This window comes from Oryctolagus cuniculus, chromosome 1 (genome assembly GCF_051225735.1).
Source record: "Oryctolagus cuniculus isolate XC-2025 breed Fujian yellow rabbit chromosome 1, ASM5122573v1, whole genome shotgun sequence".
Classification (NCBI taxonomy): Eukaryota; Metazoa; Chordata; class Mammalia; order Lagomorpha; family Leporidae; genus Oryctolagus; species Oryctolagus cuniculus.
Genome location: NC_142867.1, coordinates 24093193 through 25180655, shown reverse-complemented (window position 1 = coordinate 25180655; position 1087463 = coordinate 24093193). Strand labels below are relative to the sequence as shown.

General features: G+C 38.0%; 2 long non-coding RNA genes, 1 other non-coding gene and 4 pseudogenes across 4 annotated transcripts; 3 read left to right on the top strand and 4 right to left on the bottom strand.

Moving 5' to 3' along the window:
- Positions 1-25698: 25698 nt before the first annotated feature.
- LOC100341665 (E3 ubiquitin-protein ligase makorin-1 pseudogene) lies at positions 25699-26676 on the bottom strand (annotated as a pseudogene).
- Positions 26677-108407: 81731 nt separating this feature from the next.
- On the bottom strand, positions 108408-108553 carry LOC127484925 (U2 spliceosomal RNA; annotated as a pseudogene).
- Positions 108554-139684: 31131 nt separating this feature from the next.
- LOC149128323 (uncharacterized) lies at positions 139685-830365 on the bottom strand. 2 transcript variants are annotated; one of them, XR_016217594.1, is made up of 4 exons: positions 829410-830365; positions 553445-553634; positions 243069-243153; positions 139685-139766 (listed from the first exon to the last, which is right to left on the bottom strand). It is a non-coding gene; the product is annotated as an uncharacterized LOC149128323 (long non-coding RNA). The 2 variants fall into 2 exon arrangements; XR_016217595.1 differs by lacking the exon at positions 553445-553634.
- An 87363-nt stretch (positions 830366-917728) lies between these two features.
- On the bottom strand, positions 917729-928002 carry LOC149128322 (uncharacterized). Its single transcript, XR_016212667.1, has 3 exons — positions 927541-928002; positions 924481-924545; positions 917729-919609 (listed from the first exon to the last, which is right to left on the bottom strand). It is a non-coding gene; the product is annotated as an uncharacterized LOC149128322 (long non-coding RNA).
- A 6408-nt stretch (positions 928003-934410) lies between these two features.
- On the top strand, positions 934411-943479 carry LOC100341918 (small ribosomal subunit protein uS14m pseudogene; annotated as a pseudogene).
- A 39335-nt stretch (positions 943480-982814) lies between these two features.
- LOC149128321 (signal recognition particle RNA) lies at positions 982815-983118 on the top strand. The gene has a single exon (XR_016227750.1).
- Positions 983119-992780: 9662 nt separating this feature from the next.
- Positions 992781-993272, top strand: LOC100344707 (small ribosomal subunit protein eS10 pseudogene; annotated as a pseudogene).
- The last annotated feature ends 94191 nt before the right edge of the window (positions 993273-1087463 follow it).

The following is a 1087463-nucleotide window of genomic DNA, read 5'->3' as shown; positions in this document are numbered from 1 at the left end:
CATAAGAAATCTAGAATATTCTTGGATGGTCCGAGTGCAGTGGTGTTTACAAAAGAAATCTAGAATATTCTTAAAGTGCAGTGATGGCAGGAATCCATACTCTAGACATTATTTAAATGTGATTGAAGGAAGGGATGTTGAAACATTCCTACTGAAGGCAAGTCCATAGCATATATGTTATACAGGCTTGCCCTTAGCATTTGCAGCCACTTAACAAATGGAAGCTCAAATTCAAAAATGTCCGCATATCTAAAAGTTATAAATCAAGTAATCAACTTTTCAGATAAAACCATTCTGTCATCTTAATAATGACCTGTAAGTCACATTCTAAATTAGAGCTTTTGGATTTATTGAAGTTTCATACAAGCGTGACAGAGCACAATAAATGGCAGCCCTAGATGCCAAGCCCACTCCCTAGCTCACTTTCCATTTCTTCTTACCTCTTTTAAATCCAGTTTTGTATGCGAGACCCTATATGAATGCATGTAAATTCTCTAGTCTACGTGTATAAGCTCCAGCCACAAAAGCATACCAATTCTCCTGTGGGCTTAGAGGTACATTTATAGTAGTGATAGCTGCCTTCCAAAGGACACAGTGTTAGGAAAGAGACTCATGCAGACCCTGGAGTTTCAGCAGGAAACTCAGATTCTTAATTAACATTGAGGCATGGTCTAGAAGATGGTTGGAAACCAAGGGTGTGCACATACACTAAGCTTTATAAAACATATGTTCTTGAAAAGAATTTGGCTATAGTAATTTAACTTGAGTCATTTTAAAGGACGCAGCTCAGAACAGCGACATGTCTTGGTTCAGTCTAAAGGGAGTAGTGATATGTGATGAGCAGGGCTCTAGAAGGAGACAATACGATTCAAATCCTGGTTCTGTCACTTAGCGGTTAAGCAGTCTTGGGCAGGTTACTCAACCACTATACCTCAGTTTCTTTATCTATAAAATGCTAATCATGATAGTTACTTCAATGTGCTTGTATAAATATTTCATTAAGTGAACTGAGACATGGAAAACATTTCGCAAAGTAGGTAGCACAGAATATGTACTGTATGAATATTAGGTATGAGTATTATTGTTAGAAATAGTGAAGTTTTGTTTGTCATAGTAGAAGCAATAAAGTACAAATTACAAAATAATTTATATTTCCTATAAATACGATTTTTATTTTAGCTTATTTTGTGTGAAGATGAGTCACTTAGATAAGATTTATTTAGCGATGATGTAAGTTCTTGGTTTGGATAAATAATCATGATTTGAATTTATAAACATATGGAATTGAGTGACAATGGACAAAGTATATTGAACATTGAGGGATGCAATAATAAGACTACAGTCCATGACAATTAAACTTTAAATACATTAGATTTATATATAGAGAGATAGATGGTAGATAGATAGATATAGATAGATAGATAGATAGATAGATAGATATAGATAGATAGATAGACATTATACACACACACACACACACACACACACATATAATTTAACTCTAAAATTAAATGGGGAAGATCTAAGTTGGCTGAATAGTGAGAAGTCACACTGACCTCACAGAACAATAACAGAAAAACAAAGGAAGTATCACATTCTCAGGGGACTAACAGAATCAGTGGAGAATGGCAGGACATGATAGACTCTGTGAGGCAGAGAGGAAATAGGACAGACATGCCAGCAACAGCCATGTGGCCAGCCACTCCTACATCTACAAAACTAGCTCCCAGTTGGGAAGTGCCATTTTGACTGAGAAAAAATGAAAAGAGGTTGCTTCAGCCCTGCCACTGGAGCTTTGACTAAAGGAGTATTCCACAGTCCCCGCTGGCTGTGAGTCTGGCCTGAGAAGCTGACAGAGGTCTGAGTGACTGTTTTGCTCTGTCAAGTGAGACCACGTTGCCTCCTACCCCTCTTCCCACAATTTGTTGTGGTAGAGTTTCAGCTAAACTATGTCCTGCCTCAGGGAACAGTGGACAGTCCTGCTGATGTGGGAAGTTGCTGGGGCTGAGGCTAAGGCATCTTGCAGGACATATCGCGTATCTCCTGCACCCTCCAACTGTGAGAGTTTGGGCACAGATCACAGAGCTGAGAGGGTCACAGGTTGTGGCTAGGTTTCTGTGCTCCTGCACAAGCTGACTGCAGCAACTCAGAACACCGGGCAGGCTGGGGATGGGTGTTACAGAGGAGTCCAGGACGCACTGTGGAGTTGATTGGTTCACACCTGGGGAGTGAGGCACATAGGCACTATGAGCTCACTCTAGGTTGTGAATCAGTTGTTTCACCCTGGCACAGATAAGAGTTGGTACTATGAAAACACTAGCTGGTGCAGGACCACATTACCCTATTGACTGTAGCTAGAGGTGCTCCACCATAACTATCTTGGGTGTCATTCTGAAATTCTCCCCACCCACAAATGGTGGTCAGAGCTCCCCTGTACTCCACTAAGTCCCAAAGGTAAATTTCCAGGAATAAAGCCTTCAATTTAAAAAAAATCCTCCAAAGGAAATAGTAACAAGAGATGTAGAAACTTGAGAAACATGAATAAGGAAGACAATATGACTCTCCAAAAGGGATATAAATATACATTAATATTTGAACATGAAGAAGGGGAGATTGGTGAAATGCTTGGGAAAAAAACTCAAAAGAACGATTATAAGGTTACTCAGAAGCAGAGAAATGGTTAAATGAAATAAGGAAATCAGTACATGACATGAGATGAGAAATTCTGCAGAGATAGAGATTTTAAAAAAAAAAGCAGAAATATTAGAAAGGAAGTATTCAAGAAGTCAAATAAAAAAATACAAGGGAAAGTCTTAACAACAGACTTGGTGAGGCAGAAGAAAAATACCTGATCTAAAAGACAAGTCTTTTGAAATATCTCAGTTAGACCAAAAAAAAAATGCAGAAAAAATTAGTGTGAAAACACTTTTGGGATCTATGAAGTACCACCAAGCAATCAAATATATAAGTCTAGGAATTCCTGAAGGTATGGAAAAAAAATGAATAGCTTAGAAAATCTATCTAGTAGAACCACAGCAGAAAATTTCTCTAATTTGGAGAAAGATGTATACATCCAAATAAAGGAAGCATGTAAAACTCCAAACACATAAAATCACAAAAAAGCCTCACCCATGACACATTATAGTCAAACGTTCAAAAGAGAAGCATAAAGAGCATATCCCAAAATTTTCTCTAGAAAAATTCTAGATCAACTTCAAAGGAACTGCCATCAGATTAACGGATTTCTCAATAGAAATCCTACACTACAGGCCAAGAGATAATGGAGAGATACACTGCAAGTCCTAAAAGAAAAAAGAAATAAAAAAAACTGCCAACAAGAATACATTACCAGGGCTGGTGCTGTGGCACAGTAGGTTAAAACCCTGACCTGAAGTGCTGGCATCCCATATGGGTGCCAGTTCGAGTCCTGGCTGTTCCTTTTCCTATCCAGCTCTCTGCTGTGGCCTGGGAAAGCAGAAGATGGTCCAAGTCCTTGGGCCCCTGCACCAACGTGGGAGACCAGCAGAAGCTTCTGGCTCATGACTTCAGATTGGCTCAGCTCCAGCCATTGTGGGCATTTGGGGAGTGAATTATCAGATGGAAGACCTCTCTCTCTCTGTGTCTCTACCTCTCTCTGTAACTCTTTCAAATAAATAAAAATAAATCTTTAAAAAATATATTATCTAGTGATCTCTCATTCATAAGTGAAGGTGAAATAAAAATCTTTTAAGGTAAGCAAAAATTAAAAGAATTTGTCACTATCCAGTCTCACAAATGATACTTAAGGATGTACTACACTTGGAAACAGAAAGAGAATCAGCATCAAGAGAGAACACAAATGCAGATACCTCCTAGAAAATGAAAAAAGGAGATTCAAAACAAACAATAGGTATGTTTATGGAAAAAAAAATGGCAGAGCCAACTCATTACCTATCAATAATGACCTTGAATGTAAATGGACTAAATTATCCAAATAAAAGATAGACTGGCTGAATGGATAATGAAAACAGGATATGGGGCCAGCTTTATGGTATACTGGATTAAGCTGCTAGCTATGATGCCATTATCACCTATGGGCTCAAGTCCCAGCTGTTCACTTTTGATCCAGTTCCCTGTTAATGTACGTGAGAAAGCAGCAGAAGACGGCCTGCGTACTTGGTCTGCTATCACCTATGCGGCAGATCCTGATGAAGCTCCTGGCTACTGATTTCAGCCTGTTCCAGCCTTGGCTGTTACAGCCATTTGGGGAGTGAACCAATGGATGGAGAATCTCTGTCCTTCCGTCTCTTTCATCTCTCTCTCAAAACAAACAATACACTTTTATATACTTTTTTTTTAAGATTTATTTATTTATTTGAAAGAATTACACAGAAAGGAGAGGCAGAGAGAAGGAGAGAGGTCTTCCATCTGATGGTTCACTCCCCAATTGGCCGGAACCAGCTGGAGCTGAGCCAATCTGAAGCCAGGATCCAAGAGCTTCTTCTGGGTCTCCCACATGGGTGCAGGGGCCCAAGGACTTGAGCCATCTTCTACTGCTTCCCCAGGCCATAGCAGAGAGCTGGATCAGAAGTGGAGCAGCCGGGTCCCTAACTGGCATCCAAATGGGACTCCAGTGCTTCAGGCTAGGGCTTTAACCCACTGTGCCACAGCGCTGGCCCCCCTTCTATATAATTTCTACAAGAAACATACTTCACCAATAAAGATGCACATGAACCGAAAGTGAAAGGATAGAAAAAGATATTCCATGCACATGGAATTTAAAAGTGAATAAGAGTAGCTATACTCTTATCAGACAAAGCAGACTTCAAGATAGTAACTGTTAAAAGAGATAAAGATGGTTATTATGTAAAGATTAAGGGATCAGTTCAACAGGAAGTTTTGACTATAGTAAAGGTATATGCACTCAGTACTGGAGCAACAAGTTTTATAAAACTATGTCAATGGATCTAAAGGGAGACCTAAGCTGCAATACAATAATAATGTGGAATATCAACACAGGACTTTCATCACTGGACAGATAAATCAGACCCAAGTCAACAAAGAAACAACAGAGCTTATGTACACTATGGATCAAATGGAGGTAATAGATATTTACACAATAGTTCTTTTCATCAGTGCAGAGAACATTCTTTAGGACAGACTATACACTAGACCATAAAACAAGTGCCAACAAATCAAAAACATTGATAACATATCTGTCGCTCCCCGTCTTCATGGAGGAACGACACAGGACCCTGCGCTGTTCTTTTGTCTGCTCGGCCCTTCCCGGGTTTGCTGCTGGTTCTTCCCGGGTTGGCTACCGACCCTTCCACCTCCGTGGAAGGGCGGTTCCCCCTAGCCACTTTCCCCACTTCCGCGGGGGAGCGGCACACCGCCGGCCAGCTCTCTCGGGGGCTGCACAGGTGTTCCTTCAGGTAGATGTTCCTGGTGCATGTTGTCTCTCTCCTCCTTTATAGTCCTCTTCCACCAATCCCAACTCTGCTACCTACACGCCGAGTACGCTGCTCTCCTCCAATCAGGAGCAGGTCCTACAGTTTATTGGTTGAACTGGAGGCAGCTGTGTAGAAGCTGTTACTCCCTTCTCAGCGCCATATTGTGGGAGAGCAGATGCATAGAATAAGTCTTAATTCCAGTAACAGTCTAGTCCGAGTTGCTCCCCACAATATCACGTATCTAGCCGGCGCCGTGGCTCAATAGGCTAATCCTCCACCTTGCGGCGCCGGCACACCGGGTTCTAGTCCCGGTTGGGGAGCCGGATTCTGTCCCGGTTGCCCCTCTTCCAGGCCAGCTCTCTGCTATGGCCAGGGAGTGCAGTGGAGGATGGCCCAGGTGCTTGGGCCCTGCACCCCATGGGAGACCAGGAAAAAGCACCTGGATCCTGGCTCCTGCCATTGGATCAGCGCGGTGCGCCGGCTGCAGCGGCGGCCATTGGAGGGTGAACCAACGGCAAAAGGAAGACCTTTCTCTCTGTCTCTCTCTCTCTCTCACTGTCCACTCTGCCTGTAAAAAAAAAAAAAAAAAAAAAAAAAAAAAAAAAACAATATCACGTATCTTTTCTGACCAAAATGAAATGAATCAAAAAATTAACAACAAAAGAAATTCTAGAAAATATGCATCAACATGGATATTGAGCAACATGCTCCTGAATCAACTGTGGGACAAAGGAAAAAAATCAAGAGAAATAAAAAATTCTTGAAATGAATTGAAATGAAAAAACACATATCAAAATTTACGAGATACAGCAAAATAAATATATGAGGAAATGTTGTAACAATTAGTCCCTAGATCAAAAATTTGGAAATATATCAAATAAATGTTCTCACAGTCATCTCAACAACCCAGAGAAATAAGAACAAACAAAACTCAAAATTAAGTGGAAAGAAATAATAGAAATTAGATAGGAAATAAAAAACTGCACAAAAGATCAATGAACCGAAGAGCTGGTTTTTGAAAACACTAACAAAATTGATTAATCATTGGCCCAGCTAATCAGAAAATGGGAGAATATGCAAATTAATAAAATCAGAGAAGAAAAAGGGGACATTATAGTCAATACTGCAGAAATACAAATAATCATTAGGAATTACTACAAATAGCTATATGCCAAAATTGGAAAATCCAAAAGAATAGATTTCTGTACACATACAATTTACTAAAATTAAGGCATGAAGACATAGAAAACCTGATTAAACCAATAACCAATACTGAGATTGATTCAGTAATAAAGAGCCTCCCAACAAAGAAAAGCACAGAAATCAATGGCTTCACTACTGAATTCTACCAAATTTTTCAAGAACAATGAATACCACTTCTTTTTTAAATTTGAGTTGTTATACAAGTTTCATGTGTTTCATATAAACAGATTTAGGAACATAGTGATACTTCTTACCCTACCCTCCCTTCTGCGCTTACTCCAACCCTCTTTCCTCTTCCCTCTCTCATTCCCACTCCTAATTTTTACAAAGATCTATATTTAGTTTACTTAATGATCATAAGTTAAGCTTGCCCAAGCAAAATAATTCAACAAATAGTATGAAGAAAAATCCACTGCTCCTCAACAGAAGAGACAAGGGTTGTAAGCAATCTTTGAAACCAAAATGTCCATTTCACTCCAATTTATTACATTTTAGGTACTCTATTAGTTACTTCAGATCAGGTAAAACATATGATATCTGTCTTTTTGGGATTGGCTTATCTAACTAAGTATAATAGTTTCCACTTGCATCCATCTTGTTGTACAAAACAGGATTTCTTTTTTTTTCCCAACAGCTGAGTAGTGCTCCATAATGTAAATATACCATAATTTCTTAAACTATTCAAAACAATTGAAAGACGGAGAACTCTTCCAAACTCATTCTATGAAGCCAACATTAGTTCCAAATCCAGAGAAAGATAAAACAATAAAAGGGAACTGTAGACCGATATCCCTGATAAACATAGATGCGAAAACCCTCAACAAAATAATAACAAGTTGAATTCTAAAACACATAAAAGAGATCATTCATCCAAACCAAGTAGGATTTATCTCAGGGATTCAGGAATGTTACAACATATGTAAATCGATAAACATATCACATTAACAAAATGAAAACTAAAATATATACGCCTCTCTCAATAGATGCAGAAAAAGTATTTAATAAAATGAAACATCCTCTCATGATAAAATGTATAAAGAAGGAACATATGTATATAGAAAGAACATATGTCTACACAATTAAGGCAATATATGACAAACCTACAGTCAGCATCTTAATGAATGGAGAAAAGCTAGAAGCATTTCCACTAACATCTAGAAACAGAAAAGAATGCCCACTCTCACCATTACTACTCAATCCTGAAAGTTTTATCCAGAGCAAGAAAAATAAATTAAAGGGATACAAATAAATTAAATACCCCCATTTTAAGATGCCATGATCCTTTATATAGGAAATCAAAAGACTTAAGAGATTCTTAGAATGTAAAAAAGAATTTGCAAAGTTGCAGGATATACAGTCAACAAACAAAAATCAATAGCATTTTTATATACATATTATGTTCTCTGTGAGAAACAACTTGTCTAATTCACAATAGCTACGAACATTTAAATAACTTGTGATAAATTAAACAAGGATTTGAAAGATCGATCTCTAAAATGAAAGTTAAAAACCACTAATAAAGAAATATAAGAAAACAAACAAAACAGAAATGGAAAACCTTCCATATTCATGGATTGAAAGAATTAATATAATCAAAATATCCATATTATCCAAAAAAATACAGGTTCAACGTGATGTTAATTAAAATACCAAAGAAATTGTTCACAGATCTAGAAAAACAAACAACAACAAAAAAATCCTAAATCTCATATGGAAACACAAAAGACCCCAAATAGCTAAAGTAATCTTAACATAAATAATGCTGGAGGTATTATAATAATGTATTTTAAGACATACTACAGGGCTATTGTAATCAAAACTGCCTGGTATTGTCATGAAAATAGACATATAGACCAGTGGAAGAGACTAGAAACTCCAGAAATTAATTCACATAGCTAAAATCAATGAATCTGTAACACATAAGCTAAAATCATTCTCTGGAGAAAGGACAATCTCTTCAACAAATAATATGGGGAAAACTGAATTGCCACATGCAGAAGTTTGAAACAAGACTTCTGCCTTTTACTCTATAGAAAAATCAACTCATAATGGATCAAGGATCTAATCTTAAGACCTGATACCATCAAACTACTAGAGGAAAAGTTACAGGAAATGCTACAAAACATTGGGTTAGTCAAAGACTTCCCTTTTTTAAAGATTTATTTATTTGTTTGAAAGGCAGAGTTAAAGAGAGTGAGAGAGAAAGGGAAAGGCAGAAAGAGAGATCTTCCAACAGCTGGTACACTCCCCAAAGGGCAGGAACAGCCAGAGCTGGGTTGGTTCATAGCCAGGAGCCAGGAGCTTCATCCCAGTCTCCCACAAGGGTGCAAGGGCCCAAACATTTGGGTTGTCCTCCACTATTCTTCCCAGGCACATCAGCAGGGAGCTGGATCAGAAGTGGAACATCAGGGACACAAATCAGCATCCAGATGGGATGCTGTGGCACAGGAGGTGGTCTTATAGGCCACACCATAGTGCCAGTCCCTAGTCAAAAACTTCTTGAATAAGACTCCAGAACCCTAGGCAAGAATGACAAAAATAGACAAATGAGATACATCAAGATAAGAAACTTCTAGATAAAAAATTAAATAATTAATAAAGAGGCAACCAACAGAATGGGAGAAATATCTGCAACTTATGCATCCAATAGAGGATTAGTATCTAGAACATTAAATGAGGTGAGGAAACTAACAGGGCCGATGTCGCGGCTCACTAGGCTAATCCTCCACCTGCGGCACCGGCACCCCAGGTTCTAGTCCTGGCTGGGGCACCGGATTCTGTCCCGGTTGCTTGTCTTCCAGTCCAGCTCAGTGGAGGATGGCCCAAGTGCTTGGGCCCTGCACCCGCATGGGAGACCAGGAGGAAGCATCTGGCTCCTGGCCTCGGATCAGTGCAGCGCGCCAGCCGTAGTGGCCATTTGGGGAGTGAACCAACGGAAGGAAGACCTTTCTCTCTGTCTCTCTCTCTCACTGTCTAACTCTGCCCATCAAAAAAAATAAATAAATAAAAAAAAATAAAAAAAATTTCCAAAACAAAGAATCCAGTTAAGAAAGGAGACAAGGATATAGTATTTTTCAAAGGATGAAATACAAATGGGCAACGGTCACACAAAAAACTGTTCTGGATCAGTAATCATCATGGAAATGCAAATAAAATCACAATGACTTATCACCTCATCCCATTTAGAATGACTATTACCCAAAAATAAAAAAAAAAATTACAAGCACTGGACTGTATGTGGAGAAAAATGTAACTTACAATACTGTTGGTGGGAATGCAAGTTTGTACAAACATAGAAAATAGTATACAGATTCCTCAGAAAACTAAAAATAGATCTACCATATGACTCAGTTATCCCACTCCTGAGAATATGTCTAAAGGTATTAAAATAAGCATATTAAAGAGATACCTACACTCCCATGTTTATAGCAGGTTGATTCACAATAGCTAAGATATGGAATCAACCTAGATTTGGATCAACTGATGATGAGATTAAGACATATATATATATATATATGAGATGAAATATTACTTAACCATAACAAAGAATGAATTCCTGACATTTGCAACAAATGGGTGCAACTGGAGATTGGTATGTAAAATAAGCCAGATCCAAAAAGACAAATATCACATGTTTTCTCTTATTTGTGTTAGTTAATATACAGGGAGAGTATTAAAAAAAAAAAATTCAGGGAACAGGAATTTGGCCTAGTGGTTAACATGTTTTTGTACCATATTGGAGTTCCAGGGTTTGATTTCTGGCTCCAGATCTTAATGCCAACTTCTTGCCAAGAAAACCCTGGGAAGCAGTAAGTAATATCTCAAGTCATTGGGTTTTTGCCACCCATGTTTGACTTAGTTTCATTCCCTAGCTCCTGGCTTCAGCCCAGCTGATTGCCAAACATTGTTAGCATTTAAGTACTGTTTTTCTGTCTGTCTCTTTTTCTCTCTGTGTCCTTGTTTCTCAAATAAATAAATTATAATAATTAATCGAGTATATGAAAGAAAAGTTTGAAACGGATACAGAAATTAAGCAAAATAGCAGCAACACAAAAAACAGACCAAAAGTTATTAGCAAAGGTAACAAACCCAGACAAAATTCAGGCCAAATTTTTCACAGACAAATTCTTCTAAACATTTCAAGAACAACTAACAAATAACTCCAAATAAATAAGATCACAAAAGTAGTTCTGTTTGCGAAATCTGCCAACCAAGGCTATTAAATAATTTCCAGAAGACTGCTTTCAATTGGGTTTAATAGCAGACCTTCCTATAAGTCATGCAAAATAGTTTCAAGAAATCCAGGATATAAGTGAATGGATGCAGATTCGTAATATCTCCTTACTTTTTTACTCTAGGAAGAAAATTGAATTTGGTGGTTTTAGCAACTATACTAAGGAAGTCATTAATATGAGAAGAATTCAGAGGACTGGGTTCATTTTCTTTTTTATTATTAGTGATGTGAGCACTGAAGAAACAGCTGCCACACCATAGTTAAATAATTTTGCATTGTACTTCTAGTTCTACTATGAAGCTGATGTTCATGTTCAGGACAATGAGTCTCACCAAAGATTACCATGACTTTGTCAGAGAATCTCAATACCTCTCACCATCTTCCCAAACAAGGATAATTCAAGAAAACTTTAGGGAGTTGAAATGAAATCAGAAAACACAGGGAAGTAGAAACTCATTTATATTACACACAAATTCATAAATCTTTCACACTGTGTAGGGAACAATTTAGCAATGTCAGCAAGTTGAAGATGACCAATGCCTAAACAGTTTCATAATTGGGCATTTAACATACCGCATATTTTTCAAGCTGCTAATAACAATTCCTTAATAGATTATCCACTAATTTAGTGTGTCTTTACCCATAGTTTTTCGCTATAAGGAATAGAATCAGGGGTGGGCACTGTGGCACAGCAGGTTAAGCTGAACCTTAGGATGACAGAAACCCATTTCAGAGTGCCAAGTATTGAGACCCATCTCTGTTTCCAATCCAATTTCCAGCTAATGTGCCTGAGAGGCAGCAGATGATGAACAAAGCATTGAGTCCTTTCCACCCCTGTGGAGAGACCTGGATGGAATTCCTGGCTATAGCAGTGCCCAGCCCTGGTTGTTGTAGGTATGTGAGGAGTATGCTATCAAATGGATGATTTGTCTCTCTCCCTGACACTTTGCCTTTCAAATAAGTAAGCAAAACTTTTTAGAAAAAGAGAGAATCACATAGGATAGAATACAAAATATCAGAGAGAATTTTATTCATATTTTTGATATATATATATATACACACATACACACACAAACATAAATGTTTGTGTATCAGTGTGTTTGTGTATGAATGTAGAAAAGGTATGTATTTTTCCAAATACAGTTATGGTGTATAGGTTCAGGTCATGGGTCCTGAGATAAAGTGAATTTCTTTCACAGATCATGAGCCCTAAAAGTTTAAGTACAGCTTCTCTAGAGAAATACTTTCACTTAAGCATATAGATGACATTTACAGGGATGTTCACTAAAGTACTTTTTATAATTATGGGTAATGGTAAACAAATATCTTCTATTGCAGAAGGAACCAGTAAACTACAACACAATTAAATGACTGAGCACTAATGCTCAACAATCATAGGTGAATTAGATACTCATAAATCACTGAAAATTTAACAATTATTATGATGAACACAAAAATTAAGTTGAAAAAGTATATTAATAGAAATTATGCAGATAGAAAAATACATAATATTACATATTTTTATAGCTATATTTATATGGCTAACTTTTAAAACATAGGCATGGTAAAGAAATGTATATATTCCAGACAATAATTACTGGTAGCTTTGGGATCCGCAAGGAGGGAAGACCTATACTTCTGGGAATGGAGAGTCCTTGTCAAGGTCCCCGCAGTGCCTAAAGGTCAAGCAATGAGGATCAGACCCACCTCAACCTTTAATCCCCATGCCCTGAATCTATAAAAGGAGCCCTCCCAATCTCTGATGTGCGACTTCCCCAGCCCCCACTCTGTTGGGACCGGGGAACCTCGCCCGGGAGCGGAACCCCAATAAAAACTTGTGAATTAATTGATTCATCTGCCCAGGAAGATTTGTTATGCGCCAGACACCTTGCAATTACTACTACCCTCATTATCTTGTTAAGGAGGGGAGGTCATTATTGGGGTACTACAGAATCAGTGGTCTCTATAAAAATTACATTTCTTTCCAAGAAAGGATATAAACGAAACATGACAAAATGGTTGCATTTGGTACAACTGACTTGTGGGTACACATAGGTGTGCATAAGTTTGCAATGTTCCAAAAATGACTATTTAGTCAAATCTGGTGAGACACCTTAGGAACTGATCCCTGGTGCAAGAAGGAAATAGTTACCAAAGTTTCATCAGGCAGATAGGCCTGAGTGACTGGGGAGGGTCTACCACAAGACTCTCATCCAGGGAGTGAGCAGGAACAGTGATATCCCCCCAGGAGGCATTCACATATCAAAAAAAATGTAATGAGGCCCATGCCGTGGCTCACTAGGCTAATCCTCCGCCTTGCAGTGCCGGCACACCGGGTTCTAGTCCCGGTCGGGGCGTCGGATTCTAGTCCCGGTCGGGGCGCCGGATTCTGTCCCGGTTGCCCCTCTTACAGGCCAGCTCTCTACTGTGGCCAGGGAGTGCAGTGGAGGATGGCCCAACTACTTGGGCCCTGCACCCCATGGGAGACCAGTATAAGCACCTGGCTCCTACCATCGGATCAGCGCGGTGCGCTGGCCACAGCACGCCAGCCGTGGTGGCCATTGGAGGGTGAACCAACGGCAAAAGGAAGACCTTTCTCTCTGTCTCTTTCTCTCACTGTCTACTCTGCCTGTCAAAAAATAAAAAAAAAATAAATAAATAAAAAAAATAAAAAAAATGTAATGAGTGAAGCTGACATCTTGACATTTGATTATTGTTTATAGCCCATGTCTCTACTGCTGCAGAACAGTGGTCTTTCTACTTTCTAGTTGTTAAATGATTTATTTAGCATAGGATTAAACCTGTGACTAGAAACAATTAAAAGTATGTTATAGCAAAAATTAAAAGAAAAAAAAGCAAGGAAGATGGAGGGAGGGGAGTTATCATTATGGGCTTAAAACTGAATATATGAAATACATGAAATAGGTGCTCTTCATATAAATAAAAAGAAATAAAATATCCTGATAAAATGAGAGCTGAGCCAAACTAGAAAGGTCTAGCTTGTAGCCACAGGTATAGAGATCCCAAAGATATGCAATTCCCAGATGTCAATTACAATTGCCAATCGTGAGTGCCCTCATACTTGAGGTATAAAAGCTCCAAACCAGGAAGAAAGTTTGGCACATTTTCTCTCTATTGTCTTGCTTCTCCTTTGGAGCTTATTCCAATAAACTTCTACTTTACTATTCCTACTTTTATCTCTTTGAACTATAATTCATTATTCTATTGGTGAAGAGGAACTGAGGCAAGTCTGCCTCCACCAGTGACAGTGCATGTGTTTAAATACACTGATATTACAAGAGAAAAACGAATATTCCCCCAAATACCTTCAACAACATATTTGCATGGTTGTTATTCATGTGTTGAGACAAGACAGTCTTCAATTAAACAGAAAAATATGTTAAAAACACATCAGAAAGCTTTCCTAATTGCAAAATTAGGAGACTGTAAATATTTAGAAACAGATGGTAGTAAACTGAATTCCATAGTTTAATATGCTATTCTAGCCAGAGGCCAGTTAAAATAACCAACTTCCTCCTGAGGTGCCTTCAAATATTTGTGAAGGATGACTCCAAAATTCTAAGTAGCTATAAAAATGCTAGGAATGTGAAAGCACCTTTAATTCAAATTACCAAGAATGGCTCCTGCCAAATACTTAACTTTGCTTTATGACAAAATGTTTGCCACATGAATCATTCTCTTCACAAATGTAGACTGTTCAAAATGTGGTTCCACTCACCACAAAAACCTGACTTAAATAGAAATTAGTATTTTTCAAACCATCACCATATGTTAGGTCCAGAGTCACTTTGTAAATTAAGTACACAGTATTTCTGAACAAATATCTTTACCTACATGATATAAGGGAAATGAGCAAAGCAAAAATTGTTATTTTGAGATTTTATGAAGGGCTCAGTTGAAATGCAGGAACACATGCTCACTACACACACACACAAATGAGGGAACTTTAAAAAGCTTGTGAAAAGTGAATTAAAAGTTTATTTTCACGCAAAAATTTAAATTCCATACATAGCTTCTGAAGAGTCTCATGTGCACAGACTTCAAATATTTCACACCAAAATAAGCTAATTTTTTAATTTCAGTTTTTGCAAACTTTTTGATGCCTCTTTAACTATACATAGACATACACTTGTATTTATGTATACCTATTTATAAATAAAGATTTAAGTTTTTTTTTCTATTTTGAAAGGCATCCAGATTAGTAACAAAATTGGTGTTACATTAATTAACTGTATAAACTCAGCTGATCAACTGGCCCTGTAGACAAGCTCCTACCAAATCCTTGAATAATCTATTATGCAAGACTGAGGGCAGACTCTCTGCCTTACTTCTAGCCTATAGATTATGGTGAGAGCTATGGGACAGTAATTCTATAATTTTGTTACATTACATATGAAGTCATTTTAGCAGACAGCAGCAAGAGATTTCGAAGAAGCAAGTCTTTACACTGTAAAAAAAAAAAAAAAAAGTATGTAAGAAAATCTGCAAAAAGGCTCCTAGGAAGATCTAAAGAAATGCAATGCCTTTTAGGAGCACAGAGTACCCTGTAGCTGACTGTCAGTAAGAAACAGAACCTTAGGGCTGGCATTGTGGCACAGTGGGTTAAGCTACCTCCTACAACACCAGCATCCCATATGGGTGCCTGCGAGTCCCAGCTGCTCCACTTCAGATATAGCTATCTTCTAATGGGCCTGGGAAGGCAGCAGAGGATAGCCTAAGTGTGTGGACACTGCACCCACGTGGGAGACCAGGGGGAAGCTCCTGGCTCCTGGCTTTGCTCTGGCCCAGTCCCAGCTGCTGCCCCTGTTTGAGGAAGGTTTCTTTCTATCTATCTCACCCTCTCTGTAACTCTGCCTTTCAAATAAATAAATAGATCTTCAGAAACAAGATCTCAGTCCTATCAATGTAAAAAACTGCATTTTGCCAATAATCATGAAACTTTTAAGCCATCTCCAGGCCTCAGAGGAAAAGGCAGCTCAGCCAAACTCCTGACCATTGCCTTGTGCAAAGGAGTCAGCAAAGCTGTGCCTGTAGACCTCATCCATAGGACTGTGAGATTATAAATGTAAGCAGTGTTAAACACCTAAATTGAGTAATTTGTTCTACAGAGATAACTAAGACTCCCCTACATCTTTGCAAGGCTTGGATTATTAGTGGGTCCCGATGCTGAGTATGTATCACAAGAATTCAACTGAACATTTCAAAGCGCAGTCCATTGAGTGCATTGATCAATCAGAATTTTGATAGATGTGGTTGAGATACACTGATTTTTCAAAGCTTCCCAGATGAATCTGATGACACTGATATAGCACCTTAGGTCTCTTCTAGTTTTGCATGTATTTATAAATGACATTTGGCGTACAAAGGTTGTTGCACTCATTGCTTCCTTGTAAAGTAAAATATACATGATAGTTGCTGGGCTTTAAGAAACCGATTTTTAAAACACAGAAACAATTGAAATTGTTTGGAAATTTGAAAAAAAAAATTAAACTATCTTTGGTAATCTACAAAATCCATGTGCCCTCCTCCACCAGTATGTGGTCATTTGTGTTGGGGTAGAAGGGAGATGAGAGGAATACAAATACACAGCATGACTACAAGTGAAGTTGAAAGAGAGGAGAAGAATATCTTAATACTCTGTTCTCATCGTCTCTTAAGCCAGAACTTTCTCTCCCATCCCAACTCCTGTACAAAATCTTCAACAATTTTTGTGTACCAACACCTGAGCAAAACTATTTCACTCATCATCGTTAATTGATGATGAAAGAGGAAAATATACGTAAGGAAAAGTTAAAGTAAACCTTGGTGAACTCTCAGCTATAAATTACAATTTGATCTTATACTTTAAAAAAAAAGACCCAATAGAATAGAAATAGGAGAGATTTCTCTGCCTTCACTCAATGCTAATTTGTACTTGTCCTAAAGCTAAGGTACTGTGGAATAAGGCTGCAGAAACTGTGTGGCTAAATGAATTGATTTTTGGTCTCTGTCTTTACAGAAGGTGGATAACCAGAGCAGACAGAGCATCAATGGTAACTTATAAGGGCATGCACCTCAGGTTTGATCCTGGGTTTGATGTGCTAACCTCTATAGCCTTGGTTCAAGATTGCATGGTTGTTGTGTTTGTAAAGGCAAATATTAATCCTGAATAGGTTTTTCATTGAGGGTTGCACTCTTTTTGAAAGGGGTCAAACCACTTTCTTGGCAGATTTGCTTTAAGCTGATTTATTATACTGTCTAAAAAAGTGAATGAATGAATAAACCCCTTCTTACTTTCTCCTAATCACTATCTTCTTACACAGTCTACAGAATTCAGGAATCATGTGCTGGGCTTTAATGTGGTTTTAGGAGTTCAGAAGTCAGCTTGATTAAAACTCAAGTTAAGACTCTTCCTTCTATTAAAGGAAAAATAACCAAAAAGATAAACACAGTGAAGCAAACATTTCACAATCCCATCTTCAATATCAAAGAATTCGCAGATCCTTGGTTTTTCCCTGCTTTGGCCTTTCAGATCAACAGTACTAGGTTTGAAATAAATAGCTGAACTGGATGTCAGTTCAAATCCCGGCTACTCCACTTCTGATCCAGCTCTCTGCTAATGGCCTGGGAAAGCAGCGGAAGATGGCCCAAGTCCTTGGGCCCCAGCACCCATGTGGGAGACCCAGAAGAAGCTCTTAGCTCCTGGCTTCAGATTGATCCAGCTCCGGGCATTGTGGCCATTTGGGGAGTGAACCAGCGAATGGAAGAGCTCTCTCTCTACCTCTCTGTAATTCTGCCTTTCAAATAAATAAATAAATCTTTTTAAAAAAAGGAATGAATAGCTGATGTTTACAATGAAAAACTTGGTATTGCTGCTTTTTTCTCTTTTCCCCATCCTTTCTAGCATTACTCTTTTCTCTCTGACTCTTCTGTCACCCACACCTCCCACATCCATTTGTCAATGTATTTCCTTTAGAGCCGAGGTTTACCTTTTAAAAGAACCGGTATGCTTTCCAATAAGTATGATCCATTATTGCACTTCAATCAATCTTATTGGTTACTCTCAATTAGTTACCTTATGACTTTAGATAAAGACCTCACATTTTAAATTCTGATTTGGCTATGCCACTTGGCACTTTGGAGAGATGGCATCTGTCACTTCTTTTCTGCTTTATACATATTTATGTTCAATCTAAATCTCTGCTGGCTAACCTCACCTTTCTATGGATCTATGATACAAAATTTAATGTTGTTCCTCATGGCACTCTCATTTAATAGTGAACTAATTATAAGAACAGTGGATATGGAATGTCTTCTATCATTTACTTCCAATTCACATCATATTCTCATTGCCATTAGAATGTTTAACTCCATTAATATTTACTTTGATTTTGGATAGGAATAATACGTTCTTCAAGCTGTCATCATCAAAGACCCCACTGTCCAGTACACCTAGAAACAATGTTTCTTCCAGAAACAAAGTAATTACTTCAAAAACACACCAGTTATGTTGTGGACCTAAGGAGTAGAGAGAAATATACTAAATTGAGACATGAAATACAGGTATGCAATACCTTTACTACACAAGTACTTTCTTCATGGACTGTGGCATCCCCACGACCATAATGAAAGCTGTGCCTTGGTTAAAAAAAAAAAAAAAAAAAAGCTAAAACTGCTCTCTCTTGGACCACTGGCAATGGAGGTATGTGATCCACTATAATAAATCCCTGAAGCTACATGTAGACTTCCTTAAAATGGCATTGTGCAAATATTGACTGCCAATTGGAGCAATGTGTTTCTAAAGAGGACCAAATTTGCATCACAGAAATATGACTATCATTTTTCATATAACTAATTTTTTCACTTCTATCTAAAATATGGATCTTCCAGGAAACTTGATCATTTTAAGACTAATTCTTAAAGCATAATATCAATGAGTCTTTTCAAAAACCAAACAAAATAATAAATATGTACATGCTACAGAGCTATCAGCATCAAAACTTTAGGTTAATGGAGAAAAAAAGACTACATACCAACATCTTACTGGTCACCACAGTCAAACTCTGTGGACCTGAGTTTACGAGTCTAGGATTTGAATAAGACCAACACTGAAAAAATTTCCTTGAAGAGCATAATTTTATGGTTGGAAAGGTATAGACTGCATTTGGAAGAAGTTACATATACCTATACATCTGTATTTACAACTATATATACATCTATGTATATAACTTTATATTGATATCATTGAGAAATATAACATCTTCAACTGCAACTGATAATTACTCCATTATTCAGGAAAATTTTAAGAAAATGCATCACTAGTCTTTGAAATAGCATCTTATATTAATCTGGAGCTATTTTTAAATGCTTGGTAAAGTTGCAGGACATAAAATTAACACCAAAAAAATCAATAGCCTTTGTATACACAATTAAGACAATGCCATGGCTGAGAAAGAACTTCTAAGATGAATCTTATGCATAATAGCTACATAACAAGTAAATACCTTGCAATAAATTTGGCCAAGAAAGTAAAAGATCTCTATGAAGGAAATTTAAAAACATTAAAAAAAAGAAAGAAAGAAAAAGAAGCCACAAAAAAAAAAAAAAAAACGGAAAATCTTCCATGTTTGTGCATTGGAAGAATTAATATCATCAAAATGTCCGTATTACTAAAAGCAAAATACAGATTCAATGCAATCACTATCAAAATACCAATGACAATCTTCTCAGATATAAGAAAACCGATGCTAAAATTCATATGGAAACACAAAAACCTCTAATAGCTAATAGAATTTATTATTTTTTATTTATTTATTTATTTATTTTTTGACAGGCAGAGTGGACAGTGAGAGAGAGAGAGAAAGGTCTTCCTTTAGACGTTGGTTCACCCTTCAATGAACGCCGTGGCCAGCGCGCTGTGGCCAGCGCACCGCGCTGATCCGATGGCAGGAGCCAGGTGCTTATACTGGTCTCCCATGGGGTGCAGGGCCCAAGTACTTGGGCCATCCTCCACTGCACTCCCAGGCCACAGCAAAGAGCTGGACTGGAAGAGGGGCAACCGGGACAGAATCCGGCTCCCCGACCGGGGCTAGAACCCGGTGTGCTGGCGCCGCAAGGCGGAGGATTAGCCTAGTGAGCTGCGGCGCTGGCCCTAATAGCTAATAGAATTTAAACAACAGAAACAAAGTTGGAGGCATCACAATACCAGACATAGTACAGGACAGTTATAGTCAGAACAGCCTGGTTTTAGCACAAAAATAGACATGCTGACCAGTGGAACCAAATAGAAACTCCAGAAATCAATCCACATAACTTGGTCCAGTGCTGTGGCATAGTGGGTTAAAGCCTCTGCCTGTGGCGCCAGTGACACATAAGGGTGCCAGTTCAAGTCCCCGTTGCTCCTCTTCCAATCCTCTCTGCTATGGCCTGGGAAAGCAGTAGTAGATGTCCCAAGCACGTGGGGCCCTGCACCCATGTAGGAGACCTGGAAAAAGCTCCTAGCTACTAGCATCAGATCAGCTCAGTTCTAGCCATTGCAGCCATTTGGGGAGTGAATCAGCAGTTGGAAGACCTTTCTCTCTGTCTCTCCCTCTCTCTGTCTGTAACTCTACTTCTCAAATAAATAAATAAAATCATTTAAAAAAAGTCCACACAACTACAACCAATTAATCTTTGACAAACTAAAATCAATCCCAGGAGCAAGGGCAATCTCTTCAACAAATGATGCTGGGAAAAATGGATGCGGAAATATGAAACAATACTTCTACCTTATACCTTATACAAAAAACAACTCAAAATGGATCAAGGATCTTAATCAATCACCATATACCATCAAATTACTAGAGGAAAACATTGTCGAAACTCTGTAAGGCATTGGCATAGGAAAAGACTTCTTAAAAAAGACTCCAAAAGCACAGGCAATCTAAGGCAAAATAGACAAATAGGATTATATCAAACTGAGAAGCTTCTGCACTGCAAAGGAAACACTCAGCAATGTAAGAGGCAACTATTAGAATGAGAGAAAATATTTGCAAACTATGCAACTGATAAAAGATTAATATCCACAATCTATAAAGATATCAAGAAACTGAATAATAAAACAATCCAGTTAACAAATGGGAAAAACTTGGACATTTTTCAAAAGAGGAAATTCAAATAGCCAACAGACATATGAAAAAATGCTAAGGATCACCCATCAGGGAAATGCAAATCAAAACCACAATGAGATTTCACCTCAATCCAGTTAGAATGGCTCTCATACAGAAATCAACAAACAATAAATGTTGGCAAGAATGTGGGGAAAAATGTGCCCTAATGCACTGTTGGTGGGAATGTCAACTAGTGTAGCCATTGTGGAAGACAGTATGGAAATACCTCAGAGAGATGAAAATAGATATATATGACCCAGCAATCTCACTCCTGGAATTTACCCAAACGAAATGGAACCAGCATATGATAGAGTTACCTGTATCCCCATGTTTATTGCAGCTCAATTCACAATAGCTAAGATACGGACTCAACCCAGATGTCCATGAACTGAGTAGTGGATAAATGAATTGTGGTATATATCCACCATGGAATACTACTCAGCTATAAAAAAGAATGAAATTCTGGCTTTTGCAACAAAAATATATGCAACTGGAAACAATTACACTTAGCAAAATAAGCCAGTCCCAACAAGACAAATACAATATGTTTTCCCTAATCTGTGTTAACAGACATAGTACAAAAATGTAATGTATAGGAATAAAATTAATATTTTGAGATTTGATGACTGCTTATAGCCCTTGTCTCTACTGTTGTGGAATGGTGTTTTTTCCTTTTTACTATTGGTTGAGCTCTTAACTTTGTGTACAGTTACTTTATTTGAGTATAAAGTAAACTGAAAGTAGATCAGTATAAACATTAAGAGAGGGAATAAGGGAGAATGGAGAGGAAAGGGTGGGAGCATGGGAAGAAGGGAGGGTGGGGTTGTAAAGTATCACTATGTTCCTAAATCTTTATATCTGAAATACATGAAATTTGTTTACCTTAAAAAATTTAAGTAAAAGAAAAAAAGTAAATGAACATATTGAAAATTTGAGGAGGAACAACGATATTTATAATCTCAAATGATCAAACCCAATCAAAGCTAATTGAAACATAAAAAAGGAAAATCACAGCAGAGAAATTCAACAGATACCATCAGCAACATCTTAATGTCTCATTTCCTTTATTTTTCTTTCATTATTCAGTATGTTTGTGTGTGTGTGGTGTGTAATAGACATATACATTTTTCAGAGCAAAGATTTTGTCTGTTTTATTCATGTTATTAACATAATAAGTACGCAATAAATTTGCTTGAATGAAAGAATGTTTTGGGCTTTTTTGTTTGTTTCTTAGATTATGTTCTGGGCTAAGTCTCAAGATTAGGCAAGTTGTGCTCATGATCGGAGTTGGTGATTGTTTTTCTCTATCTGGGTATTATAACAAAATACCATATGTTGGGTAGCTTATAAATGACAAAAGTGTCTTCCTCACAGTTTGAGAGAATGTGAGATCCAATATCAAGTCACTGAAGATTTGATGTAACATGAGGATATATTTTGTAGATGTCTTCCATAGATGGTATCTTCTAGCTGTGTCTTCACCTGATAGAAGGGAAAAGAACTGTCTCCTGGGCTTATTTTATAAAGCACTAATCACATTTTTAACTAATTACCTCCCAAAGGTGCTACCTTTCAATATCATTACTTTGCAAATTAGGATTTCACCATTTGAATGTTGAGGGCTGGGCATGAAATTCAGACCATAGCATTGGATCTAAAATAATAAATGGTTAAGTGAAAATGTTAACACAACTTTCATTATACTTTGTATATTTACTATCTCATTGATTTTTCCCATTGGAATTGAAGTCATATCATTTTCACTTTGAGGACTAGTTCCTGCTATGTCATTCTGATTGCTGATCAGTGCAAGGATCTTGACAGGAAAACTATCCTTAAGAATGTAAATGAGATACCTCTCAACTTCAAAGCTTTTCCAGATATACAGATCTCCCTCAATATGCCTTAACAATGAATTGTTAATCTGATTCTTAGAGATTTTATAATTGTGGAAACAAGTTACCAGCATACACTGCAAGAATAAAGTTAATCTTATCTTTTTCTTGGAGAAATACAACTCATAAAAATTATGTTTATGTGAAAAGTAGCCAATTTGTAATGTAGTGGTCTGCAGTAGTAAAAGAGAACATAGACTTTTTGTATTTACATATAAATTGCCACTTTATATTTTAAACCTCAAAAAAAAGTTTTTGTTTGGGAGTGACATAAATTAAAAAACTGTCTATGGACACAGAGCATTATCTAAAAATGCTAAATAGGAAAAATGAAAACACTGATTATTTATTGGATTTGTGTGCACTTTTTAAAAATCCTGCTCAATGCCCATTTTTGAAGTCAAATTATCCAAATACTCTATCATGATGGAAATTGTATCCCACTCATATATCCATTTATAATCAGTTGAAATCCTGGCAACATTTTATGAAAAACTTAAATATAAATTGAGGGGGTGATACAAGATTCCATGAGTAAAAACAAAAATAAAATCTGTTGAATTCTGCCTTTCTTTTACAAGAACAATTATACCCTGATTAAGTCAGGTATAGTAACTGTCCATCAAATGTAGCACTGGTGAGATTAAAATAGTTCACCTCACCCTGTTAGCATGCGTAAGCACCCAAAAATCAAAAAATATCAAATGCTGGCAAGGATGTGGAGAAAAAAAGTACCCTACCAAACCACAGATGGGAATGTGTACTGGTACAATCACTACAGAAAACAGTATGGTGATTCCTCAGAAATATAAAAACAGATCTACCATATGACCCAGCCATCTCACTACTGGGGATAGACCCAAATGATATGAAAGCAGTGTATCAAAGGTTACTATATTACCATATTTATAGCAGCTAAACTCACAGTAGTTAAGACATGGAATCGACCAAAATTTGTGGTGTATATACATTATGGAAAAGTAGTCAGCCTTAAAAAAGTATGAAATAACAAAATGGATGCAACTGGAGATCATTGTTCTTAGTAAAATAAGCCAGACCACCCCCCCCCCAAAAAAAACAAATATTTTTTCTCTTATGTGTGGTAGCTAATAAATAGAATACAAAAAAATTTAATGTATAGTAGTGATATCTTGGGATTTGATTATTCCTTATAGCCCTTGTCTACATTCCTGATGAACAGCAGTCTTTCTACTTTTTACTTGTTGAAATCTTTATTTAGTATAGCATTAAGCCTGGGACTATAAAGTAAATGAAAAATAACTTACTGTAAAAATAAGAAAGAGAAATGAATGAAGGAAGCAACAAAAGAGAGAAGGAGAGAAGGGAATGTCATTTTCTCAGAATTGAATCTGTGGGGGTCGGCATTGTGGTATACTGGGTTAGGACACCACCTGCATCGTCTGCATCCCACATGGGTGCTGGTTCATGTCCTGGCTGCTCCACTTCCAATCCAGCTCATTGCTAATATACCTGGGAAACAGCAAAGAATAGCCCAAGTGCTTGGGCCCCTGCATTCATCTGAGAGATGGGTAGACAGCTTCCTAGTTCCTGACTTTAACCTGGCCCCGCTTCTGCCATTAGTGGCTCTTTGGGGAGTGAACCAGCAGATGGAAATTTACTCTCTGCCCTCTATATATAACCCTAATTTTCAAATAAATAAATAAATTTTTAAAAAGGGAAAGGTTGTATCTATGAACCACATGAAATCTGTAATCTATATATACAAAAAAGTAAATTAGTAAAAAAAAAAAAAAGTAGTAAAACCTAACATTGATGTCTCCTATAGGTCAGAAGGCAATAATAGGCCAGTGCCGCGGTTCACTAGGCTAATCCTCCACCTACGGAGCCGGCACTCCGAGGTTCTAGTCCTGGTCGGGGCGCCAGTTATGTCCTGGTTGCTCCTCCTCCAGGCCAGCCCTCTGCTGCGGCCCAGGAGGGCAGTGGAGGATGGCCCAAGTGCTTGGGCCCTGCACCTGCATGGGAGACCAGGAGAAGCACCTGGCTCCTGGCTTCAGATGGGCGCAGCGTGCCGGCCATAACAGCCATAACAGTGAACCAACAGAAGGAAGACCTTTCTTTCTGTCTCTCTCTCACTGTCTAACTCTGCCTGTCAAAATAAATAAATAAATAAATAAATAAATAAATAAATAAATAAATAAAAAGGCAATGATATATACAGGGATTCATCAGTTTATTTACCCTGGGAGTAGATATTCATTTCTCTGTTTCAAAAATAATTTTACTGAATTTCAGAGAAGTGGCTAACTTTTCCAAAATCAGAGTCAGAAAATGGTGTGACCTCTCTTTGATCGACGTTGGCCTTGAGTGTTTTCCACAGCAATTTCCAAACTTACTTCAAGACAATCACACTTTTCAATGGAAAGTTTAAGCACGAATGCTATATACAAAGGAGATAAACATGTACTTACTATGATTGATTATGAAACTTGCCAGGCACTACCATTCACTTCAACTCCTTCCTCTTCCTGAGGTACATAAGAGGGTCCAAAGGAAACCCTTATTTTCTGATAGTTTGAGATCTACTGATAGCCATTTTATCCTTAGTTTTTAAGATTTACATTTGTAACTTTTTGAAACACAGAAAATAACACACTCCTTGGGGAACGCTAAGGGAGGGAGACAGGCCCTGGGTAGAAATTATTACCAGGAGCTCCTGGAGCTGAGAGGCCTGCCTGGGAGAGCAACACTCCCTGCCACACCAGCACAGGGGCTCAGCAGACGAGCTCACACGTCACACAAAGCTGCTACAGATGCAAGTCACACAAACCTTCCAGCTCATCATGAAACAAGCCCCACTTGTCTTCAGAGTTCGTCAGCTCGTCGTCCCCACCTGGAGCCAAAAGCATAAGCAACATCTCACCCAGCTCATAGGTGACAACCTCTTCTTTTTTCGTTGTCAAAAGGGTTGCTGTTCTCTTTCCTCAGTGAGCTCCTGAAGCGGTTCCTTGGTCGGCCCAGCACCTGCTTGATGTTCCAGTCTCTGTGGCTCTTCTCTACGGCGATCAGGGTACGCATGCTCCTAAAACAGTTTTCTCCAAAAGGGCAGATCCCACATCCTTCATTAAAAATACCTGCACGCCTTGTTGCTCATTGCCTCCTTGCATTTCTGAATGAGTTTCTGCTTCCCTTCCTTCCTCTCCACTCAGTACTCACTTGGAATGACAAACTTAGATGCGATCTGGCATTCTGGGCAGGACGATAGGATCTTGCTCTCCAACTCCGTCACTTGCAAATACAGTTGAGACAATAGGTGTGGCTGCAGTTGGAGAGGACCCCAAAGCGGCGCTCGCTGGCAATGGCTTTCTCATAGACCACCAACACGCAAATGCCACACACCATGTCCTTACTGTGCTGCACAGCGAACCAGAGCTTCACGTCGTTCTCATGGGCCCCCGAGCGATATTTTATGTGTTGTGTGGTTTCTACGCAGCATCCACCGGGTATGGCACCTGCAGCCCACACAGGTCACACAAGTCTCCACAGAGAGGCAGTGCCATAGCGGTACTCTCCCGGCACTCTGCCAGCGCAGCACAGGCGCAAAGCTGCTGCTTTTTTTCCACCGCAGTTTGTTCCTTCTCTGATTCTGCCTTGGTCACTGAGCCCCGCAGGGGTGCTTCAGTGCAAGAAAGAGGCAGATGAAAATGTTTAAGAGGGTAGTAAAGGGCCAAGTGGATAAAGCAGAGATATGAACTATAAGGTAACTGAGAACCTAACTGCAGGTGACTTGTTTAGCCCAGCTGCTGCCCCTTCCTTCTGCCCCCAGGGACAGGGCGGGGACTCTGGAGATAGGAGAGGGAGGTCGCTGCTGCTGCTTTTCCTGATGTAACTGCGGCCTCCGCCATTACTGTTTCTCCCACACAGCACCCTCCCCAGAAGTTCCGGGATCACAGAGTTCCGGTCTGGCTGTGAGAGAAGTTGGCAGCGCGGCTAGGCGGAGACTAGGGGGAGACTGAGCTGCGGCTAGCTGCCGACTGTCTCCTAGTGCCTGATGCTTGTTAGATAGAGAGGCTGACAGGATTCAAGGAAAGCGATTAATGCTGGTGCTAAGATACCATATTGGTAGCAGACTGAATGTTCTCACTGAATGAGGTGGTTTTTAAAATTTGGTGAATATGGAATTAAAATGCAATTTGAATTTTCGTTATATTTTAAAAATCCTTTCATACATTCACAGACTATGGATTTCTTTTAGGTAAGCACATGAGTGCCTCTTTTTTTTTAAGATTTATTTATTTCAAACAGAGTTACACAGAGAGAAGGAAAGGCAGAGAGAGAGAGAGAGAGAGAGAGAGAAGGTGGGGGGGGGGTCTTCCATGGAAGGTGTCCGGCACATAACAAATTTTCCGTCAGATGAATCAATTCGCAAGCTTTTATTGGAATTCCGCTCCTGGGTGAGATTCCCCAGTCCCTACTGGGGGGGGGGGGGGTGGCTGGGAAGTCACGCTTCAGAGGTTGGGAGGGCTCCTTTTATAGATTCAGGGCGTGGAGGTTAAAGGTTGAGGCAGGTCTAATTCTCATTGGTTGACCTTTAGGCACCCCTGGGGACCTTGACAAGGACTTTTCATCCCCAGAAATGCGGGTAGAGACTCTCCAATCGCGGAAGTGAAGGCCTTTTCTCCTTGTGGATCCCAAAGCTACCGTTCCATCTCATGGTTCACTCCCCAGTTGGCCACAACAGCTGGGCTGGAGCTATGCTGATCTGAAGCCAGGAGCCAGGAGCTTCTTCCAGGTCTCCCAGGCAGGTGCAATGGCAGAGAGCTGGATAAAAAGTGGAGCAGGGGCCATGCTGTGGCACAGCAGGTTAACGCCCTGGCCTGAAGTGTAGGTATCCCATGTGGGCGCTGATTTGAATCCCAGCTGCTCCTCTTCTGATCCAGCTCTCTGCTGTGGCCTGAAAAAGCAGCAGAAGATGGCCCAAGTCCTTGGGTCCCTGCACGGCATAGGAGACCTGGAAGAACTCCTGGCTTCTGGCTTCAGATCGGCACAGCTCCGGCCGTTGCGGCCAACTGGGGAGTGAACCATCAGATGGAAGACCTCTCTCTCAGCCTCTCCTCTCTGTGTAACTCTGACTTTCAAATAAATAAATAAATCTTAAAAAAAAAAAAAAAAAAAAAAGTGGAGTAGCCAGGACTCGAACCTGCACCCATATGGGATGCTGGCACTGCAGATGGGGTTTTACCCACTTCACCACAACGCCAACTCCAAGAGTTCCTCTCTTTCTTCCCCACCAGTTCCTTCAACTTTCAGTCACTGTCCAGGTTGCTATTAGGCATTATCACTGCATACCCCAACTCTCATATAAAATGGACTGTAATACTGCTAATGCTCTTAATTTCGGAAATGGATCCTATGTCACTGATTATTCCTCCACTAGGAGGAAAGAAACAAGTGTTTTGCCTTTTAGAATGTCTATGAAATTAACCCCTCCTAAGTGGTTTAATTTTCACTATAGATTCTGAGATGTTCTGAAGTCAGCCTAATGTTCTGAAGTCAGCTACCAACTTTTGACATGCTAGAAGGAGCCCTGGGGTTGGAATTGGACAGCTCACTTCCAGTCAGTGTGACCCATTTCCCTTTGTGATCTTTGGTCAAATCATTCTTCAGTTTCAGTTTTCCTTTTTCTTAAGTAGAAAATAACTGTAGAATCCATTATGTTCTGCAGAATGACATTTGAAATATTTAACAGTGAGGATGGCAAGGACATTGTACAATCAGAATGGATGTTGGCAGCAAATAGCCAGGATCTCCCAGGTGAATAACAGCATTGACGGTAAGAATCAGGTGACATCACAAGAAATAGCAGTCACGGAGATGTTCATAAGCCAAAGAGCAATCTAAGTTTCATGTACAATCATAACAATAATTTAAAAGTCCTGCATATACTTGGAATATTTGCAAATCCTGGTGCTTTCCTTGAGCTTTATTAAAAAAAGATAATGGTAATGATGAGGATGAAGATAATAGTGCCTAAAATGTATTTTTTGGTGGACTGTGTTCTAAAAGCTTTTTCCAATTACTCTTGATTTCTACTAGAACTCTAAATGGTGAGCATCATTATTGTCTACTTCATGGAATAAAAAAAAAGTGAGTCTCAAAGATTTTAACTCATATGATGATGTTTCCACCGACAAAACCAGAATTCAAACCCAAATGTGTCAAATTTAGAGTCAGTGTCATAACCTGGATCCCAAAGTATGATTTACACTCAGAGGTCTCAGCAAATTTCCAAAACACAATATAAGTACGACTTCTATCATTTGTTACTTTTAACAATTTTTATTTGTTTATTTTATTTGTTTGAAAGAAAGAGATAAAGAGAGAGAAATATGTTTCACAGGTGTGTTCATTCTCCAAAGACCTGCAACAACTGGAACTTGGCTAGGCCAAAGCCAAGAGCCATAAGCTCAATCCCTGTCATCTATATGGTGGCTGGGACCCAGCTACTTGAGACATCACCTGCTGCCTCCAGGGTATGCATTAGCAAGAATCAAATCAGCAGTGGAGCCAGAGCTTGAACCCAATCACTTGTCGATGGGATGCAGGATTCCCAGAGGGCATATTAATGCCGATGTCCATTTGTCCCTTGTATTTATTTCTAAATTGTTTCACTAACAAGATGAGGTTACTATACATTTAATTGAAGTTAAGTTCCAACTGTATATGCATTTATAAAAACCAGGAGTTGCCTAGTGTTTGACATTCTAGGTGGTTGGGAGAGCCAGGTTGCAACCACAAAGCAAATCCATGTAAGCATTTCTAGAACCTGTCCTAAAAATAGTTCAGAGAAAAAGAACTGAATCTCTAAATTTCTAGAATTTTTTTCTATTATTTATTTATTTATTTGAAAGGGAGTGTTACAGAGGGAGACACACACACACACACACAGAGAGAGAGAGAGAGAGAGAGAAATAGAGAGAGAGAGCTTTCCAAATGGCCACAACAGCTGGAACTGGGCCGAAGCCAGGAATGAGAATGAGCTTCTACGAGGTCTCCCATGTGGGTGGCAAGTGGCAGGGGCCTAAGGGTTTGAGCCATCTTCCACTGCTTTTCCAGGCACTTTAGGACAGAGCAGGATGGGACGTAGAGCAGCCTTGACTCGAATGGGCGCTCATATGAGATGCCAGCATTGTAGGTAGAAACTTTAATTACTATGCCACAATGCCAGACCCTCTAGAATTTTCTTGTAATAATTACTTTTCTCATTTGAAAGATACTTGATTTTCCACCCAGTTTCACAAGTAAAACATTCCTTTGTATTTCATAACATTTTTAAAAATTGAGAAATAAAAAATTATGTATGTTTTGACATACAACATGTTGTATATGCATTGTATAAGGGTCACATTCAACTAATTAACATAAGCATTACCTTATATGCTTGTATATGTGTGTGCATGTGTGTGTGCCTGTGTGGTGAATAGCAATTTTGAAGAATACAACTATAATCATAGTTTACAAGAGATCTCTCTTTTATATATATTTATATACATACACATACATATACATATATATATTTGACAGGCAGAGTTACAGAGAGACAAGGAGAGACAGAGCAAAAGAGTGAGAGAGAGAATCTTCCATCTGCTGATTCATTCCCCAAGTAGCCACAATGGCTGGTATTGGGCCAGGCTGAAGCCAGGAGCCCAGAATTGCTTCCAGGTCTCCTACGTGTGTGCAGGCACCCACGGACTTGGGCTATCTTCTGCTGCTTTCCCAGGTGTATTAGCAAGGAGCTGGATTAGAAGTAGAGCAGTCTATGTTCAAACTGGTGCCCATATGGGATGCCAGCACTGCAGAATGGAAGCGGGTGTAACGTGTAACTCTCCACACCATAGCACTGGCCCCTACAAGTGATCTCTTGAACTTACTCTTTTTATATGTTTAAAGTCATATATCCTTTGACACAAAGTCTTCCCATTTTCCTCCTTTACAACCTTCGCCTCTGGTAACTGCCATTCTGTTCTCCACTTCTATTGAGGGAATCTAGGACAAAGAGAAGGCCAGACAGGCTCCATTTTGCAGGCCCTTCTCAGCTTCAGCTCCTTCCTACCACATAAACACTAAACATAACAGGCTGGAAGCCCATCTTAATAAATATTTGCCAACAGACAAGATTTAGGTTCAGCAGAAGCAAATTAGAAAAGGTTCCATGAAGGCTGCCCCTGATGTCATGGCAGCTAATGTATAACCACTGAATTTGCAAATTAGAAATAACATGCTAAAGACATAGAAATACCCCTAGACTGCAAGAACTCAGCAGCTTGGTCTCTCTTTCTTCCACCCTTCTGTTCATATTATTTGGAGCTTCTCTTCTCCTTACTTAAATAAAACTTCACTTCTTCTGCTCTCACTGTTGTGTCTGTCCTCAAAAATTGTCATTGACACCAGGACAAGAACTCAGACTCACCTCACTAGCTTTCCTGCAACATAATGAGTGCAAATCTTTTATATTCCACATACAAATGAGGTCATGTGATTTCTATCTTTCTTTTTTTGGCTTTTTTACTTCACATAATGTTCTCTAAGTTCATTCATATTGTTGCAAATGACAGCACTCACATTTTGCTAAATTCTAATAGTATTCTATTATGTACCTATACACCTTTTCTTTTCCTATTGGAAAAATATACTTGATTTTTTAAAATCTTCTATGTATAATTTTGTTTTTCCTCCTGTTCCTAAAATCTCTAGAAATTTGATGACTGTTAGACACCCCCAAAAATTGGAGTTTCCCTGATCATGGATATCAGTTAGGGCAGAGATGGTAGAAAGCCTGGGAAGCCAGGTTAGCACGGTTTTCTCGCTCCTCTCAATTTCCTGTCATTCTTAAGTCCTCAGCATAGCATCCCTTTCTGATTTTTTAAATCTGGTTTTATTTCCCTTGCTTTGATATCACTAATATCAAAATCTTCCTCTATCACAGTATTTTCACAATGTATCATATATTACTCCTCAGCTACTGAACTATAAGAATCCTCAAAACTAGGTGTGTCTGACTTGTTTAGCATTTTATCTTCAATATCAGTTTCAATATGCGAAAGAGTAAGAACTGAATAAATATTTAAAGAATGATATAGACTGTTCTCTCTTTTTAGATTCACTAGCATGATTTTTGAATGTCTTGCTTAAAATTATAATTTTTTACATAAAATTTGTATAATAGAACATCCTTACTAGAGACTCTGTCAACAATTCAAATAGGAAAACTTCTCAGTACAGCAACACATATATGTGTGTCACCAAAAAGCACAATGACCCCCATAAAACACACCAACATAAATCCAATGAGTCACTAACTACTCATTTACAAAAAATAAACACATTTCCCATAGAACAACTGACATTTTATGAAGAATAAAATATAACTTATAAAGATCCTTTGTTCATGACAACTCCTAAAACCTTGTGTCAGGAATTTAAGTGGATCAAAAGGCCAACTAGAAGATGAAGATTGAACAATCTTAACTTTTGGCTGCTCTTAAGGGAGTAGCATAAATCTTTTATGGCAGCTTGAAAGACAGTTTGATAAGTTTCTGCAGTTGCTTCATGCCTCTCTGGGTTCTTCTGAATCAATACTTGTCCAATCTTGTCTATGGTTTCATAGAATCATAGAAACATAGAAGACAGAATTAGATGAAACCCTAGAGATTACATAATTTAACCTTCCACACTGTAAAAATCTCTTTCATACCATGTTGAAAACAAGTGAGAAAACCTCATCTGGAAGATATCCAAATTTGGAGCAGCTCCAATTAATGGAACAAATGCTCATTTTGTATCTTTCAAATTTCATCAATATCTGCCTTGTTATAATGTATTTCTACCAGATACTGTTTTTGTCTTCCAAAACAATGCAACATAAATTTCCCCTTTACTACATGACAATTTATCAGCCTTTTAAAGTGGTTATCATGCTTCTTCACAGTCATTCTTTAAGGCTATATTTATCCAGTTTTGCACCAGTTTTACATGATTTCCAAACTGATTATCTTGATCACTGGCTCAGTACACCTTAGAAGAGAGTTTTGGGTGTGGTTACTTGCATGTTGGAAAAACTGCAGGCAAATAGACCAGATTACAAACTTTGAGGGAACTGTATTATTAAAATCATTTCAATCCTACGCCTCTGACCTTAAAGCATTTCCTGGTTTCCCAATCTTGCATTGAACTTCAAGAAGGGCACATTTTCAAATTCCCCCCTCAAATTTTGGGGTTAGTGACAATGAGGAATCCCCAGAAAGTAAAACCAAGACAAGAAGCTTTTTACTATTCCTGCTCAGCAGATTTGGTCAAAGCTATAAATCCATGTTTCTTGCTGTGATTTGTATTCTCCTTGTTTCTGCAAAGACAATTTTAATTATCTTCTGTCTTTACCTTCTCTATATTAAATGTGTTATTGTCCAATATTTGGTATTTGGAACCTCTGGGACTTTAGATCACTTAAAAGCCTATTTAGACTGGTAGGAAATGGTTGCTCATCACCTGGAATTTTTGAACTTGTTTGGAAAACACAATTAGATAAAATATTGAGTTGTAGGGATAAGAGGCATGTGTACATAGTTGGGAAGCTAGAGTATGAATCATGGTATAGGTAGTAGTGACCTACACAAGTATCTTTTGTTTTATATTTCTTATAATAAAAACATTGCTTTAAACTGTTGACATCTTTACTTAAGGTATGCTAAACTGATCTTCTGTATATAAAGAGAATTGAAAATGAATCTTGATGTGAATGGAAGGGGAGAGGGAGTGGGAAAGGGGAGGGTTGCGGGTGGGAGGGACGTTATGGGGGGGAAGCCATTGTAATCCATAAGCCGTACTTTGGAAATTTATATTCATTAAATAAAAGTTTAAAAAATTGCTTTAGCAGTGATTTTGTTATTTGGTTAAAAAGAAAGTTAAAAATAATCAAATAGATGTATTTTCCTCTCTTACTGGTGTGAAATTTTCCACACAACTGAATTTTGATCAATGATATTTAATTGGATTTGTTTTGCGGGATTAACAAGGACATTGCTTTAAAGAGCAGGTCGATACACTTCTTTATACTTTCTGCAATCTGCTTTAGAAACATTGTGTTGATATCTAGAGTTCATCTATCATCTTTCCTCACAAGGATAAGGGACTTAGGAATGGTAGAACTGAGAGGTAGAAGAATGCTGTGTCCTTGATGACTTCATGGGCTTTTATAGTAAATCTTGCAATGCCAACACCTACCCTTCCATGTTTGAATGCATGAGCTCCTAGATGCAGATCACTACTCTGGAGGAAGGTGAGTTGTGCTTATTCTATAGAAGCACAGTTCCTCATACAGTACTTTTCAGTTTTTCTAAATAACTTTCCATGATATTACTGGATGATTATTTCCTTTCTATTTGTGAACACAACATTAGTTTTTAAAATGTTTTCAATTAGTATTTCACTTCTTTTGAACAAGTATCATATAAATAAAATTATACTTATTTCATAATTGACATACATTTCATGATTTTTATGAATTGCATATGAGCAATGAATATATTTATAGCCCACATTCATAGTAGTAAATATATATGAGCCTATAATTTAAAACTTCATTTAAATTATAAACAGGTGATCCAAAAACTTAAAGGAAATTGCTCATCCTATTCTCCCTGAGATGTAATATTATATCCAAAATGTATAACTGAATTTGAGGTTTCTACAGTTTTAAATTATTGATTGTCTGTTCCCTTTCATTTACACAACCCAATAACTGTACAATTGTTAGGTATCTGAAGTTTGTTTTTCAATAGGGAACAAAAATGGTTTTTATATTTCCTGAAACCAGTGGTAAGAGAAAATGATAAGAAGCAAGAAACAGCTATGATTCCATTTTTCTTTTCCCTTATGAAACATTTTATGTTCAACGTTCAAGAGATTTGGTTTCATATCTCCTGAACAGTTTTTATATTAATATCCCTCTCTTTGAAGACTATAAAGGCCAACCTTAAAAACAATGTTGAATATGGAATGAGGCAATATACCACAAAACTCTGATCACAGCCAATTTCTAATATTGCCTAATTCTACTTTACTGTATAGTTGTTATTTTCCATTATCTGACTTTGGTTTGGAAAATTAAAAATTGTGGAGTGTAAAATATTTAAACTACACCTGTTTTATTGAAACTAAAGCCTAAAACCACACTTTAAGATAAAAATGTGATGTGAGTTGTGTGTGGTTTTATAATTTTTAAAGCCACTTTAAGAAACAAGTGTATTCAATTCTGATGCTACATTGTATTTAACCCAATATTGCAGAATAGTATCCTTTTAACATGTACTTAAGATAAAAGCAATTAATATGCCATTCTAAACTCTAAGTCTTCAAAGCATGATATTATTTTGTATTTACTGCACATCTCGGTTTGAACAAGCCACATTTCAAGTGCTCAGTAGCTACATGTGGCTACTAGCTATACTATTGGGCAACAAAGGTCTAATACAACAAGGCATGGATCTATGAAAAAAACCACCCACATTTTTACATTGATTGGGTGGAAGATGGAGCAGTGACTGGAAATCTCAAGTGACATATTTGTAGGTGCTGAGAGTACCTTAACAGAGGAAAAGTTAACATTTAAGAGCCAGTAGAGTATGGGCACTGACAAATCAGAACAGACATGGGTCTCTTCAAAATAGATACTATTCCAAACAACTTGTACAAGAGTGCATGAATACAGGTTGAATATAATCCAAGCCCATGTATGCTTTCAAAAAAATCCAAAAGTCACAGTTATTATCAATTAATGTTGATAACTCTCTGTCCCATTCATACAATATACTCTTCTTGTGAGGAGATCCTGTATGTTTTCATTTTTGGGGATCCAATAACTTTTCCAGTGATAACACATATAATATATAATATAATAAATATAATAGTACTTCTTCATAAGAAAATCTTTGGACAAGCAATTGAGTTGTAAGAAGTAAAGTGTGGAAGCTTTATTTATAGAGTATTTTTTTTTACCTAAGATTGAAAATAACCTGATTGTTCTATTTAAAGAAATGGGAGGCACACAGGGTGAAATATTCAATAAATATTTACTAAAGTGATAGATGAATGTTTGCCACAGGAATATTACTTCATATATATTGGTTAAGTATTTGTACTTAGTGATTTGTACTGAGTGCTTCACACCAATAATGTGGATATTAAAGATGACTTTTCAGTCATAAAACACATTTTACCTAAAGATATCAGTATTCATACAGTGTTTTATAGTCTTTGAAAGCTAATTACTGATAATTGTGTGATTAATAAATAGGTATTTGAGATGTTCTATGCAGGACGGAGAACTCTAGCTGGGTTACTGGCTGTTCCTCACTCAAAAGTAGAAAATAATACAGAAGACAGGGGGATGAAGATGGAATTCTGAGAAACTTTAGGTAAATGAAGACAATTAGAAATAAGAGAAAAAAATAGCAACCTTGCAAAAATACTTTTTGTATTGAGTCAGGGAACTTTCAAGTTTAAATAAAAACATCAATTAAGGTATTTCTGTACTCATTCAGTGTGTATGCACACACACACACACACACACACATGCTCATAAATATAATCTCATCAATAAGAGTGTGGTACCACTAATGGCCATGAGCATATGTTGAAATTCTTCATATGTTCTTATGCCCCAAAACAGCTGTTAGTAAAATTTTGTTGCTTACAAAATAGTGTTTAATTAAATACACATTTCTATTCAAGCAATGAGAATTACACTAATTGTACCAAACAAACACTTATTTGCCCTTTCGAGCTAAAACTCAAATTGCACATCAGTATAAATATATGAGAAATTATAAATTTGGTCTTTCTTGCTATGATTGATGAATTCAAATTATTTTACTTACCAAGACAGAGTGTGCCTTTAATTTTATATTGAATGCAATAAAGTAAAGGCTAAAACCTAAATTTACTAATGTGTAAATGGCTTGAAAATAAGATTCATATTTATTCATTAGATGTTACAGTGACTACATCTCAAGATTATTTTTAGGTATAAAATTAAACTGTACAAACAAGCAGAACATCTCACTCAATAGTTAATTCAGAGTAAGATTATTATCTTATTATAATAAGTACCTGGATAAACAATATTTAAATAAGCACAGCCCTGCCTTACAGATTTTTTTTCCCTGAGGATATTGTAATTGTTATTGTTCTTTAATAATGCCTGACAATGACTAGAATTGGGATTTATGAAAAGAATTTGAATTATTTCTGTCATTCAGTGAAAGACTGCCTCGTGCAGCATCTCAAATTCATTAGCACATAATCATGTTTTTAAATCTTATAGCAGAAAGTAAAACTGAGCTACTGCTAAGGTCAGATGTTATCATACAAAGTTGCACATTCGGCTTTAAAAAATGACTGCTGAACCAAATGCTGAGCATTTGCAAACAGAGCTGGTTTCTGCAGGAATGTTTCAAGATACTTCCTGGCTACTTTTGCCCAAGAAAATCATCAAGAATAGGATGAGTAACAGAGCAAACTCAGAGAGTAAGGCAGAAGACTTTTCTTTAATGATTCTCTACTCAGTGTAGTGAAATGGTAACTTTGTTTAATCATTTACTCACTCATTCGGGCCCAAAACTCTTGAGTTAGAATTTAGAAAATGGGCATTACATGTTGAAAGCCTTGTTCCCTGATGATAAAGGTGTTCACAGAGCAGACATGGAAAATTGGAGATGACAGCAGCAGAAATTCTGAGAGCTCTGCTTGTTGTAGCCACAGGACTGCTACCATGTAGATACAGAATGTCACCATACTGGTGGAAAGGTTGGGGGGAGTTAAATTCTGCAGAAAACTTTTTATAGGAGATGGTGCAAAGGTGATAAAGAAGGCCAATATGCACAGGGCAGACACTCAGGAGATACGTTTAATTGTAAAGAGACCAATTTACAGTTTCACACATAGTGAACCACAATGACTACCAAGTGTTTCCATAAGGAACCAAATGAGCAGAAGCAGATTAAACTTGCAACCCAGGTGGTTGGAAAAACTTGTCTATAGGGCTGTGATGTGGTAGAGGATATAGCACCTTTTTCATAGAGGTGTAGACAAGAAAAAGTACAAGGAACCATGCCCTTGCCATGGAATTTTTCACCTATGGTTATTCTGGGCTGAAAGTAGGAGTTGATGATATTTTTCTTGCAAATTCTGTCTCTAATTCAAAATCAAAAAAAGCCTTGGATAAGAAACGATAGTGTTAAAAACCTACTTTTTGTGTGCCCTGAAAGTTTATAAACTGAAATCCCCAACATGATCTTAGTTGTGGGTAGGGCATTTGAGAGATAATTAGATTATGAAAAAAAGGCTTCACGAATGGAATTAGTATCTTAATAAGAAGATCCCAGATTCTTTCATTTATAACTAGATTATATTAATATTTTGTCATGACTTTGCTCTTATTTAGATATTACCATGGAAACTCTTCCTTTTTGAATTTCTATTATTGTGAAGTTTGAAAAAGTTTTAAATCACTGCACTAACTGGTTGCTGACATACTTATTACTTAGAAATCATCTTACCTGCTTACCACATTTAATATTGTTCTGGACACATGCAGTTTTTGCTTGATTGAATGTTTCCTCCCTTCACCTATGGTTGCATTTGCAACTTATGTAACAATTTAATCTGCTCACTCATTTATTTATTCTTTCATGCATTCATTTAGAAAAGATTTGCTGATGGTGCTCTGTGTACAAAATAAAAGACACCTGAAATAGGATAGGAAAGTTTGCATGTACTCCTAAATGATATTTTCTGTGAATTTCAAGGAAGTTTTTTATCTACAATTTATTTTCTCTTATATAAAAAATAAATATTTGTAGGATATACTCATTACTGAAAACTCTTAAGATTTCCCATATAGCAGATACTTTTTAGGAGTTTTTCATATATTTTATGAACCAATATAATTCTATGTGGTAGATAGAACTAGAGTGTCCTGTTTACAGTAAATAAACCAAGACTAAAAAGGTTATTAAACATGCCCAAAGTTATATAGCTAAAAAGTGACAGTGATAAGATCTGAATTGTAATAATAAAAACTACCCAAATGAGAATAAGCATTGGTATTTATTCAGAGCTTGGTATAACAAGAGAATCATTTATTATCACTTCATCTGGAAGAGATTCAACGTCAGGAAAGGTTGTTGGAAAGTGTAGGATAAAAGAAAAAGAGAAGAACTCAGAAATGCTTCAACTGGAGGATATTGGCTGGAGAAAGAGGCATGCTGAGTGACTTGGTTTGGGACATCTTGTGTAATAGGTTGAGGTTCATGTTTGGTTTTCCCTGATTTGTCATAAGTTGGAAGTGAGGACAAAATGTTGGTCATAAGTTGGAAGTGGGGACAGAAGTTGATTACTGACCAAATCTTAACTGCGACTAGTTGCTACAGAAGGTATGACTTAGCCTCCTATGTTGTTTGCTGCATTTCATGAGTAAGAATTCTGCTTCCTAAACTAATATTCTCTGGCCATTTTTCCTTGGATCTAGTAGAATTTTTACTTAAAGGCTCACTCTCAAAACTATGCTCTATTTTTCAGAGAACACTTGCTCACAGTGTTTGCAAATCCCTAGATGCAACAATGTGCAATTAATGTAATTGTGTACAACACGGCACCAGAATATTTAGGAGAGAAAAAATGAAATGTATCCTCACTGTGAATATATTTTATCTTAGGGAAAGGAAAATACAGAGTTGAGAAGGATGGAAACTTACAAAAAAAATAAGAAGTACTGTGTAGGAATTGAGATTAATTCCAAGCACACTGGCCTCTTAAATAGTGAAATCTTGGCCGGCGCCATGGCTCACTAGGCTAATCCTCTGCTTGCAATGCCAGCACCCCAGGTTCTAGTCCCTGCTGGGGCACTGGCTTCTGTCCTGGTTGCTCCTCTTCCAGTCCATCTCTCTTCTGTGGCCCGGGAGGGCAGTGGAGGATGGCCCAAATGCTTGGGCCCTGCGCCCATATGGAGGAAACACCTGGCTCCTGGCTTTGGATCGGCGCAGTACGCTGGCCATAGCGGCCATTTGGGGGGGTGAACTGTCTCTCTCTCTCACTGTTTAACTCTGTCCAAAAAAAAAAAAAAAAAAAAAAAAAATCTATCCTCTTGCTCTCCTCAAACTATCAAACTAAATAAATAAATAGTGAAATCTTTGAATTGCTAAGACTTTAGAAGGGAGTCCCAAACTCAATGGCTCCGGAGGTCAAGCAAGAATCACTATGAATGAACCAAACAAGGGAAACGGAATGAAGAGTAGTGAAGTGCCTAACACTCATTTAAAACTTGCATCCTGGGGCTGACATAGTGATGTAGTTGGTAAAGCCATTGCCTGGTATGCTAATGTCCTGGCTGCTCCACTTACCATCCATTTCCCTGATGATGGCCTGGGAAAAGCTGGGGAGGACTGCCCAAGTGTTTGGGCTCCCCTCAACCACAGGAGAGTGCCAGATGAAGCTTTTGGCTCTTGGCTTCATCCTGGGCCAAGTCTAGCCATTGCAGCCATCTGGGGAGTGAACCACTGGATGGAACATCAATGTCTCTCCATCTTTCTCTCTGTAACTGTTTTAAAATAAATAAATAAATCTTTAAAAACAAAAACCCTTGTATCCTTACTCAATTTTAGCCATTCAAACTTGTAGCCAGGGGTGGCAGAAAATTTAGGTTCTTTTGTAAATATTTTTATATCAAAATTCTAGCAACAAATTCATCTTATAAACAATATAAAGCACATCAAGACCAAACAAATCAACAATAAAAACTTGCTAGCAATCAAAGTAACCATGTCCATTGGTCTCATGTGACCAAATGGGCATCAGCTAGAACCAGTACCTAGAGAAACACTCACAGGAAGTTCCTCCTGTGCTGTTGCTGGGCCTAGTGTGTTACCCAAACTTGTCTCTTCCCTAAGTATCCAATTTTCTTTACAGAACCAGGAGGTGTGAATCAACATATGTTCTTTCACATAAACTTCACAGCAACCCAGTGAGTTAGCTATGATTATGCCTTCAGGCATTCATGAAACTAAAAACAAAATGTAAAACAACTGTGCAAGATGACACAAAAATAACTATACACCAGTGTGTAGAGGCAATACGCAGGAGAAAATAATCAGTGTGTGATAAGGTTAACTACTTCTTCATGGTGATCAGCTTATAGGAAGCATTCAGTGAAAGAGATTGGAATTGTTAAGATTTGAGCCTGTCTCAGTTTAACCTCTGAAGAAGAATGAAATACTTTGAGAGCCAGAAATTACTTAAAACAGCTAATATTAAATATTTTAATTTTTAATGAAATAATGGAATTAAGTTATGCAGACTCCTCCCAAATTCTTCACTTATTTCAAATGAACTCTTAGTACAAAGACTGATAAATGCAAACTTAAAAAACTGTGCATTTCAAGCAGGTAATCTTATGATATGGAGATGTGGTGCATTTGACTGATTTTTTTCTTTGTTTCATCATTGCTTATAGGGCAAGTAGAAATTTTTTTTTTGTCAAGATAAACCAAAAATCTATTTTTCTTAAGTGACCAGACTTTTTTCTTTCTGAAAACAGAAACCAATAATTTCTGTTTCTTTCTTTGTATCTGTTTCCTGAGTTATGACTTAATTTCCTCCCCCAGTCTCTACTCACAAATGTGCATAGTACAAGCAATATTGTCCTGAGAAAATACCCAAGAAAAAGATCAACATGCAATACATCAATTCCTCAGGCATTCAGCAGGAAATGAACATCTATTGACCAATGAGTGGAATAATAGCTTTGTTGACAATGTCAGTGGAGGTGTTCAGTCTCCAGGCAGAGAGGGTGGAGACACAGAGAGGGACAGAATGAGCAGCGTCTCTCTACTTTCTTCACTTGTCTGCTAGCTTTTCTAACACACGGATGGGCAATTTCTAACAGATTGTCATATTATTTTGAAAGTTAAACCTTTGCAATTCTATTTTTCAGAAAAGCTCAGGGCATAGTTCAAAGAAATTAAAATACAAAAAATTAGCAATGCAGCAGTAAAAAAGGCAAGGAAGTTTAGAAAGACACTGAAATGAGTAAAGGATTGGGAATGGAAAGAAAAGTTCTTTTTTTTTGAAAAATCAATTTTAATAGAAGGCCTTGAAGAATCCACTTTATTGAAGGTAGGATGTTGATAAGGTGTTAGTAATTAAGGACATTCTCCATGGATAGTCTGTACAACACTTCCCTATATTATATTATTTCAGGCTGTTTCTTTTCTTGATCATTGTTGATATTTAGATGAATGAGACAAAACGAGCTTCTGCTTAGACTATAATTATGAAGTGATGCTGGTCTCTTGATACTGTACATTTCCTTTCATTAAATACATAGTCAAGGTCTGGGAAGACTTCCATGCATCTCATACATATAAAGGTTATAATACAAACTTTTTGCAGGAAATTGAATTTAAGTCAAACACCCAAACACAAAATGAATACAGAAAGTTTAATATCACAGCCAATTAATCAGATTACTAATGTGTCTTGGCTATCTTGTGGCAGATTTGTAGGGGATTGTTGTGGTCTACAACACACATGTACAGACACATACACATCTCTTTGCATATTTATGTTAATAATGATATCTTAGTTAAAAAGTCAGAAGGTGGTTGTGTAACATTGGAGAAAAGCTGGCCACCCATTTCACCTAAGCTTTATAAAGAAGTGGGATAAAAATGATAGAATTGGGTGGCAGATTAAATAGGTCATTTGAAACAATGGGCTTCAGGAAGCAAGAATGTAAAAAAAGTGCAAGCTGTTTAGAATGATTAGCATTGTATATGTAGAATTTGAGGGATAGCATGAAGTTTTATTGAGACTGTCATTCTTCTGCTAACAAAAGACTGACTGTCATGGAAAGCTTACATACTGATCGTGGATATCACTGAAGGAAGCAAAGTGCATGTGTCAGGATGTGTTTCCAAGAGTGTGCTGTGGATGATTTATATACTTCTTCTACATCTCCTCTTTTTTTTCCTTTGAGGGTATGCAGTTTGGGAGTATGTAAGCTGGTAAATACATTTGGGAAGTTACCACAGTGACTTAGAAGAAAAGTGAGCCAGATAAACCCAATAACCTTTTGGGAAGAGAGATTATTAGAAAGAGTTATCTTTGAGCTAGATAGGAAGAGATACAAGGGCTGAGTAAGCTTTTGAATCACAATGTGTCCGTGGCAAGGAAGGAGGAGTAAATTCATCTTAAAAATGATTCTCCAGGTCAAGGAAGAGGAGGGCAAATAAAAGGAGAGTTGGAATGACACAATGACAGTCTATTCTTCACCGGGGAGTGAGCAGTTGACATTGCCAAAAGCCGTATTGTGTTCAGACACTCTCTGTTATTACCTTTCTGCTATCAATGCCAACATAGCAATTCCAAACACTTTATGCTGCATCATGATTTGCCCTGCAGGGTGTAAGTTGCTGATATCTAGTCATTTTGAGACCGTGGAAAACAAAACAATTGCATTTGCTACCTGGGAGATAGAAGGTAATGCATAGTAGTGCTGTTACCATCTGAAGCTCTCTTCTGCAATGTACTGATGTAGCCGGAACTAATTGAACGAGAATCTCAAGTAAAAGAAACCCCCTGCAATCTTTAATACCGATAGGTATTCATCAAAGGAAATAAAAGCAAGAATGAGGTAAACAAAACATCAAGGAAATTGGCTTTACCCATTCTGTCTGGAACTACCGAGGAGAAATGAACAGTCTTCCATTCAGGACTGGGGCAGCATTTGAGAAAATAAGTACTGGATATTAATTTAGGCGGCATTCTTTCCCAGAGCTTTCATTCTTACCCTCTGTGGAAATCAAATGGCACATTTTCATCACCTTCTTTTATTGAGCTTTATAAAATAAATGATTTGAGAGCAGCAATCAATTACAGTCTATGATGAGGATAATTCAGAGAAACAGAGGTCTTGTTTGCTAGAGGTAATAGCAGCTAAATGCTGCTTTTGTATTTATAAACTTATAATGTATTGCTTTGGAAGTGTGGGAGAGTAGTGTGGTGGTTGGGTGGTTGATTTTCCTTTATTGACTCCCTTGGCTATACAGAAACATTACAGAATTGAAGTTCCAAGTGCTACAAGGCAACAAGGTGTCTTAGGCTAATGGGGACAGTTTGTTTTAAGGAGACAGTATAGTCCCAGCAGCCCATAAAACATATGGAATGTTGCACCTATACATTGTAGCACAGGACTGCCTTTAAAGGATCACACTGCTCCAGTTAACATAGGCTGGCTTCTTGTTTATGGGCGTAAGAGTTCACTCACATAAATCTGCCTTTGTATATCAGCCCTCCTGTCTTCCTTCTCTTGCCTTCTTAGTTCCTTTCCCTTTTCCTTTCCTTTCTTCTATCTTTCCAGTTGTTCCTGACATTTTTCTATAATTATTTCCTAATTTTAGTTTCATCTCTACTGTACCTGTCATTTCCCTTTCTTCAATGTCTCTTGTGTAGACATTGTATGCTAGCTACAATATTTACAAAAATAATATGTGTTCTCTGCATAAAATCACTCCTTGGTTAATTATAATGTGACACAATAAGGATGCACCTGCAAAATGCTAAGTAAACTCTAATAAGGAAATAACCCATTCTGCTTATGATCATGGGAGATTCCATGGAGGCACATGCAAAGGAGGGGATTTTGCACATAGGTTGGTTCCCTATATTTATTTAACCCTCCAATACTTATATTAACCCTAATTTGTTCCCTTACTTTCATTTTTCCCATAGAACTCATCTCTCTGACACATTCATATATTTTTATGTTTTGATATTCCTCTGGCAGAATTGGTTGGGCAGGTTCTAAAGTTCATGGAAACTTGAATAACAGATATTTATTTTATTGTAAAATTTTTTGAAAGATATGCACACAGAGATTTTCAAAAAGTTCATGAAACCATGAATCATGAAAAAATATGCATGGATTTCAAAAAAATGTGACACAACATTAACTTGCAATATTATTTTTCACGATCTCTTTGAAATACCTTCATATAAATTTCAGAAAAGCAGAGACTGACCTCCTCTCTTGATTCCTAGTCTGCCACTAGCACTAGTTTGTGAAGTCTCAAGTAGAGGAAAGGGAAAATTGTCAACCTGAGTGAACATGGAACATTCCTATATTAGTTTCCTATTTCTGCTTTGATAAGTTACCATAAACTTAGTGCCTTAACACAACACAGGCTTCCTATATTGCAATTCTGGAGGTCAGAAGTTTGAAATAGGTCTTACAGGAAGAAAGTCACGGTGTCACCAGGTGCTGTGTTCTTTTGTGGTCTTTTCTAGCTTCTAAAATCTTCTTATATTCTTCGGATATGATTCCCTCCCATCTTCAAAGCCAGCCATTGGCAACCCTCCTACACTGTCATCTCCTCTGACCATCCTGCTTCACTTGTTTTACTAATGAGGACACTGTGATGTCATGGACCTCACCTGGATAATCCAGAACAACTCTTTTTCTCAATATATTTAACTTAATCCCATCTTCAAAGCCTTTTTTCCCATATAAGTTGTCGTACTCATGAATTCCAAGTGTTAGGAAGTATGTATTTTGGGAGGCAATTTATTCTGCTTATTACATGCCCATCGTATTTCTCTATTTACTTACTCCTTCAACTCTTGGAATAGTTTCTTTTCCACAAACATCCTAAGGAAGGAGGAACGTAACACATTTAAATCCTTCACTAAAGGCACATGACAAATGTCTAAATGAAATCCCACAACCATATTTTCTCAATTGAGAAAAATCTGGAAAGACATGAGTTTCTTTAACATTGATATTCTTGGCCCATGGTATCAAGTATTAGATTATTTTAAAAAGTTCTAAATTTGGAGTTAAAATTTCATTCTTTAGTTCATGTTCATTAATTTGACATTTGGAAAATTACCTGAAACTGTCTGAGCCTCAATTTCTCACTTAAAAAGTGAAGAAAATGTTACTTCCCCTTTATTTTATCTGTGATGTGCTTTTGTTCATTACGATCTTTACTCTTTTTATTCATTCATCAAATATATGATTGTCAGAGGCTTTGGTTGACTGGAAATGAGTAAACATTATCCAAAAATGAATAATTGGCAGGTTCCGCAAAGGCCTTATGAAGGACTCATGTGAAACTGAATTTCAGGGAGTAAGGTGAAAGTCACAGGGAAGAGATTGGGAGTGTTTATTCTGCAGATCAAAGAAAATTATTTCAATTTTAAAAAGATACTAAACAAATCTACCTGAAAAAGAACATTTTGTGAGATTTGAAGCACTAGAATAAGATATTTACATTATATTGTTTATTATATTTTTCCAGAATGATTATCTCATTTTAATTAACATTATAGATATGTCAAGGAAAATAACTTTAGCCACTGTATAGATAATAAAACATTTTCTCACTGTGTATATGGAAATGCTTTCCAAAGTCCAAAGCACGTTTTTCTGTGTAGATTATTACTACCAAATAATTAAGAATGTGTAATTTTAAAATAGCATTCCATTTTATAGGAGAAATTTAAAATTTTATAGAAAGTTTTAAGAATGCACTAAGAAGCAATATCTGTTGATGCTATGTATCTCTTGTGATTTTCTCATCTCTGAATATATTTTATAACCTATGGATCATATATGAGTACTATTTTTCTTCCAGTAATTAATGGTGAGCATAACCTCTCTGAATAATGTTTAGAAATGTTATTTTATGACTATACAATATTCTGTCATAATGTACAATTACATTTGAACATCCAGCTACTTTTAACCTCACTTATGTTCACTTTTCATATTAAAAATTCATTGAAATTGGGGCTTGAGCTGTCACATAGCGGATATGGCCACCACCTGCAGTGCCGGCATCCCGTGTGGGTACCAGTTTGAGTTCTGGCTGCTCCACTTCCAATCCAGCTCTCTGCTGTGGGCTGGGAAGGCAGTTGAAAATGGCCCTAATCCTTGGGCCCCTGCACCCACGTGGGAGACCCAGAAGAAGCTCCTGGTGCAGTGGGGAGCGGAACAGCGTATGGAAGACCTCTCTCTCTCTCTCTGCCTCTGCGTCTCCATGGCTCTGCCTTTCAAGTAAATAAATCTTTAAAAAATAATTGAAATAAACTGTTTGAATATATAAAGTTTTCTAGATCTATAATTTTATTTGTAGTAAGCTGTTTGAGAACATAAAAATATGAGCTGGTGCTGTGGAACAGAGGGTTAAGAAACGAGTCCTGGCCCACTTCTGACCCAATTCCCTACTAATTCGCCTGGGAAAAATAATCCAAGTAATATTGTGGGTGGGACCTGCACCCACATAGGTGACCCAGATGACGGTCCTGTCTTGGGCTTTATACTGGCCCAGCCCTGACCATTGGTAACCATTTGTGGAATGAACCAGTGATGGAAAAATCTCTCTCTCCTCCTGTCTCTGAAATTCTGCCTTTTATATAAATAAATAATTTTAAAAGAACATAAAATACAGGGACATTTAAAAATCTCGTGTATTACAGCAAAAAAAAAAAAGTCAGTCCTTTCACTTATTGTCATTTATTATTTAAAAGCTTTGTTTTTTTGACAGTTAAAAAATACTACTCATCAGTACAATTTGTCTTTCTCACATTAACACTGTGATTAAATTATTTTCATGTGCTTATCACACGCTCAGTTTTATTCAGTTCTTTACTCCTAGTTCTTGGCTTTTGTAGAAAAGCTGTGTTCTGTGGAAAAGTGAATTAAGGAGAACATTTCCTCCTTGAACTCTTTTCCTTGTTCAAATCTAACTAAAACTTCCTTAGCTACTCTCCCTCCTATCCCACCCATACCTTATTTTTAGGAGGAAAATGAACAAGAAAAATAAGGAAAATTCCTGGAAAGAATGAAGGGGGTGAAGGGTGAAAAAACTACACAGAAGTTGAGTAAAAGAATATCATAGAAAATTTTTTGTGGGTGAGCTCTCTACTATCCATCTTTGTCTCCCTTTCTTTTTCCCTCTCCACCTCCACAGGGCAGCAGAATGGAAACAATGAATTCTTGTTCCTATAATACTTAACAAAATCCATTACAAGATTCACATTTTGAAGCCTTTCAATTCCTTACATTAAGTAATTGTAGGAAACATGTAGTGAACTGTCTGCATTCTCTGATAAAAAATTTCTTGGAAATTAATTAGTAATTTAGGACATCAAATCATCTCGGCCAACACACCAAATGACTAAAGGAATATTTGCATGACCCAGCAAAGTAATGGACCTCATTATTAGGTACCAAAAATATACTATTTTTCTTTTTAGATCATTTAAATTGAACAAAACATCTAAGTTCATCAACAACATCCTGTGTAATACAAAGATGAAGAAACTAACAGAAGTGTTGTGATTTGTTCAAAATCATATTATAAATTGATGACATTTGTTAGAATGCAACCAAGACTGGTGAATTTTCCCCAATGTCATTCCCTTGACATTAAACAAATAGCAACATTATGGAATATCAAAAAATGTATCTACTTAATTTCTTAGCAATAATACTTGATCATTTAATCAGTTTATTTTTTCAAAAAACTGACAGCAGTTATGTACTAGGTACTAGTGATGCAAGAAATACACACTACTCACACACACAATTGCTATTAACATAAAGGTTTTCCTATGGAACTTCAGTGGACTTAATATCCATTTTTATAATTGGCTGTCTAGTAAAGAATCCAAATATTTTAATCTGTGTGTTATTACCAACATTTTTATTCCTATTCAAAGATATCTAATAGAGGTACCTAAGAATAAAAACAGAGTCCTAAGTTAATTAAATTGAATACACACAGAGAGAGAATTGCTAATATTTTAGTTTGAAAGTCTATATTTTAATGATAGAGCTTATAAGCAAATAAAAATGTGTTATGTGGTTTTAATATTAAGAATATTATCTAATCTTTCCCGTTGGATGTACTCCATGCCATTTTTTGAGAAGTCTTTGCCAAGAGAAGGTAAGAGGAGGGTGATTTTGAATGTTTCAATTTCTGGGAAATGATTGAATGTCTTAGATGATTGAAGATAACTTAGGTAAAATGTACACCTTGTATCTAAAACCAAACAGATTAATCCTCAAGAAATTCCCTGAGTTATCCACTTTCCTGTCATGTCATTTTGTTTAAACATGAGACAGCCGCTGGATATGTTATGGTTGGGAAAACATCAATTACAGAATCAACACAGTGGTTTTATTGTTTTTCTTCTCATTGTATTATGTACTTAGTGCGTGAATATCTTATGTGAAATAAGAGTACTTGGAAACATGAAATCTTAGCAAACTGTACTGTAAAATAAGAGATGTCATAATCACAATCCTTTAACTATTCCTAAATTAAATATATAAATCAATATAGAATTTGCAATATAGTTTCACAATCATTTAACATGTAATTATAGCATTCATTCTGAGAGAGAGATATTAGCCCTTCCTTAGGGAGAATGAAATGTGGTCTAGGGAGATTAAGTTATTTGCCCATGATTAAAAAGCTAATAAGTGACAGAGTAATGCTTGAATCATGTTGAGAATTCAAGTGCTCTTTCTACTAAAACAAAGATCTCTGGACTAGATGAATTTTAATAGGTAGTTCTATCACTTAATTTAATAATTTCATATAAAACATGATTCCAGTAGGTTAGAAAATTTCACAGAACAGAAAATAAAATAGTATTTTTGTTTATTCATCCACTTATGCATATGCATTTTTCCATGTCACATTCAAGGCTCTGGCATTGCTCTGCCCAAATCAGTTATTCAAAAAATCTTGAGGATACTTATTTTCATTTCTCCTTGAAAGGGCTGCCATATTGTTTTTTTTATCCTTTACATTATGAATCTTTCACTATGTGATCATGAACATATAAATCATGTGGATTTACCTCCCCGTAAAAGTGTCTAATTAAGATTAAACTTGTCCCTGTGGTAAATGTAAAATGATTTAATTATAATCAAAATGATCTCAATTGAATAGCTTCTGTTTCAAAGAGTCACTCTCCTAGTGCTAAGAAGCTCATTAAATTCAATTTGCTGTAATGTACTGCTGTCATGTTTCCTTTCTGAACCACAGTATTATATTAAACTTCTTTGATTATTTCCCTGTAGTGCAGCATTAATGTGACACACCACGTAAAAGAAAAACTCAAAAGAGACTCAAAGATGTACTACCTTTAAAAAAATGTCCTTGATAGATGTTAATGTTTAACAGCTTGAAGAATATACAATAAAGGATGTATGCATCCTATCTAATGAAGATGGAGAAAACAGTGAAAACAACTCAAAGGGTTGTTTGTCATGGAAGTCCAACCAGTCTCTATGTATGTGTTTGTGAACATTTGGGTGTTTCCATTTTATGTAGATGATGCACTTTTGTATATGTTTTTACATTTATCATAGGATATATATATAACCATGAAGGTTTTTTGGGTCCTTTCAAGAAAGTCTATTTTAGTGGAAATGTGCAATTGATGTTTACAAAATTAAAAAAAAAATCCTCAATCTAGGTTAACTATGATTGGAAAATCTGCATGGAAAAGTCATTTGTCATGCAAGGGGCTCAAACAGAAAATTTTTAAATCATTTTTCTTTTAAACAAGATATTTTTCTCTGAATCTTTTCAAAAAATCCACACTAAATTATTTGATTCTGAGATAAGTAATCCACAACCAGAAATAATAGATTCCTTCAAAACACTACAAGATAACTTTATAATTAGGTGAGCTGAATAACTGATAAAAATAATGCACTCAGGTCTTTCCAAAAGTGTATTCTATTTTAATAGTTAATCCTCAAATCTTAAAGCAATGCTCTAAGTGTTAGGCAGGACATGTTACTTTCATGAAAAAAAAAAAAAAGCAAAGTAGAGGCTATTATGCAGTTGGGAATTTTGAAACTGAGATCCACACATGTGTACAATATATTCATAATTTGTCATTTTACTGCTTTAGTTACTGTATTAAACAAAGATATCAAGAAAATGTTATATGAAATAAATTTTGGATGCTTCTGTTCAACACAAAACAAATGTTTGCTTCAGTTAGATTCTATAGTCAAATAATTCAGTTAAGTAATCAGTCTAGATATTGTATGAAAAATAACCTCTCTTACTAAACTTTAAAAGTTTTTCATAGCTTTTAAATACAGTTTGCCTACTACTCTCCTTCCATCTTTCCATGTTTCTCTTTTTTCTTTTATGATTTTCTAAAATTGCAAATGTTTGCTTTAAATTCTAAACGTGTGTAAAAAGGGAAAGAAAGAAAAGAGAAAGGGACTGTTCATGAAGAATAAATCAATTCTTCCTCTCACCAGAAGCAAGATGATGCTGTTTTTCCCATATATACATCAAGAAAATTTTCAAGAGACTTATTTGTTTGAAAGGCAGAGTGACAGATACAGAGGGAAAGAGATGGAGGGAGGGAAGGAGAGAGAAAGAGAGATGTTTAGAGAGAGAGAGACAAAGTGTCTTCCATCCACTGGTTCATTCCCCAGTTATCCATAACATCTGGAGCTGGGCCCGACTAAAATCAGGAGGCAGGATCATCAATTACCTTCCCATGCACATTAGCCAAAAATTGAATCAGAAACTAAGGAGCTGGGACTCAACCCAGCATTTGAATATGGAATGTGGGATTCCTAAACTGTGGCTTGACCCACTGAACCACAATGCCTGTGCCATAAATCAATTTTGTCTTGACCAAAGTGATTGATTAACTTTAGTTGGCAATTTAATTTGAACATTTTTGATTATTAGTGAGGTTGAAGCTACTTTATGCATTAACATTACAATTATACAAATAACCTTTTGTTTGAGTTTTATTTCTGTTACTTGCTTATCTTTTTTGCTCAACATAACACTCTTTCTTACCAAAAATTAACATTTCTCCCCACTAATGATATTTACTGCCTTTTACACTTACATTTTAAATATTTTCTCCCACTTTGTCAGTGAATTTTCTTTTAGTGAACATTGCTTGTTTTTTTTTTTTAAATTTATTTATTTGAAAATCAGAAATACAGAGAGAGAGAGAGAGAGGGCAAGCATTACAGCCTTACAAACCTCAAAAGTGATGGAGATAATCATAATAGTTAACTAATTAAGAAACAAAAGATACAATTTAAGGCAAATTCCAATTTTACAATTGACCAAAGCAGAAGCAAGCTAGACCTTCTTTCAGCATGACTTAGAATACAAGTTTCCTTCAAGCCTGGAGATGAGCTGAGACTAAATTAAGCTTCAGTTGATACCAGCATATCATGTATAATTCTTAAAGATCTTCGGATGTTCATGGTTTCTTTTTTTATAAATTTCCTGTGTTTTTATTGGCATTGTGTGTTTCAGTAGTTAATCTTATCAGTTAGATAAAAAGCTTGAATTCCTAAATGAATACTTATATAGAAGATATATTTAATACTTAAATTCTCAGTTATTTGTATTTTTACATTTGAGAATTTCAATGAGATATTTGCAAAGAAAAAAGGAGGAAGGAATGGAAAACAGTGACTTTCTTATACCTGCTGTCAACCTCGGACTTCTTTCTGACTCCTCAATTCATTTAGTCATTTATGTAATTGTATACTGTAAGTTTGCCTGAAACACTGTTTTCAACCAGGCTGAGCTTTGTTCCAAGACAACAGCTAATTCTGCACTCAAGTTAGAAGAGTACATTAAGAGTAGTGAAGAGCAAGTAATCCATAGATAGACTCCAATGGTCTGGGGCTATACAATCTTCGACTGTAATCTTTCTGGGTCTCAGTTACTTTACCTGAAAAACAGAGGTAATACTTTGTGTATCATGAGGCTGTGGTGAGGGTTAAATAAAGAGAGAAATATTAAGTGTTTAGGCTAGTAGCTGGTACACTATAATTGCTTAATAAATGTTAGCAATAATTAACAGTATTATCTTTTAAAATATTATGCCTGCATACACTTCCCTTAGGGAACCACACTATTTTAAGGACTGAAATTTCTGCTAATCCCTCCACACTTGCCTGGAGTCTCTGTGGCAAAAGCCCAGAGCTTTTCACAGATCAGGAGAAAACACAGGCCCTGAGCAACCTGCCTCTGCAGATTAGTGGCCCTGGCGGTGCTCTGGGCCCACGGTTCTTCACAGTTTTATTCTAACTCTTCCGCTTCTGCCCTCCCCGTACCCCACACCCAGGCTCCGCACAAGTCCAGCTACGTGTGAGCTCAGGGCAGGTTATACCCTCTCGTAGCTGCACCCCAGCAGGTGTCCCCCCACTGCTGCCCTCCTGCTCCTCACCGTGCCCCCGGGCTGGATCCATTCAGCAGCAGTGGGGGGACACCCAGACACTGGAGGCCACCCAGCTGGATGGTCCCCTGTACAACTTCCTTCTAGGAAGATCGATTTAGTATATATTAAGTAAAGATTTCATCAGTTTGCACCCACACAGAAACACGAAGTGTAAAATACTGTTTGAGGACTAGTTATAGCATTAATTTACATTGTACAACACATTAAGGACAGAGATCCTACATGGGGAGTAAGTGCACAGTGACTCCTGTTGTTAACTTAACAATTGACACTATTGTTTATGGCATTACTAATCACCCTAGGCTCTTGTTATGGGTTGCCAAGGCTATGGAAGCCTTTTGAGTTTGCCAACTTCGATCTTATTTAGACAAGGTCATAGTCAAAGTGGAAGTTCTCTCCTCCCTTCAGAGAAAGGTAGCTCCTTTTTGATGGCCTGTTGTTTCCATTGAGATGTCACTTACAGAGATCTTTCATAATACACTAATATTAACATCAAAATCAGCAACTCTTGAATCAACATTGAAATTAAAAGAAAAATTATGAGGAAGAAATAGAAAAATAGCCAAAATAAGAAAACAGGCTCATGAGTCCCTTAACAGAGAGATTCTAGTTTGCACCATACACTTTTAACTAGAATCACAGATAGTAACTATGTGATATGTTTTGTAAAATGCAATTATCAGGCAAAAAGAATCATTCCATCTTGAGTTACATTGGTTTCAATGGATTCCTTGTTATATCTTCAAAATGTCTTTTTTAAACAAATTCTTTCTGGCATTATCATGAGAGGAGTGAGTTCTTAATGAGTAGACTAAGCTATATTTGAAGACCAACTGCATATTTTAAATACACATATAATAAGTATGCACACTCTATAGAAAAATAGTACCCAAAGAGGTATCACTAGTACTTCTATCTGGGAGTGCCAACAAATCTTCTGACATATTCACTGGATAATTTGTTCCCTGTAAACCACATGATATTCAAAGAATAGTATTCCAGGGTTAGAAATCAATAACTGCTACTTTATAGCCATATAGATTTTAACATGTTGTACCAGCACTCTAAATTTGTTTCTTTAATTTTTAAAACAAGAATATTAATACTTACTAAAAAGGGTCTTTGTGAGGATTGAAATGCAAAATGCTAAAAATTCCTTAAAGACATTCACTGTATCATATAGATTACTTTAAAAGGTAATCTGAGTAATTCATTATAGAATATTTTATTCATCTATAAAAAACTAAATTCTGGCCAGCGCCGCAGCTCAATAGGCTAATCCTCCGCCTGAGGCGCCAGCACGTTGGGTTCTAGTCCCAGTTGGGGCGCCAGATTCTGTCCCGGTTGCTCCTCTTCCAGGCCAGCTCTCTGCTGTGGCCTGGGAGTGCAGTGGAGGATGGCACAAGTCCTTGGGCCCTGCACCTGCATGGGAGACCCGGATAAGCACCTGGCTCCTGCCTTTGGATCAGCGGATCAGTGCAGTGTGCCGGCTGCAGCGTGCCAGCCGCGGCAGCCATTGGAGGGTGAACCAATGGCAAAGGAAGACCTTTCTCTCTGTCTCTCTCTCTCTCACTGTCCACTCTGCCTGTCAAAAAAAAGAAAAAGAAAAGAAAAAACTAAATTCTACCATTTGCATCAAAATGGATGCAATTGTAGACTGAAGAACGTCATGTTGAGTGAAATATCCCAATACAGAAAAACAAGTATCACATGTTCTCACTTATAGGTGGGAGTAAAAATTAAAAAGAAAACAGTCAAACAATAAAAATTAATAAAGAAATGCCTGTGAGTATCAGTATTGCTAGAAATATATTTTTGTCAATCTTTGTTTTATATTTTTGTCAAGCCAGTGGTTAAGAAGGCTGTACTATTGTAGTTTTAACAATCTGTGATTATTGTAAAATTTACTATAAATGAGTTAAATACTCATCATTACATTTGATTATTGTTTATAGCCCTTCACTATATTCCCACTGAATTTTATTTCCTTGTTGAAATCTTTATTTAGTGGAACATTAGCCCTTGGTTATCATGTAAATTAAGTATATGTTAACTTCAAAACTAAAAACAGAAAGAGAAAAAAAGAAAGGAAGAAAGGAAGGGAGGAAGGGAGGGAGGATATTTTGGAAGTGGCAGAGTGTAACTTCATAAACCACTGGCCCAAGTAACCAAAAAAGGGGGGGTGCAGGCAGAGAAGACCCAAATTAAAAAAATCATAGGTGAAAAGGAGATGTTCTAACTGATACTGTAGAAATATAAATAATCATTAGGAATTATTACAAACTGCTTAATGCCAACAAGTTGGAAAATTTGGAAGACATAGATAGATTTCTGGACAAATACAATGTTCCAAAACTGAGTTATGAAGACATGAAAAACCAAAATAAACCATTAATAATGACAGAGATTGAATCAGGAATAAAGACCCTCTATAAAAAGAAAAAGCTCAGGATCAGATGATTTCACTGCTGAATTCTACCAAACTTTAAAAAGGAGCCAATCCCAATCTTCTCAAGCTATTCAAAACCATTGAAAGAGAAGGAATCTTCCAAACTCCTTCTATGAGGCTAGCATTGCTTTATTCCAAAAAAACAGACAAAAATATACACAGAAGGAAAACTATAGATCAATATCCCTGATGAACTATATGATGCATAGATATTAAACAAGATACTAGAAAACCAAATCCAGAAATAAATCAAAGGGATCATTCACCCTGACAAATGGCATTTATCCCACGGTTGCTGGGGTGGTACTATATATGTAAATCAATAACCATGATACATCACATTAACAACTGACAAATAAAAAGTACATGATCATCTCAATAGATGCAGATGCAGAGAAATCATTTGATAAAATACAACACCCTTTCATGATAAAAAAAAAAAAAACCTTAAGTAAAATGGGTACAGAAGGAACACATCTCAACACAATCAAGGCAATATATTTGAAACCCAAAACCACCACCACATTGAACGTAGAAAAGCTAGAAACATTTGCCCTAAGATGCAGAACCAGACAAGGGTGCCTGCTTTCAACATTGCTATTCAATATAGTTCTGAAAGTTTTAGCCAGAGTCATTAGGCAAGAAAAAGAAATCAAAGGAATACAAATTAGAAAGGAGGAAGTCAAATAATACATGTTTGCAGATGACATGACCATAAATATAGGGGAACAAAATGACTCCACTAAGAGACTATTGGAACTCATAAGGGAATATGGCAAGGGTACAGATTATAAAATCATGAAACAAAATCAAGAGCATTTTGATACACAAACAATGCCATGACTGAGAAAGAACTTTTAAGATCAACACCATTTATAAGAGTTATAAAAAATTTAAGTACTATGGGATAAATTTAACTAAGAATGTGAAAGATCTCTACAATGAAAATTATAAAACAGTAAGGTAAGAAATAAAAGACACAAAGTAGAAAAATATTCCTGTTTGTGGATTAAAAGAATTAATATTATAAAAATGTTCATAGCACTTAAAATAATTTATATATTCAACGTGATCTCAGTAAAAATACCAAGGACATTCTACTGAGATCTAGCAAAAACAATGCCAAAACGCATATAGAAACACAAGAGATAGCTAAAGCAATCTTAAACAACAAAAACAAAGCCAGAGGCATTACAACACCATATTGAAAGTCATAGTACAGGAGGGCTATGATCAAAATAGATTGGTAAATGCACAAAAATAAACTTATTGACCAATGGAACATGATAGAAACTCCAGAAATCAATCCACACCTCTACAACCTCTACAACAACTAATCTCTGACAAGCAAACTAAAATCACTCCCTGGAGAAAGTTCAGTCTCTTCAATAGATGATTCTGAGAAAATTGGATATCTGCATACAGAAGTATGAAACAAGACCCCTATCTTAAACCTTACATAAAAAAATCAACTCACAATAGATCAAGGACCTAAATATACAACCTGATATCATCAAATTACTAGGTGAAACATTGAGGAAACTGTACAAAACACTGGCATAAGGAAATCTTCTTGGAAGAGACCCCAGAAGCACAGGGAATAAAAACAAAAAAAGACAAATGGGATCACAACAAGCTAAGAAAGATCTGCACAGCAAAGGAAACACTCAATAAAGGAGCACCTGTCAGAATGGAGAAAATATTTGCAAACTATGTATTCAATAAAGGATTAATCTCCAGGTTATATAAAGAGCTCAAGAAATTCAGCAACAAAACACACAATCCAGTTAAGAAATGTGCAAAGTCAAAGGGAGCACATAGACAAGTCTAGTACCTGCTAACGCTAACTGATGGAATAAATAAAGGGGAGAGTGATCCAACATGGGAAGTGAGATACTCAGCAGACTCATAGAATGGCAGATGTCCTAAATAGCACTCTGGCCTCAGAATCAGCCCTAAAGGCATTCGGAGCTGGCTGAAAAGCTCATGAGAGTATTTCAGGCATGGAAAGCCAAGACACTCTGGCAAAAGATCTCTGCGAGTGAGATCCCAGTGGAAAGAACAGGTCATCAAAGAAGGAGGTACCTTTCTCTGAAGGGAGGAGAGAACCTCCACTTTGACTATGACCTTGTCTAAACAAGATAAGAGTCGGAGAACTCAGAGGGCTTCCATAGCCTTGGAAACTCATGACTGGAGCATAGGGAGATTACTGATGCCATAGACAGGAGTGTCAATTGGTAAAGTCAACAACAGGAGTCACTGTGCACTTACTCCTCATGTAGGATCTCTATCCTTAATGTGCTGTACATTGAGATTTAATGCTATAACGAGTACTCAAACAATATATTTCACTTTGTGTTTCTATGGGGGTGCAAACTGTTGAAATCCTTACTTAATGCATACTAAACTGATCCTCTGTAAAAAAAAAAAAATTGATAAAAAAAATGAATGGATATTTTTCAAAGAACGAAATAAAAATTGCCAGCAGACACATGAAAAAGTGCTCAGAACCACTAGCCATCAGGGAACTGCAATTAAAAGCACAATGAGTTTTCACCTCACTCCAGTTAGAATGGTTATCATCCATAAATCAAAAAATAATAAATATTGGTGAGGATGTAAAGAAAAATGCACCCCAAAACACTGTTGGTGGGAATGTAAAGTGGTATAGCCATTACAGAAGATGGTATGGAGATTCCTTAGAAATCTGAAAATTCATCTTTCACATGACCCAGTCATCAATCTCTTCAGAACTTACCAAAAGGAAGTGAAATCAGCTCATGAAAAGGCTATTTGTATACCCATTTATATTGCAGCTCGATTCACAATAACTAAGATATGGAATTAACCCAGAGTTTCCACCAACTGATGATTAGATAAAAAAAATACCTCACGGTAATAAGAATGAAATCTTGTGTTTTGCAACAAAATGTCTTCAAGTAGAAACAATTAAGTTTAGAAAAATAAGCCAGCACCCAAATGACAAATATCATATTTTCTTTGATGTGTGATAGTTAATATAGAATACAAGAAATGTATAAGAATGAAACTGACATCTTATGACTCAATTATTGTCTTCAGTTCTTCATTATACCCCTATGGAACAGTGTTCTCTCTATTTTTTTGCTCATTGAACATGGTGAATACTGGTGCAGAAAGCCTACTATTAATAAGTAAATTGAAATTACGTTATTGCAAAAATCAAAGGGGGAAAAAAGAATGGAGAGAAGGAGGGAGAATAGAGGGAGGAGAGAAGGAGGTAAGTATGGGTATCTTCTTAGAACTGTGTTAGTGAAATACATGAAATCTGTTCTCTTTATATTAATAAAAAATTTTAAAAGAGACACTGAAGCTTTCAACTTGCTCTCTGTTACATTACTTACTCTGGAGTAAGCCAGATGTCTTATTGTTAGAAGAATATTATAGTTCTATGTGGAGATCCATGTTATACGAAAATCAGGTAGCCAACAACAGCAACAATGTGCCAGTCATGTGAGTGAATCACCTTTAGAAATATATTTTGGCTCCAGTAACATTTTAAATGACTGGACCCTGGTGACACCTCAATTACAACCTCTTTGACAGTTCTTGGCCAGAACCATCTTAGCAACTCCCAAATCCTTGACCATAGTAATAGGAAACAATAGATGTTTGTTATTATTTTAAGCCTCTAAGTTTTGGGGTAGTTTCTTGTGCAGTAACACATATTTAACACAGATTTAATCTTGATTCTATCAACAATATCTATATTATTGTGTCTTAATCAGCTAACAGCAGCGTATCCTGGCTCAGACCAGAAAGACAAATCAATTTGATTTGGCAAACCACAGAATTGTGAGCGAAATGAATTACTCCTGTAAGTAAATAATTTGGGATTAATATTTATGCTGATAAGTTAATTGAAATATGTATATTAGTTTCATCACATGGGTCTTATTAGGATGGCCCTCAAGTTTTTATAGAAGAATAAATGATCAAGAATCACCAAACGGTCCCCCAAAAGAACAAATTTAGGGAAGAGAGAAAAGAGTAATTATAAAATTATAGTGACTAGGAACATATGGTACTGGCAGAATAATATAGAAATTAACCCATAGAATAGACAGGGAAAAGCACAATTGACACAAGAGACTTGTTTTTTTGTGACTGATCTTGTACTTTTTATTGAGTATAGTTCACATAATCAGTCAAAGTTAATGAGTAAATTGGTTGTGCACATGAAAACAATGACCCTCTGCTACTACTTTACACTGTGTTAATTTTACAAAAAAGCAATTCCAAGTGGATTGCAGACTGACATGTGAAAGAAAAAAATTCAAAATATTTAGAGACATTATAAAAGAATACTTATTGAGCTTGGCCAAGCAGTTGTTTTTTATCACCAAACACATAAACATGCAAAAGACAAACTATAAAGGAGACGCTGCTGCATACATTCAGCTATAAGAATATTCATATAGTCTACTTATCAAATATCAAAATGGAGTGAAGGCCTTGAGCCAGAAATTGGTGTAAGAAACATATACTACTCTTTTTTTAAAAATATGTATATATAATTTATTGGAGAGGTAGAGTGACAGAGAGGGAGAGACACAGAATAGAAAAATCTTCCATCTACTAGTTAACACCCCACAGGGCCACAAAGGCCGGGACTGGGACAAGGTGATACTAGGAGCCTGGAACTCTATGTGGGTCTCCCACTTGGGTGTCAGGGGATCAAGGACTTGGGTCATAATATATTGTTTTCCCAGGTAGGTGCATTATCAAGAAGTTGGATCAGAAGAGGAACAGCAGGGACCTGAACTGGTGTTCCAATATGGGATGTTGGCATCTTAGATGTCAGCATACCCTACGAACCACAACACTGGCAATAATATAGTACTCTTTTCTTTAAAGATGCATTTTATTTATTTGAAAGACAGGGTTACAGAGAGAGAGGGAGAGACAGAGAAAGAACTTCCATCCTATGGTTCAGTCCCCAAATGGCCGCAAAATTCAGGACTGGGTCATACTGAAGCCAGAAGCCAGGAGCTTCCCAAGGACTTGGATCATCTTCCGCTGCTTTCCTCAATATATTAACAGGGAATGGGATCAGAAGTGGGGCAGCCAGGGCTCGAATCTACGCCTGTATGGGATGCTGGTGGCACAGATGGCAGCTTTACCCACCATGCCACAATGCCAGCCCCACATAATACTCTTAAAATCCTATTTTCCAAAATAAATAAACAGCACTACAATTGAGCATTAAAAAAAAAAAAAAGTGGGTAAAAGCATTAAATGGGCCTTTCCAAAATAAAGTTAATCAAATAGTAACATAAGGGCCGCTGCTGTGGCTCACTTGGTTAATCCTCTGTCTGCAGCGCCAGAATCCCATATGGGCACCGAATTCTAGTCCCAGTTGCTCCTCTTCCAGTCCAGCTCTCTGCTGTGGCCCGGGAAGGCAGTGGAGGATGGCCCAAGTGCTTGAGCCCTGCACCCGCATGGGAGACCAGGAGGAAGCACCTGGCTCCTGGCTTCGGATCGGTGCATCGCCAGCCGTGGTGGCCATTTGTGGGGTGAACCAACAGAAGGAAGACCTTTCTCTCTGTCTCTCTCTCTCTCATTGTTTATAACTCTACCTGTCAAATAAATAAATTAAAAAAAACAGTAACGTATAAAGTTAATTAAGTTCAGGGAGTATGTGTTTGGCCTAGGAGTTAAGATGCCTACATCTTATAATTGGAATGTTGGGTATATTCCTAGTTCTGGTCCCTGAGTTCAATTTCCTTCTAACACAGATCCTGAGAAGTAGCAATAAGGACTAAAGTAGTTGGATCCCTGCCATCCTCATAGGAGACTTGGATTTTGTTCCCATCTTTAGCCTTGGACAAGTCCTGGATGATTTGTTGTGAACATTTGAGCTATGAACCAGCAAATGGAAAATTTTCTCTCTCTGTTTCTCTGCTTCTCAATTTTTTATTTTTAAAAAGAAAAAAAAATGGTGGTCACTCTATAAATAAGAAATTCATGACCATAAGATGACATTTCAACTCAGCACACTAGCAAATTATATTAAAGCAAACAAACAAATGAAACTAAATGTTGGCAAGTACAGAGAGGAACAACTGGCAGAGGAATTGGGAGTCAAAAATAGTACCACTGCTTTGGAAAGACATTGAGTATTGCTGAGAATTATCCAATATGAACCTTCCTACTGTGTGACCCATCAGTTATGTTGCTACATGCATACCACAGAATACTCCTGTATAGGCTCACTAGATGTCATTAACAAGAATACTTATAAATATAAATTGCAGTAGCAAGAACTGAAAATGCCACATATCCATTGAGAGTAGAATGGGATACTTCACAGCATGGGAGATAAATGAAAGGTAACACTATACATGTGTATCAAGAATATTATGTTGAATTAAGAGTGAGCCCTAGAAAAAATCATATAGGACAAGTCTATCTTTATAAGTTGCAAAAAAATGCAAAAGATTCAAATGGCATCCAATTAAATGCAGCAATATCTCAGAAAAGAAAGAAAATGAATGATAAACAAAAAACTAGAATGGTAGTTATCTTTGTGGAAACAGGATAGGAACAGACCTGTGAACAAGACTGATGGAAATGAGTGCCATAATCATGAATGTTTATAGTGTCATTATTCTTTATCATACTCATATCATAAATATTCCTTTATATCTACTTGATGTTAAAAATAATGATGAATATTTTAAAAAAGAAAATCTATGTCATCAGTTTGATATTGGGATTGATCATCAAGGAAGCAATTTTCCATGCCAGTAATTCTTACTGCCGGCCCTATAATTTCACATTTGGACTTCTGGGCAGGGGGTCATGACAGATGTTTGCTATAAGCTGCGAGGAAGTGGGATATATGCCAAAAGTCATGCTTATGACATTGCTTCCACCACGACAGAGGTATTAAAGTCTGCATATAACAAAAAGCAGTAATGTACAATATCCAAGAGGTCATGATTCCTGAGAATCTGAGCACCATATTTCGCAACTGTCTCAAAGTCATGATGGAAAAGGACCCCTCCTTTGCCTGCATCTCCTGATAATTTGCCAAATCCATTAATCTTTTTATTCTAAAAGCAATGATTCTTCTGTAGGTCCAGAAAGCCAGAAAGGAGAGTGTGACAGGTGCTGTGTTGAAGAACTGCATTTTACAATTATAGGGAGGTAACCCTTAGAATAAGAATGAAGATTCAGGAGCTTGGTTGTGCCTACCTACTGGGAAGCAGAGACCTGATTGTGCGGCTCACATTTGAAGGTTGCTGCCAATCACACCGGGAAGTGAATCATTATCTTGCCCCTTTTCTGCAGGGCTGACCCTTTTAGCAGCTTTGTTCTGACCCTGAAAGAGTCCACCTCATTCACAGCGTCTGTATTTTCAACACCGACATCACCAGGTTCCCTGTCAACAACCTCCAGGAGTTTACAAGCTTTAAAAATTACTTGGCATTCTTAGGCATGGAATATCTGATAGGGGCAAATTATTCTGTTTCTTTCTGGGTTGACTTACTGATCCTAAAAGAAAAGGACTGTGCATTTTCATCATGCTTCAGAATTTATAAGTATTTCAAATATATGTGCTTTTGTTCTTTTTTCAAAAAAGCTGAGTCTAATATATTAACAATTTTTAGGATTTTTACACTAAATAAAAATCAGAACTTGATGTTAATCCCAAGTGCTTTGAGGTATTAAATCCTAAAGCTTCAAGCTTTTTTCCAACACAATCCAAAGACTCTTCAAAATATAACCTTAGAGACAGACATTTGGCTGAGTGCTTAAGACACGCATTAAGCTGCCCAGGAGTATAGCAGTCTCTAGGTTTCATACTCAGCTCTGGCTCCTGCTTCCAGCTTCCTGTTACTGCAGACTCAGAAGCACCAGTGATTCCTCAAGTGCTTGGGTTCTTGCCATTCACATGGGAGACTATTGGTGTTCCCCTGCTCAAGGCTCGGCCCCAGCCCAGTCATTTTAGGCATTTGTGAAGTGAAGAAGTGGATGGCATCTCTCTGCTTTCTCTCTCTCTCTCTCTCTCCCTCCTTCTCTCTCTCTCTCTCCTCTAGTTAATTAACAAATTAATACATATATACCTGGTGAAAGGGTTTGAAGAATGGGGAAATTGCACTTTCTTTGTATATTGATTTATCCAATTATTAAAAACATTAATTACTCATCCTAGTTTAGAGGATGATTAGAAGGGCTGAATAATGTATGGATTTGGTGCAACTCACCATGCTGTAAAGTTCTTTTTTAATTTTTTTTTAAATTTAAGGTAAATAAATTTCATATATTTCATTATGCTGTATTTTTGACACAAATTTATCCTTTTAGTCGTTGCAACCACTGGTTTTTATATTATTGTTATAAGTATAAGACTACCATTGATTGAATTTTATAGATGAAGCTCTGAGAGGATACATAGTAATCAAATAGTAGAGAGATTGTTCAATCAAGTTATGTCTGGATTCAACACCAAATTGCAACAAAAACATCTGGCTTCCACTTTATATAAAGTATGCTGATATCCTCTACATTTATGAAAATTCAACCATGGCTTAAATATTTGGTAGTATACATCAAAGTCACTTTATTTACTATGAGTATTATAAAACAGAAATTGAGATTCAAAAATCTGGAGACACGTGTGTGTGTATGTGTATGTATGTTTTATATGTGTATGTATATATATATATATATATCTCCAGATTAGACAAAAGAGGATTTGTATGCATATCTATGCCTTGAGAATTCTCCATTATTCGTGGAACATGGTGGATCCCTGTGGAAATTTTCTGAAGAATTTAAAAGAAGTTGAAATGTATGCAGGTACTAGTGCAGTGATTTTTGTTTGGAGGTGATTTTGTTTCCCAGGGAGGCACATTGCTCGATATCTGGAGGCATTTCCATTCTTACAAAAGAGGGTACTGTTGTAGACATATTGTGTGTAGAAGCCAGAGCTGCTGTTAAACACACAACGGGACGCAAGACAGTTTTCCACAACATAATTATTCACCCCAAACATCAATAAAGCTGAGACTGAGAAACCTTGGAGCTCTGGACAAACAAAGGATGGAAGCAACATTCCAGATCTGACCTTAGTAAAATTATTGCAGACATTTAACCAGTGCTTACTTTCAGGCTAGCTGGGGCTCCAAAGGAACTCCCTGCCTGCAGGCAAGAATCATACCATTTCAGTTGTTCACTGACTATATATACCCAAGAGATGATATAATTTGAGCAAACTATACATAAAAAAGCACAGAATTAATGTTATCAATAAATTTATTAATAATTCTTTTCTATCATTTGGCTTTAAAAATACCTAGAAATACCTGGAATAAGCCACACCTGCACAAACATGTTGAAATCTTTAAAGAAGGAAAAGCTTTTTGTGAGATTGTTGGTAGCTGTTTGTCAACCAGACTGTAGATATTCCTTGCTTTCTTTTATTCCTGTGAGGATAAGGAAACTAAATGGGCACTGAGCAGTTATCTACAGAGAGAAAGAAAATATTTGTTCCCTACCCTCTCATTTATTTTCTTTTCCTTGCTCTAAGTTTTGCATTAATAAAGCATTGAGGGTAGAAGAAACCAGGACTCAGGATATTTGAATGTATCCTTCTTCCCATATAAAACCTATAATTTTCTGAAATTTTCAGAAATGCGTCGCTTCTTTTACTTTTTGACTGCCTGTGTTGAAATTCACAGAAACCAACAAAAGACATCATGAAGTCTCCAGCATGAATCATTTATTTGGACAAAATAGGGAGGCTATTTAAAAAAGGGCAGTAATTCCTGCTTGCCGTCAAAAGATAAAGGCTTACAATTTCCTGCTGAAATGTGTACAATACCTTGTAAATTGTGAACATGTAATCATCTTCAGAAAAAGAGGAGAAAATACCAATTGGCAACATTTTGCTGTAGAAATGAATGCATGACTGCAGACCATAAATATTTTTAATTCTAATCTTCTAAGGGCAGAAGATAAAGGTCAATTGTTCAGTACCATACAATAATGAAAGTGAACTAAAAAAAAAAAAAAAAGGCGGTTACAGTTAGAAGAGTGACCATAATAAAACTAATATTTTCTCCAGCAAACTTTTGTTCCCAAAAGATCCTGGAGTCACAGCTTACTACTTTTATGTAAGGTTTATAATATTCCAAAGAGGCACAGAGTGAGCCATCTGATTCCATCTGTCCTGAATATTACTAAGAGAAGCAAAGCTTCTTTTGGATGGTGAAAATTCTACTACTGAGGATATATACCAAGGCTGACTGCAGTAATTACAACAACCAAAATTATGTTTGTCTATGCAAACTACCATACTTTGATATTGCTCCCTATCCTCTGAAAGAAAATTATAAAGGAACATTTGGAGCAAGAAATTATGTTTGTACATTGTCATCTGGGAATCATTACCACCCACTAAGCCACAATTATCGGTGTCAGTGGTAGAGCTTTGTGGACATCCTGTGGCCCTTAAAATCTTTCCCTGACACATTGAAGACTGGCTAGTGAAGTCATATTTAGATTGTGAATGGGAACAACATTTCTTTTTTTTTTTTTTTTGAAAACTTATCACTCACTTTCTTGAATTACAGTAAAATAAACTATTTTAATTTGTCCATTTTTGGAGGTTGTGAGACCAATTTTGAGGTGGGTGGTTTGCTTTCGGTGAATCCCCATATCTCATTTCAGCTCTGTGTTTCCTCTGTCTACCCTACTTGTCCCACCCCCCATTTTCTTTCCTTGATTTTCATCTCTTTTCTATAATCAGTTGCCAATTTATTTCATTTCCTAATCTCAGGAAAGATCATACACATGAATTACAAAACCCAGGTTGTCTTTCTTCTTCTGTCCTCTTATAAAGATAACCTCCATTTGGTCCTTTCAACACAAATAGTATTCCTTTTTTTCCTTCTTAAGAACCAAATTCAAACTATCAGAAAGGATCAGGGATTCCTATCAGCAGCCAAAGCCATCAAGGACAGCAAAGAATGGCAAAGTTAAAGCAGCTCTGGTCTGATTTCTGTTGTATAGTCATTGTTATCTTGAGAAAAGAAAAGTTTGTACCATTGACAGACCTAATCTTGACCTTCAAGATGCTTAGGAGACACCTGTTCATGAAAAGATATTGATCAGAACAACATAATTCCAAAGGAGGCAAGTGAATCACAACCATAATACAAAGCATGGATCGAAGAACAGAGGGTCTGGCACTGGAAGGTGAGAGATCACCTCATCTTCATTTTTCAGGAGCTGAAATTTGCTCTTGACCTTTTCTCAGGGTACTGGTTGACAGATATCTCAGAACAATACAGAATTAGAGTCTTTCCATTTCCCCCCCAAAGAACCTCTCAATCATGAAATTTAAGCTTCATGTTTAATTCATAAAATAAAATCTCTGTGATTTATAATATGATGCATAGGTGCTATTTATGAGCAAAGAGCATAATCACATTTTCATGGATGAGATATCATGATGCAAGCGGGATTCATTTTAGTTTAAATTAAAGGATTTATATCTGCAGTTTCTGCTGCTTGGAAAAAACACTGCTTGAAAAAAAACATAGGAGATCAGACTATTCATTGTAGAAGAGAAGGATTTGACCTTTCAGAAGGCAAATTTCTTTCTATGTGAAGAAACCACAGGATGCTATCTTACAAATTGATCCTTAGGGCATGATTCAGAAGTATTTAAGAACATCATTCATTTGGTCAGTGATATGGATTGAGTAGGTGTTTCTCCTGAAAATTTGCATATTAAATCCTAGTTTCTAACATGATGGTATTTGGGGATGGGCCCCTTGGAAGGTCATGCAGATACAGCCCCATGATGGGATCAATGTCCTTATCAGAAGAACATAGGAGAGTTTGCTTCTACTTCCTACTCTTGAACATCTGAAGATGCAAGGAAAACAGAGCCATCTCCAAACTAGGAAATGATCCCTCGTCAGATAAAGGATCTGCCATCAGTTTGTTCTTTGACTTTGCAGACCACAAAACTCTGAAAAATACAGGGCTGTTGTTTAAGCCACCCAGTCTTTATTAATTTGTTTTAGCAGTCTAAGCTAGTAGGGTTTCAAGAGAGAGATTAATTAACATTTACTACCTGCCACAACAGGTCCATTTTCTCCTTTGTCTCATTGCAGCCACATAAGTAACATTGTTGACTATATTACCAATACTATTGGAGAAGATCACCTTTGGCCACCAGTAATATAGTATCAGTTAGGAAAGTAAGAAAACTTAAAATAATGATAAGATCAGTGCTTAAAGTGAGTTTTCAGGCAAAGATGAGGAAATCCTCATTAGATTAATGTGTGTGTTTTTATGCATACATCAGTATTTACAGAGAACTCACCAGCAACTCTGTTTAAACAGCATTGGCAGCAGCTATTTTTCAAGTATAAACATGTATGGTCTATGTGGATGGGGAGGAGGATTTTAATTTTCGAATTTTGTTTCTTTTGTATTATGTGGTAATAGTGTACCGACAATACTTCTTAAATAGAAAAATAAATCTAAAACATGCATCCACTTGATTCTAATGTAATTTTCTTGTGTTTTAGTCAACGTCTTGATATCAGTTAGCTCATGTTGCAATATCTAATCCCACTGTTAGTATTTTGAGATTCATTATATCAGAATAAAAGTACTTAACAAAACAGAAGACATAGAAGTTATACTTGTAGCTGATAGCAGTAATAAGGACTCAATCATTTGTGATGTATTTTAATTTTTCCCACATTTCTGTTAAAAAGTCTAGAACCTTTTGGATTCTCTTCTGGTCTAGGTATTATCACTTCAGTTTTATATTTTTGAATTGTCTGAACATATTTTCTGTTTTTGATCTTGCCTCACATGGCATGGTATACAAGAATGCTCATTCCCTAAAACCTCTACTTAAAACCTGTGTTCCATTCCTTACCTCATTTCTTATCAGTGCTTAGGGACAATTGATGGTTTCCCTGTTAATAACCCCTCTTCTCTGCACATCAGTGGACATCATCTCCTAGATCCTTCAAAACTTGCCTTTTTTCTTGAGTTCCTCCTTTCAACCTTGTCCCTCTATAACTAGACTTTCACTGATCCTTTGTGAGTAAATAAATCTATATTGCTAGCCATCATATCACAAAACTGATGACTTCCAAAGAGACAGGAAGGCACAGAAGAAAAGGCACTGGATTCTGAATTCCATTAAACTAGTTAATTTCCTGGCTACCTCAGTTTCACCCTGTGGAAATTTCTGCTAACTTCCTTGAACCCTGTGGGGAGCAACTCGGACTAGACTAAGTTACTGGAATTAAGACTTATTCTATGCATCTGCTCTCCCACAATATGGCGCTGGGAGAGGAGTAAATAGCTTCTACACAGCTGCCTCTCGCCAATTTGATTGACTGAGCTGCAGGAGCTGATCTTGCTCCTGATTGGAGGAGAGCAGCGTGCTCAGTGTGTGGGTAGCAGAGTTGGGATTGGTGGAAGAGGACTATAAAGGAGGAGAGAGACAACATGCACCAGGAACATCTAAGAGGAACACCTGAGGAACACCTGAGCAGCCCCCAAGAGAGAGCCGGCCAGCGGTGTGCCGCTCCCCCGCGAAAGTGGGGAAAGTGGCAGGGGGAACCGCCCCCCCGCGGAAGTGGGGAAAGTGGCAGGGGGAACCGCCCTTCCACGGAGGTGGAAGGGTCGGTAGCCAACCCGGGAAGAACAGGCAGCAAACCCGGGGAGGGCCGAGCAGACAAAAGAACAGCGCAGGGTCCTGTGTCGTTCCTCCGTGAAGAGGGGGAGCGACAGAACCCTACTTCCTTCATCCATGAAGTGAAGTAAAATTCATATGTGAAATTGGAAGACTGATCTGAACACCAAAATATAGATTTATTTCCTTCAAATAAGTAAGAGTCCTTCAACAACTTCCAGTTATGCTGTGGGGATAAAAAAAAATGGTAAGGACAGAGTGATGATGAAACCCTTTTATCTTAAGGAGTTTTTCCAATCATTGGTCCTATAATCTCCTCAGAATAAGGGGTCTCTTTTTCACTCATTTTATTTATGTTATTTGATAACCATAGAACTCAAACATTATGCACAAAAATGTATCTCAATATATTCTTGAATTAGAAAGAAATGTTGAGATATGGGTTTAGTTGAATTTTTAAGATAGAAAAAACTGCAGAAGTCATATAAACCAAGTTTCATCATTTAAAAAATAAAATGAGACTTAGAAAAGAACATGATTTGAATACATTCACCTGGAGAATTAATTAAACTGGTGCAAAACCTGGGTTATTCTATTATCTAAACCAGCATTCCTTTTGTGTATAACAGCATCCCTTCATAGATTTTGTTATGTGATTTTGCATTTTGTTATAACATTGGGAAAGTGAAATTCACCAACTAAACTGAGAATTATCATGAACATTTGCATTGCCTGTGGACAACTGAATGTTGGCATCACTCCAAGTGTCTTTCATTCAAATTTGTCATAGTCTACAACTAAATTGAATTAAAAAATTCTGCTTAATATCATGCTTATTTTAACTTTCCTTATCACATTATCACATAATCTTCTACTTCTGTTTTTTTAAGCATTTCCCTTGTCTTTGTTTACATACAGAAGACTTATTCATTAAAATTTAAAAAGTGAAAGGAAAAAATTAAAGAATCTTTTTTCCTATGTTGCATTATGGACAGAACAGTCTTGGAAATCAAAATTAAAGTGTTATTGAAAGGTGTTTTAAGGTTGGAATCACAGTTCACTAGGCTAATCCTCTGCCTGCGTCGCCAGCACTCCGGGTTCTAGTACTGGTTGGGGTGCCGGTTCTGTCCCAGTTGCTCCTCTCCCAGTCCAGCTCTCTGCTGTGGCCCGGGAAGGCAGTGGAGGATGGCCCAAGTGCTTGGGCCCTGCACCCGCATGGGAGACCAGGAGGAAGCACCTGGCTCCTGGCTTTGGATGGGCGCAGTGCACCGGCCGTGGTGGCCATTTGTAGGGTGAACCAGCGGAAGGAAGACCTTTCTCTCTGTCTTTCTAACTTTGCCTGTCAAAAAAAAAAAAAAAAAAAAAGACAGGGGGCTGAGACCCAGCACCTATCCTCAATGCTGGCCTGGGGTCAGGGCCCCTTTGGAAAAAAAAAAGGGTGTTTTAAGGAACCTCAGTGCTGGGGAAAAATATATTTCCTTAATGGGTCAAAGTTTACCAAAATAAATAGCTTTTCCTTTCTTTTTTCTAATATTGAATCAAAGAAGCTTTATTACTCTATGAATGTCAACTACAACTCAATACTAAATGTAGTAAGTTGTTGGCGTAGACTTTTTATAAAGAACTTCCTGTAGAAATCAGCATTCAATCTTCAACTCAAAGTAAACAAGTAAAACCTCTTTTCTATGGAAAGCAAACTGATAAAATACAATGAGAGAATTTCAAATACTTTCATTGGACGTTTATATAATCAGTTCTCTTCTGTTAAAATTTTAAAAAAATAGGAGTTTTGATTAAATTATGAGTAAAGATCACCTTGGGTCAATAATACTGAAGAGTTTATGCAAACATTATCAGAAGAAATGCATGGCTGTTTGGCAGAAAAGAAATAATCATTCAGCTACAAACTGTAGCTTATTCAAGGTAGTACAATAGTTGGATGAAATTCTCCCAAAAAGTAAACATTGGTCTCTGCAACACAAACCTCTTCCAAAAACCTCTATGGTTTAAGCCCTTGTTTTCTTTCTGAATGATGATCTCTCCAGTTTATTGTCTGCTATTTGCTATTCTGATCTGTCTCTGTCTTCCACAAGTTAAAATGTTTCCAAGTGCAAACTCAACCAGCCATTATGGGTTTTTCTTCTTATATGCTCTATGGGAGATTGTGCATTTATGGAAGACAAGCTAAGAGAGACCAATCACTCATGGTGGAGAATTTACTCTAGTTTCTATGCTATTCACTGTCTCAGTCCACATTATCACCATCACCATCTTGATCTTTGCTATCTCCCATCAGTTTCATCATAATGACTTTTGTTTTTGACTGCTAGCAGGTTACTCAATATCTTTGAAGTTAACAATGCAAAACTTCAAAATAAACATGAAAAAAATATCTGAATATTAGGAATTTTTAAATAAACAACTGAATATTTAATAACATTTTACATTTACATACTTTCTCATTGAACAGAAAAAGGGGATGGAGTCATAAGAGAAAAGCAAATTATCTTTTTGTTTTTGAGAATTAAATAATCTCCTTTTTTAAAGTCAGTTTTACATGTACTATTATGTTTATGCCTTGGTGTTTTATTGCAAATTTCATTTGTGTGGTACCAAAGTCATTAGCTGCTCATTAAACTTTTGTGAACATTTTCCCTATAGGAAGGAGAATCAATTGGACTACATCATCTCCTTTTTCTATCAACCACTTAATTTCATTCATAAGAAAAATTTTTAACCCTAGGAATTATTTGAATCATTATTAAATGATGTTATACAAGATACTTACTACTTTGTCTAGCTCTACTATCATTGTTTATGGAATATTTTATCCACTTGTTGAGCAGCTATTAGCTTAAGGCATTTTTATCCCATTTAACCCTCTCTATTATGGGCTAAATATTTTGGTTCCTATTTTAAAAATATTAGCTCTAAGAGCCATAATTTCCTTGCCTAAGTCTCAATAGATAGTAATTGTTCGTATAAAGATTTGAACATACCTTTATCTGGTTCTGAAATTGTTTATGGATACAGATTATGTTATTATAGAGTGGTTTTCATAGTCTTATACTGTACTCTAAACTACAGAGCATATTGGTTGAATCTGTGCCTTTTTCTATCTAAAAAATTGGCTTTGGGTCTAAATTGCACCACTGCACAAGGAAATAATGGGGCTCAGATGATTGTTTGTGAGTTTCCTGAATCACAAACTATCTTACCTCATTCATGAGGCAAGATTTCTATATCTCAGGCATAGGTATAAAGTACAAATTATTTATACCAGATTTTGTAAATCTTGATTCTAACAGTAGGCTTTAGCCTTATTGATAGCCTACTAGTAAAATGTTTTAAAAGAAATATGACATTATAGGTAATTACCTACAAAGCACCAAGACCTAGTGTCTCCAAGTATCCATTATGCATTCACAATGTGTTCCCAAAATACATTTAACTCATTCAGCAAGTGGTAAAATCCAGCCTTTGAGTTTACTAGATGAAAGAAGCATTATGTAGTATTTGAATCTCTTAACACATTTTGAGGGAAATAAGTCATCCTGGTGATTTTGGGAAATAATATTATCCAGAAAATAGACACTATCATCATATTGGGTAGTAAGAAAAGGCCATGCATTTCTATGCCTTGATGATCCTGAAAATAGCAGTAGAATTGCAGTAGAATTGCAGTTCTGACTTACAACTTACAACTGAATTTTTGCAATTGTGGAGAATTTGAATTATTTAGAAGAATGGACTTCCAATATAATGGAAACTAGATGGTTAATTAAAACATCCTAAAATTTGTTTGTTTAAAAAAATACTTGGAAGCAAAATTAGAGAAATAATTTATTCTGTCTCAGTATCAGGAGAGTTGCGGGTTATATCATTATTAAACATTTTGTAAGTCCGGAAATAAAAAAATAAAATAATTACTGCATTTGGCAGTGATAATATCCCAATGAATGCTAAACAATATTGGACTAACTTTATGCCTACAATAGGTGTTTTACTCTTCAAGTTTTCCACAGAGATTAAACTACAGTTTTTCTTCATCTTTTTCACCTCACCTCCTTATCCTGATCAAAAAAGAACCAGCAACAATATAGATTTACTTAGGAGGGAAAGAAATATACTTTACTACTTGTTACAGGGGTTGATAAATTCACCTGAAGAAGCCATCTCACAGAAGCTGGAATCTTAAAATTGACTCCATCTCCAATGTCATTTTGATTAGGAAAGAATAAGCATGTTTCAAGACACAAACACACCACATGACTAATTATGACTAAAAACTAGGGGGCCAAAATATTCTTGGGATATTAAAAACACAGCAACTTTTTATCTACAATCCCTGAAATATTTCAAAACCAAGTTGAAAATATCCAATGAGAATCCTGAACATGAAGTTTGGATCAATCACTATTGGTCAAAGTTTAAACTGAAGATTTAAGGAAAGGTCCTGGAAACACTGACAGTCCATAATAGAGCCAAGAGACAAATCACCTGAAGACAGAATCATGGATAATCAGGAGACAATAAATATTCTCCCCCAAAAATCTTTTCAAAATTAAGGTAGAGTGGTCTTCACAGGAAAAGAATGAGTGCCTTCCTGGGCATTGAATTGATACTGGATGACAATTTTCTTAAGGCCACCACGATCAGCAACTTGAGTGTACAGTGTGATGTTTTGATGTGTGTACATCTTGTGAAATGAACATATTCATCACTTCAAATGGTTACCATCTTGTATATGTGTATAGTAAGATTATGATCTTTTTCTTTGCAAAATTCAAGTATATACTACAGTATTATTAACTCATATTGTCCTCATATCATACATTAGACCTTTCCAGTACTTGGATTGATATACTTGGGTAGATTTCATATTTTGCCTATTTTAATAATGCTACAATGAACATGCTAATGCAAATACCTCTTCAATATAGAGATTTAATTTCCGTTAGATGCACACAGACATACAAACACACAAAGTGGAATTGTGAAACTGCATAGTAGTTCTACTTTTTAAAAAGTTATTTATTTTATTTGTATTTCTTTGAAAGGCATAGACTGAAAGAGACAGAGAGAGATAGAGAGAGATATTTCACCCACTGGTTCAATCCCTAAATACTTGCAACAACCGGTGGTAGGCCAGGCTGAGTCATCAGCTAAGAACTCAATGTGCAGTCTCACATAATTGGCAGTGATTCAACTTCTTAAACCATCATCTCTTGCCTCCCAGGTCATTTGCTGAAAGTGGAAACTGAGAATGGAGTCAGGGATCTAAGTGTTCCAAGTGGCCCCCTAACCTCTTCATCAAATGTTCACCCCATTTGTGCTGTTTCTCAATCTGTTAAGAAACCTCTAAATTAATTTCCTTAATGGCTGCACTAATTTACATTCTGATGAACAGTGTACAAAGGGTACTCTTCTCTGTATCCTCTACAATCATTGCTAGTTGCTCTCATTCTTCTTTTTAATAGTCATTCTAATAGGTGTGGGATTGATATCTCACTATGTTTGGTGATGATGATCATTTTCTTGTGTATCTGTTGGCTGTTTTTACAACTTCTTTTGAGAAATATCTATTCAAATACTTCATCTACTTTTAAACCAATTCATTTGTTTTCTTGCTATTGAGCTATGTGTTTTCCTTAAACATTTGATTTATTAACTCCTTATCAGTTATATGTCTTGCAAATATTTAATGTTACCTCTTCATGCTGCTGTTTTCTTTGTTGTACAAAGCTTTTTAGTTTGATGCAGTCCCATTGGTTTACTTTCATTTTTATTTCTTATGCTTCAGGCTTATAACCAAATGATCATTTTCAATACCAATGAAAACATGCGGTTTTCCTGTGTCTTCATCCTAAGTTTAAAGTTTCAGATTTATGTTTTCCGGGATGAATGTTTAAGTCCTTAATATTTTTAACAGATTTTTGTGGCAGAATAACTCGTGAAGTACATGGAAAAATAAATTTAGGATATATTTATTTTTGGTACAAAAAACTATTTGAAATCCATGCATTTTTTTTCATTTTTCATGAATTGTTTGAAGAGTCCAGTAAGTGTTGTAAGAAAAGGACACAATTTTATTGTGTATATAAATATTTAGTTTTTCTAACACCTTCGTCAAGGATCCTTCAGGTTAATTAATTATAAAAAAAATTAAGACAGAGCCTTTTCACATATCTATATTCCATTCATACTATGACACCAAGTTCCCAAAACATTAAAAATAATTCAATCTGCTTTTGTCAAACCAATTTTTCCTGGAGTAATTGGGATTAAGAGGAATTACATTTGATATTGAGATTCTTGAAATATTCTAAAAAAATAAGTCAGTTTAGGTGATTTTGGAGAAGTATTGTTACCAGGGGGAAAAAAAGTGCTATTATGACTTGGGGTAATAAGAAGGGTCCAATGCCTTTCTATGCCATGATGTTTTAGAAAATAAGTGTCAGTGGGGCTGGCACTGTGGTGCAGTAGGTTAATCCTCCGTCTGCGGCACTGGCATCCCATATGGGCACCGGTTCGAGTCCCGGCTGCCCCTCTTCCAATCCAGCTCTCTGCTATGGCCTGGGAAAGCTGTAGAAGGTGGCCCAAGTTCATGGGCCCCTGCACCTGCATGGGAGACTGGGAAGAAGCCCCTGGCTCCTGGCTTTGGTCTGGCCCAGCCCTGGCACTTGCAGCCATTTGGGGAGTGAGCTAGTGGATGGAAGACACATCTCTCTCTCTCTCTCTCTCTCTCTCTCTCTCTTTCTCTCTGATTCTCTTAAATAAAATAACTATTTAAAAAAAGAAAACAAGTAAAACCAGGAGTTTTTTTTTTTTTTTTTAAGATTTATTTATTTGAAAGAGTTACACGGAAAGAGAAAGAGAGGCAGAGAGAATGAAAGGTCTTCCATCCGCTGGTTTACTCCCCAGATGACCTCAATGGCCAAAGCTGCACTGATCAGAAGCCAGGAGCCAGGAGCTTCTTCTGTGTCTCCCACATGGATGCAGGGGCCCAAGGACTTGAGCCATCTTCTACTGCTTTCCCAGGTCATAGCAGAGAGCTGGATCGGAAGTGGAGCAGTGGGGGCTCAAACAGGAACCCATATGGGATGCCTGCACTGCAGGCAGCGGCTTTATCCACTAGGCCACAGCTTAATATTATTACAATTATCAGAAATTTCTTTCCCCAAGACTATTGAGTCAGGAAGAAGGTACTTTCTCTTCTACATGAGAGAGTGCATTTAAGAGACAGAGCAACACAGCTTTGTTCCATGTGGGCTACATTTTATTACTAAATTACATCTATATTTTGAATTGCACAGTTGTATGTTCAGTGCAATTAGTAGCATACGATAACCACAGTATAGAATAATTTCATTATCATCCTCTTAAAAGCTCCCTTTCTTATCAAATTGGGACTCTGCAGAAGGAATTTCTGCTCTCCACTACAAACTTTGGTTTTAGTTGCTTTCATGATAACAGAAGATAGAACTCAACTGGAATAAAGAAATTTTCTCATCTAGGAATATAGAATCTTTATAGTTAAGAATTCTACCTGCCCTGTTACTCACAGCTATAATCACCATATTTTATTCCTGACAATACATTTCAGTCAGGAAGTGAAAAAAAAAAACTAACACCATCATAAAGGGGTATTATCACTTCACAGGACAGATAGGCAGCAGGAACAGATGAAATTCAAATCAGCTAACATTCTGTCTCCATGAAAATGTATCTCTGGCTTTGAAATCACATCAGAATTGCCTCTATACTGAGTGGTTTTCAAAGTTGTCTTTGAGGCACCATTGAGATATTTCTGAAATGGATCACATCTAGCAGAAGCTTAAGAAAGAAGACTTTTTGCATTGAGAACTAGATTAGTTTTTTTTTTTTTTTTCATTTCCACAGGGATGCAAGACATGGGCAGGTAAGATGTCTTGAATTATTGTTTTTTCTGCTTCAAATTCATCACAACTTCCTAATTAAGGCTTGGTTTCCTAAGTAATTAAGGCAGATTCCTTTGACAAACACTACCAGTGGTTCTTCATTCAATCACACTTTGAGCTAGGATTGGTTAAATAGTGATTAGAGATGTCAGTTAATGTCATCAAAGAGAGAATAAATAATAAGTGGCTGGCAAATTCTAATAGATTGGGTAGTTCAAGGGCTCCAGAGAAACTGAGAAAGCAATAATTTGCCATCACATGTGCCTAATTATCTTTACAGCTGATGATCATAATCCTTAGAGTGAAGAGAAAGTGCAGTTGTTTATCCATTCATTCAGTATTTTAACATCAGAGTAATTGAAGTCTGTGGTGCTTTTGTACTCTTTTTGCTCCAGCTACACTCCTGCACACTGACTTGTGCTACACTGATACATATTTGAATGAACAACATTTCTTTTGTATTAAAGCCGGTTTGTAATGAGGTCATATAAAAATCATCATAAGCTTGGATTTTTTTAAAGTTTAAGTACAGTTTAGCCTGCTCCCTTCTTCACATACTTCTGGGCCTGTTGTGCAGATCTTCTATTAGCCTCAGGAAGGAAGGTTACAAAGTGGCTATTAAACAATTTGTGTTCTGCACTGCTCATCTTAAATCTACAACTTGTGCAAGGTAGAAGGGATCAAGGTCCATAGGTTAATCAAGGCCCCTTCAGTATGTTGGAAAGACCTCACAGGGATCAAAACCTGTTTGAATAGTTTTCAGTATAGGAAAAAGTGCTTGGCTTATGGCCTCCTTTGGTGTGACCTGGCATGTTCACTCTTTCTGAGGATTAAAACGTGGACATCTTTACAAGGTCATTGTCCTGCTGACCACATCCCCCAGTCTCAGTAAAGGTGAAATATTTAAGTATCTTATTGCATCTCTTGCCTGTCACTGTGCTTTCTCACTTCTTAACCTTTTAAGTCTCTTGGTTCTGTGTGAAAGCCTGACCTTCAAGGTCTAGGGGCTATGGCTCCTCCCTCTTATACAGTGTCTTTCGTTCTCTTTGCTCCAGCTACATGAGCCTTGCTATGGACCTGGTTTCTAAATACTTGTGTTTTCCAACCCCTGGTAGTAGATTCTGTCTTCTATCTGGACTGCTCATCCAGTATCGTCTGGCATAATTAACTTCTGTTCATTCTTCTGCCTTTGATGAACCTCACTTTTTTGGGGGAAGCCTTCAAGTTAACCTCTAAACTTCATGCTGCTGATTACTTAATTAATTCATTTGTTTACTTATGGCAGCATGTACTTCTGTGCTCCCCTTGTTCCAGGCACTCCAAATTCAGTACTAGGAATATGATAGGAAATGCAACAATGTGTGATTTTTATCAAGCTTATTTTCTGAGTCTAGGAGGCAGACAGCATATAAAAACATTCAATATGATGCACAAAGATGTATTATAAGAAAAAGAAAGCAGGGTAAGAGAAGAGAGAGACAAGTATGAGGGAGAGAGGTCAGAGAAGGTGATACTTGATAAAAGATGAGAAAAGAGAGAGGGAGGTGATTTTGTGGGAACTTGAGGGAACAGTATTCCAGTAGAGACAATGATAAGTGTGTAGACCCAGACATGAAATGGTATTCAACAACCTGGTACCAGAATGTTACTTCACTATACATGCAGTGTTTTCAACTTTATGTAGTATTGTTCATGTGAACCATATATACCTCCTCCTCTAGATTTATAAACTCCATGAGAGAAGACACTGTTTCTGCTTTAATATACTGTAGTAACTTATACTGCTTGTCTCATTATTAATCACCGAAAATGTATGTCAAATGAACAAACAACTCTATATGCTGATGCTATTCTGATCTGCATCTTATTTTCTGGAAACAAGGGTGAAAATAATATCTTTCCAAGGTCACCATAATTGATCATTTTAAAATCATTTCTTAATCTCAAGATTATTGGACAGCAAATTCTGTGCTTTTAACCACTCAGCTCTTGTCTGCTAATATGCATGGGTGTGTGTGAAACCAAGTTCCTCTTTTAATGAGAAAATGATTATCAACTCTAGTATTCCCATAACCAAATAGAGGCATAGCTGCTCAGAATATTCTTCTATTAAAGAAGCAAGACATTGATTAAAATAATAAACATGAAAGCATTATGTAAATGGTAAAATAATACTGTAGCCTCCATTGTATTGTACAAGGAAGGATGAGAGTAAAATTCCTACGTTGTTTATGATCCTGAAAAAGTTAATGATATCACACCATGCACTGGTGTTCATATTTAAGTGTGGCTGATGATTCATTTTTAGCTCACATCCCTGTCAGGGAAATACTTTTCCTTCTAAAAGAGATGCCATATATCTTACTCTCATATTGTGGTGGAGAATAGAGAAATAGAGTATCTCTCGGAAAATGAGGACTGAATTGTTTACAAAACCTAATCCAGAGATAGAATACGAGATGGTAGAGAGAAATTGAAAGAATAGCTTAGGAAGCGTATTTGTAAAGTATATTACCTAGTCTCAGGTATTCTTTTATAGAAGGACATAGTGGACAAGAGATTGTGAATAATTTTGATAAATGTTGTAACTTAAAGTGAACCTTAGAAGAAATTGAAAATTGTTTAAAATATCACAATAAGAGCTGTGACTTAAATATGGGCTTAATGAGCACAAAACAACATCTGGGTGGAGCACATGGCAGATGATAATTGGACAATATAGAAAGGAATAATTCAGCCTTTAAAAGACTCTTTTTAGCATATTTTACTACAGTTTTCCCACAATTCTTTAAAAGGGAGGAAATTTATGTTTATGTGAGAAATACAATGAATATTGCTTATTGTTTATTATATATAATTTGCTTACATTAACCCCATTTAAATTATATGTGGTTCTTATTCAATTGTATGAGTTGCATTATTCTCAATTAAACATATTGTTCCTGCAAGGAAAATTTAATTCATGACATTGTAAATACTGATATTATTAATCAAAGGAAATGGTTATTCTAAAATATGTTTTACATATGCAGCATGAAAAGGCAATATATAAACATGGTACAAAGCTCACAGTGGCAGAAGTGGTATAAAATGAAAAGTAGGTTCCATTCTATATACTGAGCAATTCAGTTCACTTTCTCAAAGGTGTTTTTATAAGTTTTAAAAATATTATGCAAATATGAATATAGTCCTGATATTCAAATTTAATTTTGATTTATTTGTACTTAATATTATAAAATAGGCCATATCCATTATATTTTATGATTCTTTGATATGTTATACTTGTATTTGTTTATATGCATACATGCTACTTCTACATATTTCATTTAAGTAAAATTATAGAATTCTCATCCACTGAATTTTTTCTCTGTAGATTTTCTTGTAGCTTTCACATAAACTTCCTTTTCGTTAGCAAAAAGTGGTAATTGACATTGATGGAACAAATGTCTTTTCTTTGAATAAATTCTTGTGGTGAGTTTGCACCCTGTCTCCTCTCTGTTTTGTGCCCCAATTTTTCCTTACATTTGATGTCTCGTGTGAGGAGGCACCAATCTGCGCCTCTTTTCCTTACAGATATGGTTTGTCTCTGATTGTCATACTGCATGTATCTTTCACTAACTTTGTTGGCCAACATTCCAATGCTATGTTACATGCCAATTTTAATAGAAGGCATATTGATTTTATCTTACTTCTAGTATCTTAGAATTTTTAAAATTGTACTTATTTGAGACACAGAGAGCCCCCATCTGCTGTTTCACTCTCCAAATGCCACAAATGTCAGGAATGGGGCTCCAACTATCAGGTTCCCACGTGTAGGTGGCAGGAACTCAACTTTCTGAGCCACCACCAATGGCTCCCCAGGTACACATCAACAGGAAGTTAGAATCAAGCACAGAGCTGGGACTCAAAACCAGACACTCCAATATGGGAAGTGGGCATTCCAAACAGCATCCTAACAGCTATACTAAATGCCTGCCTTCTAATAGTTTGCTTCTGGTAAAAACTGTGATGTCATCTTTAATTGATATACAGAACTGACACATAGTTAGAAGACAGACTGTTGGCCAGGACCACGGCTCACTAGGCTAATCCTCCACTTGCGGTGCCTGCACCCTGAGTTCCAGTCCCGGTTGGGGTGCTGGATTCTGTCCCAGGTGCTCCTCTTCCAGTCCAGCTCTCTGCTGTGGCCCGGGAAGGCAGTGGAGGATGGCCCAAGTACTTGGGCCCTGCACCCGCATGGGAGACCAGGAGGAAGCACCTGGTTCCTGGCTTCGGATTGGCATAGCGCTGGCCGTGGCGGCCATTTGGGGAGTGAACCAATGGAAGGAAGACCTTTCTCCCTGTCTCTTTCTCTCACTAACTCTGCCTGTGAAAAAAAAAGAAGATAGGTTGTTTACATATGTAACTATTAAGGTACCATGACACAAACTAGTTGCATGACTCCTCAAGGGGTCTTTGGGGCATTGATCTAGGGCTCAGAGTCTCTCAGTGTGAAGATGCTCATAAAGGGACCAGAAAGGAGGTCCAGGCTATAGTCCTTAACATGGAGACCACTCAGCTTTCTGAAAGGTTGGACGCTATCAGAGGATGCAGAAGAGGATAGCCAGGCACTAGTTCTTATATGTCACATTCTCTGAGATTACCAATCATCTGTCACTCTATACTAAGATAATGATGGTTTACTTATTAGTATAGCTATTACCTATATCTACTAACCTGAGTTATTTTTAATTTATATTATTTAAAATATTTATTTATGTATTTATCTATCTACTTTTTTATTTATTTGAAAGTCAGCGTTACAGACAGAGAGGGAGAGACAGATAAAGAGGTCTTCCATCTGCTGGTTTACTCCCCAACTGACAGTAACAGCCAGGGCTGAGCCATGCCAGAATCAGGAGCTGGGAACTTCATCCCAGTCTCCCATGGGGGTAGCAGGGGCCCAAACATTTTAGCCATCTTTGCTGCTTTTCACAGACAATTAGCAGGGAACTGAATCAGAAGTGGTATGGCCCATATGGAATGCTAGAGCTGCAGGTGACAGGTTTACTTGCTTTGCCAAAATACCAGCCCCAATTTTTAGTGTTTTTACATGTTACTTTCTGTTTTAATTTTTATTTTGTGTATGTGTGGTGCATATTTTCATGGATAAATTACTTAATAGTTTGTCATGACCTTTTTACCCCAAAAGAACAGATTTTGAATTTTATATTTTATGTTTCCTTATTTATAAATATTTTTAAAGTAGCACAATACATTTTTGTGGTTTTTACAACACTTAGTGAATGTGATTTAAAACTATGACCTGAAGTCATACATGCTGAAAAAAACCTGTACACAGATTTCAGGGAGTATGCCACCCTGATTATTCATTCATTCATGGATCTTCAATTCAAAGCCCTGTTCTCCAGAAGGCATTTAGCATAGCGCTTAAAACATTGATGAGGATACTGGATTACACATTGGAGTACTTGGATTTGATGCCAGACTCCGGTTCCTAATTGCAATTTCCTGCTAATGAAGATCCGGCAAAGTCATGGTGATGACTCAGTAACTGGGTTCCTGCCACCTATACGGGACACCTGGACTGAGTTCCTAACTCTTGGCTTATGAACATTTTAGGGGAGCTAATTGTTGGATGGGAGATTTCTCTCTATTAGTCTCTCTCCTTCTCTGTCTCCCCTTCTCTGTCTCTCTAAAATAAAGTAAATAAATTTATAGGAGCCCTGTTCCCCAGTTTTCTCTCTCAGCGATGTAGACAGACAGATAGGATAAAATCGATTAGATTTGTAAGCTAGAGATCACGCCTGCCACCATGCCCCCTGTGTGATGTCATGCCCCTACCTGACCTCACCTGGACACCCACCTGCCAATCAGATTATGTAATGACTCCCCCTTTGGGAGTAAATAAAAGGCCCAGAACACAGTGGGCCTGCCCCTTGTCCCACGCCCCCCAGCACCTTTGGGGCACAGTGGCCTACTGGCCTGCTCTCTGCCTGCACTAAGTTACCTGTGGCTGCCCATAACCATACTCTTGCTCCATGTGGCTCACTCCTGGAATGCTCTCTGCTTGGTGTCCTCCTAATTTAGCTTCTAGACTTCTCTTTCTCCCCTAAATAAAGCCCTCACTTCCCTGCGCATTTCTCTCACTGAATAAAATCCTTAAAAACTTTTACCATGTTGCCTGGTCTATTTGAGCCAGTATTCAGAATTCTTTGAATAAGTGAAAAGAACCCACACGATTATTAATATTGAAAATTATTAATTAGCTGGCCGATTGTGGGGAGCAGCTCGGACTAGACTAAGTTACTGGAATTAAGACTTATTCTATGCATCTGCTCTCCTCTGTGGGGAGCAGCTCGGACTAGACTAAGTTACTGGAATTAAGACTTATTCTATGCATCTGCTCTCCCACAATATGGCGCTGGGAGAGGAGAAAACAGCTTCTACGCAGCTGCCTCCAGTTCAACCAATAAACTGTAGGACCTACTCCTGATTAGAGGAGAGCAGCGTACTCGGCGTGTGGGCAGCCGAGTTAGGATTGGTGGAGGAGGACTATAAAGGAGGAGAGAGACGGCATTCACCAGGAACATCTATGGGGAACATCTAAGGGAACCCGTGCAGCCCCCGAGAGAACCGGCCGGCGGTGTGCCGCTCCCCTGCGGAAGTGGGGAATGCGGCCAGGGGGAACTGCCCTTCCACGGAGGTGGAAGGAATAGTAGCCAACCCGGGAAGAACCAGCAGCAAACCCGGGGAGGGCCGAGCAGACGAAAGAACAGCGCAGGGTCCTGTGTTGCTCCTCCACGAAGAGGGGGAGCGACATAATGGTGCCGTGACTCGGATATGAAGCCTAGGCAGGGTTTGGTGTCTTTCCTCCACGAAGAGGGGGAGCGACATAATGGTGCCGTGACTCGGATATGAAGCCTAGGCAGGGTCCTGTGTCGTTCCTCCATGAAGAGGGGGAGCGACAGCCGATATCATCAGTTTAAATATTGAGTTTGCACATTCAGCTTATCCCTTGGTCATTGCACATTTGAGAATTGACTTAAGAATTTTAAGAGCTTCTATTGCTTCAAGTACCACCACTGCCACAAATGGCTGCCATTGCAGATGTTATATGCCAGCTACTATAACCCTCTACTTAATAATTATTGCATAAACTCTAGGATGAAGGTACTGTTGCTATTGCCATTCTCAGATCATAAAAGTAAGTTACAGAGACATAGTTGTCTAAAAACATGTAGCTAGAAATCATGAGAGCCAAAACACAAATCCATAGGCAGTTTAGAGCTAAAGGAGAGGTATATAAAATGAAAAAAGTCATAGTAAACTCTATTCTTTTTTTATCTCTTTTTTTTTCCCCACAGGCAGAATTAGTGTGAGAGAGAGAGACAGAGAGAAAGGTCTTCCTTTCCGTTGGTTCACCTCCCAAATGGCCGCTATGGCTGGCACGCCGATCTGAAGCCAGGAGCCAGGTGCTTCCTCCTGGTCTCCCATGCGGGTGCAGGACCCAAGCACTTGGGCCATCCTCTACTGCACTCCTGGGCCACAGCAGAGAGCTGGACTGGAAGAGGAGCAACTGGGACAGAATCCGGCGCCCCAACCAGGACTAGAACCCGGAGTGCCAGCGCCTCAGGCGGAGGATTAGTCAAGTGAGCCGCAGAGCCGGCCAATAAATTCTATTCTTAAGAACTTCAATATTATTTCCCCAAATATGCAAGGGGCAGTTCAATGAGCATCCAGTTGGTAGAGGTCATGAATGCCACTCAACACCTTATAATGCAGAAAAGAGCTCTTGACAGAAGAAAAATCCTTCATGTATCCCAAATGTCTGTAGTACCAACTTGAGAAAATATTTCAAAGAAAGTAGCCCTGCCAATTTCAGAAAGCAATATTTAGCAAAATAAAGCAGGTAGCCTCTGGTTTATATGCTTTAGTTCTAACCCCCGGTATCTCCGACTGCCACTGCTTTTAGAGACAGGTCCTCTAAGGAGGTTATCAGGTTACAATGAGGCCATTGTATGGGCAGTAGTCCAATCTAACTGGACCCCTGATAAGAAAAGTACCTTTGGGCACATGGAGAAACATGGGAGGATCATATGAAGAGGCAGAGAGAAGGTAGCCAAGAAGAGAGGACTAAAACAGATTTTATTTTTATGGCCCTGTATGGTTTCAAAGGAAACCAATTATATCAGTACACTGATCCTGGATTTCCAGCCTTCAAAAACTAGTCTCTGGTATTTATTGTTAGCAAAGTAACAAATTACTCGAGGCTGCAAATTATTTTCAGGAACATTTAGTACTTCTGAGGTATTATTTTACATAGTCTATTACTATGCTAATTTAAAATGTTTCACCTCTTCAGTAAACCTGATGTTTTACTGTGTTTACTTTGGCGAATTTTGTTAATTTCCATTTTGGAACAAAATTTACTTTAGCTTCTCATTTCAGACTGTTAGGGATTTCAAAAAATCTCCAAGACCTATATTTAAGAAACCTGCCCCATTTTCTCCATTTGTAGATGGTTTGTTACTATTCAGATTACATTTTAAGACTGGTGTCTTTCACCGTTTAATATATCACTTACCTTAAAATTTTAACCAAATGAATCTTCCTCATAACATAAATTTTTGACTTTGCTAATATGAAATAAAATTAATAATCCCAAAATGAAATTGTTTGTTACATTCTCACCAGCATCATTTAGAAGCTGATTAAATACTTGGCATTTCTCATTTTAGCTCTTTAAAAACAAATGGCTATATGGTTCATGCAAGGAGACAGCATAGATTTTAAATGTATACCAATTCCTTTCTTTTCCTTTCTTAAGTGCATTCCAATTCCTTTCAGGAGCTTTTTCATGCTTTCCTAGAGATGCTCATTTTTGTTAGGTAGCCAAAGTAGACATCCCAAGAAAGCACTTGCTTATTATCCTTCTTTGTAAATGTAGTTATCATCCTTTATATTATGGAACAAGTAAATTCCATACACACATAACACACACACAAAAAAAACACACGCTCATGATTCCAAGCATTGCACTTGAAATCCTTCCCTTTTCTCCATGTCAACCTGGAAACACTACGTCTGTTGTCTGTCACTTGTTTGTGGGGCCTGCTCCTTCTCGAGACCCAAACCTTTAGATATGTTGTGGTAAGCACACTGCCTTTACCTTAGTAATAGCTCTTACATTCGCCGCTATGGCCTTCCCTCACCTCGCACTGCTAAAAATTCCTATCAGTAGAAAAACTAATATGTTGTTCAGAGAAGCCACTGCTGTTGTTCCTATAACTGCTATAGCTTCTGTGTTTGGGCTCTTTCCTCAGTAAAGACAGAAAAAAACTTCACTTTTATGCATTTTGTTGTTGTTATTCACTTCTCCCATCCTCTATCTGCTCCCCAAGCTAGATCATTCAATAAAAGAGTCTTTGAGCTTGATTTCTGAAACCTCTTTAGACATTATTTCTTTTTTATTCTGTGCTAAAGTGCTCTGGACCCACAGATCAATTGGATCCTTGCCTTCAAGGAGCTATGTTCTTTTGAATAATTAACTTTAAAAATTATGCCTGCTATCAATGATGACCATATCAATAATAAGATTTGTGTATTGCCTTTGGAAGGCAATCAGAAACTAGAGAAATAAGGTTCCTCATATACAGGTTTAAAGAATGTAAATGTTCTCCTTGATAGGATAAACAGAGTATATGACTTAAAGTACAGGTAAATTAAGGACCAAAGGACCAAAGAGAAGAGTTTGTTTCATTTTCTTTCACATTTGGATTAAAATACTAATTACCAATATTTTGCAAACTGTGTGCATAGGTCTCAGTGAAACAATGGAAGAAATAATTTAATGAATTTCTAAGACTCTGGAAAAAGGAAGAGGCAAAACTTAAAAAGATTCCAGGGATGGGTGCATAGATTGGCATTCAGGGAGCATATAGTAAAACAAGAGCTAAACTCGATGCAATCCATTCAAAAAGTTTGTGTGGCCCTACCTATTCCTCATCCCTGCAGTTTGACAATCTCAATATGAAATCTCAAATTATTTATCAAGTTCCCATTATCTTCTTCTGACACCAAATTCATCCATATGGTTACCCACCCCAGAAAACATGTAGTAAGATTCAGGATCACATGGAAGATAGTGCAGACTGTGGACACTACTAATCAACATTTTTTGTTTTATAAATTCATCCCTTCCCTTTAAATTGGATTTTACCTTTCATTACTCATTTTTTGTCCAAGGCATGTCATCAAAAATTTATCCTTCTTTTGACCCCACACTCTTCATATACTCTTTCTTCTCTTGCTTCCTTTATAAGCAAATTTATCAATAGTTTTGTATATTTTATTTCATTGCTTTACACCCATTACAAATTCCCTAGATTTGTGCATATGTCCATGGTATACAAGAATAATTTTAATTAAGATCTCTACTGACCTATTACTAAACTGTGGATATTTTTAGTCTTCATCTTCATTGTTTTTCCAGTAGCATTGAAAGTTTACAGACCCTTCTCCTTTCTTGAAACCTTTTCTTTATCAAACTTCTGATTTGCTCCAGTTAAAATTTCTTTATCTCTTTTCAAGGTGCAAAAGTGTCTAATCTTCTTGTAAATCATTAGTTATCAGTTATTCGAAGTTCAACCTCATTTTTTTCACATATTTTATACTTTCTGCATAAACATATTCTACTTTCTGTAGACAATATCTTTATAGCATATCAATTAAATATGCATTTGCCAATGTCTCTCAAAACTATATCTCTCTATATTCTGACCTTTCTTACCAGCTTCAACTTCATGTGTGCAATTACCTGCCTAGATGATTATTTGGAAATAAGCCACTTTTATGGTTCAAAGACAATTTTAATACAACCTAATCAAAATGATTTACGACTACAGAAAACTGAGCCTAAACTTGTATTTCTCCTTTGCTAAGCCATAAAGCTATGAATTATCCTCAGCACTAGCCTCTTCTTTAATCCACTGTTTATCCTATCCAGTTTACATATATTTATGTTCAGATTTTAATTTATATCTACTTGCTTAGTATACCCATGTCTTCCATTTCAACTGATAAGGCCCAACAGGAAGTTGTCATAATCTCTTGTTTGGACTTCTTTAAAGAGTTAATCAAAGGCCGGCGCCGCAGCTCACTAGGCTAATCCTCCGCCTTGCGGCACCAGCACACCGGGTTCTAGTCCCGGTCAGGGCGCCCGATTCTGTCCCGGCTGCCCCTCTTCCAGGCCAGCTCTCTGCTGTGGCCAGGGAGTGCAGTGGAGGATGGCCCAAGTGCTTGGGCCCTGCACCCCATGGGAGACCAAGATAAGTACCTGGCTCCTGCCATCGGATCAGCACAGTGCGCTGGCCGCAGCGCACCGGCCATGCCGGCCATTGGAGGGTGAACCAACGGCAAAGGAAGACCTTTCTCTCTGTCTCTTTCTCTCACTGTCCACTCTGCCTGTCAAAAAAAATTAAAAAAAAATAAAAATTAAATTAAAGAGTTAATCAAGTTTCTAATATTTGCTCTGCATCTCCAGAGAAATAGTACAAATAAGATATGAGATAGATGCATAGATGAATAGATATAAGTATTAGATACACATATAGATGGCAGATAACTATAGATATATCAAATATAGATGAGTTGACCCATGACACTGTGGAGGCTGAGAAGTCGCCGTCTGCATTTGGCAAGCAGGAGATCCAGGAGTCAGTGACCCAGTGATATTGATCCAGTCTGAATCTGACATCTTGAGAACGAGAGGAATTAGTAGTGTAAGTTCTAACATTAAAGCAGAAGAAGACCCGTGTTCCAGTTCATATATTTAGGCAAGTGAAGGTCACTCTTATTTAGTTTTTTTGTTGTTGTTGTTCTATTCAGGTAGTCAATATATTGGACAAGGATCACTCACTCTAGGGAGGGAAATTTGCTTTATTCTTAGTATGCCAATTCAAAACTTAATCTCGTGGAAGAACACTGTCACAGGCACACTCAGATAATGCTTGACCACATGTCTAGGCACCCTGTGGCACAGTCAACTTAACACATATTATTAATTCCACCATGCATGCATAGCTACTTTTTCCCTGGAATGCATGAGTCTTATGACAGCCTACAGGGATTCATGATTTTCCCCCTATGTACTTATTTAATCCTTTTTCACACTGCTCCTAATTGTTAGTGTCTACACTTAACTCCTACCAGTTGTTTTCAGTTCCAGAGACATTACTTTCTTCACTGGTTTGTCTTCCTCAAGTACCTCCTAGCCTGTTCTCTTTCTAGACAGTTACTTGAGAACTTTCAAGTCTTAGAGCAATGGTTGGAAGTGCATTATGAATACTCAGACTGAGTGATATACTTATCACCTGTTCTTACAACATCATTTATTTTTTTCCATATATATTTTCCCTTAATGACAATTTAGGTGTTCATTATATTAAAATTTTCCAATTCAAGAGACCATTAAACAACCAAGGTCAAATGCAATACTGAGTTGTGGTCAATATTGTAACTTCAGGGACTATTCCAGTTTTGGATACATGAAATGTATTCAGCACATACTTGAGTAAACAACCTATGTCTTCATTGTATCTATAAACTGTCCAATCAGGTATGCCAGGGCAACACTGCAGAACCACACCGGATCTTCTTTTTTGGTGCCATCATATGTGGATTACTGAATCTGCTCCTGAAAGAGGCCCCAGGTGCTTAGCCTTTGCCACTCTTTGAATTTCCACAAGAGGCCTCAGGAGGATGCCTGGACACCTCGGATGCTGGAAAATGTTTTGGGAGATGACGGATGGCTGAATAGTAAGAAGCCACACTGACCTCAACGAGAGAAAGATATGAGAAAAATAAGAGAAGCATCATATTCCCAAGGAAATGACTGAAATTTTCAGTGGAGAACTGATAGAACAGAATACAGACTCCCTGGGCAGCAAGGAGAGTGCACTGATATGCAACCACCAGCCACATTGCCAGTCACATCTGCATCTCCATGACTGGCTCCTGGCTAGGAAACAACATCTTGCCAAAGTAAGTTAGGAAGAAGCCGGCACAGTCCTCCCTACCCGCAGATTTAACTGAGGGAGCATTTCGCAGGCCCCACTGATTTCAAGAGATTACTTTGCTCCATAAAGGGAAGCCACATTGCTTGCCTCCCTCCTCAAGCCAAAGCAACAGAACTCTTTTCTGACTCAGGAGATAGCAAGCTGTTCTGCTGCTACCAGAAGCTACCAAAACCAGAAACAGAGAGACTTACAGGTGAAAAGCAGACTCTCTGCATCCTGTGACTGTGGGAATTCTGGGCATAAGCAATGGAGTTAAGAAAACTGTAGGTTTTCTTTTATTGTTTTTCTCTCCCTTGTCTCCTCCCAGTGTTGCATCCTCTTTACTTATTTTGAGGTTCACTCCAGATCCCCTAGTAAACCTTGTGATTTTTGAGACAATATGATGAGCTTGTTTCCATGGAGACTTAAATCCTGGGTAAGCATTGCTTAATCTCACAATTTTTTGCATATTAACACAACAGAAAGGCTTGGCTCAAAAACAACGAAAAATACTCACCGATGAAATTACAGCCATCTAAAACCTTTTTCTTTCTTTGAACTATATAAAAATTTATGTGTGTGTGTTAAGGTGTGTGTAATAGTAGTAGTAGTACTAATAGTATATGTGTACTTATGCAATATACATTAAGTATACATATTTTAACAGTACATGTATGTATATTTATATTTGTGTGTACTTAGATGTAGATTTGTGTTGGGTTCCTTCCAAGTGCCTCTGGAAATCTGAGGTCTAGCTGGTGTTGCTTGTATTTATCCATCTCATCTGTTCTATGCCTCCTAGATGAAGCTGAACATATTATGATACCTGTAATGCTAGTCTAGTAAAATGTGTGAACCGTACAAAGATAACTACTTAGGAAGTAACAATGAAAAGAAAACAAATTAATTCAAAATATCCAAATCTAGATAGTACCTGCTAATACACATAGAAATAAATGCGGAAAATCCTTATGAGGAAATTAAAAATTACTTGAATGATATAGATGACTATATGAATAAAAGCATCATAAGGAAACTTAGTTACTACTCAATAATTTTATAAACACAGAAGACATTTTTTAACTTGAAAAAATGATTCATATTTATAGTATAAAAATGGGTAAGAGGAGCTGGCATTGTGGCACAGCTGGTCAAGCCACTACCTGTGATGCCAGCATCTGATATCAGAGTGCAGGTCCGAGTTCCTAATGCTCCAATTTTGATATTGCTCCCTGATAACATGCCTGGGAAAGCAGCAGAAGATGGTCCAAGTCCTTGGATCTCTGCCATCCACATGGGAAACCCAGATGGAATTCTAGGATCCTAGCTTTGACCAGCCCAGCCATGGCTGTTGCGGCCATTTGGGGAGTGAAGCAGCAAACAGATGATCTCTCTCTCTCTCTCTGCCTTTCAAATAAATAAATAAATTAGTCTTTCAGAAATAGAACTTGTTCAGCTTCACATTATAATGAAACAGAAAATGTGTTTGTGGATATTCTACACTGCTTTTTTTTTTTTTTTTTTTTTTTTTGACAGGCAGAGTGGACAGTGAGAGAAAGAGAGACAGAGAGAAAGGTCATCCTTTGCCGTTGGTTCACCCTCCAATGGCCACTGCGGCCGGCACACCGCGCTGATCTGAAGCCAGGAGCCAGGTGCTTATCCTGGTCTCCCATGGGGTGCAGGGCCCAAGTACTTGGGCCATCCTCCACTGCACTCCCTGGCCACAGCAGAGAGCTGGCCTGGAAGAGGGGCAACCGGAAGAGAATCTGGCGCCCCGACCGGGACTAGAACCCTGTGTGCCGGCTCCGCAAGGGGGAGGATTAGCCTAGTGAGCCACGGCGCCGGCCTACACTGCTTTTTTGTTTTCTTTATCAAAGTGAATCTCCCATAACATAAAATAGAAGTCTATGATTTAGGGTCATTTAATACATTCATTCTGTTTTTCAACAATCACTTTTATCTAGTCCCAAAACACTTTAATTATCTTAAAATAAAACCTCAAACACATCAATAGTCACTCCTATTCCATCCTCACCGAGGCCTGGCAATCAGCAATCTGCTTTTGGTCTCAATACACAGACTAATTTTGGGTAATTCATATAAAGGAAATGATAGAACATGCAATTTGTTGTGTCTTGCTCCTTTGCTTAATGTAATAGTTTCTGAGTTCCCTCATATTTAGTATGTATCATTTTGAATTCCTTTTCATAACTGTATAATATTCCATTGTATGAAAATATGACATTTAAATGATTCATATCAGTTGATGGGCATGTGGGTTGTATGGAAACTGTATATATAAATGTATTCAATATAATATTATAGAAGTACAGTTTGAATAATTAAGACATTGAGGGGCCGGCACTGTGGTGCAGCAGGTTAAAGCCCTGGCCTAAAGCACCAGCATCCCATATGGACGCCAGTTCTAGTCCCAGCTGCTCCTCTTCCCATCCAGCTTTCTGCTATGGCCTGGGATAGCAGTAGAAGATGGCCCAAGTCCTTGGGCCCCTGTACCCACATGGGAGACCCGGAGGAAGCTCCTGGCTCCTGGCTTTGGATTGGTGCAGCTCCAGCCGTTGCGGCCATCTGGAGAGTGAGCCAGTGGATGGAAGACCTCTCTCTCTGTCTCTACCTCTCTCTGTAACTCTGTCTTTCAAATACATAGAATAAATCTTTAAAAAAAATGTTTGTGGAGAAATGGAATAAAAAGATGTTTGTTTTAAAAGAACAACATTGAAATAGTTGGCTTTTTGGGAAAAACTAATTTTGAGTCATTTTTCTGTGTTCTAGAAAAATATATAAATGAATATTTATATAATCTTGGATTGAAGAAATTTTTCTAATGTTGACATAAAGTAACTAAAATAGATTTGAATATTTAAAATTTATACAAAATTCCATGTGAGAGTTAAGTCAGTTGCTCTAGCCTATAAATAATCATTATAAGCAGTGGGTAGGCCGGTGCCACAGCTTAATAGGCTAATCCTCCACCTGTGGCGCCGGCACCCCGGGTTCCAGTCCTGGTCGGGGAGCCAGATTCTGTCCCAGTTGCTCCTCTTCCAGTCCAGCTCTCTGCTGTGGCCTGGGAGTGCAGTGGAAGATGGCCCAAGTGCTTGGGCCCTGCACCTGCATGGGAGACCAGGAGAAGCACCTGGCTCCTGGCTTCGGATCAGCATGGTGGGATGGCCACAGCACACTGGCCGCAGTGGCCATTGGGGGGTGAACCAACAGCAAAGGGAAGCCTTTTTCTCTGTCTCTTTCTCTCACTGTCCACTCGTCCACTCTGCCTGTCAAAAAAAAAAAAAAAAAACAGCACTGAGCACAAGAGTGAGAACAAGAAAACTAGCTTAGTGATTACTGAAGTTATAGAAGGCAGTAGTGAGGATGACCACAGCCAGGCTGGTAGTAGTGGAGATGAAATGACATCTTTGGTCTCCATTGCGGAAATTAAGCTTTCTGTTGATAAGGAAGTGAGAAGTAAAAGAAAGAGAAGATTCAAATATTATAGTCTTTTCACTTAATCTACTGGGTGGTATTCTTTAATGAAATAAAAATTAATAAAATAGACACATTTGAGGGCCAATTGAAGAAATTCTAAAAGCATACATTCCAAAATATGAATCCAAGAGCTGTCTCTGAATTGGAAATTTTGTACTTATATTTCACTTATATTTCTATTGTTTATATTTCACAAGTGAATGGCATTGCCAATTGATTAATTATTTGAAAATAAAACAATTTTTTAAAATTCACATAAATTTATTACATGTGCCTAACTACATTTCCCTAGTCTTCAAGGTATTTTCAAGTACACGATGTTTAAAAGGACTAGCTAAATAAAAGATAGTTCAAATATTTCCATTCTCTTTGATATATAAAAACAAAATTTCATGTAGAGAATTATCATATACAGTTATTGAAGTAGGCATATGGAGTTTTCTTGGAACTAATGTTCAGTAGAGCCCAAATCATTTAACTACTCCCTGATAAAGATAAGATAATGCTGGTTCCTGGTAGAATAAGGTATTTTGTAAGAATATTGTGGATGTTCACAAGAAACCATAATAAAATGTGAGTATGAGGAAAGTGCTGCAATGTAGATTGGCACCCACAGACACACACTGGTTGAAGTGACTGGTATCTGGAAAATAATAACTTAAGGACATTCCAAGCAAAAAGTATACCTTTTTGAATCTTTTGTGTGAGCTATTAGTTTCAAATAAATATAAATTTGGGGTTACTTAATATATTAGTTCATATGAAGAGAAGTTCCAAAGGGAGATAATATGATTAAATAGGAAGAGTCTGGCAATAGAGGCAAAGTGCATGAATTCTACACTTACTGTGGCTATTCATTTGCATCGTTATATTCAGAAAGTCACTAAAACATTTTTTGTTTTTATTATTTTTTTGGAAATGACCTAGTATGAGCACACAGTGGGAAATGCTGTATAATTTGAAAATGTCATCATTGTTTGTATCGTCTTTATTATTCAGTGATTTCCAAAGCTTCAAGCTTTAAAACTAAGGGTTCAAAGTTTGCCCAAGAAGTGTCATTTAAATGGAATGTTGTGATCAAAGGGAAAGTGTCAATCAGAATAAATTCAAGGTTGATAGACTGGCCAACTTACAAGTAGAATGCAAAAGAGTATGATGCTTTCTTTCCACTCCATTCTCTCACCTGCTTCATTAGAACTATATAAGTTTTAGTTTTTAACAAAACACTTGACTGAAAAAAATGTCCGTTCTAAATTAAAAATGGTTATGCCAATCTATCATAGCAGCATAAAAGTGTCAATATGATGCAAATAAACAGTTCATGCCAAGAGCTGGGCATCATAACATTGCTCTTCATTAGGAGAATGGCTTACATTCTTCATTTTTACAATAAGGCTTAAATAGGATTCTTTCTCAAAGCCTACACCCCGTTCTAAAATGCTGACTCTGAAAAATTAAAATGTTGCCCATTCATTGTGTAAAAGTTACCTTGAAAATTCTTTGACAAGAGTTGGGTATTTGCTTAATAAAAATTATTTGGCATCTCTCAGTAACCTCTAATATACATAAGCTTATTTATATCATCTTAGAAAGGTTGATATTTTGAATGCATTTATGGCTGTACAGAATTGTTTGTGGACCCACATATATAGGAATAAAAAGGAAGTTTAGTGACCTGTAATGGTGAATGGATGTCCTCATTTTACATACCATATTCCATTTTTTTTCTTTTCTAAATTCTAAGATGATAAAGCAGGAATAGAAGAGATCTTTAAAAGGGTAAGAGATGTGATTACAGGAAAGCAATTTCCTGCCAAGAGAGTTTCAGAGGATGAGGACTCTTTACTATGAAAAGGAGAAGACACCAAGGAAAATAATGGCACTACATTACTGATAACTGGCATTACAGGAGGGTGTTTCCATCTGACCTATTTTAAATATTTAAAATACATACAAAGGATCATCACCAAAACCCTGTTCCCAAAAACCATTATAACGAATGGCATTTAGAGAGTGTTGTTTGAAATTGACCCTCTTACAGAGTCCTTAGAATGTGTAATGGAGTAAAAGACACTTGATGAAATCAGAGGGCTAGGAAACTGAAAACTAATTTCAGAGCTTTTTTTAAATATAAGGAAAACAGATGGACATGTAGATTGCCAGTAATATTTCATGCAGTTGAAAGGATCTAAGGACAAAATGGAAAGGGAAGGGAATCTAGTGAGTGATATGGAGATAATTTAAAATGAAAATACAGGGGTGTGCGCTGTGGTGTAGCAGGTAAAGCCACCGCCTGCAGTGCTGGCATCCCATGAGCGCTGGTTCGAAACCCAGCTACTCCACTTTCAATCCAGCCCTCTGCTATGGTCTGGCAAAGCAGTAGAAGATGGCCCAAGTCCTTGGGCCCCTGGCTTTGGATCGACGCAGCTCTGGCTGTTGTGACCATATGGGGAGTGAACCAGTGGATCTGCCTCTCCTTTTCTCTCTATGTAACTCTGACTTTCAAGTAAATAAATAAATCTTTAAAAAAATAAAATGAAAATACATATAGACAAAAATATATTTTTATACAGATATAGAGAAATGTGTAGTATGTACAAAACATTACCAAATTGAATAAAATTGTAGTATCATTTGTCCACAAACATCCAAGGAACATTTATTTTATGATTTCTGTTGCCATTATAATTAGTTATTTGAGTGGCAGAGAGAGAGACACACACAGAGAAACTCCAGCGGGATGTCCGGGGCCAGAATTGGGAGCCAGTAATTCAATTCCAGCCTCCCGCATGGGTGGCGGGAACCCAATCACTTGCACAATCTTTGTCTCCCAAGGTCTGCATTGGCAGGAAACAGTAGTCAGTTACCAGAGTTAGGAAAGGGATGCAGACACTCCAGTGTGGGACACAGGCATCTAAATCCCATGCTCAACGCCCACTCCTACAGGGACATCACTTTAGAACAGCTCCCTAAGGCATGGCATTCTGTGTTCTTTAAGTTATGTTGGGGGCAATTCCTTAGCTTTTAATGGCATATTTAGAAAGTTTTCCAGATAATAGGATCTACCTTTTAACCTAAAACATGATTTTCAGAGTTGGCATAACATTTCCCCTGCCTAGAGACACAAGGGATGATGATTAAAGCATCTGACTCCTCAGCATATCAAAATATCTTAAACTATGTTGTTCTTTTACTACCTCTTGCCAGTATTCTCGTTTATTAATTTTGTCTCTTAGGTCTTTGCCTTCTGTTCACTTGGATTGTAATCATCGAAGTGAAAATCTTGTCTTGAAAAACTGGTTCTCCCTATGCCAGAACTAGTGATAGCTTTAGTCTCACACTTAACTGAGTCTAAATGCAGAGTAAATAAAGCCAAGGCTTAGTAAAGGAGAGATTGCAATAATCAGGAAAGCAAAATAGCATCCTTTCGGCACTGTAATTAACAAAGCCATCACTTAAGGTTTACCATAAAATGCAAAAATGCCATTTTACAGCTTGAACAAAAGAACCATTAGCTTTCTATCCCTTTATTGCATTATTGATTGACAATCCTTTACTTTTATTTAATGTCCAGTCAACAGTGGGCATGCCTTTTCTTTTCCCTTAAAATGCACACTACTAATTTTGGTCCATAGCAGCCTCCCAAGCCTCTTTTCTCTCTGTCCACTTCTCAATTGGTTTCACTGATGATGGCTTTCATTTCCCTTCATTATGTCCTTTTAGAATATACATACTTTCATGCCGGCGCCGTGGCTCAATAGGCTAATCCTCCACCTTGCGGCGCCGGCACACCGGGTTCTAGTCCCGGTTGGGGCGCCAGATTCTGTCCCGGTTGCCCCTCTTCCAGGCCAGCTCTCTGCTATGGCCAGGGAGTGCAGTGGAGGATGACCCAGGTGCTTGGGCCCTGCACCCCATGGGAGACAAGGAAAAGCACCTGGATCCTGGCTCCTGCCTTCGGATCAGCGCGGTGCGCCGGCTGCAGCGGCGGCCATTGGAGGGTGAACCAATGGCAAAGGAAGACCTTTCTCTCTCTGTCTCTCTCTCTCACTGTCCACTCTGCCTGTCAAAAATTAAAAAAAAAAAAAAAAAAAAAAAAAAAAGAATATACATACTTTCAGACACCCTTTAGCATTCCACAATAACATTTTGACAGCTCCCTGTGTTAAGAATCAATCTCTGGGAACAATTAGTACCACTTCCAAAATGCAACCTTTAATATGTTGTTCCTTGTATTCTGACTTCTACTTCACACTCCATGAGACCTGCTCTTGCTTTCTGAGAGGTGAGAATGAATGTGATAACCAGTTCTCTTCTCTGCTGACACCTCAGTCCTTCTGACCATATGCATCTTTTGACTACAGCATCTTTATAAGCAATGGCAAAAGGCTTCAATAAGACTAAAATATTCAGTCTACTCTCATCTCACTAACTTTAGTGTCATGGTTATGTTTTCTTCTAGACACTCCTATTGCAATAAATAGTTGGTACCAGCATTAGTTCAAAATCTGAGTTTGAACAGAACATTAACTTGTAATGCTGCTTTATGTAGTACCTTTATTACTTGTCCATATGACAAATACTACTTATAGAGTTTAAGCATCTTTTATAAACCTGGGGAAGGGGATGTATTCTATAATTTTCATCACTAGTTTGCTTTTATCAAGAATTATTTTTAGTTGTAAATATAGTAATTTTGTCACAATGAAGACGAGTATCCTTAAACAGTATATAATTGGTTTGAAGTTGGAAATGAGAATATCAATTAATCACTACTACACTACTGTTATTACTAAAGATCTTTGCTTAAATCAGGAGTGGGGAAGCTTTTGCAGTCAAGGACCATTTGGATATTCATAAAATCATGTGTAGGCCATAAAAAATGATTGTCTTAAAAATTATCCTGCCGTAGATTGCTTGAATTTTGAGTCCTGCCTGTGGTTGTTCTGGCAGGGTCAGAGTGGACAGTGAGAGAGAGAGACAGAGAGAAAGATCTTCCTTTGCCGTTGGTTCACCCCACAATGGCCGCTGCGGCCAGCATGCTGCAGCCGGCGCATCGCGCTGATTGGAAGCCAGGAGCCAGGTGCTTCTCCTGGTCTCCCATGCAGGTGCAGGGCCCAAGGACTTGGGCCATCCTCCACTGCACTCCCGGGCCACAGCAGAGAGCTGGCCTGGAAGAGGGGCAACCAGGACAGAACCGGCGCCCCAACTGGGACTAGAACCTGGGGTGCTGGTGCCGCAGGTGGAGGATTAGCCTATTGAGCCGTGGCGCTGGCCAGATCAAATGATTTTACTGACAAGTGTTCTCCCTGTCCCCCAGGTTAAATGGAACAAAAATCTAAACAAGTGGACAATATTCTTCATCTCAAGAGCAAAGCTATAAGTACATTTCCATACAGGCATGAATTTCCAAGGTGTTCAATAATCTTACAAGAAACTTATAAGAATCTTACTTGTCCAAATGAGCATTGTTTTATTGAAAAAATATAATTACCTTTGGAAATTATATTTTTTCCACAGATATTCTACTCTTGGCTACATTTCTGAATCACTGTGTGGAAAAAAGAGACTCAGTATTTGATATAATTATGTTTAAAAACACATTGGGGGAAGATTTGAGTTTGGAAAAATCTCAACAGTCTCACACTAGTGAATAAGGAAGGTGAATGTTCAAGTTGAGAAAACGTTTTGAGTGCAGAAAATGTTCCAAATTTAGTTAATAAGATATGTTTTCATGTGTCTTGTAAATCAACTCTAAAGTTAACTCTGAAAGGGGAGCCCAGAAGTATTTTATAAAAATGTGACAAAATCACATTCTTTGAAATAGAGCCTTACAAGCAAGCTACTCCTTTAAAGTGCAACATTCATTGTATACATACTGAGTTTTTAAAAATTGATTTGCATACTTAGACGATTCCTTTTCAGTTATCTTTTGCATAAATAAGAAGTGTTTTTCAAGTCTCTAATCAGGTAACGATAAACCTAAACTTCTCTATGGTCATTAAAGTATAACTCTATGCATTCCATTTCTTTAATACTCCATGATCTTGGGTTTCCACATCAATGTTTCACAATGTCTATCATTATATCTCACAGAGAACTTAGAAATGGTGAAGCATCACCTTCAAATCGTCTCTAAAACCTCTGAGTAGCTGGCAAGGGATCACTAAACAACTATCCTGGTTTACCTTAAAAAACATTGAAGAGTTGAACCCTGTTATAAAATGGGTCAAGAGACAAAGCAAACAGTTGCTGTCTGAAATAAAAATATGCTCCAACTCTCTCATTGCATTGCCATGGGGCTTAACTGTGACAGTGGATTGGGAAGGATCTTCAAAGAGGAAAATCAAAATAGTCAACATCAGGAAATCACAAAATGACTTATATATCATTTTTGCTATAAAAAATCAAGTAATCATAAGGACATTTTTACTGCATTTAAAGTATTTTTTTATTTTGCAACGCACTGATGTCTCATAATCACCTGCATTTTGCATCTCTTGCTAAATTTTTTGTTACAGAAGTATTTGAGTCAGTTTTAAATACAGTGAATTAGTTTGAAAGGTTCAGTGCACATCTATTCCTTGTGATAGTAGTAACAAATATTTCTTATGCAAGAGCCTCGGATAGTTTCTGAAAGAGCCCTGATCTTCAGGCTAAAAAGGGAATTAAACCATGTACAGTTTTTAATATGTTTACTAAATTTGGGGGATTTAATAAATTATAGGAAAACAAAGAATAAGGGAGGAAGGAAAAAAGCAAGGAAAGAAGGAAGGTGAGATAGAGGGAGGATGGGGGAGGGTTGGAGAGGAAGAGGCTCCACAGGAAAGAGAAAGAAGGAAGGAAATTGGACTGAGATTCTTAAAAAATGAGAGTACTCTCAGCTTGCAGAAAAAGAATATTTTAGAGGTACCTGACAAGTTCCAAAATGATAAGGGTCTATCGATTAATTACAGTGGTAATGCACGTGCACATTCAGAATTTAGTGAAATCAGCTACAATTTTATAATTACCGCACAGTTATCCAATCTATGTTGTTATGCTAATTAACACATTTCTGTCTGGATTAGATAAGAGATGGAGCCCAGGAACGAATACAAGTCTGTGATTCACAGGCTGAATTCTGCTACTGTCTGGTGAGATTTATGAGTAATAACACAAATCTGAATTTCAGACCCATCACCTTCCTGTTTTTACAGTACGTCCTTCAACTTTTAAACTTCCTATCTCATGACCTGCAAGAGATTTTAACTAGATTTTAGCTACCATGAAATATTTAGCAGTTAATTTTACTCTTACTTCAATGAAATAATATCAGTAAAGGTTATTATTAGAGATGTTTTATTGACCTTTCTGAAATGGCATCTCTCAGCTACATTTACCAGAGAAAAAAATCCACGAACCCATTTATCTTCATAATATGTAGTTTAAAAAGTCAGGTAAAGCCACTGCCTGCAGTGCCGGCAACCCATATGGGCGCTGGTTTGAGTTCCAGCTGCTCCAATACCGATCCAGCTCTCTGCTATGGCCTGGGAAAGCAGTAGAAGATGGCCCAGGTCCTTGGACCCCTGCACTTTAGTGGGAGACCTGGAAGATGCCCCTGGCTCCTGGCTCCTGGCTCCTGGCTTCTGATTGGCTCAGCTCTGGACATTGTGGCTAATTGGGGAGTGAACCAGCTAATGGAAGATTCTCTCTCTCTCTCTCTCTCTCTCTCTCTCTCTCTGCCTCTCCTCTCTATGTATGACTATGACCTTCAAATAAATGAATAAATAAACCTTTAAAAAATAAAATGTCTGTAATATTAAAAAAATGAATTTGCAAGCTGGACACAGATACCATCAAGTTATCTTCACTTGCTATGGCACATAAATTTCAAATTCCACTGAGATACTTGTCACATAAACTCAAGTGATTCACCATGTTCTGCCCAAAATTGACTGATACTACCAGCACAAAGTACATTCACCTCAACCCTTATGAAAATCCCCTCATCATGCACTATCATCCCATTGCATATTTACTTGTATAATGTAGATGAATAGGGGGTATTGGTAGAAAACATATGAATTAAGAAGAGAAGAAATTCCATGGAAATCAGAACAGTTTTTCATTTTCATATTTTTTTCCTTTTTTTTTTGTTTTTGTTTTGTTTTGTTTTCAGAATTCAATGACTCTCTACCAAATGACATATGGAAGCTAGTGTGCTTTTTCATATTAATTTTTCTCAAATGTTTGTTGATATCTGGATATAAACTTACATGAAAAATGAAGGAACAAGTTATTGTGTTCTTGAAACTGGTGTGTTTTCAATTGCTCTTGCTCTTCAATAATTTGAATTACAGGTCCAAAATATTCATTCTTCTGAAACTATTTTACATATTTATACTTTGCCATGGCAGTAGGCATAGTAGGTTACCCAGCCTTTGACTTGCTTTGGCCAGCAGTTTGTGGACATGATAAGGGCAGATGCTTGAAATATGCTGTTGCAGTTGGGCTTGCTGTCATTGCTTCTACAGTCATTGTGAGAAGAAGACAACTTAATTAGTCACAGTCCTTGGGCTCCATAATGAGATTTGATGTTCAAAGCTACGACAGCTGATGCATTCTGACCTGAACCTGAATCAGAGACACCCAAGCAAATGTGCAGGTGTCTTAGTGAGTTATAAATGCATATCATATGCCTCTGAGATTTTTTTTTGGTTGCTTAAATACAGAAAGCTAATATCTAAGCAGTAAAATTCTGCCTTGTAATGCTGAATGAAAGTTTACTTGGTAGCATTTCTGTAGGTAGCAAGGATCAACATGGGGAAATCAGGAAATATGTTGCTTCCCTTACCTCATAATAAATTGTAGATGCCCCAGATAAACAAATACACATGCCAAGGGAAGAACAGGCTTGCTTCTGGGGATACAACCATAAGACTAATCTTCAAGTCTATGTTAACTCATCCACAAACCATCTATAATTAGCAAACAACTATGTTAAAACTGATGCACTTATTATGCGAAACCCCCTGTAAGCCAAGGTACTTGGTTACTCTCTTGAAATGAAGACAGCTCTCCCTATATTTCTCTTACTCAGAGAATTTTGTATTGCTTTTGCTGGTAGAGGAGAGAAAGACAATGTAAGGATCTCATCTTTTTTTTTTTTACTGGAAGTTGTAAAACTTCTGAATATTCCCCTATGTGTCTCAATTGATACTATACTTCTCTTTCAGATGCCAACATAACCCTAAGAACAAAACCCTATCCTATCCAGATTTCTGAATTTCTTTAAAGAAATTGAAATATTCTTCTGGGATGCCAGAAATTCTTTGCCACAGATAACTGTGTCAATTTCTGATTGAGGGCAAAGGAGGGACAGAGGAAAATGGAGGGAGAAAGGAATTGACTAGTGTCACTGGTAAATGCCAGTCCTTCACTTAATTGCCCCACCTTGCATCCTTGTTGTCTGTTACTGTCCATTGTACTTGCTGATACCATATAAAAAAGCCTCTTGGCAACTTTGAAGGAAAGAACTGGTCCTACCTCCACTACAACCTTCTATGTCCTTGTTATTTTTTTCTCTCTCTTCTGGTTTTGACACAATATGATCCTATCAAATTTCCTACTTGCAGAATACTTCAAAATCTTTGGACACATTCTCAGATGCTAATCACTGTTGTAGATTTAATCCCAGTTTTATTGTCATATTGTCATTTCAGTATAAATGCAAATGAAGGAGAAGTGCATGCTCAACCTGTCAACTTGATCCAAAAGTCAATTTTGCAATTTACAAGGATTTGATTAAAGGTGCATATTTTCAAGTTATGCTTAAACAACAACAACAAATACTGGGAATTAGTTTAGCATGATTGCACTAAGACTGTTTTACATTGCTCAGGAATTTCAAAGCAAAGATGAGTGAAATAAAGCTAGTATAAATGAAAGCAGCCATCCCAATTCATAAATTTCTTCCCATGGAGAGAAACGAAGTTTGTATTATTTTCCAACATGCAAAGCACTGCACCTTTACATACATGTTTTCTCATTTACTCCTTACAACTTAGTGAGGTAGGTAATCCTATTCTCATTTTACAAATGGAAAAATTAGTTAGTGTTGTTAAATACCTTGCAGAAGCTGGTGTGGGTATTTGACCTACTGTTTAAGGTGTGCACATCTGGGGCTGGTGCTGAACACAAGAGGCAAAGCCTCTACCTGCAGTGTTAGCGTCCCACATGGGTGCCGGTTCATGTCCCAGCTGTTCTTTCGATCCAGCTCTCTGCTTTGGTTTGGAAAAGCAGTAGAAGATGGCCCAGATGCTTGGGCCCCTGCACCTGTGTGGTAGACCTGGAAGAAGCTCCAGGCTCCTGGCTTTAGATCGGCTCAGCTCTGGGGCTGAGCTCTGCGGCCATTTGGGGTATGAACCAACAGATGAAAGACCTTTCTCTGCCTCTCTCCCTCTCCCTGTTTGTAATTCTACCTCTCAAATAAATAAATAAAATCTTTTAAAAAATGAGGCATTTGTCTTATATGCAAAATTAAAAAAAAAAAAAAAAGATGTGCACATCAGAGTGCCTGGGTTTCTTTCTCACTTCAGTTTCTGATTTGAGCTTTCTGCTAATTCGCTCTCTGGAAGGCAGCCCACAATGACTCAAGTAGCTGGTCCCCTGCCAGCCACATGGGAAAACTGCACTGAGTTCCTGGCTCCAAGGTTTGGCCCAGCTCATTCCTGGCTGTTGTGGGTATTTGGGTAATGACAGAGTAGACTGGAGGGCCCTCTTTCTCTCTCACTCTCCCTCTCAAATAAATAAATAGGTAAATAATTTTAAAATACGTTATAGAATTTCACACAGCCCCTGAATGTCAGAGATTAACTTGGCAATGAGTTCCATGTTTTCCATTGAGAAATTTTAACTCCCGGTCCTCAAATTTTTCCAAAAGAGTGCTTTCTCAAAAGTGCTCCTCAGCTGTGATGAGGAGCCTTTCGCAAGTATATTCAAGGCAGCTAAGGAAACATTTAATGGGATTGTGACCCAAGCATTTGTGAGAGTATATTTAATGTATGTATACCCATTATACTTTCAGGTAGCTGGAGGAAGCATGAAGCACAACTTTTATTTCCTTTGTTGAGTCATTGTCATTTGAACATAAACCCGGACTGCTCCAAGTAGAATCGTTTTCCAAGACAAAAGCATGGCAAGAAGTATCAGATGGTAGTGGAAATGCACGTTTCTGAAAAGAAAACCTCAAGAAGGAAAAACAAGTGGCATTCATTATGTATTTTGCGTAGTGAAAGAGCTACAGCTGAATTTGTTTAAAGTAGTAGATAAAATAAATATTGTCACAAATTGTGTCAATCTTCGAAATCATTGGGTTTCGACTGTGTATGTTACATTTTACAGAATGGTAAATGTTTGCAATCTTTTTTAACAAACCATGCAACTTGACTTTAATTTTGAGAAGTCAATAAAAAGAAAATATAAGCATGGATATGTAATTCTAAGATTAAAGTTACCTTTAAAATGTAAGCAAAATGTGCACTATGTAAAAAATAGACATTTTCATAAGTCAAGCATATTTTTAAAGCAAGGTGGCTCTCCTCCTCATCTGTATTTCAGGTATACTCATCTTTTCTGAAATCCAGTTGGCACTTGTCACACTTGTTAGTTCATTGGTTTTTAAAATTTGTGAATTTATTTCTTTTCACTTAATTGAAAAAAGTTACACACACACACACACACACATACAGGGGAGAGAGAGAAAGAAAGTGAAAGAGAGAGAGAGAGAGAGAGGAGAGGGAGACTCCCATTCACATTCCTCCAGTGTCCACAACAATCAAGACTGGGCTAGGCAAAACCACGAGGCAGAAACTCAATCTAGGTCTCCCGTGTGGGTGGCAAGGACTCAAATACTTGATCCATCATCTACTGTTTCCCAAGGTGCACATCAGGAGGAAGCTGGAATTAGAGGCAGAGCTAGAACTTGAACCCTGGCACTGTGATATGGGATGAGGGTTTCCCAGATGGCATGTTAACCACTCTGCCAAATGCCTACCTCTCTGTTCATGTTTTAACTCAGAAAAATCACATCCCTTATTGAGACAGTGTATACAAATGTTTTTCAAGGTGAAATAAACAATATGTTAAATAGTACACTTACAAGTCTTCATTCAATATCCCAAGGTAAAGAAGATGGGCTAGAAATTTTCTATACATTGAGGATACATAATCCATGCTTACCAAGAGTAGACATCTCATAATAGAATCACAGATACACAATGCCACATTAAAACTGTTTTGGGAAGCATTAACCTAACAAGTAGCAACAGACAAGTATAGGTAAAAACAAATTGCAAGAATAGTTAGCCTCATGTGTCTGCCTGAAGTTCTAAACCTTTAAATATTGAGCAGGGGATTTTCAGATCGAAAGAAAGCAAGGACAAGACGATTGAAAAGGATATGAGGACTTCTTGAAATTTTAAGTAACTTGTAAGATTGGAACAATATTAGAAAATTAAAGGATTAAATCAGTATCTGTAAAACTGGCTAGATTATAATGGCTCTTATCCCCTATTAAAAACATGAGTAATTGTTACTGAAGGGGTCCATGTGATGGAGTGATGAAACTGGATTTTTACTCAGAAAAAGTATTGCAGAAGTAGACTGGCAGATCTTGGAGGCATAAACAAATTTACTGGTTTAAGAGTTTTTACCCAGTAATTTCTATTTGAACTTTTTATTGGCAAATTAAAATTGTTGCCAAAATATGATTAGACATAGACTTACACAAGAACCTTATATTACCTGTATCTGCTCAAGAACATGATGATGTATATAAAATTTAACTATTTCCATTTGTGTATATTTGAGTATACAAATTTGAGTTCTTCTGTCAATTTTCTTTGGTTGAGTTGATCACAAATTCCAAATACAAACATCTTGCAAATATGGCTCTGACTCTTAACTAAACAGCTAAATTCCTCCCTTCTGTGTCTGCACTGGTTGCATAATTCTCTTCAAAGCAAGCACACAGTTCAAATCCTCATGTGCCTTAACCGAATGAAGCTGTGGAGATTTTTCCCTTATGACCATTTTCAATAGGAGCAATGACAAGAACATCTCATCAGGAATTCTCCATTGTCCTACAATCTCTGTAAAACACACCTTTTAGGCACTTAATCCTGTGTGTTGAAGTCCCGCATCAACAGAGTGTTCTATTTAAATAATACCTGTTGGGAAAATGCATTAATGTTTGTGATCTGTTGATTATCAATAGGAAGACTACTATAATTTAATGTCTCCTGTAAGGTTTTCAAGACATTCTGTGAAAATTAACCATAATAGATTTTTAGGAAATTTTTGCTTGTCCCCAATGGTTAATTATAGCTCCAATTGGGCCTAATAAGACTGTATCACAAAGCTTCTATTGATAGTCCTTACAATTGCAGGAAGCCAAAAGCCCACATTATTTAATCAGAAGTCTTGGTTCATTCGGAAAAGTGCATAAAATAATGTGAGGTGCATTGTGTTTCCACATGCATTTGATGCAAAGATATAAGCCCTTTTGTTTCCCTTGTTCCAGAAGAGTATTATTGAAAAGACTCCTCTCTCTCTTCCCAAGTTTATCTCTGAAGTTTCTCACTGTCCTGTTACATGGGAATAAAGGGTATGTGGCTACTTTTGGGTAATAAAGCAAAGTCACTTGGCCTATGACAAAATTTTTGTCACACTGGTTATAAACTCTAAAGATTATTCAATATTTTCCATAGTAATTTGTTAACATCTCTCACATTGTAAAAAACAATGAAATTATTCTGTCAAACAAGTTTCTCTCTCCTGTTTTTATGTCTTAGGAGTTCAGGAAATCTTGTTTCTGATAAAATACAGAAAGTAATGTACAATGGATAGGGCCACTAGAATGGATAATTTTCTGCACATTGCTTCTTCATTTACTCTGGATGCCCCCACAAAGCTTTATAATCATTATCAAAAGCACCAATGAAAAGAAATAGTGTTTCTGCACAAAGAACCATTAGGTTCGGACTGATTTACAAAGGGACTTCAAAGTGTTTGTAGAAAATTGAACTAGAAGATGTTTATCTTGGTAAAAATAAAATTGAAATCCATGCATATGAGGTATGTTCAAAAAGTTTGTGAAAATGCATATTTAAAAAAAACTATCCATGGAATTTAAAATTTTCATATCCAAGTAAAATTATTTTGTGATTGATTTTTCACAACTTTTTGAATTATCACCAACTGAAAGATTTATTGGTGAGTGAATGGCTAGGCAATTTTCCTCTTGTGTAACAGACATGCTTGAATTTTATGAAATACATTTGCTAATTCAACTCTGTTTCGATGCAGGAATGGAAAAGAAGATGTGAAACAGCTCTATGAACAGGATGTCTTCACACTAGTGCTCTTCTCTTCTGGGTTTGAGAATGAGTCAAGCTTCAGTAAAATCTCTTGAGTATTAAGTTGGTTAGTCTCTTGTTTGTTATAATATTTAAACAGCCGGGGATAGTTCATGACTGCTGAAAACCTTTCAACACATTTGTTATTGAATTAAAATTTTGTGTATCTCTCTTCCTCCTCGAAGCAGTTCTACACTTGATCTTAGCCAAAAGGCCAAGAAGCGATTCGAAGCAGTTCTAAACCTCTAATTATTGTTTCAAGTTTTCACTTATATAACTATAAGGATAGAAGACTGAGCAACACATTGGAAATATTTATTTATTTTACTTGAAAGTCCAAGTTACACAGAGAGAAGAAGAGGCAAAGAGAGATAGAGAGGTCTTCTATCTGTTGGTTCACTCCCCAAATGGTCGCAATGGCTGGAGCTGGGCCGATCTGAAGTCAGGAGCCAGGAGCTTCTTCTGGGTCTCCTACGTGAGTGCAAGGACCCAAGGACTTGGGACATCTTCTACTGCTTTCACAGGCCAGAGCAGGGAGCAGGATTGGAAGTGGAGCAGCCGGGTCTCGAACTGGTGCCCATATGGGATGCCGTCACTGCAGGGGGCAGCTTTACCCACTACACCACAGCACCGGCCCTTGGAAATATTTTCCCTCTTCACTACATAATCAAAGGTGGTATAGCTTCTCTTCGGCCATGGCCTCTTGCCAGGAGGGGGCTTGCTGTAGCCCTGCGCCTCCAGGGTGCACGGCCCTCGGGCTACCCGCCCTAGGCTTTCAGGCCTAGATGCTCTTCCACCTGGCTGGTTCCTGGTGCTCCATCCTACAGAGAGATTGTAAGGCTGTATAGCTCTGCATGCGTTCTTACGGACTTACTTCTAAGGGTACAGTTTAAAATTTGCTATGGGATCACAAATCCCCTTGGGCTAGATGGTAATGGTAACATCTTAAGTTTTAAAATGATCATATAGGTGGGATTAAGTGTTAAAATGATCATGTCAATAGGATTAAGTGTTTACTACTAATAATAATAAAATTAAAGAGGAGTAAATGCTCCAACATGGGAAGGAGTCTATACAGCAGACTCATAGAGTGGCAATCACTTTAAGTAGCACTAGTGACCTCAAAATCAGCCCTAAAGATGTTCTGGTCTGGCTAGAAAGCCCACAAGAGCATTTCAGGCATGGAAAGCCAGGACACTCGTGGAGAAAGTGTCCCTACCTGGAGAACCTCCCTGGGTGAGACCCCCATGGAAAAGAGTGGCCATCAAAGGAGGATGTACTTTTCTCCGGAGGGAGGAGAGAACTTCCACTTTGCTTATGGCCTTGTCTGAATACTGATGGAGTCTGTGGAACTCAAAAGGCTTCCATAGCCTTGGCAGCTCATGTCAAGAGCCTCAGGTGATCATTGACATCACATGTAAGAGTGTTAACTGTTAAATTAACGACAGGAGTCACTGTGTACTAACTTCCCATGTAGGACCTCTGTTCTCAAAAGAGCTATAGTATTAACATTAATGGTAAAACTTGATCCCAAAGATTTGCTTTGTTCTATTGTGTGATCTTATGCATCATAAGTTCTAGTTATTTCTAAGTGTCAAACTCCATTGCCTGTGTTTTTAGGTATTTATTTAAGGTTTAGGAAGTGCCTCAAATGTAAAATCTGGGATACATGTCTCTCTGTAAAATCCCTATCTCGTATGTTTTAACATAGGCTCAGATATTAAAAGGCAGCCGAGGAGATTTCTGAGAACAACAAAATTCTGTGGACTTTGGGTTCCAAGATTTGGATTCCAAGCTTTTGTGTATAGCTTTAAAAACGCCCTGATACAGTCTCCGTATTGAAAAGGGTAGTTGCAAAAGTTGTTCCAGAGAACTAAGGAGCTTCTAACTAAAGCTCTGGTATTGGGAATTGCTCATGACAGGATTCTATGAAATCTGGATTCCAAAATTTGGATTCCAAACTTTTGTATATAGCTTTAAAGAGGCCCTGATGCAGACCCTATACTGAAAAGGGTAGCTACAAAAGTTGTTATGGATTCCAGGATTTGGATTCTAAGCCTTGTGTTTGCTTAAAAGCCTCTGAAACAGACACTGTGATGGACAGGGGAGCTACAAAAGGTGTTCCAAGGAATCAAGGCATTTTTAACAAAAACCTCCAACATCAGGAATTCCTGAGCAAGCCATTCATAAGAAGACCCTCTTCAGATCAGCTTCAGCGTAAATGAAAGAGACCTTACCAGGTGCTATTGAGCATGACTACCTCCATGAAATTAGGATTAAACTTCTACCTCTTAAGTCTTCACAGGTGAGTGGGAAAGACATGCCTGATAATTCCTGTAAGCCAATCAGAAACCTTAAGTACTTCAAAGCAAAAAGGATAAGTAAAAATTTTGCCTTTGTCTCCTTAAGGCAAACATGCTTTACCTGCCTTTCTTGATTATTTCTGGGAACTATTATTGATGATAAAGCTACCTGATAATTTCTTCTATTATAATTCTCTATACTCAAGCTCAATGGGTTTATAATTTACATAAGGATAGCCTATCACTATCCACTATCTGGGAATCTATAAGATATGTTGTTTTCATCTAAAGGGGCACCCCACCTACAATTGGTTTTGCTCCAGTTTTGCTTTTGCTAATTAATAAGCTTATATGTTTCAGAACTCGACTTCTGGGAGTAACTGACCATGCAGGGCACACAGACATTGGCAAGGACCGAGACTGCTCCAGCTCACAAAGCAAATTTGTTAGATAGGATAGGCAGAGACCTCCAGACCCTGGATAGGCAGGGTCTGCACTACACCCATCATAAGCAGGAAGAGGTTACAGATGAGATGATTCGACATCCATCAACTCCCCTTAGGATTAAGGGATGGAGTCTCTGAGGGGGGAATGATGTAGGCAGACATACAGGTTAAAATCTATTAGGTTTGTGAGCTGGAAGACCAGCCTTCGCCACACCCCTGTGTGACTGCATGCCCCTACCTGGCCACACCTGGGTACCCACCAGTCAATCAGGTTAATTAACCACTCCCCTTTGGAAGTGGGTTAAAAGCCTGGGACATGGTGTGTCCCAGCCCTTCTCTTCAGCCCTGGCCTCTTGCTAGGAGGGGGCTTGCTGTAACCCTGCACCTCTAGGGCATGTAGCCCTTGGGTAACCCACCCTAGGCTTCCAGGCCTAGATGCTCTTCCATGTGGCTGGTTCCTGGTGCTCCATATGAACCCAGATTTACCTCTCTCTCTTAAATGAAGCTCTCACTCTTCTGTGCATCTTTCTCACCAAATAAAAGCCTAAAATGTAAAAAAAAAAAATGTGGTATAGATCTTAGCCCCCCATACCAATATTTAAATTGAATTTGAAAAAAAAAAAGTTCCATGATTTTTAAACTTGTGAACAATTATGCTTCCAAGAAAGAGTAAAGAACAAAAAAAATAGTTTTCCTTTATTATTGAAGTTTATTTATTTTAAAAGAGAGTAGGTTTGTCAAGTAAGTAGACATCTAAGAAATGGAAAATTTTTAATGGTCAAAGAAAATGTTTTGTTTCTAAAGGACAAAACATAGTCAAAACGAACATATTTGAATTACTAGACACCTTCCTCAAGATCAAATTAGAATCAACCAAAAATTCCCGACATGAAAGTATTTCTCAAATGCACTAAGGATGTTGCTGGTGATGCCTGCGTAGTGTATGGGTGCTGGTTCAAGACCCAGCTACTCCACTTCCAATCCAGCTCTGTGCTAATGCACCTGGGAAAGCAGAGCAAGACTGCCTGTGTGCTTAGGATCCTGCACTCATGTAGGAGATCAGAAGAAGCTTAGGACTCGTGGCTTCAGCCTAGCCTAGCCATTGCCATTGCCATTGCAGCCATTTGGAAGTGAACCAGGAGATGGAAGAACTCTCTGTCTCTCCCCCTTTCTTTATAACTCTGCCTTTCAAATAAATAAAAAACAAACCTTAAGATAAAAACACTAAGGAAATAATTCACTTGTTGTTTAGAAATGTGATGGGTTGAAGAAAAAATTAGGAAAATGCATAATTCATTACTGAGAAAAACTAAATATCTTAGTTTCTATCAATTAGGCTATCACAGTTCAAAATGGACAGCCACGTGTAAAAAGCTTTTAAGGCCACTGGGGAAAAAGCTACACATAAACTCAACCCATCAATTATGTAGTAATGATATTGTCAAACATGGAAACAAAAACTAAATTAATGTAAGCAGTCACAATTTTAAAAGCTTGGTGTGTATTAAATGATTTAATCCTAAAAAAAACCCAAAAATCAGACAATATTACTCTTACTTTTATTTACAACTATGTAAACAAATAAAGCATATTAAATAGATTGCTCAAGTTACACTCTTAGGAAGTGACAGAGCTACAGTTTGGATGCAGACAGTCTGGAAATTGTACTGATGATATTCACCATGGTGTGTAATGTATATGTTTAAGGATATACACTAAAGCATTATACAAGTAGTATTGGAGATATGTTAAGAGTGGAAATACAAGTCATTTTAAATATCTTTGCATTTTCATAATTTTACCTTGTTTATTATCAATATCATTTATAATTAGGAATACAGTGTTGTAAGTATGCCCAAAAAATAGTTAATAGTTTCCATCTTCTTCTCTTTGCATTTGTATATCAAATGTGACTGTCCATGCTTATTTTTCTACATGAGATCTCTAAAATGAAAAAATTATTTTTGAAAACAAAGTTTCTTTTCCAGAAATGCAGCCTTTCTACATTAATGGCCTGTATTATTAAATCTGCAGCATCTTGGAACATTCTTTATCAGAGAAGTAGTTTCTCTAATCAGTCCCCTGTAGATGGCATAATTATGGTTCAGAAGTCTTACATTAGTTGAATTCAAGTAAAGGCAGCAAACCCATTCTAAGAGCCTCAAAATGAATAAAATATAGAGTCCAGGATGCAGACCTTTAGTGACTAAACATGAATAAAAATAAGAAAATATGTTCAATACACATAAAGTATAAAGATGCTTTTAAAGTAAGAAATTAGTGATAGTCTAGCAAGCCAGCATGGAAAGTGGTCAACAAGGAACAGAGGCTGAAAGAACAGTCAGGCATGTTATTTGTCAAGACAACTACATTAGCCATAAATCTGTGGTTCTCCACCATAGCATTCCCAACCTTGTAGCAGCGTTGCTTATAAGAAATAGCCTTCCCATGGACAGAATGGAGGGCAGGCAATACAACTGTCAGTTTTTTGAACTAAGGAATTCCAAATAAATAGTCTTCTACCTTATAAGTGTGCAAAATATTAATTTCTAAAGGATATAGGGAAGCATTAGGCAAATTTGAGAGTCTGATTTCTACCAGTAATGTTGTTGGAACACTCAATTAGTTTCTATAAAGATACTCATGGAACTCATCAGAAAACCTAGAGAAGTCAGAAATATAAAAAATGAGACCATGTCCCAAAGTTAGTGATCAAGGCTGATACCAACCTAACTGCAAGTCTCAGTATTGACAAATGAGATTGGTATCATGCCAGCAACAAAATTCTGGGCATGTGACACAAGAACAACACATTAACAGCTTCTAATTTATTTCCTTTTGAAATGCCTTCCAATATCTTCACCTTACTCCTTAATCCTTGGTAAAACACACACACACACACACACACACACATAATCTTACTGTAGAGAATTCCTCAAAATTTCCTATCTAATTTCAGATTATAGTTCATCTATTCTTATATTGATTTTCTATTGGCAGCACTCAATACTTTTGATCTTACAAAGCAATAACACCCATTAAAAAATTGTAAAAGAAGGTGAATATCTTACTGGTTAAGATGCCACTTTGGATGTCCACATCCAGTACTGAAGTTCCAGAGTGCACGTTCCAGCTGAACTTCTGACCCAGCTTCTTGCTAATGTGCACCCTGGGAGGCAGCTGATCATGTCTCAAGTTCTTGTGTCCCTACTATCCATGTGGGAAACGCCAAATGAGTTCCAGACTTTTGGCTTCAGCCTGTCCTAGTTCTGGTTGTTGTGTGCATTTGGGGGATTGAACTAGCAGATAGAATTTGCCCCTCTATATTTACAATAAAATAAAATAAATATATTTTTAAATGTAAAAGAACATTGCCTTAGAAGGCACAAAACACAAAAAGTTGTTGCCAGGTATGGAATTTTTATTTCTCCACACCCATATCTATTACCACCATAGAGGTAGAAAAAAATGGAAGTAGCAATTATACAAAAAGTTCCAGCAAGATTTTTTTGAGTTAGGTAGCAACTTTGACCCAGACACTTTTAAAAAAGAAACCCATCTGTCCTCTTATAATACAAGCTTGTTTTTTTGAGGGAATATTTGTAATATAGCCTTAATTTTTAGAAAAGAAGAAATATAATTGCCAAAAAATTCAACAGAGGCAATGACTTTTTCCTTGGTTTATGAAAGACCCATCTTAACATATGTAAATGACAGAAAAAAATAAAATCTTCTAATTAGATTTGTAGCACCTTAAAAATGAATAATGTTATCTTTTTTTTAGGAAGAAAGCTGAAAGGTAAAATAGCTATAAATAACTAGGGAGAACTGGCAGTTGTGAGAAAAATGTGTTCATCGCAAATAATATGTCAATATATTGTCTTTAAAGTTTAATGTGATTATAGAATGGAAGTGCTTGGGCACGTTGAATTTTTTTTTCTTCAAATACTTACAGGAATTAGGAATAAAGTGGTTGATATTGTACCCAGCCTTTGGAGATGTATTTAAATAAAATGTAATCATTCCAACAAAGTCATTTATCTAGTTATTCATGCATGTCCTGGGGGAAGCTGAACAGCATAAGGGGCACAACTGTTGCAACAGAGGATAGTAAAGAGATAGATGAAGGAATGTTTAATTACCAAAAGAGCTTAGATTTGAGGAGCCCAATATTCAAAGCAGCAGGGCCATGCATGTTTGGAGATAGGTATGAAAGCATATAGTGTAGACTGAATTTCGAAATTCACATAAATTCACCCACGCACATGCTGAGAGTTAATATTGGCATGGAATGGAAACAATAAAGATAACCCAGTAGGGTGAAAGAGGTCACAGTAGTCAATTTGTGAGAGAAAGGTCTTATCAATGAGTCAGTAAGTTGTGCTAGTAGTGAGAATCACTATTGCAAAGGACCAATCTCTTGTAATTATGGAAATTAGTGCTGAAGGTGCATTGAGAATTAAATGTGTTAATTGATTTAGGAAAAGCAAAGGAAGAGCAGGGGGACTTGGATGGATCACCATAGATATTATACATGGCAGTTTTTAGCAAAATCTCTGGATGAGATGGATCCATGGATAAGAGAGTACAGAGTAATTTGGAGAGTGATTGCAAGATAGTTTTAAGAAAATGGTAATTAAAGCAAGTTAAGAAACATGGAATGGTACATGCTTAAAAGGTGAAAAACTAGTAGATCTGGTTGAAAAAAATTTAAAAATAATGGAGAAGATATGTTAAAATTTCTGGGGTAGGGACTGGTGTGGGAACTGTGCTGAAATGAATTTGGTTTTGCAAAGATTCTGTTCCTGATCACTGAGAGTCACCTGAGAGATGATTTTTCTATGGAAAATTAAATAGGGTCCTGGAGAGATGTTGGGACATCTAGTTGCAGTTAAAGATTTTGATATCATAGGGATTTTGGACGAAACCAATAAAGTAAACAGACATACACATCTGATGAGAGTCTAAAAGATGATCAGCACTTAGCTTAGGGAAGAACAAAAATAGTAATGCTACATAGCATTAGGTGTTAACTTTGATGTAGTGTCAGCCCAGCACTGTGGGATAGTGGATTAACGCTCTGGGCTGCAGCACTGGCATCCCACATGGAAACTGGTTAGAGTCCTGGCTGCTCCCTTCAGATCCAGCTCTCTGCTATGGCCTGGGAAAGCAGAAGAAGATGGCTCTAGTCCCTGGGCCCCTGCACCCACGTGGAAGACCCAAAACAAGCTCCTGGCTCCTGGCTCCTGGCTCCTGGCTTCAGATCAGCTCAGCTCTGGCTTTTGTGGTCATCTGGGGAGTGAACCAGCAAATGGAAGTCCTCTCTCTCTGTCTCTACCTCTCTCTGTAACTCTGTCTTTCAAATAAAAAAATAAATATTGAAAACAGGAGAGACTACTGCCTTTTTTCATGGAAACTGTTTAATTCTTCTGGAAGTGAGTTCCCACTTTTGAGGACAGGATGAGTTACCACAAAAGTGAGGATGACATCATGGTTTGTCTCCCTCATGTGCCTGGTTGCCCTTAAGCTTTTTACTGCGAGTTGAAGCAACATAAAACTCTCAGAAGCAGCTTAGCCGGTATTGGTGCTATGCTTTTAGACTCACAGGAATCAGACCCATGAGCTAAACGAACCATGTTAATTTATAATTTATCCAGCCTGTGCTTTTTGTGACAGTATTCGGAAATGGAATAAGACATCTGTAAATAAAATTTTGTAGCTGTATGTGGGGAGCAACTGGGAGCAACTCGGACTAGACTAAGTTACTGGAATTAAGACTTATTCTATGCATCTGCTCTCCCACAATATGGCGCTGGGAGAGGAGGAAACAGCTTCTACACAGCTGCCTCCAGTTCAACCAATAAACTGTAGGACCTGCTCCTGATTGGAGGAGAGCAGCGTACTCGGCGTGTGGGTAGCAGAGTTGGGATTGGTGGAAGAGGACTATAAAGGAGGAGAGAGACAACATGCACCAGGAACATCTATCTGAAGGAACACCTGTGCAGCCCCCGAGAGAGCCGGCCGGCGGTGTGCCGCTCCCCCGCGGAAGTGGGGAAAGTGGCAGGGGGAACCGCCCTTCCACGGAGGTGGAAGGGTCGGTAGCCAACCCGGGAGGAACCAGCAGCAAACCCGGGGAGGGCCGAGCAGAAGAAAGAACTGCGCAGGGTCCTGTGTCGTTCCCCAACAAAGAGGGGAAGCGACAGCTGTATTGCCATTTAGCTTGACCAAAAAGAGAAATGTGTTTAGATAATGAGGTTCTTGGGGTGAGTGACTCGGTAAGTGACAAATAACAAACTAGAAAATTAACATTGCTATTTAACTACATTCCCTAAAGTAGTAGGGGTAAACTTAGACTTAGAAATACTATTATTCAGGCTGGCTTTATGGCGCAGCCGGTTAAAGCCCTGGCCTAAAGCACTGGCATCCCATATGGCTCCTCTTCCTATCCAGCTCTCTGCTATGCCTTGGGATAGCAGTAGAAGATGGCCCAAGTCCTTGGGCCCCTGCATCTGCATGCTCCAGACCTGGAAGAAGCTCCTGGCTCCTGGCTTCGGATCGGCACAGCTCTGGTCGTTGGGGCCAACTGGGGAGTGAACCAGTGGATGGAAGACCTCTCTCTCTGTCTCTACCTCATTTGTAACTCTGCCTTTCAAATAAATAAAATAAATCTTTAAAAAAATAAATACTATTATTAGTTGCACCATTTTTTCCAAAGATTTAACTTTAAAAATATTTATTTATATTATGTATTTGAAAGGCAGGACTAAAGAGACTGGGGGAGAAAACAGAAAGACAGAGAGATCTTTTATCCACTGGTTCACTCTCCAAACAGCTGCAAAGGCCAGAGTTGGGCTAGGCCAAAGCCAGGAGCCAAGAACTTCTTCAGGATTCCCACATGGGTGCAGGGGCCCAAGCACTTGGGCCATCTTGTACTGGCTTCTCTGGTGTATTAGCAGGGAGCTTGATTGGAAGTGGAGCAGCCATGACTTGAACTGGTGTCCCTATGGAATGCCGAGATGCCAGCCCATCATAGGCAGTGTCTTAAGCTATTTCATGACGCTGGCCCTGACAGATTACAATTTGAGGTTAAACAATTGCATTCCTACTGAATCTACAATCTGATATAGTCTGTATCATCAGCTCTTTACACCTACATAAGCAGTTTTCAAAATGCCTTACTTGAAGGAATCTTTGCCCTTTTAACAAAGAGCTGAAATAATGGTCTTCATGTACAAGATGCTGACTTACTGTACAAATCAACTGCAGAAGTTTAATGAATCACTTTCTTGCTTGCCCTTGACATTGCCAAGAATGCTATGTGTGCAAATATCAAGAAATCTGTAAGGCCATATGCTGTGGGTTAGCCTTTAACCAGTTTCCTCATGTAGCTGTCACCCTGAAAACAACATCCCATGAACAGACATTTTTTTAGACAGGGAATTGTCCTCATTTTGGTCACTGGGGAGCCTTGTTGAGAAACAGTGTGTAAGTCGTTAAAGAGGAGCCAATTTTTAAAATTCAAGCATGGCATCATTGTGGTTAAAAAAATTCCTGGGCAAATATGACTGTTCTGTTTTCCTGCCTGAGGTTCCTTCCTATTGGGGAATTTTTGAGGGCAGTGCTCAAAATGACAGCATTTGTACTTTGAGAGAGATATTCAGTTGTGAACACAGAGGAAACACCCTTCATCAATACCCATACGTTATGAACTTGATTAGTGACTGGCTCATTACTGTGGGGGCATTCCTCTCAGAGACATTCATCCTTGCCCAAATTTTCTCCTTGAAAATTCCATCTCATAATTAGACTTTCATATTTTCTGAGAGATTGTCATTATTGTATTCATATACTTGTGTTCATTGCAATAGTCCTATGAAATAGACAAGGTCAGGAGTCATTATCTTTCTTTTCTGAGGTTTGAGGAAATTAGGTGTCAGAGGCATTAATCAACCTGCCCCTGCCTTCTATCTCAATGCTCACTTTTCTTTCCACTATATCATACTGAATGTCACTGCATTTTAATACAAGAAATGAATGATCTGGACAGTATAGTTTCCTTCACATCCATTTTATAACTCTTTCAGGAAAAAGTAAACTTTAAAAAATTATTTTCATTGATGTTTTCCTGAATATAATGCAAATCTGCACTGTATCAGGCATCACATCTCTGCTTCATTTATTCCAACATCTGTGAATAGCCTCATCTATAGGTGAGTTCTAGGCCTATAATACCAGGATTCTATTTCTTTTAAACATGTGAAATAATTTATATCTACCATGACTTCTCTACTGTCTTTCCTTGGAGGGCGTATCCTTGAATAGCCACTTTCTACGTGATATTCTACTTTCTAAGTTAGTCACATGGAGTCTTGTCTGAGAAACCATTCCTGACCTGCAGTCACAATGAACTATTCTTTTCACATAAAGATGAACAAGTATATACATGCCTACAGTTAACTCAAATATTCTTGTTCTCTTTGCATTAAAATTAGTTGTTTATATTTTGTCTCCATGGCTGGCTAATCATAATTTATTGTATCCCACAAGAATCAAACACTTTCCAAGGTATATAGAGTGTTCTTCCTCTATAACTCTTATCCAATATTCAAGGCCCAGCTGGATGCTACCTTCCCTATGAAATCTTTTCTGAATCCCTTTGGAAAGGTTTATATCTTTCAATATTTAACACAGGGACTGGTGCTGTGGCATAGTGGCCTAAGCCTCCGTCTGCAGCTCTTGCATCCCATATGGGTGCCAGTTCTGTTCCAGGTAGCTCCTCTTCTGATCCAGCTCTCTGCTATGGCCTGGGAAAGAAGCTGAGGATGGACCAAGTGCTTTGGCCTCTGTACCTGCATGGGAGACCTGGAAGAAGCTCCAGGCTCCTGGCTTTGGATTGGCCATTGTGGCCATCTGGGGAGTGAACCAGTGGATGGAAGACCTTTCTCTCAGTCTCTCTATCTGTAACCCTACCTCTCAAGTAAATAAATCAAATCTTTTCCAAAAAATCTATCATCATTTCATAGCACTTATGTTTTTCTTATATTACAATACTTTAACTTTATTTTGATTCTTCCAAAATATTTGAACCTCCATGCAGGTCTGGACTGTGTCTATTTTGATTACCAGTATATCCTCAGACCAAATGCACCCTAGCAACTCAACAAAGACTTGTGGTATATGTATAGAGGTAAATAATCATGTTAATACCAACCATGTTTGTGTCTAATGCATTTTTAATCTTTCACAGTTACTTTTAGATAGAATCCAAAGAGTATTATTTTTTTAACTATATGAAGTTATCGTTCCTTAGGTTATAAACTCTAGAGTATCAGGAATTTCATTTGGCTCAATATAAAAGCTGTGTCCTGAATGGTATGTGTGCAAGATACATGAATGAAAATGCCTCACAGTTGCAAATCATGGCATACACACATTAATCATATGAATAAATATCATTTCATTTGATGGAAAGTCATTGGGAGGTCAAATAGGGAAACTCTACAGTGAGATATGTCACCTCTGCACGCGGTGGAAAGTGCTTTTCAGATCCATCATTTGCCACAGGGAGGTCTAATACGGTCTAGTGTTCACCAGGCTTTCTCTTCAGCACCTCATTTATTTTCCTCTGTGCTCAATGAAATGAAAAATACTTGCATCTGAGTAAATCATGCTTGTATCTTCTTATGTCTATCTCTGGTGAGAATTCCAACTAAATTCCATTTTCACAGCTGCATTGCAGCAGCTATGTTAATGACAGTCCCTCAGGTGTCAGTCCAGGGCACACATCAGGAGGTGTCCTTACTTGTAAAATCATGTAAGACTAAAGATATCAGCTTACAAGGCTATTTTGACTATTTGTTTCAATGCTTTAAGGGATGCCATTTAACAGTCTTCATCACATAATAGTTAATATATGGTTAATTTTTTTTTTTTTAAAACTTTTATTTAATGCATATAAATTTCCAAAGTACGACTTATGGATTACAATGGCTTTCCCCCCATACCGTCCCTCCCACCCACAACCCTCCCCTTTCCCACTCCCTCTCCCCTTCCATTCACATCAAGATTCATTTTCGATTATCTTAATATACAGAAGATCAGCTTAGTATACATTAAGTATGGATTTCAACAGTTTGCTCCCACACAGAAACATAAAGTGAAAAATAATAGATGATTTTTTTAAATGATGATGAAATCAGAGCAGACCTATTGTCATGTTTAATCCCAGTGAGAGTCAAGTTGGGAATTGATAATTTCTTTCTTTTTTTTTTTTTTTTTTTTTTTTTACAGAGGATCAGTTTAGTATGCATTAAGTAAGGATTTCAACAGTTTGCACCCCCATAGAAACACAAAGTGAAATATATTGTTTGAGTACTCGTTATAGCATTAAATCTCAATGTACAGCACATTAAGGACAGAGATCCTACATGAGGAGTAAGTGCACAGTGACTCCTGTTGTTGACTTTACCAATTGACACTCCTGTCTATGGCATCAGTAATCTCCCTATGCTCCAGTCATGAGTTTCCAAGGCTATGGAAGCCCTCTGAGTTCTCCGACTCTTATCTTGTTTAGACAAGGTCATAGTCAAAGTGGAGGTTCTCTCCTCCCTTCAGAGAAAGGTACCTCCTTCTTTGATGACCTGTTCTTTCCACTGGGATCTCACTCGCAGAGATCTTTTGCCAGAGTGTCTTGGCTTTCCATGCCTGAAATACTCTCATGAGCTTTTCAGCCAGCTCCGAATGCCTTTAGGGCTGATTCTGAGGCCAGAGTGCTATTTAGGACATCTGCCATTCTATGAGTCTGCTGAGTATCTCACTTCCCATGTTGGATCACTCTCCCCTTTATTTACTCCATCAGTTAGCGTTAGCAGGTACTAGACTTGTCTATGTGCTCCCTTTGACTCCCAGTCCCTTCACCATGACCAACTGTGAACTGAAACTGATCACCTGGAACAGTGAGATGGCATTGGTACATGCCACACAGGCAAAGAATTTCTGGAAAAGACCTGGGAGGCACAGGCAGTCAAAGCCAAAATCAACTATTGGGATTGCATCAAATTGAGAAGTTTCTGTACTGCAAAAGAAACAGTCAGGAGAGTGAAAAGACAACTGACAGAATGGGAAAAAATATTTGCAAACTATGCAACAGACAAAGGGTTAATAACCAGAATCTACAAAGAGATCAGGAAACTCCACAAAAACAAAACCAACAACCCACTTAAGAGATGGGCCAAGGACCTCAATAGACATTTTTCAAAAGAGGAAATCCAAATGGCCAACAGGCACGTGAAAAAATGTTCAAGGTCATTGGCAATCAGGGAAATGCAAATCAAAACCACAATGAGGTTTCACCTCACCCCGGTTAGAATGGCTCACATTCAGAAATCTACCAACAACAGATGCTGGCGAGGATGTGGGGAAAAAGGGACACTAACCCACTCTTGGTGGGAATGCAAACTGGTCAAGCCACTATGGAAGTCAGTCTGGAGATTCCTCAGAAACCTGAAGATAACCCTACCGTTCGACCCAGCCATCCCACTCCTTGGAATTTACCCAAAGGAATTTAAATTGGCAAACAAAAAAGAGGTCTGCACCCTAATGTTTATTGCAGCTCAATTCACAATAGCTAAGACCTGGAACCAACCTAAATGCCCATCAACGATAGACTGGATAAAGAAATTATGGGATATGTACTCTTTAGAATACTATACTGCAGTAAGAAACAACGAAATCCAGTCATTTGCAACAAAATGGAGGAATCTGGAACACATCATGCAGAGTGAAATAAGCCAGTCCCAAAGGGACAAATACCATATGTTCTCCCTGATCAGTGACGACTGACTGAACACCAAGAGGGAAACCTGTTGGAGTGAGGTGGACACTATGGGAAATGGTGGCTTGATCAGCATAGCCCTGACTGTTAATGAACAACTAAATACATTATCCCTCTTAGTAGTTTTTTTATCTGTTCTACTTAATATGACTGGTTTAGATCTGTAATTGATGCACAGTTATTCTTACGTGTTGAAAATTAACTGAAATGTGATCCCTGTTGAACATGGTGGTGGGAATGGGAGAGGGAAGAGATGTATAATTTGGGACATGCTCAGGCTGACTTGCCCCAAGTGGTGGAGTTGGAAGCATACCAGGGGATTCCAATTCAATCCCATCGAGGTGGCATGTACCAATGCCATCTCACTGTTCCTGGTTAATTTTTTTAATTTTTTTGACAGGCAAAGTTAGACAGTGAGAGAGAGAGACAGTGAGAGAGGTCTTCCTTCTGTTGGTTTACCCCCCAAGTGGCCGCTATGACCGGTGCACTGCACTGATCTGAAGCCAGGAGCCAGGTGCTTCCTCCTGGTCTCCCATGCAGGTGCAGGACCCAAGCACTTGGGCCATCCTCCACTGCACTCCTGGGCCACAGCAGAAAGCTGGAATGGAAGAGGAGCAACCGGGACAGAACTGGCACCCCAACTGGGATTAGAACCCAGGGTGCCGGCGCTGCACGCAGAGGATTAGCCTAGTGAGCCACGGCACCGGCCAATAAATGGTAATTTTAAGAAGCTGTCCATTTCATTTATAAATTATTTACTATGTTTCTGAACTGAGAGTTTCACATTTACTGGATGTGAAGACAACTGAAAATAGAGTACTTAGTCAAAACTCCTAACTTAGACTTAATGCTTGAGAAATAGTATTAATAAAGAAAAAGGAATGGGAAGAAGAGGAGGAGGCAAAAAAAAAAATAAATAAAAGGAAGGGAAAAAGCCATCATTTCTGTGACATGTATTGTATGCCATTTACTTTCTAAGTCCCTTATAGGCATTGAAGGTGGTATAACAAAATTCAACAAAAATTTCAGAATAGAGAGCGAATTGAGAAAGCTGAGAAAATTAGTTAAAAACAGAAATTAAAGATCCATCCTGCAATATAAATATCCAAACAGAAAGTACGAGGAATAAACAAGGAAAAAGGAAAGGATCCAAGTGATTACTTACTGTAAATTCTCAGAAATGAAGCACATTTATTCTCCAAAATTAAAGGACACTCAGAGAGGTTAAAGGAAGGAAAACTCACACCCAGAAACATCCTTGTGAAGCTCAAATTTTTGGAGGAAAAGAGATTGACTCTTAAAGACTTTGAAAGAAGGAAAGGGAATATGAAAAGGATTTAACATTACACTGCTAGTGAGATTTATTAAAATACTAGAATGTGAGGTATAAATGGACCACTTTCCCTAAAATTCTGAATTCAGAGGAAAGTAGTTTTCAACCCAGGAATGCTTAACTAGCCAAACTACTTGTTTCTCATGCGACCAGCACACTTGAAGATCAGTGCTTGATCATACATTATGTGGATGATACCTTACTTGCTCACAAGAATGCGGTAACCCTGAAGGCCTGTCTAAGTGGGACAGTAAGAAATTTACAGTTCCTGGGTTTGTACAGAAAAGGTACAATATTTTCCTCCCTTTCAATTCCTGGGTTTTCAAATCTCCTCCCATATATCTCCAATGGGCTCAAACCTAAAAGTTGAGCATAAATACTCAATGAACTTCAGGTGCCTCTATTTGCCATAACATATCTACCCTCAAGGCCCCCTTAGGAGTTATTTGGCAACAACACGGAACACCTTTTTGGGCACACATAGCCTGGAGCAAGTGTCATAAAATAGTTAACATAGTAGATGCCATCCTTATGACGGGACTTAAGATATTATGCCAATAGGATATTTAACATGGAGCCAGACATAGTGGTCCTACCCCTATCACAATTAGAACTGTCCATATTGATGTAGAATAGCACGCTCTTTCAAACTTTAATGATAAATTTCTCATGACAGGTTGACAATCACCTGCCACCGGACAGGCTACTCCAGATGTTACAAACCTTAGAAATAGACTATCCAAAACATGCTTTCTCCACTAATCAACCTATAACCAAGGCACCATGTGCGTTTTTGGACGACAACAAGTCACTGGAGTAGTGATCAAATCCTCAACAGGAAAAGATTAGATCCATGTAGAACCCCATGGGGGATCAGTACATTTGGGAGAAATAAGGGCAATAATCAAGGTTCTACTCCTTAGCCAGGATGGGCCAGTAAATATATTTTCGGACAGCAAATACACAGTACAGGTAGCAAAGATGATCCCTTTTGCAGTCTCTAACTCGACCAATAAGCCAATTGACCAGATGTTCACAACACTTAAAGAGCTAAGAACAGAAAACACCCATGGTATATCTCACACGTAAGATCACATACTGGGTTACCTGGCTTTATTTTCCAAGGCAATGAAAAGGTTGATCATCTTATCTCCTGCAACATGGCTTCCATCGGACACCTAGAACAAGCCTGTATTCTACACCAAAAATTTCATATGTCAGCAAGCAACATAAAATTGCTTTTCCCGGAGCTAACAATGAGCCAATGCAAACACCTAGTGTGCTCTTGCAAGAATTGTGCCCCCCCTCACCCCATTAGGTCCACTGCAACAAGCAGGAGCGAACCCACGAGGCCTTGTTCCTAGTAAGCTCTGGCAAGTGGACATCACCCATATTAACTCCTTTGGTAAACTTAAGTTTGTCCATGTGGTGGTAGACACTTATTCAAAGGCTGTATTTGCAGCAGCTCAAACCGGAGAAAAGGCTAGTAATGTGATAAAGGTGGTTAAGTCAGCCATGCTGGTCCTTGGTGTCCCCTGGACCATAAAGACAGATAATGGATCAGAGTATACATCACAGGAATTTAATTCCTTCCTGAGGTCCTGGAACATACAGTCTGTCACAGGTATCCCATACAACCCACAGGGACAAGCAGTCTTTGAAAGAACTCAGAGGATGATTAAAGATCTCTTACAAAGACAGAAAAACAATCATATGCCACAGCTTGCTTTGACTGAGGTCCTTTTCACTATCAATTTTCTTTTGATTCCCAAGGGGTCAGCCCAGCTTAGAAACATTGGGGATCCCTTCCATCTCAGACTCTGGCCCCTGTGGTTAGGTGGAAAGACCCCCTGATAGGAGAATGGAAGGGACCACAAGGGCTAACCTGGGGCCAAGACCAAGATATGCTTGTGTCTTTCCAAAGAATGGAGGACAGCCCATTTGGGTACCAGCCAGAAACATCAAGCCTGCAACTGACATTCAACCAGAATCAGCTGAACAAGACTGAGAGCCCACCTTGTTAGCAGATGCACCTGCCACCAATTGAAAAGCTGCTGCCCTATCATCCTACCCTGAGGACCTGCCACAGCTACATCCATTACTGCTTTATACCTTACTAGCTTCAGTCAGCCATTCGAACAGCCAATAGCCTGCGTGGGGTCACTCCATTCCTGATTACCATTGTTCCTCATTCCTACCCCCATCTGAGCAAGCACTCTTGTGGTCTCTCATTTTGAGGCCTAGTTAGTCAACAATGGGTAAGATCCCTGGGGGACAACCTAAGACAGGCACAGCCACATGAGGAAACCACATGGAAACAGTGTCAACAATGGTATGGCCAAGGATCATGCCTCCTGTTGCTCAAAAATAAATGAAAAGGGGGAAATGTGGTAGAATAAGAAGGCCATGCCAAGATGGCTGCTGGCAAATGATAGTGTTACTTAGGAAATGGTTTCAGAACCCACCTGGCAAAGGAGCCTGCCTGGCAACAAGAAGTGATCGGTTACAGCATAAACTGCCCCTTGACCAGATTGGCTGCCTTGGCTATATAAGCTGCTGTACCTACTGAAATAAACGAGTCTGCAAGCTGCTCGCCTCTAGCCCGCTTTCACCTGACTCCTGGTGTCTGTGCTGTTACTCCGCGCCTCTTGCCCCCTCTGTGCTTCTCCTCTCAGAAAGAATCAACCTCAACATCTGCTAATTAGTTATTTCTTATTTATTTGATATTTACTATGTGGCAAGCACTGCTAAAAAACTATTACTATTTCAATACTTTCAAAGCTTCAACAATTCTAAAAGATGACTGTCGTTATTTTTCTTATTTTATATATAAGGAAATGGAAGCTAAGTAATGTGTCCCCACATCACATCATTTTGTGTATGGGAGCAACAGATTTTAAAAACCCACAGTCTTGATCCATACATGACATTCTTTCCCCTAACACAAAGCAAATAACTAGCCAGATAAAGATACACTGGCTTAATCAGCTATGGTTTTATAATGCTAAATACAACACCTTTTATAACTAAGTGCAATGAAATGCTTCCCCTATTGCTAAATACTTATCTTTGAAATAATTATGTATTGTCAATGGTTATTCATAATATGCATAATACAGATTTTAATAAAATTGTTATTTTAGCTGTTATATGGATTTATTTCTATTTCTCCTTTGCTAAGGTCCTTTTTTCCTAATTTTACTAAAAATACCAACCCTCTCATAGATTCCAGTTGATTATAAATATGATGATTGCATCTATACATGGAACTCATCCTTACTCTGAGTTAAAATGCAAACATATTCAGTAGAATAAGAAATATTTCAGTAGGATAAGAATACTTCTAAAGCTTTGGTTTAAAAATATACTTCCAAGAAATTTAGCTTTTCCAGTGACCCAAATATTCTTTGAGCTCCTCACTTCCCTGGGATGTGCACTGTCTAATTGAAGTAGTTTCATAACCACCCTTTTTCTTCATATGTTTAATAATACAAGTCAAAGTAGCACATCAGTCACTTGACTAATAAGCATTCTCTGCAGCCCAAGGAAGCAGAGGGAAATTCTCCCTTTACTCTACCACTGTGTATTATAATACCCTAAGCATGTATTATTATTATTATTCTCATTACCCAATTGTACTAGCCTATTTTGCAGCTGGATAAATCATAAGACACTTGATTCTCAATCTTCTACAAGTTATTATTTTACTTCATCCAAAGATTTTACAAGAGACAACACAGGGGATATTCTAGATAACTCAGAATTATAGCTTTTCTCTCTTTAAAAGCTATAAAAGTGCAAAACTCTTCTGCAGTGAACACTTCTATAAATAATGAGCACTATATCACATAGGTCAAAAGAAATACTTGAAGTGTTCCATAAAAAGGAAGAATTAATTCACTAGATAATTCTAGCTTTTCTAAACTTTGAAAACTACTAGGTCCTAAATGGATTTTTTGCAGTGGATTTTTCTAGGTTTGATCACCCAAGATCAAACTCATTGTTATTGTAGTTTTGTTTTGTCTTTCATGGATTAAAAAACCCTAATGTACAAACTTTTTTCCATATTTACGGGGTTCTATGTGATATGTGTGTGTTTGTGTGTGTGTACAGTAATATAGAAATGGCCAATCATACTTTCTATGGTGAAAACATTCAAAATCGTATCTTTTAGGTTTTTCTCAGCAGAGAATTACAAGGTTAATTAAAATTATCTGTAGTCACCCTACAGTGAAACAGAAACTTAGAATATTTTATTCCTATCTAGATATAACTCATTACCCACTTCTCTCCAATATTCTTTCCCCACTTCCTCTCTAACCTCAGGTGGCTCCCATTGCATTTTCAGCTTATAAGACATTGCCTGCTTTAGACCCTCCCATATGAGTGTGATCATGTGATGCTTATTTTGCTATGGTTGGCTTATTTCACTTAACACATACTGACTTCCATTTCCATCCACATTGTTGTGAATGACAAGATTTCTTCCTCCGGGTCAGTGCTGTGGCATAGTAGGTTGGGCATCTGCCTGTTGAGCCGGCATCCCATATGGATGCCAGTTCAACTTTTGTCTGCTCCTCTTCTGATTCAGCTGCTCCTCTTCCAATTCAACTCCCTGCTGATGGAAACCAAGTGCTTGGGCCCCTGCACCCACTGGGGGATCTGGAGGATGCTCCTGTCTCCTGAATTCAGATCAGCCCATCTGAAGTGAACCAGTGGATGGAGGACCTCTCTCTCTGTCTCTCTTCTCTCTGTCTGTAACTCTGCCTCTCAAGCAAATAAATAAATCTTTTTTTAAAAAGATGACATCATTTTTATGACTTTGACAACTCAGTGTTGTACAATAATAATATTCTAATTGAATGGGGCTACAGTGAGTACTTCCCTCTCTTCATAAACAAGAATGGGGCTTGAGCCTAAACTAATCCTTAATTCCATTACAATCCTCCAATATTCATTCAATGACATATATATATCATTTAACTTAATCCACATAAACAAGGAATTTCATTCAATGCTTGGGAAGGGGGAATGATGAGGAATAATGCACATGTAAGTGCCCCTGGTTGCCATCTTGGGACAGTTAGGGGGAAAATTGGCTGAGAATAAACAAATCCACAGATTGAAGCTCAGAAGTAGAAAGAGGGGGAGAGAATCCTTGTCTGGTCATACCATTTAAGCTATTGGATCAATTATTCACATTAAAATATATCACACTCTGGAATTTCCATTAAGTTATCCATTTATTGCTTAAGCAGCTTATCTAGATGTTTCTGTTTCTTTGGCTTCTGCTAAATAAAAATAAATTGAGCAATAGTATTTTATGCAATTCTGAGACTATGTAAACATTCTAGTGATAGGCATATCCACACATGAAACAAGGAATCACAGATTCACTAAAACCTAGCTTTAGGAACATGAAGATGAAAACAACTGAGCTTTCAGTTGACACTAAGGAGTCTTGTTCTTTACTTTCTCATGCAAATACAAAAAGACTATATATATTGCTGTCATGATTCTAATTATCAGGAAATATTTCATATTAAGTTTCAGTTTCAGTGATGCTACTAGTAAATTACTTCAAGGATGTGAAATGTGTGGGGTTCATGAGATTATCGGATTCATTGTTCACTTAAAGGTGGGTGTTTCAAAAAAGGAATGGAGTCTCATGATGTTAAACAGGAATAAAAGCCACCCTAAGAAGCAGTAAGTCTCCTGTTGTTCTTCATTGCTACATTAATATGATGACAAAACTGCTGGAGAGTTCAGTGTTCTACAAAATAACAAAAATTAGTCTAAAAGGCCCCTATGCCCATCCAGCTTCAATAGTTATAATGAGGATAATTTCTAGATGCATGTTACATTTCTCTTTATTTTTATAACAGATTAGTAGTTTATTACTATACTTATTATTTCATGCTGTGAAACAAAACATCCCTACACGTAGTGGATTTAAAAAAGAAAACATTTTTTTTTTTTTTTCAAGAGAACTTGTTTTGTTCTGCTTGGTGTCAGCCCAGGCAATTTGAAGACTGAAACTAGAATCACATAAGGGATTATTTGCTCATACGTTTCTAATCTGGGATGGGAAGAATCAAAAGCAGGTAGGCAGAACAGTTAAATTCCTTGTTCCTGTCTCCATGCACGTTTCCATCTCTCTGTCCATGTCATGTCCAGTTCCATCTCTATCTCTAGCTGTAACTCTGTCATTTTTCTCACTGGTCTCTCTAGCATGAAAAGCAGTCTTCCTGCATGTAAGCTCAGGGTTTCCATGGCACATGCTATAAGGGGAGGCATGCAGAAGCTCTATCATTGCTTATGACTTAGTCTCAGAACTCACACTACACCACCTCTGTTATAATCTACATGTACCAAGAAGTAGTCACAAAGACCTATTCCTTTCCCAGAAGAAGAGAAATATCATTTGTATTTTAATGGAACAGATATAAAGTTCTGGAAAAATAGGTAAGAACACAAACATTGTTGCATCCATTCTTGGATAAACCTGGCAAAATAGCAATTGTACATTTTTAAGTCATATACCTATATGCATTTTGACTTAGAATGTTTTACTTCATTTGACTCCCAGAAACTGATACATGTGCTTACTATACCTTCTCTAAGCATCCATTACATTATATTATTCAAAAAGATAACATGATATAGATATGGGGAAAATGCATATTCTAGTTGTGTTCTAGGAGACAGAGTGCAGCTATCTTAGATTAAAAGATTCATTGAGTAATCTACATTCTTCAAAATCAAGAAGAGAGAGCTTATACATACCTTTGTTTTTTGAGTTGGGTAGTATTCGAAAAACTGTTCTGTTTTCCTTGAATTCACCAATGACAGCTACATTTACATTAAATTTTTAGTGACCCCAGTGGACACTTTCTTTTGATTTTTTTCCTCTCCACTTTTAAGAAAATTGAATGTTGTTGTTTGCAAAATATTTAACTTTCTGGGCATCCCCTGCCAACTTGGTTCAACTCCTATTCTTTACCCTCACGCAGATTTCTCTAATAAACTGACAAGTTGTCAATAATATGGGAGGCAATTTCATAGTCCATCAGAGATACATTTCAACAAGTTCAGAAGAGAACAGAATGTTTCATTCTCACACTGTACCCTGCTGGTGCTGCCTGTCCAGTGACAGACTTCAAGGAATGGCTCTCACCTCATTCTTTTTATCATCACCCTAAGCATTGTAATCACATGTCTATCTGAGGGACACAAACTGTAAACATAAGTGTTGATGGGATTGACTCAGTGAGATTACTCCAACATTGACCTTGTTGTGTAAGGAACAACTAAGTTGTTTATATCCAAGTTTTCTCTAAGGAGTCAGATGCCTTGAAGATTGTGTCATCCACTCCTGTGACACAATTAAAATCTGTTCAGAAGCACAAACAGATCTGTCTTCTGAAGTACTAAATATGATCAGACTTATAAGCACTGCAGGTCTTGCCTCAGACTTCATGTTCCTTTTGGATCTCTGGTTTTCAGAAACAGCATCAGATGTTCACAGTAATTGCATATTCAGATCTCTACATGGGAGACATTGATTGATTTCCTTGCCTCAGCCTGGCCCAACCGTGGGCTCGTGTAGTCATATGGAATGTAAAGCAGAGGATGGGCGATCTCTGTGTCTTTCTGTCTACTTTTCAAATAGATAAAATAAATAAATTAACGATTTTTCAAAAGTTCTTGACTTTAGAGAACCAGCATATAGCAAGGAAGAGAAAATGATACTCTAATTACATTGGACCTTTTAATATCATCATATTGCTAGATGCATATACAAAGACACTGCGCATTCAAAGGCACTGATGAAAATATTTGCTCATGATCCTGCAAGGATGTAAGCAGTTGCCAACTCTATGTCTGGGAGCAATGTTGGTTATTTGAAAGAACACAGGCACCTCTGAATTTGAATCCTATTTCTGTTAATTGCTGATTCTAGAATCTTCAGCAAGTGATGTAATGACCTTTGTTTTACTTCCTTATCTGTAAAATTGGAAGAATAGTAATAACTACTATGGAAATTTATTTGTCAGAATGAAAGATGATAGTAATGAAAATCAATCACAATGCTCATACAATTATAAAAGTTAGAATTATGAAGTATTTTTGAATTATATTGTATAGTATAATATACTATCTAATAACTAATAGTTTACATTGTAATTTTTTTATTATTTTATTTGAAAGACAGAGTTACAGAGAGAGGTAGAGACAGAGAAAGAGGTCTTCCATTTGCTGGTTCACTCCCCAGATGGCCACAATGGCCGGAGCTGTGCCTATCCGAAGCCAGGAGCCAGGAGCTTCTTTTGGGTCTCCCATGTGGGTGCAGGGATCCAAGGACTTAGGCCATCTTCTACTGCTTTCCCAGGCCATAGCAGAGAGCTGAATTGAAAGAGGAGCAGCTGGGACTAGAACCGGTATCCATATGGGATGCTGGCGCTTCAGGCCAGAGCTGTAAGCCTCTGTACCACAGTGCCAGCCCCTGTAATTTCATTATATATGTATATTATGCCAATATTACTACTATAATCAGAATATTTTAAGATTCGATTTTCTCCCTTGAATTTGAAAATTTTGATGGCAGTAAGAATTATGAGATAATGATAAACCAATTAGCCTCTCTGCACATATATGTTCCTTTTCCATACTTAATATTTTCACACTTCTTTATATGTATAGTCTTCTCAATTACTCAAGTCAGTCACAGTTCTTGCTCTCAACTCTGACCTTCGGTAACATCTGAAGTAATTCAATTGTACATAGTCTTTATCTTTGTTTTATCATCTAACATTCTCTCCTCTGATGTTTTATGAAGGAAAGGATATTCTGTCTCCCTTGCCCTCTCTCACATAGGACTGATTACAGGTGGAAAAATTCATGGGACCCCTCTGACTTGCCTCGCTTGAAATGAATGATCCCCAACTCCAAGGAAGATCCAGTGCTTTTTGCCAATCTCATATTTCCAACCCTTGCACATTTTCCCCTAAGATTTATTTTATTTATTTGAGAGGCAGAGTGATAGAAAGGGAGGGATAGAGAGTAAAACAGTCTTTGATCTGCTCATTCACTACCCAGACGTCCTCAACAGCCAGGCCAGAGGTGGATCTGAAAGCTCAGCACCAAATCTCTCAATGATGCTCTGACACGGCATGCCAGTGCTGCAAGTGGCGGCTTACCCCACTGTCTCAATAGCCCTTCCTTTGTGACTTTTTATGTAACTGGTTCATGTTGTGTCTTCTCAATGAATTTCCAAAAATCTCCTTCTCCAGCCTCCCACCTGACAACTTGCTTCCTCTTGCTTTGTCTTTTTTCTTAAAAAAGAGAGAGAGAGAGAGAATCAGCCATAAAGAGGTTTCTTGTGCTCCCCCCACATAGTCACAAGCACCTGAATCTGACATTGCATTTCTTTATAAGGCTGTTATTGAACTTTGGCCTTAGATGCTTTTCCCAATTTTTTGTTAAATCACATCCCAGGTACTCTCACTGCTTCAGGACTTTGCTTCAGTGATTCTCACTCTCTCCTGCTGATGGATCCTTCTATCTCTGGTGGATATCACCCATCAATGTCCAAACTTAGGATTCTTGCTTTAAAAATCTCCCTCATGACCACAGGGCTCTTCAGCAACCATCTCATGTCACTACTGCACTTGATAGCCAAACTCCTCAAGAGAGATTTCTGCATTTTTTATCTCCACCTAACCGCTGCCTTCTTTCCTGTATCATAGTCATTCCTACCAGGCTAACACCTCACCATTCTACTGAACTGCTCTTGTTAAAATTAAAAATGGCCTCTAAAAGACAGCCTACCAGAAACATCTGAAACTCTGAAACAATTTCTCTCTCCTCTCCTTGAAATGCTTTCTACAATTGGCCTGGGAAGATGCTACTTGTTGGTCTTTGGACTTGTAGTTGGGTTCTGTTGTAGAGGGGGGAGGTCTGGACCTATTCTTGATTCAGTTATTTTCATTTCTCAATATTGTTTCCTCTTTTTTTTTTTTTTGTTCAGATGGTACTTTTTTTTTTTTTGCTGTGAATTTCTCATCTATATTTCTTAAAAAAAAAATTGTCTCTCTACCCCCAAGTGCTGCCTATTGCCCATTCCACTTTTCATTATAGTTATTTTTCCTGTAAGTATATATTGTATTTATTTATTGGTTTACTCTGTTTATTTATCTTTCCATTGGCATACCACTCCCATAAGGAAAGGAGTAATTTCTTTCTCCGTAACACTGTTGAAACTCCACTACCTAGCATAATTACTGATGCATGATAGAAGCTTACTAAACATCATATTTTGAATAAATGAATGAATTCATTTCCATATTGCAGATCTTGGCATCATGGTTTGCAAAGTGTAGACCCTCAGTAAATGATGGCTACCATAAATTTTTTTCATGCTAGTTCATCTTATTCATATTCTTAAAATGGGAAGAACTCATTTTTCCTGTATTTTTCCAAATATATATGATTCTTAATAATGTAAGTGATTAAAATGTAAAAAAAAGTAATTGTGTGAAATCTTAAATCTCAAAATGAAGATGTAGAAAACTTCCTAATTCACCTGTATCCTTTCCAGCTACTGGTTCATTTATTTATTTCCTTTCACAGCCAACCACTTTGGAAACTTTCTCTAGACATTACTTCTATTTCCTCACTTCCTATTTGTTCCCTATCACACTCTGCGTTGATTTTCATTTCAACTAGTCCACTAAAATCAAATTGCTGTCCAAGTTACCAGTGGTCTTTGTGTGGATAAATCCAGCCTTCATTTACCTGCCCCTATCTTTATTGACCTTCCAGCACTCATTGACAGAGGTGAATACTTCCTTCTTGTGGAAATAATTTCTTCTCTTGACTTGTCTCTTGTCACTGCGGATCTCCCATCTCCCATCTTTTCAACAGCAATATCTTAGTCTCATTTGTTATCTCCTTCTCTACTTGATCTATACATGTGGAAGCACTTCAATAATTGAGGGGGGCGGTCGTGGGGGGCAGTGCAGCATTATAGAACAGACTTTTCAGCAGCTGCTTGCAATGCAGGAACCCATATCAGTGAGCCAGTTCGGTTCACTTTTTTTTTTTTTTTTATTAGACAGGCAGAGTTAGACAGTGAGAGAGAGATAGAAAGAAAGGTCTTCCTTCCGTTGGTTCACTCCCCAAATGGCCCTTACTGCTGGCGTGTTGCGCCTATCCGAAGCCAGGAGCCAGGTGCTTCTTCTTGGTCTCCCATGTGGGTGCCTTCCTGGGCCACAGCAGAGAGCTGGACTGGAAGAGGAGCAACTGGGACTAGAACCCGGCGCCCATATGGGATGCCGGTGCTGCGGGCAGAGGATTAACCAAGTGAGCCACAGTGCTGGCCCCAGTTTGGTTCACTTTGAATCCAGCTTCCCACTGATATGCTTGAGAAGTGTCCCGTCTCGCGGGACAGCAACTGGGGCCGAGCACCTAGAAGGAGAAATGAAAGGGACAGGAGACACAAGGATGGCAGCAAGACAGGTGCCGATCAAGCTGCGACTTTATTTTTCAACAACACACTTATATATCATCGAGGCAGGGTATCGGGAGGGGGAAGGAGGAGGGGCTTATCTTGTAGCTGCAATGCTAATGCAAGTAGGGGAGAGGTTACAAGGCCTTAAGGCACAAGGTCACACAAGATTGCGTTATCAGTACTATCAGGTCTGGCCTGTCCAGCCCTGTCTCTCAACTAAGAGGTCACATGCTGCGTGGTCCCCGACAGAGAAGGAAATGGCACATGGTCCAAATATTTGGGCAATTGCAACCCATGTGGAGACCAGGATGGAGTTCTTGTTTCCTGACTTTGGCATGGCCCAGTCCCAGCTGTTGCTGCCATTTGGAGAGTGAACCAGCAGATTGAAAACTCTCTCTCACTCTCTTTGTCATTCTACTTTTCAAATAAAAAATGAATTTCTAAATAATTAATGACTCTGGTTCCTTATCAGTTCTGTATTTATACTTTTGTTCACGAATGCCTCATTTTGGCCTGTGGTTTAAAATATTATCTATGTGATAATGATCACAACTACCTATCTTCAGCTATGATCTCTTTCTCTTGAAGTTAGAGTCATTCATTTACTAATATTTTGCATTAGGTATCTAAGAAGCCTTTTAAATTGAACACAATGGTCCATTTGTGTCCCTTTGTTTTCTGTGATATTAGTTACTTGCAGTCAGCTACATCTGACACTAGTATTTATCTTGACTTTCTCAAAAGAAAGATATCACAATCACATTAACTTTTATCATATTACATCATTATTACTGTTCTGTTTGTTCATACTCTATTATTATTGTTGTATTTTACTGCCAATTATTCTTGTACTGGATCTAATTTATACATACAACTTTATCATTGGTATGCATATATAGAAGAATCCATAATATAGAGAGAGTTTGACACTACCCATGACGTCAGACATCCACTATGCGTCTTCAGTGTGTCCTCCATATTAACAGAGATGATTGTATAACTTGAATGAAATTCTTGGTAACTCATCTACCATTTTTACAAACTTTAGATTCTCATGACTTTTTTTTTCCAAAGAAATCTTTTATATAAGGAATACAAACTTCATGCATTTCATAAATACAATTTCAGGAACAGAGTGATTATTCCCACTGTACCTGCCTTCCCATTCACGCTCCCACCCCTTTTCCCCTTCCCTCTCCTATTCCCAGCCTTATTTTTTACTAAGAACTATTTTTAATTAACTTTATACACAGAAGATTAACTCTATACTAAGTAAAGAGTTCAACAAATTGTATGAAAAAACAGATGTTCCTTAACAATCACATGACTTCTTCGTCTCAGGAAAAGGCACCAATTTCTCCCTAGGGCTTACACAAAACCCTTATAAGTAATTATTCACTCTTCCATTTCCCTCACCCTTACAACTAGTCACTAAGCACAATTTTTTTTGGTTCTTTCTCCAAAATATATCCATCAACTCTTTTCAATTCCATTGGAATCACCATAGCCCAAGCTACCATCTTGGTTGATTTGGGTTACTACCATGAACTCCTAAATGATATTCCTGTATCCATATTTACTGCTCAATTCTTCTGATGTAAAAAAAAACAAAAGCAAAAATTTATAGAGGATAATAATATTTTCTTTCTTTAAATCTTCTAGTGTTTTCCTATTTCACTTAAAATATAAATTTTTCGGTCTGCAAAACCCTGCATAATCAGACCTTTGCCTCTCTAACTTTGTCGTGTGTTCTAGAAATCCTGGATTTTTTTTTGTTCCTTGCACATGACACTCTCTTTCCTCCAAGTATTTCGTCTTTGTCCTTCATCAGAAATGTTCTTATGAGTATTATTTCATGTCTCTGTTCTTCCCACAAATGTGCAAATGTGACCTTCTAAAAGAGCTCTTCTCCAACTCCACTCTCTGAATCACCCAGCCATCTTCACATCCCATGTTCCCCTCTCTATGCATTATTATAATTCCTTGCTTTATTTCCTTCATATCAGGAAAGATTACATGAACTAGTTATGTTGATCAGATCTCAATCTGATTACATTAAACCACTTAATTATAACTATGTTAATTTTATTAGTATATTAATATTACAAATTCAACAAAACTATTAATACATACATTTTTATTCAATACTTGAATAAATTCAATACTTCAATCTACTCTAGGCAGAATCCTTATCACTCTTGGATTTCAATGTCCTTGTTTGTGAGGAGGGGAGGAAAATACCTAATTCACTGGAATTTTAAGAAGATCAGATACATAGAACTCATTGAAAATGTGATGGCCTTTTCAGAATACAGCAATCATTATTAGTGAAAATTACCTTAATCTTAATCTTCCTGTATCTTTCCTTTATTATTTCACTTATCATGCTTCCAACTGTTCTTGCATTATAAGTATTGCATTGTAGGTACTGCCTAGTTTAGTTTAACATGTTTGTAATTTTTGTTAGCTTATGCTACAACATCCCAAAGACTGTTATATTCAATAAATGTCAAATGTAGTGGAAAAGGCAATGCTGGGGCCAGCGCCTTGGTGTAGTAGGTTAAGCCTCCGCCTGCAGCGCCTGCATCCCATATGGGTGCCAGTTTGAGTCTTGGCTGCACCACTTGTGATTCAGCTCCCCACTAATGGCTTGGGAAAGCAGTAGAGGATGGCCCAAATGCTGGGTTCCTGCAGCCACATAGGAGACCTGGAGGAAGCTCCTGGCTCCTGGATTCAAATCGGCCCAGCTCTGGCCATTGCGACCATTTGGGGAGCGAACCAGCAGATGGAAGACCTCTCTCTGTCTCTCCCTCTTTCTCTCTCTCTGTAACTCCAACTCTCAAATAAATAAATAAATCTTTAAAAAAAAAGAGGAGATGCTTCCTTCTATTGTTAATCTTAATTTGTAACAGTAGATTATAGTGCAAAGTGCATGTGTTTTTAAATCAGGCTTTTATGACCAGGTTTTCATCCTATTCTAGTAACTTTTACTAACTATGTGACTTGGGCCTCTCATTAAACTCGACTATTAGTCTTCTAATTCCCAGCATGGAGGTAGTTATACCATGTGAATACACCAGTAGATGGTATGTGCTCAGTAAATAATAGCAATGGAATTATTAATAATAATATCAATGAAATAGTGATGATGATATTTGATGAGTAATGCTTTAGCAAAGAACCTTAGCTTATAGTATAACCATTTATTTCAGTTCAGTCAAAGTGTAGCTTTGTTGGTACTTTTAGAAAGCTATACCCAGGGCAAAAGTTTGGCTTTACAGTATACATCCTGGTTAAGAGGCTATCATCCCAAATTGAAGTTCTGGGTTAAACCTGCCTCTAACTCCTGACTTCAGATTTTTGCTTATGCAGACTCTGTGATTCAGCTGTTATGCCTCCAAAACTTAGTCACTGCCACCCATATGGAATACATGGATTGAGTTCTCAGTCTATGGCTTCAGTTTTAGTCCAACCCTGGACTTCTTGAGCAATTAGGCAATAAATCAGAGAATAGGAGTTTTTTCTCTCTCTCCCTCTCTGTCTCTCTGCCTGTCTCTTCCTCTCTTTCTCCTTATCTCTCTCAAGTAAATATATACATTTAAAAAAAAAAAAAAAACACACAGATGATTCCAGAGCATTCAATTGGAAGCCTGTAATTGCTGATCTCAAATATAAAATTAGGGGGGAAATACTTAGCTCTATAATCTAAGCCACAAAGATATACAAGTGATACTATATAGAAAAAGACTTCAACTGCAAATATACTGAGACTGTACATGGAATAAGACTCCAGCGAAAAACATCCCAGCACACAATTTAATTTTCACTTTAATCATAAAAGCAGCTTCTGTGGATAATGGGAAAGTATAATTGCCTACATTAGAATAATCAAAAATTAAGAATCCAAAGGGAAAGAAAAGTTTTTCATTACCTATTTGTTTGCAACACAGATGTGAAGACTGTTCTCTGCAAATTGCTTGGGTTTATAGAGGAAACAAGTGAACAAATGAAGCTGGAAAAGAAACAGAAAATATAGAAGAAATTTATAGATCCTAGACACAAAAGAAGGAGTGAGAAAGTGAAAAAGAGAGACAGAGATAATGCTGCAAACCTTTTGAAATACAAGATATGAATTGAAACATTCATAAAACTTAACAACTTGCTCAAATTCCCAGAGTCTATCATTTCATAGAGTTGAGATTGGCCAACTTGAATGGTCAGAAAAACATTCCAGGGTATGACTTAACTGTTCAGGTCACCTCCTAACAAAATTTAAAATCCTTAGTACAACTCCTTCCTTTCAGACCCTATTTATCAAACCACTTCTGAGAGATACTCAGTTCCGATTCTCTGTTGGGATGTTTCCTGTCCTTGCAGTTCTCAGATGCTTTTCTAGAAGAGCCTTGATTGCTCTCCATGGGAGACCACCTTCTTCTGTCATCCATACTTCTTTTATCTCCTTGTGATTTCCCTTTTGCCTCCTTTTCCAAGAGCTGATAATTTGTGGCCCATGTCCTTCCCAAGGAGTGTCTATCTCATTAAAACCGACTCCTGTTGATATCCTTATGTCAACTTCAGTGGGAATGCCATCAGCACAGTGTACTGGTTGACCTGGACCTTCCTCTTTAACTCTAGTCCAACTGGTTGTCAGATAAACATCAAGAAAAGGACCTTGTGATAAAAGCAACACTTTTATCAGTACTATTTGATTATTTGTGTTCTAATAGAGAAATGACCTACATTTTTTTTTCTTCCCAGCAGTGAACCTAATAATTATATACCTATCTTCCTTAATAGAACATATGCTGCTTTCTATAAAAACAGTAAAACTATTACACACTGAATAGCAGTGAAAATGAAAACCAAGATCTCCATTTTTTACCTCCTACTACAAAGAGAACAGGAGTCACCCACTTGGACTAGATGAGAAATTTGGGCCCATCTGGCAAAATACTAAGTAAAGCTCAAAGGAACCAAAGTTAAACTTGCTGTTCCTTTAAAAGCTTTACACTTACTGAATACCTTCTGCTCCTTTTGGAATGCAAATGGAAGGTCCTTAGTTCCAGACCAACCAAGGCTACAGGATGTAAAAGTAAGAGCAAGACAATCATTCTGCATTTGTATACCACCAGATTGTCTAGATGCTGCTCTCAGGCTCTCCTCTGAGATCAGAGAGCAGAAATCACGGCAAATATTGTACATGGGCAAATGTGAAAACCAAAACCAGCTGATACCAGGTCACAGATTCACAACATATAGGCTCTTTAGCAACTAATCTATGAGAAATATTATTATTATTATTAATAATAATAATAATTAGAGAGGAATGTGTTAAGCTGCATTCAAGGCAAGTGCTCAGAATAGTAGCAGTTGACTTCAGACTCCAATTCATTTATAATACATGTATTAATGAAAAGGATACTACACAGGAGCTGGCAGCGGGTAAAAGCCCCAGCCTGCAGCACCAGCATCCCATCTGGGCACTGGTTCGAGTCCCAGCTGTTCCATTTCTGATCTAGCTCTCTGCTATGGCCTAAGAAAGCAGTAGAAGATGGCCCAAGTCGTTGGGCCCCTACACCCATATGGGAGACCCAGGAGAAGATTCTGGCACCTGTCTTCGGATCAGCTCTGCTCTGCCCATTGTAGTCATCTGGGGAGTGAACCAGTGGATGAAAGACCTCTTTCTCTGTCTCTACCTCTCTCTGTAACTCTGCCTTTGAAATAAATAAACTAAACCTTTAAAAAAAAAAGAAAAGATACTATATTATGCTCACCATAGTCATGGACAGGATAGGGTAATATGGATAATATCTGCTGATGGAGTGATCTGCCCACAAAGAGAACCAACAGGTTAGTCCACGGCAGTGGCTTTCAATGTGGAAAGCCAGGGCTTCAGCAGAGGTCAACTTATGAAGAGTCCTGGCAAATCTGCCTGTCAAGAGTTGGAATCACGAGAGATGGAACTGCCCTGGAATCGCAGGGCGCCCAGGTCAGAGCCACAGACCTTGCAGGCTCTAAGCTGAAAAGCTCTTCACTTGGCCCAGCTTCCAAAGTAACCACTGCTGCTGAGGGAGTGGCCAAGTAGGGTCAGTGGCATTGCAGGCAGAACTGTAAATTTCCTGTTAGAGATGCCACCTGCATTTACCTGGCCAGCTCTCCTCCCAGGCCAGCTAGGTAATGGAAGTCAACAGGGTGCCTTCCCCAAGGAGGTTCACACCTCCCTTATGATGTACCCCATGTGAAGAGGTAGACAAGTCTGGGCCTTATAACTGGCAAGGCCTTAAAGCCCACCAGATTATTATCAGGCCCCTTCTGTGGGTTTCTATTTGCCTCTCAATCAGAGAACTTATTCGTAACTTAGATAGCACCTTTCTTAGGTCCTATAATAATGACTCTGCCTTTTGTTCTAGACTCTGTCTAGACCACTTGAGGCCTCATTCCTTTGTAATCATAGCCTCTACTCATACATCAATGGCTCTACTCCAACCTGTGTGTGTATTGATGGTCTTCCCTCCCCCACCCACTTAATGTTGTATGATTGTTCAGATTTTCTTTACAGAAAAACCCCTCTACCTGCAAAAGATGAATGGCCTTTCTCTAAGTCTTTGTTGAGGTCAGCTTTAAACCACTTCCATCAAACAGTCTTCACAAGGGTCCAGAAACCCCCCTCATTTCCTCTCCTCTATGAAATCCTCTCATTACTTGGTTAATGCTATTACTAGGAACATTGGTTGCTATTCTCACCCTTTTATACTACTGTGTCTGTTTAAGTGTTTTCAGGAGGTAATAATGGAATTAACCAAGGCCTTCACCAACCAGGCAATCAACTAAATGCTGCTACAGGGATATACTTGGCTCCCCACCCAAGAGATAGTTGCTTGAGACATTGCCCCATGCTAACAGAGAGTACCTGGTTGCCCCATGTCAGCAAGAAGTAGCACTAAAGATAGATCATGTCCTCTACCCCTCCTAGACTTTTGGGGCTAATGTAATCCCATACAACTCCTGCTTTATAAAAAACAAAAGGGGGAGGGGAATGTTAGTAAAATGGTGCAGTCTTATCTATGGGGCGATCTATACCCCAGACATTATCCTAGGCTCTAGCCCCCACTGCCATGGCTGGAAGCCAGGTGACCCCATGGCCCAACCACCGATTTCAGCTCCACCCCCACTCTATTGGGAGTCACTGCTGCTATTTCCCTACCCGCTCCTGCAAAGGTTTAAGAGGACCTGTTTCTGAACACATGGCTTTCTCTATCTCTCTCTCTCTCTGTGTCTCTTGATCTCTCTCTTATGCTCTCCTCCCTCTTTTCCTTCTTCATCCCTTCCCTCCTGTCTGTCGGGTTTCCCCCAATAAACCCTTTCCCTTAAAAAAAAAAAAAAGAAATCTACTGATGGAAAATTTCCAGGTAAGTAAGCTTTAGAGAGTTATTTAAATGCAAATACCTGAGAGATTTCAAGGCTTAGAAAACAACTTTCAAATGACTTTAAAGTTTAGAAGCATATTCAACCAGTCTAACATTTTTTTGTTAAATTCATCACAAAATATATTACATCCAGGGTTGATTGTAAAGATCTTCAAATGGCTTTCCACATTGAGTAGAATACTTTTAGTCCCTTCATGATAGATATCTAAAAGGTAAAGGCAAGCAATTTTTGATGGACTACAATACATAAGCTTATAGAGTAGAATTTATTTTCCCCAAGTCTTGTCTGTAACAGCCTAATCTGAAACTAACATGACAGCCATCTCTGTTATAAGACAAATTGTTGAGTGTAATATATGAGGATCAAGAACTAGAACAGCCAATATGATCATGCCTTTACCACATTCAGAGAACTTCTGCCAATATGTCTCCATTAGGAAGAAAACTGACACAACATGTATCCAACTGAAAGGAAATCAAGGTGCCAGCTATCTGAAATATCCCTTTCCTCAATTCCCTTTGTTCATAGTAATGAAAGAAAAACAAAATTCTATATGTAAAGAAAACTGAGAGTAATTTTCTTTTGAATTCATGTATTCTTGGACTTCATTGACCCTGATAAATATAATATATCCAAACTACTCACCTTGTTAAATTTAATAGCTGATGAAAGGCTGCTTGATTTAATGAGATAATCTTTAGTATTTTACTGGGGAGCTCTAGATTCTGGTCCTGTATATTATCCTAGCCCCACCTAAATTCTACTCTTTCCTTGTACTCTTATCCTCAGTGAATAACACATAATTTGCATGTGTCAGAAGCTTGGGAATCTTTTATGACAGTTATCCCTCCTTTACATTGCATAGCTTACCTAACCAACTTTTCAGCCATGCTAAGAGTCTGATGACCATTTCCTTCTCTGTTTTTACTGCAAATATATTAGATCAGGCCTCCAAATGTCTTCACACTTATTATAGCAATTTTTAAAATATCCTCATAATTGCCTGTCAGTCTTCACTTCCATGCCTTTTTGAGAGCATGGTACACATTGCTGCCTGAAAATATTTGTACACACACGGATCATGTCAGGAACTCAGCCAATTTAATTATGCCACATGGGCCTCAGGATTTTTTTTTTTTTCTGAAGACTATGAAAACATTGATTTAATTGAATAATTATTTGGGTTAAAAAATGTTTCCCAAGTAAAGTGCCTTGATCAATGTCTAACTTTTAGGAAGTATGAAATGTGTTACTCCTCTCATTCTCTCACCTTTTTTACTCACCTTTACCTCTGTATATACTCTGGTACTTTCTTACTTGAGGATTCAGTGATAAGATGCTATTCCTTTGCTTCATCTATAACATCTGTGAAAATCCTTCTTATAGCACTCAACCAACTGAGCTATAGCTGTTTGTGTAATTCTCTGTTCTCCTCAAGAATTGCAAGTTCCTGAATGCTAAGGGCTTTCTATTCTAATTTGATATTCCCAATGCTTGGCTCACTGTATGTGTAAGTGATTAATATATCTTGGTTGATATTTAATAGCTTCTGACACTAAATTGTTGAATATATCAAATAAGCTCAAATGTGTAAAATTAACTTTTTTTAAAAAAATTGTCAAATGTTTAATAGGATTAAGTGCTATTAATATCACTATCATTAAGGAAAACTAGGATAACTTTTTTCCCATTCTCATTCAAGCTCTATAATAAGATGACAAAATATGAAGGTTTATTTCCCAAAAACAAATTCAAGAACATTTTTCAAAAAAACCTTAAACAAAAAGTGGTTTAGGGACCAATTTTGTGATATAGTGGGTAAAGCTGCCGCCTGCAACGCCAGCATCCCATATGTGTACAGGCTGCTCTACTACCCATCCAGCTCACTGTTAATGGCCCGGGAAAAGCAGTGGAAGATGTTCCAAGTGTTTGGGTTCTTGCCACTCATGTGAGAGATCAGGATGAAGTTCCTGGTTCCTGAATTCAGCCTGGCCTAGCCTTGCCCATTGCAGCCATCTGGAGAGTATACCAGCAAATGGAAGACCTCTCTCCCACTCTCTCTCTCTCTCTCTCTCTCTCTCTCTGTAGCTTTGACTTTCAAATAAATAATAAATAAATAAATCTTTAAAAAATTTTATTTGTTTATTTCAAAGGCAAAGTGACAGAAATAGATGGGGGCAGAGAGGCAGAAATAGAGTATTCCATCTAACAGTTAACTTCCAAAATGCATATAACAGCCAAGGAGGGGCCAGGCCAAAACAGGAACCAGGCACTCCATTAAAGTCCACCACGTGGTTGACAAGAACACAAGTATGCATCTGCTCATGCATTCATTACATTTCAGTTGCATTAGCAGGGAGCTAGATTGGAAGCAGAAGTGGGAGTTGATCCCAAACACCTGCTTATGGGATATAGGCATCCCAAGTGACAGCTTCACCCTCTGTGCCACATTGCCAATCCTTAAAATAGCTTTCTTAAGGCTACAATCACCTCCCCCCTCATATATTTTATAATGAGATTTCTTATTGGAATGAAGAACCATAAATTACCAAGATAGATCTAAATCAGTTGGGAACACACAAGGTTAAGAAAGAAGATTTCTAATTTCTAAGAGTTTAACTTGTCTTTCCTTGATCAATCTCTAGTTAAGGAAAAAATACTTCACTGATTTCCACAGCATGTCAATACATTGAAGTCTCACTGTACTTTTCTTACTGTGAAAGGTCACAAATAGAACAGGTAGATATAATGCTTGTGGATAATGCCTATATATATCTTGAACCAATGACACTGTAATTTTCAGTTTTAGGAAAGACTGATGATTTATTTCCTTTGAAGTTTCCAAAGAACATCTAAATGAAAGAAGCATGCTGTGATCCATGATGCCATTTTTAACACTGAGTTTCAAATGTCATGTAATGATGAATCCATTCTCAATAAGATGGTTTGCAAGTATGTACAGAATAGTTGCTAGAATTTCCAGGAGATGGGCAAATCAAAAAGCAATTATTCAACTATACAGATTGACAACCAACTATTTCAGCACTCTGGAAACACATGAAGGCATGAAAAATTCTGAGGAGGTAGTTATACTCGAAATTAGCTGAGGAACAGGTAAGGAAAGCAGGAGTTGAGGATGGTCTTCTAATTCTTCCTTCCCTTTACACCTCCATTGCTTGGAAATACATCCAGAGTCAAGTAGACCCAGGGAGACTAGCACCTTCTCTGTTGACGTTTAATGAGAGAACAAGGCTCATCAAGCACACTGACATTGCTGAAAAGAATTACCAAATATTTTCAGTTTTACACTGCATGATGCGGGCAATACTTTGATTGAGGCCATACATAAATGTAGCTAAAAATCATGAGGTTCCAAGCCAGACACAAACCCTTGGTCAATCTTAAGGTTGAATATAGGCTGGCGCCGTGGCTCAATAGGCTAATACTCTGCTTGCGGCACTGGCACATCGGGTTCTAGTCCCGGTTGGGGCACCGGATTCTGTCCCGGTTGCTCCTCTTCCTGTCCAGCTCTCTGCTGTGGCCCGGGAAGGCAGTGGAGGATGGCCCAAGTCCTTGGGCCCTGCACCTGCATGGGAGACCAGGAGAAGCACCTGGCTCCTAGTTTCAGATCAGCGCAGTGCGCTGGCCGCAGTGGCCATTGCGGGGTGATCCAACGGAAAAAGAAGACCTTTCTCTCTACCTCTCTCTTTCACTGTCCACTCTGCCTGTCAAAAAAAAAAAAAAAAAAAGATTGAATTATGAATGGGGCAGAGGCCCACCAGAATGTAAATGCCAGGAAGAGGAAAACAGACTAAAATTTGAATGAGATAAACCACATATGAATTCATCAGGAGAAATTGGAAGCTTACTGGTTTGAAATGGTTGAGCACAATCTCAAATCAGTCTTTAGTTAATTACTAACCTACTCAAGATATAGAACATTCGGCTGGCCCCGTGGCTCACTAGGCTAATCCTCCGCCTTGCGCCAACGGCACACCGGGTTCTAGTCCCAGTCAGGGCGCCGGTTCTGTCCCAGTTGCTCCTCTTCCAGGCCAGCTCTCTGCTGTGGTCAATGAGTGCAGTGGAGGATGGCCCAAGTCCTTGGGCCCTGCACCCCATGGGAGACCAGGATAAGTACCTGGCTTCTGCCATCGGATCAGCGGGGTGCGCCAGCCGCGGCGGCCATTGGAGGGTGAACCAATGGCAAAAGGAAAACCTTTCTCTCTGTCTCTCTCTCTCACTGTCCACTCACTGTCTCACTGTCCACTGTCAAAAAAATAAAAAAATTAAAAAAAAAATTCTTGGAAGCAAAACCACAGGGCAAGCAAACTTCAGAGATTTAGACAAAGAAAATTACTAAACAAAGAAATGAACAACAACTATAAAATATTAATGACAACAGCATTCAGTTAAAAAAATCAGGATTCTAGAGTTGTTGCAATATATTATCTCAGATATCTGATTGTCAACTAAAAGATATAAGACACATATTGAAAGAATATGTTATATTAAAGGACAATAATAGTTAATGGAAACTGTTCATCAGTATACCTCAGTGTTTGACTTAGCAGACAAATGCAACAAAGTAGTATAAATATGATCAAAAACTGAAAAAGAAATACAGTTCTACAAGGTGAAGAAATTCAGGCAACAATAAATTGAAAGGCAAATATGTTTCTTATTTGTGGAAGTCAATACAGAGAGAGTATTAAAATTGTGAGAATGTAAATAGTTATAAATACTGCTTCACTGAGTCATACTATGTACATGAGAATATAGCTTTCTTTTTTAAAAAGATGTATTTATTTATTTGAAAGTCAGAAATGCACAGAGAGAGAAGGAGAGGCAGAGAGAGAGGTCTTCCATCTTCCGGTTCACTCCCCAAATGGTTGCAATGGCTGGAGCTGAGCCGATCAGAAGCCAGGAGCCAGGAGCTTCTTCCAGGTCTCCCATGCAGGTGCAGGATCCAAAGGAGTTGGGACATCTTCTACTGCTTTCTCAGGCCACAGAGGAGAGCAGGATTGGAAGTGGAGCAGCTGGGCCTTGAACTGGCACCCATGTGGGATGACAGCACCACAGGTGGAGAGTTGGCCAACTACACCACAGCACTGGTCCTGAGAATACAGCTTTCTTTCTCCACATTATGATCATTGCCATGAATCTCTCACTTTGTAATAGTAATCTCTGTGTTTAAGAAAAATGATATATATGTTTGTGTGTATATAATGTGCACATGTGAAGTGAATGTGCAAAAATGTTAGCTGTTAAATTTTAAAATTAAAAAATTGAAAATTTAAAAAAGAAAATGAGTCTCAAAGTGTGTCTCAATAAATGTATACACAAATATATAGATACACATATACATATACATATACATATATAAATATATATAGAGAGAAATGGAAATTCTGGGATTGAAATTTAAATATTTCCAAAAAATTAAAATTAAGTGCAAATGTCCCAGGGTAGATTGAAATAGCAACTAAAAGTCTTAGACTATACAAAAGTTCAGTGGCAGAGCTCATTTAGTAAATTCTGCCAAATATCTAATGAATAAATAAAAAACTATCACAAATTCTTTCAAAACACACATAAAAGAATATGTCTGGGGCACCAGCATTGTGGCATAATGGATTAAGCTGCCACCTGCAGCACCAGCCTCCCATAAGGGTGCCTTTGGAGCCCTTGCTTCTCTACTTCCCATCCAACTACCTGCTATTGCTCTTGGGAAAGCAGTGGAAGATGGTCCAAGTCCTTGTCTCCTGGTTTGGCCTGGCCCAGTCCACTGTTTGCAACCATTTGTAAACCATTTGCAACCTCTCTCTGTAACTCTGCCTTTCAAATAAATGAACCACATCTTTAAAATAATATGGATTCATTCTACTCATAATATTATCTAGGTAATAAAGAGAAGTAAGATAATTTCATACACACACACACAGATTGTCAATCAATATCTCCCATTAAAGTGTATAAAAAATTCTTAACAACATATTAGTAAACTGAATCAAGTAACACATAAAAAAGTATTACACCCAAGATTAAGTGGGATTTATCCTAGGAATGATTATCCAAGAAATGATTATTTCAATATTGGAAATCAATTAATAATATATGTCATATTAGAATAAATGCCAAAATCAAAATTATTATCTTGGCAAATGTAGAAAAAATATCTAACATAATCTAATACCCACTTGTGATAAAATCTCTCAGCAAACTAAGAATAGTGGACTATCTCATTTTGAATATGGGTAATTACAACAAACTTACAACTAACATACTTGATGATAAACAACAAAATGATTTCAACCTAACATTAGGAGCAAAGCAAAAAATGTTTGCTCATTCTCCTTTTACTCACATAAAGTTAAAGTTTCTTGTCAATTCAGTCAGATAAAGGAAATAAATAAAAGAGGAGCAGGCATTTAACCTAGTGGTTAAGATGCCCATGTCCCCCCTGAACTTCCTGAGTTTGATTCCCAGTTCTGAGTCCTTATCCAGCCTCCTGCTAATTCAGAACCTGAAAATCAGTGGTGAAGGTTGAAGTAACTGGTTTACCAATACCCACGTGGGACACTTGAATTGTGTTACAAGTTTCTGGATCTTAAAAAAAAAAAAAAAAAAAAAAAAAAAACAAGTTTCTGGATCTTGGCTCAGCTCAACCCTGGCCATGACATTTGGAAAATGAATAAGCAGGTGGGAATTTCTCTCTCTTTCTCTCCCTTTTTCTCTCTTTCTCTCCTCTCTCTCTCTCTCACCTCCCACCTGAAATAAATAAAAATTATCACCAGACTGGAAAGAAAAACTCCAGAACATATAGCATTACGCATAGAAAATTTCAGATTCCCCCTAAAATCCATTAGAATGAACAAATGAGTAAAATACTTTGTAAAGTACAAGGTCAATAGACAAAAATCATTTGCATTTGCACTTGTACATACTAATAACAAAAAAATCCCAAACACAGATTTATAAAGCAATATACTAATAGTAATAATTAAAAATAATATGGATAAATTTAATGAAAGAATTTCAAGACCTATACACTGAAACTATAAATCATTGATGAGAAAAATTAGAGATCTATTTAAATGCATAAATATTCCATGTTTATGGATCAAATAATCATTTTAAAAGGCCAGTTATCCCATCTATCTACAAATTCAGTACAATCCTATGAAAAACCCCAATAAACTCTTGGAGAAATTTGTGGTCTACTCTTAAAATTTGCATGAAATTATAAGAATCTAAACTAGCCAAGCAATCTTGAAAAAGAAAAAAAATATTATTACATTCCAAAATTTGATATAAAGCCACAATAATCAAGGAAATATACCATTACAGAGATAGTCATAAAACTAAATTATACATAATTGAAATTTCATAAACAATTCTTTATATATAAAAGCCATTTTTGTTTTTTGAAAAATATGTCAATGCATTCAATGAAGGAAATGTTCATCTTTTTATAGACAGTGCTGGAATATGGTATAGCCACATCACAAACATGCCTTTAGACCCACTGTATGCAAAAGTTAACATGAAATCAATCATATACCAGAATATCAGAACAAAAATTATTAAAACCCTTCATTACTTTGTGTTGGGCAAAATTCTCAGGGATTATAACATTCACTAAATAAAATAATAACCTGGCTTTCATCTAAATTAAAAATATTACACTTCAAAAGACATAAGAAAATGAAAAGACAAATGACATCATAGGAGAATATATTTTTATAATTATGTATTTGATAGAAAATTGAACAAAAAGCACAAAGTTCTAGTGACTAGAGAATATAAAAATTATCAAATAAAGAAAATGTAGGGCCAGTGGTCACATATAATATGCTCAGTATCTATAATCATTAGTGAAATATAAATTAAATTCATAATGAGCTTTCATAGTACACCTTCTCACGGACAAGATAAAACCAATTGCTGGCAATAAGTAGGAAAATTAGAATGTTTGTACATTATTAATGGGAATAAACAATGGTGCAGGCATTTTAGAAAATAGTTTAGCAGTTAAAGTGTTAAACACAAATTTATGACATGACTTAGCAACCACAGTCTTAAGATCTATTCAAGAGAAATGAAAATGCTTTTATACAAAGACATACACACAAAGGTAGTATCAGCAACATTTATCTTAGTCAAAACTGGAAACAACCCCAAGCCTATCACCTGATCATAAAAACTGTGGTATAACCATAAAATGAAGTACCACTCAGCAATAAAAGGAATGATTACTGATGTAAGCTACCATGTGGATGAGCCTCACAAATACTATACAAAGTAAAAGAAATCAGATGTAGAAGACTTTCTTGCCTGATTCCATTTATCTGAATTTCCATAAAAGATAAATTTATCTATACAAAACAGATTGGTTCTAGGAATTTGAAATATCTGCAAAAGATATGAGGAAAATTTTGAAGTTGAAGTCCTTGAAGTCTTTTTTTTTTTTTTTTTTTTTTTGACAGGCAGAGTTAGACAGTGAGAGAGAGAGAGACAGAGAGAAAGGTCTTCCTTTTCTGTTGGTTCACCCCCCAAATGGCGACCACGGCCGGCACAATGCACCAATCCAAAGCCAGGAGCCAGGTGCTTCCTCCTGGTGTCCCATGTGGGTGCAGGGCCCAAGCACTAGGGCCATCCTCCACTGCCCTCCTGGGCCACAGCAGAGAGCTGGACTGAAGAGGAGCAACCGGGACAGAACTGACGCCCCAACCGGGACTAGAACCCGGGGTGTCAGCGCCACAGGCGGAGGAGGATTAGCCTAGTGAGTTGTGGCGCCGGCCCCTTGAAGTCTTTTAAAACTAGATTGTAGTCTTGGTTATACAACTTTTTAAATTTATTAAAAATTATAGGATTGTACATTTCTAATTTGTAAATTTTATGGTTTTAAACCTTATTGAAGCTGTTAAAATGTAGAGATTTCGCATAAAACACAATTTTAAAGTTCTTAATAATTAAAATGAAAAATAAAATATATAGTAAAAAGGCATCTTCATTCCTTCCTGGGTAGAGTTTGACTCATATGTCATACAGGTAGCAGATAATGAAGCTTGACAAAAGCCTTCATCTCCAATTTTTGCATTCATCTTTCCAGTACTAAAAGTCTTCTCCAAATTTAAATATTCACCCCAGCCAAACTCTGTTTTTCTAACCCTTCTGTTATTACTCATCTAAATTCATACTGCCAGAAACATTATTCATCATGCTAATAGTCTTTTTAATCAAAGTATGCATTGCATATTTCTAAGCAAGCCTGAAACTCAAAGTGCTACATGATTAGAAATGCCAACGTGTCTCCCAAGTAAGACCCAGAGTAAAACTGGCACCAGTCAGAACTTGAATTGTGTTCACTGTTTCTTGATAGTGCTATGTAGTCAGCTGGTCATATCTGCTTTGTATGGCCATCATCCTCTTGGCTGTACAGAAAACTGGTTAAGAAAAGTCTTCCCATCATAAATCTGAACCAATGTAAAATACTGTCATGCTTTCTGCCATCATGCTCCTTTTTAAATTTTTTAATTTATTCATTTTTTATTTATTTAAAAGAGAGAAAGAAAGAGAGAGAGTGAGCAGGCATGAGAGAGAGATCCTATCCACTAGCTCACAAAGCCAGGACTGGTCCAGGCTGTAGCCGGGAGCCCAGAATTTAATCCTGTCCTCCCATGTGAGTGGCAGTGATCCAATTACTTGAGCCATCACCTGCTGCCTCTCAGCATAAAGGTGGAAATGCAAATTGAGCTGGGATTCGTATTAAAGTACTATTATATGGAATATGAGCATCCCAAGCAGTGTCCTAACAGCTGCACCAAATGCCTTGCCCCTGAACTCTGCTCTTATACAATTAGTTGGTCCTTGCTTTTAAGTGGCTTTTACAGATACCATGCCATGGCAGGTACTTACTGAGCACATTACATAGGTGCTCCCTGTATACACATCCTCTTGACAACTCAGAGCTAGATATGAAAAGATTCTTTTATATATAGAGAAAGGTAGGGCCACAGAAGTAAATGAAAATCATTCAAGTTTTCCAATTATTTTATCCAACTGGTCATGCTGCATGCTCAGTCTTGGAGTACAAGGTCTATCTAAAGTTAACAGAAAACAATTACTCTCACTAATCAAGATATGAACGATGACTAAATGATTAATGAGGATGCAGATTATTTCTTTACCTCATCTCTTAATGGATATGACCCAGACTCAGTGCTTTAGAATTACCCATGATGGGGCTGGCTCTGCGGCAGTGGGTTAAAAGCCACAGCCAGTGGCATAAAGGTAGAAACGCAAATTGAGCTGGGACTCAAATTAAAGTACTATGATATGGAATATGAGCATCCCAAGCAGTGTCCTAACAGCTGCACCAAATGCCTTGCCCCTGAACTCTGCTCTTATACAATTAGTTGGTCCCAGCATCGCAGGTGGGCACCAGATGGAGAATTGGCTTTTCCACTTCCGATTCAGCTCCCTGCTAATGTGTCTGGGAAAGCATCAGAGGATGGCCTAAATCTTTGGGCCCCTGAACCCATGTCTCCTTGCTTCTTCCTGGCCCAATCCCTGCTGTTGAGGCCATTTGAAGAGTGAAACATTGGATGAAAGAATGCTTGGTCTCTCCTTCTCTTTCTCTGTAAATCTGCCTTTCAAATAAATAAATAAATCCTAAAAAAAAATTACACATCGAGACTGAGGCTGGCTACATTGGAGTATGCCTCGTTCCATTCTCCCTCTCAAATTATAATCTGCGATCTCTAATTGACACCTAACCTCACTCCTTCCTCCCTCAAAAAGGGGAACTTGGCATTCACAGCAAGGACTGAATCATAAGCTGGCTACAATAGGGTAAAAGTCATTTTAAATAATTAAGTGCTATCCAGCATGATGTATAATCATCCTAAAGTGCGCAAAAGCTGAAGCATATGTCACAACACATAGACGGCTTTGACCTGGCCTTCATTTTTTCCCACCTCCATTTCCTTTAGACAATAAGGGAGTAATACAGGGGAATATTTCCTTTCCTCTCCTGACAAAAGACATGTCATGTCCCTGTTAACGAGTCTGCCAGAGTCCACTTAGTGTTGACACATGTTGAATGGATGCCATAAAGCCACGAAAGGCTAAAGGATTCCTGGAATGAAAGGAACCAATTGCATATTCTTTTTGCCAGAAAAAAAGGAGAAATTTAAAATAGTACCTATTTCTTGTTTTTTATGTATCTTTCTCATATTATTTTATGTTCTTTGGGCTTCACACAATTTCATTGGATGCAGGTAGATAAGAACATGGTTGGGTTTCTTTGTGTTTGGTGCCCCCTTGCATAGTCCACAAACCACGAAAAAAAGAGCAAATTTATAAAGGGGAGAGACAGTTATTTTCCCTTCCAGGTAGAACTAACTGCTTGATAAAGAGCAAATCATTCCTTTTTATTTAGCCAGATTGCTGTCTCTCAATTGCTCACTAAATCATAGAAATTGAACTTTCTTCCTCCACATACAATTCTTCCTTGCAGTCAATATGCAGTCAATGCATGTTAATACAGTCAAGCTATTTCTTCCTCCATCCTCTTGTCCCAAACTCCCATTAATAACAGCAATAACAGCAACATTTGACATTTACATAGCCTGGAGGATTCCAAAGGATTTCGCCAATTACTATGAATAGAGTTCTGATGAGCTGCAACCTCTTTGGGGGCGGGAAGAGAATAAGCAGGTGCACAAAGTCAAAATGAGAGAGATTTTGCCCAAACGTGTATGTTTGATGCTGCTTCTTTTAAAAATTCTGCAATGTTACTCACATCCACACAGATAAATCATATTTGCTACTTTAAAATATCTAAAATCTATCACTAGAAGTCAAGTGATATTGATCCAAGCAGCTGAAATGAGACATTGGAGAGGCTAGAACAGTCCACATCAAGCTTATTTCAGATGGATTCCATTTTTGAAATGATTATTAATCATGTGTCTAGCATTCCTACCAATTAGAAGAATGGAGACACAAAGGCAATTCAAGTTGTCCTATTTTTTTGAACGTTCTCATTTTCAACAGATAACATAAAGGCTTGGCCTCGATTCGGGAATACGTTTGAACTGTTAGGATTTCCATTCAATGAGCAAGATACTGCCCTATGCACAGACAACAATAGCTTCCAGAAGAGTTAAATACCCACATTTAAATCCTTTTTTATTAAAAACAAAAAACAATATTAACAGCATAATGAAAAAATTTTATGAGATCTGAGAATTAATAATTTCTTTAGACAATCTTCAAAATTTTATTTTACCAAGTTATACAACATCTTCACATAATAATTCAGAGGTAATCCTCTCATCACACTATGCTCAATTTCATAAGTAATAAAGTTAATAGTTCTTTAGTCTGTATATCTTAAAAAATGGACCTATTCTGGCACAGAAGCTACTTGAAACACAAGACAAGTATTAAATGGTTAGTGCAATCTGAACATTCAGTTGAATGTGTCTGTGACACTAGTTGTGAATTTGCTTATGTAAATACATTCTGGGCTAATAAAGGCATAACATTTATCTTCTTGGATTATAAAACAATAGATGTACTGCTTTATAGTCCCCAAGGAAGCCAAAAGCCTACTCTGCCAAGGGAGAATCATGTTCAGATTCTCCAACAGGTATGATCACATATTAATATACACATCTGTGAAAATCAGACATAATATATCTGTTAAATACACAGAAGATTAGAAGTGAAAGATGAAAAGTTCATCTAGAGTCTCTCATTGCAAGTGAAGACAAGAATTTCACAATCATCTTTATAGATATGCTGACACTGAATCTTTGAGGTTCACTGAAGCCTAACAGCACTGAAATCAGAATAATATGGTTATAGATATGAATCTACATGTAAATTCTAGAGTATGACTCCACAGACATAATAGAATATTAAATATGAAGATTCTTAATAACAGAATATTAAATATGAAGATTCTTTTTAATTTTTTAAAGATCTACTTATTGATTGGAAAGGCAGAGTTACAGAGAGAGAGGGAGAAGCAGAGAGAAAGAGAGATAGCGCTTCCATTTGTTGGTTCACTCCATAAATGGCTGCCATACTGGGGCATGCTGAATCCAGGAGACTGGAACTCCATTAGGGTTTTCCTCATGGGTGCCAAGAAATTGAACCATACTCTGCTGCTTTCCGCAGAGCAATTGACAGGGAGCTGGATCAGACGTGGAGCAACCAGGGTTAGAAATGGAACCTACACGGAATGCCAGCACTGCAAGTGGCAACTTATTCCACTGCCGCAACGCCAGCCCCTGATGATGCTTTTTAATATAATTTTTATTTACTTGAGAGGTATGGATATAGAGAGAGTGCATTTTGGCTCCTACCTGATGATTTGCTTGCCAAATAGATGAAAGAGCCACAGCCCGTCTTGGCAAAAGTCAGGAACCAATAACTCTATCCAGTTTCCGTATGTGGGGAGCAGAGACCCAATTGTCTGAGCTATGACTAACTGTCTCTCGTGGTCTGCATTAGCAGAAAAGTAGAATCAGGAGCCCGAGCTGGGCATGAAACCCTGGCGCTCTGATGTGAGATGCAGGAATCTTAACCACTAGGATAAATGCCCAATCTCAAACTGCTTTTATGCTGTAAAAAATAAACTATCTCAGTTTTTCTTTGATACAATGAAATGTGTGTGTATGTGTGTGTGTATTAAATCACATTATTGATTGTTCTAGTTCTAGACAGCATATTGTAAAGGTTTTCATACATTTCATCTATCAAGTGGGTAAAGTAAGTTTCATACATAAAGGATTAAGTAAGCTAAGACATATTGCCTTAGTGATGAAGAGATTTGACCTTTTTCAAGGAAGATATATTGGTACTCATCAAAGATAAAACACCATTACATTTATTTTTTTGAGTGTCTTCTAGACTCTTTTAGAGTCTGTTATAAAAATTTAGTCTATCAGTATGGCAGACTCATATAATATTATTAAGTGTTCCTCGAATAGTGCCTAAGACAGAAATTAGATAGACCCAAATTGTGCTTGAACTAAGTAATATGTGTACTGCTCTTTATTTTATGTGTACACATAGGTACATACATGTATAGTCTATGAAATATGTATGCACCATAAAAGCATATATTCAAATATATATGTGCAATATTTTCTTGGTTTGCCTATTTGAATTACACTATTCAAATTATTTTCCCAGCATAATAAAACATAAATAAATTAACACTAGCATTACAAAAATAGAATCCAAAAGTGTAAATACTTTTCTGATGTATCTGTAAAAAAAAAAATTTTTCTAGTTTGTTAAAATCAGAAATATTGACTTTACCAATTGACACTCCTGTCTATGGCATCAGTAATCTCCCTATGCTCCAGTCATGAGTTTCCAAGGCTATGGAAGCCCTCTGAGTTCTCTGACTCTTATCTTGTTTAGACAAGGTCATAGTCAAAGTGGAGGTTCTCTCCTCCCTTCAGAGAAAGGTACCTCCTTCTTTGATGACCTGTTCTTTCCACTGGGATCTCACTCGCAGAGATCTTTTGCCAGAGTGTCTTGGCTTTCCATGCCTGAAATACTCTCATGAGCTTTTCAGCCAGCTCCGAATGCCTTTAGGACTGATTCTGAGGCCAGAGTGCTATTTAGGACATCTGCCATTCTATGAGTCTGCTGAGTATCTCACTTCCCATGTTGGATCACTCTCCCCTTTATTTACTCCATCGGTTAGCATTGGCAGGTACTAGACTTGTCTATGTGCTCCCTTTGACTCCCAGTCCCTCCACCATGACCAATGGTGAACTGAAACTGATCACCTGGAACAGTGAGATGGCATTGGTACATGCCACCTCGATGGGATTGAATTGGAATCCCCTGGTATGCTTCCAACTCCACCACTTGGGGCAAGTCAGCCTGAGCATGTCCCAAATTATACATCTCTTCCCTCTCCCATTCCCACCACCATGTTCAACAGGGATCACATTTCAGTTAATTTTCAACACTTAAGAATAACTGTGCATCAATTACAGATCTAAACCAGTCATATTAAGTAGAACATATAAAAAAACTACTAAGAGGGATAATGTATTAAGTTGTTCATCAACAGTCAGGGCCATGCTGATCAAGCCACCGTTTCCCATAGTGTCCACCTCACTCCAACAGGTTTCCCTCTTGGTGTTCAGTCAGTCGTCACCGATCAGGGAGAACATATGGTATTTGTCCCTTTGGGACTGGCTTATTTCACTCAGCATGATGTGTTCCAGATTCCTCCATTTTGTTGCAAATGACTGGATTTCGTTGTTTCTTACTGCGGTATAGTATTCTAAAGAGTACATATCCCATAATTTCTTTATCCAGTCTATCGTTGATGGGCATTTAGGTTGGTTCCAGGTCTTAGCTATTGTGAATTGAGCTGCAATAAACATTAGGGTGCAGACCTCTTTTTTGTTTGCCAATTTAAATTCCTTTGGGTAAATTCCAAGGAGTGGGATGGCTGGGTCGAACGGTAGGGTTATCTTCAGGTTTCTGAGGAATCTCCAGACTGACTTCCATAGTGGCTTGACCAGTTTGCATTCCCACCAACAGTGGGTTAGTGTCCCTTTTTCCCCACATCCTCGCCAGCATCTGTTGTTGTTAGATTTCTACTCCTCATGTAGGATCTCTATCCTTAATGTGCTGTACATTGAGATTTAATGCTATAACGAGTACTCAAACAATATATTTCACTTTGTGTTTCTATGGGGGTGCAAACTGTTGAAATCCTTACTTAATGCATACTAAACTGATCCTCTGTAAAAAAAAAAAAAAAAAAAAGAAATTATCAATTCCCAACTTGACTCTCACTGGGATTAAACATGACAATAGGTCTGCTCTGATTTCATCATCATTTAAAAAAAAATCATCTATTATTTTTCACTTTATGTTTCTGTGTGGGAGCAAACTGTTGAAATCCATACTTGATGTATACTAAGCTGATCTTCTGTATATTAAGATAATCGAAAATGAATCTTGATGTGAATGGAAGGGGAGAGGGAGTGGGAAAGGGGAGGGTTGTGGGTGGGAGGGACGGTATGGGGGGGAAGCCATTGTAATCCATAAGTCGTACTTTGGAAATTTATATGCATTAAATAAAAGTTAAAAAACTTTCAAAAAAAATCAGAAATATTTCAGGGGCCAGTGCTGTGACTTAGAAGGTTAAGCCTCCTGTCAGGGTGCTTGCATCCCATATGGGCACCGGTAAGAGTCCCAGCTGCTCCGCTTCTGATCCAGCTCCCTGCTCATGTGCCTGGGAAAGCAGTGGAAGATGGTAGAAGTCCTTGGGCCCCTGTGCCCACATGGGAGACCTAAAAGAAGCTCCTGGCTCCTGGCTTCGGATCAGCCTAGCTCCAGCACTTCAGCCATTTGGGGAGTGAACCAGTGGATGGAATATTTCTCCCTCTCTGTCTCTCCTGCTTTCTGTCTGTAATTTTGCCTTTCAAATAAATAAATCTTAAAAAAATGGAAATATTTCAAAGTCTCCAGGCTAATGGAAACATACATTGCATGTTGTAGGGAATACATTCTTTATATACGAACTATGAAAAACTTATATAAATGCTTTAATCTTCAATTTATATTTTCTACCTTTTTATTACAATGGAAACACTCAGATTTTTGGCACTAAATGATCTGGATATGGAACTATTTACTACAAACATGTATTTCACTATTTTAAAATCAGAAAATGGAAAGAAATTAGAAAAATGTAAACCCCTGAAAAAGCTTGTTTCTATTATGGTTTTTCTACTTCTTTTTCTAGCATACACCAAGCTGTCTATAGTCTCCTGGGTTTCATTTCTTCATTTGGAAATTAGCTTGCAATAGACAATGAGTTTTTAAAGCTGTGCATTTGAAATATTACCAGAAACCTTAGGAATACAATCATGACATTCTTACTATTCCTCTAATATCTGTCTACTATCAAATCTACCCAGGGCATAAGTCCAAACATTTCCAAATTTAAATACTAATTATTAAAAATATTTATTTTCTATCAGTAAATACTTTTTTGATACACTTACATGTTACATTTCTTTTTATCTGATTTACTGTACAAGCAAAAATTTTGATTGAAATTCAAACCTTTCCTGCTGTTCATTCTACCTGAAGTCAGAGTCCTATTTACATCATAATTGGTTTCTATGGAAATGATTATATCACCATAAATAAGATTCCTGAATTCTACTTTGATGCAAGTATGTTTTAAATGGGAAATGAAGTAAAAATAAGTGTAATAAACAGAACATATTTAGGGCTAAGGTACCAGAAATGAGAATAGAAATGAAAGTAGACTTTTGAAAACTCCTCTAGATCATCAATATTTCAGTAGTGTGGACATGTAACCATAAAGCAAGCTGAGACTTTGACTTTCTGATTCTTACTTTATAGATAGAAGGGTTTGCAGCCCCTGGAATGCAGAGCAGAAACATCCTAGGATGCTGCTGCAGACAACATATGGTCGCAGATGCGCTTTGGAATGTTAGTAGTTTCATTGGCAAAGCAGTAACTCAAATACTTCTTGCTACATATGCATTCTTGAATTTGGTAAAAACTGCGCAACTTACTTTATTGGATGATATTTAACGCTAAGCATTTCAGAATACTTGAAATTTATGTATGAGAAATGAGAAAATTATTCATTTTTGCCAAAGCTGCCAAGAAAAAGGCCATTTGAACAATACTGCTGGAATTTCAGTCTGTACTTTAGAAAAAGAAATAAAAGACTGTATTCTGGCTACAGTTGTCATTAATTCATCATATCGTTGATCATTCTCCATTATTTATATCTGTGTATGTGTGTGTGTTTGTGTGTATATACTGAGCCTAACATCTATCAACCAGTATGCCACGTGCTGGAATTTTCAAATAAAAATGTTCAGGATAATCTCTGTATTTGAGAGATCACTTTGTATTAGAAAATGATACAGGGAGATGCATTTACAGGTACCGTCAAATTACTATGGAAACACTAAAATGGAGGAGCACTTCCTTTGGAAATATATGGGGTCAAGTCTAATTCAATTTGACAGAAGAGCTAACAGTTTAGCAGGGTCTTGAAGGATGAATAAGAGTTTGCCCAGAAAGACAAGCAGTAGATGCAATTATGGGTAAGGATATTGAGGTATAAAAATAAATATCAACTCTTCAGAACTATAATATGACTGGAACATTGGAAATAATAGAAATGCTTTAGTAAGGACTAAAGTGATTTTTCATGTAAAATTAAATGTAAAAATGTACTCAGTACCTGAAGTTGAATGTGTATTAATATCCCCTAATTAAACATGAAGCAGTGTATCAAAAAATTTAAGGGAGTTCCATAGTTTTCCCCAATGTTCCACTTCTGTGTTGATACATGTTACTCAAACTAGTGTCTCCTTGTGACCCCATTCTTTTTTAGATGACAAACAATGCAACAGTAGTAGCAATCAACTCCTGGCTGTCCCTCGCATCCAAGTCCAGCCAATGGCAGGCTTTTTCAGTCCTGTCTATCACTGTTCCAAGTTCTCTTGAAGGAAGAATTGATCATAGTAAACCAAGAGTGACTGACCAGGATCCATTTTGAGTGGTTGCCTCCTAGTTATGCAATCCATCAGTTTACTGAAAATAAAAGAAAACCCAAATCAAATTGGCATAAAATAAATGGCAGAGATGTTAGCTCATGTATAAAGTAGATAGAACTCAGGCAGAGTACAGAATTGTTTGAGGTAAGAATCTCCCTCTACGTTTCAAGTTGACAAACATCTTATGAGGTTGATTCATTTTAGTTTGCAGCTAGTTAGCAGTAGCAATTTTATCTTAATTTTTCCCTATTTCCATGATTTGGTTCCCATTGGGCCCTAGAACAACATGTTCTCTTCCGTAAATATCCAAGCCCCTAAATCAATCTATAGCAATTTGGGTGGATGAAATGATCATGATTGGCATTAATTTATCAGCTGGAGTTTCATGACTGTCGAGAATCAGATTCCAATATTCAACTGCACCATCCAAAGATAATTTAGGGGATGATCAATGCCACAAGCAGTATCTTCAAGACATCGTGTTAACAAAGACTCAAACACAAATACTCCTTTTAGGCTGCTCTCCAGTGGTCAAATATCACATGCCAAGCGATGATCAGTAATGACAAAAAAGCAAGACAGGAATGATGCAACAGGTTTGCAAGAGAACTCCCAGCCTCACAGAGACTCTTCACCAGGGTCTAAGAAATAATTCCTAAGCAAATATGAACATTTAGAATTCCTTTGGCTTTCCAGTGAATGAATAAAGGGCAAAATTGAACCTGACAATATATAAATATCTATATTATGATCTAATCACTAAGTAGTCAGATAAGAATTAGATGAGGTTTGTAAAAAATTTATTTATTTATTTAAAAGGCAGAATGACAGAAAGTGATAGATAGAAATCTTCTATTGGCATAGACTCACTCAACTGTCCCCACACAGACATGTCAGAAGTATTTGTATGTTTCCCCCACGTCTTAGAGTTTCCATAGGGTCAAGACATTTTTTTCACTAAATAAGACACATAAAAATAAATAATCAGATATAAAATTTGAAGTTTGTATTTAAATAGAATGTGATACTAAATTTGATGCTACAGGGATCAAAATTATGAGTGACTGTGACAAATAATAAGAACCTAGAATCTTCATCAACAAATTCCATAACTAAAGTCAGACAATACTATGTAACAGTGGAAGGCTCTTGAAAAAAATCTACTACATTCCCAGAAATGAGTGTCGAAAAAGGAAACGAGTAAAAGGTAAAGTTGGAACCTGGTTCTTCTGTCCTTCTTTTAATTATTTTTCATTCTGACAGAACACATTGAAAGAATTTCTTTTGAATGGAGACATTCATTATTTTTAAATTATACATAAATAGATACTCAAAATTTTGAAAATATCAAAACAAATGTAAATTTCACTTAAATACAAAACCCAAAGGATCTAGAATTGGGTAGTACATTGGGAAGCAATACAACTTGGTACATTGAAAAAAGGTAATAATGCCTATTATTGCAAATATGAAAATGATTTGCAGGTATTATAAGCAGTTTTCAATTTAGTGTGTTGTGTTGTACATAGGAAAACATGAAAATCAATATAGACTGTGAAGTCGTCACAGGAGCCTCGGATATTTTGTATTCTTATAAAATGTTAACATACAGTATTAACTTTTGAATTCTCTCATCCTTTTAACTTCAAGTAAAGTAATTTAAAACTCACTTCAAGTGGACTGGCTGTGATATTAGAGGCGGTTACTATGGCATAGTGGATATCTTCTTAATTCTCATCTAAAATTCCTTGGACAGGAAGCCTCCGTCTCTGACTCAGGATTTGCCCTGGCTGAGCTTGCTTTCTCAGGTTAAGTCTCAGTTGGTACTTGCCAGCGTAATGGTAATTATTTACTATGTTTGTGAAAGGGAAGAATGACTGATTCTAAATCAGGGCTGTGCAATAAAAATATTGTATTAATCTGTGTAATTTAGGTCTAGGTTCCACACTTAGTAAGATAAAAATAAACAGGTGAAATTAATTCCAATAATGCATTTCATGTAGGTAGATGTATCTTAGATATTATTTAAACAGGAGTACCCATAAAAGGTAATAATAGGATAGTTTCTTTTTTTAGTATTATAATTTCGATCTGTGAAGTACATTTTTCTTCATATCACACCCCCAACTGAACAGCTTCATTTCAATAACTCAATAACCACATATGACTGCTGCTTTTTTATATAAATCAGCAAAATTATAAATTATTCCAGAAAATGTAACAATTTTCAAATGGCTACCATTCTTCCAAAGAACCGAGAATGCTTAAAGTTAATTTTTTTAAAAAAAATCATACAATTTCTGCTCTGAAAATGTGAAATTTGACTTATGAGAATTTCTAGAAAGAGTGATGGGAATGTGGATATAGTGTGTGTGTGTGTGTGTGTGTGCACGCATGCAAATGTATGCAATTACTGGTTATCAAAAATAGAGAACATAGGTGGTGTTTTCAAATGAAATAGTACAGAAAAATGACTTTATGCAAATAATTTTCTTTCTGTCAGTACATTATTGAATTTTTTTAACCTTTCACATAAAAAAAGATCTAAGGAGGGTTCTGCATTGTGGTATAGTGAATTAAGCAATCTCTTGAGGCAATGGCTTCCCGGATTCCACTTCTGATTTGGCTTCCTGTCACGGCACCTGAGAAGGCAGCAGATGAAACCTTAAGTACTTGGGTTCCTGTCATTCATGTGGGAGACACAGATGGTGTTCCTTGCTCCTGGCTTCAGCCTGATCTAGCTTTGGCTGTTTCTGGCAGTTGGGGAATGAATCAGCTGATGGAAGAACTCTCTCCTCTGTCTCGCTCTCCCTCTCTACCTGTCTCTGTCTTTCCCCACCCTGTCTTTCAAATAAATAAATATTTTTAAAATAAAATATATGTTCCATTTTAAAGACAACATGAAAAATGAATGTAACATATCTCATTAATTATTAATAATGTTACTTGCATGTTGAAGTAATGTTTAAAAAAGTTTATCTGGGTAAACTAAGATCACTCACTTCCCTGTAATCCTTTACTCTTATGTAGGTACACACAAAACCTGTGTGTCTACCACTGTGTTTCTCTGAGTGTGTGCTCTATATTTAACTGCCATGTGTGACACACTGGTCCATCTTAATAAAGTGTGAGATGAAAGAGTAATCTATGACACAATTATAAATATATAAGGGCTAAGAGATCGTTTGCTTAAAACCCAGCTAACTGGACCGGCCACCAGCAGTACCTACATCTCACATAGACACCCGTTTGGGGCCCAGCTGCTCGACTTTTGATCCAGGTCTCTGCTAATGTCCAGGGAAACTATCAGAAGATGACCCAAGTATTTGGGCCTCTGTGCCCATGTGGTAGACCCAGAAGAAGCTCCTGGCTCCTGGCCTCAGATCAGCCCTGCCATTGTATCTATCTGAGGAGTGAATCAGTGGATGGAAGATTCTCTCTCTCTCTCTCTCTCTCTCTCTCTCTGTATCTCCCACTTTCTGTCTTCCTAACTCTGCCTTTCATATAAATAAACAAATCTCAAAAAAAATCCCATCTAGGGGCTGGCACTGTGGCACAGGGGGTTAAAGCCCTGGCCTGCAGCTCCAGCATCTCATATGGCCCAGGTTAGAATATCAGCTGCTCTACTTCAGATCCAACTCCCTGCTAATGGACCTGGGAAAGCAGTGGAGGATGGCCCAAGTCCTTGGGTTTCTACACACACGGGAGACCCGGAAGAAGCTCCTGCCTCCTAGCTTCAGATCAGCTCCACTCTGGCCACTGAGGCCATATGGGGAATGGAAGACCTCTTCATCTCTGTCTACCTCTCTCTATAACTGTCTTTCAAATAAATAAATAAATAAGTAAATCTTGAAAAAACCTGTCTAACAAGTAAGACATTTTATATTATTTTGAAATTCCCTATAATGGCAAAGAAGGAAGGGAACTTATGACTGGCAAAGAAATAAGAACATTGCGGGGCCCATTCATGGGCAAATACCTCTGTGTAAATGTCTTTCATTACAAATACCCTGCATTCAAAGGATAGAAGTAAGTGATTACATGAGCATTTTTATTACTGAGACATTAATAATAATTGATGCAGGTTGAACACAACATGAAGGTCTGACTCCTATGGTATCCTTCACATCCCTAAAAGATCACACAAATGAACAACATTCCTAGACACAAGTGTACATTAAATTGTCATATCAAATATTAGTATGTAATATCAAATTTGTACAAATTACAAATAAAAATTGTAATATCAAATATCAGTATGTCTAAAACCTTATCTTTGGTATTGTGAATTTTGGAACTGAACTAAGAGTCTCAGAAAAAAAAATGAAAAAAAGAGCAAAAGAGCAGCATACTCTAGGATTTTGGTTTTGTATATGGAAATATCCTTACTCATCCTCTTTTCTTTTTCTTTTTTTGACAGGCAGAGTTAGACAGAGAGAGAGAGAGAGAGAGACAGAGAGAAAGGTCTTCCTTTTTCCATTGGTTCACCTTCCAAGTGGCCGCCGCGGCCAGGGTGTTGCGGCTGGCGCACTGCACCGATCCAAAGTCAGGAGCCAGGTGCTTTCTCCTGGTCTCCCATGCAGGTACAGGGCTCAAGCACTTGGGCCATCCTCCACTGCACTCCCGGGCCACAGCAGAGAGCTGGACTGGAAGAGGAGCAACCGGGACTAGAACCTGGGGTGCCGGCCCTTACTCATCCTCTTTTCAAAACATTGGTTATTTAATTTGAATGAAACACAAAGAGTCTCAGAACAGTAGAGCTATAGTTTCTTATGGGAACATTCATACAAAGCTTGAAAAAAAAATGTGCAATGCATCTAGCTCCACCATTAGCTTATTATTTCTTTCCCTTATGTAATAGGGCTCTCAAATCATTAAGACCAATTTATATTTCTTATTATTATACATTTGCACTTTAAAAATACTATAAAGGTGTTTCCAAAAGAATCATACAAAGATAGAGACAAACAGCACACGACTATGTATCATTTGTGGTGTCAAAGGTATAAAATTATTTTTTCAACTTGTAAAATTTCTGAAAATGTGCACTTTGAATCTCAAAATTTTTATCCAAATACCTCTATTTACAGCATGTCACTTGTAGCATTTGTATGCTTACCACTATAGATTAATCCCAGTCATTTTGTGTTCAAAAAGAAAAATGGGACAATATGAAGAGGAAACATAATTATCATAAAAATACACACTTAGGAACCCAGGATTACCCTTAGGAACCTGGAGTTACATGGCCATTTCTTTAATGACCTACACACAGGTGTTTGGCTTCAGAGACACACGTTTTTACTTCTAGCCCGATCAACTCTCAAAATGCAGGTCAGCTGTGCCATGAAAATGTGTGAATTCATCCCATCATGGCTTTACCACTGACAAAGAGTGTTTAACCTCTCTCCACGAAGAGGAATGTTTTGGATGTGAAATTATGGCTATTTTTTCGTTAGAAGTTTATTTATTTGAAAGTCAGTTACAGAGAAAGAGAGGTAGAGGCAGACACACATGCCACACATACACACACACACACACAGAAAGAGAAAGAGAAAGAGAGAGAGAGAGAAAGAGAAAAAGAGAGAAAGCGAAAGCAAAAGCGAAAGAGAAAGAGAAAGAGAAAAAGAGAGAGTGCACTTCCATTTGCTGCATCTGCTGGTGCACTTCCCAAATTGGCTACATTGGCTGGGGCTGGGCCATTCCAAAACCAGGAGCCAATAGTTTCTTCTGGGTCTCCACAGAGGCCCAAGCACTTAGGCCAAGATCATGGTTATTTTTAAAAATTTATTTATTTATTGCTTGAAAAGCAGAGTAACAGAAAGAAAGGGGAAGAGAGAGTGAGAGTGAGAATGAGAGATGGATCTTCCATCTGCTGGTTTGCTGCTTACATGATCACAACAATAGGGGATAAGCCAGGCTGAAGAGTTTGGAACTCTGTCTGGGTCTCCTACTTGGGTGGCAAGGGCCCAGGTACTTGGACCATCTGAGTGCCTTGCAAGGTGCATTAGCAGAGGGCTGGATCCAAAGTCGAGCAGGTATTCTGATATGAGATACTGGCATCACATATGGTGATTTCACCTATTGTGCCACAGTGCTGGCCCTATGGTTGCTATTTCTACGTTACAGAGTCTGAGGGTGCTTCAAAACATTTGTGGAAAACGGAATTCAAGGATATGTTGATTTTGGTGCAATTTTTTTTTTAACTTATGCATTGTTTTTTTTTTCCAAACATGCACTTTCCATAAACATCTTACAAACTTCTTGTATGCATCATATCAATCTTTTCACCAAAATAAATTTCTTTTAATTCTATTCTCCATGAACATTTTTAAGTATCCTTATATTTGTCCTAAGGTCTCACTCACTGTGTTGGATTGAATTGGGCCCTCATAGAGAGATAAATAGATTATATGCTCTGAAATTATTTTACTTGCCAATGATAAAATCCATATGCAAAGAAAATCATAGAATTGATTCTATGCACTCTTTGAGGGTCATCAAAGATTCTTTCAAAGTACTCTTTAATGTTCTTCTCTGTAAATCTTTTTTCTGTATAAGATAGAAATGTGTTTCAGGTTTAAATAAGGAGTTCTCCTTATGTTAGATTTAAATAAGGAAACCTTATTTTATAATACAGCCATTTAAGCAGGAAAGAGCTCTGTTGACAGTTAAAAAGTGACTTTGTATTCAGGTCAAAATCTGACCCTCAGTTTAAATGTTTACTAGCTACATGTCCTATGGCAAGTTACTTCACTCTGAGCTTTTGCTCTTCTGTTCTGAGGAAGTAGAATTGCTACTTCTGAGGAGGTAGAATTGCATGGTGTATGGTGAGAATTAAATGAAATAAATTCTTGAAACTTTTCAGAACATTGAAAGAGCTTCATAAATGGCCTTATTGTTATTATGATCTCATCCACCAACAACATGTTTATCATCATATACTCTCCATACTTAAAGCTCCATCCATTTCCTCGTCATCACAGGTCAAATATTACAGCATATTCTGGCACCCCACTAGCTGCAGATCCTGAAATAAATCCTTTTATAAAAAATTTATTTATTTATTAGAAAGGCAGAGTTTCAGAGAGAGAGAGAAAAAGAGAGAGCGAGAGAAGGCAGAGTTGCAGAGAGAGAGAGAGAGAGAGAGAGATCTTCCATCCACCATTTCACTCCCCAGATGGCCACAATGGCTGGAGCTGGGCATAATCAAAGCCAGAAGCCAGGAGCCAGGAGCCAGGAGCCAGGAACCAGGAGCCAGGAGCCAGGAACCAGGAACCAGGAGCTTCTTCTGGGTCTTGCACATGGATTCAAGGGGCCAAGCACTTGGGCCATCCTCCACTGCTTTCCCAAACCATTATTAGAAAGTTGAATTGGTAGTGGAGAATTTGAGACTAAAGCCAGTGCCCAAATGAGATGCTGGTGCCACAGGTGACAGCTTTACGTGCTACACCACTTCACCAGCCCCCAATCCTTTGCTTTTGCTAATTTAAATGTTTAAAAAAGGGGCGGGTGGGGCAGGTGCTGTGGCGCAGCTGGGTAAAGCTGTGGCATCCCATATGGGTGCTGGTTCTTGTTCCAGCTTCTCCACATCTGATTCAGCTCCCTGCTAATGTGCTTAGGAAAGCAGTGGAGGATGACTCTTGGTTTCAGATTGGCTTAGCTCCAGCTGTTGCAGCCATCTGGGGAGTGAACCAATGGATGGAAGACCTCTCTCTCTCTGTAACTGTCTTTTAGAATAAATAAAATAAATCTTTTTAAAAACATTAAAAGAAGGACTTGAAACAAATGGTTATATTTATGCTGTTTAGTAAGAATGAAATCTTCCATTTAATCATTGTACATTAGTAGTACTTCATTGATACACTCCACCTGTTCACTTACAAGGCAGTAGTCCTTTTTTGTTAATGCTTGCTCAGATGTCTAGGCAGATGTGACCTAAGGTTTGATGAATTCTCCACTAATTGATTTGAAAGACTCATTTCTGGTTCAAAGTTATGATCTTGTAGTTATTCAAAATCAATCTTTACTACATTGAATTAAAATGTTTCTTTCTGATGTCATGAAAATTGTGATTTTTATTAGGAGTTTTAGTAATGGTATTTTACATTGAGTATGTGCTACAGTGCTAGTATGCTTTTTTCTATATAGTAATAATTACATTGATTATTATGGAAAAGATAATGGCCAATGCTGGAAAAAAACATTTTATCTGTTAGCCAAATAAACTGGTGTGCTGCTAAGGTGATTAAAACTACTGGAATACAGGTCGGCACCTCGGCTCAATAGGCTAATCCTCTGCCTGTGGCACCGGCACACCAGGTTCTAGTCCCGGTCGGGGCACCGGATTCTGTCCCGGTTGCCCCTCTTCCAGGCCAGCCCTCTGCTATGGCCCGGAAGTGCAGTGGAGGATGGCCCAAGTCCTTGGGCCCTGCACCCCATGGGAAACCAGGAGAAGCACCTGGCTCCTGCCTTCGGATCAGTGTGGTGCGCCGGCTGCGGCCGCCATTGGAGGGTGAACCAACGGCAAAAAAGAAAGACCTTTCTCTCTGTCTCTCTCTCTCACTGTCCACTCTGCCTGTCAAACAAACAAATAAAAAAACTACTGAAATACATAACACTTGAAAGGGGAAAGTGGCTAATGATTACTAGACATGCACACACACTCAAATTTATATAACTCATTATTTGTTGCTTCAGAAAGAGTCTATTTTAGACTTGTAAACAAAAAGAACAATGCTAATGAAAAGCTCATTTAAATACATTTACTAGTGCCAAAAATAACTCCAAACATTGTCTCCTTTTAGGTTATTATGTGAGAACGCTACTGTGGTAGATATTCCTGCTAGTATTTTTTAAGTAGTTTTTTTGAGGACTCCAGACAAACTGGAATTTCTACCTATTTTTGAAAGCTGAATATTTGTCCTGACTAGTTAGTCTAGAATTCTAAAATTGAATTGAGAAAGAAGAGCATTTCCACATATTTTTATCTTCTGGTTTGTAAGTTTTTAGATGGCTGTAACCAAGTGAAATGACTGTTGAAAATTTACTTGACATTTATAATTCTTTCTCAATATTTTCAAACCTGATAAAAAATTTAGTCGGTAAGAATATGTCCTCCTGAGATCTGACCATTCAGTTTGTTAAAATATGCATTCAAAATTTTGTCTGGTCTATCCATTCATCCATCCATATAAGTAGTTGCTACATAGAATCAGCAAGCACAAACATTCTCAGTGTTCCCATTTTGTTCTTATGTACTTGTATCATAGCTCGGCAATAAACATGAATTATTTTCTGTAGACCTATATGTTTTTAAGGTCCACTGCATTGACCCAAGATGTTTGTTGTTGCTTTATTTATGATGGACAAACAATTAGAGACTTGACTATCAGAAACAAACCCATTTCTATATATGTGCATCCTTGTATGTATTTGTTGAATTTCTATTTAAAATTTTGACTTCAGAAATACAGTAAGAATATATTGCCTTTGAAAAATTCCTGCTAATTATTGTATGTGGTCATAGAAGATCTATTTTGATTAATGTCGAAAAATAATTTCTTCTGGATTCAATCCTGTTGATTTCTTCTCTGATTTTAATTATTTCTCTTCTCCTACTAGATTTGGGTCTGATTTGCTGCAGATTTTCTAGATCCTTGAGATGCATTGAAAGCTCATCTATTTGGTGCCTTTCCAATTTCTTGATGTAGGCACCTATTGATATAAACTTTCCTCTTAATACTGCTTTTGCTGCGTCCCGTAAGTTTTGATATGTTGTGCTGTTATCCTCATTTACTTCCAGAAAATTTTTGATTTCTCTTTTAATTTCTTCTATGACCCATTGTTCATTCAGGAGCATGTTGTTCAATCTCCATGCATATGCTCTAAGGATTCCTGATTTGCTAATTTCCAACTTCATTCCTTTATGGTCTGAGAAGCTGCATGGTATGATTCTAATTCTTTTGAATTTGCTGAGACTTGCTTTATGGCCTAGTATGTGGTCAATCCTAGAGAAGGTTCCATGTACCGCTGAGAAGAATGTAAATGCTTTCTGTGTAGGATGAAAAGTTCTATAGATATCTGTTAGATCCACTTGGGCTATAGTGTCGTTTAAATCTACTGTCTCCTTGTTGATCTTCTGTCCTGTTGATCTGTCTAATCTTTCTTAATAGATGATCTGAACTATTTTTTCAAGATCTTTTGCAGACTTATTAATTGGAAAGGAAGAGTTATTACAGAGAGAGTGTGAGAAACACATGTACACACACACACACACACACACACAGAGTTCTTCCATCTGCTGATTCACTCCTCAAATGGCCACTATAGCCTGAGGTGGGCCAGGCTCTAGCCAGGAGCCAGGTACTCCATCCTAGTCTCCCACATGGGTGGCAAAGGCCCAGATACTTTGATGATCACCCACTGTTTTCCTAGGTACATTATCAGAGAACTATAGTGGAAGCCAAGTAGCTAGAATTCCAACCTAGTACTCCAATATGGAATGCCAGTGTCACAAGGAACAGCTTAATTTACTTTACCACATCATTCAACCCTTTTTTTTTTTTCAAAATTTTAAGGGAAGAAAAGGGTAAATGAACTGTCACAGGTTGTTACTTAACTATTGTCCACAAAATGTTTTAATTGATAAGGGCACCAAGATACTAGAGATCATCGACTTAGTTTTATTTCATGTAATGAAATTTTTCATCACCCTTCTGTTTTGCATATTGAATGTACAAGTGAAGTATTGCCTCTAAATTTAATATAGCTTTTCTCACATTTTCTCCCAAACTTTATTGTATGTCCAACTTCCAAATGGAAAATATTATCTGCATTTTGAATCATCCATCACCTATTTCACAAGATTCTCAGCCTAGAGATTAGACACTGTATCATTTAAAATAAAGTGAATTGATCACACAACAAAAAGCAATTAAATTTGCTCAGAAGGATATTCATTATTCTTGAATCTATCATGGCAATGAGTTGTATCAGGGTGGAAAGGATCCTCAACTGATCTCAGAAACTGTCAAAGTCTAAAGCAATGACTTCAAAGGTTACTGCAGTAACAAGTGGAATAAGGGAAGGATGGGCATATACCAACTGCTAGAAATGAGGAAATGTGTTGGTAGCATCTGTTCTCTAATTCAATGAGGACAATTTCAATCCAGATTAAAAATGTTTGAGAAACCAAGAAAACCATGACTGGTTCTGACATAGTTGATGAATTAGGGAAAAATATTCTATGAGATTCTAAAACAAATATACTATGATTCAATTTTCCTTCCCCAATGCTAGTCCCCATTCAAGAACATTTCATTCTTTCTAGGAGTTTAGGGAAAACAAACAACAACTAACCAGAAAAATGCTTTCTATCCTATTTTTCATTCCACGGTGAGTCCTTTGGCAAGTATTATTGTCTCTATATTTCAAGAATATGAAGAGATATACTGAATCATAATTCATTATTGATTTCCAAATATTTCAAATGAATTAATATTTAGGCCACAGGTAGCAAAGTGATATAAAATTGTTAACACTGTTTAGTAGCTATATTTGATACAAGGCATTGGTATTCACAAATATTCTTTTGGCATATTTTTATAATAAACATTAAATAATAATGAAAAGCACTTGATGACAAGGAATAAAGAAAAAATGTAAGCAACTTACTCTGAAATTACATTTAATTTTCAAAGAATGCTGAAAATCCAAAATGTATTGTTCTTGCATCTACTCTGTCAAATGTTTAAAGAAAGAGTCCATTACACTCCACTATAAAACTCTGGGCATAAAATTGTTGCAATAATCAACACAATAATAGTAAGGCCACAAACTCTCCTGTAAAAGCAACATAAATTTTAAAATACATCAAAAGATAGATGCAGTAATATTGTGTTTCCATTTATTACTGAGTTCATTTCACAAAACAATAGCCTCATCCTAAAATGTTATTTCTATTTCTTTATTTTACTACCAGCCATTTTATTGTATAATGTACTCAAACATGCTCTTCCTTAATTACAATCTCTATTTTTCAGGCCTCTTATAAATCTGCTATGAAAGGAATAGAATATATAAAGCAGATTTGAGAGTTTTGCCTAATGAATTTTTGCAATAAATGAAATACTTTGAAAGCCAAATAACATAAAAATTGCAAACATCACAGAGTTGAAAGCAGTAAACATCATTAGAGATATCGCTAATCTTTTTACCATCTGCTGATGTATCACTGTTCTGGTTTCCTAGAACTGGTAAATAAATTTTGATCGGTTGCTATTACTCTTTCTAGTCAAATCAAATTTCTATTCTCTTGAGCTACTCAAGTTTGACATTAAAAGAAAAAAAAGATTTGGGTAGCTCTAGTAGAGAATTCATGTTCAAATTCCAAGGGCTTTTAATAAAAAGTAGAGAATGAAAAGAAAAGAAAGTCAGAAATTATTTCTTGCTTTGTTTAATATTACATGCTTTGGGAATCAAATGGACTTTTCATTTCTTTATTTACTGTTTGTCAATCAAATTATGCTCTGAACTACTGCAATTAGAGAAAAGGAAAAGGTGTACAAATAACATTTTGAACCTCACAGGAACATCTTGTTCACTTACACTGATTGTATATGAAAATTGCTAGAATTTAGAAAATGTAACAAGAGAAACTACTGATCATTATGGTTTTAAAATAAACATACATTGCATCTATTTGAACTTGTTTTTATGAAGGTACTTCAAATACTTTAGGGAAAATATGCATTATTAAAAAATTTCAAAATATTTTGATACCCAATTAAACCACCCAATTAAAAATTCTATTTTTCAAAAATTGTTTGAATTCCTTTTATATATTTAAAATATCTTTACTAAATTTTTAGATCTTTGGTTGAATTTTGAGTTGATTGCCTAGTTTATGATAAGAAAATATAGTAAACTTACTTATTTTTAACTCACAACCTGGATACTTCATTGGGAAAACTCAAGACTAGTGATTCAGGTTATGTCATTTCTTATTCCTAATCCCTGTTTTGGTGTGGTAAGACTTTCCTTATGTCCTCACATGGTCTGCATCGTAGCGTGAGTGTATACATTCATATCAAATTCATATGTTGAAGCCCTTACCCCCAGTATATTTGGAGATGGGACCACTAGAAAGTAATTAAGGTTAATGGAAGTCAGAAATGTGGGGCCTGATCTGACAGGGTTAGTGTCCTTGAAAGAAGAGACGCCAGAGGGCTCATCCTCTTCTCTCAGACTACATGAGCAGAAAGGTCATGTGAGGACGCATCGAGAGGACAGCCAGGAAATAAACAAACCCGGAAGAGATCTCCCACAAGAAACGGGATCTCCCTGCACCTGGATTAGGGACTGAGACCTCCAGAACTGAGAGAAGTAACTTTCTGTTATTGCAGCTGCCAAGACAGTGGTATTTTCTTATTCTAGTCTCTGTAGACCAATAGATTCTGAGAGACAATAAAACATTGGAGATAATTAGGTCCTGAGAAATCATGCCTTTTTCTCTTAGTATAATTAAAATTACTAGAGAGAGGGCACATACATAGCTAATGCTGATTCAGCTGTATTGGACGATAGGTGTGGAAAATTTATTCAGTCTTCTAGCAGTTATACTCTGACCTCTTATTCTTGCTTGTTCGTGTGCAATACAACCATATCACCTTAATAAATGTTCAGTGGCACATATCTGCTCCTGCTCCATTGCCCATCTCTTCATTGCCCATATGCTACTCTTAAATGGGTAGCCATAATGTCTCTTATGGTTGTTCAGACCTGCATTGTTAATTGCTCTTCGTGTGCTGTGCTGCACCATGCAAGGTCATTATTATGGTTGGACTACAATGCTTAATTTTACTACTACATCATCAGTTACTCCTGTTTACCTTTTAGGACACTGAACATCAGTGCAGGAACCCAGCTTTGAGATGTCAACGCCAAACTCTGAACTCTACAACCTAACCCAGATAGCTCAACCCTAAATTAGTTTCGTCTCCTACAATGTGGATGCACTCATGTCCTAGCAACTGCACATTCTGCAGAATGTCCTTACAGGTAACAATAGAGTCCCAATAATATTCCTTTCTTGCTAAAGTATTGAGCTCAAATTTTTTAACTATTTATTTTTAGTTGAGAAGTAACCATTTTATATATTTATCAGATACAATATGATGTTTTGAAATAAATGTACATCATGGAATGGCTAAATTATAGTAAATCATGTGTGTGTGTTACCTAACATAATTATCATTTTTTGACCTTGGAATGAAAGGTTCCTTTATATCTGATTGTTTCAGTACTTTTCCAAACATGGCAACTCCCCTACAGAGGCAAAGCTGCAACACTGGTTGAAAAGAAAGTGCTTGGGATATGGACCAGATTTTCCTCTCCCTGTTCTCAACTGGAAACTCACTATTGAGCTGCCCAATTACTAAGTCCACCTGGGTAAGGTGTTTACTGGGTCTTAATCTGTTAGTCATTATAATGGGGAATTGTATAAATGTAAAGGATGCCATTCTCCATTTTCTACTCCATCAGTGATGGAATTTCTGGCTATACAATTTGTAATATTCTTCACTTGGCAAATGTGTAAAATTCTGTATGCAAGCATATATATACATATATATATGCGCATGTGTGTGTATTTGTGCAAATATAGATGTCTCATTAATAAAAATTCAATCATTCAGTTTACATATTTTCTGTGCTTTAAATTCATTGAATAAAACTCATATGTCTTTATAAATCCTGATAATAACAATTACAGATCACATTCATATTTGAAGGCAAGAGTTGGATTTGTGAATATAAGACAGACATATTTAAGATGAATATTTAGAAAGGGATGCTCCCTGTTGATCCAATAATTAAAGCTAATTTTGCAATTTCAATTTATGAGTTAATTTCTTTTTAATAGCTCATACTTCCATTTCTCTGTTCAAAATAATTGTCAGAATGAAAATCAGAATCCAAAATATCTGAAAATGAAGGCTATTTTCACTGTCCTCCAACTATCCCATGAAACGAAGTATTTCCTTCTTCCTTTTCCTTACATTTCAAAATATAGATTAGTGCAAAATGGATTATAACATACTGAAATTGTTCCAATAATCACATCTCCATTCTGGTGAATTTAGAATGCATTTTGCATTTTATCTCTTCACTGAGATGTTTTGCTATAATGGAAAACAATGAAATGTTTACTTTTTAGGTCTATTTTTCCACCTTTTTGCCATTCTTAACTTTAAAATAGTATCCAAAAGGGAACAGAACAGATTCAATGTTTGTTTTGCATTATACCGTCATGCTAATCTCTCACTATCCCTAGGTAGTGGGTCACTGAGACTTGGCACACTTATTATGCGTACTCTTTCTTGGAAAGTTTCTGGGAAATATGTTTTAAGGATTTTTTTTTTCATTGCATTCAACTAACCAATGGGAAGGGAAACAATTTAAATTTCCATAGTAGATTAATTAATCCAGCCCTTGTTTTAAATTTATTTTGGCATGAAGGAAGTTTCACCACAGAAAATTATATCAGTCTTTTTATTTTTCTAAAAACATTTTATGATTAGCTGTCTATTTGTGACACTGAGGCTGTGAATTGAGGGTAGCTAGCATGCATATGCTTTCCTGCTTTGGCAGGAGATCTTGGAATGAGTTTGTTTTTTAGAAAAAAAGAACCTTATAGGTAAAAAAATTTAAATTAACAGAAAACAATTTCTGATTCTTATTTCACAAATGCAAATACTCAGGTTAAGGAAAGTCCTAGTTATTATTTTGCTTTCACGATATTATAGTCTTATAGAACATTTTATATCATAACTTTGGTTATTTTCTATTGTTATAGAGTTATTTATAGTTTTCCATAGGTGGATATAAATGTAGAAGCAAAGATAGTTATATATTTACTTTTTCAATTTTTCTTTCTCTGGTAAATACTCCATTTACAAAGTTTTCAAATCTCCACTTTCAACTGAAACCTCTATTCTAAATGATCTGGGAGCCATCCATTTCTTTATGATAAAACTTTGGTTAAAAAGGAACTTCATAAAATCTCTAGGGTGTGAATTCTTAAAACTCTGTGAAAATGCAAGCAGTCTAGAAATCAATCTGTTTCTGTAACACTTTGGATGCATAACTACATGAAAGAAATTGTTGAAATTGTTCAGTTAAGTAGACACAGATTTGTAATTTATCTCAAGGCCTTTCCTACAGTTTTATGCTAAAAAATCTAAAATGTTGTGCCAGTATATGGGTGTATTGCAATATGCCTTCTTGGGCAAGAGAGGGTTGGCTACATTCCCTTTGTCCAGAAGAAAGAATTTTTAAAATGTATTTTGTACCATGCTTCTTGAATTGTCTTAGATTGTTTAATACATTTCTATACTTTAATATTTAATTCTCTTTATGAAAGATTTTCCACTTTCTGCCTTGCTTAAATATGAGATTCCTAACAGAATTAAAATGCATAAGATGAAGTATTCTTGGCATTGACATCTCAGAAGCAGCATATTTTTGCTTTTGCTTGTGGGAGTAAACAAGATAAAACACAAACAATCTTTCCTAATTGATTCAGATGTCTCAAATGAAATCATTTCATCCTGCAGTGCTCAGGATAGTTTGTGACCAAGATAAACTTGTCTCCTTATACCCAGCACCGAAACAGAGTACAGAGAACAGCTGTCCTATTAACCAAAGCTGAGAGTCATGTTTTAGTGTTTATTTGGTCCCAGGGAGATAGAAATTTAGGAAATAGGAGTTTCCTGGGATGAACACAGAAGGGGTGAATCATTAGATGACTGAGGCAGAGATAAAGCAAAAAAGGATGCCCAAATTGTAGATTTCTAACAAAACATCTAAACCAAACTGTTCCCTTTGCAGATGGGATATGAAGAAAAGTATGGGAGAAATGATTCCCAGTGAACTGGGGCCAAAGCTCTGTTGTTTCACGATTCAAGTTATCTCTTTATTTGAATTTTATAAAGTAGAATGCCATGTAATGAAATGAAAAATTTAATATTAGTATTGTTTGTTTTCTACACATTTTTATTGGAGGAAAGATGACCTAAGATATTACTAGCTATAAATCCAAAATGTGAATTTTATTTTATGAATATAGATGGTTAACAATTATGGAACCAGCTTATGAGGACAAGCAAGTCCTATGGGGGATTTCAAAATTCTAGAGCTGCTCGGTCTAGTGTGTGTGTGTTACTAGTCAATTGTAGCTTTTCAGTTTGAACGTAACCAAATTAAAGTCGAATAAAATAAAAATTTTGATCCACAGTTACAATAGTTTCATTTCAACTGCTTACTAACAACATGTAGCTAGTAAATGCTATATTAGTGAAAAATCATATAGCATTACCATTACTACAGAATGTTCTATTGGACAAAACTAGGTAAAGAAATGTGATACTACAGAAGGGGTCTTGAAAAACAAAGAAACTAAGAGCTTGACTGTTTTTATTTTGGAATTAATATGATTCTCTCTTAACCTTCTTATATAATTCTGCTCTATTTCCTAGAATTAATAACATAAATTGGTCAATATTAGGAATATAATCTGTATCCAGAGATGTGCTTTAATGGATCACACCAAATAACTTGCTAGTTCTTAAAATTGAATCAACAAAAGTCATCATTCTGTGATGGGGATAGTGTCACCACATATGCTAAATAGGTAGGATCCACTTCCAAGGAAAAAGTCCTTGCCCATGGATGGAAACTGCTTATTTTTTCAATGTTTTGAAAGCAGTGGAGCTTAATAATCATCAAGCCCTATGCCCAGAAGTTCCATTGTTCATTATTCATCCTAAGGGACCAAATGGTCAAGAGGAAAATAGTTTCTAAAAAAAGGCTACTTCCTGCCATGACACAGAACACAGATACAACTCAAGTCAGTTAGGAAATTATCAACTCAAGGTGTATCAGAAAGAAAAGTTGGGAACACGGTGCAATAGGCAAGAGATTTGGAGTCCAGGACAATGGTTTCACATCATAGTTCTGCCAGTGATTAGCTGAGATACCTGGGCCATCTAACGTGTACCTGCTAGGTCTCAGTTCACCTATCTATATAATGGATACATCATCAGTGATTACTGAAATGTGAAAAATGAGATGGATGTCTGGGAAGTTCCTATTGCTGCAGATTAAATTTATCACATGGAGTATAAACTCAGTAAATATGGTTACTTAATTCTATGTTAGATATTTGATAAAATCATGCTTATGAAGAGCATGAATTAAATGTAAATTATTCATAAAAAGGTAAAATCATGAATTACAAATGAAATGCAGTATATCCTCAAAACTGTAAGTATAGAATTACCATATGACCCAGCAGTTACTTTCTTAGGTATGTACTAAAAGGAATGAAAATACAAAAGCTTGTACACAAACATTCATAGCAGAACTACTCACAGTTGCCACAAGAAGGAAGCTACACATATGTGCATCAGTGGATCATTTTTTAAGGTTTTATTTATTTATTTGAGAGGTAGAGTTACAGACATAAAGAGGGAGAGAAAGAGAAAAAAGGTCTTACATCTGTTGGTTCACTTCCCAAATGGCCACAATGGTTGGAGCTGGGCTGATCCAAAACCAGGAGCCAGGAACTTATTCCAGGTCTCCCATGCAGGTTCAGGGCCCAAGCACTCAGGTCTGGATATTTCATGGTATGAATTTATGACAATTTGTTTAATATTGAGGAGCCAGTGCTGTGGTGTAGTAGGTTGGGCCTCCACCTACAGTGTTGGCATCTTATATGGCCGCCTGTTCATGTACTGGATGCTCCTCTTCTGATCCAGCTCTTAGCTTTGGCCTGGAAAGACAGTGGATCAGAAGAGGAGCATCCAGTACATGAACAGGGGCCCATATAAGATGCCAGCACTGTAGGTGGAGGCCCAACCTACTATACCACAGCACTGGCTCCTCAATATTAAACAAGTTGTCATAAATTCATACCATGAAATATCCAGGCAGAAAAAGGAATGCTTATGAAGTACTGATATTACAATGTGAATGAACTTTCAACATTTTGCCAAGTGAAACAAGTCAGATCCAAAGGGTCACACATCATGTTATTCCATTTATTTGAAATATCCATTATAAGTTTATTTATATGGAAAGCAGACAGGTGATAGGGTCAACAGTGGCTGGAAGTAGGAAGGAAAAATGAGTACGTTTATTTCTTAGGGCTGCCATAATAAAGTACCACAAACTGAATCAGTTAAAATAACAAATATTTATTGTTTCACCATGAATATGAGAAGTCTGAAATTAAGGTGTCTATGGAGCCATATTCTCTGTGAAACTTTAGCAGAATTCTTCCCTGTCTTTTCCTATGCGCTTCCCATACACCAGCAACCCTTAATGTCCCTTGGCTTGTGATTACATGAGCCCAGTATCCGCCTTTGTAATCAAAAAAGGCATTGTCTCAGTGTGTCTCTGTCTTCACAGAACTGTCTTCCTATAAGAATACCAGTACTACTGGATAGTAGTCCATCTCCTCCAGGATGGCCTCATCTCCACATCTGCAACAGCCTGATATTCAAACAAGGCCACCTCCCATGGTACTGGGGATTAAGATATCAACATACTCTTTTTAGAAGCACTAAATGAAATCCAGAACAGGGAGTGCCTGTTAGTTGGGTAAAATGGGGCCGGCGCCGCGGCTCACTAGGCTAATCCTCTACCTTGCGGCGCCGGCACACCCGTCGGGGCACTGGATTCTGTCCCAGTTGCCCCTCTTCCAGGCCAGCTCTCTGCTGTGGCCAGGGAGTGCAGGGAGGATGGCACAAGTACTTGGGCCCTGCACCCCATGGGAGACCAGGAGAAGCACCTGGCTCCTGCCATTGGATCAGCGCTGTGCGCAGGCCACAGCGTGCCAGCCATGGCGGCCATTGGAGGGTGAACCAATGGCAAAAGGAAGACCTTTCTCTCTGTCTTTCTCTCTCACTGTCCACTCTGCCTGTCAAAAATAAAAATAAATAAATAAAAATTGGGTAAAATGTTTTAGGATGAAGAAAAATAATTTGGAATTAGAATGTAGCAGTGGTTCAACTACTTTGTAAATGTATAAATACCACTGAATTGCTTGATTTAAAAAGAGTGATTTCACTTTATGTAAATTTTTCACCTCAGCTTTTAAGTAGTGTATGTAACTAACTATATGAGAATATTTTTGTTTTGAAGACAATGAAAGGCATCGTTTTAAAGTGGTAGAAAAACTATTGGAGGAAAATAGGTTTTTATGTAGTATAACATTTTGCTTAACCTCAAAACATGGCAGAGGTGAATCAAAACATAAGAGGAAAAATTAAACTACTTTAAATAAAAGCAACTTTTGATATTTATCATGTGCAAAAGAGGGTAAAGCGATGTAGGGATTTCTAAGAAGAAAAATAGGTGTCAACTCCAAGGGTGGAATGCTGGGATCTGAAAGAAAAACATGAATTTGGAAGGAAACACCTTGGCAAGAAAGATTCAGTGTTTTTAAGAACAGAGATTTGTGAAATATATTTTCCATATATTTATTATGCAAAGCTTCAATGTTCAGTTAAATTTCAGTACAAAACATGTATTATGAACGAGGTTTAAGGAAAATCCAAGACCAGGGTTAGACGCAATGAAGAGAGGAGCTCTAATGGAGTAAGGTCTGGAGTGTGGTCGAGACCTCAGTGTGCATATGGAAGAGCAACACGGGGAACTGTGGGAAGATACATCCCCAAGAAGGCAGAGCAGACCCAGGAAGAACTATGACCTTCTGTCAGAACATGGAAAGGTGGGGGGAAGTCAGTGTTGTTTACTTAGACAATCCTTGGTTTCAGGTTCCATGGATGTTATATGGGAATACCATTGAATCCAAACAAAAGATGTTTTTAAGACTATTTATTCCAATCATTCTATAATATATCACTAAGCTGTAAAATAAAAAGACAGAAGACAGGTCTATTAAGTATGTGTGTTTTTTTTTTTTTTTCAATAAGGAACTCAGAGTGGTTAAAGAAGCTTTGGGCTCTTATTTTCAAAATATGAATTTCATAAATGTGTGGAGTCTGAATTGCATTTGACTGACCCTGTTATTTTTGGGAGGCAAAATGTCATTTGCTGTGATTTTCTGGAAAATGAAAATCACTTATTAAACCAACAAATTTCACAAGCCTGGATATCTTCTTGTTGTTTTACAATCTTTAATTATTACAGATATTAGCTCTTGTATCATGATGTCAAAACCCAAGCAACTGTCTGTGAAAATACTCTGTAATAGAAATCCAAGCAATGCCAACTCTGTTGCACTCTGGAAGCAATTTGCCTGCTATGCTTTCTTCTGAAAGACGGCTCCCAGGGCCCAATGATTTTCGGGAATACAAGGACATCATAGAAGATGGGTAACACACTTGAATGTTGATGTCCTGATTCTGTCACCTGGAACCATCCTTTCACGTCTCTCGTGTTTCAAGTGCTGCTTAGAGAGCAACATAGGGAGAGAAAACCCACACAAACCTCTTCAGCACTTTCATTTTAAGCTGATGCTCTCAGCCAAAATTGCTGTACATTACTGAGGGGCATTTGTTAAGTAGCAGTTTGGTTTCATGCATACAGGAAATTTTTAATCTGGCTGTGAAACAAGTATTTTATTCTGGGGCTGGTGCTGGGGCATAGTGGGTAAAGACACAGCCTGCAGTGCAGGCTTCCCATATGGACACAGGTTCCAGTCCTGGCTGCTCTACTTCCGATCCAGCTCTCTGCTGTGGCCTGGGCAAGCAGTGGAAGATGGCCCAAGTTCTTGGACCCCTGCACCCATGTGGGAGACCTGGAAGAGGCTCCTGGCTTCAGGCTTCCCATCAGCACAGCTCCAGCCATTGCAGCCAACTGGGGAGTAAACCAGCAAATGGAAGACCTCTCTCTCTCTCTCTCTCTCTCACTGCCTCTCCTTCTCTGTGTAACTAAATTTCAAGTAAATAAATAAACCTTAAAAAAAAGTGATTTATTCTGAGATAGGGTCATTCATGTTTTGGGATCCTTCAACAGAGAGCGAGCATACTATTTGGGATTACCACTTGCTGTTTTCAATAGATCCTGAGTTGCAGGCACTCAAGGTTATCATCACAGTACAGGGAAGATTTGGAATCATGTAGCTTAAATAGAGCACACAGGAGATTCCAATTCAATCCCATCAAGGTGGTATGTACCAATGCCATCTCACTAGTCAAAGTGATCAGTTTCAGTTCATAATTGATCATAATGATAGGATTAAGTGTCAAAAGGATCACATAAACAAGACTGGTGTCTGCTAATACTAACTGATAGAATAAAAAAGGGAGAGAATGACCCAATATGGGAAGCAGGATACACAGCAGACTCATAGAATGGCAGATGTCCTAAATAGCACTCTGGCCTCAGAATCATCCCTTAAGGCATTTGATCAGGCTAAAAAGCCCATGAGAGTATTTTAGGCATGGAAAGCCAAGACATTGGCAAGAAAAAAAAAAAGAGGACCTAAATGAAAGATCTCTGCCAGTGAGATCCCAGTAGAAAGAACGGGCCATCAAAGAAGGAGGTACCTTCCTCTGAAGGGAGGAGAGAACTTCCACTTTGACTATGGCCTTGTCTAAATAAGATCAGAGTTGGTGAACCCAAGAGGCTTCCACAACCTTGGCAGCTCATGACAAGAGCCTCAGGTGATTACTGACATCATAAATAAGAGTGTCAATTGTTAAGTGAACAACAGGAGCCACTGTGCACTTTCTCCCCATATAGGATCTCTGTTCTTAATGTCTTGTACTATGTGAATTAACGGTATAACTAGTACTCAAACAGTACTTTACATTTTGTGTTTCTGTGTGGGTGAAAACTGTTGAAATCTTTACTTAGTATATACTAAATTGATCATCTATAAATAAAGATAATTGAAAATGAATTTTGATGTGAATGTGATGGGAGAGGGAGTGGGAGATGGGATGGTTGCGGGTGGGAGGGAGGTTATGGGGAGAAAAAGCTGCTATAATCCAAAAGTTGTACTTTGGAAATTTATATTTATTAAATAAAAATTAAAATAAATAAATAAAGCACAAAAAAGCAAGTGAATTCAATTCCACTATTTTCATTTGAGTAATCTTTTAGCCTAAGGCTCATTGACCCAGCAACAAAACACAGACTGATTCACTTCCACCAACTGTCTGCTCACCAAGAATGTCACATGACTTTCTCAAATACTCAGAAGCTGTGTACCTTAGAAATATCCAAGATGATCCAGGAAAATTGAGAGGCTACTTCAGTGTGCTGAACAGGAATTTACATACAGGGCAATCTCTGGAGAAGCTCGTAAATCCGATATGTGTTCCTTGGTGTGACATCTCACCTTTCCTACCGCGAAACTGTTGCATAGCTTCCTGAGCCATACACATGGAATTACTTGTGCAACTTGGATACCTGTTCATAGTTATCTGGCCTGAGTTGTTCCCCAAACTGTGTTACCACAGGTTTTTCCCCAGACCCTTTTCTCTCAGTTGATCTTTACAGAAATGGGCATTTGACCTGCATCCTTTACCAGAAATATCGATCAAGGAAGAACCATTTTTTATCTGAAGCTGAAACAATAACTCAAAAAATTTTTTGAGTCATGATTCTCTTTAAATACAAAGAGATAAGTGAGAAAAATTAGTATGCCAAGTAATAAAGAAGAGGTCAGATGCACACATATATAGAGAGAAATCAGTCTTGTTGCTGTTCATTTGTTTAACCTATGGTTAAAATTGGTCAAAAAATCAGGCAAAACACTTTTAATTTTTTCAGAAGACATTTTGGTAAAGTTATAATGTTTTCTTCTCCTTTGCTGAATATGTTTGATTTCTGCTCATCACATCTGCAATCAAAAAATCTTCCCTAATAGAGCCTCATGTTCCAGCAATCAATGCACATCCTTGTTTTACCAACAGAAAACTGGCTCTACACTAGGGTCAGTCAAAAAGAAATGCAATGTTTCAATTTAAGAGTAGATAATTATAAAATGGGAAAAATTATGAGAATGATACATGTGACAAATACTAATTTATACAGGAATATTTATTAATGCCCTTTGTTCAGTTATTCTATGATACATAGATTAAAGTAGCAGAGGTTTTCATGAATTCCTTCTTTCTCGGAGATACACAGGTATACAAGATTTCTGCCAATTTTGTGGTCAGGAAAATAGTCTTAATGTTCTCAGAAATCATGGTAGATATTTCATTTGAATGAAGCCCCATGATATATCATTGAAAGCAAAAGTCAGTGAACTGTGGTCTCTGGGCTAAATATGTCCTGCTACGTGTTTTCATAACTAAACTTTTACTAGAACACAAGACGTCTGATCCCTCATAAATTATGTTGGCTACTTGGCACTAAAATGGCAGAATTGAATCAACATGGCAGAAACTATTTGACCCACAATGGCTAAAGTATGTGTTATCTGGTTCTATACATAGAATGCTTTTGACTCCTGATGGATATCAACTTCATGTAGCTAAGGCCAGTTGAAAACATGTGATTTTTTTTGCACATCCTGCACCGTAGGAAAATATAGTTGATGGGCTATCTTTCAAAGTAGCAAAGATGTGGCTCCACTTTTTTTTTTATTTCTTATTATTCTAGGAAGACCATTTTGCTTAATAATGATTATAAAATGAGATTTAATATCTTTGTTCTCTCTGGACTAAGGAATATCATAGATTCCTATTTATAGATTCTTGGCTAATCAATAAATTTTGCATATAACCTTTTTAATGTGTAAAACATATGTTACACAACGTTGTACTATAATGCCAGTGACATATAATTGTTTAATCAATATGTGGTTCAAAGAAGTGATCAAGTAATAGCAAAGAGCCACACCTATAACACCAATAGATTACTTCTGAGGAAAACACACACTTTGTTTCAAATCCAAAGAAACCAAAGTCAAAGTATATCAGAAAGATAAAATAAAAATGTACATAAATATACAAATATTAAAATGTCCCATAAATATGTACTATGGTATTGTGTCAATTAAAAGTTTTCAAACTAAAAATGGCCATCTCTAGGAGAAGGTGAATATTTTTTCAGACAATAAGAACTATTAAGATAGATTATAAAATAATTATATAATGTTAAATTTGAGTTTGGGGGAAAAATCCTTGCAATTTCCTCATCTATTGGCTGAAATATTGAGCTTTTATTTTGTTAAATCTTTATGAGATGACGGTAGTAAACAACAAATAAAAGTATGAAAGGCAAAGATGATGAATGGATCTTTGCAAATTTGAACAGATGCATATGGTCTGATCTTTATATAGAACAGACAGATCAATAACAGAGCAGCCTAAAGTCTCTGGTGAAAAACCCAGGATAATTCTACTTTGAAAAAAGCAGTAAGAAATACAGTCTTGATCTTTTTTTCCTTTGGTATTTTTTTTCTATAAATACTAATATAGTTGGCTTTTCCCCCCTAACAAAAAGAAAGGAATACAGAAAAGATATTTCCATTTAACAACCCAAAAAGGTCAGCAAAGTATAAAATGTCATATCGACAAAGTTGGATAAATGTGGGCAAACCATTAAATGTTAATGATGTCCTTGGTTGCAAAAAAAAACTCAAGTACGTTTTCTGTTAGACTGTAATTAAGACTGCACAATCCCTGTATCATCACAAAATGAGTCTAGTAGACATGTGGTCAGGGTCAATATTAACATGCACAGGAAAGACCAAGCAGGAAGACAATTTGACTCACTGTCCTTGTCAACTGAGTTAGCTAAATGAAAAGGCGTGTCAGTCATGAGGGGTACTGTTCTCAGCAAGAGCTTTGAAGTCAGTCAGTCGGGGTTTGGCTGCCTTAGCTCTCTAAGTCCCAATTTTTCTATTGTTAAAAGAATGTAATGATATCTGACTCGCAGCACTATTATATTGGTCATATTATAACTATGACTACTTTCTGCACAGAATTTAGCACAACAATAATCTTATAAGGATCTCTACAATCTGATGCCAGCTTCTCTCTAAAGCTTCTAATCCCATGAACATCTTTCCTCTATCCTAGAGCCTCACAGGCCATTGTTTACGTGTTTAGTAGCTGATATATTTTGCCTTCCTTATACTCCTTTTTCTACTCCTTCCTTCATGTGACTTCCATCTTCAGTTGGCAAAATTCTATTTAACATTCAGTCTTGACTTGATACATTCCTTCACAGAATAAATTAGATTTTTCTGTGATATGATACCAAAGTGCCCTATGCTTTCCCTTTCAAAACTTAAATCTCTCTTCTGTCACTTGTTTTGCTTTTTTTTTTTTTTTTTCAATTTGTTTGGAAAATGAAGATGGGGACTGCATTTTCCTTATTCACGGACACAATCTTGCTTTTAATATGTCCTATGTATTGAATGTGAAGTAGGCAGGCATACAGGTTAAAATTGATCAGATTTGTGAACTGGAAGACCACGCCTTTGCCACGCCCCTGTGTGACCTCATGCCCCTACTTGATGCCTTTGCCATGCTCCTGAGTGGCCTCATTCCCCTACCTGGCCACACCTGGGTGCCCACCAGCCAATCAGGTTAATTAACCACTCCCCTTTGGAAGTGGGTTAAAAGCAGGGCCACGGGGTGCCCAGCCTGCTCTTCTTCCCTGGCCTCTTGCCAGGACAGGGCTTGCTGTAGCCCTGTGCTTCCAGGGCACGTGGCCTTCAGGCCATGTGCTCTAGGCTTCCTGGCCTGGATGCTCTTCCATGTGGTTGGTTCCTGGTGCTTGGTATGAACCCCCATTCACTTCTCTCTCCTAAATAAAGCTCACACTCTCCTATGCATCTTTCTCACTAAATAAAAGCTTAAAATGTACCATGCTGCCTCGTTTATCTGTGCCGGTATTTAGAATTCTTCTCTAAATATTAGGCAAGAACTCTCTTGGGCTTATTAATATTGGGGATTTTTTAATAAGCCCATGGTGAAATCATAAGGCACCCCAAATTCCAGTAGCACATGTGGCACCCCGGATAGCATTTCTAGGGAACTTTAAGGGGCCACATTTCAGTGTAAATTTTAGGGAGTCTTGTCCGATTTCAGTATGCTTTATGGTTATTTCAATTTTTGTACTCCATCTTTGTCTGCAATGGAGTCAACATATGGATGTGGGATATGGGGTTAGTGGAATGTTTGATTTCTTGACGTATTGCTCAGTAGCCATGAAACATTGGCTAAGATAGTCAAACCTGAAGAGATATCTTTTCCTCCATTAAAAACTTGAAGTAATATTTCCTTTGGGTGTGACTATCAGGGTTGAATGAGAAACTTATAAATTTTATTACCTTATGCAAATATTAATATCAATATTATTATCCTATGGGTAAAAGTCACATTGAATTTTCTTATCACATATCTAGATTGCTCAACAGTAGCAATAAATCTATTTTGGAGAAAAAAGAAGCAATTCCTATTACTAAGCCAATGCATTTTGTGTATAGATCATTTTATCCCATCAACAGAGCTTCCTTGCTTTCTATCGTTATGTTAAGAGAGAAAATTTTCTGGAACTGAAATTTTATTCAGGGCCTTTAATCAGAATGCATAGGATGCCAGGGTGGGACTGACAACAGTTGAATTTGAATTGGAGGCTAATCCAAAGTGATGGGCATATCCAATTTGCAAGTCAGACTTGAAAGCCAGCCTTTCAGAGGTCTGCATCCATAACAAGTGCACCTGATGCACACCTCAGCTCTCCTCACCCCGTCTAACACGCTCATTAGAAAATGTCACTCTGGCAATGCACCAGGGAAATGGTTGGGGGAAACCTATGTGACACTGGCATTTTGCATGATGCAGTAAAGGCAACTCATGCTACTCATGAAACGCTCATTCCTTTGGCTGCTTTTCAAAGTCTAGACGAAGAGATCTAGGGAGGGCTCCCAAATTTTCGTGTGGGTAAAACTTGGGAGTAATTGTCTAGTTTTAAGGAAGCTTACAAGGCTTTTGAGGGAATATTAGCATCACAAGCACATTGTCTTTGCTTGACCTCTGTGAGTTTGGGAATGGCTGGGCTGAGGGAGAGGAGTGGATAAAACTCCACTAAGCTCACTTTGGCACACACCTATTTAAAAAGACTAGAGCAAGTGGTTTTAATTGCTGTGGTCACTGAGGCCCAGGCTTCAGCTTTGGAAGAAGGCATGTTTAAAGGTTTAGCATGATCAAGTTAGTGGGAGAGACAGATCAGAACATCAAACCTTGACAGTTAGAAGAAATGGTTGGAGAGTCATCTTTGACATTATCCTCATGTCAGAAATTCCTCCTACACCATATTAACACGTAGTATTTTAGATGAGTCAGCAGGGAGGCTTAGAAAAGGATTCTCATTATACATTTTACATTTAGCTCTGAAGACTTGAACCCAAATCAACGTTTTACAAGAGGAGACTTTCCTACCACAACTTCCTATCGCATTGATCACCCACAAACAAAGCAGGAGGGCCCATTTCCTTTGTTGCATCACAGGAAATAGAGTTAGACAGTATTTGGGGATCACTTCACTTACTAGTATTAGGTATTTGTAGTCATGTTATCAAAAATAAAAAGGATTAGAAAAGGTTTTTAAAAATCCTTTTTAAAGACAAAAAAGTCAAAACTATGTTCTTCATAATAATATTGATGATGTTTAAGATATTTCATTTTTCTGGACCATCTTGTCTCTTTTTCCCTGTTCTGAATTGTGTAATTCAGAGAAGAAAATAAACTTTGCTGTTCTCTAAAGAAGTACTTCAGTCTCAGAGACATTGCATTTATTTTCTCTCTTGCATGACTTGAAATTACTTATGGTCACTAATAACATTTGGGTGATTCTTAAGACCTTAAGATTACTTTCAAACACAAAATAACATTCAGCCATGAGGACCAACTTATGGGGGATGGATTATTCTCATTTTAGGATTATAATAATTGAGATGGAAAGAAGTTAAAAAATGTACCTTTGATCAGAGAGGGAGCACATGGTAGTACCGCCTGAATACACATTACAATGTTTTCCAGGAAGTAATAAAAGGTAAAACAAATTAATTATCCATTCACAAATTGTTTATTGGCCTCTTTAACAACAAAAATGTCACCACCTAATGTATTATTGAAGATGCATCATGTCCTACAAATTGTATACTGAAAAACAAGATAGGGCTCAGTCCATGAGGGGATGTCATCCTCTCATGAACCTATGACATAAGGGGAAGAGAACAACAGGATGTAAAGAAAATAAAAGTTATATAAAAATCTAATAGCCATGCAATCTGCAGAATGTTTCATAGATTTTAAGATAATTCCCAATGTATTCTTTCATTTGGGTCTCACTACATTTTTACAGTCATTAGCCTAGTTAGAATTGGACACTGTGAGGTGTACAATAGCTATCTGGGTTTTGTAGTGTGCAGGTGTTATGGTATGAATGATAGAATGAGTTTGGTATATGTACTATTTACTGAAAATTAAAAAAAAGCAAATATTTATTTTCCACTAGTGTAAGAATCTAGACTGTATATTACAGAGCAAACAAGTTATTTTCATGGCCAGTAGAAATGTTTCCAAGATGATTTACTGTTGCATTAATAAAACCAAAGCAAATTATTCACTGATGGTAAGAATTGCCTGGAAATTCCATTAATTTCTGATGGCCTTCCACATTCTCTCCATTTTTCTATCTACTCCCTTTTGTGAGGAGAGTAATTTTGGACTTCTTGCTGTTAACATGGACCTTCTTATAAGCAACCACTTCAACATTTCGGTATATATCTACACTTTCATCAGATTTTATACAGCATGTACTTTTATGATGAATAGATGTATTATTATGAAACTGTATAGAATTCCAGCTACTCTATGAGGTTTTAACACAGAATGAGATTCAAAATAATTTTTATCTACTGCACCATTAATTTCTATTCTAGTGCCTATATGGACAAGATAAATAGCAAAACATGTTTTTTATATGTTATAGGAACAATTATACATATTTGGCTTAAATACAGCATTTAAAATTCTATGTATTTTCTTTATTGAGTTGAAAGGCAAGAATACAGAGACAAGTGAACAGACAGAGATCTTCTGTGCAACAGTTCTCTCTTCAAATGTCCACAATAGCTGGGACTGGGGCAGGCCAAAGCCAGGAGCTATAACTCGGTGAGTCTTTCACAGGGCTAGCAGTGAGCCAAGACTTTGAGCCATCACCTACTGTCTCTCAAGGTGTGCATTACCAGGAAGCTGAGACTGAAAGCAGAGCTTGGACTTGAAAGCACTCCAATGTGGAATGAGGGCATTCTAAGCAGCATCTGGGGCTGGCGTTGTGATGTTGTAGGCTAAGCCTCCGCTTGCAATGTAAGCATCCCCTACGAGGACCAGTTTGTGTCCTGGCTGCTCCTCTTCCAATCCACCTCTCTGCTTATGGCATAGGAATACAGTGTAAGATGGCACAAGTGCTTGGATACCTGCACCCATATGAGAGACCTGGAAGAAGTTCCTGGATGTGGAGAAAAATATCCCAATGTGATTTCTGGGAAGATACAGTATTGAGAATAAAAGAAAATGACAGTTTAGTATTATAGTCAAATCCTCATCGTCAATGTTAGAAAGACATGGATTTGAATTCTACTACATAGTAGCAGAGTGTCCTTGGGCAAATTGTTTCTTCCAAGTAAGCCTCAATGTTTTCAACTGCAAAATGAGAAAAGTAAAATAACATTAAAAAATTCCCATGCCCTGGTGTTGTAATAATAACAGGAACTAATGCATACAGCCCACTAGTGCAGTGCTTCAGTGATGAATAGCATTCTATATGTTAGCTTGTCACAGTGCTTTGATAACTGGATTTTCAGAATTTCCACACCTGAAACTTCCATGCAACTGCATTGAGCCTTTCAAGTGATGGCTTCAGAAGATTAAAGATGAGTCTGTATTACTTAACAGAATAACCACACCCAGAATTTGCAAATAAAATATATTATTTTCCTTCTACCATCTGACACAAGAGAAGTTCATAATCAACTGGTTCTTGCAGGGGCCAGGACTACAGCATAATAGGTTAAACCCTGTGATACCAGCATTCCATATGGGCACCTGTTCATATCCTGGCTGCTCCTCTCCCATCCAGCTGTCTGCTAATGGCCTGGGAAAACAGTGGAAGATGGCTCAAGTGCTTAGACCGCTGCACCCACATGGGAGACCCAGAAGAAGCTCCTGGCTCCTGACTTCAGATCTGCCCAGCTCCTGTCATTGTGGTCATTTGAGAAATGACCCAGTGGAAATGAAGACCTTTCTCTGCCTCTCCCTCTCTCTGTCTGTAACTCTGCCTCTCAAATAAATAAATAAATGCTTTTTTAAAAAAGTGATTATTTCAAGCAATAAGGATATATCACAATTTGGAGAAACAAGAACCATCAAGTAGAGTTGATTTTCAAAAAATGTACATATACATATACACACACAAGGCTTTAAGATTTTTTTGGAAAATACATATTATGAAAAAAAAGAATGGATTTCAAATTTTTTTAACAAAATAAACTTCTTAATTCTACTCTCCACAAACATTTTGAAATGTGTGTGTGTGTGTGTGTTTGTATTTGTGTGTAGTATGTATTTATAAATCCAATTAATTTATTTTGGGAGCACATCAAAAAATCTTGTTTATTTTTTTTTCTTTCACCAAAAATTCTGAATGTCTTTCTTGCTTTCATGACATTGATTCATGTGACAAAGGTTGTGGATCAGTGGGTAACACCTTTGCCGGCAACCCATATGAGTGCTAGTCCTATCTTGGCTTCGCCACTCCTGATCTAGCTCTCTGCTAATGGCCTGGGAAAAGGATAGAAGATAGCCCAGGTATTTGGGTCCTGCCACTCACATGAGGGACCTGGATGAATCTCCTGGCTTCTGGCTTCAGTATGGCCTAGCCTTGGGGAGTGAACAAATAGATGGAAGAATTTCTCTCTCTCTCTCTCTCTCTCTCTCTCTCTCTCTCTCTCTGGTGTGTGTGTGTGCGTGTGTGTGTGAGTGTGTGTGTGTCTTTCTGTAACTCTTTCAAAAAATAAATAAACAAATATACATTGATTCAATACTGGTTTGCTATATCACATGCATTCAACAATTAAGGTAATAGTGTTGGTTCACATTCTAGTTAATGTCATTTTTGTCTACCTCTGTCTCATATTCATTCCATGCATAGCTGGAGGGAGATTTCAATGCCAAATCCTTCTAACATTTTTACATTTATTGAAGTCTCACTTTGAATTACAGACTTCTAATAAATATGTTGCATGCTTCATGAACTTTTGGAATATTGGGCCAAGATTTAAAAATTCCCAAACAAAATTCACAAGTAATCACATGCAACAGCATGTTGTGATCATCTTTTCATGATGAATGAACACTGTTAGTAAGATCCTCTCTCTGAAGAATTAAATAAGTGGTGCTACACATGCTGGCATTTCCTGTAGGATAGTGGTATAGCACATATACGTCACAAACAATCTGTTGTTATTCATAGCTGGTGAATTAATTAATTAATTAATTTTTTTTGACAGGCAGAGTGGCCAGTGAGAGAGACAGAGAGAAAGGTCTTCCTTTGCCGTTCGTTCACTCTTCAATGGCCGCCGTGGCTGGCGCACGGCGGCCGGCGCACCGCGCTGATCAGATGGCAGGAGCCAGGTGCTTCTCCTGGTCTCCCATGGGGTGCAGGGCCCAAGGACTTGGGCCATCCTCCACTGCACTCCCTGGCCACAGCAGAGAGCTGGCCTGGAAGAGGAGCAACCAGGACAGAATCCGGCGCCCCGACCGGGACTAGAACCCAGTGTGCTGGTGCCGCAAGGCAGAGGATTAGCCTAGTGAGCCGCAGTGCCAGCCGAGCTGGTGAATTTAAATCCAGCCTTCTTTCCAAGATTCGTCACATATTTCAATTTTTTTAAGATTTATTTATTTATTTACTTGAAAGGCAGAGCTATAGAGAGGCAGAGGCAGAGAGAGAGAGAGAGAGAGAGAGAGAGAGAGAGAGAGAGAAAGGTCTTTCATCCACTGATTCACTCCCTAGTTGGCCGCAATGGCCAGAGCTGTGCCGATGTGAAGCCAGAAGCCAGGAGCTTCTGCTGGGTCTTGCCTGCTGGGTCTTGCAAGGACTTGGGCTATCTTCCACTGCTTTCCCAGGCCATAGCAGAGAGTTGGATCAGAAGTGGAGCAGCCAGAACTCAAACCGGCGCCCATATAGGATGCTGGCACTGCAGGCTGTGGCTTTACCCACTATTCCACAGCACTGGCCCCAACATATTTCAATTTTATGAGATGATTTTCTTAATTTGGAAAGGCAACATTTTTTTTTTTAAGATTTATTTTATGTATTTGAAAGGAAGTGTTTGTGTGTGTGTGTGTGTGTGTGTGTGTGGTGAGGATCTTCCATCTGCTGTTTCATGCTACAAATGGTTACAATGGGCAGGACTGAGACAGGCTCAAGTCAGGAATCTGGAACTTCCTTGGGGTGTCCAGTGTGGGTGGCAAGGGTCTAAGTACTTAGTGATTTACATTCTGCCCTCAACTCAGGGTGTACATTAACAGGAAGCTGGACAGGATGTGGAGTAGGCAGGACAGGAATCTTCACTCTGATATGGGATACATGACAGCATAACCTGTTCAGCTATAACAGGCTCCTGCATTATGGTTTCAATTTAAACTGTAGATGCGTATTGCAAATCGACTTCCAAGTAGGAGCCTTATAAAATAGCTTACCCTTACCTGAATCACTTCATAACAGAGGTCTCGTTTCTGCTCTTGTTACTAGCTAGAATAGATGCTACAAACTCTCTAGATTTTAACTTCTCAGTGAACCATCTTCTTGTTTGTCATATACTTAAAAATTAATGCAGATTAACAATAAGAATAACAAAAAGCACAATACTTTGTGTAATGATCAGAGTTTCATATTAAAGATTAGTCTGCTTACTACCCTTGAATATTAATGCAAACAGGTTTGATTCTCTTCACGATTAGCTCTTCCTGCTTCACCAGGATGTGCAATCAATCTCATGATTTTTTTGGTCCCTCCTAACGTGTCACTTGGCATTGTGTAAGGATGTCAGACAATTTGAGCAATATTGAAAATAATCTTACATATTTGCTCCATTAATCCATGGCTCAGCATTTCATTTTACTTTATTGAAGCACCTTGATCTGTCTTAGGGGAATTATTTTATCAGATTCTCAGCAGCATTGTGTGGTGTGTCTGCTTTTGATTTTGAGTAAGGAATGATGTTATGCACACATTTGTTTATGTTAAACTAGGCTTGTCTTCTTGAATTCATTTTTCAACTGTGTAAGGAAGGAAGCGGTAAATGGAACCTCGCACCTCCGTGACTGGCTGTGAACTTTACATCTTTTGATACAGAGTCTGTTGACTCTTTAGAAGGTTTCCAATGCCATGACTACACAGAACCCACCAGAGACAGTTTTAAAAACATATCATCGATAATAGCACTGTCATTCTAGTTGCTCTCAATACTATTTTTGTACACAGCCTTGAACAATCATTTTATCTGCTCTTGTGCTCCATGGAGCTTCCTGTCATGATTGCTGGAAAATCAGCTTCCTGCTGAAAAGGTATTTTGACAAATACAGCGAAGTCAAGCTTTAGAATGGCAGAAGTTTGCAATCTTAAGGGAAAAAAGAACTCTTAACACTTGTTACAAAATTCTTTCACTTGTTAGGACCTGAAATGCCAGTGCGATTATTTAGGCAATCAGTTGGTATGCTTGGAAACTTTCAAAATGTGTCAGAGCAGCTATCAATACAGAACCACACAGCTTATAGAATCACGGTGACTGATTTGTTCCAACAAGCAGCAGAATGAATTTGAAAAAAAAAAAAAAAAGTCATTCATCTCGCAGTCATTAGTTGAGCATTAATGTGAAACTACTCCTGTAGGGGACACAAAGGGAATTCTCTCACCCTATCAAGGTATTCAATCACAAGGGAGATCTATAAACAGTTAATACTAGAATGTATCAAGTAAGCGCACAGAAACAGGTAAGTTTAAAATAAAATAGCAGCATACAGATACATAATCCCCAGAGAAATTTACTAAATTCATGAGTGTGTTGGGAGAGATGTTCTGAGAAGGTTTGTAGTTTGTAGTAGAATTTCTATTTTACTTTGGATTTGAAGGAAATACTGAAATACAATACTCAATAAATAAGCAGGGGATACAGGGCAGAAGGTACATTATGTGAAAAGACTCAAAAGCAAGGCAAATCTTGGAACATTCTGATGGACTGTATTTTCAAAAGGATGCCACTCAAACATATCTTACCCCATATGTTGTTACTACATGACATTGTCACTTGTCTTACTGAAAGTCAGGATCTGTGTTATTTCTCCTTGTATGTGGGCAAGGCTGTGACTATGGAAGAAATGATGTTTGACTTCTCAGGTTAGGTCCTAAAGAGTGATAGGGCTTTTGCCTGACTCTCATGGGATGCTTACTCTTGGAACCAGCTACCATGAGGTAAGAAAGCCAAGCAGGCACATGTAATGTAACTGCCAACATACCCAGCAGAAGTCTCAGCCAACTGCCAGTGTCAACTGCCAGGTCTGAGAGCGGGAAAGACTTTAAGATGACTTTAGCTCCAGCTAACATATGGTTGCTACAATATGACAAACTCTATAAAGTACTGCCCAATAGATCCCAAGCCATAGAATCACAATAAAGAATAATAAAATGACTCCTGTTGCCTTAAGGTATTAAATTCTTCAGTGATTCATTATACAGCAACACTGGTATTATTGACTGAAAGAAGTTTGATTTTGTTTCTCATGGATTTTATACCATGGTCCCCTCTGGAAATCTAGTGACTCCTAGTCTGATCATTCTGCTGTCAGAATAATGCTTTTTTTCATTTAAAATCACAATATATAACAACACAGAAAAAATATTGCTATACTATTACCAAAATGTTAAACATTTCTTAAAGTAGGAATATATGTATATCTTTATTTATGCATTAAACAACATATGGTAATAATTCTAAAACCAATAACAATTTCAAAGTCATGATAAATACAGATGATTCTTAGAGTCCAACAAACTGTAATGTGATATAATAGTTGATGTTCATTTTGATATGAATATCACAGGTACTGCTAATGTTATTATAGTTTATTGCTTACAATCATAATTGACAAGAATAATTTCACTCTAATTCAAATATTTTTTTTCTATTTCCAGATGTAGGACCCTTGAATTCTACCATATATTACAAGGTAAGGAGAATAAATAAAATAGCTGAAGTTCTTTGCTCAGTGGAAAAAAAAATAAGCAGGTTCCTTTTATTACGAAAGCCTTGCTCATGGAATTTCTCATGTTATGTGGACTTGTTGAAAAATCATACCATCCTCATGAAACTCAGTTATTTTGTCTATAAATAATATTGTTATCTCTTGATAAAAAGTACCTTTTCCAGTATATACTGTACTTGGTGAAGCTAAAACTGAATCACAGTCTCAGTGCATTATTATCTGTACAGGGTCTTCATAAATGTGAAAAGGGACTGCTGCTTAGCTTTCTCTGGTTTCATAATCTTACTACACATATTCAAACAGAACACATTTCTTGTTGATTAGTGTTGTCATGCATATGGGAGAAATTGGGAGATATGCCTCACTCATACTGAAGTTCATCGTCAATTCATGCCCAAAATATTTACTTTGTAAGTTATTTAAAAGCAAGATATATTATGTTTTGGTACTTTGGTTCCGAGCAATAAAAACAGGTCAGGTAGTCACATGCTTTTCTTCTCAAGAATAAAATTCAGATTGGTGTTCTTATTTACTGATCTTGTGATTTATTTTATTGGGACAATTTTCAGGATTCATAGTTTACACTTATTTGGGATAACCTTACATATAAAGTACTTTCATATTTAAAGTTTACTTGGTTTGGACTTTTAATAGAAATTATGTTTTTTTTTTTTTTACTAGGCAAAGATCTTTGGAACAAAAGTCTCAAAATAAATTCCTTCTATATTCAAGACTTAATATTTTCAAAAACTTTGTGGACTTTTGTCAAAGTTCCTGGTGTACTTTAGAAAGTTCATATGGAAATGGAATTGAAGATGCAAAAAAAAAAGTGAAAAAATTTTAAGAACCATGAATAAATTTGTTCTTAATGTGCATTTTCATAAACTTTTAAAAATATTTTGTACTTTTTAATAAATTTACCACTTAGTACAAAAATGTAAATAATATTGGACATGAAAAAGTCATATGTTCTCCTATTAAATAGTCATTATGATTCAATCAATATCATTGCTTCTGGTCAGACTTCTTCCATTTTGCTTTTATACTAGCAGGTAGCAAATATATTTTTGTTTCTGTAAAATGCCAAATAGTAAAGATTTTTAGCTTTGCAGACAGCATGATCTCTATCACAACCACACAAGCTTACCATTCACTCATGAAAAGAGTCTTAGATAGTAAGTAAAAACCATGACTGGCTACTTTCTAATAAAACTTTATTTTAAAAAACAGACCATAAGCTTGATTTGACTAGCTCACATTAGTTTATTATTTTACACAACCCCAAGAGTGATATTTCTAATATAGAGCTTTATTATGCTATTTTCCAGCCAATTCCTTTAGTTGTTCATATTGATAGAACTATCAAATTTTGTGCTGTAACGCTTAGTTTTCAACAATTTTGAAAAAGAAAAAGGACATGTTAAAAATTTGGGCAGGATGCTAAGTGTTAATTAGGAAAGTTCCTGGCAATCTTAGACATTCGATTATGCTACCTATGGCCTTTGGGATAAAGTCCAAAATTATTAGGCTAGGATTCAAGTCCATTGTGTTTTGACTCTCTCTTTCCAGCTTTATGTTGAAATATGCATCCCATCTTCCTGCTCATTTCTCTCTTTATGACATTTCCTCTTTTCCTTGCTCTTCCTTTCACTTTCTTTGTCTCATCATTTCCAACTTATTTAAGATTCCAGATGCAATCTTCCTATGAAATACATCCTAAAACTCCAAATTCTGACCTATAAAGTGTAACATTTACTACCATTCTAGAATTTTTTTTTAAGATTTATTTATTTATTTGAAAGACAGAGTTACAGAGAGAGGTAGACAGAGAGAGAAGTCTTCCATCTGCTGGTTCACTCCCTAGATGGCCACAATTGCCAGAGCTGCACCATTCCAAAGCCAGAAGCCAGGAGCTTCTGCCGGGCCTGCCACGTGGGTGCAAGGGCCCAAGGACTTGGGCTGTCTTGTACTGCTTTCCTAGGCCAGAGCAGAGAGCTGGATCAGAAGAGGAGCTGCTGGGACGAGAACCGGCAGAACTTCAGGCCAGGGCTTTAACCCACTGTACCACAGCACTGGCCCCCATTCTAGAATTTAACGAGTATAACACAATCATTTACTGCACATACTGACCTCCACTTCCTTCTTCTCTTTCTTTTTGTCTTCTCTAAATAGGTTGGAATTGGAGTGCTAGTGGAAGCTACACATATTATTCTCTGAATTCTCACTGAGACTGACATTTGGAAAGTAACCACTTTGGCTTTCTAATTTGGCTCCTGTATTAATGGGCCTGGGTCATAGATAAGGAAATATCATTCATATAATAAATCTTATATAGTAAACAAATTTAAATCATACTTACTTGATACTTAATATAAATTTATGAGAAAACCCTCTTTGGGTTGCATATACAGAAACCTACTAAAACTTCAGTGAAATGAGGCTTATTATATTTCAGGTAATTTACTAAGTATTATGTATCTACTAGACACAGGCTAATAACTAAGATAAATACAAGCATTTTGGGCTCCCATAAAAATGCAGCAGTAGAGAATGTGTTAGAAATAGTTTTTAGGCTGGCGCTGCAGCTCACTAGGCTAATCCTCCGCCTTGCTGTGCCGGCACACCGGGTTCTAGTCCCGGTCAGGGTGCCAGATTCTGTCCCAGTTGCCCCTCTTCCAGGCCAGCTCTCTGCTGTGGCCAGGGAGTGCAGTGGAGGATGGCCCAAGTCCTTGGGCCCTGCACTCGCATGGGAGACCAGGAGAAGTACCTGGCTCCTGCCATCAGATCAGCGTGGTGCGCCGGCCACAGTTTGCTGGCCGTGGCGGCCATTGGAGGGTGAACCAACAGAAAAGGAAGACCTTTCTCTCTGTCTCTCTCTGTCTCTCTCTCTCTCACTGTCCACTCTGCCTGTCAAAAAAAAAAATAGTTTTTACTTTATGGTTACCACTATACCAATGAATAATTTAGTTCTGAAAGCCTGAAAGCCTTTTTGTAGTCCAAATTCTAGGTAATATTTGATACCGATGCTATGTATGTGGAAAATGTATATAATGCTATTGAGATTTTAAGTTTCATGAAAAAAATAGATATGGATAAAGTTGTTTTTAAGTTTTTTGCTTTTAGAAAAATTATCTCTATATTTCAAAATGTTTATATTTTGCCTTAAATTTATCGCTTGATACAATACAAAATATACAAATGAACTATTGAATAGTGAATAATGTAGTTGTCAAATTTATAGACAGATGTTTTATAGGATTGTTAAAGTCTTGCAAGAAATGCAAGCTCTAAGTTGTAAGATGTGGCTGGCTGGTAGAGGCATTCTTAGACAACCCATAGGCTACACTCTGTGTTAGTTGGCAGCCCTGTTCCTATTATCCATTGTCATGCTGTGGCTTATATCAGGACACATACAATAGATGATGCATCTATTAACATCCTCTGTTATGCATTCTTTAATGATTTTAGAGATGTATTAAATTTTAAATTGATGTATAAACAGCCTATCAAATAAGCAGCAGAAAATTTGAGATTTTTTATAACTTTCAGGAAACATAAATAGCTTACTGAAAATAAAGATACCATAAATGCTGTAAGGTAAATAATTTTAAAGATTGAGTCTCCTTGACAAAAGTACATATCATTCTATGCACTTCCATTCAAATAATATGCTTTGGCCTTCATCATGTTAAGTATTTATTTATCAAAAATGGGTTCCTATTTACTTGAAACTTCTGTTTGGTATCCAACTGTGCTGCAAGAGTTAGCCTGTATTTTGAATGGCTCTGGAATGCAGTGGGCATTGGTGAGAGAAAATCGACAGGCTTCTCTCATCCCCATTAATACAGAGGTCATAGTATCTGGATAAAAATTAAGCTACCCAAGCAGATGGATAGATGAGGAAAAATAACTATTAATAACCTATGGCTGCTGCTTTTAATTTGAGACTATCTCAGTTGGCAGGCATAATTTATGAATCAATAATAAATATTGCACTTGCATCTATTTTTCTAAATTATATCAATTATTTAGTCATTAAGTAAATGAGTTAAAGCTTGACTTTACTTCATTTGGAATCCAAACTGCTGTGATACTTCAGCAGTGGGATTCATGTTTTAAATCTCTGTTTGCCCTAGAATAATTCTAGTGAGTATCTTTGGCTAAATAGAATCTGAGTATCCCATTTTCAAATAGAGAAACATTTAGCAAAATAGGAGTTATTGTCAGTTCACCTAATGGAAGCCAAATTGTAATCCAAAATGTTGTTTCAAATGACACACACACACACACACACACACACACGATTTACAAGCTTCACATCCGACATGTTTAACATACCCACTAAAACACAGAACTAGCTCTTTTGTCCCAGAAAATGAAGTTCCCAAAACAACCCAGCAGAACAAATGGAGTTCCATGAGCCTTTTCTTTTTAAATTGGCAACTTATTCTTAATGGCTAACTTAAACATAACTTGATTCAAAATTAATTATCAAAGGTATATAGCATTTTTGATGATTAATTTTTGGTCTACAGAAAGCTTACTTAAATACATAAAAACTTCGAAACATTTCAAAAAATTTTTAAAAGTAAATCCTAAAACTCAACACTGAGGAAATATAACAATAAACAAAATATTGCATAAATAACCTGTTTACCCCTGCACTCATGTTCCCTTTCTCTCTCTTCTGATGCTCTTCTCCAGAGTACAAAAACATAATCCATACACACATGGATCAATATATACATGCAAATATTAGAGGTAACTAAGACATCAAGTTTTCCCTTTGAACACTATTAATAAGGGGGAAAGAATTGCTTAACAGGTAATTAAAGAACCCTAGCTGATAAGAAATCTTTCTTTAGAAAGCCTTTGAGTGAATAACTATAGAATAGAGTTGGAAAGATCAAGTCATTCTGAGATCATACAGATCACAATCATCAGTGGATTTTGAAAAAACAGAAAGGTCCAGCTCTCTCCACTGATCCCACTGATACATCACCAAATTACAGTGACCAGATGAGCTTCCGAATAGACTAATATATGGATTACACAGCACCCTCTATAAAACATCTTTGCTAAGCTGTTGAATCTGAATACCACCAGCTCTTTAGACCTCACTTTTAGTCTTTGATAAATACCGAATATTAGATTGAGATATAAAGCAGATATTTTGCTGACCCACTTTGAATTTGTATCAGGAAGGGAAAACAAACGAGTTATGCAAAAAACACCAAAAAGTTGAGTTTGGATTTTATACATAGCATAACCCAGACCAGATTTATTATATCCATTGCTAACTTACAGAATTTGGTACTTAGAGCAGGAATGCAAAGTTAAGTCTATTGCCTCGCCAAGGTATGATCTATTTTCGGGATGCAAAGCGTTATCAGAGCACATGCAAAGTTTAAATGAATGGTGGCAGCTTTGCCAGTTCTGAGAGAATATTAATGATATTGTGAACATTTTTATAGCTTTTTTTGCATCTGACTTCCTTACTGTTTTTATTAAAGTATTGACGAGAAAATTGATTACCATTGTAATAAAAATTATTTGTTATGCTCACTTTCCCATGTCTCTCCTTCGTTATAGTTTTTTACATCAAATATAAAAATTTGGATGTTATTTTAAAAACTAGATATGCATACTTACAATGAATTAGTTTTTGAAACTAGTAATCAGAAACTACCTCATTGAGTCTCCATTGATTCTTAAATCAATATGAATGTCATTTCAGTTTAGTTTCTGTTAGTTGACTAAAAGAAGGGGTTGTAATATGTGAAAACTTGATGGTTCTGAAACATTGCAAACACTTGTATCCGTGTTTTTGAAAATAGATGTGACCATGAACTTAAGTTTGCTTTCTCATGCATAGATATAACAAATATAAGAAATTTCTTCATAATAATCTAACATAAAATTTACATTTTGTGACATTCTTTTTTTGTCTCCTAAAATGTGTTTGCTTTCAGTACACATTAAAAGGATGTGAATTTTACATCTGAATAACAATATTCAATCTATTGTATGTACATTATCCAGGAAAGCATAGTTTTTTCTCACTTTCATTTAACATTGGATTAACATCGAATGTTGAACCAGTTTTAACCAACTTGGAAGCAGCTCTTTGCTGAAAAATGATTCCCACTTATTTGAAGATGTTGTTCCCTCCAGGAAACTAAATAGCACATCCAAGACATCTACTTTCACATAAAAAGGATTGGAAAGAGTTTTTTATTTCATGTTGATAAAAAAGTATGCTAATTTCTTCATTAAAATACTGAAATTTGTTCTGATTAGCCAAAATGCAAATTTTAGAATATGATATGGTAAATGTTTACAATGAAACATATTCTATTTTTTATATATCTTTGAGATAATAGCAAACTCTCCTGTACACATTTGTGACTTCAGAGGTAAATGTTCATGAAGCAGCAATGGTGCCATAGCAAAAGAAAAATTTTTACAATGTAATGGTTATCTGCCATTATTTTTGCTCCTTAAGGATTTTAGACTAAATTAACACATTAAATGTCTTTATTTAAGGTAATGAACCATTATTAATAAACTACAAAATATTCTGTTATATAAAGAATACTGCCTTCCTAGAGGGCAGTTTGGCAATACTTATTAAAAGCCCTAAAATTTAGTGAACCACACAACTTAGCTGTTCCACTTGTAGGAACTCACATTAATGAAATAATTTAGAATGTGCACAAAGATTCCATTAAGAGCAGGTTCAATCAAGCATTAAATCTAAATGCTCAAGGAAAGGATAAGATACATTCTAGAAGATCCACACATATCCTACATAGTCTTTAGAAACATAGTTCTCTTCTGTGAAAGCAAATTTATTGCTAAAGAGTCTCATGATCCGTAAAATAATGTGAATGGAAGGCTGAAAAACAGTGTAATGGTTTGCTTCTGCTTTTATGAATATCACATTTATATTTTTAAGTGTGCATGTCACTTGTAACTCTATCTCTAGGTATGTACACAAAACTATCCACAGCAGCTTCTACTGTTGGGTGGGTTTGCATGATTTTTCTTGCTGTTCTTGTGTATTTTTATACATTAACAGGTATTCCTTATGAAAAGAAACTTGTAAAATAATCCAGAGCATTTTATGATTACAAAAACATAGATATCATCATAATCATATATATATTTTGTGAAAGAAAAACATCTATGTAATGCACACTCCTTATTTACAGTATATGTTAATATGAATTAAAACATATCTATTACTTCTTGCATTTGGAGCATTCCTTCATTAAAACCGTGGTGGTATAGTGGACTATTTTTCTCTTTCTGTTTGGAAGATGACAATACCACATTGTGTTTAAGCATGTAAATATTGATCAAACTCTCTGAATGAGAGGAAACTTGTTTCATTGAAAAATGGGCATGATATTAAAAAAAATCTACTTTAGAAAGTTATGTACATTAACTGGAAAATGAACGTAGTGTTTACATAGTGCTGGTTTATACTGAGGGTATAGTTGGAAAACACTCTACTAAGCATCATATATGCAAGGTATACACACTTTATGATCCGAAGGAGATTCAAGTATTGAAACTCTTCTAAGGACAAGACTCCAAACAATTCTTGAACTATAAAATAGTCTCAATCACCAGTGTTTTAACTGTTAGATTAAGCTCTCAGCTAACTTAATTTTTACAAACATTATAAAAATTATTTATTTATTTTCACTTTATTTGAAAGATGGGGGTGGGGAGAGATAGAGAGAGAGAGAGATCTCCATCATCTACTAGTTTACTTTCCAAATACTCACACCAGCTAAGACTGTCTCAATCCAAAGTCAGGAACTTGGAACTCAAGCTATGTCTCCAACATAGGTGCCGGGGACCCAAGTACTTGAATCATCACCTGATGTCACTCAATGTGCATTAGCAGAAAACAGGAAGCAGGAAGCAGGAGTGGAACCTGGATTTCACCCAGGCCTTCGAGAGCAGGAATACAGATATCCCAAGGGGCATCTTAACTGCTATGCCAAACTTCCACTCCACTTTTCCACAACCTCTTTAAAGTATCGTCTCATATGATGGTCTTTCTTGTAATAAGCTATTTATGGGAGGCCAGCATTTTGGTGGAGTGGTTTAAGCTGTGACATTGACATCCCAAATGAATGTTGGTTCAAGTCCCACTTACTCCACTTCCCAAACAGCTCCCTGCTAATGCACCAGTGAATGTTGGTCCAACCACTTGGGCCCCTGCTACCCACATGAGGAACCCAGATAGAGTCCCAAGTTCCTGGCTTGTGTCTTTGGCCTGGCTCAGCCCCAGTTGTTGCAACCATTTGGGTAGTGAACTAGCAGATGGAATATCTGTCTCCCTCTCTCTGTCTTTTTCTCTGTGTTTATCTGCTTTTAAAATAAATAAATCTTATAAGTTAAAAAATAATGCACCTTAAAAAAAGAACTTATTTATGTTCTTCTCAGAAAGTAGTTTCCTAAGAGTAGGTATCTTCTACATTTTGTTCAACATTGCCTTGCTAACTCATGTGGGTCTCTTTTGTAAAGTATAATCTTAATAAATATTTGTTAATTCACTTGCTAAATGGCTTCTAATATTCTTGGTTCAGGATTTCTTTCTTGGTCACTTTTGTATTCCCTGAAGCACTTAGCAAAGTTTTTAGCAAATTTGTTACTGAAGGAAAAATTGTTGATTTGAAAATTAGACAGTGGACAGTGGAATTGATAAAACTCTCAACTTTCAGGGATAATTATGCCTTTTAATTAATATTTTAGGCTATATATCTGCCCCAAGTGACTTACAATTGACCCCATAATTTTAGATGTCTTCCATATAAAAAATAATCCTTCCTAAATTGTATGTAAACCATTCATAAATTTTTTAAAGCCCACAAAATTTCACTTAGTTGATAATTGCAGAGAAATGATAACAATGAATACAAAACATCTCATCTCTTTTGCTTACCTAGCAGAGCCTACCAAATGTAACTGAAAAAACCCCAAGGCTTCTGAATTCAGGAGAAACCATCTCCTATGCCTGCTAAAATAGATGCTTGATGCTATCATTTTCAAAGACATTTAGAAATACAAATATGTGAATCAGTCATTTGTATTTTACTCTGAAACCAAATCACTCAAAATTATTTTCATCTCTTTTATTGTCTTTTACTGTTCTATGTAAGTGAAATTCATCTGATCACTGACAACTTTCTGTAACTTTCTCTGTAATAATTTCATATAACTGACTTCACAGCTTACAAAATGATTTTTATATATTCCTATCTGCTAATAATTAGGTCCAGATAGTCCTAGGGGCTTTGAAGTGATCCTGGCATCTGAGCCCTACTCTTCAATCCTGGGGGTTGTGTCTGCAATTTCAGTCATATTTCCCTTGGTGCTTTTGAACAAGCAAACTGCTCCTTTAGCTCATCTGACCTGCCTAAAATGAAAAAAAAAAAAAAAAAGGCATAAAATCTCCTGAGAAGGTGTGTCCTAACAAGATTTCAGACCCAATTCCAGCCACCAAGGGGGCTGAGATAAGCCTTAGATACACAGCTCAGCCTTTGGATTCTTTCATCCAACTCCAACCTTGGAACCTTTTGTAATTCCTTCACCTCTATTCACTTCACAGGATTGGGTCCATCACTAATCATAATATAGGATTTTGCTTAGAAGTTTGATCAGCTTTAAAGTTTGCTCCAGCTCAGCACAGACCATACCCTTAGCTCTATAGGATGAGAGGATAAAGGGATTCTTTGCCCTGCACACTCTAGGAATTAATTGAACCAACTATAAATAGCCATTCTAAGTAGAAAGGAAACACTCAAGGCATTACCTTGAAATACATGATTTCAAGATTGCCTTGAGCTCTTTTGAGGGGGAAAATTTCATCTTCCCACTGATACATCTTAGCTATAATTACTATAAGTGCACATCAACTCCACTGGATTAGATGTTAATATCTTAAAGTTTTTTTTAATTCCAAATGATTTGAGAATATAACAAATGACAAGGCTGAATTGTGCAATTAAACTATTCAACTTTAAAAATATTTATTTTAAAATGTTCTGTAATTTAATGGCATTTTTTCTTCTTTTGTATATGTAGAGAGTAAAATTATATCTGCATATTTTATACATTATGTATTCTAGATACACACATACACATACAGAAAGATATAGTAAAACCAGAAAAATAATATATAGTGAAAGAAGAAAAATTGAACGAATTACCAATAGCACACTTAAGGAAGTATGTTCATCCACTTATATCAGATGCTGTTTTTGGTACTGTGAGGGAGATGTATGTAAAAGCAGGACACTTATGGCTTCTTGGCCTTTTGGTTAAGATCAAGTGTAAAAGCAGGACACTTGACTTCCCCAGGATCATAGCAGTGGGCAAATACATCTAATTCCAAAGGGGGAATTTTCAAGGGCATAACATAAGTAAAGCAAACACATAAATTGTAGGAGAATTTTGAGAGCAGAGAAATCATGATTAAGGCCCAATAAGTTTAGAAGAAAATTTTAATATGGAAAATTTCCAACACTGAAATACATACACTTAGGATAAAAGGGGAATTTCTAGAGACTAACTAGTATCTAGATCATTGAGTACATTTTGAATTTTAATTAGTGGCTCCTCTTTCTAGTATTTTCAGAAGGAATACTGGAAACTTTATTTACATGCTGGTGAAGAATGTTTCAGTATTCTGAAATGAGTGATTTAAGGGATAATTATGTATATAATTAGAAAATTATTATATAATTATTATATAATATATTATTATTCAATTATTATTTAATTTTTTATTTATTAAATTTTATTATTTGATATATTATTATATAATTATTATATAATTAGAAAATAGTAAAGCAATGGTGTGTGTTGTATGTATTTGTTTTACTAAACATCTTTAAAAAGAGCAGATTCATGGGGCTGGTGCTGTGGCATAGTGGGAGTAAGCTGCTGCCTTTGACACTGAAGTCTCTTATGGGCCCTGGGTTTCATTCTCGGATGCTCCACTTTTGATTCAGCTCCATGCTAATGGGCCTGGGAAAGCAGCAGAGAATGGCCCAAGTACTTGAGATCCTTCACCCATGTGGTAGACCCAGAAGAGTCTCCTGGCTCCTGGCTTTGGTCTGGCACAGCTCTTGGTTTTGTAACCATGTGGGGGATGAAACAGAAGATGGAAGATATCTCTCTCTGCTGTCTCTCCTTCCATGCCCCCCTCAATGTAACTCTAACTTTCAAATAAAACAAATAAGTCTTTTAAAAAATAGCATAATCAAGCATAGACTTTAGCAAGCACAAAGAACGTTTTCCACTAGAATTCAGAAATACTGAGAAAAAAACAAGAAAAATTAATGGAACCATGAGTTGGAAAGTAACTGATGAAGTCTATAATGATGGTTCATTCCATGAATTTGATAATTTGAAATCACCAGTTAAAATGTAATCAAAGTAATAGTGAGGAGTCAATGATTAAATAGAAAATATGCCAATCTACCATTGTAGATATATTTTTAAATGTATACAAAGTACCAAAGAATTGTACAAATCAGGAAGTTACCACTAAATTTCCATAAAAGTTGGGCATTTTTCACAGCAGTTAAGAGACTCCTTGGGTTGCCTGAATCCTGTACTAGAATGTTGGGCTTCAATTTAGCTTCCAATTAATGTGTACTCTGGTTCTCCTTGCCACCCACATGGGAGAACCAGACTGAATTCCATGCTGTTGACTTTAGCCAGCCTGGTTATGGCTTCTGTGGGCAGTAGGGATTTGGGGAGCAAATCAGTAGCCGGAAAGTCTCTCTCTCTCTACCCCCTCCCCTTTCTCTGTCTCTATCTCCCTCTCAGTCTTTCGCTCTCTCTCCCTCCCAAAATAAAATAAAAATAATTTTTAAAGTAAATTTCTAAAAAAAAGTGATTTTTTCCTATCTGAAGGGAAAATATTTCTCATATTCAGTGTTACATAATAAAACCTACATTTAGAAGGAAGGCATTTATGCAGATTGTATTGTTCGTTAGAAGCCAAAGCACATGAGTTATTACGTAAAAGTGACCTACACTGAACTGACTGTCTAGATTAATTGAAACTCCTCATTTTCTCTGTAGAACAAACTGATCGATATCCATAGCTTATTGACTAACCACAGCATACAACACAATAGTTCGACAGTTGAACTGTATGCTCAGCAGCAATATGTTCCCAAATCTTTTTTGGCTTTATTTTAATTAAAAACTTGATTAAACATCTCATGACCACAAGAAATAAGTCTACAAGAATAAAATGTTGCTGTTTCTATGAAATAAAACTTGACTACTTTTAAAATAGTAAGAGAGAGGTAGTAAAGTTTTTGTTGAAGATTTGTTGTGGATGTGACTGGTAAAGATAGGAAAAAAGCAAATGAATTTGAAAAGAATTTATATAAGTTTGCATCATAAATGGCTCTGAGTTCATACTTTATAAGAATGGATATAAATGGTAAAAACAATCTGGAACAATTGATATATTCTGAGGTTTTTAATTGTCAATTATAGAAAATTTAGAATTCGTTCAGTCAGTATTTACTCTTCATTAACATTTGTCAAGATAGTGTTTATTGGTTCATATAAGATGTTTAAAGCATAAAGTTTATGCTTTAATAACTTTCTGCTTTATTTGATTTTTTTAATTTTATATAAATGCCAATTGCACTTTATTTTTTTAGTAGTAAAAAGAGTTCTCAAGCAAATAAGAGCCTTTACCAACACAAACCTGTCATTGCTACAAAAAGCCATGTAACTCCTAAAGAAGAATCCAGAAGGAATGAATTTATCCTGTTCCTTTGAAGATGTACATTGCAAATAAAATTGTTGGAGCTGGTGCTATGGTGCAGAAGGTATTACTGCCACATGCGTGCCAGCATCCCATGTGTTGGCCCCTTTATGATCTGGTTGCTCCATTTCCCATCCAACTCCCTGCTAATGGCCTGGGAAAAACAGCAGGAGATGGTTCAAATGCTTGGGCCCCTGGTACCCAGATGGGAGACCTGGGAGAAGTTCCTGACTCCTGGCTTTAGCCTGGCCCAATGCTGGCCCTTGTGGCCATTTCCCTTTGTCTCTCCCTCTCTCTCTCTGTAACTCTGACTTTCAAAGAAGTAAATGAATCCTTAAAAAGAAAGAAAGGAATTCAAACTCTCTCTTATAAGGAGTTTCTTAAGGTCGAAGCAGAACATACAAGAGACATTGTCGTTCATTGTATTTCAACACCTATACTCAAGTATACAGAATGTGGATGTGGCCACTTTCAGAAATCAAAGCATTTTATTTTATTTTGTAAAGCATCAATTTCAAATACTGTCCTTTATAGCTTCCGGAACTGGAGCAAAGGCCCATATTTGTGAGACGGCCACGTGTACTCCCAAATCAGTTCTCCTTTTCCTTTGCTGCACATTTGTTAGACTCTCTTGTCTTAGGAGTGGCCAAACAACTAAGCTTTTTCCAAGTGGAATGAGAGTTGGAATGGTGCCTGTCTCATGAAAACCTTCTTGACCCTCCATATTGCTCTTCATGACAGCAGCCAACAGCAGATGAAATTGTGTCCCTAGAAGTCTGCAGCATGAATACCTATGCTGGACTATTTCTTGAGAAAGAAATAAACTTCTGTCTCGTTGAGTCATGAAATTTTGATTCTATTTTTTTCAAACAGCTAGCATGATTCTAATTCAGTCCCTTTCTGATTATCATAGACAAAATTGGTCTCTTCCCAACATAGATTTGTGCTCTTTATAAAGCTGTCTCCTAATGAAGAGTATTTCTGAGTAGGAGAACTATACATTCCAGAGGCGCAAGACTGGGTGGTGATTGCACACAGAACAGTTTCTAGAGAGGCTCAGATGATTAATTTTTGAGGTCCTATTCTTAGGTTCAGACATGCTACTGTAGGAAAAGGGTAGAAGCAAAAGTTAGGATCAAGAGAAACTGGGATTTCAAAGAATATGATATTTATTTGTCACATTACTGGTGATATTTCATCATCTAGTTTAAGTGTTGTTTTCAGCTTTGTTTTTTCATTTTAAAGATTTGTGCTTCTTTTTCTGATTAAAAAGGGAGACAGTGTTATACCAACTTTTATGGAATATCTTACCCCAACTGTTTTTTGCCACCTGATTTTCTCATCCGTTAACAATTCCTGCCTAATTAATTATTATTCTTTTGGATTTAAATCCGTACTTTTTGTTTTCTTTTATTTTGTCTATAAAATATGAAATTCCTCAGTTAGTCACAGTTATCCCTTGTCCACACTCAAAACTGACAGAGGATCCATACTGCTTGATAAACTCTTACCAACATATTTTTCATTATTCATTTTGATGCACCAATAATCTTAAATTTAGTCAGTTGAAGCACTTTCTGTTTGCACATATGCCCATCAGTTTTGAATATTTCTGTACAATATGGGACAAGAAGTTTGTCCAAGTTCAACTTATAGTTTGCAATTCAGGCATAGAATTAAGCATTTCTCTGAAGAGTAGTTGTTTCTTTTAGTGCGAAGTGATGTTTAGAAATAACTTTGCAGGGCCAGCGCTGTGGCATAGCAGCTAAAGCCACCACCTGCAGTGCCGGGATCCCATATGGGCACCCGTTCAGGTCCCAGCTGCTCCAATTCTGATCTAGCTTTCGGCTATGGCCTGGAAAAACAGTAGAAGATGGCCCAAGTCCTTGGGCCCCTGCACCCACTTGGGAGACCCAACGGAAGCTCCTGGATCCTGGCTTTGGATCAGCACAGCTCTGGCTATTGTGGCTAATTGGGGAGTGAACCAGCGGATGGAAGATCTCTCTCTCTGTCTCTCTCTATCTCTTCCTCTCCTTCTCTCTCTGTGTATTTCTGACTTTCAAATAAATAAATAAATCTTTAAAAAAAGGGAAAGAAACCACTTAGCAAAAATTGTGTTCATTGTTAACAAGTATTTTAAGACATTCTTAGACAAAGCTAAAAGAAAACAGATAGATTGATAATATTTTAAAATTCATGATGTCTTTAAGATTCTTCTCATCTATTCCTAATTTCATGTGTCTATTTCCCTTTCCTTCAAATAATAACTCTAGCATTTGTAATGTATACAAGACATTTGGAATAACTAAGCTAACAACTAAAATAAGCTTACTAACTATGTGCATTTATTTTTTAAAGATTTATTTATTTATTTGAAAGTCGGAGTTACACAGAGAGAGAAGGAGAGGCAGAGAGAAAGAGGTCTTCCATCTGCTGGCTTATTCTCTAATTGGCTGCAATGACTGGAGCTGTGCCAATTGGAAGCCAGAATTCAGAAGCTTCTTCCAGGTCTCTCATGCGGGTGCAGGGCCCATGGACTTGGCCAACTTCTCCTGCTTTCCCAGGCCATAGCAAAGAGCTGGATTAGAAGTGGAGCAGCCAGGACTTGAACCGGCACCCATATGGGTTGCCAGTATTGCAGGTGGTGGCTTTATCCTCTATGCCACAGTGCTGGTCCCATTTATTTTTATCTTTAGATTATAATCTCATTGCAGATGTGTAACAGAATACCATTTCCAAAATTTACTTAAATTAAGTCATTATATTTGATTAAACATTTGTGAATATTTTATTTAGGGTTCTTATAATGAATATTTATTTAATTTGTCAGGTTTATTTTAAAATTTATTAGATTTTAGTATCTTTTTTTAGTATCATTATTACCGTTTCAACAATGAAAGAGAATTAGGAAAGCTTCTGTTATTTTTCTATTTCCATGAAAATCTATGCAGCTTTGGGATGTTATGATATTTGAAAATTTTATAGGCTCCCTCCATGAAAAATTTTGGGCCTGTTGTTTTGTGTTAGGAAGTTCTTTGATAACATTTATTTTATGAATAATGGTGTCTATGAGCAGAATTTTTTCATAACTTTGAAATATAGTACATATTTAATTCACTACCTAATCTGTACTTCTCATAAAAAATCTTATGACATTGGTAAGAGCATGTACAGAAGCCAGAAATAGTACAAATAAACTAATTAAAAGGGCCTACAAACTGTCTAGGACATACTTTTAAATATGTTTCATGGTGAATGACACATAACATACACTTTAAAATCTAACAGAACTCCCGAGATTGAAGCATATCTACAAGCTCTAGTAGTAAAATAGCAAGATCATGTGCCCTGCATGTTAACAAACACATATGGGCATTCCAGCTTCTCCAGCATGGACAATCAAGTGTGGTATTCCTAAATATCCTTGAAAGCCATGCAAGAATGTTTTGGTACATTGAAAGTAAGAATGTGCAATTACTTGATATGGAATTTTCAGCATGTTACATTAGATTTGAATGGCTTCTGTACCAGTTTCTTTTTTCAAGTTGAAAATTGCAGCTTAATGATTATTATAGACAAATTCTTTATGTTCATTCTAGATGTGAAAAGAAGAAAGAGCAAGAGATAGTCTGAATTATTGTCAGGGTAAAGGGGTGAATTATGTAGAGGGAACAGCTAGAATGGAATCAAGTTCTGACTTTCCAAAGTATCTGTGGAGTGAACCTTATAAAATGCTGAACAATACTGAAATATCCCATTAATTCATTTTATTCAAATGATTATTCACTGTTTTGGAGGGGAAGAGGAGGGATTGAATGCAGTTACCCATGTTATGGTATTGACTTAAAAATACTGTAGCTTATGATACATAGAGAATATCCTCCACTTAATGCCTTAAAACAAGGTAAATCTTTGTGATCAAGTTTTAATTAAAACATACATGTAATTCACAGTATCTTCTGATATATTGTTCTCACTGAAGTAGGGGCAGTCGCCTGGAAAGGGGAATGATGCTATTTAGCTAATAAATAAGAAAGAGCAATTTGTGTGTGCTTGGGTATATGCATGTGATCTTGTAAAAGATAATATATATATGACTGTACATGTATGTATTCTATTTCTATGTTTATTTTGATGTAAAGAATTTTGATACTCATGAATATTTTTTCATAATATGCATTTTCCATTAACTTTTTCAAGCCTTCTCGTACATGTTTGTGTGTTTTGTATGTAAGTATGTATTATTCACATACTAGAAATGAGAATAAACACCTCTAATCCTTGCTCTCAAGGATTTTACAATCTATTAGACATATTAAAATCATAATTATATGAAGTAGAAAAAATATTGGTAAATAGAATTATCAACACTGTATTATGGAAACACTAGTTAATTTAAGGAGTGAGCAGTTCTAAAATATGGAGTGAGTGGAGCAAACAAAACAAAGCCAGCCCCACTAAAGTAGTCCCCTTATTCCACTTTAAGCTTAACCCAGAAAGATAGGATTTTATAATATAAAAGTGTAGGCTAGATAGTTAGGGATGGCAGGGTGTGAGGTGTGTGTGTGTGTGTGTGTGTGAGAGAGAGAGAGAGAGAGAGAGAGAGAATAGTGTCAGGAGGGGAGTGGTTATTTCTTTTCTGACAAATACAGGACTATGCAATTATATCAGTTACTTCTTCCCTATGAACTTAATTATGCCTCCAGTTTTAAATGAATCATTCTATCAAAAACAGTTGAACATCTTTGGCTAAACCCATAGCCATTGATAATGAGTTGCTATAGGAAATTCTTTCTCATTCAGCTAAAATAACTAGCCCCTGTGGTGCATTACCTGTCTGTCTTGCTGGCTGTGTAGAAGCAGATTATCTTTAGTTGTAATTGCTGTCTGTGCCAAATGAGTAAAGTTGTTAAGAAGGTATTGTTAGTACATCTCTTAAAAAAAAAAAAAAAAAGAAAGAAGAAAGCTTACTAAATACCAGGAACAAAATGGGGCAATCACTATTCAAAGGAGTGTCAAAATCATCCTGAAATCAAAGCAGGCTTTTGGAGTTCACTGGTGTTTAAAATGCACAGCTACTATCTTTCTTTTATCTTAATGAGGGGTTACATATACTTAAAATTAAAGATAATTGCAGAGCATAAAACTGCATTGTGATCATAGAAACACCTTGTGAAGCTTCCTGAAGACAAAACAAAGACTTCATCAACTGCACACCTTGAAACTTTGCAGTCGATAAAATGCAATTCCTCTCTGTATAGCTTTTTCTTTTCTGAATCCCTTTATTTCATTCTGGCAAAGTACATTATTCAATGTCTTATCTGATTGACAAAGCCTGAGTTTTCCTCAAAATCCTTTACATTCATAAATATCAATGTTGCTTTTCTAAGTCATTGAAAAGTTGGCTTTGTTTTAAAATCAAGATTCATCACCTTTTCTTTGTATTGTTTCTTTTGGAAATTCTGTCAAAAACATCTTGCTAACCATGATCCTGTTTAATAATTCTAGTATATTTAAGCTGAGTTTACTTGAGTACATAAAGTAAGCTGGGACTAGATGCTATAAATATGAAATAGTAGGCATTGTTATTACCTGATCAGGGACAGAACTTCGATTTTGAAAAAGCATCACAAAGTGTGGCAAATTTTTAGTATATCAAATGGTGACTTCAGTTTTATAAATATCATGATACATATATCTCCCTGGTAATTTATATAAAAGTTTGCAGAAGTCAGCTAAGTGAGTATAAGAATATGAAGGAAGGCAGAAGAAATTGTAAACAATCCAGTCTTACCATTCAAATAGAAAAATAAAGAGGGCACCTCCTATCATAAATTTGCCCAAGTTTCTCAAAGGAAATCTACATGTAGGTACATTGTCACAAACCATGATGAACATGTTCCATTTCTTGAGTGAAAACTGACTACTAAATAAAACAACAACCTGACAAAGAGCTGAACATTTAAACTTCTTTAGTCACTTGTCTTCATTTCCTCAGAAGCCTGCTCTGTTTTATTTACCGAAGAAACACCCAAGACATGTTTATCCAACTAAATATACTTAAAAAACAAAGATTGTACTCAGAAACTGGTGCATTAGTGACCAAAAGTAGCAATCTCCAAAGAAAGTTCATATGGAAAAAAACATCAACTGATAAATAAATAAATGTCTGGGAAATCTGAAAAAGTGCCAGTCCTCATATAAAGAATATCCCTTGGTACCATATGCAACATGTTGGTCAGTAACAGTTCTTCAAACTATTCAAATGAGTCTGTGGAAGTGCATATAAATTAGACACTGATTTGGGGCCCAATTTATTCATTTTCTGAATAATATGCAAATTTGTGTAAATCTAGATTTTAAAGTAAGATTTATAGGCTGTAAACTCTGAAATCTGACAATTTACATGATAATGTGGTAATTCAATTCAACAAACATTTATTGAACTCTAGGCAAAGCGCTATGCTGGGGATTATTGCAGCATTTTCTATGCCTTTTAGGGAGTGCGTAACTAGGAGGTGAGATAAGCAGAACCAAATGCGGTGTTACTCCTGATATTATCACCATATTAAAAGATAATGCAAAATGAAACAACAAATTAAATAACTAATACTTCATAAGTATCGGCCGACGCCACGGCTCACTAGGCTAATCCTCCGCCTTGCAGCACCGGCACACCGGGTTCTAGTCCCGGTCGGGGCGCCAGATTCTATCCCGGTTGCCCCTCTTCCAGGCCAGCTCTCTGCTGTGGCCCGGGAGTGCAGTGGAGGATAGCCCGAGTACTTGGGCCCTGCACCCCATGGGAGACCAGGGTAAGTACCTGGCTCCTGCCATTGGATCAGCGCGGTGCTCCGGCCGCAGCGTGCTGGCCGTGGGGGCCATTGGAGGGTGAACCAATGGCAAAGGGAGACCTTTCTCTCTGTCTCTCTCTCTCACTGTCCACTCTGCCTGTCCAAAAAAAAAAAAAAAAAAAACTTCATAAGTATCTCATAGATGCATATAACAGACCTTAGCTCCTCACTGAAGCTTTGAGGTCATGACTGAAACTAACTTGCTTCCTTGCTTACCTAAATGCTTAAATTTTACTTATTCTGTCAGCCATTTATCATGTACTTTATATTATTTCTTTACCTAATCTTCCATCTGTTTTATAATGTAGGTGTACTTTTAATCATGAAGTTTATGAATTGTAGCTCCCTTCAGTCAAATTTAACCTGAGTGACAATTAGAATCTCTCAGTTTAAGTAAGCATATTTTTCTTTACATTTTGTTTTCTTCCTTCCTTTCTTTATCACTCTACTACTTCGAGAATCAAGTTAATTCAAACTATCTTTTAGTCACAACACATCAAGACTCAAATTAAGACTTGGTGTTTGTTGTGATTTTATGCAATATGATAGGAATACTGGTGAAATTCCACTCAGAAAAAGATTATCACTCATAGGTTTAGGAAACACTGAACACTTACTAATCAAAGTGTACTTTGTTCCTTCTATGAGATCTGGACTGCCTCAGATGTTGTGTAGAAAAAATAAAATGATTCAATTCAGCAACTAAATATTGAGCATCTCAAAACAAAAGGAAAATTAGGAAGCAGAAAAAATTCCAAGGGCAATTATATAGATGAAATAGATAGATAGATAGATAGATAGATAGATAGATAAAAAAAGACCCAAAGCTATTCATTAAGAAATTAAAATCTGTTCACGGAAATAAACAATGCAATTCAAGTAAAGCAACTGAAGTAAAAATGTAGCTTTAATATCATTTGATGTTGAAGTCTAAAAAAAGCACAGCAATCCCTTTTTTAATATTATATTTTTTATTTATTTGAGAAACAGAATTACAGAGAGAGGTAGAGATAGACAGGTCTTATGTCCGATGATTCACTCCCTAGATGGCCACAACGGCTACAGCTACACTGATCCGAGGCCGAGCAGACAAAAGAACAACGCAGGGTCCTGTGTCGTTCCTCCACGAAGACGGGGAGCGACATAATGGTGCCGTGACTCGGATATGAAGCCTAGGCAGGGTTTAGTGTCGTTCCTCCATGAAGAGGGGGAGTGACATAATGGTGCCGTGACTCGGATAGCAAACTTAGGAGGGAAGAAAGGGGAAGAAGTGGGAAAATACCGGAGAGAGAGACTAGCAAAGAGCCTAGGGAAAAGCCGGACAGAAAAGGTGCCGAAAGAAGCTATTGAAAGCCTAGGCATAGACTCGGATACGGACTGTGGGAAAGAAGTTAGGATTTAAAGTGAAAGCAAGAAGAAACAGACTCAGATACGGACTGCAGGTTGAAAGTGAAAGTGAAACCTAGAAGAAACTTAGACTCGGATACGGACTGTGGGGAGAAGCCAGGAGAAGTGAGAGGGGAATATTGTTGGAAGAAAAGTTAGGAAACATACCGGGTAGAGAAAAATATGTTAGGGAGGATGAAGCCGCGGGGGCAGGCCGAGGCGGAGACGTAAGCTATGTTGGAATTCTTCAAGTCAGCCTGGGGAACAAAAGGCGAAAAGCTGAAACCACAGGCAGAGACGCATCAGGGAGGTTGGAATCCATCAGATTAGCCCGGGGAGCAAAAGACGGGAAGCCAAACCGAAAGGCGGAGACGTGAGCCAGGTTGAATTCGCCAGGTTAGCCTGGGGAACTTAGATTGAATGCCGGTGGCAGAAACGTGAGCTAGGCTGTGTGACTCGCGGAAGCTGCTGTGCGCAGAGAGAGCGTGCGGGGCACGAACGGGGAGAGCGCACGGGGCGCTAATAGATAGAGAACGCGGGGCTAGAGCGAAGGCCGTGGTGTGGGCGTGAAGGGCGCGGAGACGGTGGAGTGCGCGCGAAGCCAGTAAGCTGCATAGAGCCTGGAAGCCGCCGCAGGGCGGGCGCCAGGAAGCCAAGCAGAGCCAGGAAGCTGCTGCGGGGGAGGCGCCGAGAAGCAGCCTCAGGGCGGGCGCCGGGAAGCCGCGGGGATAAGAGAAACAGAAGTTTAGAAGTAAAATGAGAGAAATAGGAATGCTGGCAGATAGAAGTAAAATAGGAGAGATAGGAATGCCCGGAGATAGAGAAATAGAGAAAAATAAGGCCTCCCCACAACATGGCAATGAGAGAGCTTGGATTCGGTCTGCCTGATTAGTAAGACGATAAGCACCTGTGGGCGGCTGCAGGTCACCGAAGACAGGCACGTTATCAACATCAATAAGTCTCCCCACAATACGGCAATGAGAAGGCTCGGATTCGGTTTGCCTGATTGGTAGGGCTTGTAAGCACCTGCAGGCAGTTCAAGCAGAGCAGAGCATGCGCTGCAGGGCACCGAACACAGGCACGCATCAGCACCTAAAAACCTCCTCACAACATGGCGAAGAGAGGACCCGGATTCGGTTTGCCTGATTGACAGGGCTTGTAAGCACCTGTGGGCAACTCTAGCAAGCAGAGCAGAGTGTGTGCCACGGGGCACCGAAGTCAGGCGCGTATCAACGCCAAAAATAAAAAGAAAGGGGGATCTGTGGGGAGCAACTGGGAGCAACTCGGACTAGACTAAGTTACTGGAATTAAGACTTATTCTATGCATCTGCTCTCCCACAATATGGCGCTGGGAGAGGAGGAAACAGCTTCTACACAGCTGCCTCCAGTTCAACCAATAAACTGTAGGACTTGCTCCTGATTGGAGGAGAGCAGCGTACTTGGCGTGTGGGTAGCAGAGTTGGGATTGGTGGAAGAGGACTATAAAGGAGGAGAGAGACAACATGCACGAGGAACATCTATCTGAAGGAACACCTGTGCAGCCCCCGAGAGAGCCGGCCGGCGGTGTGCCGCTCCCCTGCGGAAGTGGGGAAAGTGGCAGGGGGAACCGCCCTTCCACGGAGGTGGAAGGGTTGGTAGCCAACCCGGGAAGAACCAGCAGCAAACCCGGGGAGGGCCGAGCAGACAAAAGAAGAACGCAGGGTCCTGTGTCGTTCCTCCACGAAGATGGGGAGCGACACTCAACCATGTAACTCACTCCTTCCCCCCGTCCGAGCGACTGCACACTCTCTCAGGTCCTGTCTGGAGAGGTGCCCATCCGTTCTTATGGATGTCCCTACCCTAATAAACCTTGCTACCTTTTACTTTCCACTACTCTGTCACACACCTGAATTCTTTTTTGCGCAAAGACAAGAACCCTGCCATTCACTGGTAACAGTAGTTGCTAAAATTTTCTTAAACCATATTCTCTGGTTTATTGTATATACTTAAGATAGCAAAAAGTTATACATTTCCAATTACAAACCTACTGACCCACCACTGTATGTGATTTAGGATATTTTCCAGGAGTAATAGTGAGTTTGTCCAACTTATTCTTGAAACAAGAAAATTTGCAGCCAATTTGGTTGAAGTATGAAGCACAACTAATGCTATGTACTTCATGCTCCATTCTAGATCATAACCATATGGTGATTCATCACTTTAAAATTCTTTAATTTAAATTTATCATGTATCTTAGTTCTTTTAACTTCTATGTATTCACTCGGCTAATGTTTTTCATCATCAAATACATACATTCTTACTATAGTCACATTCAAAATAATTTTTCCTTGTGCTAGGGAAAAAAAAACATGGTGGTGGGGGCAGCACAGTGGTGTAGCTGGTAAAGCTGCTGCCTGCAGTGTCAGCATCCTATATGGGTGCCAGTTCGAGTCCTGGCTGCTCCACTTCCAATCCAGCTCTCTTCTATGGTCTGGGTAAGCAGTAGAAGATGGCCCAAGTCCTTGGACACTTGTGCCTGTGTAGGAAGACCTAGAGATAGGTCCTGGCTCCTGGCTTCTGACCTGCCTAGCTGCATCCATTGTGGCAAATTGAGGAGTGAACTAGCAGATGGAAGACCTCTCTCTCTCTCTCTCTCTCTGCCTCTGCTTCTCTCTTTAACTCTGACCTTCAAATAAATAAATAAAACCTTTAAAAAGTTGGGACCTGCTAAGTGTCATGATTCATATGCTGCAAAAATCAACCTTGAAGTACAATATCTTAAATTCAATAGGAAGATTTTTTTTTTTAATTTATAAATTCCAAAATCTTGGAGCAACTCTATTTCAGTTGTCTGTTATTCTTTTTTTTAATGTCCATAATGTATCTGGAAAAAGGATAGGAATATTCATTTGATTAGTGTATTAAATTATTCTCCCGCCATTTGTACTAATTTATAATTCTGCTTAGCTTCTTTTTCTTAATTTTATTTTTGGGTCAGCGCCATGGCTCACTTGGTTAATCCTCTGCCTGTGGTGCCGGCATCCCACATGAGCACCAGGTTCTAGTCCCAATTGCTCCTCCTCAGCAGAACCACCCACACGTACTAATAGTCACTTATGAAAGGTAAATCTTAATTTTATTTTTTATTTTTATTTAAGGAATATAAACTTTATACATTTCATATATACAGATTTAGGAACATAGACATTCTTCCCACCATACCTCCCTCCCACCCATACTCCCACCCTTTTTCCTCCTCCCTCTTCCATATTTTCAGTTACCTTTATACTCATAAGATTAAACTTACACTAAGTATAGGGACCGACAAATAGTATGATGAAAAATGCAAAATAAAAACCAAAAAACAAAAAAGTAGTGTTCCTCAACAGTCAACACAAAGAATACTCAAAATCATCACATCATAAAGTGTTAATTTCACTCATATAGATTACCTTTTGGGTACTCTATTAGTTACCATAGATCAGAGAGAACATATGGTATTTGTCCTTTTGGGACTGACTTATTTTACTAGCCATAATGGTTTCCAGTTGCATTTATTTTGTTGCAAATGACAGGATTTCATTTTTAACCACTGTATTCCATCATGTACATATACTATAATTTCTTTATCCAGTCTTCAGTTGATGGACATCTTGGTTGGTTCCATATCTTAGCTATTGTAAATTGAGCTGCAATGAACCTGGGGGTACAGCTAACTCTTTCATATGCTTATTTCATTTCCTTTGGGTAAATTCCCAGGAGTGGGATGGCTGGGTCTTCTGGTAGGTCTATATTCAGCTTTCTGAGGTATCTGCATACTGTCTTCCCACCAACAATGGATTAGGGTACCCTTTTCCCATATCCTTGCCAGCATCTGCTTACCTTCTTTATAACATAATCTGTGATTACTGCTTTTGTTCTTATGGTCCTTAGTCTACAGCCTAAATATTTTCACAAATTTGTAAGGTCTGGGTTTGGCTTTGTGTACATTCCCATAGTTGGGAAAATACAGAGAAAATGATTCACATAAAACAAAAATTATCAAATAAAAAGTGTGTAGTAATCAGGAGATAAATGTGAATAGTAATTTTTACCTGTATATGGGAAACTATATATTTGATGAAACTGTTATCCTTTTGTATAATAATAATTACTAGAATTCAAATAACTTGGAACTTAATTTTTGCATCTTTGCAAGATATGAAGTTCTAGAAAAAAGAATTTCCAAAATGTTGTGGAAAATGGAATTGAAGTATAGTTTATTTTGGTGCAACAGTATTTTGAATTTTATGCATAGTTTTTTCATCATACATATTTTCCAAAAACTTTTTTGAATAACCCTATTGGTATGTGCATAATAGACCTGCTTAGCGCCCAAAACAAATTCATATTTTCCTTTCTAAGGGCTCTTCTGCCATTGTTCAAAGGCCTCTCATGACAGGATAGCTTTGATCTCATGATATAGTTCCATTAATTTTTAGAGAACTCAGATTATTAGAAAATATTTTCTTATATTGAATTTGAATCATAATGTTGGAAGCAAGCCTTCATGAGAACACTTCAACATCCAAGAACACACAAACATTTCTAATTATCATCTTTCCATTAATCCTTATCAAAATAAAGACATCTTTGAAATACTTCATGATTTTTCTCTTCTCCAGGTTAATTAACTCCACTTTTGTCATGCTGAATCATTGATCTATTTTTACATCCACATTTGAATGACACATTCAGCGGATAGGGGACACATTCACAATCAAAATAAAGTGAGGATATTAAATAAAAGCATTTTATTTTTGCAATGATTTATGAGCCCATCTTAACATTAGTAAACTAGTGTGCTATTATTTTAGGTTGGATGCTTCTTTACACATGGGTGTAAGCAGGCTCTCCTGGGAATAGTTCTGGGCTAAGTGTGATAAATTTTCCATATATGGTTTGGAGATCATGCAATTATTCTCCCATATTTATGGAGGTAAAATCCATATAACTTTCTGCATATCCATGAGTGTCTAGACTTGTTTACTTGAAACAGGAATTTCTACTGATTCAATTTATTAGTTTCTCTCAGAGAAGTTCACAAAGAGAAATCATAGTTAGATCTTTGTAGTACAGTAATGGGCCCCTTCCCTCAAGGTGTTCATGTCCTAAATGACAGAACCTGTGAATATCTTCCCATGCATGGTTGTCTTCCAGGACATGTATATGTGTTACCTTATGAGATATTCTGCAGATATGATTAAAGTTAAGGTCTTTGAGACAGGAAACATACTGTGAATTTTCCAAATGTGTTCATGCTAACTAAATGGGTCCTTAAAATGGAACAGGGAAACAGAAGAATGAGTCTGATACTTGAGTTACAAGGAGCGGGAGGTGGAGAGATTGGAAGCACTGCAACACTCTACCTACTATTACTGGCTTTGAGGATGGAGGAGAGCATGAGCCAAGGAATATGAATGATTTGTAGAAACTGGGAATGATCCTCTGAAGACAGTGAATATGAAGAAAGGAATTTCAGTTCTATGCCAGCAAGGAATTAAGTTTTTTCAGCAATCAGAATTACCAAGGAAATGAATCCTCTCCTGGAGCCTGTAGAAAAGAATGTAGTGCCCCTGACATTTGATTTTAGCCCCATGGGAGCTGGGTTGGACTTGTGTCACATAGGACTGAATGGTAATCAACTTAGTTTAATTAGTGACAATTTGCTACAGCAGCAAAGGAAAACTAATACCATCTAAGTTTCTATAAATTTGCAGCAATTGGAGGGAGGTATAATTAATTGCAGATTCTTCACAAGCCAGAATTGGATTTTTGGAATTCGCCACTCTGTGCTACTCTACTCAAACTCTCTTTGTGCTTCCTAAAGAAAAAAAGGCACAACATCTCCTTGAAAACAACAAACTCAAAGTTTGGGAATATTCTTAGTCTTCAGCGACTTTGAGAACTAGCTTTGTATATTATAAAACAATTTTATTCTTAGTTTAGAGGAAAAGATACATATGTGTAATTTGAAATTTAAGAATAATCATAATATCTCATATTTCTCTATATATAATTTCCAATATTTTTTCTAAGATTTTCACTTCCCCCTACCATTTCCCAACATCATTCAATATAAGGATTCAGATTTTTAGAGTAGAGAAAAGTAACTATTTTCCTGAAAAATTATTGTGCTATTTAATAATATGAAGCTGGTTTCCCCCAAAATTTTTTGACTTTTCTTCTTCCCTTTTCTAACATTGAATACATTTTATTTCATGCAGTATAGGGAGACTAAATTGTTGTTGTTTAACAAAAGCCTAGAACACTATTATTCTTTTTCTGTGTTCATCTATTTGGGATATTTGTTGGGAGCTCATCAATTCCTTTGTCAAAATGATTTCAATATGCTTCTATTAAGATGTGGTTCATCATCAAAAGGACACTTCAATACCATAAACTTCCTTCCAATTTGCTTGTGTGTGTTATTTAAAATACTTCTGATTTGTCAATAATTTTATACTCTTCTTTGGAGTGTTGGTCATCACTCATAAATTACAATACATACTTAGACAGAATATCCAGAAACAAAATCAAGACAAATTTTATCAAAAACAACGCAATATTGGTTGTATACTCAAAATAGTGTTGGGTGGTATGGTGATGTGAACTCTATAACTTTAATATGTCTTCCATTTTTCTATCACTTCTTAGAAAACACTTTTGCACTATATCTAATTAAACAAATGATTTTACGGATCTATATTTATATGCATTGTGTAAAATAACAACAAAAGAAAAATGGTGTTGCCCTCTTCTATAAAAAACATTCTTTCTAGCAATGAAGTATTGGAAGATATGTAAATATGGTAGCTGCTAGTATTGTTAATCCAGTATGTCTAATAACCCTTGTAGGCATATGGTAGGTATATACTTTCCAACACCTTTGAAGTTAAAAGTGGCAGTATATTTTGCTTTGTCCACTACCATGTGAGCAGAAATCACTCCTGTATACAAAATCTTGGGTGGTGGATCTAGTAAAATCAAATTCCATTTTATATTAAATTTATATTTCAAGCCAGTATTAAAGTATGGAACTTACTGTATTTTATTTGGGAACTATTTTTCTGACAAGGTTATATAGAGTTTGGCATCTTCTTTTATGCTGAAAATATAGCACCATCCCAAGTGCTATGCATACATAGGCTCATTTGAATCCATGACCAATTCTGGGATGCATGTCAAGTTTATTTCCAGTTTGTTTCTAAGTTTATTTATGTCACTTCTGGGTGGAGGATGAAATGGTCAGGATGTAGTGTTCTATCTCCCTTTTTCTCTCCCTGACTGTTCTTAGAAGCATACTAATGAAACTTCCATCAGCCTGGAGTGTAAAATAAAATGACACAGAACAGAGCTACTCTACAATGGATCTATCACATGAGTAAAAAATATTCTTTTATTTTAAGCCTCTGATATGCTGATGTTGTTTTGTTTTATTTATTATTGTTGTTTAACTAAACTTGCCTATTTGGGCTCAATAAGAAACTGACACCTAAAAAAAAATCTTGTCATATCAAAGGCCTAAAATAAATTATGTTGGCTGAGTAGATACTAACAGTGATAAAATTGTTGTAAGAGACAAGAAATATGGTAACCAATCATTTGCAATATTGGAGTATTTAAGATGTCACATCAAATAAGCTGGCAATCATTCCTAGTAATAAGGAACTTGTATCTTTTGAGGCAAAATTAGAACATACAGTGTTAATTCTTTAGGTTGTCTCTATTTAGCAATGCACTGGGGAAAAGAGGAGATGAGTTCAGAAATTAATTATCCAGCTTATAATTAGCAATTAAAAAGAATAAAGAGATTAAATGAATTCAGGGACTTTCACCATAAAATATAAAACAAGAAGCTTTTTTGGGGGAAAACTCCCTTAAAACTCAAGCTTGTAGTAAGAATTCAATCCGAAGTATGGCCGTCGCATAGCTCCAATGGGGTTATGTTGTCTCAGAACGAAAGTCCAGCTGCCTACTAATTCATTTCTATTGGACATTTTGCCTACTGAATGAGAAACAAAGGCTAGGTTTCTGCCATTGAAACCTTATGAATCCTGGATTCCTATAATTCAGGGAGAAAAAGAAGTAATTGTAATAGGAAGCTTAAAAAAAAGAACAAAAGCTAAGAGTCTGCTAGAATCAAATGGACAGAATCAACCTGGCCTTTGAGAAAAGACTCCCAAGTGCTTGAAATTAAATAACAAAAAAAAAAAAAAAAAGAAAGAAAGAAATTAAATAACTAAATAAGACAGCTGGGCTGAAAGTGGGTTGAAAAGGCTGCTCATCTCTTCTTAGAAACCATACTCCAAGGTGTATTTCAGAAATAGATAAGAAGGATTTTGAAAAGAAAAGGAATGACAAATCTCTCAAAAGCTAAAATAAGAGAATATAGGTTAAGAATTCATAGATAGAAGGGCTGCTTCAAGAGAGTAAAAAATACATGCAATTGAGAAACATGCCCAAGAGCCAGAGAGTGAGTATTTGATCACTGTGTGCAATCTGTGAGTGGGATACATAACTTGTGGCATGATTCAGAGGTCTCTAGGAAACAGGAGTCATGGAGTCATGGCTGGACCTGGTGAAGAGACTATAGGGTCTGAGACTGAAGGCAGAGACAGAGTTCTCTTTCTTGATCATCTCTTATTGCAGGAAATAAAAGTGCTACCATTGGAAATGAGTCATCTGTGTATCTCCCATTGTTTTCCTCAAATGCAACATCTTACATTTCCTTTGCAACCTCTTTAATTTATAAGGATCAATATAATTACATTGGACCCCACTAAATTTCAAGTTCCTACCCTCAAGCTTCCAAGGAATTTCATTCACTTAACATGTAAAATGTTATCTGAAGGGTCAATTTTCACTTCCAGCATGAGTTTTAACATGCTAGAGCAAGATGATTCAAGACTTCCTCTATTATTTCATCTTGCCAACCATCAATGCTCCAGGCTGTATCTACTACCTCAGACTGATTTTGATGACAAAAAAATGTGAGGGAAACCACTCAGTTAACTTGTAATTGTTACATAGTGTGCTGGAGAAGGAACTTTTGGTTATTGTAAGCAAATTAAATGCATTTGTCCAACCTATCATCCAATTAATCCTGCTGTAAAAAAATGTGTAAGAAGAAAGATATCAAGCTTGAAATGTTGTAAAAGATAATTAGAGCAGAGTTTGGGTTGAGATAAGCTTATGTTGAATCTCATGACTATCAATTTCTTTCCTGATCACCATGGTAAATGTTATCCTATCACTCTTATCATGCATTGATTTTATCATCTGAAACCTAGAAATAATTTTGCATTTACCTGTCTACTACGTGACTGGCACTATTCCAATCACTGATATAATATATTCTAAAACAAAAATTACAAATCTATTGACAACAAAGATGTTATTAATCAAATCTTAGTATGCTCCCTAAAATACTATAGATCATCAAGAATGCTGTTTCAGAATTCCTTTGAGTGCTCACTTAAGCATAGAAAAATCCCAACCTTTACTCTTAACGGTGCTGATACCCCCAGCTAACAGGTGGTTTAAAAAGAAATTCAACATCTTAGATGTTTTTCTTTAATCAACATAAATGCCAAGAACCAGCCAGACTTGAGTTTCACTAAATTGCATGTTTGCTTTGGCATTCAGTACAAATGCCAAATTCATCACAAGTCTCCAGGGGAAGAGATTAGTTTCCAGCAGGCAGCAACACTCACTAAGGGGAATGCCTTATTTCTTTTTTCCCTCTGACCTCCAAATTGTGCATTATGTTCTCTTCTCTTACTTTATGCTCAATAAACATAACCTAGCTAAGAACAAAGAAAGTAATCAATGAAAAGAACAAAAATTAGACAATAAATATTAGATAATATTAATGCCCATTAATGGTGAATAAAGAATAATCATAATCATAGAAGAGTATTGGCCTCTATCAGACCTGTAAACATTTTTTAAAAGATATAAAAGCCGAGGCTGGAACAGCGGCATAGTGTGTAATAGCTCCACCTACAATGCTGGTTGGCATCCCATACAGGCGATGGTTCAATTCCCAGCTGTTCCACTTCCAATACAGCTTCGTACTAATATGCCTGGGAAAGCAGCAGAGGATGGCCCAAGTGCTTGGGACCCTGCACCCACGCTGGAGACCCAGAAGAAGCTCCTGGTTCCTGGTTTTAGTCTGATCCAGCTCTGGATATTGTGGCCATTTAGGGGTTTACCCGCAAATGGAAATATCTCTCTCTCTCTGTCTTTCCTCTCTCTCTGTAACTCTGCCTTTCAAATAAAATAAATAAATCATTAAAATAAATACAAAAGCATTTGTCTACACTGCAGTATAGAAACTTTCCAGATATGGCAGGTATGTAAAATACTCAAATTAGGTATCCCTATTGCTATAATATTTTATTTTGTATAACTGATTCCACTAATGTGGAGGATAGCCACAAAAAGTGTATATGTTAGTTATGCTATTATTCTAATAATGTAAGGTTTCGTACAGTATACTTTCAATTTGAGATTATTAATTAAGTGATGATAGACTTCCACATAGAAATGTCATACAAACCTTGAAATATTACACACAAACAAAAATATTTGTAACAAATTATTGAGCAGAAATAATTGAGAATTATCTAAATGAATGTGCATCAGTGTTAACAATGGTTATTTGGTAAGGGAAGATCATGGTGTACAGATAGTTAAGGGGCTTAAATGAATTTTGTGATATTTCTAAAATGAGTGACTTTTTGTGTATAGAATAAAATTATTTAATAAAATTTGGGAAAAAGTAAAATCTAGCTTATTACATTGTCCACAAAAGAATACCATCAAATATCTAGTCCTTAACAGAGGTAAGAAAACAAATATTTATTGTTAACTGATTATGTTACCAATAAAAGGTACAAATAGACTTTTAAGTAGCCAAAAAAGACATCTTGAATGCAGAAAGAATTGGTAGGTGTTTCCAAGAGAAACAAGTATGCAGAATACATGTCAATTCTGTACATAGTGAATTGGAAATGGAAGGATTTCAACCCCTTTCTCTTGAGAATTACTCTTTAGATGAATGATTTTCCTAACATGTTATTAAAACCTCTTCAGGCAGTCAAAAATGGATTAATAGCAAAGGGCATATTGATTAAAATGTAATTTCTATTACAACTAAATGGTGTTTTTGCCAGCAAGTGGGAAGTGCTTAGAGACATTTTTTTGACATATGATAGTTCGTTTTGGTGTTCCACACTGAAGAAGATTTCTGCTGAATTACTGGGAGGAGAGATGTGTATATCAGACCACCACTACATGTCCATTTTTAAAAAAGGAGATGTTGTCTCAGAGCAGGGAAATGTTTTTCACTTATTTTTAATACTTTTTTTCCCAAAGAATCAATATAAGCACTTTTCTTTGTCTGTAGACTGATAACATACAAGACAATATTTAGAAGCATAAAAAGGAAATGCAGTGAAAACACTTTTTTAAATTATATCCAATGTGGCAAAATTAATCTATTTTTTAAAAGTGCATAATTTTTATTGAGTTTATAGCAATTGTCATTGTTGAAGACAGAAAGAATTTCCAACTGGCATGTAAGTGATATGGCATAGCCTTTCTTTCAGAAGAAATATAAGCAAACAGCCAAACAGCCAAAGAGAGTTGCCTGACACGCATTCCTCATTTCTACATCCTACTCCTCAACAGACAAAAGATCCGAAACAATGAATAAACCACTGTATTTCCACTGGAGTGACTAAGATACATAGGATAAGGAAATGGTTCTGTCCATATAAAGTACAGAAACCCAAGATACACAGCATTTGCCACCCTGTCTCCCCTGCCATGATCAGCTTAGACCCAGGAGGAAATACTTCTTGTGGGAGAAAGAGAAGCTGTAGATCCCTATAAGTCTTCATTGCTTGCAGAGACCATGGCATTTCTTGCTGTAGGCCATCCCCACAGCCATCACAGGTCTTTAATCCAGTCAGTATGGGAAGTTACCCAGAGTTCACACATTCTTCATTGCCCACAGTATAGAAGCTGACATGAACTAAGCTTCCACAACATGGTGCCATCTTTAAGCTGAGTATCAGTAGCTATCGCATCTCTGCCTTCCTGAGGATTTTATGTTATTCCACCATACTCACGTGGAGAGTTGAAGCACACTGACACTAACTGCAAGTCTGGGTCCTGTGGGATAATAAGGATCCCAGAAAATACAAATCTATCTGGCATCCTAGGGAATAGGTGGAATTGCCTAGCCAAAAGACTATAAATAGCTGACTAGCCTGCCACAGTCAAGCATGCCTGACCTAGCCTGACAGACCGATTTTTTCATCATTGGCAAAACTGCACCATTGTCAAAATAAATTCTCACAGTTTAGGGCCCTGATACAATTGCAATCCATGCTGACAAGGATAACAGTTGAAGAAGCAGCACAGAAACAATAACCTTGAGTCTACCTGCACCCAAAGCGAACACACTACATTCTATTACTACTCAAGGACTTATATTCAAAATAAGAAAGAAAGAGAAACTGTTTCTTTTGAAAATACTCTATAAGACTGGAAAGATATAGGGCTGGCATTGTGGTATAGTGAGTCACAGCAGCATTCTACACCACAGGGATTGTTTGAGTCCCAGTTGCTTCCCTTCCAATCCAGCTTCCTGTTAACATGCCTGGTAAAGCAAAGAAAATGGCACACATATTTGGACCCTTTCCACCCACATAGGAAACCCAGATGGAGTTACAGGCTCCTAGCTTCCACCTGGCCCAGACATGGCTGTTGCAGCCATTTGGGGAGTAAAACAGCAGATGGAAGATCCCTCTCTCTCTCTCTGCCACTCTGGAAGACTCCTCTCTTTCTCTTTGCCACTCTGCATTCCAGATAAATAAAATAAGTCTTCTAAAAAACAGATTGAAACATGTCTAATCTACTAGAAGCAAGATATCAAAATTTGAGCACAAGAAACAAGACAAAAAGCAAGGAAAAATGACATCCCCCCCAAACACAATAACTATCCAGTAACAGATCTCACAAAAAGGAAACTTACAAAGACCTTAACACTAATTCAAATTAATGGTTTCAAAAGAACTCAGTGAAATACAAGGAATATAGACAAAAAGTTCAATAAAATCAGAAAAAGTGCTCATGATCTGAATTGAGGAATTTGACAGATTTAAAAAAAAGCAGAAATCTTGGTGGTGAATAATTACATGAATGAAATAAAAGTGCAATTGATAAATTCAACAACATATAGACAAAGAAGAGGAAAAGAATGAAGCTAAAAACATTGCTTTCATAGACCTAGAAAGTAGAGTAGTGGTCACTGGAAGCTGAGATGGGTGTGTGGGTGGAGGAATAGAAAGAAGCTGGAAAATGAGCACCAAAACACAGTTAGATATGAGTAAAAATTTCTAGTATTCTACAGTAGAGCAGAATGGCTATAATTTTCAATTTATTATGTAATTTAAAAAGCTGGAATAGAAGAACTTGAAAGTTATCAGAACAGCAGCAACAAAATACTCCTATTTAAGGATTTGAAAATGGTAACTACCCTGATTTTATCATTAAACATGGCACTCAAATTAAAATATTACAATTTGCACCATAATTATATACAATTAAGTGTTAATTTAAAAAATTTAATAAGTATGGATAAACTTGAAATACAGGTCTTTTGAAATAAAACAGAGGGGAAAAATAAAAATAAAGAAAGAATGTAGACTTGTCCCAGGACCAATTAGACACCTTTCATGGAGTAAATATTTGCTTTTTGGAAATTCCAGAGGGAGAAGAGAAGGACAAAGTCACCAAAAATCTATTTAACATGATAACAGCTGAACAGCTGTAGGATTTCCAAGTCTTAGAAGAGACATGGACATCCAGATACAGGAAGCTCTAAAGTTCTCTAATAGATTCAATTTTAGAAGATCCTTTCCAAAATACCTTATTTTCAATCTGTCAAAAGTCAAGGACAAAGAAAACTTTGGAAGGTATACAGAAAACATCAAGTCATATATTAGGGAATCCCTGTTAGGCTACCTAGATATTTCTTAACAAAAACCTTGCATTTCAAGAGAGAATTGAAAATATATTCAAAGTATTAAAAAAGTGGCAACCAAAAATTCTATACATGAAAAGCTATTTTTTCAGAAATGAAAGAGAAATAATGCAGACAAATAATAAGGTCAGAATACTTACAACAGCTAGACTAGTTTTATAAGAAGTGTTCAAGAAAAATCTATAACTGAAGCACAACAATGATAATTACTATCATGAAAAAATGTTAAAGTATAAAACTCACCAGTGATGGTAAGTTCACAAACTCTTAATACTCCAGTGCTATCATGTACTATATAAATATTTCAGTTCTAGTGTGAAGGTTAAATGTAAAAAAAAGCTAACAGCTGCAATTTGAAGAAACAAAAATGTAAATCATGACAACAAAACTATGGAGTATTGTGGGGGTTGAGGGATGAGGGAGTCTAGAGCATTTTTATGTTGTCAAAGTTAAACTGTTAACAAATTTAAGCTGAAAATTGTCTATTATAACTTCAAGATTCTTTGAGTTAATTAATGGTAAGCACAAGAAATTAAAACATATACACAAGAAACAGAAAAGAAAGAATACATTCCCTCACACTCACACACAGTCTCCAATATCTCGTCATCTAATCACAGAAGTTAATTATTGATATATCATATACTCCCTTTTTATGTATCAAAAAAAAATAAAAACATACAGAAAACAAAGTATTTTATCATTATCTAAATTTCATAATTGAAAAATTTTTCTAAAATATATATATTTTAGATTGATGGATATTGCTAATTCACAATATAAAAGATAACGCATACTCAAAGGATGTCATTATAATGGAAGCAATATATATTTAAAACTGTATCAAATATCTTATTAAATAAAGATAAACAACATTTAAGGAATATTTACCCTATGGCAATGTTTTTCATACATCTAAAACTAATGATTGGGGCTGGCGTGTGGTGTAGGAGGTAAAGCCGCCACCTGTGATGCTGGCATCCCATGTGGGCACTGTTTTGCATCCCAACTGCTCCACTTCCAGTACAGCTCCCTGCTCATGGCCGGGGAAAAGCAATGGAAGATGGCCCAGGTATTGGAGCCCCTGTCACCCATGTGGGAGTCCTGGATGAAGTTCCTGGTTCCTGGGCTTCAGCCTGGCCCAGCCCTGATGGTTGCAGTCATCTGGGGAGTGAACCTAAAGTAGGCAGACATACAGGCTAACATTGTTAGATTTGTGAACTGGAAGACCACGCCTTTGCCACGCCCCTGTTTGACCTCATGCCCCTACCTGATGCCTTTGCCAAAACCTATGTGGCTTCATTCCCCTACCTGGCCACACTTGAGTGCCCACCAGCCAATCAGGTTAATTAACCACTCCCCTTGGGAAGTGGGTTGAAAGCCAGGACATGGTGTGGCCCGGCCCGCTCTTCTTCCTTGGCCTCTTGCCAGGACAGGGCTTGCTGTAGCCCTGAGCCTCCAGGGCGCATGGCCTTCGGGCCATGTGCTCTAGGCTTCCTGGCCCAGATACAGGCCTAGATACTCTTCCACATTGCTGGTTCCTGGTGCTTGGTATGAACCCCTATTCACCTCTCTCTCTTAAATAAAGCTCTCACTCTCCTATGCATCTTTCTCATTAAATAAAAGCATAAAATGTACTATGCTGCCTCGTTTATCTGTGCCAGTATTTAGAATTCTTCCCTAAATATTAGGCAAGAACCCTCTTGGGCTTATTAATATCGGGGATTTAGTGATAAACCCATGGTGATATTGTAAGGCACCCCAAATTCCAGTAGCACATGTGGCACCCAGGATAGCATTTCTAGGGAACTTTAAGGGGCCACATTTCTGTGTGAATTTTAGGGGATCTTCTCCGATTTCAAACCAACAAATAGAATCTCTCTCTCTCTCTCTCTCTAACTCTGATTTTTAAAGAAATAAATGAATCTTTAAAAAATTATCAAAATTTAATTATAAACGATGTAGGAAGTTTTTAAAATCTTTGATCTATAGATGCAAATATCTATACACTGAGCTTTCAACTAAAGAAGAAGACTGCACTAAATGTACTAAAATCATAATTTTCTAGGTTAGGCTGCCAATTTTTTTCTAATATTGTCAAACAGTCCATAATAACTCTTTAATTTCTTTTATAATCTCAAGTCAGCAATTAAATTGACATCTTCCTTCTCTAAAGTTTTATCAGGATCTAAATGAGCTTCACTATTGACCTTAGCAGTCAACTAACTTCTAACATTACTAAAACAAAAGTTCGTATGTGTGAAAATTTTGTTTGGGTATCTTGAGAGACAAGGAATAGCTTCAATGTTGCTATTCCAAAGAGAAAAGTAGAGGATAGTTCAGAGATTATACCACCTTCTTATAATTAGATTCTTTAATATAATTAGTGACCAATTTAAGCATATAAAATAAAACAACAAATATTGCTAATGTACAATACATGCTAGTTTCTTATTTTTTATTTTTTATTTAGTAAATATAAATTTTCAAAGTACAGTTAATGGATTACAATGGCTTCCCCCCCCCCATCATTTTCCTCCCACTCACACCCCTCCCATCTCCTCTTTTCTTATTTTTTAAAAATTTTTTAAAAAGATTTATTTTTTATTTGAGAGGCAGTGTTACAGACAGAGGGAGACACATAGAAGAAGGTATTCCATCTGCTGGTTTACTCCCCAAATGGCCGCAATAGCCAGGGCTGAGCTGATCTAAAGCCAGAAGTTAGGAGCTTCTTCAGGTCTCCTACACGGGTGCAGGGGCCCAAGGACCTGGGACATCTTTCACAGGCCATAGCAGGGAGTTGGATCAGAACTGGAGGATCCGGGAACAGAACCGACACCCATAAGGGATGCTGATGCCAGAGGTGGAGGCTTATTCTGCTGTAGCACTGTGCTGATCCCTCTTTTCTTTTTTTCCCAGCACTTCTTTCTGTATTAACCTGTGGTTCAGGTCTATCATTTACATTTAATTTGATACTTACCATTACTTGTCATAATTTTGCAAAAGTTATAATCAATATTAATCTAATTAAAGAATATCAAAAAAAGACATTGCTTCGATCAGAGTTCTGATAGGAAACAGCTCATTCAAATTAAGACAATTCAAGGAAGATTTCTCTACAAAAGAGCTATATACAAAGATACAAATCCATCTGGGAACCACAAGGGAGAATGCAGGCCCCTGGATTAGTATGAGAAAAGGGATTGTTAACATTTCTGGGCTGGAAGTGAAAGGAGATGAAGCTGTTGAGATAGACACTGTCTATGTGTTTATTCATAGAAGAAGCTTGGAAAGAAATCTTAGACTGAAGGATCCAACCAGTCAAAGATGAATTCACAGGGTGAAAGCCTGGGAAATAAACATTCTGGTCGCATTTTTCCTTTTTTAATGTCTGCTGCTGAGGCTTCCCACATAGATCAAAGAGAGATGTGGAGCCCTCTGAAGGAATCTTTCCAGGTCAGCCACGTCAAAGAAAGAGGGCAGCCAGTGTAAATGACCAACAAGAAATGTCCAGCTGATCAATTAAATAGCAACCAGAAACAGAAATAGTAAAATTTGTGATCCTGGATTATTGTCTCTGATACATCATAAACAGACAGGATTGCAAAGATTAACTCAATGTATGTGCCAAATAACTAGAAAGAAGGCAATGACTATAGTTATTCAAGTTACCCAATGAGAAAATGAGAGACTGCCTAAACTAATGTGATTTAGAATTAGCTTTTATGCCTCTCCCTGAGTTGTTATTAATTCTAAATTTTTAAAATATTATTATAGTTATGTTTTCCATAATGGAGTTTGGTCAGCAAAAGGCCACATAAATGATTGTAGTCTCATAAGATTATTCTGGAGCTGAAAAATTCCTGTCACTTCATGAAGCCATCATCCTTATAATGTTGTAGCACAATGTATTATCCACATTTGTGGTTGATGCTGTTGTACATAAACCTTCTGTGTTGTTGGTAGTATGAAAATATAGCACAAAAATCTTGTAGAGTCCACAAAACTTGCTAATTATAAATATCTATATTTATGGTTTATGTATTTCTATATTATACATTTTCTGATATTAGGTTTTACTCCTTCATTTATTTTTTAAATGTCAAACATAAAACAATCTCAAGCAAAATACTTTCAGTAGTTATCTAGAAGAAAGCATTGTTATCATAGGACATGACAACTCCAAGTATGATAGTTCCCCAGAAGATCTAGTGCAACAGGGAGTGGTGGAGAAAGAGTAATGTTGATGATATGGGCCCTGTGCAGGCCCAAGTTAATCTGATGACTAGCAATCAGGGAAATGCAAATCAAAACCACACTGAGGTTTCGCCTCACCCCAGTTGGAATGGCTCACATACAGAAATCTACCAACAATGGATGCTGGAGAGAATGTGGGGAAAAAGGGACACTAACCCACTTTGGTGGGAATGCAAACTGGTAAACCCACTATGGAAGTCAGTCTAGAGATTCTTCAGAAACCTGAATATAACCCTACCATACAATCCAGCCATCCCACTCCTTGGAATTTACCCAAAGGAAATTAAATTGGCAAACAAAACAGCAGTCTGCACCTTAATGTTTATTGCAGCTCAATTCACAATAGCTAAGACCTGGAATCAACCCAAATGCCCATCAACAGTAGACTGGATAAAGAAATTATGGGACATGTACTCTATAGAATACTATACAGCAGTAAAAAAAAATGAAATCCTGTCAATTGCCACAAAATGGAGGAATCTGGAAAACATCATGCTGAGTGAAATAAGCTAGTCCCAAAGGGACAAATATCATATGTTCTCCCTGATTGTTGACAACTAACCAAGCACAGAAAAAGGAAACCTGTTGAAGTGAAAGGGACACTATGAGAAACAGTGACTTGATCAGCCCTTATCCTGACTGTTGATGTACAATTTAATACTTTATCCCTTTTAGTATTTTTTTGTTCTACTTAATACTATTGGTTAAACTTTGTAATTAACACACAATTATTCTTAGGTGTTGAAATTTAACTGAAAAGTGATCCCTGTTAAATATGAGTGGGAATAAGAGAGGGAGGAGATGTACAATTTGGGACATACTCAATCGGACTTGCCCCAAATGGTGGAGTTAGAAATGTGCCAGGGGATTCCAATACAACCCCATCAAGGTGGCATGTACCAATGCCGTCTCACTAGTCCAAGTGATCAATTTCAGTTCACAGTTGATCACACTGATAGGTCTAAGAGTCAAAGGGATCACACAAACAAGACTAGTGTCTGCTAATACTAACTGATAGAATTAAAAAGGAGAGAATGATCCAACATGGGATACACAGCAGACTCATAGAATGGCAGATGTCCTAAACAGCACTCTGGCCTCAGAATCAGCCCTTAAGGCATTCGGATCTGGCTGAAGAGTCCATGAGAGTATTTCAGGCATGGAAAGCCAAGACACTCTGGAAAAAAAAAAAAAAAAAAAGACCTAAATGAAAGATCTCTGCGAGTGAGATTCCAGTAGAAAGAATGGGGCCATCAAAGAAAGAGGTACCTTTCTCTGAAGGGACGAGAGAACTTCCACTTTGACTATGACCTTGTCTAAATAAGATCGAAATCGGCGAACTCAAAAGGCTTCCATAGCCTTAGCAACTCATGACTGGAGCCTAGGGAGATTACTGATGCCATAAACAAGAGTGTCAAATTGTTAAGTCAACAACAGGAGTCACTGTGTACTTACTCCTCATGAGGAACTCTGTCCTTAATGTGTTGTTCAATGTGAATTAATGGTACAACTAGTACTGAAACAGTATTTTACACTTTTTGTTCTGTGTGGGTGCAAAGTGATGAAATCTTTACTTAATATATACTAAATTGTTCTTCTGTATATAAAGATAATTGAAAATGAATCTTCATGTGAATGGAATGGGAGAGGGAGCGGGAGATGGGAAAGTTGTGGGTGGGAGGGAAGTTATGGGGGGGGAGAAGTCATTGTAATCCATAAACTGTACTTTGGAAATTTATATTTACTAAATAAAAGTTTTAAAAACTGTATCTCTATGATTTTAACAAAAATTTACAAGAGAAAAAATACATTCAAAAACAAGCTGTTCTATCACCCTCTGTGTATTGTAGGTTATAGCACCTAGGCTTGTTTGAGTACACTGCAAGATATTTCTTCACCAAAGAAATGCCTTAAGGATGCATTTCTCAGAAAATACACCTCTCTTTAAGAGACACATGACAGTTCTTTGGAAATTAGTTTGCCAATACCCCTCTGATAAACAGTGACCTATATGATGAACATAATATTAAGTCTGGAAAAAGGTTTCATTTGAGACTTCTTACTGGAGAACAAACTAATTAAGCCTAACATATTTTCTTAAATAAATTATTTGTATAATTTATTTATTTATATAAAGTCACAACAAATGACAAAACAGAAAAACTAATTAAAAATAATTTTTTTTGCCTATGAGGCTACCAATCAGTTTGGATTTGCATGATCCCTTTCCATTGATTGAAAGGTCTCCCAAAGGTCTGAGCAAGGTGTGTGGAGGGGAAACTTTAATCCATGAGTTTTAGTGCTTGTAGCTGTAAGCAATTACCTGAAACAGTGTCCCGAAGGACTCAGATACAAGACATCATGCAAATATGCTTGACTTAGGTTTCTGATCTACAAGTGTTGGAGGATGAAGACAGTTGAATAGCAAGGAATGAGAACTTATTTTGGGGTGGCAAATAATAAATACAGAGGAAAGACTAGTGCAGAGAAGTTCCTAAATCCTTGTCAGATTGCTAAAGCAGTTTCTTAGGGTTTTCCTACTTTATATTGTTTATGTTTTAAGGGACCTACCTAGAAGATTTTATTATTTTTTCCTTACAAATAATTTAGTCAGTAACAATTATTTTATCAACTACCTACAACCACATTTTTAGACCCATATGTGTGTATGCAATTTTAATTAGTGCTTTCAGATTTTAGGTTGTCTCTTTTCTGACAATGTTCACTTCTAGAGGTTTATAGTCTACTTTATTTCTTTACTTGGTACTTGTCTAAGTTCTAAGACATACATAACGTCATATTTATCATAGAGCCCCAATTAACATGCATTGCAAGAACCTAAAGCAGTAAAATTCCATCATAGTTTATTAAAGTGGCAAGATTAGAGGTGTGCATATGTGTGTGTGTCTAACATATACACATACAGATCTTTCCATCATAAATGAAAATATAAATGCTGTATATTTATAAATATAAATATATTCATCATAAATAAATATGTAAAGCAAATACACTAATGCCACATATTCATTTAGTGTAGGATTTTAAAAAATTCTTCTGGGGCCAACACTGTGGTGTATCAGGTAAAGCTGCCACCTGCCGTGCTGGAATCTCATATGGGCGCTGGTTTGAGTCCTGGCTGCTCTGCTTTTGATCCAGCTCTCTGCTATGGCCTGGGAAAGCAGTAGATGATGGCCCAAGTTCTCCGCATGGGAGAATAGAAGAAGCTCCTAGATCTTGGCTTCTGATTGGTGCAGCTCTGACCATTGTGGCCATCTGGGGAGTGAACCAACAGATGGAAGACCTCTCTCTCTCTCTCTCTCTCTCTCTCCCTCTCTCTCTTTCTGCCTCTGCTTCTCTGTAATTCTGCCTTTCAAATAAATAAATAAAGTTTTAACATTTTTTCTTTTAATGATTTCAAAATTGTTTATAACAGGCTACTCTATTACACTTGCACATTTTAATTTCAGGAATCAAGCATTTTGTTAAAGATAATAGTAAGTGGTGAGGGAAATGTTAGAATTGTTAAGATATCTTTCTTACTTAATATTATTAATTAAATTCCTTACTAAATATGGAGTAGTAAGCTGCTAGCTAAGAATAAGGGAGGCTACTGAAATAAACAACTTTAGTCTCCTAACCTTGAGGGACTGAGCAGACAAAGAAGCAGAGACAAAGAATAAAAAAGAGAATTTTAATTTTAATTTTAATTGAATAGTAGAAGAAAGAGCTGTTGTGATTGGTTATCTTGATAAGGGTAATTTATGCAGTACTTGAAGAAAAAATTTAATACTCTGACAGAAAGTGGGAAGTGAGAGGGAACTATAGTTAATTCATTTAAGTATTGAGCCCCTACCATTCTAATATTTATCTCAATATTTTTTATTTATTTAACATTTTTATTTGTTATTTTTGAGATAACATATTTTGAATTTACATTTTAATCAAAGGATTATTGAACCGACTATATTAAAAGTTCAACAAGGCCGGCGCCATGGCTCACTAGGCTAATCCTCCGCCTTGCAGCACCGGCACACCAGGTTCTAGTCCCGGTCGGGGTGCCGGATTCTGTCCCGGTTGCCCCTCTTCCAGGTCAGCTCTCTGCTGTGGCCACGGAGTGCAGTGGAGGATGGCCCAAGTGCTTGGGCCCTGCACCCCATGGGAGACCAGGATAAGTACCTGGCTCCTGCCATCGAATCAGCGCACTGCGCTGGCCGCAGCGCGCCAGCCGCGGCGGCCATTGGAGGGTGAACCAACGGCAAAGGAAGACCTTTCTCTCTGTCTCTCTCTCTCACTGTCCACTCTGCCTGTCAAAAAAAAAAGTTCAACAAGTAAGTAGTAACAAGTCCACAGTGCAGCAGGAAAATAAGCACTGTCTACCCACAATAATCAAAAGTATAGATATTCTATTTAATTCAAAAATTAAATTTTAAAATAAGCATAAAATCATAAAACCAAAGTAGTATATAATTCCCATCAACTTGTTGGATAAATATTTAAAACAAAATTTCACCTTTGCCATTTTAGATACTAAGCTGGGTACCAGAAATAAATCACATAACAAAATAAAAACATGTAGAAAAATGTGAACAGTTTTTTAGAAATGTACGAATGAATAAAGGAGGCGAATTTTTGTGGAAAATTCAAGATAATAGTGCAGTGAAGGAGGGTTGTTTAATTTGATTTTAATAGGCTTAATGTTTCCAGGAAAAGGAAACATAAACATGTTTTATTTTTGTCTTTGTGGAAGAAAATAGAGAAATACAAATCTACAGAGGAATATTTGACTCAGAAAAGTCATTAAGGAAGGGAAAGTGCTAAGATTAAAATTTAATAAAGGTGTTATTTGAAGGAACAAGAAGCAGAATGTAGGTAAATCTAAACAGAGGTATTTTAAGATCTAAAGAAAATGAACCAGGAGATTGGGTCATCTGGAACAGCAAAGTTGGAGGAAGGTTTGAGCCCAAGAAGAACACTGAACTGGAACAAAAAGGAAAGGACTGGAATATTTTAAATGGTCAAATTCCCATCAGCAGCAGGCAGAAACAAAATATATGTCAACTTGGCAACTGAAAGGGAACTATGGTATGAGATTGAGTTGATAGAGCACTAGAGAGTTAAAGAGAACCCGGTGTCTGACTTCACCTTTATTAGGGCAGAAATCTAAGTGTGGCATTTCATAGGCCAGAGTGTTAAGAGAAAGAACAATAAAGGGAAGAGATATAAGGTCAGTAGAAGTCACAATGTACAATCTGTGGGAATACATGCAGCTGGAGTCATAAAGCAGCTTTCAAAGTTTTAATGAAAGTTGAGTAGTTATCAGAGACATCGTGATTCCAGGCAGAACGGCAATGTGTATGCAAAAGGGGAAGTGGGGTACAGAATCAGTGGGCCAGGTATGTGCATCAACTCACACTTGCCAATGAGAGTTTGGCAGATGGCAAGCATCCAGCAATTAACCACATCAGTTCACAAATATAGTCTCTTCCAAGGCACTGTAAATCACATATGACACGATTTTTCTTTCTACTATAGAAACAAAATCTATTAATACTGCACTCACTCACATTCAGTGCATCAGATGACGTTTCAGAATATTTGGCCCCTCTCTCATTCGATGATCTTGCAGAATCAGAGTAAAGAGAACCATTTCTAGGAAAGAGATAAAATTAAAACATGGAATTATATTTAATGAAGTTATAAAATAGCACCAGCAAAATTATTTTAAATTAGAACCTATCTATTTGATTATCATTCAGGAAACAATGTATATTTCTATATATTTCCCAAGTGTTTATTCACCTTACAATATGTCATGCTTGAAGCTTGTCCTAAAATATGAAAGACTTTTAAGAAAATGATAGTAATCACAATATTTGGCCTAGAAAAAACATCTTAGTTTATCAAATTTTCTTTACTATTGCACTGATGAGCAAGATTTCTCACAAAGGAAAATGGGTGTATTTGTTGCTTTTCATCATCATCTTTACATACTCTACTTTCATTAGCTAAAAGATCTCTGCATTCCTAAATATAATCTGGACTTTTATACCACCATGCTCTTTCTCATGCTGTCTTATCTGCCTGAAATGTCACTATTCTTTTATCTGTTCCCTTATCCTACCCAAAAAACTCTTAGTTTAGATAATACCCAGGACAAATATTACCTTTTCTCCCCATGGAGCTGCCAATAAAAATTAATCTCAACTTCATCTGTGGTCCCATAGACTTGCTTGTTATTTATTATGAGATTTAAAACTCAGGTTCCCAATTCCATCTCCCTTTTGTAGAGTTTTGAAGACAAGGAAAATGTTGTATCTATGTGTGTGTGTGTCTGTGTGTGTGTGTGCATGTGTGTGATGGTTTTATTTCTTTAAGTATATCTGCCATGTGCATGTAATAGATATTCAAATACAGCATCCTAAACTCTATCCTGGAGTGAAGGAGGCAATTAGTTGTTACAGATATAGCTTACATTTTAAAAATTTGATTTATTTTTACAATGAAGCTTCCTACCAGTTATTCTCCCCAAGCCTCTCATATTTTCTTAGTCCCCTCGATATTTCCTAAACAAAACGCACAATGGCTCACATCTTGACCATGCCCCACTACTTTCTATAAAATGAATCTCCTTCAAGATCTAAAACCTATATATACAACTGGGACTGTGAAATTTAAATTTTAGCTCAGGTCTTGCCACACTTACACACTGCCTTCTCGATACTCCTGCTTCCAGTGCTAGTAAGTAATTTAAATTTAGGACATCCAAAAGTGAGCTCTTTCCCACTGCCATTTTGCTAATCCTGCTATTTCTTCTCAGGTAAGGACAACACATGGTACCATTCATATTCAAAAAAGGCCTGAAACCACTTTGACTCTATTGTTTTCCTGTTATTCTATATAACACATTTTAACAAATTCCCTGGGCTGTAACAGTAAAATATATCCAAAATGTATCTAAGTGTGAATATTTTCTCCTTTTCTACCTCTGTAACACTGATGCAACCACCATAATTTCATTTAAAATTTTCTTGCAATAGTGTCCTGATTCACTTTATCTATTTTCTTTGTCTATATCAAAATAGCAGAGTGATTATTCATAATCAAATTATTTCTCATTTCTTCTCAAACCCTCCAGCCAATTCCATCATATACCAACAAAGGCTGAATCACTGAAAGGGTACAGGACACATTACCTGATCTTGTTCTTTCTTTCCTTGTTTATTTCCTGCCAACCTTGGAACTTCCTGGCTATTTCTCAAAATTCCAGGCTTGTTTTACCTTCTTTGACTTTGCTTTGTTTGTTCCCTCTCCCTACAATGTTCTCCACCTTACCTTTTCACACACTTCCACTGGATGCTCACTGAAATTCATTCATTTTCTTAGTAACAGCTTCTCTATCTGCTCTAGTTCTTAAAAAAATGGAAACAAACTTCAGGAATAAAGGATGCCACTTGGGATGCTATGAGCATATCAGAATTCTGGGATGTGCATCCCATTTCTGCTCCTTACTTCAGTTACCAGAAATCTCAAGTACTTGAGTTGCTGACACCCACATGGGAGACCTGGATTGAGTTCCTGGCTCCTTGCTGGGGCCTCATCCAGTTCCAACTGTTGTGAACACTTGGGGAATGAGCCAGCAGATGGAGACACTCTCTCTGTCTGTCTGTCTCTTTCTCTCTCTGACCTCATCCTGAAATATGCAATAATACTCTTACTAATATATTTGTTTATGGAGGAAAGAAGTCATTTCAAGAAGTTTGCTAAATAATTTATCAATATTATCAAGCCCCAGATCAGTACTTTGACAACTACCTGAATTGTCAAAAGCAGAGGAAAATTAGACCCTTTTTTATTGTTACATATGTCTGTGCTGACAAAATAGGTCCTGTCAACTTAATATAGAGAAAGGGTATTCCATCAGAATGATATATTTTTTCAGATAAATACAAAGTCACTAAAGATGAATTTATTATTTTGATCTAAAAAATTTAAATTCCAGTTCTAATTCCACCACGTTTTGGTTTTCTGACTAAAACTTCATAATGAGTCTTGGATTCTCATCTTTGGAACTGAAGTAATGACGTATCAGTCACTCTCACAGGGAAGCTGAGTAAATACAGTGAGTCAGTCAGTCAGTAAAAATGTGATTTGAGTACCAAAAAATAGTAAATATGAGAGGGTAACATGAATATACAGCAGTTGGGATTTATTTGATTCTAGTACAAAGTGTGTATTGACATCTACACAGAGCTTCAGTTCAGTGATTTCTCAGAGATCTCAATTTGTCCCTGAAATTAATTATTGGTGTGCCTAGTACTGAACCTAGGGTTTTTGAATTGTAAAGTGTACAGCTTTCACCATATGTACTATTAATACCTAATCTAAGGTGATTTACATTTGCATGAGTTATACAGGTAGGAAAATATATCATATTCTAAAATTAATAGTGAAAATAATATCTAACACTTTTTGAGCACTTACCATATATTAAGCTGCACTCTATGTGTTTAGAATGTATTATTTTATTTAGTTCTCAAATATTACATTGCTGTAACTACACTTATCTTCATATAAAAATAGACAAGCAGTCATAGTGAGATTGAATGACTTGGACAAGGACACACAGCTAGTAAGTGGTGAAACCAGAATGTCAATTTATATAGTTAGGAATACAAGAACAAACTTTTGTTCAAAATTAAAATTATACCATCTGCAGTCAATTCTTCTGGCTTCCAAAAAGCTGATCACTCCTCCAACTAACTGAGAAAGTTTGGAAACATCTGGAAGTATAATAATGAATTCAAAACAGAGTATGTGATTCTATTGTAACATGGTGTAGGGCCTGGTTACGTTGCGGTAACTAGTTCCTTAAGAAGAACTCAGTCTGCCACGTAATTCACTCTTTATTTTGTAATTGCTCCTGTGAACTGATTCATTGTAATTGTGGAGAGTAATTGCAGCAATTCACTCTGACTATCAAGAGCCAATAAAATAGTTATGACAAATATCAGCCTAATTGGAAACACCACTTCTTGAAGTCACTTTTAAGTCACTTGAGGATATTCTTTAAGTAGAGATCTTGCATTGGCAAAAGCAGTCAAAGATGAATGAGGATTAGAGGATATCCACATCTCTATAGTTCTGAGAGTTCATTTCCTCTTGATAAACAACTATTCTGGCAGGAAAAAAGTTTCTTAATCTCATTCTGACCTTTCTCCATGTGCAAGAGAGTGCCACAATAATTCTGGAGCATCAAAAATAAAAGATCCAAGGGAAAGGTGAAGAAATTCTGTAGATAACTCACTTTACTTGACAACAAACTGAGGAAAAATTTTAGGATATGCTGGTCCCAACCCAAGTAAGGACTTAGTATAAATCATCATCATTGTATCCACAATAATGGCAGTAGGAAGCATGTGTTGAACACACACTGGGTGCCCAATGCTATGACAAGTACATTATATGATTCATGATTCCTAGTTTTACAAATTAGTTTAGAAATGCTATTTTTTAAGAAACCAATTCTGGCATCTTAGGCAGGTAGACCTGACATCCCTAAAACTAAAATCTAGTTGAGGAGAACTTGAGGAAAAATGTCCCGAAGAAGCTGTGTAGTTGGTCCCAGATCACATAACTATTATCATAGCTGAAGAAGTTCCAACTGCCATTCTTCCCACAACGATGGTCCTTTCTACAGATCCACTAGTACCTTTAATTCCTTTGCCTTTTTAAAAAAGATTTATTTATTTATTTGAAGGCAGAGTTACAGAGAGGCAGAGGCAGAGGCAGAGGCAGAGAGAGAGAGGTCTTTCATCAGCTGGTTCACTTCCTAGATGGCCACAACGGCCAGAGTTGTGCTGGTCCAAAGCCAGGAAGCCAGGAGCTTCCTCCTGGTCTCCCACACAGGTGTAGGGGCCCAAGGACTTGGGCCACCTTTCACTGCTTTCCTAGGCCATAGCAGAGAGCTGGATCGGAAGTGGAGCAGCTGGGATCCGAACCAGCGCCCATATGGGATGTCAGCACTGCAGGCGGCAGCTTTACCCACTGCTCCACAGCACCAGCCTCAATTCCTTTAACTATAGAACGCTGTTTAATCATATAAATTTCAAACTCTTCTCCAATTAAAAAACATTACAATATAATGATTTTCTATCTTTCAAATGCCTGATTTTTGAAAAATCTTGCTGATAAAATTCCACAATTCTACTTAAGTGCAGTGGGTGACCGCACTGGATTGGGCAAGTAGAGAAAATGTCATCCAAATATTAAAATGATATTTATACTATTTATAGTGTTAAAGAAGCATGTTTATCACATAATGTTGAGAGAAAAAAGAGTATTTTATAATATCACCAATCCTGGTTATGTATGTGCTATGTATGTGTTCATGTACCAGGACTAGATACAGCAAAATAAATTTTCTCATGATTTGTTAGATACAGCATAAAACTGAGTGATGATTTTGTATATTAATTCTGTAATATCTTTACAGAATTATTTATGATGTGAATTTTGAATAAGATTTAATTTTAAAAAATGCATAGCATACTCACGCTTCTGGTATTCTGGGATTCTCTGGATTTGGTGTCCACTTTAATAACACCCAAAAATTATTTCATTGATGCTTATTACAAATGAGTTTTAAGACTTACTTTCAAGTGTTTATATCTTGCTTGAATGACTGAATTCTAGCATACAAGCCTGTTAGCAACTGATGCTTAGATACTCAATTTGTCCTTCATAAATTCACTTATCACACAGGAAAAATGCAGAGAAATGAAAAGTGCCTTTATTATTCACTCACTCATCCATTTATTCAACATATACTACTTGCTAACTCTGTTTTATACATGATTTTAGGAGCTGAGAATTCAATAGGAAAAAAAGCAGTTTGCCCTTGATTTGGCCCCATAACAGTCTATCTTAATTAACTTAACTCTGTGAAAAGGGAAAAACTCTCTTGAAAATATTTGCGGCCAATTCATTTCACTACTCTTCACTGAAAATACAGAATAAAACAAACAATTGCAAGTGTTGTTCTTATGTCATTATCTCCCTGAACCAAAGTTTCATGAATTAAATATGTTACAAAAATAGCATAGAAATAATTTTTCAATTTAACTTCTTTTGTTCCATTATCTTGTTATCAGATTATCTGTTTTAGCAGCATGGGATAACCATGTAGCAGGGACATTTTTATTTCACCACTGTATTCCCAGCACTAAGAAGGATACTTGTGCTTGTCCACAAGGTTCCAATAAAAAAGCTTATTTGACCTCAAGAAGTGGTAGAGTACTATGTTTCATAACTCGGTAGGTTTAGTTTTATATCTGTTTCATCAGCACAGGTGACTAGTTATAATCATTTAGAAAACAACTACTACGCATCAAACACATAAGCACACACATACACACAATATGCTAATATTTTAATCTTGTGTTATCACAGTCCATCATTTGTTACTTCAATACACTCTTCCACGGTTTTCTCAGCTTTAAAACTGTGATGATAGTGCTAACGTAGTGGGATTTGTGTGAGAATTGAATTCATAGTGTAACTAAAGCTCTTATTCAAAAGCCTGGACTCAGAACATGCACAATACAAATTTATGATAGTGTCTTATTACCTGAACCTCAAGGTAGAGCCTTGAAATCGATTTTATTACCTTTATTTTACACAGCAGGAACGAGTACATGGGAGTTAAGCAGTTTGACCAAAGGCCTGCAATGCTGAAAGATTTAAAAATCTTTCTCCAATATTTCCTTTCTCTTCATTTACTTGCCTACATTCTCAGATCAGGCTCTAATTACTTCCGCATTAGACTTTTGTCAGCAATTGGCTGCCAGATTCCCCCTTCTAGTTTTATCTATCACACTCCGCCTCTTTCACAGTCTACTTTTGACATGTTTTTCAAGCACATATAAAATGACATTATTCCTTCTGCCTTTAAGCCTGAGTGCTTTTCTATTTTCTCCAAAACAAACTTCAAAATAAATTGCAAAATAAACTGCAAGGAGAGCATGATGTGTCTTTCACATTAGATTTCCCTATGACTTTGACACCAGGTTCCAGCTCCCAATTCCAGTTTCATGCTCATGCAGGCTCGGGGAAGCAGCAATGATGGCTCAAGTAGTTGAGTGTTTGTGACCCTTGTGTGAGATCTGGATTGAATTCCTGTCTCTCAGCTTTGGCCTTTCCTGCCTCCTACAGTTACAAGTATTTCAGTAGTGAATAAGCAGATTGGGGTTCTCTTTTACTGTGTCTCATAAATACATAGAATAAATGCTTTTTAAAAAGACATACATTTATTTGAAAGAGTGATAGAGAAAAAGGGAGAACCAGAGAAAGAGAGTGATATTTTATCTACTGGATCACTTCACAAATGTCCTGAACATCCCAGACTGGACAAGGCCAAAGCCAGGGACCAGGATTTCAGTCTTGGTCTTCCACATGGGAGAAAAGGGCCCAAGTATAAGAGCCGTTTTCGACTATGCTCCCAGATGCATTAGCAGGAAGTTTAGGAAACTAAAGATTAGAAACAGCAATCTAATATGAAATTATGGCATTGTGAATGCTGACTTACACCACTGCACCACAATGCCTGCCCCAAATAAATACCTTTTAAGAACAGACTTCTGAGGCTGGCATTATGGCCTAGTGGGTAAAGCTGTCACCTAAGATGCTGCCATTCCCTATGGGCTCCAGTTTGAGTCCTGGCTGCTCCACTTCTGATCCAGCTGCCTGGTTAAAGCACCTGGGAAAGCACCAAGGTGGCCCAAGTATTTGGGCCCCTGACACCTACGTGCGAAACCAGGAAGAAGTGACTGACTCCTGGCTTCCGCCTGGTCCAGCCCTGGTCATTATGGCCATTTGGGAAGTAAACCAGCAGATGAAAGATCTCTCCCTGTCTCTTCCTCTCTCTGTGTAACTCTGCCTTTCAAATAAAAAAAAAAGTCTTAAAAAGAACAAACTTCTTTAGTGTTCAAACTTTAGTCAGCATTCTACCCAGTGAAATTATGACTAGTTAGTTCACAAATCAGGAAGATTTGAGTGCAATCACTTCTAGTTATTTTGATTATCTGACCTTTACAGTACATTCAAACATGAGAATCATATTTTAAACACATAATTTTTGTTTATTTAATAATAAACAGTATGTTTATTATTATCATCCTGTATATTGGTTGAAAATACTGACCTTTATAATTCAAATGAATAATAGATATTTATCAAGGTAAGGAGGGAGTACTAGATAGGGACTTGGTAAGAAATCCTTTTGGGATCCTGTACTCTGATGGTGCAAGCAGAAGTTCACAATGTACTCAGAATGCTCACCTATAAAATTCCAACAGAGGCCAAAAGTCTAAAAGTAAAGTGGGACAAAAAAAAAAAAACCCAGAACCATCTGGGATTTTTAGACTTAGTTTGCCAAACCAGTGTAATTTTGCTTGAAGGAAAAAAGTTAGTTGAAAATGTGATTCTGGAATAAGTAAGGGAAGTGATGGACAGGAGAAGATTTATTAATTAAACTAGTTTATAGTTAAAAAGGAGTAAGAACATTTCATGTTCTGCTGCACAATATTGTGACTACAGATAATATTAGTGTACTCTATGCTTTTTTTTACTAAAAAGAGCTAGAGGAAATAATTCTGAATGTTTTTAGCATAACAAATATTTGAAGAAATAAATATGTTTGCCCTGGTTTGTACAATATATATGTATACATATTTCAAAATATAATACGGTATTCCATAAGTATGTCCCATTTTATGTGTCAAAGTAAAAATAAAATTTAAGAAAATTAGTATGTAGTAATGTTTATTTTGTTGCAATAACAAACATTTAAGTAAGAACTAAGATGACCAAGAAAACATAACAGTAATAACAATAATGATAATAATAGTAATTGTATTCCTGTATACATAAAACAAGTCACAACTCTGTAATAGATTTGTCAATAATAAATAGGACATTTCACCCCTACTGCACACTGGAAATATCAAGAATTGCTATCTGATTTTATAGCTCTCCAAGAATATGCTTCCCTACCAATGAATGCTCTCATACAGATTTTACACATGCTTATGTTAAATATAGGTTAACTGACAGATTCTTTAAAAAGACTCAGAACGATTAATCAAGGCTGTTTCATTTAGTGATGAGAGATATTCATTGATATTTCAAGATTTCTAGTTTGGTTAAATTAAGACCATAACCATGAAAACTCACTTGAACTCAAAACCTATTTTGGTCACAGGGAAGCTTGTGGTAATATTTATAGCCCTCAGGATAGCATTAGTGATACTAAGCTAACTTCCAGATACATTTACCTTGATTGACATGTTACCTGAAAGATGAACACATACTCACACTTCTGTTTGTTTTGACCCAAAACCACCATCACATAAAATCATACCGAGCGTACTCATTTTTTCAAATGCACATTAAGTACCTGCTAAATACCAAGTGATGTGAAAAGTACTTAAAAATAAGGAAGTAATACAATACATTTACTTTTTTTTACTTTTACTTTTTTTTTTTTACTTTTTTTTTTAGGAGAGATAAGAAAGATAGTGAACAAAATATTTTATTTCTGGTGGAATGTGTACAGGATAGAAAGGAACACAGAACCATGTTAGCTGAAGACCATAAAGAAACAGGTACCAAGATGGAATTAAACATATGACACATCAAATGAGGGAAATTCCTGTGAAGGACAAAGAAGGGATGAGCAGAAGGAAAGGAAAGAACAGAGGTTTCATATAATTTTAAAATCTGAAACATGTGAAGCAAATGTAAGCATCAGGTCTTCAGCAGAATAACAAGAAAAATTTAGCTGGACAAGGGTGAGTCACTGAGCTAAAGTTTTGCATTAGAAAGAGTGGTATGTTTTACATGATGGCGCCTGCATTACTAATAGCCATTGAGAGGGAACAGCCAGTGGGAAATAGAGACAAGCAGGAAAAGTCCAATTGGATTCCTTAACTAGCATCTAGTGCTGTCATTTTGCGATCAGCAACAAGATGAATGCCATATTTTCATGACTGCACCATTAGAGTGATTAGTTTTACTTATGTATCAGGATGTCAAAAAGTGGGGCAATTTTGAAAAAAAGCCACAAGGTGGACAAGGTGGACAACTATATTCTAGATATGAACTAACAGAGAAGAACAAAGGACAAAATGTAGGAGGATTTACAAAAAGTGTTTTAGGGGCCAGCATCTCTCTCCCTTTTCTCCTCTCTTTGTAACTCTTATAAATAAATTAAAAAAAACTTACAAAAATAAATGCTGTAGAGCTGAAGTGGTTTTGGTAAGCAGTGCACCAGAGAGAGGCAGAATTCGGGTCAAGAATATCCATATATATGAGTCCTATAAAGATGTTCAGATTCATCTGATAGATGATAGTCATTGAAAGGATTTATGCTCTGCAGAAACAATGTGAATTCTGCACTATATAAAGATTCCAGAAGTATAGAGCATATTCCAATGAGGGGTGGCACACAGGAAATAGAGACAAACTAGTAGAAAACAAAGGATAGTGTGAGACAGATCTGACTCCACCATTTATCAACCATGTGAGCAGCAGCAAGTGATATGACTCCCAAAGCCCCTGCTATTAACTTGGTATAGCAGTAATTACACATGTGCTTACCTCACAGTGCCATGAGAATCATGTGTGCAAAGTGAATAGGAGCAAGCTTAAGAGCTCAGGTGTTGAATGCAGACATAAATCTACCTTCACATTCTGTGCTCAGGTGTACGAATACAGACATTTAAAAATACACATATAAGCCTTTATAAATATCAATTTTTAAAACGCAAAGTAATAAAATTAAGACTATCTAATAGAGTTACTTTCTGTGTGGCAATATGTGTGAAGTCTAGGTCACTTCCTGTGTATAAGCAATGTTCAAATTGCTAAGTACTCGTTACTGTACTGGGTGCCTTACACACTTGCAATGTGCTGTTCTCAGTACAGCACCTTTGAGAGCAGCTTATTTACAAGAGTAAATTGATGCTTGAAGAGTTTAAGTAACTGACTCACGATTACACAATTGACTGTGCTGGGCAACAATTCTCAGTTGCTTGACTTTGAAACCCATATTCTTAATCACTATTCTCCATTACCTTCCATTCAAGAGAAACAATCTATCTGCCAAAGAAAATGCAAATCCAAGAGCTCACCCATTGGCTATGCTTGGGTTTGCTTATATTACTATGGTGCTTTAAAGCAGAATTAGGTATCATTTAGACAAAATTTCCTGGTTTGCCCCAAGGCAGGTCACATCCAATTCATTTAAATAGAACATTATAGTCACGACACACATTCTGATGTAACCTGTGTTATATCATTAGAAATTAGCTCCACTGAGGGAGGGTAGGCGAAATTATGAAGGAGTTGTCTTCAAACTATTTGCCTTTTTGGAGAGGTCTTTGGAATGTTTGCATGGATTAGTCTCTTCATTCTAGTGAGGAATATATTTAACTCCCTTTCAGATAATTAAATCCCATGGAAACTTCTCCTATCAACTCAGATCCACAGACTGGGTACAAGGCCCTGATCTTTGGAGCTCTTCCCTTTCCCCATTTCTACTTCCAATGACAAAACTGATTTGAATTTAACTCAGATTCTGGCATATATATTATGAAGCAAATATTTAATCTAACCAAGCTTGTTTTCTACCCGAAATGAAATTATTTTTAAGTTGTCTTAAAGACAGAAGGTATTAACTCATCACTACTCATGTCTAGCACCTATGAGATACTGCACAAATATCAGCTCTTCCTGAAAGGTTGGTAGAGAATGATTGTCAGAATCAACAGATTATCAGAAGGTAATCACATGAGTAAACAAAGGGAATATTGTATTTCTAGCTGAGAAGAGTTTATGGCTTCATGGTTAATATTTGCATTTTAAAAACCTAAAAACATTCACATTTTATCTTCATCTATCAACTATGAGACTTTTATTTTCAAAAATAATGTGCTGACTTCCCCGTAGATATACCATTCAATAACGAAATTTATAAATCTACAATGCATATAACACACACACACACACACACACACATACACATTTTAGCTTCATTGGAATAGAGACAAAAGATGCTTTGAAATTAAAAAGTTCAGACTGAAAATGACTTGAAGTTTTCTTCCTTTATTTACAATATTCTGGAAAATTTTGCTGGGACCTCTGTCTCCTAAAATCTTTCTGCCAATGGAGTAAACTGAGTTCTCAAAGTGACCGTTTTTATGCGTATCTGGAAACTTAGCTATAAATGGGGGCTTAGATAGCAGTTAGTCCCATTTTGTAAGGTTTCTTTCCAAAAACCTAATAGGCTTGATCCAATTACTCGATTCTTTTGCCCTGAAATAACGCTCTAGGAAAGACTATTTTGCATGATCTTGCAGCATAAGACCATTGCCCAATTTATGCTAACACTTAGCAACACTTGACATTGGACTGAAAGTCTTCCTGATAATGAGAGAAGGCTCATTTAAAAAATGTAGTTGTCTGTATCTTTCCTATTTTTCCGGCGTTTATTTCCTCAATATTATATGCAGATTGAATCTCCTACTAACTTTCATTTGCCCATTGTAATAGTCATGTTCTCCGAAGCAGCATTCACCTTTACATCTCTCTCCTCTCCTCACAACACCTTACCAAATCAACCAATGAGGCATCTATTTTTTCTTAATGTTATATCAATTTATTGTGGCTAATTTACCACAGAATTAAAGCAAGATAAGCTTTAAATGCACTGTATGAACCCATAAGAGTAATGAATATTCAAACACAACCCCACCTCCTAATACACAGTATTCAATCCCTATGATCCCAGTTTGTAGTCACATGAAGGTGAATACAAATTCTTTTAGAAGTACTGTCAAGAAGGATCTTTCCTGGGAGGGTGCAATTTCATCTACAAGGAATGGGGAAATAAAGGGTTTATTACAAATTCCACCCTCCAAGGGTAAAGAGTCTGTTGTGCCTTGGATTCCTGACAAGAAGCTATCTTCTAATGAACAGTTCTCAGTTGGGAAAATCGCACCATTAAAGTTGTCGGGCAAGATTTAGGGAAGAGTTTAAATAACTTTGGGTGGTACTCAAAGATTCTACAATCTATATATGTGGCAGGTTTTTAAGAATTCAGTGTAAACACAGAAAGATAAATATTGTATGATATCACTCACAAGAGGAAGCTAAAAAATAATCTCACAGAAGTTGAGAGTGGAATAGTGGTTACCAGATGCCAAGGAGGGTAAGAGGGAAAGAATGATGAGGAAAGTTGGTCAGTGGGTACTAAGTTACAGTTAATAGGATAAATAAGTGCTGCTGTTTTGTTGCTCAGGAGAGTAACTACAGAAAACATACTTTATATTTCAAAAAAGCTAGAAAAGCTAGGAAAATGATTCTGAATGTTTGTTCTGCAAATAAATTACAAATGTTAGGGTGAGATGCTTAAATCAATTAAACATTAATGTGTACATGTATTGAAACATCACATGGCCCCCTATAAAAATTTGCAAATTTTTATGTCAATTATAAAATTAAAAAAGTTAATTCAGACAATGCCTTTTTTTAATCAGAGAAATTGCCTTGCCAATTAATTGTAAATAACTTCTGGGAATATAGGCTAATTTTTAAAAGATTTTTATTTTATTTATTTAAAAGGCAGATTTACAGAAAGAGAAGGAGAGAAAATTTTCCATCCACTGATTCACTCCCCAACTGGCTGCAATGGCCAGGGCTGGACAGGTCTGGAGCCAGTAATCAAGAGCTTCTTCTGGGTCTCCCATTTGGGTGTGGGATCCAAGGCCTTTGGATCATCTTCCACTGCTTTCCTAGGTGCATCTGCAGGGAGTTGGATTAGAAGGTGGTGCAGCCTGGATTCAAACCAGTGCCTATAGGGGATACTGGCACAGTGTAGGGTAGATTAACCTGCTACGCCACTGCACAATCCCCAATATAAGCAAATATTATACTTAGAGTATCTTATAAATATTAATCTTATATGTATATAATTATCCTGTTAAAATATTTTTGTTTTCTAAATGATTTTGTTTATAAAAATATTTGATTCATAATTCTAAAATGGTATACAAAATGAAAATAAACTTTATGACAAAAATTGAGAGATGAGAGCTATTTGGAAAATTAGAAGAAACTATATTTTGCTGTTGTTGGTCTAGGGTGCATTGTATTTACTTAGAAATAATCTGATCCTTTCAAATGTAGCTTTTAAGCTTTTTTTTTTTTTTTTTTTTTTTTTTTTTTTTTTTTTTTTTTTTTTGATAGGCAGAGTAGACAGTGAGAGAGAGAGACAGAGAGAAAGGTCTTCCTTTTGCCGTTGGTTCACCCTTCAATGGCAGCCGCGCTGCGACCGGCGCACCGCGCCGATCCGGTGGCAGGAGCCAGGAGCCAGGTGCTTTTCCTGGTCTCCCATGGGGTGCAGGGCCCAAGCACCTGGGCCATCCTCCACTGCACTCCCTGGCCACAGCAGAGAGCTGGCCTGGAAGAGGGGCAACCGGGACAGAATCCGGCGCCCCAACCGGGACTAGAACCCGGTGTGCCGGCGCCGCTAGGCGGAGGATTAGCCTAGTGAGCCGCGGCGCCGGCCCGCTTTTAAGCTTTGCTCATTGCTAACAGAGTAGTGCTCAGTTAGGGGTAACTGAGATTCCACTGAGGCATGTTCTATCTATTTTGCCATGAATTATGAGTTTTTCTTCTCTGGCTGGTGGGACCAGCAGTTGTTCCTAATGAAGGAACATGTGCTGAGCATCATTCTTTGGGGTGCCCCATCCCGCCAAGGCAGCTGTTTCTTTAGGCGCATTTCCTAGCACCTGAAACGTTGACAGGGAGCCTCAGCAGGCCTCTGGGGTTTCCTTCCTCTCACTCGCACTGTGCGCTCTCATCTTTGTAGCTTGCTCCTTTCTGGTGTTATTCCCCTTCAAACTCGAGGCTCCGCAGCCTCCCTGCAGGTTCAGCTCTTTGCCTGTGTGTCCCTGCCTCACACTGGTGCCTAGAGACTCTGCAGTCAGTAGCTGGGAAAATTGTAAGGTCTACATGTGTTTGCTTCGATCACCTCTCATTGTCCCACAATTTCATATATTGACTTGAATACCTCTCTGTCACATGTTTCTACCGTTTTTTCTTTCAGTTGTTTCAGGCAGGAAGTTAGATTTCATCCCAGTTACTTCATTTTGGTGAAGAATCCAACAGGTCCCTGTGAAGCACCTGATGAGGCATGTTCCTCAATATTCTAAAAGTGTTCTAAAGCAAAATTTGGATGTTTTTTCTTCTGACTCTCCGTATATGTCATGTTTTTTATTCGATCTCAGTTGTCCACTTTTCTTTAATACACCTCATATATAATTCAAGCTCCATATCTTTGGGTAAACTATTTTTTTAACCTGCACTCACAATCGTTGAAGAAATAGTAATAAGTACACCTAAAACTCCAGAACTCATGTATTTAAAATTAAATGTACCACTTGTCATTTTTGTGGTCAGAGGGAAGAATTTATCCTTTATAAAATACTGTTTTCTACTGCTCAAAATCATAGCAGTTGAACTAGATCAATAACTTTCCAACAATAAAAGTAGGAAGTAAAAAAGCTTTTGAGTGAAACTTGGTATGGTGTACAACCTCTTCCCTTAATCATGGCTTCTTCCAAAGAGTGATTACGTGTGACAGGAGGCAATCTCTCCACCTTGTTCAGCTCTAAACTCCTAAGATCACAAAATCATTCCATTTTTTTTTTTAAATTTGCTTCTTTATTTGAATGGCAGAGTGACAGAGAGGGAGATAGAGAGACATCATCTCCTGGTTTGCATTCCAAATGCCTGCAGCAGCCAGGGCTGGGCCAACTTCATACCAGGAGCCAGACTCTCCATTCTAGGCAATTGGCAATGTAAAATAAAGAATGCATTCCTCTACATTAAAACTTTTGTAACCTGTTAAAATCCTTTTATTTTCACTCGTATTCCATTTCTCTATTTATCTATTTGTATTTCCATGATGCTAATAATGAGATATAATTTTTCCCTCTAATCTAAATTATAAATGACTTCTGTTATGGAACTGATCACATATTTCTCTTGGTATTTTAGTTATTATTTTTACTTTTCTGTTTCATGTGTTAAATTTAAATCATTCAAAGTTTAGAAATTTTTATTTGGGGGAGAAGGCATTTAGCACAGTGATTAAGATACCCACATCCTACAACGGATTACCTGGGTTCAGTTTCTGGCTATAGTTCCTGACTCCAGCTTCTCACTAGTGCAGGCCTTGGGCAGAAACAGTGGTAGCTCTGCCACCCATGTTGGAGGCATATTTGCTTTGCAAGTCCACTGCTTCAGCCTTATCCACACCCCAGCCATTACAGGCATTTGAGGAGTGAACCAGTGGATGGTACCTCTTTCTGTTATTTATCTCTCTCTCTTTCCATCTCAAATATTAAAAAATGGAAGAATTATTCCTTTGCTTTTTGTTGAACTCTTGATTTTCTTGCTTATTTTAGTTGTATGTTTATTTTAAGTTTAATCAATCAGTTAAATAATTTTCTCTGAAAGATAAGATGAAAGAAAAAGAGACAGAGATCTTCCATCTACTGGTTTATTCCTCAAATGCTCATAATAGCGGGCACAGGGCTTGTCCAAAATCTGGAAGTAGGAATTCCATCCAGTTCTTCCACTTGGATGGCTTGAACCCAAATACTTGGGCAATCATCTGCTGCCTCCCAGGCTCATTAGCACAAAGGAGTATTGGAAGCATGAAGCAACTGAGACTCAAACCAGGCACCTAGACATGGGATGAAGATTCATAAGAAACGGCTTAACCTACTGCAACACAGCAGCCAACCCTCTCTTTGGCTTTTGTGTATACATGAAATTTTAAAATAATAGGCGTGCTCTAAATTAATTACTTCTAATTACTATAGAACTATAGAGGGACAAACTGAATGCAAGAACACACAACTGAAACAAAATCTTAATCCTGACCTCACAGTTTCCATACCACACTAAGTTTATTTCTCAAAGGCAACTTAATGTTAGTGTTTTAAAAACCATCCTTTCAACATTTTCCCTCTAGGCACATATAAACATATGGAATAATTTTGTTTTGTGTTTTTTAATAAAAAATTATGTTTGGATACACATAGTTTTTCACTCTTTTGGCCTGATATTCATCTTGAGCATCTTTTCATGTCAGTACATAGATATTTACCCCATTCTTTTTTCTAAATGAATACGTAAATGAATCAGTGCAGGATAAGTTCTGATAAGCATATAGAACCAGTATCTTTTCTGTAAGGTAAAATATTATCTACAATGTTGTGAAAGTAATGGGAATAAAACGATACCTTGCTTCACAGAAATATGCCATTGTAATGTATAATAAAATGTGGAGGGCAGAGACAGGGAGGTAAACTGCGCATTGATTTTCTAGAAACTTTGACAGTGAATTGTTTTCTATTATTTCTGCTAAGCTCTCAAATAAAAAGCCATACAAAGAAGGAAGCCTTGTTTTCCAAAACTCTTTGCAGATAAAGAAATGGATACCATTAGGCGACATATTGTCTAGGAGTAGACAATTAGGCTTGATACTGGAAGATACATTGTGACATGAAACTGCATGCTACTGTGTTTATCAGTTCAATCTTTAGGAAGCGGTTAGAGTGTTTTTTTTCCTGATGCACAAAAGTAGTGCAGATTTAAAAAGCAAGACAGACTTGGGAGAAAGTAGGTCACCAGCATGTGTTTACACAGATTTTATTACATACATAAATTGTACTCATATTCATTTTGTTGCCTAGAGTTATAGAAAAATTAATATCATGGCATTTAAATATTTTAAACCTGAATCTTAAGTCTCTGGAGAATTGGACAATATCCATAATGGTGTAAAAGTCTTACCATATGGGAATCCCCTATAAACAAATAATCATTAAAAGGTGATGAAGCTAAAATAAGATACCAAATTAAGAATTTTTCAAATGCATAATTAAGAAGAGATTCAGCTGGGAAAACACTCCAGTAAGAGAAGAAGATTAGAAGTAGTCATAATAACACATTTAGTCACTCTTTATTGAATAGAACATAGTAGCTCAGAATTTCATTGCAGAGGGCAGAAAGCTTAGTATTGAATCTGGCTCTGCTGCTTTCTAAGTTGTTAACCCTGGAAAGGTAATTTCTCCATGGTTCAGTTTTCTAGTCTGTAAAACGGGTATAATTGTAATTACTTCATGATTTGTCCAAGGCTCAAATGAGTTCATACATGTGTAGTATTAATTTATAACTGATCACAAATTGCTCAGAAAAATTGGGTATTGTTAACAATTCATATGTGGAAATATACATTGTCCAAGACACCTTACAAGGTAAGCATATTTATTTTGATTTAAAATGGTTAAATTTAGATAGCTGAGTGACTTAATTAACATATATAGAACACCTAGGAAGTCATAAAAGAGGAATTGGACCCCAAGTCTTTGTGTCTGCAATGTCAAGGGTCTTTAGGCTCATAAAACTTCCTCCACAGAGAAAATATTTTCAGGGTTTAGTTTGGGGACCTATGAATCATGCAGATTAGCTTTAGAGGTGAGTTTTGGAATCTTAAAAATTCCTTTCCCCATGGGCCGGTGCTGTGGTGCAACGGGTTAACACCCTTGCCTGAAGCGCCAGCATCCCATATGGGTGTGGGTTCTAGTCCTGGCTGCCCCTCTTCTGATCCAGCTCTCTGCTATGGCCTGGGAAAGCAGTAGAAGATGGTCCGAGTGTTTGGGCCCCTGCACCCATGCGGGAGACCTGGAAGAAGCTCCTGGCTCCTGGCTCCTGATCAGTGCAGCTCTGGCCATTATGGTCAATTGGGGAGTGAACCATCTGATTGCAGACCTCTCTCTCTCTGCCTCTCTTTTCTCTGTGTAACTCTGACTTTTGAATAAATAAATTAAAAAATCTTTTAAAAAAATCCCTTCCTCCTTTTAGTTCTGTAGAGAATATTTACTAAGAAACCATACTGACTTAGATGTTCCCACACTTCTGTGACACTATGCTCTTTTTCTGAGCTCTGCATTTTTCCATCTTCTTGTCTTCCTAGAACTAAGATACTGTGCTATTTCAAGGGTACCAGATGAAAATACAAGTAATTTAAATAATTAATAAAGACTGCCTTGATGATGCAAAACTGAATGCATACATAAGAGGTCTTCAAAAATTTCATGGCGAGCATGCCTTATGATAATATATGCATAGATTATAATCTTTTGTACTAGGGGCTGGCACTGTAGCATAGCAGGTAAAGCAGCCACCTATGGTACCAGCATCTCATATGGGTACAGTTCTAGACCTGACTATTCCACTTCAAATCCAGCTCTCTGCTATGTCCTGAAAAAGCAGTATAAGATGGCCCAAATTCTTGGGCCCTTGTACCCATGTGGGAAGACCTGGAAGTAGCTCCTGGCTCCTGGCTCTGATCTGTCAAGCTTTGGCCATTGCAGCCACTTGCGGAGTGAACCAGAGGATGGAAGACTTCTCTGTCTCTACCTTAGCCTCACTGTAACTCTACCTTTCAAATAAATAAATGTCTTAAAAAATCTTTCGCACCAAAACAAATATCTAAAATCCTTTTTCCCCATGAGGTTTTTCTTTTAAAAAATACTATTATATTTCATCATGGGGTAGAGCAGGGCTGATAGCTGAATTCCACTAGTGTTTAAATAGGGACACAACTGCCTACACAACTGACACTACTGCAGCTGGTCACTTACATCTAGGTTAGAATCAGACATCTTCAACTTCCTCTTGTAGGGATGTATTGCTTAAGTCACCTGTTTATAACTTCTGCCCCTGAAACACACCTCCATCTTTCTTCCTTGAAACTCTCTCTTTCTCACATACACACACACACATACACACACAAACACACACACACTTTTCTTACATCTAGGTCTTTAATATTCTTTCCCATCTGCATTATTGTAAAATCAGCTGCTTAAATGCAGGAAGCATGTTACTGAGCACATAGCAATACTAATAAGCATAAATGTGACTAATAAAGAGTTCTTTATGAAATAAAATTATTCTAGCATGTTTCTTCTTTAAAGTGCAATGATTTTGTTTTATATTTCAGATGTATGCTCCTTTCATAACACAGTTCATTAAAAAGCTTGCCTGTGAGGGATCTCATTTAGAAAATGTAAACTGTTTTGGAAATAAAGGGAGATCTGCAAAAATAAATTATTTGGTCTGTGTATTCCAAAAGCCAATTACATAAAAAATTTTACAATTTGTTATTAAGGCTTTTGCTTTCCTGAATTACAGAAGGTCAGCAGTGACAAAGGCAGGTAGCATCCACTTCCCAGGTCCAAACTGAAACCTAATCTCAACAAGGCAGTCTTCCTTGACCCTCTGATTCATAGAAATTCTTCCAGTCTCTGAATCTTTGAATATACACCATTATCATTTATCTTGTCACTCTGATAAGAACACAAAGTTGTATACAATCCCATAGAAACATTTTCTTTACTATATTTTATAAAGTTAAAGACATCACTATGTCTTATAGACCTATATGAAAGATCTTGGCACATGTTACTAGATACCGTAAATGCTTAACTAATGTTCATTAGATTAAAATGAACCACTGGATAAACCTGCAAAGATATTATCTTCCTGACAATGTCTGGAAATGTGACATAAAAATCAAGAATGCAAAACAAGGACACTTGCAAAGGATCCAGTTTTCTGACAATTTTTGGGCATTCTTGGATCTTTGAATATCATTCTTTCTTGGTCTTGAGTTGCAGTTAAGACTAACCCTAGCATAGCATAGAATTTATCTTTTATGCAAACGTTCTATATTTTCTAATTTATTTCATAATGCCATAGGGGGGAGTTGCATGCTTTATATAAGGTTTAACTCTAAAGTGATCAAGAGTTAGGAACTTATCCTAAGGAAAAAAATCAATTATCCACATGAACTTGATGATATTAGAGGGAGGACTAACAACACATGTGAAAAATAGTAAGCTTTTCCATTCCCTGTCCACATAATATGTCAATAAGCTAGAAATGATTATCAGGTCAGAGACTGGAGAGAATTTTTCTTCATTTTGCTTTTTCTCCAGTGATTATTTTAAAACTTTCCCCCCTGTACATAGTATTAATTGACACCATTCAATACTGATAAAAAACTTAAACTTAATAATTTTAAATTGGAAGAAACTGGAATCCAAGATGGCTAAATAGGTTTTAGCCATACCAACTTACATTGCTCTGGGTTATAAAAAGGAAAGATTATGTTAACTGGGGTGCAGGGGTATGAGTGACAGAAATTTTCATTGAAAAGTGAAAAAAAAAAAACCCACAATGAAGACTCCTTAGCACAAGAGAAGACAGAGACACTGCTGCAGGCAGCAGCACAGTATAGCTTGCTGCCAGATGTGAGCCACCATCTTACCATGCCAAGGTAGAAAAAAATTGCAGTACATCCCGCATTTGCAGTTTTAGCTGAAAGGAAATTACGCAGTCACCCCCAGACTTTTATTTCACCATGGAGAGCTGACTGGGATCTGAGCAACTGCTGGGCTTGGAGTATGGAAGCCACATTGCTTTCCTCCCCTTTTCCACCCACAGAGAGTGCCACACCTCTGCAGTGAAAAGCCATGCAGCACACCTCTATTCTGCTTCTCCCAGGATCATAATCAGAGTCAAGGCAAAGTGTGGGGCAAAAAACACATTCCCTACATCCTGCAACCATGGGAGTTGTTGGGCATTAGCCCCAGAACTATGTTCACACACTCTACATGAGCTGGGGTAGTCACCTTAGCTTCTGGGAGCTAACACAAGAAGCAGCCCATAAAAAAATCCACTCCCACACTGGGAGATCAGGGTTATGACCCCACTATTTTCTCCAACATTAGGACTGTAATAATTTGGCTTAAATTTCTTTCTGCCAATGGAATCTACCCAGTGGATATAGGAAAGAATCTACTCTCCAGAGTAAAATCTCCTGTATACCGTGTTGTCACCCTGCAGAACTGCAGCAGGGTTCAGATCACATCTCCTAGGCTTAGGACTAGGGTTGTTTTTGTTATAAGCCACAGCACCAGTTCAACTCTTCTAGCAGAATGAGGAAGGGTCTATCTGTATCACACAGCCCCAGAGCCACAGCAATTGGTGCCACAAGCCCCAGCATCACTCAGGTTTGCCAGTAGGACAAAGGGGAAGCCACCTTTGTCTCCCTCAGCACCAAGAATAAGGCCCTGGCTATCATATTTGTCAGGGAGACTGACACAAACTCTCTGTGGGACAAAGATACACACCTAAGAAAACACTTATTCATCTCAAAGCCACACTTCTGTCCCTAGGGACTGCAGCAGACTAGTCCACTATGTCACTTAAAGACACAGCTGACACTGATTAAGACAAAAGAAATCACCCAGAGACTACAATCCTTGGCTCACCTAGAATAAAAGCCAAAGCAACAAGTCAAGCGATACCCTGCATTCCAGCTAAGTCATCAACTCATTTCCAATAAAACCTGCTCCATAAAGAAGGGACAAATACACCAGATGGGCAGATATCAACACAGGGACCCAGGGCACATGAAGAAGCAAGGTAGTATGGTGTCTCCAAAAGAACACAACATGCCTCTGAAATTAGATCCTGAACTGAAGGAAATTGTGAATGACAGATATAGAATTCAAAATAATGAATGTAAGGAAACTCAATGAGAGGCAAGGGAATACAGATTGACAGATTAAAGAAATGAGAAAATCAATGAGTTACATGAATGAAAACACTACTAAGGAGAGAGAACACATTAAGGAGAACCAGATGGAAGTTTTGGAGATGAAATCTTCAATCAGTGAAAGAAAATATGATTGAAGGCTTTAACAGCAGAATAAACAAAGTGGAGTAAAGAATTTCTGACCTCAAGGACAAGAATATTAAAATAATCCAATCAGGAGAAAATAAAGACAAAATAATTTAAAAGAATGCATAAAACCTCCACAAAATATAGGATACCAGTTAATAAAAAACTGTATTATAGGTACTCCTGAAAGAGAAGAAAAGGTAAAGGCACTGGAATGAGATAATGAAATAATAGTTGAATATTCCATTATTATAATAATGTGTGGCCGGCGCCACGGCTCATTAGGCTAATCCTCCGCCTTGCGGCACTGGCACACCGGGTTCTAGTCCCGGTCTGGGCGCCGGATTCTGTCCCCATTGCCCCTCTTCCAGGCCAGCTCTCTGCTGTGGCCAGGGAGTGCAGTGGAGGATGGCCCAAGTGCTTGGGCCCTGCACCCCATGGGAGACCAGGAGAAGTACCTGGCTCCTGCCATTGGATCAGCGCGGTGCACCGGCCGCAGCGCACCGGCTGCATCTGCCATTGGAGGGTGAACCATCGGCAAAAGGAAGACCTTTCTCTCTGTCTCTCTTTCTCACTGTCCACTCTGCCTGTCAAAAAAAAATAATAATAATGTGTAATACTATAATATAATGATTGAAAAATCCTCAAGTCTTGAAAGAGACATGGATATCCAGATACAAGAAGTTCAAAAAACCCCAAGCAAACTCAAGCCAAAAAAGGTCTTCTCCAAGGCATTTTGTCATCAAAATGTCAAAAGTTGAAGACAAGGAGAGAATCTTAGACAGCAAGAGAAACACCTCTAGTTGCATACCAAGGAAAATCAATTAGAGTAACATCAGACATTGAATCTAATTAGATTAAATCACTAGCAAAAAGACTTGGGTTTTCTGAATGGATAAAAAACCATGATCCCACTATATGCTGCCTACAAGAAACTCACTTCACAAGCAAAGGTACAAGCAGACTGAAAGGGAAGGGTTGGAAAAAGATATACCAGGCAAACTGAAACCAAGCCAGCAGTCACAGCTATCCTGACATCAGATAAGAGATACTTTAAATCAAAAACTGTAAAAAGAGATAAAGAAGGACATTGTATTTTGATTAAAGGTTCAATTCAGTGTGAAGACATAATGATCATAAATATATATGTACCCAACACAAGACCACCAGATATATATAGAAAATACTACTAGACCTAAAGGGGGAGATAGACTCCAGTGAAATAATAGTGGGTTTCTTCAACACCACACTCCCATCAATGGGCAGATCATCTAGACAGGAAATCAATAAAAAGACATCAGAGTTGAAACGTACTATTGAGCAAATGGACCTAACAGACATTTACAGGTCATTTCACCCAACAGCTGCAGCAAACACATTTTTCTCATCATCGCGTAGAACATTTTCTAGGATAGACTACATATTAAGCCACAAATCAAGTCTCAGCAAATTTACAAACATTCAAATCATATCATGTATCTACTCAGATCATAAAGGAATAAAACTGGAAGTCAACAACAAGAAGAAAAATAGACACTTATAAATGCTTGGAAATTAAAAACATGCTACATGTTTATAGCAGCAATTTTCACAATAGCCCAAATTTATAATCAATCAAGGTGTCCATCATCAGTGAATGGATAAAGAATATGTAGTATACACAATGGAGTATTATTCAGCTATAACAAAGAATGAAATTCTACCATTTGCAGTAAAATGGATGCAAATGGAGGACATCATGTTATGTGAAGTAAACTGGACCCAGAAAGAAATATATCACATGTTCTTCCTCATATGTGGGGCTAAAATTTAAAACACAAACAAAAAATAAATAAAATAAAAAGAAAGAAGAAAGAAATGTAAGTATACCAACATTGTTCCAAATATAGTTTTCTAAAACTTTGTTTATACCTTTGTCAAAACAATGGTTAAGAATGCTATACTACTACAGTTTTAATGATCTGTGATGACTCTAAAATTTACTATATCTAGATGAAATGGTCATTTTTTCATTCAGTTATTATTCTCACTAAACTAGGATCTTTTTGCTTTTTATCTGTTAAACTTATTATTCTGTAGAGTATTGAGCCTTTTTTATGGTAATGTAAATTTACAATATGTTATCTCAAAATCTGCAAAGAAAAGACAGAGAGAAAGGGAAAAAAGGAAGAATCACAGGAGGGGGAGAGAGAGAGAGAGAGAGAGGATGGGTGGGAGGTAGAGGACTATCATTATATTCATTGAATTGTATCTATAAGTCACATTGAATCTGTACAAAAACTAATTATAAATTAAAATAAAAATAGTTAAAACAATAAAATAAAATGCAAGAAACTACTAAAGGGTTGCTTTATTAAATTTGAAATGAGATAATTTAACCTGACAAGATATGATCAAGATATCTCCACATTTTATATTATTACAAATAAAAAAACTTGGAAAGTTATAGTAACTTTTGTTTCCATAATATTTTGGGACTATATGAATTGGGGTTTAAATTAAATTAGAGGGAAAAAAAGCAAGAGTTGAAACAGATACTACAGAAATATAAAGGATTCTAGAGATTACTATAAACATTAACATTTCAAAAAATTGGAAAACCTGAAAAAATATAAAATTTGGCACATATACAACCTGCTATATTAAACTATGAAGAAGTACAAAATCTGAAGAGACCAATAAAGAATTAAATGATTGAGTCAGTTATAAAAAGCCACCCATGAAACAAAAGCCCAGGAACTAATGGTATCACTGCTGAATTCTACCAAATATTTAAAAAAAAATTAACATGAAGTGTTTCAAACTACTCCCCAAAATGAAGATGAGTGAATTCTTCCAAACATATTCTATGGGACCATCATTACTATGTTAAAGAGGAAAAAAAAAAAAAGCAAAAAAGTAGGCTACAAGTTAATACTCATGATGAGCACAGATGGAAAAAATTTCGATGAAATACTAACTAACTGAAAACAGAAAAATAGATTTTTGGTGTGGAAACAAATGATGACTCAGTAACAGGCTCTGTTGAGCACCTCCCTACAGACGGCATGAACATCTATGTACACACCAAGTCACCTTCAGGAGAGCTACAGATGCCAGATGAAAGATTATAGTGCCTAGTCTTGCAATAAGCATTAAGTAAAGTCATTTTTAAGAAAGCAAGAAGGAGGGCGCCGGCTCTGCGGTGCAATAGGTTAATCCTCCACCTGAGGCTCCAGCATCCCATGTGGGCTCCAGTTCTAGTCATGGCTGCTCCACTTCTCACCCAGCTCTCTGCTATGGCCTGGGAAAGCAGTAGAAGATGGCCCAAGTCTTTGGGCCCCTGTACCTGTGTGGGAGACTGGGAAGAAGCACCTGGCTCCTGGCTTTGGATTGGCACAGCTCTGACTTTTGCTGCCATTGGGTTATCAACCAATGGGTGGAAGACCTTTCTCTCTGTTTCTCCTTCTCACTGTCTGTAACTCTACCTCTCAAATAATTAAATGAAAAAAAAAAAAAAGCAAGAAGAAAAAGTTGCTGGTGTCACCTCTCCCCCATAGACAAGAGAAGAAACTTCTCTTGCTTTGCAGGAGAGTGAATTGAAGCCCAGTGCCTGTCTACTTTTAAAATACTCAGTTGGGGGCCGGCGCCCTGGCTCACTAGGCTAATCCTCTACCTTGCGGTGCTGGCACACCAGGTTCTAGTCCTGGTCAGGGTGCCGGATTCTGTCCCGGTTGCCCCTCTTCCAGGCCGGCTCTCTGCTATGGCCCGGGAGTGCAGTGGAGGATGGCCCAAGTGCTTGGGCCCTGCACCCACATGGGAGACCAGGAGAAGCACCTGGCTCCTGGCTTCGGATCAGCACGATGCGCCGGCCTCAGTGCACCGGCCGTGGCGGCCATTGGAGGGTGAACCAACGGCAAAAAGGAAGACCTTTCTCTCTATCTCTCTCTGTCCACTCTGCCTGTCAAAAAAAAAAAAAAAATACTCAGTTGGACTGGGCCTCCTTGACTTTTCCCCATACCCACATATATGGAGTGAATATTTGGAGCTTCCACAAACAGAATATCTCTGCTTCCCTTCCCCCTACTGCCAACAGAAAGACAAACTCCAGTCACCAGGAGAGGCCAGAGAGAGAGAGGACCCTGTTTTAGAGCTCAAAGCCCTGCTTGTCATGTCAAGATCTAGGACCTAATGAAGCCAAATGAATCAAACCTTCTGCTTGTGCTTATAGATGAAGCTTCTAGAATTGCTTGGAATCAGACTGAGAACTGTTCTGGAAGGTCAGACACATACTGGCATGTGTCACCAGGTAAGACCAGCCTGGAGCCAGTTTGTGATCAGAGGGCTGTCATGTCATTCTTTTCTAATTTGGGGCAGAAATCGAAGTGACAAAGGATAATATCTTGGGACTCATGGGTAGGATGGAAAAGTACAGTATTAGATCCTCAGGGTTTGCACCCCAAAGCAAGTGCATATGGACAGTCTCTGGACTTGCCCCAGTATCAGGCCTCTAGAGACCTGCACTCCTTGAGACAGATTTGTTTGGGCATAGATTACCACTATCCTTTTTCAGAATTGGTGACTATGAGCTCCTTATGACTCCACTGGGGCCTACCTCTGTAGCTGAGGGGCTGTCCCTACTGCCTCTCTTATAAACTTGGGAAGACAGCAAAGAATCACAGGACTCTTTTGTCAGCCTAACAAAACTCAACCCTGAGCAGATCCTAACGACCGCTGTATCTGGGTCAATGAATGCAGACAGTACCTCTGTGTCTGATTCAGTGACCAACAGAGTTCTGTGGCATATACTGCAGTCAGCATCACTGATGGCTGACAGTAGAACGCAAATGTAGAATACTTTATTAGAATTTTTTCTGTTTGTTTTATTTGTCCCTTTCCCTGTCTTTATAATCACCATTAAGCTGTTGTCACTTCAAGACAGGTTTTTCAACAAAAAGATTTTTGTAAGCCCTGTGGTAACCACAACACAAGAACCTGTAACACTTAGAAAAATAATAAGCAATGAATCTAAGTACTTGTTTAGAGATATATCATTTAATCTCAAATAAAGTTTGTAAGAGTGAGAGAAAGAAAGAAGGGAGCTCCAATAAAAATTCAAAGTGAGTATCAAAATGTCAGTAGCAAATCTTCCTTATCAATAATTATGTTAAGTGTGAATGAATTAAATTCTCCAATTAAAAGATCTGTAGTGAGGCTGAGGTTGTAGTGTAGTGGGTTGAGTTGATGACTATGAAACCGGAATCCCATATAGGTGTTGGTTTGACTCCAGGCTGCTCCACTTATGATTCAACACCTTGCTAATCCACATGGGAAGTCAGCGAGAGATGGTCCAAATCCTTGGGCCCTTGCAACCACTTGTATGAAACTCCTGGCTTCAGTCTGGTCCAGTCCTGACCATGTGGCCATTTGGGGAGTAAACCAGTGGAAGGAAGATCTCCCTTTCTCTCTTTCTGTCTGTTTCACCATCTTGCTCTGTAACTCTGCCTTTCAAATAAATAAATAAATAATAAATACTTCTTTTAAAACAAACAAACTTGTAGTGACCAAATAATTTAAAAAATAGTACCCAACTACATGCTTCTTATAAGAAATTAACTTCAACTGTAATGACACACACTGACTGAAAATTGAAGAATGGAACAAGATACTCTGTGAAAATGGAACCCAAAATGAGCAAGAGTCATACTTCTGTAAGTTAAAATACATTTTTCATTCAAAAGTGATAAGAATAGGCTAATGACAAAGAGCTCAACCCAACAAGAGGATATAACACTTATAATATGTATGCACCCAATATTGGAGTATCCAAATAATTAAAGTAGATATTAACAGACTTAAAGGGTGAGACAGACTTCATTACATTAACAGTACAGGAACTTGAAAATCCCACTTTCAGAAACTGGCAGATCATTTAGATAGAAATATCAGCAAAAAACAGAAGAGTTTAATTGTATCCTAGATCAACTGGATCTAACAGATATCTACAGAAGTTTCTATCCAGTAGCTACAGGCATATGAATTCTTCTTAGGAGCACATAGAACATTTCTAAGATAGAACGTTTAATAGATCATAAAACAATTCTCAACAGTCTTAAAATAATAGAAACTGTAGGCCAGCGCCGCGGGCACTAGGCTAATCCTCTACCTTGCGGCACCGGCACACCGGGTTCTAGTCCCCGTCGGGGCGCCGGATTCTGTCCCCATTGCCCCTCTTCCAGGCCAGCTCTCTGCTGTGGCCAGGGAGTACAGTGGAGGATGGGCCCTGCACCCCATGGGAGACCAGGAGAAGTACCTGGCTCCTGCCATTGGATCAGCGCGGTGCGCCGGCCGCAGTGCACCAGCCGCGGTGGCCATTGGAGGGTGAACCAACAGCAAAGCAAGACCTTTCTCTCTGTCTCTCTCTCTCACTGTCCACTCTGCTTGTCAAAAAATAAAAAAAATAAAAAAAAAATAGAAACTGTATCGAGTATCTTTTCTAAACACAATGTAATAGCACTAGATCAATAACAAGAAAATTTTGAAAGCTATGGCAATACATAGAAATTAAAAATTTATATGTTTTATAAAAGATTTATTTGATTTTTTTTTTTTTTTGAAAATCAGAGTTACAGAGAATAGGGAGAGAGAAAGAGAGAAGACAGAGAGAAAAAGGAGAGAGAGAGAGAGAGAGAATATCTTCCATCTGCTGAGTCACTCCCGAAATGTCCACAAGGGCCCATGTTGGGTAAGGCAGAAGCAAGGGGACAGGAGCTTCCTTGGGGTTCCATGTGGGTGCAGGGGCCCAAGCACTTGGGCCATCCTCTGCTACTATTCCAGGAACATTAGCAGGGAGCCGGATTGGAAGTGGAGCAGCCAGGACACGAACTGGCACCCATATGGGATGCTGGCACTGTAGGGGGTGGCTTAACCCATGGTGGCTTAACCCCCTATGCCACAAAGCCAGCCCCAAACAACTTACTCTTGAATAGCCAGTGACTCAAGGAAGAAAGCAGGGAGGAAATTTTAAAAATTCTTTAAATGAACAAAAAAGGGAACAAAACACACTAAAACATGTGGATTGTGGCAAAAGCAATACTAATAGGGAAATTTATAGCAATCAATGCTTGCACCATATAAACAAAAATATCTCAAATAAACAATGCATCACTGCATCTCAAAAAATGAAAAAAAAATTAGAGCAAACCAAATCCAAAATTGGTAGAAAATAACAAAGAATAAAAATAACTTAGAAACTTGACAGCAATACAAAAATCAATGAAATGAAAATCTGTTCCTTTAAAAAGATCAATGAAATTGGTAATTCTTACCAAACTAGCCAAGAAAATAGGTGAGATTAAAATATATAGAATTAGGGATGAAAATGGACACATTAAAACCGACATTACATGAACAAAAGGATTTGTCGACATTACCATGAAAAATTGTATGGCACCAAATTGGACAACCTAGTTCATACGGAGAAATTCTTGGACACATTTACTTTACTGAAATTGAATCATGAGAAAATAGAATGCCTAAACAAACCAATAACAAGTAGTGAGATTAAATAAGTAATTAAAAAACTTCAATCTGAAAAACCCAGAGCCAGATAGTTACTGATGAATTCTATATGAATTTTACAGAATCACTATCAATCTTTACTAAATTATTTCATAAAAGAGGAGTGTATTCTTTTAAATTCATTTTATGAGGTCAACATTACCCTGATACCAGGGTACCTGATATTTTGTCCAGACATGGACAAAATAACAAAGTGAGATTCATCTCAGATATGTCAAGAATGATTCAACATATGCAAATCAATAAACTTGATACATCACATCAATATAATGTAAGGCAAAATGTATATGGCTGTCTCAATAGATGCAGAAAAGGCATTTGATAAAAATAAACATTCCCTCATGTTAAACACTTGGAACAAACTAGGAGTAGAAGGAATGTACCTCAATCTAATAAAAGGCCATATTTGTCAAGCCCAAAGATTTTATCAAATTTATGTAAAAGCTAAAAGCTTTCTTTCTAAGATTTCAAACACTACAAAGATACCCACTTTTATCAATTTTATTCAGCATAGCACTGGAAGATCTTATGAAAGCAATTAGGCTGAAGAAATAAATGAGTGGCATCCAAATTAGAAAGGAAGAAGTCAAATTGTCACTATTTGTTGATGATGTCATCTTATATATTGAAAATCTCAATGACTGCAACAAAGGTAATTAGAACTAAAGAACAAAGTTAGCAAATTTGCAGAATACAGTGTCAATGTACAAAAACAGTGGTGTCATACACCGATAATGAATCATCTGAAAAAGCAATCAAGAACCCCACTTCCAAAAGTGTAAACAAACACAGCTGAGAATACATTTAACGAGAGGTGAGAAAACTTGAAAATGAATTCTATGTCATTAATAAGATAAATAGAAAGCCATCTCTTATTCATGGTTTAGTAAAATTAATAGTATGAAAATGTGCATATGACCTAAAATGATTTACAAATTCAATGCAATCCCTAGCAAATCCTAATGACATTTTCCACAGAACTAGAAAACACGCTATTAAAAATTGTGTGCAACTACAAATGACCCCCAATAACCAAAGTCCTCTTGAGTGAAATGAGTAAAGCAGGAGTCATTACACTACTTGACTTTAAAACACATTACAAAGCTTCAGTAATAAAAACAGCATGGCATTAGCATCAAATCAGATGCATTGTAAACTTACACACTAATGCTCAACTGCTCTTTGGCCATTAAGAGCATGCATTGGAAAAAGGATCATTTTTAAGTAAATAATGCTAGAAAAATTAGATACTCAGTGCAAACAAATGAAACTATATCCCTATTTCTCACCATACACAAAAATCAGTTACAAAGGGATTAATATCCTAATTGTGAGACTGAGGCTTTAATGTTAGAAATGAACACAGGGAAAATACATCAGGACATGGAAATAAGCTAGGATTTTTTGAATCAGATCCCAAAAGCACAGGAAATAAAAGTAAAAATAAGCAAACTGGATTTTATCAAACTAATGAGAGTTTGCACAGTAAAGATAACAACAGAGGCAAGAGACAACCCACAAAATGGGAGAAAATATTTGCAACATATACATCTGGTAAGGGCTTAATATCCAGAATTTATAATGAACTTAGAACATTCCGATGGCCAAAAACAACCACCAGTACTATAATTTAAAAGTGGACAGTGGATCTAAACAGACATTTCTCCAATGGAGGTATCTAAATGGCCTATAGATCCATTTGAAAAATGCTCAACATCACTAATCACCATGGAAATGCAAATGAAAACCACAATGGAATCTACCTCATTCTTGTAGGTTCCTCACTATTAAAAAGACAAATATAACAAGAGTTGGGAAGGATGTGGAGAAAAGGGGATCCCTGCAAAACTCTGGATGGGAATGTAAACTAAAAGAGCTACTGAGGAATACCATATAGAATGTCCTCAGAAAACTGAAAAATAGAACTACTCTATGACCCAGTAATCCCACTCCTGGATATATATGCAAGGGAAATGGAATTCATCTGTCACTGAGACATCTGCACTCCCATTTTTATGTCAGCATTGTGCAGAATTTCAAAGAAATGAAAACAATCTAAGTGTTAAACCACAAATTAATGGATAAAGAAAACATGGTAAATAAAAAATGGACTATTACTCAGCCATAACAAAGGATGAAATCTTGCCATATGCAACAACAACACAGATGATAATAGAGAGCATTCTGTTACATGAAATAATCCAAACACAGAAAGACAAATATCACTCGATATGGGAGTCTAAAGAATGGGTGATTGGCCCGGGAAGGCAGTGGAGGATGGCCCAAGTACTTGGGCCTCTGCACCTGCATGGGAGACCAGGAGGAAGCACCTGGTTCCTGGTTTCAGATCTGTGCAGCGCACCGGCCATAGCAGCCATTTGGGGGTTGAACCAACGGAAGGAAGACCTTTCTCTCTGTCTCTTTCTCTCTCACTCTCTAACTCTGCCTGTCCAAAAAAAAAAAAAAAAAAAAAAAAGAATTGGTGATCTAATAAAGGTTAAAAATATTGTAGTGGTTATCAGAGGCTGAATAGAGAAGTGGAAAGGAAGGATTTGGGATGAGATAGTGAATGGGTATTGGTTATAGCTAAATAGAAATAAGAAGTTTGGGGGTTCTATTGTACAGTAGGGTGAATATAGATAAGTATATGTTGCTATTTTAAAAACCTAGAAAATAGTACTTTGTATAATTTCACTATAAAGACATATTAAATATTTGAAAAGATAAATATGTTTGCCTGATTGAATATTGTACAATGTATACATGTGACAGAACATCACAATGCACAGTTGTCATCAAATTTGTTAATTAAAAACTTGAAAATATTTTTAAAAAGTAAAGATTTTTTCACCATGATCAAGTGGGATTCATCCCTGGGATACAAGGATTGTTCAACAAAGGTAAATCAATAAACATGAAGAAAACATTGGAAAATATTCAACATTCGCTCATGATAAAAACTCTTAAGTTTCATATAGAAGTAATATAGCTAAACATAATGAGAGCCATATAGGACAAATCTATAGCAAACAACACACTGAACATAAAAATTGGAAATTGTTTCTCCTAAAATCATGCACAAGACAAGAATGACCACTTTCACCAATTCTATCCAACAAAATAATGAACGTCCTAGATGGAGCCTTTAGATTGAAAAGAAGGAATAAAAAGCACTCAACCTAGATTGTAAGAAGTTAAATTGTCCCTGTTTTTTGAAGTCATGATCTTATATATACAAACCATGCCACTAAAGAACTGTTAAAATGAATAAATGAATTCAATAAAATTGCAATGTACAAAATCAAGGTACCCAAATCTGTAGCATTTCTATATGCTGCATGAAACTCCCTGTAAAATAAAGAAAACAAATCCATTAATAATAGCTATAAAATGATAGAAAATCTAAAATAAAGTTAACCAAGGAGGAGTTAATGTTGCGGTGCAGTGGATTAAAGCCCTGGCCTGCAGCACTGGCATTGTATATGGGCACCAGATCAAGCCCTGACTGTTCCACTTCCAATCCAGCTCCCTCTTAATGCACCTGAAAAAAGAACAGAGGGTGGCCCAAGTCCTTGGGCCTTTGCACCCATGTGGGAGACCCAGAAGAAGCTCCTGGTTCCTGGCTGTAGATGAGCTCAACTCCAGCTGCTGTGGCCGTTTGAAGAGTGAACTAATGGATGCAAGAGCTCTCTCTCTCTCTCTCTCTCTCTCTCTCTCTCCCTCTCTCTCTAGCTCTAGCTCTACTTCTACCTCTACCTCTTTCTGTAACTTTGTCTTTCAAATAAAATAAATCTTTAAAAAATATATAAAAAAATTAAAAAAATTTGACAAAGGAGATAAAAGATTTTCACAATGAAAATTATCAAACATTGATGACAGTCATTGAAGAAGACACAAGTAAGTGAAATATATCTGATATTCATAGGCTAAAAGAAGTATTATTGTTTTAATGTCCATTCTACCCAAAGTGATTTACAGATTCAGTGAAATTTCCATCAAAATATCAATAATATTCCTCTCTGACATAGAAAAACAGTATTAAAATTTGTATAGAACCACAAAAGTTCCCAACAAGCCAAAGCAATCTTGAACAAAAGGAACAAAGCTGGAGGCAATCACATATTCTGACTTAAAATTATACTGAAAGCTGCTGCTGGCATAAAAATAAGATGTATGGACAAAAAGAAGTAGAATAGAGAGTCCAGGAACAAATTCACATATTTATAGCACACTGAGTTTTGACAAAGTTGCCAAAAAAAAAAAAAAAAATGGTACGGACAGTGTCTTCAATAAGTGGTTTTGGGAAAATGAAATTGCCACAATCAAAAAAACAATAAAACTACATCCTTGTCTCTCATCATGAACAAGCATTAACTCAAATTGGAATGAAGACTTAAATGTAAGATGAGAAACTATGAAACTACTAGAAGAAAATTGTAGGGTATGGTTAAGTTAAACAATTTTTGCATAAGACCTCAAAAACACAGGCAAGAAAAGCAAAAATTGACAAGATTATATTGAATTACAGAGAGCTTCTCTGTTGAAAGGAAACAATTGGTAGATTGCTGAAGTTTCACCTACAGAATGGTAGAAAATATTTGAAAACTGCAACTGATAAAGAGTTAATGTAAAATTCCTAATGAATTCAAACAGCTCAGTAGTAATTATAAGTAAATAAAACAATGCTATTATAAACAGGTAAACTATCTGAATAGGCATGTCTCAAAATAAAAAATACTAATGAACGTATATTTTAAAATGCTCAACATTGCTATTTATCAGGGAATACAAATTAAAACCACAATGAGGTAGCACCTCACTTCAGTTAGAATGGCTGTTATTAAATACACAAATGATAACATGTGCTGGTGAAGCTGTAGAAAATAAGGAAACTCTTACATACTGCTGGTAAAAAAGTAAACATTCTAATTGTGGAAAATAGTATGGAGATTCCTCAAAAACGTAAAAACAGAACTTAAATTGATCCAGTAAGACTACTACTGGGTATATATCCAAGGTAATTAAAAGTAGCATATTGAAAAGATATCTGTACTCTCATGTTTATCACAAAACTATTCATAGCAGTCAATACACAGAATCCACTCAATATATAGAATCAATCTAATTCTCCATTAATGAATGAGTGGATAAAGAAAAAATGAAATATTTTATATATATTGTAGAATAGTGTTCACTCATGAAAAAGATGAACTCCTACTATTTTCAACAATACTGATAAATCAGAGGATGTAAGGTTAAGTGAAATAATCCAGGCTCAGAAAGATAAATGCTACATGATCTCATCCATATATAGGATCTAAGAAAACATTGACGTCACAGAAGTAGAGAGTAGTATGATAGTTACCAGATGCTGAGGTGGTTGAGCGGGGGTAATAGGGAGCTGTTGCTCAATGAGGACATGATGACAGTCGGGTAGGAGAAACAAATTTTAAGATATCTATTTTATAGCAAGATGACTATATTCATAGTTTCTAATGATATATAGTTATTGATGATATTCTTGAAAACTGAACAGACAGTGGATGTGCTGTCACCACAAAAAAAATGCTTGTGAGGTGGTACATTTGCTATCAATCAGATTTGACTATTCTATATATAAATATCTTAAAGCATCATGATGAACAAAATAAAAACACGCAATATTTGTCTATTCAAATGCATTTTAAAGCAGAGAATAAAGTCATAGACTGTTGTGTATGAACGGATGTGAATAAGTGTAACAAGAGACTGGAACAAATAATTAAATGAAATAGAAGAGATGATTTTCATTTTACTCTCTAGAGATTTGTTTCTCCTAAATATTCTTAGAGGCACGATATTGTTTCTCTCATTACAGAAAAAAACACCATATGTTTTTGAATATGTAAAGTAGAAAATAAATGAAAACTTCTCTTAATTAAGTTCCCTTCGACCATAATTATAATCTAAAATGAGTGATGAGTACATAATATGTATTGAGAGTCCAGATACTTTTGTTGGAGACAATGAGTTCTGAATAAATCTATAGAATGCTCTTTCTGTTTCCAAAATGTTATTGAAATCACGTTGTCAATCTTACTTCATAAAGTGGCATAGGAGAGGAAAGCTGACAACTGTAATCTGACAAAGATTCTCTTTTGCTTTGGCAAATCCTGACATGCATTCATAGACAGAGGAAAGAACTGGAAACTCAGGAAGCTCTTCATTTTATTGTGACTCTCCTTACAAAATCTTGATTAGCACCTCTGATTCGCTATAGAAAAACCCATACATTCCACACATGTGGGAGATAAATTGTTTTGTTCAGTGAATCTAGTTTCATAGGAAGACGGTGCAGTTCTCATTCACATGCTCTGAAGGACGCAGTCTCCTCCAAATTAGAATTTGAGGTTGTATTGACACAGCCCTGAAGCCAACTGGCCTTTTTGGCTTTCATTATATTTCTCTGTGCTTCACTCACAAAGGGCCAGATTGCAGATGAGAATGTGAAGCTGAGGGCTCTTGAACCGAAAGCCAGGGAACATTATATATCTGAGGGTAGCACAAGTGTCTGAGATGCCAAGAACAAATAACTCTGTGCTGATCCACAGTGAAAATTCAGTGAACTCAATAGCCCTCTAAATTCCTCATTTCATTCCTAGAGAGTAAAATAGTTTTCGTACTTATTTGCTGACTAACATTCTGTCCAGAATCTTTTAAGAAAGAATTTTTATAAATTACCAGCAGATATTCTCCCTGAGTTTCAATGCTCTAGGTAGAGAGCATTGCAATTTTCTCGTAGTCACTATCAGCAATAAAGAAAATTAACTTCTAGCAGTCCCTCTACAATATCCAGAAATACTGGGCACTGTTTCATACAATTATCTCCTATGTATTTACCAAGGGACTCTCAATGAGATGACCAGTAAATGGATCTAAATTCCTCATCTGTATCAGGAGGATAATAATACTTTCTTAATACCTGCATCATGGAGCTTTGTCAAAGAAAGAAGTTCAAATAACTTGAAAAGAGGGAAGCCATAGTAATATATCATACTTACTTCCATATATTTCTATTTGAAAATCATAAACAATCTTATTTTATCTCTTCTCTCTTTTATTATTTCTTTGACTCTTATTATAAGCCATTTGTGGCTGGTACCCTCTCTCTGCTTTCAGTATAAACTCTTCTTATTCCCAACCCATTTCCACCCTCATCTAAACTCATATTTTTACAATGTCTTTACATCTATCAAATATACTGATGCATGGCTGGGGTAGGATAAGAGGAATTTAACTGGAAGAATGAACCATAGAACTTCCAGATCTTTGATTTGGCATTTGGTTTCTAAGAGAGAAATGGAGCTCTGAGGCAGTCTAATGTAAGAAATCCTTAGCAAAGAAATGAACATTTGGGGCAAATGCAAAACAAATATTGTCTTGGGAGAGAAAGCATCAGACACTCAGGAAGAAGACCGTTCTCCCTACCTCTCTGTTCTGACATGTGACATTTTTGGCAAATCTCAAGACAGAAACTGTAGCGTGTATGTTGGCATTTTAAAAGACAAGTAGCTTTCTAAAAGCTTTTGCAAGAAGCCAGTGTATAAGCTGGAAAAAGACTATAAAAACAGGATGCGAGATGCATAGCAATTGTAGGTGACAGGCAGGCTGGACTCACACGTGAAATACCTTTTGGGTACTATGGTCTCTCAGACTACTTGAGACAGAGGGCGATGAGATTCAGTTCTCACCACGGTTATGGAGACAGGCCACCTCTTCTACAGCTGTTCTCCTGTACTTGTCCTTTTTCCTCACCCACTCTCTCCTGCTCTTTTATTCTCTTTTTTTAGGATGCATAAGGATTAGAGGTATTTTCTGAGCTATTTTCAGATTCACTTAAAACTCTATTTTCTTATCTGATAAATGAGTCATATTACATGCAATTGTCCTTCAGAGCTCACGAAACTGATTTCTGATTGGAGAGAAGGGGGGTGGTACTGGAAAATGTGCTGCACAGCACACTACTCAGGACTTCTGTCCCTTTGTCCTACCTCCTGGTCAGTCGGTTAAATTTGTGAAGTTCCAACCTCTCCTTATGCAAAACTGTGGGAGTAGATCCTGATAAATATTTCTGCCACTTCTATTCTGATAAGAGGCACTAAAAAGGAATGATCAAGGTTGTGGACCCCACAGCAAGATTGCCTGTTTGTAATGCAGGCTTTTCCATTACTGGCTTTGTGGTCATTGTGTTCTGAATCATTGTGATTCTCCAACAATGAAACCACTACTCTAAGATGACAGATTAGAAAGTGAGACCTTTGGGAGGTGATTATATCAGCTTTTATGAATCAGAGAAGTGCCCTTACGAAAGGAGTCCCAGAAATTAAATAGGGCAAATCAATTAAATAAAGACAACAGTGGTATTTTTTTTTCTCACATGTAGAAGTTAAAGAATTAGGTGATCTGAACACAAGAGAAGTGATTACTAGAAGTTGAGAAGGGCAGGGAGGATACAGAGTTGTTGAAGAACCAAAAGAGTTACACGGAAGCAAGAAATGTGTGTGCTCCACAGCACAGTAGGGCAACTATAGTTCACAATAATATGTTATATACTATAAAATAAACTGGAAGGAAACCACTGGTAGGCTTCGAACACAAAGAAATGATAAGAAAAGAAAAAACTAGCTGTCCAGTTTGATCAGTTTATTCTGTGTATATGTGTTGAAATACTGCACTGTGTCCCGTAAAATGTACACATATTATATGTTAATAGCATTTTTAAAAGTAAAACAATGAGTTAAAAAGGGGCCCCAGAGAGCTAGTTTGTCCCTCTCCACTGTATAAAGACTGGTGGCCGGCACACCGGGGTCTAGTCCCGGTCGGGGCACCGGATTCTGTCCCGGTTGCCCCTCTTCCAGGCCAGCTCTCTGCTGTGGCCAGGGAGTGCAGTGGAGGATGGCCCAGGTGCTTGGGCCCTGCACCCCATGGGAGACCAGGAGAAGCACCTGGCTCCTGCCATCGGATCAGCGCGGTGTGCTGGCCGCAGCACGCCAGCCACGGCGGCCATTGGAGGGTGAACCAATGGCAAAGGAAGACCTTTCTCTCTGTCTCTCTCTCTCACTGTCCACTCTGCCTGTCAAAAAAAAAAAAAAAAAAAAAAAATTAAAAAAAAAAAAGACTGGTGCCGCGGCTCACTTGCCTAATCCTCCGCCTGTGGCGCCGGCACCCAGGGTTCTAGTCCCGGTTGGGGCGCCAGATTCTGTCCCGGTTGCTCCTCTTCCAGGCCAGCTCTCTGCTGTGGCCAGGGAGGGCAGTGGAGGATGGCCCAAGTGCTTGGGCCCTGCACCTGCATGGGAGACCAGGGGGAGGCACCTGGCTCCTGGCTTCGGATCAGCCATTTGGGGGGTGAGCCAATGGAAGGAAGACCTTGACAACTATCTATAAACCAGGAAACAATCTTTCCAGGCACTGAATGTGGCAAGTAACTCAGTCTTGGTCTTCCTAGCCTCCAGAATTATGACAGATACGTTGTTTGTTGTTTCTAAGCAACCCAGTTTATGACAGTTGTGTTATAACAGCCTGGACTAACACAGTAGCCTTGGCCATTTAATTAACATCTTTGTCTTCTTACTTTCTTCAACTGTAAAGTGGGGATGTTAATCATATTACCTAAATTTGTAACAAGTAGTAAATGAATTTATGTAACTGTTCAGAAGAGTGTCTGCTACATAATTTACATTCTACAAAATTTGATAATAATCAACAAAGAACCGCACTGATAAATCAGAACATTTATTTATCGGAAACATTGCCTTCTTAAACATTTTTAATATTTATTTATTTATTTATTTGGTGGCAGAGAGAGAGGGAGAGAGGGAGAGAGAAACACTCCCATCTGTTGGCTCACTTTCCAAATGCCCACAATGGCTAGAGTTGGGTCAGATTCAAAGCCAGGAGCCAGGAACACATTACAAGTCTCCTATATGAGAATCTGATTACTTGAGCCATTACAACCGCCACTCACAGTCTGCATTTGCAGGAAACTGGAGTTAGGAGCCAGAGACAGCAATCAAACTCAAGTTCTTCAATGTGGGACACAGGTGCTTTAACTGCTAGGTTAAATGCCTTCACTTGCTTTCTTATATTTATATTTCTTATATTTCTTATATTTATATTTCTTATATTTCTTATATTTCCTACAGATCTGTGTGTCATATGAAGGTAGGACTAACTTGCATATGATAGTAAATATTTGAATAATGTTTAATAATTAAATAACCTTTTGAATACAAATCTTCATTTCTTTTGGATAAAGGGCATTGGAAAAGGACATATTATATGATTTAGCAAATAAATTGAATGTTTCTTAACAGTAGGTGTTACAGAGCTAAACAACTCATAATCTTTCCTCTGTAGAAGCACATAGTCTGTTTTTTTTTTTTTTTTTTAATCCTTGACATTTCAGTTCTTGAATTTCTGGCTTACAGAACAGTTTAAAGAATTTAGTTCTCATTTTGACACAACAGATTACTGAATAGAGAGTAGCTAGAGAAGAGGAGACTATAAAAATAATTTATAAAGAAAACCATTATCTCAATGCATCTAACCTGTTACTATCAAGCAAGCTTATGCACCTGGCACAATAAAATTAGGGTCAGTTACCCCTAGTAAGAGAAATTTCTGTTTACTCAGATAATGTTCTTCCTGTCAATGGGAGCCCTGCAGAACCTGGGCAGTATGGTCTGGTGTTCAGAGAAGCCCAAGAGCAATGAAACTCAAGACTGCTCCACATTAACATTATTTGGAGGCTTTTAAAATATTTTGATTCTAATGTAATTGCTTTTTGTTTGGGTTGGGGTTCCAACATTTTTTAAACCTTCTTTGGATGACTAATGCATTCCCAGAATCTAAACCAAATGACCAGGTGAACTTACCACATTCAATTACAGTCTTAGTATGCTCACAGAAATTAGCACAGTGTTGGATGGCACCACATAATTTAAAAGTGTAACTAAAGTAACAAATTCAGAATTTTCCAGTTTGTCTGGAACTTCCTAGGTTTACCACTGAAAATTCCATGTTTCTTGACTATTTCCTCCCCACATACTCCAGGCAAACCAAGCAGCTGGTCATCCTAAGTATGACAAAAGGATGACAAAAATAATCTATTCTTATTTTCATGTCCAGTACGAAAATACACTGCAAATCAATGGGAGTAATCAATTATGTTTAATGCCAAAATTTTAACACAATGGCTCCATCAATCATTGTGTTTGAGTATACACATCAGACTGTCTAATAGAGTGACTTGTGCCATTCCTATGCCTCTATTTAAATATTTTAAGATATGTTTGCAACTTGACAGATTATTGCCCTGCATTTTTCTTTATTTTTCAATTCATTCCCCATCAAGGCTGTTCACATAAAATTATATGAGTGAGCACAGTACTCTCGCAGAAGTGTGTCATGTTCAATCAAATGCTGAGAAGGTTTAAGTACATCTGTTCGGTGATTGCTCTTTTAATGGCATCAGAGTCAGTTATGCAAGAACAAGTAAACATGCAACACCCCATAGTGGTTTTACAGAGGTTTTAGTCTTGGTTTTAGGTGCTTTGTTCCTGATTTTTATTTTTAATATGTGACATAGGTAATTATAAAACATTAAATGATGATAATTCTACTTTGAATTACTAAGGAACATTGGTGTGTAATGGACCATTAGTAAAGATAAATTAAGATAAAGATAAATTAAGTCAAAGATAAAGAAATAGTAAGGAGGGAAAGCTAGAAGAATCACAGGAAGGAGGGAAGGGAGTGAAGGAGGGAGGAAGAGAGTACTTTCTAGAGTATTTATTGCAACCTTTGGTATTATTAGTATTTGTAAAAAAGTATCTATCTTAAAATAGCATTGCAAAGTCTTCAAATGTTACCAAGCTTCTGATAGGTGTACATTTATGTTTTTTATGTACAATCAATATAAAACAGAAACAACCATGTTAGTAGTTGTATTCTCCACATAAGAAATTATTATAAATATTCATTCTAAAATCATTATTCTATATTTTTTTAAGATTTATCTATTTATTTGAGAGCTAGAGTTATAGAGAGAGGGAGGGACAGAGAGAAAGGTCTTCCAACCACTGATTCACTCTCCAAATGGTGACACCAGCCAGAGCTGGGCCTATCCAAAGCCAGGAGCCAAGAGACTCATCTGGGTCTCCTAGGTGGGTGCAGGGTCCCAAGCACTTGAGCCATCCCCTACTGCTCTCCCAAGTCATAGCAGAGAACTGGATCCTAAGAGGAGCAGCAGGGAAATGAATCGGTGCCCATATGGGATGCTGGTGCTGCAGGTAGAGGATTAACCTACAACATGATAGTGCTGGACCCACTTTTATTTATTTTAATTATGTAGTTTCTTAGACATTTTTAAAAGTTCTCCAGCTATAGTGACATAGAGCTAGGCAAGGTGTTAAATTAGGTTCTTAAGATTACTGTTTAATCATACCAGAATGATTCTATGGAAGGACCAAAGGATTATTTCATGGAATTGAGAATATCACTTTCACCTCCATATTTAGGAAATGATTGATTCTCTATATTTTTCTTTATATTCTATATTTTTTCTTTGAACTCTCTAATACAGCGTTTCCAGTATAGGAAAAACTGAAGGTGTCGATCACCCAAGCCAGAGAATTTGGATATATTCCCTGGAGTTCAGGTAGACCTTAGTTGCCTGCAAGATGCTGAGAGATAGGCTGTCTTTCAAGGTAGGTTCTGCGTCATGTGTATTTAGCCAGAAGAAATACAGACTTTTGAAAACGCAGGAGCTGGGGAGTCTACTGCTATCTGCTAGAAGATGCTGCTATCATTATAAACTGCCGTGTTGATCCAAGGGGAAGGAGGACAAGCGTCCTTTATACTGGGATATTTTTTCTCAATTTTTAATTTTTTTCTACCAAATCCATTTGAAGCTGTCAGCTCTCTGACACTTTGGATATCTTGTGTCTTAGTCACACTACATCTCTAGCATGCAGTAATGCTTGAGAAAATCTGCTGAATAACCCTGACTTTTCACAGGGCCATTTTCTGTGAAAAGGATGGAAGGGTGCAAAGTTTAAGATGAACAGGAAATTTGGAAGAAGTTCAGCTGTACAAGTTATTACAAATCTTCTGATAATAGAGCAGGTATTAAATTCATGAGACACTGAAAATTGAATTGCTGAGACAAGAGCTATTGTGACTAGAATAGAAAATGTCAGATCATGAATCCACTCACATGGCAAGGATCAAAAGATGATTAGCACAGATGACAGAGTGGTTCTGCTCCACCTGAAACACTGAGGCTCTATTTTGTTGTAAGAAGGCAGGAAGAGCTGCAAACATTTTTTTCCCATGGGGTCTATGCCCTGGAATGCAAACTTTCTGGTGTTAAAGTTTGCAAGATCAAAGAATAACAAATTTGTCAATATCAATTTTATAATCTCTTCTTATCTGTATATTTCATGGCTTTTGAAAAATGCACAACTGGTCTCATAGCATTCTACATTAATATTCTCAAAGTAACTATATGGTATATGAGGAGCAAAAAGGAAATTTGTAGGGATTTTCAGGGTTTTATTTCATGAACATAGTTATGTAAGTCTATAACAAGAAAAATGACTTTTAGCATGAAGGTTTATCTCATTTTGAAGTCTGGGGTCAGGATCTCAGAGTTGTGTAAACAATCAGTAGCGAAAAGTCCTGCTCCCTAGAAGTTTCTTCATTCTGTCAGGTGGATGTTGACACAAAAGTAGAAAGCAATCAGCAAAGACCGAAGACTATGAGCTGAGAATTTTTGGGGAAATTATCCCAATGGAGAGGGTCCTCTTTAGAACACCAAATCTTTCTCCCCGACACAAACACTGTAAGAACTGTATGTAAGCTTACCAATTTTATGAATTTATTCATTCACTCATTAAAAATACTTGCTACAAGCATCTGTATCAGGTGCTGTGTTGTAGAGTAAAAGTTGTTAAACATGGGCCTAATCTTGACTGTTACCTGCTTTTGGAAAGATATTTTTATTGAAACATAGCCACATTCACTTATTAATGCATTTTTTATTGCCAAGTTCCGTAAATGGTACAACAACTTTCTGATTTTCATAGCGCAAAATATTCACTATCTGGCCTGTAATTCAGGTAATAATGATTCCTCAAAGATGTCCATGTCCTAACCCCCCAAGAACCTGTAAACTTGTAACAAGGAACTTTGAGAATGCAATTGAGTCAAGGATAACAAGGGTAGCTATAAGAAAATCAGAGTCAGAGAGAGATGGACAATGAAAGCAGGAATCAGGGAGAAGAAAACTGAATATACTGTGAACTATGAAGGTAAAGGAAAAGTTAGGGAATTTAGGGAACTTCTAGAAGCTAGAAAACACATTCTCAACTAGAGCCTGCTGTAGGAAAACAGGTCTGCTCACCCCTTGATTTAAGTCCAGTGAAGCTAGTTTCTGACCTCTTAACTCCGGAACTATAATAAATTTGTCTTATATTTGGAGACTAAATTTGTGAGTTATAGCAGCAACAAGAAATTAATACCTGACCTTACTGAAGAAGTTTGTGACACCTGCAGTGCCGGCATCCCTTATAGGTGCTGGTTTGAGTCCCTGCTGCTCCACTTCCGATCCAGCTCTCTGCTATTGCCTGGCAAAGCAGTGGAAGATGGCCCAAGTCCTTGGGACCCTGCACCCACTTGGGAGACCCAAAAGAAGTGCCTGACTCCTGGCTTCAGATCCGCCCAGCTCTTCCAGCAGATGGAAGACCTCTCTCTTTCTCTCTTGCTCTTGCTCTCTGCCTCTCCTTCTCTTTCTGTGTAACTCTGACTTTCAAATAAATAAATAAATCTTAAAAAAAAAAAAAAAAGAGTTGGAAGCTGGGAATAGTCCCACAGTTGTGCAAACATATTATTTGAGGTAAGCAGGAAAAATGCCTTATTTGACAAATGGAATAACAAATTAAACTTTTTTAGACTTAATTCTTAATTTAAAATACAGGAACTTTTTCAGGGCTACAGAAGTTAGTATGATAAGTTAGTGTGATGTTAGTGTGATAAGGACTACATAACTGGGTTGTTTTTACAAATCCAAAAGATTAATATTTCAGTTGCATTGAGTAATCAGAAATGCTATCTTAACACTTACAATAGTTTTTACAGTGGATAATTCTTATTTTGATAACTCATTTAATTGATATAAAAAGACACAAACTCCTCTACAATTTGAACATTTATACAATGACTTACCTTAACATATATCCAAATAATTTTATTTATCATAATGAGCATCATTTGGGTCTTCCAGGTATATACTATTTGGCAAGGGCTATGTATTAATAGACTGAATATATATTGAACTTTGTTAACACCCATGGACTTCACTACTTAAATAAGTTTCATCAATTATGTAGGACTCAGCAAGTAATAAGTTGTGTCAGAAATCAGTGTGCACATATTATTGAGCACACAGAATTGAAGCAATTTTCACTTGTTACACAGTAGGTGGAATAGATGAGCTTTGAATTTCGGCAATGATTTTATCCTGACTATTTCACAATATAGCTCAGAACAATGGGAGGTTACATAAAATGAATGTGCTTTGCAAACTGTAAATGATCAGCTTTTTGTGGATATAATATCTAATTAGAAATTATCTTTACATATTTAAAAGGTATGAGCTAGAAAATCCTTAAAGATTCAAACTGGCATGAAAGAAAGAGTGAATTAGTGTCTGGGAATTCCAAGTTGGCTCCCAATTTACCTGGGATGCTGTTATTTCTGAGGAATGGAGAGGGAAAAAAAAAACTGCAGATTCAGCTAAGTGAGTGAACCACTCTTATATGGTTCATAGCTCTTATGTGATAGACGAAGACTGCAGATACAGGTCTGACTCTGTGTCAAGCGGCATTAAACACCTTGGAAACGACACTTAATATCACAGTATTTGCTTTTAGGATTGTCACAATGCCTTTCAGCTCTTTCTCTTCTGCAAACTTTGTTTCATGCACTAGGTACACATTACACCTGCATCTGTAGGGCTGTTTGCCCATGCTGAACAAGGCAATAAAACAGCTAGTGCTCTATGAATGCTGACTGCTTGTGTCTTCACAGGTCACAGATAAAGTTTCAGCTAATATATTCCATATTAAGGCCATTTGTGTGGTGGTATCCATACACAATTGTTCAAGAGTCCTTAGTAAAAGGACTTCTAGAGAAGTATGTGCTTAAGAAATCCTTCACTTAGAGATTTTTCTCCTCCAGGAAGTGTCCAAGAATAATTAAAATGAAAATCTTAAAAAAAAGCTTGGAATATAAGACTCAAATAGCTAAGCATTGCCTCTTCCCCAGAGATTGAAGTATAAGAAAATTTCAAAAGTTTCATAAGAAATTGAATTAAAGGCTTTATTTTTTGGTGATGCAAAAAATAGAAATGCAATTTTTTCATAATACATATTTTGCAGGAACTTTGAAAAGTATCACTATATTACTTATTTGAGAAGTAGAAAGACACACAGAGAAAAAGGGACAGACACAGAAAGATAGATATCATCCATCATCAACTTCATTCCTCAATTGTCTGCAATATCCAAGACTAGGCTAAGGCGAAGCCAGGAGCTGGAAACTCAATATAGGTCTTCACACAGGTGGGAGGGGCTCAACTGTCAGAGCCAGCACCTGCTGTCTGGCAAGATCTGCATCACCAGAAAGCTCAGCTTGGAAAAGGAGCCTGCACTCAAACCCAAGCACTCTGATATGGAATGTGAGTGTCCCAAGAAGTGTCTTACTGCTACATTAAATGCCTGGCCCTTTCATGAAGTTTTTGAAGACCCTTCATATATGCATGGCTTTCAAAAATTTGAAGGATCAGAGTAAACATTTTTATTCATTTTCCATGCATTTTTTGAAATATCTGTGCAAGAAATACCTTATATCTTGCATTTTTGTATTGTGTCTTAGTAACTTTCCTGTTCGATTGAAGAAGACTTCCTCCTTTCAGTTTGCCTACTATGTGTTAGCCTATGCTGAAGAAGACCTTGAAGAATCACCCATGGTCTTGGAGCCTAGTACTAAGGAAGGCTGGTAAGTTTTTACATACTGGGTATGTGACCTTGATTAAATTGCTTTCACTTTCTCAATATTTCTCTTATATGATTTTCACAAGCCCTCTTCTGCCTTATACTATTCTCCCATGGTTCTCCTTGACTGTTTTCCAGCACAGTGTCTCAGAAATGAAAGATTGCAGTCTCCCTAGTCCTAGATATTTTGCAATTTGAGAAAGGAAGCAGGCTCTGGAGTGTGGGTTCAGGATTATTAGAATCCTTTTTTTTTTTTTTTTTTTTTGCCACTTTTCAAGCTGTGTGATCTTATGTAGGTAAATTTTCTTTTTCAGCCTCACTTCCTTCATTTGTGAAATGGCAATACGAATGTCCAACTTCAAACCTATTATGGGGATAACAGGAAACAAGGCAACCAAAACAGCCTTTGTGCAATATGATGAGTTTTGTTTTGTTTTATTCTCTGCACTTGTGTGAATCTCTGAAATAAACGGAAGGTGATTTTAAAGCCCAAAAGTTTATAGCAAAATACAATAAGTATAACAACAATTAATTCAATGTCTTGTAGAAAAACTTGAATAGCCACTTCCCAGTGGCCAAGACTGCTAGATTCCCAGTTTTGTCTGTATGCTGCACTGAGTTTTCTTTCTGTCCATGTATTCACTCTACTAAACATACCTGAATGATGCCCTTACTGTGCTCGTCACACTAGATGCCCATTTGCTTTGCTGATGTATGATTTTTTCTTTTGCTTAACCTGTAGCCCTTTGGGCAGGGCCCACCCCTAGACTTAACCTCTGGCTTCAGAATTTGCCTTTTTTGTACCCTCTAACCTGTTTGATTCTGAACATTCTCTTCCAGCTATGCCTTTATCCATAACCCTTCACATCCTCCCTTTGGTACTCCTACAACGCCAGCATTGCCCGGAGGTGCTTTTGTTAAGTTTTGCTGCCATTTCTATTGTCAGAGCTGTTTCTGCTACTCCTCCTGTTCGCTGACTTTTTATTTCTTCAAATTTGTCTGTGTCTAAAATTGCTAAGTATATTCACATAGGTAAAGATATCTGATTCACAAGTACACTTATTTACTCATTTTGAAGAAAAGAAATAGAATGATGGGGCAGGTGTTATGGCACAGTGGGTTAAGCCTCTGTTTGGCACACCTGTATCCCATGTCTGAGTGTCAGTGTGAGTCTTGACTGTGTTGCTTCCCATCCAACATCCTGTTAATGCACTTGGGAAGCCCGGATGATGGTTCAAGTACTTGATTCCCTGTCACCAATAAGAGAGGCCCAGATGCAATTTCTGGCTCCTAACTTTAGCCAGGTCCAGCCGCATCTATTGCAGTTATTTGGGGAATGAAACAGTGAATGGAAGAGCTCTATTTCTTCATGTTTCTCTTTCTTTCTGTTACTCTTTCAAATAAATAAAGCTTAAAAAAGAAATAGAATTGGATTGGTTAAATAACACATAGAGGGGTTGGCATTGCAGCTGTTTGGGGAGTAACCCAATGGATTCTCTGAATCTCTTTTGCTCTGTGATTCTGCCTTTCAAATAAGTAAATATTTAGAAAAATGTAACACATAGAAGTAGTATTTCTTGGCCGGTGCCGCGGCTCAATAGGCTAATCCTCCTCCTTGCGGCGCCAGCACACCAGGTTCTAGTCCCGGTCGGGGCGCCGGATTCTGTCCCGGTTGCTCCTCTTCCAGGCCAGCTCTCTGCTATGGCCCGGGAGTGCAGTGGAGGATGGCCCAAGTGCTTGGGCCCTGCACCCCATGGGAGACCAGGAGAAGCACCTGGCTCCCAGCTTTGGATCAGCGAGGTGTGCCGGCCGCAGCGCACCGGCCGCGGCGGCCATTGGAGGGTGAACCAACGTCAAAAGGAAGACCTTTCTCTCTCTCTCTCTCTCTCTCACTGTCCACTCTGCCTGTCAAAAATAAAAATAAAAATAAAAAGTGTTTAAAAAGAATTAGTATTTCTTGAGCTAAAATATATCAGATTTCAAATTTACAGTGTTTTATAAATATATGATGAATTAATAAATATGAGTAAATTCTTTAATGTAGTCAAAAATTTTGAGGACCCTACTCTAAGCAGATCCTCTCAGGAATCAGTAGGAATTTGTCTTAAACATGTTTTATAAATGTCATGTATGATATCTATATATATATAATTCATTTAAATATATATACACATAGGTGTTCCAAAGGATTCTTGGAAAATGTAATTAAAATAAAATAAATCTCTATGAATATTTTAATGCATATATATATATATATATGTACGGTACATAAACTCCTTGCTATGCATTGTAGAATAAAGTTCTCCAAATTCAAGTCATCTTAGCCATCTCAAAGGCAGAGAGAAAAGGTTATATATTACATCACTTACAGCATGTCTCTCAGCAGTATCATGAGAACAGTAAGGCCTCCTATCACTCTTGTGAATGCAGTCATGTACAAAGGGAAGAATTCCATAGCTTAATTCAGTGTGACTCAGATCCCAGTAACATCAACTCTGTAGAGTAGTAGAGTATTTGAAAGGCATCATTTGTTCAGTGTTCTTTTAACCATAACATGTGGAGACGCAGAATGTCAGGTAATTTGCTGTTACCACAATGTGTTGTTGTACATTCAAAAGTTAAATGGGACGATCAAAAGATGTGTTCTCTACTGTATGGCTAATGTTAAAACTGTGTGAGAGAAGGTAGTAAGATTTTCCCCATTCCTCCCAGCCCTTCCTCTTAGAAACACATACTCACATGCTTTACCGTACTCTAGGAGAATTACAAAATGCCTCCTAGTGTTCTAGATAAAGGTTTAGGGTGGATTACAGTAAGAGAGCTATTTCTTTGTCCCTCCCTTGCTCTAATTTAGCAAACCTCTCCTGCTGTGTGTGTGGTGATTACCCATATTTTGGCTGGGTTTGGCCATGAGACTTGCTTTAATCAATATGATTGAAGCAGAAATCAGTGTCTGCAAGTTCCAAGTCTAGTTTTTTTGTTGTTGTTGTTGCTGTTTGTTTTTAGGATTTATTTATTAATTATTTGCAAAGAAAAGTTATATAGAGAGTGGGAAAGACAGAGAGAAAGAGAGAGAGAGAATCTTCTATCTGCTAGTTCACTCTCCAAAGGACTGCAACGTCTGGGACTTCGCCATGCCAAAGCCAGGAGCCAAGAGCTTCCTCTGGGTCTCTCACATGAGTTGAGGGCCCAAGCACTTGGGCCATCTCCCACTGCTTTCCCAGGCTCATTAGCAGGGAGCTAGATTGGAGTGGAGCAGCCAGGTCTCAAACCTGTGCCCACATGTGATATCGGTGTCACAAGAAGCGGCTTAACCTGCTGTGCCACACTGCCAGCCCCAAGCCTAGGTTTTAAATGTTTTCCTTGCTCCCTGATGTGGTGAAAACATGACTGGGCCAGCATGATAGAGGTTGAAAGTCATGAGAAGCAGACATCTAAGTCTCTTAACTCCCCCAGCTGAAGCCAGTCTGCATCAACTGACAGTCAACTGACCATATACATGCAAATTAAAGCAGTCAGATCAGCATAGTGCAAATTGCAAACCTGTAAATGTTAGAGTCAGGATTTGAGGTTGTCTGTTTGACTGGAAATGTTGACACAGGGCCCACTTTAGCTGTGAAGATAATTGATGTGGAGAAGATAAATTACTACTTAGAGAAAATAAATAAAAGCACATAAACAAATAAAAGAGCAAAAGCATGAATAATTGACCAAACAAAACATCGCCTTGTCTAGATATATGAACGGCTGTTCTTGAATGAACACCAAAATGATTTATTGGTCATCAGCTAGAACCAGCTTTGGAACCACAAAGAAAGTTCTAAGGCATCACCTGAAAGACGAAAGATATATGGAGAAAGAAAACTCAATGAATTTAGTCAAAGTAAGGATGTAAAAATATTTTAAAAAGCCAAAAGTTGCAGAAGCTCTGGTTTATTTACCTTTTATAAGAGATTTTTTAAGGTGAATTATTATAACAGGAAAAGAATTGGAATTTAGAAATGATGACTGGTACTGGAGGAGCTAACTAATGGAGCCAAGGTAAAAACTAGATCTAGAATTGTAAATTTAGAAGAGATGTTAGAAATGACTGAATCCAGTTGTTTTGATTTGTCTCTTTCTTCAAGCAACTGTCAAGGTAGAAAGCTCATAGATCAAAGATCAAAGAATCCCTAGCTAAGTTCAGTGTGGCATAGGGATCGTGGAAGCTTTTCTTCCATACTCTTTGGTGGTCTGCTGGCCACTGCTGCAAGCTTCTAGGGATCCACATGCAAAGCATGCACACCAGGCACAGCAGAAGGTAGGCAATTTAATACCTGGTGAAAGCACTTATTAATATTACTGAGCTGCTCTACAAGACTTAAAAAGTACATCTATATTTATGAACATTATAGTGTCCACATTTTCCTACTACATCCAATGTAGAAAGCATTACAGATTAATTTTAAAGTATTTTCTTTGAAGAAACTTAATTTCAAGGAATATTCATCTACTTAATTATTAACATTTGACAGGTGGTCTAGTCTTTTAGTAAGACTTTTCCTTATGAATAATTACTTAGCTCTTGATTTTTTTGATTCTGCGAGATGAAAGTTTGCTTGGCCTCCTGGCTCGGAGTTCAGTACATTTCTATTTCCAGGATTATATGATGTTTCACTGGGTGATGAATCTTAACATTTAGTGTCTAACTGAGGATGACAGAGGAGAGCTCGCTCACATTACCATTAAAATTGTGCCAAATGCTACAACATCTGTTCAAAGAGAATATTGCATTAATAAACAAAGGCAAGGCATTATCATAACATAATTCCTGGGATACAACAATTACAAACTAGTCTTTATCGTTTCACATAAAGCTCCTGCTCTTTAATATGATGAGTGTGACTCTTCTTTACAGAAACTGTCTTTGGTTCTATTACTTCTCAATCTATAAAATTTTACTTTCTATTTGAAGACTTTGTGGATCACTAAACACACAATGCTTAATGATTTTTTTCTATACCATTGGAAACGATTCTCCCTGCGCCTGGGATGTTCGTTCTCACCCGTTATCCACATGGCAAACACCTCTTCATCCTTTCAAATGCTCCCAACATAGCTTTCCATAATGGAATAAAGTAGCTTCATCACACTATATCTTGTTTGCTGAATACTTTCTTCTTGTCTGAACCCTCTAACAATAATATAAAAGTTTAATATAGCATTATTTGTGCTCACATAGATGAACCCAATTAATATTCACACTTCCCTGAAGTAGGATGATCATCATATTTTTCTTCTAGAGATAAAAGAAGCGGAGGCTCATTAAGTGTTACATAGTTAGTTAGGATTTGAATCCAGGCATTTTCCCACATCTATACAAATTTTGCTATTGCTACCTCTACCCAACTTTTGCATTGGTGTCTCGTGTAGCATAATCTTGGTTTCCAAAAGGATATTAGAATTGTTACAACTATAAATCCTTTCATGAACTTGAATGGCAGCAGTGAAAGCGAGCACAGTGTACTCACTCACGCAGTAATAATATCAGAGCCATCTGGACAATCACACTCAGATTCCGTTTCTTCACGGATATTTTATCACCTGACATCATATGTGCATTTTCTGAATGAGAGTGATAGTGTCTCCTTGCACATAGCATTCCCACAGTGCTAAGCTCAAGTAGGGGAAAGGTGGTTTGTTTGAATCTAGAAGGTGAACCCAGTGGTCTTATCAATGCCATATGCATTCTATTTTCCTAATCCCTCTTTGTCTGCTGTAGGAACTTCATATATATTTACTATTCCAACCTTTCAAAATAGATTGGGGGCCCTTGTATATTCAAAAGCAAAAGATTCAAAGGAAACTTGCACTTTGGCTTGAGGGTATTTTCAGTGATTTGACACGTCAGCAAGGCACTCATGTTGTGCTCAGCAGTCACAAGATGTCCATAAAAGCTTGTTGTGCTGACTTTTAAAAGCAGTGGAAAGCAAAAATAATTAAAATGGGAAAAGGTTTTATTTTTACTTATTTTTAATAGGGGAAGGAGGGTGGGAGAGGCTTTAAAATTTGTGAAAGGCACTCACACAACTAGTAATGCCAAAAATACTTTGTCAAAATCCAACTGCTGAGGAGTTCATCACTTAATTCTCTGTGGGGTGACAGCGGTTTCCTATAATGTTTTTATTTCTTAGATTGTAGAATTAAAAAGAATAAAAGAATGGAGTGGAAAATGAAGATTTCAAAAGAAAACATTGGATAATTGCGAGGGAAACCTTGCCTGATAAATATATTTTCTAGAGCATCAGATAATCAGGATACTACTTGATTTCCAGTTTTCAATGTTGTAGAGTTTATATACACCACTGGTTTTGATGTCAGATACCTACTATTGAGCTTGTACTTTCCCATTTTATGAATAGAATGTCCACCGAAAGATTTATCTCCAATCTCTTTCCATCAAGTGGTTTCTTCCAGGGTTTGCAGGTCATTTTCCAAGGGAGCACTGTAGCTATAACATATTTGAGACAGTAAAGTTTCTCCCTTGACAGTTAATTAAGGTCACCCTCAAAAAGAATCTGCCTTTGTCTTTATATTGTCTGTCCAAACTCCTCCTTTAAAGTCCATTCCCATATTACTGCTTCTTTGTAAGTTTCATGGGGCCCTCACAGGTCCCTCAAAGTATAGCAAATTCTAAATGCAACTCAATTGTTGCTTCTCCCACAAAAACATCTATTTAATTTTGTTTCTAGTTCTTATCATTCCAATCAGAGATAACATCATTTTTCTTCAACCAAAGTCAGAAACATTTGTGTGCTGAGGGAGTGCTTCAAGGACTGTGGGATTACATAAAGCAGAATTATGGCTTGTGAAAGAATACAGAATAAAAGCACAAAAATAAAATACAGATACTGAAATCTGACACAAAATGTGAGAATAATCACTAATTCCTTCCTATCACAATGTATCTGTCACTAAATTGCATTTTCTACTCCTGAGAAAGTTCTTCATTTCTCTCACCTTATTCTTTTTGTCCAACCTACTATCACTTCTCTCACTATTACTGTGATAATCTCTCCATTGAACTCTTGAATTCTATTTTGTTTTCTAGAACCTACAAACTTACATTTGTAATTAGAGTAATTTGTTTCCATAAAAGTAATATATCATTCTGTAACAAAAGCAGTTATTAGTTTCCATTGCTAAGAAATTAAATCTTTAAATTCCTAACAAGATTTTGACTGAACAGCAGATAACTTTGATTCATTCTTGAACTTACCCTCTAGATCTTAATCAAAAGGAAATTTTACATTCTTAGGGCATTATCAATATTTGGAAATACTTTTGATTGTAAAAAATGGTCAAGAGTATGCTATTGTTTTCTGGCAGGTAGAGGCACAGAATACTACTAAATATTCTACAGTATTCAGGATAGCTTGCTCATACCAAATGATTATGTGTTCCAAACTGTTAATAATGCTCACATTGATAAATCCCACTATAACATTATCACATGCCCCTCTGTCCTTCTACTTTGATTTCAACCCTTCACTACATCTTTCACATGCATGAATTTTCTATAATGAAACATATCTTCAATCTGGAATTTTGTATTTCTTCTCTAGGGATTGAACTGCACACTTTGCCATATCACCCTTACATCTGATCAACTATGCTCATATAAACTACTAAGTATAACAATTTATTCAGGACACACTGAAGAATCACACTGGACATGGTAATTTGTTTTCCTTGCCATATGTTCTTTTAGAACTCAATGTCTTCCCTCATAATTACACCTTTATTGTCAGCTTTCCCTACAGGACTCTCAATCCCTTGACAGTTTTCAGTGTCTGTCTTGTTTACTTGAAGTCTAGTGTCTAATCCCGTATATTATAATACTTTGCCCTTCAATGTAGTTTTTCATTATAGATTTTTAAGTAGTCAATGCATGCCTAAATAAATTAATTACAATGACAATAGGGGTGGGCACTCTAGTACAGTTGTTAAGCAGCTTCTTTGGAAACCCACATAATTTATTGGAGTATTGGTTTGAGTCTAGCTGCTTGGCTACTAATCCAGCTTTCTATTAATACACCTTGGGAGGCCGGCGCCGCGGCTCACTAGGCTAATCCTCCGCCTAGTGGCGCCGGCACACCAGGTTCTAGTCCCGGTCGGGGCACCGGATTTTGTCCCGGTTGCCCCTCTTCCAGGCCAGCCCTCTGCTGTGGCTAGGGAGTGCAGTGGAGGATGGCCCAGGTGCTTGGGCCCTGCACCCCATGGGAGACCAGGAAAAGCACCTGGCTCCTGGCTCCTGCCATCGGATCAGCGCGGTGCGCCGGCCGCAGCACGCCAGCCACGGCGGCCATTGGAGGGTGAACCAACGGCAAAAAGGAAGACCTTTCTCTCTGTCTCTCTCTCTCACTGTCCACTCTGCCTGTCAAAAAAAAAAAAAAAATACACCTTGGGAGACAGTGGGTGATAGCTCAAGTGCTTAGTTCCTTGTCACCCATGTGCAAGATCAGCATGGAGTTCCAGGCTTCTGACTTTAGCCTGGCCAGACCTTGACTGTTGCAGGTACTTAGGGAGTGAATCAGCTGATGGAAGACTCTTTCTCTCTCTGTCTCTCTCTCTCCTCCCTCTCTTTTTCTCTCTCTCTTTCTCTCTGTGTGTGTCTGCCTTCAAGTAGATGAAAATAAATAAATAAATAAATACACATTAGAAAGAATATACATTATCAGTATTACAAAATTTAGCAAAATTGGTTCAGTTACACTTGGCCTCTATTGGTCTCAGTTTATATTTCCCATCACTACTACTCCTTTTCCGATGTAGAAAGCTGGGCAACTAGTGATATCCAGGAACATCCTGTGGCCTTTCAGATTTTAGAAATCTGATTTGAAACATTATTTTTTAAAAGATTATTTATTTTATTTGAAAGGCAGAGTTATTGAAAGCCAGAGAGAGAGAGGGAGGGAGATAGGAAGAGAGAGAGAGAGAAAGAGAGAGGGAGAGAGAAAGTCATTGGCTGGTTCAATCCCCAAATAGCCAAAATTGCTGGAGCTACGCTGATCCGAAGCCAGGAGCCTGGAATTTCTTCCGGATTTCCCATAGGGGTGCAGGGGCCGAAGGATTTGTACTACTTTCCCAGGCCATAGCAGTGAGCTGGATCAGAAGTGGAGCAGCCAGGACTAGAACTTATACCCAAATGGGATTCTGGCACTGCAGGCAGCAGCCTCACCTGCTATGCCGCAGCAACAGCCCCTCAAATATTCTTGATGTGAATAGAAGTTCAGGAAGTCTGAATTCGTCTTTATCATCATTTAGTAAAAACAAATTTGAATAAAGCCTAACCACCTGGTGCTGTGGCTCTCTTGCTTAATCCTCTGCCTGTGGCACCAGCATCCCGTATGGGCACTGGGTTCTAGCCCCAGTTGCTCCTCTTCCAGTCCAGCTCTCTGCTGTGGCCCGGGAAGGCAGTGGGAGGATGGCCCAAGTCTTGGGTCCCTGCATCTGCATGGGAGAAGAGGAAGAACCTGGCTCCTGGCTTCGGATCGGCATAGCTCAGGCCATAGTAGCCATTTGCGGGGTGAACCAATGGAAGGAAGACCTTTCCCTCTGTCTCTCTCTCTCATTGTCTAACTCCATCTGTCAAAAAAAAAAAAAAAAAAAAAAAGAGAGAGAGATGAAACATTTGTCTCTTGGAATCACAATAGATATTTTTGTTATTTTACTTGTTTCACCTAAAAAAAATACAATTGTGTGTTTTACATTTCTTCTTTATTTCAATATTTACTTGAAAGAGAGACAAAGACAGAAAGAAGGACTTCTTATCTGCTGGTTCTTTCCCCAAATGCCCATAATGGCTAGGGCTAGACCAGGCCGAAGCCAGTAGCCAGGAACTCAACCCTGATTTTTCAACTTTGAAGGCAAAGCCTCAACTATTTAAGCTATCATGCAATGTCTCCCAGAGTCTGCATTAGCCTGGAGCTGGAGGCATTAGTGGATCAAGGACTTGAACCCAGCCACTCATATATTGTATACAGGAGTTCCAAGTGTTGTATCAAATACTCACCCACAACTGGATTTTTAATATCCATTCCAATCAGCTTCTCTAAAACAGTAAATATTATCCATGCATTCTTTGAGATGAACATTCTAGTTATATTTAATATTCATATTCTCTACAGAGAAGCAAAACTTCTTTCCATTATAAGAAAATCAATAAAAAATTTTACTTAATTGCTTAGGGACAGAAAAACTACTATTCCCATAAGGTTCTAGTTTCTTGGGAATTCCAAGTCTGCAGTGGGTAGCATTTGAATATTATTGTTACCAAGAACAGTAGTATTGGATTGAAATGAAAGAAAATTGATCATCCTGTATTTTTTAATCAATACAAATTCAGCTCACAAAGCCTTTTAATTCAAGCTGCAGGTAACAACCTAATAATGAGTTTTTGGATGCATCCCATTAGGATTGGAACAATCAAGAACTCTCTAACATTGAGCAAAGAAGATGCTGAAGTGGGCATGACACCAGTTTCTTACCACAAGAGGACTTTTAATGGAACCACACAGGAGATGCCATAACTTGGTTAAACAAGGAAAAGATATGTTCACTTAAGCAGAATGAGGGTGCTCTTGTTTGACAGGTATATATGCGTTACTCCCACTGCTGAGGATACAAGAAACCATTCACAGAGTGGACACTAAAAGTGTCTATACTGGATTCAGTTTAGACCAGTTTCCAAGCCTGTCATGTTACCTGAGCATCAAGCAACAGGAAAGAAGCTGAGAGGCCCTTGCATAATATGAGATATACATTTTGTAGCCTTTTGGGGGAGGGATACATAAGAACTCAGAATTTAGGCAAGAGCTTAAGTAAAGACAAAAAATCTTGACAAAAAGAAATAAGTCAAGACAGGTCAAAAATTTAGACTTCTCTTCATCAGGATGGTCTTGTGTCATGGTCAGTTCCCCCAGAGCAGAGGAAATAGATTGAGAGCCTATTTGTACAATGTAATAGTTTATGATAGATTCCATATTACAAGCAGTATGTAATCCTCTTCAAAGAACAAAGGTTTATCTTAAATGATAGCTCATTTTCACACATTCAAAAGATACAAAGCTAAAGAGTCCCTTCATGTTTAGAATAGACCAGACAAACCCTGTTAGCCTGTGGGCTCTGTGCTGAGAGTGAGCATAGCCTAAGTTACAAATGGCAATCTTTCAGTCAGGAACTAAACACCTAATTTATATTAAATTGGATAACTATCAGAAAATCCTATGAGAAGGTGCTGTTATCTTAACATTGCCTCTACTCTTAGGTCACACAGCTAGTAATAGTGGAGCCAGGATATACCATGTGAAATACCTGTAGTTTAGTAAAGCTCATTTATGACAAGCATCTGAATTCATTCCTTGCTTACTTCAGGGGAGTGTTATTACTTATTCCTTTTATGCTATAGCCTCCCCATCACTGTAAGTAGCTTAGACTGGAACAAAGATATGCCCCGTATATAAGTCTTTCTTAGGACAGTAGAAAAATCAAAACACATGTTCATGTACAAGTGTGTATGCACATACATTCAAAATACCCATTTATGTCTATGCTTAATTAATCAAACTTTTGCATAAATTACTTAACTATAAAAAAAAATACCACCATTTGCAAATCTGTGGAATACAGGAAATGGACCAATCCACTGAAACTCTGATGATGACACAATAATCCCAATATATACATCCAAGCAAAAAGAGATGAAATAGGTAATATTAAAAATTTCATTTTCTTAAAAAGTAGCTAGAATATTCCATTAGGCAAAATGATAATATCAACACATATAACTATCGAGGACTTTTCCCTTAACAGTTCTTTTATCAATACAGGTACCTTAACTTATCAAATTATTTATACAACAATGCATTAAATATTAATATCTATAATATTGTCAGAGGAATGAAACATTTCCCTGATAAGTCTTCCTTTCCCCACCAAGGGTCCCAGATCCATTATGCAGTACTCCATTCAATCATACTTAAATTCCCCATGGCTGGCTTCCACGAAATATTTCGGGATAAATCACTCGATATTTCTCTTGAGGCATCTAGGAACAACATGTCTGTCACCCTAGAAGCAACAGCTAAGAAGTGGCAGATAGAGATGATTGAGGCATGCTAATACATTTTGATGAATATAGTACCCTGAAACAGTGGCTGAAAAATGTAAAGGACTCCCTTCAACTATATATCAAGTACATATTTTTACATTGCCTAATTCTTCATTTATTTTCCTTAAAAATACAGTGATGTTGAAAGGGAAATAAGGATGTTGAGCCAAAACCAATGTCTCTAATATAAAACTGAGATATCAGATTCTGAGGATTTCTTTATTCTTTATGTATATAGCACAGAAAGATATCTTCATTCATTTATTTATCCATTCAAAAGACTAATTGCAAACCACGATTATGAGTTAAATCAGCACTTTCCTTACTTTAATGGACATGTAAATCACTATATTATACTGAAAAACGCAAAAGAGATTTGGGTGTACTCAGATGTCTGCATTTATAGGTGTGAATGTTGCTACTCTTTGAAAAGCAAAGATCTACAGAAGCATTATGCAATTAAAATTAAAATTCCTGGATGAAACGTTTCTGTATCAGTTCTGTCCGTCCATAATTGCAGTTAGCCACATGTGACTATTGCATGTACAACATGGCTAGAGTGACTAAGGAAATTTAATTTTATTGCATAAATCCAAATATAAATAGCCACATGTAGCAGTGTGCATTTTCATAAAGATGAACAAGCTCACCTTCTAATAACAGAAAATAAAATGATTAATCTGCTTATTGGGATGTGATATGGTCAATGCTGTAAGATATCACTAATGACACGAAAGCATAAGAAAGAGAAACAAGGGGCTAGTGCAGTGGCAGAGTGGGCTAAAACCCCTGCCTGTAGTGCCTGCATCCCAATATGGTCATCTGTTCGAGTCCCAGCTGCCCCTCTTTCAATCCAACCCTCTGCTATTGTTTGGGAAAGCAGTAGAGGAAGGCCCAACTCCTTGGGCTCCTGCTCCTGGCACCTGGCTTTGGATCAGCTCAGCTCTGGCCATTATAATCATTTTGAGAGTGAATCAGCAGATGGAAGACCTTTCCCTCTCTGGCTCTACCTCTCTCAGTAACTCTTTCAAATAAATAAAAAAAATAAACCTTTAAAAAAAAAAGAGAAAAAAAGCCGGCGCCATGGCTCACTAGGCTAATCCTCTGCCTTGCAGCGCCGCCACACCAGGTTCTAGTCCGGTCGGGGCGCCGGATTCTGTCCCGGTTGCCCCTCTTCCATGCCAGCCCTCTGCTGTGGCCAGGGAGTGTAGTGGAGGATGGCCCAAGTACTTGGCCCTGCATCCCATGGGAGACCAGGATAAGTACCTGGCTCCTGCCATCGGATCAGCGCGGTGTGCCGGCCGCAACGGCCATTGGAGGGTGAACCAATGGCACGGCAAAGAAAGACATTCCTCTCTGTCTCTCTCTCTCTCTCACTGTCCACCCTGCCTGTCAAAAAAAAAAAAAACATAAAAAAGTGAATATAGACAAATTTTAGTTGAACTCCCTGGTCTTCAATTTTCCTGTAATCTCAAAGGCAAATTAAAACTAGGTGAATGACAAAGAAGACAGCATGCTGAATTTTACCCTGTCAATATCTGGATAGCTGTAGAGATTACTGCAAATAAAGCAAAGGAATTTTGTCTGAGTTGTGTAGTTACAGTTTTCTACATATACTATTTCTGCATCAATTAGACTATAAAATCTGATTGGAGAACAGAAAGACTCATCCACTCTCATGCAGAAAGCCATTTGAAAATCAGTACTATAGGACCAGCACTGTGGCATAGCGGGTAAAGCCACTGCCTGCAGTGCTGGCATCCCATATGAATGCCAGTTCAGGTCCCAGCTGCTCCACTTCTGATCCAACTCTTTGCTATGGCCTGGGAAAGCAGTGGAAGATGGCCCAAGTTCTTTGGCCCCTGCACTCGTGTGGGAGACCCAGCATAAGTTCCTGGCTCCTGACTTTAGACTGGCCCAGCTCTGGCTGCTGTGGACATCTGGGGAGTGAACCATTGGATGGAAGACCTGTTTCTCTCTCTGTCTCTCTGTCTCTCTCTGTCTCTCTCTGTCTCTCTCTCTCTCTCTCTCTGTGTGTGTGTGTGTGTGTGTGTGTCTCTCTCTCCTCTCTGCCTCTGCCTCTGTGTAGATCTGCCTTTCAAATAAATAAATAAAATCTTAAAAAAGAGAGAAAACCAGTACTCCCCCACTCTGAGGGGGAAATAATTTCAGATGATAGGAGTAAAGTGTGACCTAAAGAACCACATCAAATTGTCATGACAACTGGTGGTCCATACTAGGGAAAATAACCATCTAATCTCATTAATGAAACTCCAGCTGTGCCTGCTTTTGAAGGAGAAAGGAGCAAGGCAAGAAGGAGGAGATGCCAGAAGCCTGTGCAGCATGTTATTAGTGCTCAGAATTCTTTCCTAATGGGATCCTTTTGGCATGAAAACAATAATATTTGGTGTCGTCAGTATTGTCTTTTGAAATCATCCTTTTATTCTTCCATGTACAGAAGGAATGATCCAGTCATTACAGTTTACACAGTTCTGAGTCTATTGCTTTCTTTGCTGAGTTCCTGCTGACTAAAGAAGATAAACTGATCTTCCTTTTGTTTTTCTGATAACAGGGTGGGGGAGAAAGTACCTCTCTGTACTGCCTGTAACTATGGTTGCAATTATGCTTTTTTTTTGGCTTTGTTTTTCCTGTATTTTGGCACATATTCAGCTGTTTTTTTTTTTTTAAGGGGGCTATAAGTAGTGAAAATTTCAAAGATCTTAATTTTTTTTAAATAAGACCAAAATCATTTTCCTCTTATTTTAATAGATAGGCAATAGGCAATATTCTATAAAAGAATAATCATATTCATATGAACTTCAGACTGCTCATATAATATATACTAAGGTTTAACAACCAATTTAATTATGTTCTACGCTTTATACAATTGGAATGAGTGTCAGATCTCCTTATCCTGATGGAGAGGAGAGATGCTACATAACTCTGCTATAAGAGACCTCTATTTAGAACCACAAAAACACTTTACTGATTATGAAATAAATTCTGAAGTGCACACTCAGTCCTCTGTTTTCTGTTTTCATGTAAGAAATCTAGAATCCTACCATGAAACCTGAGCATTCATTACCTTCACACAATAAATCCCATGACTTTGCCTCCTTCCTTCCTTCCTTCCTTCCTTCCTTCCTTCCTTCCTTCCTTCCTTCCTTCCTTCTTTCCTTCCTTCCTTCCTTCATTCCTTCCTTCCTTCCTTCCTTCTTTCCTTCCTTCCTTCCTCTTTCTTTTCTTTCTTTCTTTCTTTCTTTCTTTCTTTCTTTCTTTCTTTCTTTCTTTCTTTCTTTCTTTCTTTCTTTCTTCCTTCCTTCCTTCCTTCCTTCCTTCCTTCCTTCCTTCCTTCCTTCCTTCCTTCCTTCCTTCCTTCCTTCCTTTCTTTCTTGGAATGCTTGTATTGTTATCCTTATTATAGTCTTTCCACCTTTCCCTCCCTCTTCATTTCACTCCTCTCTTGGCAACCTGAAATACTTTTCTTGCTTCCCACAAGTATCCTTCCTGTAACATATTTTGGGGAATCCTTATATATTTTGCTCTAATATACTTAATCTTGGTAAAAAGACTTGTAACTTCCACAGTTTTGGCATTTACAGCTCTGATTATTATAAGCCATTCCAAAAACCCATGACAGGACAAATCAATAGGTCATATGCTTGAGTCAACTATAGATTATCCAATTGCTGCATGAACCCAACACCCTCAATTTAGTCTGTTTGAGTATGGTTCTGTAGTCATCCTCCCATCCTCCCATACACATCCAGTGAGAGAAACAGAGAAACACAATGATGTGATTATCCAAAGTGTCCCTGGATGGTTCCCCGTGGAAGTTCAAGATCTCTTTATGATATAAAAAAATAGGCTTAGGCCGGCGCCGCGGCTCACTAGGCTAATCCTACACCTAGCGGCGCCAGCACACCGGGTTCTAGTCCCGGTCGGGGCGCCGGATTCTGTCCCGGTTGCCCCTCTTCCAGGCCAGCTCTCTGCTGTGGCCAGGGAGTACAGTGGAGGATGGCCCAAGTACTTGGGCCCTGCACCCCATGGGAGACCAGGAAAAGCACCTGGCTCCTGCCATCGGATCAGCGCGGTGCGCCGGCCGCAGCGCGCCGGCCGCGGCGGCCATTGGAGGGTGAACCAACGGCAAAGGAAGACCTTTCTCTCTGTCTCTCTTTCTCACTGTCCACTCTGCCTGTCAAAAAAAAAAAAAAAAAAAATAGGCTTTATTTTCCGTGACTGTGATGGTAGTGGTGGTGGTGGTGGTGGTGATGATTTTGATGGTTTCCTGTCAAATCTTTTCAATACATTCTTGTTCCATCTTCTTAATTCATTTAGATTATTCATGTATTTATTCATTCATAATGAACCTATAATGTATACATTCTGTGTGCCATTCACGATACCGGGTGATGAGAGAATTACAATCTAAAGTATAAAATAATCGCTGCTTTAAAAATGCTTTAGTCTAATAAGAAAGACCTAGTGGTAAATAGAAATCCATGTGAGGTGGGGCTGGCACTGTGGCATTGTGGGCTGAGTTTCCGCCTGCAGTGCCAGCATCCAGGTCATGGCCATGTGGCAAGTGAAGCAGCAGATGGAAGACCTTGCTTTCAGTCTCTCCCTCTCTCTGTAACTCTTTCAAATAAAGATGTGAGATTTTTTTTAAAAAGAGAAAGAAATCCATGTGAGCAACCAAAGGTAAATCACAACTGCATGCACCATGTGTTCCGGATTCTGTCCTGTGTGCAATGCCAGGATAGAACAGAAAAGAGGGGACCGATGTTGTGGCATAGCAAGTGAAATCACCACGTGCGGCATCAGCCTCTCATATGGATGCCGATCAGTACCCCGGCTGACCAACTTCCATCCAGCTCCCCGCTAACTACCTGGGAAGAGCAGCAGAAGATAGCCCAAGTCTTTAGGCCCCTGTCACCCAGTTTGGGGACCCATATGAAATTTCTGGCTCCTGGCTTTGACTCGGCCCAGCACTAGTCAGTGCAGCCACCTGGGGAGTGAACCAGCAGTTGAATCTCTCTCTCTCTCTCTCTCTCTGTCTCTCCCTCTCTCTCTTGTGACTCTGACTTCCAAAATAAATAAATACATCTTTCTACAAAGCCACCAAAGTTATGAAGCACTTTTTAGAAACAATTGGCAAGAATATGGATTATAGATTAGATAAAAATATATCAACATTAAATTGAGCTTTATAATTGCACTGTGGTTTAAAAGTCAAGGGATAAAAGAGCATGAGGATTATGATCAATTTTCAAATGATTAAAAATTGTTTCTATAATGATTAATATGTATGTGTATGTATATACATATACATAGACAGACTAGAAGATAAATATAGAAAAACAAATAAAATTGGTTAATCTGGATAAAGGGTAAATGGAGGTTCTACAAATTCCACTTGCAATTTTTATGTAAATTTGAAATGATTTCAATATAAAAGTACAATCAATAAAATGCAATGTGGTACAAAGGACATTTAGTTCAGAGTGCCACATTTTTTAAAATTAAAATTTTTTTCTTGAAGAGTTTAGAAGCAGTGTGTATTTGTTAAGATGGAGAAAATCAATGTAGGCATGGAAATGCCTGGCCCATGATTTTAAGATGTGACAAATTAATATCAAAAGCTGATAGAATCAGGACTGTGGGAAGAGTTGAGAAAACTACACTACAGGGATACTGTTTGCTAATTTATGAATTTTAAAATTAACTTTCCATTTTTACTATCCCACCACAAGAAAACAAGAACAAGGAAATTAGTGTTTCCTTTGAGTCATCCTAAGTATAAAATAAAAAGGATGAGATTGAGAATTTACCAATTTGTCAAAAAATAATCATGACAAAAAAGTGAGATCAATGTTTGCCTCTGGCTTTCTGTAATACTAACAACATCAGTCATATTGATGGAGTGTAGGTTCTCTCTTGGGAATTCTGCTAAGCACATTTTACACAACACTGTACATAAATAGTCCTTACAATAATCCTCTGATGGGGAACATTACAATGTCAATGCTATATTTGAACAATGATTACGAGAAGTGAAATAACCACTTCCAGACCATAAATCTAATGTGTGACAAAAGTATGATTCTACTCTAACAGCTTGGTGACCAAAGCTACTGACCTTATGTCCATGTAAAGATCCAGGAGCTTGGTCTCAGAGAATGACTACAGATTGTAAGGCTTTTAATAAAAACTGATTGTTTAATTATTAGACACCTGTGAAGGAATATTATCTTGACTTTACTGATGAGAGAACAAAATCTTGAGAATCTAACAACTTGCCTAAAATAACAGGATTCTGAATTTGGGTTTACTTTGTCTTCTTTCTGATTTCTGTTAATTGTAATTTTTGCCATACCTGTTTTCCAGTCACTTTTCAGAAACCCCTGCTTTTCACTTGCCATTTTCATTCATGATTCTAATTTCCCCTAGGGGGTTCCAAATTGAATTTGGTGTCTGAGCATGGAAATATGCATTGCTTAATTGGTCATCTGCTGTGGTGAGAGGGGCTCAGCAGGTACAGGTGTGTAATAGGTATTACATACATAATTATTCTTGGTTTCTTTCTAAAAAAGGGAATTCTGTTTTTTTTTTTTTTTTGTTTTGTTTTTTTTATCTTTTATTTAATGAATATAAATTTCCAAAGTACGTCTCATGGGTTACAATGGCTTTCCCCCCCATACCGTCCCTCCCACCCACCACCCTCCCCTTTCCCACTCCCTCTCCCCTTCCATTCACATCAAGATTCATTTTCGATTATCTTAGTATACAGAAGATCAGCTTAGTATACATTAAGTAAGGATTTCAACAGTTTGTTCCCACACAGAAACATAAAGTGAAAAATAATAGATGATTTTTTTTTAAATGATGATGAAATCAGATCAGACCTATTGTCATGTTTAATCCCAGTGAGAGTCAAGTTGGGAATTGATAGTTTCTTCTTTTTTTTTTTTTTTTTTTAACAGAAGATCAGTTTAGTGTACATTAAGTAAAGATTTCAACAGTTTGCACCCCCATAGAAACACAAAGTGAAATATACTGTTTGAGTACTCGTTATAGCATTAAGCCTCAGTGTACAGCACATTAAGGACAGAGATCCTACATGAGGAGTAAGTGCACAGTGACTCCTGTTGTTGACTTTACAAATTGACACTCCTGTTTATGGCATCAGTAATCTCCCTATGCACCAGTCATGAGTTTCCAAGGCTATGGAAGCCCCTTGAGTTCTCCGACTCTTATCTTGTTTAGACAAGGTCATAGTCAAAGTGGAGGTTCTCTCCTCCCTTCAGAGAAAGGCACCTCCCTCTTTGAAGACCTGTTCTTTCCACTGGGATCTCACTCACAGAGATCTTTTTGCCAGAGTGTCTTGGCTTTCCATGCCTGAAATACTCTCATGGGCTTTTCAGCCAGATCCGAATGCCTTTAGGGCTGATTCTGAGGCCAGAGTGCTATTTAGGACAACCGCCATTCTATGAGTCTGCTGAGTATCTCACTTCCCATGTTGGATCACTCTCCCCTTTATTTATTCTATCGGTTAGTGTTAGCAGATACTAGACTTGTTTATGTGCTCCCTTTGACTCTTAGTCCTTTCATTATGATCAATTGTGAACTGAAATTGATCACTTGGAATAGTGAGATGGCATTGGCACATGCCACCTTGATGGGATTGAATTGGAATCCCCTAGTATGTTTCCAACTCTACCAATTGGGGCAAGTCAGCCCGAGCATGCCCCAAATTATACATCTCTTCCCTCTCTTATTCCCACTTTTATGTTTAACAGGGATCACATTTCAGTTAATTTTCAACACTTAAGAATAACTGTGTGATAATTACATTCAGAAGCAAGAAAATGTAATTCTACCTACCACCAACCACCCTTTGAAACACAACGATAGCTCAAAGACAAACTTAACAGATGATACCATGCTGCTCTCTTTTCTTTTAATGATGACTCGATTGCATTTTCTCAGTGAGCAAATTAAAAGAGGATTTCTAAGTGCCGATGCCTCTAACTCCTGAGGGATTTAAAAAAACCCAGCTGAACTCTTCCTTCCTCTGTGAGGATCAGTGCTTGGGAGATTTTGCAATGGTAACTGACCTCACAAGCCTTTTGATGAGCTGCAGAACAGGATCAAGTCCAGCTAGTTCCTCCACAGATATATAGGCTCCTGCAGTGTCTGCTCACAGGAATGAAACATTTTTTAAAGTGAAGTTAGCAGTGATAACTTCAAGGCTCCTCAGCGACGATTATGCTGAGTAAGATGGTGATATTGTCTCTTCATAATTTTCTATTACAGTCCATCTCTCTCACTCCCATGGTCCCAGTTCTGCTATGAAGCAGGTACTCTGACTCTCAGTTATGAAGGTTGGTTGCTAGGGCAATAAGCCTTTTCTCTTTTATGATAATACAAAGTGCTCCTCAAGTTACTCTGTCTGTTCAAGTTCAGAAGAAGCCAGGAGTAGAACTCCTATGCTCGACGCCCTAGACTTCCTTGCTTCACTCTGGAAATTATTTTCTTCTGGTATTGAGATCTGATAAGACAAATTGATCAGCAACCGGTGAACCAAGCTTGCTATTCCTTTTGAAATAAAATTTCTCTGATATACATGGGTACAGTTACACTGAGCCCACAAGAAATTTTGAGATTATTCTACTTGGCCCAATACCTTATGATATAGCAATTAAGGGTTAATGCCTACTCAGGATCTGGGTCCTTGTTCCAATTTAGGCCCAGAATTTTTTATAATTAGGATATATAGCTAGCTATCAAATATTTTCACTATAGCATCCTTTTCTCTCCCACAGCTGCTGCATAACTACTATGCCCACTGACAATTTGTTGAAAGCCAGCTTTGCAGACTTTAAAAGCCTAAAAGAACATATAATGATTTTATTTATATTTCAAATCTCATGTCTAGGAAAGTTTCATGAAAACAAGAAATATGATATAAACACTATTCACTAGATAAAATTGTCCAGAATTATCTTTTCAGACAAAAGAAATAGTATTTTTGAATGCCTATTTTATGCTAGGCACTGTTCTAGCTACACAGAAAATACGAATCATCATACGCACTCCATGAAGTAGGTACACCTGCTATCACCACTTGTTCAGAAGAAACTGATGATCACAGTGGTAAGGAAAAATGCCGAAGCAGAGCTATGCTGGGAGTCAAAACCTGACACTCAGGGTTTACCACTCCCACTAAGTTCTGTGTCCCACTACAAAAGCTTCGAAACAAAGTGAGAGTATATTAGAGTATATTAGAGAGTATGTTATCATATATGTATACAGGAAAGATTTAAACATCCTTTTCTGGTTACAGGGAGTAGGTGCAATATGACCTTATATATTATGCTTACCATTTCACTCAAGGTGGGTGTTATTTGGGATTGATTTAGTTTGAGGATAGGGAGGATTTACCATTCTACCCCATAACTGTCTCCTGTTGCCATAATATCATATGCTTTGGTGCAGTGGAAGTTTTTACAAGTCAAAAATAATCAGAAAATGTTAACATTGGATTATTTTAAAAATCATTCTGACTTCTAACAGACCCAAATGGCCAAACCAAGCTCCAATTTACAATGCAACAACTGTTATCATTATTGTCACAGTAAAGACATATATCAAAATACATTAAACTTAAAGTAATGTGGACTTGGTTTATAACATTTTCTTTTTTCTCTTTAAATATTCACAACTACACTACAACATAGCTAACATGATTATCCCTGCTTTATGAATGAACAACTAGCCTTAGAAATGCTGTGTGAAGTTGTAAGTCGTAGAGCCAAGGTTCAACCCAAACTAGTCTAAATTCAGATTACATTATCAATCACTAGATCAGTGGTTCTTAAACAATGATTTGTGGAACATGAAAGATCTCCTAGACCTTCTTAGGGATTCTACTAGGTTAAAACTGCATTTATGGGGCCGGCACTGTGGCACACTAGGTTAATCCGCCGCAGGCCAGCATCCTATATGGGCACGGGTTCTAGTCCCGGATGCTCCTCTTCCAGTCCAGCTCTCTGCTATGGCCTGAGGAAGCAGTGGAGGATGGTCCAAGTGCTTGGGCCCCTGCACCTGCATGGGAGATCAGGAGGAGGCTCCTGGCTTCCGATCAGCGCAGCTCTGGCCATTGTGGCCATTTGAGGAGTGAGCCAACGGAATGAAGACATTTCTCTTTCTCTCTCTCTTACTGTCTGTAACTCTACCTAATAAATAAATAAACAAAATCTTTAAAAAGAATAATGCTTAAAAAAAAAACCTGCATTTGTAAGAACAAAAAGGTATCCTTTGCTGTTTCACTGTGTTGACGTTTTCATTGATGAACCACAATCAATGGTGGACAAAATTTATGGCACCTTAGCAGGTGTCACAGCAGTGAAATAAACTAAATTAATCACTTGTTTCAAACCCATATGCTGGTAGAAAAAGCAATGCCAGTGTTACTTAATATTTTCCTTGTTGAAGCAGTATAACTGTTAATTTTATATGCCACGACCTTTGAGTATACTTTTAATATTTCAAGTGATAAAATGTGAAATGCAAAGGAAACTCTTTTTCTACATAAAGAATTACAATTGTTCTTTCTTAGAAGAGAATACATGGAATCAGCATTGCAGCATAGTTGTTAAAGACACCACCTATCACACTGGCCTCCCATATGGGCATTATTTTGTATCCCGACAATTCCGCTTCTGATCCACCTCTCTGCTAATGGACCTAGGGAAAGCAGAAGAGGATGACCCAAGTGCTTGGGCCCCTACAACCCTCATGGGAGACCCAAATGAAGCTCCTGGCTCCTGGCTTCAGCCTCATTCAGCCCTAGGCACATCTGGGGATTAAACCAGTAGATGAAAGATTCCTCTTTCTCTATGTCTCTCCCTCTCTCTGTGTAGCTCAGACATTCAAATAAATAAAACATTTTTTAAAAAAATACATATGCGAAGGAATTGTGATCTGAAGTAGTTGCTTTTCCTGTACAACACCAATTTTTATTTGATAAAATGACTGATATACTAACTATGACCTTTCAGACATTACTATATAGAAGGAATTGTCTCAAAGATAAATAAAGTGAGCTTGCCACTTTAAAGAACTACTGAGGCTATTTGTGGCCTATGGTAAAATCTGACCTTTCAAGCAAAAATCAGAATTTTGGAAGACTTGCGTTTGTTATAGTAAACATGACAGCTTTCCAATACCTAGATGATTTTCTGATGAGATCAGTGATAGCATTAATAAATGTAATTTTGGTATTGTGTAATAAAATTTGTCAAAATTTGAAGATCGGTGTAGCTCAATGAAGCAATATTTTCCAAAAGAGTAATGCATGATGCTACCAAATAATGCCATGTAAAGATCAAAGAAGGAAGTAGGCCAATATCTTGCAATATAACAGATATGAAAAGCTCATTGCTGTGGTTTCACATTTCACTTCAATTACGTTTTAAGAAACTTCAACTTGAATTTTCATATGGCCACATATGTGCGTTATCTGAAAAGTAATAACTACATCAACTCCTGATTCAAACTATATACATACTCAGTAGCAAATTTTCGTAAATACCTCAAATGAAACTGCATATTTGAACAAACTGAAAGAGAAGAAGATCTGAGAATCCAATTCTTTTATATGAAATACACAATGTAAACTAACACTTTTCTTGCTAAATTTTATTGATATATATATATGTGTATATATTGATATATATTTTTGGGGCTGGCATTGTGGCACAGCAGGTTAAAGCCCTGGCCTGAAACGCCGGCATCCCATATGGATGCTGGTTCTAGTCCCAGCTGCTCCTCTTCCTATCCAGCTCTCTGCTATGGCTTGGGAAAGCAGTAGATGATGGCCCAAGTCCTTGGGTCCCTGCCGCCATGTGGGAGACCTGGAAGAAGCTTCTGGCTCCTGGCTTCGGATCAGTGCAGCTCTGGCCATTGCAGCCATCTGGCGAGTGAACCAGTGGATGGAAGACCTCTCTCTGTCTCTATCTCTCTCTGTAACTCTGTCTTTCAAATAAATAAAATAATTTTTTTTAAAAAAGAAAATATATATTTTCATAAAAGGTTATTAATGACAAAATTTATTGAGTATATTTTTGATAATTAAAAGAATTAAACATTTAACATTTTCTTGATTTCAGTTTTTTAATTTATCTGAAAGGCAGAAAGTCAGTCACCCCTGATCCAGCTCCCTGTTAATGGCCTGAAAAAGCAGCAAAAGGCAGCCCAAGTCCTTGGGCCCTTGCACCCACATGGAAGACCTGGATGAACCACCTGTTTTCTGATTTTGGCCTGGCCCATCTCTGGCTGCTGCGGTCATCTAGGGAGTGAGCCAGCAAATGGAAGATCTCTCATCTCTCTCTCTCTGTCTCTGTCTCTCTGTTTCTGTCTCTCTCTCTCTGTAACTATGATTTTCAAATAAATGAGCAAATCTTAAAAAAAAAAAAGAACTCTCATCTCTTGGTTCACTCCCCAAATCCCCAAATGCCCATCATGGCTAGGGCTGATCCAGGAAGAACCCAGGAGCTGGAAACTAATTTTGTATATTCCACAAGGGTAGCTAACCCAGGTAATTGAACTGTTATGTGCTGGCTCTTAGGGTGCACGTTAAGAAGAAGACAGCATTGACAGAGGATCCAGGACTCAAAGTCACTCCAAAATGGGATGCAAGTGTCATAAGCAATCTCTTAACCATAGGGTCAAATGCCTCACTCTTTTTCAGGACATATAATGTACAAAGCAAAAGTGGTTTGGATCCTCCATAATTTTGACATAAACATTCAGAGAACCAATGTAAGTAGATGTTCCCAATACCCATCATATGTAAGCTTTTATGGGCTTGGTAGAGTATATCCAGTGATGATAAATTCAAAACCTCTGAGGCAACTTCATTACATTTTAGCCAATCAAATTATATCATCTGTCCATTGATCCTGGTACCATTCTCAAAAATCACACCAGAAATATAAACCATATTCTTTAAGGCAGTCCTTAAAAACAGTACAAGTGTACAATACTAATATAATTTTTTACAGATATAGTTACACAGTGAGAGAGAGAGAGACAGAGAGAAAGGTCTTCCTTCCATTGGTTCACCCCGCAAATGGCCCCCATGGCCAGAGCTACGCCAATCCGAAGCCAGGAGCCAGGTGCTTCCTCCTGGTCTCCCATGTGGGTGCAGGGGCCCAAGCACCTGGACCATCCTCCACTGTCTTTCTGGGCCACAGCAGAGAACTGGACTGGAAGAAGAGCAACCAGGACTAGACCCCGGCTCCCATATGGGATGCCAGCGCCGCAGGCAGAGGATTAAGCAAGTGAGCCATGGTGCCGGCCCCACTAATGTAAAATTAATTATTCAATTGGTGTAGTCATCTAATATTTACTTCTTAATTGTCTTCAAAAGAATGTTGATAGGCTTAACCAAATGTTTTTCAGATATCTAGATATACCATGAGAACACTTTTGCCCTAATCTGCCAGTGAACCATCTCTAGAGAAAAAAAAAAATATGAAGTAAAGGTACTTTCAATTATCCTGGCAGCCACATTGGGTGCTAATTGGTACTAACTAATGTTCTTTTTTAAAGATTTATTTATTTATGTAAAAGTCAGACTTACACAGAAAGAGGAGAGGCAGAGAGAGAGAGAGAGAGAGAGAGAGACCGAGAGAGGTCTTCCATCCACTGGTTCACTCCCCAGTTGGCCACAATGGCCAGAGCTGAGCTGATCTGAAGCCAGGAACCAGGAGTCTCATCTGGGTCTCCCAGGTGGGTGCAGGGGCCCAAACACATGGGCCATATTGTACTGTTTTCCCAGTCCAGAGCAGAGAGCTGGATCAGAAGTGGAGCAGCCGGGACTCGAACTGGCGCCCATATGGGATGCTGGCACTGCAATCAGAGGCTTTATCTGCCATGCCACAGCACTGGTCTGGTACTAATTTTCTGTCCTAACAATTCACAAACTAGTCATGCCACAGCTTGAATGAGATCTAAAATACTTACAGGAAGTACACCTGTGAATCAGAGTTATGCTTTGTATATGCTAACTTGTGACACAACTGACTAGCAGCAGAATCTTTAATTGGATTGTTGGGAGAAATACTGGCCTTGGAGATAAACATCTTCTGCCCGATCTATTGAACTATGAAATATTGGGCATATGTTGGGTATTTTCCCCTAGTTTTAAGTTTGCTGAATAAACAAATTAAAAGCCTCAGTTCAATGATCTTGTATGTTTCTATCAAACTTGTATTTGAATCTCATTGTACATTAAGGATCCATGCATACTAATTTAAGTTTCAGATGAGTTATTGCTCTGATCTCTTTAAAGCTTTCGTTAGAGTCATCTGCTTATGATAAAAAATTTTTAGTATCTAACACATTTTAATTAAAAGGTTATATTAAAAGGAAATAAAACTCTTTAGGCTTTTGTTGATTTTTTTTTTCCTCTGACAGTCACAGTTTAAAAATTCTGAGTTTAAATGTTTTATCCCCCTTCAGAGATCTTCTCAGAATCATTCCTACCTTTATTTTCCTTTTGTTATGTAATATTACTATTCCAAATATCAAAGAGAAAAACTGTTACACAAGTCATTGGAGACAAAAAGTAGAAATTAATGACTTTACATTTTGGTTCACTAAACTGCGAATCTCGTGTCAAGAATTTAGCACTAGAAACATAGAGAGCAGCAGAGAGACATCGCGAATGCATCATATGAACACAACAATTTGAGGATGCTAGGGTAGGAAGTGTGTGCACAAGCTAGAGAATAAAGCTCAAAGTGATCCTGGGAGCAGGAAACACTGGCCACTGGCATTTATAAAAGCTGTTATGGTTCCACTATTGTAGATAATAGAATCTGGATGTAGCATATTACAGTTCTTTTGGCTTTTTTGCTCTGAACTATTAGGGTATAATTGTTTTTTAAAAGTTTAATGTGTAGCAAAGTGCTATTACATTAAACTGGAAAACTCCTGACTTGTCATCTATATATAACATGGTATGGTTATCGCCTTTTAGAATTATGAAATCTTTTCAATATCCAGGTGAGTTTCTCCTTTCAAAATATTCATGAATATAGCATAGAGCATTAAACCAACTCAAAGAAAACACTCAGCCTTTCTATTAACTAACAGGGAGGTACAATGTGACATTGCTGGCCAATTGGCAACCCAGGTATTGCCCTGGCAAACAGTTGGCCACTCTTCCCAGAAGCATAAACACTGGCTGTACTGTAGCAATGAAGGAGTGAGGGCTGCCCTCTACTAGAGATATGTTAATTTGCAATTAGCATAGGGTGAAGGTGATCCTCTCTGAATTTCTGGCTTGGGTGCCATGATTTAGACTTGGACTTCATTCCTACCCATAGTTGAAAGCCCTGGCAATTTATGTCATAATTTTCTCTGCTGCCAAAGCTTCCTCCAAATTGAGTTTATTCCCCCACATCTGTATTTTTCCAAATCCTCTTCCCTTAGAAAGCAATAATTACATTTCACGGCCACTGAGTTTTCTACCTAATAATTATAAAGTGGTCTTCAGAGGCCAAAGTATTAAATGGTTCATCCCAGCTTTCTTCACTCTCTTTCTAAGATTTCTCTAGATGATATTTTTTCACAATCTTATCAACTATTCTTCCCTGAAGACTTCTAAATTTCAAGCACCTGTCCTACCACATCACACCACCTCCCCAACCTCCAATATCCCTACATTACCAATAGGTATGGGAACCATGGCTTAGTCAGAGAATACGAGTATGTTGTCTTTACTGAGACACGCACCACAAATGAGTGGGGGTGAAGCTGAGTGTAGGCTGACATAGAACACACTTCAGATTGGTGAATCTTTCCTGATGCTACCACATTTCTCAGAATCAACCCAGAAATACAACTTGTTGTATTCCTCTTGAAAACTGATGATTTGCTTTTCTCTAATCAGGGGAGCCAGGTGTGACTACAGTTTATGCCCTTTTAGAAGCATTCTGAAATAATATTCATGGTGCACTCTCAGAGGTTTTTTTTCTCTCTTACTTTTTTTAAAGATATATTTTACTTTGAAAGGCAGAGTTACAGAGAGAAAGCATGAGACACAGAGGGATCTTTCATTAGCTGGTTCACTCCTCAAATATATTACTGCAATGGCCAAGACTGGCCCAGGCTGAAGCCAGGAGCCAGGAGCCAGGAGCCTCATCCTGTGAGTGGTAGGGGCCCATTTTTCCCAGGTTTTCCCAGGCCTTTAGCAAGGAGCTGGATCAGAAGCAGAGTAGCTTGGACACAAACTGGCCCATATGAGATACCTAGTCACAGCTGTGCCACAAAGCTGGCCCCAACACTATCAAGGTTTAGTCTTTGTCTCTGAAGAGTTATGTTAGGCCATGAAGAGCACCTGATTCTTATCCGTACAAATGTGGTGAAACAGGGTAGCATACTCCTGGTAGTAATTAATGGAGCTTCAGTTGTCTAGGAAACAACTACTTACTAGGTAGTTGCACTTAGCCAACTAACGGGCAACTCCAACTTGGCATAAATAAATCAGAAGTGTTGGTACACTGAATACATTAAATTCTTTTTCCTTCACTCTGCACCATTTAAGAAAAATGGTACTGTTATTCACCCATTTGTATAAGCAAATAACCTAAGAGACAGTTTAGATCCAACCCGTTTCCTTTCCAGTCACATCGAATTCATCAAGACTTGAGAGTTCCAACATCTTAATGTATTTCAAAATGTCTTCCATTCTCTCTGTATCTTTGCTATTTAATTTTAGATATTATCATGATTTCTGTGCTTGCTTATAGAAAAATAAAATTACAAAATGAATATATGCATAAACATCACATGGTACCCCATAAATATGTATCATTATCATGTGTCAACTGAAAAATAAAATACAAACACACAAAATTGATAGTGCTGTTAGAATTATTTGAAAACCCAACTAAAAATTTCATAGCTCCTATTCAGAAGTATTCCTTGAAAATACAGACTATATTGACTGCAGCAACAAAATTAAATGATTTGTATTTGTAAACTGAAATGTGTCATCCTTATGCCAATGGGCACAGAGGCATCCTGGTGGATAGAAAAGGGAATGGCTCATTCGTGAGGATCCATAGCTGCCTTCACCCACTTGAAACACGCCAACAATGGGCTCTAATCTTCACTGTGCTGTGCCAGCCATGGTCTTAGCCCTGCACTTCTCTTTCAGATTCTAGTTATCTGCAAGTGCCATAGTGCCTTTTATGAAACCAATGAGGGGGAAAATTTTCAGGGCCTTAGTAATAGTTATGGATACTTCATTAACTATGTTGGAATATGAAAGAGAGTCAATCAATAGTCACGTGATGTGCTTCCTGAATGAGAGAAAACAGTAAAGTCCAGCAAACAAAAGATGGCTGGTGCTGCCAATGCAGGGCTCACAGCAGATGTGGTAGTCCATAAGTGGGATATAAACATCAGTGTTGAATCTGCTGAATGGCAGAAGCTTAGTGTATATAAAAATAAAGGCATCCAACATTTAGTGGTGCCAGGGTTGAGCTGTGCAAAGGTATTTGTGTGGAAAGAAAATAGAGATCTGAGAATTATCATAATATTCAAGATAGTTAAAGAACTGGAATTCAATAACAAATGAATAAATGAGAAAATGTACCATGAGAAGAACACAAAGAGATAAGAACAAAAATGATCAGAGCCGGCGCTGTGGCCGGGTTAATGCCCTGGCCTGAAGCGCCGGCATCCCGTATGGGCGCTGGTTCTAATCCTGGCTACTCCTCTTCCAATCCAGCTCTCTGCTATTGCTTGGGAAAGCAGTGGAAGATGGCCCAAGCCCTTCGGCCCCTGCAGCTGTGTGGGAGATCTGGAAGAAGCTCCTGGCTCCTGGCTTTGGATCGGCGCAGCTCCGGCAGTTGTGGCCATCTGGGGAGTGAACCATCGGATGGAAGACCTCTCTCTCTCTCTCTCTCTCTGCCTTTCCTCTCTCTGTGTAACTCTGACTTTCAAATAAATAAATAAATAAATAAATCTTTAAAAAAATGATCACCTCACTTGTGATGCAGGCAAAGATAAAGGAAATGAGAAGGACTATAAAAAGCCAGCGTTAGAAGAATGAGGAGGAGAAAAAAGGTGTCCAGGAATCAAAGGAAGAGATTTCCTGAGGTACGTGGGTGTCAAGGGGCCTTATGCTGCAGATGTCAGGTAAGATAAAGACTCAGACATTCCTTAGAGTTTCGAAGGAATTTTTGTCAGACAAACTTCAGAGGAGTGAGAAGGATGGCAACCAGGTATCAACAATGATAGAAAAATACATAATTAATTCAGAAAACTCAGTCATGGAGAAAAGATCAGAGTCTGGCTTTACACCTAGGTTGATGATTTTTTTTTAGGTGAAATAAAAAGCATGAGTAAAATCCAAGGAATGATATGTAGATAAGAAGTAGGTAGGATGAGGATATTCTAGACAAAAATAGGGCAGGCAGTTCCACTGTGACTAACAGCTTCAAAAACATCACTGTGATACATTAACTGTGCTTTATTTGTATAAATTTGCAAGAAGGATTCACTAAATTTTCCACACTGCCCCCCTAACCTGAACCCAGGCTGTAGAAATTGTTCCTTCAAGATCTTCAAATACTCCAATGAAGATTGGCTTTCCTGATACCTATTGAACTGTGAGGGTTTTGAGAACACTATCCCTAACATAAACCTGGGTGTGCAGTGTGATGGCTCAAGGAACTGATCAGTTGAGGATAAGATGTACTGAAGAATACAAAAATCAGGAATTGGATACTGGAAATAGAAGCTTCTTCATTTACTGATTCATAGGGATCTTAAAATGAATTTAACATTTCATGAAGCAAAAAAAAATAAACAAATACACATGTAAGTACCTTTTAAATTTAAAATTTATATCTATACTTACTGCTCATTGCACATCTATAGACTTTAGGAGCTTTTTGTTTTGTTTTTCTTCTTACAGTGTAAGGGCTCTCTTACTCAGAGACAGAAAAACAGATTTTGTAACCTTGCAAAGTCCTTCTTGGGCCCGTGGCTCTATGATCTACTGGCATGTCCTAATACGACTGCTGCGTGAATCCACCCAACCACAAGCTAGACATGTATGAAAGTTCAATCTGCTTTCTGTATCATCTTCTTGGATGATAGTTTTGCTCCATTGACTTCTTTCCTGGGTCAAGATTCATTGCCAGCTGCAGTACAGGATTTCAGTAACAAAGGATTATAGGAGTCCCATCACAGCAGCCACATGAAATGTACCAAGGGTAGATTTTATAATATTCCTCTCAGATTTCTGGGGTTATATAATTTTCCCTCACAAACTGCCAAAAATAATTTGATAAAATCATCAATATCCTTCCTTTCCTGCATCATCTGTGTATGTATTAAATTCCCAAATGAGAGTGCCAACATGACATGAAAAATAAATGTGACAACTCCAGTTCCCCCCTCTTCTGGCAGGAGCTGCATCAATAAAACCACTCAAGACATTCAGAAATAGGTGGAGTTTTCCATGGGAGACTGCAGATCGATGAACACACAGAACATGTCCTTGTCACCCCTGCTGCAGTGCCTTCTCTTCTCAGCCTGATAAGGCATCAATAAAGTTGTCTGAGTCTCTGGCTACTGTTACAGACTATAAATGTCTCCTGCGTTTGTCTGGCTGGACAGGATTCACAGCATAGCTCCCTGACACCCTGTCTAGCCCCTACCTCCATAGAAATTTATAAATCTTAAGCAGGACAAGCTTAATTGACATGGAAACTTCATCAAAAAGATCCACACTTTTTTTTTTTTTTTTGACAGAGTGGATAGTGAGAGAGAGAGACAGAGAGAAAGGTCTTCCTTTTGCCATTGGTTCACCCTCCAATGGCTGCCACGGCTGGAGCACTGCGGCCAGCGCACCGCGCCTATCCGAAGGCAGGGGCCAGGTGCTTCTCCTGGTCTCCCATGGGGTGCAGGGCCCAAGCACTTGGGCCATCCTCCACTGCACTCCCGGGCCACAGCAGAGAGCTGGACTGGAAGAGGGGCAACCGGGACAGAATCAGGCGCCCCGACTAGGACTAGAACCCCGTGTGCCGGTGCCGCTAGGTGGAGGATTAGACTATTGAGACACGGTGTCGGCCAGATCCACACCTTAAAAAAATCCCCAGGGTACTCTGTAATTTGCAATATTTCCTAAATTAAGTATTTCTTTTTTTTTAACTTTTATTTAATGAATATTAATTTCCAAAGTACAGCTTATCGATTACAATGACTCCCCCCCATAACTTCCCTCCCACCCGCAACCCTCCCCTTTCCCTCTCCCTCCCCACTTCCATTCACATCAAGATTCATTTTCAATTCTCTTTATATACAGAAGATCAGTTTAGCATATATTAAGTAAAGATTTCAACAGTTTACACCCACATAGAAACACAAAGTGAAAGGTACTGTTTGAGTACTAGTTATAGCATTAATTTACAATGTACAGCACATTAAGGACAGAAATCTTATATGAGGAGTAAGTGCACAGTGACTCCTGTTGTTGACTTAACAAATTGACACTCTTGTTTATGGCATCAGCAATTACCCTAGGCTCCTGTCATGAGTTGCCAAGGGTATGGAAGCCCCCTGAGTTCACTGACTCTGATCATATTTAGACAAGGTCATAGTCAAAGTGGAAGTTCTCTCCTCCCTTCAGAGAAAGGTACCTCCTTCTTTGATGACCCGTTCTTTTCACTGGGATCTCACTCGCTAAATTAAATATTTCTAAAGTGAAAGCATAAGTTTAAAATATAACTTATCAAATTAAGACTTTTTTGTTTGAGTTCAAATATTAATGTGCAAAATATCACTTTAAAAGTAAGCATACAAATTGAGCATTTAATGGATCAGTTCTGATTCACTTTTTGTTCTTAGCTGAACACTCACTGCCCCTACCCCAGGGGATAATAAAGTTAGAACTTAGAGTGAAGAATAAGTCAAATGTACTACATTTGCTATTCTATATTCAGATCAATATTTCCTTTTTTTCTCATCAAACATTTACTAGAAACACATCATATGCTGGACACTATGTGAGAGTACGCGCAAAGGAATAAGCAATGAAAATACATCGGGACAAGCATTATAAATTCTGGTAACTCCAAAGTTTTTGGAGATGGTAAAATAAGAAACGTTCAAGTTTTCCTGGAAGAATGTGGAAGTCATTGGAGAAGAGAGAGGGGTGGAACTGGTGCTTGAAAGATGAGGAAGAGTTTCTCAGTGACAGAAAATAGAAGGGCAAAAAGAGGACTCTACATGTATATGTATCAAGCGTGAGAGTGATGTTAGCTTCATGAAAATGCAAAAGCATGGTGTAATGACAGAGAGAGGGAGGAACATATTAGTCAATGAGGTAGAAAAGAGAAAGTTGTACAAGACTTGGAATGCTAAAGAAAAAAATCCTTTCTGTAATTCCATAGTTTCCATGCCTGGTTTTGCACTGCAGAGGCATGACCAGGGCTCATGATAATGTAAGGACACTGTGTAATAAATTGGAAGACAGCTGCTGGTAGGCTTCAAAGACAAAGAAAAAAGGAAATTGAAAGATTGGTTGCCTGGTATGGTTAAGTTATATATGTGTGCTGTAAAGTTTCACTGTCTCCCTTAAAAACGTAAAAGCAGTTATACCTTAATGTGAAGGAGGGTAGATTGAGGTAGGTCGATGGGGGTTATATGGTTATCTTATTAGAATTATATCTATAAAATATATAAAATCAGTTCTCCTTATATTGATAAAAATAAAAATTAAAAATAAATAAAAAAATTTTAATAAAATTTAAAAAAATCATCTGTGTGATATTTGAAAGTAGAGAATCTGGAAAACATCATGTTGAATGAATTAAGCCAGTCCCAAAGGGACAAATATCATATGTTCTCCCTGATTGGTGATGACTAACCAACCACAAAAAAGGAAAACTGTTGAAGTGAAAGGGACACTATGAGAAACAGTGACTTGATCAGCCCTTGTCCTGAATGTTGATGTACAAGTTAATACTTATCCCTTTTAGTATTTTTTTGTTCTAGTTAATACTATTGGTTGAACTCTGTAATCAACACACATTTATTCTTAGGTGTTGAAATTTAACTGAAAAGTGATCCCTGTTAAATATAAGAGTGGGAATAAGAGAGGGAGGAGATGTACAATTTGGGACATGCTCAATCAGACTTGCCCCAAATGGTGGAGTTAGAAATGTGCCAGGGATTCCAATACAATCCCATCAAGGTTGCATGTATCAATGCCATCTCACTAGTCCAAGTGATCAATTTCAATTCACAATTGACCACACTGATAGGTCTGAGTCAAAGGGATCACACAAACAAGTCTAGTGTCTGCTAATACTAACTGATAAAATCAAAAAGGGAGAGAATGATCCAACATGGGAAGCAGGATACACAGCAGACTCATAGAATGGCAGATGTCCTATACAGCACTCTGGTCTCAGAATCAGCCCTTAATGCATCCACATTTGGCTGAAGAGCCCATGAGAGTATTTCAGGCATGGAAAGCCAAGACACTCTGGCAAAAAAACAAAAAAAAAAAAAAAAAAAAAAAACAAAAAAAAAAAAAAAAAAAAAAAAAACACAACCAACCAACCTAAATGAAAGATCTCCATGAGTGAGATCCCAGTAGAAAGAACGGGCCATCAATGAAGGAGGTACCTTTCTCTGAAGGGAGGAGAGAACTTCCACTTTGACTATGACCTTGTCTAAATAAGATCGAAGTCAGCGAACTCAAGAGGCTTCCGTAGCCTTGGAAACTCATAAGTAGAGCCTAAGGAGATTTCTGACGCCATAAACAAGAGTGTCAAATTGTTAGGTCAACAACAGGAGTCACTGTGTACTTACTCCTTATGTGGGATCTCTGTCTTTAATGTGTTGTCCAATGTTAATTAATGCTATAACTAGTACTCAAACAGTATTTTACACTTTATGTTCTGTGTGGGTGCAAACTGATGAAATCTTTACTTAATATATACTAAATTGATCTTCTGTATATAAAGATAATTGAAAATGAATCGATGTGAATGGAATGGGAGAGGGAGTGGGAGATGGGAGGGGTACAGGTGGGAGGGAAGTTATGGGGGAGAAAAAGCCATTGTAATCCATAAAACTGTACTTTGGAAAATCATATTTACTAAATAAAAGTTTTAAAAAAATAAAGTGTTTATACCTCAAAAAAAAGTAGACATTCTTTTGTTACAGTTCTAAAGATGCTAACTAGTAGATGAGAGTGAGTTCTTACAATTTATTTTTTTAAAATTTTGTGCATGATTGTAATGCTACCAGATTTGACTAACACTGCAAGCTGAGAATGAATAGATTCTGAAGAGCCTGTGAAGTGTGCTACCTAACTTAATCTGGTTTTAATGATTTTTTTATCTTAGTAGATAAAAGAATAAAATGTCTTTTACAGCGCAGGTCAGAGACATGCGGCTAATGGATAGGTTCCACTGGATATCCACAGAATTAGATTATTCTGAGCATGTGTTATACATGTTTGTGCATGCTTATCAATTAATACCACACTCTTCGTGATATGAATGTTTCTTACTAAAAACTCTATTACCTACTTTCTTTGGGAGTTTAGGAGGTATGTGAACACTGAGATTATTTATTGATTTGACCACAATTGCCTGGAACCCATTTTAGACTGGATATGTAGCTCCTTGGCTTACCACAATCTGTTTTCTTTTACTTTTAACCTGATTCATTCATTCACCTCTCTGCCTGAACACTGTAGACATTTGACTTTGTTATAAATTGAGAGACGGTATTATATTTGAAATGTAAAACACTACTCTTGTCTATCATTTAATAAATCTATATTTGGCAAGTTAAGTTAAGCCTAAACATGTCAAAGTTTCATGAGATTAAGCTACTTATTCAGGGTTGGTGTTGTGGCATAGCTGGTTAAGCTGCCGCCTGCAGTGCCACCATCCCATGTGAGCATCGGTTTGAATCCTGGCTGCTCCACTCTGATCCAGTTCTCTGCTACACCTTGGGAATTCAGTGGAAGATGGTCCAAGTGTTTGGGCACCTGCACCTATGTGGGAGATTCAGAAGAAGCTCCTGGGTCCTGGCTTTGGATCTGCTCAGCTCTGGCTGTTTCAATCATTTGGGGAGTGAACCAATGGATGGAAGATCTCTCTCTCTGCCCCTGGCTCTTTGGCTCTCTGGCTCTCTGTAACTGCCTTTCAAATAAATAAATAGATTTTTTAAAAAAGATATTTATTCATGAATTTTGAAAAAGTCTTATGTTGGATAGGAGTAATTAATATTTACTGAGCATTTAACCTAAATGCCAGATTTAAATGTATGCTTTCATCTAGTCAGTCTAATAATTCTAAAGGTATTAGAAGCTAAATTCTATAATGGGTAAGGATTTACAGTGGCTGGAATAAGGTTAAATAAATATAATAAAAAAAAACCATTAAGTACTCTGATTGATTAAGCAAAAGATAAGTCATTGATATAATAAATGTAATACATTATAATACAATAAAATTGATATTAAGAGGTACTGACCAAGGTCATATAAGCAGTATATTTTTGAGCTAGAATTGAACTAAATATGTTGGCCTTCAATATCTATGCCTCTCCATTACCCAACACTGACTTTCCCTCTTCAGTGAAGTGAATACTTAGCTTTATGTGTCATTTCTTATGATGGAACAGAAAGGAAGTCCATTGTCATGTGTCAATGTCATTTTTAACAAAATAATTTTATGCATTACCATGTTCTTCTTTTCTTGCTCTACTTAGACAAACATCTTAACTTCCTAAGAAAAGGAAACAGGTGTTTTAGTGACAAGTGTTGTTAACAGAGGAACATTATAGAGTTTCAGATTACCAGGATCCTTGTAAGACCACAACTGAAAGTTTCCCAGTATAGCAGACCCTATCTGGGTTGTCTTAAATCTGGTCTAATGATTCTTCTGACAGATAAGAGGAATCTACACAATTTTAACAATGCACCTACAATGCAAATATCTGATGAATTTTAATGCAACCATTACCTGACCCAATATATTAATCAAATGAAATTAGATTTCTGGAAAAGACCTTGTTTATTGATGAGATGATTTAGCATAGCTTAGCTTGGCTTCTGTCCACCTCTAACATGTATAAGGCAATGTCTTGTTTGGATCTTATGCTGTCTTTTACCAGTGCCACATATTCCTCCTGGTAATTGGCTCAGCTCTCTTCTAATGGTCCAGGATGCCTACAGAGATTATACATATTTATGATACTGAGATAAAATTGTTTTTTTTTTTTTATTTAACGTGTGCTTACATTTAACAGGGATTCACACAAATGACTACATATACCTAGAGACTTTCCTGTCTTCATTTTAGTTTTTCCAAAATGAGGTAACAATTTTATAAATTCTTCAAAAGGTGTTAGAGCTATGTCTGAATTCTTCTTTTAATCTCTTTCCTTCCCATATTTTGAAGTTAAATATCTCAGACAATTAACTAAACAGTCACCATGTAATAAATGATTTTAATTTGACTAGCAGACCTCTGAATGGACAGAATTCCATGGAGCAAAGAGAAATATGCATGTGAGTATTCACAGACTTACATACTGTTGTGACTGTTTTGCTTGGCCCACCCTTGCTTGTAATTCTTTATGCTAATAAACGCAAGGTTATTATGTTAATATCCTGTGTACAAGGTTGCCATGGAGTTCTCCAGGTGTTGTTTTCACATTGCTCATTATCCATCTTGCTATAGAATCTTGCCTGTACAGAGCAGCAACTTCTATTAAAATTGAACAAATATCAAGGGAAGCCAGGTTTCTAATAGGAGGCACTAAGTCTGGGCAGTGGTCGGACAGCATCATGTGTTCCAGACTTGTGTCTTTGTTTCCGTTGCCAACATTATCAAGAGATTCTCATTACATGGTAAGTAGAGAGAATGAGCTACAAGTCACTACATTAAGGCCAGAATTTTTCACGATGGTACTTCATTTTATTCATGCTGAGCAATTTAATAATAAGAATAAGAATAGCATGCATGGTTTAATATTTCAGTGCATGGATAATAAGCCATAGTGATTTATATTTAAAGTAAACCTTAGGGACATTTACTGTTACAGAAGAGGATTAAAAAATCAATATTCAGTGTTACAATGACTACATAATAGTATGGGGAAATGCTCAGGATAAGTATTACATGAGCAAGTTAGAGGAAAAAATATGTCTTTTAAGTTTATAAAATATTCATAGGAAAACAAATGTAAAAAAAAAGTCAAAAATATTTGAGGTGCTACGTTAGAGTTTAGGAGTTGACTGTAATTTGTTTATATTCATTTTTGTTATTTTTCACATGAATGTATTGTTTTCATGATGAAATGTTGAAAAGAGACAAATATAACACAAAATAAGATGCAAAAGATGATTATTTTTGTCAATGACATTGCTCAATTTTCATTTTAGAATACACCAATACACCAGTTTAAAAGTAAGTTACCATTTCTTAAAATAGTTTCTCAATATTTCAATAATTTTAAGAATCATTGTTTTTAATGGGAGTAGTAACATTCAGTGTAATGAAAGGAGAAAAAGTAAATCCATGTGTAAATGAAGACAAATTCATGGTTGAAAGAAAGACAAAATACAAGAGCAGGCATTATTTGACTGCAATTCAAATAAAATGCTAAATTCTGACAAGATAGCACTCACACAGAGAAAGAAAAATAAAGGACATCCAAACTTTTCCTGATTTGGAAATTCTACATTCACAGACACCTTGGGGAATAAGGCATGGAAGCTACAAGAAGGTTATTTGAGATCCATTTGAGATTATGTCAACCAACAGAGCTGAGGGATTGACAAGATAAAAAGGCGAGTTTTTTTTTTTTTTTTTCATATCCAATTCTTCTGATGCACTCCACTAAACACGTAAAAACAGAGACAAAACATGAAAGGAAATGGTTTATTTGTTTTAAGGTTTGTGAATAGTTTCAAGATAACGAAGGGACATCATGAAGTCATCTTGAAGGCATTAATAAATACCTTAGAATATCATTCATTGTGCACAATTTTCAGTGCCCTTGGTAGTTGAAACATACTTCCCTTTTCTTGGAAATGAAGCAGGTCTGACTGGATCTTAGTGACACTTTACATCAGAGTATTTTATGTGTACAGTTCCTAATTAGAAAGAGCCAATAGGATGAGTCTGAGCCAAGTCCTTGGAAGAGTGACAAATAAAAAAAAAAAAAAACACATTCCAATGCCTAGTGAAAAGAGATAAAAGTGTGCTAGTGGGCAGAAAATCTGAACAAAAGTCAAGGACAAAAAGGATAAAATAGACAGATGGACAGCAAACAAGAAGTGGTCTGGCAGAGACCGCAGTTCACTTGGCTAATCCTCCACCTGTGGCGCCAGCATCTCGGGTTCTAGTCCCGGTTGGGGCGCCGGATTCTGTCCTGGTTGCCCCTCTTCCAGTCCAGCTATCTGCTGTGGCCCGGGAAGGCAGTGGAGGATGGCCCAAGTGCTTGGGCCCTGCACCCGCATGGGAGACCAGGAGGAAGCACCTGGCTCTTGGCTTCGGATCAGCACAGTGCGCTGGCGGTAGCGCGCTGGCCATAGCAGCCACTTGGAGAGGTGAACCAACGCAAAAGGAAGACCTTTTTCTCTGTCTCTCTCTCTCTCACTGTCTAACTCTGCCTGTCAAAAAAACATCCATTGCTCACCTCAGTATTCAATAGATTTGTGGCTGGCAGACACATTGGACTAACTCAAAGACACATAGGTCAAGGACTCTGCACTCAGCAATGTCCGCTGTTCAATGTCCTCAAGAATTACTCTTAGTCTCAGAGGGGCTTAAACCCAAAACCTAAAATATCACTGGCACTAAGTTTAACGGTCTCTATATGCAGTTATTTCTCATCTTGGCCTGTCTTTTCTCCATCTTTTCTGAGCTTTTGCAGCTATAAGAACACCTATCTGCTATTTGGTACAAAAAAACCTGAACATTATTGATAATCTCTCACTTCCACTCTGTCCACTAGCAGCACGATGCCAAATGAAATATGTAAAAGGATTACAGCCTTACTAAAGTTTTTGATTTCTTAAGTAGGTTAAAATAATAAAAATGCCACAAGTGGCCAAGACATTATATTGATTCCTTCAATTGTTAAAAAATGCAACTATCTATCTCTTTCCTTAGAGATCTTATTCTTTACAATGTCTTGTTCATTCTAATATCACTATGATCTTCCTTGCACAGTAGTTGATCTATTGTGGGTAAATAAGTGAGCCAATGAATGAAAGCAAAGCTTCAATGTTCATTCCTATAAATTATCCTTCATGTTTTTTGAAAAAATTATTTAGATGTATGAATTTTGAAGCATTGGAATTGCATACCACCAATGGCTCTTTTCTTGCTAAAATCCAATGTTTAGTCGACACAATCCTAACTTTAATGGGTGCTAAAACATAGTTAGCAAACTATGGAAAAGCAATTTGGTTTGATTCTTTTCTGTTTTGTTTGGTAAACCTTTACTTATTTTCTACAGAATTTGGGTTTATAGAGAATTCAAATAATAATTCATTGAAAATTAATATCAGGAGCCTGACTGACAATTTTTTCTTATTCCTTCATAGGGATGTTTGAAAATGTGGTTTAAATTGAGCACCAGATGGATCACTATCTGGTGCGAATAGGTGAGAAAACACTGCTTAATAATGTTTCTAGGTCCACTTACTGTAAAGGGTAGGGACTGGACTGTGAAATTCTCTCTCTCTTTCTCTCTCTCTCCACACACACACACACACACACACACACACACACACACTGTTTATAGAAAAGTAGTCCACAGTTAATTTCTTAGCCAAAAATTAAGATAAGATTATTCAGACTGTTTTATTTTATTTAAATGATTTTTATTACGCTTTTAATATAAAGAGAAAAGGTTTCAAGTAGTTCATAGATACAATTCTAAGAATATGATATTTCCTTCTCTCCTTCCTTCTTTCTTTCTTTTTTTAACTTCTATGATACCATATTTTTAATCATAGGCTTAAGTTTACTCTAAGGGGCCAGCACCATGGCTCACTTGGTTAATCCTCTGCCTGCAGCGCCGGCCTCCCATATGGGCACCAGGTTCTAGTCCTGGTTGTTCCTCTTCCAGTCCAGCTCTCTGCTGTGGCCCAGGAAAGCAGTGGAGGATGGCCCAGGTGCTTGGGCTCCTGAACCTGCATGGGAGACCAGTAGGAAGCACCTGGCTCCTGGCTTCGGATCAGCATAGCTCTGGCTGTGGCGGCCATTTGGGGAGTGAACCAATGGAAGGAAGACCTTTCTCTCTGTCTCTCTCTCACTGTCTATAACTCTGTCAAATAAATAAATAAATAAATAATTGAAAACAAAAAAAGATTACACTAAATAAATTGTTGAAAAAGTAAAAGAAAGATCACTGTTCAGCATGGTATATGGCTGATAAGGGCTATGAATAATAATCCAATCCCAAGATGTTTATTTCACTCATATATAGTAAGTTCTTTTTTTTTCTAGACTTCTTATATTAACTACAACAAATCAGAGAAAATATGTAATATTTGCTTTGGCGGGGTCTGGCTTCTTCTACTAAGCATAACTATCTCCAAGCTGGATCCATTTTCTTGCAAATTACAACATTTTAATATTTTTATGATTGAATAGTATTCTATCATGTATGTGTATTTGACACATTTTCTTTACCTTGTCATCAAATGATAGACATCTGGGTTGATTTCATAACTTAGATGTTATGAAAACTGTAAACATGAGGGAATATTTCTAGGAGTGAGATGGCTGGGTCATATGATACTTCAATTTTTAGATATCTGAGGAATTTCTACTGTTTTACATAATGGTTAAAGCAGTTTGCATTCTCACCAGCTGTGTATTAGTGTACATTTTTTCTCAACATCCTCACCAACATTTACTATTTTTGGATTTTTGGATGACAGTCATTCTAATCAGGTACCATGGAAACTCACTGTGGTTTTTATTTATATTTCCCTGATGGCTAGTGGTCTGGAGAATTTTTTTCTTATGTCTGTTGGCCATTTGTATTTCACACTTACAAAGTACCTGTTCTTGTCCTTTTCTCATTTCATTACTGGAGTATTTGTTTTGTTTTGTTGTTGTTGATTTTGTTGAGCTTTTTATATATTCTGGATATAAATCCTTTATCTGATACCCAGTTCACAAATGTTTTCTCACATTCTGTCAGTTGCCTCTTTACTTTGATGAGTGTTTCCTTTGCTGTGCAGACGCTTCTTAGTGTGATGTAATACCATTTATCTAGTTTTATTCCTTGTGCATCTGGGTTCTTATCCATGAAGTTTTTGCATAGCCAGTGTCTTACAGTGTTTCTCTTATATTTGCTTCTAGTAATGTGATGGTTTCAGATCTTAGGTTTAGATCTTTAACCCATTGTGATTTGATCTTTGCATAAAGTTTAAAGTTGTGGTCTTAAATCATACTTCTGCATGTGAATATACAATCTTACTAACACCATTGTTGAAGAGACTATCAATTCTCCAGGGAAATTTTTTGTCAAAGATTAGTTAGTTGTAGATGTATGGATTAATATCTTGGGCTTCTATTCTGTTCCTTATTGTCTGTGCCAGTACCAGGCTATTTTGATTATTGCATCCCTAGAGTATGTTTTGAAATTGGGTATTGTGATGCTTCCAGTTTTGTTTTTATTGTTTAAGATTGCTTTAGTTAGGGGCTGGAACTTTGGTATAGTAGGCTAAACCTCTGCCTTTGGCTCTGGCATCCCATAAGGGAATGGACTCATGTCCTGGCTGCTCCTCTTCCAATCCAGCTCTCTGCTTATAGACTGGGAAAACAGCAGAAGATAGCCCAAGCTGGGCCCCTGCACCTGCATGGGAGACCTGGAAGAAGTTCCTGCCTCCTGGGTTTGTACCAGCCCAGTTCCTACCATTCTGGCCATTTAGGGAGTGAACCAGAAGATAGAAGACCTTTCTCTCTGTCTCTTCATCTCTCTGTTTATGACTCTACCTCTCAAATAAACACTCTTTTGAAAAAAAAAGTTTGATTTAGTTATTAGGGGGTTGTTTCCATATGAATTTCAGATCTGAGAAATATGCTTGGTATGTTGATTGGAATAATTTTGAAACTGTAAATTTCTTTAAGTTATATGGATGTTTTGATTATACTAATTTTTCCAATCCATCATCTGAAAGGCATTTAAAGATAAAAATCTGTAAAAATTGGATATAGAAGGAACATATCTCAAAATAATTAAGACAATACACAAAAACCTGCAACCATCATAATATTAATGGGGAAAATTGGATGTATTTCCACTAAAATCTGTGACCAGACAAGGATGCCTACTCTCACCATTACTATTTAATATATGTCTGGAAGTTTTAACCAGAGCCATTAGGCAAGAAAAAGATTCTCAGAGGATGAGATTTTATGTATAGGGGATCCCAAAGACTCCAGTAAGAGACTATTGGAACTCATAAGAAAATTCAGCAGAGTTTCAGGATATAAAATCAACACAAACTAATCAATAACACTTGTATACACTAAGAATGCCTTGGCTTAAAAAGAATTTGTTAGTTCAGTCCGATTCACAATAGCTACAAAAAATAAATTAAATATCTTGGGATACATTTAACCAAGGATGTGAAACATCTCTACAATGAAAATTGAAAACATCAAGGAAATAAATGGAGGAAGTGTTTTAAAATATGTTTCATGAATATGCTTTAAGATTTCTGCAAAATGTAATGCTGTTGGCTTATACTGTTTTCATGGATGGTAAGGATGTGACTGAGTCTAGCATTCACAACCCTAATATTGAATTTATTATCTTACCTATGCAGTCATATTTTCCTAATTGATTGAGTTTTAACATAAATGTATGCTATAACTTTTATTCTATATGGAGATACATAGCTATACCTGTTTAAAGCCAGTATATAAGAAAACCTGAGCTTGCTCTCAGATTCCCAGACTCTCAGATCAGTGCTCTTGCCACTGCATAATATGGGCACTTCACAGAGCTATTAACATATTTTTCTTGTATCCATCTCTACTCATGACTCTAATTAGCTAGTATAATTCATTAACATGTTTAACTATCAAGCAGATGCCATATGAAAAGGACAGAGAGGACAGAGCTTGTACAGATCACTAAACCTTTATGTTCTTTATCATATTGCAAATTTATCCAGTTTGGAGTGTATACTGCAGTGTTCCCAGAGAATAATGGAAACCAGAACTATTGTTCACATGTAACAAGGCCAAAGAGGGGGAAGAAAAAGATGAGAATAGGAGAAAAATCAGAGAAAGAAGTTAGAAAATAGCAGAAAGACTAGGAAAAAAAAAAGAAGCTTTATGGATTAAAGTACAATTAAAAAAATTTAAAATTTTACAGTGTTGTATATTCATTTTGTTATTGAGTCTATCTAGGATATTCAAATTTCCATAGTGTTTAAACCCAAAAGGCAGTTATTACATTTTTTCGCAGATTATTTTTAATAAATTATTGAAGATAAGTCAGATTGTGATTTACTTTTTATAAAAAGGAAACTAAAGCACATGCAAAATGATTGTCTCCATGTCATGCAGAAAATATGCAACAAAATGAGAATTGAAATATATTAATTCTTACCACTCTCATAAATTCATCTCTGGTGGTGCCATTCTGACTACATGAATATGATGTCATAAGTCATAAACTTGCATTAGAATAAATGTTTCAAGAATCACCTTTTCAAAAAGTGTCAAAGTTCAAAGACAAGCACACATATAGAAAATATTTATACTGTGTCCAGCATGTAGAAGAAAAAATACAAAATGCAAAAAAAAAAAACAATAGCCCAAAGAAAAAGTAGACAAAGATAAAGTTCAGTTCACACAAAAAGAGATTGAAATACTTACAACCATATGGCTAGATGCTCAACCTCACTAATTATTCTGTAAAATGCAAATTAAGTAACAAAAATGCTTCTCGTTTTTAACCTATCAGATTGCCAAAGATTATAAAATTTGGCAGGGGTACGAGGAAACAGACATTTTTATATATTGTTGGAGTACTTGGCAATATATATCAAAATTTAAATGCACATATGCTTGAGTACAGCAATCCCACTTCTAGGAATTTCTCCTCTAGATAGACACCCACATATATGGAAAGATATTTGCACAAGGATGACCATAGAGGCTAGTGAGACTGCCATCAACAAAATGTAACACAAATCTATTACATCATTAAACAGATGACATGTAATAGAGATATTGTCACAGAATTCTTTCCAAATACATTCATTTTTAAAAACAAACTGTAGTTTGGTCTCTGAACCCATGTGGGAGAGCGGAAGAAGTCCTGGTTCCTGGCTTTGCCCTGGCCCAGCCCCAGCCTTTGTGGCCATTTTCAGAGTGAACCAATGGATGGAAGGTCTCTCTCTGACTCTCCATCTCTCTATGTAACTCTGCCTTTCAAGTGAGTAAAATAAATCTTAAAAAAAAAAAAAAGTAGAACATTGTTTAGTCAATCAACTTATCCATCCCATCTATGCATTGATAACTCTGAAATTTAGACATACACTTATCATTTCTTTCTGAACTCCAGATTTGTACCCAAATTAATGTGATCATTACAGAACACTTAACCTCCTACTCACCCCTTTCCAAGGCCCACTCTGTTGATTTTTCCATTCTAAAACTTACTAGCACTATCCACCTGCTTACTTGGGCCAAACCTCCATCTTGTCTTTGGTACTCCAGTTCCAAGCAATCATCACATTCTATTGTCTAAATCTCTAAAACATAACTAAAGCAGCCAACTTCTTTGTTTCTTGATTGTTCATACCCTAAAATGTCCTTAGACGTTTGCTAATATACATTTCCTTCCCTTTGCTTCCTCTACAGTCCACACTACACACAACAGGAAGAGTGTTGTTTTAAAACTTAAATATCATTTCTTGCTTACAATTCTCTAATGTTGTCCTACCCCATTTAGATTAAAACATATCTTTAACAGGCGCACAAAGCTACATATTATCTGACCTATTCCTACCCCTTTTGCATGCAAATGATAGAAAATATATTGCTTTAAGATATATAGAAATAGGGTAATAGATTGGTATTTGGAAGAGACACTTTTGGTTGAATTGAGGTCCCAATATTTACTCACAGTTGTATCCTGTAGCCCCACCCACCCCTCAGTTTTAGCTTCCCACCATGCTTGCTAGGAGTACACTTAGCTGATTTCAGGTGCTTTCTCTGTTCTCAGAACAATGAACGGAGACGCAATTATTACCCTTTCCTTTCTCCTTGCACTGACAACAGATAATGGCTTTTGTAGCTTTCAAGGGTGTGGCTGCACAAACCTGTATTTGGAGTTTGGAGGCTAACTTGTCAATTAGTTGGGTTGGAACTTTCCTTGTTAAGAACTTTATTTTTCTTTTATACTTCTGTTTAATTTTTAATGGGAGGGATTACAGAGATGTGTAAATTATTTTATGGTTTCCTCCATCATTCCTGAATTATCTTCACTCTAATTTCTAACTAAAGCATAGTATGAGTATTGTTCACTTATTTTAAAGATTTAATTTTTATTTATTTTAAAATACAGTTACAGAGAGAGGTAGAGACAGAGAGTTCTTCATCTGCTGGTTTACTCCCAAGATGACCGCAACGTCTGGAGCTGTGCCCATCTGCAGCTGGGAGCAAGGAGCTTCCTCTGAGTCTCCCACATGGGTGCAGGGGCCAGAGGATCTGGGCCATCTTCTACTGCTTTCCCAGGCCAAAACAGAGAGCTAGATTGGAAGAGGAGCATCCAGGATTAGAACCAGCATCCATAAAGGATGCTGGCACTTCAGGCCAAGGCTTTAACCCACTGAGCCACAAAGCCAGGCCTAGTATTGTTTACTATTTTGTTACATAAATTATGTATTCATTTCTTCTGTAGTTAAATGATTTTTCCTAAGGTTGTATTTATGAAGTTTGTATTCCTTAAATAAAAGGTTTCTGGGAAAAAATAAAATGATTTTAAAAGAGAAAACATCTTTAATAGAAAGTACAATTTAAAAACTTATATGAAACATAATACTAAGATTAAAACACTTAGGAATAAATGATTCAAGAAAATAATAAAAAAGAAAGAAAAGAAAAATGTTTTTATTTATTTGATTCAGGTACATATCTAGGAGCTAATTAGTTTTTTTGTTTTCATTGTGTTGATGTGTGTGTGTGTGTGTGTGCGTATAAAAACCTAAAAATGTCTGTATTTTTGGGATATAGACTTATTTTTTCATAGTGTTTACCTGGCAGAATTTGAGAAACTGAAGGAGGATTTCTCAAAACAAATGGGACTTAAAGCAGTACATGTTGGTAAAAGGAAGGCCATTTGACAGATAAATAATTAAGAATGGAATAGAGACACAGATGTTGTGTCTACAGAAAAAAACATAAGGAGCAAGAGGTTGTGTGCTTTGTTCTCCCATCAGTAACTGTGTAGTCACAGGCAAATTATACAGCTCATTTGCAGCACATTTCTCTTATATAAGTTAACAGATTAGGACAATCAGAAAATTTGGGAAGATTCAATCAGACCATAAGGACTGCAGAGTTAGGCTGTCACAAACAAGATGAACAAGTGCACATACTATACACAAAATATTTAGACTTTTTGTTTCTCCTTTAAAATATGATGGTTTGGGCCGGCGCCACGGCTCACTAGGCTAATCCTCCGCCTGCAGCGCCAGCACCCCAGGTTCTAGTCCAGGTTGAGGCGCCGGATTCTGTCCCAGTTGCTCTTCTTCCAGTCCAGCTCTCTGCTGTGGCCAGGGAGTGCAGTGGAGGATGGCCCAGGTGCTTGGGCCCTGCACATGCATGGAAGACCAGGAGAAGTACCTGGATCCTGGCTTCGGATAGGCACAGCGCACCTGTGGTAGCGGCCATTTGAGGGGTGAACCAACAGAAAAGGAAGACCTTTCTTTCTGTCTCTCTCTCTCTCTCTCTCATTGTCTAACTCTGCCTGTCAAAAAAAAATGATGGTTTAGAATTATCACCATTGGCAGAAGCTGAGTAACTGCTATTCTTTTAGAAGGTGTATGTGCTTTCCAGTTCACTACAGTTATAAGCTGAGCTGTATTTCTCAAAAAAAAAACCTGTGTGGGAGTCCTAGTACCCACTACATCAAAATGTGAATTTACTTGAAAATGAGGCCTTAACAAAGACAATTGGTTTAAAAATTGAGTTCTTTGTGGTGGGCCTAGTCTATTGCAACTGGTGTCCAGAAAGGGGATTGTTTTAACCCACAAACAGAATCACAAGGAGGAAAGATGATGTAAATACACAATGGGAGAAGATGATCCTGTAACTAAGAGAGGCATTAATAAGCCAAGGAATGCCATAGTTTGATCTGCAAGCATCAGAAGTTCATAGTCTAGAAAGGATTATCCTCCACAGATGTTAGAGGAAGCATGATCCTACTGACACTTCAGTTTCAGACCTTCTCACCTACATAACTCTAAGATAAGAAATTTGTATTTTAAGCCATCAAGTGTTTTGTGTTTTGTTATTGTAGCTCTGTCAGTTCCTACTTGATGTTCAATAATCACCTTTGTTACCTTTCCAACCCTGTATTCTTTTGAGTAGTTTGTAAATTCTTCTTGCCTTCATAATTTGTAGTTTCCCACTTTTTAGATCAGAAAAACAATCTTAAAATATAACATCTTAAAATATATAGTAAAGCTATATCATGCATTCAAATCCTGAATTCATAACGTTTTTACACAGGCAAGGCCCTTGGATAACCTTGTATAAATAAAGTGGAGTTGGCTTGACAACAAAGGGTGTAACCAGAAGGTAATTTGCTTGATAACCATGCCTGAAAATTCTCCAAAAAAAGCTTAATAGATGTTTTTAAGATACTGTTATTGGTCAGATACTTGTTAAGTCTATACTAAGCATGTAAATTAGATTATTGAGAGAGATCAGAAAGCAGATAAATGGTGGCAAAATCTATGTGTTAATTCCTCTGCCAAGAATGATGATTTCCCCCATCTCCCATCGCTGTCAGCACATGGCTAAGGTGGTAGATGCTACCTGTGCAGAAAGCCAGTGAACATATTGCAAATTCACTAACAGGTTGACTCTTGGGAATGAAAGATGAGGTAGCCAAATGAGTTTTGGAAGCACTTACTTCATCAGATGGAAAGATAAAAAAATAGAGTAGAAAAAGAGATTTGGTATTACAAAATTAGCATGAAATGGACAGTTAGAAGCCCAGTGATTCAGTTCTTTCTGTGTGTGTGTGTTGCAGGCTTGAACGGGTAATTTGACCTATTGAGACACAGGAACTTCAGTTGTATAATTCAGGAATAGAATATCTATACTTTCTCTTTCACAAAAACTCAACCAAAGAAAGGATCTGAAGTTGATTTGTAACCTATATAACTTAGTGCATGACATATTTTATATTGATGTCATTCGTGTTGCAATCATCAACAACATCAGCGTTACCACTATTATTCCATGAGATTTCACCCAATGGGAATTAACTCTTGAGATGTTAATTTTTCAAAGTTCATCTGAAACTCCTTGATGAGGTTTTCTTCAGAACTCAATATAAAGTTAACATAAATTTCTGCTAATAATGATCTAAATTCTAAATGCGTATGTTTATTGGTCTGGAATTCTGTAGGTGACTGGGTCCTAGTCAATTGTAATTGTTATTAAGCTGATTCTGGAACTTACTTTCAGTTTACTTTTTGTTTTTGTGATTTACGTTGGCAATTATACACAAATTAAAAAATGTAGTATTTTTAGACAGGCATTGTGGCACAGTGGAATATCAGTGTCAGTTCCAATCCAACTTGATGCTAATGAATCCCGGGAGGCAGTGGGTGACGATACAAGTGCTTTGGCCCCTGCCACCCCTTGAGGGGATCTCAGTGGAGTTTCAGACCTGTCTTTTTTGGTCTAGTTCTGGCTGTTTCAGGCATTTGGTATTTGGGGAATGAGCTAGAGGATGAAAGATCTCTCTCTCTCTCTCTCTCTCTCTCTGTCACTCTGCCTTTCAGATAAATGAAAATAAGTAAACTTTGAAAATTTGTTATTAGAGAAAGAAAAGGAGTCATTGCTCTGAATTTGTCCTTTAATAATAGCAGCTGGTTATTTCACAAATATTATGCAGTATGGGTACATTTTCAGCATCCCAGAGCAAGTGGACCTGGACTGCAAATTGACTAGAATGCCCCCTGTGACATAGTGAGCTAAGCTCTAATTATGGAGTCTCAAAGTCTGGGTTTCAATCTAGACTCCACTATTTGCAAGCTATGTCACCTTGATGGGTTATAAATCTCTGCCAGTTTCAAGTTTGCACTTAAAATTAATGCATAATTCACAAGATTGTTTTGAGATCAAGTAAGACAATGCTGGTGGAAATGACTTATAAGTAGAGTCACATAGTTCCTATGGGAGATAGAAACTCCTGTAGGATTGCTCAATGGAATTTAGCTAACAGAACAGGCAAACCATTCCGTGACTAGCAATTAAACTATGGAATTATCTCTTAACTGAGTCCCTGGACTCATCTGTAACATCTAGTCCCTCACTGAATCCATTCCACTAGTCTCAGCTTGTTTCTGAAATTAACTTGGAAGCTATATTTGTTTCTAATATTCAGCAATTTTTTCTCATCTGTGACTTGATTTTTTTTCCTGAGCTGTAAGTTTCTCTGTTTAATTTTGTGAATATCAGTTACTGATTTTTTCTCTCAAATATGATTAATAATAGTAATGTTAGACAACTTTTCTGATGAAACTAATATGTGAGGCTGGTGCTATCTAAGAAAATGATAGATATTGTCTTATAGTCTTTTTTAAATAACTGACTTTTACAAATATGGTGTCTCAGTTTATTCAGGACACTAGAGCTAAAAAAAATCATTAACTGAGTAGCTTACAAATAACATTTGTTTCTCAAAGCTCTGGATTCTGGAAAATTCAAGATCAAGATATTAGATTTGGCATCTGGTGAGGACTCAGTCTTCATAGACAGCAACTTCCTGCTGTACATGACATGGCACAAGAGGCAAGGCAACACTCTATGGTCTTTTCTAAAAAGACACTAACCCTCTTTATGGGGCCTCTATCCTCATGATTTTATCACCTTCCAAAGGACCTGCCTTCTTTCACCATTACCCTGGAGATTAGAACTTCAATATATAAATTGAAGGGAGGGAGGGAAGTTTGCAGTGGGGAGGAATACAAATATCCAGAACATAGCATTTGGTTATTGGGATTTACAGATGTGAGTCGATTTCTCAAAGATATAAAACTTGAAAATGACAGTCCAGAAATCCCAATCCAGGTCTAGTTGTCTCTTGTGATTCTCATCGTACACTATGAGGAGGATTTGCTTGAAACAGGAACCTATCAGTGAGGCTAGGAGTACAGCATATCTGGGTGCCTGGACACAGTCAAGATCACTGTTCCTGCTGCGGAGTTTTATCTAGGCTCAAATCTCTTTCAAGGTTTTATTTGCATAACGTGGTATTGTGGAAGACATAACTGATGATGTCAGAAGAGAAACTCAGAGCCTCAAACATTGCATAAAATGTAATAAGTTCACAAAAGATGACATTAAATCTTTCCATGTGTTGGGATTATTTTTATTCAAAAAGTGCTTTGTTACATGGTTATCCTTATCACAAGTCTGTGAAGCAGGGGAAAAATAATCATGGAGAAAGGTCATTTCTTTTGGTGTAACTTTTGATTTAAAACCAAGAAAGTGCTGAGGAAATCGGGATGAGTGTTTCCATATCAAAAGAATCATTTGCATTTTATAGATGAGGAAACCAAGAATTACCCATGGAAGAAACACATAGCAGAGTTAAAAGCTGCATCAGTCATTGCGATTTTCTGAGTTTATGTCCTGTACACTTTCTACCATATGGTTAAGAGCAACTCACATTAGTGGTGTATGGGAATCTTAAGTAGCTAGAGGCTAAAGTAGTAATGTGCTGTACTCTAGACTGGACCAATAATCTATGTTTGTAAGCCAGAAAGAATTCATATTTGAATATCTTCTAAGTTGAGTTTTCCCCATTTTGTTTAATAGCTAATGTAGAATTAACATTTCAGGAGTTCAGTAGTTCGTTTAGAATTTCAACTACTTGATATTTTTGCTCTTAAGCTATAAAAATAAATTATTTTATTTCTGTCAATAAGAATTAAATTGTAACAGGAAATTGTTACTGAAAGACATTTTTATACAGTCTCTTGGCATTTGTGTGAGGGCATTCAGATGCATTAAAGAGGAGTGGTCTATTATTTAAATTTGAGAAAAAAAAATACCAGAGGTGTCAAAGTGGGGAATGAAATTCCAGGGCAGGTCCTGTTGTAATTTTAAAACTAACTGTGCCTCTGAATACATTAAGGAAATTGGAAACAGAAATAGTCAATTAAGGAAGTCATAAGTACTTAGAATAGCCAGATTTGCATATATATACTGCAGCTAGGAAAAGCAAGGGCAGGAAGGAGAAAATTCTTCACAGACATCTCCTAGAATTTCCCCTTAAAATGACTCCAGTCAGATGGAGCTACCTGACTTTTCTTTATTACTTACATAGTATTTCAAAAACATTTAATCAATAATTAAAATTATACATTTAAATAATTAAAATAATACATTTGTTCATTATATAATTAATTATATAATAAACAGTATTTGTCATTATAATTAACACATGCAAATTGTATACATATTCTACGTGTACAGTGTGATGATTTGATTTATGTATATACTCTCTAACAGTTACCACTAATTAATTAACACATTCATCACCACCCATAGTATGTGTCTGTGCCAGTGGTGAGATCACTTAAAATCTACAGTGTCATAAAATTTCATATAAGCATTGGTAGTAATAACTATTACCATACATTATATCCCCATAACTTATTCATCATATGGTTGAGTTTGTTCCCTTCAACAAACATCTCCCCATTTCCCTTACACCAATTAAGTATCTAAAGGAACTGAAGTCAGTATTTTGAAGAGATCTTGGCTTTCATATATATATTGCAGCATTATTAACAGTAGCCAACATGCAGAAATGACTTAAATGTCCTTTGACATGTGACTGCAAAAAGAAAATGTGTACATGTATATACATGCATCTATCTATAAAAAAGATATACAATTATAAAAAACCGAGACTCCTGGCATTTGTGACAGAATTGAAGTAGGCAGGCATATAGGTTAAAATTGTTAGGTTTGTGAGCTGGAAAACTACACCTTCACCACACCCCTGTGTGACCTCATGCCCCTACCTGCCCACACCTGGGTGCCCACTAGCCAATCAGGTTAGTTAACCACTCCCCTTTGGAAGTGGGGTAAAAATATGGGGCAAGGTGTGTTCCGTCCTTCTCTTTTCCCTGGCCTCTTGCCAGGAGGGGGCTTGCTGTAGCCCTGCGCCTCTAGGGCACGTGGCCTTTGGGCCACCCGTCCTAGGTTTCCAGGCCTAGATGCTCCTCCACGTGGCTGGTTCCTGGTGCTAGGTATGAACCCAGATTTACCTCTCTCTTAAATAAAGCTCTCACCCTTCTGTGCATCTTTCTCACTAAATAAAGGCTTAAAATATACCATTCTGTCTTGTTTATCTGTGCTGGTATTTAGAATTCTTCTCTAAATATTAGGCAAGAACCCTCTCAGGCTTATTAATATCGGGGATTTATTAATAAGCATATGGTGATATCACATGGCACCCTAAATTCCTGTAGCATATGTGGCACCCCAGTTGGCACTTCTGGGAAACTTTAAAGGGCCACATTTTTGTATAAATTTTAGAGGATCATCTCCGATTTCAGAATGGTTAAATGTATTTTCCCTTTAAAAAACCATGATCAAGAGTGCATATCCAGGTACAAAGAACCTACAGTTTCAAAGAGAGGGAAAAGGAGTAGATGGAAAATCATTTACATAAATGCTAAACATTCTAAAAAAAAAACCACACATCTGGCTTGGCATAGGAAAAAAAAGAAACAGTACTATTTACCTCTGTATAGTTTCTCCTATAGAAAAAGGGGAGAAATACAAAGGCTTCACTCATTTCTGTATCATGCTAGTAGAGAGTAAAGACATTTTTAGGAAAACTACAGACGAGTTCAGAGTGACTCAACTGAGGAAAAAAGTCCTAGTGTCAGGGTCACTTATAGGAATTGAAAAAAATGCATTTCTAAATTAGCATATCTTGTATACTAAGTAACTAATGGGAAGGGAAAAAAAGAATAAGGAGGAACAGAGTCTGACTCATCTACTTTCCCAAACACAAATGAAAAACAAGCCTGTGAACAGATGTCTCCTCATTTGTGATCTTGCCTCAGACAGGTACTTAGTCCTTTTACACCGTCCTTTTTACAACATTGTGAAGTGCAGGCAGAATTATTAGAGCATTGTCCCCGTGGTGAAATGGATACAATGCGTGTCTTGCTCAGCCTTGAGGATCTTAAGGCCACCTCTGTCTGTTCACTCTAATAGTGATGAATGAACACAATGAGATTTTGAGCCTTGAGAACCAGGGAGTTAAATCACTACCTTTTTATTGCCAACTCATTCAGCTCTTCCTTGGACTTGAGAATTATCAGAAATACTTGTATTCTACCCTGAATTGACTTTCTCCCAGAGGAGATTCCCGCCTCCAAAATTGTACAGCAACAACGTCATCAGGTGCCCTTTAATTTAACATGCTGATAAAGCATGACTATGTGAGAAGGGACTGGGAAGATTTCAAGCCATGCCTAACTCATGCAACTCAGAGAATTTTTTAGCATCCATCATTCAAAAGAATGAATGAATGAGATCATTTCGTTTTGGCTCCAGGAGTAAGATCAGTGTCTATCCGGGCCAGAATTCAAAATTAAGAGATTCTTGCACTATCTCTTGGACTGACAACACTGGTTTCATACAGTGAATGAGAGGAAAAGTAATGTTCTTCGACAAATTACCATTCCATTATTCCTGTGTACTAAAAGATCAGACAATGTACAAACCAGCTTGACAAACATTTGGGGCAGGATACTTTCAGAGAATGAGCTGCTTCTTTCCATCTATTGGTGTCTTGGACTTTCGTTATTTTCAGGAGAAAAGCAAGAGTTTTCATGCAATTTAATGTTGTGAAACCTTTATTTTCACTTCTATCTAAGGCAAAGCCTTTGATTATATCTGAGAAGCAGCTAGGAAATCCTGCTGTTGAGAAACTTCACACTTGGTTACCTTACATGCTGCTGACCAAGGAAACAGGGTAGTATTATTACCAATAATTGTTGTTCCTTTGTTCATTACTTGAGCAACCATTTGTTGTACCTTACTATGCACTGAAGTAAACATTGATATATAAATAAAACAAATTTTTCTCCTTGCTTCCTTACATTCATTTATGGAGATGAAGAGAAAGAACAAATAAATTACAACTTGTACTATATGATAAGGACAATGGGGAAAAACAAAAGAAAATAAGAATTAAGTGGAAAACAAATAGTACGCATTAATAATTATGAGCTGATCTACATTGAATAATGTCAGTACCAAAATTATTAAATAGATAATGCATTTATATATTATACAGGTAAATTACAGGGTAAATATCTAAGACAGTTACACTAATTTAGATAAGGTAAACTCATCGTTAATCTGAAGACCTAGAAATAAACTCTGGATTTTTATTATGCCCAAAGCCTGAAGTTAGTCTGAATTTTTAATGTATCTTTACTATATTTGTTCTTTGTATACATAGCCCTCAAAACATATTCTATCCTATGTGCCCAGCATTGCATCTACTGTATTCTAACAAAAATTAGTCTATTTTATGGATCAGCAGCAGGAAAATAGGTTGAAAATATATTTATTACTTATTTTGTTCATAAGACTGCAAACTGAAAAAATATATTTCTTATTTAATAAGAAATAAGATAGAAAGTGTCTCTTGCCCCAAGGAAAACATACCAATAAAAGAACTGACTACAAGAAGAAAATTGTGTGTGTATATAGATATATATATATATGTATTTACTTTCACTAGAGCATCTTGTTTGTACAAGTTTCTTGTCTATTTGTCCATTAGATGCTTGTAGATCAGCAATAGAGTTTTTTCTTGGAGAACTTAAGTTTCAAAATACTACCACATGAGTTCAGGTTTCTCCAGGGTGTTTTGTTTTCCCAGGTTTCTCTGTACTGGGGATGGGAGTATCCACCTTTGCTTTGTCCTTGTGGTCTCCAATTTCTCTTTAATACAACACAGCAGATTGGATTTCAACTTTTGTAGAGCACCAACGTATTCCATTTCACTTACTTTCCTTCTGAAGTGTCTTCATTTTCTTCCTCTTTAAGTATTCTGAGCAATAACAAACCTTGAGAAAACTGTGAATTCTTGTCTTCTCTACTGTTGACACCAAAGACCACTGAACTCTACCAGGGCCATCCTCTGGAGGTACCCCAAGTCTTGAACCTCTTTCTTTAGTTCTTTTATGGCCAAAGAATATTTTTATCAAGCTGGCACAATGAGAAGGAGATCACAAATTAATACCTGAATGGAAAGGCCGATCCTGCCAGTGGAGCATGGAATGAGCACCACCCCGATCTTAACAAAAACCTTAAGTAGACTTCCACTTTTAGTATACTGAGATTTTTGTCCATTATTTGTTTGATAATGAGATACGATTTCCATACAGTAAAATTTTCCTTTTTACAATTGCATTTTACCAATGTTGACAAACTTACATCATAGTTAAGCATGTTTACATCCATCCTCAAATTATCTAGCACCTTTTGTCATCAATCCCCAACGCCCATCCTCAACCCCTCATAACTTCTTCATAGACTTTTACACTATTAGCTTTACTCTTTTTAAAAATGCCACAAAGTGGAATTACATAGTATAAAATAGGTTAGATTATGGCAGTCCTCTCTTTAAACCATGCTCACGGCCTGTAACTGAAACAAAAAACTCCTCACCAGAACATACAGATCCTGTGCTTGTGGATTGAATCTAAACAGGTCTGATGAAGCACTGACAGATGGTGCCTATAAATGTGATCTTATTTGGCAGTGGCATCTTTAAATCTGTAATTAAAGATTTAAATTGAGAGGAGGTCATACTGGAGTGGGTGGGATTAAAATCCAAGATTTATGGTGCCCTGTGTATGGAGTATAAGAGATAGAGACAGAAAATGCCATGTGGGGCCGGTGCTGTGGTGCAGAGGGTTAATGCCCTGGCCTGAAGCACCGGCATTCCATATGGGCGCCCGTTTGAGACCCAGCTGCTCCACTTCCAATCCAGCTCTCTGCTATGGCCAAGGGAAAGAGGTAGAGGATGGCCCAAGTCCTTGGGCCCCCGCACCCATGTGGGAGACGTGGAGGAAGCTCCTGGCTCTTGGTTTCAGATCGGCACAGTTCCGGCTGTTGTGGCCAACTGGGGAGTGAGCCATCGAATAGAAGACCCCCCCGCACCCCCCCGCCTCTCCTCTCTCTGTGTAACTCTGACTTTCAAATAAATAAATACATCTATTAAAAAAGTCCATGGAATATTTAGACTTAATAAAAAAAGAAAATGCCATGTGAAAATACAGACATGTACCAAGAAGACAGTAGATACTGAAGTTATATAGCAGTATGCCAAAGGATGCCACAGATTACCTGCAACCAACTGAAACTAAGAAAGAAAGCATGACCTTGCCAATATCTTAATTTCCACTTCTAGTTTCAGACATGTGAGACAACAAATTTCCTTTGTTTTAAACCATTCATAAGATAGTTAGCTATGAGAACCACAGGAAACTAAAATGCCTGCCTATCTGTTCAACCCCATCTCATTTTGCGTTTCCTTTACTTGAAACACTCTAGTTGCTTGGACTTTCATCAGCTATTCAAAGTTATAGCAACTTTCTCAGGAAACTTTCTTTCTTTTATTCTTGCCTAGTAAAATCCTACTCAGCTGTCAAGGCTCAGTTGAAATGTCATTTTTCTCTGAGAAAAACTCCTTGATCCCCAGAAATAAACTAGGCATATTGCATTGCTCTCTGATTTTTTTTCTTTCATTGCATTGAATTAAAGTTATAATTCATTATTTTCTGAATTCTTTATTATTCATTCTTTAGAACAAAGGAATAAAATAAAAATTGTAAGCTGTGAGGACCAGGTCCATTTAATTTTGTTCCATATGTGTGTGTGTGTGTGTGTATGTGTGTGTGTGTGATGGAGAGAAAGAGAAAGAGAGTTAGCGAGAAAGAAATAATAAGAAAATTTAATTCAGAATCTTCAATTTTTATTGTTGGAAAGAAAATCTTTAAAATGTAAGGAAAGAACTATTCTTGGGGTTCACTTACTTCAATTATGTTCGTTAATTCCACTCTGGTTTGAGAATGATGTTTTTTCCTATCTTTCCAATATGAACCAAAGACAAACAAGCAGACAAAAACTCCAACCCTAGGCAACACTAAATATTGCCGAGACAAAGTGAAATGTTTCAGACTTATACCAAATCCTAATGAAATATAATTTTGATACTTTTATTGTTAGATGATATGAACCTGATACTCCTAATCTCAAGTTATATATTCTATAACTTTCACATCTATTCTGTTATCTCCAGTCCAGTATTCTGTCTCAATATATACCTCCTAGCAGTTACTGTGGACAAAATGGCACCACTGTGTCTCAGATTAAGAAACAAAGAAATCTACATTGGACCCATGAAACTCAATCCTTTAATGTTCCCACTTTTTGCCTAAGAAATATAATTAGTTTCTAGGTAGATGACGTCAGGAATGATTATTCTTTCATGAAAGATCCTTTTCCACATTGCTTTCTACAGGCATGAGGGGGCTATGTCCTCTACAAACAATGAGTTCCATGACTGCCATAGCCACCATCGTAAGCATATAATCTTTTAAACAAAATTTCATATACTTCCTCAGAGTGATTTGCTTGTATTAATACTTTCAATTGAAAATATTGGGTGAAAAGCAACTATTTCTTTTTTGTATCTACAGGAGGCTGATACAGTGCTGAGTAAACAGTACATGTTTAGATAATCCATGTTTACTGGAATCAGTACTCACCATATGTTATTTTATCTCTCCACAGGAATTACTTCCTGAACACTAATGCTAACTTTTATTTTGTAAGATTAGAATCTAATGGTATGTAAATAACTTAACTGACCACTATTCTCCTTTCTGAATATGTAAAATATATAAATATATCTATGATCAGAATATGAACATTCAAACCATTAAGAAGAACATTGGTGGACTTTGGGTTCTGGGAGGCTTCTATTTTTATTCTAAAATAAAAGACTTTAAAATGAGAAAATTATAGGTTATCTGGCATTACCTGGGCTAAAGGTAAGCAAGGACATTGACCCTTCAGGCAGAACTTTGAGCCAGTTATACTAAGTGTTCCAAAAGCTACAAAGAGATCTGTGATACTCTATGAGATCTATTTCAAAGCATTTATTAGGATGTGGATGTTACTTCTTTATGCAAATTAGACCTATGTGCCAGCCTTTGACCATGCGCTAACACCAAGAAAATAAAATCCAAGATATAATAGTATACATTTTCTTTCTATCAGAGGATAAAAAATTCTTGCTACATGTGAGTAACCTGCTAAAGGTCACACTAGTCTGGTTTTGTTTCAAAATAATGAACACTTCAAAGGTTAAGAAGAGATAACATTAAATTAACAAAGCAACTGGAAAGATTTTCTATTGTGACTCTAAAAACAGGAAAGCAGACTTTTTCCCATAATCAACTTAATGAACTAAGAAAACACATGTTAGAAGCAATAAATGCCTCAAAATAAGGACAGCGTTTATCTGTCAGAATGAAAATAAAACAATAAACAAATGGAGGGCATTGATAATCATAAATTCTTTGTGGGTCAAAAGCCAGTGACTGAACACTTTCTCTCAGACAAAAATCATGACTCACTCACATGTTTGTATGTAAAATCCAGAGAGGGGAATTACTAAACCCAAAGTCATGTATACTTGCTCCACATTCCAACTATATAAAGCTTAAAGAATTTTAATTTATTGAAAAGCTAGATAAATCTAATAAAAGGGAGAAAGAGAGAAAGTCATGGAGATTATTAAAAGATTCAATATCACCTCCTTGTTCTCTTGTTCTGCATTTTCTGGTTCTGCAAATGGAAATTCAAAATGTTGATAGCTAGAAGATGACACACATCACTGGTATCAACAAACTTAACAGGACACCATCTCTCCTACTTCAGAATTATGATTCTGGATAAAATAATATCCAATTATATGCAGTTTAGAAGACTCTCACTTCAAATAAAAGGTGATATATTAAGATTGAAAGAATTATGCAGGACAAAGAGTGTAATATCTGAAATGTGAAAGTTGAAAATCTACATGAAGAAAAAACAATGAAATGTTATATTCTATAAACAGATCCCTATAGGATATTTTATCAACTTGACAGAGTAACATTCTAAGCAAAACAACTCCAGAATTTCTAGACATAAGGAGATTAAAAACAGTGGTGAGATTGGAGAAGAGAGCCAGGGAAATATGTTAAAATTTTGTTTACATGGCAAGCAGACTTATTCAGATTGCATGTTACCAATCAAGAAAAAAAGAGCAAAGTTTTCTAACAGTGCATAGGAGGAACAATTATTTGTTCAGATTGAAACATTGCACCAATTTTGGGGACTAAGTCATAGGGAGAGGGGATTTGTGGTCTGAGTGGCAGAAATTAAAAATAGAATTAAAAACAAACAAACCAGGAAGATCAGGAATGGCTTTTCAGCTGCCTACAGACCATGCCTGCTATCCAGGTAAAATACATTGACCATTCACCAATTATCTACTTACTCTATCAATCTTTAATTTGAATTGACATCATGAAATTGGACAAGGGACATATTTCTTCTAATTGGATTTAGATAAATTCTTTAATACTTCTGTTGTGTGTGTGTTTTTGTGTATGTGTGTGTGTGTGTGTGTGTGAGAGAGAGAGAGAGAGAGAGTGAGAGAGAGAGAGATACTGTCTACCTCATCATCCACCTTATGTACAGCCAATAGTCCTTCCTAAAAGTCAAACTATGCTCTGTACAAATTTATTACTGAAGCCTTTATTGTTGTATTTGTCATGTTGGCTTCCTGGAAGCTCTGTGTGATGATATACCTTAATATTAGCCAGAGGACAGGTACAGTCTTACTAATGAAGTAGAAACTTTTCCATGTCCTGATAAAAATTGCTCATCAGCTCAAATCAGGAAGAACAACCTGGATCATCTTTTTAGTAAAGATAAAATCATGTTCACTTTTTATTTTTTTAAATTTTTGGTGCAGTTCTCTTATTTGAAATTTCCTTTAAGATATACAAATTTCATGTATTTCATACGTACAGCTTTAGGAACATAGTGATCCTTCTCTCCCTCCTACTCATGCTCCAATCTTTCTTCCTCCTCCCTCTCTCATTCCTACTCTTAATTTTCACAGAAATATTCTTTCATTTTACTTAATGATCATAAGGTTAACCCTACACTAAGTAAAAGAGTTCAACAGATAATGTAAAGAAAAAAAAAAATGTTCCCCAACAGAAGAGACAAGGTCTATAAACAATCATTGAATCTCAGGATGTCTGTTTCATTCTAATTCATTACATTTCATGTTCACTTTTTAATAACACAAATTTTACCATCAGATTTTAGTCTTTATACTGTTGACACCAACCAGGGTTAATTTTATAATTCTTGTCAAGTAATAAAATAAATTATATTGCTGAAGTGTTCCATGGGTGCTTTAAAATTATTTTTAAAAGATCAGTTCACTTAATGCAGTGGTGTTCCGTCACATAGTCCTTTACTCTGAGACATCACTGAGAAGACTGAGGCTCAAGAGCACACAGTGAGTAGGTAGAAACCCTGGCATTCACATCTCAGCAGTCTCATGCCAGGGTGGGAGGACTTATCCACAGTGCATGAATTCTAGGATCCATTTGGTAGATCCATCTTTGATTTGTTCATACTCCATTTTGATAGAATAGGAACAATTAGCTGGTTAGCCTATAAAATAAGAAAAAGGAGGGGCAGGTATTGTTGTTCAGAGACTTAAGCTGCCTTGTGGGACACCCACACCCCAAAACAGATTCCTGGTTCCAGTGCTTCTGATTCAATTTCTAGCTACTGTGCCTGGAAGGCAGTGGAAGATGGCCTAAGTACTTGGGTCACAGCCACCCATGTGGGAGACCTGGATGGATGCTCTCTCTCTGTATATCTGCATGCCTCCTGTCCCTCCCCGATCAGTCTACCTTTCAAAAAATCTTCAAAAAGATTAAAAAATTATTGTTTTCATTCAATAATTAGAAATATTTTTGTTGCAGTTGAGTACTCATCAACATAGGAGATATCCAGTATGTTCTTTCTAAACAAATAAATCACTACCATCTTTTCATTGGCAAGCAATAGACCCAATCTTTTTTTGTGTAAAACAAAGGTTCAGGAATAAAGAAGAAAGATAAATCTACTCTCAAAGATGCCAATCTCAGCTTTGTGATATCATGAGTCAGGGAGCTCCAAGCAAAGCAAGCTTCTATTAGTACTACCAGAAGACACTTGACCTTGGGAAAACTTAGTGTTGATGGGTACCAAAGGGATTAGCAAATGCTCCACTTTCCAAGTCTGTCTTCAATTACTTTGATGAGCAATTAAAATGCTAATTAAAAAAACAATACAAAACTTAACACTCAGAAGGTTATGAAATAATGTGCTCATATGTCATACTACACAGACAACTAATAAGGTCAAGAGAGATTAGATAGAAAGAAGAGTTAAATCATCACAATAATTTTAACATTAACAAATTTTTGTGTGGTCATACTGAACATGTGCACCGTCAATCTCCAAATTAATAACTACAAATTGTTTATTTGTCATGGTTTTCGCCTAGAAAAGAAACTATTTAATTAAGAGGAGATAATCATAGGAAGATTTTAAACAATTTTCCTAAAGACAGAGTAAGAGTTAAATCAGTCAAGCTCAGTATTGTTTACAAAAATATTGGTGATTCGATTTGCCTATTGTTGAGAGCCACAAAATCTTTGCATTTGTTTTTTCAGTACTGGGCTGCTCACCTCTTAATTATTTGTTCATAATCACTCTTGAGAGTGAGTTGAAACAATTTTGAATTATTTAGTTTTGCTTGATGCTACTCCCTCATTCAAAAACCACTGAAATGATGTTTTAATTTATAGTGTACAAAAATTAAAGCATTAATATGAAGTCTGAGGTAATAGGATAGAAGCTAAAAATGAGGACCCTCATCTGAAAGGTAGGCGGCGTGATTATGGAAACTTTCCTTCCCACTGCCATATGCCTGGGGTCCAGAACTGTACCTACCACAAAGAGATATTATTTGTTGATGACATGAATTCACACAAGAAAACTATTTTAACCAACCTATTTTAACTCTCCTAGGAATGTCGTTCTTTAAACTTGGTGAATAATCTGTTTTCAAAAATAAGCTATGCATTTTGTGATAGAATATAAATATGCAAAGTGTTTATTTTCTATCTTGGTAACTAACTGTGGCATGTTCAAACAACCAATATAAATCACATTGTTTTTTAAAATCTCTATAATAATTGGTGAGGAGATGGGACTCAAGTCTTGAAAAATGTTTTTATGCTAGCTTTTCTAAAAAAATTTCATAGGTATATTTCTTCTCATTTATCTAAAAAGGAATGCTCAAATTGGACTATTTGCTCTATTTCTACTGCCAATATTTCCCTCCCAGAAAATTTCCTTTTCACCTGTCTCATTAACTTTACTCTCTCCCTTTCAAAGTTTATCCTTCAAGAGCAGGTATTTAGCTAGGAAAGCAAGAAAGTCACCTTTGTTCTACATTCCAATGCTGGTTTTCCATTTCTGATTCTGGCTCCAAAGTTAAACTTTCAATGCAGATCCTGGGAGGCAGCAGTATAGCTCAAGTATTTGGGTCCCCTCCAACCATGTGGGATACTGGGATTGAGTTTCTGATTCCCAGCTTCAACCTGGCCCAGCTCTAGAAATTGTGGGCATTTGGAGAGTGAACCAGTCAGTGGATGGTAGCTCCCTCCCTCTCCCTTTCTCTCCCTTTCTCTCTCTCTCTCCCTTTAGCTATCTCTCTCTCTCTCTCTTTATCTTTCTCTACATGTGAAATACATTTTTGAAAAGTAAAGTAAAATAAATTTATTCTCCACAATATCTTAATGACCCCTTCTGAAACAGAAATATTTTTACTTTGCAAAACACAAAAGCATACCATCACACATTCAAATGGCAAAGGAAAACTTTTTTTCAACAGGATTCTAAGTTCTCCAGGCTCTTTCAATAGCTTACCTACTTGCTAATTGGTCAAATTATTTCACCCCTCTGAGTCTTTATTCATGTGGTCCCTTCTGCTTGGAATGTTTTTTTTTTTTTTTTCCTTTTCCATGGGTACCTTTGTTACTTGATCTTTCGAAGGGAAAAATGATATCATTTTCATATAAATTGATTTATTCTATAATGGGGACGTAAATACAGATTTATTATAATAGATATAAGATTAGTAGAGAAACTTCTAATTTTAAAAGATATAAAATTAAGCATCTCATGTTTACATATATATATTCATATATATGTGTCTGTATAGGCATGTATGATGAAACATACTGCCTAAGAAATATTTTAAAATGCTTTTCTCTTTCCCTTTAAAGAGATTCCAGATAGAAAATAATTTGTAAAATTGACACAAAAGCCTAATTTTGGTAGCTGTTTTCCAAACCAAGCATTTATAGTACAATTAAGTAAATGTGCTGACAAGGCAAAAGGTTTCATGTGCAGTGGAATTTTTGTAAGCCGTAAAGAAGTGGTCTCAGTTCAAATACCTGCAGGATGTACACGTTTAGTGTATATGTTCTTTAAGTCAGTCAAGGTAAGCTGTTTGTATGATAATGAGAGCAAACACCTGCCTAGTTTTATGTCCTTTAAAACTCTGATGGGCCTATCAAACAGCCAAGTAAAATATGTTCTAAGGAGTATATTGCTTAACAGTTGCTGGTTTGAGATCTGTAACTTCAGGATTTTCATTTAGATGGCTAGTAGTTTTCCCTTTAAGTTTCAGTGATTACAATATTTCCTAGACAAAGAAAATACAGAAGACAATTTTAAACAAAAATATGTTTACAAATCATAATGATAAATTGATTTAATAGTAACACACAGTATGTTGGTTCATTTTCCCTAGTAATTAGATTAGCTATGGTAAGACTACCTCACAGCTTCTATCAGTGACTCATAACAAGTATTTATTAAGCATTTACTGTTCTACAACAGCGCTAGTATCTGGACTTGAGAGAATAAACCAAACCTGCTCTCTACATTTAAGGTTTATAAAATGGTGTTTAGGGGGCTGGTTCTATGGCATAGTAGGTTAAGATTCCACCTGTGGTGCCGGCATCCCATATGGGTACCAGTTCATGTCCTGACTACTCCTCTTCAGATCCAGCTCTCTGCTATAACCTGGGAAAGCAGTAGAAGATGGCGCAAGTGATTGGGACCCTGCACCCATGTGGAAGACCCAGAAGATACTCCTGGCTCCTGGCTCCTGGCTTCAAATATGCCCAGCTCTGGCCATTGTGCCCATTTGGCGAGTGAACCAGTGGATGGAAGACCTCTGTCTCTGTCTATCCCTCTCTCTGTAACTCTATTTCTCAAATAAATAAATATTTAAAAATAAAATAAAACAGTGTTGAGATTGTTGTAAATAAATAATTTCAGTGTAGAATATTGTAGCACATGGTAAGCATTCAATATATGTTTACAAAAAGAGTGTCTAGTTGAATAACTTATGTCAATGTGGATGGGATGGTCTAGGAACACAGAGAACAGATACATAACAAAGCTAGGTAGTAAGAAAAGCATAAAATATGTTCCTAAATAGATTCCTGAGAATCATCATAAAGACAAGAAGGAATTTGCCTGGCTAAGAAAGGAAGCTGAGGAGTACTGCAGAGGAAGCAAAGTTCAAAAAAAAAATCAAGTGCTCATAATTCTTTTAAATTGCCATATAGTAATAAATGATAAGAAAATATGCATAATTAATTCTCACAATAAATAATTGTTAATCATGTTCATTCAAAATACGAAGAACACAGCAGGGAACAATACAGAGCTACAAAGAAAACAATAGGACAAAATTCCTGTACGTTTCAATTTATTGTTTTTACATACTGAGTTGTGTTATGAATGCAGCTATAGCAAAAGGGAATTGAGCTAAAATACTGAATCCAAGGGAGAAGAAGGGAGAGCTATTCAGTGCAAGCAGCCTTAAAAGAAATCCTCAAGGCTTCTAAAATGTTGCATTTGATCATGCTCAGACCTGTATCATAAACCTCAATGATACCCTTAGGGACTGACTTTCTTTCACTGTATCAAAAGCCTAGACAGAATTGCAAGAGGGAACTCTTCATGACACTACAGATGCCGTGTAAATCTCCCAAAAAAAGTCATAGAACATGTTAAAGTGATAATCGTAACCTTTTTATTGACCTCAAACACATCCACAAACACAAAAAGACATAGATTGAGTAGCCAAATCGTTAGCCCCATGAGGAATCCTTTCAAATAATCACTATTGCCATATAGTCTCACGTGATTTCAAGGTACATTTCTTACATAAGTTATACATATGATTATTTGTAATGGGTGACATCAGAATATAAGATAAATAAAATGTATAGATGTATATGTGTGTGTATAGTTGTGAAGCTTGGTTTTATACCAAACACCAAAGTATAATTACATATACTTTAATAATCTAGTTATATGTAAAGCTAGCTAAAACTCTATGGGATTTAAAAGACCTATGCTTTTCCCTTGCTTTTTCTTTACCTCACTTAATTAGACTTGCTAAAGAAAAAGAAAGACACTTTGGTATACATTACCAGTGCAGAACCTTATCCAAGATACTGATCACACCAAGTATCTTTGAAGAAAAATCATGTTACTACTTTTTACAAGAAACATTACAAATGTAGGCCGCTCTACCTACAGGTGACACTACTAACATAATTAGAAGGTGCTTGTACAGTGTGACTGAAGCATCCAAAGGACATGCAATGGCCAATATTACTGCCAGCACTACCACTCCTGCAGTTACTGAGGACAACTACCATAACCCTATATCCCCTTTGGATAATGGACTTCTGGGCTGTGACCACACCACTTCATACCTGCATTGAAAGCACTAGTGTTATTTCTAGTCAATAATGGACATTCATTTTATCATTCCTAAATAAAGCAAAGAAAAATACTTTTAAAAAGCAAACTATGATTTGCAGATTTAAAGAACTACTTACGTGTGTTACATTCTTTTTTTTAATTTTTTTTTATTTTTTTTAAACTTTTATTTAATGAATATAAATTTCCAAAGTACGATTTATGGATTACAATGGCTTCCCCCCCATACCGTCCCTCCCACCCACAACCCTCCCCTTTCCCACTCCCTCTCCCCTTCCATTCACATCAAGATTCATTTTCGATTATCTTAATATACAGAAGATTAGTATACATTAAGTAAGGATTTCAACAGTTTGCTCCCACACAGAAACATGAAGTGAAAAATAATAGATGATTTTTTTTAAATGATGATGAAATCAGATCAGACCTATTGTCATGTTTAATCCCAGTGAGAGTCAAGTTGGGAGTTGATAATTTCTTTTTTTTTTTTTTTTTTTTTTTTACAGAGGATCAGTTTAGTATGCATTAAGTAAAGATTTCAACAGTTTGCACCCCCATAGAAACACAAAGTGAAATATATTGTTTGAGTACTCGTTATAGCATTAAATCTCAATGTACAGCACATTAAGGACAGAGATCCTACATGAGGAGTAAGTGCACAGTGACTCCTGTTGTTGACTTTACCAATTGACACTCCTGTCTATGGCATCAATAATCTCCCTATGCTCCAGTCATGAGTTTCCAAGGTTATGGAAGCCCTCTGAGTTCTCCGACTCTTATCTTGTTTAGACAAGGTCATAGTCAAAGTGGAGGTTCTCTCCTCCCTTCAGAGAAAGGTACCTCCTTCTTTGAAGACCTGTTCTTTCCACTGGGATCTCACTCACAGAGATCTTTTGCCAGAGTGTCTTGGCTTTCCATGCCTGAAATACTCTCATGGGCTTTTCAGCCAGATCGGAATGCCTTTAGGGCTAATTCTGAGGCCAGAGTGCTATTTAGGACATGTGCCATTCTATGAGTCTGCTGAGTATCTCACTTCCCATGTTGGATCACTCTCCCCTTTATTTATTCTATTGGTTAGTGTTAGCAGGTACTAGACTTGTTTATGTGCTCCCTTTGACTCTTAGTCCTTTCGTTATGATCAATTGTGAACTGAAATTGATCACTTGGACTAGTGAGATGGCATTGGTACATGCCACCTTGATGGGATTGAATTGGAATCCCCTGGTATGTTTCTAACTCTACCATTTGGGGCAAGTCAGCTTGAGCATGTCCCAAATTATACATCTCTTCTTAATCTGCAAAACAACCTCTCTAAAGATCATTACTTAAATATGAGCATAAAGATTTTGTGTTTAAAATAGCTTGACAAGCTTATTCAGTTGAAAAATCATATATCTAGAATAATAACTGAAGTCCTTGAAATATAATACTCCTTCTGTCATGTCATCTGGTCACAAATTAAATTTTTCAAAGTGCAACTTAACCTGTGTGAACCCCACAATGGTATATATGCTCAGGGCTCACTAAGAGCAGTGAGTAAACCCAGGCAAAAATATATATACATATATAATATATAAATATATAATATACAAATAAAAATATTATAAATAAAATATATAAATATATAAAATAAAATATATATATTTATATATATATATAGAGAGAGAGAGAGCCTGGCATTGTGGAATAGTAGGTAAAGCCTCCACCTGTGAAGCCAGCATTGCATTTAGGGCACCTGCTCGTGTCTTGTCCACTTCTGATCCAGCTCCTTGCTAATGCCTGAGAAAAGCAGAAGATGGCCTAAGTATTTGGGCCTGTGGCACCCATGTAGGAGAACCAAGTGAAGTTCCTGGTTGCTGGCTGTTTTAGCCATCTTTCAACGTCTCCCTCTCTCTGTAACTTGACTTTCCAATACATAAATAAATATATATATATGCACACATACATATATATGTGTATATATATATATATCTTTATATAGGAAGTCACTATAGAAAGTCACATAGGAAGTCAGAAGGTGAGGTATTACTGTGAGAGTTGGAACATGATAGCCATAAAAATGACAAACAAGGATGAATAGCTTAGAAACTATTTCCGAGAAACGTATATCTAAAGTGCTCTTGAAGAAACTGTAGCAGAGGAATTGGCATGGGAAAGGTGAATAGTAACCTAAAAGGATCAGAATTTCCCTTATTTATTTATTTATTTATTTACTACTTTCTCTCAGTTTCCAGAACTTAAAGTGCTACTTTATTCTGACAAAGTCATAAGATTTTTGGTAGTGTGAATCTGCAACAATGTCTGCTATCTCAATATCCTAAACGGTTATTAATAGTCTGGAAATTGCTATTAGTTTTAAGTATGTAAGGGCAGTTTAGTTGAATATTTTTATCCTTTATTTGCCTATTTAAGTGTCTTATTCTTAAGTAGCATAACAGAATAAAAACTAAAGCGTTAATGTTAGATCTAGGTTCAAATTCCAGCACCAACAATCAGATATATTAAAGGAAATATTTTTTTCAAAGGCAAAAATCATGAGTAAAATACAAATCTAAAATGAACTCAGGTCAAAGATTTTCTTAACTCTTTGATTAATAAATCAACTAGTAAGAAGTTGCAAAACTTTAAAAGGAGAATTTAAAGTATAACACACATATATTCACATAGCAATGATGGAAGAAACTTAAAAGTAGGTGCACCATTGTGTTTTCCACTACCAGAAGAGGGGCAATAAACAATTAGTCCTTTCATAGTAAGTATTTTACTTGCATATCTATGGACACAGACTATTTGTATTCCATTCAGTATATTTTAATCCATATACAAAATTGTAAAGTAACTCAAGAAAACGAAAGGCTTGAACCCTATAGATGCAAATAACATGAATGAGTACATGCTGTTTATAGCCTAGTTTTTCACTGGAGGAAACCAAGAAATCTTTTTGATCCATTTCAAAGTCGTTCACAGTTTTCCCCATCACAGGGTGTGTCATCAAGGAAAGTAATTTAATGACTCCCCATCCCCCTGGCCCATGCCTCTCTTTGGACAATAGAAACAAAATGATATCTATTTACTGAGTTGTGAATTAAAGTGGAAAATACCTCTAAATCAATCTTGACTCATAATTTTCACCTGCTCAGACTCATTCTTCCCAGTGCCTTCAACAAGGCTTTTCTAACGCTACTGCCTTGATTCTTCAAATTCCCCCAACTTGTTGTTAGCTATCCAGCATCCATGTTTATTCAAGCTCCCTCACTTTTTCACCCCCTCTCACACAAGAACACTACCAGGAACTAGGCCATTTGCTTGTACTACCTAATCTAACTGCACATAATTCTCCCACCAACTCCATGAAACCCTTTTTCTAGCAAATGAAACTGAGGCTTAGAAAATATCAAATTCCCCAGAGGGTACATAGAGTAGTTGAGGGGACTGGCTTCAAGATTATGTGTACCTGAAGTGGGACTATTTCAGAAGTCTACCCAATTTAATTTTCTGCCTCCCAGAGATAACTGGTACATATTGAATTTAATCAGATGTCTGCCCAGAATTTTCACTTACATGTACTTTCCTACTTTTGTGGTGTTTTTAATTTTTCAAAATATATTTATTTATCTGAAAGAAAGAGATGGAAGAGGAGAATTGGAGTGGGGGAGACAGAACGAGAGAAAACACAGGGAGTTCCTGTATGCTAGTTCACTGCCCAAATCCTGGGCTAGACACTGACAAAGTCAAGAAAAGGAAAATAACTATATGTCATCCACATGGGTGTGAGAGATCCACCCATTCTAGCCATCATCTGCTGCCTCTCAGAGCACACATTAGCAAGAAACTGAAATCAGATGTGGAGCAGGAACTGAAACCTAGGAACTCCAATATGTGATATGGGCATCCCAAACGGCATCTTAACTGCTATGTTAAATGTCCACCCATTTAAAAATGTAAATTCATTGTATTTATTTGAAAAGCAAACACACACACACAGAGTGAAAGAGAATTTCAATTCTTTAGATGTTACAACTCTAAACTCAATTATTCTTCAAATATCTCTGAAAAATAAAAAGTCTGGCCACCCAAATGAGCTGTACACAGAATTACTTCTGATACATTATCTGTCTCTCCATAAACTAAAAAAGTTTGGGATTGGATATCAATCAATCACTATTAATAAAATACAAACTCTGGCTATAGACAGCGTATTGAATTATACAGAATAAACATAGTTTTGTGAACAATTTCCAATCATTGGTTCAATGACTTCAAATTAGAAAGCTAAAAAACAAGAGGGACACACAATTCTAGAACACAAACAGCTTTGATTCTGTTAAGGGGGAGTAGATCCCAAAGGTTTTCACTGATCTTCCTTTATTTTTGTTTAAATCCCTATAAGCCAGTTAATCTTCTTAATTTCCCTAACCTCATTTACATTTCTAATGTTAATTTCCCACCAGGTTCTAAATTCCCTGGATGAGTTATTTCCTTAGCCTTGTTCCCACTTTATTTGTCTCTCCCAAATCTCTAATTTCATCTAGAAGTTTTCCTGCTGCCTGCTCCTAAATCTAACACTATCATGTACTCTTCAAGGTGAGAGCTGGTTTATTCTAGTGAGAGAGAATCAAAAAGAAGAGATCATATAGAGTACTTTAGGGAAGCTTTGATGACTTGACACTTAGAGACTGTTGCTAGGGACTTAGAAAAGAGATGCTCATTGTTTCATATAAGCTAGAAATATGAAAGAAACATGCATATACGCCCATGTATACATGCATACAATTTGCATGAATCTTATTCACAAATACTTGTTTTAGTTAAAATTTTGATGATGTTCAGAACACAATACCTCCAAAATGCAGCACCCTGGGGTGGGGGGAAGCAGAAGAGAGAGCACTTTCACTTCTTGCTCCCTTTTTCCCAAAGCAGGCTATAGACTGACTCCCATCACCTAGCAGAGATCAAGAGACACCCTTTGCAGAGCTGCCCTCCCTGGTACCTGGAGAAAAGAAATGTCTGTATGGCTAAAGACACAGGAACACAGACTAAACAAACAAGGCTTATTAAGTTCTGCCCCATTTACTGCTACTGCACACACCCTTTTTGTCCAACCACACATTGCAGGACCACATACTTCCTCAAACCTAAGCATAAAAATACAACAATTTTCAATTTTTTTCTTTAGATCTTTCTTTCTGAAACTCTGTGTCATGCCCAATTTATGTCAAATAAATTTGTAAGTTTTTCTCTTCTACATCTGTCTTTTATAATAGGGGTCTCAGCCATGATCCTAGAGCCATATCCCAGAAATCTCCTACAATGTGGGGAAGACATTACAAATTTGAATTTAAAAATATTTGATCAGTTTTAAAATGGGAACAAATTACATATTTTTCATCTGTAGGAAGATCTGTATATGCATATTATTATGGTGAAGATTATGTCTGGAGAGATATCCCGATATCCCTTCTTCTGCAATCACTACAGGATCCTCATGCTATGAGACAGTCAAGGGTGTAGAATTTGAAAACAATTTTTGGGTCCAGTGCTGTGGTGTGGTGAGTAAAGCCTCTGCCTTCAGCACTGGCATCCCGTATGGGCACCATTTTGAATGCCAACTGCTTCAGTTCTGATCCAGCTCCCTGCTAATAGCCTAAAACAGCAGTAGGAGACAGACCAAATCCTTGGGACACTGCACTCGTATGGAAGACCTGGAAGAAGCTCCTGGCTTTGCACATGCCCAGCTCCAGTTGTTGCAGCAATTTAAAGAGTGAACCAGCAGATGGAACATCTCCCTCTCTCCCTTCCTCTCTCCCTCTCTCCCGCTCTCCCTCTCCACTCTCACTCTCGCTCTCTGTAACTCTGCTTTCAAGTAAATAAATCAATCTTAAAAAGAAAAAGAAAACATTTTTCCAGTTCTCTGCAGTTTTCTGTCAAATCTGACAGTCTCTCCAAGATCAGCTTAATTCAGGTTCCATAGAATCCTCTTCTCAACTAGACCTCAAACTTTCTATTTTTGTGTTCATCCTTGAATTATCCAAAGTCTGGTCAAATTTCTCATCCACCGTCACATCCCAGGTGACAGCTGATCACCCTTGCCCACCTCTATCAAGAATTCTGTCGAGTCAGTTTAGACAGAATCCCTCCTTATCTCTTATTTCCTTTCCTTATTTCTTCTTGGTAATTTTATATCCACAGTGTTCCTCCTATCCTGTTTGTGGGCTATAAATCCCTTCTTTATCTTGTATTTGGAACTGAACACAATTCTGTCCTGAGATCTCCTTTCCCTATTGCTGAATTCTTGATTTAAATCTATTTTTATAACTTTAATTGCTGTTCAACTCGGATTTTCTTTAACAGAGCTCTCTACACCAGAGCTTTTCATGTCTGCAGTATCATATGCCCCTCCCTAGTTTTATCATCAAATCAAGAACACTCTGAAATAAACTTTAGGTGATATACAAAAACAAGACAAGTATAGTCTGCAGCAGTGGGAGTAGGGGAGAGGGGGCAAATACTATTGCATGTCAGATCAAGTTAGTTAACATGAAAGAAATTCAGCAGACTTTCAGAGAATCCAGAGCGTTCATTTTTGTTTTATTTTTTCCTGCATTACTAAATTCTTACTCCATATACACAAATCCATGCCTCTGTTTGTGTATTTTGAATTACAATTCCTGTATTAAGTTCAAAGATAATAAATAGTCCCATAATAACTTTTGTAGAATAAACAGCACTTGGCCAGGTGCTTTCAATATAATAAGCTTTATGGATATTCGATATATGAATGAAGCAATATGAACATTTACACAGTATTCCATTTGGAAAAGAGATAAACTATTAGCTTACAAACAGAAAGAGACTATTAAGAGGTTTTGTTGGGCTAGTTCAATATTTTGTAAATTATTTAAATTAGTTCTCAACATTTAAAATTAAGAAATGTTGTGTTTAAGTAAGTAATATTTTAGAATTCTCTTGATATACCAGGAAAACTCTCAGCACTGGGTCTGCTTTCCCATCTGCCAACAATTGACTGGAATAGAGTAAAGCAACCTTTAGCGGGGCTGTGTACACTTCACCTCACCTATCATTATTTCAAACCAGGCCTTTGTTGCTCATTTGAGCCCTTGGCGTCAGTTTCTGCTTGCATAGCAAAGGATTTGAACTGATTTGACGGATGTGTTTTGGACCTTCATAAATTTCTATGTATCCCTATTTAGGTTTTACACGTCCTTTACTTACTTAAGCATTTTATATGAAATTGTGTGTGCATTCATATGTGATTTCTCTGAGGGAATTGTCCTGTCAAAATTTTAAAAGAATGTTAAAAACATCATGAAGTTTGATACTAGTCATGCAGTTGATCTGTAATTTTTTACTGAATATTTACTATATTCAGAGTTCTGAAATTTATCAACTATACAGACACACACAGCATTGACAGAGACCTTACACATAGAAAGCATTAATACAAATTTCACTGATTCAATCCAAATTGTGCTTAAAATTGAATAGCCATCTCTCAATAGCAGTTTTTTTTTGTTTTGTTTTGTTTTGTTTTTTTTTACTGAAACGCATGTTTCACTACAGTACTAGATTCTGGTCTCTGATCCTTCTACTCCCATTCCTTTTTTCAGTAAAGCAAAAGGAATTCAAGAAAAGAGAAAGTCTTATGATGAAAGACTTCTCAACCTGAAACTGAAAGAACAAACACTGCCTGTCACCTTCTTTCTAAACACCTTCAGTTTATACAAAGTGTGACATTTTAGAAAAATCAAAGGGCTTAATATTGACTCAATTCAGTCCAAAGCATTCCATCTGATTAAATATACAAGAACCTTCTTTGGTATTTAATGACCCTTGAAGCTAGACAAAATATGTAAGAAGCTGGAGTGTCTCCCTCCTCTCAAACTTTTGTTTGTTTTGACTTTTTAGAGTGAGCAACAGAAAAGCCCTATCTATATTCTGTGCAGATGTATTCACATCACCTGGGCTCAAAAAGATATGTTAAAACGAGGGTACATTTTTATCTCAATAAAAGGATTATTATTGAGAAGAATGTGTCTTAGAATTCAAGAAGTCACCTACAACAATATGTGCTTTCCTGGAATATTATGTTAAATATGTTTTTTTGAGAGATGAGAACCTTCCTATTTGAAACACACTATTAATGTCCAAGCAACTCTCTTTTCAGTTGTCTGCACAGAAGAAATACTTTGTTCCAAAAGTGCAAATTATTAATGGGAAATTCTTAGCAAGAGTGGCAGTAGTTTCTGGTGCCAAGTTAGGAGGCAGGTAAAGAATAGACAAAGAAGCTCATTTTAACGGCATTAGAGATAGCTTTTTGAATAAAATTGGATAAAAATATTTAGGTAGGTATATAAAAATTAAATATATTTGTATAATATTCTAGATTTTACAAAGCACCATCACATATGTTATGTCACATGATCATTACAAAATGAAAAGTCACAATCAGTAAATGGCTGGATTATAATCCAAGATTTTATATATATATACACACACACACACACACACACACACATACATACTTATATACACATACACAAACCCACACATTCACATTTACTTGTATATATATTCTCAAACACACTGAGACACATTCACACACTTATACATAGCCATACACTTAGAAGTTTACTAGGTCACTCAACATTCACACATGCTCACTAACATATTCTCATAGCCTCCCACACACTTGAATACTTAACATTCAAATACATAAACACACCATTATAGATAGGTCAGTATACATGACATTATCACACTTACAATATACTCACAGGTCTGCATGACTCTGTGTTGGTTTTCTATGCTTTTACTATGTGAAAAGATGAATTTCCCAAATCGAAATATGACAAGAGAATTTACCAACCCAAATCCCCTAGCATAAATCCTAAATTAAGGGAGAGAAGGGGACAAAACAGCTGTGATCTCCTTCAAGCTAATAATTTTACTATTATAAGAATATATAATTTAACTTCTTTTTTCTTGAGTTTCTCTTTCATGTAGGACAGACTACTTACAAAATGTTGGTATGTTTTGTCAGATGATAGTAAACCTGTTGAATTTCTGAGATACTCAGATCCTGAATGGCAATTATAACACACTTGTAATCATGTGCAAAAACCTGAGAAAGCAGGTTTGACACCATAGAGAGCTAGCATTTGCTTAAATGTCTACTTCACAGTAGATATTAAGGATCACCAAAACTTGACCTCTAAATCCCTTTATAGGGCATATAACTTTACGCTCCTTGACAAAACAAAATTCTCTCCAATTTACAATTTTAAGTTGTTTAACTTAAAAGTCAGAGCAAAAATGAGCCACATGGAGAGACCATAAGGAGTGTAGGTGGGAAGATTAAAATTGAAGCATAATTCACTGTCTAATGCACATTTCCTTGCCGCAACTCTGCTCTCTCCACCTCCCTATAGCTCCTTTCTTTATCACTTTCTCTCTAATATTGTTCTGTGGTTCACCCACATCATTTTTCTCTTAGATCTTCAGTAAGCTATGTTGGGTAATGAAATCTCCCATTTGCTAATGGGCAATAGAGTCATACTCAGAGTTCCATGCTGACCCGTATTTCACATCTTAATTTGTGTCAGTCACAGGGATACATTCTTTTATTTTGTTAAATCTTTCTTCCCTGGGTTAAAGAATTGATGAAAACCTCAGACAGTCATGGACACACAAATGACTGGTAGTAAATGAGCAGCTGTCTTTCAGTTCTTACCACATGGAAAGGCATTTATCTTTTTCTATTTAGTATGGATGATAATAAGGAACCATGAGACAATTACTAGAGAAAAGGAGCTCTTGGTTTGCATGTTTGCATTCCAGTGAACTACTGCCACATGTTTTTTGCCCCTTGACATTATGTAAGACTCATAGAAACCAAAAATATTAAATAGATCTTTTCATGTGATGAGGAGGCAATTTAATTTACAATGTTTTACTCCATGAGGTTGATCTGTTTCTTTTTATATTCCAGGAATTCCTGAAAGGAACACAAGATAACCTGTTTCTGTGAGGTTGACTTGAACCCTCAAATAGATAGGACATATAAATAGGTACTCAAATTGCCTTGGTTGTTGCACTTTATGGCCTCAGAACGAACCATAAGGATGCATAGATAGAATACGTTTTAAAATTGTAAACAACATTTCTCTATCTCCCAATCCAGATGTTGAATATGGCTGAGGCTTTTTAATAATTGAAAAAATTAGGTACTGGTACTATTCAAATTTGTGTATAAGAAAACTTGCTTCAAGTTTTATTATTTTCATGAACTTTTTGATGACAATAATAATATCAAATACTTCAGTCCTTATTCTGTTTCAGGCTAAGTGATTACAATGAATCATTTCAGTTAAACTCCCAGAAAATCTTGTCATTCTCGTGCCCATTTAACAGATAGTAAAATAAGAATCAGAGAAATTAATCAACTTTTTTGACAGCTCATGTATTTAGTGAGAAAATGAACACCACATGCAGTGATTAACTGAGAAAATGAACCATCGTAACTGTCTGACACAGAAGTATCACCTGGGACTTTTTTTTAACACCGTAACATGAAAGAGTAAAATTATATAGAAACTAAATCATCACTTATAATAAGTAAACAAACAATTTAGATATTGTTCAGCACTACGTAGTTTTTGTTGTACATTAGCAAATTCCTCTCCTAAACCTTACAACCATCAAGAATGTTAGATAAGTTATTAAAAATTATATTTTATGGATGCAAATCACAAAATAAGAGGTCCAATAAGTTCCTAAAATGCACAACATAGAAGCAATCCCCACCACCATCACCACCACCATCACATATGCTCAAAATAGTGCAATAGAAAGAAAACTCCCACATGTTGATAATCTACAAGCTGTCATCTTCCCTGTGGAAGAGTTCTAACAAGCTAAATTATGAGTGTCATAGCATTACAGGAACATTTGAACTAGACGGTTGTGAATAGTAATGTTACTGGTCATACTTTGTATAAATGGAAGAGGGAGTATATGCATTCTATTAACACTAGAAAGGATCAGAGGAACACTTTGAACTATGTGACAGTGGTATAGGAGCACTACATTATTACAAATACATAAAATGAACAAACTGAGTCTTGTTGCCAATATACAATAATGCTTTTGCCATAGCTACTTCACAGTTATCCAGATAATGGTTTAGCACAAAGGAAGAATGTGGGACACCAGCATAATCAGAATAGCCTTTCCATAGATGTTCATTGTTTTTCTTTACTGGTTTCTTGGTTCCATAATAGTGAGAGAAAATCAGTAATAGTTTTGGGAGTGAGAAGCCCTTGACCAGATGGGGTTGGGTCTTACTGAAAATGCCTCAGTAGAACAAAACTTGTTAACTGCCATCAGGGAACTTACAAATGTAAATGGTGGCAACACATGCATACAAAACATGTTCACATATAACAATAAAGAGCTAAATACTGTGTTATAGACTAAAGGAGCTCAGTCAAGAGGAAAGTCAATATTTACCAAGTTTACAACAAATACATAGAATGTAATCATATTACATTCTGATAGATAAAACTTCTTTTCAAACCTATCCCCACAGAAATCAATTTATTCACATGCTAGAAGATATTTAAATTGCCAGAGAATTTCATGTTATTTACATTAGTTAACTGTACCTGTATTAATTCAAGTCTCTTCTAGAATATTCTTACTGTAGTTCAATCAAAAAAGCTGCCAGGGCATATTAGTATGTAGGATAAGTAAGGCAACATGCCCGAGGCCTATTCTTCATGCTCCTCTCTTGAATATGTAAATTTTAGACCTCTTATAGTTCATCAATTGTGTTTGTGCTCCAGTTAGATGGTTCCTGTCATCCATTCCAACAAGTCTTTCTTTTTTTTTTTTTAACATTTATTTAATGAATATAAATTTCGAAAGTACAGCTTAAGGATTACAGTGGCTTTCCCTCCATAACTTCCCTCCCACCCGCAACCCTCCCCTTTTCCGCTACCTGTACTCTTCCATTCACATCAAGATTCATTTTCAATTCTCTTTATATACAGAAGATCAGTTTAGTATATATTTAGTAAAGATTTCAACAGTTTGCACCCACATAGAAACACAAAGTGAAATATACTGTTTGAGTACTAGTTATAGCATTAAATCAGAATGTACAGCACATTAAGGACAAGATCCTACATGAGGAGTAAGTAAGACTCCTGTTGTTGACTTAACAAATTGACACTCTTGTTTATGGCATCAGTAATCTCCCTATGCTCCAGTCATGAGTTTCCAAGGCTATGGAAGCCTTTTGAGTTCACCGACTCTTATCTTATTTAGACAAGGTCGTAGTCAGAGTGGAAGTTCTCTCCTCCCTTCAGAGAAAGGTACCTCCTTCTTTGATGGCCTGTTCTTTCCACTGGGATCTCACTCGCAGAGATCTTTCATTTAGGGTTGCCTCTGGGGTCTTTTCCAGGAAGTCTTTGCCAGTACCTATATCTTGCAGGGTTTTTCCAATGCTCTCTAATAACTTGATGGTGTCAGGTCATAGATTTAGGTCTTTAATCCATGTTGAGTGGATTTTTGTGTAAGGTGTAAGGTAGGGGTCTTGCTTCATGGTTCGGCATGTGGAAATCCAGTTTTCCCAGCACCATTTATTGAATAGACTGTCCTTGCTCCAGGAATTGGTTTTAGATCCTTGATCAAATATAAGTTGGCTGTAGATGTTTTGTTGATTTCTGGTGTTTCTATTCTGTTCCATTGGTCTATCCATCTGTTTCTGTACCAGTACCATGCTGTTTTGATTACAACTGCCCTGTAGTATGTCCTGAAATCTGGTATTGTGATGCCTCCAGCTTTGTTTTTGTTGTACAAAATTGCTCTAGATATTCGAGGTCTCCTGCGTCTCCATATGAATTTCAGCATCATTTTTTCTAGATCTGAGAAGAATGTCTTTGGTATCTTGATTGGCATCGCACTGAATCTATAAATTGCTTTTGGGAGAATGGACATTTTGATGATGTTGATTCTTCCAATCCATGAGCATGGAAGATTTTTCCATTTTTTGTTATCCTCCTCTATTTCTTTCTTTAAGATTTTGTAATTCTCATCATAGAGATCTTTAACGTGCTTGGTTAAGTTTATTCCAAGGTATTTGATTGTTTTTGTAGCTATTGTGAATGGGATTGATCTTAGCAGTTCTTTCTCAGCCATGACATTGCTTGTGTATACAAAGGCTCCAAGAAGTCTTTCTTGAAAATCATTGCTCATCACTGAGGTTTTCCCTCATGATTGATGTTACTTGGAAGGACTGTACACTGAAGTCATACTTATGATTATGTATTTATTACTTATTTGAGAAGGAGATAAAAGTAACTTCCATCCACTGGTTCATTTCTTAAATGCTTACAAAAGTCTGGCCTAGACCAAGTCAAAATGAGGATCCAGGAATAAAATTCAGGTCTTAAAGTAGATTATAGGAACTCAATTACTTGGGATGTTACCACTACCACTAAGGGTCTGCATTGGCAGAACGATGGAATCAGTTGCTAGAGGTAGGAATTGAACTTAGGCATTCCAGCTGGGATGTGGGTGTATTAACCACTAGGCAAAATTCCTGTTCCCATACACTGAAGTCATTTAATCAAAATGTTATGATAATATACAGTATATTTATTCATTGCTCACTCATTTAGAGTTGTAAGTCAAATTGTATGTTTTCTACTTAATGGCCATCAGTCTGTGGGTGAGAAAACTGAGGCCTCTTAAATGATTAAATGGTAAACCCATCAGGCATAGTTAATTGTTGACATCAGAAGAGACCAACTCCTTCCTATTGCGCCTTTTTTACATATCTCTGAGCTGTTGCACTCCTGTGAGATAATTTATAACCTCATGGACTTTGGAAGCCAGTTAGTAGAAAGATAATTACTTCTCAGCATTTGCTTCTGAATGTAGGCAATCTATGAGGAAAGAATTATGAGTCAATATCGCTGCCTTTCATCAGCCATATCCAAATGTTATTCTTTTTACGGAACCTTCTCCTGACTTCAAGTAAAGAAAGGTGTTCCCTTGATGTTGAACAGATTAGAGAGAGCCAGCTTTGATGGAACCGAATTTTCAGTGATGGAAGGGGCCAATGGATTCTCAACACCATGTGGATTAGCAAGCTCTCTGCAACAGAGAGAAGGTCCAGCTGTTGGGAGATGGAAAGTGTCTTTCTCATTCAGGGGTCAGTGAGGCTTTGATAAGGGTAAGTGAAGGAGTAACCTTTACCCCAGAGAATAATGTAACCTTTCAAATGGTAAACTTTAAATATTGACCAAGCTCAATGCTTCTTAATTTGTAGATATTGTTTTTATCGGAAAGAAGCAATAAGCATAATTTTTTTTGAATTATTATGAGCTTTTATTTTTCCTACTGACTGATGAGGCCTAAAAGGCCTAAGAACCAGAGATCTAATCAGTAGAAAAAAAAAGGTCAGAGGCCCTGGCTATGCTTTATAAGCATGAGTATTTTAGCTGGCTAAATTTTTAACCTCTTCATTTTAAAAACTTTCAATGGCTAATTTGTTCTTAAAAACGTTAATAGAAAAAGAATTCTGTATTATCTTTGCAACAATATTATTGTAATATTAGCTAATGTGTTTTATGTGCAAGGTATTTGCTGAAGTGCTTTGCATCACGGCTCATCGACTCATCACCTTTCCTCTTTATAGCTACTCTCCAAGGTAAATATGGGTGTCAGTGTTTTACAGTCAAGGACACAGACTTCATGACACTCAGTAACCTAAGTCACATAACTAACCAGTGAAGGGGACATTTATAATGCCTTTCTGTTTTCTTTTTCTTTTCTTTCTTTCTTTTTTTTTTTTTTTTTTTTTTTTTTTTTGACAGGCAGAGTGGACAGTGAGAGAGAGAGACAGAGAAAAAGGTCTTCCTTTTGCCGTTGGTTCACCCTCCAATGGCCGCCGTGGCCAGTGTGCTGCAGCCGGCGCACCGCGCTGATCCGAAGCCAGGAGCCAGGTACTTATCCTGGTCTCCCATGGGAAGCAGGGCCCAAGGACTTGGGCCATCCTCCACTGCACTCCCTGGCCACAGCAGAGAGCTGTATAATGCCTTTCTGATTCTAACTCTTAGGTCCCAGAAGGAGTATGCAAATGGAAAAGTTACTCAGAGGCCATGCTATGGACCAACTCTACTGATGTCAAACAATGTCTGACTCTAGGGACAGAGAGGAGATTAAGGATATCAATCTTATTAAAAATGTGATGGCAATTGGGACTAGAAGAATAATGGTATGGAATATTCCAAAGCAATTCTGCAGATCCCTGGTTTATAGTTATTTCTAGTTACGTTTCAAGAAGAATCTAAATTGTGTACATCTTAAGGCAGACCTTTGTTAATAGAAGGATCAGGTAATGTGAAGTGAGACTGGCTAGATACCCAACATCTGCACTTCATGACACGTAGATATCTTCTGTGGGCCACTGCTGTGATAGTAACTGTGATGGTACCTCTCATGAAATTGCCAACTTAGTTTTGCAATGAAAAGTTCCTTGGAAAACTAAGCTACTCACTTATCCTGATTCCTGTGTAGAAAGTTAAGTAACTAAAAATGTGACAGTTAGTGTTTATAACAGAAAACAGAATGAATACTATTATAAATGACTTTCATTTGGCAGATCTTAAAGGAGATGTAAATATTAGTGATCTTAGATTAGGTAATGTTCGTAAGGGATTTAAATATTAGTGATCTTAGTAACTACTATTGATTGCAGATTATGAAACATTTTTAAATATGCCACCAAAATTAAAACAACCCAGGAAAAATGATAAGCAAAGTGGACTTCACCTATCAAAATCCAGAGTCTCTTTCTTTCTTCCTTCCTTCCTTCGCTTCTTTCTTTATTTCCTTCTTCCTTTCTTATTTTTAAATATTTACCCATTTACTTAAAAGATGGAATTTTTACAGACAAGAGAGGTAAAGGCAGAGAGAGAGAGAGAGAGAGATCTTCCATCTGCTGGTTAACTCCTCAAATGGTTGAGACAGCTGGAGCTGGGACAGTCTGAAGCCAGGAGTCACAAGCTTCTTCCAGGTCTCCCATGTGGGTGCAGGGGTCCAAGGACTTGGGCCATCTTCCACTGCTTTCTCAGGTGCATAAGCAGAGAGCTGGATCAGAAGTGGAGCAGCTGGGACTCGAACTGGCGTTCATATGGATTGCAGGCACTGCAGGCAAAGGCTTAATCCACTATGCCACAGTGCCAGTCCCTCTTCTTTTCTTTCTTTCAAGTCATGTTTAGACCATCTTGATTTCACTGTCTCCCAAAACAGCCTCATGGTAAACTTTTCGTGCTCTTGGTGTATGTGTGGAATCATTGTTCTTGACAGGTAACCAAATTTTTGTCAGGGAGCCACTCTATTTCAACATAGTGCCAACCACAAATTCTTAGGTATAAACTGTTCATACAAAAACATGTCTATGAATAGTCATTGCTGCATCACCCCAGCAGCCAAAAGCAGGGAAAAACAAAAGTTTATAAACTCATAAAAGGATGAACAAAATGTGGATATCCACACAGTGGAAGATGGTCACTAGGCGTCAGTCTCAAGAAAGACTGGAGGGCCCGAGCTGTAGTGTTGTGGCTTAACTACTGTCTGCAGCAGTTAAACTGCTGCTCAAACTGGTGCCAGTTTGAGTTTCCACTGCTCCGCTTCCAATCCAGCTCCCAGCTAATGTGCCTAGGAAATCAACAGAGGATGGTTCATGTGCTTGGGCCACTGCACCCATGGGGGAGACCCAGAGGAAGCTCTGGTTCCTGGTTTCCACTTGGCACAGCCCTGGGCAGTTGTAGACATTTGGGAAAGGAACCAGCAGATGGAAGACCTCTGTCTGTCTGTCTCTCTCTCTCTCTCAGAAACTTTGCCTTTCAAATAAATAAAATAAATCTTTTAAAAAATTGGCATTCAAATTTAAAAAATAAAGAATTAAAAAAAGAAATCCATGTTACATCCTGGATATATACAATCACACACAAACACAGACATCCTTTGCTTTTTGAAGATGAAATTATAAACTAATTACCTTAACTCTTCTTAGAGTATTTTCTCATTTGGATTTCCATAAGCATTTTGACAATAGATGTCTCACCCAGTAAACTGTGCTCTGAAGTCTGCACTTAGAGTTACTTTTGTCAATTCCATATCTTTTCTACTTCATGCTAAATTCCTTATCAACAGAATAAACCATTGTTAACCTTTTCTTTTAAAAATGTAAGTATTAAAAACAAAGTGTGTTGGGGAGGTGTAAAAGAAAAAAAATATTTGGGATAAGACATTCGGTTTAGTTTTAATTCCTTTTCATTTATTTTGTCACCTTGATATAGTACCTTAGACCTTTCAGAGTCTTCCTTGTATAATGTTTAATATATCACTTGGAGAGATTTTAAAATCTTCATTGATTTCAGAATGCTTCATGGTATTATTTTATTCTTGGAGATGTGTCTGTAGCATAGATTTCAAATTTTGAATTTCTTTTTCATTCATATAATACGTATTAGTCTGATTTCTTCTATATTTTGGATATTGCATACTACTATGAACCCAACAAAGAGGGTCCCTGTGAAAGAAGAGAGCCCTAGGCAGAGGAACAAATCCAAAGCCCCAAAATAAGAAAGTGCTCGGCTTCCTGAATGATAATCAGGAAACCCAAGAGACTGAGGCATTGTATGGAAGGAAAATACTAATCCATAATGGGTTTTGAGAGTTAGGCAGGTAGGTTATTGTAAAGCAGAAGCATACTTAGAAGAAATTTAGGTTTTAAAAGATAATTCTATTAATTTAATATGTTGCTGGGTTAGAAATGGATTGTAGGGGGCGGACGCTGTGGCGCAGTGGGTTAAAGCCCTGGCCTGATGTTCCAGCATTTCATACGGGCGCCTGGTTTGTGTCCCGGCTGCTCCTCTTCCAGTCCAGCTCTCTGCTATGGCCTGGGATAGCAGTAGAAGATGGCCCAAGTCCTTGGGCCCCTGCACCCACCATGGGAGACCCAGAAGAAGCTCCTGGCTCCTGGCTTCAGATTGGTGCAGCTCTGGCTGTTGCAGCCATCTGGGGAGTGAACCAGCAGATGGAAGACCTCTCTCTCTCTCTCTCTCTCTCTCTCTCTCTCTTTCGCTCTCTCTGCCTCTCTGTAACTCTGCCTTTCAAATAAATAAACCTCTAAAAAATTAAAAAAAATTGTGTAAGAGCAAAAGTAGAACCAGATAATATAGTGAGTACAATGTTATGGGAATAATTCAGGTGGACTTGATTCAGCTTGAAACAAGTGAAACCAAGAAGAAATGCACATATAATAATTTTGTGTTTAACTATTTAAAGTAAACTTTAAATTTTTAAATATAGGGGCCTGCACTGCGGTGTAGCGGGTAAGGCTGCCACCGCCTGTAGTGCCAGCATCCCATACGGGTAACAGTTCTAGTCCTGGCTGCTTCACTTCCAGTCTAGCTCTCTGCTATGGCCTGGGAAAGCAGTGGAAGATGGCCCAAGTCCTTGGGCCCCTGCATCCATGTAGGAGACCTGGAAGAACCTGCTGTCTCCTGACTTCAGATCGGCACAGCTCCGGCCATGGTGGCCAATGGGGGAGTGAACCATTGGATGGAAGACCTCTCTCTCTCTCTCTCTCTCTCCTTCTCTCTCTGTGTAACTCTGACTTTCTAATGAATAGATAAATCTTTTAAAAAATTTATAAATTTTTCATTCAAAAAGTGACATAGATGGGATGGTTGTGGGTGGGAGGGAGTTTTTTGGGGGAAAAGCCGCTATAATCCAAAAGTTTTCCTTTGGAAATTTGTATTTATTAAATAAAAGTTGAAAAATAAAATAAAATATGAAAAAAATTTAAAAGTTACAGAACTGTATTATTTTCTAAGATAGGAAAATGCTCCTCACTCAGTATTCACAGAATGTTTACAAAGCTTTGAGTAGTGTTCTAGGAACTCTGAGTGGAAATCCAGAAATTTGGATATGGCTTTCAAGGACAGAGTAGGATGCACATGGAAGATTCCAGAAAGCAAGGAATTTGTCTTGCTGCTTTATCTTGTACCTATAACAAGGACTGGCACATTGTTGACATTCAATGAACATTAGTTTAGTGAATAAAGCAGAACTTACCAATAGTGATACAATATAATTAGTTCATCATATGGGTTATGGAGACAAATTCCAGTAATTTGGGGGTACACGATACTTTATAGATTAATTTCATCATCTTTTTAAATAACAAATAGAATAATATGAAAGTTATTCTGGGAGACATCAGAGTACAGAGGGAGAGAAAACATTATTTGAAATCAGAACTAATTTGAAATCCCAATTAATTTGTTTAATAATTCTGAAAACTATAAAAAATTTTCATAAATTTCTTTTGTGAAAAATTCACTCAACCTCTCTCAACTATAGAGCAATCATCTACAAATTAGTGTACTACTATACTCCTTAAACAATTGAAGTGAGGTCCAATTATATGTGAATATATGGAAAATACCAAGTACAGTGGCACTCACTAAATTATGATTCTTAAATTGAATTCTACAGCTCTCAGTTACTGAGAGGCCTGCAAGCAAAGAATTTCCTCAGAGTAATTTAAGGCAATATTTCCCCTAAGAAAAGTGCTCTAGCAGTGTGATCTTTTGGCTCACATTAGATTTTCCAAGGGAGCTTTAATAAATTGAAATTCTAGGGCTTCTCCCTGCTCAATGGGTCATAATCTTTGAGAATCTTCTTTTCAAAAAAGTAAAAAGTCTCCAATTTCCTGCACAACATTATGGATCCTGAAGTTTAAGGCCATTGTTACATGAGCTCTAGAAAAACTGTATCCTTAATTTCAAAAACTCTTCATTGTTCCGTCACACAAAATCATTTAGAACATATAAATGGTGATGATATTATTGATCTAGATCATCCTCTGTTAATTACTTGTTCTTCCATGCATATTTTTATGACAAAGATGTGAGCAACAAATACAAAATCTACTCTGGAAATTTATATTTACTAAATAAAAGTTTAAAAAATCTACTCATTTGATATTTCATTATCTAATGAAATCTTTTTATTAAGATTTATCTTATTTGTTTGAAAGGAAGAATGACAGAAAGAGATATTCCATCTGTAGGTTCACACTCAAATGGTCCTGACAGTTGGTTTCTGGACCAGGCTGAAAGCATGAGCCATGGGGTACCGTGGCTCACTTGGTTAATCCTCCACCTGCTGCACCAGCATCCCATATGGGCACTGGGTTCTAAGCCTGGTTGCTCTTCTTCCAGTCCAGCTCTCTGCTGTGGCCTGGGAGGACAGTGGAGGATGGCCCAGGTGCTTGGGCCCCTGCACCTGCATGGGAGACCAGGAAGAAACACCTGGCTCCTGGCTTTGGATCAGCGCAGCGCCGGCCGTAGTGGCCATTTGAGGGGTGAAGCAATGGAAGGAAGACCTTTCTCTCTGTCTTTTTTCACACTATCTATATTTCTACCTGTCAAATTAAAAAAAAGAAAGAAAGAAAGAAACCAGGAGCCAGAAACTCCACCTGTGTCTCCCACGTGGAGGCAGCGTACAAGTACTTGGGCCATCTTCTGCTGCCTTCCCAGGCACATTACAAGGAGCTGGATCAGTAGCAGGGCAACTAGGACTCAAACCAGTGCTCCAGTATAGGACCTAGGTTCACAGGCAGTGGCTTAATGCACTGCACCAAAACACCAGCTCCTATCTTATGAAATCTTATTGCCCCTTATGTAGAAATGGAGCAAAGATAATTTCACTTTTTATCTAATTTCTAAATTCCTGTAACCAACACATTCTTTATTCACCTATTTCAAACATGAAGACTTCAGCATTTTGAAAAGATACATCTGAAACTTGGCTTCTCCTGGATTCTGGGGCTCAATGCTCTCCAGCGCCCAAACCCGAAAAACTAACAAAAAAACCCACTTAAAGTCCAATGGCTTTTTCTACATTTTAATTTTTTCATTTTATTATTGTTATTATTTAAAATATTTATTTTTATTTATTTAAATATATATATAGCGAGAGACAGAGACAGAAACAGAGAGAGATCTTCCATCTGCTGGTTCATTCTCCAATTGGCTGCAATGACTGGAGCTGAGCCAGGAGATTCTTCCAGGTCTTCCATGTGGGCTCAGCAGCACAAGTACATAAGCTGTCTTCTGCTGCTTGTCTCAGGTTCATTAGCAGGGATCTGGATGGGAATTGGAGCAGCTAAGATTGGATGCTGGCACTGAGGTGGTGGCTTGACCTGCTATGCCACAGCACCTGCTCCTCATTTTATTATTTTTAGTGACATCTATAATAATATCTTCCCAAATCATGCTCTTATATATGATCTCCATTTTTGTGTTATTTCGTTTGTGCTGAGTGGTTCTCAGGTATTGATGTTCTCCTTGTATTTTTCTCACCAGAAGACTTTTCTACCTATCTGGAACTGTTTGTTAGAAGTGTACCTTGTCTTTGTTCACTGAAAAACATGGGTCTCTCACATTACTGAATTTTTCTCCTTTCTTTATCTTAGGCCAGAAGTACAACATGCTATAAGATCTAATATAATACATTATGAGCAAACAAACAAGGGTAAGATAGCATTTAAAACATACATTACTTGTTCCTCAATAAGATAGATTTAAGAAGATGAGTCGATATTACAGCAGCAGAGGGAATTATAACACCTAAACCACTCAATGTCTCCATCTCTAACATCTATTGAAATCCTAGAGGTTCTCCTTATATTAGGTAAAATCATGAGAAATCACATCTACTTGAAACAAAATACAGCAACTGGATACCTACCAAGTCTTTCTCCCTTGCATCCACCGTGCAGCCTTTGAACCCATGAGAAGTACATGAAGAAGTATAGGGAAGAAGTCTGAAGAAATGCTACTCCTTCCACAATTGCCAAGAACACGCTCTTTGAAAGACATGGCTTGAAATTCAGGGGAAAAAATGAATTTTTCACAGAAGAACTCATGGGCTAAATTCTAACAGTTCAAATCTAAGGAAAAAATATTCTCTTATCAGTTGGAGTCACACATTCTCTTATTCAAACTTGTCATCTGCATAAGGCAACTTGATGGCCAAAGGCCTTAGAGCCAAATTCAGTACCCTAGTTTCTGTTCATTTCTTTTTGACATCTGGTAGCGTTGGTTCCATCTGCTTCCTTTACATGGTCTCTGTTCACTTTCACATTTAAAAGTTTCACTTCACTCCATATTTAAGTAGTAAATCATGTTATATTTTCTAGGAGTTAGGCATGTTACACATTTTAAATTATTAAAGGGAAAGAGAATCACAGTCATTGGCCACAGGAGTTTCCAAATGCCCGTCTGAGAAATGTTGAGCTGGTAACTAACTTTTCACTGGGCTGGGGTGATAAAATAAACACATGAATATGTTTTTTAAAAAAAACAAACACATTTACCTAATTGGAAAAGAGCATTCTCTATTCTGAAATTTTTGGCTCTTAGCTTTTTCTTTATACATTTTTGAAAAAAGAAATAAGAGATAGTAGTCCTATATTAGTTCCTTGCTTTTTTCTCCAATCCTGTCTCACCCTTTTTCTCAATAAAGTTTGATCCATGATCTTTAATTCAGGAAATCATTAAAAATGCATTTTTTTATTTTTTTTAATTTTTGACAGGCAGAGTGAACAGTGAGAGAGAGAGAGACAGAGAGAAAGGTCTTCCTTTACCATTGGTTCACCCTCCAATGGCCACTGTGGCCGGCACACCGCGCTGATCCAAAACCAGGATCCAGGTGCTTCTCCTGGTCTCCCATGCAGGTGCAGGGCCCAAGCACTTGGGCCATCCTCCACTGCACGCCCAGGCCACAGCAGAGAGCTGGCCTGGAAGAGGGGCAACCGGGACAGAATCCGGCACCCCGACCAGGACTAGAACCTGGTGTGCCGACGCTGCAAGGTGGAGGATTGAGCTGCGGCACTGGCCAGAAATACATATTTCAAATTAAAATACACCTCACTGAAACCCATGTGGCTAGATCCTTGGCTGTATCCAACTAGAACCATAATCCTGACAAGAGACACAGACTATCATTTCATCAACAAATGTAGAACAAGATATAAACATCTAACAGTTATTCACACTTCTGGTCCTCCTAATCTTGTGTCACTGCTTCCCCTCAAGTGTGGGCAAGATTCATGATTTGCTCTAACCAATATGGTAAAGGCAACGGGATGTTATTTCATAGATTATGTACCCTAACTATAGCGCCCTTCTTACCAGAAGACTCTCACTTATTAATTTAGATAAAGCAAGAAGTCATGTGGAGAGGCCCAAGTTCCAAGAGACTGAGGCCAGCCACTAGCTGGCAGCAAGACACTAAGTTCCTTAGTCACAGAGGATATAAATAACTGAGTTCTGTCAACAGTCAGGTGAGTTTAGAAGAGGACCCTTCTCTAGTGAATGCTAGACTAAGACAGAGCCCTGGCTAACAACCTGATTGCATCCTTGTGAAGCAGAAAGCTCAGCTAACCCATGTCTGGAGTCCTGACCCAGGATACTGTGAGATGATAAATTTGTGTTTTTATACTACAAGTTTTGGTCACATTAATTACACAGCAATAGGTAACTAAAATAAATAGAAATTGCATCAATTTTATGCAATTAGAGAACATGGAAAAAATGTTACACTAGAAGGCACTGGGTTACTCAGCTCAATTCAATTTATGTTGTGTTCAGGTTGAAACGATTTTAAAAGTCAATGTCAAGGTGATTCTAAAAGGAGTTAACATGTTTCTTTTCATGTTTCCATGTTTAAAAAATTAAGTCTTCCTAAGCCGGCGCCGTGGCTCAATAGGCTAATCCTCCACCTTGCGGCGCCGGCACACCGGGTTCTAGTCCCGGTTGGGGCGCCGGATTCTGTCCCGGTTGCCCCTCTTCCAGGCCAGCTCTCTGCTATGGCCAGGGAGTGCAGTGGAGGATGGCCCAGGTGCTTGGGCCCTGCACCCCATGGGAGACCAGGAAAAAGCACCTGGCTCCTGGCTCCTGCCAGGATCAGCGCGGTGCGCCGGCTGCAGCGGCGGCCATTGGAGGGTGAACCAACGGCAAAAGGAAGACCTTTCTCTCTCTGTCTCTCTCTCTCTCACTGTCCACTCTGCCTGTCAAAAAAAAAAAAAAAAAAAAAAAAAAAAAAAAAAAATTAAGTCTTCCTAATTTTAATGATTCTAACTCAAAATGATATTTAATGTGTTTTAATTAGAATGATGTCAGCACAATAATTCCATTTATCTCCTGAAATGGGAATGCTTAAGAAATTCTGACATTATGAGTCAAGTTAAGCCATTTGCACTCTTCCTTGAGTCATATATTAATGAGAGTGGAGCTATTCGTCAGTTAAGATCCGAATATTCACCAGAAAAGAATGTGTGGTAACAAGTATGAGTCGCTAATCCCACTTAGAATGTCTAAGTCACACTATCTTTATACATTTACTGCTCCTCATTTCCTTTGAATGCCTACGGGACTGATCGTTCACCAGTTACTCATTTTCCCATACTAACTTTTGACTAGAATAGAAAGAAAGCAAATTATTTCTTATGTTTTTGAGGTAAATAATATAGCAATTTCTGCAAATAAAATATTCACTTCAAATTGACATACATTCATTGAGCAACAGATAACTGCATGGGAAAGATGGCAGAAAATGAACAGGCAGCATAAAATTCCCTCTCTATATTTTCAAACAAAAGAAATGTTCAGAAGAGGAAATTCTCAGAGAACATGATTTTTATTAGTTCCTTAGCAAATAAGTCAAAACTTTTGAATCTTCTGAATATTCCAGTGTTGCTAATGTACACTCAAATTTAACTATTCCCCCAAGCTCCTTAGTGACCTAATATGCTATGGTTGCCGAGTATAATATAAAACCGAAAAATCATATCATTCTCAGCCCAATGGCATGAGTGAACTGTGGTTTTAACTTAGAATAACCATCTGCCACCAAATCATCAATTAAAATGAATCCATGCCATAACTCTTTCTTCTTACTTTTTAGTAAATAATATCGACCATTAGTGCTTATTTTGTAATTTATCATTTTTGTCAAGCACATTTTCTAAGCCAAGAAATGCAGGAGCAGGACTAAATATCTTCCCAGAGATGTGAAAAGATGAGCAAAGAACAGCAACATAAATAATACTTTGAGGATGCCTGAAAAGCAGCAGAAAAATCCAAATTAAAATTTCAATGAGTTTGGAACTGATTTTCTTGAAATTTAGAAAACAACTTGCTATTTTGATTGATTGATTCATTTGAGAGGAGAAGTTTACTTTTCTGGATCCACAATGTAACTTGGTTAATTTAACTCCACCAAATGAATGATTTGTTGCTAGTTCCAGGCACTGTTCTAGGAACCAAGGATCTAGCAGTGGACAGATAGGCACAGTTCTCACACAATAGTGCATATAGCCTGCAAGGAAGCAGATACTAAAAATGTAATCACAAATGTGACGAGAGTTGTAAAATGAGAAGCCTGAATTACCACAATGACAAATTGGAAGGAGATGTCTGTCACCTGCTCTCATATGTGAGCGGAACACCCAAACAAGAAATGAGGATTTTGTTCCTTTATTAAAATCCCTATCATTGTAATCAGTATGTCAAAGAGAAGGCTTCTTGCATTCATAAGACTTTCCATATGTCATCTGCCCATAGTTAATAACGGGTGTTAGTCTTGGTCTATAATTGGGAGCCAAACTGTTACCTCTTTAGCAAAATTGCACCTTTCTTAATTGTCACTCTCTACCCTAGGCAGCCATGATAGGCATGAGATGATTAGATTTCACTATATAAAGTCTCTGTGGATAGAGAGCTATTGTAGGTGGGAAAACTGCAGAAATACCCTATCAGTATGGATAAAAATTTAGGATTAGATGTTTGAAAAGAATACTCCTCAGGAGGGTGTTTGGCTTACCTGTTAAGAAAGTACATCAGGAGCAGGTGTTTGGTCTAGCAGTTGAGACAACTGGGTCCTGCTTTAGAATACCCAGGTTCAAGACCTGCCTTGGCTCCCAAATCCAGTTACTTCTAATGTAACAATGACAGGATAAAGTGGCTGGGTCTCTGTCATCCACGTGGAGACCTGGATTGAGTTCCTAGCTCTAGGGTTTGACTGGCTCAGCTCCAGCTGATGCAGGCATTTGGGAATGGACCAGCAGATGGGATCTCCTTCCCCTTCCTGCCCCAACCTGTGTGTGTGTGTGTGTAAAATAAATAAACCAAACAACAGATGAGTCTTACTTAAGGATGTCTTTACTTGGCCCTGATTCCCTAATTTAATTATTTCCCAGCTTACCTCTGTCTTCCCTGATATTTCCAAAAATGAATTTTTCTCCTTTTTATCTTGCTGCTCTTCACTACAGTTAACTTGTCTGTAGACATCTATTTCAAAAAAACTTTCTGCTTTTTTTTTTTTTTTTTGACAGGCAGAGTGGACAGTGAGAGAGAGAGACAGAAAGAAAGGTCTTCCTTTTCCGTTGGTTCACCCTCCAATGGCTGCTGCAGCCAGTGCGCTGCAGCCGGCACACCGCGCTGATCCTAAGCCGGGAGCCAGGTGCTTACCCTGGTCTCCCATGCGGGTGCAGGGCCCAAGCACTTGGGCCATCCTCCACTGCACTCCCGGGCCTCAGCAGAGAGCTGGACTGGAAGAGGAGCAAACGGGACAGAATCTGGCTCCCCGACCGGGACTAGAACCCAGTGTGCTGGAACTTTCACTCTTGACAACATTGTTTACAGGAAATTTAAATATTATCATGTGTCTTCTATCAATTTTGCTTAAACTGTTTCTTTCACAGTTTCTTAAAATTTTAAGTATTTTGCTATTTACTTCTTTCTTTTCAATTTTCATGTCCATTAACTTTTGATTTGGTTTAGTTTAATATTCTTTATTGATTGACAAAATGCACAAAGAAAAGTACACAGATAATCTGTGTATAGCTTGGAAGATTATTACAAAGGGAACATTCCTGGATAACTACCCTACTAGTCCTCTTTTTAACTTTCCAATTTCTATATCCTCTCTTTTTCTCAAAGGTAATTTTATCCTAACTTCTAACACCTTGAATTAATTTTACTTTTAAAGAACTATAGAGATGAGTCTTATGATATATACTCATGTCTGATTTTCTTTTGTCAGTCATCCTTGTTTTTGCAGGTAGCATTACAGTTATTTCTATTATTGAAACATAGCATAATTTATTTATCCTACTTGTCTATGGAACTGTTTTCAAGTTTGGGTGCTTATGAATAAAGTTATTAGAAACATATACATAGAGAGTAATGTGCTCAACCTCAGTGGACTGTGCCAATTGAATATTCTGATATACAAGCTACTAGCAGTATATTAGACATCCAGGTGTTGTAAATTTTGTCCAACTCTTTGTTTATTCAGACTTTTCAAATTTTAGTGTTTTGTGTCTGTATGGTATTAAATTTTGATTTTAATTTGCATCTTCCAGGGTTCTGAACAGATTGACTTGTACATCAATTATTATAGCATACAATGTAGTTTCTTATTCACAAATTTTACATTAAACACTTAGAAAATTTTAATGCTGTGTAAACAGGGATACTTACAGAGAATATGCATACAACTGTACAAGATTACATTCCTTTTATTTAAGAATAAGATATGCTCAGAGCTGGCATTGTGATATAGCAGGTTAAGCCGTCACCTGCAGCACTGGCATCCTGTATGATCATCAGTTCCTCTCCCCAGTGTTCCACTTCCAATCTCCCTCCTGGTAATGTGCTTGGGAAAGCAGCAGAAGATGGCCCAAGTACTTTAGCCCCTGCCATTTATGTTGGAGATCTGGAAGAGATTCCTGGATCCTGGCTTCAGCTTGGCCCAACCCTGGCCATTGTGGCCTTTTAGGAATAAAACAGCACATGGGAGATCTCTCTCTGTAACTCCACCTTTCAAACAAATAGATAAATCTTAAAAAGATACAGAAAAAGAATAATATTTGCCAAAATAAAGCATAGAAGAGCCAATAATGTGATTTTAGGAGAATCATTTAAACCGTCTAATTTTTATTTGATTCAATATAAGATAGAAGTGTTGGGCTAAGCTATAGTTTAGTTCCTACATATTATATTTAACTTCCACCTCGAATGGAAAATCATAGAAATGGAAATTATTTTTCTCAATACAAACTATGCGTTTGACAAATAAACATATTCAGCTTGGTCACTGAAGGATCACTGCTGATATCGAGAAAGGTTACTTCCATGTAGATAAGACCATGGACCCTCAGAACCCTCAGAAAACAATTCCATGTATTCATAGGAAGTGTCTCAAAATATCAATCTAAAAATATTAATTCTTATAACATCCAAGAATAAGACTACCCAATCATTTGAATGAAAAAAAAAAAAAAAGATTTGCTTTTTAGAGAAATGGAAATTCTCATCTTTCCAAGTTCAGTACTTAGCTCATTAAAACTCTGCGCTATTACACCTAACTTCACAGTCCAAGAATACTTTACTAGTCTAGAGAATTTGATTAAGGATGTTAAATCTTGACATGCGAAAAAAAAAAAAAAGCTTAGATGTATTTTTTTATCTAACACATAGGAAAATAAGAAAGATAAACAGAGAATCATGATAAAGAGATATCATAGCTACTTAGTATAAAGGTATGAATTCTGGCAGTCTTATAAGATTCTTGGATAAATTGAAAAAATAAAGCTTAGAAAATATGCTTTGGGTAAATAAAAATAAAATGTGAATTGAAATGATAGAAATCTTTAATTAGGGACCATGAAGCAGAGACCTCATCTCCTTGTTTTTCCATGGTGTTTTGTTTCTCATTTGAGGTCTTTTCGTTTGTTTTCACTTTGCTTAATTTTTCTCTTATTATGAACTGTTTTAATGCTTTTCTCTTTATACTTCTTTTTTTATATGAGGGGTCTTCAAAAAGTTCATGGAAACACTTATGAAAAAATTATACATGATTTTTTTACCAAAATAAATTTATCTTTTATTTCCACTTTTGCCAAAAGTGTTTTTGTAGTGTCCTTATACTCTTAGGTCTTTCTGCATTCCCTTTACATAGTTTGTGCCTATTCTAAGGACTCCGAAAAATTGTATCCACTAAAATCTTTCTATCCGGAACTCTGACTGCTCACATTTACCTGTATCTGAGAGTTTGTTAGACAGGCTGAATCTCATGCTTTACAATGAGCATGGTGACTGAGAATGTTCATTTCAGCATCTTCAGTTGATTCATATGCATATTGCAATTTGAGAAGCACTGTCCTGAAATAGCTCTCATGCCTCAGAAGGTGTGTTGTTATTTCCTAAGTCTCTATAATTCTCTTTTCTAGCTACAGTTATTGTAACCATGGAGGTTTATATTATTCAACCTCAGTCTCTATTACTGCTGCCCCACTTTCAAGTTCCAGACACAAACTCCAAATGTATCCCACTAGTATTACAAAAACCTCTGGGATTCAAAACATTTGAGGCCAGTGCTATGGCACAGTGGGTTAAGCCACTGCTTGCAGAGTGATGGGTGCCAGTTCCACTCTGGGCTGCTCCACTTCTAATCCAGCTCTCTGCTAATTCGCCAGAGAAAGCAGCAGAGGATGTCCCAAGTGCTTTGGCCCCTTCAGCCAGGTGGGAGACCAAAAAAATCTCCTGGATCCTGACTTTGACCTATTCCATCCCTGGCCATTGTGGCTATTTGGGGAGTGAACCAGCAGATAATGGGAGATCTCTCTCTTGCTCCCTCTCTTTCTCTGTCTTTCCCTCTCTTTCTCTGTAACTCTGCCTGTCAAATAAATGAAATAAATCTTTCTAAAAAAAACAGAAAAGAGATATACACACATGCACAATCACAGGAGGATAGCCATGTGATTCTTGGGGGGTAATATTGCCAATAATCATAAACTCCAGGGATCTGAATTCCCCACTAGAGGGGAGAGAGAGAGAGAGAGAGAGAGAGAGAGAGAGAGAGAACAGCTTTGTTGAGATCTTGACTTTATTTCTAGACTCTAGAACTTCCATTTATATTGTTTCAGGTCATGAAAGTTTGTGGTAATTTGTTAAAGCAGCTCTTGAAAACTCATATACAAACATAGCATTAGTTTAAAGCAAAATCTATTCCCAAATATAAAAGATAAGAAGAAGAAATTAATCCTTGGTGAACATCAAAGTGTGGCAGAGAATATGCCAAGCACACAGTCTTCTGAACAGTCCTGTGAAGTAGACAATATTTTCCCATTTTTTATGAGAAAGAACAATAGCCTTATTACTTATTCAGCATATATTATTCACAGGCATTTATTTTCTATGCTGAAGCTGTGACAAAAATCAAAACAAATAAGATCTCAGTTCTAATTGAGCTAAAGATCTAGGAAGGATGGGCAGTAGGGGAGCAGAGATGCATAATCATCCAAGGATTTTCTTAATAAATGAAGCGCTAAGAAGCAAGTCAAGTGATATTATACATAGTAGTGGTGAGCATGTTGAATTTCAGGAAGCAATCACTGCACATAGATAGGAAAGTCAAGATGGATCTTTTGAAGAAGCAAATTAAAGAGCAAGAAGTTTCTGCTTTGAAGAGCTAGAGGTGAGTGCTTAAATTAGAGAGGGCAGTTGGTGAAAAGATCTTGAGGAGAGAGTAATTGGTGTGTTTAAGGAACAAAATGACCAGAATGACTGTAGTCAAGTAAATGAAAAGAGAGTGGCATCCAATGAGGTCAGAGAAGCAGCCAGGAAATAGTTATGGCAACTGATGTAAGGAGTTTTATTTTTTAAAAAATGCTGTTAGTGATGTAGCATATGGAGCAAAGAAAAAGGACATTATTATGGTCACTTTTCAAAAGCCTGTGCAGAGATAGGATCAACAAGGGTTGAAGATCTGTGGCTGCTTTTGGCTAAAGTCATAGCTGTGGTAATTGGGTGTGACGTGAAGGTAGAATTGGCAGGTCTTGTGAGGTACTGGAGATGGGGAATGAGGAAAGCTGACAACTAAAGATGATACTCAATGCACACAGAAAGAACAAATTTCTGAAACAGCCACTGAGTTGGTAGACTTTTAATCCTAAGGAGTGCTCTTGAAGGGATTGGGAGGAGGGGAGTGATTTCCAACTCTCAATTTCTCAAACCAGCTAAAACTTTATTACTTTGACAATTTAGCAAGGTAGGCATCTAATATATTATTATACTTCTAATTATGCACATCGGCAATGTCATAGTTGAGTATTTAATGATATCATAGACCTTGATATATGAGATTAAGCTCTTCTATTTAGCCAAACTCAATTTTTTGGCTTAGTTAAAAATCCATCCTTCCTATTAATCTTTCTTTAAAATTCTATATCCCATCTGTTCCAGCATATTTGTCCTTGAACTATAAGGTAGCCTATCCACATAGGAAATAATGATAGTGTGAGAGAAGAGTAGTGTTAGTGCACACGGAATTTTCCCTGGTGTTGTCTTATTTCACAGAGTACACTGGCACAGATTCACATAGCAAGCCATTAAGGATCAGATCAGAATGGAAGTGTCTGTTCTTTCCTCACGCTTCCTCTTCACCTAGCTTGACCATGGACTCTGACTTGGAAGAGCTAATTGTGTAATTCTCCCTGATCTTTTTCTTTTTCTTTGTCTCGATAATTCCACAGACTCAACTCTACTTTATATTCCATTCTGTCAAACAGATTTTGCTTCCCAAATGATCAACATAAAGTTCTGTAATTTCTCTAGCAGTTATTGAATACAAATGAAATATTGAAATTATTCCAATAATTTTATTAGGATTATAGAATTGCCTAAGTTTTGAGTGATCTGTCCAAACTCATTTTTTCCTATAAATCTTATTCTTTTCAGTGTTGTTTTATAGAAATTGACAATTTCCAGAAACCCATGCATCATGTTAAATCAGAAATGTCTTTAATTTGAAATCATATGCTATTAAAGGTAAGGTTCCGCTAAACATTGGATTTAGTAGCCTAGTAATTGATCTGTTATTATCGTTTTCTGAGATAGCTTGAAGACAATAATCATGTATATGTATAGAATGAAAGAAAAAAGTTATGCTGCTACTTAGTTCAACGGTTAATGTAATTTATGTATCCAGAAAATGTTGTTTCAACTTCTAGATCTTTGAGTAAAAAGGGAAATGCAACATATTTACTTTATAATTCTTATCATTTATTTCCCTTCTCTTTTTGACCCCTCGGTGCCTTCATAGGATGATAAAATACACAGTAGAGGATTTAAGAATAATTATTTCATTAAGTTAATCAGCCCTGCTTCCAACATACACATACTCATAATAAACAAGATCCTGGGGATCTGACAGCATTTTGTAATTAATATTTTTCAGGTCATGTGAATAGTCATCCCCTTGGTTTAGCTATTATTAAAGACTATGATATAAATTGAAATTAATTCATATTTCAAATATTAATAAATATTTAACATCATCATCATAATGATCAATAATTGAAAACTGTCACAATTGTCATAATTGAAGTTATTTGACTTATAATTCTGTGTAAATGAGCACTATCTGTACTGATTTTTCATATTAAAATAGACTCTGAATTGTTGTTCATTAACATTTTCTCAGTTTTCCCCAAAGCAGAGCAAAACCTGTTTCACTTTCAACTCTTTTCTTAAATAAACAAGACATTCCATTTCTAACACTTACTCCTCTAACCACAGCCCATCAGAAGCTGCAGATATTATAGCCAGAGCTTCGAGCTCAAAAGACTTGACAAAATAATCAGCACTTAAAGCAAATTGCCAGAAAGAACAGGGGAAATAGGCCATTTTAAGTCCTTTCTGACTTGCTGAAATCCAGTTTGGAATTACAGCTGGAGTTCATAGAAAGTCCTTGAAAACTCTGCAATTTTACAAGCAACTCTCTGCTTGTCCATCAGCAATAACCTTCATTATGGAGTAGAATGATTTCAACCTCACTACCTGTCAGGTTAAGCTTATTTCGGGTGTGATTGTCTACAAATTAAACTAACAAACAGAAAGACTTATAATGGAGACCAATTTCTGAAATGGGTTTCAATGGTCCTTGGAATCCAGGTCTGGTCTCACAGAACAAGTTTTGCTGAGTGTGCCAATATCTAAGTCTCCCCAGTGTTCCCACCCTCATCAATTTTCAGGGAAGCCATGAAGAATCCAGTTTGCAGAGGTGATCAGGCTCAAGAGTCACTGTGCCCCAGGCTGTTCTCTCCTCCATTTCTCCTTGAAAGAATCAATAGCAGCAGTGAGGGTGAGGGGGACGATTGCCAGTGTCCCTCATAAATTTCTTAAACATATTGTCAGCAACTTCAACTCCCAATAAGAAAATATTGTTGTGGTAACTTAACCAGAATGAGAATAAAGAATATATGCAGGCTATGAAACAGTAATAGTCGGCCTTTATTAAGCCGCTATGACAGGTTACCCATTCTTTTCATTTTCTTCAACTGTGTTTGACAGAAACATTACTGTGGTAAATATTATCATTATCGTTACCTACTCATTCAAGGGCATCCTTCTCTTAACCTACCTTTTTATTTATATCAAAGTTTCTCTGTCCCATGAATCATCCTTATTAGCTCATCAGTATACTCTAAAAGGATACTTCAAGAAGTTCATGGAAAATGGAATTAAGATAAGATTAGTTTGAAAAATTTTAAATTGATGCATAGATATTTCCCCACAATATGTATTATATATGAACTTTCAAAGATTCCTAATATGCATAGACTTCAATATTTTTGCACCAAAATAAATGTATCTTTTAATTCCACTTACCATGAAATTTCTGAGTACTTTCATATCTTCCCTCAAAGAAATTAACACTGAAATCAAAATTTTAAAACCTCAAATCTCTTTTTATTTCATATTGCCTTCAAGATGGCATCTATCCCATTTATTTTCCTCTTTGTAACATAACTCCAGAGTTAGTAATATGCACTATTTTATCATAGATCCTGCACATTCTGTCTTATAAGCACTCAATTGTCATTTTCAGTTTTGCCATTCTACCAGATCTGTTCTTTTAAAAGCCAGCAGTTTATCAACTGAATGTCCAAATCTTGCCTGTCATCTTACTAACCAATTTAGCAGCCTCTGATTCAGTAAATCTTTCTTATCTTCTTGAATCACTTTCTTTATTTGGTTTCAGGAAATCAACTCCTCTACATTCTGCTCTTATACATGTGCTACTCCATTTTAGCACCCTCCTCTCTTGTCCTGATTTCTAAATATTGAAATATCCTTGGCATGATTGAGCATCTCTCTTACCTCTATATACTCATCTCCATAAATGATCTCACTTGTATTGGTGGCTTCCAACAACATTGATATTCTTGGGGTGGTCACATTTATTCTCTAGCACGAACCTACCCCATGAACTACAATTTGCTACACTTAACATTCTATTCAACATCTCCATCATGATATATAATACACTTCTAAACCTCAGTATCCCTTAAACCAAACTTCTGATTTACACCTTATCCCAACTTGCCTTCTGAAAGCAATGCTCATTTCAGTTAATATCCACTATTCTTCCACTAGATAAAGCCAAAAAGTTCGAAAAAGAATTTTTTTCTCATGAGTTGTATACAATCCATAAGCAAATATTATGTGCTATATCCTCAATATATTTCTAAATTCTGACAATTTTAGTCACTTTGCCTGCTAATAATCAAACTTGTACAGATGATCATTTTATATTTTCTGCATAATTGCAATAACCTCTTATTTATTTCTTTGATTTCACTATTTTTTCATCCAAGCAGTTAATTCTCTATTTACCATCCAGAGTGATACTTCTAAAATATTTGTTAAGGTTTGTTTTCTCTCTCTGTTGGAACTCATCTAATGGAGTGGGACACTGGGCATGTGCATCCCACATCAGAGTGCTGGGTTCAAGTCATAGCTCTTTATCTAATTCCAGCTTCCTGCTAATGTGCATCCTGGGAGACAGGAGATGGGAGGTCAAATATTTGGGTTCCTGACACACATGTGGGACATTCTGACTGAGTTCCCAGCTCCTGGCTTTAGCCAGCTCCCACTATGGTTGTTGAGAGCATTTGGGAAGTAAACCAGTAGATGGGAATCTGGGAATCTCTCTCTCTCTCTCTCTCTCTCTCATTTCCTCTATTTTTCTGCCTCTCAAATAAGCTAAATGAGTAAATAAAATTAATTTATAATAATTTTAAAAAAGAGAAACACTTTCCAATAGCTTCCTATATTCTGAAATAATGCTTAACATCTTTTTCGTTGCCTAAAGGTCTATATGTGTGGCCACAGACTATCTCTCTTATCATTTCCTCAAAGTACATTAGGTTATTTAGAAATAGTTGGGCAAATGCCACTGATGAGTGCCTCTGGGCATAGTCAGATTGCTTTGTGTAACAGAATGAGAGATAGAGAGGTTGCTGTGGAGTTGCCAGGAGACTCATTTATATTGCCTGGAGAAATAACAGTATCTTTTAGAGAAACAAGAGGGATGGTATGAACCCAAGGGGCCAGAATCTGGGAAGGGATGTGGTACAAGGATTTCAAGAAGCAGATATATTTAATATTTAATTTTAGTTTATGTTGCTATAGACTATCATACCTAATATATTAAAATTGTTCAACAAAAATCAATGCTTTACATGGGTAGTTTTTGTGGAACTCAAGGACAGAAATATATTTTTCAATATCTGGGTCAGTAAGAGATAATATGTTACTGTCAATGAGTTTATTCTTAAATTGTACAAAAACTTTGGAAGACTTAGACATATACGACAGAAAAAAACATGATCTTCATTTCTACCAAAAGCTTTAGTGATATTGAGAAGTTCTCCCTGTTCCCACTATCCACAAATGGATTTACAGAGCTTGTGTCCACTTCCTTTCAGTGTATGGTCCTGTCCATAATCACCAACATTACCACCATCTATGGGAGACATGGTGACTTTTAGCATCCAGAGTTTGTACTGATAACTTTATACTTTGTTTGTCGCACATTTAAAAAGATCTCATAAAGTAATGATAAAGGTAAATTTGTTTCAGTATTGCTACTCTGCAGCATTTATCAACATAATTTCCCAGGGCTTTTTTAAGGGACATATTCTAGCTATCATTAACTTTTTTGTGAGTGGGGGAGAAATTGAGGAAGACTACACAGAATGAAGTGTTCTTTCAATGAAATTACCTACAATAAAGGCTAAAACAGGAAGCATTGAAATCTCTGAACTTACTTGAGCTTGGGATTAGAGAAGTTACTTTGCATTTAAGGGACATTTACCTTGAAAGGCATTCCTGCTCATAGCTTTTTTTTTTTTTTTAATTTTTTGACAGGCAGAGTGGACAGTGAGAGAGAGAGAGAAAGGTCTTCCTTTTGCCGTTAGTTCACCCTCCAATGGCCGCTGCGGCCGGCGCACTGCGGCCGGCGCACTGCGCTGATCTGATGGCAAGAGCCAGGTGTCGCTCCCCCTCTTCGTGGAGGAACGACACAGGACCCTGCGCTGTTCTTTCGTCTGCTCGGCCCTCCCCGGGTTTGCTGCTGGTTCTTCCCGGGTTGGCTACTATCCCTTCCACCTCCGTGGAAGGGCAATTCCCCCTGGCCACATTCCCCACTTCCGCAGGGGAGCGGCACACCGCCGGCCGGCTCTCTGGGGGGCTGCACAGGTGTTCCCCTTAGATGTTCCCCTTAGATGTTCCCGGTGCATGCCGTCTCTCTCCTCCTTTATAGTCCTCCTCCGCCAATCCTAACTCGGCTGCCCACACGCCGAGTACGCTGCTCTCCTCCAATCAGTAGCAAGTCCTACAGTTTATTGGTTGAACTGGAGGCAGCTGTGCGGAAGCTGTTTACTTCTCTCCCAGCGCCATATTGTGGGAGAGCAGATGCATAGAATAAGTCTTAATTCCAGTAACTCAGTCTAGTCCGGTTTGCTCCCCACAGCCAGGTACTTATCCTGGTCTCCCATGGGGTGCAGGGCCCAAGCACTCCACTGCACTCCCGGGCCACAGCAGAGAGCTGGCCTGGAAGAGGGGCAACCGGGACAGAATCTGGCGCCCCAACCGGGACTAGAACCCGTGTGCAGGCTCCACAAGGCGGAGGATTAGCCTAGTGAGCCGCGGCGCCGGCCCGCTCATAGCTTTTTAATATTTTATTTCATGGAAAAATTCTCTTAGGATTTATATTTTAGTTGCCTGTCTGTGTTGGAGTTTGACAATTTTGGAAGACCTTCATCGTTGCATTCTAACAACAGATTATTTACAATGTGTATGAAACAATAATAATCAAAAACTCTTCTAGTCACTATGGACACATTTGCATCTTCTGAAGATTATATTGAAGGTAGTAATTGTCTTCTAAAATGAAAATAATGGCCTAGTAGACATACCCTGAACTTATTTGGACAGTCATAGGAAATACAAATTATTACAGCTAACTTACTGAATCCATCAATCGAATTTCTTAATGAAGAATTGTAATTAGACTCCAAATGCAGCAATAATTCAAATATGCCACAAAAAGCAAATCAGTGAGTGACCTTTGGACTGGAGTGCTTGTGAGAAGTCCCATAAGAAACAGATGGCACTTAAAATAGCATTAGTTTGAGGGTAACAATCACTTCTCTATTGGAATGTAAAAAAGGTACCTGTTTTTCATTTTACCTAGACAAGAAGGCACTGAACATCAAAGTTCCAAAAGGATGCAGCAGAGAATGCAAGCCCAGCAGGTTTTACCTCATTTCAGCCATCCAATCATCTAGATCACCTACTGGCTTAAAAAGTATTTTTATTTGAGTGAGACTCTGCCTGCTATGCCTCTCTCCTCCTTCATTCATTAAGTCCCACAGGTTAAGAAAAACAGCCTTAGTTTTGGTTCACCTTATTTTCCAGCTATCACAGAGATCTCAGGTTAATACAGTGAGTATTACCACGTAGTTTCCAATGTTTTTCTTGGAAATAAAGTTGCATTTGGGGCCAGTGTTATGGCATAGTGGGTAAAGCTGCTGCCTGCGGTGCAGACACAGCTGCTCCGCTTTCAATCCAGCTCGCTGCTATGGCCTGGGAAAGCAGTAGAGGATGGCCCAAGTCCTCGCGCCCCTCCATTCATGTGGGAGACCTGGAAGAAGCTCCTGGCTCCTGGTTTCAGATTGGCCCAGCTCCAGTCATTTGGGGAGTGAACCAGCAGATGGAAGACCTCTCTTTCTCACTCTGCCTCTGCCTTTCAAATAAATAAATAAATAAATACTTTAAAAATTGCATTTAGGGGCAGGCATTTGACAAGGTGGTTAAATGCTAGATTAGTATGCCCACAATTTATATTGGAATACCTGGGTTTAAGTTCCAGCTCTGCTTCCAGACTTGAGTGGTGAACCCTGGGAGACACCAAGTGATAGTTAAAGTATTCAGATTCCAGATACTCATAAGGAAGACCAGGTTTGAGTTATAGCCTCCTGGCTTTGGCATAGTGCAGCCCTAGCTGTTGTGGGCATTTGAACAGTGGGCAAGTGAATGAATGATCAATATCTGTCTGTTTCTGCCTTTCAAATATAATTAATTGATTAATTAAAAATTAAAATTGCATTTGATATTTCTATGCAGACAATAATACATCACAAAAAGAGTTCACACACACACATACACACACATACATACACATGTCCTGTAGTATGCAGGCTACTAATTTTATGTTCATTTATTTGAAACTAAGGCAGACAAGGGTAGCCTTAGAATGTGTCATTGTAATTCAGCAAAGCTACTAGCTACTACTCAGTGTTAATTATGCATAAAAACCAAAGACTGTTATTTATAGCTGCTCTGGGATAGATGTATTTATACTGTACAGTCAGGGTCTCCCTCTGGGCAGCCGCTTCATCAGTGCTCATTGAATTTAAAAGGCATTCTCTAGATTTATTTCAGGTGGGGGCCTCTGAACCCAGGGGCCACCTTGATTGAACTGGTCTCAATGGTCGCTTGTCTCATCCCCTGAGAAGCTGCTGGCTTTGAGCTTGATTAGGCTGATTGATGTGTGCACCTTAAATCAGCTCCCAGGAAGTCTAGGAAGAATGAAATGCCACAAAACTGCATGAGCTCAGATAAATACATAGAGTGGAATCAGCTCACATGGAGACTCAGCTCAGAGACAGGGTGCACGTGGATGCTGACTGGTGGGTCAGACTGTTCTCCTGCTTGACTACTCAATGTGCAATTGGAAAAGCATTAACATGAAATTAGAGATTGGTTCAGACGTTAGCAGCATTTGCTGTTGCTGACTGTGAATGATATCAGAGACAGCGTTGGCGACCTACTGCTCCTTCCCACCCTTCAGCTACAGCTGCGATTCTCAAGCTTCTTCTTTTCTAGAGATAGTAAAATCTTATGTAAGGTTGCTGCTTTTTGTACAATAAATTTGTGCCAAGTATTTGAGATAAGTATTTCCCATAAAGTATCATTTAATTCTCACAATGGCTTGGGAAACAAAAAGAGATTATCATTGCTATTTTGTGATGGGAAACAACAATTAAATAATTTGGCCAAGGGGACATAACTGGCAAGTAGCAAAACCAGAAATTCAGTGCAGATTACTCAGCTCCAAAGCTTGTGATCTTACTTGCTGATGTGTCCTCTTTGCTTTTTTATTTTTTATGCTACAGTTTCATTTTTTTTTTTTTTTGGTTTTCATATTCTGGTGTGATGTGTTCTTGGTTTTTTTTTTTTTTCTTTCCTCCTCCTTTGACCTATTGCTGATTTTTTCCACCCCCTTTTCCCATTAAGTCTTCTCCTTGAACCAGAGGTCACCAAAAATAGCTAGGTTAGATGTTTATTATAGTGATAATATGTTTGAACAAAAGATAAAATCTCTTTACAACAATGAGTGGTTTGGCTGCTAAATTATATGTTTTCCCTTTAAAATATGAAATATCCACACCTCATGTCTCAAAACATCAGAAAGGAACGGATCACTAAAGAGAAGCTATGCTCATCTCTAGGCGTAAGGGCACCTTTATCAGGTTGTGCAAGATATGAAGAAAGAAAATATGTTTATTCATAAATCCCCATTTGGAAGTCTGTGAAGAAAATCTTGAACACAAAATCCAAAAATGAATTCTAGCTAAAACACGAAGCACAATTTATCTATTTCCTATTTTTCAAACCGCAATCGCAAGTATATTAGGGAGACACTTTCTTGTTTATAGAGTAGTCAAATGCAATTTACTCCTCTACTAGTGGGTAAGCAAGGTGAATATTTGTTGAAGGAACTGAGATTGGTATTTTTTCTACCAAAAACTATGTAAGTGAAATGTGAATTAGAGCACAGAACAAAATGTAAACTTCACACTTTGTCATTCAACCTTCCCACATTTTATCAGGCTGCTTGGAACTGTGCTTTCTATTCCAATACATTCTACCAGAAGCACATCCTATTACACCCACAGAACCAGTCTTAATGGTCAAGCTATGAGGAGGGAGGGGAAAAGGATTCTCGCCTCATCACATTTCTGATTTATCAAGGACTACCAGGGTATCGAAATAAGCCCATTTTTAGTCTATATATATATATATAAGATATATATTATATATATATATTCATAAGATATATATATTCATAAGAAATGATCACACTGTCAGGTTTTCAAAGCCTCAGATAGGATAGACAATACGGACATTATAGAGGCCCTTCCAATAACAGAAACTGGACATCCCATATAGAAACATAGATAGTATATGAATTGTTCATACTTGCCTGTTGCAAAAAGATAACAGTGGGGATGTGGGCCATCAATTCTTGGAATAGTATGATGTGTGCTACTTAAAATTGTGAGAGTAAAATATGTACTTTCATTCACTCAAGCTGTACATATGCATTTAAGTTTGCAAGGTTCATTTTTCTAAGATGTTTTGATTTTTGCAAGTTTATAAACTCCTGAATCATGTGGTTGTGTTTCTTTGATAGGAACCTCATGTATGCAAAATAGTAACTCATGAATTTGTTGGCTAGCATTTACCAAAATGCAAAGGGCTTAATGTAGGCTAAGGCCAGAGGTTTCTAGTGAATGCCAAGGAAAGAACATTATCAACAGATCTTCTCAAGAAAATAAGAATAGAAGAAGTGGCAACAAAAGAAGTAACCATCACTTCCCAATGTGATCTAAGAATATATACAACTGGTTGACTGATTAAAACAACCAGAAAGTCCAAAAAAAGGTGGAGTGAGAAATTTTAGGTGCTGGTTCTAATCTTTACTAGCTATGTGATCCAGGGAAAATTACTTTTTTTCTCTGAGTCTCTGTCCTTGGCTATATAATAGAGACATAAACAGTATGTGTCTCTTTAATGCTTTTGGTGGCTGAAGAAAATAGTAAATATCAGTGCTACAGGCATTGCCTGCCATATATAAATCTTTAAATGTTACTGTTTTATTTCTGTTATTTTTAAAAAGTTTAATTTACTTTGTACAGGACATAATTTTATTTATTTGAAGAGTACAATCTGATACTTTGGCATATGTATACATTTTTATCAACTTGGGATTTTTGGATTATCCATCATCTCAAGCATCTGTCATTTTTTTGTGACAAAATTATTCAAGCTCCTTTCTTCTGGCTAATTCAAATATTGTTAACTATTCCAATATTGTTAACTATAATCATTTATAATCACCTCTTCTGTGAAATAGTACAGCATAACTTAATCTTCCTTTCTTTCTGTGTCTCTGTATCCATGAACCAAAGACTTCCCATATTCCCTCCCCCACCATCACACACACACTCCACCCCAGCCAGCCTCTGCTAAGTACTATTGAACTCTTCTGTGAGACTAGGTTTTGTGGATTCAACATATGAGTGAAATCATGTGATATCTGTCTTTTTATAGCTAGCTTATTTCACTCAGTATTATGTCCTCCAGGTCTGGGCACATTGTCACAAATGTCAGGATTTCACTAGTTTTTACTGCTGAATATCATTCCATTGTGTATATATGCCAACTTATCTTTATCCATTTATCTTGTGGTAGATATTTTAATTGATTTTATATATTGACTTTTGTGAATAGTGCTGAAATAAACATGAGAGTACAGGCATGTTTTTAAAAATTGATTTCATATCCTTTATCTGAACCCTGGATTCCTGGATCAGAGTAGATTGATATTGAATTTTTTGAGGAACTTCCATAGCATTCTCCAAAATGGCTGTGTTGTTTCCATCCTGACAACACCATCTAAGAGTGCCCTTTTATTTGCATCCTCACTGGCATTTTGTGTTTTTTTGTCTTTTTTTTTTTAATAGATTTCTAACTGAGAGAGATCATAACACTGTAGTTTTGATTTGATGATTTGATTTGATTTCCTTTTGATGACTAGTGATGTTGAATAATTTTTTAATATTATCAGTGAGAAAACACTTGCAAACTATACATTTGACATGGAGTTCATATTCAGAATATACAAGGAATTCAAATAGTTCAACAGCCAATATATATATATATATATATATATATATATATGTACATATGGACAACCAGATTTTAAAGCAGGCAAAAGAATTGAATAGCTATTTCTCAAGAGAAACACAATTAAATGGCCAATAGATATTCAAAGTTCCCTTAAAAAGTTCATGGAGAAATTAAAGATAAATTTATTTTAGTGTAAAATATTTAAATCTTTATAGTTTTTTTTTTTTTTTTGACAGGCAGAGTAGACAGTGAGAGAGAGAGAGAGAGAGAGGTCTTCCTTTGCCGTTGGTTCACCCTCCAGTGGCCGCTGCAGCCAGAGTGCTGCGGCCCGCGCACTGAGCTGATCAGATGGCAGGAGCCAGGTGCTTATCCTGATCTCCCACGGGGTGCAGGGTACAAGCACTTGGGCCATCCTCCACTGCACTCCCGGGCCACAGCAGAGAGCTGGCCTGGAAGAGGGGCAACCGGGACAGAATCTGGCGCCCCAACCGGGACTAGAACCCGGTGTGCCGGCGCCGCAAGGCGGAGGATTAGCCTAGTGAGCCACGGCGCCAGCTTACATTTTTTTTTAAAAAAACTCATTTTCTTTGAACTTTATGAAGACTCCTCTGTGCATGGATTTCAAAAAAAAATTGCACAAGCATTTTAATTTCATCTCAACAAACTTTTCAAAATACCACAACATTTTGAAATATTACATTTCTACTTCTGATTCTTGTTTTTGGACATCTGAATGTTACACATCCGAGTGCAGATATCTTTCTAATCTATACATAGTTTAAAAATAAAACCAACTTACCTTCTGCTTTATCCTAATGTAAATGATTGAAAACTTAACTCCTCAAATGGTTAATTAGAATTCCATGTGAAAATTATTAGCATATTCTGAATAGTCATTAAAAGATTGGACCTCATTATTAGTCATAATTGAATTGGGCGTTTTATTTGCATGTATAACTCCTCAGACATTAGCTCAGATGTCTACTAGACAGATATAATTTCCTTTGATTTTCAAACTAATGAAGTTCAAGAATTGTTTTTTTTTACGTATAGAAGTAAATCAAACTGTCTAGCCAATTCTCATGAATGAAATTGAAAATCCACTCTTGATTTTCAATTCCTCTCTAGCATTGATGAATATTTGAAATAGGAGAAAAACTATGCAACACACTGTCTTCATGCTGGGCTCCCATATTTGACTTCCTAACTGAATCACTTCGGGGCTTTTGAAAAAAATATGTCTTCTTTGAAATAGTAGTGATAAGCCGGCGCCGAGGCTCAATAGGCTAATCTTCCACCTGCGGCGCCAGCATACCGGGTTCTAGTCCCGGTCGGGGCAACGGATTCTGTCCCGGTTGCCCCTCTTCCAGGCCAGCTCTCTGCTGTGGCCAGGGAGTGCAGAGGAGGATGGCCCAAGTGCTTGGGCCCTGCACCCACATGAGAGACCAGGAGAAGCACCTGGCTCCTGCCATCGGATCAGCGCGGTGCGCCGGCCGCAGCATGCTGGCCGCAGCGGCCATTGGAGGGTGAACCAACGGAAAAAGGAAGACTTTTCTCTCTCTCTCTCTCTCTCTCTCTCACTGTCCACTCTGCCTGTCAAAAAAAAAAAAAAAAAAGAAATAGTAGTGGTAAAATATGGAGTTGTTAATAGTAAGAGCTGACATTGGTTGAGCTTTTTAGTATCCCATATGGTCTTCTATGGACTTTACATGTACTATGTATAATTTTTACCAAAGCGCCATGAGATCAGTTTATCACAATCTGAAAGATTATTCCTAATCAATCAGCATAAAGTAATCCAGTTGTTTAGTTATTGGGTGTAGAAGAAAGAGTACAGAACATCTAAAAGTGTCATAGATCCAATCAACTTTTACATTGACATTTCTACATATTAACATCTTTAAAATTAGTAAGCATCTTTCAATCAATGTTGTCTTAAAATTATAATTGACAGCATTTTTCTTATTATAGGTATAAAAAGTATAGTGCATCTTATATTGATAATGTCTTAGTTTGGATCAATTGTAGTATTGATTTTTTATACATTTTGACTTTTCAAAAAGTAATATTCTGCATGTTTTTAAAAAGTGGCTCAATATTTATATACAAAAAGTTATTTAGTCCCATCTATGGATGATACTTGGTGACATTCAAGTTCAAATTCTTTTGGTTTTGTTTTATTCTTTAAAAATTATTTATTTGAAAGGCAGTTATATAGATACAGGGAGAGACAGAGAGATGTTCCATTTATTGGTTCATTCCCCAGATGACCACAGTATCTTGGGCTGGTCTAGGCTGAAGCCAGGAGCTTCTTTCAAGTCTTTCGTGTGGGTGCAGGGCCTCAAGCTGCCTTCCACTGCTTTCTCAGGCATTAGCAGGGACAGGGAGCTGGAACTGGAACGGAAGTAGAGAAGTTGGGACTCTAACCAGCACCCATATGGGATCCATGCTTCACAGATGGTAGTTTAACCTATACCACAACACAGGCCCCAAGTTAAAAATCCTTTGCAATTTTACGTAGCTCCCAGGGCTCACAATATGTTGAGAAATTACTTCAGAGGAATTTTACCAGAATTCTTTAAGAATTCTATGCTGGCAGTAACTAGTAGCAGGCTACATGCTACTGAAATGGTTCCTTCCATCTTTGTGTTCATTTTGTCTAAATCTTTAAAAGGCACTTAAAAAATCTATGATTCTGTGCTGTTTTTTTTTTTTCTCATGTATTTCAATTAAGGTTTATGTGTGCAGGGATACAGTGAGATGAAGTTAGCTTCCAGAAAAGCAAAAGTCATCAAGTAGGACTTTGTCTACCTGAATTATTAAAAAGATTTAAGTAAATTTTAATTAAAAAGTAATTTTCAATAGATTTACAGCCAAATCACTGAGACATTAGAATCTGGGCACAGTGTATGGTCAGAAAAAGTATTAAGAAGTTAATTTTCTAACACATGAATTAAACCTAGAGACAAACTCATCATAAGGCTCTTAAATACAAATGAAAGTAAAGTTGTTATAACTTGTATTTTGTAATAGCCATTGTGAATAGATTACCTTAAGGAAATTTTCTTTAGGGAAGTGTTTCACAGAAAGCATTAAGGAGAAGCATCAAATCATTTTTTCTTAATAGGAGTTGCAGGTAATAATTCCTTCATAGAACCATTGAGAACTAGCCTGTAGCAGTCTTTACAAATATAAACACATGTAGATACACATGCACACTAAAAATAATCAAGAATTAATAGTGACTGTCTGTGTTAAAGATCAAATTCTAAAAACTAACAATAACCCTCAAGTTCAGGAAAGTAGGACGAACTCAAATTTACTTTTTATAGGAAGCCCAAGTAAAATTTCAAGTCCCTTGCATATTATCGGAGATTGGAATCACCCTTAAATATAGAAACTTGAGTTGTGGCTGTCAGTCACTGGAGGGTGTAGCTATCCAGTTAAGAAAAATATAGCCATGAAACAAATGGACGACAGAATGCTTAAAAGACTTAACTTTGGGGTCAGTGCTGTAGCATAGTGTGTTAAGCTGCTGCCCGTGACACTTTCATCCATAGGTGTGTTGGTTCCAGACCTGGCTGCTCCACTTCTAATCGAACTCCCTACCAATGCGCCTGGGAGCAGCAGAAGATGGCCTAAGTGTTAGGTCCCCTGCACCCATGTGCAAGATCTGGAAAAAGCTCCTGGCTCCTGCTTTGATTTGGCACAGTTCTGGACATTGGGGTCATCTGAGGAGTGAACCAGTGGATGGAAGATTTCTCTCCTGTCTCTCCTTCTTTCTCTATAACTCTGCCTTTAAAAAAAAAATTAAATCTTTAAAAAAAAAAAAGTCTGAACTTCATCTCCAACAGATCGAAACCCAAATTCTGTCTTTGTTAGTTACTGTTTCTGGTAAAGACTTTAGAACATATGAATAGAGGACTTTTCACACAATATTTTTAGGAGGATCAAATAAAACAATACCTATGATCCACTTGTCTGTGTACCTAGAACAGAGTGGCCAACACTACTTGCTGCCATTTAATCCAGCAACTAAGCAGGGGTTTAATGAGTATATCTGTGGACTGTTCCTTATTTTATTTTTTCAAATGATTTGTTTATTTGTTTATTTGAAAGGCAGAGCTACAGAGAGAGGGAGAGAGACAGAGAGAGAAAGATTTTCTGCTTCACTCCTCAAATGATCACAATGCCAGGAGCCTGGAAATCCATCCAGATCTCCCTTGTGTGTTATAGAGGCCTAAGCAGTTGGCCCATCTTCTGCTCCTTTCCTAAGAATGTTAGCAAGGAACTGGACAGGAAGTGGAGCAGTCAGGACTTGAATCAGTGGTCATGTGGGACACTGGCATTACCAATAACAGTTTAATCTTTTGCATTACAACTCTGGCCCCATGTTCCTTAATCTTAGTAACAGATACGGAACTGAATAGACAAGAACTTAAAACAGAAAATTTGGACAGCTCCTAATCTCAATACAAACCTGAGATTCCAGTTACATTACATTCAGGTGACATTGAAGGTATATGTTCCTTCAGAAGAGATTTTTAAGATTTATCAAAAGAAAATTTCATCACACATTTTTCTCTACTTTTCATACAGAAAAGTTTATTTACTTTTCAGACAAAAAGCAAATTTTCCTTCAAATCAAGTGTTTGAAGTTTTGCATACTAAGCCCTAAATTTCCCATTAAAGGAATAAAGCAAAACTTCAATTTTACTTTTCAATATGTCAAAAAAATGTACTCACTACAATGCCACATAGCTTATTTTCTGTATTTCAAAGAACAATAGATCTATAACAAGACTGTTTACATTAAGTAAAACATCAAGGTAATTTTCCTGAGGGAAATTAAATCACTATAACAGGCTACTAAAGTCCACGTGTTTTTTTTTAAATTTTATTTAACATCTAAGTGTTGTTTGATAATACAAGAGTGAAAATAAGCTGTTACTACTTAATAAAAATAGTTTGTGATTACTGAGGCCATAAACAAGAGTGTCAATTTGTTAAATCAACAACAGGAGTCACTGTGAACTTACTCCTCATGTAGGATCTCTGTCCTTAATGTGCTGTACATTGTGATTTAATGCTATAACTAGTACTCAAACAGTACTTTACACTTTGTGTATCTGTGTGAGTGCAAACTGTTGAAATCTTTACTTAATATATACTAAATTGATCTTCTGTATATAAAGATAATTGAAAATGAATCTTGATGTGAATGGAAGGGGAGAGGGAGCTGGAAAGGGGAGGGTTGCAGGTGGGAGGGATGTTATGGGGGGAAGCTATTGTAATCCATAAGCTGTACTTTGGAAATTTATATTCATTAAATAAAAGTTAAAAAAATAGTTTGTGCCAAAACACTTTTCAGTCATAGGATTTATTGGTGGGAAAATATTGCAAAACATTGCTATATAGAATTTAGAATTTCGATTCAAATTTTTAATGATGTATTATTTATATAAAGTGAATACATTTCATGTATTTCGTATGTACAGATTTAGGAGTACAGTGATACTTCCCACCCTGTTCTCCCTCTGGTCCACATTCCCACCCTCCTACCTCCTTCCTTTATTATTCTTTCTTTTAATTTTTACAATGACATACTTTCAATTTATTTTATAAGCATAAGTTTAACCCTCCTCTAAGTAAAGAATTCAACAAATAGTAAGAAGAAAAAACACTGATCCTCAACATTAAAGGCAAAGGCTGTAAACAATGATCAAATCTCAAAATGTCAATTTCACTCACATATACTACATTTTTTGTACTTTATTAGTTACCACAGATAAGTGAAAGCATATGATATTTGTCTTTTTAGGAGTAACTTTATAAAGTATTATTAAATTTTTTTTCTTCAGAAAATAAACTTTCCAAATTTTGACCATTGCTGATGTATGGGAAAGGCAAAATGTAAGGCAAAATAAGATTAATAAAAATATGTAACTATAGATCAGTCTTTTTATCAATATCATGGAACTTGCTAACATTTCCTCAGGAAAATGTAACATGAGGTTTTTCAGAGAGAGATATTGGAAACAAAATGTCTTACTCATTTCTAGACCTTTCCGTCATTTTGCTTTTCCTAACTCAGAAAGTTGTGTCCCTGAACTATCAGCAACAAATGTGGAGTAAGTGGCACTAACATCTAATCACTCTCACATACTACAAATTTGGACATCACCCCCAACTAATTTTTCTCATTTCCATTATTAAGTTAATCATAAAAGCCCTTTGAATCTCCTTCCAAAATATCCATCACATTTTCATATTTTTTTTCCATTTCTAAAGCTGTAGCCAAACCATTCTGGTTTTGCTCAGGTAGTATCCAACTCACTGGTTTCCAAACATCAGGGCTCATGCATCCTTTGGATCATTGCTATCCATAAGTTGGAATAACACTGTAGAAGTGCAAGCATAACTCAATAATTTCTGCCCCCCCACCCCGCCAATAAACACAAGAAACCTTCAAAGCCATGTATCATCACATCTAGTGGTTCCAATCCATCTCCCAACTCATTTATAAATTTTCCTGTCTTGCTTTTTTCCTTTATCATCCGCATCATAATTTTAAGTAATTCAGTCTGAAGATTTAATGAACTTTAATAAATATCTTCCTAGAGCTGTAATTGTCAAGATGGACCACATGAATTCAAATTCTGTCTAGACCATTTTTACAAGTTTAATGAACTTAGCATCTGTTTGACTTCTCCATAACTGTTTTCTTATCCTCAGAGAAAGGAAATGATCTATCTTAACAAATAAATACTGCTGGCATTAAATATTGTGGAGTTGGGTGTATGTATTTAGCTTAGAGGTTAAGATACTCACATCCCTTATCTACATATCTGGGTTTGATACTAGTTCTAGTTCCTGACACCAATTTCCCAATATTGCAGACCCTGGAGGGCAGTGGTGACAGCTCAAGTAATTGGGTCCCTGCCTTCCACATAGGAGATGTAGATTGAAAGCCTACTCTCAGCTTCATCCTTAGTTTGAGCCATCATGGGCATTTAGGAAGTGAACCAGGGATTGGGAGTTCTCTCTCTCACTCCATCTCTGTCTCTGTCTCCTCTGGCCCTGTCTCTTTCTCTCTGCTTCTGAAATCAATAAAAATAAAGGAATAAATCTTTAAAATATTGTTCATTTGGAAAAACTCTTAAATGCCTAGTACATAGTAAGTCTTCAGTAAATATTAATCTCAATTATTGGGCTATTTAATCTGAAAACATTCTATCTCTTGTTAACATCAATGAACAACAAGTAAATGAAATGACTGAATTATGAGACAGCTCTACTAAGTTAACAAAAGGACTCAATAGTAAAGAAAAGAACCCACATTGGCTAATTTAAGCAAAAAATATTTATTAAAGGATGCTAAGTGGCTTATAAAATAATTAGAATAGCAAAAGTAATACACCAGTTTATATTTTTAAAAAGTACTATCAAAACCAGAAGTCAAAATTTAGATGCCAAGGAAATTTACAAACCTTCAGTAATGAGAAATGGAAGCTCAGAAGACATCACAGACATGAAGTGACCCAGGCCTGAGATTGAAGTAAAAAGTAATTCTGATTGATTTCTAGCTCAAAAGTAAAGAAAAAATGCCTATATCCTAGAATATTTTCAATTTGTTTGGTTTTTGTTTGATAGAGATTAGAACCAATTGTACGTGAGAGGACTAATACAGTGCTTTGTTGCATATTATTTGTTTTATTAATATCATTTGTTATTTCCATATTCACCAACTTATCTATTAACTTAACCAATATTCCTTAGCTTAAGTTACCACCCTACCTCTGCACCTGTCAGGAAGCAGATGATGGCCCAGGGACTTGGGTAACTGCCACCAATGTGGAAGATCTTTGAGTTCTTGACTCCTATATTTGGCCTGGTATAGCCTCATTTGTTGTAGGCATTTAGTGGGCAAACCAGTGGATGGAAAATTTCTCTCTTTTCCTCTCTCTCTTCATTTCTCTATCTTTCAAATAAATAAATAATCTTTTTAAAGAAAAGAATTAGCCTCTACCACCAACATGATATGTTTAGAATTAAAAGAAATGTTAAAAAAAATTGAAGAGGGCATTGATACTGTATTCCTTATTTCCCCCAAAGTCCAAACAAGCAATAATTTGAAAAGGTTAGAGAGAAAAATGGGAGAAAAAAATCTATGGCTAAAAATCCTGAAAGAGACTATCCACAGAATGGAGATGATCTGCAGTACTAACGAACATGTGTTTGAGGGCTTGACTAGCAGAAGTACAAGTCTAGATAAGAAGCCAATTTCTTTTTCTCTTAGATTTTAAATAAGGAAAACATAGGAAACTATTTTAAGGGTTTATGCTATTCTCAAGCTATGTGTTACAATCTGGCTACTTACAAAAACAATTTCTCACACACATTTATCTTCGAAAATAAAGTCACCTCTTGTACAAGCATTCATATGCTTGACAAAAAAATTCACATTTCTATTAGAATTTAATACTATCTCAAGAAATAACCTTGGGATCCACATAGACAAAGAATAAATACAGCCTGGATTAAAGCAATACAGATTTTTCATAATTGCTTATTCACCTTCTACAATCAAAAATTAAATATGTGAGCTTGCATGTTTATATGCTAGTAGATGGCATTTGATAATGTTAGAGCTAAAAACAAGTAATGCTTCCCAAGAGCCACTTGATCAGTAGCCTAAAGCAAACAATCAAGAAAAAGAAAGCAAACAGGATGTGTTTTAAAGACAACAATTATCATCAAGGCAGCAATGGTGATTTCACAAAATCCATCATTACTCCAGTTAATGACTGGTGAGAAATAGTACAGATGACTTTTGCTTTGGTCCAGAAAATTCAGGACATTAACTGAGGAACTGACCATTAATCGCAGGTAATGTAAAGGTCAGTTTTCAGAGGATCAATGCTCAAGTCATCTTGTATTCAACATAAGTGCGATCCACATTACTAAGTCTATAATGATTTTTTTAATATTGATGCATTTTTACAAAAGGATCTTAGATTAGTTTGATTCAATGTTTTTCTCCTTTTTAAAAAAATCTTTATTTTTTTTTTATTTGAAAGACACAGAGACAGAGACAGACAGATCTTCCACCTGCTGGTTCATTCCCCAAATGTCCTAAATAACTGGGACTGCGCCAGACCAAAACCAGGAACACAGAATTAAACCCAGGTCTTGTACATGGGTGGCAGAGACTCAAGTATTTTAGCCATTACTTATTGCCTCCAGGGTGCATGTCATCAGGAAACTGGAATCAGAGGTAGAGCCTGGGGGCCGCACTGTGGCCTAGCAGGGAAAGCCACCACCTGCAGTATTGGCTTCCCTTATGGGTGCCAATGCAAATGCATGGAAGTGCACTCTCTCTATATATCTATATCTATATCTATATCTATATCTATATCTATATCTATATCTATATCTATATCTATATCTATATATCTTTTCTTCTGCCTTTCTGTAACTCTGCCTTTCAAATAAGTAAATAAATCTTAAAAAAAAAAGTAGAGCCTGGGCTCAAACCTAGATGCCCTGATACGGGATATGGGCATTCCAACTGACACTTTAACAACAATTGTAGATGCCCATTCCACTGTGTTCCTCTTCTTATGTAAAGTGCTTTGAATTTTTAAGCTATTTCTTACAGATTACCAATGCCTAATACATGAGTCATCTCAATTTATTGAACATAATGTTAAAACAACAATTGATATGCTGTTAAAATCACCAGGAATATTTCCACTTTTAAAAATATGAATTACCATGATTGTGCAATAAACATTTAGATGTGGTTGCTGGAAATGGAAATCTGTACTAACAGATACAAATATTTATGATTAGTCACATGATTGGCAGCAAAACTTAGTAATAATAGAGTATTGATATTCCAAAGGTAAAGTTTTCATAGACCTATTATATATTCAATAATGGGAACTATTTTGCTACAATTATTTAAAATAAAAATAATTTAGTCATTGAAAATGATACTGCAAGGGAAGATTAAGTGACTTTGGAAAATATTTGCAACAATTTTTTTTGACAGGCAGAGTGGACAGTGAGAGAGAGAGAGACAGAGAGAAAGATCTTCCTTTTTCCATTGGTTCACCCTCCAATGGCCTCTGTGGCTGGCGTGCTGCTGCCGGCGCACCACGCTGATCCAAAGCCAGGAGCTAGGTGCTTCTCCTGGTCTTCCATGCGGGTACAGGGCCCAGGGACTTAGGCCATCCTCCTCTGCACTCCCGGGCCACAGCAGAGAGCTGGACTGGAAGAGGAGCAACCAAGACAGAATCCGGCACCCCGACCGGGACTAGAACCCGGGGTGCAGGTGCCGCAGGCAGAGGATTAGCCTATTGAGCTGTGGCGCCGGCCGCAACATTTTATTAAGTGGAAAGTTAGTGACAGGACAGTGTGCAGAGTCTGAATATTTCGTCAGGATCACAAAAAGTATGGATAAATATAAGACAGAGGGAGAGAGAGAAAAAGGAGGACAGGATGAGAGAGGACAGAAAACTTAGAAGAATCACATACCAGTGTTCCCATCTCACATCGTTCATTTCTAGAGAAAGTGAAATAGTCATGTGTTCCATCTATTTTGTTGCTTTTTTATTTTTGCTTTTCTCTGCATACTAATTTCTATATAATGGACATGTATTGATTTTTGAAAATTAGATAAAGACACAAATATATTTCTATTCTCAAAAAGATCACCATGCTTGATACTTGTCAACCAACAATTGAGAAATATTAGTTATTTGAGAGCACAGGATAAACTTACCCAAAAAAATTTTTCTACCACTGACCATGGACACCTGCCACTTACTTGTAAACACGTTAGCCAATAACACTATATCACAAACAACTATTTCTTGTAATACTTTGTGATGTTTGAAGCTGAGATGACAGATTCATTATCTTTCTAGATCAGAGAATTAATATTATATATAGTTAGTAGGTACAATTCATTTCTATTAATTTTTCATTAAAAAAAAAAACAGTAAAAAGATGCTACCTCTTAAGAATGCTCTTCTTGGGGCCTAGCATTGTGGCAAAGTGGATAAAGCCTCTACCTGCAGTGCTGGCATTCCATATGGGTGCTGGTTTGAGTCCCAGCTGCTCCACTTCTGATCCAGTTCTCTGCTATGGCCTGAAAAAGCAGTGGAGGATGGTCCAAGTCCTTGGGCCCCTGCACTGCATGAGAAGACCCAGAGGAAGCTTCTGGCTCCTGGCTTCAGAATGGCACAGCTCTAGCCATTGCAGCCAATTGGGGAGTGAGGCAGCAGATGGAAGACCTCTCACTCTCTCTGCTTCTCCTCTCCCTTTGTAACTCTTACTTTCAAATAAATAAATAAGTTTTAAAAAATAACACCCAAAATTCACCCTTATTGTGGCTAATTACCAAATCTGAAGTAGTGAGCAAGTTGCTTGTGGTTCATAGATATAAGTAATTTTTCTAATGACACCCAATAAGTAAGGGGCAGACAAGTTTAACTGTGTGACAAAGGATCTTTTTTATTATTTAAGTTTTTTGATTGACATGTAACACTTGCATACTTGTGAAAACTATAATGCAAATTTTTAATACATATACACAGTTTAAACTTACCATACCAGTGTTTGGACCATACCTTTGTGTTTGGAACATACCAACTCTTCTAATTATGTATGCAGACTATAACACATCCTAAAAGTACATATGCATCTCACCTCAGGTTAACATTGTTCTTTGTTATCTCAGAGGCTTAGGGTATTCAAGAAGGATGAGCCCCATTGGCAGCCCAGTAGAAAGTAAATTTTCCACTATCATTTGTTCTTTCTGAATTATCCACAATGGCTAGGTAGTGCTCTGTGTTGCAGGCACTCCATCACTGTGATCCCAACACAGCTGAACACGGTGCTACTATTTGTAGTTAGCTATCAACAAATGTCCATAGAGTGAATAATCTACATCTCACTAATTGCATCAAGAGGCTTTGGTGTGACATTTCTTAGCCCAAAGTAATCCTGGGCATTCTCTCAAGCCATTGCATTCTGGGACTCATTGGTAGGTAATATTACAATCAGACAATGGAAGAGTCAATGCAGCTACTTCGAATCCACTCATTCTGCTGCTGTTGAATTGCTCCCTCAGATTCATCATCAAGTGTACACTGTTGAGTGTTGTTTATATGCATAACTCAGGCAGTCCAATATCCTGCTGTTTAGTCTAACTACACAATTATTGAAGATGTTGAACAGCCAGACCTATCATTAGCAATGCAGTGGATCAGAGCCCAGCAGCAGAATGCTATTCATTGAAATGCCTCATGGCACTTGCTTCTGTGATGAAATACATTTTTATTAGCATGAAAACAACTTCAAAATATTTTTTAATTCCAAAATAGAAAGAGATAAGGAGCAGTGTGTCAAGTTCTCTATGAAACATATGAAAAGTAGCAAAATATGAAAAATGCCCTGCTAGTTATGAGCACATAGCGCTTGAATAAACAGTTATTAGCAGTGGTGCTATGCTACTGTGAGGGATACACACCCATAGGGTAATCTGTAGATAATAGTGATTATCACTAATTTCTCTAAGCACCTCTGCTGTATGGAGTATGGAATCAGCCCCACAAAACTACATCATCTGGCTCAAACCCCCAACATCTCTATTTCTTAATCACTTTCATCCATCTTTCAAAGGAAAGAGGATGGTAAAGAGATTTAACTAAAACTCACACAGACAGCCAGAGAACGATCTGACGCTTAACATTTATTTTTCTTATTCTGCAACATATCTGAGCATAGAGGGAGTCCAGCCTAGAGCTGCAGCAGCAGGAACTGAGGAACCAATCTAATGCTATCACACTCATGGTGGGAGACCACAAAGTTAAGAATTGCCTTGAATTCTTATTATCTTTGGACCTATTGCTTTTTCCTTTCTCTTTCTCCTTTAATCTAAATACTCAGATATGGAACATGTGTACTATTTGCTTTTTATCACTGTTTTTAGATTAATACTTTATCCTTTCTTGAAAACACTAAGCCCTTTGGGGTGGCATTGTGGTGCAGGGGGTTAAGCTGCTACCTGTTACACTGGTTCATATGGGCTCAGGTTCAAGTCCTGGCTCCTCCACTTCTGATCCAGATCCATACTAATACACCCGAGAAAGCAGCAGAAGATGGCCTAATTGTTTAGGCCCCTGCCACCTATGTGGAAGACCCAGATGGAGTTTCAGGCTCCTGGCTTCAGCTTGACTCAGCATCAACCATTGTACCCATTTGGGGATTGAAACAGAGGATGAAAAAGAAAAAAAATCTCTCTGTGTCTCTCCTTTTTCTGTAACTCTGCGTTTCAAATATGTAAATCTTTTTAAAAGGGAGGGGAAACACTTTGAATAATATATTAGATAACTATACTGTCTATTAATGTTTCTCTGTTGCAATTCCCTCATTTTTACACCAAAGGAATCTATTGTCCTATCCCCTACATTCTGGCAACATTATGGCCATTTCACTGCATTCAATAAGAGATCTTTGAGAACATAAAATAATTATAATACACTATGCTCAAAATTGTTGGTGGTTTTCCACTTCCCTCAGAAAAAAAATTCTTTTTATTTTTAAATACAAGGTATCATAACTTATTCTCTTGAACTGATTCACAAAACACAACTCACTGACTCCAAATTCAACAGATTTTCCTCATTTGCTAGTTTCTGTCTCAGGACCTTTTTACTTGCCATTAGCTATATGTAGAAAATCCTGATCTAAAAATATGCCTTATTGGCTCTCTCATTTCATTCTGATTCCTATTCAAATACAGACAACTTCTCTCCAATGGAACTGTGTGAATAAGCATTAACTTCTTATGATTCTTTAGCCTCTGATTGTATTTGTTTGTTTATAGTACTTACTGTGTTTATTTCTAGTTTGTATATGTACTTTCTCTTTTTACCTTCTTTTTATGTTTCCCCATTAAAACACAAGTTCTATGCAAAATAAAGATGTTTCTTTCTCTTACTCTGAAGTTAACCCTTCTTATGTAGAAGTGAAAATCACATAATAGAGGTTCAGTAAATATTTATTCAGTGTGTAATTTCTTTAGTCAAAAATGGTCACATAACTTGTTACAAATAACCCCCCTTTTTTTCTAACTCCTGCAGAGCTTAAGTGTAGAGTTTATAGTTTTAAAATTGTCCATTGATTTTTTTTTCCATGATAACCTCTAAGTCCATTAAGAAGTTTCAGAATTTCTTTTCATTCCATTTTTTTCCCAGAATGGAGAGGACCCTTGATGAAAGAGAAAGAATTTCACTGAGGGATAGCAAAGGTCTTTCAGAAGAACACTTCTCCACGGGAAAGGAAGTGACTTGCCTCATGAGAGAGGACTGGGACAGGGAATATGGACCACATAATTTAATGCATTTTGGCTGCCTTCATTTGGGCCTAGTTGTTTTAAGATTTTTGTCTCTGCCAAAGGCAGAGCTTGTCCCCAGGCATAGGGTAGAAGTGGGAGTTTTGCTTGAAGGTTAAGGAGAAAGATGTAATCATATCCATGTCAAAGGATTAATTCAGTAATAGTTTTGGGGTTTATATTACGAAACCAGTTAGGTCAAGACATATTCTGGAGGCCGGCGCTTTGGCATAGCAGGTAAAAGCTTCCACCTTCAGTGCCAGCATCCTATTTGGGTGCCGATTTGAGTCTCAGCTTCTCTACTTCCAATCTCTGCTATGGCCTTGGAAAGCAGTGGAAGATAGCCCAAGTCATTGGGCTCCTATGTCTATGTGGGAGACCTGGAAGAAGCTCCTGGCTCCTGGCTTTGGATTGGCACAGCTCCGGCCGTTATGGCAATGTTGGGAGTGAATGAGTGGACAGAAGACACACACACTCTCTCTCTCTCGATCTTCTGCCTTTCTATAACTCTGCCTTACCAATAAATAAATAAATCTTTAAAAAAAAGACATATTCTGAAAATCAGCTTTATTAGTTATAAAGCTGATAGCTTGAATTTCACCTGTCTGATTCCTATATCTGACTTTTTCAACTGACTCAGACTTTAGAGTGAGGAGAAGACAATAACCAGATTTTCACTTCTATAACTCAAATATAAGTATGTTAACTTCCTATTATACTCTGTTGCCCCTCTCTGTAAGCACGGGCACAAGAGTGACTTCATGAGAACCTAAGTGTGGCGATCTCCATAAATATGAACAAAAATATGAATAAGTTATAGGATGGATCACAAGAAATCAATGTGCTACTGGTTATACAAATCAACTTTAACTCTAATTAACTGTATGATATATCTAAAGGAAACTAGCCTGAATAAAAATGCAAAGCACAGAACATTTTTAATTGATTAATATTCTTCTCCATTTTGTGGTTCTTGGCTTTATAATCTCAGGCCACTTAGGTCAAAGATGTCAATATGATTCAACCATCCTTAAACCTGTTATTATCTTTTGTTTGCAAAGGGGAAAAGAAAGATACACAGGCAACAAAAAGCATGAAGTCATCCAAAAACAGATATGGGGATGGCTTCAGCGCCATTAATCCCATCAGGGAAGCCAGGAAATGAGTCATCTGTGGACTTTAGTCAGCAGCAGAGAATGGTACAAGAAATGAGGATCTTTCTAGGGGTAATCATTGAGCCTATTCACTTTCTCCCGAAACTATTTGTTTCATCAGTGGCAATCGAGTCAGTGCTCCATATTTTTGTAGTGGCTATATTTTTAAGGATTTTTTTAATGAGGTGGGGGAAAAAGGAGTTTGAAAATAGGGTGGAGAAGGAGAAATAAGAGGCTAGGAGGAAGTGTCTGTCAGTCTGCTCCACTGGAATACATCATGTGAACGCAATGGTGGGGATTGGTGCTAGAGATGAGTGTCAGAGATGTTGCTGTATCCAGATCATGGAAGGTTTTGCAAGACAAAGGAAGGGACTTAAATATCTGAAGAACAAAGGGGAGCCACTGAAATATTTTATATATGGCAATTAATGTGTGAACATGACCTTGGTGGGGCCAGTGCCATGGTGCAGTAGGTTAATCCTCTGCCTGTGCAGTGGAGGATGGCCCAAGTGCTTGGGCCTCTGCACCCGCTTGGGAGACCAGGAGAAAGCACTTGGCTCCTGGCTTCGGATTAGTGCAGCATGCCGGCCATAGCAGCCATTTGAGGGGTGAACCAACAGAAGGAAGACCTTTCTCTCTCTCTCTCTCTCTCTCTCTCTCTCTAACTCTATCTGTCAAAAAAAAAAAAAAATCCTCTGCCTGTGGCTCCAGCAGCCCATATGAGTGATGGTTCGAGTCCCGGTTGCCCCTCTTCCAATCCAGCTGTCTGCTATGGCCTGGGAAAGCAGTAGAAGATAGCCCCAAGTGCTTGGGCTCCTGCACCCGTGTGGGAGATCTGGAAGAGGCTCCTGGCTCCTGGCTTCGGATTGGCACAGCTCCGGCTGTAGTGGCCATCTGGGGAGTGAACCAATGGAAGGATGACCTTTCTCTCTGTCTCTCCCTCTCACTGTCTGTAACTGTACTTCTCAAATAAAGAGAATCTTAGAAAAAATGACCTTGGCAGCAACCGAAGGAAGACTCTTGAAGGATTGTGACACATGTTTACAATTTCTAAAAAATTTTATTATAATACCTATGCATTCCTCAATTGTATGAAAACGGAATAGGTATGAAACAACTAAGTGGTTTAGGACCAAGACACGTCCCAAGATCCTACCCTAAGGCAAATGGATAGGACAGTTTTTCATGAGGCCAGACTATTTTGGACAGAACTTTTGTGGGACTCTTGAAGACACAACAAAGCTTGCAGATACCATGATGCTAATCTATGTGTTCAAGGGATACAGTTCTGACTGATTCTAACCCAACATCACTGAACATAGCAAGAAATACTCAAGAAACTTCAAAACCATTAGAAAAAGCATAACAGTGCAATGTAAGGAGAATTTGGTTGGGGACTTTTAGTAAACATGTGGCTGAATTCTAACATGATTCCATATTAAACAAACTCTGTTCCTCCAATAGAGCTGGCCTCTGATTGACTAATGCCAGTGCAGTGGACTACATACTAAAGATGGCTTAGACAAAAATGTTGCCATGTATTATTGTGTGCCTATTGACAAGAGGGAGCTCTTTGAACACCACCATAGTATGAATAGTATTCTACTATTTGAAGTTTGATGTGGATCCCAAGACAAGCAGTGTTAAATCCCTAACTCTCTCCTTGTAGTAGTAGATATCACAAAACCTGCAGTATCACCTAAGGAAATTGTTTGAAACAAACCTCTCAGAGTCATTTTCTGTTCTATTGTAAGAGATTACTAGGACCAATTGTATCAGTCCCTTAGAGTGATGCTATTTACTTCTTGGAGCATCAGGGATTTATTTACTCATTATAACACTTTTCCAGTAGATGGCAAGAAAATCTGTATGTTAGCAATTGTCCAAATACTGGGGCTTGGGAAAAGCATTTGCTTCCTAAATCACACGAAGTTACCATGTGGACCAGCCATGGCTCTGTCTTACATCCTCATTCACCTCAGTGGCTTTCAGATGTCCAGTCCCTTTCCTCCACCACCCACCCCTGAATTTAGCATCTTTGTAATAATTTACACCTCCCTAATGAAACCCAGTATCTGAGTGCTTCCTTGGATCTGCATCCTTGTAATTCTGCTTCTTTAAATATCCCCTCTTTTGGGACTGACATGTGGCATAGCAGTTAAAGTCCATCAATTAAGAACCCTGCATCCAAAATCAGAATATTTCTGTTCAAGTTCCATCTCCAATTTCCAATTCCAGTTTCCTGCTAATGTAGACCCTCAGAAGCAATGGTGATGGGTCACTTAGTTGGGTCCCTGCCACACATTTGGGAGACCAGGGTTGAGTTCCTGGCTCCTGCCTTCAACTATTCCTGTCGCAGTCATTGTGGGCATTTGAGGGAGTAAACCAACAGATAGAAAATTTCTCTCCCTGGTTTCTTCCTATGTGTCTTTATCTCCTTCTCTCTTCCTGCCTCTTATCCCACAACCCATTAGTATTTTTCAAGTTTAAAGTTAATGAAGACTGAATTTCTCTGATGGCTATTTTTAATAAGTAAATTATTGACTAACTTGAAAAATAATGTATAGCATGGCTCAGATGACTTGCTTTCTGGAAACGGCTTTTATTCTGGAAAATTATTAACTTGCATCAGATATTTAAATCCATTCTTAAAACTAAGGTTAAAATTCTGGGATTCAACATTTTAGTGCTAAGCATTTACAGCAAATAACCTTCCATGTGTCTAAAATAAAACTCATTTGTGAATCTTCGCTTGTACCCTAGTGACCCAGGAAGCAAATTTAATAAAATACCTTATATTGACATAAAACCCTTAGGGCAAACCTAAATTGAATTAGACATACTAAATTCTATTCATTGTAAAAGTAGTTTTGGTACTAGTCTACTCTAATCCTTATAGGAAGAAGAGAATTTCATTGCAATCACTAAAGCTTAACTTAAAGAAATTTGAATATGAAATGTTTATTCCACATTTTTACCCTTCATGAGTAATACAGATTGATTCATTGCTGTAACCTATTGTTTCTAGTTGATTGCACTCTACAGTATTCTTGCCTCATGGCTGAATCTCCAATGAAGAATAATTGTTTTGAAAGAAGAAAAATGAAACAGTCCCCCCACTAAGATATTTTTCAATATTCATTAAAAAGTAACTAATCACTGGTGTCATCCATGAACTTTTGTGGAAATGTATTCTCTACTGGAAACCGTAGGGCCATTTTGCTGAAATATCCCTTTCATACTCATTGAAAAATCCTAATGTAAACTAAGAAAATGCAGCTGCCTCATTGGGATTTTCAAGAAGTGGTTGCTTTGGTTGCTGTGATAGTAAATGATCTCTGAAATAAGCTACTATATTTGGGTTATTCATTTCATTTCTTTCATCCTCTTACAATTTTAGATTGCGTACAATGCTTCTGACCAAAGGGCAGAGGAAGTGTGCTCACTGGGTTTAAGCAACCTTATGTTCATTTCAAAATTCCAAATATGGCAAGTGAGATAATTGTTCTGCAACATAAGACATGGGAACAAAGAACACTAATGCACCTAAATCCCTATGCTTGGTGTATAAAACTTGAGTAATAAGAAAATTCAAAGTGTGCTAAAATGAAAGAGCTGATGACTTGCCAAATATAACTGAAAGTCTGCAGAATTATATTAAATACTGAATGTCCATGGAAAGAAAACCATCCATTTAAAATGTAGGCATAAAAGAAAAGAAAGTGTAATGTTCTAAAATAATAACATTTATAAAAATTTTTTAAAATGAAGCATTATTTTAAATATCCTACCACTTGATCTAAATTATAATGATGAAACAGTTTGTCCCTTTCCTGTCTTTATCTCATTATTTATTCTCTGTCTGTTGCATAGCAATTGATACATAAAATATTATCTTCCCTAATACTGGTAAATATGCCTTAGAAAAGAAAACTTAAATGTAACCTCACCTTGTTAGATGTGGAAACTGGCTAAGCATAGTTTCTCACTTTGTCAAGGTCAAATACTAGTTCATCATTCATCAGTGACTGGACACAGGATTTCCTGTCTCTCAATCTAGTGCTCTTTCTTTCTTTCCTTTTTCTTTTTTTTTAAAGATTTATTTATTTATTTGAAAGGCAGAGTTAGAGAGAGAGAGAGAGAGAGAGAGAGAGAGAGAGAGAGGGAGAGGTCTTCCATCATCTGCTGGTTCACTCCCCAGATGGCTGCAAAGGCCAGAGCCACGCCAATCCAAAGCCTGGAGCCAGGATATTTCTCTGGGTCTCCCAAGAGGGTACAGGGGCCAAAGACTCCAGCCATCTTCTACTGATTTCCCAGGCCATAGCAGAGAGCTGGATAGGAAGTGGAGCAGCTGGGACTAGAATAACCACCCATATGGAATGCCTGCACTGCAGGCAGCGCTACGTCACAGTGCCAGCCCTTCTAGTGCTCTTTCTAATGCAGCCTATCAAACCTTATCAACACATGGAGAATTATTATACTGGGTTGTCATGAACAACATTTTTTGAGGCTGCACATGTGTTAACTGCTATAGATATAGGCACATTTAACACAAACTTTTCTCATTACAGAAGCATATAGTCAAGCAAAGATGATAAGTACTACAATAATGGATATTCATTGCCTAAAGAATAAAGTAATGTTCCTTTAAACAGCAAAAAAAAATAGTGAAACTAGTCATTAAAAATAACAACAGTAAACAGAGCAGTGTGGTCCTTGCATAATGATACACAAAAAATGAAGAGTTCAGAGAGCTTTTACCATTTTTGGTCAATTGCTATTATGGTCATTGTTTTTATTATCTGAGAGGCAGACAAAAAGGGTGGAGGGGAGAGAGCAATTGATTGAGATTGAGCTCCCATCTGCTAGTTCACTACTCAAATATCTGCAACACCCAGGGCTTGGTTGGGGCCGAAGGCAGTGTTCAGAATACAATTCAGATCTCCTACATAGGAGGTAGGAAGGCAATTACTTAAGCTATGTCCTGCTGCCTCGCAGGATTGGCAGTAAAAGAAAGCTGAAATCAAGAGAAAATCAAGGATTTAAACTAGGGACTTTCACAAGGGATGTGGATATCCCATCCAGTGGCTGATCTGCTAGGATAAATGCCCACCCCAATCAATTAATTTTTGAGAAAGGTACCCAGCTTGTTCTATAGGAAAGGGATAGTTATTAGCACAAATTGCTCTGATACCATTAGATAGTCATATTCAAAAATGAATTTAAATCCTTATGTCAAAGTACATGCAAACATTAATTTAAATATATCATGGAGTGGGAGGAGAAAGAAGGGTGGAAATATGGACAGGAGAGAGGGTAGGGTAGGAAGAACCAGTATATTCCTAAATTCATACATATGAAATGCAACATTTGTACATCTTAAATAAAAGATCACTTCATTAAACACACACACACACACACACACACACACACCCGGGGGAAATAATAAAATAAAATATATCATAGAACCAAAAAGGAAACCTGTTGAAGTGAAATGGACACTATGAAAAACAGTGACTTGATCAACCCTTGTCCTGAATGTTGATGAAAAACTTAATACTTTATCTCTTTTAGTATTTTTTTGTTCTACTTAATACTATTCGTTGAACTCTTTAATTAACACACAATTATTCTTAGGTGTTGAAATTTAACTGAAAAGTGATCCCTGTTAAATATAAGAGTGGGAATAAGAGAGGGAGGAGATGTACAATTTGGGACATGTTCAATTGGACTTGCCCCAAATGGTAGAGTTAAAAATGTGCCAGAGGATTCCAATTCAATCCCATCAAGGTGGCATTACCAATGCCATCTCACTAGTCCAAGTGATCAATTTCAATTCACAATTGATCATACTGATAGGTCTAAGAGTCAAAGGTATCACATAAAACAAAACTATTGTCTGCTAATACTAACTGATAGAATTAAAAGGGAAAGAACGATCCAACATGGGAAGCGGGATACACAGCAGACTCATAGAATAGCAGATGTCCTATACAGCACTCTGGTCTCAGAATCATCCCTTAATGCATCCACATTTGGCTGAAGAGCCCATGAGAGTATTTTTGGCATGGAAAGCCAAGACACTCTGAAAAAAAAAAAAAAAAAAAAAAAAAAAAAAAAGAAGTACCTTTCTCTGAATGGAGGAGAGAGAACTTCCACTTTGACTATGACCTTGTCTAAATAAGGCTTGTCTAAAAAAGGCTTCCATAACCTTGGCAACTCATGACAAAAGCCTAGGGTGATTACTGACGCCATAAACAAGTGACAATGTGTTACGTCAACAACAGGAGTCACTGTGAACTTACTCCTCATGTAGGATCTCTGTCCTTAATGTGTTGTACAATGTGAATTAATGCTATTACTAGTACTCAAACAGTACTTTACACTTTGTCTATCTGTGTGAGTGCAAACTGTTGAAATCTACTTAATACATACTAAATTGATCTTCTATATATAAAGATAATTGAAAATGAATCTTGATGTGAATGAAAGGGGAGAGGGATCAGGAGATGGGAGGGTTGTGGGTGGGAGGGAATTTATGAGGGGAAACAGCCACTGTAATCCATAAGCTATACTATGGAAATTTATATTTAATAAAAATTTTTAAAAAAAGAACCAAATGTAGTTGCCAAAATTCTAAACCTCTTCAAAGAAAACAGGAGTGATTTTTGTGTGACTGATTAAGATTTTAAAACACAATAGCAAGAAAAAGCCCACAAGAGTTTCTCAGGAATGGAAAGCCAAGACACTGTGGAAAAAAATTGACCTAAATGAAAGATCTCTGTGAGTGAGATCCCAGAGGAAAGAATGTGCCATCAAAAAAGGGAGGAGAGAACTTCCACTTTGACCAGGGCCTTGTCTAAATAAGATCAGAGTTGGTGAACTCAAGAGGCTTCCATAACCTTGGCAGCTCATGACAAGAGCCTTGGGTGATTACTAACGTCATAAATAAGAGTGCCAATTGTTAAATCAACAATGGGAGTCACTGTGCACCTACTCCCCATGTAGGATCTCTGTCCTTAATGTGTTGTACTATGCAAATTAACGGTAAAGCTACTACTCAAATTGTACTTTATAATTTGTGTATCTGTGTGGGTACAGTCTGTTGAAATCTTTACTTAGAATATACTGTTGATCTTCTGTATATAAAGATAATTGAAAATGAATCTTGTTGAAGAATGGGATGGGAGAGGGAGTGGGAGATGGGATGGTTGCGGGTGGGAGAGAGGTTATGTGGGGAAAAGTCAATATAATCCAAAAGTTGTACTTTGGAAATTTATTTATTAAAAATAACATGAATATAAGCAATAAGAAAAATTTAATATATTGAATGTTATCAAAATTAATGATTTCTTCAAAATATGTAATTTATAAAGAGAAAGGTAGATCTAAGATTGGGATAAAATATATGCAAATATAGGTTCAATAAGGGACTTGTATCCAGAATATATGAAGACTTGTGACTCAACAAGAAATCAAATTACCTTATTAAATGGGCTAAAGATGGAAGTATTTCAGCATGGAAGACATGCAAATGTTTAGTAAGCACATAAAAATGTTCTTAATATCATTAAATTATTCAGTAGTGAAAATTATAACTGCAGTGAAGTCCAACTCCATCCCTACTAAATGATGACCATAATCAAAAAGACAAATAACAAGTGTTGTCAAGAATATGGTTAAGAATGGATGCACTGCTTGAGATATAGGTATTCCATATCAAAGTGTAGGTTCAAGTCCTGGCTCCTCTGCTTCCAATACAGCTTTCTGATAATGCATCTGGGGAGACAGCATACGATGGATATCTCAAGTGCTTGGGCCCCTGCCACCCACATGGAAACCCAGATGTAGTTCGGAGCACCTCAGTTTACTCTGGGCTAGCCTTGACTGTTGCAGGCATTTGGGGTGTGAACCAGCGGGTGGAAGATCTCTGTCTCTCTTTCTCTACCTTTCAAGTAGTTGAAAATAAATAAATTTTTGAACAAAAAGAATGTGGCAAATTTGGAATCATGTTACATTGCAGGTGGGAATATAAATGGTACTGTCACATTGGAAAAGAATTTATCAATTTTTTAGAATGTTAAATGCATAGTTGCCAGAAGACCCAGCAGTCATGCTATTAGGGATTTCCTCAAGCAAAGTGAAAATGTACATCTACACAAAAGCTTAACATAAGGATACATGTAGCATTATTTATCATAAGTAAAAATTAGAAATAATCCAAAGAGTTGATCAACTGAGGAATGCATAAGTAAGTATTATCCATCTATACAGAGAATACTAGTTGACAGGGAGAAGAATAGATGGATGCAGCTCAAAAACATGCTAAATGTTATTACAAAAGAGGATTGGAAAAAGATTATGTATTTAAGTGGCACTGTTTATGTGACACATCCAGAAAAGATGAGTATAATAAAATATACTAATGGTTATCTAGGGATGGAAGTGGCTATGAATAATGACTAAAATGGGTACAAGATTTCTTTTTGTGGCAATGAAAATATAAAAATTTAGTTTTCATTGTCATTATCATTATATAGCTCTACAAGTTTACAAAAAATCATTAAGCCTTACACTTAAAATGATTAGATTTAATGATCTGTAAATTATATATCAAAAAGTATATAGTGATTCACATACTAGATTTTTTGTGCAAATGTTATCTGTTTATTTTCCTGTCTGTTCACTAGACTACTAATTTGAACAGTAAAGAAGTGAATTACATTTATCTTGGTGTCTCTCCTCAGTGCTTAGTACACATAGTATGCTTTCAATAGATACTTTTTGTGTTAATATCTACACCATAAGATATGCTGAGTCCTAAGAAGATGGTGAGAACTGGGTATGTCAAATGTACAAAGACACAATAATTTAATTATGGTCATGGAAAATGACCAGGAGACAGTCAAGTAATTGGAGTAGCCTCTTGATGAGTATATTTGCAGGAATTATGTAGGAAATGCAAGGAGAACCAATTTCTCATCAAAAAGAAATTTCTCCAGAAGTGGCCCGCCCAACTTCAAGCAAGATCATCATCAAAGATTATATCAAACAATTTAGAATGAAATAGAAAAAAGAAAATAGCTAAACATAAAATAATAGAGAAATAATTCCTTTTCCTTTATAGCATCAAATATAAAAAAGCAGGGTTTCTTGTCCTTTCGCTCTCTTTTTTAAAGATTTATTTATTTATTTGAAAGGCAAAATTACAGAGAGCCAGAGAGAGAGAGAGAGAGAAAGTCTTCCCTCATCTGCTGGTTCACTTCCCAGATGGCAGCAACTGTTGGAACTGCACCCACCCGAAGCTAGGAGCCAGGAGCCTCCTCTGAATCTCCCACCCGGGTGCAGGGGCCCAAGGACTTGGGCTATATTTCACTGCTTTCCCAAGCCAGAGCAGAGAGCTAGATTGAAAGTGGAGGAGCCGGGAGTTGAACTGGGCACCCATGTGGGATGCCAGCACTGCAGGTAGCGGCTTTACCTGCTATGCCACAGCGCCGACCCCATCTTGTCCTTTCTTAAATGTACTTGAAGTAAGTGTGTATCATTTAATTTATTTTATGTATTCAGTCAATAATCACATCTACCCAAAAGTTTTTTTATCTGAACTACAAGGAAAATGATGCTGAGGAGAATAGAAATTTCTTTTCCAAGGTAACTGAACAAATCAGCCTCTGTGTTTGGTCTCTTTACTTTTATAGTATTTTTACTCTTATTACATTTTCCCATATCTGTGTGTGTAGAAAAATGGAGGTGAGGAGTAGGGTATAGCAAGGCCAACAACTTGGCAATGAAGTTATGATGGTTTAGCAACGCTAATGGCTCAATATGTCATTGAATCCTTGTTTGGGACAAAGCACTCTGCTGAGAATTTTTCATCCAATCATTTGCTGTGATCATTGCAGCCTCGTAAGAATTTATCTATTAAAAGAAAACCTGAGACATTAGAAAGTTCAAAAAATGCTGAATATCAGCTACCTAGTAAGAGATTGTGTTTATTGCTATAGGATTCAGAAGTCCCTGCTGTTATATGCCATGTTCTGCACTCCATTCAGCTCCAACTGCGTAGTGTCTACTACTTATGCACTCAGCAGTCATTTGGTGGGTAAATTTCATTCACATAGTCTTTTTCATTTTCTTTAACTGGAAACTTTAGAGAATAATGTCAATAAACTCTTTTGAATTTGGTTACTTAATTGGTAGCATATGATACAAAGCAATAAACAGTTTTTCTATTGGACTTTATATTTTTCAATGGTAAAAAAATATATTGTTTTGGTGGGTGATATTGTGCTGCATTGGGTTAAACTACCACTTATAACACTGTCATCTCATATCTCAAAGTTCTGATTTGAGTCCTGGCTAGTCAACTTCCAATCCAGTTTCTTGCTAATGCATCTGGGAAGGGAGTGGTTGATGGTTCAAGTACCTAAAACCCTGACACTCATATGGGAGACCCAGATGGAATTTCTTGCTCTAGGCTTCTGTCTGACCTAAATGTGACCTCTGGGCCATTAGGGGAATGATTTAGTGGATGAAAGATCTCTTACTCCCTTTGTCTCTGTCACTGCCTTTATATATATATATATATATATATATATATATATATATACACACACACACACACACACACACATACAGAGAGAGAGAGAGAGAGAAAGAACATTTAGCTATAACACTGTATCTTGAACTATAAATTCTCATATCAAGTAAAATATTTGTTATTTATGGTCTTTAAAGAATGTTTATGTTGTAATTCTAAAACAGAAACACAAAAAGAATGAATAAACAGAATATATAAAACTCATTTATTTGAAGGCCACTTAAAAGATATCTGATTATGTCACCAAAAGCTTAACTTTACCGTTATGAGATGAGAAAACAAAATATTCTATGAGTCCATTAAGGGTACAAACATAATTTCAGGGCAAATGTTCAACATAACACTTAAGAATAAAACATTTCCTGATAAGCTTTAATGGGATGGTTACAAGTAACTTATCAAGAGGAACAAATGTTTGGTCATTATATTGTGTCTGTATCTGCTCACCTTCTGCTCTCCAGCCCCACCATCAGCCATTAAGCCATATAACCATCAGAGCACACCAACAGACATCCACAACCCCACTTTCCCCTTGTACTTGTTTCATCTTTTCTTAATATATCTGGATTCCAATATCCCTAGCAATTCTCCCATTTAAATCTTTAGCATAATTTAGGTTTGATGTATGTAAGCAGTATTTTTAAGCCACAAAATTGAATTTCCAATGGTTTATGATCAGAAATTTGCCTTTAGGACTTTTTTCTCCTGTAAAGATAGAAAAGTACTTCTTTGTATTCACCTTTCCTTACAGAGTCAATATTTTGTTGGAACTTCGGCCAGACTGACAGTATTCTTTAAAAAGGACTCAGATAAAAAAGAAGGACTCAGATAAAAATATATCAGTATATATACTTGTCAAATATATTATTGCCATTAATTTCTATATTATTGTAATTGAGTGTAATAAAATGGCATCTTCATAACACCATTAGTATCTTGCTAATTCATAAAGCTTCACCCTTTGTCTGAGTTATTGACCCTTTTTAAAAAAATTCTGATTATTTCCACTAGAAACATGTATGTTAATTGCAAAAGTAACACTTTCTTGAATTCTACAATGACCTAAAATCATTATCTTTATTAACTTCTATAAAAATTAACAACCTACCAAGAATAATAGAAAATTCATCTGCCACATGTCTGGAATACTTAATACTTGAGGAGTAGTGCACTAGGCAAAATAAGCATATTCATGGTCAGCAATCTCAAATTCAGAAAACATTCAGCATTATTTGTGCATATAAGAACTGGGCTGTAAAGTACTTTCTTGAATAAAATTAATGTTTTATATAAATTATTTCTTTTATTTGAGTAATATCTCACATTTTTAATAATCCTAAACCAAAAAAAAAAAGTTCTAAAATCCAAAAGTTTTTGACTGCTGCTATGACGTGACAAGTAAAAGTATTCCACAGTATGAAATTACTTCACTTAAAAAATCATTAAAAATATAAAATTACCTCAGGCTATGTATATAAAATTATACAAGAAACAAAATTAAATTTTGTAATTAAACTTGGTTCTCATTCCCAAGATATCGCATTAATATATATATGTAAATATCCCCAAATCTGAAAGCTACCCAAACTGTGAAACACTGATAATCGCAATCTTTTCAGGTAAGGGAAAATCAACCTGTACTTTCTAGGAGCAGAAATCGCTGCTGTTCTTCTTAACTGATCTAATGCTGTGTTCTTCAGTGCTTTCTCCCTGCACCCTCAGCCCCTTTCCATCCTATGAAAGGGATAGTAGTTTGAGTCATGTACTTACTTATACTTCTTTTATGTAATTGGAGAAAACTGATGATATTAGAAAAAGGTGTTATTAGAATTCAGAGTGGAAACCATTTACTGATGGATTTCAACTGCTAAAAGACAGCTCTCATAACTTCACTTTTTATGCTGTTTTAAGGCAATCCCATAAATCATACATCAAGCAATTTAAATAATTATGAACTAGGAGAAACTGCTGGGGTAGAGATGGGTTATATATACAGTATAGGAAAATAATGGAGATATTATACATAAGCAGAAACAAACCCATATATAAAACTAGAACATTCACAATGCTTTGGCCCTAGAGACCCCAAGGGCTTTGAAATATGATTCAATCAAATGAAATATCCAGAATATCATGAAGTCTCCTTTATTATCTTATAAAATTTCTGCTTTTAGTCTTTAGAGCTTGGGTTTAGGGTTAGAGACCCACAGAAATTAATACTGTGTAGGACATAATCCCAATATTAACCCCTTACTGATTTATTACTCCATCAACTTTTTTTTTTAAAGAAAGCTATTTATTTATTTGAAAGGAACAAAGACAGGAAGAGAGAAAAAGAGAATGAAAGAAAGTGCTCCCATCCACTGGTTCAGCCCCCCAAAACTTGCAAGGGCCAGGGCCTGGCCAGGCCAAAGCAGGGATCTGGAAACTCAACCCAGGTCTCCCAGGTGGGTGCCAATTCCTATCTACTTGCATCATCAGCTGATACCTACCAAGGTGCACATTAGCAGGTAGCAGAACTCAGGGCCAGAACCAGTGCTCCAGTCCAGGTACTCTGATAGGCAATACACATGCCCCAACTGGGATCTTAATGGCTGGACACAATTTTCACCCTGTATCTCTTATTTTGTATTGTCTTTTAGCTTTATATTTAGAAAGTCTCTTTATGTAATTAGAGAAGACTTGAGTCATTATTTAGTTTAACAGTCATTTTTCACAGATAAGAAAAATGAAACCGAAGAAAAAATATGCAAAAACACTACAAGGCCTCATCAGACCCTTCCCACAATACCATTTCTTCCTACCGAAGATCTTAATCCAACCTCTTTTATTCAGTCCTTTACCAATGATGAAGTCAAGAAAGGGAATACTTCCCTAATTTGGAACTGTTGCTTCTTTGAGCTGAATTCTTGAGGTGATTGGCTTCTAATTCTTCCATGATCACCAGATGTACCAAAAACAAAACCACATCATTGTCTTTGGATAAAACCCTGGCCAGTATCTCACAGTTCATCTTTCTAGGTTTCTCCTCAGGCCAATATTTTCTGGACTACACTGCATACCTTTACTTAAGGACAAAGATCTGAAATTAGATTCTCCTGCTTGAACCTTGACTCTAGCAAATGGTAGCTGAGTGACTTGTGGCTTAACTTTGCCTTTCTGATTCTCAGATTCCTCAGGAATAATATGAGGCAGTTAAAATAATACTTACCATGTAAGATTATTGTCAGGAATATATGATACAATAAGAGCACAAAGAATATGCTTAATAATAAAAATAGTTAATATCATTAAAAATAACACTACCCATTTGCACTTTACAGAACTCATACCATTTAATTTTTACTACTAACTATATTCTTATATTTATCATCTCATAAACCAGTAAACTAACATATTTAAGAGGTCAATAACTTATATAGCATCACTGATTTAAGTAATGGAAGATGGATTTCATGCCTAACCTGGACTATTTGGTGTTAAGCTAAATGTTAGCACCTTCTCATCAACCATAATGGATGTACATGGAGACATTGAATTATTCCTAAGTTGCTGAGTACCTGTAGTATATTGCATAAGAAAGTTTAATACTTCTAATTAATTTTTTGCAAATGTTTTCAACCCATTCTTTAAAATATGCTTCATTAGTCTGAAAGTCAGTCCTTAATCTTCTCTTGACTCTTAATATCATTTGATATCAATCCAAATTTTGAAAAGGCTCAATATTGAATATACAAGTTCATAATTACTTTATTTTAAATGGGCATCTTTCTAATGTAGCATTTTTGAGGATTTTATGTGTTCTACTCAGTGGTTCTAAAAAATTAACAAGCATCAGAAAACCCTAGAGAGCTTGTTAAAACAAATATTGATGACACTTACACAAGGATTTCTGGTTTAGTAGGTCTGGGTTGGGGCTTAAAAATATATATTTCTAAAAAGTCCTCAGGGATGCAGATGTTGATATTCTGAGAACCACCGTGAGAAGTACTGTGCTAGGAATCATACTTACTGCTCATTTATGGAAAGACAGTTAATTATGCACATGTTATTACTGAAGAATTTGAGGAGTTGAGAATTGAAGTAACTTAATCAAAGTTGCACAGTTAGTAAGAGATAGTGTCATGATTTAAGAAGAGACGCCATTTCTAAAGTCTTAACATACTCTTCACTACTTCATGATTCTGCATCCTTGCAGATCTAAGTAATGAAATTCATCATTAGCTGTCTTGCATTGTTGTGAGAACCCAATGAAGTACAAAACATGATTTCAGGCAACAGTGTGCCTGGTCTTTGGGGGGGCACATTAAGGCTTCTGTTGACACATCTTTCAATTTGTGACCACCACTCACATTTCCACATAATGTGGACACAGTACCATTTGTTAATTCTCCTTTAGGTTTCATTTTATCCTCTAGAAATTCAATTGGTTTTCCCATGTTTGTCAAAGAAAAAAGGGTTACAAATACATGCATTATGACTAAGCAGTTAGAATGAGGCAAAAGGATGAAAGTCTTGCATTTCCATTTTTTTTTTTCCTTAACACTTTGAAAGTTGGACTTAAAGGATTCTTCAGTTGATTGAAGCTAGTCATTTGCAGTAACTACAGAGTATCTGTGGCATGGACATAATCTTAATTTAGAATCCCAAAAGCAGCCTTGCACTATTTGGATTTTACATACCTTTAATTGGTACAAACATAGCACATTAACACCCCTGTGTAGCAGAACTTTAATAACTGTACAGAAGAAACTTTGCCAATGATGGAGGTTAGAAATATACTCAAATCCAGGGTTATCCTCGCTAGACGCAGACACAATTCCTCATAGATAGCTCTAGTAGAAGAGGTTGGGAAACCAGTAAGTTGGGAGATGGGAGAGTGAGCGAGGATGTTAAGAGCATTAGAAGTATGTCACTTGTGTCCCACATCAGAGTGCTTAGGTTCAAACCCAGCACTGGCTCTTGATCCAGTTTCTCACCAAAGCAGACCATGGGGGCAGCAGGTGATGCCTCAAATAATTGGGTTCCTGCCACCCACATGGGAATTCCTGGTTTCTACTTCCACCCTGGCTCAGACCCAGACTTTTTGGGGAGTAAGTCAGTATGTGGGAGCTCAGTCTGACTCTCTCTCTCCACCTTTCAAAAAAAAAAAAAAATACTGGAAACACTGTGTTTATTATCTCTCTGTGTATACAATGACCTTTGAAAATGTAAGCAGAAGTTCATCAGACAAGGTTAATTTGCTGCACTATTTGGGAAGCAAATGAATCCAGCCAGGATGCCCACAGCTGTCATAGTCCTACAAACGCTTTTGCAAGCTAATGTACCAAAATGTCACCTCTGCATCCAATGAGGTAAGTCCCTCACATCCTGACATCAATTGCTCAATGAAAGAAACAAGTCCAGTCTTTCCTGCAAGTTCCTGATATCAACATCTCGTGGAGGCGGGCAATGCGGCAGAAAATGGCAGCTCCTTGCAGGCCATACCAGGAAGGGTGAGTGCTGGCTGAACTAGGAGAATTTGTTCTTTTTTTTACAGGCAGAGTGGACAGTGAGAGAGAGACAGAGAGAGAAAGGTCTTCCTTTTGCCGTTGGTTCACCAACCAATGGCCGCCCCGGCTGGTGCGCTGCGGCTGGCGCACTGCGCTGATCCGAAGGCAGGAGCCAGGTGCTTCTCCTGGTCTCCCATGCGGGTGCAAGGCCCAAGCACTTGGGCCATCCTCCACTGCACTCCTGGGCCACAACAGAGAGCTGGCCTGGAAGAGGAGCAACCGGGATAGAATCTGGCGCCCCGACCGGGACTAGAACCCAGTGTGCCGGCGCCGCTAGGTAGAATTTGTTCTTCCTCCATCTTAAATGCTGTCTCTCAGGCGGGCAGGGAAGCCTGGGGTTTCTTGCAGGAAGGTTACAGATTTTAATCTCTTTCCCTGCCTATTTGTTAGTGCATTCCATAATTAAATCAGAATTGTAGGAAAGCTTTGAATCAAGGCCATCAGTACAGAGAGTACAGAGCAAGCCCTTTCCGATCTCTCTCTCTCTCTTTTTTTTTTTTTTTTTGACAGACAGAGTGGACAGTGAGAGAGAGAGAGAGAGAGAGAGAGAGAGAGAGAGAGAAGGTCTTCCTTAGCCGTTGGTTCACTCTCCAATGGCCGCCATGGGCAGCGCGATGTGTAGGCTGCAGCACGCTGATACGAAGCCAGGAGCCAGGTGCTTCTCCTGGTCTCCCATGGGGTGCAGGGCTCAAGGACTTGGGCCACCCTCCACTGCACTCCCGGGCCATAGCAGAGAGCTGGCCTGGAAGAGGGGCAACCGGGACAGAATCCGGTACCTGACCGGTACTAGAACTCGGTGTGCCAGTGCCGCAGGTAGATGATTAGCCTATTGAGCCATGGCGCCGGCCATCTATGATCTGTTAAAAACATACTTTATGTTTCTCTTTGGAATGACAGGCAACCCACTGTCCTTTTGTGGTTTCACTTATATTCTGTTTCCTCCCTGACTTTCACACATCATTGTGCATGTGCTGGATGTCTTTTTCTTCAGTAATCACTTATGAGAATGAATGCATAAGCACAGCTTTAAAAAATTTCCAAATAAAAAGGAATTAAGAGGGGCTGGTACTGCAGCATCAGCATTCCAAATTGACACCTCTTCGAATCTTGGCTGCTCCACTTCCTATCCAACTCCTCACTAATGCTCCTGGGAAAGCAGCAGAGGATGGTCGAAGTCCTTGGGCCCCTGCACCCATGTGGGAGACCCAGATGAACCTCCTGGCACTGGCTTAGGCCTGCAGCCATTTGGGGAGTGAATCAGTAGATGGAAGACCTCTCTCTCTCTCTCTTTCTCCCTCTCTGTAACCCTTTCATATAAATAAATCTTAAAAACAATGGAAGCAAGAGCATATCAAACATACTTGAGGTTGTGATTTCCATGAATGCTCTTTTCACTAAGGTGGTAAAAATAAACATAGATATGGTTGTGCACATGTATTTGTGCAGGCATACATGTAAATATGTTTGTTAATGTGTGCACAGAACTGTGATGTGTGAGTTGGTGTATATTGGGAGTATACACACATAACATTAAAAATTGAATAAACCTTTTCCTGGAAGCTTTATTCTTCTATCTTTCATGTTATTTAATTTTTTAAATTTTCTGCAAACAACATCTAATCTTGATAAAAATTTCAGATTTAATGAATATGTATATTTGGTGAGACACAGAAAGAGGACATAGGACTGATATCATTTTATTAAAGTCAGTATTTCTTATAAGTTGTGAATGGATTAATTTAAATTGACCCTCAGATCAGGAACCAGAAACATAAGCAAAAATGTCAATTGCATGAAGGCACTTGGCCCACTACAAAGCCCACTAATAAATATGAAAACGATGATTTTGCTTCTTTATTTTTCTCCTGCTGCTGCTGTTGGGAAAGATGACAGCCTAATCATGTCTGCCCAGCACCGGGCTGTGAGTTTACATTAAGCGGCATGTGTCCTGTCATTACTGCACGGTTTGGGGGGGATAATGGTTTTGTCTAAACTATACCACAGGCAGAGACAATTTCTGAAAGTCACTCAGCAATTCACAAAGATTTTCTGCATGTTTTAAAGTGTCCTGGAGTTTTAAATGTGAAATCATTAGTTGCTAGAGGGTTAGAAAGGGAAAAATAATTTGTCCAGTGCACCAAGTAACTGCATAGTAGATAACTGTCATCTGTATCTATATTCATTTATATAGTAATAAATAGTCCATTTTTAGTGCATGAACTGTGATGACTGAATTGTCATAAGCATATAAAGAGCAGCTGAAGATAACATCACTGCAGAAAGGATGGTATGGAGAAAAAAAGATAATATCATTGAGATTTACTAAGTTGCAATCTGGAGAAAGAGCAGAATAGAAACGAAGTGGAAGGCCTGATACTAAAGAAATTGAGAAGAAAAATAGTTGCTAAAAGAGAAAAAGATGACTTATATAAAATCTGCTAATATGATGTTTTCATGATATTCTTACAGCTACTTACTAATTCTATTCCCAGATATTTATCCTGAAAATTTGGATGAACTTGTTAACATTATTCAGTAGAAACAAACAAATCAAAGCTAATACAAACAATCTCACTTTAGTATTAATTATAACATAAACATTTAATATTGTGAAGTGCCTCAAAGTTTCTACTCCTCTCTATATTGCAATATGAACCTGTAGTTCATCATGCAACGGAAATCTATTCATTACCTCTTTTTTTTTTTTTTTTTTTGGACAGGCAGAGTGAACAGTGAGAGAGAGAGACAGAGAGAAAGGTCTTCCTTTGCCATTGGTTCACGCTCCAATGGCCGCTGCGGCCGGCGCACCGTGCTGATCCGATGGCAGGAGCCAGGTACTTTTCCTGGTCTCCCATGGGGTGCAGGGCCCAAGCACCTGGGCCATTCTCCACTGCACTCCCTGGCCACAGCAGAGAGCTGGCCTGGAAGAGGGGCAACTGGGACAGAATCCGGCGCCCCGACCGGGACTAGAACCCGGTGCGCCGGCGCCGCAAGGCGGAGGATTAGCCTAGTGAGCCGCGGTGCCGGCTTATTCATTACCTCTTAAATCTGGACTAATCTCAAATTTTCCTTTAGCTGATAGAATGCAGCAACTTGTCCTGGTTCTAACCCTGATACTTGGTTTTCCTTCTTGGAATGACAACCACCATGTGAACATGCCCAGGTTACCCTTCTGAGCAAGAAAATCTTGCAGCCCAAGCACTCCCACTGTTCTCGCCAAAAGCAAGCCAACCCTCCAAAGCAAGGCCATCTACTTGATCTGTGATTGACTGTGGACAGGTGAAAGAGTCCAGCTGTGAACAGAAGAACTGCTAAACAGCTCAAATTGCTGACACACAGTGCTGAAAATTAAATAGATAGATATTATTTATAAATATTATACTAAGCCATTTAATTTTGGAGTGGTTTACTGAGAGTTTAGCAATGTTCACCACAACAGAATATTAAGCACCAACATAACAAAGCACTAGACAAATTTTTAAATGGCAGAGATGACTAAATAAAATCATAGCTATTTTATGATAGAATATTGAGTGAAAAATAAAATGGAAGTATTTATAGATGCATGAATATGTCAACTATGCAAATTAATTCATGCATGTAAAAAGTGGCATGTATTTTTAGATTTTCTTTTACACAATTAGACCTATTGTATTTTCTAATGAAACTATTTAATAGAAGAAAATTTTTGCCTTTAAATATTTTTAAAATATTTTTGAAAGAAAGAAAGAGACAGAGACACAGAGAGAGACATTGAGAGAAAGAGAGAGAAGGCTCCATCTGGTATCACATCTATTGGGTATCTCCCCAAATGCAAGCTTCCATCCACTGGTTTATTCTCAAAATGTCCACAATGGCTAGGGATGGGCTGGGGCTGGAACCAGAAATTGAGAGTGGGATTATGGTCTATCATTTGGGTGGCAGGGATCCAATCACTGGAGCCAACACTGCTATTTCCCAGGCTGTATATCTGTAGGAAGCTAGAGTCAGAAGCCAGCTAATAGAATTCAAGCAACCCAATATAGGACAGGAACATCGTAACTCCTGGGGTACCTACCCACTTTGGAGAGTAGAACAATGATCCTAAGACATTCTCAGTTTGAAGGACACCTTGCTGTGGCATTACTAAAGCATTGTAAAACATAAACCAGATCTTTTGACCCTCTTCCCTGCGATTATAATGGGAAAAAATGAACAAAATTGTCCAATAAAAATATTTAGAATGGGGGAATAAACTCATTTTTAACTGGGAACTAAAGTAAAATTCATGTTGGCTTATTTTACTTTCATAATCAGAGTGCTTGAATTTAAAATAAAACTGGAGATTGACATACTCCAAGGAGCACAGAGCCTATTTAAACAGTAAAAGTTATCGATAACAGCTGAATTTTCCCATGCTAAAGGTCAGCATGTAAATGTTAAAGGTGACTGAACTGAGATAAGGAAGAAACAGTTTAGGCATTAATTCTAAAAATTACTACCACTCAAATAGTTCATTCTGCTGCTAAATGCCGACTTGCACATCATATAAGCATTGCCCTAGGAAAATGAAACTGACTTATTTGCAAAAACCAAAGAGCTGCCTGGGAATTCCAGAGGCTTGTCCTTGGAAAGTCACCCTTGACCAATCTATTTCCTTAATCCAGGGAGCTGCTGAGGCACAGTGCTGCTTTTCTTGCTGAGCATGCACATTTGCTGTATCTAGAGGGATGTGGTGCTTGGCTTCCCTCTTGCATTATGAGGGCAATTTATTCTGACAGCTTCCTCAGCCCCCAAAAGTTGTCAGACTTCCAACATGCTGCAGATTGAACTTTGAAGCATCCAAAAAGCCTGTAGCCTGATGTTGAAAGCGCAGAGGTGGGGATGATCGCCAAAGACAGCAATGCGCAGTTTTGCCTTGCTCCTTTCTTATAAAAGACAACAGCTCGGAATTGAAGCAGTTCTTTATTTAGATTTGGTCACTGTCCATTTTTTTCTCTAACAGCCACATTTAATGTTTCCTTGTAAACCCTACATTTTCTGTGTTGGTGATGAATTTATTCATTCCCCAACTGGTAAAATAATTTCCACTTTTTTGGTCTAAGGCCCTTGTACTTGTTATGGAGTGTCCTCTCTTTTCTCTGAGAAAGAAATCAGTCTGCCCAGTCTCATTCCTTCTCCTATTTCTTCCTTATCCAGGACCTCTCCTACTTGGTATTTAGCAGGATGCTGTCCTTTTACTGAAGCAAACTTCATTGTGATGCCATTGACCTAGTTTGAGGGTTGTTAAAAAATAAATAGCCTTGTGGATCTCATCACTCATTGTAAGGATATTGTCAAGGGCATCATTCATTACATCATACTGTGTCCTATTTATGAAGCCTTCCGAAAGAAATTCCTGTCTTATTTTTATTCAAAGAAGAAATGGGCCCCTCCTGAGTATTTCTTCTGTTTTTATTTCTCTGGGCATGTTTGTTACATTTGAGGAACATGGTGATTTGTACAAATAATAACATGGGGTCTAATTCCAGGAAAGGGTAAAGTTCACTATACTCTAACACTTTGTTGTCATACACACTTCTCCACCTTCACTGTGGTTTTCACTGTACCTCTTTGTTGTTTGCTGATTGCTTTCATGCAGCTTTTAGCTACCATTTATCAAGTTCTCTTTATATGACAGGAATTGTTTTAAGTTTATAGCATGAATGGAATCATCTTATCCTCATTTCCAATGTATGAGATAGCTACTGTTATTATTTCATTTTCACAATGCAGATGTAAATGAGATGCAGAGATTGAGTAACTTCTCTGAGATCCCACAGCTGGTGAGTGGAACAGTCCCTCTAAGGTAAATTCAATTATTTCTGGAAGAAGAAGCAAAGGAGCATTCACTGCATTTGAGCAAGACCTGAGGATGATTTATCTAAGGCAAAGATAATCCCATCAGTTAAGTCAATTTGTCTTAAATACTTAGGTGATAGAAAAATTTCGCTGTTTTGTTTTACAAACTGTTAAAGTATTCTCCAAATGTCATGCCATTAATGGCTCTTCCTTCGAGTTTCAAGAGATTAGGCCAGAATCTACAATTACAAGTACAAATTTAAGAGTCTTTTCATATAAACATTACAAGACTGAGGTATAAAAATTTGTGTTGGCTACTACTCTCCATGACTTTCAGAATTTTGAATGACATGTTTTCTACGAGGCTTTTCATGTTTCATCTTTTTGGAAAAGTTGACCTCACTACACTCAGGTTAGCCATGGTTACACTTAACAGATCTGAACTATTGAAATAAATAATGATTTTTGTTAAGTGGGTGGGGGACATCTGTTTGATTTTGTAACATGAATTTTTAGCTTCATTTGTTAAAAAATGGAGTAGTGTAGGTTGAAATTTTTACATTCAAAAAGGCAATAGGAGCATTCTTCCTGGGAGTTTTAAAGGAAAAAGATAAATTTTGATGCAGTATTTTTGGGTCCTTTGGACAACTATAAAATCTTTTATTTGCCCCCTCTGCAAACAATAGAAATGAATTGTGACTTACTTAACCAAGAAAGACATATGTTGGATGACATAAGGGAATAGACAGAATGAAAAGGAGACTGACAGAACCCAGACCAGAAAATCAGCAGAAATCAAGAAACAAGCGCTGCCAATGGACACCTGGAGCTCATGCTGGCATAGCTCTCTCTACATCCACCTGGGATGCTACTCCCATGCTAGAATCAATGCTAGCATTTACCTGCCAACTTAAAGTGCCAGCCCATAATGTCACATTGATTCAGCTGCTTCATTGTAAGTAATTGCTGGCAAACATTTGGCCTTAAAATTTTCATTGAAGGATGAGCTATGCCACACACCAAGATTTAGATAATTATAACTTTCTGAGACTGAACTGCCAAAAACAGTAATAAATGTTTGCTCACAATGAATGAATAAATAAATTCCAGGTTTTTTTTAATTTATTTGTCATTTCTACCATCCAACAAACTGTTGAATTCCAGGCTTAATGATAAATATTCAGAGTTGAGCAGGGTGTTTCTCGTTTTATCTTTCAAGTCATCTCACTCTGCACCCTTCTCTGTGCATCAGATGTTAGCTTACTCTAAATGGTTTTGTGTGGACCCTGCTGCTGAATAGATTGCGTATGCTGAGTGAAGGCACTGATAGATGATTGGAGTTAGCAATTGAGAGCGTCAGATGTTTGTTTCTCATTCTTCTCCCTGCTAGGTCATTTTTGGGTAGTGGCTATATTACCACATGACAGCTACGGTTGCCAATAGGCCCTCTAGTCTTTCCTGCAATAGCAGTAGCTCTTATGGGATTCTTCTAAGCACTTGCTGCCCTTGCCCCTTTAGGTCTAAGGGTAGTAAAGGCCTCCAATTGTTGTCAGCCTATTGTCCTTTAATAACCTCTTTTTGTTTTCTCACAACCCAAAATATCTCATAAATATTCTCCTTTATAAACTTCCTTCATTTTTTTTCTTTTTGGAGTGCCATGTATTTCTTACAGAAACATGACATTATAGTACACATTGGTTATAAAGAAAGACATTCCTTTGTAATTAAGCAAAGGTGTGCCTTTTATACATCTTGAAACTTTCTCATATTGATAAGATGTAGAACGCTCTATGTTTGGGCTGGGGAATACCCAGTCCATGGTCTGTATAAGGCCTCCAGATTCATACGGTCCGGCTCTGCCAAGGCAGCCACAGACAGGGCCTGAAATTCAATAAATATAGAAAAGGATAATTTGTATATTGATTATTTATTTTGTATGGCCTGTGAATTATATTGCAAATATCCAAATGGCCCTTGGCAGAAAAACATTCCCACCCCTGCTAGGTCAATATTCCACTTCTGGTTTATTAAAATGTCTATTTTTATACATTTGGTATATTCCTAACACCCATGTATTTGTGTAATTTTCCCTTTAAAATTGTATTTTAAATTCTTGCTGTTTTTTCTCCTTCTTATTACCTGTAGGCTTTAATCTACTGCTAAATGACTTCTGAACCATTAAGTGTTAGATAATTCAACCCAAAATAAAAATACATGGGGAGATTAATGTAAGCCAACGCAATAGAGTAACTGGATTTGTGTTTACAATAAGAATCTTCATTAACCTGAGCATTTTATCTGGTCCTGTCACAATCAGATGACAAGAACAGGTTAGAACACATTGCCATGAAGGACTGGACACATGCTAGAATAAAAGGAGGCCGTGGAGGAGAGGAGATGTTAGCAGAATCTGTCGTCTCAGATAAAGGGCACAGAGACAAACTCCAGGCAGGTCATTAATTTACAATTCTAAACAGTTAACAATTCAAGGAGCATTTGCCTGAGCATCAAATACAGAGATAGTATAAGCATCAGCAGCAAAAGGTAACACCTACAAAAATCCACACAAATGCTAGGGGGATAACATAATCCAAAGCAAGCATCAGTGAGAAGAAAAGACATAAGAAAGTCATGTTGATGGTACACAGGGTAAGCATTTGCTTATTCTTGAAACCATTGCCTCAGGGAATGGAGAAATGGAAAAGTCAAAATAAATACCCTGGAACTCAAGGGAAGTGAACTAAAGGAGAATAATACTATAAGGAAGAAGAAGACTCTGTAGAGGACATGTAACAAGATCAGACTTTGATCAATAACAGTTTAACATGTCAGTATAAAGTATCAAGATTGAACTAGTTAGATTCTGTTATTGAGAAAAAAGCCCACCTTCAAGTTTCTTTGTATTCATTTGATGCTGTGAACTATGGTGTTCTATGCATCCTGTGTTATTTGCCTAGCTGCATTCCAACTCCTCTCCTGCCCCAGGAAGTACGTTTAATTGAGTTGCATTCTGAAAATTGTCTTCTTTTGGAAAATAAGCAAAAACTTTAAATGCATTTTACAAAATAAAAAAAATATAGATTATTTGTGTTGAAAGATGCAGAATATTCATGTATTCAGATGAACTTCTTATGCCAATCATTAGTTCTACAGTTTAGTAATAGATATTATAAGCAAAAATGGGCATTACCATATAAAATAAGTTAAAGAAAAAGTATGTCAAACATATATAACAAATGTCTTTACTGTTAGAAGTCAAAATTTGCAACCTACCAATGTGTATTGACATTCTCTAAAATGACCTATAGTAGATAAGGTTCACCACTTGTATTTGACATATAAACTATATTTTAATGGAGTATATATGAAACCAAGATTCTATGCATTTCAAAAATGTATTTTATATATACTGAATAATTGATGGTAATTTGAGCATAATAATCTTATGTAAACTGAATTGTCAGAAGACCTCGGGTCCTCTAATATAAGCTCCAACACAGTTGGAAATTCCCACACAATAAAATTGTTGGTTATGTGGTTCCTACAGCCTGTCTTGAGGTTCTTCCAATAACAGTAATTTCTTTACCCTGTGTCATCACGTCTTGCTTGTAAACAGCTCTAGGTTTTATAATATATTCTCTAGATTGAGCTGTAATCTCATGTTTTATAAATTTTATCATTGGTTCTAGCTTTGTCCTCAAAGAAGCAGAGTAATTTTATTCATTCTTTCACAGCTTCTCCACTTTCAAATATTCCCTATGTGGTAGGGTTTCTGGATTCACAAGCTTTTTCACCCTGGAATCACCCTGGATTCCTTCTAACCCTTCAAAATGTTGTGTTTCAGATGGTACTTAGCATTCTGGGTGTAGTTCATTCCATGCAGAGAAGAATAAGACTACAACTTCCTAAGCATAAAACTGTTTCTCTTCCTAATCATGCCAGAGATTTGCACTCACTTCGCACTGTGGATTCATATTAAGTTTGAGATCAACTCAATGTCCCAGTAAGTTTTCATGTGAACTATTGGCATGGCATGTCTTCTCTCTGCTATACTTAAGCAAATGATTTTTGAAACTGAAATACCTGTCACTTACACAGTTGTATACAGAAAAAATCTACTGATTTCCTTGGTGGACTAATAAAATTGTCTCCTTAGAAGAATTCAAGATAATAATGATCATGAAGACAGTGTATAAAAATGGTAAGTTACAGTTGAATGGCTTCTTTAAGATTGAAGAGTACTTCATCATATGCCATCTTATTTATTCCCAGAAAATAGAGAAATCAGACACTATCAGCATCCATTTAGAAATGAAGAAATTAAGCCCAGCGCTGTGGCATAATAGGTAAATCCACAGCTCGCAGTACTGGCATCCCATATAGGTGCCCATTCGAGTCCCAGCTGCTTCACTTCCAGTCCAGCTCTCTGCTATGGCCTGGGAAAGCAGTAGAAGATGACCCAAGTCCTTGGGCCCCTGAAAGAAACTCCTGGCTCCTGGCTTCAGATTGGCTCAGCTCAATCATTGCAGTCATTTGGGAAGTGAACCAGTGGATGGAAGACATCTCTCTCTCATTCTCTCTCTCTCTCTCTCTCTCTCTCTCTCTAACTCTGAATTTCAAATAACATAAATAAATCTTTTAAAAAAAGAAATGAAGATACTGAGACTTTAGGGATATTGTCTTTTCGATACTCAGACGTCTGATATGTGGAACACCATGCCTAGTACCCCCTGTCTAATGCCCACAGTTTAAATTTCTTTCCCAAGTACTTTTCAGTAGAACACATGCAGAAAACAAGTCCAATAAGAATTCCATTATGCATGTTCTGTTCAACAGTATCAGCGGATCAGAGAACTGTCTTTTCTCCATTCTGCAGCATTTACTAATTCACCATGAACTTAGCCAAAGCTAGGCTCTTAGGCCCAGAAGTGGGAATTGCTATAGAGCCAGCTCTTCTGTTCTGATTCTAGTCTGCTTCTTTTGAAATTCTTTTAAAAATTAATTTTCTATCTATAAACATGGACATTGAGTCATTAATATGAATGCTAGATATTCTATTTTAGCAGATTATTTTTGAATAAAAATTCCATTTCTATGCTAAAAATATAAGAAAAATTTCCACTCTATTCACTTAACTTAACAATTTTCAAGAATATGGTAAATGGCTGGCACCGCTGCTCACTTGGCTAATCCTCTGCCTGCATCACTCGCACCCTGGGTTCTAGTCCCGCTTGGGGTGCCGGATTCTGTCCCGGTTGCTCCTCTTCCAGTCCAGCTCTCTGCTGTGGCCCGGGAGTGCAGTGGAGGATGGCCCAGGTTTTTGAGCCCTGCACCCACATGGGAGACTGGGTGGGGGGGAGGACACCTGGCTCCTGGCTTCAGATCGGCGCAGCACACCAGCCGTAGTGGCCATCTTGGGGGTGAACCAACAGCAAAAGGAAGACATTTCTCTCTCTGTCTCTCTCACTGTCTAAATCTGCCTGTCAGAAAAAAAAAAAAAAGAATATGGTAAATGAATGCTGGAAAATATTTAAACATTTGTACCAAATCTATTCTTCAGGAGCAGGAGTGGGCTTTTTTTCATTATGGTTTTTCTTTTTTTTTTTTTAAGATTTTTATTTATTTATTTGACAGGTAGAATTACAGACAGTGAGAGAGAGAGAGACAGAGAGAAAGGTCTTCCTTCCGCTGGTTTACTCCCCAAATGGCCGCTATGGCCAGTGCTGCATCAATCCGAAGCCAGGAGCCGGGTGCTTCCTCCTGGTCTCCTGTGCGGGTGCAGTGACCCAAGCACGTGGGCCATCCTCCACTGCCATCCCGGGCCACAGCAGAGAGCTGGAATGGAAGAGGAGAACCCGGGACTAGAACCGGCGCCCATATGGGATGTTGACACCGCAGGTGGAGGATTAACCAAGTGAGCTACCGCGCCGGCCTCTCATTATAGTTTTTGAAAGAGAGATAGAAATAAATATATAAGGGGTCTTTGAAAAGTCCATGAAAAATACATACTGTGAAAAACAAGTATGTATGGATTTCAAATTTTTTTTACAAAAATAAACACTTAAATTTCATTTTCCAAGACTTTGTTTAAGTTTCCTCACATGATGCCTTTAAAATAACAAGAAAAGTATGAATGCAGAGTCTAAGGAGTCAGAATCCCAGGACTAGGTGAGGGGTTACCTGACCACATCAGGCATGTGATAAGATGACATTTATTTGGATACTGGTTATTGGTTTGACAGTTAAGATGTTATTGTACATAAGTTTTAGCTAGAATAAACAAACCATCAGGCAATCTGCATGGGATACTCAAAGACACTGGGAAAACAACTACAAGTATTATCCATTCCCACCAGAATTGCTCCATAGTAATCAAAACTAACGGAGTAATCAAAACTAACAATGACATACCTGGGAAGTGAGTAAGGATATCTGTTTTCAAACTCTGGCATTAAAAACTGAAAGGGCAAGCAGAGAGACCAGAACATTCTTCTGATGATAAACTCTATGAAATTATTGATAAAAGCCCATGTTGGGAAATGGAGTAAGAATATTTAAGGTTTAATCACATTAGACAGTCTAGGATTTCCTAAAGAAATTGAGAGTGAATTTGCAAACTACCATTAGAAGCTCTTAAAAAAAAAAAAATGGTGACAGGGACCCATGTTATGCGCCTGCAATGTTGACATCCCATATGGGCCCAGTTCAAGTCTTAGCTGCTCCACTTGGGATCCAGCTCCTTGCTAAAGTGCCTTGCAAAGCAGCGGAAGACAGCCCAAGTAGCTGGGGCCCTGCATACACATGGAGACTGGATCTTGGTTTTAGCCTGACCTGCTTCTGGTCATTGCAGCCATGTTTGGGGAGTGAACCAGTGGATGGAAGATGTCTCTCTACATTTCTCACTCTCTCTCTATAACTCTGACTTTAAAGTAAATAAATTAAATATTTTTTCTAAAACAGTGGTGATATGTAACAATAGTAAAAACATATTTGTAGTAACTTGAATAAAAGGAACTATACCAAGTGATCTTGTGTATGTCCAAAAAGATTTTGAAGCAAACTACTGAAAATGCTGTTTCTATTGTGAGCTGTGTATGCAAAGGTATGGAAAAGAAAAGTGGAAAATAAATTTAAAAAATGTTCATTTAAAAACAGAATATACAGAAAATAAACCAGGAATTACATGGTTAGTAATCAAAAGAAAACTGTGTAATATTTGTTTTGTCTCTCCTCATCTCCAAAAAAAGAAAAATAAATTAAGAATGATTTTAGAGAAGAGAACATGTGAAAAATAAGGTCGTATAGCTATTAAACCTGATCTAAGTAAGATGACAGACAATACCTACTGAATCCTTCATTTAGTTCACAGGTCTTTGAAGCAAAAGGGGTTGGATCAGGGAAGCTTCATCCACGTGGAGACCTGAAGCAGGTAACAGGTGATGGATATCAACTTTGACGCCAAGACTGCATGAAGCTTACAGCATCTCGAGAGAAGGTAAACACACCAAAGAGAAGATTCAAGGGGTGCAGAAGTTGCTTAGTGTAGATGGTTTATAATAACGGTACCCAAAGAATCATACTCTCCAGTTTCTAAATCTTTGTGTAATCCTTCTTACACAATTCCAGCCTTGGGTCTGTGACTTACTTCAGCCCATGGGGCATCAACAATGTACTGGTGCTTGCCATCCTGGAACACTCTTCCTACTAGACGAAGAAGCCTTCAATAAAAAAGCACCTGGTGTGGCAGGGATTCTGGGCATCCACACTGAGGCACTTGGTGTATGAGTGAGGCCACCTCAGACCACATTCAGTCTCCAGTAGATCTCCTGGTCAATCCAGTTCCATGAGAAAGTCAAGGTTAGAATAGCTAAAGGAATCACCCATTTTATTATGAGAAATAAATGAATTGTTGCTTTAAGCCACTAAGTTTTGGAAAATTAGGAACAAATCAATAATTACTCTATGAGGTAAAAACAAGGTAGAATTTTGAGTCTGAGTTTAAAAAGACTTTAAAATTAAAGCATCAAGCAAGAAACTACAAGTTTTTCTTTCAGACAGTGCTTTTAGTGTGTATTTAGGGGAAACACCACTCTTTAATAATTCTCAACTATATTCTATATTATCTATACTTCAAACTTATATTCTTGCAGATCAGCAGTCAAAATTTAATGTAAACAAATTCTGCCTTCATTAAAGGAAAAGAGATTTTTAAAAATTTGAATGTAGGATGGTTAAAGTTAATTCACAAGTATTAAGACCAAATTCAAACTTTTTCCTTCTCCTCTTCTTCCTCTTTAACTTTAAAGTCACTTGCTGAAGAAATGCATCTGGAAGAAGGAAATCAAGATGTTGGGGGTGTTATGATATAACTAACAGTTAAAATTTTCACATCAGTTTTCTTTTGTTTTTCTTTTTTACCCCAAAATGGGCATTGATGACTCTGAAGAAATCAGGATTTATAGTAGCATAGTGACGATAGTAATAGACATTCTAATGTCTTATGTATTTTTTATATATATATATATATATATATGCTCTCCTTGCCTAGATAGCCAAAACCAGTTAGTCTTCATGTGTTTATTATATATGGATTTAAGCTATTTCTTGGCCATGAAATTGAACACAAATGTACTGTGTAACTTTGGTGCTGGAACATTCAATCTTTGTGTTTGATTCTCCAGTGTACTTTCCCCTAACTTGACTATTGTTGTATATGTTGAGATATGCTTTTATTAAATGAAAGAGTTTCCATCAGCTTGTGTTCTAGAGTGTACAAACCATGGAGTGGAGCACCAAATCAACACAAGAGAGACATATGTTGTGGGTGAGAAGTGAATCTTTGCTTTAAACTGCTAGAATGTGAAGATGTTTGATTCCATGGCATTACCCTGCAAATCCTGACTCCTAGCATTACCATTGCATTATAAGGCAAGGTTCCACTATGGGCCTACCCCTAATCTGTTACCCTTTATCTACAATTTTTCAATCAAAATTTGGTGATGTATATGTTTTTTTCCTTAATTTTTCTTTTTGTAAGTTAGTTTCTCCTAAGTATAAATATACAGCTATTTACAGATATATCTTGCTCAACCAATCTGTATTATCTTAGAAAAGATATTGTCTTAACTCACTACCTCTATACATATGATGTTAAATAAGTCTGCTTGATGTTAAAGTTAGTGTACAAATGTGTTTTGTTGTAATTCACTGGAGAAATGCTTTTGTTAAGTCAAAATTTGGTGGAATTTCCAATGTTCGTTATATCTTCCTCAATGTATGATTTTCCTAAGATCATTCTTTTTTGATAGGAAAGTTTTCCTCAAATTATCACATTTATTTTATTCTTAATTTTGAAAACTAATTTTGTAGAAGTTCCCATTCATTGCCTCCATTTTTTTGTCCCTTGCAAAGACTCTTTTCATAGTTCCTCATAGACTCCCATGATTATATTAAACTCTTCTGAAGTGATCAACACAAGCTAAGTTGTCATAAATTATAGATGTCCCTTTCTATTTAATGTTTAATTAAATGTACCTACTTGAAGTGTCAGCCGATTTTATTTCTGGTAGGTTAGGATTACCTGGCTCAGATTGTGTCTAATTTCATCTTCTCTCCTACAGATTCATCCATCTTGTCTCTTTGAATGGGTCCCATTAATTCCCAAGTCTAGTTATCAACCATCCAGTGAAGTTGAGATTTCCATGACTGGATGATGGAAATGGGGTATCCATATAAATCTCTCCACTCAACATACCCCGAATGCAAGCTAACATCCCTCCACCATCTACTAATTCTGTCATAACTTTTAAGTTGCTCATATATGTTGTGTACTTTCTTTTTTTAAATATTTATTTATTTATTTATTTGAAAGTCCGAGTTACACAAAGAGAGGAGAGAGAGAGACAGAAAGAGAGAGAGAGAGGGAGATCTTCCATCTGATGGTTCACTCCACAATTGGCTGCAATGGCTGGAGCTATGCTGATCCAAAGCCAGGAGCCAGGAGCCTCCTCCAGGTCTCCCATGTAGGTGCAGAGGCCCAAGAACTTGGGCCATCTTCTACTACTTTCCCAGGCCATAACAGAGAGCTGGATCGGAAGAGTAGCAGCCGGGTCTTGAACTGGCACCCATATAGGATGCTGGCACTGCTGGACAGGGCGTTAACCCACTATGCCACAGTGCCGGCCCCTGTTATACACTTTCAATGCATTGTTAGTATTCACAGAAAAAAAATTTTGCACATTTTTTGTTGTGTAATATTAAGTCACTTAATAGGGGTACTTAAAGTTTGTGGGAAATTGAATTAAAAGAAGAGGCTTTTGGTATAAAAAGTCTTGAAATCTATACTGAGTCCCTTTCATAATATTTATTTTCTGTGACCTTTTTTTTTTTTTGAACCCTCATGTATTTGGAATAAAAAGAACCTTCATTTTGAGTGATTTTAGCAACAAAGACAACTTACTCATAGGAATCCAATCAATGTGGAAGCAGAAATGTGAAATATAGTGCAGAGTGTTGGAGTAGCCCAGCAGTTCAGTATGTGGTAAGCTTCAGAAATGATACCTTATAGAAAGCAATCAGAAGCTAGTTTAAGGATATATACTGAATTCACTATTTGCCATTAAATATCACTTATGACTTTTCTTCCTTTGGTCTTCTCTCTACCTATTTCACACAAAGTTAAAGTATTTTAAGCATAGTAATCCCAAGTTTCAAATCAAATTCCACTTTTTCCATGTTTAGCAACCTAATTCCTCTAGCTGAAATACTTTCCCAATTTATACTGCAATGACATCCAATAATAGGTTCATTTAGTATGATAATAATTTCCTTTGAATTACAGTTATAAGCATATATTTTGTTCAAGTGCTTGGAATATAAATGTGGTTTTTGATTCATTGTAGTATCTTCCAAAGAGTTTGGACAAATGAGTGGCGCTACCATATTATCTGAAAGCTAGTTCCTTGTACAGACTGAGATTTGGAGAAAGAAAGTATAATGATAACATTTATACAGAATATCATGAACAAATGGAGACGGTTTTAACATAGATGCTCATTCATCAGATAGCATAATCTAAAGTTGAATATATCTCAGATGGGAAATTTTTCAGTTTTTTTTAAAAACAGCTTTAAGTTATTAAATAGAGTTCCTGTAACAGGGAAAAATTTATGTATATTGTGATATATTGTAATGTACATGTACTATGTAGTCAGTTAAGACGATGCTTGCAGAGTTACTTTATATAATGGAAAAAACTGCTACAATGACAAATTAAAAAAAAGACAGCAAACTAAAAGTACAGTTTCGGCACAACTATTAAGCCTTAATGATAATAAGATGAAATTAAAAGATAAATGTGAAGCAATTGTGTATGGTTTATTTCCTTTGTTGTTTATTTTATTCAATTTTTTTTACAAAGAACATGTTTTAATTTTGTGATCACAATGACTTAAAATGTATTTTGTTTAAGAAAGCTGCTTGATTTCCATAAATTGAATGAATCTCATTTTATTAAGCAATTATGCTGTTAAAAGTTATTAACATATACCAAAAAGGACACTGTGGAAAGAAGGATGTTGGAAATCTCTGAATTATTGTTAGTTCCTAGAATAAAAATGAGAAAGTGGATGATTTATTTTCAAAGTAAAAGGTGCCTGATTTTCAACTTCTAATCCAAAGATAACATCAAGCAAAACGAAAGGAAATATGTGATCAAGATCACAATTTTTAATGCCCTGCCCCAGAAGATAACAATACTATCTTTATCCCTTTAGATATCCAAAGCTTAAAATAAATTTTAGATATCTGCAATTTAATCTCCCAGAGTCTCTGGGAGATGAGAAAGAGACTAAAATTGAGAGCAAAGACCGTAGTATTTATCTCTTAGATGTTACCTGGGGGAAAAAGTGTTAAGGTTTCTGGAGATTAAGGCCATTTTAGTGACACTGGGTTAGTATATCAGACCTCTGGACTCCCTCTTTCTTTCTTTCTTTTTTTTTTTTTTTTAAGATTTTATTTATTTATTTGAAAGAGTTAAACAGAGAGAGGAGAGGCAGAGAGAGAGAGAGGTCTTCCATCTGATGGTTCACTCCCCAATTGGCCTCAATGGCCAGAGCTGTGCCAATCTGAAACCAGGAATCAGGCGCTTTTTCAGGGTCTTTCATATGGGTGTAGGGACCCAAGGACTTGAGCCATCTTCTACTGTTTTCCCAGGCCATAGCAGAGAGCTGGATTGAAAGTGGAGCAGACGGGTCTCGAAGGAGTGCCCATATGGGATGCCGGCGCTTCAGGCTAGGGCATTAACCCGCTGTGCCACAGAGCCGGCTCCTGGGCTCCCTCTTTCATTGTGACACTATGTTTTCAAAGTTCATGGCTAATTGTGGAAGGTGGGGAGAAGTAGTTTCCTAACTGGATAGAGTACACTTGGGAATGAAAGCAAGTCAATAAAGGGCTAACATTCGCAGCTTCCTCAATGTCACTGAAAGTTCCTTGTTTTGTTTTGTTTTGTTTTGTTTTTTTTGAGAAATATTCACAGTACCACCGAATGGGTCTGTCTTAATAGTCAACTAGGAATGTCTTTATGGACTGTGAGTAATACTCCAAAATTATTTGTCTTAAAGGGTGGAATAGCATTGCCTCCCCTCATTCATGAGGAATCTGTTTTAAGTCACCCAGTGGATGCCAAAAATTGTACATTAGACCAAACCCTATATAAATATATGTCTTTTGCTACACATATATACCTATGACAAAGTTTAATTAGGCACAATAAGAGACTAATAATCACTACCCACAAAATAGAATAATTATAAACATATACTGTAATAAAAATTATGTGTATGTAGTATCTCTCAAAATATCTTACTATTCTATACTAACTCCCTCTTGCACTGATGTGAGGTGATACAATTGTTACATGATAAGGTAAAGTGAAGTGATTGACTCCAGCGGTGAGGTGCCATGTTGGGCTACCATGGAAAGTTTTCAGGAATACAAGCCGTGTGATACCAGGGCAATAACCTGAGATGGCTACTATAGACTAACATGTGTGTAGTGTATAAATTGTACATGAACTCACTGAACAAGGGGATGAGCAAGACGATGTGAGATTTCGTCAAGCTACTCAGAACAGTGTATGTTTTAAAATGGTGAACTGTTTATTTCTTGAAATTTCCATTTAATATTTTTAGACTGTAGCGGGTCAGGCATCACATAATGCCATTGACAAGCTGGTTTTGAAAACCAGAAAATTATTCTCTCATTGTTCTGGAGACAGGGTGATCAAAATCAAGGGGCTTTCAGGGCCCTGCTCCTGCTGAGGATTATTAGAAGAAGATCCTTCCTTGCCTCTTCTTACAAAAACAACAGTAATTAGATTAGCAACTGCCCTAACCTGGAAGGACCTCATTTTAACAACTAATAACATCTGTAATTACCCCATCCCCAAATAATGGAGCATTCTGAGAGTTCAGGTTAAAATTCAACATATCTGGGGGGAAGGGTACAATTCAACAAATGACAATAGAGTAACAAGAAAGAAAAACCTATCTACACAATACAATTAAATCAATCAACACCATGAACACACCAGTGTATTCCATTTAGTAATACATATTATTATCTGAGAATTAAGGAGATAAGAATAAAACCATCTTAGTACAAAAACCAATAAATCAATGAGTTAATTAAGAGGTACCATGAAAAACAGTTCTGCCTTCGGACACTCACACACCTGACTCTGACCACACCAATAAAATAATCATGTGATGGCAAGCATTGTAAGACCCAATTTCTCCATCTCTCTGTGATAGGAAAAAAACTCTTTTTCTCTTTTTCTAGTCTGATGAATATTTTATATAAAAGTTATTCTGTATCAGAACTTTTAAAAGCAATGAAATGTCTCTGGGAGGCTAGAATTCTTTTTAAAAGATTTATTTATTTAGTTGAGACAAAGTTACAGAGACAGAAGGGTATACACAAAGATCTTCCATCCTCTGGTTCACTCCTCAAATGGCTGAATGGCTGCAATGACCAGGGCTGTGCCAGGCCAAATACAAAAACCAGGAGCTTCTTTTGGGTCTCCCACATGGGTGACAGGGGCACAATTACAGGGAACTGGATCAGAACTGGCACAGCAGGGACTTGAGCAGGTGTCCATTTGGCATGCTGGTGCTGCAGGTAGTGGCTTAACCTGCTGTGTCACAGCACCAGCCCCAGAGGCTAGAATTCTATTGCTACCATTTCATTAATACTATTATAACCATTCGGAGAGCAGTAAGGTAGAGGAAAACCATATGAGAGGTCTTCAAAAAGTTCATAAAAATCTCATACTACACAGCAACTATGCATGAATTCTAAAAAAAGTGCACCAATATAAACATCTTTTAATTTCATCTTCCACAAACATTTTAAAGTACTCTGTTGGGACTTTTATTGAGTATCTATTACATATCAGGCACTACCTAGGAAATTTAAAGAATAATCTTATCCTCTCCTTGCTATTATGAACCATTTTTATTTGAAAAGTCAAAAAAAATATTCTAGCTAAAATAGTAACTGGGCATATAGGAGAATTAGATATGGTTCTAGGAATGCACAGTTGCAATTGTAAACATCATTTGATGTCTATACAGAAACAATTTATTGAAAATAAACTATCTGGGGCTGGCGCTGGGACCTAGTAGGTAAAGCTGCCTCCTGCAGCTTTCAGTGCCAGTATCTCATACAGGCCCTGGTTCAAGTCCCGACTGCTCCACTTCTGATCCAGCTCCTTGCTAATGCACCTGGGAAAGTAGTGGAAGACGGCCCAAGTCCTTGGGCCCCTGTACCCATGTGGGAGACCCAGAAGAAACTCCTGGCTCCCGGCTTCAGATCAGCCCAGCTCTGGCCATTGTTGCCATTTGTGGAGTGAAGCAGAGGATGGTAGACCTCTCTCTCTTTCTACCTCTGCCTGTCTGTAATTCCACTTCTCAAACAAATAAGTAGATCTTTAAAAAAAAAATAGAAAATACAATATCTATTCATTAATCCACCCACCCAATTATCTCTCCATCCATCCATTCACTAATCCATTCAAGTATCACACTAAAGGAAAACATTAACTCTTCTGATTTTCTAAAGTTACATTTAATGGAGGAAGCTAATTGGAGTTAAGGATAAGGAAAATCATGATTGCTGGTTTTCTAGCCACTGTGGCAAGCACTGAAAATAAAATCCTAGGAGTGCTCAGGATTGTGGGGAGTGCAAGGATAAAGGAGTTTTCTAGAATGGTCCAGGCAGAGGAAGCAATTGGAGATGAGATTCATGGTGTATTTCAGCAGTACAACTCAGTCTATGTTGTATAGATGAACAAAAGAGATACAAGAATGTTAGAGCTAGAGACGTAAGGTGTGCAAAAATTTTCAATTCTCATATGTCAAGAATTGGTACTATTCACTAAGGCAAGGTGATGCTACTGAATGATGTTAGATAGCAGTTTCAGCACTGTGTTTTAATGATATCTTTCAGCAGTTATTCAAATAAGAGTTTAAATGACAAGGAAACTATTTTGAGGAACTGGGCTTGGGGATCTTTACTACCATGACTTCTGGCTTCCGAGACACCTCTTCCCATGTCATCTCATTTCTAGTAGGACTCAGATTGCCTTTCTGGTTCCTGTTTGAACAACCAGCAGCTCAGTCAATTTCTGGACCAAGAACCCACATTTACTATTTACTTGCAAGGAATTCTTGTTGCTCCAATACCAACTCCTTCTTCCACAAGAAAATATCATGTTTGAATATGACACTGGCTAGATTCATTTTGTGTTATAATCTAGGTAAAAAATACCTGGTTTCAATTGGGTTAAGAGAACCCATTAGAGGGACCAGGAACAAACATGTTTATAATCATTACAAATTAAAAAAACTATCATAAAACATAAAAACTCAGGATTAATAAAAAAGGAAGACAATACATTTAAGACAAATATCACACTACCATGATATATTTTGTAGAAATGGCAATGGTTGATATGTTAAGCCTATCATTTTAAACACCAGACATTGTACAGAAGTCATCTTCTCTACGATCATTTGTATGCTTATAAAAATTTTTTTGTTTATTTTATATAGAATATTATGGCAAGAGGATGAATTCACTTGCACCGAGGAATAACTGAAAAGTGATTCTGCTCAATATCAGTGACATAAAAGAGATGGTATGGGCACTTGGGGATTTAAATTAATGACAACCACAATATATAGTCAGACTTCACTGATTAAAATTAATTCAAGAAAATGCATGGAAGAAACAAAGAAATAAAACCAACTAAATCCAGCTCCATGCTAATGCACACCCTGAGAGACAACAGCTAAGGGCTCAAGTTCTTGTAATGCACCTGAGAGATCTAGATGGATTCCAGGGTCTTAGCTTTGTTCTGGCCCAATCCTGGCTGTAGTGGGCTCTTAGGGAATAAACCAGCTGAAGAAAAATGTTTCACTTTCTGTTTCTCTGTTGTTCTTCTTTTCAAATATTTTTTAAAGAATCTGAATGTGGGGAAAAAGGTACCTTAATCCACTGTTGGTGGGAATGTAAACTGGTGTAACCACTATGGAAAATAGTATGAAGATGCCTCAGAAATCTGATTATAGACCTACAACATTATCCAGCCATCCTACTTGTAGGAATTTACTCTAGTGAAAAGAAATCAGCATATGAAAGTGTTATCTGAACACTCATGTTTATTGCAGCTCAATTCACAATATCTAAGATATGGTATCAACCCAGATGTCCACCAACTGAAGAGTGGATAAAGAAATTACATATATATATATATACATAATTATTTATATATATTATATATATACACTATAGAATGCTACACAGCGGTACAACTAAAAATGAAATCCCATCACATGCAGCAAAATGGATACAACTGGAAACCATCATAAGCCAGTCCCAAAAAAGACAAATACCATATATTCTTCCTGATCTGTGGTAACCAATAGAGTACCTAAAAGGTAATCTATAGAAGTGAAATTGACACTTTGAGATGTGATGATATTTTTTGAAAATTTATTTATTTATTTGAGAGGTAGAGTTACAGACAGAGAGAGGAAGAGATAGAGAGATCTTCCTTCTGCTGGTTCACTCCCCAAATGGTGGCAACAGCCGGAGCTGGGCCTATCTGAAGCCAAGATCCAGGAGTTTCTTCTGGGTCTCCCACATGGATACGGGGGCACAAGCATTTTCCACTGCTCTCCCAGACAATTAGTAGAGAGTTGGATCATAAGAGGAACAGCCAGGACATAAACCAGCACACAGAATGCAATGATTGATTTTTAACAGTCCTTGTCTCTGCTGTAGAGGAACAGTGGTTTTTCTTTTTTTCCTTCATGCTATTTGTTGAGTTCTTTACCTAGTGTAGGGTTAATCTTATGAGTATAAAATTAACTGAAAATAGATCTTTGTAAAAAATAAGAATGGAGATACGAGAGGGAGGAGGAAGAAATGTGGGAGGAAGGGTAAGAGGGAGGGTAGGGGGAAAGTATCACCATGTTCCTAAATTTGTATATATGAAATTTGTGTATCTTAGATAAAATTTAAAAAATTTAGAATATTAACAAACCAGACAGCCACCAATTATTTTAATCCTCATTTTTGTCAACCCTCAAATAGTTCTCAAAAAGTGTGAAATATTGTGTTTTGAGGTAAGGTTTTTAAAATATCAAGAGAAGCTTTACTCTAAAAAACATGCCCATGAAACTGAAGCAGAATTTATGGCAAAGTTTCTAATAGAAGTATGAGGATGTAGCTCTAGTTTCAGACCCTAGAGGGAGGTGAAAGAAAAGAGTTAACTCAGGTGCTAGTTGATTTTTTTTTTTTTTTGACAGGCAGAGTGGACAGTGAGAGAGAGAGACAGAGAGAAAGGTCTTCCTTTTGCCATTGGTTCACCCTCCAATGGCCGCCACGGCCAGCGTGCTGCGGCCGGCGTATCGCGTTGATCCGATGGCAGGAGCCAGGTACTTCTCCTGGTCTCCCATGGGGTGCAGGGCCCAAGCACTTGGGCCATCCTCCACTGCACTCCCTGGCCACAGCAGAGAGCTGGCCTGGAAGAGGGGCAACCGGGACAGAATCCGGCACCCCGACCGGGACTAGAACCTGGTGTGCCGGCGCCGCAAGGCGGAGGATTAGCCTAGTGAGCCGCGGCGCCGGCCGCTAGTTGATCTTCTTTATCTCAGTTGACTTGGACATGCACATGGTGGATGGCTAATCAAGTAAGCCTATAAAACTGGAGTTCTAAGAAGGTTAGCACCATTTCATTTTTTCATTCATTCACTTCCATACTTGTTTCATATTTTAGGGTTTAATTACACAACTGATAATTCTTAAGAACCCAAGAGATTTTTTTGCCAATTTGTATAGTATATACTGGATATTACTCCACACTTCCATCCCTAGCCTCTTACAGCAGTTGTCGTGAATAAAAGTTATGCTTTCAGATGACTAGGCAAGTTTCACTATGTTGATGAATTGGAATACAGATGCTGCAATTGACTTTAACAGCTATAGTTGTGGGACATTACTGGAAGACATAAGATTGGTACGTGGTTGATACAGTCATAAGAGTCTAAAATCCCTAGACAACTGGCACTAAACAGGTTTCAGAAGAGGAGGACTGGTTTAATGACCCCATTAACATTCCTTCGAGAAGGTCACTTTGAGAGAAGGAAGGACTTATACCATAAAGGACTTAGAAACTCTATACAATATGATGCGAATATTGAAAGGCAGATAAATCAGGATACGAAAATGATATTTAGGATACATCACATCTTTGTAAACAAATGTAAAAACCAATCTCTAGAAGTCATTTTGAAAGACCTCTGTGAAGCTTAACTGTAAATATCCTTGTACCATATGTCAGCTCTTAAGATTGTATCAACCAACTTCTTTAAATAGATATTCTGAAAACTCACTGGGGGCAGATGCATTTCAGTAAGTTCCAATGGACCCTAAACACAAGCATTCTTTATCTATAAAGGAATTGCTACATGAAGAGACTATTATCATTATGAAAATACTTTTCCCCAAGGGTGAACATAAGCTTTTCTTTAATTAAGTTTTCTCCTTTAAAAACAAAACAAAGGACATCTATGGAGAGAACTTAAAATAGTGAGAATATTTTGCTGCTACTTTGATTATGTTTGGAAATCTGGGATTAATTAGCTTTGTTTTAAGAAAGAAGTATGGAATAGATGTGCTGATCTTAAAAAGCAAATAAGGATAAGAGCTATACATAAACTACTTTTTTCTCATCTGATTGAATACTTAATATACTAACATAAGCAGAGAAGAAGTATATAAACAAGACTTTATACAGTCATGCATTGCTCAATGCTAGAGAATTGTTCGAAATGTGAGGTTAGGTGTTTTCATCATTGTGCAAACATCACAGAATGAATGTACACAAACCTAGATGGTGTTGCTTACTACACATTCAAACTATACACTATAACCTCCATTGTGTAATAGTCTGATGTTGATTACAACATCAGTATGTGGCACATAGCTGTATTAGAATCAATGCTAGCTTTTCAGTTAAGAAAATCAACCAATGAGAACAATGGTTACAGAGACAGAACCAACTGATAGCAAGGGACTTACATAAAATGTGAATTTTAATAATCAAGTCATGACCTTCATTTATGATATACTTGACCAGATCTATAGTAAAATTGCATTTGTTCCCTTAGACATAATATCTTAGAATCAAAGAGATGTAATCAATATAATTGTCTACAAGCAAAATGGAAAGATGGAGATCCATGTATTAAAATAATATGACAGTGATCTTTGAAAACTGGTAATAAGAAAAAGTGGTTAAATACTCTTTGAAATATTCTTTGTTATGGATTAATTTACATGTTAACATCAATATAAATCATTCCTTAAAATGACACAGGTCATGACAAGATTCACAAAAGTTGAACATATTTGATAACAAATCGTAGCCTTTGAATTATATTTTCATGTAACTATAGAACTAATGAGTTATTTTTATTACATTTAAAAAAAGTCTCAAATAAATTCATCCTGATTTGGTACCATCGCTTGTCTCACAGATATCAGTAGGCCAGTATTTGCTATCATTCCATAGATTTTCAGCTTCTGGTATAGCATATTAGATGCTTGCATTTACTAATCCATTTCCTTACATTGCTAGACACTAAGTATACTAAGATTATAGGACAGACAGGGCCTTTGCCGTCAAGGAGGTTACAGTTCAGAAAACATCAGTACCCAAGCTTTATCATATAGTACCATAATCTGGAACTTGTGATAAAATCTAGGCTTCTGGGGCTAACTCCTAGAAATTTGATTCGTTAAATCTGGGATGGGACTCAATAACTTGAATTGCCTACTAGTTTTCAGATGGTGCTGATACTGCTGATCTGGGGCTACACCTTAGTGTCCGTTGCCCTTGCTAATTGCTTTTCTTAGAATGGGACAGAGCTTTCTCATTTTTAGAAAGAGATCACAATATGCATTTGAGCTTTGATGGTACACATAGAAACTAAATGCAGAAAAACTAAATGCAGAAGTTATTGATGGACAACATGTTAAACTCTGGATAACCTCTGACTAAAAAAAAAAAAAAGGCTTGCAAATGAAAATCAATCAAAGTGTTCTATGTTTTGATACAAAAGAGAGAAATTAAAATTCAAGTTGGAGAGCTGGAGTTGTTTTTGTGTTAAAATCATGTGCTTGTCAAAGTGCTAAGCTCCTATGGTAATGATTTATACAAATATAGTTTAACAAAAACAAGAATTACCACATTTATAGTGCAGAAAAGCAGTGTTTGTGTCATTCTTTTCAGAATCTGAGAAATCTGTTCTGATTATTGGTAGAAAAATAAAATAGATTCTTTTCATAAGGATAATTATAACTTTGAGTCTTAGCAAACTTAAGACATAATTCTTTCTTATTCCTATCTTAGCCTTCTTATTTTGGTGGTAAAGAGGGGAGACAATAAGAAAACACCTTTTTGTCCTTTTGGGAAAGAAACCAGTGTAATATGTTTGAAGCCAGCGCTGACTATAACAGGCCTCAGTGACTCTGAACCTGAACTTTGACAAATGTCATAAAATTGAAACAAAATTAAAAAGAAAAAACCAATAGGCTGCATGTCATTTTTGAGCAACATGAAAACATTGCTGTTAAATGATAATCTTTCCAGTACTAATGAGCAAGAATTTCACTTAAAAGATCAGGAAAGCCACTTACTTTGTTTTTACTAATAGAAGTGTCAATGTGACCTTCAAGTCTTCTGGGAATAAGTCATGGCCAGATAAATACATAAACAAAGAAAAGAAGGGCTGCTAATATACTTCAAAAATGCAAAGCTTTATCAGTGTTCATTGGATCCAAATAAAATTCACATAGATTGAGAACACTAACAGCAGGAGCTCTCATGACATTTCTGCAGCTGAAGAAGACAGGCCCATCAGAAAGCTGACAGATTTGTTTTCTAAAATACTTTATCCAAAAGGTAATACCCCAAATAAAGGAGTTTGAACAGTGGTTCTCAATCCCAGCTACAATTACGTGTGTAACATTCACATCACTGATGTGGACCCTACCCCAGATTAATAGAATTGTGCTCTCTGGTGAAGAGGCCATCTGAATACATGAAAATCCTTCCATATTTGGATTCATAGACAAAAGTGTGACACCTGTTTTCAGTGCATCATTCACCATTTGTTTTGCCACATGTCAAAGTCAGCTTCTACATACCATTTTTAGGATGGCCAACTGAACTATTTACGTGTTTTAAACTTCTTTAGAGTTCAGTAAGCATGCTTTCTGGAGTCTGCAAGAATTAGAACACAAAAACGATGCCATTGCTCAGTGGCAGTTACAATAATCACCACTTCCGAAGCAGTGGATGGCCGGGAACATTCTGGCTTGATCACCTTACCCATTATCTCACTGAACACAGGGAAGACAGAAATGATGTTGAACAGAACTGAACAAAACCATAAAACGGAGCTGCTCAAGATGGAGTGTTAATGCTCCAAATGTTGTGCAGTGGCTTTCAGCTGGGAATAAAATGGTTGCAAGCAAAGGGACACAGTGATTACTTTCTATGGTAGCCCTGAAGCAGCAAATGGCCATTGAAATGTGATTCAACAAAGGACAAAACCCTCTAGACACCAGTTCTGAAACCAAGGAAATAATGCAGAATGGAAAACAAGGCAATAGTTTCTAATTGTTTCTTTATTTAAATGGAATATCTTAGAATAGTAAAAACCTATTCAGGCATGTTTACTTAAATCTATGCAGATGAGAAGAGAGTAACATATGTGTTTCTATGCCACACTGATAACAAATTTGTGAAGTTTTTGCTCATCTCTGATGTTTTCTCTCTGTGTTTCTCTCTGTCTCACTCTGTCTCTCTCTGTCTCTCTCTCAACACAGACCACAGCTGGACCTCTGTATTATATATTAATTATATATCCTTAGAGGTAAGGAACCATAGATGAAAAATATTTTTATAAATACCAGAATGTTCTAAAAAGCAAAATCTGAATTTGCCACCCACCAAGCACTAGACAGAATCCACACAAATGAAGGGATGTATATATTATGAAAGCATGGGGCCAGCATTTTGATACATTGGATTAAGTTGCTGCCTGTGATGCTGGAATTCTAAATGGACTCCAGTTTGTGTCTTGGCAATTCTACTTTAGATCCAGCTCCTTGCTATGTGGCTGGGAAAGCAAATAAAGATGGTTCTAGGGTTGGGCCCCTGCCATCCATGTGGGAGTCCCAGAAAAATCTCCTGGCTCCTGGCTTCAACCTTTCCTGGCTGTTGCAGCCATTTGGGGAGTGAACCAGTGGATGGAAGATCTCTGTCTCTCCTTCTATGTCTGTAGCTGCATTCAAATAAACAAATAAATCTTAAAAATAAAGAAAGCAATGTGTACTGAAAGAAATAAAAATGTTACATTGTTGCATCTGTACTGAGCACAAACATATTCCTATCATTATTCCTTACACAATACAGTGTAAAATGATTTACATAACATTTACATTGTATTATATATTATAAATAATCTACAGATGATAGAAATTATTCTGGAAGATGTGCATATATTGTATGCAAATAGTTGTCCCTTTGTAACATGGGGGATTGTGTCCAGTACCTCCTACAGATTATAAAGTTCATGAATGTTCAAGTCCTTTATAAAATTCTGAATCATTTGCATACAACCTAACACCTATCCTCTTGCATCCTTTAAATTATTTTTACATGAATTACAGTACTTATTGTTTAGTTAATATTGACTAGAAAAAAGTCTGTGCATGTTCACAAGCACAACCATTAACTATCAAAAGCTTAACTTCATTTAAAATCTGCATTTTGAGACTTGATGGTTGTTTACAGCCTTTGTCTCTACTATTGAGGAACAGTATTTTTTTTCTTCTTCTTACTATTTGTTGAATTCTTTTCTGTAGGGTTAACCTTATGAGTATGAAGTAAACTGAAAGTATATCATTGTAAAATGTAGGAGGTGGAATAAAAGGAAGAAGGAAGAAGAGAGAGAGCATGGAGGGGAGGGAGGATATGGTGGGAATTATCACTATGTTTCTAAGTCTGTATATGTGAAATACATGAAATTTGTTTACCTTAAAAAATAAAAAATATACCTTGCCCTCAAAAGAATCTCCAGTTAGTGTAGTCTGAGGATGAAGGGGATACAGAAGGTCAACAGCATATATATGGTCATGCAATACATATGAATGTATACCCTTACCTCTCATTCAACCATGTGTGATGATATGTTCATGTCTATAACCAGAGTTGTATTTTACCCTTTTGACAGCTGTTTTATATTTACACGTGGATATAGATCACTTTTTTTTTTTTTTTGACAGAGTGGACAGTGAGAGAGAGAGACAGAGAGAAAGGTCTTCCTTTTGCCGTTGGTTCACCCTCCAATGGCCGCCGCGGCTGGCGCGCTGCGGCCAGCACACCGCGCTGATCCGATGGCAGGAGCCAGGAGCTTCTCCTGGTCTCCCATGGGGTGCAGGGCCCAAGCACTTGGGCCATCCTCCACTGCACTCCCGGGCCATGGCTGAGAGCTGGCCTGGAAGAGGGGCAACTGGGACAGAATCTGACACCCCGACCGGGACTAGAACCCTGTGTGCCGGCGCCTCTAGGTGGAGGATTAGCCTGTTGAGCCACGGCGCCGGCTTATAGATCACTCTTAAGAGCTCAAATGTGCATTGTTGAACATTTAAGGAATGTCTAACACTTTGCTTTCAAATGGGTACTTTTATCTTATTAGGATAAATTCCTGGCTCTGAATTTGTTTTAATAAAAGGAATGTACATGTTAAATTTTCCTTAAGCAGAGCTAGTATAAGACCATAGTTAGAAAACAAAGGCAAGATGCATATTGCTTAATTTAATATCTGCCTCTGATGCTTACTAGGTGGGCAAGTTACTTAGCAAGCTGGTGTCTCAATTTCATCTTTCTGAAAATAGAGATGATAATATAGCTCACATGCTGGTTATCATGAAGTCTAACATAAAAAGAAAAGTAGACAGTTTATTGAATAAAGTATGTAGTTATAGCAAAACTCTATAAATATGTTATTTAAACTTTAAATCGTATTTCATTAGATGGTTCTGTAGAAGACTTGCACAAATTTACACACTTCTGTCATTTTCTGGCTTTGCCACACTTTTGAACTATTGGCCCATCTAAATAGGGCAAAAAATAATACCACAATGTTGATTACCTTTCAGTTTCTTCAGTAGTGAACTGATTATGCCTCCGTATCTATTACTTGTTTTTTAAACTACATATAAGTACTTAAGCCCACTCTTTTCTTTACTGTAGCATGAAATTATCATACTCTATTTAAGGAATAGATAAATACATCCAACGACCTATTTTAGACAACGTTTTATTGGAATATAGCCATGCCCATTGATGTATGTGTTGTCTACAGCTGCTTTCATGCTACAATGGAAGAGTACAGTAGATACCATCAAGAGTGTATGGTTCATAACACCTAAAATATTTACTATCCAAATATTCACAGAAAATTGAAATATGGTAACCCTTCCTATACTTGACCACATCCCTTTCTGGACCATACATTGCATTATAAAATATGCAAATACAATACCTATTGTATACACTTCATGTAGCAGCTCTCGGCAAAGAGTACATGTTTATTGAACATTTCAGTATAACATTCCTGTTTTACTAAGAATAATAAAATTCAGAGAAACTAAGTGGTTTTGTAACAATAGTCTCCTTTGAGGTCAAAATTTACTCATTTTTTAAGACCAAGAATCCACAATATATTAATTGAGACTATACTCTAAATATGTATCTTTCTCAAATTAATAAACAAGCCAAAATGCCTCCTTCTCTCTAATGTTCTGGAATTATAACTTCATAGTATAATTAACAGCTTATAACTCTGCCCCCCTTAGAATAGTATGTCCACTTTAGTACAGGGACTTTATATTTTTCTATATACACCCAGCATCCAGCAAATTGTGGCTTTGCATTAAATATTCATTAAATGTGTGAATGAAAAATGCATTCATTGTTAGTCTTAGTCTGGATCATTTAACTCTCCTCTGAATTAATTTAACCACCAAACATAATATTTCCCCATCAGCTCTCAAGGTTAAGAACCCCATCAGACCACCTTAGAGTCAGATGCTTAATTGACCAGACTGTGGATGACACAGGTTCATTCCCCTCTTACTGCTTGCAGCATTTTGCTCTAAATACTACTGAACTTCACTGGATCTAGAATTCCTTTATAATAAGGAGTTTGCCTTTTTGGAGAACAGCTATGAACTCTAGTCACACTATTTGTCTCTGATTCTTTGCATCATTCGGAGGAGCAAAAGAAGCTGAAAAAGCTGATGTTATTGGGTTTTTTAAATCTTGAAACAATATATCTTTAATGAACAACAATTGCACATATTTAGGGTACAGTGTGGCATTTCAATACATGTACACACTTTATACTGATCAAATTAGGGTAATGTACCTTTCATTTTCTTGACCATTACCTTATGATTGTAGCCTTAGGGTCCCTTCCTTGTATTTGCTTAGAAAATATATAATACGTTGTTGTGAATGATAGTTACCCCATTGTCCTGGGCAATACTAGGAAGATATCATGCTATTTGACTATGATTTGGTACCCATTATACAATCTCCATACAAGTACCCAACTCTTCCTCTCTTTAGTAAATTATATACAGATTTGGGTTTTGTTTTTGCTTCCAAATATGAGAGGGAACATGCCATAATTATTTTTATTTTTAACCCATTTTGTTTAACAAGAAGTCTTCCAGTCCCATCCATTTTGCTTCAATTAATAGGATTTCATTCATTTTGTAGCTGAAAAAATATTCCATTGTGTACATTTACCACATTGTCTTTATTCATTCATCTGATGATGAATACCTTGGTTGATTCCATTTCTTATATCTTGGGAAAAGTGCTACAATAATCATGGTAGTGCAGGCATCTCTTTGATAAAATGATTTCATTTTCTTTAAATATATAATGAGTCATGGAATTGCTGGATTATATAGCAGCTTTAATTTTCATTTCTTAAAGGAATCTCCACATTATTTTCCAGGATGGTTGTACTAATTTACATTTCCATTAACCCTGTGAGTAAGTGATCTGATCACCATTTTTCCTCAGCTCATTCTCTTAACAAACTTATTAACCCACTGTTGGTGGGAATGCAAATTGGTTAAGCCACTATGGAAGCCAGTCTGGAGATTCCTCAGAAACCTGAATATAACCCTACCATTCAACCCAGCCATCCCACTCCTTGGAATTTACCCAAAGGAAATGAAATTGGCAAACAAACAAGCTGTCTGCACATTAATGTTTACTGAAGCACAATTCACAATAGCTAAGACCTGGAACCAACCCAAATGCCCATCCACAGTAGACTGGATAAAGAAATTATGGGACATGTACTCTATAGAATACTATACAGCAGTCAAAAACAACGAAACCCGGTCATTTGCAACAAGATGGAGGAATTTGGAAAACATCATGCTGAGTGAATTAAGCCAGTCCCAAAAGGACAAATATCATATGTTCTCCCTGATCGGTGACAACTAACTGAGCACCAAAGGGGAAACTTTTTGAAATGAAATGGACACTATGAGAAACAGTGACTTGATCAGCTCTTGTCCTGACAGTTGATGTACAATGTAATACTTTATCCATTTTAGTAATGCTATAACTAGTACTCAAACAGTATTTTTCACTTTATGTTTCTGTGTGGGAGCAAACTGTTGAAATCTTTACTTAATGTATGCTAAACTGCTCTTCTGTATATAAAGAGAAACGAAAATGAATCTTGATGTGAATGGAAGGGGAGAGGGAGTGGGAAAGGGGAGGGTTGCGGGTGGGAGGGACGTTATTGGGGGGGAAGCCATTGTAATCCATAAGCTGTACTTTGGAAATTTATATTCAATAAATAAAAGTTTTTTAAAAAAAGAACTAATCAGAATTAAACAGCATGCTACCTACAGTGCCACTCCCTCACAATACTCCTTCCAAAGCGGAAGAAACAGACATGTAAATAGATAGACATTTGTTGTTCCAACTGGTATATTTGGAAACTTAGTATCTCCAGGGGAAAATCAAACATAACTGATGTATACAACATGCCAGTCTATCATATGTCTAGTTGAAGCCTATTTAACAAGCTAGTCGTTCTACATATAATCTGTTTCTTTTGTGAAAGGAAGCCCCATTAGACAATTGAATTTGAAGATTTCTATGAACACATATGCTAATGAAAAATTCTATCAGTTTATCATTGAAATAAATTCATTAAACTGAAGATTATATGGCCACAACAAACTTAACCACTTTATTCTGTTTTATAGACTGTAGATGCATATATTTTTTTTAAAAATCCTAATTATCCAAATTGAAATAAATGTTCATTTGTAGTTATCACATTTATGATATTTCTCATCTCCTGGTTATAAGTCTTTTTTTTTAATCAACATACATTCTGTTCTTTGTAATTCCCTAAATGGGAACTGTGTGAACTTAGTAATGACTTGCAGAGCACTCAGATTCCTCACAAGAACTCTCAGTAAATAAAATACCCCCAGTAGGTTCATGAATAACTACTACTGCACAAAAAGCAAAGGCTATTCAGCTCTATTCAGGCTAGAGTTAGGCTGGTGAAACTGATAGAAAAATATCATTCTTGTTGGATCAACCCACTGTGTGTTTGAGAATTCTTTCTCTTTATGCTGGGACAGAAATAGTGAAGTCAAATTTTGAGCTACAGACCTGCTTTTAAAAATCAATATTATTATTAATTTGAAAGTAATAAGTCTGTACATGTTTTGGATGCAATATGATATTTTGATATATGTATACAATGTGAGAGGCATGTTTTGTAAAGTATAGTTTTCTATAAACATTGGCTTTGGGCTATTACAACTTCAGACAAAACAAACTTTCTTTTTATTTTAAAAAAATTATTTATTTTAATTGAAAGAGTGAAAATGAGAGAGAGAGAGAGAGAGAGAGAGAGAGAGAGAGATATCTTCCATTTCTGATGATCACAACAGGCAGGACAGGGCCAGACAGAAACCAGGACCCAGGAGCTTCTCTGGGTCCCTCATGTGGGTGGCAGGGACCCACGCACTTGTATCATTTTCTATGCTTTCCCTAGGTTATTAGCAGGTAGGTGGATCAGATTGGAAGTGGAGCCACTGGGATATGAACTGGCACCCATATGAGTTGCTGGTGTCACAGGCAGCAACTTTAACTGCTATACCACCCCACCAAACAAAGTTTCTATCCTCAAAGACTATTAATACCCTTAAAGAATATACACAGAAGTCAAATATGCACATAAGAAGATGCTCAAGATCACTTGCCATTAAGAAATGCAAACTGAATGAAATGTAACTGAACTTTGAGATGCAGAGGGTGAGATATGGGTTTAGTTCAAAATAGACAGCAATATCTGTGACATTTTGTTTTGGAAAATTCTATGCAAAGTTGAGGACATCAATCACCTTGATGGGTGCTCCTTTAGTTTTGTTTATTTATTTGTGGTGAAAGAGAGAGAAATCAAGAAAGAGATGTAGAAAGAAACATAGCCCTCATCCACTGGTACAATTCCCAAATGCAGTGGCTGCCAATGGGCCAAGGCTAAAGCCAGGACATGGGAACAGAATCCAGACTTCCCACATGTGTGATGGCAACCCAGTTATTGGAGTCATCACTGCTCGTCTCAGGACCTACATTAGCAGGAAGCTGGAGTCAAGAGCCAGAAGTGGACATCAAATCCAGGTACTCTGATATGGGAAATAGACATCTTAATCCCTAGGTGAAATACTGACTCAAACCTTGGAGGTTCTCCTTTCTTTGAAGACTTTATATCATCAGTAAACTATTCCTAGATACAATAAAGTAAGTCAGTCCTGGAAATCTCTAATGCCTATATCTGGTATAGCTCACCATTTAAGAATCCATTAGGTTGATAACTTGAAATCCAGTTCTATCACTTAATAGTAGATATTATTTGCTGAGAATTCCTTATCTGTAAAATGAGGATGATGTTATTTACCCTATATGGTTATTATTGGATTAAATATGGCATTCTATATAAAATATTCAGCCCAGTGTTTGATATATTATGATAACTATGCTAACTGTTGTTATCTATGCAGCTACAGCATCACAGCAGGAGCTGGATCCACATTCCTCTCACATTGACTAGTTCAGGTTCTGAATATGTGGCTAATTATCTGAAATGGTTAAAAAAAAAAGAAAGAAAGAAGAAAGACCATCATTTTGTATACAGTCTAGGATATTCTTTTAGTTCCTTTGCTCAACAAAAATTAAAAAGTGAGAGAAGCTGAGGGGTAGAAAGTACAGTGAAAGGTTGAGAATAAGTGGTATTTCAACATAGCACTGGGAAAGGTAATTCCAATTCAAGGAATCTGTAGGAGGAAGGAATCTAGCTGCCCTTGTGGGCACCTGTGGGATAGTTCCAATGAGCGCAAGGTGGGATTCAACTAGGCTTGGCCTTCTTTTGCCTTGCAGTTTCCTAGAGGGAACTCAAGCTCCTTAACCTTGGCTGCTTGATGGTTGAAGAAATAAATATGAGAGATTGAGGGGAAAATCCTGAAAGAAGTTAAGACTAGTTAGGAATGTTCTCTGACCATATAAAGATTCTCTGTAAGTTAGCTAACATAACGTCAGTTGAACTGTTCCTCCAATACCATTCAATTTTTGTATCTCTGTGTCCTCTTTTCAACAGAGGAGGGAGGTAGGAATTTATTGGATTCCTTTCAAAACCAGCTACCTTTAGATCCCCTTTGAAAAATACATGGATCTATACAGATCTTAAAAGTTATGTGTGGGGGTTGGTGCCTCCACATAGCGGGTAAAGCCGCTACCTGCAGTGCTGGCACAGGTTCGAATCCAGGCTGCTCCACTCCCAATCCAGCTCTCTGCTATGGCCTGGAAAAGCAGTAGAAGATGGTCCAAGTTCTTGGGATCTTGCATCTGTGTGGGAGACTGGGAAGAAGCTCCTGGCTCCTAGCTTTGGATAATCCCAACTCCGGCCATTGCAGACATCTGAGGAGTGAACCAGCAGATAGAAGAAATCTCTCTCTCTCTCTCTCTCTCTCTCTCTCTCTGCCTCTGCCTCTCTGTACTCTGTCTTTTAAATAAATAAATAAATTTTTAAAGTTAGGTGTGGGGGCCAGTGCTATGACATAGCAGGTAAATCCATGTGCCTATTCAAGTTCCGGCTGCTCCAATTTCCTATCCTGCTCCCTGCTAATGTGCTTGGGAAAACAGTGGAAGATGGCCTGGGTGCTTGAGCTCCTGCACCCACATATGGGGAATTGATAGAAGTTCCTGGCTCCTGGCTTCAGATCAGCCCAGCTCTGGTCATTGCAGCCATTCAGGGAGTGAACCAGCAGATGAAGTGTTCTCCCTCTGCCTCTCCCTCTCCTTCTTATTCCCCCTCTCCCTCCTCCTCTTCCTCATCCCCTTCCTCATCCTCTTCCTCATCCTCTTTCTCTCCCTCTCTGTAATTCTGCCTTTCAAATAAACAAATACATCTTTAAACATAGATTTCTTTATTTTCAAAATTTTGAGAGTGGAGAGACAGAGATGTAAAGATAAACAGAGGCAGAGAGACTGAGAACTCAATCCAGGTCTTCCACACAGGTAATAAGAACCCATTCACTTGAGTCATCACCACTGCCTCCCAAGGTCTGCATTAGCAGGAAGCTGGAGTCAGGAGCCAGAGCCTGGAATCTCAGCTAGACATTCAGGTGTGGGTCAAGAGCATCTTAACCTCTAGGCCAACACTTGCCCCAGGAAATTTCTTCAGTGTATCATTCCCTGAGATGCAGTGATGCGTTTCTTTACAGCTTTCCTTCTGACTAAAGTGTTCTTCCTCTACTCTTGCAGCCAAAATAGGCTTGTATTTCTTGTTTTCCCAAAATACCATCTCATTATACACCCAGGAAAATCTAATCACTTTTTGCTCTTTTATTTCATGCCATTTAGCTTAGAAAAACTATTAAAATCTTTCATATATTTGTCTACAAGTCTGGATGCTTGCTTATACTTTAACTCCCCTAGTAAGCTTTTGGTAAGTTATTAAACATTTCTTTATTAGAAAGTGATTTTAAGATATGCTTTTAATACTTATATTTTATTTGACTATGACAATATACTTTATACATTATTGAGATATCTTATTAAATCTAAAGATAAAACTGGAAAAATATAGAAGTTTCCAATTAGATGTTTTTTTTTTTTTACACTTAGGGAAATGGGGTAGGTGTTGTGGCATAGCAGGTAAAGCCACCACCTGGGTACAGCCCATATGGGTGCCAGTTCATATTTTGGCTGCTCCACTTCTGATCCAGCACACTGCTAACAGCCTGGGAAAAACAGCAGAAGATGGCTCAAGGGTTTGTGTCCCTGCCACCCACATGGGAGACTTGGATGAAGCTCCTGGCTCCTGGCTTTGGCCTCACCAAGCCCTTGCTTTTGAGGCCATCTGAAGTGAACCAGCAGATGGAAGATCTGTGTATATGAGTGTGTGTGTGTGTGTGTGTGTGTGTGTGTCTGTGTGCGTGCATGATTCTCTCTGTAACTCTTTCAAATAAAAAATAAATAAAATTTATAGAAATATAGCTTTACTGATATTTTTTACAACATTGCTAAGTAAAAGGGAATTAAAAAAACCTTGGATCTTCTTTTTGTTTTTTCTTAATTCTACTTTGGCTAACTTTAAGATAGCACAGCCATTACCAATGTGGAAATTAATTTCTCATTAGGGGAATACTGAAAAAGAAACTTCATATGTTGGGGGCACATATTTGTTCCTCTATCACAATTCTATGCTCAGATGTTTTTCATTGTGGCTATTGTTGCGTAGTTCATATTTTCATGGAAATTATTCCAGAGTACAACCCCTCCCCCCCAAAAAAAGTCCATTTTTTCTGCCATCTCTAAGCTTTACATACATACATTCTAACAAAAATCTTTTTTTGCAGTTTGAGTATCTGAAACATGTCTGCTGATTTAACAAATTTTTGTTAGCCATTAACTCCACAGGAAACAGACTCTTCCATTAAGAAAAAGTTGAACTGGTTTCTTATCAGCTTGCTGCATCATCAACAAAATTGTCAGCTAAATTCTTACTTCAGAATTCTTATTATGGTTGATTATATAAAAGGTAGATAAAACACAGCGGGCATACATTTTTTTAAATGTGCACCATTGAAGGCATCTTCTTGCCTAAATGTTGGAATCACAGTGAAGTGGCCAGGACAGAGCATCTTCCTAAGGAAGTGAGCAATTCAGTGAGCACACATGGCCAGAGTTTGTATGATGTGGTGTAACCTAACAGAACCTCACGAAAAACACAGGAGGCAGCACTGGTTCACATCATTTCTTTACAACTGGGGAGTTTAAATAAAGGAAGTCACTAAATTTGTAAAGTTCTCATAGATACAAAATGATGGTACAGTACAAGAAAACCCCAGGTCCCACTGGCTTTCCAGCCTATAGTCTGTAAACAACTATGACACACAGTTGCCATAAGAATGTGACCATTAAGGCTCTGGCAGAGATCCCCAACATTGTTAAAACAGGATGACAAACAATTATATAGAGGGACCAGCCTCGGAGCATAGTAGATAAAGCTGTCACATGGGTCACCAGCATCCCGTATGGATGCCAGGTTGTGTCCTGGCTGCTCCACCTCTGACTCAGCTCCCTGTTGACAGCCTGAGAAAAACAGAGGATTATGAGCCACGTGCTTGGGCCCCCGCCACCCTCGTGGGAGACCTGGATGAAGCTCCTGGCTCCTGGCTTTGGCCTTTCCTAGTCTTAGACATTACAGCCATCTAGGGAGTGAGCCAACAGATGTAAGATCTCTCTCTCTTTCTCTCCTTCTCTCTCTTTGTGTGTGTGACTTTAACCTGCAAATAAACAAATAAATCTTTAAAAATAATAATCATATGGAAAGGTAAATCCAAGCACTAATAAAGCAGTCAGTTGGAGATGGCATTGTGGCATAGTGGGTTATGTAGCCATCCTATATTCAAGTCCCAATTGCTCTGCTTCTGATCCATTTCCCTGTTAATGTACTTGGGAAGGCAGTGGAAGCTGGCCAAGGGCCTGAGCCCTGGTCACTCATGTATGAGACAAGGTTGGAGTTACTACTGCTTTGTTTCAGTTTGGCCAAGACCTGCCTGTTGGAGCCATCTGGGGAGTGAGCCAGTAGCTTGATGGTCTGTCTCTCTCTCTTTCTGTCACTCTGCCTTTCAAACACATAAATCTCTTTTTTAAAAAAAGGAATTTCTCCACTAGCTAAAATTTACTTAATTAAATATGCATAAAGAAAGAAAAACTATTTCAATATTATCTTTAGAAAGGGTACCATCTATGCAGAATGTAGGACATGGATTATCTCATGATATCTCATAAGATTTCTAGGAAGTAGCTAGTACAAGGTGGGAAACAGCTTCTACTCACCCGGATACATCCATCTTTGTCCTTAGTTATCTGAGCTTTCATGGGCTATGAGCCCTCTTGTCCTGTGTTCCCTGTTTATGCATTTCCGTAGGATTTCAGGTACCATGATATGCACCTGTGCTCCTGGTCCACAGATAGTAAAAGCATGTTTCGGTCAATAGTCCCCAGAGATTTTTGCAGCCCTTGGAGATCCCTTGCAGCCTACCTGTAGCTATGTGAATAGTGGCTAACTGAAATATACAACATTAGTATCCCCATTTACAGTGAAGGAGCACTGTTTCCAGAAGTGAGGTGACTTCTCCAAAGTAACAAATATCAGAACTCAGATTTAAACCCAGGCTTATTTCAAATTACATCCCACACCAAATCTGCTGTCTTGTTCTTACTCTTCTTCTAGCCTACAAAATTCTAATTACAACCCCATTTTCTCCGAAGTCCTTGGTAGACTTGTGACCTGAAGTGGAATGAAAGACATTTACTTCCTGGAGCAGAGAGAGGCATTAGTAATATCTGCAGCCACCAAAGAAGAAAGCACAAATATATGAACCCACATCTAGTTAGCACAAAAAAAGTCTTAAATTTATGTATAAATTGTAGGGTAATTCACTGTTAAATGCATCCATTCGTGCTACTAAATATTTTCGAATATGGAAAAGGAAATTTCCATTATTTAGCATTCCAATACCAACTTAATGAACAACTGGAGTGCCACCTTCGTTCATAAGTAGATTATACTGTATCAACTAGAAAAGAAAAGAAAACAAATTAACTGGTAACTGTACAGAATGGACAGTCTCTGGAGGTCACTTCTGTGGATCCTTGGTTTCCGCATCCCCACCTAATCTCTTACCACCAACTCCATCTCACACTGTAGATGAATCAAGCTACTTGTAGTTTCTCTCAATTCTGAAACTTTTTTGTGCTGTTCCACCTGCCAGACTCTCTTACCAACCATGCTGCTTAGTAAACTTTCTACCCCCTTAAATAAGTTGATCAAAACTGACATCTCTGTGAGAACAGTGTTAAATTATTTCCAGCTCAGTGTTACTGTAGCATGTTTTACATTCCTCAGTTACCAGATACTGAGATCACACATCAATCAATTGAGTTGGGCATCCTTAGCAGGAAGAACTGTGGTGCTTTGTTTTATTCTTCTTATCTTTCCATCATTGTACAGACACAGCTCATATTGTTGATTCAATAAATATGTACTGAAGAAAATATGTGAATAAATGAATCTATTAATGTGCCAGCATTTTGGCATAATAGGTTAAGCTGCCACTTGTGATACTGGCATCCCATATTGGAGTGGCAGTTTGAGTTCCAGCTGGTCTGCTTCTGATGTAGCTTCCGGCTAATGTGCCCAGAAAGGCTGAAGAAGACAGCCCAAGTATTTTGGCCCCTGCCACCCATAGATGGAGTTCATGGCTCTTAGCTTCAGTCTGGCCCAAAACTGGCTGTTGGGGTCATTTGGGAGGGTAAGCCAGCTGATAGAAGATCTCTCTCTCTCTCTCTCTCTCTCATTCTCTCTCCCTCCCTCCTTCCCTAACTCTCTCTCCATTTCTCTGCCTTTCAAGTAAATGAATCTTTGCAGCAGGCACTGTGGCATGGTAGATTAAGCATATATCCTATAAGGGTGCAGGTTCTAGTCCCGGCTGCTCCTCTTTTGATCCATCTCTCTGCTATGGCCTGGGAAAGCAGTAGAAGATACCCCAAGTCCTTGGGCCCCTGCACCCATGTAGGAGACCCGGAAGAGGTTCCTGGCTCCTGGCTTTGGATCAGTGCAGCTCCAGCTGGTGCGACCATCTAAGGAGTGAACCAGTGGATGGAAAACCTCTCTCTCTGTCTCTACCCCTCTCTGTAACTCTGTCTTGCAAATAAATAAAATAAATCTTTAAAAAAGGATACTATGAATAACAACACATATAGGTACAATGCTGAATTTATGTAGGTTTGGAATACAAATAGAAAAAAATTCTGGTAAGCACAGATTTTAGAATTCCTGGAGGTTACAAATAGCTTTGTATTTAACTAGCTTACCATTGTCACTAACAATTACTAAGGATGGGATCTTGGAGCACAGTATTTCTTTTCTTTCTCTTTTTTTTCTTTTCATTAACATCACATCAATTCATGACAGACCTTTAAATCTGCACTTTTAGAATTTTTTTCTTTGCTCATTTTAGTGGACTTAATAGTAACCCCAAATATATTAACTTCTACTCCTCCAAACTTGTAAATTAAACTAATTTGGAAGAGGGGCCTTTGCATATGTCATTTAATCAAGAATATTTAGATGAAATAAAATTGGATTGCCCACATAGTCCTTAAACACCAACACAAAGATCCTTAAAGCAGAGGGGTAGATGAAGATTTGACATACAGAAGAGAGAAACTCAGTGTGATCACAGAGGCAGAGATCTGGGAAACATAGACATAGTCAAGAAGTGACAGCAGCCACTTGGAGACAGAGGAGGCAAGGAACATGCTGTCCCCTGGAGACTGCAGAAGCAACATTAGCTTGATTTTGGATTTCTAGACTTCAAAGGTATAAGAGGGTAAATTTCTGTTTTTCAAGCCATCAATATTTGTTTTACCAGGGTTTTGATAATCTTCTATAGCAACCAGAGTACAAATGCAGACAGAAAGCTAAGTCTTTACCTTGTTTTCTAAATTGCCTCCTGTTCTGTAGTACTTAATATCAGACACTGTTCTAGATGCCAAAGATGGAAGTGAAATCAAACTCTTTTTATTATAGATTCATGTTTTTATTTGAAAGTAGGAGTACAAAGACAGAGGGAGAGACAGAGAGAGAGAGAGATCTTCCATCCAGTGATTTATTTCCCAGATGACTGCAACAGCCAGGGCTGGGCCAGGCCAATGCCAAGAGCAAAGAGTTTCTTCCAGTTCTCTCACATAAATAACAGGAGCCCAAACACTTGGACAATATTCTGTTGGTTTTCCGAGGTTTGTTAACAGGGAGCTGGATCAGATGTGAAGCAGCTGGGATATGAACTGGGGCTCATATGGGAAACTGGTGTCACAGGCAGAGCTTTACCTGCTATACCAGAATACGAGGTCCAAGAAAACAAACTTTCTTGTCCCTACCACATCTTCTTTCACCGAGTACAATTACTTCTGTCCTCCTCTGTACTACTTCTGGTTCTTCTACTTAATTTCATGATAAATCTTATCATGTTCTAGTAATCTGTTTTTAGGTCTATCATTCCTTTAGAGGAAGGCCCATTTTTAATATTTTCCTTTCCCCACACATCATACTGAGTGCAATAAGCCAGTCACAAAGGGACAACTATCATATGTTCTCCCTGATTGGTGACAACTAACTGAGCACCTAAAAGGAAACCTGTTGAAGTGAAATGGACACCATGAGAAACAATGTCTTGATCAGCTCTTGTCCTGACTGTTGAGGAATAACTTACTATTTTATTCCTTTTAGTATTTTTTTTTCGTTCTACTTAATACCATTGGTTGAACTCTTTAATTAACACACAATTATTCTTAGTCATTTAAATTTAACTGAAAAGTGATCCCTGTTAAATATAAGAGTGGGAATAAGAGAGGGAAGAGATGTACAGTTCAGCACATGCTCACTCGGACTTACTCCAATGGTAGAGCTAGAAACATGCCATGGGATTCCAATTCAATCCCATCAAGGTGGCATGTACAAATGCCATCTTACTTGTTAAAGTGATCAGTTTAACTTCATAAACGATCAAAAAGATAGGATTCAGTGTCAAAGGGATTACATAAATAAGACCAGTGTCTTCAAATAATAATTGATAGATTAAAAAAGGAGAGAATGAGCCTACATGGGAAGCAGGATACGCAGCAGACTCATACAATGGCAAATGCCCTAAACAGCACTCTGGCCTCAGAATCAGCCTTTAAGGCATTTGGATCTGGCTAAAAAGCCCATGAGAGTATTTCAGGCATGGAAAGCCAAGACACTGTGGAAAAAAAAAATGACCTAAATGAAAGTTCTCTGTGAGTGAAATCCCAGCAGGAAGAATGGGCCATCAAAGAAGGCAGTACCCTTCTCTGAAGGAAGGAGAGAACTTACACTTTGACTATGACCTTGTCTAAACAAGATCGGAGTTGGTGAACTCAAGAGGCTTCCATAGCCTTGGCAGCTCATGACAAGAGCCTCGGGTGATTAGTGACGTCATAAATAAGAGTGCCAATTGTTAAACCAACAACGGGAGTCACTGTGCACCTACTCCCCATGTAGGACTTTTGTCCTTAATGTGTTGTACTATTGCGAATTAATGGTAAAACTACTACCCAAACAGTACTCTATACTTTGTGTGTCTTTGTGGGTGCAGTCTGTTGAAATCTTTACTTAGTGTATACTGTTCATCTTCTGTATATAAAGATAATTGAAAATGAATCTTGATGAAGAATGGGATGGGAGAGGGAGTGGGAGATGGGATGGTTGTAGGTGTGAGGGAGGTGATGGAGGGGAAGCCACTATAATTAAAAAGTTGTACTTTGGAAATTTAAATTTATTAAATAAAAGTTAAAAAAATTTCCTTTCCCTAAATAGCCAATTTACACTGTGTGGTCCAAAAATATTTGGTGAATTTTATAGAGCTGAATTATAAACATGTGATATTCCTTTACAAAAGAAAAAATGCTTTACATATGACTCCATATAAGGCAAGTTAAAAATACATGTTTTTGGGGACAGTGCTGTGGCATAGCAGGTAAAGCCACCACCTGCATTGCCAGCATCCCATATGGGTGCCAGTTTGAGTTCTGGCTGCTCCGCTTCCGATCCAGCTCTCTGCTATGGCCTGGAAAAGCAGTAGAGGATGGCCCAAGTCCTCGGGCCCCTGCATCCACGTGGGAGACTTGGAGGAAGCTGCTGGCTCCTGGCTTCAGATCTGCAGGTTTGGCTGTTACAGCCATTTGGGGAATGGATCAGCAAATGGAAGACCTCTCTCTTTCTTTCTCTCTCTCTGTCTCTCCTCTCTCTGTGTAACTCTGACTTTCAAATAAATATATCCCTTAAAAAATACATGTTTTCATCTTTCTGGAAGACAGTAATATTGATGACATTCTAGTAAACATTCAGATACTCAAAACTGTATAGATTACATAAATAATTGATATTATTGGCAAGAAAGTAGCACACTTTTGTCATCCTAATATAGATTCATAAAACTGAACAACATGCCTTCCATTGCTCAGTGAAACTAGTTTCCTCTTGGAAGAAACATTACAGAAGTCCAGAAAAATAATGAAATGTAAAATGTTCAGCAAAAAGGATTTCTCATGAATTCCATTTAGAATACAACTACTACAATTAGGTAGCATGGCATGATCATTTTTAGCTAGCCAACCGAATACCTCAGCCTAGGTTTGGAATAGATGTGACATGTAATTTAGTAGTCTGGGAAGATGATTATAAACTGTTGTTTAGAAAAATTGACAGTTGGGGCTGACGCTGTGATGCATCGGGTAAAGCTGCCACCTGCAATGCGATATCCCATATGGGCGATGATTCAAGACCCAGCTGCTCCACTTCCAATCCAGCTCTCTGCTATGGCCTGGGAAAACAGTAGAAGATGGCCCAAACTCTTGGGCCCCTGAACCCTGGTGGGAGACCCAGAGGAAGGTTCTCGTTCCTAGCTTCGGGTGGATGCAGTTCCAACCATTGCGGCCATCTGGGGAGTGAACCAGCAGATGATGGAAGACTTCTCTCTCTCTCTCTCTCTCTGTTTCTTTCTCTCTCTGCCTCTGCTTCTTTGTAATTCTGCCTTTCAAATAAATAAATAAATCTTTAAAAAAGAGAGAGAAAGGACAAGAAACCCTGGTTTCTCCTGGAGACCTGGAATAAGCTCCTGGTTCCTGGCTTTGGATCGGCATAGCTCCAGTCGTTGCAGCCATCTGGGGAGTGAAACACGGATGGAAGACCTCTGTCTCTCTCTGCCTCTCCTTCTCTCTCTGTGTAACTCTGACTTTAAAATAAATAAATAAATCTTTTTTAAAAAAAAAGAAAAATTGGCAGCAACTATTTTATTCACATGTATAGAAACTATTAGAAAGCCCATGTAGTAATTTCCAATGTGATGACTCAGGTGCAAATAAGCAGACTTTGTGTAGTCTCTCTGACCTTGAACTCTGAGGCAGTGCAACTCCTGAAGACTTGTTTTCTACATTCTTGCCGACTACAGCATGGGTAAACGATTTTCTTAATAATTACTAACATTGTTAGAGGCTGTATCTTAAAGTATACTCAGGGGTAGTCATAGTCCTAAAATTTCTAGTCATTGTGATCCTGAAAATGGCAAGGTAGCTGGAAACACGGTTAGGATATTTCATATGGAGTTCTCTTAGCAAGAACACATGGTATATTTTGCATATATTTTATGCATATTATATGTTTACCTAAATTTGTTTGTCATGAAATTTCATTGCACAATAAGCACATTGTTTTTTAATTAAGTTCAGTGGTTATGGCATACAGAAACCAATGGAGATTTAGGAAGTTGCCTAACTTGATGATGTAGGAAAAATTTAACTCTTTTTCTTACCCTATGCTATCCCTGGAAGCAGTTCCTTGTGGTTGTTCCTCAAATGGTAGAATCTTACGACCACAGAGATTTTGGAATAGTGTAGCAGAACACCCGTGTAGGCAGCAACCTTGTTCTAGTTTGGCTAAAGCAGACTACTGCAGAACTGTCCTCTAACGTTTCCTACTCTGCTGCTCTGAAGTTAGGCCACCTAGAAGGTCAGTTTTTGTTTTGCAAAAGCTCACAAGACCTTTCCAGATAATATAACTAATCTCTCTTTCTGTGAATTATTCCTTTTCTCTCCCTTTCTGTCTGTATCTCTTTCTCAGCCTACTCCCTTAAATTTAGATAAATGTTTAAGCTTTTTATGGTTTTCCAAATAAAAACTTGATCCTTTTCACACAATAAATGCCTCCTCCTTGCACACATCCATTTCAGGAATAAAGAACCATAGATTTAGAATTGAACAAATAAAACCATCTTTCACATGATGAGTCAAAGCCTGAGAAAAGCAAGGTTCTGAGTCAGTGGAAGGATTTTAGCATTTTGTGGACAGATTTTTTCTGTTTTTTTATTCAGCTTTGTGTAGGACTTAATGATGTGAATCAACGCTTTGTAAAAACCCACAGACCCATCTACGCAAAGCTAAAATAAACAGACTTGTTAGGAAAGATCACAGCAATAGAATACAGGGAAACACATGGGTGTCCGTCCAGCATCAGTGAAATTTCTGGTTGGAAGAGCTCCTGATTTTTTTTTTTAAAGATTTGATTTGTTTGTTTGAGAGGTGGAATTACAGGCAGAGAGAGGGAGAAACACGGAGAAATGTCTTCCATCTGGTGGTTCACTCTTCAAATGCCTGCAGTAGCCAGAGCTGGGCAGGTCTGAAGCCAGAAACCAGGAGCTTCCTCTGGGTTTGCCATGTGAGTGCGGGGGCCCAAGCACTTGGGCCATCACCCACTGCTTTCCCAGGCCATTAGCAGAGAGCTGGATCAGAAAAGGAGCAGCTGGGACTTGAACTGGAGCCCATATGGGATGCCAGTGCTACAGGCAGAGGCTTAACCTACTATGCCACAGTGCAGGCCCCTCCTAATGTTTTTGAGCTGAGAGAGTGTGGGAGCAACTCGGACTAGACTAAGTTACTAGAATTAAGACTTATTCTATGCATCTTCTCTCCCACAATATGGCACTGAGAGAAAGAGACCAAACAACTTCTACGCAGCTGCCTCTTGCCAACTTGACTGATAAGCTGCAGGAGCTGATCCTGCTCCTGATTGGAGGAGAGCAGCGTGCTCGGCGTGTGGGTAGCAGAGTTGGGATTGGTGGAAGAGGACTATAAAGGAGGAGAGAAACAACATGCACGAGGAAAACATCTGAAGGAACACCTGAGCAGCCCCTGAGAGAGCCGGCCAGCGGTGTGCTGCTCCTCCGTGGAAGTGGGGAAAGTGGCAGGGGGAGCCGCCCCTCCACGGAGGTGGAGGGGTCGGCAGCCAATGCGGGAAGGACCAGCAGCAAACCCAGGAAGGGCCGAGCAGACAAAAGAACAGTGCAGGGTCTAGTGTTGTTCCTCCGTGAATGGGGGAGCGACAAGAGAGGACACAGTTGCCCAAGATTTCCACTTGGAATTGACCACAAGTGGTCAACGCTGTCACCTTATTTATAATGCATCAATAATTTTCTTGCCAATATGCCTAGATAGTGAATAACTATTGTACATTTTAGAAGCAAACTAAAATGGCTTGGTTCCCTTTGTGTCTCACAATATGGTGTAGGGTTAGCAACTTTGTCAACATTCTGATTGTCTATTTCTAACAATAGATTAAAAGTTTCATACACAGCAGTACTGAGTTTCTCATATTTTATATGATTTGCTAATTGTGATGCAAACTCTTGCTATGAGCCAGGCACTGTTTTAGACACTGGAGATAAATCAATGAATGAAACAGAGAAAGTATTCTGCCTTTAGGTAACTAACACTGCCATGAATATAGTGAATAAATAACTCATCTTGTGTGCTACAAGGTGGCAAGAGTGATGGAAAAAGAAAAAAAAATATAACAAGGGAATAGGAGAAGGGTTCATTAAGCAGCTTACAGTAATAAGTAAGATAATCAAGGTAGGCATTATTGAGAAAATGAGTTTTGAACCAAGGCTTTAAAGAAGTGAGGATATTATTAGCAGGTGGATATCTGAGAGTGCTACTGTCTGAGTGCTTCTGTCCACTCCAAACTGTATGCAAAAGCTTAGCTCCCATTACAACAGTGTTTGGAGATGGGGCTACTAGAAGGTGTATGGTCATGAAGGCTCCACATTCATGGACTAGTGCTACTATCAAAGTGCTTACTGGAGTGGACTCATGACTTTTGTCTATTCTTCCTTGTAAAGAATGAGGTTCCTCCCCTCAGGAGGATGCAACACTCAAGGCACCAGTTTGGAAGTGGAAACTGAGCCCTTACCAGTCCCCACACATGCTTACACCTTGATCTTGGACTCTCTGGTCTCCAGAACTGAGAGAAATGCATTTCTGAAATTCACAAATAACCCAATCTCAGGTGCTCTGTTATGGCAACAGAAAATGTACAAAGACCTAGGTAAAATGTCCCAGGAAGAAGAAGAAGAAAGAAGGATTGATGATGGGTGTTTGGAGCAGCAGGTAATGAGCCACATTAGATGCACATCCCAAATGGGGTGCCTAGGTGCAAGCCCTCCCTCTGCTTTGCACTCCAGCTTCCTGTCAGTGAGCTTCCTGGGAAGCAGCAAATGATGGCTCAATTACCTGTGTCCTGGCCATTCATGTGGGAGACTGAGTTCCAGGTCAGCCTAGCACAGCCCCAGCTTTTGTGGGCGTTTGGGGAATAAATCAGTTGATTGGATGAATCTCTCTCTCTCTCTCTCTCTCTCTCAGTCTCTTCCTTTCAAATATTTTTTAAAAAGAACTAAAATGTAATTAAAAACAATAAAAGGATTCTGATAAGTTTACAGATCAGTTAGGAGGCCAGTTTCATTGAACTAGAGACAGGGAAGGGTTGGGGAATGGATGGATTTAGAGAAATAAGGGATGATAGTTTACAAAGTCTATGTGTAAAAGTCACAGAAAAAAAATACCAAAACCACTAATCATGGGTATTTGTACATTAGTATATTTATCTAAACATGCATTTTGTTCCCAACCAAGATACATTCTTGTTAAAGCCATTATTTGCAGAAGTATACCAAACTGTATTTGGTCTCCTATAATCTTTCCCAAAGAGTCCACAAATCTTACAAAGCTTTCTCTTTATGACATCTGCAATCATAGGAAAGACAAAATCGTCATCTCAACAGAGGGGAAAAGAAGCATAGTATTAATTTCATTCATGAATTGACCTTTGACGTGATTTCTTAAACATGCATACTCTTGTCCATGAGCAAAACTTGAGAACTAAAATATTAGATAAGAGAGGATTGCCATAAGAGGGTAAACTAAGTCCATGTATAAGTCCAATTCTAAAATCTCTTGAAATAAAATGGAAGAAAAGCAGCTTTTTCTTCTTAACAGTGCAAGAATGACAATGTCAGATACTGTACCTGTGGGTTAAAGCATTTATTCCCACAATAAGGCTCTGATAAGGGTACTATTATTTTTCCCATTTGACAGATGAGAAAGCTGAGGTACTGAAACAAGTAGTAATTTGCTAAAGTTGACACATCCAGAATTTTATCCCTCTCAGTCCAATTCCACAGCACATGTCTGCAGCTATTGTGTTATGCCACATGACTTTGGAAACTAGATAGATTGTCAGAAATTTTCAGGAATTTCTGAAAACCAGTAACTAAATAGTACACAATGAAATAAAATCACAAGATAAATGTGTGGGAGGTAGGCAGTCCCAATTCAATACTAGAGTTAATGGTCACTTGTCGCTCCCCCTCTTCGTGGGGGAACGACACAGGACCCTGCACTGTTCTTTCGTCTGCTCGGCCCTCCCCGGGTTTGCTGCTGGTTCTTCCCGGGTTGGCTACTATCCCTTCCACCTCCGTGGAAGGGCGGTTCCCCCTGGCCGCTTTCCCCACTTCCGCAGGGGAGCAGCACACCGCCGGCCGGCTCTTCTCGGGGGCTGCACAGGTGTTCCTTCAGCTAGATGTTCCCCTTAGATGTTCCCGGTGCATGCCGTCTCTCTCCTCCTTTATAGTCCTCCTCTGCCAATCCCAACTCGGCTGCCCACACGCCGAGTACACTGCTCTCCAATCAGGAGCAAGTCCTACAGTTTATTGGTTGAACTGGAGGCAGCTGTGTAAAAGCTGTTTTCTTCTCTCCCAGCGCCATATTGTGGGAGAGCAGATGCAGAGAATAAGTCTTAATTCCAGTAACTTAGTCTAGTCCGAATTGCTCCCCACAGTCACTGGTACAGAGGGTCCTAAGGAATTCACTGGTTTCCCAACAAGACAAATGCTGCCAACTCTGCAAAGTCATTCAGCCACTACTTTTTCCTTTTGTAAGTAAAGGCAACCAATGCCTTTGTATCAGGATAAAAGCAGTGAACAATGCGCAGGATATGGGAATAGTTTGCAAACTCCACATCTAGAATAAAAGTTATTACTCATTCCTCCCTCCCACTTTCAAACTTTCATACAATCTCAGGGACAAATCAATTCATTGGAAACAGAGAGCATGGTAAACAAAGAACCACTATCTAAAATTAGCAAACTTTTTTTAAAATATGAACATTCTCAAAATCCATATACACCAAGAAGTATAATACACAAAACTACTGAGTAGAGATAGCAAAGAGAAGATTTCAAAGGAGTTAAAATCATATTCTCAGAAATAAGAAGAGGCTGATCACAAACATAACATAAAAATGACATTTATGGAAATGAGATAATATATATTGAAGATTAGAAGTATGAGTACTGTAGTTAAATACTTAATACCTGGCTGAATGGCAGAACGAAGAAGCCTAATAAGGAATTATGGGGCTAAAGGAGGAAGTAAGGATTGTTTCAAAATGCCAAAGATCACAGGAACATTTAGAGAAACTAAGGATAAACCAAGAAGATCCAATAAGAAGAGATTGAGAATTAGAGAAATAATCAGCTGGAAAAAATTAAAAAGTAATGTAAACAAGAACAATAACAGCAGATAGTACAGTAAAATTTAATATTCAATGAAGAACCCTTCTGATTATTTATATCTTAAACAGTTTTATATGCAAAATCTTATTTAGTACTCAACTATCACATGAAGTCAGCTGAAATACTATACCTCTTTTACACATAAGAAAATTGACTGACATAACTAAACCAGGAAAATAAAATATCAAAAGAAATATAAGCATTTTATATTGCAAAATCCAAATAAGTTTATAAAAAGATAAATAGAAAAAATGACTATCACACCTGATCATGGTTAACTAAAAATAAAACCATTATTATAATTAATGCATTATTATAATTAATGCAGCTGATATCATGGAATATCATGGAGCTATACTAAGAATGATGAGCTTCAAGAGTGGGCATTTGATAGTTCAGTGGTTAGTTAGGGTATATCTACACTTCATATTGGAGTACGTGGGTTTGAGTCCTTCCAGTGCTCACAATTCTAGCTTCCTACTAATCTGTACTTTGAAGAGAAGATTTTGACTCAAGTACTTGTGTCCCTGACAACCATGTGGGAAACCCAGAGAATTCACAAATTTATCTTCAATTAGTCTTGAAAGACTTGAAAAAGATAAAAATGCCATGCACATATTTATTTATCTGTCTCACTAACACTACTGAGTATAGCACAGGTGGCTGACTGCAAAGAATAGATTTTCAAAAATAATAATACGTCTGCCCTCTCACAATTCACTATCTAACAGAGAAGGCAGATACTCAAATGACTATCATAAAATGTTTTAAATGCTATAACAGAAGTTTATACAAATTGCTATGGGAGCACAGATAAAGAAATTTCAGGAGGGAAAACAAGAAGACTGAGTAGGGTATAGTCACACTAACTTAAGCTGCTCTGGGGTAGGAAAAGAACAAAGGACCAACTAGGTTTCCAGGGGTCTGACTGATGGAAATTTTCAGGAAGGAAGTGAAAATAAAAGACCCCATGGGATAAGAGGAGAGAAGACAGAGACACTGCTGCAGGCAGCTGTGCAGGGCCTCCAGTTGCTGACTGTGAGCCGTCATCTGAACACATCACATAGGAGGAAATCTCGACATGCCACACAGCTCACAGTTTTAGCTGAGAGGGAATCCCACAGTCACCCACTGACTTTTACTTCAGCCTGGAGAGCTGAGAGGGTTTGAGCAGCTACTAGGCTTGGAGCAGGGAAGCCTACTGGTTTCCAAGCCCTCCCCCAATCCCACAGAGCACCATACTCCAAGCAGAAAGTCGTGCAGCATGCCTCTGTTCTCCTACAAGCACCATATTCAGAGTCAGGGAAACACATGGGGCAAAGGATAGATTCCTTGTATCCTACAATTATAAGAGATTTGGGGCATTAGCCCCTGAGCTATGCTCATACACTCTACATGAGGAAGCGGGATTCACCTTAGCTTCTGTGGGCTAACATCAGAAGCAGCCCATAAAACTTCTGCTCCTACTTTGGAAAATCTGGGTAATGAAGCTGCTATACTCTGCAACATCAGGGGTTTGTAACAATTTGTTATAAATTTCTCAGTGCCACTGGAATCCACCAGGTGGACACAGGGAACAAATTAACTGCATTCTATCTCTCTGTACTCTACCACTCAGAATAAAATTTCCTGTGTACCTGGTAGTCACTCTGTAGGTCTGCAACAGGATCTAGTTCACATCCTGTAGTACTGGGACTAGGGCTGTTGGTATTAGAAGCTACCGCACCAGTTGGGAGTCTACGAGCAGGACCTGAGAAAGGGTCCATCTGTATCACACAGCCCTAGAGCCACAGTAATGGGTGCTGCAAGCCCTAGTATCACTTAGACTTCCCATTAGGACAAGGAGGAAATTACCCCCTGCTCCCCTCAGCACCAAGAACGAGGTCCTGGCAATCACATTTGCCAGGGAGATTGACCCTGAATTCTCAGTGGACCAAAGATATACACCCAAGAAAACCCTGGTTCATCTCACACCCACACTTCTATGTATGAAATGCAGCAGACTAGTCCATTGTGTCACTTAAAGACACAGCTGAAATTGATTAAGACAAACAAATCACTTGGAGACTATTCCCCTAGGCTTACCATGAACCAAAGAGAAAGTAACAAGCCAAGAGATACACTACATCGCAGCTAAACCTTAAACACTTTTCCAATAAAACCTAACCATAAAGAAGAAAAATGAACACACCAGATGCAGACATCAATATAGAGACAAGGAGGTAGAAAGAAGCAAGGAAGTATGATGTCTCTAAAAGAACACAATACTCCTCTAAAATAAGATTCTAAACTAAAGGAAATCTATGAAATGACAGATATTGAATTAAAATAATGATTATGAGGAAACTCAATGAGATGCAAGAGAATACAGACACATTGAAAAAGAGGAAATCAATGAAAGACATAAAAAATTACTAAGGAGATAGAGAACTCATTAAGAACAACCAAATAAAAATTTTGGAAGATGAAACCTTCAAGCAGGAAAATGCAAATCAAAACCACAATAAGACATCATCTCACCTCTGTCATAATGGCTAAAATCCAAAACACAGATAGTAACAAATTCTTGGGAGGATGTGGACAAAGGAACACATTTAAACAGTGTTGGTGGAAATGTAAATTAGTGCAGCCACTGTGGAAAAAAGTGTGGAGATTTCTTAAAAAAATAGAAATATACTTGCCATATGATCCAGTAATTCCACTATTGGGTATATAACCAAAAGACTTGAACACAATATATCAAAGAGATACCTGCACCACCAGGTTTATATCAGCACTGTTCACAATAGCCAAAATTTGGAACCAATGAAGGTGGCCATCATCAGATAAATGGATAAAGAAAATGTGGTATATATACACAATGGAATATTATTCAACTATAAAAAGTATGAAATTTTAAGATTTGCAGCAAAATGGGCACAACTAGAGAGCATTATGAATGAACTGAGCCAGATCCAGAAAGACAAATACACATGTTCTCCCTTGTATGTGGGAGCTAAAATTTAAAAAACATACAAAAAAGAAAGAAATTAAATAAATGTGTGTATCAATACTGCAGCAATTATAGTTTTGTAAATTTAGTTTATAGGGAAAGATTTATTGTCAGGTGGGGGAAGCCCAAAAGGCTATAAAATTTTTATAACTTTGTCAAACTAATAGTTAATAACTTTATGTTAATACCATTTGAATGATTGTGATTATTTTAAAATTTATTATATATGGGTGAAATGATCTTTTCTTATTCAATTATTGCTTATAACTGTTGTCTATATTCTCTCTAAACTATGTTTTTTTGGCTATTACTTGCTAAACTTCTTAAGTGAAGTAGTAAACCTTTTTACTGCACTGATATATATATATCTAAGATATATATATATATATATTATATAATACTTACAAAAGAAAAGTTCAGTTTCCTTTGTGAGGTAGAATCAACACAATCCTTTAATCAAAAACTACAAGTGTACCCTTGTTGGCTTTTGAGGAATGGGAGGAATTGATGATTTCCGATTTAAGCACAATGTTTCTCTTTGTAAAACATATTTATTTATTTGAAATTCAGAGTGACACATAGACAGGCTTGACTCCCCAAATGCCAACAGCAGCTGTGTCTGGGCAAGGCTGAAGCCAGGAGCCAGAAATTACATGCAGAGCTCCCACATGGACGGCTGGAACTCAAGTATTTGAACCATCATTTTCTGCCTTTCCAGATACTTTAGTAGGAAGCTATGTTGGAAGTGAAGTAGTCAGGTCTTGAACTGGCAATTTGATATGAGATTTGGACATCCCGGGGGACAGCTTAACCCACTGTGCCACAACACTCACCTGAAAATACACAGTTTAATGTGTTACAAGTCGTCCAAATAGAGGAGCAGTACCATAGAGCAATTATATGTCTTGTCTTTCATATATTTCATATTAAATAGCCCAGAGAAACAAATGCCCATGACAAGCATAGTTGGGAAATTATTTATTCCATATAAAATAGTATATTGGGTTTAGACTCATTTAAAAAGTATTATATAAAATATTTGAAATAAAACCATGTCTTTAATTTTGATAAGTTTGTATACTCAAAATTGCCTAAAATTTGTGCCATCCTTCTCTTGCTTGGTTAATTCTTCTATTCAGACTTCAATCTCCAGATTGAAAATACTGAGTGGGAGATATGACAGACATGACAACAGTGCCGTAGAGTTAAAGAATTACTGAAAACATGTAAGGATTTGCATCTGTCACTATTTCCTTAGGATCAAACATTCTGAGAAGGTAATCACTATTTCTTGACTTGAATTACTTGAATATAATCCACATTTTGATAGAGGAATGAAGGCAAACCAACATGTGTAGGATGACTACCTTAGGTTAGACATTTTAAGGACACCACCACAATTTATTATTCATAATTCCATGTGTTGCCTAACAGTTCCATCAATCTTCCATGCCAAGGACACTGAAGCTCAAAATGGTTAACTGCCTTAACTCAAAATAATCAATTGCTCATTAGCAGCAAATCCTGAATTTGGGACTGTATATATTTTATTATGAAGCTATGACTTTCATCACTGTATAATGGATACAGAAAAACCAGTGAGGTACACTTTGCTTTGAAAGACAGACAGATATAAATATATAACAAATATAGATAAATATTAATACAGATGATAGATATTTTTCTGAAATTAAAGAACTAGAACACTTCCTAAAGAACTAGAACACTTCAGCAAAAATATTCCTCCCAGCACTTACTAGATTTTTCAAATTGCTCAGTAGCACAGGTTATTAGCATGCTTGAGTTAAGAACAACACTCTTTCCCGGCACTACAACCCAGCGCAGGTTATTTCTTCCACTAATTCCTCAAAGCAGGTGGTAGCTGCTGACGGTGTCTTCCCTTTTGGACAATGACTATGATGATGCACCTGAACATCTCTTTCATTTGGAGAGAGAAGACATGCTACACCCAGCACCAGCAAATTATCTCATTATCAAATAATGTAACTGGAAATGGAAAACACTTACTCTATCATCTAATTCACACGATCCTTCTCTGGAGTGTGTTGATGCCAGCCTTTGTCCAGTCTGTTGAAACAAATCAGACTGGGGGGAATCACTGTATCACCTAATCAACTGCACAACTGAAAATACTTATCTGACACCCACATGTAATTAACAGTAATAATAAAACTAATGTGATGATACTGATACTTTGGCCAAAATTCAGAATAGTGTCACCAAATTAAGCAAAGCAGAAGCTTCCCAGTACCTGTCCATCTTTCATCTCAATGATTGCCAATAAAAAATCATGAACCACACAACCCCCAGTTGGGATGCTGTTTCGCAATGAATTTGCATAATGAATAGCAAAATTGAAATAAACACTAATTATGTACTGAATGGGATGTGAGGAGGTGATTCAAGTAATTTGACTGGCTAATCAACAGATTATTTCTCAACTATGTCTGTACATACCAGATATTTAGTACCTGTTAAAATGCAAGTAAAGTATTCCAATGTCTAGCAGAGTGATCCCAACAGACATCAACAACAGGCCATCATGATTCTAGGATTATTTAAGAGTTTGTGGATAACATGCTTATATTTTAGCTATAGGTAGATTTTATTGACTACCTAGGTGGCAGGCTCTTTTTTCAGGCCCCTACACTATTTAACATGTTTGACCTTTACAGTGTAATATTTCAAAGATGATAAGATGGCTGAGATGCAACGAGTTTAAAAGCTTGGCTAGCATCTTAGGTATGATGAATTGTGAAGTGCAGAATTGAACAAAGATACATGGTTCCAAATTTCAGGCAATCCAGCATTGAGTTAAATTGCCTTTTTCAAGCTTTAGGTGATTATGTCTGAATCTATGCCATGGACACTCCAGTTTGTTGCAAGAGGGAGGCTGTCATCTTAGAACTGCTTTCAATCTCCAATCTCAACTTAATCATACCCATAACTTTGGGAACAATCATCAACAAAACAACCAATATAAGTAGAAGGTAGGATAGCCCCTGGTAATTGCCTTGGTATGTGATCAAGAAATGCATGAATACAAATAGCAAGTGTTTCGGTGGTAGAAGAACAGTTCCTAGTAAAACTATCATTGAAATGCATTCCAGCAGTTGTCTAAACCAAGAAATCTCTTTTTAGTCCAAAAAACCAATGGCAATCATGCAAGCTAGAATACTTCCCCCATCTTAACAAGTCCCAGATCACAGTTAAAGCATATTATAAATAGCTCAAATCATCTTATATAATGATGCATTATGTCAAGTACTTTACATATGCTATCACCAATCTTTGTCTGGACACTGACTGAAAAAAATGATTTTATTATGCTTATTTTCCAAACAAGAAATGAACTTAAATGTTAACTAACTTGCCTAGCATTGCACAGAGGATAAAAAGCAGAGTTACAATTCAAAACCAGACTGTATTCAAAGTTCTTAAGTCTTCCTTAAAATGGTTCCAAGCTCTTCAAAAATACTCTCATAACACTCCTCAGATTAAGCAAATAATATTTTTCATTCTTTATGCCATTTCTCATTTATTCTTTTACACCATTCCAGCATTGAAAGCAAGCAATTTTTTAAAAAGTCCCAAATTAAAACATAGCCCTTCAGTCTTTCTTGTCTCCAAAGACATAGATATCATGACTACAACTGTTACATTGAATTTATTCAATTGTAATGCATCCATACACATAGGAGCCCACTGATACACTAGAATACTAGGAGTTAAACCTATACCACAGTTAATTCTTCTAGATCTTACACATCTTCCCCCTGCAGGGTGATTTTATAACATATGCTGTACAGGAACAGGTGAATTAAAGTAAATATTAGGGGCTTACCTAATAAGAGAAACTGAGATAGACGCACCAGTTAGAATATTTGGACATAGATTTTATTTTCAACATCTCAATTTGGTTCTTATATATCATAGTAGAAAGAAATCCTTAGGAATTATTTTTTCAAGCACAAAAATTGCATTCCATGCTGATTTTATTAAAGTCAAAGTAATAAACAGGGCAAAACTATTGACTTCAAAAAGCACTACATTTCATTATTTTTACACTGCGGAAACACATAAATACTATGCACTTCTATGTTCTCCCATTCTATTTAAAAATACAGAAAAGCTGTTATTATATAATAATGTGAATACATCAACTAATAGGGCTTAAGAACTTTTAAAAATTGATTCACATGATCAAAGAGATATTTTTACTTTAATAAGAGGTAATTCTATGCCATGAAGAAATAGGTACATTTATCTTCAAGTGGTATCACCTGCAAAACAAAGGTGACAAAGAATATATCTTATTTTAACTACCTGAACAATGCCGACAGCTTAAAATACTGCATATATTCTGACTCCTTAATTCCTATCAAGTCTCAGTTTTTTGGTGTCAACTTTTCTATCATCAGATAATGATAATGACTTTACTATCATAAGAACTTTTAATTTTCTTTGACTGTGACATAATGATAAGAACAATTAAATGTTGACAATCATTTATGCAGTCAATATTTTTGGGTACCTCCATTCGTTGTGGTAGGTGCAAGGAATTTAAGATTGAGCACATTTTAGAACAGCAGAATTAGTGTCCGTAGGTCTCAATCTTATCTTCTGAATGGAAGAAAGAAATTGTGATGAAATAAAATCAGCATAATCTAAGAATGAAAAATAAATGTGGCTCAAGCAGGGAAGGAATAATAGAAAACTGCAAACCTTGGGAGTATAGAAAAGTAAATATGTGATGTTAGCACAGAAATAAAGGGATGGATGTGCAAGAGACTGAGCCTTGTTGGAAAGGACTCCCTAGAAAAGTGACCTTTGGAGGAGGAAATCGCAAGACTCTCCCTAGAATGACTTTTGACTGTGGTCATCTTAGAAGAATCAGCAACTTCCTCCAATTCATAAAGCATAGTGTTACATAAATGTCAAGATATTTTAGTGGTTTTTCAGAGTTATATAATTTCACATGTTCAGAGATTTTATACCCTATTAGCAAAACTGATTTGACCGTATTCAAACTTTCTTGATTAAGAACATGAAATGACTTTTTTTTTATAGCTTGGTACATGAAAGATTTTCAATATTATGTTTCAGTAAAGCCAATAAGGCTATGTACTGGGCTCTTTCTCCATTTGTTAATAGCAGGCTAATTCGAGTCCTCTTAAAATAATTGGATTTGCTCCTATCTTGTCTCTTGTTTCTGCCTCTTCGTGCGCCTTTTGCCTTCTGTGTTGTGGGTCTCGATGAGTTTTAGGCAGTAAAGAGAAAGTTTATTACACCTCCAGAGGATAAGAGTGGGAACTGGGCATCATGAGGTGAAATACCCTAACTCTTTTTCCTAGTAGCTGGCGTGGTGGTCATTGTGCTGTCTTAGTGAAGCAAATGAGAGCAGGAATGCAACAACCGCATGCTCTTTCAGTTTTGTCTGACAATCTAGACCAGAAGCATCCAGACTGGGTTACCTGCTAAATTTAATGAAGTAAACCCACAGGCTTATATTTTAAAAAGAAATATTTTCTTACAATTTAATTTAAAATTTTTACTTTGTGGAGTTTGACCTACTTGCAGGTCATGTAAATAAAACTATACAGTAAATAGATGGACTTGGAAATTAAGCCATAAAAAGCTGAGATTTCATGTGGATTAAGGAGTGAGAATGTATCTAATATTTGAAGCTATGAGATAGCAAAAATACCCAAATAAATTATGTTCTTTTCCACATTCATTTCAGAAATTATACCATTTTAAATTAAATGAACCTATTTTTCACAGGACAAAATTACTTAAATACCAAAGTAAGATAAAATGTATTATTTATTTCACCTTCTCCACTTTATCAAGGCTGAGGCAGAGCTGTTGAGATGGTTCTAACACCTGTTTCCCCCAGTTAGTGACAGAAGTGAGATACCTGGAGACTTTCTTGAAATTTGCTCTACCATGTGGTTCATCTGAAATACTTGTGGTTTCTGCTTCTTCAGATTATTCTCTAAAATATGCTCCTGTACACTGTTAAGAATCGATTTTAAGTGACCTCGTGGGACTAATTGAGAAACCTAATTCCTTCTATGAGATATGTTGAAACTAAATTAAAGTGGAATCCTGAAACAGCATCTCTTTCAACTGTAGCATGACTGCATAAAACTGACTTACAGCTCTTTTTGGACTAGCTAACATGACTAATTTGAAATGTAAAAGATGTAAACTCAAAACTGTTAATCCCCAATCCCTTCTCTAGAAGGAGATCCAATTTAAGTTCATATTAAAACCAACCTGAAATTCTAGTGAATGCTAACAGTTCCAGACTCATCACTTACCACTTGCCCATGTTGCTTCTACTGATCAGCCTATAGAATGACCCTTTGAAATGGGTCATGTGCTATTCTGTTTCAGATGTTTTGCATTTGCTGCTACTTCAAATGGTTGTGTTCCCTCATTTGTCGGGGTAGCTCATGCTCTCCTTCCAAACCCAAGTTAAAAACACTTGGAATGGAGAATCTCTTGCTTTCCCAAGACAGAATTAGTATATTCCTCCTCTGAGACTAGAACCTATCCTCACGATCCCTTCCAGTCTACATCTGTGTCTGTCATTTTTCTGCCACCCCTTCCTCCTGGATTAGCAGGAAAAGCAATGACTTTTCTCATAATTAATCTCTTTCTTTAGCGCATGATTAGAAGTTGAACGCTTACACTGCTTCAAAATCATGCCTAAGGACTTTTTCATAGTCATAATCATAAACCAAACTAACATAAACAAATAACATAAATATTTATTCTTGGGAACTCTCTAAACTTAAAAAAATCATAATGTGGGGTTGCCATTGTTGCATAGCCCTTAAAGCAGCCACCAGCGATGCCAGCACTCAATATGAGTGCTGGTTCAAGTCCCAGCTGCTTCACTTCTGATCCAGCTCCCTGCTCATGGTCTGGGAAAATCAGCAGAGGATGGCTAAAATAGTTGGGCCCCTGCCAGCCACATGGGAGACCAAGATGAAGACCCTGGTTCCTGGCTTCGGCCTGGCCCAGCCCTGGCAATAGTAGCCATCTGGGGTATGAACCATTGAATGGAAGTTCTCTCTCCCTGTCTCTCCCTCTCTCTTTGTAACTTTGACTTTCAGGTAAATAAATAATGCTTTAAGCATGTTTTAATATAAATATTTCTCATAGATGATATTTTTTTTATTTCTACATATAAATAAATTATATGTCAAGATAATTGAAAGTTAATTTATCAATCATAAGATACCTGAACATTAAAATCAATGTAATTTTTAGGTGACAAACTAAACTAAATTACCTACTTTGTTGTGCTTCTAACAGGCATAAGCAAAATAATTCTGAATGAAGAGGCAAAGAAATGCATCATAAGAACTGTATCACAACTGAGTTCATTGGCAGACTGAGCTTATCTGGTTATTTATGTATGAGACTATGTGACACAGTTAAGATTATCACTTAAAGTCCTTTCAAAAGAATTAAATGGAAAGAAGAGTTTATCTCCAGTTGAATTTCTACATTTTGTTTCTGGCTATGTATTCAAATTAAAGAGTAAAACAAAGACATTAATACTTCCCCTTGCAGAGGACACATAGCTGAAAAATAGATTATTACATTTTCTATCCCTGATGAATAAATACATAATTTCTGTCATAACTGGCACAGTCTTTGATGAGATAAAATAATAAGTTAAAATATAGGTACTATTTGTGATTCCCCAATTTATTGCTGGGTGGCTGGAATCAAGTCTGATTTGGATATATTTTTTGAATCTTTCTTTACCTTGTTTTCCAGAATTATGTGTTAGCATAATTCTGTCACTGTGCATTTCTTTATCAATTAAACAGGGTCATCCTATGATATGCTCGACTGTATTATGAACACATACTCCCAGGGTGATCTCATTTAGAACTATGGCTTAAATCTATATCCCAATGTATCACAGAAAAACACCTTTGACTCAGACCTCTCTCTTGAGCCCTAATTATGAAATTTTTTTATCTATATCTAGACTTGGATTTTGGACAGCAGCTCAAAACCAGTAGATCTAAAACTGAAATAATTATCTCTCAGTTAAAGACTGTTTTCTCTTTAATGTTCTGTACCCTGCTGTTTTCATGCAGACATGCTGGAAAACTGATCATCTCAATGCTTTCTTAATATTTTACATCCTTATATTCTATAAATCACCAAGTTCCTTTGGTTCAACTTTCCAAGTACAATTTGACAATATCCAGTTTTCCCTTTTTCTCTTCTTGGCTGTATGTAGTCTTGTTCCCAGCCACCACCCTACTATTTTTAAATTACAAGTGATTGTTTTAACTTCTGTCCTTGATTACCAACACAGCTTAAAATCAGTCTGTAGGCTCCTGGTCTTTTTATTTCAATTCATTTTTACTACTTTAGCCAAAATAATCTTTGAAAAATTGATTTTACTGTATCATATACCTGATAGTGGTTTTAATAAACAATTGCCAAGCACTAGTGATTTAAATAAACAAAACACTAATGTGGTTCAGCATGGGGTTCGTTCACTGATACTCAGCAATCCAGGTTGCTGGAGCTCCAGTGATCAGGTCACTAGACCACTGAAAAGGTAGGAAGGAATGTAAGTGGTGACATAAGATGCCAGGCTTCAGCCTAAATGTGAACCTCTAATTTCCACTTACATATAATTTACCAGACCAATCAATGACAGCCTCCAACTACAAAGAGGGTGGAGGAATGTCCTCGTCTTATATGCCGAAAAAAGCAGAAGCAATATATTTGGGAATGGCATTAAAGACTACTATAGCTTTGTATTACTGCTGGGGTAAGATGCAAACTTTTTTAATTTCATTTTTATTTAAATTTTTTATTCATATAAATGGAACAAATTTTACGTATCTTATACACACAGTTTTAAGTACATAATGACACTTCCCATCCCATCCTCCATCCTTCCCTCACTCCCACTCTTCTTCCTGCTTCCTTTGTTATTTTTCTTTGAATTTTTGTGATAATATATTGTTTTCCTTTGAGAATAAGCTTTATTATTAATCGAAGAAGTATCTAAGGAAACAGACAATGCAGTTGGGCACACAGGCTTATCTAAAACTTGTGAGAGGTAAGAATGCCCTCCACTTAATACACTAAAACAAAGTAAATCTTTGAGAACAAGTTTTACTGTTAAGTCTCATAATATCTCTCTTTGAGGACAGAGGTCCTTCATTGGAAGTTAGTGCACAGTGACTCATGCTGTTAATTTAACAATTAACACTTTTATGTATGACGTCAATGATCATCGAGGCTCTTGTCATGAGCTGCATAGGCAGCAAACATTTTTAAGACTCTTCTATTGGCCCAGGTTCCCTCTGCAGCTTCCTGTCCTGCCCATTTGTCTCCTTGCATCACAGTACTATTCTCTTCTTAGTCCCTTGAAAACCTAGTAGTCATCATCCCACATGTTTTCCTTCTGCCTTTTCTCTCAGTTTGCAAAGTTCTCACTCTCTATTCTGGTTGCAGAATAAGCATTCCTACAACCTGGTCTTTGTTATTTCATTTCATAGCAAGAAATGAATTCTATGTACTTTGTGCACTCTCATAGAGTATCATGGGATTGTCTCTTAAAATTTTGCTGTTTGGTTAGTCACCCATCTTACCCAAATAAAAGTTAAAATCCATATAGTAAGGACTATGCACATATAAGTGGACTTACTGCATTGTTATTATAGTCTGTCCAAAATCTTGACATGAAATAGGCCTTTCTTAAATATTTTGGGAACATATACACAGTATTTCTTATTCAGCTAATTTTTTTAAATCCAGAAAATTTTAGTAAACTTGCAGAAGAGCCAAACGATACCTTGAAGACAAGGTATTTGGAGTATCTGAACTAAGTTTTTTTTTCTAGTTCTTTACAGTAAGATATTAACAGGAACTATTTAAAAATGAGTATCTTTGGGGCTCACATTGTGGTGTATTGAGTAAAGCTGCTGCCTGTGATGCTGGCATACCATATGTGTGCCAGTTAGGGATCTAACTGCTCCACTTCCAGTCCAGCTCCTTGCTAATGTGCCTGGGAAAGCAGCAAAAGATGGTCCAAGTGATTGGGCCCCTTCACCCACATGGGACATCTTGAAGATGCTCCTGTCTCCTGGCTTCTGCCTGGACCAGCCCAGCCGTTGTGGTCATCTGGGGAGTAAGCCGATGTATGGAAGATATTCTCTTTCTCTCTCTCTGTCCTTTGCTCTCTATGTGTAACTCTGACTTTCAAATACAAAAATAAATATACTTTAAAAAGATAAGTATCTTTATGTTAGAGCTTAAAGTACATTAATGCTAAGGTGGATCAAGCAGTTTCCTTTCTCCCATATTTCATGATAAATCCCTGTCAATTATTTTGAGGGTAATGCAGTTTATCAGTGTTGATTCATCAATCATACATTATTCATACAGAAAATTTATTGAATGACTAGCAAGAATCAGATTCTAGTTACTGATATATATATATATATATGTGTGTGTGTGTGTGTGTGTGTGCATGTGTGTGTGTGTGTATGTCTAATAGTAATTGAAGACAGAGCTAGGAGATGCTAGAGGTATGAGATAAATGCACAGTTTTACATGGAATAGTCTGTATGTAGATAGCCTCACTGGAAACTAATCCAATATCTGAAGGAGGAACTAGAATGAACCATCATATATTTGGGAAGAGCTTTTAAGCAAATGGAACAGCAATGTATGTTTGCTGAGAAACGAATATGCCTGGCATATTTTTCTTACATCAAGGAAGATGATGTCGCTAGATAAGAGGGTTAAGAGTGAGTTCACAGTCATTGTGGCATGTAAACCTGGAAAGAAAGGGCAGTTGGTAGTTGTAGGGAAGTATTTGTTGACAAACATAAGACAAAATAAAATATGCTACCTTTGAGAGGGTATGGAGAGACCGTTTTTCCTGCTTATGAGTCTTGAGCAGGCCTGATTGATATTTATTTCAACATCTCTAGAAAAGACATTAACATCACTTCAGCTGAACTGCTGGGTCTTTGCGTGATCACACCTGGCATCACAAGTCAACAACATAGAACTCAGTGTTCTTTTTCCAATCTGTCTGTTTATGCGTCCTTCCCTTTCTGTTTTCACCACTGGATGGATATACTGAAAGTTAAATGAATAATGTTCAGAATCAGGATCTTAATTTGCATGAGCCAATTCACTAATGATGTGGTGGAATGAGAAGGCCATGCCAAGATGGCCGCTGGCAACAAAAACTACCTGGCAACAGGCTGTAATTGGATGGTTTTGGAAACCATATGACACCGGAGCCTGCCTGGCAACAGGGTGTGATTGGTTAAGGCATAGACCACCCCTTGACGGGATTGGCTGCCTTGGCTATATTGCTGCTGTAGCAACTGAAATAAATGAGTCTGCAGGCTGCTTGCCTCAGGCCTGCTTTCATCTGACTCTCGGTGTCTGTGTGGTGACTCCGTGCCTCTTGCCCTCACCATGCTCTTCCCCTCAGAAACGAATCCACAGCAACAATGATATGAAATGTAGATTCCCCAGGAATCAAAAATGGGTTACCTCAAACTCAGACTACAAATTCCAATTTAAGCACAATGATAATGACTTTGCTTTAAATAGTCATATTTCTCCAGCAGTATTACACAGTGACTAAATAATTATCAGTAGATAGTCTCATCACCCACTACTACAACACAGTTTTGTCTAGAGGGAACATGTATTAACTATTTCATAACAAACAATAACATAACAAGAAATAAAGAAAAACAGGTAATGCCACAGCCAAATGTGATGAGCCAAATTAAGAAGTGGAAGTTCATTCATATTCTTGCAAATTTCCAGGTTTTGTTTTTTTAAGATTGAATATCATTTCCTTGTATAATTTACGTCACATGTTTTTAACCCATTTATTCCTCAACAGCACATAGGTTGCTTCCATATCTTGGCTATTGTGAATAATTCTTTAATGAATGTGGAGTGTAGACATCTCTTTGGCATATTCATGGTGCATATAATAAGTAGTGGGATTTCTAGATCTTATGATAGTTCCACTTTTAGATTTTTGAGGTACCTAAAGGATATTTTGTTAAGTTAAATCAGGCAGACACAGAGAGACAAATAACATACAAATTCAATTATTTATAGAATCAAGAACAGTTGATGTCACAGAAGTAGATGGAGGAATAGTGGTTACCAGAAGCTGTGGGAAGGATTTGGACAGGGAAAGAAGAGACATTTACTATTGTGTTCAAAGTGACACTTAGGAGGAGTAAGTTTTTCTCCACAATTAATATATGTGTGGAAATATTACATTGTAATCAACAATATATATAATTATAATTAGTCAAATGGCTTTTTTTAATAAGGGGAGACAGAAGTATCTCAAATTGGAAATAAGATGGGGCACCCTAATTAAAGCCAGTATTTATGCAAAACAAGCCACGTCACAAGTGTGCATGAGAGGTTCATAGGGGCCAATGTCATCCAGGTCCAATGCATCACTAAAGCATAAAGGTAGAAACCAGTCACTGTATGTTTGCTGAATTAGAACATTCCTTATCTGTAATCAAACAGGCTAAGTACAAGGTTCTGAGCCCAACCTTTCCTTGTAACAGTACAGTTAAACTAATCTGACATTACATAGAAACCAACTAATTAAGTCAGTATTTCCTAAATGTTGCCCAATAATATAGCTGCCTTAGTTATAGAAGAAGAAACTAAGAAAGTTCAGATTCACAGTATGCATCTCAGACTTTCTAAATCAGATTATTCAAAGGTAAGGGTCACATATCTTCCTTTTAATAAATTCCTAAGTAATTCACATGTATATGCACTGGCGAATTTGGATAGCTGTGACTATGAAGGAACTTCATAGCTGTTGAGACATGGGTAATGAAGAATTGGAGAGATCGTGAAACCATGGTCTTTCAGAAAAATGAGCAATCCCAAGACTCTTTATCCCTAGATGTTCATGATTCGGGCTTTAAAATTTAGTCCTCTGTAAGCTAGAAACTATCCAGAGTATAAATTCAGAGTCTGGCAGAAATTTCAGAGATTGTGTAATCTAGCATTCAGTTCATAAAATTGAAAACTGAAAATGGAGCAGTCATGTGATTTGATCAAGGGTCAATGGGAACTTTAAGTGTTCCATCAAAACAATACATTTCTGACCTAAAAGATTGATCTAGCAATGCCAATTCAATTGTGATTTCTTTCATTACTTTTCTTATTTCCTTCTCATTAAATGTCTGTTTCATTCCTAGCAGAAGTTGTACCCTTTTGCTTCCCTGGTATGTTGATTCCTCTCTCTTTTGCCTTTGTCCTTACATTTACTGAAAACTAATAACACTTCATGTAAGTTGTTTTCAAACCACTCCTGAGATCTCATCACAGTAGGAAGTCTTTGCTAGATAATAGGCAGGCAACTGTGTCCTGCAATGCAGAAAAAGACTTAGAAATCTACACGACCAGGTTCTAGTCACAATTTTGACATTAGTTAACTTTATGGCATTGATTCCACCTGTGCATTCATGCATTATCTGAGCAATTATTATTTAACATCTACTGTACTTTGGGCATTGCCAGGTGCTATTGGCAAAGATGGTCATGTTTTTTTTACTTCCCAGACATCAGAATTGATGAACAAGATAGACATTAGGTAGTTAATTAAATTAATGTTTTGAGAAGGTGGCATATGAAAGATGTAAGGCCTATTGTGGCACATACAACCTTATAAAGGACAGGCATACTAAACCTATTTGATGGTGTCAGGAAATGGTTCCTTAAGGAAGTGGCACTAACAATGAGATATAATACTTGAACAGTAATTGGACAAAGTGGAGTGAGGTGGGGGGGCACTTGAAAAAAGGTCTAGATAGATCTAAAAGCAGGGTCGGCGCTGTGGCACAGCAGGTAAAGTCACAGCCTGAAGTGCCAACATCCCATATGGGCGCCAGTTTGAGTCCTGGCTGCTCCACTTCTGATCCAGCTCTCTGCTATGGCCTGGGAAAGCAGTAGAAGATGGCCCAAGTCCTTGGGCCCCTGCACCCGTGTGGGAAACTTGGAAGAAGCTCCTGGTTCTTGGCTTCAGATTGGCACTGCTGCCAACTGGGGAGAGAATCAGCAGATGAAATATCTCTACCTCTCTCTGCCTCTCCTCTCTCTGTGTAACTCTGACTTTCAAGTAAATAAATAACTTTTTTTAAAAAATCTAAAAGCAAATGCAAACTCCAGAGGAGATATAAGCTAATAATTAGTCTGACTGACTAGAGCAAAAGAAGATTGAGAAAGAGGAAGGCAAGAAATAAACCAAGAAAAGAGTGATCAGATAATGATGCTGCATATATTGCTGAGTAAGATAAAGATGAGGAATAGTGGTGGGTTTTTCTTCTTCTTACTAGGAGTTGAATTCATTATTTAGTGGAGGATTATATGGTTATAAAATAAATGTAAAATATGTCACCAGAAAAAATTTTAAAAAGAATAAGAAAGGGTGAGGTGGGAAGGATCAGTAAGTTTCTTAATCTGTGTTTATGGAATACATGACCTCAATAGACATTTTTCAAAAGAGGAAATCCAAATGGCCAACAGGCACATGAAAAAATGTTCAAGGTCATTAGCAATCAGGGAAATGCAAATCAAAACCACAATGAGGTTTCACCTCACCCCGGTTAGGTTAGAATGGCTCACATGCAGAAATCTACCAACAACAGATGCTGGCGAGGATGTGGGGGAAAAGGGACACTAATCCACTGTTGGTGGGAATGCAAACTGGTCAAGCCACTATGGAAGTCAGTCTGGAGATTCCTCAAAAACCTGAAGATAACCCTACCATTCGACCCAGCCATCCCACTCCTTGGAATTTACCCAAAGGAATTTAAATTGGCAAACAAAAAAGAGGTCTGCACCCTAATGTTTATTGCAGCTCAATTCACAATAGCTAAGACCTGGAACCAATCTAAATGCCCATCAACGATAGACTGGATAAAGAAATTATGGGATATGTACTCTTTTTTTTTTATGTTTTTTTTTTCTTTTTTTTTATTTATTTAATGAATATAAGTTTCCAAAGTACGAATAATGGATTACAATGGCTTCCCCCCCATACCGTCCCTCCCACCCACAACCCTCCCCTTTCCCACTCCCTCTCCCCTTCCATTCACATCAAGATTCATTTTCGATTATGTTAATATACAGAAGATCAGCTTAGTATACATTAAGTATGGATTTCAACAGTTTGCTCCCACACAGAAACATAAAGTGAAAAATAATAGATGATTTTTTTTTTTTGATGATGAAATCAGATCAGACCTATTGTCATGTTTAATCCCAGTGAGAGTCAAGTTGGGAGTTGATAGTTATTTTCTTTTTTTTTTTTTTTCTTTTTTTTTTTTTTTTTTACAGAGGATCAGTTTAGTATGCATTAAGTAAAGATTTCAACAGTTTGCACCCCCATAGAAACACAAAGTGAAATATACTGTTTGAGTACTCGTTATAGCATTAAATTTCAATGCACAGCACATTAAGGACAGAGATCCTACATGAGGAGTAAGTGCACAGTGACTCCTGTTGTTGACTTTACCAATTGACACTCCTGTCTATGGCATCAGTAATCTCCCTATGCTCCAGTCATGAGTTTCCAAGGCTATGGAAGCCCTCTGAGTTCTCCGATTCTTATCTTGTTTAGACAAGGTCATAGTCAAAGTGGAGGTTCTCTCCTCCCTTCAGAGAAAGGTATCTCCTTCTTTGAAGACCTGTTCTTTCGACTGAGATCTCACTCACAGAGATCTTTTGCCAGAGTGTCTTGGCTTTCCATGCCTGAAATACTCTCATGAGCTTTTCAGCCAGATCCGAATGCCTTTAGGGCTTATTCTGAGGCCAGAGTGCTATTTAGGACATCTGCCATTCTATGAGTCTGCTGAGTATCTCACTTCCCATGTTGGATCACTCTCCCCTTTATTTATTCTATCGGTTAGTGTTAGCAGGTCCTAGACTTGCTTATGTGCTCCCTTTGACTCTTAGTCCTTTCATTATGATCAATTGTGAACTGAAATTGATCACTTGGACTAGTGAGATGGCATTGGTACATGCCACCTTGATGGGATTAAATTGGAGTACCCTGGTATGTTTCTAACTACCATTTGGGGCAACTCAGCTTGAGCATGTCCCAAATTATACATCTCTTCCCTCTCTTATTCCCACTCTTATGTTTAACAGGGATCACATTTCAGTTAAATTTCAACACTTAAGAATAACTGTGAATTAATTACAGAATTAAACCTGTCATATTAAGTAGAACAGACAAAGAAACTACTAAGAGGGATAATGTATTAAGTTGTTCATTAACAGTCAGGGCTATGCTGATCAAGTCACCGTTTCCCATAGTGTCCATTCCACTTCAACAGGTTTCCTTTTTGGTGTTCAGTCAGTTGTCACCAATCAGGGAGAACATATGTACTCTTTAGAATACTATACCGCAGTAAGAAACAATGAAATCCAGTCATTTGCAACAAAATGGAGGAATCTGGAACACATCATGCTGAGTGAAATAAGTCAGTCCCAAAGGGACAAATACCATATGTTCTCCCTGATCGGTGACGACTGACTGAACACCAAGAGGGAAACCTGTTGGAGTGAGGTGGACACTATGGGAAACGGTGGCTTGATCAGCATAGCCCTGACTGCTAATGAACAACTTAATACATTATCCCTCTTAGTAGTTTTTTTATCTGTTCTACTTAATATGACTGGTTTAGTTCTGTAATTGATGCACAGTTATTCTTAAGTGTTGAAAATTAACTGAAATGTGATCCCTGTTGAACATGGGAGTGGGAATGGGAGAGGGAAGAGATGTATAATTTGGGACATGCTCAGGCTGACTTGCCCCAAGTGGTGGAGTTGGAAGCATACCAGGGGATTCCAATTCAATCCCATTGAGGTGGCATGTACCAATGCCATCTCACTGTTCCAGGTGATCAATTTCAATTCACAGTTGGTCATGGTGGAGGGACTGGGAGTCAAAGGGAGCACATAGACAAGTCTAGTACCTGCTAACGCTAACCGATGGAGTAAATAAAGGGGAGAGTGATCCAACATGGGAAGTGAGATACTCAGCAGACTCATAGAATGGCAGATGTCCTAAATAGCACTCTGGCCTCAGAATCAGCCCTAAAGGCATTCGGATCTGGCTGAAAAGCCCATGAGAGTATTTCAGGCATGGAAAGCCAAGACACTCTGGCAAAAGATCTCTGTGAGTGAGATCTCAGTCGAAAGAACAGGTCTTCAAAGAAGGAGGTACCTTTCTCTGAAGGGAGGAGAGAACCTCCACTTTGACTATGACCTTGTCTAAACAAGATAAGAATCGGAGAACTCAGAGGGCTTCCATAGCCTTGGAAACTCATGACTGGAGCATAGGGAGATTACTGATGCCATAGACAGGAGTGTCAATTGGTAAAGTCAACAACAGGAGTCACTGTGCACTTACTCCTCATGTAGGATCTCTATCCTTAATGTGCTGTACATTGAGATTTAATGCTATAACGAGTACTCAAACAATATATTTCACTTTGTGTTTCTATGGGGGTGCAAACTGTTGAAATCCTTACTTAATGCATACTAAACTGATCCTCTGTAAAAAAAAAAAAAAAAAAAAAAAAAAAAAAAAAAAAGAAATTATCAATTCCCAACTTGACTCTCACTGGGATTAAACATGACAATAGGTCTGCTCTGATTTCATCATCATTTTAAAAAAAAAATCATCTATTATTTTTCACTTTTTGTTTCTGTGTGGGAGCAAACTGTTGAAATCCATACTTAATGTATACTAAGCTGATCTTCTGTATATTAACATAATCGAAAATGAATCTTGATGTGAATGGAAGGGGAGAGGGAGTGGGAAAGGGGAGGGTTGTGGTTGGGAGGGACGGTATGGGGGGGAAGCCATTGTAATCCATAAGTTGTACTTTGGAAATTTATATTCATTAAATAAAAGTTAAAAAAAAAGAAATCTATTCATTTTGTAGGAATAAAAAATATTTTTTAAAAAAGATGTAGATGGGGGCTGGTGCTGTGGCTCAGGGGTTAAAGCCCTGGCCTGAAGCGCCAGCATCTCATATGGGTGCCGGTTCTAATTACGGCTGCTCCTCTTCTGATCCAGCTCTCTGCTATGGCCTGGGAAAGCAGTAGAAGTTAGCCCAAAGTCCTTGGCCCTCTGCACCCATGTAGGAGACCTGGAGGAGGCTCCTGGCTCCTGGCTTCGGATCGGCGCAGCTCCAGCCACTGTAGCCATCTGGGGAGTGAACCAACAGATGAAAGACCTCTCTCTATATCTTTACCTCTCTCTGTAATTTGTCTTTCAAATAAATAAAATAAATCTTTAAAAAAAGTAAAGCTGAAGATGATCCAACCTGCTGCCAAGTTACTGTTTGCAATAAGGGATGCAATGTGTGAGAGAAGCTAAACTATCAATAATTTTACCAGCTATGTGTTGTCAATAATTCAATGGATTTCATGTATAATCTTGTTATATTTTCCTACCCTCTAGAGAAAGGAAAGGGGTTTTAATCTAGAGGTCTACAGCAGAAACAACATAACTTCCAATTTAAATAAATTAGGATGAGAGATCTTCTGCTTCTATTTCCCTTTTTAAAGAAATATATGTTTAATTGAAAGCCAGAATTAGAAAGAAGAAAGAAGAAGAGACAGGGAGACATCTTCCATCTGTTGGTTTACTTCCCAAATGGCTTCAATGGCCAGGGCTTTGTCAGGAGGAAGCCAGAAACCTGGCACTCCATGCAGGTTTCCCATGTGGGTAGCAGGGACCCTAGCACATGGACCATATTCGTTTGCTTTCTCAGGCATATGGCAGGGAGCTGGATCAGAAGTGGAGCAGCCAGGACTTCATCAGGTACTGATATGGAATGCCACAATTGCAGGTGGCAGCTCAACCCTCTGCATCACAATGCTGGCTCCTATATTTCCAAAAATACAGAGCAAAATTTGAAAGTATGTGTGCCTTTATTCTAGTGTTGGCTTTACTATATCATTTGCCAAGTCTTCAAAGTGATCACTCAGTACTGATGATGCAGAACTAAAGCCATATAAGGGCTGAGTTTGTGTGCTGTTGATGAGATAGCTAGCAGGGAGGAGCTGAGATTGCCAGCACTTCCCTGAAGCCCCATACCATCCCTTTCCATGAGGAGAAAAATTACAGATTCTTCCATTCCCTGGCTTAGAATGGGTATCCACTAAAAGTAACCAATATGGTTGCCAATTTCCATCCCGTGATGACTTCTAGCTATCTATAAGGTCATTACAATAAAATTACCATGGCCAACATTCTCGTTCTCATCACACAGCTGATATCATGACACTTTTGAGAATTTAAAAAGGGGAAGGAAGTTGTGCAAGGACATGGGTAATATTCAAGTCTCATCCCAAACTTCACTCACTTTAAAATATTCAATTAAGCCCCAACTCAGATGTCACCTCCTAGGCTTCAAGACCATACAATGAAGTAGATGCAAACCTTCTTGAGTGCAGCTGTCATGAGCATGCTGCACTTCTTCTTGAGTACTTTCAGTTTCCATGTAAATAAATCTTGCTTCTCTGCTGATCTTTACCTACATCTCATCCTTGAATTCCTTCTGTAAAAGACAAGAATCTGGACCCAGTCATTCTACAATATTATGTGACTATTTTCCCCATATACCAACAGACACATTGCCCTCGGGCAGGTCCTAATCCACTAGCTAACTGTTATCATTGCTATGAGAAAACTTTTGGTATCTAAAAATTTTTGCTGCAAAAAATTTTTAGAGTGAACAAAATGGCACAATAATAAAATTTCTGTTTGGTAAACTAAGAGGCAATGAAAGTAAGTCATGATTAGACCTCAGCTCATATCCTCAGGATCTTCGATCCTCAAAAAATATGTTCCCTTGCAGAATAAATTACCAATACTCATCTTTGACACAAAAAAATCTTTAAGCATGTTGGTCACTAGTAACCCACAAATTATTGATAGCCCCAGAATGTACTGTTTTCTCATGCCATGAGTCAAATGGTTTCCTCTTTACATTCAGAATTTTTTCCTCTTTGATGATTTGAAAACAAGAGCGTACATCTTTTCATTGTCCATTAGTGTGATACCTCGGATTACCACCCTCATATCCTCCCCCAAATCTACTTTGTACAACTTTCCCAAAATATTATCAGATTTTCTTAGTGATTCTTTCTATAAACCCTGAATTTAGAGTAAGGACAATCAAACATATATTGAAAGAATGATCTCTGAAAGAAATAAATTCCAAGAAAAGAAAAGCCAATGACACAAATATTATATTTTCAATATACACCTTTTTCCTCAAACCACCAATGTTCTTATTAAATAGTCCTTAGAGAATAAATTACCCTAAATGCAAATACCAACTATTGTCATATAGGATCCAGGAGCTCTGCTGGCCTCCATTTGGAAAGTATTCTTGCTATTAACCTAATGAGTTATAAAGAGAGACATCTAAGTTATCAATTAAATGCTGAGAATCAATGCCTGGCCTTAATGGATTCCCACAGAGTATTACAGTAAATTAGTGGTGGAACAAAAGAGAGTCAACTCTTTTTTTAATTAATTTATTTTTTTGACAGGCAGAGTGGACAGTGAGAGAGAGAAGACAGAGGAAGACAGGTCTTCCTTTGGCGTTGGCTCACCCTCCAATGGCCACCACAGCTGGCGCCCTGTGGCTGGCGCATCGCGCTGATCCAAAGCCAGGAGCCGGGTGCTTCTCCTGGTCTCCCATGCGGGTGCAGGGCCCAAGGACTTGGGCCATCCTCCACTGCACTCCTGGGCCATAGCAGAGAGCTGGCCTGGAAGAGGGGCAACCGGGACAGAATCCGGCGCCCCGACCGGGACTAGAACCCAGTGTTCCAGCACCGCAGGCGGAGGATTAGCCTATTGAGCCACAGTGCCGGCCTGAGAGTCAACTCTAAATACCCATAGCAGCTCTGCTTGAGTCTTGACTCACGAATGAGCTATAGCAAACCGATGGCCTTTGCTAATCCTCCAAAATCATCTCCCATAAATTAGGTAAAAATATTTTAGACACCAAAAACTCTCACTTTGCTACTTTGTTAACATTGAAAAGCAAGTTTGGTTATATTTGATTTTTATCTGGCCTGTGAACCAGTTCATTTAGCATATGCTAACACTTTTAAAGAAGATAAAGAGCCCTTAGTCTTTCCTGTTGAACTGTTACCTTGACAAACCATTCTAGCAGCTATAAGAACTTGTCAAAGAATTCACAGTGAAAATTTTAGTATAAGAGTAACAGATTTTCCATCCCAACTCACAATCTAAACTGATTAACACTTCTGATGCAGTCTTTGTTTCTGTAGTTAGGCTATTACAACCAATTCATACGTCATGTTGGAAATCCCCTGTTAAATCACTGATGCTCCTGCGATGGAAGCAGCAGCTGAATCAACTCATACCACTTATGTCCTCCGGTTGACTCATAAACACCACAATTACTTCACAAAAACAACTACTAAAGAGATTTTACTCATTCAATAGTCCATGGCAGTAAAAAGATATGAAACTATGAGATTTTAGAGGGGAAATTTCATTAGCAACATGGAAATTTAAAGATTGCTGTAATTTGCAGTCATATAAAAGCTACCACTTATCTGTTATACAGTTAATATGGATTAAGTGAGAGATCCCCATGTCCTTGTTGCAGAAAACCTACATTCAAGGTATGATCCTCTTCCTACTTAAGATATGTGATCTCAGATAAGCAACATAATGTTACCAAACCACAGCTCTCTAATCTGTGCAATACTGACAGCAACAAAATTGTTCATGGGTCAAAATGCTATGAAAGGAAAAGTATTTGTAAGGGCCCCTTGGAATCCAAGCCTATTTTATATTCTTAGATACAGAAGTAGAATAAATTAGCTCAGTCATTTATAATACCTTTAAAATTTCTTGTTATGTACCATATAGTTATAAATTCTTTGCTAGTAACCTCAAAATATGAGCAGCAATTCTGACTCCCATGATTAACTTAGGAATCATTATGTACATATAATTCACACTTAATATTATCCATTTGAAACTACATTTTCTTAAAAACAGAATATAATAAAATTAATTTGGAAAAAATAAAAAATAGGGAATATCAAAAATAATTCTGAAAAGAAGTTATGTGGGAGAAGGTGAGACTCTATTCCCAAAAGGTAGAAAATACAAAGGAACAATCCCTTTAATGATTAGAGTAGAAATAAAATAGATCACAGTAAAAGAAAAACAACCTAAATCTAAAGGTTAAAATATAAGAGACTTTCGATACGACAAAGTTAGCAGTTGTAAGAAAAGAAGGGAAAGAATGCATGATTTATCAAGGACTTTGTAATATGTAGAAGCAAGTTAGGACAGTAAGAAAATCCACATATGGTAGCATATATAAGCACATACTGTGTTAGGATTAGCAAAAAGATGTAATGCTATGTTCTAATGCAGAACAAATGAGAGTGTCTTTCTTAGAGGAGAGGACACATAATTGGTGGAGAAAAGGTTGGGGCATAATGGAGACTGCCATGAAGATTCAAGGATGTCTGTCATTGGAAAAATAGACTTATTTGCAAAACTGAGATTTGCCATTGTTCCTATTTTTCATAATTTTCCAAAATAAATTATTTAATGCACAGAAGTATAGTTGTATTTATAGAATAATGCATTTTAAAATATTTTAAAAGATAGGAAAGACAAATATATTTACAAAAATAATTAAATTATAATAATTTAAGAGCTAAAATTAAAATGATAATGGAAAAAAGCCGAGGTAAATATGTTTACAAAATCCAAAGGATCTTCAAAAAGCTCATGGAAAGTACATATTACTAAAATTTATGTGTGGAGTTAAAACTACTTTGCATCAAAATAAACATCCTTTCATTCCATTTTTCTATGAACCCTTGAAGTACTCTTCTATTAACATCAACATAACATATTGCATTCATACATACTGGTTCAAGACCTGGCTGCTCCGCTTCTGATCCAGCTCTCTGCTATGGCCTGGGAAAGCAATGGAAGATGGCTCAAGTCCTTGGGCCTCTGCACCTGCATGGGAGACCCAGAGGAAGCTCCTGGCTCCTGGCTTCGGATCGGCTCAGCTCCGGCTGTAGCGGCCAATTGGGGAGTGAACCATCAGACGGAAGAGCTCAGTCTCTCTCTCTCTCTGCCTCTCCTTTCTCTGTGTAACTGTGACTTTCAAATAAATAAATAAATCTTTAAAAATAAAATACATATTTTTTCTGAGTTTGAGTAGGGAGGGTGTGGTCTGGGCCTTAGTATGAAGAAAGTAAGTCTAATTTTGAAACATTAATCAGATTTTAAAAACGTGTGTTTTCTTGGAAATATACAAATGTATAATCTAAAAAACAACTAGAGGGGCCAGCGGTGTAGCATAGCAGGTTAAGCCTCTGCCTGTAGTGCTGGCATCCCATTTGGGTGCTGGGTCATGTCCTGGCTGCTCCACCTATGATCCAGCTCTCTACTATCTCCTGGGAAAGCAGTGAACAATGGCCCAAATGCTTGAGCCCCTGCATCCACATGGGAGACCCAGAAGAAGCTCCTGGCTCCTGAGTTCTGGCTTCTCACCGGCCCAGCTCCAGCAGTTGCAGCTATTTGGTGAGTGAACCAGTAGATAGAAGCTCTGTCTCTCTCGCTCTCTCTCTGCCAATGTAACTCTGCCTTTCAAGTAATTAAATAAATCTTTAGAAAAATGTTAGACTAGTCAATGGGTAGTGGAGTAGGTACAGGTTTTTTGCATTTTTAACCTTAAAATTCCTTAGACACTACCGAACTAAAATTTCAATGTGAAAACACATCAACTTTCAGCACATTGTTCCTTAACACTTTATTGGAGGTGGGGTCAGAGCTAATTCAAAATACATTACTAAGTAAGCTTTTTAATTTTTAATAAAATAAATGTCCACAAACTAAATGTAGGCACACTGTTTATGGACTGAAAACCAGGAAGTACAGTAAATGAAACAAGGGCATCAATTCAAAATTTAAATTATTCCCCGAATGGCAATAATGGGTTCTTTTAGGATGCTAAGTCATTTGACAGTTTGTGTATTCACATGTGCTTTGTTTCCTTAGATTTTCTATGGCTTCAGAGTATTTATCATAGTTTTGTAACAGCAAAATCTTTCTCAATCTCCTAACATAAAAAAGAAAGTAATTTTCCTTTAGATTACAAAACACATGCATCTGATGAAACAGAAAGAGGGTTCTGTAGCTATTATCAGACAAAAGAGAACAAATGCTGGTGAGGATGTAGAGAAGGGGGAACTTTTATATGCTCTTGATGGGAATGGAAATTTGTAGTCACTATGGACAACAGCATCGGGGTTCTAAAGGGAGCACATAAACAAGTCTAGTACCTGCTAACACTAACCAATAGAATAAATAAAGGGGAGAGCGATCCAACATGGGAAGTGAGATACTCAGCAGACTCATAGAATGGCAGATGTCCTAAATAGCACTCTGGCCTCAGAATCAGCCCTAAAGGCATTCGGATCTGGCTGAAAAGCCCATGAGAGTATTTCAGGCATGGATAGCCAAGACACTCTGGCAAAAAGATCTCTGTGAGTGAGATCCCAGTGGAAAGAACAGGTCTTCAAAGAAGGAGGTACCTTCCTCTGAAGGGAGGAGAGAACCTCCACTTTGACTATGCCCTTGTCTAAACAAGATAAGAGTTGGAGAACTCAGAATGGCTTCCATAGCCTTGGAAACTCATGACTGGAGCATAGGGAGATTACTGATGCCATAGACAGGAGTGTCAATTGGTAAAGTCAACAACAGGAGTCACTCTGCACTTACTCCTCATGTAAGATCTCTGTCCTTAATGTGCTGTACATTGGGATTTAATGCTATAACGAGTACTCAAACAATATATTTCACTTTGTGTTTCTATGGGGGTGCAGACTGTTGAAATCTTTACTTAATGCATACTAAACTGATCTTCTGTAAAAAAAAAAATTATCAATTCCCAACTTGACTCTCACTGGGATTAAACATGACAATAGGTCTGATCTGATTTCATCATCATTTAAAAAAATCATCTATTATTTTTCACTTTATGTTTCTGTGTGGGAGCAAACTGTTGAAATCCTTACTTAATGTGTGCTAGGCTGATCTTCTGTATGTTAAGATAATTGAAAATGGATCTTGATGTGAATGGAAGGGGAGAGGGATTGGGAGGGGGGAGGGTTGTGGGTGGGAGGGACGGTATTGGGGGGGAAGCCATTGTAATCCATAAGTCGTACTTTGGAAATTCATATTCATTAAATAAAAGTTAAAAAAAATAAAAAGTTAAAAATAGAACTACTCTATGAACCTGCAATTGCACTACCAGGTATGTACTCAGAAGAAATTATATGTATCTTCACTGCAGGTTTATGGCAGCTCTATTCAGAATTGCCAACATATGGAATCAACCTAAGTGTCCATCAATAGGTAAATGAATAAAGAAAGGGTGTGCATACATAATGTTAAGTGAAATAAGCCAGACAGCAATACAAATATCACATTATTTCTTCCATATGCATAGTCTAAAAAAGCTGATCTCACAAAACTGAATAGTGGTTATCAGAAGCTGGTGATGTGAATGATGATGATAGATTAGTTGTTGAGTACAAAGCCATAGCCAGATAGGAAGAATAGGTTCTGATGTACTATTACATAGAAAAGTCATTAGAGTTAACAATGTGGTATCATACACTTCAAAATAGCAAGAAGAGAGGATTTTGATTGTTATCACTACAAACAAAAGACAAATGCTTGAAATAACAGAGAAGACAATTCTGATTTTATCATTGCACAATGTATATGTGTATCAAAACTTCACATAAATACATGAAATTATTATCTGCCAATTTAAATTCAAAAAGATGAGAGGCAGCCATTTGGCTTCATGGTTAATATGTTCACAACCCATAGTGGGATGTCCACATTGGAGTCCTGGCTCTGCTCCAGAGGCGGCATGTAGTGACTCAAATACTTGAGTTCCTGCACCCACAAAAGAGAAACTCATTGGGTTCCCAGCTCCTGGCTTCAACCTGGCCCAGCAGTGGTTGCTCTGAACATTTGGAGAGTGAACCAGTCAGTGGATTGCAGTTCTCTCTGTCTTTCCATCCATCTCTCTTTCTCCCCCTCAACCATAAGTAAATATCTATCTATCTACCTACCTATCTATCTATCTATCTATTTTATAGATGATTTTGAAAAGAATCCTGATTTTTTTCATTATATAGATCTGGGTCCAAACCCATATCTAAAATGTGCCAGCTGAGTGACTTAGGCACATTAATTAAAATTTCTGATTATAATTATTTTCATGTGTGAAATGGTCATAATTTTACTACCTACTTCTTATTGCTGCTAAAAAGGAGATAGAATCTGAATAGTTTAGAAGTGTCACTAAATGTTCATTTCTTTCTCTTTCATTATTCCATGTTACCAGTAGTACATGAGTGAACTCAAAATCACTCTCCATAAAGCTTTGCAACACTTCCCCAGCTTCCACAAACTTCCTTTGGAACCTATCATGCATTTTAACTTTGGATTGAGTATTTTCAATCCTGATCTGCTCCCCACCCTCACCACAAGCAGAGAATTAATTCTTCTCCAGGAGACATGCTATTGAGTAGAAACATCACTGCATAACTTGAAAAAATCAAGAATCATACTGCTTACAATTTGCTTATAGTTAAGCAACATATTCTGGTCTTTCCCAAGCTCCCCTATCTCTCCTTTAAGTAGGCAACTAAAAAACATCCTTACTTTTTTCAATACTACATATTGAAATGATCTGACAAAGAAGCAGCATGACATAACAAGGAAATCTGCACAGAAGGTAGTTGGAGAGGATACTCAGGGAAGGAGGTAGGAAGGAAGGGGAGGGAGGGAGGGAGGGAGGAAGAAAGGAAGGAAGGAAGGAAGGAAGGAAGGAAGGAAGGAAGGAAGGAGGGAGGGAGGGAGGGAGGGAGGGAGGGAGGGAGGGAGGAAGGAAGGAAAATACAGTGTAATGTAATGATTGAGGCCTTGGTGCTAAAACTTGTTTCTGAAATTCCCTAGCTGGTTTGGGGCAAGGTATCAAGCTTCTCTATGCTCAGATATCTTACATAAAGAATCATACATCCTTTTTGTTATGCTTTCACAAGAATTTGAAAGGAAATAACCTTGTAGCACAACACAGAATTTGCCTGTCTCCAAAAACAGCCCAATATATGTTAGTGGCTTCTAAAATTAATAAGTGATTGTTATTACACAAAAATTAATGCGTGCTTTCAAGCTCAAACCACAGAAATCAATAACAAGAATACTTCTTGTCCACTTACGGCCAAAAGATTGACTCACTGGATTTCTCAGTGATCTTCCACAAAGATTTACAGAAAATCTAGTATGCAAGGAGCACGTATAGGTACACACACTCACACATATACACATACCACTGTCAGCAATACAAACAAGCCCTTGACTTCACAAAGTCTATATTCTACTGGGAGATAAAAACAATGAATTGAAAATAATTATTGATTTTGACAAATGCTACAAAGCTGCTGTGATGAGTGGGCCAGGGATTGTCTTTCTGTGTATCAGTTGAGTTGAGACAAATCAGAAAAGATGTTTCCAGTGGAATAAAGGCTTTGATGGGAAAAAAGACCAAATGGATGATTGGACCCAACAGAACAGCAATGTGACTGGAAAACAGGAAAAATCGGTGACGGGAGCTCTGTTTGGAGAACTGAGTATGGGACTGGATACTGCTGTGCCTGCCACCGCAATAAGGAGGTTGGATTTCTATAAAATGGGAAGCTTTAAATGGGAGAAACATGTTGAGAAATAAGGATTATGGCATTTAGAATGCAGCTGAATTAAAGTGAGAAAGCATAAAGGAAAAAAGGTTCCTTAGGAGTACATCATCATTAACTTGATGACCTGTATCAAGGTGATAGCTGGCAGGTGAAGAGTAATGGATAGACCCAAGGTATATTTTGAAAATAGAAGTAGTAATATGAGCCAAAGCCATCAGACAAGAAAAAGAAATTAAAGGAATACAAATTGAGAAGGAAGAAGTCAAACTATCCCTCTTTGCAGACGATATGATTCTTTATTTAGAGGATCCAAAGAACTCTACTAAGAGACTATTGGAACTCATAGAGGAGTTTGGCAAAGTGGCAGGATATAAAATCAATGCACAAAAATCAATAGCCTTTGTATACACAAGCAATGCCATGACTGAGAAAGAACTGCTAAGATCAATCCCATTCACAATAGCTACAAAAACAATCAAATACCTTGGAATAAATTAACCAAGGATGTTAAAGATCTCTACAATGAGAATTACAAAATCAGAATCTTGTACAACAAAAACAAAGCCGGAGGCATCACAATACCAGATTTCAGGACATACTACAGGGCAGTTGTAATCAAAACAGCATGGTACTGGTACAGAAACAGATGGATAGACCAATGGAACAGAATTGAAACACCAGAAATCAACCCAAACATCTACAGCCAACTTATATTTGACCAAGGATCTAAAACCAATTCCTGGAGCAAGGACAGTCTATTCAATAAATGGTGCTGGGAAAATTGCATTTCCACATGCAGAAGCATGAAGCAAGACCCCTACCTTACACCTTACACAAAAATCCACTCAACATGGATTAAAGACCTAAATCTACGACCTGACACCATCAAGTTACTAGAGAACATTGGAGAAACCCTTCAAGATATTGGCACAGGCAAAGAGTTTCTGGAAAAGACCCGGGAGGCACAGGCAGTCAAAGCCAAAATCAACTATTGGGATTGCATCAAATTGAGAAGTTTCTGTACTGCAAAAGAAACAGTCAGGAGAGTGAAGAGACAACCGACAGAATGGGAAAAAATATTTGCAAACTATGCAACAGATAAAGGGTTAATAACCAGAATCTACAAAGAGATCAAGAAACTTCACAAAAACAAAACAAACAACCCACTTAAGAGATGGGCCAAGGACCTTAATAGACATTTTTCAAAAGAGGAAATCCAAATGGCCAACAGGCACATGAAAAAATGTTTAAAATCACTAGCCATCAGGGAAATGCAAATCAAAACTACAATGAGGTTTCACCTCACCCGGTTAGAATGGCTCACATACAGAAATCTACCAACCATAGATGCTGGCGAGGATGTGGAGAAAAAGGGACACTAACGACTGTTGGTGGGAATGCAAACTGGTCAAGCCACTATGGAAGTCAGTCTGGAGATTTCTCAGAAACCTGAAGATAACTCTACCGTTCGCCCCAGCCATCCACTCCTTGGAATATATCCAAAGGAATTTAAATTGGCAAACACAAAAGCAGTCTGCACCCTAATGTTTATTGCAGCTCAATTCACAATAGCTAAGACCTGGAACCAACCTAACTGCCCATCAACGGTAGACTGGATAAAGAAACTATGGGATATGTATTCTTTAGAATACTATACTGCAGTAAAAAAACAATGAAATCCAGTCATTTGCAACAAAATGGAGGAATCTGGAACACATCATGCTGAGTGAAGTAAGCCAGTCCCAAAGGGACAAATATCATATGTTCTCCCTGATGGGTGACAACTGACTGAACACCAAAAAGGAAACCTGTTGAAGTGAAATGGACACTATGAGAAATGGTGACTTGATCAGCCATTGCCCTGACTGTTAATGAACAACTTAATACGTTATCCCTCTTAGTATTTTTTTTGTCAGTTCTACTTAATACTACTGGTTTAATTCTGTAATTAATACACAGTTATTCTTAAGTGTTGAAATTTAACTGAAATGTGATCCCTGTTAAATATAAGAGTGGGAATAAGAGAAGGAGGAGATGTACAATTTGGGACATGCTCAAGCTGACTTACCCCAAATGGTAGAGTTAGAAACATATCAGGGGATTCCAATTTAATCCCATCAAGGTGGCATGTACCAATGCCATCTCACTAGTCCAAGTGATCAATTTCAGTTCACAATTGATCATAATGAAAGGATTAAGAGTCAAAGGAATCACATAAACAAGTCTAGTGCCTGCTAATACTAACCGATAGAATAAATAAAGGGGAGAGCGATCCAACATGGGAAGTGAGATACACAGCAGACTCATAGAATGGCAGATGTCCTAAACAGCACTCTGGCCTCAGAATCAGCCCTTAAAGCATTCGGATCTGGCTGAAGAGCCCATGAGAGTATTTCAGGCATGGAAAGCCAAGACACTCTGGAAAAAAAAAAAAAAAAAAAAAAAAAAAAAAAACACCTTAATGAAAGATCTCTGTGAGTCTGTGAGTGAGATCCCAGTGGAAAGAACAACAGGTCTTCAAAGAAGGAGGTTCCTTTCTCTGTAGGGAGGAGAGAACTTCCACTTTGATTATGACCTTGTCTAAATTAGATAAGAGTCAGTGAACTCAAAAGGCTTCCATAGACTTGGAAACTCATGACTGGAGCATAGGAAGATTACTGATGCCATAAACAGGAGTGTCAATTTGTAAAGTCAACAACAGGAGTCACTGTGCACTTACTCCTCATGTAGGATCTCTGTCCTTAATGTGCTGTGTATTGAGATTTAATGCTATAACTAGTACTCAAACAGTATTTTTCACTTCGTGTTTCTATGTGGGTGAAACTGTTGAAATCTTTACTTAATGTATACTAAACTGATCTTCTGTATATAAAGAAAATTGAAAATGAATCGATATGAATGGAAGGGGAGAGAGAGCTGGAAAGGGGAGGGTTGCGGGTGGGAGGGAAGTCATGGGGGGGAAGCCATTGTAATCCATAAGTTGTACTTTAGAAATCTATATTCATTATATAAAAGTTAAAAAAAAAAGAAGTAATAATATGAGAGAGAACGAAAGAAGTGTGTGGTATGAAATGATGAATGAGGAAATAAAATCTGGGGATAATGCTTTTTACTCAACTCACAGTCAAGTCTAAGTAGTTAGCGCCCATTGCACTTCCCTGCCAGCACAAAGCAGCTTAGGGTCTTCACAGTATATGCCCATTCCCAGAATGGTCCTGGTATTTCATCTGTTGTCTTCACTCATTCAGTCTTTCCATAATTGCCTACCTCTCTAGACGACCAGTGTTTGTGTTTGCTGTCCTATAATTAGATTGAAGACAACTGAAAATCACAGACATGTCTAACAATCTTCCATGAATATGTGTAATATATATATTCAAAATTTAACATTTATAAATATTTATATGGCATGATATAATGGGGCCCTAGTTTATCCATTACTCTGTAGATGTTGAGGGTTATATCTATTTACCCTGCTTCCTTGACTACCAGACTTCCCTCTTGAGCCTAAAGTAAGGTGGAAAGCAAGAAAAGCGAAAGGAAAAAGCTAGAGAAGTAAAATTCAACATACTTGTGACATCTAAACAACCTCATCTATTACTGGCCATGAAAGCTTTATAATTAATGAAAAATGGCAAAGTTACAGAAAATTAGTTTGTTATTTTAGGGTGTGAGCAGGGCAAAAATCCAAACATTTCCTGGAAGAACTCAATGGGTAAAGAACAAACACCTCTTGGGTAGTGTTTTATTCACCTTGTTTGGTAACAACACAGTGCCATCCTCAATGCTTTCAGATCCTAGCAATGAAGAAGCAAAGAAAGAATGCTCTCCTCCACTGTATTTATTGTGGTCAGAGAACTGTGCACATAAATTACCAAGTCCACACTAACGCAGTGCACTAGCTAAACAACTTTAAAATGATGTATGCTCATCTGAGTACATTTGTGTTCATCCATACTTGCATACACAAAAATATATTAGCAAACCAAAGGCTTGATGTTTAAAATCTGAAATGACGTGACGCTGGTTTGGCCATAGTTTATTTTCAAACATGCTGTATCTGCAGAATGTTGGGTAATGATGATGAAAATCCTTTCAGAATAATTATAGTACAATCATTCAGCACCAAACCCCTTCTGAAGCTCACTGTCACTTGTTCAGTTCCTTAGAAATTAACATCTCTTGCCACAGTGAGAGGAGCACTGCGGCAGTGACTTACTGTTGTATATCCCAGTAATGAGAATTTGAATGATGAAGTGTGATAGCATTCGCTGGCCTTGGCTCATCTGTATTAATAATTGATTGTTGTAATCTCTCTTAACCCCTCCCTGACCTCTTTTCCTCCAGCTATTTTCTGCTTAAGGACAAGTGTTTTTATTCTGCAATCTGGAGAAATTTATCTTCATAATGCCTTCCTTATTCATTTTAAAAGTACTGGTTTGAACTTGGTCTTCCTCATTATTTTCATTTTAAATCAGAGTGGACAGATCTAAGTCAGAATTCCCTAGACCCACAGTTTTTCCTGTATTTTCTATAATTTCTATTGAATATAAGATTATCTACAATGAGTAAAAAGAACCCATGTGGATTTCCTACTTTATTTGTGCCAGGAAAAGAAATTTACCTACTCTTTTAGTGGCCTTACATTTAACCAAATATGGAAGGTTTTTTTTTTTTTTTTGCATGATTAAAAATAGTCATTTCAATTTCATGACAAATAAACTAAATCAATATTTTTTTACTGTTCGTCATTCATGAAATGGTAAACCAGAGCAAAAGAAGATACCAGTTCTGATCACAACAGCCAAGTTTTATAGTGACCCTGTCATATTGTGAATAAGTCAGCCTAGGAAAGAGCTCACTGCCAAGGTATCAGGTCATGCTAAGCCAGACTGAGGACCTAGCGTTGGTCTAACAGAATGGTTTATAAACTGTAATTTACAAGGGGCTAATGCACTGGATCTTAGGAACTTTGGTTCACAAGATGAACCCTAGACATTTCTGACCCCCATTTTGCATCAAACAGAACAGCTCTCAATTGATCATTTTACTTGTTGATGCTTGAGATATGTTTGAGAAATGATTCTGAAAATTATAAACAATAACTGCATATCTGGGACATGGACTCTGATTTGTAGACCAGGTACAATTGCTCTAAGATGCTATGGCACCTTCTTGCTGTCTGGCTTTGAAAATTTTATGACTTCTGTGTCAAAGGAAGAGAGAAGTTTAAAAACAATGAGAAGACTAAGAAGATAAAAAGATATACATGACTCATATTCTTTTCACTTATTATTTTTTGAAGAATTTATTTATTTATTTATTTGAGAAAGAGAGAGAGAGAGATCGATTTTCCACTCTTTGTTTCTTGACCCAAATGCCCGCAATAGCCAGGGCTGTGCTTGGCTGAAGTCTGGAGTCAGGAACTCCATCCTAGTTTCCCATAAGAATGGCAGGAGGCCAAATATTTGGACTATCATTCACTGCCTTTTCAGGCACAGTAGCAAGAAAGTGGATCAGAAGTCAAGTAGCCAGATTCAAACTCACACTCCAATTTGGGATGTTGGCATCACAAGTGGTGGCTTAATCCACTGCTGCACAGCACTGCTTCTCTTCAGTTGTTCTTCCTTTAAACCCCCAATACTCACTGTGAGCTTCACTCACATCTTTGCATTATCTGCTTTAGCATCAATTTATTTATTTTTTAAGGATTTATTTATTTATTTGTTTGTTTTAATTTTCATTTAGTAAATATAATTTCCAAAGTACAGTTTATGGGTTACAATGGCTTTCCCCCCCATACCCCATAACTTCCCTCCCACCCGCACCCCTCCCATCTCCCGCTCCCTCTCCCATTCCATTCACATCAAGATTCATTTTCAATTATCTTTATATACAGAAGATTGATTTAGTATATATTAAGTAAAGATTTCATCAGTTTGTACCCACACAGAACATAAAGTGTAAAATACTGTTTGAGTACTAGTTATAGCATTAATTCACATTGGACAACACATTAAGGACAGAGATCTCACATGAGGAGTAAGTACACAGTGACTCCTGTTGTTGACTTTACAAATTGACACTCTTGTTTATGGCATCAGACGTCTCCCTATGCTCCAGTCATGAGTTTCCAAGGCTATGGAAGCCTCTTGAGTTCACTGACTCTTATCTTATTTAGACAAGGTCATAGTCAAAGTGGAAGTTCTCTCCTCCCTTCAGAGAAAGGAACCTCCTTCTTTGATGGCCCGTTCTTTCTACTGGGATCTCACTCACAGAGATCTTTCATTTAGTTTTTTTTTTTTTTTTTCCAGAGTGTCTTGGCTTTCCATGCCTAAAATACTCTCATGGGCTCTTCAGCCAGATCCGAATGCTTTAAGGGCTGATTCTGAGGCCAGAGTACTGTATAGGACATCTACTATTCTATGAGTCTGCTGAGTATCCCACTTCCCATGTTGGATCATTCTCTCCCTTTTTAATTCTATCAGTTAGTATTAGCAGACACTAGTCTTGTTTGTGTGATCCCTTTGACTCTTAGACCTATCAGTGTGATCAACTGTGAACTGAAATTGATTACTTGGACTAGTGAGATGGCATTGGTACATGCAATCTTGATGGAATTGTATTGGAATCCCCTGGCACATTTCTAACTTCACCATCTGGGGCAAGTCTGATTGAGCATGTCCCAAGTTGTACATCTCCTTCTCTTATTCCCACTCTTATGTTTAACAGGGATCACTTTTCAGTTAAATTTCAACACCTAAGAATAATTGTGTGTTAATTACAGAGTTCAACCAATAGTATTAACTAGAACAAAAAAAATACTAAAAGGGATAAGTATTAAATTGTAAATCAACAGTCAGGACAAGGGCTGATCAAGTCACTGTTTCTCATAGTGTCCCTTTCACTTCAACAGGAAAAGTCAGAGTTACACAGAGAGAGGAGAGGCAGAGAGAGAGAGAGGTTTTCCATCCTCTGATTCACTCCCCAATTGGCCGCAACGTCCAGAGCTGTGCCAATCCAAAGCCAAGAGCTTCTTCCAGGTCTCCCACATGGGTACAGGGGCCCAAGGACTTGGGCCATCTTCTACTGTTTTCCCAGGCCATAGCAGAGAACTGGATTGGAATTGGAGTAGCTGAGACTAGAACAGGCACCCATATGGGATGCTGGCGCTTCAGGCCAGGACGTTAACCTGCTGCACCACAGGGTTGGCCCCTCAGTATCAATTTATTAGTGAGGTATTCCTCGGTCATCCAACTGAAATAGCACATACACCCTGCTCTGCAATCATTTTCCTCAATTGATTTATCTGTAGCATCTGACGCAGTCCTTGTTAGGTGTTGTCATTGACTCAATTCTTCCCACACTTGCATGAAATTCCCAGAAAGGGATATATTGAGCTTTTTTTTTTACTGCTTTATTATCTGAAATGTAATATTCACTTCACATATAGACATTCAATGTATAGGAGAGTATTTTAAAATATTCAAGGAAAATGGAATTAAAAATAAAGTTGAGTTAGGCTCAAAAATTTTGAAATCTGTGAGTATCAGAGTTCTGCAAAAAGTTAGTGAAGATTTTTTTATGCAAATACTATTCATATATTTCAAAAGTGTTTTTTGCACTGAAACAAATATTTTAATTCCACATTTTATGTACTTTTTGATGTTCCCTCACATATATTTGTTGAATAAAGGGGTAAATGAGTACCCCTTTTTTCTATAAACTGTTTATAAAGTAATTATTGCCAAATAGGTAAGAAAATAGAAAAAAAGGTTTTAAATATAATGAGGAGTCATGGATTATAGCACTGTTGCTATTGTTTTTTTTTATTTTTATTTTTTTATTTTTTGACAGGCAGAGTGGACAGTGAGAGAGAGAGACAGAGAGAAAGGTCTTCCTTTTGCCATTGGTTCACCCTCCAATGGCCGCCGTGCCGGTGCACTGTGGCTGGCGCACCGCACTGATCCGATGGCAGGAGCCAGGTACTTCTGGTCTCCCATGGGGGTGCAGGGCCCAAGTACTTGGGCCATCCTCCACTGCACTCCCGGGCCACAGCAGAGAGCTGGCCTGGAAGAGGGGCAACTGGGACAGAATCCGGCGCCCCAACCGGGACTAGAACCCGGTGTGCCGGCACCGCAAGGCAGAGGATTAGCCTAATGAGCCGTGGCGCCGGCCCACACTGTTTGCTATTGTTAATGCACTGGATAACATTTGCCAAATAACTTCAACCCTGTGAACAACAGCACAGACACACTAATATCAAAGGAATTCAGGAGCCTAGATTATATGATTGTACAGATATACATCCCATGATATTTGTCTCCTGGTATTCAGGGATTTGTATAATCTCTTCCATAGAAGAAACCTGTGATTTGTTTCTAATCAATAGAATACAGAAAAGCAACAGATGTACATAATTACACTGCCAATTATGAGGCATCTTGCATGAGTCGTTCCATTGCAAATTTTAGGAAGCAAGTGGCCATATTGTGAAGTTCCATATCATGTGACCGGAAACAAAGGTTTCTTTCAGACCCACAACTGGAGAGGACCTGATACTTTCAGACAGACAGTCCATACGAACCTAAGAGATGCAAACAACTAGATGAACCTGGAGGCCGATTCTTCCCCAGTCAAATCTCATTTGAGACTAAAACTCCAGCTGTGAGTTCAATCACAGCTTTTTTAATCCTGAAGCGAAGGACTCAGTTAAGCCACGCTGGACTCCTAAGCCACAGAAACTGTGCTGTCATCAGTTTGTGTTATTTTAACTCACTACATTTGTAGTCATATTATTACAGAACAGCAGATTACTAATACCTACATGGGGTATTTCCTTTGTTGCAATTGCAGGTTTATCAAGGTTACCTATGAAGGAGAAAGAGATAACCATGCCTCTGAGGTTAGGGTTTTGAAATTTTCAGAGGCATACGAGAGAATAAACCTCATTATGACATATAAAAAAGGCTTATTATTCATTTTGGTACATATTTCATCCATATTGCAAAGTGGGCAAAGATGTATTTCACACATAGTTTCTTTTTAAAGCTTTCTTTTTTCATTCTCACAGCCTCCTTCTTCTGTCATCTTCTGACCCCTTTTCCCTAGGTATCAGTCCTCTGCCACTTTTTCCTCCTTAGGTTAACAAAACAAATCACATTATGTGCACATGCCCTTTGCAAACTGCTCACCAAAGTAAACACTATTTAAATTACCCTCGTCAGAACTTGGCCTAGTTCTTTCACAAATTCTTCTCCACAAAATCAAACCAATAGTTAATAATAATTCAACCACTGGAAAAGATATCACTAATTAGTTCACATAGATAAAGTTATTCAAGGTATTAGAATCATTAACACTGCATGGAATGTCCTCATGCTCTCGAGGGCTCTCTCTCTCTCTCCCTCTCTCTCTCTCTCTCTCTCTCCTTTCAGAAACTAACAATGTGCTAGGGAAAGATCCAGCAAGAAGATATGCAGATACTTTTGTGCCAGACTCTGTGCCAAAGTGGTCTCTCCATCAAACCTAGCTTAACTAACAATGGAGCTATTCCCTTTTAGGAAGAAGAGAAGGGAAGGGTTTAATTTCTTTTTGGTCCAAGGACTCATTCCAGGTGAGAGAATCATTAATGATGTTCTTTGACTATTCTTTCATCCTTTGAACCAATTTCTTTCAAAGTGTCTCCTAGTTTGTTGCCTTTTTTTTTTTTTTTTTTTTTTTTTTTGCTTATGGTCAATTCTAGTTCTAGTAATATTGGTTTTCCCAACAACTTGTAAATTATTGAATCTCGATAACATCTCCAAGGCTCAGAGTCCTAAGTTTTTTGTGAGAGTTGTTAATTAGTTACTACAATAAGGTGAGCTAGGATAACAGAAAATTCCATCCAGAATTTTAATAACCTAGCAAAAGAAGTTTATTTCCATTGACATAATAATTTATTAGGGTATTTGGTGGGTAAAATGTTTTACTCTGTTCCTGTTATTTTTGGATCTCTGCTCTCTCTGAAGCCTTCAGAGTCCTTCCCTTCCAGGCGGTAGATGAGAAAAAATAACTTATAGGTCCTCACACTTCTTAATCATTTCAATCAAAATGTAATGCCCACTACATTAAGTGAGAATGAGTCTCATTAAGCCTCAATATTCAAGAAGAGCTAAAGTAGTTCTCAGTAAGCAAACATATCCAGCAACAATCCTATGCTATTGTAGGACAAACAGAGCTTAATTGGGCAACTAGTCATCTCTTTTTGGGGGATTATCTTTGATGTTTTTTTCAAACTCTGTCACAGAGTACTTGTATTATGCATATCTTCTATCCCAAGTTAAAGTATAAAAGATGTAATTGGAAGGGTGGACATCTAAGCTAGTGGTTCAGACACAGGTTAAAATCCTTGCCACCCACAATAGAGTTCCTAGATTTGATACCTGGCTCCAGCTTCTTCTTTTTTTTTTTTTTTTTCTTCTTTTTGATTTATTTATTTGAAAGGCAAAGTTACAGAAAGAAAAAGAGAGAGAGAGAGAGAGAGGGAGAGATATATAGAGAGATCCTTCATCCTCTGGTTCACTCCCCAAATGGCCACAACGGCCAAACAGGGCCAGTCTGACGGCAGGAGCTTCTTCCATGTTTCCCATGTGGATGCAGGGGCCCAAGTGCTTGGGCCATCTTCTGCTACTTTCCTAGGTGCATTAGTAGACAGCTGAATCATGAGTGGAGCAGCCAGGACAAGAACTAGCGCCCAGGTGGGATGCCAGCACCATAGGTGGTGCCACAGTGCTGGCAGGCCCCTTGCCCCAGTTCTGATTCCAGCTTCCTGACAATGCAGACTCTGGGAGGCAGAACCAAATTTTGGCCAGGTCCAGCTCCAGCTCTTGCATTTACATAGTGAACTAATGAATGAGAGTGCATGTATGCTTTCTGTCTCTCAAATAAATAAAAATTCAAAAAAAAGATACATATATACAAAATAGATAAATGAAGAGCTAAAAATTAGAAACCAAAAGAAATTTTAGGAATGTATACTCACATGGATTCTGATTAAGTATAGATATAAAATATGTACTTCAAGTTGTCCATCAATAGAAATTTCATGGGAAGAATCCATAGAGACTCAAAAATATAAATTATGAAATACATGGGCAAATTATTGGTAAAATATTTTCATTATTAATATTTTATTTTGGAGGTTACGTTCCTGGCAACACTCTAACCTGAAAGGAATCAATTGCTTACTAATTATCTACACTATTCAAAACACTATCCTGGGTATAGTAGTAGAAATATGATGGAGGAAAACACTTTATTAGGTGGACAAATATCTCATTGAAGAAGGAAAATATCATCAATATAATTAAAAACATAGTAGGTGAAAGTAAGTCACAATGTGTCCTTTAGCATACTTATTATAGGAGTGAGTATTTCAGCTGGGCTTTGGAATACACACCGATAGGATTCGAGGACATGAAAATGATTACCAGTCTCCTGGTAATTCTCCAAAGAATGGACCAAAGAAATAAGAAGTCCTTGTCTATGGACTTTAAGGAATTACGTATCTGCACATATATTTATTTTTGTATCACAGATTTGCTCCATTTTTCTATGTGAGTTCTCCTAGTTACCCTAATTTTTAAATTTAAGTGATTTCCATTCTAAGTTTCTAAAACAACAGCTATTGTAATTAGCCAATCTTCAACTAGTATTGCTAACTCCATGACATTTATAAATGCCAATTTGAATATTTTAAAATGTACTATGCAAGTGTACAGGCACCTCTTCTTAAATTTCACATGAAATTTGGAGGCATATCTCCTTCAAATAGACTGTACATTCCCCTTAATTATCTGAAAGTATACCCTAAGGTAAATGCTAACTTTTGAGGGAAAGAAAGAAACAGTATCTTTAAAAATAAAAGATACTGTTAGAAATCAACTAGACTAGTGTCATCATTTTTAGGTGAGGACTAGGAAAGTTAAATATATGATCCAAAGAGAGTCATCAACTTAATTAATGTTAGTGTCATGATGAGAACCTAAGCTTACACAGTGGCAATATCCCATTTACCAAGCTGAGTCCATCAAATTCAATTCTTAGTTCATAATGGAGAGACTGAAAGGTTAACATTCATTGTCAGATAGATGGAAAATAATATATTTGACCAACAATAATTACCTAGCACTTATCAGATGATCTCAGCTTGTAATAAATAAATGCTTAAATGAATGCAAGGATGGATAGATGCATAAATGGATGGAGAGTGGGGGAGGGGGCAGATGGGTGGGTGGATGGAAGGACAAACACGTTATCTACTACTATAACTTTCCAAAAATTTCTCAAATTTTCTTTCAGATTATAGCTCAGTTGCACCAGGGACTGAAAATTCATTTAATATTTTAATAACTCCCATCACCCAACTTTCTCCAGAAAGTATCTTCATTCTTATGTCAGATACTCTGAATTGAAAGGAAAATGGATGCTAAAATCTTAAAATATATTTTTTGTTTTTCAGCTTGAAAATCACTCTGTGTTTGCTCCGGCTCAAACGTTATGAATAGGAAATGGAGCCAATGATTAGAATCAAGGAAACTGTGTGCATGGAAATACCATTTTGTTGGACTGCAGAACAAGTTACAGCTACACTCTCCTTCAAGTGGTATAACTGCAATAAAGTAAGAGCTTTCTGTTGTTGTTTGGCAGCAGATTCATCCGCAGATCTCTAAAACACACTAGCATTCTTCACGGATACAACATAAGACAACACTATTTTAGAAAATAAGCCCTTGAACTGATAAGGCCCAGATTCAGATCTTTCTATTTCTAAGAGATGCCTGAGGTGGTAGATTCAGATGCCTACCCTGACATTTGGGGAGATAGGCTTATCATTTTATTGGGCTTTGCAACCTGGCTGGTACCATGCTTAAAATAACTGCTAGAAAATAACAAGAAAGGAAATTCTGTTTGCTTGTCCTACACATCATTGTGTTCTATTCTCTAGAGGATTTGCAGGTGTGAAATTATCCCTTAGAAAGACTCAAACACTGAACCACACATGTTTTAAAACTCTTCCAAACTCTTTACTAGCAAAATATGAGATTAGACATTGTTTTTTCTCCAGATATTGATGGATTTTTTTTTCATTGACAGCAGACAATTCCTTCTGTACGGTTGGCTTTAACAGGTGGTCAATTCTCAGAAGTTCATTGTTCACCAGTCATCTTCCAAGTTAGTTTCCTGAGATTCATTTTCATCAGATTACTTGGAACAGTCACTTGGTCATTCTAGTCTTAGTCTGCCTGAGTAAGATGGAAATATCATCTGTGTCAAGGAATAACGGAGGGGCCAGCGCTGTGGCATAGTGGGTAAAGCCGCTGCTTGCAGTGTCGGCATCCCATATGGGCACTGGTTTGGGTCCTGGCTGCTCCACTTCTGATCTAGCTCTCTGCTATGTTCTTGGAAGGCAGTAGGAGAGACATGGGAAACTGGGAAGAATCTCCTTGGATTGGCATAGCTCTGGCAGTTGCAGCCATCTGGGGAGTGAACCAGTGGATGGAAGACCTCTCTCTCTATTTCTGCTTCTGCCTCTCTGTAACTCTGCCTTTCAAATAAATAAATAAATGTTTTTTAAAAAAGAATAATGGATATCTGTTGCAAGTAGACAGGTCATCATAACGCCTAGCATCTAGTAAGTGCTCAATACATGAGAGTTGATACCAATATTAATTACCCTTTTCCCACTATCACAACCATCCCCTCTATTTTTATCACTATCAGTAGCATTTGAATTCAAGGTCATCTTGTCAATTTTTTTTTCTTACTTAGGTAAGAGTGGAAACATTTTGCAAATAGAAGGTAAGGTTTTAAATAATCATTATTTTAAACTGTATCATCACTTATGGACATTATGACAAAGTAAAATAATGAAATAGTAGACAATTTTTACAATGTATAAATCTATACATCTTTGAGCAATTAAACCTATACTATTCTTTTGCCATATGTATATTATTACTCACCCTGAAATATATGCATATCCCACACATCACCCTAAGATGATTTTTCTTTAATGTCCTCCATTTGAAATATGCTATTATGGAAGAAACATATATTATTGTGAATAATTATGGAAGTTACCCAGGTTAGAAACATAATTCTGTGTATAACTGAACATATCTTCTTTTTCAGGAGGTAAAAGAAAAGGAAGTACTTAAATATCTGTTATCAACATCATTTGAAGATTCAGAAAATTTTGATAAACACAACTTTGAATGTAAAATGGAGCATTTGCTTCAACGACAAGGTTAGAATCACAGCATGTAACACAATTTGGAATCCACAGGGAAAGCCATGCTCCTAGGTCCTCTGTAAAAGGGAGCTGGGCTTCTGGTACAGCACTTAAGATGCGGCTTGGGACATCCACATGCACAAAGGATTGCCTGGGTTCAAGCTCTGGCTCTACTAGTTTTAGCTTGTGGCTACTATGCTCCTTGGAGGAAAGTAGATGAAGGCTTAAGTTGTTGGGTCTTTGCCACCTGTATGAAAGATCTGGATTTAGTTTTCAGTGCATGACTTCTACCCAACTATTGTGGACATTTGGTGGAATAACCAGCAAGAGAGATACATTCCACCCCCATTTTTCAAATAAAAATAAATAAATAAATAAATAGATAAATAAATATTTTTAAAATGTTGCCTCTTGCGCTTATGATATTGGCATCCCATATGGGAGTGACATATGAGAGTTCCAGCTGCTCCATTTCTGAGCCAGCTTCCTACCAATGTGTCTGGGAAGGCAACAGAAGATGGCCCAGGTACCCGAGCCCCTGCCACCTATGTGTGAAATACAAATACATTTCCTGGATTCTGGCTTCAGGCTTTAGTCTGACCCAGGCCTAGCTGTTGCAGGTAATTGGGAATTGAAAAGCAAATGGGATATTCATCTCTGTGGAAGTTTATATGGAAAATCACATTGCTTTTATGTCTATCATCCTTAATTCTGTTTTACTTTCTTCATACACTTCTCAGTTCTGAAAGAAGCTAACTTGTTTCTCCAATTTTTGCTATCAACTTGGCCAATTACAATGCAAGCTTTGTGGAGGTTAGGGCATCATTGTCAACTTGATCTTGTTTATTGTTGCGTTCTTAACTTGCTAAAAATAATGACACCTATTAGGTGCTCTGCAATATATATTTTCTAATTTGAGAGGCAAAGGGACAGACAGACACACACACAAACACACACAGAGATGCACACACAGAGAAAGAGAGAGAGAGGAAGAAAGAGAGACAGAGAGAGATCCCATCCACTGGTTAACTTTCAAATTCCAGCAATGGGCCCTTACTAGGGCCAAAACCAAGAACTGGGAACTCAATCCAGGTATTTCATACAGATGTCAAGAATCCAGGCACTGGATTCATTGCAGCTATCTCTCAAGGGTCTGCGTTAGCAGGAATCTGGAGTCAGGAACAGAGCCAGGTGTTAAACCCAGGAAACTGATTCGGAAAATGGGAGCCCTAGCCAATGTCTTAACTGCTAGGCCAAATGCTCATCACTCTGAATAGTTTTGAAGGAAAAAATGTATGAATGAATTATTCTTTTGTGTTAGAAATGAGAAAATGCTCTGGGAGTTCAAATATTATATTTTAAAATAAACTAAGGCTTTCTGCGTGTATTCAAGTCATTGTTGCAACTGACTATGCTATCTCATGCATTTTATATCACCGTGCTATGGAAGGGTCACAGGGAAACTTGTTCTCCTCCGGAGAGTTAAATCTTCTTAGGCATATTTCTCTTTTTTCTTACTGCTGTCAGAAAGAGTTAATCTACCTAACTGCTGTTACTGTTTTATAAAAAGGTAGGGCCGGCGCTGTGGCATAGTGTGTAAAGCTGCCTCCTGCAGTGTTGGCATCTCATATGGGCACCAGTTCCAGTCCTGGCTGTTCCACTTCTGATCCTGCTCTGTGTTACGGCCTAGGAAAGCAGTAGAAGATGCCCCAAGTCCTTGGGCCCCTGTGCCTGCATGGGAGACCCAGGAAGAAGCTCCTGGCTCCTGGCTTTGGTTCCACACAGCTCCGGCCATTGGGACCAATTGGGGGAGTGAACCAGTGAATGGAAGACCTCTCTCTGTCTCTCTCTACATTTCCTTCTCTCTCTGTGTAACTCTGACTTTCAAATAATAAATGCATATTTTTTAAAAAAGAAAATCTTTAAAAAAATGAAAAGTGTATGTGGGGAGGACTCAGTTTACATTTACAGTCATTGCTACTTATCTTTGTGTAAGTTGGGTCAGAACTTGGTTTTGGGCCTGCACCCTGGCGTATCTAGTTGAGATGCTGCTGCGGCACTGTCACCCCACATGGGTACCGGACTCTACTTCCCATCCAGGTCCCTGCTATTGCACCTGAGAAAGCAGCACCAACATGGACCAAGTGCTTGGCCCCCTGCACCCATGTGGATGACCTGGGAGAAGTTTCTGGCTCTTAGCCCCTGGCTTCAGATCAGCCCAGCTTCAGCCATTGCAGCCATTTGGGAAGTGAACCAGTAGATGGAAGATCTCTCTGCCCACCTTTCTCACTCTCACTCTGTCTTTCAAATAACAAGTAAATTAATTTTTTAAAAAAGAACTTGCTTAACCTGTGACAGAACAGATATCCTTGTGACAATACTTCTAGAAGATACCACACTGCAATTGTTTGGGCTTCAAATCATCCTGTTTTTCTCCACTTTCACCTAAGTTAATTGTGCTGAGTTGCTATTCTTTATGGTCAAATCATTGCCCTCCTGAACAATCTTCTTTTAAAACACGATCTGGAATTGGCAAATGACTGAACGGCACTTGAATTTGGACCATTTTGTTTGTCAGTTTCTTTGCTGCTTTAATTAACAGGACACATGGAGAAAAAGAATGCTAGGAAGGTGGCACACTGAAAGAGGGAAGAGGAGAGAGTGCAGCGATGTGATGAGCCAGACCAGTGGGAACTCTAGAATGTCCATTTGTGGAGGACACCTGGGAGTGGTAATGTGTCGATGGCTTGTATTCCTGCAGCAGTTTATACAGGAAATGCACAATTATTTCTCAGTTTGCATGCTAATTTGATGTATTCTAGGATGAAGGAACTAAAGGAGATTATAAGAGATACAAGACTAAAAGAGACCTCTCTGTCTCCCCACAACAGAGATCTGACTGTTGCACTTCTCATATTTTAAAATCGACCTTTTGTTAGGCTTGGGTGGTAAGGTGAAAAATTTAAGTGGTTATAAATATCTATCAGACAAAAGGAAAGACTCTGAAGTTTTGACGGGTAGAATAAGAGACTGTATCTAAAGAAACCGAACAGTAGCTGAAATTAACAGAGAAAATGCTTATTTGGAGCCACCCAGTTATGGAGCTTGTGTTCCCAAAACCAATCCCAACGTGACACCTAGTGGCGGCTCTAGGCTTAACCCTTCGGGTCCTGATTGAAATGCCAGTCTATAAGGCTTACAAAATCGTCATTCCTGGTGGCTGTTAGTTCTGTGGTGGGGAAACTCATCTATTTCATGGTAAAATTCAATTATTCAGAAAGACTCCTTACAGAAAAGCGCTAACCCCTGGTTTTGAAGATGATAACAAAGCTGCTCCCTGCAGCCCCACTCCTTGCAATGTGTGAATTGTCTCTTTCTGAGAATCTGTGAAGAACCTTTCTCACCCTCTCACACATCTGTCTATTTACAAATGCAAAGATCCAAAGTCCCTCTTTTGGTATTATAAATAATAATTCAGCCACTTTAATAAGTGATAATAATTTCAGAAGAGTATGCACTGGTTTTCTTTTAAAGGTATTTGCACTGCCAAATTTTTTTTGGAAAAAGTTAATTATTCAAAAATATTTGTATAAATGTGAGACATGTTGGTTTCATTTGCTCTTGTGCATTTATTTATTTACTTACTTTCTACTTCTAATTTGAGTTTCTATGAACATTCAGGATGCTTTTGGCTGCTTAACATTCTCCCCTCCACCCTACCCCACCCCACCCCACCACAAACATACAAACATGAACTCCAGCGAATACAATATAGGCCAAATTGTTAGATGAAGTTGAACTTTGATTCCAAGACTTCTAAGAACCTCTCTGAACCATTCTTATGCCTCATTGCCTTGGCTACTCTCTGGAACCTTGGTTGTTCTCCTTAGCACAACAGATCTTCTTTGAGTGGATATTGGCCAGTATTTTATTCCTTATCAGGTGTGCCTCCTTTTGATCAAGTAGTCATCACTAACAGAGAAATGGAAAGGCCCAAATTACTAAATCTGAAGATGAGCTAGATTTGTTTGAAAAGGTCTTTACTGGTATTGGCTCAACATTGTCTATTTAATGGACAGAAGAGGATTGCAATAAATGATTTGAGCTTCCCACCATCTCTATCCTGTCTATGCATATAAAATAGATTTTAGTACATCAATTAGGGAACTGATTTAGCTTCAGTCTCCCAAGTTTGATGATAAGCTGGAAACAAAGGATTTTTGTATTATGTATATAATGATTCTCTTTTATTATCTGTCATATAATGAACACCCAGATGTGGAACTAAGATCCTTTTGCAGACATGATCTCAGGAATCCTCAGATGAGTCCTACAATAGAGCTCTTTTATTCCCATTCTATGTGAGAGGCAACTGAGGTTTGGTGGCTTGCTGTTTGTCCTTCTGTTTATAGCAGTTCTTTTGACTCTAACATACTTTGCATGAGCTTTTCTTTATATACTTATGAGTTTGAGATGGTAACTCTATGGTATAAAGATAAGTTTCCCTCAAATAACTATTTATTAGTAAACTGAGTCTGTCCACACTTGATCTTGGCCAAAAGGCCAAGAAATTATGTAAACCAAATCTCCCACAGACTCATAATATGTACAAATGTGCTCTCAGAGTTGACAGTGTATCAAAAGAACATGATGTTGTAATATGTTGATCCTCATCATCGGATACTCTTGCTTTGGAAATTGATCTTTTTCTTTCAACTTCTTGGGCTGTGTTTATCATGGAATACCTAATTTATTTAGGAAGTCCATAATCCTAGTCCATGTCTACTGCTTTAACTTGAGTCCTGTTTTCTTGAGAATGGAATGTATATAGATATTTGGACAGACACAAACATAGCTCATTTTATTTATCTTCCATTTTGGGGATCACGTGTAATTGAAGGCACCATAACAAAAATACAGAGCACACAGAATATAAGCCGTGTCATTTTGACAAATCTCATCTAAGATGCTAAGGAAAAGGCAGTTGCTTTGGTAACAAGGATTCAAAAACACTGGCCAGCTTTAGATGTAGAATTATAATTATAAGCCTGAAATTTTGCCTAAAAGTACAGAGGAAGCAATTTTTCTGAAACTATTGGTTTTAGATGATTACAATTTTTAAAAAATGAAGTTAGAAACTGCATTCTGATGTAAGAATCCTTGTAAGCCACTTATTCAAACAGACTGCTGTTGATATTGGCCTTTCATTTTCTATTTAATAACTAGAGGAGAATTGCAAGAAGTGAGCTTGGCTTCCCACCACCTCTATCTTGTCCACACATATAGAATTAGGATTGTCTGCTACAAACCATACACACACACACACACACACACACACACATTAGTATTGGCTCACCAATTCATCAATTAGGGGATTAATTTAGCTTTACTCTCCCAAATTTAACCATAAGCCTGAAACAAAGGATTGTATTATTATGTAGAAAGACCACAGAGATACTGCCATTGGGGGAGTAGGTTATTACAATCTTAGCTCTACAACATCATGGGTCACCTTGGACACCACTGATCTCTCTGTACCTCTGTACCTCAGTTTTCCCAGCCTTTGAATGTGAACATTAAAAGAGCTAATTTATGGACAGCCTTTAGATGTCATTTGGAAAAAAATAAGCTGTCAAATTTGAATGTCAATGTTGTGTTGCTGAGAATAAGTGTGTACATATAGCATTCACATCCCCAATACCTTTTGCCCTTCCAGCAAGCCTGTGAGAGGACATCTTCTGGAGGTGTCACTGACAAGTAATGCTTGGGAGATGTAAGAGGCATTTTACAGACACACCATTTTTTTTCTTTCTTTTTCTTGCTGTGAAATAGCCACATGCAACTGTTAGATGAGAATGAGAGCTCACTTTTCCCCCCTCCAGATGATAGATGGCAAAACTAAAATAGGTCCTCTCGAGATAATGTGTTTGAGTGTCCAGCTGGTAGAGACAGGAAAAGCAATTTCAGTGATACAAGAGCCTTCAAGAACAGATTTGGAGAGAAAGTATTATCCTGGTCTTCTAGAAATAGAAGTGCCATGATGCAGACGGCAAGGAATTAAGATTATCCACAGAGGCATTTTATTGTTCAGTGAAAGAGGAAATGATGGAATGCTTAAAGCAGAAATGGCCTGTAGAAGGCAGAAATGGCCCAGCCTGTTGAAACTTGATTAGGCACAAAATCCTGTTTCAAACACTTAACCTCCTAGGTGTGGCCTGACTGTAGCACAAGGAATGTGGTACTTTCAACCTCCATCGATGTCAGCACTTAATTCATGGACAAGCCCAGAGATTGTCAGCTCAGTAACATGACTTAGAAAGACACTGCTTTTTTCCTTTGGGAAAGAGATCTTTCTCAAAAACAGGGTTTTAAAATATCCACTCCATTTTCCTCACTATAAAAAAAAAAAAAAAAAACTTTAGGCTTCTGACTGTGTGCCAAATAGTGCTGTCTAGTTGTTAGTAAAAATTTTCAATTAATTGTATAAGCTTCGTATTTATGCTATTATTTTGGTCATCATGCTAAAATAAATTGGGTACCTTTTATGAACTTTTATTATTTTTCTTCCTGCCTTCCCTTCTTCATCCAAGTGATATTCATTGAGCTCTTACTATGTGCCAGTCACTACAGAATGTAATGTTGAATAATTCAGATAAAATCTTGCCCACCAAATATCAGGGAGGAGAGACAATGCACAAGCAAAGAGATAAATACGCAAAATAATTGTGACATATGACAACATGTACTAAAGAGATTATATATATGCAGATCACTCTGAAGAATTACCCTCTTCAAGCAAAATGCTAAGAAATGGCCTTTCTGGGACAGACATTGTAGTGTAGCGGGTTAAGCCATGGCCTGCAGTGCTGGCATTCCATGGGTGCCAGTTTGAGACCCAGCTGCTCCACTTCTGATCCAGCTCTCTGTTATAGCCTGGGAAAGCATTAGAGGATGGCCTAAGTCCTTGGGCCCCTGCACCCACATGGGAGACCCAGAAGTTCCTGGCTCCTGGCTTCGGATCAGTGCAGCTCCAGCTGTTGTGGCCAATTAGGGAATGAACCAGCTGATGAAAGACCTCTCTCTCTCTCTCTTTGCCCTTCCTTCTCTCTCTGTGTAACTCTTTCAATAAATAAATAAGTAAATCCTTTTTTTAGAAAAAAATGACCTTTCTGAGGAAGATAACTGAGTAGAGATATACTGTTTGAGAGGTGGCATCAGCACTTTGTAGATCTGGGATAAAAGTTTTTCTCTGAATGTGAATATGCACAAAAACTCTCTGCAGGAGTGGCTATTTAGTCTGGTGATTAAGACACCCATATCCCACAGCAGAGTACCTGGATAGGATTCTTGGCTCCAGCTCCTAACTCTGGATTCTGGCCAGTGAAGACCCTGGGAGGCAATAGTTGATGACTGAAATAGTTGTGTTCCTGCCACCTTTGTAGCTGTGGATTGCATTCCCTGTTCCTGGCATTGGTCCCATTCCAGCCATGACTGGTGCAGATATTTGGGGAGTGATCCAGCTGACAGGAGCTCTCTCTTCCTGTCTTTTCCTATCTCTCTGGCTATCAAATAAATAAAGTTTTTAAAGCCCTGAGTGTGTTCTAAGACCCAGAGGTAGCAAAAAGTTTTGTGTGTTTTGCTAGCATAAAGGACACATAAACAGGTAGAACACAGTGAATAAAGGAGTAGATTTGAAACAAGGCTGAATACTAGAATGAATTGATTGCAGAGAATCATATGAACTAAGGGTGAAAGATGGATATTCTTCTAAAATTTATAGAAAGTCAGTTAGCATATTAAAGAGGGAAGCAGAATGACTTAAGTTTTCTTTTCTTCTGACCATAGGTAAAAATTGAAGCTTTGAGGCCGTTTGAGGCTATTGCAGTCTTCAAGGTTAGAGATGATAGTGGCTTAAACTCAGGTAGTGAAAATGGAAGGCCATCATATTTAAACATTACACCAAATATATGAAGGGAACCTTCTATTTTCTCTATTTTAGAGATGGGTTAGCAAAGGCTACCAGTTATTGCTGCCTAACGTTATGCAGTTTCTAAATAGTAAGTCACAAATCAAACCCAGACCTCTGGGATCTAGAAGCATGTTTTATTTTCAGCAGATTCTCTGACTGGTGTTTCTTTACTGAGTTTGGCAAAGGAAACTTAAAATAAACTCCAGGAATCCCTACCACTCAATGATGCTTGCAGTGGACCTGGCTGCACTGTTTCCTGTGCATTAACAAACTTAAATTTCATGACAACTCTATGAAGTAGATGTTATTATTATACGCCTTTTGCACATGACTAATCTGAGTCTTGTAGAAAATAAGCTAGTAAAAGTCAAAGACAGAATGTTATAGCAGGTAGCTTAGCTGTAAAGCCATGAGCTTTACCACTGAGCTCTTCAAGAATGGGCCTCCTTAGCTGGCCAGTTTTTCTACATAAACTATGATAAACACACGCAAGAAATTAGCTACCATGAAACTCCTTCAAACTTCCAATTAAGATAAGGATTTGCACAAAACTTAGCTAAACCTTTTACAGCAATTTCATCAAAATGCTGAAGATGAGACAGTCAAGGCTTCCCACACATTTCAAATGAGAATAAAGAAACATCTCAAAAAGAAAATGAACAAAAGATTTATCTTTTAACCATTTTCAAGTCTCAGAATCAACATTTTCCCCAGGTTGGTTTCTCTGATATAAATGTAAGAGGAGATAGATTGAAATGCCAAACCTAACAGCTCACTGCTTCAGAAAAACCCGTTTCTCATAGGCAGCCTCAACTCAAAACACATTTGTTTGATTCTTCTGAAAAATTTAAACAAGTTGGGTTTGTGGTTCCTATTATTAATCACAAAAAGTCTAATATTTCAGCAGAACAAAAATGACCTGAAAAAGTCCTCCTTGGTTTTCTGTTAGGGCCATAGCACTATGCTCTCAGAACTCAAATATCACCTTGACTAGCTGTAGCTTTACCCAGAGCTTTCCTCTTGTATCCACTTCCCATGTATCTTCAGTAACCTTAAATCACTTGTAAAATTGCTCTGCTATTTCCACCTGCCCTTTGATTGCACAGGGTTTCACCACTTTGATATGTAAACTATAACCAATTTGGACTTTTCAAGGACATAATTTTGAAACCCTTACTCCAAAGTCTGAGGGTCTTAGTGTATCAGGAAAAAGATAAATGGAAATAAAATGCAGAAGTTTTATCTATATGAGTTCTTTATTACGACTGATGCTGATGGTCTATTTGAGGCTTTACATCTGTAATTTCACCTAATCTTCAGAACAAAGAATGCCATTAATATCATGCCATTTTTGTTAGTAATGTTAGGGTAATGTCATCAGAATTAGAACTCAAGTTGTTTGGTTCTAAGGCCTTGTCTATAAACTTACACCTAAATTCTAAGTGCAGAGGGTGATATACAGTATAAATACATGTTTTCTGCACATCAAATATGTATAGTGTATAGATTAAAATAACATAATATACATAGGGGTTATTCCTTGCAGCCACAATCTGATTTACATATTTGCATTATGGATTGGATCAATAGGCACAAAAGGACATCATTCTGTGGTTTTTCAATCTTAGATGAAAATTTATAATCACATGGGGACAACTTTTAAGGAGTTCTGATGCTCTTTCCTAGCCTCCAAGATTCTGACTTTATTATTCTGGTGTATGGCCTAAACATAAGTCTCTATTTGAGCAGTACAATGAGGCAGCTGCCATCTCTTGAATCCCTCCCTAGATAACAAGAACAGCCCTAGCCAAAGCCCAGAGCTAGAAACTCAATCCAGGTCTCCCACCTGGATGGCAGGAGCTCAATTACTAAATAGTCACCACTGCCTTCCAAGGTGCATATTAGCAGGAAGCTAGAACCAGGAACCAGAGCTTCACATTGAATCCAGGATCGACAATATGAGATGCAGGCTTCTTAACTACTAGGCCAAATGTATGACCCTCATCAATTTCTTTTAATATTTCTCTCCCCTACCCCCACTCCTCAGTGGCAAAAAAAAGTCCAGAAAGTGGAAAATCACTCCTCTTAGTCAGTTAGCAAAATCTCATCTGATATAGACTGAATTATTTGTCTGAAACAAAGTCATACATTAAAGACCTAACCACTAATAGTATGACTATTTTTGGCAATAGAGCTTTTAAGGGGTCAGTTATGGTTAATAGAGGTCAAAGGCCTAATCTCATTAGAAGAGACACCATCTCTCTCTCTCTCTCTCTCTCTCTCTCTCTCTGCATGCACAAACAAAAGGCCATGTAATTACACAACAACAAGGTGGCTATCTGCAAGTTGAAAAGAGTGACCTCATCTGAAATGAACACTGCTGGTACTGATTCTTTAACCTGAAGACTCCAGAGCTGTAAGCAAATAAATTGTGTTGAAAAAGTCACCAAGTCTATAGTATTTTGCCTGGAAACCTGAGTATTCTCATAGAGATTTTAGTGCAAAGAAGCGGGGTGCCACTGTAGCACATACTTAAAAATGTAGGGGTGTCTTTGAAACTGAGTGATGGAAAATTTGAAGTGCATTCGAGAAAAAGCCTTGATTACCTTGAAGGGACTGATAGTAGAACTATGAACATTAAAGGTAATTCTGGTGAGTGCTCACAAACTAAAGATGAGAGATATAGTGAAAGCGTCGATCATTTTAGAAAAGATGCACATCATCCTGAACAGATTGTTTTTAGAAATATGAACATTAAAGGTGCCTCTGGTGAAGTCACAGACAGGAATGAGGAATAAGCTATTAGAAATGAGGAGAAAGGCAATCCTTGCTATAAAGTGATGAAGAAATGGGATGGATTGAATTCTAGTATTTTATGGAATGCATAACTTGCAAGTGATGAAACTGGATACGTATTTATTTTAAATATTTTATTTTATTATTTAAAAGGCAGAGTGACAGACAGAGAGGATATTCAGAGAAGGAGAGGGAAGGACAGAGATCTTCAACCCACTGCTTCATTCCCCAAATGGCTGCAATGACCAGGGCTGAGTCAGACTGAAGCCAGGAGCCAGAAACTCCATCTAGGTCTCCTACATGAGTGGCAAGGGCCTCAAGTACTTGGAAGATCTTCCACTGATTTCCCCAAGACATTAGTATGAAGTTGGATTGGAAGCAGAGTAGCCAGGATTGGAACTGGCACTCTGATATGGGATGTTGGCATTGAAAGCAGTGTCTTAACCTGCTGTGCTGCAATGCCAGCCATTAAATTTAATATTTAGTTGAAGAGATTTCATGCAAAGTGTTGAAGGTGTTACCTTGTTTTTCCTTACTACTTATGTAATAAAACATGGGATAAGAGAGATAAATTGAAAAAAATGCACATCAAAAAGGAACAAGAATTTAGATTTGGAAGTTCTTTGCCTACCCATATTGAAAAGAATAAGAAAGTGTGCTGTACACTGAACACAAAGCGTGTAGTTGGACAATCCATAAATTGCTCCACAAAGAAATTATAACAGGGTTTAATTGGCCATTTTAACAGAAGCCTGGAATAGAGATGGCAGCAGAAACACTGCCAGCTGGAACTAAATGGGACAGAAACAAATGGACAGAATGAAGGAAGGCTTTAGACTTCTGGGATTCTAAGGATGAGGCAATAGAGTTATGTGGCTGTGAATATGCATAGTCCTTCTAGAAAAGGAAAAACAAAAATGACCCCAAAGTCAACTTCAAGGTCATTGCAGCTGCTACTTCCACATCAGGCTAATGAGACAAGCCTGTTTCTGCCGTCCTTTTCAGAGGTTTGGGCCACTTCTTTTGTTGCAGTGGGCCACAATGCTGCTGATCAGTGAATCAGGGGCCAGGATACTGCCAGGGTCATGGGATTGGGATGGCCCTCTCATTGCAGAGCTGAAGGGGAAGGGCCAGCATGGAGAGCTGAGGGACTGGAACAGCTATCTGGGGTTGTGGAGGAGTACAGAGCTTTAAATTGAAGAGCATTGTTCTCAAATCTTAACTATCAAACGAAATTTTCCTTGCTAGATTTTGCTCTTGCTTGGGCCCCATCACCCTTTCTCCTTCCCGATTTCTCTCTAAAGGAATGTGGATGTCTACATTATGCCTGTCATGCCACTGCATTTTGGCAGCACACAATTTGCCTGATTTTACAGATTTACATCTGGAGAGTAATTTTGCCTCCGTATGACTCATATCTCAAGTCTCATCCATACTCAACTGAGATGGGACTTTGACCTTGGAACTGATAGAGAATGGGACAAGAATGTTGAAGATGTTGGCGTGGGGAGAATCAACTTTGCATACAGGAAAGACGTGGATTCTGGGGAGGCAGGGGCTGAAATGTTACAGATTTACTTGTGTTCTCTTCTAATCCATATGCTAAAGTCTTCTCTGCCTGGGTTATTGTACCTGAAGATAGGGCCTTTGAGATATAATTATGGTAAAAAAGATGACAAAGGGAGGTCTAATTGCATAGGATTGATGTCTTTGTGGAAAGAGAAAGAAACATCACACATCTCTAACATTCACTCCCACTTTCTTTCTCTTTCTTTTCAGACAAACAGAGGAAAGACCATGTGAGAAGCTGGTGAGAGAGAAGAAAGCCAACTGCAAGCTAATGGCCTCACCTGAAATCAACACTGCTGGGACATTGATCCTTGAATTCTATTCTCCAAAACTATCAAAAGATCAACAAAACCAAGAGCTGGTTCTTTGAAAAATTAAACAAAATAGACACACCATTGGCCCAACTAACCAAAAAAAGGAGAGAGAAGACCCAAATCTTTAAAATTAAAGATAGTAATGGAAATGTAACAAGAGATACAACAGAAATAAAAAGAATCATTAGAAACCACTACAAAGAGATGTATGCTAACAAATTGGGGAACCTGGAAGAAATGGGTAGATTCCTGGACGCATAAAACCTTCCTAAACTGAGCCGTGAAGATATAGAAAATCTAAACAGACCCATAACCATGGAAGAAATTGAATCAGTAATAAACGCACTACCGAAAAAGAAGAGCCCAGGACCGGATGGCTTCACCACCGAATTTTACCAGATATTTTGAGAACAACTAACCCCTGTTCTTCTCAAGATATTCAAAACAATTGGAAGGGAGGGAATCCTCCCAAATTCTTTCTACAAAGCCAATATCACCTTAATTCCTAAGTCCGGAAAAGACACAGCAGAGAAAGAAAACTACAGACCTATCTCCCTGATGAACATAGATGCAAAAATGCTCAACAAAATTCTGGCAAACCAAATCCAACCACACATCAGAAAGATCATTCACCTGGATCAAGTGGGATTTATCCCTGGTATGCAGGGATAGTTCAATATTCAAAAATCAATCAAGGTGATACATCACATTAACAAATTGAGAAACAAAAATCATATGATTATCTCAATAGATGCAGAGAAAGCATTTGACAAAATACAACACCCTTTCATGATGAAAACTCTAAGCAAATTGGGGTTAGAAGGAACATTCCTCAACACAATTAAGGCAATCTATGATAAACCAATGGCCAGCAACATATTGAATGGGGAAAAGCTGGAGGCATTTCCATTGAAAACTGGCACTAGTCAGGGATGCCCACTCTCACCATTGCTATTCAATATAGTCCTAGAAGTTTTAGCCAGAGCCATCAGTCAAGAAAAAGAAAATAAAGGGATACAAATTGGGAAGGAAGGAAGTTAAACTATCCCTATGTGCAGATGACATGATCCTATATATAGAGGACCCAATAAATTCCTATAAGAGACTATTGGAATTCATAAAGGAGTTTGGTAAAGTAGGAGGATACAAAGTCAATGTTCAGAAATCAACAGCTTTTGTATGCACAGACAATGCCGTGGCTGAGGAAGAACTTCTAAGATCAATCCCATTCACAAATAGCCACAAAAACAATCAAGTACCTTGGGATAAATTTAACCAAGGATGTCAAAGACCTGTATGATGAAAATTACAAAACATTATAGAAATAAATAGAAGAAGACACAAAAAATGGAAAAAATTTGCCATGCTCATGGATTGGAAGAATCAATAACATCAAAATGTCCATTCTCCCAAAAGCAATTTACAAGTTCAATGCAATACCAATCAAAATACCAAAGTCATTCTTTATATACCTAGAAAAAATGATGTTGAAATTCATACAGAGAAACAGGAGACCACGAATAGCTAAAGCAATACTTTACAATAAAAACAAAGCTGGAGGCATCACAATTCCAGACTTCAAGATATAGTACAGGGCAATTATAATCAAAACAGCCTGGTACTGGTACAAAAACAAATGGATAGACCAATGGAACAGAATAGAAACACCGGAAATCAATCCAAACATCTATAACCAACTCATATTCGACAAAGGACCTAAAACCAACACCTGGAACAGGACAGCTTCTTCAACAAATGGTACTGGGAAAACTGGATGTCCACATGTTGAAGTACGAAGCAAGACTCCTACCTTACACCATATACAAAAATCCATTCAACATGGATCAAAGAAATAGAGATACGCCATGACACCATGAAATTAATTGAGAGCATAGGGGAAACCCTTCAAGACATTGGAACAGGCAAAGAATTCCTGGAAGACACCCCAGAGACATGGGTAATCAAAGATAAAATAAACAAATGGGATTACCTCAAATTGAAAAGTTTTTTTTTTTTACAGCAAAAGAAACAGTCAGTAAAGTGAGGCAACCAACAGAATGGGAGACATTATTAGCAAACTACACAACTGGTAAAGGATTAACAACTAGAATCTATAAAATGATCAAGAAACTCCACTGCAAAAAAACAAACAACCCAATAAAAAGATAGTCCAAGTACCTTAACAGACATTTTTCAAAAGAGGAAATCCAAATAGCCAACAGACACATGAAAAAATGCTCAGGATCTCTAGCCATCAGGGAAATGCAAATCAAATCTACAATGAGGTTTCACCTCACCCCGGTTAGAATGGCTTACATACAGAAATCTACCAACAACAGATGGTGGTGAGGATGTGGGGAAAAAGGGACACTAATCCACTGTTGGTGGGAATGCAAACTGGTAAAGCCATTATGGAAGACAGTTTGGAGAGTCCTCAGAAACCTGAATATAGCCCTACCACATAACCCAGCCATCCCACTCCTTGGAATTTACTCAAAGGGAATTAAACTGGGAAAAAAAGAGCTGTGAAATCTGGTCATTTGCAACAAAATGGAGGAAGCTGGAAAATACCATGCTGAGTGAAATAAGCCAGTCCTAAAGGGACAAATATCTCCCTGATCGATGACAACTAATCCAGCACCTAAAAGGAAACCCGTTGAAGTGAAATAGACACTATGAGAAACAAGGACTTGACCAGTCTTGTCTTGACTGTTGAGGAACAACTTACTATTTTAAACTTTTAGTATTTTTTGTTGTGATTGTTTTTTTGTTATACTTAATACCATTGGTTAAACTCTGTAATTAATACACAATTATTCTTAGGCATTTAAAATTAACAGAAACGTGATCTTTGTTAAATATAAGAGTGGAATAAAAGAAGGAGGAGATATACAGGTCAGCACATGCTCACTCGGACATACCTCCAATGGTAGAGCTAGAAATGTGCCAGTGGATTCCAATTGAATCTTATCAAGGAGGCATGTACCAATACCATCTCACTTGTTAAAGTGATACATTTAAGCACATAATTGATCAAAAAGATAGGTTAAGTGTCGAAGAGATTTCACAAATAAGACCAGTGTCTGCAAATAATGAAGGATAGAGTTAAAAGGGAGAGAATGATCTTGTGGGGGAAGCAGGATATACAGCAGACTCATAGAATAGCAAATGCCCTAAACAGCACTCCGGCCTCAGAATCAACCCTTGGGGCATTCGGATCTGGCTAAAAGGCCCATGAGAGTCTCTCAGGCATGGAAAGCCAAGACACTCTGGCAAAAATGACCTGAATGAAAGATCTCGGTGAACAAGATCTCAGCAGAAAGAACGGGCCATCAAAGAAGGAGGCACCTTTCTCTGAAGGGAGGAAGGAACCTCCACTGTGCTATGGCCTTGACTAAATAAGTTCAGAGCTGGTGAACTCAAGAGGCTTCCATAGCCTTGGAAGCTCATAGCAAGAGCCTCGGGTGATTACTGACGTCATAAATAGGAGTGTCAATTGTTAAATCAACAATGGGAGTCACTGTACACCTGCTCCCCATGTAGGATCTCTGTCCTTAATGTGTTTTACTGTGAGATTTAACAGTAAAACTACTAGTCGAAAAGTACTCTATACCTTGTGCAGTTGTGTGGGTGCAGTCTGTTGAAATCTTTGCTTAGTATATACTAAGTTGATCTTCTGTATATAAAGATAATTGAAAATGAATCTTGATGAAGAGTGGGATGAGAGAGGGAGTGGGAGATGGGATCGCTGTGAGTGGGAGGGAGGTTATGGGGGAAAAAGCCACAACAATGCAAAAGTTGCACTTTGTAAATTTACATTTATTAAATAAAAAAATGAGTAAAAGAAACTAGAAGAAAAATGTTAAACAATGCTTAAAAAATCAGACAAAATAATCTGTGATTTTAGAATTCAGGGAAGTGTTTAACTTGGATGGTGATAAGTGGGATGGATTACTGGTAAGGGGGGTGGTGTGGGTACTGTACCAGCTTTTGACTGAGTGGTGCTTATGCTTTGCTTTATGGTGAAAATTCATCTAATAACACATTTCTTGATTTCTTTTTTAATTAGTATTTTTCTTGTTTTATATACATATGTATATATTTGTGCCTATATATTGTTATACCAATATATATAGTTATGTATGTTATATATATTTCTGTCAATCTAACCACACACATTTGACTTACTGACTTTTGTATATGCTATAACTCAATTGACCATTTTACTTAAGAGCAAATATAAGGCCGGCGCCGCGGCTCACTAGGCTAATCCTCCGCCTAGCGGCGCCGGCACACCAGGTTCTAGTCCCGGTCGGGGCGCCGGATTCTGTCCCGGTTGCCCCTCTTCCAGGCCAGCCCTCTGCTGTGGCCAGGGAGTGCAGTGGAGGATGGCCCAGGTGCTTGGGCCCTGCACCCCATGGGAGACCAGGAAAAGCACCTGGCTCCTGGCTCCTGCCACCGGATCAGCGCGGTGCGCCGGCCGCAGCGCGCCGGCCGCGGCGGCCATTGGAGGGTGAACCAACGGCAAAGGAAGACCTTTCTTTCTGTCTCTCTCTCTCACTGTCCACTCTGCCTGTCAAAAAAAAAAAAAAACAAAACAAACAAAAAAAAAAAAAAAAAGAGCAAATATAAGCCTAATGCCATGCTTGTCCTCCTGTTGTTATTGGTCCCAAAATAATTGAATGCAATGTTTATATTTTCTTAAGAAATAAATAAACAAACAACATTCTGTTGTTAAACCCACCTAATCTGTGGTATTTTGTTGTGGTAGCACTGGGAGAATATAGCACTGTCCTTTGATCACAATGGTTCCTGTGGGCAGTGGGCTGGTGGAGATGTCTAGCATCTGAATGTGAATAAGAAGACTATGATCTGGGAGATGGGATTGTAACCTTTGCCCTCAGGAAGCCAGCCAAGGACAGAGTAGAAACAAAAGACAAAGAGATTCATATGCAGGGGAAAAGAAACTGGGCCTCACAGTTTATCGTTTATATGCAGTGAAATGACAAGAAAGAGCTGTGTTCAGAAGAACTGGGGATGGCCTTCTAAGTTCTAAGTGTGTCTATGTGGGTGTAATCTGTTGAAATCTTTACTTAGTATATACTAAGTTGATCTTCTGTATATAAAGATAATTAAAAATGAATCTTAATGAAGAATGGGATAGGAAAGGGAATAGGAGATGGGATGGTTTGTGGGTAGGAGGGTGGTTATGGGGGGAAAAACTACTGTAATCCAAAAGTTTACTTTTAAAATTTATACTTATTAAATAAAAGTTTTCTAAAAATTTTAAATATAATTTATAAATTCTTATAAATTATATCAATGCAGAGTAAGGACTCAATGGTGCTTTGATTGTTCTATCACCTAGTAGATGCTGTAGAGATCAAAAAATCTCTCCAATTATCATGGGTCCAAGTAATTTTTGTTTCTATGTGTTTAATTTAATTTAATGTATGAGCAAGGTGTGTGTGTGTGGGAGGGGCATTAGATCAGTGCTTATAACTGATACTTGTACCAGAAACAATACTGGAAATTTGAAGAAAGTACAGTTTATCTTTCACAACAATTTTTTTTCTAATTAATATTATGCTTTCTCAGCTGGCTGTAACCTTTTTGGAAATACTTGTGGATGAAATGAAATTTAAGGATGACCCCTGTGTTATCATATTAATCAAGGCTTCAAGACAGTGGTGAGTCACTTTTCACAACGAAAATTAAAGTTCAATATTTTCCCAGTATCCTGAATATATTTAGACTATGTGACCTAACATAAAACCTTAGGCTTTAAAAGTCTATTGTACTAAATTAAAAATCTTTGATAGTAATTGAACCTGGAATTTTAAATTTCCTTCTTTCTTTAAAGGAGATAATAAAAACCTAGCACCAATTATTTCAGGAGGATTTTATGTGTAACATCCTATAAGTTTCTGCATTGTTGCTAGAATAAAGTCTTCATAAATATTATTTGATTTTCATACTTCCTTTCTCAATTCTTTTCCCTCTGTTTTGGTTACTGAAAAGCTTAAAGCATTTAAGTTTCCATATTTTATAATTGTATAATTCTAAAATAATTATTACAAGTTATGTGTTAATTACTACATGAATTGATTTGGTAACATATCAAGGTGTATGATAATATTTGTTTATTTTGTATAAAATCATGCAAGGAAAAGAATGTTAAGTCCCTACTTGGTGCTTTTCTCAACAAACATCTCCCTTTTTTTTTTTTTTTTTTTGACTGACAGAGTGGACAGTGGGAGAGAGAGACAGAAAGAAAGGTCTTCCTTTTGCCTTTGGTTCACCCTCTAATGGCCACCGCGGCCAGCGCGCTGCGGCCAGCGCACCGCGCTGATCCAATGGCAGGAGCCAGGTGCTTCTCCTGGTCTCCCATGGGGTGCAGGGCCCAAGCACTTGGGCCATCCTCCACTGCACTCCCTGGCCACAGCAGAGAGCTGGCCTGGAAGAGGGGCAACCGGGACAGAATCCGGCGCCCCGACTGGGACTAGAACCCGGTGTGCTGGCGCCGCAAGGCGCAGGATTAGCCCAACATCTCCCTATTATAAATAGCTATGAAACAGGAAAGATGAAAACTGACAGAGAACGCATTAATACCACACCTATTTTAATTAAGTTTGGCATCTCTCAATAACCAATGGATCATATAACTGTCTAGAAAAGTCTACTCCCAGCATCTTCTCTACAGCACAGAGGGTTTGCCACAAACAACAAAAGGCTCAGTGCTACACATTTGTAGTGATCCCATTACTGCTTTGTGTAGCAAAGTTGCTAGTTCTCAGAGATATACAAGATGAAATCATAACAGACGTTGCGTGTCAGAGAGTTAATAGATCCATGCATGTTGTAACAATAAAGTGCAGGATAAATATGCACTTCCACACACATACTCACTGTCCTTCGCATTTCTCTTCTCTTTGAATTACTCAAGTGCTATCCCAAGAGGCTTAATGAAACCAGACACACACTGAATTACACTCTCTTAAAACTGGAACAATCACACATCAGCTTGCATTAAGTCTCTTTCCTGCAGATCTTACTGGTGCAACACAGGACTCTGAAAGCACATTTTGACCTCCATTTGCTATTCTCATTTGTTCATTCTGCTATAAATTTGATCTGATCTCATTATAATATCTTTAAATGTACTAAATCTTCCATTAGTGAAAAGACACTCGAAGCTTTCCGACTAAGCTGTTTTCCCTTTCCCCTTCCTGGGCTGTCACAACTTGTGGTCTACAAGTCTGTGAATTACCTACCTGCCACATTTAGCTAGGGAAAGGCTTGAAATCTGTTTCAGTGAGAAAAAATGGCTGTGGACATTTGCCTCCAAATGAGGAGTGTGCAAAGGACCTCTTCAGTCACTGTTGGTCATTCAATCTCTAATGAGTTATGTGGATAACAGTGACCCAGATAAGAAAAAAAAAAAGTACCCCTAGGTCTATCAAACTAAACGTTTCTAGTTACTTTCTGGAGTACAGTTCTAGGTCCTGAAGACTGATCAAGCACTTGTCACTTGTCACTGAAACTGGATCATATGGTAACCCTTATGTCTAACATTGTGATGAGCTGTCAATCTGTTTTCCATCATGGTTGCACCATTTCACAATCCTACCTTATATGCAATTAAAAAATGAAAAGCAAAAAGCAAAACAAACAAACAAAAAATCTCCCAAACTCTTATTTAACAAAACTTAGTATTTCTTTGCCTTCTTAAGTAGGAAGTATCAGAGCTATAGCATTGCCCTTTTATTATAGCAAGATTTAGCTCCTGTGGCTTTACAATTTGAAATATTAATTTACCCGTCACCATTATAAATTTAAACAAAATTGAAAACTAAAGAGAGAGAGATTTGAAACATTCCTGGGAATTTAGAACATAGGGGAAAGAGTACTAAAGCTAGACAAGTGAACTTGTCTATAAGCAATCAACATTAATTTTGCATTTTTATATCAAGGAGGCAAAACAACATTGAAATAGACAACTTTGAGATGAGTAAATGTCCCAAATTAGGAGTTTAGAGATAGATATCAGGATAAAATGATATTTTTCACTTTAAAGATATCCTTTATGCAAAAAGAGGTAGGTAGAAGCTAAAAACAGATTTCACTAAACACCAGTCCTTCTGACAGCCCAGTGTGTGAAAATCCAGCTGTCCTTTTCTGCTTCATACATTAGCAACAATAACAGTAAAGATGATGCCTTCCTTATTTGCTGACAGTTGCGTTGATGATGCAGGAGGCAAAATAGCATTTCTCTTCTGGGCAATGTTAATTATGGAGTGCTGACAGAAGTTCCAAAATAAATCCAGATCCATCCAGTCAATGCCCCACATGTACATACTACAGAAACCATAATTCACTGACAAATGTAAGAGAAAATTTTGCAAAATATCTCCTCTTTTTCAATAAGTGGATTTTTGAAAACCAATAAAAATAATAGGTTTTATCAGAATAACAATTTATACATCTGTTGATCCATATTTTTGATTAATATTGCTCATTTGATTCTTCAAAGTAGAAAAACTCCATATCGTTGTGCTTCTATTTTAGGTGACATCAGTGAAGCTCTGAGAGATGAAGTAACATGGGTATTAAGTGGATGAGTAAGAATTTTATTACATGTGTCTCTCATTTCATCCAATACTGCAACATCCTATTTTTCAGGCAAAATTTCTAAAAACAGTCCAGCAATGTCAAAATTATTTACATGAACAACAAGGAAGGATTTTTGAAATTTGGGCCATAGGATGGCCAGAATGCAACACTCCCACACAGTTCTTAAGGCAGTACACATTTTCTGTAAGAAGTTACTTGATGATAGCAACTTAAAATATTTAGAACATGTAAGTTATCTTGCCAGAATTTAGTAACTGTCTTGTCCCCATTTTCAAAAATACATGGCATATTTAATTAGTAGTTATTTATCTCTGCTCTATTTCCTAAAGTAGCAATTTTAAAATGAGTATCATTATCCTCATCCTTTAAAAAGGAAGAAGCTAGCAATAATGAATGTTGGGTAACCTAAGGTCAAACAACAATAAAAAGAAGCTTATATCTTGCAATCAAGCTTGTCTAAACACAAATATATACACAATAATAAGGGTAACTTAAGACAACAAATTTAGGTTTCAAAAACATAATGGTCCTTTGAAATGGTAATTTTGAATTTAGAACTGTATTGCAAGAATAGAATCAAGGATACATACAGTAATTTAATAATGAGAATATTTGCATAGATGTTGATTACTTTTGTTAAAAACTAAAGCCATCCTAGTGACCAAATTTAGGTTTTCATTAAATTAATTGTGTCACATCCGTATGGTGAAGTAGTATAGAACCATTAAAAAGATTGTCATAGAAAATTACTTGCTAGGATGTGGTGGAATGAAAAGGCCATGCCAAGATGGCCACTGGCAAGCGAGCATCAGTTACTTAGGAATGGTTTCGGAAACTCCCTGGGAAACCACCTGGCAATGGAGCCTGCCTGGCCACAGATAGTGATTGGTTAGGGCATAAACCGCCCCTTGACCAGACTGGCTGCCTCGGCTATATAAGCTGCTGTACCAACTGAAATAAACGAGTCTGTGGGCCGCTTGTCTCTGGCCTGCTTTCACCTGACTCCCGATGTCTGTGTGATGACTCCTTGCCTCTTGCCCCTACCTCACTCCTCCTCGCAGAACGAATACACAGCAACACTAGGAAAATGATATTACAGCACATAGTAGTCTTCTCAGTGAACTTCACAAAATCTGCAGCATTCAGTTAAAGATCTTCTGTGATATATACTCTCACCATGTATCTCATTCCCAGTCAAATCACACCCACTCTCCTATGTGCTCTCATGGGTCAGCACATACAGCATATGATATGCACTTAGTTATTTAGTTATCTACCTTGCCCTATAAACTTTGACCTCCTCCAGGTCAGTGAACAATTTAATTCACTTATATTCCCCTGCACATAGGTAATACACTGGTATATTGTTAATAGGAGGTATTTAATAAATGTCCACTGGAAAACTAAATGAATGAATACATGAAAAATTCTTTAGCAGTTGTTCAGCCTATTTCATTTATGTGCAGAAATTGGTAAGATTTCCAGGGTCTACCAGGTAAAAATGTCATGCTTGCTCACAATGAGAGGAGACAGACCCCAGAATTCTAGCTACCTTTGATTCTACCTTGCTGCCCTAAATATGTAAAGGGATTATGATCTTGGCACAGAAGTAACCCATTCAACTAAACAGCACAGTGTGATATAGAATTCTTTATATTTTTATTCAGAAAATCATTGAGTCTAAAATATTTATACTGCAGTGATAGATTCCATATAGTTTTCATTATACTGTTGTTACTAAAAATCATTTAACTTTTATATGTGTATTTCATTTAAGTCAATAATTTTGCTTCTGTTTTCATTATAAAGCTGTTATGATCTGACATTTTATCAAAGACCATTAAAACATAGTTAAAGAATACATTTTTATTAGTCTTTTTTAGTCATTATAGTACAGATAAAAATATTTCCGAGATTACAAAAACTCCTCTAGAATGAGAAAACAGTTCCTATGTGGAGTTCAGAGAGGATAATGATCTTTTTCACCCTTGGCATCTGCACAGTCAGTATTTTCAAATTATCTAAAGAGAGTCAGAGGGTGGGTCATTGGGAATAAAATCAAATGGATATGTGCCAGGAAGAAAAGAAGCTTACAGAAGTTTACAGAAACCCAAAGCAGAAAACTCTTCAGCTAACACAGAAGAAATCTTCACACCTTGATATTCAGTCAAATGTTTCTATGTGTTCTTTATAATGGAATAGCTATATTTAGAGTTGTTACCTTTTCCATGACCTGATGAAATTCCCATTTCTTTTCTTTTTTTTAAATTTTTTTAACTTTTATTTAATGAATATAAATTTCCAAAGTACAGAATATTGATTACAATGGCTTCCCCCCCATAACGTCCCTCCAACCCACATTTCTCCATGAATGTTTTGAAATCTCCTTTAATTTATCAAATTTAAATAGTAAACATAACTAACAACAATTATCTTGATATGGAAAAACATTAAAATGATTTAATAATTAAATCTCATACCAAACAACTCATTCGTGATTTTATTCACTCAAATAAACATTAACTGAGCAATTACTCTATTTTAACTAATGTCTATGCACTGGGCAAATACAGTACTCAGTAGAACATTTCTGATTTTATGCAGCATATATTTGGTGTTAAAGATGTTACTACTACTAATTTGATTATTTCTCTGGGCTCAGGACACTTTATGTTAATAAAGCTCACAAATTTATAAATTTAATCTGGGAATATTATAAATAATATGAATCGATTTATAATAAATACAAATAAAATTCAAGACAATGGCTAATCCTGTCATTGCCTAAGCACAGAGATGAGTTCTTAGCATCATTAGTTCTGATTAAAAATCTAAAGATATTCGTCCACTGAACAGGTGTTGTTAACCCTGAATTTGGGCATATTATTTCTTCTAGAGCATACTGACTCTTAAGCCTCATCTTCTCTGCAAGACACAGGCCGGTGGATATGCCTCTCAACATCACAGTGAACAGCATATCTTCTTTATATGATTCATAACCAAATTAAACCTCAAATATTTATGGAGCACTGAATACCACAATGGTGAGCTACATGGGTTAGAAATAAGTGAATGGAACCTAAGTATTTAAAATTATCAACAAGGACCATCAGACAAAAATATACTACATGAAAAGCATGGACTGTAGACTATGATACCACTTGAAATTCACTTACAGATGTTTAATGAAATTTTTATTGCAAATTACTTAAGTCTCAGGACTCTGGCAACATATGGTAATACCTGAATAGAGGTTGCACCGATACGCCACAAGCTGCTGGGCAAAGGTTCTGCTACCTGAGCTAGAAACCCAGCAAGGTGGCCTTCCCAAGAGACAATTGCAACTTTGCTTCCCACAAAGATAAAAGACAACATGGAAACTGGCTACACCTGAGCGTTTAAGTCAATCATCTGGGCAGAAGAATGATGAGAGTCCAATACCACACCACTATAAAAAGAAGCTGGCAGAGTTTCTGATCATATCAAGGGATGGGCTAGGGCTGGGTTGAAGTTCAGAACTAGAAGCCACAATTCACCTGGATCACCGAAATTCGGCTCTCAGATGCAAAGCCCCACAGCTGAACAATGGGACTTGTTCAGGTCTGGTATCTTGCCTAACAGTTCCTTTTGTAGTTACTTGGCATTGAGAAAACTGCTCACCTGATACTATTGGCTCTCTGTAGGTTTTCCCCTCAAACAAATGCTGGTTGCTGCTGGTATGTGTGTTTTCAGGGCATTCATTCTTGATTACTTGACATTAGATGATCTTGGACAGACTATTAATTCTGTATGAGCCTCAGTATCCTCTTCATCAAATAAGGATAATGACAGTAAACACTTCATTTGGTCTCTGTGAGGATTAAATGAGATAATCTATGTCAAGTGTTTATCACAGTTCCTGCACATAGTGAATATTCAAAAAATGCTAGCTATTATTACAAGTTAGAATTTAGTTTCGAGGTAATATTTTGGTGTAGATAAAAGAGATTTCATCACTTCTCAAAGGGAACTAAAAATAAACTTGAGGGATTTCAGTAAGAGACATAGAAGGCAAATTCTATAACCCAATTATGCTGTGGTAAGGTTTATTTGCTGAGTGAATGAATCTGGGTTCCACATCAGAGAAAAAACTATCAGAGAAAAGTTAGACTTCTGCTGAGCTAATTAGTGTCTGGGCATCTTTTTGTACATTCCAGAAAAGAGGAAATTGGAGAGGTTGTGTGAGGAAAAGAGACTTAATGATAACATTACATACAATTATTTATCCATAATTCATGCATTATATCCTTTATTCAACAGTTTTATTACAAAAAAATGCAGCAAGTGTCACAATGAGATAGGAAGACAAATCAGGCCAACCTAGAGAAATAAGAATCATCTTACCCAAAACTCATTCCCTACAAGCTGGCCTCTCAAAGATGGAACTGGCTGTCCGCAGCTCATGAATGGCAGTTACAGAAAAATGCTTAAGGCACTCAAGTTTGTTAAATGCTGAGAGGTTACATTATGGCAGTTATAATCATTTCAGGGTTAGGACTCTAAGGCTTAGACATCATCTCACTGATCCAGCCCTCGATTGGGCTTTTGTTCTCCCAGCTATGAATGTCCAATTGCAGAATAATACTGGAGCTGAGACAATGTTATATAAATAATTGCTGGATTCCAACTCTTATTCACTCCAGGAGGGGAACTGTTGCTTTTCTAACTAGTTTCATTCCGGCTCCTGGAGTCCATGCTAGTCTCACTAGACCTAATCTCACTAGCTCTAGTCTCACTAGATCTATATGTACTGCCTGGGTGTTTGGTACTCATTTGATCAAAACACTTTTCAGTCTTCAGAAGCTCATAATGTGGAAGAGAAGATGAAATACTAATAAACTTATTAAACTAATAAAATTGACAGAATGCTTTGCCATGTTTAGGAGGAATTACCTAATTCTTCTAATGACAAAGCTCTCGTTCTCTTGAAAGTATTGGATACAAGTTAATCTTGGCACCTCTCACTATTTCCCTGTCCATAAAAAAAAGGAATATCTTTATTTTATTGGGAAAATCCACCTGCATTACTCTGTCTTGAAAGGTACAAGGGAAGCTTAATTTCTCCTTGAAAATTACTGTCTCTGTACCTACACTTCTCATTCTAAGGGCTAGTTTTAGGGTGATGATACTAGTCCAATGTACAATTTGTTTTGTAGTTGTTGATTTTGCTTTATATACAGAGTATTTTTATCAATACAGCTTCATTGATGATAAAATTGATGTTTGAAGATCTCAGGACACCAACACTTTCTTACCTATTCATTTTAGAACTTGGAAGAAACATTTCATTCAATGTCTCCCTGAAATCTCAATTGTCTAATTCAAACATGAATTGAAATCCAATTGATCTCGAGAAGATTGTGTTCAATCTCAAAATACTGTTGTACACATTTGTCCATGGCCATATGTATCTCATTGGATTATTTGAGGATTACTTGAGATAATGTGTGTGATACACAGAAGGCAATCAAGCTTCTGCTTTGTGTGATGTATGTGACAAAAACGGTAGTCTAGACAAAAATTCATAAGAGATTAAGGGAGGGTGATTGAATTTCCATGTTAAGAATATTTTCTCAGTTATCTGAAACATAGGAAATATTATTAAAAATGTAATGGATGGCCTCTAAGTAACAGGAAACCTTCTTATTCCCCCTTTTCACAAAGCACCAGTCATTTGACAGCATTATTCAGAACTACTTGCTTGAGTACCAAAGAGCAATATCACAGGAGGACATTTAATACATTACTTTGGAAGTCTAACCTCCATCCATGCCACTCATCTCAAAAGGACATTGCTCACCATATGTCATTTAAAATGCAATTATCTTTCAATGGGCACAGAGCAGCTCTATTACCAGACATGACTGCTTTTACTACTACTAGCAGTAGTTTAATGATTTTATGTCATCACAATAATAGAAACATGACATTCAAGTGTGACTACAGCTTGTATGAGTCTATTTTTGGGAAGCTGATTTTGTAGAGGACATCGAAATGTGGAGTCTTGGTTCTTGTTTATTTCCCAAAAATCTTTGCCAGTAACTGGCACATGTCATTTCCTTCTGTGGGCATTTCCTAAGTTTCTGAAATGAGAGTGGTGATTTGAAGCCTCAAACAATGATTGCTCACATACAAAAATTCTTCTTTAGAAGAGGATTGGTGGGCCTGAATTCTGTCTTTCCATCAGTAGGAATATTCCAGTGTTTGAGTTTTCACTCTTTTTTGGAAGTTTTATGCATTTGAAAGGCAGAGAGAGATACTTTAGTTTACTACCCAAATCCCTGCAACAGTCAGGGCCAAAGCCAGTAGCTCAGAAAGCTCAGACTTTCATCTTGGTCTCACACATAGGTGGCAGGAAACCAAGCTTGGGCCCTCATCTGCTGCTAACCAGGGTACACATTATGAAGCTGGGATGGAAACAGAGTAGCAGGGAGTCCAACTAGGCACTCTGATATTGGACATAGGCATCCCAAATTCCAGCTTAACCTGTTTCACTGCAACATCTACCCTCTGATTCCTCACACTTGATAGGAAAGAAGCAAGCAATGACCACCAACATAGTATAAATTGCATAAATTCTTTTGCACTGGACGACATTATCCCATAGCTTTTAGAGAAGCATTTGAAGCTAGGAGACACAAAATTCTTCAATGTCCTGTCTTTACATGCAATCACTTATCACTGTCAGGACTCAGAACTCAACTTCCTTCTAATCTCAGGATGTGTTTTTCTTGCTTAGGGCCAACTCTTCCATCTCTCATTTTAATTCCTACCTCTACTGTCTTTTCTAAATCCTTGATCTATCATTGGTCTCTTCATAATACTGTGTTCCCACCTGCTCTCTTGCTATTGGACCTGTCCAGTCAGTTTAACATGCAAGAATCCTCAAATACGCACATTCCCACTTTCTACCTCTAGTCACTGACCTATTTTCCTCCACAAGCAAACTACTTAAAATAGTTCATATTCACAGTCTGCTGTTTCTAAAATTCCCATTTTCTCTTTCACCTCTATGAATAAAAAAATCATTTTTCCTCACCTCCTTACTTCAAACATTATACTGCAAGAACTCTATCTGTTCTTCCCCCCTCTTCAATTCATGCTTACAGTCTTTTTCCCTTATCTTTCTATACAGAATGCTCAAGTGAAATTCATTAGTGATCTCAATCTGCCATTTTCAGAAACCTAAATGCCTTGCTATCAACCTTGCTTTTTTTTCAACTTTCCTTTCCCTTAGTTTCATCTTATTATGTCTTTATTTCTTCCAGTTACCATATATTAGATGCATATTTTTCCATGTACAATGCCCATACACTTCACATGCTTAAAACTGCCCTGAAAGGGAATAGTTCATATTGTAAAATTTGAAAATTAAGCAAGTAGAATCTAGAGAATTTGAATAACTTATCAAGAGTCATGTAGTACTGACGTCATAATAAAAGTGTCAATTGTTAAATCAACAACAGGAATCACTGTGCACTTGCTCCCCATGTAAGACTTCTCTCCTTAATGTGTTGTACTATGAGAACTAATGGTAAAACTATTCTTCAAACAGTACTTTATACTTTGTGTGTCATATATACAGATTTAGGAACATGGTGGCACTTCCCCCCCACCCTGCCCTATACCCTCCCTCTCACCCACGTTCCAACACTTCCTCCTCTTCTCTCTCACATTCCCACTCTTAATTTTTACAAAGTTCTATTTTCATGTTACTTAATGAACATATAGTTAATCCTACACTAAGTAAAGAGTTAAATTTTTAATGTATGTACTTAAAACAGTTTGAATGTGATCAATATGTCTAATCTCCTTTCAAACTCTGTGGGACTTCAGAGAACATACACACTAAATTTTTCTTCCTAATCTAGATTGGCAATTAGCTTTGTTTAACTCTTGTAAAATACATTGTCTCAAACCTCTAGCTATCTAAGATATTTTTTTCACAGATCAAGCTTACTTATTTTTAACTTATGTGTTTTTCTTTCTCTTTTAAAGATTTATTTATTTACTTAAAAGTTATAGTTACAGAGAGAAGGAAAGAGAGAGAGAGAGAGGGAGAGAGAAAGAGAGAGAGATTGATGTACCATCTGCTGGTTCACTCCTGAAGTGGCTGAAACTACCTAGTTAGGGCCAGTCCAAAGCCAGAAGCCCGGAGCTACTTCCAAGTCTCCCACATGGGTGGCAGGGACCCAGGCACTTGGATTCAGCAGCCTTTCCAGCCCATTAACAGAAAGCCAGATCAGAAGCAAATCTGGTAGAACACCAACTATTGCACATATGGAATACCAGCATTGCAGGCAGTAGATTTACCTATTACACATTACTGGACCCTAACCTACTTTTTTTTTTTTTTTTCAATATATTTCTTCATGATCCATCACAGTCTTTTTTTTTAACTTTTATTTAATGAATATAAATTTCCAAAGTACAGAATATTGATTACAATGACTTCCCCCCCATAACCTCCCTCCAACCCGCAACCCTCCCCTTATCCACTCCCTCTCCCCTTCCATTCACATGAGGATTCATTTTCGATTCTCTTTATATACAGAAGATCAGTTTAGCATACATTAAGTAAAGATTTCAACAGTTTGCTCCCACACAGAAACATAAAGTGAAAAATACTGTTTGAGTACTAGTTATAGCATTAAATCACAATGTACAGCACACTAAGGACAAAGATCCTACATGAGGAGTAAGTGCACAGTGACTCCTGTTGTTGACTTAACAAATTGACACTCTTGTTTATGGCATCAGTAATCACCCTAGGCTCTTGTCATGAGCTGCCAAGGCTATGGAAGCCCCCTGAGTTCACTGACTCTCATCATTTTTAGACAAGGCCATGGTCAAAGTGGAAGTTCTCTCCTCCCTTCAGAGAAAGGTGCCTCCTTCTTTGATGACCCATTCTTTCCACTGGGATCTCACTCACAGAGATCTTTCATTTAGTTTTTTTTTTTTTTTTTTTTTTTCCCCCCAGAGTGTCTTGGCTTTCCATGCCTGAAATACTCTCATGGGCATTTCAGCCGGATCCGCATGCCTTAAGGGCTGATTCTGAGGCCAGAGTGCTGTTAGGACATTTGCCATTCTATGTATCTGCTGTGTATCTCACTTCCCATGTTGGATCATTCTCTCCCTTTTTGATTCTCTCAGCTAGTATTTGCAGACACTATTCTTGTTTATGTGATCCCTTTGTTTCTTAGTCCTATCATTATGATCAATTGTGAACAGAAATTGATCACTGGGACTAGTGAGATGGCATTGGTACATGCGACCTTGATGGGATTGAATTGGAATCCCCTGGTATGTTTCTAACTCTACCGTTTGAGGTAAGTCAGCTTGAGCATGTCCCAAATTGCACATCTCTTCCCTCTCTTATTCCCACTCTTATATTTAACAGCGATCACTTTTCAGTTAAGTTTCAACACTTAAGAAGAATTGTGTATTGATTACAGTATTCAACCAAAAGTCTTAAGTAGAACAAACAAAAAAAATACTAAGAGGGATAACATATTAAGCTGCTCATCAACAGTCAGGGTGAGGGCTGATCAAGTCACCGTTTCTCATAGTGTTCATTTCACTTTAACAGGTTTCCTTTTTGGTGCTCAGTTAGTTGTCACCTATCAAGGAGTACAAGTGGTATTTGTCCCTTTGGGATTGGCTTATTTCACTCAGCATAATGTTTTCCAAATTCCTAACAGGGATCACTTTTCAGTTAAAATTTAAACACCTAAGAATAATTGTGTGTTAATTACAGAGTTCAACCAATGGTACTAGAACAAAAAAAAATACTAAAATGGATAAAGTATTACATTGTACATCAACCGTCTCGACAAGAGCTGACCAAGTCACTGTTTCTCATAGTGTCCATTTCACTTCAACAAGTTTCCCCTTTGGTGCTCAGTTAGTTGTCGCCAATCAGGGAGAACATATGATATTTGTCCCTTTAGGACTGGCCTATTTCACTCAGCATGATGTTTTCCAAATTCCTCCATCTTGTTGCAAATGACTGGGTTTCGTTGTTTTTGACTGCTGTATAGTATTCAATAGAGTACATGTCCCATAATTTCTTTATCCAGTCTACTGTTGATGTGCCTTTGGGTTGGTTCCAGGTCTTAGCTATCGTGAATTGAGCTGCAATAAACATTAATGTGCAGACTGCTTTTTTGTTTGCCAATTTAATTTCCTTTGGGTAAATTCCAAGGAGTGGGATGGCTGGGTTGAATGGTAGGGCTATATTCAGGTTTCTGAGGAATCTCCAGACTGACTTCCATAGTGGCTTGACCAGTTTGCATTCCCACCAACAGTGGGTTAGTGTCCCTTTTTCCCCACATCCTCGCCAGCATCTATTGTTGGTAGATTTCTGAATGTGAGCCATTCTAACTGGGGTGAGGTGGAAACTCATTGTGGTTTTGATTTGCATTTCCCTGATTGCTAGTGACCTTGAACATTTTTTCATGTGCCTGTTGGCCATTTGGATTTCCTCTTTTGAAAAATGTCTATTGAGGTCCTTGGCCCATCTCTTAAGTGGGTTGTTTGTTTTGTTTTTGTGGAGTTTCTTGATCTCTTTGTAGATTCTGGTTATCAACCCTTTATTAGTTGCATAGTTTGCAAATATATTGTCCCATTCTGTCGGTTGTCTCTTCACTTTCCTGACTGTTTCTTTCGCAGTACAGAAACTTCTCAATTTGATGCAATCCCAATGTTAATTTTGGCTTTGACTGCCTGTGCTTCTGGGGTGTTTTCCAAGAAGTCATTGCCAGTACCTATATCTTTCAGGGTTTTTCTAATGCTCTCTAATAATTTGATGGTGTCAGGTAGTAGATTAAATCTTTAATCCATGTTGAGTGGATTTTTGTGTAAGGTGAAAGGTAGGGGTCTTGCTTCATGATTCTGCACGTGGAAATCCAATTTTCCCAGCACCATTTATTGAATAGACTGTCCTTACTCCAAGGATTGGTTTTGGATCCTTGATCAAATATGAGTTGGCTGTAGATGTTTGGATTGATTTCTGGTGTTTCAATTCTGTTCCATTGGTCTATCCATCTGTTTCTGTACCAGTACCATGCTGTTTTGATTACAACTGCCCTATAGTATGTCCTGAAATCTGGTATTGTGATGCCTCCAGCTTCGTTTTTGTTGTACAAGATTGCTTTAGCTATTCGAGGTCTCTTGTGTCTTCATATAAATTTCAGCATCATTTTTCTAGATCTGAGAAGAAGGTCTTCGGTATCTTGATTGGTATTGCATTGAACTTGTAAATTGCTTTTGGGAGAACGGACATTTTGATGATATTGATTCTTCCAATCCATGAGCATGGAAGATTTTTCCATTTCTTGGTATCCTCTTCTATTTCTTTCTTTAAGGTTTTGTAATTTTCATCGTAGAGATCTTGAACGTCCTTGGTTAAGTTTATTCCAAGGTATTTGATTGTTTTTGTAGCTATTGTGAATGGGATTGATCTTAGAAGTTCTTCCTCAGCCATGGCATTGTCTGTGTATACAAAGGCTGTTGATTTTTGTGCATTGATTTTATACCCTGCTACTTTGCCAAAATCTTCTATGAGTTCCAATAGTCTCTTAGTAGAGTTCTTTGGGTCCCCTAAATAAAGAATCATATCGTCTGCAAAGAGGGATAGTTTGAGTTCTTCCTTCCCAATTTGTATCCCTTTAATTTCTTTTTCTTGCCTAATAGCTCTGGCTAGAACCTCCAGAACTATATTGAATAGCAGTGGTGAGAGTGGACATCCCTGTCTGGTACCAGATCTCAGTGGAAATGCTTCCAACTTTTCCCCATTCAATAGGATGTTGGCTGTGGGTTTTTCATAGATTGCTTTGATTGTATTGAGGAATGTTCCTTCTATACCCAGTTTGCTTAGAGTTTTCATCAAGAACAGGTGTTGTATTTTATCAAATGCTTTCTCGGCATCTATTGAGATAATCATATGGTTTTTCTTCTGCAGTCTGTTAATGTGGTGTATCACATTGATTGTCTTGCGCACATTGAACCATCCCTGTATATCAGGGATAAATCCCACTTGGCCTGGGTGGATGATCTTTCTGATGTGTTGTTGCATTCTATTGGCGAGAATTTTATTGAGGATTTTTGCATCTATGTTCATCAGGGATATTGGTCTGTAATTCTCTTTCAGTGCTGCATCTTTTTCCGGCTTAGGAATTAAGGTGATGCTGGCTTCATAGAAAGAATTTGGGAGGATTCCCTCTTCTTCAATTGTTCTGAATAGTTTGAGAAGAATTGGAGTTAGTTCTTTAAATGTCTGGTAGAATTCAGCAGTGAATCCATCTGGTCCTGGGCTTTTGTTTGTTGGGAGGGCCTTTATTACTGTTTCAATTTCTATCTCAGTTATGGGTCTGTTTAGGCGGGGGTTAAATTTGCTTTTACAGATTATCATTCCTTGATATGTTCCTTTCCAGGGAGAGTTTATAAATTGTTAATTCGTATTCTTTTTATGTACATGTTTCTTTTTTTTTTTTCATTTAGATTCGCTCCTGAATTAAAGTTTCACTTTATACTAGATTGACAGTTATTTTTCATTCAGTTTTTAAAGTTATCATTCCACTGCTTCCAATTTCTCTCCTGGTCATGCGACATCTTCTTAAATGCGAATTTTCATTCCTTTGATGGCAATATATTTCATTCTTGATTGTAGTCAAGATGTTTTCTGTTTGTGTGAGTTCTACACTTTCTCAGTTTAGGTGAATATTTGTCAAAGATGTGGTATTCAATCATTCTGAAAACTGATATTGCATTTTGTTTCAGGCAAACTGTGAACCATTTTCTCTTTCTTTTCACTCTTCCTTTCCTGAAATTTCTTTCACATATTTACTGTAGTATATAATTTAATTGTTCTTAGATTTTTACTACAGATCTGTTTAATCACTGTGTCATAATTAGGAACCATATTCCAAAGGTCCTGTTGGAGACCACAAACTGGATTCCAGAAACCTCAGTTGTTTGAATGAGTGCATAATGATAACAATATTCTAGTCATCAAGAAACACTTATGTGTGTATAAATTAATATAATTCTCATTCTTTGATATCCATTATTTCAAGTCATAAACATCTGAAATGCAGAATATTTGACTTCTAAATCATACTTTTAATTCGTAGAGATGAAGTTCAAATAATGTTAGAAAATATGGATATACATATATTCATTATGCATGTGTATACAAATATAATATATTCATGTCCTAGTGAGAGAAAATGCCAAGCAAGATGCAGAGTCAAGTAAGAACAATTAGTAATTTTGAGAATTTCCTGAGTGCTCAAATTTATTTCGCCAAGGCTAATGTTTAAGTCAATATTTATGCCAATTATAAAAGTTTATGTTTGAATTTCAGCAACTCTACATTTAAGTTAAAGGAGATATAATCTCCCAGGCAAATGTGAAAACAAGTGACTATGTTGACAATGAGTGTTGAAAATAAAAGCTGCATAGAAGGAAAATCGTTATATTTCTTAATTGTCCTTTTGACATTTATTTAACAAATGTTTAGAGAACACTAGAATGTGCTAAATAATTAAAGGAATTAAATGATGTCCCAAAGATCACTACACTTCTAATAGAAGAGGTATTTCATGTACTTAAGTAACCTCAAGAAGTGGAATCAAAAGGTTAAGGAGGTTCAAATGAAATGGCCATTTATTTGATTTGTAAAAATCAAGGAGGGAATAATAGAAAAAAAAGTATGGGCATTTTGGTCGTGCAGTGGGTTGATGGGTGGGGAGAACATTATTTACAATATAGTTTAAAAAAACTGAAAGAATCTTAATACTGAATACTAGCAGGATAATAACCTTCCTTTGAAGGTTTTAGTACTGAAAAGCCTGTAATTATATGAAAAGGTATGTTTTTCTAAAACTAAATCATTAGGAATCAGAATTTTATCTTCAATTTAAGAATGAGCAGACATAAAGATAAAATGCATAGTGTGAATATCAAGGTCTGGAAGAAAATATATGTCAATGAATGGAATTTGTTGTTTTGGTATTGCAGGGCTAACAAGTGTAATAGGATTTCTTCTTTAGATATTAAATTAATTTCTAGTAACCATTTATATACACAAACATGAAAAGATAAATATAGGTTTTGTCCTTTGACTTAACTTAGATTTGAGAATTTAAATAGGCCTTCATTGATCTTAGTTACCACATAGCTGCATAATTCTCACAGAAGTTTCACATATCACAAGAGAAAAGCATAATGCAATTTTATTTTAACATCTCACTAAATTAATCAGATTATTGAGTATTTCATAGACTTGCCCTTAGTCCTTAGATTAAGGAGTGCTTACTGGCTATGCTCCAGCAATGCAGGTGTAACACAGGCACAAGGAGTGCCCTGCCCTGGCCTCTAGATGCTTCTAACATACATTCTAACATATATTAAAATTTTCCAATGTGTCATCTCATGACATGCTTAAGCATAATGCCTCACATCCAAACCACAAATCCATCCCAAGTCTGTCCAATGCCAAATGAATTTATCTTGTATTAAAAGATTCTTAAGTTGTTTTCGAATTCACAAATGCAAATTGCTTTATGAATTGTCTTCAGAAAGTTAATAGAAAATGTATGTTATCTTTTGATTCTATTTTTCAACATATCTTTTGAAGTCTCTTGTGTTTATCACATGCAACATGATATTTTGAAATAATAGTACATTGCAAATGGCTGAAATAAGCTCATCAATGTATGCATTAATTAACACACTTTTGAATTTTTGGTGAAAACCCTTAAAATAGCCTTATGCTAATTTTAAACAATATAATATATTAATATTTACTAAATGCTAATTTACTCAATGCTCATAAGTTTCTTGAACTTATTCCTCTTAACTATAATTTTTAAATCCATATCAGTGACTTTCCATGCCATAGATTATTATTTTTTTTAATTCTTTTTTTTTTTTTTTTTTTGACATGCAGAGTGGACAGTGAGAGAGAGAGACAGAGACAAAGGTCTTCCTTTTGCTGTTGGTTCACCCTCCAATGGCCGCCGCGGCCGGCGTACTACAGCCGGCGCACCGCGCTGATCCGATGGCAGGAGCCAGGTGCTTATCCTGGTCTCCCATGGGGGTGCAGGGCCCAAGGACCTGGGCCATCCTCCACTGCACTCCCTGGCCACAGCAGAGAGCTGGCCTGGAAGAGGGGCAACCGGGACAGAATCTGGCGCCCTGACAGGGACTAGAACCCAGTGTGCTGGCACCGCAAGGCGCAGGATTAGCCTAGTGAGTCGCCGCGCTGGCCATGCCATAGATTATTAAAATCGATCTCAGCCAAAATAATGAAAAAAGTTAAAACTTGAATAAGTATACTTGATTTGATGTGCTACTGCTTGAATAAATTGGATAAAGGTAAAGTGACCTGAATGCTATGGAATGCTCCCATGTGGCTATTGTGGAAAGGTGAAGAATATGAGGATCAGCAATAATTATTTCCCCAACAACTCTGAGAGAGAGGGACTAAGAGTAGTTGAATTTTGTAGATGATAAAATTGAAATCCCCAAAACAACTAATTTATCCTAGGTTACCCAACTTGTATGTGGTGAATAAAAACTTAGAACTCCCACCACCTAACACCACAGATATGGTCCTAATCATCTCCTGTACAGAGTTCACATGATTGCAAATGCTGAGACACTGGATACCTTGCAGAGTTGTCGAGGGGATTAGGATGCCCTCAATGTCTGAACATCAGGATCCAGGCAGAAAGAAAATAGAAGGATTCTGCAAGCATGAGCACCAAAACAGTGAGGAGACTACAAGGAAAAGTATAGGAACAGATCTACTACCTTTAGCAGTGAGTGAAAAGAGTGTGTCAGTTTAATTGAAAAAGCCATAAAATAAATGCAAATTTTTCATTGTATATAAAAAAAGCAGCATTGTTATTGGAGATGAGAATAATGCAGGATACAACTAGAGAGTCCATTAGTTTAATTCTAAAATTGATCTACTTGATTTGCTCATTTATGTGCACATTTTGGGTGTTCCATTTGCATAGCTATTTTGAAACATATGTAATTCAAGTCATTTCCAAGACAACCCATTTCTCTTAGATAAGGTAGTGCTTGTGTGTGTGAGTGTGGTTTTTAAAATGTTTTGACTATAGTGTCTTGGACACTATAACATAAATGGTTAGAGACGATTATTGTGTTTACATGCAACATTACAAAATAACAAGTTTGACATTTGAACACTGAAATTGTCATTGTCTGCCTTCAGTTGTCCCTTATATTCACTTACTAAAGCAGCACTCACTCACCTAGACAGCAACCAGTGTATCTGGAACATGGTGTATCTGGGTTATAAATTATGCTAGAAGATTAAAGGAATAAAACGGTAGGATAGTAGCTGGCAGACCAAAACACAGAAACTTAAATCTCTCCTCTTCCAGGAACACTTTGGTATCACTGGATTCTACACTGACATCATCCTTATGTGGATGACTCACATCGCTGCAGTTATGCGCACCTGTATCCTGTCTTCCAGTGCAGGTCTTTAAGCATTCAAGTGACATCTTTTACTCCTTCAGTTCTACTTAGCTGAGAGCTGATTATGTGTTCAGGTACTAAGTACAGCAATTAATAAATGTGTAAATCAACCGCCCATGGAAAGCAGTCATTATTTAATAAATTTTTGTAAGAAGTACATTTATAGAGAAAATTGGTGATAGAAATAACAAAATGTACTAAAAGGCAGTAAAATAAAATTCGTGGCCTCAAAATTATCTACAGAGGCTTATTAAAGAACCAAATTTATTTTTCCAAAAATTTTCTCCAATATTTTTGATATGTATGATATATATATATAGTGTGTATATATGTGTGTGTGTATATATATGTGTGTGTGTGTGTGTGTATATATATATATATATATATATATATATATATAGTATTACCTGCACTCCAACATTACAGACTTTCCAAATGCTTGCTCCTCCCAGCATGGAGCTGCCGTGGGACTTGTGTAATTGCTGTACTTTCTGCATGACAACTATTCCCCTAATTGTCACATACTCTGTCCTTACATTTCCTCAGGTCTCTGTTCCAAGGTCATTTCTCTAGAAGAGTATACTTTTCTAAAAAAGTACACTTTTTTTAGCTTGATAAAAAAGAAAAAAATAAAAGCAGAGGCATGTATTTTGTTTAGCAAATGGCAAATGTTTTGTTTAGCAAATAATGCTCCACATTATATTACCTGGGCTTGATTTTCAGTTTTGGCTCCCATATCCTGCTTTTTCCTGGTGGTGAGGACCCTGGGAGGCAGCAATGATTGCTCAAGTGATTGAAGTTCTGGATTTTTTTTTTTCTGGCTGTAGCTTCAGCTCCTGGTCGTTGTGGGCATTTGAGGAGTGAACTAGCAGTCAGAAATTCTGTCTCCCTATCTGTTTCTCTATCCTCCTCTCAAATAAATAAATAAATAAATATACTTTAAAAATAAGATAAAACACTCTTGTCAGTCTGTATCTACTTAGCTTCTTTTTTTAACAGAAAGCTGATGCCTAAAGATATACAGTTATAGCTCCATTTGTTACTAGCTCCTTTCCCAAATTTATGCTCCTCAGAAACAGGGACCCTATCCATTTTATGAAGTCTTTATCTCTAGCTCTTAGAAAAACGCATGCTACATAGTAAGTGCTGAATGAATATTTGTGAACAATAGTCAAGTAAATGAATGAGTGAATGAGTTACTATAAAGACTTTAGCGAATTGTATTCAACTTAAGCGCATAAATATTAGTGAGTACATTATTCTCATCTTCATAGCAATAAGTTTTTTAACATAGTTACTCTGTAACTTATATGTACATGATATGTCTAACATATATAATATATATAATATATGACAATATATAGCATATATGATATATAACAATTTATATTATACACATAACATATAGTATAATATATATACATAATATATATAACTATATATGGAGTATTACAGATTTATATCAATACAGATAGATATAGTTACTTATTTGGTCTGTCAACTATAACAACAAAAGCAAAAACCTTTATTTTCCATGTTCTACAATATATTGTTTTTTTGAAAACTATTTTATATCATACAGTGTTTTAGAAATATTTAGTTTGCAAAATACCATAATTTTGAAATTTTCATAGATTTGTGCCTATTTTCTTTTGAACTTGGGCAATACTATCCCTGAACTCATAAGTAAAAGCAGGAAGGAGTGATACAGCATGCAGATTTATTGAAGTGATTAAGACAATGATTTCATGTAAAGCATCTAAATTATTGATTTAGCCAGAGTCACATAGGAAATGTTGCCTTCCATTGCTAAAAGTGAGATTTCTAATGAAGAAGGCAATGACTACTTGAGGACATGAGGCTAGCATATAGCTTCACAGGAATGGGTTTCTTTACATCTGATTCCTAAATTTTGAGTATTTATGCAATCTGAGATAAGATTTTCCATCTGTGTAAAAACTTAAATTAAAAATGTTAAACTCATAATTATATTTTTGCTTGTCATTCCAAGCTCTACAGTTACCCCCTCAGTTTATCATTGGTTCTTTTTTTGTTGTTGTTAAAGATTTATTTATTTATTTGAGAGACAGAGTCACAGATAGAGAGAAGGAGAGACATAGAGAGAGGTCTTTCATCTGCTTGTTCACTCCCCAAATGGCTGCAACAGCCAGAGCAAGGCCAATCCAAAGCCCAGAACTAGGAGTTTCTTCTGGTTCTCCACATGGGTGCAGACATCCTCTACTGCTTTTTTCAGGACATGACATGACAGAGAGCTGGATCTGAGGAGGAGCAGCCAGGACTCGAACTAGTGCCTATATGGGATGCCTGCACTGCAGGCAGAGGCTTAACCACAGTGCTGCCCCCTAGCACTTGTTCTTGACAGCATTTTTTGTCTTTGCTATTTCTTGAACACTCTAGCAGATTATCAGGACTTTCACACTTGCCATACCTTCCCCACTGATATTCTTCTCAGATATGTGAATGGCTCACTATTTCATGCCATTTGGCTTCCCATCTAATGTCACCATATTGATGAGAAAACATAGTCATATCCTCCATTCTCTACTCATAAATTTTTCAAATCATATCTCCTCTGGTTTTCCTTCTTAACACTTAACACTTTAGCCCACTTAAATAACACTTCCACATGCCTATTCCTGAAGAGAGGGAGTTTTTTCACTGATGTGACACACAGAAACCTAAGAATTGTGTATTGAAGGGGAGAATGAAATAAATATTGATTATATATGTAGAACTGGAGCCCAAACTGACAAACACAAACAAAAACTCTGCTGCTGGACAGTTCTCAATATGATTAGAGGTCACATACTGAACAAGAGGTACAAACAGATGGCCTTTATCATTTGTTGGTGCAAATATGCTAAATCACAGCATAGCATAGAGGTTTGTTTTTGTTCCCCAAATCCATAGCTTGAACTTGTGTATTTAGAAGTGGGGAATGTCTCGTTGGCAAGTCATATAAGGCCCAAAAAAACATTTTGTCAGCCCCTACCAAGGTAACCAAAAATTCACTCAATAAATCAATCTAAAGCTGGCTAATTTTTTCCATTTTTTTTTAAGGAGAATGAATGTCATTTTTGTTGTTGTTGTTGTTTTAAAGATCTTCTGTTTGCTGTTTCACTCCCCATATGGCAGCAATAGATGGAGCGAAGCCAATCCAAAGCCAGGAACCAGGAGCTTCTTTGGTTCTCCCACTTGGGTGCTGGAGCCCAAGGACTTGGGCCATCTTCTACTGCTTTGCCAGGCCATTAGCAAGAAACTACATTGGAAGCAGAACAACCAGGACTCAAATGAGTGCCCATATGGGATGCTAGCATCACAAGTGGAGGCTTTATCCTCTATGCCACAGTGCCAACCCTTGTCACACATTTCATCTATACAGATTTAGGAGTATGTGATACTTCCCATTCTATCCTCCCTCCCACCCATACTCAAACTCTCCTTCCTTCTTCCTTTTTTATTCTTTCTTTTAATTTTTACAATGATCTGCTTACAATTTATTTTATACTCATAAGTTTAACCCTACACTAAGTATTCAACAAGTAATAAAAAAAAATACTGATCCTCAACAGTCAGAACAAAGGCTGCAAACAATCCTTGAATCTCAAAATGTCAATTTCACTCATATACATTAAATTTTTGTACTCTATTAGTTACTACATATCAGGGAAAAATATGGTACTCATCTTTTTGGGACTGGTTTATTTCACTAATCTTAACTGTTGACAGTTGCATCCATTTTGTTGCAAAAGACAAGATTTCATTTTTTTACAGCTGAGTAGTATTCCACATTTATATCATAATTTCTTTATCTAGTCATCAGTTGATGAACATCTGAGTCAATTCCATATTTTAGCTATTGTGAAGTAAGCTGCAATAAACACAGAGGTACAGACAACTTTTTCATTTGCTCATCACATCTTGTTTGGGTAAATTCCAATAAATGGAGTTATTGGGTAAGCTGGCTAACTTTTAACTTAAAAAATTTGTGTGACCCCTGAATGATGTTTAAACATTCAAATATCCCTTTGCAGAAAAAACATACCCCACCCCTGGAAGAGAAATATGAGATAAAGATGAAAGAAAATATTTGAATGTCATCTGGCTCAGCCATAGTGGGAAAAAAGAAGAAAAATGAAAAACTCCCTCTCCCAGGGTAGGATGTAAGGGGTTATATACCTGTTCATACATATTCAGGGTGGAAAATATATGTATGCAATTTAGTGAACAGATGAAAGAACTATGAGTTCAAAACCCACATTTCTCATTTATTAACAGGGTTACCTAAGGAAAGTTCATACAGTTGCTTACATATCAATATATGCATTAATAAAATGAAAATGATGATAGAACCCACTATACTTCTGAAATGCTAAAATTAGAACAATCGGATAATCTTTTTAGCACAGTTTTTAAGCATAGGTGAACAATAAGAGCTATTATTTGATTATATTTTACATAGAACTGCTTTGAAAATATATTTAAGAAAAACAGAAAGGTTGAATTTGACATTAGTAAAATCAAGGTGAAAATTAAGAATCAAGGAATGAAGGGTGATGAGGTGCATATTCCACCTGACTGTCCGTTAGCCCTTATGCCCTTGTGTTTTCCTAGTAAACTTTTTAAAGATTTATATATTTATTTGACAAAAAGTGTGAAAGAGAAAAATTGAGCAAGAGTAGGGAGGGGAGAGAGGAATATATAGAGAGAGGGAGGGAGAGAGAGAGAGAGAGAGAGAGAGAGAGAGAGAGATCTTCTATCTCCTGATTCATTCCCCAAATGCCAGCGATAACCAGGGCTGAGTCAGGCAGAAGCCAGGAGCAAGGAACTCCACCCAGGTCTCCCATATTAATGGCTCAAGTTCTTGGACCATCATCTGCTAACATCCCAGGAACACTGGCAGGAAGCTAATGTGAAGCAGAGATTCTGAGTATTCCAGTAACTCTTAGATATGAATTGCTGGTGTCACAAGTGGTGGCTTAACCTGCTGCTCCACAATGCTGGCTCCAGTAATAATTTTTTTAAAATTGGTTCCTAGGCTCCTCTAGAGGCAGAAGTGGTCCAAAAATTAAGCTCCAGATGATGGAATAGAAACAGAATTTTTTTATGTGAAACTTTGGGGAAAGTACTTAGAACTCAACTTGCATGTGACTTTCAACCCTTACTCTTTTACTAACTTAGTACTGGAACATAGACAGGCCAATTAGACTTACCATACACCTAGTGAGCATGTCTGGCCTCAAGTATGGAAGTTCTGAACTGAGAATGTGAGAAGAAAATGGTAAAGACTGCCTGAATCTCCAGCAGACCAACCTGATATATCACCTTCTGAGTCTTCTTTTACAGGTTTTGACCACTCTTTTTTTTTTATCCACTTATTGCTTCTCACAGAATAACGTAATTTTGACTGATAGACATGAAATAGCTATAACAAAATAATGAAAATCAGAGTCCAAAGGAATCTATTGCCCTTGCATGTCATTAAAATGTACACTTCCCTGTACCCATACAGGAAAGGACCTATGAAAGCTTATAAAACACTCACAAGCTAATAAAAAAGAAGTCTAAGTCTATATGCAGCTCAGTTTATTCTGCTCATTATAATAAAAAGGAACTACTTCTTTGCTTTTATTTAGCATGTGGCACATTGATTGGTGTATTTAATAGTTTTATTTAAAGATATGAAAAGATATGAATCGATCTTCATGTTTATTTCTTATAGTGATCTTTGCAAAAACAAATTTTTTTTGACAGGCAGAGTGGACAGTGAGAGAGAGAGACAGAGAGAAAGTTCCTCCCTTTCTGTCAGTTCACCCCCCAATGGCCGCTACGGCCGACGTACTGAGCTGCTCTGAAGCCAGGAGCCAGGTTCTTCTCCTGGTCTCCCATGCAGGTGCAGGGCCCAAGGACTTGGGCCATGCTCCACTGCACTCCTGGGTCACAGCAGAGAGCTGGACTGGAAGAGGAGCAACCGGGACAGAATCCAGCACCCCAACCAGGACTAGAACCTGGTGTGCCTGCGCCGCAGGCAGAGGATTAGCCTATTGAGCCGTGGTGCTGGCCAAAAGCAAAAATTTTAAAATTTCCAGTAAGACTGTGAAAATATCTCTATGGAAAAGGCATAGCACGTGTTCATTTCTAAATTGATGATCTGATTTAGAAGTAAGAATGAAAGAATATGGAACAGTAAGTTTGCATAAAATTTTACTCTTCTAGAATGAACTGTTATAGTTGCTCTGTAAACTGACATTAAATATTAACAGATTTGATGTTATCATTGTTGAGAAGGACCTGAAATGTAGGCTCAATTTTGTAAAATAAATTGCGACTCACATATTTTCCTATGTGGGGGATGAAATGGAATCAGTAGATGCTCTGTTATAAACATTTAAGTCCTTGCTCAGAAAAAAGGTCATATGTGTGTGTGTGTGTGTGTGTATGTGTATATATACATATATCCCAAAGTAAACTAAAATTGTTTCCAGAGGTAGACCTAAGACAGTTAAGACCAGCAGTTATTCAAGTGCTTTAATAGAACTCATAGAGACAAGCAACATAAAACACAGAGAAAATGACATAGGGATGGATGATTTTGAGAGCAGAAGCTACCTTTTGCTCACCTTGACCACTAAAAAGAATTCTCTATTTGGCTTACATTTATCAACATAATTGTCTATTGTTGTCAGCTCAGAGTGGTATTGGGGAATTAACGCCCCAGTATGGAATACTAAAATAAGAAACAGGGGACTGTCAATTGTGAATTCAAATGACGCTTTGCTAGTTAAGAAAAGGAGATTTCTGCAAGGGAAAGAAGTTTTCTCTTAAATATGGATAGCAAGAGAATTCAGAATAGAAAAGCTGAAAGAGACAGGGCAGCCTTAATTTACATGTCAACTATAATATCTGCCTTATAAGACTATTTACTCCGTAACTCAATGACATTCTTTAAACTAGTTGCCATAGCAACTGCCACATGACACATGTGACTCCATGACACAAAACATCTTCTTGCAAGACACAAAGGCACCATCAATGCCTCAGAGGAACATTACCATTTTGAGTAATGCTGAAGGTGTGATGGAAAGGTGTTAGCCCTGATACACTGTGATTTTTTCTTTTAATTTCTATAGTCAGAGTGTAAACAATGCTTTCTGTATTGTTTCACTCCTATTTATCACTTCGTTGTTTTTTTTTTTAAATAACCTATATGAAAATTGTCCCCAGTTACAAGAAACTTTTGGACAAACCAAACCAAACCTACCTTCACAATTTCATTTAAAAAAATATGTATCTCTTCAAGGACTCTAGACTCCAGTTTAGTGTTTCCTGAATGATTTTTCCTGGGCCACTATAAGCAATCATTGTGATATCTTGTTAAAAATGTAACTGTTGGGGAGAGCATTTGGCACAGTGTGTAAGATGAACCTTTGGGTGCTTGCGTTTGCGTCTCTTCTAATTCCAGTTTCCTGATAATGTACACCCTGGGAGACAGTAGGTGATCACTCAAGTACTTGGGTTCCTGCCACCCACTCTCAGCTTGAGCCTGGTCCAGCCCTGACTGTTGCAGGCAATTGGAGAGCAACCCAGCAGGTGGAAAAATCTCCCTCAGTCTTTTCTTTCTCTCTGCTTCTCTGATTTTCAAATAAATAAATAATTTTTAACACATCAGTTCTTTAGTTTGAACCCACACAAACTGAGTGGTATATTCGGGATGAGATATTGAAATTTGCACTTTGAACAAGCTCACTTGATAAGTTTTTAAAAAAGATTTATCTTTTTATTTGAAAGCTAGAGCTACGGAGAGCGAGTTACTCCCTTGTTTCCTGTAACTTTGGCTCTGCTGGTTCACTCCTCAGATGATCACAATGGCCAAGGATGAGTCAGGCCAAAGCCAGGAGTGAGGAAATTTTGCCAGGTTTCCCACATGTGTGGCAGGGGCCCAAGAACTTGGGCCATCTTCTGTTGTTTTTCCCAGGCCACTAGCATGGAGCTGGTTAGGAAATAGAGCAGCCACAACACAAACCAGCTCCCATATGGGATGCCTTCATTGCAGGCAGCAGATTTACACACTGTGGCACGGCACTGGCCCCTCACTTGAAAATTCAAGCTATTAATATAATATCTAGAAACTTTCTATTTTCTTACTGCTAATTCTTTGCTAATTCATTTGCCACTTTGAAGATCTCATCTTAGCTCTATGTATATAAATACAATCAGCTATTTATTATTCAGCTGCACTGTCATTCTTTTCTTAAAAAGCTCCATTTTTAATCAACAAATGATGAGCTTTACTACTTTTCAACTGCTCTGATTTCTCTATTTTCTATCTTATCTAAAATAGTATATTTTATGCATTAGTGTACATATAAGGAGTCTCTTCATCCCCTTGAATTTTGGGTAACTCCATTAAAACTTAGCTAAAGTGTAAATACACTGGGCTCATGTTATCCCTGGGGCTTCCCTGAGACGGCAGGCAGTATCTATTTATGTCTGTTTCCAAGCATCTGAAACATACAGGTGTAAGCAAGCATTTGTTTAATTTACCTAAGTCTAGAAATAAGTGAAATCACATATAGAAACTTAAATCAGATTTAAGTTTCCACTGTCTTCGAACCTCACAAGAACCTCTATTTCACAGATAGAACAATTCAGCTATGAAGAGGTCAAGTCACCCGCCTTAGTTACACAACTGATAAGTTGTATATCAGGATTTAGGAATTGAGTGACAATAGGAATCCAAGACACAGACATTAGGCATAGAAACTCCTTGCTTAAGAGATAAGGAATTAAGAGTCTTTCATTTCTCTATTTTGGACATGGTTTAAAATGTAGATGTGAGACAGATTTGTCATGTCACAAGATTTAACTGTAAGAAATGAAATCGACACTGAGAATGATCCTCAATCTCCAGATGCCTCCTGACAATCAGCAATTCAAAGACCCAGTAGTGAACAATAAAAACAAACAAGCATGCAAAACAATATCACTCAACTGAATTATGTTGAACATATTCTCTCTCTTCCCTAGGCCATTTCCTTACCTATAAAATAGGAGACCTGGATTGTATGATCTCAGAAGTTCCTTACTGGAATCAAATTCTGTGGTTTTGTGTGCCTTTTCTGTTTTTAGGCCCAGAGAGATTTTTTTCCAACCTAACGGGCAGTTTCAGGAAAGCATTCCTTATGCAAAGTTCTTATCACTCATAGCAATTGTCAAAATATGGCCTATGATGCTTTATCCCTACTACTAATCTCTTCTGCCTCATTTCGCATTCTCCACTCCAACCCCATTAGCTTTGTTGCTATGCTTTCATTTCTGTCCATTTGAGCCAGCTATGTCTTTTCCATGGATTCTAATCCACCCACATACAGCCAGGGCTCTTAATTCTCCCAGATATGTCATCCCATTACTGAGGCCAGCTCTGGTCATCATATTCAAAACTGCATATACATGCAACATCCTGTTCACTCTGTTTTTTTATTATTCATATCATTTTAACATACTTGATTTATTATTTTTTCTTTTTCATATCAATAGAATGTTAATTCTCAGAAAATCAACTTTTTTTGTGTTTTGTACAATGATAAACTCTCAGCACTTAGAACAGCACTTTGTACCTAACAGGTCATCAATATTCAATGTTTGTGTGAATGAATGAAAAATTATTCATCTACTCCTCTTTTCATGCATGCATCCAAATAACTCTGTTCATTGGTGAATTTTAGGCACAGTTCCAGTTGCTGAAATCCTCTTGATGGTTTTGAAACCTCAGAAAATCACACAATTCCATCCATTTTAGCCACTGAAAATGTGCTGTGTCCATTATGAAAAATGAGTAAGCTTTTATTTTAATAAAGAACAGATTTTTTTTATAAAAATCAAATGTCAAAGCCTAAACCATGAACATTTACTATAGCTTCATAAATATGTCCTTGAAATCACTCAAGTTGGCACAAACAAAAAAGAAAAATGAAAAACTTCAGATTTTTTTAAAATTTTTTGAGATTTGCAAGCTATTACACTAAATTAGCTCTGGTTGCCTGAAGGATGTCATCGGTAACTGCAGCTATCCCCAAACATTACCACATCTAATTCTTGATGTTCTGCTTTGTGGAAAATATGAAGAAATCAGAGAAGGGCAGAGTCCCTATCCCAATGATAAAATGCAAGAGTAGACCGCTCCTGAGAAAGATCAATTGAATTAGAAACATATAGCCAGAAAAAATCACAGCTACTGAAAAGGAGTTTCTTCCCTTGTAAATAATTTAAAAAGAACAACAAAGGGAAAGATGCTATTATCCTAATTAAGTAATGGAATGCTGTTTTAAAAGCACTCTGGTTTTATGTACATGAGAATCTGCATTAGACAAGAGTGTCTCTTCACTTCTGGGGGAAAATAGCATTAGAAGGCAAAGTGGATTTCCCCAAGCCACTTTTTGCATAAGTGGATTCCTAATTGATTCTAGTAGGGGTCATGAAGGACCTACATGGGGATAATCTTGCTGAGAAACTGGGATATAAAGCATTCTGCTCTCATTGGAGATAGCACAAGGAATTAGTAGGATTTGTATGGTGTCATTGTTGCAGGGAGCACTTTCATTAAACTGAGTGGTAATATAAAAGTAATGTTCAAGTCTGAGACACTACAGTTTAACAAAATGGAGCTTTATTTTCTTTAGAGTGGAAATGTAGTCCTGAGAAATAGAAATACAAGCCCTGAGATCTACTGCCTTTGCTCCTTGATAAAGAGCCACCATGTTGTTGCAAAAAGCCAAGGATTAAAACTCATGATATTTGGGTTTTTCTGTATGTTCTATAATTGTTGTTTTTCAAGTTATGGGAACTTGTCATCTTCAGTATAACTTTCCTAAGCTGTTAAATAAAATTAGTGCTTATACTTAGTAATTTATAATGTTAAATACTGTGTCCTTTTAAAACAAGAAAGTATCTGGAAGAATACATTTTCTCCAAATGTAAAACATTTTTTAAATGCTCATTTAATTATATTAGATTTCTTCAGCTACTCAGGACGGATGGGCATTTCTATAGAATCCTTCAGGTCCTGGTGTTCCAATATTCCAACAATGTTCCTACAATGAATAATCAGTACTTTTGAAACAGTAATACTCTGCAACAAAGGTTACTATTAAAAGTGACCATTCTGAATTGGGGCACAGTGGTTGGGAAGCCTCTTGGGATGCCCACACTTCATATCAGAGTGCCTGGGTTTGAGGTCCAAGTCCCCTCCCATTCCAGCTTCCTGCCAGTGCACACCCTAGAAAGCAGCAGGTGATGGTTTTAATGATTTGGTCCCTACTGCCCACATATAGGATCCAGATTAGCTTCTAGCTGTTTGGAGAGTGAACCAGCAGGTGGAAATTCTCTCTCTCTCTCTCTCTCTCTCTCTCTCTCTCTTCTCTCTTCTCTCTCTCTCTTTCTCCATCTCATAAAAATAAATAAAACTTTTTAATAAAGTGACCACACAAAATACAGTGTGAGAAATGTGGATTAAGAAGTATTAAATTCATGGATATGCTCAGATCAAAAGCAGCAAAGCAAAGGTAGATTGCAGAAGGAAGTCAAGAGAGGTGTAATACAGAGGGGTTATTAGCTAATCAGTGGGAGATTAGGAACTTGAATACAAAAGAAAAATGATGACAGGATCAAAGAGTAGGAGAATAGGAAATAAAAGGTCAATAATTCTGAGAAGCACAGACAAATTTCACCAAAACATGCTTTATCAAACTAGAAGGCGATGGAAAGGTGATGATGGTGGGTTAGATTCTTCAGGAAAGTTGTAGGTGCCAGTCTTCTTTGACTCACTTCTCAGGTGAGTTAGTCAAAACTTAGTCCCTCTTTCCTCCTTTCCTTGAATCTAATCTATGGGGAACAATTTGTCTCCTGACGCCTGTCTTTCTAAACAAGGAAATGATTTCAGTTCTTTCTGTTGTATTCAGTGCTCCAAATCAGTTACAGAGAGATTCAGTCTCTTCACTAGCAGTAGCAATTCTCCAAATATTTTATATGGCCATCACTTGTAGACTTATATTATGACTCTCCTATGACAAGGCCCACATTTGGCTAATAAAAAAAAAATGTGTCTCAACATCATCATTTTCTTTGGCTAAATTTCTTATAAGTTTTCTAGTCCTATAAAAATTCTCTGCTTAAAGAATCATTCTAAGGAGAAATTAGTCTGAGTTAATTCTACAAGATGTAACATTTTGCCATTTTTTTTGCAAATCACTCAATCTCAGATTATAGCATTTTTTGGATAATACAATAATCCAATAATACTATGACTGTTAGGACACCTCTTTGTTTTTTCACTTCTGCTTTTTTTTCTTGGTCATAAAGATATTGAATTATTATCTTTAATGTACAAACATTTTTAGGCCAAGTCTACATTTTTCATGTACTTCCTAACATACTTCAATTTTCTCTACATACATTTTCCTCTTTACCTTGCATGTTTTCATGAGAAAATCATACTCACTTATTCTACAGGCAGAGCATTATGTGGCGGAAAGGGAAGGATAATGAGAGATACATGGCACTTAGAAAATCCAGAAACACACACAGGGTTAGATACCTCATTTGTTGAGGCTGGCACTATGACACAGTGGGTTAAAGCCATGTCCTGCCATGCCAGCATCCCATATGGGTGCCAGTTCTGGTCCCACCTGCTCCACTTCTGATCCAGCTCTCTGGTAGGCCTGGGAAAGCAATGGAAGATAGCCCAAGTCCTTGGGCTCCTGCACCCATGTGGGAGACCTAGAAGAAGCTCCTGGCTCCTGGCTTCTGATCAACTCATCTCTGGCTGTTGTGGTCATTTGGAGAGTGAACCAGTGGATGGAAGACCTCTCTCTCTCTCTCTCTCTCTCTCTCTCTCTGGATCACTCTGTAACTTTGTCTTTCAATATAAATAAAATAAGCCTTTAAAAAAAGAGATACCTCACTTGTTAAGAACTCTAAAATCCAGTACACTTATTTTTCCATTTAGAAAAAAAGAAGGAATTAATACTAAGAATTACTAAGAATTATTAAGCACCATACAAATAATATATTTTATTGATCATATACAAAATGTGATGCTATCTCTGTCTGTTTAACCATCTTCTGTATCCATATCCATCTATCATTCTATCATCTATCTATTTTTCCTACTTCATGTCTGATTTTAAAATCACCTTAGAATTATTCATTATTAGTCTAGAGAATTAGTCTTGAGAACTGAAGTATTGAGACAAATCTATATATGACCTTCCCTTTCTAATTAGGGGAACAAACTATATCTGACCTATCATATGATAGTCTATACTTTAACAGCTTCTTGTAAAATATTAATGCATTATATTTAGTTGATGCTATTTTGTATTACATACACAGTTAATTATCTTGGTTTCTCTCAGAAGCAACACTGAACATGTTCATGGTTCAGGCTTCTGAAAGAACAAAATAGATTTGTCGGAGTTTTCAAAATAAAAGCATATTCTGTCAAGAATCATGACCCTCTGCCTGCCTCAAAAGTGCCTACGTCCAGACATTAAAATTCATGTCAAATCTCTGACATTCTGCTTAGCTGTGTTTCCTAAACATTTCTGACATTCTCATGTAAAATTATTCTTTATCTCTTAACTCAGTGCTTCTTCTGATACACAGGTTCTTACAAAACCACTCACTATAAAATGGGGGAACAGAACCATCCCCCTTTACAATTACTTAGCCATTTTACTCCTTTTAACATATTCCACATCCATTATCGTGTTTAAAAGATAAAGCTTCAGAGAGAAACACACATTTGTGAAAAGATTTTCTTTCTGTCATTCAACTTATGGGCTAAAATCATAAGTGGAATTGCTATCAGTTGCAGACACTCTATTCCCTGCTTTCTCAGTATTAAGCAGCCTAATTTCTACTGAAGTCTTTTGTTGTCTCCCAATATGACATTCTTCACTCTTCCTCACAACTATCTGTGCATGGCCATATGTTACCAAATATATGTGAATTATATACGGTTGCCTCAGAAGTCAATAAGGATGTCTTTCTTTTTTAAAGATTTATTTATTTATTTGAAAAGCAGAGTTACAGAGAGGAGGGAGAGACAGAGAGCAAGAGAGTGAGGAAGATCTTCCATGTGCTGGTTCACTCCCTGAATGGCCTGAGATCCAGAAACCTCTTGGAGTCAAAACCATGGAAGCATGCCCTGGGATGACAGAAAGGTCAATTTTAAATAGATCAGATTTATGTAAGAATTTGGAGACTTGCTTTACCAGAACTGGCTGCTAACTTTTGAAGTCTAAATTTTTGTACCTTAAATATATGAATATAATATATCAGCCTTACAGTGCTACTTGTGAAGAAAGTACTAAAATCGCTACTTTATAAAATATTTAGTAAACTCCAGGGATTTTCAGTGAGTTACCTAAGACCCACAAAATTCACAGTTTAGAATCGCATTTCCTAGCACAACTATAGTAAAAAATGTGTTCCATACATTTGCCCATTTACCAAGCTAAAACAAACCCAACTTCATTCGGCCCATTGAGTATATGGTCAGGTTATGAGAAGAGAATGAGTAATTCCACTAACAAGGACAAATGGGATGCTTTTAGTCTAGTGACCTTCATTTGATGCCAGCATATTACTTTCAAGCACATTTTTTGTTGTATTTTTTTAAAAAGAAATATAAAAAGAGAAAAGAGGAAAAAGAGCATTTTTAAAGTATAAAGCAGTTGACATTCCCAACTACATAAAATTTGCTAACCTGGATAGAAATAAATGGGAAATGCTTCAATGCAGTAAAAGCCGGGAGTTGCACATGCCGAGTCCCATTTTATTGGTTGTGGACCACATTGTTCTAAAAGTTTATCAAATACTGGAAATTTCAGATGAAGTCATGGCTACTGATGCTGAAATAACAGGGAAGGTTTCAAACACAGTTATAAAGCTGAGGGCAATGAAAAAGAAGGAAGACAGCAATTTTATCAAGGGCAAGAAGCAGCAGAGAAAATCTCACACTGTTTGAATTACAAACTTTTCTTTTGGGATTGGATTTGGCATTTTTAATTGAAATTCTTAGATAATCACCTTATATTTCCTATTGCTTCCTAGGTTTTAATAACTCCATTTCTTGTTATATGAATCTGTCAGATTATGAAGGAAAGTGAAAGCTACTGGAATTTCTGAACATAAAACTTTACTGCAAGAACCAGAGGGTCAATTGTTAAATCAACAATAGGAGTCACTGTGCACTTGCTCCCCATGTAGGACCTCTGTCCTTAATGTGTTGTAGTATGAAAATTAACGGAAAAACTAGTCTTCAAACAGTACTTTATACTTTGTGTGTCTGTGTGGGTGCAAACTGTTGAAATCTTTACTTAGTATAGAGTTGATCTTCTGTATATAAAGATGTTTAAAAATGAATCTTAATGAAGAATGGCATGAGAGAGGGAGTGGGAGATGGGATGGTTCACGGATGGGAGGGTGGTTATGAGTGGAAGAATCACTATAATCCAAAAGTTGTACTTTGGAAATTTATATTTATTAAATAAATAAAAAAACTTTTCTATTAAAAAAAAAAAAGAGAGGGAAGAGGGGCATTGCAACACAGCAGATTAAGCCACAACTGGGACACCTACATCACATATTGGAAAGTCTGGCTCAAGTTGTGGCTACTTTCTTTTGATGTAGCTTCCTGTTAATATGCTGGGAGGCAGCAGATGATGACTCAAATTCTTGAGTTCTACCACCACCTAGGAGACCTTGGTGGAGTTCCTGCACCTTGGCTTCAACTTGGCCTAGCCTTATCTGTACTCGCTCTCTCACTCCCTCTCACTTTCACTATGCCTTTTCAATAAGAAAAAAAAAATATATATATATATATATATTTTTTTTTTAAAGAAAGAGTGAGGCTATATTTCTGGGCTAGCATGATAGGTGTCAGGGGTCAGGTAGAAAAACACTGGTAACTGACTCAGGCCTCCTCGCCATTCACAGTAATATTTACCAGTTATGAAACCCACACCAGGAAGTTTACCCCTACCATCTCAATTCTGAAAGCCACCACTGACACCTCCCAGGAGAAGCAGGTGTGGTTAAAGGAATGGATTCCAGAGTCATACTACCTGGTTTTAAATCTACTCTGTCCATCCTACTCATTCTTAGACCTTAGGAGGTTTATTTATCTTTCTTATTCCTCAGTTTCCTTAGCTATAAAATAAGACAAAATCAATATCCTCCTAAGTTGTTGGGAATTGTTAGCTCAAATAGACAGTACATTGAGAACAGTGCTGACTATAGTTTTGCATGGATTTACTACTAATTAATGTTGTTCTTATTGTTATCCTTGACCTGGTTTTATTTGGAAGGAAAAGGCTAAATGGATTTATCAAATTAACAAATGACAAAGTTAATATTGAACTCTAAGGCTGCCACACCTAAATCTGTTCATCACTTCAGGAAATTCTTTCATATGCAGTTCTTGTCGAGTGATAATGAATTATCAAAAGCAGCTTTTAAGAACTCAAACTCTCATTCACCAAAAACCTTGTTGGTGCAAATGTTGCTCACTGAAAGATTGTACCTTTCCCTCCTTACAGGATGACTGCAGGCCACACCTCCTTGCCAAGCAGAGAGCACAACTGACTTCCAGAAGAGGAATACCTTATTAAAGGGCTATTTGATGTGAATCTGAGCTATTAGTGGCTTCATGACAACCACAAAATGAATACAATTAGTTTTTCATCTTTGGAAAGAGAGCTCCAAGTCTGATAGGACTGCAGAATGTCCTTTGCCTTGGCTTCAACATCCTCCTGCCTCTTAGAATCCCTGAGTCCACAAGGCTCCCAGCCCGAGTCCAAACAGTGTTTCCAAGATGTCACAAAGGTGTTTTCCAAATTAGTGAGGTTTTGAGGTGAATTTTAATAGATTCTTCTTGCTTTTCAATCTCTATTTAAGAACAAATGCAACGTGATCTGCAAAGTTCTTTGTAGTTCAAGCTCAATAAAAAACACATCAAAATCCAAATGAGCAAAAATGTACTTTCACTGCTTTCAGTACTGAAAAAGCCAGTGGTTCTAAGACTGCTGTAGTACTTAAAAGAACAAATTAGCTTAATTGTATCAGAAGTGGTACTAAACTGAAAAAGCAAGAGTGCTTGCATGAGAATGAGAGGAAAGTGCCATCATTATGGTTACATTCTAGAGGGAGACATTTGTTTGCATTTCAGCTGACAGCAAAGCACTTTCTAGTAAATCAAAACTCAAAGAAGTGTGGAAAGCAAAGTTATACAGCATGTGCTACCCATAGCTGAGTTCTAGTATATGAAACTCCACTGTGCAGAAAGCGGCTGTTCTGAATTATGAATTTATTTGATTTCAATTTAGTGAACTTGAAGCTCCAAGCTAGCCCAATTTACTTCTGAAGGACATGATATTACAAAGCATGTGATTTATTTTTCTGTTTGGTTTGGCTGGAAGTTCTTTCAACTCTTACTTCCTAACTCATCTCAAAAGATTTTTAGAGTTTTGGGGCTGTTGAAAGGAAATATGTTTCCAAGGTGGATAAATCCCATGAAGAATCACTTACCTGAAGGCAGAGGGAAAGGAAGCTGTGACAAAAATAATAGAACTGGGGTTGGCGCTGTAGCACAATGGGTTAAAGCCTTGGTCTGCACTGTCTGCATTCCATATGGGTCCCAGCTGCCCCACTTTTGATCCTGCTTTCTGCTATGACCGAGAAAGTAGTAGAAGATGGCCCAAGTCCTTGGGCCCCTGCACCCTGGAGACCCAGAAGAGGCTCCTGGCCCCTGGTTTTAGATAAGTACAGCTCCGGCCATTGCAGCCATATGGGTAGTGAACTAACGGATGGAAAACTTTTCTCTCTCTCTGCTTCTGCCTCTCTGTATCTCTGCTTTTCAAATAAATAAATAAATACACTTTTAAAAATATAATAGAACTGAGAATAGAGCAGATTCTTGACAAGAGTATCTTAAACTTACTAGACCAATCTTCTCTTATAAATTATCCCTCTTTTGAGTCTAATATCTTAGGAAGCAAACTAAACTTCTACCACATATTTTCCTCATCAATATCCATAAGCATTTATTTTTCTTCCATTTTTCAAACTTCTGGGAAGAATTGCCTTTACTTACAGTTTACTTTTCCCTATTGTCTTGGACCCAGCACTAGGTATTCACCTTCTGCTTACACACAAATTGTTTTTAACAAATCACCACTGATCTCAATTTTGAAATGCCCAGGGATCATATCCCAGTTCTGTTCCTTTGATCTATCAGAAACTCTTGGAAGAACTGATTCATCACTCTTCCTTGTAATATATTCCTTTTTCTTAAATTTTATTAGTATAAATAGATTTAACGTACTTCATTGACAAAATTCTAAGAAGATAACCATACTTCCCTCCCTCCTTCCCTTCTTCCCTCCCTCCCCCAACCTCCCTTCTTTCCTTCCTTTTTTTCTTTAGATTTTACAATAACATAATTTCAATTTATTTTATAATAACATACTTAATACACCACTAATCATAATATTCAACAAGTAAAAAGTAGAAAGATCACCCTGGGCTTCCAGGATGACCCTGGAAAGTTCCTAACACAAGCATCCTTCCCTTATCTGTAGTCATTGTTGGATCCACCCCATTATCTCAATCTGTACCTAATTCTAGGTATATCCAAGTATCCAGGATATAGACCTCAAAGATTTTTCTCTTCTCTTAGACTTACTCTCAGAGTGCTTTCATTCAGTAATATAACTTTAAGTTCTATCCATATGCTGATGACCAAATTTGTATATCCAGTCCCACTCTCTACCCTGAACTACCACATTTTACCTTATTTAATTACTGCAAACAAAAGTCTAATAAGTATCTTAAAATTAAAGCTTCCCAATGATACATTTAATAGCTACTCTCTTCCAATCCAAAATACAGTCTTCTCCATATCATTAACTGTCAATTCCATTCTACTGGACCAAGTCCCTCTTGTAGCCTTTACTCCCCTTTCTTATTTCCAACTGCCAATCTATCAATAAATACTACTGATTTTAATTTAAAATGTGCTTGAATCTGTCCCCTTCCCACTGCTGCCACTGCTATCTCCCTAGTCCAACTTACCATCTTCACATCCTTATCCTTAGACTTTTTTTTTTTTTTTTTTTTTGACAAGCAGAGTGGACAGTGAGAGACAGAAAAGTCTTCCTTTGCCATTGGTTCACCCTCCAATGGCCGCCGCAGCTGGTGCACTGTGGCCGGTGCACCGCGCTGATCCGTTGGCAGGAGCCAGGTACTTCTCCTGGTCTCCCATGGGGTGCAGGGCCCAAGCACTTGGGCCATCTTCCACTGCACTCCCTGGTGCAGAGAGCTGGTCTGGAAGAGGGGCAACCGGGACAGAATCCGGCGCCCCAACCGGGACTAGAACCCGGTGTGCCGGCGTTGCTAGGCGGAGGATTAGCCTAGTGAGCCGCGGCGCCGGCTAGACTTTTGCAAAAGATTTCTAATCATTCTTCTTACTGTCATGGAGGTTTACAGTTGTCAGAGTAATTCTTCCACTACTTAAGTGAGATCAAATCACCCTTGTATGCAGTATACACCCATGCTTTCCTAATGTAGTCACAGTGAAGTTCAGACAATTCTTCATGACTTACAGTATTTTACTACCTTTCTAACCACTTTTGCTTTTACTAGTTTTTCAGCTTACCCATTAGACTCACATCAGGCTCTTTATTATTTCTTATTAGCCCTTGCATGTTCTCATTTTAGGGCTTTGCACTTGCTACTCCCACTGAATAGACTGTCTGCAAGCCTTCTTTCATATACTTCAAATAGACCTTTATCCAAATGTCTCTTCATCAGAAAAACAATCTGTGATCTACATAAAATAGTATCCTTGTCTCTCAAAGTCCTGTTAACCTGACTTATTTTTTTTTTTCACGAAATTTATCACCATCTGGCAGGTTGTAATTGATTTATCTCCAGCTATTTACCTCAACTAAATTTGAAAATAATGTGGAGTTTCTTTTCTTTATACTTATATATTTGGTATAAAGAACAGTGATGGCTAACACATAAAAGATATTTAGTTAGTTCCAGAATTATCTGAATAATTACTTCAAAAGAGTGAGTGAAATCAACAGAATAGTACTGTTCCCTACCTGAATTAAATACTAAAAAGGGCAGGAAGAATGAAAGGACTTGGGAGCCTACTAACTTTGAAAATACACAAAGTTTGTTATGCAATCTCAGCAGAAGGAGAGTGGTGTTATACCAATCTATCTTTCAGCACTATTGTATCACTGCTAAAAGGTCATATGTATTTGAAATAAAATTTTCCTTGACATTATATAAAGTCAGTCTTAGTAAAATAATTAGGAAATATTGATTTAGAGAAATCCAATAGTTCAGGCTTTCTGAGTTTCAAGGAGAGAAAAAGATCATGGGCTTGTATGGTTTGGTATCTTTTTAGCTTGCTTGAATCCATCTTAAGCTTTTATGAATCCATAGGGCACATGCTTGGTACATCTGTATGAGTGTTCTAGTCCCAATAACGATTCTCCACAACTAATAACATTAACAAAGTAAGATCTCTGCTAAGTTAGACTTGATGCAGCTCAAAATACAAGCCAACTGTTTTCAATTCCATAATCACTTATCATTCTTATTGTATTAAACCTAGAGACAGAAGGAGCTTAAAATGTATTAACTTTGTTAAACAAAATCTGATTTTATAAATCAAATATCAGTCTTCCCTATTCAACAAATTCTTTTGAATATTCTGCAGCATTTTCTATATGCCCTCCATAAAGATATATAGAGAAATTTCTTTGATTTTTATAAAGTTTAGCTGGAACTTTTTGCTAGGTTTTATCCATCTCTAATATACTCCTCAATCTCTTTTTTCACTGTAGACTCAACCAGAAATAAGAATCCAAATAATAATAAACTTTAAAATTATTTAGCATTTATTTCACAAAACTACTTTGTTAACTCCTTGATCAGAGGCTTGACTTATCACTAACCCCACATTTAAAATATGTATGTGGAGTACTTCAGCTCTACCATCAAGGAGAAAGTTTCATTTCAAGAGTTACAACATAAAAAGAACGCGGGTGAAATATGTTGTAACACAGTTCACTGACTGTACCTACCTCCTGAAACACTGATTACTCTACACTTCTTTCACCCATTATGTACTGTTCTTCCTACTTATAATTGTTCTAACACTTCTTGATATAAAATGTGTATATGCATTAACATTGAAATATGTGTTGTTTCTCTTTGCTTATCACTTAATTTTACTTTAGTATTATTCCAAGCCATTTAGCACACACAGTCTAATACAAGTATTTTTGGAAACAATATTCTGAATAATATATGGCCAAATACGCATGATCATTTTTTGTATGGAGCAATTAAGGGTTGTGGAACAGCCTGGACTAATTCAGAGCCAACTTACCAGAATTGACTGACAAAAATGAGTATTAATTATCATGCCCTGCCTCCTTACTACAGCTGATTTTAATTTTCCTGGCTTTAATATTACCAAAATAACACAAAAATGATTACACTCTTATGGACTTAATATATGAGGATAAAAGCTCAACATTTGAACAAACATTGTAATTGTGTGTTGTTGTGTTGTTTAGCTAGCATTTCTCTCAAGTAGAAAAAAAGGATAATATAAGCATTATCTATTTAGTGCCATATAATAATTAAGACCATTATGGCCGCCGCCGTGGCTCACTAGGCTAATCCTACACCTAGCGGCGCCAGCACACTGGGTTCTAGTCCCGGTCAGGGCGCCGGATTCTGTCCCGGTTGCCCCTCTTCCAGGCCAGCTCTCTGCTATGGCCAGGGAGTGCAGTGGAGGATGGCCCAAGTGCTTGGGCCCTGCACCCCATGGGAGACCAGGAGAAGTACCTGGCTCCTGCCTTCGGATAGGTGCGGTGCGCCGGCCGCAGTGCTCTGGCCGCGGTGGCCATTGGAGGGTGAACCAATGGCAAAGGAAGACCTTTCTCTCTGTCTCTCTCTCTCACTGTCCACTCTGCCTGTCAAAAAAAAAAAAAAGTGTTTCAGGTAAATAAAAAAGATGTAAACATAGATATGTTTCCATTATATGCATGTCGTATGTTTGCTATGAAGACATTAAAAAAAGCTTTCTTTTAGGTTCTTAGAATCTCAAAGAAAAATACTTTGGATGGAGTTAAACAAGCAAGGAAAACTATTTAAAGCATATTGCAGTAGGAGAGGGATTGAACTCAACTCTGCTAAAATGAAAGTCAGTAGAGTTATTAAGAACAAGGGTGAAATATTAGGAAAATGCTGTAGGATATTAAGGATAGCTTGGTCAACGGGTTAAACCACATATGTTTGTACAGCTCAATACACAATGACAGTTAAAAGACTAATATTTCCAGACTAAAATTGATAGTATCAGAACCTACTATCAGAGAAATCACTCATTTGAGAATGAGCCACCAGGTAATTTTAATGTTTCTAAACTCCTTCTATGTAGAATTTGTAAAAATGATCATGTTGCCCAGCTTCAAGTCATAATAATAGCTCTGATCTGTTGCCAATTTAGTCTATTTCTCTAAAGACTACACAGTTTGGGCCGGCGCTGTGACGCACTAGGTTAATCCTCTGCCTGCGGCGCTGGCATCCCATATGGGCGCTGGTTCTAATCCCAGTTGCTCCTTTTCCAGTCCAACTCTTTGCTGTGGCCTGGGAAGGCAGTGCAGGATGGCCCAAGTCCTTGAGCCCCTGTACCCGCATGGGAGACCAGGAGGAAGCACCTGGCTCCTGGCTTCAGATCAGTGCAGCTCTTGCCGTTGCAGCCACTTGGGGAGTGAACTAGCAGAAGGAAGACCTTTCTCTCTGTCTCTCTCTCTCTTACACTGTCTGCAACTCTGCCTCTCAAATAAATAAATAAAATATTAAAAAAAGGCTGCAGAGTTGCCATAGTATTAAAATTATAGAATGAGTGACGCTACAATGAATTTATAAATGATTTCTATTAATAGTTTATTCCTCTGACAGTAACTTATGGATTTGAAAAAAATATAAATGAAAATGCACAAGAGGCATATTACTTATTTAAATGGAATATAATTTTTCATTCAAAAAACACTTTACAATAAATATATAACTGTTCTCTATTCCCATTTTTCAAAGTTGGGAATCACTGGTGTGTGTGTGTGTGTGTGTGTGTAACAGTTGTAAATTTCAATTATAAGTTTTTTGGGGAATGAGTTTACATGAAACACTATGTAACTTAACTTCAACTCTGGGCAAATCCACATGCAATAGCCAAACCTGAAAACAGTGAATTATTTACCTAAATTGAAATACTTCTCTTGTATTATACCCAAGGTTTGAATTGTTCAAATGCTGGAAATCACATTTCATGAGTTATACTTGTCATTTCTTACTCAATTAAGAAATTTGTGTTGCTGATTCTATTTTTTCAAAGAAAGCTTTTATTTAATGAAAGCAAATTTCATAGGTACAACTTTAGGAATATAGTGGTGCTAACTCTGTTTATTCCAAGACAATCTACTCCTGAGAAGTGATGTTTACAAGTTCTGATTATGAGGCTCTGTGAAACAGTCAATGCTGAGACTGGACATAGGAAGTACTGTTTATCCCGCATGCTCAATGGCATAGAATTTTCTCAAAATGCACACCACTTGGGAATGGTGAGGTTTCCTCACATGTAATTACTTTTAAGCTTTCTGACTTTGTTTCAGTGGAATATTGGTTGTTAATGAGACCTTTCTTCATTTCAGACTGCCAACCAGAATATATCAAGTAACTGTATCACAGCCTTCAAGAACTGTTTGCATCGCATTCCCCAGGTGGAAAATGAATGTTGTAGGACACCTGAGTCTGGGAAAATTTCAAAATGTAAAGATAGTTGTAGTAAAGCTACTAAGTGTTAAGTATGCACTGGAGACTGCTTATTTTCCTAAGTTTGAAGCCAAGGTAGAACTAACCCATTACAGACTCAACAGGTAATATGAGTTAAAATTGCTTGAGAGCTCCACAAAGCTCAGCATTTCCCTCCTATCAGTGTTCTAATGAACAGAATATTTGGATACCTGCCACAGGATATACAGAGAAATCATCTTCCCATGTTTACTACATTATATTTTTCAAGTTATTTGCCTTTTAATAAAATATTTATTTACTTAAAAGTCAGAGTTACAAAGAGAGAGAGGGAGGGACAGAGAGATATCTTACATCTGTTGGTTTACTTCCCAAATGGCTGCAATGATTGGGGCTAGGGAAGGCCAAAGGCAGGAGCCAGGAGTTTCTTCTCCATCTCCCATGTGGGTGCAGGGCCCAAGGACTTGGGCCATCCTCTGCTACTTCCCCAGGTGCATTAGCAGAGAGCTGGATTAAAAGTGGAACAGCCAGACTTGAAGTGGCGCCCAGATGGGGTACTGGCACTGCGGGTTGCTGCACCGGAACACCAGCCCCGAGTTGTTTGCTTTTGACTATCAGAAAGTTTTGTGCCCTTATCAACTAAAATGATCTGAGCTAGACAGTGTTTAAAAGTAATTTTTAGAATACTGTCAACTAATAAAATGGCACACAATAACCAAACCTCAAAGATGTGGCTGTAGCAGAGATTCTAAAGGTAGACCCCCAAGGGGAAAAGTAACAGATCTTGGTTCATTTATTCCAGGAAATAAATCATGGTCTAAACAAATTGAGGCATAATGAGACTTGGTTGCTTAATGGATAATCCATTGACCTTTTTAATCCCCTTGGTTCACTTTGGTATTCATTTTTATGTGTAATGTAGCATGTCACATATGAGAAAAAAAAACAAAAACTGTTGTTCTAGGCAGAAGTGAGGTTGTAAAAGAGAACAGAAGGGGAACTGCTGCTATTCTTCACCTCCACCTCCACCCCTACCACTCACCACTGCTTATTTTCTCACTCCTCCTAGTACTCTTGGAAAACTGAGATGTACGTAGAAGGGAATGCTTTACAGCAAATCATAACAAAATAATCAACTCTCCTTTTCTGCAACTCTTTAACCAACACACAGATTCAGCAACTCTAAGAAGTCCCAATGTGCTGTGAATTAGGTGTGTGTACAAGGTGGTGATCCTCTGATTCTCTAGACTGGGTCATTCCAAGCAATTATTTCACATTAACAATCTGATTTCAGGCAGTCAATATGATTTCTTTCCCTACCACAAGTAGAATAGACAGATAGTATCAAAGATTCAAAAAGTGAAGACCGATTATAGGAAGAACAAAAAGAAATCTTCTTTGGAATACCTGCAGCAGGAAGCAGAGGAAGAATGTAAAAGGCTGAAAGCTCTAAGCATGATAAATACATTTTTAATAAATAAATCCCAAATGGCAGTTTAATAGAAAGTGGCTCGATTTTTAAAAGGCTGGCTCTGTTTGTTTATTTCTTTACCTAAAGCATTCTCATCTTTTGCAAGAACATAGTATCACTACCAACACTTCATGACTGAGGCACCCAGGGTGATAACATGATCAAGTATTGTGTATAGAACAATCAATGAATCAATAAAGAAAAATGAGTAAGTGATTCTCATCAGGTGCATACCTTAGAGGAAGTAGTACACTTTTTTTTTTAATTCTCCCCAAATGGATCCAAATCAGTAATCCAATCAACTACTCTATTATACTACCCATGTTGGTAGATTGAATGATAATGACATTGTTTAGTCAACCATTTCAGCCATCATGGCATCAAGAACCCCATTATGCATAATGTACCTTCTGTGCTCTTGATTTATGTCAAATGTCCCCTCAAAGGAAAATGGATCCAACAACTATTTGGTAATAATCAAAATACAATGTTAATAAAAAAGTAATGAGCAATAATCCATTCACATTAATCTATAGATAGAAATGAGGCTTATCTAGTTCGGAACAACAAAGGACAGTTCATTGACATAAAATAAACACCTCTCATAGAGCATATGTTGTTTATTTTAAGAGGAACTGGTGAGAGTCTATGTAGATCATCCTGAACTCTACCACAATTTAAGCCACAGACATATAATCTTACAGAACAGAAAAGCTCTTTATGCAACAGATCAAGAAATGAAAATTTAGAGGTGAATTTTAATAGTCATTAAGCTAGTAGTAGAAGAGTAGATAATGTGTATAAGTCCCAGAAGTCTTCAGTCAAAAACTACTTTCCATTACACTAAAAAGATCAATTTTATCATTGGTCATTGGCATAGTCTGTGTTTTACTGAGAATCTGAATATATAGTGATTAAAACTCATAAACTGACATGGATGTGGACTCCAATCTAGAAGATATGCTGCTAATCTGGATTAACATATCAAGTCACCAAGAAAATATAAATGCCATCCATGTTCAGGACTTGTTCTTGTATTATGATCAACAATAAATTATTCGTACACATTGCTCTTCCAATTCACAAACCACAAACCAATTTAGTAAAATCAGAAAACAAAATACTGCATGATAAAGTCCAATCATTTAGAAGAGGAAATAAACAGAAAATAAATCAGAAATAATGAAAAATTTGAAAGAGAAATCTAATGTTAGAATATTTGAACAGTGATTAGAGACAAAACAGTGATTAGAATCACCTTTAGACTGATACTCGATCACATTCCCTGCAGGAAATAAATGGCACAATCAACTCAGTTAATTTGAGGAGAATTAAATAAAACAACTATCTATAAGAGTGAAGCCAAGTGTAAGGAAGATAGAAGTATGGTTCAGTACCCAGACCAATGACAACAGAACACTAATTATATTCATTAGATCTGAAGGGGACTGAAAACAGAAGACAGAGAACTCTAAAACTTGTGGTAACTAGTTTATGGTTTTTCACTCATCTTGTTCTCCTTTATCCTCCTATCTCTTGCCAACAAGGCTCCAAGCTGGGAAAACTCAACAGGATGTCAGAAAGTGAGGAAATAGAATGTGGAAAGTTGATCTGGGGTGACAAACAAAAGACATCAAGTGCATCTACTAAAAATGATTTCCAGGTATGGACATTTGGTACAGTGATTAAGAAGCTACTGGAGACAGCCACATCCCATTTCAGAGTGCCTGCGTTTGAGTCCTGCTGAACTCTTCAGTCTATATTCCTCCTAATAAACACACTAGGAGGCAGCAGGTGATGGCCCAAGTGGTTGGTCACCTGCCATCTCTGTGGCAGACCCACATGGAGTTCCAAGTTCTTGGCTTTGGCCTGGCTGTTGTGTTTGTGGATGAACCAGTGGCTGGAAGATGTCTCCTTTTCTTTATCTGTCTCTCTCTGTGTGTGTCTGTACTTCTCTCTGCTCTCCTAGGCCAGCAACACTAGGGTTTTTCTGTAAAGGTAACGGATTATGCTACATTTAAAATTTGAAATTAGTAGACCTTATGTCTGCTTTTAGCTCATTTTAATTGAGTTGCACTTGAGCTAGTTATATGAAAAATACCATTTTTTTGTTTAGTAAATAATCAAGAAATCAGCATATTTCCCATGTTTGCTGGGAGTTGTGAAAAATAAAGTAATATGGATCAGAAGTTACAAGCTTACAATTTCAGACAAAAGTAATATGAGAGTAGATTGCTTGTGAAGAATCATGATCCACAGGAGCAGGCTATAGCCTTCTTAATCTCCCATTACATACGGGGAGCACAAGACCAGTGACAGTGGATCATGTTGGGGGTTGTGAGAGTTTTTATAAAAGGAATCTTCAACATCAGTCATGTTCCAGTTTCTCGAATAGAACTAACTTAATGACAATTGACCATTTACAAATTTGTCTTGCCCTTCTCACGTAAAGAACATTTGCAAACCTGCTTCTAGTACTGTATTTTATTTTTCATGATTAAAAACTCACCAGCCCTGTGATTCAACTTTTGTTATTTCCAAGTGGATCTGCTATGTTGTTCAATGATCTAGCAATTAAATTATTCTTATCCAGTTTATATTCCCTATAGATTTTAGAAATATATGCATAGGCATATGAATTTATTCTAATCTTTTGCTTAATGATTCTAACTGGAAACTTACTTTGGATTGATTTTTCCCCTTTTTTATTTTTTTCAACTTTTATAAGAAATATAAATTTCCAAAGTACAACTTCTGGATTATAACGGTTTTTCCCCCCATAACCTCCCTCCCACCAGCAACCATCGCATGTCCCACACCCTCTCCCATTCCTTCTTTTTTTTTTAACTTTTATTTAATGGATATAAATTTCCAAAGCACAGCTTATGGATTACAATGGCTCCCCCCTCATAATGTCCCTCCCACCCACAACCCTCCCCTTTCCCACTCCCTCTCCCCTTCCATTCACATCAAGATTTATTTTCAATTCTCTTTACATACAGAAGATCAGTTTAGCATACATTAAGTAAAGATTTCAACAGTTTGCTCCCACACAGAAACATAAAGTGAAAAATACTGTTTGAGTACTCGTTATAGCATTAAATCTCAATGTACAGCACACTAAGGACAGAGATCCTACATGAGGAGTAAGTGCACAGTGACTCCTGTTGTTGACTTAACAAATTGACACTCTTGTTTATGGCATCAGTAATCACCCCAGGCTCTTGTCATGAGCTGCCAAGGCTATGGAAGCCCCCTGAGTTCACCGACTCTGATCATATTTAGACAAGGCCATGGTCAAAGTGGAAGTCCTCTCCTCCCTTCAGAGAAAGGTACCTCCTTCTTTGATGATCTGTTCTTTCCACTGGGATCTCACTTGCAGAGATCTTTCATTTAGGTTTTTTTTTCCCCAGAGTGTCTTAGCTTTCCATGCCTGAAATACTCTCATGGGCTTTTCAGCCGGATCCGCATGCCTTAAGGGCTGATTCTGAGGCCAGAGTGCTGTTTAGGACATCTGCCATTCTTTGGGTCTGCTGTGTATCTCACTTCCCATGTTGGATCGTTCTCTCCCTTTTTTATTCTATCAGCTAGTATTTGCAAACACTATTCTTGTTTATGTGATCCCTTTGGTTCTTAGTCCTAACATTACGATCAATTGTGAACAGAAATTGATCACTGGGACTAGTGAGATGGCATTAGTACATGCCACCTGGATGGGATTGAATTGGAATCCCCTGATATGTTTCTAACTCTACCGTTTGAGGTAAGTCAGCTTGAGCATGTCCCGAATTGCACATTTCTTCCCTCTCTAATTCCCACTCTTATATTTAACAGCAATCACTTTTCAGTTAAGTTTCAGCAGTTAAGAATAATTGTGTATTGATTACAGTATTCAACCAAAAGTACTAAATAGAACAAACAAACAAAAAATACTAAGAGGGATAACATATTAAGTTGTTCATCAAAAGTCAGGGCAAGGGCTGATCAAGCCTTTGAAGCTTTATATATTAAACCTGACAAAATGGGATGGAGAAAAGTAAAGCATTGCTTGACTGTGTATGTTCAAGTACAACTTAGATATTTAAGGTAAATCATTCTATTGAATGCCATCCACTGGACATCACCATGTCTGACTTATGAGGTATACTCTCAGGGCACTGTGTCAAATAACCTGAGCTTCAGACTGGTCTCTCAATCTTACCAGCTGTGCAGCCTTGAACTATTCACTTATCCATCTCAAAATTTCACATCTTTTTGCGCAAAATATAATAAGTCTTCTTTCCATGATGTTCTGGAAAATAATTCATATGCATTTTGAGTTAAGTGCTTATTTCATTATAAGCCTGCAGACCTTCATGTGTCTCTGGTTCTCTATTAATATAGAATATTAGTAGATTAGATTAATTAGATTAATAGAAAATTAATAACCTGCCTTTCTTTAATACAGAATTTTTAATATAGTGAATTGAGAGGCATAGTGATGAGACTGGACTCAGGTACCTTTAGGCTTAAATCTCATGTTTGCTCCTCTATAATTTTATAACTTTGGCCAAATTTCTTTTTTTAAAGATTTATTTATGTTACTTGAAAGTCAGAGTTACACAGAGATAGAGGCAGAGGCAGAGAAAGAGAGGTCTTCAATCCCCTGGTTCACTCCCAATTAGCCACAATGGCTGGAGCTGCTCCAATCCAAAGCCAGGAGCCAGGAATTTCTTCCAGGTCTCCCACATGGGTAAAGGGGTCCAAGGGCTTGGACCATCTTCTACTGCTTTCCCAGGCCATAGCAGAGAGATGGATAGGAAGTGGAGCAGCCAAGACTCAAACCAGTGCCCAAATGGGATGCTGGCACTGCAGGTGGCACTACACAGTGTCAGCTCCGGCCAAATTTCTTAAGCTCTCTGGTGAGTAGTTTCATTTATTTATTAAGCCAAGGGAACAGATCACTTTCAATTTTAAAATTTATTTATTTGAGAGACAGTGTTGTAGATAGAGAGGGAGAGACAGAGAGAAAGGTCTTCCATATGCTGGCTACTCCTCTAATAGCCACAAAGCCTGGAGCTGGGCTGATCTGAAACCAGGAGCCAGCAGCTTCCTCTGGGTCTCTCATGAGGAGCAGGAGCTCAAGTACTTGTACTATCTTCCACTGCTTTCCCAGGTGCATTAACAGGGAACTGTATCAGAAATGGAGCAGCTGAGACTTGGACTGGTTCCCATAGGGGATGCTGGCACGGCAGGTGGCACCACAGCACCAGCCCCAGAGGTAACTTCCATATAGATAAAATATCTTTTACATAGTTGTCATTCATTCTCCATTGCATATACTTTTCTTAGATTTCTCTCTTCTTCCCCAAATTATAATTGAAAAGTACTTTAAAATTCATAGAGAAGAGAGTGCAGTTGGGATTAAAATGGTGGGTGGAATAATTGTTCAAACAGCTTCTACTTGGGCATCTATAGTGCTTGTGTGATTATTTTAGCTGTTAGTATGAATGAAATGGTATAAAGAACAAGGATAAGAACATGATTATTCATGTGTGGTCATCAAAGTGTAATATTCATTCTATAGAGGGGATGTAGCATCTTGGAATCCTAACTGAAATGGTCATGCCATAAAGATGTAAAGGATTTAAACTTTTGATTTTATTTATTTATTAATTTTGACAGGCAGAGTTAGATAGTGAGAGAGAGACAGAGAGAAAGGTCTTCCTTTTCTGTTGGTTCACCCCCCCAATGGCCGCCATGGCCAGCACGCTGTGGCTGGCACACTGCACCGATCCGAAGCCAGGAGCCAGGTGCTTCCTCCTGGTCTCCCAGGTGGGTGCAGGGCCCAAGCACTTGGGCCATGCTCCACTGCCCTCCCGGGCCACAGCAGAGAGCTGGACTGGAAGAGGAGCAACCAGGACAGAATCCGGCGCCCCAACTGGGACCAGAACCCCGGGGTGCTGGCACCGCCGGTGGAGGATTAGCCAAGTGAGCTGTGGTGTTGGCCAGGATTTAAACTTACACATTAACTTCTACAAAGTTATGCATTTCTTTTCCTAATAAATTTATAGATAAAGTCATTATGTTACGTGATTGATACCTGCTTTTACATACTACAGCTTAGAAACTTGGGAGAACTCACCCAAGTTCCAAAGCATTACAGGAAAATTAATGGCTTGGAAAATAAGACATGTGAAGGGAACTTAAAGGAAGTGGATCACTTGATGCCAAACAGAAAACTAAGAGGCAGAGAAATTGGAAATGTCATTTCAGAAATACAAACAGGGAGATGGAAAGATGATCAACATCTTCCATTCATGAAAAGGAAGAGAAACAGGAAGTTCGATCACAACTGTAATATCTTTCAGTAGAACCTTGGCATTAATGATTTTTCATGTAAACCCTACTGTAAGCATTAAAAAGTCAGTCGAGAATATTTGTATTTTTTATAAAAAGTAATAAATCACAGAGAAAATGGTAATTAGGGATCACAAGAACCAAATTCACCCAACTACAAGCACATAGGTTGTAACTGACTGAGCAGACTGAAAAAGTGAAACCCTAAGGTGGATGTAGGAGAAACATGGCTAAAACAAAAACAAAAACCCTCATTTATACCATAGAACCCCCAGTGGCTTAAGCACTATTAAGTATTAATGTAGGAATGAAAATCAGGAATATTGGTTGAAAGTCTGCGTAACGATCTATTAGATTATTCCCTAGTCCACTCAGTCTGGCAGCTGTGTTTCTCTGTTCAGGCAGAATACTGTTTACTATTGTTTTCCAGCATAAATAGAGAATCTCCCCTATGGTCTGAATGCTTGTGCCTCACTCCCACCAACACAATTCATGCTGAGACTCAATGTCCAGTGCAGTAGGATCAAAAGGTTGGGATTTTAGGAGAGGATTTATCACGATGGCTCTATCCTCATGAATATAACTAGTGATTTTGTAAAAGGCATTGAGGTAGTCTTTTTGACCCCCGTTTTGCCCTTTAAACCATCTACATGTGAGGACACATCAGAAGGTGCTGTATTTGAACAGAGAACAAGCCCTCACCAGACACTGAATCTGCTGACACCTTGATCTTGGACTTCTGAGGCACTAGGACTGCGAGACATGCATTTCTGTCATTAAAAATATCCTGTGTAGGCTATTTTATTATTGCAGCAGGAATGGACTAAGACAAGGTCTCTGACCTGAAAGATGGCAGACAACACTGAAAGGGGAGTACCAAACTGTAAGTAGAGTAATTGAGTAGAGGTTTTCATACTGAATGGTGAGATCCCTCAACTCTATTTCCCAAGCTAGCTCTTAGATGTGTGACCCTATAACTTATTTTTGGAAATGAAAGGATGTTCTATTAATATTTTTTATTTGTGAATATAGTGCAAAATACACATCTCTCAGGTGAACTGAGGTTTCTAGAGTAATAATGGGTATTCCTAGCACTCTAGTCACCAGGCATAAACTCCCCAAAATCAGAGGAGTCTTCCTTGAGAGATTCTGAATGTCTCAAGAGAAAAGATATAAAGAGGCTGACAACCAGGATTCACATAACTGCATGTCAGACCCTTCTACAGTGAAGACCATGTTCAACTATGAGTAGCGTTTGCATAAAAATGCAAAACCTAGAAAATGGTCATACCAACATTATGCTCACACTGTCAGTAGAATGAAAGTGTGCACATCAGAAGTGGGATAGTGATGTTTCTAAACACAGGATAAAAAATCCTCATCCTCGAAAAGGTGGTGTCAGTGGATAATGCCTAAAAGTTAAAGACATAATCTCGTAAAATAAGCATGGTATTTAAAAATATGGAGTAAATATAAGTATGTACACACACATAATAAATTAAGATGGGCTCCAGTGAGTAATAAACTGTAGGGTCAGTGACTACTATTTTTTTACAATAAACCTTGTGTGCTATTTGACTTTTTAATGCAAAGTTGGTATACTGTAACCTGCAGACAAAATCTATCAAGTCATCAGCTATTGTAAAAAATAATTATTGCCTAGGAAACAATAACACTCATTTACACATTTCTCTGTCTGCTTACAAAGTGTAAGAATGGAATAGTTGTGAGGGAGACCATATAACTTATGAAATCTAAAATATCTATTATCTAACACTATACAGAAAAAGTTAAATTCTAAACATGTACAATTAATTTTGTTATATTATTTATTATATATTATTATAGCTGTCTAATAGCATCAAAATTCACATTAAAGATTTTCTTTTTTTAACTTTTATTTAATGAATATAAATTTCCAAAGTACGATTTATGGATTACAATGGCTTCCCCCCCATACCGTCCCTCCCACCCACAACCCTCCCCTTTCCCACTCCCTCTCCCCTTCCATTCACATCAAGATTCATTTTCGATTATCTTAATATACAGAAGATCAGCTTAGTATACATTAAGTAAGGATTTCAACAGTTTGCTCCCACACAGAAACATAAAGTGAAAAATAATAGATGATTTTTTTAAATGATGATGAAATCAGATCAGACCTATTGTCATGTTTAATCCCAGTGAGGACGGGGCGGAGCCAAGATGGCGGAATAGTGAGGGCGCGCACCGATAGTCCGGGAAAATTTAGTTTAATAAAAGGGGAGTTACGGTAGCCTCAGAAAAAAGAACCAGGAAAATATTGCAGACAAAACTCTTCTGGATCCAGTGGGCGTGAATCGGAGGACCTACTGGGAGAACAAGGTCGCCCACCGCGCGCGAAAGCCGAACCGCAGGACCGAGCCGCGGAACTGAGCCGCGGAAGCCGAGCAGCGGGACTGAGCTGCGCAAGCTGCAGGGTCTGCCCGCAAGTGCTCGAAGGGGAGTGCAACAGCGGGGAGACTTGGGAAGTCCAGGGCTCCGAGTCCACACATCGGCGCTGGAAGGGGAGCAGACCTGCGTGGAGAGCGTGGGAGCCCACAGTTTGGGACATCAGCGGCAGACTCAACACACCAGCGCTGGAACGCGAGGTGAGCCGAACCTCAATAACCCGAGACACCGGCAGGCAAGCGGAGAGAGGAGACTAGAGGGATCGACCCCCAGGGCGGGGGGGACTTCACCAAGCTAACTGGAAGAGAGAGAGGGGGAAAAAAAAAAGGTGACTGGTATGGACACGGGTTTCTCTCTCTCCGCTCACCTCTCAAGGGCGAGCAAGACAAAGAGCAGGCGCCATCTTGGACATACGTCATAAGCAGAGCGACCTCAGGTCTGCACCGGCCCTGAGCCTAGCAGTAAAACCTGACTCTGGGTGGGGCGAATTAACAGGAGATTAGGACTTAGTAAATTTATGGTGCTACTGAACTGAGACTGTGAAAAAAGAGACGGTGGGGGAGAGAACTCACGGAATTCACGTGAGCACTCTCCAGAGACGCTACAATTCCGTAACTTTGGCAACCCAGTGGGAGACTGAAGGAGAATTTGGGCCCACTCTAAGGGCCGAACAGATTCCCTGTGTGGTCCTTGGGAAAGAGCTTCTGATCTCTGGCTCCTGTGGGTATATCATTCGCCTGCTAACTACCTCCAACTTTGTTCAGCTGTGCAGAATAACTTCCCTGTTGAATCAAAAAAAAAAAAAGAGAGAGAGAGAGAGAGAGAGAGAGAGAGAGAGGTTTACCACGCCTAACCTGGGAGTGTCACCTTAGGCACACCAAACAGAGCTCTCAGGCCACACCCATCTCAAGCCCTAAGGCTCCCTCAAAAACAGATAGTCCACTTAATCTAGAGTCGTAGTATAACAAGAAAAAGCACCACAGTGAAGAAACCAAATATCTCCAATATGACAAATAACAAACGCAAAAACCAAGGTAATAAAAACAAGGAAGTCACCATGAAGCCCTCAAATGAAAAAGACACCCCAATTCAAGATTATGAGGATGATGACATAGAAGAAATGCAAGAAGCAGATCTCAAAAAATTGATAAGAACATTAAGAAGTTCTCAAAAACAAATTCTTGAACTACAGAAATCCTTAATGGACAAGATAGAAAATCTCTCTCGTGAAAATGAAATATTAAGGAGGAATCAAAATGAAACGAAACAACTAGTACAACAGGAAACTGGGATAGTGACTGAAGTGAAGAATTCAATAGATCAAATGAAAAACACAATAGAGAGCCTTACAAACAGAATGGGAGAAGCAGAAGAGAGAATATCGGACTTAGAAGACAGAGAACAGGAAAGGATACAGTCAGACCAAAGAAAAGAAGAGGAAATTAGGAATCTAAAACATATTGTCGGGAATCTTCAGGATACTATTAAAAAACCCAACATTCGGGTTCTAGGAGTTCCTGAAGGCATGGAGAGGGAGAAAGGATTAGAAGGCCTTTTTAGTGAGATATTAGCAGAAAATTTCCCAGGTTTGGAGAAGGACAGAGAAATCCTAGTACAGGAAGCTCACAGAACCCCTAATAAACACGACCAAAAGAGACCCTCACCACGGCACGTTGTAATTAAACTCTCCACAGTAAAACATAAAGAAAAGATCCTAAAATGTGCAAGAGAGAAACGTCAGATTACTCTCAGAGGATCTCCAATCAGACTCACAGCTGACTTCTCATCAGAAACTCTACAAGCTAGGAGGGAATGGCAAGATATAGCCCAGGTACTAAGAGAGAACAACTGCCAGCCCAGAATATTATATCCTGCCAAGCTCTCATTTGTGAATGAAGGTGAAATAAAGACTTTTCATAACAAACAGAAATTGAAAGAATTTGTTGCCACTCGTCCAGCCCTGCAAAAGATGCTTAAAGATGTGTTACACACAGAAACAAAGAAACACGGTCATCAATATGAAAGAAGGTAAAGGAAGGAAACCAAGGAAGGAAAGCTCACAGCTAAAGATCACAGGGAATTCAAAGCATATATTAGAACTTATCTTTGGCAAATGGCAGGGCAAAGTTACCACTTATCATTAGTCACATTGAACGTGAATGGCCTGAACTGTCCAGTTAAAAGACACCGTTTGGCTGATTGGGTTAAGGAACAAAACCCATCTATTTGCTGCTTACAAGAAACACATCTTTCCAACAAAGATCCATACAGACTGAAAGTGAAAGGCTGGAAAAAGATATACCATGCCAACAGAAATGAAAAAAGAGCAGGCGTAGCCATCTTAATATCAGACACCATAAACTTTACCACAAAAACCATTAAGAGAGACAAAGAGGGACACTACATAATGATTAAGGGATCAATTCAACAGGAAGATATAACAATTATCAATGTATATGCACCTAACTACAGGGCACCGGTTTATCTAAAAGATTTGTTAACGGACTTAAAGGGAGACTTAGACCCCAATACAATAGTACCGGGGGACTTCAATACTCCACTCTCAGAAATAGACAGATCAATAGGACAGAAGATCAACAAGGATACAGTAGATTTAAACGACACTATAGCCCAAATGGATCTAACAGATATATACAGAACTTTCAATCCTACAGCTAAAGATTATACATTCTTCTCAGCAGTACATGGAACCTTCTCTAGGATTGACCACATACTAGGCCATAAAGCAAGTCTCAGCAAATTCAAAAGAATTAGAATCATACCATGCAGCTTCTCAGACCATAAAGGAATGAAGTTGGAAATGAACAACTCAGGAATCCCTAGAGCATACGCAAACACATGGAGATTGAACAACATGCTCCTGAATGAACAATGGGTCATAGAAGAAATCAAAAGAGAAATCAAAAACTTTCTGGAAGTAAATGAGGATAACAGCACAACATACCAAAACTTATGGGACGCAGCAAAAGCAGTGTTAAGAGGAAAGTTTATATCAATAGGTGCCTACATCAAGAAATTGGAAAGGCACCAAATAGATGAGCTTTCTATTCACCTCAAGGATCTAGAAAACCTACAGCAAACCAGACCCAAATCTAGTAGGAGAAGAGAAATAATTAAAATCAGAGAAGAAATCAACAGGATTGAATCAAGAAAAACATTACAAAAAATCAGCCAAACGAGGAGCTGGTTTTTTGAAAAAATAAACAAAATTGACACCCCATTGGCCCAACTAACTAAAAAAAGAAGAGAAAAGACCCAAATCAATAAAATCAGAGATGAAAAAGGAAATGTAACAACAGACACCACAGAAATAAAAAGAATCATCAGAAATTACTACAAGGACTTGTATGCCAGCAAACAGGGAAACCTATCAGAAATGGATAGATTCCTGGACACATGCAACCTACCTAAATTGAACCAGGAAGACATCGAAAACCTAAACAGACCCATAACTGAGACAGAAATTGAAACAGTAATAAAGGCCCTCCCAACAAAGAAAAGCCCAGGACCAGATGGATTCACTGCTGAATTCTACCAGACATTTAAAGAAGAACTAACTCCAATTCTTCTCAAACTATTCAGAACAATTGAAGAAGAGGGAATCCTCCCAAATTCTTTCTATGAAGCCAGCATCACCTTAATTCCTAAGCCGGGAAAAGATGCAGCACGGAAAGAGAATTACAGACCAATATCCCTGATGAACATAGATGCAAAAATCCTCAATAAAATTCTCGCCAATAGAATGCAACAACACATCAGAAAGATCATCCACCCAGACCAAGTGGGATTTATCCCTGGTATGCAGGGATGGTTTAATGTGCGCAAGACAATCAATGTGATACACCACATTAACAGACTGCAGAAGAAAAACCATATGATTCTCTCAATAGATGCCGAGAAAGCATTTGATAAAATACAACACCCGTTCATGATGAAAACTCTAAGCAAACTGGGTTTGGAAGGAACATTCCTCAATACAATCAAAGCAATCTATGAAAAACCCACAGCCAACATCCTATTGAATGGGGAAAAGTTGGAAGCATTTCCACTGAGATCTGGGACCAGACAGGGATGTCCACTCTCACCACTGCTATTCAATATAGTTCTGGAGGTTCTAGCCAGAGCTATTAGGCAAGAAAAAGAAATTAAAGGGATACAAATTGGGAAGGAAGAACTCAAACTATCCCTCTTTGCAGATGACATGATTCTTTATTTAGGGGACCCAAAGAACTCTACCAAGAGACTATTGGAACTCATAGAAGAGTTTGGCAAAGTAGCAGGGTATAAAATCAATGCACAAAAATCAACAGCCTTTGTATACACAGACAATGCCATGGCTGAGGAAGAACTTCTAAGATCAATCCCATTCACAATAGCTACAAAAACAATCAAATACCTTGGAATAAACTCAACCCAGTACGTTAAAGATCTCTACGATGAAAATTACAAAACCTTAAAGAAAGAAATAGAAGAGGATACCAAAAAATGGAAAAATCTTCCATGCTCATGGATTGGAAGAATCAATATCATCAAAATGTCCATTCTCCCAAAAGCAATTTATAGATTCAATGCAATACCAATCAAGATACCGAAGACCTTCTTCTCAGATCTGGAAAAATTGGTGCTGAAATTTATATGGAGGCACAAGAGACCTCGAATAGCTAAAGCAATCTTGTACAACAAAAACAAAGCCGGAGGCATCACAATACCAGATTTCAGGACATACTACAGGGCAGTTGTAATCAAAACAGCATGGTACTGGTACAGAAACAGAAGGATAGACCAATGGAACAGAATTGAAATACCAGAAATCAACCCAAACATCTACAGCCAACTTATATTTGATCAAGGATCTAAAACTAATTCCTTGAGCAAGGACAGTCTATTCAATAAATGGTGCTGGGAAAATTGGATTTCCACGTGCAGAATCATGAAGCAAGACCCCTACCTTACACCTTACACAAAAATCCACTCAACATGGATTAAAGACCTAAATCTACGACCTGACACCATCAAGTTACTAGAGAACATTGGAGAAACCCTTCAAGATATTGGCACAGGCAAAGAGTTTCTGGAAAAGACCCGGGAGGCACAGGCAGTCAAAGCCAAAATCAACTATTGGGATTGCATCAAATTGAGAAGTTTCTGTACTGCAAAAGAAACAGTCAGGAGAGTGAAGAGACAACCGACAGAATGGGAAAAAATATTTGCAAACTATGCAACAGATAAAGGGTTAATAACCAGAATCTACAAAGAGATCAAGAAACTCCACAAAAACAAAACCAACAACCCAATTAAGAGATGGGCCAAGGACCTCAATAGACATTTTTCAAAAGAGGAAATCCAAATGGCCAACAGGCACATGAAAAAATGTTCAAGGTCATTAGCAATCAGAGAAATGCAAATCAAAACCACAATGAGGTTCCACCTCACCCCGGTTAGAATGGCTCACATTCAGAAATCTACCAACAACAGATGCTGGCGAGGATGTGGGGAAAAAGGGACACTAACCCACTGTTGGTGGGAATGCAAACTGGTCAAGCCACTATGGAAATCAGTCTGGAGATTCCTCAGAAACCTGAAGATAACCCTACCGTTCGACCCAGCCATCCCACTCCTTGGAATTTACCCAAAGGAATTTAAATTGGCAAACAAAAAAGCGGTCTGCACCCTAATGTTTATTGCAGCTCAATTCACAATAGCTAAGACCTGGAACCAACCTAAATGCCCATCAACGGTAGACTGGATAAATAAATTATGGGATATGTACTCTTTAGAATACTATACTGCAGTAAGAAATAACGAAATCCAGTCATTTGCAACAAAATGGAGGAATCTGGAGCACATCATGCTGAGTGAAATGGGCCAGTCCCAAAGGGACAAATACCATATGTTCTCCCTGATCGGTGACAACTGACTGAACACCAAAAAGGAAACTTGTTGAAGTGAAAGGGACACTATGGGAAACGGTGACTTGATCAGCATAGCCCTGACTGTTAATGAACAACTTAATACATTATCCCTGTTAGTAGTTTTTTTGTCTGTTCTACTTAATATGACTGATTTAATTCTGTAATTAATACACAGTTATTCTTAAGTGTTGAAATTTAACTGAAATGTGATCCCTGTTAAACATAAGAGTAGGAATAAGAGAGGGAAGAGATATATAATTTGGGACATGCTCAAGCTGACTTGCCCCAAATGGTAGAGTTAGAAACATACCAGGGGACTCCAATTTAATCCCATCAAGGTGGCATGTACCAATGCCATCTCACTATTCCAAGTGATCAATTTCAGTTCACAATTGATCATAATGAAAGGACTAAGAGTCAAAGGGAGCACATAAGCAAGTCTAGTACCTGCTAACACTAACCGATAGAATAAATAAAGGGGAGAGTGATCCAACATGGGAAGTGAGATACTCAGCAGACTCATAGAATGGCAGATGTCCTAAATAGCACTCTGGCCTCAGAATCAGCCCTAAAGGCATTCAGATCTGGCTGAAAAGCCCATGAGAGTATTTCAGGCATGGAAAGCCAAGACACTCTGGCAAAAGATCTCTGTGAGTGAGATCTCAGTGAAAAGAACAGGTCTTCAAAGAAGGAGGTACCTTTCTCTGAAGGGAGGAGAGAACCTCCACTTTGACTATGACCTTGTCTAAACAAGATAAGAGTCGGAGAACTCAGAGGGCTTCCATAGCCTTGGAAACTCATGACTGGAGCATAGGGAGATTACTGATGCCATAGACAGGAGTGTCAATTGGTAAAGTCAACAACAGGAGTCACTGTGCACTTACTCCTCATGTAGGATCTCTATCCTTAATGTGCTGTACATTGAGATTTAATGCTATAACGAGTACTCAAGCAATATATTTCACTTTGTGTTTCTATGGGGGTGCAAACTGTTGAAATCTTTACTTAATGCATACTAAACTGATCCTCTGTAAAAAAAAAAAAAAAAAAAAAAAAAAAGAAAAGAATAGAAACTATCAACTCGCAACTTGACTCTCACTGGGATTAGACATGACAATAGGTCTGATCTGATTTCATCATCATTAAAAAAAATCATCTATTATTTTTCACTTTATGTTTCTGTGTGGGAGCAAACTGTTGAAATCCTTACTTAATGTATACTAAGCTGATCTTCTGTATATTAAGATAATCGAAAATGAATCTTGATGTGAATGGAAGGGGAGAGGGAGTGGGAAAGGGGAGGGTTGTGGGTGGGAGGGACGGTATGGGGGGGAAGCCATAGTAATCCATTATTCGTACTTTGGAAACGTATATTCATTAAATAAAAGTTATAAAAAAAAAAAAATCCCAGTGAGAGTCAAGTTGGGAGTTGATAATTTCTTTTTTTTTTTTTTTTTTACAGAGGATCAGTTTAGTATGCATTAAGTAAAGATTTCAACAGTTTGCACCCCCATAGAAACACAAAGTGAAATATATTGTTTGAGTACTCATTATAGCATTAAATCTCGATGCACAGCACATTAAGGACAGAGATCCTACATGAGGAGTAAGTGCACAGTGACTCCTGTTGTTGACTTTACCAATTGACACTCCTGTCTATGGCATCAGTAATCTCCCTATGCTCCAGTCATGAGTTTCCAAGGCTATGGAAGCCCTCTGAGTTCTCCGACTCTTATCTTGTTTAGACAAGGTCATAGTCAAAGTGGAGGTTCTCTCCTCCCTTCAGAGAAAGGTACCTCCTTCTTTGAAGACCTGGTCTTTCCACTGGGATCTCACTCACAGAGATCTTTTGCCAGAGTGTCTTGGCTTTCCATGCTTGAAATACTCTCATGGGTTTTTCAGCCAGATCCGCATGCCTTTAGGGCTGATTCTGAGGCCAGAGTGCTGTTTAGGACATCTGCCATTCTATGAGTCTGCTGAGTATCTCACTTCCCATGTTGGATCACTCTCCCCTTTATTTATTCTATCGGTTAGTGTTAGCAGGCACTAGACTTGTTTATGTGCTCCCTTTGACTCTTAGTCCTTTCATTATGATCAATTGTGAACTGAAATTGATCACTTGGAATAGTGAGATGGCATTGGTACATGCCACCTTGATGGGATTGAATTGGAATCCCCTGGTATGTTTCTAACTCTACCATTTGGGGCAAGTCAGCTTGAGCATGTCCCAAATTATACATCTCTTCCCTCTCTTATTCCCACTCTTATGTTTAACAGGGATCACATTTCAGTTAATTTTCAACACTTAAGAATAACTGTGTATTAATTACAGAATTAAACCAGTCATATTAAGTAGAACAGACAAAAAAACTACTAAGAGGGATAATATATTAAGTTGTTCATTAACAGTCAGGGCTGTTTCTCATAGTGTCGATTTCACTTCAACAGGTTTCCTTTTTGGTGTTCAGTCAGTTGTCACCCATCAGGGAGAACATATGATATTTGTCCCTTTGGGACTGACTTATTTCACTCAGCATGATGTGTTCCAGATTCCTCCATTTTGTTGCAAATGACTGGATTTCGTTGTTTCTTACTGCAGTATAGTATTCTAAAGAGTACATATCCCATAATTTCTTTATCCAGTCTACCGTTGATGGGCATTTAGGTCGGTTCCAGGTCTTAGCTATTGTGAATTGTGCTGCAATAAACATTAGGGTGCAGACCGCTTTTTTGTTTGCCAATTTAAATTCCTTTGGGTAAATCTCAAGGAGTGGGATGGCTGGGTCGAACGGTAGGGTTATCTTCAGGTTTCTGAGGAATCTCCAGACTGACTTCCATAGTGGCTTGACCAGTTTGCATTCCCACCAACAGTGGGTTAGTGTCCCTTTTTCCCCACATCCTCGCCAGCATCTGTTGTTGGTAGATTTCTGCATGTGAGCCATTCTAACCGGGGTGAGGTGAAACCTCATTGTGGTTTTGATTTGCATTTCTCTGATTGCTAATGACCTTGAACATTTTTTCATGTGCCTGTTGGCCATTTGGATTTCCTCTTTTGAAAAATGTCTATTGAGGTCCTTGGCCCATCTCTTAAGTGGGTTGTTGGTTTTGTTTTTGTGGAGTTTCTTGATCTCTTTGTAGATTCTGGTTATTAACCCTTTATCTGTTGCATAGTTTGCAAATATTTTTTCCCATTCTGTCGGTTGTCTCTTCACTCTCCTGACTGTTTCTTTTGCAGTACAGAAACTTCTCAATTTGATGCAATCCCAATAGTTGATTTTGGCTTTGACTGCCTGTGCCTCCCGGGTCTTTTCCAGAAATTCTTTGCCTGTGCCAATATCTTGAAGGGTTTCTCCAATGTTCTCTAGTAACTTAATGGTGTCAGGTCGTAGATATAGGTCTTTATTATAGCTGTCTAATAGCATCAAAATTCACATTAAAGATTTTCTTGAAATGCTTTGTAATCACATCTGTGCACCTCCCTACAAGGTCTATGAACAATCATGAAACAGGAAGTAAAAATCTCTTTGGAAATGTTGCTCTTGGAGGCACTCAATGACAGAGACCTACACTCACTTCTGGACCTGAGAGTTTAAGTGTTTTGCTACTGGAACATATCACATGAAATTTTATCAGCATCTTGCTTGTTCACTTGCTTTCACATCACATTACCTTAACATATTACACTGTCCCTTACTGTCATGTTTTCAAATATATTTCCTAAAGAACTGCCTACTTAAAAAGAACAACAACCCTTCTGTTAAGGTCTCTTGTTTTTTTGGTCACACAGGAAGTAACATCTTCAGAGGTCAGATTTCCATCCTCACCTCTACCTTAGGTTTCAACATGAGTTAGGCTAGAAGTGGAAGATACTAATCGAAACTGCTGGGTTTTAAAATGATTATTTCACAGCAAGTGAAATCTATACGCTTGGGAGCACACAAGTCCTTCCATGTCAACATTAGTTATTGATTGTAAAAGAATTAGCACTTGCTCCTCTGTTGCTAGCAAATCATATGCAATAGTTTAACAATTGTGAAGAAGCAAGTAGCCTACTAATAAGAATGAACTAAAATTCAATTTTACTTTTCTGGGATTAAAGCCTGGCCTTAGGTAGTGCATATGATTCATACTTCCACAGATTCCGTAGAAAACTCCTATGGAAGTGGGGTAAAGGGTCATTTTAGATTATGTATCCAAAATGACTCTTAATTTGGACTTTTTTATTATGAAAGATTGGTTGAGATAATTATTCTTCGCTAGTTCCTGGGAAGGAGTACTGCTTAAACATATGTAAGGGAAGAAGAATGGGGTGGGTTGTCAAAAATCAGTCTTTCAAGTAACAGTCAACTATAAAAGTATTTATTCCCTGAGACCAGACAGTGTCTAACACCTAGTGGGGACTCAAAAAAAGTATTGAATGCTTGAGCAAATGAATGACTATACCTATCAGTATATGCAAGAGAGACTGAATGCATAGAAGAAACACAACCAACCATACCGGCTAACTTAGCATGAGAGGAAAGATAGAACATGCAGAATGAGACATGGGGCTAGAAAGATATGAACTATCTTCATATCTTAAATCTTCTTTGTCTTCCACTCAGAATCTATTTGATAATTAGATTTTATGAAAAAGCCTAATACAGTGATGGAAATGGGTAGTTTTGGGGTTTTTAGATGCATATGGACAAGCTGTAGTTTCAAAATAGCATCCTAAGATGGTGTCAAATGGCTCAGGCTGTTGATCTAGCAAGGAATACTGTTCTCAAATAGAAAAGTAGAAAAGTCATATATATATATATATATATATATATATATATATATATATATACATGTGCAAATAGACCCATATGTCCACGTCCAATCTCTTATTGTAGCATCAAGTGAATAAAAAAAATCCTAAAATAATATTAAAAATCATACAAGAGCTATCCACTTTGTTAGATATTGGGAAGGGTTTGAGTTGGAATGAGAATTAAACATTATTCTAAGGCTTGGTTTCTTTGCTGATGGAACTATAATCAGATAGGAAAGAAAAGATATATGCAGTTTCCGAACTAGCGACAAATTCAAGTTAGGGTATACTTCTACATCGGTGCATATGAGGTATAAAATTACCAATGCTAGCTATAAGAGAGAATAACGTGGTGCTGTAGTGTGATATCTAATTTCATAGATGTGTAAAGTTCAAGTTCAGAGAGATGTAACAGAATAGGAACTAGAATCTAGTCTCCTGTCTCTCTGTGTAGTCTATTGTCCTCATGATCCTGGGGATAAAATGACCAATGCACATTATAAGGGTAAGTGTTCTACTATTCATTTACAATTCTCTGCATTTCACACAGTGACTGATACATTGTAAAAGCTCTGTAATTTTAACAAATAAGTGAGCAAAATAATCAAGCTATGAACAAACACCTTACAAGTAACAATAATAATGACTCTTTCCAATGACAAATATTTGACAGTTTTGACATATGTTATCCCTGTTTATATCTCATTTTTCTTTAATTCATTTTCTCAGTTTTGTAAACTTTAAAAAATGACTAATGTGTTATACTTGTATTTTTGTAGAGACTACTACAATATTTCAACACACTTATATAAACTGAAAATTCTGGCAGTTAGCAGTTCCATTTACTTTTCTTTTCTTTAAGTTTACAGCCTAGAAACTCTTTGGGAAGACTAAGATCTATTAGTTTTATCTATTCTTGGTACCTTTTATCCATTCTGTCTCTACAATTCTTTCTCCCATGCTTTCCAAATCTCTAGTAATTTCTACTCTAAGTTCACATTAGGTTTCTTTCAACTTCTACATATGACAGAGAATATGTGGTGTTTGTCTTTCTGGGTCTGACTTATTTCACTTAACATTATGTTCTTCAGTTCCATCCAGTTTGCTGTAAATATCAGAATTTATTTTTTAGGGATAAATAATATTCCACTGAGTGTGGGTGTAGGGGTGTGTGTGTGTGTGTGTGTGTGTATCACAGTTTTTTGTTCCATTCATCCATCATCAATGGATTCCGAAATTCTGAGATCAAAAATGTTATTCTGTCTATTTTGAAGGTAAGAAAACCACTATTCAAGGAAATTAAAAATATGTCATTATAAGCCATGTAGACACTACACTTCTTCAGTAGAAAGGGCTCAACTGATTTAAGTGGTATCTGATGGACACAAATAAGGAAGTTGAACAAAAAGTCTAAAATTATGGTGAGGAAACCTTTAGTTCAATTCAAGTGTATTGACTTCAAAGCAGAAGGAGTCAGTCTTTGTGTAGATATTTAACAGTACAAAAATCCAGAAATATTACCAACATTGGCAATGTAAATTAAAATTAACTAGATTTACTGAGAACAAAGAAGGGAAGAGACAGAAAGTGTGGAGAAAAACCTAGTTGCTAGAAAATAAATAGCAACTGTGTGTCTTTCTCAACAGCACAAGGGAATTATGTAGGGCATTCAACATTTATCAATGTCTATGATTGTAGACACGTTATGTTCTGATCACAGAAGAGCTGCAATCTTTCTTCTCAAACAGTCCCGATAGAGTTACAGTTACAGCTAGGGAGGACTCTGCAAACAATCTCCATTTGCTTCCCTCATCCAGCCACCCTCCTGGAAATGCCCTATCACCACTGTTTCTGGAAACATTGATGTAGGAGGCATTTGTCTTTCTCCTCTTCCCTCTCCACCTCCTCTTCCTTCTTCTCTTCTTCCTCTTCTTCTCCTTCTTCTTTCCCTTCTCCTCCTCCGCCTCCTCAGCCCCCTTCTTTTTCTTTCAATATTAGTTTCATCTTTGCTATAACTTCCAATGTTTGGTGTATGAGATGTAACACCTAGGAAATCAATCATTTTCCTCTTGTTTTGCTTGGATATATCATATAATAACTGGGATAAACAGTTAAAGAAAATGATGATAAACCATTATGTGTTTGAGTGATACCATAAAAAATAGTACCACATTATAAGGACAAAGTGTTTTTCAGTTTCGCTTTATCTAATCTCCATATTATCTTGAATTTACCAGTATTTATCAACAATAAGGAGTAAAATCTATAAATAGAGAACATACCAGATTTGAGGCTTATTTTAATTAGCTAAGCATAAATAGTCTGAAACAAGGTAGATGCCTGATATTTTACCACTTTGTAGAGATATGTATTGTGCAGAGCCCTGTTATAAATCTTATAATATTTGCAATTCTCAAGCATAAGAAACAGGATTTTCTTACTGACATTGTTTCAGTTTAATCAAGTTTTACAAACCTAACAAATTTGTAGTCCTGACAGTCTCCACTCATTTTTTGGGGGATAAAGGGATGTAAAAATAAACGCAAAATTTCTAACTACTATTTATTACTATTTTATACATATTCACAAAGAAATGTAATGGAACAATTTAAATGAGAGGAAAAGAACGAGATTAAATAGAAATGAAACATGATTAGGTGTCCTTTTAATACTCTACTGGTTGTCTCATAATTCATTGCTAGAGACAGCATCACAGAAAACGAAGCTTCATCTTGATTTTAAAATGCCCTTAATGTAATTTGAAGTTCTTGCTTTGAGCACCACACAGCAAAATGCAAACAATTGACTTCTTTTGGTGCCAAAATCAGTCTCCCTATCAGTGACTTGTAAGAACAAGTTTCCCTTCTCCTGTTTCTCAATGCTTAATAATGATCTAATTTAGGTAAGTGCATGACTGAAAGAAAGATGACTGATAGGAAATATATGCATGTTGTTGTGTTGGTTCAAAGAGAATTCCACTTCTTCAGGGAGAAAATGGATTATCATTTCTGCTCAACAGTATAAACGCTGTACAGAGTCATATATAAAACAGTCCAGTAAACAATTTCCAAAAGCTAATCCACTCAGCACACTCTGGGCTAGACCTAAAATGCTATTTGCTCTTGGCTTTCATTCTGTATTTCCTTCAGTACTTAAAACGGTAGTAACCAGCCATTAGCATATAGTATTTTTACCCTGGGAAAAAGAAAAGGGAAGAGTGTCTTGTGCTAAAATGGCTGTAATATATCATTGCATATTCACAACATCTTTCAAATGACATTAATATCTGTGCCACATGTGAATCCAGAAATGGATCTGCTACTAGAAGCTACCATCCACGAATCTGTTGAGAATTTTTTTTTTCTCTGCTGTTAGAAGAAGTAGTCTGGCATAATGAAAAGAAAATGCATAGCTTTTAAATCAGATCAACGCTGCTCCAAAAGTACCTTTGACCATAGAGAAGAGACAATCTCTTAAACCTCAGCTTGCTTACTAATAACAGGAATCCCACTCATTCCAGTCTTCACTGCAGGACTGTTGCAGGTGCATTCGGTACTGACAAAGCACCTAGCACACTTCCTGGAAACCACAACTCAACAACGGTTCTGTAAGATCTCTTGTTACCAACAGTTCTATTTTTGGAGTCTGCTGAAAAGTATTCTTGAATTGTATTTTGATGTCAGTATCCACATTTTTTTTTCTACATGGCACACATTCTTGTTTGAAATAAATTAAAAAGAGGACTTAGAATGCCAGATCTTTCCTTGCACACTGTGTGATCTCAGGTAAACTGCATAACTACTTAAACTTCAGTTTCTTTAGAGAGAATAATATTCATTGTTCAGCCTTATGAAGATAAAATATGGCAAGTATTAAAAATTAGATTTATGGAATAAAATAAGCGCTTGATAGATTTAATCATTCTAAGTAGTAAATATAGTAGTCATAACATAAATAATATATAAACGTTTACTGGCACAAGTTCTGTTGTTAAAGCATTCCGCAGACCTTGCTTACAGCCACTAAGTCATTCCAAGGCAGCTCCACACTTGACCTTTCACTGTGACTTTGCATACAAATGTTTATTTCTTAAAATTCCACTTTACTATAATCATACTGAATGCCTGGATGCACTATAGAATGTCAAATGTCTTAGTTCTGTGTTGTGGTTTCATATAGAAAGTGAGGTGAAGACATTTCTTTAAGAGTTCCAAGCTTCTAAGGACTTTGATTCCCTGGAGTGTTAGTCTCAATCTTGCCCCACATTCTGCATTAGTTTCAGTCACCCTTTAGAAATAGATAATTCCCAAAATGAGCCTTTTGATGAGCATTTAGTCCTAGCCTACACTGTAACTGTTGTGTTATATGAGGCCCTTCACAGAGGACCATGCTGAGCTATGTTTGGATTTTAAGACCCACAGAAATTGTGAGATAATAAATACGTGTTGCTTTAAAACACTAGTCCTGTGGCAACAGTAATGAAGTCGTATTTACCAATAAATATCACGGAACACATTGTGGGTAATGCTGGTGTGCTTCATTGGAGTAATCAGACTATAGGCCTAGAATATTATTTATTTGTTCTTAAATTTTCCATATCACATTACATAATACTTAATGCTCAAAGTTCTTTTATTTAACCAGAAATTGGCCTTTGGCTCCCATAATCCCTTTTCCTAATCAACCTAGATGTTTATCAACTGACTGAATGAAGAAAATGTGGATACATACAGAGGGGAGTATTAGTCATAAAAAAGAATCAAATCCTCACATTTGCATAAAATGGCAAGAACTAGAGATCATTAAGCTAAGTGAAATAAGCCATAGCCATACACATAAAGATAAATTCCACAAGTTTTCTTTCATATGTGGAGGTTTCTATGTGTGTATTATATATATTATAAATATAATGAAAAGTATGAAAGCCCTATTATTTGGTATATATTTACAAATGTCTTCACTGAATTGTATACCTTATGTAATAATGTACCTTTCTTCATTTTATGATTCCATCTTGAATTCCACATTATATGGTACTGAAATCCCTGTTTTTCAAGAAAAAAGTATATAAGTGTATGTATATAAATATATACATCTGAAGTTAATGTAAAAAATGTTAAAAGTTGTTAAATCTGTGTGTGCTCACTGAACTTTATATTTTCTGCATTATTTGAAATATTTTAAAAATAGAATAAACAGAAGAAACCAAATATTACTTCCAATAGACACCAACAAATTGTGTGTGATTAATAAAAACTAATTCCGAATTTGGATTATTGATGCAGTAAATTACATGCAAATGAAGCTTGGCAATCCAAAATTTCTAAGCACATGATAACTGATAACAATAAGACACTTCTGGGAACTTGGGAGGGAGCTTACTGCTCTAGTCTAGGGAAAGATAAAAAAAAGAAACAAAACATGGAGAGAGTGCAATCTCAGGAAAGAGAGAGAAAACGGCAGTGGAAACTCAACACAAATTAGAGGCACACTGCGGATGTGGAGGGTGTGGATGTGCACAACTCAGCGCCCCAGCATCTAAGAGCTCCAACACCAGCTTTGGTGAGGTGAGACCAGACCGCAGCAGCCAAAGCCACTGGCCATAAAGCTGTGGGAAGAGCCTGGCGTGAGTCTAGGTGGGAGCCCCAAGGGGGACAGTATACCTGCTAATCTAGAGGGAAAAAAAAATTGGGAACATTTCTCTTTCCTAGAACACCTGGCATTGGTGTCCTGTAACTAGCCTAAAGGAGGTGGGCACCATTTTGGATACATGGTAACAGCTGTGCCAAGTCTCCTGTCTGCAGGCCCAGCAACCAATCAAGAGCAGATGCCAGAGTCTAACTAGGAGAATTGACAGGGAGCTAGGTGCTTGTGACTGTGTGACCTTTGTGTGCTGAGACTGTTTTCACACTGTGGCTGTATGTCAGGGCACAGGGTGTGCCTGGGTCTTTGGGCAGCCACTGTGGGTAGCTCCGCAAGCTCGAGGCTCCCTGACTCCTGGTGAGAGTCATTGCTGTGGGATCTATGCTCATGCCAAGGACAACATGCAGTTCTTGTGGCAGTGCAGATGAATATTGTACCCACTGGGGCTAGTGCCCAGGCATTGCTCTCCTTGGAGGAGAAGTGAGCGTGAGACTGTGCCAACAGAGCTGAACAAACCTCCCCGTTGATAATAAATAAACAAACAAACAAATAAATATTTACCATGCCTAATTTGAGAGTTACCTCGGACACGCCCCTCACCCTGGAGCACTGAACAGAGCTCTCTGGCCACACCCAGCACATGCCTCAGGGTATTCACTGAAAAAGCAGACACTCCACTATTCCACAGTGGCATAGCCCAAAGACCATAGACAAAACAGGAAAAAATATAATAAACCAAGAAATATCTTCACAAATGACTAAAAATAAATGCAGCGATTCAAAAAGCAAGAATAAGTAAGGAAGACAAATGATGCCCCCAAAGGGGCAACACTGGCTTGCAGAGCCAGCATCCCATATGGGCACCGGTTAGAGACCTGGCTGCTCCACTTCTCATACAGCTCTCTGCTATGGCCTGGGAAAGCAGTAGAAGATGGCCCAAGTCTTTGGGCCTCTGCATCCTCTTGGGAGACCCAGAAGAAGCTCCTGGCTCCTGGATTCGAATCAGTGCAGCTCTAGCTGTTGCGGCCAACTGGGGAGTGAACCATCGGATGGAAGACCTCTCTCTCTCTCTCTCTCTCTTTCTCTCTGCCTCTCCTCTCTCTAACTGTGTAACTCTGACTTTCAAATAAATAAATAAATCTTAAAAAAAAAAACTTTAATGCAAAAAAGTAAAAATAAATAGATTGAAGAAATGCCAGAAATGGAATTCAAAATATTGGTCATAGGATTACTTAGAAGTAATTAAAAAAAAAAATGCCACAAACTAAAGAAATCCATACATGACAGGAAAGAAAATTTTTTCATGAGTCGAGATTTTAAACATACATCAAAATGAAATATTAGAAAGGAAGAATTCGGGGCCGGCGCTGTGGCACAGCGGGTTAATGCCCTAGCCTGAAGCGCCGGCATCCCATATGGGCACTGGTTCAAGACCTGGCTGCTCCACTTCCGATCCAGCTCTCTGCTATGGCCTGGGAAAGCAGTAAAAAATGACCCAAATCCTTGGGCCCCTGCACCTGCATGGGAGATCCAGAGGAAGCTCCTGGATCCTTGCTTCGGATCGGCACAGCTCCAGCCATTACGGCCATCTAGGGAGTGAATCAGCGGATGGAAGACACCTCTCTCTCTCTCTCTCTCTCTCTCTCTCTCATTCTCTCTCTGCCTCTCCTTTCTCCGTGTAGCTCTAACTTGCAAATAAATAAATAAATCTTTAAAAAAAGAGAGGGTTATGCCTGGAAGCTCTGAGACTGCTCCCCCAAACCCGGACTCAGTTAATGTACTCTTAAAAAAAAAGAAATGAAGAATTCAAGAGAACAAATAAAAAATGTGGTGGAAAGCATTAACAATAGAATCAGTGAGGCAAAAGAAAGAATATATGAGTTAGAAGACAAATCTTTGGAAATTTTACAGTCAGACACCCTCTCCCCCCAAAAAAAGAAGAAATTAGGAAAAAAACAAAAACAGTGTTGGAGAATTATATGATACTATCAAGCGACCCAATGTATAGTTCTTAGGAGTTCCTGAAAGTATGGAAAGAGAGAATGGATTAGAAAGTCTTTTTAGTGAAATAATTTTAGAAAACTTCCCTAATTTGGAGAAAGAAAGGGACATCCAAATACAGCAAGCACATAGAACTCCTAATAGGGATGACCGGAAAAGATCTTCACCATGACACTTTTTAGTCAAACTCTCCACAGTAAAACATAAGATTCTAAGATGTGCACAAGAGATGCCAGATTACATTCATAGGATCTCCAATTAGACTCACAGCTGACTCCCCATCAGAAACCCTACAGGCCAGGAGAGAATGGTGAGGTAAATTCCAAGTCTTAAGAGAAATTAATTATCCACCTAGAATACAGTTCCCTGCAAAGTTCTCATTTATGAATGAAGGTGAAACAAAGATCTTCCATCACAAACAGAAATTGAAAGCATTTGTCACCACTTGTCCAGCCTTACAAAAGATGCTTAAGGATGTGCTACACACAGGAACACAGAAACATCATCATCACTATGAAAGAAGGCCTGTGGGATTAAAAGTTCAGACCTGATGGATATCTACAGAACTTTTTTTTTTTTTATTTTTTTATTTATTTATTTTTTTTTTGACAGGCAGAGTGGACAGTGAGAGAGAGAGACAGAGAGAAAGGTCTTCCTTTGCCGTTGGTTCACCCTCCAATGGCTGCCGCGGCCGGCGCGCTGCGGCCGGCGCACCGCGCTGATCCGATGGCAGGAGCCAGGAACCAGGTGCTTTTCCTGGTCTCCCATGGGGTGCAGGGCCCAAGCACCTGGGCCATCCTCCACTGCACTCCCTGGCCACAGCAGAGGGCTGGCCTGGAAGAGGGGCAACCGGGACAGAATCCGGCGCCCCAACCGGGACTAGAACCTGGTGTGCCGGCGCCGCTAGGCGGAGGATTAGCCTAGTGAGCCGCGGCGCCGGCATATCTACAGAACTTTTAATCCCACAGTTGCAGAATACACATTCTTCTCACCAGTGTATGGAGCTTTCTCTAGGATAGACCACAGGCCAGACCATAAAGCAAGGCTCAGCAAATTAAAAAAAAATTGAAATCATACCCTGACCACAAATATATTCTGACCACAGTATAATGAAGCTGGAAATCAACAACTCAAGGATCTCCAGAACATAAGCAAAGACATGGAGACTGAACAACATGCTCCTGAATGAACAGTGTGTCATGGAAGAAATAAAAAGAGAAATTAAAACAACAACAACAACAAAAAAGTGTTCCTCAACAGTTCCTCAGCTGTTAAAGAGCAGTGTTTTTTTTTTTCATAGTACTTATTGAACACTTTACTTAGTATAGAGTTACTCTTCAGTGTATAAAGTTAATTGAAAATAAATCTTAGTAAAAAATAAAGATGGGAATAGGAAAGGGAGGAGGAAGGAAGGTGGAAGTGGGGGTGGGAGGGTGAGCATGGCGGGAAGAATCATTATCACTTTGTTTATAAAGTTGTATTTATGAAATGCATGAAGTTTATATACCTCAAATAAAATGTTTCTGGAGCAAAAAACGACTCATCTGTACTTTGAAAAAAATTGTAGAGCTCACTATTACTTGTTTTTATATAATCAAAGTTAACATTTCTTAAAAAATAGAAATAAAATAAAACATTCAAAGTTATGAATATACAATATCCTAGAAAGGAAATCATTGTTTTCTAAGTTTATGGACAGGGTTAGTCATAGACAAAATATGATCAGACATTTATTCTCTGTTAGTCCAAAGGGAATATACTTGGGTACCAACCAAGTAGGATAAGCGCACTGAGTAGATGGTGATAGCTGGTGATATCTTGGGTGCAAAAGATAAAATAATATCTGAATGATTCATACAGAAGTACTTTCAAAGTAATTGAGCCCTGAGACTATGGTGCTGGTTTCTTCAGGGGCTCATTGCAACTTATGAGGTCCTAGACAGCAAGAAGCCGTTGGTCAGTGTCAGGGAAGTAGACCTGACTCATTTTATTTATTTATTTTAGTGCTCCTGAGAAATGTGTTCATTACTCGAGGTGCTTTGCTGCTCTTCCCCCTTCATCTTCATTGCCTTGTCCATTAGTTTTCACGGTCATGGTTCTCTCCCCTATAGAATGTAAGTGTTATGACAGCAGAGTTTTTTCTACTTACCACAACTTCTCCAATATAACAGTAGCACTTGAAACACAGTGACTGCTCAAAAAATGTTGTTTAATGATTGAAATAATAGCATCATCATGTCTTAAAGGGGAGGCATAGAGAGGAAGGAACTAATAGTAATTGTTAAGCCACAACCATATGCTTAATTACTGTCTTCACATGTATAGGCTCATTTTACTTTCACACCGAAAGTAAACCATGAGTAAGTTTTTGTTATTTTTTTGTATGTAATGCAGAGAGGCTTAACCTCTCTCCTAAAGTCATATAAAAAGGAAAGTGAAGTGAAATTTTAACTAAACCTAAACCTAGTGGACACCATGACAGAAGTTTTTTCAACTAAGTCTACTCTAGGAGGAAAAATATAAGGCAAGGAAGTTTTAAGGACTCATTGGAAAAATAAATTATAGAAAGCAGACAGGTAATTTAAAATGTCCTGGTTTTTAAGAGGAACTCAGGTGTTTCCGAAAAGGACAATGGTTCACATTGGCCATGTGGTGATGCCATACAATCTCATGGGTCTGAGGGTGAGGGAAGTACTGTCATACAGAAGAACCTAACAAATATTTCAGCAAATGAGCTCAAAATAACTGGGTGGGTGTTTGCTTTTCACTTGGATAAATTTAATTAGCATTGTGGGTGGCTGAGAACTGATGCAGACCTCCTCTGGATGCTGTACAAATTTATCCAAGGCTACGTTTAGCATTTCTCGATACATGCCTCTGATCGCCATCAAACTTGAAGGGAAATAGACTCAAGTGCTTCAGCCAGGAGAATTTTGAACCAGTACATAGAACAAAATTAAATTTAAGATAAATTGAATAAGGTATTTTCTCAACTGTGCAGGCTGCAGTTAGAAAGACTATCATCTCCTAGTATACAGGATTACAATACACTTGAAAAGCCTTTTCAAGCCACGTTAGCTGCTGCGTTTGTTGATGAAGCACACACACACACTTCAAAGCACTTATTAAAAGGAAAATGTTAAAAGCTGAACAAATGTTTTAAAAGAATTAAAATGAAACTAGTCTCTTGAGAAAATAGATGCATTACTCATCCCTTATCTTTTGAAGGAGAAGGTATACTTTCAATTTCTCTCTTTTTACCCAATTTGATTTCTTTCTTTCTTTTATTTCTTTTTTTACAATTATGCTACAGCAAATCTGAAATGTTCATTTTCAGGGCATTTATTTCCTTAGTTATTATTTAAATGTAAGAAGTTCGATTAAAATTATTCAATTCCCATCCATGTCCATGACCAGTTGCATAAAATAATTAAAAATCAGAACTTGGTTAGTTATAATGATGAGGCTGATTCTTACTTCATGTATGCACAAACTCTCTGGGAATCAGTTACTGGTTGAACGATAGAAGAAAAGTTCTTGAACTCCTAGAGGTCACATTGTAGTGAAGGGAATGTGAAATAAACATACACATAAGTAGCTAAATACGCACCCCTACACACATAAAATTCTAGCAGTAGATAGCGTTATTAAGAAAGAGTAAATTGTGAGGCAGGTGTTGTGGCATGGTGGGTGAAGCAATAACCTGCAGCACAGGCATTCCATATGTACCCAGGTTAGAGTCCCAACTGCTCCACTTCCTATCCGGCTCCCTGCTAATATGTCTGGGAAAGCAGTGGAAGATGGCCCAAAGTATTTGGGCCTCTATACCCACATGCAATGCTTGGAAGAAGTTTCTGGCTTGTTGCTTCGGCCAGGCTCTGCCTGGCCATTATGGACATTTGGAGAGTGAATCAACAGATGGAAGATTTTCTCTCTCTCTCTCTCTCTCTCTCTCTTTCTCTCTCTCTCTTTTTAAGATTTGTTTTATTTATTTGAAAAAAGAGTTACAGAGAGGTAGAGACAGAGAGGTCTTCCATCTGCTGGTTCACTCCCCAGATGGCTGTAATGGCTGGAGCTACACCGATCGAAAGCCAGGAGCCAACAACTTCTTCTGGGCCTCCCACATGGGTGCAGGGACCCAAGGACTTGAGCCATCTTCTACTGCTATCCCAGGCCATAGCAGAGAGCTGGATGGGAAGAGGAGCAGCCCGGAATAGAACTGGTGCCCATATGGGATGGGCACCCACTAGGCCACTGCGCCAGCCCCGCTCTCTCTTTCTCTCTTTCTTTTCTCTCCTCTCTCTTTCTCTCTAACTCTCTCTTTCAAAAAATAATTTTTAAAAAACAAGAGTAAAATGTAGCAAATATCGGTGAGGACACAGAGAGAGTGCAATGAAGGATACAGATACTGTGGAAGACAGCATGCAGTTATCTCAAAAATTTAAAATAAGGATTGGCACTTGGCTTAGCATTTAAGATGGTGGCTGCATGCCAACCTCCAGGTTTAAGTTCCAGTTCTGTTCTCAATTCCAACCTTCTGCTAATTCATACCCTGGAAGGCAGCAAATGATATCTCAAGTAGATGGGTACCAGTCACCCACGTGGGAGACATGGATTGAGTTCTGTTTCTCCCTTTCTCTCTCTCTCTGTATCTCAAGTAAATACATTTGTAAAAAGTTTTAAAATTAAAATAAAGTTGCCATGTGGTTGAGCAATGCTCCTTAGGGGTATACATCCTCTCCAAATTAAAGTCATGATCTTGAAGAGCTATCTGTGTTCTCATACTCCTTAAAGCATTATTTACTATAGTCAAAATATGGAAGAAATGAAAATGGATTAAGAAAATATGTTGTACACATAAAATGAAATGCTGCTTGGCCTTATAAATAGAAAAATTACCACTGAGGAGAAGCAGATAAACTTAGAGGATAAACCTAGAGCGCATTATGCTAAACAAAATAAGCTAGCCATAGAAGGACAAATACTGCATGATTCTATCTAAATGGGATTTTTAAATATAGTCAAGCTCATAAAAGCAAGGGATAGAATGATGATTACCAGGAGCTGAGTTCTGTAGAAAATTGAGAATTATTCTTCATTGTGTGTAAGATTTCAGTTATATAAGATGAGTAAGTTCTAGAGATATGTTGTACAACATTGTGTTTACAGTTAACAGTATGATATTGTACATTTTGAAATATATTAAAAAGATAGATCACACATTAAGTATTCTTATAACTGAACAAAACATAATGGCACACACATAAATTTTTGAAAGTGATCGATACCTTTCATACCACAATTAAGTGATGGTATTAGAGATATATGCATATGTACAAAGATATCAGGATATATTTTTAATTGTATACATTGTTATACCAATTATACCTCAATAAAAAATGAACAAAAGAAAGCAAAAGTGAAATATTTAAGGAGAATGAGAGTGAAGGTAAGAAGTCAAAAGTATTTGAATAGAAGTCTGGAAAGGTTGTGAGGGAACAAGGCCTATAGGTAGTTGATGAAGTTAAACATATGGATGCATGTAAAAAGTAAAAGTTTACTGACATGGAAGCATGCCTGGCATGCCAGGAAACAGCAAGAGTTTTTGATGACTGAAGTGGTGTATATGCAGGGGACACAAGTAAGAAGAGGAAATGGAGAGGTTGCCAGGTTTAGAACATGAAAATCTTAGCGTGCAGAGCAAGCACTTAGGATTTTATTTTGCATTAGAAGGAAATTGCATGGCTGGTATTCAACAGTAGAGGGACATGATCTCACTAATGGTCTTAAAGCATATCAATAGTTTACATGTTGAGAGCAAATTGATCAGGATCAAGGGCCAAACTTGAAGATCAGAAAGGCCACGGTCTAATGATGGTGACTTGAGGGAGCAGCATTGGAGGTGGTGAGCCGTCAAGTTGGAGAAGGTTTGCTAATAAACCAGATGTGGAGAAATGAGAGAAAGAGAGGAAAAAAAGGATGATGTCAGTATTTTTGGCCTAAATAATTGATAAAAATTTACCTTAATGGAAATGTTTTCTATTCCATTAAAACAAGAAGCAAGAACACAGAAAATGTTCAGTGAATGAATGTCTCCTCCCCACCATTCTTGTTCTTTCATGTGCAGAAGCAGCAAAGAGGGACATATTTTCTTTTCCTTGCTATTGCTCTAGTTATCCTACCTTGCTCAGTGGGAGGATAAAACATGTCATGATAGCATAAATTAGAAAAGAAACAGAAATGGTCTTTGGCCTTGCAGTTCTACTGTTAGGAACGTATCCCAAAGGGTGACATAATGCAATTGTGTGAGCACAATACAAGAATGCTCACTGATACTTTTGTTTGTTATAATAAAACATTGTGAATGACACTAATTAGTCATTGTGCATTATTGAAATCATCATTATCAGTTCAGAGGTGCCAATCTGATATGATGCTGTTATAGGAAGATGTTAGTCATATATTGTGAAGAAGAAAATTCAGGTTACCAAAGAGTACGTAAAGCATTATTTTCTCTTTAAATACAGATGTGCAAAGGAAAAAAAGATGCATAAACCAGCAAACAAACCATTAAATATAATTATCTCTGGCTTGGAAAATGATGGGATAATTTTATGAAAATTTATGTATGGATCTATAAGAAATCAAATGTATCAGCATTATGATGCAATGTTATTTTTAAAGTAAGCAGATGAAGAAAATAAGGAAGATTTAAGTGCCCATAAACAAAATCCATGAGTAGGTCTAAAAGTACAACCTAGCAAAATATTTCATTCACCTCCTTTAGGTGGTACTCAAATTTAGCTCTAGCAAAAATAGCAACAAAGATTAACAGACAGACAGATAATATTAATCGCAGAATTCACCATGGTCAAAAATAAAAGTCAGAAGTATGAATCTTCGGGCCGGCGCTGTGACACAGTGGGTTAAAGCCACAGTCTGCAATATCGGCATCCCATATGGGCGCCGGTTCAAGTCCCAGCTGCTCCACTTCTGATCCAGTTCTCTGCTATGGCCTGGGAAAGCAGTGGAAGATGGCCCCAGTCCTTGGGTCCCTGCATTCACTTGGGAGATCCTGAAGAAGCTCCAGGCTCCTGGCTTCGGATCGGCGCAGCTCCGGCCGTTGCAAACATCTAGGGAGTGAACCAGCAGATGGAGGATTTCTCTCTGTCTCCACCTCTCTGTCACTCTTTCAAATAAATAAAATAAATCTTAAAAAAAAAAAAAAGAAGTGTGAATCTTAACCACCTAGGCCCTTTTTATCCTCACTTTAAGAAGGAAGGTCTTGGCCTCTTCTTACCTCTACAGAATCCCTGTGGACTCCTCCCAACCCCCACCTCCTAAATAACACCATGTGGGGTAGCCAGCCTGTGTTTGAGCTGTATGTACACGCCAATCTGTTTTTGCCTCAGGATGTTAGCCCAGGCTTTTGTCTCAGATAGTCTTCCTTATGCTACTCAACTGAGTAACTCTTGCTTTATTTGTTTCAGTTTAAATTTCACCTTGTGATAAAAAAAAATTACTTGTCTTCCCCATAATAAACAATTCATGTATAATTCCATTTTGGAACATACAACATTTTGTAATTATATAGTTATTTACATGGTGGTGTTGAAATCATTTTTTCCCATTAAACGATGGGGAAAACAAAGTAAAATCCCTCTACCCCAAATATATCACCATCCTAATCCATGAAACTTGTGATCTGTTACATTACTCAAGGGATGTTGCAGTTGTGATTAACTTAATGATCTTGCGATGGAAGATTATTCTGGGTTATCCTGGTGGACACAAAAGTCCTTGTTAGGGAAAGAAGGAGGCAGGAGTTGGGAAGGTGGCTGAGGATGGCATAAGCAGACGTGAGTGGTGAGGCCACAAGCTGATGTAGAAATGTAGGCGCATTCTGAATTCTTCCTCTCCACATTGCAGAAGGAGCATACCTCTGCTGATGTCGTGGTTTTAGTCAAGTGAGATTCATTTCAGACATCTGATCTCAGAAGGGTAAGATAATAATTTTATGTTTAAGCCACTAGATGTGTGATAGAGTGTTATAGCAGCAACAGAAATCAGCACAGATAACAGGGAAGTTGAGAGCAACAGCCTCATCTCTATAGTTCACCACTGTATCCACAGCATCAAGCAAAACACATTGTAATTTACAAATATTTATTGAGTGGATGAATATTTGAGTCAAGTAAGCTGTATTTACTCCCCAAATTCTCCATTTAAAAAAAAGTGAGATAAATGCTAGTGACAAATAGCACAGCATTTAAAAAACGTGATCCTCTTTACAATACTTAAATTACTTATATATTTTTCCCAACATTACTGATTTTACATAAATGAAACAGAATGTGCAGTTACACTCAATTTTTAAAATTACTCCAAAATGCACACACAATTTTCAGAACAGATATTTGAGAATATGATTTCTTTTTTAAAAGATTTTCTAGAGCGTCCAGGTAGAGTACAATATTAGAAAATATATTTCCACACTGGTTGTCACAAGAGTTCAATTGTTCCTATACGTTTCCATTCCTATTTCTTATTGTCTTGATCTTCTTACCAGGTCAGTTCACCAACAACATCGGAGTAAAGAGAGGTCCATGGTACAAGCTCTGAGGCTGACAACTGAGCTAGACTTCAGGGCAAAGTCAAGTAACAAAAAAGAATGGAATCGACAACCAGTACATGCAAATTCACTTGTGATATTTTAGATTCTGTCTATAATTACATGAACTCTTCTCAAAGAATTAGAAATGTGACTACTGCTCTGTCCTTTTGTTATTTTTGTTCAGATTCAATGAGTAACTTCAACTTTCTACAGCTATTTTAAATGAATTCTCCAGTGCAGTGGTTCTCAAAAGCTAATATACGTCAGAATCAACCTGAAAGTTTTGCTAAAACACATAGTGCCAGGCTCCACCCCTCCCCCTGAGTTTCTGATTCCTTAGAATTCAGGTGGGATCTAGGACTCTGTATTCCTATCAAGTAGCTACTTCTAGTACTGCTCCAGGAGATGGCTGTTGAAGTTGATCTGGTGGCTCACCTAGATTCTCTTGACCAGTTGTTGAGAGCGGTGGTGGCTGAGAGTAATTCACTCAAGCTATTTTCAGTTTTCATTTTTTTGCTTTTTGCTTCCTCCTGAAAGGATTCGCTAACCATTAGGAAGCTGCTTTCTATGAGGTTACAGAAATACCACCCATCCCCCTTTCCACACTATAAGTGCAAGAGGGCAGTTTCTTTGCCTCCAGTTTTGTGGTGCAGTTTCCAGAATGTCCCATGGGTCCGCCTTACAGCTAGACTTTGGCTGAGCTCACTCCTGCTTTGCTCCTCTACCCCCGTCCTATTCTGCTTCCTTTACACTCCTTCCCCTGAGACAGTACCATTAATAAATCTGTTGAACCAAAGTTCTCATTTCAGCCTCTGCTTCCAGGCAATCAGAACTATGTCATTTCCCTTTAAGTCACAGAGCAACTTGTTTTAATGCATTGATGACCAGCTGGCTCCTTGGACATTAGAATTGGAATAAATATCTTTAATGACCAACATAAAATGAATACAGTATCCCTGTAGAACACTGGGGTACTTGATATATAAAATGTGGCTGGTCATAATAATTTTTCAACCTTTTCCACCACACTGACAAAAAAGAATGTTAGTTTCCTTCACATCTAAACTCAAGCTTTATTTCCTCAGAGAAAAATCAGTTTTTCCCCTTAACTCTTCAGTTTGTCTGGTTCCTCTGTTTAATGCCTCATAATGCTCAATACTTACTAGCATAGCACTTCAGTGAATATTTTATACTGTGTTTTCTTTTAATTTATGTCTCCCCACTAGGGTTTAAGCTCTAGAAAAGGAAGACATGGACAAACTTCTAGGCTTGCTAGAGACCTTACTATAAAAAGTATGGACACAGTATATGAAGGAGGAATATAAGGAATAAAAATAAAATGACTATTTCTGAAATAGTGGGAATTCAAAATTCTCATCATGAAGGTCTACATCATCTGGTGTGTATGGGAAAGGTGCGCAACACGGGAGAATGGGAAGAAATGTTTGTTCTGCTCTCATACTACATAGAAGACAAACATGAATGGTCAGCTAGTCAACTGTAAGGAGGAAAGTAGGAAACTTTGGAATTGAGGACCTACCTACTGAACCCAAAGACTAATGTGTGACCCTGTATTCATTGTTCATATTGTTTTCCTAAGGAAAAACCTAAAATTAATAATATACACTGTGATTTTGTACCACAAGGCAAACATGCAACCCACTCTGTGCCTTGTGCCTGATGAAATTACTTTGCATTCACCATTGTGTTTATGACATGGGCAAGTGTATATCATTATGAGAAAGCTTTCCTTACATTATGCTATGCAACACAGTTTTTAATGGTTCCACATTTCCCAGATAAGCTAAGACTAAGATAAAAGTATGCATATTATTGTTCTCTCTTTACCCTTCTGGCACAGAAATGTCAAACTGCACCATTACCACAATAAATCTTGACACTTGTCTCCTAAAAAATCTATTTTGAACTTGAGCATGAGAAAGATGGAAAGGCAAGAAAATCTAATGAATAATTGTTGAAAAGCTAACTAAGTGAGGAAAATGCAAACCAAAGACATTAAAAATCAATTTAGAGACAAATAGCTTTTTGTCAGTCTTAAGAATTATTTATTAGGGGTCGGAGGTACACCCTCATCACCAAGACAACATAGAAATGAGACTGATGGAAAATAATTAACAATTAGCCTGATATTTTTCTCTCTCCATTTTATTTTAAGATAATCTCACTTAAATATACGCTTTTTGATACACACACATACACATTCACCTATACACACATGGACACATTCTTTCCAGAAATAAATCACATGATCCTCTGTGGTGCTAAAATCCAAAGTACTGTGCTGGAGAGCATTAAAGAATTTACTGAAATGGATGCGGACTACCTCCTTCTCTGAGTCATCAGGTTTTAAATAGAAATGAGATAGTAAATTTCAGCCTGCATCACACTGTGTGTCTTCTCTGATTCACTACTCTCATTCATCTTGCTGCTCTCTAATTTGTAAAGATGCAGGCAATGTATAAATATTCATAGCAACTCTGGAAATAGACTGCACAGTGCTCAGTCTTCCGTTAGAAATGGGCAGAACATCAAACAGAGCTGGAGATGAGTATCAAATGTGATACACTTGGTTTGCCACTGGGAGGAAAAAAGAATGGTATGATTATGTTACAGAAGAATTTCACAGTCAGGTCTGTGTGCAGGTTTCATGATGATGGCTTGTGCCAGTAGTTCTCAAACCTGTTACACATCACTATGATCTGGGGGAGGATTTAAAATGATCAAGACCTGAGTCTTGTGACCACAGATTATGATTTAATATATTTCAAAGTATAAGCAGGATATTGGTATTTTAACACATTTTCCCAGTGATCATTGGAAGAAGTTAGGGTCAATATCCACTAAATTGATTATTGGTGAGGAACATTAAACCACTTCAACAAACTTTTGTTTGTGGGCCTGATGCCAAGGGCTGAAAATAATAGAAATGCTATCATTATAGTTGAATGGAATAACAAATATTTCAATGGTATGATAGAGCATAAAAATGGGGTTAGGTGCCTAATTCATATACATCAGAAAAAAAAAACAGAATGAAGTTCTCAAAACGTCTCCTAAAGATCTTTAGAGATACGAGGTAATGTGTCGGGGTGGATAGAGTAGATAGAGTTGTCTTGCAAAAGGAATTCCAAACCAAAGGTATATTTTGTTCAAAATGATATGTGGACCTGGAAGACGAGCATCTGTGAAATGTCAGTAGACTGACATGGATGGAGTGTAGAGGTACTGCCTCCTTCTTTGACAATTTTGTAAAATGCACAATCTAGCCACTAGACTGAGATATGGTTGGCTATAAAAATGGAAAATCAGAATTAGTTTGAAGTACAAATGAGAATAATTTGCCACCTGGAATCATATGATTAAGATTTATGATTATATGGTGATAGCAGTTTTTCTGGAGAATCCCTACATATTAAATTTACCACTGAGGAATCAGAGGGGAGAGAAAAAATTCCTGTTGAGCATAAAATACCCCACTTCAAATATTAGGATGGCAGTTCTGGTGTAAAGTCTCCTGTCACTACATTATGTTGCTTGTACCCATCAATTCCAAAGGAAGATGAATCAAATTCCAAATTCCTAACAACAAACACATCCTCATTATTACAAACATCTGAATCTTTGGTGAAGACAATACTCCAACAGGCATTTGGACATTTTGGCATTTTTTCCCAATGATACAGGTCATTTTTCACAGGTCAAGGTAATACTTGGTTATTGGTTTGAATTTAGGTTTAACAGCAGTAATCAGGAGGTTTAGGAAGTCCATTAAAGACATGATACTAGGCAAACATTCGTAATCTCTAAGAGCAAACACCATCTAAATTTCAAGCCTCCATAGAAGCCAATCAGAAGATGCAGTTCAGCCCACCTCTCTCCATCTGGACAACCTGCAACCTATTTTCTCATTTTAACTGAGCTTTAAAAGCAGTCCTTAAGGAAACAAACATCCTCCCATTAAACTAGTTTCTAATAAAAATAAAACCAAAACTAATATGTACAAAAAGTGTTTCACATGGATAAAACTAGGAAACAATTGATAAAATTTACTGTTTCCTTTTGCTTTTTTCCTTCTTTATCCATGATTTTCATCTTTAGAAAGAATACTGATAAGACATTCTGAGAGGACATATAGAAATGTATAATATTTCTCAAATGAATTTTCTCAAATATTGTTAAGAAAAAGAGCAGATTGCATTAGCTCATCTTTAAATATAGTCATAATATTTTTCAAAGAATCATCATTATTTTGTTTCCCATTATTTCAAGTACATTAGAACAATGTATGCTCAACAACAGTAACACCAAAATATGCATACATCTCTGATATTGGTTTATAGCAAAATACAAGGGAAATAGAGCTATTCATGTCTCTTGGACAGATCAAGTCTAGGCATGTACCTTAAGAGAGGGAAATAGTAAAAGCTTAATGTAAGAAATACATCAATCATAGAATCATTTATCTTGGTAGATTTTTGTTTCAAACAATCATTTTATGTTTCATACAATCTATGTATCCAAGTGCTGTTACTAGGTGGTCAACAGTTTGTTCCAACAAGGGAAGTACACAATATTGTTTGCACATGGTATTCATGTAGAATAGAGGCATTAGGTTCAGAATATTTAAAATTACATCTTAAAATAATTCTATTTTATGTTTTGTGAAACATATCAAATTAAAATTTCACTGTCCAAAAATAAAGCTTTAATGAAATACAGAAATATTCAACCTTATGCCTATTGTATGAAGGAATTTCAAAAAAATTCAGGAAATTAGACTGAAAGATTTCTAGTTTGCTGTAAAAATAATCTGAGGTCCATGCATGGATTCTTTCAGAATGCACATTTTTCATAAACTTTGAAGATCAATTGTATGCATGGATTTTGCAATTTTTGGCAGCAAAATCAACATCATTTAATTCTATTTTCCATACACATTTTGAAGTAACTTCATGGTCATTTGCATTTTGTTAAAAGTCATTATGTTGTATTTCAGGCATGGAAAGCCAAGACATTGTGGCAAAAAATGACCTACCTGAAAGATCTCTTGAGATCCTGGTGGAAAGAAGGTGCCATCAAAGAAGGAGGTACCTTTCTCTGAAGGGAGGAGAGAACTTCCATTTTGATTATGGCCTTGTCTAAATAATGTTGGAGTTTGTGGACTCAAGAGGCTTCCATAGCCTTGGCAGCTTATGACAATAGCCTCGGGTGATCACTGATGTCATAAATAAGAGTGTCAGTTGTTAAATCAACAACAGGAATCACTGTGCATTTGCTCCCCATGTGGGGCCTCTGTCGTTAATGAGTTGAACTATGAGAATTAATGGTAAAACTTGTCTTCAAACAGTGCTTTATATTTTGTGTGTCTGTGTGGGTACAAACTGTTAAAATCTTTACTTAGTATAGAGTTGATCTTTTATATATAAAGATAATTTAACATAAATCTTAATGAAGAATGGGATGGGAGAGGGAGTAGGAGGTGGGATGTTTTGGGGGTGGGAGGGCAGGTATGGGGGGAAGAACTGCCATAATCCAAAAGTTGTAGTTATGAAATTTATATTTATTAAATAAAAGCTTTCTACAAAAATAGTCATTATGCTGTAATAACAGAATGCAAAAGTTGTGACAGAGACCATAAAATCTGGAAAGCCTTAAGGTTTTGTTTTTTATTCTCTGGACCTACATTGAAAAGGTTTACTGACCCTTGGTCCCATGTCAAGGTAAAAAAAGCACATACAATCAAACCAACATTACCTTCTTGAGTTCCATCTGGTATTTTTAATCCATGTGACACTAAGAAAGACATTTTGATCATTTTGTCTCAATTTCTTCACTTATAAAATTATTATCAGTAATACTTATCTTTTAGGGTTGGTATAATCATTGCCTCCTAAGTCATACCGTACTAATGAAGGTGAATGTTAGCTATAGTAATTCAATTTGAAACAGTATGAAAACTGCTTAAATGTTAAATAGAAATCAGATAAAATTGTACATATAGTGTGACTTCCATAATTAACTTTCTCATAAAAACTGTGTGGAAGAAAATATGCCAAAATATTAAAAATGGTTATCTTTAATTGGAGTGATTTTTCTTTTCTTTTCTTTTCTGTTGTTCCCATGTTTGTTATATGTACTCACAAAACTTAAATAATGGTAAAATAATCATAAATATAAAAAGATAGAAATTGCAATAACTATGGAAACAGTGTGGTGAAACTTCATTTTACAAAGGGAATGAGAACACAAATATAAGTAATGAATATTCTGTGTTCCAAAGTTTTTCCTCCTTCTACTCCTTCATTTGCTCCCACCAAATTTTTTATAATTGTATTGTTTCATATCAAAGGGTGAACAGGACACGTATGCACTTCACCTTTCCCCTATTCTTCTTTCTGGTCACTTAGAAATGTGAAAAGACAAGCTTACCCAAGTTCATCTCATTATACACGTTGCTAATTACCAGTGACTTCCACTGACACTACACTTCATTAACCACATTGAAAAATTCATTCCTCAGCCTTTTTGCTCTAGGCACTTGTCTCTAGCAGCCATCCCCACAGACAGTTGTATTTTTATTCTGTGCTAAATCCCCCAAATTTTTATAATCAATCATTCAATAAAACACAACTTTCAGGTCAGCTCTGGCTGTGTGACTAGATTTCTGGGAAAAAGAATTTGGACAAGTATAAGTTGAACACCAAACCAGAGTCACAATTTATTAAAACTATTGATTTCTCAAATACTACATTGTTGGAAAATCAATCCACATATTTCATTCTTTATTTTCCAGTATATCTGAAAGTAGCACTAATGCATGAGGTTGTGAGAAACTGGTCAAGTAAATTATGTTTGAGTCTATTGCCAAAACAGGGAATTTGGGCTTTAATAAAATGTTTAGTTCCACATAATTGATAAGGTGATATTCTTTTCCCAAATGACAGATCATAATTATAGGGCATACCTCAAACAAACACAAGGGGGGCCAGGAAAAATGATTAGATTGTTTGGTGTGACTTAAATACCTAGCACAATATCTGGCATGTGACTAGAAAACAACAACCCCATGATGATTCAGTCCATCCATCCACCCAGCCATACAGCCATCTATTGATTTACACATGTATATGTTCATGTATGAAACTGTATGAAATAAAACCCTAGGTTCACAGCCTTTTGGAAACACGAGTAGTTCCAACTTTGAAGAAATAGGACTCATTTTTAAAATATTTGCAGATAGATCAGATGCTAAGCAGAATATTTATGATTAAAAAATCAATAGGGGCCGGTGCTGTGGCGCAGTGGGTTAAAGCCCTGGCCTGAGACGCCGGCATCCCATATGGGCGCCGGTTCTGGTCCCGGCTGCTCCTCTTCCGATCCAGCTCTCTGCTATGGCCTGGGATAGCAGTAGAGGATGGCCCAAGTCCTTGGGCCCCTGTACCCGTATGGGAGACCCCGAGGAGGTTCCTGGCTCCTGGCTTCAGATCGGCACAGCTCCAGCCATTGTGGCCAACTGGGGAGTGAACCAAGGGATGGAAGACCTCTCTCTCTCTCTCTCTCTCTCTCTCTGCTTCTCCTCTGTGTAACTCTTTCAAATAAAATAAAATCTTTAAAAAATCAATTAATAAGGCTTCACCCTAGTGCTTAGTAAGCTACCAGTCCAGTGGAAGCCACAAAGTATAAGAAATACACTTTGAATGTAATCTAGTAGCTACAACATTAACAGCACATATGAGGTCCAGGAAATGAGGTGATATATTCTATAAGGGAGACCAGAGAGGGATATCCTATAGGAAAAACAGTCGTATATGGTACCCAGATGTGAGACGCTTGAGTATCACACAGATTTTTCTATATTATTATGGAACAAGAGCCACAGCTGCAAGAGAAAGGTAGATTCCCCTCATATGACGGGATTCAGCTTGGCTTCTTTCTCTGCTACCTAAGAAAGAGGATGCTTCTTTATAAAGTGTAATCATGAAACAGTATAAAGAATTGTCTTGCAACATTATTCAGGATAGTTTTAATGGCTAAACTTGAAATTGAGTCAAATCATTAATAGGTAGAAAAGTATAATTTTTTAAAAACATATACTCACAGATAGGGAGGAAGGGAGGGTGAGAGGGGGAGGAGGAAGAGAGAGAGAGAGAGAGAGAGAGAGAGAGAGAGAGAGGAGAGACTTTCTATTTATTGATTTACTCCTTAAGGCTGAGCCAACCCAAAGCTATGAGCCAGGAATTCCATCTGGGTCACCCATGTGGATGTCAAGGGTCTCCCATGTGGATGTCAGGGGCCCAAGAACTTGGGTTATCTTCCTTTGCTTTCCCAGGTGTAGTAACCCGGAGCTCAGTTGGAGGTGGAGCAGCCAGGATTCGAACCATCACAAATATAGGATGCCAGAGATGCTAGTGGCAGCTTAACCAGCTGTGCCACAATGTCTGCTCCTAAAGTATACTTTCTAATGGACACAGGGACGTTCATTTTTACAGTTGAAGATAAAAAAGTGACCAAGCACACAGATCCAAGTAGAAAAAAAATTACAGGGTTTCAGCAAAAAGGCATCTGTGGGAATCCCCCAGTTTTCCTCAAAATTTTTATCTTCCAGTGAGAGTTCTTTTAGAACTAGTGTGAATAAAGATTGATCACATAATTTTAAGACAAAGTGATGGCCATTTTTCGCCTGTGAGATAATCTTACATTACTTTTGGAATTTTCATATCCCCTTTAATAATTGACAGGCTAATGTTATTCAAAAGAAGAAATGGGGGAAAGACCCAGTGTAGCATATTGTTTTGTTGGCAATTAGCAAAAGATCCTGTTCCTTATGGAAATAACCACACCAGTTATGAACTCCATACCTAAATTCCAGGAATGAAGTAATTAGCACAATGTAAAAATGAAGCTTCAGCAGTTTATTAAATAGATAGTGGGTGCATTGCCGGAAAGCCTAAAAATATTGCTAATTGATATTTTAATTAATTTTCCTTTGTTCTCTAAACAACAGCCAAAACAAAATGAGAATTAAATTAATGATAGGGAATAAAATATCCTCACAATTTCCATTAATATAAGGCATCATCAGTTCTGGTAAATGTAATGCAAACTCATGGGTCTTGCTGAATCTCATTAAGTAAGTTGGTCATGGTCTGGTTGTTACATAGACTAAATGACAAGGAAAATCAAATTGGTATTTAGTGTGCCATGTTTATGTTTCTTAGAAAATATGGCATCCTCAAGCCAGACCAGAACATAGGACAAGGAATATTAGGGGAGTGAATAGGAGGGACTGGAAGAGTATCTTACCCCAAATATGAAAACTAAGGACTCAGAGATAAGCTGAAGTGTAAAAACTATAGGATACTTTTGAACTTTTACTCTCCCAATAGAACATTATCTAGTTTCATGAATATATGACTGAAGCTTTCAGTTTCTGCCTGGAAACAATTTTTAAGAAAAATGATTGAGAAACAGATGTAAATATGCAAGTTGATAAAATACATTTCCCCACTGTGAATCACTTGTGAATAAATATAAATAAACCATAAAATCATGTTTCTGCTTTTAAGTCCAATTATGAAGATTTCCCTCATTTCCTAAGCACATATGAGTCTTTCCTGACTTTTTCTTACTGATTCTCTGGTCTATAAGCACTATTTATTCATTTTTGAACTCGTATTAATGATGTAGCTGTCATTTCAAATAAATTACAAACACCTTAAGCCTCAAGCTAGTATTGATACTTGGTTCTGCAACCTTTCGATTATATGGAAGAGGGATGCAACAGAGGAGGGAGGTCCAGGACACATTCCAAGCACATTAGATGCTGCACTGTTCACTCAAGAAATATTCATTGGTTTACTTTGCACCAGATTCTCTTCTAGGATTTAGTTATTGGATGCATTCCTTGCCTTCATGGAAATTACATGCTATGAGGATGCATAATCAAACAAATAGACAGATAATAAATACAACGTGATGTACTTCTCTAAAGGAAACACTTTGGATTTAAGGATTGATAACAGCAATTCATACTTGAAAATGCCTCTTAGAAATTTCCATTGTCATCTTTATTATTTTTGAACTGTTTATTATGACTGTGGATCAGAGAGTCCCATGCACTAGGGTGAAGGTGGGGAAACAGAGCAGGGGGAAACAGCACCCTTTCTGAGCCTGTATAACTGTTAGAAATGAGGTTCTCAGACTATCTGCATAAAAACTATTTCAAAAACAGGAGGTAGAGCATATATGAACTCCCTAAGATGGAGAACATAGACGCTCATCATAGAGTATCATCATATCAAGGGAGACAGGAAAATAAAAACCATTATTACTGTAAAATGCTCTTTTCTCCCAGAATGCATCACAAAGTAGAAAATAAATACATGTTTGTTTTAATAAGTGGTTGAGTTCCTATACCTAAGGAATAGCATTGTTGCTGAATAATGCTAATTTGTTCTATCACAGATTTCCATGACAAAAGTCTAGGCATGACTTAGATGAGTTTTCTTCTGGGTTCTTACAAAGCTTAAATAAAAATGCAAGCTAGAGCTTGGATTTTATTTGAGACTTAGAACCCTCTTCTGAGGTTTTATAATTACTGACTATATTAAGTTACTTAATAGCTATAGAATTCATGGCGGCTTTCAAGACCAGCAGGAGACTGTCTCTCCTTTTCTGAATCTTTTCCTCCAAAGTGGATGTGGACCACTTTGTAAAGAGCTTATTTGATTAGCTGTATTCCACCCAAAGATCTCCTGGATGATTAACTCAAAAATAATTGATAAGGGACTTTATCTGCAACTGCATACTCTTTTCACGTTCGCTACATAATGTATCCTAATCAACTAGATAAAATACACTAAAGCTCCCACCAGTACTCAAAATTATACATAGTATGTATACCAGAGGATGGAAGTCTTGGGAAGCATTAAAACAAAGTTCTGCCTATCAAACATACAAGTAGCCTGCATTTTATCTTTCATGATATTAAACTACCATAACTGAATTTAGTAGTAGCTTTCACTTTTAGTGTTCACCAGTTATTTGAAGTCATATTTGCATCCTAAAAACAGTAGCTAAATGTCAATTATCATCTATAATGGTACTTCACACATAGCCATTTTCATTTAATAATCTAATTTATTTGTATAGCCATATGGACAACTTTAGTCATTTCTGTTAGTGACTACAACATACATTTAAGACTATAATTACATGTTGCATATAATTAAAGTTTTACACTGCAAATATTATCTCTGTACTATAATCTCAGATCTGTAATGTGCTTTGTGGTTTAAAAGTAGTGCCTTCCTGCTACAAATGTCCCTTTGAACTTAGCTGAGGTGAAAAGACATTTGCTAATATTATCAATCAATAAATAGTATTTGTTGATAGGCCAATACTATATCTTCATTAACTAATTTTTCTCACAAGAAATCAATGTTTTATTTGATTGGTAATGATGCTACTCCCCAGTTGAAAACATCACACCTAGACACTGACCTAGAACACTATAGTTTGCACAGTCGTGTCATATCCTTTGATGCAACAATGCTATATGATGGCTGAATTTCTTTCAATAATAATCCTTTAATTAAGGAGGAAAATTTAGGCTGGAAGAATTTAAATGGATTTTAAAAGTCAATCTACTGGGGCCAGCGCTGTGGAATAGTGGGTAAAGCCACTGCCTGTAGTGCTGACATCTTAAATGAGTTCAAGTCCCATCTGCTCTACTTCCAATCCAGCTCTCTGCGATGGCCTGGGAAAGCAATGGAAGATGGCCCAAGTCCTTTGGACGCTGCATCCACGTGAGAGACCTGGAAGGAGCTCCTGGCTCCTGGCTTTGGATTGGCACAGCTCCAGCCCTTGCAACCATTTGGGGAGTGAACCAGAGGATGGAAGACTAACCTCTCTCTTTCTGCCTCTGCCTGTCTGTAATTCTGCCTTTTAAATAAATAAATAAATCTTTTTTAAAAAAGAAGAAGATGGAAGAACTGAACCAAAAAGACGCAAAAATCAGAACATAAGGGTAAGCACAAAAATTAATTTTTTATTTAAAAATTTTTTTGAAGTCAATCCATAGTATTTTTTTTTAAGATTTATTTTACTTATTTGAAAGACAGAATTACAGAGAGACGTAGAGACAGAGAGAGAGGTCTTCCATCTGCTGGTTCACTCCCCACTTGGCTGGAGCTGTGCTGATCCGAAGCCAGGAGCCAGGGGCTTCTTCCAGGTCTCCCACGTGGGTGCAGAGGCCATTGCATTTAGGCCATCTTCCACTGCTTTCCCAGGCCATAGCAGTGAGCTGGATCAGAAGAGGAGCAGCCAGGATTAGAACCTGCGCCAATATGGGATGCTGGCACTTTAGGCCTGGGCTTTAACCCACTGTGCCACAGCTCCAGCCCCCCAAAATCAATTTTATTTTTACTTTATTTTTTTTTTTTTTAATTTGACGATAGAGTTACAGACAGTGAGAGAGAGAGACAGAGAGAAAGGTCTTCCTTCCATTGGTTCACTCTCCGAATGGCGCTGTGCCGATCTGAAGCCAGGAGCCAGGTGCTTCTTCCCGGTCTCCCATGCAGGTGCAGTGGCCCAAGCACCTGGGCCATCCTCTACTGCCCTTCCGGGCCACAGCAGAGACCTGGACTGGAAGAGGAGCAACCGGGACTAGAACCTGGTGCTCACATGGATGGTGGCGCCGCAGGCAGAAGATTAACCAAGTGAGCCACGGTGCCGGCCCCTAGAAATCAACAGTAAAACAGGTCAATATTGTGGAACAGTGGGCTAAGCTGCTGCCTGCAATACTAGCATTCAATCTGAGTGGTGGTATGAGTTCAGGCAGCTCCATTTTCAATTCAGATCCCTGTTAATGCACCTGGGAAAGAAAATGGCCCAACTGCATGGGCGCCTGCCATCCACATGGGAGATCCAGATGGAATTGCAGACTCCTGGTTTTGGCCTGCCCAGATCTGGCTGTTGCAGCCACTGGGGAAGTGAACCAGTGAATGGAAGATCTTTCTGGTTTCTCTTTCTCTCACTCTTTAACTCTACCTTTCAAATAAATAAATAAGTAGATGTTAAAAAAAAAAAAAAAACAGAAAAAATAATATAGAAAACCAGTAAAACAAACTGATTTGCTTAAAAGATCAATAAAATTTACAAACATCAAGCAAAACTGAAAAGTTAGAAAAAGAGAAGAAGCAATTTACCAGTGTCAGCAATGAAACAGAAGATACCACAAGAGACTAAGGATAAGACAAACATACTAAAGGGATATCATGAACAATCCTATACACATAGCCATTTGATAATTTAGATGAAATTGACCCATTCTTTTCAAGTACATTCCATCACAAATTTCCAAATATTAAATAGATTATTTTAATTTCTCTTACTATCAAATCCATTTAATTCACAATGGAAATATAAGTCTAAACCTTTTTTTTTTTTTTTGACAGGCAGAGTTAGACAGTGAGAGAGAGAGAGAGAGAGAGAGAGAGACAGAGAGAAAGGTCTTCCTTTGCCGTTGGTTCACCCTCCAAAGGCCACCACGGCTGGCGCGCTGCGGCTGGTGTACCGCGCTGATCCGATGGCAGGAGCCAGGTGCTTCCTCCTGGTCTCCTATGTGGGTACAGGGGCCCAAGCACTTGGGACATCCTCCACTGCCTTCCCAGGCCACAGCAAAGAGCAGGACTGGAAAAGGAGCAACCAGGACAGAATCCGGCGCCCCGACCGGGACTAGAACCAGGAGTACAGGCGCCGCAGGCAGAGGATTAGCCTAGTGAGCCACAGCACCAGCCTAAACTATACTTTTAAAAGGAGAATTCCTATAAAACTTGAAATAATTATCACTCATTCTTCACAATATTTCCAGAAAACAGTGAAAAGTAACACCTATCACACATCTGCTGTCATTTATAAGGCCAGTTATGATCCTGATATCAAAATCTCACAAAGCCCACTAAGAGAAAGGCAGAAAGGAAGGAAAGCAGGGAGGGAGAGTGGGAGGGAGAGAAGGAGGATGGAAGGAAGCAAAGAAGGAAACTATAGACCGGTATTCATCATGAATACAGATGCAAAAATTCTTAACAAAAGATTAATTAGTAAAATCCAACTACGTATAAAAAGAGCTGTATATCATGGCCAAGTGGAGTGTATTCTAAGATTTCATGAGTGCTGTAATATTCACAAAGCAATTTAATCTATCATACTAATAGGCCAAAGGAAAAAATATGACTGTATTAATTAATTGGAGAAAAGTTCACAAAATTTACAAGACCCTGCAGAAAACTAGGGAGAGGCACCTTCTCAACTGGTAATAATAATATACCAAAAATCCTGCAGCTAACACTATATGGAAACGTGAAAGACAATAATTTCTTCCAAAGATTGAGAAGAGATAAGGTTGTCCAATCTCAATTGTCTTCTTGCATACAGTAATAGAGGTCCCAGCAAATATAGCAAAACAAAGCAAAACAAAAAAGGAAATAAAAACATACAGGTCAGTAAGGAAAAATGAAAGCCATCTCAATCTATAGATGATTCAATAGTGCAGCAGTCATCTCATACATTAGGAGACATCAAATCCCATGCTACTAAAGATCATTATTGTTGGCTGGCAGGAAATCAGGAGTCTTGTCACATCTGAGCTTCTTATTTTTGAAATTCATATTACATTTAAAAAAACCTCTTATTTTGCTATGTCTCTCTCTATATAATCTTTACTTAAAATACTTATTTGAAGGTAATATAAAATCGAAGTTTTGAGGTAGTGATACAAAGATTTCCCACATACTCCTCACCCCTTTTCCTTTATTAACATCGCATATTAGTATACTTGTAACAATTAGTGGAGCACACCCAACTTTCTCTATTTTTTTTTTAAACTTTTATTTAATGCATATAAATTTCCAAAGTACGACTTATGGATTGCAATGGCTTTCCCCCCATACCGTCCCTCCCACCCACAACCCTCCCCTTTCCCACTCCCTCTCCCCTTCCATTCACATCAAGATTCATTTTCAATTATCTTAATATACAGAAGATCAGCTTAGTATACATTAAGTATGGATTTCAACAGTTTGCTCCCACACAGAAACATAAAGTGAAAAATAATAGATGATTTTTTAAAATGATGATGAAATCAGAGCAGACCTATTGTCATGTTTAATCCCAGTGAGAGTCAAGTTGGGAATTGATAATTTCTTTCTTTCTTTTTTTTTTTTTTTTTTACAGAGGATCAGTTTAGTATGCATTAAGTAAGGATTTCAACAGTTTGCACCCCCATAGAAACACAAAGTGAAATATATTGTTTGAGTACTCGTTATAGCATTAAATCTCAATGTACAGCACATTAAGGATAGAGATCCTACATGAGGAGTAAGTACACAGTGACTCCTGTTGTTGACTTTACCAATTGACACTCCTGTCTATGGCATCAGTAATCTCCCTATGCTCCAGTCATGAGTTTCCAAGGCTATGGAAGCCCTCTGAGTTCTCTGACTCTTATCTTGTTAGACAAGCTCATAGTCAAAGTGGAGGTTCTCTCCTCCCTTCAGAGAAAGGTACCTCCTTCTTTGATGGCCTGTTCTCACTCGCAGAGATCTTTTGCCAGAGTGTCTTGGCTTTCCATGCCTGAAATACTCTCATGGGCTTTTCAGCCAGCTCCGAATGCCTTTAGGGCTGATTCTGAGGCCAGAGTGCTATTTAGGACATCTGCCATTCTATGAGTCTGCTGAGTATCTCACTTCCCATGTTGGATCACTCTCCCCTTTATTACTCCATCAGTTAGCGTTAGCAGGTACTAGACTTGTCTATGTGCTCCCTTTGACTCCCAGTCCCTTCACCATGACCAGCTGTGAACTGAAACTGATCACCTGGAACAGTGAGATGGCATTGGTACATGCCACCTCGATGGGATTGAATTGGAATCCCCTGGTATGCTTCCAACTCCACTACTTGGGGCAAGTCAGCCTGAGCATGTCCCAAATTATACATCTCTTCCCTCTCCCATTCCCACCACCATGTTCAACAGGGATCACATTTCAGTTAATTTTCAACACTTAAGAATAACTGTGCATCAATTACAGATCTAAACCAGTCATATTAAGTAGAACAGATAAAAAAAACTACTAAGAGGGATAATGTATTTAGTTGTTCATTAACAGTCAGGGCTATGCTGATCAAGCCACCATTTCCCATAGTGTCCACCTCACTCCAACAGGTTTCCCTCTTGGTGTTCAGTCAGTCGTCACCGATCAGGGAGAACATATGGTATTTGTCCCTTTGGGACTGGCTTATTTCACTCAGCATGATGTGTTCCAGATTCCTCCATTTTGTTGCAAATGACTGGATTTCGTTGTTTCTTACTGCGGTATAGTATTCTAAAGAGTACATATCCCATAATTTCTTTATCCAGTCTATCGTTGATGGGCATTTAGGTTGGTTCCAGGTCTTAGCTATTGTGAATTGAGCTGCAATAAACATTAGGGTGCAGACCTCTTTTTTGTTTGCCAATTTAAATTCCTTTGGGTAAATTCCAAGGAGTGGGATGGCTGGGTCGAACGGTAGGGTTATCTTCAGGTTTCTGAGGAATCTCCAGACTGACTCCCATAGTGGCTTGACCAGTTTGCATTCCCACCAACAGTGGGTTAGTGTCCCTTTTTCCCCACATCCTCGCCAGCATCTGTTGTTGGTAGATTTCTGCATGTGAGCCATTCTAACCGGGGTGAGGTGAAACCTCATTGTGGTTTTAATTTGCATTTCCCTGATTGCTAATGACCTTGAACATTTTTTCATGTGCCTGTTGGCCATTTGGATTTCCTCTTTTGAAAAATGTCTATTGAGGTCCTTGGCCCATCTCTTAAGTGCGTTGTTGGTTTTGTTTTTGTGGAGTTTCTTGATCTCTTTGTAGATTCTGGTTATTAACCCTTTATCTGTTGCATAGTTTGCAAATATTTTTCCCATTCTGTCGGTTGTCTTTTCACTCTCCTCACTGTTTCTTTTGCAGTACAGAAACTTCTCAATTTGATGCAATCCCAATAGTTGATTTTGGCTTTGACTGCCTGTGCCTCCCGGGTCTTTTCCAGAAATTCTTTGCCTGTGCCAATATCTTGAAGGGTTTCTCCAATGTTCTCTAGTAACTTGATGGTGTCAGGTCGTAGATTTAGGTCTTTAATCCATGTGGAGTGGATTTTTGTGTAAGGTGTAAGGTAGGGGTCTTGCTTCATGATTCTGCACGTGGAAATCCAATTTTCCCAGCACCATTTATTGAATAGACTGTCCTTGCTCCAGGAATTAGTTTTAGATCCTTGATCAAATATAAGTTGGCTGTAGATGTTTGGGTTGATTTCTGGTGTTTCAATTCTGTTCCATTGGTCTATCCATCTGTTTCTGTACCAGTACCATGCTGTTTTGATTACAACTGCCCTGTAGTATGTCCTGAAATCTGGTATTGTGATGCCTCCGGCTTTGTTTTTGTTGTACAAGATTGCTTTAGCTATTCGAGGTCTCTTGTGCCTCCATATAAATTTCAGCACCATTTTTTCCAGATCTGAGAAGAAGGTCCTCACCCCTTTTCCTTTATTAACTTCGCATATTAGTATACTTGTAACAATTAGTGGAGCACACCCAACTTTCTCTATTTTTTTTTTTTAAACTTTTATTTAATGCATATAAATTTCCAAAGTACGACTTATGGATTACAATGGCTTTCCCCCCATACCGTCCCTCCCACCCACAACCCTCCCCTTTCCCACTCCCTCTCCCCTTCCATTCACATCAAGATTCATTTTCGATTATCTTAATATACAGAAGATCAGCTTAGTATACATTAAGTATGGATTTCAACAGTTTGCTCTATTTTGCTAATTTCATTATTTTTATGTTCAAATAATATTCCATTTTGTGTGTGTGTGTGTGTGTGTGTATCACATTTTTTTATCCATTCATCTGATGATGGACATCTTGGCTGATTCTGTATTTTGGCTCTTGCAAGCAGTGTTGTTCTAAGCATAGTGGTGCAGCTATTTCCTAGATACCAGGAAAGGACCATGGGCTAATACCACTGAGATACAAATCATTTCTCTGATTAAGTGACAAAGTTCTAGAATACCAACTTTGAAAAAGCTCAAGCAAACTGAGAAGAGATGCTCTCCATAATCTAAGTGTGAACAGAAGCTAAAAGTAGAACTAAAACTAAAATGAATTTATTATTGTCAAAACATATCCACGTGCAGGAGAAATTATTACTCCTAACAACAGCAAGGTAAAAGCATTTGTGTTAACATCTGAGATTTTTCAAAATTAAAAGCATTCAACAAGGGTAAAAGGATGAGATTCACCACTTGTGAAGGGGAGATGATTTGAATGTGAATAACTGACAACAGATTCTGGAATTGGATAGATTATTACTTTTTTTGGAGTTGGAATTCTATTTACATTTATTTGAGATAGAGAAAAAGAGGAAAAGGGGGAAAGAGGGAGAAAAGAAGGGAGAGAGAGAGATAGAAAAAGAGAAATGCAGGGTGGGTGGAGAGAGTAAATCTGCTGGTTCACTCCTGCAGTGCCCTGTAACAGCCAGGATTGAGCCAGGCTAAATCTAGGAACCAAGTGCTCAATCCAGATCTCCCACAAAGGTTGCAAGAATTCAGTTAGGAGCCGGCGCCGTGGCTCAATAGGCTAATCCTCCACCTTGCGGCGCCGGCACACCGGGTTCTAGTCCCGGTTGGGGCGCCGGATTCTGTCCCGGTTGCCCCCTCTTCCAGGCCAGCTCTCTGCTATGGCCAGGGAGTGCAGTGGAGGATGGCCCAGGTGCTTGGGCCCTGCACCCCATGGGAGACCAGGAAAAGCACCTGGCTCCTGGCTCCTGCCAGGATCAGCGCGGTGCGCCGGCTGCAGCGGCGGCCATTGGAGGGTGAACCAACGGCAAAAAGGAAGACCTTTCTCTCTCTGTCTCTCTCTCTCACTGTCCACTCTGCCTGTCAAAAAAAAAAAAAAAAAAAAAGAATTCAGTTAGTTGAACCATTATCACTACTTCCCAGGATCCACATTATCAGGAAAATGGAATTAAGATCCAGAGGTGGGTATAGAAACCAAGCATTCCCATATTGGACATCTTAACTGCCAGGTTGAACATCATCTGTAGATTGGTGTTTCATAATGGAAGCAAAGGTGATAATTAAAAGAAGAAAGTCAACAAGCACATAGACATGTGATGTTAGACATGCTGCTTTTATTCTCATGTCACTTAGCCAGCTAACTCCCAAGATATACCAGAACTCTTTATAATTTTTTTCATTACATAGTAGGTTATACAGTATATCTGCATATATTATGGAATTCTTTTAAAGATTTATTTATCTTATTTGAAAGGCAGAGTTACAAAGAGGTAGAGAAAGAGAGAGAAAGGGGAGGGAAAGAGAGAGAGAGAGAGAGAAAATGTCTTACATCCGCTGGTTCACTCCCCAAATGGCCACAATGGCTGGAGCCAGGCTGATCTGAAGCCAGGAGCCTGGAGCTTCTTCAGAATCTCCCAAGTGGATGCAGGGGCCCAAGGACTTGGGCCATCTTTTACTGCTTTCCCAGGCCACAGCAGAGATCTGAATCAGAAGTGGAGCAGGCAGGACTCGAACTGGTGCCCATATGGGATGCCAGCACTGCCAGTGATGGCTTTACCCACTACACCATAACGCCGGCCCCATACTTAGGAATTTTTAAACTGAGAAGTTTACGTTGTAACATTTTGTAAAAGACAACAATTTTATTTGGCGCTGCTCCTAATAATAAGAGAAGAAATACCTATGGAAATGGATTTTTTGAAGATGGTTTTGTATTCAACACAGAAACTGGAATAGATTGTTTTCCTATAAAATTGCCAACTCCTGTAATACATCTGCCTATTCTTCCCCAAAGATTAAGAACATTACTCAACATTTATAAGAAAGAAGTGATCTTGAGCATTTTCATACTTGAGCAGTTTTATCCTATATCTTTCAAGAAGGTTTTATATTAGCCATGAGGATAACAAGGAGAGGAGAAGTTATTAGTTATAAAAACTGTGTGGACAAGGAAAAGACATATATTTTAAGAACTGAATACTGTACAGTATTTTAAGTATTAAATAAATACATGTTAAGTATTTCTTAATATGAAATCTTGGGATCATTCATTTTGCATATTATCTGTAGATCCAAGGGCATGAAAATCTTCGGAATAAATTAAGACACTATTAGCTTTGCATATAGCATTCAATCCTGACAAAGACTTGCAATTTTGAAATCCCATTTAAAACCAGAATGATGTAGATTGTATTTTTGTCTAAAATATTGTTACTGTTCCTTGGGAGAGAATGGAACTTCCCTGCTGTGTTGATAGCAGGTTTGACCATGTAGCTTGCATTGCCTCTCATAGGGGAACAATTTTATACCACCACCCCACTGATGTGAAGAATGGCTATTTGACTCATTTTGGCTAACAAACTGTGAAAAGTCACATGTATCTCTATTGAGCAGAAGGCCAAGCGTAATTATCGTTCCACAGGTCCTCTTCTCCCTGTGCCACAAGAGCAGTTCTTTCCTAGATAAAGGCTATTTCTTTAGTCTGGGTTCCAGAAAGAACAGGTATGGAACAGAATAGCTCCACAGACAACCCGCAACAAATAGTTGCATAAAAAAAAGTAGAGAAATTTGTTTCTGAAGTCATTGAGATATGAGGACAGTTTGTTACTAGAATGGAGCTCGGTCTATCCTGATGTTGCACCGGATGACAGAGGCGATAGTTAACAGGCTTTATGTTCAATATTATATTCTCTATACAATACAATAGTTTCTATTTTATGCTTAATATTCTTGTGTTAGGGACTCATCAAATCATTTTGACAAGTAATTGGTAGTTAACTAGAATTATGGCAGTTGATCATCTGAAACTAACCTTAAATCAGTGGTTCAGTAACACATTGCAGCTCATTCCGTGGTTTATGTACCATCTCAGTCAGTCCTTCGGACCATAACAAAGTCCAAAACTAATCTCTGCACACAGATGCTATTCTGAAATACTTGTGGGGAGGAAGAGTTTTAAAAATATTTACAGGCATAAAATCTGGTAATATGTATATTCTCTTTACAAATTTCAAGTACTTGAAGTCAGGAATTTCAACTTTTTAAAGCAGTGTAATCAGTAGATATGTGCTATATATATATGTGTGTATATATATATATATATATATATAAGATTATTTAAAATATTATTAAAAAAAGTAAAATCACCCTGGAGATCCAACTGTTAAAAATGTACCAACTAAATTCTTGCTTTTAAAATAAGCATTAACATGGGTCGGCATTGTGACATAGCAAGTAAAACCGCCAACTAAGATGCTGGCATACCATTAAGGTGCCAATTCTTGTCTTGGCTGCTCCACTTCTAATCCATGTCCCAGCTAATGGTCTGTGAAGCAGCGGAAGATGGCCCAACTATTTGGGCCCCTGCCACTCACTTGGGAGACCCGGATAAAGCTCCTGGCTCCTGGCTTTGGCCTCGCTCAGCCCTGCCCATTGCTGCCACTTGGGGAGTGAACCAGCTTATGGAAGATCTCTCTGTCTCTGTCTCTCTCTCTCTTGCTGGTAACTCTGACTTTCAAATACCTAAATAAGTCATTTTAAAGAAATAAGAATTTTCATATATCATATGAAAAACATTTATCTTGGGAAATGCTCTAAATGCATTAAAAGGAAAAAAACTCATATTATGACACAATATATATTATGTGATTCAGATATTATTTTAAAGTGTAAATGAATAAAGACTTCCACTGTTAAACAGATGCTTTTGTAATATTCTTTAAGCTTATACATTTTTTCAAAATTATCTCACATGACTTTGTCTAATAGTATAGTAATATTAAACAATGTCCTAAGTTACTTTATTGAATTAAACAAGCAAGTGAATGGCATAATATCATTGCTATAGAATCATATTTAGATACACATATAATCAAGAATTTAGAAAAGTGCATTCAGAACTGTTAATATTGATTAATTTTTAAGAACGTTGGTATGGGACAAACGAGAAAAGAGCTTTCACTTTTTTCCTGGTAAAACTTAGTATCACATACCTCATGACAATAAAATGTATTAATTTATAATTGTGAAACTTCACTGAGTACTTCCATTGAACACATGAACACATACATGTACACATGGGCATTCACACACAACTGTATTTTGAGTCTTATAAACGAGACGCTGTTAAACTTGGTAGCTTCACTATTGTATCTTTTTTTTATTTATTTGACAGGTAGTATTACAGACAGTGAGAGAGAGGCAGAGAGAAAGGTCTACCTTCCATTGGTTCTGTGGGGAGCAACTGGGAGCAACTCGGACTAGACTAAGTTACTGGAATTAAGACTTATTCTATGCATCTGCTCTCCCACAATATGGTGCTGGGAGAGGAGAAAACAGCTTCTACGCAGCTGCCTCTTGCCAACTTGAGTGATGACCTCCAGGAGCTGATCCTGCTCCTGATTGGAGGAGAGCAGCGTACTCGGCGTGTGGGCAGCCGAGTTGGGATTGGTGGAAAAGGACTATAAAGGAGGAGAGAGACAACATGCACCAGGAACATCTAAGGGGAACATCTATCTGAAGGAACACCTGTGCAGCCCCCAAGAGAGCCGGCCGGCGGTGTGCTGCTCCCCCGCGGAAGTGGGGAATGTGGCAGGGGGAACCGCCCTTCCACGGAGGTGGAAGGGACGGTAGCCAACCCGGGAAGAACCAGCAGCAAACCCGGGAAGGGCCGAGCAGACAAAAGAACAGCGCAGGGTCCTGTGTCGTTCCTCCACGAAGACGGGGAGCGACATAATGGTGCCGTGACTCGGATATGAAGCCTAGGCAGGACTTAGTGTCGTTCCTCCATGAAGAGGGGGAGTGACAGGTTCACTCCCCTAATGGTCGCTATGGCTGGTGCTATGCGATATGAAGCCAGGAGCCAGGTGCCTCTTCCTGGTCTCCCATGTAGGTGCAGGGGCCCAAGCACTTGGGCCATCCTGCACTGCCCTCCCGGGCCACAGCAGAGAGCTGGACTGGAAGAGGAGCAACCAGGACTAGAACCCGGCACCCATATGGGATGCTGCTGCCACAGGCGGAGGATTAACCAAGTGAGCCGTGGCACCAGCCCATTATTATATCTTGAGGCCCATACTGCATAGAACAAAAATGTAGTTACTCAGTATTAAAAACCTTCCTTCAAGGTGAAATAAAAAGCTAAAATTCATGCCAACTTCCATAGGCAGTTTAAAGTTATTTTTAGCTCTGGGATTATTTTTAAGTATCTGCTTATTTATTTTCACAAAGAAAATATACTACTCACATCCCTACTTCCAAGGCTTTTGTCCAGTGCCATAAAAACAAAAATCTCTTGAGGTAAAGACAAAGAACTCTGCTTCAAGAATCCAGGTCACAGAATGTGAGAGAAAATTAATTCACTCTCATATGATTTTGGATTGGTTAGTTTAGATTCTCAGTTCCATTCACCTCGGTGCAAGGTATCCTTTCTCTAACCTCAAGAAGCAAAGATTATTTGGTTTTTTTGTGAGTAACTGAATAAATAAATGATTTAGCCTAAAGAAAAATGTATTTTTATTTGATCATTATAGCATAATGTTTTATTTGTAAGAGTATACATTGCACAATAATTTTTAGAGGAAATACTATATCTTATTGCTGTGTTTTCTTAACATTAAAATATACATTCATGTGATTTTATATTCTAAACTCACTTGATCTTTTCAGAATGCAATATGATCCATGACTATTTATGGTTATACAAGCTTCATAATGTATCCCAATAAAACTATTATAGCAGGAAAAGGGAATTAACAAGAACAAGGGTAATTGAGTCATAATGCACAGACTATGAAGTTAGAATTGTTTTTAATAATAAATGTAGCAATGAGTTAAAGGAATATAATTATTGGAAATTCTGAATAGGTTAAGGTCTTAATATAACAATCTCATGACACTGAATTTTTCCCATAATATAACAATCTCTCTCATTGAATTTTTCCTATAAATAGGGGGGTGAATATGAAAGTAAGCATATTGAAAATATAACATATAACTCCACATACACATATCTGTCCACATTATAAAGTGTTGTGAATCATACATGCTCAAATGCATGAAATGTCTAAATTATTTACCTTTGCGATTTATCATGAAGAACTAATTCAAAGGGGAAAATATATTCTTGTGGATTATGAAAATAGTGGAAAATTTAAATCAAGATAAATGTCCAAGTAATAGAAAAACTGTTAAAAATATTTTGACTTTTGGTCATTAAAATATATTTATAAAACCAGTGCCATGGCTCACTTGGCTAATCCTCTGCCTGCAGCGCCGGCACCCTGGGTTCTAGTCCTGGTTGGGGTGCCAGATTCTGTCCCGGCTGCTCCTCTTCCAGTTCAGCTCTCTGTTGTGGCCCGGGAGTGCAGTGGAGGATGCCCCAAGTGCTTGGGCCCTGCACCCGCATGAGAGACCAGGAGGTAGCACCTGGCTCCTGGCTTTGGATCAGCGTGGTGTGCTGGCCACAGCGGCCATTTTGGGGGGTGAACCAACGGAAAAGGAAGACCTTTCTCTCTCTCTCTCTCTCTCTCTCTCTCTCTCTCACACTGTCTAACTCTGCCTGTCAAAGATGTATATATATATATATATGTATGTATGTATGTATTTAAATACTAATAATATAGGGTAACATATGATTCATCCCTGTATTTTAGTATTTTACAGAGTTTACCAACCTACCTAATCAATCATGCAATATGAGTTTTAAAAAGGCAAAATGCAAAAAATAGTTTGTTGTGATTCAGTGATGTAGAACACATAAACAAAGATGGGAAAAAAGGGATTAACTGGAGTTACAGCTTTGTTAGATAGTGGGGTTTTAGAGGTGTATTTTTCTTTGAGAAAAGTGCTTGTGTTTTATTTTTATTTTCAAAATTATGAAAAACCAGGGAGAAAAGATTATACAAAGCGGTTTGTATGTTTGTATGTTTATATATGTAAGTTTGTATGTTAAGGGCAACAGATTAAAAAAGTCGCTGGAATGCTTAGTATACCATCTTGATTCTGAGAACTTCATTCTCCTTGACTTTCAAGCTGACGCTTTCCATAGGATGATGCAATGTCACAGGTAAGATCAGATAACCTATTACCACTTCCAAATTGTCTTTTTATTACATCTACATGCCTAATGTTTAAACTGTTTTCCTCCAGTGATCTCCAAAAGTCAAGTGATTTGACTGAGTTGGTTGAGTGGTTTCACTTAGACGTGGAATGTCAAGTTTGAGTGCTATTTCCTTTAGTAAATAATCTCATTTGATTTTAATTAATTAACTAATGAATTTGAAAGAGTGACAGAGAGAGTAAAAGACAGAGTGGGAGGGGCCGAGAAAAAGAGATAGAGAGAATCTTCCATCTGCTGGTTTACTCACCAAACAGCTGCAATAGCTGGATCTGGGCCAGGCTGAAGAAGGGAGCCAGGAACTCCATCCAGGTCTCCCCATTGGTAGCAGTGGCACAAGTACTTTGGCTATCATCTGCTGCCTTCCCAAGCACATGAGCAGGGAGCTGTATCAGACGTGGAGTAGCCAGGATTGGAACTGGCACACCAATATGTGATGTAGGCATTGTAAACAACAGCTTAACTTGTTGCACCACACCAACCCCTGAAGGCTATTTTTTTTTTTCTTTTGGCAGAGTGGACAGTGAGAGAGAGAGACAGAGAGAAATGTCTTCCTTTTTCCATTGATTCACCCCCCAAAGGCCACTGCGGCTGGTGTGCTGCTGCTGGCACACTGCGCTGATCCGAAGGCAGGAGCCAGGTGCTTCTTCCTGGTCTCCCATGCAGGTGCAGGGCCCAAGGACTTAGGCCATCCTCCACTGCACTCCCGGGCCACACCAGAGAGCTGGACTGGAAGAGGAGCGACTGGGACAGAATCCGGCGCCCTGACTGAGACTAGAACCCGATGTGCCGACACTGCAGGCAGAGGATTAGCCTAGTGAGCTGCGGCACCGGCCCCTGAAGGCTATTTTTAAGTCATGCTCAGTTGGGTTGATGGAAAGCTGACTGAAAATAAGATATATCCAATCCAGGTTGAGTTATACTTCATCTTACCCTAATATTTACTAGATGCTCCCCAAACCCAAAACACTAAATAATTAAAATCCATGTTTCCATAAGGCTGTCATATATCAACTCTGTTTCAGAACCTGATATGGAAAGGAAGCTGAGAGAAGGTGAGAAGAAAGTGCACATCAAGGTTTCCTTCATCTTTGTATCAAATGGCAAGGCTTAACATGCATTTGCAAAGGATGGAAACTCAATGCTCAGCCTCTTAGAGACCAAGATTGCCTTGCAGGACATGGTACTTCTGCTGGACTCTTCCCTGTGTTCAAAGGCATCCCAGTAGGGGCCGGCATTGTGGTGTAGCAGGTAAAACCACAGCCTGTGAGGCTGGCATCCCTTATGAGCATTGGTTTGAATCCTTGCTACTCCACTTCCAATCCAGCTCCCTGTTAATGTGCCTTGGAAAGCAGTGGAGGACAGCACAAGTACTTGGGCCCCTCTACTGATGTGTGAGACCCAGAAAAAGCTCCTGGGTGGAGTTAACCAGCCAATGGAAGACCTCTCTCTCTCTCTCTCTTCCTCTCTCTGTGTCTCTGTCTCTGTCTCTTTCTCTCTGTCTCCTGCTCTCTCCCTGTAACTTTGCCTTTCAAATAAATAAAATAAACCTTAAAAATAAAAATAAAGTTTGAAAATGTTTCCATTATGCCTATTTTTCAGAATAGTTTAAGAAGTATTGGTATTTGCCAAGAATAAAGGAAATAACTTTATTAAGGAGTATGGGACAAAGGGGACTTGGCTTGCTATCAAACAGAAATATTTATTTTTTTTGGTATCAAAAGGAAACAAATATTTTTGATAAACTATTAAATGATGTCCTTATTTTGCTTAAGTTTTGTGCAATATATTAAACAAATGTGTGTTGGGTGTTCACCCTCAAAATTTGGATATAAATGGAAAAAAATCACTACAGGCGTAATGAATATTTCATGCTATTAATACAAATAAAAAATTTGAAATTTTGGTATCTCAAATGCATTAAAATTTTACAAATGGACTACATAAAATATTTTAAGGGGGGGGGCAGGTATTTTTCACAGTAGTTAAGGTGTGGCTTGAGACACCCACATGCCTTATTATAGTACCTGGGTTCAGGTCTTGGCTCTCCTTTCAATTTCAGCTTTTTGCCAAAGCACACCCTTGGAGGCAGCAGATGATGTGTTATATATTTTGGTCCCTCCCTGTGGGAGAACCAGGTTATGTTCTCAGCTCCTGGCTTCCGCCTGGCCCAGCCCTGGCCATTGCAGGCATTTAAGAAGTGAATCATCAGGCCAGCACCGCGGGTCACTAGGCTAATCTTCAACCTGTGGCGCCGGCACCCTGGATTCTAGTCCCAGTTGGGGTGCTGGATTCTGTCCTGGTTGCTCCTCTTCCAGTCCAGCTCTCTACCGTGGCCCGGTAGGGCAGTGGAGGATGGCCCAGGTTCTTAGGCCCTGCACCCTCATGGGAGACCAGGAAGAAGGCTCCTGGCTCCTGGCTCCTGGCTTCGGATCGGTGCAGCACGCCAGCCGCAATGCACTGTCCGTAGTAGCCACTTGGGGGGTGAACCAATGGAAAAGGGAAGACCTTTCTCTCTGTGTCTCTCTCTCACTGTCTAACTGCCTGTCAAAAAAAAGAAGAAAAAAAAAGTGAATCATCACTTTCAAGATCTCTGTCCATATATTCCTCTCTACCTTTCAAATAAGCAACATAACAAATGAAAATAAATAAATTTTTAAAAAAATTGTTTTACAAGACATTTTAAAAATTCTTGTAGGACCTGTGTATAGTTATATAAATATCTATAGATATACTTGTAGACATATTTTCAGAATCTGATATTCAAAATGACAATTAACAGGAATTCCAAAGCATTTATATACTACCACTATCTTTTAACATTACCTTTTATTTTTAATTATCTATGTCTACAGTAACACTGGGATATATTTGAAGACAGTGATACCTCAGTAGCAGTAGTATACAACTACATATAGGAAAATTCAACAGATATATGAACAGGTAGGAGTGTTTTTGATTCTGTAACAATATGTAGCTTGTCAACAGAATGATCATTAGGTTCCGGTTTCAGGTACCAATTATAGACCAAAGGAAGAGATAGAAGAAGGTAAGCACTTTCTCCTAGCAGGTCTTTTTTTCTGTATTATTTCAAAGTTATGAATATAGACTTCCCAGTTCATTACCTTTGTCAGAAATGAGTCACGTAGTCATCCTGAAATACATGGAAACTTGGAATTTACTTAAAAAAAAAAAAGTTGGGTAATAGCTACCTGTGACCTAAACAAAATGATGTTGCGCTGATAAGAAACAGGACCTGACATTCCATAGGTAACTGGCAGTCTGCTACACTCAATTTCAACTCAAGTCATTTAGTCTCTCTTGAACATACAGCCCATGAGTAATAAGACCAGAATAAAACAACAAAATGAAACAAACACAGAGTATTCTTCTCTTATTTATCTCACTCAGAACTATTTAAAAGCAATGAAATGAGTTAATGGAAGGCGATAAGATTAAGAGAAAGATAAAACCAACAACATTAAACTATTGTATAATGTTAAGCAAGTACAGAGTTCTTTTTCATTAAGATTATATCGTATCAAATGTTGCCCACCTTTTATTCACTTGAAGTCCACTGAATTATTCTCAAGTTTCTCACACACATTACTTCTTCAAAATGTCATAGCAGCTGAAAATATTGTCTGTTAGCTGCAATTATCTTTCTATATCTTACATTCAAAAGGTCACCAGTTCCTCAAGTTTATTATATATCCAGATGAGGGAGAAATATCAACATGGTTAGGAGAGAGAACATTTCATAAAATAAAATGAGTTTTTGGTTCATCACCAGTTTGTAAGTATAAAAAAAGTCAGACTGAATAGACTATAAATCTTTAATTCAAAAATAATCATTGAGTTTTTTTCAAATGACTTAATTGTACCTGTCTAAAAACTAAAGTTTTCCAGAAAGAAAAACTTCAATTTTCCTCTGAGAATACAAAATTTGTCCATGATGAGTTGATACCTCTTCATATGTTTAAGAAGTTATCATTGGATGGGAAATACAGTTATTTTATCAGGTCAAGAGAAACAGACCACTGAATGATTTTCATAGGAAAGCACATTATGGTTTCATGAGGTTAAGAGCCATGTTTTGAGTGTACTCGAAATGGAATAAGCTTACCAAGGACATAATGAGTACACAGCCATTGGAGCAGCTTGTATCTAAGTGCAGAATAAAAAGAATTCCACCGAAATGATAAGACCATGAAAAGGATATGAGTAACATCTGTAAATGAAATCACAGCAACAGGAGGGGATATATAACAAACTTCACTTCAAGGTTTAGAATTTGAAGTCATTGGAGAAACCATTTGCTAACCTTTCTAGTTTTCATGGGAGATTAAAATTTGTGATGTACTTTGTTTACTCAAGAGATTCATTAAAAACATATCACATGAAACTTAATGATTCACCTTGCCCAAAGTTTTTCCCCTTGAAATCCTCTCCAAAATATTATTTGCATATACTGCTTGTATTTGTTAGATTCCCTTCTGGGACCAGAATGTTTTCCCTTATTTAGGATTTTTGAAAACTAAGGTCTCTTTTTTCCTACGAATTCCTCTTGAAGTTCCTCTCAGAAGCAAGAAATGTAAATTATCTCCACAGTCCCCTGTTATAGATTCTATCAGTGGTCCCTGGACTCTGGCTTCGAAATGCCCAATTCAGTGGTGGAATGTTAAGTCAATCTTGATGAGCATGAGCGATGATTGTATTCCCTCCATTTCACTTGTCTTTTCCTAAGTCTTCAAAATCTTCAAGGAGGGGGAATTTTTCTTTTTTCTTTTTCTCTTTTTTGACAGGCAGAGTGGACAGTGAGAGAGAGAGACAGAGAGAAAGGTCTTCCTTTGCCGTTGGTTCACCCTCCAATGGCCGCTGTGGCCAGCGCACTGCGGCCAGTACATCGCGCTGATCTGAAGCCAGAAGCCAGGTGCTTCTCCTGGTCTCCCATGGGGTGCAGGGCCCAAGCACTTGGGCCATCCTCCACTGCACTCCTTGGCCACAGCTGAGAGCTGGCCTGGAAGAGGGGCAACCGGGACAGAATCCAGCGCCCCGACCGGGACTAGAACCCGGTGTGCCTGCGCCGCTAGGTGGAGGATTAGCCTGGTGAGCCGTGGCGCTGGCCCGAATTTTTCTTTTTTTACAACAGTCCTCTACCCTGTTTCCTGACAGCATATCTCTCTCAGCATCACTAGTCACCCAAAGCTGGACAGGGCTTCTTAATTATCTCCATTTGTGCAAAGGATCAGCTGCCCCAAATCTAGCAAATTTTACTTTCACTCTAGTCCTAGAAAGCCCCCGGCATATCAGTGTTCTTTCCCCTTTAACATTCATATAAAATGATACCACTTCTGCATCATAAATGTAATGTCATTTCACAATCAGCTAATATTTTGGAGGATAAGACAGAGGTGTGGGAGGAGATGGAATTTCAGTTTTGTTATGAGTCATCATTGAAGAGCTATACTGTACTCTTTGGAAACTCAATTTTCAAAAATGTTGTTTGGACATTAAAATGAAAATAGAATGAGTACTGGAGGCCCTCCTAAATGCCCTCAACCTAACGGAACCACTGAATTAGCTGATGCTTTCAGTGCTCCATAGAATGTATCAACCATGCTTACAGCATATTGTATGCTTACTGCTGGGCCGTATTAGGCAACCACATCTTGTATGGGCTGAAATGCATGCTCGCCAAGTGCTGGTTTGCTGATTGTATTGTTTCCCAAATCTATGTACTTGTTATTGTAATTATGACATTTAATTAAGTATTATGTAAACTGATAGAATGAGTGTGAAGAAAAAGAGAGTTCCTATTTCTATGAAAACTGTGTTGAATATTTTACTAAGTCTTGATGAGTGAATTGCTAAAAGCTTTGTTGTCAAGTTAATGTGGGTGGAAAAATCCCTAAAAAGCAAAGAAAAATCATAAAAATACATATAAATGAATTTTGCATTTAAATTGACTCACAAGTTTTTCTTTTTTGAAATATTACCTCTATTTTGGAGAAACAGAAAAGGGAATTACATGTTATAAATAGCAGTGGATTAAGCAAGTATGTGACTCAGACCTTCTAAGTGGTATAAGGAACTCCAAGAAAAGGCACGATGGCCCCATATATTCCCATTAGCTAAGAGGTCCCATATTTGTTAGCTATAAAACAATTACCTATAGTTCTTTCTTACCAATTCTATGATTTATCTGACCAAAATAACACAGCAGTTGGAAATGTCACAACTCATATTGCAGGGCCTCATTTCAGTCCTGGTTACTGCCTTTCTGATCCAGCTTCCTACTAATGTGCATTCTGAAAAACAGCAGGTGATGATCCCTGCCACCTACATGGAAGACCAGCAATGAGTTCCAGGCTCCTGGCTTTGGCCTGGCCCAGCATTGGCTGTTCCAGGCATTCTGAGAGTGAATCAATGGATAAAATATATCTTTCCTTCTTTCTTTCCAGCTTTGAAATAAAATGGAAATAGTTAATTAATTCATCAATATGAAACTAAAAAGTACTTTCAAAAACTCTGTGGATAGCCAAATTCTCCTTTGTGTATTTCAAACTGAGAGGATTTTTACAAGATAACAACACTAAGCTGGCCAACATCCTTCTCACCATTTGTTGACATCTTGACTTTGATTTTCTCAATTTTTCATCTCACTCTGTATACTTCTACCTGTCTTACTCCACACTGTTATTTTTATTTACTGAAATTTGTTTTACATGAATTTGTTGAGAGTAGGTCGCAGCAATTACTGTCTTTTATTCCAAACAATTTCAGAAAACAAATTCAGAAAATTAGCTTTCACCCCATTCCATAATATATTCAGGAAATATTGATAAATTCACATAAAATGAACTTAAATATGGTACATGAGTTGAGAGTAACTCAAAAGTTGTAAGTTAGGAAACCAATGACAGCCTCCTCCTCAGAGTTAAAATTTGAAATAAACACAGAACATATTATTAAAAAATACAGTTTATAACCTAAAACAGATAAATTCTTAAGAGCCTTAGCAGAGTTGATTTTAATTATACTGAATCTGTTTATGTATTCCAGGGAATAAATGCACCATTCAAAAGTGAGTGATGGGGCCAGCTCCATGGTGCAGTAGGTTAATCCTACGTCAGCGTCCCATGTGGGCTCCGGTTTCTAGTTCCAGTTGCTCCTCTTTCAATCCAGCGCTCTGCTATGCCCTGGAGAAGCAGTGGAAGATGGCCCAAGTGCTTGGCCCCTGCACCCGCTTGGGAGACTGGGAAGAAGCAACTGGCTCCTGTAATTGTATTGGCGCAGCTCCGGCCATTGCGGCCATCTGGGTTTTTCAGTTTGATACACATCAAAGGTACAGGTTTATGCAATTTTCTGATAAACTGATGGTTTAAAAAAGACACACACACACACACACACAAAAAAAAAAAAAAAAAAAAAAAAAACAGAAGAGATTTCTATTCTCCTGCTGGATTAAGCTTGCCATTTGATTCTTCAAATGTATTGTTATCATATTACTTTCTGTGATGGAAGTTCTTCAAAATCTCATCATTATTTAAATAGTAATGCCAGATTTGGAGCCAAAGATACAATGTTATTCCTAATTTAATCTTATTCTACATTTGTGACCTGATCTTTGACTAGTGACCCAGGGCATACATGGCTATTGTCCACTGCATGTGCTTTTGTTTGGTCAAGTCAGGACCATCTGGTTCCTCCTAGACAACCTTTTCTTCCCTCTTCAGTGCTTCCAAAATTTTATTCTGTTATAGAAAAAGAGGGGGGAAGTAATTTATTTATTTACTTGAAAGGCAGAGCGATAGAAAAGGAGAGGGGGAGAGAGAGAGAGAAAGAGAGAGAAAGAGAGACCTGATATCTTTTAGTAGACTTCTCAAATGGCTACAACAACCAGATCTGGGCAAGACCAAAGACAGAACTCAGGAACTCCATCCTGGAATCCTGCCTGGGTAGCAGAGACCCGATTACTTGGGGCATCTTCCATTGCCTTCCCAGGTGCATTCATAAGAAGCAGGGTTGGAATCAGAGTATCTGGGACTTCAGTTCATGTTCTAATATGGAATGTTTGTGGCATAAGGGATGGCTTAACCTACTGCAACACAATGCCAGCACTCCCCACCCCATTTTGTTAATATTAGGCCACACCAAGTTACAATGAAACCTGTCATAAAGCAAAATTCAGCAACATTGATCCTGTCATTTTTTTTTTTTTTTTTTGACAGGCAGAGTTAGACAGTGAGAGAGAGCGATAGAGAGAGAAAGGTCTTCCCACCGTTGGTCCACCCCCAAAATGGCCGCTACGGCCAACGCACTGCAACGATCCGAAGCCAGGAGCCAGGTGCTTCCTCCTGGTCTCCCATGCAGGTTCAGGGCCCAAGCACTTGGGCCATCCTCCACTGCCTTCCCTGGCCACAGCAGAGAGCTGGACTGGAAGAGGAGCAACCGGGACAGAACCAGCACCCCAACCAGGACTAGAACCCGGGGTGCCGATGCCTTAGGTGGAGGATTAGCCCAGTGAGCCATGGCGCCAGCCGATCCTGTCATTTTTTTAAACATTTTGTTCCTCCTGAGATTTTTGGAACTATGATGAATTTTTAAAAGCATTGCATTAAAATATTGCTTATTTTGATTACATTTTTTGCTCCTCCTTAAATTTTGTACCTGATATAACAACCTCATTCATTTCATTCTCACATCTGCCTGAAACTCATGGGAAAAGTAAGCTTTCTCTTGGCTAGATTGCCGGAATTTTTTGTTTCTCTTTCTAAACACTCAAAATTCCTTCCTATTTCTGTTGCTGTTAAAAAGATTTTCTGGCCGGCGCCGCGGCTCACTAGGCTAATCCTCGGCCTTGCGGTGCCGGCACACCGGGTTCTAGTCGGATTCTGTCCCAGTTGCCCCTCTTCCAGGCCAGCTCTCTGCTGTGGCCAGTAAGTGCGGTGGAGGATGGCCCAAGTACTTGGGCCCTGCACCCCAGGGAGACCAGGAGAAGCACCTGGCTTCTGCCATCAGATCAGCGTGGTGCGCTGGCCGCAGCGCGCCGGCCGGTGCGGCCATTGGAGGGTGAACCAATGGCAAAGGAAGACCTTTCTCTCTGTCTCTCTCTCACTGTCCACTCTGCCTGTCCAAACAAAAAAAAAAAAAAAAGATTTTCTAAATTTACTTAGGGCAGAAACCTGATGGTGCCTTTGTCCCACCTTCATTACTTAACACTCCCTTATGAAAACTGAATGTTTGGAAGTCAAAAATTTAGTGGTTAGTGAAGACACCACTGTATTTACTCCATTTGTTCTCTACTTCTCTAGAAAAACTCTTGCAAGAAGTTCTTTCAAATTGCAAAGAGTGGCAGACTGTGAATTCGACATTCGCACACAAAAATCTACTCACTGGGCATATATAACATGTCATACTCTGTTCTGAGCAGAGAGTATCTAGCAATAACTATGTCAGACATAGCCACTAAACTCACAGAGAATTCTTGTGAAAGCAGAAATTCAACAGTAGAAAGGTGTTTCTTTAAAAAAAAAAAAGATTTTGTTTATTTATTTGAGAGGCAGAGTTACAGACAGAGAGAGGGAGAGGTGAAGAGAAAGGTTTACTCCCCAAATGGTTGCAAGGCTGGAACTGGTTCTATCCAAAGCCAGGAGCCAGGAACTCTTCCAGGTTTTCCACGTGGGTACAGGGGCCCAAGTAGTTGGGCCATTCTTCTGCTTTTCTATGCCATAGCAGGGAGCTGGATTGGATGAGGAGCAGCTCAGACAAGAACCAGCACCCATATCGGATGCCTTGCTGCAGGTGAAAGCTTAGCCTACTATGCCACAGTGCCAGCCCCAGAAAGGTATTTCTGGTGCTAAGGAATAGGAAAGAAGAAGTGCAGGAAGTTGAGATCTATGTAAAAATCCTTGAACCCTGGGTGGGAGAGTTGGAACAAATTTACTCAAGAATGATAATTCCCTGAGAAGTGGGTGTTTGGTGCAGTGAATAGAACATACTTGGGATGCCCACAGTCCATGTGGGAATGCCTGGTACAGAGTCCTGGTTGATCTAATTCTGATCTACCTCATGTTTTGTTCTATTGTGATACCTCCATATATTATAGTATATTTATAAAGGGATGTTTAAGTAGATGATTATCTAGTATCAAATGAATTCCTCTATGAATTATGAAAACATACAAAAAGAGAATCAAATACAAAAATATGTATTTCCCTGTGATACATATATCTCAATAACTAAACCATATCCCAAGCCATAGAATTCAGATAATTGTGTATGATCCTTTAGCTTTGTTTATGAGAGTACCTGCAAATGTAGTTCTCTCACAATATTATATTTAAAAACTCCAGGGAGAACTAATCAAGCAACTGACTAGTGACTAATCCTCAAGTGGTGGTGGACAATGCTGCTTTCGCTGAAGGGGAAGATATCAAAATGAAGACCTAGACAGCAGCTCATTTTTTTCAATGAAAACACCACTGATATTTGGAGGTTACGTATTTTTTGAACTTGCTAAAATTTTTATGCAAAAAAGATTTTTTTCTTTGAAATTCAATCTTTTACAGTAATTTGTTGTTTAATAACCATGGCACGTCAGGAGCTTTATAAAAAATGCTTTCTTGTCTTCCATACTGGAAGAAGTCAAGCCCTGGGGACCCTCCCCCTGCCATCCCTGCTGAATGGAGCGAGTCATTAAAGAGGAATTTGAATTGAGGAGCTTTTCATGAGATTTTCTGTCAAGCCTTCTAAATAGACAGCCAATGAATGAACCCTCACTTACAAACACAGCCTTGTTGCATGTGGGCTGAACAAACAGACACCATTGTGGGGACAGGTGGAAAAGAAACATGAATGGACAGTGCAGTTTGCTGCTGCAGGGAATCTCATTACTGCCTGACTTTGTTCATGGTCTCTATGTCTGGGAGAGCAGCAACCCTTCCACACACCCTCATCTTTTCCCATGTGCATCTTAAGGATTTGCAACAATTGAGGGCAATTTGAAATTCTTTAGAGTGGAAATGTCTTACTGCCCTTCTTTTTTCCTTTATCTAAAACTAAGTTCCATTTTAGGAATTCAGCTGCTATATCATTCTCACAGGGACTGAAAAGATGAAATGAAAGTATGAAGATTTCCTTTTTGGAAAAGTACTTTGGAGAAGTTTTTCATGACTGCAAGATGCCTTGGTGATAATTGGCATACCCAAGGGAGACAGAGAGCCTATTTCTCCACTGTGCACCTCCAAAGCCATGTCATTCTGTAAGGATTGTGTGATCATTAGGACCTGAAGGTAACCAACAATAATGTCCAGCTACCACTCCCAGGAGACAAGCAAATAGGCCAGAAGGAACTTCTTTCAAGCATTGACCTTGAATAACTAGTACTGACAGAGACCACATCTGGGAGAAAGATGTAAAATTGTCGTCTTACCCATATTTTACCAAAAGAAACTTGCACAGTTCACCCAAATAAACTTCCAATGGCAGAAGTTACTTTCAAAGCCTGAAACTCCAAGGAATTTCAAGGATTTATGAATACCTGTTGGTAGATTTTATGCAACAACATGAGTACCAGAAAAACAACAAGGGTTGGTCCATTCATTTCTATGTATCTTTCCCTAAGCAGCAGAACTGAGAGTGTGACAGGACATCCGTCACATGACATCATGTGGCTGGAGTTCCAGGCTGAATCCATGCTATGTCCACTGCTGAGGTAATTTTTGAAAGGTCTACTGAACTCATGAGGGGGGCCATCAGGAGTCTATTCACAGTCAATCAAACAAAACGGAAGCAGAAAACAAACAAACAAACAAAAAACACATGCCCAAAGAAGCTGAACCAGGCACAACAAGCTTGGACCAATACCATAACCACAAGTATGTGGAAGAGAGCAGATACTCTAATTTAAGATGGTTACTTGGATTTATCTCCTGGCCCAGATCCCAAATATCCAATGGGTTTTTGGGTTTTCTGAACAGCAAGGGTCTGTCAAGTTAAACAAATCCCAAAAAAATGTTCCATGTGAAATATTGGAGCAAACACTAATGGTATTGGAAACCCACAGAAATCTTAGAGCTACAACATTCCTAACTTCATAACAGAGCCCTTAACTCCAGAGACTCAACTTCTCCAAGATTCACTTAGATTGATGGAAAACAGAGGCACCTAGTGGTCAAGGCATATCACAGATACGAGGGAAGCCTACAGGGATGATGGCACCACTACCATAAGGGAATTCACTGATGCTACATGGGCTCTGTAGTCCAGTGAACTGGAATGCAGATTAGACTCCAGCAAGGGGCAGGGTCCCTTCCCCATAGGAAGCAGCAGTTCCTGTTAGCTAAGAAGGCTGAAAAGAACAAACAAGACAGCAGATGTTTTGTGATCTCTGATTGACTTCCTTTTTGAGCATAGAGAAGACACTCCTTGGGTTTTTTCAAAAATACCTGTGTCTTTGGGGAATGAGAATCAGAGAAATATTGCACAGGGAATATTTCCACTTTGTATCTATCAACCACAAGATTCATTAAAACTCATGTGCATGCTGCACTGTCTCTCTTACACTTTTACTGTCAAATCTGAATTGAAGTGCAGTACAAAATGACAGGGTTTCTGTGGCAACTTCATTGAAATATACAGAAATTATGATTAAAGACCAATTAATTATAATTTTTCACAGCAGTTGATTTAAAAAAATCCAACATACTTCACATCTCTAATTCCATCCCGAGCATCTTCACCTTTGGCAGATGAATCCAACTAAGGATATACAGATTTAGCAAGATCAGCTATGTTTTTCTTTTGACCATCACATCATGCTTTCTTGTCACCTGAACATGTTCTTGTTATGCTCAGCTATGCTTCGAATACGCTAATTTCTTACCTGCCCTTAAACTTTACTTGCTTTTTCTCTCTGACAACTCTCATTCTTCCCTTTCAGTGAGTTCCTTTTATTATTTCCTCCATTGGGATGATGTTAAGATATTAGATAACCACGACCTTAATGAGAGATACTAACATAGGTTAAAAAAAATCTAAAGCAAGTTTGAGTTTTATTAGCAGAAGCATGATAAATGCAGTAAGGGAGATTACTCATTTCTATTATACATTGGCCAGAATATACATTGTTTTTAAGACATATCACATGTGAAAGACCTCACAACCAAGTAGTCCGTACTTTGAGATGGAGAATTTTTGTCTATGATGTCCTTCCATGTCTGGCTGAGTGTGACTCATAACACATAATAAATGTCTGACACAAACAGCTTTTTTCCTTCTGAAGAGAGATTATGTAGGATTACAGGCTGAATTTAGAGAGCCAGACAGATTGTCTTGGTTCAAATTCTATTTCCACCATATATCTATTGTGGGATCTGCTTCAAGATCTTTGAGTTCTGAACAAACTCTTTGACTCAGTTTCCTTAAACATTAAATGAGCAAATTGTAACACATACTTTTCAGCCATAATAAGCAGATTAAATAAATTAATAAACATAACAGCTTTAAAACAATAAAAATAGCTACCTGTCCTTGGGTTTAAAAAGAAAAAAAAAACAGAAGTTCTTACTAAAATATTTATTGCAACCAGTCTAGACAAAAAGAAAGAAAAGAAAAAAGAAAAAAAAAATCCAGAAGCAGAAAGTCACAGTAAACAATAGTTAACATTTTGCTTCTGTTTTTATATATAAACATGAATCTAAAATATTTTTGATTTTAAGATACAAATAAAATTTGAAATATAACTCTAAGCAATGTTGCACCTGCCTTGTCAAATCTTTTGTACCTGTTTCTAATATATATTTTGGCTTCCTGGAGAGGCTGTAAGTACATTTAAATGACAATGTAACAAGCAGAGTCTCCTGGGGGGTTATTTCTAATGGTAGCACATTGACTAAGCCTTGGATTCATTTTCACTTTTATCCAGTGAGGAAGTAGAGGAATCCTGACATAGAGATCCTTTGAGAAACTAAGGCTTAAAACAACTGAAGAACTAGCACTTTTATCCACTTAAAATTGTGGAGTTTCTTATGACATGAGGCAGCAAAATTATGTCACGATTTAGAGTCTCCACTTTATTTTTAGTTTGGATTGTGACTCTGCAGGCTCATTGGGAGCATTATCCACTAAGAAATTCATTTCAGTGCTGAAGACCTAGAGTCTCCTGTTCATTGCTCAGTCCCTACTTGCTTTGCATGTGCCAATCTCCAAAGGAAGGAATGGTCATCCTGCCTCCTACATAATTTTATTGAAATAAATAAGAGAAGATTATAATGAGGGGGAAAGGGCAAACACTGTTTTATGACATTTAATAGTTACTGTGTTTTTGTTAGGAGTATTTTTATAAAAATAGATTTACCCTAATTTACTGTATTTTTCAATTAGAGCATAAAATATATGCTCCATATTCTTTTGAAGTATTAACAACTCAAATGTAAAGTCAGCTATTTCTTAGTGACTTAACCAGGGAATATATTTTGACATGTAAGAATCAAACCGCTTCTTGAAACTCAGAGAAATTCTTGTTGAGCCAGTGACCTAATGCTAACTCATTATTTTACCAACTGGAATGGATATTTTGCTAAATGATATTAAAAGATATTAGCAAACATTGAGCATATAAGCATATCAGAGTTATCTGAAACAGGCTTTTACATGGCTTTCTCTTTTCCGTTATGTGTCATAGATCTGGCATTACCCAGCTCCTACATTTTCCTGTTTAGTGACAGCCAATGGAAACAAGGGTTCTCATCACCTAATTACTGAGTAAATTCAAGGATACTGTCTCATATCATTGTTACTATCTCAGAAGAATATTAGAATCCAAAAACCCATACCTATTCATATAGCAAGAGCTCAAAGACTGATTATGAATGGATTCCCATTCCTCTCTATCAATCCAGAGAATTTGTTACTCCTCTTTTTTGACTGAATTGTTGACAAAAAAACAAAACCAAAAAATTACTAAAAGTTAAGTTTGGTTTGCTTCTTTCTTGGGCTTACTATACTTCCCATACAATGTTCATTAGGGTTTCCAAATTCTACATTCTCTTATCTGATGCAGTGTATCTATAACGTCTTCCAAACTATCATTCAATCTTTTTAGGAGACAGTTTCCTTTCCTCCCAAGGCTTTCAAAAGTATCTTCCCACAAAACATTTTAATAATAAAAGGCATTAAACCAGTTTTAAAGATTCTGGCAACATAACAGTTTTAGTTTCATACAGTGGGCAGTGCATTATATTCTAGGATAGAGTAATATTCAGGCATTCAGATTAAGGGGCAATCCTGTCTGCAAATCCCAGATATGCTACTTACTCAGTATGTCATCTTGAGAAATTTGCTTAACATTCTTGTGTTCCTGTGTCTCTGAGGATTTCCAAGCTAAACACATGTGAATTGATGAGATTAGTGCACAGCATATAATGTCGTTAGTTCAATAAATGTGAGTTATTATTATTATAACCAGATGCTTTTGCTGTGTTGTACTACAGTGCAGGTCCCTGAGGATCACAGGGAAATAATAGAATCACACACTGATCAAAACACAAAATAAAATATTTTCTTGCCCTCAGCAAGAACCCTGAACTGGATCCCAGTTCTCCCTAATTTAATATGGGCAGCAGACTCTAAAGCAACATGGAAGGAAAATGCCTGGTTCCCATAGAAATAGCAACTCTGTGACCCACATTTATATTTCTCAAGGGAGGAGTTTGGATTATTTCATTGACAGTATCTCAAAACTTTGGCTTTTCTTGTGTCGAGATCATGCAGTGATGTTTTGCAGTGGTCCTGGACCACCACACTGGGATAAAGCCAATGATTAATGTGCTTTCCATTTTGGAGCTTATAGAGCTTCAGCAGAAATACAAGAAAAGACCTTAGGTGCTCTGGATATGTGTATTTCGGCACCACAGATCCATAGGCCTCTTATTTTTCAGTTCTTTCAATTGGCAGTAGGCCAATTTCAGGGTTGGTTAAATTCAGAAGTAGGATAATGTATTCAGGCACACGGGAGTTTCCATCTTTCTATTTTTCCCTCCTCCACACTGTCAGTTTCTTGTCATGGTTGCAACAGGCACAGGGAGAACTATCCAGCAAATAACAGTATTTTCAGCAAGTTAATTTTATTTAATGAACAAAAGATTTAGCAAAGGCCTTTCTACTAGGTATCTTCCAGGATCACATTGTCTAGAATCGAATCATGACATTGGCAACAAAATTAGTTTCCAAATTCAGGTTACACTTATGATTGTGAAGGGTCACTACTCAGAGGATAAACATCTGAACAAATCAGGATTTTGCCAGTAAGAAAAACTGGGTGCTACTGCATGTTGCCAGCTTTGACTTGTCCGCTCTTCCTGAGATAATGCTCATTCACAGAGTCACTCATAGATAGTGCATAGGACACACTGGAGTACAAATGATCATTGCACAGAATATCCTTAGTCTTATTATTACTATTACTTTTATTACTGTTTTTAGCAAATGGGTTTAATATTCCAATACAGTTAAAAGTATGAAATAGTCAGTGTAGAAAAAGGAATATACTTGTTTTTATGTATATACTTATTTACTTTCTAGAATATATGAATAAGAAGAATTTTAAAATTTTTAGTTATTGTTTTAATTGTTTATAGTGTGATGATTTGATATACATACACAATAGATAATGATTAAATCATGTTATTATAATTTTTATCACCTTAAGCATTTTAAATTTTTTTTTACTTTGGGTAACTCATTTAGCCTAGAGGTTAACATAGCAGTTAGGATGTCTATATCCCACATCACAGTGCTTGGGTTAAATCAACTGCTCTGGCTCCTAATTCCAGAATTCTGCTAATGGAGACTGTGGGATGCTGATGGCTTAGATCCATGGATTCTTGTCACTCATGCAGTGACCTAGATTGACTTCCTTCTTCCTAACTTTAGCTCTGACGTCTGTCTTGGCTATTGTGGGTATTTGGACAATGGCTCATTGGATTGGAGTGTCCTCATAATCTCTGTCTCACAAATAAGTAAATAAATGATCTTACTGTTTTTAAATTAAAAATAAATAATTTTATGGTTTTTGTGATTCATTTTTGTGAATCCAGCAGGTACCATATGCCTTAAAATTTGAATACCTAGTTGTCAGAAAGTAAAAAGAAGGTTCTCCAACCTGTTGACAGCTGTTTTGATTTTTTTGCAGTCTTATCATTATTCAGAAATGATTACATTTATCATTCATGAGATGAATTTCTCTATTCTTGTTTTCTCTTCAAATATGTAAATATGCTAATGTAGATTGTCCTACAGAGACACTAATGTGGTCATAGGCATTACTTCTTTTCTTCTTTGAAGTTCAAAGGACTTGGGAATAGATTGGGATGGGAGTTAGAAGTTGACATAGGGGGAAGGTAAGGAATGGAGGAGTAATTACTTAAATGCACAATAAGAAGAATAAAAGATACGTGGGGTATGGCAGACTTTATCTTATTGACTCTACACAAATTTCTAAAATTCACCTTGACTGTCTAAAGTTCTTTTAATTGTATGTAGATGTCAATTAAATGTAGCCTAAGAGATAACCGTATAATAATGATTATAATATATGTGTTTAACACCCAGACTTGGGCAAGCCATTTAACCAATTGAATTCTCAATTGTATTACTTGTAAAATTTGGCAAATTATATTTGTTCCACGTATAGGTTATGTGTAAGGTAAAAACTATCTTCTGACATCCATGCCCTTGTGCAGGTCATTCCCACATTAAATAAGGATGATAATCGTAACCAATAGTATATTCCAAACTGACTATGGGTGATTTTAGAAGGCAGGGCCTAAAAGATTGCTTGTTTGAAATGTTTGCTTTGAGGGGAACTAGCTGCCATATCCTGAGAACATTTAAGCAATATTAAGGAAAGCCTCTTGTGAAGAACCTAGGTAACTCCAGCCAATAACCATCATCAGTTTCCTAGTCATTTGAATAGGCCACCTGAGAAACAGACACTTGAACCCTAGTCAAGCCAACTATGTCAGTGAGCCACCATGGAAGTAGACCCTCCGACTTCAGTCAAGCTTTAAGAGGGACGCAGCCCAAATCAACCTCTCCACCTCTTCATCATGAGCCATTCCAAGTCTGAACTTCCCGACTAAGCTGCCCATAATTCCTAACCCAGAGAAACAATGAAAGGGAATGAATGCTTGGTGTTGTCACTTTTAGCCACTAAGTTCTAAGTTACTTTATTAAATAGAAAGAGATAAATTACATGAGGAAAGTAAACTTACCTTAGAGAATCACTGTAAATTTTAGAGATAATTTCCAGACACATCAACACCCTGTGTATTTACACGTAGCTAGAGCTCAACAAATAACAGTATGGACTTGGATCTTCATTGTAAACTATATCACTAAGTTTCGGCATTTATTTTAAGATAGTTCATGCAAACTGTAATTTATTGCATGACTACTCAGACACCTTTCCTTTGAAAAAGTAGTATCGCATGATTTCATTACCTGACCTCTGCATACTTCAGTCGGATGTTAGAGGCAGTGGGCTTCACTTCCAGTTTGAGAAATTTCCCTTGAAACAGTTACTAGTTCAGGAGTACAGAGGTCACTTAAGACAGTCTACTCTCTTTTGGAATGTTGGGAATGGCATATACTTTTTCTATAACTGGGCATGACTGTAGCTAACAGAATTTTTTCAGCCAATAAGAGAAACCAGTTAAATTTCTAGATGGCAGAGAAAATAGGCAGAAAGAAACTCTGGGTAATGGTTGATTACCTCAATTAGACATGAAGCCCTCAATATCTTTGGATTTTTCAATTATGAGAACCATAGCATTTCCATTGTTGCCCAATCTCTCCTGATTGAAAGGTTACATTAAAAAGCAGTTATGTTCAGATAATTCATACATTTTTTATTTCATTACCTCTATTTCATTATATCATCCTTAAGAATAAAAAGAGTTTATTTTAAACATTGAAAAATCACATTTCATGAAACTTCAATTCTAGTGGACTATGGATTATTAAACAACATACTGATTCATTTTCTAGGACTCCTTATATTTAAAACTACTGTTTCTTACTCTTTTAACTCCTTATCATGATTGTACTTTGTTAAATCTCCATCATTGTATCCATGCCATTTATTATAACAATAAAAACCATTGCTACTCAGACAAAAAAGCAGCAGTTACTTTAATACTTGAAAGATAGCAGCTACTATATATCAGAATTCAACACTACACTTCTTTCTCGTTCATTCAATTAAAAATCAGGTTTTGGAATTCGTCCTTGTCAGTAAGAAATGAAACCACAAAGTTGGTTCCAGGAGAACTGGCAAGAAACTGTGCTCGATATGCAGAGTCAGAAACCGCTGACTCCCGTGGTGTGACCTTTGTGGGAAGTCTATTCTCCCAGACACTCGAACTTATTAACTGCAGAACTGGGATTCTGCAAAAGAGCCAACAGTTTCCTTTTCTCTACACAGACATCTTGATCTCAGAAGTCAGCTCACTGCCCTTCTGATAGACAGCTTTGCCCAGAAAAAGAACATAGATTTCTGTATCAAACACCTAGCTCTACTGCAAATAAGTCTAGATCAGGCCAACTTGGGTTCACTTCCAGTTCCCTTGCTGAGTAACTACTTGGCTTAGCACAAATCATTTAGCCATGCTAAACCACTACTTTCTCATCTTCAAAATCAGGGACAACAGTATTCATTCAAAATGATTGGGGAAAATTAAAATGAGATTATGCATGTTAACTTGTACTATCAAATCATTCACATAGTACATAGGAGTTCCTTTTCCTACATTTTTTCTGTTGCTATATTTCCCTAAGGATAGCTTTCAAAATGATCTCATTGAAAGAAATGAAACAATACAGAAGTGGCTTAAAACAAATTTTAAATATCATATTACTTCTATCGCCCATGACTACTCTCTTTATATCTATATTCCTTACCCAAGATAATGTGCATCAAATCTGTACATTTCTGTGCAGAATTTTTCCTGTAGTTAAAACAATGCATTTAATTTTATTTGAGTTTTTCCTATTATTGTCATCAATCAATAATATTTTTAAAGACCTACATGTTTTCAGGAACAAGAGATATAGGTGGAAAAGAAAACTAAGTTACCTAGTAGAAAATGGGTGTTTTTTATTTATATAGAAAAAATATAAATAACAAAGTTATTTTTGCAAATTTGAAGTACCTAGAACTCTCATAAATTTTAGTTGTATATAATCTTGCTAGAAGACACTTTAGATATTCAGCTATTGAAAGCAAATAAAACATGTATGCAGTTAATTGGTTACAAAGATATGCAACATAAAATCAGAAAAAAATAGGAAAAGGAAGTGGAATATAATAAGCACTGTTAATGCCATAAAGGTAATATTAAACAGCATGAAGAGAGTCCCATTATATAGCGTAGAAAAAACGAAATCGTGAAGAAGTATATACAGTAGAATCCCATTTGGAATATTTACCAATGAAAAACAATCACTTGATGAAAGGTATTTGAAAATAAAGATTAGAAATATTCTAACAGTACATATTTGAAATACTAATTTGACATATCTATTTTATCTTCTTGGTTATCTATGATTTCTGTTTTTATATTTCTCTAAAAAAAAAATATTACTTTTATATCATACTAAATAGCTCTTCGGCCACCCCTATTTGTGCAATAACACATGTTGATAGAAATATGACAAATTCAATTGCCTTGGATTGATTAACAATGAGTCTAGCATTCTATCAAAATCTTCCCAATTGTTTCCTTCTCCCATAAAGGGATTTTCACATATAATCTGAACTTGTATTTATAGCACTGTATTCTTGCCTGTGGTCTACTTTTCTCGCCATCCCCCAATTCTTTTTTTTTTTTTTCCAAGATTTATTTTATTCATTTGAAAGACAGAGTTATAGAGAGAGGTAGAGCCGGGGTGGAGGGGGTGCCTTCCATTCCATTGATTCACTCCCCAAATGACCGTAATGGCCAGAGCTGAACTTAATGGAAGCCAGGAGCCAGGAGCTTCTTCCAGGTCTCCCACATGGGTGCAGGAGCCCAAGGACGTGGGCTATCTTCTACTGCTTTCCCAAGCCATAGCAGAGAGCTGAGTCAGAAGTGGAGCAGTCAGGACTCGAGCCAGTGCCCATATGGGATGCTAGCGCTGCAGGGTAAGGCTTTAACCCACTGTGCCACAGCGCTAGTCCAGCCCCCAACTTTTTTATTCACTTTCGCTCTGAGGTTAATCACTTGTGGCTGACTTTCTTTAATAATAAACATCCGAGGGGCCGGCGCCGTGGCTCACTTGGTTAATCCTCCGCCTGTGGCACTGGCATCCCATATGGGTACCAGGTTCTGGTCCCGGTTGCTCCTCTTCTGGTCCAGCTCTCTGCTGTGGCCTGGGAGGGCAGTGCAGGATGGCCCAAGTGTTTGGGCCCCTACACCTGTATGGGAGACCAGGAAGAGGCATATGGCTCCTGGCTTTGGATCGGCAAAGCGCTGGCCATGGCAGCCGTTTGGAGAGTGAACCAGCGGAAGGAAAACCTTTCTCTCTGTGCCTCCCTCTCACTGTCTATAACTCTACCTGTCAAATAAATTAAAAAAAAAAAAAATAAGCATCTGATAACTTTGTTTCTTCAACTCATTCTAATAAGCTCCTTCTCATGGGTGGCGCATTGAGAATTATTAGATACATATTGATACCAGGGTACTTCAGAAAGCTTGTGGGAAACGGAATTGAAGGATATTTATTTTAGTGCAAAATTTTTAAATGTATGCATAAGCAACTCTTCAAAAAGGTATGCAAAATATGAATTATGAAACAATGTGCATGAATTTCAAAAAATTTTGCCCTCCAAAAGATTGCTTTTTTTTTTTTTTTTTTTGACAGGCAGAGTGGACAGTGAGAGAGAGAGAGATAGAGAGGAAGGTCTTCCTTTTTTGCCGTTGGTTCACCCTCCAATGGCCGCCGCGGCTGATCCGATGGCAGGAGCCAGGTGCTTATCCTGGTCTCCCATGGGGTGCAGGGCCCAAGCACTTGGGCCATCCTCCACTGCACTCCCGGGCCACAGCAGAGAGCTGGCCTGGAAGAGGGGCAACCGGGACAGAATCCGGCGCCCCGACTGGGACTAGAACCTGGTGTGCCAGAACCGCAAGGCAGAGGATTAGCCTAGTGAGCCGCGGTGCTGGCCTAAGATTGCTTTTTAATCTCACTTTCCATGAACCATTTGAAGTATCCAGATGTATATTTTTTATTTCATTAATCTCTCCTTTCCAAAGAACAGAAATTTCAGAAAGGAACTGGTATGATTGTAGTTAGTTTGGGTATTGTTACATGCAGCCTCATCCTGTAGCTCATGAATATTGAGCACTTGGAATTCATTGATAGTTCTTAAACTGAACTTAAACTTAAATCCATCTGAATTTTCTGACAGAAATTTTCTTTTAGGATATCATGATTTTACCAGTCAAATCACTTCATAGTCTGATTATAACTGAACCTTAACTTTAAACTAATTTCATATACATTGTCACAGATTTCTGGAGCCACAGTAAATCAGAAAGTGTGCTTGGGCACCTGTGTTTCATCCTACTTATTCAGTGACAGCTTGAAGCTCACCGGCTGGTACAATATAAAAGATTGCTATGAGAGCCTAATGGCACAGAAAAAGGAATGCTATAATAGAAACAACATTGAAATGAAAAGTAATGAATATTCTAGTTTTAAATCCACCACAGGTTAACCTTTGACAAACCAGCTCAAACTTAGCAATGCAATTTCCATATATGTTAAATTTGGCATTCATGTAGTTAAACTTTAAGAAGTTTTCTAGGCTGAAAGAAAATGTTAGTTCCATTTGGTAGCAATCAAGTTTTACCTGCACTGTCCATGTTTCAACACAAGCCAGTGAATTCAAATGCACCCTACAAAATCACATTGCTGACTAACTTTTGATATGGGGCTTTCATTTTCAATGACATATAATTGAAAGGATGAAATTCTTGCTAAAGAACCCTATCAGTCATTTATATTTTTCATACTTACTCCAGCCATTTGTTAAGAATATAAACAGAATTCATTTTACATAGTTATTTTTGGCTAATATTCTAAAGGAAAATATTTGTAAAGTTCTGTAGCTTTATATACTTTTTCTTTTAAGTAAGAGGTGTCTCCTATGAAAGATAATTCAAATTTTAGATTCACAAGCAATCATAATTACAATTTAGGGACCATGAATCTACATTTAAAAGACATAGAAGAAAGAAACCTGCAATGAGAGGAAAAACTGTCATGAGTAATGGTTCAGCAGCTCATAGCCAATAGGTCAAATTCTTTTCAGTTGGTGAATCACTCTTGATTCTATGGAAAGTGCTTTCAATGGAGTGGTGATTTTCACGTCTGTCTAATTAAACTATCATGCATTGCATCAGCCCTTTTCATTAACTCTACACACACATTTCCCAAAATATGCGGTCCAGTTAACTTCTAGCCTATGAAAAATGACTTTTCCCAAATCGTTTCAACCTCCATATCCCTTTGAGTAATTGCAGTAGTTTTCTATTACTGCCTAACACATTAGGAAAAGCTTAGTGGCTTGAAATGACACTCATTTATTACCCCACCTTTGCTATGGGTTTTTGGTTATGCATTTGTGTGTCAGAAGGCCAGCATGGCTAAACATGGGTCTCTGTTCAGGGTTTCATGCTCAAGGTGACACCTGCCTGTGTTTACTGCTCAGGTCTGGAGTGAAATTCATTCACATCCATATTCAGTTATTGGTAGAATTCATTTCTCTGCAGTTGCAGAAATGAGATTCTCTTACCCACCTCTTTGGTACCTCATCTTCTCACATAGGGGTGCAGAATGTCTGGCCCACAGGACATATAAGGGCTGCAAAATCATTTGGTCTGGCCTTGCCAAAGCAACTACAGGATAAGGACTCAAAATTCAATAAACATATTGCACGCTAATTTATAAATTGATAATTTTTTAATGATTCCTTTATTTATTTGAAAGACTGAATTACAGATAGAGGGAGAAACAGAGAGAGGGAGATCTTCCACCTGCTGAATCACTACCCAAATGGCCACAATGATCAGGGCTGGGCCAGGCCGGAACCAGAAGCCAGGAGCCTCATCTGGGTCTCCCACTTGAGTGGTTGGGGCTAAAGCACTAGGGCCAAACTCTTCTGCTTTTCCCAGGTATGCTACAGGGAGCTGGACAGGAAGTGGTGCAGCTGGGACTTGAACTGGTGCCCATATGGCACATCTATTTCATAGGTGGCACTAGACTACTACACCACAAAACCTAAGTTCATAGTTTTCTATGGCCCGTGAATTATGTTGTAAATATCCATGTGGCCCATGACAGAAAAAAACCTTTCCCCACACCTGTTAGAGTTGCTCATAGTTCCTTGCTGCATGAATTTTCACAGGGCTTTTTATATAAACCCACAGCAAGATCCCCTACTCAGAGCCACCTTTACACTTTAAATCTCTCTGCATTCCTCTTCTGCTATGAACCAGCGAAATATTTTCTGCCTTTCAAGAGTACCTATAATTAGGCCGGCACCGCGGCTCACTAGGCTAATCCTCCGCCTTGCGGCGCTGGCACACCGGGTTCTAGTCCCGGGCGGGGCGCCGGATTCTGTCCCGGTTGCCCCTCTTCCAGGCCAGCTCTCTCCCACCCCATGGGAGACCAGGAGAAGCAACTGGCTCCTGCCATCGGATCAGCGCGGTGCGCTGACCGCAGCGCGCTGGCTGCAGCAGCCATTGGAGGGTGAACCAACGGCAAAAGGAAGACCTTTCTCTCTGTCTCTCTCTCTCTCTGTCCACTTCTGCCTGTCAAAAAAGAAAAAAAAAGAAAAAAAAAGAGTACCTATAATTAATCTAGGCCCACTCTGATCATTTCTGTATGCTAGAATTAACTAATTTCTGAATTTAATTACATTTACAAAATCTCTTTCATCACGTAATATGAAAAAAAACAATCACTGAGCAGCAAGAAGAGGCAGAAGTCACATTCACAGTTTCTAGGATGAGGGCAGGAGATTTTGGTGGGCCAGATTAGCATTCTGTCTACAACAGTCATTAAAGGCCAAGTGAATTTTACTTTGCTAAAAAGAATCCTTTTAGCTACACACAATGTGGAAGTAACTGTTTTTAAAATGATTATATGACTTGTTAGATGTAAGAGAAACTTCAGTTTCCAGTGCTATTTTATGACACTGTGGTTTGAGGATCACCAGTTTCTTGATTTCGTAGAAAACATAGAATTCATCAATTGCATCAATTAAGTACCATGCAATATGCACATTTTCTTGGGGACATTAAGACATTATAATAACTCAGAGCTCTTGAAGGTTTTTCATATGCCAGCTACTGTTTTCCATATTTCTATTTATCTCCTTCATGTAATCCCCAAAAATAGACTAAGGTAAACACACCCATCGATATCATTATCACTATCCTCCTCCTCCTCATCATCATCATCAATGCCATCATCAATGAGAAAAGTTGGGCCTGGAGAGGTTAAATAATTTGGCCAGCATCATCAACCTAGAAAACTGTGCCACCTGCTGTTGCACCCAGGCATTCCCCAGTACACATTTAACATTTATGTTCAATTATTTCCGGCTGGCATTGTTGTGCAGCAGATGAAATCACCACCTGCAACACAGGCAACTCATATCAGAGAGCCAGTTTGAATCCTGATTGCTCCTCTTCTGATCCAGCTCCCTGCTGAAGCACCTGGGAGGCAGTGTAAGAACCCAAGGACTTGGGTCCGTGCCATCCATATGGGAGAGCCAAATGGGGTTCTAGGATCTTGGCTTCAATCTGGCCTAGCCCTGGCCATTTGGTCATTTGGGGAGGAAACCAGCAGATTGAAGATCTATCTCCCTGTCTTCTCCATCCCTCTGTTACTCTTTCAAATAAATAAAATATTAAAAAAACATTTCTTGAACTCAAAATCATTTAGTATTTCCCTGATTTCCACATTTGTTAGTAAGTTGAAGATACAAAATACTTGTTTTGGGTTTTGCCACCTCTAAATCTTAGGCAATCTTCATGCCCTTTTTTGAATTCATAGTTCTATAAATACTACTGATTTATCTATCTTCAGAAGTAATAGGAAATACATTTTAATTCCATATTTTTATTAACCCAGTTCTTCTTCAAGATTTTAAACAACCTATATACATGTATTGAAGCCTTTAATCCATAATAAGTATGCCTAAGTACTTCAATAGTCAGTTTTACAGCCTACATAACTTTTAGTATCTGAATGTTGTTCTGTTAATCCATAAAATATAACACCCATCTGTCCTCAAATGTGTTCTTTCCAGTGTTACCCAGAATGATAATGCTTGTAATGATTATGATGAACATATTTATGGCAGTAATCATAGGCTAGGCTATGCGGTGGTATAACCATTCCTTTGTAAATCAGGAGTACTTAATTCATTAAAAGTTATTTTTCTTGAGTTCTGTATCCAGAATCCGTTGGAAGGGATTTGTGATCATCACTGTCTCTGTGAGAAAAAGGCTGAAGAGTTTCCATTCAGACAGGTGCTTCTGCAACCACTGGGCAGGCAGGAGAGATGGCAGCACAGTCTTACACTGGAGATTCAAACGTCCTACTTTGGTATGACGAGCACATGTAAATGTACCTACACACACATTAATTTCACAAATGCATTAGCCAAAGCAGGTAATATGTCCCTAAATTTAAAGAGAACTTGGCAAGTACCATCCTCCATAAACTAAAAGTAGAATGATTACAATCAAAGCATGAGTATCATCCAGATGAACCAGGTAATGCACAGTAGAAATAGCTATTTGACAATGTCTAGAGTGTACAAAGGATTTCTCTTTTTAACAAAAATCTGTATAATTTCACTGCGTTTCCTTTAATCTATTGCTTCTGGTGCTCTGAATACCTTCCTTTTATCTATTTTGCTTAAGGTTGTGATAGTATCAATGGCAATCATGGTATCATATTTCTCTGAGAGACCCAGCTGAGAAATCTACAAACTATTATGATTTTTCCACTGCTGTTCTCTAGAATTTTCTAAAAAGAAGTGCTTAAGTATGTTGAAATAAAATACATCTGTGTGGGCTGGTGCTGTGGCGCAGCGGGTTAAAGCCCAGCCTGAAGTGCCAGCATCCCATATGGGTGCCGGTTCTAGTCCCGGCTGCTCCACTTCCAATCCAGCTCTCTGCTATGGCCTGGGAAAGCAGTAGAAGATGGCCGAAGTCCTTGGGCCCTTGCACCCACGTGGAAGACCCGGAACAAGCTCCTGGCTCCTGTCTTCGGATCGGCACAGCTCCGGCCAGTGCAGCCATCTTGGGAGTAAATCAGCAGATAGAAGAATTCTCTCTCTGTCTCTACCTCTCTCTGTTACTCTGTATTTCAAATAAATAAATTAAATCTTTAAAAAAATAAAATAAATCTCTGCACATTTTCTGATCTAAAGAATATAGTAAAGTTATAAAAAGGACACAAGACTAGGACATAGAATATATGAGTATTACCATGCAATGCCATTGGGCATTCTGATCAAAATCAAATGAGAAGTTCAAACTTTTTTTTTTAGGAATGCCCGTGCATCTCTTCCAAACTTAAAATTTATACTAAAAATGAATTTAAAGGAAAATAGTGTTTGCTGAATGTCACTCATCCATTTCATATGTAGTCAGCCAGAAATGGACTAAGTAAAGTTGAAAGGAATCAATATTCTGTGTTTACGGCATGGATCAGGTTGGCATGACTGAAGCACTTGTTACTTTTAGCTACATTCTACTGTAGCTAGAATCTGATGAATGACTTGAAAAAGAAAAATGAAGATGTTAAAGGAACACTGGATCTCTTGCAGGGATGGAAATCTTTAAAATTGGGAATTAGGTCTATATATTTAAAGCAATTTTCAAACCAAGTATTTTATTTTCAATTACATTTTCTAGGAGGAAGCCGTTACATTCTAATCAAAGCTCTGCATCAGTCACAATGTAAAAAGCAAATAAAGTACAGATTTCATTTTGACAGATAACAAAGGTACTTAAGAGATATTTACTGGGCCAGCACTGTGGTACAGTAGTTAATCCTCTGCCTGCGGTCCCGTCACCCCATATTGGCACCAGTTCTAGTCCCAATTGCTCCTCTTCCAATCCAGCTCTCTGCTATGGCCTGGGAGGGCAGTAGGAGATGGCGCAAATGCTTGGGTCCCTGCATCCACTTGGGAAACCCAGAAGAAGCTTCTGGCTCTTGGCTTCCAATCATCACATCTCCCGCCATCGTGGAAGTGAACCAGTGGAAGGAAGACCTTTCTCTCTATCTCTCCCTCTCACTGTCTGTAACTCTACCTCTCAAATAAATAAATAAATACAGAGATTTACGGACATTAAATTAGTGTCTGTTAAACTGCAATATGTGGGCCACCTTTACCAGAATTACCTGGAGAGTTTGTTTATGGACCCCCCCCTCCATTCAAATTACAATATTTGCAGGGAAGGTGTCTCTAGTCTAATGTTAGGATATCATATTAGGAGTAAGATGAGTGTAAACCACAGTAAAAAAATTTTTAGGGAAACGGCAACAGATAGATGATGACACTTAGGAGAATTTCTGTAAGGACTAAATGACTTGCCATCTGTAAAGCGCTTACAAGCAAAGCACACAAACTCGGGAAATATTAAGGCCTTCTAAAGTATTCTCTAGACAATAATGATTGGTGTTCTTGTGCAAGAACCAAAGATGGCATAAAGACAAATGCTGATGGGGTGAAGAGACCCAGTGAGCAGGTATTTCATCAGTGTAGTCAAGGGTGTAGGGAAAACTAAAAATGAAGTTTGAACATTTCATTTAGAAGGAAGTAAGCTTTTTTATCTCTATCAATCTACCTTTTCCTGGATATTCCTTCATTTTACTCTAGTAATAACTTTGGATTTTAGATCTATACCATGGATTTAATTCAGAATTTCATTTCTTTGTTCAAAAGCACATGTATAGTGCGCATTTCAAAAGACCCTGCCAAGTTCAGTTGGGATGCTGTCAATGGCGATGTCTTAAGTTCATGGTGAGTGAAAATCCTCTAAAAATCCTAGTGCAACAGGCTGTATAACTACAGCCAAGGTTATTTCTTTACTTCTTCTTCTTCTTTTTTTTTTTTTTTTTTTGTCTTTCCAACAAAAAGTTTTTATTGCTCCCACCAATTCACACTGGGGCTTCACTACTCTGCATACCGATCTATATAGTTATATTCATTAATGTCAGGCCACCACAAAACACACCAAACACTGGAGTAAGGGAGAGAGTTTATTGGGGAAACCCGACAGACTGGAGGGAAGGGGCAAAGAAGAAGAAGGAGAGGAGAGTGCAAGAGAGAGAGACAGAGGTCAGGAGACGGAGAGGAAGAGAGAGAGCCACGTGTTCAGGAGCAGGTCCTTTTAAAACTTGGCCAGGGGGAGGTCAGGGAAGTAGGAGCAGCGAATACCATTAGGATGGGGGTGGGGCTAACACCAGTGGTTGGACCATGTGGCTACCTGGCTTCCAGCAATGGCAGCCAAGGTTATTTCACACCTAATTATAAGATTTGAAAAAAATCTTGTATACAATTAGCATACTTTCCTGTAAATCAATTGCTTTCTCTTAAGAAGGGTGCATTATTCTCTGTTTTTAGAAAATGAGTGAGGCAGGGCATGTGCCACACCCAAACCAGAGTGCTTAGTTGGCACCTTAGCTACTTTGCTTCCATCCACACCATAGGAGGCAGCAGGCAATGGATCAAGTACTGGGGTCTCTGCTACCCAGATGGGAGACCCAGATTGAGCACTAGGTTCATGGTTTCCACCTGGCCTAGCCTTGACTATTATGGGTGTTTCAGAATGAACCAGCAGAAAAAAATATCTCTGTGTGTCTCCCTTTCTTTTCTTTTCTCTACTTCCCTCTGTCTTTCAAATCAAATGAAAATAAATAAAATTTTTTAAAAAGAAAATTGGTAAAAGTGAGGAAACACATGGAAGAAAGAAAAACATTGTGCTCCTTAAAAAAAAAGTTACTTTTATTAATGGATTCTCTACAGAAGAAACACTGTATCCCAATCCACTGAAACTTTAGTTTTAGTAGAATCCATTTTTTTCTATGACTAGGCATAACTTAAGTGGAGTTGTTAAGGAATTAAATTTCCAGTGTCTCAAATAAACACTTCATTTAATTCACAGTACATATTTAACAACTTTTATGTCCTAGTCACTATCTCATCCTTAACTTATTCTCTTCTAAAAATATAAAATAATACCTCAAGATTTTTTTTTATGTTCCTCAAGATAAGAATTCTTATCCCTATAGTGTGTTTGTGTGTGTATGTGTGTGTGTTAAAGAGTTGAAGATACTTCCTCCACCGTTTCATGCATTTCTAGGTAACCATTCAAAGAAAAAGTCTGTGTTAGGGATGTGTAGTCAGGGATCCAGACAGTAAAGGATATGTATGTAATTTTTTAGTATACATGTTCTCTCAGAAGCAGTTCCATAATTTTGAAAGCTTAGTGACTCATAAAAGTTAAGAGTGAGAGACGCAGGCCAGAGGTAGCATTTTTTAAAGTTCTGTAGATATATATAATAAGATATAGATTACACCATGTCATCCAACATGTTAGCATGTGTATGTGCACCCGCACACACACACACATAAACATACATTTCTCAAGAGAATACTCATATTTTCAGCTTTCAACTCCCACAAATTTCTGTTCTAAGTGTTATAAAAAAGACCTAACTCCATCTGCTCAGTATCACATCTGAGTAGGTGTAACTCCCAGTACTCTATCACAATTAAGAGAAGCCTAGTAGGCAATATGGAAATATCCCATATCTTGTGGCATTCTTGATACAACAACACTCTTACAGATTGCACTGTCAATCATAATACACATCTACGGGAAGAAAACCATTTCCTACGGTGGCCTTGTCAATGAGCTGATCCCAGTAACTATTTACAAGCTTCAGAGGCCAAGTGAAGGCTGAAATACAGGAGGCCAAGGGTTTAATTATGTTAAATGTAGTAGATCTCATTAAATCCCATTCTCCTTTATATATTAGCATATTCCGGGCTAGAGGGCGGTCTTCTTTCTCCATGGTCTAGGTATCATAATTATTATTTTAATTAAGAAAATTTAGGGCTAATCACCCTTGATTTTTCAATTACTATGTAGCTGGTGCGTCACTGTCTAACAGGGTAGCCTGGACCTTGGAGGAAACAACATCTAGCTTCCTGGTGGGACTGCCACTACCCTGAGAACAAAGGGTGAAGGCAGTACTTTCTAATTTCTGCTGTATTAATGTCATGATATGGAATTTCTTTTTGTATTATCTGTTACAATTGGTTATTTTTTTCATCAATGTATTGAGTTGGGCAGAAATCCAAATATATAAATAAACCTTTCCAGTAGGAAATAGAATGTTTCCAACAGAAATGTGTTTATGATTTTAGTAATACATCTGTTTCCGTTTCTCCAAATTATTACTATCTATCAGGGCTTAAGCTAAGTGTGTTGTGTTTGTGAAAATTCATTAAAGAGAATCATCAATGCTTCATAAGTTTTTGTTTTTCAATTTTCACCCTTTGTGAGTTCCACATTCTGTGCGCTAACATATGTTCTCTGTAAGTGTCTTGGGAGGCCCCAGGAGATGTCTATTTTGTACCCAAAAGCAAACTTACACCTGATGGTACTCCCACTGCTCTGCACAGTACATGCCTTCCTCCATGTTCTGAGGGAGTCCTTCTATCCCTTTCCTTCCTGTCCCTTCATGCAGTACAACCTCTACTGGCAGGCAAAAGCTGGCCCCTTGCCTTACAAAGAGAGCAGAAGATACTTCAGGTCCTGCCGATGGAGTTCTCTCCTCCCACTACTTTCCTTTTGTCAGGTGGCTTCCATTGGTTTCCTCCTTGTGCAAGCTTTGAGGGTTCTCCTGCATGCAGCCATCCATCTCACTTACTACAATGGTCTCTTAGAAGATGGAATGCTTTCCAACCACCAGCAGTCTTTCTAATTGACATTTTTCATAAGGGACTTGTCAGTCAAGACATAAACAGATTCTTCTAAGATCAGTCCTCTTCCCTTTGTTGTTCAATATTTTGGAGAACTCCTCGTACTCAGCTGGGCCCTTATTTCATGGGTATTTTCTCATGTAATCCTTTGAATCAACTTACAATTTGAATTCCTTATCCTCATTTTAAAGTTGGAAAAACTGAGTCCCATTAGTTTCAAGTGATTTATACATGTAAGAATCATGCTTAAGTGTTGAGGTGTGATTTGCAATTTGCCTCCAAAAACTAAATGTGCTTTGAATATGATACCACATCTCGGAAGATTGGAGTATTCTGTGAGTCTTGTGCAGGAAATAAGCAAATGGGCACTATTTTCTTTATTGCTTAAATGTCATTTAACTTCTTGGTGCTTAGGGAAATATTTTCTTTGATATTGATTTGTAACTCATGATAGAAAAGAACTTGCTGACTTCCTAAAGTACATTTTCTCTTCTCCCTGACTGGCTCTGCATCTCTGCCATTTCCCTTAACAGCTGTATTCCCTTGTTTTCCATTCAGACTCTGAAAAACCTGCAAATCTATAGTTCCAGCTAAGTTCTCCCTCTTGAGCTCCCAAGCAAAATTTCTAACTACTTAATCAACATATCTATGTGGAGACACAAGTGCACATCAAATTTAATATGCTGGGTACTACACTTACTATCTCATCTAGTTGCAATATCTTGCCTCCCATTCTACTAGTTTTGATTGATGCCACCAGTTATCCAACTCAAAATGTAGTCATGACCCAAATGTCTCCAATTCTTCTTTTATTGCAGCATTCATTTCTAATTATTCCCCAGATTATAATGTTTTTAAACTCTTTCCTTTTTTTATATTCACCGTTATTGCCCTCATTCCAGTTTCCCTGAATTTTTACCCCTTGTACTCTCCATTCCAAAGTGGTATTAACCGGGGTGGGAATAAAACTTAGTGATTAAAACACAAGTTAAGGCATGTGTGTACCACACCAGAGCATCTGGAATCAATATCCAGATACTTCCTGTGACTCCAGCTTACTACTGAGGCAGATCCTAAAAGGCAGAAGTGATAGTTCATGTAGTTGGGTCCATGCCATCCCTGTGGGTGACTTGATTGAATTACTAGTTCCTGACTTCTGCATGTGGGCATTTGAGGAATGAAGAAATGGATGGAAGCTCTCTTTTCTCTCTTTCTCTCTCTCTGTGGTAATTTTTTAATTATCATTAATAATAATAAAATTTTATTATTCCATTACTAATTTAAGGTTTTTAATGGTGTAATTGCACCCATTAGCAAAGTTTTGGAAATGTGAGGTTGTTTTTTTGTGACTGTGATAAGAAACTTTACTAACATTTAAAAGGCACATTTGATAGAAGTAATGCAATGAACAGAAAGATCCACATGTAGAAGAATTGTTGCAATGTTGAATGACTGGAAATCCCAATGAATACTGTATAGGCAAAAAACATATTCATCATTATCCAACAATGGATCTTTTTTTAAATTTTTTTAAAAATTTTTTGACAGGTAGAGTTATAGACAGTGAGAGAGAGAGACAGAGAGAAAGGTCTTCCCTCCGTTGGTTCACTCCCCAAGTGGCCGCCACAGCCAGCGCTGCACTGATCTGAAGCCAGGAGCCAGGTGCTTCTTCCTGGTCTCCCATGCGGGTGCAAGGCCCAAGGCTTGGGCCATCCTCCACTGCCCTCCTGGGCCACAGCAGAGAGCTGGACTGGAAGAGGAGCAGCCGGGACTAGAACCATGCCCATATGGGATGCCGGCGCCTACAGGCGGAGGATTAACCAAGTGAGCCACGGCACAGGCCCCCAACAATGGAACTTAATTCTATTTCACACACAAAAACAATCATATTGCACTTTGTATCTTGAATTGCTGAGCTGCATTTCTACCTGAAAGAAATTGAACTTTGAAATTTGCCAGGAACAGTTCACCACTGTGGAAAATCGCATCAATGCAGCCACGTAAACAGTAGTGATGGAGTCAGTAATCAACACACTGTATCAGTCTGCATTTCTACTGCATTTGTGAATCCAGACACAGGTGAAAGCACATGACTGTTGAATTCTTTCCATGACAGAGACAGGATATATGTACTGAAATGCATACTTTTGATTATAAATTACTGCTTTCATTTATTTCTTTCATTATGACTGTGGACATTAGTTTGACTTTTCTGTAATAGTTATCTACATCTATAAATTCTATTACCTATACATTTAGCTTCTAGTTATCAAGAAAAGTCTTACAAAATATATTTTAATTATGTTAGTGTAATTGAATTTCCTAGTGTTGAACATTATTTACATTAAGTTGAATCTAACATAACAGAATATTAGAGGCCATCAGCAGTTAGTTCATGTTTAACATTCTCATTCTTTCCAATCTTAAACAGACACCCCAAGAATCTGTTCAAATATATATTTTCCCACCATTATCTGTTAAAATACTAGTGCTGTTTTATATATATCTACATATATGCAAATATATAATCTATATATACTTAAACTTATCTGTTTTATATATGTACATAAATATAATATATAGTATATAATATATATGTAAATATAATAAGATATATACCATGTAATCTAAATATATCTTTATATTTTTAAACTTATCTAAATATCTTTACTATCTATATATCTTTAAATTTACCTAAACTTCTTGGAAATATTAAATTTCTATTAGTTTGCAGATTATTTGCATAGTATTCTGTTTAGCATATTGTAGTTAAGTATAAATGGAGGTTTCATGGAAAGAATCCATTTTCTTTCCTTCTAACAGCAGGATTCCTACAGGGATAAAGTCTGTTGGGACTGCAGTCAGATTGACGCTTGTCTAGCTAAAGGAATAAGACTAGGTTGCAGTCTGACCCTATTGACAATTACTATTGAAGTCCTGAACAGAAACAGAAGAACAAACAAACAAGCAAACACACATCTGAAAATAATTGGTATCCATCTATTTCTGGCACAGACTGGGCAAAGTCCATCTATCATGAGATCTTTCCTGTCTTTAGTCTGTCCCTCCTAGCTCTCCATCTTTGTCTTGGTTTTACTAACTCTACATCAGTCTTCAATCTCCGGTGAGTAACAAATATCTATCTTCAAATTTCCCTTGGTTACTAAAAAAGCAAACTTGATTCCCATCAATAGCAAAGAGAGAAACATAGCCACAATCTATAGACTTAATGAAATTTTTTAATGAAATAAAAGTAGAAAATCAGTTCATATGTTCTTCCAAATGTGACTATCCTGAAGTTCCTTGAAATTAAATTATCAGCCTTTTCTGTTCCCTCACGCTGCTCTGGGCACACACAGACTTCCTGCTTTTTTCTAATGTACCAATTTCATTTCCAACTGAAGACATCTGCCCCAGGTGCCTGAAAATTTTTTCTGCTGGATATTTTCATGCTCCTCTCTCTCTCTTTATTTTTTTTTTTGACTTCCAAGTCTATTATTTATAGTTATGGAGTTTGAACATTGCCCAAACACACTTAATAAAAAAGTCAAATATATGATGAAAACCCAAACCAAGTGTGAGTTACTAAGAAATGCACCTTAGGGCTGGTCTTTACCACACAAGGGAATAGGAATCTTCAGTAATGTACTTAATGGTCACATGAATATCGTGTAGTTTTCTTTTTATTTGGCTATCTGCTCAAAACATTCTCTTAAGAGAAACTTCTGCCCAAGACTCCATCTAAAATTGCCCAATATTCCATTAAAATTTTTGCTTTCTTATTTTCTAAAGTGTGTATCACTTCTTAAATGTACATGTATTTGTTTTGTTAATCTTCATCCACTAAAATGTAAAGTTCTTGTGGCAAGAGTTATTTTCTTTCTCCTTACTGCTGAAATTCCAGTAATTAGAATAGTATTTTACACACAGTGTGAAGAATTTGGGGTTGAAACCCAAATTAGTGGATAATCAATTTTTATTTCACCTTGCTGAATAGAAATTTCAGCAAAAATAAACAAATATTTAGAATTGTTTGTGGAACACAAACTAAAAATAGCATCAGTTGTGTAAGTATGCAAGTTTAAATAAGATAACACTCTAAAGTTATTTTTTTTAAATATGTATTTAGTTCTTTTCATATACTTGAAAAGCAGAGTGACAAAGAGGGACAGAGACAGAGAGACAGATGAGAGATCGACCTTCCATCTGCTGGCTCACTCCCCAGATGACAACAACAGGGCTGTGCTGGCCAGAGGCAGAATTACCTTGGGTGGCAAGGACATAAGAACTTGGGCCATCATTGAAAGCCTTTTAGGATATGTTAGCAGGAGGAAGCAGAGTAGCAGAGTAGCTGATATGGGATGTGAACATTGCAAGCAGCAACTTAACCAACTGTGACACAATCATCATGCCCAGAATTATTTAAAGGAAAACATTTCTTCATAAATGCACAGTTATTACCATGACAAAAGCTAAATTTGCAATGTGCAAGATTTCTTGTGGAAGCCTTTTCTAGATATTTTGCATCTAGTTGTGTGATATCTGCTGACCCACTTAACACACTGTGCTTTGTTGACAAGGAAACTGCAAGCATATAAACTCCTAAGAGCTGCATCTGTTAATACGGCTTCAAGTATTTTTAGATTTCAGACATAACATATAGAATTTTTTTGTTTATGGCCTTTTCTAACTAAAAAACACAGATAGTAAAGTGCATAACAATGACATTTCACTGATTGTTGTATCCCACAAGGAAGGAAAATATCTTTCCTCTAAAAAAGAGGACTTTTTACATGTGCCAACTATTGATGGCCTGTGTTTTTATTTGGAATTATGATGACAACTTGGAGTTTTCTCATTTCTGAATCATTAGCAATGGCTTTTGAAGTATTTTGGTATTCTCTATTAGAGAAAAATCTTAGTCCTCTATTATGTAAGGCAACGTGAATAAAGATTCCATTTCTGCTTCTAATCAACTGTTTCAGAGTAAATTCTTCTTATGAGCCCAAGACTGTGCCTGAAACTATATTTAACATCAATAAAGCAAGAATTTCTCTTGTCAGAGTTTTGAATTCACTAGAAAAAAGAACGCAAACTTATATTTGCTTAATAACACATATAAGTATCTTACTATGTATTTGATGAGAAAATCATATTTGAAAAATATTACTAAAAATTGAATATTAATATTGCATTAAAAATGTCTAAGGTAAGCTATGAGTTTCTTTCTTGTAGAAGAAAATGCTTTCTTGAAATATTCTGTAATTATTGTAGACACAAGCTCTATTACTCCTTGAATGATCAGTAAAAATAAATTTCAGGGGCTGGCGCTGTGATGCGGCGGGTTAAAGCCCCGGCCTGAAGTGCCGGCATCCCATACGGGCACCGGTTCTAGTCCCGGCTGCTCCACTTCTGGTCCAGCTCTCTGCTATGGCCTGGGAAAGCAGTAGAAGATGGCCCAAGTCCTTGGGCCTCTGTACCTGCATGGGAGACCTGGAAGAAGCTCCTGGCTCCTGGCTTCGGATAGACACAGCTCCGGCCATTGAGGCCATCTGGGGAGTGAATCAGCAGGTGGAAGACCTCTCTCTCTGTCTTTACCTCTCTCTGAAGCTCTGTATTTCAAATAAATAAAATAAATCTTTAAAAAAATTCAGAACCGAATATTGGTAACAGGTATTTTTCAAAGTGAATCATATAGTATTTTCAGTCCTATTCCATAATGAACTAGAATATCAGTGAAACCATAAGCTAATCAACAATAAGATTTTAAGAATGGCATTGGCATTATGCTTTACATATTTGGATATCTTTGGAACTATGATTGAGGTAAATTTCATCTGGTTGAAGTTTTAGTACAAGACTTTCATTTATGGATTTTGTGCATGTATATCCAACCAACGAGAAGACACTAAAGCTCAGTGTTTACATTTTCAAAAGGCCACCTTCTCTTTCAGTGTCTATACAATAGCTGACTTCTTAATAGTGCTACCTTGTCTAATTGCAGCATTAAAGCAAGAGAGCTAAAAGTCCTTTTATTCAATGATTTTTTGCAGATAAATTAAATGCATTCCTCACAGCATGAGGAATAAAAGAAGGCTATTGTCATGTTATATTTTGCAGCCTAGTTTGTTTTCAGAGACTAACATTAATAGACTTTTCTTTATTTGGCACCATGTAGTTTTTTGTATATGCTCCATAGAAATGTAGGTCTCATGTGTCAATCTATAACATGCCATTGATAGCATGCATGGAAATACTTCTTGAAAAATTTCATAATTATTATTTTTTCTCACTTCTGTATCATTACCTCAGAGAGTTTTTGTCCAGCATGTTTTGCTTTTGACACACAAGCCCCAGCTTATGTATCCAAAAGCTTAAGGATGAAGGACCAGAAGATACAAGCATCCTTAGGAGGTGACCATATGAAAGGGAATGGAACAAGAATCAGACAGAAGCCACCAGGGACAATGCCCACTTCTCCAAACTCCAAGTGCTTTGCATATTCTGTTGGTCTAGAATGAATGGCTCCATGTTATGACTTTGTAGTTTGTCATCTTTGCAGATTTAAACCCTTACAAGACAGCCTGATCCTATAGGATCCTCTTTGCCAACTGTTAGTTTCTACCCTTGTTCTCTCCCAAGTAATGGATCATAATTCTCCTAGGTGTTTCAGATTAAAAAATGTAAGATGTTTTGAAGCTTTTGCTTCTCTTTTATTCTTCATTTTCAAGTATTTGGAAAATCTTGCAAAACTGAAGACTGACTGACTTAGGCTCTTGATTTTTCAGTACAGAGCAGGTGTTAAATGCTCTCATTCAACAGGTACAAGTATTACTAACAGTTTCTTCCTTCAAGGATCTTACTCATTGATTCCCCACTCAGATTCTAATGTTTCAATCTAAATGTCAGACCATCAGTCTTCTCTTTCATCCCAAGCTAGTCTATCCTTAATACTATTGTCAACCATCCAGTATCATTTTCCAACACCCACAATCCAATCATAAATCTACTCAGCATTCCCAAAAGTATCCAGTCCCAACTCAATATCTCTATTTATTTTAATTTTACTCCATCACTTATTGATAAATTGATATGTTTCACAAACATTTATTAGAATCTAATATATATTTGGTATAGTGATTGAGACACAGATTCCCTTCCATTGATGAAATCAGACCAGTAATCTAAAAATCACAGAGGAATCAGTGAATAGAGGATACATGAGTACCAGTTAGATGAGAAAAATCCTAACTTAATTTCTATTGGCCAAAATTTTTACTCACCAGCCGGCGCCACAGCTCACTAGGCTAATCCTCCACCTTGCGGCACCAGCACACCGGGTTCTAGTCGGATTCTGTCCCAGTTGCCCCTCTTCCAAGCCAGCTCTCTGCTGTGGCCAGGGAGTGCAGGGGAGGATGGCCCAAGTGCTTGGGCCCTGCACCCCATGGGAGACCAGGAGAAGCACCTGGCTCCTGCCATCGGATCAGCGTGGTGCACCAGCCGCAGCGCGCCAGCCATAGCGGCCATTGGAGGGTGAACCAACGGCAAAGGAAGACCTTTCTCTTTGTCTCTCTCTCTCTCACTGTCCACTCTGCCTGTCAAAAAAAAATTTTTTTTACTCACCTTCAAGTTCATGCTGAAAGCTTAAAATTCCATAAAACTGTGTAAAGTGTCTAAAATACTATATGTTTATCCCCCAAATACTCACTGAGATTTATTTTTTAAATATTTAAATATTTATTTATTTATTAAATGTGAAAGGCAAAAGGACAAAGACAGAGAGACAGAGAAAGATCTTCTGATTCACTGCTATAAATGACCACAGCCAGGCAGTGCACTAGCAGAAATCTGGAATCAGGACCAGAGCCAGCGCTCTAATTCAGGCACAACAATATGGGATGAGAGCATCCCCAAGTGGCTTCTTATTATTTTAAAGAATTATTTATTTATTTGGAAGAGTTGGAAGTGAGGGAGTGAGGGAGGGAGGGAGGAAGGGAGAGCGAGAGAGAGAGAGAGAAAGAAAGAGAAAGGCAAGAGAGAAAAATCGCTCATCCCCTGGTTCACTTTCCAGATAGCTGCAATGGCCAGTGCTGGGCCAGACCGAAGTCAGGAGCCAGGTCTCCCAAGTGGGTGAAGTGGGTGGCAGTCATAAGTATTTGGGCCATCTTTCACTACTTTTCCAGGCTTTAGCAGGGGGTTTTATCTAAAGTAGAGCAGCCGGGATTCAAATTGGCACCCACATGGGATTCAAATTGGCACTCACATGGGATGCCAGTGTTGCAGGCAGAGGCCTTATCTGCTACACCACAACACTGCACCCCTCTTCTCCAATGGCTTATTAACTGCTGTGCAAAATGTTCATCCATGAGTCCTGTGGCACAGCAGGTTAAGCAGCCTCCTGTGATACTGGCATCCTATACTAGTGCCAGTTGAAGTCCTGGCTGCTCCATTTCTGATTCAACACCCCGTTAACGGTACTGAGGTAAACAGTGGAAGATGGCCCAAGAATTTGGGCCCCTGCTACCCACATAGGAGACCAAGGTGTAATTCCTGGCTCCTGACTTTGGCTTGTCCCATCCCTGGCCATTGCAGCAATTTGCAGAGTGAACCAGTAGCTGAAAGCACTCTCTCTCTCTCTCTCTCTCTCTCTGTCTACCTCCTCCTCTCCTCTCCATCTCTTTCTGTAACTCTGCCTTTCAAATAAAAAAGTTATTCCCTGAGCTTTATTTTTTAATGACACTTACTTATGCCTGAAATTGTTTAATGTTATTTTTTATTGTTTACTTTCTCCATAGATATAAGAAACGTGAGGACAGAGACTGCATGCATATATGCATGGCTTCAATACTTACTAGGTTTTCTCTACTTGTACCCCACTGTATCTCCAGGACCTATGCCTTCAATAGATATTCAGTTCATTTTACTTGATTTTGTACAGTTTGTCTCACTCCCTAAATCATAAGCCTTGGAGGAGAGGGAGCATTCTATTCATATTTGCCATCACACAGAGTGTCTAGCTCATTGTCAACACTAACAGTGGAAATAAATGGCTAGCCATATGCAGTAGGAATTTAGATCCATTTATTTATGTAGTGAGCTTAGTTTATTCCTCATACCTTTGTGTCTATATTTTTCTTTCTGCATTCCAGTCTTAGTCACTGAGCTTTTTGTGGCTTGTGAAAACACGACTATATGAATTACTTTAAATGTCATCTTTTCTGAAGCAGACCTAGTGCATAAAACTCATGTAAATAGAAAGGAAGACAAATAATCAATTAAAATATTTATTCTATAAGATGATTCATTATGAGTTGTGGGTTGTGCTATTTCAAATAAGATGCTTCTTGTAGTATAATCACAATATTGATTTACCAAAATAAAAAAAAAGTTTGTTGTTTTTGGCACAGACCTTAAGGACACATAAATTGTTCCAAATAACTGTGTACACAAAATCTTATCCTCTAAATGCAGTCTCCTAAAGGGAATTCAATAGAGAAAAAAAATGAAGCCTAGAAATCACCACCAATAAACCGAAAAATTGGAAAGGAGTAAATTATTTTGTCAATTGATGATAAATTCCTGCAAAAGTCCTATTTCCTTATGTTTTAACTTACTCTTCCTAATCTGCAGCTATCAGAAGACTGAACAATGAGATATTTAATAAATAAAAGGAAGAAATGCAAATATCTTTTTTATTTAAGGAAGGTGGAAACTATTCTAAGCATCCAGTCTCATATTTCCTTTCTTCCTTTCCTTACTGTGGCTGGACCATGACACCACAAGTGTAGGACATGCTATAGGGCAAGCAAAGAAGATTTGGGCCTCTACCCAAAGAGGGAGAGAGAGGGTTCTTAGTATCCATGGCCATAGGCATTATACAGGGACACATACTAGTGCTTTCACAGACATTTTCTCATTTAATCTTTAAAACAGTTCAGTTAAACATAAACATCATACACAGAAAAATGGAAGTATAAAATGGGGGAAGGAAAACTAAGACACATAGAGGAAAAAGAATATGAGTACATACAGTGTGAGAGGAGAAATGCAGACTATCAGAGGTAAGTCTCATACAAAGTTAAAATTAAATCTTTCAGACAAATAGAACTTAATTGAATACCATTAACATGTTTGGCATTTTATGGAGCACTTGGAATACAAAATAGGAAGAACAAACAGTAAAGTTTACAGTAAGAAGAAGGATCCAGAATTGAATTTCAAGTCTCCTAAAAACTAGCAAATGACCTCAGGCACGTTGTTTAGACTCAGATTATCATTCTCTAATTGAGATGGTGATGACCCTTCCAAACTTGTTTCTACAATAAAATAAAATAAAATAATGTATGAAATACAATTAAAAGACTTTAAGACAAACAGGAAATTCTGGATAAATTGGGAATTATACTAAAATTCTAATAGTGAAATATAACTGAAATTAATATCAATGGAATAATGACTTAGAATGGCATATCTAGGGGCTGGTATTGGGGTGTAGCAGGTAAAGCCACTGCTTGTGATACCTGCATCTAGTATGGGTGCCAGTTCACGTCCCAGTTGCTCCATTTCCAATCCAGCTCCCTGCAAATTGCCTGGAAAATGCAGCAGAAGATAGCCCAAATGCTTTGGCCCCTGCCACCCACATGGGAGACTTGGAAGAAGTTTCTGGCTCTTGACCTCGGCCTCGCCCAGGGCTGGCTGTTGCAGCCATCTGGGGGAGTCAACCAGAGAATGGAAGACCTCTCTCTTTCTCTCTCTGTCTCTCCTTCTCTCTTTGTAACTCTGACTTTCAAAATAAACAAATAAACCTTTTTTAAAAATGGCATATTTAAGGCCGGCGCCACCGCTCACTAGGCTAATCCTTTGCCTTGCGGCACGGGGCACACCAGGTTCTAGTCCTGGTCGGGGCGCCGGATTCTGTCCCGGTTGCCCCTCTTCCAGGCCAGATCTCTGCTGTGGCCTGGGAGTGCAGTGGAGGATGGCCCAAGTACTTGGGCCCTGCACCCCATGGGAGACCAGGAGAAGCACCCGGCTCCTGCCATCAGATCAGCGCGGTGCGCCGGCCGCGGCGGTCATTGGAGTGTGAACCAACGGCAAAGGAAGACCTTTCTCTCTGTCTCTCTCTCTCACTGTCCACTCTGCCTGTCAAAAAAAAAAAAAAAAAAGGCATATCTATTTTATGTAAATATTAGGTTTATAAAGCATTCATACAAAGGATAGAAAAGAAGTTCCTTCATTGGTCTTCACTTCAATGAGTTTGTTGAATCCAGATAGATAAAATTTTACAGACAGAACAAGGACTCTAACTTGCAGATTCACAAATTTTCACTATTACCAAGATTTTATGTAATAAACAATAACATTCTTGAATAAATCATGAGGTTGGAAGAATTCACAAGAAAACACAATTAATTAATAAATTAATTATTTCCCTTGGGGGCAGAGCCTGTATGAATCAGCTATGTCCCTGAAGACATCACTCTCATGTATTTGAAAATAAGCATTGCCTATGATTATACCAATGAAGAGGCCAAATTAAATGCAAAGATTGCTTTGCAATTTCTTGCATCAATGCACCAGAACATTTCAGACGCTAGAAACTAAAGAGTAAAAAAGTTTACTTCTGTCTAACAAGAATTCTTTCTTCAGCCCCTTCACCTTCATTCCATATTGATGGGATTAGGGGTGAATATCCTGAAATATTGCCACGACCCAAACTGATTCTAATAGCATTCTCACCAAATCCTTACACTGTTGAAAAAAAATCATATTCAAGTATTTTTTAAAACAACAGATGTTCCTAACAGTTTGACCTACACAAGTGTACTTTGTACCTGGAGTGATCGCCGCATGAAAGCTTCTATCAGAGTATGCAAACTTGCTTCCCAACCGAAATCTTGAGTACAAAATATGTCTCAAAATTTTATGAACAGCATCAGAAGATACACAAGAAGGCAGGGCATTTCCTATTTTTTGAGTAATATTCCAACAACGTAACCTGCTGGTCTCCAACCTCAGCAAAGGTCAAATAAATGGATTTTAATTAAGAAAAATGATGAAACAGAATTTTTAAAAGTAGAAGGAAGAATAAATAAACCCAACAACCTTAAAAAATAGTCCCTGAATATTTGTTAAATGGCAAGTAGAAGTTTAGAAAGGGAAGGTAATTTACATGTAATTAACATATTTTATGAGCTACATTATCCTTTCTTCATTCTCACAGTAATTCTATAAAATAGATGTTTCTTCATCTTTTTTACAGAAAGGGGAAATAGAATATAAAATAATTGACCAGTGGGCCAACGCTGTGGCGTAGTGGATAAGGCTGCCATCTGCAGTACCAGCATCCTGTATGGGCACCAATTCGAGACCTGGCTGCTCTACTTCTGATCCAGGTCTCTGCTATGGCCTGGGAAAGTAGTAGAGAATGACCCAGGTCCTTGAGCCCCTATACCCATGAGGAAGACCGGGAGGAAGCTCTTGGCTCCTGGCTTTGGATTGGCGCAGCTCTGGCCATTGCAGCCAATTGGGGAGTGAGCCGGCTCTCTCTCTCTCTCTCTCTCTCTCTCTCTCTCTCTCTTTGCCTCTCCTTATCTCTCTGTGTAACTCTGATTCTCAAATAAATCATTTAAAAAATATTTGACTGGCTTGTGTAACAGAGAAAATATTAGAGGCAAAGAGGAATTCAGATCTTTATAAATTTTTGCTTTTACAAGGATTCTACTTGAAGAAATAGGAATGTTCTTGATGAAATCATGAGAGTAAAGGACTCACTATCTAAATCCTACATGTTTCAATTATTCTGGTGGCACTTTTCCAACCTTGGGCAATTTTTTTTTTTTTTTTCACAAAGGAGTGTAAGGAGAATGCAATATCTCAAATCTCTAGGACCTTAGCATGAGTAAAAAATCTCAGTTAAAATATATTTTTGATTCTGATTTCAACTCTCCATTAATCTTCTTTAGATTTACATTTAAATCTCTTTTGAGCTTACAGGCTGTGTTAAAAGAGGGTTAATTTAAGGGCTAGCATTGTGGCACAGTGGGTAAAGACACCATCTGCAACAAAGCAGTGCCTGTTTGAGGCCTGGATACTATGATTCCAATTCAGCATCATACTAATGCACCTGGGGAAGCAGTAGAAGATGGCCCAAGTGTTTGGCTCAAGTGCTTGGGACACTGAACCCACATGGGAGACTTGGCTCATAGCTTTGGCCTGCCCTGCTTTGGCCATTGCACTCATCTGGTGAGAGAACCAGTGGATGGAAGACTCTCCCTCTCTCTCTCTCTCCATCTCTCTCTCTCTCTCTCTCTTTCTCTCTTTTAGCTCTCCCTCTTTCTCTGTAGTTCTTTCAAATAAATAAATACATCTTTAAAAAAATACCATGATACTCTTATGAAGAGACAACACATGCAGATCGACAAAAAACTGAAAATCAGTTTCCTAGGGTTGCTGACATAAATGACCACAGAGATGATATTTTAAAACAACAGAAACATATTTTCTCACAGTTCTGGAGGCCTGAAGTCCAAGTCAGCCTACTCTCACAATTACACTTCCTCTGAAGGCTCTAAGAATGAACTTTCCTTGTTCCTGCTGCCTTCCAGTAAATCTCTGACTTGCGGTAGCAAAACTTTAATCTCTGTGTCTTCATAAGACTTCTGATTCTGTGTAGCCATTGGATTCATACCTCAGTCAGGTAATCCACTGACATGCAATTTAAGAACCACAATTCAATGCACAGTGCCATTGACAAACAAAAATGCATGTGTGTATCTGTTTAACAACTACAAATACTTCTGAATCAAGACATTTGATAATAGATTTGAGTAGGATTCAACTGACCCTTACTGGAATCAAAGAGCTAGGGGTGATGACTATAGAGGGAAAAGTAGTGCTTGCAGAATTTCTTCCATTAGCAAAATTTACAGTTCCAGATCTGAGAAGAAGGTCTTCGGTATCTTGATTGGTATTGCATTGAATCTGTAAATTGCTTTTGGGAGAATGGACATTTTGATGATATTGATTCTTCCAATCCATGAGCATGGAAGATTTTTCCATTTCTTGGTATCCTCTTCTATTTCTTTCTTTAAGGTTTTGTAATTTTCATCGTAGAGATCTTTAACGTCTTTGGTTAAGTTTATTCCAAGGTATTTGATTGTTTTTGTAGCTATTGTGAATGGGATTGATCTTAGAAGTTCTTCCTCAGCCATGGCATTGTCTGTGTATACAAAGGCTGTTGATTTTTGTGCATTGATTTTATACCCTGCTACTTTGCCAAACTCTTCTATGAGTTCCAATAGTCTCTTAGTAGAGTTCTTTGGGTCCCCTAAATACAGAATCATGTCATCTGCAAAGAGGGATAGTTTGAGTTCTTCCTTCCCAATTTGTATCCCTTTAATTTCTTTTTCTTGCCTAATAGCTCTGGCTAGAACCTCCAGAACTATATTGAATAGCAGTGGTGAGAGTGGGCATCCCTGTCTGGTTCCAGATCTCAGTGGAAATGCTTCCAACTTTTCCCCATTCAATAGGATGTTGGCTGTGGGTTTTTCATAGATTGCTTTGATTGTATTGAGGAATGTTCCTTCCAAACCCAGTTTGCTTAGAGTTTTCATCATGAACGGGTGTTGTATTTTATCAAATGCTTTCTCGGCATCTATTGAGATAATCATATGGTTTTTCTTCTGCAGTCTGTTAATGTGGTGTATCACATTGATTGTCTTGCGCACATTAAACCACCCCTGCATACCAGGGATAAATCCCACTTGGTCTGGGTGGATGATCTTTCTGATGTGTTGTTGCATTCTATTGGCCAGAATTTTATTGAGGATTTTTGCATCTATGTTCATCAGGATATTGGTCTGTAATTCTCTTTCAATGCTGCATCTTTTTCCGGCTTAGGAATTAAGGTGATGCTGGCTTCATAGAAAGAATTTGGGAGGATTCCCTCTTTTTCGATTGTTCTGAATAGTTTGAGAAGAATTGGAGTTAGTTCTTCTTTAAACGTCTGGTAGAATTCAGCAGTGAATCCATCCAGTCCTGGGCTTTTCTTTGTTGGGAGGGCCTTTATTACTGTTTCAATTTCTGTCTCTGTTATGGGTCTGTTTAGGTTTTCGATGTCTTCCTGGTTCAATTTAGGCAGGTTGCATGTCTCCAGGAATCTATCCATTTCTGATAGGTTTCCCTGTTTGCTGGCATACAAGTCCTTGTAGTAATTTCTGATGATTCTTTTTATTTCCGTGGTGTCTGTTGTTACATTTCCTTTTTCATCTCTGATTTTATTGATTTGGGTCTTTTCTCTTCCTTTTTTAGTTAGTTGGGCCAATGGGGTGTCAAAAAAAAATGGTGCTGAAATTTATATGGAGGCACAAGAGACCTCGAATAGCTAAAGCATTCTTGTACAACAAAAACAAAGCCGGAGGCATCACAATACCAGATTTCAGGACATACTACAGGGCAGTTGTAATCAAAACAGCATGGTACTGGTACAGAAACAGATGGATAGACCAATGGAACAGAATTGAAACACCAGAAATCAACCCAAACATCTACAGCCAACTTATATTTGATCAAGGATCTAAAACTAATTCCTGGAGCAAGGACAGTCTATTCAATAAATGGTGCTGGGAAAATTGGATTTCCACGTGCAGAATCATGAAGCAAGACCCCTACCTTACACCTTACACAAAAATCCACTCAACATGGATTAAAGACCTAAATCTACGACCTGACACCATCAAGTTACTAGAGAACATTGGAGAAACCCTTCAAGATATTGGCACAGGCAAAGAATTTCTGGAAAAGACCCGGGAGGCACAGGCAGTCAAAGCCAAAATCAACTATTGGGGTTGCATCAAATTGAGAAGTTTCTGTACTGCAAAAGAAACAGTCAGGAGAGCGAAAAGACAACCGACAGAATGGGAAAAAAATATTTGCAAACTATGCAACAGACAAAGGGTTAATAACCAGAATCTACAAAGAGATCAAGAAACTCCACAAAAACAAAACCAACAACCCACTTAAGAGATGGGCCAAGGACCTCAATAGACATTTTTCAAAAGAGGAAATCCAAGTGGCCAACAGGCACATGAAAAAATGTTCAAGGTCATTAGCAATCAGGGAAATGCAAATCAAAACCACAATGAGGTTTCACCTCACCCCAGTTAGAATGGCTCACATGCAGAAATCTACCAACAACAGAGGCGAGGATGTGGGGAAAAAGGGACACTAACCCACTGTTGGTGGGAATGCAAACTGGTCAAGCCACTATGGAAGTCAGTCTGGAGATTCCTCAGAAACCTGAAGATAACCCTACCGTTCGACCCAGCCATCCCACTCCTTGGAATTTACCCAAAGGAATTTAAATTGGCAAACAAAAAAGAGGTCTGCACCCTAATGTTTATTGCAGCTCAATTCACAATAGCTAAGACCTGGAACCAACCTAAATGCCCATCAACGGTAGACTGGATAAAGAAATTATGGGATATGTACTCTTTAGAATACTATACCGCAGTAAGAAACAACGAAATCCAGTCATTTGCAACAAAATGGAGGAATCTGGAACACATCATGCTGAGTGAAATAAGCCAGTCCCAAAGGGACAAATACCATATGATCTCCCTGATCGGTGACGACTGACTGAACACCAAGAGGGAAACCTGTTGGAGTGAGGTGGACACTATGGGAAATGGTGGCTTGATCAGCATAGCCCTGACTGTTAATGAACAACTAAATACATTATCCCTCTTAGTAGTTTTTTTTTTTTTTATCTGTTCTACTTAATATGACTGGTTTAGATCTGTAATTGATGCACAGTTATTCTTAAGTGTTGAAAATTAACTGAAATGTGATCCCTGTTGAACATGGTGGTGGGAATGGGAGAGGGAAGAGATGTATAATTTGGGACATGCTCAGGCTGACTTGCCCCAAGTGGTGGAGTTGGAAGCATACCAGGGGATTCCAATTCAATCCCATCGAGGTGGCATGTACCAATGCCATCTCACTGTTCCAGGTGATCAGTTTCAGTTCACAGTTGGTCATGGTGGAGGGACTGGGAGTCAAAGGGAGCACATAGACAAGTCTAGTACCTGCTAACGCTAACCGATGGAGTAAATAAAGGGGAGAGTGATCCAACATGGGAAGTGAGATACTCAGCAGACTCATAGAATGGCAGATGTCCTAAATAGCACTCTGGCCTCAGAATCAGCCCTAAAGGCATTCGGAGCTGGCTGAAAAGCTCATGAGAGTATTTCAGGCATGGAAAGCCAAGACACTCTGGCAAAAGATCTCTGCGAGTGAGATCCCAGTGGAAAGAACAGGTCATCAAAGAAGGAGGTACCTTTCTCTGAAGGGAGGAGAGAACCTCCACTTTGACTATGACCTTGTCTAAACAAGATAAGAGTCGGAGAACTCAGAGGGCTTCCATAGCCTTGGAAACTAATGACTGGAGGATAGGGAGATTACTGATGCCATAGACAGGAGTGTCAATTGGTAAAGTCAACAACAGGAGTCACTGTGCACTTACTCCTCATGTAGGATCTCTATCCTTAATGTGCTGTGTATTGAGATTTAATGCTATAACGAGTACCCAAACAATATATTTCACTTTGTGTTTCTACGGGGGTGCAAACTGTTGAAATCTTTACTTAATGCATACTAAACTTATCTTCTGTAAAAAAAAAAAAAAAAAAAAAAGAAATTATCAATTCCCAACTTGACTCTCACTGGGATTAAACATGACAATAGGTCTGCTCTGATTTCATCATCATTTAAAAAAATCATCTATTATTTTTCACTTTATGTTTCTGTGTGGGAGCAAACTGTTGAAATCCATACTTAATGTATACTAAGCTGATCTTCTGTATATTAAGATAATCGAAAATGAATCTTGATGTGAATGGAAGGGGAGAGGGAGTGGGAAAGGGGAGGGTTGTGGGTGGGAGGGACGGTATGGGGGGGAAGCCATTGTAATCCATAAGTCGTACTTTGGAAATTTATATGCATTAAATAAAAGTTAAAAAAATATATAAAAAAAAATTTACAGTTCCAATATTTTCTGGAACATGCATGCATGCTGAAATGATAAAATTTTTAAGAATATAATTCAAATATATTTAAAGCAATGTACATTGCCTTCTCTTCTCATTGATATATTAATCAGGAAATAAAGACTCTTCAGACAAATATGCTTAGTCTTATATTTCAAATAGCTTTGCTGGTGCAGCCCAGAAAAGAAAATGAACCCTTCCAAAAAAGAATATTTATAAGGAATCTTGAGCACTGTTTTATATGACTTACTAATAAAATTGCATATTTGTTTCACATTGATTGTGATGGGTTTTAGTGTTTTTATGCAAGAAAATAATGTTCCAGGGAAGAATCCCAATTTATAACAATGTTCCAAAATAAAATATGAATCAATTATTATCCAAAATCAACTACACTCAGGTGCTTGTACTTCACTCCAGTTTAAGAGCCATGATCAGTCTGAATCTTATTAAAATAAAATGTAGAGGGGCCAGCTCTGTGGCATAACAGGTAAAGCCACTGCCTACAGTGCCAGCATCCCATATGGGTGCCAGTTCAAGTCCCGGCTGCTCCACTTCCAATCCAGCTCTCTGCTACGTCCTGGGAAAGCAGTTGAAGATGGCCCAAGTCCTTCGGCCCCTGTACCCATGTGGGAGACCTGGAAGAAACTCCTGGCTCCTGGCTTCGGATCAGCGCAACTCCGGCTGTTGTGGCCAACTGGGGAGTGAACCAGCAGATGGAAGACCTCTTTCTCTTTCTCTGCCCCTTCTTCTTTCTCTGTGTAACTCTGACTTTCAAATAAATAAATTAAAAAAAAAATTTAAAATAAAATGTAGAAATTGATGCTAATCAGAGCACATCAATGATTTTTTTTTAATTTTTAGAGGATTTAATTGGCATTGCTATGTTTCAGGAGGCATCTATAATCCCAGTAAACAAAATATGCTCCATCTCTAATGTACTATGATGCATGTTGTTCAAATGACGATCTCATTGCTGATTTCCATAACTGGTCCTAACTGACAAGTTGATCCTGTGCTGGAAAACTCATCCTTGTATTTTCTGCCTTTCCAGATTCTAAGATTGTTTGAGTGCCAACTCATCCTCAGTGCCTTTCTCTCTTGACTCATTAATGGTTTCACATCCTTTTCAACTTCTATAATGTTAATTGATGGTTTTGACTAAAACACACAAAACAAAACAAAACGAGTCATATTGGTCATCTGCTGTATTCTAAGGATAGCCTGTAGCATAATTATGAGGCCAATTATTTCAGCATTTTATATTTCACATCTTCAGATTAAATTCTCCTGACAGGCTAAACACATGCCTTACATTCTGTTTCAACATCAAACAACACTAAACAAAAATACTTAGTAAAAGCTGACTGTTTAATCCAAAATGGATAGTAATTATACATGTTCAATTGCAAACTAAATATATATATATATAAATAGAGGAATCAAAAGCAGGTTGCAGGTAATTTAAACACAATTAACTGCTGCTTCTAATAACTGCTGTGTCATTAGTTGTGCTGAAACTTAAACTAAGATTTATTATTGATTATTAATTGCAGCAAAACAGAGACCATAGGACAACTGTTAATGTGAAGAGTGAACTGAAAGGAATCATATTTTCTTAGAAAGAAGAATTTAGAGTTGTACTGATTTTTTTTTTTTTTTTTTTTTTTTTTTGACAGGCAGAGTTAGACAGTGAGAGAAAGGGCAGGGCGCTGCGCCGATCCAAAGCCAGGAGCCAGGTACTTCCTCCTGGTCTCCCATGTGGGTGCAGGGCCCAAGCACTTGGGACATCCTCCACTGCCTTCCCGGGCCACAGCAGAGAGCTGGACTGGAAGAGGAGCAACAGGACAGAACCGGCACCCTGACCGGGACTAGAACCCGGAGTGCTGGTGCCGCAGGCGGAGGATTAGCCTAGTGAGCCTCAGCACTGGCCTAGTTGTACTGATTTTTTACCTCCTCTTTTTTTTCACTGAAGGTTGGGGAGACATGCAGGAATTTGGTTGATTCCTTAATTACTATATCCTTAGATTTGAAAACAGTATAGCACAAAGAAAATCTCTGATTCAGAGATTTGTTTCTTCAGATAATAGAAGGTTCTTGAAAAATAGGAATATCAATAAATATTTTTAAAAATGGAAGAAAATAGGTATCAGGAATGAGGAACAATAATTTTCCTATACAGAATCACCCCTCAGTGTCCACAGCAGATTTTGTTCTGGGAATTTAGAACTCTGTGGATTTAGAACTCTGAGGTTGCTTAACTCCCTTCTATAAAATGCATAGCATTTGCATACAACTTTCACACATCTTCCAGCATACTTTATAGTTTATTTTCATTTTTAGGACAATATTTTTAATTTACATCATAGTTAAAGGCATAATGTTCCACTAAATATTGTTCAAGTGAAAAATAAAAAGACCATTAGTTATAAAATTTAATGCAATGCAAATGATATATAAACAGTATTGTGCAGTCTCAGATTTTTTTGTATTTTAGATCTGTGATTGGTTTAGTTTGTGATTGGCTTAATCTGATTATACAAAACTGGCAAATATGGAGGGAATATTTATGTGTAATTTAAAAAAAGAAATTAGATCCCTACCTCTCATCATACACAAAAATTAACTCAAGATGGGTCAAAGATCCACATTTAAGACATGAAACTGTAAAACTGGTGAAATAAAATGTAGGGTAAATACTCAAAACATTGCTGTGGGTGAAGACTTCATGTCTAAGAAAGACCCATAAGGCACAGGAAACACAAGCGAATCTAGACTAAAGGGATTGTATTCAAACTCAGAAACTTCTACTCATCAAAAGAAACAATAGAGTGACGAGACATCCCACAGAATGGGAAAAAAATATACGAGCAAGTTACTTATCCAATAAAGGATTAATATCCAGAATATATCAGAAACTAAACAAAGCTTGATAACAAAAGCCAATCCAGTTTAAAAATAAGCAAAGAATCTCAATAGTTCTCAAAAGAAGAAATACAAATGTCCAACAGATACATGAAAAAATGCTTAACATCACTATCCATCAGAGAAACGCAAATTGAAACCATAGTGAGATATTACCTCATCTCTGCCAGAATTGTTCTTCTCCAAAGACAGCAACAAATGCTGGTGAAGATGTGGAGAAAGTAGAACACTCGTACACTGTTGGTGGGAATGTAACTTAGTGCAGCCACTATGGAAAACAGTATGTAGTTTTCTTTAAAAATTAGAATATAGCTGCCAGCAGTACAGCAATCCCATTACTGAGTATATACCCAAAATACATGAGCACATCGTATCAACGTTTATATCATGTTTATAGCAGCACAGTTCAAAATAGCCAAAATACAAAATCTGCCAAGGTGTCCATTATCAGATGAGTGGATAAAGAAAATGTGTCTATTTATACCATGGAAAATTATTTAGCTATAGAAAAAAGAATAAATTCTGTCATTTGCATCAAAATGGTGGCAACTGGAGGATATCATGTTGAGAAATAAGCTGAACATAGCCAAATACTGTATGTTTTCCTTTATAAGTGGGAACTAAAACTTTCTTAAAAATAAAAAAAAAAGCCCGCATATAGCAGTTTTGCTGCCAGTTTGGTGATTTCTCACATTTTGTTTTAGATTTTTGCCAAACAAATTGTTAAGAATTATATAGAACTACAGTTTTAATGATCTGTGATGATATTTTTTAAAATTTTATTTATTTATTTATTTATTTGAAAGTCGGAGTTACACAGAGAGAGAAGGAGAGGCAGAGACAGAGAAAGAGACGTCTTCATCCACTGGTTTACTCCAAAGTTGGCCACAACGGCCGGAGCTGAGCCAATCCGAAGCCAGGAGCCAGGAGCTTCTTCTGGGTCTCCCATGTGGGTGCAGGGGCCAAAGAGTTTCAGCCATCTTCTAGTGCTATCCCAGGCCATCCATCAGAGAGCTGGATTGGAAGTGGAGCAGCCGGGATTTGAACTGGCACCCCTATTGGATGTTAGCACTACAGCTATGCCACAACACTGGCCCCTGATCTATGATGATGTTAAACTTTACTTCATATGAAGGAAGTTGGAAATCTTTCCATCTGGTTATCGTTCATAGACTTTTCCTATATTCCCATTAAACTATGGTATTTTTAATTTTTATTTGTTGAGCTTTTTATTTAATGGCACCTTGAATCTTTGACTGCAACATAAATTAAAAATGTGGTATGGGGCTGGCAATGTGTAGGTTGTTAAGCTGCTGCCTATGATGCCGGCATCCCATATGGGCACTGGTTCGAGTCCCAGATGCTTCTCTTCTGATGGAGCTCCCTGCTGATGCACCTGGGAAACAGCAGAGGATGGTCCAAGTACTTGGGCCCCTACTGGCTCCCGCCTTTGGCCTGGCCCAGCCCTGGCTGTTGCAGTGATTTGGAGAGTGAACTAATGGATAGATCACTGCTTCTCCTCTCTATGCAACTCTGCCTTTGAAATAAACTAATAATTATATTTTTGTTAAAAAAGTACATTATAAAAATTAAAAAGGGAGGGCCGGTGCTGTGGCTCACTTGGTTAATCCTCTGCCTTCAGCTCCAGCATCCCATATGGGTGCTGGGTTCTAGTCCCAGTTGAGGATGGGTGCTGGGTTCTAGTCCCAGTTGCTCTTCTTCCAGTCCAGCTCTCTGCTCTGGCCTATGAGGGCAGTGGAGGATGGTCCAGGTTCTTGGGCCCCTGCACCCACATGGGAGACCAGGAAGAAGCATCTGGTTTCTGGCTTCAGATCAGTGCAGCACTAGCCATAGCAGCCATTTAGGGAGTGAACCAATGGAAGGAAGACCTTTCTCTCTGTCTCTCTCTCCCTCATTGTCTATAACTCTACCTGTCAAATAAATAAAAATACTTAAAAAGGGAAACCAAATAAAAATAATAAAAATCAATTTATTCTGTTCTGGTGTTTATGACATTATGGTTTCTGAAGATTCAAACATTAATAAAACAAGTCTTGCCATCATGGTGATCATAGTTTGGTAGGGTAGAGTTTACATTCCCATCATGATTAGGAGAGGTTATTACAATTTTCTGCTTAGTTGGTTTCCTGATTGCCTTTTTTATCTAATTTGTCAATTTTATTTTATTTTAGAAACCTTTTACTTACTGAGTACAAATATCATAAGTACAACTTTAGGAATTATAGAGATTCTCATGACAAGAGCCTAGGGTGATTACTGATGCCATAAACAAGAGTGTCAAATTGTTAAGTCAACAACAGGAGTCACTGTGCACTTACTCCTCATGTAGGATCTCTGTCCTTAATGTACTGTACATTGTGATTTAATGCTATAACTAGTACTTCCCACCATACCCACACTCCCACAACCACTGCCACCCAACCTCCTCCTCCCTCTCCCATTCTTAGTCCCATTCTCCATTAACATTTGTTTCTAATTAACTTTATACACAGAAGACCAACTCTATACTAAGTAAAGATTTCAACAATTTGCACACATGCACACAAAATATAAAAAGTGCTTGAGACAAGTTTTACAGTTAATTCTCATAGTACAACTCATTGAGGAGAGATGTCCTACATGGGAAGTAAGTACACAGTCACTCCTCTTGTTAATTTAATAATTAGCACTATTATGTATGATGCCAGTGATCACATGAGGCTCTTGACATGAGCTACCAAGACTATGGAAGCCTTTTGAGTCCACAATCCCTGTCAGTATTTAGAAAAGGATATAAACAAAGTGGAAGTTCTCTCCTCTCTTCAGAGAAAAGCACATCCTTCTTTTACGGCCCCTTCTTTCCACTGGAGTCTCACTGAAATCCTTCATGCAGGATTTTTTTTTTGCCACAGTGTCTTGCATCCATGCCTGAAATACTCTCATGGGCTTTTCAGCCACACCAGAATGCCTTAAGGCTGATTCTGAGGTCAGAGTACTATTTTTAGCAATTGTCATTCCATCAGTCTTCTGTATGGGCTTCTTCCAAAGCTGGAGCATTCTCTCCATTTTAATCCTATGTATTGTTATTACCAGACACTTGGTCTTATTTATATGATCCCTTTAACACTTAATCCTATCTATGTGATCAATTTAACACTTAATATCACCATTTTAACACTTAATATGGCATTATTACCACCCAGCTTAATGGGATTTAGAGTTCCAAGGTTTTTTTTTTTTTTTTTTTGGCAGGCAGAGTGGATAGTGAGAGAGAGAGAGACAGAAAGGTCTTCCTTTTGCCGTTGGTTCACCCTCCAATGGCCGCCATGGCTGGCGCTCTGCGGCCGGCACACAGCGCTGATCCGAAGGCAGGAGCCAGGTGCTTCTCCTGGTCTCCCATGGGGTGCAGGGCCCGAGCACTTGGGCCATGCTCCACTGCCTTCCCGGGCCACAGCAGAGAGCTGGCCTGGAAGAGGAGCAACCGGGACAGAATCCGGCGCCCCGACCGAGACTAGAACCCGGTGTGCCAACACCGCTAAGTGGAGGATTAGCCTATTGTGCGGCGCAGGCCCATGGCAAGTTTTTAGCTGTGTCCTTAGAAGTATGTCCATAGGAATGTATGCAGAACTATACAGTTCCTCCCTCTCTTATCCTCAGTCTTATTTTTCACTGGGATCTACTTTTACTTGTCTTTACACACATATGATTAATTCTATGTTAAGTAAGGAGTCTAACCAATTGTATTAAGAAAGGAGAGAAAAACAAACAAACAAAAAAGTTTTCCTCAACAGTCAAGAAAAGGGCTGTTCAAGTCATTGCTTCTCAAAGTGTCAAGTTCACTTGCACAGGTTTCCTTTTAGGTGCTCTGTTAGTTATCATAAATCAGGGAGAACATATGATATTTGCCCCTTTAGGACTGGTTTATTTCACTAAGTATGCTTTTCAGATCCATCCATTTTGTTGCAAATGACTGGATTTCTTTTTTTTTTTTACCACTGTGTAGTATTCCATAGAGTCCATATTCCATAATTTCTTTATACAGTCTTCAGTTGTTGGGCATTTGTGTTGACTCCTGATTGCCTCTTTTGCTGTCTTGCTATCCATTGTCCATATCAAAGATAGACACATTCTTTAAGTATCAAATCTGATATAATCACTTCACCCCTGAAAATCAACCAATGTTTCACCCCTCCTACCATCCAACATTTTGACATTGCAGTTGTACTTTATGCTAAATTCTTTACCATGGCCTATGGGCTCCCATGTGACTTGGCCCCTGCACATCTCTGACCTCATTCAGATCTCTGCACCAGGAATGATGAGAAGCAGAGTGACAGAGAAGCTTCTACTCCAGATGAGGCAACAACAGCTGCCTGATGGATTCCAGAATAGATAGGTGTTTTCAACGTGCATTTGTAAAATGAACAAATGAAATACATCTTTGAATGAAGCCATTTAGTAGGGAAAGGAAAGTGAGTTTAAAGTCACTCTGATGGCCATAGGCCATATATCTTTTTTGGAGAATTTGTATGTGGGGCAAAGTATCTGCGGAACACAGGGGGAGAAGGCAGTTTCTGGGTTGCCTCCATGCATATTCATTACATTCTCTAATTTATAACCATGTTTATCACCCAGATTGCGGAGGAAATTATATTCTATATCAGACCTCATGGGGGTTTTCATCTTCCTGGCTTGGCCTGGCACCAAAAGAAAGCACATTAAAGAGAGGAATTGCGGTGCAGGTTGTTAATATTTAACATGATGTGGAAGTTGGTTCTCCTTAAAATGAATACTGCTCACCCTTCCCATGAAAAATTAAATCTATTCTACTCATTCTGCACTTGCAATCAGAAACCCTGCACTGAAAAGTTTTCCCTAAAAGAAATAATGATTAAACAGCCATGGAAAGATTTTTCTCACAGTGAATTTTCACTAGCATGATGCCTCTTACCTTTTACTTCTCCAGCAGAAAAATAACAAACAGACTTCTGTCTGGTTCCATTTTTTTTTTCTACTTCAGAGAATCAGATTGTATTACATTAAGAAATACTGATGTCCTAAAATGAATCTTCTTTGAAAAATTTTAAACGCATGATATCGCCAAGCATGATTTTTAAAATACTTATTACATAAGATATCCTAGAAGAAAAGTATTACTCTTTACTGAAAAAAAATTGAAAATACTGCTACAAGTAGACTTCTTTCTTTGAATTTCAGACAAAATCTTAAGTCTCTAAAAGTTTTTAATTAATGAATTCTACCCAACTTTGTTTAGCAACACATTGCAAAGTTGTCTGGGTTTGTTTTGATTTTTCATCTTGTTCTGCTTGTGCAGACTGGGCAATAGAATTAAAACATTTGACAGAGGTGGTGTGAGATGAAAGTCCAGAGCAAATTATTTTTTAAACATTCATTTATTTCTCCAAAAGTCAGACAAACAGAAAAAGAGGGAGAGACAGACAGAGACATCTTCCATACCCTACTTCACTCCCTAGATAGCCACAAGGGCCAAAGCTGAGCCAAGCCAAAGGTAGAAGCCAAGAGTTTCATCTGGGTCTCCCACATTGGTCTTGCAGACCCAAACACTTGGGCCATTTTCTGCTGCTTTCCTAGGCATTTTAACAAGGTGCTGGATCGAAGTGGAGCAGCCAGGGTTCGAACCACCACCCATACAGGATGCCTGTGTTACAGATGGAGGCTTTATCCACTATGCCACAATGTCAGACTCCAGAGTAAGCTGTCAATCAATCATTTGCTCTTAAATTTAAAATACTAAATTTAGCAAAGGACATCTAACATATGAGTTACCATGCTGCTTTAGATGTGTCCATAACATTGGAGGACCTGAGTTTGAGTCCTGAATCCACTTAGAAATCCAACTACTTGTTAATGAGCACTCTAAGAGAGAGAAGGTGATGGCTCCAATACTCTAGCCCCTTCCACTCAGATGGCAGACTCACACTGAGTTTTGAACTTCAGCCTGGTCCAGACCTGTCCATTCTAGATGGTTAAGGAGTGAACCAATGGATAGAAGAGATCCCTATGCCTGCTTATCTCTGTATCCTCTGTTTTTCTGCCTTTCAAATAAAATGAAAACAAATAAGTATTTTAAAAATAAATGAAGTAATAATTTTGTAGTGAATTCCAGACACTTACATCATCACTCATGTAAACATACAAAATGCAGGTTATTCTGTTCTCACCTTTAGGATTCTACAAATGTACTTCAAAATGTTTATGGATAATGAGATTGAAAGACAAGTTTCCTTTGGTGTAAACAGTTGCTGAAATCAGTGCATAGTTTCTGTATTTCCCACTAGATTTTCAATGTTAGAAGTTTCTATTTGCTTATTTAAAAGGCAGAATGACAGAGAGTGAGGGAGAGAGAGATAGAAAAACAGAGATCTTCCACCCACTGGTTTACTCTCCAGGTACCCTCATTGGCCAGGAACCCAAGTATTGGGGGCTTCATCGGCTCTCCTCCAGTATGGAAGCTGGATTGGAAGCAGAGGTGGGACTGAATTCCAGGCACTCTAATATGTTAGGCTGGCATCCCAAGCAGTGACGCAATGCACACTCCACTCATGAACTCTTTAAATATCTCTTCTTATAACTGATTCACTAGGAAAAGACTAAAAGGTTTGATATTAATTATTTTGAGAAATATACATGTCTATTAACTAAAGGAAAGGTGTAATTTGTGTCCATGAGGCAAGATAATTTACACCTCTTCATATATTAAGGTCACACATATGGCACTGAAGGGTCCCACTGAGGAAACCGAAAGGCTTGAGTTATAGCAGAAGATCAATCACATTCAGTTGTTCGTAATTTTCATTCTATTTTATTCTATTTATTTGAAATACAGAGTTACAGAGAGAGGTAGAGACAGGGGGAGAGGTCTTCCATCCACGGGTTCACTCCCCAAATGGCCACAATGACTGGAGCTGAACCAATCTGAAGCCAGGAGCTAGGAGCTTCTTCTGGGTGTCCCATATGGGGCAGAGACCCAAACACTCAGGCCATCCTCCACTGCTTTCCTGGTGCATTATCAGTAAGCTGTAGTGGAAGTGGAACAGCCAGGATTCAAACTGATGCCAATGTGGGATGCAGGGCATACAGGCCGGGCTTTAACCTGCTGTGTCACAGCACCATCCCCCATAATTGTATTTTATAATTTCTTTCTCCCAACCTTAATATTCCATCTCCAATTTACTCACCGAAATATAGAAGCCATTTGCCAAATAATATAGGCACTTAAGGGCAGATTTAAATCTTTCTTTTATGAAAAACTGGTAGAGGAGAGATGCCACACTAAGCACCCACAAATGTGGCATTCCTGAGTCCCTACTAAACAAATACCTCATTGAGCATGAACTTCACATACATGGAAGAACCCAGATGTCGAAATTTCAAAGGTCTAAGGATTTTCATAAAGGACAGAACTTCCAAGTACTTAGATAACTTCAAAAATACCATTTCTTTGTGGATAAAATTAATTCATGTTAATGGATTATTACAAAGATAATAAGTACAGAAGATAAGGATTCTCTGATTTTGCAAATGAACTAAATGGATTATGAAAATAAAAGTGCCCTCATAAAGATAATGATAAGATAGGTCTTTAAAATGTACTTCTTGAAGTTGCCTTAGGCTGCCAGTGTCCTAGAATAGTGGTCAGAAGAGAGTGGAGTTCTATCCTCATTTCTGATTCTTTCAGTTTTTTTTTTTAACTTTTATTTAATGCATATAAATTTCCAAAGTACGACTTATGGATTACAATGGCTTCCCCCCCATACCGTCCCTCCCACCCACAACCCTCCCCTTTCCCACTCCCTCTCCCCTTCCATTCACATCAAGATTCATTTTCGATTATCTTAATATACAGAAGATCAGCTTAGTATACATTAAGTATGGATTTCAACAGTTTGCTCCCACACAGAAACATAAAGTGAAAAATAATAGATGATTTTTTTTAAATGATGATGAAATCAGAGCAGACCTATTGTCATGTTTAATCCCAGTGAGAGTCAAGTTGGGAATTGATAATTTCTTTTTTTTTTTTTTTTTTTTTTTTTTTTTTTTTTTTTTTACAGAGGATCAGTTTAGTATGCATTAAGTAAGGATTTCAACAGTTTGCACCCCCAAAGAAACACAAAGTGAAATATATTGTTTGAGTACTCATTATAGCATTAAATCTCATTGCACAGCACATTAAGGACAGAGATCCTACATGAGGAGTAAGTGCACAGTGACTCCTGTTGTTGACTTTACCAATTGACACTCCTGTCTATGGCATCAGTAATCTCCCTATGCTCCAGTCATGAGTTTCCAAGGCTATGGAAGCCCTCTGAGTTCTCCGACTCTTATCTTGTTTAGACAAGGTCATAGTCAAAGTGGAGATTCTCTCCTCCCTTCAGAGAAAGGTACCTCCTTCTTTGATGACCTGTTCTTTCCACTGGGATCTCACTCGCAGAGATCTTTTGCCAGAGTGTCTTGGCTTTCCATGCCTGAAATACTCTCATGAGCTTTTCAGCCAGATCCGAATGCCTTTAGGGCTGATTCTGAGGCCAGAGTGCTATTTAGGACATCTGCCATTCTATGAGTCTGGTGAGTATCTCACTTTTTTAATCTTTTTCATACTATGGGCTTCATATAATTTTACATGTGCTCTAATGTTATAAAAAAAGTTTACTTACTCTTAAATATGTTGAAGCCACTGGTTCCAACAGTTTATAGAGTTGGGAAACAAAGCCATGAGAAAATGTTTTGCCGAAGGTCATGCAAGTAGCTCACTGGACTGTAGACATATTTGATTGTGACATCTGTCCCCCTATGAATCACTATCTGTGTATACCTTCATCATTCCATAAGAGACTATACACAGTCTTCCCTGATGGCAGAACCAAGACTATAATTCTCATCTCTCTTGTATTCCAATCCCAAGAAATGTCCCTCCTACTTATATAAGTTATAGAAAACTTTCTTAGAGGTGACATTGAAAAACCAATAGTGGGTGGGAGGGAGGCACTGTGGTGCAGTGGGTCAAGTCATGTCCTGCACGGCTGGCGTCCCATACAGGCATCAGTTCAAGTACCGGCTGTTCCACTTCCAGTCCAGTTTCCTGCTAATGCGCCTGGGAAAACAGTGGAAGATGGCCCAAGGCCCTGGGTCTCTACACTCATTTGGGTGTCCCAGAAGAAAATGCTCCTAGCTCCTGAATTCCATCTGGCCCAGCCCTGGCTATTGAGACCATTTGGAGAATGAACCACCAGATGAAAATCTCTCTCTCTCTCTCTCTCTCTCTCTGTGTGTGTGTATGTGTCTCATTCTCTCTTTCTGTAATTGTACCTTTCAAATAACTAAATAAATAAATATTTAAAAAACCATAGAAAGAAAGTTCACCAGATATTTTAGAAGGCATACCATTTTCTCTTATAGATATCAGGTGAATGCCTTTATTATCCCATTACAATATACTTTTTTAAAAAAGATTTATTTAACCTGGCTCCTGGCTTCGGATCAGTGCGGTGCGCCAGCTGCAGTGTGCTGGCCTCAGTGCGCCGGCCGCAGTGGCAATTGGGTTGTGAACCAACTGAAAAAGGAAGACCTTTCTCCCTGTCTCTTTCTCTCACTGTCCACTCTGCCTGTCAAAAAAAAAAAAAGATTTATTTATTTATTTGAAAGTCAGAGTTATACAGAGAGAGAAGGAGAGGCAGAGAGAGAGAAAGAGAGGTCTTCCATCCACTGGTTCACCCCCCAATTAGCTGCAACAGCTGGAGCTAAGCCAATCTGAAGCCAGGAGCCAGGAGCTTCTTTGGGGTCTCCCACGTGGGTGTAGGGGCCCAAGGACTTGGGCGTCTTCTCCTGCTTTCCCATAACAAAAAGTTGGATCGAAAGTGAAGCAGCCGGGTCTTGAATCGGTGCCCATATGGGATGCTGACACTGCAGGCGGTGGCTTCACCCACTATGCCACAGTGCTGGCCCCTACAATATACTTTTAAAATAACATCACTACATGAAACCTAGCCAAAACTTAATTCAGTATGATTGGAGGTTTTAGACACTGAAGTACAAAAATGGTCCTCTCTTCCTGCAGCATAGGTGGGGAGTTTTGTATTAAAAAAAATAAAAATCCCCCTCTGCTCCATCAACCAGAGACTCAGTGATTTAATGTACATCTGCTCTTCAAATTCACCCCATCTTAGAAAAGCATGGGATTTAGAAAATCAAGATTACATGAATTGAATAGAAAAGAAAAAAATATCACTCCCTTGAAAACAACAGTGAGCTTCTCTTTTCTGACTCCATGGAGTTCTCTAAGGTTGAACTTTTTTTACATACTGACTACCATTTAGTTAGTTACCTGAACTAACTCTGTTCAGGTTAGACATGAATGCAAGGAGAGAATTACAAATGTAAAAGTCTGTACCTTTGAGTTCCAATTACAGGGCTGGGAAAGGTGCCCTCTAAAAGAAACTCCTGGACAAAATATGGTGGCACATGCAGCAAGTAACTTTGAATTAACAATTTTTTTCTTTGTTAGGGAACTAATTAAAGAAACAGAAACAATGCAAGGAGAAAGACATACAGAGAAGGCAGTGGATGGGACTGAGAGACAGAGACAGAGAGAGGAAAAGATGGGGAAAGAAAGAGAAAGAGAGGGAGGAGGAATGATTGGGCCATTCATCTTCACCTCTGAGTTCCTATTAATTTGAGAATAATAAGAAGGAGGTAGAAAATAAATGTACTATAACCTTCCCAGAGCAATTAGGAACAGAAATCTGCCTCTAAATTATATCCCAGAAAATGTACTCTGTGGGAAAGAAATCTGAAAAGTGTAAGTAACCTGAGAGTTGTGTTGCTTTGCAAGATATGATGAACTTTAGAATTTTCCATTTACATAGTTTAAATATAATTATCCTAAAAGTAATCATAAAATAATTTTAACAGTGAACTAGACATAATTTATTTTGGTAATTCTTCTTATATTATATATAAGAGTATATATATGACTATATTGTATATAAGAGTATACTTCATATATATAGTATATATAATAGTATATTATATATTATATATAAGAGTATATATAAGGAGGACACTATCAGAGATAATTACATATTATGTGAATGACTCCTAATGACATATTTTTGTGCTTCCAAAATAAAGTAATAGCTTTTTTTTTTCTTTTCACATGAGTCATGGCCATTGAAATAAACTGAAATATCATATATGGTCCTTATCCATTACTTTCATTAGATGGAAGCATGAGAAATATCTCTTTGCATAGTTAAAAGGGTAAATGATTGGCAGTTTCATATGTTTCAATCTTACAGGTAAAGCAGGACTTAAATATGTCACATTCTGGGCAGGCATTTGACATAGTGGTTAAGAAGTCTCTTTAGAGACCAGCTTCCTACATGGGAGGGTCTAGGTTTGAGTCCTGGCTCTGAGTGCTGGCTCCAAACTCTATGCCGGGCTCCTGTTATAACTTGCACCAGGAGGCAGCAGGCGATTGCACAAGTATTTGGGTCTCTGCCAACTACATGGGAAATACTGATTGAATTCATTCTTGGCCCTTGGCTTTCTCCTTCTCTGTCTCCTTCTCCTCCTCCTTCTAGTTCTCCTTCTCCTTCTCCGTCTCCTTCTCCTCCTCCTCCTCCTTCTCCTTCTTCTTCTTTCTCCTTCTCCTCCACTTCCCTCCCCTTTTCCCTTCCCTTCCCTTCCCTTCCCTTCCCTTCCCTTCCCTTCCCTTCCCTTCCCTTCCCTTCCCTTCCCTTCCCTTCTTCTCCTCTCTCTCTCTTCCCCTCTCTTTCTCCCTCTCTCCATACCTTGCAAATAATGATAATGAATAAAATGTTTAAAAAATAGCATATCAGAATACTTTCCCAACAAGCTTTTACAAGGACACTGTTTTTTTTTTTTTTTTTTTTTTATAAAAGATATTTGGCTAATCCTCCACCTTGCGGCGCCGGCACACCGGGTTCTAGTCCCGGTCGGGGCGCCGGATTCTGTCCGGGTTGCCCCTCTTCCAGGCCAGCTCTCTGCTGTGGCCCAGGAGTGCAGTGGAGGATGGCCCAAGTGCTTGGGCCCTGCACCCCATGGGAGACCAGGAGAAGCACCTGGCTCCTGGCTTCGGATCAGTGCAGTGCACCAGCCGCAGTGCACCAGCCATGGCGGCCATTGGAGGGTGAACCAACGGCAAAGGAAGACCTTTCTCTCTGTCTCTCTCTCTCACTGTCCACTCTGCCTGTCAAAAAAAAAGATATTTATTTATTTATTTGAAAATCAGAATTAGAGAGAAAAGGAGATGGAGAGAGAGAGAGAAAGAGAGAGAGAGAGAGAAAGGTCTTCCATCCGCTGGTTCATTCCCCAATTGGCCACAACAGCTGGAGCTGGGCCGATCCGAAGCCAAGAGCCAGGAGCTTCTTCCAGGTCTCCCACATGGGTGCAGGGGCCCAAGCACTTGGTCCATCTTCTACTGCTCTCCCAGGCCATAGCAGAGAGTTGGATCAGAAGTGGAGGAGCTGGGACTCGAACCGGCACCCATATGGGATGCTGGCACTGCAGGCGGCTGCTTTACCTGCTGCGCCAAAACACTGGCCCCAAGGATACTATTTTAATGAGGAATTGAAAATGCATTATAACTAATATATCTTAAATCAAATTTGAGGACCTCTATTACCTACATTCATGTATTTACATTGCTAGAAATTATATCAAAATTCAGCTAGCTTCTATAAAGAAAGATGATGTAAATAAACATATAGAGCTGGTTTTAAATTTATACATTCACCCTGTTCAGAATAAAACTTTGTTTCTGAAAGTATATCTAAAAATTAAGAACTTCCAATACTATTTGGTATGTTTAATTGGTGCTAAATGTATTGTACAACATTCCTCTTTTAAAAATTAGGCTAGAACTCACCCATTCTCATAACATATATCAGAAACACATAAAATAAAGTTGAACTTTATGAATGTTTAATGACATCATATGATCTCAATCTGTCATTTTTGTGTAAAACTCTTGATTCAATGTCCACTAGTAATTCACATTGTACCTTTGTGCCAATTACAAAATGGAGTCTCTTGTATGTCAGGTAAAGTACAAAAATGCACACATTCCTTCAAAGACCATAGTATCTATAGTTTAGGGTGAGTACAATAGGATTATGGACCCTAATTCCCACTTTAGCAAAATGCCATTTTTCAGAGCTCCAGCTGCATAATTCTTGCTCTGTTAGATATTTCTGACTAGCTGCTCTTAAATCCTGGACTCTGGTCATATCTTCTTCCACATTTTTTATGATGAACGTTTAGTGTTTTTTCTGGTATGACTCTAATACTATATCCCCCAACCTTGACTTTCTAGAAATAGAATCAGGGAAAGAGATGTTGGAAATCTTGAGTTAAGATAGTACACACTTCTGGAGCATATGATGGAATGTCATTGGTAAAGACATCCTGGTTTTGCCTCAATGCTTCATGTCACAATAATCTATCTGCTACTGTTGGGTTTTTAATAATTTAACTAGCCATATCCCCAAGGCATTATTTGGAAGAGTTAAGCTATTAGAGAAATATGCTTCATGATGCAATAATGAAACAGAAAAGTCATTGGGTGAACATTGCCTCGAAATTTGTTCTGCAGATAAGCAAAGGAAAAGCAGCCTTACAAGAATGATTCCACGTTAGGTGAATGCAGGCCAGCATATTAACATGACTGAAAGGTCCTGAATTAGGGGAATTTGTTTACCTGATCTAACTCACAATTCCAGAAAATATTTGACAACGGCATTAATTTTCCTTTACTTTGGGAAACCAAAAAGAATGACAGAAAACCATGAAATAGCACTGTTAGCTGTCATCCACCCCAAGAGTGACATATTGGCATTGTGTAAATTCTTCTGAACCTAACATTCTTCATTTAAATTAGGGGGCAAAAATAATACCTATGGGGCTGGCACTGTGGAGTAGCAGGAAAAGCTGTCTCCTGCAGTGCTGGCATCTCATATGGGCACCGGTTCTAGTCCTGGCTGCTCCACTTCTGATCCAGCTATCTGCTATGGCCTGGGGAAGCAGTAGGAAATGGCCCAAGTCCTTGAGCCCTTGCACCCATGTGGGAGACCTGGTAGAAGCCAGGAGCTTCATCTGGGTCTTCCACATGATGCACAGGCCTAAGGACTTGGGTCATCTTGCAATTGTTTCCAAGGCAAATCAGCAGATAACTGGATCAGAAGTGGAGTAACTGGGACTTGAACCGGTCTCCATGTGGAGTGCCAGCATTGCAGGCGGCTGCTTTACCCACTACATTATAGTGCCAGCCTCCTAAACTTTTTTGTATGGTATTCACTTCCTTTGTGGTTTTTTCTTTTTTTGGACACAAGATAATTATCAGAGATTTTTAAATATGAGAGAAAAATATTGGCAGAAAATGGAATTGAAGATAATTTTTGATAAATTTTTTTGAAATCCGTGCAAAACATATTCATACTATGCATTTTCCATAAATATTCTGAAGACCCTCATATATTATAAATATAAATATTTGACATCCCTTAAAGTTTATCTAATATATAGTAGTAAAACAATACCTAACAGGGAATAACATGATTTTGTAGGTATCCTAACATAGGATGAGGCTATAATTATATAAAAGACAATAAGAAGGCTCAACATTGTGAAGATGTTAATTCTTCCCTGCTTGACTAGTACTAGTACTAGCTTGATCTAGTACAATCTTAATCAGAACAATAGAAAATTACTTTGTGGATATTGAGAAACTGATTCCAAAGTTTATATAAAGCAACAAACAATAGTCAACACAGTAACGTTTTTTAAGGAGAACAACGTTGGAGTAGTGACACTACAGAATTTGAGATTTACTATAAAACAATGGCAGTCAGGGCCGCTGTTGTGGTGTAGCAGCTAAAGCTGCTGCCTGTGGCAATAGCATCCTATTTAGGCACTGGTCTCCAGCTGTTCCACTTCCAGAGCATGGTACAAGTGTTTGGGTCCCTGACATCCATGTGAGAGACCCAGATGAAGCTCTTGGTTCCATTCTGGCTGTTGCAGCCATCTGGGGAGTGAACCAGTGGATAGAAGATCTCTCTCCCTTTGTAACTCTGGACTTTCAAATTAGTTAATTTTTAAAAAGCAAAACTAAAAAAAAAAATTACTTCAATGAAGACAATGTGATATAGGTGGAAAAAAAAAGGATGAATAGATCGAAGAAACAAAATAGATGCCTCAGAAATAGACCCAGATAAACACAATTAACTGATCTTTGATACAGGGGTAAAAGAGATTAAATGAAAGGAGAAACCACTGTTTAGAAGTGATGCTGGAAAGAACAGGTCATCAAAGAAGGAGGTACCTTTCTCTGAAGGGAGGAGAGAACCTCCACTTTGACTATGAACTTGTCTAAACAAGATAAGAGTCGGAGAACTCAGAGGGCTTCCATAGCCTTGGAAACTCATGACTGGAGCATGGGGAGATTACTGATGCCATAGACAGGAGTGTCAATTGGTAAAGTCAACAACAGGAGTCACTGTGCACTTCCTCCTCATGTAGGATCTCTGTCCTTAATGTGCTGTGCATTGAGATTTAATGCTATAACGAGTACTCAAACAATATATTTCACTTTGTGTTTCTTTGGGGGTGCAAACTGTTGAAATCTTTACTTAATGCATACTAAACTGATCTTCTGTAAAAAAAAAAAAAAAGAAATTATCAATTCCCAACTTGACTCTCACTGGGATTAAACATGACAATAGGTCTGATCTGATTTCATCATCATTTAAAAAAATCATCTATTATTTTTCACTTTATGTTTGTGTGGGAGCAAACTGTTGAAATCCTTACTTAATGTATACTAAGCTGATCTTCTGTATATTAAGATAATCGAAAATGAATCTTGATGTGAATGGAAGGGGAGAGGGAGTGGGAAAGGGGAGGGTTGTGGGTGGGAGGGACGGTATGGGGGGGAAGCCATTGTAATCCATAAGTCGTACTTTGGAAATTTATATTCATTAAATAAAAGTTAAAAAAAAAAAAAAGAAGTGATGCTGGGGGGTAGAAGCAGCTCCTGGCTCCTGGCTTTGTTGAATCGGCCCAGCTCCAGCAGTTGCAGCCATTTAGGGAGTGAACCGTCGTATGGAAGACCTCCCTCTCTCTCTCTGCCTCTGACTCTCTGTAATTCTGCCTTTCAAATAAAAATAAATAAATCTTAAAAAAAAGAATAAATGATGCTGGGACAACTGTGTATTCTAATGCTAAAAAGTCCAAACACACATCTGGTCTTTTATTTTTTAAATTTTTATTTATTTCAAATATTGAAAGAAATAGTGTAGCACTGATTCACTGCCAATACCTGCAACAACAGGCATTTTTGGCCTGTCAGGCCAAACCAGGATCCAGGAACTCAATCCAGATCTCTTATTTGGGTGGCAGGGATTCAGTTACTTGACCCACTTCTCGCTCCTACTGGGGTTCATGTTAACAGGAAGTTGGAATCAAAAGAGAGATGGAACATCAACCTAGGCACTCCAATATGGAATTTCATAATCCCAAGTGGCATCTTCACTGCTATAACAAATGCATGCCCCTTGAAATCCTTTAAAAAAGTTAACAGAATTGATCATATACTTAAATGTAAAACACGAAGTTATAAAACTTGGAGGAGACAACATACGAGAAAATGTAGATGACCTTGGGTGTGATGATTATGTTTTAAGTGCACAACAGAAGGCATAAAGTACAAAAGAAATAACTGATAATCTAGATGTGATTAAAATGAACAACTTCTGTTCTGTGAAAAACAACATCAAGAGAATAAGAAGATGATCTACAGAGTAGGAAAAAATACTGGCAAAAAACACATCTGATAGAGATTTGTCTGAAAACCAAAATATACAAACAATTCAATGACAACAACAACAAAAACAATTCAATGCTAAGAAGGAACAGGCCCTTAGCCTGGCAGTTAAAATGCTAATGTCTCACATCAGAGTCTCCAGGTTCACATCTTGTATCCAGCTTCCTACCAATGCACATCCAGAAGGCAGCAGCTGATGGCTAAACTGGTTGGTTTGCTATCACCCAACTGATACACCTAAATTGTATTCCTGGCTCCTGGCTATGTCCAAGATCCAGTTTCAGCTGTTGCAAGCAATTCCAGCACCCTCCCCCACTACCTTTCAAACAAGATTATAAAACAGTAAAATATGGGCCACAGATCTGAATACATAGCTCACCAAAGAAGACATACATGTGGAAAATAAATATTAGAAAAGATGCTCCACATTACATGTCTGTAGAGAAATGCAAAATAAAACAACAGTGATGTGTCATTACACACCTATTAGAATGGCCAAAATTTAGAACACTGACAATGCCAAATGCTGAAAAAGGTGTGGAGCAACAGGAACTCTCACTCATTGGTGGTGGGAATGCAAAATGTCAATGCTACCTTGGATGACAGTTTAGTGGTTTTTAGAAAGTTAAATATACTCTTGTTGCATGAATTAGCAGTCACACACCATGGTAGTGACCCAAAGGTGTTAACAATTTATATCCATAGAAAAACACGCACATAGATACTTTCAAAAGATTAATTCATAATTGCTAATACCTGTAAGCCATCAGGATGTCTTTCAGTGGATGAATGGATAACTAAATCATGATACATCCAGGCAGTGGAATATTATTAAGCTGACCATTAAAAAGAAATGAGGTAACAAGCCAAGAAAAGACATGGAAGGAACTTGAATGTATAGTAGTAGATGAAAGAAGCCAATCAGTAAAGACTACATAATGTACAATACCAAGTGTACAACATTTTAGAAAAGAAAAAAAGGCTAGAGAAAAAAAAGATCGTTTCTGGAGTTGTGGGGGAATAGGCAGAATATAGAGCTTTTGCATGTCAAGGAAAAATATTCCATCAGGTACTATAATGGTGAATGCTTGTCATTACACAGTTGTCTAATCCCATACAATGTATGACATCAAGAGTAAACCTTAATATTAACTTGGACTTGGGATGATAATAATATGTCAATATGTTACTTGACTATGACATATGTGTACTACTGATGGCTAGCTGTGCATGAGTATGGACAGGCGTTATATGGGATATCTCTATGTTCTCAGTTTTGCTGTAAACCTAAAACTGCTCAAAAATTAATTCTATTTAAAAAGGAGGAGGAAACAAAATTGACGGAAAACTAAAATGATAATCCCGGGGAAACACAAATATGCAAAAACCATAAAGGTATAATGGAAATTATTACGATGGGAAATATTACATTATTTTATTTTAGTCTTTTGCTCTCTCTCTCCCTTACCCTCATCTCTCACTGCCTCTCAAATACATAAGTAAATATGTTTTCAAAAGTTGAAAATATGACTTGCAGTGGAGTTGCATGATTTTAAGAGAAAGTAGATTTGGAATAATGGAGAGAGGACAAGTCATGAAACAATTCCATGAATTAGTGATGCTTAAGGTGACATTGAATGAAGAGAAGGAGTTAATTCAATGCATTTGGAAGTAGGGAAAACCATTCCATCAGAAAAAAAAAAAAAAAAGAGCATAGGCAAAGAACATCTAATTGGAAAACTAAGTTGACTTGAGTAAAACACATCACTTTCATATTGCTCAAGATTAAGAGGGAGTTAGAGGCCAGTTAATGAAGAAACCAGAGAGAAAGTAAGTGTAACTCATGTGGAGGGTTTTTGCAGATTTTGTTGTTTTGTATCATTACTTTCTACCCCATAAGTGTATGTGTTATTTATTTGTTTTGGTAACTTCCTAATAAGACAATAATAATTATTTATTCATACCTACCACAGAGATTACTACAATGCTAGTCACTCATGGTATTAATGAATTGGTGTTAAAATCAATTATGACACTACTACATAATATAAATGATTTGAGTCTAAATCAAAAGAGTCTGTGATACAATTTTGGACAGTTTTATTACCAGGCTGTTTTGCAGGAAATACAGCTCTGGCTTTGAAAGTGGAAAACAGTATTGACAGTTATCTCATTCACCAGGCATGAGTACATATTCATTTCATGAATACAATGATGTCACCAGAACAGAGTGTTCCTCTGGGTCATCAGAAAATGTTTGGAAATGAGGCATTTTGGCTTCACCTTGTGCACTGTTTCTATTTTCATTATTGTTACAATAGAGAAATATGTCAAATCCAGACTGTAACCCATTCCATCAACTTCATTTTCAGGTAGGAGTTACAGAGAACAAATAGTAAATATCTGCATCTTATTTCTGAACAAACATAAGCTTCCAAGGTAGCCTTGATCTCAAGTACATTACTGGAAATGATGGGAAATATTGATGTTCACATGATTTGCCTATGCATATTAATGTCTTAAATTTGAGCATCTTACATTTCTTGCTATGTATTCTATTTAACCAGATAGCTAGTCTTTAATTCTTTGTTGGAGAAAAGTTTATTATACAATATCCAATTTAAATTTATATGTGGTTTTAAAAATATTGATTTCAGGCCATAATGGTGATTTCACAGGCAAAATTGTACATGAGTTTCATTGTGTACCTATAATCTATGATTTAAATTTTATCTCTGAACTCTATTTAAATTCTTCAGTCGATTAATAAAGTTACTGACTAAACACAATTTTTAGTGTCATTAAGAAAAACATCATAGCTCTGGTGATTCTTGAATGCATTTCTGAAGGCATAATTTCTTTGTAATGCAAATTATTAAATAATCCCCATGTTCTGGCCTATATCAAATTTGAGTTCTGGAAGAAACATGCTCTAATTGTTATCGGAAAAAAATCTAATAGAAATTAGCTTTCATTGAAAATCATGAATACAAATAAGTGATAACTGATAGTATTCATTGTATATTAAGCTATATATACATATATCAGCATATAAACTTTTTATACCTCTCAATCACTTTTATAAATAGCTAGGAAATGCAGTTAAATCTAAAATTAAGCTCAACTTTTATTTGAAATGGTTAATAATTCCTCATTCAGATCAGAGGGGAAAAAAATTTTTTTTTCAATAATGAGTATTTTTATTTTAACTTCTGTCCTGTTCAAGACTGGGTTAGGAACTAGGAAGGCTGTAACTGAAGGAAGGACTTCAGAGCCATTGAAGTTCTCTAGCCTATCAGGGTCATGCAGGCAAAAGTGGGATCAGGTGTGGCTGAAAACAAAGTGGAATAATCTCCTCCCTTCTCATAAAATCTGCAGAGGCTTCCACGGTTTATTCCTAAAGCAAGCCTATTAATGATTTTTTTATTTTATTTATTTATTTATTTTTTAATGAATATAAATTTCTAAAGTACGATTTATGGATTACAAAAAGGACAGATTGAGATCATATATGATGTCATTAAACATTCATAAAGTTCAACTTGATTTTATGTGTTTCTGATATATGTTATGAGAACGGGTGAGTTCTAGCCTAATTTTTTTTAACTTTTATTTAATGAATATAAATTTCCAAAGTACGACTTATGGATTACAATGGCTTCCCCCACATACCGTCCCTCCCACCCACTACCCTCCCCTTTCCCACTCCCTCTCCCCTTACATTCACATCAAGATTCATTTTCGATTATCTTAATATACAGAAGATCAGCTTAGTATACATTAAGTAAGGATTTCAACAGTTTGCTCCCACACAGAAACATAAAGTGAAAAATAATAGATGATTTTTTTAAATGATGATGAAATCAGATCAGACCTATTGCCATGTTTAATCCCAGTGAGAGTCAAGTTGGGAGTTGATAATTTCTTTCTTTCTTTCTTTTTTTTTTTTTTTTTACAGAGGATCAGTTTAGTATACATTAAGTAAAGATTTCAACAGTTTGCACCCCCATAGAAACACAAAGTGAATTATATTGTTTGGGTACTCGTTATAGCATTAAATCTCAATACACAGCACATTAAGGACAGAGATCCTACATGAGGAGTAAGTGCACAGTGACTCCTGTTGTTGACTTTACCAATTGACACTCCTGTCTATGGCGTCAGTAGTCTCCCCATGCTCCAGTCATGAGTTTCCAAGGCTATGGAAGCCCTCTGAGTTCTCCGATTCTTATCTTGTTTAGACAAGGTCATAGTCAAAGTGGAGGTTCTCTCCTCCCTTCAGAGAAAGGTACCTCCTTCTTTGAAGACCTGTTCTTTCCACTGGGATCTCACTCACAGAGATCTTTTGCCAGAGTGTCTTGGCTTTCCATGCCTGAAATACTCTCATGGGCTTTTCAGCCAGATCCGAATGCCTTTAGGGCTGATTCTGAAAAGCGGTCTGCACCCTAATGTTTATTGCAGCTCAATTCACAATAGCTAAGACCAGGAACCAACCTAAATGCCCATCAACGGTAGACTGGATAAAGAAATTATGGGATATGTACTCTTTAGAATACTATACCGCAGTAAGAAACAACGAAATCCAGTCATTTGCAACAAAATGGAGGAATCTGGAACACATCATGCTGAGTGAAATAAGCCAGTCCCAAAGGGACAAATACCATATGTTCTCCCTGATCGTTGACAACTGACTTAACACCAAAAAGGAAACCTCCTGAAGTGAAATGGACACTATGGGAAACGGTGACTTGATCAGCATAGCCCTGACTGTTAATGAACAACTTAATACATTATCCCTCTTAGTAGTTTTTTTGTCTGTTCTACTTAATATGACTGGTTTAATTCTGTAATTAACACACAGTTATTCTTAAGTGTTGAAAATTAACTGAAATGTGATCCCTGTTAAACATAAGAGTGGGAATAAGAGAGGGAAGAGATGTATAATTTGGGACATGCTCAAGCTGACTTGCCCCAAATGGTAGAGTTAAAAACATACCAGGGGATTCCAATTCAATCCCATCAAGGTGGCATGTACCAATGCCATCTCACTATTCCAAGGGATCAATTTCAGTTCACAATTGATCATAATGAAAGGACTAAGAGTCAAAGGGAGCACATAAACAAGTCTAGTATCTGCTAACATTAACCGATGGAGTAAATAAAGGGGAGAGTGATCCAACATGGGAAGTGAGATACTCAGCAGACTCATAGAATGGCAGATGTCCTAAAGAGGAGAAAATTTTAAAAAGCAGCCTGGGGCCAGTGCTGTGGCACAGCGAGTAAAGCCGCCGCCTGCAGTGCCAACATCCCATATGGGTGCTAGTTCAAGTTCTGGCCACTCCACTTCCAATAGAGTTCTCTGTTATGGCCTGGGAAAGCAGTAGAAGAAGGCCCAAGTCTTTGGGAGACCCGGAAGAAGCACCTTGATCCTGCCTTCGGATTCATGCAGCTCTGGCAATTGCGGCCACTTAGGGAGTGAACCAGCAGACTGAAGACCTCTCTCTTTTTCTCTATCTGTGTAACTCTTTCAAATAAATAAATAAATCTTTTTTTTTAAAAAAGGAATCCCATTTCTTACAAGGTCAACATCCTAAAAGTCTTTCATTACTAGTCTTGCAAACATTTGAAATTTACTGGGTCAAAAAATCATACGTGTTTTTATGGGAAGAGCAGAATTTTCTCAAGGTTTGCACTTCATATATAGCTAGAGAAACATTTTCTGAGCCTGCAGAGGACATAAATATATTTATTCATATATACAGGCATGAGCACAAAGATACTTTGAGAAGTTGGTAGAAATTAATTGAAATATAAGTTTTTGATGTAGAAAAAATTTTTTGAAATCTATATGTAGTTTTAATAAATCACAATTTTCATGAATATCTTATTAAAGACCTCTTATAAGAATGGGTTTCCAAATGTTTTTGCAAAACAAGTAAACTTTTTTCTTTTTAAAAATATTTATTTATTTGAAAGTCAGAGTTACAGAGAGAGGAGAGAGAGGGGGAGAAAAAGAGAGATTTTCCATCTGCTAGTTCACTCCCCAAATGGTTACAAAGGCTGGAGCTAAAGCTTGGCCAGGCTGAATCCAGGAACCAAGAGCTTCATCCTGGTCTCCCACATTATTGATAGGGGTCCAAATGCTTGGGCTATCTTCCATGCTTTTCCCAGGCCATAAGCTGGGCGCTGGATCAGAAGCGGAGCAGCTGGAACTCAAATCAGCACCCATAAGGAATTCCAGGTTGCAGGGCAGTGTCTTTACCAGCAATGCCACAATGGCAACCCCTAAACTTATATTTTAATATCCCACCAACTTTTTGAAGTACCCTTCTACACACACACACATGCACGCACACACATACACACACTTGCACTTACACCAAGAAAGGAAAGAGAGAGCGAGCGAGCGAGAGAAAGGCAACAGACTGAATATCAAACGTATCAATCACCTCAGCACAAATTAATTTTAATGAAAGATTGTGAGACCTAAAATTCACTGAAAGTCTCTCTCCTTTCTTTAACAGTACCCAATGTAGATCTCTGACCATAGGTGGACATTTTAGCAGAATCACTAAGAAAATCTAAGGAGAGAGGAGTGTTTCACTTAATCTACTTAGCAGTGATACATTTTTTTTCTGTTGATTCTATAACAAATAAACACAACTGCATGACATAAATATCATAGAGTTATCCTCTAGTCCCTCTAGAAATGAGAAATTTGAAGTAAGTTTCACCCAACAAAAGTCACTGCATCAGTAACACTCTCATGGAAGGCAACAGGGGTGAATCTATGTCTACATTCTTTCCATCATCTGAAGAGGCATTTCTAAGATTCCTTGGCATCTTTTCTAAGTCTGCCTCCATTTGCTTCTGTCAAATGGCCTTTTTCTCCCTAACAGTATAATCGCCTCATCTCAGGATCACATTTCTGGTAACATTTACAGATTCTAGGGTTAACAGCCAGATGTTCTTGGGGGCCATTAGCCATTCTTCCACAGGTGGGGAAGTGTTTACTCTCCTTGCACTCCTTGCACGTTTCTCATCCTCTCCATCAGGATGCAGTATCTCTGCTTGGGAGCCAAATTGGTAATAGAAGTCAACAAAAAGGATCTCCCTTGTTTCTTGAGCTGTCCACTGCCCTTTCTCCTTTCTGAGAGAGGTTGTGCATTCTCTCCCTCTCTTTGCTTAGAGAACCTTGTTTAAATATATCTACATTCCTATCTGAGACTTGACACATCCATAGTAGGTACAGCTTTAAGTTCCTCATCAGAGTGTTTATCAAGATCCTGAAGGGAAAACCATTCTGACACTTTTATTTACATGCACAGTCCCTATTGTAACAAATCCTTAAGGAATCCAGTACAACTAGTCTTTAATTGCATTCTAAATTCTTTTACTCTAAATGCTAGTATTGAATCAACTTAAATTCCCAAGATTCAAGACTGTAGACTTGTCTGGAAAGATAAATTAAACCAAGTAGACAATTTAAAAATACGAAAATTTCTTTCTAAATTCCTATTCCCAGCATGATTCTCCTCAAGAAAATCCCATCAAGAAAGATCATGAATTTTTCTTTTAAAAGAATTAAGTAGTTTTCACTCCCTCTCACACACACTGTGTGTGTGTGTGTGTTTCTTGATGGGAGCTTGATAGGATTAATGTGTTAATGTTTAGTTCACTACTTTCTTTGCATTTCCCCTCGACTCCTGTCTGACACCATCAAAGATATTTTATTTTGGACACATGCTATTATAATGGAGTCTTATCCTAGTATATGCATTTTGTAAAGAGATCAAATATCTCCAGTGGCAGAATTTGCACAGTCACCAAACATGATGCTCTAATATTCTGTTCAGGTTTCAGATAAGTGAATAAATGGAGAGCTGCCCTCCTTCTCTTCCATGAGTATACCGTGCACATATATAAACTAGCTATTACTCACTAGAATTAAATTGGAGAATCTCAAGGCAAAAACCTGAGAAAAAAGAAGAGGAATAAGAATCACAAATTTAAACAGAATAGCAAACATTAAAAAGTACATATAAAAGATAGAATAATACACTTGAGACTGTGATTGATCGTCAAAAGCGATAAAAAAATTCAGGTGAAATAAAACTTTATGATATAAGCCAGTTACCAGAGGGAGAAGAGCCCAGTACAAAATTTATTTCTTGTTTTCACTTTAAACTGCTAAAAACAATAAAATAGGTTCTGTTTTTAGAAAATTCTTCTGAATAATGTGTCTGAGTTGAAATGAACCTTGTTTGCCTTCATTTAGTTTCTCCCATCTAAACATGAGGGAAAATTACCTGCTGAAATAAAAACCTAATGTAAAAATTGATTGTGTTTGAATCCAAATTTCATGCATGATGGTTATTTAAGGTAGATATTTACTAATCTCTCAGGTAATGTGGGGGACTTCCTTAGCCCCCTAAAAATTTTCAGTGTCATGTTTTGTTATCAAATTTGGAATGTCATGGGATTGTGTGTGTGTGTGTGTGTGTGTGTGTGTAATATTCAACTAGTATATTTCCTTCCTCTTCCGGAGAACAAATAAAATAAAATAGTCTTTTAAAATAGTCTTTTGTTATTTCTCTAAATAGTCAGGTTCAGAATAGCTGGGAGTGAGTGCTGAATGGTTCCTGATCCTGCACATTCAATTTCTGGACTGTAATGGGAGAAAAACTGCCTGCACACAATTGTATTGTCCTAGACATTGGATAGCCAGCATTTTCACTGGAGCTAATTGGAAATAGAACAATGCATGATTCAATGCCCAATGTAACAGTGTAATGGGACACCTGGTAAGGGATGGTGCATTTAGTCAATAAAACTTAGACTCAAGAATCAGCAGAAACTAAATTTGAATTCAAGCTTCACCACTTACTAATCATGTTATCTAGGGAAATATTTAATTTCTCAGACTGATCTTTATTGTTTTCATTTTAAAATATAAGCTAAAACAATACTTTCCTAGGAGAGTTTGATGTAGTAGTTAATGAGATTATGTGTGTATATAATAATAATACTAACAATGTCACAAAATAAGCACTCAACAAGGGTATTTTTCTCTCCATATTCAGCATTTATATTTTTAAAATAGGATGCAGACATATTTGACTATTTTCTTGGTAAATTATATGAGGAGATGTGTGTGTATGCACGTGTGTATGTGTGTGTGTGTGTCTTAATTTAGGCTATCACATCAAACTAATAATTCCTGAGACTTCACTTTAAAGTGCATATGTTTAATTATTAAATTATGTTAATTCTAAAAAAGGAAAAGAAAACATAGAAAGATAATATGTTTTGATTAATAGGGGTAATAATCAAAAGCCAAGACAATATCATTTTGGCATTTGTGTTTTATTTGAGAGGGTAGTTTGAAATATTCATAATACAGTAATTCAACAGAAATTTTTAGAATTTTAAATAAAATGTAATTTCTGCATAACGGTCGTTAGCTTGTAAGACTTATTAATGTATGATGTTTAACTACTTTACATAACCAGTTAAGGTAAATTGAGTATTAGTGATATGCTCTGAACTGTATCCCTCACATCTTCAAATCCGAATGCTACAAGGCTAACCCTCAAATGTCCAAATAACACAATTGTCTTTGGAGATAATATTTTTAAAGTAGTAACACAGGGGTGGTGCTCTAGTTTAGTGGATAAAGCTGCTGCAAGAGATACCAACATCCAATATGGAGACTGGTTTGAGGCCAGAGTGCTGTTTAGGACATCTGCCATTCTGAGTCTGCTGTGTATCCTACTTCCCATGTTGGATTGTTCTCTCCCTTTTTTATTCTATCAGTTAGTATTAGCAGACACTAGTCTTGTTAATGTGATTCCTTTGACTCTTAGACCTATCAATATGATCAACTGTGAATTGAAATTGATCACTTGGACAAGTGAGCTGGCATTGGTACATGCCACCTTGATGGGATTGAATTGGAATCCCCTGGTATGTTTTTAACTCTACCATTTGGGGCAAGTCAGCTTGCACATGTCCCAATAGTATTAAGTATTAAGTCCCATACTAAAAGGGATAAAGTATTAAGCTGTACATCAACAGTCAGGACAAGGGCCGATCAAGTCATTGTTTCTCATAGTGTCCATTTCAATTCAACAGGTTTCCTTTTTGGTGCTCGGTTAGTTGTCACTAATCAGGGAGAACATATGATATTTGTCCCTTTGGGACTGGCTTATTTCACTCAGCATGATGTGTTCCAGAGTCCTCCATTTTGTTGCAAATGACTGGGTTTCATTGTTTTTTACTGCTGTATAGTATTCTATAGAGAGGACCTAAATGAAAGATCTCTGTGAGTGAGATCCCAGTAGAAAGAACGGGTAATCGAAGAAGGAGGTACCTTTCTCTGAAGGGAAGAGTGAACCTCCAGTTTGACTATGACCTTGTCTAAATAAGATCAATGTCTGTGAACTCAAAAGGCTTGCATAGCCTTGGAAACTCATGACAAGAGACTAGGGAGATTACTGACACCATAAACAAGAGTGTCAATTTGTTAAGCCAACAACAGGAGTCACTGTGCACTTACTCCTCATATAGGATCTCTGTCCTTAATGTGTTATTCAATGTGAATTAATGCTATAACTAGTAGTGAAACAGTATTTTACACTTTATGTTCTGTGTGGGTGCAAACTGTTGGAATCTTTACTTAATGTATGCTAAACTGATCTTCTGTATATAAAGATAATTGAAAATGAATCTTGATGTGAATGGAATGGGAGAGGGAGCAGGAGAGGGGAGGGTTGCGGGTGGGAGGGAAGTCATGGGGGGGGAAAAGCCATTGTAATCCATAAGCTGTACTTTGGTAATTTATATTTACTAAATAAAAGTTAAAAAAAAGAAAATACTGAATGCAAGGCCTTTATCCAAGACAAAACAAGTATTTATTTTGAATAAGTTGTATTTTAATGAAGTTTTTCAGATGATTCTGACATAGTCAACCAATCTTCAGGATCCTAGCTACACACAGTGAACAACAAAAAAATAAAACCTCTACATTTTCCACAAGACAACCGTAAAATTTCTACATCATAATTTTCTTAAGCATTTTTAGGTTTATGTTCTTCAAATGAAAAATAAGGAAAATAGTTACTGATACATATACCTCTTTTTCAAGCTGTTTTCTATTGGAAACTGGGTATAGGATCTCTGAAAATCTGGATGAAGCATCTACTCTGTATTGGTTCCTGAACCTTGGCAATCCTAGGCATAGAGAGCATCCAAAGGCCTCCCTGCCATATGGATTCCCATTTATCTAGGCTATCAAGTTCACATTTGCCTTAATGATTCATAATCCCTCTTTCAAAAGGTTATCAGCTGAGAAATAAAATTATCCATTGGAATCCCAGTAGGACATTCAGATTCTTACCCAAATTGGGTTTCTGGTCCAATAGCAATTCTTTTGCCTTAGTTTGCAGCCAAAATGCACCAAGTCATTTTACAAAGTGCTTTGGAAATTACTTTCAATGTGAGAAGCCAAAATCTCATATTGAGTTAGTGTTTCATCTATTTATGGTTGAAATTTCTCAGGGTACTCAGATTCTAGGCCTTTAATCATAGCAGATATTTAAACACCAGTCATGGCAAATTTCTTCTCCTTTGTTTCAGACAGTTTTTCAACCAGAATAAGCTTGACAATCCTACACTTCAATAAATTGCCAACCAAACAGAATGAGATTTATCCATTATTCTTTCTGTCACTCTATCGTGAACAAAGTCCAATCAGTTTGCCTTTCAACTCTTTCTGAAACCACCTCTTCCTTAGTTCTCCTTTGTGCCATGATTCTTTCTCCCATTAAGAGTTGAATAGAACACCTGTTTGGAGAAAATCCCATTAGCCCAGACATCCAGCATCTCCTACGAACAAATACTTAGTGGAGGACAAAAGATCGATAAGCAGAATAACTGAGTACTCATCAACCGAACTGAACTAGGTAATGGTGTTTTCTCTAAACTGAAAGAGCTCATGCATACTAAAGAACACCTTGTGAATGACACGTTAAGTGGATGCTCTCAAAACCTTATATGGAAATGAATCATTATCCAATATTAGTCTGATATCATACATTGTTCTGCCAGTAAAACATACAGCAAAATCCTCACTACCTGAATGTAGAGAGAATTCGTCCAAAATTTCTGTTATGGGATCAAGAAATGGTAGAAAAGAAAAAGAAGAGAAAGAAAGCTTTTGAGACTGTTTTACTGCTGAGCTGTCAACCTGCATAGCACTTTTGGTATGGAAGCCATACACTCTATCATCTCTTACTAGAGATATGTGTTTTTTCTGCATTCTAAAAATCTATCATTAAAAACCATATGTAGGCAGACTGCTAAGTCTTGTAGGTAGAAGAAAAAGTTGACTAGTTTCTAAAATGATCTCTTATTCTCTATTTTGTATATTCATTTTTCTTCAAAGAAGTCACTTAAATATAAATCATCTTCTCTTCTAGGACTTTGGGTCATTTTTGTTTAAGAAATATGAGTTAGAGGGCCAGCACTGCCCCACAACAGGCTGCCACTTGGAATGCTGGCATCCCATATCAGAGGGCCAGTTTGAACTATGACTATTTTGCTTCTGATCCAATTCCCTGCTAACGGACCAGGGAAAGAAGAGAAAGATGGTCCAAATACTTAGTGCCCTACCTCTCATGTTGGAGATCTGAATGGAGTTCCAGTCTGCTGGCTTCAGCCTTGATCAGCCCCAGCTTTTGTGGCCATTAGGATAATGAGCCAGGTAATGGAATATCTCTCTGTCTCTCTTCTCTCCCTCTTTCTGTCTCTCTCTGTCTTACTTTCCTTCTCTCCCCCTCTCTCCTGTCACTCTTCCTTTCAAATAAATAAAAAAATAACATTTAAAAATCAAGAAATAAGTTATGTAGGCAAAAAATCTAAGTATTAAAATGATGAAATACCCTTTGTTCATAGAATTTGCTTTATAGTGAAGGACAAATTCACAGAAAGAAAAAGATAATTTCAGTAATAACACAGGTGTTTTAGAGTTTCAAATAAGGCATTTCGTATGAATTGAAGACCATTAAGACCAAACCGGTAGTGAGAATGTGTAGGTATGGAAAGATGCTAGAAGAGATGACCACTGACATCAGAGTTGATTTAGAAGATTAAAAAATAAAATGAGAAAATGATATAGGAGCATGTACTGGGGATACAGGATCAACATAGTATTCACACTGGATCTGTAAGTATCTTAATGTTCATTACTGATTAAACATGATTGTTCAAAGAAGAGAATTATTTATGGAGAGGAGGGCAGAGTCACAGAATGATAGAATGCTGGAATAAGATATTTAGATTTCATTCTAGTGATGATGAACATTCAGAAAAAGTTCAGAGCGGGGGAACAACATAATTCCATTTGCACTTTGGGTGGTCCACTCTGCAAATAATGTTGAGAATAGATTTGCAAGGTGAGAAAGATGAGGTGCAAGGAGACTAATTAGAGACACTTGTAACACGTTAGGTGAGAACTAATGAGGACTTCAACTCCCAGGAGAAATGTAAATATATAGCAATCACATTTTGAATTATTTAATAAGTAGTTTGATTTTTTGTCAAAGACATTTCTGTATCCAACTCACTAAAAAAAAGAAAAGAATTTTCATAGTTATACAAGTAAATTGCATACATTAAGATAGGTGTAGCACACTCCTTCAAACTTACATTTTAAAACTTGTTCCTATGTCTGTATATATGAAATACATGGGAAGTGAGAAACACAGCAGACCCATAGAATGGCAGATGTCCTAAACAGCACTCTGGCCTCAGAATCAGCCCTTAAGGCATGCGGATCCGGCTGAAATGCCCATGCGAGTATTTCAGGCATGGAAAGCCAAGACACTCTGGGGAAAAAAAAAAAAAAAAAAACTAAATGAAAGATCTCCACGAGTGAGATCCCAGTGGAAAGAATGGGTCATCAAAGAAGGAGGTACCTTTCTCTGAAGGGAAGAGAGAACTTCCACTTTGACCATGGCCTTGTCTAAATATGATCAGAGTCAGTGAACTCAGGGGGCTTCCATAGCCTTGGATTGGAAGTGGAGCAGGTGGGACTCTAACTGGTGCCCATATGGGATGCTGGCACTGCAGGCTGTGGCTTTACCCACTTTGCCACAGCTCCCATATAAAATTTTAAAAAAACTTCATCTAATATAATTTTTAAATAACACTGCTTGGATAGATCCACACTACTAAAATTATAACAAATAAGATTAAATTTCATTTGAGCAGTATGTCTGCCACTCTATCTTCCTCTATTAATTTCTATCAGATAGGAAGGAGAATATCATTTTACAACTTATTTACTAGAGTGTTTATGCTTGTTCTTTATCCTGCTGGAACTTTTCTTACTGAGAAAGATGAACTTTTCCTAATGGTCCAAAAATATATAAAATTAAAAATAAAAATAAAAACAATTTCTAATAAAATATATTTCTCAAAAGGTCATCAGCCCCCTTGTCATATTAAATTTATCTTACCTGTCACCATCATCTTATTTCAAGTCCTAAAATCTGGGCAGGGATCATATTAACAGCCACTCTTGGGAGCCATTTCTGTTAAAATGTCTAAAAATAATTTATTACATTTGATTCAGCAGCTGTGCTATTTTGGAAATTCTCTCTTAGACGTATAATAAGATAGATAGACAGAGACATAAATAAAACCTTCCAAAATCTTCAAGTGCTGTAATTCTGATTTCCCTTATATTAGTAGGCCACATGAAACACACAGAGGAATGCTGATTTTGACTGTTTTGAAAACAGTAAGTAAGAGACATGTTTTGCAAGTTAAAGGCTTAAATTCACATGGTTTAACATGTGGGAATTAAGCCTTCACCTCTTCTATGGAACGCTCATGTGGAGATAACTTCACAGAAGACAACCCAATCAACAGGAAGTAAAATATCATCTCCCTTCTGGTTTTCCAAGATTATCAAATGGGGATAATTTCTGACAGTGTGGATTGCTGAATGCGAATTCCCTTCAAACAGATTTTTTAATGAAGCATAAATAGTTATAAATATTGATGGGAAGGAATAAGCCAACAACTTAGTAAAACTTCGCTGAGCTCCTGCATACCCCAGCCCAAACAAGACCCTTACCAGGAAACTCAGAGAGCCTTGTAACACATCTGCATATTTAACTCCTAGAACACTGATTTTCCTGAAAACAGAGAAAGAGATTGAAAGGAGTCTGTATAGCGGAACGGGAGATTAGAAATTCTGTTTGTGGATCACACACAGAGAGAGATAGCTGAGGAACAATGAATGAAAAGAACGTTTTGTAGAGAATGCTATGTTATTTAAGCCCCACCACAGACTTCTGAGCTATTATTAGTTGAGCACAATTATACTTATTAACCTATAAGAAAACTAAAGCTTAGCAAGATTTCATGACATAATGCATTTCATATATCATTGACACATACATTTTGAACCAATTTTCTTAATTCAGTAAGTTCAGAAATAGGAACATATATTCTGTTTGATAGACTAATTTTGACCAGTAGGCCTTTTAACATTACCCAAAAATTATAAGCTATTCATCTTTCCAGTTAACAAAAAAAAAAAAAAAAAAAGTACTATGAACTTAGAGACACAGAAGCTCTTACTGACTTCTGAACTTAACACCATCTCTAAAGACTACTGTGGTGCTAACATCCAACCCCATGGTAAATTTTGGCTAGTGCAGAATTTGGAAAAAGGAGGGTTATTCAAAAAGACTACAGTGAGAGATACATATGTGCTGTTTGCCGAAGAGCCCTAGAAAAGGTATTGTGGAATCATATATTTATAATTTGAATATATTCCAGTAAGGACTGTAACTTTCTCTAAGTAAATTTTTCAGTCTCTAAAAAATTATCTGTAAATTAATGGCCTATATCTCATTAGCTTAATCATTAAACAGATCTAGCTATTTTGTAATAAAATGTAATATCGTGTCCTTTGAAATCTAGTGAAATAATACCTTTTCCTTTCTGAAAAGTATTACTAAACTAACTCCTTATGAATTCAATAAATATTTTGAAAATTATCGTTAGCTTCCTGAGTTAAACATGTTGGTGTTGAAAGGTAATGTATTAGACAATAAGAGAAATAAGGGGGCATTTGGTCATTATATAGTATTGTAGGTTTAGATACAGGCTGCAGAGTGAATCCACAATTAAATATTTCACCAAATTTGAAGCATTTTAGTAGCATAAATATGTATATTTGATATATTAAATTTCTGAGCAACATTTTAAAAAAGGAATCATATAAATTTGTATTTATTTCATAAACACATACTAAGAACCATTTGTTCTAATTTCCAGTAATGTATAGAGAAAAAAATGCACATTTGGTAGAAAAATTCCCTTTAGACTGATCTGTAGGACCATATATGAAATGGGACATGTAAATAATGCAAATATGTGTATTTGAACGGTAAGGAATAGGGCTGAGCCATACATAGCATCAGAAAAATCATTTACTACGGTGGGCCATTGTCCAATGGCCAGTGTGTGTTCCACTCATTCATTTACTAAGCCAACAAACATTTGAAGAGCATGCTTTGTAGACATCAGGATATAAATATCAATAAGACATAGCACGTGCCTGTACCACATCTGGATGGCAGAAAGAGTTGAATTATATACCATGATACTACATATGTATTATAATCAAAGTATGAATGAATAGCCACAATGGCAAAGAAGAGATCATACCAAGTTTGGCTTGGGTGTCTGCCAAGCCTTGAAGATTTGTGAGTTTAACAGTTGAGAAGATAGTTGAATGGAGAGAAGCAACACTTAGTTCAACTACAAAAAGATACCATCAACAAATGAAGGACCATGTTCACAGGACCCTGATTGAGAGAAATTTCCAGAGAAGTGACAGGATAGAACGGAGACTGTGGAACAGCAAGGAAAGAGAACAGACATGCTGCCACCGCTGACAGCACCATCAGCCACCCCTCTATCTACACAACTGGCTACAGGCTGGGAAACGCCATCTTGTTAAGACAAAGTAGGAAGGAACGGTTGAGACGGCCTTCCATAGGCAGGTTTAACTGAGGGAGAATTACAGTCTCTCACTGGTTTCAAGTCTAGGCTGCAGAGCTGACCGGGGTCTAAGCAACTACTTTGCTCCACAAAGTGAAAACACATTGCCTTCCTTCTCTCACTCACTTACTCAACTGGCTGTGGTACAGTTGTGGCTGAAATCTGTTATAACTGCTACCAAAAGAGACCAAAGCCAGAGTCAGGACAATTTCCAGGGTGCAGCACATATCCTCCACATCTCTGCAGCTGTGGGAGTTCCTGGCATAAGCCCTGGAGCTATGCTCACTCACTCTGAATGACCAAGAGGGATTCCCTTCAGATTCTTGGGACTAGAGCCAGAAGCAACCCATAAAAAATCTGGACCCAACCTGAGGTAGTTCCTCCTACACTTCTTAGCTTAAGGTACTGGAACACCAGGCACAAGTCCCAGCATCATCCTTGCACACTACAGGAGAACTCAAAGCAGTTCCATCTGAGCCTTATACAGCCAGGTCTGTTGGTGTTGGTATTACAATCTTTGGAGTAACTCATATTCAGTTGTGGATGGAGTAACTCACACTCACTTGTGGTATTGGGAAAGCTCTATATGCATTTCTCTGCTTCAAGCAGGTGGCTACCACCATCCCCAACATTAGGCTCCCACCCTGGGAGATTTGGGTAATGACCCCACTTAAATTCTGTAACACTGAAACTAATTTTCTGGGTAGATTCCAGTGGGACCTAGGGAAAAATGAACCTGCCTGCATTTCACCTCTCCATACCTGTATCTGCCTGTACAAAATCTCCTGTGTATCTTGTAATCACTCTATAGGACTGGAGCAGGGATCAGTTCACAACCTCCAGTCCTGGGACCAGGGCTTTTGGTGCAGTAAGTCTCAGCACAGGACATACTCTCCCAGCAGGTCCTGGGGAGGGTCCCAGCCATATCACACAGTCCCAAGGTCACAGCTATCGATGTCACAAGCCCCATAATCACCCAGGGTTGCCAATGGGAAAGAGGGCAAATCCTTTGTGTCCCTCAGCACCAAGAACAAGGTCCTGCCTATCACATTTCTAGTGTAACTGATATCCAACTCTCTGGGAACTAAAGCCACACACCCTAGGAAGCCTACTTTCACCTCACAGTTATAGTTCTACCCCTAAAAACTCCTGTAGACTAGGCCACTGTGTCACTTATAGACATAGTTGATAGTGACTAAAGTAAAAAAGAAATCACTCAGTATTTACACTTCCAGGCTCACACAGAATAAAAGCCAAAGCCAAAGCCAAATGATACCATCCATCTAAAAAATAAAATCTTTTCCAATAAAACTACTCCATAAAGAAGCAGAATGATATGCAAAAGTATTTAGAGATGAGCAAGAAAATTACAAAAATATTAAGAATTTGTTATGGTCTTTGCACAGACTCTTAAGAGAGATGATGATGAATGGGCATGTTTGGATCAGACTGTGAAGATTTAGTATCTTAGATTGGGGAGTTCATGTACAATTAGATATTTTATCTTAATACATTATTCAAAACCATCTTAGATGTCATGGACATCTAACAATAAGTAGAATAGCATTAATTTTATTTTTGTAAATTTTTCCTTTAAATTTATAAAGAAAGCAAATAAAATTTAAACTCTAAAAATGGACTGAGATCTCAGGAGAATTAGAATATAAACACGTGTGGCCCTCTTATTTCATTTCTTCCTCTCTGCTCACAAGGGAATGGACAGAATAAGAATATGTCATTTACCAACCTTGCTTCTCTGCACAAATTGGGATTTGCTTGTACAAAAAGGAATAACAAGTCCAAGATGCCTTGTAGTATTATAGTAAATAGGGTTAAAATGTTAATCCGAGGAGATGCCTTACCATTCCAGCTCTACAAGAGCAGATGCTCTCTAACTAACTGCAAGATGAGAAATACTTGGCCTCTGGGCAATAATTACCCAATCTCTTAGAGGAATAATTATCATATAATTTTAATAATAGTTAAACCTTGGGAATAATAAAATGACCAACACTAAAATAATGGTAAATTAAATTACTATGTAAACATAAAGAGACATATTACCGGTACTTTGATACATATATGCATATTTGTGAGTTATTATTAGTATAGTGATATAAAAATTTACAAGATATAATTAAGCAGAATTTAATACACACACACACATACAAATAAGAGGACTTTTAAAAGTTCATGGAAAAATCAATTAAAATATAAGTTTCTGGCTGTGTGGCATGTTAGATTATGTTGCCACTTGCAGCAGCAGCATCCAATTTTGGAGCCTAGTTTAAATCTTTACTGCTCTGCTTCTGATCCAGCTTCCTGCTGATGTGCCTGGGAATACAGTAGATGGTGACCCAAGTGCCTTGGAGCCCTGCCACCCAACTGAGAGAGCTGGATGGTGATCTGATTTTCAACCTGGTAAAGCCTGAGCTATTGCAGGCATTATGGGGAGTGATCCAGCTCATGGATCATTCTCTCTGTAACTCTCTCTATCAGCCTGCCTTTTGAATGAATACATTATTTGTTTTTTGTTTAAAAAACAAAAGAGTATACATGGGGCTGGTATGTGGTACAGTAGGTCAATCCTCTGCCTTCGGCACCGACATTCCATCTGTCTACTGGTTCAAGTCTCAGCTGCCCCACTTCCAATCCAGCTCTGGCATGGCCTGGGAAAGCAGTGGAAGGTGGCACCAGTGCTTGGGCATCTGCACCTGCGTGGGAGACCCAGAGGAAGCTCCTGGCTATTGGCTTTGGATCAGTACATCTTTGGCTGTTTCGGCCAACTGGGGAGTGAACCAGCGGATGGAAGACCTTTTTCTCTTTCTCTGCCTCTCCTTCTCTCACTTTGTAACTCTGACTTTCAAATAAATAAATAAATCTTAAAAAAGAAAGGATACATTTATTTTAGTGCAAAATTTTGAAATCCATGCAGATACAGGTTTTCGGTTTATAAAAACTCATAGAAACTGTGTATGAGTGAAAAACTGGGCATGAATTTCGAACCATTTGAAGGACATATTTATATATGTGTTTATATATACACAATATGCACAAAAAACATATAAACAGAGCAAATACATATATATTCTATAAACTCATTAATAAAAATAATGCTCTTTTGAAATAGGATTATGGGTGATTTATTTTGCTTATGCTGTTCCATGATTTATATTTTCTAACAGATAGAGATAAATAGATAGGCAGATAGATACTGGACAGAAGTATTAACTAACTTGATAACGCAAGTTGAGGGAAGAACAGAAGCAACTGATTTTAAGTGGAAAAATCTATGGCAGGGAGAAAGCTTCCATTCACAGTAGTAAAAATGGGTTAAATCTAGAATCCCAATTTTCTAACATCTGAAGTGGGATCCTGATAGCACATTTGTTTACAGATTATAAGTCAAGACACACTTATGCAATATTTGTAGTTATTCTGGGAACCAATTTTGTGCTTAACTCATTGAATTTGTGCCAGAGCAATTGCAGGAAAATTACAAGTTTTCAGAAATCTGGAATGCAAAGGTCAGTTTATTTTGTTGCAAATTTTTATTGTATAAATTCCTACATGAAGTTTTCTTTATCATCAACCAACTTCTTATCATGTTATCCTCTCTCTTTTAGCACTGTAAAATATATTTATTAATTATCATGTGTTAGGTACAAGGCTAACATCCTTAGTTAAACTGATACAAAGTCTTCATCCCCTCACAAATGGAACTCCAGTTCCCTCAACCACTAACAAGAGCTTATCTTTCCAAAAATCATAAGCATTTTAATTGTCTTATAAATAGTATAGGCTACTGATGATTCAGTGCTTCTGTGCTTAGATTAACAGCACCATGGACAGTGTCACCAAAAGTATTCCGATTTCTCAAGGTGGATAGGAAAAGGAGATAAAAAACGAGGTTGATATTTCTTCTCCATGGCATGGTACAAAATGACTCAAAAGAACATAGAGGAATGTCAGGAATGTCATTAGGCACAATTTCTCCATCTAAAGAGGAAAAGTTAGGAATGTCTTCTAATACACAATTTTGACACCAAAAGTTGTCCATGCAACCTAGAAAACCCTGAACTTCTTCACTCCTTGCAGGTTTCTTATTCATGAGTGGAACCTGCCAGGAAGCAACTATTATGACTGAGGACAATTAACTTTCATGCCACTCAATCACTTTACTGTAATGTAGCTTTCCATCTTTTACACATTTGAGAGCACCTCATCAATAGTCAAAGATAAGCAGAGTGTATCAGAAGGCAATTGCCCTTTTGAACTGTAGAATAATCCCTTTCTATTCAATTTAAGTTGGGTTAATATCAAGCCCTCCTATTAGTGCTTCAGAAAGATGGTGCGGGGCAAGTATCACAAAAAGAAAACAATTCCTTACTATAAGTCTCTCTTGGTTCTATGGAACTGTAATTAATTACTAGAGAGATGATTTATATTAAAATGAGAAGAGAAGCAGTAAAAAGTAGTAAGCAAAGACATAGTGTAAGAGACACAAGTCCAGGAACACTTTAATGGAAAAGAGGCAGACATACAATTCTACTAAGAGATAAAAAAATAAATTTGGGAATTAAAAAAAACAACAACAGACATAGGCACAAAAAATCATGGGAAATCATAAATTTGAAGATGCAAATTATTTTATTTTCATTTTCCTTTATTCTATTTTTTCATTTTCCTTTCTTTGGCGCTAAAATCTAAAAGGCCAAAGCTACTAAAAACAGCCCTTTTCTAATTATTGCATTTAAGTTTGTGATGCCTGAGGGCTTCTTTTTTAGAAAATCTGTTTTAAAAGCAATATTTATTTTCTATAGGTTGAGGGCAGAATTACAGGGGTGTTCATTTCTTAAGGCTACACAAACAACTTGTGGAGCTAGCCCTGGAAAAACTATATGTGGTATGTTCAAGATGCAGAGGGTAGCTAAGGATTTATCCCTTGAAGTAAACAGCCCAAAAAGAAGGTAAATTATGGATATAAATTATTTGAACATGCATTAAGCATTTTCTTGGATTTCTAATCAGATTACACTAAGTGCAGTTTTACCTTTTAAATGATAGCTATGAAAGTGAATTATTTCAGTGGGTTAAAAACATAACCAGTCTCAGAGCTATTTTTAGTAAGCCTACTCATTTCTAGCTTAAAATGAAAATGCATATTTTCCTAAATTCACATTGAAAAATAAGTTATATGCCTAGAATTTAACATCTCTGTAACCAAGAATCTTGATAATAGATACAATACAATGAAGTAGGAAGGGGTTTTGTCTTTTTGTGTCCAGTACTTGTTCTCATATTGTCTTTGCTTTCTTTTCCTTCATCATCTTTTCAGCATATTTATTTTTGTATATTGTTATATATATATGTATATATATATATATATATCCCACACCCTTACACACATAAACACACACCCACACTTGGAAACTCACACATACACTGATAGGTACACCAACAGATGTGCTCAAAATTTGTATTCAGAAGCCATGGAGCCCTGTTCCTAGGAGGTTTCTACCAGGACATGAGGAGAAGAAAGAATTCTCTGACTGGTGCTCACCTCCTTTGGATTAGTAACTCCCAAGGAACTTGTCACTTGTACTGTGGTTAAATATAGCCTGCATATGGTTCAAAACATCTGTGATTTTACATTCATGCATAAATTATTTTGTACAGTGGAGTTTCTGCAGAAAACACCCTCCCATCACCATGGTTACCAGTTCTTCCTGTAGAGCACTCTATTCACATTTACTATTAGTACAATCACAGAGTGAATGGTTAGGAAAAAATCAGAGACAGTTTGCAGACCAACAGGATGGTGTTTGGTAGTATTGGTAATTAGCAGGAATTGAGCAGTGAAGAGGATTGATGGCTTCACTTTTATCAAAAGGGATTTCACTTTGGGAAAGCTAAGCATTGTGTAAAAATAACAAAGCAAAGTTAAGATCAAGAAACTTGGAGAGAGGATACACCTTTTTCACTAAATGGAACCCATCTGAGGCCTTTCTTCACTCCTTTCATGTTTATTCCTAAGCTTAATAAGATACATGGTCGCTTCATTTTGTATTTGCTTCTGGTGTTCCTGCCTCAGTGTCCTTGGCTTTATTACTTAACACACAGGATGTTCAACCCAAAAAAGAGCAGAATGGATGTTGTGCATGAGTATGAATACTGCATTGAAATAATTAAACAAGATCTATGTCCTCTTAATTATTCTCAGTATGAAGCTTAGTTCTCTCTTTAGTCTTACTGTCTGAAATCAGCTGGATTTCTTTCCTTCCAACAGTGAAGTGCAAGGTAAAACCAGTCACCCTAGTGTCCCATACTTCATCATGTAGACACACACACACACCCACAAACACCCATATGAAAAAATTATTGCTTTTAAATTAACACTCTCATTGCAAAGTAAGATAATTCCATTGTGCTTTGGAAAATTTTGAGGAGATAAAATAAGGGTCAAGTTTGACAAGTTTGAAGAAGCATAAGTTAAGAACAAACAATTTAAAAATGGTAGCTTTATTTAAAATTGTATCACTATAAGTAGAAGAGGTATTTCAAATTGTGTTTCCTTTAATAGGACAGACAACATATTTTGATTTGTCTTTGACAGCAATGTATTACCTCATAGTAATTAAGTGAGAGGGGAGAATGCCATTGTGTATAATTCAATTGCCTAAAAAAAAGATGAATCACTTTTTTCTGAAGTAGAATTTTTGATTATTGATTTATTACAGAGAAAAATTCTTTCTCTTCTCTCTCTCATTTGATATTTTTTTCCAGTACTGTACAAATGTTCTATAGATAAAATTTTCTTTGGTTGAGTCTAGGACCACACATAATACTGATTCAGTAGATTCAGAGAGTGAAAAGAATTTACAAATGAACTGGGAAAGTTCATCCAGTAAAAAATTTACTTGATTAGGAGTTTCAAACACATAAAAGAGAATTTACATTACTAACAACTGAATAAATTATAAGAAGCACATATTAAAATTTATGAAAGTGCTGGCAGAAGAGCAAACAAGACAAAGGATAAATGAAAAAAAAAAAAACCCGTAAAGAAAAATAAAACACTAAAGTTGGATTTCAGTTAGTGAGGGATTTGCAAAATTTCTTTATCTTCACCCTTAGATATACAATCTGAAAGAAGTATAAGAGAAATGACAAAATCATCAGTCTATTTTTTGAGGAGACCAATAAGAATCTCAGTCTCTCTCTCTCTCTTTCTCTCTCTCTCTCCCCTTCTGTCTCCTTCTCTCTCTACTTTGTCTTATTCTCTCTCTATCAGTTATATCTGCAATTTAAGGACAGTTTAGACAGAAACACAGTTCTTTCTCTGAGAATTCTAGGAAATATGTCAGCATGAATTGTATTTAGAAGTATATCAGAAAAATATAATTTCCAAAAATCTATATCTTAAATCCAGCTTTTAGACCAATTCACTGGAAACATGTACACATATATATGTGTATAATACATATATATAGCTGATTATTTGACAGCATAAATGGAAGAAGAATCAGTAAGAATGATAAAGATACATTCTATAAGGCAGTACAGAAAACAAAAACTGTTCAATATGAAAAACAGAAAATAGGGCAGAATATTGGAATAGGCAATGATTTATAATTTTCTGTAACCAATTAGAAACAATAACCTGAGGATGTCTAGCAAAATCCAAGCAGAAAAATCTATGTATGATCACGTGTCGGTGAAACTCAGGATTATTGAAGACAAACAGAAAGTCTTATAAGCATCCAGAGATTAAAAGTATTTTATCTGAGAAGGCTAACAATTATATTCACATCCAGCTTCTCAAAAACAAGTAAAGCCAAATAAAAATGGAGGGATACCTTCAACACACTGAAAGGAAATCAACATGGAGCTGGGATTGTAGACACAGCGACTGCAGGTTATGAAAGTGAGAGAAATGCATTATGTTTAGACCAACAATTATCATGAAAGAAATTCTGAGGCACAGACAAGAATTATTACCTATATTGCTCCATGCTGAAATCATAACAGCTAGGCCGGCGCCGCAGCTCAATAGGCTAATCCTCCACCTAGCGGCGCTGGCACACCGGGTTCTAGTCCTGGTCGGGGCGCCGGATTCTGTCCAGGTTGCCCCTCTTCCAGGCTAGCTCTCTGCTGTGGCCAGGGAGTGCAGTGGAGGATGGCCCAGGTGCTTGGGCCCTGCACCCCATGGGAGACCAGGATAAGCACCTGGCTCCTGCCATTGGATCAATGCGGTGCGCTGGCCGCGGCGGCCATAGGAGGGTGAACCAATGGCAAAGGAAGACCTTTCCCTCTGTCTCTCTCGCTCACTGTCCACTCTGCCTGTCAAAAATAAAAATAAAAAAAAAGAAATCATAACAGCTAAAATAATATTTGGATAAGTCCTCCATAAACATTTTAATTTATTAAGAGATAATGAACTTTAGATAGAAAGAAGATGATTGTGTAGAGATGGTCTGAAAATTCAATGAATAAAAATAAAATTAATAAGTAAATGTATATAACACTAACAAATCATGGCTATACAAAATTAAAATGTTACTGTGTGGATTCAAAAGTAATGATACAAATAAATATTTGACATATATATCCTTATGGAAATGTCCAGAATTAAAATATTGTAAGACATTTTATTGTTTAAATATAAAGTTGCTGGATTGCTTCACACATTTGAATACAATTTAAGGTTATTAAAGTAATTTAAAAAATTAGATTATGGGGCTGTCATTGGGGTATAGCAGGTAAAGCTGCTGCCTGCAATGTCAGCATCTGATTTGGGTGCCAGTTCATGGCCTGCAGGCCCCACTTACTATCCAGTTTCCTGCCAATGACCTAGGAAAAGCACTGGAAGATGATCCAAGTGTTTGAGACCCTAACCACCCATATGGGAAACCTGGATGAAACTCCTAGCTTTTGGCTTTGGTCTGGCTCAGCCTTGGATACTGTGGCCATCTGGGGGATGAGTTAGCAGATGGAAGATCTCTTGCTCTCTCTGTAACTCTGACTTTCAAATAAATAAATCTTTTTAAAATATTAAATTACATAAAACCAACACCTCAGCATGCGAAAGCATGTAATGATAATTGTAAAGCAATCCAAGTAAGACAATTGTGAGAAACAAAATGTACATAAAGAAAAACAAAATGCTGCAAATATAGGCCACAGCATTTTTTATAGTAGAAATAAATACCAATATTTGAGAAATTGAAATTGAAACCTGATGGAAGACAATTTAACATTTTGTTGTTTACAATAAATTTGTTGAAAATGTAAAGAAGCAGACATATTACAAATAAAAAGATGAACAAAGAGATGTCAAGCAAGTATTAAACAGAGCAAAACTCATGATATGATTAGAGAGTGAAATAGGAAGTAGGCTAGAATTGCTTCCATTGGCCATAGATTTGTCCTAGGACATGGCTTCATCTGTCATAGTCATTAATTGTTTTTGTTGGTGCTAGTCATATACGTTAATGAAAATGAAAGAGCTACCAAAACTTATTCTAAAATAGCCTAAAGCTTGGCAGCCAAGGACCACAGTCAACTTCACTGTAGATTCAAAATATGATTGTGATACATGTTTTGAACCTAGATCACGCTGGTATGTATCCAACTTTTATGAGTATTTTATTGTGAGTTAGTGAATATTTTTCAGATTCAAAAAGATTCACATATGTAATACAAAGTATGCTAATCTCGTTCAGTTTTATAATCTTACTGATTTCATTCATTTATTTGAATATTATAGAGAAACAGATAACATATTAATATGATTCTCATCTGACATTTAATACCTTGTACAAAATAAGAATATGTGCCATAAACAAGAAAATTAATATTGGTACAATTCTATATCTGAACTGCAGGCCTTATTCAGATTTTGTCTGGTGTCCTTTGGTTCACAATTTGTGACATAAAATAAAAGTATTAAAACTGTTTGCAGAGATACCATCATAATTTTACTATTGTTACAATTCCTTCTGTTAAGCATATTTACTGTGGCTACCAAGTGCTTGCCTGTAGTGTTTCCTTCCTCTTAACCATCTCTCATTTCTATAGCTTAATTTTTCACTTTTTTGAGTTACTTTTCAGTATTTTGATTTACTGTACACTTCCTTTCCCATCTTAAGCTTGCTGTTCCCCACAGACTCAGTATTATCTCTTTTTCCTTAGTCAGGATATGAGCACCTGAATCTATGACAATAGATTTTCTTTTTTTAACTTTTATTTAATAAATATAAATTTCTAAAGTACAACTTTTGAATTATTGCAGCTTTTCCCCCCATAACCTCCCTAACACCCACAACCATCCCATCTCCCACTCCATCTGTTATCCTATACTTCATCTAGATTCATTTTCAATTATCTTTATATACAGAAGATCAACTTAGTATATACTAAGTAAAGATTTCAACAGTTTGCACCTACACAGACATACAAATATGGAGTACTGTTTGAGCAGTAGTTTTACTATTCATTCGCATGGTACAACACATTAAGGACAGAGATCCTACATGAGGAGTAAGTGCATAGTGAATCCCATTGTTGATTTAACAATTGACACTCTTGTTTATGACATCAGAAATCACCCAAGGCTCTTGTCATGAGCTGCCAAGGCTATGGAAGCCTCTTGATTTCACAAACTCCGATCTTACTTAGATAAGGCCATATTCAAAGTGGAAGTTCTCTCCTCCCTTCAAAGAAAGGTACCTCCTTCTTTGATGGCCCGTTCTTTCTGCTGGGATCTCACTCACAGAGATCTTTCATTTAGGTAATTTTTTATGCCACAGTGTCTTGGCTTTACATGCCTGCAAAACTCTGATGGGCTTTTGAGCCGGATCCAAATGCCTTAAGGGCTGATTCTGAGGCCAGAGTGTTGTTTAGGGCATTTGCCATTCTATGATTCTGCTGTGCATCCTGCTTCCTATGTAGGATCATTCTCTTCTTTTTAATTCTATCAATTATTATTTGCAGACGTTGGTATTATTTATGTAATCCCTTTGACACTTAATCCTATCTTTCTGATCAATTATGAATTTAAACTGATCACTTTAACAAGTAATACGGCATTGGTACATGCCACCTTGATGTGATTGAATTGGAATCTGCTGGCACATTTCTAGCTCTACCATTAGGGGTAAGTCCGAATGAGCATGTGCCAAACTGTATATCTCCTCCCTCTCTTATTCCCACTCTTATATTTAATAGGGATCACTTTTCAGTTAATTTTAAATTCCTAGGAATAATTGTGTGTTAATTAAAGAGTTCAGCCAATGGTATTAAGCGGAACAAAAAAATACTAAAAGGAATAAAATAGTAAGTTGTTCCCCGACAGTCAGGACAAGGGCACTATGAGAAACAATGTCCAGATCAGCCCTTGATTTTCCATGGTCCTGAAAATCAAAGTTGCTATGTAATCAGTTGAAATCACCCCAGTATAGAAAAATGCTGTAGTTCTTTATTCCTTTGTGGAGCAGGAAATGATTAGTGCAACAGAGCTTCATAAACTAATAGTTGCTTTAAATACACTATTATAGCATTCAGTTCTCTCGAGAATTGCATCATTCCCATGCATCAATCCTATTAATCTTCTGTTGGAAAATGTGTACACACTATACTACTTCGTAGTAGCATTAGGACAATATATTCTTTTATCAAAATTGCAAAGATTTATGCTTATATGCAAAGCAGGCTTCTGGGATAGTGTGTCTTCATTGACATTGTTTCTCTATAGACAAGTGAGAAATATCTTTAAGACAAAGGAAAGATAATATTTTTAAAGCAATAGGTATTCTAATCATCATAGTATTTTTGAAAGCAGGTGGAGGCCAGAAAAATCAGAAAGGGGAGATATTAGAGGTGGATGATTCAGTTACAGAGTTGGGGTGAGATGTGGGAACACTTGAACACAGGGATTATCAGAGACACAGGGATTGGACAGTAATGTCTAAACAGAAAGATTTTTAACAGATGTATTTATTTACTCATTTGAAAGGCAGAATGATGCGGGGTTAGAGAGAGAGATTTTGAGTCCACAGATTCACTCCTCTAAGTAGTTACAAAAGCCAGATGTAAGCCAAGCAGAAGACAGACTATCCTGGTCTTCCATATGGCTGACAGGAGCCCAAGCACTTGGGTCATCCACCAATGCTTTCCCAGGAGTATTAGCAGAAAGCTGGATTACAAGGGGAATAGCCATGACCTGAGCCAGCATTCCTATACTGGGTGCTGACATTGCAAACAGCAACTTAACCTGCTGTGCCACAAATCCAGCCTCCTAAGCAGAAAGGTTTTTTTAGAAGGAAATCAACATAATTTGATGTCTAATTAAAAGAGTATATGTGGTCAGGTGCATGGTCTAGAAGTTAAGATACTCACAACCCATATTGGAGTGTCTAGGTTCAATACTTGATCTCATTCTTGACTCTGAGATACACAGTTGATGGCTCCATAGATGAGTTTCTTTCACCCAGTTTGGAGAACTGGATTGAGTTCCTGGTTCCTGAGCATTTGGGCAATGAACAGCAATGGGACCTCCCATTTCTCTCTCTCTCTCTCTCTCTCTCTCTCTCTCTCTCTCGCTTCCTCTCTATTTCTCTTTCATCTATCTATTTATCTACCTCTTGAATATAATATTTTAAAAATGTACAACTTCAACAATGAAAAGCACTCCAAATTTTTTAAATAAAAATAAATAAATAAAAGGATATGGTGGCAATGATAGAAAAGGTAAGAAAAAATTGCAGCTTCAATTGTGGAAGGCTTGATTTACTTGATTACTTGATTTACTTGATCTACTTGAATTTACTTGATTCAAAGGGATTAAAAAGTAACACAAGATAGAAATTAATTTCCTGGTTGGTACATAAACACTTATATATCATATATAGCAGCCTAGCTAAAAAGAAGTGAAAATTTGCCAGGCAATTTCCTAGACACTACCTTGTCCTCAGAGTTATAACTGGTAATTAAGCTGGCTGAATATCTGAAACCTCTTTGTTGGCCAAGATAAGAATATTTCAGTTGGGTTACCGACTTTTCCCCTAGCATGAGACATTTCAGGCTAATATCAGTAGATCACTTTTCTAATCACAGTGCAAAATTTGACATAATTGTTCCATTCTCACAATCACCTTCTCTTTGATACCTTTTTAAAAAGATTCTTGTTCTATAACCCAACAGAGAACTACATTAAATATTCTCTGAAAGGCATCAAAAAGTTAAAGGAACAGAGAGAGAACTGAAACAGATTTATTTTTACAGAATTACCTAACATGTACTTTAAACTTTTATTCGTGGTATTTGAAAAAAATAAATGTTTATACATCCATTCAGCAAGTATTTGTTCAGTCTTACTTTTATTCTAGGATTTTTACTAGATATTCAGAGGGTAGAAATGAGAAATAAAGAGAAAATTAGGGATTAGATCAAGAGGTATGATTTTTTTCTTTGATGGAGGATATGGTAGTGTCAGGTAAACAATGAGTTCCAGTCAAGACATGTTGAAAATGTGCAATAACCTGATATCCTGGACTACATATGTATAATTTTCAAAGTATGTAATAACTTGATGCATTGGACATGTTTACAAGAGCTGGATCATCTGAATCTATGTGCAAACGTGTGTGTGTGTGTGTGTGTGTTCTTATTTAAAGGTTGTTTAAAAGAACTACCTTCAAGTTACTCAGTACATATTGGGGAGACATTCATCCAAACCATTGTATACAATGTGGGGAGTGCTGTGCTGATAGCATGACACAGAGTACTCTATAAACAGAAGGAAACAATAAACTCATCCTACTATGGAACATTTAATGAGTTTATCATGTTGAACTACATCTTGAAGAATCAGTTGAGTTAGTCAGATGGATGGGAAGGCATTAGGTGAACAAAGAAAGGCATCAAGAAATGAGAGATCATTTTGATTGATCATTTGTGAAAGACAAGGCAATAAATAAAGCATAGCTAATTATAAAGAGGTCTTAAATCACATCAAAAAATCAGGAAGAGGGTGCTTACCAGTAGTTACTAGATGAAAAAAGTGGACCTATGTGTTTTCTTAAATATCAATAGCCATATCTCTTTTCTCTATCATTCTGCCTTTTAAGCTGATGAAAATAGATACATATATATCTTTAAAAATACATTTAAAACCCCTGGTATGTTTCTAACTCTACTGTTTGAGGTAAGTCAGCTTGAGCATGTCCCGAATTGCACATCTCTTCCCTCTCTTATTCCCACTCATATTTAACAGCAAACACTTTTCAGTTAAGTTTCAGCACTTAAGAAGAATTGTGTATTGATTACAGTATTCAACCAAAAGTACTATTATTATTATTATTATTATTACCTCAAACAGTAGAGTTAGAAACATACCAGGGGATTCGAATTCAATCCCATCGAGGTGGCATGTACCAATGCCATCTCACTAGTCCCAGTGATCAATTTCTGTTCACAATTGATCATAATAATAGGACTAAGAACCAAAAGGAGCACATAAACAAGAATAGTGTCTGCAAATACCAGTTGATAGAATCAAAAAGGGAGAGAATGATCCAACATGGGAAGTGAGATACACAGCAGACCCATAGAATGGCAAATGTCCTAACAGCACTCTGGCCTCATAATCAGCCCTTAAGGCATGCGGATCCGGCTGAAATGCCCATGAGAGTATTTCAGGCATGGAAAGCCAAGACACTCTGGGGGAAAAAAAACCTAAATGAAAGATCTCCGTGAGTGAGATCTCAGTGGAAAGAATGGGTCATCAAAGAAGGAGGTACCTTTCTCTGAAGGGAGGAGAGAACTTCCGCTTTGACCATGGCCTTGTCTAAAAATGATCAGAGTCGGTGAACTCAGGGGGCTTCCATAGCCTTGGCAGCTCATGACAAGAGTCTAGGGTGATTACTGAGGCCATAAACAAGAGTGTCAATTTGTTAAGTCAACAACAGGAGTCACTGTGCACTTACTCCTCATGTAGGATCTCTGTCCCTAATGTGCTGTACATTGAGATTTAATGCTATAACTGGTACTCAAACAGTATTTTTCACTTTGTGTTTCTAATTGGGTGCAAACTGTTGAAATCTTTACTTAATGTATGCTAAACTGATCTTCTGTATATAAAGAGAATCGAAAATGAATCTTGATGTGAATGGAAGGGGAGAGGGAGTGGATAAGGGGAGGGTTGTGGGTTGGAGGGACGTTATGGGGGGGAAGCTATTGTAATGCATAAGCTGTACTTTGGAAATTTATATTCATTAAATAAAAGTTAAAAAAAATACATTTAAAACCTTATCTGGAAAATGATGCTAACAATTAACTCAAACAATTGGATTCTCTAACTGTAATAAAGGGATGTGCTGCCAAAACTATCTATTATCCAATTTATGATCTGATTGATTTAATCTGTACACACAATCACTTATTTAAAATATGAAATATCTACACAGAACTTTACTGATTACAAAATGTATTTATATGTGCGTAAGTCCTATAAAATATTGTGGTGTGAGTACCCTTTTGATCCTAATTCATAAACAGGAAAACTTGCAGTTTCCAGAGCTAAAGGCTGGTGTCTTTATTTGTAACCAGAATTTCTTTTTAGGCCCCAAACTCTATCATTTATATCACAGAAATGTCATTAGAAAAGAAATAAAGAACCTGGAACACATAAGAGAAAAAAGCAGCTAAATTTTGATGATGAAGAATAGTGCATGGATAATACTGTGGTTGAAAAAAAAAAACAGGCATGCAATATTAGGAAGAGCTCTGGATGTCTCAGTAGAAAGCCAGGGTCAAGGAGAATCTCTCAAGTTAGGACGAAATTGTACCACAGATAAAATGCCTTGACATGATAAGTCATCGTAATCTACAGCTAACAGTAAAGAAAAATCACAAGGGAAATCCTAAAAATAGAGATTTCTACCTTGTCTGTAATCACCTGTGAAGAAGCAACATCTGGGCCAGACTTCTGGCCTGTGATAGGATGTGTGCCTCAGCAAACACATAACCAAGGATCTGCTAATTAGAAGTCTGTTTCTCCACACTTCCACAATTAGCACTGAACACTGTTGTGAACATCTTTAATTGTGCTAACCCTGGACATGAATATTTTATTCATTTGGATGATACCCAAAAATTAACATACTTAAGAAACTATAATAGGTTGTATTATGTTAATGTGGGAAATCTCTCCAAGGAAGAAATTGTGCTAGGGGTACACACAGTACATACTATTTTCCAAGATAATGAGATAATTTCTCCCTTGTTTTTTGTCCTGTTTTGAGTATAGCTATCTATAACTAGCATTTTTAAAAAATAATTTGAATAAAACTGCATCAGAACCTTTTGCAGTTAATTATTTTATTTGCAAAGTATTTGTGGAAATATAGAGCAAATATCCTGGTGTTTCAAGCAAACATGATCTGCTCTCATCTTTTGCATATTCAAAGTTAGTGGCCTCTTTTAAATAAAAATAAAACAAAATGCAAGACAGTAAGAGGAATGAGTTACTTAAGAGAAACTTGGCTTTTAAATGGCTGGCTCAGGGTTCTGGTGACTTTTCCAATGTGCCAATGTGAGAATAAATGCATTGTCCTATGTTCCTCACATCTGGAGATTCCAAAATCCTACACAATCTAGTACCACTGCCTGTCACTACTCTCACCTCTGGATCATTTCTTTCTGAGTCATTTGGCTCAATCCAGGTGGCTTTCTTACATTTCTTAATCTTTCCTCAATCCTTTCTGTTCTAGATCTTTTGTACTTGAAATCTCCATAGAACAAGTCTCCCACTCTTCTATAGATAATGTTTAGTCATACCTCAGCTATAAAATTGTCATGTCTGAACATGATTTATCTGCTCATTTTCACTTCAAATTAAGTTAAATCTGTTTATAATTCCAGTGTTTGCATGTTTTCTCTTCATTGCACTGGTTACCATAAAATGTATAGAAGTATGATTGAATATCTATTTTATGATTGGGCATATATCCCTCTACATGACACTATAGCCTCAAAGTACAAATTCATCTGTATCAGCATTGTTTCCCTAGAAAATTATCTGTTTTTTTAATTGAAGAGTTGAAAAAAGTACATAATTTTCCTTAAGGAGAAGTCTATTGTGTTCTACTATTGCTGTGTGAGGAGTTGAGGTTTGCTTAAAAATTGTTTCTGTTAAAGTTCCCCTTGTAAACTAGTTTATAAATTTGTTCATGTGACATGGAAAGCGCTTTAAGTCAATGATTCTCAAACCTTGAGAGTCATGAATGCGGCTTTTAGAATTTGAAAATCATATTTCTGTTTCAACGGCTTTTTCAGCATTCCAGATTCAGTAAGCATAAGCTGGATGATGGGAATCTGCAATAAACAAATACTTTCTTGAATCACATTAAAGTAGGTAATTCTACCAGTATTTACTGAGCACCTAGTATGTGTGAGGCATGGCATAAAGTGATAGAGGCATATATGATGCCCTTGTCTGAGAACCACCTCAGTAAATGATTAATTGATAAATTTCTATATCACTTCTTAGGCTATAGTTCTCCTTGTGCATTTGGTATATATTTACTTATGATCCATAAAACCTAACATACAATATTAGTCTTATAAGTAATACTTTCCCTCAAGTTTCTCTGAAATATCAGAGAAGAAGAAAGTAAATACACACTCAGATATGTATTGGTTATCTGCCAAACATCAACCACTGATAACATTTTCACATGTTTATTAAGAGTCACACACACACACAAACATACACACACACAAAGAGAGAGAGAAAGAGAGAGAGAGAGAGAGAGATTTTCCACCTGCTAATTCGCTTCCCAAAGGGCTGCAACATCTGGTGCTGAGCCAAGCTGAAGACATGAGTCAGAAACTCCATCTGAGTCTCCCCCATGGCTGGCAGGAATCAAGTAGTTGAGCCATCATCTTCTGCTTCCCAGGAGAATTACAGGAAGTTAGATTGGAAGTAAAGTAACTGGAACCTGAACTGGCATCCTGATATGGGATAGAGGTGTCCAGAGGCAGCTCAACCTACTATGCCAGAATGCCCATCCCCACCTGTTCTTGAATAGGTATGTTTATGAACAGTTACTCACTGATACTGTTTAAGAATTGTGATGAGGGTTTTACTTAACTCTTTAATTAATTTATCACATAAATACTAAGAAGGAAGTATCACTATTATTTATAAGTGACTTGCTTTGTCAGCAGCCTAGTAGGTACACCAAAGGAGAAAAATAAGTACATGTAAGTAGCATTAATGTGAGGCTACCATTGTTAAGTACCCAAAGGAACTGTAGAAAAAGAGGAGAGAGGAGACATTTAGGAGGGAAAAGCAAAAGCAAATATGGGCACTACAACATTTTCCTTATAAAATTCACAATGAGGGGGCTGGCACTGTGGCATAGTGGGTAAAGCTGTTGCCTGCAATGCCAACATCCCATATGGGTGCCGGTTTAAAACCCGGCTGCTCCACTTCCAATCCAGCTCTCTGCCATCGCCTGGGAAAGCAGTAGAAGATGGCCCAAGTCCTTGGGCCCCTGCACCAGTGTGGGAGACCCAGAAGAAGCTCCTGGCTCCGGGCTTCAGATTGGCGCAGCTTCAGCCGTTGTGGCCATCTGGGGAGTAAACCAGCAGATGGAAGACCTCTCTCTCTCTCTGTCTCTCTCTGTCTCTCTCTCTGCCTCTCCTTCTTTCTCTGTGTAACTCTGACTTTAAAGTAAATAAATAAATCTTAAAAAAAAAGATTTAATCTCTTCGGATCACTTAAAAAATAAGAAAATTCACAATGAGGCAGTTTCATCTATTACCCTATTTTTCTTAATAGAAGGACTTGCAAAGGGATTTTAGGCACTTAATCTTGTGTTCCCTTATGTATAACATAAACAATGCAGGGAATTTTCTTGTCAAGATGTTTTTCCATTTTCACATCTCAAATAACAATCTATATCAACTGTTCAACCCAGTGCAAGTGTTCAACTTGGGCTTATTCTTGCAGCCATTGAATAGAGCCAGTCTGCAACTGGATTCCATATAGTTTTTGTTAGAAGCTTTCCTTTGCAGATCATGGCCAATTGAATAGCAGCCAGATAATAATGTGCAAGCTTTCCTGAGACTAACAGCACTGGGATGAATAGTGACCCCCCCAAAAAAAATTATGCCTACTTAGAACTACAGAATATGACTTTATTTGGAATTTAAATGTGTTAAGATACAGTTAATTATGAGGTCATACTAGGTTAGAATGATCCTAAAATACAATGAGTGATACCTGTGTAAGAAGGCCATGCAATGATATGCTCAAAGAATTAAGTGATGTGATAATGGACACCTAGATTCACGTGACACAGCTGTATGTCAGGGAATGCGATGGATTTCTGCGAGCCACCACAGGCTAGAAAGAGCAAAGAAAACATTTTTATTGGGTCTTCAATGAAAAGAAGATCAAATAGATTCTAGCTTCCACCACTGTAAGAGAATTAAATCTTTTATAGTTATGTGCCACTCCATTTGTAATAACTCATGGCAGCCTTAGGATGTTAATAGAGGTTTTTATCAAAGAGGTCTTCCAGTATCCTTGATCCTTATGACAATGCACTTATGTTATTGTACACTTTTGTAATTGTGGCAACAGAACTTCTTCTGATAGGTTTATAGAAAGTAAAAATACAATGATTGCAAAATAACTTACAGTATTGACTACTTAGCAGTTAGTAGCCATCCAATTTTGATATTTAGAAATTTGCAAGGAACTGTGAATATTCAAAACATTTCTAACAGACAACTTTGTCTTAGTTAAACTTTTTGTATATCAAAATAAGTGCCAATCTTATTGCTCCTGGGAGCCATCCAGGAGAATAGACAAAAAGCGTCTCCAACAGCTCCCTTCATATGTGAATTCGGGACTAAAGAGAGACCATTTTACTTTGAGGTGCAGGATAAAAGTATGCTAGAATATTGTTATGAATCAACTTTGCAAAAATATCTTCAGAGGACGTTCTCAGAGCTGGGTGACTTTGAGGAATGAGGTAATGAAGAAATGAAGAAAGAGGTAAATGCAGGAGGCAGGTGTTGTTGGGGTGGCAGAAAGGAAGGTGAGAGTGAAGTAGAAAGCAGCAATCTCTCTCCGATCTGGTCTCTTTCCAGGAGACCATCATTGTTTCCAGGGTGATCACAATTTCACATTCTATAACAATGCTAAATTTAAAACCATAAAGGCACTCAAGAAGAATTTCAGCAGTTTCTATATACCTTATGGGTTGCTACATAAGTAGCAGTTAGAGGCAATGAACTTGTAGGGAAATATTGAGGACTTGCCAAAATCTTTGCAAATGAGTTTGCCACATTCATACTTTATGCTACAAGGAGTATCCTACCACATTTTGTATTCAGGAAATACTGTATAACACATTTGTAACAGCAACAGGGCATGTTTTCAATAGTATTAGTGCCTCTAACATATGCAAGTGAATTCCATAACATCCTTTTCCTTGAATACATTTGCTCTTCATCAACTAGTCTGCAGGCTTATTAATTAGGATATGTTTAACCCGGAGATAATTTTCAAATTTTAATTCTTGCATGTGTGGAAGTCAGGCAAAGTTCATTCATGTAGAAACATTACAGAGAGGATGAGAAGACACAGAGCACACGCACTGGGATCAGAGTGATTTGGATTTGAATTTTTCAAGTTTTCCCTTTTAGTGTGTGATTTTGGTGATTTGGTTGACTTTCAAAATCTTTATTATTCTATGTATTAAATGGAGCTTATAATAGTAACTACTGTGGGATGGAGAGGAAAGTCCTGACTTCACTTGCCTTGTGTTTGCACAATGGAAAATAAATTTACAGTCCACTTCCAGGGATGTGGAAGAGATTCTCTCCAGGACTCCATCCATTCCACCATTGGAGGAATTTTATCTAAATGATAAATTTGAAAAGGGTGTGCCCACTCAACTCTTTTTCTCTCCATTTGTAGTTTTGCTCCCCTGCAGAGAGAGCTTGAGATAACCTGCACTCTGGTCATCTCATTGTGGGAGGCTTGAAGCAAGCAAGTTATGGCAAACATTGAGTGACAAATCTTTTTATATCATACCAATTAAAAAAAAGCCAAGTTGGCTCCTGATTCAAAGTTATGGGTCCAATCAGCTCCTAAGAAATAACGTACAGGAGAAAGTGTGACTACTTCATCCTTGTAACACCACCACCATCAATGTCAAAGCTGAGTTGTGAGGATTGAATGGAATAACAGATGCAAAATACTTAAGAGACTGCTGGGTACATGGTCAGTCAATGGCTGTTATTGTGATGATCATTTTTCTTAAAAATAGTTACTACCATTGACATCACTATTTCTGTCACCTCTGCTACTACTGATGTTGCCATTGCTGTTTTTTTTTTCTTTTTTATTCTTGGATTGTCACCAAATAGAACTGTGATTTCTCATTCACATAAATCATTTTCACAAGAGGAAGGAAACCTTCAACTGGAAAATTTGTGATTGGTTGCTTCACAGAGGAAAAGGAAAAATAGGGAAATAGCAGTAGTATTGTGGCATATGGCACCCAGTCAGTGAAACCATTTGTACTCATGCTGGCCTGTTGAGTGGTCTTCCCACCATTACTACTGAGGAACGAGTGCTGCTAGGATCCAATGTAGAGCTGTTTTCACCAAAGGTTTGCATCTGTCAGTGCCCAGGAGACAGAATCCTGTTTAGAACAGAATTTTCCATATTAAGCACAGGCAGTACACAGTGACATTGGCAGTAAAAGGTAACAAGCAGATAACTGGATATCTTTACATCAGTAAGATAGAGCAGAGAAGAAATGAGCAAGTTTGAACACTACTTGTGGGCTTTAGGAAATGCTTAGGGTAAAGCAGGTATATTGTCAGAAACTGAGTTGCGCTGCAGCACATTTGAACAACAAGCCATCAAAATGTGGGAAGAAATGCTGACTTCATTCATACCCCGTGAATAATGAGATCTGGAGATATCTGGGTTACATAAGGATTTATATGTAAGCCAGGCAATTAAATTGCAGCTGTGGAAACATATATGATCAGACCCTCACTTTAATTTAGTCTCCTTTAAAGTACCATGACTAAATAATCAAATAATATCTTAGAAAGAATTATTAATGCTTTAATTTCTAGAGAATAAAACCAATACCATTTCACTTTCTTACAAAAATGTCCCCTAGAATGATCATTAACACCTGTTTTACAAAGGATTGAAAATAATCTCTGAATTTCACTAAAAAGATGCACCAAGGTTAACATTAAGTGGCAGATGTTACAGAGTAGAAGCTTACTGGCTGTTGAGATACCCACATCATGTATCAGAATGGTTGGGATCCAGTTCTATGCTGCTTCCAATTCAGCTTCCTGTTAATGCTCCTGGGAAGCAGCAGATGATGGCTTAAATCACTGGATTCCGGCCTCCAATGTGGAAGACCTAATGGAGTTCCAGGCTTAGGCCTGGCCTAACCCCCCTGTTGCGGGTACTTGAGAAGTGGACCAGTGGGTGGAAGATCACTGTCACTCTTACTGTCTCCTTCTCTCTCACTGTCACTCTGCCTTGAAAAAAGATAAATTAATTAAACTTAACAAAAAATAATAAAACTAACCTCCTTTGACCATATGATTGGTTTTCTGGTACTTGAAATCAAAATGTTTCTATGCGGTTGCAATCTGTGCCTCCCTCCAAAATCCCTTGTCTTTTACTCCCTGTATCCTCCAATACACACCTATGCAATACCAGTCTTCTAACCGTAACCGAAAAGTGTTGTACCTTTAATTGAGTTTGAAAGCATAATGAAATATTGGTTTCCCTTTCATTTGTTCCTTTCTCAATTGTCTAGATCTTCGTTTATAATTAAAGAAGGTCACAGAGAGATAATAAGGAAAAGAATAAGTTAATAAGTGGCTAAGAAAAGCAGATAAAAGAAAATGAGAGGTATAAAGTTAAAAGCACTAAAAATATTCCAAGAAGCAAGTTACACTACTGCTTTCAGTAACACATATGGCCCAAACCTGTGTTAAAGTGTAACAATACACAAAAAGAATGTAAGAATACATTTTTATTTTATTTTTTACTAATTTTTTTGCCTCTCCCTTTGTTTGTGTATAAGTGCATTTCCAAAAAAATAGAAATAAATACATTTTTTTAAAAATCAAAAATATTTATAAATGGAACAAAGATTCAAACCTTGGTTGAGGGGCCAGCGCTGTGGTGCAGTGGGTTAAAGCCCTGGCCTGAAGCGGCGGCATCTCATATGGGCGCCGATTCTAGCCTCAGGTGCTCCTCTTCCAATCCAGCTCTCTGCTATGGCCTGGGAGAACAGTAGAAGATGGCCCAAGGACTTGGGCCTCTGCATCCATGTGGGAGACCTGGAAGAAGCTCCTGGCTCCTGGCTTCAGACCAGCTCAGCTCCAGCCATTGAGACAATCTGGGGAGTGAACCAGCAGATGACATCTCTCTCTGTCTCTACCTCACTCTGTAACTCTATTTTTCGAATAAATCTTAAAAAAAAAAAAAAAACAAACCTGGTTGACTCATCTAGAGCACAGGGTCAACCACTCTCATAACCTACTTGGGAACATGACGTATAAATATGAAAAAAAAAACTGATTGATTGTGGGATTTAGCCAATTACTTAAATATTTCTTTTGTACTAATCTCAGATTTTGTGTTTTATAGGGCTCTTATAAAACTGGGGCTAGGTCCTGATAATACTGAATGAACACCAGTTTCTAATTGAATACAGAAAGGTAGGACAGAGGTACAAACTGATACCAAGGGTTGAAAATTATTATTGGGTATTTTCCATGTGTGGACTTACATTCAATCTCTCCTCAGTCTAGGAGTTATTTTAATAAGGCAGCTTAGGAAAAACATCCTGCTGCAAACAGTGTCTAGTTTTGGCATTAGTATGAGTTCTCTGTATCTCTATGTCCCATTCCCCCTCACCATATCACGTTTGATGAACATGGACTTTTGACATTTGGGGCTGGAAAATTTGTTTTATGAAACACAGGGCCTTTGTAATTACTGATTGTAGGCACCAAATACCAAATGAAAATCACAGATGCCCCCTTCCTGTCGCTCCCCCTCTTCATGGAGGAATGACACTAAACCCTGCCTAGGCTTCATATCCGAGTCACGGCACCATTATGTCGCTCCCCCTCTTCGCGGAGGAACGACACAGGACCCTGCGCTGTTCTTTCGTCTGCTCGGCCCTCCCCGGGTTTGCTGCTGGTTCTTCCCGGGTTGGCTACCATCCCTTCCACCTCCGTGGAAGGGCGGTTCCCCCTAGCCACTTTCCCCACTTCCGCGGGGGAGCGGCACACTGCCGGCCGGCTCTCTCGGGGGCTGCACAGGTGTTCCTTCAGATAGATGTTCCCCTTAGATGTTCCTGGTGCATGTTGTCTCTCTCCTCCTTTATAGTCCTCTTCCACCAATCCCAACTCGGCTGCCCACACGCCGAGTACGCTGCTCTCCTCCAATCAGGAGCAGGTCCTACAGTTTATTGGTTGAACTGGAGGCAGCTGTGTAGAAGCTGTTTCATCCTCTCCCAGCGCCATATTGTGGGAGAGCAGATGCATAGAATAAGTCTTAATTCCAGTAACTTAGTCTAGTCCAAGTTGCTCCCCACACCTTCCCACTTTTCCTAATGACCCAAGGGTGAATACACTTATTTCAGAATTCTTAGCCTACATCCCCAAAGCATTTTACAAGTACCTTTAATTTTTATTTTTCCATATTGCTCTACCTCATGATGTGTGAACATGGTCTCATCCACAAGTATGTGATTGGAGTGGAAATCCTATATTTTCTCTCTGGTCTATATGTTTTCACTGAAATGTTCCCAAGTACTTTCTTCAGATAGAATATCTGTACCTTAATTCTATTTAATTTACTTAGTAGATTCATGTAAGAGTAGAAATCTCTGAACACACATCAATATTTCTTTAAAATGTTTTATTTATTCATGCATTTTTTTTAATATTTATTTTTTTAAAAAATATTATTAACAGAGAGAGAGAAATGGCCACAACAGCTGAAACTGGGCTAGTTAGTCCAAAGCCAGGAGCCAGGAGATTCTTCTGTGTCCCCCATGTTGTTGCAGGGGCCCAGGTATTCAGGCCATCAACCTCTGCTTTCCCAGGCACATGAGCAGGAAGCTGGATCTGAAGTGGAGCAGCTGGGACACAACCTGGTGCCCATAGGGGATGCCTAAGCCACAGCCTGAGGCTTTACCCACTACTCCACAGTGCTGGCCCCTAATGTATTTCATAAATACAGTTTTGAAAGTGTAATGATACTTCCCACCCTACCCTCCCTCCCTCCTTAACTCCCATCCCCTCTCCTTTTTATTATTTTTCTTTTAATCTTTACAGCTAGTAGATCCTCTAGTTCTATATATGAAAATGGCTTCTCATTTTCAGGAAAAAATGCTAACTTTGTACTAAATACTTTATGTAAGGGAGCTTCCTAGTTCAATTTTTATGTCAACTCTGTCTAGTTGCTATCATCATGTCCATTCTTTTTTATTTTTAAAGATTTGATTATTTATTTATTTGAAAGTCAGAGTTACACACAGAGAGGAGAGGCAGAAAGAAAGAGAGAGCTTCCATCCACTGGTTCACTCCTCAGTTGGCTGCAATAGCCAGAGCTGCAGTGATCTGAAGCCAGGAGCCAGGAACTTCTTCCATGTCTCCCACATGGGTGCAGCGACCCAAGCACTTGGACCATCTTCCACTGCTTTCCAAGGCCATAGCAGAGAGCTGGATCAGAAGAGGGGCAGCTGGGACTTGAACCAGCACCCACATGGGATGCTGGCACTGTAGGTGGCGGCTCTACCTGCTATGCCACAGCATTAAAATCTGTCATGTCCATTCTTAAGACCAGAAGCCTGGGCCAAGTGCTGTGGCATAGTGGGTAAAGCCACTGCCTTCAGTGCTGGCATCCCATATGGACACCAGTTTGAGTCTGGCTGCTCCACTTTCGATCCAACTCTGCTAAGGCCTCGGAAAGCAGTGGAAGATGGCCCAAGTCCCTGAACCCCAACACCAATGTAGGAGACCAGGAAGAAGCTCCTGACTCCTGGCTTTGGATTAGTGCAGCTCCAGTCATTGCTGCCATCTGGAGGGTGAACCAGCAGATGGAAGAATCGCCCCTCTGCTTCTGGCTCTCTGTAACTCTGGCTTTCAAACAAATAAATAAATTTTTAAAAAACATCTTAAGAAAAAGACCAGCAACCTCAACTTAACAATATTTTTTAAATTTTATTTAATAAATATAAATTTCCAAAGTACAACTTTTGGATTATAGCAATTTTTCCCCCTACTCAACTTAACAATATTAATTAGTTGTCAATAATAACATCAGCTAAGATGATAAGAATGACTCCACACATATGCCTAATTCTGTTGTGCTAAATACTAAACCCTCAAGCTTCAAATGAAGGAGTTTATAGTAATGCTTAGGTATCATGAGAGTTCATAGAGGTGTTGCACAGCAGGGTCTTAGTGAGCCCACTCCAAAATGAACCAGCCACTCCTTGCTTTGTTCATGCTTTAAGTCTTGATAACTATAACCAAACATGTTCCTCTTTAATCAGAGGCAGACATTGAAGATTTCTGTGTTAAAACCAATTTCCTAGAAAAAGACACAACAGACAATCCAAAACATTGTAGAAAGAAATGACCAAAGTACCTGCAATTTGCAAATCAAACTGCCATTGCTCCCTGTGTTTTCTTATGAGGCTAGATCTCAGTCTCCTTTTTTATGAAACGAAAGAGCTGAGAGAGGGAGTGCTAATATTCTTCTAAGAGATAAACTTTAAGACTCCATGGCATTTAATTAAGAAATGTGCTCATACAAACACTGCCTTGATTTTGATCAAAATTCTCCTGAACATATTTTGAACACACCAGGCAGGGGTCAATGTTTCTTGTCTGTTCATTGTTGCAGGACTGGCTAGTTATCAAGGAGTTTGTAGGGCTATGAACTGGTGGAAGAACATAGTCTATGTGGGAGGGTGCATTGCAATGAGGACATGAAATTACAGTACAAAGGATCAAAAAGAAAAATTGCCTTTAGAGTGACAGGCTCTCCTTTAAGGAGAAGAAAAACCAAATAATTTATGCCTTGGAAGTACTGTAGGGCTCATATTTTAGCCTGCAGAATTCCTCAGGATTGCTATAACCGAGTCTCTTGCAGGGAGGAACTATTAATCCTTTGCATGCTTTGCCATTAATATTGTTTATTGGGCCTCAAGAAGAGGATATAAACCTTTAATGTCAGTTTTTCACACTAAGGATTTTTTTTCCCCTAAAAATCCAATGGTATCTGCCAAGTTAATATGGCACTTTAAGGAGATTAGAGAAGCAGATGGCAGATGCTTAATGACTAATTTTTTTTTGCATCAACTAAAGATTTGTTATTTGATACAAACTGTGCAGAATAACAATGTTCCTTTTTAATGGAGTCGGACTGTGTTGCTGAAAGAGAAAAAGAAAAGTGTATACTGATAAATAAGAAAGATTCAATTCAAAATGGTCTGGAGGAATAACAAAGCACTGTGACATATATTAATACTTAAGTGGAGTTCAGCAGGAGAAGGAACCAGTGCAGAAGCGCTCAGGACTTGCTACATACTGAGTGTCAGTTTTAGGAAAATTTTCTAACAAGAATTAAGAAAAGCCTGCAGGTTAACTAACAAGGCAGTCAGATCTTGCTTCAAATCTTAGGACAGCCATTGCATTATGGACAACTTGAGACTCAAATCTGGACATTAGATTTAGTAAGAATACAATAAAAATAGGAATAAATTTTATAAGAAACTATTGTAAGTATTAAGTTAAAACGCTCACATAATGTGTTGAACCCAGTGTCTGACATTTAATTCAGATTCATTTATTTTAATTTTCTGATATAAACACTAACCAGGAACTTTTTTTTCCATTAATTTTTTATTTTCTCCAAATCAATGATAAATCTAAACAGTTTGTACTCCCTTCATTATCCTCTGTCTAATCAATAAAATCGTTTCTTAAAAAATGCTTCCTTTTGGTCATTTTCACATGTCCCCACTCTGAATTTCAGACTTGGGAGTGTTGGAAATCCTATGATTATCAGGAGGAAAAGAAGATTTCAGGAAAACATAAAACAAAGGAAAAGAAATAGGAGCCAATGCTAAAGCCTCACCTCTAATGGGATCAATATTGGTCTCACTAAAGACCCAAGATGTTGAGAAAATTGGGCATGATGTTAGGAGACACACAGAAAGCAAGCCAAATATTGGGATGTTACTGCAAGTTTCACGGTGTGCTCATGTGTTAACAGAAAGAGGATTCAGGGATGGGTGCTATGGCACAGCAGGTTAGGGTGCCCACATCCCGTATCAGAGTGCTGGGTTGAGTCCCAAGTACTCTGCTTCTGTCTAGCCACCTGCTAACATGCTGGGAAGCAGCATACGGTGGTTCAAGTACATGAGTTCATACCACCCAGATGGGAGAACAGAATGGAGGTCCTGGATCCTTTTCTTCATCCTGGCCCAGTTGTAGCTGTTGCGGCCATTTGGGGAGTGGACCAACGGAAAAAAGCATGTTCTCTCTCTCCCTTTCAAATAAATAAGCAACTAAATCTTTAAAAAAGAAAAGAAAATGATTCACTTTATTTTTGGAAATGATCTAGGGCAACAAAAATGAAAGTTTTGAATAAAACTGTCCTATTTACTAAGGTATCTACTAGAAACACATAATTTTTTATATTTGAATTAAAATTACAATTACACAACATTGAAACTTCAGTTCCTTGTTGACACACATCATGCTTCAAGTGCACACTAGCTGTAAATGGTTAGTAGCTGCTTACGTTTTGTTACAACCTACAAATATTGCTGTAGAAAGTCCCATTGGACCATTCTTTAGCAGGAGTAAAGGAGGATTTTTCAGCATATTTACCATTTACCCAGTAATTACCCTGTGCTCTATACTCTTCTGGATTTTAAGTTTACAAAAGTGACTCTAAAGCAAGGTTCTAGCTCTCAGTATTTCCAGTTTAATTGGCAAAATGAACAAAAATAAGACAATTGTAACAATACAATATAGCAACCGCTGGTCATACAGAGGACTGGACATACAAACAACTAGGGAACAATAAGAAAAGAATGACAAATGGTGTTTAACTGGGAAGAGAACTGGTTTGCAAATATTGTGTAACTATGTTTTAACTGTGGAGTTTGGGCCAGGTTATCTTAGTCCTTGATTTATTCATTTACTTGTTTGGCCTTTTTTTTTTTAAAGATTTATTTATGCATTTGAAAGGCAGTGGTATAGAGAGACAGAGGTAGAGACAGATGTCTTCCATGCGATGGTTTACTCCCCAATTGGCAGCAACAGCAGGAGCTGGGCCGATCTGAAGCCAGGATCCAGGAGCTTCTTCTGGGTCTCCCATGTGGGTGCAGGAGACCAAGGACTTGGGTCATCCTCTACTGCGTTCTCACATCATAGCAGAAAGCTGGATGGGAAGTAGAGCACCTAGGATTCGAACCGATGCCCAAATGGGATGCTAGCACTGCAGGCAGCAGCTTTACCCGCTATGCCATAACGCCAGTCCCATTTGTCCTTTCTTACATCTGTTTTTTTTTTTTTTTCTCTTGGATTCCCAGAAATATTTCCTTTTTTTTAACTTTTATTTAATGAATATAAATTTCCAAAGTACAGGTTATGGATTACAATGGCTTCCCCCCAATAACGTCCCTCCCACCCACGACCCTCCTCTTTCCCGCTCCCTCCCCCCTTCCATTCACATCAAGATTCATTTTCAATTCTCTTTATATACAGAAGATCAGTTTAGCATTTATTAAGTAAAGATTTCAACAGTTTGCACCCAATTAGAAACACAAAGTGAAAAATACTGTTTGAGTACTAGTTATAGCATTAAATCACAATGTATAGCACATTAAGGACAGAGATCCTACATGAGGAGTAAGTGCACAGTGACTTCTGTTGTTGACTTAACAATTTGACACTCTTGTTTATGGCATCAGTAATCACCCTAGGCTCTTGTCATGAGTTGGCTATGGAAGCCTTTTGAGTTCACCGACTCTGATCATATTTAGACAAGGTCATAGTCAGAGTGGAAGTTCTCTCCTCCCTTCAGAGAAAGGTACCTCCTTCTTTGATGACCCGTTCTTTCCACTGGGATCTCAATCGCAGAGATCTTTCATTTAGTCTTTTTTTTTTTTCCCCCAGAGTGTCTTGGCTATCCATGCCTGAAATACTCTCATGGGCTTTTCAGCCGGATCCGCATGCCCTAAGGGCTGATTCTGAAGCCAGAGTGCTATTTAGGACATCTGCCATTCTATGGGTCTGCTGTGTATCCCGCTTCCCATGTTGGATCATTCTCTCCCCTTTTTATTCTATTAGTTAGTATTTTCAGACACTAGTCTTGTTTATGTGATCCCTTTGGCTGTTAGTCCTATCATTATGATCAATTGTGAACAGAAATTGATCACTTGGACTAGTGAGATTGCATTGGTACATGTCACCTTGATGGGATTGAATTGGAATCCCCTGAATTTCAACATCATTTCAGAAATATTTCTTGAGTGTCTATTATGAGTCACGTGGGGCTTCAGACATTTGGAGCCATTGTAGTTCTAATTAAAATATAGCCCATTTGATTCATCTCATTTTCTGTAAAAGAATGTCATTGCTTTTGTAATCTACTCCATGTTGATTATATCCTAAGAGACTTTCACCTCCTTATCAGAACTGTCTCATTTATTCATGATTCACCCAATCTTTAAAAGACATTATTGAACACTTAGTACACATTAAGGCTCACATTGAATGCATATAAAATAAAAAATATAATTTTCTATGTCCTGAAAAATCCAGAAGGAGAGAAAGAGGTACAAAAATGTGATAGAGGTCTGATGCATAAACCAGCAAACATTCATGTAAAAATCTTCAGAGTTCATTCCATTATTCATCCATGGAATGACGCACTTAATTGATCAGCTGTCTTCAAACAATGATGAAAACCTCGCACACTATATAAAGCCATGTTTAATTATAATCCATCAAATGGCAATCAATCCCTTACCAACAAATGGAAAACCTTTAGGAAAAGATGATCAGGAGACAGAGTAAATTGAATTCTAAAGATTTTTATTTGTATGGTTGATTAGAACCCACCTAAACCACTCTTTTCTGTAGATTAATGCTTACACGAGTTGATAAAATTATTTTTCTCGGTTTATATTTGTTTAATGGATGCTCAGTGTCAGCACCGTGTTGAGCTATAACGAATACAGAAATATGCTTGGATGATGATCTTATTTGCCCTTAGTGAATTTCTAGTCCAAGTAAATACATGTACATTTATGAAAACCTATTTATGTTCAAATGGGAGAGCTGTTAATGTGTTTTAAGAAGTCAGAGGACAGGGATCACTATACTTTCTATGGCTGACTGATGGAATTTCTGGTGGGATATGATGTGGGATTTAGCAGAGGAAAATGGAGATGATGACTCTACATGGAGTTAATATCAAGAACAAAGGCTCAAAGGGGAAAGAGAGGATCTGGCTGACATTTTCATTTGTCAACTATCTTGAGCCTAATACTGAGACATGTATCATGAAAAATGTTTGCCTCAGTTTTCACAACAATGCCACAATCTACATAAGTTTTATTACATCTTTTTAAACATAAAACACATGTGGCTCAAAGAATTGAAAATAAGTAACTTATCTAAGTAAATCTATGAAGTTAGCACATGTTCTAGCCATGATAAAAATTCCAAACCCTATAATATCGTCTTTTGACCCTTCACTCTACCGTGAGGAACAATATTTGCATAAAAAATATAGCCAGCCTAGCTGGACATAAGAAGGGTAATACTTAAAAACGTGATCAAAAGTTCTACTTAAGACAAATAATTGAAGGAAAATAGCTTGATAAATCTCTAGATATGCCCTCTAAAAATCACTCTGAAAGAATTAAACATATGGAAAATTATTTAAGAACTTCAATCCTTTTCACAAGCTAAACTCAGAATATTTAGAACATCAAACACTATATTCCAGTTCCTACTTCTAAGTTGTGTGAACCTAGAGTAAACACCTTACAAATGGAAGTATGCAAAGAAAATGGTAGCTATTAAGTTCATATATCTACAGATATGTGCATGCATATGTTTATTTTTAAGTGGAATGATCATACTGTTTAACTACACTAAACTCATTGGCTTAAGTCACAAGGCAAAGAACCCTTTTTGAAATTTAGGTAACCGGTGATAGCAGCACAAGTGTCACAATAAGTTCCCAGAAGAAGAAATAAATGCATGATAGTTATGCAAGCTGTTGTGCCAGGAAGTGACAAACAACTGATTAAGACCAAATTGGCCAGCCTGGGATGCCGACCCAAATTTGGCTCTTTCCAGAGGGTGCTGTTGCCAGGACATATTATTGTATTTCTGCAACATGGAAATTAACACATAGCACGAGGGTAGATTTTGATTCTTTCATTGCTTCCCCTCCTTTGAGAATAGTATCATTGTCACTCAATGCTGATTGCATTTTACCCTCTTCATCATCTGCTTAGTTCACATTATATTGAGTCTTCCAAGAGAGAAATAGAAGTATTCATGCTGTGTCCCTATTGTGGAACTTGTTTAACAAGAAAGGGATGGGGTTGGCATTGTGGCATTGTACGTTAATCCTCTGCCTGCAGTGCTGGCACCCCTTTTGGGCACTGGTTCTAGCCCCGGCTGCCCCTCTTCCAATCCAGCTCTGTTCTATGAGGGAGCAGTAGAAGATGGCCCAGGTGCTTGGGCCCCTGCACCTGCGTGGGAGACCTGGAAGAAACTCCTGGGTCCTGGCTTCAGATAGGCTCAGCTCCAGCCATTGTGGTCGTCTGGGGAGTGAAGCAGCAGATGGAAGACCTTTTTCTCTGTCTCTACCTCTCACTGTCTGTAACTCTACCTCTCAAATAAATAAAATAAATAAAATCTTTAAAAAGAAAAAGAAAGAAAGGGAATCACCCATGAGTACGCATACATGTCCAGGACACACAAGCATGCACCATATACATTGCCAGTGTGTGTGTGTGTGTGTGTGTATACACACACATATATATACACACACACACACACACACATATATATATATATATATAACTACTGCAACAACACTGCAGTAGTAATAGCAGATCCCTGCTATTGACTGAAAATGATAAATGAAGCATAGTTGAGAGATAAATTTCCTGAGCTATCAGAAGATCTGCTTTGGTGATGCCGACAGTGGCACAGTCATTTATTTCAATAACTAACAGCCAGAAACTGTAAAGGAATCCATTCCTGACATTCATTTATGCTGCTGATTGATTGACATTAACCTTTTTCTTCTACCCTGGCATCCTACCTCTTCCATCTCTTTCTGACAAGTTTCCCAAATTTTCCCAATCAAAGAGTTCATGACTAAGGCAAGAGTTTCTTATAAATTCTACTAAATGGAGTAGAGATCTATAAAGGTCATGCTTGCTTTCTAATAAGCTGTCATCCAATGCAAGTACCTTTTAGATGCGACTATTGAATTGATGGAGGTGGTCCAAAGTATCTCCAGAGTTGCTCAAGGAAGTTTGGGGACATTTCTGATAACCTAATTGTGTATAACAAACTTGCAGGAATGTTCTGCTACAATCGTGATGAATGAATAGATACAGATTGATTTAGATAGGTGAAAGGAAAAAGAGATAGATTCTTCTTCTTATGATTCATTTGAAACTAAATCAGGACACAGATCACAATAGTGCAAGTTTGTGGTTTTGTTTGAAAGGAAGAGAGAGAGATAGAGAGAGAGATAGAGAAACAGAGACACAGATAGAGAAAGAGCTCCCATTTGGTAGTTTACTCTCCAACTGTCCTCAACTGATGTACATGGATCAGGCCAAAGCTAAGAATCAGGACTCAATACAGGTATCCCGCATGGGTGGCGGGCACCCAACTAATTGAGCCATCATCACTGTTTCGCAGGGTCGTCATTAGCAGGAATCTGGTGACAGGAGCCAGAGTCGGGGATTGAACCTAGGCATTCCAATCTGATGTGCAAGTATCTTAACTGGCATCTTAACTGCTAGACCAGGGTGTGGCTTTAAATGATAGTGCTGACAACTGTTTTCTCTATTGGGACATCACCTACAGAACTGTGCTAGAGAGAAAAACACAGGTGATTTTCATATTTATGTTAGTCACAGATTCTCAGAATGTTTAGGAGCACCAGTTAGTAGCAAAAGCTGTACAAACAACAAGGTACGTAAGTAAGTGATCATGATTTAAGAATAGAAATAGGGGCCAGAGCTGTGGAGTAGCGGGTTAAAGCCCCAGCCTGCCGTGCCAGCATCCCATGTGGATGCCTGTTCAAGTCCCAGCTGCTTCTCTTCTGATCCAGCTCTCTGCTATGGCCTGGGAAAGCAGTAGAGGATGGCCCAAGTCCTTGGGCCCCGCACCCACGTGGGAGAACTGGAAGAAGCTCCTGGCTCCCGGGTTTGGATCAGCTCAGCTCTGGCCATTGCAGTCATTTGGGGAGTGAACCAGCAGAATGGAAGACCTCTCTCTCTCTCTCTCTCTGCTTCTCCTTCTCTCTCTGTGTAACTCTGACTTTCAAATAAATAAAATAATTCTTTAAAACAAAAAGAATAGAAATATAAATTAATAGGTTCACTATTGTTTGAAATAGCAGGAGGACATTCTCACCAGTAAACACTCATTCAGATAATGTAGATAACATATTAAATTTCTTCACTCAGAATAAACAATCACACCATGTGATATTTAAATCTCCAGGGATCCAATATTCCCAGCAATCGTAAGGGTCTAGGAATATCTTCTTTACTATTCCTACAATATTGAAGGATAACAGGAGGAAAACCATGTCATCAGAGCTTCTTGGGAATAAATTTAATTCTTTTAAACAGAATAAGCATATAATGAGTAAACATAAAATAACTGTTTTTTGGGCTCCAAATCCAGGAAAGTGTCATTTAAAATATTCCTTCATGGGCAGGCATTTATCCTAGCATTTAGTTGCTGTTTGTGATGCCCATATTTATAATGGAACACCTGGTTTTGACATCCTGCTCTGGCTTCCTGATTTCTAACTTCTTGCTAATGTGGACTCTGGGAGGCAGCAGTAATGGTTCAGTTTGGTATTCCTGGTATTGATATGGGAAATCAGGTAGATTCAGCTCTGGGCATTGCATACATTTAGGTAGTGAACCATAGGTTGAAAAACCCTCTCTCTCTCTTGCTCTCTCACTCTCTCTCTCTCTCTCTCATTTTCTCTCTCACATAAATACAAAAAATTAAATTTATAAGTTTAAAAACATTATATCATTGCTCTTGGAAGTCTTGATAAAAGACTGCCAAATAACTAAATACCTAAAAATAAATATATCTAAAAACCAAATAACTAAAATAAATATGTATCATTTAATTTTAGCCATTGGCCAGAAAGTACTCTGTCTGTGTTTTAGTGGGGAAAAATATGAAATAAAGGATACACAATTATAAGTGGGGTATTACTATTCCCTAGCTTCAGCTTACTGGATAAATTTCTCCAGATTCTGCTAGGCTACTGGAAAAGGAAAAGAAGATGCAGACACATTGAAACCAAGCACCACCTAAACAATTTAAACAGCTGCTAGCAAAGGAGAAGAAACTAAAATGTAAAAGAGAAGTTTATCTTTTTATGATGGAAAATGTTACACTAAACAGAGGTTATATCTTCATTACATGCCCTGACTTTGATACAGAGTGACAGAGAGAGGGAGAGACACACAGAGAGAACAGAGATCTTACACCCATTCATTGATTCATTCCCCAACAGGATTTGGCCAGGCCAAAGTCAAGAGCCAGAAACTATTTGGTTAACCATATGGGTGGTAGTAGCCTAAGTACTTGAGTCATCCTACACTGCCTCCCAGGTGCACTAGCAGGAAGCTGACTGGAAGCAGAGGCAGCACTGGATCCCAGGAACTCTAACATGGAATGCCAGCATCTCAAGCTCTGGTTTAACCCATCCTTCCACAACACTTATCCCAGGCTTTAATATATGTAAAAACAAAGTCAAAGACAGGAATAAGGAAAAAAAGAATCCATCATTCAGGAACTCCACCCCCCCCCCCAATCAATCTATTTAAAGTAACAAGGGGCATTGGCCGGTGCCGCGGCTCACTAGGCTAATTCTCCGCCTTGCAGCGCTGGCACACCAGGTTCTAGTCCCGGTCAGGGCGCCAGATTCTGTCCCGGTTGACCTTCTTCCAGGCCAGCTCTCTGCTGTGGCCAGGGAGTGCAGTGGAGGATGGCCCAAGTACCTGGGCCCTGCACCCCATGGGAGACCAGGATAAGCACCTGGCTCCTGCCATCGGATCAGCGCGGTGCGCCGGCCACAGCGCGCCGGCCGTGGCGGCCATTGGAGGGTGAACCAACGGCAAAGGAAGATCTTTCTCTCTGTCTCTCTCTCTCACTGTCCACTCGGCCTGTCAAAAAAAAAAAAAAAAAAAAAAAAGTAACAAGGGGCAGGAGGTTGTACTTTATTTTAATGTAGTTGTCATTTAGTTAACATTTATTAAGCATCTACCATGCTTCAATCTCTGGGAAGGACTGAAAAATATAAACGTTAATCTTGATCCTGTCCTGAATGAGCTCTAAGACAATTGAAGAAGAGAGTAATACAAAAGGAAATCTAAGGATACACACTTTCCCTGCTGTTTTAAGGATGCAAAGATACTGCATCTCGTTCACAGAACAGCTGTCTTCCAGTTCAGGAAACCTAAGCTCCATGTTGGCAGCTTGTGTGCTAAATGGATACAGTGAGGTTGGAAATAGCCAGAGAGGAGTAACAGAAATGAGGAAAGAAGCAGAGAGATGGACTGATGAGATAAGTTACAGATTTAAGGTATAGATACTGCTGTCCTCTGTGAGGATGATCTCATGGTCTGAAAGTACTTTGGTAATATAAAATGCCAAAGGGATAACATAGAAGAAAGAAGCAAAATTAGAAAACATAAGCATTTTGCTAGAGATAAAGAGAAAAATGATTTGAACTATGAACTACAACTTATATAAATTGCAATTATAGAGAATGGAATTCCATCTTCTGGGTCATTTGAGTCAGGTCTTTTTCTTTCCTGGCTTGTTTTACTCTAGGTATTTATACAAAATTTATTTTCAATTCAGTTCCCCAGTCACTGCTTGAGTATCTACTTTGTGCTAGATACTAAGAAAAGTGTTAAAGGAGGATAACATCAGGAGTCTCTGTTCCTGGGGAATTTACAAGCTGAAGGATGCTATGAGCTTCCAACCACAGGACATAGGATCTGCCTCCTCCTACCACTAGTGCCCCAGGCTGGAAGACCCCAGAACGTCATATCATCTGCTTTTGCTAGGACTCCATCAAGCATACTTTCCACCCAACTGCAGAAGTATTCCTCCCTCTTCTTTCTCCTACTTTTCCTACACACACATACACATTTGTACATACTCACACATACTTGCACACTTAAAGAAAATAACCCAGAAATTTAGAGCAATAGTACTTATATTTAAAGGTATTTAATGCAACATTACTGATCTTTACCATAAGAAATTGAAGCGGCCAAACCTTAGAAAAACTATCCCAATTAATCTACACTCAAGGCTGAGTAGGAGCTTCAATTATTCATTTTTTGGTGATATGTAAAAAATTTTACAAGAAAGAATATTTATTAAAGGAAAAAGAATTCTACATTCATAAGGCAGCAAAAATATTTCTAGAGAACAGTGTGTTCCTAAGCTTCAATAAGTCAATAAACAATTTTTTTTAAAGATTTATTTATTTACTTGAAAGACAGAGTTACAGAAAGGCAGAGGCAGAAGGACAGAGAGGTCTTCCAACCGATGATTCACTCCCAATTGGCTACAATGGCCAGAGCTGAGCCAATCCGAAGCCAGGAGCCGGAAGCTGCTTCTGGGTCTTCCATGTGGATGCAGGGGCTCAAAGACTTGGGCCATTTTCTACTGCTTTCCCAGGCAATAGTAGAGAGCTGGATCCGAAGTGGAGCAGCCGGAACTCAAACTGGTGCCCATATGGGATGCGGGCACTGCAGGCAACAGCTTTACCCACTTTGCCACAGCATCGGACACAGTCAATAATTATGAAGGATGCATTCTCTGTGTGTTTGTGTATGTGCTTTGGCACTTGTGTGAATGGGCCTAGATGTGAATTTGAAAGGTCTTTTGAGCACTTTGGGGTCAAGAAACACGCTGATTCCTTCTTCCTCACACCCAATAAAAGGAGGCCTGCCCTTATTTCTATTCCACAAATAAGGAAATAAACTCGGAGAACACTAATGAATTCCTCTAAGGTTTACGCACTTTGTGTGTGGTTAAGTTATAAGTTAAATGCAGGTGTATTTGATATTCAAGCTTTTTAACATTTTTAATACTCAGGAATGCTATTGTGGTGGAATGGATAAAGCCAGCCACCACCAGAGAAGCCAGCTTCCCATCTAGGTTTGTGTCAAGGCTATTCCACTTCTGATCCTGCTTCCTGCTAACAGCATGGGGAAAGCAGAGAAAGAACAGCCAAATGTTTGGCCCCTGTACCTCACATGGGTGACCAGCATGAAGCTCCTGGCTCCATGGTTCCAGTAGCTGTGGTCATCTGGGGAGTGAACCAGTGGATGGAAGATCTCTCTGTGTATGTCTTTCCCTCTCTCTCTGTAACTCCAACTTTTGAATAAATAAATCTTTAAAAAATTTTAATGCTATAAATGCATAGAAAACAAGATGTAATAACAAGCTTTTGAGTCTTCCATAATGCATGCTATTCTGTGTTGAGGCTGCAGCTAATACCAAAATACCCTTAGGGTGTCCTAGTTAGATGCTTGTTTCAAACATTCAGCTTCCTTGGCAGAGCATATGTCTCAGATTTAAGTTCAGAAAATATGGCATCACCACACTGTGGTTCAGAACAGATAATACAACACTAAGCAGAACATTTTAAGCATTCTTAATCTTAAGGTACAACAGTCTAAACACATTCTTTTGGAATCAAAGTGAACATGGTAGTGTGGAAGTCGCCTCAGAGCTGGATGGTATTGTATTAGAGGTACCTCTGGCATCAGTCCTGATTGGAAAAGAGAAGGTATTATATAGCCTGCACCTTAAAGCCAGATGTCAGGTCCTATATGTGTTATTTAATCCCCCAACGAATGTTTAAATCATGGATGAAAAGGGGAAAAAAAGTGAGGTTACAGAATCTGCACAGGACAACATAGGTAACAATAAACTAAGCTAGAATTTGAACCCAGTTCTATTTATCTCTAAAATGTTATTGTTTATATCTATTATCCCATGTTAGTTTTTATTAGAATAATGATGGAATTTTGCTTAAGAGATGTTTAGGGGCTTGCATTGTGGTATAGTGGGAGAAGTTGCCCCCTGCTGTACTGGCATCCCATATGAGCACCGGTCGAGACCTGCCTGCTCCACTTCTGATTCAGCTCTCTACTATGGCCTGGGAAAACAGTAGAAGACGGCCCAAATCCTTGAGCCCCTGCACCCGCATGGGAGACCCAGAGGAGGCTCCTAGCTTTTGGCTTCGGATTGGCGCAGTTGCAGCAGTTGCAGCCAATTGGGGAGTAAACCAGCAAATGGAAGACCTCTCTCTCTGCCTCTCCTTCTCTCTCTGTGTAACTCTGACTTCATATAAATAAATAAATTTAAAAAGAGAGAGAGAGATGTTTGGATCTGCAAGCTAAAAAAGAGTCAAATTGTTGGATATAAAATCGATATATCCAGTGGGACGTCTGTGTCCCTTATTTTAGATTGCGTCAATCTGTGTCACTGTACTCTATAGGTCTCCACACTAACCCTTCTTGGGACATTGGTAAATGCAGTGAAAGTATGTCATAAGAATGGGATGGGAGAGAGAGCAGGAGATGGGATGGTTGTGGGTGGGAGGGAGGTTATGGGGGGAAAAAGCTGCTATAATCCAAAAGTTGTACCTTGGAAATTTATATTTATTAAATAAAAGTTTTAAAAAAAGCATGTCATATTTGGTTCAACTAATGGCTTGCTCCCATTTACCCTACCTGTATCTTAACTTGTGGTTAAAGCCCAGAACACTCTTCAAACCAAACATGATCAAAATATCTGAGAGTTTAAGGATGTTCCAGAGTAGCTAACTCTTGCATTAGCAGGATACGACCAATTCATATTAAAAATAAAAGTGGGGCCAGCGCTGTGGCACAGTGGGTTAATCCTCCTCCTGTTGTGCTGGCATCCCATATTGGTGCCAAATCTAGTCTCAGCTGCTCTATTTCCAATCCAGCTCTCTGCTATGGCCTGGGAAAGCTGTAGAGGATGGGCCAAGTGCTGTATCCATGTGTGAGACCTGGAAGAAGCTCTTGGCTCTTGGCTTTGGATCGGCCCAACTCTGGCCATTGTGGCCACTTGCGGAGTGAACCAGCAGAAGGAAGCTCTCTCTCTCTCTCCCTCTATCTCTATCTCTATCTCTATCTCTATCTCTATCTCTATCTCTGTCTCTATCTCTATCTCTATCTCTATCTCTGCTTCTCTGTAACTCTGCCTTTCAAATCAATAAATCTTAAAAAAATAAAATAAAAAAGATCCTGTTTTCTAACTTATGGAAAAGAAATTTAGAGATACTAAATTAATTTCCCAAGGCTAAAAAAAAACCTAAGAAGCAGAAAGTTTGTTTAGTTTTAGAATCAGATTTTAACCACTGTGCTCTAAAGAGGGTGAGAATAGGATGCTAAGATTGAGAGACTCTGTTTCCAGGAAAGAAACCACCGCATGTCAGTAGCAAGAAAGGTGGAAAGCAATTCAAAATTGCACCATTTTTCTTATAATAAACGTATCTAGAAAGATGATTTGGCTATATATGAGTGTGATCTATTTATCACTTGAGAAACTAAGAAAAAATATAAACTGAATACTCTTGTGGATGGTGATTGGCATACTGGGCTATACAGCTACCTTTGTATATTATTTAGCCATTGATCTCTGTGTTAATATTTCTATCACCTTAATAAGTGAGTATTTACATTTGTACTAATGGTAATCTAGTCAAAAGATGCCCTCCATGGTATATATGTCCACTCCTCCCCCCGCCCCTGCCTCCTGCCCTAGTACACTCCTTGTTTTTTGTTTTCATTTGAGACAGGGAGAAAGGGGGCAGTGGAGAGAGCAAGGAATGAGCATGAGAATTTGCAAGGGTGTTGCCATCCATGAACTCCTCAAATGCCTGCAATGGCCAAGACTGGGAGCTGGAACCTGGCAGCTGGGAGCTGAGAACTCAGTCCAGCTCCTCCATGTGGGCAGCAGGGACCCATCACCTCTGCTTCTTAGGGTGTGCATTAGCATGAGACTGGAATCTGAAACGCAGTGAGGATTGAACTCAGGCACCTCGAAATGGGGTGCAGGCACCCCAACCAGTGTCTTCACATCTAAATTTAACAGGGCACTATTTTGGCCACAGACTCCATCACTCCCACTATATTTCATAGTCATGATTCACTCATTCTTCACCTTCCTGGTCCCTGTGGAAATTGGAGATGAAGATATCTGCACTAGTCTAGGTCAGTCACTTACTATGTGTTGGTACATTTGGATCCTTGTTCATAGAGGGTAGATACCTGTATAGCCTTGAAAAAATCATCACACTTCTCTTTTAATCTTTTTTTTTTTACTTTTTTCATGTTAATGTGATTCCAATACAGAGAACAGATTCATTGTAATTCATACATATAATTGTTAAAATATAATTATATCCCTTTCCTCCCTCCCTCCTTTCTCTTTTTCTTTCTCTTTTTGAGAGAACTTATCATTAACAAATATTATACTCAAAGGCTTAATGACTCTACTAAGTAAAGAATTCACAAACAAAAAGTAAAGCTTTTTTTTTTCAATGAATTGAACAAAAGTATGTATGTCTCTTAGCTCTGAACAAAAGTATGTATGTTTCTTAGTCGTTATATTAAAAAATACTCTTTTCTTATGGGAAAGTTCTTCTCTCTAGAATAATACTGTTAATAAATTCAAATTATTGATAGAATTAGAAAAAAATCATTTTCAACCTCCAAAGACATAAAGTATCTAGGCAATGATCACTTCAACTCCATTAGATGAATGACTAATAGGAAAATTTTATGAGGGATCTGCTTGATGTCCATCTTTTTATACAAGTATAGAAATAAAGGATCTTCTCTCTCATTGGGGTTATCATTTGGCCTAAAAGTTAATATCCTAATTGAGATGTCTTCCTTTCATCTCCATGTACCTGAGTTCTAGGCCCTGGTCTGGCACTTGACTCCAACTACCTGCTAATGTGAACTCCGGGAAGTATCAGTGATAGCTTAAGTAGTTGGGTTCCTGCCACCCACATGGGAAACCCAGATATCTGGTTCCCAGCTCCTGGTTTAATTCAGTCTAATTCTGGCTATTGACAGCATTTGGACAGAGGATCAGTTGAAGGAGATTCTCTCTCTCTCTCTCTCTCTCTCTCTCTCTCTCTCTTGCTCTTACTCTCCCACTCTTAAATAAATTAGTATAAAAATGGGTGGTTCTGTTTAACAAATACTACTGTGAAAAAACCATTTTATTTTTACACTCAGTTTTCCTTCTGCTCATTGAAACCACCACATGATTTCCCTTTTCTGTAAAATAGGATTAATGATAATACCATTTTGGCAGTTGTTCTCAGTGTTACTTAATTCATGAAAAGTGCTTGGAATGACACAGAATTAACACCTGTTCAATATGAGCAATTCATTACTGCATTGGTTATAATTACTATTATTGCAAAAGATATCACCAGGAAAAACATTATGATCATATATTACTCTCTTTTATTCATCTCATAAGAATCTGAGCTTAGAAAGCTTTGGCAATTTGATAAATAAACTCGACAACTTGGCCAGCCATGTCTCAATTCTTCATCCCTTTGTGGACAGGTTGGTGTATTACATAACTGGCCATCTGTTCCCTTGGGTTCCTGCTACTAACATTGGTCCTAGGATAAAAAAATCAATGGCATGAAAGTAAAGTACAAGATTGTCCCAAATCTTTCAAGTGGGGAACCAAAAATCACACATGATGTTTGAGTCAAAATAGGGGCATTGCCACTTAACAGATGTGTGATTTGAACAATATAAATTGATACCCTGGAGCACATTTCCTATATCAAGACTGGAGAAAATCCTACAAAGATCACCACAAACCTAGGGTAATAATCAAACAATATTTCAAGCATAATACCTTATAGCAGTGCTTGCAACATGGTGGGCTTGTTTAAGTGCTTGGCAGTCAGATTTATCTGGGATCCAACACTAGGTCTTTCACTTCCCTACTGCATAATTTAGGAAAATGTCCATTTTTGGGGCCGGTGCCCTGGCGCACTATGTTAATCCTCCGCCTGTGGCACCGGCATTCCATATGGGCGCCGGGTTCTAGTCCTGGTTGTTCCTCTTCCAGTCCAGCTCTCTGCTGTGGCCCAGGAAAGCAGTGGAAGACGGCCCAGGTGTTTGGGCCCCTGCACCCGCATGGGAGACCAGGAAGAGGCACCTGACTCCTGGCTTCAGATCGGTGTAGCTCCAGCCATTGCGGCCATTTTTGGGGTATACCATCAGATGGAAGACCTTTCTCTCTGTCTCTCCCTCTCACTGTCTACCTGTCAAATAAATAAATTTTAAAAAATGTCCATTTTCTCAGACTTGTGACATTCTCACCTGGGAACCTCCCAAGTTTGTTGTGAAGCAGTATGAAGTATATGAAAAATGCTGGGTGCATTGCTTGAAATGTTGAAAACTCTCCATGCCGGGAGCTATTGATGAGTGTTATGATTGTGACTTTGAATTCACTGTATATCATGTGGGTGAAAAGAAGGTAACATTCCACCCTGTAACCTACCAACAAGCCATCCTGTCATCCAGTTTTGAAATTAAGAATGTTTTCTTGCAAATTAAATATTTCTAGGGGTCGGTTCTGTGGTGCAGCAGGATAAGCCACTATCAGCCATGTCAGCATCCCATATTTGTTCTGGTTGAGTTCCAGCTGTTTCACTTCCCCTCCAGCTCCCTGCTAATGCACCTGGGAAAGCAAAGGACGATGGCTCAAGTCCTTGGGCTTCTGCACCCACATGGAAGACCTAGATGAAGCTCCTGACTCTGGAATTTGGCCTGACCCAACCCTGGTTGTTGCAGCCATTTGTAGTTCATCTTAGTGAACCAGCAGATGGGAGATCTGTCTTGCCTTCCCTCTCTGTAATTCTGGCTTTCAAATAAATAAATAAATCTTTTAAAAAAGAAAATTAAATCTTTTGTTTTGCTACCTAGCAAGTTACTTATTTTTTTATTTTCCTGTATTTGCCAAAATTCATTTCACAAAAAGATAAAATATATGTAAAATAATATCTCAAGAAAACAGAACTACAAGCTTTGTTTAGAAATTAAAATACTTGGGGAATTTATGTCAACAGATAAAGATCACATTGTTACTGTAAATCTTGCCTTGATTGGGTGTCCTATCACTAAGATTATTAAAGAGTTTATGAATTTACTGCAGGTAATAGACTTCTATTGGCCAAACACACTATAGACTCATGATTGAGAAATAAACAGTTAATTTTAAAGGTATTTCTCAGAGACTTTTCTGCATTCTAGCAACTCTTTTGAAGAAAATTTTGTAGGTGTAGAAAAAATTCTGGAAACACTAGAAAGGAATTATCCTCCTGGGATTATGTCTTTTTAGTCCCGAAGATTCTGGTGTGTGTGCAAGGATGGACTGAGAGGGAACAATGGCTCAGTTTCTTTCTAGACTTTGACTAAGGGGCTGCAGGACTCCAGGTTCTGTGGGAGTGCCCGTCTTTAGAAAGGTCCCAAGAGGAAACCTACTACTGGCCCCAGGTGGCCTCAGGAAAAGCAAGGCTTCAGTCCTCAAATAGATCAACTCTGATAGAGAGAGGGAAAGAATGAAAGACCAGCTCATTCTCAGTTCTACAGAAATACTAGGAAATTCGAATTAGCCAAAGAGAAAGTTATGCTATACATAATGTATCTCTCAATGTTTCTTATTCTTGAATAATGGCGTTTAAAAAAAAAGACTAAGAAAATACCAAGAAGAAGAAATCTTCCCCAGCAATTTGATTATTAGGTCACTTCAAGAGAGGCAATTTAAGAAACCAGTAAATGCCACTGGGAGAACTAAAATAATAACAAGCAACACTAATACAGCACCTTTCCTCTTCAAAGCACTTTACAAACATGAAGTAATTAGGCCAATTAAAACTTGAAAAAGTAGCCTATTTAGACACAATCTTCTTTCAGTGCATCTGCTGGAAATGACTCTCTAGTCTTGTTTTTACTACAGAAGATTCAATAGGAATACAAGAGACCCATAAATAACAAGGGGGACACAAATTCAGAAGAATCTGGGTCTAGAAGTATTTAATGCATTTAAATCAAAAGTAAATTCCTACAGAGGAATAAGCCCCAGCTTCTGACACTGGTATCTCAATCAAAGGGCCAATTTGAATACTGGCTGCTCTGCTTCTTTTTTCTTAAAGATTCGTTTCTTTATTTGAAAGCCAAAGTTACAGAGAGAGGAAAAGAGACAGAAAGAGATCTTCCATCCACAGTTTCACTCCCTAAATGGCCACGATGGCCAGGGTTGCGCCATGCCAAAAGCTGGAACCAGGAGCTTCCTCAAGGCCCCCCATGTGGTTGCAGGGGCCCAAGTACTTTTGCTTTCCCAGGAACATTATCAGGGAGCCTGATCTGAAGTGGAGCAGCTAGGAATTGAACCGGCACCCATATGGGGTGCCAGCATCACAGGTGGCTGTTTTACCTATCAAGCCACAGTGCCAGCTTCGTTTGCTCTGTTTCTGATTCAGCTTGCTGCTAATGCACCTGGGAAGTCAGGGGACGATTGTGTAAGTTCTTGGGCCCCTGTCAACCATCTAGGATACTAAGATTAAGCTCTTGTCTTCTGGATTTTGTCTGGTGCAGTCCTGTCTGTTGCAGCCATTTGGTGATCTAACCAGTGGATGGAAAAATCTCTCTCTTGCTCTTGTTCTTTCAAATACATACATACATACATACTTTTTCTGTTTTCAAAAAAAAGGAGGGCCTGTCGTAGCTTGATTCCTATCAGACCACAAAAGCTATGCAGACAAATACTTTCTGTTAGTGCCACATAGTTATGAATACATGACATCTGCAGGAAACAAAAATGGATATTCCAAGGAATGAACAGGCAGCGGGTTTTAGGTTTGTGTCTGTGTCTGTCTTCCTACTATGGTAACGTCATTTCCAAAGAGGAGCCCCAGAGACTTGAGCAAAGTGTGTCACATTAGAGAGTGTACTAAATTAGGGGACTGGTGCTGTGGCTTAGTAGGTTAAGTCTCTAGCTGCAGTTCCAGCACCCCATAAGGGCTCTGGTTCATGTGCTGGCTGCCCCTAGTCCTAACCAGTTCTCTGTTTATGGCCTGGGAAAGCAGTGGAAGACAGCCCAAGTGCTTGGGCCCCTGCACCCATGTGGGAGACCTGGAAGAAGCTCCTGGCTCCTGGTTTCTGAATGGCTCAGCTCTGGCCATTGTGGCCATTTGGGTAATGAACCAGCAGGTGGAATCTCTCTCTCTCTCTCTCTCTCTCTCTCTCTGTCTGCCTCTCAAATAAAAAATAAAGTGCACTCAATTAGGAGTAAGGAGATTTGAGTCCCTATTCAAGATTAACCACTAATTCACCAAGTAACTTGGACAAATACTATAATATGTTCATAGTTCAGTTTCTTGAATGTGCAATGAGCTATTTGGATTAGGTCCATGGTTTCAAAAGCATATTCTGAGTGTACTCCGTGTCCCCAATGGGTATAGGTAAAAGCTCTAAATCTCTCCTCTGGTTCAGAAGAGCAGTGACATTTAAATTTATTGTGGATGCCTGATTTTTATGAGCATTTGGAAACAGTTCCGTGTCTAATAGAGTAGGAAAACCACTGAAATGGATGATCTCTAAATTCTCGGGAAGCTCTCCTATTCTGTGATGTTATGAATTTTTCCAAGCCTCATCATGTATAGGATTTGTTTCAATGAAGACTTTTCTAGGTTAACCTCATGGTATCAGAGGAGGGATAAGAGCTAAGCATGGTGTTTGTGAGCTTTCTCTGTGCCCTGGAATGTAGGGGTAAGTGTTATTTCTCTGTGATGTGTCCAACACCAGTTGTGGTAAATCATATCAGAGATCTGTCTGATCCAGGTTCTCTGCTTGTTCCTGAGTGGCTGCTTCTGATCACCAGGGCCATGACATCTAGGTTTGGGCAAGAATAGAGTGAGCTCATTATTTTCTCCAGTTTCATCATTTTTCAGTGCCCTTTAAAATGTTGTTAGTGTGTTTAATTTCTCGGATTTGTGAATATGCATATTCTTCAATCCAGAGTTCTGGAAGAGAAAAGAACTAATAATATCCACTGGGACAAATAATTCCACTGTCCCTTACAAGTATTGGTAACCTTTTTACCTGGAAGCTAGGCAGATAACTGTACATGAATGGTCTGTTGAGTAACACACTTCATTTCTGATTACAAACACACTTACTGAGTTTAATTGTACAATGAAGAGACTTAGGCTGATAAAGTAAGTGCACAATGTCTCATAGAGTGGATGGTAAAAAGAAAAAAGAAACATGAGACTCTGATTTTAACTCCTAGGCTTCTGCCCTTCACCTACCTGCTTCTGTGTTTTTGTAGCATAATCGAAGAAGTCCTGTTTCAAACAAAGCAAGATAAACATGCTCCTGGTACTGATGTCACTTATTCTAGTACCTTATCTCTTGAGGTTCTTGTATTTGAGGAACAGCATGCCCCTGGGAAGGAGCTTGAATTTGAAATCAGGGCACCTGGCTCTGAAATAGTGACTTCACACAGTTGTATTCACAACCACCACTTATCTAACTGGATTTCTGGTTTATTTGTTTTACGGTTTAGCATTTATTTAGAGAGTGGAAAAAACACACAAGAAAGCAAGGGCTTTATAAAAGAGAGAAGGCATTCAGAAATTTAAACCAGGAGTTCCATATCAGGCTTTTCCATTTTCCAGGGAGTAGACAAGAGGCTGCAAGGGAGAGAGAGCACATGGGCAGGAGAGCAGCCATGTGGGCCAGCAGGCATCAGAGGCAGCCAAAAGGCTGCCCATGCCAGGAGGCGTGGGAGTGAACAGGGGGGCAAACCTTGGCACTCCATGCCTTTTGTTCACTTCCAAGGGGTAGTGGTTACCTAATGGGGGTATATAGATGAGGTCAGGTAGGGGCATGAGATAGTGTGAATATTAATACTATCTGGCTATTTCACACTTCTATTATGAAATTTTAATAAACTATTTGCATCAATGCATTGAAATTACTTGAAAATGCTCTGCAGAAAACTTGTATCATTTAATATATTTTAGTTTTCAATGTTTTCCATCCCTTGTAGAGTGGAAACTGAATAATGAATCAAACTAAAGAGTTTCCCATGAACACACATTTCCCAATGAAAATAGAGGATTCTTAATTCCAGATGGAAATCATTTTGGCATTTCCTTAGAGAATACCAGTAGTGTTTTAAAATAGAAATAGATGTTCCTCACTGTGTAAAAGTCTAGCAACTCATTTTTAGGACTATCCGCACTCTGATTAAAATAGCACAATTATCTTGGGAACTGTGAGGAAATGCTATCAAAACTATCAACTGTTTTTGCAGTGCTAACAATCACAGGGAATATTCATTGACAAGCAACTCTCAATGCCCATATATAGGATATAAAAGGAAAACAGTGAGTTGCAGCTGCATGATATCAGGGAACGTTTAGTAGTAGCTAGAAAAAAGTGACCTAGGAATCACACCTAGGTCCTGGGAGTCAACCAATAGCATGCTATTAAGACAGCTGACTATAAAAAAAAGTCAACTGCTGTTGTATAGAAAAAAACTTCCTTTCTTTTATAAGCCTGCAGCCAGAAGCAGAGAGGTGCTTGAATGCCATGAATGACAATGTATCCCATGCTTCAGATTATATAAAGCAAACTTTAAGGGATACACTGGGACCATCATCCAATATATTGACCATGCTCTATGTTTACCTTCTCAGTGGTAATCATTTTTAGTCTGCAATCATCAAATTAGTACAGGTTCCTATGACTAGGATTTGAGATTAATAAACCTGTCTATAAGATTCCCAGCATTTATCAAATGGAGCATATTGTTTGGATTTTATCAATATTCAACTTTTTTAATCTCCAATTATTTTGATTTGCCAACAAATACAACCACAATAGGCAACTCAGTACTGGATATAAACTTTTTATTTGCCCACTAAATAAGTTCTCTACAAGAATTTGGTTTGGCAGTTAAGACCCCACTTGAAATGTCCACATCCCATATCAGCCTTCTTCTGTTCAAACCCCAGCTCCATTTTTATTGTGACTTCTTGCTAATGTGTATCCTAAGAGACAGCAGATGATGATCTAGTATTTGGGTTCCTGCTATGAATATGGGATGTTTGGATTGAGTTATGAGCCCCTGGCTTCAAGATGGTCCAGTCTTGGCTGTTGAAGGAATTTTAGGAGTAGACCACTAGATGGAATATTGATATCTATGTATCTATGTATGTATCTATGTATCTATCTTATATCTGCCTTTCAAATAAATATTTTTTTAAATGTACCAAATGTTCAATCCCTATATACTTTACATATTAATGTGCTCCAATCCTTATCTCTCCTTTTACAATGTGACTATGCCAGCTAATACATTCTTTAAGAAGTACCATATAGATTTGCAGGACCACAGCTCTTATACTCAATGCAAAATTAACATTGCTAGTTCAATTGTTCCTTTCTATCTATTTCCAGTTTCAAATCTGCCATAACCTAGGCTAAAAATCTAACGCTGCCATCTTAAAGAAAAACATACCTTTCAAGAATTCTCAGATTTGTATGGCATATATGAAATCTGATCTGTGCACCCCTGAGACACAAGTATTTACTTCAGAAATGGGGAGAGGCATGACACTCTCTCATGTGTACCACTGAGCAATAAAATCTGAGAGCACGTGCATACACACACACACACACACACACACAGGCCACCAGGTTTTATACTTGATTTTGTAATATTAAACATGGGCATAGGCTGTAAATTTGTCCATGACAAAAAGATGGGAAAGTAGATAGCACAGTGCAAAACAAAGCACAGAAAGATAGATAAGAAGGTAGATAACATGGTGCATGATAGAATCAATATCTAGAAACCAAAACGGTTGAGCAAAAAAATCAATATAAAATATATCACAGGGGCTGATGATGTGGCACAGAAGGTTAAAGCCCGGGCCTGCAGCACCGGCATCCTGTATTGGCACCAGTTCAAGTCCCAGCTTCTCTACTTCTGGTCTAACTCCCTGTTTATGTGCGTGAGAAAGCAGTAGAAGATGGTCCAAGTGCTTGGGCCCCTGCATCCATGTGGGAAATCCAGAAGAAGCTCCTGACTTCTGGCTTTGGCCTGGCCATCCGGGGAGTGAAAGAGCATATTGAAGACCTTTCTTTTTCTGTATCTACCTCTCTCTGTAACTCTGCCTTTTAAATAAATAAAATAAACCTTAAAAATATATATCATGAGGCCAGCACTGTAGCATAGTGCATAAAGCCACTGCCTAAAGTGCCGGCATCCCAGATGGGTGCTGGTTCGAGTCCCAGTTTCTCCACTTCTGATCCATCTCTCTGATACGGCCTGGGAAAGCAGTAGAAGACAGCCCAAGTCTTTGGGTCCCTGCACCCATGTGGGAGACCGAGAGGAAGCTCCTGGCTCCTGGCTTCAGATTGGCACAGCTCCAGCCGTTGCAGCCATCTGGGGAATGAACCAGCAGATGGACAACCTCTCTCTCTCTCTCTCTCTCTCTGCCTCTCTGTAACTCTGCCTTTCAAATAAAGAAATAAATCTTTAATATATATATATATATATCATAAACGCATCAAATAGTGTAAGAACCATAAACTCTAAAATAAAGCCACAAGTATTTAAATTCTGCTTTCCTGTATAACATCTCTATTGAGTTCAATCACATTACTTTCTATGGTTTAGGTTTCTCATATGCCACATAGAGACTATAAATTCCATATTATACAGTCATTATAGCACCAATGCACCCTAAGTTAAGGTCATAACACAGAGTTCAGAATTAAATTATTGAAACAATTTAGATGTTAAGTAGTATATTAATTTTAAACATTGCTTTCATAAATCAAAGTAGGGGGTACCTGGTCTATACGAATATTCATTCATTTCACAGATATTTAGTAAAAATTTACTAAGTGTTTTGACACTTAACATATTATGGTTGGATCAGACGACACAAAGTTAAACCACAGCTGGTCCTAAGGCGGAGTTTGGAAGTTTTAATGAATAAATACACAAAGCAAGATGAAAAACAACTTATCACACAATGTTGCTGAACACAAACTGTCCCCACAATACACTCTGCCGCTCCACGATTTCCACTCCGGATGGACTGTCTCTGAATGCCCCTTTTCACCCACAGCGCTCCTAATAGAAAAGCAGGTCTCACAATCCCAACCTGAGAAACCTTCTATTGGAGTAAGCACAGACCACGGATCCATAAAGCTTGCCATGACTGAGGCTAAATGTCTTTCCGTAAGAGAGAAAATTTTCTCAATGAGGACCTTGAACTGTGAAACTTGTAGAGATTTGGTAAAATTGGCAGTTGGAATTAGAAATAGAAGGGTTGAGAGTCTGAAGAGTCACATCTATATGAAAATAAAATACAAACCAAATTATTAAGCAGATATATACAGGGAAAACCCAGAAAGGTCTCATGAAATCATCCAGTGAGAGAGATCTAGTGCTCATAACTAGTGCCACGACATTCAAATTCTTTTTTGTTGTTGTTGTTGTTTGTTTGTTTTTGTTTTTGACAGGCAGAGTGGACAGTGAGAGAGAGAGAGATACAGAGAAATGTCTTCCTTTTCCGTTGGTTCACCCCCCAGTGGCCGCTGTGGCCCGCGCGCTGTGGCCGGCGCACCCCGCTGATCCGAAGCCAGGCACCAGGTGCTTCTCCTGGTCTCCCATGGGGGTGCAGGGCCCAAGCACTTGGGCCATCCTCCAGTGCACTCCCGGGCCACAGCAGAGAGCTGGCCTGGAAGAGGAGCGACAGGGACAGAATCTGGCGCCCCGACCGGGACTAGAACCCCAGGCGCCAGTGCCACAGGCAGAGGATTAGCCTATTGAGTCACGGCGTCAGCTGCGACCTTCAAATTCTTAATGCCAATAACAGAAGCTACTTAGTACTGAACACTCACTCTGTCCTTATTACTCTTCTAGCACTTTATATATACTAACTTCTGGAATCATCACAAAAATTGCCATGAGCTACTTGCTGTTTAGTCTCATTTAACATACATGAAAATTGAGACTCAAAGACATAAAACAAGAGGTAAAGCATTCAAGTGGTTGCTTCTTGCAGCCCAAGTTTCATAACCTATATTGCTGTTACACTCTTATCACTGTCCTAGCGCTTTTGCACCCTTTTAAGAAAACCCTCTGCCTCAGGGTGACGCAAATGAGTCTCTCCTTCACTCAAGAAGAAAAACCTGAACTACAGCAGCACCTTTGTACCTGACAAGATCTCAGCTTCAAACAAAGGATGCAGGAGGTCCCCAATACTATCTGCCTTCATGCCACAGGAGCATTGCTTTTTCCTCTCAGAGCACCTCCCGCTTTGTGCACAGAGCAGTACTGAATTTCTGAAGAGCAGGCTTTGAACATTTTTGAGGTGGCATTTTGGGATAACAAAACCTTGAAATACTAATGAAGAAACTTTTTCTTAAAATCCTGCAGGTGCTCCACAGGAACCCTCTTTTGAATGTGTACATTATGTGCCCAGAGAGATCTAGGGTTAACCCAGCCTTCCCCTCCTCATCAGGCCACAAACAGAGAAAAAACTAGATCCAAAACAGTTCACAGGAAGACCTCTGAGGGAATAATAAATGCTGTTGTACTCAGCACCTACTCTATACTTGAGTTGTGTGATTCCATGATTGTTGTTTCTATCTCAAGTGTAAATCTTTTAGAGAAGAAAGACGAGGTCTTTTTTATCTTCTACAAACAATGCCCAGTAAAGGACTGCACATGCAAAACGATTCTAAAAGTGGCTTTAAATAAACAAGTGAATGAAAAAAGAACAAAGTATGTACTGCTAATAACATATTCATCTTCCCTAAGCAAAAGCATGAATATCTTTGAATTTTGTGGGTGCTTTTGTCTCATTAAGCAGTCACACCTATATTATGCTATCCTTACAATTATTTAGTGAGATAGACAGCATCAAAATCCAGGCTCCAGGGATGAGTATTTGACCTAGCAGTTAAGATGCTACCTGGGGCCGGCGCCGTGGCTCACTAGGCTAATCCTCTGCCTTGCGGCGCCGGCACACCGGGTTCTAGTCCAGGTCGGGGTGCCGGATTCTGTCCCGGTTGCCCCTCTTCCAGGCCAGCTCTCTGCTGTGGCCAGGGAGTGCAGTGGAGGATGGCCTAAGTACTTGGGCCCTGCACCCCATGGGAGACCAGGAGAAGTACCTGGCTCCTGCCATCAGATGAGCGTGGTGCGCCGGCCACAGCACGGCGGCCATTGGTGGGTGAATCAACGGCAAAGGAAGACCTTTCTCTCTGTCTCTCTCTCTCACTGTCCACTCTGCCTGTCAAAAAAAAAAAAAAAAAAAAAAAAGATGCTACCTGGGACACCCACATCCCATACACCAGTGCTTGGGTTTGAGTGCCATCTCCCTTCCTGACTTCAGGTTCCTGCTAATGCACACCTGGGAGTGGGCAGCAGCTGATTGTTTAAGTATTTAGGTCTCTGTCACCCACGTGTAAGTCCTAGATTGAGCTCCTGGATTATGACTTTGACTTGATCAAACCCTGACAGTTACAGACACCTTTGGAGTGAACCAACGGAAGGGAGCCCTCTTTGTCCATACACATGTGTGTGTGTGTTTGTCTGTCTCAAAAAAAAAAAAAAATCCAAAATATGGAGTCCCAGGTTTAATTCGTAGCCCCACTAGTTTCATGCTAAGCACTTCACATTTTTCCATTTAAGTTTCTAAGATTGAGACTCTCTAAAGAGTTAATTCTTACGCCTGCCCCATGGGTCATTCAGGATTAACTAAGACATTAATATAGAGCCTAGCACATAGTAACTTCTCAGGAAATATAGACTTTCTATTCTAACTGTTCAATAGCTGAGAAACCTGAAGTGTAGATGTGCTCACAGTCACACTCTGAAGTATAGGAATGCAAAGGCTATATAAAAAGATAATAATGTAGTAGCTATGAGTGAGTTTCTAGATTCAATATTTTAGAGTTAAAATCTTACTATGACTTTAAGCAAATTTATTTCTTCTCTGTGTCTCAGGTTCCTCATCTGTAAAATGGAGATAAACATAGTCCCTGTTCTGTAGGACTGTAGTGATACAATGAATTCCTTTTTATAAATATTTAGAACAGAAAGTGGTTACTATTATGTATAATACATGTATTTCCTACTATTGATTTTTATTACTACATAATGGAGGGATTGGTTGGAGCTGAGGCTCATTAGGCTAATCCTCCACCTGTGGCGCCAGCACCCCGGGTTCTAGTGCCGGTTGGGGCGCCCGATTCTATCCCGGTTGCTCCTCTTCCAGTCCAGCTCTCTGCTATGGCCCGGGAGTGCAGTGGAGGATGGCACAAGTGCTTGGGCCCTGCACCCGCTTGGGAGACCAGGAGAAGCACCTGGCTCCTGGCTTCGGATCAGTGCAGCACGTTTTGGGAGGTGAACCAATGGAAGGAAGACCTTTCTCTCTGTCTCTCTCTCTCTCTCTCTCTCTCTCACTGTCTAACTCTGCCCGTCAAAAACAAAACAAAACAAAAAATAATGGATGGATATCTGGTTACAAAATCCTATGCCCAGGGTTTATGTGAATCTATATTTGGAGACATTTATGCAGGTGATAACACATGCCTCTCTAATGCAAGCTGCTGCATTCCACTTTGCCAGAACAACTGTTGGTAACTTCGCTACCATGCCAGAGTTAAGATCCAGCAGGGATATGTCAGTGAAAGAGCAATACGACAGGGAGACAGAAGAAACATGGTTACTTGCTTAGAGGTATTTTGCCCAAATCTTCTGATAACATTTTTTCCTTAAACCTGCCCAGAGTAATTATGGGTCTTAACAATTGTTATAGCTCAGTAGCAAATGCTTGGTGACTCCTACAAACAGTTTTATCAAACTGACATTCTAACAAATGTCCCTTGCTAAATGTCAAGTGAGATTTCTGGAGGGGAAAGAAAAAAAATGCATCTTTTCTCCTTTCACATCCTGAGTTTATGTAGATCAAAAAGACACTGCATGGCTGCCCATTGTTTTAGCAATTCAGACATTGGCAATAATCTACGAAGAATCCTTAATCAGCCAAGACTCCATTCTTAACACTGGGGAGAATTAATTATGAATGTGGAATCAGCATCATTGTCAGTCCAGGAAGCTAAACTGACTTGGAGTGTGCTGTCTTCCAGCAGTTTTAATTAAGCAACGAGGAGTTCAAGGGTGTAGGATGGAAGCTGAGTGAGACTGAAAATTGGTCCACTATGCAAGACATCCTTGTCCCTCTTTGTATCTCTAGTTGTGTATTATTCATGAAATAAATATTCCAAATCATATGACCTCATATGGATACCTCAGGGAAGATAATGAAATTAGCAGTAATTAAATATAGAAGGTCAATGACAGGAACACAACTGCCTTCCTGAGAAGGCAGAATATTCTCTTTTCTACATGCGAGTGACTAGAGAAATAACTGCAAGGTTGGAAGAAGAGGTCATGGTTGGTGCTGCCCTCCCATCATTCCTTTGCTTCTTCTGTGTTGATAGAACTCTTGATTTTGTTCCAGTATGTAGAGGCCACTGCCTTCTGAGGAAGCTGAGCTCTCCCAGTCCCACAGACTAATCACAATTGACCTAAACTACCTATGATAATTTATTCTTTTTCTCTAGTATCAGTTTGGAAAGGCCTGCCACATAGTTGTTTTCTGGTAAATCTGTAGATCTGCCAGGGGCACGTCGAGGAAGGCTTTCTCATTTTCCAGCAGAGATCATGTGAGAAGATAATGTGTGCAAAAGTAAGACTTTGGTTTCTTGGGACCGGCACCTTGGCTCACTTAGTTAATCCTCTACTTGCTGCGCCGGCATCCCATATGGGCTCCGAGTTCTAGTCCCGGTTACTCCTCTTCCAGTCCAGTTCTCTGCTGTGGCCCGGGGAAAGCAGAGGAAGATGACCCAAGTGTTTGGGCACCTGCACCCACGTGGGAGACCAGGAAGAAGTACCTGGCTCCTGGCTTCGGATTGGGGTACTCCAGCCATAGCAGCCATTTAGGGAGTGAACCAACAGAAGGAAGACCTTTCTCTCTGTCTGTCTCCCTCTCTGTCTAACTCTATGTGTCAAATAAATAAATTAAAAAATTTTAAAAAGACTTTGAGTTTCTGTGACCATCGTAGGCTCATGAGAACATACTCTTTTGAGTTAAAAATCATAGTGCTGAAAATGACAGGGCAAAGAGATGGAAAGAGCTGAGTATTTGATGATGTCACTGATCCACTCAATCACCAAACTCTAGTCACCTACCCTTGGACATTTCATTATATGATATCATAAATTCTCTTTTTAATGCAGTTTTCTTAGCTAATCACAGCTAAACACAGCTAAGACATCTTAACTCACATTCCATTCAATGTAATTTCATCTCATTATTTGATTTTATATTTATAATAAAAAGACCAAAACTAAAACAAATAAAAAAAACTGAAGAAAAACCATAAGCTCAAATAAATGATCTGTCAGCAGTGATTAATTGAATCAGAGCTGGGATGAATGCTCATGGGTGAGTGATTAAAAAAAAATGTTCACAACACTCTGATGCTGCTAGTTTCATCACTGGAAACACACAAATTTTTATTTAATTCAACTTAGCAGTTTATAGATAACAGTAGGGATGCAAGTATTAGAAAATAATGATAGTCAGTGGCATTATAAGATAGATGGTATGTTTCTAAATAGTTATAATACAGGATAATCATATCTAATAATGCTGATAAACACTGAGACTTCGGGCAGCACTGACTGAGATGGATTTTAAGGAACAAACATAAAAATTTTATGGCGATTTGGTAGGGTTGGTGAAGGACAGGAGATCTAAGTAGAGGGAGTGGATTGCAGCCTTTGAAGATCCACAGGCAATTTAGACATCACTGATATATGAGATATGGAGGGGGAAGAGATAACAGGGAGCTAAATCAAAAAGGTGGTGAGAATCCATATAATGGTAGCTCTTGTACATCATTCAAGAGAACATGAACTTCATTCTGTGAGTCACTAGTTTCTAAACTTTTCTTTTTTAGCTTTTTCCTTAAAAAATCTATCTAAAATTATTAAAGAAGATAAAAGAAAAGCTCTTTGGTTGAACTCATAAAGTACTTTTTAACACCATTCTTTGTGGATGATGGGATGTTACCTAACGGTTTTAAGTATAAAAGTGACATAAAAATAATAATTTCTGAGCAAGACTATTCTGGAGACTTGATAGAGGACAGATGGTTGGAGGAAGAAATGAAGGCAATAAATTCAGTTAAGAATAAGGAAAAAAGACACTGGGTAGCAAAATAACTTCAAACACTCATAACAGTCCAAACAGGGGACACATCAAACACACACACTAAGGCAGTAGTAATGAAGCCACCCACGCTTCGCTCTCCCACTTCTGTTTCTTATTTTTAAAACAGTGGTTCACAAAGAGGGGACAGGCTGTGGAATTCTTATGTCAGCTTATAAATACACATGTCAGCTGCTGGTCATGGTCATGTCTGATTAGCAGAAGCCAATCAGTAAACCTCATTCCCCTAGGCACCATGACTGATTTGGGAATGACTTTATTATGCAAGTTGGGTCATAGAAAAAAATTAATAGATGGAAGATTTTTGCTTGCTTGCTTTTCGGTGGAGGGCTTCTTCATTTTATTGATAACTACTAGGAGAAATGATTTCCATATGCAGGAAGCAAAGATGGAAACAAATAGTCCTAGATGATGAAGCTGTTCATCTCACAATTCAGAGTGGAGATAGACAGTAAAACAGTGTCCTGAAAGGAGAAGTATAGACACAAACAAGTGGAGTTTGATGATGTCATCAAGCCAGTGTATCACACTTTACAAAAAATTTCTGACTACTCCAAATGTGCCATTTATTTGAATTTTTATTATCATTTGAGACACTTCGAGTTTAGATTTATCTTTCTTAAAAAATAAAAGATTTAGGGGCTGGCACTGTGGTGCAGTGGGTTAAAACCCTGGGCTGCAGAGCCATCATCCTATATGGGCATTGGTTCCCAGCTGCTCCACTTCCAATCCAGCTCTCTGCTATGGCCTGGGAAAGCAGTAGAAGATGGCTCAAGTTCTTGGGCACCTGCACTCATGTTGGAGACACTGAAGAAGCTCCTGGCTCCTGGCTTCCGATCAGCTCAGCTCTGGCTGTTGCAGGCAACTGGGGAGTAAACAAGCAGATGAAAGACACTCTCTCTCTCTCTCTCTCTCTCTCTCTCTCTCTCTTTCTGGTTTTACCTCTCTCTGTAACTCCATCTTTTAAATACGTAAAATAAATCTTTAAAAATAAAAGATTTATTTATTTATTTAAAAGGCAGAGTGATGGAGTAGAGGGGAGAGATGCCATCCATCTGCTGTTTTACTTCCCAAATGGCCACAACAACCAAGATTGGGACAGGTTGAAGCCAGGAACTGAGACTCCATCCAGGTTTCCTACTTGAGCATCAGAGGCTCAAACACCTGGGCCATTCTCCACTCCTTTTCTAGGCACATAAGCAAGGAGCTGGATTGGAAGAAGAGTAGCTGGGACTTGAATCAGTACTCCAACATACATGAAAGGCCAAGATCACAAAGGGTGGCTAAACCCACTGCTCCACAATGCTGGCCCCAAGATTTCTGTCTCTTGTGATGGAAAAGTACTTTAATAATATATGTAAGTCATTAGAGTAAAACAAAAAGAATGGATTTCACAAAAAGTAAAAATCACTATGCCTAACTGGATAGCTAAATTTCATGTTGAACATGGAGGCAGAGCTCATGATGACTTCCAGTTTCTGTTCAAGAAATTTACAGATTCAATGGGATACCAATCAAAATACCAATGGCATTCTTCATGGATCTAGAAAACAATGGTGCTAAAAATTCATATGGAAACACAAGAGATCCCAAATAGCTAAAGCAATCCTATACAATAAAAACAAAGCCAGAGACATCACGATACCTGATTTCAAGACATATTACAGGGCAGTTATAATCAAAACAGCCTGATAATGGCACAAAAACAGACTAGTAGAGCAATGTAACAGAATAGACACTCCAGAAATTAACCCATGAATCTATAACCAGTTTATCTTTGATAAATGAGCTAAAAGTCAATCCCTGGAGCAAGGACAGTCTCTTCAACAAATGGTGCTGGTAAAACTGTATTTCTGCACGCAGAAGTGTGAAACTAAACCCCTATGTTACACCTTACATAAAACTCTACTCAAAATGGTTTTAAGACCTAAATCTATGACCCGATAAATAAAACTACTAAAGAACATTGAGGAAAACTTGCAAGACATTCGCATAGACAAGGACTTCATGGAAAAGACCCAAGAAGCACAGGGAATCAAAGCCAAAGTTGACAAACAAGATTACATCAAGCTGAGGAGCTTCTGCACTGCAAAAGAAATGATCAGCAAAGTAAAGAAGCAACTAGGCCCGGCACCGTGGCTCACTAGGCAAATCCTCCGCCTTGCGGCGCTGGCACACCTGGTTCTAGTCCCGGTCGGGGCGCCGGATTCTGTCCCGGTTGCCCCTCTTCCAGGCCAGCTCTCTGCTGTGGCCAGGGAGTGCAGTGGAGCATGGCCCAAGTCCTTGGGCCCTGCACCCTATGGAAGACCAGGATAAATACCTGGTCATCGGATCAGCGTGGTGCGCTGGCCACAGCGTGCTGGCTGCGGCAGCCATTGGAGGGTGAACCAACGGCAAAAGGAAGACCTTTCTCTCTGTCTCTCTCTCTCTCACTGTCCAGTCTGCCTGTCAAAAAAAAAAAAAAAAAAAGATATTAAAAAAAAAAGAAGCAACCAGCAGAATAGGAGAAAATATTTGAATATTTGCAAACTATGCAATGGATAAAGGGTTAACAACCAGAATCTATAAAGAGCTCAAAAAATTCAAAAACAAAACAAAGAATCTAGTTAAGAAATGGGCAATGGACTTGAACAGGCATTTTTCAAGAGAGGAAATTCAAATGGCCAGCAGACACTTGGAAAAATGCTGAGGATCACTAGCTTTCAGAGAAATGCTAATCAAAACCACAATGAAGTTTTACTTCACTCCAGTTAGAATGGCTCTCAACAAAGAACAAATGCTGGCAAGGATGTGGGGGAAAATGTACCCTAATCCACTGTTGGTGGGAATGTAAATTGACACAACCACTGTGGAAGACAGACTAGAGATACCTCAGAAATATGAATATAAATCTACCATATGATCCAGCAATCCCACTCCTGGGAATTTACCCAAAACAAAAGAAATCAGCATCTGAAAGAGTTATCTGTATTCCCATGTTCTTTGCAGCACAATTTGCAACAGCTAAGATATGGAATCAACCCAGATGTCCTTCAACTGTTGACTAAAGAAATTATTGAATATGTACACTATGGAGTACTACTCAGCTGTAAAAAAAAAAAAAATCCTGTCTTTTGTAACAAGTTGGATACAATTGAAAACCATTTAACTTAGTGAAATAAGCCAGTCCCCAAAAGACAGTTATGTTTTCCCTGATCTGAAGAAACTAATAGAGTACCTAATATATAATGTATTGGAATGAAAAGGACATTTCGTTTCCATGATTGTTTTTCAGCCCTTGTCTTTTCTGTTGAGGAACAGTGTTTTCTTCTTTATACTATTTGTTGAACTCTTTTACTTAATACAGGGTTAACTTTGCAATCGTTAAATAAAGTGAAATAGATCTTTGTAAAAATTAAGAGTAGAAAAGGAAGAGGGAGGAAAAGAAAATAATTAAATAAATAAAAATCATTGTTTTTAAAAAAAGAAAATAAAATGACTATGTACCATGGTGTAGTTTAAACAGAAAGGAGAAGCAAATAGGGGAGTTGAAAAAAGACATTGATCTGGGTTTTCCATGTGTTTAACTTACACGCTTATAGGATAACCAGATAGTAATATAATAAGCATTCTTGTACATCAATCTATAACCCTGATGAAAGGTCAAAACCTGTCTTAAAGCATCTTTTCAGATTGATGGCAATTAATGTCATGCTTCTCCATGTGGGGTGTAGGTACTCCTGTGAGTATGTTTGTCGCTCCCCCTCTTCGTGGAGGAGCAACACTGAACCCTGCGCTGTTCTTTCGTCTGCTCGGCCCTCCCCGGGTTTGCTGCTGGTTCTTCCCGGGTTGGCTACTATCCCTTCCACCTCCGTGGAAGGGCAGTTCCCCCTGGCCGCATTCCCCACTTCCGCAGGGGAGCGGCACACCACCGGCCGGCTCTTCTCGGGGGCTGCACAGGTGTTCCCCTTAGATGTTCCCCATAGATGTTCCTGGTGCATGCCGTCTCTCTCCTCCTTTATAGTCCTCCTCCGCCAATCCTAACTCGGCTGCCCACACGCCGAGTACGCTGCTCTCCTCCAATCAATAGCAAGTCCTACAGTTTATTAGTTGAACTGGAGGCAGCTGTGCGGAAGCTGTTTACTCCTCTCCCAGCGCCATATTGTGGGAGAGCAGATGCATAGAATAAGTCTTAATTCCAGTAACTCAGTCTAGTCCGGTTTGCTCCCCACAGATCCCCCTTTCTTTTTATTTTTGGCGTTGATACGCGCCTGTCTTCGGTGTCCCGCGGCACACACTCTGCTCTACTTGCTAGAGTTGCCACAGGTTCTTACAAGTCCTATCAATCAGGCAAACCGAATCCGGGTCCTCTCTTCGCCATGTTGTGAGGAGGTTTTTAGGCGCTGATGCGTGCCTGTGTTCGGTGCCCTGCAGCGCATGCTCTGCTCTGCTAGAACTGCCTGCAGGTGCTTACAAAACCTATCAGGCAAACCGAATCCAAGCCTTCTCATTGCCGTATTGTGGGGGAGACTTATTAGTGTTGGTTTGTGCCTATCTTCGGTGACCTGCAGCTCATGCTTTGGTCGAGCTGCTTGCTGGTGCTTACCGCCTTAATCAGGCAGACCGAATCCAAGCTCTCACATAGCAGTGTTGTGGGGAGGCCTTATTGATGTTAATTCGTGCCTGTCTTCGGTGACCTGTGGCGCATAAGCTGCTAGCCGCCGCAGGTGCTCATCATGCTCATCGCCTCACTTAATCAGGCAGACCGAATCCAAGCTCTCACAGTGCAGTGTTGTAGGGAGGCCTTTCTATTTCTCTATTTCTCTATCTCCGGGCATTCCTATTTCTCCCATTTTACTTCTATCTTCCAGCATTCCTATTTCTCTCATTTTACTTCTAAACTTCCCGTGGCTTCTCTTATCCCCGCGGTTTCCCGGGGGCGCTCGCCCCGAGGCTGCTTCTCGGCACCTCGCCCCGCCGCGGCTTCCTGGCGCCTCGCCCCGCCGGCGGGTTCCCGGCTCTGCGCGCACGCTCCGCGGTCTCCACGCACTTCGCGCCCGCACCACGGCCTCGCGCCAGCCCCGCGTTCCCCATCTATTCACGCCCCGTGCTCTCTCTGCACGCGGCGGCTTCCGCGAATGTTTCCGCCACCACCGGCATTCAGTCCAAGTTCCCCGGACTAACCTGGCGAATTTCAACCTGGCGGCCCACGTCTCTGCCTCTGGTTCCAGATCTTCGCCTCTTGCTCCCCAGGGTGACTTGAAGAATTCCAAGGTGGCTTATATCTCCACCTCGGCCTGCACTCGCGGCTTCATCCTCCCTAACATTTTTCTCTACCCGGTATGTTTCCTTAAGTTTTCTTCCAACAATATTCCTCCCTCATTTCTCCTGGCTTCTCCCCACAGTCCGTATCCGAGTCTAAGTTTCTTACAGGTTTCACTTTCACTTTCAACCTGCAGTCCATATCTGAGTCTAAGTTTCTTCTTGCTTTCACTTTAAATCCTAACTTCTTTCCCACAGTCCATATCCGAGTCCAAGCCTCCTCCAGGTTTCACTTTCGCTTTCAATCTCCTAGCTTCCCCGCCATAGTCCGCATCCGAGTCTATGAAAGCTTTCATTTTCGCTTTCAATCCTAACTTCTTTCCCACAGTCCATATCCGAGTCTATGCCTAGGCTTTCAATAGCTTCTTCCGGCACCCTTTTCGTCCGGCTTTTCCCTAGGCTGTTTGCTAGTCTCTCTCTCCGATATTTTCCCTAGGCTGTTTGCTAGTCTCTCTCTTCGATATTTTCCCACTTCTTCCCGTTTCTTCCCTCCTAAGTTTCCTTATCCGAGTCAGGTTTCCTATCCGCCCTAGGTTTCCTATCCGAGTCACGGCACCATTATGTCGCTCCCCGTCTTCGTGGAGGAACGACACAGGACCCTGGGCTGTTCTTTTGTCTGATCGGCCCTCCCCGGGTTTGCTGCTGGTTCTTCCCGGGTTGGCTACTATCCCTTCCACCTCCGTGGAAGGGCAGTTCCCCCTGGCCGCATTCCCCACTTCCGCAGGGGAGCGGCACACCGCCGGCCGGCTCTTCTCGGGGGCTGCACAGGTGTTCCCCTTAGATGTTCCCCATAGATGTTCCTGGTGCATGCCGTCTCTCTCCTCCTTTATAGTCCTCCTCCGCCAATCCTAACTCGGCTGCCCACACGCCGAGTACGCTGCTCTCCTCCAATCAATAGCAAGTCCTACAGTTTATTAGTTGAACTGGAGGCAGCTGTGCGGAAGCTGTTTACTCCTCTCCCAGCGCCATATTGTGGGAGAGCAGATGCATAGAATAAGTCTTAATTCCAGTAACTCAGTCTAGTCCGGTTTGCTCCCCACAATGTTTATTTTTTCTTTTTATTATTTAATAAATGTGAATTTACAAAGTGCAACTTTTGTTTTATTGTGGCCCCCCACAACCTCCCTCCCTCCTGCGGCCCTCCCCTCTCCTATTCCCTCTCCCATCCCTCCCTTCATCGAGTTTCATTTTCAATTACCTTCACATACAGATCAACTTAGTATACACTAAGCAAGGATTTCAACAGGCTGCCCTCATACAATCTCACAATAACCAAATATACTGGATACCTTAAAATCAGTGACTAAAGTTCTTTTTTTTTTTTTTTTTTGTATTTATTTGACAGAGTTATAGACAGTGAGAGAGAGACAGAAAGAAAGGTCTTCCTTCCGGTGGTTCACCCCCCAAAATGGCTGCAACGGCCAGAACTGTGCCTCCCTGAAGCCAGGAGCCAGGTGCTTCCTCCTGGTCTCCCATGCTGGTGCAGGCCCAAGCACTTGGGCCATCCTGCACTGCCCTCCCTGGCCACAGTAGAGAGCTGGACTGGAAGAGGAGCAGCCAGTACTAGAACCCGGTGCCCATATGGGATGCCAGTGCCACAGGAGGAGGATTAACCAAGTGAGCCAAGGCGCCGGCCCCGACTAAGGTTTTGAATGAAAGAAATGACTTAATCTACAAAATAAGTATTGTTAAACATTATTTTTGTATTGAACTAAGTGTATGTGGGATAAAGAAAAATCAAAATTTATGTGATTTTTAAAGATTGAAGTCTAGAATTTAGAGATTGCTCCATTAGCATTGCCTGTTTCATGACTATCAATAGTTAACTATTCATTTTCCTCTGTTCTAAGGGGTACTTTGAAAACTTTGAGAATGACATTCCTCAAAAATCATCATGACTAATTTTGCAAAGGAGCCTCAGAACATCAGATCAATCTTCCAACTTGACCTATAGCTGTATGTAAATTACAAAGAGACTGAATTAGGCACCTAAAAGCAACGAAGCAGGCATTGTCAGAGAGTAACTAAGGTCAAAATCAAATTCGGCCAGTTTCCCAAGTGCTACTTGGGCCTGGCCTACGTCTGTATTGGAGTTTTGGGTAAGGAACTGTTATAGAAAAATACAATGATGAATCAGTGTTCTGGGTTTTATTTGTATTCCAATGAGCTTCTGAGCAACAGGGTGACTTGACACACTATTGCAAACCTTTGGGAGTAAAGGAGTCCAGTTGGCAAGGCCTCCATCCAATTTTGATAACGAAAGCTTAGACAGAAGGCCCATAAGGCATTTTACATATCGAACAGCTCTTCCTGAAAGATGTTTTGATGAAATAATTACAAATGAATCAGAAGAAGTAAATTATCCTTGAAATAACAACAATACTTAGCATTTTCATTTTCAAAGTGTTTGGCAAATTACTAATTATTTAATTTACATTCTAGCATACAGACAAAGAAATTTCTGTTCCAGTTTTATAGATAGGGAATAGAGCTATAAGGAGAGATCAGGAGATCGTGTCCAGAGGTCAATCTAGAAAGGATGAGAATTGGGTTTAATGTAGCTGCTCCATGACTGGAGCCAGCAATGAATAGTAGTTAAGGGAGAACTTGTCTTTAAACCAGAGTCCAATCACCTGTCATTATCCAGAATTTATTCATTTATTTTTATTTGGAAGGCAGTCAAAGAAAAAGAGAGAGAGAGGAACACCAATCTACTGGGTTCATTCCCCAAATGCCTGCAACAAACAGGGCTGTCAAGCAGGATCCTGGAATGCAGAGTCTGTTCAGTTCTCCAAAACGGATGGCAGAGACCCAAGTACATGAACTATCATGTGCTTCCTTCTCGAGTGGACACCAGCAGGAAGTTGATCAGAAGCAGATCGCGAATTTGAACTCAGACACTTTGGACATTGCAAGAGACCTCTTAACCAATGAACCAGTTGCCTGCTTTTCTTTAGCATTTTAAGCCTTCAGAGAATGTAATCACATTTCTGAAACAGCTTCTAAATTGGAAATCTGAGCCTAAAACTGGTCATTGCTTTAATCATCACTGGATAGATGGCTTCAGAATTTGGGAACTGGAGTGACTTTTTTTGTGTGTGTGAAATATGTACACAGCAAGGGACAAGCTTTGGATTGTTCCTTTAAGACGGTGATGAGGAGATACAAGAAAGAGAATGATTTACAGAATGCAGTCAGAACACACTAGCAACTTCATTCCGGATCTCTTCCACTTACCTAGGTTGACTTCCTTTTTTGCTTCTAGATCCTTGACTTCTGGCATTAATTATAGAATTTGATACCTCAGGTTCCCTGGTGACTTAGCACTATGAATATTACTTCCTTAATGATTTCTGGAGTTGACATTGTCCATACCCAGAATTCCTTCTATCAACTCAGGTCTGCAACTGAAACACCACCATGCAAATGGCTCCCAAAGTAGTCATATATTTTAGGGCTGCAGCAGCAAACTGACATGAATGTATAGCCCATATCCACGTTTTCTTTGACAGCTTGTGCTTCCCATACTGTGCTTGCAGAGGCATTGTAACTAATCAAGAGTTATGTTCCTTGAAAAGCAAGCAGACTCACTGTCTCTTTTTCTCACCTCTCCCTGTTCCATGTTTTTATATTAGCTATACTTTTCAGTTATCTATTGCTATATAACAAATCACAGTGAAACTCTGTGGCTTAAAGCAACAATAATTTACCAAGGTGCTCTTGGTCAGGAGCCATTTTTTCAGTTCTTTGCTCCACATTATATTACCTGGAGTTGCACACATGAGGAGAGTCTGTTGGGAGCCTCCTGAGCCTGGAACATGCAAAACAGCTTGTGATCTTCCCAGTCCTCCCTCCATGTGATGTCTAAACATTTGAGTCTTGCACAAGCTTCTAAGCTTGGCCGTTGGTGACTCAAGAGAGGAATGGAAGCTCTCAGTCTTCTTCAGGATTGGGGTTGAGTATTTTCTTGCGGGTATTTCAACATTAGGAGAATTGTTACCCTTGCTGATTACATTTTCCCTGGGAAGGAAGATAACCTGCATAGCAATGGCAGTGCAAGTGTGCCTTCTTTCATTTCCTTCCTCCCCCTTCCTTATTTTCTACTTTCCTTTCACAAATATCCAATTACCTATTGTATAACAGATATTAATATAAACAATGCACTAATATGTAGTCCCTTTGAAGAGGTAGACATAATTAAATATTCCCCAAATGGTTATATGGTTGATGTGTGTGTGTGTGTGTGTCTCATCAAAAACTACTTCTGCCACTGCTATGAAGATCTCTGGAAAGAAAGTGTCCATCCATGCAGAGTACAGTGAGGCACCTTAGAGGAAAGGGTGCCCAGTGTGAAATATCCTTTGCTACTTAAAGACATAAAAGCCTTCCCTGATATCATAGTAATGTTGATCAAAGTCAAAAAGTAGGAATAGATAACAACTATCAGGGAAAAACTTACTATTATGGATTGGTGAAGAAGACTGGCACCATCATAACTTATGGTTAAGTCTAGAAATGCCTGTAGGCTTTTGAGTTGTGAGAACAGTGGCTGAGTATGTGAATGTGAATCACATGATGTCTCCTCTTGGTGCCCTCACTTGGGGCATCATCTTTACTCCTGAGATAAACAGTAACAACACTGACACAACAGTGAATAAGCAGGACTAGCTATGAAGGACACTGGAGAGAATGGTACAGAGATTGCAAGGATATGTTTTGAAGACCAGTTCTCAAGCTTCTTAGTTTTTGAAACTCAAGGAACTTTGACATCAATCAGCTCCTGGAGATGAGATGGGAGCAGAAGGGGGCCTCAAAGTAAGACAAATGACATTCTGGCCAAGTTGGGCAGATAGATAATGATGTTTGTGTAATAAGCAGATGGATAGGCTCAATGACACCAATTAGAGCAACCACACCAATAATACACAATAGAATTTTTCCATTGTACCTTAGGAATCAGTTGTCATATATGGCATAGAGTACAGCCTACAAAGCTCATCTGTCTGCATTCAAGCTCCCATTCTAAAAGCACCAGCAATTATTTTTACACTTTATATGCCTGTTTGCAGTCACCATAATAAGGATGACTTTGAAGATACAAAATAATTGAATTATTACAAAGATCCAAGAACAACAGCTGGAATATATTAAGCACTCCATAAACACTACCATTTTAAAAAGTATTATCTAATTACAACTCATGGTAAGTGATTGGACATTGTCAGCTATGACAGCTATTTTTATACCCACTGGAATTGAAAATACCATGTTTTTCCTTTCCTTTGTTTCTTCCTTCACACTAGATAGGAAATAAGTAAAATAATGGATGCTTTTAGAAATTTTAGCCAAAGAATTAACTCAGACTGCTGTGTGCCAGGTCTTAGACAACTATTATACTTGCCCTCAGGAAATGATTGTATTTCAGGAATTCAAAGGAGATTTTGGTGACATACTGAGCTACTGACCAAATGCTCAGGGAATCACAAATATAAAAGACTGGATAAACAGGAGATGTTTTCTCCCCTTCTCCCCATGTGAAATCTTTAACCATTTGAACTGGGAGGGAACAGAGCTTAATTTTGTTTTTTTTTCTGTTCTTTATGGATAAGAGCTGGTTCATAAATAACTAGAAAGACTATGATCATAATCAGGATATGTTGCCTAATATAAAAGCAATATCGTCTAACACTGAGTATTCCTGTATTTGAATACTAATTTTTATTTGTTCATTTGAGTGGGTCATTAAGGCATTTGCTTACTTTTCCTCACCACTACAATCTATGGGATTCCCATAGGCAGAATCATACATGATGCTTTTTCAAGTTTCATGAATCATTATAATACTTCTCAATTGCTCAGATCACATATTATCAGACAAATCTGAACCAATCATTAAATAAGAGCAAAACTCACATTTGTTTTCTAACATTAAAATATATATAATTAAACATAGTTACTTTTATTATTTACACATTAACCTTAATTTTTATATTTATACTGTATTGCCAGATTTTCTCTTCATGTATTTATTACCAAAAACATTTATTGTGTTATGTGTTGTCCTATTTAAGCACTAGGGTTAATTTAAAAAAAAAAGAACACCATGATATCCAGGATGGAATCTTACATTCATCTACAGTTTCCAATAGAATGGACAATGGGAAAAAGTCAACAGCCTCATAGTCTTGATCATTTCTTGAGATAAACTTAGTTTTGAAAAAAGAAAGACACAAAAGAGATCTGAAAGAGGAAAAGAAAGAAGAAAGAGAAAAAGAGAGGAAGGAAAGAAGCAAGGAGCCTCTTTTTGAGCCTGCTTGGTGCATCTTCAAAGGTATAATGATGGGGCAGCTCTATCCAGAGGTCTCAAGCCAGTTTTACCTTCAGTCATCATGTTTCATTTGCAGACTAAACTAGCTATTCCCATGTTCTTACATAAGCCTACAACTATAAAGCTCTTAGACTTTCTGGACTCTCCATTTATCTCCTGAAACAAGATTTCTGAGATAGTATTTGTGCTTCCACACCTGTACACCCCCACACACATATCTAGTTGAATGCCAGGATTTCCCTACTCCAGATTCTCCTGAGAATGAATGGACCAACTTGTATATATTAATATATTTATGCAGATAACGCATCATTCAGTGGCTTATTCAAAAATGTTCTACTTTCATGACAATAGGTATTGGTTGTTTGGGGAGACTTCAAGGCCCACCTTTACTTTTGTGGTGGGACATGCTCATTAATTTGGCCCAGCATGGAATTACAGAGACACCTAGTGGTCAGGTCTACGAGTTTGTCACCTACAAGAACAATACTCAGAGGACTTCCTTCTTTCAGAGAGGCCTTTGGCATTGTGCCAGCAATGGTAACTAGCCAGAAAAGTTAGGTTGAAATGAGTCATTACATCTAGCTTGGAAAATTTCAGAGGAAAATAAGGAAGATGGTAAATAACAATGCCAAAACCAAAATGAATTAAACTCAATACTACCTGTGAATATGATTTTAGAATTTCTGCTTTCCCAGAAAAGGCACAAGTTACCTCAGCAGAATTAGCATATCAGAAATGGCACAACAGGCTACGGAAACATGTATATGAAGCTTCATCTATACATCAAAATACAAATTTCCCTTGGAAAAGTAACACAATGGCTTGTATCACTCATTAACACTTCATTGTGAATTAGCAAAACTCTACTCGTGAGCAAGGGTAGAACTTGAAAATTCTAGGGAAGAAGGATTAAAATTATGCTTTCCTGGATTGCAGGATGTTTTTGTCATCAGGCTACAGTAACATCAGCAACAATTTTAACAAAATTATTTTTAACTAATAAAAGGCTGTTATAGGTATCAAAGTTCTGATACCTATAACAAGTGGATTACAGCTATCCCGTAATTCTGAAAGATAGGATGCATTTGAAAAGGAAATAGAAACTAAGGAAAGAGGCAAGTGGAAATATGTAACAAAACATACACATACACACAAGTATACAGCCATGTAAAATCTCACACTTAAAGGCACACAAGCAAGGAGCTCTCCCTTCTCATGGCTCTCTGGAGGATTTCTAAAATGAAATATTGTGCTACATGGAAATATAAATCCTAGATGCCAGTGTTGTGGTGCTGCAGGTAAAGCCAACTCCTGCAATACTGGCATTCCATATTAGAATGCTGTTCAAGTCCTAGCTGCTCTGCTTCTGATCCACCTTCATGCTAATGTGCGTGGTAAAGTGAAGGATGATGACCAAGTGCTTGGGCCCCTACAACCCATATGGAGACCCAGATAGAGTTTCTGTCCCCTGGCTTCAGCCTGGCCTAGCCCCAGCAGATGCAACCATTCAGAGTGTGAACCAGCAGACGAAGATCTCTTTCTCTCTGCGTCTCTCCCCACTCCTCCTGTCACTCTGCCTTTCAATTAAGTAAAATAAATATTTTTTTAAAAAAATCTAAGCCTAGTACAATGAAAACAAAATCAGAATGAGCTCCTTTTCTCTCCCCATGGGTGTTATTTTACTAACTAGTCTGTAGAGAGTTAAGCTACAAAATTTTCATGACTAGTAGGACATAAACGCTAGATGTTCCCAGGAAAGCAGGGGTTTCTCTTTCAAAGTCAGAATTTCAGAACATCTGTGATGTGATAGGTCTTGTTTGAGAGACACATATAAGCATATTCCCAGACACATTATTTCTATAGTAAAACCAAAAGGAACTGGAAAAAAACTAAAATCCATCAACAAAGGAATGCCCAAACATAAAGTGTTACAGAGTCGGGAATTTTGAGCCATTGATATGAATGAACATATGAGTACATAACTGAAATTTCTCCAGCCTATATATTTTTTTCTGTTTTATGTGTTTATGGATACTGTGGGATTCAGACTTTCCACCCTGTCTTCCCTCCCTTTCTCTTCCTCCCTCACCTATTGCCTCTTGTAATTTTTACAAAGACCTATTTTCACTTTACTTTATACTCATAAGATTAACTCTACACTAAGTAAAGAGTTCAACAAGTAGAAAGAAGATAAAAACACTGTTCCTCAACAGTGGAGACAAGGGCTGTAAACAATCATCACATCTCAAAGTGTCAATTTCACTCCTATACATCACATTTTTGGTACTCTGTTAGTCACCACAGCCCAAGGAAAACTTACAGTATTTGTCTTTTTAGGACTGCCTTATTTCACTAAGTATAATAGCTTTCAGTTTTATCCATTTTGTTGCAAACGACAGGATTTCATTATTTTTTTAATACTCGGTCATAGTATTTCATAGTGTATATAAGCCATAATTTCATTATCCAGTCATCAGTTGATGGACATCTGGGTTGATTCCATATGTTAGTTATTGTGAATTGTGCTACAATGAACATGGGTGTACACATCACTCTTTCAGATGCTGATTTCATTTTGTTTGTGTAAATTCTAAGGAGTGGAATTACTGGGTCATTTGGTAGATCTGTTTTTATCTTTCTGAAGTATTGCCATACTGTCTTCCACAGTAGCTGTATTAGTTTACATTCCCAGCAACAGTGGATTAGGGTATTATCTTTTTGTCCGCATCCTTGCCAACATTTATTGTTTGTTGATTTCTGTATGAGAGCAGAATGGGCACCTGTTTTCCTTCAGGAGGAAGGAGAAGTATCAAAATAAAGCCAGACTATCTTCAATAATATCCCTCAGGAAACATTGATTAACAAGTAGCATGTTATATCTAGACAGGAGTAAGGAGTTCTGAGGTTCTATTGCACAGCAAGATGACTGCAGAAAAAGTGCTGTATATTTTTCTAAAAAAAAAAAGATGGTTATTGAATATTTTCCCCACAAAGAAATGTTAAGTATTTGAGGAGATAGGCATATTTACCTTGATACTACATTACAGAATACATATATTTCAAAAAATCAACCTAAAATGGTGTATCCACAAAAATGTACAATTTTTATACATCTGTTAAATTTTTTTCTAAATAAAAAAATAAATACCCCATAGAACATTGTAGCCTGCAGGAAACTGCCCACTTAGTGTTTCAATGAGACACCAGTAGGTGTTGGGTATTTTTTCATTCATTTACAAGATACTGCATAGAGAAGAAAATGTGGGGAGTGAGGGAAGAAGGGATTCTGTAGAAGGTCATATTCTACCTTCTCTCGATGCCCTCATAAAGCACCCTGATGATAACAATATGGGAGTTCTGGTGTCAGTGTCCCAGGAGTAGTAGCAAGAGGGGTCTGCAGCTCCAGTCACTCGGGTCTGCATCTTGTCGCCAAGAGAGGGACAGATTCTTCTTCCCACCAGATCCTTCAAGCACAACACAGCTCCCATATTACAGCTCGTAGTGCTGCATTGCTCAGTGTTACAGCTCTCTTCTCTGGCAGGGCACAGCTTCCTCTCTGCTGGGTTCATTGAGTGTAACCTTCTGGGCTACAGCTTCTCTGCTGGGTCCATCCAGGAGTGCTGCCATCCCCTGGGTTGTGCTCCTCTTTTCTGCTGTATTGTTTCATGACCAGGAAGAATGCGGCACATGGACAACAAAGGAGTGAGCAAAGTGGAGGAAAGCTCTCAGGCAGTTAAGAGGGCCTGCCCTGTGGTGGCTACCCTGCCTGCCCTGAAGTGCCTCTCAACTACCTGGCTCAGACTTCCTGTGTTTCTAAAGCAGGAAGTTCTCCCGGATTGGTCAACTGATATGCTAATGAGAATTGCTACATGAACCAATCATAGAACTGACGTTGGAGCAGCCCATTTTGCACAGAGGTGTGCAGAGTACTCGGTCAGGTCCATTTGGCAGACTCTATACCATCTGAAGGTTACATTGTCTGTTTCTCCTCCTCCCTCAGAGCTCCTGGAGAACTATGTCCTGAACCTTTTCTTTCCTTTGTTTTTTCTTTCCTTCCCAGGGACCCCTGGGGTCTCTCTCAATAAGAGCTCAACATCTACGAATAAGGAAATAATGCAAACTTTCAGAGGACAGAACATGAAACATAAAAGTCTATGAAATTATTTACCTATGCCCTGGTATTCTTTGTTTACCAACAGCGTAAGTTTTAGCCTTTGTTTATTTATTTATTTTTTGACAGGCAGAGAGGACAGTGAGAGAGAGAGACAGAGAGAAAGGTCTCCCTTTGCCATTGGTTCACCCTCCAATGGCCACCTCGGCTGGCACACTACAGCCGGCACACCGCACTGATCCGATGGCAGGAGCCAGGTGCTTCTCCTGGTCTCCCATGGGGTGCAGGGCCCAAGCACTTGGGCCATCCTCTACTGCACTCCCTGGCCACAGCAGAGAGCTGGCCTGGAAGAGGGGCAACCGGGACAGAATCCGGCGCCCCGACCGGGACTAGAACCCGGTGTGCCGGCGCCTCAAGGCGGAGGATTAGCCTAGTGAGCCGCGGCACTGGCCAAAATCAGTGATTTTTAAAGAAGAAAACTTAATTCCAAATAGGGCTTCTACAGTTGTAACTTTCTTTTCTGAAAGTATTTTCCTATTTACCCATAATTCTATATTTCTAATATTCTTCTTCCAAGTATTATTCCAACTACTTAACTTACTGTGTAGTAGGCAGATATCTTTAATAGCTTTCTGAAAGTGTGGATCTAGGTCACTCCCATCAGAGTGACTTATAATTAGTTATTCAAACAAATGTCCATAGGTCTGCAGCAGAGTCAGTCAACACCTGAAATCCTTCCAGGAATGAACATTTTCTGGCCCCTACTGGATATCCCTGAGTTATTTGTTAAAACATCAAAACTCTGCCACCGGCATTGCAGGTGGGGGTCTTAATCCGTTATGCCAAGATGGTGACCCCAATAACTTCTTAAAAGCATTAAAATTTGAAAAGCCTATTTATTAGCTCCTATGTTCTTATCGGAAACAACCTCAGACTTTGAGTTTGATGAGGCATCATCAAAATGTTGGATCAGCTTATGTTACTTCTGTAAGCTTCATTTTAATATCTGCACAATGATCTTCACCTGATAATTTGAGCCACAGATGATAAAATGCACAGAGAAGGATTCCATACACATCAAATTCTGCAGATAGAAGAGCTATTACTATTATGATGTGCCTAAGGATATTCCTACCATCTGTGTCCTAGTATTTTCCACTTACCTCCTAGGAGTAAGCTAGGGTGAGACTTCCTACTTGGGAAGTATGGAAGAACTTTCTACCATCAGTAATAAGAGGAGTATGCATGGCAGCTTGAAGGCTACAGATCTGCTCAGCTGTGGCTCAGAGAGCAGCTGGTAATACAGCATTCATATCATGCTGGCTCTGCTAAGAATACTCTTTCTATTCTTGCCTGCTTTTTGTTTTGTTTTGTTTTGCTTTCAGACTGAGGTGTTAGGGAAAGGAGCAGTATCAATGCATTTCACAATTATCCTGCTTTTTCTAAACCAGAAAACCCTCCCAGCCAACTGCAGCAAAGAAGAGGTTGGCTCCAGGTTCCTGCAAAAATCGGAGTGGAAATTCAAAATGCACAAATCCTGTGCTCTTGGATTTTCAGTTAGAGAGAATATTGATGTTGTTCCTTTATTGCAATCACAATCACTGAAAATAATAAAAGGGATCCATAACTAAATATAATACTATAATTCTAAGATGATATTATAAACTATACCTGGATTGGGCAAGAGAACATTTACATTAGAACAATATTAGAATGTGATTCCACTAATATTTTATAGAGCTACTACTGCTATTCTTATGTAAAGCATTAATCTGTTTTAAAGAATATTTGTAGATAAAATATTCCATGAGTGCAATCCTCCTGTGGTTTGACAAAAACTATTAGATCCAGAATGTCATACTCCATTACTAAAGAGAACTAGTAGATCTAAAAAGCAGAATAAAGTATTAGGTTCTCAATGTGAATTTACTGAATTAATGGTGGTTAATATTTATTAAGTATTTGATAAGGATCAGGCACTTAGGTATGTGATTTATATACATTATTTAAAATGAATAGGTAACTAAAGCTTATGTGCCTCCAAAACCAATGCTGTAAGAGAGCATTTATCCTCACATGCTCACATGAGAGTCACATAGGTATTTGCCAATAAACGTTTCCATACATAATACAAGAATTATGTAGGTCATCATTCCCCAAATGAGTTTCACAAAGCACTAGCAGATTACTAAAAGTTAGCAGACCTTCGATAAAAATAGTGCTCCATAGCCAGATAGGTTTGAAAAACACTAAGTTAGATAACATTAAATAAGGTTACATAATATATAACTTCTTGAATTCTTAAAATATTAAGAAAATAGCATGAAATGTTTTCAACAGAATAAAATATAGGGACAGCTTTTTCTCTGAATACATAGTAATTCATATTTTGTTTTTTAAATGTATTCAAATATATTTCATGGCAATTCTGTATTATGAAATTCTCCCTTTTAAAGAAGTGCAACATGGCAGGACCATGTTTTCTCTCCTGGTATTTTTGTAATTCATTTAGTCTCCATAATTTTCCTTTTGTTTCAGTGGGCATTTGGGATAAAACTGGAGTTTCTGGCATGACAAAGGAGGATAAAGAAAGAAAACTAATGTCACTGACAAGAGAGACCCAAAGCTTTGTTTGAGCTCCTGAGAATCCATGCCAGATACTAGCATCTGCCTCTACAGGTGAAAAAACAATCTGAAGCAGATCTATGGTAGTGCTACTCATCTTTTTAAGCAGCCACCACCTTCCTAGACAAGACATGCAGTCTTGCCATTTTTGGTTCTCATGCAACTAATCTCAATTTCATATTATCAGCTCTTGTTTATGAAGGGGTAGATTTATCCATGGAGATCTGCTTGAATAAACAAATTTAAACTTCCCTAGTGGCAATAATGATTGTGAACTTGGTTAGAAAAGGAGCTTTTACAGAAATGAGGCAGCAGCTCCCAAAGCTGCCGGATGTGTAAAAACCTTCACAATCATCACAAAAAGCATATTTTACAAAATTCCACTTCTACTTTTGAGGCAAAGCCAGTTGAATTCAGGTTACATCCCACTTTTGCAAACCATTTTTCCTTGAAGATCACAGCATAGCTCCAAATGACCTATAGCAATGTGTCTCATAAGCTGAATGAAAAACTGTGTGTCCTTTAAGAATACCTAAAACTAGCAACTGTACCATTCTTAAATGAGGCTCCAACGTGCAGCATGCATGAAAGGAGGAGAAACAATCACCAATACTTCCTCTACAATTGATTTCAATTTAATAAATGTAATAAAAATGAAAAGTACCCAAATCTGATAAACAAACAGGTGAAAAGAACTTGGCCACCTGCAAACCATTTAGCTTACCCTCCAATTTTGACCTAAAGTATTCACACATTTTCAGTCTTTCTGCTGCAAAAATCCTACTGCTACAGACATCATTCTAGCTAATACAGGTGTTAGCTGGGCTTCCAGAAATGGAGGACATTAGGGACCTGATATGGGACATGATAACAAACTCTTACTGTACACCCAACTCTAGCATCCTGAGTTAAGTAATCCCTCCAAATATATTCAGAATGCTCACAGACTAACCACTGTAGGCAAGATAAAACTAAACTTAGTTGTACAGTCTAGGGTTCTTAAATCATGCTCGCATTTATCTTTTCCTTTATTATATCCAAACTTGTTCATGCTGCCTTTCCAACCATATAATTGTTCCCTGTTTCTCTTTTTCCCTCATTATCACACACACACACACACACACACAGAGAGAGAGAGAGAGAGAGAGAGAGAGTCCAGATACTGTTTTCTCTCTACAGGGGATTCAATGAGGGTTCAGGGACTAAAAAAAAAAAAAAAAAAAAAAAAAAAAAAAAAAAATAGATAGATACAGTTCATATCTTCACAGTGTCTGCAATATGTTTGTAAACTGACCTCCAGGACTTTGTTGACACTTCTAACCCTTGTGCTAGAAGGTCTTTTGCCCAATTCCAATGTCTCCTTATTTGTCACTTCAGTTATTCATTCCATCATTTGTTCTTTTTATGAAACATGACAAAATGTCACTACTCTTTTGTGCCAAGGAGTATGTTTGATCTGGGTATAAACGATAATTATAATACTGTTCCCATCTTAGCGTTCACAAAAGGTATGCTAGATGAAGAAATAGATAAATGAGTTCTCACAAATAATAGGTAGCAGACAATGTACTTGTTGTTTAAATTCATATTATTGTTTGGTTTTCATGCCACCATAAATTGCTTGTTAAGCATAAAGTAATCTATCATATTTCAGGCAATTAGTAGACACTAGATACAAAAGCAGAGGGGTCTCATATTTTTCACTTTCTAATGATGTAGACATGCCAATACAGGATAACTGAAATATAATAATACAAGTTGTAAAAAGAGTTCAACAAAGAGCTGAGATGGAAGGTAACAGAGAGGTGATTTTCTTATTAAGCAAACTGCATTTATATGTTTGCCAGACTGAATGCACCAAAAGACCTTTTAAACAGTAAATAAAATTCTTACAGAGAAGTCCATCATGTCAATTATAGAGTAGATCTCGTCTTGGAAGGCATACTTTTAGTTTAAAATATGCTGTGAATGTGACCATACATCCAGTAAAGGGTAAGCTCCTTGTAAACAGGACCTGTGTCTTCTCAAATCCTAGCTCTGACAATAATTAGCTGTATTTCCATTGACTTAAGCTCTCTGTGTCTTAGTGTCCTCACTTGTAAACTAGGCCTAATCACAGTTTTATTCATATTTGTACATCCCCTTTGCCAGCATAGAGTAAATATCCAAAACCAATTGGAAATAAATTAAATGAAATGATGTGCTTTTGGCTCAGTGGTTAAGTCTCTTCTTGGGACACCTGTATCCCAGATTGAAGTAATTGTTTAGAGTCCCAGCTACTCCACTTCCTGGCTACTCTACTTCTTATCCAGCTTCCTGCCAATGCACGTGCTGTGTGGCAGAAAATGAAGGCTCAAGCAAGTGTGTCATTGCCAACCATGTGGGAGGTTACAGTTTTCTTGGCTTCAGTCTGTTCCACCTTGGTTGCTGGGCCATTCGGAGAGTGAATCAGGTGATAGACGATCTCTCACTGTCTCTCTGTCTTTCTACCTTCCAAATAAAATGAAATTAAACTTTAAAAAAACTTTTTAAAAGAAATGTATAAAACAATTACCCAGTTTCAAATGATATATTTGACTAAGCACCATTTTGAATCTATTAAAACTCCATGAAACATAATTTATACCTTATGATATGAAGAGTGCATGGTTCTCTGAATCCTAATAGGCTGATATTTTAGAAAGCCAGGAAGTTAGCATATAATCTGCTTTTTACTTTTGTCCCCAAAGTTTACTGGAACAATTTGAGAAGCAAGTGTCCTGCCTCCTGAGAGTAAGTGAAGAACAACTTCTACAAACAATTTAGTCAGGGAAAATACTGTGTCTGTAAAGACTGTGATGTGATAATACCAGTTTGTGTGTCCATGATGGTTGTACAACCCTGAAAGCAAATAAAAATTAAGTAAATGTAACAGCACAGTGTTCCAACACTCACACAACATTCTGATTACTAGAAGCATAAAATAGTTTGCTTAGAATCACAACCTCTGTTCATTTCTTCCTCCTGTGAGAAATCTTATCAGCAATCCATATGTACATGTGTACAAATACTTGTGTATTTCATGATAACATTAGCAATTTCAGCTATCACAGATGGGTGAGTGTGCATATATGCACGCATAAGTGAATGTGTGGTATATTGTTAACATCCTTTAGGTTTCCTTGAAAGTTTGTCTTCTGTTTTTATTAGGTTGGCTTGCTTAATAGTGTTTTTCTCTATGCTGCCCCTTCACTAATTGGGCAAATGTGATAATTTGTAATGGGTCTCCAACTCATTAGAGTAATTTAGTCAGGTTCTACTGTATTTAACCAAATACACAGATGAGGCTGCTGTGCACATCTGTTTTTTGAGCTTTATTTCATATGCATCCACAATATTTATACCCTAAAATTGAGAAATGATTGTCCCTTAATCAGCTATTTGTTATACTTGGCTACATGAATATATGCAGTGTCACACATAAATAATTTTAGGATAAAACATAACAACAATTAACATTTGCATAAAGCTTTTAGTTTACAAAGCTTTTTCTTATGTATCCAAAGAGGATACCCATGTAATCCCTTGTGAAAAGGTATTACATTTTGTAAGATGACTTAGAAGATGGATTTCATAATTTTTGCAAATGTAAGTATCTGACTTATCTAGACATTTGCTATATGATCATAGATATTTATTTAACCTCCATGAGCACAAATGTTTCCATCTTTTGAATTTATACATCTATTCATATATTTTACAGAGAGGAATCAAATGTTTATAATGACTATATAGTTGCAGATTGATGATTCTGATTTGGCAGGTGAGAGTATTGTCCTTTTATAAGAGGGAGGGTGGGAATGTGGGTGGGAGAGAGAATAGAATGGGAAGCATCTTATTCTTTTAAATCTGTATATATGAAATACATGAAATTTGCTCACCTTATATAAATAAAAAATTATATTAAAAAAGAAACATATTTAATTACATGGAAGTAAGATAGCTAAAAAATACTCATATGTAATTAGAGTTTGATGATTGTGAGACCAGAATTTTATTACAGAAAGATAGTGTCTGCTCTCATTTCTAGTAAGAAGACTGGGGAGTAGCTAATATCACAAGAACTAGCAAAAGCAATGCCTCTATTCTGAAACCCTAGGTTGCTTAAAACTGTGTTGAGTGTGAGAACTAAGACTAGAGAAAATAATACGTATTTAAAGAGATTCAAAGATGTCATAAAAAAATAAAAGTTGAAGCCAGAGTATGAGACTAAAAGTATAGAAATCCTGAGACAAGAAAGCAGGAAACCAAGAAGTCCTAGCAGGCCAGCAGGAGAGACAACAGTATGGAAATGCCAAGACAGGAGCTGTTGCTTGACACTGACACTGTTGCATCATCTGTGGCTACCACTTGATAAGAGAGGTAGGGGCAAAGATAACAGGAGCAGAGAGGATTTCTTTATATTCTGGACACTCAAATTAATAACTGTTGGAGGAGGGGGTACAGGTAAGCAGAATGGATATGGGGGAGGGCAAGACTTTCTAGAACTATACCAATGCTGAGACAGGACAGGAAATTAGCTCTTTTTCAGTGTCTGAATCTCTTATCTCTTCTCTGATCAGAGGAAAGGGACAAGGGGTTATTCCAAATGGAAGCCTAGCAAGTAACTCTGTATTGGCTTCACAGAAAGTAGAAGCCATGAAAAAAGATTGGTCTAACTGAATAGTTTCTTCCTATTCTACAAAAGTCTTTGTTGAGGTAGAAGATATTTAACCTATTGGTTAAAATGCCTGCATTACAGAGCAGACTATCTGGGTTTGATTTCCAGTTCCTGCTCCTGAATCCAACTTTTGACAATGCAAACCCTAGGGAGCAACATCAACGGCTCTAGTCATTGGGTCCCTGCCACCCAATTGAGAGATCTGGATTAGGTGCCTGGCTTCCAGCTTTGACCTCTTCCCAGCTCTGACCATTGCAGGCATTTGTAAAGTAAATCAGTATGTGAGAGCTTATTCTTTCATTCATTTCCTCTCTCTCTCTCTCTCTCTCTCTCTCTCTCTTAAACAAAGTCAAAGTTAAAACCAAACCAAACCAACATATCTGTTGCCTCTTCAAGTAGATGGCATTAGCAGATACACACACACACACACACACACACACACATAGATACATACATACATACACCAGATAAGAGGAACAGAATTTCATTTAGCAAAAGCTTGTTTAAAACACTATGGTAAGGCCCATAGTGATGGAAGAGATAAATATCAAACTTGAAGCGTCAAAACACATCCAAGAGAATTATATCAAAAAGATACAATAAATCAGAGAGAAGAAAGGGGATAAAGGGGATAGCATCAATTCCAAGTATGAATATATAAATTCCAAGGACTTGCACAAGGGATTCAGATCCCTAATCTCTGAATTCTTTACCATGAAATTTTAAAATGTCAATTTGTTGGGGCCAGTGCTGTGGCATAGAAGACTAAGCCTCTACCTGCAGCACTGGCATCCCATATAGCTGCCTGTTCAAATCCCAGCTGCTCCACTTCAGATCCAGCTCCCTGTTAATGGCCTGGGAAGCAGTGGAAAATGGCCCAAGTGCTTACGCCCCTGCACACAAGTGGGAGGCCTAGAGGAATCTCCTGGCTCCTGGCTTCAGACCAGCCCAGCTCCATCTATTACAGCCATTTGGGAAGTGAACCAACAAATGGAAGACCTTTCTTTGTCTCTGTAACTCTGCCTCTCAAATAAATAAATAATGTGTTGTACAATGTGAATTAATGCTATAACTGGTACTCAAACACTACTATACACTTTGTGTTTCTGTGTGGGTACAAACTGTTGAAATCTTTACTTAATATCTACTAAATTGATCTTCTGTATATAAAGATAATTGAAAATGAATAGATGTAAATGGAATGGGAGAGGGAGTGGGAGATGGTAGGGTTGAGGGTGGGAGGGAAGTTATGGGGGGGAAAGCCACTGTAATCCAAAAGCTGTACTTTGGAAATTTACATTTATTAAATAAAAGTTAAAAAAAAAGCTAATTTATTTACTCAGTTTATACAACCTCTCAAACACACCCACACATACATGAGGGGTATCTGTATTATCTTTTGATAAAGATAAGCTAATTTTACTGTAAAAAGTTTAAAATCCCTGCTTTTTAAGTTTTTCATAATACTTATTTTCCATAGACTTTTTGAAGTCCTCTAGTGCCTGTGTGTGTGTGTGTGTGTGTGTTGTTTGAATACCAACAATAGATAAAGATTTAATTGGGAAGCAGGTGTTTGGCGCAATGGTTATGACTGCTTGGAATGTTTGCCTCCTAAATCAGAGCGCCTGAGTTCAAGTCCTGGCTGCACTTCTGATGAGGAACACTCTAGGAGGCAGCAGATGATGATTCAAGCAGAATCATGGGTCCTTGCTACCACTTGGATTGAGTTCCCATCTCCTGCTTATAGACTGTTCTAGCTTTGGCTGTTGTGGACATTCAGAGAGTGAACCAAGAGAGATGAGATTTTTCTCTCTCTCTCTCTTCCCTCTTCGGTTTCTCAAATAAATAAAAATAAATAAATTAAAAAATTAAAAACACATATAATTGGATATCTTCATAATGTATAAGAAGCTAGAGAATTTGGGAGAAATGATAAGGTTAAAACTTTCTGTTTTCTTTGACAGTATTAAATCAAAGGAATATTACTACCTCTTCTCTTTATCGTGAAAGCTTCAAAATGTAACCTTTTCTCCCATTTCAAGTCAAGCAATGGATTGCATTCCTAAGGTCATATTTTAAGATCTGACTTTAGGAAGAATTCCTCCACATGCAGTTCTGACTTGGTTCTCTTTCTTTCTCTAGTTTCCTTGTGTGCTCTACAACCAAACCACTCATTTTTCATAAACACTTTCCCCACTGACATCAATATTACTGGAAGATAATTTTCTTCCCCTCTTTCATAGTTGTGTAGCCAGACAGACAAGGCTATCTGTTTTCCGTTTAACCAAGTAATACAACACTCTTTTATAATCTATAACACTGTGTCATACAAACACATTTATGCATACTGAAATTGATAAGATATTTCATGATTACCACTACTCCTAATAATTGCTAACTAAATATATAGAATTATTTTTGTAATGGGATACTGAGCACCAGCTACATCCTAATCTCTGTTCTAGGTGCTTTTATAGTATTTTTTTAATCTTTTTACAAAGTAAGATAGAGAGTTAACAGTATAAAAATCATCTGCCCAAAGTTACATAACTAATGAATATATAAACACTGAAAGATAGGATTCTTGCCACACATTCTACAAATGCTCTCTCATACCACTCACTATTTAGTTTTACAAAGAAAGCTTTCACTTCACTTTTTTTGAACCCTGCAATCACAGTACAATAGCTTACATGGCATCAAACATTCCAATCAAATTTAGATAAACATCAAATTTAAATAGAGATCTGCCTCAATCTATGACTCCATCTAAAGATCACAGAAATGGGTTGATGATGTTGTACTGCATCAGGGGTCCACTGCTTCTGGAACAGATCCTTCAGTTACCCCTGGAGACACTAATCCACATATTTTCACTGATAAAATGGGTTCTGTTATAGGAACAAGATTATTTGATTTTGCCCAAGACTATCTATATTCAGGGGGCCATGAGAAGAAATATAAGGTTTATAGCTTAAAGATGAAAGAAATCATAGTGTATGACAATAAACATGAGCTTTGCAGTGAGTCAGAATTTTTGAAAACAAAATAAATCCTTTTTTGCCTTATTAGTAATATGGGGATGATAAGGTTAATTTGTTGATAATTTTTGTAAAGTGCATTCATAAATAATCTAACCTATCTAGCACAATGCCTGGCACATATAATACACTTGTTGACTATATGAGGTAACAAATTATAACATTAAGTCACCTTGATGCACGTTGTCAATACAACTTCCATATATTACATAAGCAACTTCCTTAGTGCAAAGCGCAGCTCCAAGCCCAAATTCCAACGCCTGAGACTGTGGTAAAGACCCATGAACTGGTGTTTGTTATTGTAACCACTTCACTTCCTTCTTTCCTTTTCTACTCTCTTAGAATTGGTTTTTATGGAATGGAACTTTAAAAAGCAAAGAGCACAGATCTTCCTTCCTTCCGAGCTAGCCATAAAATAGAATTCATCCATTCATTCTAAGGGTAGAAAGAACCCACTATCTGAAGGACAAAACCCTACTCCCTTCATGCACGGGGAAGGCTGACTCTGCGGAACAGAAATACCTGGGTCAAGTGGTACCAGCCGTGCAGAGTTAGCAAAGCAGGGTTGGACTCATCACTGACAGCTCAGCTCCGCTACATTAATAGGAACAAGGCTTTTTACATCTTTTGCAATATGTTATTGAACTAAATAAAGGTCATACATGGTGACACAGCCTTCCATGGGTCAGAGTCTGGCAGAAGACTCTTAATTCTGTTTAACTATCAAGTCAAAATTATAAGGGACAGACTTGAAGACTGCAGCATGCCCTGTCCAAATGCAGGAACTGCAGCAAAGAGACATGAGCAGAGAGTCCTTGTATGCCTCCCACAGCAGTGACTGTTGTGCCTGTATCTGGTAGGTGTTTAATAAATACGCATCCTCTCACTGACTGTGAACAAAAATGAGATGTTAGATAAAGAGCAGTGTTAGCACCGCTTGCTGACATATGAATTGTTTCTGTGACTGCATATGGATGGGTGCACATGATTCTCATTACTTACATTCAGTATCATTTTGAAAGTCGTGAACATAAGTGAGGTGACATCTGGAAAGTGTGCTTTGACTACTGTTCTAAGATAGGGGCAGAGGAAACCACAATACATAAAATGAGCTAAGTTATAGAAATAAAGCATTCAGAAACAGATTTCTCTATTTAGTTTTATTTAGTTTTCAGATTGCATTTAGGGCTTTTGCCCACCTGCATAAGGAGATAAATATACTCGATTAGAGTGGTCTTTCTAATTTTTAAAACTAAATCAAGAGGAGTAAGAGTATATATGGGAACTATCGTCACAGCTCCAATTTGGCATCAAAGGTTTTACCAAGTGTATTATATAAAATCATTCTTTTATTCATCACAAAAGCCCTTATAACTAACTACACCTATCTTATGGATTAGATAATTTAGGCTCCAAAAGATTACATATCTGATCTCTAGGCTCTCCAATTACAAAGCCATTATTCACTGTTATATTCTCCTGCTGTCATGCTGTCCAACTCAGCCTTTTAATCCCAATCTATTTTACTCCCAAATGAAACTCAGTGTGACAATCATTTTGACTTGTGCTATTGTTATAGTTATCTTTTTTTATATAATTTCTATGTTTAACTCAAATTCTAATCAACACCTTCATTATGGATTCGAGTTTTGTAGTTTCCTTTTGTAGGCCTACAAACTCAGTAGTGGTCTGAAAATTTTCATGGAAAAAGATAACAGAGGCCACCATTTTTGTCTTTTCCTGATATCCAGTGCCATATTATGTGTGTATGAATCTGAAATTATACCTCCTATGGACTGGCCAATTACTTGCCAATATATGCTTGTTCATTGGCATGTACACACACACACACACAGAGATAACTAAGAATGTACTAATAAATTAATGAGAGGAATAATAAACAAATACAGGAGAATAGTCAAATTTTAGCAATGCAAATAGTGCTTACCAATCGTGATGAAAATGCCAGTTCTGTTAAATCAATTTAATTTGAAATCATTTCGGAGGAATCATTTTATAGTGTCTTGAATCATGTATGATGTCATCCCTACTCTTTTCCTTATGTTTCTACAGCACTGTATAATTATTGATCATTTTATTCCATAATATTTCTTCATAATCCTTATGATAATATTAAAATGAGATTAGAATGCTTATTTCCTATTTATAAAGGAGGAAATCAAGATTCAAAGACCTTGTGTGATTTGCTGACCATTAAGCAGCCCAGGCAAAGCTTAACTGACATCTTCTGATTCTCCATCCGGAGTTTTTCTTCTCTTGACTGTAGCCTGCACTACTCCCCCATCTTAACTGTGACTGCTGAGTGGTCCCAAGTGGCCGTGAAGATAATTGAGTGAGTTGATTTAGTCTATTGCAAAGCCCCTGGCCTATTTGCATAGACATCAATTAATCCATCTTTTCTTTTGTAATTTATTGGGAGACCCTGAGACATGGTCTTTAAGTGACAGAGAACAATAGCAAGAACACACAAAAGCACCTGTCATTGCAAAGTTAATCCCCTACAACCCAAGACTCTGAAGTTTCTTTATAGGATGTGGCTCTTTACCTAGTCACAGTAGCACCAACACCAGCATCAGCTCATTCAGTTGTGGGGTTGTTATCATGACTCAGCAATCAAGATTTCCAGTTCAGTCCACCTGGTCCTCACTCACCTCTGGGGCCAGAACTACAAGAGCTTTTTTTCTGATCCTGATCTTACCAGGGGATCTTCCTGGCTTCCTTTAAATGTTCTCAGTATCTAACTTTCCAGCTGTCAGCCCCATTCGTTACAGAAGGAAAGAGCCATTCATGTGTTAAGTGCCCTGGGTCTTAAAAACACAGAAACACACTGGAGAATGTTGGGCCTGGTTGGCTGATTGAGCAAAGACCCAGAGAAAGGCCTGCCAACCGACTGGAACTAAACAGAGAAGGAATTGGAATTTCCTTTATTCTCCCCAATAAACACAGAGCGACCCTTTGCCAATTCATTCTTTTAAAAATGCAACCCTGCATATATTTCTTCGTGGAACTTCACCCTCTTCTTTGGCAGCCTCGACAAGTGACTCCCAACTGAAATGAGGAGCTCCCCATCACTCCTTCTGGCTTTCTTTCCTGAATTCACTAAGCAAGAGATCCAACTCTCAAACCTCAAAATACTCTTTACCAGAAAACAAAGCTCAAAAAGACAAAAGAAGGCCATGGATCTGGAGCCAGTTCAGATCAAAAGCTGTTTACCATTGCTCTGACCTGAGCTGAAAATAAAGATGCAAAGTTGCAGTTGCAAAAACCCCATCAGGAACCCTTGAGATGAAGAGAGGCTCTGCACATCGCATGAGCTGTAATCAGAAAATCCTGAGTTGGCATGTACCCCAGTTCTATTATTAGCCCAGAATAAGTGATAATGAAAGTGTTGCTATTGCTAGAAGATTCACTCCTTACAATTACTGAATGCCAAATACACAGAACCAAGATATTATCTTTTAGGGGAGATAGTGTCAAGAATAATCTATGTGATTCATTTTTTTAACCAACATCACTAATTTAAATATACTCATACTGAGTGAGAATGGGAATGGGGGAGAGGACAAGTCAAAATCAAATAGCCTCAATGGAAAGTGGTACTAATTTCCCAACTTCCAATGAAGTGTTTTCAAATAACTTCTCTTTATGCAGAAAGGTTCTCACACAAAATAAATGAACTAAGATGCTGCTCTTTCTACCTGGAACTAGTTATGAAGATCTGCAGGTTCTTGAAGAGCTAACCAGCCTGAAGGAAGGCAACGACCCCACAGGGTAGAGAGAGTCCACAGTACACTGGCACGCTCCATTACCATTGGAGCCTCAGGGTTCTTCTCCTCTTAGAACAGTAAACTTCATGTGTATCACCTGTAAATTACCCTACTCTCAGGTTGCACAAATCTGGGTTTTTTCCATAAAGAAAATGAAATTTTATTTGGGGTTCCTCCTGTGTTCAAGCCATTTAAAAATGAATATTTTAAAAGCCCCTTTTTTGATAAAGGAAATATAACCAGAACCTATGGATATCAGATGAAATAGCCTGATCAGAAATAGTTGGAAAGAAATGCCTCTCATAAATTATACTGACAGGAGTGACTTTTCCTGTAGTATTTTTTTTAACCAGGAGCACTGTATGGAATGTCAGATACAAGGCACATGGGGGGGTCAAGGTGGCATCTTTTAACAATTGCCCTCTTTTAACTGCTTTTCAACATCATTATGCAGAATTAACAGGTAAAGGGAATGATAGCCCATGCTAATAACAGAGTATAGTCTCATCCTTAAGTTATTTTTTCCCCTTTGAGTAATTCCCTCTTTTAAAAAAAAAAGAAATACTATCAATAGTTTGAGCATGATGTCTGACATCTCTCATTTTGAATGCTTCCATAAATCTCTGACCTAGCCAATCATCTCTTACAATTTGCACCTTTTCTGTATGTATATGTAGACATCAACACGGAGAGAATCACCTTGGCATGCTCTCCCATACCTGGGTAACATACCTGTCATCTCTTCTATGAGTATGTTCACAGTAACAGACTTTCATTCCATGAAATGTCACCATTCCTTGTAGGATAAACATCCATATGCATTGACTCAGAAAGAGTAGGTACTATTGCTTCCACTCAAGGTCTGGGCATTTTAGAAATCTATTTACAACTTATTCTCACTTTTCGGGAGAAGCTAAGTGATGTCAATGCAGAGATAAAAATACAGATAGAGGAATGCAGATGCTGCCACAGTACAGTAGTATTTTGCTTTAATTAAAAAAAAAAACCCAGGATTGAAACAGGTGAAATATTGTCAGCATTTCACTTTGAAGAAACAAGGAGAAAAACAATGAAGGCACAGCTAATCACCAGCAAACATCTGAGAGACCGAGTTAGGCAGGATGTTGACTAAAGTCACTTGAATTCCTGATTCGGCTTATTTTTACAGCTAGGAATAGACAATTAGGAGCAATTTGCAACCATACTCCTTTCTCTAGATACTACACGTAGGGTAAGAGGATGTTCCAAAATGACAGACAGTAGTCTTAATCAGGGGACACCGCATTCAGAAAGGTTAATTAGATGCAACAGCAAGAGAAATCAGTGCAAAATTGAGAGGTTCAAAATACCAAACAATTTCCACTTTGTTCTCATTTGCTCCAATTAAGAGCTGTTGAAGTAGCTTTTCTGTATTCCACACATAAGCTACCCTCCAGAGCATATATAACTATACAAGAAATAAAAAGGGAGCTGGGGTGGGGGCCAGTGAAAAGTCTGCTATTGAGTTATCATAAAAGTCCCGATTTCACCCCCACCCCCTATCCCCAGTCTCAGAGCAGCCACTCTTGCCTCTAACTCAGAGCCTCTACCAGTAGCTTTTCTGATTGATTTTTCCCTCAAATTTAGAGAGTATTTCAAGAAGAGAGAAAGCTGAATAATTTTTGTGGATCTCATGTATTCAGAATTCACTGTTAAAATGTTAGATAAATAGGAGAGTTACAAAAATGGCAAGAGGAATTGTGGGGTGGTTATACAGATGGAAATAATCTCATTGGCATGAAAATAGCCCCCAAATGCCACACACTGAGTGCTTAAGAGTATCACAATCTCAAGAAATGTGCTTATAAACTGCATACGGATCTCCAAAAACAAACAGGAAAGCACAAACATCTCAAGAAAACAAGGACTAGGGTCTAAGTAGTCCTGTGACTTACCTTCCACACAGATCCCGAAAGTTCAGCAAGGAAAATTTAAAATCCTCTAGCTGGTCGTGCGCTACTCTATTTTCTTTTCTTCTTTATTTTTTTAAAGTCACATAGGAGAAAAATAACCAGTTTCCAACGCTTCCATTTATCTGATCTTCCAGCACTAGCAAAAACGTGTCCAAGAGACTCCGCCAAAAAGTAAGCCAAAAACTCATCAAAGGCAAAAGGCGAAGGGGGGAGTGGGGAAGGAAGAGGGTGGTGGAAGGCGGGGGGGCTGCACACTGTGAGCCCAAGTGCCCCACAAATATTTTCACGCTGTTGAAATCTCCTACTGTACGATATACCTGCTGTGGTTGTCACACAAACACACACACACACGGACACTCACACATTATCTTTCACGCGGAAGCAGGCATCCTCTCTCTCACATACACACAAACACACACACATACACACACAAACACACAAACCAGTGTAATGAAAACTGTCAGTAGTAACCTCCAAGAGCTGCTGCCTGCTGCAGATGGTACGGCTCACTGTTACCTTCCCAGATCTGTGAAGGATCAAAAGAACATCCAAAATCAGGAGGGGGGAGTTTGGGGGCGAGCAGGACAAGGTAGATTCCGAATCCCTGTCCCCCCCAGCAGACGCAGCGAGCCAGGAGCGGGTCAGTCAGCAGAGGTGTCTGCTTGCAGGGTGCCCCGGATTATGGCAAGGTTATTAATCTTGATGTGCTGCACCCCCCACCCCCAACATTCGGCAGCCTGCATTGAGATGATTGCCAGAGCTGTGTCTGTCCCTGTTCTACTGCATTTTGCTCAGCCCTCTGATGCTGCAAGTGAGACACAGTGGAGGCAAGAATACTAATAAGGTGGTTAGCTACAGTTTCTTCAAGGCGGCCGGCTTGCAGTACAGTAAACGTATACTTCCCAGTGCTCTGTGTGTGTGCCTGCGTGTCTGCAGCAGGGGACAGTGAATCCATCTCTGGCCAGAAGGCAAGATGGTTTGTATCCTGCCTGGGAGGACTATATCATCTGACTCATCCTTGTCCTGCAATGGTCATTGTCTGACAGTATTTTGCTTGAGTTAAAGAAACGGGTTTGAGTTTACTGGTTTAGAAGCCTTGAACTGGCATTTGAAAGATTAAAAAAAAAAAAAAGTGCGGGGAGACAAATTAGCTTTATAAATAGGCTCCAAGGAGACGAAGGCAAAATTTCAACATGCTGCTGCCCTGTCTGTTAAATGGAAATACAAAGCAATTGCAAAATCCAGCTCCAGCCTATAAATCCTGGAGCTGGCAAAAAGTATCTGAATTTGACTGATGGGACTGTGGATAAATGGATTCGCAGTAATATAAAAAGTTTGTTCATGCATTCTGCATGATAACTGTAGAGTGTGTGGAGATATAGGCATGGTTCATTCATTTTTAATGTGAATTAATTTTCTACTCTTTCACAGTTTCACTTTCATGTATAGTTTTATCATGTAACCATCAAATTGTAGAGAATATCTGAGTAGCACAGTGTCACTAGGGAGATTGGTTGACAATTGTCAATAGCAAGTATTACCATCCATCACACTACATGGAGTGAGCTTAGTTTTCAGGAAAAAAGTAAAGGATTATATCTCTTTTACTACCAAAGCAAATAAATGAAATATATGCACAATATGCTATGTGAATAATTCCTCGGTCCCTGGAGCACTAAATTTTCCTCTTCTGTGATTGGGTCTCATATTACAATACCACTTTTTTCACTTATATACTCAAAGAGTTCCTTCAGTTGAATTAAACTGGTTTGATCTGAAAAAGTATTAAACAGTTGGAAAAGGGAGATAAGGGTGAATTATGGAGCATCGTAATACCAAATACTGCCAGAAGATGTCGCAATAGAGGGTACAAGTAAAAGCATTCTGTCAAAAATCGCAGATTTAGTAAACACAGATTTTAGTAAAACTGATAACATTAACCTGAAATACTGAATTTTTATAAAATATTAGACAATAGTTGCCTTTTATATTTTTCCAAATGTCTCTCTAAATTCACCATTTTATGGAATTCTAGTACTCTCTTATTAATGTTGGGGGGAGGAAAGACCACTATCCCACTGAGATTGGATTTGCAAGTAACATTTTTCCTAGCAGTGGTGACTTTTTATTCTGTAAAGGATAGTATTTAATGTTTTGTTTGGAATAGAGCAACTACTAGATTAGACTACAAATAGGAAATATGGCCAATGCTGTGGTGTAGAACCTGCAGTGCTGGCATCTCATATAGGTGCTGGTTGGAGCCCAGGCTGCCCACTTCCAGTCCAGCTCCCTACTAATGTGCCTTGGAAAGCAGCAGAAGATGGTCCCAGTGCTTGGGTCTCTGTTACACGGTAGGAGTTCAGGAAGAAGCTCCTGGCTCCTGGCTTCAGCCTGGCTTAGCCCTAACAATTGTAGCCATTTAGAGAGTGAGCCAGCTGATGGAAAATTGATCCCTCTCCCTCTCTCTCTAATTCTGCCTTCCAAATGTATAATAAATAAGCCTTAAAAAACAGATATTGGCAGTTATTAAATTGGATAATTAAAATCAGAGCATAAAGTTTTTCAGTAACATGCCAATTTTAAAGCAGTAATTCTGTTTCATCTTGATCATATCTACAAAATCTGCTTGAAAGAATTATTCAAGTTGGGAGTTAACCATACTTAATAAGCAGTGGTGCACAGGAAAAATGTATAAGGAATTTTGATTGACTTGCTTCAACTGCACTTACGTCAATGTGCAAAGAGTTTTCAAAAATATGGCATATCATTTTAGCCTTTATTTATCTAAGTGCAACTAATGAAAACTGACCACCTCCTACTTCTAACTGATGCAAATATTATTAATTTAATGATTAAAGTCATGAGTTCAAATTTTATTTTTTTTTAATTTTTTTTATTTATTTGAAAGAGTTACACAGAGAGAGAAGGAGAGGCAGAGAGAGGTCTTCCATCTGCTGGTGCATATCCCAGTTATCCGCAAGGGCCCAAACTGTGCCAATCCAAAGCCAGGAGCCAGGTACTTCTTCCAGTTTTCCCACAGAGGTGCAGGGGCCCAAGGACTTTGGTTATCTTCCAGTGCTTTCTCAGGCCATAGCAAAGAGCTGGATCAGAAGCCTGGACACAAATCAGTGCCCATATGGGATGCTGGCACTGCAGGCGGCGGCTTTACCCACTATGCCACAGCACCAGCCCCAAGTTCAAATTTCAATTTTGCCTCGTGTAGGGCAGTTAGTCTCTATATTTCGGGATGGTATAGAAGGAAATTTTCTCTCTCTCTCACTTCTCTCTCTCCTCTCACCCTATTTTTCTTGAAAGCTGGACATAAATACCTACGTAATAGAATGATTAGGAGGGCTAGAATGGATAGATGTGTATTGAACACTTTACATATTTTCTGACACAAAGTAAATGATCTATAAATGTTGCACATCTTATAAATAAAGTAGATGTTTAATTCTTGCCAATGTTAGCTCTGCTTCTGTGAGGTACGAGATAAAACAAGTGGATTCACTTTATGAATCATTCTGGTGTTGAGATGTGCTTTTAAATTTATTTTTACAAATGGTTCTTTTGATCTTATTTTTATAAGCTTATGGTTCTATAAAATTTGACAACTGTAAAACGTTTACTGTATACATACATAGTTACACATTCTTGCATTTATCTACATGTTCCAAGAATCATTAAGAAAGGAAAATCACTCCCTTGATTGTCTGAGATTTGACTGAAGCAGAATAGAAAACCCAATGGCAACTCATATTTCCTCCTGAAGTTTTTCTTCTACGTCAACACTGTCATTGAGCATTAAAATGTGTACCCTAACAAGGTGCTGTGCACTGAGTGTGGGATATTGGAATTCAGGACGAACTATCCCAAATATGGCATTTGGGAAATTTGAGAGTGCCTGCTTGGCATTTGAGAAAATGACAGAAACAGGAAGGTCACTCTCACCATCCACCTGGCACTTCTCCCTGATGCTAGCTATAAAACTTATCTCAGCTTTCCCTGAACTAGAATATAAAACTGTTACCTACTAGGTACATTTTCTATTGTCTGGGAGAAGAAACACTCCTCTCTTTGAAGACACAGAGATGCCAAGAAGAACCTGGACCAACAGGTCTTGCTAAGTTTCTCAAAGTTTGTTACCAGTAAATCATAGCCCTCTGTGTCTGATCATACTTTTCTCCTGTGATCCAGTCTTCATCAAATCTAATCATGGAGCCGGCGCTGTGGTGTAACGGGTGAAGCCACTGCCTGCAGTGCTGACATCACATATGGGTGCCTGTTCAAGTCCTGGCCGCTCCACTTCTGACCCAGCTCTACTGCTTGTTGTATGATTATTGTATATCCAGTAAATGCCTGGTCAAGGAAAAGGAATACCAAGACATTGGCCACAGGATATCAGGTACATATAGATTCCTCCCAGGCCTCTTGAAAAAATGTGTCAGATAAAAAATGTGTCAGATAAAAAATGTGTAGGTTGTAAAATTAAACACTTACTGGGGTGCCCATTGTCCTTCCTTGAGCATCCTAAATACTGGATAGATTGATCAGTTTAAATATTAGAGTTAAGCAAAAGTTTCTTTTAAATCATGTTGATTATGATTATGAGATTAAGTATGTTTCATCTCTCAGTCTCAGAAAGTTTAACGTTGGCAATAGTTCCTTAGTTCTTAACTGTAGAACAGTATATGGTGAAAAAAGAGCACTTGCAAGCCCTTTTCTTTCTTCTACATGCAAGAACAGATCTCTCTCACAGATGTTAATATTAAACCTCCTCACCTTTTTATTTGAAGATTTATGTTATGTATTTGAAAGGCAGAGTTACAAAGAGAAAGAGAAACAGAGAGAGAGAGAGTCTTCCATCTGCTGGTTCACTCCCCAAATGGCCACAAGGGCTGGAACTGGGCCAGGTGAAAGCCAGGAGCCAGGATCTTCTTCTGGTTCTCCCATATGTCACCTGACCTTTAAAATGTCCAGTAACTGAGACTTTGAAACAGTATGTGTGAAATAAGGAAGAAAAGATGCACTAAATCCACACACATTGTAAATTTATCTGGAATAACTAATCATCAGTGAGTATGGGGGGTAGATAACCATGGTTGATAAGTATGATTTACTGCTATGAAATTATCCAGTTTTTACAGTTAACATTTTGTTCAATCAAATTTACTTTATCTGGCATTAATATAACCATTTCAGTTTTTTTTTGGAATTGGATAGCTGCTTTTTTTCTTGTTCCCTTTCACATTCATCTTCTTTATTCCTTTACTTTTATTAGGTTTTGTTCACTCAATATATTGCCTTCGATATTTTCACACAATGCTACAAAGTCTGAGTTTTTACAAATCAAGTATGCTTGGATCATTTAAATGTATCATGATTGTTGATAAGCTTATATTAAATCTGCTCTCTTGCTACTTTGAATAATACTTGTATTCCATTTGTTTGTCCCCCCCACACCCCCCATTTACTTTTGTTTCTACCTTCTATACCCTATTTCTTTTTCTTTTCTTTTCTTCTTTTTTTTTTTTTTTTTTTGACAGGCAGAGTGGACAGTGAGAGAGATACAGAGAGAAAGGTCTTCCTTTTGCCTTTGGTTCACCCTCCAATGGCTGCTGTGGCCAGTGCACTGCGCTGATCCAAAGCCAGGAGCCAGGTGCCTCTCCTGGTCTCCCATGCGGGTGCAGGGCCCAAGCACTTGGGCCATCCTCCACTGCACTCCCTGGCCACATCAGAGAGCTGGACTGGAAGGGGGGCAACCGGGACAGAATCTGGCGCCCCGACCGGGACTAGAACCCGAGGTGCCAGCACCGCAGGCAGAGGATTAGCCTATTGAGCCGCAGCCGGCCAACCTTCTATACTCTATTTCTAACATTCAACTTTGTCTTGGGTGTTGGTTTGTTTAGCATACTTCTCTCCTTTTTTTTTTTTTTTCTCTTTTTTTGACGGGGGAAGTTGCCTTATGGTTATTATGTGCACCTTTTTGTCTTTGCAATATATTTTTGAGTAATATTATATCAGACACAGTCTAAGTATGCAACAGGCTAAACCCATTTTCCCATTCTTGAACTTTGTACTATTATTCTCATGTATTTTACTTCCACATTAGTTATAAAACTGATAGTATACTGATACTATTTTTAAACAGTCAATTGATTTTTAAATGACTTAAAAGAAAAACATTTGCATTTACATTCACAGTAGAATTAACATTCCATGTGCTTGTTATTCACAGAAGCAGATACAGATTTCACCACTATCATCTTCCTTCTGCTTGAAGAATTTCCTTTAATATACTTTAGAATTATTCCCAATAACCCTCTTTCACCTTTTACGTGTTTGATCCATTGTTTTCTTGATTTAAAAAAAGATAAAGGCTGCTGTTCTTGTTCCTCTGTATACATAATGCTTATATTTACTTTTACTACATTTAAATAATTATTTTCTTTTTCTCCATTTTTGTTGGTTTTAAATTAATTTAGTTATTATTGTGTTCTTCATATTTGTATTATTCAGGTTTCACTGATCTTGAATCTATGAATGTGATAATTTTCATAGAAATGGTAAAATATTAAGCATTATTTCTTCATATTCCTATTCCTTCTTTCTTGTCCCCATTCTTTGCTTTGGTGATTCTAATATACATGGCTATTAGGTGGCTTGTGATTCAATGTTGTTTCCCATTTTACTGATAGTCTGTTCCTTTGTTTTCTATGTGTTCTATTTTAGATGATTTTCTATTGCTAAATCTCTGAGTAGTCTTTTCTTCTATTATATCAAATATTCTATTCATTACATTTGTTATATACTTTACCTCAATTTTCAACTATAGATAATCCTTTTGAACTGTTTTTACCTTCCATTGCTCTTCTTAAAAGCTTTTTAAAATCTACAATGTTACAAATATGATGTAATTATAATATATATCTTGATGTTGCTTCTATTTAATTTTTCATATGCATTATTTCTAGATGGGTTGATTAATTTTTCCCTTCATTGCACATTGTAAATTATTGTTTCTATATATTCTGGTAATTTTGATTATATGTTAAGATCTTTCGAAAGATTTTTTTTTTTTTTTATGTAAAAGGCAGACCAAGAGAGAGAGAAAAGAATCTTGCACCTGCTGGTTCACTCCCCCAAACGGCTAAGATAGCCAAGTCTGGCACAAGTCTGGGGCAGGACAAATCCAGGAGCCAGGAACTCCATCTGAATGTCTGGAGCCAGTCTCCAATCTGGATAATTAAAAATGTCATGTGGTAGACAGTGACAGGATGGAAGCCATTTTAGATAGGGTGAGCAAGAAACCTGCTCTCCAGGAGTGATGTGTGGACTCACATCAGAATGATAAAGTACTCTGGAGCAATTGCATTCCAAGCAGGGGGAGATGCAGGTACAAAGGATCCAACTCAGGAAACTGGCTAGTCCTGTCAGAAAGGGGTTATTTTAAGCTACTTTGTCATTCATGCATTTTTGTATTTTTTCTGTGACATGGAGAGGCAGGGTTTGAACAATAACTAAGCATAGTTTATTATTTTTATTTCTTAGTTATTTATTCATCTATTTGAATGGCAGGGAAAGGGAGAGAGAGAGGGAGGGAGAGAGGGAGAGGGAGAGGGAGAGAGAGAGAGAGAGAGAGAGAGAGAGAGACCAATCTTTGGTTCACTGATTCATCCTCCAAATGTGTGCAACAGCAGAGGCTGGACTATACCAAACCCAGGAGCCCATAACTCCATCTGGGTATTCCACTTGGGTAGCAGGGATCCACCTGGTTGACCCACCACCTGCTGCCTCCCTGGGTTTGTTTTAACTGGAAACCATAACAGGAAACAGAGCTGGAATTTGAAATAGGAGTGCCAAGCAGTGTCTGCCACTGTGCAAAACACCTATCCTGATTTATTGTTAATCATAGATAAATACACAAAGCAGCACTTTACTCTGTAGATACAGTTTCGATAACTTTATCAATTTGACATGATGAAACATAAGAGAAAAACAGGTTTTTAAAAATTATTTGAGAAACAGAGACAGACACACACAGAGTGAGCTTCTACTTGTTGATTTGCTCCCCAGATGTCTGCAACTGCTGGACATGGTCCAGGTCAAAGCTGGGATCCCAGAACTCAATCCAGATCTCCCACATTGTTTGCAAGAACTTAGTCACTGAGCCAACCTTGTTGCCTCCCAGCATCTGCCAGGAAGCTGGAGTCAGGAGCCAGGGGCTAGAATCCAACACAGATACCCCAGAATGGGATGTGGATATCCTAACCACTAGGCTAAATGCCTGTCTGCAGAAGATGAGGTTTAGAATCCTCCTCTGAGAGGGCCTCTGCTATGGCGTAATTGGGTAAAAATGCCATCTGCAGTGCCAGCACCATGTATGGGCATCATTTCGAATCTTGGCAGCTCTACCTCCAATCCAGCACTCTGGTATGGCCTGGGAAAGCAGTAGAAGATGGCCCAAGTCCTTGGGCCCCTTCCCACATGTGGAAGACCCAGAAGAAGCTCCTGGCTCCTGGCTCCTGGCTCTGGCCATTGCAGCCACTTGGGGGGTGAACCAGAGGATGAAATACCTCTCTCTGTCTGGCTAACCCTCTCTGAAACTCTGCCTTTCAAATAAATAAATATTCTTTTTAAAAAAGATAATCCTTCTCTGTTATCCTCAGAAAGGAAAACTAGGTTCTGTTGTCACCAAAACAAAATTCAACCAAATAACCAGAAACAGTTCATTGTTCACATAGAACATCCTTTGAAGATGAGAAAGGCTCATTCTATTAGAGTCACTCAGGGTCTTATGCTGACAAACATTTCACACAGACAAAAGCTTTCATAGCCACCTTCAAATGCCAAGAAAATAAGGCCAGTAGCACACTGTCTTTAAAAGTTTTCACCCAGAAGTGATTCCTACTACTTATACAGTGTGGATATAAAAACAAGCTACATTTCCAATGTTGAAATATTCTCAGTTTGAAGAATAGTTCTATCATGTTTGTAAACAGCAGAGATCCAAGGTATTTGGTCATATTGTTGATGATGGTCACACTCTATGCCCATAAATCTGCATTCTGATGACTCCAAATAAACTAGAATATTTCCCTTACTTCATCAAATTCACCTAGAAAGCATCACCCACTGAGCCAAAGATCGGGTGGCAAGCACACATTCATGTATATTCTGAATTTCCTTGAATTTCTTTAAATTCCAATTGCTAACATGTTCAATGATATTTCTTCTCTAAGAAAAAAGAGTTTGAAGGCAAGGTCTTCCTCTAAGAAAAGTTTCAGCAGTTTTGAGAACAAATTTCTACGTTTAAAAGCTGTTTCTAACTTTGGGAGGCAAACTTTACAAGAAGGCAGTATTGAAGTATTTCAGGGTCATATCATAAATTGAACTTCTTCCATAAGGATTAGCATCTGAGAGCAAAGACACACTGGATCTGGGGTGTAATTAAGCCTTGAAATACACAAAAAATGCCTCTATTTTTTTCCTAGAACTGCTTACAATTCAGTGTGCCTTCATATATTCTTCTGCCTAAGAAAGAAAGAAAAAAAATGCACTTAAACCCAGGAAACTGACTATTGTGCACAGAGATTTTACATATGTAGAGAATAATTTTTTTGGCTTTTGGAATTCCTTTTCTTCTTTAGATTCTTCAAAGAATAGTGGTTATTTCGAGAGCCCTCTACCATCTTCCATTCTCTTGCCACTCCAGGTCTTAGAAGGTTGTCTTAAATCTACAATTTTAATGCCATCTTGGGTAATGCATATCTGTTTGATTGTTTCCATTCTGTTCTATGATATCACTTTTTGTAGCTTCTTCTTATAATTAAAGGGCCAAATAAACCATTTAACTTGATTCAATTTAGACATCTGGCCAAAAGACAAGAGTCAATAATGAGCCTCAAGCTTGATCTAACCCCCTCACATGTAGTAACCAAGGCTTATGAGAATTCCTCACTGGGTTTTGGTATTAAATACTAATAATTTTAAGAAGGGAGTGCAATTTTCTTGGAGATTTTCCTAAATTTACTTCTCATCCAACAATGTAGCAAAAATTACAGTTGTGGTAGATAAGGAAGGTGAGTATGTTTTTGGTCTTCATTATCATAAATATTTCAATTTATTTCCATTAAGGGTACTAATAACAACCTAATTGCACTTTTAGCTTTTTCCTTAGTACTCCAGACAAAAGCCTTGTCATATTGGCCAATTAAAGCGCAAATGCTGTTACTTAACTTTAGGATTTAGAAAAAACTGTTAGGAAACCTAATATATGCCTGTAACTCAAGAGCATAGAATTACGTCCATGAATGTACAGATACAATTCCTGTATCCACCTATATAAGGATAGATTCAATTTTCTTGTATGTAACCATGACGACCTGTAGAAAATGGTCCCCATTATGGAGATCATGCTTATTGAGTTGCACTCCTCCAAAATCAGTTTCCAGAATTGGCACATTCTATTGTTTTCTCCACCTCTTTCAGCTAGGAAAGTAGTGCTTGTAAAAAGATTGCGATAGTTTGAGTGAATCAAGTTATGTACTTAGCCACCACAAAAGAAATGTGCTTTGGTCATAAGCAGGAGAAAAATGCTTCTTCTCCATAGCTTCCTTCATTCCGTGGTGTGACCGTGGAAAGGAATTTGGAGCAGCTTTTACCTGCCTTGCTTTCATCCAGATGATTAGCTAGGATCTTTTTGTCCTCTGCTAATTCTACAAGAGCCATCTAAATCCTAACGCCCCAAAAGCTGAGTACTACCAAAATCCTTTACTTCAACATCAATATTTGGCATTACTGTTGCCACCAACTCCTTAAATGCAGAATGGGAGATTTTTCTCAAAAAAATTTGGTCAATAAATCCTACTGGAAGAGTGCAAGGCATTCAGAATCTGATATAGTAGGCCAAGATATTCTAAGAACATCATTGTTTCTGAGGAACACTTTAGACTAAAGTTAATTTAGGGAAAATGTCATAGACTATGTGAATTTCATATAATCTTCTGGTTTTCATTTTTACAAAATCTGACAGCTGACTCACTCACACACCCAACAAGTATGTATAGCCAAAACTTATGTTTGTTACAAATAAAATCATCTATGTAAATCACCTTATATTTTTATGAGATAACAATGTCTACTTGTTTCAATAATTTTGTAGCTTTCTAAAAGTATGAGCATGAGTAAACTGGGTGGTTACATAAATATGACTAAATTCAGTGTCAAAACTCTAAGGTTTAGGAGCTGTAAGACATTGTACAGCCAGTGCCGCGGCTCACTACGCTAATCCTCCGCCTTGTGGCGCCGGCACACCGGGTTCTAGTCCCGGTTGGGGCGCCAGATTCTGTCCCGGTTGCCCCTCTTCCAGGCCAGCTCTCTGCTGTGGCCAGGGAGTGCAGTGGAGGATGGCCCAAGTCCTTGGGCCCTGCACCCCACTGGAGACCAGGAGAAGTACCTGGCTCCTGCCATCGGATCAGCACGGTGCGCCGGCCGCGGCGGCCATTGGAGGGTGAACCAACGGCAAAGGAAGACCTTTCTCTCTCTCTCTCGCTCTCTCACTGTCCACTCTGCCTGTCAAAAAAAAAAAAAAAAAAAAAAAAAAGACATTGTACAAAGATATCTCTTTCTCTCTCTCTTATTCTTTCTTTTTCCATTATTTTTTTTCTTTCAAAACTTAATTCCTAAAATGAACTATCTTTATCTCAAGCTTGTACGTAAATATGATGATGCATATAAAGTTTTAAAAATACTTTTAGAAACACTACCAAACACTATTAGAAATACAGCACTACTAGTAACATTATGATTAAGAAAAAAATGAAACTTAGGTTTTTTTTTTTTTTTTTTTTTTTTTTTTGCCAGGCAGAGTTAGAATTAGATAGTGAGAGAGAGAGAGACAGAGAGAAAGGTCTTCCTTCCGTTTGTTCACTCCCCTAATGGCTGCTAAGGCAGGCGCTGCGCCAGTCCAAAGCCAGGAGCCGAGTACTTCCTCCCGGTTTACCATGCGGGTGCAGGGACCCAAGTACTAGCACTTGGGCCATCCTCTGCTGCTCTCCCGGGCCACAGCAGAGAGCTGGACTGAAAGAGGAGCAACCAGGACTAGTAGCAGTGCCCCAACCAGGACTAGAACTCAGGGTGCTGGTGCTGCAGGGGGAGGATTAGCCAAGTGAGCCACGGCGCCAGCTGAAACTTAATTTATTAAGAACAATTTCCATGTTTCCATGAGCTGAAATAATAAATTGAAATATGTCCAAATTGGGAATGGGAATGGAAAAATCCCATAGCCTGGACATTGATTAGGGTTAGAATTAACTGGGTCAACTTACTTTACTAAGAATATCTAAGAATCATTACTTAAAGTTACTTGAACTAACGTGGGAATCATAAAATGTAAGCCCCAAATTTTAATAGTTCCATTTAAAGAAAAAAAACTTAGCTGGATGTTCTCTGGATTCTCTTCTTTTCCAGTATATCACAGTCTGTCTATATGACAGTAGCTGAGATTATCAGGATCAAAATTGATATCAATTAGATCTAATTTGACTTACATATTGTGTGTATGTATATTTGTGTATTACATGGGTTATAATATAGTATAAAGTATTAACCACAGTGCCAATCATTGTCAAGTTAATTTGAGAATTGGTACCAAATATACCATAAGTCAGAGTGCACTTTGGTTGTGCTTAGAACATGTCATCTAAAATTAATTCTGACTTCTATCTTTCAAAACAGAGAGACAATTTCACAAAATTCCATTTCTCCTACTCAATGTTATTGAATATCAATTATAAACAGCAGGTACTATGCAAAATGATGAAAATCGAGGGTTGATTATGATAGATTTTCTGACTTTAAGGATTTCCAAATAAAGAGGTCCTTTTAGCAAATAATTATTGACATATCTCATTTTTACATTTTTATCCACATGTTTAACTAATGTGTGTTTATAAATGATTAAAATAATTTCCTGAGGGGTCAGCTAGCATTGTGACATAGCAGGTAAGGCCACAACCTGCAATGCTGGCATCCCATTTGGGCACTGGTTCAAGTTCCAGCTGCTCCATTTCCAATCTAGCTCTCTGCTACGGCCTGGGAAAGCATTAGAAGATGGCCCAAGTCCTTGGGACTCTGCACTTGTGTAAGGGACCCAGAAGAGGTTCCTGGTTCCTGGCTTTGGATTGATCCAGCTCTGGCCTTTGTGGCCATTTGGGGAGTGATCCAGTGGATGGAAGGCTTCTCTCTCTCTCTCTCTCTCTCTCTCTCTCTCTTCCTCTCTGAACTCTGCCATTCAAATAAAGAAATAAATCTGAAAAAAAAGTGTCTACTGAAAATAACTGTGACAAGGTTATATTTCATCTGAGTTCTGTACTCCTGACAAATTTCAATGATTAAGAAATCCTTAGGCCCAATGCTGTGACATAAAGGGCTAAGCCACTGCTTCAAAGACTGGCTTCACGTATTAATTCCCAGCTACTCCAATTCTGATCCAGCTCCCTGCTAATGAGCTTGAGAAAGAAGCAGAAGATAGGCCAAGTGTTTGGATCCCTGCAACCATGTGGCAGATCTGGAAGAACCCCTGGCTCCTAGCTTCAGTCTGACCCAGCTCTGGCTGCTGCAGCAATTTTGGGCATGAAGCAGTAGATAGAAGACCTCTCTCTCTCTGTGTAATTATGCCTTTCACATAAAATAAATAAATCGTAAAAACATCCACCCATCCTTTCATGTTCTAGGAAAGGATGCATCTCAAAGTATTTTGTGTTTCAGATTTTGAGACCCTCTTCCATCCTTCCATGTGACTCACATAACACCTGGGTATTGCCGCTTTTTACTTGGTTGGACCATTTGCTGATCTCTGTAAAAAAAATCTTATCTCTGGAGAGTGAAAGAGGACAGATAATCTAGCTTGCTAATTTTCCTTAATACTCCATTTTGAGTTTAAATAAATAAAGAATTCATACACACTGAGAAGAGACCAGGGCTTTGCTATGGAAGTGTGTATTATGCATTCATGCGTTTTTGCTTGATTCATGACTGAAACTGTGTTATTTTTAAAATCTGCTTATTTTAACTGTACTTGAAATGCAGCGAGACAAAGACAGATGGAGATGGATCTTCCATCTGCTGGTTCATTCCCAAAATGCCCATAGCAGTAAGAGCGGGGCCAGGCTGCAGTATGGAGCCTGAAACTCCGTGTGGGTCTCCCACATGAGTAAGTCACAATCTGCTGTCTCTCAAGGTGTATGTTAGTAGGAAGCTGGATTGCAAGAACAGTGGACTTGAATTGGACACCCTGATATGAAATGCAGTTGTCCCACCCTCTGTGCCAGAAGCCTGAAACCATGACTGAAATTTTAGAATTGAAACTATAGGCAAGCTTTTATCTCTTCGTAATTTAGAAAAGTCTCTCCCTTTGACTATGTTAATATGCAATATATTATCTACCTCTGGACAGCACTAATTAGACTGTGAAATATTTTCAAAGGAGCTACACTGTGATTGGCTTAGAGATAAACCATCACCTGTGTATACTGGCTCTTTCCAGTATTCCCAGAAATTAAGGACACTGAATCTTTCGATATTTCAGAGATGAAAAACCATTTTGTTGTAGGAACTAGGTAGGCAACATTTTAAGAATTCACATTTTCATAATTTAGATAAAATTTTGCAAACAAACCCACCTTAATAATTTTTGTTTAAGGAAGAGAATTATTTTCTCTATGTTATCATTCGTATTAGTATAATACAAGTACCAAATTTTATTCTAGTTGGCATGTTACTTCTAAACCTATGGGTTTACTGATAAAATAAATTACCAGTATTTCTACTTAATGTTTAATGTAACGGAACATTTTGTTTTTAGTTTTACAAAATTGAGCCATTACTCTAATAAACTTTATTTTAATGGTAATTGTATTTTCTAGTATATAGTCTTGAGGATAGTTTTCAAGCTCTTCAGGTAATTTAAAAACCCTGAATTATTACTATATTGAACAAACTAATGGATATTTGCTTAGGACCTAGATAATTTCTAAGTAAGATGAAACACTGAAATTTAGTTTATGAAGCATAATTTTAACTGACTTATCCTCTTTTTTGCCTCTTGTGTTGATATGGTATATGGGATATATATGTGTCTGTTAAGCACTATTTCATTTTTGCCATTTTGAGAAATTGTATTACAAGCAATATATGCTTTGGTTAAGGAGAGGAAAAGAGTACAGTTTTTGTCTTAAAATAAGGTGACAGATCCAAAGTGAAAAAGAGGGAAGTTTCAGAAAAAAATGGAATGAATATAGAAAATTGTAAAACAGACCCAAAAAAGGAAATTTTATTTCTATTGGTGAATGCATAGAGGTTTATATAATAGGCTTTCAGAAAGAGTTTACATTTTTCTTACAGTTTATGAGAGATTGTGAAAGGTCTTTTTTTTAATCTTCTGAGTAATCTGTCTGGAAACAAAAATTTTATCTTATCAGCTTAAGGCCTGTACTTTTATGCTGACTTTATTGTATCCTTGATTTTTTAGGACAGCAGAGACTTTTCAATTTTGAAAGAACTATGGTTTTAAACAATCATGTTACCTCTTAATGTGTACTTTTAAAATCTTGCATTGTCAATTTGATAAATAGGAAGTCAAGTATTCTTTCTTAGTAATCCATGATACTACACTAATCAAATGTCCTGACAACCTTGATATTTCTCCTTTTACAATCAAATACTACATAATATATCTTTTTATTTTAAAACTGTCTTTGAGGGACCAGCATTGTGGCATAGTGGGTAAAGCTACCTCCTGTGATGCCAGCATCCCTTATGGGTGCTGGTTCAAAACCTGGCTGTTCCACTTCTGATCCAGCTCCCTGCTAACGCATCTGGGAAAAGCGGTGGAAAAACAGCCCAAGTGCTTGGGTCCCTGCACCCATGTTGGAAACCAGGAAGAAGCTCTTGGCTCCTGGCTTCAGGGTGGCCCAGAAGTGGCAATTGTAGCCTTTTTGGGAGTGAACAGGAAGATGGAAGACCTCTGTCTCACACTCTGTCTCTCCCTCTCTCTCTGTAACTCTGTTTTCTAATAAATAAAATAATTGTTTAAAAAAAAAACCTTCTTGGTCTTGATAGAAAATGAAGCAATAGTAATGAGAAAGATGCCTCCTTAGAAAGAGAACCCAAGGCAGCATTTCATTCTCACTCCTTGTGCACAGCCACACTGGAATGGAAGTCACATTTATGGCTTTATCAACAGGTGAAAACCTTGTGCTCCCAAGCAATTCTCCACACTGAATTATCAGATTCATATAAATCATAGATTTCCCCTTGAAAATGACATCCCACTGAATTTAAAAGGTTTCTCTCCATCTGCATGAGTATCCCCCTTCCATGTTTTTCTTTATGAATCACAAGATATTCTTCTAGCAATATATGACATGCTAGATATTGATATTTCTCCTTTTATAATCAAATCTTGCATAATATATCTTTATCTTAAAACTGTCTTTGAGGGACAATCACTGTAGCATGGCAGGTAAAGCTGTGTCCTGTGACGCCAGCATCCCTTATGGGTGCTGGATCAAGTCCTGGCTGTTCCACTTCTGATCCAGCTCCCTGCTAGTGCACCTGGGAAAAGCAGAGAATGCTTCTCTCCGTATATCTTCCTGGACTGTTGCCCATCATTCTTCAGTTTCCTTTTAACCTTGTTACCATTACAAAATAGGAAAGGCTTGGGTAAAATACAAAGAAGTTAATGTGGCTCATGATAATGGACATTAAAAAGCATAAACATCATGGCATTGGCATTTTGGCCTCTGTCCCCTGACTACAACCTAACTGATGGGTAGCAGAGAGGAAAGAGTCATGTAAAGAAGGGGCTCGTGAAAGCAACCAGGCTTTCTCTTGTATCACAACTGTCTCTCTTGTACAACAGTCTAATCCCAAGAGACCTGATCCATTTTCCCAAAGCAGCCATAATCCATTCATAGGTGTGGAGCCCATGACCTAAATACCTTTCACTAGACTCACCTTTTAGTGACTCCAGACCTCAACATTGTCACACTAGGGACCAAACTTCCAGCACATGAATCTTAGGGGACAGACCATGCCTCAATCATAGCATGTGTTATATAGTGACACACATATAGTGATATACATACACACACATATACAAACATACATACATATAGTGATATACATAAATATACAAGCATACATACATATAGTGATATATATGTTTTATGTTTCTCTGGGGACTCTCTTCATTGTTTAAGAGAAAGAACAACTGTCTTTTTGAGGCCCCACTATGGGTACAGCCAGCTCCTAGGGAAAAAAAATAAAGTAATTGGAAGCACTCAATAAAGATGGTTGAATGCATAAAATACTTACTAAACTGCCCACAGAAGGACACTACAATGGAAGACTATATAAAAATATGCTAAATGCCACTCTTGCCTTTAGTGAAGGTGTGGAGAATAGAAACAAAGTTCAGAAAACTGACAGGCAAGGAAACATTTCATAGGTGCACCTGTGTATGAATGCAGGTGCTCCCAAGTGCAAACAAAGGGCTGTCTGTTCTTTGTTTTATTTATTGGATGTTTGCTATATGCTCATCACTGTGCTAAGCTTAGGGAGGATGAAACCTACTTGATTTTTTCATAGAATAGAGGAAGAAATTGACAAGAAGACAGATGCTTGCAATTTAGTGATACTTGCTGCAAAAATGATAACAAAATAAAAATAGTACTATTGTAACACCTGACAACTTGAGAACTTAAGAGTGAAATGATGACTGCAGAGGTCTAAGACCAGTGCGGACACTACCTGTGCTATGAGCACACCATGTAGTCAGGTCCACAGATTCAGTGTGACTTTCAACATGATCGAACTGTGGCCCATGAAACATCTGCTGTACCTTGAGAAGATATAAGCTTTATATCTCAGGGCTATTATTAGAAAACTATTAGTGATTCCGGCCGGCGCCACAGCTCACTAGGCTAATCCTCCGCCTTGCAGCGCCGGCACACAGGGTTCTAGTCCCGGTCAGGGCGCCGGATTCTGTCCCGGTTGCCCCTCTTCCAGGCCAGCTCTCTGCTGTGGCCAGGGAGTGCAGTGGAGGATGGCCCAAGTCCTTGGGCCCTGCACCCCATGGGAGACCAGGATAAATACCTGGCTACTGCCATCGGATCAGCGCAGTGCGCCGGCCGCAGCGCGCTGGCCGCGGCGGCCATTGGAGGGTGAACCAACGGCAAAGGAAGACCTTTCTCTCTGTCTCTCTCTCTCACTGTCCATTCTGCCTGTCAAAAAAAAAAAAAAAAGAAAGAAAACTATTAGTCATTCCATTGTCTGAAAGATTTATAACCTCCTTGGCTTTATTTGCCTCCCCTTTCATACACATACAGCCCCTCCTTGATCAATAACCAAGTATGTAGCTATTACAAGGTGTCATTCTTTAATTTAAAACTATATTTATTTATGTTTTATTTGAAAGGTATAAAAGAGGGAGGGAGAGAGAGAGAGAGGCATGTGTCTGTGTGAGAGAGATCTCCCATTCAATGGTTCGCTCTACAAGTGTCCACAATAGTCAGGGCTGGGCCAGGATGAAACCAAGAGCCCAGAAGTCAATCCAGGTCCCCAAAAGGGTGGCAGAAAGTTCAGTTACTTGAGTTATCACCTGCTGCCCTCTAGGGTGTCCTTTAGCAGCAAGCTAGAATCATTAATCAGAACTCTATCTGCTATGTGATATGAGTGTCCTAAGTGGCATCTTAACCATTGTGGCAAGTGTTCACCCCCTGACTTGATTTGTAATGCTCTTTATGACCATGACATAGATATGTCTTGTGTAAAGCTGATTCAATGTACGTGTCTGCCCTGTAAGAAAAGAAGTGCAAAACTTGTATCCAAGCAGAAGCTTGCAAAGCAGCCAATTCTTCACTGTGAATGTTGCACAAATTTTAACTTTGATTCTCCAACCAGATTATGATTTGTCAGTCAGCAAACTGAATTTCCTGCAGAGAAGAATCTCACATGGAGAAGTTGTCCTAAAAAGCTACTCATGATAGAAAGTAAGATGCTGAAGATTCGGGCACCAACAGAAACCAGGGAAACAAATTAATATTGAAACTCTTTATTATGAAACCAAGAAAAAACTTGGCTCCTCTTATTAGAAAGGCATGAAAAGAGAGAAGAGATTATGGCTCATGAGAATACAGAATATATCAGAAATAGATTACTTACGGGTGGCTGCAGTTGACCCCTGGTATGGACTACAGAAAATTCGAACTATGCATATGAATAATGTGAAATTTGAAGGGATAAGTGTTTCTTTCTTTCCACAAATCTTTAATAACATGTTCTCACTTAGAGAAGCTTCAGGTGAATGGCTTTTGCCTTGAAACAAAGAGTTCCATGAGAGAGGGACTCAGTTTTGTATCACAGTACAGAAACAGCTCCAGCAGTAGTAGGCAGCTGGTGAACACAAAATATAAGTCCTGGAAAATGGCAAGGTTTTAGAGTATTATAGATAGTATAATAATCAGAATCCCCCCAAACTCATGCAGCATTTTGAACCACAAAGTCTCATGTTAACAGCAAATGGATTGATGCCAGTGGTTGATGGAAAAAGATAAAGGCTTGATCCAGTTATGGCATCTGAAAGTGGAGCCTTTGAGGAGTGATTAGACTGGATTAGATTGTTAGGATTGGACTGCATGGTTGACTCATGCTGGTATTATAAGGAGAGACCTCTGAGAAAGTACAGGAAGACTGTGCTCCCTGTGTTGCTCTGTTTCCTGGTCCACAACCTGTTCCTCCATCCATATTCATTCCAACATCACCCACATCCACCAAACATCAGACTAACAGGACTGCTTTAACTTGAACTGTGAACCGCCAAACTGTAAACTGAACTAAATCCTATCCTCTTTCAGTAGCTCCTCTAAAGTATTTTAGTTAAAGTAATGAAAAACCGATTGATAAATTGGAACTTGAAATAAGGGTGAGAAAGATTCTCTTAAATAAATTTTCCAGAACAGAATATCACCACCTGGCTTCTGTGTTCCAAGAAATGTTTATGTTATTATGGCTGCAAGTATGGAAGGCCAAGCAGGACCAGATTTTGGCCTATGATGCAGCAGAAGACATAGCATAGAGGAATGACACCGTGTCCCAGTGACAGTCTTAATGAGATCAGTTTATGAAACTGCAAGTAGTAGAATTAGAAGAGTATAAAGCAGTCCAAAGAAAAAGAAAACTGATAATATTTATGATTAGCAATCAAAACAAAATAGCAATTAGGGTGATGACAACTAGGTATAAGGGAAGAACAAATAAACTAATTGCCCAAGGCCTATATCAAGTCCACTTTTTGTTTTATTTGTTAAATTGTGTTTACTTACATACCATAAAATATTATAGATGTATATACATATATATTTTATATTCCATAGTTTTTTTTTTTTTTTTTTTTTTTTTTTTTTTTTTTTTTTTTTTTTTTTTGACAGGCAGAGTGGACAGTGAGAGAGAGAGACAGAGAGAAAGGTCTTCCTTTTGCCGTTGGTTCACCCTCCAATGGCCGCCGCGGCCAGCGCGATGCGGCCGGCGCACCGCGCTGATCCGATGGCAGGAGCCAGGAGCCAGGTGCTTTTCCTGGTCTCCCATGGGGTGCAGGGCCCAAGCACCTGGGCCATCCTCCACTGCACTCCCTGGCCACAGCAGAGGGCTGGCCTGGAAGAGGGGCAACCGGGACAGAATCCGGTGCCCCGACCGGGACTAGAACCCGGTGTGCCGGCGCCGCAAGGCGGAGGATTAGCCTAGTGAGCCGCGGCGCCGGCCATATTCCATAGTTTTATAACTTTTGACAAATGCATAGAATAATTGCCTCCACAATTGAGATATAATCTCTTTTATAACATTTATTTTATTTATCTGAAAGAGTTACATGAAGAGGTAGAGCAAGACACAGAGAGAGAGGTCTTCCATCTGCTGGTTTACTCCCCAAAATGCCTCAACGCCAGAGCTGAGCTGATCCAAAGCCAGGAGCAAGGTGCTTCTTCAGGGTCCCCGGAAGCACTTGGGCCATCTTCTGCTGATTTCCCAGGCCATACCAGAGAGCTGGATTGGAAGTGGAGCAGCCGGGACTTGAATCAGCACCCATAGGGGATGCAGGTGCTAAAGGCCAGAGCTTTAACCTACTGTGCCACAGTGTCGGCCCTGGTATATTCTTCTTGATAATATGAATATTCTCCTGCACCTCTTTTTAAAATGTTTAATTTATTCATTCATTTTATTTATTTTAATTTATTTGAGATGCAGAAAAGAAAAAAATTATAAAAGCTGCCAGTTCTAATTCGCTCCTCAAAAGTCTGGGAACTAGTGAACCAATCTAAGTCTCCCATGGTGGGGGAAGAGATCCAATCACCTGAACCCTCACCTACTGCCTCCCAGGGTGCCCACTGGCAAGAAACTGCATGGAGGACTGCAGCTAGGACCTAGGGGTAGGCACAGCGATATGGGACGTGGACATCTCACAGAGAACATTGATCACTGGGCAAGCTCCTGCCCCTTGTGTGCCCCTTTTCATTTCCCTCCCACAACGGGCACTTTTTTAAAATTATAATTTCTTATAATTCTTATAATTTCAAAATTGTCATAGAAAAGAGTTATACAGATGTCATCCTTCCTATTTGGCTTCTTTAAGTTCACATAGTGCATTTATGTTTCATCTGTATTGTTTTGTATGTCGGTAGGTAATTCCTTTAAGCTGCTGAATAATATTCCAACATATGGATACATCATATTTGGCTTATTCACTAACCACTGAAAGAACATTGTTTTTTTTTTTTTTCCCTATTTTGGACAATTGTTACTAAAGCCACAATGAACATTACAGTGAAAGATTTCATACAACCATAAATTTGCCTTTCTCTTGGATGACTATATCAGACAGAAATAGATTGGTCCTACGGTTCAGTTCATGTTTAACTCTATGAAATATTGTTAAATTGCTTGCCACTCTGATTTCTTATTTCTGGCTTTCTCAATTCTGATATAATACATTTGGATATGTTTTAAAGTCACTCAGTTAGGGACAATTTGTTAAGGCATCCCCAGGAAACCAATACAACCAATTATAATGCTCAGCATGTTTGCATATGCTGTCTACCATCCGAATATGTTTTTTGGGGCAGCATCTGCACTGTTCTTCTGTCCCTTTTTAAATATGATTCTCCTCTTACTATATGACTTCAGAGTTTTTGATAGGTTCAGATGGAAATTATTTTTTCAGATATAATTGGAAGATATAACCTCACAATTTGGGGCTTTTCATTTCAATGATGTTGCTTTTGATGTGACTTTTTAAAATTTTAGAATAATTGAATTATCATTTTAAAGGGTAATTATTTTAGTTAGTTGAGGCTAATTTTTGGTCAAAGATATATCTAATTTTTCTTTTTTTAAAAAAACTATTATTTGCGTTATACAAGTTTCAAGTATTTCATATATACAGATTTAGGAACATATTGACACTTCCCACCCAACCTTCTCTCCCACCCATGCTCCAGTCCTTCCTCCTCCTATTCCTATTCTTAATTTTTACAAAGATCTATTTTTTGTTTATTTATACTCACAAGGCTGACCCTGCACTACGTAAGGAGTTCAACAAATAGTATGAAGAAACAAAAATATTCTTCCTCAATAGAAAAAAACAAGGGCTACGGATATGGCTGAAGAGCCCATGAGAGTATTTTAGGCATGGAAAGCCAAGACACCCTGGAAAAAAAAAAAAAGAAGACCTAAATGAAAAATCTCTGCGAGTGAGATCCCAGTGGAAAGAACAGGCCATCAAAGAAGGAGGTACCTTTCTCTGAAGGGAGGAGAGAACTTCCACTTTGACTATGACCCTGTCGGAATAAGATCCAAGTTGGCGAACTCAAAAGGCTTCCATAGCCTTGGCAACTCATGACTAGAGCCTGGGGAGATTGCTGACACCATAAACAAGAGTGTCAAATTGTTAAGTCAACAACAGGAGTCACTGTGTACTTACTTCTCATGCGGGATCTGACATTAGTGTTGTCCAATGTGAAGTAATGCTATAACTAGTACTGAAACAGTATTTTACACTCTGTGTTTCTGTGTGGGTGCAACCTGATGAAATCTTTACTTAATATATACTGAATTGATCTTCTGTATATAGAGATAATTGAAAATGAATCTTGATGTGAATGGAATGGGAGAGGGAGCAGGAGATGGGAGGGGTGTGAGTGGGAGGGAAATTATGGGGGGGGGAGCCATTGCAATCCATTAACTGTACTTTGAAAATTTATATTTACTGAATAAAAAATTAAAAAAAAAGAAAAAAACAAGGGCTATAAACAATCACTGATTCTCACATTCATTGTTGAAGAAATTATCTTTAATCCCTTGAATTATCTCAGCAATTTTGTCAAAATCAATTGTGTGTGTGTATATATATATATATATATGTTAAGCCTATATACATATATATATATATATTTAAAAAATATGTCATTGCTATATGGATCATTCATTCTTTAAAACCTCACTTATGTTTGCTATAGCCTACAATAACCTTTGTGAATCCTACAGCAAAACTTTCAATTTTCAAATTTTTAAAAAAACTATTCCAACTCTCTTTACTCTCATAATATATTTTAGTCAATTTGTTGATTTCTATTTTATTAAAAAAAACTGCTAGAATTTTATATATTGATTTTCTTCCACATTCTCAGTAAGATTATTTATGATTTCTAATAGCATTTATATTAGAGTCCTTCAGATTTTCTAAACAGACTGTCACATTAAAGACATTTAGAAGTTTTATTCCTCATGATTCCAAATGTCTTTTACTAATTTTTCTTGTTTTATTGCAATGGCTAGTACTTCCAGGATGATATTGAAGAGCAGTGATTAACCGGAGATCACCTTGCTCTATTCCTGATCTTAGTAGCAATCATCCATCCTTCAGTATGTATATTTTTATAGATAACTTTTACTATGTTAAGAAGAGTATCTTTTATTGCTAGGTTTCTGTGAGTTTTTTTTTATCATGAATATTACATTCTCATACAATTTGTATTTAATCTTCATTCATCTATTTTCTCTTTGCCTATATTTCCCTAAATTATTTTATTGGTTGTTCCTGAGATTACAATATGTACAGCTAACATTTTATATAGTTAATATTTTATTATTTCAAAAATGCAAAGAATTACATAATATTGAACAGTATGGAATTCTGTCAAACTCTTTTTATGAGGCCAGAATTACTTTGATACTAAAACCAAACAAAGACATAATACATAAAGAAAACTACGTATCTATATTCTAAATGAAAAATTCAAAACATGATCACAGCAAATCGAATCCAAACTACATAAAATAGATCCTATATCATGATCACATGGGGTTTATCCAAGAAATGCAAACATAGTTTAACATTCACAAATCAATAAACATTATATATCACATTAATAGAATAAAGAGCAAAAATCATATGATCATTTCAGTAGATGCAGAGAAAGCTTTGTTAAGATTCGACACTCCTTCGTGATAAAAATCCTGCATAAATTAGGTATACAAGGAGCATTCTTCAACATTATAAAGGCTATATATTGTTAACTAGTAGTTAATATCATACTGAAGGGGAAACATTGAGAACATTCTGTTAGATCTGTAATAAGACAAGGATATACATTTTAACCACTCTTATTCAGTATAGTGCTGGAAGTTTTAGCAAAAGCAATTAGGAAGGAGAAAGAAATGAAGAGCATCAGAATTGGAAAAGTGGAAGACAAAGTATCCATGTTTGAAGGTGACATGATGTTGTATATGGAAAAACCTAAACATGCCACCAAAAAGCTGTCAGAATTGATAAACCAATTCAGTAAAGTTGCAGGTTACAAAATAAACACACAAAGAATTATAGCTTTTGTGTACACTAACGAAGATCTCAAGAAAGAGAAATCAAGAAAGAAATCCCATTCAAAATAGCCAAAAATTAAATATTAAAGAATAAATTTAAGCAGAGAGGGAAAGATCTTTACAATGAAAATTAACAGGCATTGATGAAAGAAGTCATCAAGGAGACACAACAAATGGAAAGATATTCCTTGCTCATGGATCAGAAGAATCAATGTCATTAAAATGTCTATACTACTTAAAGCAATCTGCAATGAAATCCTTATCAAAATCCAAATGTCTTTCTTTACAGTAGAAAAACCAATGCTGAAATTCATGTGGATTTAAGAGATGGGCCAAGGACCACACAGCCGACTCATAGAATGGCAGATGTCCTAAATAGCACTCTGGCCTCAGAATCAGCCCTTAAGGCATTCAGATGTGGCTGAAGAGCCCATGAGAGTATTTTAGGCATGGAAAGCCAAGACACCCTGGAAAAAAAAGAAGACCTAAATGAAAGATCTCTGCGAGTGAGATCCCAGTGGAAAGAACAGGCCATCAAAGAAGGAGGTACCTTTCTCTGAAGGGAGGAGAGAACTTCCACTTTGACTATGACCCTGTCGGAATAAGATCCAAGTCGGCGAACTCAAAAGGCTTTCATAGCCTTGGCAACTCATGACTAGAGCCTGGGGAGATTGCTGACACCATAAACAAGAGTGTCAAATTGTTAAGTCAGCAACAGGAGTCACTGTGTACTTACTTCTCATGTGGGATCTGACATTAGTGTTGTCCAATGTGAAGTAATGCTATAACTAGTACTGAAACAGTATTTTACACTCTGTGTTTCTGTGTGGGTGCAACCTGATGAAATCCTTACCTAATATACAGTAAATTAATCTTCTGTATATAGAGATAATGGAAAATGAATCTTGATGTGAATGGAATGGGAGAGGGAGCGGGAGATGGGAGGGTTTTGGGTGGGAGGGAAGTTATGGGGGGGAAAGCCATTGTAATCCATAAACTGTACTTTGGAAATTTATATTTACTAAATAAAAAAGAAAAAGAAAATAAACAAATAAGAAAAAAAAAGTACTCAGACCATACAGTGCATACAGTGGAATAAGGATAATCTCTTCAACAACTTGTGTAGAATAAGGATAATCTCTTCAACAAACTATGTAGAAGAATGAAATTAGAGGCATACCTCTCACCATATCCAAAATATCAACTCAAGATGTATCAAAGATTTATATTTAGGATCTGAGACTATGAAGTTGCTGGAAGGAAAGAGGGGAAACACTCCAAGACCTTGGTGTAGGGGATGACATCTTGAATAATACCCAGGGCACAAGCAACAAAAGCAAAACAAAACAAATGGACTATATCAAACTCAGAAGCTTTTGCACATTTTCCCAAGTCTTTTTTGTTTTCTGTTAAAAAAATTGGAGACAATGATGTGGCATAGTGGCCAATGTCACTGCCTACAATGCCATTTCGAGTCCCAGCTGCTCCACTTCTGATCCAGCTCCCTGCTGACGTGGCTGGGAAATCAGTGGAAGATGGCACAAGTATTTGGGTCCCTATACCCATACAGGAGGCCCAAGAGGCTTCTGGCTCCACATCCAGCTGTTGCAGCTGTCTGGGGAAGTGAACCAGTGGGTGGAGGACCATTCTCTCTCTGTAACCTTACCTTTCAAAAGAATAGAATAAATATTTTATTTTATTTGACAGACTTAGAGAGTGAGAGAGAGAGACAGAGAGGTCTTCCTTCCACTGGTTCACCCCCCAAGTGGTCGCCATGGCCGGAGCCAAGCCAGTCTGCATCCAGGAGCCAGGTGCTTCCTCCTGATCTCCCATGAAGGTGCAGGGGCCCAAGCACTTGGGCCATCTTCCACTGCCCTCCCAGGCCACAGCAGAGAGCTGTATTGGAAGAGGAGCAACTGGGACTAGAACTTGGCACCCATATGGGATGCCAGTGCTGCAGGTGGAGGATTAACCAATGGTGCTGGCCCAGACTAAATATTTTTAAAAAATCATTTATCTCTAGAAGACATAACATCCTACAGATTTGTGACTTTCAGTATCCCCATGGTCACACTAGTGACTCAATGTGACCAACGAACCCAAACCTCAAGTGAGTTTTCTCTTTCTATTTGTAATTACTATAGGTATTTGTGTGGTCACTTTGTCAATTAACATTAGTTTAGCATGTGCAGTAACAGCAAGCCATTCTGTTTTCCTGCCTCATTATCTGTTCACATATCCCTTCTACCTCCTTCAAAGCAGAACCTAGATTTTGTGCATGTATATCACATTCTGCACCCATGCTTCGAGGAAGTTGTTTCATTTCCCTTCCCATGATGGTGCGAATTTTGGGCTCACACCAATTGTTGTGGGCCCCAATTTCTCTTGTTAGAGTTTATTTTAGGAATTGGCCAATGAAATAAGCATAACAGGAGAGAGAGCCTACTGTGTTCTTGGAGAATGTGTTTTCACTGCTAAGAAGTGATTGCTCTTCTTTTGGGTGTTACTGGATCCGAAAGTTTAAGCTGGAATTATTGTGGGTATATTTGACTTATAAGAGGGATCAGCCTGAGGATGAAGTAGGGTGGCATCAGGTGGCTGATGAGAACCAGATTCTTGATAATAAGTTGGCATGTACCAATGCCATCTTATTTGTTAAAGTGATCAGTTTAAGTTCATAATTGATAAAAAAGATAGGATTGTGTCAAATAGATTACATAAATAAGACAAGAGTCTGCAAATAATTGATAGACTTAAAAAGAAAAGAATGATCCTACATGGGAAGCAGGATACACAGCACACTCACAGAATGGCAAATGCCTTAAACAGCACTCTGGCCTCAGAATCAGCCCTTAAGTCATTTGGATCTGGCTCAAAAGCCCATGAGAGTTTTGCAGGCATGGAAAGCCAAGACATTGTGGCAATAAAAAAAAAAATGACCTACATGAAAGATCTCTGTGAGTGAGACTCCATCGGAAAGAATGGGCCATCAAAGAAGGAGGTACCTTTCTCTGAAGGGAGGAGAGAAATTCCACTTTGAATATGGCCTTGTCTAAATAAGATCGGAGTTGGTGAACTCAAGAGTCTTCCACAGCCTTGGCAGCTCATGACAAGAGCCTCGGATGATTACTGACATGATAAATAAGAGTGTCAATTGTTGAATCAACAACAGGAGTCACTGTGCACCTGCTCCCCTTGTAGGACCTCTGACTTAATGTGTTGTACTATGAAAATTAATGGTAAAATTACTACTCAACCAGTACTCTATACTTCGTGTTTCATTGTGGGTGCAATCTGTTGAAATCTTTACTTAGTATGTACTAAGTTGATCTGTATATAAAGATAATTGCAAATGACTCATGATGAAGAATGGGATGGGAGAGGGATTTGGAGATGGGATGGTTGCGGGTGGGATGGAGGTTATGGGGTGGAAAGCTGCTATAATTCAAAAGTTGTACTTTGGGAATTTATAATTTATTAAATAAAAGTTGAAAAGAAAAAAAATTGCACCAAACCCCCCCCCCCAAAAAAAAAAACAAAAAGTAAAAGCAGATTCTTGATAATGTTATGGAGTCATTGAGTTACAAGTCCCGTCATCAGTGTGCTGCTGCACTCTCTAATTCACCTTGACTGTGCTTCTGCGCCTTGCAGAAAAAGCCTGGTCCCAGTGCCTCTAACAAGTGCGTCAGGACCTCTGCTTACCTCATTTATACCCTTATGTGCTTTTTTGAATATTACATAAAAATAATAAAATAATTACTTTGAGTCTTTATTGTGAACTAAATGCAAAGTTATAGAATCATTTAGGTCACTTACTTTTTTTCACTCATATTATTGTTGTCTTATATACATAAACATTGATGACATCAATGGACACGGCTTTAATTTTATTTTCTATAGTCGTACATATTATATATAATATATTAAGATAATTATCTTTTACATTTTCTTGCTCTTTCTTCAATTCTGAAGCTTCTTTTTTCTCTTTAGTATCACTTCCCGTTAACCTTAAGAAATTCTTTTAGAATTGCTTTTAGAGCAGATTTGCTGATGACAAATTCTCTTAGTTTTGCTTCATCTGTTAATGTTTCTATTTCATCTTCTTTCTTAAAGGATAATTTAAATGCATTTAGAAGTCTTAGCTGACAGCTCTTTTCTTTTAGCACTTTAAATTTGTTGTTCCACTGACTCATGACCTACATGCTATCTGATGAAAATAGGAAGTAATTTGAATTTCATCCGCCCATATGTAGCATATCAGAGTTCTCCAAGAACTGAAGGATTTCTTTTCTTCTTCTTTGGTTTTTATCAGTCTTATTGTGCTGTGTCTGGGTAATTTTTTTTACTTTTTAATTAATTTTGTTTGGGTTTTTCATAGGGCTATGAACCTCAACCTGTAAGTGTATAATTTTCACCAAATGGTGGATGTTCCCAACCACTATTTCTCCAAATACATTTTCTGCACTAATCTTTCCTCTCCTTATGGAACTCAATGACACAAATATTAGACATTTTGCCATTCTCTAACATTTCTCTTAGGCTCTGTTCATTTTTAGATCTTTTTTATTTTAAATCAGAATTTTAAAATATTACTAGTCTATTTCAAGTTCTCTGATTTTCCTCTGCAATCTCATTTTGATTATTGAGCTCTATGATAATTTTTTTAAGATTCTGTATTTTAAAAATATTTATTTACTTATTTTCATTTTATTTGAAAAGTAGAAGGCAGAGAGAGGCAGAAAGAAGAGAGAGCTTCTACCTGCTATTTCTCTCCCCAAATGCCTGCAACAATTGGAATTCGGCCAGGTTGAAACAGAAGTCCAGAACTCAGTCTAGGTCTTACCCAAGCCATCACTTTCTTTCTCCTACTGGAAGAAGAGGAGTCAGGAGTAGAACCAAACACTTTGACATGGGATGCAAGCTTCCCAAGCAGTGTGTTAACCACTGTATCAAATGCCATCCAAAGATAATTGCATTTCTCAATATTAAAATTATCACCTAGTTATCTATGTGATTTCTCTTTCTTTCCTGAAAATTTCTATCTTTCTATTTATCTCAATTATGTTTACTATTGCATCCCAAAGTATGGATATACAATTGCTTAAATGGGGTCAGCATTGCAGGATAGAAGGATAAAGCCGCCACCAGCAGCTGCATTGCACCCACTAGGGCATAAATCAGTGGATGGAAGATCTCTGTCTCTCTCTCTGTGTTGCCCACTCTCTCTATAACTCTGACTTTGAAAACAAATGAAAGAATATTGAAAAGAAATTGCTTAAAGATTTTGTCTAACAGTTCTAGCATCTGGGTCATCTGATATATGCCATCTCTTGATAATCTTTTCCCTAGAGAGACTACATTTTTCAAACCCTCTGTATACTGAATCAGTTTGGATTGTATCATAAACTTAAAAATTATGTTGTATATATACACAACACTATTAAAATCATCTGAAAAATACTAAGTTTTGCTGTTTGGGTAAGCAAGCAACACAATTTGGTTAAATTGTTACGTCTATCTTCTCTACATGATAAAAGGCACTTCCAAAAGTTTCTGGAAAGAATAGAGTTAACAGATTTACTTTGCTGCAAAAAAATTCTTGAAATCCACACATAACTTTTCTTTTCTTTTATATTTATATGGAAGGCAGAGTTAGAGAGAAAGAGAGCTCCCATCCACTGGTTCACTCCCCGAATGGCCATAGTGACCAAAGCTGAGCCAATCTGAAACCAGGGACTTCTTTCAGGTCTCCCATATGGTTGCATGGACCCAGCTATTTGCACCATCTTCTGCTGCTTTCCTAGGCGAATTAGCAAGGAGCCGGATTAGAAGTGGAGCAGCTGGAACTTGAATTGGTGTGCATATGGAATGCTGGTGCAGTAAGAGACAATTTTACCTGCCTGGCCCCATAGCTTTTCATAATACATGTTTTCCACGAATTCCTTGAAGAGTCTTGAATTTCCAATGTCAATTTAGTACTCCATACATCTCCTTGAGTAGTTTATATCTGGCTTGTCTATTGAGCTCAAGTTCCTATGCAGCATTAAGCAATCCCATTCACCAGATATAGTCTTGCAATGTTTATCCATTATCCATAATGTTTATCACTTACCCATAAGATTTCAGGGACAAAGTTTTACTGTTCTCCTCCCTACTGTCACAACTCAATAGTGGAAATAACAATAGAATGTAAAAACCAAGCAGTAGTTCATTCCTTTTCAGAATTTTGAGAGACTCAGAGAGATCTTCCATCTGCTGGTTCACTACCCAAATTCTTGCAACAATTAGGACTGAGCAAAACCAAAGCCAGGGCATTGGAAACTCAATTGTGGTCTCTCATGTGGATGACAGGAAATCAACTATTTGAGCCACTATCTGTTACCTTCAGCGTGCACATTTTTTTTTTTTAATTTGACAGGTAGAGTTGCAGACAGTGAGAGAGAGAGACAGAGAGAAAGGTCTTCCTTCCACTGGTTCACTCCCCAAATGGCCGCCGCAGCTGGTGCTGCTGTGCAGGTGCTTCCTCCTGGTCTCCTATGTGGATGCAGGGCCCAAGCACTTGGGCCATCCTCCACTGCCCTCCCGGGCCACAGCAGAGAGCTGGACTGGAAAAGGAGCAACCTGGACTAGAACCCCGTGCCCATATGGGATGCCGGGGCCGCAGGCAGAGGATTAAGCTAATGAGCCACAGCGCCGGCCCCTGGCATGCACATTAACAAGTTTGAATCAGAAGCATAGCTGGACTTGAACCCAAACACTCTGATATTGGCTTCAGCATCCCAAGCAACATCTTAGCAAACAACGCATGCTTTTTGAATTTCTGACTACCCTACCCAATCTAACTGCTTTTTAATTTTGTTGTGTTATTTGTTTTGTTTTGCCTTTTTTTTTAACAATTTGAGTTTTGAGTTGTAATCAGCAGCAGAGAATGTTAGAGCGCACTTAATCTGTCTTGCTGGGACAATTTTTTCATATTTATTTTACATATTTGTTTTTTACTTTGTTCAGGAAATGGTTACATCCATTCTGGAAAAATATTAAGTGTTTTTGAGGGGTTACTCTTGGTAATTATGTGCAGATGTATTTGGCACTATTGACATGCCAACCGTGAACTCCAGATTTCTGTAAACCAAAAGGTGTTTTCATTCAAATGTCTCAATGAGGTAGCAGCCTTCAAAAATGGTCTTGCTGCTCCCTCCCCCCACCTTCTTTTAAAAACCACTCTGAACTAGCAGTGAAATAATTTCAAGTTTGCTTCCATATTCTAGTCCTGGCACCAATCTTATTTCCGCAGAAGGCATTCCTATTACTGAAAGTGGCATTCAGGCGCTGCCTTCCACACATTCCCTTATTATAAACTGCATAACACAAGAAAGACCAATAAAATCACTGGTCCTGCCTAGTGTGAGTCAACAGCATTTGGGGCAGGGCTGACTTTATGTTACATGCATATATGTCTTGGAGAAGGTAGCTAGCTAAAGACTGACTGATGAATGATTCGATAAAGATACCATGTATAGCACTCAATGCAATAAATATTAGCGTGAAGAAGAGAAAACGCTTTATATTAGCACTTTTCTTAATTGACTGTGCAGAACAAGTTATTTTGTTAATATAGTAGTTTCTATTAAATCACTATATTATCACGTTTTATTAGCACCTATTTTGAGTATCTGCCTTTGGCTGGGAACGGCATAAGGGAACAGTGAGACAAAAGTTTGTAAACAGGTTTATTGAGGTGTGCTCTAGATAAACTCTCATGAGATGTGAAGGAAATGGGATAGGTCAAATAGGTAAACTGAATAGCAATGTGGTTGCAAAGGGGTCCCCACCAATCCCTATTGGGATTCTGGAGTAGAGGCACACTTTTGGAGCCTTCTGCGATTTTCCAAATTTAGACAAGGAATGGGCCTTTGTGCTTTCTCCCCAGTGAGTCTTTGGAAGAGGATTGTCCCCAGGGACTGCATGTAACCTGGAGCAGGGAACAGTTTGCTTTTGGCAGAAGAATCGCTCCAAGTGAAACTCAGCTGTTTCTTTTGGGAGCCAACATTAACGACAGCAGGAGGATGCCACTCTGTCTCAAAGGAGAATCTCTGAGTGGTATACCCCAGCAATTCATTACAGCACCTGACATACGTGAATTTTTTTATCTATAAAATGGAGAAAATATTCTAATACAAAATCATAAAGGGTTGAGGTTGTTTATGATCTTTGATGTGGGAATATATCATAAAGCATACTATGAGTTTGTGCTGGGTTACACACAGATACACGCACAAACATACACTCTCTCACATGTTCTAAACATGTTATCTTACACAAATGTAAGTTCTCAATAAATGTTACCTACTTATTATTTTTCGCATAGTAGACCTATGTATCATTATTAGTTATTGAGAACTTGCATTTTCATATCTTCTAGGAAACTGAAGTACAGGGGAGTTAATGCCTTGCCTAAAAATACTCAGAAGAGATACTCCACTAATTTTCCCTAGCCCTTACTGCTCTGTGCCATAGTTCCTTATATCAAATCCCAGGTATTTCAAATCAAATCAAATCAGCCAGACCTTCAGATGTTTTGTTTTCTGTCCTTCTGTCTGTTTCTGCACTTAATTGTTATTTACTTGTTTCCTCTATACATTGGCTTTTTATGTCTTTCTAGTTGAGGTTTGTATTCCCTGCTCTCTAAGAGGGGGAGAAAAAAAGAGACTGCATGTTCTGACAAGTCCTTTTAAATTAAAAAGAGAGAGGGTTTAAAATAGAAAATGTAATTTTAACACATGCAGATATGCACATGCTGAGAAGACAATTCTATTGTATTTTTCAAACATTAAAAAAGAGAGAGCGACAGTGAGGCAAATAAAATTAGGCCATGTTGGAATGAACACAACCGGGTCCTTGGCAGAGCTGACACCGACATCCCTGCCAGTACGCAGCAGAGCACAAAGGGTCTGTTTTTGCTGATCATCACGTCTCGTGGAGACCTCTAAATATATTATTTTAAATCAAAATGAGTAACACCACAATTTTTCTTTCACGAGTGAGTCAATACAATCTGACACATACCATTATGTTGAAATTTTGCAGGTATTTTTATTTCTGCTAGATGGAAGCTGGCATATTTATTTTTTGTTTCATCATTTTTGGGTAAATAATGATTTGGTCTGTTTGTGTGTGTTCATGTGTGTGTGGAGTGAGTGATTCTAGGAGAAAACAGAATAGAGAAATTCATAGCTGCCAGCACCCTCCTTTCATTTGACAAGCAGACATTGAGGTTACTGTTTCTTCTGTCTACTTCTTAACTCATTGCCAACAGGCCTTTATTGCCACAATTATCACAGCAACAATATTTTCTGTATAGCAAAAAGATTTCCCAATTCCCCTATTCCAAGAAAGTATGATTTCCAGTATAACGAAAATGACTACAATCTCCTAGCTGGCCGCAATAAGATCATGAAGTATAATTTACAATGAACATGATATAGAAAATACTATTTCACCAGGAATCCATTTCTCTGATGCTAAACAACCTGTCTACCTGAACTCAAACCTCCCTTGACCTATGAATAGTGCATGTGTGGATATTTATTGTTTTTCTATGCCCAAAGTAGATGCCTGCACTGAAAAAATACACTGATATCACTTTCGTGAGTCACCTTCCCCTCATCTCAGTCCCTCAGCTAATCCTGATTTTAACCACAGTTCCAATTTGGACACGTGATTAGGCCGACTCAACAAAGCAGCATTATTTTACTGCACAAGCCTAAGTTACCCAAAAACACTCAGTCTTAGGCTTTTTGCTAGAATTCTTGGGGAAGTGAAACCCTCTTTCCATTGTGACAACAAGGCTTGGTAGATAATTGCCAGATGTGGATGGTGCTCTTAGTGCTAGGAAAGCACCTGCATGAGACTGGAATTTGAAGTGAAAAAAGCAGAGATGAGAACAGAATAAATACAATGACATTGATTGAGCACCCAGACTCACTCAACCACACCCACAGAAAATTCTGTCAGGATGTTTTTAAGTTATGTGAGCGAATCAGCTCTTCTCTGGGTTATGATGAAGTAAGGATTTTTTTTTAGTCACTTAAACGTGAAAAAGTGCTCATGAAGTCCAGTTGTGTCTGTATATTGGGTTTGGGGAGTTCTACTTCCTTGATACTCTTGGCTTTTCTCTGCCCTTAAAAACTTCTGCAAAGATGGCCGGCGCCGCGGCTCACTAGGCTAATCCTCCGCCTAGCGGCGCCGGCACACCGGGTTCTAGTCCCGGTCGGGGCACCGGATTCTGTCCCGGTTGCCCCTCTTCCAGGCCAGCCCTCTGCTGTGGCCAGGGAGTGCAGTGGAGGATGGCCCAGGTGCTTGGGCCCTGCACCCCATGGGAGACCAGGAAAAGCACCTGGCTCCTGGCTCCTGCCATCGGATCAGCGTGGTGCGCCGGCCGCAGCGCGCTGGCCGCGGCGGCCATTGGAGGGTGAACCAACGGCAAAGGAAGACCTTTCTCTCTGTCTCTCTCTCTCTCACTGTCCACTCTGCCTGTCAAAAAAAAAAAAAAAAAAAAAAAAAAAAAAAAAAAAAAAAAAAAACTTCTGCAAAGAAGAAGAGTGGCCTAATAGATGGGCAAATTTCTGAAGATCAAGCTTATGTATACGCATATGGTTTTTAGGTGGATGTTTTATGCTTATTTAGTCAAATTTCAATAGTGGGACATTTATTCTAACCATTTTCTAACCATGTTTCTCCAAACATCCATATTGTAACTGAAAATTTGTAATAATATCTGCCCTATTCCCTGATGCCACAGGCCCTGGAATCATAAGTCAACTCTTTGCTACTGTGAAGTCAACTCTTTTTCATATGAATGAGATCATGGTAATATTCATCTTTCTATTTTTGGATTTTTTCATTCAGCATAATCCCCTCCAATTTATTCCACTTTGTCACACTGGAAGGAATACAATTCACACTGGTCTTTCTTTTTTTAAGGTTGGATGATGTGCCACTGGTGTGCATTTCACATTTCCTTTATCCATTTATCTGTTGACCAATACTTGGATTGATTACATCTCTTGGTTTCTGTGAATATCCAGCCTACCCTCACTGAACTACTGAAAACCATACTATGAGCCCCTCCCCTGTTGAAAGTCTACATTTTCCTAGTGCTATTTGTGAACTGGATCTGTAATACAGGACCAAGTAGGAGAATGGAGGAGTTGAGGTTCTACATTTAGTCAGGGATCAAAAGGAACTTTATGAGCTATCAAGAAGGATGGAACACCATTGTATGTGTAATGATGAACCATTGAATGGTTTTAAATGAGACACTGAAACATTTTCCAAAGACTACTCTGATGTGAGTATGAAAAGTGTAGTGGAGAGTGAAGCAGAAGAGATACAGAAAACATTATGATTCTCCAAAGGCAAGAATCAGACCCCCTGAACACCCAGCACAGCCCAATGCCCAATACCTAACTGGCCTCACAGGGTGTGTGTGTGTGTTTTCCTTCTTTAGGAAAAAAAAGAAAGTGTAGTTCAGAGTGTCAAGTACCACAAAGTGATTATATAAAATATAGAATTTGTTGTTTGATTAAGGCAAGAGGTCAATAATGTTCCAAATTACAGGGGCAGAATTATGAAAAGAAGGATCAGAGGAATACAGATAAAATACAGATGAATGCAAATGTTATGGGGATCTATTTCTTATAAACCTTGAAGTTTCAGTTCAAATTCAAGTTCATCTAGCAAAAAAAAAAAAAAAAAAAAAAAAAAAAGAGAGAGAGAGAGGGAGAGAGAAAGAGATTCAAGACATCTTAGGTGCTGCCAGATCAGGAGAAACTTCTTAGCTGTTTAGGTATTACAAACTGGTCACGAGGGTTGCATTTAAAAACCAAGAATGGTTCAAATCAATCTCCTATTTAGGAAGTAGATGACAAATTTCATTGCTATATGAAGGGATAATCTCTGTGCCTCATTTTCCTCGTCTGTAAATTGGGATATCAGTAGCTCCTACCTCACCGATGATCATTCAGGTGGAGATGATGCATGGTAAAGCACTCAGATAGTGGCTGTGTATGTATTTTACATGTGTTAGCGTTATTATTTTTGAGATAATGGTCAGATACTGCTGGACATTTGCAGCAGTAATTCTACTGTGGAGTAATTTCTATATGCAGAGTAATCAACCATGATTTGTTTGCCTCCTTTTGTATGCTACAAAAAATAGCAAGCATAGATCTTAGAATAACCTAGATGCTGTGACATGTCACTCATGTCATTTTTTGAGAAAATAATTACATATGCAAATTATATTAATGACTGCGAGGTTTTATATTTCCCAGCATTTACAGCAATTTCAAGTCCTAAAGCCAAAGTGCCGAATTATATAATCAGCAAGAATGTATGTAATTACCATAGGGGCTTTTATACCATACCCTAAGCACTATAGATTCTAACTATAAAACCTGTAATTTTCCCATTTTACATTTCATTAATTCAGGGAAAGACAGGTTGTGAGGGTAGAATGCATAATGGATTCTGACATGAATCTAATTGACATGTGTTGTTATTTACAGATATAAAACAGAAGTAATATAAATGATTTTAAATTATTTCTGTTGGCAATGTATTCCAGACGGGAAGTCTCATCTCAGCAACCAAATAGCTCTGCGACCTTGAGAAAATTACATGACTTCTCTGAGTTTAATAGGAAGTTTAGGACATTACTAGATCATCAACCCATCATATCTCTTTTAGGACACCATAAAAAGTGTGCCTGAATATGGTCTCAAATACACACCCGGTTGTGTGGCATATGAAACAAAAAGCAACCATCCACCACAACAATAACAACAAAACCATAAAAGCAGGTGCTCATTACTAGTCTACTGATAATCCTCACCACATTCTGTCTGAAGATTAGGACAAAATTACCCCACCTGGCATTTGATACAGTTTAAACATAGATGGTAGCTTGGTAAATACTTATTATTGGGAGACTTTGTTAATACCAAAAGTGTCTGTCACCTCCCAGGTCTTTTGAAAGATGGTTTCACTGTAATTTTATCTTTACTGAGAGCATAGTGTATGAATAATGAGTCTTGGAGATTACTCCTTGGCCCTGAATTGAGCATCCTGCCTTGGGCAGTCTACATGGACGCATATGGATACAATACTGTGCAATTATCTACAACTACCCGGCAACCCTGGTGAAACCATAGAAGCCTAGTGCCAGGGGCTTAAAAGCATCTCCATAAACACATTAGATGAATGAATAAATCTAGGTGTAGCCTGATAGGAAGATCACAATATCTGAATCTGTTTAAACCACAGATCAAATATCTGCTGTAACCAGAAATTCTAGGTAGATTATTTTGGGAAAACTACTTCCACTCTCTGACCCTGCATTCTCATCTATAAAATGGGCATGATACAAACTTTTGGACTTGCTGTGAGGATGAAAGATACTATGTTTCTGTGGATTTAACTATGAATGTATGTAGTTTACATCCCCTCTATTAGTCAAGATAATGATTCTAAATTTTGAAAACCAATTCTAGTTAGTTTAAGCAAAACAAGGCTAGCTTTAGAGAATATGAGGTCTGAAGTCAGGTTTTAAGTAAAGACAGATAAGGAAGATTCTACTTTTGATTATTTTTCCTTTCTGTGTACTTTCTGCATAATCTACTTCCTTTTTCTAGAGATTCACAGTTCTAAAATTTGCATATTACTCTTCCTGTTACCTCCAGAGAATTATTAGCAGTCTTTGGGTCTTCATTTCCAAATTCATGTGAGAGAGAATTTAAATCTCCTGGTTTTAATAAGATGTCCAACTTGGCCCAATTTGCAAGGACCAGAGGACAGGCTTAGCATTACAGAAGGGACCACTGAGGGAGTTGTGAATGAGGTTGGGTATGGCTTTTCCTGATGGGGCATCATTGTGAACAGAGATGATGCACAGTAAGCTTTTACTCTATCTCTAAGTCTTTCCGTAAAAAACATTCAAGATAGAAATAAGATGTGTAAAATACTTTAACATAATGTTTGGCAAATAGTAAGCTTTAGATAAAGGGTCATTCTTATTATAAAGATGATTTATAAAGCTAACCCTCATCTATGTCTTCACTGAACCAGCTTTCACTGAGGCCCATATTACAAATTTATACTGTCCTGGGAGTAGTGAAATAGTGAAATGACTTTGACCTCTGCCTTTAGGAAACTTATTTTTATACAGAACAGATTGAATAAATCTTATTCATCTCTTCATTAACTCCCACAAACATGGTGCTTTATAAAGAATTCCTTACTTTAAGAAATGGTAATTTTGCAGTGTTTTATAACTCAGAAAAAATGTTCTTTCTATACAGTTCTCAATTAAACTGTCTTTCCAGGAAGGTGAGCATCCCAATTTAAAGTAATTCTGTGCACCTGAATTTTTTGTAAAATACTTTGAAAGTTTTAGAAGGGGGGAGTATTGTTATGGGCTCACATTCTCCCTTTTCTACCTAATGGTAGTTCCCCATAATAAGTCCCAAAGTAAATGGAAAGTCACATAAAATGGGTGTGTAATGAGGATACAGCTATTATCCATAAAGTATAAAACAAATTGCCTGGGGAAGGCATTTGGTACCGTAGTTAAGACTCTACTTGGAGCATCTGTATCCCAAGTCAGAATGCCTCCTTCAAGTCTCAGCCCCTCTTCTTCCTATCCAGCCTCCTGCTAATCTACACCCTGAGATGTAGCAAATAATGTTTCGAGTACTTGAGTTCCTGTCACCCACGTGTAAAACCCAGATTGAATTCTGGACTCCAGACATCAGGCTAACCCAACTCAGCCTTGACTGTGGAATTTGGGGAGTGAACCAACAGATAGAAGATCCCTCTGTCTGTCTCTGCTTTTCAAATAAAAATGGAAGGGTTTGCATTGAGACTCTGTGGGTTAAGCCTTCGCTTCCCACATTAGCATTCAACATTGGAGCAACAGTTCAAGTCTTAGCTATTTGACTTTTGATTCAGCTTTCTTCTAGTATGCCTGAGAAGACAACAGAGGATGGCTCAAGTTCTTGGGCCACTGCCATCCATATGGGAGATCAGGATGGAACTCCTGGCTCCTGACTTCAGCCTGTCCCGGATCAAGTTGTAAGCATTTGGGGAATAAACAAGAGGATGGAAGATTTTTTTCTGTCTCCTCCTCTCACTCTATTCCTCTACCTTCCAAATAAATAAATCTTTTTTTTTGTTTTGTTTTTGTTTTTTTTTTTTTAACTTTTATTTAATGAATATAAATTTCCAAAGTACAGCTTATGGATTACAATGGCTTCCCCCCCATACCGTCCCTCCCACCCACAACCCTCCCCTTTCCTACTCCCTCTCCCCTTCCATTCACATCAAGATTCATTTTTGATTATCTTAATATACAGAAGATCAGCTTAGTATACATTAAGTAAGGATTTCAACAGTTTGCTCCCACACAGAAACATAAAGTGAAAAATAATAGATGATTTTTTTTAAATGATGATGAAATCAGATCAGACCTCTTTAAAAAATAAAAATGAAAACAAAAAATTTAAGAAGAAAAAAATCCAAAATACAATTGCTTATGTCATGTTGTATAATTATCACAAATAAAATGCAAATACCCAGGATGATACAGAAAAATCACTGATCTTGTAGTACAATAAATATGGATTTCTAATCTGGTTTTTCTGTGATCCACTTGAGTGACATTGTACAAGGCTCTTTGTTCCAGTTTGTCCTGTTTATATATATATATATATAATATATATATATTTTAAATTCTGTACTACTACTTTCAATTTCAAATCAGAGATTGTGTTATATTGGCTGTAGAATGAGCTTGAGGTTGTTGAGCTCTATTGATTTCTCTTTTTTTTTTAAAGAAATAATATATATGCATTATGGAGAATTAGAAAACACACATGAATAAACATACCGTAAAAAAATTGTCAGAATATCTCCCAAGTCTGATATTATCATTTTGAGTTTCATTCTTTAGAATTCTATTTTTATGCACACAAATAAAATTATCTGTGAAAAGTTGGGCCTCATACTTTTGGGGAGGCTCAGTGCCCATGGCTGCCCATCATGCTGTGTGATGCTGTTCTTTTGAGAGGAGAGAGACTTTAGTACTTGTCACTAAGGGGCAGGAGAAATGACTCAAATCTGTGTGCCTACTCAGAGCTTTGAGGGGGGATTCATGGATGTAGGAGGGAGCTGATATGCAGAAATACTGGTGAAGCAAATTCTTATTGGGGGTTTGTAATCAATCAGGTCAGGATAGAGTTACCACTCTCTTAGTAAGTTTTCTGACAAAGCAGGAACATAAAGGGATTATCTGATACAATCCCCCCTTTCTTTTCATTCCTCAAACTTAAGAAAATTGGGAAACAAGTGCTGCAGCTACTTCCTGCTGACTGGGTGTATAGATTTTCAGCTGAGAAAGAAAACTTTTGTATTTAAGTATTCATGGGTTCAAGGATTTAATCTTTGGAGAAGCTGGATTTTCATTAGCACAAATTTAGCTGGGGTCAGTTTTAAACATTTGGAAATAAAAAAACGTGGTCAGGTTGAACACATGAGAGTCATTAAAAATACCCATGGGAATTTCATTAAGAATTTGTAATCCTGAGCATAAAAGGCAACTTGAGTCTGAAAATAGTTGAATGAGTCATGTGAAAGCTCTCTCTTCACTTCCTGTAATCTTATAGATTTCTGTATTATTTATTTATAGAGATTTTAATTGTTCTGGAAGCCTTAATGTGGGTAAAAATGAGGAGAGGGAATAAGAGAGAAAGTAGGAGGAAGGGTGATGGCATGGGCGGAAAGGAGGGAGATTAGGGTGGGAAATATCACTGTGTTCCCAAATCAGTATGTCTGATTTACATGAAATTTGTTTACCTTAAATTAAACAAAGTGAAAAAAAAAGATCTAATGCTACTTTGTTATCTAAAACTGTACAGGTGAGGAAAATCAAGGCTGTGTTTTTAGCAGTTTTGCTCCTAGCAGTGGTTTCAGTTGTCTGATCAATTGTAGCCAACTTTAAATCATGTCCAGATTATATGTACCTCAGCACAAGATGTGAGAATGCCAAAAATATTTTGTCCAACATTGCCACTATGCCAGTTAACTGCTCTCTTCTAGGGTGATTACTGATGCCATAAACAAGAGTGTCAATTTGTTAAGTCAACAACAGGAGTCACTGTGCACTTACTCCTCATGTAGGATCTATGGCCTTAGTGTGCTGTACATTGAGATTTAATACTATAACTAGTACTCAAACAGTATTTTTCACTTTATGTTTCTGTGTGGGAGCAAACTGTTAAAATCTTTACTTAATGTATGCTAAACTGATCTTCTGTAGATAAAGAGAATCGAAAATGAATCTTGATGTGAATGGAAGGGGAGAGGGAGTGGAAAAGGGGAAGGTAACATGTAGGAGGGACGTTATGGGGGGGAAGCCATTGTAATCCATAAGCTGTACTTTGGAAATTTATATTCATTAAATAAAAGTTAAAAAAAAAAGAAATGGTGACCCTCTGTATAAGCTGTAGTTTGGCAATGTAGTTTGACAATCTTTTATGAGAATTACTATCAAGCAGTCATGCATAAGAACTCTTTATTCGCAATGTTTATTTATTTGTTTTTGCTTAAGGCTGACACAAATGAATCCATCTTGATTCTGATAACCCTCATACTTCCCCATTGTGATTAAATCTTTTCCTGAAAACATTGATGATTAATCAATCTATAACTAGGGTCTATTTGGATCTCATTCCAAGGTGGATCCATCTTTGTTGGTCTGATCTGGTTCCACATTGGAAAGGAAGTGACTGACAGTAGAGAACGAGAGTCAAAAACCCTTTTTCCATATCTGAGCAACCAAGAGGTTTCAGGAGTGGTTCTAGACTGTGGTTACCTGGAGTCCACTGTTAAATGTATCTATCTATTCTGCAGGCAATGACCATCACTCACAATGCCAGGCTAGTATTGAATTGTTAGGAGCTGTACTTCTGTAGAATTTTGACAGACATCAGGCAAAAAGTCTAAAAAGGAAAATATAAAAAGAAACCAATGAATGCATACAAAATTGAGTTTGTATTTTAAGAACAATGAACAGTTATTATCTAATGACAGGTCTGTTAAAGTTTTAGTCTGTTTTTGTAAATGTAGAAACAAAAGTGATTTGTCATATAATACTCTCAGATTAAAAAGAATCTCAAGGTTAGGAACACAAATCAAGGCAAGCTTTAGATTTTTCCAGCATATTTAATCTTTTGAAGTTTCAGGGCCCACTAAGAAATGACTCTTATTTTCTCTTTGTAAATCTTGGAATCTTTATGGTCAACAGTTTTGTCCATATTTTAAATATTTCAATATTTTAAATTGCACCCTGTTATGAAAAAAAAAAACATATGTTTTACTGAGTGCATGCCAAACAACCAGATAGCCACACACACACAAAAAAGCAGTCTTTTTTTTCTAGCTTTGGAAGAATTAAGTAGAGAGAAAAAGGTAAGCACTTTTACCATTGTTTACAAAAGCACACTTTACCAAAGTATTCTAAATCATAGAAATCTCAGTAAAAGAAAAAGTTTCTTTAAACCTAGAAGATGAAACATTTAAGTTCAAAACCAACCATGTTTTAAGTACAGAAACAACAGTGCTTCAAATAAGACAAAGAAACCTGCAAAGTTCAATTCAATTTCACATAATTAATTTTTGTTTTATTTGATCTTATTTGCTCATCAGTTTTTTTTTTTTTATCAGAATCCTGTAAACTCTTATTTAGTACATTGATCTTAATGTTGTTATAAATCAGTGCACAGGAATACTTGTTTGAACCTTTTCCATGATTGTGATTACAAATATTTTAAAAGAAGAATCAGAACTGTGGATGACAAAAGAGTCGACAGTTTACATTATGTACCGCATCTTAGAAAGCACGAGGAATGGATTGTCCTTCCAGGCCTCTGGTCCTGTGGCAGGAGATGCCTTCTTAATGATCTTGGAAAGGTGCCCAGGTATTTTATTTTATTTTTTTTTTTGTATTACGATAACTATCATGAGTGACAAGATCTCTGTGGACCATCAGATTTTTATAAATTTTAAATAGTTTATAATACTTATATCAATTATCAAGCTAACTTCAGTTTAGCATTATTTTATTACCTGACAGTGCCTTTCATACAATCCAAATAAACATAATTAGCTATTTTCTCCTTCCAGATGAGAGATACACAGTTTGAGGATCTCCAAGGGCCCGGATAGAAACCTCAAATTAAAAAGTGTCGTACTTTGGAAATTTATATTCATTAAATAAAAGTTTAAAAAAAAAAAACAAAAAAAAACAAAAAAAAAACAAAAACAAAAAAAAAAAAGTAAATATTTCGTAAGTAAATAAATAAACTAACTTTCAAAATTTTGTCATCCAGAGAGCCTGTTAAAATGTCAAAAGGTATAAAACATTTGACCAAAACAGAATGTCAGATAGCCATGAAATTATAGTCTATCCTTTTAATCAGGGTGATTTAATCAGTGTTATAGAACAGATGTAACCACAATTATGAAGTGATCATTTGAAACGTTTGAAAATAAGTGGATATCAAGAGCAATTCTAACTTCATTAAGACCAAAACCTAATAAAGCAATGGAAACCTGATAAACAGGGCTGGCACTGTGGTGCAGTGGTTTAATCCTCCACTTGCTGCACAAGCATCCCATATGGGTGCCGGTTCAAGTCCCAGCTGCCCCTCTTCCTATCCAGCTCTCTGCTATGGCCTGGGAAAGCAGTGGAAGATGGCCCACATTCTTGGGTCCCTGCACCCAAGTGGGAGACCTGGAAGAAGCACCTTGGCTCCTGGCTTCAGATTGGTACAGCTCCGGTCGTTGAGGCAAAATAGGGAGTGAACCAGCAGATGGAAGACCTTTCTGTCTCTCCCTCTCAATGTCTGCAACTCTACCTCTCAAATAAATAAATAAATAAAATCTTTATGAAAAAAAAAAAAAACTAACAAACACAGCAAAGAATACAAGAGATTATCTTGAAAAAACAAAATCTTTGTTTCCTTTGCCAGTTACCAAAGGTGAAAGAAATGCTTAAGAAATCTATGAACAATTTTTAATTTTAGCAAACTTTATCATACATAAATTTTTTCTATATAGTATATTAATTTCTAGTAACTATAAAGAAATATTGAATTTGTCACGTGCCAACAATTTATAGAAACATTAACAGACCCACACATATTATCCTTTTATTGGTTTCAATAAGCCATGAGTATTTAGACTTATATTTAGAAATATTTATTTCCTTTATATTCACTCAATTTATCTTTATTTTAAAAATATTCATTTATTCGCTTGTTTGAAGACTGACTAAGCGTGAAGGAGATTGTAAGGAAAGGAGAGAGAGAGAGAGAAGGAGTGATCTCCACCAGCTTGCTTATTCCCCAAATGCAAAATGCCCACAATATGAGTGGCAAAGACACAAGCACTTGGATCATCATCTGCTGCCTTCAAAGATATGTTAGCAGGAAACTGAGTTGGAGGGGAGTAGCTGGAACTCCACTCTAATATGAGATATGGGTGCCCCAAGTAGTGCCACAAAACACTCTACCACAACATTGGCCCCTGTATTTCTTCCCACCAGAGTCAAGTTTTTCTGCTTGGCTGAGGGCGGACGCAGCCTGGAGCTGGTGCCCTGTTATGTTTGTCCAAAATGGTGCCTGCTCTATTGTCTCACATGCCTTTGTAAGATGAGTGGAGAGAGAGAATCGTGTCCATACCATCCTTTTTATTTTTTCTCTCTTCTACTTAGGCTGGTGTATTTCCCCCATGGGTCTTCAAACCTCGTTCTCTCTAGGCTCTTTCTGCGCTTTTCCGCCAGTGTCTTGGGCTACTATGGTTTCATCTCACCTCATCTTCCAACGCTGGTCAGTGGAGACTCTCAGCAGCTGGGCTCTTGGGCTGTGGGTGCTCGTGCCCTCCACGTAGATCCACCATGTCCCTCTAATTCTAGAAGAGTTTCCTCTGTTGCTTTTTTCCCTAACTCTTCCCTAAGACTACAGTATTTTCACTTTTATTAAACTATCTTTTCCTGGACTATCAGGGAGCTCCCTCCTTATTCCACCATCTTGGAGCTGATCCTCCTACATTTATAACATCTTTGTCATAAGCTATCATTGATTTCTAAATCTTATTTCTTACTCTGTCAATCTGTCTGTAGTATTTAGAGTTATTCTAATACTTTTAAACATTGTAATTTTAATAACTTTTAATTCATAGTATGAGAAACATTCACATAATTATTTATTTATACAACAGTAGCTATTTTCAAGAGTTTATTCTTATGAATGGTAATGCTTTAATTACTAATCAAGGTTTCTTGCTATAGAAATTGCTGCAAGTAGGGCAATCTAAGCATGAAATAAATCGTAGACACTGCCCGGGAAATGATAGCCTAGATTATGATTCTTCAGTCTGGGTACACAGTACCTGCTTGCATAGTCTAAGATACAAATGGAAATCTACAGCTGATATCACAAATGCTTTACTATTTTAATCTATTTGGTCTCTTTTCTCTTCATGCCAACTGGGCTTCCCCTCCAATGTCCTTTCATTCCATTTGGCTAATCCTTTTCAACTACAGGACTTGCAGAGATGCCTAAGACTTCCCTTAGCAAGTTGATCTCTGCTGACTGTGTGCAAGTCAGCCTTGTCACAGCAAGCTGTCTCCTGGCTCCTTTGTATTTACCAAAATAAACTTGTGTTTCCTTGTTACATTCTAAAAGAAAAGCTTTAGTCATGCCATGGGATTCCGGCTGGGTGTGGGAGTGTGCAGATAACTTCAAATACTGCCATTTCAAAAGCATAGTGCTCCATACATACTGTCTCTGAAAATCAAAATGAAACCTTCTCCAGATATCTGTCTGCTTGAATTGACCTACCTTGAAAATTATGCTTTTATTTATTTGCTTTTGAATGCTGCAGAAAATGAGTGAAAGTCCAATACAATCTGCAATAGAAATGGAACGTTTAGCCCTAGGCTTTTTCTATAATCAAAGCTCTCACAGGCAGGTTCTATTTTAAACATCTGATTAATTATCCTTGGAAATGTAAGGACCTCATATTATAGATTCTCTGATATTTTGTCATTTATTGAGTAGCTATAATTGAATTGATACTGGAAGAAGAAGTTTAAATAAAATAACAGATTAACTTTCCATTTCAGAAGCAAACTACTGGAAAATATAAAAGGTTCTGATGATTTTCATCTTAAAACAAAATATTACAGTTATATCTATCTCTTTTAGTTCTGGAGAAATAATGTCAACAAAAAGTTGAAATAGAAATAATGTTGTAATTTGTATATACACTTGAATTTCTTGTAGAAGCCAGAAGAGGGCAGAAGATGCTGTAAGTGGAACAATATTTACATAAAAAATGCCTTTGAATCGAGATTCAAAATCCTATTTCAAAAGAAAATGAAGACACTATTGGTGTAGCTTATTTTAGAAAAGCATGATACACAAAGTTATTTTATGTTGAACTCCAACCAATCTTTATGATTTGTTTTTTTTCTGAAAAGAACATCTTAAGGAAAACAGAATCAGCATTCATTCTGTCATATCTCCTACATTAAATTAGTCATCTTGTTTAAATCTACATAAGAGGATATTCTATTGGTGCTCCCATTTTACAGATAAAAAAACTGAAGCTAGGGGAAGTTAACTAACAGGCAATGTTCAGAAAGATGAAAATCAAAGTTGATTTTAGACATAAGCAGTTGGACTCTAAGGTCTACTCCTACTGCAATATATTTTACTGCATAAAAATGACCACATGATCAGTTTAACACTAGCAGGTAAAAATGACCTACTTTTCAAGGCCTCAGGATCCTTTATTTTTGTAAGTCTGGCATAAATGTTTTAAAAATTGAATTAAAAAGTAAATGCAATGATGACTTAACGTCCAGCTCAGATTGCTGTTTTGCTGGAGAGCTCCTCCCCTCTCCGTGTTGCCTGTGGTGCTCTGCATTGTTCATTACCCTACAGCTCCTATTCTTGGCAGCAGTACAGTGTGCCTTCTGCTGGCTCCCTGTGTCCTTGTAGGAGAACGCTCAACTGATTGCCGGTTTGCCTGGACCTGATGTAGTAGTTCCCAGCTTTTGCTGTTACTCATCTCTGACATGTTTGCATTTGAAGAAAGATCTATCTCTTTATACTTAAAGACAAAAAATATAACCCAATGTTAGGATTTCAATTGCAGTGATAGAGAGGGGAAGAGCAAGCAGAGGAGTTTCTTGGTCTTGATGGCTAATATTCTGGTCATTGTTAAGGCACATCCTGATGGCACTGTACATCCAGATCAGAGCCTCTGTTCCTAAAACTATAGTAGAAAACAGGCAAGGATCTTTTTAAGAGAGTTGATGCTGAGATTTGGCAGTAAGAACCATCTATTTCTATCAAGTGACAGTGAAAAGATAAATTCTGACCAGAATACGAAAGAGATTGGAATTGTAAAGTCAAAGTTGTTTGTGAAATTGCCAAATTGGACTGTGTAGCTGTATTCTGTATCAAAAATGGACCTACTGATCAGCAGTTAGCATGTCAGAGTCCTAGTGCCCTGGTTAATTGATCTTATGCTCTATGTGATAGGCATTGTGTAGTTATCTGTGGGGAGATGGATAAGGCAATAAGGATATTCCTAGGGGAAAAAAATCCAGCAATGAAAAGTGTAAGAGCAAAGACACAAGCAAGAAGTGGAGAGAGAAGCCTGGGATAATCTTACTAATTGCTGAATGTACTGAAAGTCACAGGCACTTCCATGGGCTATTGAAGTCCTTTCATTTTTAATTATTTCACCGTAACTGTTCTGTGCCACTAGAGATTGAATAATTTTGTTTTCGTTTATTTTAATGATGTAGCAGTGGAGAGAAAAAGCCGAAGGATTAGAAGGAATGATGAGAAGAAAGAGAATGAGACAGAGGGAGAGAGAGGAAAAGGGAAGAATAATGGTGAATGAGTAGAATGAAGAGAAGGAAGGGGAGCAAAAATAGCCAGTCCTTTGAAACCATGATAGAACAACCTAGATTGGAATGCAAGTTCAAGAGCCTGAGTTTCCTCATCTCTAAGATGGGCATTGTAACTTATCTACCCTCCAAAGTAACCGTGAGTATTATATGAGAAATTGTATACAAGGAAATTATGCAGAAAAAAACCCTTAAAATAACTTCTGGCACACAGTAAGCACTTGATGAATGATAGTGATTATTATTATTATTAGCTTCTAACTACTATAACCCTTAATAATAGTCAAAACTCTATAGAAATCTATTTCCTCTTGTGCCACAAAAGAAAAACCAAATCATTTTGCTGAACTGTAAATGTGCTAAATTAAATGCCCAGGCATAAGAATTAGCATAAGCAATCTCTCTCCACAAAATTAGCACTCAATATCTCTCAGCACATAATCTTTACCATCAAAGGAATGAGCTACCTAAAATAAGCCCATTAGTTAGCTACCAGAGAGAAGCAATGCTAATATCTACAGAGAATTACAAATTACCCAACAATCACAACACATGTTTTAGAAGAAAATATCAGAGTAAGGGAAATCAGACTTCAGTGGTTCAAGGCTCAAGTTACCATCAGCTTCTAGTGATTACCAAGGGAAAGACTGAATTCAGATGCCTCTGGGAAAGGAGGTAGGCAGAGGGGGGAAGTAATTTTATCCTACTATCCATAATAGTAAGTAAAGGAACTCATTAAAGTTTATTTAGTACATTTTAAGTTAACTTTTTTATTAGGTCTAACACTCATCTTAATAAAAATCTTTGGCTAGGCATGGTGGCACAGTGGGTACTGCTTGCTACACCCATACATTCCATGTTGAAGTATCAGTTCAAGTCCTAGTTCTCCCACTTCTGATCCGCCTTTCCATTAATGCATCTTGGAGGCAGGAAATTATAGCCTAAGTGTTTTGTTCTTTCCAACCCTTGAGGGAGACCAGCTGAGTTCCTGGCTCCTGGCTTCAGCTTGACTCAGTCCTGGCTATTGAGGGCATTTGTGGAAGTGAATCAGCAGATGTCTCTTTCTCTGTCTTTCAAGTAGATAAGAATTTAACAAAGAAACATGGGGGCCAGAGCTGTGGCAGTACCTGCAGTACTGGCATCCCATATAGGCACCTGTTCAAGCCCAGGCTGCTCCACTTCTGATCCAGTTCCCCGCTAACACGACTGAAAAAGCAGCAGAATATGGTCCAAGTGGTGGGGCCCAGAAGAAGCTCCTGGCTCCTGGCTTCTGTCTGGACCAGCTCTGGCAGTTGTGGCCATTGAGAAAGTGAACCAGTGGATAGAAGCTCTCTCTCTCTCTCTCTCTCTCTCCCTCTCCCTCTAATTCTGCCTTTCAAATAAATAGTCTAAAGAAAAGAGAAAGAATGAAAGAAAGAGAGAGAGAGAGAAAGAGAGAAAGAAAGAGAGAGAAAGAAAGAAACTTTAAAAAAGAAAGAAAATTTAACCAAAAATAGAATAAAATTCTAAAATATGAGTAGACATTTTTCAGGAGCAAACAGTTAGTAGTTCTATCTGGATTGCCCAGTTCTCACCCATCTCTGTTACTCAAGGTAAGGGATTTATGAGATAATTTTATAGTTTTAAAATTTGAAGCAAAGAGAAGACATACAGAGATCTCCTCTACTACTATTATTATTATCACTATTTAAATTTGAGAAAATCTTGATAAATGACTTACCGAAGATATTACTTCCAGTGAGTAGCCAAACTGGAATTAGATGTTCTATTAGGTTTTGTTAATTCTAGTTACTCATTAGGTCTGTTCTCACTTTCAGGGTCTGGTATATGCCTTAAATCCCTATTGTTTGAATATCCCCACTTTATCCACTCTCAAATTCCTGCAACTCACTGTCCTTTCTACAATTTATACCCATCAGTCTAAGTTCTTTCCCTCTACATGCTGAAGAAACTTGAACGGCTCCTCCAAAACACTTCACCCAAATTACTGAAGCTAACATTAAAGCCCTGTCGATTGCATGTCCTTCTAACTCAGCCCCCCCAGCACGGTCCTGGTACATTGCACTCTAGCTTGACTGAACTACAAGCATTTCCATCACAACACAAACCTGTCGCCTGTCTCTTTAACTGTTATGTTGCTCTTTCAGCCTACATATTTCCTTTCCTTTTAACTCAAATTTACTTTTCCAAGGTCAGAAGTCTTTCCTTCCTTCTTTTGAGGGACATTGAGTCTCTTCTTTGGGTTTCTATTCATTTCTTTAACAGCATCGGTCACATCTTAACTTAAAAGCCTCTTTAATTCTTCTTTTTCCCTCTAGATTATCAGCTCTTTGAAGGTAGAAGCTATATCTTATTCATCATCACATTCCCAATACTTAGAATATAGCTTAACATACAATGAAATTTCAATAACTAAGTTGAATCTAAAGCCTGTCTTCTGACTTCCACATATTATGGTCTTCCACCTTATGTCCCTAAGCACTTTATTACCTACTATTTACTTCACATGGGTTAATTACAGCTCATCAATTTTATGATAAGCAATTTGAGGGCTGAGATAGCATTTGACTTATTTTTCTGATGTCCTTTAGTGTCAAGACTGTAATGGGCAGTTTGCTACTGCTCAAGCAGTTTACTTTTTCAAAAAAATTAAGGAATACACACTTTATATAGAATTTTAAGAAGAACAATATGATGGGAAGGGGTGGTTTGCATTAAGTGGGTTCTGTGAATTCCCATCACTTCTCCTGTCTATAAAGGTATGCTTCTCAAACTGTAGGTCGTGGCCCATTAGCAGACAGTTACATTAATTTTATGCATAACCCAAATTTAAAAAATTCAGCAGAGGTTAATCAAGAACCAAAGGGATCACATAAACAAGAATAGTGTCTGCAAATACTAGCTGATAGAATAAAAAAGGGAGAGAATGGTCCAACATGGGAAGTGAGATACACAGCAGACCCATAGAATGGCAGATGTCCTAAACAGCACTCTGGCCTCAGAATCAGCCCTTAAGGCATGTGGATCCGGCTGAAAAGCCCATGAGAGTATTTCAGGCATGGAAAGCCAAGACACTCTGGGTAAAAAAAAAAAAAAAAAAAAACCTAAATGAAAGATCTCCGCAAGTGAGATCCCAGTGGAAATAACGGGTCATCAAAGAAGGAGGTACCTTTCTCTGAAGGGAGGAGAGAGCTTCCACTTTGACCATGGCCTTGTTTAAATATGATCAGAGTCAGTGAACTCAGGGGGCTTCCATAGCCTTGGCAGCTCATGACAAGAGCCTAGGGTGATTACTGATGCCATAAACAAGAGTGTCAATTTGTTAAGTCAACAACAGGAGTCACTGTGTACTTACTCCTCATGTAGGAGCTCTGCCCTTAGTGTGCTGTACATTGAGATTTAATGCTATAACTAGTACTCAAACAGTATTTTCCACTTTGTGTTTCTGTGTGGGAGCAAACTGTTGAAATCTTTACTTAATGTATGCTAAACTGATCTTCTGTAGATAAAGAGAATTGAAAATGAATCTTGATGTGAATGGAAGGGGAGAGGGAGTGGGAGAGGGGAGGGTTGCGGGTGGGAGGGACGTTATGGGGGGGAAGCCATTGTAATCAATATTCTGTACTTTGGAAATTTATATTCATTAAATAAAAGTTTAAAAAAATTAGGCTAGTCATATGTAATAAAGATAAATATCCCTATGGGAAATTGTTATTCTATTATTACTCAAATATGGATGAATATTTACTTTTCTATTCTTCCCAGTCTGAAAAACTATTTGAGGGGTAGGTATCTGGCACAGCAGTTAAGTAGCTGCTTGAGACACCTGCATCTCGTATCAAAGTGGCTGGTTCAAGTCCCAGATCCTCTATTTCACATCCAGTTTCCTGCTAATGACACCCTGGGAGCAAGCAGATCATGGTTCAAGTACCTGAGTCCTTGTCATCAGGTAGGAGAGCAAGGCTGAGATCTGGGCTCTTGGCTTGAGCTTGACCCACCCTACTTGTTGTGGGTATTTGGGGAATGAACCAGTGAATGAAAGATATCCATTACTTCTCTATTCTACCAATTAAAATATGAAAATCAAATTTTTAAAAAGGAAGTGTTTGAAATCCACTGAGTGCTTTTAAAGCACAGTTTGAAACAAATCTATGGTGGTATGGCTGCTCCAAACTTTGACTAATATCAAGAGGACTTGGAGAAAATTGATAATACAGAATCCCTGGCCCCAGTGCTGAAGATCCTCATTCATTAAAGTAAGGTTAGGCCTGGGTGTCTCTATTTTAATTAGCTTCTTAAATGATTGCAAAGCAGTTGCCTGTTTGAAAACCACTGGAATAGTTGAAAGGACTTATACGTCTAGAGTCCTGGGTCAGGAAGGAATCTGAAACTACATCTGTCCTTTTGTTGTTTGAAGGTGCATCCTATTTTTAGCTACTCTCTTGAGACAGGCAATTCACAACATTCTAAGGCACCCCCTTCTGTTTCTTGATAGTTTCCAAAATTTAACTTGATTCTGGTGACCTGAAAGGACAAATCTATCCTTCTCTCTACACAATAGCTCTTTGTTTATTGTGCATCTAGCCTTGATTTTCTCATCCCTCAAGGTGATTGAAAGAGGTTCACCAAGATCATGGTCAAATGCAGGAGCATGCATAAATACTGTCAAATGCAAACTGTAATGTTACATGTAACTTGATTTTTACCATAGAGGCAGCTCAGTGTATTTTTTTCTTGCAGTAGCAGAGAGCTCAAAAACAGATTTCATTCTTTCATTCCAGGCAAAACACTGCTCTCCTTTCCTCTTCAAAATCAACTACTGTATTAAGCTCCGTAAAGCAGGAACCCTGTTTTCCTCACTACATAGCCATGGAGATCAGCCAGTAAGTAAATATCTATGGGTTGAATAAACGTACGAGACAGAGCAACATTCCTCCAATTGTGAAGTACATAGATGAATTTTGTCTCCAAAAACCCTTTTCTTGGTCTCACTCAGTCTACTAATCAATTCTTTGGAATTGAAAGTCAATGACTCTCTTCTATTGGTGCTCATATTTTAGAGGAGGTAATTGTAAGATGGATAGAGTTCTGAATAAGATTTTCCCAGGTCCCCAAATCCCTATCAATCTTTAATGGCACTTCCAGCAGAAATGGCATGTAATGGCTCTCTTATTCACAGTGATCTAAGCAGCCCAGCTGAATACTAGGACAAACAAAATCATTTTTATGTGCATACTTTTCCCAATCACTTATAAAATTTGGATGTGCAAGTCTAAGTTATCACTTGCTCCAATCTGTATTCAAAAAAGAACGCTATAGGGGCTGGCATTATGGTATTAGTCAGTAAATCCACCATCTGCAACATCAGCGTCCTGTATTAGTGTCAGCTCATGTCTTGGCTGTTTCACTTCTGACCCAGTTCCCTACAAATGGCCTGGAAAAAGCAGTGGAAGACTGCTCAAGTTTTTTGGACCCTGCCACCCACTTGGGGGACCCAAAAGAAGCTTCTGCCCTTGGCATCAGTCTGGCAGATTGCTGGCTGTTGCAGGCATCTGGGGAGTGAGCCAGCAGATGGAAGATCTCTCTCCCTTTCTCTTTCTCTCTCTCTTTCTCTCTCTCTTGTCTCCATCTCTCTTTCTGTAACTCTTTCAAATAAATAAATAAATATTTTTTAAAAGGAAAACTACCCAATGTTTTAATAAACATAATCCTGAAACAGTGAACCAGGAGAAGTTTTAGCTCCATGACCCTTTTCTGAATATTGTGAGTCTATTAAAATGTTGCAGCAATAATTTTCTCGAAAAATTTAATCCATTTTGCTGACTATAATGTAAACATTAGTCAATCCAAAAGAAAAATTCCATGCCTTTGATTTTTCTTGCTTTCTAAACATTGAAGATAGTATATCATATTGTTCAAAGACCTGGCTGTAAGACTGAATGTTGGGCATTTTTCTTACACTACTTTAGCAGAAAGTGGTATTTATTCATGGACTATGATAATGTGAACCTCACTCTTGAAAAAATATATATGAAAAAGTATAGAAATGGCAGTAATAAAAATACTCAACGACCTGATGATTAAGTGGGTTAATCCCTAAAGTAAAATGAGATAATTTTTTACATTGGAAAATTGGGGAGGGGCAGTTGTTTGGTCTAGCAGTTAAGATACCTGTTAGGATGCCTATGTCTGACATCCAAGAACTTGACTTTTTGAATTCTGGTTGCAGATCTGGCTCTTGATTCCAGCTTCTTGATAATGCCGACCCTGGGAGGCAGCAGTGAGGGCTCACATTATTTAGTTCTTGCCACAAAATGGGAGATTGAGATGAGTTCCCTGCTCCCAGCTTTATCCATGAGGACCTTTGTTGACATCTGGGATGTGAATCAAAGACTGGCAGCCCCTCCCCGCCCCACGCACACATACACACATTCTCACTGCCTCTCAGTTACATAAATAAACACCAATAAAAAAGTTGTATAGATGTGTCACATCAATTGCACATCAGGAACTAATGCATTACTGTTTTACCCTGAAACTTTGCCTTTGATCTGCTGATTCAGTCATGTATATTTCATAATAGTTTTCAAGAACTTGGTTTCAGTTGAAAGTTTGTATAGCAAAGATGATAGGAGGTGATATTAATTGATTTCTAATGTCATACAAAATGAGGAATGTTTTACTCTGATAAATCGGTGATTTAATTCTTACAGCATGTCTGTAATATAGGTGTTTATTATATAAATCATTTAATAAATAAATTAACTTTAGCTAAGAGAATCTAAGCAATGTTTTAAAAATTGGACAACTACTTGTCACACTGTTGAGAATCATTTTACCATCAAACAAAGCCAATGCTATATGTGTGTTCATGCCTGTGCATATTATGTATTAAAGCATGAGTTATAGGTATTGTGCTATTGGCCAAAAGCTGACATTCACTCTTTTCCAAATCCCATTTGAAATTCTATATCGGATATAATACTAACTACAAGATGTAATGCAGCTGGCGCCGCGGCTCACTAGGCTAATCCTCTGCCTTGCGGTGCCGGCACACCTGGTTCTAGTCCCAGTCGGGGCGCCGGATTCTGTCCCGGTTGCCCCTCTTCCAGGCCAGCTCTCTGCTGTGGCCAGATAGTGCAGTGGAGGATGGCCCAAGTACTTGGTCCCTGCACCCCATGGGAGACCAGGATAAATACCTGGCTCCTGCCATCGGATCAGCGCAGTGTGCCGGCCACAGCGTGGCAGCCATTGGGGGGTGAACCAACGGCAAAGGAAGACCTTTCTCTCTGTCTCTCTCTTTCACTGTCCACTCTGCCTGTCAAAAAAAATGTAATGCAATTCTGGAAAAATTAAAATATGGCTTACTTATTAAAAATATTAAAAATTTTAATTTGCTCATGGAAGAGCTTTAAATCAAGTCCTAGGTCTCATGTGACTGTTCCAGTTACAGATCCAAGAAAGCAATTGTTTAACAGGTTTAGTATGAGGTTCTGCTGGAGATTAGACAACATTAGAGGTATTGGATTTTGTGTATTAATCTCTGCTATACCACCGAAGAATCCTTAAGTCTTGGAGACTTAGAACAACAGTCGTTCCTCATTCATTGGCCAAAACTCAGCAGTGGCCTTCCTGGGCTTGAGTTCAAGCATACTCTCTGTGTTTTGCATTCTGGAACTGAGCCTCATAGGGCAGTAGCTAACTGGAGCACAGTTTTCTCCTGGCCGTGACCAGAGAACACGACTAATCACACAAGTGCATTTAAAGCTCTGCTAAGTCACATCTGTTCATTTTGAATCATCAAATAAAATTACATGCCCAAGTTCAAGGTTAGTAGGGGAAGGATGGATCTGGGGAGGAGGAATTTTGCTAAACAATGATAGTCTACCACACTTGCGATGTTGCTCTTTGAGAACCCAATAATTGAATAATGTGGGAATATATTTGGATAAATTCTTTTTGCTTGAGATTCTAAGTTCTTCATAAATGTTGGATAAATTCTTTTTGCTTGAGATTCTAAGTTCTTTATAAATGTTAAGACAACCCAGTTTATGGGCCTATTTTTAAGGATAGTGAAAGATGGGACCAGGAGTGAGAAATAATAACCTTGAAACGAAGAGCACAACTCAAGAAAGACTCTTAACTTGTTTCTTTTGTAATCCAGAAAAGGTAAGCCCTTAAAAACATAAATGAGAAAATTGATACAAGTATTATAAGAAGGAATATTACTGTTACAACTTCCATCAAACCTAGCGTTTATAGATGTACACACACATGACTGCATCAGAGAGAGGCTCAGGAGAGGGACATGACGGAGTTAAGAGGAAAAGTTCTAAACAGCCAGGGGCCAGTGTTTTGGTGTAGTAGGTTAAGCCACCTCCTGAGATGCGCTGGTGATGGTTCAAGACCCAGCTGCTCCCTCCCAATCCAGCTCCCTGCTAATGCACCTGTGAAAGCAGCAGGGGATGGCCCAGGTGCTTGGGCCCCTGGGGCCATGTGGGAGACCCAAGAGAGGCTGTGGGCTCCTGCCTTCCTCCTAGCACAACCCTGGCCCCTGCAGCCATTTGGGGAGTGAATCAGCGGATAGAAGATCTCTCTTTCTCTGTGACTCTTTATCTCTCTCTCCCAGTCTCTCGCTCTTGCTCTCGCTCTTGCTCTCTCTAACTCTGCCTTTCAAGTAAGTAAAAAATAAGCCCTAAAAAAAGAAAAGAAGAAAGAAAGAAACATCCTACTTTTCCACCACTGAGCATGATAGGTTACCAGAACTTCAACTGGTTACAGTTTGTATAACATTGCCCATACCACCTCACCCTACCTCTAGAAAGGGGAATCTTTTAGATGAGGAGACAGCAACAAGTGGGTTGCAGAATCATTGCCTGAAATAAAGGCTAAAGACAATTGGGCAGTAGGAAGCTGAGTGTCAACCAGATTTTTTTTTTATTATTATTTTGTTTTGACAGGCAGAGTGGACAGTGAGAGAGAGACAGAGAGAAAGGTCTTCCTTTACCATTGGTTCACCCTCTAATGGCCACTGCAGCCGACACGCCTGAGCCGGCACACTGCACTGAGCCGGCACACCGCGCTGATCTGAAGCCAGGAGCCAGGTGCTTCTCCTGGTCTTCCATGCAGGTATAGGGCCCAAGCACTTGGGCCATCCTCCACTGCACTCCCGGGCCACAGCAGAGAGCTGGACTGGAAGAGGGGCAGCTGGGACAGAATCTGGTGCCCCGACCAGGACTAGAACCCAGTGTGCCAGTGCCGCAGGCAGAGGATTAGCCTATTGAACCATGGCGCCGGCCTCAACCAGATATTTTATAACTAAGGGACTAGGAGAAGAGAGATCACCACAGAGCCACAAAAAGGACCAAAACCGTCATTGCCATGAAAGAGCCAGTAGTTGAGCACTTTCTATCAAAGGCAAGATAAGATTGCTCATCATTGTTATTGTAGCATCAGGAGACTTCAGAGAGTAATCAACAGCTACAGACATGAGCATCACTTACTACCGAGAACAAAGGAGACAGCTCTCCTGCCATTACACAGCTACGTTTTACATTCTCTCTCAATTCCATAACAGTGGACTACACACAGAAAAGAGTATGAGGCCACTGAAGGCAGAGAATGCAAATGGGAAGTGGATAGCCCTTTGCATTTAGAGACTTGGACCAGAACCAGAGAAGTAATATATTTCTGGTAGAATAGGAAATCTTCAGGTAACATACGAGAAGAAAAATTTTAAATGGATCAGACTAAGTTAATCATGATAGTTGAAATGAGTCTATTTTAATAGCTATATGTGCCTGCAACATTACGATGTTGGAATGAGATGTCATTAAATAGTACACTGTGCAGCAGGAAATTGTATTAAAAAGTTTAATTGTACTTAATTGTTGGGTACAGTAAATGTACACAACCTGTACTGATCAACTCAGGATAATTAAAATTTCCTTCTTCTTGTCATTACTTCATGTTTGGAGTTTTTGAGGTCATCTCTTCTATTTGTTCAGCAAATATGTAACAGGCTATTCTGAACCATAGTCACCCCACTCTGCTGGAGAAAACTGAGACTTATTTCTCAATGCCTTAGTACCCACTATCTCCCCTCATTCTGACCTTTCTGAACCTCTAGTAACCTCTTGTACATTCAGAGTGACATTTTTGTTCTTAGCCTCCACATATGAGAGGGAGCATGACTTAACAAAGAAGTTCGTGGAAATTTCACAGATTTTTTTTTTCTTTACAATATCCAGGTTATGAAACCATACCCAAAAAAGTAGCTCCTGAGATTCGAATAAGTGTTTGCATGCTAAATATAGTTGGGCGGGATTTATAATGTCTTTTTCTTTAGAAGACTACTGAATAGAAGAGTAAGAAGAATGGGAGAAGGAAGGAATTGGAAATTTTATTTATTTATTCCTCCATTTATTAATAGAGATTCTGGTCAATCATGTTAATTAAAAAAATCTTTATTTGAAAAGGAGCAAAAGAAAGAAACATCCCATTCATTGTTTATTCCCAAAATACCCACAATAGCAGGGCTAAACCATGAGCCCAGAACTCATTCTGGTTCTCCCACAGGGGAGACAGGAACCCAAGTACTTGGGGTCATCACCTGTGGCTTCTTAAGATATTCATTATCAGGAAGCTGGAATCAGAACTGGAGCTGGGTTTCATTCCAGTATAGGAAGCAGGCGTCCCAAGGACCATGTTAACTGCTGTGTCAAACACTTACCTCTGGAAATTATTGGGTGTACACTGTATGCCAGATATAACAGTATGTGATTGAACATATAAATATGATGCTGACTACTGAGGTAGAAGATAACGGGCTTGTTAGACTAAAAGAATAGTTTGGAGCTAACAATGATTTCTCTGTTATATCAGACATAGTCAAAGTCATGATTAACTATTAGGCAGATAAATACAAAATAATGATGTTACAAGCAATATATATACATAAAAGTAGATTTGGTAGTAAATCTGTAGGATATCACTTTCCACTTTACATCTATTACAATGTACTATCTTGAGTTAGAAAGGACAGGTAGAGTTATATCCGTCTTGCTGAGAATTCCAAGGTAGCTTCATGGGAATGTCCCATTCATGTAAACACCATCCATCATGCATTTCTCCACAGAAGACACTTGAGACTTGTTATTGCAGGTGACCAACCCCTCACTCCATCCTACCCCATGACACTGCACAGTCACGATTTCTGTAATACACAGCAGTTAGAAACATGAACACAGAATGTGTTAATACAGGCTCCCTACAGAAGGCACTTTCCTTCTGGATAGTTGGTTTCTAGTTAATGGCTTCTCAAACACTATCAGCTGTAATTTTCAAAGGTTAGCTATGCAATATTCTGTACACTATATCAACAAAACCTCATTGGCTCCTGGAAATAAACATTTAATTTTCTTTCTCAAAAAGACCACAAATTTTTTGGAATGTCTTTCCTTCAGTTTGCAAGTAAGATTTCTCTAAGTGATACTCTCTTATTTACCTATAAAGAACAGTAGTTAGGAAAGTAACAGGGAATCTGTAGTACATGACCTCAGAGAAAACCTTAGGATGAACTGGCACAGAATAATGAAATAAATTAGGAACAAAATTGGTAAATTGAAGTTTATATAAGCATACTTCAAATAGTTTATAGAAAAATGGATTAAACGACGTTTAAGGGAGTAGAATCTAAGCATGATGTTTAAGTTGTCCGTGTCCCACATCAGAGTTCCTGTATTCAACTCCTGGCTCAAAATTTTAACTTTAGTTTCCTGTGAGCAGTAACAGCTCATGTAATTGGATTTTTGTCTCTCAAGTGGATGACCTGGATTTCTGTCCCAGCTCCTAATTCTGGCCTCAGCCCAGCTCTGTCCACTGTGGGCATTTGAAGAGTGAAACAACAGATGGGAGCTCTATGTGTCTGTCTCTCTAATAAGTAAAAACATTAATTCTTTAAAGATTTATTTTCTATTAATGAGAAAAGCAGAGTTACACAGAGATAAAGGGAGAGACAGAGAAAGAGAAAGATCTTCCATTCATGATCCACTCTCCAAATGGCCACAGTGGTCAGGGACATGCCAGTCCAAAGCCAGGAGCCTGGAGCTACTTCCAGGCCTCCCACGTGAGTGCAGGGGTTCAAACAATTGGGCCATCTTCTGCTGCTTTCCCAGGTGCATTAGCAGAGAGCTGGATCAGAAGTGGAGCAGCCAGGTTTTGATCTGGTTGGTCATATGGGATGCTGGTATCACAGGCGGTAATTTTACCCACTACACAATTCTAGCTTCCCAAATTTTCAATAATAAAAGATAAGATTATTTTTTAATAGATTCATTTTATTTATCTGAAAGACAGAGTTACAGAGAGAAAAGTTTTCCATCTACTGGTTCACTCCCCAGATGGGCGCAATGGCTGGAGCTGCGCCGATCCGAAGCCAGGAGACAGGAGCTTCTTCTGGGTCTTCCAAGCAGATGAAGGGGCCCAAGGACTTGGGCCATCTTCTACTGCTAGCCCAGACTGTAGCAGAGAGCTGGATTGGAAGAGGAGCAGCCGGGACTAGAATCAGCAGCCATATGGGATGCCGACGCTTCAGACTAGGGCTTTAACTCGCTGTGTCACAACGCCAGGCCCGATAAGCTTATTGTGTGAAAAAATTTTTGAAATCTAAGCATTTTTTTGTAATAGATATTCTGTATGAACATTTTGAAGATTCTTCTTATGATATTTATTTGTAAATTTGATATAAATTATTTAAAACAGTGTGTAACTTCCATTTTACCAACAAAATAAAACAGCAGCTCATGAAATATCAAGTACTTAGTATCTCATTCAACTGATTCCATCATTAAATACTGTGCATGTCTGTAGCTGAAAGCATACTGACTATAGAGTCAATGTGGTATAAGGAAAAGAATGAATGTTGATCCTGAATATGAGGTTATTACGTGATGCTGTACTTGAATGCTGAAATTGTTATATAAATATTGTATAATATAATTATTTTACCAGTGGTGATCACAGAGATTTAAATAAAAATATGAGCAATAAAGTAAGGAAGATCAGGAATTAAGTCTGGGTTTAAGATATTCTACAAATGCAACTTGTGTTAAGATATTTAACCACACTTAACTTTACCCTATAAGCAGATCTTGTTAAAAACTTGGGAGAATGGGAGACAAAAAACATTCTTTTCTTTCTCATGCAATGTTTTAGGTCAAAAGACAGAAGAATTTGGAAGTGAAATGTGAGAGTTTTCTTTGTTACTGATAAAGTTGATTGGAGAAGGCAGCTTAAATAAGAGACTGTAATTTACTTGTTAACACTTCACCCCTGAATGAGACAGATTTACCTGCCCAGTCATGTTGAACATCGTTAGGCCTCCCCTAGTACCAACCGCTGCCCCTCTGGCGATTCTCCTAGTACAATTAGTGGAAAGCAATTTGCATCCCACCTGCCACAAGACAGCTCAGAAATATTTCAAAATGGCACATTACTTAACTCCAAGGCCCTCTGTATGATAGGCTGAAAATTAACACTCAGTTCCATTTCCTATCTCAAAATATACACAGTAGAACTGTTCAATATACCTAATCAGAAGTTAGTTAATGACTTTAAGTGGTAACGAAAGTAAACTCAATATAATGTCAGCAAAATAAAAATCCACTATAATCTCCTTCTGTTTTTCAAATTTCTAAGTGAGATTTTAAAACAATGTGGTAAAATGCAAGTAAATTAAATCTCACTTGTTTTACAGTTCTGCCCAATTTGCACTTTGCCCTGTGTGAGGATGCTCGTTCAACTTTCTTGGTAGAAAGATCCTTCTAGGGCAAGAATTATGGCTATTTTTCCCCTTACTGCACAGGTACAAGACCCTTAAAACCTCTAAAGTTGAGTGAATTATACCCCAATTTCTTATGTATTTATACTATTTTAACTTTTCTGTTTTAAAAGAAATGAAGGAGTATAAAAAGGTTGAAAACTTGTCGATAGGTAAGCAAGATACTGTATATACAATTGCCAGAAAAACACTGGATATTCAATTAAATTTGAATTAAATATAACTAATAAGTGTTTTAGTTCAAATACGTCCTAGATAGTACAAGTAAAATAAAGACCACGAAGATAAATTTTAATTTCCAATAAACATTTAATACCAATGTATATCATGCAATATTGTGATAATTTTAATGAAGAAACAGTTCATTATCTGAAATGCAAATTTAGCTAAGTGTCCTACATTTTTATTTGCAGAATTTGATAACTTACCTGGATAGCCTTCACAAAGTTTCCCTAGATGTTAACACTTTACCATAGTTTATCTATGTCTCTCCCTCTTTGGGAAAAGCAAAAGTGCTAATTGAAGATATGATATCATTTAAACTCTAGAAAACAACATTCCTTACAGAAGTAAAATGCAATTTTTATAATAAGAAATTAATATATTACAATTGTATATTATAACAGTATTTTACTATTCTTTATTTATATTTGGCCTTCACTGGTTGTGTCATCAATGGTACATTTCTAGGTTAGATCCCGTATCATGCATTTGTTTGAGATATCATGTCTCTTCAATCTCCTTCAGCCTGATAATTTCTCAGGTTTTCTTTGGTGTTCATGATCTTGGCCATCTTGAATATTATAGGTCACTGATTTGTAGAATCTCCATCATTTTACATTTGCTTCCTATTTTCATATGGCCAACTTCAGATTATAAGTTTTTAGCAAACTCCTACAAAAATGTCTCTTTATCAGTGAATATTAAAATGTCACTCAAATTCAAATAGTAAAAAATTAAAATAGGAAATATATTTATCACTGCATGAGCCAATACCTACCATGTTTAGAAACCTAAGTAAATAGCTATTACAGAAGATGGATGCATCAGAGATTCTTGTCTTTGTGCAAAAAATAATATCTGACATGAGAAAGACAATAACAGTAAGCATGCTAGCAAAGTTTGCTGAGGGGATTACATCTAACACTCAGGAAAGAACTGTGAGGCCACACTGTTCTGCAACTCAAGTTTTTATAGAGATGGTTATGGGCTAACCATTTCTCACCTCCTGTCCATCTTTTGGGATACTGCTGGGTGAAGGGCTTTCTGGGCATAAAATTCATTAAATCCCTACCAGGACTTTTTCAGCACAGTACTAATATACCTAAAATAGCCTTCCTCACATAGGGCTGGGGAAATTCTCCTAAGCTGCACCTCGGAAGGGGCTGAAACAAATAAAACAAGGATAGAGAACACAGGCAAGGCTTTCTATATGCAAATGCTGGGCTGCTTCTCACATGTGCTTCTACAAACTTTTTCTTCATTCAACCATAAAAAATCCAAATTTTGTTCCAAAACCTCTCTCACACACAGGCTGATGTGTATAGCTTTCCTCCCTCAAGAAAAGTAACCGATATTATGGTGGTAGAATGTATGAAAGTTTGTCTTTTGTAGTGTCTTCGAGCTGGCATATGGGGATAGAGAATACTATAGGTATTCTTCTTTTACTGTCTTTCCTATAGTGTTTGGTTATGGCCAGGGAAAGATTGTCCTATGTGGCAAATGCTGGACATATTATCAAAAGGGATAGGCTGGGAGCCCTGCCTCATGACTGTCTGGAGCTGGATGGCTTATATTCTGAAAGAGGCACAACAAATGAGAGCAAGAAAGGCACATGATCCAAAGAGAAGCACTATGGGTAAGGAAGCTATTGGGTCAAGAAGAGGCAACTGCCAGGGTTTCTATGATCCAGTATTAGGCTAGAAATTCCAGTCCTGTTTGGCTTGGTCTTAGAGTTGGCTGGCCTTACTCAAGAATTGGCTTTGTACCTGTCCAGTTCAATTGATCCCCTCCACCCCCCGTTTAAAAACCTTAGAACATGGCACAGATGCCCCTTTGGGCATAAGTTAGCATGTCTAACTGCCTAGCTCTTTCGAAGGACTGCATTTTTCTTTAAAGATTTATTTAATTTATTTTAAAGGCAAAGTTACAGAGAGAAGTAGAGACAGAGAGACAGAGGTCTTCCATCAACTGGTTCACTCCTCAGATGGCTTCAACAGGAGCCGGGAACTCCTTCCAGGTCTCCCACATGGGTGCAGGGGCCCAAGTGCTTGGGCCATCCTCCACTGCTTTCCCAGGTGCATTATCAGGGAGCTGGATTGGAAGTGGAGCAGCCAGGACTCGAATCAGTGCCCATATGGGATGCAGGCTGGGACTTTAACCCACTGCTCCAAAGTCCTTGAAGGACTGGATTTAACAATTCTAACACTGGGGCCCTCATTGTGGCAGCTTTTCACTAGCTGAAGGTTTTGTTTTGTTCTCTTTCCCAAAGGGGAGCTCACTGTTCTAGCTTCCTCTTGAAAGTTTTATGTAGGGATTTTGTTATTTCCTTGTTTCCAGGGATTCATAAACTCCTAGAAAAATTCCAGAGCTACCTTAAGATTTTGGGAGTGGTTACTTGCTGTATGGCCTGTATCCTTTTGTGAGCCAGTTTCTGTTTCCAAGAGATGAGAATGAACACGAAATAGTTTACTTTCTGACAGACCAGTTGTGATTTTCCCTTGGATACCTGGTAACTACATTCTGTTAGGAAGAAAAGGATGTAATACAAATGTCCAAAACTGACAGACTGGAAAATCATCTACACTTTAGATAATCTTTCTGACCCCACTCCCAATAGAGATTGGTTCTTTGCATCTCCCACAAAAATACCATCAAAAAAGGTGGGGATTGTCTAAATCCTTATGGCAACATTGTTCAGGTTAGCTCTTACTTTATACGTTATTTGCTAACCTGATCAAAGCTAAATAAGAATTGACAGGAGGGGTTTTTAGGCATAATGATAACCAGGTGAATTTTTAAGGCTTGGTCAGGTATGTGTAAGGCCCAGATCCATGGATTGACCTGCAGATCTATCTTCACATGGGTTACTAGAAGAGGCATTACAAGGGAGGGGTGAATCTCCTTAGGATAAGCACCCCATTGATCCCATTACCTAGCGGGATTATGAGGAGAGCTTCCCCAAGTAGGTTAGAACAGAGTATTTGTTTCTAGTATCTAAAAGAAATTTTATAATCATACCTGATATGTCCAAGATCCTAGGTTCCATCTCTTCAATAGTGATGGCTGACTTGTTTCTGGGCAGAGTGAAGGACTTCCTCAACTTATAGACAATGGGGTCTGTGCTTCTGATATGGGGTCTTTTGACCCTCCGGACAGTTCCATCTCTAACAAACCAGTTTTCAGCTGATCGGGCATGGCTTCTGTAGAGGCTGACTTTATCACAATGGCTGCTTACCCAATCACCTGGCTTTCCACTGTGATAAAAGATGTTATTTGGGGTGAACTGGCCTTGTTGAGTCTTTAATAGCAGATCATCATGTAAAGCAGCTATCAGCTAAGCCTGCCACTTATTCTTAATTTGTTCCTTCTGCCTGCCTTGCTCATCTTCCTTCTGGTTTCTGTTAAAGTAGACCCTTAAAGAATCTTTAGGATGTCAGCAAAGGGGGTGCTCAGTCCCACCATAAAATTTCCTTCTAATATCAGGGATGGACTGAGCTAGATGTCTGTTCTCACACTGTCTTTATGTGTTAAGATGGTGCCCATGAGGACATATATAAGTCACCTTATACCATCCATCTATGGACATATTAGGACCCCCAGTAAAGCTTCTCATATCTGCTTTTGTTTAATTTTAAAAAGAGACTTCTTGGCCGGCGCCGTGGCTCACTAGGCTAATCCTCCGCTTTGCAGCGCCAGCATACCAGGTTCTAGTCCCGGTCGGGGCGCCGGATTCTGTCCCGGTTGCCCCTCTTCCAGGCCAGCTCTCTGCTGTGGCCAGGGAGTGCAGTGGAGGATGGCCCAAGTGCTTGGGCCCTGCACCCCATGGGAGACCAGGAGAAGCACCTGGCTCCTGCCATCGGATCAGCGTGGTGCGCCGGCCTCAGCGTGCCAGCTGCGGCGGCCATTGGAGGGTGAACCAACGGCAAAGGAAGACCTTTCTTTCTCTCTGACTCTCTCTCTCTCACTGTCTACTCTGCCTGTCAAAAAATAAAAAAATAAATAAATAAAATAAAAAAAGAGACTTCGTTTACTAATGCAGAAAAGATCTATTTGGCAAATTACATTATAATTAAACTCTCATATTCTGGCCATGATTTTTTGTACCCTAGTTTATATTGTAGCTAAGCAATGTTACAGAGAAAGATTAGCAACTTCTTTAATGTCTCTGGGACAAACCATGCATCTAATGAAGAGTCACATGGGATAGTGTTGACTTCCCATCTGGAAGAGAAGAGAGGAGAAATGGGGCAAAAAGTCAGATGTCACAGATCGTTTCTCTACTTGGGGAAGTAAAGGTAACTTTTCCCCTGAGTTTTCATTCTTAACCAGTTGTCACACGATTGTGTTGGCTTCCACTGGGTAGCTCCCCATCCCCATTTAGCTGTGAGGCCCAAGTTGGAAGAGTCACCTCATGGTGCATTGACCATTCCCGCTAACCCCTACACAGGTGGGCAACTTTTTCCACTCCTGGGCAGTTTTTAACACTTAGTCCCAGGATGTTTGGTACCTGGTACCTGGAGAAGCAGGGTAAGTAATGTAAGCAAGAATGCGAATACAGAGGGAGAGCAGCCTGCCCCTTGTCTCGGCACTGATCTGGCCATGGTCAGATATCAAAGACAAGGAAGAGAGTACACATCCTGCTGTCCCTTAAACATCATGAAACCAACCCTTTATCTACAAAAGCCAAGCTTGGTATAAAATGGGGGAGGGTCTGCTCTGGAACCGCATTCCACAAATAGTGTTTGGCCCTAGCTTTTAAAATGTAAGAATTTTATATAAGCATAATCATAAGTGTGGAATCATTTTATAACCAAACAATGCATTTTATACACTATATTATCTCAGATAGCTATTTTCTCTGCTGTTTGAGAGTCCCATCCTTTGAGACTTCTTGAAATCCAAGTAGAATTGTTAAGATTCCTTAATTCTAAAATTGTTACAGGTTGGAATCATTTGGTCAAAATAATATCTTAGATAACTGTAAGAGTAGCCATCTATTTAACCTGAACATTTTAACTAAGTTGCCAGGGTCAGCTATAATCAGAGTTAAGGTGGTCACTCAAACATTTAAAAATAGACAGATAATGTTAATTCCTTTAATACTCAGCTCTCACATGGAATCAAGACTCAAAAAGAAAACAGAAAATAAGAGCAACCTCCCCCAAGAAGCATAAAATCGTTTGTAACCTTGATCTGTTACAAAAACACAGAAAAACACTGATTAAAAGAATCAGCAGGCCAGCATTATGGAACGATAGTTACTTCACTGCCTGTGATGCTGGCATCCTATGTGACAGTTTGAGTCACGACTGCTCCATTTCTAATCCAGTTCCCTTCTAATGTCCCTGGGAAAGCATCAAAAGATGGCCCAAATGCTTGGTCCTCTCCCTCTCTCTCTCGTAACTCTGACTTTAAAATAAATACATAAATAAATATTTTTAAAAAAACTTCAATATTCCCAGTCCTCTCACAAGCTTATACAGGAAACCTGAATGGTCAGCTATAAAATCCTAACCATACACCCTTCCTGATATTTGAAACAAATGAGAAGGTTTGCAAACAGGAGAGGAGCAGGGGGGAGAAAGACACTTCATCTCTGAGAGATGATTGAGAGTGAGAGAGAGGGAGGACTGGCTGTGTGTAGTGGGCAGGTATGTCATTTACCAGTGTGTCTATAGAGATGCCATTTTCTTGAGTCCTGCAGGGTACCTAATACAATCTTCCCCATTTCACTCCCAACTTATCCTGTCATAGAAGACTTCTAGCAGCAAGCACCCTAATGGCATTTGACTGTTCAGCAAATGCCTGCATGAGTGTGGCAATGATACTTTGGCTGCCACTACATCTGGCAGGAGACAGGATAGAATTAGGTTAGACGTGGAGCATCCCTCAGGCCAAGGCTGCTCAGGACTTATCACTGCTCCCATTCTCTCACGACTGACTTGCCAAATATGTTTCAGAAAATCGCTGGATCAGAGGTTCTTGTCTTTGTGCAAGAAAAGACTCTCAAATGGGAGACAGAAGAAATAAGCATGTTAGCAAAGTTCAATTATGAGAATACACCTGAAAGACCAAGCAGTCAGCTCAGGATGCCCAGTCTACATTCGGGTGCACCACTTCTCATTTGCTTCCCTTGTCTGGGATATTTCTGGATGGAGGATTTTACAAGCATTACATTAATGAAATTCCTTCCAGGACTTTATCAACACAATGTTAATGGGTCTAACAGCTTCCCTCACACAGGGCAGGGGATGACCCTCTAAGTGGTCCTTCCTAGCATACTGTGGAGCAAGGGTAAGATTTTTGATGTACAAATGCTGATCTGCTTCCATGGCATTCTTCTACATTTCTTCCCTCATTCTTCCACACAAGATTTCCAATTTTTGTACTACAGCCCCTGTCACACATATAAACTAATGTCTACCTTGGTACCTACATATCCATCCCCAGGCAGAGCTCTCCAAAGAAAAGGATGTCATTGCATCCCCAATTTATGTAAGCCAAACTCATTTTTTCTGCCAAAGAGCAGGCTGAGATTCAGTTGCAGCTGAAGTAAATGGGGTAGACTATTTGAATCTTGGTTTCTTTCTCTCTGGGATGCCAATAATTGTGTGAACTTTGTCTCTGATACATGAGCTTACACTTATCTTGTAAAAAACTATATTCAAGAAATTAACTATAATTCTAAATGTGATCTTTAAGAAAAATGCTTTCACATAACATCAAATATATATATATAAACAATATGTATATTGTATATGTGTATATATACATATATATACATACATATATATACATATACACACACACACACATATGTTTACATACACTGACCACTATCTCTCTGTACATTTAGATTTGCTGGCATTCCCAATTACTTGATCTTTAAGCTGCTCTTCATTTTATCTAGGATACTTAAAGATCTCTATTTCCCCATTTCTCTGTAATGCTTAGGTTTCTAAACAGAGAGTGAATACTATCTACTCTTATCATTTTTAAGCAGGCGTTTCTTGTCTGGTGTTAAAATGGCTGCAGCCACTATCTCCTGCTATAGCATTGCCTAAACTTATAAAACTCCCCTCACAGGAAAGGTTTCCCTTTATGCTAAATTAGATTTAGCTGAAAGATCACCCTCATTGGATCTGTTGATGCTTCTGATTTTTATACCTCATGTGGCATAACAAGAGTGAAAATATTTGTTTTGCTTTCTTTTCTATTACCTTAATTTTCCCCAACTTTTACAGTTACTAGCCTTCAATGAATTAGTAAATGCTTCCAACATTTTTGTCTACAGTAATGTGATATGAATGTTTATTCCAATGTCCTCTTTTTCCCTGCCAGTCCTCCATCAGTATCTAGGAACACCAGTGAAAATTATATCCTGTTTTTGCTTCTTCTTTCCCTCTTATGTGTGGGGCTAGTAGTGCATGCGAAATCTGAGAGCCTTTGCTCTTTCTTGCTATTTAGTCCATTTTCCATCCCTGAGATTAAGTAATTTATGAACAATCCAATTTCATTTGGCTCAGGATGTTGAAGGCTGAGAATCTTAAGGACTTGGCATTGGCAACTACTTGGCATTTGATCAAGGGATTCAGATACCACAAATTCAAGAGAGAGGAGGGGCAGACCCAGCTTTTGTAAAAATCTCACTTTCTCAGTAACTAGCCCACTCTCACAACAATGACATGAACCAATTCAAGATAACAAGCCCTCACCTCCCAACACTGTTGCATTGGAGAACTTTGGCAGAGACATTCAATTTATAGCACTTAGTTTGTACTGCTTTCTCACCCCATTTAAAAATTGTATTTATTTTAACTAATGAATTTGTTCATTTTCATCTCATCTGAAAGGATGAGAGACAGATCAAGAGAGATGGTTCATCTCCTGGTTCACTCTTAAAGTATCCATAGCATTCAGAGCTGGACCAGCCTGAAGTCAGGAGGCAGGAACCTAACCCAGTCACACATGTGAGTGGCAAGAACTCAAGTGCTTGAGCCATTGTCTGCAGCCTCTCAGGGTGTTCATTAGCAGGAAATCGGCTTGAAAGTGGAAGAGATGGAACTAGAAATAAAAAAAAGAAATGTAATATATTAGTTAATATATTAGTCTATAATATTATATATATACTATAATATTATAATAGATATTAGCCTATAACATAATATATAGATTAAAACTATTCTATAATGGGATGTAAGTATCTCTAGTAGTGTCTTAACCACTGTGCCAAAGCCCTCCCTCAATTACTTTTATTTTTAGTAGCTAATACCTTTAGATTACATGTTTCAGCTTCTGTTTATAGGAGATGAGATATGGATAATTTTGTATTTGCCAAAAGAATTCACTTTCACACAAAAAGAATACAACCCTGACTCCTTGAATAAGAAAATTTCAGCTAAGAAGATGTTTTTCCTGCAGAACAACAAAAACCAGGCTTCAACATGGACTGTTTTGTGTTACTTGCCTCTTCTTTGGTATGTTTCATTTTTCTGCATTTCCATACATTTCTTTTTTTTTATTTATTTATTTTTTGACAGGCAGAGTGGACAGTGAGAGAGAGAGACAGAGAGAAAGGTCTTCCTTTGCCGTTGGTTCACCCTCCAATGGCCGCCGCGGCCAGCGCGCTGTGGCCGGCGCACCGCGCTGATCCGATGGCAGGAGCCAGGAGCCAGGTGCTTTTTCCTGGTCTCCCATGGGGTGCAGGGCCCAAGCACCTGGGCCATCCTCCACTGCACTCCCTGGCCACAGCAGAGAGCTGGCCTGGAAGAGGGGCAACAGGGACAGAATCTGGCGCCCCAACCGGGACTAGAACCCGGTGTGCCAGCGCCGCTAGGCGGAGGATTAGCCTAGTGAGCCGCGGCGCCGGCTATTTTTCTGCATTTCCATACATTTCTAACTCCATATATTCAACTTACATCATTAGAAAATAAGAAATATCTTTTATTATTTTTTAAGATTTATTTATTTGAAAGTGAGAGTTACACAGAGAAAGGAGAGGCAGAGAGAGAGACAGAGAGTGAGAGAGAGAGTTTTCCACCCACTGGTTCATTCCCCAATGGGCTGCAACGGTAGGAGCTGTGCAAATCCGAAACCAGGAGCCAGGAGCTTCTTCTGGGTCTCCCATGTAGGTGCAGGGGCCCAAAGAATTGGGCCATCCTCTACTGCTTTCCCAGGCCATAGCAGAGAGCTGAATTGGAAGTGGAGCAGCTGGAACTCGAACCGGTGCCCATATGGGATGCCCGCACTGCAGGTGGAGCCTTACCTTCTACACCACAGCACCAGCCCCAGTATCTTTTATCATTAAAACTATGTCAACCTGACTGTCTCTTCATAGAAATTGAACTGTTCAGTACTGATCATTGCATTCTTTCACTTTTAAATACTTCCTTCCTTTTCTTTCCAACTATACTTCACTGATCAGCCCAGCTCCTGCTTTTGTGGCCATTTTGTCTCTGCCTCTCTGTAACTCTGCCTTTCAAATAAACAAATCAATCTTTAAAAAAGTATCAAGTTTGGCTTCCAATATCTAATTTCACTTCCTGTGACCTCTGTCTACTACTTTGAGAGCATGTCCTTAGTATAGTTCACCTAGGACCTTTGGAGGAGCCATTTCTGTCTATCATTGTGATATTGTTTCTCCTTGGCTAGTTAAACTTACTTATGTCATATCCATCCTTTCTTATCTAATAACAACTAAAATTTCATTTTGTAATTCTCCTATTAGAAACAGTTCAACCTGCATATATTTATTTTCCATTTAAAATGTATCAAGCTTGATGGCCTGAGAAAGCAGTAAAAGATGGTTCAAGTACTTGGGTCCCCGCGACTGTATGGGAGACCTGGATGAAGCTCCTGGCTCTTGGCTTCGGATCAGTCTAGTTCCTGCTGTTGTGGCCATTTGGGGAATGAACCAACAGGTGGAAGATCCCCCCCCACACCGTTTCTCTTGTTTTCTCTCTCTGTAACTCTCTCTGCCTCTCTGTAACTCTGCCTTTCAAATAAATAAATCAATCTTAAAAAAGTATCAAGTTTGGCTTCCAATATCTAATTTGCTTTGTAGATATCTATGTAGTCTGCTTGTCAGTCTTTCTCACTTCTTTCAATGTGATTATAGCATACCTTCTGCTTTTTGTCATTTCATTGTTCTAATTCTTATAGCTAAGTTTACTTTATAGCTAAATTTAGACATTTTTTTTCCAGGTATTCTACTTCCTCCTTGATTTCCTGAGCAAACTCAATTCTTCAAGAGCCTGTTCCTACTTCAGGCCCTTCTGACAAGAACTTGTTTTTTTTTTCTAAGCTACACCCCCAAAGGCTAATAGTCTATCTAGGACTCTGCTATTTTAAATTATATTCAAATTGACCTGTTTGGAGGCAACTTGATATTATTTGCTGAGCATTTAAACCATGAACTATAAATAAAAAAAAATCTTAGTCCCTTTCTAATTTTTTTCCATGTCTTTAATGCTATTCAAAATGACACAGAAGAACAGCACTTGGGTCATGGGATCTAGTTTTGTCTGCTGTGCCTGGTAAGAGCAACATATTGGTCCTTTGTGGAAGCCTGTTGTGTCATATTCCAACCAATATGTTGTGTCATATTCCAATCTTCAGACAAGGCCCCCAAACCGAGTATTTTTCTGTCTCCCCATGCTAAAAGAGGCAAAACCAAGAGACCAACACTTTCATATTCTGCCAGTTTGAAATAATTTTGACAAATAATAAAAGCCTTACTCTTTAGTACAAACTTGAGCTTTGTTTACTCAGATAACCTGCTTAGGTCAATCAATGTTAACAACATCCTCTTATTCTGCAAAGATTTGGTGTTGTTTACTTAGACTCAGGAAGCCTATTTTCCTAATCACACTCTGCATATATGAAAGCTACACATGGCAGCTGTTACCCATGAAAGAAGGATGTCTTGCATAATCCTTGTCTGTGAACTAAGACCAAAGCCACCAGTATAGGCCATGTCAGGAGCCTTTAACCCATGCCATTTTGTACCCCCAAATGCCACTTTCTCAGGACTACAAACTAATATACAAGATCAATGAAAATAATGCTAAAATATCAAATATGCCAGCTTCATTACCGATAACGCTGAACGTAGGCTTACTTAGATATGTAGCCATGAAGGAAGTACTAATACTTCATACCTGAATAGTTGAACATAGCCCATCTGTTCTTAGTACCTGCGGATAGTATCAGGCAGAGATGACTCAAGTACATTTTGCTGCCAAGAGGAACAGTCTCTCTGAAGGCTGGCAGATACAAAGGAAAAATCCAGAGGAGGCTAAACCAAGCATGCTTTGTTCTTACTCTCAATTTCACCAATCAGATATTTCCCCTCCTCTCCTTCTGGGAAGAACTAGAGAATTGCAGGAAGTAGAGAAAGGCCAGAAATATTCTAACATTTCTCTTTCCCAGGGCAAGGGTTAGAAATTCTTTCTTATGTATGCAAGCGAGGCTTTGAGGAAATATCAATTCTGCCTCCAACAGATTCTTCTTAATATTTGGACAATAAAACGAAAAGTTAAGAGTAACATTTTCTGATTGTAGTCCGTATTGCAATGGCTGTCCTGCCTGCTGCTCCTTTGCAAGCATACGGGTAACACTCATCCTAAGAAGGGATACCACTCTAAGTATACCCCTCAGATTACAGTCTGTGTTGTAGCAGCTATCAGCCCCTACCTGTCCTGCTTCCCTACTGCTTCCTTCCAGTGTGTTCAATAAATCTAGCTCAGCTCATTTTGTTTGCTCTGGTAAATTCCCTCCCAACTCGTGACATCAGCCTTACTAGGTTCCTTCCTGAGGTATGTTTCTCTGAAGGGAAGAGAGAACTTCTACTTTGACTATGACCTTGTTTAAATAAGATCAATGTCTGCGAACTCAAAAGGCTTGCATAGCCTTGGCAACTCATGACAAGAGCTTAGGGTGATTACTGACGCCATAAACAAGAGTGTCAATTTGTTAAGTCAACAACAGGAGTCACTGTGCACTTACTCCTCATATAGGATCTCTGTCCTTAATGTGCTGTACAGTGTGATTTAACGCTATAACTAGTATTCAAACAGTATTTTACACTTTATGTTCTGTGTGGGTGCAAACTGTTGAAATCTTTACTTAATATATACTAAATTGATCTTCTGTATATAAAGATAATTGAAAATGAATCTTGATGTGAATGGAATGGGAGAGGGAGCAGGAGATGGGAGGGTTGCGGGTGAGAGGGAAGTTATGAGGGGTGAAAAGCCATTGTAATCCATAATCTGTACTTTGGAAATTTATATTTATTAAATAAAAGTAAAAAAAAAAACATTTTCTCCTCTTTCATATTCAAGATTGTTTAAAGGTGAGGGCCTTCCATTAAAGCAAAAACACTGCTTTCCTCATTTGAAAGCTGGCCACTCTTTTGATTGCTAAGTTGGAGAAATCAGCTGAGCTTAGAAGGCTCAATTCTTTTTTTGTCTGTATTATTACTATGTTTTTGACTACTCCGCTTTCTCTTTCTTCTTTCCTGAACAGAATGCTCGTTAGTTTGGAGCATTGTTCATTTTGGTAGGGTGTATTTACATGCATTGCTGGCTGTATGTCAATCACAATCTTCCACAGCTTTGTCACCCATGAACCTGGAATTTTCATCTGCATCTCTCCAACCTCAGTGTCTGTCTCTCAGCTATTTCTGAGCTCATATTTGGAAAGAAAAGTGTATTGTTTATCAGCCCCTTCCTCCTCAGTGGTCAGGTAGAGAAAATATATCGCAGCTTCTGGCAGGGGGAAGGCAATTAATAAATCCGAATTCTCCTGCATTTCAAGCTGAAACATCTACCATATGGGTTTGTGGGCCATTTCTCCCAGACCCCAGACTCCCATGCTTATGATTTAAAAATCATCAAGCCATTTTCCATTCTCTGTACTACATTTCATTTCATCAGGATAAAATAAAAGACCAATTATCTTTTTGTGAACACCTTCAGTTGTCTTTTTCATATCTCTGTTCATCCATATAACCTGAACCCAACTGATGATAAGGTTTTTTCAACCCCCACCACTCCCAACAGGCCCCAACGAAAGAAAAAGAAGAATAATCAGCCAATGTAGTATAGTTAATTTCTGTGAGCCCAAATACAGCTAATGGGAGCATGGAAGCACCAAGGGGAGTGGTTTTTTTTTGTTATAAAATGGGTCAAATTTGTTTTCCATTATGAGTCTGCATTGTGTAAGTGGGTCCTATTGTACTCCTGAATTCTGTTCAGAAAGCTCCTCTCATTCCTGCTGTGTTGAAACAGGAATGTCTGTTTTCCCTGAAAACAGACAAGTCTCTCATCCTGGAGATACAACACAATACATATCCCAATTGCTATTGTCCCAATTTGTAGCCTCCATCTAGTCCCTGGACAATTCCCAGGACCGTTCTGTAGTAACAGCCTTCAATTATAAGAAAAGTTATTGTATGGCAAACGTACGTCTGAATAGGAGTGAACAAGAGGAAACAGCTCTAAATTATACCCAGTCTACGTAGGCTTGACATTGGTAAGAACTCTCAAATAATAGCACTCTACTTGAACATGGACAAAGGTTGTGTCAGTATAGGATTATTCAGGCCATCCTTCGGACTAAATAGTCAGAACCTCACTTTATAGAAAGTTTTAGGCCCGAATGGGGCAACTATCTGGTTGAGGTATCACTATTCCCTAGTTTCCTAATCATGGCACACATCACTAGCTGATCTTGGGACTCCTACTGAGTTCAACATGACCATAGAATTACTTTCAATGTTGAGCTTCAAACAAGTACTACCAATAGAACACAATAGACACACGAGATGAAAACTTTGCCATCAGTATTCCAATCCTGCAATAGGTCTCTGAAGCTTGGATTTACATTAGGCATTCCGTATTTTATTTTCAAATGTGCTTTCACATTTGTGACAGTCCATTATCCTTATAATATAATAAATTCCAATATCACTGGACTATCAATAATAAAGTTTCCAAAGATGGTGAACTCAGAAATCCTCAGGCTAATCCTGTACATGTTATACTCCAGAAGGAAAAAAAAAAATGACTGTGGGTATGTAATGAAACATGTTAGCACTCTCAGTAAGTGGAAGAATATCAGTATATAGTGCCTTAAAATTTTTTACATCTTCTGTCCTTTTAAATATTTACTAGAAAAGTGGCACAGCGCCCTTTAATTGACATTTTTTGAGAAAAATGCAAACCAACATGTATGAAAGGTAGTTTAAAGCACATATAAATCGATTATTGATTATCATCACTAAAAATTAGTACACAATTAAGAAACTTAACAAGGGAAATTCAAAGCCATCAACATTATTTTTGAAACTATCACAGTTTGGATAGAAACTACTCTAAAGGGTGTATTGGAGTGGTAATATTGTATGAATCTCCATTTTTATTCTCTTTCAAAGAAACCATAGTTAACAGAATTCATGGTCTGATATAGCCAAACAGTACTCATGAGTTAGCTCACTTCTTTCATGCCTGATAAGTTTCTATGAATAGTAGCGAGCAGAATAGAGAGGTCTTAGTTAAAGTTATTAGGCAACATAAGTGTAAAGAGTTTCATATATGGCTTGTATGAGGCAAGGAGGCACAAGGCAACAGAGTCAGACTTCAGCTTGTAACTATCCTGCAGCTTCAAAGCTGTAATACTTGTGAAAAAAAATAGTAAAAGAGGAAAGGTATTGGTCTGTAGCAATAGAGTTAATTAGAAAAGTAGACAGTGAGACTGTCCACATTTGAGTAACATGAACATTGCTATTATATTTTCCTGTGTTTTGCCCTATGTTTTAGTTTCTATTATCTAAATAAATACTGAAACTTACACACATGCAAGTAACTCTTTGCGTTTTTTTCTTAGTAGTTTCATATATTGTGTCTAATAGGTTTGGGACAAGAAAAGAGAAGACAAGGTTTTGAGTGCCAGTTCTGCCATTTATATGGTGTATGACTTTTGGCAAGTTATTAAACTTTATATATCTTATTTTGAAGTCTTTTATACAATTCTATTCAACATAATTATAGATGCTTAGAGGAATGTTTGACTTAAAGTCGCAATTTAGTAAAAATTATTTCCACTGCTGTATTAGAGAAACAAACAAATAAACCCAAACCAAACAGATTGATTTAGGGTAGGTTTTTGGTGCAACATTTAAGATGTTGCTTTGGACACTCACGTCCTGTGTCAGAATGCTTTAAGTTCAAATATTGGCTCCACTTCTGATTCCACCTTACTGCTAGGGTGCATGATTGCAAGCAGCAGATGTGGGCACAAGTATTTTGCTCCTGGTACCCCAATGGAAAACTTGGATTGAGTTCTGGTTTCCTGGCTTAGTTCAGGCCCACCCTGGGCTGTGCTGGGCATTTGAGGGTTGAACAAAAAGGTAGAAGATCTCGCTCTTGGTGTGTCTCTGTCTTTCTCATTCTATTTCTCTTTCAAACAAAATGAAAATAATAAAATAAAAGCAACATTTAAAACTTGACTTTTTTTCTTATATAGTTTTCTTAGAAAACAAACCAGTGAGTTGCTGCTCAAAACTCAGTATTTTGCTGACTGATCGCCACTGTAAGTTATAATCATCCTTCCAAAAAAAGAACATTGACATCTTTTGGACTGAACTATGGCAAAGCAACAGCTTATTTGCTAGTTTCTATCTATGACATAAGCAGTGTAACACATTAAGTGGAACAGAGACTTGGGAGCCAGACCTCATGAATTCAAATCTTGCCCCCACCTCTCACAGGAAGTGCAACTATGGAGAAGTTACTTAGCTATTCTGTGGCACCAAACAATTGTAAGCTTCTAGTTTGGGAGTTGTGCTGAGGATTAAACGCTTTAATGAATGACAATAATTAGAACACTTACATCATATCTAATGCAAAGTAAATACCATATGAACATTAACTGCTAATATTATGTTTACTGGACACAAAATTCAGAATAAATACTTTGCCTTTTTTATAATAAGGCACATACTGATCCATGTCACATAACTCTCCATCCATTGATTTACTCATTTACTCCATCTTTTATGATATGTAAAGAGTTAGATTCTCTGGTACCTGTTTTCACATAGATAGAGATGTCCATATTTGAGGTAGACATAATTTTTGCTTGCCAAAAAGAGGCCATTTTTAAAAAAAGATTTGTTTATTTATTTGAAAGAGTTACAAAGAGGCAGAGGCAGAGAGAGAGAGAGAGAGAGAGAGAGAGGTCTTCCATCCACTGGTTCATTCCCCAGATAGCCACAATGGCCGAAACTGCACAGATTCGAAGCCAGGAGGCAGGAGTTTATTCTGGGTCTCCCAAACGGGTGTTGGGGCCCAAGGACTTGGGCCATCTTCTACTGCTTTCCCAAGCCACAGCAGAGAGCTGGATCGGAAGTGGAAGAGCCAGGACTTGAACAGGGGATGCCAGCCCTGCAGAGGGTGGCTTTACCTGCTTCACCACAGTGCCAACACCCATATTTTGAGTCTTGAGAGAAAAAGAGGCAACAAAAGGAAAGACAAAGAGAATGAGAAAATAATTATGGCAAGTGAATCAGAATGGAAATCCTTATCTCTATTTAATTGCATGATTCATAGATATGCAGATGATGTCTCATTGCCTGATCATTCAATCTGCCTTTCATTTCCTTTCTGCCTCTTTTTTTAATTGTGGACAGCACATTCTGTGGTAACCTCATATATAAAAGGAATTTCATTCCGATTAAATAATAAGCATTAAGTTTGTGGGTTAAGGCTTTCCTACCTACATGCAAACAGTGGAGGACTGAGTCAATGAAAATCTCAACAACAAAGAATGGTTTCAAAGAGGCTTTCCCTTCTGAAAAAGTGACATACATTAATAAAAGTACTTGAAATTTATAAATCAAATTGAGAACCCAAAGAAATTATACTATGTTGGATGGGTAAATACATATAATCATGTATACACTGTGATTCATATCACTGAAGGAGTCAGAAGTCTAAGCCTTGAATATCAACAATTGTGAGTTTCTCAGGCATGCTTTTTTTCCAGGAGACAGGGAGAAAGGATTGAGCTCACTGTTCCTCAGTCAAACAAGCAAAAAGTAAATTACTGTAAGCTAAGGTTTCTAGGTGTTATGTAAAATGACGACTTGTGACTAAGCAGCACTGTGCTTTCCCTCCTCCCCAGTGCCAAGTACTTGAAAAAGTGACCTATAAATCTCTCTAATGGCCCCTGGGAGGCAGATTGTGGCATTATCCCATTTTATGGATAAGGAGTCTATAAAATGCAGGATTGTGAATCTGCCCAAGGCTAGAAGAAAATTTGTTGCAGAGCTTCTGGCATGGCTTAAGCAGCTGTACTGGAGTAGCAAAGTGGACTTGGAGCCTGTTCTCATCGTGAACTTGGTCAGATCTCTTAATTTACCCTCAGTCTCATTTTATTCAATTGAAAAATAGTGTGTGTAATTTAATCATATCTCCTAGGGAACACTTCACCATTGAGAGCAGAGTAGCCACTTGATTGATCGACTGTGTCTAAACATGCAGCTAGTTTTGCCCATGGTAAATGCAGTCCTTCTGTGGCTCTGTGGCTCCTATTAATACCCATATGCCTTCATCTCCTTTACAGGCCACTCTACTTCATGCCTGGTCTATAAAGAGAGCCACCTGTAAGATTTTTATCAGCTCCTCATTTTCCTAACCACAAACCTGCGGTGGTTCACAGAACCAATATATTCACTGAATCAGGACTTTATATTCTCTGCTGTGTGGCATAGAAATGGTGTAGCAGCAGACTGAGCGTTGATTGATCGGTTCCTTCATTTCATTCAAACAACAATTGTTTATGTGCTAGGTACTTTCTGGGCACTGGGAATAAGATAGTGGGCAAAAGTGATGATGGTAAAAAAGTAAAATGTATAGTGAATTAGACAGTAAGAGGATTAAGGAGAAACAAAAAAATAAAGTAGAAATGGAGGCTATTAGAGCATGAAAAGACTATTATAATTTTAGGAAAATTATCTACAAGTAATGTTAAGGAAGGTGACATTTGAGTAAATACCTGCAAAAAGAAAAGAAAAATTAGTAGCTATTACTTGCCTATTTCATAGTATTACTTGCCTATTTCATGCATGAGAAAGGTGAGTCTTTGTCTAGGATCCTTGATTTATCACATAATCATACAAGATTTCCTGTTAAACTTGAATTTCAAATAACTACGTTTCATGCAAAATGTGGCATATTTATTCTTTAAAATGATGCTGTTTAACTGAAATTCAAAGTTAACTCAGTTTGTTTTACCTGCGAACTTCAGTTAAGTTGAGCAACACAGGTTTAAGCCTAATCTATGTAGCTGGTCAGATGTGAGGCTAATATTTTGACTTAGTGCTCACTCTATAGCTATACTCACACAGTCCAAGCTTTTACAGAGCTTAGAGTTAGTCACGGCAATACAGGATGCTCATGAATAAAATACTCTCCTATGCTGATGGAAAAAATATACTCTCCTATGAGCACATGCATGTTAGAGACACTGGGGGTTCTAGGACCACAGGGCACTATATAAGGAAAGGGCAGGGGCAGGAGGGAGGAGAGAATGCGAGGATACTTTCTCAGAGGAGGTAGAATCTGTCCCAGAAGCAGTGCTTCAAAGCAGTGTTAGTGATAAACCAATTTAGCAGGAAAGATGATTCATTCAGTTTCGGAGAAACTTGACTCCAAATAATATTCCTATGTGGTGACTAGCTCTTAATTTCCATGGAATTTCCTGAAAACTTAGGAAAAGCAACGTGCAGCCTCTGCTTCTCAGCTTGGCAGGTAGTTTTCTGTATAGGCAGTGCTCTGATCTGTAAGTGTGAACAAGAGAAACAGTTCCATCTTACTTCCCACTTTAGAAGATAGAATAGAATGTTCACTTTTAGTTTTTGTTTTTGTTTTTGTTTTTTTGTCAAGCAGAGTTAGACAGTGAGAGAGAGAGAGAGAGAGAAAGGTCTGCCTTTCCATTGGTTCACCCCACAAATGGCCGCTACTGCTGGTGCACTGCGGTCGGTGCGCTGCACCAATCCAAAGCCAGGAGCCAGATGCTTCCTCCTGGTCTCCCATGTGGGTGCAGGGCCCAAGCACTTGAGCCATCCTCCACTGCCTTCCCGGGTCACAGCAGAGAGCTGGACTGGAAGAGGAGCAACCGAGACAGAATCAGGAGTTCCCAACCGGGACTAGAACCCGGGGTGCCAGTGCTGCAGGAAGAGGATTAGCCAAGTGAGACACGGCACTGGCTACTTTCAGTTTCTTTTAGTTAAATAAACGACTTTAAATTATCTGACAAGATCGAAGAGATTCTCAGGAATATTAATGCAACTAATATTAAACACTTATGTAGTATTTATCATATATAATACATTTGATATTCACTGTCACTCTGTGAGATAGCTAAGGTAATTGTTCTCAAATACAAATGAGAATAAAGAGTGTAGAATAGCAAACTTGCTATTTTGAATCTAGGAACTGAATTTGGAACTGGTGAAAACTTTGTCAATTTGTTAAAAATTAATAATGGGGCTCAGTGCTGTGGCAGAGAGCTAGTTATACTGCCACCGTCAGCGCTGGCATCCAACATCTGAGTGCTGGTTCATATCCTACAGTTCCTTGTTCATGTGCCTGGGAAAACAGTGAGGATAAGCCAAGTACTTGAGCCCCTGTCATTCACGTGGGAGACCCAGAAGGAGTTCCGGGATCCTGGCATGGTTCTGGCCCAGCCCTGGCTATTGTCATCATGGGGGGAATGAACTAGCAATGGAATATCTCCCCCCACCCTCCCTCTCTCTCTCTGATGCTCTACTTTTCAAATATATAAATAAATCTTTAAAAAATAGTTGAGGATAGATAAAAAATTTACCTAGTGTTGGTGCTGTGGCGCAACACTGCAGTGCCAACATCCTATATCAGTCTGCAGCGCCGGCATCCTATATCAGTGATGGTTCAAGTCCAAGCTCTTCTTTTTAAGATCCATCTCTGTGCTGTGTGGCCTGGGAAAGCAGTGGAGGATGGCCCAATTCCTTGAGCCCCTGCACCCACACGGGAGACTTGGAGGAGGCTCCTGGCTCTTGGCTTTGGATTAGCTCAGCTTGTGGTCATTTGGAAAGTGAACCAGCAAGCTGGAAGACCTCTCTCTATTTCTTTCTGGCTCTACTGCTCTCTGTAACTCTGTCTTTCAAATAAATAAAATAATTTTTAAAAAAAGAAATTTACTCTAAGTCAGTGATAGAGAATTAATTTCAGTTCTGGTTTATCTCCCCCAAAAGTCTATCAGCTTTTTACTTTGTGAAAATGAAGCCTCAAGTTAAGGCTAGAGGATTTTATTCTACAAATCAGGAATAATCTCCCCAAATTTTTCTTCCAAAGCAGACCTTATTATGTTTTTGTATTTATTAAAAATTGTATATTTATATATTAGAAATAACTTTATTTCCATAAATATATACATATATTTATTATACATAATGCACTTATATGAATAATATATATATAATTTTTAAACAAGGTTTCACAATTTTACAAATTATTATACCACATTCTATAGTGCACAGCATCTTTTCTTCAATAAAATTAAAAAATAGCTAAGGAGGAAAAAGTGTTTGCCTACAAATCAACATAAATCACAATGTCACAGAATATCCCTGCTGGACACCCTGTCTGCTTTCCTGTGACAGTATTTATTGCTAAATGAAAGCCAAAATGAAAGTTCAGAAATGTCAACATTGCCAAGGTAAATATTAACTTACCAAAAAAGGAAAACAAGTTGTAGAGTCTCAGTTTATCATCTGAACTAACCTCCCTGTGGATACAGATCCCAGAGTGAAAAGAACATCCGGTGATCATTTACAACAGTGGAAATACAGTCAGTAACAAAGAAGGACAGAGAATAGCTGCTTTCTTTGAGATTTACTTTAGGCATTTGTAGGATATAAATAGAGTTATGTGATAATCTATTCATTCAAAGACCATCTTAATATTGCAATAAGAAATAAAAACTTGCAGGATCTGTCTTTATGACCATGCACCCTGGGGTCCTGGGGATACTACTGAGAATGCAGAAGGCAGAGGCCCAATGAACAAAAGCATGGAGAATAAGTACTCCATAGTGCTTAGAAATTGGTAGCCTAGAGATTTGCCATTTGAATAAATGCAGGATGGGTTTTAGCCATCCTCTTCAAATGTCCTGATAAGGAGCATGGATTTCACCCTGAGGCAAGTTAGTCACTGTAGTCTTTGAGCAAGGAAATATTCTCTTATTTTATCTTTGGTTTAGAAAAATAACTGAATCACCTGTGTGATGGATGGATTGAGCCAAAAATATACAAAGCCTCTTTCTGTATTAGTGTTCCTTTTAATACAGTAAGGGAAATCATCCTAGTCTTCTTTTGGGATTCTTTTTTTTTTTTTTTTTAAAGGATCATGGCTTCCTTTTAGATGCCCAGTATTCTCTGTTGCATTTACCAAAAAAAAAAAATTAACTTTTTATAATTAAGTCCCAAAATAGCTTCTTTCCTAAAGATTCACCAGAGGTGTTACTCCATGTCTTCCAGTAATGCAATGCAAAATGAAATGGAAATCTAATTGGAAGACTTGGCAGGGTCTTTCCATCCTTCTCAATCAAGTAAAAGTAAGCAACATTTGAAACAGACTTAAACAATAGCAAGGTACATTCCTTTTCCAGTAGGGACATTTTGAAATTCATATTACATTTGTAAGACTTTCACTGAGGTACTAAATTTAAAAGGAGCTTTAATTTCCCAGGTGCTTCATTTCTGGGAATACCTTCCTTTCTGTGAATTGTACAAGTACTCTCTTGGCATTTAGTAGAATTTGATTCATGCCTTAACTTTCAGGAATACCATGTTGCGTATTCCTGAAACTAAGAATATAAGAACACTCAAGCAGGTAGACTCACATTTTGGATTAGTATCTGAAACCAAATGGATCTGAGTTCCAGCTGACACGAGATTTGGTGAACAAACTTATGAAAATTTGATTTAAAACAACTTTATAATTGCAAATTGAAAAAAGAATATGAAGGAATAGTTCATGAACAGGTTGTAAAGATGTCAAATAAGCAAATGATAAGATAAAACTCCTGTCATTAGAAGAATGCAAATTAAATCCACAATGAATTATCAATTCATACATTTAAGAATGGCTGAAATAAAAAAAAATGACCACAACAAACACTAGCAAAAATGTGTATAAACTGGATCACTCTGGTATTGCTGGTTGGATATGAAATAGTACAGGTACTCTGTAAAACTGATGATGAGTTTCTTTAAAAATGAACCAGACGATTATCTCAACCCAGCAATTCCACTTCTGGGTGTTTATCGTAGAGATTCAATTAGTTTTGTTTACTCAAAAACTTAAGCATAAAGATACACAATGGTTTTATATGTAATAGCTGCAAGCTAGCAAGAACTCAGATGTCTTTCAATGGCCAAACCACAGGATGTTTAAACAAACTGTGGTATATCCATGTCATGGACTAATTCTATATAATAAAAGTGAATAAACTATTTGTACACCCAACAACTGAGATGAATATCCAGATCATTATCAGTTTTGAAAAGCCAATCCCAAAAGTCTACCTGCTGAAAAAGTCCTTTTAAACATCATTTCTATGATAAAAATATAGAAATGGAGAAGAGATTTCCAGTTGTCTGTCTTTAATATGGTGAGGAGAAGGAGAGGGACATGATGATAGTTATTCAAGAGCAACATGAGTATTCCTTATGCTTATGGAACAATCCTATACCCTGAGAGTTCTTAAAATTGCATGTGAATCCGCAATTATCTCAAAATCAAAGTTGGATTTATAAATGGAAATGTACATCTCCTTTTGTCCATCTGTTGTGTATTGCTATAGCTTCTCCATCTCTGGATTATGATAACAGTTTCTTTTGCCCCAACAAGATCTAAGTTTGGTAACAGTTCTATGCTGTTGCTATTACTAGACATGATGAACTATTCTTTGTTGGTTTCCACTAATGCTGTCCCATCCTCTGTTAATTCATCCTTTCTTAAACAATGATCCAATCTGTTTCCAACAAAGACATTGACTGATGTAAATCTGAACATGATATTTTTTTAACATTGATTTAAGGGGCTAGTGCATAGAGTGTAAAGCCATTGCCCGTGGCACTGACATTCCATATGGGTATGGTTCAAGCTCTGGCTGTTCCACTTCTGATCCAACTCCCTACTAATGTGCCTGGGAAAACAGCAGAAGATGGCCCAAGTGCTTGGGCCCCTGCACAAGGCCTGGAGGAAGCTTCAGTCTCCTGGCTTTGGTTCTGTCCATTTCTGGCCATTGCAGCCATTTGGGGAGTAAACCAGCAGATGGAAGATCTCTCTTTCTCTGTCTCTCTCTCTCCTAACCCCCACCCCAGTCACTCTGCCTTTTAAATAAATAAATCAATCTTTTTAAAAAAGAGGAAGAACAAGAGAGATCTTCCATCTGCTGGTTCACTCCCCAAATGCACGTGACAGCCAGAGCTAGGCCATGTCAAAGTCAGGATCCAGGAACTCCATTCAGGTCTCCTACTCAGGAGGCAGGAGCCCCAAGTAATTGGGACATCATTTGCTGCTTCCCAGGTACGGCAACAGGCTGTTGAATTGAAAGTGCAGAGTGGCTGCAACTCAAATTGTACACTCCAATATTGATGTTGGTTTCCCAAGCAATAGCTTAACCCATAGCACTACAGCACCTGCCCTTCAATATACTTTTAATTTAATCTGGATTGGTTTTGTGCTCCCAGGTGATGCTCTAAGAAAAAAAAAAGTTAGTATGCAGTTGAAAGAGCACATAAGCGAAGGTTAAGGAGAATCTATAGCATGTTTCAAATAGCTTCTATATATCAGACACAAGGTTAAGAATTTTGCATTAATTACCTCATCAACATTCTGAGCTAGGTCTTTTTCTTTTCATTGCATAGGAGAGTTTTCTGCCATTACAGTGCAACACTTCTAAAGACCTGGATTCTAGTCATGTCAAAAATCCTTCTGAGTATAGCTTCCATTTCCTTTTAAGCTGTAGCATTGATGTTTCAGGAACAGTGCCTGAGAAGTTCATCCAAACTCAGGAGAACATTTTCTCTTTCACTCGTGTTTTGCTTAGTTAAAAAGTTGAGATGGACATTGTGGCATAACAGGTTAACTACTTGGAACACCAAATTCTATAACAGAGTGTCTGACATCAAGCTCCACTTTCGTTTCTAACTCCACCTCCTGCTAGTGTACCTGTGAGGCAGCAGGTACTGGGCTATGTCACTGACACAAGAGACCCAAATGCAGTTCTTGGCTCCTAGCTTTGGCCAACATCAGCCCCAGCAGTGTGTAGGCATTTGAGGAGTGAATCAGTGATGGAAGATCTCTCTCTCTTTCTCTTATTTGGCATTTCAAATAAATAAATATTTATACCTTTAGAAAAGAAGGAAATAAGTTAATGTCACCATTTCTCTTGTGATACACCAAAAAAGTATGTATGTGTCGAGTACAAATGTAATGGCTTAGATGATCAGAGATCCTAAATTTGAGTCCACTTCCCATGTATCATGGGCAAGACATTGAAAACTGCTGACAGTTTCTTCATCTAAAAATGCCAAAAATAATAATACAAGTCAATAGATCTTTCCCTTAAAAGATAGATTTCTTAATTATCTTTTTTTTCTGTTCTTTGAAGTCAACTATTGTTCAATAAAAGATCATCACCAAATTCAAAGAAGTAAATGTATATAAATTACTGTAAAGTGTTTATTCCATTTACAGTTGTTTTTTATACATTAGCATGGTCTAAAAATTGAGTGATTTTTTTGTCAAATAATTTTCTTTTAAGAATTACTCCTCTGCTCCTTTTTAACTAATCTTTGAATGGAAATTTAAAAAGCGAATGAATGATCCTAGCTAAGATGCTGTTTCTACTGTTGGAAACTCTGCCAGAGTTCCCTCAATTTGGCACATTTTCCATTTTGAAGGTCTTGTCCATCGTACTGGGGATATTTTTTTCACATCTATCCATCACATGCCACTGTGGAAAATGAATACTCTACATTTACCGGGGCTGCTTCATGCTTTTGTGGTGTGAAAACCTATTTAAAAGAAATGGACTCATGTCCTGTGTAGGGGTATTATTTTTTTTCACTCTTAAAAGGCTTGTAGTTATGCTTTCAGAGGAAGAAAATTCAATTTCATTTTAATCTAATATATGTTGCAGAAACATTACTCTGTATGAACCAGAGCTTGAAAATGGACACACAATTGTTGTTGCTAATCAGAGTCTCACACAGAGACAATTGCATTTTTTTTCTGTGTAAACAATGTGATTTCCCATTCAATTGAGGCACACTGTTGACAACAATATGATCAGAAGGTCCTTTTACCCTCAGATGCCTCACAAGTGCTGATTTGTGTCACAAAGGGACACAGTTATTCTCACAAGCAAGACATCCATGGAAAATGAAAGCAAATTCTGTTTACAAAGCACACAGTAATTGCCAGCATTTATTGAGCACTTAATATGCACCAGGAACTGTGATGATAAATACTTGATTAAATCCCCCACAAACATTGAAGAAGTAAATACTGTTGTGCCAATTTTCTCGATTAAGTAAAGTAATTTATACAAGGCCACACTGTTAATCCACAGAAGTACAGGTTCTCAGATCCAGTCCTTTTGGATGTCAAAGACTATATCCCTTCTCTGGGTACAGCTGTCTTGGAATAAAACTTAGAATAATCAGCTCATCCAATTGTCCATTCATACATTCATTGTATAATTAATTGTATAAATGTTTATTGAACATTTATTGTGTTCCAAACATCATTTCAGGAAATTTTGATATATCACTGAAAAAAAAATTCTGCCATGTGAATACTTTGTAGAGAAGGGAAATAAAAAAGCAAACAACCCACAGCCTTAAATTTTAAAGGTAAAATACATGCTATGTTAGAACATGACAAGTGGAATTAGGGATAAAGGAGTAGAGTAAAGGGGTGAAGTATGAGGATATGTGTTTGGTGGGTAAATGCTGGACATAATTTTTAATTAAGTGGTCAGAATAAGTCTCACTGGAAATCTGATATGCAAGCAAGTATTTGACAATTACAAGGGAATTTGACAGGTGGAAACACAGAACAAGTATACTGGAAAGCAGGGCAACAGCCTAGACAAGGGTGACAAGCAGGGAGAGGTCTTACTTCTAAACATCAAGGAGGCAGATTCTTCTGGAGGAGAGTGAGTGAAGGCAAATAGCCAAGTTGACCTCAAAGAACTAACAGCTCTGCAGGCTAATGGAAGGCATTTAAGTTTTGCTCTGTACGAGATGGAGGCCACTGGAGGGTTCATGTGAAAAGAAAGTATTTGCAGATTATTTTTTATAGGATTGTTCTGGTTATAATATTGCGAAGAAAGTATAGGGAAAATAAGTGAAAATGGAAAGAACTGTAAGAAGGCTCACACAAGGTGGTGACAAACAATTAAATTCTGGATACATTGTCAAGGTAGAGCCAACGGTATTTCCACTGAGATCAGATGTAGGAGTTTGATATAGACAAAGTAAACTCTAAGAGAATCCATGGTTTTTGTTTGAGATACAGAAGAATGGCACTTTCATAACTAGGTTGGAGAAGTTTACAGATCAAGTAGATTTGGGGAAGAAGATCAAAATTAATTTGGATGTGTGAGGTTTGAAATATTTGTTATGCAGTTGTAGAGCAAGCACCTGTAATAGGAACTGGGTTGAATCCTAATGTAAATCATGGAAACTAGAAAATAGCAAATAGCAGGGAGACCAGAGATCACCAAGAAAGTAAGTATAGATGAAGAAAACGACAGGATAAAGGGTGGGTCTCAGGACAGCAAGCTAAAAGTCAGGGAAAAGGGAAAGAACCAGCAAAGGAGGGTTTCAGAGTGATGTCAGTTGGGAAGAAAACCAAAAAATAATGTTCTAGGAAAGTCAAATGGCAGGAGTGTGATAGTGAGGAGAGAGTGGCCAGTGGTAAAGTCAGTAAGGTGAGGACTGTGAAGGGTCTTTTTTCTTTAGAGTCATGGTAATCTTGACAATAACACTTTCAGTGAAATTAGAAGCCTGAAGTCTTGAGTCTGAAAAAGAAAAGAAGGAGGAAGTATTAGCATTGGACATGGAAGTACCTGGGTTCTACACCCCTGATGCCAGCTTCCTGCTACTGCTCCCCTTAGGAGGCTGTGGTGATGGTCCAGATAATTATGTTTGTAGTTGAGTTCTAAACTCCTGGCTTTGCCATCATGACCTCTGCAATTATAAGAATTTGGGCTGGCACCGCAGCTCAATAGGCTAATCCTCCGCCTAGCGGCGCCGGCACACCGGGTTCTAGTCCCGGTCCGGGCGCCGGATTCTGTCCCGGTTGCCCCTCTTCCAGGCCAGCTCTTTGCTGTGGCCAGGGAGTGCAGTGGAGGATGGCCCAAGTGCTTGGGCCCTGTACCCCATGGGAGACCAGGAGAAGTACCTGGCTCCTGCCTTCGGATCAGCGCGGTGCGCTGGCCACAGCGTGCTGGCCGCGGCGGCCATTGGAGGGTGAACCAAAGGCAAAGGAAGACCTTTCTCTCTGTCTGTCTCTCTCACTGTCCACTCTGCCTGTCAAAAAAAAAAAAAAAAAAAAGAATTTGGGAATTGAACCAGTGGATGAGAACTCCCTCTATCAACGTTTGTATCTCTGTCTTCGTCTGTGTGTGTGTGTATATACCTCTCAAGTAAAGAAGTATATTAGAGAACTCTTTTGAGGATACAGGATTCAAAACATATAGGAGAAAGGATATAAAATATGGTAGTACAAAACATATAAGATTTTTGCTTGTAAAAGAAAAATAGTACATTTGATTATTAATGGGAATGCAGCTAGCAGAGAGGGAAATAAAACTTATATTTAAGAGAGGAGATAATTGAATGACAGTGTTTCAGTAATTAAAAAGGGACAGGATTTACTGCAAAAACAGATTGGTTTAGTTAGAGGAATAGATAGTTCAAGAGTCATACTCTGGTGAGGTCAGTGTGGTTGATATGAGTGGAAACTATGCTCTTATTGCTTCAGTTTTATTAGCGAAGTACAAAACAAGGTTGATGGAACAAAGATATATGCCTTAGCCATTATCGCTCATTGCCCAAAAAACAATAAATATTGGAACTTATTCCTTAATCTCAATTCAATCTCACACCCTTTGTTTTTACACCCCTCCCCAACATTCTTCCCCAGTGCCCTCTACCCCCACCCCACACCTAGCCCTCCTAAGATATAATAAAGCCAGGCCCCTGGGGTTGAGGCCCTCTGCCGTGTGTCCAGTCTGTGCAATCTGGCAATTGGTCACCCACCTCTGCAGATCTATTTTCTCTGAATAAATTTGGTCTGGCTGTAGATGGGTACCCTGCCTCCTCTCTGTTCTGCACCTCTTTTTCTTGGATTTTGGTGCCTTGTGTGAGGCGGCACCAATCTGCCCCTCTTTTCCTTATTTTTTTTTTTTTTTTTTTGCAGCTAGACCAAATTTATTCAGAGAAAATAAACTCACAGAGGTCGACCAACTGCCATCATGCTCACAGACCAAACACTTGGCAGAAGCCCAGATCAAATGGCACCCCATCTCCTTATCTACACTCAGAGTCAGGACTGATGGGACAAGGACATGAGCCTCAGCCATGTTAGGTCCTTGTTACCCCTGCTTTCTTTCAAGAGATCAGTTCAGTCTCTCATCCTGTATTGTTCCCAACCCCACCTTGCATTCTTCACCAGGTTTGGAGGCCAGTGGGCCACACTTGAAGAACCAGTATGGAGAAGCTCATCTCTACCTACTGCCTGCCACCCATACCCCTGGCCCACCTAATATACAAAAGGCCCAGTCTGCTGGGGTCTGGGCCTCTGCCACATTTTTGGTCTGTAAGCAAGATGACAGTTGGTTGACCTCTGTGAGTTTATTTTCTCTGACTAAATCTGGTCTGGCTGCGAGTTCGTATTCTACCTCCTCTCTATTCTGCACCTTTTTCTTACATTTGATTCCCCGTGTGAGGTGGCACCAATTTGTACTCTTTTCCTTACAAAGGTCATTACTAGAGTTTAAATAGAAGAGTAAAAGTGCAAATTGGCTAACAATATATAGTTGTAGATACGGCCTACTTTTTATTTTTGGTGATCAGTTCAAACAGGACTTGGCCAGGATGCAAATGGTTTTGTTCTAGGCATAGTAAAGTGTACAGATATAGCATTGGGTAGGTGGAAAGTTGAATTTAAGCAAAATGTATTTTGTGAAAAACATCATAAAGGGAGAGAGAGGCAAGGGAACTGAAGTTGAATGCAAGAAAAAAAGTGATTAAAATGATTGTCATTGAATTTAAGCTGGATAAGAAGGAAAGAGAGCAGAGCAGAGGCAAAAGAGACAGAGAAAAGTTGAAAAGTATACACTGATTATTAAAACCAGAGTAGTGGAAGGATTGGTTTGGAAAAAGAGAGGTGAGGATTATCATGTTCTTGTTAACATATAAAGAAAGTCTGCAGTTAAATTAGGTTGTGAGCTCTGAGGATGCAGATATTTGGAGAACAGGAGCTCAAGGAATTAAGACCAAGAAGGACTGAAAAGGATATTTTCATAAACATTGAAACTACCAAAAATAAAAATAAAAGAAATGTTGGAGAAAGTAGCATGGGATCAAAAGGCAAAATAATTTAAATATTAAGGGAAACAAATTGAACATTTGTGAGCAAGGATTGAGGAGTGGTAAACAAATGACATAATATGATAACATGAGATTTCAAATCATCACTTTTACTGGAAAAAATAGAAAATTTAAGCAGGAAGAGGAAAGCTAGCTGCCCCATCTCTAGTACTGGTGGTTTGAGAGTTGGAACAGAAAAGAAAAAACAGCCACAGTTAAAAGGATTACAGGGGATGTAGTGTTGTAGGGCACAGCCAGAATTCACTTAGAGCAAGAAGATAAAGGAAATCTGAGGATATGAGGAATTTTGCTGATAGTAGACCATTAATTCCAGAGGGCAAATGCAAAACTCCGAACACTGTAAGTTGGAAGATAACTGAGACTGTGTGAAGTTCATGGAGATATAATGTGTGGTTAAAAAAAAAAAAAGTATAACTTATGAGACTGAGACTGGGGCTTTTAACTCTTCTGAGAGCACAGAACTCTTGTCTTCGCAGTATGCAGTCAGGGTCACATATGTATGATGTATAAAATCATTTAAACGTTGTGCTTCTAAGGAGCATCTACTTTTTACACAGTATTCCAGTTCTCAAAAATGTAAAATATTGGGAATATTGAAGTCCCCTTTTGTGTCACTTTGAATCCAAGTTACTAAATTGTTAGAGGGTGTAAGGATTGAAAAATCTCCCGCTAAAAATAGGAGGTTTATTTTTTTAAAAAGAAAAGATTTATTTCTTTACTCAAGAGGCATAGTTACAGACAGAGAGAGGGAGAGGCAGAGAGAGAGGTCTTCCATCCACTGGGTCACTCCTCAATTGGTCGCAATGGCTAGATCTGAGCCGATCCGAAGCAGAATCCAGGAGCCTCCCCCCGGTCTCCCATGTGGGTGCAGAGACCCAAGGACTTGGGCCATCTTCCACTGCCCCCCAGCAGAGAGCTGGACTGGAAGTGGAGCAGCCGGGGCTTGAACTGGAGCCCACATGGGATACCAGAACTGCAGGTGTCAGCTACCTGCTATGTCACAGCACCACTCAAAACTGGAGGATTCTACAGTTTCTCTTAAACAAGAAAAAAGAGAAAGAGACAGAGAGAAAGAGAGAGAGAGAAAGAGAGAGAGAGGTTGATTTGTATGTGGATTCATTAACAATAGGAAACCAGGAAATATATTCTCCAAATACCACTATTCTACTCCTGAAGTAATGAAGTCTTGGGTGAAGGGAGAGATTTTTCTCTTAGCAAGACTAAAGCTAACAGTTTTTAGTTTTATCACCAAATATAACTGATAGTAATGATAGAACTGTCTACGGCCATACCACCCTGAATGCACCCAATCTCATCTGATCTCAGAAGTAATGATATAACTGATAGTAATGAATAATGGCCTTCCAGAATAATCCATATTTCTTGTCTGCCCGCACTCTGCCACTTACTATTAATCTATTCCAGATATTGAAATATGGAAAGTTCTAATTCAACATAAGATTATATTGAAGACTATTATCACAGAAGTTTGCTCCATTAATATGCAGATCCCATTTAACTCACAGTCCTTTTTTGATCAAGAACACCAAAGTAGCGATCCATGATGGCTGAATAGGGTATGGCCACACTAACTTAGGCTGCTCTGAGATATGAAAAGAACAAAGGAAGGTCTACATTTCCAAGGGTCTGGCTGATGGGAATTTTCAGCAAAGATATGAAAAAGAGAGAAAAAAAAAACCACCTTGTGACAAGAAGAGAGAAGACAGAGACACTGCTGCAGCCAGCTCTGTGGCACAGCCAAGTGATGGCTGTGAGCCACAATCTTGCCACATTAGTAGGAAGAAATTGCTGCATGCCCTACTGCTCACAGTTTTAGCAGAGAGGGAGTACCACTGTCACCCACTGACTTTTACTCCAGCCTGGAGAGCTTACTGGAGTCTGCGCAACTGCTAGGCTTGGAGCAAAGAAGCTAACTTGCTTCCCCTGCCTCCCTGACTCCTGAAGAGTACCATACTTAGCCAAAGTCATGCTGTGTCAGGGCAACATGTGGGGCAAAGTCAGAACCCTTGTATTCTACAACTGTGGGACATTAGCCCTAAAGCTATGTTCACACACTCTATGTGAGCAAGGGAGTATCACTTTAGCATCTAAGGGCTAACACAAGAAGCAGCCCATAAAAAAATCCACTCCCACCCTGGGAGATCTGGATAAGGAACCCACTATCTAGGTAAGGAACCTCAGGACTACTAAACAATTTATTCTAAATTTCTTGGTGCCACTGGAATCCACCCAGTGGACATAAGGAAGAACTTACCTGCATTCCACTTCTGTGAACTCACATCCTCCAGAGTAAAACCTCCTGCACACCTTGTCATCATCCTGTAGGACAGGAACAGGGTTCAGTTCACATTGCCTAGTCCAAGGCCCAGGGCTGTTGGTATTATCAATGACAGCAGGAGTTGGACTTTCCTAACAAGACCTGAGGAAGGGTCCATCAACATCACATAATCCTAGAGCCACAGCAATTGCTGTCACAAGCCCTGGCATCATTCAGCCTTGCCAGTAGTACAAGGGGCAGACACTCTGTCTCCCTCAGCCCCAAGAACAAGGACTTGGCTTCCACCTTCACCTGGGAGTCTGACACTGAAATCTCTTGTGGCCCAAAGATACACACCCAAGGAAACCCTCATTCTTCTCAAAGTCACACTTTTATCCTTACAAACTATAGCAGATTCATCCACTATGTCATTTATAGACACATATAAACATCATAAATCACATCAATATAATGAAGAGCAAAAACTCTATCGTCAAATCAGTAGATGCAAAAAAAACATTTGATAATATTCAATACCTCTTCATAACCAAAACCATCAATAAAATGGTTATGGAAGGAACATTCCTCAAAACTATAAAGGCTATATATCACAAACCAGTGGCCAATATCATACTGAATGGGGAAAAACTAGGGGCATTTCCCTTTAGATCTGGAACAAGACATGAATACCCACTTTCACCAGTCTTATTCAATATAGTCCTGGAAGTTTTAGCAAGAGCAATTAGAGAAGAGAAAGAAATAAAGGGCATCAGAATTAGAAAAGTGAAAGTCAAAATTATCCATGTTTGCAGATGACGTAATGTTGTACACGGAAAAACCTAAACACTCCACCAAAAAGCTGTTGGAATTGATAAAGCAATTAGTAAAGTTGCAGGTCACAAAAACATACAAAAGCATTAGCCTTTTTTGTATGCTAATGATAAACTCACAGAATGATAAATCAAGAAGGAAATCCTGTTCTCAATAGACACAAAAAGTCAAATATATAGGAATAAATTTAATGAAAGTAGTGAAAAATTTCTACAATGCAAATTATCAAACATTGATGAAAGAAATTAAGGACATAAAAAAATGAAAAGATATTCCTTGCTCATAGATCCAAAGAATTGATATCACTAAAATGTCTATACTACCTAAAGCAATCTACAGATTCAATGCAATCCCTATCAAAATATCAATAGTATTCTTTACAGAGTTCGAAAAAACAATCCTAAAATTCATATGGAATCACAAAAGACCCAGAATAGCCAAAGCAATTCTAAGAAAGAAAAAGCAAGCTGGAGGCATCGGAATACTTGATTTCAAAGCATACTACAAAGATCCAGTGATTAAAACAGCTTGATAATGGGATAAAGATTGACACGTAGACCAGTGGAGCAGAATAGTGAGCCCAGAAATTAATCCACGCACATACAGGGAACTGATTTTTGACAAAAGTGCTCAGACCGTATAGTGAAGTAAGGATAACCTCTTTAACAAATACTACTTGCAAAGTGGATGTATATAAGAATGAAATTAGATCCACGCCTCTCACCATATACAAAAATCAACTCAAACTGGATCAAAGATCTAAATTTAATACCTATGATTAGGACATTGCTGGAAAAAATGTAGGGGAAGCAGTCTAAGACTTTGGTGTAGAGGACAACTTTTTGGACAAGAATCTCAAAGCACAGGCAGCAAACGTAAAACTAAACAAATGGGACTGTATCAAACTCAGAAGCTTTTGCACAGCAAAGGAAACAGTCAATAGGGTGAAGAGACATAGAACAGAATGGGAAAAAATATTTGTAAACCACCTATCTGAAGAAGGATTAGTATCAGCAACTTAAAAACTCAACAACAAAAAAATTCAATCAAACTGAGAAATGAGCAAATGACTTCAATAGACATTTCTAAAATGAAGAAATGCAAATGGCCAACAAATACATAAAAAAATGCTCAACATCACTACCATCAGGGAAATGCAAATCAAAACCACAATGAGATATCATTTCTCCCCTGTTAGAATGGCTAGAATCCAAAACACAGAGTTACAAATGCTGGTAAGGATACAGAAGAATGGGAATTCTTGTACACTGTTAATGGGGATGTAAATTAGTGCAGCCACTGTGGAAAATGGTATGGAGTTTTCTTTAAAAGCTAGAAATCAACTTGTCATTGATCCAGCAATCCCACTACTGATGTATATCAAAAAGACTTGAGCACAATGTATCAAAGAGAAACCTGCACCACCCTTTATAGCAGCACTGTTCAGGATAACACAAATTTGCCATCAACAAGGTGTCCATCACTGATGAATGGATAAAGAAAATGTGATATATATACACACAACGGAATATTATTCAACTATAGCAAGAGTGAAATTCTACCATTTGCAGTAAAAGAAATATAACTGGTGGACATTGTGCTAAGTGAAATCAGCTGGACCAAGAAAGACAAGTACAGCATGTTCTCCTTTATATGCTGGAGCTAAAATTAAAAAAAAAGAACAAATATAAAAAGGAAGAAGAAGGAAAGAATGAGAGAGAAGGAAGGAAGGAAAGAAAGGAAGAAATAAAGACCTGTATGTATCAATATTGCTGCCAGTTTAGTTTTGTAAAACTTTGTTTTACACCTTTGTAAAACCAGTGGTTAAGGATGTTACACTAATATAGTTTTAATGATCTGTGATTATTTTAAAATTTACTGTGTATTTGTGAAATGTTCATTTTTCCATTCAATTATTGTTTATAATTGTTGTCTATTTTACTTCTAGGATCTTATTGCTTTTTACTTGTTAAACTTCTTATTCAGTGAAGTATTAAGCCTTTTTACCTCAATGTAAATTTAAAGTATTTTATCCCAAAAATTAAAAAAAAAAAAAAGGAGAAGGATGGAGTATAAGTGGGATGGAGGGAGAAAAGAAATGGGAAGGAGAGGGGGGGAAGGGAAGATCATTATGTTCTTAGGGTTATATCTACAAATCACATTGAATCTGTTAAAAACTAATTAAAATTAAAATAAAAAATTTAATTTAAAACAAACAACACCCACCTGATTACAATCAAGCCCGTTCTGTCAGTTTCTATTTGCTTCTCAATGGGAAAACTTGCTTGTGGATTAGATAGCACCTTTCTTAGGGCCCCTAAATAATGACTCTGTCCTTTGTTTTAGCCCCTGTGGGTTTAATCTGCTAGTTAGATTTGTCTTCTCCAGACTGGAAACAGTAAATTCGAGATGACCATGCACCTGCAGCCTGGGATGGAAGCAGTTTCTGTGGACTGGCGCTGCATCCTCCTTGAGAAGCCACCTCCTGCTGAGAAACCACCTCATGCTGGAACCCTGTCTTGACTGTAACATCCCTTTTCAGCTTGGAACAACTGGAGCAGCCATTGCCCAGTTTCCTGGGGGCTGGAATGCGAGGAGTCAGATGCGTTTAGTAGGCAGTCCGGGTGTTTCCAGTGGAAACTGAGAGTGCTTACTTTCTCCCAAAAGTTATCTTTAGCAAGGTCAAAAGTGCCTGTCTGCCTACTCCTTGAAAGTTTCCAGTTTTACCATAAGAATAGCGAGGGAGTGGGGATTCCAGCCCTCTGAGCTCACAGCTTAAGGTAAACAAGTTACCTATCCCACTCTGCTGAGGGATCTTTGTTTTATCCTGAGCTAGCCAGGCAGGGTGAAAGATTGCAGATCAGGTCTTTTGATGGGTTTTGTCCCCACTTTATAACTGTTTGTCAACTTTTTCTCATCCCCAAAATTGTGCTTAAAATCCCCTTCCCATAGGCCCCTTTGGGATTTTTTTCCTTTCTTGGACTTTGACTCTAATCTTGCTTTTAAATCTCACAAAAAATAAAATTAAAAAAAAAAAAAGAACACAGAAGTGTTTCTTCCATTTTTCCCATTGACTGTTCTATTGAACTGCAGGTTCACTCTTTTCCATAACCTTTTGACCCCTCAGGGATCTTCTTTCCCTTTATTATCATTAGAACGCTTGGTTAGCCTCTTCTGTGACTCGAAGTTTCCATATAGCAATTTCGCGTGTAGACATGAAGTGTCTGAGTTCTCTCAGACAACAATGCTCCTCACACCCTTGTTGGAAACCTAGCATAATACATGAGACAATAATGTGTCTAAAACGTTGGCCTCTTGGCCTGCACCCAACTCAAGCTATGTAAAATTTACAGAATCAGTGCAATAGAGAAGGCAATCTGCTGGAAACCCCTAGGTCTGGATACACGTCCTATTCCTTGAGTTCAGAACAGAAAGCAGTATGTAACAGTGGAACAGAAGAAAATTCCAAGTTTAGGATGAAATAGTACCCAGAACATAAAAGCTGGTTTGAAGTACAGATCTGTCAAAGAATAACAATTTAATTCCAAGCATGACTCTGGCCCTATAGACCTGATGAAAATTCAGGAAACAAATGATGAAATAATTCCCAGAAGTGACTAGAAACAGGATTATAGATATATTCAAATTAAAGGTGGGAAGGACACTAAGTTTGTTCAGTAAGGAAGGAAACCCACACCATTTTTAAAAAGATTTATTTGAAAGGCAGAGTGACAGACTAAGAGACAGGGTGAAAGATCTTCCATCTGTGGCTTCATACCCCAAATGACCATGACTGCAACAGTGAGGGTTGGGCCATGCTGAAAACAGGAGCCAGGAACTACATCTGGGTCTCGTGCCCCCAACGTGGCAGAAAATCAAATCCTTGGACCATTATCTGCTGCATCCCAGGCACATTAGCAGGAAGCTTTTTTGGAAGCCGAATAGCCAGGGCTAAAACCAGCATTCTGATGTGGGACGTGGGCATCCTGTCCAGCCTCTTCACCTGTTCCATCACAACACCCACCACTCCCATACCACTTTAATCTAATCATACACAGAAATTACTAATCTACCCTGGCATGTCCCAGAATCTGCATATGCTAATGATCCTTGTCACAAGTGTAGAAACACCAGATACTTTTGATGACTGATGATGAATAAAAATCGCCATGTAGCCCTAGAAGACAAACAAAGAGATCTTTTCCCATAATTTGCAATAATGTGAAAACTGACTTAAAAGGGTTTCTTTTAAATATTGTCACTGGTGTGATATAAATACATATGGTGTTTCATGGCACAGTCAAAATGTGGAAGGGTGTTGTAGAGAATTCTCATTTTCTGAAATGCATCCTGCAGAGTTCTCACTGATGTGACAAAGGAGAATTGCTAGTATCTTCTTACTCAGAGACTGTGGTTGGATTCTCTGTGCCACTGATCTCCTTGTGCCATCCATACTCTTGTGGTTGGGTAAATCTCAAAAGGAGAGACAGAGGCAGAAGCTGATAATCTGCTTGGTCACATGTATTTTTCTCATATAGCCCAACATTGTAATATGGAATTACATAACAAACAATGATGTTTAGATACTCACTTCTTTAGCCCAGACAAAGTGTAGGTCAGCCAAAACCGTGGATAATCTCATTTAGTTTTTTTCAGCGTGCCTAACCCATAGTGTCACAGATTACTGTGTCATTCTGTGCAAAAAAGTATGGGGCCAGTACTGTAGCATAGCAGGTAAAGCCACTGCCTGCAGTGCCGGCATCCCATACAGGCACTAGTTCAAGATGGCTGCTCCACTTCCCATCAAGCTCTCTGCTACAGCCTGGGAAAGCAGTAGAAGATGGCCCAAGTCCTTGGGCCTGTACACCTACGTGGGAGACCCAGAAGCAGCTCCTGGCTCCTGGCTTCGGGTCAGCACAGCTCCGGCCATTGTGGCCAATTGGAGAGTGAACCAGTGAATGGAAGATCTCTCTCTTTCTCTGCCTCTCCTTCTCTGTTGGTGTAACTCTTAAAAATAAATAAAAATAAATCTTAGAAAGAAAAAGAAAAGAAAAAAGGTGTGATACCCACAACTACTCACTAAGAGGGAGTCTGGAATATACATAATTCAGAAAGGATGAATCTCAGTATCCATTTGCAGGTAGCATGAAATGTTACAAAGAATATAGAATTCATAGCCACTTAAATCAGGCTTACAGGAAGATTCTTCCAGGTAAGGGAAGCTGGATTCACATAATCTATCTGCAAATTGGAGATAGCAACCACTTCCTTGGAAACTTATGATGGATTTAAAAGCTAATTACTTTTCTCAGTACCTGTACATAGTAAATGCCCTGGCACCCATGCTCACAGAGCACAGCTGTACATAAGCTCTGTTTCCTCACTTATGAGCTGAAAGTCACTTCAAGTGTGATAAAGACCCTTTGGATCCCCTCACATATATAAATATGTAAGCACACACACACACACACAAAGGCATGTCAACAAATTAATGGAAAAACAGAATTAAAAAATAAATTTATTCTGGCACAAAATATTTAAAACCATGTGTACTATTTACAAACTAATAATAATTTATTTGTAAAATAATATATTTGTAAAATAAAAATCTCAACTCATGGTCTTCGTAAGGACTTACTATATTTATATCCATTCATTGGACAAAAAGTATATCTGATACTTAAATGTGGTAAGCACTGTTCTGGGAACTTCAGGTCTAACAGCATATAGAACAAATCTAATCCAAGCATTTTCTTCATAGGGGCTATGGAAAACAAAAAAGTAAGCAAAAAAATCAATGTGTAATTAATCAGGTAATGATAACTTCTATGAAAAAACACATACATGAATAGATGATGCCTACAGAGTAAGGAAGCATATTATTTTCAGTAAGATTGCCATGGAAGATTCCTGACTGACACACTGACATAAAGCACAAAGTGAAAGGACACATGGATTTATGCATATATATTCATGATAAGTACATTTTATGTGTGAGATGCCACATGTGCCCTAAGAGCAAGCATATTTCAAATATTTGAGTTGTGCTCTAGGAAGAATAATGTGGCTACCAAGCTGGAGAACAGTGAATGCGAGAAAGAGAGCATATTGAAGCAGGGAAAAGAGACATTTGAGAACAAATATATTAGGACCTTGTACATCATATTAAGGGATTTGGAAGTTACTTTCAGTGTGGATAGGAGGCTGCTGGCTTTGAGCACAAAAGAGACATTGTGTGACTTATGTTTACTTCTGCTATGTAGAAAAAAAAAATAGTGAAAGATCGCAGAGAAAATAGAGATACCAATTTAGCGACATTCGCAGTAATCTAGGTGGTGGTAGAGTGAACTAGAGTTATAGCAGCTGAGGTGAAAAGAAGTGCTAAATCCAGGATGTATTTAATGACAGAGTATGCAGAACTTATGGACTGATTGTATGTGTGGTGTAAGAGAAATAGAGGAATCACGTTTATGCCAATATTTTTTGTTTGGGCAACTGGCAGAATAAGTGTCCATTATTAGCTAGAGAAAACTAGCAGTTATGTGGAGGAGAGCCAAGAGTTTGGTTATGTTGAAATGAGAATTAGATTTTTTTTTTAACTTTATTTAATGAATATAAATTTCCAAAGTACAACTTATGGATTACAATGGCTTCCCCCCCATACCATCCCTCCCACCCACAACCCTCCCCTTTCCCACTCCCTCTCCCCTTCCATTCACATCGATTCATTTTCGATTATCTTAATATACAGAAGATCAGCTTAGTATACATTAAGTAAGGATTTCAACAGTTTGCTCCCACACAGAAACATAAAGTGAAAAATAATAGATGATTTTTTTAATGATGATGAAATCAGATCAGACCTATTGTCATGTTTAATCCCAGTGAGAGTCAAGTTGGGAATTGATAATTTCTTTTTTTTTTTTTTTTACAGAGGATCAATTTAGTATGCATTAAGTAAAGATTTCAACAGTTTGTACCCCCATAGAAACACAAAGTGAAATATATTGTTTGAGTACTCGTTATAGCATTAAATCTCAATGCACAGCACATTAAGGACAGAGATCCTACATGAGGAGTAAGTGCACAGTGACTCCTGTTGTTGACTTTACAAATTGACACTCCTGTCTATGGCATCAGTAATCTCCCTATGCTCCAGTCATGAGTTTCCAAGGCTATGGAAGCCCTCTGAGTTCTCCGACTCTTATATTGTTTAGACAAGGTCATAGTCAAAGTGGAGGTTCTCTCCTCCCTTCAGAGAAAGGTACCTCCTTCTTTGAAGACCTGTTCTTTCCACTGGGATCTCACTCACAGAGATCTTTTGCCAGAGTGTCTTGGCTTTCCATGCCTGAAATAGTCTCATGGGCTTTTCAGCCAGATCCGAATGCCTTTAGAGCTGATTCTGAGGCCAGAGTGCTATTTAGGACATCTGCCATTCTATGAGTCTGCTGAGTATCTCACTTCCCATGTTGGATCGCTCTCCCCTTTATTTATTCTATTGGTTAGTGTTAGCAGGTACTAGACTTGTTTATGTGCTCCCTTTGACTCTAGAATTAGATTTTTTTTAAAGATTTATTTTATTTATTTGAAACACAGAGATAGAGAAGTAGAGACAGAGAGAGAGGTCTTCCATCCATGGTTCACTCCCCAACTGGCCACAACAGCTGGAGCTGCGCCAATCCGAAGCCAGGATCCAGGAGCTTCCTCCGGGACCCCACGTGGGTGCAGGGGCCAAGGACTTGGGCCATCTTCTACTGCTTTCCCAGGCCATAGCAGAGAACTGGATCAGAAGAGGAGCAGCTGGGACTAGATCCAGTGCCCGTATTGGATGCCAGCGCTTCAGGCCAGGGCTTTAACCTGCTGCGCTTCCGAATTAGAATTTTAAGTCATTTTGGACATATAGTCTAGAATTTAGGTCGGCTATGCCAAAGCTATGGACCCAGATAAATTTGAAAATACGTTCTTTTCATCTTATTCGAACTATTTTTGTCTTCTCAATCTGTCTCAAAGAGGTAAGAACTACTGACTTCTTTGAGTGGCAGGAAACCAAGGAAATTTACTTTGATAATAGTAAGAATGAACAGAGGAAATTGTGGTCACTCTTACCCTGGAAATGTAAGAACATCAGAAGCTTGGCTCCTGGAAGATCGTTGTGAATATTCCCGTGTCATTATGGGATCTGGCCGATTTCTTACAATGTTCCTTCTAACTCTGGGTAGTGCACTGAATGGTGGTCATCCAAGGTCTCAGGTTCCATTTCTCGGAATCTGTGATTGTGACTTAATCCGGTAAAGATATGACAAAGCTCAGGCTCTTGAAATAAGGAGATTATCCTGGGTGGTTTATGTTGTTCTTTTTTTTTTAAAGATAGATTTATTTATTTGAAACGAAAATTACAGAGAGGAGACACACACACGATCTTCTATCCACTGGTTCACTCCTGAAATGGTCCCAAAGGCTAGGTTGGGTCAGGCCGAAGTTTGAGCCAAGAGATTCATCCAAATTTCCCACATGGATAGTGTGGCTCTGAGGACTTGAGCCATCTTCCACTGCTTTCCCTAGAGCATTAGCAGAGAACTGGATTAGCAGTGGAGCATCCGGACACAAACCAGGGCCCATATGGGATGGTGGCATTGCAGGTGGTGACTTAATCCCTGAGCCACAATGCTGGTCCCTTCATGTTGATTTTTTTTATTATTATTTTTTGGCAGGCAGAGTGGACAGTGAGAGAGAGAGACAGAGAGAAAGGTCTTCCTTTGCCATTGGTTCACCCTCCAGTGGCCGCCGTGGCCGGTGCACTGCAGCCGGCGCACCGCGCTGATCCGATGGCAGAAGCTAGGTACTTATCCTGGTCTCCCATGGGGTGCAGGGCCCAAGCACTTGGGCCATCCTCCACTGCACTCCCTAGCCACAGCAGAGAGCTGGCCTGGAAGAGGGGCAACCGAGACAGAATCCGGCGCCTTGACCGGGACTAGAACCCGGTGTGCCAGCGCCGCAAGGCGGAGGATTAGCCTAATGAGCCAAGGCGCCGACCATCTTCATGTTAATTTTAAGCACTATCTAGTCACCCCTTTGAGAAGATGCTGAAGGATACACATGCACATGGAAGAGAAGGGACATGAATGTACACATAAGCCAGGGAATGCCAACTGCCACCAGAACCTGGATGGAGCAAGGAATGAATTCTCCCAGAAACTCCTGAAGGAAGTACAGCCCAGCCACCACCTTGATTTTCGATGTGTGGCCTCCATAACTGTAAGAGAATACATTTTTTAAGCTATCTAGTTGTTGGCAACTCATTATAGCAGCCATTGGAAATTAATACAGTCTGCTTCCAGAATTTCAAAAGACAAACTTAGGCATGGATTATCTAACTAAAGGTGAAGTGACAGCAATCAGTTCTCATTTACTCTTTCGTATTTTCTGTATTTTCTCATAAATATTATCTTAATTAAAAATATCTCTTAGTCCAATTGCTGGTAGATGTTACAAAGGGAAGAAACTAAACAGGGTGAAAAGCCCAAGGAGTTGGTAATTATGTAATCAAGGAGATTGCAGGAGGTGGTTAAAACCACATTGCTTTCTCAATTTACTCTCAAAATATGTAGTGTCTGTGGGAAGGAAATTCTCCTTAGGCAAATATTAATCAGACTCCTACAACTTTTTAAGTAAGTCAATCAACGTTCTAAAACTGTAGAATTTTAAGCTAAAATTCTAAGCTAAAATATCTCAAGAGGAAGCTGCAAAGATAGGGCAGGTGCACATGTTTCAATAATGTATTAATTTATTCATTCTTGCAACAAATATTAAGCGTCTTAGAATATGGAAGACATAGGTTGACACCAAAATATAACTATAGAAAGTGAAAAAGTGATGAACTATATAAAAGAATGTGTCTTCCTTCATTATGCTTACTTGTGGAGGAAAGGTAAAATATGCATAAAAACATAAGATGATTTCAATAAGTGACAGAGATAATAAAACAAGCTATGGGGCACAAGACATTTGGTGTAATGGAAGAAGTGGTTGGGTGGTGGGACAGATATTTAATTAGGGATTAGGATAATTAGAAAAATTTGGTCACAGGTTAATCAAATGATAAAATGTTCTAGGCAATAGGAGCAACAAATGTATAATCTCAAACCAGCAGGAGGCATTGAATGATTTTTATATAGTCAACTGTAGATATCTCAGTGATGGTTTTCAGCCACAGGAGAAGAGAAGTGACGAGTAAGCCAGGTCAAACATCAGGTTGGCTAAGACTCTGAAGACAGTGTGAAAGAAGGAATTTCTCTATTCTCTCAGAATCTATTTCTTCAATTATTTCCAGTCCATCCCTGGAGTGTATAGAAAATTTTTAAATCTTGACTTTTTCACAAAATCCATTGTTGGCTCAGTGCATAAGAAAAAATCTGGTCAAATGGATTCAAGCAACAGTGGAAATTAAATTTTGCCAGTAAGTTTCATTTTGTTTACTGTCTGGGTATTTTAAGTTTTGTGTTTTATACTCTGCTAGACAGCACTCATAATCTTCTAAATGCTGTGTATGTGCTTTCAAATATACTTTAATTTCATATTACAACTGTTTTCACTTATTGAAAAACAAGAAAACATTTGGACATGCAATGCCTGTGGTGTCATATTTGAGACCAGATCCAAATAAATATTCACTAAGCTTTTTAAAATCCATAAAGATGCTATCAAAAAGCTATTACATTTTTATAGCTCATATTCAAAGTTAACAAATGAGCAGTTTGGAAAGAGGAATCTCTCTTGAAAATGGAAAATAATAGCATAGAAATTAGAAGGCCTGGTTGGTTTTGTCCCTAACTAATTGTATAGCCTTGAAAAATAGCACTGGACTTCTCTGATTCTCCATTTCCTCATTTCTGAAAGGAAAATAATGAACTAACACCTCTAAAGTTCTTTCTACTTCTAAAATTTCATGAAAATATTATTGTTTCCTACAAACTCAGTGCTATCCTTTCTCTTTTTCTTATGCATATTCTGTACCTTGCCTATTCGTGCTGTTTTTCTATTTTTCATTACAAAGGGCTATTACACTTTGAATGGCTTCTTTGGAATGAATAAATAAAGTCAACTCAAATCATAAGGTTAGCATCCTTAAAATGTTCTTCTCTACAATAAATTGAATGTATGCTTTTTATGCACTAGACACATTTCCCTCCTCAGATTTAGAAATCCTTTTCTGTTTTGTGGTCTCTTACACATTTGAAAAACCACTTATTCAAAGTAAAACTGTTCTGGCTTGTCTCTTATTTTCAACAATATGCAGTTCGTCTAGAAGGCTTTGATTTCATTTGCAGAGATTTCCAGATCTATTTAGCAAAACTCAATAATGGGTTCTCCTTGAAGAATATTTAGATTAAAGATGTGTAGACCAATGTCTCTCATAAAGATACACTTCTCTCAGATAATTTCCTGCAGGGGGATAATAGCATAATTCTCTTGGAAAAATATTCTATACTTTAATATGATTTTGCTCTTTCTCATCATGTGGTAAAGACAAGCAGCTAATTGGTATGCACATCAAATAATAGTGGTATAATTATGAACTCTGAATGAAAATCTATAGAGTCCTATTTCATTAGATTTTCATTTGTGAATTTGGGTGGGTCTGTCACATTTTAAAGTATTGGTTTATTTACCTTGGAGGCAAGATAAACTTTCTATGAATTTAAAATTAAGTAAGAGATTCTTAAAAAAATAGTAATACCTAGTATTTTTTGGTTTCTTCCCATAAAACAGCCAATGACCAAATATGTTATGTATACCATTTCATTCAGTTTTCATAATAGTAATGTATAAGTATCCCCTTCTTAAAGATGAAAAATCTGGTTTAAATATCAAGATCAGCCCATAAAATCACTTAATGAGTGAAAGGAAGAGCCGGCATTCTTAGTCTTAAATCACATGGCTGTTGGACTGTAAAATCCATGTTTTAACATCTCTCTACTACAACTATACTGATTTAATCATCATAGGGTAGAAGCAACACACAAATGTACAAGAATTTGCTTTAAAATCTATTATCAGTTCATCAGATATTAAAGATGGAAATGATGAAGATGAAGATGGTGATGATGTTGAGAGTATCAACTTCAGAATTAATCTTATAGGGGAAAAATGGTTAAACTTACAGAATTTGGTTATCTCAATTTATAGCAACATTTGCTGCCCCCATGTGGTGCTATATGACCATTCTGTCTTCAGGATTCATCTCTTCACTAAGATTCCGGTCTTATAACCTGTGCTCCGTAATTTTTTTTACTTGATCTGAAAGGGAAATAGATAATGAGGAATTATTATGCTCAGATGAGGCTTAATACTTGAGTATGTGTTGATGTAGGTATCTGGGCATGTTTGCTGCAAAAAAAAAAAAAAAGAAATTACTAAAAAGATAGCAATGAGGATCTTACAGAGAAGTCATGCAACAAATTCCATTGTGAAACTCTACAAGGCATCAGTATCAGGAATTGTTCTATCTCTTTCAGACACCAATATCAGCAAATATTTTAATCACTAATTCTTACTGATTCTTACCAGCCTCATTCAGGTTAAATCAGAGTCCTGAAAGGCAGGATCTAATTGCTAAGATCATGGTTATAGCCAATACTTTGAAAGTACTACTGGAAAAAGACCCTTCAAGGCAGAGGATGTCTCCAGGATATCTCTTTATTTTGATACTAACATAAAACATCTTGACTTACTCAAAAGTAAATAAAGATAAAAATTCCCTAAAGTTTTTAACTGATTTCAGAAAGGAAAATTTAATGTTGGGCAATCAAACCCTCAAATGTCTTTAAAACTATTACGTCTCTAGCTACTCTGTTTTATTTCTAAAATAACAGTTGGAACATAATCATTTGATATGAGACTCTACTAATATGATAACAAAAATTATGGAAGTCACTGACTTGTCAACAATCTCACAGCAGAATTTTTGAACCTACAGTCTCTAAAACCTAGGCAATCAATGGATGGAATTGTGGGGTTGTTTAATCCACAAAAATTATATGACAATGTTTGAATATAGGTTTGCCTGTGATATGTTTTCTGAATGGAGTTTAGCTATTTTATTTTTATTTTATTTTGTCACATAGAGTTGATAAGGCTAAATCCATTCAAGTGCTCATATCTTATGACTCAAAACTTTTTTTTAAAGATTTATTTATTTATAATGAAAGACAGAGTTACAGAGAGAGGCAGAGACAGAGAGAGGCAGAGACAGAGAGAGAAGTCTTCCATCTGCTGGTTCACTCCCCAGATGGCTGCAACGGCCGGAGCTGTGCCAATCCGAAGCCAGGAGCCAGGAGCTTCTTCCAGGTCTCCCATGTGGGTGCAGGGGCCCAAGGACTTGGGCCATATTCTACTGCTTTCTCAGGCCACAACAGAGAGCTGGATCAGAAGAGGAGCAGCTGGGACTAGAACAGGCACCCATATGGGATGCTGGCACTTCAGTCCAGGGCTTCAACCAGCTGCGCCACAGCGCCGGCCCCAACTCAAAACTTTTATAACCAGAAATCAACCAGAGAAACTATCCCATTCTCAAGGATTATATGTACTACAATGCTAAATTAGAATTGATCAAGAAAAATGGTGATGGGAAGAGAGGAAGTTCTTTCAGACTGGGATCTGAGAATCATGGAGACAAATGAAACTAGGAGACATCCCACTGAGGAGAATCAGAGTGCAATCATTTCATACCCCAAAGATAGCCAGACCCAGAAACTTTTATCCAGTAAGATTTAAAAAATCATGATACAATGATTGTTGCAATCCCCTTTTCATCACTATTTTAAGAGACTGCTCTGTTCCTGAGTTAGGTGCTTATGGCATAGATGTGTCTTTTATTCAAAGGTTTCAAACATGTGGAGAATAATACTGGTCTTATATAAAATATATAATTCTAGTCTTTGAGCCTAATACGAGGATCAGATTAGACCTGGAGTGTCTTAAGTATTAAGTGCATTATAAGTGTGGCAGTAATATAAACATTATAGTGCTATATTTCATTATTATCCCCAATGTATGTCTGCATTCATTTGCCTGTTGCCTGTTTCACAACTCTTTCCACTAAACATTTGGCATTTATTGATATTGGGGCTTGACTATGAGATTTGATTTGTCCAATAAAATATGGGCATACATGACAGTATGCTAGTTTTCAACCAAAGCCTGAAGAGACAATGTATACTTCCACTCACCCCTCTTGCAGGTTTTCCCATATTATGTGCTAGTCCATTGACCCAACAATGACTAGTAAAATATGTACAACAGAACTGTTTTCAACTAGCTAACCTTCAGCAATTGGAAACTCAAGACTTCTTCTGTGAATGTAAACTTGTTTAAACACTTTTCAGTGGCAGTATCTAGTAAAACTCATCATATGTATATCTAGCACTTCTATTTCTTTGTCTAGATTCCAAAGATATGTGTATGTGCAGATGTATCTATGTATATATTTATATATACACAAATGCATGCGAGATCACTGATGAATCTCACAAGCACAATGTAGAAATAAAGGTTCATATAAGAAAAGTAAGGGTATATTTATGATTTCAAAAAGCTCAAAAAAGACAAAGGTAATACAAGGTAATAAAAATCAATCAGGGTAATGGTTACCCTTGGGATGAAGTGACAGTGGGAAGAAATAAGAAGATAATCTTACTGAGTTTCTACTGCACTGTTTGTTAACATAGGTTCTGATTACTAGGTATGTTCACTTTGTGAAAATTCGCCAAGTTACAGACTCGTAAGTTGTAGTTTTCTGTATGCATACCATTCATAAACACAATTCACATTAGAAGTACTGTAGGAATTAAGAAGACCTTTTATTTTTAAAGTACTTCCCCGGCCGGCGCTGCAGCTCACTAAGCTAATCCTGCGCCTGCAGCGCCGGCACACTGGGTTCTGGTCCCGGTTGGGGTGCTGGATTCTGTCCCGGTTGCTTCTCTTCCAGTCCAGCTCTCTTCTGTGGCCCAGGAGTGCAGTGGAGGATGGCCCAGGTCTTTGGGCCCTGCACCCGCATGGGAGACCAGGAGGAAGCACCTGGCTCCTGGCCGGATCGGCACATTTGGGAGGTGGACACAGAGAGAGAGAGAGCGAGATAGGCAGAAAGGGAAAGAGAGAGAGCTCCCATCAACTTAGACCATCCCAAATGCTAGCAAAGGCCAGGGCTCTGCTAGATGGAAGGCTAGAGCCTAGAATTCAATCCCACATGGGTACCAGGAACCCAACTACTTGAGCCATCAGCACCACCTCCCAAAATCTGCATCGGCAGGAAGCTGGAATCAGCAGCTAGAGCCACAAATTCAGCTCAGGTACTCTCATGTGGGTTAGGAATGTCTTACCAAGCAACCACTAGGCTAAATGCACTCCTTCCCCCGGATGTGTCTTGATTGTGTCTCTGGAAGGTTCAGTGCTGGAAACTTGGTTCTCAGTATTGTAGTGTATAGGTGGTGGCACCTTTAAAAGAGGTACCTAATAGAAATTGATTAGGTCATGATTAAGGTAGCCTTCAACTGTCAACTAAATATGCCTTTCTGTGTGTATTACCTGGCTTTAAGTATTTTGGTATACCATCAGTAAACAGACTAATTCAATATCAGAAAAAATTGCTTGATTTATTTTTGGACTTTATGCTTTCTCATTTAGACAATGTGGTTACTTTTCAGCTTTTAAACCCGATTTGAACTTTGCTGAAGAAAGTTGCCTATTCCTTTGTGTGGGAAGAGCTAGAGTAAAGTGGTCAGAATAATGCATACCAGTTAAAGTCTTACATAATTTCTAGCCAAGAAATGGTTTGGTTCATGAAAGATATTTGTTGTGATAGCTCTTTTGGTAACACTTCTAAAACCACACTATGCAAGTATCTGGTCATCTCCATCTCTTCATAGAAACAAAATACATTTTTGTAGTTTCTTAGAAAATAAAAACAAGAAATGAAGTTTCTCTTTATGTGTGCAGTGTCAGATACTATTTTGCAATGGAAAGACTCAGAGCTTCCATTTGAAGCAACAAGCAAACCCCTCAGTCTGCTGTTGCTCTCCTAAGAGTAGAATTTACTCTACCATGGAATTTATATACTCTATCAGAAATCTCTGTGGATTTTACCCACAACAACCAAATTCCAGTTCTATTTCACTGATGCAGTGTCCTTTGGAAAGCATTTTACAAAAAAAAAAAACAAAAACAAAACAAAACAAACAAACAAACAAAAGGAACCTGTGCCTTATTCCCTCAATAAATGAAACAAAGTAAATGAAAACTTAAAGAAAGATTGATAGCATCTCTTGATTTATGGTGTAAGATTGGCTGATAAATTCTATTGAATACATAGAAGCTCATTTATGTATTTCTTGCTGGACAGGTTCAGTATATGCACTGCCCATATTTTTTTTTTTTAAATCACAGAAGCACAGAATGAAAGTCTAAAGGAACATACAGGCTATCTAATCCAACATCATTATTTTATAAATGATGAAAGTCAACAGTGGGATTTTTAAATTATACCAGATTACTCTCCTAATGATTAGTATTCCAGGATGTGAATTCAGATATTTTAAATTATTACAATGTCAGGATATTTAAAAAATATTTTTAATTTAGTACTGAGTGTCCTTGGACTCTTGCATTAAAAATTCAAAGCTTTAATTTCTTTCATTCATTATTTGTGTCTACCACTATATGTGTAAATGATTACCTAATCTATGTGTGGTTACATTGGTTTTGTTGGCAAGCACTTTGCTTTAGACTTGACATGACAATGTTTATAGAAAATAAAAATAAAATATTGGTGTTTATAAATACCCATACATATATGCAAATAAATACCACATTAAATTATATGGAACAGGTGAGGTATATATTTAGTCACATTAATACTTGGTTAATTAGAAATGTTCATATTAAAACCCACACCTGGTGAAATAAATATAATTTCTGGTGCTCTCTCAAGGGATTTTCAGGCCACTGAAAAGCAATAAAAGTTTTAAAGTTAAAATATGCTTCCTGAAATTAGAATACTTTTCTAATGTTCAGGAGCAAGCCAGGGTAATTGATAGAATGGTGACAGATATCTAAAATTTTCAAAAGATTCAATGCATGATGAATATTCATCCAATGCCCAAAAGAATGATAACAGGAAAGAGTGTTTTAGAGGGAAGTGTTGAGGGCTTGCATGGAATATAATGTGTTTGCTTTTCTGATTTTGCTATGTCTGCTATGGATGCAAGCAGACTCCATGCTAGAGCATGCTGGAGAGGATGAAAGCTATAAGGAGTTGCTTCTCAATCAGAAGTTTATTCAAGTAAATGCATGAGCATCGTTTTTAAAGACTGATCTTTTATTTGAAAGTCAGAGTTACAGAGAGAGGGATAGATGGAGAAATCGCCTATTGACTAGTTCACTCCCCAGATGACAGCAACCACCAGAGCTGGGCCAGGCTGAAGCCAGGAGCCTAGAACTTCATATAGGTTTCCCATGTGGGTGACAGGGGCCCAAGCTCTCGAGTCATCTTCTGCTGGTTTCCCAGGCACATTAGCGGTGAGCTGGATTGCAAGCAGAGCATATTGGGCTCTAACCGGTGTGTGATGAGCCACAATGCTGGCCCCGTGCCTCACCTCTAGAGACCGTGAATGAAAGCCAGAAACAAGACAACCAACAACATTACTCAGGGCAGAAGAAAGTCTGTCATGAATCGAGTATGGCAGTGGAGTACATAGCATGTGAAAGAAGAGAAGGGCGGGCGACACGGCGGTGGCCGTGGTGGGCTGCGTGCTGCGGCGGTTCCAGCAGATGGTTCCTTTATCAGCTTCAGGGCAAATTCGAGGTTACTACCTAGACTGGAAAACGTCGCGTGATTTGAAGAGAGGAAAACTGGCCTATGAGTATGCAGATGAGAGGCTACGGATCAATTCGCTGAGGAAGAATACCATTTTACCAAAAGATCTTCAGGAAGTGGCTGATGAAGAAATTGCTGCCCTTCCCTGGGATAGCTGTCCTGTTAGAATCAGAAACCGGTGTGCTATGACGTCCCGGCCACGTGGTGTGAAGCGGCGCTGCAGGCTTAGTCATATCGTCTTCTGTCACTTAGCTGACCACGGGCAGCTTTCTGGGGTGCAGCGAGCAATGTGGTAAATCAGCTGCAGGAGCTGCTGAGGGTGCAGGGACTCCAGCTCTGGAAAAGAGAGACTGTTCTAATAGTCAAAGCCATGGCTTTGTAGAGGTCCAGTGTAGCTGTCTGGCGTACCTGATGCTGTCCGTGAATTCCTGTGAAGTGTTAAATGAAGAAATGCGGATGTTACATCAGTGGGCTTAACAGATTAAATATACTGTTCCCATACGTGGTACAAAGAGCTGACTAATAAAAAGTACTTTCTGTGAAAACAAAAAAGAAAAGAAAGAAGAGAAGGAGATCTGCCTCATTAGATTCATAGGTTAGGTCTAAGGCAATTTCCTTCAAGTAATAAACCACAAAGTTGCTTCAAAAGCTGTATGACTTTACTATTTTGGTAAGGACAATGAACGTGGCCTGCGTCCTCTCTTAGTTTTTATATATGCAAGTGTTGGATAGCATCTCTAGAGCTATTTTCCTGCTAGACTGAAACTTTATGTTTACAGATTACTAACTCCCTGCTTCCATCTCCACCAGGGTTTGGTCTTTAATTCTATGAAGCTGACTATCTCAGATACTTTAGAAATGTGGAGTCATGCAGCATTTCTCTCTCTGTGAATGGTGTGTTTCACTTATCACATGGTCCTCAAGGTATGACAATGCTGTTACATATAGAAGAATTTATTTTAAGTTTGAAAACCATTCCAATGTACATGTACGAAACACTTAATTCATTTGTCAAGGAACATTTTGGCTATTTCCACGTTTGCTGTTGTGAATTGTGTTGCAATAATCATAGGAATACTAATATCACTTTGAGATCCTGATTTCAATTATTTTGGATAAAATTTTCAAAAGTAGAATTGCTAGATCATATGGTAGTCTATGCTTTTGAGGATTCTCCATATCACCACATAATTTTATATTGAAATAAACAATATAAAAGAATTTATTTTTCTCTACATCCTTTCAACACTCATTGTCTTTTATGTTTTTGATAATAGTGACTATTACAGATGTGAAGTAATATATTAAGTTTTCATGTAGATTTCCATGATTCATCATGTTCAGCAATTTTTCATATATATATATATATTGACCATTTGTATGTCTTCTTTAAATAAATATCTGTGAAAGTTCTTAGCTCATTTTTAAATTTAGATTCTCCAGAGTCTTTGCTGTTCATTCTTGTTTTGTTTTGTTTTGATTCGTTACTGAGAGTGGAAATTTATCATATTTTGTAGATGAGTATCTTCTGAGATATTAGAAATGTGCCAGGGGATTCCAATACAATCCCATCAAGGTGGCATGTACCAATGCCATCTCACTAGTCCAAGTGATCAATTTCAGTTCACAATTGATCACACTGATAGGTCTAAGAATCAAAGGGATCACACAAACAAGACTAGTGTCTGCTAATACTAACTGATAGAATTAAAAAGGGAGAGAACGATTCAACATGGGAAGCGGGATACACAACAGACTCATAGAATGGCAGATGTCCTAAACAGCACTCTGGCCTCAGAATCAGCCCTTAAGGCACTCGAATCTGGCTGAAGAGCTCATGAGAGTATTTTAGGCATGGAAAGCCAAGACACTCTGGCAAAAAAAACAAACAACAACAACAAAAAAAAACAAAACAAACAAACAAACAAAAAAAACAAACAAAACCTAAATGAAAGATCTCTGTGAATGAGATCCCAGTAGAAAGAATGGGCCCATCAAAGAATGAGGTACCTTTCTCTGAAGGGAGGAGAGAACTTCCACTTTGACTATGACCTTGTATGACCTTGTCTAAATAAGGTTGAAGTCAGCAAACTCAAGAGGCTTCCATAGCCTTGGCAACTCATGACAAGAGCCTAGGGAGATTTCTGAAGCCATAAACAAGATTGTCAAATTGTTAAGTCAACAACAGGAGTCACTGTGTTCTTACTCCTTATGTGGGATCTCTGTCCTTAATGTGTTGTCCAGTGTGAATTAATGCTATAACTAGTACTCAAACAGTGTTTTACACTTTATGTTCTGTGTGGGTGCAAACTGAAATCTTTACTTAATATATACTAATTGATCCAATTGATAATTGGATCTTGATGTGAATTGAATGGGAGAGGGAGCGGGAGATGGGAGGGTGCAGGTGGGAGGGAAGTTATGGAGAGGAAAAGCCATTGTAATCCATAAACTGTACTTTGGAAAATTATATTTACTAAATAAAAGTTTAAAAAAATATTTTATTTCATTCTGTAGATTACCTCTTCACTCTGCTGATTCTTTACCTTGCTGGGCACACATGTTCTAGTTAGATGTAATGTCACTTCTCTATTTTTGTTTTTGTTTTCGTGTCTATTTTTTAGTGTCATATCCATGAAATCATTGGGAAGACCAGGATCATAAATTTTTTTTTTTTGTTTTATTCTAGGAGTTTTAGCCTTGACGTCTTGTATTTAAAGCTCCATTTTATTTTATGTTGATTTTTATGTATGGTGTAAGATTAGAGTCCAATTTTGTTATTTTGTCTGTGCATATCCCATTTTTCCATCAACATTTGTTAGAGAATCCTCTTTTTTCCCTGATATATTCTAGTATGCAAGTCTTTCATCTCTTTAGTTAAGGGTAATGCTGGCATCATAAAATGGGTTGTGGAGATTTTGTTCTCTAATTAAAAATTGAGAAGGCTTCATGTTAGGTATTCACTAAATGTTTAGTGTATTTCCTCAATAAATGTATGTGATCCTGAGATTTTCTTTGTCAGGCAGTTTTCTCTCACTAACTCAAAATATTGGTTATGATTTGTTCAATTTCTGTTTCTTCATGATATAGTCTTTGTAGGTTGTACTTTCTTGTGGAGTGTCGAGTTTGTTGGCAAAATTCTTCATGATTCTTTATTAGGATATTCATTGATATTGGTGCATTCTCCAAATGCCCTTAATGAGAAGAGCTTGATGGGGGCAAATCTAGGAGCTGGGAACTCAGTCTAAATTGCCCACGTGAATTTCTAGTGATCCGTTTTTAGTTCAGTAATCCGTTCTTCTGTTTGATCTCATCTGTGGATCCACTATTGTGAATTTTTCAGTTTAACTATTGTGTTTTTCAGGTTCATGATTTCTATTTAATGTCTTTGAATATTATATATATATATATATATATATCTGTTTAAATTCTCACTTGTTTTTGCATTTGTTCATATTTTCAGTAAGTATCATTATGAGAACTTATTAAATGGTGGTCAGCTAACTCATATGCTATAGTTTAAATGTGTCCATGAAAGATCATGTGTTGGAATCTTAATCTCCCAATTTATCTGTGGGGGATGTTTGGGAGATAATTAGTATTAGATGAGAACAAAATGGTGGAACCCCCTTGATAGCATTAGTGGTTTCTAAGAAAAGGAGAGAGATGTGAACAAGCAGGTTTTCCCTGTCTTACCAGGTGATACGCTCTACCAGGTTATGATTCAGTGTTGATGCCCTCAACAGATGTGGAACAGATGACAGCATCATGCTTTTAATCTTTCCAGTCTGTTTAATCATGAGCCACAAATATCTATTCTTTATAAATTACTCTGTCTTATATATTTTGTTATAGTAACAGAACATGGACAAAAATGTCATGTAATTATATTTTATCAGGATCTATTTCTGAAAATTTATCTTGTTCTTGCTTTGGAAAATCATTTTCTAATTCTTCATCTTTGTTAATCCCCTGTGTTTATTGCTACTCCTTAGACAAAGCAGGGGCCTGTCCTTATACAGAAGAAGACCACAATTTGCAGCATGACCAGAGATTCCAAGATCCTCTAGCAACTCTCTCACAAAAGAGCAGCTTATAGAGTATTTTTCTTTTAATTCTCTGCTAAGCTGGGGGCAGAAGAAACTAAAGCCCTAAAAGTGGTGTGGTGCCAGATGTTAGGATCAGTTCTTTCCCTTCCTAAAGGAAGGTTGAGATCAAAGATTCTCCGTCTACTCACTCTGTGCTAAACAAGATGGTAAGATCAATGGTGTCTACCAGGCCAGGCCACTGTATCCACTTTTACAGGTGAATGAACTGCACTAGACCCATGAGCACTCCAAAACTGACAACAAAGAAGCCAGGACTCTGGGAAACTTCTTCAAAAATGTTGGGAAACACAAAACAAAACACAAGACAACTTCATCCTCTGGTTCAAATTGAGACCTGGGAGTTATCTTCTGGGTCATATGGCACTGTGCTGAGATTAGAGTCACTGTCTCAAGTATTCTTACTGGCATTAGTGAATCTGGTTTTATATTGTTCCAGAGTGCAGGAACCTTTCAATTAGCTTCTGTATTTGTCTATGAATTGATTTTGAATCAACTTATTTGTTGGAGATAAGACGATCCAAGACTTTCTATTCCACTATTTTGCTTATATAGCTCTGCTCTGTGATTCTTTTCAGCAGTGAATTTGATAACCTCTGTCCTACAGTGCAGTCAGTGTCAATCAAAATTCTCCTGTGACTTACCCTACAGTTTTGCTCTTGGTTCATTCTGTTTAAACTATTCAGAATAAAACAAAAACTATATATAGAATAATAAACAATGCTTTGATTGGCACCATTTTTAATGAGGAGACTGACTCAAGATGTAAATTAATAAATCAACTCTTCTAAGACATGAAATGCAGTATGAATGCATGCGTATGTCCTGATTTTTCCAAGATACTTTAAAATTTCAAAATTAAGAAGAACCTATTGGCTGATCACTGTTAAGTACACCAGGATTCTATTTTGGTAATGATTGCAATGCAATCATAACATATTGCTATGAGGTTGATAATAACATAATAACCAACAAGTAGAACCTGGATGAATTTATTAGCTTTGTGAAATTATGTGCTTCATGTTACAGTGGTGTAACACACAGTGATGGTCATAAAGCAGAAATTTTTTATTTCAGAACTTACATCCACAAAACTCCTTTTCATGTGGCATAACATCACAATCAGTCTCTGACTAAGTCATTAGCAGAGTATTCAGAATGTTTTTGTGGGTGTGTCAGTGTATGTGTGCTTGGTTGAGTGGGGGAGGGGTCCTGTAAATTATAATTCTTCTGATTCTAAAAGATTTGTTTTCAGAATTTTTTTTCTATTCTCTTCTTTATGCTGCATTTTTTTATTTCAACATCTGCTGTTTTCCTTATGGGATTTGGCACAGCTGCTATGCCCTAGTTCCTTGCTCATATCCTGCATCAACAGAATAAATGAGCAGCAAAAATTGCATAGATATTAACAGGGAGTAGGGAGGTGAAGTCATTGTAAGACAAAAAGAGAGCTTTGGTCACAGCTCTTCTTATTAGTAAAGAAATAACAAAGTGGTGAAACATCTACTCAAGAGGGAGGGTCAGAAGCTGGAACACTTCCTAAATCTGGATAAAATGAAAGACACTTCAAAATGTTTATTTGACTGCACACTTCTGCTTCTTCAGAGGAGCCAATTCCAATACACTTGTTCTTTTTTTAAACATCTCTGAAACAGAAGTACTTTTGTGAAATGATTGTAAAATCTAAAAGACCATCACTAAATCATTAGAGAATTTGAATTACAGAAATTCTAGACCTTGGGACATCAGGCATAGGGCTATGGTGTGGGCATGACCCATATAGAAGACAGATATTAAAATTCTATTTACAGAAATAAAAACTCAACATACCACTGTCTGTATTACAGTCATTTTGGAATGATAGGATCTAAAGTACTGGTCCTTAAGGATAAAAGTTAAGATTTTATCAAGAAAAATATAATCACTGAACTGGGAAAAAATTGAAAGTTAAGTATGCAGCATAAAATCATAGCCTGAGGCCAAACACTCAACACGTGAAGTAGAAATAGCATTTTATGAATAGGCAGTGACAGATCATTTAACATTTTAGGAAAATCATCTAATATCACAACAAAGATCACAGAAACAAAGATACAGAACAAAAGCAATTTGGAGGACCCAAATACTATGGTACTGGAAGAGAAACACTTCAAAAAATTATCATCTGTTCATCTCAGAAAGAAAGATAAATATCAGGAAGACAAAATGCTCCAATGTGAACAAGAATAGGATATTACACAAAAGGAACACTGAGACTGCAAAAGTTTGGTGTTTTAAATTTTAAATATTTCCTTTAAAAAAATCTATAGTACAAATAGAGTTGATGATAAAGTTACACTTATTCCCAGTAACAAGGAATAAGTCAATGAATATAAGATAGTTAAGCAAAAGAAAATTAAATGGTTACTCTAGTTATACATGTAAATAATATAATTTTCAGAAAGAAATAATAGGTTTTATTATTCTGTTGTTTTATATGATAGTTATGTTTTTCATATTAAAAGAAATTCTGTTTCTTTTAATTTCTACATGATTCTCTTGTCTTTATCATCTTTTGTCACATAATTCAAGGTCTATTATGCACATGACCATGAAGTTTGAGAATACTGTTATTAAGAGGTAGATTCTCAGATCTTTTGTAAGGAAACTACTGTAACAAACAAATGAAAAACAGAACCAGAATGTCATAAACTTCTTAACAGCAATATTGGAAGCCAGGAGACAACAGTTATTACAATTCTGACGAAAATTATATACAACTGAAACTCTATTTTACAAAATCCTCATAAAACATTAATGTGGAATAAAAACATATGGCCATTAAAAATAACCTTCCTTGCTTTCTTACATGAAGTTATTTTAATTTTGATAAAAAACTAGGAAAAGAAGAAATTGATTCTAGAACAAACCATCCAATATGAGTGATCAACCTTCAGGATGAAGGGGCATGGGTTTTCCAAGTGAACAATTAGACAACAGTCCTTGGGAACATGTGATACAGTTTGGAGCATGTGAGTGGAGGGCTCAAAGTGGCATTTCTGCAAGGAAAATGTTAAAACTTGTATTACTGATGTTGGTAGTATGGTAAAGCTAGTTATGAAGGACTGAATAGTGTTCCCTGACCCCTTCCAATTTACATGTTGAAGTCCTAGCCCTACTAGCAATCAGTGTTAAATGAGGTTGGAAGGGCAGCGCCTGATGTAAAATGAGACACCATAGGCTTTCTATTTGTCTCCACACACTCATTGGAAAGTCCCTGTGAGGGCGCAGGGAGAAGATAGCTAGTTTGCCCCACAAGAGAGCCCTCACTAGAAACTGAATGCTGCCACACCTAGAACTTCCAACCTCTTGTGAGAAATAAATTTTTGTCATTTAAGCCACCTGGTGCATGGTATTTTGTGATATAATGCTAAGCAGTCTTCAGTTCCTACTGATTCTTGACGGGAAATTTTTAAATATTCAGAAACTTGATATCCCATTTGAAAGTGTGATAGTTTTAAACTTGCCATTTCAGAGGTATCCATACTACAAAATTAGCAAATACTACAATCAATACTTCCTCTCATCCCTAAAGAGCCACATTGCTAGTGTTATCAGACAATATTATGTCTGCTGGGGCTGGAACTGTGGCATAGAAGGTAAAGCCACCGCGTGCTACCTGCAGTGCTGGCAATTCCTTATGGGCACTGGTTCAAGTCCCAGCTGCTCTACTTCCAATCCAGCTCTTTGCTATGGCCTGGGAAAGCAGTAGAAGATGGCCCAAGTCCTTGGGCCCCTGCACCCACATGGAAGACTCAGAAGAAGCTCCTGGCCCGTGGTTTCAGATTAGCACAGCTCCAGCCATTGTGGCCTTCTGGGGAGTGAACCATTGGATTGAAGACCTCTCTCTCTCTCTGCTTCTTCCTCTCTGTAACTCTGCCTTTCAAACAATTAAATAAATCTTTAAAAAAAGAAAATATTATGTCTGGGAACTCAGGGATGAATTAGCATTAGGTGAAAACTTAGCAAAATAAACATAAACAAGCTATGAAATCTCAGAAAATTAAAATATTTCACAAGAAAGAATGCATTCTCCCCATATAATATTTATTCTGGTATGATAATATTTACCTGGTAATAAAACAATGACAAAATAAGTGGACATTTGGTCTAACAGTTAAGAGAGTGGCTGGGATGCCTGCCTTCCATACCATACCTGTTTTCCAGACCCACATCCACTCCTGATTCGAGCTCCCTGCTAACATGCACCCTGGGAGACAGCAAGTGATGGTTCAGAAGCACTTGGCTTTGGTCTATTCTTGGTTACAGTGGGCATTTGGGAGTGATCCAGTGGATGAGAATTAACTCTCCTTTTTCTCTCTCTCTCCCACTCTCCCACTCCTGTTTACTTGTTGAATATTGTGTGGTTATTAGTTCATTAAGCCTGTGATGATAGTATGGATTGAAATATTTTTTTTGCAAAATTTAAAGGAAAAAAGGAAGGAAGGAGGGGGTTTGAGGGTGGGAGGGGGAAGAGAGAGAACCATGGTTATTTTCTTAGATTTGTACCTATGAAAGACATGAAATCAGTTCTGTTTGTATTAGTAAAAAAATTTTTAAAAATTAAGTAAAGTGAGTTATGAACTTCATGAAAATTCTGATTGTTATGAAATTTTGACTGCATAAAAATGTCTATATGAGTATGTCTGTGTAAGGTTTATGTAAGAAATCCAGTATTTTACTTATAACTTCCATCTTAGGCCTATGATTTATGCAGCAATAAATGCGCTGTTATCACCACAAGAACATGGAAAACCACATTATCCACAAAACCAGCACTTTTGTGAAACACATGAGTAGGATGAGTTTGCAGCAAAAAATAAAATAAAATAAAAATTCAGTAAAAATGAAACTTTAAGGAAAGAGAAGTACCAAAAAAGTGAGATGAAATAAGTGCCAGTTTTCTATGCCAGAATCCTGTAAGACAGACTATCAGATTTACATTTATAGTTACAGAAGGAAAAGAGAGAATTTGGGAGATGAAATATTTGAAGAAATGATAATAAAATTTTTCTAAAAATACTGAGGAAGTTGAGAAACCCAGAGAACCCCAAGCAGGGTCATTTTCTGACTCTGTCAGACTCTTTCTGTCAGTTTCTTTCTCACTTTCTCCCTCTCCCTCTCTCTGTCTCACTCACACACATTCACATACACACATACAGATACACAAACATACACATGCACATCTAACTAGCAAATATACCTAAAATTAATATCCAAAATCATTAGAGTAAAAGTTAAGTCACAAAAAATTTGAAGGAAGTAATAGAAACAAACCCATTACATGGAGAAAAGCAGAGTTATAATAGACTTCTTGTTAGAAACTAAGAAAGAAAACAATAAAATGATATTTTTAAAGTACTGAAGGAAGATACCTTAATTAATTAATTTTTTTATATTTGAAAGAGAGAGAGGCTGTCTATTGGTTCACTTTCCAAATGTCTACAACAGCCAAGGCTGGGTCAGGCTAAATCTAGGTGGCATGAACTCAGTTTGGGTCTCCTACATGAGTAGCCAAAATCCTACGTGAGTAGCCATCTACATGATATAGCCTCCTACATGAGTAGCCTCCTACATGAGTAGCCATCATTTGCTGTATTGCAGAATGCACACTAGCAGAAATATAGAATCGGGAGTTGAGGCAGGACTTGACCCAGGCACTCAGATATGGATTGTAGATACCCCAAGAAGCATCTTAACCACAAACTGAAATCCTGCACCCATTAAACCAAATTTTATGCGCAGGGAAAATGTGTGTGTGTGTGTGTGTGTGTGTATAAAAGATTTATTTATTTATTTGAGAGGTATAATTACAGAAAAAGAAACACACAGAGAAAAAGGTCTTCTATCCGCTGGTTCATTCCTCAGATGGCCACAACAGCTGGACTGAGCTGATCTGAAGCCAGGAGCCAGAAGCTTCTGCAGGGTCTCCTACGTGGATACAGGGGCCCAAGCACTTGAACCATCTTCCACTGCTTTCCAGGTCATAAGCAAAGAGCTGGATCAGGAGAGAAGCAGCTGGGACACAAACAGATGCCCATATAAGATGCTGGCACCACAAGTAGAAGCTTAGTCTACTATGCCACAATGCCAGATCCCCAAAATATATTTTAATTGATACTTTACCCACTAGGTTAACTGCCCACTCCTAAACAAACTCATATCAAAATAACTGTATACAATAGTACTGTATGGAACATGATAATTTATTTTAATAATATATTTTAGACATTCAAATTTTATACTTTTTTACTATTATAAATAGTTTGCCATTAAATACCAAATAGTTAAGCTGTTGTATAATGTAATACTTTATCCATTTTAGTATTTTCTCTTTGTTTTGTTCTAGTACTATTGGTTGAACTCTGTGATTAACACACAATTATTCTTAGGTGTTGAAATTTTAACTGAAAAGTGATCCCTGTTAAATATAAGAGTGGGAATAAGAGAGGGAGGAGATGTACAATTTGGGACATGCTCAATTGGACTTGCCCCAAATGGTGGAGTTAGAATCATGCCAGGAAATCCCAATACAATCCCATCAAGGTGGCATGTACCAATGCCATCTCACTAGTCCAAGTAATCAATTTCAGTTCACAATTCATCACACTGATAGGTCTAAGAGTCAAAAGGATCACACAAGCAAGTCTAGTGTCTGCTAATACTAGCTGATAGAATCAAAAAGGGAGAGAACAATCCATCATGGGAAACAGGATACACAGTAAACTCATAGAATGGCAGATGTCCTAAACAGCACTCTGGCCTCAGAATCAGCCCTTAAGGCATTCGGATATGGCTGAAGAGCCCATGAGAGTATTTTAGGCATGGAAAGCCAAGACACCCTGGAAAAAAAAAAAAAAAAAACACGGAAGACCTAAATGGAAGATCTCTGCGTGTGAGATCCCAGTGGAAAGAATGGGGCCATCAAAGAAGGAGGTACCTTTCTCTGAAGGGAGGAGAGAACTTCCACTTTGACTATGACCCTGTCGGAATAAGATCGAAGTCGGCGAACTCAAAAAGCTTCCATAGCCTTGGCAACTCATGACTAGAGCCTAGGGAGATTACTGACACCATAAACAAGAGTGTCAAATTGTTAAGTCAACAACAGGAGTAACTGTGTGCTTACTTCTCATGTGGGATCTGTCCTTAGTGTGTTGTCCAATGTGAAGTAATGCTATAACTAGTACTGAAACAGTATTTTACACTTTGTTTTTCTGTGTGGGTGCAAACTGATGAAATCTTTACTTAATATATACTGAATTGATCTTCTGTATATAAAGATAATTGAAAATGAATCTTGATGTGAATGGAATGGGAGAGGTAGCGGAAGATGGGAGGGGTGTGAGTGGGAGGTAAATTATGGGGGGTAGCCATTGTAATCCATTAACTGTACTTTGAAAATTTATATTTACTAAACAAATAATTAAAAAAATAATAATATATTTTAGGCATTCAAATATTATACTTTTTTACTATTATAGTTTGCCATTAAATACCACATAGTTAAGCTATTGTATATATGACTCATCATTTCCTTTGGTTATATTTCCTAAAAATGAAAAGATTTTTAAATACTTACGTATGTTAGCATATTATCATAAATTGCATCCCCTCTAAAGCAAGTTGACTCAATTTATTCTCTTCCTTGTTTAACACCATATACTTCTAGGCTTTGTTAACTTTCTCTCAAAACATTGTATTTCAAGTTAGAATTGGTGTTGTGGACTAAACATGTGTTTCTTCCAAAAACTTTGTGTTGAAATTCTAATCCAAGGTATGATGATATTTAGGAAATGGATTCATTTCACAATGATTGGATCATGAAAATGGAGCCCTCAAGAATGGGATTGATGCCTTTATGGAACAGGAGACACAGGAAGTGCCATCATTTTTCCATGTGAGAACACAGTGAAAAGCTGTGAATCAGAAAGTGGACTTTCATCAGACACGGAATGTGTTGATGCCTTTAGACTGGTCTTCCCAGCTTCTAAAAATGTGAGACATAAATGTTAATTATTTAAGACACTTAACCTATAGCATTGTTGTTATATTAGCTTGAGTACAATAAGAGAACTGGAATCACTCCTGGCTCTGAATGAGACCTAGAATGCCCCTTCCCAACGTCAGAGCCCACTTTCCCTGGATAGAAACTAGGGTTGACGCATCAAGGTGAGAGAGTCTAGTCAAGAAAACAGACTCTAAACACAAGATGCAATTCCCCATCTGAGGCCTTGTAACAGTATCCTAGGGCTGTCATCACAAATTACCATGCACTAGGTGGCTTAAAACAAGAAAAATAATTACCTCAAAGTTCTGGAGCCAGATGTCCCAAATCAAGTTGTCAGCAGGTACATATTCCTTCTACTGACTCTGGGACTTCAGGGAAGAATCCTTCAGGCTGCAGACTCTAGGAAAAAAAAAAATCCTTCCTGGAATCTTCCTAGTGACTGATGATTTCCAGCAGTCGTCAGCATTCCTTAGCTTGCAGAGGTGACCCTGCAATTTTGGCCTTGGACATAACATGGACTGTTTCACTCTATATCCACTATGTCTTCAAATCTCTGTCTTCATAGGACCATTCTAGTCATTCAATTTAGGACACATTATAGTGCAGTGTGCCTTCATTTTAATTTTATTCTATCTGCAAATATCCTCCTTGCAAATAGCATTAGAATCACAGATACTAGTGGTTAAGCTTCAACAAATCTCTACAGAGGGACACAATTTATTCTACAGTAGTCACTAACTGAATTTGTGGATGAAAGCAGTACTTAGAAAAGTCTGAAACAACTATCATGATCATGATCAATATCACTTCCTTCAGTTTCATACAAGACTTAACCTCTTTGTGACAAAGAATCCCTTTCTAAATTGCATCTTGAATTGGAATAAATGTTTATGAAAAGGAAACACCTGCCACTCTCATGATCTGCATCATGAAGATAAACCCACAATAAATAAATAATCCACACTGTCACAGAAACTAATTGTACCCAGAATGTGACATGATTCTGCAATGTGCTCTTTATAATCACAGGGCTATTTCAGTTGTGTTAAGAGGCTGCACAGAGAAGAGGAGCCTGTGCTCATTAAGATAAGTGGCACATTTAATTATACACTCAGAAACACAGGTTTCAGTACATTGTGTGCAGGAGCAAATTACATTCCCCGTACCTTTCAATATAATGACAGATTGCAAATCAGAGTCAAGATAATACTGTTAGAGTAAAACCATCCCAAACTATCCATTTTTACCCAATCTTTGTATTTCCTGCACAGAAGTTAGCATTGTCTACAGCTGAAACACAGAAGACAGAGAATTTCAGCATTTTCGTTTTTAGAAAGGCATTTATTGAGCAATAGTAGTGTGGAAGATCTCACTGTGGGTGCTTGGGATACACCAATAACGAACAAAGCAAAAGCTAAACTAAAAAGATGAAGGTCTAGGTCTTTTGATGCTTATAGTCTACCAGAATCTCCAGTGAGAATTCTTTTGTTTTACTACTTCTGTTGTTAATTTTGGATATTCCCTATTGGTAAGTAATTGAATTTTTTGTTGGAATCCAAATGTCTGTGTATGTATGTTTGTATACAAATCCCAAATTTACATGTATTATAACCAAAAGAAAATGGCCCATTGAAAAAATTAAACCATTATATTTTCTTAGTACTTTCCATTAAGAACATAAAATTCTGTTGTTCTAAAGTGTGATTTTATTATTTATTTATTTATTTGAAAGAGCAAGGGAGAAAGACATTGTGAGAAATAGACATATTTATCTACGGCTCAATCCCCAAATGCTTGCAACATTCAGGGCTGGGACAGCAGCAGCCAGGAGCCAGGAACTTTATCTGAGTCTCTCACATGGGTCACAGGTAGCCAAGTACCTGAGACATCATTTACTGCCTCTCAAGATGTTAATGAGCAGGAAGGTAGATGAGAAGCAGAAGAGGGACTGCACCATGGACACTCCAATAGGGGATGTGGGCATTCCAAGTGGTGGCCTAATCTGCTGAGCCACAATGCTTGCCCCACACATGCAATTTTAAAATCATGTCCCCCAACTACTTTAGTGACTTTATGTTTAAGGAATTAACGGTATTTATTGATTTGAAGTTTTATTGCTGTATGGGATATAAATAAAAAATTGTATTTTCCATTTGATAACTCTGAAAATCCTATAATCATGTATATTTTATCAAATTCACTCATCTATTTACTGTGATAATTTAAAGCCATGAAGTTAAATTGGTTACTGTTTTGGTTGTAAATTTCATGTCTTTTCTAAAATTTGTATTGAAACCTGAACCCTAATGTGATTGTATTAAAAAGCTGATCTTCTGTATATTAAGATAATCGAAAATGAATCTTGATGTGAATGGAAGGGGAGAGGGAGTGGGAAAGGGGAGGGTTGTGGGTGGGAGGGATGGTATGGGGGGGAAGCCATTGTAATCCATAAGTCGTACTTTGGAAATTTATATGCATTAAATAAAAGTTTAAAAAAAAAAAGAAATGCTCATGATATACAAGAGTAGAATTGTAAAGAATACTAAGTACTTGAAATAACTGCTGGTAGGAATCTGTAACAATCAATAAACAGAGAATAAACACAAAAGGAAAAAAAAAAAAGAGGGGCCTTTAGATAAAATACAAATGGCCAACAGACACATAAAACGATTCTCAGGATCACTAGCCATCAAGGAGATGAAAATAAAAACAACAATAAGGTTTTACCTCACCCCAGTTATAATGACTATAATCCAAAGTCAAAAAATGAGAAATGCTGGCAAGAAGGTTGAGAAAAAGATACCTTAATACACTGTTGGTGGGAACATAACCTAGTACAATCATTATGGAAGACAGTATAAAGTTTCCTCAGAAATCTGAAAATAGATCTACCATATGAACCAGCCATCCTACAATTGGAAATATACCCAAAGGAAATGAAATGAGTGTATTAAAGAGATACTGGTACCCTAATGTTTATAGCTGCTTGATTCATGACAGTTACATAGAATCAACACAGATTTCTATCAGCTGATGACTGGATAGGGAGAGTGTTGTATATATACATGATGGAATAGTACTCAGTCATAAAAAGAATGAAATTCTATCTTTTGCAAAAAAAAAAAAAGATGCAATTGGAAATCATTAAGCTTATGAAATAAGCCACACCCAAAAGGACAAATATCACATATTTTCTCTGATTTTTGGTAGTGAATACAAAAACCTTAATATTTGAGTGAAATTGACATGTTATGATTACTGTTTATAGCTCTTGTTTATATTTTGGTTGAACAGTCAGTCATCTTTCTACTTATTACTTCTTGAACTCTTTATTTATTGGAACGTTGGTCTATGATTATGAAGTAAATTAAAATATGTTATCACAAAAATTAAAAATAAAAGGAAGGAAGGAGGAGGGAGGGAAATATCATTATATTCTTAGAATTGTATCTATGAGCTACATGAAATCTGTTTTCCCTATATTAATAAAAAATTAATAAGTAACAAAATGGGACTTTGAGAAGGTGATTAAATCACAAGAGTGGATTCCTTATGGATGGAATGAGTGACATTATAAAAAGCCTTAAGGAAATTACCTACACTGTTTTGCCCTTCTTCTTTCTGCCTTCAACCATCACATTTGTTCTCTCTGGAGGATGCAACAACAAAGTACTTGCTCTGCAGCAGAGAGCAGCCCTCACCAGATGCTGTGCCAGCGTGTTGACCTGGGATTTCCCATCTCTGGAACCCTAGGGAAAAAATTCTCTTTTGAAAATTACTCAGTCTCTCATATCTTGTCATACCGGAACAAATATACTAAGACACCTACCAAATACTCTTGTCTATTTCTTGTTTAACACTTAGGAATTAACTTTTTATAGCACTCATAATGCTGTACAGAATTTTAAGCCTTGAAGTGAACTTCAAGCAGCCATCTCTCAGCCCTGTATTATTTTGTTAAATGCTTGGCTCTCCTTGTTGCAAATTTCTATTTGAATTGTCCCTGCATTGCATACTTGTTACAAGTGAATCAAATTTTCGATATATTTTACTTAGGTGAAGTCCAAATCTGCCTCTCCATGCCTACCATTGATAGGTCTTTGTCAGGGATGGTATCATTCTTCATGTAATGAAAAGATTCTAAGGTGATTCCTATGATCTCTGCTTCCTGGTATTCACTCCTTCAGTTGCATGACCTGTAAGTTGATTCTAGCCAATAGAATATAGAAACAGTGATATCATATGGGTGATATTGCATATGTTACTGGATTACAGAAAAAAAGTTATGCGAGTTTCTTTCCCTTGATGCCTTTGAATAATAATCTTCCTTACTGGATAGGTCCATGTGGCAGCGAACTGAGGATGATGTCAATCAACAAGAAGTAAATACCTTAGACCAGCCATCAAAATCAAATAAACTGCTGCCAACATCAATATGAACTTAGAAGCCAATTTTCCACTGGAGCGTGTGATGAGAACCAAGTCCCAGACAACATCTTGACTGAAGCTTTGTGAGATCCTAAAGAACCAGCTAAGTTGTGTCCAGGCTCCTGACCCACAGAAATGATTCAATAATGTGTGCATGTTTTTTTTTAGGTAATTAAGTTTGTGGTAAAATGACTATACAAGAATAAGTAAATATATACTCCATATGTCAAATTTGAGCATTATTTAAACTTTCTGGATTCCTAAGATTGAGAAAGATTATGCAGCCACGTTCAAGCTCAGCAAGATAAAGTGCTATTGGTGATATATAGAATGAGCTGCAATGAGAAGAAGTAATACATTTGCCTTTTATAAGTCATTCTACCCTCTCACACTCTGTGAGACCAAAGTGAGCACGTGAAATGATGTCATATGTCAATCTTTTATTCAAGATCAATACAGTCAGAAAATGTTGTTAAATGCCCAATCAGGAAAGGGGCATGGTTTGAAACAGGCTACATGTAAGTTTTTATGCATACATTCTTTTTTTTTAACTTTTATTTAATGAATATAAATTTCCAAAGTACAGCTTATGGATTACAATGGGTTATGCATACATTCTATGAGGGGTTGTAACTGGAACAAATTGTCCTAATTTGAAAGTCTCAAATTCCAGTCAAAAGGGCTCAGCTATTTCTGGGCTGCAGAAAATGGTGGCTTTGTAAACTAGTGGTCCAGTGCTCCAGGTTTAAAAATTTAAAGTGAAACAAAATACTTCAATTTTTATGTGAAATTTCCCACTTTTGTGAGCTGGAAATTATGGCCCAACAGGTTAAGCCTCCACTTGCAATGTGGTTTCATGTCCATTTCCTATTCAGCTCTCACCTAATGCAACTGGGAAAGCAGCAGAAGATGGCCCTAGAACTTGGACCCCTGCCACTCTCATGTGAGCCCTCAGTGGAGTCCCAGGCTCCTGGATTCAGCCTTATCCAGTCCTGGCTGTTGCGATCTGTTGGGAAGTGAACTAGAGGATGAAAGATCTCTGTGTGTGCCTGTCTCTTTCTAGCTCTTTCAAATTAGTAAATATATATCTTGGAAAAATTTTTCCACCTTTTTTACATTGACTCAATTTTATGAAAATCTGTCATACTGTTTTCATACTGGGTTTGTTATACTACTGTGGAGCCACTAGCTTCTACTTCTGTGTTTCTCTACAGAATTCACAGTTTATCTCATTACATAATACTGATGTTACCAGTACCAATTCACTTCTATCTATCAGAAAAACAATTATGATATAATCATCCCTTGATTTAGTTTTTCCCAAAGCTTATAAATTAAAGTGGTAGAATCAATACATAAGTATGTGATAGATGAAAAGTAAAATATTGAAGTCAACACTCTGTCCTTAGACTTATACTTGCAAAGTCAGTGAAAGTTGTTCATGAATGAATGTATTTGGTGCAACAAGTTGCTAAAACAGAATCATGACATGTATGTAATCATATATATCTAAGTCAAAATGCTACTTTTTCTTCAATTATCATCAAAATAGTCTAGTGTAATGGGTTGATCATTGTTTGGATAACTCTAAGTGCATCTCCAACCTGTCCAATGACATTGCGGAAGAACAATTGCTGGCATATACTTTGAAGATTGATAAGTAAAGAAGACATGCTTTGTTCTCAGAAAGCTTATCATTTTGTGGAGACAAAGAATATAAGTCAAACATCTATGAATCTATCTGATTTATCACATAAACTGACCTCAAAAGAGTTTTAGAAGAAAACAACTTCAATTTTTTTTTCTCACTGTTCCTACAGGTTAATTTTTGGGACTAATTGTCTTTGCTCTGTTGGATAACATATGTTCCAAAGCTTTTCAGGTTTTCAGATGATAAATAAATTTTTCCTTTACTTTGGCATAATCTGTGAAAATGTATAAATGACTGATATTTGTAAATCTGGTTTTGGCCCTTCTGCTTTGCAAGTTCTTATGGCTATTAAATACATCATTGTGGAATGTGGGGGTACAGAGCACCTATTGATCTTTGGTGTGTCTAAAACCACAGGAAAAGTTGATTTAGCACTTTATTACTAATGCAATAGAGAAAACTAGTCATACATGAAATTTTAAGGTGAAAAATTATTAAAATCAGAGGAAAGTTTATTCTGAATTTAACTAGAAAAGTGATGAATTTATATTCTAGTGATCATGTACACTGAATCTTTTTTAAGTTCTATCTATGTGTTTTGAAAGGCAGAGTTACAGAGACAGGGAGGGGAGAGTGAGAGAGAGAGAGAGAGATCTTTCATCCACTGGTTCAGCCCCTAAATGGCCACGATGTCCAGGGCTGTGCCATGCCAAAGCCAGGAACCTTGAGCTTCCTTCTGATTTCCTACATAAGTGCAGGAGCCCAAGCACTTGGGCCAGCCTCTCCAGCTTTCCCAGGTGCATTAATAGGGAGCTAGACATGAAGTGGAGCAGCCAGGTCTCAAACTGGCACCCATATGGAATGCCCATATGGGATACCAGTGTCACAGGCAGCAGCTTAACCTACTATGCCACAACACCAGCTCTTACACTGCATCTTTTAATACTCACCATTCTTTGTATATTTAAATAAAATTCAAAATACCTGAGTAAAATTGGCAGTGTTCAAATCCCTATACAATGCCACTATCCAATTTTGGGATCAGTTGATCCCATCAATACTCATTTGTGGTTCTCCAATTTGTAGAATGGAGATACTGATGCTAACTTAAGCAAGTAATCTATGCCAGGAATTTCTATATATTTTACATAGATTATTTCATTTAAGATTTCTGATTACCTCATAGTGTAAATAATTCAATTTTTTTGCTAATATAGAAAATAAAAATTAAGGTGGGTAAGGAAGTAGTTGCCAAGATCTCAAGATACTTGAACTTCAGTAGTTTTGCTTTTAATGCCTAATGTCTTAAATATGTTATCATATTCCTTACCTACTGTGATTGTGACTAAATGTGGTGCTTATAAGGTAACAAGAATACAAAATGTTCTCAATTAATTGTATTTATCAATAGCAACAGTGATATTAAACATAAAAATACAGATTGAAGTTATGTTAAAATAAATTTGATTATTTATTTATTTCCCATATTACCTTATCCAAATCATTTTTTTTATATCCGTGCACTCTTCATCAAAAGACCTCTATTTTGAGCACTGCATCTTTAGGGACCCTTGTGAACTGAATATTAATAGCCCATGGAAAGAGATATTCTTGCTGCTTCATCCATAGTCCCCCTTAGAATTGGAGAACCGCCCCTGGGAACAGCAGTGTCGATACCACATGGTCATTCCTAACAGCCGTGCTATTTACACTTGGTTTCTTTTGCTTTTAATGAGAGGAAATTCCTTTCCAATCTGGACAGCAATTCTCCATGGATCCTGCCTGCAGTGCAATGACAGCTAGACCTCACTCCTCTTGCAAACAAGAAGCTAGCTGTCAGTGAAATTTCAGAGAGCTTGCAAAGTTACATTGACATTGAAATTTAAGTTGGTCCTTGGCTTCTCCCTTACCCCTAGGAAAAAAAAACCCACGTGGTCCTTTGGGTACAGCAGGAGTTTTGAGTAAGAGGGACTTCTTTTCTGCATGATTTCCTATCTGTGACATGAGCAACCATATATGCTAGTCAGAGCACAGTAAATAACTGGATCCAATAATGCTAAATTATAATCTAATGGTTCCTAAGCAAAAAACTTTGTGTTTCACATACCAACTGCATGAGAACACTTCCAAAAGTTCACGGAAATGTGTATTATAAAAAAGTTATATATGGTTTAAAATTTGGCATCAAAATAAAAATCATTTTTAATTTCATTTGTATGAACTTTTTGAAGTCCTCTTATACAATTTGACTAGAAAGATAACGTCAAAAAATACATGTGCATATTAGTGCATGGTATTTCCAGTAGGTATAATAAAAAAATTTCTTAAGTACACACTAAATGCAAAAAATGATGAAAGTGTACAAAATTGAAATGGTGGTTTGATATAAAGTATTCAAGCATTGTAAAAGAATTCAGAATTCTGAATATTGAAAGAGGTACAAGGACATTATCAACATGATTTCAAAGTTAAAATACTTCTAAATTATAGACATTTTAACTGAAGTAATTTGGATACTAAATGTCTTAGAATAATAATGCTTGAAAATACAATATTTTTAAAAAAAATCTGTTTTCTGAATGTGTGTGTGAGTGTGTGTGTCTGTGTCATATTACAGTCACAAAATCTTTTAGGGTTGCAGCCATCAGATTCAGAATCCAAATTGGAAGATGGATAGGGACAAAATTCTAAGGGTATGACAGGTCAGATGCCCAATTTTAAGATATCTGAAAAGTCCAGCCCAAGGACAACATTTCCTCAAAACTATGTTGGATGGCCAGCATGTGTGGTTCTATGAATAAGGAGAGCTAGAATGACTGTTGGGTAATGAATGAGTACCCAACTTTAAAGGAATAGATTTAGGAATAAATATATTTAAAGGAATAGCCAATTACTAGTAAAGGACTCTAAAGCCAGTGGTGTGAATTTTACTCCAAATTTACAGGCTGCCTTAAAAATGTAAAGCCAAGGGGCCAGTGCTTTGGCACAACAGGCTAAAGCTCCAGCCCACAGCACCGGCCTCCCATTTGGGTGCTGGTGAGAGTCCAGGTTGCTCCACTTCCTAGCCAGGTCTCTGCTGATGTGCCTGCCTGAGAAGCAGAGGGTGGTTCAAGGCCTAGGATCCCTGCACCCACGTGGGAGACCCAGAAGCTCCTGGCTCCTGGCTCCTGGCTCCTGGCTTCAGATAGGCTCAGCTCCAGCTGTTGTGTCCATTTGGGGAGTGAACCAGCAGATGGAAGATCTCTCTCTCTCTCTCTCTCTCTCTCTCTGTGTGTGTGTTTACTTCTCTCTGTAACTCTGTCTTTCAAATAAATAAAATAATTATTTAAAAAAGTAAAGCCAAGCTTTTATCAATGATCTGAGTATTCATGTTTATAAAAATGAAAATATAATTTTAAAAGTGTCAATCATAATGAAGTGCTAGACTTTTTTTTCAGTATCACACAGTAAATGACAAGTCTCTATTTGCTGGCTACCCTTATTTGGGCAGAATCTCAAAGGTGAGTAAGTTATTGTCTCAGGTATGGAGACTGTTAGGTGAACAGATAATTTCAATAGAATACAGAGTGTATTAGTATAAAACTCAATGCAATTAGCTTCAGTTTGCTCAGCTTTTGAATTTAAGGAATTTTGAGATTGAAGCCAGTATGTGTTCCTAGGTGCACCATCATCAAGTGCCACAAACTCGGCAGATTAAAACAACAGTAATGCATTCTCTCATATGCATGGAGACTAAAACTGTGAAATCAAGGCTCTGGGGCTGGCATTGTGGCATAGCCAGTAAAGCTGTTTGTTGCAGCACCAGCATCCCATATAGGCACCAGTTCTAGCCCCTGCTGCTCCACTTCCAATCCAGCTCCCTGTTAATGCACCTGTGAAGGCAAAGGAAAATGGCCCAGGTGCTTGGGACCCTGTACCTATGTGGGAGACCTGGAAAAAGCTCCTGGATACTGATTTTGGATGGGTCCAGCACTGGCTGTTGCTCTCACGCGCGCTCTCTCTCTCTCCCTCCCTCACTCCCTCTCTTTCCCTCTCTCTCACTCTCTCTTCTTCCTCTCTCTGTGTAATGTTTTTTTTTAAAATATTTTATTTATTTATTTGAAAGGTAGAATTACAAAGAGAGGGAGGAAGAGACAGAGAAAGAGGGCTTCCATCCAACCTGGATACATGCATGGCAAGGAAAAAATGGCATCCCTACCTTTCAGGAGTCTTGCAGCATTTGTGACTTTCTGAGTTTCACGTATAAGGTTATTTATTGCTGGAGGAATATTTTTATTATCCATTCTTACATGTTGACTTGTTTGTAAGTATCTTGTTGTTAGATGTTTGTGTAAAACTTTTCTTTTACATCTGTGGTTTGATATTAAAATGCATTACATGGATCAGCCTGGGTGTTGTTAAAGTCACTTTTAGGGGCTTCTTATTCACTTTATACATTTGGTTGATAAAACACTGCTATTGTCAAAGCCTCTGGGACTGAATACAAGACCAAAGCCTTAAATAAGCCTTCTTTTCACATATAACCAGCTCCATATTCTATGCAGGATCTCACTAATGATGTATTTTTCTTTGAAGATTAGTCAACCTAAATTTTACTGCTTCAAATTGTCTCCAAGGTCTTGGAATAAAATTCTCTGTATTCCTTGGTAAAATACTTGCTCTGCCTTCATTTTGTTGAGGAAATGAAGAGGGTAAATCACTTAAAAGTTTATAAATTATGGTACCCTCTTATATTGGTGCCAGGTGTTAAAAAGACAAAGCATTCTCTGAAATCCAATAACAATGGTTTCATTGAATGATTAATTCGTATTCAGTTTTGTGCTATGATAAGAAATACCATTCAAGCCTTTATTCCTTGAGAAAGGGTTTCAGAATTTCCTGGGTATATAATCTATACCTCAGGGGCTCTATACCTACCCTTCCTTACTCCCACCATTGATAGCAACATGATGATTGCATTAATGCTAACACTGACAATATCCATACCTGTGAATTCTGAGATTTCCACTCATTGATAAAATTCACAGTGATAAATTTCATTGAGAATTCTGTCCTCAAAGTGCCCATATCGATTCAAAGTTTTCTCATCTCCAAATATATATTCAAGTACAATGAAGTTATTTTAGAGAAGAAAAAAAATACTAAGACTCCACTGTAACCTCACTTAAAGGATTAAAGAGTTATACTCATTTCAGAAGGTATGTAGGATTGGATGGTTAGTAGATATTACATAAAGAAATTCAGAAGTGCCAGATTCTTGCCTCAGGCTATCTTCTTCTTCTGCTTTAAACTTCTTATTGAACATCAAACACAAGAAATTATAGAAAATGACTGTCAGCTCACAAATTTTCTTTGATCTCCACATATCAGTGAAAATCTAAGATGATCCAGATTAGACTAAATGAATGAGCCTGGGATCTAAATTCAGGTTAGAATGTAGGCATACATTGCATATTAACTCTATCAGAGGAAGAAACAAACAGAAATCCACTGCTATGCCATGGTTCTTTACAGTGCAGTGATCCTTAACTTTCATAAACACAGCCCAATCAGTGTTCTGGAAACTCTCCAATCACATAGCATTTCTTCTCGAAGTACAAACAGCAGTGTGTAAGGGAGATCAAGAAACAACATCTGAGGCCTGCATTGTGACTTAGTAGGTTAAGCATCTGCCTGCAACTCCGGCAACCCATAGAGGCACTGGTTCCGGACCCTGCTGCTCCACTTCCAATCCAGCTCCCTGCTAGTGCATCTGGGAAAGCAGACGAGGATGGCCCAAATTCTTGTGCTCCTGCAGCAATATGGGAGCCTCAAAAGAAGCTCCAGGCTCCTAGCTTCTGCCTGGCTCAGTCCTGGCCATAACAGCCATTTGGGGAGTGAACCATCTGATGGAAGATCTCTCGCTGTTTGTCTCTCCTCCTCTCCCGGTAACTCTGCCTTTCAAGTGAATAAAAAAAAAAAACAAATCTAAAAAAAATCCCACAGCCTTTCTAGATATGAATACAACTTCATATCTATACTATGAAAGTATACTAAGATGAAAGCACTATAGATATAAATGCATATAGAGTACATAAGTATGCATACATATATAAATATATCTTACTTAATTGTTAGTGGCCACATAGTCCGTATTTATGATGCAATCTCAATGTCACATAGGTGTACTTTCAACAAGAAACACCTATGAACTTATGAAATGTTTAACTTAATATGACTTCATATTTATATTCTATACTTTTCCCCAAATAAATCAGGCATACACAAAAATTTGAAAATTACATTTATTAGAACAGGTGTACAAACTAGAGGGAATGTGTTCCCTTGGTATATGAACAAGTTATTTCAACATTATGCCATCATGGTAGGAATAGGAATTTATTCTAAAAACCATGGAACAGATGAAAGAGGGATTAATTTTGTTGGAGATATAGGGGGACTGATCCTGGACGATTCCACTGAGAAGTTCTAACTATTTTCTTTTTTTAACTTTTATTTATGAATATAAATTTTCAAAGTACAGCTTATGGATTACAATGGCTCCCCCCCCCATAACATCCCTCCCACCGGCAACCCTCACCTTTCTCACTCCCTCTCCCCTTCCATTCACATCAAGATTCATTTTCAATTCTCTTTATATACAGAAGATCAGTTTAGCATACATTAAGTAAAGATTTCAACAGTTTGCTCCCACACAGAAACATAAAGTGAAAAATACTGTTTGAGTACTAGTTATAGCATTAAATCTCAATGTACAGCACACTAAGAACAAAGATCCTACATGAGGAGTAAGTGCACAGTGACTCCTGTTGTTGACTTAACAAATTGACACTCTTGTTTATGGCATCAGTAATCACCCTAGGCTCTTGTTATGAGCTTCCAAGGCTATGGAAGCCCCCTGAGTTCACTGACTGATCATATTTAGACAAGGCCATGGTCAAAGTGGAAGTTCTCTTCTCCCTTCAGAGAAAGGTACCTCCTTCTTTGATGACCCATTCTTTCCACTGGGATCTCACTTGCGGAGATCTTTCATTTAGTGTTTTTTTTTTTTTTTTTTTTCCCCCAGAGTGTCTTGGCTTTCCATGCCTGAAATACTCTCATGGGCATTTCAGCCAGATCCGCATGCCTTAAGGGCTGATTCTGAGGCCAGAGTGCTGTTTAGGACATCTGCCATTCTATGGGTCTGCTGTGTGTCTCACTTCCCATGTTGGATCATTCTCTCCCTTTTTGATTCTATCAGCTAGTATTTGCAGACACTATTCTTGTTTATGTGATCCCTTTGGTTCTTAGTTCTATCATTATGATCAATTGTAAACAGAAATTGATCACTGGGACTAGTGAGATGCCATTGGTACATGCTACTTTAATGGGATTGAATTGGAATCCCCTGGTATGTTTCTAACTGTACCGTTTGAGGTAAGTCAGCTTGAGCATGTCCCGAATTGCACATCTCCTCCCTCTCTTATTCTCACTCTTATATTTAACAGCAATCACTTTTCAGTTAAGTTTCAGCACTTAAGAAAAATTGTGTATTGATTACAGTATTCAACCAAAAGTATTAAGTAGAACAAACAAAAAAAAATACTAAAAGGGATAACATATTAAGTTGCTCATCAACAGGCAGGGTGAGGGCTGATCAAGTCACTGTTTCTCATAGTGTTCATTTCACTTTAAGAGGTTTCCTTTTTGGTGCTCAGTTAGTTGTCACCTATCAGGGAGAACAAGTGGTATTTGTCCCTTTGGGATTGGCTTATTTCACTCAGCATGTTTTCCGCAGTTCCGGCGGCTCTCGCTGGCCCTTGAAAATCCGGGGGAGAGAGTGTAAATCTCGTGCCGGGCCATACTCATATCCGCAGCAGGTCTCCAAGTTCTATTTTCAAGGTAAGGAGGAGCTAGAAGATAGATGATAGGAGAAAGATGTTCCTATTAAAAGACCCAAAATGCTCAAAGGCTTAGAAAGGTAAAACAACATGTTTTGGGTGATAATAAATACTTAACAGCTCAAGATCTTACATCCTGATAAATATTGATGGAGGAGAATGATTTACGTAGTTCTATAACAGAAGAAACCCAAGATTGAATCCAGAGCCTTAACAAGAGCTTCTTTATGATATTATTTCAGGTCTGTGTTTTCATGTTTTCCTAATACTTAGAATGACTAGAAAGTATGTTTTTCAAATGAGAAGTTAATAATTCTCTCTTAATACTAACTCGCATTATCTAAGGAGAGTATTCTTACATGAGACTAGTGATGGCTATTCAGCAGCAGGAGGGTGTCCTGTGGGTGGCCAACACCTGCAGCTTGTCATACTGAAAAGGAAACATGATGGGAAGTTAATTACTTGAGGCTTTGGAGGAGCCAAGAAGCCCTGAATCATGAAATAGACAGAATCCTGTTTAGGTTCTTTGGGACAGTGGGAATCTCTCATCTTTCATGCAGTTTATTCCACTAGAGTTTGCCCGGCACAGCTTGGTAGTGCAAACATTGAACACTGGGGGAACCAAACAAGCAAAATAGATTAAGATGGCTATGTTCATTACAATTCTGAGCAAGTGTACAGTTATTCCAGAACATTTTGTAATGTGTACCTTCCCTATGCACAAGATTAAAACAAATACCTTGCTTAGTTTCAATATTAAACTTAAGTCAGAGAAATGTTGGCAATGGTTCCTACAGACTATAAAGCAGCAAGCAGATTGTTCTTGACCTTCTGAAATTGATCCAATATCAAAGAATGTTGCATATGATTTAGTTGCTTTTGCAATGGAACATGATATTTGGTTGTTGTCATTTTAATTTTAATTTTATTTGGATAATTTGAAAATCAAAAAGTAAATCAGAGTAGAAGTTAAAAATTCTTTTCTGCACCATATCCTCTCCTCATATGCTTTTGTCTAGTGAATCCTTCAATATACAGGTAATGAAAACAGGAACAGACAAAATCACACAATGTTTTTCTACTGATTATATTAACTATGATATGCAAAAAATGTACTGGTGTTCATTTTTAACCATTTCTTTTTGTCAATGAGAAATGCTTCTAAAAATATCCCTTACAAATAATGTTGTAATTAACAACTTGTTCATATGTAACTTTAAATATATGCAAATGATTCCTTATATAAATTTAAGGAATCTAATTTAGGGTTGTGAGAAATGCACAATTATAAGTATAGTAAATATTGTCAGGAATTTCTCCTTTTTTTCCTTTCAAACTTATACTCCCACTTGCAGTGAATGCAGTATCTACTTCTCAAAGCTTTGCTTATACAAATCCAATAAGTTAAAATGAAAAAGAGTTATTTATTTTTCTGTGTGCATTTTTCAACCAGAAAACGAAATAAAACTCTTCTGTGATTCCAATAAAAATAAAATATCGGGGTCAGTACCGTGGCTTAGTGGGTAAAACCACCACCCACAATGTCGGCATCCCATATGGGCGCCAGTTGGAGTCCTGGCTGTTCCACTTCTGATCCAGCTCTCCATTTTGGCCTGGGAAAGCAGTAAAAGATGGCCCGAGTCCTTGGCCCCTGAACCTGCGTGGGAGAACTGGAAGAAGCTCCTGGCTCCTGGCTTTGGATTGGCGCAGCTCTGGCCATTGTGGCCATCTAGAAGTGGACCAGCGGATGGAAGACATTTCTCTCTCTCTCTCTCTCTCTCTCTCTCTCTCTTTCTCTTTCTCTGCCTCTGTCTCTCTGTAACTCTGCCTTTCAAATAAATAAATATTTAAAAAATCAAAAGAATAAAATGTATAACTCTAATGACAAAAAGAAAATAATGTTCCTCTTATATTAAGAAATCTAAAATAAACAAATGAAATGTGTTTCATCAGAATTTCATTTCATACTACCATCAGAAAATATTTAAGTGTTTTGGGAGAATTCTGAAAACTAACTTTATTGAGGCTGAATCTGAAATTGAAAAAGTAGGTTAATGTAGCTGAAGTCCCCTTGGGTTTTATGTGTGTCTGTGTTTGTGTGCACATGCAGGCATATATATCTCACTTCAGATTGATTTAATCTATTTATGGAGAGTGTCATGATATGCACAGCAACATCTGCAGCAAAACATATTATGCTCTATTACTTTTGGCATTAAATATTCTTAACCTTTGGACAAAAGGAATAATTTCTGTTTTAGATAACAGCTGTAATTCTACCATAATCCAAGAAACAGACTGTATACATATTTGAGAGATGCATTGAATCTCGTTATCAAAACAGCTTCTTGTTTTTCGTAAGTACAGTTTTGAGCTTAATCGTGATACAGGAAATATCTATGGTTAGGACTTTTTCTTTATTTATTTATTTTTTTTGACAGGCAGAGTGGACAGTGAGAGAGAAAGGTCTTCCTTTGCTGTTGGTTCACCCTCCAATGGCCGCCGTGGCCAGCACACTGAGGCCGGGGCACCGCGCTGATCCGAAGGCAGGAGCCAGGTGCTTCTCCTGGTCTCCCATGGGGTACAGCGCCCAAGCACTTGGGCCATCCTCCACTGCACTCCCTGGCCACAGCAAAGAGCTGGCCTGGAAGAGGGGCAACTGGGACAGAATCTGGCGCCCCGACCGGGACTAGAACCCGGTGTGCCAGTGCTGCAAGGCGGAAGATTAGCCTAGTGAGCCACGGCGCCGGCCAGGACTTATTCTTTATGCTCTTTCTTTTATGCAATTATAATAGACATTTTAAAAATCGTTCTGCAGCTCCCTTCTCAATAAATTTTCATAAAAACATAGAAATCTGAAGTGATTTATATGCAAAGATATTCATTGCAGCATTACTTATAATAGCAAAATTTGGAAATGACCTAAATGTCCTAAAACAATTGAATGGCTAAATAAGAAACTATATCCTTATAATGTGATACTATGTTTCAAAAATAACAAAACCAAGGATGTGAAAGAATGTTTTAGAACGTGAAAGGCAAACAATCTTTAACATTACATATACTATTTTAATCAAGTTATGCAAAATTATTTTCATTTAAAAATAATGAGAAAGAAATAAAATCAAAATGACCAATAAGCATAGTGCAACTCAGAAAAATTAATAGCGGTGGGGTTGGCACTGTGGCATAGTAGGCTAAAGCCCACTGCCTGCAATGCCAGCATCTCATATAGGCACCTGTTTGAGTCCTGGTTGCTCCAATTCTGATCCAGCTTCCTGCTGATGGCCTAGGAAAGCAGCGGAGGATGGTCCAAGTGCTGGGGCCCCTGCACCCACAAAGGAGACCTGCAGGAAGCTCCTGGCTCTTGTCTATGGATCGGATCAGCTCTGGTCATTGCAGCCATTTGAGGAGTGGAAGGCCTCTCTGTGCCACTACCTCCCTTTGTAACTCTTTCAAAAAAATAAAATAAATCTTTTAAAAATTTAATAGCAAAACAAGGAATGTATGTCATATATCATTTTGTATCTGGTGATGATAAGCACAAGGCGCTTCTTAGTTCTAAGAACCCATTTATTAAAATCCAAGTAACAAGAAGGCAGCAAGAAAGTCACAGAAAAACAATTAAGAGCACTTACTGCATTATTGAGTTTTGAGAGGCATTTCAGGTTCAGGTAATTGATTTCAAACCAGCTGTGAATCAAATAAAGTGTCTGTGACCTGTTAAACATTTCCAGTGCTTCTGACAAGCTGGCTCTGGTAGTCCAAAATGTTGCTCTAGGAATTTCCAAAGAGAGGAAGAAGAATGGTGAATTTTAAGAGGTCTATTATTTTTTCTGTTGTTTTTAGTCCTGTGATTAACGCATATTTCATAACTGAAGGATTTTATTAAACTCCAGTTTACTGAATCAGTAATGCTGGATTGAGGCCTAAAATTCTTTTTAATTACCTGCCAGGTGAGGCTAGTGCTGCCTGTTTACCGACCTCACTTCAAATAGTAAAGGTGTAGAGAAGTATGACACATTCATAAAAATCTTCACTCATTATATCAAACTATGAGTTCACAGTAGTTTTCTAACAGTCTCTTGCTGCCTGTATATCCCCAGTGAATTCAACAATAATCCAGGCCATTTTCAAAAAAAGAACAGCAAAGTAAAACAGCTTTAGCACCTCCTTATTACTAGAAAGGCATCAGAGAGAAAATTCACTTCATCTTTCTGTAGAAAAGGTAACACTTTATCATAATTATATTAGTTACAGCTGCTGTACAATCTGTGTCACTTAAAAAAATAGAGATCTTATGATTCTGGAACCTGGAGGTCTGAAATATCAAGGTGTTGGCCGGCTTCTTTGCTTCTAACGACCGTGAGGAAAGCATTTACCAGGTTTCTTTGCGTGGTTTGTTGATAACTTTTCTCTGTCTCTTCACATCATCTTTCCTCTATGTCTATCTCTGTGTCCAAATCTCCACATTTTGTGAGTACAATGGCCATATTGGATCATGACCTGTCCTAATGGTCTTGCATTAAATTGCCTCTGGAAAGGCTTTAGTTCAAAATAAGTCCACATTTTGAAGTAGTGATGGTTGAGAATACAACAGGAAACTTGAGATGAACACAATTCAACTCTTAATGATAATTTTCCCCAAGTTGTGATTTCATTCTGCCCCAAAAGTCAACCTGTAGAATGGCAAAATTATACTACTGGAACTATGAAATAATCACTGTTAGTAGGCTTGGACAGCAGAAACCAATAGCACTCCACTACCTAATTCCAAGCTACATATTTCTTATTTTTTCTCTTTTTAAAATAATTTTATGTAAGATATACAAACTTCTGCATTTCATGTATACAAATTTAGGAATATGGTGATTCTTCCCACCCTACTCTTTCTCCCACCTGCACTCCCACCCTTCTTTCTCCTCCCTCTCATATTCCCATAATACTTATTTAAAGATTGAAGTAGCTTTCTATTACTGTCTGGAAATATAGCCAAAGAAAAATTATATGCTTTAAAATGCAAACATGAAGCAAATTTCCACATAAACCTTCTGTGACTCATCATGTCACTTCACTCATTACTTGAATTTCTGAAGGGAGATTCTTTTTTTTTAATTTTTATTTAATGAATGCATTTTTACATAGATACAATTTTAGGAATATAGTGTTTTTTTCCCCATACCTCCCTCCACTCCCATCCCACCTCCTGTTCCCTCTCCCCTCTCCTTCTTCATTATGGTTCATTTTTATATGACTTTATATACAGAGGACCAACTCTATGCTCATCACAGACTTCAACAATTTGCACCCACGCCCACACACAACATATAAAGTACAGTTTGGGGAGAGAATTTGCAGTTGATTCTCATATTATAATTCAATAGGGACAGAGGTCCTACCTTGGGGGCAAGTGCACAGTGACTACTGTTGCTTCTTTAACATTTACACTCTTTTTTTTATGATGTCAGTGATCATCCAAGGCTCTGGCCATGGGCTGCCAAGGCTATGGAAGCCTTTTGTGACCATAGACTCCATCGGTATTTGGACATGGCCATAAACAAAGTGGATGTTCTCTTCTCCCTTCAGAGAAGAGTGTCTCCTTCTTTGATGACCCTTTCTTTCTTCTGAGGTCTCACAGAGATCCTCTGTGTAGGATACATTTTTGTCACAGAGTCTTGTCTTTCCATGCCGGAAATGCTCTCACAGGCCTTTCAGCCCCACCAGGAAGCCTTAAGGGTTGATTCTGAGGTCAGAGTGAATTCACTATGAAAGTCATTCTAGCTGGCGCCGCGGCTCACTAGGCTAATGCTCCACCTGCGGTGCCAGCACCCAGGGTTCTAGTCCCGGTCAGGGTGCCGGATTCTGTCCCGATTGCTCCTCTTCCAGCCCAGATCCCTGCTGTGGCCCGGGAAGGCAGTGGAGGATGGCCCAAGTGCTTGGGCTCTGCACCTGCATGGGAGACCCGGAGGAAGCACCTGGCTCCTGGCTTCGGATCAGCGTAGCACGCCGGCCGTAGTGGCCATTTCGGTGGTGAACCAACGGAAAAGGAATACCTTTCTCTCTGTCTCTCTCTCACTGTCTAATTCTGCCTGTCAAAAAAAAAAAAAAAAAAAATTCTAGGAGTCTGCTGTGTGGACTGCTTCCCATGTCGGTCTGGAGGGAGATTCTTATCTATAAAATGGGGTAAAATATTTTCTTACAGGATAGTTTTAGGATTAAATTTTCTACTGTGATACTATATTATTATCTCCAATTATATCGATCATAGTCTAAGCAGGGCAGAAAAACCACACCAATAATTTGAGCATAAAATATTAGTAAATGGATGGGCATTTGGTGCAATTAATTCATCACTTGAGATACCACATCAATGTCAGAATCCCTGTGTTCAAGTCCCATCTCCACTTCTGATTCCAGCTTCCTATTACTGTACACTCTTGGAGGCAGCAGGTGTTGGCTCAAATACTTGGATCTCTGCCCCCTGGGACATCCAGATTGAGTTCTGGGCTCCTGAATTTGGTCTGGCCCAGCAGCTATTGCAGGAACTTGAGAAGAGATGCAACATTCTCTCTCTCTCTCTCTCTCTCTCTGTGTGTGTGTGTGTGTCTGTGTGTGTGTGTGTCTTTCTTTCTACCTTTAAAGTAAATCAAATTTAGTATAAATAACTGTAAACTAATAAAAGGTGGTTTACAAGGATAAAGGATGAAAGAGGTCTCTAAATGGCAAATGCAGTAGCAAATACAGAGAACAGCTACCATTTTTTTTTAATTTTTTGACAGGCAGAGTAGACAGTGAGAGAGAGACAGAGAGAAAGGTCTTCCTTTTGCCGTTGGTTCACCCTCCAATGGCCACTGCGGCCGGCGCACTGCGGCCGGGGCACAGCGCTGATCTGAAGCCTGGAGCCAGGTGCTTCTCCTGGTCTCCCATGCGGGTGCAGGGCCCAAGCACTTGGGCCATACTCCACTGCACTCCCAGGCCATAGCAGAGAGCTGGCCTGGAAGAGGAGCAACCGGGAGAGAATCCGGCGCCCCGACCAGGACTAGAACCCGGGGTGCTGGCGCCGCAGGCGGAGGATTAGCCTATTGAGGCACAGCGCTGGTCCCATTTCTAAAGTTAAGAGAGTGAACTAGAAAGTTTCATACTACTTAGAAGAGTTCAACCCCTTGAATGGAAATTTAAATGCTCTGGAGAGGTTGAGGCTGCCCAATGTAGTAACACATCCTACAGGTGGTAGAGAACCCTGTTAGAGGATCTGATCTGGAGATCGGGTATAGAGATATAGAGAAATTTTCTGTACAGACAATAAGGTTGCAGCTGACCTTGTGATGACCGTTGTGACTCTATCCTGCCTCCTATACCATAAACTTCTGACTGATGCACCAAAAAGCAGAGCACCAGAACCATGATAGGGTGGTCAGTTAAAATACAAGACATCTAGTTAACTCTGAATTTCAGATAAAAAATAAATAAATGCTTACTATAAGCCAGCGCCATGCAATTCCATGCAATATTGGAATACATTTATACTACAAAGAAATCATTCATCACTTATCTGAAACTTAAATTTAGCTCGATCACCTTAATTTTATTTGCTAAATCTGGCAGTCATAACAAGGAAGAGAGCACTTTGCCTCTGATATACTTGTGCAGGACAAAGTCTAACAGTAAGCCAACCAGCTAAAGATCTACTCAGGGCAGCTCCAGGATCACAATGTGAAGAAATAAAGGGCAAATTATAAGCTGGATCAATACATAGGTAATAGGCATGTCAATTTTTCCCTTCCCCTAACATTTCTTGTCTGAGCAGTATAATGCACTGTGCTATGTCCCCTCCAGCACAGATGACTGCCCACCCTCACTGCCATGATGATGGATTTGGCCATGAGAAATTGGCCAATAGAATAGAAACAGATGCTATACTGGCATCATTAAAGCAAAAGCTTTAAGAATCGTGAGGGTTTTCATAAATTATAATCCTTTTCTTCTACTGGAAAACTGGTATATCCCAAAAGAGTGGTGGCAGTTCCTTCACCTTAGATTCCACAATTAGAAAATTCAAAAGGCAGAGATTCAACAGCTTTGAATAGCTCCCCTCTGCTAATGAATAATGCAAAAGAAAAAATGTTTCTTCTTATGAGGAACATTTTTCTCCTTAACGTTAACAAAACTGGACAACACACTTAGTGTACATAAAGCACTGGTTGTAGTTCTTAGCATATTTTATAGCTTTCAATCAAGTCAACAAATTGGTATATAGAAGATAACACACATTTTGAAGGAAGAGAGATTTACATTCCAAATATAGACATTAATTCATGTTCCTGCAATACATGGTGAGACAGCAGCTAACCACTAAAGGATATGAGACAGGATAATGGCAGAAGCTATCTTATGCAAACATTAAAGTTGTTTTCATCAAACTGTTCTATGAATGGTCATATAATAAACATTCTAGACTTTGTAGAACATATTAATGTTTCTGTTGCAGTGGCTAACATCGTCATTTGCTCTGCTCCAATAAAAGTTTGTTTCAAGAGCATGAAATAGGCTGTATTTGACTCATGGTCATAGTTTAGTTTTCTTGTAGAACTGTTGTACTCTTACTCACTTGAAATGCAATGTTCCACATGAATTCCAGAGCAATCTTTAAATTTGTTTTCTTTCATTTTATCTAAGGGTGTGTGTGAGAGAGAGAGAGATGGAGAGGGAGAGGGAGAGGGAGAGGGAGAGGGAGAGGGAGAGGGAGAGGGAGAGGGAGAGGGAGAGGGAGAGGGAGAGGGAGAGGGAGAGGGAGAGGGAGAGGGAGAGGGAGAGGGAGCGACCAGATAGCAGTTTTCTATATGCTGATTCACATTCCAAATATCTTGGAGTAAGGAATAGCCATGGATCTGCCAGGTCAAAGCTAACAGTCAGGAACTCAATCTAGGTCTCTCACATGGAGAGTACTTGGAGTATTGCATTCTGCCTCTGATGGTACATATTTTCTAGAAACTAGAACCAGAAGTAAAGCTATGACTCAAATCCAGGTAATCCTCATGTGGGATCTTGTCATCCTGAGTGACATCCTGACCTCACTGCAAAATACCCAATACAGAGCAATCTATGTAAAACAACAAAACACACAATGTTGTGAACCTAATTTCTTCTGTGTCTTTGCAGTATATTCAGAACAAATCTACACAGCTTATCATGTGACCTATAGGATCACATGATTTCTGGACCTTGGTTAATTTCACCTTGAATGTCACTTTCTGTGCAATAAATAACTTATACACCATCAGTGATACTTTTGGTTTCTTTTCCAGACTTCCCTGTGGATACCTGATGGTGATGAGCTCTGGAAATTCACAGACATGCAATTTGACAGCAACTTTCTTCTTGCTCCCCAACTGTCTTCTTGCACTACACACCTCTTGCCCCAAGAGTTCTCTATTAATGCTAAGTTAGGTGAAAAGAGAACTCTACTTAGTGCCCCAGAGTGTGAATTCCAGAAGGTGAGTACTGGAACACCTTATTCTCCGTACCCTGATCACTAGACAAGGGTAGCTGGTAGATAATTATTCTTCTTTCCTCTTTCAAAGATACAGTTTATATGATTCCTGAAGATCAAACAAATGACCACTGTTATCAATCAGCTTGATAACACATTCTCATGTTGGCTCCCTGTCCTTGCAAATCCCACTCCCCTTGTGCCACTTCTGTTCCCTGGATTTTCACTTCAAAGAAGATTCTCTATCTACATTCTATCTATCTATCTATCTATCTATCTATCTATCTATCTATCTATATATCATTATGAGACAGAGGAAATAAGAAAGAGAGACAAAAAGATAGAGAGAGCACTCACTTCTGTATCTTGTTCTTAGTGCCCACAACACTCAATTTTTTAACAGGCTGAAGCAGGGAGTCTAGTAACTCAGTCTAGTACTCCCACATGTATGACAGTATCTCAGTTGCGTGAGTCATCATCTGCTGCCTTCCAAGGCCTGCATTATTAGGAAGCTGGAGTCGAGAGATAGATTCAGGAATTGAACCCAAGCTCTCTGAAGTAGGGGGTGTGAGTCACCTACCATCAGATTTTGACATTTGTGCTTTGCTAGCTGCTCTGCCCTCTCATTTGTCATTGCTACTATAAGCTTGATCCATGTTCAGCTTCTTGCAGGAATGATTCTTTCATGTCATTCCAACTTCACCTGCAATATTACTTCCTCATAAGAGCTCCCCTTGGCTACTAGTCAACACAAATATCCAACTACTCTATCTTACATTACCATATTTTATTCTTTTGTGGTATCTGCTACCCTACAAAAAGTTTTAATTGAAAAATAGTAATTCTACTTATTTAGGGGTGCATTGATTTCCTTTCATATTTGTACGCAGGTGTAATGCTCAGATCAGGATAAATAGCATAGCTACGTCTCATATATCATTACTTTGTGTTAGAAATTTCAAAATCCTCTTTCAACTATTTTGAAAGAAAAATATTGTCAACTGTAGACACTCTAGGGTGCTATCGAACACTAGAAATTACTGCATTTTGCATTGCTTTGTATTTTATCTCTCTTTTACTACCATGTAACGTTAGAATCCAGTAGATTATAAGACCTATAAGAAAGAAACACTGGCCACTATGTTTAATGAAGCACACCTGCATATAGAATAATATTTGGAATGTAAAAGGCATAAAGCACATTTTGTATAATAAGTTAACTTGACTTTTAACTGGGGGAGGGTATTCTAGTATGATAGAAATTCTTAGAATAATAATGAGTTAAATAATATACAACAGGTAGGAAAATGAAGTTTAGGGACTGGCATTGTGTCTCAGTAGGCTAAACTGCTGTTTGCAACATTGGCGTCCCATACTGGAGTATGGGTTTAAGTCCCAGCTTCTCTGCTTTGGATCCAACACTCTGTCAATGTGTCTGGGAAAAGGATGAAAGAGGGCAAGAGAGCACTTGGGTCTCTTCAGTCCCCACTGGAGACCCAGGTGGAGTTCCAGGCTCTAGGATTTGGCCTGAGCCCACTCCTTGAATGTTGTGGCCATTTGGGGAGTGAACCTGTGGTTGGAAATCCCCTTTTTTCTTTTCTTCTCTGCTTCTCTCTTTGTCACTCTGCCTTTCAAATGAATAAATAAATCTCCAAGAAAATGAAATTTATCTTTAGAAAGCTAAGTCATTATCTCAGATATGCACATTGGATCTATACTAAGTTCTGAAAACTGCTGGAGGATATTTTTAACTCTAAACAAATGTATACAGAATTTTATACATTTTTAAGTTGACCTATAAATGAATTGTGCATATTTATGGGGCCCAGTGTGACATTTCAAAGCATGTTACAATGTGTATTAATCAGATAAAGGTAATGGATATATCCATCTCTCAAATATTTGTCACATCTTTGTTTTATAAAAAAATATTTATTTATGTGAAAGAGTAACAGAGACCATGGGAACACACACACACACACACACACACAAACACACTGAGAGAGAGAGAGAGAGAGAGAGAGAGATCTTCTCTCTGCTGGTTCCCTCACCCTTACCAAATGCTCATAACAGCCAGGACTGGACCGAGTAGAAGCCAGGATCCATGAACTCTGTTCAGGTCTTCCACACAGGTGGCAGGAACCCAAGTACTTGGACCATCTTGCACTGCCTTCTTGGCACATTGGCAGGAATGCTTGATAAGAAACAAAGGCAAGATTCCATTCCAGGTTCTCAAATATTGGTTCTGGGTATCTCAAGTTGTGGCTTAATCCACTGTGCCCAACACTCACTTCTATCATTGCTTTGGACTGAGAACATTTCAAAATACTAAGAATGTTCTTAAAGAAATTGGATCATTGAATAGAGTATCTAATTGGTGATCTTCTAATTGGTAGAAAGAAAGCCATCTATGTTCAATAATTTGTTAATAAATTAATATAGAGGGGCCGGTGCTGTGGTACCATAGATTAATCCTCCACCTGCAAAGCCGGCATCCCATATGGGCGCTGGTTCTAGTCCTGGCTGCTCCTCTTCCAACCCAGCTCCCTGTTATGGCCTGGGATAGCTGTGGGGGATAGTCCAAGTGCTTGGGTCCCTGAACCCACGTGGAAGACCTGGAAGAAGCTCCTAGCTCCTGGCTCCTGGCTTCAGATCAGCACAGCTAGGGCCATTGTGGCCATTTGGGGAGTGGACCAACGGAAGGAAGGCCTTTCTCTCTGTCTCTCCCTTTCACTGTCTGTAACTCCACCTGTCAAATAAATAAATAAAATCTTCAAAAAAATGAATACAGAGAGCAGAAGTTGCTTAAAAAGTTAAAGTTATGTATTAAAGTTTTCTGAATCAATTAAATATATCCCAATCCACACTTGGGCATGTTAGGTAAATGATTATGAAACAAACATAACATATAATCCATTTCAGAGATGGATTGTAAAATCACAGTATATTCAAAGGGCATATTCTTCTCAGTTTGATGACAGCTGATCTATGATCATGTAACTGTCACGAACTTTAGCACTGAAGTTCTAGAGAAATGAGAATAATTACTTGCAACTAAAATAGCTTAAGAGAGCTTTCTCCCAAACCTGCTGTTGAGTCTCATACTTTATAGAAGGCTGGAAAATAGAGAATGAGATAGAGCATGAATTGCCAACTGCTTTTCAAATCTAGCAAAATAAAACCCAACATAAGGGGACAGCATTTTGTGCAGTGGGTTAAGCTGCCACCTGTGACAATGGCATCCCAAATGGGTTCCAGTTAGAGTCCCAGGTGCTCCACATCTGATCCAGCCTCCCCCTCCCACTAATGCATCTGAAAAAAGCAACAGAGGATGCCCTAAGTGTTTAGGACCCTTGCCTCCACCTGCATGGGATACCCTGATGGAGTTCTAGAATCCTGGTTTTAGCCTGATCCAGTCTCAACTATTAAGGCAATTTGGAGAGTGAACCAGGGGATGGAAGGTCTCTCTTTCTGTCTCTCCTTCTCTCTGTCACTCTGGCTTTCAAATAAATAAAACATATATATATATATGATTATATATTATATATATTAATAATAATATTATATATATATTAAATTCAACAAAAATTCTAAAATTTTACACATTTTCTCATTTTAAAATGCTTTATACACTAACACTGGAGAAATAGCAGCGTGCTCCATTTTGATTAGGTTATGTATTTGTTTCCTTTGTTTTTTATTTTCACCAATTTAATACAGTCTACCTAATTGACTTGAAGTTCACAAGTGTGTCTGGTACATAGTGGTCCCCCAATGAATGTTTCCAAAAATAAGTAAGTCCTTATCCAGCTTTGGATTTGATATATCTTTAGTATTACCTTTGTCTATGCCTGCTAGTATAAGAAAGAACTTGAGGATTAGTAATTTATAAACAACAGAAATTTGTTTCTCTCATTTCTAGAGTCTGGGAGGCCCAAGATCCAAGTACTGGCAAATTTGTTGTCTGTTGATGGCCTATTTTTCATGGATGGCATGTTTGTCCTTTGTCGTTTGTTAGAAGGAATGAGAGCCGGGCACGGTGGCGTGCGCCTGTAGTCCCAGCTACTGAGGAAGCTGAGGCCAGAGGATCGCTTGAGTCCAGGAGTTCTGGGCTGTTGTGCGCTATACTGATCGGGTGTCTGCACTAAGTTCGGCATCAATATGGTGACCTCCCAGGAGCGGGGGACCACCAGGTTGCCTAAGGGGGGTGAACCGGCCCAGGTCGGAAATGGAGCAGGTCAAAACTCCTGTGCTGATCAGTAGAAGGAATGAGAAAGGTACCTCTTTCTTTGGTGGCCCATACTTTCCACTGGAATCTCACAGAGATCTTCATTTAGTATTTTTTTTTTTTTTTTTTTTTTTTTGCCACAGTGTCTTGGTTTTCCATGCCTGAAATACCCTCATGGGCTTTTTAGCCAGATGTGAATGACTTAAGGGCTGATTCTGAGGCCAGAGTGCTGTTTAGGACATCTGCCATTCTTTGAGTCTGCTGTGTATCCTGCTTCCCATGTTGGATCCTTCTCTCCTTTTTAATTCTATCAGTTAGTATTAGCAGACCCTAGTCTTGTTTATGTGATCCCTTTGAGAATTAATCCTATCATTATGTTAAATTATGAACTGAAACTGATCACTTTGACTACTGAGATGGTATTGGTACATGCCACCTTGATGGGATTGAATTGGAATCCCCAGGCACGTTTCTAACTCTACCATTTGGGGCAAGTCCGATTGAGCATGTGCCAAACTGTACATCTCCTCCCTCTCTTATTCCCACTCTTATATTTAACAGGGATCACTTTTCAGTTAAATTTAAACACCTAAGAATAATTGTGTGTTAATTAAAGAGTTCAACCAATAGTATTAACTAGAACCAAAAAAAAAAAAAATACTAAAAGCGATAAAGTGTTAAGTTGTTCCTCTACTGTCAGGACAAGGGCTGATCATTTTTTCTCATAGTGTCCATTTAACTTCAACAGGTTTCCTTTTTGGTGCTTGTTTAGTTGTAACTGATCAGGGAGAAAATACAATATTTGTCCCTTTGGGACTGGCTTAATTCACTCAGCATGATGTTTTCCAGATTCCTCCATTTTTTAGCAAATGACCAGATATCATTGTTTTTGACTGCTGTATAGTATTCTATAGAGTACATGTCCTATCATTTCTTATCCAGTCTACTGTTGATGGGCATTTAGGTTGATTCCAGGTCTTAGCTATTGTGAATTGAGCTGCAATAAACATTAAGGTGCAGACAGCTTTTTTGTTTGCCAATTTCATTTCCTTTGGGTAAATTCCAAGGAGTGGGATGGCTGGGTTGTATGGTAGGGTTATATTCATGTTTCTGAGGAATCTCCAAACTGACTTCCATAGTGGCTTTACCAGTTTGCATTCCCACCAACAGTGGGTTAGTGTCCCTTTTCCCCCACATTTTCCAGCCATCAAAGAAGGAGTTAACTTTCTCTGAAGGGAGGAGAGAACTTCCACCTCGACTATGATCTTGTCTAAATAAGATCCAAGTTGGCAAAATCAAAAGGCTTCCATAGCCTTGGCTACTCATGAGAAGAACCTAGGGTGATTACTATCGCCATAAACAAGAGTGTCAATTGTTAAATCCACAACAGGAGTCACTGTGCACTTACTCCCCATGTAGGATCTCTGTCCTTAATATGTTGTACTATGTGATCTTCTGTATATTAAGATAATCGAAAATGAATCTTGATGTGAATGGAAGGGGAGAGGGAGTGGGAAAGGGGAGGGTTGTGGGTGGGAGGGACGGTATGGGGGGGAAGCCATTGTAATCCATAAGTCGTACTTTGGAAATTTATATTCATTAAATAAAAGTTTAAAAAAAATATGTTGTACTATGTGAATCAATGGTATAACTTGTAATCAAACAGTACTTTACACTTTGTGAAATCTTTACTTAATATATACTAAGTGGATCTTCTGTATATAAAGATAATTGAAAATGAATCTTGATGTGAATGGGATGCGAGAGAGAGCAGGAGATGGGAGGGTTGTGGGTGAGAGGGAAGTTATGGAGGAAAAAAGCCACTGCAATCCAAAAGCTGTACTTTGCAAATTTATATTTATTAAATAAAAGTTAAAAAAAAAGAAGGAATGAGTAGGCTCCTGCAAACCATTTTATAAAAGCATTAATCCTGCTCATTCTGGGGAAGCAGCCATAACCTAATCAATTCCTTACAGTCCCATCTCAAAATACCAATACTTTGGGAGTTAAATTTCCTTTTTCTTTCTTTTTTTTTTTTTTTTTTTTTTTTTTTTGACAGGCAGAGTGGATAGTGAGAGAGAGAGAGACAGAGAGAAAGGTCTTCCTTTTTGCCGTTGGTTCACCCTCCAATGGCCACCACGGCTGGCTGGCACGCTGCGGCCGGCGCACTGCGCTGATCCAAAGGCAGGAGCCAGGTGCTTCTCCTGGTCTCCCATGGGGTGCAGGGCCAGGACACAATCCGGCGCCCCGACCGGCACTAGAACCCGGTGTGCTGGCGCCGCTAGGTGGAGGATTAGCCTATAGAGCCACGGCGCCGTACGGGAGTTAAATTTCAATATAAGAGTTTTAGAAGGCCACAAACATTCAAACTCCTGTAGCTACAAATGGACAATTTTGGGAGTGGTGTGATAATTTTGTCCCATAATATCATCTTCATGTGTCAGACAGCTATTTGATAGACAAGTGTACGGCTTAGCAGTTAAAGCACTGGTTAAAATTCCTACAACCTGTATGAGTATTGTGTTCGACTATGGGTTTTGGCTCCTGATTCTAGTTTCTTACCATTGCAAGTGGTACTCGAATAGTTGGGTGCCTCTAATCTATTTTGGAGTTCAAGACTGAGCTTTTAGCACCTGACTCTGGATTAGCCCAACCACGACTATTGAGGATGTTTGGGTATTGAACCTTTGGATAGGAAATCTCTCTATCTCTTTCTGCCTGTCTGCTTCCCAAATAAATAAAACTGTATAAAGTAAATGCCATGGCATACTAAGAAATTCTACTTTAAAATAATTTTAACTGACACAAGAATTACACTTATCTATTGGTTGTCATGGTGTTTTAATGTGTGCATTGTATAATATTCAATAAAGCTTAAATATATATCCACTCAAACATTTAACATTTCTATGTGAAGAAAATATTAAAAATCTTTTTTCTAGTCTTTTTAGAAAAATATACAGTACATTATCATTATTTTTAGTCATCTAGATTACTGCACAATACAGCACCAGAACTTCTTATTCCTATCTAACTATATAACATAGGACCTTTTAAATACTCTTTCCCTATCCCTCCCTTCCTTTCTAGTCTCCTCAATCTCTGGTATCAAATGCTATACTCTTAACTTCTGTATTTTTAGATTTCACATATGAATGAGGTTGTGCAAAATTTGTCTATGTTGGACATATTGCAATTAATATAATGTATTCCTGCTCCATCAATATTATTATAAATAAGATTTCATCTTTTTATGCCTTATAGTCCATTATAGAAATGTATCACATTTTCCTTCTTTATTTCTTTCTTTTGAAAATTGATTTTATTTATTTGAAAGGTAGAGTTACAGAGAGAGAGAGAGAGAAAGGAGAGAGATCTTCCATTCACTGGCTCGCTCTCCAAATGGTCACAACAGCTAGGGCAGTGCCTGGCTGAAGCCAGAAGCCAGGAGCTTCATCTGGGTGTCCCACATGGATGCAGGGGCCCAGGTCCATATTCTGTTGCTTTCTCAGATGCATTACCAGGGAGCTGAATCAGAGGTGGAGCATCTGGGACTCAAATTGGCATACATATAGGATGCAGGTGCTACAGGCAGCAGCTTAACCCATTATGCCTCAGTGAGAGCCAATCACGTTTCTTTATCACGTCAGCAGCTGGGTTGTTTCCATTTCTTTTACTATTGTAAATAGTCATGCAATGAACACAGGAGTGGGAATGTCTTTCTTTTTTTTAACTTTTATTTAATGAATATAAATTTCCAAGGTACAGCTTATGGATTACAATGACTCCCCCGCTCATAACTTCCCTCCCACCCTCAACCCTCCCCTTTCCTGCTCTCTCTCCCGTTCCATTCACATCAAGATTCATTTTCAATACTCTTTATATACAGAATATCAGTTTAGTATATATTAAGAAAAGATTTCAACAGTTTGCAACCACATAAAAACACAAAGTGGAAAATACTGTTTGAGTACTAGTTAAAGCATTAAATCACAATGTAAAGCACATTAAGGACAGAGATCCTACATAAGGAGTAAGTACACAGTGACTCCTGTTGTTGACTTAACAAATTGACACTCTTGTTTATGGCCTCAGTAATCACCCTAGGCTCTTGTCATGAGCTGCCAAGAGTATGGAAGCCCCCTGGGTTCACCAACTCTGATCATATTTAGACAAGGCCATGGTCAAAGTGGAAGTTCTCTCCTCCCTTCAGAGAAAGGTACCTCCTTCTTTGATGACCTGTTCTTTCCACTGGCATCTCACTCGTGGAGATCTTTCATTTAAGTCATTTTTTTTTTTTTCCCAGAGTGTCTTGGCTTTCCATGCCTGAAATACTCTCATGGGCTTTTCAGCCAGATCCACATGCCTTAAGGGCTGATTCTGAGGCCAGAGTGCTGTTTAGGACATCTGCCAGGGAATGTCTTTCAGATAGAAGGATTTCATTTCCTTTTATTTACACATAACAGGATTGCTGAATCATATGGTGGTCTTGTTCTTTCTTTTTTGAGGATCTCTGTACTGTTTCCCACAATGGCTGTACTAATTTACAGTCCTATTAAGAGTGTGCAAGTGCTCTCTCCAAATCCTTGCCAACACTTGTTATCTTTTGTCATTTTTGAAGAAAGCCAGAGTAATTGGAGTGAGGTGAAACTTGTGGTTTTGATAAGCATTTCCCTGGCAATTAGTGATAGTGAGCTTTTTATTATATTCCTACTGTCCATTTTCATGCCTTTCTTTGAGAAATATCTATTCAAATTTACCACCCATTTTAAATTGGATTGTTACTGTTTGCTCTAGACTTCTTTGAGATATTTATATATTCTAGCTATTAACCCTTAGTCATATACATAGCTTGCAAATGTTTTCTCCCATTCTATAAGTGGTTTCTTCATTTTGTTAATTGTTTTTGTGGTTGTTGTTGTTGTACCAAAGATCTTTAGTTTGGTGAAATACCATTTGTCTATTTTTTTATTTTGTTTCCTGTGCTTTTAGGATTTTATTCATAAATGTCTTTGCCCATTCCAATGTCTTGGAGCATTTCCCCTGTTTCCTATTAGAAGAAAAAATCCTCTTCATAGTGCACTGTGGCAGTCTATGTGTTCTCAAAAACAATTAGCAACATGCCCTCCGTTAAAACAGAGTCTTATTAGTTAAACTGCATACAAGATGTGAATCTGTTGAAGACATACTGGAGGTTACCCTTACTCAGAATAGGTATTTTAGCCTCCTCTCTCCTCACTTTTTCTGACATCATATTAATACAAAGAAATAAAAACACCTTTAAAATATAGAGGTTGCCTCCACAGCCAACAATGAAAAGACCGAGTAGGTCTCCAACAAATATAAGAAGTGATTTTTCGCCGGCGCCGCGGCTCACTAGGCTAATCCTCCGCCTAGCGGCGCCGGCACATCGGGTTCTAGTCCCGGTTGGGGCGCCAGATTCTGTCCTGGTTGCCCCTCTTCCAGGCCAGCTCTCTGCTGTGGCCAGGGAGTGCAGTGGAGGATGGCCCAGGTTCTTGGGTCCTGCACCCCATGGGAGACCAGGAAAAGCACCTGGCTCCTGGCTCCTGCCATCGGATCAGCGCGGTGCGCCGGCCGCAGCGCGCCGGCCGCTGTGGCCATTGGAGGGTGAACCAATGGCAAAGGAAGACCTTTCTCTCTGTCTCTCTCTCACTGTCCACTCTGCCTGTCAAAAAAAAAAAAAAAAAAAAAAAAAAGAAGTGATTTTTCACCTGTGAGTTTTCACTTCTTGAACCACTAAGGGGAGGAAAAAAAAAAAAAAACCTTTAAAAAGAATTGAGGAAAATACTAAGCATTCATGATATTTGGTCCTAATCTGATTGTAAGATTCTAAATACCTAGAAGAAAAAGAAATAAATAATTCATAAGAGAATAAAAAATAAACAATATGCCTGAGAGGCAAAAAAAATAGTCATCTGACCCTAAAGCACTTTGGTGAGTCTTGGTAAAGTTCCAATGATCCAGCTCAGCAGGTGCTAAATGCAAGGGTCTAAGATAGCCTCTGACCCGACAGGGAAGACAGCACTGTTGGAAAATGTGGGCATTGTCCTTGGGTGTCATGCTTCTGAGGAACTCACATTAACCATTGAAGCAAAGCATTCATTTTAGCTGTTGTCTTGAATCCTGACTCTACCTAGTTAAAAACTGCCACCAATCTCGTTCTTTTTTAAAATTTCATTAGAACTCTGTGTCACTATAGATATCTGATAGGTTATCGCAGTCATTGAGATCAGTAGTAAAATTTAATCAATTTCTAAATAATATATCAACTTTTTCCTGCCCTTGGTTATCTCAACATAACACATTGCAATTCAAAGCTATTACATTACATTTATCTTTTATGAATAATAAATGGTACATTGGTATTGACTGAACAAGCGATTAAATATTCCATCACTAGCAGAACACAGAAATATTTTTAATTATTAATAAACCACAAGCATTGCTTGTCAGGTGCAATCATCTTTTGGAGGGAACAACTTATTATTATTATTTTTTATTCTCACAGACAAGTGCATTCAAATGTCATTTCAAACCACTTCTGCTCATTCTTCAGCACAGGATTGACAACTTCTAGTCTCCCTTTTTACCAGCTGTAAAGGGCAAAAGATTTGGAAAAACGAACCATACATATGAAATAGATGTAAAGTTCATATAAAAATGCAAGAGAAGTGGTTAGGAAAGAAAATTATGTTTAGATTTCCACATACTGATTTTAAGGGGTCAATATAATAAAATATTGGTGAAATGTTATGAGGCAAACATGTAAAACTGCCAAAACTTAAATGAATAAACATCATGTACATACAAAAGTTTACACGTGTAAAAACAATTAAAATGAAAGCTGTGTGGAATATGATATTGAGCTTTTCAAATGATTGCTAAAATAAGACAAAATATAAAAAGAAAACATTGCAAATTTTCTAACTGCTATGAGTTCAATGTGTGTAAACTACAAAATTTATGTTGAAAGTTAATTTAATTTAATAAAATTTAATTCCCTGTGAAGTTCTACAAAGGATGCGAACACTTGGAAAGTGAATGAATTAACACCTTTGAAAGGGCTGAAGGGAACTGGTTTCAGCCCCTTTTGCCATTCTTCACTAGGCCATGTGAGGACAAAATGTTTGTTCCCTACAGAGGAAACAGCATATGGCACCATCTTGGAAACAAACAGAGCAGCCCTCAGATATTGGACTTCTCAGCCTTCAGAACTCCGAGAAATAAAATTCTATCATTTTTAAATTTCTCTGTACATGGTATTTGTTATAGGAGCACAAGCAGATTAAAACTTCAAGCACATGCAGCATAAGAATGACAATTATCTCAGCTAATTTCAGCCGAGATCAGATACAATAGCGTAAGACATATATTTGACAAATATTTATTAACCTACATTGAACTTTTAACATCGTAGTAGTGTTAGACCCTATGCTAGAAACTTTATGACCTTTAAGGATGAAGCAAGGCCAGCGCCACGGCTCACTAGGCTAATCCTCCGCCTGCGGCGCCAGCACCCTGGGTTCAAGTCCCGGTTGGGGTGCCGGATTCTGTCCCGATTGCTCCTCTTCCAGTCCAGCTCTCTGCTGTGGCCCAGGAAGGCAGTGGAGGATGGCCCAACTCCTTGGGCCCTGCACCCACATGGGAGACCAGGAGGAAGCACCTGGCTCCTGGCTTCAGATCGGCGCAGTGCGCTGACCTTAGTGGATATTTGGGGGGTGAACCAATGGAAGGAAAACCTTTCTCCCTGTCTCTCTCTCTCATTGTCTAACTCTGCCTGTCAAAAGAAAAAAAAAAAAAAAGATGAGCAGACCCTGCCCTCAAAATTTTGTTTTGTAGACAAAAAATGTGTCAACATTATATAAACTATGAAATACATCACTAAGTGAAGTCAACATGCTATATCCATGATTGTGTCTCTGGCTTTGAACAGATGTCTTGTATAGTAGTAAAATATAATTCATTCAAAAGGAATTTACTATCTATTATATGTTTAATAGACACATTAAGATAAATAAAACATTGTCCTTGATCAATTCACACTCTAATGGATGAGTGAAGCAATAAACATCTGTTGAGTTAAATGGAAAAATTTATGGTTATTGCTCATCAGGAATTTCTAATCTTAAGAATTCTAAAATGACTGATGCCACAAGAGTCGTGAAAGATTGTAGCGAACTCATAAAATGGCTATTTAAACACATATCATCCACTAATCAGCATGTGGTTTGGCCCCAAATAAAATAAAACTTGAGTAACATGACTTGAAAGATGCAGGTTTATTTTTCTCATCTTACAAACAATTAAGAAGTTGATAGTTGCTGGTGGAGTTTCACTGCCTCAGTAAGGTTGAAACATTTAGTAATGAAAAGAAAGATGTTTGATTTTCCCCTTGTTACTATGAAATTATTTCAGCATCTCTGATCATCTCATCTTCACATTATATTCAAGGCAGAAAGCAGAATCCAATTCATAACATAGAAAGTTGCTTCGCTTTTCTCATTTCCCTGGGGTGCCCTCACCACACCCTTCAGATTGTTATTATAGCTCATTGGTCAGAGTTTGCCTACGTGTTTACATTTAGACCAGTAGGCCAGCCTACCTCTTCTGTGAAAAATGTCATGTTATTGTTTTACAAAAGAAGACAGAGAGAAAATGTTTCAGGGACATGAAACAAATAGTACCTGCCTCAGATTCTTAGTAGAAGGAAAAGGAACCATATAAGAAACAAACGAGGCTGTACATGCTTGATAAATATTGTATTGAAAACGGTAGCAAGATATTACAAGGGAGGAGGACTCTGCAATAGATAAGTGGTCTACACCTTCAAGGAATCTGCAATGTGCCATGGTCCATGTTTCAAAGGCATTTTCAACTCTATTCATACAAAAATGAGAGAAAGAATAGGACAGTAAGTCACTAGGGCAGATGGTGTAATTTAAGTAACCTGGTATTTATTGAGCATTTATTATTTACAAAGGCTTTTGTTGGGCATTGGGGACTGTTCAGAAATTTGTCTTCCTTTACTATTTTTGCTCAGCTCCTCCACTGCTCTTGATTTTCTAAACTCACTCAATGTATGTACACAGGAAAGGATATATCTGAACACTGAGTTGACATTATTTAAAACAGCATAAATGGTCCCTCCTTTATTAGAATATGAGAAGGTAGCTTGTCATGGCATAATCAATGCTCCCCAGCTAGATATCCAGGATGCTGGTGCAATGGGTTATGAAAGTATGGCTATACTATTTGCTTCATCCCCTGGGGAAGCTCGGAAGCCCAGGGACAAGTTACTGACACAAACCTCCTTGTATCCAGCATGCTTTATGCACATTGTTACTTCCAATGCAGTGTAGTAAGAAAGGAGTTAGATAAATCTCCCATGAATGGTATTCCAATATTGTTCCCTAGAAAATTTATGAATGGATTATTAATTCCATGGTTTGCATGCAAATAGAAACTAGAGGAATGATCACTAAGGGTCAGCATGTATTAACCAAAACACAAGCCCTCTAAAATGTTCTTTTCCTTCTGTTCTACATTTAAATAAGTGTATGGCAAAGATAGATTCTCTAGTTTTATCATAGAAATCAAGATGAGACCTTGGTCTCTAAAGCCTAACAGAATACATTAATATAAGTTAACTGAACCAACTCAAGAAGTTGTATTCATTTTTTTCAATTAAAAAAAAGATTGTTGACCCCTTCCTTTCCGGCCTCGGCTCCAAACCCTACAGCCGCCGGATGTTGATGCCCAAGAAGAATAGCATTGCCATTTATGAAATCCTCTTCCAGGAGGGGATGATGGTAGCCAAAAAGGACGTGCACATGCCGAAGCACCCAGAGCTGGCGGACAAGAACGTGCCCAACCTCCATGTCATGAAAGCCATGCAGTCGCTCAAGTCTGGAGGCTACGTGAAGGAGCAGTTCGCGTGGAGACACTGTTACTGGTACCTCACCAACGAGGGCATCCAGTATCTCCAGGACTACCTCCACCTGCCCACCGAGATCCTGCCTGCCATCCTGCGCTGCAGCCAACCCGAGTCCAGCAAGCCTAGGCCCAAGGGTCTGGAGGGGGAGCGGCCTGCAAGACTCACAAGAGGGGAAGCCGACAGAGACATTTACAGACGAAGCGCTGTGCCCCCTGGTGTCTACAAGAAAGCTGAGGCTGGGGCTGGGTCAGCAACTGAGCGTAGAGGCGGATTTGGTCATGGACGTGGTCAGCCACCCCAGTAAAGTTGGAGGGGATTATTTTGTGTTAAATAAACTTGTAGCTAGAAAAAAAAAAAAAGATTGTTGAACACCTAAAATGTCCTGGTGACTGTGCAGATCTCAAAATACAAGTTATTTTCCTATGTTTCTTCTCATTATATGCAGGCATCTTCTATGAAATACGAAGATCACAGCCCTTCTTTCACCAAGCATCTTCAGGGAAAAGGTGACAAATGAGTGACGTCATAAGGGAAAAATAAAATTGCCTTATTCGGAACTGGGAGGACATTTGGGTTGCATTGTTTTTCAGTCATGGCGCTTATCCTCTGTAAGAGTGAGATCTCTATTGAATGCCAACCCTTGCATGCTGAAGACTTGATGTAGATGTCTGGCTAGTATAAGAAGATATGAAGAAAAGTCTGTTTCTAGGCCGGGAGTTTGAATTTGCTTTAGTTTTTGAAAAATCATCAGGAATAGTATTAAGAAACTGAAGGCTGTGCCACTTAATGGAGCTCCCCAAGGCTTCCCAGAACATGCAGACTAACTAGTAAGTGGGTGACAGACCTCTTCTCCAAAGTCAGCTCCTCAGTAGGCGTTCAGGTGACTCATGCTGTGGCCTGTCAGGAAGGGGCCTGCCAATTGAGATGACAGAAATGACATGTATGTATCTTTCTGAATCCACCTGCAAGCTTGTTTAGGAAATACATGAAGAATTACCCAATGGGAATGAGAACACAGAAGGTGGATATGGCAGAGATGAAGATGCGGCTTGATTGATGATGGATTTTCTATTTTATCTCAAGTTGAATGAAATTTATACCATTAACTTCCTTTCATAGATTGGTTAGGATAAGTTGCTCTTTCATGTAAGAGAAAGAATCTGCCTCACTGGTAGAAGAGAATGGTGCCAGAAGGATCTTGTATAGGGAAATGGGTGAAGCTCAGCCCACACAGTGTGTGGAATTGCAGAATTTCTGGTAGATATAGGTTGTATTTAAAAACATACATCCCAATATAGTCTTATATAGTCTTCTTGTTCTTTTGGGGGCTCCCAGGTCTTAAAGGCTTGATCCCAAAAGTTTTATGTTAATGATTTTAATAGGATGGAAACTTAATCTGATTATGATGTTTTAGAGGTGGGACTTTTGAAAATGACTAGATAGAATTAGTTTATTAGGGTGGAGTGCCCATGACCAGATCTTGGGGTGCTCTGTAATATCTAGGGACCCTTCCATCAAGAATGCTTTTACCAGATGCCAAAATAATGGAGTCACCCAATGTTGGAATGCAAACCTCTACAACTATGAACCAAAATAAACTTCATCCCTTCATTAGTGGTTTGTCTTAGGTGTTCCATTGTAGTTATAGAAGCTAACACACTCCCATGCGCAAAACACACACACACACACACACACACACAGACACACACAGACATAATACTTTAAAAGACTATATTTCTGAAATTAGCTTACCATGCATATAAAATATATGGAATCAAGAATCCAAAAAAGGCAATTCAGGAGCAGATGAAGCAAGTATCTTTGGAAAGAGTCCTTTGTTTCCCAAAGTTTCTAAAAGAGACATGCAACCAGACATACTACCCAGGAATGGTGAGGGCCTATCACCCATGGATTCTTCAGTGCTTACTGTGGTCCTCTCCTTGTATACCTAGGCATGATATCCCTGTTCTGGAAGATAAGTAGTGATTAAAAGTAGCAGTTGAACTAGTCCTCAACAGCTTTGTTGAGCTTCCTTTGCTCTGTTACTTAGTTCACATGTGCCTCAGTTTCTCCATCCATGACAGAAGAAATACCATTATTAATCTAATAATAATTTTAAGCACAAGCAAGTATACAAAAATGTTTACAATAATTTCTTGAATAAAATAAGCATGCTGCTAATTCTTAGATTATAATTCTATCCAAAAATCTATGAACTCATATCTAAGAAAAGATTACAGACCCTGGGGTCTCTTGATTTATTAACCAAAAATATCATGTTGATAAGGCCATGTCCTTCTGGAAAACCTGAAGAATGTATCTGCCTCTGCCTGTACATCCTCATGAAATCTTATTCCCCTACAAGATTGTCTGAATTCTCAGAAAGAAAGGGCTCTAGGAACTCTTGCTGTTGAGGTAAAATCTATTTCTGGGATGTTGAAATGATAACTAACAGGTAGAAAAACAAAGGAAAGTGAATCTTTTCTTCCATCCTCCTGCTTTCCAATGTCCTACTATTAGTGCTCCCCATTCACAGAAGCATAGACTAAGACAATTGGCAAAGCAACAGGCCTGGCAACACAAACATTTGGAGCTTAAATACAGCAGCTTAATGCTAACTTCACTTTATATCTGCTTGTCCTACTGTATTCATTTATTTAATTTATTTATTTGAAAATCAGAGAGACAGAGACAGAAAGAAAGAGCTTCAAGACACTAGTGCAAGCCGGTGCCGCGGCTCACTAGGCTAATCATCCACCTTGCGGCGCCGGCACACCGGGTTCCAGTCCCGGTCGGGGCGCCGGATTTTGTCCCGGTTGCCCTTCTTCCAGGCCAGCTCTCTGCTGTGGCCAGGGAGTGCAGTGGAGGATGGCCCAAGTCCTTGGGCCCTGCACCCCATGGGAGACCAGGATAAGTACCTGGCTCTTGCCATTGGATCAGCGTGGCGCGCCGGCCTCGGCGGCCATAGGAGGGTGAACCAACGGCAAAGGAAAACCTTTCTCTCTGTCTCTCTCTCACTGTCCACTCCCTGTCAAAAAAAAAAAAAAAAAAAGACACTGGTGCACTCTCCACATGCTTGCAGTAGCAACTCAATGTAGGTCTCCCTTGTAGGTGATAGGAACTCAAGTACTTGAATCATCAACTGCTATCCCCTGGGACACACAGCAGGAAGTAGAATCAGAAGCCCCAGTCAGGAATCAAACCTAGCTACTCTGGTACAGGACAGTGGTGACCTAACTGGCATCTTACCCAATAGGCCAAATGCCTGCCTCTGCCCTATTATTTTTAAAACAAAGACTAAGTTTTCATTTGTCTTGTTCTCCACTGTGAATTTCAATTCTGGTTTTCCCCACCTCCAGTTAAAATGTACGTTCATGTATTTTGCCATTTTGTCATACTGTAATAAAGATATTATTCTCAGTATGTGGATCTGGAATATGCAAGACAGAGTGGTGACTCTAATAATTAACATGCAATCAAACCACTTGGAGATCTTGTGACTTTTCATTTTCTGATTTATACATCTGAGGCTGGATCTAGGAACTGTGTTTGTAGCGTATTCCCAGACACACTGAGGCTACTAGCCCAGGGACCAATCTTTGTATATATCAGGAGTAGAATCCACATTCTCTTTCTCTCTGATAGTATGCAGCATTTGTTCTACACAGAAATCACCATTCAGTTAGCTTAATTTTTTTAAATTTTTTTTTTTTGACAGGCAGAGTGGACAGTGAGAGAGAGAGACAGAGAGAAAGGTCTTCCTTTGCCGTTGGTTCACCCTCCAATGGCCACCGCGGCCGGCATGCTGTGGCCGGTGCACCGCGCTGATCCAAAGGCAGGAACCAGGTGCTTCTCCTGGTCTCCCATGGGGTGCAGGGCCCAAGTACTTGGGCCATCCTCCACTGCACTCCCTGGCCACAGCAGAGAGCTGGCCTGGAAGAGGGGTAACTGGGACAGAATCCAGTGCCCTGACCGGGACTAGAACCCGGTGTGCTGACGCTGCAAGGTGGATGATTAGCCTAGTGAGCCGCGGCGCCGACCAGTTAGCTTATTACACTTGCAATAACCTTTCCTTAAAATAACAATTCTGTACCATTATCTTCTTACATTCTGTTTTGTATTTATTATGACCATTATTGGGAACAAAAATATAAGATCATTTTCTTTACTTATTAAGAGCTTATTATATTTTATATATGAAATATAGACTCCTCTTTCATAGATAAAATAAGACTTAGTGTAACATTCCTTGTCAGGTTAGTATGAGATTCATGAATGCCACTATCTCTTCTCCCAATGTTTTCCTCTAGTTTTGATTCTCAGGTCTGATTGATGCTTAGAGAGTAGGGAGTTATGTCATTAAAATGCAGTTATGGTCTCAAAGTGCCACTCTCCTTTTTGTTCCAAAGTGAAGTTTAGTGCTACAATTGCTGACTTTACCTACAAAATACATTGTGCTCCTGCTAACATTGCAAATTCTAAAGAGCAATGGGCTGGCAACACAGAACTCCATTCAGCATTAGAATTGTCAGCACAGTTCTGATGGCTGAATCTCTTCAACTTATCCAAAGGTATCTCATTGGACAGCTTCACTAGGAAGTTGGGAGCTATGTAGCTTAGAAGGACTAATTGGATTGCAAACTCAGCTCATTAAGGGTGGATGGAAACCTCTGATTCAATAAAGGCAGTCAATGTCATCATGTTTATTAGGACATTTTAAAGCCAGAAAATGCATTCAAAAGCACATTTTAAAAAGTCATCAGTCACAATCTTTGTTTATCACTATTTAATGTAAATAATTTTGTACATTCTTTCTATGCACCATTAATTTAACTGTCACCATTTTAAGAAAATTAGATAATGGTTTCATACTGCCTTTCATGGTTTAAAATGATACGAAGTTATATCAAAGTGTTATGCACTTGGTGAGTTTTCACATAACAAACAGAGATAAATAAACATTGATTTTAATTTTATTACAGCAGGTTTACTAATATTCAATCAAAATAAGAATGGACAAGGAAAAGAGAGGAGGAAGAAAAGGAGATTATGGGTTGGAGGGAGGTAGAGGGAAGAAGCATCATGTTCCCAAATCTATATATATTAAATGCAAGAAGTTTTATTTCTTAAACAAAATAAAAAATCCATAAATTTCAAGGCTATCAAGACAAAACGTGAAGAGTTGTCTGACCTTTCTTCTACTTTTCAGTTATATTTTCTAATAAAACTTAAATATAAAAGTTGTTTTGCCAGTCTTTCTACTTAATGCCTATTGCTACACAGTATATTATTTCAAACAAGAGGCCATGCTACCTACATTCTTTTTGTTTTAACCTGAAATCATTCTCTAACATCATATACCAAGTAATCATTTCTCGTTTTGTTCCACCTTTTTTTTCAAATGCTTTCTAAAATGTCATTTACTTGTGTTTCACTTCTGCCTGGAATTCCTATCTGTGAGAGATATGTTATCCTTATGTCTTTAATTTTAGTTTAACCTTTTTATTGTGATATAATTGTAGATTTGATGAGGCTGTATAAAATAACACAGAGCCATCTCATGTAACTTTCATCAAGTCTTCCCCATGGTAGCATCTTAAAAAACTATCACACAGGGGCCGGCGCTGTGGCACAGTAGGTTAATCCTCTGCCTGTAACACTGACATCCCATATGGGCGCCAGTTCTAGTCCCGGCTGCTCCTCTTCCAATCCAGCTCTTTGCTGTGGCCTGGGAAAGCAGTAGAAGATGGCCCAAGTCCTTGGGCCCCTGCACCCATGTGGGAGACCAGAGGAAGCTCCTGGCTCCTGGCTTCGGATCAGCGTAGCTCCGGCCATTGCAGCCATTTGGGGAGTGAACCAGCGGACAGAAGACCTTTCTCTCTGTCTCTCCCTCTCATTGTCTGTAACTCTAACTCTCAAATAAATAAATAAGATCTTAGAAAAAAAATGATCATACAATATCACAACCAAGATATCGAAAAATATAAGATAGAGAATATTTTTTATCATCACAAGAATTTTTTTTGCCTTTTATAACCATGTCCATTTCCTTCTCTTCTTCCTCCTTATAGCCTAACAACCATTCATCTGTTCATCTGTACAATTTTGTCATTTTGAGAATGCAACATAAATGGAATCATAAAGTATGTGAGCTTTAGGAATAGGTTTGTTCACTCCAAATAATTCTTTGGATACTCTTACAAGTTATGTGTATTGATACTTTGTTCTCTGTGTCTATGAGGATTGATCCTGGTGTGTATTAGCAGGTTGTTTTGTCTTCTACCTCCAGTAAAGACTTCTGAATTATTTCCAATTTGGAATTATATGAATAAAGCTACTATTAACAATTGTATAAAGGCTTGTGCATTAATATAAATTTCCCTGCTTCTGGAATATACTCAGGTGTGAAATCACCCGATTATATAACAGTTACAGGATTAGTCATAAAAGAAATGGATGAATTGTTTTTTTGTTTTTTTTGTTTGTTTGTTTTGTTTTGTTTTTTGTTTCTTTTTTTGACAGGCAGAGTTAGACAGTGAGAAAGAGAGACAGAGAGAAAAGTCTTCCTTCCATTGGTTCACCCCCCAAATGGCATCTAAGGCCAGCGTGCTAAGGCCAGTGCACCACGCTGATCCAAAGCCAGGAGCCAGGTGCTTCTCCTGGTCTCCCATGTGGGTGCAGGACCCAAGGACTTGGGCCGTCCTCCACTGCCTTCCCGGGCCACAGCAGAGAGCTGGACTGGAGGAGGAGCAGCTGGGACAGAATCCAGTGCCCCAACCAGGACTAGCAGGCAGAGGATTAGCCTAGGGAGCCGTGGCGCCGGCCGTACTATAATTTTAATATGTGCTTTCCTAACAGCTAATGATGTTGCATATTTTGTCATGTGTTTTGTACTCTCTTTATATTTTCTGGTGAATTGATGAAACATACTGAAGAGTCTTTTACCCATTTTATCATTAGATTGATTTTTTTCTTTAAAATGTTGAGGGTTCTTTTGTATTCTGTATATTGGCCTTTTGTTAATTGTACAATTTACAAATATTTTCTCTGTATAACAGAAAAAACTATAAATTTTTTCCTATACTCTAAACAGGATTTTTCACAAAGCAAATTTTCTTTATTACAATGAAGTTTCACTTTTTACATGTATCCACATTGAATTTGTGTATCTCTGTTTTTTTTTTTTTTCTGGTTATAAATATCCAGTTGTTCCCATACCGTTTATTGAAAAACTATCATTCACTATTGAATTAGGTTTGTGTTTTTGTCAAAAATCAGTTGAATATACTTGTACTGATAGATTTATAGGTTTTATATTCAATTCCATTAATCCATATGTCTATCTTATCATCAATATCACAAAGTTATGATCAATCTAGTTGCAGAATAGTGGAATAACATAGATATGTTCCTCTTATTGTTTTTTTTTTTCAAAATTGCCGTCATTAATGTTTCCTTTGTTTTGTCATATACATTTTATAATACTGTCGATGTTTTTCAAATAGTTTGCTATTGCGGGTTGGAGGGACGTTATGGGGGGGAAGCCATTGTAATCAATATTCTGTACTTTGGAAATTTATATTCATTAAATAAAAGTTAAAAAATAGTTTTCTGAGATTTTGATAGGATTTTGTTAAATATTTGTATTCATTTGGGGAGAATTAACACATTTAATAAGTTGAGTCTTCTGACCTGTGAACATGGTGCGTCTCTCCATTTATTTATCTTCTCTATTCCTATCATCAGCATCTTAGCATACAAAGCTTTAACATGTTTTGGCATGTTACCCCTAAATACACATTTTTACCAATCTTATAGACATGTTCATTTGGAACATCCCCATGTTTCTTGCTAGCATATAGAAAGAAATAAAATAGATTTTTATATGCTTATCTTTCATCCTAAGATGTTACCAGTCTGATGTTTTTAGTTTTAAATGTTTTACTTCATATTTCTTGATATTTTCCTAGAAAGACAGTGATGTATTCTGAAAACAGACACAGTTCAATTTTCTCTTTCTGATTTGTCTACATCTTATTTCTTTTTATTGCCTTCTTTTTATTACCTCCCATCCCTATATTGAGATAGAGTGATGACAGCAGATACGTTTGCCTTGTTCCCAAGCTCATGGGGAAAGAATTCAATCTTTATCAGTAAGTACAAAGTTAACTGTTGGAGCTATTTATATACTCTTTATCACATTATAGAATTTTTCCTCTATTCTTATTTTAATAGGGTGAATTGTCATGAATAGGTATGGAATTCTGTCAGTATTTTGAGCTCGGTAGTGTAATTGTGTAATTTTCCTTTTCTATACTACTTTATGGCAGATTACATTGATTTTTCTAAAAAAATACTGAACCAACCTTAAGTTCTTGGAATACATTCCACTTGGTCATGGCATTTAATTCTTTTTATATGCTGATTAATAGCAACTAATCACCTGAAAAAAAAAGAAAGAAAAAGTAATGGGAGAACAAAAAGAATAAAGCCTCAGCAACCAATAGGACTATAACAAGTGATCTAGGACTCATATCACTGGGATCATGGAAGGAGGTGAGGATGAGGGTGGAGCTGAAAAAGCACTTGGAGAGATATTGGCTGGAAACTACCACAACTAGACAAAAGATAAACCTAAAACATAGAAAAGCTGAGAATATTTTACTGTATAAGCCCAAAGAAACTCACACCAAAGAATAGTAATAAGCAACAATCTAAACATTAAAGCAAGAAAAAAAATTGAAAACAGCAGGTAATTTCTATTTTTCAGTTTTCAAATTCATTAGTTTTCCCATCAAATCTTCCTTCTGAGTTCATCTCCATCCATACAGTTATTTATTGTGACTTTTGTACTCTCTAGTTCACATTCCCCTGATTTGATCATTTGTTGTATCTTATTTTTCTTTGCTATGGAATTCTATTTTCCCATTTATTTCAAACATATTTGCATTGGCTTGTAGTTCATTTTTTGCTTTAGTCCTGTGTCAAAGATAACAGTTTCCCAGGTGCTTGGGCCCTGCACCCCATGGGAGACCAGGAAAAGCACCTGGCTCCTGGCTCCTGTCATCGGATCAGCGCGGTGCGCCGGCCGCAGCGCGCCGGCCGCGGCGGCCATTGGAGGGTGAACCAACGGCAAAGGAAGACCTTTCTCTCTGTCTCTCTCTCTCCCTGTCCACTCTGCCTGTCAAAAAAAAAAAAAAAAAAAAAAGATAACAGTTTTACATTGTCCATAGGTTGCTTACTTCTTTCTTATGATAGTTTTCAAAACATTTATTTATTAATTTAAAAGCCAAAGTTACAGAGAAAGAGAGAGAGAGAGAGAGAGAGATCCACCACTGCTGGTTCACTTCATAGATGACTGCATTGGTAAGCCAGGAGCTTCTTCTGGGCCTCCCATGTGCGTGACAGGGTTCAAAGCACTTGGACTATCTTCCTCTGCTTTTCCCAGACCATTAACAGAGAGCTGGATCACAAATAGAGCAACTGCAACTCCAACCAGCGGCCATATGAGATGCTGGCTTTGGAAGCCATGGCTTTACCAGCTATGCCACAATGCTGGCCCCTGTTTACTTCTTCAGAGAAGGGTAGAATATCTTCACTCAAACTTCACTCAAACTCTTGTAGTTGCTCACTGGGCCTCTTTGAAGTGGGTCACCATTGTCTTGTGCTCTGTCTCCTTGTAGAACTTGGAGCAACTACATGAGCATCTTCTGTATCTGTTGTTGAGTCCATTATGTTGTGGAGTCTGCATATGTCATAGAGTCCATTCCAGGACAGCGGTGATGAGGTGTTGCATGGTTAGAAGGATATGCTGCTCACATCACTAGCCTGTCTCCCAGCCAGGGTAGCTCTGACCAAATCAAACTTTGACTTGGTGACTTTGGTTGGAAATCTGCTCACTTTATATAATTAAAAATTTTTAAAAATTTAAAAAGTCTTAAAATAACCCATCAGTGCCAAAAAATTTTTAACTCACACCATTAATTTATACACTGCCCATATAAACAGATGCTTTGTCATGCCTCCTTAACACCGCCATGAAATGAAACTATGGCTTATTCTGTCCTTCCTCTGGCAGACTAGAGCAGAGTATCACAGCCGTGTGGAGATAAATGTCAAAGTTCCCCAATAAGCTTCAGTTGATACTTGAAGAATAGCTCCTTATGACTTTTGGGTACAGTATGGAGTTCTGGCTCCCTACTAAATCTCTTCTTAATGGAAAAGGCTTATGAGAGATGCTAATGTCTGCTACTGCTACTCTTGTAGCCTTTATTGGCATTGTGAAAGTGACAATGTTACTGTGGGATAGTGGTAAAAGTCCCGACTCGCCCATTGGCTTCCTTTGACCCACAGAGCATTGGGAGTAGGGATGGAGTGTTCTGGGTCTCTACTAACCTTCTCTGATAACACCTTGATGGGTGAGTAGTGGCACATTATTGCCATCTTGTGAGTATGGAACTTCTGTCTCCCCTTGAAACTCTACTAGTGTGGCAAGAGGGAGGGCTACAGTAATGCCATGTTATTTCTTTGACATACAGCGGTTATTGTCTTAAAGATTTTGGTCTTTTTAGCTTGTTTTTAGGGTGGCCTGTTTTTTGTAGGTTTCTAGATTCTTTACCTTCAAGTCAAATACATGAGGTAAAAACAGAATAAAGTAAAATTACCATGACTCCATTGTGGGGGCCTTGAGGTCCCTAGTCTGTTTATAGTCTTCCCACCATCTTTCAGATAAAGATAAAAATTGTATTGTATCTGATGTCCATGGTTTTAGTGCAATGTAGTGGAAAGGATATGGAAAAACACATTGATTTCAACTCTCCATCTGCCCAGCACCCCAAATATTTCATTTATTTGTATTTGAAGGTCTGAGTCTACTGATACGACCCTTGTGAATGATTCCATCAACCTACTCTCTTAATGGTGATGCTGCTTTCTTTTTAGGTTCCCAGATACTTTCATTGAGCTGTATTTTCCTTTCATTACTATCCCCATAAACTAAGCATGTTGCAATAAATCTCCTGAGGATACATGCTTTGCCATTTCTTTGTCTGTGCTATACTATGATTTGCACAAGTTGAAAATAAAAGACACAATTTATTAAATTAATCAAAAGATGAAACATGGTGCACTCTCTAAAGCTTCTTTAGGCTGAGGTCTCCTTTGCATCCACAGAACTTTCTATGAAATATCTAATCTGAGATAATAATAACTTATAGCACTCTCTGCCTAGCTCTTATGCCTCTAACCCTAGCATTGCATCACATCATCAACATTGCATTTGCTTCCACTACCACTTAGGGAACACCAGATATTTGACTATTCCTTGACTTTCTGGTTAGGACAATTATTCATTGTTTGCAAGTTGTATGAAATCAGGGGCCATGTTGGTTTTGGTTTATGGTTCAAATATTTTCATAATTTATGCTCCTGAAATACATAGTAGATATACTAAAAATGTTGTTGGATACAATATATCTCTAAAAATAGTCACTATGTTTTAAAGCAGATTATGTTAAACTTATTCCTGTTAATTGTAATCACATATCCGTTGATAATATATTGTGTTCCTGAAAATTTCTGAGTGGCTGTTAATTGTTCTCACTACAGAATAGTTATGTGAGGCAATATATTTGTTAATTAATTAGGTTTACTGCGAAGTACCATGCTATACAAGACAAATACATTCAAATTAGTCTGTCAATTAAAAACTTAAAGTAAAATAAGTTTAATGAATAAATACATTTAAAAATGATTAAAATAATAGAAAGTCAACATATTGTGAATGACTACATGTATCTATTGCATCTGTTACATGAAAAGCTATCCAATTTGCCTTCCCAGAAATGTCAAATTTTTTCCTTTGGATTTCAAAATGTATGAATTACACATTTTCCTAGTTATATTAACATAATTTTTGATGTTTAAAGTTTTTCTTCAGAGTCATTTCAGAAACTAAAGTATGTACTTGTTTCTGAGTTACTTAGATGGGGCTTTTTTTAAAAAATTCCTTAAAAACTTTACTATGTATTAATAATAATTTATGAAATAGCAAGGAATGGAAAAGGAGATAGCTTTTTTATATGATAAGTGTCAGCCAAGTGCAACTGAGGGGCTCTATTAAAGGCCAACCTAGATATATGACTTTATTTGCTAGTTCCATAAATGACCAAATCTACTGTTATTCTCTAATAATTCTATGACATTTCATGAATAATATCTTGGGACTTTATCTCCAAGTCTGAAAGTCATATCTAAAGCTTCAAAAACTGCATTTGTAAAAATCCTCTAGAAAAGTCATCAAGAATCAAGTGTAGGATTCCCACAAAAATAGTAATCTAGTTCATCTATAGTGAAATTAATGAACCTCTTCTGTGCATGCCTATTTGCTAAATATGGCTGAGAGCAAGGCAGGTGAAAATAGCTGTAGGCCAAGAATATTTCTTCCTTACACATAAACCCCAGTAGAGACAGTGAATGACAAAATGTTGCAGAAGGAGAGGGAAATGATTCCCCTGACATCACAATGTCACAAAAATAGAGACAGATTCTGTTCTCCTAATATAATCCATTGACAGTCATTCTATTATGTGAAATTGAGGTGAGGCTTTGGTATTTGACATCTGCTCTGGAGGTTATATTTTAGAAGCTCACTCTTGAAGTCTTAGGATGAGCGAAATATAGATGCTTTGATACTACCATAATCTTTATAAATAAAATATCCTATGGGGATCTATGAAGTTGGAACATATGAATCACATATTAAAAAATAAAGATAACATTTTCTAAAGAATAATTTATGCAGATATAAAATCTATACAAATTTAAAAGAAAATAGTATAAAAAGAAAGAAAGATAATCATTAGGATAGAATTTTGTTTTATGAAAGCTTATTTGTAAAAGAATTAATAAAGCTGACTATCCAGTATTTAACAATCATAAACCATGAATGTAGCATGTATTATATAATCAATAAAATGAAATAATATAGGAACAAACATTTGTAGGCCCAAACATCATGCTATTTATCTTTTTTCAATGGACCACAACTGCATCTACTTGTAATTATTGGCTATGAATAACAACCCCTGCAAATGTGCCTTATATGGTTTATATCATACCATTGCATTTTGTTTTGATAGCTGCGCTACAATATAGTATATTGAATACTCAAAATTTGTTTATAATATATGATATGTATTCATCGTTTGAGAATATAGTTTAGATCAAATCAAACACAAACAAGTACAAGCATTATTCTCAAACCTAGGCTAAAATCTTTGGCACTACACACAATTATAAGCTCCTTTAGATCAAGAATCTTGATTTACTTATCAGAATACCTGGCATCTGTTTCAGTACCAGGCAAAAGTTTGATATTCAATGAAAATGTCCTATTTAGTGTAACCAATTTGCATATATCTCTCTGTGAATTTGGCATGGGTCATGTGGCCACCTACAGAATTAAAGAACTATGTGTAATAGAATAAAATACCTTTCATTCAATCCACAGAGAATATCTATTCTTCCTCTTCCTCATTTTTGGAAAAAATTCTCTGTCTTTATTTGTAAAGCATCACAATACTCAACAAACTGATTATCCTCTCATACTTTTGATGAGTTTCAGACTTGGAAAACCAAGTACTTGTGCAATCAACTTTGATGTGTTTGAAAACCAGTACTATAATTCACTCTATATGTGTAAATGAATGGCCATCATATAGGTGATCACTTCAGATACTGCTCTGTGATTATACTAAGCATGTTGTATTAATTCCAAGACATACAATGTCATCGACCAGATAAAAAAATCTTAGGACAACCATATAAGTCATAAAACAAATGGAAACAATGTTTTTTTTTTCAGTTATTATTTAATAACTCTTCTAGATAATCCTAAATTCCTTCGTACTTTGTAAGAATCCTTATTTTCCCATCTTTAAATTACTTAGAGGCCATTGTTTACAAGTCAGTTCCTCTCATCCTTTAATGATTAGGCTACCATGGATAAGCATGCTACATACATCTCTAAAGAAGAAATCTTTTTTTTTTTTTTTTACAGGGAGAATGGACAGTGAGAGAGACAGAAAGGTCTTCCATTACCGTTGGTTCACCCTCTAATGGCCGCTGTGGCCGGCGCATTGCGCTGATCCGAAGCCAGGAGCCAGGTGCTTCTCCTGGTCTCCCATGCGGGTGCAGGGCCCAAGGACCTGGGCCATCCTCCACTGCACTCCTGGGCCACAGCAGAGAGCTGGCCTGGAATAGGGGCAAACGGGACAGAATGTGGCGCCCCGACCCGGACTAGAACCCCGGGTGCTGGCACTGCAGGCAGAGGATTAGCCTATTGAGCCATGGCGCCGGCCAAAATCATTTCTGTAGCCAATAGTACTCACATACTTAGTCCTGCAAAAAAAAAAAAAAAGTCATCATCCACATTATATCTCCATAATCAATATTTTGGAGATAAGGCATAGAATTATATATATTTTATAACCTAAGGCTAGTTTACACGCAATCCAAAAGAAAACATTTAAGGTTTCCAAATTAAATCTGGTGATAATCAAATCTGTGAATCATCAACCTAAAGCCTAATAACAAAATTCTAACCACAGCAAAAGACTTTTGGGGCTGGTGCCGTGGCATAGAGGGTAAAGCCACCATCTGCAGTGCCGGCAGTCCCATATGGGCAATGGTTCAAGTGCTGGCTGCTCCACTTCCAATCCAGCTCTCTGCTATGGCCTGGAAAAGCAGTAGAAGATGGCTCAAGTTCTTGGGTCCCTGTACCCATAGGGGAGACTTGGAAGAAGCTCCTGGTTTCTGGCTTCAGATTGGTGCAGCTCCAGCCATTGCAGCCAGTTAGGGAGTGAACTTGTGTTTAGAAGACCTCTCTCTCTCTGCCTCTCCTTCTCTCTCTGTGTAACTCTGCCTTTCAAATAAATAAATAAATAAATAAATCTTTAAAAAAAGATTTCTACAAAAGAATAGGGAAAACTGATGTAACAATGTCTTCTTAGTAGTTTATATTTTTCAATTAAACATAGTTTATTTATTTGAAAGTCAGAGACAGAGAAAGTTGGAGGAGAGACAGAGAGTAGAAAAGAGAGAAAGAGAAAGAAAGAGGAAGAAGCAGAGGAGGAGGAGAAGGAGAGAGAGAGAGATACTTTAGTCACTCATTATTTCCCAGAATCCAGCAACAGCTATAGCTGAGCCAGTTAAAACCAGGAGCCAGAAACTCAATCTGAGTCCCCAACATGGGTGGCAGAACCTCAGCTACTTGAGCCATCAATTTTCTCTTTTTTTAAAAGATTTATTTATTTATTATTTATTTGAAAGGCAAAGTTACAGAGAGAAAGTTGCAGAGGGGGAGAGAGAGAGAGAGAGAGAGAAAGGTCTTCCATCAGATGGTTCATCCCCAAACGACTGCAACTGCTGGAGCTAAGCTTATCTGAAGCCAGGAGCCAGAAGATTCTCCCAGGTCTCCCATGCAGATGCAGGGGCCCAAACACTTGGGCCATCTTCTTCTGCTTTCCCAGGACATAGCCAAGTTGGATTGGAAGAGGAGCAGCTGGGATTCGAACCAGCGCCCATATGGGATGCCAGCACTGCAGACAGCAGCTTTCCCCACTGTGCCACAATGCTAGCACCGGGCCATCAATTCTTGATACACAGGGTGGATATTATCAGGAAGCCAGAATTGGGACTATATTCAGAATTCAATCCCAGGGCACCCAAGTGTGCAATTGATTTCTTAACTCTGTGCTAAATGGCAGTCATAATGAGATTCTTTCTTACTGGACTTTCTAATGCTTATTCTTGTCTTTCAGGATCTGAGCACTGGGATTAGGCAGAATTGAAAATAATATGATCCTCTGTTTCACGCAGAAGGACCAGTTCATTTTGGTTGTCTTGCTTTGACCACTGGTGCAATGCCCCTGTCTGGAGGTTCAGGTGGTTTAGCCCATTCTCAAAGTTCCACTTACATCTAATGTGAGTGAAATTTTTCTTTTCAGGAAGATATTTAATGGAGGCGTACAAGATTTCTTTAGGTTAAGCTCTTGAGAAGACTACAACTAAGTGTAAGCACAGTCAAAATATTCCATTTAATTTGTATAAATTCTTAAGAAACAGGAAATTCAGATGAGATTCTGTGATGTTATGCAGTATTCACGTAGCTTTTCCTCTGTAAACCAATGTCTAGATTAGACTCTAGCCAAAGGCAGCTTAAAATGACTTAAATCCGGAAAGTAGTACTTGGCTTATGTTTCTGAAATACATAGAGTATTTATTCGTATGTTATCAAGAAAGAAACACTGGATTTTTCACTGAGCCCAAACTTTCTGAGAGTCTTCTCTCTAGATGTAGCTAATAAAAAGTTATCTTCTACTTTAATTTCTGCTGTAAGAAATGAAAGGGCAACTAAGGTATTGGCTCTGACACGTGCACCCCCAAATTCTTCACAAAATCTAAAATATTTTATTTAATGTACTGTCATCAACCAGTATAATCTTTTTGTTTAGTGGCAGAAAAACAGAATTGGCAATAAAAGTTTTTATTCCTACACATTAAAAGTAATGACTTTTGGTTTGCTATTGTTGTTCTTTATATTATCAAATAAATTTGTGCTTATTGTAGAAGTTTAAAAATTAGAGAAAGGAAAAAAAATGGCAGAAAACATTCTCACTCCATAATCATACCACAAACAGTAATGATGCTACATTTCCTTTGTCTCCTTTTGGATATTGAGCTCAAATTGTATATATACCATTTTGTCCTTTTTTTTTACAATTTAAAATTGCATTTTTAGCAGTTCTCACCTTATTTAAAACTTTTTATAAATATTATTTTATGTGCCTCTTTATTCAAAAGAAGAACTATATTTGTGCTGTAATATTTTCCATAAATTTCATTTCATATAAATTATAATATTAATTAGAACATTAGAAAGTGTGTTACATTTTTGATTTCACAATTAAAGTAGATGTATAAATAAAAAGTATAGTACATAAATTAATTGTGTTTCTTATTAATATAAAAATGTAAAGACTGCAATTCAGGGATTTTCAGACTAAAGATTTTTCATTTTCCTTCAGAAGCTCTAAATTCACTTGAAATGTTATTAAAAGTTAGCAGATGAAATAATTTACTTTCACTATGATGAGTTTTCAGTAAAAAGGCTGAAAAATCAAGAACTCTCTGAAAAATAATAGAGCCATTTTATTTGTGAAATGACTTCTATTCCAGTGTAGTATTTTATGTTGCACATTTTATCAGAGCATCATTAAGCATTGTGCAATTTACTTGACTCTGGATCATTTTTCCAAATGGCTTGGCATATCCAGAAATAAGAAACAATGATAATTTCTACTTAGTAATAGGCATGAATAGAATTCAGCTTCTGTTGGAGTTTCTGTGGTTTAACATGGATGAGATCCATTATACATTCAGCATGCTAAGTCTCTGAAATTAAACAGGATCAACAGAAATGGACAGAATCTTTATTGAGAATCTCCTATTACTGTTTTAGAAACTCTCACTTGTATTCTTAATGTGTTCATGGTCTGACAAGAAGAAGAAATGAAGTGTCCTTTTTCCAGTTTGCCATGAGGCGTTTAGAAGCAGCAGTGTTCCTATAAGGTAACATCGTGAAATCTGAGTGATGAATTCACATGAAACAAAATTAACAGGAAGAAGGATAAAGCAGGAAGTGTAAGCACCAGGGAACAGAGGGTAAAACATGCCAGGGAAGATCTAGGTGAATAGAAAGAAATTAAACTGAAAATTAATTTCTAGGCTTTCAGATAACTTAATGATACCATGTTTGTTTACAATTTCTTGGGGCCTTGGTGTGAAACACTGGGATCTTTGAAACTAGTTAACAAGAGCTGATCCCAAGCAATTCACAGATTAGCTCTCTCTCCATTTGTAGATATACCTTCACTGAGAAAGATCATCAAAAGACACAGAAGTCAGAAAGAAAATGATCTAATAGTATGAGATACAAAAGCAAAGAAATAAGGAAGATACATGATACCTATATGTGGAAGAACTCTAAATGCATCAATATGATATTGCACTTGGGTCATGTTTCACAAATTTAATATATTTCCAATGTACATAAGTGGATAGCAACTGAATTGGGCTGCTCCCAATGAAATCCTTTACACTGTACTGGTGCATCACACAAGTAGTAACATCATGATTGTTTAGCACATAAACGTCCATGAAAGACAAGCAGCAATTGATGGAAAACTTTCTGTCCTGTTAATGATAAACCAACAAAGTGATCTTACCACGAGTAGATGTCTTCCTTATAACAAATTTTCTGTGTTGAAAATATTGTCAATGGTATTTAAAAAGGGTATATTTGCAGGCGTGGGGACTACAGACAGAACTCACTCACAAGCACATCATTAGTTCCTTCCTCGGCAAAACGCACAAGGGCTTTCTAACCTCCTTCAGTACTGCTCGCCATTGAATGTGAAAAGACAGAGGAGCTCAGAGGTGGAACTTATGGTAGAAGTGGGTGTTCCTTAAAATGGAAGTACACTGTGAATAAAAATATCATTCCGCCATATGTGATTTTTCCATCATGGTCTGGTGTTTAACTGCTCTGCACTTTGACAGTAAAATCTGTACTTTTGATTACATATAAAAATAAGGAAGAATTTTTAGAGTTGTTCTGAATAAAAAAGCATAAAAATGCATACATTCGATTGTATGACTCAACAAACACTTGCAAACTAAGAACATCTGTGTAGCCTGGATTCAGTCCAAGAAAGAGCCCATTATCGTCACCCAACAGCATCTTTTCCAGTCACTCCCTTCTCTAGGGAAACTATTCTACCAATATCTCACATAATATAGTGGTTTTTATTACAGGAGAACTGTATGTAAACTGTACATTGGAATTAAAATACAGCCCACTTTTATGTGGTCTTTTATTCATATGATGTTAGCCACGCTTCTCCATGTTGCTACAATTTTGAAGGGTTTCAAAAAGAGAATTTTTACATGAAAGTGATTACACAATGATTAGTGCAGAAAGGTAAATTGAATTAAATAGTCATTGCTGTTGTTGAATATACTAATCTATAATGTGGATTACTTTAAAATTGTTCAACAGATTTCAAGTATTTCCTATATACAGATTTAGGAACATAGTAATATTTCGACCCTGCATTCCCTCTTGCCCATGCTCCCACCCTTTCTACTCCTTCCTCTCTTATTCCCTCTCTTCATTTTGATGAGAATCAAATTTCAGACTACTTTATATTCATAAGATTAACCCTACACTAAGTAAAAAGTTCAACAAATAGTAAGAAAGGACGTTGTTCCTCAGCAGTAGAGGCAATCATGGAAGTTCAAAATGTCAATTTCACTCTGACACATTTTTTGGTATACAATTAGTTACCAGTGATCTGAGAAAACATACAGTATTTGTCTTTTTGGGACTGGCTTATTTCACTAAGTATAATTGATTCCATTTTGTTGTAAAAGACAGGATTTCATTATTTTATATGGCTGAATACTATTCTACAGTGTATATATCATCATTTCTTTATCTAGTTATCATTTGAGAGAATCAGGGTTGATTCCACATCTTAGCAATGTGAATTAGGCCACAATAAACATGGGGGTACAGGTAACACTTTCATAAAAAATGTTTCATTTTCTTTAAGTAAATTCCCAGAGAGAGATTGTTGAGTCATATGGTATATCTGTTTTCAGCTTTCTGAGTTATCTCCATACTGTCTTCCACAATGGCTGTACCAGTTTATATTCCCATCAACAGTACATTAGGGTATTTTCCCCCACATCCTCACCAGCATTTATTGTTTGTGGATTTCTGTATGAGAGCCATTCTATCTGGAGTGAGGTGAAACCTCATTGTGGTTTTGATTTGCATTTCCTTAAAGGCTGCTAGTGATCCTGAGCATTTTTTCATGTGTCTGTTGGCAATTTGAATGCCTTTTCAGGTCCTTTGCCTATTTTTTAACTGGATTGTTTGTTTCCTTGTTCCTGAATTTCTTGAGCTCTTTATATATTCTATGTATTAGCTCTTTATCAGTTTCATAGTTTGCAAATATTTTCTACCATTCTGTTGGTTGCCTCTTCATTTGTTTCCTTTGCAGTGCGGAAGCATCTCAGCTTGTTGTAATCCCATTCGTCAATTTTGGCTTTGATTGCCTGTGCTTCTGGAATCTTTTTCTAGAAGTGTTTGGCTATGCCAATGTCTTGCAGTTTCCCCAGTGTTCTCTACTATTTGATGGCATCAGGTTTGAGATCCTTGATCCATTTTAGTAGAATCTTTTATAAGGCATAACATAAACATCTTGTTTTATACTTCTGCATGTAGAGATCCAATTTTCCCAGCACTGTTTGTTGAGGAGACTGTCCTTTCTCCAGGGATTAATTTTACCTCTCTTGTCAAAGACTAGCTGGTTGTAGATGTATGAATTGATTTCAGGTGAAGTTTCTGTTTCATTGGTCTACATGTCTATTTTTGTGCCATTATAAGGCAGTTTTGATTATAACTGCTCTGTAGTATTTCCTGAAAGATGATATTATGATGCCTTTGCCTTTGGTTTTGTTATTTAACACTTCTCTAGCTATTCAGGGTCCTGTGTTTCTTTATGCATTCCAGCATCATTTTGTTCTAGATCTGAGAAGAATGTCTTCGGTATCTTGATTGGGATCACATTGAATCTGCAAATTGCTTTTGGTCATATGGACATTTTGATGCTATTGATTCTTCCAATCCATGAACATGGAAGATTTTTCCTTTTTGTGGTCTTTTCAATTTCTTTCTTTAAATGTTTGTAATTTCATCATAGAAATGTATAACCTCCTTGGTTAAATTACTCCAGGCTATTTAGTTTTATGTAGCTATTGTGAATAGGATTGATCTTAGACATTCTTTTTAAGCCACGACATTGTTGGTCTATACAAAGCCTATTGGGGCTGGCTCCTTGGCACAGTAGGTTAATCCTCTGCTGGTGGTGCTGGCATCCCGTGTGGGTGCCAGTTCTAGTCCCGGCTGCTCCTCTTCCAACCCAGCTCTCTGCTATGGCCTGGGAAAGCAGTAGAAGATGGCCGAAATGTTTGGGCCCCTGCACCCCCATGGGAGATCTGGGAGATCAGGAAGAAGCACCTGGCTCCTGGCTTCTGAATGGCACAGCTCTGGTCGTTGCGGCCATTTGGGGAGTGAACCAACAGAAGGAAGACCTTGCTCTCTGTCTCTCCCTCTCACTGTCTATAACTCTACCTCTCAAATAAATAAATAAAACTCTTTAAAAAAAGGCTATTGAATTTTGTGCGTTAATTTTATATCCTGCAATGTTATAACACTTTTTTATGAGTTCCAATAGTATCTTTGTGGAGTTTTGATTCACCCATATGTAAATCATGTCATCTGCAAATAGGGATAATTTCACTTCCTCCTTTCAAATTTGTATCTCTTTGATGTTTTTTTTTTTCTTGCATAATGCCTCTGGATAAAACTTCCAGCACTATATTGAATTCCAAGGGTGACAGTGGGCATCATTTTCAGGTTCCATATCTTAGCACAAATGCTTCCAACTTTTCTCCATTCAGTAAGATGCTAGGTGTGTTTTGTCATAAGTCGCCTTAATTGTTTTGAAGAATGTTCCTTCTATACCCAATTTACTTAAAGTTTTCATCATGAAAATCTGCTTTATTTTATAAATGCTTTCACTGCATCTGTTGAGATAATTATATGGTCTTTAGTCTTCAATTTATAAATGTGATATAACTCATTTATTGCTTTGCATATGTTGAACTATCCCTGCATACCAGGGATAAATCCCACTTTGTCTGGATGAATGATGTTTCTGATGTGTTGTTGGATTCAAATAGCTAATATTTTGTGGAGGATTTTTGTCTCTATGTTCACCAGCGTTATTGTCCTACAGTTTTTCTTTTTTGTTGTTGCTCTTTTCAGGTTTCGGAACGAAGGTGCTATGGATGATAGATCATAGACAAGGAATGATAAGATAGTTCACAAGGTAAAAAAATTCATATATGATATGAAGGAAAATTTTTCCCATGAAATTGAGGTTTTGAAAGGAAATCAAATTGACATAATAGAAATGAAGAATTCAGCATGTCAAATAAAAAATATAGTAGAAAGCCTTAACAACAGACCTGGTGATGAAGAAAAAAGAATATAAAAAATAGAACATAAATCATTGTAAATATCTCAATCAGACCAAAAAAAAAATAAGAAAGAGAAATTTAAAAAAATCAAAAACAATGTTTCAGATGAATGGAATACTATAAAGTTACCCAATATATGAGTCTTAGGAGTTCCTAAAAGCGTGGAAACAGAGACTGTATTAGAGGCCCTATTCAGGGAAATAATTTCAGAAAACTTCCCTAATTTAGAGAAAATATGGGATGTCCAGGTAGCAAACAGAAATTGAAATATTTGTTACTATTCATGCAGCCTTACAAATGATGTTTAAAGAAGTGCTACGTAGAAACACAGAAAAAGAGTCATAATTATCATAGAATATCAAAGCAGCAAGTCTCCCAGTAAATGTACAAAGGAAACCCAAAGCAAACAATGAGATTATATAAGGAAAAAATGGCAGGGTCAATTGTTACTTATCAATAGTAACCTTGAATGTTAATGACCTAAATTCTCCAATTAAAAGATATGGACTGGCTGAATGGATTAAAAAACAAGAACCATCTATTCGCTACCTACAAGAAATACACCTCACCAACAAAGATACATGCAGACTGAAAGTGAAAGGATGGAAAATGATATCCCAGGCTAATGGAGAACATCAATGAGCAGAGGTAGCCATCCTAATATCAGATAAAATAGACTTCAACACAAAAACTATTAAAAGAAATAAAGAAGGGGCTGGTGCCATGGTGCACTGGTTAAACCTCTGCCTGCAGCACCGGCATCCCATATGGGCGCCAGTTCTAGTCCTGGCTGCTCCTCTTCCAGTCCAGCTCTCTGCTGTTGCCCAGGAGGGCAATAGAGGATGGCCCAGGTCCTTGGGCCCCTGCACCTATGTGGGAGACCAGGAAGAAGTACCTGGCTCCTGGCTTCGGATCGGTGCAGCTCCGGCTGTTGCAGCCATTTGGGGAGTGAACCAACAGAAGGAAGACTTTTCTCTCTGTCTCTCTCTCATTGTAACTCTACCTGTCAATTAAATAAATAAAATATTTAAAAAAAAGAAATAAAGAGCATTATGTAATCATTAAGGGATCGGTTTAACAGGAAGATGTGAGTATAATACATTTATACACATCCAATTATGGGGCACCCAGCTGTTTAAAACAAATATTAATAATTCTAAAGGAAGACACAGATTCTAATACTACAGTAATGGGGGACTTCAAGATCCTCCTTTCATCAAAGGAGATCAACTGGACAGAAAACAAAGAAATAATAAAGCTAATCTACACTATAGAACAGATGGACCTAACTGATATCTAGAGAACTTTTCACTTCACAGTTGCAGAATTCACATTCTTCTCATAAGTGCAAGGGACTTTATCTAGGATAGACCATATTCTAAGCTATAATGCAAGTTTCAACAAATTAAAAAGAAAATCAAATTGTACCTTGCATCTTTTCTGACTACAATGGAATGTAGGTGGAAATTAGTAACTCAAGAGATTCTAGAGAGAACATATGCAAAAACATGGAGACTAAACAACATGCTCCTAAATGAACTGTGTGTATTATTTTATAAATACAGTATTAGCAGTAATAGACCCAGATCCGCCAGCGAAGAGTGCTGCATTACTGAGGATAATCCCACAAACATGCTACAATTTCTGATCAATGTGTTCAAAAGTGTAAGAAACTCTCTAAGAATAGAATAGATGTCGAATGTAGTGATCCTATGTCCTCACACAGGTAAATGGAAGTTTTGCAACTTCACATCCAAACACCACAAGAGCCCCGACATTTAAAGATATAGCGCATGTTTATCACAAATATCACTCGCAATTAATTCACATTTCCTTTATGCATCTGTTCAAAAAATAATTAGGATTTCATGCTGCAGTAAATATGCTTGTTCATCCATTAGTGCAAAACAAAAGATTAATTGCGTTACAATGGAAATCAGGACTACAACACTCAGAGCCACACTGATAACAGTGACAGCTGGGCTGCCCACAGTACTTTGCTCTGATAAGCTTCAAAAACAAGTGTAGATGGGAAAATAATTAAATCACTGACAAGGTGGTACCAGCCTTATTTTTCCTCTTCTTGCTTTCAGCTTACAATCACCAATAAAAAGATTCTCACTGCAAAGCAGGAAGGGGCCTTTCCTCTTGACTTCAAATGCCCTCTTTTAATGTTAATAATAAGCTGGATTACTACAGATCTTCCTATTATTTAACAGCTGTCATTGATCTCTGCAAGCTAAAGAAGAAAACAGAGTTGACCTGATCCCAACTCTAACAAGTCACTACTAGGAACTAGAAAAGATCAGTTCCATGGTCATGTAACCAGTAGAGTTACACAGGGTCCTGTGCTTGGTTTCATGCTCAGTTATCAGTCACTATCATGAAGTTCTTAAAAGCTTTTTACCAAGGGGTCCTACATTTTGATTTTGCATGGGGCCTCATAAATTCTGCATGTACCCAGTCTGGCCAATAACAAGAAAAGCTATAATATAACCTGGGTGACTCTCTGTCTCTAGTTCCATCCCTCTCCTCTATAGATTTATTTACACATAGCTCTGGTTATCTGTAGATGCTCTATCTCTCTATTTATAAAAGATAAGCTTATATTTTGATTCCATTTGTTTTTTCACAAAGTTTTCAGTGTTCCCTCATAAGTCAAGGAATATATCCACACACACACACTCATTGCTGAATCTTGAGAAAAAGAAACAAAAATTGACCAATATCAGGCTTCCTTTTTTGTTGATTTCTCCCTGGTAAATTGGAAAAGAAAGTGATGTTATTGAGGGAAGAGAGAATCTGTTTTATGAAGACACATTTCAGAAGGAATAGAAAGAGATGTGCTATATTTGCATTCCAATTGCCTCCTGACTACAGATACTTCTCTCTAGTCGAAAATATGTTGAGCATTGCTCTTATATTAATGAGGGTCAGTAATGTTTTTGACCTTGGGTGCAAGTTTGCATCACTCAAAAAAAGGTCTATGCAATGATTTCTGTAATGACCTGGCCTACAACCACCATGGTCTCCCTCATTGAGAGGAAAAAAAGATGACAAGTAAAGAGAAATGTTAAATACCTGAACCTGGTAAGTACACATTGTATACATTGATTGAAATTTCACACTCCACCCCACACAATTGATATTAACTTTTTAAATAAATGTATATGCTAATACAAAAAGATAATATTTATAGAACTGCCTAACACACAACTTCATTCTTTTATGTCTAATCGAAGAAACAGCAAAAGGCAGAGGCTGTTACCGGAATGAGAAGTAACAAACAGATGGCCATGACTGTAAGCAAAACATGGTGATAATCACCTTGGTGAATCCTTTATCATGGAAACTTCTCATGTCAGTGACTTCTTTAGAGACCACCATAAAGCTGGGCCAAATGTTTACTGGTGATATAATGCTTCGCATCCTGAGCCAGAAACTGATCATGGACCATCTTTTTCCATGATTTTTAAATCTTATTTTAAAGGCCCTTGGGAGACTGATATTATGGCATAAAGCGTTAACTTGTCACCTGCAACACTGGCATCTCCCATGATGCCACGTCCTGGTTGCTTCACTTCTCATCCAGTTCCCTGGGAAAGGAAACAGTGGGAGATGGCCCAAGTTCTTGGACTCCTGCACTCATGTGAGAGACCCAGATGAAGCTCCTGGCTTTGTCCTGTTCCAGCCCTGGCTATTGTGACCATTTGGAACTAGCAGATGGAAGCTCTCTCTTTTTCTGTTTCTCCCTCTCTGTATAAGTCTGCCTTTGAAGCAAATAAATAAATCTTTTTTTAAAGGCCCTTAGATTTGTTCAACATTATTAATCAATAATTTTCCTTCTTTAAATTGGAGAACAAGAGACATTTTAATTGGTGGGCTAGAGGGCCTTCAATAAATAAGTCAGGTACTACACCTGAGCAGGATAGCCTGTTTAAGAGGATGGGAAATGCAAATTAACTGCTAGACATGTGGGTATGTTTTAGACCTGGCAGCAGCTGCTGAGTAATTAGGGCCCAAAGGCCCTCATAAAGGTCATAAGTCTTGTAACTCTGGCTAACCAAATCTGCTTGAGTAATTTTCCTTTTGCTATTGCAATTATGGGGCTTTAACTCACTAGGTAGCTGATTTTGTGGCATGTGCATATTCAATGTGTGGGGAAAATGAGCTTCCAGGGAACCCCATGGACTGCATTAGAGCAATGGTCATAAATCCTCACTAAAAGGAAGCCTGCTTTTAAGTGAAGCAGTTTTGGGGGTGGGAGTGGAGGGAAAAGTGGAGGAAGTAGGCAAGTATTTCATAAAAAATGGTTATTAGAAAATTAGATTGTAATAAAATATAGTACAAAAGTGTGGCTTAATACTTGTGTGATGATATAGTTTTCCGATATCATATACTACCTATTACACCTTTTCTGTTATTTTTAGAGATAAGCTTTATCCCGGAGTTTGCTAGGCAACTTTGATACTATTTAGACATACTTTTCTGGTAGTATCACTGACTTTCCAGCACATTCCCTTTGAGAGTCATGGAACTATAATCATCATATCTCTTGGTTTTTTTTAGAACCTCATGCACTGACTCTTTGTCTAACTAGTTTCGTTGTCAAGATTGTCTCCTCTTATCCAGACACCCCATCTCTGCTGGGATGAGCAGAGTCTCCATAAGAGAAAACTGATTTCATTCTGGCAAGTAGCAATTGAATTCTATGGATTAGGTAATATGACTAATTTATTTAAAATATAGTTTCCTTACCTTTGAAATGGAAAATCATGAAATATGAATGGTTTTAAGGTCATCAAATATAAAAATTTATGGAAAATTTAATCTTAAATATATTTTCCTATCATTTATGTATCTTTGTCTATCATCTATTTATATATCTATCTAGGTCATTAACATCACTCCATCAATAAATCTTCTATTTATAAACATGTATACATATATATTTATCTGTTTATTTACAAAAAAATATATATACATATACATTTACTTTATTCTTGCCTTAAAATGAAATCAGACATAGTGACAGAGATGAAATCTTTTAATTCATATCTTCATATAGGCTATAGTTTATGCTTTATCAGTATATATTTGCTTGTCAAGATATGAAATCAATCCAGGTACATATAAATGGGTGAATGGATAAAGAAAATGTGATATATCTACTCAGTGAAGTATTATACAGCCATTAAAAAAACCCAAAATCTTATCATTTGCAGCAGAATGGATAGAACAGGACATTATTATATTAAGTGAAATAAGCCAAACACAGAAAGACAAATATCACATACTTTCTGTCATATGTGGATGCTAAAGAGTCTTATGAGAATGTAGAATAATGACTACTAGAGACTGGGAGGGGAAGGGGTTGGGTGAATAAAGGATAATAGGTACCACAACAGTTGTACAGAAGTAACAATTCTGAAATGGGCATTTTGCATGATGTTTTTTTATTATTATTATTTTTTGACAGGCAGAGTGAACAGTGAGAGAGAGAGACAGAGAGAAAGGTCTTCCTTTGCCGTTGGTTCACCCTCCAATGGCCACCGCAGTGGCGCGCTGTGGCCGGCGCACCCCGCTGATCCGATGGCAGGAGCCAGGAGCCAGGTGCTTTTCCTGGTCTCCCATGGGGTGCAGGGCCCAAGCACCTGGACCATCCTCCACTGCACTCCCTGGCCACAGCAGAGAGCTGGCCTGGAAGAGGGGCAACCGGGACTAGAACCCGGTGTGCCGGCACCGCTAGGCGGAGGATTAGCCTAGTGAGCCGCGGCGCCGGCCCTGCATGATGGTTTTGATGCTACTTGGGATTCCAGCACCCTATTTCACAGTGCCTAAGTTCAAGAACTGGCTCTGCTCCTAATTCTATATTCTTGTTAACGTACACCCTGGAGGCAGCACATGATGGCTCAAGAAACAGGGTCTCTGCTGCCTAAGCAGGAGATGCTGATTGAGTTCCGGGCTTCCAAATTCAGCCTGGCCCGACTCTGGCTGTTGTGAGTATTTGGGGAATACAACATTGACAACATTGTCAATCTCTTCTTCTGTGCCTTTTGATAAATAAAAAAAGGAGAAAACAATGAATAAATGTTAGTATTCTGTAGCACAAGGGAACAATTATAGGTCACAAACAACTTTTGAAATATTTTATGAAGAATGACAGAAAGAGAACTCAAAGTCTCAAACCATGAACTACAAAGAGATCAAAATGCTCTTTACCTTAATTCGATCAGATCACATTGCATACGTGTATTAGAATATCACACTGTACCCCTTAATATGTATAATTATTGTGCATTAGTCAAGTTTTTAAGACTTTTGTTTGTCAGAGAAGTGATCCAAGACTATGCCAATCCTGAGGAATTACAGTCAGGCCATTATGAATAGTCATCTGTGGAAATGAGGGTTGTGGAGAATCCCAGGATGGAGTCAGGTTATAGTTGTATGCTATCAGTGGCCAGCATAGAGATGTAAAATCATCATCCTTCTCCATTGCAACATAATGTAAAAATATAATGATAGTATTTAACATAAATTATTAATATTTATGGAATCTTCTGTAAAGTGTGCATTTCCCCAGCTAAAACAAATGGACATATGTATGGATCATTGTTGTCTAGTTTTTTATGAAATGTCCTCTGATAACTCTATCCAACTCTAATTTCTCATTTTGTTGACTACCCAAGGTGCTAATTTTAAAGAATATGCTAGCACAATTAATTTATCTCTTCATAGTTTCTCCTCTGGTCTCTGGTGCATATTGCCTTATTATCACATCTGTTAAATTCCTTGAAGCCAGAGATTGTGCCTTATGTTTCCTCCAGGTCTCCCATGCCACATAACTAGCATATTCCTAAAGCATTCTAAGTTATTTTCAATCTTAATTCCTTTACACTTCCTGAATAGCATTTATTTTAGTACTACTCACAGCTGAATTTAAACCATGCCCTTTGAAAATAATTTTCAGAGTAATATACTATTACATGGCTATGCATTAATAACATCCTAATCAATGCCACTTCAGGGTAATACTTATTATATTCGTGCTTCTAAATTACAGAGTCATCACATGTTTTCCATTTTAAAGTGTAATGACTTCTTAATATTCATGATATATTCCGTTTATACCCCATATTGATATCTGAGTTTTGGTTTATCACAATGTAGTCATTTTATAAATTTCCCTTCCTTATTTGGAGAATATTACAATGATTTTGCAAAGATATCACATGAATTTTTCACAAATTATCACACTTTGATGTTAGTGAAGCTTTAAAATATTTATTTCTTGCCATATAAGATTAATACAAATTTGATCAGTCATTAGGTATGGTGGAATGAGAAGGTAAAAAGGTCATGTCAAGATGGCTGCTGAGGTGAGAAATTCATGCCAAGATGGCTGCTGACAACAGAAACTGCCTGGCAACAGGCCGTGATTGGATGGCTTGAGAAACCACATGACAACAGAGCCTGACTGACAGCAGGCCATGATTGGATGGTTTCAGAAACTGCCTAGCAACAAGAGACTGACTGGCAACAGGCTTCAAAATATCTTCCATCTGTGCATATCTATTTCTATGTCCAAACCTCCCTTTTTTGGAGTAGTCATTTAGACTAGCAGGTAAGATGTCCACATTCAATGTCAAACATGTACATTCAGTTTTTGCTTTGTCTCCTTATTCCAGCTTCCTATCAGTGTAGACCCTGGCATGCAGCAGTGGTGACTCAAACACTTGTATTAATTGCTCGTTTTCCATCCTCTTTCCACTCCTTCCCTGGCCATTTTAAGAGCATACCTCATCCATAAAATAAGCCTAGAGTGACTATCTGCCACTTTAATTAACTTAGCCTGTTAAGACTTTCCTGGCTTGGTTACCAGGAGTTACGGTGATTATGCAGGTGAGCACTTCCCACCCAAAAGCAGCAGTGATAAATCACCTGTCTCCTTACTTGTCTCAAGTAATGATGGCTAACCTAAAAGTAGGGGCATAGTCTCATTTCTGCCAGCAAAGAATGAGAAACTCAACTGAACACATAATTCAATCAACTGTATCAGGCAGAGAAGACTTTATGACTAATATGCCAAATTTCTTATAATGACCATAAAATACATTGTTTTGAATCTTAGGCCTCTGTATTTATAGAAATAGCCATCTGTGTATTTTTATATATTTTTTTCTTTTGTTAGGGTTTCTCTGCAATTAAAGTTTACAGTCAGTTAAGTAGGTGTTTTCTTTGTCACTTGGAGTCCTAGTAAAATGTTTGACACAGATTTTCTTTCTCAGGAAGGCCTACTCATTTTGAAATACTTTGGAATTATCTGTCTGGAACAAAATTAGTTTTTCCACAACTGGGCATCATCCAAGACATTTATGGTGATAACTGTTATCTAGACATTCAAATTCTAAGAAAAAGTAAAAATTCTATGTCCATAGCAATTTTAAAATCCTAAAATAAAGCAAGATTTCTGCACAGGAGATCTAGACATCACACCAATCATTAATTTTACCAAGAAATGCTATTTGCATTCTTAATGCTGAAATTTACTGAGTGATTGTGATATATTAGCCAGAGTGTAGAAAGGAAAAAATGATCTATTTTTTCATGAACTGTCAAAGAGAAGTACCATGCTTCAGAGCACTCTGTATGGTCCTAACCCATTCACAACTCACCCTCTTAGCAAAATAAACTATGGGGGGTTGTATCCAGAAATCCTTGTTCTTTCTTCTGGACTGTGCATCAAGTACCTGGGACTCCTAGAATTTCCAACACAAATGGCATACAGTCACTTGAAACTTCTAGATGGAATTCCTCAAAGTTTCAGGCAAAGCAAACAAGTGTAAAATCCCGTAAATCAATGGGTGGCCAATAGATGGCTGTGCATCTACAGAGCTTGATTTTATACACTGAGGTGTCTATACCATAAGCATAAGGCCCTTGTAGGAGCAGAACGGTGTGAATATGGAAGAGGAGAGAGGAAAACCATGTTGCCTCTTCCTGGTTCAATGGCTAGATAACCACCATGGCCAGCTCTGGACCAGGCCAAAGCCAAGAGCTTCATCTAGGTCTCCCATGTGGGTAGCAGGGGCCCAAGCACTTGGGCCAGCCTCTGTTACATTTAGCAGGGAGTTGGACCAGAATTGGAACACCTGGGACACAAATCGGCACTCATAAGGGATGCTGGCATTGCACACAGCAACTTTTGCTGCCATGCCACAATTCCGGCATGTTCAATGAAGGAATCTTATAAAGGTTTTAAAAGGATTAAGAGAAATTGTTTGCTAGCAACTGCAGGAACCTACTACCACAGTCACACCTGAAAGCAAAGGTAAGGGAAACTTGTTATTAGAACCTGGAGAAAAATCAGCTAATCAGGAGACTTCCCTGTGGATGTGTGGCTTGTAATAGAAGAATACCATCACTGCCAACCCACAGCCCAATAGATAACTAAATAAATAAGACACACTTCTTTCTTATTTCACCCTCTGATCTCTAGCTGATATCTTATTTTTGCTTAACTACTGAGAGGCAATTAAAAGAGTGGCTGATTGAAACAACAGCGTTCAACTCTCACAGCTTGCAGTATAGAATCCTGAGGGGCAGAGCAAACGGAGAAGCATGGATTGGAGTCAAACAAAATTCAGATTCAAATTCTTTTCTTCAGTAATCATGAAACCTTGAGTAATCCATTAATTTAAAGTTTTCATTCTGTCATCTGTAAAATGGGTCTGTTAATCACATGTATAGGATTAATTATTTATTAATAATTATCAATTAATTAATCCACATTATAGGAGTGTAAGGATCAAATGAGAACACTTGCAAAGTATTTACATAGCACCAATCAACTGGTAAATGTCTTACAAACATTAACTTTAATTAGGTGCTTGTGGAATTCTACAAGGTGAAGTTAGGGCTCTCAGTACTTCCAACCATAAATGCTATCATTTATTCATTCATCAAGCAAACATTTATTTAGTGTCTAGTATGTATCAACTACTGTGCTGGGCTAAGTGGTATAGAAATGAAAAAGAAAAGTGAATAAAAATCCTTACTCTCTGGGAATGATTAAGAAAAAAATTTTCCTGTCATGTGTTTATAAGTTGACTTGATGTATAAATAGGTATTTTCTATGCAGGAAACTAAGCACAAATACTGTATCCAGGGGCTGGTATTTTGGCACACTGGATTAAGCCTTGTCTTGCAATGCTGGCATCCCACAGCAGGACACATATTTAATTTCCAGCTGCTCCACTTCCCATATAGCTTCCTGGGAAGGCAGCAAATAATGGACCAAGCATTTCAGATCCTGTCATCCATGTGGCAGGCCCAGATGGGATTACTGGTCCTTGACTTCAGCCTGGCTCAGCTTTGTCTAATACAGCCATTTGGGAAGTGAAACAGTGAGTGGAAGATAAATCTCTCTCTCTCTCTCTCTCTCTCTCTCTCTCTCTCTCTCCCCCTCTCTCTCCCCCTCTCTCTCTCTGTCTCCCTTTCAAATAAAAGAACAAATAAACCAAAAAAAAAGAATTAAAATGATGCTTAAAAAGAGATGTAATGTCTAAACATTTTGGAATAAAATGCTTCAGGTTCAAATCCCAGATCTTCTACTTATTTGATTGTTTTATGTGAGCAATTTTCCAGTTACACCAAAACTTAGCTTAAAACAATCATTTCATTCCACTTATACATTCTATAGTCATGGTTAAAGAAAAGGCATAGGAATAATTCATCTGTACTCCAAATACTAGAAACTTCATCCAAAATTCAAAATCTCAAAGTGACTGTAGAGTTGAGGGCTGGAATCAGCCATAGGCTGCTCATTCATATGTCTTGCAGTATATACAGGCTGAGGACTAGGCTATGGCTAGAGGCCAGACAGTATTCATGGACAGATTATGCTACCTGGGCTTCCTCACTGCACAGCAGTCTCACATATATTATCTAGCTACTCAAAGATTCAAAAATGAGTGCTCCATATAAACGGGTTGGGAGCCAATGATACAACTGCCAATCTAGCCTTGAAAGTGAGAGAGTATATCATTGTCTGCAATAACAAATCAATCCAGATTCAGAAATAGGAAAAACAGATCCCATCTTTCAATAGAAGTGCTAAAGAACATTATAGAGGAGTACATGTAAAATAAAAACATTGTTGCTACTCTTTTTTTCCAAATGTTCATTTTTCATTTATTTTCATCCACCTGAAAGGCAGAGTGAGAGAGAGAGAGAGAGAGAGAGAGAGAGAGAGAGAAATCTTCCATTCACCAATTCATTCCCCAAACACCTGCAATAGCCAGGGCTAGACCAACCTAAAGTCAAGCACCCTGAATTCCATCTGAGTTACCCATATGGGTGGCAGAAGTCATTCACTGCCTCCAAGGATGGATTGGCAGAAGGTGGATTGAAAGTGGAGCAGCCAGGACTCAAAGTGGCACTCTGATAGGGGATATGGCAGTTGCAAACAGTGGCTCAATACACTGTACCACTATACCTTCCTCTGTTGCTACTGCCTTTTGCAAATTGTAGCTCTACTTCACCTCTCTGTAAAGGTTTTCTCATGTATTCTATATATTATATTATATGTATTATATTATATTGTATTATAATATATGTATTATAATTATAAATAAGATTATTATACCAATTAAAATGACGCTTATGCATCATATGGGAGCAATTCTGTGAGGCTGAAGGGGACCCTAAGGTTTGACAAGTCTTTGGAGTTTAGGTCTTCTGATTGCGGATTAGGTCATTGGAAAGGACTGAAACATGGAAGGCATACTTTGTAGTTCTCTAGCTCTCCCAAGGGAAGACCTCCTCACTGAAAAAAGCAAAGTTCTATTCCCAATGCCATTTCTTGTTAATGAGCCCTGAATTGGCACAAGGATAAAATTTCAGAGGAGTACTTTCTGTTTTTCTCATGAGCCATGCCAGGTATAATTTAATGTGAGGGCAAACCATCTTTCCCTACTCAAGTTCTCTACTTTTACATCAGCCTTGGATGGCATCAATTGCATTCTTGGTCTAAGTTTGCAACATCCTTGACAACTGAAGATTTCTCTAGGAAGCTTTTCTGACCTCCTGAATTCCATTAGGAGCCTTGTAATCCTAATGCCAAATTCCTCACCTTGAGCATTCATGGAAGAGCTATGTGGTGATGGGGCAATCTGTGGAGTTTTTGTGGCTTGTTTCATTCCTTGATACTTTATTTCTAGGCCACTCTGCTGACTACATAGTGTTGATAGAAATAGACCCTAGTGTTTCCTATATTGCCAGTATTTACTGAAACACATAAAATCTAATCTAAAGAGAAAGACCTGGAGTAGGTACATAGGATCCAAACACAGAAGAGGGATATCTTTGAAATGAGATGATGCCTTATAAAAAGAGTGATTTGTTAATTAGCAGCCATGATGTATAATGCAGCTAGCTCCCTGCTTCTGGCATTAAAAGGAAGAAGGCAGGGATGATTTGTCCAGGCTCACCCCTAATCTTGGCAAGAAGATAAAGGGGAATTTTGGGGGGCCATATGTCCTACTATTTAAGAAATATAATTAATATATGGATAAGAAAAATGTCTAACTCTGATCTTTATAGTGGCCTAGAAGGTCATTTTAACTCTAGAATTCTCAGACATCTCAGAGTTCAGTTCCAGACTTGGCTGTATGGTGGGGAGAGTGTAGGCCTAGCAAACTACTTTTACCATATTTGGCTTCATGGTGTTTGGGGACTTCACATGTCTTTGGAGGATACTGCATACCATAGGCCCAAACTCTTCCATGCACTGCCTCTGAAACAATCCTCCTTGAGGCTAAGAGGTAAGTAGATTGCCAATGAAATCCAATGGATAGACCCAGCCTTGGAGACTCTGTCAGGTTGAGCAAAGCCAGGGAGTTCTCATGTTCTGGGTACTTTCAGCATGATCTCAAGGATGATATATGCTAAGGATGAGCACATTTCAGGGACCTCAGAGAGTTTTTTGCCCAATGAGAATGTGTGTAGTTAGAGGATAGCCAAAGCAGACCCTTTAAAGAACACAATATAAAACTTGAGCCCTTGTTGCTGAACAGCACCACAAACCAGTTGGAAGCACTGCTGAAGAACCTGGATCTACTCAACTGACATGCAGAAGCCAATCACTGACATTGGGGTGGTGGAAGAAAGTAGGTATTTATTGCAGAGCACAGAGTAAAGAGCCAGGCAGCTATTGCTTAATTCCCAGGCTCTCCAAGGACTTAGGGGTGAAGGTTATTTTTTTTAAGATTTATTTTATTTATTTGAAAGAGTTACAGAGAGGCAGAGGCAGAGAGAGAGAGAGAGAGAGAGAGAGAGAGAGAGAGAGGTTTTCCAGCTGCTGGTTCACTCCCCAGATGGTCACAATGGCTGGAGCTGTGCCAATCCAAAGTCAGGAGCCAGGAGCTTCTTCCGTGTCTCTAACGCAGGTGCAAGGGCTCAAGGACTTGGGCCATCTTCCACTGCTTTCCCAGGCCATAGCAGAGAGTTGGATAGGAAGTAAAGCAGCCAGGTGTCGACCAGTGCCCACATGGGATGCTGGTACTGCAGGTGGTGGCTTTACCTGCTGTGCCATAGTGCCGGCCCCAAGAGGTGAAGGTTCTTATACATTGAAATTGGGACTTTGAGGTATGTGATCAGTGTGGGTGCAAGTTCCTGTTTAGTCAGTAGAGAGAGTGACCTTCCTTTGATTGCTCAGAGATTCCATATTTTTGAGGGAATTAAATGGCCAGGTGGGCTCCAGTTGGTCTGGGGGTTTCATGAAGATGGTAGTCACAGTCTACCCAGATCTTGAATTCCCTTACACAAATCACTCCAGGACAACAATGACTCTTTGAGTCCAGTGACCAGAACCTTGTAAGGTCACAGGATTATTCTCTTCAGTGGGTGAATTCCTTTTGATAAAGTGTAGGGAAAGACATCTTGGGCTAAGGGAGATAGACAAGAGGCTGAGTCCAGCTTTTACATTATGGAATTTTTATTTTAGCCTCTTGCCAAGGTCTAAGAGAAGTACTGTCCATCTTACATCTACACTCCAAGCAAGCAAACAAACAAAAAAGCATTATATGCCCATATTGACATGTCATTATATAACTAACTTCAGCTTCCAGGAAAAAAAAGGAGAGGTCAAAATGTTCACTAAGCACAATCCAAGAGTTTGACCCCACATTAAGTCATGGGAAATACAGAGATTTTTCAATGCCACCACAGCCCTCAATGAGCTTAGTCAACCAGAATACATAAGGACATGGGATTCCAATCAAATTTAAGACATTGATCAAAGACATAAAATAGTGAGTTGTCAGCGTTTACTCCTAAATGAGGAAATAATATACCAAATGCAAAATGAGGATGTTAGGTAGGAAGTCAGATATGAGCTTATGTGTGTGTGACAAAGGCCTAAGGAGACATTTGGGTCCAGCATATGCATCTGAAAGTCATCCCAATAACGTTTTAGGGGCAGCCCAGTATTTGCATCCTGCCCTGCCCCTTCCCTTCTACCAGATAACCTGCCAGGTGGGGGTCCCAGCCCCTTCTGCCTGATATCTGCATTTCAAATATCCTGCCCAGGGAGGATTCTCCAGGGGGTCCTGCCCATCCTTCCAGGCTTCCCCCTGTCTGATAACTTCAGAGGGAAAACTCAAATAGGAGTTTTTAGTATTTACATCCAAAAAGTTCTTTCTTCCAAGAGGAGCAGAGGTGGGAAGGCAAGGCCCATCCCCTTAAAAACCCTGGCCTCAACCGGACTGCATGCTCAGCCCTCTGCCTCCATGCTGAGCCACCCAACTGGCCTGACCAGGTGTATTCCACTCAACCATGTAAAATTGCTCTTCCCCCAGTCCAAGCTACTGGGCACTGTCTCTCAGGTTCTGTCTGGAGAGGTGCCCATCCGTTCTTATGGATGTTCCTTCCCTAATAAACCTTGCTATTTTACTTTCCTGTACTCTCTGTCTCATGCCTGAATTCTTTCTTGTGTGAAGACAAGAACTCTGCCATTCACCGGTAACAAGGAGACATTGATTAAGAGAAGTTAAACAACTTTCCAAAAGTCAAACAATTAATAATTGAAAGAAACTCAGTCCCAACTCTATCTCCAAAACATCATGCTCTCTCTACTTCATGGAAACTATCTTTTGAAGTATGGTTCCCCACCCAGAATTATTGGCCTGCTTCCTGTGAGTTCTAAGAAAAAGTCACCAGAGGAGTTGTCATGAAAAACTGTCTATTTGAAGCAAATAAGGAGACTGCAGGGGTCATTTCCAAAGAACCGACTCCTTGAGCAGAGGAAATGGGTATCTTTTATTTTAGAGGGAAATACATATTCAAGAGTGGAAGTTATTAATACCTCATGTAAGGATGGGTACAGCATAGATTGCATGTTATTGCAAATGGAGTAATGGTGACAAAGAGACAAGCTTGGGTCTTTGTTCCACATGAAAGAAAAATTATCACATGGACAAGGCAGTGAAAGAAAATCAGGATTTATTCAAGTTGGAAACTTCCTGCCAAAGAGGCAAGGAGTGGGATTCCAAGGGAGGAAGACCCAAAGGACTGGAGGTAGTGGGATTTTTAAGCACAATCTTGGAGAAGAAATTGCCAATCAATACAATGTCAGAACAAACCCATCAAAAGACCTGATTTATATTTTCATTATTTTACCCTGTCTGGCTTGCTCGAGATAAAACAAAGAGTTATCAGAAAGGTAGGGATACCTAATTTACAGCAGACTGGGAGAGCAGAAGGGTGGAATTGCCACTCCCTTGCCATTCTCCTGGTATATATGGAGATTGCTAAGGATTGGCCAGGCAGGCACTTTTGATCTCGCTAAATGTCGCTCCCCCTCTTCGTGGAGGAGCAACACAGGACCCTGCGCTGTTCTTTCGTCTGCTCAGCCCTCCCCGGGTTTGCTGCTGGTTCTTCCCGGGTTGGCTACTATCCCTTCCACCTCCGTGGAAGGGCAGTTCCCCCTGGCCACATTCCCCACTTCCGCAGGGGAGCGGCACACCGCCGGCCGGCTTTCTCGGGGGCTGCACGGGTTCCCTTAGATGTTCCCCATAGATGTTCCTGGTGCATGCCGTCTCTCTCCTCCTTTATAGTCCTCCTCCGCCAATCCCAACTCGGTTGCCCACACGCCGAGTACGCTGCTCTCCTCCAATCAGTAGCAAGTCCTACAGTTTATTGGTTGAACTGGAGGCAGCTGTGCGGAAGCTGTTTACTTCTCTCCCAGCGCCATATTGTGGGAGAGCAGATGCACAGAATAAGTCTTAATCCCAGTAACTTAGTCCAGTCCGGATTGCTCCCCACAGATCCCCCTTTCTTTTTATTTTTGGCGTTGATACGCGCCTGTCTTCGGTGTCCCGCGGCACACACTCTGCTCTACTTGCTAGAGTTGCCACAGGCTCTTACAAGTCCTATCAATCAGGCAAACCGAATCCGGGTCCTCTCTTCGCCATGTTGTGAGGAGGTTTTTAGGCGCTAATGCGTGCCTGTGTTCGGTGACCTGCGGCTCATACTCTGGTCGAGCCACCTGCTGGCGCTTACCGCCTTAATCAGGCAGACCGAATCCAAGCTTTCTCATTGCTGTATTGTGGGGGAGACTTATTAGTGTTGGTTCATGCCTATCTTCGGTGACCTGCAGCTCATACTCTGGTCGAGCTGCTTGCTGGTGCTTATCGCCTTAATCAGGCAGACCGAATCCAAGCTTTCTCATTGCCATGTTGAGGGGAGGCCTTTCTATTTCTCTATTTCTCTATCTCTAGGCATTCCTATTTCTCCCATTTTACTTCTATCTTCCAGCATTCCTATTTCTCTCATTTTACTTCTAAACTTCCCGTGGCTTCTCTTATCCCCGTGGTTTCCCGGCGGCGCTCGCCCCGAGGCTGCTTCTCGGCACCTCGCCCCGCGGCAGCTTCACGGCTCTGCGCGGCTTCCCGGCACCTCGCCCCGCCGGCGGGTTCCCGGCTCTGCGCCCACGCTCCGCGGTCTCCACGCACTTCGCGCCCGCACCACGGCCTCGCGCCAGCCCCGCGTTCCCTATTTATTCACGCCCCGTGCTCTCTCTGCACGCGGCGGCTTCCGCGAATGTTTCCGCCACCACCGGCATTCAGTCCAAGTTCCCCGGACTAACCTGGCGAATTTCAACCTGGCGGCCCACGTCTCTGCCTCTGGTTCCAGATCTTCGCCTCTTGCTCCCCGGGGTGACTTGAAAAATTCCAAGGTGGCTTATATCTCCGCCTCGGCCTGCACTCGCGGCTTCATCCTCCCTAACATTTTTCTCTACCCGGTATGTTTCCTTAAGTTTTCTTCCAACAATATTCCTCTCATTTCTCCTGGCTTCTCCCCACAGTCCGTATCCAAGTCTAAGTTTCTTATAGGTTTCACTTTCACTTTCAACCTGCAGTCCGTATCTGAGTCTAAGTTTCTTCTTGCTTTCACTTTAAATCCTAACTTCTTTCCCACAGTCCGTATCCGAGTCCAAGCCTCCTCCAGGTTTCACTTTCGCTTTCAATCTCCTAGCTTCCCCGCCATAGTCCGCATCCGAGTCTATGAAAGCTTTCACTTTCGCTTTCAATCCTAACTTCTTTCCCACAGTCCGTATCCAAGTCTATGCCTAGGCTTTCAATAGCTTCTTCCGGCACCTTTCTCGTCCGGCTTTCCCCTAGGCTCTTCGCTAGTCTCTCTCTCCGGTATTTTCCTGCTTCTTCCCGTTTCTTCCCTCCTAAGTTTGCTATCCGTCCTGGGTTTCCTATCCGAGCTAGGTTTCCTATCCGAGTCACAGCACCATTATGTCGCTCCCCCTCTTCGTGGAGGAACGACACTAAGCCCTGCCTAGGCTTCATATCCGAGTCACGGCACCATTATGTCGCTCCCCCTCTTCGTGGAGGAACGACACCAAACCCTGCCTAGGCTTCATATCCGAGTCAGGTTTCCTATCCGAGTCACGGCACCATTATGTCGCTCCCCCTCTTCGTGGAGGAGCAACACAGGACCCTGCGCTGTTCTTTCGTCTGCTCGGCCCTCCCCGGGTTTGCTGCTGGTTCTTCCCGGGTTGGCTACTATCCCTTCCACCTCCGTGGAAGGGCAGTTCCCCCTGGCCACATTCCCCACTTCCGCAGGGGAGCGGCACACCGCCGGCCGGCTTTCTCGGGGGCTGCACGGGTTCCCTTAGATGTTCCCCATAGATGTTCCTGGTGCATGCCGTCTCTCTCCTCCTTTATAGTCCTCCTCCGCCAATCCCAACTCGGTTGCCCACACGCCGAGTATGCTGCTCTCCTCCAATCAGTAGCAAGTCCTACAGTTTATTGGTTGAACTGGAGGCAGCTGTGCGGAAGCTGTTTACTTCTCTCCCAGCGCCATATTGTGGGAGAGCAGATGCACAGAATAAGTCTTAATTCCAGTAACTTAGTCCAGTCCGGATTGCTCCCCACAGCTAAAGATAACCTTTTTGGGAGAAGAAAGCATTTTGCAACCCACAATTTCCACTGGGCCCACTCCGACTGCCTATTAATCCATGTGACTCCTCACATTATGGTAATAATGGAACAAAGGTCTTTGCACTAATGTAAAGCAAAGAAGGAACTTTGGATAATTTTTGCCTGATACTCTTGCAGTAGAGTTTGGGCCAGTTCAGGACAGCTGGTGCTTGCATCTCACCTCAGAATGTGATTGAAATTCTCAAAATTTTGGGGAGTATCAGGTGTATTTAGCATCTTGAAACAGAAATGAATCACAATAAAGACTTTTGAGGGCCGAAGCTGGTGCCAGTGTGAAGTGTCTATCATAGACAGTTGCTTTCATTCTTTACGCCTTTATTTTCCTGTAAAATTATTTCATGGGGATCTCTTTAGCCTTGTCTCACATATGTGATTTATTCCCTTCCTACTGCTAATGGAATAGGCAGGCAGATAGGATTAAATTGATTAGATTTGTGAGCTGGAGACCATGCCTTTGCCCTGCCCTTTTTCCTGATCTCATGGCTCTACCCGACCTCACCTTTGGAAGTGAATAAAAGGCCTGGAGCATGGTGGCCTTCCCCTTATTGTCCCACACTTCCTGGCTTGTGGCCTTCTGGCCTCCTGCTCTCTGCTTTCCTGCACCTGAGGCTGCTCCTAACTGCCCACTTTGCACCATATCCTGGCTGATATGGACCCAACTTATGTTTCTAGATTTCTTTCTCACCTAAATAAAGCCCTCACTTTCCTGTTTATTCTCTCACTGAATAAATGCTAAAACCATACTATATTGCCTGTTTTATTCAAGCTGATATTCAGAATTTTTATCTGAATAGACAGCAAGGACCCTCAGCATTAGTATTAAAATTATTAATAAAGCTAGTCAATTTCACTTCCTTTCAGAATCAGGGAGGATTACTTATGACAGTTGTGTCCATTTTCCCCTTTGCCACAAACTGTTGGTCTCTGTTTTCCACCTTATCCTCTTAACCCCCTGTCTTTATCAAAAGTACCAGACTTCTAGAGTTCAGATCTTTCTGTGAAGCTCAGCAGGGAATAATGCTTATCTGGGCATTTCATAAGAATGGAGAAACTTGCCTTTGAATACACAGCTCTATCTCTTCTGCATGCCTCACTTGGCTCATTACCCTTAAAAAAAATAAAAAAAAAAGTTCTTCCTTGCAAGTTTCCCACTAGGTGATTATGAAAAGAATTAAGTGATGTGAATTTCTTAATCAATTTCATGCTGAGAAGATCAGCAAGTTATAGCCAAAAGAGAGTTTTAAGGAAATTAATACCCTATCTAGTTTGAACTTTTCTCTGTGTCCACCAAGCAGGCTTGGATTCTTGATGTTGTCAGCAAAACCAAATAATAAATTACAGATAAATAAAAATATTACCATCAATGATATCTTTTTGTTAAGGGAACTAGGTAGATGCTAGCCTATGAGTGTAAGAGGTGTCGAAGAAAATAAATATTTTTAAAGAAAATACATTTCTGTACAATGGAATGAGGAAATAAATCCTAAAACTTAAGCCCAGACTCTTGTCTGTCTCACCTAGCTCACGGTGTCCTTGACAGTCCTTTGTTAAAAGGAATTCACTGATTTGGGAGACTGATACTGTTATAAGTGAACAGAGTCAAAGAAAAGATGACATTTGTTCTTTGTCACACATGAAAAAAGAATTTTCAGGTGGACAAGATGGAGAGAAAAGCAAGATTTATTTAAGTCAGAAACCTTCTGCTGAAGTGGCCTGAGGTGAGGGGATCCAAGAGGCAAATCTGAGAGGCTGTGGAAGTATGTTTTTTTAAGCATAATTTTGGGGAAAAACTAGCAATCAGTTTTAAGGCAGGAACAAAACCCATAAACTGGCCGGATTTGTAATCTTGTTTACATTGTCTAGCTTGCTTATAATAAAACAAAACTCATTGGAAGGGTAACATCTGTTTTCACAGTAAACTGGGAACTCAGAAGGGTAGAATCACACCTCTCTTGCTATTCTCATGATAAAAGTGGAAGCTCCCATTATGCACCATTTTAGGGGGATTCTCTTTCCTCATTTTCCACCAGGCCCAACCTGTCTATTGACCCATTTGGCTCCTCACAATACAGCTGACCCTACTGGACTAAAGGAGTCCTTTAGCTAAGACCCCTGATGGCCAGTATTGTCCATAGGTGGTTGTGTAGGGGGCCAGCATCCACTATGTGTAGTGTCCTTTTGCTGCTTTATTTTGGTTCACCAAAGTTATCACAGAGTAGCATGGAGTTTTGATGTCATTTTTAGCTTTATCATTAATACTGTGGGGCACTGGAAATCCTTTTCTTAAACCAAAACACAATGGTGCAAGAGATTCTATGTAAAACTGTTGTGGCCTAGGTTGGGCCAAAATTATTATTCTAGGCTCTTGCCTTTTATTTTAGAAAAAAATTCTAAGTACAAGCACAAGCACAGCATGCCGCAGGATAAGGTTTATTTACATAGTGGGAAGAATACACATGAGGGTTTCATATAGGGAGAGTGGGTCAGGAAAGGTAAAAAGGAGAATTTCATACTCTGCCCTGGGTCCACGAGGTGGAGAGCCTCCTCGCCTTTAACCAGGCTTTTTATTAGCTTCAAAAAGGGGAGTGGTTACATAGTACTTCCCCCAGATCCCAGGTAAAGGGAGGTGGATCTGGGGGAGGGGGTCATCCGATTAGTGATAGGATTACGTGGGGGTGGGACAGATGTGACTTTCAGCTGATGAACTTAATCTGTCTCCCTGACTTTTCCCAAGTCAAAACTATTTAATCATCTAACCAGTAGAGTATTCATCATTTCTGCTCTTCAGTTTTGCCCTGCGCTTTAACCAGACATCAGGCCAGTAGTGCACATATTTGGCATATCCACTCTCTCAGCGAAATCATTTTAAAAGACTCCTGGGTTGGGTGTTGTGGCACAGTGGTTAAGTCGCTGTTTGGGAAGCCTGCATGGCATATCAGAATGCTTGCTTCAGGCAAATGCTCTGCTTTCAAATCAGCTTTCTTCTAATGGGCCCCTGGGAGGCAGCGAATGCTGGGTCGCATACCTGAATCCCTGCCATACACACAGGGGGCCCCAAATGGAATTCCAGTCCCCTGATTTTCACTTGATCCAGCCCTGGATATTATGGGCATTTGGGAAGTAAACCAATGGACAGGAGATCTCTCTCTCTCTCTCTGTTGCTCAGTCTTTCAAATAAAACTAAATAACACTCTTTTCTATATATGATAATTATTGCTAGTAATAAGAAATGACATAACAATTAAAAAAGAAGTACAGATAGTGAAAATTCCATTATTAGACTTTGTATGCAAAATCATATCAGTAGAAAGTAATAATAAAAATGACAGTACAAAAAAGAAAAAAGTAACAGATGTGTATTTTTAATTACAATAATGAATCTAGAAGAAAGTGGAAAAATTAGCAGAAAATGTCTTATGTCTGTGACAACACTATTGTAATTTTATAATTTTTATAAAAATTTCAAAATATTTGAATTATTTAGATTCAATAAAAATCTTTAGGTTATGAACCAAAATATATACTTACCAAAAATGTTGACTCATGCCTACTTTTACTCTTTAAATTAAAAGCACAAATAAAAATTTAATTACTCACACATTATGGCAACCTGAAGTAATTCAGATTTTGTTTCTTTTTTCTTACAATCAGTGTGCTATTATCATTTATTTTGAATTCTATTGAAAACCTGTGCATGAAATCTTCAACTCATGAAGAAGAGACCTGGGGTAATTCTATATCTTTAGAGGTTACCCAAAAAAGGATTTGTAGTTGAGGATGTAGGAGGAGGGTTCTGTAAGTTTCCAAGGGCTGCTGTATTAAATTAACTGGTGGGTTAAACACTTGTTCTTTCACAGTTCTGAAGGTCAGAAGCCCAAACTCCAGAGGTTAACAGGACCACATTCCCTCCACAAACTCTACCAGGGTCTGTCCTCTGTCACTTGCAGCTTCTGGTGGCTGAGCCAGTTTCTATCTTGCCTTTATTTACTCTTCTCTGACAATTTATGAGTCTCTCTCCTGAGTATCTGTTACAAAATCTTTGTGCTTTGATTTGGGGTCCCTCCCAATCCTCAGTAAGCCAGAATTCTCATCTCAAGAATCTTCATCTGCAGAGAGCCCTTTTCATAGTAATATTATGAAGGGGAAGCAGCAACAGAGGCAACCTCGGTTCTTGTCTCACATAGAGATCACACGTGATCACACGTGATCAGGATAGTGAGCAAAGGAAGAGTATATGTCAGAAACTCCTTGCAGCAGTCAGGAGTGGGGCGCCAAGAGAGGAAAGCCCCAGAAAATTCGCAAAGTGGTGTCTCAAGCACAATTCAGGGGAACAGGACAGCAGCTAGCAAGCAACCAGAGGGTGGGGACAAAACCCATCAAACGGTTGGGAATTATAATCTTGTCCAGCCTGCTCACAATAAAACAAGCAAGCAAACAAGCAAGCCATCAGAAGGATGGGACTGAGGGAACTAGAAACTCAGAGAGGTGGCATAGACACTTTTGTCTTGCTAAATGCAGCCTCTGGGGAGAAGCAAGCATTTTTGTCCAGTTTTTAAAGGGACTCCACTTCTCATTCCAACTCGGACAAAACCTAACTGCCTACTAGTCCATCTAACTCCTCACATTCTCCCATCCAGAAGGGTGGACCCTAACTGCTGTAGGAGTGTGGGGGTGCTGCCTGCTCTGGCTGCTTTATGCTGAAAGGGAGCGTTCTTTGTTCTTCGTTCTTCTGTTGGTCAATATAAGGGTCCCTGGTAAAATGCAGATTTCCCCAGGGGCTTCGTCTGGAGTACTACCTAAAGTTTGATGGCATCTAGTTTAGTCCTGGATACATTTCCAATTGAGAACTCTTCTAATTAAGAACCTTTTTTTTTTTTTTTTGGACAGGCAGAGTTAGAGAGTGAGAGAGAGAGAGACAGAGAGAAAGGTCTTCTTTTTGTTGGTTCACCCTCCAATGGCCTCTGCGGCCGGCACGCTGCGGCCGGTGTACTGCGCTTATCTGAAGGCAGAAGCCAGGTGCTTCTCCTGGTCTCCCAAGCGGGTGCAGAGCCCAAGGACTTGGGCCATCCTCCACTGCCTTCCCGGGCCACAGCAGAGAGCTGGACTGGAAGAGGAGCAACCGGGACAGAATCTGGAGCCCCGACCAGGACTAGAACCCGGGGTGCTGGCACTGTAGGCGGAGAATTAGCCTAGTGGGCCATGGTGCTGACCAAGAACCTTACCTTTTGAGAGTTCCAGTTATCTAGCCATAGGTCTCAAGGTCAAAGACTCACTTTTAGAGTTTTAAATGTAAAAGAAATGTCAGAGGTTTAAGTCATTTAGTCAGAGTAAGTCAAACCTGAGCATTTTAACCAAAGTTTTGTACCATATCACTAATCTTGCAAAGCATTCAACTTCTACAAACCTTTTACAACATGCTTATTCCTTCAGTTGCTCTGTCAAAAAATTCTGTTAACCTTCCATCAGAAAGAAAACATTCTCAGGCTAGCACTTTCTCCACAGTTTTCTTTCCTACCCACTGGTCCCTTCAATTTACACCTTAAAACAATCCTCAATACCTCCAAATTAAGAAAAAAAAATCTTTTAAATGAACCTGCATGATTTTATGCCATAGTTACTTTAAAGCTGTTTTTGAATTTTGAAAATATTACAACAACTTTTTAATCCAAGTAGGAAACAGGTAAATTATTTTTTATGCAATTATGCTTTACCAAAATGTTGCAAATCCTAAGAATCTCAGAAAAATATTTAGCCTGAAGACAAGACATTTAAGCATACTACCAACAACACTTTGTTGAAAGGCATACATATTTTGATAATCATATTGTAGATGGCAAAAGATTTAAACTAGTCGTTATTACAACAACTAACAGTTAACATCTTTGGAAGTATAACAGGATTCGATAGACTTTTATACATTTTAGCCAGTGTTGATTAGACAGCTCTACAGTTTATCAGTAGGTAGGCAGAGAAATTTCATGGTCCTGCAGAGAGTCTGGTCAGTGATAAAAATAAACAAACAAAAAAAGCAGTTTAAACGTACCCTGTTATGATGAGTTCTTACTAATGTCTTTTGAAAATGCTGACTAAGGAGTTAGGAAAAATGAGACATGGGCATCCTTCAGTAGTGAGGGTGACTGAAGTCAGGTGCTGGTCCCTGGCTGCTGAACATATGGAACACCTGAGCCCTTGACCGCCCCCGCCCCCACACTGACATTTGAAACGGAGAAGGAGTAGTGTACAGACTCTGGACAAATCAGATATGGCAAAGTCAGGAGGGCCTAGGTAGAGATTTTGAAAGAGTGTAAACTGGCCTAGGCCTCTTTTGAGATATTCCTGTATGAGTGTGGTCGAGACACATTACTTTCTTCTTGCAAGACAGTATTTAGATGAGATGAGGAGAGTAGCAGGAATAACGGCAAGGAAAATTGCAAGGCATCAGGATTAGGAATACGTGTTTGGCTTCCACCACTTCATTAATGAGGTGGAGATCCTGTACTAGTCTATTTTTCCATTTGGCTTTTGAACCTCTAGAATTGGAGTGTGGCAGAGACTATCACATGGCTTTAAATGTCTCCACACCTTGAGATTATCTACTGTATTTCTTAGTCCTTTTTGAGTTTGTGGCTTTAATGGATATTGTCTCTAATGGGGAAAAGAGGACAAGTCTTTAAGATGAACCTGGACAGAGTGAGCTGTCATAGCCTGAGCAACTTCTCTCTGGACACTAGTCATCTTTGTAAGAGGGAAGCATATAGTTCCCTGCTTCTATAAGAACTGTGGTCTTCATCTAGACCCGGAGATTTCTACCAACTAAAGGTTCTGGGCTCTATGGTATGATCAAAAAGGGGTGAGTAAATATTAGATCCTTCCAGCCACTGCTCAAAAAGTGGGTGAAATAGCTAACTTGAGGGGCTCATGAGACATCATTTATGGTCACTGTATGAGAAGAGAGGGAGTCAAGGCTAAAGCGAAGAAAAGAGAATGTTGCTTTCCTATGTCCAGAGGAAAATGTATAGGCTTTTCTTCCACTGTGAGATCCACACGGGGCATCTAGGTGCTGATCTGATGTCACTAGAGCCTGTAGGGAGAGCCCTGGGCCTCTTCAATTATATATGAGAGATCTATTGGAAATGCCCAATGCTAGAGTTCTTAGCCTTCAGTTCCAGTCAAATCTCCAATGATCTGCTCCTCAGATAAGACATGGCCCTGGAGATCCTTTTCAGAAATCCTTGGTGAAATGTCCACTGTCTATTAGAGCAAAAGCCATTAAGCGGTCCCGTAGGGTCTTGCTGGAGCTGAGCTGTCACCAGGAAAGTGTACCCTTCCTGTTATCCATTTGTTCCTGCTGTTGGGGTTCCTCCTGATCTCTGTGATGAAAGACCAGTGTGGCCACCTTTAAGAGGTTATCTGGGTGCTTTCAGGTACCATTGGAAGTCTCTGTGGCTTTCTCCTAAAGCCTGGGGCAGACTGGGTTAGGAATCTGACTTTTAAAATCATCAGTCCTTCTGCATAGTCTGGATCTAATGGAGTGCATTTCTTTAAATTCTCCCTTAGATATTCTAAGAAGGCAGAAATATTTTCCTGGGTCCCTGATCTATAAGAGATAGTTTAGCACAAAGAAAGGCTGGATAAGGGGGCCTGCACTGTGGCTTAGTGGGTAAAGCCGCTGCCTTCAGTGCCGGCATCCCATATGGGTGCCGGTTTGAGTTCTGGCTGTTCCACTTCCTATACAGCTCTCTGCTATGGCCTGGGAAAGCAGTAGAAGATGGCCTAAGTCCTTGGGCACCTGTGCACATGTGGGAAACCCAGAAGAAGCTCTTGGCTCCTGCCTTCATATTTGTGCAGCTCCAGGCATTGCAGTCATCTGTGGAGTAAACCAGCAGATGGAAGACTTCTTTCTCTCTCTCTCCTCTGCTTCTTGCTCTGTGTAACTCTAACTTTCAAATAAATAAATTAATTGAAACAAAAATCAAAGCCTGGACATAAGGGACCTCAACCAAATTAGGCTAGCTGTCTTCATCTTCTAGCTTGTAACCATGCCAGATGGTGGTGCAGTAAAAGATTAGGCATTTTTCTTTAAGCTCTGGAGCTCAAATAATCCCAATGTCTAAGGACACATTCCAAGAGAATGTGTACTATACACGGTTTGGTTCCCATATGGAATGAAGGACAGAGAAAGAAGCATCTTTCAGTTCTTATCTCTCTTAAGTTTGAGACATCTCTCAAAACTCTATCACTTCCTATGCTGAGTGAAATAAGCCAATCCCAAAGGGACAAATACCACTTGTTCTCCCTGATAGGTGATAACTAACTGAGCACCAAAAAGGAAACCTGTTAAAGTGAAATGAACACTATGAGAAACAGTGACTTGATCAGCCCTCACACTGACTGTTGATGAGCAGCTTAATATGTTATCCCTCTTAGTATTTTTTTTTGTTTGTTCTGCTTAATACTTTTGGTTGAATACTGTAATCAATACACGATTCTTCTTAAGTGCTGAAACTTAACTGAAAAGTGATCACTGTTAAATATAAGAGTGGGAATAAGAGAGGAAAGAGATGTGCAAATCGGGACATGCTCAAGCTGACTTACCTCAAACGGTAGAGTTAGAAAGATACCAGGGGATTCCAATTCAATCCCATTAAAGTGGCATGTACCAATGTCATCACACTAGTCCCAGTGATCAATTTCTGTTCACAATTGATCATAATGATAGGACTAAGAACCAAAGGGATCACATAAACAAGAATAGTGTCTGCAAATACTAGCTGATAGAATCAAAAAGGGAGAGAATGATCCAACATGGGAAGTGAGACACACAGCAGACCCATAGAATGGCAGATGTCCTAAACAGCACTCTGGCCTCAGAATCAGCCCTTAAGGCATGCGGATCCGTCTGAAAAGCCCATGAGAGTATTTCAGGCATGGAAAGCCAAGACACTCTGGCAAAAAAAAAGAAAAAAAAAAAAAAAAAAACAACAACAACAATAAAACCAAACCTAAATGAAAGATCTCCATGAGTGAGATCCCAGTGGAAAGAACGGGTCATCAAAGAAGGAGGTACCTTTCTCAGAAGGGAGGAAAGAACTTCCACTTTGACCATGGCCTTGTCTAAATATGATCAGAGTCGGTGAACTCAGGGGGCTTCCATACCCTTGGCAGCTCATGACAAGAGCCTAGGGTGATTACTGAGGCCATAAACAAGAGTGTCAATTTGTTAAGTCAACAACAGGAGTCACTGTGCACTTACTCCTCATGTAGGAGCTCTGTCCTTAGTGTGCTGTACATTGAGATTTAATGCTATAACTAGTACTCAAACAGTATTTGTCACTTTATGTTTCTGTGTGGGAGCAAACTGTTGAAATCTTTGCTTAATATATGCTAAACTGATCTTCTGTATATAAAGAAAATCGAAAATGAATCTTGATGTGAATGGAAGGGGAGAGGGAGTGGATAAGGGGAGGGTTGCGCGTTGGAGGGACGTTATGGGGGGGGGAAGCCATTGTAACCCATAAGCTATACTTTGGAAATTTATATTCATTAAATAAAAGTTAAAAAAAAGTAAAAAAAAAAAAAACTCTATCACTTCCTGTGCCATCAAGATGTGCACTGAAGCCCACAAGGGAGATAGAAAAGTGCAGGTGACACCAAAATGTATTATCCTCACTCAGCATTCCATACCAATATTCTATGACATATATTTTTTGGAACATCATGTTCAAGGAGTGATCAGAACACCTTACTAGTGACACCCTAGAACAGGGACTCTGCTTGACCAACATATATATGGCGGCTTTTCTCCCTTACATGGTGAGAGGTGGTTGTTGTCCACATCTTAACCTTGAGTCCTATCTCATGGCCCTGAGTTTGACAATGAGCCTTCATGACAAGTACCTTAACAAAGGTGTTTTGAGCTAGAGTTTAGAAGGATTGTACGAGTCCTGTGTACCACTTGGACTAGACTGGTGGGTGAATAAATATTCTGCCCAGTGAGATTCTTTGGAGGTATGGCCTAAATAGAAAGGGTCTGATGGAGGTGCACGCAAAAGGAGGAGAGACCTGAGAGGGAAATGGATACCAGAGAACATGCAGGAGGACCTGTCTCCACAAATTCAGGCCATGAGAGCTCTAAACCTAATGAGGAGTCTAGGAGGAAAGGCCACTTGTCTGCAAAAGGGATAACTGAATTATGACCCAAATCAAACTAGATGTTTGGGGAAATAATGACTGAGTGGACTAGGAATTCAAGTTTGTAAGAATTGAGGAGATTTCCTGGGGCAAGGAGAGCACACAGAGGACACAATGTAGTGCAGCAAGCAGAAAAAGATGGAGATATTTCCAGGGTCCATAGTTAAGAAAGGATTCACTGAGGCATTAGGGCATGGAGCTCATGGCCTCACCCCAAACCATGTCCAGTCTCCATAGTGCCATAACCTGCAGGAAGTATGCTTCATAGTCCAACAGCCACAAGGGCTTCTTGGGGACTAGGGTACAGACAAGAGATTTTCAGGAAGCACCAAGGTGTTTCCCGACTAGGCTTCCTCAGTCATCTTAGGGCTTTTCCCCAATCCCGAGGAGGGAGTGAGAGTGTGAGAGAGAGACAGAGGGAGAGATGGAAAAAGAGTCTCAGTTGCAGGGGATTTCTCTTTTCTCATGTAGAAGACTTCCATGTGGACAAGACAGTGAAATCCAGTTTTCCCAGCACCATTTGTTGAAGAGACTGTCCTTGCTCCAGGGATTGATTTTAGCTCCTTTGTCAAAGTTGGTTGTAGATGCATGGTTTATTTCTGGTGTTTCTATTCTGTTCCATTGGTCTATCCACATGTTTTTTACCAAGACAAGGCTGTTTTGATTATAACCGTATGTATTTTTTAAGATTTATTTTTTATATATTTGAAAGTCAGAATAACACAGACAGAGAGGGAGAGGCAGAAAGAGAGAGAAGTCTTCTATCCTCTGGTTCACTCCCCAATTGGCTGCAATGGCCAGAGCTGCGTCAATCCAAAGGCAAGAGCTAGGAGCTTCCTCCAAGTCTCCCATGTGGGTTCAGGGGCCCAAGGACCCGGGCCATCTTCAGTAGTATGTCTTAAAATCTGGTATTATGATCTCTTCAGCTCTGTTTTGTTGTATAAGATTGCCTTAGTTATTTGGGGTCTGCTTATTTCCATATAAATTTTAGCATCATTTTTCTATATCTGAGAAGAATCTCCTTGATATTTTGATTGATATTATATTGGATCGTTAAATTGCTTTTAGTAGCATAGGCTTTTTGCTGATATTGATTCTTCCAATCCATGAACATAGAAAACTTTTCAATTTTGGTGATAGTCTTCTATTTCTTTCAATAATGTTATAGAATTTTCATCAGAGAGATCTTTGACATCCTTGGTGAAATTTATTCCAAGGTATTTGATTTTTTTTTCATAGCTATTATGAATGGGATTGATCTTAGAATTTCTTTCTTGGCCATGGCATTGTCTGTGTATACAACAAATATTGATTTTTGTGTGTTGATTTTGTATCCTGCCACTTTACCAAAATCTTCTATGAGTTCCAACAGTTTCTTAGTCTTTTGGATCTCATATATAAAATCATGTCATCTGAAAATAGGATTAGTTTGACTTCCTCTTTCCTAATTTGTATCCCTTTGATTTCATTTTCTTTTCTTATATAGCTGTGGGTAAAACTTCCAGAACTATGTTGAATACCAGTGGTGAGAGTTGGATCCGGTTCCAATTCTTAGTGGGAATTCTTTCAACATTTCCTCATTCAATAGAATGCGGGCCATGGGTTTGTCATAAATGTCCCTGATTGTGTTGAGGTATTTTCTATCTATACCCAATTTGCTTGGATTTTCATCATGAAAGAGTGTTGCATTTTATCAAATCCTTTCTCAGTATCTATTGATATAATTATATGGTTTTTGTTTTTTAATTTGTTAATGTAATGCAACACATTGATTGCTTTGTGAAAGTTGAGCCATCTTTGCATACCAGGGATAATCCCCACTTGGTCTAGGTGAATGATCTTTCTGATATGTTGTTGGATTCAATTGACTAATAATATGTTGAGAATTTTTGCGTCTGTGTCCACCTGGGAAATTGACCTATAGTTCTCTTTGTTGTACCTTTTTAAGGTGTAGGAATTAAGGTGATGCTGACTTCACAGAAGGAGTTTGGGAGGATTCCCTCCCTTTTAATTGTCTTGAATAACTTAAGAATTGGAGTTAGGCATTCTTGAAATGTCTGGTAGAAATTAGTAATTAAGCCATTTGGTCCGGGGTTTTTCTTTGTTGGGAGGGTCATTATTACTGATTCAGGTTTCATCCTGGTTATTGGTCTTTTTAGGTTTTCTATGTTGTCATGAATCAATTTAGGTAGGTTGTATGTGTTCAGAATTATTTCCATTTCTTCTAGGTTTCCTGATTTGTTGGCATACAGCTCTTTGTAATAATTTGTGATGATTCTTTTTATTTCTGTTTTGTTTGTTGTTACATTTCCTTTTTCATCTCTGATTTTTATTGGTTTGAGTGTTCTCCTCCTTTTTAGGTTAGTTGGGCCTATGGTGTGTCAGTTTTGTTTATTTTTTCAAAAAACCAGCTCTTTGTTTCACAGGTATTTTATATTTTTTGTTTCAATTTTGTTTACTGTTTCTCGGATTTTAATTATTTCTTTTCTCATACTAATTTTGGGTTTGGTTTGCTGTCATTTTTCTAGATACTTGAGATGCATTGACAGCTCATTTATTTGGTGTCTGCAATTTCTTGATGTGGGCACAAATTGCTATAACCTTTCCTCTTAAATCTGGTTTTGCTGTACTTCATAAGCTTGATATGTTGTATTGTCACCTACATTCAAGAAATATTTTGATTTCTCTTTTGATTTCTTCAATGACCCACTGTTCATTCAGGAGCATGTTGTTCAGTCTCCATGTGTTTGTATATGTTCTAGAGATTCGTGATTACATTTATTTCCAGCTTCATTCCATTGTGGTCCAAGAAGATGCATGGTATGATTCTGATTTTTTTGAGTTTTCTGAGACATGCTTTATGGCCTAGCATGTGATCTATCCTAGACATGCACTGTTCAGTAGAATGTATATTCTGCAAATGTAGGATGAAAAGTTTGGCAGATATCCATTAAGTCCATTTGGTCTAGAGTGTCAATTAACCTTGTTGTTTCCTTGCTGATTTTTTGTCTGGTTGATCTGTCCATTGTTGAAGGTGGGTATTGAGGTCCCCCATTACTATTGGAGTCTGTGTCTGTTTTTAGATCCATTAACATTTCTTTTAAACAGCCAGATGCCCTGTAATTAGGTGCATATATGTTTATAATAGACATACCTTCCTGTTGAATTGATCCCTTAATCATTTCATAGTGTCCTTCTCTGTCTTTTTTAACAGTTTTTGTGTTAAAGTCTATTTTGTTCGATATTAGAATGGCTATACCAACTTTTTTTTGGGTTTCTGTTAGCATGGAATATCTTTTTCCATCCTTTTACTTTCAGTCTGTGTGTTGGTGAGATGTGTTTCTTGTAGGCAGAAAATAGATGGGTTTTGTTTTTTCATCCACTCAGCCAGTCTGTATCTCTTAACTGGAGAGTTAAGGACATTTACATTCTGGGTGACTACTGATAAGTAAGGACTTGGTCTTGCCATTTTTCCATAAACATTTCTATTGTTTAGTTTGGATTTCCTTTGTACTTTTACTGGGAGATTTTCTGCCTTCCTCCATAGTGATGACCATGTTTCTGTGTTTCTGGGTGTAGCACATCCTTAAGTATGCTTTGTAAGGCTGGATGAGGGGTGACAAATTATTTCAATTTGTCATGAAAGGTCTTTATTTCACCTTCATTCATAAATGAGAGCTTTGCAGGGTACAGTATTCTGTGTTGACAGTTTTTTCTCTCAAGACTTGGAATATATCTCACCATTCTCTCCTAGCCTGTAGGGTCTCTGATGAGAAGTCAGCTGTGAGTCTAACTGGAGATCCTCTGAAAATAATCTGGCGTTTCTCTTGTGCACATTTTAGAATCTTTTCTTTATGTTTTACTGTGGAGAGTTTGACTACAATGTGTCATGGTGAGGATCTTTGCTGGCCATGTATTAGGAGTTCTATGTGCTTCCTGTACGTGGATGCCCCTTTCTAAAAATTAGGGAACTTTGCTGTAATTATTTCACTAAAAAGGCCTTCTAATCCTTTCTCTCTGTTCACAGCTTCAGGAATTCCTAAGCCCCATATGTTGGGTCAGTTGATAATATCCAATACATCTCCAACACTGTTTTTAATTTTCAAATTTCTTATTTTTTTTAGTCTGAGTGTAAAATTTCCAGATATTTGTCTTCTATCTCAGATATCCTTTCTTGTGCCCCACTTAGTCTGTTGTTAAGACTTTCTATTGCATTTTTTATTTGTTCTATTGTATTATTCATTTGTAACATTTCACTTTGATTTCTCTTTGTGAAAAATTTTCATTCATGTCATGTATGGATTACTTTAATTCATGGATTTACTTCTGAATACCTCTAAGCAATCCAATGGTCAGTTTTTTAAATTCCATTTCTGGCCTTTTTAAAATTTATTTATTTATTTATTTGATAGAGTTATAGAGTGGTAGAGGCAGAGACATAGAGAGAGGAGTCTTTCATATGCTGGTTCACTCCCCAAATGGCCACAACAGATGGAGGTGGGCTGATCTGAAGCCAGGAGCCAGGAGCTTCTTCTGAGTCTCCTACATGGGTGCAGGAGCCCAAGGACTTGGGCCATCTTCTACTGCCTTCCCAGGCCATAGCAGAGAGTTGGATCTGAAATGAAGCCTCTGGGACTAGAACTGGCACCCATATAGGATGCCGGCATTGCAGATAGTGGCTGTATCCACTATGCCACAGTGCCAACCCCCTGGCTTTTCTTCAATCTCTTCATCTTGACATTCTAGTATTTGAGTTTTGTTTTCCTCTGGGGGTGTCATATTGTCTCCCTTATTCTTGTTTCTTTAATTGTTGTTTATTATTAGGCATTTGTGGAGATACTTTTTTTTTTTCCTGTGATGTCTTTTATCACTGGACTATGCCTCTGTGGTTTAGTGGAGGATCTGCTCTTTTAGTGAATCCCAGAGCCATGTGCTGGGTGTAATCAGGGAGCTCTGTCTGATGCTCCAGGGTGAGGGAAGTGTCCAAGGTGACACCCAAGTTAGGTGTGGCAATTTTTTTTAATCAAAGAGGAGGATTTTCTGCTGTTGGTAAAGTCTCACACTTACCTCCTCTACTCAACAGAGACTGTTTGGGCACCAGCCCCAGCAGGTATAATATTTGTCCCCACTGCCACAAGAACCACACAAAGGATCTATACAGTCCTCAGTATGAGCATGGATCACTCAGTAATGACCCTCATCAGAGAATCAGGGAGCCCAGGGCATGCAGAGCCACCCACAGTGACTGCCCAAAGTTCCAGCCACACCCTGCCCCCTTCCAAACAGCCACAATGTTTTCATGTTCCTGGCACACAAGCCTCCCACAGTCATGAGCACCCAGCCCCTATTAGTTCTTCCAGCCAGATTCAGGAGTCTCCTCTCACCTGGTGGCTGGGTGCATGCAGCTGTTATGTATGTCCAAAATGGTACCCACCCTTTTTTGTCTAGTTACAGAACACTGGTGCCAAGTGATTGGGGAGAGAGAAATGTGCCCCCCTCTTATTCTCCTCTAAGGTGGCAGGTACACTGTCCCCCACAGGGCTCCAAATGGACTCACTCCAAGCTCTTTCTGCAGGTTTATCCCCAGTGGCTTGTTCTGCTGAAGTCTGGTCTCACCACACTCCAAAGCTGGTGTTGAGGCTCTCAGCTGCTGGGGTCATGAGTTACCCACATCAACACTCTCCACATAGGTCCACAATGTAATTTGCATGGAGTTTCATCTAGAATTTTCTCTATAACTCTTTCCTGGTATCTCACTCTCTCCACTTCTTTTAACTATCTCCCCTAGATGATAGCAGTAAGCTCCCTCCCTAATCCATCATCTTGGAAACCCTCCAAGAGTATAGTTGCTGATAGTAAATTTTTGACACATAACGCATACCTTTTTTGCCTGGGTGCAGGTTAGGTCTGATCCCTTCTTTCTTCTCCAAAGGCTCTTGCTTCCCAGTGCAAGGATCAAATTTTCCTTTCCAATTCTATAAATGTATCTGATGGTTTATTACATCCCAGGGTGTGGTCCAGGGAATGAACCCAGGGCCCTTCCTCTAAGATTTACCCCCATCTCTGGGCTCACATTTTCTCTGAATCTCATTTTTCTCTCCCAAACTAAGTAATTCTATCTTGTCTGAAGGACAGAGAGTAATGAATATGACTCCATTTTCTCATACTGTTTTATCCCCAATTTTCCTACATTCCAACAGTTCAATTCCATTAAGAGTCTGTTTTATGACATACAACCACAAATACCAGGAGAGGGAGGAGAGGGAGAGGGAGAGGGAGAGGGAGAGGGAGAGGGAGACGGAGGGAGAGGGAGAGGGAGAGGGAGAGGGAGGGATGGAGGGAGGGAGAGAAAGACTCTTTCTAACTTTCACATCCCCACTTTGGGAATACTTCTATAGAAAATACAAATCTTTAGGGCTCTTTTAGGTTAGTTACTGTTTCCCCATTACAGAAACAGAAACATTCTTTTAAGGCTCAATTATTTCCTAAGTGTTTCACATGACCAGAAGTGTATAGGCCTCATATTTCAGATTCTTCTTAGATTTTAGATTGAGCAAGGTATGGATATGATGTGGTTTTCAGATTTGGTTTTTATACCCATTGTAATCACCATGTAAGGGATCAGTAGGCTATGATGAATATACACTGAATGTTATTTCCTTCTACCTCAACCAAGGAACACTGAAGTTCACTATTTCCCAGACTACCTCCACCCATCAACTTCTTAACTACATTTTCACATTATGACCAACATAATACAACTTCCACCCTTCTCCAAAATTAAAAGTGAAAAAGTGGTCTCCTTATTTTTTTAAAAAAAATTGCATCTAATTATTTGAAATGAAGAGAGACAAGGAGAGGGAGGGAGGGAGGGAGGGTGAGCCAATCTGTTGATTCCTTCCCAAAATTCTTGCAACAGCTGGGAATAAGGCAGACCGAAGAAAAAAAGAAGCCAGGAACCTCAAATTCAATCTGGGTCACATATATGTGACAGGATGGCCCAATTACTTGAGCCATCACCTGCTACTTCCCAGGGTGCACATTAGCAGGAAGCTGGGACTTGGAGCAGAACAGAACTCAAACCCAGGGTTTCCAATATGAGATGCAGATGTCCTATGTGGCGTCTTAGCATCTGTGAGAAATACCCTCACCCAAGGATATCTCTTTAAAAAGGCAACTGCTTTTTCTACTTTTTAATTCTTGCCAACTGCCCAAGAAGTATCTGTGAAATCTTGAAAAGTGAGTTATTAATCTTTCTCATTTGTTCATTGCATTATTCACGCACCTTCAAGAGAATAGATAACACTTAAATGAGGATTCTTTTTCTACCAATGAGCTTTGTTACATATTTTATAATTTAATTTTTATATCTTCCACACAGTTTCTATCTTCCTACATTGAAGGTTATTTTAAAATTTCTATATTGTCTTGGATACTGTATTTGCCAAACATAATTGTGATAATTTTTTGTTAAAAGATTCTTTCACATGTATCCTCCATGTACATTTTCAGAAAAATATAAATTCTGTTCTATAGGAGGATGGGAAAATGAGTTTGCTAAATGACAACTTTGTATATTTAAATTTTAAAAATACAGTTTTGAGTTGGAGTGAGAGCAAGTCCCTTTGTTGAGATCAGTGAAGAGTTCAGTGTTTAGAACAACTATGGCCATTAGAACATTTCTTACTGTCAAATGATATTCATTAATGATAGCTCAGAATCCAGCAGTACGGAGGAAAAATATGGCAATTAATGCATTTCATTTCTACACATTTAGAAGAATAAATAAAACAAAAAGATAGAATGTGGTGCAGCCTGTATTTTATGGGAGCTGTGTATGTACAGTATACTGTGTCTTTTAATCTTCACAATAATCCTTAGAGGTGTGTTTCAACATCACTACTATTTTATTGATAAGGGTCTGACTAGTTAGTCCCCCAAACTATGCTTTCCTTAGAAGTGTGTATCATAGCTGACATAGTCCATTTATTTGTTGAATCTTTGATTTTTGTCTCCCTATATTTTCTGTGAGTTTCAGGAGGGTTAAAAACCATGATTCTTGTTCATTTGGTTCCACAAGGTATTCCCATAGCCTAGCACATATAGTTCAAAATATAATAAGTACTCAATAAGTAGTTGTTGAGTGATTAGCCTGGCTTAATATTTTAGTACAAGTTCAATATCCTTAACATAAAGACATGAAATCTGAAAGTCTCCACAACTTAAAACTTTTTTGAGGCCGGCGCTGCAGCTCAATAGGCTAATCCTCCTCCTGCGGCGCTGGCACACCGGGTTCTAGTCCCAGTAGGGGTGCCGGATTCTGTCCCAGTTGCTTCTCTTCCAGTCCAGCTCTCTGCTGTGGCCTGGGAAGGCAGTGGAGGATGGCCCAAGTCCTTGGGCCCTGCACCTGCTTGGGAGACCAGGAGGAAGCACCTGGCTCCTGGCTTCGGATCAGCACAGTGCGCTGGCCGCAACGGCCATTGGGGGGTGAACCAACGGAAAAAAGGAAGACCCTTCTCTCTGTCTCTCTCTCTCTCACTGTTTACTCTGCCTGTCAAAAAAAAACAAAAAACAAAAAACAAAAAACAAAAAAAAACCCAACTTTTTTGAGTGCCCACCTATGCCACAAGTGGAACATTCCACATCTGACCTCATTTAACAGGCTGTATTCAAATACAGGCATATCAGAAATACTGTGTAAAATTACCTTCAGGATATGGGTACAAATTACAAATGAAACAAAAATGAATTCTATGTTTAGATTTGGATCCAGCCCAGATAATATCTCATTGTGTATATGAAAATATTCAAAGATCTGAAAAAATAAACTTTATTCTGAAGTACTTCTGGTCCCAAGAAATTTGGATATAGAATACTCACCTGTATTAGAAAATGACACCACTGAAATTGAGACCTCTGTCTCGAATGAGAAACCTTACCATAGTAATGATCTCATGGTTTCCTTACTCAGTTGCTTTAAACAAAATTGCTTCATTTCTGCAAGATGGGTTTCTAGATGGTATTGTCAAAGGACAGGGTAATATATGGTCTGATCTCTGGGCTGTTTGACAGTCCCTTACTAATGACATTTTCCACCAATCCCAGGGACCCTATCATTAATCATATAGCATCTTCCAAGGCTCACACGCTCTATCTTGTTTTTCATTATTACTCATGTATTTGCCTGATTTAGGTCACAATATTGACATCCTGGGAGCCTTAAAAGAGACCTATTTCAGCAATGAGGCAAATAGATTTCCCCTTGGCATCCACATTGTGCTAACCAAGGTTTGCTACATTTGAAAGCTTTGCATATCTATATTTTTCTTTTTTCTCCTTCAGATAATCATAGTAGTTGAAAGGACACCCCCTTTAGTAAGCTCAAACAGCATAGAAGATTCATGCATTCTGCCTTTTTGGGGCCAGCGTTATGACACAGCAGGTTAAGCTGCCATACGTGATGCCAATCTGAGCTTAGGATTTAGTCTTGGCTGCTGCTCCACTTTTGGTTCAGCTCTCTGGAAAAACACTTGGAAAAGCAGCAGAAGACAATCCAAATGCTTGGGCCCCTGCCACCCACAGAAAGACCAGGATGGGGTCCCTGGTTCTTGGCTTCAGCCCGACCCAGCTGTAGCAAACATGAGCTGTGCACAGCAGACTGAAGATGGTCTTTCTCTGTCCCCTCTCCCTTAATCCCTCCCTCTCTCTCTCTGTCATTCTATCTTTCAAATAATTAAATCACTATTAAAGTCTTTGTCTTGTTGATTGATTCATATTAAAGGGTTCTTGGATGTAACCACACCTTACTCTGCACACACACACACACACACACACACACTTTTCTCTTGCTTAAAGGTATGGTGGTGTTCAAATATTTCTATAACTAAAAATATGTCCCAATTCTGTTCATATTATCACTCTTCTAGACTTATATTTCCAGGTTCATGCCCTTGTTTCTAAGATGATGCACCCTAGGAAGGACTTCCCATCAAAGATCCAATACTGCATGAAGAAAAGAATGATGCCTTGTCAAATTTATTTTCTGGCACCTGAAGTCTTTACTTATATCTCTTTAAAGACATAAAAATAAGCTGAACACCAGAGTAGTTTAAAATATATTTTGAAAATATACTACAAAGGACTTAATGTAAAATATATATACCGTGAGGTACAAAGTTGGCATGTAATAGTAGAACAGTGCTGGTGGAAGGAAGATGGGCCATGCTAGGAACCCAGTCATAATAGTCTGTTTTTCTTTACGGCAATGAAATACCTGAGACTGGGAATTACAAAGGAAAGAGGTTTATGTGGTTCACAGTTTTGGAGGCTGAAAATACAAACAATAGTGCCAGCTCTGGTGAGGACAGCTTTTACTTCATCACCTCCTGACAGATAACACCACAACAGCAGGAGCTCATATGAGTAGGACATATCACCTGGCAACACAGGAAGCCGGGGTAAGGGCCTTCCTTGGTACTGTGATCTCTCACCAGGTCTTGCTTCTTAAATGTCCTACTGCTCTCAACACTGCCACAATGGGGAAAATGCTTCCAATACATGAAGTCTTCGGGGATACCCTCAAAACATACACATATCATGTTATTCTGCCCCTGTTCCAAAGGTTCATGACTGCATCACATCACAAAATACTTTCATTCATTCCTCAATAGTCCCAAAGTCTACACATGTTGAAGCATCACTCAAGAGCCCAACAACAAAGTCTCATCTTCAACTGTTAGTCTCTGAATTTAAAGAAATAAGCCACATACTTTAAAGACACAATGGTGGGACAGTCACAAGGTACCTTACTAAGTGGAAGAAACGTGCAAGTGGAAAGTAGTAATCAGACTAAAATAAGATTGAAACACATCAAGACAGACATTGAATCTTTTTTTAAAGATTTATTTTATTTATTTGAAAGGCAGAGTTACAGAAGGAGAGAGAGAGAAAAAAAGAGAGAAATTCTGAGAAAGAGAAAGGGAGAGAGAGAGAGAGAGAGAGAAACTTCCATCTACTGGTTCACTGCCCTAAAAGGTAGTGACAGTTGAGTTTAGGCCACACTGAAGCCAGGAACTCCAACTGGCTCTTCCATGTGGGTACCAGGGGCCTAAGTACTTAAGCCATCTTGTTCTGCTTTCCTTGAGACATTAGGATGCTGTATTAGAAGTGTACTTTGGAAATTTATATTCATTAAATAAAAGTTAAAAAAAAAGAAGTGGAGCATTCAGAACTCAAAACAGTGCTCTTATGGAAGGCTGGCATCCCAGGTCATGGCTTGACCCACTGTGCCACAATGCCAGCCCCAAGACACAAGTTTTTTAGATTTCTTTTATTTAATTCAAAGACTGAATTACAGAGAGAGGTAGAGACAGAGAGAGATGTTTTCCATCTGCTGGTTCACTCCCCAGATAGCCACAACTGCTGGCGCTACACCCATCCAAAGCAGGAGCCAGGAGCTTCTTCCAGTTCTCACATGTGGGTGCAGGGGCCTCAGGACTTGGGCCATCTTCTACTGCTTTCCCAGGCCATAGCAGAGAGCTGGATCAGAAAAGGAGCAGCTGGGACTAGAACCAGCACCCATATGGGATGCCAGTGTTTCAGGCCAGGGCTTTAACCCACTGCACCATAGCGCCGGCCCCAAGACATTACATTTTTAAAGCTCCAATTCTGGCATTATCTGCCTGCATACTGCTCAGGGAGTGAGACTGCATGCCTCAGGCCTCCCAGCTCCTGTGGATTTGCTGGTCCATGTGGCTACTCTTACAGGAGCATGCTAATGACTGCAGCTTTTCTGAGTGTGCAGTTTCTGATGCTGATAGCTCTTTTTGGGGTCTCCCCTGAAGTTCCACTCCCACAATTATGCATCCTGGATCATAGGTGGTCTTCGGGGCTCCATCTGGCCCTGGAACAAACTTCTGCCTAGCCTAATAGTTTCCTTTGAAATCTCAGTGGAAGCCACTGTGACCCCATAATGCTTGCATTCTGCATGTCTGCAAATCCAGTGTCACGTGGGTGCCACAAATATCTGCGGATGGCTTGAAGTGCTGTTTGAGCCACAGCTGCAGCTGTACAGCATTTCCCCAGAAAACAATTGAATTCTGAGGTGGTTTTGGGTGGCCAGTCTGTGAAGGGCACCCCAGAGACCTTTCCTGAAATAATTATGCCTTGAAAGGCCTGTGCAGGGACAAGCAGACTTGGTGATTTCTGAGATGCACTGCTTCAACAATGCCATATACCACTGGCTTAAAACAACCATTGTGTATAACTTATTTGTAATACTTGTCAGTCTCTGGCTGGCTGGGCATCCACTCTGCTCATCATCATTACATTCCATTCTGATGGAGGAGCCACTGTCTGGAAATCAAAAGTTGTCATAAGTAAAGGAAAAAGAAAGCTCTGGAGGGCCTTTGCACAATCAATTAAATTATCTTACTGGAAATGAAACGTATTACTTTTGTTCATTACTTATTGGCCAGCAGTGTCACTTGTTCCAGCCAAACAGGGGATTCAAGAAATATAATCCAGGGCCGGCGCCAAGGCGCACTAGGTTAATCCTCCACCTGTGGTGCCAGCATCCTATATGGGCACGGGGTTCTAGTCCTGGTTGCTCCTCTTCCACTCCAGCTCTCTGCTGTGGCCCGGGAGGGCATTGGAGGGTGGAACAAGTCCTTGGGCCTCTGTACCTGCATGGGAGACCAGGAAGAAGCACCTGGCTCCTGGCTTCAGATTGGCGTAGCTCTGGCTGTTGAGGCCATTTGGGGAGTGAACCAATGGAAAGAAGACCTTTCTCTTTGTCTCTCTCTCTCTCTCTCACTTTCTGTAACTCTACCTGTCAAATAAATAAATAAATAAAATATTTTATAAAAAGAAATGTAATCCAATTTAGTGGCTGGAAAGTGACAATGTACGAACAATTAATGAACAGCATTAATAACCACCGCAGGGTATGAGACTCTATCAGTTCAAAAGGAAGGAAGGATAAAACAGAAAATCTGAAAGGGGGATCCTCTGAGTACACAACAGCAGTGTAAGGTTTATCTCATTCAGCTTTACTTCGGGTTCTCATTATTACAAACCTATTTGTTTTTGTTCCTTCTTCATTAGCCAACATTCCTGTAATATCTATTACCTAATATTTTGGAACATGTTAAAGTCTGCACTAGTTATAGAGTATAGTTAATTGCTTTTTCTTTCCCTTATTTACTGTGCAGGACTACCTTGGTGGTCACCTTCTCCATTTCCTCTGAAATTTGGAGTTGGGGGACTTTAACTCTGCATGACATATCTGACACCTGAACCCAGAAGGATTCTTATTGGGAAGATTGTCATAAGCTGATTGACCACTTTAGATCAAAACTCCACATAATCATTGGATGATTTCCTTACTAAATTATTTTGAAAAAATGATGATACCTTTGTTCATTTCTTCAGATATCATGACTCTTTAAGGAAGAAAAATCACTATTGTTACAATGGATCAAAGATCTAAACCTAAGACCTGAATCATCAAATTAATAGAGAAAAGCATAGTAGAAACACTGCGAGACATTGGCATAGGCCAAAATCTCTTTGATAACACCCCAGAAGCTAAGGCAATAAGAACAAAAAAGACAAATGTGATTTCATCATGCTAAAAGCACTCAAAGCACAGAGGCAACTGACACAATGGGATAAAATATTGGCAAACTACACATCTGATAAAGGATTTTTTTTTGACAGGCAGAGTGGATAGTGAGAGAGAGAGACAGAGAGAAAGGTCTTCCTTTTGAAGTTGATTCACTCTCCAATGGCCGCCACAGCTGGCGCGCTGCGGCCTGTGCACCGCGCTGATCCGAAGCCAGGAGCCAGGTGCTTCTCCTGGTCTCCCATGGAGTGCAGGGCCCAAGCACTTGGGACATCCTCCACTGCCTTCCCTGGCCACAGCAGAGAGCTGGCCTGGAAGAGGGGCAACTGGGAAAGAATCTGGTGCCCCGACCGGGACTAGAACCCGGTGTGCTGGTGCCGCTAGGTGGAGGATTAGCCTACTGACCCGAGGCGCCGTCCCTGATAAAGGATTAATACCTAGAATATATAAGGAACTCAAGAAACTCAGTAACAACAAACTAATCTAGTTAAGAAATGGGCTAAGGATATGAAGAGGCATTTTTTAAAGGATGAAATACAAATGACAAACAAACACATGAAAAGGTGTTCAGGATCATTAGCCATCAGGGAAATACAAATAAAAACCATAATAAGGTTTTGCCTCACTCCAGTTAAAATGGCTGTCATCTAAAAATCAAAAAATAATTAATACTGGAGAGGATGTAGAAAAAAATGTACCCTAATGCCTTGTTGGTTGGAATATAAACTAGTACAACCATTATGGAAGACAGTATGGAGATTCTACAGAAATATGAAAACAGATCAACCGTATGACACAGACATCCCATTTTTTGGAATTTACCCAAAGGAAATGAAATCAGCATACGAAAGGGTTATCTGTACCCTTATGTTTACAGCAGCTCTATTCACAATAGTAAATTATGGACTCAACCTAGGTGTCCATCAGTTGATTTCTTTATAGACAGGATAAATAAAATGTGATACACACACACACACACATATTGAAATGCTAGTCAGCCATAAAAAAGAATGAATTTCTGTCTTTCAAAACAAAAGAAATGCAACTGGAGGACATTTGTACTTAGCAAAATAAGCAAGCACCCAAAAGGCAAATATTGTATGTTTTCTTTGATTTGTGGTAACTAATATACAGAGTACAAACATGTTATATATATGAATGAAATTGTCATCTTGAGGTTTTATTGTTAATTATAGTACTTGCCTATGCTCCCAAGGAGCAGTTGTCTCTGTATTTACTACTTGTTGAATTCTAATTCTTTATTTGATGGAGGATTAAGCTTGTGATTATGAAGTAAATTGAGAGTATGTTATTTTTTCTTATTATCACTTTTATTTAATATGCACTACAAGCACAGGATGCAGCTGGGGAAAAAGTTTATGAATCCATGCACTAAAGACAAGACAGACTTGCACTATTGCCAAATGTACACTGAGACAATTAGGATGTTGCTCAAGGTCAAACCATTAAGGTTTCCATGAACATCAGTGTAAGAAGAAGAAACATGGACACAGTCAAAGAATCCCCTTCATTTGGTTTCCTGAACTTTCTTTGCATTCTGTTTATCTTTTGCCTTTTCTACTAGTGGTATTAATTGTTGGTGTTCTTCTAAGGTCTTTAACAATTCCATAATAAAAGGCAGATAATTATGCTTCTGATATTTTCAATCTCATATCTTTTTAATTTCTGTACTTCTTCTTCAATAATCATCTAGTTTTTGGCAACTTCTGATTGAATAGCACTTAACATATTACTACCCTGATCTGAATCCATGGGTTCCTCCTCTGCAAACTGTCTTTGTAACTCTGCTATCTTCCGTTCATATATCATTTTTCTGTCAGACACAATGGCCATTAAGTTAAATCAAATTTCGCCTTCAATGTACCTCTGAATTTGGAATTCTGATATGTGGATGGAGATCACAAAATGTTCAGTGGCATGGAAGGAGTTCCAGGGGTATGTTTTGTAACTGCAGAAATCCAGGACCCCAAGACTGCTCAGAGATCCCTGAAAGGAAAGCAAAATCACTGGGGAGCCTGGATCCAAGCCACAGCACCAATATAAGGCCGCCACAAAACACATCCAACTCCGGAGTAAGGGAAAGGGTTTACTGGGGGAAACCTGACAGACCGGAGGGAAGGGTTGAAGAAGGAAAAGAGGGAGAAGGAGAGTGTAAGAGAGAGAGAGAGCAAGAGACACAGAGAGAGAGAGAGAGATTGAGAAAGAAAGCCGAGATTATGTTATTTCAAAAGTTAAAATAAGAAAGGAAGGAGGAGAGAAGCAAGAAAGCATCATTAAGTTCTTGGAAATATGTATATGAAATACATGTAAACTGTTCCCTTTATATAAATAAGTAAATAAACCCACAAATATAAAATGGGAAAATATATGTCTTTAAGCTGTATTAGGAAGGCCACATTCCCTCATAATAGAAGTAAAAAGCACAAGATGAAAAGATATCCTAAGGTTCCTTTTTCCTAAAGATTTATTTATTTACTTATATAAAGGCAGAGTTACAGAAAGGCAGAGGCAGAGAGAGAGAGAGAGAGAGGGAAAGAGAGAGAATCTCTCATCTCCTGGCTCACTTCCCAAATGGCCTCAGTGGTTGGAGCTGGGCTGATGCAAAACCGGGAGCCAGAAGCTAAGAGCTGGGAGCTTCTTCCGGGACTCCCACGTGGGCTCAGGGGCCCAAGACTTAGACCTTCTTCTGCTGCTTCCCCGGGTACATTAGCAGGGAGATGGATCAAAAGTGAAACAGCCAGGACTTGAACCGGAGTCCATAAGGGATGCTGGCACTGCCAGCTGTGGATTTACCTGCTATGCCACAGCATTGGCCCTGGAAATACTAAGATTCTGCAAGGAAAATTAAGATTTGTCTTTATTCTGCATGAACTACTGGGTCACTTCAAAGTTTCCAAAGTTACTGAGGGCATGTTGCCTTGACAAACAAACAGAAAATAAAGGAAAGAGGATGGGCAATAAAGATAGGGAAAATGAATAGAAGAAAATGCAATAGGTTAAATGCATTATTTCATTCCATTTTATTATATTAGCACTGAGGAAAAAGTTATTTATTCAATGTTTCTTCCAGTGCCTGGTGATGTAAATGTGGTGACATTTTTTTTTTCTTTTGTCTTCAAGATCCTTCATCATAGCCCATAGCATCAAGGGGCTCTGTGTAGTAAATATTGGAAAAATATTTGAAACTTTGTCCTGGTTCCTAATAGTTCCCTATTCCCCTATGATATTCTGACTGATAATAGTGTCTTTCTTTATGTGCAGGGATATTTATTCACACCAGATAATCTATCCAAAAAGTTTAGTTGGATGAGATGGGAGTGGGCTTTCCCCTATGATCAACTGGAGGCTAAGGTTAGTCATATGGAAAGGAAATCATAACTATGTGACCAGACTCCAACACAACTCGAGATACCAAGGCTTGAATGAACAATATTGGAATGGCCAGTAGTATTCCATGTGTATTTGTTACACATAATTTCTGGGAAATATGAGGATTATATATCCAGTTCTACTGGGAGAGCACTACTGGGAGCTCCATGCAAAGAACTTCCAAACTCTTCCCTATGTTTTTCTTAGTTTGGTTGATTTTAATCTGGAGCCTTTTCTTATATTGATGGGTAACTACAATAGCTTTCAGTGAGTTCTGTATGTTCTTCTATCAAGTTATTAAACATGAGATTGGTCTTAGGGAATCCCAAACTTGCAACTGATTAAAAGTGAAGGTGACCAAGAGATCTATTGAACTTGCAGTTGGTCAAAGGTGAAGTAGTTTAGGGATCCCTAAACTTTCACGTATGTATCCCATTGTTGACCATTGTACTCAAAGCCATCATCATATGCTTCTGGGTAACTTAGACTCTTCCATGTCAGAAGGAAATATAAAGAGGGTCATTTAATCATTAAAACTTGATTGTGAGGATATATTTTGAGTGAAGGATAATATGAAACAGTGTTAACTTCTTGAAGCTTTTGGATAGATCCACAATATTCTTCAAGAAATAATGTAAATTGATTCTTTAAAGCAAGACTTTATCTTTTCTCCTTTTAGCAACAAGAGTTCTCCATTACTTCATTATAATACCAATCCATCATTATGGGACCAGCTCATCTCTATATCTGTTTCTACTTATCTTAATCAAGCAATTAAGATGTCAGCATTATCTCCACTGTATATTGTGCTGTTCATGCATCTGTTAAATCACAATTGCTATCTTTACACCTGCTTGCTTTTTTTCTGTCTGTGTGTCTTTTGACTTCCACCTATGCCACTTAATTCTGCTATGCTCTGTATGTCATGCACACAAAACTCTGAGATAGAATCTATTTAAGTAAGTTTCTGTCTGGACTGTTCACAATGGACAAAACTCATTATGCCAAATGACCTCAAAGGCCAGTGGATGGCCTTTTCAATGCTGACCAACAGAAATATAATGCAAATCACATTTTTAAAATTTGGTTGTCTTATTTTTAAAAGAAACATGGAAAAGAAATAGATATTATATAACATCATATAATAGATATTATCATTTCAGCATATGGCAATAGTTAATTACTCATTACTTAATAGATATATGTGGATGATTACCAGATCACAGATCACCTGGCAATAAGAAACACTGGTAATCATAAAGCTTAAATGAAAAGGTAATCCAGGTAAAGCACTTAGCCTAGTGTTCTACATATAGCACATACTCAATGCATATAGTTATTATTAATAATAAAATTGTTTAAAAGTTTCTTTGGTATAGTCAGCTTGATCAAAGTAATGAGAATGTGGATGCATTAGGTATTTAGTGACTGAAATATGCTTGATTGACAAGCTGTCCAATCTCTATTACACAATAACATTTCCTACTAGGCATTAAATATTCAGCAAAACTGAACCTACTGCTCTCCACACTTCTCTAATTATACAGTTTTGCTTGGAAGCAGTCCAATTTAAGGAAAATCAATTTATTGAATGTCTGTTCTATTTGCCAAAAGATCAATTTGTCAATGACAATTTGCCAACTGCTGATTTCCCAAGAGATTTATTTCTTCTCTACTAATGTTTGCAGAGATTTTTATTTAATGGTTTGACAGATTTTAGGAGGGCAGCAGAATCCCTTGTTCAGAAACCACCACTCCGCTCTTTCTCTCAGCCCCATGATACGATATCCCTTCTGTGTCCCGCATCTCCTCTTCTTAGATTTGGATTGCTCTCTGCACTCGATGGGACTTTGACTCTTTGGTCTTCTCTCTCTCTGTGCCTGTTGTATTCCTGTTTATCTCTCCTCCGGACTCAAGGGTCTCTTTTTTATTCTCCTCTGTGATACAGCACTGAGCTGCATGTAGGCATTGATGGGCTCTCCCGCCCTGGTACCAGCTAGAAAGTGGAAGAAATAAGGGGAAAGAGGTTGGGATATCTATTCCATGTTATAGCTATGGTTGGTCCTTTCAGCATACTAAGCCATAGTTACTGTCAGATAACTCTCCCGCAGTTCTTCTAGAAACTTCTTCCAACTCTCATTCAAAATCAGGAGTGGCTGTCTACTATTGGAGCACCAGTCTTCAGGAATTGCACTATTTTATTCTGGTCCCTGCATACTCTTAGTGACACGTTGGAAATTATTTCTGCAAACATTTTTCCATTACCTAGCTTGCAAGTGTGGTCTTCTTCTCTTCACTGACCACTACCCTTTAGGGTCTTTCTTTCAGTGTCCCCCCGTCCTCTACTTCCTTTCTGCTCCATATTTTCCATTATCCTCAGAAAGCAGTAGCTGAGTCGTCACTATGATTTTATCTTTTTCCTCCTTACTTCAGCTCTTTTGACCTATGGAAGACACTGGGAAGGGAGAGCGGTGGATATGTGTATAGGAAGAGACTTAGATGAAGCAGAATGTAGATTGAGGAGAGACAGAAGAAAAGTTGAAGGAAAAATGGACAAAGAATCTATCAAAGAGGAGTTAAATTGAGGCACTCTGCATGAGAATACCAAGTATGCCTTCCAGTTAGGACACATAGCCTCCACAGTCTTCTCAAATACCAGTCTTAGAAATCAGACTGGTGAAGGCCAAGGTGTGGCTGGGCAAAGACAAGTGCCCGCCCCTTATGAAGGGCTCTATGTGTGGTATAACTAATTACTTATGCAAAGAAATATTCAGTATATAGCTCCCATATTGTTCATCTCCTCAAATTTATATACCAGAGATACTGATTGTAAATGATTTCCCTTGAAGTAATGGAACCAGGACTGATAATTAGAGTCTTTTGATAGTTACATGACAGCTGTAACAAACAGAACCATCCATCCAAATGAAAACAATTCACAGAATTGCAGAACTGAAGGTCTTTCTGCTCCAGCTCCAATCACTAGTCATTGCTTATCATAGATAAGAAAACAACAAACGTGGCATAGAAAGTCATTCACTCAAGAAGGGGTTGAAAATATGTTGGTGATTTGAAGCGATAAATCACCTCCAACTGCAACCTGGAATCAGTACAGAAGTTTTTTGTTTGGGTGTCAGCCTTATGGATTAGCAAGTTAAGCTGCCTCCTGAAATGGCAGCATCCCATATGCATGCTGGTTCGAGTCCTGGCTGCTCCACATCTGTTCCAGCTCCCTGCCACTACTGGTAAAGAAGCAGAAGATGGCTCAGGTCCCTGGGCCCCTGCACCCAAGTGGGAGACCTGGAAGAAGCTACTTGTTCCTGGCTGTGGCCTGACACAATATCAGACATTGCAGCCATTTGGGCAGTAAACCATCTCTGTCTCTCTGTGTGTGTGTCTCCCTCTTTCTCTGTAATTCAGCCTTTCAAAAAAATAAAATAAGAAAAAAGGTACTCTCACTTGAAGGGTTCTCATCTCCAAAGTGGCAGTATATTGAATTGGTTTGCTTGGAACTCTGGTAATGAAGGACTTGCTCTACATTGTACTCATACAATAAACACAGCCAAGTTTCTCAGAGGCACTAATCCTTCAGGAACTCTTTGTCCATAGTGAATGCAAATATAGGAGCCACTCTAGAAGGACAATAAAATTGTGTTCTTAATCAAACGTTAACCTATACATTATTTCTTTTTTAGTAAAGATTTATTTATTTATTTTTTAACTTTTATTTAATAAATATAAATTTCCAAAGTACAGTTTATGGATTATAATGGCTCCCCCCATAAATTCCCTCCCACCTGCAACTGTCCCATCTCCCACTCCTTCTCCCATTCCATTCGCATCAAGATTCATTTTCAATTCTCTTTATATACAGAAGATCAATTTAGTATATATTAAGTAAAGATTTCAACAGTTTGCACCCACACCGAAACACAAAGTGTAAAATACTGTTTGAGTACTAGAATATAATATATATATAATATAATATATATATAATATATATATAATAATATATAATATAATATAATAATTAACACTATAGTGTTAATTCACCTTGTACAACACATTAAGGACAGAGATCCTACATGGGGAGTATGTGCACATTGACTCCTGTTGTTGACTTAACAAATTGACACTCTTGTTTTGAAAGTCAGAGTTACACAGAGACAGGAGAGGCAGAGAGAGAGAGAGGTCTTTCTTCCGCTTGTTCACTCCCCAACTGGCTGTAATGGCCAGAACTGCACCCATCTGAAGCCAGGAGCCAGTAGCCTCTTCCCGGTCTCCCACGTGGGTGCAGGGGCCCAAGGGCATAGGCCATCTCATACTGCTTTCCTAGGCCATAGCAGAGAGCCAGATGGGAAGTGGAGCAGCTGAGTCTTGAACCAGCGCCCACATGGGATGCCAGCGCTTCAGTCCAGGGTGTTAACCCGCTGCACCACAGTGCTGGCTCCACCTCTACTTCATTTCTTTGTTCTCTGTCTTCCTTTGAAATAAATCCATTTGGTGAAAGCATGTTGCGTTTGTGTGTATGTGTGTGTGTTCTTCTTGCAGGGTGAATCACTTGATAAAAATGGTGTTATGGGTGGAAACGTAGACACTAAAAAGGCCAATCCCATACCAGTGAAGGTGACCTTATTTGGAACTGAGCTCTTTGCAGAAGTAATCTGATGAACATGAGGTCACACTTGGTTCTCAATCCAATATGACCAGTATTAGTATAAAAAGAGAAAACAGAGACACTAGAAGAAAGCATATATGAAGTCCTAGAGAGTAATAGCGAGAAGACAGTTGTGTGAAAATGGAGGCAGAGAGGGGTGGTATGCTGCCACGAACCAAGGAAACTCTGGGGCTATGGTAAACAGGAAGAGAACAGTAAGGGTCCTTCCCTAGTCCAAAAGGAGCATGGCTTTAACAAAAGCTTGGTTTGGGACATGCAGCTACCAGAACTGAGTTATGATAGAGTTATGTACTCCTATGCCATCCAGTGTGGCGCCTCATCCTGGCAGTCCTAGTGAATGGATACAATCTCTTAGTTGCCTTTCATTAAAGGAGGTAGGAAATGACAGACTATTGTCAGCACTGAATATGAATGACTGCGTCCCAGGACCTGCAAATTCCTCCTGACCTTTGTAGTGGGCACTGCCTGATGAAAGAAAGGAATCTGACAAAATCTCTGTCCAAATTCCAGCTCTGCTTTTATTGACTGAATTATCTCAGGCTACTGGTTCAAGCTGTATATACTTGATTCCTTTCTGCAAATATGGATATTATTGGCTACTCACAGAGTGTGTTCTTGTTTGTTTATTTTAAGATTAAAGTATATAGCATATATAAAACACCTGACATATTAGACTTTCTGGTAATCTAGGTCCCTTCATTTTCTCTCTTCTTTTTGTTCCTGGGCATACACCTTCCCAAAAAACCAACCATCAAGTAATCCCCCTGAGGTTGGAGCTGATAATAGCTTCACATTTTGTATATCCCAGAGATATCTGTAATTTAACAGACAACGCTTAAAGGCAGAAAGCCCTTGGGGCCAAAGCAATGAATTCTAATAGAAAACTTCAGGCTTTTTGATAGGCAGTGGAGGAGTTATTTTTGAGCTGCGAAACTTTGCAGAAAGCATTCAGATTATACCTGAAAGGCCTCCGGCCTCACTCACGTGGCTGTCCAAGCTTAGTAACAATTTCTTTTCAGAAATTGATTCCTTATTATTTCTAATCTGTTACTTATTTCTATGCATTGATTTACTAATTGATCATTCCTTTATTCACACTGACATTCAGTTTATGAAATATATATTCTATGCAGCATGTTAAGAAAGTTACAAAGATCAGCCAGGCAAAGTTACTGCTTGCTTTCAAGGAGTCTTCTTATAGGGAAGATATATATAGAATCTGTACAACACAGAAAGTTTGATAGCCAGAATTGTGGTTGTAGGGGCGGCTTTTCAAGCAATCATTTAATCTCCTATCCTTCTCTATTTCTTTACTTTATTCTTCTCTGCTTTTCTTCTGCCCTTTCTCTCCTTACTTCCTCTCTTCCTTTCTTTGTACAATGTGTTCATGAAAGTAAAAGCTAAAATTTCTGTAATAAAGTCATTGTGTGTGTCAATGTGTGTGTGAGAGTATATGAATAAGAACAAATAGTCTATGTCAGTGACAATTAATAACTAAGTCTTGCTCTTTTTCTCAGACTAGCCTGAATATCTGTACTGTTCCCATGTCTACATGTACACACTGGGCATTAATATTAGTATTCAGCCTCCACCACTGTAAATTTATTAATTTAATCCCACAGAGCATTTCTTGTCTCTCAGGCACTGTGTGAAGAGGTTTCTTCCATGCCTTATTTCCTCTTACTTAGCCCATGTAGCAAACCTCTAACAAATTAACACAGTATATTATTTTTTGAAATGCTTGTTGCATTAAAAGCAAAAGACATGAGTTTATACTTTTTCTCTATTTTTAAATATTTCATCTTTCATAAGTAATAATTGATAATAAGTAATATTGATTATAAACTACATATTGTGCCAGCGCCACGGCTCACTAGGCTAATCCTCCGCCTTGCGGCGCCAGCACACCGGGTTCTAGTCCCGGTCGGGGCACCGGATTCTGTCCCACTTGCCCCTCTTCCAGGCCAGCTCTCTGTTGTGGCCAGGGAGTGCATCCCATGGGAGACCAGGATAAGTACCTGGCTCCTGCCATCGGATCAGCACGGTGCGCCAGCCACGGCAGCCATTGGAGGGTGAACCAACGGCAAAAGGAAGACCTTTCTTTCTGTCTCTCTCTCTCTCACTGTCCACTCTGCCTGTTAAAAAATAAAAAAATAAAATAAAATAAAATAAAAAAACTACATATTGTGACAAAACTTAGGAAATTAGATTACTAAATCAGCAGTGTTGTTAAAATGTACTCCAGGTTTAATTGATAATAAGATTCTCAAAGACCCTATCAGAAACACCATCTTCACAATTCAAAAGATTTGATTTGCATAGAGTAGGTAAACGTGCTGATGAAACTGTTCCTGCACAGTGCCGTTGATGTAGGCACTGGATACTAGCAGGGCCTGGTCTCCCAGTCTCTCAGTCTCCTTCTTTGTAAATCCATCTCTTGCTAAAAGGTAACTCCCTAAATTGAAGAGTGATACAGTCATCTCCTCTGAAGACTCATAGGGGTCATTTATCTCCTCTAGAGATACATCTTGATGCTCAGTGTTATGAGAGTTTTTCTGGAACCTGAGGCCCTGAGCAACCTGCATGTGGTCCTCTGGCTGACTAAAATCCACTTCATTTTATTAAAATTCCTCCTAAAACATGGTACCACTGACTAATCAAAGGAGTGCCATGAGTATTATAAAGAAGGCATAGACCTGAATAAGAGCTGAATATGTACCTCTCAACACCATTTTCAGTCTGTAAGATCCTTTAGTCCCTTTAGGAGACTGTATGTGATAACTGCACAGCTCCTGCATGTGCATTTTGCAAATAAATCCCTAATTTCTTAAATCATTCCAATACCAGTGATTGGCTTGCTGTACATTTTAGGTGAGTTGAATGTAGTTTTGGAGTTCTACTACAACCAGAAAAGGTCTATGGGAAATCTCATATATAACAGATGCTTTCAAGTTATGGAAATAAAAGAATGAAGTACAAGAGAAAAAAATGAGGATCAAAAAGTCTGAGAAGAGGAAGGAGACTGGAGTAGGAAGAGTCATGATCATGGATACTTCGGATGTGGGAGTAGACATGAGAGTTGGAGGGGACCACATAAAGAGCAAACAGGGTTGAGAGAAAGCCAGATGTCACTAAAGGATGTGTGGTTATTGATCACTGGCTTTAACTGGAGTGAATACGTGCTGCCATGTTAGCACTTCAGCATACTGTAATCATTCTGTAGCTACTTGCACACACTATGGTTTTTCAGCAGATGTGACATTTTGTGTGCCCTGGGTGATTTCCTTTCAGATTGACTTGTGGAAACATATCCCTCTGCAAAACAAGAACACTTATGAACAACCTCAAATGCACTTGAAAAATTAAAAATATTGCAAAAGAGAAGACTTCAAGACCCCCAAGAGAAACCCTGTGATTAAAATACACCGGGCCTTGGCCAGCGCCGTGGCTCACTAGGCTAATCCTCTGTCTGTGGCACCGGCACCCCAGGTTCTAGTCCCGGTTGGGGCGCCAGTTTCTGTCCCGGTTACCCCTCTTCCAGGCCAGCTCTCTGCTGTGGCCCGGGAGTGCGGTGGAGGATGGCCCAAGTGCTTGGGCCCTGCACCCCATGGGAGACCAGGAGGAAGCACCTGGCTCCTGGCTTCAGATCAGCACAGCGCGGGCCACAACGCACTGGTTGTAGAGGCCACTTGGAGGGTGAACTAACGGAAAAGGAAAACCTTTCTCTCTGTCTCTCTCTCTCTCTCACTGTCTAACTCTGCCTGTCAAAAAAAAAAAAATCCCTCTAGCAAGGACAATCCCTTCAACAAATGGTGATGGGGAAACTGGATTTCAACATGCAGAAGTATGAAGCAAAACCCCTACCTTACACCTTACCCAAAAATCCACTCAAAATCAATCAAAAACCTAAATCTATGACCCAATACAATCAAATTACTAGAGAACATTGGGGAAATTGCAAGACATTGGCATAGGCGAAGAGTTCTTGGAAAAGACCCCAGAAGCACAGGCAATCAAAGCCAAAATTGACAAATGGGATTACAACAAGCTGAGAGAATTCTGCAATGCAAAAGAAACACTCAGCAAAGTGAAGTGGCAATGGACAGAATTGGAGAAAATATTTGCAAACTATGCAACTGATAAAGACTTAACATCCAGAATCCATAAAGAGCTCAAGAAATTCAGCAATAACAAAACAAACAACCCAGTTAAGAAATGGGGGAAAGGACTTGAATAGGCATTTTTCAGAAGAGGAAATTCAAATGGTCAACAGACACTTGAAAAATGTTCAGGATCACTAGCCATCAGGGAAATGAAAATCACAGCCTTACTCCAGGTAGAGTGGCTCACATACAGAAATGAACAAATGACAAATGATGGTGAGGATGTGAGGGAAAAGGTAACCTGATCCACTGTTGGTGGGAATGTAAACTGGTCCAGCCACTGTGGAAGATAGTGTGGAGATTCCTCAAAAATCTAAATATAGACCTACCATATGATCCAACAATTCCACCTCTGGGAATTTATCCAAACCAAAAGAAATCAGCATCTGAAAGAGTTATCTGTACCCCCATGTTCATTGCAGCATAATTCAGAATAGCTAAGATATGGAATCAACCCAGATGTCCAACAACTGTTGACTGGATAGAGAAATGCTATGGCGTACCAGTTAGCTGTAAAACACAAAAATTGAAATCCTGCCTTTTGCAATAAAATGGATGCAGCTAGAAACCATTATACTTAGTGAAAGAAGACAGTTCCTAAAAGACAGATATCGTATGTTTTTCCTGATCCAAAATAACTAATAGACTACCTAAAATGTAATATATTCAAGGGAAATATGAAATAGACATTTCAAGATTCAATAATTGTTTACAGCCCTTGTGTTTTCCATTCAGGAACAGTGTTTTTTATTTTTTTGTACTATTTGTTGAACTCTTTTACAAAGTGTAGGGTTAACTATATGATCATTAAGTAAATTGAAAATAGGTCTTTGTAAAAATTAGAGTGGGAATGTGAGAAGGAGGAGGAGGAGGGATGGAGCATAGGTGGGAGGTAGGGTAGGGGGGAAGTGTCACTATGTTCCTTAATCTGTATATATGAAGTGCATTGAAGCTTGTATAACTTAAATAAAATTTTATAAAAGTATTCCTGAATCACACACTATTTTGATGGCTGCTAAATTTATTGAGAACTCTCCTAAGTCACAGAGCAAGGGTGACAAGCAAGAAGCTGATTAGTATTGTTCTTATATTTTCCAAAATGACTAGAACAATATGGTGTATTGCACATCTATCACGTTCCTGCTACTTGGCCATGATGTTCTAGTCACCTTGTATTCACCCTGTTGATTAGGGAATAATTTCTGCTAAGCAGTAATGGAAATGGCTGAACACATGACAGACAACATTGTACTGATAAAACCAATAGCAGTTTACAGTCACAAACTCACAGCCCAGGGGAAAAGGATACTATGTGTGCACACTGACACATAAAATTTGCTCTAGGAAACAGATTGAAAAACCAGGAGTGGGCCGGCGCCACGGCTCAATAGGCTAATCCTCCACCTGTGCCGCCGACACACGGGTTCTAGTCCCGGTCAGGGCGCCAGATTCTATCCTGGTTGCTCCTCTTCCAGTCCAGCTCTCTGCTGTGTCCCGGGAGTGCAGTGGAGAGGGCCCAAGTCCTTGGGCCCTGCACCTGCTTGGGAGACCAGGGGAAGCACCTGGCTCCTGGCTTCCAATCAGCGTGGTGCGCCGGCCGCAATGGCCACTGTGGGGTGAACCAATGGAAAAGGAAGACCTTTCTCTCTGTCTCTCTCTCTCACTGTCCACTCTGCCTGTCAAAAAAATAAATAAATAAATAAAAATAAAAGAAAAACCAGGAGTTATGAGAGTCAGTTTGTAGTTCCAAAAAGGTGGTAGAATCCTTGGTTCCTTCAGGTGAATATGATTGAGTAATTATGCAGTATTTATGCAGACTATTATAGAACTAAAGTATACCATTCGGAACTAAAAGCTATCCTGAGTAATCTCCACCAGGAGGCTTAATTTGTAAGCAGATGTTATCTATGGGAGCTAAGTAGGGAGATAAATTTGCATTTAGGCTATTGAAGGCCCTCCAGGTTTCATGAGATTGTTAAGACTGATCAGAAAACAATTTTTATACCTTCTTTTACTTCTGACATCAGATGTGTATTTTCCTCACATTGATTTATTCTCTGACATTATCTGGGTGTCCTACAATTTAAGTAAATGCTGTCTACTCAGAGAGTGACAACAGATTCCATAAATTAAGGGTTTGATCTTCACAAGACCAACCCTATTTTAGATTCCATTTGCAGGTCAAGACCTTCCATACTTCTGACCAACTGACAATAAGTCAACTGACAATAAATCAGGGATTGCACAACCTTCCCTTGAGCTCAATAATTTTCTACAATAGATCACAGGACTCAGAGAAACACTTTACTTACGGTTTACATTATTAAAATTTTATCTATTATCATTATATGATATATAACTATATGTACTTTCACTGATTATAATTATATATATGAAAAGCAGAGAGACAGACATCTGTAAGTTTATATCCCAAATATCAAAAAAAAAAATCTATAGCTAACCAGACCAAAGCCAGGAGGCAAGAACTCATCTCTCATGAAGACGGCAGGAACCCAAATACTGAATCCATCATCTGCTGCCTCTCAAGATGTACAATAGCAGGAAAGTGGGTCGAAAACAGAGGAGCAGAAACTTGAATCAGAAACTCTACTTCGGGATAATGGCACGAATGGTCTTATCTGCTGTGCCAAATTCCTGCTCTCTGCCCCCATCCCTAGATTTTTATAAAGGATACAATAAAATATAAATAGACAGATAAAGAAGCATACGGGATGCGGTCAGAAAGGATCCCGAGCACAGGAGCATCTATCCCCATGGAGTTGGACTATACCACTCTTCGGCATGAAGACATATCTGCTAACCTAGAGACGCAACATGCCTCAATGTTCAAGAGGTTCTACAAAACTGAATCGCCATCCTTTACTTCCCATTACTCTCAAAGTTCAGTGGACAGAGTAGTTGGATCCCTGCTACTCCAGTGTGAAACTCAGAGTTCTGAGCACCCAGCTTCCCTTGACCCAGCCCTAGCTGTTGTAATGTTGTAGGCATGTGAGGACTGAACCAGTAAATGGAAGATCTCTCTGTCTCTATCCTCAGTCTACCTCTGTCACTCTCCCTTTCAAAATAAATAAATAGGCCGGCGCCGCGGCTCACTAGGCTAATCCTCCGCCTTGCGGCGCCGGCACACCGGGTTCTAGTCCCGGTCGGGGCGCCGGATTCTGTCCCGGTTGCCCCTCTTCCAGGCCAGCCCTCTGCTGTGGCCAGGGAGTGCAGTGGAGGATGGCCCAGGTGCTTGGGCCCTGCACCCCATGGGAGACCAGGAAAAGCACCTGGCTCCTGGCTCCTGCCATCGGATCAGCGCCGTGCGCCGGCCACAGCGCGCTGGCCGCGGTGGCCATTGGAGGGTGAACCAACGGCTAAAGGAAGACGTTTCTCTCTGTCTCTCTCTCTCACTGTCCACTCTGCCTGTCAAAAATAAATAAATAAATAAATAAATAAATAAAATCTTTGAGAAAAATACCTCATAAATGTAAAATGAATAGCATCACCAGGAAATTATTTTCTTGTTCCTTCATAAGTCACCACTACCTTCATGCAAAAGTCCAAATTTTCCAGCTTTCTCTACTTTTCACTTTGTTCATCTTCCTTTTTGCCTAGAGCAGGAATGAGTCTAGTTTTGTTAGAAGAAATGTACCATGTAAACCTCCCCCTCAATCAAATTCAATGTCAAACTTCCATTTGATCAAGATTGGTTTGCTGACTCTAAGAGTCAAGTAACTAATTTTGCATTTAGTTTAGGTAGGGAAAAGGAGGTTGGTTATTCTATATTTGTATTTGCTGGAAATTTTTCTATTCTCCTGAATTTAGTTACAATAATGTTTATGTTTAAATGGCTTTTTAGACAATATGACCTGTCTGCTCTGTAATTCTATAAAATTGAAATGTTTTGTTGAAAATATACAATCTAATTAAAAGGAAGAAAATCTAGCTCCTTTATACTTCTTTTATCAGTTTAGTTCCCTGGGAACATATCTTCATTTCTTTGTACATTCTTTTAGTTTCTTTTCCCATTTTCCTTTCTAAAATGGGGATACTACATACACCTCTGGATTCCAAGATGGCTGAATATACAAAAGATGTACTGCTTTAGATGATGGGAAAATAGCAGGAAAAAAGCAGAGAAAGTGCGTTCCCAGGGGAGAGTTGCAGAGAAGTTTGCAGTGGGTTTTCTACAGAAGGAAAATTGTTGCTGTTGAGCAGCGTGGAAGGTACCAACACGCAACAATGAGCATGGACTCTACACACGATCTGATCCCTGAAACCTGGAACCGGAGGAATCTTGAAAAGACTCTGGAAGCACAGGCAATCTAATCAAAATAGATAAATGAGATTCCATCAATCTGAGAACCTTTTGCACTGCAAAAGGAGCATTCAGTAAAGTAAAGAGGCAACTGAGAGAGTGGGAGAAAATATTTGCCAACAATGCAACTGATAAGGGATCAATATCTGTTACTGAAATGGTGCTCTCTTACCTGAGGTACCTTCTTAAGGCCCAGTTACCATCTTAGGCTCTGGCCCCATTACCATCTTGCAAATAAGCATCAGTCCTAAGCCCAGCCTGGATTACTACAAGTCAGGTGACCAAATGGCCTGACCACTGGTGTCAGCTCCACCCCCACCCTAACAGTATTCATGGCTCACACTTCCCTACACCTGCAAGGCTATAACAAGACCTGAGTTCCTGCACAGACTCTCTTCTGTTCTTTGTTCTCTCTCGCCCTCTTGCCCTCTCACCCTCTCTCCCTCTCTCCCCAGCCTGTCAGGATCCCCTCCCCCAGCCCTTGACATTAAACCTTTCCTTTAACTCTGGTGTTTGGTGTGTTTTGTAGTGACCTTTCATTGGTGCTGACTCGGATCCAGGTTCTCCTGTCAACCTTGCTCTCCCCTTGGGGATCTGAGCTGCTTCGGGATCCTGGATTCCTGCCAACCACAAGACCACCCCTGGACCTCCTTCTTCACCACTGAAGGCTCTGTGATCTCCATCGCAACATTCTTTGGGTTGTGGTTCTTTTTTTTTTTTTTTTTTTTTTTTTTTTTTTTGACAGGCAGAGTGGACAGTGAGAGACAGAGAGAAAGGTCTTCCTTTTCCGTTGGTTCACCCTCCAATGGCCGCTGCGGCCGGCGCGCTGTAGCCGGCGCACCGCGCTGATCCGAAGGCAGGAGCCAGGTGCTTCTCCTGGTCTCCCATGGGGTGTAGGGCCCAAGTACTCAGGCCATCCTCCACTGCATTCCCTGGCCACAGCAGAAAGCTGGCCTGGAAGGGGCAACCGGGACAGAATCCGGCACCCCGACCGGGACTAGAACCCTGTGTGCCGGCGCCGCAAGGCGGAGGATTAGCCTAGTGAGCTGTGGCGCCGGCCGGGTTGTGGTTCTATGTGACTTCACCCCCGAAGTCCTGTGGAACCAGGCGCCACCACTCCTACAGCCTTGTGCCTCTATGGAATTTGTGTTCCAGGCAACTGCAGTGTGGGTGATGACTCAAACTACTGTTTCACTTCTACAGGCTTCACATCCTGATCTCCAGTGGGTGAGGCTGATGACCTCCACTCTCCGCTCCTTTACTCTCCTGGTTGGACTATTGTGGTTTCGGGGATGCCTGCCATATTCCAGCAGACCTCTATTGGTTGCTATGGGAGCTTCCTTGTTTCATGTTCAGTCTGATTCTCCTTTCTATTGTCTCCCATCTCAAATGCCACTGCCTTATCTTTTTTTATAACCAAGCATTGCCCATGTATGATATTGACAACCAGTCTAAGTGGCCCCTTAATGGCACTTTTGACCCTGACATTATTCAGGATCTCTACTACTTCTGTGAGATTCAGAAGAGTGGAAGAAGATTCCATATGTTCAGGCTTCCTTCTATCGCCAGTCTAAATGTTTTCTGCACCTTGTGTTTTCTGGATCAGGTCTCCAAGGTCACCACAGAGGATTCAGAAACAAAACCCCTTTGTTTTACATTCGATCCTACAGATGAGACCCCCCCCCCCATTACCTTCCACCACAGGCACCAACTCAACCCCTCCCTGCTCAGGTCCCAACACAGTCACCTCCCACTCATAAACCTCAAGGTCCACTGCCCACTCTGGCACCATCTGCTCTGGCTCTCACTATCTCACTAACACCTCCTCCTCCTGCCCAGAAATTCCAGGAGACAACAGCCACTTCTACTGCCCATGCTCCCCCCACCTTATCTCAAACCTCGTCCTTGCTGCAACTTTCGCTCTCCCCCATTCTGCTGAGCCAGCATTCTGTTTCTGCCTTGCCACAGCCACATCACACCTTGACCCCCCTTCTCCTGTCCCCTTCCACAGTCACTCACTCTCACACGGCAGACAGAGAGTCTATTTTCCATTTTACCCCTCCAAGACAGTTAGGGTCCATGTTCTTTTCTTATTTGCTGATCTTGCAGAAATCAAATAAAAACTGGATTCCTTCACCTCTAACCCAATTTTGTACATTAAGGAGTTTCAATATCCAACACAGTCATATGATCTGACTTTTCATATCTTTATGACCCCCTCCAATACCCTCTTCCTGGAGGATTGAAGGCGATTTTGGGTGCAGGCCTGTCTCCATGCTGATGAGACTCATCAAACTGACCCTACCCAGCTCATAGGAGCAGATGCAGTCCCTGAACCAGATCCCAACTGAAATTACAACTTTTCCAATGGCGTAATCTGTTTATCAGCTGGCCTCAAAACATCCACCAGAAAGGCTGTACATTAGGATAAACTGGGAGAAGTTATTCAAGATAAAAAAGAAAATCCTTCTGCCGTTTTACAGCACATTTAGCAAACTTTCCTCCAATATACCAAGTTAGACTCAGAGTCTCCCGATGGTCTTAGCCTTCTCATGAATCATTTCTTTGTCCGGAGTTCTCCAGACATCAAAGCAAAGTTAAAACAGCTTGAGAGGGATCCATTGACTCCACAGGCAGAAATTCTAGAGGTGGCCTTTAAAGTGTATAATGATAGTGGAGAGAAAGCCAAAAAGGAAAAACTCCAAATGCTGACCAAGGCTTTTCAGCAACCTGCTGCCTCCAGCAACACTGCTAACCAGAGGGGTCCTGCTGACCACAGGAGTCCTCTGGGTCCATGCTTTAAATGTGGCCAGATGGGCCACTGGGCCAGAATGTGCCCCAACCACAGGGACCCACTGGACCCTTGTCCTCAATGTCACCAAAAAGGCCACTGGGGGATGAACTGTCCTCATCCATCGGGTCAGTAGGCCATCCACTCCACCTCTGCCCCAAGTTGACCTACGACTGGCAGCCAAGGATTAATGGAACCTGGACTCCTACCACCTGACTATGATCTCCACTCTGCGGGAGTCCAGGGTAACAGTGATGGTAAAACAGATAGGCCAATTTCTTTTTTCTCCTTTCCAGTGCTTCCTTCTCCAGCCACCTGGAGCTTCATTTCTTTGTCATTATATCTTATACACTTGTATTAACAGTTCTACACCAAGTCCATGTGTATTGGTGATCCTTTCCCCCCATATTATATGGCTACTCAGGGGTCCTTTTATAGGCTAATTCCCCTACCCGAAAGACATAAGCAATCTTTATCCCAGTCTTGGTTGAAATCAACTTTGCAGCTTCCCTCACTTTGGTGGTAATCTTGAGAACTGCTCTAGGCCATTATGTTATGTCTATTAACTGATTCCAAGAACAAGTCCAATAGCTACAAGAGGAGGCTACCAAATCCATTGAAACTTCGACAGATGCTATTTCTAGGAGAACAGTGTTGCTATTATGTAAATCAATTGGGACAGGAAGAGCAAAATGTTAAATGGTTGCAACAAATTGCTAAATCTATTGAACAGTCTGCCCTAGGGTCCAGGGAGTCGCTCGTCTTTTCCTCCCTATAGAGTTTCTTCACCATTTGGTTCATGCCGCTCCTAGGACCATTGGCTGCTATTCTCACCTTGGCTTTTATGCTATGTTGTCTGTTTAAATATTTACAGGAGGTGATAATGGATTGAACCAAAGCTTTCACCAACCAGGTGGTCAACCAACTGCTACCACAGGGATATATTTTGTTCCCCACCCAGTAGATCAGGACTTGAGATGTTGCCCTAAAAGCAGAAAGTGACTCATCACCCCATGTCAGCAGGAAGTAGCTTTAGAAGATAGATCATTATCTCTCTACCCCTCCTGGACTCTTGGGGTCAATGTAAAAGCGACACTTGCTTTATAAAAAGCAAAAGGAGGGAATGTTAGTGAAATGGTGCTGTCATATCTGAGGTGCTGTCTTAAGCACCTGGTGCCATTTTAGGCTCTGGCCCCATTGCCATCTTGTACAACAAGCCTCAGTCCTAAGCCCAGCCCAGCTTTCTAGAAGTCAGGAGACCAAATTGCCCAACCACAAGCATCATCTCCACCCCCACCCTAACAGGATTTGCTGCTCACACTTCCCTACCCCTGCAAGGCTAGTACAAGACCTGTTTTCTCACACAGGCTCTCTTCTGTTCTTTTTCTCTTGTCTTCTCACTCTCTCACTCTCCAGCCTGTTGGGTTCCCCTCTGACAATAAACCTTTCCTTTAACTCTGGTGTTTGTTGTGCTTTGTAGTAGCCTTGAAATATCCAGATTCTTTCAAGAGATCAAGAAACTCAACAACCTTCAAACAGACAATCCAGTTAAGAAATGGGCAAAGGACTTGGGCAGGCATTTTTCAGACCATCAGACACATGAAAAAATGATCAGGATCACTAGCCATCAGGGAAATGCAAATCAAAACCACAATGTGGTTTCAGCTAATCCCAGTTGGTTTGGCTCTCATACAGAATCAAGAACAAGAAATGCTGGCAAGGATGTGGGGGGAAAGATAACCCCAGTACAATGTTGGTGGGAATGTAAACTTGTACAGCCATTGTAGAAGACAATATGAAGATACCTCAGAAAGCTGAAGACTAGATCTAACATATAACCTAGCTGTCTCATTCTTGGAAATGTATCCAAATGAAATGAAATCAGCATATGACGAATTTATACCCTGTGTTTACTGTAGCTCAATTCACAATAGGTCAGATATGGAGTCAACTTATATGTCCATCAGATGACAAGTGTATGAAGAAATTGAGGTATATATCCACAACGGAATAATATTCAGTCATAAGAAAGAATGAAATCCTGTCTCTTTACTACAAAAATATACGACTGAAAACCATTATACTCAGTTAAATAAGCCAGTACCAAAAAACAAATACTTTATGTTTTTTCCTGATCTGTTGAAACAGAACACCAAAAAATGTAAATGTAGAGGAGTGAAATTGACATTTTGAGATTCGATGATATTTTACAGCCTTTATCTCTACTGTTGTGAAACAGTGGTTCTTTTTTTCTTCTTCTTACTATTTGTTGAACTCTATGCTTAGTGTTGGGTTAATCTTATGAGTATAAAACAAACTACGGGAAGATCATTGTAAATATTAAGTGAAGGAATAAGAGAGAAAGGAGTTGGCTTGGGAAGTGTAACTACGTTCCCAAATCTGTATATATAAATTACTTAAAATTTTCTTACCTGAAATAAAAAATTAATTAATTAAAGATAACCTAAAAATAGGGAGACTAGAAGCAAGAGTTCTACTCTATGAATAAAATATTTGAAAACACAAAAATGAAAATGGAGACTAATAAATGCTTGAAGTAATAATGGCTCTAAATTTCCCAGATTTTTTATTAACAAAAGATACCTCAATTTGAAAAGGCCCTCAAAATGTGAAAGATGAAGTGCACACTCATCCTTTGTGGTGCTAGAATATCCAAAAGTGAGGAAATTTTAAATAAAATACTCACTGAAGAGGAAATCTCAGAGTTTGAATTAGACCACAGCCATAAGCCTAGTGTCAAGAATTAGAGTTGATAACTATGTGAAAAAAGATTACTAGAAATATGAAAAATGGCCTACAGAGTATAGGAACATTGTCTATCAATCTCACTCTATGTTTCTTTCATCATCTAGGAGAATGGGCATTTGTTTGGCTGTAAATTAAGGGCTCAGACTTTGACATTACAGATTAAAATTTTATTGCTCAGTATAATTTTTTCTAAGTGAAATAAACCAGACACAGAAATATAAATAACATATTTCTCTCTTTTTGTGACAGTTTGTACATAGAATATGAAAACTGTATATATGTCATATATTCGGCATTTAGATATAAATGTTTCAGAACTGTATCACACCATGTAAATAACAATATAATCATTCCCACATTAAACAGAAAAATAAATGAGAGAAGGGAATAGTAAGGTCTCTTGGGATTGTAGTGATGTTTTGTTCTTTTTTTGGGGTGTATGCTATGAGTGTGTTCAGAGAACAAAAAATCATTTATCTGTGCATTTATGTGATATTCTTGGTGTGCATACAGTATATCAATAAAATGTTTTAAAAATAAACTTAATGTCATTTTTATAGTACTCATATCAATATTTGTTTCCATTGACAACAAATGAAAAATCTATGTAACCTAAGCCATAAGGCATCTATTAAAAGCATAATAGGTAGTTCATAAAATGAAGAATGATCAGAAATTAAGGAAAACTCCCCAATGTTAGCTATTGTCACATCCCCATGGAAACCATATGGTTAATAGTGGGAGATACAATCACCACAAGATACTGCAGGTACCATTGACAACTGCTTCTATTACTGTCAATGATTCATCATATAAATTGCTCTACTTAAAGTAACAGTAAGAAATATCTAATTTTTGAAGCCTAGCTCATAGGTCTGCATGGTAGCTTAAAGGAGACTTTTGGGGTTGAAAAACTGAGAATTTGGACATCTTTGTTTTGTTAATGGCAGGCTGTTTTCAAGATTTCTCTCACATTGGAATCCACAATAAACAATTCAACAAGGCACTGTAAACTTAAGAAAATACACAAGGCCAGGACTTGAAGGTGTCAATCCAAACTGAGAAACCGCAAAAGTAAAAAGATCTTAGGATCTTTTTGCAGTTCAGGATACAGCAGTTCAGATCATTCTGAATCATCAGTGTCTCAGAGAAGGCAGGAAATGTGAGAGCTTGTATGAACAGAAAGTTCTGATTTATTTAAAAGTGGCAAAAATTCTCAAAAGAGAAACCAAAAAAATTCTGGAAACAAATGAAGATGACAATGCAACATATAGAAACTTATGGGATACAACAAAAACAGTGTTAAGAGGAAAGTTTATATGAATTTGTGCCTACATTATGTAATTGAAAAGGCATCAAATAAATGATCTATCAGTGCATTTTAAGGATCTAGAAAAATGACAGCAAAACACATCCAAAACTAATAGGAGGAAGGAAATAATTAAATTTAGAGAAGAAATAAAAAAAATTGAAGCAAAAAAAAGTACAAAAGATTAGCAAAATGAAAAGCTGATTTTTTTAAAAAAAATAAACAAAATTGACATACCATTGGCCCAACTAACCAAAAGAAGGAGAGAGAAGGCCCAAATTATTAAAATTAGAGATGAAAAAGGAGTGTAATTGCTAAATTAACAATAGGAGTCATTGTGCACTTACTTCCCATGAAGGACCTCTGTGCTCAATGAGTTTTATTATGAGACTTAAATGTAAAATTTGTTCTTAACCTGTTTTTTGTGTGTGTGTGTGCAAATTGTTGAAATGTACTTAATATAGAGTTGGTTTTCTGTGTATAAAGTTAATTGAAAATGAATCTTAATGGAGAATGGGACTGAGAATGGGAGAGGGAAAAGGGGGAGGTAGTGAGGCTGGGAGGGTAGGTATGGCGGGAAGAATCACTATATTCTTAAAGTTATACTTATGAAATTTGTACTCCTCAAATAAAAGGTTTCTTTGGGGGAAAAAAAAGAAAGGCTCTCTTAATGCTGCTTTTATTAGTTTTCCTTTTATTTTCACGATGTTATATCTGGTGCAAAATAGGTCCTGTTTCTGGCAGCTATGTTTAGAAACATAGCTCCATTGGTTGCCTACCCTTGACTGGGGTGGTAAAAGCATCCAAGTACACCAAGGACACTAAGGAGGCCCAAACATTACGAGTTTCATAATTCACTGAGAAGTAAATACAGCCAACTGCCTGAGCTCAGCACTGGCTCACGAGAGTTGTGGCTCAAGTTTTTAAGAGCACTATCAGCAAAAGCTGCAGCTTTTGATATCCCAATCCCTTGTGGGGACTCTGCCAGGTAATCCTCCTCTCTGCAAAGCCTGTCAGCAGAATCCATGTCAGAGATAGTGAGCAGCTGTGAGTTTGAGCTCCCTGGCCATTGGGGTGAAAGCTCTGCTTAATTGTTCTTGGTAATTGCTGCCTCCAGCGAGGTGGCCTGAAGTTGTTCGCTTCCCCCTCTGTTAATACTCTACTTACCTCCTGCAAAAGAGGCTTGTGTGGACGTGATTTCTCTCTTCCCATTAGTGACATCAATCACACTTTCCCCTTTAAAGTGGAATTCACAGTTTTAAAAAGAGTATGTGGAACACTTTCATATACATTGTTGTCTTTCAAACTCACATTAGTTCCGGGAACTGAATCTCAGAGGGACGCAGTATTTTGAAAAAGGCTGCTCAAAGTTGCAAATGGGGAACTGAAACACAGAGCTGAGGACCAGTAATTCATGACTGTCCCTCTTTCTATGTCTGTCACAGTGAATAATTTATTTCTTGAATTAATTTGGTCATTAATTTATTCATTTTTGAATAAATTAATGAAAATTAGATGAGTGTTCATTGGAGAGTATATAATTCCTTTTCAATAAAATCTTCTAAATTCAAGAACTATTATTAAAAGCCTGTGTAATACACTGAGATTACTGACGTGCTCCTAGCATCACTTGTACCGTTGCGGTGTAGTGCATTCTGACAATTAATGGTTGCCTTGGTATCCATTTTTAAATTTATTTGAAAGGTAGGGGAATAGGGACAAATAGAGACTTTCCCCTGGGAGTTCACATTCCAATGTGTGTAACAGTTGGGGTCAGGAGCTGGGAATTCAATGTGTGGCTTTTCCAAGGATAGTAGGGACCTTACTATTTGAGCCATCACCTGTATTCTCCCAGCATAAACATTAGCAGGAAACAGAAATCAGGAGTGGAGGCAGGACTTGAACCTAGGTACTCTGAAATGGGATGTTGATGTCTCAAGCAACATCAGAGCTACCATGCCAAATCCCATCTTACTCCACTCTTAGGCATTAGTTTTGATTGTAAGTTTATCCAAGAAACATCACCCTCAACACAATTTTAAGTTCTTTACTACAAACAAATGGCTCAAGCCAATGACTAGAAATAAAAACTGAAGACATCTCTCCCACCTAGTAAACTCGTTTTCCAAAATTTCTGCCTTTTCCTTTAAAAGTACGGTTCAGGTGTTTTCACAGAAACTGAAGGTGACTCACACCCTATTCCCTCACATATACTGCTAGCTACTATGTTCTCTGCCTGACTCTTCATTCCTGACTTGAGTGACCTGGGGATGTAAAATGGTTCTCCTTTCTCCTAATGCCATCTTTGGCCAGGATATGTAAGTCAAGATCTTTGAGTTTGCTGCCCATTTTGAGGTGGTGTATTGAGCTTGCACCTTTGAACTGAAGAACTAGGGACTGTTCCAGGCCATTTTTTCCCAGCGTTGTAAGAAGAACCAAAGGTTGGGCTCCTAGCACCAGAATTATGGTCAAACAAGCATAAACTGGACATAGGCCTGACAGGAGCCTCGAGGGCATCTTCCAACATAAGCAAGTTTCCCATGTGGAGGAAACCCTGATCTCCAGGTTGGACAACCAGGCATTAGGTAATCTGCCAGATAAAAGGAAAATATACTGTGAAAGTCATACTGTAAATGCCCATACCTAACTCCATTTTATTTCCAATTAAGTAATTCCAGTGTAACTGGAACTACACAAGAGGATGTGCAGTTTTGTTTTTGTTTTATTTTTTGTTGTCACTCTTGATTTTTCAAAATGATTCCATTATTTATTTTAATTGTGTGCTTTTTTAAGGGGACTACATGTATAAAATATGGAATCTGAGATTTAATTCAAATTCTAGACCTGATACTTGTTTGTTTTTGTGACTTGAAGCATAGGTGCCATCTGTAAAGCTTGCATTTTTAAAAAAAAAAATTATTTAACTATTTGAAAGGCAGAGTTACAGAGAGGCTGAGGCAGAGAGAAAGAGAGACAAGACTTTCATCTACTGGTTCACTCTCCAAACGGCCGCAAGGGCCAGAGCTGGGTTGATCTGAAACCAGAATCCAGGAGCTTCTTCCAGATCTCCCACATAGGTGTAGGGGCCCAAGTATTTGGGCCATCTTCCACTGCTTTCCCAGGCCACAGTAGAGAGCAGGACTGGAAGTGGAGAAACCAGGACTTGAACCGGCACCCATATGGGATGCAGGCACTTGCAGGCGCAGCTTTACCCGCTATGCCACAACACTGGCCCCCACGTTTTGATTTTGCATCATTAGTACTTATCATAAGTCCTTCTTCTGTGAGGCCTCCTATCTTCTGCATTCCAAGAACAGGTTGAGCATTGTTAATCCAAAAAGCTGAAACTCAAAACTTTTTGAGAACCCAAATGAGCACAATTGAAAACGTCTACACCTGACTTCCTGTGATGGATCAGTCAAGATGTAGACACACTAACATTGAATACAATTAAATTCAGGCTGTATATACATGTTTAAATGAAACATAAGTGAATATTATGTCTAGACTTGGGTCCCATCTCAAGAACACACTTTCTCTCTCTCTCTCTCTCTTTCTCTTTCTCTCTCTTTCCCTCACTCACCACCCTCCACACAAAACACACTCCAAAATCCTAAATAATCTGAAATCCTAATGACTTCTTATCCCAAACATATTGGATAAAGGATACATAATCTGCATTTTTTTCCTAATTCCCTAGAGAGCACAAGGAAACCTTGCTACCCTGCATAGGGTATGGAGAGAACTGATTTCTTTCTGAAATTTGACCTTAAGTTCTGTGAACTCCCAACCAGCATAGATGCTTAATGCTAAGAAGGAGGAAAGCAGATCTCAAGGGATTCACTTTTGAATGCCCTATTGTCTGAATCAAAGAATGAAATTGTCAGCCTTCATTGTTTTTGCATAAGATTTTTAAGTTGTCTTCATGTTTATTTAATATTAACTTTCAAAGCAAGGTGATGTTTCTGTAATATTATAAGAATTGGGTCAGGGAGGATTCAAGGATACAGCAATCTCTGTGGAGGAGGGTTGAATTCCATGCATTTCAGTGGCTTTGATTTTGCTAGACTGAATATCATTTGAAAGTTTTGACCTTCAAAGGTAGCAGGGACTTCCTCTTATTAGTTGAAATTTCTAGAGAAGTTCATGGGAATTTAGAGTTATTGGGTGAGCTGCTATAGCCTGTTTCCTGGAAGTCGCATTGAAAAAGGTGAAAAAAAGTAAGACCTCGGCGTGTATTCATCCCATTATCATTCCATTATGCCTGGACTTGAGACATTCATTCTCTATAGTTATACAGAAATGGATAAATGCAGGAAAAGGACAATGATAGAGATGAGGGCAATTTGATATGAACATTGAACATTGAACAAAGATCATGTTCTGAGGATTTGAAGCTTCTGAGTTGAAATCCAGCCTGTATTTGCCACAAAGTAGTCCAGAGAATAGTCATCATCTCAGGTCTTTTTTGACCATAGGAAACTGCACTATACAAGGGAGCTTATAAGGGAAGAAGGAGTATTCTAACCCCAAGAAACACCTTTGGCATATAAAAGCATGCATTATGAACCATCACCAAGTAATTGGATATACAGTAGCACCAAATGATAGAAAATGGAATTCAGCTATACTCATAACTCTATTCACAAATGTTGTGCCTTAGGCATAAGACATGTCATGTCTTAGACCTCAAGCATAATAAGTACACTTAACCTTTGATTGATGACTTAATGTTTCTTTTTGACCTGTTGTACTGATCAGAAAATTTTACACATCCATGGCAGTACATGCATGTGGTTAATTTATGACTCTACTCCTACAAGTGATTGACAGTGAAGAGTTGCTCTTGTATTGTACCATTTACATCATGAATGGTGTAGTATCTCAGGTGGGAAAATAGTAACATCTCAAGGACTTTTATATGCTCTTGCCAAGTGCAATAGAATTGTAGTCCAGAAGTGCCTGCATTAATTTGGATTTTATGAAATATCAAATTTTTAGGTCCCATCCCAGACTTAATAATTCAGAAACTGTGGAGGTGGACTCCAGCAGCCTGTGTTTCACAAACCACACAGGTTATTTTGATGCATGTTTAAGAGTGAACACCTCAGCCGGTGCCACAGCTCACTAGGTTAATCCTCCACCTGTGGCGCCAGCACTCTGGGTTCTAGTTCCGGTTGGGGTGCCAGATTCTGTCCCGGTTGCTCCTCTTCCAGTCCAGCTCTCTGATGTGGCCCGGGAAGGCAGTGGAGGATGGCCCAACTCCTTGGGACCTGTACCCGCATGGGAGACCAGGAGGAAGCACCTGGCTCCTGGCTTCAGATTGGCACAGTGCTGGCCGCAGCACACCGGCCATAGCAGCCATTTGGGGAGTGAACCAACGGAAGGAAGACCTTTCTCTCTGTCTCTCTCTCTCTCACTGTCTAACTCTGCCTGTCAAAAATAAAAAAAAAAAAATATTAAAAAAAAAAAAAGAATGAACACCTCTCTACTAGTGGAAGTAGAGATTTTCTCAATTCAAATAACAACTTTGCCATTAACAATTGACTGCTATTAGGCAAAATAATCAGTGAGTGTGTCCTCATCTGCAAAATGAGAATAGCATTACTACCAGTAAAAGGTTTATTGTGAGAGAGGGAGTCAGTATTCTCTGGCCCTTACTATGTGCCGTGTAAACACTGCTCTTGCCTACAGGAATAGAACGGCCCAGTCCTTCAGTTCTGCTGCGGCCTCTCATGTAGATCCTGCAAACATTATTTTTATGACTGGTGGTTTTCAGTTATAAAAAAACAAGAAATTTTTGCTTCTTTCTTTTAACATTTGAAATGCATTTTCCAATAAGGAGCAGCTTTTCGGTCCTTAATTGAAAGAAAAATATCTCTTACATTCTGATGCTGACAAAATACCCAGTACATCTGCTGTACTCTCACCACAAGCCTCAAGACACATGTTTCTAGAGTGAATTACAGGAGCCATGGGCAGTAACTATGGCATTTCAAGCAGCTTAACAATCCATCTCTCCATCTTTTCTTGTTTCCCTGCAATTCCCTGGGTACAAAGAGATGCCTTCCTAACTTTTATTGAAATTTATGAATTCAGGCTCTAAGCTAAAATCCTTATCTTCATTTTATTTAATATTTTGAAGAATCTAACTCTTTCATATTGATTAACTATCCAAGCAGGCAATCGAAATGCTTAATCAATAACAGTCACTCATTTGGTGCTGTGTTGTCCTTTCAGAGCAATAGGTGGTTAAGCTCTCTTGACCTTCTCTTTTAATTAATTCAAACCTTTATTAACAAGCCTTGTACAAACCTCTACAGTGCTGCAAAATTGCATCTCCCAAGGAAAACTTTCCTCTGAGTTTTCTTGAAATTAATGAGTGAAGCCACAGAGAGCGCAGCTGGAATGGGGACATGAAGAGAAGGGGACACTTATGAACTGATTCTACAGCAGGGCTATGGAAACCCAGACCTTGGGGTATATCCTTCCTAAATGTGCTCCACCCCTGCTATTTGACTCAGGGAGGAAAGCTGCAGTGCTTAATTGATATTGCTTTTGACTTCATTGCTTT